Below are 923,633 nucleotides of genomic sequence, written 5' to 3'. Positions count from 1 at the left end.
TCTAGGGCGCGAAATAAAGCTGTAGGCCAAACCTCTCGACCAAAGCTTGGCGGAAGAAGCGTATGTAGCAATATCTTTCGTGGTCACCATTCTGTCGCAAGATAGTGGCGTACAAAGATCATTCTTACGAGCGACCGCACATAGTTATATAGGTAAGAAGTCTAGCGCGCGAAAGGACATAAAGATCTAGGGGTCGAAATAAAGCTGTAGGCCAAACCTGTCGACCAAAGCTTGGCGGAAGAAGCGTATGTAGCAATATCTTTTGTGGTCACCATTCTGTCGTAACATAGTAGCGTACAAAGATCATTCTTACGAGCGACCGCACATAGTTGTATAGGTAAGAAGTCCAGCACGCGAAAGGACATAAAGATACAGGGGTCGAAGGCTATACGCCAAAACTTTAGTAGCAAATTGATATACGCTTATATCTTTGGAGCGCGTCTAGATATCGCAAGATCGTAGCGTACAAAGATTATCCTTACGAGCGACCGCACATAGTTATATAAGTAGGAAGTCAGTCTTACAGTAGGACATAAAGATACAGGGGCCGAAAGCTATACGCCAAGAGCTTGGTAGCATTATTATGTACGCTCGTATCTTTGGAGCTCGTCAAGATATCGCAGGACCGTAGCGTACAAAGATCATTCTTACGAGCGACCGCACATAGTTATATAGGTAAGACGTCAGTCTTATAGTAGGACATAAAGATATAGGGGCCGAAAGCTATACGCCAATAGCTTGGTAGCATAATTGTGTACGCTAGTATCTTTAACGGTCGCCTAGATATCGTAAAATAATAGCGTAGGAAGATGCATATCTCGAGCTTTAGCATATAGTTAGCTATAGTGGATTAAAGTTGTACTAGGTAGAATAAAGATATAGACAGAAGAAAGGTAGTGGCTGTAGCTTGGTGGCGTAACCGTGTACGCTAGTATCTTTAACGATCGCCTAGATATCGCAAGATGGTAGCGTATAAAGATTGATATTTCGAGCGACAGCACATAGTTAGCGGTAGTGCACCAAAGTTGAGGCAGATGGAGGAAAGATATAGACAGAAGAAAGGTGGTGGGCTATGTGTAAGCCCGCACCTCGCTAACTTTTCCGCGTTACATCTTCATCGATATCTTTGGACCTCGTCTAGATATCGCAAGATTGTAGCGTATAGAGATCAGTATTACGAACGAAAGCACATAGTTAGCGGTAGTGCACCAATGTTGAGGTAGACAGAGGAAAGATACAGTGGACGGAAGAAAGGTGGTTTGCTATGTATAAGCTCGCACCTCCGCGTTGCATCTTTATCGACATCTTCGCTGCGGATGAGACATTTCTAAAGACTTCCGCATATCTATAGCGGCCGGACGTATGGTCGAAGGGTATCTTTGTATTCATGGCGCTTCACCATTGGCTTACCGTGCCTCAATGTGCCTCAAAAGACCTGTACCAAATCGTTCCATCTGCTCATACGCAATCTCGAACCCATCACGTCCACCATAATATGGGTCAATCACCTCCTCCTTCTGGCTTTTCCCACCAAACGCTCCATAAAGCTGCACCTTCTCAGCCTCATCCCCCTTCAACGAGCCCTTCTTCGCAGCTCTCTTGACCAAGTCTCGCAAGTCCACAAGGTTGTCATCATCCATGGCCAATACATAATCGAAGTCTTCGAAGTCTTCAACCTTCACTTTCCGCGCCTTGTGCCTGTAGTCTGTGATGCCATTGTCCTTAAGCACAGACATGGTCCGTGAGTCCGGCAAATCTCCTGCATGATACGCTCCAGTACCGCAGGAGTCAACGCTGGCTATGAGAGGATGTTGCTGAGGTGTGCCGTACTTTGTGAGATGTCGAAAGGCGCCCTCTGCCATTGGACTGCGGCAGATGTTCCCAAGACATACGAAGAGGACAGAGACTGGCTCTGCTGCAGCGTGTCTATCATTTGAGGCAGTCATTATTGCGGTTTTGGAGGCTGATGAGCATTCACTTCACAATCTGGATCCAGACTTTAGCTTCACGCTAGAGATAAGCTTTGACACTGTCCTCTCTCCAAAGCAAGAAATACCTCATGTTGCGCGTGCAAGCACATCAGACATCTCAAAGCATGAGAAGACTGCTGCACGTATCGGAAGCTCGGAATTAAAGCAGTTGTAGCCAGATCTCAGCCATACCGTCTACTCGTTCTTATGACCACTGCTTGGCAATCATCTGTGCCGCCCTCTCAGCAATACCATACACAGCCGTCTGAATATGACCAGAGATACATATGGGGATCACACCGGCGTCGACCACTCGCAAATTCCTGATACCATATACCTTTAGCTCTGGACTGACTACACCACCATCCTTCTGTGGCAACAGCGCAGTTGTGCCGATAGGATACCAAATACTAAGCACATTATTCCGTGCATACTGTACCCACTCAGCATCAGTGGTGACGTTCTGAAGACCAGGCTCGTACTCAGTATCCCAAGTATACGACATCGGAGCGGTCTGGGCGATGTGTCGCATGTAATTTGCAGCTTGTGCGATTGCTTGGAGATCATAGTCATTGCTCAGATAGTTTGGGTTGAAGACAGGATGACCAGATGGGTTTGTGCTGTTGATGTGTGTGCTGCCGCGTGAGAAAGGATGATTGATGCTGGCGATCAGCGTGAAGAACTGCTTGCCATACAGGGTTGAGTTGACAGCTGGGTATCCCTTGTTGCCGAGGTAGCCATCATTGAAGAGGACCTCGAGCTGCGGCACTCTGTCGCTCACGTCCAGCAGATTCTGTAGCTTCTTTCGATCAACAGCGTTGCTTGATACGGCCGCTGCTTTGCCCCAGGCTTCGAACGCAGATGCATTGATGCCTTGTGCTTGCTGCCACTGCATGTAGGCATATCCAGAGGAAGTCTCATCGTACCAGCTCGAAATATTGTCGTGGTAGTCATCGAGCTGCTGAGCGGCATAAGTAGCATTGATGCGTAGGATGTCCGGTGAAGTGTAGTTGCTCTTAAGCTGATAGGCCGACAGTGACACGAACATGATCCTGCAGGTTCTCGCCAACTCCTTGTAGATCTACGAGCTGCTTGATACCAGCTGCAGCGAGAACAGTTTTGTTTCCAATCCCTGACAGCTCGAGCAGTTGCGGGGATTGGAGAGAGCCAGCTGAGAGAATGACTTCCTTCTTGGCCGTGATGACTGTGCCATTCCGCAACGTAACACCAGTGGCTGATTGACAGGCACTGTCCAGATTCACTTTTGCGACTGTCGTGTTGACCATGTAGTGCAGGTTTGGTCCATCAATGGTCAGGAATGTAGGAGCGTAGGATCGAGTATAGTTGGTACCCAGGATATTGCTCGTATGCCGCATCCATCCAATCATATCACCATTGAGGAATTCATATGTCTGATTGAGGCCAAGATTCTGCATCGTAGGGAAGAACGCCTCCTGCTGAGGGGGCGAAAAGCGGTTCACCAAGAAATGAATAGAACCACTATCGCCCACACCCTGACTAACAAGCCCAGCAGAGCCTGCCACGGACGTTGCCTGGTAGGTCTCCTGCGCTTCCATCGCTGTGTGCATATTGGCCCAGTTCCAGCCTGGATTACCGAGCTCCTCCCAGGCATTATAATCAGCTTTGACACCACGATCCCAGGAAAGCAAGTTCAAAGCAGAGCTACCACCAAGGACATGGCCACGGTTCTGTGGGATTATGCGATTATTGGCATGAATTTGTGGCGTCGTGGTAAAGTTCCAGTCGTATATGGTGCCTAGCCCGCTCATGTGGCCTGGAGTCGAAAGGCTTGTTCAGCGTCAGTAAGATCTTATTCAGACCGGTGAGGATATATCACGACCTACCGACTGTCATTCCGCCCATCAGGACCAGCTTCGATGACCAGTATGGTGCTAGTGGGCAGATACTGACTGATCCGAGAAGACACCGCTAGACCAGCTGTACCTCCACCAACGATAATCTACTTAAGCTGTCAGAACGGTGAATTACCAGTTGACCGGATCATATCTACAAAGTCATATGACAATTGTGCTTGTGTCAAGGAGAGCGAAGTACTCAATGCAAACAATAGAGGCCACATAATACCGGCTCCTTCTGGAAAGTGCCTCGATTTTTGTGAGTATATCTCATATGCGCACAGCAATGCCTGTACTGCTGAGGTCGACTAGGTGGCGGGATGAAGCGTTGTTTGGCTGTGGGGCTTTCGACCGAGTATCGTGTCTGGCAAAGAGGGTATGTCCTGACTACCATCCGAGCTCTGGCAGAAGATTCGCTTCTCTCTCTTTTGAGGGGCTGAATACATCTGGCAGATTAGATGATAATGCAGATGCAAGGATCTAAGCCACGCTTCTGCACATGGCGTAGATCACCAGCAATTCGGTCAAGATCTCCCAGTCTCGATCCGATGCTTCCTCATTAATTCACACGCCAGCCGAAGGCAAATATGACTGCCCGAAGGTAGCCTCGTTGGCGACACAACTCTCCTCGAGATCTCCGGTGCGCCATCGCTCTCGAGATGGAGATGTGTAATTATAGAAGGAGGGGGTGCCATCGAGGCGGGATGATATTCTTGAAGACCAGTTCCAGATTCGGCCTAGCTTCATCTTCTGATATGAACAATCCCGTCTGATGAGCTGCCAGATGTCTTTCGTATAAATTGACACGACTCCACGGGCCGTCAGTTTCGTAGTCCGCTTTTCGAGTGAAGACTGGACGAATTGAGGAGGCAGGTTGCTTGTTCAGAAACTTCTCTGGCCAGAGCGGCACTACGTTTCTCGAGCTCCTTATCCAAAGCACAGGCAATTGGTAGCCACTGCAGCACCTTCAGGCGTTTAACATTTGCTTCGAGAAGCGACAGCCAATCCTGATGTTCCATTAAGCCTCGCATACCGAGATGCGTACCCTAAGGGTTTCGTTCCTTCCACTTATTTCAGCCCACTTAGCTCCACGATTCCCCCGCATGAGTCAGATGCTTGCCATTCATCTTCCTCTTCAAGAGTCGATCACCTTAATTCGGCCTAACGCAACTGTATTACGAAGCATCGCTGGAACCATAAAGAGTGTATATGTTTGGGAAGTGCGTCAGCACATCACGAAGGGACTCTTCTAAACGCTGGCACTACGAGGATTTAGTCGCACATCGACCAGGACGTATCTGGCCAAGATGGCGAATGAAATCGTGCTCTATGATCTACCATCACGCCCACCTAGTCATGCTTGGTCGCTAAATCCATGGAAAGGTATGGACTCGACCCGCTTATGCCCGACATTTGGCAGTCGATTGACCATCTGAGCAGCTCGCCTTGCACTCAACTACAAAGGTCTACCATACCGCACTGAGTGGGTCGAATATCCCGGTGAGGCCATCAATCCTATATGATGATCTATGTGTATATTAATTCTGCTACTGTAGACCTCAAGCCGAAATTCACCTCCCTCGGCATCCCGCCCAACGACAAGACGATCAACCCCCAGGCTACCTTCAGCAGTCCTGCTGTCAAACTACCAGATGATACCTATGTGATGGATTCGCACAAGATCGCTCAAGCCCTCGAGGAGCTTCAGCCAGAGCCGAGTCTGCACTTTGAAAATGGTTACACAGATCGTGTACAATCCACCGTCCTGGAGATCAACAAAGCTCTTGCACCCATCGCATTACCTAGGATCCCGGAGAATCTATTGAACGAACCCAGTGCAGCGTACTTCCGCGAGACAAGGGCGAAGCGCTTCGGCATGACACTCGAGGAGCTCGCGAAAAGTGACAAAGCAGGCGAGACTGCCTGGAAGAATGCCGCGCCGGGAATCGAGCAACTCCGAGCGATCTTGAGAGAGAATCCCGATGGCCCATATGTCATGGGCAAGATCGTGAGCTTCGCCGATTTTATCATAGCTGGTTTCTTCCGATTTGGCGAGATTCTTGATCGTGATGGAGACATCTTTGGCAGGTCTATGAAAATTGACGAAAACTTTGGCAAGCATTATGAGGCGTGTAAGAAGTGGCTTGAGAGGGACTATTAGTGAAGATATCATCGGTCACACAGCGCCGTCGTAAGTAGCTCAGCGGTAGTTATTAGTCACGCTCATTGCTCTTGTGCATTTGCTGCAGCCATGACCTCGTCGCTCCGCACTTGAGCAACCACCCGTGAGGGACTACGCTTAACATGAAATCTGCGATCTGTCGATGTTTTGGATCGAACACTTTGCTGCTGGGTGCATCTCTCAAAAGCAGCTTTGCAATCTCCCATGTGCCTCGTAAGTGACTCTCTCGATCCTGTTCGGTTGGGCAAGTGCAGGGATGTTGGGCTTTCCATTTGTTCCCGAAGATCTGCCAGGCACTCTCTTGTTTCGATAGCTCCAATCTGCCTGGCGGATCGTTAGGCTCGTGGAAGGAGAGCATCCAGTAATTAGACTCCAATAGGGATCTGATTAACATGATGTCGACTTGGCACAGGTCGAACTTATTCCTCCCATCTTCACCAAGTGCAGCAAGGAGTATGAGCCTCCTGTCGTCAAGTTCTAGGTCCATATAGCCTGAGTTGTCGAGCTCGACCACACCCAGAGCCCAATCTCGCTGTCGGAACGCTATGAGCCCACTGAGCACACTCGGGGGGGTCGACTCGAAAGCAAGCGCAGTTGCGAGTAGTGCTTTCTCGAATTCTGCAGCGTAAGACACGTTCAGCTCCGCATGGGCCGACGATAGCGACATGATTGACGTGTCACGCCAGATCCGGTGCAGTGGCAATGCGTCAAGGGTGGAAATGCTCCACTTCATGCGTGCCAAGTTGAGCAAGTAGAATATGCTTTCTGATTTGAAATGCGTGGGCACTTGTCGAGTCAAGCGAAGCTGCATCTCGTCGCTCGATAAAAAATCGAAGACGGTTCGATGAAGAAATTGTACTCTGTGGCAGGCCACGTCGGTGGTACTTTCAGGGCTATCGTCCTCAGGCAACATCAAGAGGTCCTTGCAAGCGGCTCGCAGCATGCTTCTTGTTTCCTTCTTCATCGTCGCGATCTGGTCAGGCGAAAGTCGTCTTACATAGGTCTTGTATGGGAACTGAGGATCCGAGAGCCCTTTAGGACTCTGGCGAATCAACCAGTAGTCGACAAAGTGGGAGACACTGTATGCCATTCCACCGTGATCGGCATCAACAGCGTACATATACGCAAGTTTCAGTGCTTGGCTTGTTTGAGCAGCATATATACTGTCCACTCGATCTATCACAATGTTAGTGAGCACATGTCGTAAAACACATGTTGCATGCTGTAGGTACCTAGAATATTACGGAAAAAATCTTCCAAGTCCGGAGGGAACTGCTCGACTCGATAGAGTAGCATGGAGAAGTTGTCTCCTTCTGCTAGACCACGAATAACAGACAGAACAACCAAGTACACCCACAAGAAGACGCCTTCCGCCTTCTCGACTATGATTTTGCAAGGAGCGTCGGAGTCCTGTGCTTCTTGTGTGGCCTCGCCAATAACGTGTCCGGTCATAGCAGTACGTACATGTCCTTCTACATATCGCAAAATGTCTGGTCGGGAGAGCGCCTCAAGTCGCAGGTTCGGACCAGTCTCGAAAGCAGTGCTAAAAGCATTCCAAGGACGGCTTGCTAAACACAGCTTGACACCATCGATTGCAGCAAGACCACGAAGGAGGCTGATCAGTTGCATCTGGTCTCCCTGAAACTCGTCCAGGCCATCAATAAAGAAGCAGAAGCGCTTCGCCTTGTCAATGCCATGGCTGCACTGTATGAGTTTGATCAGAGCATCCACCAGCTCTACATGCGACCATACGATGCGACTCGTGCGGTAGGATCGCGTTCCCTTGACCAGATCCTCGTCAACCTCCATGTCGAACGAGTCTGGGAAGACAAGCTGAGCAAGGTCCTTGTCGTTGCCGATGATTTGATACAGAATGCTCCGCAACAGACCCGTAATCGACTTTTGTAACGTTGTGCCAGCATACCAGAAGTAGAAGCTTGTAGTCACGAGCTCTGCCTGGCCACACCACTCCCTCAGCATAGCTTTCGTATGTAAGGATGTTGCGACGTGCTTCATCAATGTCGACTTTCCTGATCCTGCCTTGCCTTGTACCCAGAAGACGCCTTCTCCACTGCGCAACCATTTCTTCAGTGCCGACTTATCGTCAGTAATGGCCCATGTGTAAGTCCCATGGTAAGCTTGCTGCACAGATATCTCCCGTGACTGAATGGCATCAAAATGCAGGCTGTCTAGAATGCGATGAGTCTGGACTGCCAGCGTTTGGTGTTCTCGTCGAAGCGTGGCTATCTGATCCAGTGGATCCCGACTACTCTGATTTACGGCATGCAGCACACTAATCCCAGGGGCGGTAAGAAGTTCCTGCTTGGCATAAAGTGACTGCAAGATTGCTGTAGACAGCTGAGAGTTAAGCTCTTGTAGTCGCGTTCGACGTTGGAGTATCTCCTTCGCTTGTGAAAGTCCTTTGGCAGCCTTCTTAGTACCATCAACCAGACGCTTGAGACCAGTCGTCTTATCCTCTAGCTTCAGTGCATCAAGCTGCTGCCATAGCTCGGTGGATTCGAGAACGCAGTCCTCACCAAGTCTCAATATCAGCTGATCGACCTCAGTCTTGCCGGCAAGGTCGAGGGAGGCACTGTCTAGGCTCTTCGCAGCCTCGCCAAGGGATGTGTAGCGCAGTGCAAGGTCTTTCTGCTTATTGCGTTTCCTGGTCTCGTCACCGCTGGAGATGAGGCTATGGGTTTCGCGCACCAGTTTGGCGGAGAAGTCAATTACTTGTAAGCAGCTAGATAAGGCCCCTAGAATCGCGATCGCTTCGGCCATAGTTGTCGAATTTAGATGGGTAAAGAGCTATTCACTTGAGTTGTAGACCGTCGCATTCGATACACTGCCGTCGTTCTGTAGTCCGACGGAGTGGCTGAGCCATCAAGCCCAACAAGGCTACTCAGCCCATGCGGTATCAGTGATAATATGCATGTTCGCCACCAGGCAAGTCGTTTATACACGGTGAGTGTAGCGAGACACCTGGCCGAATGCCACGTTACTACTTGGGAGTCTTTTTGAAGTGTGTGAGTGCCGTAATATGTGTTCACCTTCGCCTCAAAGCCAAAGGCGTTGTTGATATTTGCGGGCTGGCTCTAAAACACCTAGAACGACCATATCTGGTTGTCGGGATGAAATACCGGAACACCGAGCACCTCGGCTCGATCTTGCCTCCAGATTAATGTCTTCAAGCCGCTCTCATATACAAGCAACAGGAGACACGTCTCAGCTTTGCCATTATCTGAAATATACTGGTCATCATGGCTGGCGGCAGTACCTTTACCTGGAAGCATGCACTGCAGCTGCATAGCACACTCTCGCCCTTCGCCTCTCCGTTGCCGCAGACCCACTCTGCGTTCGTTGGTATCAAGCCATTGTCATGGCGGCGATACAATATTGCTGGCCTGCTTGTGACGGTGTACGGCCTGGAGGAACTTTCGTCGAACGCTACCCAGGGAACATGTCTATGGCTGCTCCATGGGCGCGGCGACACCCAAGACAGCATGGCGTACACAGCTGCTGCTTTGCTTCATGCTTGGTATATCAAGCGAAAACCAGGCCAAAAGGACGTCATTGCCGTCTGCATCGACCAGCGCAATCATGGAAGCCGAATGATCGATGACAGAGCGAATGTCAGTTGGAAGCAAGGAAATCCGAGTCATGGTCCTGATATGTTCAATCTCTACTCTGGTACAGCATCTGACGTCTCACTATTGATCGACCAACTACCGCACTACCTCCCCATCAAGATCACAGAACACATATGTGGTGGTGTCAGTCTTGGTGGCCACGCCACATGGCAGCTGCTCCTAGGAGACCCTCGTATCACTGCTGGTCTGGTTGTGATAGGGTGTCCAGATTATGTCCGCCTCATGACCGATCGGGCTATCCGGAGCAAGTTGCCCTCCTGTGTGTCATCAGATCCGCCTGGGAAGGATTTCTTGGGTAGCTCGGACTTTCCGCCCTCTCTTCTCGCAGCAATTGATGAGCGAGATCCCGCTGGTATTCTCTTGGGCGAACTGGACACGGTGACGGCTGATGATCATCTGCATCCGCCGTCGAGAGCGGAGCAGGAGAGATTACGAGCAATTTTACTTCAGAGACTTGCTGGTAAGAAGATCCTTGCTCTTGGTGGCGGTCAAGATCGCTTGGTGCCACCTGCATGCGGCGAGCCTTTGTTGAATTGGTTGAGGCAAGCAATCTGTCCGCAAAATGGCTGGGCGGGAAATTTGGGTATTGAAGTCGACGTCATTATCGATCAGAAGGCGAGGCACGAATTCTCGAAGAAGATGAGGATCGAGGCTGAGAGGTGGTTTTGTGAGTTGCTTGCTGGCGAGAGTGCAATCGTCAAGCGGGACAGCAAGCTCTGAGAACGTGCATCAGATAGGGAGGCCGTCGACTTCCGTCCGTCTGCTTATGGCAACTCTGCAGTGTGGTCTGTCCATTCCGATATTCTCTTCAACTTCTGCGGCATGATCGGTCCTGGTTGCTCATCTAGCTGGACGTGGTTGCTTGTACCATTGACTGGGTCTTCGGCCCCCGTCCAAACCAGCATATTCTGCTCAACTGCACGAGCAGTGCCGTGCCAGAGACTAGAGCGAACAGCACAATAATGTGTATGACGACATCACGGCCGTGGTGTGGACTGTGACCATGAGTTGGTCTTGCTGGCGCCGCACCGATCTTGTCTGGCAGATCCGACATTGAAGATTCGAGATGGTGGTAGTCAAAGGGCATACATTGTTATATGCTAGCTACTCCGACGGGAGAGGAAAGCAGCTGAAGCAAGGCACGAACAAGCCATTTCCGGCTGCCAAGCTACACATCCATCGTCAACTTCAACAGACCCTTCTCGACGACCTCACTCTTCTTCCCGCTCAACTCCTCGACGTCCCAACCCGCACTCGCAAACCTCCCGGAAAGCCACTCCTGCTTCCGATCCTTCGTTCACCAAACAGAGAACCCACCCGCTAGATCCGTGCTGTCCTTCAGCAAGCCATTGAACTCCTTGGGGAAATTCGTACCCAATGCCAGATCCGTCGGCACGGCGCCTGGGTGCACGGAATAAGTGTTTAGGCCATCAGCATGATACTGCTCGTGCGCCAAATCCAGTAGTCGTAACTGTGCTGCTTTGCTCCCATTGTATGCCGGCATTAGGAATGGACCACGGACCATGAGCGCGGCATAGCTTTTGATCCCTACAATCGCCTTGACACCGTCCTTTGTTGCGAGGAGGAGAGGAATGAAGTACTTGACGCAGAGGAAAGAGCCAGTGTAGTTGACATTAGTCACATTGACGATCTCTTCGGCCGGTATATCAGCCAGCTTAACGCCGTAGTTGCATCCTGCAGCGCCGGAGTTGATGATGAGGGCATCAAGACGGCCGAAGGCGGCTTTAGTCTGGCTGGCCAGGTCCTCGACTGACAGCGGCGACGTGATGTCACACGAAATGATTTTGATTTCGGCTTTCGCATTGATCTTCTTGCACTCCTGAGCCGTATTCCCTAAGCCGGAGACGCGGCGCGATGCAAGCACTAGTCCTGAAGCTCCAGCTTGTGTGTAGGCTCGCGCAATGCTTATGAATATGGTTAGCTCGGGCGATGATGCCTCTTCAGGCGGACTATGACTTACCAGCTCCGATGCCACGAGAAGCACCCACGATGCAGGCAACGTATGGCTGTGGCAGCTTGACGTTGCGCGGGTCGGTGCCAGCATGAATATCGTGATGTGTCTTTTTGATCCAGCCGCCGACTTTCTCGATGCTGGAGCCGTTCAAAGCCTGGCCGACTTGACTTATCGTGGATTGTTGCGGTGCTCGACGCTGAGGAATACCACGACCGGATAATGCAAGGTTGGGCCACCAGGATCAATGGCGTACAAAAGCCAAGTTCGGTAGCAGCGAGGAGGCAGCAGGAGAGAAGGACGTAGAACTGGTAGCCTGCTAGTGTGGCAGCATGTTTCCCTTATATACTCCTAGTCCTGTTAGTACGAGGGCATAACATGATAGCGTCGTGTAGTATTGACTAATGCGAGCAGTCCTCATTCAATAGCGGCGATTGTATGATCCGAAAGCCGAAAGCTGCAGGTAGGTTCAATATGATCCACCAAGATTCTATATGTCAGCAGCATCGTTGGGCTCGCACAACGTCTGTCTTGGCATAACGATATATGCAAAGGCGGCGAGTCAAGAGCGGTGAGCCTCACAAATTGCTTAGGCATAGATGTAGCCCCGAATCGCCTCAATAAGTAGGCTGCGTGCCTGTAACAACGATTAGTATACATGGGTGGGTATCGGTGGGTATCGCACTACTCCATCTGCGCACAGTCTGGCAAGTGCCTTCAGACCCGCAGAGTGCTCAGCCCTACGAGTCGGCTGAATGCGAGCCCCAACAGGCTGCAACCCAGATCAAATCAATACCCACCTGGCAGACCATAGCCCATACCGGATGTGCTCATCCCCGGCATCTTCCAAACCGGCGCCCTAGCAGCCTGCAGCACAGCAGCCGCTTCAGACTCCCTCGCTGCATGCTCCTTCGCTTCCTTCTGCCGTTTGATCTGCACCAAGTGGCCCTTCAGTCCCTTCAGATACCGCTTAGCAGCCTCGACAAGATGCTGAGGCTCCTTGGAGTAGCGCAAGGTTTCTAGCATTGTTCTGACCTTGGAGGTCACAGACAGTCAGATACTAGGGGACGTTGCATTACGTGGAGTGGGTAGGAGGGGCTTCAGAACGTACCTGTGTCTCGCTCTGGATATGCGGACATATCCTTCCTTGGCCGTAGTGTGCCAGACCGCAGAGGTTGCAGAACTCGAGACCCGCGAGCTTGACGGGACATTGACCAGAAATGTGATAGGATCTGCATGCGATGCAGACTAAGCCATTGGGGAGGGAGCCTTGAATTGCTGGAGCAAATACAGCGCCATTCTGAGAAGTATTCGTGTTGTTCGTTCCTGGGCCGGTAGAGAATATGTTCGTGTCGCTTGTGGGGTCGCTGGGTGGTGTCGGGATATTTTGGGCGTTGGAAGCACGAGACGCGGGAACGTTGACGCGGCGGAAAGCGGGCGGATCTAGTAATGGCGAAGCGTAAGCAAAGCGTCGTAGAGAGATAATACTAGTGTTGTTGGAGTGTTTGTGCTGGTAGTGTCCTGCTCTAGCTCAATGAGCTGAAGCAGGTGCAGACGCCTCGGATGATGCAGACTTCAGTTCAGGCCTGGCAGAAGAAGCGACCTCAGACACAGAACGAGAGGCATCATCATCGCCATCGTCCTGCGTCAGGTCGACCACTTCAGCCTTCTTCGACACAACAGCAGCAGCAGGAGTGTTGGACCCCGCCGCAGTTGTCTTCGTCGCTTCGCCATTGGTATTGCCAGAAGCAGGGACAGAAGCAGAAGCAACCGGCCTCTCGCCGTTGGACTGATACTCCCGGACGATAGCCTTGACCTTCTGCTTCTCCTTCATCTTCTTCGGCTTTCCAACAGCACTCAAGGCCTTTCTAACGCCCTGAACGCCCTTGTAGGCCTCCTTCGGCGCCATAGGCTTGCGAGGCGAAGACTTTGTTGAAGTAGTCTTCGCCCGCTTGCCTTTGGGGCTGTCGGCTGGCGTGGGCAAATGGTCGCCCTTAAGTGGTTTATTGGGTAGTGACAACGGGGAAGAGGCAGACGTGGTGTTAGCGGATGTGGTGATCTTACCGTTCTTTTTCCGACCTGCGTCATGTTTAGCACCGGCGCTTATGGTCGCAGCGTCCTCGCCATCGAGCTCCATCTCGTCCTCACCTGCGGCTGGCTCATCGTCACCGCTCTCATCAGCTTGGAAATCGGTATCGCTCTCATTGCCGTTCTTGACTTTGCGTTTGATGGGTTGTGGGCCTTCGGGAATGTCGGTGGCATCGGCCTCGCCACCGTTCTTGTCAATGTAATCGACTGCGCCGCGGGCACGACGACCTAGAAGGTCATGTTAGCCCACCAACTCACGATATCACGCACAACAGTAGGCCTACCTCTCCCGAACGCCTCAGCCTTAGCAACAGCCTCCTCAGCAGCAACCCTCTCCCTCTCCTTCAGAATATTGGCCCAAACACCAGGATCCGGCGCAGTCTCCTCAGGCCCCCGCATATCCACCATCTCATCCTGCAGAGCCCCCGTATCATTCGCCCACACCCTCGCCACCGAAAACTGCGTCTCCGCACTTCGATCCTCGCCAGCGCCGGTATGCTCGATCTGACTACGGTCCAAAAGCCTGTCGACACTAACAGCATCATACGTGATATCCGTCTCCCCACTATCCTCAAATAATTCCGTAGCGCCATGCCGCAAAACAGAGACGAGGTCGTTCTCCTCGGCATCGTCCGCGTCCATGTTCTGAATTAACACATGGTCCAGCGCCAACTTCTTCCTCCCCATCTGCATGATCCGCTCCTCGGCCGAAGCCCTCGTAACCAATTGGAAACAAAGCACCTTCTTCGTCTGTCCAATCCTGTGCGCACGAGACAGAGCCTGAATATCCTGATGAGGGTTGAAATCCGGGTCCAGAATGATCACAGTATCAGCCGTAGCCAAATTGATCCCCACGCCACCAGCACGCGTACTCAACAAGAAAGCAAACAGCGCAGAGTCCGGAGCATTAAACTCATCGATCCTCTTCTGTTTCTGCAACGCCGAGATCGAACCGTCTAGACGCTGAAATGGCATGCCCAGCCCATCCATAAAGTCCTCAAGGATGTCCAGCTGATCCAGAAATTGACTAAAGATCAACACCCTGTGTCCGCGCTCCTGCAGCTTGGGAAGCAGGATCTCGAGCAATTTGAGCTTAGAACTAGCATCTACTAGATTCCGATGCGAAGCCGAAACTTCCACATTCCGCTCCTCAATCCCTTTACTATAGACGAAGGGATGACAAAGGCATTTCCTCAGTTGCATGAGGATGTTACTTAGACTTGCCCGCTCGCCCTTACCGAGCGCTCCATTGCCTCCCGAACTGAAGATGGCTTTCATAAGATCCGGATTCTTGGCTAAGATGGTACGGTAAACCTTCTTTTGCACCATCGACATGCTAATAGGCAGAATGATCTGTGCCATAGGCGGCAGAAAAGTCAAGACCTGAGCTTTCGTGCGGCGGAGAAAGAAGGGTCGAATCATATCGTGGAGTTCTTGGATCTTAGCTTGGGTCAGGCCATCAAGCATGAATTCTTGATCTAGCTTTTCGGCATCGTAGGATTCGTCGAGGAAGTGAAGGAGGTTGAAGAGTTCGCGTTGGTTGTTTTGTAGTGGCGTGCCGGTGAGGAGGATACGAAAGGGGACTTTCAACGCGCCGAGGGCAGTATACAGCAAATTCTTGTCGTTCTTAAGGCGCTGGCCTTCGTCCACGACGAGACCTTGCCATGGTACGGAGCGGAAGAATTTGCGACAGTTCTCGTCGGCTGCTGCATCGTAGCTTGTTACTACGATGTGGCAACGCAGATCCTTGCTGCCCTCGGGGAAGAGCTCATAGCGGAAGGCTTGGTCGCGACTCTCTTTGCTGCCGTAGTAGGCGACCACACGCAGCGAGGGGGCCCAACGCTTGATCTCCCGACGCCAGTTGGGACAAGTAGAGTTCGGCACCACGACCAAGAAAGGGAAGCAGTTGTGCTCCTGCACCAGCGTAGCCAAGAACCCGATGATCTGGATCGTCTTGCCGAGTCCCATCTCATCGGCGAGAATGGCGTTCTTCTGCGTGAACCACTTGTAGTACAGCCAATTGAGACCCTCAATCTGGTAGCGCATCAGCTCACCACCAACCAGATTATCAGGCTGCGTCTTCTTCTCCAATTTGCTGAAGTCTTGAGTTCGAATCTTTTCGAGCGTCTTCTTGAGCTTGCTAGCGGTCGATTGACGAACGTAACGACCAGCAACCCAATCTTTATACGCGGTAACGAAATCAGTCCAGCGATCGCCATCATCCGGCCCAGGCGGAGCCTCCCAAACCGCATCCTCATAACCAAGACCACGATATTTGATCAATGCCTTCTCGACTTCCCGAATCCGCGCCTTATCAACCTCCTCGGTGCGAATGTCGACGATACTCGTGAACTTGATGTCGAGCACAATATCCGTGCGCAGATAGTCCTCGGGAATGGCATCCTCGGTCCTCATCTTGGGATGCTGCGCCTCGTCTTTCTTCGCAAAGGCCTTGCGCATCATATGTGTCGTACTGCCCCATACCCACGCACCAGGCATCCACGACGCACGGAAATAGGACATACCCTCCCACTTGAGAAGATACACCTTCTCATCCTCCTCGATCTGGTCGAAGGCGAATTCTGGATCGTAGGTGTCCTCGTCGACGGGCTTCCATGCGATGATACCGGCGACCTTGGCGGGAGCGTCGATGCACTCCTTGCACTTCCAATCGCGACCGTACTCCCGGAAACGCTGCTCGACGTCCACCTCGGCCTCCATCTCCATCATATCTGACTTTGGAGGTAAGTGCTCGAAGTGAAACCCGCGCCAGCACGTCATGCAGCGGAAGAGGACGTTGTCTGGATTGTTGATGCGGCTCTCGTGGACTTGATAAGACGGGTCTTCGCCATGGTTATCCTCACGCTCCTTCTGCTCCTGTGCAGGCGACTTCCGACTGCGGAAGGGCCTGCAAGCATTACCGTGATTATGGCACTCTGAGCATCTGCCTTGATCCGGTGACATCGCATCCTTCTTCTTCGGAAAGGCCACACAACGACGACATTGCAGCACAAAGTCGCCGTCGCCGATCTTTGTCACGAGATGCTCGCGTCCGCTTCGATGGCCTAAGCAGGACTTGTGGTAGGACAGCGTGCAGCCTTGACAGTGAACAAGAGGCGCGAAGTTCGGGCCTTGGCCACAAGTCTCGCAGTATTGGGTATGGCGCATGCGGAACTCGTCGCCGCGAGGGAGCTGGATGAAAGCTTCGCGAGCACCAGAGACCTTCGGCTTGGCGACTGGCGCACGTGCAGCCTCCTGTTCAAAGTCGTCATTCTCGCCAACTTCCTGCATGCCGCCTTGATGTCTATTGGCGCGACCAGACTTGCGGTCACCCTCACGCTGACGCTTGTTTCTAGAGAAGCCAATTTCATCCTCATCAGAGTCTGCGCCTAGCTGATTAGCGTTCGATCGCCGCTTTCGTGGCTTGCGGCGTCTCGCGCCTAGTATGTCTGATTGCAGGAAAGCCTCATCGTCGCTGTCGTCTTCCTCGTCCTCATCATCGTCCGGAGAAGGCTTGTTAGCGCTGCGAAGAGAACGGCCAGCAGCAGAAGTCGTATTGCGCAGCCGTGAGCGTGGGCCACGACGAGAGTGCCTCATTTCGACTTCCGAATCATCCTCGTCGCCGAGCTCGTCTTCGTCATCTTGTGCTTCTTCCCCATCGTCCTCGTACTGCTCGTAGATGCGTCTACGCTTCGAGCTTCTAGTGCTGACAGTGATCTGCTCGTCATCAGAGGGCTCCTCGTCAGACATCGGCACAGCATCAACGGTACTGACGAAGCCTGCTTGGAGCAGAGAGTTGCGGCTGGGACGAGAAGACATGTTGCGCGGTCGTTTCCTCGAAACAGTTTCAGGCTCCGGTTCTGGTGTTGGCGGGTTGTCGTGGAATTCCTGCAACGCTTCTGATCCGTTCTCGTACTCGAGCAGCTCGTCGAACGACACCTGGTGTGGTCACTGTCAGGTTTGTGTTCGTAGCTTGCGCGTTTCTTGAGACCGGTTTTGTGGTTGATGTGTTTGCGTTAGGACGAGGGAGCGGAGAAGGAGGTTTATATACGATTGAGGCGGCCAGAACCGGCTAGCGCGACTCATGTGACAGACGTGAGTGAACGATGTGGGTGAATCAGCCGCCATCTCAACGCCATGGGATACTGAGCAAATTTCGATGCACCAGTAGTATGGAATCATGTAAATGCTGTGGCTCAGGAGCGCAAGACCAGAGAAGCAACGGAGTGTGAATGCAGACTGTCAGAACTCACCTCTTCAACAGACCAATCCTCAAACTCAACCTTATACGCCAGCCTGTCACGTGACATTTGCCTTTCGGCCAGAACACGCCGCACAACACCTTCACCGACAGTCATATCTACGACTTCGTCCTCCTGCTCCAGATCCATGCGAGGCAGCAGGGGCACGACTGCTTTCATCCTCGGCTCATCTAAGCTTGACATGTCCTGCTCTTCGTCTCCCTCGTCGCCACCCATGACATTTGCATCATACGCAGGCTCATCATCCATGTCCACGTCCACGTCCACGTTAGGTAGCACAGGTAGGCCAGGTTGGCTCGCGGTCTGGTTGATTGAGGTGAATGATGGTCGTGACAAGAGAGGTGGAGTGGCGCGTTTGCCGGACTGGAAGGCTGCGAGAGCGGATATCGCCAAGTCGTCTCCAGAGTCGTCCTCATCGTTCGTGGTCTGGGCCATCATGGCTGCTACATGTGCCGGAGCTTGCGATTTGTTCGTCGTCTGCCATTGCGACAGCTCCACAGGCGCATCGTCATCGTCCGAATCCAGATCGGCCGACGTCTGGAAGCTGAATGCCATGGCTACGGTAAAATCGCGACCATCCCGCCTTGCGACAGATGAGGTCAAGTTGCAGTGGTTGGCATTAATTCGAATATGGAACAAGTCGCGAGAGGTCGCGTCGCGGAGCCAATTCCGCGCCAAACCGATCTGCAGCTTCTTTCGGAATATTGAGCTGGACTTTTACGTGAACAAGAAGTCCTTCATCAGATGTTTCTTCCCAATGCCGGCAGAACGCTGTATCTCGATCTTTATCACATCGTACGAACACATACTATAGCCTCCCCGCAATGTCGTCGTTCCGTCTCGACCACATCGGCCATCAATCGAGGCATCAGGGCCTCACGCGACACAAGATCGAGGTCCAGGGATGGAGGCAGACTTGGAGGAAGAGATCGCACTCCCGTGGCAGCTGCTCCGACGACACGCGATAGAGCGAGTCGGTTACGTGGCGATGGGTTCCGCGGTACCGCCTTTGCACGTAACGATCGTGCTGCAGCTGCATCGAGAGATGGAGCAGGGCGTCGACCAGGTTCTTTAGAACAGCGGGATCCACCGCCACCTCCGAGGAGCGAAGTCAGACGATCTTCGTTCAGCAGAGATCGTGGACCAGAGACTCGAGAGCAGCGGCAGTGGTCAAGGGCAGAGACTGTTGAGCCTCCTTCATTCCAAGAAAGGAGGTCTCGGCCATCTGGTCGTACTGGAGATAGAACGCCTCCACGCATAAGCTCAGGTCGCAAGACGTACGAGGCGGATGATGACCCTCCTCCAAGGTATGGAGGGCGCGAGCGAGTGACTTCCAAATACACCTCGCACGGCCCACCTAAGCCACGGGAGGAAGCTGGAGCACGACGCCGGAGCTCTTTCGAAGAAGACGATCGCCCGGTGCAGAGGTACAACTCTAAGGAGCGGGATCCGCCCTCGTACGCTTCACGTGAATCACGAAAGGCACCCTACGAGGCTGAGAAATCACTTTCAAGGACATCTCGTGACAAGCTCGACCAGGACAGATCTTTCAATGACACCCGCCAGCCCAGAGAAATCCGTCCACCAAGGAATGTCCGAGACGAGGCACCTACTGGTGGAGCTGCCAACACTTACGACCGCTCAAGTAAACGGCGAGAAAGGGACGCAAATAAAGAAGCCTACGAATCTCCCATGCCAATCCCCTACACAACAGCCGCCAGCCAATTCCTCTACGGCACCAACGTCGTGCACGCCGCCCTACGCTCCCAGCGCCGTAAGCTCTATCGCCTACACCTCCAACAGCGCTCCACAGCCCCAAATTCCATCCTCCGAATGGCGGAGAAAGCCAAGATCCCCATCGACCGCAACGCCAGCGTTCGCTTCCTTGATACCGTGTCTGACAATCGTCCACATAATGGCGTCGTGCTAGATGCTTCTCGCTTACCTGCTCCGCCTGTCCTTGCGTTGGGGAAGCCTGATGTCAAGACTGGTGCCATAGGTCTGACGCTTGACCGACAATCGGCAGAGGATGTCCTCATCAACGGCTCATCAGCCTCGCTCGACCTCCCTGCTCCGTCTCAAGCCGGCCGCCACCCCTTCATCATCATGCTCGATGGTATCCTTGACGAAGGCAACCTGGGCTCTATCATGCGTACAGCGCACTTCTACGGTGCGGACGCCGTCGCCATTGCCACGGCAACATGTGCTTCCATCAACTCCCCCATCGTCGCGAAAGCCTCGAGTGGTGCCTGTGAAGCCGTGAAGCTCTTGGGGCTGCCGAAACCTAGCTCGTTTGTGCTGGACTCGGCGAAAGCGGGATGGAGAGTTTATGCTGCTGTTGCGCCGGGCGATGAGGGCAGTGGTGGGGCTCCTGGGGATAGGAAGCAGATGAGGGTGAGTACGAGGGAGGTTGCGAGAGAGAGTCCGCTAAGGGATAAGCCGGTTATACTTATGCTTGGTGCTGAAGGAGAGGGCTTGAGAGCCAATCTTGTCAATAAGGCGCATTGTCTTATTAGTATTGAGAGGGGTGCTGTGGGTGATGGGGTCGTGGATGTGGGTGTTGATAGCTTGAATGTGGGTGTGGCGGCTGGGGTGCTTATGGAGGCTTTCTTGAGGACTTCGAAGGAGCCTGGAGCTGTGAAGGAACAGAAGGAGGATGCCGCTGCATCTGTGCCCGTGGTTGGAGAGCTGGGCTTCTAAGGGATGTCTGACGCAAAGTGGTGCATAACAGTCAGCGTATCATTGTCCTTGGATGCCAGAGCTCGGACGGAATACTCTTCTCATGTCGATGCTCATTCAATCACACCTCCACGTCTTCGATTTCGCGTCAAAGGCCGGACATCGTGTTCCTGCGCAGGTTACAGAAGCGGCCTGGGCTTCGTGGTGGGTATGTGGAGAGGGCTGCTCACGATGAATACAGATCGGACCACGGACGCTCAAGTATTTAGAACATCCTGCTGATCTAGGCGTCGTCAGGAGCTCTAGCCGACGTGTGTTAGTGACTAGTCAGGCATATACATATTGCACAAACGATGGTACAGCCTTAGTGAAGGAAAGTCGACAAGTCTTCCACTACAAGAAGGATCTTGCTCCTTGAACGTTAATACCGTGTCGCACGAACGATTATTGCCGCGAACTAATCTACGTCCGGGACACAGGGAAAAATATAGCCAGAAACCACAGGAGATGGGACAGACATTCATGAAGGACTCAGTCGACGCACTGCTCGAATTAGGTTACTACTTAGCCCTATCCTACGTTGTCTATGCCGTGTCCCGCAGACTCCGAGTCTGTCTAGCACACCGACGGGCTCAATATCCACCCTATGCTCATTTGATAATCGATGCGAGCAATTCGACGCCATCCGAACGTCTGGACAGCATCTTGAGTTCGGTGCCTGAGGTTCCAGAAAGACACATCTGTGGCATATGCCGAGACGACCTCGTACGGCCAGAGATGACGCAGTGTCGGCACGTTTTCTGCTCCACTTGTATACGAGCGACTCTAGCACAGCAAGATCGATGTCCGGCTTGTGCGAGGTTGCTGTTTGGTGATGATGGGATAGAGGCTGTCGCACAACGGTTCTGGGATGTGCAAGATATGCATATCGAGTGGTCCGAGAGGACGTGCGTTTTACTCGCTGCTCTGCTGGCGATGGCGGTCGGAGGCTTGCTGCTTATCGAGGGGATCTATCAAGACGACATTGGCATGAGTGCGACGTGCCGAGTCATGGCAGGGGTGATGGTTCTGCTGGTATACGTTGCCTTGCAGAGCAGGATAATCCAAGGCCGGGCTATGGATGCCAGGCTGCATGCTATTACGCTGCTCGCAGGCGCTGGTACATTCGCCGCGATACTGGCGGCTTTTATGATGGGAACGGATCAGATGGCGTTGGCAGTCTTTCTTGGCATATCATTTGGTGGTCTTGCATGCTGTGTGGCTGAGCGCACTCGCTAGGTCGGCTCATGGAGTCACTTACATTATGAGACTGAGCCAGTAGCTGAGATCGTCTCGACCATTCCACCGCTCTCAAATGCATTGTACAGATAATGCTAAGAATACATCACAGCCGGAAAAACTATCCTAACAGCTCGGTCGTATTTCACAGCTGGTCATAAAAAGAATCCCTCAAGTCATATATTCGTGTTCAAAAGCTCCGCAGAAATGATGTCAAGAAGTTTCGTGGTTTCTCGGGCGCTGGAGGCCTTTGACTGTGCCGTTCACTATCGCGGCGACGGGTGCTGGGACGGTCTGTTTCCGAGACGTGTCGGCGACGCCGCGAGCTACTGCCGTTCGAGCTCGATGGTCCTGCTTGAGCTGGTTCTGGCTCAGGAGGATTGTCCACGACTGGCTCCTCTCGATGTCCTGCAGGAGAGGCCTCTCGTCTTGATGCTGGATGATCCTCTTTCCTCGAGCTTCGGGGGCGAGCTTCACTACGCCGGCTTTGTGAAGGCTGACTACTAGTGGTACGGAACAGTAGTGGTACACTGTTGACAGACTCTCGCCTCTCACGCTTAGACCTCGAAGTCTTCGCCTCTTGCTCCCGTGCCTCTCGCCTTCGTCGTCTAGCCTCTGCCTCTTCTCGTGCGATGTCTTCTGCCTCCTCTCGGATCAGCTTGGCTGTCTCTTCAGCCGCAGCTTTGCGAGCGGCACGACGAGCTTCATGCCGGATCAGTCGAAGCTCTTCCTCATACGCCTTCTGCCTTTCCACCTCCTGGATGCGGGCAGTCTCGCGAACCGCCTCTTCGGCTTTCCGAGCAGCTCTTCGCTTGCGGCGCTCCTCCTCTTCTTCTGCAGATATTGAATATCGCCGTGACGAACGGGATGACTTCTCACGATTCTTTCCCTGCGAAGCATCGCCACTGGACTTGCTACTACGCTTGCTAGATCCTGGTTTCTCTGACTTGCTTGCCTTCGAGTCGGCTGTGGAGGGTCTTTTAGCAGGTCTGCGGGCCCAGTAGTCGGCTCGTTGTTTATGGGAGCTACTCTTGCTCAAGCTAGGAGAAGGCGGCGCTGCAGGAGGCGCATCGACTTTTCCAGGCTTCTTGTCCTCGATAGCAGGCTCTGGTATTGCCTCAGCAGCAGCCGGAACCTCTTTCGCTGCTGCATCTGACCCTGCATCCAGGACTTCGGCAGGTGGAGGCTCGTTATCAGCCTCAGCGTCTTCTCTCTGTTCAATATCAAGTAGCTGTGTCATCTCATTTTCACCATCGGTGATAGCTTCGACCTGAGACTCTGCAGCTACAATTTGATCTGCAACGGGCTCATCAGCTTGAAATGAGTCTTCCTGCCCTGCCGACTCTTCGGTCACGCCTTGAACCTCCACTTTGGTATCTTGGCCTTCATTGAGCACAGGCAAACTGACTGGTGGTTCGGGATCTGTCTCATCAAGCACATCTCCAGCTCCGCCTTCGTCAATATGCTCGCAGGTGGTGTTAATCTCCGGCTGGTCAGGAGCATTGTCATCGTCTACTACAACCTCGACTTCAGAGAGTCCATCGCCTATACTTATGTCGTCTCCTGATGGATCATCCCACCCTGCTTCAGCCGGCGAACCGAGTCTGTCGGCTTCTAGCGCGGCAGGAGTATCTATTGCTGTGACTGCTGGCTGTGTATCGGCCGCGTTATCAGCAGTACCGATAGTGACATCAGGAAGCTGCTCGTCGTTGACTCCAATCTCCTCCACAATATCTGGACTGATGAGGGGTTCCTCGTTGTCACCCGTCTGTTCAACTACATCCGCAACTGCAGACTCAGGCGAGCGAGCCTGGAGGTCTTCAATATCCTCGATCTCTACCTCCGAGGCCGCGTCTTCCACCGAATCGACAGCTGGCTCATGCAAACCCTCAAGTTCATCAGTAGTAGCACCACTCGGACTGTCATCCTCGTCCGCGTGATCGTCCACCAACCCAGATTCAGCCAGATCTAGTTCGTCTTCAGCCTCCTCGCGGTCGTCCCATGCTGCCGCGATCTCGTCGTCGACTACCACAGGCACCCCTGCAACATCACCTATCTCCACTGTCGTACAGTCCACAGCTTCATGCAATTCCTCGCTGTGGCTTGAGTAGATCTCAGCGCTCATATCTGCCGGACCAACAGTCTGTCCCACGTCCTTCTCCGTTTCGCCAGGCGGCTGTACGTCCTCGACATCATGCTGCTCGCCGTCCTCTACCGAAGCTGCAGGGCCTACCTCTTGCTCCAGACCCACTATGTCGTCTGGCTCCGATGTTGGAGCCGGGGCGCAAATGTCGGGTTCTTGGCCGTTCAAGCTGGCTGCGTCTTCTTGTGAAGCTCCCAGAATGTCTGCATCATCCGCGGGTATGTGTTGTACAGGCATATCTTTATCCACAGCAGAGTCGGCATTTGGTATCTCATCAGCCGCAAAGGAAGCAGCAACATTAGTCTCTGCCTCACTGGGCACTTCAGCAAATTCTTCGACGGCAGGTCCTTCGACAGCAGCTTCCGCTCCAGGCGGCGGCGGCGGCGGCGGCGGTGGTAGATTATTGAGGATATCGTCTAGATCAAGGACAGCTGGTGGGTCAGATGGAAGAGCGAGTTCGATGCCTAACCCTGCTGCAGCCACAGGCACTCTGTCCTTCGCCGCCTTGGATTTTGAGTTCTTTTTCTTGGCCTTGTCCTTATTTCTAGACGAGCTCCTAGCGCTATCCTTCTTCTTCGAGGATGTCACTTCCTCGGTCTGGACGGCAGGCGGGTCTGCAGCTGGTGCCTCATCAACGACAGGTACCATAGCGGCAGACTCGGGCTCCTTCCCGGCATCTATGACCGGTGTGGCTTCGACCGCATCAATGTCAGTGAGAGCCTCTTCCACAGGATGTTCATCAGAATCGACTAGGGCTGGCACGATCATTGGCGTCTCAGGAACAGGAATTAAATTGTCTTGTATGTCCCCATCAACGATTGCAAGGATATCGTCTGGCAGACTTGCGATCTGTACCTCGACTCGCTTCTTCGATTTACTCTTGGTGCCTTTCGTAGACTTTTTCTTTCGCACAGTGGGCTTGGGATCGGGAGTGCCAGGAGCAAAGTGTACTGATTTGTCAGGACTTCCTGGTACAGGTCCGGTATCAAAAGTCGGTGCGTCGAAAGCTCCTGGCATTCCTTGAGCTGGGTCGATGATAACCAGATCGACCGGATGTAGAGCAGGTATCGGGTAGGGTTCAGCTAGGTCGAGGAAGTCGACGTGCTCCGAGATGTCAGGGTATGTGTCGATCGGTGGCGGTGATGGCGGCCATGGTGCTTCGATATGCTCTGATAGTTGTAGATCATCTTGAACATCGTCCACGGATAGTGTGTTCTCTGGGGTCGCACTCAGGGAGTTTTCGTCGATGTCTTCAAGGGGAGCAACATCAGGCAGAGCAGCCAAAGGGCCTTCAAGGGTGGCTAGCGGATCAGCGAGCAGCTCAGGGATGTGGATAGATTCTCCAGCAGGGTTAGCATCCTGTGTGTCCTCTCCGTCGTCAGCAGCAATTGGTGGCGCATCTTCTACTGTCCCTGGTGGATCGATTTCTGGAGGGGGTGGAGGAGCAGGATCCTCGACTACGTCTACCTGCGGCATAGGTGGCTCCAGAGGAGAGTCGACAGGCGCTGAGTGCGAAAGTCAGTAAAGGCTTCATTCTTCAAATTGTCCAGCCCCGAATCATACCATCTGCAGCAGGCTCTTCAATCTCTCCCTTTGGCGCTGGCGCTGCTTGCTCATCTTCGGATGCCTCATCATCTGTAGGTTCTGGTAGCTTATACTTGACTTTGTACGTGGGAATGTACGGCTTCGAAATGGCTTCCGCCGAGTACATGGGCGCCGATGGTCCACCTCTGGCAGGAATAGTGCTACTTCTTGGGTCCCGCCATGTTGCTACAGAGATTTGCTTGAAGTTGTATTTTCTTCTGATCTCTTCGAGGTTCACAGTGGCCATGTTGTCGTTCGTTAGCTCAGTAGTGTTCGTCCACCTGGCTCGACGTTTGCTTGATTAAGACGGAACAGGATAGTGCAGCGGCAAATGCCTGGCAACGCCGAGTGACGAAGTGGATATGCTCATGTTGTGTACTCCGTGGATCAGGACAGAGAGACAGCTTCTTTCAAGGCAGAGGTCATGATGCGAGGCAGATTATCTCCTCCGTCTCACAAGTGCTTTTCTCCGTGGCACACCATCATGCTGATGACACGTCGGGTAGCCATATACAAGATCACACTAACGACATGCCAACAGGAAGGACAGATGACGAGCATGAACCACTTAGCTTCCAGGAACCGGCCGACTGGCACCACGTCGTGAGGACCCGGGACCATTGAACTGGAGCTGAAGCTTTCAGGAGCTGGTAAGCAATCAGTACTGTAATCTTGCTCGACAAGCGTGTCGAACAAAGGGAGCGCGGGAGAGTGCAGCACTAGAAAGCATATATTGGGCCTCACTGCGTCTCTGACATTGATCCGATAGGGCTTCTAGTATGCCTTGCATCTTCCCGGCTGTCAGTTGGTCTACCATCGAGACCAATGGCATGTGTCACGCTTGTCGCGGCTTCATGTTAGCCTCGACTTTATGTATGGTGTCCAATGGTGAATTAAAGGAAGTATCGGTTGCGATCGTGGACGGAAGCTTATGCATATGTCGTCCTACGTGGCGAACTCCGGTTCATCGGTGCGCACTGCCCGATCCGCATCGGGCTGCACGACGGCAGGATGAGTGGGGTGGGAGCGGGGTGTACGATGGTGAGGTGATATTGATATCTTTGTGCTATCACGTCGTTGTCAGACTATCCTACATTGATCATACGCTTAGCACTCTCTTCGATTGCTCTCGATTGGAAGAGCCATGTCCGTAGCCTCGATCTTGCCGCCCAGAACCTGATCTCGGCTAGAATCAACATGGGTCTTCGACTCCTCCTCTTCTCCAATCATAGTGCACTCACTGTCGTGCTCATCCATATCCGCGTTCGTATGTCCCGTGCCCGCCTGCTGAGTGCTCGCCAAATAATGCTCAGGCTGCCCGGTCGACATCGTGGCACCCAATGAAGGCTGCCTAGTGTCATCTCCATCAGTCTTACGACCATTAGCCAGAACTCCGTGATCCTCGTCAGGTCGCTGCGGCTGGTGCATAGCAGATGCTCGTGGCTGCTCAGCTTCCTGCATTTCCTGTCTTCGCTTTGCCCATAGCTGATTGAGGTCTTGACCCTTCCGTCTTGCCTTGAGTGCACGACTTGCAGTATTAGCATTCTCGAGCGCTCCATTGACGTCCCAGTCTTTGTACTCTTTGCGAAATTCGTAGCGGCTTAGTGAATTGGCCTCGTTCCAGATCTCTTCATAAACGTTGTAGCCCTCCGATACTTGATCTCTGACCACGTACAAAGGACTTTTCTCACTCTCGTCGGTCTTGCTTTCCTCCGCTTGTAGCTCGTTAAGATCAAGTTGACCGCGCAAGATCTGTGCCCGACGAATGAAGACCTTACTACCCGGCCCTTCAGCCTTCTTTTCAACATACTTAATCACGCCTTTGCCGACATACGCAGGAGGCGCAACCACAGCATTGAGATTCTTGAGCACAAACCCGCCAATACCCTTTGCAAAGCCGAGACCCAGACCCATACACTTGCCAGGCATTGTAGCGCCATCCCTCCACTCTCCCATAGGCTGTGTCACAAGACCGCTCCAGCCATCGTAAACGCCGTACGTGAATTCCCTTCGAGCAGCTACGCAACCTGATCTGAAGCCTGTAATGCGTACGGGCTTGCGAACGGTAGCGTCGCCCCAGAGTCGTGGTGCGTTATGGAAGCCTTGAGCAATGGCGATGTGCAGGTCATTGGGCATAGTCAGTAAAGCTCCACCAGCTCTCTTCAAGCCAGAGCCGAAGTCAGCAGCTATCTCATGAGCCAAGGGTTCTACTGCGCTTGGTGTGGCCGCTAACGAGCCTTGCGTATCCTGTGTCTCGTTCCGGCCCAATTGTGGTCGGTCTGAACCATCAGTTGCTTGTTCATCAGCCCGTTCTGCTCTCTCCAGAGCCTTTTGCCGTTTGCGTTCCTCTCGCATCTTTCGTTTCCGTACAGCTTGCTCGTGCTTTTGAATGTGCTTGGCAATTCTGACTGGAACCATACCCACGCCAGCACCCATATCGTACAAGCTGTCTTTGACCGCAGCAACACTACCCGTGATGGGCTCGCCCGGACCATCGAAGTCGTTCCACTCGTAGTGACGCAGAAGTTTGAGGTCCGACCACTTGATCTTGCCTGTTTCGTGCAGGAGCTCAGCAGCGAGTGGTGAGAGTCGCAAAGCAGACTTTCGAAGTTGCCACACTGCCACCCTGTCTTCCAAAAGCGAACATCGCATGTTCTGTCGTCCAGCCAAACGTAGACTCCGATGAAAGCTCTTCACAGCATTCTCCGCACCGTCACCCTCGGCTGCAATACTATCTGCGATCTTCTGCACGTTGTCTTGCGCTTCCTGACTTTAAGCACTGCTTGATGCCTTCCGTAAACTTCTCGACAGTCAAGTTCTTATATGGCGTGCATTCGTGCGCTCCCGCTTTGGCGGACGACACCATCGCGCCCCAAAATTGTTGATCGCCGAAGAATGGCACGATCATAGTTGGCTTTGCACACTTGAGACCGATGGCAGTTGTGCCTGCGCCACCATGGTGTACGACAGCCTTCACTTTTGGAAAGAGCCAATCATGAGGTGTATTCTCAAGCATGAAGATATGGTCTGGCGTGTCCTCGTTCGATGTACCGAAGCCACCCCAGCCCTTATTCACCAGAGCACGTATGCCAGCCTGCTTAGTGGCTTTGAAGATCATCTCAGTGAGCGCGTTCGGATCGTCGACTACGATCGAACCAAAGCCTACGTAGATAGGCGGCTCGCCAGCATTAAGAAAGTCGTGCAAATCCTTTGGAGGCTTGAAGTTGCTAGCAAGGTCCAGAAACACGAAACCCGCAATATCGATCTCTGGACCCCAGTCCTTGGGTTTGGGTATCAACGATGGACTCCAAAGGTAAGTATATGGCACCTTCATCCTGTAAAGCGCGCCTGGCGCCCATAAAGAAGATACCGGTTCCAGTCCCAGCGTTCGTTCTCGAAAGCGGTTCACAATATCACCCAACCCTTGCCAAGTCATCATCTCGACCAAACCGAAGCTCATGAAATTGACATAACTTGCATCCACATTGCTCTTCTGGGGCCGTATGCTCGCCAAAGGGTGTGGAAACTGCTGGGTCGGGGTATAAGGAAAGGTGAACATCATATGCAAGGGTATGCCAAGTTTCTCTGCGATATGCACATGCGCCATTGAAGGTGGATTCGCAATAATGGCATCTGCCACGAATGGCGGCTTGTCACCCATCATCTTGAGGTTCTCCTGAGCTTGTTCATCATCCGTCGTGTTGATACAAGCACGCCAGAAGCCATCGAACATTACAGCCATAGACTTTCGTCTTCGCTGGATCTCGTTCTCACGGATAGTCTGCAAATTCGGCACCAGTCCAGGATTCTTCACCATAAACGCCATGAGCTCAGCTGGATCGCCACCCACGCTGAAGAAATCCAGACCATTCTCCTTCTGCACAAAATCGCGAAAGGTCGGGTGACTCGCCACACGTACGCGATGGCCGTACTGTTCTTTCAATATCTTGCCAAGTCGCAAGAAAGGCTGGATATCTCCTCGGCTCCCGATCACCATGATCACGATGTTGAGCTTTGGCCGGTCCGGTGTCGTTCGAAGCGACTCTGCGACAGATTGCGCTTCTACATCCACTCTGACGTCTCGCCGCTCCCGATTGCGATGCTCATTGCGCTTGTTACGCTTTGGCACATCGAGATGTTGTTTTAAGCTCTGTCCGAGGGCCTTTGCAATATAGCCACTACTCGAAGTCTCGTTGACCGAGATATTAAGCCTACCATCTCGCTTACTGATCCTGCCTTTGCTTCTAAAATGCTCGTTGCCAACCAAGAATCGAGAGTATGCATGACGCTTCCCGCTCTTCGCTTTCATCGTCGAGTCCTCCGTTGTCGCGCGCTTGGGCGGTTGAGCATCATGCCCTAAAGCTGTCTTGTTCTCCTCCTTGTGGTCTGCACCCTCTTCATCCGAGCTCGAATCAGTGTCAGACGGCTGCGGGTCGAAAGCATACGAGTATGAACTTCGACTGTCATATATCGGTCTTGCGCCTCCTGTTGCTCTCCCCCTTATACCTTCCAGAAGTGTGCTCCTCCGTGACAGTCCTTGTAGTCGTGGTACGTCTTCTACGGGTGCTGTGCGCGTCCGTTTCGCGGGCGGCATATGTGGCATCTCCGCGTCCATTGACTTGTCGGCCTGCCGTCCGAAGTATGAATCGTCATCCTCGCTCTGCTTCGTTGCCATGATGCTAGTCCTGGCATTAGCCGAACAGGGTAGTAGAAGACTGTGTGTACCGCTCTCCTAGATCAGAGCTCTCGACATCTCTCCCGCACCTTGAGCAGTCAGTCAGTCCAGAACGAACAATCCCAACAATGCAGAAGCGATAGAGCTACGCGCAGGAATACCGTTTCATCCTAGCAATCAAACCTGCTGTAGGTGAATTCTCACAGAGTAGTGCACACTCTTCGTAGCCTGAGTAAGGTACCTACCATCACTTTGGCACTTACCTCTGCAACCCGCCTTCCTCGGAGCATGATTTTATTATAGACCAGCTAGTCATGCCTTTCACGCGATTGCCCGGATCGAGAAATTAGCGCGTCGAGATGTAATGGCGATAGAGTTGACAATTTGGGCAGAGCTATGACGTCGGCTTGGCGCAAAAAGCTCCTGAAAATGCTGGTTCGGATATCGGCGGCTAGAGGATCGTGCGGCGGTATGGCGGCAAGGTCTAGGCGGTATGGAGACTATGTCGTCGCCTGAGCATCATTTGAGCTGCGTCGTCTAAAGAGTGGTGTTGGAATGGCGACTGCATGCGCGTCCAAAGAATTATGGGCGCCATCTTCACAATCTGGAGGAGCTTGAGATGAGGATGAGATGAAGTGATGATGTGTATTGATACGAGAGTAAACATTAGACTACTAGTCATGACAAGCCCCAATCCATATAACAACCTTCGCTGAATCGCAATCATAATGCATAACAATCCCGCTTTCGCACATCTCCAAGTATTCGTGAACATTGGTTATACACGCACTCATCGCCGACCATCAGACACGGCGCGGTGATGGTTTGATCTGGTGTTGCGGTGCAGCACACTCCAGCGTCAGACTTAAACCTGGCTCATAGCTGGGCCGCGTCGAATGCCTGGGCGAGTGTTGGCGGCGCCACGGCTGCCAAGACCAGAGAGGACGGTCGAGACGAGGAATGATGCGAAGCCGAAGAAGAGGAAGGTGGTAGATGCACCAGCCTCCTGGCAGCGCTTCTTCGAGCCGAGAGTGATGCGGTTGGAAACGAGGTAGTCCTGTGATTGAAGGTCAAAAAAAATACTCATTATCGCAAGAACCGTCGCGAAACACTTACGTGGTTGCTGCAGCTATGCGCGCCCAACTCCGCCGCTGTCGCAACAGCAGCGCAGAACCAGAAGATGACGTTCAAGATATCCAAGATCAATGGCAGAAGCGGGTGGACCTGGAACGACTCTTTCAAGGTGGCGGGGATGAGGTAGAGGAGCGTGAGCATGGCGAAGATGGAGACGAAGAGGTCGTAGTTGATGACGGGCGTGTTGCCGCTGTTCTCGTGGATCATGTTGCCGGTAAGCGCCATGATGAGGAGGGCCCAAAAGAACTGAAATCGCATCTGTTAGCAATGCTGTTGCGATAGGAGACGCGTTTGGGTAATACGTACGGCCAAGGCCCTCATGATGAGGTTGATCATGCCTCTGCTCTCCATTGCTATGATGTGTGTGTGGTGCTGAAGCTACTGGTGGAGTGATGGACGGCGAAAATATGAAAACTGCTGGAGTAGTGGCGTGGCGTGATTGTAAGTGAATCGGAGCGTTGTCGCAAAAGCGGTGCTGCTGGGAACTTAAGCAGATCACACCACAAACTTCAAGCCCTGATGTCATAAAACTCTGAATCGAAATGACGCTGCCTCGCCGTAACTTTTCGTCTTCTCCTTCCCCGCAAGGATGCACTTTTTCGCGTTTGGGAAAACGGCTCACAATTTCTTGGAACACGATGATAGAAGAGTGACTGATGATGCGTTCTTCTGCGGCTCTGCTCAGATATTGCAGATGTTTGCTCGACCACAGCTCCGCTCGTTGATTACTGCGTGCCTGCGCCACCGGGCCGGGCGATCGTTCGTTGTCGAGGCAATCACGTGGAACGACAGGTCCGAAGTCTCCGGGTCGCCCAACTGTGGCAACACCGAGACACGATCATATCGTTCTCACTACGTACATCTCCCATCACATGCCGATGATATTAGTATATGTCTGCCATACCAAAACGTGCGCCCAGATCCTCAGCCAAAATTTGGGCCATTCAAATCCACCTTCTCAACGGCCACGCTACGGTTCTTTCGGCCCCCGGCATTGACTGCAAGTGGCGCCATGCATGATCGACCATGCTGCCGTCTCGTCGTCTCGTCTTGTGTCCCGTGGTGATCTCATTTGGTTGGACTGTGCACTCTTTTCGCGCGATGACAGCGCGCATCGCACCACTTCAGCTCCAGCTTGACATGTGTTGGCCATGGCTGAGGCCTAGGCCTGGTTTCTGAGCTTTGAAGTCATGCTCCCTCGCGCAAGCCAGACGAGAAATGGTCGTGGTATGAATATGACGAGCAAGGAAGATGACTGTCATTCGTGAGCTGAAGCTACCACATATGAGGATAATGAGCTCGTTCGGGCAGTAGTGAGCCAATGGCAGAGGTTTGAAGATGTTCTTGTCACTATTCTACTTTTCTCGCCTGGTATCATCTATATGCGACACAACCGTTTCATCGATCAGCTTCGGTCGTTCACGTCCAGCGTCACGCCTGCACGACAGCTCCCCTCTCCATCCTTAACCCCCCCGGTAGACCTCATACCCATGTTCTCGCCCTTCGCCACCAACACGCCAACCCATCAATCATTAGCCTCAGCCAGCTGAATAATCAACCGACTCGCCACATCCAAGAACGGAAACGGACTCGAAATATCCTTCTCCTCCTGCGTCCTGCCTGCCCCAACCAACACCTCCCCATCCTCGTCCTCCGTCCCTACGTCCTCATCATAACTCCCCTCATCCGCCTTCACAATATCCGCATCTCCCTCCGACGACCCCCTAACCTCCCTAGCAAACCTCTGCACCAACCGCTCATACCCCGCACACTTGAAATCCACCAGAAAGAAATCCTTCTCGATACTGTAGAGTTGGATGGTAACATACACCCACACGCTCTCATCCGGAGCCGGCCAGCCATCGGGATTGAAGCCAAGACTATTCGTTGCACTGAGGGGTGCCGGGCCTGTGGCGGCGATGTTCTCGGAGCTACCCGCCAGACTGACATTGCCGGATGAACTCACCGTTGAGCTGCGTCTTCTCTTCTCGTCCTCTCCCCCTGTGAGGTTGACCCGCGAACTGTGCGTGGAAGAGGGATGCTGGACGCCGGGGGGAAACATGCCGTGCTTTTTGAACCTCGCGTGGATCACCCAGGGATCTTCAGGGAGGGAGTATCCGTAATCGTTCCAACGGCCGTATCGCTCTCGTCCGCGTTTACCCTCTCCACTACCAGTACCGCCTTCATCCCTCCTGCTCCTCCGTCTTTCTTGCTCCTCGTGATCGGCGTATTCTGGATCCGTACCCGCGTCAGGATCTGAGTCGCTGTACTCCGGGCTTTCCTGCCCGTCCGCTGGTCTTTCGGGAGAACCTTCGCCACTCCCTGCGGCTCCGCCCTCCTTCGGCCGCATAACTTCCCACACCGCGCCCATCTTTCGGAGCGCTTTGTAGATGGCGAGCATTGCTTCAGCAGGTGTGTTTCTACTTCTTATGCCGAATTGCCACTTGGTGGGTTTCTGCTTCTTGGCGTGTTTGTCTGGTAAACTCGTCATGGGCTCCGGTTTCTCAGGATGGTGGCCGCGGTGGAGGTTGGCAGAACTTCGACTGTGAGGTTTTAGTCTTCGTGCTGTGGCTTCTTGTTCTTCTTTTGTTCGTGGTCGGGATGGATCTGGGTTTGTGGTTGTTTCGTCGCCGGGTGGCGTACTCGTGAGGTCGTTACCGTGGCCCTTCATGTATGCGACATGAAAATCGGGGAGTGAAGTTGGCAACACCGCTATTGATGAAGCCGCCGTGCGGGAGTCTATGATCGAAGACGAGGCATTTGAGCCATGTCGAGGATGGTCATTGCTACCAAGCGGACTAGGCGGCGGTCGCATACCAGGTGAACGTGGCGAGGTGGGCATAATCGGGTGGAACGCAGGAGGACTTGCTGCGATGAACGCTGGTTGTTCTTGTGCAAGAGATGGATTCGTCTTCATGAGCGTGTTCTCGCGGACGATCAGGTATGCATCCTTGATGGCACTCGGCTCATCCCGTTTGAGTGCGTCCTGCACATCGTCTGGCGCATAGCCCATAGTCTTGCCGAGCTTGCCTACAACGGTAGAATGAAGCTTCTCCTGTACCGGCTTCGGTTTGCCCTTCGACAGTGAGTAAGGATCTATGGCCTTGGCAGGATCGACACCAGTATCCACAAAGTCCTCGACAGGTGGTTGCAAATATTCTGGCAAGTCCTTTGTAAACCACGGATCCTGTCTTATTTCTGGCACGGTGATCCGATTAACTGGATTGACCTGCAACATCCTCTTAATTAGTCGCACGGCTCCCGAAGAAAGGTAGTTCGGCGTGATGTAATTGCCTTGTGCAATCTTCTTGAAAAGTGCCGGGATATACTCGTCGTCGAACGGCAGCCTCCCAACCAGCAGAACGTAGAGGATAACACCACAACTCCAGACATCGACCTCCGGACCAGCATACAACTTTCCGCTAATGACTTCCGGCGCTGCATAGTTCGGACTGCCACAGCTGGTCTTCAAGAAATTGCCATCCGTCATGATATTGCTGAGACCGAAATCCGCAATTTTGACATTCAGATTCTCATCCAGCAGCAGATTCTCCGGCTTCAGATCCCGATGCACAATCTTATGCCTGTGACAATACTCGACCGCACATACGATCTGCTGGAAGAACTTCCTCGCTTTCTCCTCCGCCATCTTCCCATGCTGCACAATATAATCGAAAAGCTCGCCACCCGCATACTCCAGGACCATGATAATATCACCCGGCGTCGTTATCACCGTGAACAGCTTGATGATATGCGGATGCCTCAGCAACTGCAAATACTGAATCTCCCTCTCGATCCTTCCCGCCATGTCCCTCGTGACCAGTTTCCGCCGAGCAATGATCTTGAGAGCGACTTTCTGGTTGCTGACCTGGTGGATGGCGAGTTTGACTTTGCCGAAGGAGCCTTCGCCTAGGGTTTTCACAATGCTGTACTGTCCTAGTCTGGCTGCTTCCTTGCGCTGTGTCGCTGTTCTGCCCACATCTCTGAGTAATGACGCAGGTTGCTGTGTGCTGCCTCGTGGTGTTGCATTGGAGGAGCTGGAATCTTCGCGGGAGGTGCGGCGGGTCTGCGATATGGACAGGGACAAGTCCTCGTCGTCTAGTGCCGACGTCATGGTGGTGGTAGGTTGAGTGGGTGTGGGGATGAATAAGCCGGGCTGGCCGGCTCTCGAAAAACTTCAGCAGAGACGACCCGTAGCGCAAACCTCGCAATCGAGGGCAACGTTCGTAGGGGTGCTTGCTCGTGTCGGTCGTGCTTGCCTTGACAATCCTCGCGGGCTCGCGTGCAGCTTGGCTGAGGTGTCGTGTGTGGATCAGGCGAGCGCGTGTCGGTGAGGGACTCGGGACGTGGTGTGTGGTTGTGGTATGGTGTGGTGTTCGTGCGGTGTGCGACAAGCTGTTCACAATTCACGTCGTTTGGTGGATGGTGGTGGAGGGGTTCAGTCGGCGAATGGTGGAGTGGAGTGCTTTGGTCAGAAGTGAGGGCACGGGCTGCTTCCTGCACGACGCTCAAAAATCGCTGTTGCCAACTTCGGCCTAGGTTATGACATCCGCCAAGACAGTGAATGCATCCACTTTCACCCTCTGCCTCATTCGCCTTTCAAACTCATGCCTGCTTATGGCGATTCTTGTTCATGCTATTGTCCACGTGAATATGATTCAACCCACGGGGAAACGTGTGGGAAAAGGCGGAGGACGTCGTGCTAATCTATGCAGACTTCTGTCGCTTGCGAGGAGCTAATGCATGTCATGCTCGAAATGGCATGCCGCTTGAGATGATAGTTCTGCCGGCCTTACGAGTAATCGCAAGGAGCCCAAGCTCATATCAGCCCACAGTAATGTCGCAGGCAAATGGCACCTACCACGCCTACGCTGCCAGCATCCCATATCATACTCATAAAGATCAGACTAGCAATAATATCTGACACTGTCCAGGTCGGAGAACGTCCGCATTGTTGAAAATGAGAGCGAGCTCTGGCAGTGCTGAAGAGGGCATACAAGTGGAATAAGTACGATAACGGATACTCAATTGCAATAACTACACGAGCACAGAATGACTCCAAACGCCCAAGCTCAGCGTTAAACGTTTCTCGAAGCCCAAGAATCTCATGTTCCATCCTATCTCCCCCTAAAACTCCTCCACATGCCTGCACACCCCATAGACATCGCTCTACCATGCCTTAGCACCTATCAACTGATCCCTGTCACAGGATCAAAATCCTCAAACCCATCGTCCAAGCCACCAACATCATCCTCCTCCAACCTCCCCCTCAAATTAACATCCCCCTTCGCCCTTGCGGCCTTGAACTCCTCCACCGTCGCATCACAGATCCACGACGTCACCAGAAGGTGAGTTTGCCGGGACTTGAAGAGTTTGGTTGTGTTATCCGCCGAGGGTGGCGGCCAGCAAATGTTGGCTGGTTGGATGATGGGTTTGAAGGGGGTGCAGCCTTGATGGGCTAGGGCGACGGGGTCGTGAGCACATGCGCGGCGGCGAATTCTTCTTGTGTTGCGTCGTTGCTGTTTTTGGTGTAGACGGGGTTCCAGCAGCCGGAGCGGGGCGGGTGGTGCCAGTCCCAGAGTGGTGGGGGGATGGATGTTGGGGCCTGGGTGGAAGATGTGGAGGATTTGGAGGGAGGAGGTTGGAGGAGCGTACAGGCATCTTGGGAGTACGCGATTGGATCGTGTGCTGCTTGTGCGGCGGCGAACTCTTCTTGGGTGGCGTCGTCGTTGCCGGTGATGGCCAAGGGGACATTGCAGCCGGATTTGTATTGCGATGGAGGCGTCGATTGTGGTGTGACTATGGACATTGTTGTTTGTGTAGACGACGACGACGATCTGGTGGATCTCGAAGTCTGCACCAAGAGCGTTGTTGGGACGTGGGAGGCAGCTGGCGTAAATGGTGGTTGTTGTGGTGTTGGAGTAGCTTCTTGAGGCTGCGCCGAAGTAAATTTTTCAGGCGATGGGCCCTGATCGGGTGGCGCTTGTGGTCTAGGACTCAGTCCAGGTCTCGGTCGCCCACCAGCAGGCCCAGCGGGTGCAGGAGCTAGGGGCGGCGGCGCCCCAAGCGGCAAAAGCGGCACCGGCGGTCCACCCGGAACTGGACGCGGTTGACTTCCTCGTGGTGGTTGAGCTACTGGAGGCAAGGCGCCGTGCGGATCGAACCTCAGCTCCCCTCTGACGCGGCGGATCACACCGCGCATATCGAACATATCACGGTACTCAAGACCCAAGGTATCATCCGCCCAGGCCTCCAAGCTGGTCTGCATCAGCCTGTCCTGGAAAGCTCGTCTCCCGAGATCGGCCCATTCGGGAGGAAGCGTGCGTGGGATCAGTCGATCTGGGATCGTGACGTCGCCCTCGAGGTCCATGAATATCTCCTCGAAATCGGTCGTGGCCTCCGCCGTCCTCTGCGCCCGGGCCCACTTCCGCGCGTTCTCTATCCCTTTCTCCTCGTTCATCTCCTCGATCTCGTCCTCGGAGTCCAGGAGATGTGGATTATGCTTGAGGAGGTTGGACTTGGTTAGTTGGTCGTATCCCTTATGCGATGACAGGAACCGAAACAAGCGGGACCATCGCATCGAGTAGGCATTTTTGATCGCTTTGAGGAGTTCGCTGAAGGTGCCAGGTTCCCCATAGAGTCTATTGGTCGAACCTCCACGTTTCCACTTCGGGACGTCCGAGGGCTGGGATTCGTCGGTAGATACGTCCTGAGATTCGTTTTGAGATGTACCATCAGGATCTTGAAAAGGCAACATGATAGGAGCGATGGGAATAACCCACGGGCCAAGGGTACTCTGAGCTGGTGTCGACGATTCGCCCTCGCCGTTGACAGGATAGTCCTCCAAGTGCTCGCTGGTCTGGCTTTGCTGGCCCGCCAGAGCCACATCGAGCAGGACAGAGGACCAAGCTCCGTCCTGGCCCATGGCATCAAGGGTAGGCTGAATCACCTTCTTGGTCTGGACCATGGCAGCCATCTGTGTGGTGTCCATGGCGTTGAGGATGACATTTCTCATGCAGGTCTGATTGGTACAAGTGAGGGTGCGGTTGACGCCATATTCATAGCCAAATTTCTGGACCAGACCAACCACGTGACCGAGTTGTTCTTGGAGAGGAGACATTTCGTAGGCTCCCCCGTAAGCTCCAGTGACGATCAAGGTGTGATCGACTGCGGCAATAGCGACGGCTTGGACGGCTTCGCGGAGGAAGGCGGTGTACGGCATGGTCTCGTTAGTACCGTCTGTCGAGTTGGCTGGGAACTCGACGGTGACGATGTCCAAGTCGACTGCCGTAGCGCTCGAAGGGGTCGTTGAGACGTCCGTAGTAACGATCGGGAGCACGGTGGTGGGAGTCGGTAGTGAAGTTTCAACGACAACTACGACATCGCTTGATGTCGCTTCAGGATTCCCTTGCTCTCTGGCGACGAGAGGACCAGTCGCGAGTGTAGTCGGGACGTCGGATTTATGACCGGGTAGGTCACTTGGAGGGCAACCTGGACGTCTGCAAATCGGATGGATAGAGACCACGGTACTAGCCAGAAGGCCAACGGCGACCAATTTCTTGAGCAGAGAGAGCATTGTGAAGTATGTTGTTATGGTTTGACCAGTTGGACCGAGGAGTGGATGGTTAGATTGAATTGTTGGAGAATAGAGGATGGTATTATATATCAGACGGTGTGGTATTGTCCTCAAACCTTATTATGTTGTCTTCATCACTTACTGTCCTCACCACGTGCTGTTATCCTCAAGCTGTCAAGATGGCAGCCCGCATCTTCACCATGACGGTCAAATTACCTGCGCTACGGTATTGCAAGTTGTATTGGGCACATCCTGACAAGATGGAAGCATTCCGTGGCTTCATGCGTTAATGTCTTCAATGCTTACCACCATCTCGTCTGCTAATCCCATCCCCATCGCCATGGATGCATGACACAGCTATGGCAGCGGAGATGTCCCATGGTCACCCATACTTAACATTCGTCAGATGATAGAGCGGGGCGAGAGTGATTGTTCTCACAATTTGGTATCGTGATCGGAAATGCCTGACACTGTGATCAAAAGGCATATGTTTGAGCATTGGGCGCCAGTTGATCGTGCTTCTTCACGTCATACGGTGAAGCTCGAGCTTCGATCCGTAGCGCGATCACAATAATCTTCGTTTGCCTCCACTCATTATCTGTCTCGACTTTCTGCCAATCATTACATACAGCGGTCAAGACTCGCATCATGGCCGTTCTACTGCCTACATCGAAGCCATTGCTCTCATTCCAATGCGCTAGGCTCATTGCCCGAATCTCACCATGTACACTTCGACGAGCTCTATCGACACTGCCGAACAATGGTCACATCGTATGACCCACTGCCTTCCTGAATACTACTGTACAGACACTGATAGCATTAGTACGTCCACGAGCAACCATCAAAACCCTACATCCTCTCCCTTCTCTCAACCTCACCCCCGACGCCATCCCTCGCCGTCGGCACAACGACCAAGATCCCACCTACGCCAGAGTCATTGACGGAGAACCACGATTTCATGGAACTACTGCATCATGTGATCGCCGAACACGCCCACAACGACCCCGAAGTCCAAGGTCAAGCAGCAATGTACGCCTCCCAATCCGGCTCCGCCCTAGGCTCAGGCGGTGGCTTCTTCCCTCAGCAACGCCAGAAACTCAAAAAGCGCACGAGTAAAAGCACGGCCGGCAGCAAAGCATGGGGTGGCGGAGGTGGTACGGGAGGTGATGGAGCGGGTGGTGCTAGTGCGCAGGGTGGTATGGGTGGGGCAGGTAGGGGTGGATACATTCATGTTAGCGACCAAAGAAATCCGCCTGATTTCGGGAGAGTGGCGTGGCCGGAAGATATCTTTGGGAGTCTAGAGTTGACGGGGGATGGGAAGTTCGTTGATGGCAATGGGAGGTATCAGAAGGGTGGGACGTATCGCATCATTACGAATGAAGGTATATTGGGACTGAGCCCGTACCTCAGGCAGAAGGTCACTGAGAAGCTGAAGGAGCTGGACGAACAGATGCGGCAACATTCATGAGGCTCCCAGTGATCAGGACTGATGGCTACCGACTGAATGGTAAAGTTCATCTAGCCCAAGTTCACCTAGCTCAAGTTCACATGCGAAGCTTCAGATCGTCTGAAGTAAAGCAATGGTAAGCAGGAGAAAAGTTCGAAAAGCAACACCTTGCGTCTTCTGCATCGACAAGATGCTGCGAGAACATCGACGACACACCACATTACCAGAATGTGCCAACCCGACTTCCCTGAACCGGATGCCTACGACCACAACCCTCAAATTCCAGCGCATTTCACAGACACCCCAGAACTCACACCCTTAATCTCCGACCACAATTTCTATCAAGTCGACCTAGCCGTCCGGAACAAACTCGACCGTCTATACCAAAAACACAGAATAGCAAGATGCAGCCACATCGGCCTCTTCTATGCCGGCACCGAGATCTGGCTCGCTTACCCTGATCGCGACCGGACGCTTGTACTCGTGCTTGAGATGATGGGGATAGATATCCAGGAGGGAAAGTGGAGGTTGATTGATACTTCGGTTAGGGACATGATGAAGAGGTATGGATTGAGTGGGAGACATGGGGTCTGTGTTCGGTATTATAGTGCCTACACTCCGACCTCACCGCTGTTGCGGAATGCGACGCTAGGTCAGGATTTAGAGATGGATTTAGAGATGGATGTGTACGGTGGAATCAATTCCTGGCAGACTCGTAGTCAGGCTGCAAGTACAGCTGTTGGAGGTGAAATTAGTGTACCAGCTCGGTCCTCATGGACCGGTCGCTCTTTCCAGGATCTCTCGCCTGGCGAAGTGGTGCATACGTTGCAGCGATTCGGTATCCCAATTGAAGACCGTGAGAGGCAGGAGCTGGGTCGAGGATGGGCCGCCGCTGCCACTGCTCTCTCCGAGGAGGCTCGGGGTGAAAGCGAGGAGCAAGGCACAGCGCATCCGCCGCGCGCATCCTTTTGGCAGATAATGGAGGATGGAGCGAGAGCGCGCAGGCTTGAGAGGAACAGGCTTGCTGATCTACAGGATGTGAGAGGCGAAGGAAGAGGCGTGATGGTTGCGCACGAGGCTGATCGAGCGAGGTCTGCTGGACAGGGTTTGAGTCGGTTGGCCGGTACACAAGGAAGGCCTGGGAGTACTCGTGATGAACATAGGGCGAGGACGAGACTGGGCCGATTAAGGCTGGCATGACAATCCATTGAGCGACCGGTGGTTGACACGTTGTGCGTGGCACTGTTCGCCAGTATGATAATCTCAGTTTTTGTGGTGGTGTGGTTGTGGATCATGGGAATTTGGTGGCTGTCGTGTATGGTCGTTACAGTGGTGCGAGGGATGGTGAGGATGGTACGGTGGTAGGCAACGCGTGGCAAGCGAATCAAGAAGCACGGATTTGCGAGTCTTTCTGTATGGTCCGAGTGCTCTTGAAGCACCATCGATCGAATACGGAGCAAGACGATACTTCTAGGATGATGTAAAATGTAGCCAAGGACAAGACACGGAAGTGGCTTGGATATCTCACTCAGATAAATCATGTCCATTAGGGTTATGTGCGTGATTGGCAATCCGCTCTATTCCCTACTGGCCGTCTTCCGACACTGCCCGAGTTCCTTCCATAAGGTACTACACAACTTCTCAACCACCTTGGTACTCTGTCAGTACAAACGGTCTACTCCACAACCGCAACAATGAGCGTCCGCAATTGAGCGCAATGCCAGACTTATCTACAACTGGACTGCGCCGTATCGCCACTTATCTGTATGTGCTGGTCAAAGTGACGACCTCTTCAGTCTACTAATTTCTGCACAGCTCCGCAATCTTCATCTCTCTGCTTGCCATCTGGTATCTGCTTGGTGCTGTTAGACCTACAAGTGACACGATGGGAAGTACTGGAGATTTGTTGTATGACTATGCCACCGTCAAAGGCTTCTTCTTGCAGGATGATGCCGCCACTGATCCTGCCACATTTGACTACTCCAAGCACAACTTCGGCCTCATCGACCGGACATATCCATCTGATTCTGCCACTCCGGATGCTGAGAAGCGTACCCAATGGCAAAGATTCTCCGCTCGGTTGAAACACATGATCGAGACAGCACCTACAGGCACAACATACAAGCTCTTCTACCTTGGCCGTCATGGCGAAGGCGATCATAACGTCGCTGAAGCATTCTACGGAACGAAAGCATGGGACGAATACTGGAGCAAGCTCGACGGCAACGGCACTGTGACTTGGTCTGACGCTCATCTGACTGCCGTCGGGGAAGAGCAAGCACGCGAGGCTGGTGCTTTCCTCGGAGAACAATATGCTTTTGCCAAGATGCCGGAGCCAGAAGGATGGTATGTCAGTCCCTTGACGAGATGTCTGCAGACCTGCGACTTGACGTGGAGTGGTCTGAAGCTGCATGGCGAGCAGCCATTCAAACCTATCATCAAGGAGTTCGTGCGAGAAGTCATGGGCGAACATACCTGCGACCGCCGAAGCACGAGGACTGTCATACACGAAACCGCACCTAAATGGACCATCGAGGACGGCTTCGCGGAGAACGACGAGCTATGGCAGGCTAGTCATCGGGAGACTTGGGCTGAGCATGACATCCGCACCAGAGCGTTACTCGATGATCTGTTTGCGCACGACAGTAGCAGTGTACTGTCAGTGACTGCTCACTCCGGCACGATTGCCAGTCTACTGAGGGTCACGGGCCACAGGAAGTTTCCTTTACCTACTGGTGGCATGATACCATTGTTCGTAAAGGCTACAGAGGCGTCTTGAGCCGATGGTCGAGAGAGACAAAGGCGATAGACAAGACTTCCGCTTCCGGCTGTCATAGTGTGTCGCAGCCAGTAATCAAAGGCAGATGTATCTTATGGAGAAGGACAACAAGGGTCCGGTCAATCTGTGTGCTAAGCAGACAGACCGCTTCGAAATTCCAGCAAACGGTCGTCTCGGCGGTTCACCATCAAATATGGCTCCCAAGCGCGGAAATGACCACTACAGTCCCAAAGCACCACGACGGTCGGGAAGAGGCTCTACGCCACTACGAGTGTCGCAACCTGTAGCAAATAGTTCGACGGCTCGCGAAGTTCCGCAGCAGGGCAAGACGAGAACTAGCGCCAGTGCACGAGCACCGGCACCAAGATCTAGATCGGAGCCCGAGCCCGAGCCTGAGAAGCAGTTGACACAGACGGAGAAGCGCCGGGAGCAACGCCTGCTACGAGAACACAAGAATGCAGTGACGGCAGCTGCGGCGCGACATGAGGTTAAGCAAAGGAAGGCCGATGCAGCGGCTGTAAGAGCGCAAGCTCAAACTGGGATAGGTCGTGCTAGAGGAGCTGCTGGAACGAGAACACCCGCTAGAGGCCCGGCCGCGAAGGCTGCCGAAGAACGTCCCGAGGACAAAAAAGTTGCTGGCAAGACAGTGGCTGAGAAGACACCAGCCGCAAAAGTAACAAAAAGACGAAATGAAGCTACGGAAGACGTGGCCGAAATTGATAAACGGCGGAAGACGGGCACATCAGCTAAACCTACTGCCAATGCTCCAGCACCTGTCAAGTCAAAAGCAAATGAGCCGAAGCCAAAGGCGAAAGCTTCCACTCAGAGGGCAGGAAGCAAATCGAAGACAACGTCCAGCCCTCAAGAGGTGAAGCCCAAGGAAGACGCCCCGACTCTGCAGGCAGTGACCAAGCCTAAGACTGCTTTGAAGCGAACGGCTAAGGATAACATCGAAGCTGAGCTCGCCGCTGAGTTCGAGGATCGAGATGGTGCTTTCAAGTTCCGCACACATATCGACGACATAGCTGACGAGATGCTCAACGAGGCTTTCGGCACTGCTCGGAAGCATCTACAAGTCGCGTCCAAGGCTCTCAAGACGATCGAGGATGAAGCTCAGAAGAAGAACGAGGAGAAGGTCTGCGAGGAAGAAGTGCCGCCGAGGAGATCGAATCGCCGCAAGCGCGTAGTAGTGGACTCCGATGATGATGCTGAATCGTTGACTTCGCCAAAGAAGAAGGCTAGGACGCCGCCACGCACGATGAAGGCTTAAATATACGTATGTACCACTACAACGACTGCGCTTTGTTTACCGTGACTCTTCATATCATGGCAGCGCCATGTGGCACGATAAATCGCTCTGCGTCTTTTTCTCGCCGGTCTTGCACATGCACTGTGACCACTCCGATCGACCATTGTTCTTGCAGTCCTTTGTGCTCATGTGAGATAGCAGAGTGGCCGCTTTCGTCGATTGCCTGGTGCTTTCAGACAAAGAGCTACAGTGACTGCAGCAAGCATGCTTTGCGACGGTGGTCGGAAACACACCGTACTCTGGACCTGTATTCAGTAGAATCATCAGAAGTTCATTCACACACTAGCGCCACGCTTCCAGCCAATCATGTCTTCTAACAGGGGCTCAGCAAGCCCTCCTACCAAGAAAGGCGTCGCCAAGGTCATTAAGCCCAAGAAAGGCTACAACGCGAGAAATCGAAACACCTGGACTGTTCCACAACTTAAGGCGGAGTGCAAGGCTCACGGGTTGAAAGTCGGTGGCAGGAAAGACGAGCTTATCATTGGCCTGCAAGTCAACGACGACACCAAGAAGGAGGCAGCTGGAGACGAAGACATCGAGGACGAGCACGAGGACGAAGAAGCTGCCGGAGAAGACACTGTTGACGCCGAGAAAGAGGGCGAGAAGACGCCAGAGGTAGGAGACACGACCAGTGAACCTGATCCGACGGCTCCACCCAAAGCAGACAAAGAAATCAAGATTCCCGGCATAAAAAAGGCCACGATGTCTGAGCCTTACGTTGAGGAAAAGCCTGCGGATCGTTCACGTACCATCAGGAAGCCCGAACCTAAGAGAATCGGCGCTGATGGTCATCCACTCTTCAGAAAGCCGACAAGGAAGATTGCAGCTGGCGGTAAACCGGTGCCGAAGAACGGCTACAAGGCTATCTCTGAGTCGGCGTCGCCGGCGCCAGTGCCAGGTTTTAAGGCGAAGCGGGTTGAGATTGAGCGGGCGAAAGCTTATCGCAAGGCTAATATGAAGATCGTCGAGCAAGTTATGAGGGATAATGGAGATGACGATGAGGTGTTCTCTGATGCTGTTAATCAGTTGGGTAAGGCAAGAGATGAGCTGTCTAAGATTGCTAAGGCGGAGGCTGTTGATGATGAGGTGGAGGAAGCGGAGGTGGCTAAAGATGATGAGGAGTTGGTGGACGACGATGAGGAGGTGCATGAGCATGTGGCTGATCCGGAAGATGGCGACTTCAGTGATGGGTCGCGCAAGCGCAGTAGGGACGATGAGGATGTAGAAGATGTGTTTGGTGAGGATGCGGACTCGCCACCGAGCAAGCGTGGCAGAGGCTCATCTAGCAGCGAAGAGGAGTGAAGGTGCTGATAAGGTTATCTCGCCCGTAGTGTCTCTCAGTCGTAGCTTAACTGTATCGTCCACATCAGGCAGTGTTTCGTGTCGAGGCTGCTTCCGGTATATCGGCTTCGAACAAAGAACATCCTAATACAAGATCAGTCTAAAACCCTTTCACACGTCTCAAACCCACCTCTGCTCATCCAGGCTCAAGCAAATCCAAACACATCATAAGCATGGCGCCAACAACAAGATCAAAGACCACCAAGGTCTGCCCAAGTAAGACTACCAGCGCGAGACAAGCCGCTTCCACCCCAAGCCCCAAGATCACGAAGAGAGCGCCTCTCAAGACCAAGGGCACCAAAACCTCCCGCCTCAGCTCCTCCATCACAGGCTACAGTCCCGCCCTCCCAGGGAAGGACTGGGACATTCGGATGTACGACCTAGCCATCGAACGCAACCACGGCGGCAAGATGCTGCGCCCAACCGCCGTCCAAATCCACGAAGCCAGGCACGCCCGCAGAGTCCAGCAGGAATTGCGCAATCTGCTCCCCAAAGTCCACGGCGTGCCGGTGTCCGGACATCTGACCAAGACCTTGCAATCTTTGATTAGGATTTTGGAAGTATTTACGAAGGAGCCTACGCAGCGTGATCTGAAGAAGGTGAATTATGATGCGATTCCTGATCGCCCGATCTGGTAAGGAGTAGCGGCAAGGCTGGTGGCGGCCATGGTGTTGGGTGCCATATATGGGTGGGCTATCGTCTGCGACTGACCAAGCTGACGATGCGAGGGAAAGCAGGATCCTCGTGCTGTTGCGAAGCTTTCGAGATTTAGCCGTATCCACGACTCTACATTCCACCTCCACTTCCACTTCCACTTCCTGCTATCATCATTGTGCTCGTTGCTGTCACAGAGCGTCCGTCTATTTACCATGAAGCAGATATGATCAAGCATAACCATCTCCAGATAGTGGGTCCTTGCATTCTTCGTGGCCGAGGGGCTGAGAGGAGCAAATGATACAACCCCCCTTGCTCGCGCCGAAAGGCTCGAGGGGGGATCCATGATATATATGCACAATTGCCACAACAGAACGCCATGTATGAATACAACAGATCTGAACCCTTCCTCGCACACTTACACACACAAGTGCTTTCTCCCACCCTTCCCAGCAAGTGCGCAATCGGACCAACCAACACATCCTCCCCTATCTCATCCCACCCATACCCGCAGCCCCCATCCCCTGCAACCTAGCCGCAAGCTGGGGATACTTCTCCTGCACATCCAACTGCGTCCGTGTGGCTTCAGCATAAGACAGCGCATTCACCACCTCACCTTCCGTCCGGGACAGCTCAGCCGCACGCTGGAAGTACTCGAGAGCCTGGGTAACCTTGCCTTGTTGAAGTAGCAGCTGCGCCATGGTGGCGACTGCTATATCGCATTCTGGGTCGACTAAAGGAAGAAAAAGGGTGTGTTAGTTGATGGCCAAGAACATCAAAGAGGAAGACTTTGGCATAGGGTCGGGAGAAAACATACTTATCAGCGCTTTCTGGCACAATTCCTCCGCCGCACTGAAATCCTGCCTCCACTGGAAAAGCGCAAGGGCTTTGTTGATGAGGGGCAACACATTCATACCTCCTCTCTCCCCAACACTCTTCCTCTCCATCTCAACCGCCGTATCGAACTTCTCCACCGCTTCCGAATACTTCTGCTGATCAAGCAATAACTCTCCGTAATAATTATAGACATCACTCTTCTCGCCGAAATTCTTGATACAACGTCTGAAAGTCGCCATGGACGAGGCGATCGAACCCATCTTGTACTGTGTGACTCCGAGTTGGATGTGCGAGAATATAAAGGCCGGGTCGAGATCGATGGATTTCTGGTAGTCGGTCGCTGCCGCCGAGAATTCGGATAGGATAAAGTGGAGTTGGGCGCGGTGGTAGAAGATATCCGGGTCATTCGCATTATGTTCCATGGCTAGTTCAAAGTCCTTGGCGGCATCATCTCGCTTGTTCTGCTCGAGGTGCATGCTTGCGCGTTTGACGTAGGATTGTACCAATGCCGGGTCGAGGTCGAGGGATTTGTTGAGGTCGGTCAAGGCGCTGTCGTTGTCGCCTTTAAGGTAGCGGAAGGTGCCGCGCATATTGTACGCGAGACCTTCGTGGGATTCGAGGTTGCCGGATGAGAGGGCGGAGTCGAAGGCGGCGGAGGCTTCGTCGTAGCCTTCGCTTGTACGTTGTTGGATTGCTTGGAGACCTTTGCGCATGTACCACTTTCCAGTGTTCTCCTCCAAGTCGGCCGTCTCTTCTAGACCTGCTGGTAGAGGTTGAGCGCGGAAGGACTGGAGGTAGTTTGATACGAATGTCGGGCTGGGCAGCTTCTTCTCCTTGCCTTCCATAATCGCTTTAGCTTTGGTCTCGGCTACCTTCTTCAGTAGTCTCTCGACTGCCTGTGCGGAGGACTCGTTGCGGAATTGATCGATGATGCAGCTGGCGGTATAGTCGAGGAGGGCTTCACTGTACTGACCATCCTGCTCATAGGCATTGGCTCGTCGGTTCAGCGCCTTGACGTATTCCGGGTCGAGAGAGATGGCAGCGGTGGTGTCTTCGATCACTTTCTCCCAGTTGCTCATGGCGTTCCAGCAGGCGGCGCGGTTGGAGTAGAAGACGGGGTCGGGTTTGCAGAGGATGGCTTGACCGTAGAGGTCGATGGCTTTGTTGTAGTCTTTGCTGCCGTAGGCTTTGTTGCCGGCAGCCTTGAGCTTGGCGGCGTAGTTATTTCGATCTTGGTCTGATAAGCTGCCCACACTTTGCTCTGTCACTTGTGGCAGTTCTTCAGGCGCCTCTTCCGTCACACTCGCCGTCTGAGGCGCGCCAGCTTTAGTGTCCGCCCTGCTCTCCTCCGTCTCCACTGTCTTGGGCACATCCTTCTTGATCGCTTTCCGTCTCTCCCTCTTACTCTGCTTGTCCAGCTCTGATACTTTCGGTGGCCGCGGTGATGTGGAGAGATAGTAGACTGTGCCGCCGGCAACCACTACTGTCACACCCGCGATCGTCCATGCCGCGATCTTGTTGTCCCGATACCAGGCCGAGGCGCGGTCCAGGAAGGATGATGTGGCGATGGAGGTTGTATGTGCAGCGTCTTGGGCAGACTGGGAGACGGCTGCTGTCGTGGAACGCGCTGAAGCCATCGCTACTCAATGCGTTGTCGTGATGCAGCCAACCGGGGCGAGATGTCTCAATCACGACTGCGCGGAATGGTATGATATGGGACGGAAGGAAAGATTACTTGGTTCGATCCTTCATATGATTGTCTTCTTCCACATAGGGTCAACTTTGCTACTGACGCACGTCCACAAGCTCGAAGCTCCTCCGCGAAACTTGCGAAACATTCATCGCTTGCTGCCACTGGCTACGGACGAACCGCCCGCTAGCGGTTGTATCCGCCATGTTTGCTATATGTACGCCCTGCTCGCACCTTCGAACATCGTACTCCCCGCTCTTTTCATTAAGTCTCATGCACCAGCCAGATCACTCTATTCGATCACGGGCAGATACTGACTGACTGATGGCAAGACTGCATCATCCGATCATGCATGACCAGCGTGCTCGAGTGCTATGGAAGAGCTTCAGCGGATCTACGGCCGCTTGAGGCAAGTGGTACACTTCATATCATCTCAGCTGCACCCTATGTGATCGTGAACCCTCACATCAAGCACCTTCTTGAACAGCACATAAGTCAAGCACTTTTCCTAGTCCCACCAACTATCTCCTCACTCAATCCTATCTCACATTTCCTGCTCATCCACCATGCCATCGCAAGAACCTTTCGCAGTAGCCCTAGTAGGCGGCGGCCTCACCTCTCTCACCCTAGCCATTGCTCTCCGCAAGAAGAAAATCCCCTTCAAAATCTACGAAGCTCGCTCCTCTTTCACCGAACTCGGAGCAGGCATAAACGTCGGCCCCAATAGCTCCACTGCTTTACGACTAATCGATGAGGATCTCGCGGAAACTTTCTTCAAGATAGCAAGACAGAATCCTGCCGGCAAAGAACATGTGTACCTTGATATCCGGCTCGGCGCACCAAGTGGCGAGTTCAAAGACGGCGAGGTAGTAGAGACGTTATTTGCGCCTCCTACTGGTAATACGACTGTAGGACGGAATCTTCTGCTTCAAATGCTTGCAGAGCGGGCTGGACTGACCGAAGGGCCTGGGAAGGAAGATGCTGTCTTTAACAAAAAAGTCGCCACTTACTCCCAAGATTCTTCCGGAGTCATTTTGTCCTTCTCAGACGGCACGACAGCGGTGGCAAGTGCGATCATAGCCTGCGATGGCATCCACTCCACAATCCGACACATTCTTCTCGGCTCCGAGGACCGGGCTAGTCAACCTCATTTCTCACATACAGGCGCCTATCGGGCTCTCCTCCCTACAGCCCAACTGGAGAAGCTCCTCGGTAAGGAACGGGCATATAGCAGTCAAGCGGTTATCGGACCAGGCGGTTATGTAATTTATTACCCCACCACCGCCACGACTATGAACATCGGTTTCTGGACTCGGCGTAACGATCGCGAGTGGGATGAGGAAGCAAGTTGGCTCTTACCTGGCCAAGGAAAGCAGATGAGGGAGGATTTTACCTCGTGGGGCCCTGCAGCAAAGGGATTAATGGATCTAGTTCTCGAGAAGGAAGGCGAGGACCTACCCTTCTGGAGTGCATGGCATCATGCTGTTCAGCCAGACAGATTTTGGCAAGGGCGCGTGGCGTTGATAGGCGATGCGGCGCATGCTATGCCGCCGCATGCCGGGGCTGGAGCTGGGCAGGCGATGGAGGATGCGTTTGTTATGTCTGAGGTGCTTGGATGTATTTCTGCGTGCGAACATGCTGCGTCGATTGATACGGAGATGCAGAAGAGGATTGAGGTGGCGTTTGGGGTGTATGAGACTATCAGACGGCCACGGTCGCAGGCTGTGCTTGAGACTAGTGAGGCGAATTTCGAGTTGTGGTGAGTTTTAGTTGTCATCTTCTTACGTCGTCGAGTTGCATGGCCCTTGGCTTGGATCGGAGGCTCCAATGTTTGTGCCTGGTATGTTGTGCTGATTCGAATCCTGCAGGGCGGACCTATACGACGATGCACCGATCTCGCACGAACGACTCAACGTCTGGCGACAGAAAGTCAAGACGGCGTTTGAGGGAATCTGGAGACATGATCTCGAGGTCGATGCTGTCAAGGCGCGGGAGATGATCAAGACGGCATTGCAATTGCGATTATCAGTAGATTATCTCCATGTCATCAATACCCAAACTGTGTAGGCGACGTTGCTCTGGGTCGCAATGACCGCTAGAGTACAACTATAATATGCCAATTCATCTGTTGATTGAAATGAATTGTTCTTGCCTCAGGCAACTCAGCAAAAGATTAACCTTTGGCTCGGACATTTCTTCTCGCCCGATCTCCTTCTGGAAACCTCACCAGCGCGCCACTGCCGATGATCCTACAAATACGCTTCTGTAGCCGAACTCTCGTTCCGGAATATGCAGTCATCGGGCATTCGATAGCTGAAGTCGTAGGCGCAGCTCCACCAATTGCTGACTGCTGCGGTCTCAGCTTTTACATTCTTGGACAGGTGGTGGTGTGGTGAAATCTGGTCTACATGACTTATGACTTGCGTTTGGTTGCCTCTTCGTGATACCCGACAGCCGAAATAGGACGGGTACAGTAGCACGAGCGTGAGATCTTGGCTGGCCGTGGCGGGAATTTGTGTAGATCGAGCCGGTGCTTGCGTTTGCCATGCACAGAGGGGGCGTTTGTGAAACGGAAGCACTGTCGTCGTTCGCCCAGTGCACTCAAAAGTTACTGCATATCCTGCCTGCCTGCATATATCTGCGTGATTCATGCACCTCTAGCCTCAGTAGTCTCCCAAACTCGGGCTCTATCTCAAACCTATAATTAGGCTTAGCTCAAGCTGCGCTCTGTACATCATCAAGTCAGAACACCAAAGTTCACAGGGCCGAAGGCGGAAATGATAGTCAAACGGCGCAGAACCCAGCCATGATGTGTCAGTCGTCTCATAGAGTTTGCAATGGAAACAAACACAAACTCCTCCTCATGTATCATATCTTAGCAAAACCACCATCTGCCAATACCGCGCCATCGTCGTAATCATACTGGAGGACAAGGATCATAGGTGAGCTCAGCACCCTTGATTGGTCCACTCTTGCCTCCACAGATTGTGTCCACCTGCGGTACTGCGCTCAGGAACAACCCTGGTCGGCGGCCAATCTGGCGCGGCCCCATTCGCTACTGCGACGATGGCTCAGCAGCAGCATCAGCAAGACCCGCATCTTCACTCGCAGCCTCGAAGCAGGTATTCCTATCCAAGTCAGCAGCCTTACGACCACCACGCGACTTCGTCATCACTTCAGTATAATTATTCCAGGCGGAGCATCGGAGCTGCGCCTAGTCAGTTGTCGCTCCTGACTTCGTTCCGGCATGGAGAGAACGACCACGAAGTGATGGTGTCGCCTATCATGTCGAGAACGACTTCCGTCGCGGGCAGCGATCGATTCTCTGTTGTTTCCGGACTGACTGCCAACTACTTCTCCGCGAACCCGCAGAATGTCAACCCGGCGCCGGCATATGTTGCTCCGTTCGGTGCGAAGCAGGTGGTGATCGAGCATCGTGGTGCCACGCTGCCGCCTTCCAGCGACAATGAGGATGATACTGCGAACAAGGACGACCTGCAGTTCTCGGAGCCTGCTCTGGCTCTGATCAATACTTTCCTGGACCAGTTACTGTTCAGCTTCCTTTCTACTGCCCGATCGACCAGCTTACTCGCCCTGAAGCCTGCTGTGAACGATGTACTCAAGTCGAAACTGGCGCGCGATGCCATTCGGAGTGCCGATGAAGAGCTGCATGAGTTGCTCGCAGGAGGCGACGAGGATGAGGAGAACAATGGAAAGCAGAACACAGCAGAGCAGAGAAGAAAGTGGGATCTGGAGCTGGTATGGAAGCGGACAAGATTGAGGGTGATGGTGTACATGAGGCTAGGAGAGATGGAGGATGACGACGAGGAGAGATATGTGAAAGAAGAGGAACTATTCCATGGCAACGAGAAGCGCTTCTCGCAATCCACTGGGCTGGTGTCTTGGGCTGCGGCAATCTTCTTGACTGGCGTGCTGGAGTATATCGCCGAGCAGACCTTGCAGGCAGCAGGCAACGCGGCCTACACTCGTGTTCGACGTCAGACACTCAGCGGTCGGAGCATGTCGCCTGAAGAGAAGCAGGCCCCTGTTATCGTCGAGGAGCACGATGTTGACAAATGTGCGCTAAACCCAACACTGGGCAGGATCTGGCGAACTTGGCGAAAGCTCTTGAGAAGCAATTCCACCACTCTGGCTCATCAGCGTTCTGCGATGGGACGTTTAAGCTCTGAGAGTTTTGGAAGGACACCTAGTGTGGTAGAGGGTGTGGAGGAGTCTGTTGATGGCGAGCCCACAAGACCAATCATGTTGGAGGACGTACCGGAGATGGACTTCCCAGAGCACGTATTGGCATCCAACATCCCGCTACCAATGTCTGATCGTAGACGGGACGTGAACGAAATCGAGGTACCAGGCTTGGCTCATGATCCTGACACCGCGCATTCGAAGGACAGTCAAGCAAGCTCGGCGATACGCCGAAACAGCTTCACGCTGCCAAAGGCATATCGAATGGACGGTGGGCTGCCGACACCCAACGACTCGAGCCCAGAAGACGGCATCTCAAGCGACAAGCCAGTTCTGCTTCGACGACGATCAAACTCTGTGCCGACCCCGGTACGAACGCCCCTCTCCATGGATCTTCCTGGTGCATTTCCCATTGAGGAGGAGCCTGTTGCAGAGGCCAAAGCAGCCCATGAGGGGGATATCGCGAAGTCTACAAACGTCGAGGATGAGCGTGACCAGCAGAAAGCTGACGCAACCGCAATGACTCCGCTCAAGCGTTACTCTGTGGGCGCGAAAGAGCTTTTCGACAAGGTCATCGACGGTGCTCCACCAGAAGAGACTGATGCGCAGCACGAGAAGAGCGAGCATCATGGCTTGATTGGCGGTGCAGTCGCGGCTGCCTCTGCGGCTGCTGCTGGTGCGGCCGCATTGGTGTACAGCAGGAAGAGCGGTGACCAAGCATCTCCTGTAAACGAGAGTCGGCCACAGACAGCGACAAGTGAGCAACGTGCTAGAGACGCCGCGCCAAGCGCAGCTTCCAGTCGATCTACCCGCGATATGAGTTGTGCGGAGTTCGAGAACAACAAGAGCTTGATGGACATGAAATCGTTACTGGCCACCGGACAGGTCAGCGCTCGTCGTCGTGCGGAAACGCCACCACAACTAGGAAGGACCAGCTCAGACGAGTCCAGGACGTCCTACAACCTCAACAATGGCCAGAATCTACCCCAGCAATCCCCGGCGAAGCGTCAACATATCAATAACTCCATGCAGGAAGATTTCGTCTTGCCAGCTGGCGGACTCATGCAGCAGCAAGCAAGGGGTGACTGGGCGAACCCTCGACCCGAGCGTTTGGTTCTGCCTGGTACTCCACCAAAGCCGAGTGTGGATCGTGGCCTCGTAGAGAGTCCTTCAGTCAAGAGATATTCACCTAACTTCTCGCACAATGCGGTCACGGAGAGCGGCTTGTCAGGCCTACCTTCTCAGAGGTCGCAGGCTCGCAGAATCAGCCAGCCACCACTTATCGAACAGGATCGTGCTCCGAGGCAACCACATAAGCGTCGCAGCATACCGGGAATTGCATTGTCCAGCGCATCCGCAACTCCAATTAGTGAACGCAATCCTCATCGTCAGTCATGGAGTGCCGCAATACAGGCACAGCGCGACAGCCAGATGGGTGGACGACCACTTTCGGTGCCTGCCGTGCCCTCCATGCCATTCGTGCACAAAAGCGTGCCCATGGAGCCTCTGCAAGTCCAGGAGCATCCTGTGGTTCAGCGTATGGCCAGCTTAAAGCGCAATCAGCACAAGATCGAGTCGGCAGCCGAGCAGCCGGAAAGGTCGCTGACCAGCGCGTCCATTCGTGGACCCGAGGACTTTGACATGTTTGTGCAAGGTGTAGAGACTGTCAAATACACATTGACCCCTGAGACAGTGCGCGATCTACCTGTAAGTGACGCGGTATGTGGACTGCTAGCAAGAAAAGATGTTAACTTCATGCAGGTGCAAACTGCGCCAGTCGAGCTGTCAAGCGCTCCTTCTGTATCGAGACGAAGACCCACAAATCCCGATAACGAGGAAGGCGAGCGGGATGTTCGAACGGGCCGCAGCTCTACCGTCAAACAGGCGACTGCAGCCATACCAGCTGATCGATATACTGACGACGAACGTGCTGCCCGGGACCGAAAGCGTCGGTCGGTCAGCAAACCCCCGCCACGGAATATCAGTGCGCACCGCAGAAGTGGTCTCATGGCTCGCGAGCCACGAGTACAGACAGAGTCAACTCAGGACTTTGCAGATTTCATCCGGTCTACTGGCCCGTCTCGAGAACAAGATGTAAAGCCCATCCTCAACCCAGCGGCAATGTCGACGACCTCATTACATTCGCTTCGTTCAGCTCATATCAACGGTGCAGGCTCTCGGGCCTCTTCTGTGGCGAGCCAGGACCGCACTCGTAGCATGACCAAGGCGACGATGCAGTCCGAGAACGTGCCGCCGGTCCCAATCATGCCTGCGGTGTCGAGCAAGCCCAGCAAATCGACCCTGCAAGCTCGTGCAGCGACCAGCAATGGCGAACCCAATAGCGAGCTTATTGACTTCATCCGCACTGGCCCCAGCCAGGATGGGGAGCACCGCATATCACGATCTGTGGCGCCGTTCCGCAATACTATGGACTCGGATCAATTGCAGCCCATGGGAGAGCAGCTCAATGCTACCAGTAGCAGACCGCAGGGTCTGAAACTGGACACGAATGTCGGACCCAGCGGTCCAGCACCGAAGAGCGCTGGCGCGAAGAGTCATCGTTCAGGTAGACATCCGGGTGAGAGTAATGCAGCTCAAACCGTGCACCCGGCACACAGCGGTCAGCCACAGCACCTCTCGAGCGCTGCAACCACGCCCAAATCAGCTACTGCACCCGCTGTCGAAGCTTTACCAGGTTCACGAAAGCGCATGCGAAACAAGGACCCATACGCCATCGACATGGATGACGAAGACGATGATCTCCTGACCGCTCTTCCCAAGAACAAGCGCCAGGAGGAGAGTCTGATGGACTTCTTGAATAATAACGAGCCACCGACGGATAATGCACCTCGCCCAATAGTAACTGGCAACAACGCGCAAGCTCGCACCTTGCTTAACAAACCACGGACGGGCAGTATCAACAGTCTTCGTAACGCTGCGAATGGTGGTGACGGTCGCACCCGATCTGCGCAGAGCAACGGCGGGCCACGGCCAGGCTCCCAAAACGGTCGTCCCGGTTCCAGCGCAACCATGAGCAGTATCCCTCGCCCAAAAATGGAAGCCAAATCCCCTGGTGACGGTAGCAAGGACGCCACACGTTTCGGGGCCTTCTCCAAGGACTCGAATACTAAGGAGCTGGCCGACTTCTTCAAGAACAGCGCGCCAGATGGTAAACAAGGGCCCGGCGCGAATGCTGACGACGATGGCGCACCTGCGCCGAATATCAATAGGCAGAGTAAGCTGAACCCCAAAGATGCTGCGAAAGTGCAGAAGAAGGTTGAGCAGGATAGTTTGGCAGGTCAGGGGAGGAAGAAGGGATTCTTTAATAAGGCTAAGAAGAGCTGGCTGAATATGCCATGACTAGCCGGCCGACGTTGATGTTGGCTTCCGCATGTACAATGATCTTCTTGGTTATGTGTTGGATGTATAGCTCGGTTGGCGATTTGGTTGTCCATATGTAAAGATGAAGATTAGTGTATGTATAGAGTGAGGCCCAGAGCAGTTGCGGCAAATGAAGACGTGGCAGAATATTTTGATTGTGCTGTAGGTTGAGTTGCAGCAGGCATGTTCGACTTCATGTCTAGTGACAAACGTAATGTCTTTACTGCGGTACAGCAGCGCCATCAGCTCGAGGATCGCTGCCCGCGCTCCACACTCCCGTGCTTTCCACAGGATCAACATGCCATCTAATAATCTGGCCTCGTCCGAACAAACCCCTTGCCTCACCTTTGACAACCTCCACTTTGTGTCCCAGCTTGCGCATACCCTCCACCGCCTCATCACTAATGCCTTCCTCGAGATAGACAGTCTTGTCAAAGACGTCTCCAGCATCCGGCATGCCAGCTCCAATACAAACACGTGGCGCATCGAGCGCTGCTTGGGGGGTGAGACCGAACACGGCTTGGTTAAGTAGGACCTGTACATGTCCCTGTGGTTGCATGAATCCGCCCATGACTCCGTATACCGAGTGCAAACTCTGATCACTGACGTTCGTCACCAGAGCCGGGATAATCGTATGGTACGGTCTCTTCCCAGCAGCAAGGATGTTTGGATGATCTGGCGGCTGCAGCACGAAGTTTGCTCCGCGATTTTGGAGAGTGAATCCGCATCCTCTGGGAATGATGCAAGTTCCGAAACCGCCGTAATTGCTGTTGATGAAGGAGATGCCGTTGCCTGCACTGTCTGTCGCAGCGAAGTAGACGGTATCGCTGTGATTGTGGGCGGGACTGCCGTGCGAAGATGTCTCCGAGGCCTTCTTTGGGTCAAAGATTTTTGCTCGCTCAGCAAGGTATTCCGGGCTGATGAGGTCTTTTGTGGGAACGCTCGAGACGTTAGGATCTGCTACCCACCAATTCGCGTCTGCGAAGGAAATCCGGAGGGCTTCGACTATCACATGTAGGTAGGCGGCGCTATTGTGGTCTTTGCGAGTGAATTTGGGGATCTTGCCGTTCTGCTCCAGCTGTTCAATAATGCCTAGGGCCATCAATGCAACAATACCTTGACCGTTCGGGGGATGCTCCCAGACTTCCACCCCTTGTGAGCTGCTGTCGTGCATGTGCTCGCCGTGACGCTTGGCAAGATCTTGGCTTTTGAACTTCAGACTGATGGCTTCGGTCTCTTCTGTACCGATCTCTGCATGGTTTTTGAGATCTTCTAACGTGAGATGACCTCCCAGATCTTGTACGACCTTCACGAGCGCTTCCGCGACTTTGCCAGAGTAGAACCCTGCTTTTTTCTGTTTGCCAACCAGTCGAAAAGTGTTGGCTAGAGTTGGATTCTTCATGATCTCACCCACTTTTGGCGCACGACAGCCATCTTTGCCTTTCGGGTCCTTCTTTAGCATCTCAGCACCATTTGGAGACGCTCTTCGAATCAGAGCTTCTGACTTGCCCCACTACAGGATTATCAGCAAAGATATTCAACTCCATGACAGGTCTCTTCACTTACCCAAGTAGCCATGAGCTCACTGACAGGAAAACCCTCCTCACCCAGCCTCGCTGCGGGCTCCAGAATCTCCTCCATACTGACCTTACCACTTCCGAACTTCTCAACCGTATCTACCCAGCCTGCTGCGGCACCAGGCACGGTTACAGCATGTACACTATCCATAGGAATCTGCCCATACTCTCCATCTTTGAGTCCCAGATCCTTCCTAACACCCTCCAAAGTCCATTCCTTTCCTCCTCTGCCACTGCCGTTCAGACTATGCACTTTCTTTGTCTTAGCATCGTAGAACAAGCAGAACATGTCGCCGCCAATGCCTGTGGATCCGGGCTCAGTCATGTTGAGGCCTGCAGCCACGGCTACGGCAGCATCAGCACAATTGCCGCCTTTTCGTAGTATCTCGAGGCCGCATTGTGAGGCCAGTGGTTGGGTGCTGGCGACTATGCCCTTTGTGCTGTGGACGACCGAGCGACGGGATGGGAAGGTGAGGAACTCTGATTCGCCAGGCTGAATGGCGGAGGTATGGAGAGGCATGTTGGGGGTTTGCTCAAGCAGTAGTGGTGAGTACAGCGTGGTGAGCCGAACGAGGTGTAGTAGATGGAAAGGCTAGGAGCAAGGGAAGACTGAATAGCGTTTGCTGCGGAAGGAATTGATTATATGCCAAGTTGGTAATTGATGGCATTGGTACTCTTTCATCTCGTACCTACCGGCAGTCGTGATAATGTTCACTTACTCGCCAGCGATTACGTACCGGTGCACAGCAATGGGATAACACTGGTACACAGCTGTCTCAATGAAGAAGGTGGAAGCAGATATCTAACGCCGAGCTCGGCATAGAAGCTGTCCAGTGATCGGGCAGTTGACGAACGAGGACCGCAATAGCCGCTCTTGACCAGAGGAGACTGCCGAGCAGGAAACGACATCGCGGCGTGCTTTCTGTCACACGGAGTTATACCAAGCACACCGTGATTCGTGGTCCAAAAGATCATGTAGCAGAGGAAGGGGCTTATTACACAACGATGCGGCTCTCTCGGACCATGCACTTCCGAGGACGTGACCCCTGCTGACGATGACCTCACTACAGACTTCCTATTGCTTCGGACGTCGATGGAAGGCAAAGCGCATAGAGCAATGAGCATTGAGGCTGTGTAGCAGTGCTGGTATATACTCGCTTCTCATCCCTCTAGATATTTGGTAAGCGTATCATCTACACCACCAATTCCACATTACCACATAATGCCAAACGCCGCACCCACTCAGCACAATCACCTGCAGCGCCTGATTCGCGCCTCTGGTCAAGTTCCTAACAAGGATCTTTGGGGACCAGGAAAATGGGTGGTCCAGTTGGTTCAGTACATGATCGCGATCATCATCGTCACGATTGGAGAAGGCTTCAAGGCTATCGTCAGTGGAGAGAAGCCCAGGTCGAGACGACAGGGGGAAGGAGGGCATGAGATGTGAGGTGTATGTCGATTGCTACGACGAGTACGAAGGTCTATCTGTTGGTCCGCTGTTGCACCCATCAAGGCGGGGCGAATCTGATGGACGGTTGTCCAGTAATGTTTGATGATGGGAATTGCCACTCAGCACGACCCGCTCAGCGCATGGTATTAGTCTAGAACGTGGAGCCAAGTCGAAAAGGCTTAGTGGATCCACAGAAGTGTCGAGCGCGACGGAAACAATGTCGACAACAGCTCACCCGTTTCATGCCCTGGACGATATTCCTGCCCACCTCCAGCGGCATTGCAGTGACGACGGTGGTCAGGCATACAAGACAAGATCCACAGGCGCGAGGGGACGTCAGGCGAAAAAGCTTAGGCTGCAGGGCATTGTAGGACGAGTGGAGAGGCCAAGGCGCAAACCCATGACTTTGGTAGATTTGCGGACTCATTGGCGAAAACAAAGCACGGAAGGCTTCAGGTAGAGCGAATGTGGTCTCGTCGTTCTTTCCCACTCAGACGACATTGTTTCTTTTGGTGTCAACTTTTTCATGCCTTCGTTCTGTAATCACGACGGATACCTTGCAAATACTCATTCACAACCTGCTAGGTACCTCATTAGCCTTTGCTCTCTCCTTTGCTTTCTCTTCCAAATCTATGGCCCACAGCTTCGCCATTACAGCATGAGTGTCAAATTCAGGATCTTCCAGCAACTCCACTTTCCCACCATCCTGCAAATCTCGGCCCTCGTATTCCACTAGCTCCAAGAAATCCATATTGGCAATATCCAGATTGGCCCACATGCTTCGAAGAGCACCGGCCGGGACGCGTCCGTACGTCAACCCGCGCTTGCCGAGGATATCATCGACGAGGTCTTCCATATACCCTTCATACTGTCCCCCTTCCTGTTCAACTTGGTGTGAACTGTTCCCCGAAGGATCCACATGGTTTAGGTACGATGTCAGATTCTCGCGTGCCCAGTCGCTTGCTTCAGGGCTGAATAGCATGGTATATGCGCAAGGTTGGGCAGCTAGCATTGTGCTATTCGCCACGCCAGTCCGATCGATGAAGAGCGCGAAGTGACATGGGCTTTCTTCACCACCTGTCTCACGCCAAATGCGATACATGTCGTGGAGATTGCCCTTGTCGTCTCGAGTCCACAGCTTGAATTTCGGGAAGACCCTGTCGAAATCTCCACTTCTAGTAATGGCCGATCGATACGTTTCCTTCTCGGCTGTGGTGAGTTTTGTCAGACAGTATATCGGAACCTCCAGGGGAGTAATCCCGCTCGGTGGCTTCTCGTTCGCTCCTGATGGTATTAATGGTTCATCTGTATCTTCTGGCATGACGACGGCGCTTTCAACCTGCGTGACGGAGGCGACTGCTGCCCTGGAGAGCACTGTCAGCAGCAGCGAGAAGATTCTCAGTAGCAACATCTCTAGAGGAGGATTCTGGGGAGGAGAGGCTCGAATGTTATGTCTCTTCTGCTCAATTCTTGGAGGCTGTGGTGCCTTAAATCCTCCAGACGAAAACTACAACATCACAGGCAGCAAGCCTTAGAGTCTCAGGCATAGCCACTAAGCAGTAGAACTTGAGAAACTCAGACCAAGCAAGCTCAACACATGTCTCGACGATGGCAGACTGGTTATGGGATGTAGACAGCATGTATAACCTCTGGTCAGCGGAGTATAGGCTGCCAGCACTTATGTCATCAAGCTTTGGCCCATGATCGTCATCGACGAATCGTGCCCTCTCAAATGAGGTTGTTCCACGGAGACGTGTGGGGTAGACAGGCTGGGGCAGAAGGCCCGAAGACTGTAATATACTCTGTATCATCGTCATAATTGCCTCGCGGGATTAGCTGTATGCAGGTACAGCGTCGATTGCCCGCAAATATCAAAGCAAGTCGCTCCGAGATATGCTCCATGAGGTACTCCTGCTGTACCGCCCCCTCTTCTAAGCCGCCATCGACGTAAAGCTAATGGGCATTGGAGGCTCCCAGGAACCAGGCACACAATGTAAACAGAACGTATGTATATCATGAGACCGCGTGTTAACTACAGATACCCTTTCCATCCGAGGTTGATCGTTGGGCATCGGATTTTCCATCATGTATTCCACTTTAGCTCTGACGTTGCTGGCAATGCCACTGGCTTTTGGTAAGCCTTACATGGCTCTGTTCTCTGCAATAACATTGACCATGCCCAGCTCAAAGTAGCACGACGAATCCGCCCTTGTCCACACTGTTGCCTCAAATCGATGCGGCTCCTAGCTTGACACCGACAATCTACGACAACTCTGCTCCTGATCCACAGAGATGCCCGGGATATAAAGCTAGCGGCTTGACCAATACCTCATCTGGTTTCACAGCAGACCTTACGATTGCCGGAGCGGACTGTGCAGCTTTCGGCAATGACATTGCGGATCTTGTGCTCGAGGTTGTATACCAAACCAAGGAGCGCCTCAATCTGAAGGTCTATCCTAAATATCTGAGTGAATCGAACATCACGCGGTATACTCTTTCACCAGACCTGGTGCCGCAGCCACAATGGGACGGCAAGACCAGTGCCTCCAGCAGCGATCTCACCCTGAAGTGGAGCAACGACCCAAGCTTCCAATTCGAAGTCTCCCGTTCGTCTGATGGTGAGGTTTTGTTCTCGACGTACGGCAACGTTATGGTCTACGAGGATCAGTTCATCGAGATCAAGACCAGTATGGTCAAGGTATGCTTTCACCGAACGAAAGCACAGCTCCATAGCGTCAACTGACATCGTCTCAGAATTACACGATATATGGCCTAGCAGAGAACGCGCACGACTTCCTTCTCGGCGACAACTACACTCAGACGTTCTACGCTGTCGATGCCGGCAACTCCATTGACTACAACTCTTACGGAACTCATCCGTTTTATCAAGAGACACGCTACCACAACGGCGCTCCAACCACATCCCACGGTGTCTATGCACGCAACGCCCACGGACAGGAATGGCTCCTACGGGACGAGAGTGTTACCTACCGAACCCTCGGTGGCAGCTTCGACATGTACTTCTTATCTGGCCAAAAGTCTGACGGTAGCTCATCCGCACTCCAAACCATTACTCAATATCAGACCGGCTGCGTCGGAACACCAGCAATGCAACAATTCTGGACTTATGGATTCCATCAACTTCGCTGGGGCTATCAGAACATCTCCATCATGGAGGGCGTTGTTCAGGGCTACAAAGATGCCAATATCCCGCTCGAATGTCTGTGGAACGATCTCGATATCTACGATAACTACCAGGACTTCACAGACGCTTCACTCACATTTCCGGCAGGTCCGTTCAGGGCTTGGATTGAGTCTCTGCATGCCAATAACATGTACTATGTCCCTATCATTGACAGTAACATCTACGTACCCGACCCGAACAATGCTAGTGATGCATATCCGCCATACTCGCGAGGAGCTGCTCTGGGCACCTACATTCGCGACCCGTCCACTGGTCAGTTTTACATTGGAGGTAAGCAGAATGGAAACAGATCTACACTGAAAGGCGGGGAACTGTGCTAACAACGATCGATCCAGACGGGTGGCCCGGGTTCAGTGTCTGGGCCGACTGGCTTGTTCCCACCTCACAACAATGGTGGACAAACGAAACATCGTCGTATCACGAGATCATTCCCTTCGACGGTATCTGGATTGACCTTAGCGAAGCTTCATCTTTCTGTGTTGGGTCATGTGGCAACGGCCGCACAACCGAGAACCCCGTCCATCCGCCATTCACCTTGCCCGGAGATGTCTTGACCTTCGACTACAACTATCCCGAAGGGTTCAATGTGTCAAATGCTACCGAAGCATCCTTGGCTGCCTCAGCGGCCTCATCACAGGCGTCTGCGGTATCTGCGAATCCGCCGCTGCCTGCCGCTACGACAACAACACAAGGACGTACCACACCTACGCCTGGTGTTCGGAACCTCGATTTCCCGCCGTATGTCATAAACAATGTGTAAGTATCGTGAAGTGAGCTGCCAGGGGAGCAAGAACTATCGCACTAACACATTTCGCAGGCAAGCAGGACATGCCCTGGTCAAGGGCGCCATTGCGCCGACTGCGACCCACAACGATCCCTCAAACACGACCGAGTACGAAATGCATAACCTATTTGGCCTTCAGATTTCTAATGCAACCTACAACGCACTACTCGAAATCTTCCCTGGTCGCCGCCCTTTCACCGTCGGCCGCAGTACCTTCGCAAGTTCAGGTCGCACAACGTCTCACTGGGGTGGCGACAATACCAGCACATGGGGCTCGATGTTCCTGTCCATTTCCCAAGCTTTTACCATGATGATGGCCGGCATTCCAATGTTCGGTGCTGATACTTGCGGCTTTGCGCATAACACTGATTACGAGCTATGCTCCCGATGGATGGAGTTGAGCGCCTTCTTCCCCTTCTACCGTAATCATGTAAGTTGTGAAGGTTCTGCCATGGAAGACCGATTCATTCTAACCCATCCTTGCAGAACGTCAAGGCCGCCATCAGTCAAGAAGCCTACAGATGGTCGAGCGTGGCTGAAGCCTCGCGCCGTGCTATGAGTGTCCGTTATTCGCTGTTGAACTACATGTACACGCTCTTCTACCACGCCCACACCAGCGGCGACACCGTCATGAGGGCTCTAGCTTGGGAATTTCCTGAGGACCAGACGCTGGCCGGCACATATGCCCAATTCTTGCTCGGTCCATCACTCCTGGTCACTCCTGTTCTGGAGCCGAATGTTGACTACGTCAAGGGCGTCTTCCCGGGTATTGGCCAAGGCACGCGATGGTACGACTGGTATACTTTAGACGAGGTGACTGGGGTACAACCACAGGAGAACGTTACTATGAGCGCACCACTGGAACACATCAACGTCCATGTCCGAGGTGGAGCTATCTTGCCATTGCAAGAGCCGACGTTGACGACAACGGCGACCAGGAATTCTTCCTACAGTATCCTCGTGGCGCTCGATGGTCAAGGTGCAGCAAGTGGCGATCTCTACCTTGATGACGGATATAGCCTGGTTCCAAACGCTACCAAGATCGTGACAGTGAGTGTCATTCTATATCCTTCCACCCAGCTAAGCTAACAGCCGTGACAGTTTTCGTACAGTGACTCCTGTCTCAAGACGTCAATCAATGGCACGTACCATTCTACCCCACCATTGGCAAACATCACTATCGCTGGTGTGGGCAAGGCACCCTGCGGATTGTCCTTGACGATTGCGGGCCAGGAATGCGAAGTCGGAGCTGTGGTCCTCAGCCATCTCAACGAGACCGTCAGCATCACTGGATTGGAGGCCTTTACTGGAGAAGGTGCCTGGCAGGGCGAGATGGAACTCATTCTACAGTACTAGAAGTCGGACGGACCCCAGTGGCAGGTCATCAGATCAGTGAACGCCGTCACTTCCGTTTGGAATGCCAGTCATGTCTTGTGCCAAGACATCTGCTTTGAGCGCTGGTCGATCTGCCTTGCCAGCAGTGGTCTGATATAATAAGTCAGCCTGATCAAAGTTCGACTGTGGATGAAGACTTACGCCACCATCTACGGGCATGATCAGACCAGTTATCCATCGTGCTTCTTTCGTGCACAAGAACAGAATTGCTGAAGACGGATGTTAGCATACTGTTCACGCACAATAACTCGTTGCTGATCTCACCATGGCCGACATCCCAGCCAGTTCCCTCCTTCTTAAGTAGGTTTTGATTGATCCGAGCTTGTCGAAGCTTGTCGGTCATACCTCTGCCCATTACCATTGGGGTGAAGACCATTCCTGGAGCAACGCAATTGACAGTGATACCCTCTTTTCCATGTTGTGCAGCCATAGCACGAGTCATCTGAATGATGGCACCCTTGGTAGTTGGGTACAGCAAGCTGGGGTTTCCGCCCAGTACTGGCAACATCAGCATTGACAGCGATAAGCTCTTGACGGTGGGTACTTACAGCCACTGACCGAGGACAAGTTGACAATCGCTCCGCGACCAGTCTTGCGCATTTCTGGTATGGCATGGCGAGCCATCAGGACCATACTCGTCACATTTATGCGGAAGTCCCTTTCCCAGCTTGCCAGATCAAGAGTCGTTGCATCACCCATAGCACCACCAACGCCAACTGTCGTTGATCAGCGTGGAGTCCCTTTCATCGACGAACTCATCATGAGCACTTACCGATGTTCACCAGAATGTTCAACGTTCCGAAAAGTTCAACGGTCTTCGCTACAGCATTGCGGCAAGACTCCTCGTCAGTGACGTCCGCGTGGATGATTTCTGATACGCCACCCTCCTCGTCAATCATGCGCTTCGTCTCCTGGGCCCATTCGATATTGTAGTCTATTAGAGCCACCTTGGCACCTTGCCTTGCGAGCACGATAGCTGTAGCACGACCGTTGCCGATTTCACCTACAATAGAACCGCTTTAGCTTATTATGTCATATTAGAGTGTCGCGATACGCATACCTGGTAATCGAGACCCGGCGCCAGTGACCAACGCCACTTCGCCGTCCAGCTGGAAAGCTCTTTGTGAGTGCATAATGCTCGTCAATATCGTTACTTGGTATTTGATTCGATCGTCTGTTCTTATGTTACTTTGCTACACAGCTACTCGGATATCCGTTCGGCGCAATGCCCAAGCTGTTCGACGCCTTATGTGCATGTTGACCCATGCTCTGGACGGCTCTTGACCTCGGGGTTGTCCGGCGAAGGACACTTCCCATCAGGAAGCTTTTGGTGGCGGAAAGCACTAAGTGAATCCGGGGTCTCCGAAAGCCCGAAAGAGAATGAGAAACACCGAGAGCAAGATGTAGTACACTGCACTACGTATTGTTTATTGAGGGGGACCCGTCGGGGTCAGACGGACAGAGGAAGTATATGTAAGCCTACACGAGAGACTAACTGGCAGGCAAAAGTATGTTAAGCTTTGATCAAGATACTGTGATTAACAGATCTCTCACCAGACGGGCTCATGCAGGCTCATGTAGAAAGCCAGTAGTCGAACCACTGGACGATTCCTTGCAATGACTGCTCCTTAACATATCCTGCAAGCAACGAGCAACGATCAGTATACGACTTACAGCCAGGGGCTTTCGACCTACTTTGGTACGGGTCGTCCAGATCTCCTCTGAGGGCGAAACCATGCTCCACGCCGGAGAAGAGCTGTAGCTGATAGGTCTTCTTTGCTTCTTGCATGATATCGAGTGCTTTGCGCCGAGATGCGGTTTCAAAGGTATGATCGATTTCTGAGCATGACAGGAACAATGGCTCTAACTCGCCAGGTGCGGTCAGCTAGAACCTGGATCCTCCGTTCGGTTATCAACGTACTCTGTAGATTCGCGAAGTGGTCATCCTTCAAGAATGCGGGATGAGCGAACGCTCCAGCTACCACTGTGGTCTTCGCGAGTTCGTTGCACACATATGGTGCCCCGAAGCAATAGCTACAGAGGAATCAGCGATCGATCTGAGTGCTCTTCTTCCAACTGTCACTCACCCTACGCAAGCGAACTTGGTTTCTGGACAACCGTACTTCTCCTTGACTACACCAACCCATTTTGGGACATACTCGTCGGCATACGTCGTATGCTTCACCTTCCAGGCCTCATAGTCGAAGGTGGGGTCGGACCTGTCTTTGCGATTCTTCCGGTGCTTCCACACAGGATCGTCACGAAAGTAGTCGAGGGCAAGAGTTAAGTATCCAGCATCTGCAAAGCCATCGACGATCAGGAGACCGTTGGTGAAATGTCCCCACACATCTGGGAAGTAGAGCACAATGTTTCCATTGGCTTTGCTCGGATCCGGGCGGGCAACGTATGTGTTGACGCTTGCAATGCTCTCATAAGTCCCTCGAGGATGGCCTTCGTGGATTGTGCCTTTCATGCAACACTCGCCGGACGGCTTGGCCAAGAACTGTCCTTCATTGCTCATCGTCGTGATGATATTATGGAAATAGCAGACACGATTTCCTGTCGATCATTCTTCTTGGCTTCCTCTAACAGCAGTCTTTGGATGTATTTGGAAGAGCCTGAACTGCTCTTGTACCATGACTCGTATTGGATTCCAAGATATCGAAGCTCGGAGGTTCACAAACGTCGATGGATGGCGTCCGGCGTTTCGGTGATTGCAGGTAGCGTGGATCAAGTCTCCGCGGTCTCACCAGATCCCCATGGGGCACTCACCTAGACATGAGATAATCAGGATTGATAGAAGTAAGCCGCACCCTGCCCTCCAGTTTGACATAATGCTCGTTCTCTTACCAAGCTGAAAAATGAACCCAAGGATGGATCTTAGCCACGTCGAATCTCGTCGCACAGAGGATTCGAGTACCTATGAGAAGCCCGCTCACGAGCAAGATCTTGCAAAGCTCGATACCATACAAGAGGTACTCATATCAGACCTCGGTCTTGCGACGTACTTGCTGACAACATCTCAGGACCAAGCTGTTGGTTACAAGCAATATCGGGAAGCCCTTGACATCGAGGTCTCAAACCGTGAGGTACGCTTTACGTCGACGAAAGCTCCTCTGAGGCTTCAGCTGAGAACTCTTAGAATCGCAAATTGCGCTTGAAGATCGATCTCATCATACTGCCGATATTCTTTATCACCCAAGGTCTACAATTTCTCGACAAGACAGCGCTGAACTATGCAAACCTTTTCGGATACCAGAAGGCCTTGGGTCTCAAAGGACTGCAGTTCAATTATTTGTCCGCGATGGTGTATGTTGGCTATTTCCTCGGCCAGTATCCTTGCGGATGGTTGATCGGACGCTTCCCGGCCCAGCGAGTGCTCGCAGTCTCTTGTCTCCTCTGGGGTATCATGGTTCTCATCATGACACAGTGTCGAAGCTTCGGAAGTGCTCTGGCCGTAAGGTTTTTCATGGGCATCTTCGAGGCGGCCGTGACTCCCGGCCTCACGCTTATGACTGGCTTCTGGTACACGCGTAACGAGATTCCACTCCGCCAGTGCATTTGGTATTCCTCGCTAGGCGTGGCTGGCATTATTGGGTCCTACATTTCCATGGGCATCTCGAAGCTCAATCCCAACATGAAGCCTGAGTGGTGGGAGCTGATCTTCTTCATCCTTGGTGGTGCAACGTGCCTGTGGGCATTTTTCATCTACTTCGCCCTACCTGATGCTCCTTCAAACGCCGGCTTCCTCAACGACCGCGAAAAGCTAGTTGCCGTCAAGCGTGTATCCGCTAACGAGACTGGTATCAAAAATAAAGCTTTCAACAGAAGGCAAGCCATGCTGTCGCTGTACGACCTGAAGACAATATTGGTCTTCATTGCAGTCTTCGCAGCAGCTATCCCGAATGGTGTGGTCAACTCATTCTCAACCATCATCATAAAGGACATGGGCTTCTCGACCACAAGAACCACGGAGCTCAAGTCTGTTGGTGACGCGGTCCAAGTCATAGCGCTAATCATCGGCGGTGCCATCACGCTCAACGTACCAAACTCTCGTTTGTTGACCGCTACTACTGCCAATCTGCTTTGTACCATTGCTGCTGCATGTATGGCATATCTGCCACGCAGCAACACCTGGGGCAGGCTGGTAAGCTTTTGGCTTGTCAATGCCCAGAGTGTTGGCTTTACCATCTCTCTTGTCACCATCTCCTCGAATATGGGCGGCTATACACATCGTGCCATGGCTAGTGGCCTTGTCTTGTAAGTCTTCGCAGCGTCGCTGTGAAGCATTCCGGTGCTGACATTCGAAACAGTACTGCCTACTGCTGGGGCAATTTCGCTGGTCCTTTTGTGGTCAAGCCATCACAGGCTCCAAGATATGAAGGAGCAACCATCGGCTTATTGGTCGGTTACGCAATCAAGTTGGCTTGTCACTTCTTGTTGCTTGGTAAGTCTCGAGACAAGGAACGTAACATTGATCGGGACGAAGCTGACGGTATGCAGTCTATATGTACATGTCGAACCGCAGGCGTGACAAGACATACGGGCCTGCTGACAAGTCAGCGAGTAATGAGGCCGGTATGCAAGATCAGACGGAGTTCGAGAACAAGAACTTCCGTTACGTTTTGTAGGATCAATATTAGGAAGAGTACGATCTCTGCTTGTATGATGCAGCAGATGCAACCACGATGTCCATAGTGCACAGGCCATCTGCTCTAGTTACGCTATCACCAGTAATTCCCACATGGAGTAATAGGCGATGATATCGACAAGTTCGGCGAGCTGTGTCGTAGCCTAGGGGATATGTTTTCGAATGAGCAAGTCTGCTACATGTAGCAGGCTCGTAGCATCGTCGTGCCCACTCTTTATTGGAGCTCTCCTAACCTGATGTATTAAAGAGCCATGCGATAGTTCCTAATGCTTGCGCGTAGAGTGATGAGGTGCGAAGAACGCCTACCCGGCTTTGTATATTGAGTCAGGGCAATGGGAGTGTCATCCCCAGCCACCACGCCTGCAATCTCACCTCCTACCTGCCATCGTAACGGCTTCTGGAGTCTGCACTGGTTGTGTCTCGTGTGGGGACGTTCCGGTGGATAGACAGCTCATGGAATGCCGGGATCAACATCAATGCTTTCGGCGTAATCTGCAAAGCTTGGCGGTGGCGTATCCGACTCGGCGAAAGACTCACTAGACATCGGGCAGAGCTCTTTCCACTTCCTTTGCATCCCACCGACAATGCGTAGTGTTTCGCCGCCGGTGTAAGACACGCGGCGACCATGAGCACTACGGCGCAAGCGTGCGCCTCCTGCCACGCTAGAAAGGTCCGATGCGATACAGTCTATTCAGCTCTGTCTGTGCCACAGCCATGTACCGCTTGCCAGAAAGCGGGCACAGAATGCAAACCTCATCAGCGCAAGCGTCGTCGAGAGGCATCACCTGATTATGCCACTATCCAGAGCAAGAGACCACCACCGCTGAATGATGATGTGGTCAGCGTGCTGCCTGCACAACACACCATTCACAGTAGAGGCCCTGTCACAAAGGCATCACCACAGTCAAGCTATCTCGGTCGCTCGGAGTATGTTCCAGCACACGTACCAATCGACGAGGAAGATGCATCACGTTATGAGGGACATACCCATCTCACTAGCTCGACCGATTGCTCTACAGTCATCTCGACTATCCCCTCGTCCATGAGATCAAGCCTGGTCAAGAGTTTCAATGACTGCTGTCGTCCATGGATGCCATTGCTGAGCGAAGCTGAGGCCATGCGTCGAGCCGACGAGGAACCAAGCAGCCTGCTGACTACGGCGATCTTTGTTGCCGGAAGCAAGGTATCCACCTCCCCAAAAGCCGTGGAGGTAGGCACACAATGCTACGCTCGTGCGAGGATGATGTTCTTCGCGGAAGAGGAGCCAGATGTGCTTCAAGTGATCATGGCTTTAATATTTCTCCAATGGTGGAATCCGTCAGGCCCTGAACATGTGTCAATCCACAATAGCAGTTTCTGGCTTCGCACTGCGGTAGGACTGGCCCACCAGATTGGACTGCATCGAGAGCCAAGCCCGAAGGCCATAGATGGTCCTTTGCGTCGAGCTATCTGGTGGACTTTGGTTGTGGGTGGCTGGTGAGACTTTCTCTGTTTGATGTTTTAGCTGATGAGTCTACAGTCTCGAGACTGCCAAATAGCTACAAGCCATGGCCGGCCTCGTGCGATCAACATAATCGACTCGGACGTGAGACCTTTGGCACTCGCCAACATTAATGCCGTCGATGATGACGACAACAATCTCTTCATATCCTTTGTCAACATCACTCACATCCTCGGTGACCTTACTGAGCATTGTTTGAGGGGCACACTTGGTGCTCAGCAGCGGATGACGATCGAAGAGAGGCTCCTGCACTGGATTAAGTCCCTTCCAACTCCCCTCCGTCTACATGAGCGAGACACGAACCGCTTATGTGCATACAACTTCACATCCCGACATATTCACGTCCCTTATTTTGTTGCGATCACCATCCTGTTCCACCAGAAACGATCTAACGAGTGTCCACCTATGCCGAGTCTGCTTGCTGCTAGCTTCATCTCGGGTATCTTCGAGGAATACTTGGACTGGGGCGCCATGACCGCGGTCTCACCAGCATCGATTTTCTACATCTTCACCGCAGCTTTGACACAGATCTCCTCACATCGCTATGCAGGCGTAACTCCGCCAGATATAGCTGCAAGAGAGCTACAGATCGCGGAGATGTCCTTGAGCGAGCTGAAGAAGCGCTTCGCGACTGCGTACGGAGCGGAAAGAGTAGTGAGACAGACCGTACATGCGATGCGCAAAACGCCTACAGCGTCGTTGACACGCGCTCCAACGATCCTGACTGAACAGGAACTGGAATTTTTCAAGCCATTCGGGCCTGAACTCTGCCATCACTGGTATGTGATACAAGCAGCAAGATCTGGTCTTGCGACGGCTCTGCCGAGTTGTCAAGGGTCGCCACAACAAGAAACTTACATGACGAGACCCGAAGTGGTGCAGATGGATGGGAATCTCAACATTGACAGTATGCCGTTCTTCGGGACGGATGCTATGGCGACGGACCTTGACGCCTGGCTACCGGACGATGCATTCGAGCGACTGTGGTGGAGGGACTGGACCTCCCAACCAGGTTGAGCACTGCATCACGTTAAACACTCTACGAAGCTGGTCTCCAGGAATCGAGTGGTCTCGCAATCCCCCTCCATGCTTTAGTGGCCACCACTTCCTTGCCTCAAGAAGACCGGAGGAAGGCCTTCCGTGTTTGAAGTTGTGCCCCCGCAACTTTCATCCCCACTCAACACCGGCAACACTTGTCCTGTACCTGAAACAAATAGCTACGCTGCTATTAGCACCAAGTGCTATGGGAGATCGACCCATCAGACATTGATGCCGGAGCATCATGTTCCTGATTAGCCGCCAAGACAGATATATGTAAGTAGACTTTGTGCTCCTCCTCATGTGCACCCGTCACCACAATCTCGAGCCATCTCCATCATGTATCTCACTACAGCCATCAAAACGGGGCTGATCGCCAATGTCGCTCTTGCACTGGCGAACTGGGGCCCTAGCACTATCACCAAAACTCAGGAAGTCACCAAGTACCAGACACACACTTCAACAGTAACGAAGACTGTCACTGCATCATGCAGTTCGGCTCCCGCCACGTCATCGTCCCCAGCCCTGGCCACTAAATACTGGCCTGGCTGGGCCAAGATCTCGCACCTTATAGTCTTTGGTGACAGCTACACAACAACCGGCTTCAACACTTCTCTCGCCCAGCCCAACGCCGCCAATCCCCTAGGTAACCCAGCGTACCCCGGCTACACTGCAACCAATGGACCGAATTGGGTAGACTTTCTGACAACGACATACAACAAGACCTTTATCGAGACGATCAATTTGGCGTACGGGGGGGCGACGGTAGATAGTGCGCTCGTGAAGCCATATCTGCCGACTGTCTTGAGCTTGAAAGATCAGATCCAGACGGAGTATCTGCCACTGTATGCCAATCATCCGGCCAGCTTCAACTGGAAGGCTAACGATACACTTTTCGCGCTGTTCTTCGGTATCAATGATGTGGGTAATGCTTATGGTGAAGCCAATGGAACGCTGGTTCTGTCGCTGGACGTTCAGGAATATGCCAGTTTGGTCGACTCGTTATATAACACTGGAGCTCGCAACTTCTTGTTCTTGAACGTTCCACCAGTCGACCGCTCTCCTTTAACAGTCGGTCAAGGAGGTACAGCCTCGGCGACAGAAGCCAAGGTCATCGCTGCATATAACGCCAACATCACCGCTCTCGCCGCAAACTTGACGAAGACGTACTCGGACGCCTTCACCTACGTATTCGATACCAATACGGCATTCACGCAAGTCTTGGACGACCCCTGCAGCCATGTCGAGACGTGCCCATATAAGAATACCACGGACTACTGTGTGGCGTATGAGAATGGTACACCAGCCGTAAACACCTTCAATGCTACCTGCGGCATCCCAGTCGATGAGTACTTCTGGTTGAACAGCTTGCATCCTACTTACAGGATGATGAACGTCACGGCGCAGGAGATCGTTCAGGCACTGAGCTAGATCGTCGAAGTGGTGGAGCATATTATACCTATGTACTTGCTAGGTCTTTGACTGTACGCACAATGCGATACCGCCTAGCACGAAAGCCATGCCGATCCACGTATCTGTTCAACCTAGTCAGCTCAATGCGCTTTGTGATTGCTTGTGTGCCTGCCACTTGCCTCGTGAGATGACTTTGCCCTCCGCGTACCACTCGCCCAGTACTGTAAACAGAAAAGCCAACGAATTCGTAATTGGTACTGCCAGGCTCAACTCTGTATCGTGAATCAGCTCCAATGTTCGTATACGTCGACCGCATCTTTCATAATAAACTCACCAGCCTGGCCAATCAGTAGGAAGAACCAGATACTTCCCGTAACATTCAGGAGCAGAGGAACAGCATAAGCCGGATTTTTAAGCAGATCCAGTACAGCGTAGAAGATTCCGAGCACTTTTCGCTTGAGCCAAGAGACTTTCGGATCTGTCAACACTGGTCGAGGTGTTTGCGGCTTTTTGTCCTTGGATATGGCTGCTCGACGCATGAAAGGCGTTGTGAGACCCCAGCAGGCGCCTACGATCAGGAAGCCTAGGACCCATCGCCAGATCGATGGTGAGGGCTCTGGATTTGTCGGAGCATCAGGGTCCATTCTAGTGCTGTTGGGGTGAAGTCGATGTGAAATAGTATGTGGTCACTAGAGCCATTGAAACTGTTGTGCCTTCCTCGGAGCACAGTCCGAGTGGGGCCGCGATGGCTTCACTGCACGGCGATAAGGACGATAGGACGATATGACCTATTTGTGGTCTACGACAATCTCCTACTCAGAGCTCACCAAGCACACAGATATAATGTTACGATAACCGTACCCTCCAGGACCAAATCACATTGTGTTATACGGCAGGATGGCACCCTCAAGAACGAATCCCTACCCATCATATCTCACCTCAGAACAACTCGAAATATGGTACACAAATGGCTACCTCCTCCTACCAGATGCTCTATCGCCAGAGGAGGTTGAGTCTCTGCTCAGCGAATCCTACCGTCTGCTAAATGACTTCTCTTTGGACGACCACCCCATGACCCGCTTCTCGACTGGCGAAAACAGCTCACACGTAGGAGATGACTACTTCCTAACCTCGGGTGACAAAGTACGATTCTTTTTCGAAGAAGACGCCTTTGATAACGATGGAAAGCTCCTGAAGCCCAAGAATCTTGCCATCAACAAGATAGGCCACTACTTACACCACCTGAACCCACAATTCAGCCGCGCAAGCATAAACGAGAAGAATAAACGGATAGCGGGAGATCTTGGATTCAGGGATCCGAGGGTACTGCAGAGTATGGTCATCTGTAAACAGCCTGAGATCGGAGGCCGTGTGCCTCCACATCAGGATAGTGTGTTCTTGTATACCAACCCTCCTAGTGCAGTGGGTTTCTGGTATGCGCTAGAAGACTGCACAGTCTCCAACGGCTGCCTCTCCTTTGCCTCTGGCTCTCACAAACGCGCGCCAATACGCGATCGCTTCGTACGGAGTCCAGACGACACGGGGACGGTATTCAAGCATAATGAGGGAGCGCAATGGCCAGAGGGATTGGAGGAGGATACGGAGGTGAAGAAGGAGGTCTATGAGTTGGGGGAGGTGAAGGCGGGGACACTGGTGCTGATTCATGGGAATTTGTTGCATAAGAGTGAGAAAAATACGTCGAGCAAGGGGAGGATGATATACACTTTTCATATGATTGAGGGCGAGCATGAATTTCCCCAGGATAACTGGCTGAGGATGCCTGGTGGGCCGGAGGAGTTCACGAGGCTCAACGATGCTGTGTGAGTGACTCAGGTGTATATATGGAGTGAACGAAATCATGGCTCATGAACGTGTGACGGGAAGACGATGATGTAGTCAGGATCAACAGCATTGAAAGTGCTTCTTCGTGTGATTGACCTTGTGTTCTATACATATGCTGCTATGCCTGTCAAATCAGGCTGCGATGTCCCAACCAACGTCGGGACTCTCGATGCACCAGACATGCTTTCATCACAATCCTGTGTCGTCTTTAAGGACATCTCCTTAAAGTTGTACCTTCGTCGCCATATTCACATGATCTATCCACATCAGTTGTCGGACTACGGTCCATAATGCATGGCCGGCTCAATGCCTAGCAGGGATGCCATCGTACGCGCCGCCGTACACGTACACGAACTGCTACTAACCAAGCATCGAATCCAAGCCCTGGACATCAAATGTGTACTCTCGGAGATATCGCACTTTAGTCGTCGAACTGCGCAAGCTGATATGCGTTCGAATGCTGGTTGACAGAAATCCAAGCATCAGGTCGCCCATCTTGAAGGACCTCGTCTTGCAGAATATCTTTGATAAATCTGCTCGCATGCTCACCACTCCACAAACCACTCTTACCCAACGCACGCGCGAAGCTTGGTAGGGTTGGGCAATCGTCACCCCAATGTTGCGATGAAGCGCAGTTGTAGCATGCTTTCCGCATGTCAGCCTTGAAGATCTGCATCACGGGCTCCGGGTCATTGTCTGGGTGGTAGGTACGCCACAAAGTGGTGCATTCCTCCTCCACATGACCAGTCTCGCTGCAATAGTCGCACTTGTCAGCGGATCCGCCCCCGTACACAGGTCGATTTGAGCAGCTCTCCGAGCCATGGCCACGTTGTCGGCAGCGTCGGCATTTGCGATTGGTAGGACAGGTATGAGCGAAATGGTCGCCTACGCAGTGTTTGCAAGTATTGGCCGGGCAAGTCGCTTGCACATGCTTCTGGCCTCCGCAACCGAGACAGCGCACTGCCTCGTATGGATGTATGATGCCAAAATACCGCTTTTGCAGGTCTTGGTCGTTCGGACTGAGGTCTGATAGGTAGACGGCTCCTGGCATCTCGCGATCAGCGCGAGCATTCCCCGTTGCAGCTTGACGTGCAAGGGCGCCATAATCGCCACCATCGTCGTGAGCAGCGTGTCCACCTACCGAGACACCACCTTCGTCGTCCGAAATGTCGATAGCCTCATGCTGCTCTGCTACAGTCTTGTTTTGGGTTCCTTTGCTTCGCTTCGGCCCCAGGGACTCCTCGATATGCTCCCATTTGCGCGCTAAGACCCGTGCTTCCTTAGCGAAAGGCATAGCACTGTTCTTGACAGCAAAGCGCCGCACAGCTTCCAGTACAGATACGTCTTCACGCTCGATGTAATCCCTGATATGTGGTCGTAGTCGTTCACTATCAATGGTCTCGAGCGTGATCTCCGCAGAGGCTTCGCTCATACCCGAGTCCGACGTGGCGACCTCACCCGACTCGATGCTACCTCGTCGATGGTCTTCCTCATCATCGCTGATTGTGATAATGTCGTTCTCCAGTCTGGCTCGCTTGTCGCCACCTGCAAGATTGTCTTGAGGCGCGCCACGTTTGCGACCAACAATTGCTGCTCGTGATTCCTCAGGTGATCTGTCATTGCGGCGGCCGTTCATGATATCTTGGCGCGAAGAACCTGATGCGATGGTATCGCGACCTGCCATGGCTTCATGAGGACGTCAGTCACGTGGATATAATCTTATCATGATCGGGAAAGGCAGTCGCAATTTTGAGATGCCGAAGCTAGCGCACATGTGCCGACTCGGCCCGTGTCAGGAGCCGAGATTTATATCAACGGTATGAATTCTTCATAGCTCCTCCAAGAGCAGAATAGACGACGGCAGTCGTATTGACTGTTAGGCGTGTGCATTTTGGAAACTGCGCGGAACTTGCCAGCATTACTTCTAAGCTGTACGGTCGACCATCTGTGCCGAGATCATGCCTCTCCATATTGAGCCGGCAGGTTTTGAGCTGGGGTGCACGTCTGTACGACGTTCATGTATCAATGTGTCACCGGAGAAACACGAGGCTACCGGGTGTAAGTTCCACGTCGAATATGGCAAGACGCATTTATTATCCGTCAGGATGTGGCAGCAGAGGACTCCGCGAGGTAAGACTTTCGTTCGATTGTGATGCTTCGCTATGTAACAGTACAGCAATGGTATCTCGAAAGGAGTGCAAGTGTGGTCGCCTCAGCGCCTCCGCAATAATACAGCCATTTCCGTCTCTGCAGCTTGCTACCGCATGGTATACTAACAGCCGTTCCTTTTGGTATCCTTTTGATGCTTCAAGCCACCATCCCAAACGCCGAAAAGCCATACAAGATGATCATCGTCTGCTGTCGTCATGACCCTCTGGTTCCGGATTGAAGAAGGCGAAACGCATCCTGTGGAGCTGTAGAAGTGTAAGTCAAGTGATGGGAAAGGGGTGTCTGAGACGACTTACAGCAGGTAACTTGGGCACCACCACCGCCACCGTCGCCAGAAAATTGACCATGAAATATGCCAAGTCGTAATGTGTATAATGTGTACTGATCAGAAACAAGCATATAGGTACCGCTAACAAGAATTTCTTGGCGGGTGTGTATTGGTCGCCATTGTCTATTTGTTCCCACATGTTCAAATTGTCGTATGCGCCCGCGTTGAACTCAAAGGGCACGCCTCGCACATAGTGGAACATTAGGTAGGAGCCGGCCATGTAGGAGGTGTTTGTTAGTGTCCACGAGGTTTCTTGTGAGACTCCCGGGACGATGTCGAAGAGGATCTTAGCGAGGATTATGAGGACTGGGTGAATCATCCAAGCGCCTAGAGTACAATCAATCAGTATTCCGACCATGGTTCTCTGCCTGCATAGCTTCTCCTCACCTTTCGCATTCACCCACTGCGCATTCAAGTTCGGCATAGTCGCCTGATCACTTTGCTGCTCCAGACTTTCCGGTGGCTCCTGATACATCAAGCTACTACTCCGTCTCCTCCGCCGGTTGCGCTCTTTGTCCTCTATGATCTTCTTTTCGGCATTCTGCACCACCAACGGTGGCGGCGCGGCATTACTGACCATGGGCTCCGCGAAGGTGAGCCCTGGTCGGGGCTGAAGTAAAGCTGTGGAAGACAGCTTGGCGGTATTGCTGGCAGGTCGGGAGGTTGCTGGGGAGGTGGATGGGGTCGTGGTTGGGGATGTGCTTGGTGAGGTGGGTTTCGACGTGGATGGGTAGAAGTAGGCGGGTGTGAGGCGTCGCAGCACCTTGACCGGATTCGGTATTGTGAGCGCCAGATTGGGCAACGCCAGGTGTAGTAATGGTCTTGTTGTCGGTTGGGTGAAGGGCCAAGTGGTCTGTACAATGGTTGAAATGTGTCTCCGAGCAGGCAAGTTGTCTTCCGCGGCCACAAGTCTCAGGTCTCCTTCACTGCTGCCGGCTGCACAACTGTCCGGAATTGATATGTCCCGACGCGAAGATAAGGATCGTGGTCAATTTTATTGTCAATGTGTGAGCAAGCGCTAAGCAGTCCTTTACGAAGCAATCACATACAAGTCTTGGGTGTCTGCACAGAGGGCATCGTCTCATTCTGAAGCTCACGCGGTGCCCAATCAAGTTACTTCAAAGCAAACCAGGGTCCGAAGCTCCACCAATGCTCGGGCCTGGCTGACGTACCTACTGCATTTCTCCTTCTATTTCGAGCAGCAGACAGGGACCGACCACTCACTCAACCACATAAGCTTATAGACAGTACATCACCTACCATGATAGCAGATATGCCCACACGGCAGCACGCTCTTTCAAAGGCAAGAGGACAAATCTACCGTGACGCGAGGTTCTCGCCATCTCGGACTTCGCCACAGTGGATGGGTTCACACTGCGCTACCCACTACTTCCAGCTTAAATGACCATGGGCTCTCACTGCCATAGTCTGGCCTCTATCCGGGGGCGCCACCAACTCTATCTTCTTCCACTCGAGTGTGGGTAGCTCTCGTGATGATCATCTGCTCTGATGCATCCGATGCCAGTGAGGCCTCATCGCCTGCTCTTGTTCGTCCTTCGTGCCTGATGTCGACTCGATACTGCGGACGGTCTGGACGAAAGTTGCTGTTGGAAACCATGGATGCTGCGTCTTGCTTCCCATCACCATCAAACCCTCTTCTAAGAGTACTGAGCTGATATCCTTTGCCGCTCCTGCTTGTCTGGCCATATTGTTGTCCCGAGCCGCCGCCGCCGACAAGTGCTGGAGAATGGAAGGCTCCTAGGAAGGACCGCATACAAGGTATCGTGGCGGAGATGAACGAGTACATGAGCCATAACTCTTGCAGTACCAGTCTGTGGTAGTTGTCAGCACGACGCAGTCGATGTACACAATGATTCCTGCTTACGTTGGGACAAGGCTGATACTTCCTTGATCGTCGTGAGTCAGGAATTCTCTATAGGTGATCGCTTGAGCAATGCCAAAGATCGGGACACTACGCATCATTAGCTCTCTGTCGTGATTGGAATGGTATCCCGCCTGACCTACGCGATCCGCAAAGCGAAGACACTATAAACAGCTCTTTTCTTCGATTGCTGCATCTGCAGCTTCGACAAAAGTACCACAGGAATGAATATGATAAGCAGTTCGCTGAACACATCTAGGATGCACAAGACGATCGATCTCGCTGCCTGCGTCTGTGTCAGCCGTGGAAGATCGATTGGCAAGCTTTCGGCATACACTTTCTGGACAGCCGAATGAATGTTGCGTGCTCAGAAATCGTGACGGACGACAATCGATTGCGACGGCGAATACAGATGCAATCCCAAACATGGTGATCGCAGTATAAGCCCCTGCGAAGATGATGTTCTCGTGGTTCATGGTTCCAGAGAACACCTTGCGAATAAAAACCACGATGGACAGCTTTGACAGATACAGGCAGATCATCAGCAGCACCCTGGCAGCGAAAGCGAACTGGGAGTGAATCAGCGTCACACTGGCGCAAGACCTGTACTTTCATCCGAAAGAGCTTACTTTTGCCGTTCGCTGCACAAAAATGACAACCGCGAGCTCGGCACCGAGCCCGTCAGAAATGGCGTGCATTTGCACTCCCCATCTCACCGCTGCAATGCACTGTGCCAGGCCCACGTCAGTTTATGAGTTATTCAAAACTTCTCACAGCGATTGACTCACGTATGCCAGACCTAGAGTCGCATCGTCATACGAGAGCAGACCATACTTTCCAAACAGTCTGACGAGCAGGATGCTAACTGTGTATATGATGGAGAGGATGACTGTTACCCAAAGCCAGCCTCTATGGTCGGTCGAGGTGGCCTTCTTGAAACCATTATCCATGGCGAAGAGTACAGGAGGGCGTGCAGTCGTGAAGAATCCATATCGCCGTGCGGACGATTGAAGATGAAGATTGTTCTAGCAGTTATCACGCACAGGCCGCACACAGTCTAGGTGGAGCACGGAAGGCTCATAACGTGAATTGCACGCGAGACCGACATGACAATCAATCAATCCTCAACGCTCGGATCAGCACAGAGGCACAGAGGCACAGCAACTTCGCATGCTGGACGACTGTGAACGTCTGGGCTCCTCATCACACCTTGTCAACAAGATCGACCGATCAAACTAAGGTCCCTGTCTCTATACTGATGACACACTACCGCATTGTGAGCTTGAGGGTTGATCCCATACGGACAGCATGCAAATTCGCTCCTTTATCTTAGTTCAATAGCTCGTCGTCAAGAAAGCGTGGATTTCATGGCCAGACGAAAGTCGCTTGCGTCGTCGAAGCGTCGACTTGCTCCCACTGCGGCGCGATCGATCAAATTGGATGCGAGGATTGCTGAAGGTATGATCGACATATTTCCATGTTTTCCGTGATTTTTCGAGCCCGTTAACAGAGGCTCTGACCACTTACCACGACTTCTCCGTGGCTCGTATACCTAACTTGATATCCATGCAATCCATTCGAATGGTTCACTTCAGCCGGTATCGCGTGCGCCCTTCCGCGGGCCGAGCCAATCCTGGGAAAGACGCTACGGCAGTCCAACGGCGCCACCACACGCCGCAACTGCACATCCGTCCACTCAAACCAGACCTCTTGTCTCTATCTGCCGCTTGAGTCTTCTGTATCGCGCGCAAGCTCCCTGCTGCTGCAATGTACAGGCGGTACCGAGATCTCAACCTCCGACTTGGCTGCATACATCCCACCTTCTGGGATACCTTGATGCAGTCTGCAGATGATAGAGTGTTCATGGGTGAGTATTAGGAAGGTCGATAGCCAAAGGTCCAGAGCAGGGTATAGTCAACTCAAGCGATGCTGCGAGTATGAGCTCTACTGTACTGGGTCTGGCGTCAAATCCTCGAGTTGCTGGTAGACATTTGCTCGTGGCAGTCGTCTTCTGCTTCCTTGCCCACTCGTGGTCTTGCCATCTCTACTATTTGTTCGCCAGCTGCAGTGTCGGCGAGCTTGGGGCTCCAGCTTTCATACGACTTTCTCAACAACCATGGCGCACTACACAATGGACGGCAAGACTGACATGGCCCTCGACGAGGTAGATCTGAGCACCGCCCTCGCCGAGGTCAACAATGAGGGCAAACCATACAATCCAGCATACGACCGCCGCGACATGCATCGTCTGGGCCGGGTGCAGGAAGTCAAACGGCGCTTTCGATTCTTCTCGCTGGTGGGCTACATGGTCATCCTGGCGTCTACATGGGAGTTTGCACTGGTCACATCTGTGTTCGCGCTCAGCAATGGAGGGACTGCAGGCGCTATATGGCTCACGCTTATTGCTTGCTGCGGGATGTGTCTCTCCTGTCTTTCGATGGCTGAAATGGCCTCGATCTCGCCCACCGCTGGTGGAGTGAGTTGCACAACTTCCACCGTAAGCAAATCAAGTTGACGTTGAGACAGCAATATCACTGGGTCAGCGAGTTCGCACCTCCCGCCTACCAGAAGCCGTTGTCGTATGCAGTTGGCTGGCTTTGCGCACTTGGCTGGCAATCGGCTATGCCGCTGATATCGTACACTGCTGCACAGCAGGTCGTGGCCTTGATCGCCACTTGTGATCCAGAATATACATCACAGGGGTGGCAAGGCGCACTTCTTACTATCGCATTTGTGGTATTCGGTATGTCGGTAGAGATGGAGCGCACATCGAGTTTCGCAGGACTGATCGACAGGTAGCGATACTGTTCAACATGTTCGCTATCAACAAAATGCCACTGATCGAAGGCCTCGTGGTCGTTATCCACCTGTAGGACTGCACCGGACACAGACCTCTGATCGCTTTGCATCCTTACTAACCTCGACAGATTCGGCTTCTTCGCCTTCGTGGTGATATTCTGGGTACTGGGACCACGAGAACCAGCAAGCCGTGTTTTCACCGAGTTTCAAGACCAAAATGGCTGGGGCAGTTACGGACTTGCTGTTAGTTACACAAGGCGGAACTCGACAACAGTGCACTAATGCTTCTACAGACTCTGGTATCCGTGGTTGGACCATCGGCTGCGCTGATTGGCGCAGACGCCGGTGCGTGGATGCAAGGAATTACCGCATGATGTGGCAAGCATTGCTGACAGTATAACCATAGCTGTGCATTTAGCTGAAGAGCTAAAGGATGCGGCGTACATGCTGCCTCGTGCGATGATATCGTCGGCGTTGATCAACTATGCTACTGCGTTGACCATGATCATATCCTTGGTCTCCGCAATCGATCCCGATGTGCTCGACGATATCTTGGCCACGACGACAGGCCAGCCATGGGTCAGTCCACAATTCGTGTGAGCACTGTTGTTAGACAGAGTTCAAAGCTGATACTTCACTCCGTAGGTTGCTGTCGTGCGGAAAGTGAGTTTGAACTTGTAATGTTATCCAGAGACATCGCTCGGAACTGACAATTGCTCCTTTACAGGTCACTGGCTCGCAAGCGGCAACGATCGCTTTGACCGTACTTATGTGCTTCCAATTCACCTTTACATCAATCAACCAAGCGACGACTTCTTCACGGCAGTTGTGGGCGTTCGCGAGAGACAAGGGTGTTCCTTTCCATAAGTTTCTTTCGAAGGTATATCGAACTGTATCATTGGGTTCGACTGTACTCTACTGACATCAGGATTAGGTCAGTCCCAGAGACGGTGTACCACACAATGGTAAGTGCAGTTCTAGATTTCCCTAGTCCGGTTAAATGGTTGGATTTGTGCAGCGTCGAACAAAAGAACCGTGACCAGTCCTAGTCGGGCCAACTTGCGCACTACTAACATTTGCTTAGCTGTATTCGTGACACTCGGCTCAACGGTAGTCTTCAGCATGATCATCATCGGCAGCACAATCGCCTTCAACATCATCCTCTCCATCTGCAACGTCGCCCTGATCGTCACGTACATCATCGCCATCGCAACCCTGTTCGCTAAGCGCCTGCGAGGCGAGAAGCTGCCGGTCTCTCGATTCAATCTCGGCAGGGCTGGCATCTTCGTCAACGCTGGGGCGCTGTGCTGGCTTCTTGTACTTGCCACATTCGTGAGTCGTCGGATGCTTGTCTCCATATCTCTGACCAGGAAGGCTGACCGGATACATTCAGCTTTTCTTCCCATCTGTGCCAAATCCGACAGCTCAGTCGATGAACTGGTGAGTTGTTCAACAAGAATTACGATTTCGTGTCAGCAGCTGATTAGGATCCAGGGCATGTCTAATGTTTGGCGTAATGGTCATATTCGCATTCGTGTGGTACGTGATTCGCGGAAGACACGAGTACGACGGTCCAGTGGAGTATATTCGCAAAGACATAGAGTGATCTTCGGCCAATGTGGCGAGAGAATGGAAGTATTGAAACGAGAGCCATCTGGTAGATGTGACATCCGTCCCGTGGTTTTCGTTATCTACGAGGACTCCCTTGTGTAAAGGCTACCATGCGGATGTATCGTGAAGAAACGCTTCGAGGGCACAGCGCTTGCCGGACGAGGGAAGGTTTCACGGAACGCTACCCAACAGCCCAGCACTCGTCAAAGCATCCAAATCGCCGCCCGCGTCGACGACAGCTTTAACAGCAGCCTGGCTCAACTTTCGCCGCTTATCAGCCGCTTCCTTCTCCCGCCTCGCTTTCGTCTTCGAGCTCCCAGACGGCGCCACACCACTCAAGATCCTGTTACTATCATGTGGGGTGAAGTTGACAAAGCCATTCTTGTCGGAACTCTGTTGATGCCGTGGTGTACAATTCGTTGACTTCGTGCGGCGATGCCGTGATGCTCGCCGGCATTGAGATGCACTTCGTCTTGAGCGAGGTTCAGTGGGAGGTGGCGAGGGCGTTTGAGATCTCAGTCGCGGCTCGGAGCGGCGGTGGGGCGTGTTTGGTATTGTGGCGTAGCCTTGTGCTGGAGTATAGAAGGGAGTTGTGAATGGGAGACCATGCGGGTGTGTCCTTATGGGCAGCGTGGTTGCAGGCGCTATCATGGACATTGAGACCAGATGCGGGACGCAGCTGATGCCAAGACCTGTTGTGGCCAGCCCATGGCTCTCAATGGACGGTAATACAGAAGCATCGAAACCTCCGAACGGGTCATGTAATGGAAGGTGATCGGTATTGTAGGAAGGCTCGGCGAACGGCGCGGAGCTGAAAGGGTCTACGTCCGGACTTGAGAAGCCGAAGTCAAAGGCTTGTATGTCGTTCGTCACCAGCGGCGATGTGGTTTCTAGAAATAGTGGCGCCGTGTCGTTCAGCGGAATCGTCTGAGTAACATATGGGTTAGGTGGGACCGGCGGCAGTCCGCCGAGAAAGTACCCATTAGCGGCATGCGCACCAGCATTGATAGCCGACGGCGATGCCAAGGGCGTATGTATCGTCGCCTGCTGAAAGGTATTCGTCAATGGCGACAACTGATCATCGTACCCACTCAAAGGCGCATAGTCTGTCGGCGACCCGAAAGCAGCGAACTGATCCGCTTGCGTGGTGATTGTGGCCGAAGGCGGTAGCGATGCAGGCGGAGAAGGCACGCGCAACTCGTACTTCTTCGGGCTGCGTTCGATACGCTCCGTCCACACGTCTCGAAACCCTGCCCGGTAGCGGGACGGTGTCATCATCTTGTTTGGACTGGCGCTGGCTTTACGCACAGTCGCGTGTGGGTTTGTGATACCAGTCGCAGGTTTTGACACACCTGTAGGTCGCCCACGTGAGACTGATCTGGCCTGGGATGCTTTGCTTCCGCTTGCGGCATTTCGATCTCTGCGTCGCTGGACGGACAATGATTGGTCGGTAGGCGAGGAGGGTATAGCTGGTGGTGATGGACAGCCACCCAGACTCAAGAAGTCCGGATGTAATTTCGCCGTGCGTAGGGTTTGCACTTTCCTCTCTGACGCGGCTGCATTTTGCTCCAACGCCCTTAGTGTCTTCGTCCAGAAGTCTACCGGCTCTTTCGCACGCGGCTGAGCATCGACGTACTCTGCGCCAGACACAGCAATGGCTTCCCAGGAAGGAATAGGCGAGGTACCAGCACTCTGGTGGCTTTGTTCTGAGCCAGACCCTGTGGAGAAGTCGAACAGATTGGCCGAGTTATTGGAGCTGCTTCTTTCACGGCCATCGATGCCGAAGCCGAATAAGTCATCGGTGTCCAGGTATTGGTCAAAGACATTGTTGCAGATCCTTGACCATTCAGGCTCTTTGTTCGATGACCGGGTTGGGAACTTCATGTTGTGATCGAGCATTGCCATGTCGCTGACGGCAAACCAAGTCGGTCTCTCCCAGTCGATCGAATAGCGAATGGTGTGTGACAGCCGGTGGAAACCGTTCGACTCCAGGGTGAACGATTGCACAAGGCGTAGTGATTTCTCGGTGTATGCGCTATTGTAAACCATCTCCAGGACTACCATATCGCGACATTCCACATCTGTCAGCCAAGGAACAATCAGTCATGACGCTGAGGAAGTGCATGCAACATTCCTCGCCGCCACACCCCTGGTATGCACGTGGCTTCACTTGCAAATGTCAAATTTAATCCTCAAAGCCATCCAGCATCACCAGGAGCCATCTTCAAATCCCCCACAATCCCCATCTTCCAATACGACAGCTCCGTACTATCCAGCTCAGGCACCTTGATGGCATCCCAGTCCTCATCTCGCACACTCGTGGTCGTACTACCAGGTAGCTCGGCCTGCTCACCGAAGAGTTGAGGGGAGCGGTATGCGACGCTGGGATTGCTGCCGGGTGGGAGTTTCCAGACGATGCGGCCGTGGCTGTTGTCTTTGGCTTGTTGCACGATTGGCCGATTTGCTGTTGTAGCTTGTGGGAGTTGTGCGGTTCGTGATCTCGTGTAGTATTGGCAGGCGAAGGCATGATCGCCGTCGCGACAGTCGCAATCTGCTTCGGGGTGAACGCCAGCGGGCGAGTATGACCCATTAGTATCCTCAGGCGCGGCAGCTGCGCGTGGTGGCCATCGTGCATCGAGGGACGGTGGTGGCGCTGTTTGCGTGATTGGGACTACAGTTTGAGCCTGCTTCTTCGGCGCTGGAGCTCCGTATCGGTAGTTAGGACACATCACTTCGTGTCCGCCAGCGCCACAAGAACATGGCTCAGCATATGGAGACGGCAGGTGCGAGGGAGATGGTGCAGCGTAGGACGAGTTCCGTGATATGGATGCCGGTATATTGAGCGATGTGAGCGAAGGCGCTATAGGCGAGTCGTCTCGCAAGCTGATCGGGCGTATGGAGCGAGCAGATTCGGTAGGACTGCTCGCAAAGAATGGTGGTCGAGGTTGTGGCGGCTGAGATGCTGGCTCGCTGTACTTGCTGAGCAGCCGCTCGACCAGCACACCATGCGCCTTCTTGAGATTCCGCTTGACGAAGTTGCTCAGGAAGACATTACACCTCATCTCCACATCCTCTCGTAGATATAGTCCCTCTGAAGGCTTGGCGATGCCTAGCTCAGCGGGCTCCGGCTTCTCGCCTGGCATGTTCCCTCCAACCAGCCATATTGCCTTCAGGTCCACTCCACCAGGTGCGAAGCAATGCGTCTGTAGTCCATTCGGTAGGTCGTAGAAGCCTGCCTTGTAGCTGACTACGCTCTTCGCCGCTCCTCCAGGCAGATAATTGATCGTATCGGTGATCAGGTACCATATACAGTTCACCTGCTCTTCCAACGTCGCGTTCGACGGTGCCTTGGTCTTCTCATGCCCGATCACCAGAGGATTCAGCTCGATCATCTCATGGTGGTTATGCAGCAACGACACCGCTGTCTCTCGGTTGATGTGGGTTGGTAAAGGTGTGATATTGGTGATGAACGATCGTTTCGACATTGTCGGATCCGGAGCAGGAAGCAGATCGAGCCAGGACTTGTTGCTCATGGTCCGCCAGTCAGGCCGATTGTATTGAACAACTATTCACAATCAGTAGCGACATGGGTTGTAGTCAGCTCATTACGGCGGCTGAGAGGCTGTACCGCAGAGTAACGGATGCAAAGCTGACATGGACAAACAAGCATTTCGCGCATGCTGTCGTCAAGTGTCCGAGATGAGATCTGAGATCACCTACTGTTGGATACTAGGTCTCGTGAGCGTGACATAGCCCATAGGTGTACAGCCTCACTCTAAAACATATCGAACTAGTGCGAAACGCTTACGACAGCCAGCCACCCAAAAGAGCTTGTGCTGCAGCAACAAAGGCAATCTGGTGAAGCTAATGGTACTCAGATCTTTGACAGGCCAACAGCTTCCCTCGTAAGCGATCACTATGCATGTCAAGTTTCCTACATACACACTTTTGAGGAAAGCTACCCGGGGGTGGACGTAGACCTACACAAGGCCGAGACCCCTCGATTATACGTAGTAACTGGATCTCGCTTACCCACCCTAATCGACGTACTCGTTCCTCCCCGCCCCTAGCTCGAGATTGAACATGGCCTGGCCTGTGGACTAATGACGTACGAGAAGCACAACCCGCCAGAATTCGAGTAGAAATAACAAACAACCAAGACTGCTTCACTTCACCACCTCTGTCGAGGTATCGGGGACTCGCCATCGAGCCGGACACGCCAGTGTATATATCCCAAAGGACCTACGAAATTCGCCACCGACTGGACAGACAGGCACATACTCCACAGCACCTCCATCAACCGGAATGCTCTGAGATACACAAGGCTCACTGGACTTAATTCTGCCAGGATTGCCACTGCCCACAAGGGACCAGGACAGGAACCAGGACACCACACCACACCACACCGACCACACCTCACACCCTCCGTATCCAAAAAAAAAACAAAAACCAAAACCAAAATAAATGTGGGACCAGATCGAACCCACCCCCCCACACCTAACCTACCTCCTCCTCTCCCTCTTCCTAATAACCTACACCCTCCTGGCAAACTTCATCCGCAACCGCCTGCACCTCAGCGAACCGCCCCTCGCACTCCTCCTGGGAATCCTCCTCGGCCCCCGCTTCCTCGGCTGGCTCAGCCCCAACACCTGCGGCGTCATCGGCTGTTCGGGCGGCGAACAGGATGGTCTCGGCGGGTGGGGGTGGGGCGATAATGTCATGCAGGAGGCTACGAGGGTGATTGTCGGGATCCAGGTTTTCGCCGTCGGGGTGGAGTTGCCGAAGTTTTACGCGGGGAGGCATTGGAGGAGTGTGGGGATGATGCTTGGGCCGGTCATGGCGTTCGGGTGGATCGTGTGTGCAGGGTTCGTGGCGGTTTTATTCCAGACGGATGTCGCGACTGCGCTCACGGTGGCGGCTTGCTTGACGCCGACGGATCCGGTGTTGGCGGCGAGTATTTTGAGTAATAGTCAGTTTAGCGATCGGGTGCCGAAGCGGATCAAGGATCTATTGTCGGCGGAGAGCGGGTGCAATGATGGGATTAGTTTTCCTTTTCTTTACGTGGGGCTTTTTGCTCTCACGAGCGCGACGGCGGGGGCGGCGGCGAAGGAGTGGTTCCTGATTACTTTGCTTTGGCAATGCACTTTTGGCACTTTCATTGGAGTCCTCATCGGCAGCCTCGCTAATCGGATCCTGCGGTATAGCGACAAGAAGAAATTTATCGATGGAGCCGGGTATACCGTCTTCTACCTCCTCCTCGCCATCCTCTGTGTTGGGGTGGGAAGCACACTCGGCAGCGACGATTTCCTCGTGGCTTTCGGCGCGGGTTATGGTTTCGCTCGCGACGGCTGGTTCACGAAGAAGACGCATGAGGAAAAGTTGCCGCAGATTATCGATATGATGCTAAATAGTGCCATGTTCGTCTACCTGGGGACGATTATTCCATGGTACTCTTTCACACCGCAAGCTATTACGCCTTCGGTCACGCCGGGCAGGCTGGTCGCATTCTTACTCCTGGTCCTGCTATTCCGCCGGATCCCGGTTGTGCTGGCACTGTATAGATGGATTCCTGATATCCGCACATTCCGCGAAGCGCTGTTCTGCGGGCACTTCGGACCCATGGGACTCGGTGGACTCTTCCTAGCGATCGAGGCACGAGCAGTACTCGAGACAGGCACTTCGCTACCAAAACCCTACCCACCTCATGCCGGTCGACCGTATTCGCCACGGGAGAAGGCGATCGAGATTGTGTGGCCGATTGTGTGTTTTGTGGTGCTGGGGAGTACGTTGGTGCATGGGTTGAGCGTGTTGGTTATTAGTGTGGTGACGCATTTTACTAGGCCGAAGGATAAGCGGGCGGGGACGCTGGCGGCGGAGGATGATCCACTCGGGGGGATGGTGCATGAGGGGGGTGGAGGGGATAGTGAGCCGGAGAGTTTGGAGGAGGAGTAGTTGTAGTCTTTTGTACATACTCGCCGGGATTTTTTCTTGTATGTTTCCTAGCCACTCCAGCCCTGGTGTGATGAGTGCCGGAGGCGTGAATCGTCTGCAACAGTGTTTGACTGCTGCCTTGACTCGCCGGGCCTTGTCAGATGTAGAGGCAAAGTCGTGCGTGACGGTCTCCCCCGATACGACACATAGTCTCGAGAGTCACTTTGACGGAGCAACGAGATAAGCCGTTGCGCGCCAAGAGCAGGAATCGGCAGATGGTGAGCAAAATACATGGACAGCCACCACCAGTCTACTCAGACCTCGTCTGACCATATATCAACATCATTTCCCTTCACTCTAGTCAGGCCATCCAAGTGGTAGATGGTTTGGACCATAGGTCGGCTCTACAGCGCTTTTAATGCCACCTCGACGCCATGCAGCACCACTCACAAATAGGCATCATCCCTGACAAGCTGGAGACGCCGCTCGACAGCCCCCCTTAGCCTCCCCAAAGCACCACCTCTCCTTCACATACACATCCCCTCTCTAAATCAAATGCTTACTCCGAAAATACGCCCTCAAGTAAACAATCTGCCACACCCCAAGGGAAACCAACATCCCCATCGTCCCCACCGCAAACCACTTAACCCTCTCATTCGTACTCTCATTCGTATCCCGGAGTTTAATCTCCCGCGTCCGAAGATAATCCATCTCATCCGCCACCTCCTTCGCACTTTCACTCAACCGCCGCAACTCCGCCTCCACCGGTTTCAGCTTCTCCCCGGCCTGAATGGCACTCCAGTCTTTCGCGTCGGCGCCGATGTCGATGTCTAGTTCGATGTGCCGCGTGCTGGCCATTGCGGATGCGTGGGGGGTGTGGGAGAGGATGTTCTCGAAGCAGACGTCGAAGGCGGAGTCGGCGTGGGAGGTGAAGGCTAGGCGGTTTTCGCCCGCGACGTCGCGGGGGCGGGCGTAGTCGTTGCCAACTGCGTCTTTGATCTAGAATCATACAAGGGGACTTCGATCAGTTTCTTGTGTTCTACAGGCTGGTATTATGGGTGGTTGGTTGGTTGCATGTATATACTTACGTGCATGTTCAGGATCTGGCCATCGCCTCGACTCCCGCTGACTGTGGCGGTGACGACGACGAGTTGGTCTTTGGCGACGAAGTTGCGGATACAGCGTTCTTTGCTGGCGCTTTCGTGCCCTGTCTTTAGTCAGTGGGTTGAGCCTTAATCAAATGTCTTCTGCTTTGTGGGCATACCAGGATGGGCTTGAATGTCGAACTTCAGGGCTGAGATGAGTGGGATGGCAAAGGCTAGGAGGAGCTTGAGGGCGAGGGATAGCATTGTGGCGAGCAGTCCGATGGGAGGATGAATTGGGGATCGTGTGAGTGAATGGTCGAGTACTACATAAGGAAGGGTGGTATATGTTTTAGGAAAGTACTAGTGTCCTCCTGGGTCGCGTGTGGAGAGTGAATAATAATCACACACGAATGGCCAACGGGGAGGCTGGAGTCCTGGACCCTTTCCTCGGCTTTCCAGGTGACGATTATTGTTGTATGAGGCAGCCTCCTCCCTCACGTTCACTTCTTTGCCAAAGTGTGTTTCATTACAAGTACTCTACTTTGACTCTGCTTTGATAATAGGATTATTGGAGTGAGGAGTGAGATGCGATCATACCACCATCTCCGCGCGCGCTCGCCATCTGCTCAATAACTCGACTCCACCCTTTCCCGCCTGCCCGTACGTCAAGCACTCGACGACGAGGTCGCGCATCACATCTCGCATCGCCCATACACTGCCGAGCGAGTGATCGATATCATGGCAGCAGGACGCCCTCACAGATCGCTGGTGGGACGCAGGAGACGCGTGGATGAGGAAGGGGAGGAGGACGACGGCCCGATCATCGTCAACGACTCGCAGAGTGAAGGCTCCGTCCTCAGCGAAGTCGACGAGGATGATACGACGAGTCTTAGCGGGTCTCCGGTGCCTGCTGAGCCAACTGGGGCAGATGCGGGAGAAGACCGGGCCGAGTCAAGTATTACTAACGGCGCAAAGGCTGGGAAGAAGACGAAGCGGAAGAAGAAGGCGCGGAAGGAGAGGGAGAAGGAGCAGTCTGTCGAGGAGGAGACGGTCGAGCCTTCCACATCAGAGTTCAAGCCGATGGCGGACACGGAGGCCATGATGAATGGGTTGCGGATCGAGGAGGGCGCAAAGGATCAAGAGGTCGTGGACTTTGAGACGATGGAGCGACAAGAAACACCAAGCGCAGTGCCTACAAAACCACGAGGCCAAAACGGCAGTGCAGAGACAGCGGTTCAGCGACAGCGGAGAGAGCACGAAGAATACCGGAAGAAGCGGGATGCTGACCCGGCATTCGTGCCCAATCGCGGCAACTTCTTCATGCACGATACTCGGGGTCAACAGAACGGCCAGCCCCCGAATATGATGCGCGGAGGGTTTATGGGACGGGGACGCGGCCGGGGAGGTATGCCAATACCCACACCTACATCTGGACCCTTTTCGCCTGCGAACTCAGCGCCGCCAACGGAACGCCCTGCCGAACAAGCGTGGAAACATGATTTACACGAGACGATCAACGAGGAAGCTATCCCGACCGCTACGAACGGGAATGGAAACGATGCCAAGCTCCAGCAAGAACAATCCGAGTCCGCCCGCCTATTCCCCAAACCCACCGCGCCACCCCTCCAACAACAACACCAACAACCGCGAACCCTAAACTTCTCAACCACCACCCTCGTCGGCCGCGTCCAGATCCGCGTCCTCCTCCCCGGACCCCACCAGCACAAACCCATCACCTTCTCCGAAGTCCCCTGGAAACACTACCTCCGTCTCCCCAACCACCGGCCTCCCTTACGCAGAGACAAACCCGTGCGCGTCTCGCTTCCGGACAGACCACCGCATTATATCTTCCCTTCTTCCGATCGGAGTTTTATTTTTATTCCACGACAACAACGCCAGGGTCAGTTTGGGATTAGTCAAAATCCACATCATCAGCATCAGCATCATCGGGGTTCGTATCAGCGGGCCTCTGTTGCTGGAGGCGGAGGGCAGGGTTACTCGAGTCGGAGGACGAGTGTTTATGGAGGCAGCTTTTACGCTTCCAGTGTAGCGGCTAGTCGACGTTCGTCGATCGCGGGCATCAATCGCGGGGATGCTTTCTCCCCGACTTCTTTCGCTAGTGGGATGCCGTCGTCTAATAGGCCGATGGTTAGACTTCCGCACCCTGGGTACCAACAAGGGGGACATTATTCCGGCACTATCACCCCTTCTAACCAGATGGGTATGGGTATGGGCATGGGTATGGCAATGAGTCTATCAGGCCTCCACACCCCCACCAACGGCGGTGATGGTAGTGGATATCCCGCGCATATGCAAATGCACACTTATCCCCTCCCGCAACAACCGGCGTTTCAGGGTACGCCGACGAGTACCATGCACCAGCCGCGACCGCAGAAGGCGATTTCAGTCAGTGGGATCGAGAGCCCGGCGCTCCTTACGCAGGTGCCGAGTAATGAGGTTTTGGCTGTGCCGCAGCAGCAGCAGCCTTTTGAGGGACAGTTGCCTGTCGGATTTGGTCAGGGGCAGGGGCAGGGGCAGCAGACCCCGATGTGGCAGGGTCAGGGCCAGCTGCAGCAGCAGCCGTATTTCGAGCCAAGGGGACAATTTGGATATTCGGGTATGCAGCAGCAGCAACAAGCACCGTCGTATGGTCAGCAGCAGCAACAGCAGGCTGGAACGCCACTCTCCGGGATCCCGGAACAGGCTATTCATGCTCCTTCTTTCCTGCCTCCGCCTCCTCAGCAGCAGCAACAACAGATGGGTTATCATCAATCACAGGGGTTTTATCCGCAGTTCCCGCCTCAGCAGCAGCAATTTTTCTATCCGCCTCAGATGGGTGGAGAGGGGTATGGGAATATGGGGATGGGGATGGGGATGGGTGGTGGAATGGGATATGTGCCCCCGCATCAGGCAATGCAGATGCAGCAGGTAAATGGTATGTCCTCGAATGGAGAGCAAGGGGGTTATCAGCAGATGTCTGGACAGGGGTACGAGCAGCATGTCCCCCCTTCTGCGCCCACGGACGGGCAAACAGATCAGCAGCAGCAGTCTTCTGCGCCTGCTTCAGGCTCGAATATGCTGGCCCGTGAACAGAACGGCATGGTCTTCTATGTTCCCCGCTCCGACGTCCCGGACCAACAACAACAACAACAGACGCACCAACAACCGAATTCTCCCCAACCTCCTCAGCAGAATGGCAGCAGCAGCAATAGTGCGCACGTTACCCCTCTCGCGCCTTCCTCAGACCAGAGTGCTGGAGCGCAAAGGGACTACCAACCCGCCGAATCCTTCGTCCCGGCTTACGCACTTCCTGGGCTGGCCCCGATGTCGGACCCAGGAATGGATATGATGGCTGGAATGCAAGGGCAGGGTCAGAATTGGTATTATGGTCAGGCGCCGATGCAGATGCATGATCAAGGACAGCAGCAGGGGCAGCAACAGCAACGGGGGCAGGGGATGTATTACTAGGTCTACGCTGATCTCACGCCGTGAGGTTTTTGGGGGTTGAGAAGAGGGTTGAATGGTTGGAGTTCAAGGTGGCTTGGATGTGGATTTGGGCTTGGCCATGGGGTTTGTCTTTTGTCGTGTTTCGTAAAGTCGAGCGGAGTGGGGCGAGTCGGAGTGGAAAGTGATTGGAAAGGGTGATTGGGTTTGGGTTCAGCGAGCGAGCGAGCGGGCGAGCCATGTCGTTTGTTGATTTTCGTGTCTTTGGGTTTTCATTCCTGGTCTAGAGATGTCAGGAGAAAATGAGATCTTTGTCATTTTCTTGACTTGCTTGACTTTCTGTCGTTTGGGTAGCGATGGCGTTTTTTCTGGGAGGGGACGGCCTTTTGACATTTGAAGGTCGTGGCTTGGATTGTCAGCGTTTGGGCTTGTATAGGGAGGAGTCCGAGAGCATGTCATTGGCGTGATTGTAACAATGCATTATTTCTTGCCACATATCTTTCCATCTTTGACCTTAGCTGAGGTGAATATCCTTTCTTAGGATCAGGATCCGCTTCTCGCGCTTACACGAGTCCTCTGGAGCCAGCTCGTGGCATGGGCCAAGGTCATTAGGCCATCAGATCATCAGGGCGTAGGGGTCCTCGCCGGATCATCACTTCATCACAGCATCGATCTCCCCAGCCCAGCCCATCCATTACGCCGCAACCACTACAGTGTCCACACACACACACTAGCCTCAATCCCTCTCCCACGGCTCCAACCCCTCCTCAACACACTTCCTCGTCCTCTCATGCACATGCCACACACACCTCTCCCCCTCCCTCGGATCACCCACCGTTTGCCTCCCAAACTCAATCAACGCATGCATGAAATCTGCACTCATCGTCGCGTCTTTCGCTAGGACTTCCTTCATCGCGTTCGATAGACCAGGAGTGTCAGTATTGGTGGTCTCGTCGTTGTGTTCCGGTTTTGAGGTGTGATCGTATAAAGCGCGCCATGCGGCTGTGGAGAGGAGGAATTTGCGCATTAGATTTGGGCCAGGGGTGTAGGTGTAGATGTATTGGCAGCGGAAGGGGGAGGCGGTCATGGTGGAGGTGTGGTAGTAGGTTCGTGTGTGGTTCATTACTGGTAAGGTCGTTAGTAATAGTCTTCGAGTGCGCGGGTCTGGGTGGTGGGAGGGATGAGGTGACGTACCATCATTCTCTAGACCTTCACACCCGAATCTCTGGCCCAGGACGTAGAGGCCTAGGTAGTGGCCACAGGAGTGGAAGTCCGTCGGTCCGCCGAGTTTCTTGCCGGTGACGTAGTGGCCGAAGAGTGCCATGGAGGCTTCATCAGCTTCCTCGAAGGTCGTCTGTTCCGGTAGCGGCTCGGGGGTTTCCGAGAGCAGTTTCTGGAAGTAAGGTGATGCGGTCATCAAGGCATGAGTAGGAAGAACCGTGGCTTTGTGGGATTTGCCGGCGTAGAGGGTGGTCTGAGCGACTGCGTGGGCGATGGGTGGTTGGATGAGGGTCTGGCCTTGGAATCAGCATGAGCCTCCCGTAAAGATACCAGTCAAACTGGAGTCTGCGGGCTCACAAGTGGTGATGTTGCTGCTGAGGTATTGACGCTGCTGGTCGATCCTCTTCGTGAACCACGGATCACGGGTGTAAGATCGTTCTCGTGCTCGATCGGACCATTGCCCAGGCTGGATGCGGACCCGGAGCGCTTGATGGCCGAGGGCGTGCGATTGATGTGAGGGATTGGTAGGGACATGTTTGAGAGAGTCTGGCGGGTATATTTGTTTTGCTCCTTCTCTGGCTGCCGGCGTGCGGAATATGATGTCGAAAGAATGTGGTGAGTGATGATAGCCTGGCTATCCAACCGGATCTTGTGAGAGTAGAATAGAGTAATTCGAGTGAGGTATTCGAGAGTGGGGTGGAGATTGGATATGACAAGTGAGAAGGTGGCGAGGACTTTCTGTTCGCCATTGCTACTACCTGCTGCTCATGTGACAGCAGCCACGAACAGCAGAACGGGCAGTCGCTGTGCAACATGCCAGAATTCAGAGTTGTGTGGAAGGAAGCCCGGCGATCGAACCTCACCAGGCCGTATGTGCGAGGCCTGTCCATCTTGGCTGATCATGGCTCGTCCAGTCAATGAATGCTTAGCCAAAGCCGTGGAGACGCTGTCAGGCACTCGGTCTTGAGGACATGACCAGCTGCAAAAACGTAGTCACAATAGCACACACATAGCGAGTGTCACATGGCTTATCGAGCGTCTTCCGTCGTTACGATTCGCGGGTCCTATGTACTGATATCTCACAGTAAAAGCACGGCTATCTCTAGCAGATGTGCGTGGCAGGAGGGAGGGCGTTGATTGTCGTCGTTCACAATCAATACCAATTGGCCCTGGCTCCGACTGGGTCCCTCTATCGCGAATATCTACTGGATGACACGCGAGTCGATGCCATTGTAGGTGAATGGAAGTATGCGGAGTTGGAAGGTGGAGTCGTCTTGGGTGTGGCCCGAGCTTTGATCTCGCATGACGTCCATCAATGCTGCTTCGAGGACATTTATCACAATTGTACATACACCTTCCCATACCGGTATATTGCCATTGCCTTCCACCGTCCCGACAAGCAACAGCCCATAATACTGAACATGTCAACCACGCGCGCCCTCCATCGCCTGGCGCGCCTCACACCACGCACAACCACAACCACAACCACCCTCCGCACCTTCACCACCACCTCCACCCAACATGCCGACCTGTCCGCCCTTAACGCCCGCGGCAACGACACGGCACCCACCTACCGCAAATTCCAGATCGAGAAGCCCCTAAACCCACACATGACCAATACAAACTCGACCATCGCGAACGAAATGCCGAGTATAGGCAAAGACAACGCCCCGCCGGAACTCCTCACCAACGTCGACCCGAACTTCACCCCCAAGGACAGCAAACCCGAGAACACGGCGCGCATGACCGGCGGCACGCAGGAGGGCGAGCCGAAGGAAGGCACGAATGCGGAATTGAAGGTAGGTGAGATCGAGGGTGGATCCTTCCGCGTCGAGCCCCTACGTCGCACAGGCGAGGATGCGAATACCATGCGAGCCCGTCTCCTTTGTAAGCCGCATAACCATCTTCTAGGGCCCAGTGTGAACTAACGACTGATTCTTTCCTGCCTTTCCCAGACCAATCCCGCAAAAGAGGCACCCTAGAATCCGACCTCCTCCTCTCCACCTTCGCCGACCAGAACCTCGCCTCCATGTCGATGCCGCAGCTCCAACAATACGATCTCTTCCTCGACGAAAACGACTGGGATATCTACTACTGGGTCACGCAGGAACCGACGCCCACTTCCATGGCCTACGCCGAAGGAGCCGGTCCTGGTTTCGCCTCCCCTGAAGCTCAAGGTAAAGCTTCGGATTCGATGCCCGAGAAGCCGTCAGCGGACTCGGGACCTAGAGCGCCGGCGAAGGGGGAATGGGCGCAGACGGTGGGGACTTTTAAGCCGGCGTATCGGCCTGTTCCTGCACGGTGGAAGAGTAGTGAGGTTTTGTCGATGTTGAGGAAACATGTTATTGATCGGAGTGCGGGGGGTGTGCATGTTAGTGAGGATGGGGAGATGGCGGAGCCCAAGGGGAGTGGGAAGGGGATGCAATTTATGCCTCAGTTGAAGAACTTTGATGTGTGATGTTTGGGGGAAGGGTGGGGATGTGTTTGTATATATGTATCTTGTAAGCCCTGTCCTGCATATCATGCCATTTTTGTTTCGGATTGAGATAGCGCCCCCCTTTATCCTCCTCTCTCGGTCAGGATCAGGATCAATTCTTCACTGTACAGGTCTCAACCCAACCCTGCGCTGGTCTTGCCAGAGCGCTAACGATGGCCCCCTGCTTGTTACTCAGCCTCTCCTTTGTCAAAATGATTCTCGTTCGCCGGACCGCGCGGTGGTGGCAATAAGTGGCTCTCTAGCTGCTGCTGCCCCTGCTGTGGTGATGAGTGGACCTTGACCGGCCTTGAGCCAATGGTCGCCGATCCCGAATCCCAATAGATACAGATCTGGATCTTTCCACCGTGACCTTATCACACTTGCCTCCAGCTGTCTCCGTCACAACGCTCGGGGAGGGTATAACGTCTTTCTGCTGGCTCTTTGTTTGATCAAGTGAGGACTTCCGAGGGGTCAACGGGATCGATATTTGTACCTCCCTCACTGGTGGATCGGAGAAGCTTACACGACTCTGCTGATACCTTGGGATCTCGTCAAATGGAGGAGGGAGCGGAGGAGCATCGTATTGTGGTGGTGGCAGAGGCTTACGGAGGGCTGTTGGTGGCTTGATGGTAGATGTGCAGGATGGTTTGGATGGCTTGGATGGTGTTCCTATTGGCATGGCATGTTTCTGCGGGAGAGGTAGTAGCTTGGTGCTAGTTGTTGAGGATGGTTTGGCTGGTGTTCCAGTTGGTAGGGAGATTCTGGGCGGGCAAGGTGATGGTGTCGATGGAGGACACGCGGGAGGTGGTGAAGTCGATGGAGGAGGATTTGAGGGAGGGGGCGGCGCTGGTCGTGGTGGTACCTCGTACCTCTGAGCCGTGGGAGCCCTGTTCATCATGTCGGCGGACTGTGAAGCGGCCAGCTTAATCCGCGGTGAACTATCGTTCCCAGCTTTCGCAGCCGCTGAAGGCACATTCTGGGTCTCAAGCTCGTCAGACGAATTGTCTGACCCGGCACTAGCGCGTGCTGATACCATGTCGTCGTCGGAAAGCAAAGAATGCGGCTGTACATTCGTCAGATCATCCATTCTCTGCTCGCTCATACAATAAGCCCAGGAAGGCCTGATTCCTCTGACCTTCTTGCGCTTCGCCTCGTTTCCATCGATCAGTCCCACTGTATCAGCTTTGCGTTCCTCCGATGTCGACACCGTCAGACGTGCCTGCCTCGGATTCGGGATTTTGTTGCCTGATGATGCTTCCATCACCGCAGACTCCCTTCTCGAACACTGACCACTAACCAACTCCTCCAAAACACCAGCAAGCTTCTCCTTCTTCGGACCATCACGCACCATGAACAAGATTGCACGCTGCAGACGAACAATCTTGTCCCGGTCCTTCTCAGTCTCCTGCTTTTCCGTCTGGACTTCGTGCTCCAGCTTCTGCATCACCAACATTTGACTCTTTTTCTTCTGATCGCGGACAAGGCCATCCGCAAGCGACTTCCACATATCCTTCGTGGTAGTGGTATTTGCTCCACGATCTCGCCTACAAACTAGAGCGAGAATATGCGCCTGCACAGCCAGATCATCTTGGAGTCCCTCCACTGCTTCAGCCAGACTCATATCCATTGTCTTCGACCGCATAATCGTAGCTCTGTCAACGGCGTCAAGTTCCGCGAGTTGCAGACGTACAACGCGAAGCCTTTTCCCTCGTGCAGCACACCTTTTGCGCTCCGTGCCAAGCTGACGTTGCGTAATCTGTCTCTCCTGACTCTCGTGACTTTTACCAGATTCGAGCTGCTCCATCTCTTCGTCTAGATCATGTCGCATCGTAGCAAGCGCAGTCTTCTTCTCTTCATCAACTTTCAGTACAGCAGTCGCATAATCATTTCTCAAGGAGTCAGCCGCTCGAGTGGCCGTCTCCAGCTTCGCCTCGCACTCTTTTGCACTGGGATCTAGTCGCTGGACTTCCTTGCAAGCTTAGGCCTCAGCTGACTGTGATTTGTTGAGGTCGACGGTGAGGTCCTGAGCGAGGTCCTGAGCGTCCTGCTTTGTCTTTTCATGCCCAGCGAGTGCAGTTTTCAATACGTCCTTCGTCTCCTCCAGCTCATGATCAAGGTTTTTGGTAGACTGTCCAGAGGTTTTCTGATTCCGAAGTGCCGTTTCGAGATCGCTTTTTTTGGTCTTCAGCACATCGCGAAGGTCGTTTGCAGTCTGCTCCAAAGTCGTTTTGCTAGCCAGTGCTGCTTCCAAGTTACCTGCTATAAAGTCTCTCGCAGCTTGCTCACAAGTCTCATGAGCTTTGCGTGCTGCCTCTAATCCCTCATCTCTGGTCTTGAGCTGGTTACGAACTGCTCCCAGATCCTCCTTGAGCACCACAATCTCAGCACCAAGGACGACATTTTCCGCACCAAGTGTCTCCCTCTCAGTCTTCGACTCGGTCTCTAGACCCTCTTTCGCCTTCTCGAGGCGACTGTTCTCCTCCCTCAGTCCGTTGTTCTGAGTAATTAGTCCAGCCTCTGCAGCAGCAAAGCGCTGGTTCGCAATCAGGCCATTGTTCAAAGCAGTATAGACATCATGATAGTCCCTGTTGAGAGAGCTCAAAGCATTATGAAAAAAGCTCGGCGGCCTCACAGACAGGCCGGACGGTAGGCACACGATCGCATGATGGTTGTTGCGAGGAGGTGGTAGGCCGTTGATTGGTGCGTCTTCTTGTGATGTAGGCGGGCATTTCATCCGGGGCATCGTGCTTGTAATCACATCTCTGCCTAGCTTGGGCGAGAGATGTGGCATTCAATGCATGTGTGACATGGCAGTGGGCTCAACAGATGTCAGGGCATTGAGTCCTGCGTAGATAGGATACTTCTAGGCCACGTCGTAGAGATATTTTGCAATTATGTCTTTCGTCGCTGTTTGCAGGTTGCGAACAAGGACTTTGGTGGCCATGATCCTAAGATGCAGGTACCCGTCTGATGACCCAGATGCCTGGCACCCCTACAAGCGGAAGACGGCTAAGTCCACTGTAGCATCATGATGGGTTTCCGGAGAATAGCATGGGTTTGGTCGAGTGAATAGTCTTGCTTGTCTTGATATACAGCTCTGCGTACGTTAGCAAGGAAGCGAGATGTGGTGTATGTGCTGACCGCGTGAAAACTTTGAATTCGATATCTCTCCCAAAGTGGAACTTACAGCGGGCCCATGTCAGACCCGTCGGGTTGCTCCACGCAAACGCAACGTAGATACCACCTTTGAATCATTGCATGGTGGTCGAGGATAGTGTGGTGTCCTGGTCTGGCCGAGCAGCGTTCTGAACAAAAGAGTCAGTAGCTTGCAGCGGCGAAGGAATATCCCACCCTTGAATCATGACCGGCGTCCTGTGTTCGTGACGGAATGAATCTGTGCCTTGCGCTCTGCAATCAGCTTGTTCTGAGGTCGAGCATAAGCTTATTTGGTCCTCCCACTCGCTGACGGAAAGCAACACTCGTTGGTCAAGGCACAGTTCTTACCATTTGTCGTGCGTGGTCCAGGTATCGGCATTCTGGTCATAGGTGGCTCCGCGAAAGCTGTTCACCAAGCTCATGGTTAGGGAGCCTCGTTGCCTGGTACCCCAAATGGAGTTCGTCGTGCTGGTGAAGAGTGATTTTAGACATGGTCTAGAGCCAAATCTTCAGCTTCTGCAGCTCCACGTTTCACTCATAGCTCATGTCTGAGTCTGCGGCGAGTTCATAGCCGGACATACGATTTGCAACTGCATGGCCACCGAAATTGGCACCTTTTTCAGACCAAGCCAGTCGAATTCGACGGATTTTGCATATCAGTATGACTCTGTGCAGACACCGCCGAGATTTTGCCTCTAGCTAGCAATGAGCGAGCTTCGACTGGGATGAATAGTCGAGATAGCTCAAGTGTGTGGAACCTTGGTAGGCTGCTCAGTGACAGCTTCAGTTCTTGTTGTATGGTAGCAATCTCGGCGACCTCGAGAGCGGCACTTCGCAGCACTATTTTCTCCACATTACGACCGTGTTTCGTCATACCCGTGGCCAGGTCGAGACAGCGTGTCCGAGGTGAGTGCTCGGTCTCGATACATCGATCCCATACCAGTGTCAGGATTCGTACTGAAGGACACACCCGCCATATTGAGCCAGCGCTCTTACATGGTAACACTATGGTACCAAAGTCTAGCTCCAGTAGCTTGGTGTAATGCTGGGCGTATTTGTCGAAGTAAAAGTTAGAACGGTACAGATCTGCTTAACATATTGACCTAGTGCAGGTGTCCGAAGGATCGCGCTGATGACTTTCCGAGGCGCCACCGCGGCAGTACCTACGAGACCAACGGTATGATACAAAAGAGGCAAAGCGATACGTCGGAAGGCTTGACTTGCTTGTGCGATGCTTGCCAAGGTCGATGAGGTGAGGATGATCTCGTCCTCGGATTGTGCTCGTCCTCGCAAACAAGAGAAGATCTCGCACAGAATCTCTTCCGGGAGTGTTGGACGAGGAGCATCAGGTGTTGCGTGTTGAAAGTCGTTCATGTCTGCAAGGCTTACCGTATAACATCCACAGAATATCGGCTTCAACCCATGATGCATCTAAGTTGGCAGGACTGTCAGTGATTATGGAGGGAAAGCAACAAGTTGCGAGACCTTTTGCGGCTGCCTGCGCGGTGAGAGCATGTCTGCGGCACAGCAATGCGCGCGCTGGTGACCGTATTGTGTGATGCAGTCCTGCGTGTCCACGTCCTTTAGAGATACAACTACTCTGTGTCCAAAACCTCGTGCCACGACATATTTGTTTCTCTCTCTTGCCGATTGTTGAAGGGACGAGCATCTGCATTGAGCCGAAACATCCGACTTTTGATCCGCTTCCGTCTGCAAGTCGCCGTTCTCCACCTGCCGGTAATCACTTCCTCTCTCTCCACCACTACGCACGCGAGCGACGTCAATATCGACGAGTGGAGCTAGAGCTCTTACATGTACAGCTGAAAAGCGATCAACAGTCTGAAGGTTTGTAAACTTTTCACTTGTTCGATTTCACCATCTCGTTCAGCGTCGCGTAAGACTAATCAACCGCTCTAACAACACCGTTCTCGAGTACTGCCACGAACCTTCGTTGTCACACGGTGCCAACTTTCTAGTAACAGCCTGTACTCACTCAGCATGCCCCTCGAGAAAGACTCACAAGGCCGTGAGGTCGTACCAACATTCATCAACGGCAAATCGCTACCAATAGACGAATCCAACATCAAGCCGGTGGCATCGTCTGCGACCGACAAGACTGTGCACTACTATGCCTCCGCCGACCTGAAAGCCTGTGACGAAGCTTGCGAGACTGCTTGGAATGCCTTCAGTGGCAATGTGCTTGACACAGGCCGGAGTGGATGGAAGAGAGCTTCAGCCGACACGAGACGGAACCTTATCATTAAAGCAGCAGATCTCTTCGAGTCAAGAAAAGACGAATTAATCAAGGCACAAATGGACGAAACGAGTTGCCAACAGGGCTGGGCAATGAGCAATATCTCTATCACTGTAGGATATCTGAGAGAAATTGCGAGCTGTGTCAGTGGCATCAAGGGTGAAATACCTACCATCGACAAGCCGGACACTTTTGCATTTGTGTTCAAGGAGCCTGTGGGACCTGTACTGGTGATTCCCCCGTGGAATGCAGCACTGGTTCTGGCAACTAGAGCTGTTACTAGCGCGCTGGGAGCAGGGTGTTCTGTCGTGCTGAAAGCCAGCGAGCTCTCTCCTCTGACACATAGCCTGATAGTCGACATATACCACCAGGCCGGTCTTCCACCTGGCGTACTCAACTCATTGCAGACATCCCGGGAGAACGCTGCTGAATTGACAGAACACCTGATCGCGAACGAACGCATCCGAAAGATCGAGTTCATTGGCTCAGCAGCAGTCGGTCGCGTTATCGGCGCTACAGCTGCGAAGTATCTCAAGCCTGTTTTGATGGAGCTGGGAGGCAAAGGGCCCGCAATTATACTGGACGATGCCAATCTCCAGAAAGCAGCTGTGTTATGTGCGAAAGGTGCCACCTTGCACCATGGCCAGATCTGCTTCAGCACGGAACGAATCCTTGTCCACCAGAAAGTCGCCCAGGAATTTCAGAACATCCTAGTAAAGATCATGTCCAACGAGCAGGGTGGCCAAGCAGTGCACTCTGGCATAGCTAACAAAGCTCGAGAAATACTACAAGAAGCAAAAGATGCAGGCAATGAGTTCATTGTTGGCGGTCCCGAGATGGCGACCAAGAACGGCGTCAAGCCTTCAATTGTGGTGGTCGACCCGAAGACACCTAAGGATAAGCTGCGTATTGTTGATGAAGAGACGTTTGGTCCTTCGGCATCGCTTTACGTTGTTTCCTCGGACGAAGAAGCGATACGCGTTGCAAATAACAGTGCGTACGGCCTGAACGCCACGATACACTCCACGAACATGGAACGTGCAATCAAGATGGGTCGCGAGCTAGAGTATGGCCAGGTGCACGTCAACAGTATCAGTGTCTTCACAAGCTGGACTGGACCACAAGGTGGTGTGAAGGGAAGTGGCTGGGGGAGACAGAATGCAAGCTGGGGTCTGGAGGAGTTCTTGCAGGAGAAATTCATCACATATCATGGACGGGACGCCGATGGGCCGCCGTAGATGGCATCGAGATGAGCAAATATGACTTTCGAAACAACACCACCGTACGGCTACATAACGTCACAACTCTACGACCACTTTCGTAGCCCTGACATCTCCATTTCTCACCTCGAAAGCCTTTTGCAAACTCTCCAAGCCTTTCCCAACGATCGTCGGCTTTGGCAGACACTGCAGCTTTCCACTCTGCAGACCCTTGGTGACGAAGTCCTTCCAGACAGGGAATACGAACTCGTTCACGCCAAGCACGAACTTGACTGTCACACTCGCTGGGAGATCTTGAGGAGGCGGCTTAGTGTTGGCCACGAATCCTCCGCCTAGCTTCTCCACGATTGGCGTGACCACCTTGAAAGATTCTGGAATGCCGATGGCGTTGTACAGGCCTTTGAACTTGTCCGCCCCGACAGCCGCTGCAATGTCGTTTGCGATGGTTGGACTCTTGTAGTCGAAGATGTCGCTAGCGCCGCATTCCCGGCACAGGTCGAAGTTCTCCGGGCTACAGGTGACGATGGCTCTGTATCCCGCAGCTACTGCAAGCTGGATAGCGGCAGCACCGACAGAAGTTGAGCCACCGTAGACCACGACGACTTCGCCTTTGCTGTTGGGTTGCGTGTCGATGTTAGGGAAGTCCAGGCCCATGTATCCTGGCTGATATAGTCCTCCGGCCGCTGTATCGATGGCTAATGGCAAGACGACACCAACCGTGAATGCGATGTCGCTGGGCAAGATCGCAGCATTAGCAGCTGGAATGCGAGGATAGAGGCTGAACGCTCCGTCCTCCCACGCACCAGTGGTAAATTGCCACGCATGACCGATGACACGATCGCCTTTCTTGAATTTCGTGACGGACGAGCCGACTTCATGGACTTCGCCTGCTAGGTCCATGCCCAGGACTGTTGGGAATTTCTTGACGTTGAAGCCGGAGGCTTGAGCAGGATCGATGGTGTTGACGGCGACGGCATGATTCTTGACGATGATATCGTTGGGTCCAGGCTCCGGTATAGAGCTGGCAGCAATACGAAGCGGAAGGTCTTTGCCGTCTACGAAGGCGGATTGGTTTGACGACATAGTTGATGATGTGTTGGATGCTGTGATTATTACGCTGTATGACGTGCAATGATGTTGAGAGGATATGATGCTTGATATCCTTGTTCTGTAGCTCGCAGCAGCTACATATATACACCGTCTACATGTTCAGCATGTGTTGCCTACACTTGCGATGGCTTGGCAGATGTGGATGAATGATGTGTCGACCGGTCGGACATAGCACAGACCAGCCTAGTAAGTGTAGTCAGCCATACCAGCCTGCATACTTAGTATGCCTGGAACAAACTAGCCTGCAGATGCAGGGACACTTGTTAGCTCGTAGTAATTGCGAGCGCTCACGGACAGATTTGGCTGAATCAGCCGTATCTCCGGCAGAGCAGACTTGCTTGCACTATAGGACGTATGCTAGCGTGCCTTCGATCTGGACTGCAATGTGGTGCATGTCTCTTGTTGCTACGGTACTGCGCCTTGGAAGCGTACGCTTGGCAGAGTAAGTAGAAATCAGTGGCCCCATGCGAATCTCCGGATTACCCAAGTGGACATATGAACGAGCCTCCACCATGGCAGTCCGTATTCAGAAATCCTTACGAAGCAGACCATCTTCTACGCTCAAGCGAGAGCAAGTAGCACTGAGATAAAGAGCATGCTCCCTCTTTCTAGCAGCACTGTATTCCCATCTTCAACACATCATCCGACAATCAATTCATCGCGATAACACACACCCAGAACAAAGTCAATCCACGACCACCATATACACCATGTCTAAGATCCTCGTCATCTTCGGAGCCTCGGGCAACCAAGGTCGTTCTGTCATCGACACCGTGTTGGCTAACAAAGAGCTCTCGAAGAAATTCCAGATTCGTGCTGTCACCCGCGATGTAAACAAGGCCTCCGTGGTTGAGCTTGCTAAGAGTGGTGTCGAAGTCGTCTCTGTAAGGATACCCCCATACTAGTATATGCTTTGCAGTCACTCTACTAGTTGTCCCGCTCCAGGCCGATATGGACTCCACCTCATCCATGTCAAATGTCGTTGATGGAGCTCATACAGTATTCCTCATGACCAACTTTTGGGAATCAATGTCAGCCACCAAAGAGGTCGCACAAGGCAAAGCTGTCGCAGACGCTTGCAAGGCTGCTGGTGTCAAGCATCTTATCTTCTCCTCGCTCATCAATACCACGGAGGCGAGCCAAGGCCGTCTCTCTCACATATCTCACTTCGACGGCAAGGCGCAGATCGAAGCGTACATTCGCGATATCCAGGTACCTGCCACGTTCGTGCTGCCCGGCATGTTCATGTCGGGCTTCTTGACTATGCTTCGCAAGAACGAAGAGGGAGGCTACACTTTGGCGCTGCCAGTCTCTGAGGACAAAGCTCAGATCCCTCTTCTGGACGCTGCTAGTGACACAGGTAAGCATAACAACACGAGCTGATTGACCGCCTCGATCTGACAATATTTGATAGGCAAATTCGTGATTGCCGTACTCCAAGCCTACCCATCATGTCTCGGCAAGCATGTACACGCTGCCGTCGACTACTACACGCCCAAACGCATCCTAGCAGAGTTTGCAGAAGTGATGAAGAAGCCTGCAGCTTTTGCGCAGGTCCCGGGCGAAGTCTTCAAGACGTTCCTGCCACCGCCAGTGGCACAGGAGTTGCTCGAGAACATGCTACTTCTGGAAGACCCAGGCTACTATGCAGGCGCAGCACTGACTCAGGGACCATGGTCTTCTTGTGACAATTTGACGACCTGGAAAGACTTCGTGGTGGCGAATAGGGAGAAGTGGTTGTAATCATGGTGGAGCTGTAACCGGGATAGACCGTAGTTTGATGTGCTTTGTTCATATATCTCCTAGTCTTCGCGTGCGCTCCTGCATTGTGGTGATCCATATCTTTGGTTCAGAGCTTTGTCTGCCTCCGCACCTTCCCTGTCGTAGTCTTCGGAACAGTATATGCTGGTGATTGCCAAGTACGCGCCAACAGTGCTATTCTCATGACTGAGAGACCGAGCTTCGATCGGGGATTAGTCCATACGAGGCCCGTTGGTGCATCGGCGGCACGATGAGGATGCATAATATTATTGGCGAAAGTAGCAGGGCAGGTTGACCTACATGAACGCCAAGGAATCTACGCGAATGCGGGGTGATTAAGTCATTTTGATTGAGCGCTTGCCCTGATAGACTCTCAATGTGGCGTTGACAAGGCTGAAGATGACAGAAACCTTCGGCGTTAACAGAAGGATTGACTTTGCGTCTGCATTTTAGCGATCATGACTACACCTCGGCTCTATGGTTCATTTAGTGCTGTGCGATACGGCCTGCCTCCCTGGCACGGCCGGAGACGGTCAGCTGAATAGTATGATCCAGCTCTTGGGTCGGAGAGACCAACAGTCCCGGCTGGCGCATATGGAGAGGAGGTAGTATATAGGAGATATGGTTGACCTACTGCCAGCTTCTGTAGACGACCCTGTCTTGAGGAGTATACTTGAATATAGAACATGATGGCAGGACCTGACATGACGCCTAAACGACAGCAGGGAACACGAGTGAGACGGAAGCATAGCAAGACATTGAGTGGCTGTAAATTTACAATTCGAGATCTATCGGTTTCTCGAAGACCTGTGCTAATCATGTTGCTAGGCGTGAGCTGTAAACGACGACACATGAAATGTGACGAGACAAAGCCCTCCTGTCAACGATGCCGGAAGTCTGGATTGACCTGCGAAGGCTATCATTATCCCAAGCCCAAGATCTTCGAGCTCTCAAAGCCTCCTTCCACCACGGTTTCACCCTCGCCTGACCCAGAGCGACCGTCGTCTCTTGAAATCCCACAAACAGCACTGCATGATGACCTGCCGCCAATGACTCTCCGAGACGCTAATATTAGTTGGCGACGGGCATTACTGGAAGCTTTCTTCGCGGCATGTATTCCTGATATTCACGAATGGAACAGCGAATCAATTCCGGACCTGACCGGTCCTCTGCCCTATGCGCCATGGCCATCAGTGACATGGCAGCTCGCTAAGTCGGACGGCCAAGGTCTAGTAGCACAAGCGCTATCGTGCTTGACTTTAGTAGCTCTCGGCATGAAGACGAAGACCTGCAAAATGATCGGCAAAGCACGCTGCCAGTATGACAAGGTCTTGTGTGGACTCCAGGCTGAGATGATCAAACTCCACGCCATCCATGATCCAGAGGTCAGGGAGCAGCACATCAAATTAATAGCATCTGTAGGCTTCTGCTGCTCCCAATTCGAATATATACTCGGTTCCTGGGAGAACGGCGATCAACACATACAAGGCATGATTTCACTATGGCCGCCGAAACAGACTCATGCTATGAACGACGATAGCCAAAGGATGTTTGCCGATGCTTGGCTGCTATGCATTGCCTGTTGCGTGACAAAGCATCAGCCTCCGGCATACTCTCCAACGGAATGGACACGCGGGTGGACATCGAGTCAGGACACTGCCTGTGAGCCTTTGCGGACTCTCCTAGCCGTGGGCGAGCGTGTAGCTTGCATACTGCAGGATCATGACCAGCGAGTCATGTTTGGCAGACTGGAATCGATGCTAGATGTGCAGCAAGCACTAGGAAATGCTGTTGACGACATAGACGTCTTCGTGAAGTCGCAGGAGGTTCCTAGTATGGCCGAATGGCTTGATGCGAACTCGGGAACCCCTCACAACCCAATTCTTGTCAGCTTGAAGCCACTGCCGGCAGCAGTCATCAGTGGCTACGCCTCATCATTCGTCCTACAAAGCATTGGCACAGCCTGGGGGCTCGCAAGGACACAATCAAGGAATACCTTCCAAGCATCGCATGCCTCAGAGATGCGCCTCCAAATGATGTGCGAAGACCATCTCAGGAAACTTTGTCAGCTCGTGCAGGATCTCTATGATCAACGATATAAGATGGTTACGGTCAGCACATTACTTCACTTGATTGACTCGGCTCGGGTCGGATTCGCAACGCTTTGGGAGTTCTGCGGTGGTAGCACGAATGTGGCGGCACCATGGTACATCAGTATCGGGAACCATGTTGCAAGCACTGGATACCAGAATCTAAAAGAGCCATGGCAGGCGTCACAGTGCATCCCCGATGGCTGTATGGACATTCCCTTGCCGGCGGGAATCCTTTTGAGCACGGAAATATCAGTGTGACGGCATATCACGGCGAGCAGGATCTCGGTTTGTAGATACAAGAGCTATTGCTTTAATGGCAAGCCAATACCCAGCAATAGCGCGGGCTCATCGATATTGTGATGCTGATAGCTCAACACACCAACACCACCCGGCTCCATCATCAGGCTCAGTGGGAAGGACAGCTCATAGCCTAGCCAGCGCTTAGCGAAAGCTCTTGTGAGGTGGCCGTGAGCAACCAGAACGATATCTCTCGCTTCAGCAGTCTTCATTCTCGGTTCATGGAATTCCCGGATGGTGGCGATTAGGCTGTCGATGCGGGCTGTGACTTGTGCTGAGGATCTTCGAACTGCGTCAGCAATTGTCAGGAAGGCAGATGTGGAATGGGTGGATCATACTCGCCACCTTCACATCCGTCCGTCCAGATATCCCAAGGTCTCTCTTTGTCAAGACCGTGCGCCTTCCGTTTCTCTCTGATCTCGTCTGTCTTGATACCCTCATACTCGCTACTGCTGTCAGCACGCCCACAACCAATCTTCCTAACACGAACTACTACTCACCCATAGTCCCACTCCGCCAGGCTCTCCGTGATCTCGTACCCTTCCTGCTGCCCTGACAATAGCTGATAAGTCCTAATCGCACGTTTGCGAGGGCTGAGATACACTCTCGCGACATTGGCAGGATCAATGAGCTTGCCAGACCCGTACATCAGATCCGCAGAGGCTTTGACTTGTTTCTCGCCGTGCTCGGTCAGCGGTATGTCTGTTTTGCCCGTGTACTGGCCAGATTTTGACCAGTCTGTCTCGCCGTGACGGATGATGAAGATTCGAGGCGTGCCTGCGTCCTTGTCTGGCATGATGTTCAGTCTTGAATATGGCTACAAATGAAAGTCTATGCTGAACGTGAGGATCTCGAAATCATCGTCTCTACTTTCCGTTGAGTCGGTAAATTTTAGTAGCGTCACCGACAATACAAAATGCCTGATATGTATGGCGGCCTGCGGTCCTGCTCGATTATAGTAGGATAACAGACGATCGTACAGCCCTCACGAGTGCCCGGCCAAGAGACCAAACCTCGCTCTCTTGAGCATGTCCCGCTGGTCAGACTGCAAGGTGGAGTTCGAAGAAAGAGACCAGTTGTGGTCTGGGCATTTCCTGTTTGGGTCTAGCGTTGGCTCTAGCTGCCTTCTAATTTTGCCATTCATGTTTCCATTCGCTCGCCGCACCCCAGCTTCTCTGTTTCATCAACTTGGCTGCATAACTAACGACCACATCAGCTCGCTGCCTAGGTACCGTATTTGGGCAAACCGTTGTACAAGGCGTATCTGCTGTCAGTGGATTGATCCCGGAAACGACATAAAGCAAGCCGCGGCGTTGCCACAGCGTATTGGAGCCAGAACAACAGGACCCCTTGCTCGTGGACAAAAACATAAATCATCACGATGGGCTCTACTGGTCCAGCGCTCATGCGCGCTCTGAACGACGTGGCCGATGCAGCCGCTGGTCTCGTTACCGATGTCCGCCAACATGGTTTCGGCGTCATCATTGACAGAATCCGCAATTTCGACCCCAGCGAGATGGACATGCCGACCGTCAATCTCTCCCTTATACTGCTGCTGACCGTAATTTTGGGCTTCACAGTCATCATAGTCCTGGCTCAAGTGACTCCCGACCCTCCGACTCCAGGCATCCACAGGGAGAACCGCGCACTTGGCGAGAGCTCTGCCCCTCTGATCAAGGAGGGCGCGCCACCGATCCCACCGAAGACGGAAATCGTGAGCCTGCGCGTGTATCCCATAAAGTCCTGCCGTGGTTTCGAGGTAGAGCACACACGAATCCGGAAAGCTGGTCTCACGCTCGACAGGAACTGGATGTTCGTCAGCAAAAAGGACATGAATTTCATGACAATCCGCACAGACTCCAGCATGACACTCATTGACACGACCATTACCGAAGGCACGGAAAAGTACCAAGGCCAGCAAATGCTAAAGATTTCCATCCACGGCACGGAAAACAGCGTGGAGGTCCCCGCTTTCCCAAGTCCAGAATGGCTGAAGGAGAAAACGAAACTCGAAGAAGTCGAGATCTGGGAGGAGAAGACCGATGGCTACGTCTACGGCGAAGAAGTGAATAAGATCTTCACCGATTACTTCAAAAAGGACGTGGCACTCGTGTACAAAGGTCCACAAGCCAGGATGATCAACGTGAACGGCAAGAAGGATCTTTACGGCAAAGATGTCCCGCATCATTTCGCCGACGTCATGAGTCTGCAGATTGCAAGTGAAGCGAGTATCAAAGACCTGAACCGTCGGCTCAAGGAGAAAGATCCGAAGAGCGATGAACTCACCATCGAACGATTCCGCCCGAACATCATTGTGAAAGGTCGTGATGACCATCCTTGGGAGGAGGATACCTGGAAACGCGTCCGGATCCTCACCACCATTCCATCTGAGGAAGCTCTATACAAGATCGATCTGGATGTTGTGGCGAGGTGCGCGAGGTGCCAGGTTCCGAATGTCAATCCCAATACGGCCGAGAAGCATGTCAAGGAGCCTTGGGAGGAGCTTATGAAGTTCCGACGGGTGGATAAGGGGAGCGTGGCGAAGTATAAGCCTTGTTTTGGTATGCTTTGTGTCCCCAAGAATGATGGGAGGATTGTTGTGGGTGCGAGATTGGAGGTGCTGGAGACGACAGATAAGCATTTGTATAATACCGCTCGATTCGATGAGTTGTAATGGGTTTGGGTGAGGGGCCAAGGTCGGCATGGCTTTGGCATAGGACTTTGGTCAAATATACTTGAGATTGGCGGAAGAGCCTGCCTGAGTACTTCGTGTTAGGTTCTGTATGAACAGTGGCTTCGGCTTCTATTCTAGTTTAGCTGTGATTCCACTGTACAACGCCCTCGCCTCGCATATCTACAACATGCGCGCAGTATATCAAACAACCAAGACCTCAATACATCATGAACGCCATCCAACCAGAAGCAATGCATAAGCCATGGTATCATATCCCTCATCGCTATGCAAGTCGCAGCAAGCACGCCACTCACCCACTCTCCCATGTTTTGTTCGCTACCACCAGTCCAACAACGCTTCTGGCTGATTTTGGGCCATGTTGCTCTACTTCACAACCTTGTCAAAAGACTCGCCTTTCACACTCCCGCCCTGCATAGAACTCCTGACATTCCTCTTGAAACGATCGCGATCGCCTTGCAAATCCGCTGCCGCCTCCTTGTTCAATGGATCACTCGCATTCGGCTCCAGAAACAAGAACTGCAAGCCCACCACCACCGCGTTCAGATTCAACACTGGTTTCCAGTCCTCGCGTAGGATATTTAGGCAGATGTTCCCTTCGAGGTCGATGTTGGGGTGGTAGATCTTCTGCTGGCATTTCACTTTGGGTGGCTCGTGGGGGAAGTTTTGACTGATGGCGAAGGTGAAGCTGAAGGAGCCGGACTTGTAGAGGCCTTCGTCCGGAGTGAGGTGCAGGGTGAAGTTGAGGATGTCGTCGGGGTTGGGGAAGACGGTTTTCATGGTTTGCGGGAGTGCGAGTTCGCTGAGATCTAGTCCAAGCGTTAGTGGGTGTTGCTGCTATGGTGTGCGGTGGTATAGCATACCTTTCTGTACTCGCAGTTGTGCTGCCGTCACCTTCTTCTTCTTCGCTGCGGGACCGGCGGCAGCTTCGTTCTTTTGCTGTTGCTGCTTCATGCTCCATATCTTCAACATCTTTGCGGTGCTGTGTTGCGCTCGTAGCGCCGATCGGTAGAGAGGGGTAGATGAAAAGGTGAACGGATTATATGCGGTGGTGAGCTTGTTCAATAATGTGTCTCGAGGCTGGCACGCGAGTCGAGTCGAGGCAGATAGGCGATAACGATGCATGTGTGCCTGAGGCTGTCATTTCTCGGCTCCACTTCTACATCTGCCTTCCATTCACTTCTACGTCCACTTCATGACTCTGACCGTCGCACCAACACAAATCTCCTGATCAGGCTCGCGAGCTTGGCGCGATTACATACGGTCGCCAGGAAGCGATGTACGCCTTCCCCTATTCCCAAGCAACGGCCAGCCCGCTACAATCTGGACGTGTAGGGAGATTACTGTTATCCTCTCCTTTGTGAATAGTGCAGCTCCCTCTTGCGATGTTCGACCAGAAGATGGAGCAGCGCAGGCTGACGCGTGAAGGTGGGTCGAACATTGAAAACAAGGGAAGCACCATGCCACCGTCGTCTATACCGTCACAGGTTTCCCCAAGCAAAGGCACGATATTAGCCCGCGTTCAGCAACGTCTGGATCGCAGGATAGCTGAATATGACTCAGCTGGGCCCAGGTTCGCGTTCGAATACGATCCTATGGTGCTTGAGCTCCCTGCCTCTGCGCCTGCCAAAGCATTCCCCACGGCAACGATGAACACGCTCGGCGCCCAAGTCTCGCTTGGTCTACCAGCAGTCTTCGCCGACGGAGTTCGCCACCTGTTCGAGCCGAAGTCGCACGCATCAGCGGATCCTTTCACTGCTGAGATTAAGAACAAGGTGGGTTCCTGGAACATGCCTTTCGCCGGTACTGCCTCTGGTAGCACCGCGTCTGTCGTTCCCGTCTGTATGAAAACCCACGCTCGTCTGGCCATGGTCAATTGCATTCGTAATCGCCAGGCTGATCTCGTCATCCAAGGCCGCAACCACCCACAGCAGTGTCAGTGTGCGACCTGCAGTGAGATTCGTCTAGCGAATAGCCACCATGAGCTGAGGTAAGTCTTGCTTAGTCCGGAAGACGAGGGACTGGGCAATATTGGATGAGTAAACTACCTACGCTCGTTAGAAGATAAGTCTCCTTTATACATTTCCTTTGTCAAGCACACCACGCCACATAGCTACTCCAACACAAACATCTCCAAAACTCACATCTCAGATCCTTCCAGTACTAGAAGTAATCCCTCCATCAACCACAATCTCCTGACCTGTAATATATCCAGCCTCATCCGAACACAAGAACAATCCAGCATGCGCCACGTCCCACGCCGTCCCCATCCTCCCCATCGGCACTTGCTGCTCCCTCGTACGTCTATACCCTTCCTGGTCACCCTTGGCATACTTCTCCGCCAAGACAGACACAAGCGGCGTATGAATCAGTCCCGGCACAACAGTATTCAATCTCACCTTCCCTCCCGTCCGTTCAGCATAGATCACAGCCGTCGTCTTCGTGAACTGGATGATAGCTGCTTTGCAAGCTGCGTACGCGACTTGAGGCTTGGCTATGTAGCGGAGTCCAGCTATGGAACTTACATTTAGTACGCAGCCGCCACTCTCTTGGGCCTCGAGGATGGGAAGCACGAGATGGCACATCAGGTAGACGGATTTGAGGTTCACGTTTGTCTGGGCGTCCCAGATTTCTTCCGAGAGCTCTGCAGGGCCGCCGGGTTGGGAAAGGCCCACGTTGTTTACTAGGACGTCGATTCTGCTGTGTTTCTGTCTGCAGGCATCGACGAAGGCGCGGCAGTGGGTTGAATTTGTTACGTCCTAGTGGGTATCTGTGAGCGGGTGTCGTTCGGATGCGAGGGACGAGAACGAACGGTTGACTGTTGAAAGACTTCGACTCCTTCTCGCCCGTCCTTCCTCGAGACATGATTCTCTACCTCGTCGTCATCGTTGATTTCAGCTGCTGCTTTGTTGGCGGCTTCGAGGTTGATGTCGCAGCCGAAGACCGTGGCACCTTGTCGAGCGAAGAGAGCGGCGATAGTTGTGCCATTGCCCCAGCCTTCAGCTATTGCTCCGATGCCTACATATCGTCAACTCGACGATCAGATGGTTGGGCTGACAAGTCGGATGCGGAAACTTGCCTGTCAGGAGCACGACTTTGTTGGTGAGGTCGTGAATTGGCATGGTGAGCTATTATAAGTCTGTCGCAATTCCAGCTGGCGGTTATGCTCGAGACACATCACCAACTGTAGTGGTACTAAAATTTACCTACGATCACGTTGATGTGGTGGGCGTGGGGTTAATGGTCGATGTTTGTCTCGTGCCCGAGGTCGGCAAGCTCGTGGTCATCACGCTGATCATCACCTTTCCTCAAGAGTGATACTTTGACTGCTATATCGCCATGTCATTCCTCTCGCCCTCTGACATTCGAGGTTGGAATTGACTTGACCGATGAAAGCAGCATGTTGCGATCATGCGCTGTCCTCCAAACCATCAATCGGCATCGAAGGGTGGTGACGACATTTCCCTGAGTGGACCACTGCGCCACGAGCACAACGTCTACCTCGCAATGGCTTCCTCCTTGGTCATTACCATTGCGGATAACATATATTGTTGTTTCCTCAGCCTACGTATACTGTCGCATTTTACCAGAGCCACAACATAGACCATTGAGTGTAAGATCGACCGCTACGACAGGTCGACCTCAGTATGGCGGACAACAGCGCCCAACAAAGCAATCTCAAGAATTTTCTATCTGTAGGTGCTCCCTGGAAGCACGCGAGTAGCACCCATTCTAAGTGCAAGGTAGTCCATAGCAACGATGAAAGGCGACTTAAGCAACATTACTGCGCCGCCATTCGTCCTTGCCGACAAGAGTACGACTGAGTTCCCAAGATACTGGATCGAACATCCCGAATTGTTTTGTGCACCAGCACATGAGTCGACGCCAGAACGAAGGATACTTGCTGTCTTGAAATGGTTCCTATCGGCATTAAGAGGTCAGCAGTATGCTGGGCGTCAACCTAGTGAAGGTATGGGAAGACCTCACACTCCTCGGACTAGTCCTATTCAGACGAGATCAACGGAGCATATACTGATCATGCGCAGGAGTCAAGAAGCCTCTCAATGCTTTCCTCGGCGAATTATTCTTGGGTGACTGCGGAGAGCCTGGCGAAGAATGCCATCTCGTCAGTGAACAAGTTAGCCATCACCCCCCAGTGACAGCCTGCTATTTGTGGAACGAAAAGCATGGTGTACGGGCGGAAGGCTACACGAGGCAAGAAATCACATTCAGCGGCAGCGTCAACATTCAGCAAACCGGCCATGCTGTCATGCATCTGGACGAGTTCGACGAGGACTACCTAATACCATTACCGAATGTCAAGGTGAAAGGCATATTAACCGGTGGACCATATCCAGAACTGAACGGCACGTATGATATCGTCAGCTCAACAGGCTTGATCGCCGAAGTCGACTTCACTGGCAAAGGTTTCCTCGGCATGAGCGGCAGCAAAAATCATGTAGCTGCTGGAGTGTATCATGCCGACGACAAGAAGCGGAAGAGTCCAATGTTCACCGCTGAAGGTAGCTGGGCAGAGAGCTTCTCGCTCAAGGACGCCGAAGGCAAAGTAATCGATACCCATGATGTCAGCTCTGCCACAGCCACAGAGTTCAGGACAGCAGCGCTCGACAAGCAGGATCCGTGGGAGTCCCGGCATGCCTGGGCTGGTGTCATCGACAGCATACACAAAGGCAATATGCAGGGTGTGGCTGACAACAAGAGCAAACTTGAGAATGCGCAGCGAGAGTTGAGGAAGAATCCAAAGGCGAAGGAGGAATCATGGCAGGCTGTGTTCTTTCGAAAAGACAGCGACAATCCTGTTGCGGCGAGGCTGTTGTCCGTTATAGGGAGCAAGCTAGAACCTGAGAACACCTGTGGTGTGTGGCGTTTCGATGTCGAGAGAGCGGGACAGCTTCAAAAACCGTGGCGTGGTTCGGTGACACCATATGGTGAACAGTGAGAGCTGGATTGGACAGATTGGATCGCTACGACGATTAACATGCGAATGGGTGTACTCCTCTTCCAAGGGCTATCTTCTATGCGTCTCTTACGTTTTGATGGCCTCTACTTGACTTAAGATCGTTAGACTGCATCCATTGTCGGTGAAATAGCTTGCCAGGACTCCTGCGGCGAAGGAAGGCCTGTCATATGTATCCGTAGCGCGGACAATGATTCTGAGGCTCATCCTCGGTTGGCGGTCAGGTAATATGAAAGTGTGTAGTTCAAGAAGGTGCATTGAGGTACCTGTGGCTTGGAATTAGCAGAGTATTAAGTAGAAGATCACGCAGCAACTTACGTCAACAAAACCGGAGCTGATAGAAGGCCAGTCAAGAAGCTTGATGGGACCTTGTTTTCCCTGCACAGGTAGCCACGGACCACTAAGCTTACTGCCTTGAATCGTTATATCGTATCCTCTGGCTTGCAGATATGCCAGAGGAGCGTTAGGGTCACCAGTCTTCGCAAACCAGGCATAGTAGCTGGACTCGAGCTGTAGACTGTACAGATCATACAGATCCCGGAAGTAATACAGGTTGCCAAACGACCAGCCCTGGTCGGAGCCATGGACGCGGAAGTATGGTGCATAAGGATTCCCGAGAGGGTAGCCAGGCTCTACTGGGTCCGCACCGATCCCATTTGGATCGTAACCCATCTGCGCACGATTGCTCTGATAGTAATATGCTTTCGGGAAGGCTCCGGTGACGGCGCCGGCGTACACAGTGGCCTCGTCGACACAGCGAAATTGGTTATCTGTTGCGATACGCTGGCTGATATTGAAGGAGTCCAAGGTCTTGTTGCCAGTGTCGTAGTAAGGGAACAGACCAGAGTTAATGATGGACTGTGCATAGTATGCGCTAATTCCAAGCTCAGTTTGCAGACCCTCAAGCTCACTAGTCACATTGTTCGAATGCGGGTAGTTGTCGAAAGATGCTCCGTCGTTTTCTGCCGTCCCGAACATTACAGGAATATGCGCTGTGCTGCCATTCTTGACAGAAACGATCAATTGCTCGGTATTGACGTAGTGGCCATCTTGTACAACCTTGTTCGCCACTGTCATGAGCTCAGATAATACAACGGCGTCCACTTTGCTAAGACAAGCGATCTGATCGTCGAGATTCGACTGCGTGCAGTTCGCTTCTTGAAAGATTTGTTGGCCGGCAATGTCATAGTTTTGCTCAATGGTCAGATATGAGCTGTAAGATGTAGCATAGTTCCCAGTGAGTCCGAGGTCGACACCTCCACCGAGATTACTTTGAGCGATGGCGCCCTGGAACTTCCCAATGGCTGGAGGCGAGCCAAGGTGAACACGAACGCTTCCGGCACCTGCAGAGCCACCTATGATAGTGATCTGACTCGCATCGCCACCAAATGCTGCAATATTCTCGATTGTCCACTGGAGAGCTGTTTGTTGGTCGGCGATACCATAATTGCCCATGATATTAGTGCCAGGTACAGCAAAGAAACCAGCTGTGTTTAGACGGTAGTTTATGCTGACAACCACAATGTCTTCCCGGCTAGCAAGGTTGCCACCATCAGTACCGGCAGAACTACCCACGCCATTGTTGAAGCCACCACCTACAAGAGGTCAGCTCAGATATGGCCAATACTATCCATTGGACTGACCATGGATCCAGAAGTACACAGGTTTGAGATGCTGCTTCGAACCAGCTTTCGGAAGGTATGGTGTCTGGACGTTTACGAACAGACAATTCTCGCTTCCACCACCCACTTGAGCACATTGCGATCCAAACGTGGTAGCATCTAGAGCCTGCCCTTTGCCAGAATAAACTGTGCTATACTGCCATCGCTTTGGCGGGTCTGCATATGGCATGCCGCTGAACCGCCATGACTTCAGGTTGCGGTACCCACGGAAAGTGTTGCTGCCAGCAGGAATGGTGATCTCGTTCTGTGCAGTAGCATTCGCGCCAGTAGGTTGGCTTGCGTTGGCAGACTGGGTACACAATACAGGCAGGCAAGGGTTTCCGTAAGGCTTGGGCTTGAATTCTAAGCAGTGCTGGCGTTGGTTGAAGGCGACTATGCCGTTGTTGATTATATACTGTTGATTCTGCGACGCACGACCAGAGTAGGCGAGGTAGGAGAGCTGATTGTAGAAGTCATCGTAGTGTGCCTGGATGGCATTTCTAGACAGCAATTGCTCGTTGACAATGTTACACGCAGCTGCTGCATCGTCCAGGGAGAAATCGTCGAGCAGTATTGCTGAGATATGGTTGACGTCGTCGCTGCCGTTGAGATTGTTCTGGTATAGTAATGTCAATGATGTCTCCGTATTCGATAGACTCGATGCGCGAGCTGGCAAAGTAGGCAATGCGGCTGCATTCGCAACAAAAGCCAGGAGGGCGAAGCTACTAATGCCGGACTCTATGGCTTTCACCATTGTTATCGTACTGTAACTGATACTTGCCAGCAAGTGCTTGGTCTCTGAAGTGCAGGGAAAGCCTTTATATGGATCTCGTGAACGACATTTGTACTGCGCAAACCACGGACGAATGGCCCATAGCGAGCGATGTGGTCATCATGTCATCGATGGCATTATTATTGTGCAGGTCCATGTGGATGAGATGGTGCCTATAGGATGATCTGCGGGGTTGAGATTGCGAGGTTTTGGGGCAGGAAGTATTAGCCGCATTATTTAGCCAGGTGTGCCATAGTAGGCTATGTAGACCGCGTCCATAGACTGGCAAACGAGTGGCTTAGAGGGACTCTGCCAAAGAACGACTTGAGCAAAGGTTGCTCGAGATGTCATGCAAGGGGAAGGGATTTGAGAAGGAGGCGAAAAAGAAGTTTGAGCCGCATCACGTGACCACAGTAATGATGACTTCTGGATCGCAATATGTCCGCAGACCACATCCAAATTCGAGGGCAAGTTGATTAATCCCATGGTCTACAGACCTAGAGTCACAGAAAAGTGACTGAGCGTTGCCCTGAATGGTTGGCTAAATGTAAAGAGGATTAGCGTCGTTGTCTTTACAGCCAAGTCCTTCTATTACGGAAGTCAGGAAGAAGCTGCTCTCCGTCCATCGTCGAGATATCCGTAGCCACGCTACCAAGCCTCTTATTCACAAATACTGAGCATGCCATGTCCCACCTCCAGGCCATTCTGTTCGTCATGTTCGCCAGTTCCACACATCGGCTTTGACACTTGCCAATATACTAAGCCCATCCGTGATCCTCGTCTACGTTGGACCCCTTTCTGCCGTCCAAATTATGCGCCTCACTAGGCCCCTCTCGCCTCAATACATCTATGACAGCGCACATGTCGACAACGCCAGCATGTAGGAGGACTTCCAGTCCGGCTCGAATCGTTGATTGTGACTTGGACCTGACAATTGTGGCGGCAAAAATACCAGTAGCGACCCCTGCGATCTTTGTGATTGACCAGAAGGTAGGCATTGGTCTCGGGATTGTGGGATTGTATGACACACATTGTGATTGGTATCGTGAGGTGATTCGTAGGGAGATGTGTTGGTTGTCGAGCATGAGGCCAGGAAGTTCGATTGTTGGGTGCGGGCGTTTCGTCAGCTGGTTGTCTGGCTGTTGGGCCGCTGTAACCTGGTATGAATGGGGACTTGTTGATTGACTGGTCGAGAGATGTCCTTGGAAGGTCTCGACGTTCTTCTGTAGGAGAAGGTTGATTGTGATCGAAATATATGTGCATTTCTTCTTTGATGGCAGTACAGAGTGTCTTGCGTTGTTGACCGTCACTGGAGGTTTCTGACCTGTCCGTATTGACAAGACTCTGCTCGTTCGTGACTGTGGGCAGCGCAACAGGCCAGCGTATCTTCTCGCGAGACACTTGTAAGAGTGACGGGCCACAGCGATCGAGGATCTCATTGTCTGGCCTGTCTGCTAGAAATATCCAAAACCATGATGGCATGTGCGTTGCTCATTCGATCGTTGGTCTCCTGGAGCACCATTGACATGAGAATGCCATGACTTGTTGCAGGCGCAAAAGTCACTGCCAAATGCTAGCAGGCCAGCGTTGTCCTTCTCTACAGTATACATCGTCACCATCGAACGGACTTGGTGTACAGATCCAATGGAGTGGTCCTCATTAAGGCCAAAAGCGTGATGACATCGGCTGCCACGATGTAGTGAAGCAGCGTTGGTTTGGAATATGGATCGTGCGTAGCTCTTGATGGTAGTGCATGCGGATCATGTCACCTCGGCCATAGTGACCAAGCCTGGAGATATGCTTGCTCAGGCGTAGTCATGTTTGCGGGACCAATGCCATGGCAAGCATCCTCCCTGTCAAACGGCAGACCAAATGTCGAGCATAACGAGGTACGATGGTCTATCGGCTACTCTTGTCAGCTTCGATAGCAGTGGGCGCCGCTCCCGGTTCTGCTACACCAGAGCATGTCTTCGACGTGCCCAGGCTATCGATACAGACATCCATGGCGACCGTTGCAGCTAGTGCAAGCATTGGCGTTGAAGTAAATGTTTGCGAGCGAGATCGAGCATCCAGATGGAGCTGATTTGTGGCCGCAATGGTTTGAGTGAAGGCACCGGAGCCAGCGGTGCATCTGCTTCCAGAGGGAACACTTTCGTGAATATGGAAACAAGACTGCCGTGCCGACCCTGCATGGCGATGCAACGGAGTGGCTGTCCCAGAGATGGCGAGCTGGAGCGGTGAGCATTCCGTCGAATCCGCGAAGCACTTTTGGTGTCAAGGACGAAGGAGAGATCGGGGGAACCATGTTACTCTCATCTTGTCATCGCCTTCAATCGGCTCTCACTCATCTCGACCCCTTCGGCGAACCCGATCGCCTTTGCTATCCCTTTAGCCTCCGCATACAGTCTCCCTGCCTCATCGCGCTGCCCAAGCATTTCCGCGAACTCGGCAAGATTGTGCGTAGCGACTGCGCATCCGATATCGCACTCTTCATTCCTCACGGGAGGCTGGATTGAGGATGCCACGTCTAATGCTTTCTGTGCCCATAGTCGGGCATTTTGAACCATAGATTCACGAGTCGCTGGCGCTGTCGTACTCATAGCCGGAGGAGTCGTGGCGATGGTTGATGAGGATGCTTGAGCAGAGACTGCGCTCGCTGCGCGGGGCGATTGCTGGGCTAGTGAGGAGGCGAGATTGTTCATTAAGATGACCGTATGGCAGTCCTTGGTTGGGTAGAGGGATAGTGCTTGCAGGAAGAGCGGACTAGCCAGATAATGCAAATCTTTCTCCTCGTAACTCGCTGCCAACCGCTCCAGTGCTGCGCCTGTTTCCGAGTCCGTCATCCATACCCCTTCCCTCTCACACAAAGCTTCCTCGCTCAAACCATCCGCTCTTCTTATGCCGTCCCGTCGCACACGTTCCTTCAATACGGTCTCTACAGCCCAGACCAACCTCTCCTCCGCCAACTCTCTATCGTAGATCTCGGGACTGCCGTACAGTTCTCCCAACTTGACCGTAACAGCCACAACCTTGGCCAACACCCTCGTCCTTTTCACCCGATTCTTCTCCAGTCCACCTAGTTGCTTCATCCACTCTAGACAATCCCTCCGCAGAATCTCCAGTACCTGCACCGCTTTGGCCGGCTGTCGAACATCCTCCATCAGTTTCGCGACCTGCACCTTAACGCCAATAATCTCATCGCTGAACGGATCCATTCCCACCTCCTCCGCTATCTGCAATGCCTGCTTGTAGTACTTCAGCGCTTCCTGTGGTTGTAAGTCGGTATTGGTGAAGTACAGCGCGCGTCGTAGTTTCTTTGCGACATATTCGGGATAGTTGTGGAAGGCGCGGAGGATGTAGTATTGGTAGAGGTAATTTGTGTAGACCAGGGCTGCGATTCCGGAGGTCAGGGCAAGGAGAGCGAGGGAGACTGAGACGGGGTTCTGGCGGAAGAGGGCGCGAGCGTTCGAGGTGAAGGATGCATGGCGACGTTGCGGGCGCCGGAGGAGGAATTCACGTGGTCTGAGAGGGGTGCGGTGGTGGAAGGAGCGAGAAGGTATTGCTTGGCGGAGGATTTGTCGTAGGGGTAGGCTAATCGCCGACCGGAGGGACATGGTCGGTGTTGTCTGGTATTACAGGAGTTGATATGTACATAGCGATGCGATGAAATAAAGTCGTTCCTTCCTGATCGACATAGTCAAGCTTTCCCCAGATTCGCGCATTGACGCAGTGACGGCATAGATCGATCAAGTAATGCGTCTTCCTCCATGCAACTTCGATGCCAACTGCTCTACACAGACGACATTACTGCCATCATGTGCGGTAGGTATGCCCTCCATCTCCGGCCATCGGTGGTCCGCCAACGCCTCGCGGACCAAGACATGCCGGCCGACGATGCTCCCGACGACGAAGACGATCGCATCCGTCAGAGCTACAACTTCGCTCCAGGCTACCACGGTCTGATTTACCGCGCCGAGACCTCCGATCGAGGAGGCGGCCAGCACGACGACGAGAACGAGGCTAGCGAGCCTAGCCCTAAGAAAGCCAAGCACACCCACTCTACCATCCACGAAGTAGACGGCCTCGCGACGAACGAGACCAAATACAAACTCCAAGCGGCGAAATGGGGTCTAATACCTTTCTGGACTAAGAGAGCACCAGACTACAGCTCCCAGCTCCGCACGATCAATTGCCGCGACGACTCGCTAGCCCAAAGCGGCGGGATGTGGAATACCATGAAACAACGAAAACGCTGCATCGTTGTCGCCGAAGGCTTCTACGAATGGTTGAAGAAAGACGGCGGAAAGACAAAGATTCCGCATTTCACCAAGAGGAAGGATGGCGGACTAATGTGTTTTGCGGGATTGTGGGATTGTGTGCGGTATGAGGGTGCCGAGGACAAGATTTATTCGTATACCATCATTACTACGGACTCGAACCAACAATTGAATTTTCTCCATGATCGCATGCCGGTTATTGTTGAGCCGGGGAGTGAGCAGATGAAAGCTTGGCTTGATCCAAACCGAGTGGGGTGGGACAAGGAATTACAGTCTATGCTGAAGCCTTTCCTAGGTGAGCTGGAGTGCTATCCGGTGGATCAAGGAGTGGGAAAGGTGGGGAACAATAGTCCGCTGTTTGTTGTGCCGGTTGATAGTAAGGAGAATAAGAAGAATATTGCGAATTTCTTTGGGAAGCAGGAGGAGAAGGCGAAGGTGAAGGACGAGAAAGAGGATGAGGTGGTGGAGACAAAGCTCAAGAACGAGGATGATGCGTTGGAAACGAGTAAATTTGAGGAAAGTGAGGGCAATGCGCCCTTACCTAAGCCGGTGAACGAGTCGGAGGAGCAGTTCGAGCAAGGATTGAAGGTTGAGGATGACGGAGTCGGAGACGAGGAGATGGCCAAGGCAGCTGATGAGGTTGTGGAGAAGGATATCAAGCACGAGGTGGATCAGGTGGACGATAAAGCAATGCTGGAGGCGGTCGAGCAGGAGAAAAAACCCGCAGCTGCTGTCTCGCCCGCGAAGCGAAAAGCACCGAGCGCTTCTCCAATCAAAAATACACCTGCGAGTAAGAGAGTGCGGAGTGCTACGCAGAATACGCCAAGGACGAAGACGCCGGACGAGAAGGGAAATTCTAGGATTACAGCGTTCTTTGGGAAGTGAGAAGCGAACATATGCACGAGGCCAAGATAATATTCCACTCTGGACATGATTACACCATGCTGCGTCATTGCAGGCAATTGTGGTGGCTACCAACAGCGAAATCACACTGGCCGATTCGATAGCACGGGCTTACGTATCATGAAGTACTGGAACGCCCATTTGGCCACCGAGAAAGTCCTACGTCCACAAATCAACGCACCAAATCTTGACTACCATATTAAAATTTCACAGGCCGGCAATCATGTGTGAGGACTCGGGACCCTCTCAGTAGTGGATCTGCCACATCTGGTCCAAGGATCTAGAGCAGCGCCAAGCTTGTGTAATTAGATTACTTTATCACACAGCAGGACTGCCGATTCAGATTGCACAATCATATATGTCATGGCAAGCACATCTAAGCACATACGACCATAGGCCGCGGAGAACAGAGGATCCCGTCCGCTCTCCTGTACTTAAGCCGCGGACCGGTAGAGTAGTAGTCAGGTCGGTGACGACTGGCGAATGCCTGCTGTTGTATGTTTTGCCTTTTGGAGGGTGGGATGCGGAAGTAAGATGAAAGGGGGATTGAGTATAGAGATCGCGAGCCTTGGACCGTGAGCATGAAGTTTTGCTGATGAGAACCAACTATAACTTGGACCCTGAATTTGTCTACTAAGATCAGACTCGCAAGCTGCCGGCTAGACCGAGATCAGTGGACCAGGACAAGCCGCAGCAGCGTCATAGGACAATATCCTGGCTTCATCTATACCGTTTCCATGTCGCGCAAGCGGCCTACCCCTCCAGCAAATGTCATCCATAGACCGACAACTACCGCACAAGATCTCCCTACTTCTTCTCGACCTTCACCTCTTAGCAAGCCGTCATTTGCCGACCCCGATTCACTATGCAAGCCGTTGCGTAGTCATATTGACAGCCAGCTGACGTCTCGATCGACGAGAATGCCCTTCTTGCTTGGAGGCTTGTAGGAAAAGAAGCAGATCGAGAAGCTGTTCAACGGCGTGGTCTAGGTCTAGCCCACTTTTTGTTCGAAGCAGGATTTATCGACGGCCTGCTAGCTTGACTGAGCTGCTGGTAGAGCCCTCATAGGAAGCATGTTGATAATGGTCTGCGTCATGTCGTCTGACAAGGTATGGTGTACATCAATCATATGATCCTTCCCCTCTGCCTAGCAAAAGCATGTCCGCTACCCTCTCCAATTACTGCACACGCATAGTCTTCTCATCTCCCTCGACCCTGTTCTCGACATCGCCCAGCTTGTCGTCGTGATAAGCGAGGTGTTCCTGCATCTCGCCGTTCTTTGCGAACAGTCTGTCGACATCTTCGAGCGCAAGGCCCTTCGTCTCCGGGTAGTAGAAATACTGTTGGTGGTCAGTAAACTTCCCAGATAATTGGGGTGCTAGGTAGACTCACCATGATGGGCACCCATGTAGCATTAAGCACGGCGAAGATGATGTAGGTCTTATAGCCAATGTTCTGAATTGCTGGAGGTGTAATATAAACGATCTGGCAGAGCGTTAGCAGAGGATCGGGTGGAGATGACAATGATCGTACCATGAAGTTCATGATCCAGTTGCAAGCAGTGCTTATGGAGCTACCTCTCTGCCTCAGCTTCAGAGGCAGAATTTCAGATGGATACACCCAGACAGTGGCCTGGAAACCAACGGTGAAGGCACCCTGGAAGATGAAGAGCATAGCCGCGGCGGCGGCACCACAAGCATGCTGGTTGGGCAAATTGTTCTGGACGCTGTAGATCAAGCCAGTCTGAACAGCCATGACGCCAGCCATGAGGCTGACCATGCTCAGCAGGAGTGGTCGCCGGCCGATACGATCGATCAGGAACCAAGGGATGAAACTAGCGACGAAGAACCAGGTATTCAAGATGCCAGACATGAGTGCCGAGAATTGAGGGGTGAAGCCGACAGATTGCTGGAAAAGGGTGTTGGAGTAGTAGACAAGAGCGTTGATGCCTCCCAGTTGCTGGAAAGCTTGGATGGAGCAAGCAATCAGGAAGCGTTTCTGAGACTGGATGCTGTCATTGCGGAGAAGATCGCTCCATTTCCCACTGTCGATGGAGGCTTCGTACGCTGCCACATTACGAATGTCGTCGACAATCCGGATGATGGCTGCATCGCTCATCTTCTTCCTGTTGAGTCTCCGTAGGACCTCTAATGCCTCCTCTTCACGGCCATGAGATGTCAACCAACGCGGCGTCTCCGGGATGAGGGCGATGATGATCAGCATAGGTATCAGGAAAATGCATTGGAGGATAACTGGCACACGCCATGAGTAAGGTTGTCCGGCCCCTGTTCCTTGGCCGAATCCATAGTCGATCCAGTAGACCATCATGATGCCGAAGTTTAGTGTGGACAGCTGGGCGCAGACGTATATGCCGCGGGTTGCCTTTGGGGCGAATTCTGCCATCATGACTGGGACTGTAGAGTTGATGAAGCCCATCCCAATGCCGGCGACAATGCGTGCCACTATCATCTGTGCGACCGAGTAGGAGGTCGCTTGTAGTACGGCGCCGATAATCATGACTACCGTTCCAGCAAAGATGCTACGCCGTCTCCCAAGACGTTCTCCAACGAAAGCAGTAGTCACAGCACCAATGAAGCAGCCTATCTCGTACTGTATGTCATATCAGCTTGAGTCTTGGGTATCGCGGGCCATCCTTCGAACTCACGATTGACACAATCAAGCCAATGAGATTGGCTCCGCTCTTCGACTTTGGGTTGATGTGAAAGGTATTGTCGAATGCTTCGCCGTTAACCAGTCCGCCCATGAGTCCTGCAATTCTGTGTCAGCTCATCGAAGAGTGTAGGATGGAGCTAGCCCCATACCATTGTCGAATCCAATGAGCAAGAAGCCCAAGCACGCGAGCAAGGAGACGGAGTAGAGCAGTGCATTGCCTTCGAGCAGCGCCATCATGCAGACAAGGTAGAGTGGTGGATGTGTTTGAGTGCAGGTGTGCGGATGCTCAAGTCGCTCTCATATGCCAGCTATGCCTTGCTCATATATATGTTCTAGCAGTAAGAAACCGGCAAATGAAGAAGTCTAGATCAGTAGCAGCGATGCGTAGATGATATCTCGTACACGTCGACGGCATATGAGTAGAGTTTGACCTACCCCAGCTTCGTCAAATCAATCTCCCTAGAATGGAGGAGTACGGAGCCAAAAGCAGGAAAGTGCCGCAAGCCCGTTCACGTTTTGGTCTGGCCAGAGTTCTGGCATCTTGTCTCACCAAAGGTCATACGATCAGGTCGCCGTACATGTAGTCCATCTGCAACATTGCAAGGGGAGAGTTTTTTCAAGTCCCGATGGCAGACAACGCATGCCTGCACTGGCACGATCTGGGCTCCGACTTCTTTCCAGGTCTACTGTTCGATCGCGGGCGCCACGGGGTGCCAGGAGCATCGACAGCTGCCACGTGAGGTCTCAGATCTGTGGCCGGCGATTGACGGTTTGGCGGTTACTGACGGTGAAACTACTATAGGCATGTGTATATGGCTCTGCGCGGCCATGATCGATCGTGCACTCGTGTACGGCCTCCATGTCGAGGCTTACACCAGATGCCGAACCGCTTTCACCGGCGCCGGATCAAAAGAGATGATGCTGAAGTGCTGCAACACTCGAGGAGAAGTGGCGCGGATTTGGAAATGGAGTGGGCAAGCATGAGTGCCTGAGGCACAACGAGTTTCTTCTTACATCGAGCATAGTAACAACCAAGGCATATTGCTTTTAGCATCGATAACATCACCTGTCTTTATCCCGCATCTCATTCAGCAGCTACATGTGATATAGCCAGCAAATTAATATGATGCTCCGCCACCTGCGTAGTGTCGCGGCGTATAATGTTCGCACCCTTCGAACATCTCCTTTGGCTGAGTTGTCCGGATCCTTGGGTGACCTGGGCACATTACTCCCGCTCATGATGGCACTGGCTCTACAGGGCTCGATCGATTTACCTGCCACGCTCGTCTTCTCGGGCCTGACGAATATCTTGACTGGTGCATGGTATGGCTTACCACTTCCTGTCCAGCCAATGAAAGCTATCGCAGCAATTGCCATAAGTCAGAATTTCAGTCAGCAGGAGACTATGGCAGCTGGTCTGACGATGGGAGGTGTGGTGTTCATCTTGAGCGCAACAGGCATGCTCAGCTGGCTCAATAAGATTGTCCCTGTTCCTGTTGTCAAGGGTATACAGGTCGGCGCCGGCCTGGCTTTGGTAATAAGTGCAGGAGGTGGTATGATCAAGCCTTTGCATTGGATCAGTCCAGTGTGGGATAATCGCGTTACCGCTTTGGTAGCTTTCGCGTTCTTGATCACGGCAGCTACACTGCCGAAGGTACCTTATGCCTTGATCGTCTTCACAATCGGCACCGTGATCTCAGCCATCGTCTTGGCACACGCCACATACGAGAGGCGTCCTGCTGGCTTCTGGCACCCGTCTGTCTCAGCTCCCGATGGAGATGCTTGGAGGGCCGGGGCGATCGACGCAGCTATTCCACAGTTGCCGTTGACAACACTCAACAGCATACTCGCAGTCGTGTCTTTGGCCGGCTCACTATTTCCTACGTTTCCAGCGACGCCAAGCACTACTTCCGTCGGCTTCTCTGTGGCCATGGCGAACTTGATCGGCTGTTGGTTCGGTGCCATGCCAGTATGTCATGGTTCAGGTGGACTGGCAGGCCAGTATCGATTCGGTGCTCGCAGTGGAGCATCGATCATAATCTTGGGTACCGTCAAGATTTTACTGGGACTACTGGTAGGCGACGCCATCATTCCGCTATTACAGCGCTTCCCAAAGAGTCTGCTCGGAGTGATGGTGCTGGCAGCTGGAGTTGAGCTTGCAAAGGTTGGGCAGAGCGTGAGTGAGAGCACGGATCTCTGGGAGCGAGCAGAAGCAGATCACAACAATGGCCGCCCAGCTAGTGAGACCAAGAACCAAGCGGAGAAAGAAAGCCAGCAAAGATGGATGACCATGCTGATTACCGTGGCTGGTTGCCTGGCCTTCAAGAACGACTTTGTGGGCTTTGCTGCGGGTATGGTCTGGCATTGGAGGTTGAGGGTGCCTGAAGTTGTGGCGCGGGCAAGACTTGGCAGCGTTAGACTTGAGCAAGACCAGGAGAGCTCCAATCTGCTTGACAGAGGTTCTGAGTAATGCACGAATGGTTTTTGACCAAACGTTCTTCTGATAATCAAAGAGTTTGCTATGCTGTACAGACTAGAGGCCTCATTCAGTATTATACAATCTACCCTGAGGTCCTCCGGGTCGAACCCGACCAATCTACACACCATCACCACTTACAGCCTCTCTGTTTGCTGCTCGATCCTCTCTACCCTTCTCACTCCATGGGAAGTGAACAACTGGTATCACAATGAAGCTGTTACTTTTGTCGCAGAGACCAGCCAGCATATTGTACCAGGCAATGAAGGCTGCAATGATACCGGTCGCTCCACCAGCACGCACCCATCCCACAGTCGGCATACCTGTTCCGTTGGTCTGGGCACCAAGATAGGCGATGAACAGGAACAGGAAAGTAAGCCAGACGAAAAATAGCAATGAGCTGAATGCCACAGTTGACTTGAGTGTGCACAGCCAAAGCATGAAAGTGAATATGAACCACCCTAAGCAACGTGGTGTCAGCATCAATCAAACCCTAATCGCCATGAGTAACGTACCAATAAGGTAGAAAGCAAAGGCTGCATAGAAGTCGCCGGTGGTGGAGTATTGGCCGGCGATGTCGAAGCCACCTGGTGTCAGGAGAATAGCTGTCCCGATCCAAAAGCCACCGTAAGAACTCAAGGCCGTGCCGCCGAAAGCTGCAAATGGTTAGGCTTATGAGTTACGTGGAAGGCAATTTTCTTCGACTCACTGTTACCGAGCGCGATATCCCTGCCAAAAGTGTCAGTCTGAACCCATCCATGCGCAGACATAGGTTCACACTATCGCTACTTACCACATCCCGGCTAGGAGCTGGACCAAACCACCATACGCCAAGGCAGGCGCAATGACAAGATTTGGTTCTGTGATCCCACATGTTCCAAGATTGATAAGTGATAATAGGAAAGTGGTCAACGCAAAGCCGGCGAGACCCAATGGCACCGGATTGGCGAATTTGAAGGCTGGAGGCTTATATAGGCCTGGCTGGAAAGCACCACCGAAGGCAGGAAGACGTTGATCACCATAACCTGCGGTCAATATGTGCGCGAGAGGATTCCCGCCATAGTCTGGGTTTGTGCGTTGAGGTCTGGCTTGAGCTCCTGGATGTTGTGTGGCGTAGTCTTTATGCTCTGTTGTGTCTTGCTGTCGATGCTGGAAATCCGTCGAAGACGATGAGGCTGTAGAGGCCATGGCGATGTATCAATCTACTACGAAATCTGTCGTCCCGGTTGCTTACTGTAGCGAAGATTCGAGATCAAGGGAAGCACGATGAAATAAAAAACACGATTCCTACCTAGACCGTTGTCCTTTGCGCTCAAGTCAATGCATCTTTCAAACTCCGACCATCCCACGATGGCGTCGCAGGGCACTGCCGTGAGAACCGTAGCATGATTGCTGGTTGGGTTGGTTGATCCACGTTTCCACATTTGACTTGCTGGTGGAGCCAGCGTCATCGAAATCCATACGGGGCTCCACTGGAGACATCTAAGTCGGAAAGTGTGCCATCGAAATTCATCACCGAGGTCAGCACGGTTTGCGACGATTGAGAGAGGTTCCGTCTTTTGAGTTTGCATAAGAGCAGAGATCGACGATGAATTGTAAGTGTCGCAAATGTCATTTCCGGCCAATGCAGCAGAAAGCTGAGTCCGAGGATAATTGTTCGTCACCACACGATGGCCACACATATATCTCATCTACAACGCACGTGCAACAAAGACTATGTCGTGCTGTGAGCTGGAAGGCAGAATTGCGCGTGCTGCTTTGGACGCAACGATATCACGTGATAATCTCAGCGTAGGAACAACTCATTGTTGCGAAGCATGCAGACTGGTTGTACTTTAACATGCCATCACCTCATATGCAGTACGTCGCTGCCCCCACCATAGACAGCTTCCCAATCAATGCTGCTCGCCTGGTTCTCAGCACCGAACCTTCTGATAAGCCGTCCACTTTCCACAACATCCGCGTTGATCACAGCTCTCGCTTCCACCTCACGCTTCGCTGTTGCTCCTTGGCCCCAGATCTTCTTTTCGTCAGCAGACAAGAACGTAGCAATGTGTCGAAACGTCAAACTAATACGCTGGCCATCGTACGCTTTCTCTGCATCACACAGCTCGACGGACGGACGCTTATCGGCGTTGATACCGTGAAGATATTCCGCATTGGTTGCCAAAGACATGGTGATGCACGAGTTATGCGGCATGATTATGCGATGTGAAGTACGCTGCGCTGGCGCTGCATCTTTGCTGATAGTGTCCTGTACAGCTCGCTTGGTGCGCAATCGCATGGTTCGCTGGGCGCCAAAAGAAACATTGACAATGTAGCTGCCCTTGGCAATGTCAAGTGTCTTATCGCTATGTTCGGAGATGTAATCCGTGCCGCCACGGTATAGCTGTATCAGCGCATGGTTCAGGGGATGACCGACCAGCTTTTCGGCAGCATCCTGGACCATTTTCACTGTCACCGACCATGGCTGTAAGGGCATTGTCTCGTCCGAAGGATGGCGGTAGACTGGCCAGCTGCCATCCTCGGAACGAGAGCCTTGACAGCATACCAATCGTGGAACTTGGCCAGTCTGATGGTGCATAGTTTGCCAATCCACCTCTTTGTGCAAAATGTCAAAGATTGTTTCGGAAAGCTCTGGTGGGAGCAGTGCGAAGTAGATCCGCGAGCCGGCGCTTTCAACTTCTTTCTCGTCTCCTAACAATGGCCTGGATTCATGCTGGGTGGATATGACACCATCTCGTGCAACTCCCTCGAGTGCCGGAGTAGGGCATACAATTTCTGAAACTTCGCTCGTCTCGGTGTTCGATAGTCTTGCTCTTGGAAGGATGCTCTCTACGCTCTTGGTGGAAGCAAATGAGTCATGATTGGTGACTGCATTATGAATCTGAGCTACGTCGATGCGGCTAGGCATTGCCTTGGCCACTTGTTCACCGGACTGAGGCGTTGCATCTAGCTGATCGGCCCTGCTTTCTTGCAAGGGATCACGGGATCCGGTCAATCCTGGGCGGTCTTCCAAATTTTGTTGTGACTGGCCAAGTTCGACTGTATCGGTGTGTGACTCTATCCTGACCTCTTCACCTTCAGCAATTCTATTGGCAAGGGGAAGTTCGTCTGACGAGTCCGTATCCTGGTGATTCCTTCGGGGTTCAACTTCTTGTGACTCACAACCCGGGGCAGCGTCATAACCATCGTCAGCATTAGAAGCTTCTAGAGCGTTCGATTCACAGCTGTGTCCTGTTGGCAGACCTTCAGGCTGTTCCTCATCAGTCGGGCTACCCAAGGGCTCCTCCTTCACACAACGGTCGCTTGTGAGCTCGATCTTGGGCTCGAAATGGTCTGCGTAAATGACTGGCAAATCCTCCCGTGTGTAGTCGTCGGCATGTAGGCCGTCAACGACATCGGCAGCGAAAGTGTCGTGGGTCGCGCTAGCTGCTGCTCCAACGCTTGCAGGTTGCGGATGCTGAGAAGTGGGTTCAATAGTAGGAGCTGACCGACGTGAGCTATTGCGCGCGAGTAAAGAGCTGTAACGCAAAGGAAGCTCAATACGCGATCTTGGCAGACATACTTGTGGTAGCTCAATTTCTCCCTCGTCGTCTTCACTATCTGCCGCCAACGAGTCGTTTGCTTCGAACACGCTGGTGACTGAGGGTATCTTGTCGTGAGATACTCGAGACAATGCACCAGCCTGGGCAGCGTTTTCTTCGTCCTCACTGGGTCCATATTCTTCCTCCTCGGACGTGAACGCATTGCAGAGGCGATCTATGATCTTGTCCTTGGTCATGACGTCTGCACTCATGACATCCCTGAGTTGTCTTATCGCTTCATTATGCCTCACTCTGTCTCTAAATCCTAGAGCATCTTCGACCAGAGTGATTTGAATGCCATGAGTCGCGGCATCCATAGCAGTCGCGTACACGGATAAGTTGGTCATACAGCCGCAGATGTACAGTTCTGTGATCAGACGCATCCTCAATGTCGTGAGCAGAGACGTTGAAGCGAAAGCGGAGTAGGACTTCTTGACCACGTGAACGTCCTTCTTCTCCATGAGCAATTTGACATCGGCAGGATGATCAGCTCCCCAGGTGTCGCATATGCAACACGCCTCTCTAGTCGCAGTAGCAGATAGAAATATTTCTGGGTCGAGTTCATCTGGACCAGCTTTGATGCGTTTCACTACGCTCGTGTAGTCGTCGACAACACCACGCTTGGCCCCACTCTTGATAGTCCCGGTGCCATCATGGACGGTGGAGAAGCCCGTGATGACAGTATCGGAATTATCACCACGGTAACCATCTGCATCCTTGCCTGGTGAGGCTATCGAGCGCACCCAGAAAATGTCGCCGTATTCACGGAACGAAGGCACCAGCGACTTGATTCGCTCGAGAAACCCGGAGTCTAGATCGACTGGCAACTTGCCCTCTGGCGAGAGGAAGTCGTTTTGGAGTCCCAATACTATGAGAGCTTTTCGTGTTTGAAGATCCGGAGTGTGTTGTGTGAGGAGTGCAAGTAAAGACGACGCCATGTTGGGCAGAAGAGTGATCGAAATCAGATCAAGGCACAAGCGGCGAGCACTCCGGTGCAAATAAAGATACTAGTCCAGTCTTCAGAACGGAGGGAACATTGTTCGCAGCTAAATGTCGGATTGAGATTGTCCGTCACCTGGTGCTACTTCTCATGGGGAGTGAGGCCTGTTAGCCGCTACATCTCGCGTGCACCTCTCGGCTCCAGAGCGTTGGTACCGCACTTAACTTCTCGACTGAGCGCCAGGCTGTGAGTGGTTCATGTTGACCGCTTTGAGGCACAGGTTTGGCCAGCCGTTTGGTCGGGAACGTCGTCGACGATACGACGAGTAATGATGTAGACTGGGGAGGCGAAGGCTGATTTCTAACATGAGTGCGCATCAAGTCTAGGCAGTCCCGTCAGTCGGCAGAGGTCGTACGCACAAGCCAGTTGCAAAGCGTTCAGGAAACAACAAGGATATTACAAAAGGCCAGACTTCCGCCGATGATCCAATGACAAATTTGAACTAGCAGGCCAATAGCACTTCTACATGCATGTTGCATTGTCACCAACGGGAGAACATCTCCGCGAAGATTGCCGCGTGAGGCCGACGCTCATCTTCGCATGATCTGCGCTTACGTGCAGCCCTCGTGGGAAGCAAGGGTATCCATGAACGCCACAAACGGTCAAGATGCAGAAGTATAATGACCATTACAAGGCTAGCATGCTCTTCAACTCACTTTTGCTCGGTGAGTATGTCGGACGCACAAGGCGAGCAAAACTTGCTGGGTGCAAACAGGATGCAATACTCAAATGATCGGAACCCGAGATGACCAAGACCATCAGCTGGCCATAATTTCGGCCTCATTTGCCAGCCCTGGACACTTTGCCGCGACCACGCATCAGGAGGGTGCCTCCCGACCTCTTGTGTCACATCCTACCGCTTCGCAGTTGCCTGTTCGGCTTTTGGACAATATATACTGCGTGAACGAAGCATGGCTTTCTGCATGTGGGAAGATCGAGGGCGCTTCGTGGGCCATCTGTTGATTTGCGACATGGACACTGCGGCAATCTTGTGCTACAGTGCCTTTACGCTCGACAACATGCCAAGCGGACTCGGAAGGATACCTTGACCATTTCTGACGCCCATGATTACTACCGCCGGCTTGTCTCTCGATCAATGCCTGTGGGATGTGACTGCAACGTCAGCTTGCCATGATGTACGAGAATGATCGACGACCTGGAGCCTCACCTTTTAACGGCGGGCTGCGTACAAGTCACTTGCTACCTTGCAAAACCAGCAAAGAGATGAGAAACGAGGACGAAGAAGCATGCCATCTGAGGCCCATATTCTATCGGGCTCATGTATCTTAACGCAATCTGTGTCACATGTACGAAGCTCTCGAGGATGCTCTTAACGGAGCCCAGCTGGTTTATAACAAGCTATCGTAATATGTGCCTCTCTGTCCTCGCGTCCAAGGAGGTGACTAGGAGCTCACACCCGTCCCTGCATATGGGGCAGACAAGCCAAAGATCGTGTTCAAGATCATTCGCAGGCCTGGCCAGCATCTAGCTTTCGGCATGCCGGAGTTCGCAGCTCACACCCTGCCGCTCTCCCGGCCTGCATATGTGTATGTGTGACCACCTGGACCGAGCAACTCCGAGTTGCAAGATCCTGGAGTGATCAAGTAGCAGTACCCAGCAAATGGCTTATATTACAGACGTGTGCGTTTGTATTGGCAGCTTGAGGACAGGCTCTCTTAGCTATGAGAGAAGATCTTGACTTGCAAAGAGTGTCTTGACTATGTATCAACACAATTCAAAGCAGACGTACTCAAGACACCCAGACATGGCGACACCGTGCACCGCATTTCACTCAAACTTTCCTGTCAGCCCTTTACCGAGTGCACTACTAGTCCTCCTCATCTGCGCAATCCTCGCCGTATGCTCCTCCCTCCTCCTCGCACTCGCCTCCACAATCGCCCGGCGCTCCTCCGCACGTTCCTGGTATGCCAGAGAACTCTTCTTACTACCGCCCATCTTCACACCACTACCACTGTTCTCCCTGCTCAGGCTTGCGTGTCCTGTAGTGACACCACGGTCGTTGACTGTCGTGGAAGCTATATTGGTTGTGGCGCGGCGGAGCAATGACGGCACTTTCATGCTGCCGGTAGAGGCCGGTGCGGCCCAGGCTGAACGACCGAGGGCACCGTCGAATCCTGCGGAGGAGCCACGCTTCAGGCTGAGGCGATCGACCACAGCTGTCTTAGCTGGCGGAGCCTGCGTGCGCCGTTGGGGGGCTGGTAGGCGAGGAGGCGGCATAGCTATGGCATCGAAGTCTCTCTGGTTCGGCGCAAAGCCGCCGTCATTCTGCCTCGCGTGTTCTGCTTGCTCTGCATCCTCATCCATAGTTTCGATCTCTTCATCACTGAGGCCGTAGTCCGACTGGTGCTCGACGTCCGAGCCTGGATCTAGCTCGATGTTCGCGCCGACCAATCCAGTATCCGGCTCATCAAGCAGGAAGCTAAGTGATTCTCGGACCTCGAGCAGACTTGCTGGCTTCCGAAAGGCATTGGCTTCGACTCTTCGCTTGGCTAGCGGCCGATCTTGACTGTCATTTTGGCTATCGTCAGACCGACGCTTGTTACCACTGACTTCCTGTAATGGTCCCTCGACCGCTTGTTGGTGAGATTCGTCGAGCTGCGAGTCTGTAGCGGGCTGGCTATCGGCTTCGTCGTCAGACAAGCCCAGAAGCTCATCTCCCTCGTCGTCGTCAGCGATAGCTTTGAGGAAAGCATCCTTGCCCTTCGACTGCTTGCCCTGAGCAAGCCCGGCAATCTTGTCGTCCTGCAGCAGTAGTTTGCGCTTACGGGCTTCTTCACGCTGCTTGGTTTGTCGACGTCTCACGGCTGACTCGTCCTCATCTTCGTCAAGACCCCATGCACCTGCTTGTTTTCTTCTCAAAGCACCAGTGGTCAAATCCTTGTACAGCTTACTCGTTTCCTCTTCTTCACGCTGCCGTTGCTTCTCGGCGAACAGCTTAGCTATCTGTCGCTCATCCACGTCGACATGGCTCGAGTCGATCATCTCCCTGTCCGCTTCTGTCTCTGGCGCAACAAAGTCATCTCCTCCAAGACCAGCGTACTCGTCGTCAGACTCATCAGCCGCTTCCTCGAGCATCTCCTTCATTTCTTTGTCGACTTCTGTACGTTCTGCAGCGGTAAGAGCCTCACGACGACGGCGAGCCATTTCGCGGAAAGCGTTGCTCTGTGCAGTCTTCGCCCGGACGATCGGCTCGTTCTCGTTGTCAGAGCTGTGTGCCAGAATAGTAGCTTGTCGCCGCATCAGGCGGCCTCGGCGCAGTGTAGGAGTAGGCGCGACAGCTGGTGATTCGCTGATGCGGAGGAGCACAGTCTCTTGCGTTTCGTGGTCCTCGGAGACAGAGTCGAGAGTCTCTTCTCTCCGCAGCTTTGCATTCCAGGGCGACGGTAGACCAGCGTCTTGCGTCGGCTCCCAGCCTGGAGTCTCGCTCAATGCGGAACCACCGCGACCGATGCCAGGCACTGTTGGCGTCTTGGGCGCTTGGGTCTCCCAGCCCAAGTTGATTCTTTGACTTTCTGGCAGCTGGCTTTGGCTACCTGGCACGGTCTCGAGCTGGGTGTCTTCCTCTTGCGTATCGAAGTCTCCTCGAACAGTCGTCGACAGCGAAGTAGCCGATGGGGGGGCGATCATGCGGAGCATATCGAAGGAGTCCTCTTGCGTGGCTTGAGTTGGTGTCTGCATTGTAGCTTGGAATGCCTGGGTTGGACTCATTAGAGCATTGCCGATTCCACCCTTCGAGCCAAAGTTGAACGCAGCAAATGGATCGTCTGCTGCTGCTGCAATCTCCGCAGCAGCCTTGCCAGCGATACCATCGGCCTCGTCATCAGCATCACTATCATCTTCATCTTGGATGACGCGGGACTGTCGCAATCGTCGAGCTCCCGGCGCCGGTGTTGTGAACAGGCCCTCCTCCACCGCAGCGGTCTCGCCGTTAGCAGTCGCAATGACAGACTCTTCAGCACTTACATGCTGATCATCCCCAACTTCCACGCCACCATCAACGTCGCCTTCAGCGTCCTCGTTCTCGTCAGACTCCTCTGCCGCTTCATCGACCAAATCGTCCACATCCTGGGCCCCATCCGGCTCACCCGCCTCCTCTGATTCACTCCCAGACCCAGCATAGTCCTCGTCCTCGTTTTCGTCATCGCTCGTTTCATTAGTGTTCACTTCGACTCCGCCCCCCTTAGCTGCAGCCTTCTCTGCCTTCCTTAACTCGACTGCCTCCTGCCGAGCCTTGTCAAGCAAGTTTTCGAACACCTCCTGTTCTCGTTCCCGCTCTTCAGTCGTTTGTATGACCACACCCTTGGCTTGCAAATCGGCAATGCGCTCTTTTTGCAGAAGCCGAGCCTGCTCCTTGGCCTTGCGCATTAGCTGGGCTTGTAGTGTGTTCGCGCCAATAGATGGGCGAGACGACCCCTTCCCAGGCTTAGTCTTCACGGCTTCGTATGCTCCAGCGTGGGAGAGATGTCTGAGAGCGTGCAACGCTTTGCTGTCTGCGAGCGTGCTACTGTCCTTTGTCTTGATCTTGTCGAAAATTGATAGATGAGATGGAAGAGGAGCAACGATATCCAACTCGTCGTCCTCACTATCCGCGTGAGAAGTCTGCGCTGCTTTCTTGCCAAACCTGGCCAACTTCAATCCTCGCCGGCCGAGCTTCTCGGCGGCCACAGACTGCAATCTTTCCGTCAACGGAGATCTCTTTATCAGTGTCTGAGAAGATCGCAGCACATCCGCAATCTCAGGAAGATCCTCGTCCTCCTGCACCATTGACGCCAAGCTTGCAATACTATCCTCCCGGACTGGTACAAGCTTGCTCAGTGCACCTCGGTCGACCAGAGCCTTTTGTTTGTCCAGCGGGGTGGGTCGCGCGATTGGTGGACTCGAAGGTGGCGTGCTAGCCGGCTCCTTGGGCTCTGATCCATCGCTATTGAGTGCAGAGGATGCTGTTGAGTCACCTGCAGTAGCTTGCTCGGGTACAGTTTGGCCGGGTCCCATGTTAAACCGCGTAAGCAGGTCACTTGTGGTGAACTTTCGTTTCACCTTCATCTGATGCGCCAAAGCTTGTTGCCGTGCTAGACGCTGAGTCTCTCTTTCCATCTCCAAGAGAGCTCGTTTGCTAGCCTTTCGAGTGGGGCGTGCTGCATCAGACATGAGCTGTGCGATCTCTGGATTGCCTTCGTGTTGCGAGCTATCCAGCATTCCGTCTGGTAGATCTGATGAGACATGGTCAGATGGAGAAGAAGCTCGCTTGCGCTTTTGCGTAAGCCTTTGCCTGCTTCGTTCTTCTCCTTCGCGCTGGAGTCGTTCCTGCTTTTTCTGTGCGACGAGCTTCGCAAGCTTTTCCTTGCTACCGAACGGGTTAGACGGGAGCTCTTCACTGTCACTGCCGTCATTTGCAGCAGATCTGGTTGGGCTGACGAAAAGTCCGGCGCTCTTGGCACTTCCTACTGGTGACCCAGTAAGTGCTCGTGGAATGATCCGTTGCAGATGTGGCGTGACTGAATACAGATCTTCATCGTCTTCCATGGCTGGCTCTGGATGCGGTGGCAAAAAGCTCATGCGCCTATCTGCAGCTGGAGACTTGGTCTGTACGCCGAGCATGCGCCTCGCTGCCCGACCCTGTGGTCGCCGTTGCGGGACAAGGTCGTCATCTTCATCATCTGAGGCATCTCGGCTGCTGCTGTGCTGGGGCTTGGCTGACGAAAAGATGTCAAGGCCCTTGGCCTTCGACGTCGATTCGGCACCTGACATGGGAGCTGAAGCCTGGACATCCTTGCCGAGGAGTTGTGGTGGAGAAGGAGTTGTAGCATTATCGATGTCAGCCAACATTTTCGCCACCTTCGACCGAGGCGTAAGCTCCAGAGCCCTCGGAGATCCAGCCGCCGGCACGGGCGAAGAGTTGTCCATGGTGACAGCTTCCTAAGATGTGATCGGTCCAAATGGTCGTGCTGCTGTTAACGCATCGTAAACAAACTGCGTCGATGGACCGGCACGAAAAGCAAAGATGGTAAGACAATGTCCGTATGGCTTGATATTGTAAAGATACAGGCGAGTGAAGGGTACTGGTGGCGTAGTGCAGCGCAATGCAATGGCAGAAAATATAATAATGATTGTGATCACGCGTCGTATCCAAACGCGGTTCACGCGTTGCATTCGCGCCAAGAAGAAAGTGGAGCCAAGGATCGGCACGTGTTTTGCGGACATCGTCCCGTTTCACATCACTCCCGAGAAAATGTTAGAGCACCCTCTATCGTCATAGTTCTGTGAGATGCGTACGGGCAGTCCATGCACCGCCTCGGCGCCCTCAGCACGCCTGTCCGATCATTCATCAGAGAGTTCGGTGGTGCAAGAAGTGGACGATCAAGCCTGCCCTTCCGATCAAGATCTGAGCGATTGCTCATTGTCGGATGCGTCAGTTTCGCAGGAGTCGCTGGGTGGAACCAGCGAAGACTCAACCATAACACTGGACAGATCGAGTACCTGCCGCTCGGAGGGGACAATGAGTATCGAACAGGTCTTGGCGCAAAGGAGCTAACAGGTGGGCATGGGGCGGAGGCCTCGGGGACAACCCCTGAGCGAATCCAAGCAGTTTCTGAAATTCTTGAGAACGGCCGTGACAGCAATAGAGAGCTCGAAAGCAGCACTGATAAACACACCCATTGGCATTCTGCCAGACCCGATGCCAGGAATACTCCTGAACGGAGTGATATTGACGACCATCGCGGCGGTGCTCTACCTGGACATGATGGGGAGTGGAGAGGAGAGCGAGGAGATCGGACGGCGCGAGGAAGTAAGGCTCGAGCGGCAACGGGTAGATCGGAGGGAGAAGTGGCTGAGGATGAAGGCGCGTCAGCAGTTCCGGCTCCATCGCTTATCAGAAGAACGCATGTCAGCCAAGAGAAAAGCGAGCACCTCGCCAGAGATGAGCTCGGTCGTCTCAAATCCCGCCAAAAAGAGGACATGCAAAATAGCAGGCAGGCGAGCTCCATCGAGGAGGCTGTTGCCAGCGCTTCATGGCGGAAACTGGATAGAAGCCATCAGCCCAGGATGAGACAAGCGGTACATGATTATCCACGCAAGTATTTCACACAAGGCAAGGAACACGAGAAGAGCAAAGTCCTCAAGCAGGTTAGACGCGTTCAGATCCAGACAGAGAGACACAAGTACTTGGATGAACTTGACCATGCCCAGTGGTTTCGTGATATTATCGAGCAGCTTGGGAAGGCAACACCGACCGGGGCTCAGCATTATGCTCGCAAGAAGGAGATTGCGCGGCTTCCGCCAGGTGTCAAAGTCTGGTTCAACGGCAATTCAGGCGAAGCTGTACTGGAAATCATGCAACGCACGGGATGCCACATCCAGATCATACCCATGCGCACAGACAGCGGCATGGATCTTGCTGGCTTGGTGGCTAACGAAGGTGTTGCGATGTCAACGCACGGCGGATTTAGTGAGCTCTCCATGTTTGGCACTCCGGCGGAGAATGCCGCGGCACTCGCTCTGCTACCAGACCTCGTGAAGACAATTCGGAAAGACGAGGAGAATGCGAGCAAGAATATGCGAGAATACGACATCCGTACTGAAGGTGCTCATCGTGTTACCACTCTAGAAGATGATACGAAGGATGGTGAAGAACAGCCTGAGGGGATCAAAGATGACTCGAGCCAATCAGACGCACCACGTCTCAGAGGATACTGGCTCCGACAGAGCCCAGACATCAACAGAGTCATCCGGGCCCGAACAAGCAACCACGCTGATTCGAAGACGACATTCATACGACCCGAGAAATTGTCCTGCATTACCCTTACCTCTTACCTCACAGATCTAACAGCTGTACCCGCGCCCTTGATAGGCCGATCGAACGCCGGTCTTCACGAGCCTGGCGCGGTCCAGACTGACTCACTAAAACAGCAAACTATCAGTGAGATCCTTGCTATATTCAGCGAGCCGGCAACATCATACTCGATCAGCACCGAGGCGGTGGACATTGCCTTAGCCCTCTGCGTGCGTTACAGCGATTTCGCAGCGCTCCGAAGCCTGCTCAACATCCTGGAGAAGGTGCCTGAATATTCACTTACTGCTAAAAATTACGACATCGCTCTCGCTGCTGCAGCTTCGAATGACGATGTACACAACTTCCGACTCGTGTTGAGGACCATGCTGCAGCAGAAGATACAGCCATCTGGTCGGACGTGGCTCAGCCTATATCGCCTGGTGTGCCGCCGCTTTCCTAATACAAAATCACCAAAGCTAGTGCTTCGGTTCATGGGTGCCAAAGGCATCCTGAACAACGTCGAACATATGCAAGAAGCCGTCAAGACTACGCTCGGACGCTCTCTGACTTTCTTTCTAAACGGCGAGGGTGCGGATGCGACGATTGAGGAGTTTGTGGCTCGTCTGGACGGGAAGTATGCCGTGCTCCCGGACCCTGGGCCGCGATCGACCCAGCATATCACGGCGAAAGCTCCTCGGCCTTGGCTTAGCAAGACTGCTGCGAATATCATGGCGAAAAGCTTGCTCGATCGTGGTCGCACGGGAGACGCACTCCGGGTCATGCAACTGTTGGAAGGTGCTGGTCATCACGTTGGTATCGACACTATTAACATTTTCTTGGGTGCAGCCAAACGCTCACGCGACCCGAGTTTCGCTGTGGCGATCTTGCGAAATTTTGAGCATGCGCTCACACGCCAGGACAAGCTCAGGGTTAGATTGGACGAAATGAGCTATTCGATGCTCTTCTCTATTGCATGGCGCAAGAAATGCTTGAATATGCTCCGTGGTATCTGGCGCTATGCTTGCTGTACTGGGCAGGTCGATCATGCGATGGCTGCGAGGGTGCATGATTCTCTTCTCGCGTACCTGCCACCGAATAGGTCGAGGGAGACAAAAGTCTACAATGAGAAGAAGTTGCGGGAAGCGGTGAAGAATGTGCGGGGTGGCGATCAGAAGCGGCAAAGTGCACAAGAACAAATTGGTCGCCACCTAGAGCATCAAGGTTTACGCAGCGGCGAGATGTTCTTTGCGCTGGCTGGGAAGTTTGTCGTTGGCGTGTCCAATCATGCCTGGCAGGTCAAGGAGCCCTCGCTTGAGATTCATGATGATAACGTGGACGTCTTTGGTAGGGCCGTGGATCCTTCCGCCGAAAAGTCTGGTGCATTGCCGATGGGTGAAAGCGTGCCTGATGAGCACCACAATCACTCCTCTCCGCCCAGCTTACACGCAGCCACACAGGCCTGGAAGTCCGTCGACCCTGGTACGATCATTGACTGGATACTTCACCCACAAGAAGAAGAGATCCTGGCTCTCGCCTGCCAGCCTCGGACCATCGCTCTACCATCTATTGACTTAAGTGCGGAAGCTATTCCGGACCGTGAGCGGGAAGCTCACCGACGTCGTTATCGTGAGCTCTCTTCTTTCCGCAACGAGGATATGAGAGCACCGACTTCTTATCGTCCTTATGTCCCTTTCGCGACACTGCTGGATCAGGCGTGGCAGAAGGATATGAGGTGGCATGATCGTGGACTTGGGATGGGTGGAAGAGGAGAGGAGGGCAAAGCGGCAAGGAAGAGGTTACTCGGCAGTGATGTTAGTGAAGAGGAGAAAGCGGAGTCGTGGAAGGGGCTGCTGAGAGACGTCATGGAGCATGGTATCTTTGTGCCTGTTGTTGTCGGAGATGCTGTACGATAGAGGGTGTGAAACCCAGACATTGCATGGATCCTGTATCAATATTGCAAAGCTATTGCGAATGGTTCCGTGACTCGGGACTGTGGACCGTCCCGCTAGTCCTCATCGCGATTCTGGCCCCAGCCGTTCTGTCTGCGCGCTGCTGCAATCTTTCCCATCAGGTCAGAAGTATGAGACTCTCTCTTACATACAAGCGTACTCTGCGGCCGTGCGATCTGGGCATAGCCGCTCGTGGCGCTCAGTCGTGGGGCTGTGCACGGCGTCACGATACAAAGGCTGTGCAACCCATCTCTTGATGTCAAGGCAAACCAAAAAAGCCCGACATCTCCAGCATGTACAAAAGGGATCGAACTCCAAGCTCTACCGACACTGAAATCTTATGCTCCTTGTTCAGAACGGAATCTGCGTGGGCTATCAGCGGCTATGTTAGACCCACTAACATCGCTCGGGCTCGCGAGCAACATTGTGCAGCTGGTTGATTTTGGTATAAGAACATTCTGTCAAGCTCGTGAGCTGGCCGCAACCGGGACGACGCAAGACTATGAGCATATGGAAGCCTTGCTGCAAGACAGCAATTCGATTTTCTGGGATCTCGATGCCGCCACGGGTGAAAAGGTCGGCAACAATGACCCTGGCTGGGAAGACCGGCTGGCGCCACTGACGGAAGGCGACAAAGTGACGGCTCTAGCGAGAAGGTCTAAAGAAGTCGCGGAAGAGCTTAGTGTACTTCTACACAAGCTCAAATTCGAGGAACCCAATGAGGATGCCGGACGACCTATGAAGCGGAGGAGGACGGCGGTCAAGTGTGTGGTCAAGGGACTACTCAAGAAATCGGAGGTCACAGAGCTGAGATCGAAGTTGAACGATCTCCAGCAGCAGATGATCCTCCGTTTGTCAGCCATGCAGTGGTGAGTCCAGTGACTGAGGATCAGACCATGACCTCCTTGCTAATTGCCACCAAGGACATCATCATCTTCGCTCGTGAGAGACTTCGGTTTTGCGTCCAATGTCGAACACGACCGTGATACTGCACGTCTTGCACAGTTCGAGGAGGCTTTACCTTCCATGCTTGCTCATGTGCGTAGAGGGGCCAAAAACGAAAATATTGGCGAAGCAGTCGCCAGCAAGCTCCAGAGATTGATGCGTCAAGCTCACACACTAAAAGCTTGCCAGCGAGTCTTGGAGAGCCTCCAGTTCTCCGAGATCAATAATCGCCAGGAAGATATTGTAGAGGCCCACGCGAAGACCTTTCAATGGATATACGAGAAAGCAGGATTTGGGTACACGAAGTGGGCTACTGAAAAGGACGGTAAGTATATCGTCTACGCCGCTTCCAGGTTCATGCGAGTCACTTTCCGAAGCTAATTGGTCTTGCGTCATATCAGGCATATTCTGGATCACAGGCAAACCGGGCTCTGGGAAATCAACCCTGATAAAGTATCTTATGCAACAGCCTCGAACGACAGAATTGCTTCAGCGTTGGGCTGGCCGGGATGAGCTCATAGTGGCGTACCATTACTTCTGGAGCGCCGGAACAACACTGCAGAAATCGAGGCTTGGTCTTCTGCGCACACTCCTCGTACACATGCTACAGCAAGCACCCGAGATTGTGCTCCAACTCTTGCCTGAACGATTCCGAAAGGATAACCATTATCAAACGGTTCCACCCTGGACGCAGGCAGAGCTCACTGAGACCATCAAAGCAGTGGGCGTGCATAATTAGGAGGGTGCGCGATTATGCCTGTTTGTGGACGGGCTGGATGAGTACGAAGGGGAGCACGTGGACTTGATTGACCTTCTCTCGGATCTGGCCAAGAGCTCTCGAATCAAGCTCTGTCTTTCAAGTAGACCTTGGAACGTGTTCACTCGTGCCTACCGCAATCGAGTCGACGGCGAGTTGGCGGTCCAGGAGCTGACCGAGCAGGATATCCAGATCTATGTCAGGGACAAGATGTTGGCGAACCCTGTGTTCGCGGCCATGCGGCTGCGCGACCCGGTAGGCTGCGTCAAGCTTATGGATGAGATCAGAGCCAAAGCAGAAGGCGTCTTCCTCTGGGTTCATCTAGTCGTTCGCTCGCTGCTTCGAGGTCTAGGCAATGACGACGACTTGGAGACACTAGAGCGCAGACTGAACGCGTACCCGGACGATCTGGACGGTTATTTCCAGCGGATGTTTGACCGTGTCGAGAGTGTCTACTCGAAGCAATCAGCTCGTTTGATGCTTGCTGCACTTTCCGCTGGAAGAGGTCTGCCTCGCTGGGCACCGCGGTGCATTGAAGTAGAGACCAAGTCGCCAGATTACGCCCTTTCAATCGACTGTCATGGGAGTTCCTGCTATGGCTATCTCATCTTTGGTCCGGAGTGTCCGGCCATCGACAACGCGAACGCTGCGCACATGTGCTCTAAGCCATGGACTCATCAGACACCATTTCAGAACGAGTGCCTGACCAGATACATAGATGCACGGTGTGCTGACCTGCTGGAAGTGACCAGAGAAAGGATTTTCTTCATTCATCGTACCGCCCGGGACTTTCTGAAGCGTAGGGTCTTGCCAAGCACCCTACAGTCTCGAGCAGGTACTGCTTTCGACATTGGCATGTCCCTCGCAAGACTGTACCTGGCTGGAATCAAAAACTTGTCGTCCATCGACTCCAGTTTCTACATTCCTGAGCAGCTCCTCGACGAATTGAGGTCGGCAGAAGAGCTTGTCCAGCCGGCAAATTTGGGAACGTATGCAGCGCTTTTCGATAATCTTGAAGATAGCGCGGTATCAAAGGGCATGGTTCTATCGCTTCGGCGGCCGCCAGCTGTTCAGCATCTTAGACAAACTGCGGCCCCGGTCGCCCCCGAACGGTTAACTTTTGCGAAAACAATAGAAACTAATGATCTGGAGGTCCTGTTCGGCATGGTGCACGAGGTAGACTCGGCATTAGACGACTAGGTTCGAGCCTCGTCGCTTAAGAAAGTGCCATACATGGTCCGACATATGAGCTTTCGAGGCTGGAAGATGTACTCGCGCGCCTGCAAAGCGAAGGTGTCACAGGAGTGTCTGAGGCGTTGATGATGAAGGGATCGTTGCTGTGCCACAGGTGTGAGAGCATGATTCGTTGTCACCGCCAAGCATTTTAGCGGCTGCTCCCGAGAGCTAGTGGAACGTGAAAGCCAAAACCCAGCCACGTCACAAGCGCGTTGCACATGTACATCATCCCACAGCCACCGAGTCGAGGGAAGGCTGGCTATTTTGAAACCCAAAAGGCTGGAGATGACTCTCATTCGATGGGTACTACTATAGACACTCACAGGTAGGCGTGGCAGTGAACACTTCTCCTCGCGAGAGTTGCACCTTCTTAAGACACACTCTTTGAGCACATTCCATTGCTTCAACCTAAACGCGTTACGCGTCCACGCAACGGGTTTCTGACTACAACACACACTACTTGCGACCAACAGATCAGAGGCATACCACTGAAACATCCAACACGAAACAACATCATACACCCCAAATCTACCTACCTCCACAATGTTCCACCCACTCCTCCTCCCAGCAACCCTCACCCTCCTCACCCTCGTCCACGCCCAATTAACCTCGGACCCTCTGGCAGGCGTAACCATCACCGCCTCCCACGGCGGCGCCGGCTCCGGTCTCACAAATTCCACCATCTCCATCCCACTCAATCACACCTACACTAATGCCTTACTGGACGAAGTCTCCTACCTCTACCTCACCAGCGCCCAAGGCGTCGACTTGAACAGTATCACATGCCAACCTTACCGCGATGCCAATGGGACGATGGCGGCCGGGCCGAGTTTCAAGGCGGGACAGCCGGCGTTTTTGAGTACGAATACGGTGCAGGTGGGGAGTATTATCTGTGTTGGTGATGGTACGTCGAGCGGTTCTGGTGGTGGAGGGGTGTCGATCTCTAGTACCACTACAAGTACCGTCCTGAGTACCAGCACAAGCATATCCGAGACAAGCACTTCAAGTCCAAGCACAAGTGCATCAAGCACGATGACCGTTGTGGTACCGGTTAGGAATACAACTACAGGGACCACCACTTCCTCATCTACACCCACCAATACACCAAACACAAGCACATCATCCGGCGCCCCGGCAACAACACCAACCCTCTCCACCACCACCACCACTTCAATCCCCTCTTCAGCAAGTAACCCCCAATCCAATCCAGCGACCGGACCCGGCAACGCAGCAACCTCCACCTTCGTAACCACAACCATGCTTCCCAACGGCCACTCAGGAGGAAGCACAGCAGCGCTCAGCACAATAACCAGTATCGTAGGCGCACCCGCGATCTCAGGACCCAGCACCGCATCCGGCAGTGGCGGATCCGCAGGAACTTCTTCTCCTTCGAGCACCGCCCCTGCGTCGGCGGGTTTGCAGAGCGCAAGTGGTGCTTCCGAGGGCCTGGCAGCTTTGAGCGAGGAGGGGGCGTGGTTCGGGCTCGCGATCGCGGGGTTGGGGGTTGCTATGATGGTATGATGTGCGTCGTAGATATCTCATTGTGGAGTGGGCTCAATTTCTAGCTGCGAGGCGTTTTGGTCTGATGGAGGAATGGTCTCGATTATGTATCCCCCTCTCTACGGTGTATGCAAGGGAAACGGAACGGTCGGAAGGTTGACACAAAAGGGAAATGCATGGGTGCTCGGTGGGTGGAGGGTGGGTGGGCAGCCAGACCTCAATCGGGCACAGGCTATGAATTTTTTTTTCCTTTGCTCATTCACTCCACTCTTGTTTGCTTTACAAATGCTTTGATTATGACACGATGATATAGTACAGTACAGTACAGTACAAGTATACAGTTACACGTGCCATCACAAAAACTTCAAACCCCACTTCCTTCATCCATCACTCACCCAATCCACTCAACTCACTCAATCAAGAGCAACCCTCCTCCCCTTCCCCTCCACAATCGCCCCCGTAGCCCTCGGCGCATCCGCCAACGCCTTCCCCGGCGCCACAGTCCGCGCATCATGTCGTTTTCTCCTATCATCACGTCGTTGGTCTTTATCCGGTCTTTGCTGTCGTTGAGACGGGGCAGTAGCAGCACCATCTGCGCTGCGATAGGCCGGCCGATCGAACGAGCGAGCTGGACGCGCGCGATCGCTGCCGTTCTGCTCGGCGTTGGCAAGATCGTCTTTCTTGCCGAAACGCTTTTTATATCGGGTTTGGGAGTCCTCGGCGATTTCGCAGCGGAGGTCGCGACCGTGGAGGCGGTTGAGATGTTTTTTGTTGCGCCGGCTGCTGCTACTACCACTTTTCTTGCCATTCTTCTTCTTCTTCTTCTTCTTCCTGTCAACCGCATTACCCTCGCCATCATCCTGTCCTGCCTCCTCCTCAACCTCCTCCGCACCCCCATCCTCCTCCTCCTCCTCCTCCTCACTCTCATCCTCCTCGCTCTCCGCTTTAACGTACACAAACCCCCTCACCACCGCCCTCGCGCTCTTAGCCTCCACGAACCTCACCCAAGCAAACCCTTTACACTTGCCACTATCCTCAAAAGTCGCCATATGAATATCCTCGACCTCGCCCGCCAGACCGAAATGCTCTGCCAAATCCTCCTTCGTAACATCGAAACCTAGGTTCCCCACGAACACCCTCCGTGCCGGCTCCTTGGGCTTCGCTGCATCCTCGCCCTCCTGCGCACCAGCAACCCCGTTCCCAACATTACCATCCACCCCAGCCGCCACCTTAGCCGGCCGTCCTTCGAAGGACTTGGCATTCTTAATCAACACCCTCCTCCCCTGCAGCATGTACTCCGTCAACGCCATCGCCTTCTCCAACACCTCCTGTGAGGAGAAATCCACATAAGCGAAACCCTTATTTGTCGCCTTATCCCGCTTATCGCTTGGGACGGGCATGTGCAGGCGCACTACATCTTCGCCGGCGATCTTGCCCTCAGTCTTGAAGAAGTCGCGGAGGGAGTCTTTGGTGGTGGTGAAGGGGAGGTTGCCGATCCAGATGCCGAAGTCGCTTCTTCCTGTGGCATTGTTGGCGGGAGGTGGTGCTGGGGTTTCGTCCTCGAGGTCGGCGTTGTCGTTTGTGGAAGTGGCGACATGGTTGTTGTTGGTGGTAGTGGTGCTGGGTTTCGTAGTCTTGGTCTTGGATTTGTTACTTTTCCCTTTCTTCTTTTCTGCTCGCTTGGCTTTTTTGGACGGTGGTTCGGGGAGATTGACGTCAATTTCGAGTTCGTCTTCTGAGGCGGTTATGGTACGCTTGCGCTTCTTTTCTGCTTCGGGGGAGGAGGAAGACATTGTGATCTGTTGTTTGTTATATCGTGCTTTGGTGCTATGATTCGAAACTTGACATTTTCATGTGAAGAAGCTTGAGCAGGGGTGTATATCTGAGACTGGACGATAATTTGAGGCACGCGACGATCATCACCTCGCGCTGCATTGCCTATATGCGCATGCGACAACAACCACAACAAGCATATTTCATCAGTCCACCTTTACCCAATATAATGACACCAATAGCTTGATCTCTCTCTCTCCAACCATTGTCGCTGCTTCACTCGATCTGCGCACCATTAACAATTTACCCCAAGACTGACCATGGCCGAAACAGCCACCCCGCCCACCGGCCACCCTACCTTGGGCGGAAAGTCACTGGATAATCTGCCACCAAACCCATATGCCGCACCTGAAAGAGGTCAGTCGTACAGGTCATGGCGGAAGAAATATCGCAAGATGCGTGCCAAGTTCGACGGCGTGCTGGAGGAGAACCGGCGCATGTTTCGCGACGAGTGTAAGCTGGAGGGCTTAGCCAAGAGACTACGAGAGGAGCTTGAGTATGGCAGATATTTCCTGCATATTGAAGTGGTACTAATGAATTGGTACTAATGCGATGGCAGCGGCCTCCTGGACATCTGCCTCGACCTGAACGAGAATCCATCGCTACCACCCGAACTCCGCTTCAACATCCGTCCCCCACTCCGATTACCACCAGTCGTAGAAATCCCCGACAGCCTCACCCCCGAACACGCCGACCAAATGCTGCTCGACTACCAGCAAGCCGTCCGCCAAGGCACAATCCCGCATCTCGACCTCCACATCGTCCGCAGCGAAGTCGAATACAAGCTCGCAGCACAAGAATCACGCCCCCTCGACAACCTCCTCGCCAGCCTACCCTCCCGCCCCACCGCAGACAGCATATCAGAAGACCTCCTCCACCCCCGCGACGATCCACCACCACCCGGCTACCTCACCGCTGACCAAGAAACAGAATACCTAACCAAACTCGACACCAAACTCACCGACCCCCTGAGCGCCCACCGTCTAAGCGAGACAGCAATCCCAACCCACAGCAAGACTCCCTCCAAGTCAACAACGACAGAAGAAGACAAACACTTCGCCGAAATGACCCCGCGCGAACTAGAACGCCACGTCGAACTCCTCAACCCGCAAAGCCAACACAACTGGCTCAAATCCCACCACAAACTCGGCCTGCTCGAAGATGGTGCAAACGGCGAGACCGAAAGCCTAGCCGCGCATGATCAAGGTGGGAATATCTCATCGATCTCCAAACCCAGCCCCTCGAGCCTCACAACCGCCCCGCGGAAACGAGGCGGTGGCGGCACGGGGAAGAATCTGGCGAAGCAGGTGGGTGATCGGGCTTTGGAACGAGCGAGGGAGGAGGGGGGGAGTCCGGGGATTTCTGGGTATGATGGTGGTGGGTATGGGGATGAGGAGATGACGGTGATGGGTGGTGAGGTTCCCGGTAGTGGTAAGAAGAAAGGTAGTGGTAGTGGGGGGAGGGATGGGGATGGGGCATATAATCCTAAGCAAGGGGTTAAGGGAAGTGGGAATGGAGGTGGGAGTGGTGGTGGTGGTGGTGGAGGGAAGGCGAAGAGGAAACGGAGTGGAGGGGAGGAACTGGGTGGGGGTTCTTCTGCGTCGGCGGGGAAGAAGGCGAGGGTTGAGGGAGGAGGGGAGTAGGGTGGGCTGACTGAATTTGGTGTGGATGGACCAATTCTCAATTCGAGTTCATGACCATGATTTGGGGGGTTACGTGTGCCAGCTCGGGTATCAATTCGTTCTTGCAGTTCGTAGAACATGGAGGGGGGTTTCCAGGGACGATCAAGGCTCGAAATTGCTGATTCGTTGTACTTCAAGACTTTCCTCCGGGCTTTTGGTTGCACTCTATCTCCCGTGTTTCCACCTGCCGAGCTTATGGAACTGACTAGTGCTTTCTCCTGGCTAACCCCACGGGGAAGAGGGGCGGGAGCTCGCAATGAAGACCTGGGAAAACGAGCTGAGGAAGGAATTGAAGAAGGCTCGAGGACTCTTTGGATGACTTTGTTCGAGAATCTTTGCGGCCGCTAACAATGACTGGCGACCGATATTGCGGGAGATCGAAGCACAGCTGCCTCTCTATGTAACGTCACTCCGCCACTTGCTTACACCATGCGCGGCCCTACTCGTGAACCCCTGATGCGCCGATCGCTGTTCATGATCCGCCACTCTACCTTCTCACACGCAAAGCTCTCCGGCCGTAACGGATCGCCACCGATATATCTCTGCGTAGCGGGATAAGCACACAGCCTCCTCACAGCACCAGTCTCGGCATCCACCGCCGTCAGCGTCTGCGGCGCCTTCTCACGCTCCACCCAGTCCACAAGCGCAGCTAACGTATCGTTCGGATACGGTCCGCTTCCAGCCCGACAGTGGTCCGTCCCCGGCGCCTCGAAGAAGCGGTAGAAGTCTGCAGCATGGGGATCCAGGTCCAGAACGCGCTCGTAGTATTGCACTGTTCCATTGGGGAAGATGAGACGGTCGGCTAAGCCGTGCCAGGCGATTATTTTGCCTCCGTGGTGGCGGAAACGCGAGAGGTCTGGGTCCGCGGTGCCGATTTTGCTTTGGTATTCTTGGACGGACTGGTGGAAGATATCGGTGTAATCGTCGTAGGGAGGGCGGTGATGTCGAAATTCTCGTCTTTGGCGAGGAAGAGCTTGATCCATTGCGAGGCTATGGCGAACGGGTTGCCGATGCAGGATGCTGCATCGTTGTTGTTACTGCAGGTCGTGTTTGCGAGGCCGGTTGTGAGGGAGCTATCGCGGTTCAGACCGTACCATGCATACAGCGAGGAGTTGTGCGGGCCAGTCCATGCAGCGTTGGCGATTTGCGCGGCTTGAGGCGAGTGGAGCATCTCGGTGCCGTGGCAGTTGAAGGTTTGCCCGATCATCGCTACAGCATCGAAGTGGCATTCGCCTGGTAAGGAGATAACGCCGTCCTTGACCCCATCCAGCTCGTCGCACGCATCGATAGCCGGGGCGGTGATGGCATCGAGTTCGCACGACAACGGATAATAACCCAGCCGATTCATCACCTGCTGAGGCCAGTACTCGGCGACGATGAATTGTGCCCAGTTGATCGCGGGTGCGAGAGCCAAAATACCATCATAAGCATCAGGATAACGTTGCACAAGCATCAGACCCTACCTGCCACCCGTCGAGCAGCCGTTCCAGTACGAAAATGTTGGAGCACTGCCGTAGTAGCTCGTGGTGATGGCTTTGCCAATCACAGTCATATCGTTCAACGCCACCGAAGCGAAATCCTGCAGCAGGTTATGGTTTACATTTCCCGGACTCAACAGCGCCCAGGTTTCGGGCATGCCATCACCGGACTCGGTATGTCCGCCATCTGTCGAGGCTGCGGCATAGCCCTGTGCAATCGCAGGAGCAAGACTTTGATCCGTATGGCCAGTGATCCAGCCGCCCCCGCCAGTCCCCTGGAAGCGACCGTTCCATTCCGAGGGCAGCCAGACGTTGACGTGGATAATGTCGTTATAGCCTGGGTGGGTGTAAGTGACTTTTATATTGCAGAAATTGAGATTGGTATAGTTCGCGGCGGGCACTGCGCCGTTCTGTGTGCTGCTTGTCGAATAGGGATGGACGTGCGTAGCAGTGACGCTGGTTATCTGCGCTCCGAACACAACAGGGTGTTCTAATTGTGTGGCGGAGCATCTGGTGAGGCGCCGGTTAGCATAACACAGGGGCACCACAGCTAAGATCGATGTGAAGCTGGTGCAGAGTGAAGGCATCCTTGCTGTGTCGAGTCAATGTGCGTGCTGGAGATTGTACTGCAAAAGTGCACCTCGATCGTTATTAGTGGTAGCTATAAGCCCATGGCCTCATTCCTTCGGGGTGTCTTTTCCGATGTCGCTATCAGATGGTGGAGTAGTTGCGAAGCATCTTGCCTGCCCGCACGTACGATGCACGCTCAAAGCTTGTTTCTTGCTCTCTACAAACGGGGTGAATGGTCGGCATCTGTGCGTGTGGTACTGTACATCGTGAGCGCAAGTACTCAGTGCATCACGACGCTCCGAGTTGACGTGTAGTACGACGCTTACGGCGGATAACTGACATGAATCGTGGGAGTTCAAGTAGTGCCAGCTCTATGTGGCTCATTGAACCAAGTCTGGCTTGCCAGCTCTGGTGAAGTCATGTAGTCGTATCTTAATATGAGTAGATCTTGGTACAGAGCATGCTGGAGTTGCAGAGAGTTGCATTCTCGGTTCGAACAATCCTCCGTGTTCCGGACAACTTGCAGGGAACTTATTAACAAATATACTCCACTTATTCTTGTAGGATTATCTATCGATGGCTATAACATCTACTAGTACTAGGTCCAGCATCACAACTATAGCCTGGTCCTTGACAGCTGGTATACCTCCGTCTTATTGTTGGTCCCAACGCTATGCCGGATAGAACCCCAGAAGATCATCCTACATACGGTGTCAATTTGCCAGATTCGACTATTCGAGACATTGCCGCACTCGTGTCGCCCGACCGAACGCTAGAGCGTATCCAACAGCTTGGCCGGGGAGAGTCTTTCAATAACCGTATCTACTTTCTTACCTTTGAAAGAGCATGCGACGATACTGGCGTCGAATGCCTAGACGATCTATCGACTCTGGACCATGTGCTTAAGGTCTCTGGACGTTTTTGGGGGATCGAGAAGGTGCAGAACGAGGTCTCGTGCCTACTGCTGCTGGAAGAATACTGCCCCAATGTTCCAGCGCCTCGCGTGATCGCGTACTCCGAGCAGGGAGACACGATCCGCCTTCTTCCGCGTTCTTCGGGCAACGGGTACCCTGAATCAGTCCGGGACCTGGTTCACCCACCGCTGATGGAATCGAGTACGAAGCGGCCTTGGATCTTGATGAGTCGTTGTCATGGCACGACTCTTGACCTGAGCCAGATGCAAGGACATGAAAAGCATGACACGCTTCAGCAGCTGGCACGATACATGTCGCAGTGGCGCTCTTGCGTGCCCGATGTCCAGCATTATGGCAACCTCCTCTTACCCGATCGTCCAGATCTGGCATCCCGAGCAGCTCTCAAGACCTTTCCAGACCTGCCTAGTCCCACAGTCGCTGGGCTCCTAGACTGTACTTTGAACCCATCCGCAACGCCATCGACGCGGCTCGAGTATCAGATGCTCCGACTGGAGAACCAACTGGCACAGCTGGAAGCGACCGGAACACTTGCCCCTTCGCGAGCAGAACTGGTGCCTCTTGTCCGCCGTTTTATCCACGACATTGTTCCTCGATTACGTCTGTTCAAACTGCTACCTCAAACACCGTGCTTCACGCACAACGACTTCGCACCCCGGAACATCTTGATATCTCGCTGTGGTGCAGGAAACGCGCCTGTGGTGACGGGAATTGTCGACTTCGAATTCGCCGGCTTCTTTCCCGCGGAAGAGGAGTTCACGAATCTAGCACAGGTTGAAACCGACTGGCCGGTCGAGGCTGTCGAGATGCTTTTCAGGGAGCTGGAGGATCGAGGGGTGGCAACGCCTCTACATGGACTAGATGGGGATGCGTGGGAGGAGGTGCGGACTCTATATCTCGTAACATTGAACATTGCCCCCTGGTGGCTTGTACAAGGAGAGGTTGCCGGCGAAGGGCTGGTTCAGGAGTTACGAGCCGCCGCGGAGAAGGTACGTGAGGGTATTGGAAGGCTGACTTCAACAGTCGAGACACCTAGTATCATTTGAAAGCAACGTTACTGTAAGTAGTCGCACACTCTAACCTCATGCTCACATGCGTGGGATAAGAGCCAGATATTTACCTTGGCGTTTTGGGGAGCCGTGATGCGCTACTCAGAGCAGAGTTGCAGCGCAAAGCGTAAACCGCCATCCATGAGGCCGTTGGCGCCCACAGAGTACCCATGTGGTTCGATTACGACAAGATTCCTCGGATCCGATGTTTAGTCGAGGAGACTCGGCGCTGGCGTCACCCAGTCGGCCTCCGGCATCCGCAACTGACAACTTCGGAGATCGAATCTGGAAGCTGCCGACTGAATAACTAGTCTTGGTACCTTCTTTGGCAGGTTCGAAAGTAACCAAGTACATCGTCGCTAGCAAAGGCGACTATGGTCCTTTGACAGCGGCGTCCACCAGTGCCATTGTGATCCAGAGTTGTTTGTTGTCTGATTTGATCGATAAAGTCTTGGTACGCTACGTGATGGTCAATGCAGCGAGTACGCATGCGGCTCCTCCTGTGTCCATCGGAACGAGGTGGAATTAGTAGGCCTATTTTGTTCGGAACAGCGAAAGGTTGATCACACAGGGTTATTGGACGGATAGATATATTGCCAAATTAGCTTATACCACGCGGACGACTATCGGGTGTAAGCATATCAACAGCGCGAAAACAAATACTCACCACCAGTCGCGAGGCTGATCAGCATGAGGTGTACAATCGCCATCAGCACGTCGACTTTGTACTGACAGGTATCTGCAGAAGCATCCCGGTCGCGACCGACTACGGTGAGTCTGCACTGTAAGGCAATTCGATTGGGAAGCTCAAGTTGTCACGGTGCTCTCAAGATGAACGGGTGGGTCTACGCAGCTCGAATAGTACGGAAACAAGAAACGCGAATTCGATTCGAGCCACAAGAATCGTGAAGGAAAAGGCGCTCAATGGTTCACAATGCTATTTGAATTATGTTCTCACGATACATTATCACTAGAGATAGACTGTATTCAGGCCAGATTCGGCACCGTCCAGGGCGTCCACTTTGGATCGAATGTCCAATTGCCCACGGTACGGAACACATCAGTATCTACCGCCTCGTCGAGCAGAAACCTGTTGAAGAATGCGGCAACCTCTGCGTCCTGATCTGCAGGAAACGAGCAATGATCGTGCGGCCCATCTTGTGAGAAGCCTTGATGATCCTTGGCACCCAGAGCTTGGTATATCTTGTTCGCTGCAGACATGCATTCCAGGTTCGACCAGTCGCCGAGCCACAGGAAGCCCACATTCTCAGTACTGTAAAGACCACGAGGTGCTACCAGGCCAGCAAGCTCATGGTGGTCCACAGGGAGCAGTGCTACAGTATAATTGTCTTGGCCGAAGTAGTTGAAGGACTCACTGAACCACACGTTCTCGCCCACGATCTCATTCGCTGTCTGAGTCGCGAGATTGCGGTTGACAAGCATGTCTCGACTCGTACGCCAGCACGCATCGCCTCCAGAACCAGACTCTTGCGGGATGGTCAACGCAATGCGCTTGTCGAAAGCGCCAGCGACCATGGCACCTTTCCCATTCCTCGAACAGCCGGTCACAGCTAGCTTCGCAGGATTGATCCCTACCTCGGGATGAGCCTCGAGTGCGTCGACGATTCGAGATACAGCCCACGCCCAGGCCATCAAGGCACCGGCTGTGGTCGTGTCATTGCCGTAAAGGTCGTAGAAGAGTCCGATGCCACGACTGGCGACACTGTCCTGCTGTGCGATCTGGTCGACGTTGAGAGTGATTGTGGCGACCTGCGAAGGGATGGGAATGCTCGGAGCATCGTATACGATGATTGCAGGACTTAGTCCACTACCCGTGTGGACGGCTGGCGTGATCGGTACAGAGAAGTTTATGGTCTTGCTCTCCGACAATCCCGCAACAATGTTCAGCGTGTTGTTGGAGAAGGTTGAGGAGAAGACTAGAGGTTTGGCTGGCTTGTACCCGAGCTCATACTTCTGGAACAGCTCTCGAATCTCCGCCGAACGACAGGCCCAATCTTCTTGATTACGAACTGGTTGGCCACCAACAAAGTGGAAAGGGTCGGGCAGAGTATAGGTTTGATTGACGAGCTTGAGGTGTAAAGGAAGGCGTGAGCAACGGGTTGGTACACCGTCACCACACTCAGAGTTATGAGGTCCTGGCCAGTACCCAGCAACACCAGCTGCGAGAGCGACGAACGAGGCCGCAAGCTTGAATCCGAACATCATTTTATGTGCTGAGAGTGCACAATACGTCCTCTGTCGACTTGGTATTTGCGTGGAATATATGTTGTGTTCGCAGGAGCTTCATATTAGCCAGGACTTCGTGCCGCCACCGGTCAAAACAACTACCGATCCACAAAGAGTTTGTCGACATACCTATATGGAGCTCGATATCCTCTGAACCGGGCTCGATCGATCGCATTGCTATAGGCATGACTGTGATTGTCCTCGAAGGGATCTGTATAGGGATGAGCAGTGCCGGCTAAAATGGCGATCTTCAAATGCCGCGAGACGGCCGAGAGGAGGCTCACGGTGGTCGGAACCTTACTTCCATCAATCACAGAGGGCAAGAACTTTTGTCAGACGCCGTTGATCCATGATGCATGCAACGTCGTGATGACGGCGGGGGACTCGACATCGATCCGGCCATCTAGGATGGAGCGATGAATCAATCGGGCTGACAGGAAAAGTAAGTCGAATACTCAAAGCTTAGGGAAGGCACTCGTCTTCTAGGATACCAACGGCATTGCCATTGAGGGCAGTGTGGCATTGGCTAGAGACCGTTAGCTCAAATTCACCTCGCTCAGCATGTTACTGGACTGGAACTGAAGCGAGTATAGATTTGCCACAACGATTGCATCAGCTACGAAGTAATTATCAGCCGTTGGCGACTGGTCGAGGAAATCTCCTCCAACAACCATCGAATGTCCAAGCTAGCTCGATCTTCGACCTAGGCCTATAGAGTGCGCCTTTAGCATGTGTTGAACTAATTTGTCCTTTCTCGTGAAACCAGACGGTCCCATACGAGAGCAGTCAGGCACCGTACAACTGTGCAACCCGACATTCTGATCATGTACTGTCCTGGTATGTCTTTGCAGATCTGCTAGGCAGGCAAAATTGAGTTCCGCGGACGCGCAGTCGACGTATTGGCATGTGAAATGCTCTTCTCCCTGTGGCACCTGGATGAGGCGGAGGATACAGTCGTCAAGGTGGTCATAAAAGCTCTACGGTTCGCTGAAGTGTCTTTCACAGGCTGAGCATGTAGTGGATGAGCTGCTCCTAACGGAGTCCTTCAACCTTTGCACCTTCGAATTGTCGACGGAGGACGTTCGACGTGCATTCGGAGGTGTCTGCTCGACATTATGAACTGAGGTCAGATGGCGCTCGAATACATCGACACGATTGAACGAATTGTCGGTCGAAAAGAACGCGCAGGACAAGCTGCCTTGATAGTGGGTCAATGTATGTCGATTTTTGTCGTACCTACGCGCGAAGCCTTTCGTATGGTATTCGCAGGTCCGGACAGGGCACTTTTCTGGTCGTTCGTTTTGTCTGGTGCGAAAGCATGTGCGCCTCTAGGTCCTTCACATGACGGCCACAACTGGCTAGTGGACATAAACCTCTGTTTGCCTCGTCCAGATCTAGACTTCGATGACTGTCTGCATGGGACTGTGCTGGGTATGTTTTCCGGGTCATAGGCATTGGCGCCGATTGATTGCCATCACCGTGCCAATCTTCCGGCTTGAGGCCTCGCCATGTCTGCCCTGCTTGCAAAGCAGAAACATGTTCAACGTCCGTCAACTTCTGACGTTCGCGCACAGTCATCTTGGCGATCGGCTCAAGCTGCTGCTGGAGTGGCACAAACAGTTGCGAGCCGCCCATCGAGCTGTTTTGGCTGTCTGGAAGTATGGGAGTCGAAGGATCTATGGCAGCAACGCCGTCAATATCGGGTGCAGCACCTATGGTAGCAGCGGTTTCCATGACCTGATCGAACTTCAATGGTGAAGTGGGTTCTTTCGATGGCTCCTTGTAATCTGGGTCTGATTTCCAGTGTGTAGGTGCGACGGCGGTAGAAGCTGCTTTACGCATCTTTTTCCTTACAGGTGCGCTGTCTCGTTCGAGCAGCCGCTGATAACCACAAATCCAAAGTACTTCGCCTTCGATGTCCGAGAAGCGGACTAGAGCGAGTGGTCTACCGGCACGTGAGTGCTGGCGCTGGCTCACAGGCTCTGATATGAGCTCGTTTGAAGCAAAGAAGTCAAGTGTTAGCCGAGACTGATAAGGTTGCTGCAGCTCTTCGAAGATGGTCATTTCTAGTCGGAGCCGAGCTTTCTTTCCTTCGCCGTACAGCAGTGACATATGTACATTGAAGATGCCCAGCAGAGAATATGCCTGGTCTTTGGGTCTGGTCGTTCTCCGGCCTTGTTGCCATTGCATCTTGGCCTGGATGTCTAGAGTATGACTACGCTCGTAGTCCCGAAGCACGTCGTCAGGTATACCAGTAATTTCAGCGATAATATCATTCAGCAGCGGCCCGGCTCCTTCGCATCATTTTGCTGCTCCAGTGCAATAGGCACATTTATGCCCAATGACCTCCCAGGTCCTGGTGAAGAACACCACGCATTTAAGGGCCACCAACTCTTGTAATGTCCAACCTCTCCTGAACCACTCGCTCTTCCTGAAGTCATCCAAGACTTCGCTGACATCTCCACTCGCGGGAATCGATCGCACATCAGTCAAGTAAGCATAGCATTCCTGTGCATCAGCATACCACTGGAACATCGAGTTTATGGATTCGGACACTTCAGCACTACTCCTAGCATCGATGCAGCACGTGTCAACCCAGATCCAATCGCAGCAAGTAGCGTTGTCGAACGCTTTGAGGAGCCCATTGTCACTTTGCACTCGATCGCAGAAGCCCTCGATCTTGCCCCAGCCTTTGCTGGTAGTGTTCCTCTTCTTTAGGACATCCTTGTAGGTCGTTTCATCGTTCGACCATCGATGTGAGGTAATAACGTAAGGCGGTATATTCTCGCCATGATACTCACGAAAGGTGTGACTATAGATGTGCAACAGACGCATCTCGTGCGGTCATCGTTTATCGGTGCATTGGCAGCATAGTTCTAAGCACTCGCTAGACATACTGCGCTACGCCGCCATACACTTTGTCGTATCGTCGTGATATCGTAGCATTGTCGAGCAAACGCCATGATCTCGAGGTTCCAAAGAACTAGGAGTCTTGCAAGAAGCTCGTGGCAGTAGGATTTATTAGCTTCCCTATTGAGATTAGGCCGACTTTCGTCACATGATACACGCATTCACTGGTGTACTATAGGGAAGCCTACAATAGCACAAACATCTTATAACCCAACTCTGCCGTCTTGTAGCTATCTACAGCTTCTCCTTGCATGAATCCATCGACGTAACAGACCCCTACAAGCTCGTAACCATGTTTGAGAGGCCGTAGAAGAAGTGGGAAGTCACATCCATCGACGACCGCCACAACATCACCTGCCATAGTCTTGGAAGGCCCGAGACCACAGCGTCCGTTCTCAGTACGAAAGATAGCACGATGCTGACAAGCTCTCTTTAGTCCATACGAGTACCGCGCTGCAGCAGAGAGATTACTCTCAAGCATCGCCCTGTCCGGCACCACATTTTCATGAGTCTCTGGACTGCTTGAAATGACAGCAACGGCCATCTCGGTTTCAGCATCGGTGATCAGTCTAACATTAGTTAAGACCCGACCCTGCCACGTGACACCAGCTACAAGCGTTCGAGCGAGAGGCTGATAAGCTAATACCTCGATACTCAGGCTCGTGATAAGGCTGTCCATAAAAGCTCGTTGCCCAGCTGTAGTCGAAAGGGCCTCGGGCGAGACCGCTGTCACACAATCGGTCACTGTACCGATCTCGATGCCTCGAAGCCAGAGCTCCCGATCCGGCTCACGAAGATCTGCTTCGTATGGTCTCTTGCCACATGCGGAGTGACAAGTAGGGAGTAGACTAGGTGCATTCTGATGCCACACGCTCCACCTCTTGACCCATGAGGACCCTTGATCACTTGTAGGCCATACCTCAGCAGTCCTCGTATCCTGCAGCATATTCACACTCTTCTCAGACCTCATGATATACCTTTGTGCATCTGCAAACACACGACCTACAGGCTTACCATAATCAGGCTGCAACAGCGAAGGTAGCTCGTGAATACCCGATGACCTTTGCCAGAGGCCAAGTATTGAATAGACCAAGTCTCTAGGCTCACTACCTAGCGAGTCTTGGAGCTGCTCGAGATTAGCGCTCAGAAGAGCACCAGCAGACCTGGCTGAGGGCATACGGAGGACTTGCCACATCCTTGCAGCTTTGTACAGCTCATCGATACTCGCGCTGTGAGTTGATCCATAGCCAGATAAATTGTGGATGGTTCTCCACTGATCAATGCTCGGACTGCCCCGCGCCATTATGACAGCAGCCACGAGGGCACGCTCCAGTGACATAGTGATTCGCCCCCAATAGCATATTGTCTGCTGCGCCAGTGCAACTTCTTGTACCACCCAACGACGGCCAAACCAAAATTGATGGCACACAGCATAGACCTGAGCAACCTGGGCTAAGAGCTGATGCGGGAATCGTCTCATCAGCCCGTCGATGCTCTTGTAGGTAGCTAGCTGTGCGATGAGGGTTTCGTAAGTGCCTATATGCAGTTCGGACATGGCCCAGGCGATAATGGCGTCAACTGCTGTATCAATTGTCGAGATGGCTTGGTGGCCTTCGCGCTCACTGAAGCCAGGATTGCCTAGCCAGACTATGACTCTCCAGCTCGACTTGTAGATAGCTGCCATAAGTGCAACTTGAGAATTACGTTCCTCGATGTCCTGCTGATTGATACATACTGCGTCAATCCACAGAGTTCGCACTTTGTCGACATCGCGGACTCGAAGAAGCGCAGCCGCAGTATTTATTGGGACGTTGATGGGAATGCCGTTGACACGGATTTCTGCCTTAGCTTCGTTATCACCCCAAGCATATGAGATAGCCTCGTATCTCGGTGACAAGATGTCGACAAGTGAGACGATCCGCATGTCACATACCAGTCCGGCCAAATTTGCGTCTGGCGTACACGGCTCTAGATCCAGAAGTCGGATTTCCTGTTTCTTCGCATCAAGAGCCAAGTAGAGCAGCCCTTCGCATTCAATTGGATTTGGCTGTATGCCTGGAAGCTGCCCTGGTCCTGTTCCAGACATGTCGGCTATATGGTGAAGGACAAGAACAACTTACGCAAGAGTCTTACCGGCTCGAGTCGGGACCTCGCGGTGGTGCCTCGCATCACGACGCATACCGCTATGGGTGCTCTTGATTTTCTTCCTCCACCCACAGAGCTGGACCATGCACTGTGGCGTCTTGCACTAGGTGTATGTGAGAACACACAGCATTCTGACGCGTACAAGAGCGACAAAGTCACGAGTTTCTATGTGCCTTAGAATATCAGGCACCAACGTTTCTGGCAACCACCATTCTAAACTAGTGCATCCTGCTCAAAACGCCTCACTCCCTCCTCATTGCGTCCGACGCCCGGGGCAGAACACGGACACATATATATGTACGATGAGACGGTGAGATCACCTTGCGACTTCACAGTCCTCACAACAGACCAAGGACGCTTCACGTTGTTTCGCCACAAGCTCGGCGCGTATAATCACTCATTACGCAACTCCGTGTTCCAGCTGTACACACATGAGGGTCATGACTCGTACTTGATCGCAGTGGCCCCCAACTGGTCAGCCAACCAAGCAATGTCAAATAGCCGAAGCAAAGCACAAGTGCTCTCCGACTTCACAGATATTATTGCTACGAGATGTGAAGTCGTACAAATCACCGCCGGCCCGCAAAGCCTTCGCGCAATTTCGGCAAAGGTCAGGTGGCCAATATAAATCCCATACAGCCAATGCCGGCAGAATCGGACAAGATCAGACCGCGCTTCTACTCAACGCCTAGAGTATCAGGTGCAAGCCGGAACGGGAACCATATGGTCTGGAGTTTCAGACTTGCAGCAGATGATCAAGTCCTCCTGACAAACGCCCCCAAAGGCTTGAGATTTTATGGTCGACAACCTGTATACCTACTCTAAAGCTATAATATGGGCGCCGGCTAGGCAATATGATTGCAGGTAGGAAAGTTTGTGCGCCTGTCGCAGTAGCAGCTGCCACACAATCCAGGTAAGTACTAATATGAGCACGCTCGCCTCGACGAGATGCGGTTTTCAAGCGCCCTGCCAACCTCTCTTTCCGTAAGACTCTGTCGCTGCTGGCCAGCCTTTCAATCGCTCGTTATCTGCCATACCATTCGCCAAGATGCACTCCGTCGAAGTCCTTGGCCTCTTGGCCGCTACCGCTTTACCACTTGTCTCCGCCCACGGCTACCTCGAAAACGCCATCATCGGCGGTAAGACCGTCTTCGTTGGCAGTCCGAACTGGATGTACCCGGGTCAGAACCCAGCGCAGCAACCAGGCTGGTACGCGTACAACCAGGATGACGGCTTCGTCTCCCCATCCTCCTACCAGAACCCGGACATTGTCTGCCACAAGAATGCCACACCAGGCAACAGCTACCTCACCTTGACAGCCGGCACGACGATCGGTCTACAGTGGAACACCTGGCCCGATGGGCACCACGGTGATGTCCTCAACCAGATGGCTGCTGTGTCTGGCGATTTCTCCACCATTGACAAGACTGCTTTGAATTTCTTTGCCGTTGAGCTGGACGGATGGCACAGTGGTTCTAACCCTGGACTGTGGGCCACTGATACTCTTATCGCCAACAACTTCACTGGCATGCTCACCATTCCGGCCAGTATGTAGCAATCGCTAGGCCTTGAACCAGAGACGATCACACACTGAGACTCCATCGTGCAGACCTTGCCCCAGGCAACTACGTCCTCCGCCACGAGATCATATCTCTCCACGCCGCAAACAATGCCGGTGGAGCACAGAACTACCCAAGTATGATCCAGACCACCGCCTGCAGACCATCAATTTCGCGCTAACATAAATCTAGTGTGTGTCAACGTGAAGGTCGTCTCGTCCGGCACGGCCACACCCTGTGCCGGCGGGGCCGACTGCCGTGTGGGAGAGAAGCTTTACAACGCCGCTGACCCGGGTATCAACTTCAACCTCTACCAGTCTTTCAACTCCTACGTTACCCCCGGTCCAGCCGTCTGGAGTGAGTTGCCAAGCGCCACTCATCGTGCTTATAGAATCAATAGCTGACCACAATCACATAGCCGGCCTTGGCGGTTCCGGAGCCGCAGCACCAACTTCTGCCTCATCAACCCTCGCCACCTCGACTAAGGCCACCTCGGTCACACCGACGACAGCAGCACCCACCACTGCTGCTTCGACCACAGTCTCAACTGCACAGCAAGTTGCTTCCAGTTCCTGCACGATCACAATCACCAGGACTAAGAGTACCAGTACTACCTCTGCCGCACCATCATCAAGTACCGCTCAGGCTTCCTGCGCTGCTAAGTATGGTCAATGGTCAGTGTTCCAAAACAATCACGAATGAGGGTCGCTTTTAATGGATGCTGACAAAGTGCGTTCTGTAGTGGTGGACAAGGCTGGACAGGACCTACATGCTGTGCTTCGGGAAGCAAGTGCACGGCTTCGGGACAGTACTACTCGCAGTGCTTGTAGATGGATAATAGCCGGAATTTTGTCTTGCGTAGAGAGTCTTGTTCTTACGGTAGAGGTAGTCACCATCGCTTTTCACAGTCCACATAACCTTCACAGAGACGATCACACAGCCGAGCGAGCCAAATCCACGTCACAGCATTGAAATCATTATGGTTGCATGGCTGTTGATGCATATTGCGATAATTACGGGCTTTCGTATCATACTTGGCGAGGCCGCTGGGCCTATAGCTCGGCTGCTGACCTATAGTTCGGCTGCTAGGTCTGTCGACCTTGCTTTAGGCCCGCGAAGCTTGTGTGCACATAGTGAGCTATGTTCACATATGGTGGCTGCCCGTACGCCAAGCGGTTTTTGCTTATAGAGCCTATATCTTGACTTCAATATCGCTTGGCGGATAGCACAAGTTCGAGAAGCTGAAGAGAGCCGTTGAGACCTTGGAACAACCAACGCAAATCTAGATCGAGTAATGTGATATTGAGCCTGTTTTCAATGACCTGGAAAACACGCGAGTCACTGGCGTTGCATCGGATGCGCCTCGCCCTGATGAGCACGAGAGATACAAGATGTAGGGGAATGACTATCTCGGCGACTCTGGAAGGCGCCACCAGCCTAGCAAGTCTTGTATCTGAACCCTCAGCTGTATTCAATTGGCCAAAGACTTCTCCCAATCTCCAGTAGATATAATCTGATGAGCAAAAGATGGCCAACTGTGCTCCACAGCGGCCTTCATCGAGTCGACAGTCCAGCCTGCGGTAGCATCGTCGCTATCAGAAATGGTCAGTGATCATTCGTAGAACAAGATCTGGAACAAATCTGGGGGCTTACAGCATGATAACCTTGTAGCCGCTATCACGCTTCGGTCAGCAAGTCGCAGACGGAGGTGATGGGAAAGCGCAAATCAATGCGGACTACGTACTGTTCGTTCGCCATGCGAGCTGTAGTCTCGATACAAGTATTCGCCACTAAGCCCGCAAACACCAAATCCGTGATGTTACGCTGGCGCAGTAGCCAGTCGAGGTCAGTGTTATGGAATGAGCTGCTCAAAGTTAGCTTCAAAACAAGTTCTGACGCAAGCCTATCATGAGAAGGCACACCTCTGGTTCCAGTGCTTCGAGATGATCACATCACCATTGCTAGGATCTGGTTCCAGACCCTCGTGTATCTGTGCTCCAAAACTACCTTCCTCGAAGGACCGCGAAGTTTGCACGCTGCGGAGCATGTCGTTCCAATGTTCGAATCCAGTGTATTTGCCATCATGGTACTGCTGATGCAGACTATAGTATACTGGGATACCAGCTGAGCGAGCAACCCTCAAAGCAAGCTTGATGTGCTCGGTTGTATTCGAAGCCTCGAGAGATTCTCCGAGCGCAGCATTTGCCTTGCCACCCGGATGGAGGAAGTCGTTGTAGACATCGATCAGCACAAGCGCTGTCTTCTCGGGCATATTGGATGGCTTTTCTTGTGAGAGAAGTTGTCGAAGATCTACTCGAAACAAGATCAGGATGATGTTCATGGGACTCTTGCATAGATGATCAACTCTGGTAATGCTGGTCTTGCTATATTGACTCTATTGGTCAGACTACCGGATCGCTATCCACAGCTCAGCACAAGCTTCAGCTTCCGCATCGGGAAGTAAGAGCGCTTTTATGAAAAGATGCGCCTAGGCTTGACTCAACCCATTTGTTGCCTCTTCTCCACTGCGCTTCAATCAGTGCTTTGTCCAGTACAGCATGTGACTGGGTGGTTTGTCATGGTGACGTCCATCTCGATGATCGGTAATATGAGCATATCTCTATTGCCCAAATTGCGCGCACATACTGCCGTATCTAGCCATATGTCGGACCATCGGCAAACAGAACTAGTCTTCGACACAAGGGCCTGATCGACTGCTGTTCGCGCGCCATATTCCCTCATTTCTAAGTTGTCGCACATTGCTGGGAAGATATCAGCTGCCTTTGCCAGGCATTTTTGTCCTCCCGTGGGTGGTCACGCAGACCAGACGTCCACTAGCTGTAGCATCAGAGAATGTTGTCGCCTGTCTATGTGAGCACGACCCCTTTGCAGGCAGCTGTTGTTGTTGAGTAAGCTCCTGTCAGGAACCTGGCCAGCGTGTGACTATCCGCACGTTGCTAACTCATGGAGTGAAGTTCACCTAGCCTTCCGTGCTAAGTAGTGTCAAGGACTTGCAGGATTGGAGATTGTGCTTCGAGCCACCTTGAAAGCTCCCGGTATTCTGTTAGGATCTTTGCAAGTCCTGTACGTTTACTGCAGCCCTCGCTGATTTGCTCTAGCCAGGCCGCGGTCACCGAGCTGAAGAAGGCAAAAGATTCTGCTGGAGAAGGCAAAGGATTCTGTACAATCGAACGGGCCCGTCGTTCGACTGATCACACAATCTTCAAACGTAAACACTCGAAGAATGATCGACGCATAACTGTAATCCTGTCTTCTGCTGCCCGAAGTCGCGGATCACAGGCGCGGACACGATTACCTCAACCAGATTTGTCGTTCTGTCGATTCGTGGAGAAACCGGGCAAGCGGAACCCAGGGATGGTATGTGAAACGCGATGAGTCGAAAGACGTAAACGCTTGAGAAATTAGCTGCGGGAGGTGGCACTCCGGCGTGCTGTCAGCAGTAGGCAAACCAGATTATTAATCAATATTACATAAGTGAGGTTGATGCTAAGCGGTGAGGCTCTCCATTGGCTCATCGGTTCTGCATCAACTTGATCTGCTTGTACTGCACGCTCATAAGCTTAGAAACCCGGCTCCCTGGGTCCACGATGGCGGAGTATATATGGATGTACGGTCGCCTGCTGGGCTCTGACCTGGCCGTGGTTGATACGACGCATCCGACGCAAGATGGTTGGTGGGGCCATACCAGGATCGAGCACAAGATGCCGCGAGTGTGCACGACGACGCAAGAAGTGTGACTCCAGAGCACCGCAATGTGGGCCATGTCAACGGCGCGGTACGCAATGCAGTGGACAGGCAGACCCCACGACCTTTGTGCATCGGGTTAGGGATACGTTCACCTCACAAAATCAACGAGGCGCCCTGCGCAGTGCTTTTCGGGCGCGAAGAAAGATCAAGAACGCAGTACCGACCACTCCGGACGAATTATTTAGGTTGATGACGGCCAGCGTCTTTTGCCTAAAGGCTGTGATGGCGCAGCATGAGTGGAAAACGACGCTCGCCACCACGAGTTTCCACCTCGCGGGACAGCGAGCTTCAGCGCACACTACGTACATCGCCCTATTGGGCGACTTCGCAGCGAGCAGAGACGTGGGCATCTTTGGTTCCGACCGAGTGGATCAGGCCTGGGGAGACACTGCTGCGCAGCCATCTAATGTTGCCACTTGTATACGGGCATTGATGCTGTTCGCAACTACTTCACATACCATACTGGACCGCTCGATTTTCAGCTTACTAGCACTGTATTACGCTTTGCTTCATGGTGACGTTGGACTCGCGACGCTTGCGCGCTCGAGCTATACAGTGACGCTCAATCATTACTCACACCATCTCGCCACCACCACCACGCACAACCGACACTCAACCAGTCATACACTGATGTGCACTTCTGTGGCCCTTCAGATACTGGAGCTTCTCAATGACACAGATCTGGAAGGTGAAGGCCAACTCACGCACCTTGACGGCGTGATGTCCATGTTGAATATGGCAGGTCCCGAAGCACTGCGGAGCGATCCGAACGCCTGTGCAGTATTTGGCGGGTTCAGAGGCATGGCTACGTTCGTCGATATTGACCGAAGAGTGCCAAGCGTCCTTGCAAAAGCTGAGTGGCGGGACAAACCATATGCTACGACGAAGAAGACGACGAGAGATCGACTGGCTGATCTTGGCCTCCAGATACCAATACATATGCAATCCTCAGGTGACGTTTTGCGGAGTGCAGATTCAGACGAGCCAAGCCACAGATCCATAGTCGATCGCTGCTTGCTCCTTCTCAACGATATTTCTACTCTCCAGCGATCCCTTGAGCAATGGCACTGCGATCTCAAAACCTCCGTTCCGGTAGAACTATCTCACTCACGTAATTACCCACAGGCGAATTCGTTGGATATACAGGACCTCGAATGTCAACCTACATACTCAAGCAGCTCACAACGCATGGTCTTCCTCAGTGGGCCAGTAGCCGGTATGCTTAGCCATTACTGGGCTTTCCAATTGGAGCTACTTATAGTACGCCTTGATTTGCAGGAAGTCATGTTAGATCAGGGCACGGACGACCGCGACTCGGTGACTTTACGAGATACCATCGTACGATCCTGGAAAGACGATAAAGTCAAAGCAGCAGAGATGGCCGATATGATAGTACAAACCGGACCGCGTCTGAGCAGCTGTATAGAAGGTATCCTGGGTTTGCAAGGCCCGATGAAGACGCTCGGAAGATACTACAAGGGTTCGTTGAAGCAGTTGTGGAAGTTGAGGGGATATCGACGGCACCATAGCCTATTGCAGTCGCCGTCAATGCCTCCGCACCTTCCAACGCTTGAATCAAGCGACACTATGCTTTCGAGGGTGGAGATACCCATGTTCATTGGATGACAAGCATGAATTCCACCAGCCGAGCTCTACTGATGCACTGCATTGACGATCTGATTGAAGAGGCAATGAGTTGAGATGGTAGAGGCGGCGGAGATTGACTGTGGGAAGGAGGAAGGACATTGCAGTAGCATAGCGTGGCAGCCGATTCATGCACGTCTGCGCCGGCGAAATTGACTACTATGCTTCACCTTAGCCTCATAGCGAGGGAAGGCAAGTTGAACGATTGAGAAGGACAAATCCTGTGATGCGCGAACTGGCTAAACATGATCGAGAGCATGTCCGTGGAGGGCTATGATTCTGCCCACTTTGACACTCCAACACTCCAACAGCAACGCCAAGTATTGCGGCCGATGTTCCACTGACCCATAATGATTGATACAATACTGGCATGAGTCCAACGCAAAGGGAGGCATTGTCGTCCAAATACGTGAATGAGCTGAGTTACAACTTCTCGGCGACAGCCTCTATGACTGCGTTAGCCAGGGCCCTAGCACTTGCTGGGTTCTGTCCCGTTAGAAGGCGTCTCCTAGGCCCGCTGATCAAGACTTTCGGAGTCCATGCAGGAGCTGCTTCATAGGCACCACCTTCGCCCACGTTCTTCCGAAGCTCATCCTCCAGACGGATCGGTACCACATCCCACAGGCCGCTTTGATGCTCTTCTTCGTTGCTGAAGCCGGTGACCTTCTGCCCGGCAACCAAATACTCGCCCGTGCTAAGCCTAACTCTACTGATAGCAACCGACCCATGGCAGACAGTCGAGACAACTTTCCCAGCTTCGTAGAACTCTCTGATGATCTGTTGCGAGGTATCATCGCACGCTAGGTCGAACATTGCTGGTGCTTTGGATTAGACTCTGCATCAACAATAGACGACAATAGTACTTACGACCTCCGCCACCGACGTAGAAGATGGCGTCGAACTCTTGGGCTCGTCCTCCGAACGTGCTCAACACTTCGGTGTTGCTCCATACGTCTTGTTTCTCCCTGAGGAATTTCTGCGATTCCTCGTCGGGGCTCATCTCTATCGATTGTACGCTGAGTGGAGCTTCACCACCAAGCGGTGAGGCGACAACGACGTCGGCGACTTGGCCAAACACGTTGTAAGGGTGCGCGAGCTCGGGCAGGAACCAGCCCGTCTTGGGTCCATTTTTCACTTCAGCGTGCGATGTCAACACGATGAGAATTTTTGGGGCCATGAGAACTGGCAAAGGAATTCTCAGTGTAAAATTGGTTGCCTAAGACTCTAGTCGGCAAGCTGGAGTGCATATATAGGATTGATGCAACGTAAGGCTGTCCGCACGTTGAAGGGCTTCATACTTATCCGAAGATCATGCATGATCATTTCGTCCGAGCCTGATATATTTTGAATGCAAAGCTTGATTACAGAGACGAGCGATACGAGGATTGCTCGTGATAGGACATGGCCCATATATCTAGCCAAATCAGGAAGCATGAGCGCCGCAGACACATGTCCAAACTAGGAAGTAAGAGCGCAAGAGTGATTACCCACGGGTGAACGAGAGTAGAAGTATAAGTTCTGCAGATACAATGAGCATTCCTATCTACCCGCATATCGAGTATTCATGCTGATGCTGTCAGATTACATAAGTCGCCGACGTTTGTACGTCAGCTTTGCCACACGGCGAGGCTTGGTGGTGTTTGTGCTTTTGCAAATCTTCTCGCCTTTTGATCGCGATCACGCAGATGGAGATCAAGACAATGTCGAGCATCGTGGTTATTGTTGGGGCTACTGGGACACAGGCTCATTATCACTCACTTGGCAGGTCGAAGCAAGCTGATAGTGCATACGGGGGTCGTCGGTGGCAGCAACATTCCAGGAGCTGGGAGGGTATCGTGTCAGGGGAGTCACTCGCGACGTGAGCGGTATTAGGGCGCTAGCGCTTATCCGCAGAGGTGTGGAGCTCCTCAAGGCCGGCGCTCTCGACCACAAAGCATTATGTACAGCATGCCAGGGAGCTAGTATCCTCTTCGCCAACACAGCCTATCCTGCAGCCGAAGCTGTTAAGCCGGGCATGCAAGCACAAGCGTCCAAAGATCAGTCCATGCTTGGGAAGAGCATCGCAGACGCCGCAGCAACAATTCAAGGGTCGGAGCTATTCATCTGGTCCTCCCTTGCAGACGCTAGCAAATGGAGCCAGGGTCAATATCGCAAAGCGTGGCACTTCGAGTCGAAAGCACGTGTGGTCGACTACATTAAAGAAGCACATCCACATCTAGCAAAGCAAATGTCCATCTTACAGATGGGTCTCTTCGTTGAAAATTGGAAGTGGGGTCCAATCTCAGTGCCGTGGTTCAAGGTATTTGTCCGTGTTCCTCACCATATGAGCTACTAACAGCAGCACAGGAAGCAGATGTAACGAATATTCTCCGTATACCGGGCAATGGACACCAAGCTGTGTCCTTCGTCAATCCGAGTGACACTGGAAAGTTCATTGATGCCTTAGCGCAGCTACCTAAGGGTACGGTTCTACTCGCATATGGTGATAGACTTACCTGGGACCAGGATGTCAGCATGTGGACGGAATGTACAAACGTCAAAGCACGATTACAGAAGACAAGTATTCACCAGCACTTTACGCTCGACGGTGACGCTGGATACGCCGAGGAGATGGCTAAAACGTACGCTTATATGGTCGACTATGGGTATCACGGTCGTGATCCGGGCGTCTTGATGCCGGCTGATGTAAGAGTAAATCAGCAGCCCATGAGCTCGATATGTTTGCGCTGATGCCTCGTGATCAGGTTTAATTATCTTCACCTGCGATGACACGGAGAGAGTATATCAGCGGAGAAAATGGACTCCTTTAGTCGCCCGTTAGGCAATGCAACGCATGTCGGCGCAGTCTACCATACCCGCTGTCTCTCACGAGGCATCATACAGTCTCGTCATCTCTGCAGTCATTGTGGTTCAAGGTGCGGAAGCAAAGCATCTGCCCGATGTTAGGGCGATGTCGGCGTGCTGAATTCGACTAGTTGATATTCACGACGGTGGTGACGACGTTGTACATCTGCTGAGATGTCGATGTGTAGCTGTTAGCGTGACGGCTCCCTTCTGTCGCAGAAAACATCTTTGTACTTGTCACACACTTGCAAGTTGCAAGCCTGTCGAAATACCTATCGTATGAACAGTCTAAAAAGTAGCGGGATCGCAGATTTTAGCAAGACCTCGTACCGATGGCTCATCTGATCAAGTCCAAGGTGGCTACTGGTTGACTCTGACGGGGAAGATTGTAAGGTCAGCTTTGCGACGTGAACATCAATCTAGCTAGATTTGCCTCCCATTTTCTGGGCGGCTGCTGCATGTGTTCACTGCAGTAGGGTGGAATTTCGCATGGCTTTCCCATAGAAGTAGAGTAAGAATGGTACCGGAACGAATAAACCAGCTAAGCACCCAAGCAGTGTCATTGCCCATTCGATACCAAGTTCCCCAAACATGTCTGCCAGCCATCGTCAGTGCTAATAGAAGTCTTAGGCACAAAGTGAGCTCTTACATCGGGCAAATAATGGGAAATGAAGCTCCGAAAAGGCTTCGCATCATCGTATTTGCTGCTAAATCCTGTCAGCTGTCGGAAATGTGAGGTCGGAGCGAGTCGAGTAGACAGCCACTCACCCATTGCAGATGCTGCAAAGCTCACATAGCCGTCTAGGATATAATTCAAGCATTGCAGAAATACTGTGTAGATACCAAAGCCTAGTGGTTATCCAGCAACAGCGGGAACAATCCAGTGTATCGATGAGGAGAATCCTGTCCAGCCCAGCCAAAAGAGACCTGTTTCAAAGCGGTCTGTTTAGTTTGCAGCCCAGTAGATATCTGCACATAAGAAGACTTACCAGTGGCGAAGCAGACGCTCCCTAGCATCGCAAGTGGCATCCTCCATTCCGGAATGGGAACGTCATTGTTGGCCCGAAGCTGCCGAACGTAGTTGCGGTTGGTACAGATCACGGCGAAAAGTTCCAAGAAGACACCCACTATCATCCCGAGACATGGGAGTCCAGCAACTCCTCGACTGAAGTGATGGGTCTGTCCAAATATTGTTGCAAATGCCGACAAAGAAAGGTAGGTGATACCATAGATGAAACTTCTAGTAGCGATAAGTTAGTCGGACAGGGTGGAAGCAGTAGGATTGTGCTTACGTGCAGACCGTGATGACCAAAATCACTGGCTCTTCAAGGAGAAGCTGAAGTGGCCGAGACAGGTTCTTCGTCATGAGTTCCTTGACGCTCAGCTCCACTTCCTCTTGTTTTGCATGAATGCCCCAATTACGCGTCTGACGCCGAAGCTCGCTTCCTTTGTACATCGATATCCTGGGCGCATGAGACTCATCTTGGAAGATGATAGCAAGTACGCACGAAGTGAAAGCCATGAAAGCTGGTACATAGGCTGTCCAGCGCCAGCCAAGATATGATTTCGCAATAAATCCACCAATCTGGGAACCATCAGCTCACAACGAGCCCGATACTGTGGTGCTAGCGTGACCTACCATTGGGCCGACCAGAGGCCCGCACAGAATTGTCGCTGAAATTATCGCGACCGCTATGCCGCGGGACTGATTATTGAACATGTCCGCGAGCACAGCGGCAACCAAGGCCAGTGGACAAGATCCGAAGACTCCAGCGAAAAATCGACATATCACCAAGGTTTGATAATCTTTAGAGACGGCTACCGCGACATTGAAGATGCCAAAGCCACAGGATCCGACAAGAGTCGGTAGACGTCGCCCGAACAACTCAGATAGTGGACCAAAAGCCAGAGGTCCTACAGCAGCCCGAGTCAGTTTGATGAGGCGGATGTCTCATTGCCATACTTTCTTCTCACACCAAAAGCATAGCCTAAAATGAACACAGAGATAGCCAGAGTCGTGACCTCCGGTCCAACTTCGAAATACGTTTCAACATCGACACTGCCGGGCGAGAAAATCGACGAAGCGAGTGTGGCCGCCAAGGAGTCCAGCACAAGGATAGCTGTGATGCCGACTTTCTTTCCTCGGCTCCAATTTTGCGCATGTATTGGATCATGGTGTCCGTCGAATCCGACAACGTAGTCGTCCGCATTGAGCAGAGCTGGCGGGTAAGGCTTTCCTCCACCGAACGGAAGCATCTGGATATTGATCGTGGGAACTCCAGGCCTACCAACGGTCTGAGCATGCTGTAGCTGATGTTCTTGCAGCCGTCTGATCGCAGCTGGATGATCGTCCAGATATGCCATCATTGCTAATTCAATCTCGGGATTCGTCGTTGTAGGTGCTAGAGTCGGACCTGTGTCAGGTTGCTGTGTCCCAGAAGTCCCATCGACATTTTCCTTAGCTTGGGCTTCCATGATGGATTAGGCTTTCGCTGCGATATATCTGCTGATAGCCTCACTTCTCTAGTGGAAAGAAGGAGGAAATACTGACAAGCTGTTCCACTTCGAGGAGGCAAAAGCTGAGATAGGTATGCGCAGTTTCGTACAACAGACATATGCCCTTAGTGCATAGTGATCCCTTTGAACACTAGCGATATCGCGATGATATTATCTTGCTAAGCGAGTGTGTGCTGTTTATCAGCACGCGCTTGTGCGCTCGAGTCCACCTTGACCTGGCCTTCCGAGCCAACGTTCTAACGTCCCATTTTGACAGTAAGAGCGCCGGCTCTATGGCATCCGCATAAAACGCGGCTGCTCTCGTCCGACCTCTTGGTAAGAGGCGCCTTTGGAAGGGACGGCCGATGAAGTCTGACCACCTTCGACCAGAGTCGAGCGATTCGTCAGACTCGTGTGGGTCATCGGCGGCCGTCTTATTGATGCGATGTAGCATCATCCACCGGAGGCGCCAGCGATTAGTGAGCCCGTGAAACACCGCCATTGCCAGAGAAGTTCCTGAGATCATGCGTCTGAGTCAGTGATGTGTGCAAGCTCCTTCCCCTATGAAATGCGATACTCTCGCCTCGCTACTGGCTCACGACACCATCTATCGCTATCCATAGTCTGCAGCTGGCACATGCCTACGATCCTGTACTCGAGAGAATGATCCTCACCCTTCCGCAAGATAACCCAAAAGCCTGTCGGGTGTGCGTGCGAGCAAACAAGATCCCCCGACCGCAGGTCACTCTGATTCACGTCTGATTCACGCCAACTCCCAACAACCTTGACCTTGGTAGCTGGTGTGGAAGTCTCGTTAAGCTCGCGATAGCCCGTGCGCTGCGAGTGCTTCTTATTAGGACCCCATTCTCATTCGCCAACAACACCAAAGAGATGAAGTGTCAGTACGATAGTGCGAAGACCGCCGGTCCATGAGGGTTTCGTGTACGTCACTTCCGCCTTTCACATCGCTAAAAAGTGTTCGTTCTGATGGCGTAGCAGACGTTGCCATCGTTCTTGCGCTTTCTGCTGGTGGGTTCGATATATGTTGCTGTAGGGTTCTACGCCACCTGGAAGCACAAATTTCCCCCCTAGCTCAATGGCCCAAGTGCTTGAGGTCCCGGCGTCCAAAGATTCATGTCTGTCCGCGAACCGATCGGTGGCTCTCAAAGCACCTTTACAATTGCGGAGCAGGACTTCTGTGTCACCTTGGTAGTACATGTAGCGAGCCAGCCGACGGCCTACCTCCTCCATGGAAACGCTATAGTCAGCTTCCAAAGTACACTCAGAGTCCAAGCTTAGCAGACTGTACAGTCGGTCACGAGGATCACTGCATTCCATGTCTTCATAACTGGCCAAGCACACTGAGATATTGCGTAATGAATGCCGGTATGTCTCATCAAACAGCGACAAGATCTCAGGGGCGGCAGAACCATCTCTATCCTGATGGAATTGCAAAGCGATCCGGAAACTCTCAAGATCAGCTCGATACTCTCCCCAGCACATTACCACGTCAATTGCGTGCCTCAGCTCCTAGACGATCCATCGCCTTCGAAAGTACCGTTGCACCAGCAAGCTTTCGAAAGCATTGGTGAGATGCATGATTCCATCGCCAAGTTCTGCCGCTGCTTTTGGATTTTTGACTTCGCTGATCATCTCGGCCGCCAATGCTTCATCGCCGTCGAGATCATTGCCAATCCACACAATGACAAGGCTTGCTTTACTGTAGATCTGTGCCATAGACACCACCTGCTGTTGCCGCTCCATCGGGTCATTTTGATTGATACAGAGGGCATCGATCCACAAGGACAGGGGTTTCGTGGTCTTCGATCTAATCCTGATCAAACCTCGTACAGATTGCGCGTGATGCCGACCTCTTTATCGTGGATGGAGTCATCGTATGAACAGTTGCAATGTAGACGTATAATTCCAGACTTGCTATCGTCGCCATTCGCCAAAGCCCAAGAGTAAGACAAAGCAGCGTATTCTGGATTGTCTTCCAGTGACACTTCTTCTAGCTCACCTTCTAGATCGCCTTCTCCAGGCAATAGCATCAGCCGTCGAATGTGGTTTGGCGTCCCAAGCAGCTTGTATGGACACCCAACATCTCCCAGTGACTCCCCGTGTTGTACATCGTTTTCAACACGATACTTGCGCTCCACTAGTGTGTCATATAGTGTGTTCGAAGTCTTCACGGCTTTCGAAGTAGTACTACTCGCTGTTGTTGCTGAGCCTATGTCATCCAGCTGTGAGCGAAGGAAGTTCGATATTCGTGGTGAGCTCATCCTCGAGCGCAATATTGGCAGTCCGGACGCAACGTTGTGCTACACGGTCAAGATGCGAAACTCCGTCAAACAGTGTGTCGATGTCCAGAACAGTCTAGAACTCTCCATCGTATGCGCAACAGCACTACACCATAAGACTCCGCCTATAGCAAGACTACTATTCCCCACAGCCACTGATTAGGCACCGCCATTAAGCACTTCGACTTGCTACGATTGCTTTGTGCCAGGCGCAGTGGAGTAGTCCTGCTTCACCTGGTCTGGTGAGAGGACACCGGCAAAAAGTCCAAGCCAATCACAAAACTTGCTCATCCGGATGGACTTCACCTCCGCATAAGCCCAACACGTGACTTTTTGTTAGCTGCTGCTCATACTAATAAACATCAAAATTGCACTAGATTTGCATAGGCCAAAGCAGTATTTCGATGGAACAGGACGTAGTTGAGCCGTCGCCGATAGCGTGTAAAGGCGATTCGACTCTTTCCATTGCGTATAAAGATGAGTATCTCTCTACCTCACAATGCACTCCTCTATTCACTTTCCTTACTCATTTCCCTCCCTCGTTCAACATGGTCACAGTAGCTCTAGCAGGAGCAACAACAGGCTTCGGCCTGACTATGCTGCGAGTATTCCACCACCTCAACTCCGAAGGCATCAAGCCATACAAACTCGTCCTTCTTTCCCGCTCAGCCCAACCAGAATGGAGTGCCAAAGGCATCGATGTTCGTCCCATAGACTACGCCAACCACTCTCAGCTCACTACAGCCCTTGGAGACGTCCACACCGTACTTTCCGTCATCGGTGGTGATGCCGAAGCCATCCGCAACTCTCAACTTGCTCTCCTCGCGGCAGCCAAAGAAGCAGGCGTGAAACGCTTTGCTCCATCCGAGTACGCTGGGACCTCGAATGAGGGTATCGACCTATACGCAGGCAAAGCCGAAGTCTGGTCCGCCTGCCAAGCTGTCGCTAGCAAGACAGGAATGGAAGTAACATCTTTCCAGTGCGGGCTTTTCATGTCGATCTTCGCAACCGGCACGCCCAAACCACCCACGCCCATCGGCCTGCGCGAAGGCGCCAAAACAGGTGAAGAAGAAGCCCTAGCCGGCCTCCGGCCTTGGAGTTTTGTCCTAAACATGAAAGCCGGGACGGCAGATCTACCAGGTCACGGCACAGCTCCGATCGTATTGACGGATATGCGAGATATCGCCACATTCGTGTATCATGCGCTTTCGCTACCTATCTGGCCTGAAGTGCTGGGGATGCGAGGCGACGTCAAGTCGTTCCGGGAAATGATAGCCATAGCAGAGCGAGTCCAGAGCAGGAAGATTCTGGTGCAAGAGAACACAGTGGCGAAGATGCGTGCGCAGGCTGAAGAAGACCCGGGCAAGGTGTTTTACAACCAGGTCCGCATCGCGCTAACGGAGAAGTGGGCAATGGTGCCTGACACTCTCAACCAAGGGTTTCCGGAGCTAAAGCCGACCACTTGTGAAGAGTTTGTGGAGAAATGGTGGCGGGGCGTAGAAATAGGAGAGCCGTCGTGGGGCGAGGACAAGAGCTTCATGTAGGGAAGCAGAGCAAGTTCATGATGTAGTCCGACTTATAGCCATATGCTCAGCACAATGGTCGAACTTCCAGAGGGCGCGAGCCTTAAGTCTCAGTGTCTCTGTCCTCTCCCATCTCAGCCTTCACCATCTTGCCCAGCAACCGTAACAACAACAGGCTTCATCGCTTCAACCTTCTCACCCCACCCATCCACTACCCGTAAATTCTGTGCTCCGCGCAATCCTCTCACAATCTTCGATTCATGCTTCTCCGCCACCAACCTCCTAAGCGCATGCATAAGAAATCCCTCCACCATCTGAACCGACCAACCCTCCGGAATCCTCTCAAGCACATCCTCGACCTCAAACCACGCTCCGAACCTTTCCAGAAGCTCCGAAGTCCGCTCAAGCCGTTCGGATAAGTCTGGGATGCGGAAGAACTCATGTAGCAACGTCGAAAAGAGGCGGGCTTGGTGCTCGTGCGTGATGGTTATAGGAGAACTGCCAAGAGATGCGGTATGAAATAGCCCGTTGCCGCCTAAGAGACAATACCGAATAGCCGTGTCCCAATCGCCCAGGCCTTGTGCTAGCAGACGAAGGGCCTCTTCGTGATTACCACGACGACTGTTCAAGATTATCATCTCCGGGACCAGAACATCACTATAAGGTTCCAGCCTCTTGTCAAGAGCATCAACATCATACTCTGCAGCGCTTCCATGGCTACCACCAAGCAATTGCAGAAGCCTCAGACGGTTAGCCCACCATTCCGCCTCGACAGCATTATCCGTGATATAGTGCCTATACGTTGGCTTCGGTGCACGAAGGGCTCGATAGGTCTCATAGCTCTGCCTGAGCGTAGCCTTGGACTCTCCATCCTCGCGATCGAGTTCGGAGAGAACAGTATCCAGATAAAAAATCAAGAGATCGTTAACATACTGCCCCTGATTCTTGCCGAACACGAGGTGCTCAAGGTAGTCCTTCACAGCCCCAGGTGCGTTCTCCTTGAGTATAGCTACAGCCTCCTCGGGCCTAAACTTGACCTTTGCAGTCTCGTCAGCGAAGACCTGCACGCCGAGCTTCGGGTTTCTGTTAGCCAGCCACGATCCGTATTCTCGCACCAACGCCGCGTCCCGCAATTTTGTGAGGTATCGCCTGACATCGTGCTCGCCCTCGACCAATTCCCCTCCCAAATCCACCTCACCCTCCAAGACCCTCCGCCAGGTCGACAAAACCTGTGCCGTCATCTTCCTGCTCTGATAGAGTCTGGAGAGCAGATAGAGCCGGTGGAACTGCTCGAACAGTTCTTTTGCGCGATCGAAGCAATCAACGCCCTTATCCACCACTTCGTTCAGTTCGGCTCGAATAGTGCCAAGCGCTGCGATACCACGAGGCGAGTCCTGATCGAGTACCAAGAGAACATGCAGCAACGCAGCATCCACAGAACGGAACACATGTGCCTCGTCAGCTACACTAGCCATCCCCTTCTTCTTTCTCCAGATAGTCAAGTATCGCTTGAGAAGATGGAGCAGATTATCACCATATGCACCTTTGGCATCCTGCACCATGCTTTCAGTATCGCAATGCGATCGCAGGGAAGCGATAGTATCCCTCAGGCCCTGGCTGATCCAGATTCCTCTCTCACCCTCATCTACCTCATCCACAAATGGTGGCACAAGCAGTAGTAAAACTCTCGGGTCGATCTCGCCATCCATCAATGCCACTTCAGCCCGTCGCTTATCATGTTCGTACGCTATGGTGCCAGCGGCGGTCTGTAAGCCCAAGTTCCCGAAAAGCAGGAGTGAGGCTTTTTGTCGAATATAGGTGAGAGTCAGGAAGTCGAGTTCGGTGGTAGGATCTTGTCCGCGAATTGAGTTGATAACTCGTTGTACAGTATGCACGTCGATACTCAGCTCGCTAGAGCTCGTTTCCTGAACAGCAGATTGTAGTTGCCGCTCCAGCTGCGTGACTAATGCGCTGCGAAGCACCCAGGAGACTTGATCGCCGTGGAAGAGGAGGATATTAGCTTCCACGTTCGCCAGGCGCGAGGTGAAACCATCTTCTTCTGCATTGCGCTTGCTCTCTGCTTCGCTAGATCTCTCGGCGTCAGTGGTGGTGGTATTGAGAGGGAGTCGTCGAAGGCGAAGACATGACGTGATCTCTGGTACACTAAGTTGTATTGAGCTTGTTGCTCGTTGAAGACCAGTGCCCACGTTGATCTCATTCCCGACAGTCCCAACATCAGCCTGCGCAATTGAAGGCAGAGCAAGCCATTGCTTCCGACTGAGCGTCTCGCTCATGTCGATATCACATCTCTGGACTTCTACTGCCGGGCCACTCTCCCCATCAAGACTTCTCCTAACAAGAGCCATGACATACTTCTCACCTTGATCTTGATCAGGAAGATTGGAGTGGCGACCTGCGCCATCGATCACCAAAGACGTAGGATAAGTACTAAACTCGATAGTTCCTCTCGACGGATCCCCATCCCCATTGACAAACATGCCCACGCCTGGCTCCGCAAGACTCGTACCAGTCGTAAGCAAGAACTCATTGGCGCTCGGAGACACGATGTTGGGTGGCAGAGGTTTCCATGCTGGCACTGGTGGCGCAGGACTTGGATCGTGTGGGACCTCCAGACTCGTCCTCGCCGAAGCATTCCCGGATCCAGGTTTGACCGGTGATTCCTCTCGACTGGCAGGCTGCGCAGGAGACTCCGTAGGTTTCGATGACCGCCGCGCAGGCCATGGCGACCTGCTACCAGGTCTTAGCCTATCGCCACTCTTCGGCGGCGCGGCATCAAGACTGAAATTCCTCTCATGCCCCCGGCCCAACCTCACCGGACTCCGGGACGAAAAGCTACGAGAAGGCTCTCTCGTCCTCACAGTCTCCACCGGTGCAGACTCTGGGACACTCGAAGTAGAAATAGGGAACAGCTCAAAGTTCCGCTGATTAACCACGTCGAGCAGACTGTAAGCCTTCCCATTCGCCACACAAGCCAGATCCTCCCTCCTCGCAACAGCCGTGACACCACCAAGCTCAATGTCCCTGATCTTCCTCGCCTCGACCCCGATCCTGATCAACCTAAGTTTGGTCCTCAGACTAATGACAATGACAGTCCCATACGCCGCATTGCCTCCATAATTATGCTCCACCTCATCAATACCACCAATCCATAAACAATTCCCCTGCTTGATCCTACCACCAAAAGCCGGACTAAGTTCTGGTAGGGTGTAGAATGTCGAGGTGCCATTGCAGAGGATACAAGCCTTCTGCGCGTTAGGCAGCACCAGGATCTTCTTCACACCTCGATCTGCACCTTCCTGTTCCGTTTCGTATGCCGGTTCAAGTTTGGTGGCGAAGATGAAGCTGGGTTGGCCAGAAGTATCGCTTGGGTCGGGCGGGATCGAGACATAGTGCAGCACCTGGCCAGCAGAGGTGCCGATGTAGAGGTTTGAGCTCCAGGCGTCCACACAGGTTATGTAGGCGGGAGTGTCATCCTCATGGACACCCAACGGTACATCTCGGATCAGCTCGCGGAGCGTGTATGGGCCTGTGGTATTATCGTTGGCGGCAGTGGTGGTGGGAGCTGCCTCGGACGCTTCCATGGTGATGCATTATTGTATGTCATTCATAATCAGATTATACAGGCCGTGACGTCGTAGGGTCGTGGATCTCGTGTGGGAGCTATAGTATCTGGGCGTAGGACCGAGGGCATGAATGGATAATAATAGCTGCCTTGTGCATCCCAAAGCTCCACCTCCGCATTGCCCGCAACACGTATGCCCATGCACTCACCTTCCTGTTCACCACTGCTCCACTCTCTATAGCAATCGTTTCATAGGAAGGTACAGGCAGGCAGGCACGACACACCACCAAGTCATGCGCCGGTAGCACGACCCAAGAAGTATGGCCGAAATATCAGACGAAGCGACAACAGCGGGAGCGATTGAGTCCGACAACCACGATAAGACCTCAGACGACACACCGAACAAGTTCCAGCAAGCAATATCAGCATGGCGACACCTCTCCTTCTCCACCCTCATCACCACCCTCGACACCACCGCCTCGGACCTCGTAGCCGCACAACAAGCCTCGCTCACCCGACGCAAGGACCTGGCGCAGAAGACCAAGGACTTCCGCAAGCTCGACGATCCCTCGAAACTGGGAGAGATCAAGGATCTATTGAAAGCATATCAGGGCTATGTTGATCTCTTGACTAAGCAAAGCCAGAGTGTACAGGCGGCGTTCATGAAAGTGTATGATCCTCTAAGCGATGTACCCGATCCTTACCCTTTGCTTGAAGCGAGTGTCGAGGCGCTAGTGACAGCGGATGAAGTCGTGCCGAGATTGGAAGGAGAGAATGAGACACTCAAGAAGCAAGTCGTGACGCTGGAAGGAGTGCTGGAGGAGTCGGAAGGCGCGTTGGGGGTAGAGCGGGTGAAGAGGATGCAGCTAGAAAGTGAGAAGGATGAAGGTGTGCGGGAGGCACAGGGGAAGTGGGAGAGGATAGTGAAGGAGCAGGAGGAGAATTGGGCAGCCAAGGAGGCAGGTTTGGAGAGTAAGGTGGAGGGACTAGAAGGTCTGGTGAGAGAGTTGAAGGCTGGACATGAGGTTGAGATGAGGCTAGGAAGATCTGGAGCGGACGATGGAACTTCAGCTCAAGGTACTGCTACGCAAGCGGAATTGGATATAGCGAGCTCCGAGCTGGAACGGACGAATGTACGACTCGTAGATCTGGAAGCGCGGAATGAGACACTGAGAGCAGAGCTGGCGCAGTCGGTAGGTCAATCGCAAAGTTCTGGGAGAAGTGGTACTGTGGAAGATGAGCCGGCATTCTTGCGACTGAGGACGGAGAACCAGTCTCTACTACGGAAACTCGATTCTGCGCGGTCGGATAAGGAGAGTGAGAAGGGCGGTGTTGAAGCGAAACTTCGAAGTCTGGAAAGAGAGATCAATGGCCTCAAGATCGATCGCGATAGCTTAAAAGCCAAGGTGAAGAAGTGGAGTGACTATGAGGAGGTGAAGAGAGAATTAGAGATGCTTCGCGCCGTCGAATTCGCAGGCGCAGAAGACGATGAGGACGAGGGAGAATCAAACCACACGAACGGTAGCGCCAAGGAAGGTACCCTCGAGCACCTGCTCATCACGCGGAACAGGAAGCTTAGCAACGATCTGACCGAACTGCGCGTATCTCACAACGAGCTGTTGCAACGGCTGGAGATCTTACAGGAACAAACCTCAGAAGCGAACATGGAGCTCGAACGAACACGGAATCTCAACGCCACACTGGAGAACCACTTACTGAAAACCCAGCGAGAAGCGAGTAGTGCGTTTGAGACCATGTCAGTGGCCGGGACATACACCTCACGATATCCGAAATCTGCATACGGTAGCCGAAGAGGCGGTGGCGCATCACCTACGAGCTCCATTATCGGCGGGTTTGACCCGTCTGCCTCCATCTCAGGTGGCACAAACTCACCACGAGGTGGAGGTGGGCTAGAAGCTCTCCGCGCTGGCGAAGCCTCCGCAGCCGGCGGTAGCGGTATCCTACCCATGGTAACAGCGCAACGTGACCGCTTCAAGAAGAAGATAGGAGAAGTGGAGCAAGAACTACAGAAACAATACCAGACCGTCTCTGCACTCCGCTCCGAAGTGGCCAGTCTGCAGAAGGATAATTTAGACCTCTACGAGAAGACGCGATACGTCTCTAGCTACGCAGGCTCGCACCAAAGGACGGGCGTGGGTAGCGGGGTGGCTTATGGTGGGAATCCGAATCCTTCTACCATAGCAGTCGGAGAAGGCACTGGAACTAGTGAGAGATATAGGAGTGCTTATGAGCAGAATTTGAGCCCCTTTGCCGCGTTCAGGGGACGGGAGAGGTATGCCTAGTCTTTGTCGCGACCTAACCTTTGTATCTGCTGACTTGACTCTGCTAGCGCTCGAGCGATGAAGAGGATGTCCCTCCCTGAACGAGCCGTTTTTCAACTTTCGAGAATAGTCCTCGCCACGCGCACGAGTCGGAATCTGTTCGCGCTTTACTGTCTTGGTCTGCACTTGCTTGTCTTGATTATGTTGTTCTGGATGGGAACGGCTGATGCGGAGGTCCACGGGAGTCATCTTGGTGCGAGTGCAGCAGCAGGTGCGGCAGCGGCCGTGAAAGGAGCAGCTGATCATGGGGACTGGAAGGCTGAAGGATTTCAGGGTGGTACGTGAAGTGGTCATAAGGCTGAGATTGCGCTCCCGACTGGTGAAGCCTTGTAAAGTAATTGAAGACTATTTGAGACCGCTTCTCCGAGACCAGTACGCTACTCAGGGGGTTTGGGCTTCTCGAGACCCTCTCCTACGGCAATATTTCGCCCGCACTCCTGCGGGAGACTTTCAAGCAAGGCCGGAAATCAGCTCAGGCGGCATTCGTCGCTTCAAACGAGCGATCTCGCCAACGAAGTCTCATGCCGCCATGACGCGCGCCATACTTCGCTTGTGGACGCAACATCATCCAACTCTCCGGCCAAATGGTGAACGTACGTGCTTCACGCACAATGGATCCTTACACTCCTACGATGTCTGCGACTTTACGGCCTCTCAACGCAGGACGCCAGATTGGTCACGGTGTCGTTGTCCAAGGCTTCATAGTTTGACAGCTGAGGCAGAGAAGCTCAGAAGCTACACGTCTTCCATGCTCGCAACACATTGCCAGGGTCTTGAAGCCACCATATTCCATTTTCTGCCACCAGGGAGATCCAGAGCAGAAGACTGCCTTGAGCACAAGATCAGCTTCCCGATCGTCAAAGTGTGATGAAGAGCCTCCTTGTAGTCTTTTTCGGACGCCTCAATTGTGATTCAGGAAAGCCACGCTCAGAGACCACATGCTCCACGACCCCGCTATCTGTCGCTGGCGTTGACCCTGGAGTGCCAATGTAACCATCAAAGATTTCGTAAAGGTCGTTCTCGTCAATAGCGCATCTATGCGTGGCCATCAAAGCACCACTTGGCCCTTCGCGGTCCAGGCACCACAGCGCGATCGCGGAACGTAGTTGTCCATTCATGAAGTCAGGCGGCCTCACACCGCAATCGAGCTTGAGAGCATAAACGTAGCCTCTCGAGAAGCTTCCTGGAAGAACGTTGGGCACGAAACAATTCTCAATCAAGGTCAGTCTCCCCGTCAGCTCCAAGCGTCTGTTTGATACATTGCATTGCAAGCCAGTGCGCTGACTCTCGTGCAGCAGAGCAATATCAGCACAAGCTCCGAAATCTGCAGGGCTTCTTGCCAGCAATCCTGGAGTGAGGCGTTCGATCCTGACCCCTCCATCACCACCCTCCATTGGCGCCCTCAGACACTGGTCAGCGGTGGCCCGCCACGCAAAGATCGAGTCATCGTCCGAGCTCTCGAGGAGAGATTTCTGCATGCGCAAGAAGGCTTTGCGCCCTTCTCCGTAGAGCAGAGGCATGTTGAAGTCGAGGAGCCCGAGCAAACAGTACGCCTCATCTTCGACACGAGTCGTCGTCCGCCCGGAGGCCCAGCTAAGTTTCTCAGCTGTGGAAGCTTGCTCTATATAATCGATGCGATGGAAGCATTTGATTGCAATCCCCGTTATCTTGCACAAGCTTGACGGGAAGGCAGACGCATCTCCAGCAAAATTGACGGGTTTGTTGAGCACGTTGATCAGACTCCAGTCGGCAGCATAGAACACCAAGATTAGCGGCGCCAGCATCTCCTGAAGCGTCCATCCACGCCGGAACCGCTCGCTGCCTTGAAACCGTGTATGGTGCTCGCTATGCTTGACCGGAGGTACATCTGCCAGGTAGATTACACAATCTTTCGCATCGCGGTACCATGCCCACATTCAATTGATCGATTCCGTCAATTCGGCACTACTGCGTTTATCAATACAACAAGTATCGACCCAAGCCCAATCCAAACCTCTTAAGTTTGCCAGCCTGCAGAATTGGGCAATCTTCTGGTAACACGCCCGCTGCGTGACCGCAATAGAGCGTCGCATGTCTCTCGGCGTAGCATCTTCCGTTTTAGCCTCAAGAATTATGGAGTAGTCATCATATGAGACTTCGTCATCACACCAGCGGTGGGATAATATGGCATATGAAGGTGCTTGAAGAAACTCCTTTAGCTCCCCCGTGATAGTAGAGATTAGACGCATGCTGGTCCGCTAGTTCTATACATGCCAGCGATTGCAGCAGGTGATATAGTTGCACACAGCGTCTTCCAAGTAATGTCAGCTGCCTTGCAAAGACCGAGCAGTTGTGGCCACCTTGTCGAAATAGGAAGTTGTGTCGCCAAGCTTGATAGGCAATAACAAGGAAGTCCCATGCACTCTGCCGGACATCTCAGCAGACATGTCCTACAAAGCGCTTCTTGGTACACTTGAAACGATACACTCGTTGTCGCAGGAGCTTCCTGTGGCTGTTGTTCAACGCCCACGGCATCCGGGAGCACGGTCCGTATCTCTAAACGCGCCAATCAAAAATGATTATGACACTCCACTCCCTGGGGACGATCCACGATCTCTTGTTACATCCACTATCGTAGCGTTTTGTTTCATAGTGTTTTCAATCACAAGCACTCTCTACCTCCGACTCGCCTGATCTCCACAACAGCTTGGCCGTAGCACGAGCCTGCACGACCAACGGCTCGGATGCAGAATGCGAAGGATGAGAGAAGGCAAGATAGATGATGGTATAGCACGGGAAGTAGTTGTGCTGCAACCTCACTTCCACCCCATTAACCGCTTCCACTATTCATGCTTCCTTTCTATTGTCGTTCGCTGTCCGCTTAGTCGCGCAGAGCAAGATAGATGAGAGCTTCATGTTGAAGTGTCTGTCACGCCTTGACTATTGACCGCTTACATTCGCACAAGGAGCAGCAGCGCAGGCTCCGACCGTAATAACTCTTCACTGGGATTCCACCGCTTCCACCAGCGTAGCAACCACGATACAGCAGTATGAAGGACCACGTCATGATACGCACAATGGAACAATGACTGAAATTAGCTCTGGCCACTTTCGCTTTGTCCAGCAGATCATTCAGGCGACATAGCCATTGTTGCTCAAAGCGAGCCACTTAAGCAAAGCCGATCAGATCATCTTTCGCGCAGGAAAGACGTCGTGACTACCGAAGGTGCTGAATCGCAAAAGAAGAAGAGAAACCGCTCTGGAAGCGTAGTAAATTCTGTTCGCAAAGGCGACTTACATCATCGTCCTACGCAACCCGCATACCAGAAGCCCCGGCGGCTAGCAACGCACGCGACCATCGCTACTTGGCCCTCGATTGGGCCCTCCCATTCCATCATGCCCGGTCATGGCCTCATCAATTACTTCCTTACCAGCAGGACTGACGATACTCTTCAACAACATGACATAAGAACAACCATACCACGCATGGCACCACGATTCGCTCTTACGCTGCCCAGTGCGATACCACAACCCAGTCAAGGACCTGCGACAGACTTTGGCGATCTTATCAACACCACAAGCGCAGCATCACCATACTCACATGGCCTCGATGGCGTCAGTCAGACGGACAACTACCTCTTCATCAATATCCTCATCATAGCATTCTGCGTGCTATTAGTGGTGGCGCTGGGGTACCGATGGGTTCACATGGGCAATGCTCATCTACGGCATCTGCTTACGATGGGCTCGCGGCGAGAAGAGGATCAGAGATTCTGGATGTACAACCATTCTCAATACTGGCCTATGATTAAAAACAGGCTACTATACTCGCCACTGTGGAAGGTTAGGCATAACCGAGAAATCCAGCTGTCGAAAGCTGTGAGCATAGGGACTTTGCCTTCGAGGTTTCATACACTCTTACTGCTGCTGTACCTGGCGACGAATGTGGCATGGTGTCTAGCACTGGATTGGACGCGGGAAGACGAGTACTCAGTCATTGCACAGCTGCGAGGACGATCTGGATCCCTCGCCGCCTTCAACTTGATACCGACGGTGCTCTTCGCACTCCGCAACAATCCGCTTATACCTATCACGCGGGTCTCGTACGACACCTTCAACCTCATGCACAGATGGTGTGCGAGGGTTGCAATCTTCGAGTCAATCGTCCACACCGTCTGCTGGGCGGTGAACGCCATTGCGGCAGGTGGCATGCATCAAGTTCATGTCTCGCTTGCGACGAGCACGAGCTATGCTTGGGGAATGGTAGGAACGTGTGTCTTTGGTGTGATTTTGGTTCAGTCACTGAGCCCAGTCCGACACGCCTTTTACGAGACTTTCCTCTTCCTGCACCGTGGACTGATTGTTCTTGGTGTGAGCGCAGTCTTCGTACACATCTACAAGGCGAATTTGCCACAGCTGCCCTACATCCAGCTGATCATCGTCTTCTACGCCCTCGAACTAGCCTGGCGAGCTTGCCGGATCGTCTACCACAATGTCAGTCGGCAACACGGTATCACGAAAGTGACAGTTGAAGCATTACCCTCGGAAGCCTGCAGAGTGACATTCGACTTGTCAAGACCATGGCACTGGAAGCCCGGCTGCCACGTCCACGCATACCTCCCAACCTTTGCACTCTTGTCAAGCCACCCTTTCTCGATAGCCTGGGCGGAAAGCACACCTCGTGCTCAGCCACCCATGATCGAGATGGAGAAGATGGCTTCAACCGATATGAGCCTACAAGACAAGGTCATGACAGATCCCAGCCTCACACGCCGGTCAATGTACTCAAGCAAGAGCATGGCAGCACCGACAGTGAAAACGATAGCAGAAGCCACGCACGCACCCGAGAGCACTAACATCGCTCTCAAGCGCGACGCGGCCGTGACATCGGTCTCACTTGTGATGAGAGCACGAACAGGCATGACCCGCAAACTCTACGAAGCAGCCAACAAAGCCCCGACCAAGACTTTGACCACTTGGGGCGCGATCGAAGGCCCCTACGGCGGCCACGACCCCATGACCTCCTACGGCACCGTCGTCCTCTTCGCCGGCGGCGTCGGAATCACCCACTGCGTAGGCTACGTCCACCACCTGCTCCTCCAACACCAAGCCGGGACCTCTTCCACGCAAAAGATCCTTCTGGTCTGGTCCGTCCCGAACACCGAAGCCCTAGAATGGGTGCGAAAATGGATGGATCAGATCCTGCGGATGGAGAATCGACGGGATGTCTTGAGGATTCAGCTGTTTGTTACCAAACCCCGGCATCGGGCGGAGGTGATCAGTAATACGGGCTCCGTGCAGATGTTTCCCGGCAGGTGTAACCCGAGTACGATTGTGGAGAGGGAATTTGCGGAGAGGATTGGGGCGATGGGGGTGACAGTTTGTGGGCCTGGAGCTTTTGCTGATAGCGTAAGGCAGGCTGTGAGGACGGTGGTGGAGGAGGGGGCGGTGGATTTCGTGGAGGAGGCTTTTACTTATTAGATATTTGCGCCGAATGTGCGAGTTGAAAATCCGTTTGTTGCATAGCGGATCTGCTCTGGATGTGTGTGTGTACATAGAGCTCTGCCTGCCATGTTTGGGTGGCGAGCCGGAAGGATGAAATCACATCGTCGAAACTAAGGCGAATACCTATCACTTTACGACTTTTCCCATTCTCTTGCCTCAATTCATGCCATCTTTACCTCGTCTTCTGTGGAGATTCTGGGTGATCATGTAGAAAGTAATGTCATGGTCTTCGGTAGTTGTTCAGTAGAGTTTGATACCCCACGCGATTGGTCTCTCATGACGCCGATCTTTTGATGCGGCTTGCCGAGTGTACTTTGTTCCGTTTCGTGTTGTGTAGCTGTGTTTTCCCTCGTCAGGTACAGGGGCCCGGGATAATTGTGTTTACTGTGGTACGGGCTGCATGACTTGTTCGGATTGACTACTCTGGATTTGCCATTGGAGTCTCGAGGATGGTGCGATGCACATGAGTGCGATCATCAGTATCTGCCAAGCCCGGACATTGGACGCATGACCGGATAGCGAGTTCACCTTTGTATACACAGCTCATATTCGTCAAGCCCGTGATAGAGGCAAGTATAAAATACGATGGCAGAGTCTCAACAGCAGCCAGAGCTGCAAGCCAAACTCCAGCAGCTCGACCATGAGTTGGAGGAAGGCGACATCACGCGCAAAGGGTACGAGAAGAGACGGACGATGATCATGAGCCAATTCATGAGTCCGCAGCAAATCGGCCAACTGACCGAAGGGTTGAGAGTACACAACGCGGAGACCTCGTCGTACGGGCGCGGACGAGGTGGGAATAATGGTAGCGAGATGGAAGATGGAGGCTACGGCGATTTCACGGCTGGTCCGTACGCACAGCAGGGCTACGATCCAAGCATGAGTCCGGGAAGTGATGGTCAGCGGGATCCGTATACACTCGGTCATGGTGGAGGAGGGGCGCCAGCTTTTAGTCTGCAGCCTGCGACCCCTGGGTTTGGAGATATGGGACCGCCGAGTCAGGTGCAGCGGTTCCAGGAGCAGCAGTTGGGCATGCATAGGGAAAGGCAAACTTCGTATGGATCGTATGGTGGAGTAGCAGGAAGCGGAAGACCACAGAGCGCTGGAAGCCAGTATAGCTCGAACAATGGAACGATGGTGAACTCGGACTATGCTTTCAACCCGGACAACAAACCTCAAGATCAACAACAACATCAACAAGGTTGGACATCACCGGATGGCGGGGATAGTAGGAGGAGCACCATGCTAGGCGATTCCCAAGGCTACTTCAGTGACTTCACAGCCACGCAAATGATGGACGATCGAGCCCAGGACTCCTACGGTGGACCACAACGATATTCAGCAGGCGAGGCCTTTTCACCCACCGCTGCTATCCCGCCACCGCTTAGTCAACTACCTACGGCACCAATCCACCAGCTCCCGCTCGAGCCCCGAGATGTGCCGTTCGCTGTGTACGATCCGCATAACAACAACATCCCAATGTCACAATTCGACAACATAGGTGCGGTACTGCGGCATCGAGGCAAGATGCAGGCGCGGCAGCCAGCGTACTGGATAGTTGACTCAAAGGGAAAGGAGGTCAGCTCCATAACCTGGGAGAAGTTGACTTCGCGGGCGGAGAAAGTGGCGCAGTTGATACGGGATAAATCGAACTTGTATCGAGGAGATCGGGTGGCGCTGGTATATCGGGATATCGAGACGATTGATTTCGCGATTGCATTGTTAGGCTGCTTTATTGCTGGTGTGGTGGCGGTCCCGATCAATAATGTGGACGATTATCAGAAGTTATCCTTGCTACTTACGACGACGCAGGCGCATTTGGCGTTGACGACGGACAACAACCTCAAGATCTTCCAACGGGACATCTCGGCGCAGAAATTGAAGTGGCCGCCTGGCGTGGAATGGTGGAAGACGAATGAGTTTGGATCCTACCATCCGAAGAAGAAGGAGGAGAATCAGCCGCTGCAGGTTCCCGATCTGGCTTATATTGAGTTCTCCCGCGCCCCGACAGGAGACCTTCGGGGAGTAGTGCTATCGCATCGCACGATTATGCATCAAATGGCTTGTCTGAGCGCGATGGTCTCTACCATCCCCAAAGGCAATGAGGACAAAGATACCTTTTCGGCGAATTTGAGGACGGCGGAAGGGGCGTATATGGTACCCCGGTCCAGCAAGAGCGAGATCATCCTCTCGTACCTTGATCCCCGCGAAGGATGTGGGTTGATCTTGGGCGTGTTGTTGGGTGTGTATGGCGGGCACACGACGGTATGGCTCGAGAGCAAAACGGTGGACACGCCAGGCATGTACGCCAACTTGATCACGAAATATCGTGCGACGCTGCTGGTAGCGGATTATCCCGGCCTCAAGCGAGCGGCGTATAATTACCAGCAGGATCCCATGGCCACTCGGAATTTTACCAAGAAGATGGAACCGAATTTCTCTTGTTTGAAGTTGTGTTTGATCGATTCTTTGACCGTGGACACGGAGTTCCATGAAATTCTGGCGGATCGCTGGCTGAGGCCTATGAGGAATACGAGGGCGAGAGAGCTGGTGGCGCCTATGCTGTGTTTACCTGAGCATGGAGGGATGATCATCAGTGTGCGGGATTGGTTGGGTGGGGAGGAGAGAATGGGTTGTCCACTCAGTATCATGCAGGATGAGGAGAGTGAAGATGAGCCTGAGAGTCCGGCGACAGGGAATGGAGGGAACAATTACTCGAGTTTGCTGGGTGGTGGGGCGAATGAGAAGAAGAGGGGTCTGTTAGGAGGGAAGAGGAGGCGGACGGAGTTAAGTGAGGTTCTGCTGGATAAGGAGAGTCTGAAGACGAATGAGGTCGTTGTTCTGGCTATGGGCGAGGAGGCACGGAAACGAGCGAACGAGCCTGGTACTGTGAGGGCGGGGGCGTTCGGGTACCCGTTACCAGATGCCACCCTGGCGCTCGTCGATCCGGAGACGAATCTGCTGTGTCCGCCTTTTACGGTAGGTGAAATCTGGGTCGATTCGCCTTCTCTATCGGGAGGATTTTGGGCGCTCCCGAAACATACCGAGACGATCTTCCATGCCCGACCGTATCACTTTGTCGAGGGCAGTCCGACACCCGTGCTAGTCGAGCCCGAGTTTTTGCGCACGGGACTACTAGGGTGCGTGATTGAGGGAAAGGTGTTCGTGCTGGGACTCTATGAGGATAGGATACGCCAGCGGGTTGAGTGGGTCGAGCATGGTGCGCATGAGATCGAGCATCGGTATTTCTTCGTCCAGCATCTCGTGTTCACAGTCATGAAGACGGTGCCGAAGATCTACGATTGTTCGGCTTTCGACGCGCATGTGAACGGCGAGTACCTACCCATAATTTTGATTGAGACACAAGCCGCCAGTACCGCGCCCACCACTACAGGAGGACCGCCTAGGCAGCTGGATATTCCATTCTTGGACAGTCTGAGTGAGCGGGTCATGGAGGTCTTGTACCAGGAACATCACCTCCGGGTCTACTGCGTCATGATGACTGCACCCAGCACACTACCGCGTGTGGTGAAGAATGGGAGACGGGACATCGGGAACATGCTGTGTAGGAAGGAGTTCGACAACGGGAACCTCCCCTGCGTGCACGTCAAATTTGGCGTTGAGCGGGCGGTGCAGAATTTGCCTTTGGGTGATGATCCAGCGGGTGGGGTGTGGAGTCCGTTGTCCAGTCAGGTGCGGCAGGATATGTTGGCCTTGCATGCGGATAAGCAGTACTCAGGTGTTGATCATAGGGAGGTGGTGATCGATGATCGGACGAGCACGCCATTAAATCAATTCAGCAATATCCATGATCTTCTGCAGTGGCGGGTCTCGCGGCAAGCGGAGGAGTTGAGTTATTGTACTATTGATGGGCGAGGAAGAGAAGGCAAGGGGGTGAACTGGAAGAAGTTTGATTTGAAGGTTGCGGGCGTGGCGCAGTATCTCAAGAATAAGGTAAAGATTCAGGCCGGCGATCATTTGTTACTGATGTATACGCATAGCGAGGACTTCGTCTACGCGGTACATGCTTGTATCTGTCTGGGGGCGATCGCGGTGCCTATGGCGCCGATCGACAGTAATCGCCTGAGCGAAGATGCACCGGCACTGCTGCATATGATGGCCGACTTCCGGATCAAAGCCGTGCTCGTCAACGCGGATGTGGATGCCCTGCTGAAGCAGAAAGCGGTGAGTCAGCATTTGAAGCAGAGTGCCCTTATTTTGAAGGTGCATATTCCGCCTACTTATAATACGACCAAGCCGCCGAAACAGAGCCATGGCTGTCGAGAGCTTGGATTGACGATCCGGCCTGCGTGGATAGCGGCAGGGTATCCGGTCATCGTCTTCACGTACTGGACTCCTGATCAGCGACGGATAGCAGTGCAGCTGGGTCATAGCAATATCATGGCTCTTTGCAAAGTGCAAAAGGAGACGTGCCAGATGACTTCTACCCGGCCTGTGTTGGGATGTGTGCGCAGCACCATGGGCTTGGGCTTCCTACACACCTGCATCATGGGCATCTTCCTCGCTTCGCCGACATACCTGGTCTCGCCGGTAGATTTCGCCGGGAACCCGAATATTCTTTTCCAGACGATAAGTCGGTATAAGATCAAGGATACCTATGCCACCGCACAGATGCTCGATCATGCAATCGGACATAATGCGGGTAAGACAACGCCACTGCTTGAGTTGAAGAATTTGATGATTTCGACTGAGCAGAGGCCGAGGATGGATGTCTATAATCGCGTGCGCATGGCTTTCGCGCAGAGCGGATTGGACCGAACGGCGATCAATACAATCTACTCTCACGTCCTCAACCCCATGGTGGCGAGTAGGAGTTACATGTGTATTGAGCCTATCGAACTCTACCTGGACCCGCATTCGCTGCGGAGAGGCCTGGTTGTGCCGGTGGACCCAGACCAGGAGCCGTTCGCGCTCATGATGCAAGATTCTGGTATGGTGCCCGTGAGCACCCAAATCAGCATCGTGAACCCCGAGACCAACCACCTGTGTCTTGTGGGCGAGTACGGTGAGATCTGGGTGCAGTCCGAGGCAAACGCGCATTCTTTCTATGGTACAACAGATGCCTTCGACACGGAAAGATTCAATGGGAGGACTGTAGACGGTGACCCCTCGGCGCGGTATATGAGGACAGGGGATCTCGGATTTTTGCACAATGTTTCGCGGCCTATTGGGCCGGGAGGCAATATGGTGGATATGCAGGTCCTCTTCGTTCTGGGAAGCATCGGCGAAACGTTCGAGGTCTGTGGCTTGCAACACTTTCCCATGGACGTTGAGACTTCAGCCGAGCGCGCACATCGCGCGATAGCGAAGGGTGGGTGTGCAATCTTCCAGGCTGGGAGTCTGTTAGTATTGATTGCTGAGGTGCGGACGAGGGCGTTTCTGGCGAGCTTGGTACCGGTCATTGTCAATGCGGTATTGAATGAGCATCAGCTCGTGCTGGATATCGTCGCCTTTGTCGCTCTCGGCGACTTCCCGCGCTCGCGACTAGGTGAGAAGCAACGAGGCAAGATCCTTGCAAGCTGGGTCAGTCGCAAAATGCGCACGATCGCTCAATTCAGCATACGTGATCCCGATGCCGAAGGCAGCGTGGGCACCGTCGTGCCCGAAGACGGCTACGGCAGACGAGGTAGCACACATTCTGGTGCCGCAGGTGGGAGCCTCAGACGAGCGACGCTGACAGGTGGAAGCTCTCTTCGTAATGTGGAGAGTGTGACACACATGCCTCTGTCAGAAGAGCCGCCTATCATGGAGGGTGAGCCTCTCACACTACAGACTACCAATCACGGACATGCACGGCACGATTCCCAGACGACATATGGAGATGGGATGGATGATAGAGGGACCACACGCAGTGATGTTACGCCTACGAACGAGACGCATAGACCCACGCAGATGCAGCTGAACACGACGTTAGACTACTCACCTGTCGAACCCACGAGTTTCGATTCGCCGGACTCGTTACATCGACATCAGCAGGCGCCGACGAGCGGCAGTATGATGGGTGGGAGGGACGAGTATCAGATGCAAGCGACGTATGCCCCAGGCGACGACTTCGACTTTGGTACACATCATGAGCGGGAGCCGGAGCCAGCGCAGGGATCGACTCCGTCGACGTATCTTGATTATCGCCCTGTGTCACCGACTCTTGGACTACACGCTGTGGGTGATGGCGGCGCTGGCGGCCGTGGTGGTGGATTGAGAGTGGCGAATCATTCGAGGCAGGAGAGCGATGATTGGAAGAAGGATGCTCTGCGAAGTCTGAGTTTTCGGTGATGCATGAGAAGTTGGAAAGCATGAGTAACCGTGGTGTGAAAGGGTACATACGTACAGCCTACGACATGATCGGAATTGTACGAGAGGGTAGTATTACATGAAAATTACTGTGCGGCAAACTCGGCTACTGGCAGCCATGGCATGTAGCGAAATCATTTGAGCATAATGTGGTCGGTGTAGATACCCAGGGCGCTTACAGTAGAGATCGGCCGCCCCAGCAAGGCCCACTGGCGGAACGGAAAGCTTAGAGACAACCATGCTTTCTCCGTACCCAGACTCGAATGGATGTCAGGCGCCTGCTGCATCATAAACGAAACGATGGACAGCCATCATGAACTCGAATGTAGTCTTGTATTAATCTGTTTCGTGTCGCATACGAAGGAAGATCCACCCCAAAAGAAGTGCTGACCATGCAAGGCCGCAGGTATCTATGTAACCAAAAGCAGGTGACAAGGCACGCCATTCGCCAATCACGCCACCCAATGCCGCTGGAGTGCGTAGCAAGAAAGGCAAGAATAAGAACAACAAAGCAATACCCCATGATCATCATGCCGCCCACAGCCAGTACTCAGCCGCGTACTCTATTTCAAACGCCGCCGGCATACCGGCGCAAGTCTTTGGCGGGTTGCCACCAGCTGTGTTGAGACGATAGACTTCCTGGAAGATCTGGCCGGAGCTGGTCTTTGCGTCGAGCTTGAGCCAGGCGACGGCACCATTGCCTTGATTGTTCTGTCCGACCATCGCATCGCTCGGGGCGGCGGCAGAACCGGTCTTCTTGAAAGCACCGGTACCGTATTGGTGTAACGCCGTGTCCATGTTGAAGAAGGGAGTCGTGGCATCGAGGAAGTAGTGGTGACCTGACATGTCCGTGTAGGCTGGGTTGGTCTGGTCTGTTGACGATGGGATAGGAAGTTGGAGAGCGATGTCGGGTAGTTTGGCCAGGAGACTGGGGCTACTTGCGGCGATGCAGCTGACGTTGAAGAGGGTTGCTTTGGCACCGACCGCTACAGGTATGGCGGTCTGATTTGCGAGATCGCAGGTGTAGTTTTGTGTTCCGCGTCCGATGGCTACGTGGGACAGCGATAGGCCGGCTGCTGGTGCTGGGAGTGGCGATGCTGCTTGACCGTGGGTCAGCAAACGATAGTTTTGGATGAGGCTCAGGATTATGCTTACACGCTGGCATCACTGCTTGTGACATGTCACACGTTGGTGCGTTTGTATTGGCTCCAGGAAAACGTTTGCCAAATTCAAGATATGATGATGCTTGTGAGGGAGTCCACCATGGTCGTCCAGCACTGTTGCCCCAGCTTCCCCATCCGCCCCAAGGCGCTGCCGAGACTGTCGCCATCATTGCAAGCACAAAGCTTGCTTGTGAGAAGAGCATGTCGTATCACTATCGTTCGTCGTCAATCAATCGATCAATGGTCGTCGTCGACCTCGTTGTTCCAACACAAGTCCAGAGCCTCGAAGTCGAAGAGAAGAGGGAGATATTGACAGCTGCAAGGCAAGAGGACGGCGTAAGAAGGATGACAATGTCGTCTGCAGCCCTTTCGCGCCAGACGGAGCATTTCTATATACATGGCTGACATTGTCCTCCCTCAAGGTCTGCAGTCCGGGCGGCTAACATACATCTCCAAATTAAGAATTCAGTGGCGGTTGGCGCTAGACATGGGTCGACATGATCCTACCGTTCCAACTCCACACGCGACATCTTCCTCCAGACAACCTCACCTCGAATTTCGCCGTAATTCGTATCTGTATGGGCAATGCTACCTGGAGACTGGACTTTCCGATTGCGTGTTCAGACTGCGTCATCCCAACGATAGCAATCCTGAACTCCCACACCTCGCTTCCACATCTCAACGACACATGCGGCCTCATACAAGTCAGATCGGCCGGCCGCAGATCTCCAAACGCAAGTGTGGGCGGCTGCATATAGTCGCGATATCAATAGCTCAGTAATCTCTGCTTATGGGCATATAGTCCGCGTTATTCTGCCAAGCCATTGTGCCAACGAACCAATAGCGGGGCCATGGGCGCTTAGAACAGACGACATGGCTGGCCGTGAGCTCTCGTCCACTCATTCAAGCTGTCTTCCAACCTCAAACTGCACCACACCCGTCTTACCGCTGCAGATATTGCGTACGTCGACTGCCAGCCAATTGGGTTGCAAGGCAGTGGCCTGGCGTCGCGGCCATGATCCGGTCAGAGTAAGCGCTGGAGCTATATGAAGAGTGCATAGGCCCAGGCGTGGCCTGCTTAGGTTCATCTTGCCCTGCCAGGCTCTTCTTGCTGGAGCACGAGGACCAGACAATGCCATTGTGTCACCTATATGATCCTGGCGGTACAGTGCGGTGGCGATCCGTTCAACCACCAGCATTCGAGTTTGCTTGTTTGGAGATGGTCTCAAGAACGTGGCACGAGCACATGGCTGCGAACAGATGACCATAGCTTCCATGCTTAGGACTGTTTCGGACGGGTCAATGTCTTGAAGTGTATAAAGTGTATAATAATGGAGAGATCTGCAGTACGTACAACTCCAGAGTCACGAGACGAGTGGAGATGCTTCCGTGCTAACCGTTGTGTGCCATGAGGCAAAGTGCGTGGATTTGCAGGTCAGTCTCAGGCTGGATCAGGAATCAAGGCAATTATGACGCCAAGTCTTTGCAGATGCATACGACAAGTGAAAGCGATGTGCGTGCCGATGCTGTCTCGAGACCCGCTGCTGTGCTTCCCGAAGAGCGACGACAAATGTGTTCGCTAGCACAATGACTCCCATCGTCAGCAGACCACTGCATCTGCTTGAGGACAAGTTCGAGTCTTGAGGTACGATGTGCGCCATGTATACATCTGGCCAGAGTGCTATGACGAGGTGGTGCGTGTCTCGCTAATTCACAAGGACCCAAGTCCACCGAAGTATCACACTCGCTGAGGCTAGCATCCAATCTCTCGCCGACGAGCGTCCCAAGAAATACTTTCATCTGTTCCATGCCTGTACGTTACTGACCACTCCGACATGTTATCGCTCGTCCTCACCCAAATGGCTCACGTCCCCTGGTGCTTCATGACTGGCTTCATTGACCCAGGGCCCCATTTCGTACGATCGCGACGAAAGAATTGGCGCTCTCCGACCTCTCGTTGCGGCTCTTTGATAACACCTCCAGCTTCAAGAATCCTTTTGTTCTCCTCCTCTTGCCTCAAAGCCGCCCTAGCAATCGCCTTGCGGACAACTTTGCCGCCACGCTTGTTCCGGCGACACATACGCCCCGCTTCCTTCGAGTCGGACGCAACTTCTCCCGACTTCATACCGCCTTCTGTACTTGCGGTTTGGCGGCGATACGGAGGTGCTCAGACCTTGTGTATGTGGTGGTCACTGAAGATCTGCAAGTCATTGGGCATTTTCCCGTACTTCGGGAAGGACCGAGCTGTAGTCTGGGAAGGAGCGAGTCAGGGGTCGCTCGTCGGGTCGAATGAATACTCTGCTGACCGACTCTGGCCGAAGAAAGGAGTCTCGCCAAGCATCGAGCTCGCACGCGAGATCCGAATCAGCTCAATAGATCCTCGACTCGACTATCGGAGCTATGCGCGGCAACGCCTAGCGATCGACAACGAGACAGGATGTCAAATTCAGTAAGACCTTACCATCTAGAGCGGACCGTAACGGGTAGGGGTGAGACATGGCTCTGCACAAATCGCCCACGTCCAGCGACCGGTGGATCATACGCTGGCAGTATGGAGAGCACAACATTCTTCCGGGGCCTGCTATCATACATGTGGGAAGGCGACCGTAACGTGTCGAAGGAGAGCTTCCGCCTCTGGATCTGCGATGACGAGACTCGAATGACTCTGATGCAATTCAAGCGCGAGCACATCGACAAGCGTGAACACCACGATCAGCTTCACAACGTTTTGGACGACTTTAGCAAGCTCAAGAGCCTAAAGGGCAAGATCAAAGTCCCCGCTCAGCAGAACAGTACCCGACGCGTAGTACGACCAAGAGATACGCCTCAGGATAGGCTGCTCAGTCGATGGCTTGTGCACACGCACAGGGAATAGTCATGGCTTATTATCCCATACCAGCTGTGATCTCGACTGGCAAGTTCTACTCAGACGATGAGTGGAAATGGAAGGCAGCATGGTCTTTGTTCTTCACGGTGCTGAAGGACCTACAACATGACAAGGTCGGCTACTTTGTACAGCTTCTTGGTGGTCCTTCTTTGTTCGAGCATATGCTGGAAGTCAAGCCCGCGGCGCCTCGCAACACACTGTTCGGCAACCCTGTTCATTCCCCATCAAGCCAGCCATATTCAAGCAGTGCCGGATCGTACACTGTCACCGATCCTGCACCGAGCACGAAGAGAAATGTTTCGGTGGCGATGGTTCCGAACAGATTGCCTTATAGGGACACATATTGTCGGTCGAAGCGGGGCGGCAAAGCAATTCGCAAAGCGGAGGCGAAGCGGGCAGCGAAGGATGCAGAAGTGAGGAAGCGGAAACGAGATGCTGGTGAGGCGAGTGAGGATGAGGGGCCAGATGGTGGACCACAAGAGAAGTTCTTTCGGCGCGACCGTACGAGGCGTGGTGCCTACTTGTATGAGCCTGTCAAAAGGACTGCCAGCCAGCGACGTGTGGAATAAGGTCGAGTACGTCGGCATAGAGTAGGATATAGTGTCGGGTGAAAGATCTTCTTTTAACGTCTTCTTTTCATGCGAGATAAACCTAGTACACAGGTCATCGTATACTCAAATACCAGCCATGTAAAGAGGAGCACAGCACGAAGTCAGCCCTTCTTATATTGCGTACTATGACGAACAAACACAGCTATAATTCCACCAGCCACATCATTGCCTAACCACCAGAATTCTATGTATCTTAAGGAGCAAGTTCGAACATCAGCAGGCATAAAGGCCTAAAGGAAATGATGAGGGCTTGCAGTCGTCGAAAAGGCCTTGCGGAGGCAGTTGAAGTAACCATCGAAATGCCGTCGAATCGTACCACTTCCAACAGCTCAGCCAGAACATGCGCCAGCTTAATGGACGTTGAGCTTCCAGTGCCACCATAGATCAAGAGCAATCGTAACAAGAGACTGAGCGCCGTTCCGCCGATATCAACCTGACTTCAGACCGTTGCTGCTCTCAAACTGCATACGATGCAATGTGCCACTGTATCAGGGTTCAGCAGTACTTGAGGTGATAGTACTTCGAGAGAGTCTTCGAACGCTCGGCCCGGGCTGCGAGCAGGTCAGGTCTTGAGAAGGTTCAGACCTGTAGCAGGCAGGCTCTCGTTTCTATCCCAACCGCGACGTTCAACTAAGAGTACGATCCGCTCAGATCTTCGAGCCGCACTAAACAGGCACGACGACTTTCGTCCCACTCACACCTATCTTCGCCTCATCGAGGCCTGTCTGGATGCCATCAAGTCCTTTGCCTACAATCTTCGTTCTCAGCACTGGGCGAATCTGGCCAGAGCGCAGCGCTTGCGGCATGAAGTCTTCCCAGACTTCTTTGCCGATATGAGGACTGGATGTGAACCCGCTTTTCTCATCTCTACGTGCCCTACCCGGTAAGGGGGGATATACCTTGCTTGACATGAACGCTGCTTGGAAGCGGCCATGTATCCTTGACTGGCAAGGTTGTGACCAGCTTGCTACTGCCGATCCCGCTCAAGATTTTGGCCATCAGCACAATGGTGGCGTTGCTGCTTATAGCTGTAGAGCTGATCAGTCATGGGCGCCATCCTTGAGCTATCAGTGGAAACCATGTCGACGAGACTTACGATCAAAACCGCCAACCACATCACGGCCCCTGAGCGCAGCTGATACATCATCCACGACCTTGTTATCATGATGATCGAACACATGCTCCACTCCCATACTTCTGACCAAATCAGCGTTCTCCTTCGACGCAGTGGCACATACTTCTACCCCGGACGCGAGCGCCAACTGGATGACCGCAGATCCGACATTTGAGCTGCCGGCACATACCAGTAAGGTCTTACCGCTTGGCACAGGAGTCGCTTTCGGCAAAGGTAGGTTGAGATACTGCTCCTCGTATAGCCCAGCAGCAGCGGTAAACAGACCTAGTGGAAGCTTGACTGCGTCTTCGCAGGACATCTGTGGTGGGATCACAAGGGCACAGCAGGCTGGCACGATGGTGTATGTCTGAAAGGCTTGCTCGCGTGGATTCTGGGTGATGGCACCGAGTGGAACGGCGGCGATACGGTCGCCGACCTGTTGCAAAGCAAAGCATCAGTCGAGGATTCAACGTGGCCCCTCGGTGCTTAATAATTGACCTGGAATCTACTGATTCCACTTCCCGCCTTTACCACCTCACCAGCCATATCGCAGCCAAACACCGCTGAATATGAATGGACATACAGACCAAAGGCTTGTGCCTTCCAGTCCGCGGGGTTGAACGCCCAGGCGTGGTTCCTGACCAGCAGTTCGTCTGGACCGGGCGAAGCGTTTTCGGCAGGAGTGACAATAAGAGGTGCTCCTGGCGAAAGCATCAAAGCAGCTTAGTTGCTCTTGGAAGACATCTTAACAGAATTGAGACGTAGGATGATGAGGGACAAGTGGAAGTGTATATGGCACTTTAGCTGATGAGCCTCGAATTACAACGAAGGACTTGTTCTGCTATATATGTAGCAAGTACGAGCGGGTAGCTTCGTAGCTTCATGAGGGTATCTACCCCTGCCAGAAATGGGCTAACAGGTCATCGATGGTCCGGACCATGGTTTCCAAGCAAGACAATGGTGATAACATGGACTTAGCGAGTGTCTCAAGCATGTTGTGGCCGTATGGGCAGGGTAATGCGAAGAAGTCGTAGGGTATGGCTACGTTAGCGAGGACATAGGTCTTTAATGAAGTCAAGCCAAAACTAGACCCATACTCGTATTTCTTTGCTAGTCCGCTCGTTAGCTACATTGCTAACCAGCCCACTGATCAGTGCATCTTCTTGAGAACGCTGGAATTCCATGACGAATTGCTAAGGAGCACACCACTGGTTGCGAACCACCAGGCATAATAGGCGAAGACTAAGATACAATCAATGCCACAGCAGCATTCGCCAAGACGATGGCTTCGCATGACGCGCCACCAATAGCAGCGCTGTTCCGAGTCATCTTCGACCAAAAGGTAGGGTACGTAGGTCGCTCGTCTTTCATACAATCCTTCGCTCCCACTTACTGCTACCTTCAGCTACACCATCGCCTGGCAACGGACACTACCCGATCTTGATCTCTCCGGCGTGGAATTCAGATCACTGCCATCTGGACTACATGGAGTGAAGAAAGACATTGTATACTTCGTCCATGGCGATGGACAGTATGCCGGCATCAGTGCCTTTGCCCAGGACGTCGCAGACGAATCCCATCGGAACGCCTTCTTCTGTGCGGTCGGTGTGCTGGTTCCACTCAACGGGACCCAGCTGGGGAAGAGCTGGCTACACGCGTCTGGTCTACGGGAGCTGGCGCGGCAGCAACTTAAGCATGGTCAAGACAATCGAGTCATTGAGTTGTACTGGAAGAACCATAGGGCAGACAATGGCACCTCGGGACAATCTGCCTCGCCAGAGCAAAGTAGACGATCATCCGGTGCCGGGATGAAAAAGAAGAGAGCGGTGTCGAATGCCACGGAAGGCCTTCATATCGGCGATGGCAAGGCTACAGACCACCCTGCCCTGCACATGCACGATTTCCTGGAAACCTTTGGACCTTTGATCTTTCCAATCTATCGTGCAGCTCTGTCACGACAGCGCATCCTCCTGCTTGGCTCCCCTCCTGTTCAGCAAAGCTGCAGCACCGTCTACATTCTCTCCATCCTCTCCAGTATAACCCACGCTGCAGCAGATGCGCTACAGCCTGATGCCGTAGATGAGCTGGCCAGAACTGAGAGCCTGTTCAGCATTGGTATTGCGGACATGACCACACTCACAAGCAGATCCGGTGCCAATGGATATGTGGCTACGACTACAGATGACATTCTAGGAGAGAAGAAGACGCTGTATGATCTGCTAGTAGAGCTTCCGCCAGCGAGTCCGGGGTCGAAGCGGCGCTGGCCACGACTATCCACATCGGAAGGTAAGATCATCAGAGCTAGTCAGCGCGATCTGCGCAGGTATAGACTTCTGCGAGAAGAGCTGCGCCGCCTAGGCATTTTACAGAGCGACCACCATGATGGAGCCGAGGACGCATTGCTAGTGGAGACAAATTCTGCAACCAACGACGTTCAGCACGATGAGAGTGAGATTGTCGAGCCTGTCAGCTGGACTGCCGCAGCATACAACGCAGCAATCTGGTGGGCATCAGCCGGCGCCAATCATCTTGACAACGAAGCAGAAGAAGAGCTGCTCCTTGAGCAAGAACTTCTAGCAGAGCTTCCAGAGATCCATGATGCTCTTTCGACTGACAACAATACCACAACCCCGACCGCGGACAACAATCAAGAAGGTCTGAGCTCGAAAGCTGAAACCGCCACTCTACTGACATCCTACTTCCACCGCCTGACCACCCACATCATCACGAGCCTAGCTTCTCTCGTCGACGGCGCCGATGACGAGACCGAGGCCGGCGTCTCGGAGGATGCTGTGAGTGTTTCCGCTGAAGATGTCAGGAACTTGAGTCTGGATCCTTGGAGTGAGAGCGATAGGGTATTTGTTGCTGAGATGGTGAAGAAGTGGTTTGGGAGGGAGACGGAGGTAGGCAAGGCTGAGGGCTGGACTGTCTGTGGGGTTAGGGTGTGCTGAGACAGCTCAAGAGGCTGATGCGATCATACCAAGACTTGGTGGTCTCCCCAGGCTGTATACCGGCCACATGAGATGTGGAGGTAATTGCGAATGGACCGCATAACGCACGCCATCAGGATATTAAACGTATGCACGCAGAACGACAAGGCATTGCCACAGGGCGTATGGTACCCACGTGAACATGGCGATGTGGATGAAACAATGTTCCATGCGGCTGTCCAAATCATGAATCACACTTTGGAGGACAGTGGTTGGGATGCTGCGTATACTTGGGGCGAGGACGGTGCATATATGGTGGTCATATCTCTGGTAATAGACGCATTCAGAGATCCTTAGGAAGGTGGACCGGAGAGCTGTCTCTATCGCCTATCGAATGGCAGCAGTGGAGAGACGGATGGTGGTGCTAGAGCTGAAGCGATTCATGGTCAAATGGTGACGGACGATGAAATGAATAGCGATGAGTATAGCGTGGATACGCAGGAGGATCACCGCGGAAGCGATGCGAGTATGGCTGGATTCACGGGCGAGATTCACTCGATTGAGGCGAATGGACACCCACCAGCTCTTGCTATGCAACCGGCGAAGCGACCACGCGACAATGATATATACATCGATGAGCAGCGCCATGGTAAGGTGGCAGGACTCGACTGTTGAACGTATAGGAGGATGTGAAGATGTGCAGCCTAAAACGAAGGTATAGGAAGATGCCGAAGTACGAAACGGTACAGTACCAGTGTCGAGCTGAAATACAAAACTTCAACGAAGCTATTCCGATATCCTGCGACTCTCTGTCTCTTTCGACTCTGTTTCGCTGATGACGTCTATGTATGCCGCGCAGCTATCTTGGTGTGGGGCATTCGATAGCTTCGACCTCCACCTACTAGCGTATTCTATTCATTAGAACCCTAGGGGACAAGTTCTCGAGGATTTCTAAAAATCCTCCGTAATTAATCTACCTTCTTTCTCTATTTATTTAGTTCTCTATTACTATATTAAAAAGATAAAGCTAATATTATACTTATTAGATTCTAAGAGATAAAATACACTCTTTAGAATTTCTATTTAGTAAGTCGTTAGTCTTATTAATTTCGTTAGTCTCGTTAGTCTAATCGTTGCGACTTTCAAAATTCTACGACTTAAAACCTCGAATTTTTTTAGCCTTTACTATAAAAACTCCTAAAAGCACGTTATATTCTTTAGGAAGAGATAATTAAAACTCTATTCTTAGAATTTCTCTACTATATAAGATAAGCGAGAGAATCGAGAATAAATAAATAAAGGGGTTTAAGATCCTCGAGAATTTGTCCCTAGAGTTCTAACTTCTAGAACAAGCACAAGGATGTTTTAAATAATTTGGCCATTATATATTTGGTCCCCGAGTCGCCGTCTCACCTGTGGCATTGCGGATACGGGCCATAGTGTTCGGGTTTCTGTGACTGCTCTTTCCCTCCTTTGTCTTATGCGATCGAATGTGTCAAAATGTCCCTACCATCGTCAAGTCGACCATCACCACTAGCATGCGGTGAATGTAGGAAACGACATCTCAAGTGTGATGCAGTCTTGCCTATGCAGCCTATCTGCACAAGATGTGCTACTACAGGCCTGAAGTGCATATGGACACCTTCACGGCGTGGTGGCATATGTCGCGCAAAGCGACGAAGTACCGATGAACACACCACCGATCGTTCAGGGTTTTCGCCGGGAAGTATGTCACAAGAGGATGCCGTGCAGGATCAGGTTACGCTCTATGAGTCCAGCACTCAACTCGCTACCCTCACAACGCTCCCTCGGACTGACAGCAGAGGGGGTCAAGAGGTGACCTCTACGTACATCGACGAAATTGTGCCCATATTGAACCTATCGGACTGTGAAGAAGAACATCTCACAAACCTCTTCTACTCAAATTTCCATCCAGCACACCCGATCCTGGTGCCAAGAACCTTCTATCGCAAGGAAGCTGTTCCACGCTACCTGCGGCTGGTGATCTGCTTCGTTGGGAGTCATTATGCCACAGGTCGCCATAGTCGAGACAGCCTTGCACCGGTCGTAGCACAGGCGATGACGAGTACCATTGACTGCACCGCATCTCGTGTACAAGCATTAGTACTCTACACAATCGTCTTGCATGCCTCGCACCAAGCTAGAGAGGCATCGTCGTGTATTTCAGAAGCAGCGAAATTGGCCATTGACATTGGCCTCGACCGACCTAGCTTTGCAACGGATATGGCACCTCACGACCTTCGCCAGCAAGAGAGCTTGCGCCGGATTTGGTACGAGCTGTACATTGTCGATGGCTATATGGCTGCTCTCTCAAGACAGCCTAGTTTCCGCAGCAATAGTGTTGGTACGCATCCATACCTACCGTGCGAAGACTCGCTGTATGCTCGTGGAGTCTGCGACCTCCATCCTCGATCACTCGCTCAATTCGACGATAGAGTGTTTGCCACGGCACCGTGCACTTTCTCCTCATACTGCTACCGCATCGACGCCATCAGAATCATTGCTCGAGTGTTAGCTGTTGCGGGTGCAAACGACGCATGTCCGGACGAAGTACAAGCGGTGGACAATGCCATTGCGAGCTGGAAGTACCATCTTCCATCCAACAAAGCCGACGTGATCGATCAATATGGCAATGTGGACCACATGCTTTTCCAGGCCAACGTCTTTATACAATGGGCAACAATCCTTCTCCACTTTCCACGAAGTGACCTACCCATGACCGTACCAACAGACGAGAATCTGGCATGCGCAAAGGATCTTCCTCGTATTTCCGCAACGTCGGCTCAGCATACTGTGAAAGCTGTAGCGGCCTCAAAGGAGCTCTCGAATCTTGCAGCGCTACCGTGGTGCGTTACAGTACATTCTCCATTCTTCACCTGCGGCCTCATATTAGCCTGTATTGTGCAGCTCTCAGCATGCTCGAGCCACGCCCGAACGTGCCTTCAACAACATCGTGATCGTGTCACGCTTATGATAGGCGCTCTGAAGACGCTTGGCAAGACATGGGCGGTAGCGAGGAATGCCTTGCAGCATTTGATGAAAGTGGCACACAATATTTTCTGCACTCAGAGTGCTGGGAGTAGTCCGGTAGTGTGCAGTTCTGTCCATGACAGTGGGATTGGTCTGGACAGTATACCCGGTGACATGTCGTGGTTCGATTTGTTCTCACTGGATGAGCTGTCGGGTGGTGTGCCAATGGGATTTGGCTTGGGATCTGGTCCGCTCGAATCAGCGGCAGCATAATTGGCTAGATCTCCCGATATCTGCAGGAATGAGATGAATCAAATGTATCACATCCTTGTCGCTATCGTGATATCGTTGACATCACGATCATGACCTCGTGCCCTCGTAAGCGAGTTAGCTATGCCCTTCCGTGGACAGCTTAGAACGTAGCGAGATGATTTTGGACACACGCAAGTCACAGATATTACAGCTCGTCATGCCGCTTGATCTCCTCTGCCACGAATCGAATGAGAACAGAAGTTGGATCTTCCGTCCAGATAATGCCGCCATGCAGGTCCTTGACACTCGCCTCAAGCTTGACTAATCGAACTTCCCTCAGATTACGATTCTTACCCAAGAGTGCGCGAACCTTCGCCACATCATCCTCCGCTTGCTGAGCTGACTTGATATGGTGTGGTTTGTGTAGAGCACCATGTGCGACAAGGGCTACAAATGTGCTGCGCAGGGTGGATTCGTTGCTCAAGACGCCTTGACTTGCACTGTCGAGCTGTATCTTGCTGACTAGCCTGCGATGCTGATACCTTAGCCGCAACAGGCGGCGTTCAAGCATGTTGTATGAGCAAGTCTGGAAAGTCGCCGTATTGTAGAATATGTTGATAGCCTCACTGAAGATCTGCTTGCACGAGAACAGGATTCCAGGTGGCTTAAACCATTGGCCTGTCGTCCACTCGGCAGTGAAATCCTCGAATGCCTTCTCATAGAAGAGATCACGTAGTTCGGGCGGTAGTTGAAGTAAAGCGCAGCTCGGTTGGCTGACTGTACGTCCAAGTCTTCGCCTATCTTGAGGTAGTTGGAGGCGAAGATTTTTACTCGACGCTATGCCATAGAGCTGCTCCGCTGTGGCATGGTCTATATCGGAACCATAATCGCTCTCGCTATCGTCGTCGCTGATCGTGATCACCTCGTGCTCGGCAACGACTAGGCCATCGTCAGAGCCGTAGTCAGTCTCATCGTTACCGTCACTGATGTCTACGACCTCCGGATCCACGATTGCAGGGTCAACATCCGAGCCATAATTAGTGTCCTGGCTGCTGTGGTTGTGATGAAGGGTGACCGTCTGAGGTCTTGATCCGGCTGCTACTTGATCCAGCTCATTGGCTCGCTCGTCAATACTGACATCGACCGTAGTCTCCTCGAAGCTTGAGCCGTAATCGCTTTCGTCACCGAACATCGTCGTCTGCCACGGTCAATGTTGTGATGACTGTGGTATTGAGGCATCAAGGCATGACGGGAGTGCACGTGCCGCTTTCCCCCCGAACTTGAAATTCCGACTTTCTTCTGAAAATCTCGCTCGCTCCCTCACACCACCTTTATAAAAGTGTCGGTCACCCGCCAACCATCCATTGTCACGTGCGAGCGTATGCCAACGAGATGAGTTGTGGCTGCCATTGGTACGTACTAGAGACTCACCTATCCATCCTTCCTCTACATGATGAATATATGCATTCACAGACCTGTACCGTATGGCCGGCAAACAGCCTACCACATGTGGATAAACTGCTTGGAGACCTTCTGACTACCAACATCCCGTCGAAATACACATTCACGTGATCACAAGCACCGGACAGTATGCTGACGAGTATCCTAGATATCTGTCTGCCACGGCCACTCAAAGGCACATTTTCCTGCCACAGTGGCCACCCCGTAGCAACACAAGCCATGAATACTCCATCAATACCTTTCACAGTGCGAATCTCCTTTGTCGATGACGACAATGCAGTTCACAATGCTGTTGTCTTGTCTTTGTTTGACTGGGAAGATCGCAATGTCCCGTTCCTTGTTCAGCTCTATTATCATCTCAAGTACAATGCCTTGGCCACAAAGACTTCCTATAATCACCTTCATCACCCAAGATTGCATCGCGAAGAACACTTCGCTCCATCCCCCACGTCGTCCAACACTCGAGCATACTTACCCTCAGATTAGCAGCCTCTGGTAGGTCATCGCAACTTTACATTCACAACTGCGGCAAACTTTGTCCAGGTACAGAGACACTTACAATATGTCAGGATCCTCCTTCACCAACGGGGCTGGCCCCGATACTGGCTTCAACTTCGACCCGAATCTTGACCTCGACTTCAGCGGTTTCGATGACTTCATGGCCACAGGCGATGCCAGCGTCTTTCCAACAGACACGACCTCCACGCCTATGGACATTTCTCAAGACATGAGCACATTCTTCCCACCGCCAACATCAAGCCATGCACCGAGCATGTCAGGGTTTGCGCCTATGCCAACGGCGGCTCCTATGCCGTACTATTTGACATCAACCGCACCTCCTATGATGCCAGCCGCCGTTCCTCCACCAATTCCAGGCTTCGCTGGCCCATTCTGGGACCCACGCACTTCTGGCTGGACCTTTATGCCTTTGGCGCCTTCTGGTCCAGCGACATTCGCGCTTTCGCCACAAGTGGTAAGTCATTCTTTTCCTACTCGTCAGCATATGCCTGTGCATCGTGATTCGAGGTTGGCATTCGCCAGCTCTCGCCCACGGCAGGTAAGCACTGACACGCAACAGGCCGACAGGAGTACGCAGGCCAAGCACAAACGTAAGCTATCTCCTGACTTGTCGTCCTTATCATCTGAGAGTGATGAAGAGCCAAAACAACGAAGACGTAAGCTAAACAAGCGCCAGCGATCTCGTGCTGCGCGCACTGCCAAGTCTCCCAGTCCGATGGAGGTAGAGGAGATCTTTTCCAGCGAAGATGAACCAGCACAGACGAAGGGCAAAGACCGCAACGACTTGAAACGTAAACGCAACGCTTCTGCCGGCAAGAGACCCAGCATCGCGCAGACATGCGTCTGCGGGTCCGCTAAGGCGAAGATCCCACGACCTCGAAACATGTTCATCCTCTGGCGGACGCAGAACCTCAAGCGTATCCAGCGCGAGCTCGACTCAACATCGCAAATCACCGCCTCGAGACTTGCGGGAGAGCAGTGGAAGAAGCTGCCTCAGAGTGAGCGCGATCATTATAGGCGTCTTGCTGATGCCGAGGCGGCGAACCATGCCCGTATGTATCCGGGCTACAAGTTCATGCCAAAGAGCAAGATCGGTGGACTGGAGGACAATAAATTTGGCACTGCTTCATGCACGTGCGGAGCTTATGTTACCAACGTGCGCAAGTCTAGGGCTGCGGGTGTGGAGCTCGATGCTAATGTGCCGGATGCAGATGTGCTGCCGCAAACTCAGACTCAGGCGCCGCAAGCAAATATGATGCCTTACGCTGTCTACCAGCCACCGTCTACCATGGCTATGGCACCGACGAACGCTTTTGGCCTCGCGCTTCCCGGCCAACGACGCTCGCCTCGCAACCAGTCAACGACTATCCTGCCTACGAATGAGACGGGTGACATGGACATCGAAGCTCAAGGCAAACGCCGCCCAAGCGCCATCCTCACGCCCACCAACTCCCCACCAGCACTGAACACCCGTTCCCGCAGTATCTCGCAAGAGCCAGAGACGCAAGGCCTTCCCACCGTAGATTCAGAGGGTACGAATGGCTGGCCTGCGGACCTTGAAGAACCCGATTGGGACGAGATGTTCGGTGGAGATTTTGACTTCAACCAATTCAGTAGTGGTCAAGCTGGAAGTGGCAAGTCGTCACGAAAATCCAGCGGCCAAGTCCACAGGAGGAGTGCTAGAAATTCATCTAAAGGACGCGGGTCGTCTGATGGGAACACTTCGAGGAGTAGTAGTAGACGGTCTCCTAGGCACTCTAAGGAGATGTGAGGTAAGTATTTGCTAAGTTCTGGGAGGATGACTGAACATTGCAATGGTTTTGTACATTACGCATCGCAAGCGTTGTAACTTTATACTAAGAACTTCCACGCGTGTAGCCAGGAGTCCAGCCACAACTCTCCTCCATCGCTTCATTCTACCATGTCATATCAGGCATATCGAAAGTGTCCCAAGCCTTTGCTCTGATTCTGCCCGGATTTCCACTTGGTATGCCTTTGAAAACACTTGGGCAAATCAACCTGCTCATGATAAGCCTCATCTAGAACACTAGCGCGCAGTGGGGTGCAGTATCAATCCCATGTGGTCGCTGCCGAGACACGGGACGGAAAGGGCCTCGCCCTTGAGATTGACAACGATAGCGCTGCTGTCCAGTTATTTGCGAGTACATAGTAGTGCTAGTGAGACCATGAGACGGGTGGCAATGTAGAGCTTGTTATGTAATCGTGCTACCGGCCACTATACCGCCAGCTGCGAAGCACATGGCCGTACCGCTCACATGGCTAGGCCTGGAGCTTGGCGTGGTTGAGTTTGGCGGCGCGGGATCCAGGGTGGACGTCGTGATAGCAGGCGCATGATCCATTTGTATTTGATGAGTCCCCATTACCTTGACACACATTGTTCACATCGTTCACGTTGTCTATGAAGACCCGAGATCATCAACAACCCTACGTGATACCTGTGGAACCTCAGCTCGACTCACAGACGACCCCGCGCGGCTGATTGCAGCATTTCGCAAAGAAGCACGTGGTCGGTCGAGTCAAAGCAGCAAGCAACAAAGCAAGCGAGTCTACTGCCTCGAGTCCCTCTCGCCCTCCAGTACTCCCGCCACCCAGGCGGACCACGAGTAGACTGGAGAGGAAGGCCAGATAACTCACGACAACTGAGGACATAGCCAACAGCCGCATGACCGCGCAAAAGATCCGTGGCTGAAATAAGCCCAAGCGGACGGGAAGGGAGTGGCACGGCTACATGCTTCCCTTCAGATGAAAGACACGGACAATGACGAGACACCGGGTACGGGCATCGGCTTGCATGGTCAAAACGCAGCGCTACAAGTCATATGTCTCGGCCACTCCGGCGGGCCATGCGAAGAAAATGTCACTGGTTTCTTGGTGAGGTCGGTGGAGTGTGGATGGATGAGGGGTGCGACATTGGCTGTGGATGCTGGGAGTCACCTGGCCCCTATCGTGAGGATTCTGGAGAGGGACTTTCCTAGTGTTAGTAAGACTTTGCCTGCGAGGACAAGCAGCGATGGGAGTCTGGGGGCGGAGAATGGAAATGGCAATGGCAATGGGTCGCGGGCGCCGAACTGTGTGAGCAGGGGTTCTCTGTCGCCTTCACCGCTAAGTGAGGATCAGGATGTGCCACGGAGACCTGAGCCTACGATACTGAAAAGCGGTCCATTTGCTGGCCTCAAGCTACCGAACGCTTCGGCTCGTGCTAACGCGCTACACGTCCTGCGATCATACATCTCCGCGTACCTGATTACACACCCTCATCTCGATCATTTCTCCGGCTTCGCAGTCAATACAGCAGGCTTCCATGCTACCTCGAAACCGAAGACGCTGGCTGCGTTGCCAAGCACAGTAGATGCGATCAAGCACCACATCTTCAATGACATTATCTGGCCGAATCTCACGGACGAAGATGGCGGTGTTGGCTTTGTTACATTTCAACGGCTCAAAGAAGGTGGCGATGTCATGGTGGGCGAAGGCGAGGGTAGAGGCTACATCGACGTAGTGGAGGGTCTGGGCGTGAGAGCGCTGAAAGTATCCCATGGGACGTGCACGAAAGGACCACCTAGCCACCATCACAGAGGCAGTATACATGACCTGCACGAAGCGCACCCGTTTGCGAATAACGAAGCACCACCGCAAATGAGTCGGTCACATTCGGCATCACATCATGCGCAATTCTCTACTCCTGGCACGCCCGGTCCTACACCACGACAAAGCTTCTATGCCTCCAATCAGCCTTCTCCACGGTTGAGGCCAGCAGACACGTCTTGTGTCGTGGACAGTACAGCCTTCTTTATTCGCGAGAACGAACTATCCCGCGAAGTCCTCATCTTCGGCGACGTAGAACCAGACTCGATATCTTTGTCACCGCGCAATCATACAGTTTGGCAGGAAGCAGCGCGAAAGATAGTCCACGGAGTGCTAGGAGGAATCTTTATCGAATGCAGTTATGATGACAGTCAAGCCGATGCCGTACTCTTTGGCCATCTATGCCCTCGGCACCTGATTGCCGAGCTCCAGACCCTGGCAAACATGGTAAACGAAGCACGAACAACTCGAGCGCGGGAGAAGAATATTAGGAAACGCAAACGCTCGCAACAGAATGGCCTTGAGATATCGGCAAGACATGCTATAGCCGAAGCGGATAGCAAACGTAGTCGGAGTGCTGCCGGCGGTGGGCGGCCCCAACCAAGCGATCTAAGGAGAAGTAGTGTGCCCGATGCTGGACTCTGGAACGATGCCCATATGACCTCTCCAGCGACCGAACAAAGTAACCCAATGGAATCCTCGCAGCACCCGCAGCACTACGCCGTGGGCAGCGTAGCCACTTCGCCCCGATCGGGCTATGCGGAGCACGGCGCACCAAGGACTTCGCAGCTCGTTCGGGAATCGTCCCAAAGCGACCGAGCAGGCCAAGCCGCGCCTCTAGAGGGTATCAGAGTGGTGATCATCCATATCAAAGACACGATGAAAGATGGTCCGCATGTAAGTGAGGTCATTCTTGCCCAGTTGCAAGATCATGAGGAACGATTACGAAGTGAAGGGCAGGCGCTTGGGTGCGAGTTTGTGATCTCGGAAAGTGGGGAGAGCTATTGGTTTTGATTGTTGGGATTGCAGCAACGGAATCTTGGCATTGGGGGTGATGTTCTAGGTGCGATACGATTTGGATGGCTATTGGACACGACTCGTATGCGCCTTGGTCATTCACCTGTGCATTTTCTGGAACCTTTTGGCACAGTTTGGAGGACTTTGGGGTCTTTCTGGGATAGGTTGGTGCAAAACGTTCCTGCCTTAGTGATGATGGCGCATGAAAGAGCGGCGTTGTCTTGAGCGGCCTGGACACGGTATGTAGCAACATTGAATCCTACTTTAAGCTAATTGATGCAATGCTTTATCATCTGAGCCACTCGGAATAGCCAGCGTCCTCCGTGCTGGTGACTGTCCTCAAATTATCGTCATGCTCGAAGAGCGCTCCCTGTGTTGCAAGCGCCGTTCTGACACAACTATGCAGCTACCACTACCAGATAATTTGGACACCATTGACCTAAGTTATCGGCTGCATGGCTTGCTACCAAGCACCGAAGATGCCGCAGACGACCATCATCTTTTGTCCTCAGTCTCCTTAGATCTATGAAGGTTAGGCAGGAGGTAGCACGAGGAGGGTTTCGACGAGAAGTGACTCGAAGTGGTAGGATTCCTCAACAAGCCAGTTTCGAGGAAGGTGACTCGCAATCGCCAGAATTGTATCGTGGACACATGGCTTGATTCCACAGGCTGGCACGACACTGTTCACCTCGCCGGCACTAAGAATAAGTGACAGTGACAGAAAATCCGTGCGGACTTCACGACCGTGACTGCGTAGGATGCGTGGGTGAGCACAAGATGTCTCCGAACGAACACCTCAACTGCGAGCGTCTTTCACTTAATCTAAGAGGCACTGCCAATATTCAGAACGAGGGCATCACTCAGTCTCCCTTCATAGCAAGTCCCTATACCTCGTTCTCACAGTGACTCCTGAAACAAACCCACACCAGAGCTTGACACATCCAAGAGTGCGCGAACATCAGGCACAGCTCACCTCGCTGCTTCAGTGGCAAGGCCTATCTGCCCTCTCGGCAAAATCAATCCCAGTCTGACTTCGACTGACGTATCATAGCCTCTCCACCACCTGAGAAGAGAACATGGCCACTAAACGTGCATTATGCGAAATACCATCATCTATGGCGCAAGCGCAGAAGCGCCACCGCACCCCACCACCATCTCATGGCGAAGACAACGAGCATGTTTTTGAAACGGCCGATCCAATCCTGGAGAACATTAGCACAGAGCTGGCTCTGGTCCGAAACATCATAGCATCTCTCAACCTGCTGGTTGAAGCGGAGAAGACGAATTTGAGAGAAGTGGCAATGACCATTACCGACCTTCAAGTTCATGTCGCCAAGCATGAACGCATTGAACGGGACTATGGTGTCAGGTACTAGTGGGAGGAAAAGCTGAAAGCGCAAAAGGCTGAGTACGACTGTAAAGTGCAAGATCTTCGAGAGTCGCACTATTCGAAGCAGGACCTGAAAGATCAGCAATGTAAAGCCAAAATCGAACAACTGAAGAACAAGCACGAATATGCTCTCATCTCCAAAGAACAAAGCTGGACGGAGAAGAACGAAGCCGTCAAGAAGGCTACGACTGCCTCGCTCGCCGAGAAGGAGCAAATCTACAGGGACAAGCTGGAGAGCTTCAAAGACAAGACCAATCAATCCCAGGTGGCCAAAGGTGACAACTGGAGAAAGCAGTTGAATGAGCTACGGGCAAGTCACAAGGAGCAGCTGACCAAACTTCGTGCCAATCTGAGATGGTGGAGGCTGCTCAGAAGGTCGTCGAGTTGAACGCTGCCCAGAAGCGAGTGAGTGCTGGAGGTGATGCAGTCTTCAAGCGGGAGTAGTGCAGGCAATGTGGTGGCCACGACACAGACGGCACAATGAGAGCTGGTACAACTGCCAGTGTGACCTTGTAGCGAGGCCAGATACGACAGACCAAGATCAAGAGGTCTTGACGGGCGATTATCATGACAGTGGAACGGTCGTCGGCGGGAAAAGGCCTCACGGTGCTATGGTAGTGATCAAAGAACATCACGCAGGCCGCGTGTGCAGCATGCGCAGGTTACGATCTCTGGTGCAATGATCATGCGGTATTCCTTTGGTCCACGGAGGTTTGTTGCTGGATAAGGGATCCATGGTGTGTAGCTGCGAAGCTATCCCATAAATTGACAGTGCTTTCCCGTCAAGGTAGCTCTCGTCGTTCCATCCACGTGTTTTATCATCTCCATCTCCATCTCCATCTCCACGAGAGTTCGGAGGATGACCGAAGACTTCGATCGTAGCAAGAAACTATACCAGCACATGGTATCATGTCAAACTTACTAAAGCCCAATTCTGCCCGAGCACGCAAGCCACGCGGCGACAAGCCCTTCTTCGAACAGGACCGAATGTCTCCGTACTATGCTAAGGCATAGTCAAAGCTTGATAGGCTGACAGAATCTAGACCTTCGGCTACCAGTACCACTACGTATTAGCTCAGCAGACTTTTGGCGCAGGAGTAATTTGGTGTAGATTTGAGCTCAAACTTCTGATATCGGCAGGTGTGCCGCTGCTACGCCTTCCATGTTAAAAGTTTTATCATTCACCGGATTGGGTGCGTAGAACGTCCAGTCCTTGGGCAGTGCGAGCAAAAATTCTCATACCGACATGAGATGAACCTAGCCGCCGTCAGTGCGTGAAGCGTCGAGGATCTCCGCATATAGAGAGTCGTTTTCCAATGCAGTAGTGATCAGGTGGCAGTGCCGAGCAAGATAGTGTTTCGGCAAGCATTCCATTCGGCTCATTATCTTTGACTTTGGCTGGGTCGTGCTATTTGCCTTTCCTCTCCTGCGGCCCGCAAGACGGTTGAAAGTAGAGTTTGTCATCTTTACCAAACTTCCACACGATCGAACTCTGGATATGTGCATATCGGCCCTTCGGAGAGGGAGTTCGCTAACACAGTTCTGCGCAAACTTCCTGTATGCGTCGGTCGCGTAAGGTATGTCCCTGTAAACCGAGGACGTGTCGTGGTGGGCGGACTGCAGTTCGCGAGGAAGTGGAGTAAGTTGCTTAAACAGATGCTCTTGCACCCCATGACGGCAATTGATGGTCCAAAAGGTAGACAATGAACCCTGCCGTCGGCGTAGCTGACAGGTGCTGTATGTAAACGACAAATTGGGGTCCTGTAGAACAGGTTTCGTAACGGCGGTCCTTACTACCTCGTGCTTACGCTAGTCAGCAGGACTACTCATGGAGTTCTTGAAGTCGTCCACGGACCCCGTTGGCTACCATAGTGACAAGTCGTAGAGACGCTGCGCAGGTGTCTACACATGCGTGCTGTCACGTGGGCCTCATCTGTTCAATATTGCTGGCGGCTCGTAGCTTGTCCGTGGAGTATCAATGATACCGAAGCTGACGGCGTATGCATATGTTGGCTGCACTCCGCTTGTGGTAATCACTCTGCAAGTTGTAGGTGTGTTGCTTTGCTGTGGCCGCCGATGCCAGACAGCAGTTCATGCGGTGTCTCCGCGGCGAAGCGTCCGCCCTGCTCGGCTACAGTACTCACCCTCCATCCATTACCACGCACCGATGGGGCCCTGAGGTGACGAAGAAGGGTGGTAAGGTTGGACAACTGACAGCCCCAGTAGTGGCTCATCCTTACTCATCAATCTCAGCGCAGCTGATCTCGTCCGTAACTACCGCTTCGAGGTATGGACCACCCGAGGGCCAAGACAAGTAATCGTGCTTGCTTACCGTGACAGCGTCCCTTGCAGAGTGGTATGGATGTCAGTTTGTGCAGCGCATCGGGATGCAGGTCCGCGATAGTCATCCTACGGTATGGTGGACGTGCAGACGAAAGGCTCGCTAGTGTTCTATTTTGAGGCTATCAGATCGCCAGGAACGGCCCTATATTGTGGCTGTGTCGCCCATCAATTGACCCAGTGCAGTTGCAGCGACAACTATAACGTTTACCTACGAGCGGAATCGAGCGGGAGACTGGTGCAGACTATCAGAAGAGTATCTTAGCCAGGTGATCGATGATTAAGTTGCTTTGTGTTTCAAAAGGTGCACAAAAGTGTGTTACATCTGCCGTTCGTTGCCGGAGCCACCGCGGCCATCCCGTCAAACGGCATCCGACCTCAAAGTATGGTACGACGCTGTGACCGATGCAGCGATGCTGCTGCTATGCATGGCAGCGAGCAAAGACTTGGGACGGCGGTAATGTTGCTTCAGGTCAAAGCGGACTCACTTCTCCTCGTGGGAAGTCAATAGATTCTTGCAGGCAATAGTCCGCGGTTGCGGATTCTGATCACACGCACTGTGCCACGACCGGATGAATACCTTTCATTCATGCTTCCTCGAACGATGCATTCGTGCGGCCCAGACTGGTGCATTCGATATATGTCGATCCTCGCGTGTTCCTGCCACGCCAATCGCAATTCATGCATGGAGCATCCATCGTGTGGGTGAATGGAACAATTCTCTCCTAAAATAGCCGGAGATGCGTCATTCGCTTGGGCTGGTGGGCACCTCACGCTAGGCTTGTATGGCACTACCTTCGTGCTCGACATCGTTCACGCCGTCTCTTCGCAACCTGGTCAAAGCATGCTGACCGCCTGCTTGTCGCGTGCGTGGTACAGAAGGAGGCTGAGTCGTCTCCATCCATAGACGGACGGGCGAATGGATATGGACGGTTCCTGCAGATCTTGCTGGATGGCTCTTTTTTGTTTTTATTGGACTGTGCATCGTTCGCAGAGCTAGCCATCACCCGACCGTACTCCTGCTAAAGCTTAGCTATGACAGGATCGCCTCGGGGAGGCAGCAGCGTTATGCCCAATACGCATTACCGCGCCGAATCGGACGCTGCCTGTGCCGTTTGGTCATGATGGGTCTGTCAACTGCTTCGTGCACACCAAACACTCCAGCCATGCGAGCTGGCGCACGGCCAGCACTTGGCTATAGTCAAGCTCACGTTGCGCCGAAGTCATCCAGGTTGCGACGGCTCCGAGCGCTGCGTTTTGCCTCCAGTCAGCCACCCTGTCGATGCTAGTCCGCCGCCGATGGAACGTTCGGTGTCCTGTAGGTTCGCTACAACGGCTAGGCCCGGCATCGCGTGTCTGCTACTGGACCTGCATACCGATGTCATTACGAGTTCCTCCATCGGACCCGAGACCATAGCTGGGCATGCTCAAGGGACTACATGTTAATCACCACTTAAAGCTAGACCGTGCAGTCTATTTCAAGTACCTCACCTCTCCACCCTAGAAGTCGATACTACCTCCACAGTCGGGCTTAGTGGTATATGTCTATCAACGTCGCAACTCACAGTGAACATCGGCTTTCCACTAAGCAGACCGCAAGAAGAATATACCACACTCGCTTGGTGCTCTCAATTACGTTCGCTTTCCATACGATAACTAATCATCAACTTAACTCATCAAATCCAGACCCTGGTACAGAAGCTCTAGGTCAACTTCACTTACTCGACACGCATATCTATCTGGATCACGACTCGTGACTCTCTCCATCAAGTCTTGCTTCCCTTGAATCTGGTAATAGAGAGGCAGATCTGGGTACCATTGAAGATAGAGTCGTCCACGTCTGCATCCTCGAGCAGTCGCTATGGCAGGGACCGGCGCAGGACCTTCGAGGAGAAGCCATACCAAAAGTCGGAAAGGCTGCAAGACCTGCAAGCGAAGACACATTAGATGCGACGAGACATATCCACAATGGTGAGCTCACACAACCACGTTGACTATGGAATTGCGGACACTAACAAACAAAACCAGCCGCAACTGCACAAAGCACCAGGTCAGATGCGATTATATGGAAGGTGTTGGATCGGACACGGAGAGCCAGCAGAGCCCTGAGCAGTCCTCCCTGACTCTTACACCTGGAACCGAGTCGCGCGTCAATCTGTGGCAGCAGACTGGCAACTTTCCGTACCCGGAGCTCCAGGTCTTTCCAGCGCCTCTGGCACACGAACTCTCAAAGACAGAGCTCACACTGATACATCACTTGTCCACCATCTCTAACGACTTGCTCCTGAAAGGGACAACTCACCTGACAACCTGGACGCAAAAGATGCCAAAGTAATTCATTAGTCCACTTGCTTACACCGAGCTGAGTTTGGCTGACGTGATCATGAAGGTTCCTGAGCATAGCGTCATCATATCCATACGTGATGCACGCACTCCTCTCGTTCTCTGCAAACCATCTGGCATGGGTAAATTCGTCCACGGAAACACGAAACCTACATCTACATCACGGTAGCATCGCACTGCGAGGCTTACATGACGCGATCGGCAACTTTTCGCCGGCGAATGCCGATGCGATCCTGGCCGCGTCGCTGCTACTACTATGGCAGGCCACAGACTGGTTTGTTTGACCTGCAGAAGAGGTCTCAACGAGTCGCTGACAAAGGGCAGGCGTAGCTGGTCGTCCTTGCGTGCGGGAATACAGTCGGTTAGTTGCGTGCCAACGGAACCATGATCAGGGCATCTGGCTGACTTGATAGGTTCTTTCTGCAATGCAAACGTGGCAGCACGAATCCATCTTCACCGAGTTTGTTGCAAGCGAGGACGTCCTTGCAATCGCTTTCCGCGTCCACCAGAGGAGACCATCGGTCAACCCGAGCGATAGAGTAATCATTCTACAGAACACTGCATTCGCACTACAAAGACTGCAGGCAACCCTAGTTGGAAACGACATTGAACTTCACTACACGGGTCAGCTTCTCATCTACATCCAACAGTTGCAAAACACCGAACCTGCTCAATCACCCGACGACCAATTCAACTATCTCTATCAACTGAGGAAGTGGCTCTTCTGGATACCTGTGGCTTTACTGCAGCGCCAAAGTGGACAAGGCCCAGGACTCTTGACTCTGGCACACTTTTATGCGGCAGCGCTGTCTCTCGAGCCACTATTTCCAGATCTTGGCTCATCATTCTGCGCGGCCACAGCACTGCCACCTCTCGAAGCTATCATTAGTGTCACGAACGCCATGCAGTCCGAACACGGCGCGAGTACGTCAGCAAGAGAGATAGCGTCGTCAATGCAATATCCAACACAGACGGCAATGGAATACAGAGCGCGTGTGGTGCACTTACCAAGCACGCCAATACAGTCGGCACAAGCGGCCATGGGCTTGACTCCCGAAATGGTGAACTACAATAGCATGGGAAATCTGAGTCCAGCATTTGCGCCCATCGTACCGCATTTCCTGCCCAGTCAGCCGTCGTCAGCATCCGCGACACCTTTCCTGGAGGTCCCCACAGATCAGTCGTTCACATTCGGCACGCAGAATTGGGGCGCAGTGCCATCGCCTCGATTCCCACCTCAGTACGGCTATGGCAGTCCGGAAGAGCAGACATACGGGTTCACCGGGTTCGTACAGCCGACTGCGGTTTGGACATAAGTCGACAGGACGAAGACTAAGTAAGTGTCCAGGACGACTCCAACGAATAATCCGTCGCCCGGAACTCCACAGTTCCAGCACCAATACTTGCCTTAGAGGCTTGATACAGCCCAACATGATATAGACGAAAATGCCGACATTACAGGCTTGCATCCATTTGGACACAGCTTGCGAACGCCATTGGTCACGACGCCGCCGCAGACTTCGATGCCGCTATGATCGTAAGGTCAACGTAGCGATATGGAACAATAGTAGCAGGTGGCAGTCGATTTCTGGCGCAAGGTTCAGAAAGGCTGACCTGGATTATTGGATGGCACCATCCACAAGCCGTACGCGGTATAGAAGGTGAAATAGACTTGCGATGCAGTGCCGATCCGCAATATTTAATGGAATTTTACGACGTCAACGAGTTGAATGAAGTTCATGATGCATAGACATGTAGAGTAGATACAAAAGTTGAGCTTCACCCAGAACCCGGCCATGTACATGACCTGCTCAAGCTCTGTCACTCTTACTCGATATATGACCCTCCCTTCTACGTATCCTGTCACGCCAGAGCACAGGAGTAACAACGTAGTCGAACATACGTCATTAGTTGGCAGCATGATAACATGGTGCCCGACATAAAGATATCCGCTCTGCATGATTGGCCATCGACACTTCGGAAGATGTTCCGTAACTGCCGCTAAGAGCAGGCACAGAGAGGGTGCCGTCCTTGACCAAAATAGACGGCAACTATGCTGACATACCTCATCCATCCCGGCCTTGACCGCTTACGCATCATGTCTCGCCACCCATTCGTCCAGCACAGATTGCACTCTCTGCATTAGTTCCTTCTTCCTCGTCTCGTCACACCAACTACCTTTGATGCCCGCTCTACAGATGCCTGCCCATTCCCGTGGCGTCAGGCTAAAGGCATCTTGTACAGCACGATAATTGGCCAGGATGTAGTTGTCGCCGAAGTAGGCCGGGTCGTCGCTATTTATGCTGAATTGGACACCCGCGTCCAAGAAAGTCCTGATCGGAAGCTCCGCGACGGACGTCACGCATTTCAGGTATACATTGCTTATAGGGCAGATTGTCAGGAGAGTCTGGTCGTTGGCAATGCGCTGCATGAGCTTCGGATCTTCGGCAAGTCGGACGCCATGGTCGATGCGTTGAACCCTCAAATCATCTAATGCCGTGGCGATGTACTCTGCTGGTCCTTCTTCGCCAGCATGGGCAGTGCACCTCAAGCCCAAAGCACGAGCCTCGTCGTACACTTGTTGGAAAAGCTGGGGCGGAAAGTCCTTCTCGCTAGAGTCCAGACCTATGCCAATCACGTCTCCAGACTTCATACTGGTCTGCACAGGGGAGCTGCGCAGAGTCTCGAGTGCCTCTGGCGGCGGGAGATGGCGCAGGAAGCAGCAGATGAGTTCGCTCGATATCCCCAGCTCTGCTTGAGCACGTTTCTGTGCAGCTTTGAAGCCCGAGAGCACCACATCGTAACCTACACCTCTCGAGACGTGAGCCTGAGGATCGAAGAAGCACTCAGCATGCGCCACACCGTCCTGAGCAGCATGCTGGAAGTAGTCCCAAGCCAGAGCCTCGAAGTCAGCGACGTCAAGTAGCGAGTTCATGCCAATGTAGTAGTAGCCCAGGAAGTCATCGAGGCAGGAGAAGTCTCGGTATCTTGCTGTGAGACTCTCCGGACTCAGGAAAGCAGGATCATCCTCTGGCAAGTCTATGTGATTCTTCTGAGCCATGCTGAAGAGAAGTTCCGGAGTCAAGGCGCCCTCCAGGTGGATGTGGTGCTCACATTTGGGCAGCTTCTGGAGATATTCGTACATGGTGGTATTAGCCATGCTTTCTGTACAGGCCCGATAATGAATGTGATACAAGGTCGTACTGGCTAAGTGGAGCAGATACTGTAGAAGGTATGTGGATGCAAGTGTGTACTTTTCAATAAACCATTACTTGTTTGGTTCCTCACAACACAAACATTATTGCTGATATTCACTGACTTGCGCAAAGCACAGTCCATTTGCAGAGTTTGTCAAGTCATGGGTGCTTTTCGGGCCTCTCCGATGCTTCGTAGTACATGATAACGACCATGTTAACTACGTTGGGCCTGGCACCTTCATGCAAATACTTGGCGAACGCTTCGAAGGACTGCTTACATACGAAGATGCATCGCCGGGGCCAATCGTCGCTGTAGGCTGCGGGGGCAAAAGGTTGAACTGGGATGGCAAAGAGAAAGGCAAAGGCGGAGCTCAAGCTCAGGAATCGACGGTTCGGTTCATGGGTCCGAACCGATAAACAGAGGAACTGATCTTCTCGCCTCATACTTGTTGTTTGAACGGTAACGTTACACTCGGCGGATGGTAGTAGCAACACCAGAATACTGCTCCCGTCTAAACAGCCTTAAAGCTCAGGTCCAGAGCGTCGTCAAGGGTTGAGATAAGGCTTCGAGAGTCGTCGCTTGATTTGCCGATGGTCTTTTTTCCAGCTGCACAAACATCGGTCGGAAAGGTGGAGAGAAAAATGATCGATGGGAACAGTGTCGGAAAGCGACCCGAGCGACAATTTCATATGCTTGCAATGCTCGCGTGGAGATGTTCGAGATCTGCAGCTGATCGACTGCCCTGCACCTCAGTTTCGAACAGGCAACTGTAGTACACCAGTGTTTGTTCCGGCAGGGAAAAGGAAATGTACGGGATGCTTTTCCCTCGCGAACCCTTCGGAGAGCGGTCCATTCAGCCCAGCAGGAACGGCACAATGACGATGTGGCGGATCGGCTGCTCTGAGACACGATCTGCACAACCTGACGCCAAAACAGAGGGTTTGCGTGGCTGGCACGTGTATCTAGATATTTCCTGTAAGCCATTCGCTATGGTCTCCTGGACGTCCGCCGAACTCTCTATGTGCCTAAGAAGAAGCATATCCTGAGCACTTTCATTAAATTATGACCTCAGTGCTGCAGCCACAGTCAGTAGCCGATAGGCGGGGCGGCCAACCTCTACAGCGACGGAAGCAGAAGAACGCATCTTGGTAGCAGACCATCGCGTTCGAGACCGCCCTCTTCCATTACGCCTTACCTCATACCAATTACGATAGCCCAGTACAAATCAGAAGTGGTTGTGATCTGTTTGATCCTTCGTTCGGCCCACTCGGGCGGCAGCCGGGTGCTTCAGCTTGTATAAGCGAACCATATTCCCGACAATGTGCTGCCCGTGCAGGCAAAGAGGAGCGAATAAGGTCTTCCAGAAGATCGCGGGAAGGCTTCTGCCGCGCTCCCTCTGCAGCGTTGCGTAGACCACTAAACTCTATTGCTCGGCAAGTTCCAGAGCACTTCGGAACACTTGCACATGACGATCGCTCTCCTAGAACAGTCAACACCCTTAATGACAGCAGAGCTAACCAAGATCTTGTCTAATCTGCCAGGCTTTCGCCTCAAGAAGCTACTCAGTAGTGAAGTCAGACATGTGCACCCAAGGCTTTCGGCAGCTCTTCATGTTAGTGTGAGACATCTTTTCAGTCGAAAATGTCACTTGGCCGGAAGAGCCATCGTGGCATGATCGGCAGCTGAATTGCACAGGGGTACTGCATGCCGCACGCCGCTGCCGTAGGCCGGCAAATCGCAACGACCCCCAGAAAAGCCCAGCAGGTGAGATGCTTGGTGGTCTAGGTCTTGCGTTTCTGATATCCCTGAGCGGGTTCAGCTCCGCAAGATGTCACCAATTCGTAATGCATAGAATCAAGTCTTGGCGAGGCATGAATATGGATGCAGTGTTAGTGAGGCCTTACTTGCTCGGCGCACAGCACGTCGGTGTCGATCAGGTGTGGGAAACCTTCCCGTCGGTGTGGAAGTTTCTCTTTACATCCTCTTTGCAGGCAGTTCGCACCCTTGGCGTGTTCAGGATATGCGGCGTGCTAGTGAGACTGATCGACAGCCGGGACGTGCGCGACACATGGCATTGCACCGGCCACTCGAACCGTCTGCCGGGGTTCGTTGCGTATCTTGCCACAATACGGAAGGTGCTAATGGTCGGATCTGCAGCCGGCAACGTACCAACGCCTTTTCGTTGGCCCTCCTTCCACTACATTTCCGACATTGTTTCCAGTCGCTCATATTCATGCGTCTCTACTGGAGCATCACTCGCATTCAGTCACACACGGCGTACATTCGGATTCGATTTTCTGCTTCACCACAGGTCACTAATACCGATACAAGGCGAGCCAATGACTGTGGCTTGAATCTCGCCTTTGGCCATCGACCAACAGTCCATACATTGACCTGAAGAGTCTGCGACTTCGCTCCTCCCACACATTCGTTTTCCGGCATGTGAATGCCACGCACGTCAAAGTTCGACATCATCTCCGGGCTTCTCGAGCAACTCGCCACCTTCCTCCACCTGGGACCATCGATACTCCCGACAGAATGGACGGGTCACGAGGGCATTTTCAGCCTCCACCATTGATGCCACCAATGACTTCGGCGCCGTACGAGGTTCCGATGCTACCACATGCCGCTCCGTCAGCTTCAATGACATCAGCCTCAGGACCTTACGCCTCACACAATGGTCAACAAAGCACAGAGCCAATGCCTTCGCCAGCATTGACGAACATGTCCATGCCGCAGACTAACGGCATGCCGCCTCCTCAGTATCAGTGCGCTAACGGCCCGGTCGGAAGCGCTGATTCTTCGACCATGATGCAGGACCAATTCTTCGCCAACGATGCTTCCATGTCAACACCTGGCATATCGCCAACACATGCTTCCGCAGCCGCTCTTTCAGCACAAAAGCGCGCCTATCGGCAGCGAAGGAAGGATCCTAGCTGTGATGCGTGTCGGGAACGTAAAGTCAAGTGCGACGCGTCCGATGCCTCAAGCTGCTCAGAATGCTCCAGCCGAGGCGTGAAGTGTCAGTTCACCAAGGAGACGAACCGGCGCATGTCTTCGATCAAACAGGTCCAGGATCTGGAGAAACAGCTCGCGCAGGCCAAGCAGCACATTGCCCAGTTGCGGACTATCCTACAAGACGGCGGCGCTATGGATCTTGATGCCGCGTTGAACGTACCGACTCTCCAGCTTCCAGACTCGAGCTCGAAAGAGCGCCGACTTGGACCTGCTCCTATAGATGGCTTCGACGAGACTCGGCGTAACATCCGCAATTTCTCCAGGGGCATCTTCAAGCCTCCTGCACCATACAAGCAGTCTGGACCCCAGCCTCTCTTTCCGTATGCGAATCACCCCCTACCGCCGAAGCAGGTCGTGGACCGCCTTCTATCACATTATCATGGCTCGGTTCATGTGTATGCGCCGATGATTCACTGGCCAACGTTTATGCAGGAATATGACAGTGTCTACCGCGCGGGCACCTTTCAGCAGAGCACGCAACTTTGGGTCGCGCTGTTCCATGGCGTTCTAGCATGTGGCACTTTAATGGATCCGCAGCCGAACAGCTCAGCGCAGGAAGGAGAAGGTGCTGCATACGTTGATATGTGCATGCGATGTCTGAATACATGGACCGATGAGCCGGACATGGATTCTGCACGAGCGTCTCTATTGATCTCAATCTACTTCGTGGAGGTCAACTTACGAACGGGGGGATGGGTTTGGCTAGGCGCAGCTGTCAGGATCGCACAAGATATCGGGCTGCACACCGAACGCGGTCCGTATCCACCCGTAGAGACTGAGATGAGGCGTCGCGTGTGGTGGAGCATCTACAACTGGGATAGGTATGTGCGACTCATTGGGACACACGAGGCGGCGCTAACAGTTGCACAGATTATTGTCGCTGGAGATTGGTCGACCGTTACATATCGACGATGACGACTGCGATGCCAGTGAGCCAACACCGGTGAATGATGATGCAATCCGACCTACCGGCGTAATACTACCACCGCAAGGAAAGATGGGCCCAAATGGTCTGATGGCAGTCGTGCCAGTCGTGCGCATCACGGCCCAGCTCAAGAAGACTCTCAAGTCACGGACAATAGCGGCGGCGACGTTGGCAACCTACGACGACCACTTCAAGTCCGTGATGGCCTCATACCCGGATCCGTTTCCCATCAATTCTTCAGCTCATCTGGACCCGCGGCTACTCACTGCGGCATGCAGCTTGCAGACATCCCGCTTCTTTCTGTACAGGCACAACTTATCACCAAGCTGCAGGCCACAGGACAGAAGAGATGCCTTGGACCGCTGCGTGTCTGTTGCACGCGATACAGCTCGCTATGTCGAGCGCTCTATGCAGCAAGCACAAAGCCCGTCTGCATCTGGATACTTCAGTCCTACCCACATGGCGAACTGGGCTGCTCGTTTTCGGACAATGGCACCGGCCTTCTTCTGCAACCACCTTTGGCGCTGCACCCTTGTACTATGCATACGGCTTGACTTCGCTTCCGCGTTGACACTAGTCCAAGCCTCCGCTGCTGCTGGTGATATGCGGAAGAGCAACATTGCATGTGGTCGCTACCTCGCTTTCTTCCTGGACAAGCTCATTCAGCGACTACGAACCGGGTCTACGATGCAGCACTTGGAGATGGACGAGGAGATGCTAGCCTACACAAGCGGCGATATGCAAGGCTGCGCCGAGGAGGCTTGGGCTTGGGCAGGTAGCGAGACAGGTGCGAATCTGAATCAGACCAACGGATCCGTGGCACCCGATGGGATGACCCAGCCTCATGGACAAGTCGACATGGGACCTACACAGCCGCTGAGCGAGCGCGAGATGCAGGGATGGGGAGGCTGGGAGCACATTCAGCGGACGCTACAAGGACTTCTGCAAGAGCATCAGACACAACACGGGCCGCCTCAAGGACAACTGCCACAATCGGCGAACATGCAACAGCAGCCACAGCAGCAACAGCCGCCATCAATGCAGCAAGGCACATATACACAGGCGCCACCATACCCACAGTCCTCATTACAGTACACGAGCTCCTCATCAGGGGGCAGTGTAGGATTAACACCTGCACAGCTCAGTCACCAAACGAGCGTGAGTCCTGCACCGGGTAATGGTGGCAGCAGCAGGATCAGTATCAAAGATATCATGTAAGGGGAGGTGGCCGAATAGCAGATGACGCATGACGAAAAGCCGAGTAGATTGGCGAGACGAGACCATGAGGTTGCGAGAGAGCTTCCAGAGCTGCCTTCATACGCCGCGGAGCGCTGGAACACGGGCCTCCCTACGTGGGACACCAAAAGGTGACCACGGCCCGGGAGTGCCAACCGGCAATTGCACCAAAGGATTGCGTGAATACGCGCGTTGGAGATGATAGGCATTTGAGCAGATGCATGAGTGTTTTTCTTCTTTGCCTCGACAGCAATGGCTGGTTGGGCGGATTTGGGATGGATTTTGACACCGTCAGTAGATGCGACAGATATGGACGGATGCACAGGACAGCCACCACTGATCAATATGATCAACAACTATTCCTTCACGTGCGCTTCCTCCCAACATCACAATTCAATGTCCAGTCGATGATATCCAGACAAGCCGCCTGAGAAGCCCGCCAGATTACGTTCGATCTGGGTGCAGGTGATCACTCATCGTCCTCCTCGCCCCCAAGCAGACCCTTCAACCCAACGTAGAAAGCGAACGTCAGGCTGCGAAACGTGCCGCCCCTCCTCGCCCGCTTCTCGTACATCTCCTCAGCCGCATCCACAATCCCACCCAGCTTAATGCCTTCTTCGTCGAAAATGAGGTCGTCGGGAAGTTGTGTGAGTCGGAACCACTCGCTTGGCTTCCTCTTGGTCTGGCTGACGAAGGCATGTTTGACAGGTGGCTGCGTAGCCAAGATTCACCGCCAACCATGCTGCTTCTCCCTTGCCACGCCGAATCTTTGGCGAGCGGCGAAGAGGTTGGCGAGCTTGACGCGGACGAAGAGGAAGTCTGGTTCTTCCTTTTGTAGCTTGTCATTGTGCTTTGTGTTGATGCTGAGCTGAGTGATACATGTCGGAAGCACCGGGGAGCCGAAGATTTTGTCGGTGGTGGGAGTGTCGTTGATGCGGACGGTTCTTCGTAGTGCTTTGCGTAGACCGATGGAGGTCTCTACGACCTCTTTGAAGCTTTTGCAGACCATGGTGCAGACGAGAGCTTCTGTCAAACTAAGACGCAGGATGATGTTCTCTGCCGGCTCGTACGTGTTTGCCACCACTTCTCCACGGGAAGATTTCGATGTCTCGACTAGATGACCGGGTTCTTTGGTCGGCGCGGGCTCGGATACTGCTGCACTTGAGGTGTTGAGCTGGGTAGTGGACTCCTTCCGCCTCTTCGCCTCGAGTTGCTTCATCAGATGAGATGCGAGCTTCTTCGTTTGTTCCAAGAAGGGGAAATTCCCGCCATTGATTGTGGGCTGAGCAAAATCCGTTCTCGCTGCTTGTGTCTCAGCCTGCTCCAGCAGCTGAGGTCTCATGGCGTCCGTCTGTTCCGGAGTGGTCAGGACTTCGTTGCCGTCGCAGATCAGAGCAGCTGCCCCCTCTGCTTTCCTGGCTTTGGCCTTGGCCTGCGCCTGCAGATGAGGTGCGAGCGTGTGGATTCGATTTGGTTGGCAAGGACGATCGCTGCTCTTTGGCTCGTTGACGGATGGAGATGAGAGCTTGCTGCTCAAGTCACACCGAAGCATTTTCGCCGGACTGGCTTGGGACATGTTACTCATGCCATGCTAAGTATCGTCAGCTTTTACAATCAGTAGTCAAAGAATGACGGGGACACCTGCCTGACCTGCTTGAAAGCGGCTCATGATTTTCGACGGTAACTCTCCGTAGGCTAAAATGGAGGCGTTGGCCGAAATGCGATGCAGCAGAATACTGAGGCAGGATGATTTTGCGGAAGAGATTGGTGTTTCTTAGCGCAAACGGAAAGTTGAGGAAGGTACGAAGTCGAGATCACGTGGAGCCTTGCTCGTGCCTTTGTCATTTTCAAACATTTGCACTAAAGTTCATGCAGATAGTCCAAATCCGTACACTCCGCATCTACGCATTGGACAATTCGATGGTTGCTTCCTGCCGCCACAGCAACTGATGCCATCCACTCATAGACTTTTAACAGGCGACTGCATTACGAGACCGTCTCGCCAGGTCTCACCTTTTTACTCTGAAGCTGCAGGCCCGCCTGCATGAACCTGAGCTGTGAGCATGACGCTCGTTACGAGAACCGCTCCGAGTGTAAAATCTTCTTCTGGTACGTATGCGCCAGTCAGGAGAATCGAGACTCTCGATGGTCTTGCGCGGCCTAGCTGTCACGTGCAACTCAGTCTTGCAATTGAAAGCCACTCAACTGCTCCGTATCTTAGAGCCTCGCTCTCGCATTACCATGCTTATGCTTCAACGGCTCAAGTGCCTTCTCCAGAACGGCCATACCCTCAACTAACTTCCTCTCCATCAACCTCGGCGCCAGAACCTGCACACTCAACGCCCCACCGACGAAGTGTTTACGATCACCCTCCCATAACTCCCGATTGATCTTATCCCACCCATTGAGCGGCTTGCTAGCGGGCACGTCGCCTTCGGTGTCGGCCTCAGTGAATGTTCGCACGGGCAAGACCCCGGCCGCAACGTCCAGGAGGTTAAAGGCGGAAGTATAATTCGTTGTGTTCCATGTATCGATCAGAGGCACTGGATGAGGCGCCACAGGGCAGATGATAAGATCTAGTTCTCTGTTTCCCTTGCGGGCTTTACTGTCAGCAGTATCCCAGAACCCGCCCCTCTCCTTCCAGACTTCCAAGAAACCCGTCTGCAGTTGCAACTTCTGCTCCTGCAGCTTCCGCACCTCGTCTAGTGGTTTCGCTGACCGCCGACGTAGTCGAGTGGCGAGCCAGGGCGACAGTGGCTCGCCAGTAGCTTCAATATTGTCAAACCAGGCGTTCGCACCATCGATCGACATGACGCCGTTGAAGACTTTGAGGACTTGTGGCCCGAAGGATGAGATGTCGACGTTGAAGACCTCGATTGGACTCCAGGATGGCAGGGCAGGAGACTTCAGTGTCGATGTTACTTCGTCCAGGAGTCGTTGGATAGGAGGAAGCGGCGTAACATGCCCGTCTGTGCGAACGATACCAACCCGCAACGGCCTCTGTGCCCTCTCCGATACTCCTCTCAACTTCAACGACGTCTGCTGTTCCCAAGTCTGCGGTAAAACATCCGGATCTAGCAACTCCGCCTTGCCACTTCCTATAGCTCGAAGTAACATCTCACAATCCCTAACACTCCTGGCAATCGGTCCAGCCGTACTCTCGATCCCCAATTTACTGGCCCCAATCGGCGTCCCATTCTGCTGCCCCGCATAAGGAACCCTACCATGACTCGGCTTCACCCCAAAAAGTCCATTACACATCGCCGGAATCCTAATACTCCCCCCCACATCCGTCCCGATACCGAGCGGACTCCCTCGCATAGCCACGAGAGCACCTTCGCCACCCGAGCTACCGCCGGCGGTGAGACGAATATTAGCTGGGTTGAGGGTGCGGCCGAAGATGTTGTTGTGGGAGTCGAGGGCCATCATTGTGAGGGGGATGTTGGTTTTGCAGTATACTACCGCGCCTAGCTGGAGGAGGAGGTCGACGAGAGCAGAGTTTTCCGTGGCCGGTTGGAAGCAGAAGGTGCCGGTGCCAATGGAGGCGTCGTAGCCTTTGACTTTGAAAGTGTCTTTCAGCGAGATGGGTAGACCGTGCAAGGGACCGATTGGCTTGCCGGTCTTCTTTAGGTGTTCGTCGAGGACTTTCGCTCGTGCTAGAGCATTGTCGAAGAAGGTCTCTGTTAGGCAGTTGACGAGCTGTTGAGCAATAGCTGCTCTTTTGCTAAAAGCCGTAACAACATCTACGCTTGATAGACGACCTGTTGCAAGTTCTCCGACCAAGGCAGTGGCGTCGTAGTTCTCCGTAATGCGGACTTCGTCTTGCGTGAGTAGACCGCTCTTTCGTGGTAGGTCTCGTACATCAGTCTTGTTCTCTGCTTCCTCGAGTAGCGAGGATGATAGACGCCATTCTTTCGGTATACGATCGGCACGTTCTTTCTGCTTTCGGCCAGCGATATTCTGCCATGTTTCGCCCATTATTGATAGATGACAACGATCCGGATATTGCCCTGGGCACAGATGGTGATCTGACGGTCCCTATTCCTGATCCGAAATATCTCAGGCCACAATCACGAGGGACTGAATGTATAGAGAAGGATGTCTCCAATGCACGACGCCAAGTCCTCTACCGGGTCCGAGGTTAGTCACTCCAAAGCACGCTACTCCATCATGTGGCACGTGCAGCTCGAGGTGTGGGGAAGCTCCCTTCGCAGCCGGCCCAGCCTGGATCATGACCGAGGTAAACATCCACACTAGAGGCGTATGGTAAGCCCTTCCCGCGACGTGGTGAGCTGAGACAGCTCTACAGTATCAACACACCTGATCAAGCCCTCACTTCTTGGACTCTATCTCTACACCCTCTCTCTCTCCCTCGTCAACGCAACGACTGATATAACAGCCCGCACAAAGCAACCATGTCAGACCCCGTCGCCGAGCCCGGTATTCCGACAAGCAGCACCAATGTCCCAGCCGCCAACGAGAAGAGCGTCGCGGCGGAGGCGAAGAAGAGGGTGCCAAATCGCTTGCTAGCATTGGCCGCGACGCCGGACTCGATCTTGCTGCGCTTGAACAAGTGAGATCGCTTTCTACATGACAAGCTGTACAACAGTATACTAATATGCCCAACCAGAGTCCTCGCCGCCCCAGGCGGCCTCCCCGCCTTCCTCTCCACCTTCAACTACACTCTCTACCTCCTAGCCTACCTGGAAACCAAATCCGCCGGCCTACGCGCCCGCCTCTTTCAGCTGCTAAGCCAGGTCACATCAACCCCCGCCCTAGCCACAGCCACCACAGCAGCCGTCCAACCCTCCCCCATCATGAACCTCGCCCTCATGGTAGGCTCCGCCCGCACCACCCTCCGTCTCTTCGGCCTCATACCCATGTACGCCGGCCTGCGCCAACTCCTCAACGGGCCCAAACCCGGCCAAGACCAAGTCCTCTACGCGAACTCGGTGACGCAGATCCTGATGTACATGACGTTCCAGTTCCTGGAGAACGTGGCGTTGTTGACCGATAACAAGATTTTGCCGGCCAGGTATACGGCAAAGTATACGGCTGCTTCGGGGGGCAAGACGGCGAAGATTTATCTTTGGGCTTATCGGGCGTGGCTGGGAGGGATTCTGTGTGATTTTGTTAGGTTGGGGCGGGAGGCACAGCTTGAGAGGACTAGGAGGAGTCAGAAGGGTGCTTCGTCTTCTTCCACCGACGTCAGTGTCAAGTCCGACGAGCAGAAGGATCAGGAGTGGTGGGCGCAGGCTGTGGTGCCGCTGAGCTGGGTTCCTATGGCTACGCATGTTTCGCTTCAGAGCGGAATTCCAGGGTTCAATGTTGGGGTTATGGGGCTGTCGGGGCTCTCGGCTGGGTTGGGCAAGATTGCGGATTTGTGGGCGAAGACTGCTGAGTAGGGTTGTCTGTGATTGTAAGGAGAGATGGGAGGGTGGAGTTCTGACGATGATGTGAGTGGAGAAGCGAGACAAGTTATGGGAGAGGAAGCTTGCAAGCAGTTCCTGGGATGTTATGAAGTGGCAGAGGATGCGGAGGATCTATGAGTGCTGGGTATGGTGGCGTTGTGGGTGCGAGAGAGATTGCCATGGCGCTGGCACCCCTTTCACGACTTCTGATGTGCTGTTTGCTTGCTTTCATTTGATACCACGTAGTGTATATGATCTCTATCTCATAGTATATATCTAGTAAGAAAAAAAGATGATCGGAGTATCGTCACTTTCGTGTGAAAGCCTGAAGCCAGTCAGCCAGCCAGCCTGACAAGAGCCTCACATTTGCTTGGCTGGCGACGACCTCGGCGCATGCACTCACAAACACCCACCACTCTCTGGACCCGGGCACAGCACCCCCACTCCCTGCGCACACATGTCAAGCTCACAACTCTCCGCCGTCTCCATGGATCCCTACCAATGGCGCGAGTCCGTCCTCTCCACCCGCTCGCTCTCCTACCTCAGCACCGCCGATGCGCTCGCCCCACCAACCCACACTAGTCGCAACCCGAGCAACGCATATGGCCGCCGTAGCACAATGGATTCCGAATCAAACTACGGGGATGATCTCGAGATGGCGGATGCGGAAGGCGATACAAGCCTGCCGCGAAGAGATGAGACAGGTCTAAGCGACGTCCACGAGCTACCGGAGAGTGTAGCACAGTGTCCACTCTTCACCCTCCCACGAGAGATACGAGACAGAATCTACACCTTCTGTCTAACAGCAGCCGAGAACCTGCCAATAGAATGGCCACACCTCCCCCTCGCCAACCTCCGCTACGGCCTCCAACCCCAACTCCTCCGCACCTGCAAACCAATCTACACCGAAACCGGGCCCTTACTCTACACCCTCAACACCCTAACCTTCCACCACCCCAGCGACGCCAACATGCTAGTCCGCGCCCTCGCCAATCCCACTCTAAGTCGTCAACACATCACAAACCTCAGCCTGCACATAAAACACACTGACACCCGCCTCTGGATGCCCTACTTCACAACCACCGACCCCTACCGCAGCCTAAAAGCCGACTTCCCCTCCCTCCGCGACCTAGGCATCCGCTACCGAAGCAACAAATGGAACCACTCCCTCTCCCCCGACGCGAACCTCAAAAACTGCCTCGACGACACCCGGCTAGATGAAATCATCGACAGCCTCCGCGGCATCTACTTCTCTCCACCCCCACCTCAACCACCCTCCTCATCCACCCGCGGCGAACCGGAACACGAATGCGTCAAACCCCTCAACGAAATGAACGAGTGGGAATTCATGCGTTTCGTCGACGCCCGGAGACCGGGCGAGGATATGGCGTTTAAGCGACAGCTCCTGGAATTACACAAGGCGCATGCGCCGCAGGCATGTGCGCGGCCTGATCCGCCGAGGGTGAAGGTGATTTGTGCTTGTCGAGTGCATAGTGCGCATTTTAACCTGTTGACTTCGACTTCTGAGGGTAGTCTGCAACAGAGTGCGCAACAGCAACAGCATGGAGTACCGCCACCACCGCCACCGCCACCGCCGCCTCCACATCACGGTCATGGTCATGGGCATGGTCCCCTCGGTCCAATCGCCGCACTCCTACCCAACTTGACAGCAGGCGCAACAATATCAGCCCCCGAGTCCCCCGTGGCGGCCTCACCTACGGCAGTAAAGGAGGGAGAAGTGTTCAGGGGCTTCACAGCGGTAGACTTCCGCGCGGCGAATGTGAGGAAGTTGCATGATCCGGATTTGGGGAGTGCCAAGGTGGCGCGGACGGTGTTTGCGGAGAGGAAGCGGGTTTTGTTGGGCTTGGAGATTCATTGTTTGGATTCGGCTAGTAGGAGGGAGTGAGGGAGGAAGAAAGGGGATGAAATAATGGAGCTCGGGGATGAAATAATGGAGCTCTTGAAGGCGAGCCGACTGCTAAGCCGAACTGTCGTGTGATTTGCCAGGGAGGCGAGTTGGTTGTGTGGAGTATGATATGTTAGCCGGTACTACTGCATATGTTGCAGAATGCATGATGATTTACGCTGCAGTTTTCGCGGGTATCATGACATACTCTACACCATGTCTGAATCGCCACGATGATACTCGTGCCTGCCATATGGAGGATGATACATGCTTTGTCCGTAGGGCTTCAAGATTAGTGGCAAGGGATTTGATATTGTAGACCGTCACGGTCGCACGTCCCTATCGTGTTGATGATATATAGCCTCCCGGACGAAGCTAGCAGAAGGTCTTGGGTGTTAGGTTTTTGGAATTGATGAGCGAGTGAGGTGCCATGTACAACGATATGCCAGCGCCCGGAATCTACTGTTATCTCGGTGTACCGCTGGCAAGTGAATGGCAGAATGGCATGATGGTAAGACGCATCGTCGGATTGGTCGGGTGAAGACTAAAGAGTGAAGCTTGAGGTAATGATGGTTGATTGTTGCCCTGCCAGCGCTTTTGTTGACGCCTCGCTTCGAGATCCTCACCCGCCAACGTCAAATGTCGCAGCAATGGAGACACTTTTTTAATTAGAGCGTTGATGCGAAGGGACAACGTGCGAAGAGTAACACGATCAGTATGAGAGTCTGAATCAACGACGTTACGCCAACCACGTGCTGTCGCATATGGCGAGACTTAGCAAACATTCCTTCGCTATTTACGAGGACTCTGGCATTCCGACCCCGGACTCCACTTTGCCGGATCCATTTGACGATGTGCCTGAGGAGGACGAAGATGGAATAGCCGACGAGGACATAGGAGGAGCTACTGATCAGTATGCCGAAGATGCGGAGGACGAGGTACATGAGGATGGCACGAAGGCGGTGGGTGAGGACAGACGGGAGTCCGCAATCACCAGGACATCCATCTCCTCCTTGGGCAACACAACATGCGAGGAAGAGCCCACGTACGCTCCACCGATCATCCGACCGTCGTTCATGCGACCTGAAAGCGTCCGACGCATGCAGATGAGCTCGCCGCCCCCATATCGAAGTCCACGGCAATCAGTCCTCCGTCACAGTCGCCCATCACGGCATGGAACACCACATTCTGCCCGCTCAGCCCAGGCTCGAGGAAGTCCCATGTCACGAAAACGATATGGCAGCCACGCTACGGATTCAGGGGAGAACAAGGTAGAGTATCCTCTGGTTCTGCTGCACATCACCCTCCTACCAGTAATACTACCCTGGAGCGCGGAAGCAATTCAAGAGATTCTACCAGAGCGGACCATGCACGACCTCCAGCTCTTGCGGTCCAAAGTCAGCGAGACGATGGCCAGACGTGGCCTTCTGATCCCGCATCCACGGGAAGAGTACGAAATGCTGGAGGAGCGTCTCCTCGAAGGCCTAGAGCTGAAGGAAGAGCGGATCTCCAAATGTGGACACTTTCGCGGACGAGGTTCTGATACCTCAACTTTGTCCACCGGCAGCGACTCCGGGCTCGGCTCTAGCATTGAAGGTTCCGTGGACCTGGAATTGGATGTGTGCCAAACGTGTCGTAGTCCCGTCAAGGGGTCACGAGAATCTCGGCCTCTGCGATGGTCGATAAGGATATATGCTTCGAATGGCCTTATGCGAGCGTCTGCTTGGGCGGCAGCGTGGAGTGAAATGGAGGCTGTAGATGTAGAGATTTTGCCTTACATTGGTGATGCCACGCGGGCGCGACTGGATCAGAGCCGAGAGGTGGAAGTGGCCGAGGAGCTGGCGAGGGAGGCGGAGGAAGAGGTAAGAGTATGTGAGCAGGAAGATGAGAGGCTTCTAGCAGCTCCTACGGGGGCCGAACATGATGTGCTAGCGAGAGGGTACGGAGGTCGAGAGCAGGAGCTAAGCGTGCAATGTCCTGAGCCACTGGCCGCCTTGTCTGGAAGTCCAATTGCAAAATCTAACGAGCCACAGACCGAGCTCCCACAGGTCTATCGACGCTCCGAAGTGCCTTTGTCAGTGCTCCTCAGGAACTACCTAGTCCTACTGGCCAAAGATCGTCGCAACGTAGCGATCTTCTTCCTCAGCTTGGTGGCATTGTGGTTCGCACTACTAAGCAGATCCGCAGGGCATACCAATCTCGACATCTTGCCGGCTGGGAACGCAAGCTGGGTTGCAAACGAAAGCGTCGCGGGGATTATGATGGACCAAGGCACCGAGATGATTCAGAACGCCTACGAGAATATCACCGCTGGAATTGCGGCTGTGGATGATGCGGTGAGTGGAAAAGTGAGCCAGCACGAAAAGACTAGCATGGCTGGCGATGGTCTTGGAAAGAATTTCGTAGAACTGCTCGACGAGGAGACCACTGAGAAACCAGTGTGAGCAGCCATTAGTTTGGATGATAACGTTCTAAGCGAGGGAGTTGGGCACGTGAAGCGCGTCTTTGTAGTAATCCAGCGTTCTTAGCGTCCCGTAGCATACATATATCAAGATCGACAGCTCAAGGCTGTATCTGTCTACCTCTCTATACATAATTCCGTCTTACGAGCTCTCGAGGCTCCAACTTGAAGCCAGGGTTACTCAGACTGGTCGTCAGGTCGGTGGACCGATCGAGTCCTGACGTGACATAGTCGTGATACCTGACTAAAGCGTGCAGTTACCCATCCAAGTATTGGAAAGGCCAAGGGGACTCACAATGTACCTAATTACACCCACCCCTTCGCACCGTCTCTGCTGTTAACGACTCTTCTGCTCATAGCTACCTCTCTCCGAGGAATCCGTCGTATCCTGCGCGCACTCTACCAATGCATGCTTGTTCATCCTGTCGAGTGTCTTGATGGTGGAGGCGGTGTGCCCAGGTACCTCCCAATCGCACCCTATGCCCCATACGGAGTGGTCTATGGCTGTGGTGATGAGCCAGCTCGCTCGAATCCTTGGCATTACTGATTGGCAACGATTTGTGTGGCCTCATGGCGGGCTAGTGTATGGCTCGCGATGCCTATTCGCATACTCGAGGGGTTCGGCACCCAGTCCGAAAGTCCGAAGCGGAGAGCTCATCGTCCGGTGCACCAGCTCTTGATAATGATCCTGAACCACGGAATAGCTGTGCATACACTCCCACGGTGAAGCCAATCCGAGACCTGGACAACTTCCCTTCTTGATCCCGTACAACAGAAACAATGCCACGCTATCACATCAAAAGCAGGACGTTGTCAATCCACTTATCCATATATTTCTCCAACGCCGGTAGAGCATCGCCAAGAAGCCGTCGATCCCTCTCATGAGCCCCCAGCAGAAGCCGATCATCCGCATGCTGATCCCGTAACATCCCAATGATCTGCGAATCCTGGTCGCGATGCCGAGAAGCGCGGCGAATCTGCTGGTTCGCCGCCGCGATTTCCTCCTTACAGCCCGCCATCTCCTACTGCAGGCCTGAGATCCTCTCGCCGGCCTTTGACCGAGCCCGTTCGGTGGCGACGGCTATTCGCTTTCGACAGAGATCAAGATCTTGTTCTAGGGTGGCGACTTCCCGGTCTCGTTTCGTTCTTGCGGTGTCTGCGAGTTGGGCTTGCGTGGTGGCTGCGTCTCACTACGTCCTCAGCCGAGCTACCGTGTGCTCGAGTGCTTGAATCCTTTTCTCCACTTTCGGCTCAATCGGGAAAGTCCCGTTTCGTTTCTGGTACAAGCGACTGTCCGCCAGCCTTTGCTCGTAAGAATAGGCTTCTCCTGGGGTGTGGATTGGAGCTCTGGGTCCAGTAGCTTGTTGTTTCTGCGGCATCTTTCCAGTCCCGTTCTTCTTGAGCGGAGCTCGAGTCCACGCCCCAGGCCTCACCGGGATGGGTATAGCTGTATCCATTCGCTCATGCTCGTGCACGGGTCCGTGTAGATCGCTCGCGGAAGAGAGACCGTACACAAACCCAAGGGACGAGACGTCCTCCCTTGCTTGCTCTAAGAATTCTGAACATTCGCTGCCGGACAGCATGAGTGGGGCTCGTTCCGTGACGGGTCTGTCCTCAACATTAGCAGTCGTAGCAAGGCTTGTCGTGATGTCAGTACCGACAGGCAGAATGTCTGAACCATGAATGACATGGCTTGGATCTGACGCGAGAGGACAGCCTGGTCTTTCTTCAGGTCGTTCTCATACCACCAATGTCGTACTTTGCCACCAAAGCCCACACTCTCCGCGCCATTCCTGACATTGAGAATGTGCGCTTGGATGCGGGCGGTGCCCATGTCGTACGCTCGAAGGCTTTCAAGCAGACGAGCCGCTTCATCAGTGGAAATCGCTTGTGACGTTCCATGTCTGAGCCAATCGGCAAGCCGACTGGCGGTAAGGTCAAGTGTCTGTACCTGAGCATCAAGCTGGTCGATTTCCTGAGTCGTGTTAGATCCTTCTTTGAAAAGGTTCTTGACGGTCTTGATGTCGGTGCCGATGCTTGCCGCCCGCGCTGCAATCGTCCAACATACTCCTACCAGGCTCAGGATGCTCACTGGATCCATGATATTGACAGCCAAAGCAGAATGGAGGAGGATGGAGATCCTCGCAGTCTCATTTGAAGACGCTCAACTGGCCGAACAGCATGCATCACGGCGCAAGGCTGTATGATGCAAAGGTTCAGCCTGGCTTTGGGGTACGGTCACCCGGTTTTGCTTCTGCCGCGATAGTCTCCAAGAATCGAACGTGGCGTCAATTAAGGCAAGCAAGGCATACTTACACACACCAAAAAACACTCATTTGTTCTTACATTGGTCTTGAGAGGTGGTCGTCAAGCCATCGAAACCAGAACAAGGCACACCCCGTGGTCGATGTTCTCATTAGGGTCCTGGCGACCTTACTTCGCGCAGTAGAAGAGATGCGGAGACCATGGAGACGAGATCCAAGCATCCGAGACGTGTTTCCTTTCATCGTAGTGCAACATCATTATTGCCTTGTTCCATGTTGCGGGAGAAGAAGGCAATCAGACCTGAAAGTTAGGAATTTGGAGCTAAACCGCTTTCGTCGCAGAGCATCGTCAAGGCATCGAAGTTACGATTGCTTACCCAATACTATACCACCATAATTGCCTTCTTGTCACTCCTTACTGCAACCATTGGAAAGGTGTCACCGTCGACTCCGAATTGTGAACCACCATGCCACAACTCCTCCACACCCTCACCACCCTCCTCCTCCTCCCCGCCTCCATCAAAGCCGTAACCCTCGACTGCGACCACATCCGCGTGGACAAGAAGTCCTTCGACCTATCAGCACTAGCAGGCCCCAAGACTGTTCACTTCCAACAATACCTCCCTCCAACGATATCCAATACCACATATACAATCGACCTCTGCAAACCCCTCAAACGCAACACCTCCATCCCCAAAGCCGAACAATGCCCCTCCGGCACCCGCATCTGCGCCGTAGACGAGCACTTCAACACGATCGAACACACACGGCAGATCGACGAGGTGCGGACGATAGCGGGGGAGTTCTCGACGAGTCATGGGAAGGCGATGGATCCGAGGGTGACGCGGCTGAAGGAGAGTAGTAATAAGGATGAGGAAGGGTTGAGGATCGAGTTGAATGGGGGCCGGTATCCGGATGCGAGGGGTGGGCAGGAGCAGCGGGCGGTGTTGGAACTGATTTGCGATGTTGAGAGGACGGGGAATGAGGGGTTTGAGGAGGAAGGTGAAAGTAAAGCTATGGATGTTGCGGCGTATGGAGCTATGGCGCGAAGAGCAGACGACAACGACGATAAGGACGACGAAGACGATGGCGATGATGGAGCGCCCGAACTCCCCGACCTCGACAAAGACAAAAGCCTGCAATTCATCTCCTACAAAACCGAATCCGACGTGGGTGTGCTGCGCCTAACCTGGAAAACCAAATACGCGTGCGAAAACGCCAAAGACCTGCCCTCCACGCCGGACGAAGACAAGAAGAAGAAGGGGAAAAGCGGCAGCAGTAACAGCTGGGGCTTCTTCACCTGGTTCATCATCGTGCTGTTCCTGCTGATAGCGACGTATATCATTTTCGGCTCGTGGTTGAATTATAATCGGTATGGAGCGCGCGGGTGGGATTTGCTGCCGCATGGGGATGCGATTCGGGATTTGCCGTATCTTTTGAAGGAGTGGGTGGGAGGTTTGGTGGAGAGGGTTAAGGGGGGTGGTGTGGGTGGGGGTGGGAGTCGGGGGGGTTATAGTGCTGTGTAGGTGTCGGTTTTGTGGTACGAGGGGAAGGATTTGTAGGATGCGTGTATGCAGAGAAAGCTTGGGTATGAGGGGAAATTCGTTTGGCTTGATTTGTTAGACTGTAGCGTTGAGCGTGGGAAGCATTGTACAGCACAGGATATAGTGAAGCATCTTCTGGTGCTTGTCAGGGCCAGCTCCTACCCACCTTTACCAGTAGTATGACAGCAATAATCAAGATATGCAACACGGCCTTTTCCATTCGTCGCGTGCCATGTGGTTCGAGCCACAAGTGCCCAACCCAAACGATCGTCATCAAGCAATGTAATCCTACGGGCACGCTACAGAATGAACGACGGAACGAGCACGAGGCCTTACTCCATGCAGCATAGCCAAAGCGCACAGCTATGTCATGCGCACCATCACCGAGTCGTCTGACACAGTGACACTCTTCAGATAACTATTTGATCATGCTTCGGTCTCGTACACAAAACTAATAGCAACCGTCTCGTTGGCCCAAAAAACCTGCTGCTGTGTGCGGGTGGAGCCAATAAATCAGGCGCGGAGGAAGTTGGAGCGCAGATGACCCAATCGCGACGAGGAGCGCTGCGCCACATGGGAGGAAAAAGGTGCGAGCTAGTGGGGGCAGTCTAGCCACAATACCATCATGCTGCAGGAAAGAAAGCCATCGGCCCAGATTTCCACCTCGTGTGTGTGCCCGTTCAAAAAGTATACCACTTACTTACGTGGCCAGTTTGGTCCCTGCTGCTTGTCAGTCCTTCACCAAGACACTGCCACTTCAACCCTTCCTTCCTTCACTACATCCTCCAAGAACTGCCACCTCATCTCATCTCACCTCACCTCACCTCACCTCACCCAATAAACCCTACTTACCACATCATCCCACACCCCACACCCCACGAAACAAGCCAGCACCACCAACCAAAACCAAAACCAAAACCATGGCCGACACCCTCCTCTCCGCCGCGGCGAAAAATGCCTCGCACCTCCTCTCCGACCCGGCCAATATGCCCTGGAACCCCTACTACCCTCCCGGCAGCCAAATCCTCAACTACGCCGCCAACTCCTGGTCCGTTCCTGCCTTGCTCGGCATCTTCTTCACCACCTGCGCCATCCTCTTCACCTCCACCTACTTCGTCGCCAAACGCGTCGACAAAACCCTCACCTCGGCCGAACTGAGCCAGATCATGTGGTTCGTGCTTTCCGGCTGCATCCACGTCTTCTTCGAGGGCTACTACGCGGCGAATTTCATGAATCTCGGGGAGAAGCAGACGTTGATCGGGCAGATGTGGAAGGAGTATGCCTTTTCCGACTCGCGCTACCTCACCCAAAACGCCTTTGTCTTGTGCATGGAGACTGTCACCTCCGTCTTCTGGGGCCCCGGGTGCCTGATTATCGCGGCCATGATTATGCTCAGGCATCCGCTTAGACATCCCATCCAGATTATCGTCAGCATGGGCCAGTTTTACGGGGACGTGCTATACTACACCACGAGCGCCTTTGACCATTACGTCCTCGGGGTGACGTACTCGCGGCCCGAGACCTTTTACTTCTGGTTTTACTTCGTGCTGATGAATGCTTTCTGGATTGTTATTCCGGGGTGTGAGTATCCGATCCTCTTCCATTTACCCGTATACATGGGATGAGAGGACACTGCTAATTTGTGATACTCTACAGATCTGATCTACGACAGCACCATCCAATCCGCCAGAGCGATTAGCCGGCTGCAAAAGGTCGAGGGGACCAAGAAGGTGACATAAACACTCTCCTCCTGAAGAAGACAGGTAAGCCAGGAGTGAGGACCGACTTGTTGTTTCGGGCCAAGGTAGCATGAAGGAGGGCGTGGTGTGCAGGCAGAGCCAGTGCAGGCAGATCTATGTGGAGGAGTAAGTCAGGCAGGCGAACAAGCGGCGTATTCCAGAGCGAAGGCGAGCGAGACGGATGAGCACATGAGACGGACGAAGCACATACATCACGGCAAAAAGCAGAATGAAAAAAAAAGAAAGGGAACAGATATACAGCAATCTGTGATGTAGCGGCGGGAATGCGAAAGCGAAGGAGTTTTGCGACATTTGTACATATTTCTGTTCCTTCACAACTAATACTTTCGGTCCCATGACCCACCAAATCAATACTGAAACACAAATCTCACTCATCTCACACCCCTGCCCTCATTTCTCTACAACGAGATCACTGCAACATCCCCTCCAAACTCTCCCCCGTAACCCCCTCAACCTGCCTCACCCACCTCAACACCTCCCTCTCCACCTCTTCCGAATCATCCTCCTGCGCCTCCGAGATAAAAGGAAGCATCTCCGGCAACAGACTCAACCAATCCAGACCCAACCGCTCCGAAATAGCCCTCTCGCACTTCACGGCCGCCAATCTCACTTCTGGTGAGGCGTGGCGCATATATGCCATTATCGACGTATTCATATTCTTATGGTGGTCTGGCGACGAAGCGGCGGCGGCCAGGGCTGTGATGGCGGGGATGACGTGGGTTGTTATGGTGGGAGAAGGTAAGGTTTGTGCTTTCTCCAGTTGGATAAGGAGAGGGGAGGCGATGGTGGTGAAATGGGCGGGGGACTGCCAGAAATCGTCTTGGTCGTTGGTGAAGTTACTCGTGAGCGCTTGCAATAGAACATCGAGGAGGTTTCGCTCGGAGTCGGTTTGAGCGGGCAAGGTTGTGAGGAGCGAGGCGGCGTCTTCGAGGATGTAGCTTGCGTAGCTCGTTACTATCGATTGTAGCTGGTCGAAGAAGCGATGGGCGAAGCTGTAGAGACTTGTGGCTCGGAGGAGGCGGCCGGGGGGGTCTTTCTTTGGGAGGCCGGTGGAGGACCAGTCGACGAGGCGGATGAAGAAGGGTCGGAAGGTTTTGTCGTCGAGCTTGAGGACGGTTTCGAGGGCGATGGTGTCGATTTTGGTGAAGATGGTGGTGTAGTCTTGGTCGTCTGTAGTTGTCTTCGTGCGACGCAAGTCAAATGCTTTCAGTAGGATGCCGAATAGGGCTGCAGAGTTCTCGATCAGTGTCATCTTCTTGTGCTTTTTAATGGCCAGGCTCAAGGTGTCCAAGTACTGCTCGGCGGCAGCCTGATGGCCGTCATCCACGATCGTGGCAAAAGTGCGATCCAGTGATGTGAGCAAAGTGCTTGCACTGATGTTTGTGGCTGCAAGGGAACAGAATTGCTTAGCCGCATGGTTGTCACCCTGTTGCAGCTTGCCAGCCAGTTCGAGAGTAGAGTCCAGGTAGTCGTCCGAGTACATCCAAGGCAGATGATCCAGAACGGCTGACGTGAAGCCGAATGCCGCGTCCTGCAGCTTGTCCTTCGCCTTACCGGCTCCCACTTCTCCTTCGAGATACTCGAGGACTTTGCCGAGCACCTGCGGCAAGATAGGGATAAACATACCGCCCAGCACCTCGACCATCGAAGCCAAGCACAAGATCGAGATGACCCGTAGCCCACCGTCCTCACTACCCAATGCAGCATTTCCAGCTACAGCCTGCGCAGCTTGCAATACCGCATCCCTATCCCTCTTCCCATACTTCTCAACGATCTGATCCATACAAGTAATGGCCGCATGTCTGACGCCAACAGGCTGCTCAGCTTGCACGAACACCCCACAATTGGGCAACACTTCGAGGAACGTCTGCTGCAATTCTGCGTCGCCACGCTTAGCCTCCAGGACCCGAGCTTCGAGTGCGTGGAAGACTTGTTGACGTGTCTCGTCCGAGCCCGTCTGCATGAGTTGGGCTGAAGACTCGATGAAGTCTTTCGTCGGCGTGAGACGAAGCAGAGATGCGAGAAGCTCTGCCGCGGAGTCGCGAAGCTCGTCATTATTGACTAGGTCACGGTTGAGTCGCATGGCCTGTTCGAGAAGCTGGGCGTAGATGCCTTGTAGCATATCAATCGTCGCGCCTCCTTGCGCAAAGAACTTCGCGACCCTCTTTCGTAAAGCAGGCGCTTGCATAAGCGTGGCGAGGGCTTGTAGTAGATTATCGATCGACTCCTCGATCTGCTCCGAATCCTTCTCGCCAAAAGCCAGGATTGTGTCCGAGAGCGTACGCTTGGCCTTGAGGCCATCGAAGACTAGATCAAGATACTGCTTCAGAGCTCGCAGCTGTACTTCAACATTGAAGTGGCTCATCAGCTCGCTCACAAACGGTCTGACTCGATCGTCATCAGGATAACGTTCGACCAGCATAGCCATCACCGCAAACAGCGACTCCTCCGGTCCTAGAGTCTGCACTAGATGCCTGAACAGCCCGCTTCGCCTATGCAATGGAATGTGCTCGAAAGCGGCGGTGAAGCTCAATAGCAGTTCCGAAGCACCACTGACTAAGTCTTTGCCTCTTTTCTTCAGCGACGCTGCCAAAGGAGGTACTATCCTCGACACTGTCTGATCCGTGACGTGTGCCGAGAAGTCATCGCCCTGACGTAGAAGTGTGGTGCTCATGAACGTGAAAAGCGGCATAACACTATGCAAAACCAGATCTGGGGCCCATGATGCGAGGCTGGAGATGAGGAGGAGCGCTGTGTTGTGAACCTGTGTGCTGGACGTTGTGCGGACAGTCTCAACAATAAGATCGGCGCGAATGACAGAGCGGTCGATCTCGCTGCTCGCTGTGCCAGTCTTGAGGCCATTGACGACGGCTAGTAGACAGCTCATGAGTAGGCCTTGAAGATAGACAAGCTGCGAGTCGAGCATGGCCTTGTAAATATGAAGCTCGCCAAGCAAATGGAAAAGGCCTTCAAGGAGCTGTACATGCTTCTCTGGCTTTGAGCCTTCCACCAGCTCGAGGACTAGTGTTACTCTCTGCACAGCCGCATTGATAGCTGCAGAATCAGCTTTACGTGTTCCTGAAGTGCTATTAACGCTCATGCGCCTTTTCTTGGCTGACGAAGGCTGGTCCTGCAGACTCGAGGCCTCTGGTAAGTCATTGACCAGATGCACCAAGACTGGTGTGGTATATGGGAGGGTGCGAAGTGTCTCAAGTGCATCGCTTTGCGAGCTGCGCAGTGCCAGCTGGAGCATGAAGTCGGCAGTGGCAACCTGAGACGCTTCCGTCATCGCGCTGAACAGGCTGCGCAAGCGCTCTAGTGCTACGCTAGCAAGATGTGTATTGCTTTCCGCAACGGATCGAAGCACGTCCAGCTCCTCTCCAGTCCTGCTGGACATTGTACGAAGCACTGCTCTGTCCACATCTTGCCCACGAGAATCTTGCTTGCTATAGTCCCGGATGAAAGGAGTTAAGACCTTCTTCCTCGCATCTGCGCCCGCTTTGCCGACCTTGTTGACCATGGTCAGCAGACACAGCTGCATGGCCGTTGAAGATGTTGCAACAGCATGACTTGCAAGATAAGTCGCAATGTCAGCTCGTAGTGACTGTTTCATTGGCTTCGCGTCTTTGTTGGCTGAGCCTTCTGCACCTTTGATTGCTTCGGCTAAAGCCCGGCTAACGACTTCGCGGTCAAGGACACAGTCATCCAGGATGGGGAGAAGTGCTGAAGCAACGAAGCGGTTTGCGTCTTGTGATGACAAGTGGTGTATTGACGATGAGCGCTCGCCGTAGATAGACTTGGCGCACCATACTTGGGCGGCTTTACCATCGCCATACGACTGATGCATGAGCTTGCATAAGCTCGCAGCAGACCTTCGCACTTTCTGCGAGCTGTCTGATAGTGCGACAACAACAGCGGGTAGCAGAGTCTGGAGGTCCAAGGCTGGAGCGCGCTTGTGGTCGACAAGTGCGGAACACGCTGCGTCAAGAGCAGCAGTGCGTGCGGAAATCTGGTGGCTGCAAAGCCATACTCTCGCCATAAAAGTCAGGTAGACAGCGCTATGAGCGATCTCCTTCGGTCGTAGCGCTGGAAGATCCAAGACTCGATGAGCATTCTTTGCGCTACTACAGGCCATTTGCAACGCTGAGAGATATTGTTCGAACAGCTCGTCCTGGTCAGGTCCTAGGAAGGAGGTTTTACCGCTCACAGCGGGAAGTGCATCCAGAAGGGGGCCAAGCGTATCGACTTCATCCGCGGCTTGTTCGTCAATATCCATGCTTTCGGGCTCTTCTTCCTCCTGTGCGACTTCCATCTGGGCAGCCGGAAGTGCAAGCCGACCAGACAACCTGCTCAGGTCGAAGTTCTTGCGTTTCGCAGCATGCTGTATAAGGAGAAGCAGATCGGCTTGCTCTAGCAGTTCCGGCGCCGCCATTGCCAAACCAAGCACAAGGCCATCTGCCTGATGTCGTTGAATAAGACGCTGCAGCGAGCCATCGCTCGCCTGTATAGCTTTTGCCACCGCCTTCGGTACACCTAGCTGCTCCTTCTCCTCTGCCAGAACAGACAAGCATGTCAAACCATCATCGACAGTCTGTAACGTCCACGCGCCAGCTATAGCTTCCATCATAGCATCCAGGACCTTGTCATGAAGTGAGGCTTTTGTGGCCAAGATAGTCAAGATCATGCAAGCTCCAAGATACAGCTCGGGTACACCCTTGATGCTCAGAGCAGATTGCAAGATCGGTAGCACCCGCAAGAGCAAGTCCTCTTCTCTTTGCTTTCGGACAGTATCTCGACCAGATCGTGTCGTGTCGATCATACCGTTGACTGCCTGAGCCGTGATGCTCGCCCACAGTCCGAGAAGCATCGCAGAATGGAACTTTGCTCGCGCCACCCCCAGGACATATTGGCTGAAAGCAGAGAAGAATCCTTGGTTGGTGATGGCTGCAGTGAGGATGGCATGTCGTGGTGGGCTCTGCAACGCGGCTACATATGGATGGAGAAACCGGAAAGTGGCTGGGAGCTGTTCCGGCAATATCGATAGCAGTGTCGGGAAGATGTGCGATGTGTGGTATGGTAGGAATGTCAAGAGTATCGCCTCAGTGTTGTACTCCTGCACTCGGAATCGTCTCACCAGCCATTCCACCGCCTTCATAGCAGGCTTCAACAACAGTCTGCCGCTGATAAGACCAAGGAAGCTCTCCGCCGTCTTGTCCAGTTCTGCATTCTCGGCAGCGGTCATCTGTGTCCTATCCTCATTCTTGCTTTGCTCGCTGAAAAGGTTCCGTCCAAAGCCCGCAAATCGTATGTCGAGCATACACAGCTCTTCAAAACCTTCTATACATATCTGGTATATGGTGTCAAAACTCTGTGATGCTGCGTCTCGTGATTCGAAGAGCAGTGATTTGCTGTGCCGGGTCTTTTGCGCCTTCAAGTCGAGTTGATGTGTGCTGTTCGCTGCGATGGCAGCAAGTTGCTGCTGGAGTGCGGTCGCCATAATATCTCCTCCGCTGGACTTCTTCTACTGCGCCTTGTCTCTCACTATAGCACTCCTATACCGTACTTCAACGCAGACACTCTGCGCCGAATAGCTCTTCACGAAGGTCGACCTTAAAACTTTCGAGATTGTGAAGGCCATCAAATCAGATCAGATTAGATTGTAAATAAGGTCCGTGCGGCTGCGAGCCATCTGCTCACCTCGACTGCATAACGAGACACTCCTTTGCTCGGAACAGGTATGTTTGCAACAAGATCCTCAGGGTTGATTGGAGACCACTGCTGACACGCGAGAGCAGTATGTCTGACTCTGTGCCAAAGTTTGGCAGCTTTAGACCTAAAAGCAAAGCACCAGAACCCGGGTCTCTTAAAGCGAGTATAGTTGAGTTCGACTCGGACCCATATGACGCAGATGTACGACGGCGGCACACTGGACGTGTGCAACGAAAGCGCGCCGGTGACAATCGTGAAGACCTGACTTACCGAGACCCAGAATTTCGCGCTCTGGAAAGCTCCAAGACGAGTCGACGCCACCGCGATTACGAACGGCGGCATGGAGACGACGACAAAGATGCGCTCTCAAGTCGCGCCAGCCGCATCACAGCAGCTGATGAGCTCGCTGAATCCGATGACTACTTCGTGGACCGGCGCGGCGACACCAAGAATGTCGAGTATGGTACTCTGCATCGCTACAGTGTGCCACAGTACCACCGCGCAGGCTACGGAAGGCTTCTCGGGCTGTCAAGTGTGAAGATCGATAGAGACGAGAGCACTGACAAGCACATTGTTCTCTCACGTCCTGCCTCAAACCGCAACGAACAAAACCGCAGCCTCCTTAGCACACATCGTAGCACAACTCACAAGGAAAAGCACTACCGTGTTGTTCTGCCCGAAACCTCCACCAAGCCCTTAGACGCTAGCGCCGATTATATGCATCTCTGCGCTACCGCAAGCCGGAAGCGTAAGCGTGGCGACCATGATGGAGATGACAGATACTCCTCGCGCCTGGATGTCGATTACAGATCAATCGAGGGCAAGGCGAAGTCAGAACAGCAGCCTCAAGACGAGGATCTGCTGGAAGATACTGACTCGGATGATGTCGCTGAGGGGCATGTCGCGAGTGAGGCGCGTCGACGAAACGCCGTGCTAACGAAAGCAACAAAGGAGCGGCCGACGGACACGAAGGTCTGGCTTGCCCTCATCAATTACCAGGCCCAACTCATCAGATCCCACGTCCCGATTGACCGCTACACACATGCGGAGAAGCGTGCTCTGGCTGATATACGGCTGTCGATATATGACCAAGCATTGAAACAGGTACCAGCTGGTAGTGCAGAATCTGAAGATCTTGTCTTAGGCATGCTCGAACAAGGCACAATACTTTGGGAGGGTTCCAAACTCGCATCGAGGTGGGGTGAAGTCCTCGCGCAAAATGCCGGTAGCATGAGGCTTTGGACGAAATATCTGGATTTTGTGCAGACTGATCACAACTCTTTTCGCTTCGAGATATGCAAGGCGACGTACCTCAACTGCTTCACTGTGCTGGGCAAGGCTCGTAAGTCCACTGCAAACGCTGAGCTTGAGGCTGTAAGCGAGGTACAAGTGTATGTCCTGCTGCGCTATACCATCTTCCTGCGCGATGCAGGCTACGATGAGCTAGCTTATGCGATCTGGCAGATATTGCTTGAATACCATTCCTTCAAGCCTTCTGGAATGGACTGTGTTGAGCAGGCTTTGGAGCAGCTAGAGGAGTTCTGGGACAGTGATGCTCCCCGGATTGGCGAGACGGGAGCTCAGGGCTGGCAGTGCAGTTTTGGTAGCAACATTAAACGCGCGAAGGCAGTATCGCCGCGCAATGGGTCTCATGTGACGGCCACCAGTGTCTTATCCCGGCTGCTGGAGGGCGAGCAGGATACATTGGACGAGCTGCAGCTCCCAGCTACAAACGACGACGATGAAATTATTGACGACCCTTACTGCTACGTAATGTTTGCGGACATACGTGAGATCGTGGAGCAGTTAAATGGACCGTTGCCGACATATATGCTGATCCGCGCATTCTTTGCGTTTCTTCGGCTTCCAACCGTGGCGACAAGTGATGGCGACAGTAGCTGGCAAACAGATCAATTCATCTGTTCGCCTGGAGTGGACCATAGCCTAGCCGTCCAACGCCTCGAAATGACCACGACAGAGCTTTTCACGACCGCATTCGACGGTTGCGAGAAGCACAGCCCCAGCCAAGTATTGTTTGTCGACCGAGCCATAAGTCTACTCATCAGCGCCAAGCCTGACGACGAGTGCCTAGCAGAGTACTATCTGGCTTTCAAGCTAGCTCTCATGCCATACGAGGCAGTCAAAGCAGCAAAGAAGCTATTGAAAGCTCGTCCTTCAAGCTTGAGACTGTACAATGCATATGCACTTGTTGAAGCGAAGCGAGGACGGATAGAAAAGGCCGTGGAGGTATGGTCGACGGCTCTAAAGATGAGCGCTAGCTTCCAAGATAGCGAGCAGGACAACAGCGTCCTGTTGTGGCATAGCTGGCTACACACGCTCATTAACCGGGACAGCAAGGATGCCGCTGTGGTACAGGTGATATTAGCCATGTGCGACAACGACGCTGATCGTGCAAGGCGCATCTCGGATTCTAGTGCTGAAGTCTCCGCCTCCCAGCGAATCAAGGCCAAGCAGCTCCTCGAGGCTGCCTTCGAACGGATGGTGTACAAGTCTCAGCTGGATCTAGCAGCCATGTTTGCAGACTGCCATATGTGGTTCGAGTACTTCGCCGTCGACCACTCACTGGATCACGCACTTGAAATACGCAAGCAATACACGGTAAGGCTTAAAAGGCATGTCTCGTACGCGAGAGCCGCAGAGGAGGTACTGCTGCAGTCTCACGCACATCTCATACAATATCACCTGGACCATCATCGGCCTTACAAGCCAGCTGCATTGCGTGCCGAAGTAGCAGACGGACTCGCAGCTTTTCCTAACAACAGCTATCTTATCAAGCTCTACCAATGCTTGAGTGCAAGTACTCGCATTGACGACCATATCCGCGCCTCGCTGCACCACGATTTGGTGACTGGACCTGAAGCAACGATCGTAGGCTGGTCTCACGCTATTGACCAAGAGCTACGGCACTACCGAGATGGAGAAGCTACAGGGTCGACTCAGAACTCGGTGCGCAGTATCTTCTCTCGTGCTTTAGCTACGCCAGAAAGTAGAGTGAGGCATTCGGTGCTGTTATGGAAGTCGTGGCTTCAGTTCGAGATGTCTGTGGCAACGCCCTCCTCTGATTCGCAGCGGACGAAGGGGCTGGCGAGGGCTAAGCAGGTCTTCCTTGACGGGCTGAGAGCTTTGCCTTGGTCTAAAGCTTGGACTTTCGAAGGCTTGACTGTCTTTTTAAAGGAGGGTGGCATGACTGACAACGAAATGAGGATGGTGATCGAGGTCGTGCGCGAGAGGGAATTGAGAGTACGAATGTCCGTAGATGAGCTGGACGAGGAGGCTGTCGCTGCTTAGGTAGATCTACTGTCCTTACTTGTCGGCCATAGTCAAAGCAGAAGATGCTTATGCTGCACATAATGATTGCATCCTTGGTCGTCCTAGGCCTGCGCGTCGACGTCATCCTCTCGCATCACAAGATGCAAGTACTGAACATGCCCTGTGTCTCTTCTTGTCGCATTGTCGTAATAATGCTATAAACGCGATTCCGAGTCGCTTGAGATAATATTGGCCAAGATGCCTGGCTTGGTGAAGAAGATGCTAATGTGAGTGGCATTGCTTGGATATCATCAATCAATGGTAACTTACATAGTACAGTTGCGCCGCAGCAGACGGCCTCTTCCTACATCCTGTCGGCAGTCGAGAACATAGTGTTTGTATTAGCTACGGCAATCATGCAATTACATCTGCGACTCAGGACGATGGAAACAGTGCAGTCGAGAAGTCGGTCGAGGTGCATGGACTGATTGGTAGACATTGCTTGGCTGCGTGCCTGCCCGATGCGTTCTGATATCGTATAGGACTCTTGGACCTTGTTTCGAGTAGCTACCTGGTGGTCACAACTGGCAGAGAGCAAGTCGCTCAGGTACGAGGGAAGCCGATCTACACCATAAAGGACGTCGCACTCATCCCTCTCTCCTCGCAAATCAAGGCGGAAAAAGCAGTCACAGAAGCACAGAAGAGCCTGAAGCAAGGCCACTCTACCGGAGATCAGACGGAAGAAAGCGATGTTGAGGATGACGCTCAGGATGATCAATCAGTGGCAGACGATCAAGAGCCAGTACCAGAAGCTGCCGCACTCGAGCCGCCAAAACCAGGGCCACTAAAGAAGAGCACGACTTTTGTGAAGAATGTGGTGCAGGAGAAGGGTAACTATGGACACTTTGCAACGAAGTGGTTCAGTAAGAGTGGATGGAATGCTAGCGGGAGGAAGCAGCAGGGTATGGGCGAGGAGGATAACTTGACGGAGGAGCAAAAGGCGCAGGCAGCTGAAGTACTGCCAAAGGATGATAGCGCAGCAAACGTCGTTCCAGGACAGATTAGCACGCCTGTTGCTGAGGATGGCAGGGGCGACAAGAACGCAGACAAGAAGACAGAGACGAAAAAGCAAAGTGTACTGGAATCCTTGACTCCGCGAATACTGCGCAGCGTGAAGCTCTACTTCAGCGCGAGTGGCTTCTTCTTTTCCTACGAGCACGATCTATCCGGCACATTGATGCAACGAGAGAATAGCAGCTCTTCCCTACCACTTTGGAAACAGTATGACGAGCTGTATTTCTGGAACCGCCACCTTGCTGAGCCATTTATCAAAGCCGGCCAGGATGCACTCGTCTTGCCACTCATCCAGGGCTTCGTTGGGCAGCGAGCGTTCTCAATCGCACGCACAGAAAGCGGTGAGCAAGATGTCGTGGCAGAGGCAGTACAGAAACCTGAGGAGGTCGTTGCTGTACAGGGCTCGTCGAAGCCTGCCGAATCTGCTCAAGATCCAGCAAAGCCTTCTGGCACCAAGCAGGAAGACTTGATGCTGACGCTGATATCAAGGCGCTCTATCAAGCGTGCAGGACTGCGCTACCTCAGGCGTGGTATAGATAACGATGGCAACGTGGCCAACAGCGTCGAGACAGAACAGATGCTATCACCACAGGACTGGAACTCCTCCGCCAAGACTTTCTCTCTGCTACAATATCGTGGCTCTATACCACTCTTCTTCTCTCAGACGCCATACAGCTTCAAGCCACTGCCAGTTCTGTTCGGCTCCGAAAGCACTAATCAAGAAGCATTCCGCAAGCACTTCAGCAGCGTTCAGAAGCGCTATGGCGCTGTGCAGGCCGCCTCTTTGATCGACAAGCATGGCACAGAACAATCCGCTGGAGAGACCTACGAGAAACATGCAAAGCTGCTGAATGAGCATGGCGGTATTGATGGTAAGCAGCTGGCCTTCGAATGGTTCGACTTCCATAGCCAGTGTAAGGGTATGAAGTTCGAGAATGTTTCCATACTACTCGATACCTTACAGACCTCACTGAAGTCCTTTGGCTGGATCGTGAAGCAGAATGATCGCAACATCCAGCAGCAGACAGGTATCGTACGGACCAACTGCATGGACTGCCTCGACCGCACGAATGTGGTGCAAAGTGCTATCGGCGGCTGGGCACTAGAACAGCAATTGGCAGAGCTTGGACTGAACATTGACCTCAAGAAAGATCCCAAGACGCAATGGTTCAACACACTTTGGGCGGACAACGGAGACTCCATCTCGAAGCAGTATGCCGGCACGTCGGCGCTCAAAGGCGACTTCACGCGCACACGGAAGCGAAATTGGACGGGTGCACTTTCCGACTTCAGCTTGACTATTAACCGATACTACAACAACATCTTCGGGGATTACTTCTTGCAGCTGAACATCGACTATCTGCTCGGCAACGTCGGACCGACGGCTTTTGATGACTTTGAGGCAGATATGCTAAATCAAGACTACGCTCTGGATATGCGAAGAGTAAGGCAGAACGCGATCGATACATGTGCGAAGATCGTACTGGAGGATCCGAGAGAAAATCTGGTCGCTGGGTGGACGCTATCATGTCCGAAGGAAGCTAACACATTGCGTACTCTCCCCTTCGAGGAGTGCGTGCTTTTGCTCACAGATGCTGCTCTGTACTTCTGCCGCTTCGACTGGGACGCGGAGAAAGTTGGGTCGTTTGAGAGGGTCGATCTGGCCGATGTGAGTGAGATGTGGAGAGGAGCATATATCACCAGTACGCTTGGGCCTACGCATACGGACGTAGCTAGGAACGTTGGGTTCGCGTTGAGGTACAAAACTCATGGTCAGGCTATCGTGCGGACTAACACAAGATCTCTGAACAACGAAGAAGCAGCAGAGGATGAAAACAAAGGCAAAGACGAGCTGGAGAAGCAGAAGCAGCCCGAGAAGGATGAAAGTAGATTGCTAGCGTTCAAAGCTCTGCCACCGAAGGAGACGGCAGTGAAGCACGGCGGCGGCGATAGTGACGACCAGGCAATCAAATTAAGTGAAGTTGAAATGATTAAGCAGGTCTGTGATGAGGTGCACAAAATGATGGTTACCGTGACGAAGAAGAACACTGGTACGGATCATCTTGAGCTGGAGAAAGTGGCGGCAGTCGAGGAGAAGGACGTTGTGAGCTTGGTCGAGGCGAGGAAAAGTACGGGATATATGGAGAGCATTGGGTACTCGCTGAAGAAGCTTGTCTGGTCGTGAGTTGTGAGCCGTTGGTGCGCGGCCGCCTGCACTCTGAAGCTGTTCTATGAGAGGACTGCGGTTGAGGATGCCTACAAGCGCAGTACCACATGCGAATCAAAAATGGACTATGCCGCATCGGGGTAGCATTCACTTACGCTAGTGTGAGAGGCAAGCATTGTCGATGCAATACACGTTCAATGTAAGGCCCCCTCCCCTCACAGCACTCTCGATACGCAGCTCGGGCCTCTTCAGCATGACGATCAGTACGGTAAACGCCGATGTATCGGCAAGATACTGCGATAATGACACCTACGACCGCTCAGCTTGCCTAAAAATCTCCTACATCTTTGAGCACGCTTGGCGTCGCGCGAAGACTTTTGGGTCCGGCGTACGCCTGCGCCATCGGACTACTTGCTGCGAAGCAAAACCCCAGACACCTATCAATGTCACACAATTGCAGCCGCGCGGCCCCGAAAGACTTACCCTTGGTCTACTGCTGGCTCTCATCTATCGGCGTGAGCAGATCGAGCTGCAGCTAGCAGTGGAGGTCGCGGCAGCCCAGATTACTGAAATACTGCTGACTTCGGACACTGCCATCGTGGACGATCTGTGTCCCCGCCTAAGTTGTGTGCCCTTCAATCGCGACTTAGTGGCCTGGCACGAGCAGGAGATCATCAGGGGATTGCGAGACTTTGGAATCCGCATCTCTAGACGACTCTCTCGTCAAGTCAGGCCGTGGCCAGCAGGCCCTGCAAAAGCGCCGAGAATCAATCACACACCACCATCCTCGTCGAATTCGTCACCGCCAAATACCACAATTGTATCGAAACATATTTGCACAAGTATTCCGCGAGGATTGGGAAGCCTGATTCCCAAGTACAAAGCCGCAAACGAGACAACTGCCGAGCGATGTGCAACCGTCCTCGGGCAGCAGCCAAGAGGATGTCGAACGGCTGCCTCCTTCACGTCGACATTGAACATGAGGCACAATTACAACGAAGATCATTGGTACATCGTGAGTGGCAGACATAGCGATCTCGCCGAGGAGATTGTCAAACGAGCTCCCCGTAAGATACTCGATAAGCTTTTAGGCCCGTTGCAGCTGGAGATATGGCTTGGAGATAAGGTTGATGCTTGGTTTGCAGCTTTGCCAAACGGTCACTACAAAAGGGCGAGGCTGGAAGGTCACTTAAAATATCGTGACACATTGGCACTGATGCTTCACACTCTTGAGGAGGGTTGCAGATCGTACTGGTCGGATGATTGGTAGCACCCTTTCGGATCTTCACGGCTCTAGGCATCAGGATGAAGCTGGCTAAACATAAATCGGACTTACTTACATCACTTCCGGCACTCGTAAAAGACATGACTGAAAGAAGTATCGTGGATCCATGGTATCGTGAGCTCTCCCAGGGTAGTGCATGAAGGCAAGGTATCGCAGCGTACAAGAAGGCCACGCAGGCAATTGTGCAGATGGCTATTATTCTGGTGTACGACTTGTCGTTCTTGCGAAGACGGGAACTCTTCTTGGTAGTTGCTACGACAAGCGACTGAATCTCAGAGAAGAGCGTTGGGCGATCTCGACTGACACTAGTCACTAGATGCTGTCCTACAAGGATGAGGATGGTCGATGGAGACTGCGAGAACGAATTCTGGACGGACACGCCGCTAGTCTTTGAGAACAATAGGCCATCGTGGAATGCTCATTTACGTAGCCAATCATGCCGAGCTTGTGCAGCACCTAATTCATGCAGCCGTGAATCGTCTCGATCAATGTAGCACATACATGAGGCAGAGGAGCTGGACAGCTTTGATACATGAAGTGTGCGGCGCCATTCAAGTGCCCTAGTTTATTTCGCAAGTCCAGCAGTGTGGCGGAAACACCACTCTGATCGTTACACCTCTTTCATTGCTTCCGTGCCTCTCCACCAGGAACTGTCATACCATGACTACCCTTGTAAGCAGATACCCGTGGCTCCTTCCAGCCTGCCAGAACGCTCTCATCTTCCAGCCTGAACACTTCGACTTTCAGTGGCCGACAGCAATCGAGCATAGTCTTGGCCTCTCCATCCTCTCCACAACCTCCCTCGCCCCAGCCCCACGTGCTCAGGTCGCCACCCGGACATGTAGACAACGCCATAAGCATTGGTTGCTCCGTAAAGAACTCGATGTAGTCGCCTTTCTTTGCTGGTGAAGCCTCCATAAAGTATCTACCATCCTTGTCTAGACCAGTGACTTGAAAGACATTCAGCACGTCATGAACGTCGAATTCCGTCAGACCGTATGGTAAGACCGCTCGGGTAAGATTAGAGTGGCAATGGTAATCGTACGAGTCTCCCGTAAGCATAGTATTGACATAAGGATCACATCGTGTACCTAGTAAATCATGACATCGTCCACCAAACTCATCGACTCCATAATCAGCCAGCGAGTCCCGGATTATGGTTACCATGGGCCTCAGGAATGGCAGACAGGACCACAGCCTGTCATAAGTAGAAACATGACTAGCTTGTAGCTGCCTTGTCCTCGCAGCCCAGAATCGTTCGCGTGGGTTGTGCAGATTCCAGATATTGAGGTCGCCTACCTGTGGTCCCTCAGGTGTACTAAGACGTACGATATGGCCTGCTGGAATCTGCCAGGCTCGACCGGACCGTATTGGAAGGACGAAGGAGTCGATGCACGAACGCTTTGAATTGGTAATGGAGTCGTAGAAGCTGCGATCTGCATGAAGTATAGATCCCGGTGTCGCCTGGTATGCCGGCTGTGGTGGCGGACGTGTGGTCATCTTGATTCTTCCTATGGCAAGACTGCTTTTTGGGAAGACAATAGAAGACACTTGTGCAAAATCTGGTGATCGAGTCACTGCATGAACGATGATGCGATGGTGTACATGTGAACTGGGTCGAAGGTGCTCCTCTGCGCAGACCCTAACCTGCCAGCGGGCAACAATAAATCATTTCTAAATGAGAGATGACGATACGATCGCTCGAGGATCGTCGACAATGGCAGCGGATCGATCAATGTAAACATTCGCTTGAGCCTACAGCAACTGCCTTATCAAAATCGAGTGTAATTTCAGGACCATGGTGCAACATCGTATGTCAAAATTATATCTACGACCCAGGCTGCCCCAAATACCGCCACCCAAGCTCTTTCTCTCCCTTTCCTAACCCCCTCACCCTAATCACCTGCTCATCACCAGGCACAATATCAATGGCACTATCATCCACTAGCACACCTTCCCTCTCCTCAAATACCAAACCCTTTGTCGGCTTCTCCGCCTTGATATGTATTTTGTCGCCCTCATGTCGTACTGAAACTCCTCGGTCCTCGAAGTCCAGGTATTTAAGCGGCTGCGGCCAGTCAACATCCCTTGAAACCACGACGCCATCAATCCATATTCTCGCCGCTAGGACATGAGGTTCCGTAGTCGTATGATCAATGGTTCCTTTCAAAATACCCGTTGTCCCGTTCGAAATAAGCTCGACATCCTTCTTCACAACCTTCTCCTGGATATCTCTGCCCGTAGCAATGCTAACAAACCTCAATTCCACTGTCGCCTTCACTTCCTTCTCCACATGAGAACACACCACCCAGCACTCCCAACGGCTTTCTTTCGCCGGCCGCGCATGCACAACACTCCAATCATGATGATCTCTCTTGACCGCTACCGCAACCGGCGCCAGGACTCTTCGCATAGCATAATACGCCGGCTTCTTCCTCAGATAATAATCCACGATCGACCACGAAGTCACAGGCCAGCAATCATTGAGCTGCCAAACCAGCGCACCACCACAGAATCTCTGCTGGCCCCATTGTTTTCTCCAGCCACGATAGCCGAACATCAAGGCCTCTGCCTGGCTGAGCTGCGTGAGGTGGATGAAGCCTTCCAGATCTGTTCGCGTCCGGAAGTTCTCGACCAGGTAAGTTGCTATTCGTCGCTCGTGGCCATCCGCTTTATTATGGAAGTCGAGCATATGACTTTGCGGATATAATTCCTTCGGATCAGTAACATAAGCCTTGATGGTATCGATATGAGGAAACGCTTCCATGCCAAATTCGCTGTTAAAGCGGCCGCCAAGTGTGTCGAAGATCTGGTATTTCTCTTGCGTACCATGCCAGACGTTCCATTGGTGCATATCACCTACCGTGGTGTTCGAGGAGATCAAGCCGTCGCCCCAGGGTGAACCGGGATGGTAAGGTATGTGTGGCGAGTGGGCGGCAACGATATCTGGTAGAAGCTTGGGAATTGTTAGCTCGAGTCCGCAGTGAGGTGAGATGGAGATATACGACACACCTTCTCATAAATGTACCTCGCTGGGAAATCCGTCTTCAACCAATTGCCCGGCTCCTGATCCTCATAATCATACGTCAAATGATACTGCTCCTGAACTTGATAGTCCTCGTTATTCCCGGCAAAGATCACCAAACTCGGATGATGTCGAATCCGCTTCACCTGACATATACCCTCGATCTCAATACTCTTCCTAATCTCCTCGTACGCAGGGTAATTTCCGCACCCGAACATGAAATCCTGCCAAACCAGCACCCCCAACTCGTCGCAGAGGTCGTAGAAGATATCTTCCTCCCAGATTCCGCCACCCCAGATTCGGATCATGATTTGGTAGCCATCTACCATCATTTCTAGCCACTTTCTATACTTTGACTCTGTAATTCGGGGCGTGAAGCTGTCGGCGGGGATCCAATCGGAGCCGCCGCAGAAGACATCGATGCCGTTGATCCGGAAAAAGAATGTCTTTCCTACTTCGTCGGGTTCTTGTATGAGCTCGCCTTTGCGGAAGCCAGTCCTTCTTGATATGGTGTGCAGATCGTGTTCGCCAGATGAGACCGTCGCAGTGACCGTGTAGAGGGGTTGGTCGCCGTAGCCGTATGGGTACCAAAGCTTTGGCTCATTGACGTGGAATTCAACTTTTGCGGTGCCATCGCTTGCAACATCTGCTGTGCCTTTGAAGACTTCCGAGTCGGCTAAGCTTGCCGAGAAATGTACTTGCTTGGCCGAGCTTCCTTCCACAGTGGCCGTGATTGTGCCGCTAACCTTCTTGAAGCTGCTGTCCACCTCATAGTCCACTCTCAAATCCTCCACCCTCGCCTGATATGTCTCAAGCCGCACAGCGCGCCAAGGCCCACAAGTCATGAGCACAGGGCCCCAATCCCAGCCCCAATGGTATTGTGCTTTCCGCACAGCCAGCCTAGCCATATCACCGTTGAAGCCGACCCATCTATGCTCAGGATGTGCATCCTTGATCTTCCTCGCTTCGAACAAAGCTGGCTTGAAGTCAATCTCGAGGTAGTTCGCCTTGTTGTGCTGAAGCTTGTCTGTGATGTCAACGCGGTGGATGTGCCACATGTTGTCGCTTTCCAGAATGGTATGGCTGTTGAGCTTGACGTTGGCGAAAGTATCTAGGCCGTCGAACGCTAAGACATGCTTTGTACCTTCCTTCGATGCTGAGGTTGAGGGTAGTTCAACCTTGTATGTCCACGACTTCTCGCCCGCCCATTCGCACTTCAGTTCGTTGAAACCTAGGAACGGGTCTTCGATTCTGTGTTGTCTGTGTCAGTGAGTTGTCTGGGCCAGTTAGTGAGTCTACGTCATACTTCTTATTGTCCATCAGATCCAAATGCACATTCGTAGGCACTTTCGCAACAGGCAGCCATTCTTCTGTGTCAGTCTGCTTGAACTGCCAGCCATGGCTCAATTCCTGGACCGCCATTGCGCCTGCCATATTGGGCTGAACGATGGTGAAGTATATTGTCTTGGCAGACCACAGCGAAGAAGACGGTAGGAAAGGTGGCCTTGAAAAAGTACAAGACAATGAAGCAAAGACTCTAGACACCTATCTTGTCATGAATTGTGAGCAAGAATGAAAGCTCATATGCAAAGTCAACATTATCCGGTCAACGGGTGTAGGCCTCCCGTACCTGATCTTGCAGTAGCTGCCTTGTTAGTAAATCCTCAAAACTAGAAGGCCGAGGCGACGCCATGTCAAACCATTGCCATGAGACACGCCAGCCAGCCATCACCAGGTCCCCGACGGGTGAGATTTCGAAACGGAGCACACGGCGACCGCTTGACGTTTGTGGTAATGCGAGGAACCGAAGAGGAAGGCTCTCAAGAGCAGGTGACCTAATAGCGGCGTCTGAAGCTGGTGATCATACCGGTTGCAGCGAACAGGAAGGAAGTGGAGGGTTGTTTACTCCGGTCTTGAAGGAGAATGGTGCGGGGTCTTCTGGGTGAAGTTCGGATGGACATCGGAGCCGACCAATGTTAGGCTATCGAGGATGGTGTACACCATGACATGAAGGCACCCCGAGCTGTCTCTAACAGCGGCCTGGAGGGCGGCGCGGAATGCACTCAAGTATACAGAGGTCTATTGTACAACAAAGCAGCTCTGTGCCTCTATAAGATTAACCAACAAGCAAAACCACACTCCCCAATTGCCGTCTCAAATCCTCCCGCTCAACATCATGCGTATCCTCCACCTCTCCCCACATATCAGTCTGATGCATGACCTCCAACGTAGCCGCATGCGCCGCCTCTGCCACTCCAAAGCGTTCATGCTTTGAAGCATCTTTGCGTATATGCGCGAATTCAGGACTCCAGTCCACCAACAGCCTGACCGCCAGAAGTAAAGATTTGGTGGCAAGGACGCCCCGTTCCAGAGCCGCAAGCTCAAAAGCCGGCAGCCCACTGACCCACCCCTTAATGACTTCCCGAGTAACTTGCGGCTGAGGCGTAGGCATGATACTGTCCTCGCCCAGTATAGGCAAGATGTCCACACCAGGGAAGACGTGCGTCTTCAAGAACGCGATTATGGGTTCCGCTACAGTCCTCTGCTTCTGTCGCAATGGTGTCTTGCCTTCCTGTGCGCGATCGTAGTCATTGTTTTCTGGCGCCCAGCAGAGAAGGGTGTCAGTTCCTAAATACCTCATCACCATCGTTACGATTGCTTGGCGAATGGTCGTGTCGTCTTTCGCATCTGCCGCTTCTATATCGAGTACGCGGGAGATCATGGAGGTGAGTGGAATGTAATGATTCTTCAACGCCTGTTGAGCCGAAACCAGCTGATCCCATTCCACCGCTATCGCCGTCGCCAAAGCACGTTTACTATGCGGTAGCAGCAATGGCTGTTTCGACGCCGTTCGGACCGGTCTCGTATCGAGTAGGACATGGAGACCTTGTTCATCTTCCTTCACACTGACGTTCTTCCAGAATCTCTTTTGCAGTGCTGTCGTCGGCTTTGCTGGGTTGATCTTGGCTTGTTGGCCTTGTTGTAACCTTTCCGCTTGCTCTCGTTTGCGGGCTACGCGGTTTTGGGGAAAGGTGACGGAGGCTAAGGGTGCTGATGGAGGTGGCGCGACGACGGTGGGATGAGGAAGGGGCGTGGCTTCGCGGGTGGATGTCGTGTGGAGGCAGCGGGAGTAGGAAGTGGTGGCAGGGCGGCGCACGCTCAGCGAAGAGGTCGCCTTGATGGCTCGGGACAGTTGTCGTATTTCCATCTAGTTTGCTCAAGATCGCTTAATGTGATGGAGGATGTACAACGGTCAGATTTGTTGACGCTGTTCTGCTTTGATGGCGGCATCAATTCGGCTCTGGCTCCGATGTCTTGTGCCAAATCTGGAGAAGCTTCCACCTTCACCGTGGTTGCTGCACGATAGACTTTGGAAGGAATACTGGCGCAACGGTTGGGCCATTTTTGCTGTCGTCGGCGCTGGTGCCTTCCGAGGCATGTTGTTGCCAGCATATTTAGCTCTGTTAAAGGAGATGCAGGCCTTCTTAACGTGAGACGAGAGCAGCTTCGATACCATGTACAGGCACGACGCACCGAAGCGGGGAAACACATCTTATGCGAAGCTCATGGCGGACCGCGGGCTGGCCTTTGACCTTGAGAGGCAGCATTAGGACTCAGTGAAGAGGATGTCTACCGATGGGATGAGTGGCGGTGATGAGGTGCAGAAGAAGGAAGGGAAGGCGATTCGCTTCATCATGAACAATGGCGCACCCAACCCAAAGAGGTACATGATACTGGTGAGCGAGGACATGGTATAATTTGCGGCTGACACAGATCAGGCGACGAATAGGCGCAGCATGCTTGACGTGTAGGAAGCGAAAGACAGCATGTTCAGGTGAGCGACCCGAATGCGAGACGTGTGTTCAGAACAAGCAGGAGTGTGCTGGATACGCCGATCATGCTTCGCGGTCCAGGCGAGGCCACTGTGGTCCGAACGAAGATGTGCGAAGCATCAAGGCGAAGCAGAAGGTCGGGCTCGAGGACCAAGCCATCCCGGAGCTTCATCGTGCAGCAGTCTCGCAAGGCCAGATCAATGGCAAAGCGCCCGGTCGTGCTTTCGATGAATTGCTGCAACGTCAGGACGCTCGCACAGACTCACCGCCAGACCATAGCCAGCACACGCGTACCACAGCGTCTACGAGAACTCGTACGAAGCGAGACGCAGAGAGGTCTCTGTTCCCTGGACCACGAAATCGAATGCCGTACTTCCGCTGGCTAGGTCCAACAGCCATTATGCCTGGCTTCAAGCAGATGGTTGTCAAAGTCAAACGACAAGACACGTCGGAATTGGCACGGTCGTCAATAGATGGCGGGCAGTCGTCGCCTGCTGTGAACAATGGATCTGGCGATCATGGTATTCCTTCTTTCCTGACCAACACTCCTGCTGGTGCGGAGACAGAAGCGCGCACGCCACTCAACCTACCTTTCTACGATACAAGTCCTGCACCACCCAGCGAACTGATTACACATCTCGTGAACACGTTCTTCACCCATCTTGGCTGTAATTATCCCTTTTTACCCAGAGAACGTTTCTTACGAGATCTGGAGGAGAAGCAAGTAGACGCGATATTAGTCGACGCAGTATGTGCGCTCGCAGCGCGCTTCTCGACACATCCAGTTGTCAAGCAGCAGCCGCTCGACGAGGGCAAAGCCACGCCAGCGGAATATGGTCATGCGTTTGCACAGCGCGCAAAGAATGCTTTGGTGGATATGTTTCCATGTCCGACTGTCGCGGCTGTGCAAGCTGCGCTTTTGCTAGCCTATAACGAGTTTGGCGAAAGTCGTGACAGCGGTTTATGGATGTACCTGGGCATCTCGATACGCATGGCGCAAGACCTTGGCATGCACACCCTCGAAGGCATGAAGTATAAGGGCAGGAAGGGACCGACTCCGAAGCTCGTCAAGCGCGCATCACATGACGATGGTAACGATGATGATGCACTGACTCAGACGATATCGAATACCACTGAGGATGGAACAGTCAGGAGCGACCAACAAACTCTTAGAGAAATCGAGGAGCAGAAAGCAGTGGAGCAAGAACGAGTAGATACCTTCTGGGCTGTCTTTCTACTCGATCGGGTCGTGTCATCCGGTACTGGACGGAGGAGCACTCTTCGCGACAAGGAGATCGAGCTCTCGTTCCCAGATCTCGACCAGCGAGAACCTGCATCGGACTGGCCTGCACCGTTTCCAGCCTTGATCAGGATCGTGCATCTGTACGGTAGGGTTGCAGACTTGCTGAACAGCATCAAGGAGCCGTCAGACATCACATCAGACACGCCGAAAAAGCTTGCAACGATGGAGCGCCAAGCCACTCGATTATACCAAGGCCTTTCATCCAGGCTTCACTTCGATGCCGTTAACTTTCAGCACTACATGAAAGCTGGAGAAGGCACGAATTTTGTGCTCCTGCATTTCTGGTTTCATACCTTAATCGTTCTGCTGCATCAGCCGACTCTGATGAAGACCTTCGAGGGACGGATGCTGCAGCTATTCCCGAACAGTCAGCGGCTGTCTATGTCGTCTGCCAAGACAATCGCAGACATTCTTTCCTACTCTCAGCTTATGGATGCGAAAGCCAGTCTTGGCAACCCATTCACGACACAGCCAATTTATGTTGCAGCTTGTGCTTTCTTGAAGGAGACAGCGGAGCAGACTGCGAGCTCGAACGCACAGTCTAGGGCCGGCAGTCCGACCCGTGTGCTGCACATCGATCCGGCCTCTTACACAGTCAAGTCAGAAGGGTCTTCTGGAACACCAAATCGGCGGTCATCCGTCGCCACGGCAGAGCATAAAGCTTTCGCAAAGCATACTCTACTCGCCACTGCAGCCACGCAGCACTATCAGCTGTGCTATAAAGCTCTGCAGTCTCTCGAGACATACTGGGCAGGCGCCAAGTACATCTTGACCGTGCTTGATCAGAAATTCGAGGGTGTTGGCGACCCACTACTGTACACTGTCGAAGAGGGCGAGAGTGCGATGGAGCAGCCCAAACCAGAGCCAGCTTTCACATCTCCTGGCTGGCGTAGGAAACACTCGTGGGGCCAGCAAATAGCAGCAGGAAGCAATCCTTTCTTCAAAGCACAAGGAGCAACTCACGATTCCACTACACCTGGTGTTGATCCTACGCTGGCGTTTGGCTGGACACTGACCGGCACAATGAACTCACCTAGCACCAACGTCGCCGGACATTACGCATCCGGAATGGCAGCTAGCCAGCAGCTCACGCCTTCGCGGCCAGATCTGCCTACGACAGATACTACGAGCTGGCTATCAGCTGGCCTGAACGGCCAATATACCTTTCAACCACCCACGAACCCCGCGGCCTCTACCCTTCACAACGGCACAGGCAGTAGCATAAGCTCGTTACTCAACCCCGACCTGCGCCACGAACACCAGGCTTTCGTGAACGATATGCACTTCACCTCAGGTCAAACGCAGTCACACCACCACCAAGACCCCAACATGCCTCTGTATAACCCCTTCCACTTCACCAATGATAACGTAATGCAGGATTACGGCGACATGATGATCCAGACTCGAGATGTGGATATGAGTGCGTTGGATTTCGGGCTTGATATGCCGTGGTTTGATGCTTTCCCGCCACATGATAGGGCGGAGGGGTTCTAGTGTCTTTGTATTGTATGCGTGACAATCAAGTAGGCTTGTTAGATGTCTACAGTACAAGCGCTGTGCAGAAGAATTGCGCCTTGCCTTGACACGACGCACTTATGCACCCTATTCCATCCGATGGCGAAATGAATACTTTTCCAACCACGTCCGTCTCATCATGAACGCCTCAACTCCACCCTGAACACGACACGTGGATACCGGGTCAGTGCTTGCCCATGCAAGATTGGCGGAGATCCCTTCTGTGCGGATTTTGCGGGGAGAAGTCAGAGCCTCTAGATTAAAAACGTCCCTGCTCGGTTACAGGATGGAGAGCTGCCTGTGCCAAATCTCGTGATGTATTGAAGGTTGTGTCGATCTTGTTTGGTTGGCCTTGGTACTTGTACAAGGTTTGGTCAGGTGTATCATTTCGGTGTCTCTCGTTTCTCATTTCACTCTGGATGTTTGACAGACGTCGACGGATTTCTGTACCAGAGTGATGGAATGATATTGGTGGTGACCGTGGACGACAACAGCTTTGGTATGACAAAGTAGTCTTGTGTGGACTGGCGAGAAAAAGGAGGAAGCAAGATGTATCATACGTTTCAAGCTGCGACAAGCGTCGTAGGTGTAGATGAGAATGAAGAAAGAGGCGCAAGAATACCGGCATCGAGACGGATATCGACGAGCAATGCCTGTGTGGAATGTCGGAGACGAAAGATCAGATGTGACGGGACACAACCATGTGGACAATGTCAGTGGTATCAGCATCCGGACCTGTGCACTTATTCGAAGCCGGCGCAGAGAGTGATTCCGTCTAGGAAGTAAGCATGTCGAAGGTAGACGACCGTGTACGAAGTGCGCTGACAACGCGATCGTAGGCTCGTAGATCGACTTCAGTCCCAGGTCGACCAATACAGCTCCGTCTTCTTCCGCCTCTTCCCAGGCAGAGATATACAATCGATCATATCCTTGCCACGAGAAGAGCTAATCAACCTCGCTTTGACGCTCCCAGCAACAGTGACCTCACCATCGAGCATCATCGAACCAAACACCTCTATTCCCGACTTTCACAGGCAGACATCCGACGGTGCGCAAAGCTTGGAGGCTTTGGAGCAGGCTCCTGAGCAAGACCCAGTATCAGACGAAACAAAGCGACATCGGGATAATGTCCAAGGTATCAGCGACGACATCAACGGTCTGTCTTTGTCCGTGGACACGCAATCGTCTTATGTGGGTGTGTCCTCGATCACAGCAGCATTGAAGGTGATCTTCAAGACGGCGCCGGTCGCCCGTCCATTTATCGTGCAGAGCTATACAGACACTGCATTGCCCAGCAGAAGCAATTCACCGCCTCCACAAGCAAAGGACTATGATCCAGACTACCTCCCTCCCGCAGATGTGGGACACAAGCTCATCGAGTCTTATTTTGCCCGTGTGCATGTCATGATGCCCATGGTAGACGAGGACAACTTCTGGCACACATATCTGTACGGCGAGCGCAAGGACTCTCCATGGCTGGCTCTCCTCAACATCGTACTTGCGCTCGGCTCCTTGGCAGGCTCGACGTGCCAGGATGAAGATCACATTGCGTATTTTCAGCGAGCGCGAGTTCATCTTCATTTGGAGACGTTCGGTAGTGGCAATCTGCTTGTTCTGCAAGCTTTTGGTCTGCTTGGCGGCTACTACCTTCATTGGCTCAATCGACCAAACGAAGCTAATAGCTTGATGGGGGCTGCTTTGAGAATGGCCACGGCGCTTGGACTGCACCGGGAATACAGCGATGGCCCGCCTGCCTCGAACGGCGCGACTGCCGTGCGAAGTATACGCAGTGAAGTGCCAGTCGAGATTCGGCGGAGGACGTGGTGGAGTCTGTTCTGTCTGGATACCTGGGCTTTCATGACCACTGGGAGGCCTTCGCTTGGACGCATGAGTCCAGCAGTGACGGTGCAGAGTCCTAGGATACCTGAGCAGATGAATAATGCGCAGTATCTTGCTTCTCTACGGTTGCTGCCAATCATTCATAACATTACTTTCTGCAAACTGGCGACTCAGATCCAGGACAAGCTGGCTGTGCAGTCATTGCTAAAGCCTGATGAGCTGTTCGCCCTCGATGCAGAGCTCGTTCGCTGGCACGACGATCTGCCTCCAATCTTGCAAGCTGTCACCGAAAGATCCGCAAGAAAGCAGCGTTCCGGATCGAACATCAATGGTCAACCGAATCTACTGACACCATCGCCAGCAGCAGCTTCCATGCGCAACCCCTTCGACTTCTCCCAACCACCAGATCGGGATAACACAGCATGCCCGGAAGTGCTCAAGACACCTCGTGCCATCATGCACTGGTGGTATATGACCTTGCGTATGCTAATGCATAGACCATATCTGCTAGCAGTAGCTCTGCGCAGAACACCTTTCGCCAACATGACTGCTGAAGAGAAAGTCGCAGTCAGCAAATGTCGTGTGATTGCTAGCGATGCTATTCGAGACATTGAGGCGACATGCCGACAAGAACTCATCGCCGGCTGGAATGCCGTGTGGCTCATGTACCAAGCGACCATGGTACCATTAGTGTCACTATTCTCCTATCTATCCTCATCAGCCGCATATGTGAAACCAGACAGTCCCGGCAAAATCTCTACGGACGGAACAACAGGAAGTGATGAAGAGGCCGAGAAGTGGCGAGCACAAATCGAGCTCGCGATCAAATTCTTCGACAGCATGCAGCACTATTCCGTCGCGGCGAAGAAAAGCAAGGACGTCGTGCAAAGACTCTACGATGCGAGTAAGCATGTAAGGCAGTACCACGAGGCATTCTATCTTCAGCAGCAGTTACAGCACAGCCAACGCCAACAGCAGAGCGCCGCGCAGAATTACGGTGACGTAGCTGCCAGTATGGACGTCTTCAATATGCCTGGCGTAACCAACCACGTCCCTATGCCCAACACTGCCACCGCAGCCACAGATTTGAATGCTGGTGCTGGTGGCGCTGGGATGAGCACATGGGGTTTCAGTCCCTCTGGCGACGCAGCCATGAAATCCTTCTGGGACGATATGATGTGGGATACCTTTCCCGAAATTCCGGATGTCACGAACAATGCTGTGCCCGGTATTGACCAAATCGATTGGTTTTCTATGAATGGTGGTGTGCCCGGGCAGCAACAAGGCGGACAGCCTTTCGATGCGCCGGGGTGGGCAGATTGGAATTATCAGGATCCACAGCCGCCGCAAGGGTGAAATGATATGATGGAGAGGACTACGTGATGCGATTAGATATCTACTGATTTGACTATATGAACACCCTGCCTGCACAAGGTTATATCCAAAACCAGAGAGCTCCGGAGTCCATACTATCCGGACGAGTATACAGAGTTCTACCAGCCGTTATTCTGAGCATAGCCGCCGGGAGCGTTGGCACCAGGACGCAGAGTCGAGGTTTGAGCCCAGGTGGAGGTCGTCGTCTTGGTAAGATACACGGGCGGTGTGGAAGATGTCTTGACGCTTGTGTATGCGCTTGGTACGGAGGATGTCTTCACGCTAGAGTATGGAGGCATGCCGGAAGATGGCTTTACGCTGCTGTAAGCGGGAGGTGCGGAAGAGTTCTTGCTTGTGGGTGCGGGTGCTGAAGAAGTCGGCTTAGACGAAGTGTATCCTTGTGGAGCCGAGGAAGCCTTGACTGAGGAGACTGGTGCCGAAGACGAAGAGCTCTTTGTGCTAGAAGAGGATGGTCCGTAGCCATAAGCGTATACTGTTGGGCGCTCAGACGAGGAGCTGGGTGGGCTGCTCTTGCTCGTAACAGTCGTGCTAGAGACTTTGGTGCTTGAAGTCGTAGCCGAAGCTTTGCTGCTGCTGCTTGATGGTGATGGGGCATTGAAGTAGCCGCCGTATCCACCGATGGTCGATTTGGTAGAGCTTGAGGTCGGCGTGTACGAGCTAGGTTTGACTGAATTTGTTGTTGGGGCCGTGATACTCGATGATGGAGCGGAGCTCGAGGCCTTTGTGCTTGAAGAGTAGCTGCCATAGCCACCGATGGTGGTTGGCTTTGAGACCATGACAGGTGCGCTCGAGCTAGAAGTGGGCTTTGAGTAGACTGAGACGCTCTTCGACTGATACGTCGTGGGTATCGGTGCCGCGGTAGAGGAGTGGGAGTAAGTCGATGGCACTGTCACCGCCGAGGAAGAGGAGGGCTTGGATGTGTACACAGAAGGTGTAGCCGAAGAAGTTGATGTCTTGGAGCTATAGACAGCAGGCGTAGGGGCTGAAGAAGTAGATGACGGTTTGGAGTATGCAGGGATAGTCGCCGAGCTCGAAGAGGATTTGCTAGCATGACTGGTTGGTATAACGGGTGTGCCGGATGACGGCTTTGAGTATGCCGGGATGGTCGCTGAGCTCGAAGGGGATTTGCTAGTGGGTAAAATGGGTGAGCTGGAGGAAGTCGTGGTAACAGCCGGCTTGGAATATGCCGGGATCGTTGGGGAGGACGTGCTGCTGGATGTTTTTGTGGTCGGAACGGTCGTAGGGGAACTTGGTGAAGACGAAGAGGACGTGGTGGTAGATTGGGAGGTCGTAGAGCTTGTGACCGGCTTGCTCGAAGACGGTGTCGTCGTTGGGACCGTGGTAGGTGCGACAGGCGAAGATGATGTTTTCGGAGTGGTTGGCTGAGACGTAGGTGTAGTTTCTGGAGCCTTGCAGCTGGAGAAAGAGCTGAGAGAGCAGGACGAGGTTGTGGCAACCATCGTACTGTAGAGCATCTGCTCAGAAGTACTCGTAATCGTGGAGTAAATGGCGCTGGACGTTGTCAAGACAGTTGGGCCAGATGCAGTTTCGGTCAAAGTGCTAATGATCGACGTCGATTGTGGGTAAGTTGTATGGCATTCTGAAAGCGAAGTAGTGCTGGTAGTGATGGTAACAGGCTTCGTGGTACAAATGATCGTCGAAGTCGTAATCGTCGTCGGAACGGTCTTTGTCTCCCAACCGGTCTCGGTGGTCATAACGGTCGTCAGAACTGCGACTGGTCAGTCAAACACCCAAGAGCTGTACGAGAAAAGACTTACTGGTTGAGTACGAAACGTAGGTGCTAGTGACGGTCTTCGTGATCACACTGGCCTGCATGCTAGTGCTCACCTGGGTGGACACGACAGGGGTCGAGGAAGTCTTGATGCTGGTGGAATACACCGGACTGCAGACACTGGATGTCTGCGTGACGCATGATGGGCTCGTGGGTGACACTGGGGATACTGGCGAGACTGGCGAGACTGGCGAGACAGATGTCGGCTTCGTTGTTGACGGAGAGATCGGAGCGACAGGCGAGGATGAGCTAGACGAAGAGCCATAACCGTAAGCTGGTGCTCCACGCTTGACAGCTGCAGTCGCGAGGCCGGCCAAAGCCAGGAATGCTGCGGTGATCTGCATCTTGAATCAGCGTTGCTTTGCAATCTGATGTGTGTCGGTGGCAGGCTGTACATTCTCTGCATCGCGATAGTATATGTTTCAAACAATCGATGGGCATTAAGGCCGGATCCGGCGGCTTCCCAGAGATCAAACAAAGAACATTGCTGCGAGAACAACTGGGATACGAAATTGCCAAGACTACTGTGATCTTAGACATAGAGATGTGAACAAAGGAAGTGGTATTTGGGATGGCAAGCGAGATAGCTGCGAAGTGCCCTCGGCGCAAGGCTACTGAGGAATTGTCGCGTTTTGCTGCAGACCTGGACGCGATCAGGCAGTTGGATGTATGATCAGCGGCTGACGTCGAGCATGATAATGAATATGGGCGTACTTCGTTGGCTGTGGAAAGAATATTGATTGAGTTTATCACTAGGTATGTATTACCTTACGTGAAGCTGTGTGGTGGAAAGTGAAGCTTTGATGTATTCTCAACTCGTGATTCGTTATATGACTTACTATCTTACCTTGACTTATTCTTGCTGAGCTTTTATCCTCAGTGCACTACCGTCCTCCCCTGTATTCTACTCGATATCGACCTTCTTCACCTCCACGTATCCAGCGTCAAGCTTAGGCACGTCCACCCTCAAGACACCATCCTCAAGCTTCGCGCTGATGCCATCCATGTCAACCTGCGCGGGATTCGCCCTGCTGCCCAGGCGCACCTTCCTTTCAAATGCCCCGGCCTTACGCTCATCCAGTGCAAGCGTCTTCAACAGCTCCTCATCGCCCGGGCGGTAGACGACTCCAGCGATATTGAGCTCAGACTTCTCCGAGTCCCAGTTGACTCCCACGTCCTCCTTCTTTGCTCCTGGCAAGGAGACGTGTACGATGAACGCCTCAGCAGTATCGAAGACATCAACGTCGGGCTTGAAGTCTTCAGACTTGTCGGTCGCGCCACCCTTCTCGCCATCGCCGAAGATATGAGACTGAAACATCTCGGCTAATCCTCCAAAGCCTCCTGGACCGAAATGATGCTGGCCGTGACGACCCCATGGACCTCCGAAGCCGGCCCTGCCGCGGCGGCCGCCTCGGCCACGCCCACCAGGAGGGCTGTGATGGCGATGTGGTCCGGGTCCGTGATGTGGTGGTGGCCCGTCAAAGAAGGGTGGAGGAGGGCCGCGTGGCTCGGACGGACCTTCGTCGGGGTTGTCGTGTTCCGAGCCCTTCTCGTTGTCAGGAGGCGGGCCATGCGGTGGAGGTGGAGGTGGTCCACAATGACGGCCAGGCGATCCGTGTCTGCGACCGCGATGAGGGAAAGGTCCGAAAGGAAAGGCACCCCATCCTTCAGCCCATGGATTTGGGCGTTGTTGCCCGTTGTCGGATGTAGAATCCTCGCCTTGTTGGTTACGGCCGCCGAAGGAGGGGTGTTGAGCGCCTTGCTCTTCGAGCTGAGCTACCCAGTCCCAGAAAGGCGCTGTTTGGTTGTAGTATCGTACTGATGGCATGATTGATGTGTTCCTTTGTTGTGTTGATAGAGACAAAAGAAAGGCACATACAGGGAGACAGGGAAGCAGAAGCTATATACTTACGCAAACACACCTACCTCCAGGCAACGGCATATGGTAGCAACAGGCGATTAGAGGTGTCGTCAGCTAGTCCGAGACGGCTCGTACGAAGCTGTGAGTCAGTATAGACGTTGGTGGTCGTGGAAAGAGCAGCAGAGAAACCTTTGGAAGAGGGGTGGTGCTGCGGTGCCAGGCATGATAGGACAGGCATGATATCGGGGTTATTGTGATAGGTGACGAAGTGTACGTAGACCACAAACGCCACGCGGCCCAGAACGTGGTGGAGCTTTGGCGCTGTGGCAAAGTTGCTTGACGCTTGATGATCGACACTCGTCATGCGCCACACCAACCCATGAGTTGCCGTTTGTACTCCGGCATCATTATTGTAGTAGTACTCTCATGTATTGCGCGATCGTAACGTATCGTGAACTCGCTGGAACTTTCAAGCACGTACAACGAGCATGATTTAGACAGTCTACCTCATTGACCTAGCAACGCGGCGGTGGACTGGCCGACGATTGTGATTATTGAAACCCTCCCCGTGTGCGAGGCCGTCAAGCACACCTTGAGTGAGTGAAAGAGCATCCCAAGTGCGTGGTGACGGTTATATGGAGGCGGCAAGTGGTGGTAGAACCATTTCCTTAAGATACTATAGTACAACAGCAGCGCAGCAGCCATGAGCCACCGCCTGGTCAATGAAGACCTCTGCCGTCCATGTGCAAAGACCTCAGCGGTCTGAAAAAGCAATCACCACTGCCGCTGCAGTACCACGCAAGTCCATGAACTCCTCCCTTTCGTTGCAACAAGCAAGCAAAAAAGCCCCCAGTATTACCAGCGTTCAATCGCAGTTAACCAGCACCGTTTTGCGAGCCCCCGACCATCGTACACAACTCTCAGCCAGAAACCGAGATCCCACCATGCCATGCCACCATTCATCATCCCATCATCCCCCCACCATATCACCCCCTCCTTGCTGCTTAACGTCCGCTGTCAGCCAGCGGCGAGACGAGCCGGACGATCAAGCGAGATCTAGCGGAGAAGATCCTTGCGCATACCGAGCACGACCTCAGCCTTGTGCAAGTTTGTGCTCATGATTGTCTTGCCGTCGGAGAACTTCTCGTCGACGTTGGGTGCCATGGTGAAGAGCACGCAGTGAGCGGGCGGATCTTGAGTGAGATCCAGGCCAGAGAACTCGTCGTTACGCTGCACCATTCTGTTGTAGTCCCAACGATGACCCGAGCCGTACCAGTTGCAAATGAAGTTCTTGGGGTCCTGACGCATGCGAACGCCGATCTTTAGTGCCTCGAGGACAGGCTTGTGGAGAAGCTTGTAAGCCGACTCGTGCTGGAACTCACGAATGGCAGGCTGGAGAACGCTGACGAGATCGTTCGTGATAGCGACGGCGGTATCCTTGATCCACTGCTGAAATCCAGGTAGCTGGGCGATAGAGCGGGCAATGCGCGCGCGCTCATTCGCCAAACCGGCTCTAGCACCTGCATCATTGGCGAGCATCATGTCCACCATTGCTCGAGCTTCATTGTTGCAGGCTGTGAAGTACTCAGCCGTGAACGCAACGCTCGGGAAGCGGTTGAGGATCGTGCTGTCGATGGTCTCGACAACGAGGCACTTGCTGATATAACCAATGAGCATCTGGATGGTGTACTTCGGATCGCGAAGCACGACAGTCTTCGTGTTCTGGATGCTGTTGTTGAGCTCAGCCATATCCTTGATCAGCTTCTGGATGTCTCGATCGGAGGATCTAGGATCCAGGCGCTTGGTCTTCACACCGCGGACGGCAATCTCGACGCCCACAAAGACGGAGTGAAGAAGCTCGTGATACGGCTTTTGCTCGAACTCAGCAATCGGTGCAGGTCCTGGGCGGCGTTGCGGAAGGTTAAGAGCAGGACCGAAAACATCGTCGCGAGGGTTGGGCTGAGCGATGGTGGATCGTGGATCGCTTCTAGACTCGGTGGCTGCGGCATTGCTTGGGCCAGCTACGGGCGTAGTGATCGAATGCTGCGGAAAGCCTTGATACGGATAGCCTTGTGATGGCAGGTATTGGGAGGCGTGAACTTGGTGAGTGTACGCGCTGTTGGAGAAGTTCATGCCTGCCTGAGTCGGGGTGATAGGAATCGTGCTCAATCCCAGCCTGGCAAAGTTGTCGTTGACGTTCTGCATCATGACAGCCTGCAACCTCATTTGAGCTTGTGCCTGCTCGAGCTGCTGCACCATCGTAGCATGTTGCTGCTGCAATTGTTGTTGATTCGCAGCTTGCTGCGAGAAGGCAGCGTCGTACACTTGCGTGTTCTTGTGCAACTGCTGGTGAAAGAGCTGGGCGACCTTCGCAACGTGCTTGGAGTTGTGCAATGCGTATGTGTCGAGACGAGCCTGGAGGCGAGTGTCGCTGGCTTTGAGCTGAAGCTCGAAGGCGTCAAGGTCGCGGTCATTCGCCAAAAATTGGTCACGCACATCGTCAAATTGGAAATCAATAGACGCTTGACGATGGTCGGCATCCATGTTACGCTCTTCTTGGTCTTGGATGTGACTGTTGATGTTGTGGAGGTCTAGACTGGATGCCTGGTTTTGGGCGGTACCGCGAGCGAAGCGAGTGTTCACACCTTGGAAGCGGCCCATGTTGCGCTCCTCCGCATCGTCGATGCGGATCTCGGTCGCCTCAGTCTGGATCCACAATCTCTCGTTGGTACGACCTTGCTGCCTGTTGATGAGATTCTGCTGTGCTAGACGATCCTGATGTGCTAGACGATCCTGCTGTGCTAGACGATCCTGCTGCGCTAGACGATCCTGCTGTACTAGACGATCATGCTGCCCGTCAAGCGGCCGGGCGTGGATGCTGAGCATTCTCCCGTGGTTGTTGATCATCCCTCGGTGGTTGACGAGTGCGGCACCGTGCTGATAGTCGGGAATGATCTCGGCCTCATCCTCAACGATAGCGTGTTTGCCTAGATAAGAGACGTGCTTGATCTTGGTCTGGTCGACTGGATTGACGGAGGGGTGGCGCCCGATGGTGCTACCAGAGGATGGAGTACGAGCATGGTATCCCGTCTGCTGGTAGGAAGAGATGGCATCGCGAGGAGATGTGACCCGAGCCCATGGATAGAATTCACGGTGCTCGGGCTGCGACTCCACAGTCTCGACAGATGTGTTGCGATTGTGCTCGCCATGATGGAATGTCGGCGAAGTTGGCTGAATGGCAGGGCCGCCATCCCAACCGACGCCGCTGTCAGGAAGCTTCATGCTGACATTGCTGATTGTGCGCATCTTCATATCTGATGGGCGTGTTAGCTGAAGACCTGTGTAGTGACATTGAAGTGTACATACCGATCGTGCCCTTGGCAGGAGGGCTCTGGATGCCTTCTTCGGTCTTCTTCATGTTACCGGACATCGGGTCACTATACACGCGTCAGTGCAGGACAGAGCACGAAGCTCATGGAAGAGGAAAGCTCACCCGCTCATGGTCATGTCATTAAAATCGATGGAGGTCTTGCGGCTACCACGTCTATCGCCCATGACGCCGGTACTGCCGAAAGGTCCTCCACCAATACCGCCGCCGCGCGCTCGACCGAGATTTCCAGACATCTTCTTGCCGGAAGGTGTCCACTTGCCAAACCTTGCCGAAACTGACGCGCTGAACGAAAAAATAAAAGTCTTACCGGTGAAGATACAAAAGTAGCTCCACTGCAAAATCGTGTGTTGGATGTGCCGAGGAGCACCGTGAGTGCGTTTGTGTGAATGTGATCGCTGGAGCACAATGTCGGTCAACGTGTCGTGCGGGAAGTGGAGAAGTCATGACGATGACAGAGGAAGATGCTAACTTACCTGTACTGCTGAAAAGGATGGCGTCCGATGCTTGAGATGCACGACGTAGCTGTGCAAAGTGTTGTCGACCTTGTGGGGGTGGAAGAGTGAGAAGGTGAAAGGTGAAGAAGTTCGACGGAGGATGAAAAGGGGCGGCTTTATGTGCGAAACGCTTGGTGGGGGAGCTTGAGGTATTGGTTGTGGTTCAGGCTCTCCTTATTGTTCCGATAAGCTCGATCTATTGGTGCTTGTGACCTTGGTCCTGCAGAGACGGTGGCGCTAGGGATGTCGAAGCCTGTTTGTGGACTCATCAGCTTTCGTGAAGGGAAGGAGCGACTGCTTGGATCGGGCGTGGGGTTAGGTGAGGCGTGGTGTCAAGCTGTGGTGGAATCTACCTGCGCGAGGCTCTTGTGCACGGAGACCGACTGGATCTGTTGCCAGCTCACCGGGAGATGGCTATGGAACGCGAGATAGTGCGGACTTTGCTTACCTCGTCGTCGTCCGACCTTCGTGGAAGAAAATATGGCGTGGTCGACTCAGCTTCGCCCTCAGCTTCACCCAGTCGCCAGGGTCCAGATCAATCGCAATTGCCTCCGCCAGTGCATGCAATGATCGCACTAGCTCCTCAACAGTGCAGCTTCACCGGTCTTGCAAACGGCGCCGTATGACTCGAGCGAATAGAGTCGGAGCGAACATGTGCGACCTAGTGAATGATCGCTGGACGTCACTACACAGAGACGGATATTAGCAAACTCGACTGAAACATGATGATATAGCCTCATACATGGCTGGAGGGTAGATCTCGAGGGAAACCGAGATGTTGTGACAATTTGGAAGCGGTGTCAATGTGTTGTGAAGACGATTTTGTCGCCGGTAGGGGGATGGGGGTCGATATATGCTAGCTGAGGTCTGGCGCTAGCACGTGATCGTGCCTTAGGCTTCGTGCTGTTTTCCCTTCACTTCAGCTAAGTTAGAGCCACCGAGAACCAAAACTACTATTGCCAAGCTCCTCAATGATCGTCCGTCTCTTCATCAGATTGCGCTGCGACTTGTCATTAGGTCTGTAGCCGCGACAGAGTAGAACTGGGGCCGTCACCAGTATCGAGGAGAGGGTGGGAAAACGTCAGTACAGAAGGTTTGAAAACGATGTCGTCCAGGGTGTTGCAGAAGTGAAAGATGTTCTTCAGGGGCAACGTACATGTCGAAGGACATCAAAGGTAGCATATGATCGTGCCACAGGCCTGATAACCTTCCTATGCAGGTCGGACGCGGAACGGGACAGGCTTGTGTTAAGCTGTTCAACATAGTGATCGATAGGCAACCGCGGTAGCTCGTCCCTTCGCCGCTACAGAGTCTTCAGCTTGCTGTCGTATGCATGTGTAGTTCACCCGGTGAGGACCCTTTAAGTTGGAAGCGTCTGTAAGAGGATCAGCCGTAACTCATTAATCTCCCGCACGCAACCTTTCGAGCTCTCTTGAAGTCCATGTATCTGCGGCAACGAAGATGGGATATGAGTTACTGTATCTGGGTACATCTCTACCCAAGTAAGCTCGCCATCATGGAGTACGGGTGCAGCTCCGCAGCTCGTATGCTAATACCCGTATATCACGTCCGACTACTCGAAGCGCGGAAGTCATATTACTGTTCCTGACACTGCTTTCGGAGCACCATCCAGCCACCTTTGATCATTCAGGATGCGTTCCATACAGTACTGGCGATGCTATTTGCTCGGAGACCTCTGTTGTTGCGAGAGAAGGATGTCAGAAAAGCATGAGGATTCGAGCGGCGTCAGTCGAGTCGTATCGTAGCCACCCGTCTAGCGCTTTGGCGTATGTCTGAAGAGTCATGCTCAAGGAGACCATGGTGCATAGAACTCTTCTCTCAGGGAACCTGTTCCATTCACGGACACGTCAGCACCGCCATTTTTGGAAGCCTAATCATATCTTACCGTCCTTATTGCGCGGCTTGACCGCAGTACTTCCATTGAAGCGCTCTGTAGCCCAATCTCGAACTTGCCAGAAGTCACGGCAAGTATGCTCACGAGACGAGTTGATGTAGTTTTGCCCGAGACCAGGAAACCATTGTGTAGGTACAGGCGTGAGGCCAACATTGCACATGGCGAGCTGTCGAAGATGGTCCAAGCAGTGAGCTTTGTGCATGACACCATGTTCCGGGTCCTGAGGATAGATCTTCGGATACAGTGACATTCGGAGCTGATTCAGGCAGTGCAGAGTATGCAAGACGTCAAGCCCAGCGACGTATCCTCCATGGTGTACGTTCCAAGTAGTCTCGATGTCGTCCCCATAGGCTTTATGGGCCTCATCATTGGTCAACAGGAAGTACCGATCATCTACTAGCTCGGACCAGGCTGCGTCCACGTCTGCAGTGTTTCCAACATACTTCTGACTGGGCGAGTCGAGAGGGATAAAGCCATGTTTACCTTTGAAGTCCAGACTGCCTGTGAACTGCGTCACGACGACTTCGATAGCGGACTTGGCACTTTCTGCAAGGCTATCAGTATGATCGCATACCTAGCGGGATTTGATCATACCCAATTCCGTTGCATATCCCTTCGCCAAGGCGCCAAGCTCGCCGCTACTTGTCCTCGAGCTTATCAGGTATGTGATGAGTGCAGTCAAGACAAGCGAAGCTCCCCAGAGTATGGCCACAGGCCGGTCGGCAGGTAATCGTTTGGTAGGAACATGAATGGTCACATCGTCTTCGAGCAAAGGCTCCTCGGCGGCGATGTCCTTCTTCTCTGCCTCGTATGGGCCAATGGATGCTGTCGAGCGCTGCCGGACATGTCCCCTCGGTGTTTGAAGCATGATCTAGATTCGCTAGATTTGCTTCCTCTGCGTTTTGAAGTTGGGCGTCACAGCAGTGAGGTGAGGTTGATGGCACACGACTCTTTCGCTCAGCTTTTTGCGACAGCCTCATCATGACTACTGTGGGCTCCATCGCCACTAGCCTAGATGTTTGAGATTGCAGGTGTGTCTGAGACCGACATGCCTTGGCACTTGATTGGATGGGGAGGATCATGGGCGGCTCATGGCCCTGCAGCATACGTGTCGAGGATCTTGTTCACGATAGTCCATGGCTGACAGCGCGCCGAACATATCAGCAACGAACCCAAGGTATATCTTATGCAGATAACAGACATGTAGGCATGTGTTGACGTGTCAGGAGTTCAAGGCTGATCGGAGTTGTGGTCGCCGCAGCCATGAAAGAAGGGAGTTGATTGCGATCCGATCACCAGATCCTGGAAATCTCGGGATCGAGACAAGATGCCAAGCCGGTCGACCAGACGAATCCAAGTCTGAGTCTGAAAACAATCTCACCCTGCACCGCACCTGCGACGAACCTCCAGCGTGTCGACGATGATACAGTACACCTTTAATATAATTTCGTAAGTCCGAGCAGACCATGGACTTCCGGATCACGATCTTGCCGAAAAGGACGAGGCAGGTTCCAGCCGCAAACGCCATGATGTGCAGCCGCCCAAGTTGAGATATATGTCAGGAAGCGCTGGCATGGCATTGCAGGTCGGTACATAACACTCAGGCGCTACCCGCTCTCAATTCCCTCCCAGCATAATTTGCGACTCACCACATGTCAATGGTATCTGGCGCCCGAGACTTTCATCTCTTCTCTTGTCTCCCTCCAGAACTTCGGAAAGAGATATGGCGCTTCTGCCTCCCCATCCGCACTTGCGAAGTCGACTACCCGGTACCAGACGTCGTGTTTTACTATGAAGGTAGCGATGAGCACAGCCAATTTCCTTGCAAGCCGGGGAAAACGACTTATCTCAATAGTTGTCCACCAACCATCACGCAAGTCTGTAGTGAAGCCCGAGAGGTCGCCTGCGAAACTGGTGCTATAACAGGTCCCAGGCTCGTCCCTGAGGCTCCATCGCATTGCCAGTTGATCTCCGTACTGTATGTGGAGAGCATCTGGCTCGATACTGCACGAGATTCTTGGCACCTCAATTTTGATGCTACTCACACTGAGCAATACCACTCACATGGCAACCCTCTTGCTTATCTTATCTGGCATTCTATGCAAACCAGGTCTCGCCTCTGCTCGTTCACTCTGGATCTCTTGACTTACAGGCGTTGTGGATATGACAGAGGTTCGAAAGAAGATCGTCCGGTTCCGCTTGCCAAGGACGTGAAGGCGTTGAAGCGATTCCCGGTCTTGCGGGTAGTCATGAAGACCATCGTTGTGCATATGCCACTTGTGCAAGGTGCTCTGATGGGCATGTTTGGTCTATTCGTAAGTCCTTCTCTATCACAGAGCATCTGCTCTCTGCACGGTCTTCCAGTTTCAACACAGCTACGTGTACTGAAATGATTATCTAATCCGCTTTCAGGCCGAAGCACCTGTCCAGATCGTCGAGTTCACCGAGGATTTACGCATGGATGCCTACTTCAGTCTGGCACAAAGCAGCGAGAACGCTGCAGATTCTATGACCCTACCGCAGGATTTCGAACGAGAGTCTCTGGAAGCTGCTCAGGATCGACTTAACGCTGTAGCTATGGAAGCATACTAGGACGAAGAAGTAGCAAGCAGACTAAGGCCGGCATCTATGTTTCGATTGTGCGCTCAGATGTGTAATCACGAGTAGTGTATCTAAAGCTTTCGAAGGAAAGAACACTATATGTATCAAAGTTGACCCGCAACGTATTTCGGAGAGCGTGCAAAATTGCCAAGGTCTTGCGGCTCTCGTGTACATGATCGATCGATCATGGTCCCAAGTGATACCTCAAGCACTACCAAGGCGGCGGGGATCGCATGCCAAGCCGCCTTCTTTCCGTCATGCTAGGAAAGATTCAGCGATAGCAATATCACGTTTCCCAATGACCGAGAGACTCATCTAAATTTCGCGCATGCTGCGCCCTACCATCGGCACTATTGCATCCCAATAGATGACCATTGCGAGAGATTTCTGTGGAAGGACTTTCCTCTTCGGGCGGGGTCGCGCAAGGATGATGTGAAGTGTGAAGTCATTCGTGGCTTCGGCCCGTAAGGAAGGATCGCTGAGACGGATAGAAACTGCGCTCTCGTTTCGTCCATCCCGTGGGTCGCAACACATGCGGTGGAATTCGAAGGGGTAGTGAGAGGAGGTCAAGAGGAGAAGAGCCAAGAACATCACTCAGGATGCCTCGAAAGCAGTCAGAAGGGCGTCGAGCTTCTCTGCTCAAAGACGACGAGCATTTGGCTTCATTGGGCATCAAACAAGAATTACAGCGCAACTTCTCGCCATTGTCGATGCTGGGCTTGGCCTTCGCCATCCTCAACTCTTGGACTGCGCTGTCTGCCTCCCTCTCCCTCGCTTTACCCAGCGGTGGACCAACCTCTGTCATCTGGGGCCTGATCACAGCAGGCGTATGCAATCTCTGCCTGGCAGCCTCTCTGGCGGAATTTTTGTCTGCATATCCGACAGCAGGAGGTTAGTAATGTCCCGATGGAATGTCTAGCCGTTTGACCAAGCTGAAACTGCCTAGGACAGTATCACTGGGTCGCGACGATTTCATGGAGAAGATGGATGCCTATACTCTCTTGGATTTGTGGTTGGATTGCGTGCTTCGGATGGATCGCACTGACAGCAACCGCCGGCCTCCTAGGATCGCAGTTGATTCTGGGCATCATCTCGCTGTACAACCCCGATTTTGAGTCCAAACCATGGCAGCAATTCCTCATGTACATTGGGTACAATGTGGTGGCTGCCCTGGTCAATGCCTTTGGAAACCACATACTACCTCACGTCAACCAGATAGCAATCATATGGAGCATTGCAGGTTTCACCATCATCTCCATCACAATCCTGTCGACGGGTTCGCCCAACTTCAACTCAGGCGACTACGTATACAGGCAGTTCATCAACAATACGGGATGGCCTGACGGGATCTCGTGGTGATTATATCTCATCCTTTCACGCATATGCTTTGTTGCTGACAAATCTGAAGGATGTTGGGCTTACTCCAAGGCGGGTAAGTAGATGCTGCCACATACAACTCAATGACTTATAGCTTCGCTTCTGACATTGGATACTTGTAGCCTTGGTCTCATAGGCTATGATGCGACGTCCCACATGGTAAGCACGCCCCTTGCTGCCGTCAAGAGAGCTCCATTGTGCTAACTGTCTCTCCCCTCAGGTGGAAGAAATACCCAATGCTGCAATGGTGGCCCCGAAAATCATGATCTACGCAGTAGCCATTGGCATGTTCACTGGCTTCATCTTCTTATCCTGCCTGTTGTTTGTGGCTGGTCCGGTCGACGAGGTCATCGCATCGCCCCTCGGTCCACTCGGCTATATTCTATACTATTCCACGGGAAGCAAGGCAGGATCGGTCTGCCTGCTAATTTTCCCGCTGGTCTGCTTGCTGTTCGCCGGGATTTCCATCATGACGACTTCTTCGCGCATGACCTACGCCTTTGCGAGGGACGGAGGACTGCCGTTCAGCCGTTTCTTCGCCCGCGTACACCCGAAGCTGGATGTACCGCTGGAGGCTCTCGGCTTGACCAATGCCGTGGTGCTCATCTTCGGTCTTATCTTTCTCGGCTCTAGCTCAGCATTCAACGCAATAGTATCTGCCTCTGTGGTAGCGCTTGGGTTGTCGTACGCTATGCCGGTCGCGATCAATCTCTTACGGGGACGGAAGATGCTACCATCGACACGGTCATTCATATTGCCTGAATGGTTCGCCTGGTTCGCAAATATTCTGGGTGTCATCTACGTCATCGTCACCACGGTCCTTTTCGTTTTCCCGCCCGCACTTCCAGTAACTGGGAACAGCATGAACTATTGCATCGTCGCATTCGCCATTGTGCTCATAATCAGCATGATCCAATGGTTCGTCGATGGACGCAAGAACTACAAAGGCCCGAAAGTCGAGCTGGACGACCAAGTGCTCACAGCGGTCAATTCACCAGTGAACGTCAGGACTGCTTCTGTCGTCCAGCAGCAGTTCGACACCCAGAAGGCGCGCGAGGCAGCTGCGGGAAGCAATGGCCGGCAGCCTGTCGGCCACGAGATACCGGACAAAGAGGTCTGATCGTACATCAGTCGGGTCGAGGTCAGTCATCTTCTCTCAGCACTGCCATACTTCTGCACTGATGATTTTATTATTCACACTGTCCGATATATCGTGACGATTTCTATTAATTTATCCAATTGTTCCTTCTGATGCACACCTTGACGGATCTAACCATCCTCTTTGTTCCTTTTCTTGTCAAACGCTGACACGTGGCAAGCAGGTTTGGATCACATGTTTTACATTCCATATAGCAAACTTGTACAGAGCTTCGGCTTCAGTCGCCTCCCCGTGAATGACATCCCGTCTAGGCAAGCTTCAGCTTCTACACACATTCATCAACCGGGGGACAATGTGAACCCAGCAGCGCCACAACTCATGTCGTGGTCCAAGCTCGATCACGCGCGTGTTCTTGAGTATAATATATGAGCCTCCATCTTACTGACCTGTATCCCTTTTCTCTCAGCACATTCCAACCACTGCGTGTCCAGTGTGACTAGTCTTGGTCGACAAGCAACATCACACGGCTCGTATCCCACGACTGCTCCGCTCCGCGACGATGCCGCCCTTCAACTACGCAGGGGTCACTCGTGACGGCCCAACAGAATGCAATCAAATGCAGAAGTTCACGAAGGATGCTGCCAAGAGGCCGGAAATCGCGGATGAGGCGAAGAACAGCTTCCTGAGCTTACCCTCTGAAATCCTGACGGTAACCTTCGAGTCTCTGGCCAGTAAACGTGGCCTTCGCCAAATGTGTCACGCCAACCAATCTTAATCTGCCATGGCGACACCAATACTCTATCGCGAAATGGCTATCGACATCAAGGATACCCTAGACATCAGACTCTCACAGCTCTTCACTGGATCCAGCTTGGGCTTGCAACATGTCAAGCACCTACACATCAATCTCCAAAACAGTGATAATTCGCCACAAGCTGCGTCCCAGTGGCTTCACATCTTTGGAGGATGGACGAGGACTAGTGAGAGGCTAAGAATGAGATTGAAGGAAACAAGCTAACAGATATGGAGCGGCGTCCAGCAGGTGTGTTATACCGAGAAGATGAGCGGAGGCATGGGCATGAAATGGAACGCGCTGGCGGTAATGTCTCGGTATGACGGCCTTGCTCTATCCACTGCTCGATGAAAATGTTGAGGGACAAAAGCACTAGAGTATACATACCCTTCCAACATGAGTTACCTCGTTCGCACAGAACGCATCCTAGCCTACGTATTCGCCTTTTCCTTGACGCGTATGACATATTCGATGAGCGATACTCGAACTCACGACCTCAAATTCCGCCAAGGACATGAAAGTGGAGACTTCTTATGTTGTACCATCCGGTCATATCTGTGGGCGCTCGGACCATTCATGAAGCTGACCTGCTTGGAGATGTCATCAGGCGTACATGTATGCAGCTGACCTTGAAATTCATAGAGGTCTCCCAGGCCTCTTGTGTTGCTCCCTCTATCAAGTGCTTTCACTTGACTTGTCTTGGTTTCCACGCTTAAGCCACCATGAACATCTTCCACAGATCACTAGCTAGACTCCAGACATCGCGCGGGTCCTTTACAGGCAAGGCAAAGTCGCAACGCAGCGGCCACAACAAAAGCGTCGGCGTCACGTCCCGAGATGAGTCGTGCAGAGCCAACTTCTTCGGTCTACCTGCAGAGCTTCGTATCCAAATATACGAGCATGTCGCAGAGCAGACGAAAATAATACTACCTGCAGTCAGATCACGAGGGAAAGTGCCCAATGCTCCGGGCCTACTCATGGCGTGTAGAAGGACCAGGCAGGAGTACTACCCAATTCTTCTATGCACTGCTGCAATCACGGTAGAAGTCATCCGCTACGACTTCGACAATTTTATCAACGTCCTAGCCTCCATGTCAGAAGAGGATGAAGCCGCTCTTCGCTCAAACCAGCGTGTCACAGTCATTCTTTCCCTATTCTGCTCAACAACCCGAGAGGAGCGACCTGCGTTGTTGAGATGGCTACTTCATAGCTACCGCATCACGACCAAAGATGCAGGAGAGAGGATACCCGTAAGCTACGATATCAGCAGTGCAACTCGTGCCAGGCTTCCAGCAGGATCGCGAAAGACCGCTACAAACTTGTCCATGTGCCGAGACACGCTTAGACTCTGTAGGAACATTCTCACGCTTGCTGGTATCGTCAAGGAGCAATTGGAGCCGAGCTATGCGCTTCCTGAGCTGGAGAGGATTGTTGCGGATCTTCGAAAGTGTTTGCAGAAGATGGATGATGAGGCTAGAGCACTTCGAGATGCTGAACACGGTTGAGTGAAGGTTGTATGAACGGTTAAAGGCTGAGCAAGATGGTATCTCTTCGCCGTCCTGCTCGAGAACATGGTAATGTGAACCAAACAAATATCACCTCATGTCTTGTCTCGTATGATCATGGTGTTATCTGATTGAAGACCTCTCCTCCTTCAACTTGGCTGTAATGACCGCAGTGAACAGCAACAGTCGTGATCTGTGTCCGGATATCCTATTTGGCACGAATGATGAATGTAGGAAAGAGAGAGACTCGTCATCTTCGAGGCGACGACAACGGAAGTAGGTCGAGCACCCCAGACACTTTTCCAATCGTGCCAGCATTTCCGTCTGCAACGTCACGGTGAAACTGGCCGATAATCAAGCGTAGGTCACAAAGCTCGTATTTTATCGTGTAGGTGTTCTTCTCATTGCATTCTACAGATCTTTCATTCTCGTGGTCCTTACTAGTCGATTTCGTGGCTTCATACTTGCCCAAACGCTCGCTCGCCCATGATGGTCAGCTCTAACAATGCAGGACAACCGTCCAACAGCCACGATCGGGACGACAACGGTATCCTCTTCCAGACATTCGAATGGCATACACCCTCTGAGCCACCTCCACCACGGGAGACATACTCTACAAAATCTCACTACGGCCGTCTAAATCGTCTCTTGCCAGGTCTAGCTGCCGTAGGAGTGACCCGTGTCTGGCTGCCACCTGGCTGCAAGGCAAATAGTCCGGGAGGCAATGGCTACGACTGCTACGATCTATGGGATCTGGGTGAGTTTGATCAGAAATATGCCAGGAGTGTGAAATGGGGCAGTAGAGAAGAGTTGAGGAATTTGATGGACACCGCGAAGAGGGAAGGTATTGAATGTATCTGGGATGCTGTACTGAATCACAAGACTGCGGGAGATAGGACGGAGGATACTTGGGCTGTCGAGTCGGACAAGGAAGGTGTGCTACGTGAGAATACTGGAACATGTGGTAGGTGCTGACTGTGCAAACTTGTCAGACAGACGTGTAGAAATATGTCCACCAAGAAAGATTGAAGCATGGCTACGGTACGACTTTCCTGGACGAGAACGAGAAGGCATGAAATACAGTGGCATGAAATGGCGAGCAGAGCATTTCAACGGCACAGACTGGGACCAACGAGGGCAAAAGAACGCCATATACAAGCTCATCGACGACCCAGCCAAGTACCCGAAGCCATCACAGCAGCAGTCAGGCAACAAAACTGTTCAATTTGGCATGAATCGTCTCGCACGATTCGCTAACAAGTTCCGAGCTGAGGCTCCACCAAGACGGCCCGGCAAAGATTGGGCGCAGGATGTGGACGACGAGCATGGCAACTATGACTATCTCATGTTCTCCAATATTGACCACTCGCATCCTGAGGTCAAACAAGATCTCATGAACTGGGGTCGATGGATGCTGGAAAGCACTGGTATCAGCGGCTTCAGGCTAGATGCTGTGCAGCACTTCTCCTACAATTTCACCAAAGAATGGACAGCACGAGTACATGAAGTCAGTCAAGGAAAGAATGGCAAGGACGCTTTTGTTGTCGGCGAGATCTGGACTGGTGAAGTGCACAGAATCACGAAATGGCTCGATGTAGTTAGCCAAGGCGCTTGCGCATATGATTCGCCACTACTTTATAACTTCTCGCGCATATCGGAGGATGTACGAAAAGGCAGCAAGAACGCTGATCTGCGGACTATCATCCGCGACAGCCTGCTGGAGATTCGACCGGATGTCGCTGTCACTCTTGTCACGAATCATGACACTCAGCCCGGTCAGACGTCGTTCACATCGATGCTACCAGAGACGAAAGCGCTGTGGTATGCTTTCATCCTCCTACGACAAGAAGGCTACCCTTGTGTCTTCTGGGGCGATCTGTACGGCACTCGTGGACCGAAAGCTGAACCTCCAGCGTGTACAGTGCCAGATGGCAAGGGCGGCAGACGTAGCTTGTTGCCTAACCTGATGATGTGCAGGCGTTTGTTCGCGTACGGTGAGCAAATCGACTACTGGGACGCCATGTCTTGCATTGCTTGGACACGAGCTGGGTCACCAGACAAGCCTGGAAGTGGATGTGTCGCCCTACTGTCCATTGGCGATGCCAAGGAGAAAGTGGAAGCCGACAACTGGACTGGGAAGAGTATATCATTCGGCCAACCTGGCGATTTATATGTGGACGTGCTGAGGATAGCGGAGCAGCGAGCAGATGTCAAGATCGACGAGAAGGGTACTGGCTTCTTTCCATGCAGAGGCATGAGCGCTAGTGTGTATATCAGGAAGGATGCACAAGGGCTGGAACAACTTCCCATGCCCTTTAATCTGGATGCATATGCGCTGTGAGGGTAATGGAGTGTATAACGGCAACATACTTGCGATGCTGGGAGAAGCAGATATTCCCGACACTAAAAACTAGATCCTGGCATACTCCAAAAACTTCTTCGGCACATCAATTAGTTTCGACCTCAAATACTCGCAGCAATTCTTGCCAAGTGTGTCATATGTCGAGCAACTATCGTATCCTCGATCAAGGTGATCATGCAGCAAGAAGTGTACGGCACGAACATGAGGCATCTCGAATCTGTCGATGCGCATTACATCATGCGATGCACCGTTCGTCGCACCGCTTACTTTCGCCTTCTTCTTCGCTGGCTCAGTGGTGTGTCCGTTCGCAAGGTGGCCCGCTGAGAGTGATGTGATCTGCGAGGGTTGCTGAGCCCATTGGCCAAACTTGGCGCACTCTTCTGGTCCCAGGAGCTCGCGGATCTTGGTGACTGTGAGAGCACTTCGAAACCACTCCCAAATTTCATTGTTGGGTGACTCGCGGACGAAGAAGCCAACGTTGCAATCTGAGGCTTTGTCACCTGAGCGGCCGAGCACAATTGTGCCAAGCGGTACTCTCACAGTTTCACCGTAAGCAGCAAGGTCGACAGGGCTGTTCGTGTCATACGAAGGCTGCTGGCGAAGATGCTTGGCCGTATTCGTTGGTGGTGGAATGTCAATCACATTTTGGCCTCCACCACTTGGAGTGTAGAGCAGGTGTGCTCTGTGTGTGACGGCTGATTGTGGGAGCAGCGCTGGCCAGTACTCGTAGAAAGGCTTGCCTTCTGCTAGTCTCGTGTCGTTGCCGAGAGATGCGCCTGGGCAGCTCATCAGGAAGTTGACCATGCTGATGCGGAAGAAGCCTTCCGGATTGCGCATGTCTAATGACTTGTGTCAGCATGAACAAGCTTGCATGAAAGTGTTGTCGATGTCCGTACTCAACAGCTCTCGATCTCTGCTCTGTGCAAAAATACGCAAGTCGACAGTAGCGACATCTTGATTACGAGGATCGACAGGACAGTCTCCGTTACGTGTGAATTGCAGGCAGGTGAATTTCTTTAGCCGTTCCTCACCCAGCTCATATCGAATTTGCTCTTCAGCATACTGGCACTTCTCATCAAGATCCAGGCCGCAGAGGTAGATATGGTACTCAGCTTGGTAGCCGGCGAACCCTGAGATGCCGACCTTAGTAGTGTCTGGACCCGGCAGTCCTCGCACGCCAGATACTGTCACTTGGTCATCACCAATCTGCTCGATACGGATACCCTCCAGCTGAGCAACGACATCGCTGTTGTAGTACATCGGCCCTTGGATCTCGTACAGCAGCTGGCTGGTCACAGAGTCGACTGTCACGCAGCCGCCGGTGTTTTGCTCCTTGGTAATAACACATTGGCCAAGATGATCTATCGCTGCGATTGGGAAGCCGAGATTGACATGTTTTCGCTGTCTGAGCAAGTCCTTGAAAGAAGACATATAGCCACCTGTCACATAAGCTCCGCACTCGATCAAGTGTCCCGCCACAAGCGAACCGGCAAGTTCGTCCAGGTTCGATTGGTTCCAGCCATGCCACCAAGCAGCAGCACCTATCGCAGGCGCAGCATCTGCTACCCGGCCGGCGATCACAATGTCTGCACCTTGTCGAAATGCTTCTGCGATACCGAGGCCTCCAAGATAGCATTGAGCGCACACAATCTCGTTCGGCCAGTCCTGGATCTTGCGGCCGTGCATAAGACTTTCGAATGTCTCGCCGTGCTTGATAAGTCGACGAACATTATCGGTCTGCTCGTCACCCTCAATCCAGGCTACTTTAAGATCGTGGCCCTTGGCTTGGACTTTTTGGAGTACGAGCTTGGCCAGCACTTCGGTATCGCTAGCACCAGCATTGACCGCAAGTTTGATTCCTCGTCTAGCTAGGTCATCAATAGCGGGTTCGAAGCAATCCATGAAGTTCTCAGCGAACATGGCTGTCTGGAGCTGTTGTTCCAAGTTGAGTTGGCCAAACTGCTGGCTCTTTGCTGAGAGTTGCTTAAGGGTCCGTTGCTTGCCACTGCCGTGTATCGTCATGGTCATTTCTGATAGCCAGTCGCCAACAATGACATCGACATCTTCGTTCTTTGCCAGAGATGAGATTGCACGTACGCGGTCAGAGAAGCCACCGCTGGCGCCCCCTACTCGTACTGGTCTCTTGTGCGATGCCATGCTGGCTGTATTGAAATTGACCTGCGCTGTTATGCTAGAAGATTGTAGAGATAGGATAAGAATGACAGGAACGCGTTATAAGGATGCCCACCTCTCTGTTAATACTTAGCCACTGTCAATCTACACACTCGTATCGTGTGCTTCTGCATGACCTCGCTAGAATCGGCTTTCGCGAAAGCTCATCCGGGCTGTAGCTGTCGTGCCGAATGTGTGTACTGTACCTTTTCTCCACCACCGACCCCACATCTGCACCCCACATCACGTGTGACCCTTAAATTTTGTGTGGCTGATCTTCGTCCTGTGCCTGCCTTAGGAGTCCTTTCTTACCTATGCAACTACAGAAGAAGACCCATGTGCGAAGCTGAAGAGACAACATGGGTTCCAAAACACCCGACGAGCATCAGCGTGGCCCCAATGGTAAGTTTCAACAGCGTGACAATGACTCAGAATGCAGACCACTAATACTAAAAGCAGGATCGTCAGGCAATGCTGCAATTGCCAGCATCAATCCTCCCAGGCCTGCCGCAGCAAGCGGTCTGGTCCATGGCGCGCTTGAGGGGCAAGATGAGGACTCCGACGGAGATGGAGATGATGATGAGAAGCCGGGAGCCGAGCTAAAGACTAACGGCACCAGCGAGAAATGTTAGATCGCGTTTTTGACCTGCTCTTATCTGTTAAGCTGATATCATCGCAGCTAAAAAGAAGAGAAAGAAGTCTAACAAGAAGAGGGAGAAGAAGTCGCCCATCACGCAGACGACGCCTCCCAGGATCCATCTTGCTGAGATCTTTCCCAACGATAGCTACCCTGAAGGTCAGATCGTGGAGTACGCTGCCCGTAATGAGAACCTCACCCGTACCCCAGCCGAGGAACTCCGTCATGAAGCTGCGGTCAAGAACATGGACGCCGACTTCCTGAAGGACTACCGCAAAGCAGCTGAAACCCATCGTCAGGCTCGCCAGCACGCCCAGACTCTGATCAAACCTGGTATCGCGCTCTCCACCATCGCTCAAGACATCGAGGCAAGCGTGCGAGCTCTGGTTGGTCACCAGGGCATTGAGAATGGAGATGTTCTGAAAGCTGGTCTCGGCTTCCCAACAGGTCTAGCTCTGAACAACATAGCTGCCCACTGGACACCTAATCCAGGAGCCAAGGAGGTCGTCTTACAATACGACGACGTGCTCAAGGTGGACTTTGGTGTGCATGTTAGTGGTAGGATTGTGGATAGTGCTTTCACGGTGGCTTTTAATCCAGTCTATGACCCACTACTGGAGGCTGTGAAAGCAGCCACCAACACCGGACTGAAGGTTCATGAGTCTCTTGTTAGCGAATCATGGGAAGTCAAGCTGACAGGTTACTACAGGAAGCAGGTCCAGACGCCCGCATAAGCGCCCTCAGCGCCGCCATGCAAGAAGTAATGGAAAGCCACGAAGTCGTCCTCCCTACAGGCAAGGTCCTCCCCGTCAAAGCCGTCCCCTCGCTCACTGGCCACAACATCCTGCGCTACAAGATCCACGGCGACAAACAGGTCCCCTTCGTCGCCTCTCGCACGACCCAACGAATGGAAGAAGGCGACATCTTCGCCATTGAGACTTTCGGCACGACAGGCAGGGGGAATCTGAGAGAAGACGATACTCCCATCTACGGGTACGGTCGGGAGAAGGCGGTGAGCACGGCGGGCTTGGGGTTGTCAAAGGGCGCGAGGGACTTGTTGAAGACTATTGACGAGAACTTCGGCACAATCGTGTTCTCGCGTAGCTCGCTGGAGAGGCTGGGTGTCAAGCACTATCACCTGGGTATGAAGACGCTCGTGGATCATGGCATTGTCAATGCCTATGGTCCGCTGGTCGATACTCCCGGGAGCCACGTGGCGCAGTTCGAGCATGTGAGTTCCCTTCCTTCTACACTTCGTGCGTGATTCTGACGCAGAGGATGTTTGCTGACGCAACCGTGGTAATAGACTGTTCTACTGCGCCCGAACTGCAAGGAGATTATCTCACGTGGTGATGACTATTGATCGGCCTAAGGGAGAGTGGTGGTAGGAGAGATTAATGCTATGGAGGATGAGGAAGGAAGTCTGTTTTCGCATTGTCGTTTCACCTCAACAGTGAAATCATGACTAGCATAAGGCATCTCAACATGCCGCTCCCGAATTTTGCTGCTGTCGACCTCGCGTTCGCCACTTCACGGAGAGAGCGGATGTCCTCGATAACAATGCAATGAACCGCGCAATGAAATGATGTGCTGACATACTCGTCAACCCCTTTTCACTCGAGTCAAGACTGTTCATGGGGGCCGTCGTTGCGTTGGCACTGTTATACTGCTACAGCCTCATGACACCAGAGCACGCCAAACTACTTATCAAACAAGGTATCAGTCTCCCGCCCGGAGCATCTCATCGTCGTTCCTAGGTGGCTCCCCATAATCCTGCCCTCCGTCAATCACCATAGTGTACAAACGCTTCATCTGACTGACGATACTGGACCTGTAGAGAAGTGTGGTAGACTCTAGCAGTTTCTTGCATGGTGTTAGTGGCCATCGAACCTCGATCACTGCCACAGGTCTGAACTGTGACAATGACACGGTGAAAAGAAACCTATCGGTTGAAGTTTGTCTTTTCTTGCGTACTACAGATGTACATCAGGACCGCACACAAGTAGACCAGCGCCACTAGACTCCACGATAACGCCTCGCACTCCAGACTTCCCATTCGTAGCTATACAACCCATAGCATAACCATCAAAAGGCAACCTCACCCACGTAGTCTTCACTTCCCTCCATCGTTTAGGTACTCCTCTGGTAGATACCTGCAACAATAGCGTGATCCCTCTCAAAAGGCTCCAGCGTCAACTGTTCCTTCGGCTTGATCCTCTCCTCCCTCAACTTCGTCACCTCGCGCGCGAAGACAGCCTCAGGAGCAGCAGTCGAATCGATACAGTTTGCCTTGATAGAGACCACGACACCGCCGCCGACTTTCAAGAATTGATGTGCGTTCAGGCCAACGATACGCGCTTGATCGGGTTGAGCCACATCGGCGAAGATGCAGTCGACCATGGGGACTAGCATGCGGTATTTGAGCGGGTGTCGGGCGTCTTCGACGATGGGGATGACGTTTGTACGGTGGGTGGCCATATTGATCAGATCGCGGCCGGAACGGTGCGAGAACTCGACTGCGAAGACTGTGCCTGTTGGTCCTACAATATCGCTGACGTGTGATACCGAAGTTCCAGAAGCAGCACCCAGGTAGAGGACCTTGCTGCCGGGCTTCATATGGATCTCCTCCAGACCTCCTAGGATACCAGCTGCCAACTTGGAGCGGAAAGGGTTCCAGACGCGGTACTCGGTTTTGGTTGCGATGGGTGTGTCGCCGTTTGTGGCGTCGCCGGAGACGGCAGAGGGCGTGTCGATGCTGATGCGTTTCTCGCCGTAGACGGCTTCGCCGGGCGTCATGTTCTTGGTCACGAGGAGGTCTTCTTTGCCGCGGGCGACGAAGACGCCGGCGTGTCTGTGGGGTTCCTGTAGGATATGTATGTTAGTGCTGCTCAATATGCAAAGTCGTTTGTCAAGACTTGAGACGTACGATGATGACTCGCTGCCCGCCCTTGGCACCTGGGCCGCCTCGTCCACCTCGCGGCGCTCCTCTGCCTCGTGGTGCGCCACGGCCTCCGCCACGTCCGCCCCGGTCGCCAAAGCCGCCTACGAGCCATAGTCAGTACGCATATGTGGTCGCATGCTCTCGTGACCATGACATACCACGTCCACCTCCACGCCCGCCTCGATCTCCTCCACCACGTCCACCTCTGCTGAATCCACCTCGTCCACCTCGATCACCGCCACCTCTGCTGCCGAAACCACCTCGTCCACCGCGGTCGCCTCCTCTGCTGCCTCCTCTTGGTGTAAAAGCCATGCTGTGTTGTACTATGCTGGCTTTCTTCGGTACCGTGGAAAGATATGTATGCACACTGCTGAATCTCGAATTACCGCGAGAGAATTTTAGAGCTGCAGCTTCGGAAGCTTGCAGGGGTCTGGCGGAAGCATCCGTGAGCGCCCACTGCCAAGACCGAATTCGTGAACAGGAATTCAGAAGTTTGCGACTCCGCAAGCTGCACGACGACAAGCAATACTAACGAGACCCAACACCGTCAAAATGGTATGTATGAACGGACGAGATATCCTTACGCCATCCATACAGCAACACGCACCCATCAAGCTCGATCACACCACCAACAAACATTTACTGACCCTCTCTTCTTCCCCCAACAGGTCCGCTACGCCGCCGAACACATCGACAGCGGCAAGTCCGCGCGCGCACGAGGCTCCTACCTCCGCGTCTCCTTCAAGAACACACGCGAGACCGCCCAAGCCATCAACGGCTGGAAATTCACCCGCGCCGTCACGTACCTCGAGAATGTCAAGAACCACGCCGAGGCCATTCCCATGAGGAGATATGCCGGGAGCACTGGCCGCACTGCCCAAGGTACGTGAAAGGCTCATGTTGCGAGGATGCATACACACCACATACCCGCCTGCGAAAATGGCTGTGGTTGTGGTTGTGAAGAGAAAATACATACTGATTGGGGTTATTCGTAATGGTCAACAGGCAAACAATTTGGTGTCTCCAAAGCCCGCTGGCCCGTCAAGTCCGCCGAGTTCCTGCTCAGTCTGCTCAAGAATGCCGAGGCCAACGCCGATACCAAGGGGCTGGATACCAGCAACTTGATCGTCAAGCACATCCAGGTCAACCAGGCGCCCAAGCAGAGGAGACGCACATACCGTGCTCACGGTCGTATCAACCCTTATAGTATGTGTCCATCCATTTATCTTGTGGGGCAAGAATTGCAATGGAATGCTAATCCGTTATCTAGTGTCCAACCCCTGCCACATCGAGATGATCCTCACAGAGGGCGAGGAGGTCGTGCAGAAGGCTCCCGAGGTTGTGGCGCGCGAGAAGGCACATTTGTCCAGCCGCCAGCGTGGTCAGAGGCAGCGCCATGCTATCACTCAGGGTTAAGCTAGCATTATTTGTGGAAAGTGGGATGATGAGCATGCATGAATTTCGCGGCAGTACGTCAAACATCGACCGGCCTGGCGCAAAGTCGCAGGAAGATGGAGATGGAACGGCAGTACGGGTGCTGAAAGCATGGCTGCTATCTCGACTACGATATGCTGCTCGTGTAAGCATTTACGTCTAGATGTAGCTTTCTACCCAGAACCAATAAAGCGCTCATCAACAATTCTACCTTGCTTCTGGGCTCTCCTCATAACTTCCCATTCCCTCTCGCCGCCACCCCACACCCCGCTGCTGCATTGCTCACTGGTGCCGTATTCGTGACGATCGTGTTCTTCGCATCGTTGAAAGCGTTTGGATCGCGCAGAAACGACTCGTCGCCTGAGAAGTGCCTGTGGAAAGAAGAAGGTAGGTCAGTACGATGCTGATATGCTGTTGCGATATCGGGAAATGTGCAGTAAACGCAACAGGTATCCAAGTGGCATGGTCCGCCATAGTAGCTCAGGATAGGACGTTCATCCAGGAGAATTCCGTAGTACATGGCAAAAGCATTTTCATTTCTCGCTTCCAGGTAGGATAAGGTCCCAGTGTCCGCCAAGTGAGGGGAAGGAGGCTGCGAGTATCGTGAGATCGTCATGTGCTCGTATCGTCCGTCCCCGTTTCCACGATAGAGGAGTGTATCCTGCCGGCCTTTACGATAGGTCATAATCACGGCCCGCGACGGAGATCCTCTCGATTTCCAGACTACTTGACCCAAGCCCACAAGGCCGCTCACCAGATATACTCACCCTCCTTCAACTCCTCCGACTCCGCCTCCTCCTCCTCTGCCTCCAATTCCTCCTCGCCTCCAACCTCCTCGTCCTTACTACCAGGCGTAGAAACGCCCGCAGCCAATTCCAGCAAAACCCGTGCAGCCTCTTCCATAGCGGTCCGCTCCTCGATAGAGAAATCCCTGATAGGCAAAGTTATGCTCGTAAGTGGTCCGAAAAGTGTCCAATGGCCGATCGCTAGTACCGAGTCCTCCTGGTGGGATGGAAAGGAAAAAACAAAGGGGTGTTCATAGTGCAAGGGCTAGGAAGGTAGGGAGGAAAAGGGGGAAGTTTTTTGCTTACCAGCCTCGTTCTTCACCGTTTTCTAGGAAGGAGCAGTCGCCGTTCACTTCGATTTTCCAGCCGCCTTGGATGCCTTTGTTGCGCCAGCCGATATCTGGGACTTCGTCTGCGTTGTTGGGATCCCATTTCTCCACTGCCTCTGATACCGAGAGACTGTCGTCCGCCACTCCAGCCATCTTGCCACCTTCTTTCCTCGAGAATTGGCTGAACGAGCAGGTAAAACACTTGAAGTCCTCCTCGCACTCATCGTCCGGCATGCGGCCCGTCAAAGCTCGTCCGATGGCGATCATACTCGCCGCATGCGTGCAGATGAGCAGTGCTTTTGGGCCATCGGGCATGGCATCGATGGTGGCGATGAGGCTGTGCAGACAATACGCTATACGATCGTGGAGTTGTGGGATCGACTCGCCCTTCGTGCTGGGGACGATAATGGGGTTCTCTGTGGCCTGCAGGTTCGGGAAGTGCGTGTTGAGGACTTTGAGGGTGGCGGGTGATGGGTGGTCGAAGCGGGCGAGGCCGTAAAATTCGCCTAGACCTGGTTCGATGTTGACGCGGACTTTAGTCTCGCTGGTGTGGTTGCCTGCTTTGAGGGATTGGGCCTTGTCGCGGGCGGCTTCGGAAGTGGTGAAGGGAACGAGGGTCTGGATGCAGCGGTAGAAGGGCGAGGAGAAGATGATGTCGACGGGAGGCTGCAGATTGGAAAGATGTTCGCCTAGTTGTTCTGCTTGCTTGACGCCGTAGCTAGCTAATGCAGGGTCCGAAGGAATGCCGGTGGGTGACGTGATGTTGCTGCTGTATGTGCCTGTGTTTGGGTCGACGACCCAGTTCGAGCGGAACTGTGTATGAGTCAGTTGTGGTACAATGGATAGCGGTGTGGCGAGGAGTCTGGGTTAAGCCATAGCAAGTAAATATGACTTTGTTGGTGTTGGTCTGCGAATGTCGCGTCGTGTGGCGAGGATGATATAGACTTATGAGTGCCGCTGTGGTTCATTCTCGCAGGCTCGGTGCCTGCGAAACCTTTATCGCTCGATCATGGTTTGCATTTGTCGGTTTCGCTGATCTCGTTGTCGGATGTGAAGATTTGTGCGTGGTTCGATTCGACGTTCCAAGCCATAAGCTCCTGTGCCTTCCTTGTATGCCATCCATATCCCATACCGCCGCGACCTTTACCAACCAATCGCCGGACGCTCGAAGGACTGTACGCAATGAAAGCAAAGGGAAATACTTACGCCGTGGCGAACCACGTAGATCTTCTCGAGCACCATCTTGGTGTCTCGATTACGTGTTCTTCTTTCTTTCTCTTGAGCTGTGCGATGCGATGTGCTGTGTATGTTGTGATGTCGTGAAAGTGTCAAAGGTTACATGAGAAGCGTGGGGGCGACACTTTTGAACTTTCTTCGATGAAATGGCGCTAGTGATTTGTGAAGTGAGGTATTTGACCGTTCACATTCACTTTGCAGTGTCACTGGGGTGGGTGGAAGTACCGCTACCATGCGATTCACAGCACAGAGCGTACATTGAGGAGCAAGATACGACGACATGAGTGAGCTGACATGGAACTTGTTCTGGCAGGCTCACAAGAGCTTTGAACAGAACGAAGAAGGCAACTGCATCCAAGCAAGCAAGCAGGCTACTTTTAAGAGATCTACGGAGGTATCGTATCGCGTCAAGCTCGTGAAGGGTGACGGCTTCGGGTATAGCGCGAGTAGCCCATGTGCGCAATCTTCTGTGGTGGCAGTACAACCACTTACACCTTCTCCTCCTTAAGACCGTGCTTCCAGATCGTCACGTAAGGGGTGACACCGTCCTCGCGGTAGTTGAGCAGAATAACCCTGCGACATAGCATTAGCGAAACCAAAGACTTCATGGCTGCAGGGTACGAAGCACACTCACATCCCATCCGGGTCCATCGACTCGCCAATAAGAAACTCATAGTCCTTGAATTTACCCACAATCTCCTTCGCCTTGGCCCCTGCACCCTTCTCGAAAGCGGCCACATCCTCATCACTAGCACCATTCGTCTTCATCGCCTCCTTGACCTTCTTCATGTAGCCCTTCAAATGTCCGAGGTAGCTCTTCTTGTCGAAGCTGGTCTCGTTCATGCGGAAAGAGTAGACGATATCGATCACCTGCCGGGAGGCATCATCGGTGCCCTCATCGGCTTCTTCGGCGGAGGCATTGGCGCCGATGTCGATGGTGTCGCCGCCGATGGAGATCTTTTTGCAGTCGGCTTCGTAGACCACACCGTCGACGAGCTTGAGATCGTAGGAGTCGGAGATGATCTCGTCGCCGCTGATCAGATCCTGTGGAGAGCGGTGTTAGCTGGTTTATTGCGTTGAGCGAGTAGGGGTTCGGTTTCGTTCGCTTCGGTGTGTTGCAGTGGTTACATACCTTGAAGATAATCATATTGGCGGTGATTAGAAGGAGGAGAGTAGCGACGGTGGTATATGTGGTAGTGGGTGCAAGAAGCGAGCGCTGTGAAGTGTAGTATTTATTCTGCCCGCAGACCAAAATTTGGAGGGGCATCGATTGGTGTATCCACTTGTGCAAGAAGAGGTAATCTTGGCACTTGGCCCGAGCGCCCACGAATCTGCAAATTCGGCTCCTTGCGAGGTCATGAACGAGAACTTTACGATAGCACCAGTTACAATCTATCCACCACAGCTCGCCGCTCAAACATCGAGGTATGTCACGACTCAAGAACGAGCTGCCCTTCGGATAGCCATGGCCAGCCCTCATGCGTCCTCGCGACCATGATACTGCTGCGCCTACATCGACACAAGCTGAAGAACCCTATCAATGCACTCGTGGCACCGAAGGGCACTCTTTGCGCTCGAGATGGCTTTGCCGAAGGCTAACAAAAGGTTGATATTACAGATACCTGCAGCCGCCATCATCAGCGCCTCCAGAATCTCACATTCCATACCGCAAACATGGTCAAGACTTCCGTCCTCAATGATACGCTCAACGCCATCAACAACGCCGAGAAGCGCGGCAACCGCCAGGTCATGATCAGGCCCAGCTCCAAGGTTATCGTCAAATTCTTGCAGGTTATGCAGAAGCATGGTACGTGTCCAACCAATAATCTTCAGCCAAGCAACATCCAGAGATCGCAAGAGGTGGATGAGCTTGAGCATGGCCTGAAGTGATGGCACACACGTACCGGGTTGATAACTAGGCAATGGTCTCATTCCGTCTCCACGACCAACGCCCTTTAAGTACTCGGGAGATTGAGACATGATGGGAAGGATCTTACACGTCTTCGGATGAGCCTGGCTGAAGGATGCACGTTTATTCTTTCTCGACATAAACACTAACAATACTATTCTACAGGCTACATTGGCGAGTTCGAGGAGGTCGACGACCACCGCAACGGCAAGGTCGTAATTCAGCTCGACGGCCGCCTCAACAAGACTGGTGTCATCAGCCCTCGCTACAACGTCCAGCTTCGTGATATGGAGAAGTGGGTTGTGAAGCTCTTGCCTTCGCGTCAATTCGGCTACATCGTCCTCACCACCTCCGCCGGCATTATGGACCACGAGGAGGCGAGGAGGAAACACGTCGCCGGCAAGATCATTGGGTGAGTCTGCCCACTAAATCTTATGGCTGGCTCGCGAACCGGTGCTAACAACTATTGAACAGTTTCTTCTACTAGATTCGCTGTCGCTGCGCCAACTTTGACAGCACGTGCTAAACGTCGAATGTGCATGCTTAGCAAGGCGTCAGGTCGGGCTGGTTGATAGTAAACAGATACATGCCAATATCATTGCGCTACGACTCCAAACATTCGCTTATCGTTCTGACGTACTTCAATGGCCGCCCATATAAGTTCTCATGCTCAAGCTCTACACTACCTAGGATATGCCTTGGCATCACGCCGAAGTTACACTACCGACGCCACGAGCCGTCACGCGCGCGGCTAACGCGCCACCGTTGGCATTGGCAGGGGTCGAGGCACATGCTTGCACGCTCGCATAATCTGTTTATCGTAGTCCATTGCGCTTCAGCCTTTCGTTCTTCACAATGCAAAGACATTGTATAGACGTAAACCATAATCCCGAGCCCGCCATAGCAGCTCACGAGCTGTGCGCGGTGCTCAATGGCTGCAAGTACTACGACATCTGGCACGCTGGCCGGAAGCTTATCTGCGACGGCCACTGCCATGCGATCACCCGAAACTCCAAGCAAATCGGGAAGGAACGATGTTCGCGAATATTTGAACACTTTCTGCCGGCATTTCGACGTTACATTGCCTCTTGATGAGACAGCTTCACCTAGCACAAGAGCCAATACAGCCCGCCATGCCCTGCTTAATAAAGTCCGACCGCTGTACTGGCGACAGAAGGATGCTTTGGATTTGGCTGTTGCTGAGCTGCTTGCGAGACGGCCGCAAGTCAAGCACTTGCCAGATAGATTGGATATTCTCAATGCTCGACTTGCTGAACTCATGACTACATTCCCTGGTACTCCTCGAACTCGCAGGACGTCGCGGAGCAAGTTGAAGATTTATGCGAACGTGCCTGCCTTTGATGCTGGATCCGAAACTGACGAGCCAAAGTCACCGACACTCGCGGTGAAGCATGCCCCACCTACTTCTGCTGCAATCGACATTGATATTCCACCTCTTGGTGAAGCATTACCGCGCCCAATCCGATCGGCAGCAACTTCTTTCGACTCGGCTACGGCCATGACAAGATCTTTCATGACGTCCTCTACGGACCTATCCAGGACGTCAACCAACACAGCGGCCACATCGTTCTACGACGAGACTTCCGCTACACAACATACGGATTACATGCAATCCTCCTTGGGCATGCCGGATGAGCAAGCTCCTGTCACCCCAGAAACACAGAAGAAGAAGATTCAGCGTTACCAGCTTCGTGACATGCCAACCCACGGGTTAGGACAAATCGTGATGCCGGAAAAGCTGCTTCGTCTGCCGATGGATCTGCGCTGCGAAGCTTATCGCATCATGAGCCGATTCGATCATACAGGAGTAAGTTTGGAAACGAAGCTTCTACCGTACTTGAGCACCGACGTAAGGTTGAACCATCTACACGAAGTTGTTGACGACCTCGACACCAACGGGACGTTTGTTCGAGGCCGACGAACAGACTTCAGCAACGCCACCCTGTCCGCTTGCCTACACTTTAACAAAACCAAAGACATGAATCCCTTCTTTAGGTTTGAACTGAAAGTGCCGCAGATGGCAGGCACGACGAGCTATCAACGTGAGTATGGTGGCCATCGTATCTTGACGGTAGATCTAGCGGACTTCAAGAAACCACCGACGGGATATGACCGTGAAGCCGTCAAGGACCAGTTTCTTCAGCTCGTCTCCAAGCCGCAGGTCATCCTCGGCATCACGTGGGAGATTTTTCTCGTTCAAGACAAGAAGCGCAAACGTGGGAGTGCTACGAATGGCGACGATCTGGGAAACCTTCAAGCTCATTTCTTTGCGGTCAGTGGTCCCGGCATCTCCCACATCAGCATACAAGAGTTTTTGCAGTGGTTCTTGCCCTATCGTGAGAATGCTGAGCAATCAGTTTGCAAGGCATACTCAAGACTTGACTTGGGTGCTTCTAGGTCAACCCCTACCATCGGCTTTGAGCCAAAACAGATCGTGTACCTTGCTGCGGACAAGACCGCTACCAAAGACCTTGAGCCTAATACTTTCATGGACGGTTCCGACCCGCATGCAACGCGTTTCGAGGCGCATGTTGTCATGAGTGATGGCGCTTCTTCTATAGCAGAGGACCTGATGGAAAAGATCCGCAATCTACTTGGCCTCCGGGAAACACCTTCTGTCTTCCAGGCCAGATTCTGCGGCAGCAAAGGCCTTTGGATATGCGATTCTCGCCTTCCGAAGGGAACCATTCAAATCAACAAAAGTCAAAGCAAAGTTAAGCATACACTTGACACGACGACAAGCCGTGAGCACTTGACTTTCAATGTTATAAATTGGAGTCGACCTACTGGCTCGTCCTTCCTCTATCCGAGCTTTATCCCTATCCTCATGGATCGAGGTGTCCCGGCCGATGTTCTGCTGGCCTTTGCAAAGCGAGCTACAGAGACCGGCACCGCGAAGTTCTTAGATGCATTGCAGGATCCTATACAGCTACATCGATGGGTGCACGAGGAGAGGGGGCTAGCAGCGCAGCGTAGCGCTAGCAATAGAATCTGGGAGCTTGCCGACTTTCCAACGCAACCAGCCGAGAGGATATGCAGGATGCTCGAGTCAGGCTTTGACCCGCTACGATGTGATGTCCTCGCGATGCAAACGCACAAGCTGGGGCGGAACGTGTTTAGCGCCAAGGCGAAGCGCTTCACAATACATCTCAATGCTTCTACTCTCCTCATGGGTATTCCGGATCCGTACGGGGTGCTCGAGCCTGGACAGGTGCATATGAGCTTCTCGACGCCACTCAAGGATGATGTTTCTGGGAAAATCTGGTCTCGAGTCTTAGGGCAGCTACTGATTGCTCGACATCCAGGGATGGGACCTTGGGACGTACAGAAGCTAGAAGCAGTTGACCATCACGCTTTGTCACATCTGCACGATGTGATCGTCTTCTCGACGAAGGGTCCACGTCCAGCTGCTGGGAAGTTATCGGGTGGCGATTACGACGGTGATATGTTCTGGACGACGTGGGTATCTGAGCTTACCGAGCCGTTCTGGAATGCACCTGCACCTTGGGATCTGCCCGCGCCTTCGGACCTTGGCATCATACAAGACACAAGGACCATACATGACTTGGCTGGTATAGAAGCACATCGGAAAGGAGCGTGGACCGAACAAGCTGCGAGAGCCTTCATCCGAAACGGCATTGGCCACAGGATGAAATGGAGTGCGCTCGGCGAGATCACGAACAAGCATTCGGCCGTAACACACAAAGATGGTACCCTCTCGTCGCCGAAGGCACTTATACTTGTGGCCCTGCATGATGTGTATATTGATGCTGACAAACAAGGCTACGATTTCCCGAGAGAAGCCTGGCAGGAGTTCCAACGAAAGCATGGACTTCTCGACCGTGACTATCCCACACCTCCCTATCGTGAGTACATGAGCCAGGATACCAGCGAGGAAGCTATGTCAGAACTTGCGACCCGTTACACCAGTCCGAAGAATATTCTAGATCGCATATGCTTTACGGTTGCACAGCCGATTGTTGACGCTGCGCTGGCTCAGGCTAAGCACTTGACTCAGGCAGCAGTCTCACTGGACACTGACTTGGCCGCTCGGTTCAACATGATGTTGGGCGAGGGTGATGGGAGCTACATACGGCAAGCGGCTCAGGCTTTGCTCGAACAGCTCAAGGACGTGAACACGGCATGGAACGAAGGTATGGCAAGGTATCAACGAAAGGATACGAACCCGGGAGTTTGGCAAGACGCTGTCAGTACATGTCGTGATATCTTCACTGCTATCATGCCCGTTGATCCGCAGAATCCAACAGCGAACGAATGGCTGCGAGCGTACGGTCACACACCCTCGCCGTGGAATCTGCTAAAGGCTTCTGCTTTGGCAGGCACGTATGCCAAGAATCAAGGCAAGATGATGTTCACCGTGGCTGGTAGTGAACTGTGTCTCCTCAAAGTCGAGAGTATGGGTATTTATCGAGCGATGTCGCTGGCATTTTATATGCAGTCGAAGCCAGTTACACACCGCACTAGAGCCAATATGTTGCGAGCTGATCAGACTTACTCCGACGATGCTGACGATGAGATCGAGGAGGCCATGCTTGATGCACCAGGATCATCGGATGAGCCAGTTCACAAATCGGTACCCTCTCTACCTGGGGGGAAAAAGAGAGCCTCGAGTTCTGACCCAGCACACCGAGAGACTGTGCCAAAACGCCATCAGCCTGAGCTTCGTACGCCTATGTCTGCACCACAGAATCGCACGTACCAGATCAAAGTCGACCGTGGTCCTAGGAGAGCTACTACGACTGGAGATAGCTCGAACGGACAAGATCTTGAGGCGAAGATTACCAGCGATCGAGACAACTGCGGCTTCATCTTTAGCACACCTCTCGATGGCATCGAGCTACCCAAGGGCCAGCATCCACAAATGTATCGGTCAAATTTGTGACGGAATATTCTGCGGTGATTGCTACTAATCTATTTCCAAGTACATGATGATTCTGCATGGATAAAGCTCCGAGGAGTACACTTTCTTACTGACGTCCTGCACCGTATGAATAGATAGTGTAAAGATACAAGCTAATAAATACCAGCTTTGTTCGTACTTTGCGACAGCCCGTTCCCATTCGTCTAACGACTGATCCATTCATCTCATCTCAACATTGACTAGATCAGGAAGGCACTACATTCGAATGGTCCAGGCAGGTCGAAGCGCCGCCTGTGGTTTCCCTGCAACGTCGTCATTTCCGGCGCGCTCGGGGATGTGGGGAGAGCTGATCGCGTTCACCTTTGGAGCTTCCCCCTCTCACACCACACCAACCTACCACAAGTTACGATGCTCTGGACCACCACGCGCTCGTTGTTTCCGGGCACACAGAGCAGTATAAGCATGTCAAGAAGGTAGGTACTAGACGCTGGCCATTTCTCGTAGCTTCCTAGCACCATTCCAACCACTCCAGGCCACCAACATGTCTTATGATACCATTCCGTCGAACGCGTCCCTCAAGCCGAAACCGTTCAAGGCGCACGTTTCGGACGATGAGCTGAATGACTTCAAAAATTGCCTCAAGTACTCTCATATCGGACCAAAGACGTACGAAAACTTGACCGCAGATCCCAAGGAAATCCTAGGCTGGGGCATCAAGAGAGAATGGCTTGCGGATGCGAAAGACCACTGGCTCAACAAGTACGACTGGCGCAAGACGGAAGACAGGATTAACAAGCTGCCCAACTACACGGTCGGTATTGAGGATGTAGGGTTTGACTTCCAGGTCCACTTCATGGCACTTTTCTCGAAGAAAGCAGATGCTGTGCCCTTGACTCTGTTGCACGGTTGGCCTGGCTCGTTCTTGGAGTTCCTTTCCACGGTAGAGGTCTTGAAGGAGAAGTATACACCTGAGACCCTGCCTTTCCATGTCATTGTGCCTAGCTTGCCAGGATACGGTTACTCAAACGGCCCGCCACTTGACAAGGATTTCGATTGTGAGGGTATTGCCAGGGTTATGGACAAGCTAATGGTCGGTCTTGGCTTTGGGAAGGGCTATGTCACGCAGGGTGGCGATATTGGCAGTTTCGTGTCGAGAATTTTGGGTGTCAGTCATGAGGCTTGCAAAGCTGTGCATCGTGAGTGCAGCGATCTAACTGCCGACGGTAGATCATGGACAGCCTGCTAAGTAAGCTACAGTCAACTTAGCCATCGGTGTCGGCGAATCCAAGGACGCACCCTATGACAAGCTCACAGAAGCGGAGAAAAAAGGTGCAGACCGTGGGAAGCACTTCAGCTGGCTTGGAGACTCGTATGCCAACGAGCACGGCACTCGCCCAGCCACTGTCGGTCTGGTCTTGGCATCTAGCCCCGTTGCTACTCTAGCTTGGTAAGTTGCGTCTCAAATGCGGCCGGTATTTGAAGTAGATGTTGACAATGTGCTATAGGATCGGCGAGAAGTTCATCCAATGGTCAGACGTCGCCCCACCTCTCGATGAGATCTTGGACTCTGTGACACTCTACTGGTTCACGGACAGCTTCCCACGCGCCATCTACCCATACCGCCAATTCTTTGGTCCTAAGCCTTCGTTCTTTCATCCAGATCCGAACTGGTATATCAAGAAGCCAATGGGCTACTCGTGGAACCCACAGGAGCTGGCTGCCGTGCCAAAAGACTGGGTCAAGGAGACGGGCAATATGGTGTGGTACAGAGAACATACTGAGGGGGGGCACTTCATGGCTATGGAGACCCCTAAGGCGTTTGTCAAGGATATGGAGGACTTTATCGCGCAGGTCTGGCCGGATATTCAAAAGGGCAAATTGTAGTCTGCAGGATCAGTGAAAAGTTGTGCGCAAAGACTTGCTCCTCGTACATGCCTTACGATAGTCATGAGCTGTATCATTAATCTATTCTGCACGTGCTATACCGCAGTATGTCTTGATGATCAGCTTGACTGCAGTGGACCAATACACTCAAGGATGATGCAATGGACGAATATTCGTCTATGCTTTCTCACCTCGGTGTCGATGCTGCTCTAGTCAAGCATCGAAGCTGGACGCCGGCACAGCGTTTTGTGGTATCTGGCAATGCTATCACGAATGCTCTCAGCTTCATGGTAGGCAAATAGATTGACTGTTGTTCCCCAGCACCGAAACAAAGGAGGGAGAAGATATCACCACATGGTGCCAGAGGATGCACGCGACAAGCAGGGATGGGGGACCAGGAGCCACGGACGACGTACAGACGCATAGGGATTGATGGCATTAGAACCAGTCTACGCATCGATGCAGCAATTGTCCATGAAATGTCTGGTGGAAGCTAGCTGGTATTCGCACGATGCTGCTCCAGGCTCCTCAGATCACCTTGAATGGCCCTCCAACGTCTTTCACAGCAGAACGTCATCGTTTTCGTCGACCCCAGTAGCTCGTGGCCGGCCGTGGTGGTGATGAGACTGGCTTACTGGCCACATGCGTTCGGCGCGTTCTCCGGCACTTCAACTTGAGCATCGATACGACCGAGCTGGACCGCCTGCCCATTCGTAAGCTTGTTCATGGCGGTTTCGGACATGCCTAAAACATGATGTTAGTACTGGCAGGAATGAGTACGTAGTCGTTGTCATTGAGCTCAATTAGGCCATAGCCACCGGTGTCAATGCCCTGGGCAGAGTATCAGTGCGTGCTGTCATACAGTGAGTTCCATGAACACTTACGAGCATGTGGACTGTCACTCCATTGTAGGTTACGCGTAGCAGGCGCCACAAACAAGAGAGTTTCACCCACAATGGCAATGCTGCCGCCGATATACGGGACTGGTAAAGATTAGCTCAACAATGCCGTCCGGGTATGTCTCCGCCTGACTCACAGCTTGGAATTTGGCCTTCGGTCTCCCAGCCGTAGCCTGATACTGTGTCAGCTTCGTGTCGACGACTCGGAAGCCATAAGAGACTGTACTCACGAGTCTCAAGACCATTACCACCGTCGGAGCAAGCAATGAAGTTCATGGAGCGAGAGCCATCGTCGTAGCCGAGGTCGAAAGAGATGAACTCCGTCGCAGCCGTGGCAAGAATGGCAATGATTGTGGTGAGGAGTCTCATGTTGGCGATGTGATCGTTCACAGCTCTTGGGGATAGTGAAGTCGCGTCCACGATTTTGTCGTTTTGGGCTCCAATGATGGAAGCTTGAGAGGTCAGGATGGAAAGCTGAGGAAGAAGGATGGCTAAGGTGACCTTGATCGTTGAGCGCTAGTTGCTTGACCACTGTTTCAGGTCTGCTGGAGCATATATATAGGGAAGGAACGTTGAAAGAAGGAACGGCTGAGGGAGGCACGCTGCATGTCGGATATTCCCGTGAACGCCATGTGGTCGATGCTGTCAGGCTCGAGGTTCTTGGGGGCGAGCAACCTGGTCAGACTATTTACAGCGTTGTCGTTCGGCGAGATCATGATCAGAATACGAATGTCAATCGCGGTCGAGTATATGTGTGGAGTACAGCGGCAAGCGATCGGTGCGCCGAGTTGATCGTTGATGGGTAACGTGCAAGATACCATTGTCCCTGTCAGAAATAATTTTGAGTAGTTGACTTGTGCTCACAGGTTGACGCTCGCAGCAGCAAGCCTCACTCGAAGCTCCGCGTTCTCTTTAGACATGTTCGCTTTCTCGTCCTCGAGCTGCGCTATTCGTGTTCTGTATTGATCTAGGAGCTCATCTTTCGTCACATGCAGCCTTCGCATCTCGGTGGAGACCTCCTTCCGGCGTCGATTGAGATCCAAAGACGTGCGGGAGAGCGCATGAAGTAGTAGATCCTCGTGCTCCGTGTCTCTAGTAGACTGATCGTGCACCTCCCGCGCTACTGCGAGGTCATGCTGGATCTCGGCTAATTCGCTGTCATATCCGTTCTGCAAACGTGATAAGTCCTCAGCCATAACTTGACCAGCCTCGGTGTCCCGCAACAGCATCTGCTCGTCCACCAGCTCACGTTGCAATTTCAAGGTGGTCTTGGTTTGCGCCACTGTGGCAGCTAAGATACGAGAAGCCGATGCTCTCGTGTTATCGTGGCGAGCAATCCGGCTACCCTGCGCGAACATATCGCCCCAGAAGTATGGTTTGGTCACGAGCTCGTGCTCTCGCAACTCTCCTTGTTGATGGTCAACCAGATCCCACTTCGTAGTCACCAATGCAACATGACTTTCGGCTTCCAGGCCGCACAGTGCCCGGAAAAGTTTCATTTGTCGTAGCGAGGACCCTGTAAACCGAGGACTACTGATCGGGTGCAAGTAGAATATACCACTGAGCTTCATGTCTATTTGATAAGTAGATGCTAACCAAGCGGCCAACTCAAGAAGAACTCCTGTATCAGTCCTCGTAGTGTCATTGAAGCCTGGCGTATCGATCAGATAGACTTTAGGTCCATGATCATAAGCACAGAGGTGTACGCTAATACTGGCTGTTTGCGAGGTCAGGCTATGACCAATGGTAACCTCGTCATCATTAGTCAGTAACGAGATGAAACTGCTTTTGCCAACGCCGGTTTCGCCTATGACGGCAATGAAGATTTCGTCCGGGTCACACTCCGAGGAGGTAGGCGATTCCACTTCGTTCGCATCTTTGAGCTGCTTATCTGTGACTAACAATGCAACTTGTTCCAGGTGGACGCGAACGTGCCTACGATAACGGGCCAGTGGGACCAGTATTTCACCATCTCGTGGCGCGGAACGGTCGATATCCCGGATCTTCGCAGGCCAATTACAGAACTGACATGCTGAAGCAGCGATCGTATCGGAACAATACCGTCCAGCTTGGACTAGCTGCTCGATAGAGCTTAGATCAGCCGATGAACCATGAGCTTGTAGGACATGCGCTGACAAGTCTGTTTTCGAGTGGAAAGGCTCCTTGTTTGCACAATAGGGGCAAGCCCAAAAGGTATAATGCTCCGTAGTTTCATGCTGCATCCAGGTTTCAGAGTCACTAAAAATGCGCAGTCGACAATCTTTGAAAGTGCAGACATATGCTCGCAGATCCGAAAATACGTGGCGTCTCCAGCTGCGAGACGTCGCACAGTCGACATCAGATCTGCAAATCGGACATGTGAAGACCGGCTGCTCTCCCTTCACGTCATAAAAGCTTGGAACATCAAGATGGGAGCTTAGTGTTGTGCTTTCATTGGTGTAGGAGACGTACGAAACCTCTGATGCTCGGTCGTCGATGTCAGCATCAGTGGATGCAAGCCGCTGGAACAGAACGTCATTCGTAGTAGACGCTGATGTCTCAGCAAAGCCGGTGGATGCATCTTCCGAAGCGTCCAGTACCTCCATGGATATTGCTCCGACCAATGGCTGATAGCCGAATGGACTTGAGGGCAGGGCATTACCGCGCAGGTGAGCTTGATGTTGGGTGCAATAGCTCATGAAGCGTCTTCGTGAATTGTTTGCCAACGCAAGCCGCTGTCGAAGCCAAAGTAGTGCAGGTTGTTTGAGCCATGGCTGCTGCTCGACAATAGCATCCATCTCTGCGACCTCTTCCGCAGGCGAAGGAGGCTCAGTTCGAGCAAGCGCCATGGCGTATCTATCTCGCAAAGACGACTTCCTTGCCAGTACGGACAATCTGAATAAGGCTACGATATCCTCACTAATTGCCTGGAGTAGCTCTTGAACATCGTCCGAACCTAGCCTGTAGTCCTTGGCTAGGGTAGCGGCCAGTTGTTCGCTTGGCCTGGGCTTGCTACCACCATCGTTTTTCGTTGTGGCGGTCAGTATTATCAGGACTACTATTTGTGTCAGAGCCGATGGTGCTGATAACCAGCGAACCCAGCGTGGATAGAGAACGTACGGTCAGAGACATCCTCTTGCAAATCTCCCAGGTGCTCCAGGAATTTGGCATGTAACGCCGGCGCCTCTCTTAGACGATAAGACAGTGACGTACGAATGGTGTACGGTTGGAAGGCTCCGATGTTTCCACCCCAAGAGCGATAACGCGAAAGCAATTCTTGCAGAGCATATTGGGTCTGCTGGCCAGGACGTCTGGAGAAATCCTCACGCGTCGTCGCATCCAAGAGTTCTAGACATTCGACACCAACGACCGAGAGATCTTGGCTAGCTGGTGACATTGTGCTCTGATCCACCCGCAGGATGAGTTCGAGTTTTGAGCTTGGTATAACACGGCTCAGGATCCATTATCTCTTGTGTTAGAAGCAAGATAGCTGCAGGTCGTGTGGCTGCGGCACCCCTCCACCCCTCCACCCCTCCACAAGAATTTGGAGCTTACCTTAAGCTACTTTAACCGACCAAGCTGAAGCAACATCTTCGACCATTGCAGAAAGGCCAGGGAATTGGTGTCGTGTGCCCTTTGTATGGACTTGCGCGAATCTAGAATCCTGCTGAACTCGATTCGACATGCAACATGAGCGGGGCCGAGGCACTTGCTGGTCTCATCCTCGCCGGACCACCTCTACTGATCTCATGGCTAGAGCACCAACGTGAGTTCCAACGAATGACGGGAACCTTGAAAGGTTTCCGAGCAGTGTACCGGCGGTACAAGACACAAGCAAGTCTTCTAGAAATTGCATTCAGCCAGACAGTCGAAGTGTTGTTCCTGCCAGTGCTGGGAGACCTGGACCATCTAGAGCGGCTGAAGACACGGCCAGATGACCCCGAGTGGCGTCAATTGGAAATTAAGCTGAAGGCGAGGCTGGATGATAGAACTGCTCAAGCCTTCATAGAAGCGGTCACCGACCTGCGAGATGACATGGAGGAGCTGAGACGTAAGCTAGTCTCCACGAGTCCGCAGGATGTGCAAGATACCAAGAGCACGTTGTCCCGGCTTCACTCCAGCTTCCAGAATGAGCGCAATAGAGTCAAATTCGCCGCCACAGAGCCGACTCTGGAAGAGGCCTTCGCTGCAGTCCGGCAACAACTCGAGTTCCTGCAAGCACTTCTGACACGTAGCAACGCAAGCGTGCAAGTTCGACAGCAAGTCGCTCGGCGGACTACTTCCATGATTAGTAAAACACTGCTGCAGCTTCACAAGCACGCAAATGCAATATACAACATGCTTTCCGCAGCATGGGGCTGCAGTTGCATAGAGCATCATCGAGCAGATCTACTGCTCAGACATCCATCGTCTCCGACAGTACGCTTCGACGTCCTGTTGTTGTACCATAGCAGACATGAGGGTACACATATGCCTGTGCCACCTTGGACAGAACGACAGGCCTGCATATGCCACGTGTACGATTCAAGCGTCGGCCATTCGAATGGCAAAGTCATGTTTGCAGAGGATACCAAGCCAGGTGCTGATATGATGGCGGGCGAAGTAGAGCAAAGCACGCCGACTGTAGATCTGTGCGCCAAGCTAGGGGATGGGCAGCTAGTAACGAAGCACCTCGCTCTGCTCGCCAGTACCGACGACGTCAATACGTACACTCTGAATGCGAGTGATCAATTTGATCTCGCTCGCCGAAACCCAAGAGTGTTGACCTTAGGCAGTCTGCTGCGAGCGGACATTTTAAAAGGTACGCCACGGCCGTCCCGCAAAAACAGGTACGGCATTGCAGCAGCCGTAGCCTCAGCGCATGTTCAGCTCCATTCAAGCGGATGGCTGAGAACAGGATGGAACAAGAACGACATTGTTTTCCTCACAAAAGATGGTGGTGAGATCCAGTACGACAATCCGTTGTTGCGGCGTGGTTTCGGAAAAAGTGTTCCAGATATTGCAAAGGTGGGCTTCGATATCCCTATGTCTACTCTCGCCATTCTGTTGCTCGAGCTGTGTTTCGGTATGCCTCTCGAGGAGAAGCGAGGAAAGAGTGGTCAGGTGGGGATGCTAGTCGAGGATGCTGTCCACGATCGAGCTCTAGCCATCAGCTGGGCTGAAGAGGTGGCAGGGGAAGCAGGGCCAGAGCACTCGGCTGCTATCTGGTGGTGCCTGGAGAAGATGTTCGTACGGCCGAACGACACGGTCTGGCGTCGTGAGTTCACGAACATGGTCGTGGAGCCGCTACAAACCCAGTACCGAGAGCTGTGCGACCCAGAACTCTAGATGCAATTGTGCGGAAAGCCAAGCGGCCTGATCTCAATGTAGGTCATACACGCCCTAAAACATAAGATAGGTAAGACTTGTGTACAAGCGAAGGCCAAAGAGAATCAGAAGCTATCATAAACAACGGCATCTTGCAATACTCATGCCATTTGGAAATTATACATTACCGCCTTCCACCATCTACACTCAAGACCCCCGAACTCTTCCCATGCAAGCTCTCGCCAACTCTATCCGCGAAGCCCTTGAGGCCCGAGTTGGTCATGACTCTTTTCCGCGGACTCCTTCTCACTTCCCTTCTCGCCTTGACTTCCTCTGCCGCTTCCTCTACCAGAACGTTCCGCCCACCTGCTGCAGAGGTATCGGCGAGGACGCATTTCTGTGAGAAAGCTGCCTGTTGCGCTGCCTTTTGTGGTAATATCTCGGGCGCCGTCTCATGCTGTTGTGTCAAAGGCTTCTCCGCATCGGCCTTTTTCCGCGCAGCCAAGCGCGCACGCTCGTATCGTGCACTGACGTCTCCCCCAACCCATTTCGTGCCTAGTAGACCATCCCAGAATGTGAAAAATGGCTGGCTGAAATTCGTCTTGATGCCCCAGCTTTGGTGGTGCACGTCGTGGTATCCGGCGTTGTTGCTGGTGAGATGCTGGAGGGGGTCCCATGGAAATGCATACCCGCAGTGGTCGTCTACGGTCTTGATCGTGGACATTGTGAAGAACCAGATCGATTGGCGGACTGTCATGCCAGATATCAAGTATGCGAGTCCTGTGCCTAGAGTGTCCAGGGCGAAACCTTCGACTGGATGGTTGTAGAGTGCGCCGTATGCGTAGGGAACGTAGAGCCTGTGGTGTCGAGAGTGGAAGGTCGTGTACAGGTACTTGTTCATATGCATTGCGCGGTGGAGGAAATACTGCCATGTGTCGACAATGCAGATGGCCAGCAGGAATTGGCAGACCGGGATCAAAGCGTGATAGATCGTCTTCGCGGCTAGAAGCTCCCACTGCGCAGAGGCTGGAGCTGCGATTGCTTGCCCATTCGAGACGACCGTTTGCATCAGATCCGGATACTGTCCACCCAGCAGCACACTGCCCAGCATAGCATGTCCACTCCCGACGCTCTTCGCCAATCCCGCAGCATCCACTCCAACCATTCCCAGCACAGCCGGTACAGCCCTCTCTGCAAGCCTGATTCTCTGCGCCCAAAGAGCAACATCATAATCCTCCTTCCCAAAAGTCGAAGGCGGATCTACGAAAGCCAGTCCCAGTCCGAACACGGTCTGAATTATCTGCTGTATAACCACATCACGGAGGACGTGCCATCTGCTGACGTGGTTCCGCTTGAGCACTTCGGCTGGGGTATGTAGTCGGTACTGTGGAAAGAGGTCCCACTCGTCGATGAAGTGGAAGATCATTGATACGCCCCAGTAAGCTACTATGGGCAGTGCTAACGAGAGGTGCGCATCAGATATGTAGGGTAGGAGGGAGGGTAGAGGTTTGATCGTGTAAGTCGGAAGTGGCGGAAGGGTGGAGGTTGAGTTGTCCATGATTGTGTAGGTGGCCATGATGCGCCAGATGGCGCTGCTGGTGTGTTGCGAGCTCAGTAAAGTGTTTGTTCCTCCACGCGATCCGTAAGCTTAAATCCGTTAATGCAGGCGGATCAATCAAGATCTCGTCGTCTCAAAGTATTACAAGGTCGCGATTTCGGTGTTCACGTTATCTGGAAGGAGCGTATGGAGGTCAATTGTAAGTAGAGATAGCACAGAGGGAGAGAAGGAGGTGAACAACGACAACGACAAGAGTTATGCTTAGAAAGGGTCTCTTGGAAGCGTCACGATTGGCAAGTAAGATTGCCCAGCCCAGCCCTGCAAAGCGGGTGGCGAATCGTGCCTAATGCACCGCCATGCGAACCCGGCCGCTTCCTTCTCGCATCCGAAGCCGAAGCGCCAATAATCGATAGCGAGGTGTGTACGGCGTCATTATGCAGAGACGTGATACAGAGCATATCCTCTGAACAGTTCACTAGCATAGCACCATTAGGCGTTGTAGCACATATCTATTATCAACCATCATCATGGCCAACGCATGCGCAACTTGCGCCTCCATATACGATAGTCCCCTTGACCCCGCCTCCGAGAAACCACTCCTTCCAGGACGACATTTACCATGCTGTGATCGATCGATATGTTCGCGATGTCTGAACCAGAACAAGCGATACGAGACGTACTGTCCATACTGCCAAATCACAACCGAGCCGTCTCTGCTGCCACAAGGACTGAAAGATCCTCCCGCATATACGTCGTTGAACGAGCCAAGCGTGCCGCCACCTAGTGAAAAGCAAGTTGAGGAGGATGAGGAGCTGCCTGCATATTCGTCGCACGATTCGCGGCCACCACCATCAGAGAAAGAGAGGCAGGGTGAGCCCGCGCCGGATGTACTGCATTTCTTGACGCCGGAGGATAGTATAAGGTCGTTGGCGTTGGCATATGGGGTGCCGACCAATGCGTTACGGAAAGCCAATAATGTTTTCTCGGACCATCTCATACAAGGTCGGAGGACGGTGTTGATTCCGGGCGAGTACTACAAAGGTGGTGTATCACTTTCGCCACAGCCACCGGAGGGTGAAGAGGAGGAAGTAAAGAGAGGAAAGGTGAGGAGGTGGATGATGGCGTGTAAGGTTGCAGAGTGAGTAGCTCTATGCCATCTGTTGAAGTTAGTGGTACGAGGCTGATGTGCTGACCAGTGTTCCGCTCCGGCTTAGATACGATGTGGCGTTGCTATACCTGCAGCAAGCCGACTGGGATCTCGATACAGCTGTGAGGGCCTACCAAGATGACGAAAGATGGGAAAGGGAGCATCCGATGGAGGCCAAGCAGAAGATGAAGAAGGGAAAGTCGCCGATGAGTGTGGGTATGAGGAGATATGTTGGTGCGCAGACGTGAGAGAGGAGGATATGCCTAACAAATGGGTGGGCATGTGGTCAAAGGTCCGAAGCACCAGATTGTCAAGTCGTGCCAGAGACCCACGAAGATCTCGCCAAAAGCTCCAGTGGTCGCGATCCGGCCACTTCCCATAACGCAGATCGGCCAAAGAACGACGTTCGAACATGCGGTCAACGACTGAGGCTTGCTCCTGACGTGTCGTTCCGATGGCCCCTTAACAGCGAAAAGTCGTACCTGAGTGATTGGCCATAGGCTGGCTGTCAGGACGCGAAGCTGAATGAGATATGAGATATGTCGGGTTCAATGCGGACAAAATAAGGAGTTCATGCCTGGTGAGTAGAAGGCGAAGTTGTGTGGCAAACTTGGCCCGGAGCAAGCGAGAAAGACTACAGGCGTTCGGACTCGGCTTCCTCAACTTCACTCCATGCCATACGCGATATATAGAGCATCTAATGCAATACAATCGCCATCTCTCCAGCATCCCAATGAAGACCGATCACATCGTCAGTTGCCTTGGCAGCTTTGCCTAGCATGATGCATCGCACCATCAATCGTCTGGTCAAGATCCTAATTCCTATCCCTCGGATCAACCAGGTCTTATATCATGCTAACCTGGAGTTTCCGCACGCTACCAGTATGACTGGCTTTCGTCTCGCTCTTTCCTCGGATCTGAGTGAAGGGGTCTTAGTTGTAAAGCAATACCAGGACTTAATCATGTCACCTCATGAAAGTGTGCGAAACCTGGGACATTATATTCCTGTGGTGTGGGCGGTTGGCGCAATGGTGTAGGTACTCTCTACACACCACAGTCATCTAAACCATGCTAATTATGTAACCCTCAGAGCGCGTTGGTTTTCGGTTGAGAATCACCAAAGGCTGGTATGTCTTTGAGCTGTCTCAGACAGTTATCTCTCGCCCTCGAACAGGCACTAATTCTCACTTAGTGGGTTCGAGCCCCATGCTGTAAGTCATTTCCAACAACTTATGCTTAGAATTCGTCCTAACCTCATCCAAGGCTCGTAATCCGATTTGACCAGTTAAACACTGGTGTGAAACTTCTCATATTTTTACTTTTGTTTCCCTGGCCATCACGTCTTTGCTCTATCTCTTGCCCTTTCCTACGGGGCAAGTCCAGTAGGGCAAATGCATCCGGTACAGTCCGCTTTTGGAAGGTCTGATACGTGGTGAGAACAGACAACTGTCTTGGTTCTCAGGCGTGCTATCGCAAGCTTGCTAACTACACTTCTGCCCTCTTCTCACCAACATTCTGCTCCACACCTACCGGACTTGGCTTGACATGCTGCACCTCCAAGCCCTCAGACACAATCGCCCTCTCCTGGCTTTCACTTAGATCTGTAAGGTCGAGTGTGATCTTTGGCCCAGTGAACCTGTGGAGTGTCAGAGTTTGCACATTCGTGGGTTGGAGTCTCGATGCTTACCATTTGCGAGCGTCAATGAAGTAGTATGCCAAGGCACCGAGCCATACTGCCGAGTTGATGACGACCGTGTAGTTCATGCTTGATGGGGTTGGGTTCGGTCCTGTAAATGATCAGCTAGTTGTCTTATGGCAGACGACTAGACAGTACGTACCACCGACTGGGAACATGGCTAGAAGTGTGCCGAAGCATAAGAAGACGATTGCAGTCCAGCCAATTGCAATGCTGTACCTGCCTGTGTAAACAGGGCCTGCAAAGGTGTGTTAGACAAGATCTCCCTTGCATTATGAAATATTTTCATACCTGGCTTGAACTTATTCTGACCCCAAACAAGACGGCAAAGGATAGGTGTTCCCCACGCCACGTTGTTGCCGGCCACTGCCAACGAGAATAATGCTTGAGCGGCGGCCGGTGCGATCAACGAAAGGAGGCCAAGAATGGCACCAACACCGACACATCCCCAGACAGCCCGGAAAGGTATATAGCCAAGCTTGGCGCTGATCTTACGAAAGAAGCTGCTGAAAGGCAATGCACCATCTCTGCTGAAGGCCCAGCTTTGTCGTGAAGCCGCCACCAGGATGCTAAGACCCATCAGGAATTGTACGATGAAGAGTAGAGTCATCATGCCGATGGCGCCACGCTTTCCGAGGGCATCATAGTAGATTTGAGCCATTGGCTGGCCGAATGGACTGGTGAGTACTGCCTCAAGATCGGGATTCATGCATGCTGCGATGACGATGGTCAAGATCCAGCCGAAGAGCCAGCAGCTGCCGATGGACATGATGATGCCATAGGGTACTGCACGAGTAGCGTTTGAGGCTTCTTCTGACATGTGGACGCAGCTGTCGAAGCCGCCTGTAGACCGTGTCAGCTCATCATGCGCCCTTAATCTCATCGACTGCACATACCAATGGTCCAGATGGGAGACAGCCAAGCCAACATGAATGCCCACCCTGTCGGCCACGTGGTCAAGTTCTCGACCTCCGCGAAGACGAAGTGTGCACTGTTCCTTTGCGATGCCCGACCAACAGGCAGGGCGATGATGGTTGCAACGATCAGGACAAAATTCAGCGCGACAAAGACTGTCTGCAGCTTGCCCATAACTTTGCTCAGTGTGCTGGCAAGGACGCCATGGCACAAGATACAGCCCAAGAACACCGCGTATATCACACCGGATGATGGTGTGTAGTTGCCGTCGTTCGCGAGTACAACGACGCTCAACAGCATAAGCGAGAAGCCGTAGTCGATCGAGACAAGGCCGCCGACAAGGCCGAGAGTGTTACTATAACCGACCAAGAAAGACAACGCGTTGCGAGTCTTTGGGGAGGCGAAGTAGTGCGTCCACCAGTAAAGACTACAAACATCAGCATTGTATCGTTGCTACTGATTTCTCCTGGGATCGGCGACTCACCCTCCAGAAGTCGGCATAGCGGATCCCAAATCGGCCATAGCAAGGCCCACGACGAATATAAACATGCTAGCCAGGAACCAACTCCATACCATGCCTGCAGGCCCAGCTGGGATTGAGTATGCGAGAGTGCTTGCAATCGATGGAAGCAGACCCATGATCGAGAAAGCGATGCCAAAGACTTCTATCATGGTGAAATTGCGCCGCAGCTCTTGGGTATAGCCCAAGCCAGCTGCACTCTGTCAGTTCTATGCTTCATATCGATGTAGGTACAAAACGCACCCAGTACAGCGGCATCATCGTCACTAGCAAGGCCTTTGTCTATGGTAGTCTGCGAGACTCGTCTGACTTTCTCGGACTCCATCTTGCGTGCTGAGGTAGGAAAGCAAGTCTGGGACTGATGACTTTTATGTAGCGGCGAGCATGAAAAGTATACCCTGTCAGCTCCAGCGAGTGTACATGGCGTGTCAGTCGAGACCTCCGACATCTCGCAAGCACATACCCCTCACGTCAGGTTCTCGCCTGCGATAGCCGTTGCGATTGGTCGCGCATGCATGTACAGATAACGAGGGCAGCGCCACAGACAAGGACGATTGATAGGGCGGCATTCCTTCGGCTTTTTGATAGCATTTTGAAATGGCGTTGTGCATGATCATTTGGCATCTGCCGGCATACATACTGTCGGAGAGTTTCATCAGATTCTAGATACGATTCACGGTTCATACTCAATTCGTTGACAAGAAAGTGGTGATACTTTGACAAGGCGTCCTGTCGCAAATTTACGCTTGTCATGCACCCCACCAAAGTCAAAAGTATAATCGCTGGCCTGTGCTGATACCACAGAACACAAGTGCAAGGGCAACTTCTACATTCTGCTATTATCCCTCCGTCAAGATGTTGTCAAGACGCATGGTGCGTACCAATTGAAAGCTACAGTTGGGTTGCACTAATTTGCCGCAGCTATCACAAGAAGAAGAGGCACAGATTGGCGAAGAAAAAGAAGTGCGGCGTGAGGATCAAGAAAAGATCAATCGCTTCAGCAGGCTGCACTCGCGAGAGAAGGGTCTCGATGAGCAACTGAAAACCAAGGAGGTGCGTGAGGTGCATAGTTGAACCACAATCAGTACTAACACTCTCTCAGAAGGAAAAGGAAGACCTTGAAGAAATCTCCTCGGAATTGGAACTCGCTGACGAGGACGACAAGGTGCCGTACGTGACCTGAAAACTACAACAACGTGATCGGGATCTTGACTAATGGACCTACGCAGCTACAAAATCGGCGACTCATTCTTCTCACTGCCTATTGTGGAAGTACAAGACCTGCTATCTTCTTCGGTGGAAAAGATCAACGATGAAGTCGGCTCGCTCGAGGAGAAGTTGAGTGAGTTGCGGGAAGAGATGAACGACCTCAAGGCCGCCTTGTATGGACGATTTGGCCGTAGCATCAATCTCGAAGCTTGAGCACAATGATGCGAGAGCAACACAGAACGAATCATCGGAATATAATCGACACTCTTGAATGTCGCCTGCAAATTGTTGTCGAAAGCGATAAGACAACCAACAGCATACAGCAACATCAATTCGATATGTGCCTGCATGCACGAGGCTCTCGATATTGGACGCCAAGCTTGCTGATCGATATTAAGCTTGCCTTAAGCCGGACAAAAGTACATGATCATTGCCAAACTGCTTTTGCCGAGAGCCGGACGAACCAATCGCTATGTTTCAAGAGTATGATGGGTTCAACCACGATCTTCTTCACATTTCACAGTCTTAGCATTTGTCTCAGATGTCGAACATTCGTACCATTTCATCTTTATCTTGCTTATGATGAGCGTCAGAGACGGCGCGCAAGCCTCCCCGCAATCGCCACTGAATCAAATACCCGAGGTGCACGACAAAACGATTGACGACATAGACAAACTCGACGTAGAGAAGCAAGCCGAGATCGAAACAGCAGACAACTCGCGAGAAACGTCGTCGACACCATCCCCTGCCGCAAGTATACATCGGGAAGATGGCAAGACCATCGTCAGCTTCAGTGATGGCGATCCTCTCAATCCATATAATTGGAGCCAAACGAAGAAGATATACGTTGTCCTAGCTTCAATCTTTATGGTCTTCAACAGTACTATAGGCAGCTCGATAGCCTCCGGAGCGACTGAGGAGACTTCTCGATATTTTAATGTCACGAACCAAGCACAACTTGTCCTGCCCGTTTCAATCTACCTGATCGGCTACGTCCTTGGGCCATTAGTGTTCGCGGTAAGTCATGACCTTGAGAGGACGAAGAAATTTGTTCTTGCTTTGTCCGCCTCAACGATGCATGAACGAATCGATATACAAGCAGCGCTAATGCTAGGTAGCCCATGTCCGAGACCTATGGCCGCAAGATCGTTATGATAGGCACCTTCGTCGTCTTCACAGCCTTCACACTCGGTTGTGCTCTAGCACCTTCATTCGCTGGCCTGATCGTCTTCCGATTCCTGACCGGCGTCGGCTCTTCCACGCCAATATCTGTTGTGGGAGGTATCTATGCAGACATCTACAGCACTCCAAGAGCGAGAGGTCTCGTCATTACTCTGTTCATGGCAGCAACTACCTGGGGTCCATTGATCGGTCCGATAGCTTCGGGATTCGTGTCTGTAGTATCGTGGCGATGGTCGTACTGGGTTCTTTTGATCATCGCTGGAGCGACCTGGCCTTTCCTCTTGTTTATGCCGGAGACATATGGCCCGGTGATATTGGAGAGGAAAGCCAAGAAGCTGCGCAAGGAAACTGGCGATGAGAGTATAGTGGCGCCGAGTGAGTTGCAGACAAGAGACTTTCACGAACTGGTTGTAGTCGTGCTTATGCGACCTATCCGGATGTTCTGCACCGAGGCCATTGTCCTGACCACATGCCTCTATCTGTCAGTAATATATGGCATATTCTACAGTGAGTCGTCTGCAACAGTCTTGTCCATGCTGCAATGTTGACCAACAGATAGTATTCTTCCAAGCATACCCGGTTGTTTTTGGTGGCGTGTATGGCTTCAATGCAGGAGAAACGGGTCTCACCTTCCTGCCGATTGGCGTTGGCTCTGTTATAGCGACTGGCGTCTATCTGGCCTGGAACGATTACTACGAGAAAGCGCTGAGAAAATCTCCACCACCGCAATGGACGAAAGTTGAGGAATATGCTCGTCTACCACTGGCCTGTTTCGGTGGGCCACTGTTCGTAATCTCGCTGTTTTGGCTCGGCTGGACTGCTCGAGCAGATATCCACTGGATTGTGCCAACACTGTCTGCGCTACCATTCGGCATTGGCTTCCTGCTGATATTCATGGGGGAGCTGAACTACGTGGTGGACGCTTACGAAGTCTTCGCCGCCAGTGCCATGGGAGCAGCGTCGAGCTCGAGATCCATATTCGGTGTGGTTTTGCCTTTTGCTGCGAAGCCGATGTATGAGCGTCTGGGTATTGCGTGGGCTTGTACACTGCTTGCGTTCTTGAGCATGATCATGGCGGCCGTGCCATTTATTTTTATCAAGTACGGAGGTCAGATTCGTGCCAATAGTAAGTTCTGTCAGGAGCTTAAGCAGAAGAAGGAAGCGAAAGAACTCAAGGATAGAGAAGTAAGAGAGCGGAGAGTCAGCAGACAGCAACTAGAGGACGATATAGAGAAGCACGCATAGCAGCGAGTTTCGACATAGGTAGTGTCATTTTTATATCCAACTTCAATTCCGCTCTTGATGCTGCCAAGATTAAGCGATAGACATGAATTATTGCTGAGCTCTTGCAACGTACCAGGGTAACAAAGGTGAAGTCCTGTAAATGCGTCAGGCCAGAATGAGCTGGTACAAGGGTCTGGAACAGGGTGAGTGGTGGCTCAGAGCTACTACTTTTGCGAGTCAATCCGTCTGCTTGGGCTGCTCAGCTGCTGGGGCGGAGAGAAGAAGAGGGACGCAGCCTGGAAATGACGGCTACTCATACAATTGAGTTTCTGTCGGGTCTCGTTCCCAGACATGCAGGAATTACGAGCCGTATGCCTTATTATGTTGGTCCTCCTGGGACTTGCAGCGGGAAACATGACCTCCGTAGTCCATTATGTATGTACCAGGCCGCTAATCCATCTCACCGGTCCGACATTATTCTCATTCATCAGATTACCTGTCTGACCGAATTGCCGGAATCATCCCTGCGAAGCATCGTGAAGGCGGGGGTCATCGTCACGCCATCCTAGACAAGACCAAGGACAGATCAGAAAAGTATAACTCCTTCGGTACGTTCCTCCCAAGTCGAGTTGTTCCGAGGCCACTTTAGTAGGCTTTCCGTGTGGAGATGAAGTATCCGCGGGTGCGCTTATTTCATCAGCAGTGCTGCTGCGGGAAGCGAGGTGTGAGATGTCGCGGCAGAACGAATGGAATATAACCCGCTACGAGACTCCATTGGCCGGAGTGCCTCCTGGCGTTTGTTTTTGAGTCGACGTTGCGAACGGCATAATTGGCTGAGGAGCTTTGCAGCGGGGAGCTGCAGAAGCGAGATCTTTCTTGTCATAGTTGTAGTTCTACATGGCGGGCTGCAGTGCTTCCTTCAGCCAGCAGTGGTGAGCTGATATGATCTCGCTTCAGCAAACGGCACAACCCTCCACTTCTGCCTGTCGGATGACGGTGGCGACATCCTCCCTTTTATCTGCCGCATATCCATTTGTGGCACAAGCGGCTATTGGGCTGCGGCTGTTCTCTGACTTCCAAGGAGAAGAGCATTTGGTTCCCTCCCGCCCGATCCTTCAGCTATGACTATCGGTATCTCCAGGCCACCACCGAGGAATGCCATGCTTCCCGCCGCACCTGCAGGTCTTTGTGCCTTGCACGGCGCCGCCGTTGTGCGTCCTAGCTTTCTGAACCAATTATTGCGGAGTCTCTGACGAGCCATTCCTTGTCGGGTACTTGCATCTTTGTCACTGTCCTATGTTCATTATTGCCAGCAGGCATTCTTACTGTCTATCTATCTCCTCTTGACTGCACTGTTGCCTGTCTCTGTCTGGGTACTGCTGCTGTCCGTCGCTACTAGCAAGAATCCTACCTAATACCGTCCTACCGAGAGACACATACACTGATCCCGATCGGATCCCGTTAAGATTCTACGTTCCAGTCATTCATTTCGTCCTCCTCCGAACAACCCACTCCACCAGATCGAGCTCGATATGCATTGAGAAGAGACCATAAGCTGTGGGTGTCGGGGCAGTGAGCGTTACAAGAGTTCTTGAGTCACAATACAAATTTCTGCCATGGAGTTTGATCAACAATTTGCAGGGTATAATCTCCCCTGGTGAGCACATGACCTATCGCCAATGCTCACATACATTCTAGCAATGGAGATTGGAGCTTCCCAAGCCCAGGTGCAACACCTACAGCCGCTGCCTTCGGCAACCATGTCTTTCAGACACCCAAAAACGCTACCTTCCCTTCCCACTTTCAGGATGCTTTCAGCACACCGCAAATGCCAAGCTATGCTACACCTCAGCAACCACAGTATAGCAGGATGACACCAGTACAGAGAACGCAGTCATCGTCAGAGACTCTACGGTCCAACTTTTATGCTGGTATGCAAGCTGGTGTAATGCAGCCGGTACCAATGCCACAACAGATGAACTACGCTCCTCAAGTGATCAGTCCGGGACAAGGCATGGCATATCAGCCTTCACCTGCTCAGCCAATGATGCAGCATATCATTGCCTCACAGCAAATGCAGACTCCACCACCAACTCGTGGAACGCCGGGAAGAAAAGTCCAGCAGCCAACACAAGTAGCGTTCGGAACGCCTTCCACAATTGCCGCACGACGATTCACAACCCCTCAGCAGCAGCTGCAGCAAGCACAAGCCATACCACAAGGACCTTACACACCAGTGCAGTTCCCTCAAATACAGTTCTCGCCCGACATGTACCAGTTCAACAACTTTGGTCCAGCTTCTGCGCCAGTCATGCCTCAAACACAATTGTTGTGGGATCAGGTAAGGAGTCCGATGGCTGCAATACCTCAACAAGCTTCTCTGGACGACCCTTTCGCACCTTCCATACAGCAATCGGGGACTTGGTCTTCAGTATCACCAGCGATGAGCCAAGGTCCCATAATGAGCTTCGAAACTCCAGCCATGACCAGCTTTCCTGTGCAACCACCACATCCTCGACCAGCATCGGCAGCATCACTACCTGGTGGTTTTGTCAACAACGCGATGACGGTCGCGACTTCAGCGGCAAGTCTCGATCCATCTCTTATATACAGCTCGCCGGTCCGACCAATCAGTCGGTCTGCAAGCAGGACAAGCAAAGTCAGGCCAGACAAGCCTGTCAATAAGCGTAAGGACAGCGCACTCGAGAGCAAGGCACAGAAGGACAGTGTTTCGCCCGCGGATAGTGGCCCCTCCATATCTGGACCCGGCCTGCGTAGAAGCAACACCGTTGGCAACCCACGTTCGGGCACCGCACAGTCTGCTATAAGTATGGCAGAGTCACTAAGCCGAAGCGAGAGCATGCAACAGATTCCACGGACTGCTTCGCCGCTGAAGAGGATTGGAAGGACACCATTACGAGCTATTTCTGAGCACAAGCCCGTGCACCGGCCGTCTGTCATTCTTACAGTAGACGAGAACGGGATAGCACGTACCGAGACACGACGGCCCGAGCCCAGTCCGACGAAATCCATACGCGAACGCTATCCAGGACTTTTCGACTCTGATACGAGTGATGATGAGGACGAGGACGAGTCTGTCACGAGTGAGCAGCCTCCGAGCAGAAGTGCGTCGTTCAATTTCGCCAGGAGCGAAGAGCGTCGCGCTAAAGCTGCCAGACTGGATCCACCGGTGGAGAACTTGGAGGGCTTGAGCATACCGCGTACCAACTCGGCGTTGTCTGTAAAAGGCGTGACTCCTTCACGAGCTGCAGTGGCCGCTGCTGCACAGCTGAGACGCAAGGGCAGTCTTCGGCGTACCAGTCGTTCTACGGCTGGTAGAAGGAACATTTCTTCTTCTACGGGCTCCTTGATCGATTCATGTTCTATGGATATGTCTGTCGAATCGGGTCATGACAGTACAGCCGCCGGTGCTGAAGTCCACGCTGCGCAGAGTATCTGGTCACCTCCAGGATCTATGCTCAGGCCTCGAGAAGCCACGCTGGATGCGCACAACCGACGCTGGAGTATGATGTCGTTCGACCAGCAAGTACCGCAACAGCAGCCACTTCCTCGGACCCGTGCGGCGCCTCTGATACGCTGCCTTTGCGGCCGAACAGAGGATGATGGCTCGCCGCTTCTGCAGTGTTCCTCCTGCACGCAATGGTTACATCCGACTTGTACGGGTCTAGATCCATACCAGCCACCACGAAGATTTACTTGTTTTCTATGTACGAAGCCAGTAGCGGCTGGTTTCCGCTAGCTGAGCATTATTTGATGGCTGCGACTGTTATCAGTATGGTAATGTGTTCCGAGCAATATCGTGGGTTCTTAGCATTACCACAGCAGAATTGGCGAGCGCTGAATACAGACAAAGAAATCGTCCTCAAACACAAGTGACAGACAGTATCAATTCCTTTGTCTTAGCTACAATGTGATTGTAAGACATGGCATGTAGGTATATCAAGTCGATAGCGCAGACATGGCTGCGGAGAAAGGTTGTTTTCAGGAATAGCGAACCTAACAATCATAGACCAAGATGGCAGCTCAGACGCTCAACAGGTACGGCACGGCTCAGCAGATAGGCAGAAAAGCGAATCGGCTATCCTACGACTACAAGGATCTCACCAAGTCGGATCTGGACTGTGTGGCGGACATTCTCGTAGCCTCGCCAGCAGAAGCTACTGCGGCGACATTGTTTGAAGAAGCGACAAGTGCCATGATCGCACGCCTGCCCAAGAACCTTCGTTGTAAGCACTCCTGGCTATCGACCTTTTGCGCGAAACACAGGAAGCTGAATCCACTGCCTATCATCAGTCTATGGCGAATCGTCCGACACACTGTTGTGGATGAGCTGCGAAAGACGCTATCGCCTCTAACACAGACAGGCCAAGTACCACCTGAGAAAGCTTTGTTCGCCGATGCTCTGCGGTCGCATGACTGGCATAATACCGGCTGTGAAGCCTGCTCTATCGTGTCGATGGCTGAGAAGGTGGCTCTTGTCATAGCAGTCGCCGCAATACACCTTACCATCTTGTCACCTGCTAATTGGCGCAAAAGTAAGAGAGTCTACTTTCTCGAACGGCTGCTTCAGGGACGACACAGTTCTGGCAATGATGACCATTCAGTGGTGAAGATCTATACGGTAGGCTCCCATTTCCGGCAACTTCGGCGTGACTTGCATGCTAATAAACCGATCCAGGCAATACGCACCGCCGTCCAGAATCCGGCCAATCCTGGAAGCTTGTCTGCTCATTACAGTGACGCTCTACCGAGTGGGACCTCCTCTGGTGCACCGATCACATCGTCACGGCCTCTACATGATCCTCCTTGGGCCGCAACAGCCTTCTCCACGTACGAAAATGGTAATATGGCAAGCACTGTTCCTTTGGAGAGTGCGCCTGTCAACGACAACGAGGAGGAAGAGGGTGTTTGTATGACAGACAACACCGATGACCTTTTCGCCGACCCCATTCCGGGCACGGAAAGCCTCGAAACCGGCAGCATAATGATTGGTAACGAGGTGCAGGACTTGTTTGAAGACGAACCTGCATCAGCAGCAGTCGACTCGATTTGGAGATTCCGGCCTGTCTCGAGGGCTTCGCAAAGACTCGATAATATCTGGCTGCCTCAGTCAAAGTATGTGGGTGCTGCTCCAGCATTAAAGCGCGAAAGGTCTCTTTGTCCAGTGCTCCGCGTGGGCAAGAATGGTGAAGTAAAGGGACCTTTCGATCCGGCGAGCAAGTCCTACACTCGAAGGCATCTATGAAGAGTATGACTAGAGATTTTGCGTATAGCCGACGGGCTTGTTGTGGTGTTTATTTCGTACGATACAGTGATGGGGATGTACTGATGTATCCTAGACTGCTGACTTTCTCTACGAAACATTACTCACTTTCCGTCATGTTGAATCCAGCTCAGCGTTCAAGTTTCGATATCATGCCGGAGATCGAGCAGAAATATAAGTCGCTCCGCGCCCTCATAGCTCGTCACTTGTATCTTCTGCAAAACTGCCATAGATCTTCTGGAACGAAATGTAGATTGAATAGCGTCAAAAGGGTAAAGACTGGTGCCATCAAGCATGCGTAGAAGTATATTTTCCTGACCGTACAATCATTCAGTCCGCAATGGCGTATCCGAAGAATGGCGGGCGTATCGAAAGCGGACGCGGTCACCAGTCGTTCCTTCCTCAGCATGTGAGAACGCTAGTGCCGCGCTAGTGTTTGGTCACGCACCACAGACACAGACTTGTGGTACGTTCACTCACTTGCCCTTCTTGATACAAACACAAACCTTCTACCTTGACCTACTTACAATATTCTACCAGCGACCGGAACGTGCTGAACCCGATAAAAGACTGCAGCGCACTGGCTTGTAGAACATTGAGCCCGCTGTCAAGCACCCTCGCTCCGTGTCAAGCACATCAAGAAGAACCCTCGAAGCGAGGCCGAGTTGGGCATTTGCGACGTGGTCTTGGTGTCTTACACCACGATTGAGGCGGCATACTCAGAGATTCGTCAGACGGTAAGGGGGCTTGCCATCCGTGAAGAAGGATTCGAGGACGAGACTGAACGTCCAGGGGACGCTTCGGCCGCCATACATGATGAGACGCTGGCGCGAAGCAATCTCAATCGAGCCAACCCGCCTGTTGTTCGACCGCTATGCCAGAGTCGAGCCCAACTTCCTCTGCTTGCTCATTCTTTTGCTACGATCGTCCTGGACGAGGCCCACAAGATCAGGAACTCGAACACGCTGGTGACTTGTGGAGTCCGTCAAATGCATGCAGAGATTCGAGTGGCGGTGACTGGCACGCCGCTGCAGGACTCGCTAGAAGATCTCGGCTCACTCCTCATGTTCCTCAACATCTCACCATGGCAAGACCTCGTCTTGTTTAAGCGATGCTTCATGACCAAGCAATGGCAATCCGATCTTCCGGCTGATAGAAAGGCCCAGTATCACGATAATGACGCCATCCTCTTCGCGATACGTTCAGGCATCGGCATTCGTCGTGTCAGGAATCAGTTGTTCGACGACGAGCCGATCCTAGGTACGCCCAAATGGGACTCGTACTACTCCGGCTGCGGGCTCAGCAGCAAGCCGTAAGCATATCAGAAGGAGGCCCGCGATTTTGGGACCCGGAATACAAGCGCCGCATGAATAAGTCGCGCCGGGCAGGTGAAGCTCACGAGGACGTCAGACCCAAGGGAGAGACGTTTGCTACTTTACTCAAATGCCGACACGCATGTCATCCATCCCAAGATGCTCGATGCAAAGTACAGCGAGCTTGGCGTCGATGATCTCAAGAACATGACCATGGATACGATGGCAGACATGACCTTTGAGGCAGTTCAGGAGGGTGATGAGGGAATCAGGCGAGACGCTCGCGTCGGAGCAGAACGTGTACAAGCTCGCTGTGCTAAGCAGACGAGCAAAGAGAAGCGCGAGAAGGTGGCCGTCCGTCGCGCAGAGTTCCTCGACTTCTTCAAGCACAACACGGATGCAGGGCTGTCTGACAGACTCCTCGCCGTCGCCGAAGGAGTTGATCAAATGTTACGACAACATCGTCGCGAGGCCGAGCAGCTACCGACGGCTGCAGAGCGCAAGGAGTATATCGCCACCCACAAATGTCTCATCTTCCGTGAGTCTCTCGCGGCTCTCGACATCCTCGCGATTGGGCTGAAAGAGCACTCCAACATCGAGATCCTGCGACTCGACGGCACCCTCGACCAGCGGCAACGTGACCTGGCCCATCACGACTTCGAGGAGATTGAGGCGGGGGGACCGAAAAACTTCAGCTGGCCAGATGTCGAGCCCAGCCAATACCTCGCCATGGCGGGCACAGTCAAGGTATGTGCCAAGGGCCTGACGTTCATCCACGCCTTGGACGTCTTCATCCTCGCGCCGTCGTGCAACCCCTTCATCGAAGACGAAGTCATCGCTCGCGCCATCCGCAGAGGCCAGAAGAATGTCGTCGCTGTTCGTCGCTTCTACTCGAGCAGCTCGATCGAATCGCACATTTTGAGTCTCCAAGCGAGCAAGCGCAAGAAAATTTCCAAGGCCCTGGACGACGACATCGTCGCTACGCGTGGCCTACTTATCAAAGACGATGACGACCACGAGTTCCTTGAGGCAGTAAGTCAACGATACGAGGATGTCGTATGAGCCTAGCTGACACTTTTCATAGATTGGTATCCGTCACGTCATCTCAGGCTTGAAGCGTGGCGTACTTTGAGGACAAGGGAAATTTGGTACGCGAGAGGAGGATAGCCGATGGTGCGAGACCACGAGGTCGTCATGCCAGATAGAACGGCGGTCGAGTCGCTTTTACATCCACGTGACCAGGCGATATGGCGAGGCCGAGACGAGAATATGCATCAGGCGAGCAGACTAGGACCAGTGGGCAATGCCTCCTTTTCGTAAGTCACTCTTATCAATAACCACAGCACGCGTAAATTTCTATCCACCTCACTCCTCCTCAACAAACCCCAACTTCTGCCCAACCTGCACCTTCATCCCCTTCTCAATACACCACTTCCACCCACCCTTCCTCCCCCTCGCCTCCTCCCCATCCGGCCCTACCAATCTCCCCGTGCCCCATCCCTCATCGAAACTCGGTCTTCGTCCCTTCGGCGCCTCAAAAACCATCACGATCGTACTTCCCAACTGGAACCCACCCATCTCATCTCCCTTCTTCAGTGGATGACCTCCTAGGACAGCCGAGGCAGAATTGTATGTTGCTTCTGAGTATCCCGAGTACGGTTCTCCGCGTTCTTTGGCGAGTTCTGCTGCGTGGTCTGCGAGGGTATCGGTAAGGAGTGAGTTTGTTCGTAATTCGCGGTCGAAGTTCACGATGATAGAGCCGACGTTCGTAGCGCCTACGGGCGTGTAAGAGAAGAAGCCGTATTTCCACTTCCCTAGCAACACCACTCGCTCATTCAAGGTGAAGAGGCCGGGTAGTGTCCGCACGAGGTAAGGCGACACACTGTATAATTCTCCCGCAAAATGTCGTCTCGTCTGCACGACCCAGGAGACGGGACTGTGGAAACGATGGTAGTCGCCGGGTGCTAGGTAGACGACGCAGTAGTACAGCGTTGTTGGAGTCTCGGTAGAGTTAGAGGAGCGTTGGTAGTCAGGGGCTTGAGCTAAGTCTGCTCGTACGGCTGCCTCGGAGGTCGCGGTACTGCCTGTACTTTGATCTGAAGGCTTGGCACGCTGATACCATTTCCTCTTTTTGCCACCGCCGCCTTCGCGTGTCTCAGGAGGCTGAATCGAGGAGCCGGAGAAGAGGTTAGGGAGGGTGTAGGAGATGCCGTTGACTTGGGCGAACTGTTCGTCTGCTCGGATAGCTTCTTCGTCGCCGTGGCGTTCTCGACTCGCAGAGGGCTGAGGACTGGAAGGCGAGGAAGCTGCATTGGTCGTGACTTTACTATTCCTCCCTTTAGGCGTAGAACTCGACTGCTTTCCCAGCAAAGCATCTAGATGATACGTGACACCCTTCACCTGCTCCACCTCCCCATGCTCAATATACCCGAATTGCACCACCCTCCCATCTGCCGGCGACACAAGCGCAGTCGGATCAGGGTCTATCGGCCGCACCCCAGGTTTTATAGCTCTGTAAAAGAACTGCGCCAGGTTGCGATAGGTATGCAAATCCGGCTCCGCCACTTCCTCAAAGTTCACGCCGAACACCCATCCGTAGAGTTTGAAACCGGGGATGCGGATGTAGTAAGGAATATCCAGACTATTGAACCATCCCCAATACCTCGACACTGCCTTGAGTGGGATGGTAGACATGATCTGGACCGTCCATGGCCCACTCGGCACGATCCTCTCCCTCCTTTTCGGGCGCAAAGTACTCGTCTCATACTCCTCTGGGTGCTCGGAGCGATTCCGCCACTCTTCTTGTTGCTTTCGAGATTCCCGACTTTGGATGCGGTAGAATTGGAAGGCGCCGAGGAGGGCTATGCCTAAGGCAATGGGGATGGGTCGCCAGACGGTGTTGGTACTGCGCCAGGCTGTTGAGGCTCGAGAGGCGAAGGATTCTTTGCGGTGTCTCGAGGTTTGGTGGAAAGTGCGGGCGTGTGGTATTCGTCTGGTTGGAAGTGGGAGGGGATGGTGACGGATGGCGGAGCGGAGCAGGCGGTGGGGTGTTGATGGCGGCATCTTTCTCTTGCGTATATTACAGTCTATATGTACAACATGATGATGATGAATCGCTCTTTCTGCTTGTGATGAGGACAAGAGAGGCTCCTTCCCAAAAGAATAAATATGACGTACCAAGCTTCGCATGGCATGCACGCGAAGTGAATGTCCGAGCACAAGGACAGCTGGAGGCTGACAAACGACTCATACTCGACATCTCTTCAACATCTCATTCTCAATGCACACACGACCGTCATAGCCTCAGACATGGCGCCACCGGAACCACCAACCACGATCACACTCAAGGTCAAGGTCCCGCCAGGCTACAGCACGGATGGCAACGATGAATTCCCGCTTGGATCTCTCGCAGCCAACACCACGATCGGAGCAGTGAGGCAGCAGATTCAGACTACAATACCATCTCATCCGACACCGGAGCAGCAAAGGATCCTATATGGAGGTAGGGCGTTAGTGGATAACGAGCAAACCCTCGCAGATGCGCTGAACACAAAGCGCGATCCCACGCAGACAGAGTATGTGGTTCACTTGCTTGTCAGGAACGATGCGCAGAATGGAGATGGTCAGGGCCATAGAAGGGCCGTGAGCACACCTCCTGCCCCTGGTATGCAACAGCCACAGCAACCTGGTCAGCAGATGCCGATGCCTGGACAACACGTGCATCCAAACGTCCTCCACCAGCAAGCACTTGCTAGGCAAATGGCGATGCAGCAGCAGCAGATGTTACATCAGCATATGGCACATGGACAGGTAATGCAGCCAGGTATGCCACCGATGCAGTTTCCTGGTATGCAGGTGCCGATGCCGCCTGGATTCGGTCAAGCAGTGGCGCAAGGACAGCAGCAGAGAGCATCGATGGGTATGCAGGGAGTTGGTCCACAGCTGATGCCTACACAACAGCCACAGCAGGGTGGTGATGGTCAGCATGACCGCCCGTCTACAGACAACTTTGCTCAAGCTCAAGATCAGCAAGAACCGGCCGCAGGCTCTAGCCCCCAGCACAATCCTGCTATCCATGGGCAACCCCATCACCACCACCATCATCATCACGGACGGCCCGTGAGCGGACAGGGCTTCCACTTTCAGGGTGTCGGACCAAATGGTCAGCAGATCCAGATTCATCAGCAAACTCTGCAATTTCCTGGCCAACCATTTCCACCTGGCCAGCCGAATGGCATGCCCCTCTTTCCACATCTCTTTCCGCCTCAAGCGCAGCAGCAACAGGCAAATATGCCACCACCAGGACCATCTGCATTGGAGCGTGCTAGAAGCAACTTGACAGAGATGAGAACGATGCTAGAGCAAATCCGAGACACCATTAGAAATGGCGAGCATACTGAGGAGTCATTGCGAACGCAGACTGCACGGGTGGAGGAGTTGGAAGCGAGGGTGCGGGAGGTTAGAGAGTATGTTGATCCCTTTGGCGTTGCTGGAAACGCAAATATGAGAGCCGGGCTTTTCGCAAACGCTGGTGTCAACGCCTCAAGTTTGTTCGGTGACGCTGGTAGACGGTCTGCTCCACCTCAGCAGCAAGCGACAACGCCTGGAGGTGGCAGCTTATTCGATAGTGGGCAGGCTGCTTTTGCAAATGCCAATGGACAGCAAGGGGCAGGCGCTAGAAGTGCGCTACCTGCGCCAGGAAGCCTCTTCGGTAGCAATGCAAACGCTCAGACAAGTCTGTTCGGTGGTGTGCCAGGCGGTCCGCTCTTTGGCCGCCAGCCGATGAATGGCCAGCCACATAATCAACGCTCATTATATGAGGGCGCAGTCGGGCAGGCAGCCCCTTCTGGGCCGGACGACACAACATGCTACCTCCTTTCTGGCCCGCAGGGACCGCAGGCATTACTATTCACACCGCAGCATGGCACCTACACGGGCAGGATGCCAGCTGGATTGCGACCGACACCCACTGTCATGCCGTTGCAGCAACAACACTTGTTCCCTAATGCCACGACTCTTCAGCACGGACCAACTGGACAGCTGCAACAACCGGCTGCCAACAACGCTGTCCCAGCGCAGCCACCTGCCGCTCAGCCCAATGGTCAAGCCGTCGCAAACGCCGACCCAGCCGCAAATCCAGCACAAGCGCAAGCAGCAGCGCAACCAAATGCCCTCGGTCCGCTGGAACCACTTCTCAATCACATGTGGCTTCTCTTCCGCCTCTTGATCTTCGCATACTTCATCATGGGTTCTAATCTTGGGTGGCGACGTCCTCTGGCACTGGTCATGATTGGATTAGGCTTCTGGATGGTGAGGGCTGGGATGCTGGGTGATGGTGGTGTGGCGAGAAGATGGTGGGATGGGGTTGTGGGTGGGAATGCGGGCGCACCTGCTGCGCAAGCGCAAGGACGGGGTGGTGATCAGGCTGATGGGCAAGGAGCAGCAGCGCAGGGTCCAGCAGGAGCAATGCCAACACCGCAGCAAGTCGCCCAACGCCTGCTAGACGAACGCAATCAGGCTCAGAACGCTCGCGTCCACCGCTTGCGGGAGTACATCCGGCCGGTCGAACGGGCCGTAGCACTGTTCGTAGCAAGTCTTTGGCCTGGAGTCGGCGAAGCGCATGTTCGGGCTCGTGAGGAAGAGGAGCGGAGACGAAGGGATGAGGCAGAAGTGGCGGAGAGGAGGAGGCAGGAGGATGAGAAGAAGGCTGCTGAGGAGAGGGAGATGGAGAGTGAGGAGCAGAAGGGTAGGGAAAAGGAGAGGGAGATGGAGAGGAAGAAGGAGAGCGATCACGATGACCATGAGGAGAGGCAGGGGGAAGCGAAGGATGGTGGTGAGGGCCCGTCTACTGGAGCTTCCAACCCGCAACAGGTCAAGGAGCAGATCGTGGACTGGGAGTAGTCTTACAAGCGACTTCTATAAGGTAGCTGTACGCTTCTGTCCATGTGTAACGTTTCTACCTTACAAGCTCGGACAGTTGTTCCATCTCATCCGCATTAGGGATTTGAGCATTGCCAGGTCGGCCGCATAATCTGTCCGCCACTCGCCCGGTCCTTAATGCTAATGCTGGGGCCAAGCGAGGACCAGTGGCTGCTTGGTCGTATTGTGAAGCTTTCCACGCACTCATGTCTTGCATCGTTCCCCTTTTCTTTAGGTCAAGGGGCAGAGATTACAGGACGCAATCGGTGAGCCTCGTGCAAGATTTGCTCTTGTGGAAAATTTGATGGGATAAGGGGACAAGTCTGGCCTTCGACCTATTCTCTCTGTTCTGTCGTGTTCGAAGGTGCGGGCCGCACAAAGCTCACGCCTTAGCGGAGTGTAGTGAAGTTCGGCACTACTGCGGAACCTTTCGACAGACACAGGGTCACAGCAATTCTGTAGATCACACCGCATCATGGAAGTCCGTCTCCATAACACCAAGGGCATCCTCATCATCGTCGGCCAGCTCGTCGCCAAGCATGCTCACAAGCTGTAGCAGGCCTGTCTGCGTCCTATGTTCCGTATCATCTGCCATCGATACTTCCAGTACAGGAGACTGTACCTCGACATCGTTCGCGACTGGCGCGAGGCTGATGATTCGGATTGCTTTAGTGGGGAAAATTCGAGAAGGGCCACCATTGTGCTGCTGGGTTCCGTCTGAACCAGGAGGGTTCTGCCGCCAGCCCAGTGTCTGTCGGGATCCGTCAGTCCAAGGTCATAGATTGACACTCTAGTACGAACATACCGTATAGGTGGTCATGATGCAGTCATCAAACAATGCCATGAAGCTCACAGGAACCGCCAACTGCGGCGCCGAGCTCGAGAGCAGTGAGTATGAAGGTCGCTCAGGCTCGGCCAGTGTCGGTATCTTGTTCTCGTCGGTAAGCCCAACAACGTAAACACGATCTCGGATCTCAAACATGATCCGATGATCTGCTGCAGAAAGCCAGCCACCAAGATCAAAGCTCGCTCCATCACTTTCACATTCAATTACTGCGCTACGAGTATGCAGGGCAGCATGGTCCTTGAGAGCCTTACGCCAGTCGGAGCATATGAAGACTTGCCCCGTCCTTGAAAAGCCCACCATCATGTCTCCATACAATAGCCCAGCACCCCACTCGTCGTCGCCTTGCCAGTCTGTCTGTGGTTCTACGGTACGTGGTAGCGGACCATTCTCGATGCTGAGCGGTACAAGCCGATTCCTGCTCGGCTTCTCAGGAGGGAAGATTCGTGGTGTTGGACCGTGTCTGCTGACATCTGAGGCTCCCATCTGCCTAGCAGGGTGACGAATATGGTAACGCTTGGCTGCTGTAACATGGCGCGGCTCAAGTGTTCCAATAAGCTCTCCCGAGCCTTTGTCGTAGACATGGTAACCACGATCGCCCATAGAAACCACCATAATCTCTTCGTTCTGGTCGAGATGGCCAATGGCACCTTCATCCATCCGAATGTGCTTCTTCAAGACTGGTGGCGATGCTTGCATATCGTACACAAAAGCTTGGCCTTCAGTCGAGACGACACACAGTGTATCGTGCGATAGTTGGAAGCCTCTCGTCTGGCAGTCATGTGGCAGTATCGTGATCCGTTTGAATTCTCCACGTGACAGAACCTCAATGTCCGTCCGCCATACCTCTATCGCGTCGCCTTCACGGTCAAAGCACATCATACCGTCCTGGTACTCTAGATGGGCATATGGCCGAACAGAGTGCTCATCGCTGCTCGTTGTGTATGGTAGACGCCACAACATGTTACCAGAATCCATGTCCGTAACATTGAGCCCGCCCGATTGAGAAGTCGACACGAAGAATCGGCGCTTGAAGTCTGGTCTAAACCGCCATACTGGATCATTGCCCACTTGGAGGACGGATTCCGTGGTTAGAGGCTGTTGGTCATTCCAATTGCGAGCAAGTAGCGTCTGCTGTTTACATAGCTCCTTGGATGTATGTACACCTTCATATATCTTAGCGAAACTTGTCGCGGTTGCCAGAAATTCGAAATCCTTCGTGCCTGGCGGACGCCATACTTTGCCGCTGGACGAGTAAACGGCCTCCTGGTGAAGCTTGTCGATGAAGTCGTGCCAGGCGGACGATGTCCTGTTCAAATGAGCCACGCTAGGCACGGCAGTAAACTCAAGGATGCGTAGCACAATTTCCGGCGGTAGCACGACCAAAGGATCCATGGCTTTCTGACGTATTTTCGAGATGGTAAGAAGAGATGCGGAACGCCTCACAGCCAATAAAGAGAGATATCCAAGCAGCAAGTCTCATTGATGTCAGAAATGTGGAGATGATATCGATTTATTATTTATCAATATTTGGAAGCAGCTTAACAACATATCTATCAAATTTATACACATCAAGTAGGGCTAGCTCTGCTTCGTGTACTTCTCCTCGCTGTCCTCCATTTCAACTGGCACCGCTTCAATGTCATCCCTGCCGTCGATGATGCTGTTCGATTCTAGCGTCCATGGAGATATGAGGAACAATATGTAGTAGGACATGGCCGTTAGGACCAACCCATCCAGCCACGCCATTGTATAATACGCTTGAGCACCACGTGAAACAGCCAAATTGCTGTTGATCGAGTGGGCCAGCCCAGGAACCAGAGGCACAATGCCAACAAGCATAGCTGCAATCGCGCGCCAATTGAAGCCTGCCGTATACCAGTATAGACTGTTCCCAGGCTGGTAAAGTGCTCGGACGTTGTAGCCTTGACCCTTACGCACCAGCCAGTAATCGCTGACCAGCAGGCCGATAAGTGGTCCCAAAAAAACGGTATACCCATTAAGAAAGCCCAGAAAGCGCTGCGCTTTTGCTTGTATCAACCATGGGCAGATAGCGAAGCCCAAGATGGCACAGATGATCTGGCCCCGGCGAAGATTGATGTATCTGTAAAAGATGATCAGCATCAATCACGAGATCGTCTTCATCGTACTCACTTCGGCACCATGCCCATCAAGTCATTGGCAAAAGGTACAGAATTGCCGACCACATTCGTCATGATATTGGCGAAGCAGAAAAGTAGACCAGCAAAGAATTGTGCTGGCCGATTGGTCCATAGCAGCACGACAGATAGCGGATTCCATAAAATCTGGCCATACACCACTTGTGCTGACGCTGCCATGACAGTCCCGAGGAGCTCCGTCAGAGTCATAACAACTGGAAGCGCAAACTGCATCTGCCACGCATGGTGTCTATTGTGTGCGTATCGTGTCATATCGCCCATGTTGACGGCGAAAGTAGCATTGCTTGAAATGGCTGCGGTGATCGTCGAGCAGAATACGTAGCCGACCGTCCAGCCGTTCGACACTTTAGTTGGAATGCTGAAAAGTGGCCCCCATCCATTGGACGCTGTCAACGCCCATGTGAACAGACAGACTCCGAAGAATGGCATGACGGCGACCTTGATCATTAGCATCCAGCGCAGAGCGTTTACTGACAAGAACATGAAGGGTAGTTGCAGGATCCAGAACACGGCAAAGCTCAAAAGATCAGGTGCGGTGATGGCGGCGCTGGCTGGTAGAGCGTCCGCATGCCAATATTTGAAGCTCGGCCAGATAGCCTGTATCATGCATCGTACAGCATTGCCACCAACAGAGCTCTGAACGCCCATCCAGATGACGCAGACCACGCCACGAATGACCATAGCGATATATGCTCCGCGCATACCGAAAGATGCTCTCGAGATCACGGGAAAGTTGAGGCCAAACTTGCTGCCAACATAGGCGCTGCTGAAAGTTGGGATCATTACAAGCATATTGCCAACGAAGCAGGCCGTGATGGCCAGACCCGGGTTGAGTCCAAGAGCAATCGCACTGGACGGCGTTTCGAGTTGAGCGACGTTAAATCCTTCCGCGACCCAGAATGCACCCACGTGATACCATTCCCATTTCTTCTCCTCTGGTGGAACTGGATCCAGGTCTTTGTTGCTCCATCGGGCACTGTCACCTTCTGCTGTGAAGGATCCTGGCCGAGGATGGAGTATGAGCCTTTGTCGGATAGCATTGAAGCGGTCCATCCTCTGAGTTCGGTAAGTACCGGGCTCGTGTGGTCAAGGTTGCCTCAAGTAGAATACCAGCCCGATGTTGACGCTAATCCTGGATACAACGACAAACGCGTGAGTGATTCCGTGTGGTATCAAGCCAACTCCATTGTAGACATTCGGAGTAGTATAGACGACTAGAGGTGGACAGATGAGGATGTGAGGGGTGAGGGCACAGTTAGTATTGGTACATGCCAAGCCATGACTTACTCGCAGTCTAACATGCATGTTGCATGAAGCCGCATTTGCCTATCTGCAAGACCCACGTGAATCAGCAGCTCACGATTGCAGGTCGACCTCTGACTACACAAAGCATGTCAACTGAGTCCCAATGGGGAAGGTGAAGTAGCGAGACTGATACGAGGGCGCTGATCCTGATAGCGGTTGCAGAGGTGTGAATAATTGTCTCGTTTGGTAAATTACGAGACAGGCAATGGTTGCGTACACCGTCCCGTACTCAATGACCGTCGATGTCCTTCTTGTCTTGCACTCTCACCGAAGTGATTTGTGACCAGCTCAAAGATTCGTGATTGCGAGCGCAAACCGAGCGCAGTAAAAGACGTGTTGGCGCAGCAGAGAATGATGGGAAGTAACAATGCCCTTAGGTACTGCAACTGTATCTTCTGTTCAGCCGTATCTCGATTGTGAACATGCTGGCAACAAATTAGCTACGACAGATAAGATGAGATGTGTGCTGTTAATGAGTGTGAAGTTTTAAGGTAGTTCGGGCAAGCGGACAAGGATCCAACGGCACAAGCCGATTGATTGTCTCACCGTCGTGACTCCATGCTAGCGATTGCAGGTGTCTACGTACTACTCACCCTCGTTGTAGGTGAGCTACCGCCAGCTTGAAGTGCCTGAGTCCTATCGCAGTCATGTCTGCCTCCTTACCGGGTAGTCGAGATTTGCCAACATCCCGCTTCGACTTGAACACATACTGGGGGCGCGTCAAGCACTCTGCAGACATATCAGATCCGAGGTGAGACTGTACAGCACCTCCGCCGTGGAGTGGGCGCACATTGCGATCCGCAAGGGTCAGTATGCCTTCAATACAGCAGACCTACCAACCCGCCACCATTAATCCCCCTTTTACAATTACTGATCCGTCGAGTAGAACACTATTCACAAGCTCGAGCGGTCTGCAAAATGCCAAAGATCTCCTTGTACGATACAAGCAAGGGAAAATCCAGCAGATGACGCCAGAGCTATGGACGGCGAAGAAGATTGTTGACTCGACATTGCATCCAGGTAGGAAATCCACAGCGGATGAGTGATCTTCTTCTGACGAGACTACAGATACTGGCGAACCTGTCTTTCTGCCCTTTCGCATGTCTAGCTTTGTGCTGTCAAATCTGGTCGTCACAGCTGGCATGCTTACACCAAATCTAACTACTACTGGCACGGTTGCATGGCAATGGGCTAACCAAAGCTTGAACGTGGCCATCAACAGTGCGAACGCGAACAAGAGCACACCTATCACGACGGCTCAACTGGTACAATCTTACTTCTTGGCGGTGGGTGCGAGCTGTACGGTGGCTGTTGGCTTGAACTCCATCGTACCAAGACTGAGGCGTCTAAGCCCGGCAACAAGGACGACACTCGGCAGGTTGGTACCCTTTGCTGCTGTAGCAAGTGCCGGTGCACTCAATGTGTTCTTGATGCGTGGCGAAGAGATCAGAAGGGGTATCGACGTCTTTCCGAGCGAGTCTGAGAAGCAGCGAACGAAGCGCGAGAAAGACAACCAACCGCTGGAATCGCTCGGCAAATCGAAGAAGGCTGCTACCTTAGCAGTCGGTGAGACTGCGGTGTCTCGTGTACTCAACTCGACGCCCATTATGGTCCTACCACCATTAATTCTTGTGCGATTGCAGCGGGGAGAGTGGCTGAAACAGCGGCCGCGGATGGTGTTACCTGTCAATCTTGGTCTGATCTTTGCCACCAGTATCTTTGCTTTGCCACTTGCATTAGCCGCTTTCCCACAGCGTCAAGCAGTCAGCGCGAAGGGCCTTGAAGAGGAGTTCTGGGATAAGGCTGGGCACGGTGGCAACGTCGAGTTCAACAGAGGAATCTGAGTGAGACTCTGTGCAGTTATGGCGCCAGGCAACTGCGAACGCATCCAACTTGTATGCTGGCTTTCGAGTACCGAAAACAACAATGAAGCACTTAGTTCATCGCATTCTCCCAAAACTACGCTGCTCGATTCATAGCTTACCAGCATCACTCTGGTCGGGCCGAGATATACACCGTCTCGAGCTCACTTTATCACGTTCAAGAAATAGCAAGGACCTCTAGCTTTGCATCCTGCCAAAGCATAATATGCCGCTACAATGCCCCCTGAACTCTGCACAATTCGGGCGAAGCTGCCGAGTGATCAGCAAGGTTTGAAGAGCTTACGATGAATTACATTGTTGTTATTTCCGCTTGTGGTAGTTTCGGTTGTTCGGACATTCAGGGTGGGCTTTACAAGCGTTGACGAGATTTGTTGTACAACATCGCGGTAACAGACCAGAAGCTCTGCCGTCTCAATACTCATCAAGGCTGGAGGGCAATGAACGACCAGCAATGACTAGGATTTCATGCCGTTGAGAAGATGCCGGTTGTGAGATGTGCACAGACGACGTTCAGCTACTCCATGAAGATCATACAGGTACAGTCCGTTGTCCGAAACCTTATACCACGACAACAAACTGTATCTTGCATATAAGGCTGGACCAACAAAGTCTACTGTGTGATCTAGGCTTTTACTCTGCGTGATCATTACTGCATCGACTCTGCTTGGCACGCCCCGGGACCTGAAAGTGATTGAGTGGCAACAGTGCTATGTACAGACTGGTCGACGAAGGTCAATATGCTTTTCGAGTTCCCGCACGTGTTGAGCGTGTTGTCCATGCGAAGGACGGGTTGTCCGCTCCTATATAGACACTGCTTGCAGCCACAACCAGCTTGGTCTGTACCGTACCCTTTCCTCCAAAGTTGTCTTATCGATCAAATCTCTGATTACTTCGCCCCAACAGTCACTACCATCATGCAGACCATCACTCTCGCTCTCGCCGCCTTCTCGGCTATTGCTAATGCTGCTCTCACCTACAACATCACCCAAGCGACTCAGCCAGGAGAGTTCCAGAAGTATCATTGCTTGACAACAGATGAGTGGAACAAGCGCCTGCCTGCTTGCGTCGTGCCTTGCCAGATCAAGGCCAACCAGCAGGATGGCTGTGCTTACGACGACTTCGCGGTACGTGCTGTACTGGTGACTCTCTTCGTCCCGCATGTCTGACTGGTTCTTCTAGTGTCATAGCGTCAATTATTCTGTGTTCTCAGAGATAATCGAGCCTTGCGCCTTCCCACCTTCGCTTGGTGGCCACGGCACATGCAGCCTCGAGGACCTCGGTCGTGTGCGTCCTCTTGTGCAGGACATGGGCAACTGGTAGGACACTGGTCGATACCCGGGGGACTTCCGGATCGTACTGACCACTCCCAGGTTCAATGCCACCCTCTACACTGCCTACGCTGGCTGCCCACAAGAGCTTTCAATCCTCAAGACGCTTGGGATCGTTGCCAGGGAGAGGACCGTCATCACTCATTGATCGACTGGTGAAGATTTAATAACATGCTTTGTATCGAAATGTTAATATCAGAGTGACTTCAATGGATGTGCTTGCTGCTTCTCCAAAACTGATATAACTTCTTCTGCTCCTCTCTCGCCAGATCGTACTGCGCCTTCCATATACCCTTTCCATTCGTACGCTGTTTCTGTGCCAACGAAGTGAATTCGGTCAAATGGTGCTCGTAGCACGGCTTCATATTCAGTCATCATGCCTGAAGACATAACCGGGCAAGGACATCCTTGACTCCATTGCTCATTCTGCCATATCTGCTCGACAACCTCCAAGGGCTCCTCCACTTTCGCGAAAGGACCAAAGAGTCTCTCAATCTGGTCAAGTACCGCCTTCCGACGCTCGGCAGGCGACTTGAGCATCCAGTCTCGTGCTGGCTGTCCGACGACAAAGCATGTCAGGCTGAAGTGTCCATCAGCCTCGATACTCGTGTCTCGAGTCACTGCAAAAGGACCCTTTACTGATTGACTCATGCCGGTCAAGCCATGCGCCCGCCACCATGGACTGTCATATAAAGCGATGACTTTGCAATAATCGCCAAGTCTCGTCGATGTAGCAAGTGCTATCTTCTCTTGCGGCAGCGGTGGGTCGAATGTGATCTCGCCATACATAGGCGTCGGAATTGAGACAACGACCCGAGAAGCCTCGTAGCTACCCCTATTGGACACAACCCGAACGATATTATCTTCCTGTCGTATCACCCTTACTGGCGACTGAAGCACGATCGAGCCCGGCTCAAGCTCGTTTGCAAGGCCTGTGCTAAACGACTGCGTGCCTTGCCTGATGCGCAGATACTGCCCTCCATCTTTGCGATCCGACCGCATGGTAAGGTACCCGCCGCCCGACTTACAGTAGTCGAGGAAATACAAAGCGCTCATGTCAGCCGGCTCAACACCCAGCATCGCACGTGCGCCGACGGTGAGTGCATTGACAGCAGACTCGCGACAGTCCAGCGATTTGATCCATTCCTTGAATGTTATGCTGTCGAGGTCTTTCCGTACAGCCTGGCCTGAAGCAACTGGATTGCGGATATCGATCTGCTGTAGCGTCTCTTCGAAGATGCTGCGGACTCGTACAGCGTCCTCGATATCTTCCTTATCATCGTCATCAGCGATCAGTTCGCCATACGGATGCAACTTATGCTTTCCAATGCCTTCATCAACCACAATACTGCCTTCAGTGTTCTGCTCGATGAGGTCCAGCTTGTAGCGTTGTGCAAGAGCATACATCTTGGACTGATTCGTATCATTGATCCAAGCAGCTCCTACATCACAGATGCTTCCACGGACTGGTCGAGACCATGTCTTGCCGCCAACACGATCTCGTGCTTCGAGGACCTTGACTCGGAGACCCGCCTTCTGTAGCTTGACGGCAGTCTGCAGCCCGCTTAAGCCGGCACCCACCACCACGACATCTACTTTCTCTGTAGGAAATTGTGGCACTGCTGCCGTAATCTCGATCTCGTACACAAGTCCGGGTAACGCAAGCTTCGTAACTGGTATCAACGTGGAAGGAGGCCGATGCTCGCCCAGGAACTCCTGCAATGGCTTTCGGTGCACTGGATTGTTGTAGTCATAGTCAACAATGTATTGGGTATACCTGACGATATCTATCACGTCAGCTCCAGCTGCCTCGAGGCAGCGACTGAGATTGGTCAGGGCCACCCAAATCTGCTCCGAAGGGTCGCTAGGTATACTGCCATCTGGGTGAATGCCCACCTGGCCAGCAGGCGTTACTATACTACATGCACCTAGCGACTGTCCAATGTGGTTGTAGTGGGGTGATGCTCGATTGTTCCATGGATTATGTGTTGCTACATTGGGTGTCGGCTTAGTCAACGTATGAGACATTGCTGCCGTGTCTTCACTGTCGGCCAATGCGATCATCAGGTCTTCAAGAGTGGTATCGACAGCGACTTCGTAAAAGGCTATTCTCGATGGCGTGAGTCAAATGTGAGCGAAGGAAATAAGATATCGCTGCAATCCAGCGTTCAGCCATCCCCACCTTTGGGACGAGAAGTGGGGTTGCTTGGTAAAGCCGCAAACACGATAACCCAGGTCTTATCTTGAGAGACGAGGGTGATTCCAAGCAGTCGGCGATCATACTGAGCAAGTGGAATCATGTCGGCACAACATCAAACTTACTCTCTAGGTGACTTCAAGCTGAAGAGTGGCGGCAGTATTCCAGATGCCCATATAGCATATAAGACGTTCGGCGACCCAAAGAATTCTGCGATCATATACCCATCATGGTATTCCGGTGCAATCGAAGATAATGAATGGTTGATCGGCGAAGACAAATGTCTGTCTCCCAGCAAATACTTCATCATCATTACAGCGCTCTTCGGCAATGGTCAATCATCATCACCGAGCAACAAACCTGACCTCAAGCCTTTTCCTGATGTGCTGTTCTACGACAATGTCAAAGCACAGCATGAGCTCGTCACAAAGAAGCTTGGCATCAAGCATGCCCATGCTGTCCTAGGCTGGAGCATGGGTGCTGGCCAGACTTATCAGTGGGCTACGCAGTACCCGGACTTTATGGACTATGTCGTGCCATTCTGCGGATCTGCGAAGACCTCACTGCACAATCAAGTGTTCCTGGAAGGCGTGAAGGTGGCGGTCCTCGGCGGGAAGCGGGCTTCTTCTGCAGGCGTTTTCAAGGGCGAAGACTTCAGAGGAGAGTACCGCACTTGGACCGACGAAGAGCGTACTGTTGGCATGAAAGCACTTGGTCGCGTATATGCCGGATGGGGTTTCAGTCAGGCCTTCTATCGCGAGAAACTACACGAGTCAGCTTTAGGCTTCAAGGATCTGGAGGACTTTATGAAGAATTTCTGGGAGGCTTGGGCTTTGTCCAAAGGTTCGTGGATCTTTGACTTTGCGGCAGGTTCGCGCTGATGGTATAGATCCCGAGAACATGCTCGTGATGCTGCATACCTGGCAAGCGGGAGACTGTTCCGCGCAGGAACCGTACAACGGGGACTTTGATGCCGCCATGAAGGGCATCAAAGCGAAGGCATTGGTGCTTCCAGCTCAGACTGATCTGTACTTTCGTAAGTCAGAAACCGAAAGAGCGACGATTGTGCCAGAAAGCTCATGGACTGTCCAGCACCGGAAGATTCGGAAATTGAGGTTCAGCACATGAGACCCGGGGTGGGAGTCTGCATTGCATTCCCTTCCATATGGTGAGATTTCGCGACTTCGAGTGGCCGTAATGCTACATGCTGATTAAAGCGATAGGGGCCACTGGGCTGGCGGTCCCGGCGACTCAAAGGCAGATGTCGCCTGGCTGGACTCGAAGCTGCGATGGTTCATCGACCGTCCAGGCTGGAGTGGCGAGGTCAGATCGTGATAGACCTCCGTCACTCCAGATGCTTGTGTTGACGTGAGATAGCCGAATGGCAACGTGCTAGCTTGCGGTGCGATTGATGGGGTGGACGAATGATATTTGTGCACATTCAACAGCACCCACGCGTATGAGATTGAGTTTTGCCTGTCTTATACGCGTGTCCGAGAAAGGTATAGCGCCGCCAGTCGCAGCGCTCGTTCGGCTCGGCTTCACGTGCTTCAAGTGCTGCCTTTAACATTCCACCATTGATCTGTATTCTTTTGCTGCAGCAGAAATTGCGTATGCTACATTGTCGTGAGGATCACTCTGACCAGTATGGAGCACTAAGGCGTCCATAGCCTGACGTTGCGTCAAGCACGAACCTGCGATCACGCCTGCCGAACTGCTGCCTGCGACGTGAAGCTGGTCAGAGGACTTCACCTCGAACGACTACACCCGATCACATCATCATGGCAAGCGAACGGCAATGGGGCGTCACACAGCCTTTCAACAACGATCCGCCTACTCCGCGCGACCTTAAAATCAATGATGCGCTCGTTGCTGAATTGAAGGCTCAGAACAATTTCCCTCCGCAGAGCGACACCGACAACAGAGAGGCTGTCCTGGCAAGACTAAAGAAGCTGTTGCGACAGATGGTGCAAAGCGTCGGCAAAAAGAAAGGGCTTCCGCAGGGTATACTGGATGTTGCTGGAGGTGAGGTGTTCACCTATGGCAGCTATCGCCTGGGAGTGTACGGACCGAACTCAGATGTGGACACGCTGCTGGTTGCGCCGAAGCATGTGACACGAGATGACTTTTTCGACATCATGCCGGACCTTCTCCGCCAGTCTACCGGACCTGCAGAGATTACCGAGCTCGTGCCTGTACGGGACATCTCTGTGCCAATCATTAAGCTCTGCATTCAAGGTGTGGACATCGATCTCATCTTCGCAAGTCTGCAGCAGTCATCCATACCTGAGAAGATGGACCTCTCTGACGATAACCTCCTGCGAGGCCTGGACGAGACGGACCGGCGCTGCGTCAATGGGACACGTGTGACGAATCGTATCCTTGATTTGGTCCCTCAATCGAGAATCTTCCGCTACGCTCTCCGCGCGGTAAAGCTCTGGGCTCAGCGTCGTGCAATCTACGGCAATATTGTGGGCTTCCCGGGTGGTGTCGCGTATGCTATCCTGGTCGCCCGCGTCTGTCAACTATATCCCAAGGCTGCTGCGCCTCTTATAGTCCAGAAGTTCTTCTTCATTATGAAGCGCTGGAACTGGCCAAGACCTGTGTTCTTACAGCACAAAGAAGAGACATCACTCCAGCTACGTGAGTGGGACCCTGTCGCATACCGTGGTGACGCTGCTCACCTCATGCCGATCTTGACGCCAGCAATTCCGTCTACCAACACAGCACACACGATCTGTAAGTCGACCAAAATCGTCATGATGGCCGAGCTCCAGCGTGGCGAAGATCTTGCCACCGACATCTACATGAACAGCAAGCCCTGGAGCACACTTTTCACCAGACACCAGTTCTTTACCGAGGCTTACAAGCATTACATTTGTGTCAATACAGCGGCGAGAACGAAAGATGCACAAGACAAATGGTCTGGTCTAGTGCAGTCGAAGATCAAGTGGCTAGTCACAGGCATCGAGAACTCGGGCGCCAAGAGCGTTGAGCTAGTTCATCCGTACAACAAAGGATTCGATCGTGTACATGAGTGCAACAGCGAAGAGGAGATGACCAAGGCGAAGGATGGCAGCCTTGACTATCAAGCCAAGGACATCAAGACTCAGACTACAGACCAAGCTGCTGATGTGAAGATGCAACTTGCTGCTCAATCCGCCATGGATGGAGTCGAGATGACTGCGACAAATGGCGAGGATGCGCCAGCAGATCAACACGGTGCTGATGGTCAGTCTCAGTGGCCACAGAAGGTGTACACCACGACCTACTACCTCGGCATCGGTCTGGTCAAGGGCGCGAAAGACCTTGACATTTCACTTCCCGTCCGCAACTTCTCCGGCGACTGCACAGGATGGGCAGGCTATGACGCAGACCTGCATTCAATATGCATCAAGCACATCAGGAAGTGAGTAGACCATATCCCTCTTGTTGGAGAAATCATTACTGACTCATCGCAGCTTCGACCTTCCTGCGGACGTCTTCGTAGACGGCGAAATTCGCCCTACACGGCCTAAGAAGAAGGCTAAGGCGACCACGAACGGCGTAGACAATGCGAGTAACAAGCGCAGCTTTCAGGTTGCGGGGATCGACGTACGTGAAGATCGAGATAGCAAGCTGGCTGAGGCTGCGTGATTGGCCGTACGAGTACGACATTCGCTGACAGATGACTTTCATATCACAGGAGAATGCGGCTGCCACTAAGCGTCGGCAGTCTGGCACTGCATCGACTACAAATGGCACCGTGGGTTGAAAAGAACAACCGTCTTGAAGACGAACTTACTATTACTAATCTCTACTTTCCGAGCATTCGAGTGCTTGATCGAATGCTAGCCACAGCCACAAAGGATCTCGCGCGATCTGGGGGCAGCAGCCGGAATCAGCTTTGACACCCGAGATGCGTGCCGAAGACGAGCAGGCAGCGAGAAGAAAACAGAAAAAGACGAAGAAGAGGCAGAATCACTCAATCACTTCATGGTGGCCACAGATGAGGTACGTGCCACTGCCTTGAGAAAGATGGCTAACACTTACTAGCTCGAATCGAGCGGAAAAACAAGATAGTCTTCGTTGCTCGGAGGATGAGTGCCACTAGATGGAAGGGGAGAAGGTCATTTTGGGTCGTGCAAGAGAGAGAGGGAGATTGTGGAAGATAGTGTGGTGTAGTGTAGCAGATAGCAAATCAATACAAACTCTTTGACGAGGCTTAAGGGCCTTAGCCTTACATACTCTCCCACGTCGTGTATCATGGCGTCCTGGCTTTCCTTCTGTGGACAGTAGTAAATGGTCGATAGCGTAGACTAGGGCTTCTCGGTTCTCGGCAAGCTTCCTCCACAAACGGGCACGGTTCAAGAGTGCGCACGTGAAAGGATCGTCACAGCGCATGCGGAGTGCTTGAATCGCGACATCAGAATCGCGACATCAAATACACAAGGATGTCACCGTTGGACGCGACACACTCCTTCAGCACGAGGATTGCCAAAGTAGTGCTGTGTAATTTGCGATACGGCCGCAATATTGCTAGCTGATGCACTAAGGGGGAATCGGGTACTGGTACGACCAGCTACGTGGGAGCAGCAGAGGTCGCCTTTCGGTCAGCAAGAGCCCACCAGGAGAGGAGAGGACGAGTTTCGCGCGTCGCGCCTACTTCGCTCTTGGACACCCTGTCGCAGAGATGGCCACCGCTGCAGTTTCGCGACCAACACAGGCCTTGCGCCAACGCCGCAGCGAGGTCCCACGATTATCCTTAGGCAAACGGACGACCACTGGCATGGACGGCGAGGCTCAGCAGCCAGCTAAGAGGCGCAAGCTGGAGGAGCCGTACGTGCGTAATAATGACTTTATTCTTCGAAAGCACAGAGGCAAGCAGCCGAGTCTGGTGATACATTTACATGATGGATACTGGAAGTTCGGCGGGCAGGAAGGAAGTTATGGCTATGATGATCGCATGAAGTTCGTGCTACAGCACCTTCGACATCATACCGTGCCGCATGAGATGATGGAGGACATGCTGGCTATGGGAGTGAGTTGGTATGACGGGTGTCTGATCGTGGAGGTGCACAACCACAAGACGGCCGGAGGGAAGCAAAATAGTCGTGCGAAGGGACAGCAGGAGGGTGGTGAGAAGTTTAGTATGCACAGATACAACGAGCACATCACCCCGAGTGCTTTCGCGCCGTATCCGAAGAAGGCGAGGACGGACGAGGACGGAGATGAGAAGGATACGGAGGAACAGAAGGACAAGGATAAGGGCAAAGGCAAAGATGAGCCAAAGACCTTTACGACTGTGCTGCATCCGACCGAACTGTCGCGACATCATGAGATGTTATTACTTGCTGCTACGCCAGCATCTGACCTTCGCAGTAATAAGAAGAAGGGAAGCATAGATGGATCTTCAAGTGCTGTACCTGCTACGCCCATGCTATCCGTGCCACCAACGCCGATTAACACAACTCATGGTCCTCTGAGCGGCAATCAGAAGATGGCACTGGAAGAAGGTGATCTTTACTCCTTTCAAAGCGACCTCCTGGTAGCTACCGAGCCACCACTGTTTCTCGAACCCGTGAAGAATCCTCAAGATGCGCAACGAGTGCTTGACATGCTTTCGCATCCTCTACACCAAGAGAAGCCGCCTTCGCAGAAGACTCGTAAGAGAACTACAGCGCAGATGGCGGCAGATGATGCACAGGCAGCAGAGGCGGAGAGGCGGATGCTTATCATGGATGAACGTATCAAACCGTCTGCTCGCTCGGGAGCAGGTACGGCGGCTGAAAGTAATCAAAGCACAGCTGCATCGCTTGGCTTCTCCCGCTTCAAGACTTTGGAGATGGTGCGCCAGAAGCATGAGGAGAATGAGCGCATCAAGAAGGAAGAAGAGGCGAGGGCGGCACTCGAGAAGAAGCAGCTTGACGAGCAGAACCAGGCTCGTCAACAAGTCCAGCTAGCGCAGCAGGAACAGAGGAAACAGCAAGTGTTGCTGCAACAGCAGGCTATGGCTGTGCAGGGTAACAATACCATTCAGCAACGCCAGGCTCTACTTCGAGCACAGCAGATGGAACAACAACGCCAGGCGCAGGCCGCAGCCATGACTAATCAGCACACTAATCAGACCAATGCCCAAGCCGCTGCGATGTTGCAAGCTCAACAAGCCAACTTTCAACAGCAGCAACAGAATGCTGCTATGCAGGGCTCGCCAATACCGCGACAACAAACGCCTAGCGGTCTTATCAACTCGAGTCCGATGATGCCTCAAAATGGTTTTCCAATGGTACCTACATCTTCACAGGGCGCAGGCAGTCCACCGAGGCCTACAACGGGCTCACAGAATCGCGGGGCGCAGATGGCTAGGCAGGTTTCACAACAGCACGGCAGCCAGCACAACACTCCGCAATTACCTCAAGGTACGCCCAGTATGGGCCAGGCAATGCCCAGTAGACAGATGTCACAGACGCCACGCTTGCCACCAGGTTCTCCTGCGGTGAATATGCAGGGAACGCCAATTAGTGCTGGCGGACTTGGCATGAATATGCCTACGCCACAAATGACTCAGACTAATGCTCAATTCACCCCTGAGCAAATGATGATTCTTCAGCAGCAGCAACGCAACTTACAACAACAACAGCAGCAGCAAGCGAATCAAATGGCCGGGTCTCCAGGTATGGTCAATGGTGCAAACGGCATGACGCCTCATGATATGCAAGCCATCCAGCAGCGCCAGAACCAGCAACGCCAATTTGCCCTTCTCCACGCACAGCATCAGCAAGCACAAGCGCAAGGTGTGCCGATGAATCCGCAATTGCAGCAACAGTACTTGAAGTCGCGTGCGATGGCTCAACATCAACAGCAGCAAACCCAAATGCGTGCCGCACAACAGCAACAGCAACAGATGCAGCTCCAAATGCAAATGGCGAATCAGCAAGGCAACGCGAATAGTATGCACGGCACACCAACCCCACAGATGGGCCATCCTCAGACACCCCAACAACAACACGCAATGCAAAATGGTGGCGGCAGCAACGGCGTCAACAATGACCTCTCTGCCCTCCAGGCCCAGCAAAACATGCAAATAGCCCAACAACGTGCCAACGCAATCGCAACACAACGCCTCGCCTCCCAACAACAGCACCAAGCGGCACAAGCCAGCATGCACATCCGCAGCCTCGGCCAACAATACAACGGCCTCCACAACGTCCCCTCCCAAGTCGTCGAGAACCTACCCGGCCCAGTCCAACAATTACTGCGTCAGCAATTATCTCGCCAGCACCAAGTGCGACAGCATCAGCAGAATATGGCGGCGCAGCGCATGGGCAGTGTGGGGAATGAAAGCCATGTCCCCGCCGGCACGCCGAATCCGCAGTACATGCAGCAGTTGAGGGCGAACCAGGCCATGTTGCAGCATCAGATGAGTGTGCAGCAGCAACAGCAGCAGGGTGGTGGAGGGTTTCAGGGCCAGCAGCAGGGCGGTGGCAATCTGGATCAGCATTTTTCCGCTATGCAGAATGCGCTTGCTAGGGGGAATGGTGGGGGGCAGTAGAGATGCGCCTTTGCGAAGTTCAAAGTATGATTGTCGTCTGAGGCGTCTGAAGGCATCTTAGCGGTGTGTGTCGGGCCTAGAAACATCAACGTATCGTGACGCCTTCGGTCCTGCAATATCTCCTTTTGGGGCATAGGACTGGATGTTCAAGATGAAGGTATGGTCTTGAGGGGAAGGCCATCGAATGAGACATGACTAGGGATGGCGTAGCGCTGTGCTTCTTTGTTCATGTCTGCTGCCAGGAGGATCAGTGTGTATCGTAAGGTACAGCTACAGCTACTCCGACTAATGTATAAATGACTCTCTTCAAGACCTCCGCTCGACTCCGTCTAGTTCACGAAGCACTGCAACTTTCCAGCTCATGATCTGACCTGATAGGTCTCTCTCAAACTCGGAACTAGGAAAAGCGCAATTCTCGCTCGGAACCCGAGAGCTCTCCTCGCTGTGATGCGTGCATTTTGGCAAGACGCTAGTTCATGCTCAATCCTCGCTCGGAATCCGAGATCGTGTCGCTTCCGCGTCTCTGCCTGATATGGGTCGGGATACGTGAATTGCGACAGTCCACTAGATTGATCAATATTCAATCTGCGTTCGGAATCCGCCAGCACCTCGCTTCCAGGACCCCGGAATTGTGATAGGTCCGATGAATATGGACGCTAGCCCAAGACCAAAACCTCGGATTCCGAAATTTGTGCCTTCCGCTTTCGCGATCGCTGTTCTTCACTCTGTGGGCACTGATAGGTGTGCGTTTGCGAAAGCGCTAGATCATGTGCGGTTTTGGTCGGACTCCGAGCTGTACATCGTTCTCGCTTTCGCTTCTCGTGGATACTTTTGTCTGCTTACTCGGGTTCCGACGTGCGAGGCGGAATGGCATGCCAATAGACTCGGCACATCGTACTAGACTGCATATCTGGCCTCTGGCACATGGTGCACGAGACGAACATGCGATGTAACTGGATCCCGAGAGTTGACCTTTGGGACGCACTGTAATCAATCGGAATGACAGAACGTCTGAGTGCCTTGCGCTGGGAGAGTGGTAAGGAGGACGAGCGGTACGAGTATACTGCAGACTCAGTAGCTCAAAGAAGAACACAAACACCAGGTCCCTCACAACCGCAACGCCACGCTCAAGAACACAACCCGTCATGATACCAGTCTCAATCTTCTCGACCAACCTCGAGTTTGCATTGCCCTTCCATCATTTCCACAGTAGCCGGTCACAAAAGACCTCAAACCATCCCTCTCCTCCCAGCCGCCCTCCCAACACTCCCTGCACCTTTCCCAAAACTCGCACTCCCCATCCCAGTCGTCTTCGACCCAAAAGCCGGCGCACTAATATCCCTCCTCCCCACTCCACCAACGCCCCTTCCTTCCAACATCTGCTTCCTGGGCGTCACATGGCCCGCAGCGAAACTCTTCGCTCGACCGCGTCGGTATTCGATTGCTGCTAGTGCGGCTGCGCGGTCGAAAGTTGGAGTCGCGCTCTCGGTGTCGATGGCGGAGTCGTTGTCAATGTTGGAGCGCAATGGAGGTGGGATGTTCTCGCTGTCTTCATCGCTCGATGGGAAGACGAGCGGTTTACTGGTGACAGGGGTGAAGTGCATAGGTATTGTTGTCGTGGTTGTTACCGTGCGAAGGTGGCGGGAGGCGTTTGTTTGGTGGGAGGTTTCGTGAAGAAGTGTATGAGGTGAGGACTCCTCGACTGGTATCGTTCCCCGTTCGCTACCTGGTTCAGCTGGCGTGGGATGTGGTGCTACTGGTGCTTCTTCTTGCTCGTCGGAGAGCATGGTCCTGCTCGCGTCCAAGAGTTCCGACTCAACTTGGATGTGTTCGGAGGCGACCTCTTGGGTGGCGACGACGTCTTCCATTGCGGCACCTTCTACAGCCTCCCCTTCTGGCACCTCAATAACGATCTGCGCTTCTTCCCGGGCTTCCACGTCCATGTCGTCGGCATCTTCGGGTACTTCCGAAGCACCGAGGACTGCCTTCATCGACTCCATAACATCCAGCAAAGCTTTCGACAAATCTCCGGTCATGGGTAAATTTATGCCACCATGCACGTTGCGCGCCTGCGTTCTGCACCTACAACATCTGAACCTGCACTCCAGACCCAGAAATTCCACCATCTCCTCCGCATGCTCCCTCCTCATCTTCTCTCGTAGCAGATCCTCCTCCATCGATCTGCTCTCCCTTATCTTCCTCGGACTCGGCCCCAGATTCTCCTTGTTGTCCGAGAAAGGCGATCGTGCCTTGCGAGGCGAAGTGAACAGATCCTCATCCTCCTGCGAAGCCGGAAGAGCAATCATGCCCTCTGCCGCCACTCTCGCAACCTCTTCATCTTTCAGATTCGTCTTCAGTGCCTCCTTCTCCTCTTCCACGATTTTGAGCTGCGCCCTCAGCTTATCCAGCTCTTCTTGGACGGCAGCCAGCTGGTATTGCGCATTGAAAGTGTCCTGCTCGCGACGCTGCACTTTCTGCTTCTCGACATCAAACCCGGACTGTGTTATTCGCAGGCTGCTACGGGTAGATTTGAGTTCTTCCTGGAGTTTGATAACGAAAGAAGAAGACTTGTATGCTTCTTTCCGGGCTTTGCGAAGTTCCTTTTCGTAGACGGTGGACTGGGATGTGTACTGCTCCTTGGCCGAGGCATATTCTTCCTGTTATATCATTAGTACAGCCACACAGCGTGCCCAAAGCATGATCACCTACCATTACAACTTCCAGCCGCCTGCCTACTCTTCTCTCTCGCTCTCGCCCCTCCTCACTATCCCTCTTCACCCGTCTCAACTCCTCTCGCAGCCTCTTGACGTCGCTCTCCGCCTCCTCTCGTGCAATCTGGGCTCGCCGCAGCTCAGCCTCATGCTTGCGCCTCCGCTCACTACTCTCGACATCCTTGTCCCGCACATCAAGATGCTCAAACCGCTTCACGAGTCCTTGTACATCACTGTTAGTTCGGACATGGCCCCGCAGAGCATTTATATCCGGCAAGGAGGGTGATTGTGGGAGGCCTATCGCGATGTTGTTCTTGCTCGGCGAGATGGGATGATAGTCGGCAAAGAGGTTGGCCTTTCGTGTTGGTGATGTTTGGGCGGATCCAGGATTACTGGGTGCGAACACGTCGCTCTCGGTATCGTCATTCGTCGTCCGGGAATCCTTGCTTGCTGTCGTCGCTATCGAGATGTTTCGTGTGTTGACGCGCTCGGGCGATAGTTGATGTAACGCTTCTGACTTGTCTGACCGTAGCCGGATTGGCGGAAGTGCGCCTGATGCCATCCCAAATTGCTCGTCTCAAAGTCTCACACCATCCTCGCTCCGAAGCTGCTTGTCATCATGGCACTCTGGTATTGCGAGTATTTCACGCGATGTTTATCTGCACTAGAGCCGCATAGCAACAGCTAAAGCTAAAGCCAAAGCTACTAGCGCACATTGACCACGCGTTCGCGTCCCAGCTTCTTTCACGACGTCGATAATTCGCCAACATCACTTCCCCAACACACTCGCGTCAACATTACATATATCAAATTTCGACACAATGGGACGTGACACAATACACGGTTGCATGCCCATGACAGCGACCGTCGAGTATAGACAGGTACACGCCTCCCAGAAGCGAGGTCAAGTATCTTACCACCCCTTCCGCTCAAGCATATCCCCCACCCACATCTCCTTCGGCCATTGACTCCTCGCGTTACACAAAGGACGTCAAACCCCTCTATCTCACACTGTTGACTCTGCAGCCCACCACACCTCCGCTCGGATCTAGTCCGCCACCAAGGATAGGCCGGACAGCATGCCTCAAAGCCCTGCTATCTCGGCCACAGAGCACCATGGCTTCCAAGTCATGCCACCAAACAGGAACATAGATCGCATGCACCGTCATAGAGAGGGCAATGGTGAGCTCGGCATCGCATTACCGGAACTCTGGCTTGGTGTGGCGATCGAATCTGGAGATGGCTTTTTCAAGCTCGGGTTTGCGTGTCATGATGGCACCTATACCATTGACTTTGCCGTTCACCAACTCGATCTTCAGCATCAGATACCGAAACCGGGCCAGAGTGATAGACGAGTGGTGAAGGATCAAGATGGGTCAAACGAAGGGGCGAGCCACGCGATCTGTGACTATCTGATCAAGAGTGTTCACCAATATCAAGAAAAGAACCACTACAAGTTCTTAGCGGTTGGTATTGCTCAAGAACTGGTCGCTTTGAGTCCACAGGCGCCATCAAGAATCTGGGCAAAGCTCGATATCGTCCCGATCACTGTTCCTTGCCTCACCCGCAGGGCGACGCCTGATGCCAACAAAGGTGTCGACGAGCTCGCCGACTCTATGGTTCGGAAGGGTCTTGCGCAAGTCCTTCAACGTTTCATATACATAGACGCCTTTCACACTGACCAATACAAGGTTCTATGGTCCTGCGAAGCATCCACGAGTGCAGGTGGGCTTCAACAACAGAGTGTAAGTAGATCTGGACAATCAAATCCAACTCATCTCCTTGGCTCAACAACAAGCACTGGTCAGCGAGCAGACATGGCGCACGGCCCATTATTACCGCGAGTCGATCAAGCAACGAAACATCAAGTTCTCATTCTTCTCCGCCACACCCCAAGGTGGCGGCGTAGTCCTGATGAGGCATGCTCTGATCCGCTTCTACAAGCTTCTTGGAGTCGATACCACCTGGTGGGTACCGAGCCCTAAGCCAGAAATCTTCAGGATCACAAAGACGAACCACAATATTCTGCAAGGCGTCGCGAAACCCGAAGAACGTCTTCAATCGGAGCAGAAGCGGCTGATCGAGGACTGGGTCCAGACTAACGCCGGGCGCTTCTGGACTTCTGAAGGAGGACCCCTTGCTCCGCGCTCTGAGGGTGGGGTGGATGTGGTCATCGTTGACGATCCTCAGATGCCTACTCTTATCCCCATCGTCAAGAGACTTGACCCTGACCGTCCAGTCATCTTCCGTTCTCATATCCAAATCCGCTCCGATCTAGCCCAAGATTCTGCAGCGCCTACGGCAGAAGTCTGGAATTGGCTATGGCAGAGTCTCCAACAGGCAGATGTCTTTATTAGCCATCCGGTCAAAGCTTTCGTACCACATACTGTCAACCTGAACAAGCTTGCATATATGCCAGCGACCACAGACTGGCTCGATGGCCTAAACAAGCCTCTGAGCGAATTTGACACAGCCTACTATCTCCACGAGTTCAATGCCGAAGCCACGCGCTGGAGTATTGCCAAGATCGCTTACCCGAAGCGCAAGTACGTCGTCCAAATAGCACGCTTGGATCCCAGCAAAGGCATCCCGGATGTCCGGCGAGCTAGGCAGAGTTCAGACGTCACTCATCCTACTGCCAAGGTGTGCATTCGCAGGCGACGCCTCAGCTCGTTATTGCGGGACACTATAGTGTCGATGATCCGGATGGTGTCAAAGTCCTCGAGCAGACGCTTGACTTACTCGATACCAAGTACAGTGATATCAAAGACGATGTAATTGCCATGCGCCTCGGACCAACTGATCAGATATTGAATACACTCATGTCCTCCGCACATGTGGGACTTCAGCTCAGCACACGTGAGGGATTCGAGATCAAAGTCTCCGAAGGTTTACACAAAGGTGTCCCGATGATCGTCTCGAATGCAGGCGGGATCCCACTATAAGTCCAGCACTAGAAGTCTGGATTCGTCGTGGAGTTGGGAGGTTACAAGAAGGTGGCGGAGTATCTTGATCTGCTGTTCGGTGATCAGGAGGTCTATCAGAGGATGTCCGAGGCAGCGAAGACGAGGGTGAGTGATGAGGTTGGTACGGTGGGAAATGCGATTGGTTGGATGTATCTGGTCGACAGGCTGAGTAGAGGAGAGAAGATGGAGATGGATGGGAGGTGGGTTTGGGATCTGGCTAGGGAGGGTGCTGGAGAGCCGAAGCGGAAAGAAGAACATTGGCTGCCCAGGGATTTGACCACATGAACCATGACGAGGCTTTGCACATAATGTCTTCGGCAGTATACTTGGGAACTATGATACCGCAACGATCTGCTCTTAGCAGCCGAACGAGCTGCCAAGCTCGGCATTACCCACCTCTACTGTGGCGAATTCGTGACGTTCAGAAAAACGTCCCTGATAGTGCAGCCACTATGGCTGTACGTCCCTCCAAGCACTTCGTTCAACCAAGCAAAAGCAGAAGCATCGCCATTCGTCTCCTCGGCCAAATGTCCAGCATTAGTGTTTCTTTCGTACAATGTGTTGACTCCAACCTCGCAGTATCTCTTCACTAAATCATCCGTATCCGTGATCGGAGTGATCTCGTCCCGAACAGCTTTGTAGATGTACAATGGCATCTGCGGGATCCCATGGTATCCCATTTGCCCATTATTGTTTACCAAATCCGTGATCAAGGGATCGTCGAGACTAACGGAGCCATCGACAAAGTAGGAGAAGATTGGCTGATTGGCGAAGGTGACAAAGGCATCCTCTACCGTGCCGTTCATGACTGAGAGGAATTTAGTCGCGTTGTACTGTCCTGACTGCTTGAGCTGGGAGAGAAGGTAAGAACGTGCGGTGGGATACTCGGCCGTGAGACCTAGTAAGAAACCAGGGAGGAGCCCACTCCACCATTGTTCCGAGGCGTGCGCTAGGACGCTCGTACCGTTGCTTACGAGGCCTCCGAGTGCTGCTCCCGCGATGGTAAGGTCAGGAGCATAAGAGCGTTGGAGTTCAGCCGCCCATTCGCTTGCTAGACTCCCGCCGGAGTAGCCCCATAATGCAGTCCGAGTGGTACTAGAATCGAGACCGAAGCCAGGGTTTAGAACAGCACGGATGGAGTCTAAAACGGTGTTGCCTTCTGTCACGCCGTTCGAAAAGGAAGCGGTATGGGACTCGAAGTCGGGGATGTTGACGTACCAGCCTGCTCGGAGAGCGGACTGGATGTCGGTGTTCAAGGGTTCGGAGCCGCCCCAGTCCGGTGAGGAGAGGACGTAGCTTGGTGAGGCGTCGACATTTGGGCTGTTGTATGGGATCTGATAGGAGAGAAGGGCGCCCGCACTAGTGTTTGCGGCGGCGTTGACATGGCTGGGGATGAGGAGCGTGGTTACGGCCCAGGAGGGTTGGTAGAGGCTGTTTGTCGTCCGGAAGAGAATGTTGTAGGCCGCCGAGCTGGCATTGAAGACTGCGGTGAGGTTTCCAGGTGCTACGCGTAAACGGAGGATCGAGCCGGGTTGCGTTGATTCGTAGTCGCGCGGAGCAGTGTACCATGGATCCTGCGTTGGTGGTAGCGGGGCGAAGTCTGATTTAGCTGTGGCGCTTGCTACAAGTACAGCTATCGAAGCGAGGATCTTGACTTGTGACTTCATGGTTGAGGACTCTGGCGGTGGTTCGAGTAAAATTGAGCTGAGGCAGGTAGATGGACACCAGCTGCATACTTATATGTTGATATATTTGCGCATTCGCATCCGCGTACATCGCACATCGAATACGAGACTCGGCATGATCTGCGATCACTCACCCTCGGTCGGGGCCTCAATAGTGATGTTGCGTATCCGACGATGATGATGATCATAGTACGGTGTAGAGCTCATTGCCAAAGCGCATCGAAGACCCTAAGCACGGCTCATCGTAAAAGATGAGCTAACCCCAAGTCGTATTCGTCTGCATCCTTCAGCTTGAACAGGGGCGATGAGCGCGCTCGATACGAAGCAGAGAACATGCAGCAGCAGCATGTCAGCTCCACGTTATATTCGCCGTGATATCATACATGCGGTTGTTTATTGGCCCCAGTACAACTCCCCGAGCTGTTCATCGTAGGTGATGACTGGGTCTCCCTGCGTGCGGCAAGAGCATCGCATCGAGTCGGTGCTTCTCACTTCACGGCAGCACGAGAAACTGTCAGGGCAGCTGTTGTTCCCTTCTGATATATGGAGAAACGTGTGCTTCAGATTCAGCTTGTCCATAGGACCATAATTCAGCATCCACATAGTATATCGTTCGCCATCCATACGAACGATACTTTTCAGTACTAGAATCACAATGGCAGAGACCAGCATCGTTATTCAGAGGAAGACCCTCAACACATCGCCAGACGCGCGCCTAAACTCGTACGATCACCATTCTCGTGCACCATGGCTTGAAGGCACTGGCTACCTCACACCTCTTTACCTCTATCACCGCGAGCAAGCACTACTGCCATTTCATGTGGCACACTGGATGACCTCAGGAGTGGAGCCACGCATGCTGGCTCAGCCATCGTGGATCATCGACGTGAGTCGAGATCAGATCGAAGGCCTGCTCACCTTGGCCGCCAAGATCGATTACAATCGAGACAAACATGGCGAAATCTGGGCTGAGCTCAGCGATATTGTACAAAGCTTCCCATACCTACCGTGGAGCACGACCGGTCATTTCGTGCGGATGTCCTCTTGCAGTTTCAAGGACTTGGACCACAGATTTCTGAAAGCAACTTACGGCATAAGAGGCGCAATGCTCAAGCTAGTACACTCGAAGGCCACGGAACATTCTCTGCTGAACCTGCTCGATCGCGAGGACTTCGTATTGGACAATAAGCTCAATGTCTTCCCTTTCATTCCAAACTCGATCCGCTGAGTGAGTGGCCGCGCTTCATTCACGAAGGAGTCCTCGTTGCTGTGAGCCAGAGTCGATTTTACAAAGCGCAAGTTCAGGAGATGTCCGATGCCGCTCTCGTGGAGATGGTACACCAGATTCGTAAGCTTTGGGACGATGTCAAGTAGCAATTGGGAGTGAAATCTTGTGTTCTCGATGTCTACGCCGAAGCAAGCAAGCCTGGCTTTATGGTCAGAATCATTGCTATCAAACCCTATGATGCTCATTCTGGCTCCGGCAGTCTGCTCTTCCATTGGCTTGACGATCAGCACATTACGACTGCGCGCGATGATCCCAAGGCTACGATTGTCCGGTTACTGCGTATCTGGCCTAAGGGAGCTCATATGTTGAGCTCTAAGGACGCCTTGAATATTGGCCGAGCTTCCATTGCTGCTGACGAGCTTCGGACGCTGCGTCAACGTGGCCTCGAGTGGGTCATCGAGCCTGAAGCTCATGCGCGCTTCATAGAGATGCCTGTACCGTGGACCTACAAACGGGTCACGACTTCAAGAGCTGCATTTGATGTGTTCCCGAATCCGCCAAAAGACGCAAATGACATGGCTTGCGGTGTAGATTTGCAAGGTCATCCAATGCTGCAAAGGCTTCAGTCGATGCGCCAGTGTGTGCCACATGAGAAGAAGGCGACAACTGCTCCCGGTAAGTCACGTCTCATACTCAAGAAGAATCATGCTCGGTCTCCAGCGTTTCTCCTACAACCAGCATGGCGCAGATCGTGTTCCAGAGAGCAATTGAATACACGATATCACGAATGTTTGTGTACAACAGAACCATTCGCGAGAATTCGTTTCTCGTATCGAACGATGACGACAGTGAAACGTCGATATTGGAACGGACTCTATCTGCTAGCTGCCATTGGCGACACCAACCATATCTTTCGACTTCCTTGCGCACTTTTAATGCCAGTGATTCGCATTCGCTAATTCGAGAATTTTCGTAGCTTGTCGTAATACAGAGACAGTCAGAATGTCAGGCGAGCCAGAACAGAAAGCGCAGGATCCTACCGCCCATGAACAGATGATGGACAGCGAGTACGTTGAAAGTCTTACTGTACACAGGCAGGCCTGACCTATCACAGAAAGCACGTTAAGCGTAACCCGCATGGCAACTTCAAAGAAGTCGAAGGTGGCAGACCGGACTGGCGAGCCAACGAGAAATTCGCATTCACGAAAACGAAGAATCCATCTTGGAAAGTCGGACAGGGCGCCAACGATGGTGGCGAAAGTCTGAAGTATGATCATGTCGACATCGATCCATACGAAGACGGTAGGCCGGCCACCTTCAACTACAAGCTACTTATCTCGGCCATTATACCACGACCCATCGGCTTTGTAAGTACTCGATCTAAGGACGGCAGCAGCACGAATCTAGCACCTTTCTCGTATACGCAAATGGTCAATCACGATCCGCCTATCTTCATCGTCGGCTATGCTGGTGGTTTCGACAAGGCAAAAGACAGTCTGAAGAACCTCATGGAATCCAAGGAATGTACTATCAACATGATTTCAGAGCACTATATTGAAGCTGCAAACGCCACGTCAGTAAACGCCCCGTATGGCGTCTCAGAATGGGCTCTCACAGGTTTGACTCCGGCACCTTGCAAAGATGTCAAAGCGAGCAGAGTCAAGGAAGCTGTATTCAGTGTCGAAGGCAAGCTCGTGGACACGAAGGAGTTCGAGAGCCGGGCCACGCCTGGTAAGAAGACTGGTGTGATGGCTATTATTGAGGGTGTACGTTTCTGGGCACGCGAGGATGCCATCAATGAAGAGCGGAACATCATCGATCCTGCCGTAAGTCGAGTCAAGGCCGTGTAGAATGCGTTACTGACTGCCGTTAGATCTTACGACCAATGTCTCGTCTTGGCGGTATAACGTATGGCCGACTTACGGAAGGCGTAGAGATTCCGCGACCGGACTGGGATGATCTCAAGCAAGAAGCTGAGTCGGCTGGTCTGGTCAAGCCGAAGAGTGATGGGCAATGACCACACTCGGTGCTGTAATTAGTCGAGAGGGTACATACGGGAGGAAACAGGCTCGATGGAAGCAGAGATGTCCTAGACCGATGTTCAATAATAGAAGGTTCATTATGTCCATTCATGTATCATTCATATCAACAGGTATTGCCGAAATATGAGACGTCCGACGTCTGCCATGGAGCCTCACATCAGCTTGAACCAGCGGCAGGACCATGGACGATGGCCGAGTCCCGCCTTGACGGCTCTGCCTGCACACGCAAGAACTCCTGCAAGTATCCCACCTCTACAGCGTCATGCTCGGGGTCCACGACTCGATCGATCCTGCCGTCATCCCATGCGAAGCCATGCCAGAGCAAGATGCCAAGCTGAGCAGCGATTTCTATGGCGTGGCGGACAGTATCAGAATTGATCTCATGTACGTGGCGCTGCAGGCTTTCCCAGAACAATACCCGAAGCTCCTCGGCCTGTGCATAATATGTGAAGACTGGCTTCTTCGTCCCAGGATCGTTGTCGAGATATCCCAGGAGATGCTCGAGTCCGTATAAGCTGATCCCGAGCGGCAGCTGCTCTGCCTCTGCCCAGTCGACATAGCCTCTGATCTCGGAAGACGCCGCATCGACCATGATGTTGGAAGGCAATAGATCTCCGTGGGTCAGGACGACAGGGAGGCTGTCCAGCAGACCATTCTCGACTTCTTGTCGTATTACTCCTGCTCGCCGACGAAGCTTGGAATTGGGTAGCTGAAGCTCCAGCATTCGCAGACGATCGACCAGGCTGAAACCAACCTTTCCTGTACAGCCCGAGAGTGTTGGAGAGTGGCATCCTCCTCCAAACCATTGTCTGGCAAAGAATTTGCTGAAGGATCTGATGACTAGTTGCATGCGGACGAAGTCCTGGTGATTCAAAGTAGGCGTCCGCGGCTGAACGTCACTGAAGCGTATGCCTGGTATACAAGACATTCGCAGAACCTGAAGCGACGTTTCGTCATCGATGCTGATGTTTTCAAGTTCATGAGTCTCTGGCGCAAGTGTCGAATACAAATGATATGCTGTGACGGCCGTGTCTAGCGATAAAGCATATCGAGGTAGACGAAACTGGACAACGAATGACTGGCAGCTGTCGGACTTGGTCTTGGCCTTCAAGGTATATGAACAGCCACCTTGTGCCACAGGCTCTAGGACATGGCCTGGAAAGTGTTTGCTAGCATGGCGAGTACACGCCTCAATGTCATCCGTCGACAGCTTTGTTCGTCCTGTTGTCGAGCTGGATTCCAGTAGTAACGTGCTCATGAATAGATCTTGAGAGAGTGTCGAGCATAGGCAGGATAATACGTCGTGCCTCGACAGCAATTATCCTTGTTCAAAAGCAATATGCCATCCCACGCTTGAGGGGTAGCTCTAAGTGGTGATGGTCTTCAGTCAGCTGGTGTATCGCAACCGAGCGCGGGTAATCCACTTGGACTGTCTTGCGCATCTCAGCCGCTCCATATTCAATCAGCCAAAGTGTCTCCCAATTGCCAGATGGTATCACCGTACATTTCTTTACGGCCGCCGTATCGGTTCACTGTGTATCGGCAGCACTTCTAACATTCCTTACCACCTAGAACACGATCAGGATTGCATCGAGTTAAGCCCTTGTTCCACGCAAAGAATGCTTTCATGTCCCGTCTATGTGGCGTTACTATATGTACCGGCTCTCGGTCTTCCATATATCCATATCAACAATCCAGGGTATCTGCAAAATGTTCGGCTCATCATCCCACTCATGCCATGGCCATGCCTGAATACAAGAAAATGTGGTTGGGTCAAGAAGGTAAAGCTGCGCCCAATCGTGCCAGCATCGAGCTCCTCGAACGGCGTTCGCAAACCAAGCCGGGCAGCCTCGCGCTCGTCCATATTTTCGAAGAACATCGCAAGCTCATCATGTCGAGAAAACAGGCGCCTTGTTGAGCACCGACCGTCCACGAATCGCAACACCAATACCAGCCGCCATGCGCACCCTCGGTGGTAAATCCTCCTTTATACCCTGCGAACTCTCAGGTCGATTGAGACTGCTCGAGCTCCCACCAGCACCAGAGTGTTTACCCTGCGCGGCACTCTTGGTCTTGCCCGTTCCTGTCAAAGCACTCAGCATGCTCCTTTTGCGTGGTTGATCGCCGGGGTTATTACTGCTTTCTGTGATGTCCGTCACCTCGCTCGAGGCGCTACGGATCGATGCTCGCTCGGTATTCTCGTCGTACAATGACGTTGCTAGTGCGGGGATGCCGGTCTCGAGCTTCATTTGGTCTTGCAAGATGCTGTAACCCGGCTTGAAGTACTCGATCGCCACGTCTCTGCTTTCCACTGGTAAGTGGATGGCAATGCTGACGACCAACTCGATGATCATGTGCACTCCACCCTCCAGATCTGATGGTGGTGGGTCTTGCAAGTGTAGAGATATTGCACCAATCAGCTGGTCCTTGAGCATGTCTGTAAATTTTGCTCGGTTCGCTGCACATTGTTGTGATCGCAATGCATCTTGCAAGCCTTCCAGCGTTGCCAATCTCCAGTTTACGACTTTGGATGTCAGGAACTCATCCTCCTCAACCGTCTGTGCTGGTGGCGCGAACCGTCTGATGTTGAGCTGTACCGCCTTCAGCTGTGTAGAAAGTGCAATGTCAAGGTCAGGATGGAAGTATCGGTCGAAGCAGTCTTCAACCAGCCATCTCGAAATGACAGCACGCCCGGCTGCCGTCATCTCTTGCTTACCAGTAAGCACGGCATCTTTGTTCACCGACTTGTGTAGCCAATCTGGGAGCGACTTCCAGCTCTTCCTGATGCTGAACGCTAGCTGAGCAATCAGTCCATCGAGGCGGTTGAATCGCGTGGTGTACTCGCTGTCGTCTAGTGATGTTCGTGATTGGGATAGGCGCTGGTGTGCCAGGCTGTTCTGCAGTTGCTTGACCTGGTCTTCTTTCTCGAAGTAGTACTTCTTTACTTTCGTGTACTTCTCGCCTGTGATTGTGTCAGCCAGGCGCCATACAAGACCAACAACACAATATGGACATACGAAGCTCCTTGTGATCTTTAATAAGCTGTGCCACATCCTCTTCGGTCATATCCTCCCCTAGTTGTGCTGGCTGCGGTGTCACTCTTCCGATGTCTCCTTGTTGCTGAGCTTGATGATTACCTTTGAAAGCTTGTCCGCTCGTGGGCGGCGCGACATTGGTGTTGTACGCCGCTCCACCTTGCTGCTGCGTATCACGTGTATTCAACCCATTGTGTACACTCTGTCTGTTGTTGGCAGATTTTGCGGGCCTCGGCGTCGGCAAGCTGCCATTGTTGGACGACATGGACGGGTCGTCGCCTTGCTGATTGTAGCTTCTGCTCTGTGCTATCGAGGGTCGGGACGCGGCTATGGAGTCTGTCTGCGAGGTGACGTCGGGTGGGGAATGTTGCTGCTGCTGATAGCTCTGCTGCGAGAAGGTCAATAAGAATCGCGGATGCTGATACGACGGCGATGACAAGGTGCTGACATACTGGTTGTGTCTGTATAGCAAGACCTGCATTTGGGTGCTCTTGCTGGGCCGTGCGCGCGCTTTGATACGGCGCTTGTTGCGCAGGATGCGGCTGAGGTTGTTGGTGCAAGGGTGGCTGTGGCTGAGCTGGCGGATACGAAGCAGCGCCGCCAGAAGTATAGTTGGGCTGCTGATCACCGCCCAGCGGGGGGCTTAAGACCTGCACGCCGCCCTGTCGCTGTTCTCGAAAGCCCTGCTCGGTGTTCAGGCGCTGCAGCCGGCGCTGCGACCAGCGATCCAGCGCGGAGTTGCCTTGTCCTGAGTCGGACGACGTCTTGCCAGCGCTAGTGGGATGCTGCCCGTTGCTCATGGAGACCTCTCCAAGGTAGGCTTCGTGCTGCTCACTGGGTGTGGGCAGCTGGGAGAAGTCGGGCGACCAGACTGGCGAAGGCGAGCCGGAATCGTAGGAGGGGTCGATGTTTCTGGCCCCACGCACAACTTCTCTTCTCAGCACTGTCTGTGAGCGTGACAGTCCTCCCGACAGCAGCGGCGATGGTTGGTCGTAGTCCTCCGATTGCTCGTAGTTGACCCCGAGACCCTGCTCACCGCCCGGGATGCCTGCAATAGAGCGCCGATCTGTTATCTCTGATTCAGTACTTGGCGCGGTCGCATGATGCGGGCAGTAGACCTACCACCGCTGTAGCCCCAGCTGAATCGGTCGGTAGCAGTGGTGCTGCGGCTCGCGTTCTGTGGTCGAGGTTGCGCGGCCGGTGCAGCAGCGGGTTGAGGGGCTTGTGGGCGGAGCGGAAGATCAATGGGACGGTCAGCTCAATGGTCATAGGCTCACGTTGCGAAGTGGGTATTCGCTTAAAGCTTGTCGTGGGGAGACGACCTACCCGGGTGCTGCGACTCCGGAAACCAGTTGATGTTGTGCCTGGACTTGTTCTTGTCTCTGCTCAGCGAGAAACGGGGCATTTGGTATCTAGCCCTCCTCTGCCCCCTTCAACGTCGTGCGAACGAAAAGGTGTGGATGTAGTGCTGGTCTGAGCGCCCTGTGATGGGTGCTAAAGCATCTAGCCTTTGGATAGCAAAACCTTGCGGGACGGCGACTCGTTCGTCGGTGACTAGTACTATCCTTGCGGGCGCAGCAGCGCTGCTCCCGACCAGTATGCGCGCTTGTAAGGGAGCTGCGAGACAAGAGCAATAGTAATGATGGATTGCAGACCCCGTCCCGCCTAGCCTCCCACTCTAATCCCAAGGGCGCCACAATCCTCGTTCATTTGCTGGCTGATCGAGACACACTGCAGAGACGGAGCTTGGCTCTGCATGCGTGGCGGATACCCAAAGTCTATGCAATACAGACCTCCGCAGCGTAGGTGAGATCCCGCAGCCCTATGGCTTCCATGTCAAAGCAGCGGCGTTGCGCGCATGCTACTGCCATTCGTTTACTCGTGGCCGCAGACAGAGACATCTGCACGCCTTGACCATCATATCCCACTCTCGGCGCTCTCCACGTTGACTATATATAGACGTGCCCTGCATGTACAGTAATGAATTGTCCATAAAGGTCAGCAGGAGTAGGGGATTTAATTGCTGTCCCGCTGTTGTCGTCGTCTAACCTACATGCATTATTTGGGTGACAAGAAGATGCTCGACCCGGATGGCTTAAGATCGGGACTATGCTATGAGATCCTGGGCGCAAATGCTTCCGTCTGGAAAGGACCTAAGGGCTGTAACTACCTTTCCTCCACTCGGAAAGATATGTAGACCATCACAAAGCAACGGCTCCATCTGTCTCACGCTCGCACCCGAGGACAGACAGCGCTCTCACGCCGTCGACGTCAGAGAATTGGAAAGACATTGGTGATAATGATCTTCGTCTTGGGCCGTTTCAGATGAGCTGCTATCTTCCACGAACAAAGATCAACCAATCACAACCACATCGTCCACTACCGCAATACACCATTTCTCCTTCGGGTTACATCTATAGGGCATGCTTGTCTGCATCAATCCCGTCGATCTTGGATATCGTCCAGGCTAATACAAACTGCAATATGCCTGCGACAAGTTCTTAAGCAGAAGTTCAAGCAAATGGAGCAAGTAATAATACCTTACACTCATGATCGTGACTTCCTTCTCAGGTCGTCCCTTCTTCATCTGTCTGCACCTCTTACACTTCTAGACTTGGCACCCGTTCTTCGTGTTTCAAGCAGGAATTTTGCAGCATTTTGTTTCTCAAGCTTCTTTTCACATCGGTCCTCAGCGTCTCGCCGTGTTATGATAGAGCTATAGTGAGACGACGTTCGACACCATGGACGGCATACTGGTCACCTTCTTCGCGCTTCTTGCAGTCATCGCTAGCTCTCGCCCCCTTGCCACCAATCCAGGCTTTCAGATCTCAAGACTCTTCATGTGGGAGATACAAGGCCACAATACCACCATTATCTTCAACATCCTCGACCCCGATCCACTCACGAATGGCACCGGCGTTTGCAGTGGATCGTGGAAGACCGGCTCTGGTGGATACCCACAAGACTCATACGTGAGGTCGTCAGCAGGATTCTCAGTAGCCTCTTGCTGATAATGATATAGAAACAATGCGGCAACACCACATTCGCATGGAACATGGCAAGCTACGATAATACCGAGTCCTATACTCTTGGCCTTGAGCACGTCTTTGTCGACCCTTCGTAAGTCATGTAGCGGCTGCGACTGAGCATCTCGTTCTGACTCGCACACTCGCAACATGCAGCATCGGCCCATACCCATACGACCAGATGATATCTTTTGGAAGGGCTACGGTAAGTGAGCCAGCCATAGAGTGCCTTGCTCAGAAGCATGAAACCTTGTGCCAGCAAGTCGGCAACAGGTCTATTCGGGCTCCGATCTATGCCACGAGTGCAAAGCGCCGTTGAAGGGCGACAAATGCGACTTGGCTTGGCCAGCTCCACGAACGACCTAGCCAACGACGTCCTGGCAGAGAGAGCAGATGCAGCTGCCTATGCGTAAGAAGAACTGTACTGTATCGGAACATGTACGAGCACTATGACGAAGAAGGGAGTGTGGTTACCACTGTATGAAGTGTATGATACTATGGTGTGAAGTAATGATCGTCTTCCTGGAATGTACTGTGGCCAGACTCATCTGCTCTCCCAGTTGTGAAGATCAGGTCTTTGCACGTAAATCTGCTATCACGCTACGAGTCAGCCTCGATCTCATGAGGATTGGTGGCGTGATCGAAGTGGAAGAAAGACAATAGGCTCAGATGGGTTATTGTTTAGCATGAGTTATCAACACGGCGGTTCAGAACGGCGAGTGAAATGCGATATTTCGTCTTTGACGTGGCAGAGTATTGAGTCGTGAGTCACTTACTGATGTAGTCGTGCCTAATAGCGGAAGCTCAAGCAGAAGTAGAGGATAAGGTGATGTGAGGTAGAGAACGCGTAGGAGGGGGGCAACACCTTTTGACAGGAGGAAAGTGGTTAGCTGGCGACATGGGCGGTATTTATGTGAGTATGCAGTGGTCTGTGAGCATCGTTTGCGCCTTCGCGGAGCAAGCATACCATAACTAGCAATCAATTTCATCTTGGTGGTACAAGCTACAAGCGGTGACCAGAAATGGATACGGCATGAAGGCAAAACGGTGCCGCCACCAATTGAGCTCTGGATACACTGAAGCTTGACAAACCGACCTTCCCGAGATCCGATGTGAGAGCAATGTGGAAGACTTCCAGGAGAGCGTCACAGCATAGGCCATCATCGAGACGTGTCTACACAAGCATAGACATGAGCGTCGAGTATCCCGAGCGTAGAAGGTCTATGGCAGGCAGCGGAATCGGTTCAAACTCGTATTACAGATGCGTAGGCTCAAGTTGGTAGAACAGATAGTATAGTGGTAGAACAGATAGTATAGTGGTAGAACAGATAGTATAGTGGTAGAACAGATAGTATACTATGAGATCAGCAAGCCATGCTCTGTAGCAAATCTCCGAGTGTACATAGGTAAGTGAATGGACGAACCGTGAGCGAGCAACCTCAGGCATGATCAAATCTTGGCGGACGTCGGCTTGCTCCGCAGACACGCGCACTAGCGAATTCGCACTCCAATCTTCAACGCCAAGCGGCAACAACAACGAGCGTTTCCAACCACTTCTGCGACAGTGTCAGCAATACCGCCAACATGTCGCTCGTCTCTGGAGAGAAGTCGAGCTTCCAGTTCATCTTGCGTCTCCTCAACACCAACGTCGATGGCAAGCAGAAGGTCATGTACGCCTTGACCAAGATCAAGGGTGTGGGACGCCGCTACAGCAACTTGGTGTGCAAGAAGGCCGATGTCGACCTCAACAAGCGGTACATCTACCTTCGTGGTGAAGTTGGAAAAATGGAATGACTAACACGTTCTCTAGCGCTGGCGAACTCACCTCCGAAGAACTCGAGCGCATCGTCACCATCGTCCAAAACCCAACCCAGTACAAGATTCCGACCTGGTTCCTCAACAGACAGCGCGACATCGTGGACGGCAAGGACTACCAGATCTTGGCCAACGGCGTCGACAGCAAGCTCCGTGATGATTTGGAGAGACTGAAGAAGATCCGCGCGCATCGTGGTCTGAGGCACTACTGGGGTCTCCGAGTGAGGGGTCAGCACAGCAAGACCACCGGCAGAAGGGGTAGGACCGTTGGTGTCAGCAAGAAGAAGGGTTAGTGGTATGCTGGTGGATATGGCAGGCATGATGGTGATGGTAGTGGTGTGGCCGATGGAGCATTTGAAAGGGGCGCACGGGTTTGCGGATCACTTCTGATGGCAGGCGGATATGCACTGCTGCTGTTGTTGTGCCTATGTATGCTCACGGTATGCTAAGCTATTACGCAAATGCTCTGCCTTATTCACGTTCTTGCTCTTGTTTCAGCTGGCGGCAGCAGTGTTCGACTCTTCAGTACGTCACTTGACCACATTAACGTAGCAAGTACATCTGAGACTCATATATCTGCTCCTGCGTACATGTCCCCTCACCTCCATGAAACAGACACCCCTGATGATTTGTACAGATAATATAGCCGTGGCGACGAAGCACACTACCTTCGCAACACAACCCAGACAGGAGACGACAACAGAATCTCGGTCGCAACAGAACCTGTATCTACATATACTAGGACAGGTCGACGGTCTTGAGCGTCGCCTTACGACAGGCGCCAGAAGCTCCCTACGCTTAGTCGACTCGACTTTCCGCCAGAGCATAAAGGTGTTGCGGATGAGATGGAAATTGCCATCGATACTCTTGCGGCGTTGTGCACATCCGAAATTCCTCCCGAGAACACTTGCGATCCCATAAGGCAGCAGGCTCAGAGCAAGAGGCAGGCTGAAGATGCTTTGCTGACGCTGCACCACATGCGAAACCAGCTGCTGAGAGTACGGACTGGTCTGCAGTGCCTTCGGCTCGACATCACAGATCTGGGTGGCGACAAGCTCAAACAAATGGTCAAGGACGAGAATGAGAGATCCAATGCCGCAGAGCAGAAGACACGTAATTGTATCTTCGAAAGGTCTTCGGCGAGCTGCTTCGGTGCCTCTGATTAATCATGGAACTGTTTAATGATGTCGAGTTAATTTCGTCAGGTTCGATCAAGGAAGCTGCGTTGGGCCACAGCTCTCAACGTCACTCGCTCGCTGGCTGCTTCCATCTGACAGGCTATCAGCATCACAAGAATATCATTGTTGTTTTCTAAGAAAGGAGAATCCAGATCAGTTCAGTAATTCCTCATCCACGCTTCTGCTTGTCCCACTGAGCGATAGCATAGCACATGCGGAGAACGTCCACGGAAGATCCTACTCATGGAGAATGCTACTGAAGACCAGCAAGAATCGTAAGCTTGGTGCACAACCCTCATACGAAGAAGTATCAATGCTAAGAACGACAGTCGTGTACGCAATGCGAATGACTCGCCTTTGCTACGCTTGATACCAGAGCTGCGCAATCGAATCTGGAAGCTTGTATTAGGAGGACAGCTCTTCCACGTTGGCACGCTTAAGAATTGTCGTGGACGTATGATCCGCGCAGTCTGTGTGGCTCGCCATGATTTTGCGAGAGGGCCTGGGCGCCCGTGGCACGACGAGACGGTCTCGCACGGGGCAAATGAGCCATACGTCGAACATGAACGCTGCATGGAACAAAGCCGGCCAGGCTTTTACCCAACTCATCTCATCGCCAGACTCAACGTCCAGGTTCTGTTGGTATGCAGGCAGATTCATGAGGAAGCTGCCCTGCTCCCCTTTCAAGAGAACGTCTTCGATATAAAGATGGAGGCCTTGGATCGATTCGTCAGACAGCTGGCTCCTGCACAAGCACAAAGCATCAGGACTCTGCATATCAGCATCTTCTTACTCTTTCCACTGGGGTGGCCACAACCAACCCACAGTACGTGGTCAGTTCTCGTGCAGAGGTTGACGTCTATTCGGACACTGGCTATACGGGCTCGGCCCTCCCTCGAGCAAGCACTGACAGAGAAGGACGAAGACGCATTAGTTAGGTTTGCGAATGACCTTGGCAATTTCGGACGCTTGCCTTATAGCTCATGTGTCGTTGTTCCACCGCAGATGGAAGTCGATTACTCTCTGGGCCCCAGCCCAAGTGGCCCGAGAATGGCCCGACTATGGGCAGATGAGCTCAGGACGATTCTCGAGAAGCTACTCACCAGGCAGAAGACTCCTTCGGCACCACACATTTGGGAGGGGTAGCATAGTGGGTTTGCGAAGGGGTGGTAGTCTGGTCGATGAGCGGAGGGAAGCGTCGCTGGCTTGAGTAAAACTGTGGCTCGAGGCTTGTGGTTGCAATGCAGCAATAGCGGTTCTTGATGAAGTGCGGAGCTCAACCATGGAATGATATGCCATTGTACGATCCTGTCACTACCAAACGTAGGCTTCGGAGCTCCGGCAAAGGCAGCGTATGAGTAGCATCATCCACTCCCACCATGCAATTCCAGGGAGAAGTCTGAGGTCATCACCGTCCTCGTGCATTCAAGTTGTCGGTGAACAGTTCTCATGTGTAAGGGATGCCTCCTTCCGTTTGTCATATTATCGGGCAAGAAATTCTGACGTCTCTACATATAGTACGCCGTACGCAGACATTGTGATAATCTTCGTTTCCTAGCATCTACCCTCACTCACTCGTACACAGCGATTTGGGGCAAGAAGTGGATGTTGCTGTCTTCGCGCTCCGTCCTCGCACTGTGCAAAGGCTCTCGAGCAGGTCTCGAGCAGGGTAGCAAGTTAGGTCTACTCTCCTCTCACACCTACACCTACACCTTTCCGTCAGTTCGCAGTCGTACTCTAGCCACCATGGCATCCACTACCACTAAGCTTCATGGCCGCGCTTTCTACGAGAGTATCGGATGCCCCAAATATGTCGTCGCGCCCATGGTCGATCAGTCCGAGTTTGCATGGCGACTACTCACGCGATCTTTTCTGCCTCCGGATCTACGAAGGAGTATTCTCGCCTACTCACCCATGTTCCATGCAAAGCTCTTCGCTGAGTCGCCAAAGTACCGCAACTCCCACTTCGAGGCTCTGAAGGAGGATGGCGAGGCATACCTTGACGGTAATGAAGAGTTTGACCGACCACTCTTCGTACAATTCTGCGCCAACGACCCTGAACATTTGCTCGAAGGCGCGAAGCAAGTGCAGAAGTACTGCGATGCGGTGGACTTGAACCTAGGCTGTCCGCAGGGTATTGCGAAGAGAGGACATTATGGTGCCTTTCTGCAGGAGGATTGGACGACGATACATAAGCTTATACGAAAGTTGCACGATAACCTTGATATTCCTGTGACGGCGAAGATGCGCATACTAGAGACGAAGGAGAAGACGCTGGAGTACGCGAAGATGATTCTCGATGCAGGTGCGAGTATAATCACAGTCCATGGAAGGCAAAGAGAGCAGAAAGGCCATTACACTGGCCTTGCAGACTGGACTGTCCTGCGATATCTGAGGGAGCAGCTACCGTCGGACACTGTGATGTTCGCTAATGGGAACATTCTGCAGCACGAGGATATCAAAGAGTGTATGGAGGCTACGAAAGTGGATGGTGTAATGACTGCGGAAGGCAATCTATACGATCCCAGCATCTTCGCCACACCACCGCCTGCTGGCGAAGAGGGCAGAGAATATTGGCGTGGGAGGGATGGGAAGGGAGGGTACAGAGCTGATGCTGTGCTAAGGCGGTATCTGGATATTATCCACAAGCATACTATGCGAAGAGAACCACCACAACGAGCGCCACTATTCCTGCCTACGGATTCGCCGTTCACGCAAACAGCTGAGGCTGAAGCTCAGGATGATGAGCGGCCTGCAAAGAAGCAGAAGTTTGATCACTCCACCACAGCAGACTCGAATGATACACCCGATGACCACAAAAGGACGAATGGCATGGCCACCAATGCCACTGCTCCCGCCCCTGTGTCAAAGAAGCAGCAAAAGAAGCAGCAAGCCAAGGAGCAGCATAAGCAAAAGGAGAATCGCGAGAAAGTGACGAACGCCAACTTAGTGGCAATGCAAGCACATTGCTTTCACATCTTACGCTCCTTGGTCTCCAAGCATCACGCCGTCCGAGACGCTCTAGCACGCTGCAAAGCCGGCGACATTGACGCGTATGAGAACATGCTCACCTTGACAGAAGCTGCAGTCAAAGAGGGCCTGCTAGCATACCACGCCAACCCTGCCGACTTTGAGGAGAGTGAAGACGATCCACCTGCTACCGAGGCCCTGGACAATGACAATACGGAGTCCAGTACCGAAGCTGTGAGACGATGCAAGAAGCCGTACTGGGTCTGCCAGCCCTATGTCCGACCTCTGCCGAAGGAGGCGCTGGAAAAGGGTAGTGTGCAGCTTAGTAAGAAGCAGCTGCGGAAGATTGAGCAGGACAGACAGGAGGAACGTAACGCTGGTGTGGCGGCGGGTGGTAAAGTCGAGAATGTAGAGAAGGATGTGAGGAGAGAAGTGCTCAGTGATGGCGATAAGGGAGTGGCAGCAGGAGACTTGAGGGTGCCGAAGGAGGGCATGGTTTGTGGTTGATGTTGCGATAATTTCGATACCCGTATCTGGATATCTCTGCTTTGCCCAGTCAAACTTCCAGTGTGTATACTGTCAGGACTTGCAAATATTTGCTGAGCAATGGTGACGATTGCACTGCGTAGTACGACCAGAATCTTTTGGTCTAGGTGATTTCGTCTTTTATTCTGGCCAGTCAAGGACAAGATAAATCAGCGATTTACGGTACTTATGTTCCAGCTCCATAAAGTGTAACGCTTGAATTCCACACCTTAATAATAACCGCTCTTCCCATCACCACATCAGGGCTTTGCCGAAAATGTCTCAGACACATCGATCATTCATATAAGATACTGTATGAGACGGTACGAAAGTGCTCTGATATGAGGCTGTGCTTTGTACTTAGCCACCCCAACGCCACTATCATTGCACGTGGCATGACGAGAAGGGGAATGTGGTGCGCCGGGATGCTGTGGCTCTAGCGGGAAGAGCTCAAGAAGGGACTATTGGCTGAGAGGAGTTCCGGTCAAGGAAGGAGGCAATCTTTCAGCTGCGCCAATGCTGATTTCTTGCAGACGATGGCCTGTCCAGCCCTGCCGGTAGAGCGCTCGGTGCTGATGGACGAGCTGAGCTTGGCAGGGCAGGGCATTTGCTGTACGAGTAGAGATGTCGGGTCTAAGGACGATTTGTTCGAGCCACGGTTGCGCAGAGCTGTATGTGTTCCCATGCTATCGCTTAGGGTAGGTCTCAATGGCCGGGTGATGTACATAAGAATGTAGATGGCAAGCAGCCGAGATAGAGTGATATCAGGCCGAATAATGGCGTGGCGTGCATTGGAATATTGAAAAACGTTGGAAACAGTTGCCGCTTGCCCCCAAACTGAAGCGCCAAGCTCCAGCGTTATCCATTGTGAGGCTGATGGGCATTAGTGGCCGGCACCAACACTTTCGTTGCCCGCTCTGCCCACCTTACCGCCTTGTGCACTCGCCCGCTTGTGTGGAAGCGCGAGGACGACCTTGGACCGTGTGCTAGACCTGTCTGTCTGTCTGCTAGAGTGACATCCGTGCTACTGTGCTTGTAAGTGTCTCCCCACTAATCAGCCTGCTTGGGCTGTCCCTTCGACCTGCCAAGTCCCGGTACTCTCTCTTGTGCGCCTGCCAGAGACATCTTAGTCTGCCCGCAGCTGTGAAAAGCCTTTCGCCAGGTGCATCCGCGGTTCAGGGCTGACCAAGTCAGATAGGCTGCGCTGCGTGGATCCCGAACGCTGCACAGTTGTCTGTACAAGACTGGGGGCTATGTTTCCATGTCTTCGATGAACCAGCGTTTTAAAAGACTAGTTGGCTCGACACGACGATCGTCGAACCAGTCTGTCAATTCGCAAGCGACTGCCTCCAGCACCAACCTCTCCCCGCCTATCACTTCCTCCACCGCCGCTGCCACCACCAACGGCACGGCCACGCCGACCGCGGCCTCGAACGCCTCTGCCTCCTCCATCACCTCTTCTGCAGCTCCCGCACCGACACCGCAGGGCACAGCTGCCATCCCAAGCACGAACGCTTCGACAACGTCGCTTGCGATGAACCCACAGCAAGGCGGACAACAGCCGCTCGGACGGCCGCCGTCATATCAGTACGCGAATAACAACAATCTCGGTGCGCCTGCTTCTAACCAAGGCAGACCGAACTCTCCCATGCCTCCTCCTATCAACACCGGCGGCGGTGGTATGCAGTATGCGCCGCCTCACCAGCAGCAAATGTACGGTCAGACGCACTCGGCGCCGCCAGGATATATGAATGGCCAGCAACAACAGTACAATCCTGGCGGCTACGGTCAGCCTCAGCAGCAAGCGATGTACGGCCGACCAGCAGAAGTTGAAGGTAGCCAACGGAGCAAAGCTCAGCTTATTGTTGGCATTGATTTTGTGCGTGACAGAGCCATATAAACCACCGCAGCGTACAGCTAACATTCACGATACAGGGCACCACCTTTTCAGGTGTGGCATTCGCCTTCGCCACGAACACCGAAGCGAAAGAAGACATCATCGTCGAATGGCCTGGTGCTGGCACACAGACGAAACAGAAGGTGCGCATGTGCCATACGAGCTCGAGCTGGACGGCATACTAACATTGCCTTCTGTTCACAGATTCCCACCGTCCTCTACTACGACCAACACCAACAGGTAGTAGGATGGGGTCCCGATATTGCCGAAGCGCTTGCGCCCACCGGCTACCCAAAGCCAGGCGTGCAAAAAGTCGAATGGTTCAAGCTGCAGCTAATGATGAGCGGCAACACCTACATAGACCCTATCAACCTGCCACCACTTCCACCAGGAAAGTCGGAGATCGATGTCGCCGCCGATTACCTTTTCAAGCTTCGCCAAGCAATGCGCAACCAGCTACAGAAGACTTTGGGAGAGGTGTTCAACCGAGAAGAACGCAATATTCGGTACTTCTTGACTGTGCCAGCTATCTGGAACGATGCTGGTAAGGCTGCGACAAGAGCTGCTGCTATCCAGGCTGGCTTTCTGCGCGATGAGAATGATAACCGCTTGACTTTGATCACCGAGCCAGAAGCCGCTGCCATGTTCTGTTCGAAGACTGGACTGCTCAACTTGAAGGTACACGATGCCGTACTCATCGTTGATTGCGGTGGTGGTACAGTCGATTTGATCGCATACGAGGTCGAGGAAGAATCGCCGTTCACAGTCGCAGAATGTACAGCCGGTTCTGGTGACTCCTGCGGTTCCACTGCGCTGAACAGAAATTTCTCCAACATTCTTCGCGCGAAGATCAGGAAGATGAAGCTGCCTGATGGCTCGAAGACTGCTGGAAAGGTCTACGCCAAGTGTATCATGGACTTTGAGAACAGAATAAAAGCAGATTTCCGAAACAACGGACAAAAGTGGGCTGTGGATGTTGGTATTGAGGCTGAATTCCCAGAGGCTGGCATCGAGGAGGGTTACATGACGTTCACGAACGAGGAGATTCTGCAGTGCTTCGAGCCTGTGGTGAACAGGATTCTGGAGCTGGTTAGGAACCAGATCATTGCGATCCAGGCACAGAACAGGCTACTACAGGTGAGTGCATGAGTACATTCTAGCGCTTAATCTTCAAAGCTAATCAGTTGCAGAACGTGCTGGTTGTTGGTGGTTTCGGCGCATCAGAATATCTCTTCCAGCAAATTAAGCTGCACGTGCCGCCACAATTCCAAAACAAGGTCGTCCGACCTATGGACTCCGTGGCCGCTATCGTCAAGGGTGCCGTCACGGCCGGTATCACCGAACGTGTCATCACTTCTCGTGTTGCCCGAAGACATTACCTCATGGCTACCCTACAGCCATTCAAAGAGGGCCACCATCCTGAGCAGTACCGTGTTCCCTCCCTGGACGGCAAGGATCGTTGCAAGTACACTAGGCAGATCTTCGTGCAGAAGGGACAAAGAGTCAAGATTGGCGAGCCAGTCAAGGTCTCGTTCTTCAGGCAGGTGGCGCCTGGTGCTACGCTCATGTATGAGGATGTGCTTTATGCTTGCGACGAGGACGTCTGCCCTGAGTATACCAAGGATCCACGTGAGTTGCATTCGTACTCGAGTATTGCGGATCGAAGCTGACATGATCCCACAGGCATCAAGGAAGTCGTCACTCTCACCTCCGATCTCAGCCGAAAGAACCTCGAGAAGGACTTCGAGCGCATGGATACCCCACAAGGCACTTTCTACCGCGTCTATTTCGACATCTACCTCACCCTCGATGGTTCTGAGTTCAACGCCGAGCTCGTTTGCCAAGGCGAGGTCATGGGTCGTTGCTCTGCTCGCTTCAGGTAAAGGATCTGCGGCCGTGCAAGTCTTCTAGGACCCGTTGCATATCGAGCGTGAGGCAGAGTGGCAATGGTCGTGATGTAGCCAGCTAAGCACTGGCGGTAATGGGTGGGCGGACATCTTTGGATATTGTAGATGCGGTGATTTCTCCTACGAGTGATGGCTATGGGAGTAATCTCACCAGGGACAAACTCGTCGAGCAGGCGAGCGAGGACTGCAGCAAGGTGGCCAGTACACAGCTTGCGCCTTTGGACGACGGATTATTGGTATTCAAGTGGAGGAAAAAACCTCACGACTCAAGTGCACAGAAGCATTTTATCTATAACTACTTATCAGTGGTGCGAGGAGATGGAAAGGTAGGGACATTTAGTAGATAAGGTTTGCGATGATGATAGCATGTATCTACGGTCGTAATTGAGTCCGAAGATGATGTATGGGAGTAGAGGCGAGGTTGACTGTTTCATGAGGAAGATGTCCCACGCCAAGAACTTGCTTTCCTTCAACCTTCGACGATAGATCGCACACCACCTCCTGTGCACACCCCACGACTTCGTGTCAGCTTTGACTACCACCACCCCGTGGACCCGCGAACAACGTGGCACGCATATCTTGCAGAGAGACTGTTCGTTCGTGTAAAAGGTGACTGTGTGTGGTACACGATAACGTGGGACTGGACAAGTGCTTCCGGCCCTACGAACCCGCTGCATGCAAGTCCCGGATCTTCGACAGTACGGATAGGCAACCGCCACGCTGCGCCTGTCGCTTTGTTTTACTCTGCTCGCACTGCGATCGTGAGTCGTTGCGAGGACCTATCCGGACGGAAGACCTGATCTCTTGCCCGCGGATCGACGGCAGGAATAGCGGTGTGGTCGTCCCATCTCTTACCGCTGCAAGGTCCTACTGCAAGGCTCTTGGCCGTTGGGAGGGAAATCGTGGGTGTGGCGCGGGCGGCATGGGAGGCCCGGCGGATGATGTCGGTATGGAGGTGAGTGATTGATTGTTCTTTCTTCTTGGCCCTGGTCATGGGTTGGGCATTGGTTCTCTTATATGCCGCGAGGATGACGCTACACATTGCACTGGGCTCTATCCTTCGATTTTGCGCATCTTTTTACTGGGACCATGGGTGGTACTGTGCTTGAGTGGCGTCGCGGATGCTGGGTTCGTGGTATGTGATAGATCGTGGTGCTGTCTCGTGTAAGTCTCCCTACCAGTTTTCAAACGTCTCGTGCGACGATAGACGATGGCAAGAACAGGTCGACAGCGACATGCACTTATCATATCACCCTACATGCATCTCCCACCTACAGTGTCGAAGTCTGTTTCTGACTTCATCGATCTGAACAGCACTCATCATGCGGACGCTGTTCTCTGAGAACATTCTCAGCCCATCTCCTACACCTGTGCCTCAGCGCAATCCATTCGAGTTACACTTTGCCACTGCTTCAAGCCTTTCTCATACGAGCTCTAGTGCTTCTACGCAAAGCTCGCCTCGGCAGCACGACTTGTTGACACAGTATTTACAACAGCAACAACAACATGATGAATCGACCAGGACGAGCTATGAGTCGAGTAGCGATCGAGGACATCATGTCCGCAGGAAGGGAAACCCGAAGATTCTGTTCATGGGGCTGAAGAAGTGTGTGACTCCTTCCGACCTTCTATTCGCTACAAATACTGACCTATGATGTCTACAGAAGCGGCAAGTCATCGGTGCAGAAAGTGGTGTTCCAGAAACTGTCGCCTGCCGATACCTTGTTCTTAGAACCAACGACGAAAGTCGAGCAGACGAGCCTGCGGACTTTCACGACGATCGATACGGCTGAGATACCTTCTCATCTAACACTTGACTCGTCGGAACTGGATCATCAACCTCTCTTTTCAAACGCAGGAGCCGTGATCTGGGTCCTAGACGTCCAGGACGAATATCTCGCCAGCATAGCTGCGCTGATCGAGACGGCGGTGTTCTTGTCTGAGCACTACCCTCGCATCAACTTTGAGATCTTCATACACAAGATCGACGGCCTGAGCGAAGAGTATAAATATGATACATTCCGGGAAGTGCGACAACGGGTCCAGGACGAGCTCAGCGATCTTGGTCATGGCGATCGTAGTGTCAGCTACTACCAGACCAGCATCTTCGATCATAGTATTTTCGAGGCAATGAGCAAGGTTGTACAGAAGCTGCTGCCACAACTACCAGCTATGGAGACTTTGCTGAATAAGCTCTGCTCGACTTGCAGAATACAGAAGGCGTACTTGTTCGATGTCGGGAGCAAGATTTATGTGGCTACCGATGCTAGTCCAACGTTCTTGAGAGATTACGAGGTCTGTTCTGATTACATCGATGTAATTGTGGACATCAAGCAAATCTATGGGTGGCATAGCCGAGAAGACAATGAAGAAGGTGGCTCGGTGGCAAGTGGCGACAGTATCAACGAGAGCACGGTGACGCTGGATCCGAGTGGCGAGACTTATGTATACGCACGGGAGGTTGACGAGTGAGTACCATCGAGATGCTTCTGGACCTCAATACTAACTTGTGCTCAGGCATCTCACACTACTCTGCGTCATGGGCAAAGGTAGTACAATCCGCCGACGGGCTCTGATCGACTATAATGTCGGTATATTGCAGGATGCACTGCTACAGGTATTTAAAGTGTAGAATCGCTGGCACAATCCACCGGTAATATCCAATCATTATGTCGCAATACTACCAAAGCCACATGATCAACCTGCACAGCTGATGGTACGTCATACGAGGCCTCTTCAGTCTCACGGTATAGTGCTGTGTGTGACCCAAGCTCATTAGTGTGCTCGAGGCATCATTCCGTCAAAGATCGAGTAGAAGTCGAAAATTATCAGTCCCGCCGAGTCCATGCTTCCCCTGATCCGAATTGGTTACTCCTCATCGAGCTCCCAGGCATCAGAGATCGACTTTCGAATACTGCTCTCCCATTCTTGCAACTCACTCCTCGACACAATGGACCACTCGAGAACACGGTACGGCCCCATGATGGGTACGTGATACGCTGCGACCGTGACATCGCTTGTCCTCACCGTCTCCCGCGGCTTACCCAGGACCTTTTTGGGGGCCACCTTGAAAGGGGGGACATCACCACCGTGTCCCTCTGGCAACTGTGGAGATCTCCCAACAGTCTCCCGCATGACTGCAAGCTTCTTGACCCCTGACAGTCGACTGCCTCAGATCTTAAGGTGTGCTAGCCAAGCGACAGGTTGGCTGGGAAGCGTGTGATGAATTACTACTCTACGCATCGAACGGGCGTGGTCAGAAATGAGGCATGCAGCGAAGTCTGCGAGATCCATCACGGGTCCGGCTGTGAACGTATTTTCGCAGTAAGGAAGAAGCGCAGCCTCCTGATGAATTTGCCGTGCCACTTGCAGCAGCCTCAAAGGAATTGTTGGTGTACCCGTCGTCCGGTAGTGCTGATTCTTGCAAACAGCATGATGATCATTGTAAGAAGGCCGACGCTTCGGCTGTCCGTCGTTCACTGCCTTCAGGCTCTTGGCAAGCTCGAAATCGTCAACGTTGCTTTGGCATATTGTGTGCTTGCCTTTGGGCTGCAAGTGGATAACATGGCCGTCAAGCACCAGCTTCCAGATTTGTAGGCGTAGCTCTGGCGGTAAGCGGAGCAGAGGCGATGCAGTAGCGTTTGTGTTGTAGCTGCGCGGCGCAGTCAAGTCAGTATACGGACAAGAAGTCGGGTCTGTAGTTCACCCACATTGCTTGCAGCTCTTTGAAAGTGTCACGGCCGTCATCAGTGAGCACTTTGATCGGCATGCGTTGTTTCTCTGCTGCAGGTTGCTGCTCCATGTCCGTGGTTGAGTCGCAATGTGATGGCCGCTGAAGAAAAAGCGGCATGGACTGAAGCTGTTTGTGTCACTGTGAGGAGGTAAGAGCGAGCGGCAGGTGGGGTCGTAGGGTGCATATCTCACATGTATAGTTGGGCAAGCACGCTAGGAAGGAGACTTTGGATCTAGCGCGCTTTCGAGTGAATGTGGTATTGTCACATGCAGCCAAGTCTTCGAACTGACCTTTCCCATACATGCAGTTTTCATTGTACTACACGCCATGAATTACAGCCGTCTACTAGCGAATATCAACCAGGTGCAAGCTTCCTTCTGTATAGCCCAAACATTTAACCCAAAATCCCACGATCAACACATGGAGTCAGTCAGCTATTGTAGGAAAATTGCCAATCAAGCATCTTCACCCCAGTAGCACGCATCGTGAAACGCCTTCTCAACACCAGCTTCCCACTCGCGCAGCTCCAGCATGGACATGCCCCAATCACGGACCCCGCGTCGCCGATAATCGACATCGTAAGCTACGATCTTGACATCCGCGATTTGAATCTCCTTCAGACAGTTCGCTAGGTGCTGCCGCTCCATAACCATGTCGACGCCACTAAGGCTCGAGTACCTATATGCGTCTCTAGCAGGCTTGAAGATCGTCAGCTTCTCCACCCCTCGCAACCTGGTCACCAAGGTCTTCGCCATTGTCTTGGTGTTTGGGTCATATGTTTCGTGGGTGTAAATGACGATCTCAACGATAGCGCGAGCTTGTTCCATAAGCAGATGTTGGGCAAAAGAGGCCAGTGAGGTAAGACTAGCAGCAGCGAAGATGTTGCCATGGAAAGGCAGAAGCGCGGCTTCTTCATGGATCTGTCGGCAGACCTGCAGGATCGCTGTTGATAGTCTGCGGCCGCTATCGTAATGGGCGCCGCGGCCGGGAGTGCAGTCGGCATGGCATTTTGCGTAGAGATCCCTCTCCGGGTAAAGGTCCTTCACGTGAATTTGCGCACGCAGTCGTTCTAGAAGTTCGGAGTCTGGGGTGTCGCATTTGCAGATTTGGTGTCGAGGTCCGTTCTGGTATCCTGGCAAATGGATGGTGTGGCCGCAGAGGACGAAGCTCCAAACCCGAGTCCGAAGCTCGGGTGGTAGATCGAGTAGCCGGGACTTCTGTGCGTTCTTTGCATAGCTTCGCAATAGTACTGTTAGTGTGCAAGTCTGTAAGACTCGAGTATGTGCTTTGACTCACATTTTCTGTAGCCGCTTGGGAAGCCCATCGTGCCCAGCAGGCAATACCTTCGTGGGCTTAATAGCCTTTTTAGTTTGAACCATGTCCTCTGCCATCTTGCGTAGAGTTGAGCTCATTGTGCGTGGAGCCAGGAAGAGCCGAAGTGCGATAGAAAGAATTTGTAGGTGGAGGTGGACAGTCAAGAAGGATGTGTGTGTTTCCAAGAACGAGGCAGGGAATATATACATGACTCGGCAGCTAGTGCAACATTAGCGCAATTTCGTATGAATGCGTGCACTTGTGACAGCCATGGGGACCCAGCATTCACATCGTGAGTAGCTCCGTTCCAACAGCCACCCAGATCCAGCATTCACATGGCAGGAAGCTGTCCGACTGATATAGGATAATACAGTCTTTGGATACATGTTTGCTGCAACAGATCTACCGCCTTTGAGCAAGCAATCCAATATTCTCGGGAACGGATGATCTTTGAGCAAGCAATCCAATATTCTCGGGAACGGATGATCAAAGGAGTTCGCAGACTAGATCCTAGGCATGAGGGTCATGACTTTGGTGCTCGTAACAGTCGAGCATGGAAGTGACTGAGGAGTGCTTGGTTGCGTAGGAAGCTTATGGTCACTTGATGCTGTGCTTGGTTGAGGCAATCGTCGTCGTATGGTCAAGGCTTTGGTGCGTGGCTAGCGGATTTATTCGAATCCCTGCGAATGCTAAAATTTCGTGGTTGGGTAGGAGCTGACTACCATTCACCTTGACCACTTTGGTTCATTGATCAAAAGCAGAACATCTTCGTCATTGATCAATTGCACCATGGACCTCGTGGTCTATTAGTCAAGATGGCTTGATATACCACCCACCCACCCAACCTTCTTGACCAAGGTTGACTATCGTAGCCCCCACATATCTTAAGCACACATACCCTCCTTACAGACCAACCTACTTATTCCCCTTCCTCCCCCCCCTCTTCCCCCTTTCGACATGCGCCTTCAAAATCCCCCTTTGCTCCACCAAACTCCTCTTCCCCTTCCTCTTCGCTTTGCCCAACGTCATCATAAAATTCTTCTTCCGCGCCTTCTCCTTATTCGTCGTCGACTTGCCCTCACTCGCCTTCTTCTCCTTCCTCCTCGCAGTCGTACTCCTATGATCGTTCTTCTCCGCCTCCACTCCATCTCGGACTCCGCGGGCGAGTGCAACACGTTCTTCTTTTGTCGCTTTGCCCGCGCTGAGTTTGGCCAGGCCGGCGATGTCAGATGCGGTGACGGCGTCGTCGGCGTGGCGGGCAGCGTTGGCGGCGGCGGCTTGGACGGCGAGTTTGCGGCGTTTGGCCGAAGGAAGGTTGGCGGTTATGGCGGCGGATTGTTGGAGTTCTTTGAGTTTGGTTAGGTCGGCTGGGGTGAGGATGCGGGTGGTGGCAAGTTTGGAGATGCGCTGTTCTTCTCTTTTGACGGCGGCTTCGGGTTCGAGGGAGGCTGTAGCGCGGGAGGTCGTTTCTGCATCGTCGACGTTTTCTTTCTCATCGTCTTTGGCTTCAGGAAGCTTCTGTTTCTTTGCTTTCTCGACATCCTTCTTCCTCTCCTTCTCATCCTCGGAATCACTGACATCAATATCTTCACCCTCACTCTCAACATTGATCCACCCGCCACTACTCTCACTATCATCACTCTCCGCATCCCAATTCTCCCACCCCTTCGCCTCATCTTCATCCTCGTCCAAACCCTGCTCCTCCTTCCACTTCTCCAGTAGATCCAGACCCTCAATTCCTCCTTCATCAACCTGTCCGAACCTCCTCGCTGCCTCAATGCCGCCTTCTTGCGTGTTCTGTGCTCGCAGCTTAAGCGCTGCATCCCGACCGCGATCACGCTTCTTCAGCATCTCTGCGCCCACGTCGCGGTACAATGATAGCAAACCTCGCGCAGCCATCTGTACGCCCTTGTCTTTCGACTTCCGGTACTGCACCAGATCTTGTAGTAATGTCTCGTTCATAGCCAGAGGTTGCCGTACACAAACTTCCCGAATGCCGTTCAGACCCGCACTCGCCACCTCTGACGCCGCAGCCTCCGACACAAACTCATTCGCGATCTTTTGGACCAAGGGTTCCAGCGCATCTGGTGGAACCAGACTATGTGTCGCCTGCGCTAGACTAGCCAGGAAGGAAGTGACCGAAGGCTGTCGCGGTGACAAATACTTCAAGAAGTACGAGTAGAGCGAGATGAGCGTGAGCTTATGCAGACCCACTAGCCGACTGACAAGGTTAAGCACCAGCAGCTTCTGATCCAGATTCAACTTCACTTTCGGCTGAGCAGGCTGAAGATGCTGCTGGAATAACTTCTCTGCAAAGCCTTGAGGATCATGTAATAAATGCAGGGCGCTGAAGTTGAGAGGATGAGGTGCATTCTTCTTCTTCTCTTGCCTCTTGACTTTCTTCGTCGCATCACGGACTTCCTTGTTTCGCTTGGAGCTCTTTTTATTGATACCAGCTTGGTGCTTCAACTTCCTGACATCCACGGTGTCTTCAGCCTCGCTATCATCGTCTGCCGCTTCCTCGCGCTCTTGATCGCCTCCCAAGAAGAAGCGCACACCACCCGTGACTACCTTGGCGTCTTGACATAGCGCGGCAGCTTCCATGATACTGACTGCCTTTCCATCGGTCCAGACTTGACGTTTCCACAGTTCGCGCGTGAGTTTCACAGCCCAGAGACCTTTGGGCGAGGCAGGATTGGAGGCGATGAGGTTGTAGCATGTCGTCTGCACACTGCGGTTGAGTTTGTGATTTGTCGTCTTGTTGTTGCTTGTTCGTAGATCACTCAGGATCTTCTGGAAGAGCAGCGCTCGTAGGCTCTTGGAAGGGGTGGATATGAGCAGTGGCCATAGCACATTCAGCAGGATTTGGCTGTCTATCACCTCTTTCCGTCTCAGCAACACCAGACTGCCCACCAATTTGTCTCGGAGTTCTGCTTCAAGCGTTGCATGGTGCAGTTCTAGCAATCTAATCAATTGTCCCGGAAAGGCTTTGGTGAGTGTCGGGTAGCAGTCGGCGACATGGCTGACAAAGTCCACCAGATCACGTAGTCGCACAATGCCCGTGTCGTCTGTAGTGGTGGGTGAGGCCTCGAAGAGTTCGTACAGGGACTGGTATTGCGAGTACTGGTTCACAAAGTCGTCGCGGTAGGAGGGCGGATCGTTGCGGATTTTGTGCTGGAGCGCTGGTAAGTCAGCATCCAGCTTCTCCAGGGCGGCGAGTTTGCGTTTCATGGTGGCGACGATGAACGAACGTGTGATCGTCAATTATTCCTCGAGCACGCGAAAATGTGCCTGGAGATTTCTCTAATTATTCTAGCTTGTAGATTGAAGTTCGAGATCGGAGATAAGATAAGATCCTCTTTCCCGATGTCGTGCCTTCCAAGAACAATCACCAAAGCAACACAGACCCGCAACAGACCTCCATATCATGACACCTGCAAAAGTTCTCGGGCTTCATCCAGTGCTGTAGCCGAGTTCATCCGTTGAACTCCACGCGATCAAGCATGACTTGGTGAGAAGTTCGTCCAGACTTGTGGAGATTGTTGCAGTGGCCCACCAGCTCGTGAATCACAAGATGGCAGGAAAGCGTCACTGGACGTCCCACCCCAGGATACCATTTAAGACGCATGGTCGGGCTGCAACTACCTCCAGAGATCCGGAACCGAATCTGGAGGTTTGCGCTGGCTGGTAATCTCATCCATATCATGGGTATCTCTTCCAATGGGCTGCCTTTTGCTTCAAGAGTCCGCGACGCCATCTGCGAAATCGCCCATTCCGTGGAAGAAGCGTATCCAGACTCGGGGGACCAACGAATACCGCCAGCTTACAATAGTGAGCACGAACCTTGCCAAGCCTCCATGCTGGAGCAGAAGGTCACATGCGTCGACATACTCCGAAGCCAAAAGGGCAAAGAAAAGCTTGGCTCGACAGAACGACGACTTAACCTCAGCCTCCTACAGACATGCCGTCAAGTCCACATCGAGGCCTCCCTGATCCCATATAGCGATAATACTTTCGTCCTTGCCCACGGCAATCCGCTCATGGTGCTGAAGTGCTTCATACTAGGTCTTGCACTTGAGCAAGCGCGCCCGATCCGCTCATTAAGCTTCGTCTGCTCTGCATCTCACGGCAACAAGCTCACGAAGAGTACGCAGCGCTGTCTGGCCAACAATCTCAAGGGTCTCCAGCACTTGGACATCATGTTCGAGTTCTTGGTCGATAGATACCGTTCCTTGTCCCTTACTGAACCGTTGTGTTATGTTCCAGCGGCTGGGCTCGATAATCTGCGGGACACGATTGGAGGCGTGGTCACAGTCCGTGCTCGTAATGTTTGGGTCTCCAAAAATCAGACTGCTGAATGGGAAAGAATGGTCTCCGAGGATACGTTGAGGAAATGGGAGGGGTAGATGTTGCAGAGGCTTGGAGGTGTGGAGGAGAGTGCAAAGCTCGAGTTGTGACGGAGAGAAGATGACTTGATGACAAGGCAGGCTGGTAGCACGTTCAAATGAAGGCTCAAAGTCATGCGGTTGGGAGGGTGTAGCTTAGTCAGGTCGGCTGCATCACTTGTCTTATTTGAATGATGAGTGTCTACTGCAAAGCCGAGAATTTCGTCGGCGTCAGAAACGAGCTTGACACCTTAGCATTGATCGCACCATCCTTCTCACTGTCCGCTCGAGCCTGCACCCATTCAGGGTCGACGAAAAAGGCATTCCACTTCTTCTCGCGATCGGCTAGGGAGTCCCATTTGAGGATATAAGTCAGTTCGTTGGCGTCAGGGCCGACGAGGGTGTTCCTAACAACAAATCAGTGGACGGAGATGTGATAGGGTTTCGACAGAACGAACCAGAATCCGACTTGCTGGATGCCGTGTTTCTCCCAGATTTTGAGGGTGTGATCTTGAAAGCGGGCGAGGAGGTTGGGCATGCGGCCGGGGAGGGTTGTGTAGATCCGGAGCTCGTAGACGGTCATGTTGACTGTTGTTGAAACTGACTTCAGGGAATGGAGTACTGCTATTCTGTTCTGTTTGTTCTCTGGAATTATATCGAAAAGATGATGGCCACAATTGCGATGGTCGATGTTGTTATTGACAAGAGGGGTCGTCGAGCTTGAGGTGCCATATATCCGATAGCTTACAGGCGATATCGGGTCAGCAATTGATCAGCATGATTGCAGCCCTGGGGCAAGGAAACATATCTCACACCATGGCGATGAAGTGCCGCAGCTGTGAAGGACAATAGCCAGCATGTAAATGGTTCATGATGGACTAATCCGAACGTGCGCCCAGAGCTTCACCAGCGGAATTATGCGGGACTAGCAACCAACGAGCCCTCACACTGTACTTGTAGGTGACTTAGGTGTATCTACTACTGCTCCTTCGGCACCCCTTTACTCTTACTCAAAGCAATATGATTATTCCTCCAACCGAACACACTAGCAAACACCATCCTGAACGCTGCAACCGCCATCGACGTACCAAAGCCGCACCAGCAAGAACATCATACCAGTGATGTGACCCATCGATTATCATGCTCGATCCAATCATGACCGCTCCGAGTATTGGTAAACAGAAAAGTACTAATTTCCAATGGATCGCACGGCTGTCGGACCAGATCTTGAGTTTTGCGTTGAAGTACAGTGTTGTGTAGACCGCGACGGCGAAACTGGCTGCCGTGTGCCCGGATGGAAACGATTGCATGGCTTCTACGATAGCTCTCTTGTCCCGGTTCGTGCAAACGGAAACGTCGAACCACATCAATCGCTCGGCAGCTTGTGCTTCAAGTATCGCGCTGGCTCGCGGCTGGCAGACAGCGTAGAAGTGAGGTCGTAGACCACCTACGAACCATTTCAGGACCGAATAAATGACGGCCGTGGTTGCGAGAGCGAAGAAGAGGCCGAAGAGGGCATTGTTCAGGTCGTGGAAGGAGCGGACTTTGATTTGCATGAGGAGCATCATGGTCGTAGGTACTAGGATGGCTACTATTGCTGAAACCCAAGTCGGGATCTGTTGGGACCGGAGGGGATAGTCGTATTGTGGGTAGACCATCTCGCCGTGCTGGTTCCAGATTGGGAACGAGTGTGGGAAGAGAGGTTGGGAGAAGAAGGTCTGTGAGTTGAGTGGTTAGTCCGACGAAGACTGCTGTGTTTACTTCGCTGTGGTATACCTACGACTAGACCCAGTCCTCCGATTGCGAGAAGGGTGAGTATGTCAAGCCAGGCGTCTTTGAGCCAGGAACCGAATGTTGGGTAGTGAGTGCTGTGCTTCATAATGGATGAGTCGTATTGATGGTCAAAGGAGGGCCTTGATACATGCTATGAAGGCTGATGGTAGTGCATCTGTATGTCCGTGAGATGCTGGAAATAGTGTCCGTTGTTTGGACTGGCATGCACAAGCGCCGTGCAGTCCGGACCAAGGAAGTAGCAACACGGATCGCGTCGTCGCTGCTCATCTTGGTATTGTGCTCGCGGGAGTGGCAAGTGGCAAGCTCAGGAATCCGATACAGACTCGGCCGTATTCAATCATGGCCCAGATTTGTGTGCTCGGCTGAGTAGCATTGTTGACCATACTTCTACGATTCTTGCCACTTGGTCTTAACCCAACAGAAGTCGATGAGTAACAATCGGTGAATACGAAGACCATAATTCATTGTTGCATTATCCAAGTATTTACAGCTGAGAAGGGTCCAGTATGTCGATACCGTGCTCGATTGGTCTCCCTAAACCTCTTGTCATCCCGCAGTGGCATCGCCATGTCACAGCTTCCCACAGCATTCAAGGCGTTGTGATGCACGGGCCATAGCACGGCCACGAGGTATACTCCATGGCTCTGCGTGTCCTGCCATTCATGACTACAACACGACGTAAAATCTCAATCCTCCTTCTTCTTCTCAACCTCCACCCCCATCTCCTCCAACATCTCCCCCACGGTCTGCACAATAATCCCATGATCCTGCTCCTGCTTCAACCCACTCACAACTACCACCGCCACCAACCCGGCAACCCCCTGCACCCTAACCGGCCACCCACCACCATGCATAGCATAACTCCCAGCACTCGTCCCCAGCGAGAATTTCGCCGCAAAAGCCGCCTCGTCACCCTTGAACTTGTTATGCGCATACCACGTCGAATTACCCCATCGTAAGACCGTATTCCGTTTCCGTGAAACCCAACTATCGTTATCAGGGGTGGTGCCGGGATGTGTGACGGCGTGGAAGAGGCAATGGTTGCCGTGGGCTAGACTGATGTCGATCACACAAGGCTTCGCAAAGGCTAAGAGCTTCGTTCTTAATGCCACACCAAGGTTCCAGGCTGTTGCTGAGGTGAAAGATGGGAAGACGAGGCTGTTGTCGATGTGTTCGATGGCTTCCAGCTCGTGAGGAGGCATTGGGATGGTGGGTTCGGCGGCCATGATGCAGTCAAGTGGTGGGAGGGTGGTGCCGTTGACAGAGTGCGAGCTTGGTCTTGGCCTCAGACGACTATCATAAGAATACAGGATGAGCTGCGCTTGGTATCGATTTGTTGGCCAGTCTATAGCCTGGCGAGATTGTGTACATGTTGTATTCGAGGTGGGGACTTCACTTCAGATTGAGCTTGGACCAGAGCTTTTAGCCCAACGTGCATTTTGGAACTATCTATGCACCGCTTAAGGTCATACATCCTTGGGAGCCATATCTCTCGTATACACAGGCTAGGCCGTTCTACCACAGCATATCTACATAACCTAAGCGGGCCCTCCATCTCATCACTCGGCTTCAGATCATGCGGTCCTGCAGCCTGCGCTTCACAAGCATCGTCTCTCTATACGTGTACTGATGCATCGCCTTCCTGAGATTCCATCGCCTTCCAGAGATAGGACAGAAAACTGAGCCGACCTCCACCGCGATCCTCCTCGAGCGTCTCGGCGATCTCTACTCTTCGACGCCAACATCTCTTCCATAATTCCCTACGCTCCTCTCGCAAATGCCCTGAACAATATTACCACTCCCATCACCCAAACCCACGACCAATCAAGCATCAACAGCAACCGGCTGCACAGCCACCACAGGCGCGGCCTCCTGCCCCCCCTTCGGCGTCCCCACAGCATCCAACGGCGCCGCATGCAAAGCCGGCTTAGCATGCTGCCCCAACACCCCCCTTTTCTTCTTATCAATCGCCTGAATAACCCATTCCGAAACCTCCTTGTCGAAAATGCGATCCAGATTCCTTTCCGCCTCGTCGATCTTCACGGCCGTTAGTTCCTTCGGATCGATATTAGTAGCGGCCATTTTCTCCGCGATGGCCTCTTCGTCCTCGTCTTCTTCTGTGATGGTTTCCGGTTTTGCGAGAGGTGCTAACCAGGCGTGTTGAAGAAGATTTGGGTATGTGGGTCGTGCTTTAGGGATCTTGTTGAGGCAGCCGGCTGTGAAGTCTCGTGCTGCTTCGGAGTATTGGTCTGCTGGTAGATCTGGTGGCACGCCGTCCACGATGGCCTGTCGTATCACTTATTAGCACACGTCACGTTTCCAATCGAGCAAGCCTGACTTACCGATAATTGCGAGAAGATGTTGTCATAAGTCTCAGGCGGATACGGATACCGTCCCATTGCACACTCGATAATCGTAAGTCCCAACGACCAAATATCAGACTGCACACTGTACGTTCCTCCCGCCGCTCCAGCAGAAGCCATCCCACCTCCACTTATCCGTTCGGGAGCCATATACGACTGACATCCAATGTTCGTCTTCGCAATACTCGCCACCAAGTTCCCCGAAACGCCAAAATCGCATAATTTCACCTGACCTCGTGTATTGATCAAGATGTTTGTGGGTTTGACGTCGCGATGGATGATATTATGTTCTTCCTTCAGACTCTTCAGGCCCAGAACAGCGCCATATGTGACTTTTCGTAACACGCCTTCTGGCACGCCATCGCCGTACAGCTTGTCCATCGAGCCACCGTCCATGTTCTCCATGCAGATGTAGACGCAGCCTTCTTGGAAGAAGGCACCGTAGAAGTCCACAATGTAGGGTGATATACATCGATGTAAAATATCCAGCTCCATGACAATCGAGGCAAATTTCGCATCATCCAGTTCTAGTCGCATTTCCTTCATGGCCATCACCAGTCCTGTTCCACCGGCCTTTGCTGCAGTCGTCGGTGACGGTGGGACATCATCTTCGCTCGCACGATCAGAAGTCCGTATCGCTTTGTTTCCAGCAAGACCTAGCCCTGCTTTTCGAAATTTTGGTCGTGCGTGTCGTACCTTATATACCGTGCCGTAATTGCCTTTGCCGAGCTCGTCCATTGTCTCGATCTCGTCCAGACTTATGTGGAATGATTTGCCGTTCGTAAACTCAATTCCATCCGCGTTGATGGTAGCTTTGTTCTTGAAAGTCAAAGCACCATTCTTAGTATCGATGAACTCGGAATATTTTTCCATCATGTTCTCTGTCTTTGGCTTCTCTTGCTGTCCACGAATCTCACCATTCGCTCCCGCAGGTCCAGCGCCGCCATTCATGTCACCCAGCGTCATGCCAGGCCTCTTACGCCCAGGAGGTGCTCCAGGGGCTCCAGGCGCAGGTGATGCTGCGGCGCCCGGTAGGCCACCGGGCATTTTCATACCTCGCTTCTCCGCTAATGACATACCTCTGCCAGCAGGGTTGACACCAGGCACAGCTGGTGATGAGGCGGCGGGCTGAGCGCCAGGTCTTTGCATGGGTGGTAGTCGCAGGTTCGCAGCGAAGCCAGGGTTGGCAGCCACGCCGCCAGCGGGAGGTGCACCGGGCGTGTTTGGTTGCCGACCAGCGGCACCGGGTGTCGGCGTGTTCTGCCGTGATTGATGGAAGGCACGCATCCTGGCAGCAATGTCTGATCCTCCCGCCGCAGCTCCGCCTCGTCCGGCCATTGGCGGAGGTCTTCGTGCGGCATTGATGTTGCCAAGCGGTTGTGAGGAGGTGGACATGTTCGAGAAGGTGGCGGAAGGAGTCATGTCGGAGGCCATTCTAAGTGGGGGTGGTCGTTGTGAGGTTGGACTGCCGATGGGTGGTGAGACGATCTCTTCGGGGGCAGTGGGCGGAGAGGGAGCGTCGAGGGGATTCATGGACTCGTCCGGCGATGCCATGATTTATTTCTGCCCCACCCTCGTATGGGCTACGCAATAGGCGGACAGATACGGATTGGGTGATGAGGAGAACGTTTTCCGCAGAGATGGGAGTGTGAGATGTTTCGTCGCTATGGAGGAGGTCAGAATGTTGTTGTTAGTGCGCAGATCGTCGAACAGCAAATGTTACTACTTGATGTTGGAGTCTCCACCGGCACTCCCGTCTCTGCTAAGCAAGCATGCAATTCTTGGTCATCGGGATCGAGAAAGCACGAAGTGTGGCGGTGCACGTAGCCGATAGGTTGGGCTGCCGAGATCCGAAACCAAGGCGGAAGTCCGCGGGGGGGGCGCAAGAGTCTTACGATTGGTTGTTTCAAGTTGGATTGGTGTCGCAGGTTGGTCTGCGATAAGATGAGGTTGCCGCTCAATCCGTGGCGATGCGAGGGAGATGTGTCGATTGTGAGGATGAGAATGGTATCGGGGCAATCGCGGCAATGGCGGGGTGGACGCACAAGTGTCGATCGGCGTTGCTCTTTTTGACGTTGCGGAAAAAGATGTTTCTCTTGCGACAAAATTGCTGTCTGATGAGGGGTCGTGCAAAAGTACCTCATCTACATAATTCCATGTATATGCATCGAAGCAGTAAGATGGTAACGAATATGTCACGCTCTTGGCAAGCGACATTATACATATGGGAGTCTTCCCGGTTCACGCACGCGACGGTGATGACGTAGACGTGAATGGTATGTGAGCATCGAATAATAAGGCAGCATGCAAAATCAAGCCAAGGCCTTCGAAGCGCATACTGTAGGCCGGCTGGGATCCCGAGCAGTATCAATGTGTCCCTTGTGCATGTCGCAGTCTTGATGCAATTGTGAGAAGGGCGGGTGTGCTGGTTGGATTCCATATCCATATCTTCTTATGGATTGCTTGAGGGACATGTGATAGTTGATCGACTTGAAGTGAGGCCTCCTCGGAGCATCGGTTCACCCACCCCAAACCACGTGCCGCCAAGCGCCTTACCAAGACGGGCTGTGCAGGTTTCCGAGTTCTGGACTGAGCAAGATCAAGTAAATCTGCCAAACCCTCCTTTTCGTAGTGACGGTGTTGTGTTCTCGTTCTCGCTCATGTTCGACACGTGATCGGTACAAGTAGCAGGACGATGGTGTGCTGCTGAAGAATACAGGCATAGTTGCTGTGCATGCATCTCCACCACAGCCACAGCCACAGCCACAGCTTCCCCTTCCCATCCACTACGGAGTACTGGCATTGCGACTGTGTCTAGAAGCGCTAGCGTGGGCATCTGATAAGAGCAGCGTCGTGGACAAAGCAAGTTGAAGGCAGCAACATACGGTACTGCCCTATACACAGCACTCCTTCCACACGATCGTTCCTGCAGCGGTCAACTCTCAGGAGCACCTGCCTGGTCTCCGCCACCCCCATCACCGCCGACATGCCGTGGCTAGAGGCACCCACCGCGTTCCGCGTGCGCGAATTGGCGACCACGGCGGATCTCGCATTCAATATCAGACGACGAGCACTGGAGCAGATACCTACCATAATGGCTGTCGCAAACAACACCGTGTCTGCGCTCAAAGCCCAGCCATTACCACCTCACAGCAACCATCCGGACTTCCTACATCTTGCTGGTCTAGTCAGCGAAGCCGTGCTGGAAGTCGTCTTCGTCGCCCTCCCAGGTTTCATCGTAGCATACACCGGCATGTTCGACGCCAACAGTCAGAAGTTCGTCGCTGAGCTAAACACCATGGTCTTCACGCCGTGCCTGATCTTCACGAAGCTCGCGAGTCAATTGAACGCGGATAAGCTGTCGGATCTGGTGGTGATACCCTTCATCTTCGCTGCGCAGACCCTCGTGAGTTGGTGCGCGGCACAGCTCATGGCAAGATTCTGGGGGTTCGGTAAGAAGCAGAGGCAGAAGAACTTTATCCTGGCCATGGGTGTGTTTGGCAACAGCAATAGCTTGCCTATCTCACTTGTGTTGAGTCTGAGCAAGACGATCAGTGGGTTGCATTGGGACAAGGTGCCGGGTGACAACGACAACGAGGTGGCTGCAAGAGGTATCTTATATTTGCTCATCTTTCAGCAACTAGGACAATTATTGAGGTGGACATGGGGCTATAGTGTGCTACTTAAGCCTGCAGCAGCCTACGATGACGACGAGCGTGAGGAGGGTACAGAAGCGCATAGAATCAGGGAGGAAGGGCGGTATAGGGATGACCCGGACGAGGAACCTGACGACACCCTAATCGAAGTCGGCATAAATGGCAACCTACGCCAATCACCCGACTCTGGCTTCAATTCCGGCTCACCAAGTCAAGTCAGCTTCACATCGCGAGATAACGATGACATCCCTGAGATCATCGCTAGTACACCTGCCAACGGCAACAACATCGACAGCGAGCCACGCCACCAGATAGAGCAATCCTCGCCAACTCAAAAACGACCAGCGAACACAGTGCTGGGTGATCGCTCCCGCTCAACAGGCCACATCACGCAATTCCCATCCTACGCTAACGGCACCTCGACGAGCAAAAGCGTGAGCAAAAAAGACCATGGCTGGAAATCACCCTTCTACCAGGCCTACTACCAAACCATGCACTACCTCAGCCGCCTCCAGACCGTCATCCTATACCACTGGAACAAACTCTTCAACAAATTCCCCAAACCCATGCAAAAAGTCCTAAGCACACTCCACTACTACAACACGCACTTCTGGCGCGGCGTTTGGAGACAAATGAATCCTCCCTTATGGGCCATGCTAGCCGCTCTCATCGTCGCCTCGATCCCATCCTTACAGAGCTTATTCTTCGCGAAAGGAACCCTGGTCAATAACTCCGTCACGCGCGCCATCAGCCAGACGGGCGGTGTAGCCGTGCCTCTCATTCTAGTCGTGCTTGGAGCGAATCTCGCTCGATCCACCCTCCCGCAAGACCAACTCGCCTCCACCCCGGCCGAGAAAGCCGAAGAGCGCAAACTCCTCTACGCCTCCCTCCTATCCCGCATGGTGATCCCGACAATCGTCATGGCGCCCATCCTCGCCCTCGTAGCGAAATTCGTCCCGGTCTCGATCCTGGATGATCCGATTTTCGTCATCGTGTGTTTCTTGCTTACGGGTGCGCCGAGCGCGTTGCAGTTGGCGCAGATTTGTCAGATCAACGGCGTGTTCATGGGCGCGATGAGTAGTTTGCTCGTGGCGAGTTATGTGGGCGCGATCTTCCCGAGTACGCTTGTGCTTGTTATGTTGGCGCTTGAGGTTGTCGAGTGGGCGCAGGCGGGGTCGTGAGGGGATTGGGGAGGTTGGCACGAGGTATTGTGCGTGCATGGCAACGGCGCTGGGGGGGTGGAAAAGGTGCGAGAAGACTTATAATATAGTGCATCTGGGCGGAGAAAGTGTTTGGCCATTAGTTTCGGGGTAAACAGTTGCAGGCGTGTGTTGAAGGAGTCATTCTTGTCCATAGCTATGTCAAACCTTGCATTTGCCTTTCTAGATCGACCATCCAGCTGACGTCCTGTCTCCTCGAGAACGAACTTCCGCTGCTTTGACTCGATCTCACGGCCTGGCTGCTTCGACCATGTGGCTGGAGCTGAAACCCAAGCCAAGGCACCTCTTTCGTACCGAGCTCTCACAACTCCTAGTGCGGCCATATCAGGCGCGACTTCACTATACTCATCCCGTGAGGTCAGGTACGAATATTGATGACACTCCAAAGTCCCGAAAGCACACCACTACAACCTTGTAGCATTACGCTGTGCGTACTGCCATAATAGTGGCGCTGGGTACACCTGGACGTTTGGCAACGACACCTGTCCTGTTATAGACGTCTTACCCATCAACATGCAGGAATATGCATGAGGCCAGACGTCCCAACGAGTCTGCTCGTAGACCTGTTTAGGCTCCCATTCAGGATCGCGAGGCACGATAAAAGGACTCCCAACAGGAGGTCCTAAGGCGATGTTTCCGATTTCCGCCTCTATCTTCTGGCCTTGAGATGTCAACGTAGAGCCATGCTCTGACTTTGCAAAGGTGGTGGGAGATACGTACGTCTGCTTCACTGCAGCCCACTCGGATCAACGGTTCGCAAAGCTTTCTTCACCTGTAGCAAGTCCAATGGCAGGTTCGATGTCTGCCATCATGTCTCCGAAGTGGTCTGCTGACAATGAGATGTCTGAGAAAATGTTGACCAGTCAATGCAGTTGTTGAGCCTCTCGCTACGTTTACCAATCTACCAGCGCTTTGCGTTTCAGACCGGCTCCTGACTTTTGGAGGTGAATACTCGAGCTCTTCGGGTGACGCAACTCTTTGATACTACCAGCGAAAGTAAATGCGAGCGGCTCCATATCAAATTGTCACCTACCTTTGTCCCCTGCACACACACTGCTGGTCACGTAGGCTTCCCGCTTTAAACACAACTTTCTCCGTCGTTTGCAACCCTTGGACTTATATCAACGTCAACATCTCGAAACGCTGATATGACACTATCGACGCCAGGTACAAGTATAGACTGCAGCACAGCTGCCTCTTACTTCTCCTGGTACGACGCACCAAGCCGCCACACTAGCACGACCTGTCGAGAACCCGAAGCCAGGCACATTTTGCGCACCGACCACCGAGTCATCGATCATATCGCATGTGCGTTCGACGCAGGCGTGTCCATGCAGTTACCGCCAGTGAACCCACTTCATCACTCAGCAAATGTCTCGGCACCACCACATCGGCAGGAGGGATCGCAGGAAATTATCGCCGGGACAAGTGTGGCATCAGCTGTTCGTGACTGGCAGTTTGCAACTTGTACGCTGTCGCTGGTACCCCTTCGCTGGTCGCCTAGCTGGTGTGGTGGAGAGCGTAGGCGTGAGACTTGAAAGTGGGTTTTTGTGCCGGGTCTGAGCTGTCGGTCAGGACTCTCGATAGGTCGTTGCTGGTGCCCGTCACTGGTATGTTGCCCCTTCTCGAGCTCCTGACGTGAGACGTTTAGGCCATCAGATATTGGGCACATCGCCCAATACTGGAGGCTTTGTCAGTACTTGCGAGACTATAGACGCGCGATGAAGTGATGTTGACGCGGGAAACTGCACCCCAGTTTTCTTCTCAGCCTCGTGCTCATGTTAGAGGAAACCAGATCAGATATGATGAGTTGATCAAAGGGATCGGGCTCGTCTGAGCGAGCAGCTAATAATGGAGCTGAGGGCGAAGGTACCTTAGTAAGCTTTGGTAGCGTTGAGTACTCGCATAGACTTTATAGTAACCGTAGTTATTCTGCTCTGGCTACGAGTGCGGCATATGTGATATCGCATTGCGGGCACTAGCATCGCTATACTAAAGGCACAGTCTGTGAGCTTCATTGCCAAGTATACTCGTATTCAAGCAACATCTCCCATCTTGTGCTCATGCCGTTCATGAGCTGGAGTTGAACGTATCTGCAAGTGCTGTTCCCGGCCAATAGTGGCCTACGGTGAGGCCGGAGCTACAACCTGCATCGATGTGCGGCAGGGATTGCGCGATTGCGCATCGGATGGTGCTCCAGCTGCTCGCACTGGTGGTGGAGGTGCTAAGCTGTCGAGGTTGGTATGCAAGACATGGACAGCCTACATTGCGATGGCGAAGAAGCCTTAGAACATAGTGTATCAGAATAAAAGGATCGTGGTCGATAAAAGAGATGGTGTGAGGCGTTGAGAGTTTCGGCTGACGGAGACAAAATGCGCCACATCGACCTCGCTCGGACAGGGATTGGCTTTTGTTTACCAGACAACCAGCCGCCAATGCTCGAGCAAACCATCTAACGTGCCACTGATTCACACTCGAGGCGAGGAGCTGAAGCAACTGGAGGCTAACATAGTCCTTGACATATATTTGTGGTTTGTACAGAAGCAATATGACCACATCGCCGCCACGGAGCTTTGCGACATAGCAACCATACCTTTCGACGGTATCCCTGCACGAGCAAGCAAAAGCAGGGAAGCATTGCATCGCAGCCTACGACGATGAGTCTCAGCCCGACGGGAACACGACTGTACGATACACCCACCCCGCGACATACACACAGCGACATCAGCGGATGATATAATCGCCCGCGGACAGCAGCTAATCAGGTCAGTACATAAGCTTTCATACAGTGGAGCCAAGGATGGATACCATAGACAAGGTTGCGAAACCAAGATACTCAACCCGAAAACTGCGATTCCGTTGTTCGACTCCTACTATGAATGAAGCTATGCGATGTTCGACGTCACGTCGAACCACGCGCAACATGCCGTGTACTCAATGTCTAACTTGCTTGGTAGCTATTCCGACTTACACGGACCGATGCCGTCGCCGAATGGCGCCAACAAGTCCTCTGCGAAGAAGACCCCGGAGAAGAAGGGACAGGAACTCGGGCAGAGGCTAGCCAAGAGGAGGTCGCAAGACTTCACCTCCAAGGTTCAGGGCTGGAGTGCTGCGGTTGCGCAGCAGCATAATGAGGTCGTGGTGGTGCAAGACAGAAGTGAGGTGTCGTCCAAGAAGAAAGAGGTTGTTGAGGTTGTAGTGGAGTCGACTGTGCATATCGAAGATGACGCTGTTGCAGACGAGGTGGAGATTGAAGGTGAGGCGCCCACTACGCCGGCACACCTGGACGAAAACGGCAAGCCTTCACCAAAAGTGGTCGTGTCGGCGCATACTTCTCGAGAGGTAGATCTGGAGCGCAAGGCATGGATAAGACGGAAAAGTAAACCACAAGTCGAAGTGGCACTCGATTTGAAGCATGCCGGTCTCCCGAAGAAGCGTGTCGTTAGTGACGGCCACTGGCGTAAGGACCGGACAGCAAAGCAGGCGGCAGCTTCGACTCCAGAAAAGGAAACGACGCCGAAACCTACTGTGATCAGACGGAGCGTTGTGAATGTAGGTCTCAAGGTCCCACCGTATGTGCAAGCCTTTGTCGAGGAGGAGCGTGCACCAACTAAGGTCCGACCTCTGCGGGGGTCACACTCGCCATCACGAGAGCGCGAGCGGGAAGGCACGCCAGACTATGAAGACAGTGGTGTGAAGGTTTACATCAAGCGGAGGAAGCGATCTCAAACCACTTCTGATCCGAGTGCGTCACAAAGTAGTCTCACAGCTGGTTCGTCCGTGGAGAAAAGGACTGTCTCGACAGCAAATACGACTCCTCCGCACTCGCCTACAAAGAGGACACCGCCACGACCTTCGACTGCACCAAAGGAGCGACAGTCTCGAGTCAAGGATGTTGAGCCGGAGCAGCGCCGGCCCAGCAGATCCAAGTCGAAGCCAGATCTGAAGCCGAAAGCTGAGGTCAAGCCCACTGACAAGGTAGCGAATCGACTAGCAGCTCCGATTGCCCCCGGAGTGTACAACAAGCGTATCGATGGTTGGCTCGCGACGACATCAGATCCTTTCGTAGAGTCGCGCGACGCATCTCTGACACCCGAACCACTCGATGTGCAACGGAAGCAAACAAGAAGGTCAGGAGAGGCGCCACACGACAACTCGGATGATGAGCATCGCCGAAGCAGTGGTAGACGGCGCGCATCGCGGCAAGACCTCGGCTTTGCAACGGCTCGCCACCGCGACGATGATGAGGCGCCATCTCCTTCTGCGACGCCAACTTTACGGAGAGCGGGTGCGCGTCGTTCAACTCATTCGCCAGTTAAGGATCGGCCAGCACGAGAACGAAGTCCGCACGGTCGAGCACTCTCAACAATTGCTTCCGCTGAAACGCTGCGACCATTAGGCATCTTGGAAGGATCCGTCTTGTCACGGGCTAGTGACGGTGACGAGCCAGGCCTCCAACGTCGCTTGACGAAGCATTCAGACCTCATCTCTGTACTCTCTCGTGCGCGTGGTGAAGGCGGCCGTCGCAAGTCAACACGAAGTGTCCGACGACGACCATTGTCGAATGATGCGACCTTGCAAGACTTGATGAACGAGCTTACCACGGATGAGCTCAAATACCAGCGAGAGCTGCGCACGCTCGTAGACGGGGTGATCCCAGTACTTCTGACCTATGTTCTACAGAAGACTGACGCGACAGGAGCTAAGCGTTTGTTCTCTGGCTCTTCACCAGATGGGCAAGCGGTCACTCGTCCCATAGTAGAGATGGGTGTTGCGCTGGAGAAGCTGAAGCTCGCGCATAAACGCATACCCTTGCACGATCCTCACGAGCTTGTGAAGTGGGCCGAGAACGCATTCAACAAATATGCCGAATACCTGAAGGCGTGGAGACTTGGCTTCCAGGATGTTGTGGTCAACCTTGCGCCAGCTGACAAGGACGAGCCATCGCCGCGGAAACCCAAGGATGGCCTTGCGGCAAAGGACGGCGAAAAGGCGGATGTGCAATATCTGCTCAAACGCCCTCTGGTGCGTCTGAAGTATCTTACGAAGACCTTTAGGAGCATACAAAATCTCGAGCAATCGCCAGCTGCCGAGAGCATCGCTGAGAAGTATCACACATTGGTCGAAGAAGCTCGCCGAAGAGCAAGCGATGAGCGAGCACGACTTGAAGACGAGGCAGCCGCAAATATCGACCCTAGCAGAGCCCGAGATCCTCGCACATTAGCACCACTAGCAGAAGTCTTCATCGATCCTACCAGGACCGTCCGAGCACGAGACTACTTCGACCTGGAGGTATTCCACTCGACTGGACAGCAGCTGACATGCAAGATTGAGTTAGTCATGCGCGACGACCTACCACATCGTGGTTCCTTGAGCGATATGCTATTTTGCGATGTGTCCTTGGCTGGTCGATGGCTGCTGTACCCACCTATACCAGCTGCTTTCCTCTCCGCGCGTGCTGGCGATAAGGATGGTGAGATCATCGTGATGATCAGAGGAACTCTTTCTGGAGGCGGCGAATGGCGCGAGCTGTTGTCTCTGAGGTCACAAGATGACGGGGCCGTTGATGACTGGCTGGGCCTGCTTCGAAGTGATCCCGCGCCACCACGTTTGATGCGGCAATCGAGCTTCAATGCGCTACGGGCGTCGTATCATAAAGCAGCGGCTCGTGCGCCATCTCCTAGTGAAGTGGACGCTCCTATCGGTGAGCGTGTGTCCAAAGGCGCTCAGAAATGGGACGCCAGCGATGTCATGAGCGTAGTGGACGACCTCGCGCCGTCGGCTACCTTGCGCCGGACGAAAGCAACAAGACACCGAAGTGCAGCATCGCCCACCGAGACGGCGGACACATATGAGCAGGTACACACTAGGGCGAATCGGATTGCTGAGCAGCAACAATACGACGAAACCCCACGATCAAGGTACCACCAACGGTCTAAGTCAAGCTACTTCTCACAGAAGTCAGAGTGGTCGGCGCCATCGGAAGTATCTACTCCAAGCAAGGACTACAGCGTCTGGATGCCTTCCACAGATCGTGGGTCGAATTCTTCTGGATCCGATGATGAACGTGACGAGCCGATATCGTCCAAGCGGCCCAGCCTGCACAAGCGTACATCCTCCACGCCCTCGATGGACATGCCAACCATTCGCAAACTCCGCAAGGCTCCACCAAGCACACCGCAAAAGCCAACCGAGCATCATCGTTCACGGTCTGAGCACGAGACATATCACGAAGAACCACGGTCAGCACCCTCGAAATTGCAGAAGCGGCAGACAACACCGCCAGAAGAGACGTCAAAGCCGAAGGACAAGACTCCAGCCCAAAGGCCGACTTCCATTGGCCTGAGATCTGGTATTCTCCCGTCCTTCACGCCAAACTTCCTCAAGAAGCATCGTCGTGCCTCCTCGCCACTCAAGCATGAATACGCGCCGTCGACAGCCTCGGAGTCGCTAAGTGACAGCGACTTCTCCGACCACGACGATGTTGAGTCCATCACTTCTGAGTCATCTGCTGAGGAGCAAGCAGTCTCTACGATCGGCGAGCTCAGGGACTTCCGTAACATGCAATACGTGAAGCCTTCAAGACAACAAGCGCCAAAGCAGCCTACGCCACCCACATCAGAGTTCTCTGGCAGTGGTGGATCGCTACGACCATCGGAGTCAGCTTCGCAAGGCCCATATAGGACGATACCGCCAGCTATCTCACAGTCGCTGAAGACCGTAGCCAGTATCTTCGCCTGGTCCGAGAAAGGGACGTGGGATAGCCTGCACCCGCAAGAATGCTGCATAATCGTCACACCCGGTCTAATCGAAGCCTTTGACCTCGCACAGGCCGGCGCAGTGCTTTCCAGCCCGTCGTCTACCGACATCGTCAGCCCGTCTCAAAAGGGTGTGAAGCCACTCATCGCGCTCGAACTGACACCGCTTGTGCCACTCCGCCGCGGCACAGCCCTGGACATCTCCATCCGCTCTCCACCGACCCCAAATTCCGTCATGCGAGCTTCCAACAACTTGATGTTCCGGTCCCAGAGCAGCGAAGACTGCGAGAAACTCTACCACCTCATCAATCGCGCTCGGATAGACAATCCAACTTACATCGCCCTGCAGCAAGCACGGGGACCTGTTCCAACAAGTAATTGGGCAGAGGTCATGGACAGACGTAACGCCGCTCGCACCGCCAGCAGCTCCTGGTTACGTCTTGGAAGTAAGAAAAGCAGTACATACCGCTCTACCGCCGACGGCCGACCTCGTGCCGTCTCTACTGCAGCAACGGAATCAAGTCTCGGAACAGTGAACTCCGCCTTCTCCGCCCTCCGACGCTTCAGCGGCAGTAAGAGCGTCTTCAACATCGCCAAATCGACCTTGACATCCCGCGAGGGAACGAGGAGTACATACTCCGACTCCCTCGACTCCGGCGGCGCGCGAACACCCACGATGCACTTCGATCGAAGTATGGGCACACCTCTCGGCATCAACAACACGAAAATCCGTCTCTACGTCCGCGAATCAATGCAGAAATGGCGAGACATGGGCTCAGCGCGCTTATCCGTCCTCCTGCCTCCACGTCCACAAGGTTCACTAAACCCGGCAATTAGTGGGATGGAGAAACGGATCCTGATCTGCGGCAAGAGTAAAGGCGAGACATTGCTAGATGTCATCTTACCTGAAGGCGCCTTTGAACGGGTGGCGAGGACGGGGATTGCGGTTTCCGTGTGGGAGGAGAGTGTGGCGGCGGATGGGAGGGCGGTGGTGGCTGATACGGGGGGTGTGAGTAATGCGCGGACGAGGATTTATATGATGCAGATGAAATCGGTGAGTACCCCTATGCAACAGAAAAGCAAGGTCAATGGTGATGAGGAGATGTACTGACTTTTGTGGCTAGGAACGAGAAGCCGTATACACCTTCGGCCTGGTGGGCAAATTTAGATACTAATGCTGATTTTACTTTGTACAATGAAACGACCTGTAATGATCTGTGGAGCGGGAGTAGATTTATACACTTTGGGAGGATGATTTGAGCGAACCTTAGCGAGAGGCGTTTCTGGTCATGAGTTTGGGCTTGTCATAAAGTGGCTGAAAATATTGTAGAGGATGGCGCATGTAGATTGCTGCGATCAAGCTACTGTGCGATAATCTGATAGATGTCTCGTTCAAGATCCTTTCGGTTCCGACTTCACGACTTGTATTCATCCAGTTGGTCCCCTTTCCAAACACCGGTCCTCCAACTCTGCCGGATGCTCCGGTGGCTTGCCATTGCTACATTTATCCAACATCGAGACTCCGAGGCGCTACCCTTCGTAGCCTGGCATAGAGCTTGGCTCTGCCCGGGACCACTTCCTTCCGGATATCCTCTCTGATGACGTGTAGTTCGCTCGACTTCGTGACCCTCTCAGACTGTCTTGAGCTCGACCGACTAGATATAACAATTCAATCGGTACCATCTGCCAGCGTCCGCGATCGATGGCTGCAGAGTTCTATCCCTGATCTCTCTCCGAAACCATGTCCATATTGCTAAAGCAGTCCCCTATGTTGAGGCTCATTTCAGCCAGTAGGACGAGGCTTACTACTCAACGGCAAAGGTGGTGGCTCAGGCGCTCCGGCACTACTAGCAGGTCTACTACCTCCAGCCGCACTATGCAACGCACTCCTCTTTGGCGGTGGAGGCGGCGGCGGCTTCTTCGCTGCTGCCACTGCTGCTACAGGCGCAGATGGTGCCGTAGGAGCAGACGGCTGTGTGGGCGAAGATCCAGTGTTCATCCGTGAGAATCGCTGCTGCAGCTCACTAAGCTGTGGTCCTCTCGGTGCTGAAGGCGCTTGTGGCTGAGTCGAGGAAGTGGGAGATCCGATGCCGAAGCCTGGGACAGAGACTCCGGCTTGAGATAGCCGGGTCGCTGCTCCCTGGGCTATAGCGGCTGGATCATGGATAGGTGATTGTGTCGCCTCACCATAAGTGGGAGGAGGTGCAGGCGTCCACTCGCTCGGATTCTCCGTCATACGTGGAGGTAGTGAAGGTGGAGGCCTACTCGCTTGTCGCGTCGGTAGACCAGGAGTTTGTCGAGGTGGCAGGCTGGGCGAGGCTGTTCGGGCAGGACTACTACTACTTCCTGCTGCCGCATCTCCTCTTCGTATGGGAGGTTTCGGCAGGTTGTCTGTCCGTAATCCAGTCGTGTCTTTGCTATACGGTTTCGGCGGGCCTTTCACTTCTTCCTCCTCCACCACCTCCTGCTGCTGCCTCCGAGATGGCGTAGGGATAGGCGATCCGAGCCCACCAGATGGCTCTGAGTATGCGGATGACGAGGATGGAACATTCGCAGCATTGCCATAAACCCCCGTATGCTTCGGCGGAGCACCAAAAGAATCCGGATCTTTCAACGTCTTCAACGGCGCCGAAGTGTGGTTTCGCGTGGCCTCATGCGGATCGGATTTTTTCCCCGTTGCCATACCCTTGAGGTCTTCTTTCCAGGTGTCACGACTGATTTTTGGATCGCCGGCGGGCTTCCAGCCGCCTTTCGCTACGCTTTTCAATTTGTCCATTTTGTGCTCGGGAGCGTCTCCGCACTGTAGGATAAGAATAAGAATGCTGGACGACGTGAATATGGTTGGTGGTAGCTCAGGCAGTACCTAAAGCCTCGGGGTTAACTTGTGGTTAAGGCCGATGACGAGGGCTCGTTGGTCTGCCATGCCATGCCCATCAAAACCGTATATACCTGGCTTCCAGTCACTGTTGCAATGTATCCCGAGACTGTGCCCATTGTAGGCGAACATGACTTCGGAAAGGTCGCTTCGATCCCTGAACATCTGCCTCATTCCACCGCCTCTAACACCTCCCTACCTCTCCGACTCCACACCGAAGGACATGGCATCGACAAGTATCCAGCCAAAGTTCACGCCCGTCGCGTAGCAGAAGAGCTCGGAGACGTAAAAGGTCTCATCGTGCTTGCCGCTGCTCAGTCAATACTATGGCCCGACTCGGACATGCCACAGCCGTTCCGGCAGGACCGCTACTTCTACTACCTGAGCGGATGCAATGAGCCAGGCTGTTACGTGACTTACGATCTACAGAGGGACGTCTTGACGCTTTGGCTACCGACGATCAACAAGACGAGGGTGGTATGGCAGGGTAGGGGCAGTACGGTGGAAGAGGCACTGGAGAAGTACGACATCGACGAGGCTAAGTATCTCACGCACGAGACGATGGAGCCCAGGATCGTGCGTCGAGGTCATCAGCCCAGCCGACACAACCGTGACCTTCTCATCAACTACATATGTTCCATCACCGGCCACTCAGATGAAGTGGCAGCTTTAAGTTCAGAACACCTCTACTGCGATCGCCTCGTCTCCAAATTTTGCCCAAAGCACCAGCGAAAGAATCTCCGTTACGCGATAGACACATGTCGAGTAATCAAAGACGAGCACGAAATCAATCTCACTCGGAAGGCGAACAATACAACAGCCGCGGGCCACGAAGCAGTGCTCCAGCACCTCCACCAGTTGACCAACGAAGCAGAAGTGGAAGCGGAGTACATGCGCATCTGTATAGCTCACCATGCTAAAGAGCAGGCATATAGTCCCATAGCTGGCTCCGGTCCGAATGCGGGTGTGTTGCACTATGTAGCCAACAATGAGCGGTTTGGAGATAGGAAGATGATGGTGTTGGATGCCGGGTGTGAGGTTTCCTGCTACGCCTCGGACGTCACACGCACGCTTCCTTTGAATCGTAAGAAGCCTGGTCACTGGCCAAGTAAGGAGTGCGAGAATGTGTACAGAGTCGTGGAGGGAGTACAGGAAGCCTGTATCGCTCTGATGAAACCTGGCAATAGTTTCCGAGATATCGCGTGGCATGCTACGAACATGACTACGCGTGGACTGCTGGATCTCGGGGTTCTGAAAGGAGATTGCGAGGAGGTTCTGGCGCAGGGCACATGGCGGGCTTTCTTTCCGCATGGTTTGGGTCATCACATGGGGCTCGAGGTGCATGATGTTTCGCCTGGACCACGACCGAAGGAGGATTCTTCGAAGTCGATGAGCGTTGAGGATTCGCATATTGCTGTGCTGCCGCCTTCGTGGCAGCTGATGTCTTCCTGGCTCGCCACTGAAACCTTGCCTACATCTACCTCAGGTGCAAGGCCTGATTATGCGCTGCTCAAACCAGGGATGATTATCACAGTCGAACCGGGCATCTACTTCAACTCCTTCCTACTCGAGAATTTCTTCTTGAATGATCCGAAGCATGCCCAATTCATCGACAAGGAAGTTCTGGAACGTTATATGGACGTCGGTGGTGTCAGGATTGAAGATGACATTCTCGTTACGAAAGACGGGTATGAGAATTTGACAGTGGCGCCTAAGGGCGAGGCGATGCTTCAGTGTATTCGCAGGGGTGCTGAGGAGGCGGCGAGGAGGGAGAGGGGTGAGATGTATAGGGAGGCGATGCCATGAGTCTGGTCATCTGTTTGCCAGACGCGAGACTCAGGAGTCCCCCACAACAGCAGAAGCCTAGCGACCTCCATTCTGCCAAAGAAGAGGACAGGCGAAAGGCTCGAACTTAGTATTCCGCGAGATTTCACCAACCAGCGTCTTTTCGCTTGCGTAGCCCAATGGCCGACGATCCTCGTCGACACCACGAGCAGAGCCTGGCTGTGTGTTACACTACTTCACTAACGGACACGTCCGACGTAGCTCATCCACCCTCTGTCTCGGGAATACTTGGCACGATGGTGTGAGGTTGATGGCAATGGCCCATTGCAGAACGCGAAGTCGGAGCAGCAGGAATCTTGTACTATCTATACACACATGTGTATATACTCGCCCGTTTCATGTTGGCAATTCTAGCTCTCGTCTCGTCCGCTGTGCACGTTGGGTACAGCTCGGTAATACTACTTCCGCAAGCTTACTCGGCAGTTGAGCTCCAGGTCGTGCTGTCTCCACAATCCTGCTGAACTTCCACGAAGCAGTACCGTGCTATATGCATTCTACCCATAGGGTTGTGTACATGGAGATGCGCTTATAATGTGGGTCAACGAAACGACTATGTAGTATATGTTTGTCAAGCTACAAGAAATCGAAGTTCATCGACACGAGATGAGGCTTACATAGATGATAATTGATCTCGATCATAGTTGGTGTCCTTCATTAAAACGAACAATGGCTACAACTCATGCCAACGGTGCCACCGAGGATGTCAAAACAGTCGGCTACATTGGCCTAGGCAACGCCGGCTACCCCCTAGCATCAACACTGTCACGAGCAGGCTACAAGCTTATCGTGCGCGACGCCGACGACGCTCGAACCAAGAACTTCGCTACGGGACACAACAACGCAATCGTTGCATCAGCAGACGATGTTCAAGCTTTCAAGGATGTCGATGTCTTAGTCACCATGCTACCCAATGGCGAGATCGTTCGGGAAGTCCTACTGGATTCGAAGACGGGACTGGCGAAGCATCTCAAGGACCGGGCCATCATAGTCGATACTTCCTCCTCGTCACCTTTCCACACCAGGGAGACGGCGGAACTTCTATCGGGGGTCAATAGCACTTTAACAATAATCGATAGCCCCATTACCCAAGCCTACCAACATGCTCTAGCGAAAGGTGACGCAACACTCATGGTCGGATGTTCGAATCCTGTAGCGCTGGAGAAGGTAATGCCGATGCTCAAGACCATGGGCCGACACGTCCATGTCATGGGTGAGCTGGGAGCGGGCCATGCGATGAAGACGCTTAATAATTACACTTCGGCTGCTAGTATATTGGGTCTGTGCGATGCGTTGATCGCAGGACAGAAGTTTGGCCTGGAGCCGGAGAAGATGGTGGAGGTCATGAACGTTGGGACTGGTGTGAATTTCAGTACTAAAGAGAGTTTCCGGACTGATGTGAGTTGGCTTGTGGAGTTTCTTATCTTGGTTTGCAGGTCTGTATATGCTGATTTGACTCTGTAGGGCTTGACTCGCCGCTTCCAGTCGGGATACCAGCTTTCGTTGCTGCTCAAGGATATGAAGATTGCGAAATCTGTCATTGAGGCGATGGAAGTGCCTTCCTCTTTGGCGGGGCTGATAGTAGACGAACTATCGTCAGCGGATGCGATCGCCGGGCCTGGAGCTGACCACACGCAGGTGATACAAGGCTGGGAGAAGAAGACAGGCGTTCAGCTGAAGCGTAGTGAGCTACCTGCTGATGCATAGTCTGTAGTTCGGTCAATGCAAATGATACCCATAGGTGACATGAGCTCTTCTCGCTCAGCAAACGCCATTCGCCATGCTCCTCCCACCCGCATGCCCAATCGCAGGGACTCCGTCTAAAACTGATCCAACGTCATACTCATGGAAACATCAGTGTTCTCCACCATCTTCTGAAATTCCTCGAAACTAATCTTGCCATCATGATCCAGATCGGCCTCCATAATCGTCTTGTCCACAATCTGCTGCAACTGCTGGTCCTTCAGATTACTCCCCACCATCATCTTCAGCACAATGAATAGTTCGCCGTTGCTGATGTAGCCGTCGCGATCGATGTCGTAGACTTTGAAGGCGAAGCGCAGCTTTTCTTCCTTGTTGCCTTTGCTGCTGAAGGCGCTGAGGCCAGAGACGAATTCTTGGAAGTCGACGTCGCCGCCGCCGTCCTCGTCGAAGATAGCTATCATGCGGGTTGCAAGGGGGTTGCTGGAGACTTGTGGTAGGGAGAGGAATTCGTCGCGCTCGAGGGTACCGGAGTTGTCCTGGGGCGGTCAGCTCGTGGCATACTATTGTCCCGTAGCGATCATTAGTACCTTATCCAATTTCATGAACCGTTTCCGTAATCGATCAATCTCCTCTCTATCGACTATTGCGATCTCATCGTCAGTCCATGTTCAGCTGAAACCATTGATCGCATACTGGAACGTACAGTTCGTGCCCTGCACGATATTGTCGAGCATCTGGGAGTTGGCGTTACCCATGACGACGTCCTGGTCCTGCCTATGCTGTCGAGGAGTATGAGGATTGTATGTGGACATCGTCACTCCCACACCGACGTGAAGGCACCCTCGAATCGCTGGCGGGACCCTAGTTGTCTTAGCGGGGCGGTAGGACTGCGCGGAGAGCTTCCGTTACATAAGGGCCACGTGCACTATGGCTGGTTCGGGAGAGATGTTCCGGTTCGTGTGGCTCTCCCACGAAGAGTATACCACAACAGACCCGATAGCACGCATCGTCATTCGTGAGATAGGCACCATGGACCCTCTTCAAGACGCAGTGATACAAGCTGCCGAGACCATCCAGACTGCCCACATCAACAAGCATCCAAACATCAGACACGATGCAGCACCATCAACGGCAGCAGATCGGAAGCAAGTGGTGGAATTTGATGACAACGCCGACATGGACGATGATGTAGATGAAGACGAGATACCAGTCTCCATGTTACGGCCCACACCACGACGACCACAGATGCCTCCGTTACCCGATCTTCGCTTCGAGCAGAGCTATCTGGCTAGCATCAAAGACACGGCGGGCTGGCAAGGTGTCGCGTATATCACCATGCGAGATCAGGTATGTTTCACGAAACACTTGTGAAGATGTTGTGACTGACCCAATAACGCCAGGTTCTGATGCCACTGGTACAAGGACTAGCTTGGACACTCATCCTTTCTGGCTGGCGACACTGGAACGCCGGCGCACAGTACTCTGGTCAGACGATGGGTGCAAAGATCAGACGGTGGTGGTGGGGTGTAAACAACTGGAAGCTACCTGCTGGTACGAAGCACAATCTGCGAAGCGAGGAGAAAGCGCACGACGTCAAGGAGTTCTTCACGACCAAATTCGCTTCTGCTGGATCTGGCGATGCCTGAGCAGGACGTATCCGTGGTCAGAAATCCATCCCGTACCTGACCACTGGCTAGACGGACTAGACTTTGCAGATTATGGCGTGCTCTGGCCGTGTGTCTGTTCATCCCTCACGCTGGGTCAGCGACAATAAGTCAGGGACATAACTGGAGTCCATAGGTGTCGGGACCATACACAGCAGGACCAAAGCAGCTAGGCTCTTTCAGAGACGCTATGCTACCACTCGCTACGCAAGTGAGCACGACAGCGACAGATAAGAAGTGATAAAGAATCTGTGGGGTGGACGCTGATAAGGACCGCAGCGAACGCTCAGGTGGACTTTTCCTGACGGCGTCGGAGGCATATTTTCATGCAAGTCGTGCTAAGAAGTGCGTATGGCGCAAGCCTCAAGATCACGCGAGCACATCTCTGCTTTGGCATCAGCTATGCAGGTCTGCAGAACGAGAGACGCCTCTTACGGCTGCACACGGCTCATGCTACGGTTAAGCCATTCTTGAGCATATGTGCTGCTGCTTTTCATGGTGTGCTTGCTACCTGCCTTTGCACTGGCGAGCCAAGACCTTCGTGTGGTGGTGGTGGATTCGTGGCCGTAGACTTGAGTGCGACTGAAGGTCGGGTGCTGTCAACCTGTCGTGATCATGCGATCGTTTCTAGACATACCAGCCTTCATTCTCAAGAGCAGAGACGACATTATTTGGTAACGAAGACACATTATGCCGACAAGCATACCGGCCTAGCTCCGATCGCGGGGCCGAAGTGGAGCTCAAATTCACGAACAGGGTTGCTAAACAAGACGACATCCTTACGCAATTGGCTTCTTGTCACGGAAGCCACAATTTAGCTGCTTGAGCACCCACACGCGAGGCACGTTAGACCTTAAATTCACGTCACTGGCTGCTTCTCAACAAAGCAAAGCGTACTTCTGGGCCATGGCAGGCTTTGTCTCGGCGCGGAGCTGTCCGCTCTGTCCTCGTCAGGACCTGCAACCTCAAAAGCACCCACTCTTTGTGTCCAAACACCGCAGAACATTCTTCTCACATACTGTGAACATTGTTCGCGAACCTTTCTCGAAGGATTACCACTCTTCGCTGTGTTAGTACAGACTAAAAATAGAATATCAGAACTTTCTTCTGTCCTGCAAAGGACCAGCGTTGCATTTCACGATCTGCCGAGCAGACAGCGACAACGATGTCGAACAAGCCAGTTTTTGTGGCAACCCATCCCAGGGCATGCTCGACCGCCTTTGAGCGTGTGAGTCGTATACCATAGTTCCGGGCTGTCGAGAGGTGTCGAGGCAGACCAGCTAACATCTTCATCAGGTCTTCATGACCCGCCGTAAGAGTCTTCAGACCATCCATGAGCCGTTTGGAGACGCCTTCTACTATGGCCCTGAGCGCATGAGCTCGCGCTTCGAAGACGACGAAGAAGCCAGACTCAAGTCCGAGTTCGCCGACTCGACTTTCAAGACCATCCTCGACCGCATCGACAGAGAAGCTGCTGAGGTGTGACGTGCCCCCTCCCAGCACACGCAGGCCATGTTCTTTGTTTTTGCGTTCCATCTTGCACTATCTATATTTGCTGTCTTTCTGCGCGTTTTCTATTGGCAAGGATCCTTCGCACGAAGTCGTTACCTGCCACATGTTTGCCTGTTTCGGTGTAGCATCAAACTGGCTCGAGCATGTTCAACCTGCTCCGCGCCACACACGATCCCGACCATGCATTGCAAAAGAGTGCCCTGAGCAGTCATCGAGCTCGTCCCTTCGCAACGCTATGCGTGGATAGTCACTTACGCATCACCAGGGCAAGCGCGTCTTCATCAAGGATATCACCTATTACCTCGTCCCTCCCGGAAAGCAAGATGCCCGCCTCGCACCATCGCTTCACAAAGTCAAGCGCGGCGTCGGGACAGAAGAGGAGCTGAATGCGCAAGGTGGTCTCGGTCTTCAGCGAACCCTCACACCGCGCGATTCTGGAGTGGATGTCGGGAAGCCTGCCAGTAATGGTACGCCCGACAGCCTGTCGAAGGGTGCGCCGTTCCCCTTCGACACAGAGGCCGAGCCGAACAACCCAACCGTTGTGCCTCGGGAGATCTTGGAGCGCTTCCACTTCACATTCTTGATCCGTCACCCTAACCGTGCTATCCCAAGCTACTACCGCTGTTGCATCCCACCGCTTGTGGAGAGGACTGGTTTCAACCCTTACATGCCCAGCGAAGCCGGCTACGATGAGCTGCGCAGCCTCTTCGACTATTGCAAGGACACCGGCCTAGTCGGACCCAAGATCTGCGGACAAGGCGAGAACGCCGTCGATAAGAAGACCGCTTCCAACAAAGATAGCGGTGTCCAGATCTGCGTCATCGATGCCGATGACCTGCTAGATGACCCGGAAGGCATCCTAAGGAAGTATTGCGAGAGTATCGGGCTCGACTTCCGTCCGGAGATGTTGACGTGGGATAATGATGCCGATCATGAGTTTGCTAAGCAGGAGTTCGAGAAGTGGAATGGTTTCCACGACGATGCAATTCATTCGAAGGATCTGAAGCCTAGGGTTCATGTGAGTCAATATATATATCTGCACTGGTCGCGAGTCAGTATGCTAATGCTCTAGTCAGAAACACAAGCCCAAGTCTGATGAGGAGATGTATAACGAATGGGTTGAGAAATTCGGCAAAGAAGCTGCGGATATGATTCGGAAGTGTGTTGCTGATAATGTGGACACCTATGAGTATCTCAAGCAGTATGCCATCAAAGTCTGAGCCAGGACTTTTAAGGCTTTGTGGTGGAAGTGCAAGTACAAGGCCATTGGCAATGGGTGCATGAGTATGATTGCTTTTGCTTTTGCTTTTGCTTTTGCTCTGATTTTGAGAGCATAATGTAGCAATGCAGGTACACGACAGCGACATGGGCGTCAGCTTTACCTATACCAGTATCTCAACGTGACCGCCCGCAGCACGTCTTTGTGTTTCTCGAGCACGCAATACTTTTTGGCCTCAGGATTCCAGAAGCTGTTTCGGCAATATCGCAGTTTTTTCGGATGGCTTCGGATTGTGTCCGAGCTATCGACGTCAGGACCGCGGCGAAATCTTAGTAATGAGATGGTGTAGTAACGATGAATGGCCCTGCAACAGCCATGAAGACGTCAGATGCTGAATGAACTTCGTTTGTAACAGATGAAACCCCAAGCATATAAGTAGACCAGCTTCGCGGAAGGGAAGTAGGAGAGATACCAATATTCACAACATAAGTACAGGAAAATCAAGACGGCCATCATTTCCACAGATCATATCTAGAAGCTCAAAACAGGCATGACTTCCACCTTTCTCCTCTTCGGTGGCTCAGGCAAGGTAGCTCGCCACATCACCAAGATCCTAGCCTCAGAAGGCCACACAGTGCACAGCATCATTCGGAGCCCAGATCAGAAGCCCGAGATCGAAGCCCTTGGAGGCAAACCCATCGTTCAGTCGATCGAAGAATCTACAGTCCAGGACTTTACGAAAACGATCAAGGACACTAAAGCCTCCATAATCATCTGGTCCGCGGGAGCAGGTGGCAAAGGTGGACCCGCTCGCATTCAAGCCGTCGACTGCGACGGTGCGATCAAATCCATGGACGCGGCCACTCAAGCAGGCGTGAAGAGATATATCATGGTCTCCGCGTTCGATGTCCGAGATCGCGAAGGCAAGCCCGAGCCAGAATGGTACAACGACGCTGACCGTGCCCGCTCGGACAAATCGTGGGGAGCGATAGGAGCTTACTACAAAGCCAAGTTCGCCGCAGACCGCAACCTCGTGACTGAGAACGGGAAGCGAGGACTGCAATACACTATTGTGCGACCCGGCGGGCTGAGCGAAGAAGCGGCGACGGGGAAGATAAGTGCGGGTAAGATTCATATCTCGCCCACGATTCCGAGAGAGGATGTTGCGAGGGCTGTTGTCGAGGTCTGGAAGAATGATGCCACTATCGGCCTCGCTATCGATATGGTAGGCGGCGGGACACCGATCAAGGACGCTATCGCTGAGGTGGCGAAGGGAAAGGTCGACACGTTTGAGGGCAGATATTAGGGGCACAAAATACGTTGATTCATGTTGTGAAATCGAAGGTTCTCAGCCTATCCATGTACCTAGCATCGTAGTGCCTGAGTGCAGCCCTCGAATCATACACATCTTCACTTGCTGCCTTCGTCACTGGTAGATCGGCTCCAACCCCTGCTCCTCCCACTTCGTCTTCCCGTCCGCCACATCGTCCCTCACACGCCAATAATGATGATTGAAGTCCCAGTACTCCTCACCAGTGACCTCATGCCTCGCCTTCTTGAACCACTTCGGCACGAAATCCTCACCCCTCGTCTCTCGCGTCCTTCTCCTAGCACGCTGACCCTCCTCGACACGATTCTTCTCCACAGCAGCAAAATCGTACTCGCCCTCCTCCATAGCACGCTGATCCGGTCTCAAGCGCGTATCTGTGGGTGCGAGGAAAGGTCTCAGACGGTCGGGTATAGCATTAAGCGTGACAGCGAAAGGCGTAAGGTTGAATGGGATACCTGTCGGTCGTGCATGAGCTTCCCAAATCAAGAAAGCTTGATCTTTGCCTGGCTTCTCAGCCGAAGGCGCCTCGACAGCAGCCTCGTATCCAGGCGTGAACCGAGCATAGATCTTGTCATTCCATCGTCCACCAATACTCCATCTTGTCCTGCCTCCTTTGTCCACCACACGACCAGAGACCTGGAAAGCAGAGCTAGCTTTCCAGCCTTTGGGCTTGAAGTCAAGGTAACAGACTTCTCCCGTGGTCCAATTCTTGACTTCCATGGGCCCGTAATTGTCTACCACGGGATTACCGGTGATGATGCCGACTACGGAGGAGGTCACTTTCTTCCAGGTATACAGTTCCTCGCCTCCAGAAGCAGGTCGTAGATGTAAGAACCAGGTACCCAGAGGGTTGAATTCGAAAGACTTGCCATAGAACTTCGATTTGACGGCAGACTCGCCGTAGTAGTCCCACCTCTGACTCTCAGCATATGCTGCACCTACTGGAGGATGATGCGAGACTTGCTCGATGAAGAAGCGGTAGCCAAGATCCGGGCGGACATACTCATACGTCTCGCCGAGCAGCGGGTTGAAAGGCTTGGCGACACGTCCAATCGTACTAGCGTATTCAGACGCGGCGAAGCCGGCAACATAGACCAAACGCTCGGTGGAGTCCATGCGATCGGCTGCCACATTCAGCAGATCAGTGTACTCCATGTCCTCCACGACACGATACAGTAGCGACGTAGGCTCGTTGAAGGACACAGGCAGTGTCATCTTCGTCATATCCTTGCCAATCATGGACTTCAGGATACTCCAGAGCGAGACCTTGGGTCGATTGTCAGCATCAAGCTTCAGTCGCTTGCGTGTGCCGTCCTCATAGCCCTTGTAGGACTTGGCGATCTCAAGCTCCTTGCCTTGCTTCTCAGGATCGACCTTCTGATCCAGAACCTGGTCCAAGCTCAGCTCTTCAGTGAAAGCTGGTGGACTAGATGGCGGCATGGTATCTACGACCTCGACTTCTCCTGCATCCACAGCATCGAAGAACTCTTCCTCGTCGTCAGCCTCATCGTCCGACACCTCATTGTTCGTAAGTTGAGCAATAGTAGGCCGTCTAGATCGGGGTCTGAAATTATCTTCGGGCAGCTCCAACATTAGTTTGGTCGGGTCGACAGTGGTGTCCTCCTCTGGAGAGAGCGCCTTGCTTTCAGAGGCAGCCAAAGCATCTTTCAGGGCACGCTTCGTCCGCTTGCGTTTGTCCTCGGACTCTCCGATACGACTCTCCAGCACTTCCTGATCTGCTGCCACCTTTGCCATGCTGTCTTCCCATAATCGGCGAATGTTCAGCTCGCGATCCACCCGGTACTGCCAGTATGCCTCATGGTCACGTGAGATGCGCAGGAGATCCATGAGCAGACCCTTAAGGTTATCAACAGCTGTCTCGTACGACGCTGCAGCCTGTTTGATGGTGGGATCCGACACTGGGAGATCCGGGTTCTTCTCGGTCTCCTTCTTCACAGCCGCATTGACTTGATCTAACAAATCCAGCTGGAGCTTAGCAGACTGTGCAGTAATGCTGAAGGCGTCTTTGCTAGCTGGCTTCAGATCGTGACTGCTTGCGTCGTCGCCATACTCTTCGTCATCGTCCATGTCGCCAGCAATGGTTGTGCCAATGTTGCTTAGACCGTGAACAGACTCATTGTCTCGCACACTAGCTTCATCGCGGATTGAACTGCCAACTTGCGGAGTGGATGTTCCTGATGGCACGTCCAACACAGTCCCCGGGATAAGTTTACCAGGCTGTGCGACTTCTGCCTCTCTCGTCCTCTGCCGCTCGAGCTGCTCGTTGCGCGCCTCTCGGATGGCCAAAGTCTCCTGTTGCTGACGCTTCTGCTGCTCTTTGGCCTCGTCCTTGGTCCACTGGATCGCATTGTTGAGTGCCCAGTACCACCGCTTCGCCTCGATCTCATGATCTGCTTTCAGGCTGTATTTCACTGAAGATTTGCCGTGAATGTCAAACTGCAGCTTGTCCTTCGAATCCATGTGCAGCTTCGCAATACGCATGTTGATAGCGCCACGGCACGCAGAGCCGGCATCATCCTGATGCTTGTAGTAAGACAGCACGCCGTCCTCTAGGACGAACCATCGGAGCTTGTAGCCACTTGTGTAGTTGGTCCACTTTCGCAAGTAGCCCTTCATCTCACGAGCCTCCTTACCACCGACACCGGCATCGTTTGGAGATGCGATAGAGCCCACCGAGGCGCCTTCACCAAGGATAGTGCGCTCCTGGATATTTCGTTGCGCAGTCTGTGCCGCGGGCGAGCGTTTCAGTATTGATCGTGTTCGCTCGTCCTTGGTCACATCTTGCGGCAACTTGCCCTTCCTGTCACGCTTGAATGGATCCGCGCCGTTGAGCAGAAGAAGCTGAGCAAGCTTGATATCTTTGTTTCGTGCAGCTTCGTGCAATAGCGTCCCACCCTGCTCCATAGTAGCGGGATCTGTTGCAAGTTCCGGACCGTTGATGTCTAGAGTTGACCTAACACGGCTATCACCAAGCAGCTTTTCTAATCCGTCGTAGTCGCTTGACTTGACCAGCTGCTGAACCTTGCGGACATTGGTGTCGATGAGAATCGATCTATTCAGTTGCAATTGCTGGAAAATCTCGGGCGTCCGTGCCACGTCTAGTGCAGTCTTGCCCTGATAGTTCGCGATGGTATCGTTGACGCCCGAGTTGAGCAGCAACTTCACAATCGCAGCTCGGCCAAGCATAGATGCAACGTGCAAAGGGGTGTTGCCCTCACGGTCGCGACCATTGATGTCTTGTGACTGCTGCGACAGCACATACTCGATCACGGCCTGCTCAGCACATTGTATAGATAGGTGTAGCACAGTCGTGCCTTCCAATTTAGAATCACCATCCGGCTTGCAAGCTCTTGCTATAGCTGCCGTATCTCCATTCCGCAAGCTCTCGAAGACCTTGAATAGCCGCACGGACTGCTCAATCGACGTGCCCTGAGCAGCACTGGATGGTGTCAACTCTGCTGGCTCCCTCGGGCTGGTCAACTCAATGCTTTTACGGGGCGCTCCAGCATTGGACATAGTCGTCGACAGATGAGGGCGGTTGCTCTGCATCGAGGCTCGCGGTGCAGTTGGCGACAACAAATCGCCATTTGATGCCCGTCTTCCATCGTCTGTAGGGCTCGGGCCCACCATCTCGTTCTCGTTCTCGCGTTGTGTGCTTAGCGTTGGAACCTCTCCTCGGCTTGAGATGCGTTGAAGTGCGCGGGTAACAGCTGATCGCGTTCGCTTGTGCGACCTGGAGAAGGTGTGTCAGCAGGCTTGATTCTTTCCTTCTTTCCTTCCTTCCTTCCTGACAATGGTTGCACAGTAAAGCAGCCAAACACGTGGAATCTGGAATCTGTCCGTGCCGCAACGTGCATGAGGAAGTCGCTTACGATGGGTTGGCTTTTTCACTCATCTTGCAACATCGAGCGCTCCTGCGGCTTCTTGAGGCTCGTTACAATCCCTGCCTCTCAGACTTCACTTGTCACACTTCAATGGCCAAGAACAAAGTCTGGGTGAATAGAGAGAGAGCGACCCCCTCCCAAAGCAAGCAATGCGCCATGACGAACGCTAGCGCCATGTCATCTTAATTTCCCATTCTCCTCCACTCCACTCCACACGAGCTCTCTCTTCGACCACGAAGCCTAATGTCTTACATGTGAGTGCTCCGTCCGCATCTGCGAAAGTCTTCCTCAAACTACTAAGCAGACCATGATGAAACGATGTGCCGGACCGACCACGGCTCCAGCGATGAATCTGACGACAATGGTGACAAGAAGCATACAGCTTCAAAGAGGATCGCCTCCGGAAGTGCCCAAGCTGTCATAGCAGCCTATCATATACTCACCGGTCCTCCTCCAGCCTCTCGACAACCTCGAATGCTAGCGGCTCTACCACGCCTTGCTCCCTCCTCTCCCTCGCCTTCCTCAACTTCTCCTCCAACCTCTCAAGCTCCCTCCTAAACCACCAGATCTCCAACTGCGCCAGCTCAAGCTTCTCCTGCAAAGCCTCCCGACTCAAATCAGCAATTCTCTTCATGGTCACGGTCTCCCAGGCAAACGCCTCGCCTGTTTGAAAGCAATCCTCTCCGTCCTTGATCTTCATAAGTGGTCTCTCACCAGCTTCTGCTGCCCCGATGAGTATGTGGGCATGAACGTGTAAGTCCATGGAGATATGATCAACTGCTGCTTTGACCGCCATGACGAGATCCGTGTGCGTGATCTCAATCCTAAGGTTTGAACTGCGGGTAAGCCATCGCTTCAATTCATCGAGACGTTCTTCGCCTGCTGCACCTGATGGCGTTAGAAAATGTGGCTCTTCTATCGGCATGTATTTGGCTGTTGTCAGACTGATTGTGGCAAAGGCACATAGGGCTTCCCAGAGCCCTTGCCTATATGTCTTCGTCTCTTGTTTGCTAAAGTCCCAAGACATGTTCCAGGCAAGGATAGAAGCAAAGGACGCCCTTGTCATGAATCATTATCGATACATTAGCTACTATATCGTACACCTTCAAGACATCTCTTCAAAGCCAGTCATTGTCATTCTATGCCTACAGTCCGTGTCCGAATCAATACCACTTACGCACTTTAACCTGCCACGCAAACCATACGACAACCCATCAGAACTCACTAGATCTCCTACGACCCATCGTCGGCCGCCTAGACCTCTGCTCCTTAGGCGAAGCCTGCAGCTTCCCAATGAAAGCCGTCTGCAACTGCGAATGGCTCGCCTTCAAAAACCCTTTCACAATGCCAGCAAATGTTCGACTACATCTCGCATCGCTGATGATCTGCACATACCATCCTCCCATTCCTTTGTCTGCATGCATAAGATCTTTCGACTGCACCCGTTGTAATGTCATCTCGCCATCCTCGGGGATATTCTCTCGGAGTATTCGCCAGTGATTCGTGGAGGTGAAACCGCCTGGTGCGTGGACCGTGATATCGCAGCCATCTTCTGTGGGTAGGAAATCGGCAACGTACTTCACGCCGCCGCTCCAGAGCTTCTTGGGCATGAAGGGTAGGTCGTCTTCGACTTCGTAGTATTGCATTTCGCCTCGCGCATCGCCTGGAGTGCGGCCGCCTGGTGTCTTCCCGCTATTGATTTGCGGGTTCCTGTTCTTCGTGCCTTGGGGTGGTGGTATCTTTTTGCAGCCTTTGCAGTCTGGGTTGAGCTTGACTACTAATTCGAAATCGTGGAGCAGTTGGACGCCTACATCAGGCGATGCAGAGGGTGGTAGTGGAGAGGCCGAGGCGTGCGTGAAGTCGACGTCAAACATGATGCGCGGTTGTATGTGGTCGTGTTGTAGTCGTGTGATTTCGCAGTTGATGAGGGAAAGTAGACGCGGCAAGAGTTCTGTCTGCGTCGATCGTAATAGTATAAGTGATTAGGTATCAGTAGTCGCGACAATTGATAGGCATAAGAGCAGACGAGCTGGAGATAGGTAGGATAGCCTGAAGGAGAAAAGGATGCAGCTATGTCAGCGCGATATACAGCCTTGCACTTTCGCCTGACCGATACATGGTCGAGACGCTCGCGCTCTCTCTCAGACCAATCGTACCTGAGAGACGAAGGTTCTTGCCGGCGCATCCGCCTCTTTGCGGTGGTGATGACGCGGGACGACTGATGAGTAAAACATTATTCGAGACACTAGAACCAACCTCCGATGCGATCTTCCGAGCCGAGAACCCGAGAACGTTCGGGCATGGCCGGTTGGAGATCATGGTCGATGCACGAGGATTGACCATGAACACTGGCCATTCCACCCAATGTCTGGAGGTATAACTTCAAGCGATACAACGAGGACTATGTTACTAAATAATAGAGGCACGACTTCTTGTCCCAAAGTCTGCGATCTAAACAGTTGCAACAATCAAAGAGCTACATGTTATGTACAGCTCATGAATCTAATGTAAAGTAGGTCGTGATCATAGCTCCTTCTTCGTGAAGTGCTCCGGCGCATGACTTGTCTCATAATCGATGTGGACATAGGACCTCTCGACGTCCGGCAAGCTCTCGAGCTTCATCTGCAGTTCCTCGGCAACATCATGAGACTCCTTGACCGTCATATCCTGGCTAAGGACAATGTCAACCTCAACGATGAGGCGAGGACCGCTGTGCCACGCTCGAACAGTGTCAAGAGACATGATAAGGGGCGAGTGTGTCATGGCTGCAGTCATTATCAGCAGAAGTCCTGGTGATGACAAAAGAAGGACGTTGTATAAGTGACTTACAGATATAGGTTATGTGTTGCAAGAAACTGGTATCGGCGCTTACGCCGATCAGAAGCTGGAACTCAGAAATGGCCGTGCGTAACCACAAGAAGCTGATGAGGACGGAAAGGATAATGGCGCCCATAGGATCGATCCACCATCGGAGCTTGGAGCCACCGACGCTCGTAAGCAGACCAAAGCCATTGATGAATAGGTCGTTCCTGTGGTCCTCCCAGAGGATCCTGATCTGACTGTACTTGTTCCGTAGAGACCAGCAGTAGAGGAAGAGCGACAGCTTGGTTACGAACGCAATTGCCACGGCGATGACAGATGGGAGATGGAAGCTAGCCACACTGGAGGCGAACAATGTTAGCTGGTCGGGCCTGCATCTAGCCCACGGAACCACTTACTCCTCGGGCTTATGACCGGCAATCTGTTGTATGGACTCGACGATCAATATGAGAGATACAGCCGTCATGATGAAGCAGAAAGCGATATTGCCGGCCGTCTCGATTCGCGCTTTACCCGAAGGATACTTTCGTGGGTCGACTTTGTTGACGGCTCGATTCGCCAAGATGAGGGTGAGGTTGCTGTAACGTGGGTCAGGCTAGAACTCGAACACTTCGCAAAGTGGGTAGATGATGCATGACTGTGACGAATAAGCTGTTAGTAGCTTTTTAACATACCTACAGGGGTCGAAGATAGCATCTGCCATGGTGGTAAACAGCGAGAGCGATCTGGATGAGACGGCCGCGTAGACTTGTAGGACAGCGAGGGTGATGTTGGCGGCGAAGGAGCCAGTTATTGCGATCTTGAGCTGCAGACCATCGCTTTCTCGTTCCTCTTTTGCTTCGCGAACCTGTTGGGTCGTCAGTATCGACACAATCGACCATTGCCTGAGATGTGACGAAAGCTGGCTCACATGATCGTTCACAGGCTTCAGTAATCTCTCGATATTCTCATTCTGCGACTCGTAGAATCCTTGTAGCTTTCTAGCTGTTCGTGGTGCAGGCCCAACACCGCATAAAGCTACACTTCTCTTCTTCGCCGAGTTGGCTTTGATCGTCTCGATGTCTTCGTCCGTCTTGAGGCCGTACCGTAGACTATACGGGTCGTTGGCGTTGGTGTAGCTGGGAAGACTACTGCCCCTCTCTACATCGACGTCGCTGCCTCGAGCGGACTCTGCACTAGTTCGAGATTGATATACGGGCCGCTGCCTAGCCGGCTCGTCGGTCTTGCTCATGGCTTCACGCGCTGTGGAGTGACCTGGTTGCTTCGATACTGGCTGACCCTGCTCATTACTCTGTGCTGGGTCCAGGACTGGTAGGTACGTCGCTGCCGTCTGCTCTGTATTCGTGTTGGGATGTTGGTGAAAGGGATGCGGTCGCATGGTAATAGAGTAATGGAGGTCGGCATCCTGTGGGTTGGTCATGTTTGCTGCTCGACGGTATCATGAATGCAGATAACGAAGAATGAATATGTGACAAGAAAGGTGTCGTGTGAGGAATGCAGGAACAGAGGTGGCTCGCCGTCAGGAGCAGGCGCAGGTTGAATGCACCGCCACTGCCGAGCCGGAGGTCGTCTCATCCCATCCCAATAGAATCATTTGCCTTCGTCGAGGCAGCCAGCACCGTCACCATGATCGCTATCGTCTTGCTGCGTGAGCTGCCTGATAGTGACGGCGCGGCCTTCGCACAGTGCTTCCAATGAGTGTTCTATAATTGGTGGAGGAAAGAATAAAGTGAACAAGCGAGCCAGTATTCGAGATTCACGTAGCCAATCACCCCCCCGCCAGTGCTACAAACCTCACCTTCACAATGCACTATCGTTCTTTCCTTGTGGCGGTACTGCCATAGTCATATTCCTGCAGCATCAATAGCATGCGATTAAGCATCAGCTTCTGGGCTTGGAACGGAGACCGAGGAAGCTTTTGCGCAGCCTTGCCATGAAAGCCTCCTAGGAGCTAATTGGGGACCCTGGACACTGGACTGCCACATTACTGACTGGCCGTACGGAACTATCGCTGCCTCCACCGTCACTGCCATCGTCACCGCTGTCGCTTCTTGTCATGAACATCTCGCAAATAGATGCAACCGCCATGCCATCAATGGGGACCAAGGCGGTCATCGGAAATATGGCTAACCTCAAATTGAGAACAGAAGAAGACACGAAGATACTGCCTCCTATCCTTCGCCTACCAGTCGAGCTTCGAATCCAGATCTACGAATATTACATCTACGACAGCACCAGGAATCAAACGCCTCCAGGTAACGATACCACTGCCTGGCTGTCTCCTGACTGGGACAAGCAAAACAAGAACAAAGACCGAAGCTACTTTCGCCGCGTACTTACCGAAATGCGCGTCCTTCTTAACCTCTGCCGCCAGATTCGCGAAGACGTGGCACTCCTCAGCACGCCCATGACAGCTCTCGCGCTAGACGTGGGCAACAAGCAATGGAGGACTATCGACCCCAAGATCCTAGGCTCGGTCTGGGTTCGCGTTAAGACCTCCGACTCAATCACGGCCGCGAAGCTCCGAGTTGAGCAGCAAGTTGAAGGTCTGATCGGATGTGTGGTAGCGGGTGGCAAGGAGCACCATTTTGGGATTATGTATTTTACTGATAAGCTGGAAATGGGTATCAAGGTTTTTAAGAAGGATGTTCGTATTGGATTGGGGAGGAGGATTCTTCGGAATGACTTGGGCGTTATGAGAGATTGGCCCGCAGATGGCATTGGAAAGGGAACTCCTGTCGGTCTGCCTACGGGTGTGAAAGTAAAGCGTTTGATCGCGGTTGGAGACTACTGAGACTGGCGTATAGGGGCGAAGCGGCTGCCATGTGACATGAAAGCGCAAGAGATCCTAGAGAGACCTCAAGGACACTTCATGCAGATGACACGGTGCGCGGACGTTGGGGTTCTAGGTTGTCGCGAGGACGGCTGTTGTTTTCACGTTGCTTGCTGCTAGCACACCGCATTCTCCTGTGCTAAACGAGTTGAAGCTCGAGTGAACACATCTGTGAGTCGCATGTAGGCGCGGCGGAGCCCATAAACAAGCTATACGTCAAGTAGCATGAAGAGAATATGTCTATTTGCACTGGTCTGTGCTCAGCTTTCCTGTCCAAGTTTGACTCGAATATTGATTCGCACAAAGTCCACTATGTTTTCCCATCACGACTTTAGAGCACTACAAGCAGACAACATGGCCGGCATCAGTATCAAAATTAGCGACGGCCTCGATCTTTCATCACTAGGCCAGCTGAAGGAGACATTCAACGGCTGCAATCCAAGACAGCTCGCAGACCTCGGACTACACATCCGCACCATCCAGAAGCATCACTCCTTCCTGTTGCAGCTCCCGGCAGAGGTACGTGTTGCGATCTGCACTCTCTTTCTTCAGGATGCCCTCTTGTGCTGGACCGAGGACGCAACTCAACCATGGCGGATCAGAACTCTGGTGCACAAGCAAATGCCTGTACACCACGTACTTTCGCAGATCTGCCTGATGCGCTACAAGTGCGCGCCACTATATGCCAAGTGGACGAAGGTCGAAAAGTATAATGCTGTCAGGTAACGCTGGGCGCAAGTCCTTCTCAATGCATTCGAGGACGTCCGCGTGCAAGTTGTGTGGGAGCATTTTTCAAGTAACAAGGAGGCAAAAGATTGTGTAGGAAAGTGGGATGCGAAGAACTCGGATCCGCCGTTTGCAAGTTCTGTCCTTTCCTCGCCGCTCTGTCTAGGATTGCCAACCAGGCGCCTGTTATGCGGCGCATGCGAACAAACTTCAGGGTGGTTTGACGGAGGGATTGGCTACCTTGCTGTTCGCAATTTCAGGCCGAGGTCGTGGAAGTCTGAGCTGGGCGGTTTGGTGTGCAGCTATGCCGACAGCATGTACTGCTCATGCAGCTAAAGCTTTCTGGACCAGCGCTTTACACTCCTCTGTCATCGGGATCTGGAGAGCCAAATCTTGGCCTTGCTTCGACATCTTCACCCAGGTCTTCTTCAAAATATTCACGATCTTCTCCTCATCGTGCTTGTCCTTGAACTGCTCAAACTGGTCATCCAAAAACACCAAGCAGGCAACATCTTCCAGTATTTGTACCTCATCCTCTCCCTGCTTCAATCCCTCCTTCTCGATCAATGATATGCACCGGTTGATGTCCTTCATCTCGTACCTACACTCATCCAATATTTGGCTCACGAGCTGTGCCTGCCGCTTCTTCAGGTGCGTTCGCCAAGTGTGATAACCAATCCTTGTCATTGGATAGCTGTCACGAGGCACCTCCCAGCGACGGAAATGCTGACCGCAGACAGCTAATTTCAGAATTTCAGATGCGTCTGGAGCTCTTTTGTCCAGGTAGCCCTCCATCTGCTCTGCATAATGCGTCTCGTACGGCACTTCTTCTCCATCGTTAGTCTTGTGCTTGTTCGGGTCCTCGCTGTGAGCTTCATAGATCTTGGCTCTAGCCTTCTGGTATTGTTCTGCCATGGCGAAGTAGGTTACACAATAGCAGTATACCTACGCATCAAGTCTGACATATGATCGTCTGTGGTTTGCATCGCTTATCGCCTACTAGGCGATCGATTATGACTTGCATATGCACCTCCTCTAATTGGCCGCCCGGAACGCCACCGAACTGTCAGCCTTAGGCCGATCTTGCTCCGACTTCACGGCAGACAGTCGCTTGTCGCGCTTCTTGCAAAATTGTCCCTGTGGCAATAAAGTCCCGGGCGACTGCATTTCTCCTCACTCACGTGTGAATGTGACTCTGCTCGCACCTGTCACAACACCCAAAGGCCTTCCGACAACCCCAGCGGGTCTGCAGTGGACCAGACGGGCCGTCCGACTTGAGCGTGTGAGATCACGGAAACGTCTGCTTTTAGGTAATGAGAGTCGGAAAAGGTTTGGTTCGCCTGAACAGTGACATGGCGCTCTCGCCCTCGCTTTCAAGAGAAGTACACCGGACCTCTACTGTTTCCTTACCTCATCTGCATCTGTTTTACTTTTTCTCGTATGGCGCGGGTGGCTGTTCTGAATCTGTTTCGTTCGACACGATGACCACTCCTACGGCTGGATATACTGCGGAGAGGTTTGCTTCTCACTCTAGCGGCTCACGACGTCACGATACCATATTATATCCACTTGCTGCACCAGACAGTGAAAAGGCTTCGACACCTCAGGACAATGTGACCATACTGGACTGGGATGGACCGCATGATCCTGCGAATCCATACAATTGGCCAAAGCAACGAAAATGGCTGGTCACGACGACTGCACTTTTCTCGACTCTGATTGTGACCTTGAACGGCACAGGCATTTCCGTCGCTGCTTTGGAGATTAATCAGGACTTTGGGATTAGTGATGCCACGTTCCCGAACAGCTACTGGCCCATAACATCATGGACGCTCGGCGGTGCTGTCTTCGTGATATTCTTCCTTCCGGTCATGGAGGATGTGGGTGTGCGGATCGGGTTTCTAGTGACCTACATTTTCTTCTTTCTTATGGTAATACCGCAGGCGCTGGCTCAAAACTTTGCTACTTTGATTGTGACGCGATTCTTCTCTGGCGGATGCGTTTCCTTGCTGGCCAACACGATCTCTTCTGTCATACCTGATGTTTGGGCTACGGACGTGGCACGAAGTGTGCCTGTGGGACTCTACATCGTCCTCTACTTGGTTGGTAACACTCTTGGGCCACCGATGTTTGCGGGTGTGATGCAGCATATCGGCGACTGGAGATGGATCTTCTACATCCAGCTCATACTCTACGGAGCCATGGCTCCAGTCTTCTTTGTGCTGCTGAGGGAGACACGAGGGAATGTGATACTGCGTCGCCGTGCCAAGCAGCTGCGCAAGTCAACTGGAAAGCACATATATACTGCCGCGGAAATGGACCAGCCACCGCTGTACTACCGGCTGTTTAAATCGACCACCCGGCCAGCATATTTACTTTTCACCGAGCCAGTATTGATGGCAAGTACACTTTGGTCTGCCTTCAGCTTTGGCACGGTCTTTCTGTTTACTCAATCCACTGCACAAGTCTTCAGCACACTGTATGACTGGCCTGAGTACAGCATCGGCTATATCCAAGCCGCAGTGGTCATCGGCGAAGTCCTCGGCTGGTTTCCATCGTTTTACAGCACACGGCTTTACCTCAAATCAGCTGCACGCAATAAAGAGGCACCCGGGACGCCGATACCTGAAGCACGACTCTACGTCAGTGTCTTCGCTTCCTTCATCAGTATAGTTGGTGGAATGCTTGTTTATGCATGGACGTCGTATGCCTGGATCCATTGGATTGTACCTGCGATAGGACTGGCAATGGTTGGCTTCGGGATCCAAGTTGTTATCACAGCGGTCGCAGACTACATCACAGACATCTACGCCGCATCTGGTTACGCCGGCTCAGCTGTGAGTGCGGTTGCAGCAGGCGAGAACATTGTTGCAGGCTTTGTGCCGTTGGCTGCCCAGAGCATGTATGCCAATCTTGGCTTCCACTGGGCGAGTACTCTTTTGGCATTTCTTGCACTGATGCTTAGTTTTGCACCTGTGATCTTCATCTTGTTCGGACGGGAGTTGAGGTCAAGGAGTCCTTTCATGGTTGCTGGAAATCAATTGAAGCAGGCTGCGAGCGAAGAGCGAGAACCATAGGCTCGCGAAAGCAAAAGTTGTGCTTACCGGCAAAAAACAGTACGGGCAAAAGCATGCTTTTTATGAATGATGTACAGTATGTATACGACAGAAATATGTGTTTCAGCATAGTGGCTTTATGGCGTGTGCTCCCGCTCCAGCACTTCAGATGCCAATCCAATCGAGTGTAGTACATCATCTCAACATCGGACGATATGCATAGTGTGCACAGTCTACAGCTTCGAAGTAGCCACCACAGAACCACCATCCAGCACAATGTGTCCGCCGTTGACATGGCTGCCAGCTCTCGAGCACAAGTAGACTACGGTTCCCGCAATGTCTTCAGGCATACCCAATCTCTTGTTGGGAGTGGCATCTGCCAGTGCCTTGACTCCACCTGTCATCTCCATCAGCCCACTGGCCATCTTGGTGGGGAAGAATCCAGGTGCGATGGACGTGGTGAGGATGTTCTGAGGGCCCAGCTCAGCAGCCAGGTTGCGAGCCAGGTGGAGGACGGCCGCTTTCGAAGCGCTGTAGCCAAAGGTTGCGTTGGCTCCCAGAGTGCCGATGCCAATGCCAGCTATCGAGGCTGTGATCACGATTCGTGATGGATCTTCGACCGTGCCTGCTTTGCGGAGGAGAGGTGCGAATCTGTCCATACTGTCAGTGCGATACGTAAGACATACGACATAGGCACTCATACTTCTGCGAGCAGACAAAAACACTCTTCACGTTCAAGTCCATGACTTTCTGGAAGGCATTCTCTGGGTGCTCGTCGAACGGTGCACCCCAAGTAGCTCCTGCGTTCGCGAACAAGATGTCTACCTTGTCTGTATGCTTTTCGACCTCTTTCACTAGCCTCTCGACCTCACCAAGCTTCGCCAAGTCGGCAGGTATTGAAATGGCCTTTCCATTGCAGGGAAGGGCATTGAGGGCTTCGCAAGCCTCTTCGCACGCCTTGGCTTTTCGGGATGTGATGAAGACTTTGGAACAGCCGGCTTGGAGGAGACTAAGCAGTCGTCAATGGTTGTATCGATGAGACGTTTCCCAACGACCTCAACATACCCAGAGGCAGCGTGTAGCCCCAAGCCTCGTGATCCTCCTGTCACAACAGCTACCTTGCCATTGAGCGAGAAGAGGCTCTTGAAATCTCTGAGCTGAACATCTGCTTGAGCTGACATATTGAGATAATAAATATACCGAGAGAGTAACGTACCTACCTGAGCCTACAAGACCACGATCATTGGAGTCTTCGACGGCTATGTCGTCAAGAAGATACCTCGGCTGCGATGGAAATAATGTCACCAAAGCACGAGCCACGCTAGATGCAGGCAACATACATGTCGGGAGCACTCGTGAACATCCATTAATCATGGAGAGTCATGAGGCGACCTTACTGCTGACTGTGGTCGTAAATAATAGCACTTGGTGTGAGCTGTCAACAAAGCAAACCATGATTGTGACTTGGTCAAAACAACAACAAATATATCACAGCCATCAACAGTCTAACAACCCACAACGATGACCCATCGTCCTTGGCTACAACGCCACGACAACATGATAAATGTGGACTTTGGAAGGCAAAAACGATTAGAGTGTGCATACTACCGTTTTTCGGCTCCTCCGTGTGCTTGACCTCCAGTCCGCGGTGACTTCAGTCCTGGCGTGTAGTGTACCGGAGTTTGTGACGACCGCTCTTGCATCGTTGCGGTCTGCTGCCTTTGCTGATACTGATGGGAGCTCGAGCTACTGTGGGTCTCGAGGCTGAGTCCGCTCTCTGATGTCTGCGGACTCTTTGTGCCAGATGGATCAGAGCTCCCCAAACTGCTTGAGGAACCCACATCGATGCCACTATCAGAGATGGTGGCTTTCGACCTTCGTAGCTTAGGCGGTGTAGGCACAGCTAGTTGGCCGTCGAGGTCGTCGTGCATCTTCGTAAGCCGATTACGAATGCTGCCAAATATCACAGCGCCTCGACCATACTCGGTCCAGATCATGTCAGGATCGTCAGCCGATGTATGCTTCTTTGATCGCTGTGATCTATCGTTTAGCTTGGTGACATCGACTTCGCATATTCCATCGCATTTGCATCGGCAGGGGCGAAATGAAGACACCGGACGTCTCCAAACGCACGATTGGTCAAGCATGATGCTACCGTCTGTAGGCGAGCTTATCCTGTCATTCAGCGATCTCAGGATGGAGACGGGTGCGGCGAGGTAGTCAAGATTGGTTGGGCAGAGCGCGTACTTTCCGCACGACTGATTATGTGCTCCTGGAGGTGGATTTGTCGGTCGAACGAGCTCACCAAAGTCTGAACCCATCAGAGGTATGATTTGACCTTGACAGCACCATTTGAGCCAGTCATCCGCATTTGGGAGAAGAGAGACTTCGTGAGGTTGCAGAGTCGAGGTACCAGATACGACATCGTTGAACTCGTACCCTTCGAAAGTGCCACTGCGGAAAGGCATCTTCACATCTCTGGTTGTCTGAGACAATCGGCTTCTCACGATATGGTCAAAGACGATTTCAAGACTAGAGAACTTCTCTTCAACATTTGATTGCCAAGTGGTCCAAGTCGTCGTATCTTTCTGGGATGATTGACCATTGACCACCTCAATCTTACTCTCTACCGTCTTCGACAGCTTCAGATTGCGGTTCGTTCTATTGTATAATGCGGAGATAGCTGATGCCTTTCCCTCAAGGGTGAGAGGGTGCCGGAAGTGATCGATAGCGCCAATGACACCTTCTGCTTCTTTTGTGGATTCGTTTTCATCCTCCTGGTTTGCCATGACTTCTAGTTGCAGACGTTGCTTGTGTTTGTAAAGCCAGCTGCTGCAGATGTAGAGCAGGACTGAGGCACCATCAGACAGCTAGGCTCGCCTCGAGAGGACGTCGTAGAATACTACATTCCATTCGCCCGCACACTCAATCTTGGCCAGATAATCACCGCTATGTTTGAGGGGAGCAGGTATGTCTTTCTTTCCACGAACGAAGCTTATGCTTCCCCCAACAATCTTACTAACGGAGAGACATACACTGGACAAGCTCGCTAATGCTGGAGAGGCTAGTGGCGACCTGCTGTGGCGTACGGCATACCCTGCCTTAGAACTACCTGCTCAGGTGTTAGCCGACTTTGGCAAGGTTCACCTCGACGCCCCTACTTGTCCACGACAGACAGGAGTGTACTTGGGATGCGCCAGTGGTAAAGCAGAAGACAAAGCAGTATACCGAGATTCTGGATAACAGTGGCGCATGTCCCACGCACAGATGTTTGTGGGATGTTACTGCTCCGCCCTCAAGTTGCTGGTGGGAGGCAATTCGGACAGAAAGTACTAGCGACGGAGACACGAACCTGTAAGCTGATCTGCTGTTGCCGTCCATCCCACGAAGTGTCTTGCTGTTTGCAGTTGCTCCGGCTCCAAGTGCTTTGATATTCCAGTGGCGTCCGCCCCCGTATTATAGGAAACGCGACTACCATCTGGAGACAACATGAAATGCCACACAACTGATGTCGCCGTCGAAATTGTTGGTACGAATAGAGACGCGAACCCTTTGATGATGGTCGTATTTGAGAAGTTGACCACGTCCACGGCCTGTCCAAGCTCAGCCATCATGGCGAGAGGTACCTCAAGGCCAACTTCAACAGCGGATCGTCGCGGTATGGGATATCCCAATACCATAACAGGATTGCCAAACATTCTAAGCCAGCACAAGCCGATGGTCTCTGCAGGATCAAAGAGAGGTGACAGGGCGTAGGCAACATTACTGACGTTTCCACTCGCCTTCTGTATCGTTGGCATACAGGTGGATAACATCGTCTCGCTAGACGACGATTGACAGGCAGCAGCGAGCCACACGAGGACCTCCGAAGCTTCGAGGCGCAACACTGCTGGACCAGCAATATTGACGACAGTGCTTCCATGGCCGAAAGAGACGCTGAAAGCATGAGCACCGCCGATTGTGTCTGCGTGATTATATTAGCAAGTTGATCTACTTTAGCAAGAACCATTAGAGGAGAGTAGGAAGCCCCGGCGATCGAATTGCTAGAAGCATGGATATCAAGAAGTCCATTGGAGCCCAATGCTGGACACCGCACCCTGTTTAGTGCATTATCGACCACGTCAAGCTGCGCTGCTCGGTTAAGGGCCAACTATGGTAGACCCAAGTCCTCGCAAAGTTCTCTGGGGGTTCGAAGTCGATCATGATGTAAGAGAGAAATTCACAAGCCCAGGGAGAAGCCATGAAACAGGACACATACCACTGAAATCGTCTTGCCCGCCTGTGATGGCCGTAGCCATCAGGTCAAGTACATAAGGCCCGATTTGCGGCCACATTAGGTCTATGTAGCCACGGCACGTAGTTGCATATGCACTGCTCTCATCTCCGACCAAGCAGATAGTAGATCCTATTTCAGTGGATTCTCCAAATTGCTGATCAATGAACATCCTTGGTGACCAGTCCAATTGGAGTGTCGTGGTTGACGCATTGGCCTGTACATCAATCAGTCTCTCACGTACGAGTGTATATGTGGACTGGGTAGTTGACATCATGGTCTCCAGCTTCATCCGTTCCAGTAGCCATTGGTACTCTTCGCTTGCGAACAGGAACGTCAGCGCTTCTCGTACGTCTTGCTCACGAAGGAGCTCAGGCAAGATGTCGTCTAAGTCATCGTCTGCGGCAAGATATTCAAAATCATCTGGTCGATCTGGTCGATCTTTGGCCCATAGGAGGGCAAGCTTGTCCGCAAGGCTGAGGACGCCGTCTTGGCTTGGCAAGGTGGTGGCGATAGATTTGATGTTTGCAGCGATATCACTAGACAGCGTCAACTAGGCTCAGTCAAGATGGGTAGCGGAAGCACATACTGTCTCCTATATCGTACGACGCTAGCAGCAATTTCTTCAACTGATGTCGAGGCAGCCGTCGCTTTTAGTCGGGCATACTCGCGGATCAAGTTAGCAGCGTTGTGTGCCGACTCTGCAAGCTCTCGTATTAAGCCGGGTGTACTACGTAGGTTGGCTAGAAAATCGTCCACAAATAAGGACGTAAGCTTGGCACTCGTTTCGGCATCAAGACCAGGATCAGCAACACTAGCGGCAATGCGTATGCCTGTTCGCTGCTCATCAGGTCTACAGGGCTGGTTGATTAGATCAAGCGAAGTAGGCAAGGTCGAATTTTGACCGCTTACTGCGTATGACAAAGTGGCTGTGTGGCTATCGGTGAGACTGCTCACCGATTCGCATGCATCCCCTGTACGTTTATCGACTGCTGACATCGGATCGTCCTCTGTGATTTCCTGTGGTGCCTCGCTCAGTACATTGTTATCGGTGACTTGCTGGGTCTTGCTTGTGGCCACCGAGGCGCGGCCTGCGAGCGCACTCTCCCCGGTTGCATCGCCCATAGATGTATCTGTAAAGCCCAAAATCTTGGGCGTGGTTGACGATGACAATGAGTGTGGTATCTCTGATGCAAGCGGGTGGGGAGAACGAGGTAGGGACGCATCGGGCTGTACTGCTTGAGTTTGGACCTCGTCTTCCTGCGATGGCTCGCCAGAGTCACCTTCTGTGTGATCTACTCTGGCTAGGCTTGAAGCAGTAGCGGCGGTACTTCGCTCAGTTTTATTTTGCTGTAGATCTGGATGCTGCTCGCGATGGATCCTCTCACGTTGCCTTTGTTCACGCGCTCGCTTACGGCTTTCATGGTCAGGGTCGATCTCAGGACTACTTCGATCACTGATCGTAGATGCGTCCAGCTCACGCTGGATTTGGTCCCTCCGGTCCCTATACCCATCTTGCTCCTGACTGGAATCCCTAAGACCCGGCTCTGGAATAGTGGACAATGTCTGTCTCCTCTCTTTCCTGCCAATGAGATCGAACGCCAATTCGTGGACAGCATCATCCACCCGCCGTTTCTGTCTCTCAACTTGCTCCATGGTCTGATAACCAGAGTATGAATCAGTTGCGTAGTTCTGTACATGGCCGGTGGGTGAAGTATCTCTGAAACGACGTCGAGCTGTATTTGAACCTGGCCCAGTGCTCTTCACACCGCTATCGTAATCAGGGATTTCGCCATCACCCTTCTCAACTGGACGTTGAGCTTCCCAGCAGCGTGTTGCAAGTCACCGACTAAAACTTTCGCCTTGCTAGTCTCCAAGATCCTGTCCCACCCTCGAGTACTAGGAGGGGGACCACTGAGTTGACCTGCGGAAGCTCGAGGGGGACCTGCTCCGTCGACAGATCCCCAACCTCTGGCGTACGTCGAAGTACTGAGCTCGCGTGCGGACTGCCGAGCACGCTCGGTACTTTGACTTGGTTGTTCCCTTGACGGACTGACAGAGGTCAAAGAAGATCCACGAGCTGCTCTGTCGAATTTGTCTCTGGTTTCTGTCCTGCACCACTTCGGCTCCGTGTTGGCATACATGCTAGCAGGATCTGTATACACGTAGCTATTTTGGAGCTCGATGTTCGGGTGGTCGTCCGCTAAGAAGGTGGCGCGATGAGTCTGACCAGCTTCTGGCGATGTGTGACGTTCCACGATCCCGTCTAATGGAGTTGGACGGTACTGATCACTTGGCTTACTTTGGGCTGACGAAGCTTTCCCGAACACCTTCTGCTGTTCAGGCTCGCCATCGTCCGGCTTTGGGAGACTCTCATCATCTGCTGGTGCGGCATCTCGATCGTGTGTGGTGGATCGGCTGCCTCGAGGAGTCCCGCGAGAGGCGAGTTCGGCCTCATACCGCTCGTCTCGAAGCTCGAGTGTCCTGTCTGCCAGGTGCTGAATCTCTTCTTTTGTAAGCACACGAAGCACAATGACACAATCGAGGCGCTCCTCAAAGCGTTCCGAGGCCTCCTCGAGCGCTTCGGGGTCGACTAAACGTCGATCGATCTTGGTCCATCGAGCCCCGGGAGGAATGGATTTGGCATTGTTTTGCTGTCTGCAGTCAGCCTTGTGCACGTAAATAGGATTGTACTTCCACAGGTGCGACATACCTTTATGGATAACACTCCATCTTCTATAGGGTGCTCCGGAAATTTGCTGGTAGGCGCTTTCAGTATACCTTTTGGTCGTTGCATCTGCTCACCCGTCATCGCTTGCTCGACGGGGTGTACTCTGGTCCGTCCAGTGTTAGTGACGCTGTTCTCAGCATCTGCAGGCGCCGCACCCATCAAATCCTGATCCTCTCTATGGACGCTCATTGTGAGGTCAGGTTTGGAAGATATGCTTCGCTAAGTCTGGCCAGACGCACGTAGGCTACCACTGAAGCGTATAATGGTCGTATGGCACTTTAGCTGACACAGCGTTCCTACGAGGTCGCGGGTGTGAGGCTGAGACGGCCTTCACCAGGCGGCCCCAAGCTGCAGCATGCATCTCTGCTACTGGTACGCTTGAGCGGCCAATGGCGTAGCTGGATGTTTCGCCTGCATATCCACGACGGCCATCCGCCTTCCACTCTTGCTATCTAACAACAGAGTACAATTATTATTTCCAAACCCTACTGTCGTGTCTCCAATGGAGTCATTGGTCTCTAGAGGGAAAACCCCCACCCTTTGACCGGGTGAACGTCGACTGCCAAGAGTAGCGCCCAGGACCTAACTCATAATAAGACTCCACCACAGACAAAAATCTTTTAGAACAGGAAGGGGACTGTCCAACGACGATGGAATGGCGAAAAATTTGCCTGTCGATCTATTGTCGCATTCCGTGTCTTTGGGATGGCCGTCGTCTTGGACGCATACAGCCCCTGATAATACGGGAAGCATACGGCTTGGTGGCGAGAATGCCACCGCGCGATCATATATCTATCCATCTCGCTTGTAGCGACCGTAGGCCTAGCAATCACCATGCATACTTCTACATTAGCAGCTGTCGCTGCACTTTGCGCCTCAAGCCTCGTTGACGCTGCACCCCCTCTGCCACCACCGCCTCCAGCACGACCTGCGACTCCACCACCGCCCGCTCCATACCCGTCTGGCTCGACACTTCCGGTCTCAAGCCAATCGATATGCAGCGGGACCAATTACATTAAACGTGGCCTTGTAGCATTTGGCACGGTAGCATGGAATGCTCGTGGCAAGTTCGGCGATACGCTTGGTGGTTTTGGCTCGGCCATCAGCCCTGATCTGTCCAGATTCAGCAAGTCTAGCAATGGCTCTGTGTCTGGGACTCTGTACGCCAGCCCAGATCGTGGTTGGAACACACAAGGCTCCATCGACTATCAGGGCAGAGTCCATCAATTCCAGCTTACGTTCAGCCCAACTTTTGGTAGCGTCAACAATGGCAGCAAGAATCTTGCTTTGTCGTACCAAGACTCCACTCTGTTGTCCAAAGGCGGTGTGCCCACCACTGGCCTGGACGCCGACTATGTGATCGCATCTGCAGGTGGCTATCCAGATCTTCCAGCAGGCAAGCGTGCGAGTGGCCAGCTTGCCCCAGCCCTTGATATCGAGGGTCTTGTCAGGCTCCGTGATGGCTCATACTGGATGTCCGATGAGTGTGGCCCCTACATCTACCATTTTACAAAGGACGGCCAGATGACATCGGCCATTCGACCACCGATCTCCTTCATCCCATTCGTGGATGGCGTGGAGATCTTCACTTCTGGCAATCCTCCCGTCGGGTCAGGTCTTGACGAGGCGAACGATCCAGATGCTGGCAGAGTAAACAATCACGGTTTCGAGGGACTTGCCATATCTCCTGTAGGCGTCCGCTCCAACCACATAACGCGGGTAAAGTGTTACTAACGTGATGATAGGATGAGCGAATCCTCACAGCTCAAATCCAGGCTGCGTTAGTCCAAGATGGTGGCACACACAACACTCGTGCCAATATTACAAGGCAGGTGGTCTACGACGTCTCTGACCAGAGAAACCCGCGCCTAATTCACGAGTGGGTGGTCGAGCAGCCGGCCGTCAACGACCCTACTGAGACCAAGAACCCGCGCTCTCTCGATGTCAGCGACACACACTACCTATCCCAGAACCAGTACTTTGTGCTTGCGCGAGATGGCGGACACGGTCGTGGTAGCCGCTCAGACACCCCTTCCACATACCGCCACATCGATATTGTATCGACTCAAGGCGCCAGCGACATCGCCTCGGAGGAAGGCCTCGCTGCCATCGCCCTCGCGCCTAATGACTATTTACTCCCTCACGTCAAGACCACGCAATACTGCTCATTCCTTGATATCAACGACAATACTGATCTCGCTCGATTCGGTCTGCAGAATGGCCCTCCTTACGCCACCGAGCTGAACGAGAAGTGGGAGTCCATTGCGATTGTACCAGTGCCTGCGGGTGTCACCGGAGCTGGTGATCACGAGTTCTACATCATCAGCGTCAGCGATAATGATTTCATCACGCAAGACGGCTATTACAACTTCGGCCAGACAAAGTATAGCGATAAGAGCGGTCTGAATGTTGATACGCAGATCCTTGTGTGGCAGGCGCATCTGCCCAATTATGAGTCTGCTCACCCTGGACCAAAGTAGATTTAAGCGTCGTCATAGTACATAAAGTCGCAATATTGGACGCGGAACATGTGCTGTTTCTACACACTTTCGGCCTTTCAGACCCATATATGTTTGTACATCATGACCGCCTTCATGCGAACGCTCTGCATGGCCATGCTGACAAGCCTGCCGCACACGTATCAAGCACTCGTCTTCGTGAAGACGAAGCCGACGCGATGTCCATCTTCACGAATGACACTTCTTAAAGTATCGTCCTCAATAGCATTCTCAAGCAAATCGAGGTCAAACGTTTCCTCCATATCCTCTACACCATCGTTCCCAACAGCTGCTACTGTTTCGCCACCTGCAGCTTGCGGCGCAGCCCGGCTCGTGTCGAAGTGCGCATACTGCATTAAGCTAAGCATCTTGGTCTTACCAGCAGCATCAGTGTGCTTCTTTGCCATGCGCCGTTCATCAGTCTCATCGGCTTTCCAGTCGACTTGATTCCCAGTGCGCCACCTAGCTTTTCTTCGCGTGACGGGCTCGTCGTCCGAATCCTGGTCCATGCATATGACTTCCAGCTCAGGCTCCGCTACGTTTTGCGACGTATCGTTATTATGGTCAAGGACTGCAAGGTCGTTGCGCTCTAGAACGTTGTCTTCTGCGCGCGAGATTGAGCCGATGCCACCACAAGGACAGCCGAGTAGCTTGTGGGTCTGACATCCATCATAGTCTTCGTCCAACGTGAAGAGATCTTTCAGCTCTTCGCGTGTGAAGCCGTTCGTGTTAGCCTTGCCATCCACAATGCTGTCTGCGAGACCAGTCTTGCTGACTTGCCGCTGGAAGATCTTCTCGTCAAGTGCACCTTGCGTAAGCATACGGTAGATAAAGCAGGGACTTTTCTGGCCATCTCTGTGCACACGTGCCATGGCTTGAAGATCAGTCGCAGGGTTCCAGTCGATGTCGAAGAGCACTAGTCGTGACGCGCCGATGAGGTTCAAGCCGACACCTCCAGCTTTCGCAGACAGTAAGAACACGAAAGCATCGCTTGCAGACGATCTATTAAAGCGATCGACCAGAGCTTGGCGTTTGGCAGGCGGTGTAGAGCCATCTAGACGGAGGTAAGTGTAGGACAAGGAGCCCAACAGATTTGCTAAGATGTCCATGGTCGAAGTGTAGTTGCTGACAATCACAACTTTCTCCTCCGTGTCGGTACGGATACGATGTAGTAGCGAATCAAGCACCTGTAGCTTTCCGCTCGCGCCAGGGGTTTTGAGCAACTTTTGTGGTATGCACTCCAGCAATTCCGGCTTCGTAATATCTTCGCCTTTGCTATCCTTCTTCAACAGCAGGGTTGGACTATTACAGACCTTTTTAAGGACGTTGATGAGTTCCAGCGTGATGGAAGTGGACCCAAGGGCAGCGCTGAAAGTAGGCGACTCGATGATGGCTCGATACACTGATGTCTGAGCCTTTGTCGGCCGACATAGAACAACATACTCGGTCTTCGCTGGCAGATATTTGGCCAGTATCTCAGAAGTCCGCCTGAGGATGAACATGCCTGTGATGTTGGCAAGCTCCGCGCTCCGACCTTCGCCCTTCTCGAGCTCCTTTGCACTTGCACCAGGCTGGCGACTCTTCAGTATCGGCGTCTCGAACTCCTTCTTAAACACCGAATATTTGTTGAGCAGCCCAGGATTGACGAAGTCGACCATAGTGTAGAACTCAGCCAGATCGTTCTGGATCGGAGTACCACTAAGAATGACACGGCGCTCAGTGTTCAGAGCCCTTATCGCGGCAGCGGACTTATTCTGTGCTGTCTTCAGGCGATGACCTTCGTCGGCAATCACGATGTCGATCCCACCACCCTTCTTCAGATCCTCCTGTACCATTCGTAGCTTCTCGTACCCGATTATCATCACACTGTACGTCTTGCCCATCGTGAAGTGCGACAGCTTGAGCTTCTTGTCCGTGTCTGCAACAAAGATACCGAGGGTGTCCTTGCCGAGCCACTTGTGGAACTCGCGACGCCAGTTGTTGATCAGAGTGACAGGGCAGACGATCAAGGCCTTCTTGACGACTGGTGCATCTTTGTAGATCGGGTTTTGCTTCAGCAATGTCCACAGCAGAGCGATAGTCTGTAGTGTTTTGCCAAGTCCCATTTCATCCGCTAGCACGGCGCCCTCTCCATCATAATCTTTCATACCCATGACACACTCGTACAAGAACGCCACGCCTGCACGTTGGTGTGGCCGCAGCTTTGCGCTCAGTATGGGATCGACGACAACGTCCACGATTTGTCTTCCATTCGGCACTGACTTGGGTCGTTTCATGACGAGAGCATTCTCACTATTGGGGTCATGGCGTGGCACTGGAAGCGGAGCATCCTTCTGTTGCTTCTGCACGGTGTCGGCGAGTAGTGGTGCTTTGAAGCTAGACTTACTAGCCTGGGACGTAGGAAGGGCTGATCGCAATATGTCTTTCTGTGTCGAAGCCATCTTGTCGTGCTTAGTCTGCGCCTTGCGGCTCCCTTTGCTCACTTTGTCGATTGCTTTCAGTGGCTGGGCAGGCTCTGGCTTCTTGGTGCTACCTAGGAATGGTCGACCAGCAAGGAAATCTTCTTTCGTGATCATAGACTCGATCTCAACGTCTTTGCCTCCAACTTTCAGCTCAGATCCAACCATGAGTGGGCCTTTGCATGGAATACGGCCCATTTCTCTGCCCGAGATATTCTGCAAGTTGGCCATGCCGCCAACAACGGAGAGCACACCATCGCCATCCCAGGTCTTGTTCTTCTTGGTCGTAAACTTGCGCCTGTCTTGCGTTAGGTTGCAACTTCGTCCCTAAGCGATCCGACTTACCATAGCACGGTGAAGTATGCGTTATTGGTGCTGTTTGTGTTGCTGCTCTGAGAGGAGCTAGAAGGGTTTTTTACGACTTCTAACGGCTTCCTGACAGCGGGCGACTGGAATCTCTTGCTGATAGAATTTGGCTTCTTCAGGACGTCTGCTGCAGCTGCAAGCACTTCCATTTCGTCATCATCGCCACTGATGCGTCGTCTCTTCGCAGGTGGCTCGCTTCTGCCGTCCATGGGACCGATATCACCAACGCACATCTGTCTGCTCAAAAGCGAAGGAGGTCGAAATGGCTTCATCATCGAAAATGGCACTCATCTTACATCTTTGTGAGTGAAGGTCGAGAAGTTGAAGTTGGGAGACGCGACACGCGCCACTAGCGCGAATTTCGGGAGTCACGAGAAATCGTGACCGGCCTTCTGCCATTGAACAGTTTTGTATTCCGCATGCTGGCAGAAGTCGGGCCTCACCACGACATTCGATGTCTTACCCGTCCGCGCTCTTGATGGAGTAGACAAAGCATGCCGCCAGGCCCTCGGGATGGGCCAGCCCAACGCACCGAACTGCGCCCGCACCGAGCATATCTATCCTTAAAACCGACATCGTGCCGAATATGGTGGCTGGACGAAATGCGAGACAAGACTCCGGCAGGGGCAGTATTGGTCATTTTCGAGTTACAGTAGTATGTGAAGGCACCCATTGCAGCTCGTAACTCTTCTAGATGAAAAGCAAGTCCGAAATCGTCCCCACTCTCCGTCACCGTCTCATCTTCGAAAGTCCATCGGAGCTTGTTCTTGGAGCTACATCATAATTTCCTCCTCATTTCTTTGTGGTTACATAGTTCACCTAATAGCCTATCATGCCTAGTCTTCCCAATGGCATCCCAATTCCGGAGGTGCCATTGAGCTTTGTGCCTGCAAAGGCCGGCGAAGTCCTGCACCTAGGACCACTGACATGCCGGATCATGGAAGATGGGTCTAAGACCGGTACGTCAGATCACGAATCAGAGATGAATTACACTATTGATACGTTGCAGACAACCGCATCGGTGTAGCTGAGCTGATTATGCCACCCAAGACCCCCGGTCCACCACCACATTGGCACGAAATGCACGATGAGACCTTCTTCGTGACACAAGGCACTGTCCGCTTCCACAAGCCAGAGCCAGGCAACCCGGGAGTCGATAAGGAGATCATCGATGCCAAAGCTGGCGACTACATGGTTGTGCCCATTCGCTCGCCACACACCTTCAGCAATCCTTTCGACGAGGAGGCCAGGATTTTTTTCACAAGCACGCCGGCCTTTTACATCAACTACTTCAAGCTGCTTTCAACACTTGGTGAAGAAGGCAAGCCCATGCCGGCAGAGGTCAACATGACTGCTATGGCGCTGTATGCCACAACGCTGGTAGACAAGCAGCCGAGAAAGCCAGAGTAGTTGAACACGCCTCAAATACGTAGCTAAAGTTTCGAAATGAGAAGCCATGAAAAGAAGATCTGATAATCACTAAGCACTATCGAGATCTATACCAATACACCTCGCCAGTAGTGCTACAAACAGGGGTATCACATCACAACAAAATGCCGTCGTCTTCCATGCCAGCCCTTCGGCTACTTGTGACCGTTCATCAGAGTCCTCTGCAAGCTCTGCTTAGCAGCCGCCTTCTCCTCCACGCTCATCTCACCGTTCTCATGAGACTTCTGCTGCGGCTGCCCCATCAGCCATGAAGGCGCAGTCATACCTGTCTGCTCCTGTATAGTGCTGAGCATGGGTGGCAGAGTCTGAATGAGGTTGCGGATAGGTGCCATACTGTAGGCCGCTGCGTCTTGACTGCCAGTGTTCCAGACATTGATCTTGGGCTGTAGGCCATTGATCGCCTTCGCATTGGCATTTGCCAGTTCCGTGAAAGTGCCCTTCTGCAGCATGAGGTATTGAAGAAGACCTTGAGGACCCCCGAGAACCTTGGAGAGTTCGCCGTAGGCTTTGGCCATCTCGATCACACCGGCAGCCTCTTGCTGTTGTTGGACGAAGTGAGCTTCAGCTTGTTTCTTGACTGCAACGGCCTCCGCTTCGGCCTGGCGCTCACGAGTGATGTAGTTGGCCTTCGCCTGCTTCTCAGCGAAGAGGTAGAAAGCTTGCGCTTCCTTCTCCTTGGCAGCCAGATCGGCTTCAGCAGCTTTGGCGCGTTTGTAGTAAGCAGCATCAGCATCCTGTTGGGTACGGTATGAGATGGCCTGAGCCTCAGCTTGCTGATGGTACTTCTGCGCATCGGCCTTCTTGATCTGCGTAAAGGCATCTGCTTCAGCCTTCTGCTGAGCAGACTCACGAGCAATCTGAGCCTGAGTGACAGTAGTAGCCCTCTGGCGTTCCAGCTCCATCTCAGCCCTCTTCTGCTCGACACCCTTCTGGAGCGCAGCATCTTGTTGTTCTGCAGCACGCTGAGCAGCAATCTGCTTGAGATTGAGCTCCTGAGCAATTTCAAGCTCTCGACTTCGCAGGTTTTGGTCGGCATCAGCCTTTTCGATCTTGCGCTGAGTCTCGGCAACGGCAGTCTTGGCCTGAATAACGGCGATGCGTTGCTTAGACTCACCCTCCTTCTCAGCTTCGCCCACACGACCGATCATGCGAGCATGCGCCACATCGACCTGAGCCTGGCTCTGAGCGCCTTCATGAGCTTTGCGGGCCAGAGACTCGAAGTAGTGTGACTCTCCCATATCCTGAAGCTCCTTCACGTTGGCATTGTAGATGCGAAGGCCAAACTGGTCGAGTTCGGTCTGGACACCCTCCAGGACATCCCTCTTAAACTTGCGACGATTATTGAAGAGCTCCTCCATGGTCATATTCGAGACAATCGAACGTGTCTCGCCTTCGATGATGCCCTTGACAATGTCCTGGACATGATTGCGACCGGTTCCAACCGTGCGACCATTCTTGGCTGATTGTGGCTGGCCGTCAGAATCTCCTGTGAGCAGCTCGGCATACTTCTGCAATGAAGCCGAGTCGTCTGCTGGGCCAATGGTGAAGACTGCTGGAAGCTGAAACTGACTACGGGCATATCAGACCTGTACGGGGTTCAGAAGAAATGTATGTGCTTACAGCTTCTCGCTGGTCATAGCCTGCAACGACATACTGAAGTCGAAGGGAGTGATAGAGATCTTCGTGACCTTCTGGAAAGGCCATACCATACGCTTCTTGCAGATTATGAGCTTGTCGATACCAGCGCCAGTAATCTTGCGTCGAAGTTAGCATGGAACTACACGGTGTTGACGACTGCTTCTACTCACGGCGAGGTACGCATTAGGCTCAGCAACGTGATACGACATCTTGATGGTGTATGTCTTGGTCGGGCGGTGTGCTTGGGTCTTGGTATACTATAAGAGATCTGAAGCGACAGTGGATGTGTGGCCACTGATGGTATGATGAAAGATGGAAGGAGAACCCAAGGAGGTGAATCGCACATGACTGGCCTTATATGCGATGCGATGCAGCTGAATGACTCTGCATTCACGCGACAGTGCTTGCGAGGCTAAGCGATAAGTCAATGGAATGCATGGCATCTGTATGGAGTCCTGTCACACGATGAGGCCGAATCTCTTGGCAACCGGCATTTAGATGCACAGCATAGCGGCCTCATGATCCCATCTTTGCTATTGCAATGCGGGCAGTGGAGGATGGCTGCCTCGTATGGTGAATATACTTTGCACGTGCCCGACTTACCCCGGAGGTGAACGGGACGGCTGAGGGCTTGTCGTGGCGAAGTGTAAGTCTTGGCAAACCCAGGCACATATTGCCGGTGGTGGTCATCAACATCAATGCAACGCTGTGTATGGCCTAAAGAAAGGCGCAGATATCCTGTGCTAGTAAATGGCGCATCCGGCTGGTATAGTGAATCCTGCAGCGCACAGGGCGTAAACTCGGGCCGGTGAACGAGGATCCGCATGCTCAGCCTTATCACATGAATTGGGTGAGCCCTGAGGCATCTGCAATCATATGCTTCGCCTCCGCCCCATGAGTAGCTTTTTTGACAGTCAATGACAACTTGCTTACCTCTGCAATCACAAGGCGACGTGCCGAAATACTCGTGCGTGCTGGTGCCAAGAACTGCATAGCCCAGCTCTTACCATAGCCACGGCGCATCCTGTACACATCAGTACAGTCGACGCCCACGACATACTCCCAGTGTCTACCCACAATGGCCGTGATGGATGAGACAAGGCTTCCCACGTACGAGGAGAGCAACAGGCTAGACAACTCCTCACCATGTATCGCTTCTTCCGATGACTACGAGATCGATTGGAAGAAGCCCAAGCGCTTCAGGATCCGGATAGAACTCAACAATTCGCGACTCCAGCATGTTACCGCAGTTTGTTCGAAGCTCCTGCCACTGGTGAAGAGCCGCGTGAAGTCGGGCTTGGGCAAGACCACGATCGTGATGCTGCCATCAGATGACAGTACGTGCTACAATAACAGCTTCTCAGTACACAGGATTAATGTGTTGTCGCAGGTGCAAGGACCAGAGGCATCCTGACAGGTTACGAGCATGAAGATCTGCCGCTTGTCGTGCAGCTTGGAGGCCCGGCAGACACGGTCGAATTCTGGAGGCAGAACGAGGCTTTGAGTATGCTGCAAGGCCAGATTTTCGACGCTCTGTCCGACGACGAGGTCCAACTGCCAGCACCGACCGTGCCTGAGCCGGCGGCCGCCCCACCCATGCGCAGAGGGTCATCGTGGTTCGGACGGAGACGCAGCCAGCCAGCTCAGTCATCCTTGCCAAAATTGACGACTATCAGGTCGCCAGTCGAGGTCAAGGTCCTCCTCGATCATGTTTTCTTCCGCGCCGAAACAGAGTATGGTTTGCTTGAGACGACGGAGAGCCGGGCTGTAATCGTCAAGGTCAATGTGTCGGAGCAATGACGCAGGCAGAGTGCTGATGACGAGATTCCGAAGAGTGACAAGGGCATGAGCGATGCTCTGCCGAATGAGTAGTGGTAATGGCTTCCCTTCAAGATAGCGGTAAGAGGTCCACTTCATGTGGTATGACACTGGGCCCCAAGTGCTGCTTAGCGGCTATCGTTGCAGCGCCCATCTCAACATGTTCAGTGACTGCGGCGTCTTGTTTCACTGGCCCTCGTGTCCTTGACGATGGCGCGAGCACTGTCAAGGTTGTCCTGCCTTCGAAAAACTGCCATGTTCATGATCACGTTTCTCCTTCCCAAGCCTTGTCTCCTTCTATCCTTCCCAGTAATGATCCCAAGGCATCTCGCGCTCTTGCATATCGCATCACTGCCGTTTCGCAAAGTGTTTGCTCCTCTCGAGCGCCATGTTACAAGGTCGCGACAGTAAGAATGCTTGATTGATTGCTTGCATTTCAATTGCAAATCCGGCGCCACAAGCGAGATGTATCTCCACACCCCAACCCCAACCTCTTCTCACCCCAGAGCCAACCTGTGTCGTGCAATACTTCCTCCAGTGAACACAGACACGCAATATGATGGCGCTGTTCGTACGAGCTGGAAGACCTGTTTTTGTACAATTGGGAACAATCACGACACCATTCTATTTTGCTATCTAATCAGACGACTGCATATCTCCTTGCTTACCACACTCGCATGCGAATACCACGGCATAGAATGTGATACGTGTAATGCTGCGCATGGACAGAGGCGCTGTACTCATAATCCATATGCCACCGATCGGTGCCTCAAGGCTGGCTTGCCAACGTGCTAGGAGCAAAGGACGATCCTTTTTCATTCCTTCTTTGGGACTTAATCTGCGGATCGACTATACATCACCGCAGATATACTGACTTTGCAAGAGATGATTGGCAAGAAGCGTAGTACAAATGGATATCCTGATGAAAGCAACGACTACAGATTCAGAGGAGATTCGCTCAACCTCGTTTCACTTCTTCGCCTTCTTGCGCGCCTTCTTGCTTGGTCCTTCACCAGCGCTGCTCTCACCCTCGCTCTCCTCCTCACTTCGCTTACGCCTGAGGTTGTCACCTCTCCTCAAGCGATCAGGCTGGAGTCCGCCGTACTTATCCAGCTCACCTCGAATGCGGGTCATGAGTCCGTACAACCCAGTCACGGGTCGCTTCGAATCGAAGCGTTCGTCAAAGGCAGCAGCGAGCTCATGGAGAGCGATGGATGAAGAGGGGAGCTTTTTGCCCTTGACATACTCCAGCATCCACTCGCGCTGGTCGTCCGGGTAGGTTGGGCGGTCTCCGCGCTTCGAAGGCCAGCCATTGCGATTGAGAGCCTGCTCCTTCCACTTGTTCAGAGACTCGACTGACGTCTCTTTCGTCCAGTCAACCTTCTCGTAGCCGCTGTATTTCTGCCACACCCCTTTCTTGGTGAGAATCCAAGCAAGGCGTGGTGTAGGTGGCCCAGCGTGAGCTCGCATACGATCTAGCGTGAAGACCTTGCCAGCAATTTCGCGAGTGTGGTAGGTTGCCAGATCGTCGTCTGGCGCAGTCTGGTCATTTTCGCCACGGTTCAGGGGATCGTGCACAACCCCAGAAACGGGATCGATCTGGCCAGCAGTAACGCGGCCAACCTCGCCATCTTCTCCATCGCTCATCTGCTGCTCCGCCTCCTGCTCACCAACTTCTTGGTCATCAGTGCCTGGAACCCAGACAACGTTGACATCCCGGCTCTGGTGAAAATTCGGTGGCTCTCCAGCATCTACGCTTCGTCGACGAGCAGCCCAAACCTGAGCGGCAGTGGGATGTGGTACATTGGTAAAGTCGTACCTACCAGCATCATCCGCTTGCCCGCCCATGTTCAAGTCCGCCGTTTGTTGATCAGCCGGCGTGTGGTAAGCCCATCTCCCAGGGCCATCAGGCTGGTGACGGGGATTGAAGAGCTCCCTGCGCGGGTACCACAAAGTGATCGGGCCAGCGTCAAAACCCAGACCGTTTGCAAAGAGGCTTTGATTTCGGGCATGCTCGACCTGGGCAGGATGGTCGAACCCTAGTTCCGCTGCACGAATGCCGTCCACATCTGCCTGAAGCCAATGCCATAGACCTAGGCCGGCAGGAACAGCAGCAGCCTCACCAATGTTGACGAAGACCAATTCATCGGCGTCTTCGTCGTCGCCACCGCGGACATGTCCAACGGCGGCCCTCGTCTCGGATGACGTGCGCCGGGGCGCGGCAGCTTCCTCCTGCTCACCTCTGCTCTGCCTCTCTTGATACGCCCTGTAATCGTCTGTATCCAGGAGAGCCTCTGCAGGTGTGCGGAGATATTGTGGGAGACGAGGTGGTGCCGTCTCCTCTTCAACCAGGTACCTATCCCAGTCGAGAGACTCTGGCGCCGCTCTCGCCCTGCCCTTCCCCTTCTGCTGTTGTTTTGTTGGAGCCATTGTATGCTCCGATGATATGTAATGCTGGCGTGGCGCTGCTGAGATCGCTGTGCAATGGTGCGTGTAGAAGCTGGTAAGAGGCGCGTAGGAGCTGCAAGCAGTGTGCAAAGAGTGGCGGTGACTTGAAGCAAGAGTGCAAGTCTGGTGAGTAGAGTTGTACTTCTATACGTGATGTATCTTTGTATGCGCGTATATGCGGGTGGTGTGATTGCTGTGTCGATATAGCCTTTGTATGTGGACGTCGCAGCTTTAAAGGAAGTGTCCAAGAAGTCTGTGTGTCTTGAGTGCAATGCGTCGAGATCTCAAGAATTGCAAACCACGATAAATAAGATAAACGAGTGTGGCCCCACTTTTCCCAAGAAGGAAGCAGCAGCAGCACAACACAGCACAGACCAATCCCGTCACCCCTATAAAGCCGAGAAAGAATCGGTGCACGGACGGGAGAGGGTGAGTGAGTAGGCGCTGATGTGCTAGAGGAGAAGCAGAGTTGGTGGGCCAGAAGGGCTTACTTATCTGTTGCTGGAACGTCAAAGGCCTTTGTAGCTCCCATATCGTCGAGCAGTTATCTTTCATACCGCTTGCTAGCAGGGAGCTGAAGCCACGAAAGCACCATTTGTGCTTGTTGTTCTGATTTTGGCCGACGCCTAGAGTATGAACAACGGTCGATACTGGAGGACCACGGCTTCATTGTCTCATTTAGCAAGCACTCCTTCGTCCATCCAGTAGCTACTCACGATTCAGTAGGCTTCCATGCTGCAAGCTACCCATAGTCTCCCTCTGCTTCTTCTTGCCTAGGCTTCCTCGTCTTCTGCTTGACAGTAGCATATCGTTCCAGCTCGCCATCCCCACCGTCCTCAGCACCATCAAACGCTCCATTCTCATTGACAATCGTGGGCCAAGCCTTGCACAGATCAATGCCTTCTCTTGGGTACACAAGCTCGAGGAAGCAATAGATCAGATAGTCCACAATAACCACAATCACGAACAACTTCCCAGCCCAGATACCACAGCCGAAGTAACGCTTCAGCCTGTCAATCAGAGCCGATCTCTGTGTCTGATTTACTGGCTGCCCGTACGACTCCCACTCGTTGTTGTAGTATTCCTGATTGTCCGTCGCTGAAGGCGAGCCCGTGATCAGGTCGTACACTCTTTCTGTGCGCCGCGCGATGTCGGACCACGAGTACATATTCTTGACCAGGTCGTGAAATTTGTCCCTTCGAACAGCCTTGCTAGTGAGTAGACCTACTGCTTCGGTCACGCCACGCACGACATCGTCGACCTCTGGAAGTATGAAAACAGTCATGTTACCTGGCAGCACCTCTGGTACACCACCAACTCGCGTAGCCACCACCATCAGGCCGCACGAAGCTGCCTCGACCAGAACCGTGCCGAACGCTTCTGTCAATGAAGTCGAGAGGAGCATGTGACCACGCACCATAACATCACGGACTTCTTCGTGACGGATACTACCAAGCTGTACCACTCGACTCTGCCCCGAAGTTGTGTAGAGTAGTTGTTGTGGCAAGGAGTCGAGGGTCTGCTCTAGATCGATGGCCTGAGGTCCAGATCCGGCGATGATGAATCGTAGGTTCGAGTGTCGACGGAGCAGGAGTGGAAGGGCAGATATGAGGAGATCAGTTCCTTTGTTGTAGAATAGGCGGGATATGACCACGATAGTGATTATGTCGTTCGGCCCAACAGGCTGACTTGGGTCTGGAGGAGGTGGCAAAAGATTGATCTTCGGATCTGTCTGTGATTGCGGCGTACGTTGCAGGAGTTGGAGTTCATGTGGTTGGAGAGGTCGAAAGTTGCTTGCGACGACCGCGTTAGGTATCACCGAGACTGCTAATGGGTTCAACGAGGCGCGCAAAGTAGTGTTCTCCTTGCTATATGTCGTTAGTAGCTTTCGACCATGCTACACCATCGCGGTGGGACTACCACGTACCAAGTATGAGAGACACATATAACATGCCCAACATCACTCAAGCTGAATTTGAGCAGCTTATTAGCCATAATACTTGCAGCGTCCGAGAATCCAAACAGAGAGTGATCCGTGAACACTGTTCCCAAGCCCATCGTCCGCGCATGCAGTATGCCTTCATGGCACAGGTTCGACAATGAGGCATGCCCATGCACGATCTGAATCTGCTCGCGGATGAATATCTGTCGTAGCATCGGGAAAGAGCTGAAAACTGTCGGGAAGGTTGTACTTCGATAGACGACCCAATGAGGTAGATGGTAGACCTTGAGTCTATTCGTGAGATAGCGTATACCAGTCCGGCTTGGGTATGTATCGGAGGGCGGACCATAGGCATGGGTGATTATGATCACTTTGTGGCCGCGGTCGATAAGTTTCTGCTAGCTGGTCAGAACCAAGCTGGCATACTGTCTCCTGCGAACAAGAATAGGTGAGATTTCGGCTCAGGATATTGCACAGTCTGTTCCCATATATTTGGTAGGACAATTGTTAAAAGAATAATGGAAACATCATAGTCGAAGTGGTAAGAGAAAGATCAGGGAAGACCTACTGTGCCTAGCTGGTAAATGTGACTTTCAACGCCCCCTGGTTGCGGATAGAAGAAGTCGGAGATCATCCTGTCATTTTCAGCGAACAGCCGTAAAGACAAAATGCGACATTGTCCTACGCGATATTGTACGGCATGGTGATGGTCATGTGGCGCCTAGTCGGCGCGCATGAGTCGATATTACGGCATTGCTCTCGGTGCGTATTTCTCCAAGCCAGTGTGCGGCATGAGGTTGGGTCGTATTCGGTAGTCGATAGTACTTCATGGTCGATCGGCAAGGAGAAGTCGAGTACGGAAAGTGAAGTGGAGTGGAACATGGCTTAGTCAGCATGCATGATGGATGAGAGACTCCAGAAGTTCACATGTCAAAGTTCCTGCTGCTGCAATAAATTTACGGAAGATTTCAGGAAGGCAATGGCGGGCTTGTACAAGCGATATATACCGCCCAAGTCTACTGGGGGCGTAGAGACGTCAAATGTAGCTCACTCCGTGGCTGCTGCTGTTGTGCCCAAGCCGCCGCCAAAGCAGAAAGCTGCAGTCCCAGTGCCGGAAAAGAAACGGAAGCGAGAAAGATCAGAGGATGAAGTCGCGGAGCGCAAAGCGAAGAAGCTGAGGAACAAGGGTCTCGAGGCAACGAAAGAGAGTGTGCTCAAAGCTCAAGTTGAAGCTCGGAAAGAGGAAGAGGCTAAAGTCGAAGTTGTTGCCAATGCGTCTACGGATGCGCTGCCGGGTGCCGAGCATGGCGAAGAGGATGCTGCTATGGACGGCGACGATGTAGCGCCAGAGGCTGTGCCGACGGGTGATTTTGCACATATCAAAAACAAGAAGAAGCGACATAAGCTGGAGAAGGAAGCAAGAAGGGCTCGAAAAGAGGCCGATAAGGCTGGCAAGGACGATGACGAGGGTCTTGATGTTGGAGCATCTGATGCGCACTTGTCTTCAGAGCCTGCTCCAGATTCTGAGAGGATGGACGATGATGTGGAGGAGACTCAGGATGTCGCGACGACAGGGAAGAGCACCGAAGCCACTTCGGCCGAATCCCAACCTCAGACGAACGGTCTCGCAACGACGGAACCTCGCAAAAGACGACATAGGCTCGAAAGTGTGCTGAAGCAGACAGAGGACGGGCCTCTCGAGTCCAACGATGGGCAACAAGGTCAAGTTGGCAAGCACTCGAACGTCCTTGACAAGTTCCAGAAGAGCAAGTCTCGTGCACACGAAACACAGGCGCTACCTACGAAGGAAGAATCCGACTCTGCGGAGCCTGTAGTGCTGCGCGACCTCGTCCCATTACCACAGCCCGAAGAAGTCGTCACACCAGAGTTTATAGCCGACCAGTCTTCACTTCCCACATGGCTAGCCAAGCCAGACATCATCTCAGGCGACAGCAGAGCAGGCTTCAGTAGTCTCGATCTCGGGCAGGATTTGGTTAACAGACTATCAAGGCTCGGCTTCACAGATGCTACGCCGGTCCAGCAAGCTCTGATACCACTACTACTGCCTCCCGGAACAGCAGGTGCAAAGTGGTTTCCGGGCACGGAGTCAGTGCTGCCAGATCTAGCTGTCGGCGCTGCAACAGGTAGTGGCAAGACCATCGCATATCTTTTGCCCATGGTTGAATCATTGAAACGATCCGGCCAGATATCTGGGCAGCTGAAAGGACTTGTGGTTGTTCCGACGCGCGAGCTTGTTGAGCAGGTTTCGAAGGTCGCCAAGGCACTGGTGGAAGGCAGTGAGGTGTCTGTAGGAACGGCGACTGGTATTGGAAAGCTCAGAGATGAGCAAGATGCACTTATTAGACTATCGCAGAGACATGATGGTGCTGCGTACCAGGATCTCATGAAAACCGCGCACAGACGAGACTACCCACCCAACGAGGAGGACGACGGTTTCGAAGACTGCCTTGACGAGATCGAAAACGAAGATCCGCGAGAAGTCAAACGCCTTGAGGACGCCGTGACTGGCTCGCCTTATCACGTTCCGGTATATGAGACCACGGCTAATATCCTCATATGCACTCCGGGCCGCCTTCTCGAGCATATCTCAAGTACACTCGGCTTCACGTTAGCACATCTTGAGTGGCTGATTCTTGATGAAGCAGATAAGCTACTTGATCAGCAGTATGACGGGTTTTTGGAGACTGTCAATACGGAGCTTGAACGAGGGCGTACGTCGGAGGAGCAAGGTGCCCGCGAGCGGTTGCTGAGAAAGGAAGGATGGTGGCATGAGCACCTCGAAAGGAGAGTGAGGAAGGTGGTACTATCTGCCACGATGACCAGGGATGTGTCGAAGCTTACCGCATTGCGTCTAAGTCGACCAAGGCTGATCGTCGTACGTGGAACCCACGAGCAGGATGCCTCGGCCATCGAGGGCGTTGTGGACAAGAGCATCATCAGCAATGTTGAGCGAGTCAAGCAAGTCGGGGATCGCTTCGAGCTACCTGCTACGCTGCAGGAGTACTGTGTGCCTTTAGTCGAAGACGCCGATGGCGACAAGCCTCTGTACTTGGTCGAGCTGCTGGAGAAGAATATAATGATCGGCAACAGTGCACGTCCTGTAAAAGCAACTTCAAAAGCGACCAACGAAGCGAACAGCGGCGATTCCGACAGCTCCGACTCTGACCTCTTGGACTCGAGCTCAGACTTATCGGAGAACACAAAGAGTAGTCCTTCCGAAATCAGCGACTCGAACGAAGAAGTCGCAGATGCAGAGGCTGATGAGGATGCAGAGCCCGAATCAACCATCCACCCTGCCCGTGCCGCACTCTTTGCTCCCAAGATGCCTGCTTGGACACTTGACGGTGCTATGCAACCCACAATCTTGATATTTACCTCCAGCAATGAGTCGGCTACACGTCTCGCTCATCTACTCCGCAAGTTGAAACCAGAGTGGTCACCCTATATCACAACCCTTACCAAAGACAAACAAAGGAAGAAACGGCCCACGAGCGCCACCACCACGTCCAAACCAGTCCTAGCCATCTCCACCGATCGTGCCTCTCGCGGCTTGGACGATGTACAAGGCCGAAGCATAACGCATGTCATACAGTACGACGTCCCCCGGACCCTTGAGGGCTATGTTCATCGCGTTGGACGCACAGCGAGAGCTGGGAAACAAGGTGAGGCGTGGACGCTGTATGTCTACAAGGAAGCCAAGTGGTTTCTGGCCGAGTGCGTGTACTCGCCAAAGATAGGAAGACCGCGAGTTGTGGAGAAGAGGAAGATCGAGTTGAGAGAAGATGCGGATAGGAGAGGGAAGTACGTGCAGATTATGGACGGGATGAGGGAGGAGGTGCAGGGTGAGCGTCGTGGGTCGTGACGGAGCTTTCAAGCCTTATTGTGTACATCTCGATCGCGAGCTCAACAAGAACCCCAAGCATCGTCTCGCTGCTGTCGGCATCATCACCCATTGGGATGGAGTCGGCCGCTGACGCTGACTCGTGTATTATGAGGTACCGTACTGGCGGGTTGCTACGGGAGGCTAGCTTTGTGGCAAAGAAGACACGTTCTGCAGCAGGAGAAGTGCAACAAGATGACCTGGGTAGAACGATTATGTTCCAAATTGTATAGATTAGAAATGATGTCAGGTCTAAGACTCGGATCGATTCCATCAGCCAAGCACTGCTAAGATTTAGCTGAATAATCTGCATTCGTGCTTACTCAATCTCCTTGCACAGAGCTAAGCACCTCTTCATTTGTGACTCTCGCCAGGACACGCCGAATTGTGGCGTTCGTGCATCTGTCATCGGCCAGTCGCTGGCGCCCACGGTGGAACGACGGCGATGAGCTGCGGCTGAGTAAAGATGACACACTGTTGGGTTGATTCCCGAGCTTACCTGCCGCGGTCCCTCCTGAACCTCGCGACGATGACGAGATCTGTGTGTTCATGAGCTGGAGCCACTCAGTCGTCCTCCGTCGCCAATGCTCGCTATCCTAATACTCCGTTCTTCCCAAGCTCGACCCGGAACACCTGGAAAATTGGTGTCCGGACGGTACATCTCGGGATCGCTTTTCGTACTTTCGCATCAAGACGGACCCCGCGACAAAGCTGGACTCTGATAGGACGACACTACGGATAGCAGGCACGACTTGGACTCATTGGAACTTCAGCCACGACAGCATCACGATACCACTGTTGCATGCATAGTAGTTTGAGCACGCTCGCTCAAGTTCGAAGGCGGATTTAAGTGCTTTCGCTCCTGGTCTCCCCGGTCGCGTACAATTTAATTGCTCGCCGCCAGACTACCTGGACCAGGTATTGGACAGCGAGCTAGGCCGTTCTTGCGGCGTATGGCGGACTTACCTGCATGGCGATACAGCTTGCGCTAAAGCCCCTTATAGTAGCAAAGATCGACAATATCGCACGTTCAACTTCATGCCTAGCAAAGCCACTCAACAGAGTAAGCTCGCTGACATATCAGCAAGTCTGGAAGGCTCAGCTGCAGGCACGCGGAAGAATGCCATAGATGATTCCGAACATGGAAGCCCAATGTCTGCTAATACACAGCAGCCAACTGCTGCCAGCTCGTCGGCTTCCAGACCTGCGAATCAACGTTCGCCTTCTGCTACTTTCCGCAAGGCTGCGGCTTCCCATCTAGGCCAAATGGAAACATCTATATGGGACTGGGACACGCCACTCGAGTCTGTCGGAGAGTCTACCTCGTACTATTACGAGCCCCAAGGTGAACTACTTCAAGACCATACACCACGGGACAAAACCTCGGAATTCACCATACCTACGGTCGTTGGCCCTCAGGATAGCGACCCCGGCGAGGAGAAAGACGGGTTCCTTGTGCCTGGACGCCTTACAGGAAGGGTCGCCACCGTGGCTGGCTCGAAAAGGAAGTCTACAGGAGAGGACGACTCCATAGGATTGACACAGCACTCGGCGCAGAAGAGATTGTCAAGAAATATGACCGAAGACTCCGAGATCATCACTCCAGGATCTGTTAACCCAGGTCCGGCCCACACAGCAAGATCACACAGTGCAGCGGCATCACGCAGCATTCCAGGCAATGCAGAAGCGAGGCCGCGTCCCGTTCCTAGTCCTTCACAGTCTGGGAGAGGCGTCCCTCCGGCTCCGACGAGGGGCCAGTCGGAGGCTGCGACAGTGGTCGCCTTACCTGCACGGAAAGTCTTCCCGATCCAGATTGGTGATAAGCTGTTTCGTCTGTCAGGAGCCTCGATATCATCAGATGGTAAGTCCATGTATGGACTTCTTGTTGTTGAGTGTACCCACTAAATAATATCACCCAGCTCCCTCTTACTTCTCACAATTCTTCGAAGAACAACTACGGCAGAACGAAGGTGCAGAGACATTGCGAACCCTTTACATCGACCGCGACCCTGCGACCTTCGAGGATATATCGCTACATCTGCAGGGATATCACATCGAGCCCAAGGACGGCCCTCACTTTGTTAGACTGTTCGCAGATGCACAGTTCTTCAGCCTACCACGTTTGACAGCACAACTTTTCGCTTCCCCCATATACATTCGGATCGGCGATAGTGAATTCCAGATCCCTCGAGATCTGTTCAACAATCCAGGAGATTCACCAAACTACTTTTCGCTCGGCTTCTCAATCTTTTTCACCACCCCCACAGATGTCTTTCCCGGCTTGAATAAGAGAACATTGCTGCGACCGCCTTCTATCTTGCCACCAAGTGTACCCAACAAATGTGCTCAGACTTTCGCAGACATCTTACACATTCTTAAGGGCTATCCTGTGCACATCAGAAATGAAGAGCACCGTGCCGAGCTTCTTCGTGACGCACGGTATTACCATCTAAAAGGACTCGAGCAGCGCATCATTCCACACTCGATATCGTACAATCTTGGACGCGCCATATCTGAAATTGTAATCCCGTTGACACACATTCGAGCATCTGGGATATCATTCGTACCAGATAGTGCCGCTTCCACACCCTCTGCGAGTGGTGTATCGCCCACAGGCAGTGCCACTAGCGCACCTGGACTCGGACCGGGATGGGTGTACTATCAGCGGCCATACGTCGACTCCGAAGCATACTGTCTCATCCTTGAGATCGGTGGCGAGGAGTCGAGTATTCTCTCCATTGCACCGCCTTCGGTTTCCACATCGCCAAGACTGGCGAGAGTGACGTTTCACCGTGAGACGCTGGGTCAGATGACAAAGCTGTTGACACTGATAGCGAACAAGATGAATCTGCCTATCACGCAGCCGCTGGGCTTGATGATGATGGAGCGGGGAGCTGGTGTAGCTAGCTTGCCTGTTTCACCTGGTAATAGTGGGTTGAGCGAGGAGCGAGTTAAGGTGAAGATAGGCTCCGATGCGCATGTCGTGCTTGATGGTCAGCCATGGCACGGTGCGAACGAGGAGGATGACGACGATGAGAGTATGGATGTCGCTCCTGAGTCTCCTGCTTCGACTAGTAAGAGACGAAGGACTGTCGACGAGGAGGAAGATGGAGAGGAGTGGGTCGTGAGGAAGGCGCAGTATCGATTACGAGTGCAGCCAGAGTCGAGAGGACCGCAGATGGGAAGGAGTGGTATGGAAATTGTGCTTGGGGCTGTTAAAATCGAGGCTATCAGCAGCGAGAGGGGGAGGAACGAGGCCAGAGGGTTCGTGACCTAGATCTCGGTATTCCTCCGGACGTGATGTGATTATGAGACCCTTAAAGTTGTACCAGCACACTGACGGTGGCAATGTTAGCCATTGTGAGCACATATGTATGTACGACTACCGCAACCCCCAGGTAATAAGCCCTCTGAGCTGTGTCGAAATCTTTTGAGTCATCTCCACTTTGTCTATGATATGGCTCGCTTCCAAGGCTCGATACAGCGCTTTCCCTCGATGAACGGCGCACGTGGCCGCATTGAGGATGTCGTGCAGGCCCCCGAACGGCCTCAGCACCGTTCCCGATTTGACGGGTTCCTTGGCGGCTCAGTTCCCATGCATTGCCGAACTCTATTTCCGAGCCAGATTGGCAGGCCTTCCGGGACCAGTCGTTCAAGACATGTGATGGATGAGGCCTTGTTTGGACTTCTGCTTCCAACTTCCAAGTCGTTCTTATCTTGCTGCCGTGAGATGGAGGTGAGGCCGCAGGAGCTGTCACTTTGCGAAGCGTGGTATACCACACTGTAAGCGAAAAGACAGCAGATCAGGTTCCCCGTTTGTCGTTGCTCAACGGTGACCGCGTGGCGAGCCACTGCATACTCTTGTAGGCTACGCTGTGCAAGTGAGTACTTGGCTGAGAGCATGCTCGTCTGGCTTGGAAGCTACAGCATCATCATCACAATTTCGCCACTGGCCAAGCGAGACGCCATCGTTCGCCCTTCGCGCTGATAAGCTGTCGCGCGGGAAAGCCAAAGGGGACCCGGAAGGGACATGGCGTTCTGAAACATCACAACGGCGCTTGCCCATTCGCAAACTCTACGGTGGCTGTGCAAGACAACTACGAGACGCCAACGTGACAGCTCACAATCGACAGACGTTTTCGGCCAGTGGTGTCTCGTCAACGCACCTCGCCACTTCGAAGCAGGGCTGTAACTTGCATTATATAGTGCTGCCGCCATAATAAACAAGAATCCTACGCGCACCAGATCTACCAATCCCACTACCGGCAGGGCTAACAGGGTTCCTAGTCATGTTGTGCTCAGATTTATTTATCGCGATACTGTAATAATAAGTATGCTGCACGAGCACCACATACCAGGTACAGCGTCTCCTGAACTGCGCCGCCGTACAAGTCCGTCGCCTGCGATTATCTTCCTGCACCTCCACCCTGCTTCCGACTTATCTCATGATCCTGCCTTGACCTGACAACGTGAACCCGGTCGCGCTCCACATCCTACATGAACTCTATGCACACCCCAACCTCCGAGTCTCCACCTCACATAACAATACTGCGGACCTCTCAGCTGGTTTCTCACTGGACCTCATTTGCTCTTACTACAACTACTGGTTGACTGACTGGACGTACCATGTCACGATATCTGCTCTGCCAACGATCTGATCTACTTTGGAATCTGTGCTTACGAGCATCTGCCTACGACAGCACCTTCTTACTGCAGTAAACAGGACCTCGTGCCCATCATGGATCCAGAAACTCTCGTGACCTTTCTCTTCCGCGCTCCACCTCACATTCGTACAGTCGAACTTCTAGGATCCTGGGATAATTTCACTCACACTTACCGCATGCACCATGATCGTCGACGAGGGACGGGCTTCTGGAGCGGATGCTTCAAGTTTGAGAACATTGTCTTCGACGGCGACAGCCCGAAACCGAATTGGTCTCGGCCCCGATCTGGAGGATTAAAGCAAGGTGGTACTTACTGGTACTACTATCGCTTGGACTTCGACATCGAGGCGTACGACGACTCGAGACGATGTACAGCGGATTGCCCGTTGATGCCAGGCCAGATGATGAATATGATTGAGGTTCCCACTGAAATGTTGTCGCCGCCTAGTCGATGTCGCAGTGCTTGTGGCGAGGGCATTGCTGGGACTTTGGCTGCGATGACCAGTATGCGGCCTCGTCAGACGCTGGAGCCGGGTGATAAATTTGCGGCGTTAAGGCCACCACCCGTGAGCAAGGTGCATGGGAGATGTATCTCTGATATGGCTCTCAACGGGAGGCTAGAAAGACCGGCGGTGTCCAGGAGGAGTTCTATCATTTCGCCACCTGCTTCACGGGATCGAGAGGAAGCAACTGGCGAATCGCCGGACGATCGACCCTCGAAGCGAAGGCGATCCAGTGATCGTAAGGCGTCTCAATGCACCGTCAGCACGCATGCGGAACAGAGCTGTCGCTACGGGTCCATTGTGGACGGCTATGCCACCAAGTTACCTCTCGTCGAAGCCGTCCACCCGAACCCGTTGGCTTCCTCGCCCGTAAACCAGGATGTGCGCAACGAGCTGCAGAGAGGTTTGCACCAATTCAATTTTGGCTTTGGCGAGAAGGCGATTGCAAAGCAGGAAGCAAGAGACCAGAGCCCGAGTAGTCCCTGCGCTCGTCGTGATTCCGTCTCAAGCTACGATAGTCGCGGGTCGAGCTCTCCAAGCAGCACGAGATCCTGTCCTGCTCAGCAACAAACCTGGTGCTCTTCCCATAATGCAGTAGATACCCACGCTGCAGACGACGGCACGACCATGTCACCCGATCCTTCATTGCCACTGAGCCACGAAATCGAGCCATCATCTGACTCTGGAGAAGAGCTCTGGTCGCCCACCTTCAGTGCAGACACTGTGAGCTCCAATGGCGGCCTTGACACCCCCTTCCGTCTGAGTGGAGGCTACTCGCACGGCATGGAGGGATCTTCACCCGAAGACCTGGACCACAACACCCAGAACATGAACGACGTGACCGAGCGACTAAAGACCCTGGATACGAGTACCAAAGCCGAGAGTTTGGCCAACCTCGGATTGCTACCAGAGCAGCCAGCGCTCGAACTCGCAGGTTTGGACAGCTGCATCTTCCCACTCCCACCACCAGCAGCAGCAGCAGCAGCGCCCGGCCGTGCACAAACCGACACAAATCTCAGCCGTAAACTTTTCGATCCCCCTATTGCGCTCCACCACGCAGGCCTACCGAGTCTAGGTTTCGACTTCAGCCGCAAAGCCGCCACGGAAGCTGCGAGCAGTCTGACGCTCTCCGTGACGAATATGGAGGATTTGTTCAGTGAGCTGGGATACTTGGGTGGCTGCATCAACTAAAATGAGCAGCAGAGGAAAATGGTGGCTTTTCCTTCTTGTTCTTCTTTTCCAGCGTTCAAGCAAGGATACCCGATTTGTAGATAGCAGATGCACAGCATAGCCAACCAGCACTCAAGGTGGGAATCATCCTCAGCTGACTGCCGAATTCTCGAGGTCGCGTGTGGATTAGATTCGGTGCTTCGTCTACATATCCAACCATACATCGCCGGAATCATCGTACATTGCGCCAACGCAATCGCCTTCCTTCGTAGCAGGTCATCCTAAAGTCAGACCCGAGATCCCTCGCCCAATCACTCCTTTTAACGCCACCGCCGTGCACCTAAAGCTTGCACGTGCGTTCCCAAATGAAACGCTGGCGATGAATGCAACATGATACGCTTTTGCATTTGCTTGCCCTTGCCCTTTCAAAATCGCCCATACACCCTGTACATGAATCGCAATCCCAAACATATCCCTTCGCCCACTCAGATCCTGCCGAGTTCAGACGCAGCAGCCATGAAGATCTGTTCGCGTGACCCCGGACGAAGTGTCACCGTCTTTCCCGATCAAAGCTCTTGCCGCCCATACTCACCCTCTCGCTCCCACCCGTGCCTACCCTTCTCGGAGGCCCAAACGAACCATGTTCTACCTTCCTCTTCCCATTCGCATCCTCGAAACTCGTTCTCTTTCGTCCCGACGCACCACTATCCTCATCACTATCGTCTTCAGCCAGATCCGCCAGTCCATTGGCAGCTTCGACATCATAACTATGCATGAGATGTGTCTGGTCTCCTCTCTCGCTGCTAAATTGGCCGTGCAAGGGATCTCGTAAACTCCAGCTCCCGCTCCGTCGATGCTGTCTTCCCACTCCATCTCCATCTAGACCCTCCTGACTCCGTCTCGCCTGCATACTCAATCTCGTCCCGAAACCCGCCAGGCCATCTACCGGGATCCCATCGACTTCGTGATAGTTCCCTCTTTGGTCGTTCTTACTTCTTATACCCAGGTTCTCTCCGTTAGGATCTTCTCGCGACAGGTTGAGGAGGTAGACTCCTGTGAATATGGTAAGGAAGCCGCAGAGGAGGGAGATGGTGTTGACGGTGTCATTGGTGTTGAAGCCGCGGAAGAGGATGAAGGAGGCGAGGAGGGTGAAGGTGGTGAAGGTTACGTAGTAGAGAGGGTTGACACTAGCAAATAATCATGTTAGCAAGGCTGCTTAAAGTTGATGGACGCGTGGGTTTGTCGTACATGTTCGTGCTGAATGTCGCCAAAGCTTTGTTAAAGTAGTTCAATTGTGTTGCGATGCAAAGTGCTACCATGATAGCGAAGACGTATGTAGAGGCGTGAGAGAGTTGATTCTCGCCTCGGAAGGTCATTTTGAGGGCTACACCGAGACCCTTGATCGCCATGATAGAGACGGAGCCGACGGTGGAGCAGATGCTGATGTAGATCATGGGATTCTGCTTGCCGTATCGTGGAGCGACGTAATAGATCATGCCGACGGAAAAGGCAAGTACGATGGCGCCGTAGAAGAGAAAGCCTGCATTTGACATGTCAGCATAGCCACACCTCTCTCATCCTCCTCCATACAAAGCATGTCTTCAGAGATGTAGATATATGTCCACTCACCAGGCATAAGGGCATAACTCAACAACTCATTGACATCCTTAACCTCCTTATCCGGCGGCGCATGCAAAACAATCACCACACTCCCTATCAAACACGTCGCACACCCCACCCTACCCAACACCCCCAACTTCTCCTCCAAGAAATAACTCCCCAGCACCGCCCCAATCAACACACTCAGTGCCCCCAATGGGGTGACCAATATCGCAGGCGCGAAGGCGTAGGCGGAGAAATTACACAGCTCGCCGATGACCATGGTGATCATCCCGCCCCACCACGTTGGGTTGCGGAGGTAGACGAAGCCTTCACCTTCAAACCCGTGAGCGGCGGCGGCGGCATTGAGGCCCTTTTTGGTGATTACGAAGGAGGCGCCTATGCCGACGGAAGAGGTGACGGCCAGCGCCAGGCCGATGTATTTGTCTTCTATCATTTTTGCAGGGTGATGTGACGTGCGGTCGATATAAGCGAGGGTGTTGTTCTTGGTGCGTGGTCGAGGAAGGAGCGACGGGGTGCGCTATTGTTTGCGCATTATCGTTCGGTCGAGTCGTGTGGTGTGCTGTGATGTGTAATACGGTGATGGCTAAATGCAGTAAAGACCGGTGGGAGGGCGTCAATATCGTGTGCTCGTGTGGGCAAATACAACGGTCGTGAGGTGTATGACAGTATGATAGAAGACGACTGCGATAGCCAGGGATGCGGGCCAAACAACCGAAAGGCACAGCCCAGCTCTTCTAACTATGGATAAGCTTTGGACGAAAGGGATTCGTGGCTTTGTCTCGTTTCTAGTCAAGATATGGGTCCTATGCTTTCGTGCTTACGCTCAGCAACTGCTCTCCCAGATGTAATAACAGCAGTCGTAGTGTGACAGACATCTGGCTGGCTAGACAGACGTTATACGCCTCGTGGCCTCGGTCGTCAGCTATTGTGAGCTGAGATCACCTATTGGCTTCGCCTGCAGACGCCGCGAATAGCTTCGCTCGCGGCCAACGGCTTTCCTCAGAATGCGGCTCGGCGGGCGGTGGACCCTGATGGCTAAATGGGAAGGCAAGCGTGGCGCTTCCTCCTCTTCATCACATCTTACATGTATACGTGTTTCCAGCTATCTGCCACAGAGGCCACTGCCACCATAGTATCGACATCACGGGACTTATGGCTGTCAATGTGCTAGCTACTTACCATGGTGGTCGATGGGGAAGAGGCAACGCCTTGACATGCTCGCGGCCACAAGACAATGCATGGTAAGGTAGGATGTTTCAATGCTATTGACAATCGTGTACCAGTATCTCCGCAACAGGGAGAGCATTGTCATCGGCATCAATCGCACTTAGCAGAAAGCCAAGAACATTGGACCATTAAGGGAATGCTTTGAGATAACAACATCCATACAAGCAAGGCATCAACCACAATCTCGAAGCACAACCCCCTCCACTCATCCCTCACTTCTTTCCATCCCTCCTCCTCTTCTTCTTCTTTTTGTCTCCACCCTCCTTCCTATCACCATCACCGCCCTCACTCCCCTCCTCGTCACCGCTCTCCTTGCGCTTCTTGTTCTTCTTACCCGGCCCTGGCTGGAAGACACCATTGAAGTCCCGCCACATCTCCGCCATCCGCGCAAGCTGGGCGTCGACGCTGGTCTGGCTGCGCTGGGCATTCGGAAACTTGTCGTTGAAATCCTTCAACGCCTCAGCAGCACCGCCCAATAGACGACGACGACCATCGGCCTTCACCAGCATGTCGAAGAGGTACTTCTTCTGCGGGTTGGTGTAGTCGATGTATGCCTTCTTGCGCTTGTTGGGCCAGAAGTTACGCTCGGAAGTCATCTCGCGCCATTTGTTGAGCTTGTTTAAGTCCTCCTTGGACTCCCAGCTCATCTTGGCGTAGCCGAGCCATTGGGCGAATTTGCCGCGTTTGCTCACAATGAAACGCTTGTGCGCTTCTGGCTGACCAAGACGAGCGACGGAACGATCGACGGTAACTTGACGACCATCGAAGAGACGGCTCTGGTAATGAGCTGTTTCATCGCCAGTCTGGTCGTGCTCACCACCTGCCTCACCATTCGTAGGCTCGTGGGTGAGCTTGGTCTCCTTATCGACCTGGCCATTACCGATGCCGACAACGGGCTCACCATCGCTTCCCGCAGCAGCTGGCGGTGTGCCCTCAGGAACCCATACAAGATCGATACCATCCGTGGGGTCGAGCACGTCTTCATCAGCAGCCATGCGACCTTGCTGGCGCCGGCGAACAGCAAAGACCTCATCGGCAGTTGGGTCTGCTCGATCACCAAGACCGTATGCATCTTGCCCACCCAGGTTGATCCTTGCCAGAGCACGGTCACCATGGGCAACGAAGGCGTAGAAGCCGTGCCGAGTCGAAGGTCTACTTGGATTCCAAGCATCGCGGACAGGAACCCACACCGTGTTCGGGCCAACGTCTGCAGGTGTAGCACGATTGGTGTTGTTGGGCAGACGGCCGGCTTGCCGTGTCCGCTCGACTTGCTGATGGCTGCTGTAACCCATCTCAGCTGCCACCACGCCGTCGTGAGGTTCTAGCCACTCCCAGTGACCGGATCCCCATGGCACCTCACCAGGGTTCGGCATGTTGCCCGCAGCTTGGGCGTCGTTGTATAGGCGGGCCAGTTGGTTGCATGTGCGTATGGGATGTGGGTTGTTGGCGCGCCATTCACGGTACGCGGCCGTATTCACCAGGTCGGTGGCTCGGGTGTTGCTGAGTGCGTGATGTTGGAGGGCGTCGTTGTCGAGGGAAGGTGGAGAGGTAGGAGACGGCGAATGGTCAGAGGGACGCATGGTCTTCTTGCCTTCTCCTGGGTTCGACTTGGGCGCCATTGGTACAGTTGGAGATGTGCGTCGGTGGTGAATGGAGAGAGGACGAGGATGCTGGCTGGTGTATGATAGCCGGTAAGGTGGTGGAAGAGCTGCGAGACGCTGTTGATAAGGCGTCGGAGGTTGTGTGGACTTGTGGACGTTGAGAGGAAGAACCGAAAGAGTCTGTTGTGTATCAGAAATGCTTCGAACAGTTCGTGCTAAGCTGGCGAGCAGAAATAGGAGAATTTCGACGTGCGTGCGGGTGACGAAGGCGGAAGGTAGGTGGGTCTCTGGTCACCACTAGCGCCAACAGCGCGGGTGGTCCGTGGCATTCACTTTGTGGTGAGGAGAGGTGAGCTTGGGGAGGAGTGCGGAGAGAAGAGGGGTGGGGACGTACCATCAAAGTCTTCGTAGTCGACAACGGGCGGTGGAGACATGGTTGAGATAGGGGGGTTAGAGAGTATATATCAGATTGTAAGTGCGGGTGTAGGTGGATGGAGGACACGATGTGGGAATGAATCTGGAGGTGGGTGTGGATTTGAGGGAGGCATATATGGACTACAGACGGCTTTGGACTGCGCAGTCGTTTGGTGATGTCTAAAGAAAGCATTGTTGGCAGCAAACGATAATGTAGCAGCAAACGATAATGTACATTGACGTTGAAAGATGAGCAGAAGCTGTAGCGAGTCCCGCGAGATGTTATAGCAAATGATGTGCTCTCATTGATTGCGGTATGCGGTGGCTATGTTATCGCACGGCAGCTAGATCTACTATGCATGTATCTCTGAGATAGTGGTCAACACAGGAGAACGCAGCAAGTACTCTGTTCTCTGGAACGCTTCACGGAGGACGGCTGACAGGCCTTCGAAGACTAGCAAGGCAGTGTACGTGGTAGACATCCACCGTGTCGTCTCTCTATTGTCGTTGAGAGCAAAGGCCATGGTATGACACGGTGGTAGGATGTGCCAACGTCGCTGCCACGAGGTAGCTGTCCGAGACGATATAGTAAGACTTATCGTTGTCTGACGCTCGAGTGGACAGCTTTTAGTGTGGCACGAGAGCAAGACCAGCAAACTTATATAGTGATAATAGAATGTCATTGGTCATTATGTGCCATCCCAACTGAAATTCATAGGAGCAGAGATCATGGAATAAATCCCGAGAGTAGAAGAGCACAGGTGCCATCGACACACCTCTTCTCAGACAAGCCCCTTACAGAATCTTGTAAGGTTCGCCAGAAACTTCCTCGGTCCTCTTGACAGACGCCCTGTAGCTCTCTTGAGACTCCAAAAGATCACAATATGCCACCAACTTAGGATAGTCGACTTTGGTGATCTTCTTCGACACTCGGACGGCGGCCAGTAGCGGGAAGGACATTGTGATATCCGCTGCCGTGAGCTCGGAGCCACAGAGGAACCTGCCGTTGTTTGGCGAAGTGGCGAGTTGCGATTCCAGGAAGGTGAAGTGCGTCTTGAGGCTCTGAGTTAAGAAAGCGGAATACACCCTTGAGGCAATGGCTCGGGTGATGGGTTTGATGAAGAAGGGGGTCTGCGGATTGTCGCCGATTTCTGTCATGGTGTCAATCAATACTCTTTCGCTGTTGTGGGAAGCATGAGTGGAAAGAGGCTTACGATCAATGATCAGGCAAATCAACAGCAGTCCCATCAAGGAGCCTTCGGCATAATGCATGAAGAATCTATATCTGATCCATTCCTCCGTCTCGCCACCGATTTGTCCCTCCTTGCCTTCTTGGTATCGTTTCGGCACGAGGTGGGGGGCGAAGTAGTCGCAGATGTACTCTGTGATCAGACCCGTCTCGGCCAGAACAATAGGCTGAGGAGTCTTGGAGGTTTCGACAGTGATTACGGGTGATTTGCCCAGAGGATGGATCTTTTTCAGTTCGGCAGGGGCGAGTTGGTCGGATCCACGGTTGTAGGTTTTGATGTCCCAATCCAGACCTTTGGATTCCTGGAGGAGCCAGACGATGCGTTGGGCGCGGGACTTGTTGAGCCTGCAATCGCGTCAGCACAAGATCTTATCATTCTGCAAACAAATTCTCGATTCGCCCAGGGAGTCCAGATCGTACAGAAGGTCAATGGGGAGATGCAGACACTCGGAACGTACCAGTGAAGCACAACTTTGGGTTGCTCATGAGCTTCTGCCATCATATTCTTCGAGACGCTGGCGACGTGAGTTACTTGAAAATGATGCAGCTCTACAAACCTGGGAAGCCTGCCACTATATATGGTTTCCCATCATGTGCATTAAACGTGCCTCGGATACACGTATCTCGGAACCGACACATCCGAACAGCGGCACAGCCCGATATCTAACCATATCGGGAGCGGTATGCGACTGTCTGCGAAAGCGAGCATGAGCTCACTACTAGGTACTGGCCATTGACACCTGACAATTGGCATACGCATCTCCAACCATGAGGCCAACAATCGTGAGGATGGCGGGTCACACTGATAGTAGGTATTGGTGGAGGCTGGAGGAGGAGCAGAAATGCTGACGTGTGCTTGATAGGCGTCCATATGGACCCAGCGTTGGTCAAATATGCCAGTACGTACCCACCCATTGCTTCAGCACGAGCGTGAAGATATGCGCAGGGGGGGACAACCGGGTACAGATAGAGGAGTCGGGGAAGAGCTCGGCGAGAGCAGGAAGGAAGAAGAGGGAGTTGCATGGACTGACAGCTCTTAGATATGTATGTGAAGCGACACGAGTACTTCAAATGGACACCGCGAACAGCCTGGCTATCCGTCGTATACATCCTGGCAGTACCAGCAGGCTTCCTCTACATGGGCTGGAAGACAGATGTAAGAGATGAGGTGAACTTCAGAGGCGAAGGATGGAATACTGACTATTCTAGGGCAAATACTCGCTACGCGGCAAGCTACGAGGGGACACGATTGCAGAATTCTGAGCTACTCTGGGCTGATGGCGAGGGAATATGGCGTTATGGATTTGGCATACAAGAACGCGCGGGACGAAGAGAAAGCTTTGCGAAGTGTATTGTACATACTGACCAAACACTTCAATGCCTAGCATGTCTCTGTTTCTATCATGACCATGTGTATCAAAGGGCCAAGCAGGGTATCATAACGCCAGGCAACGCCAATTCCGAGACACCGTCGCATCTATGATGCGGTATACACCCTCCAACTGGCCCACTCCCAGTACGCTGTGTCAAACGCAGTAGCATTCGTCGCCACGAAATTCGAACAAGTCCCGGGGCAGCCACTCTGAGTGCTGTACACACTTGTCGACCCGGCCCAGTCACCGCAGAGATCGATGTTGGCAATGATGCTCTGGTTCTTGAAGTGGCTGCTGATATCACAGTGCGTGCTTGGGAAGTCGGCCAGAGGTTCAGGCCAAACACTTGGATCTGGCGCGGTAGTGTTTGTGACATCAGTCGGGATATTGGATGGTATGCTGTTTCGCGCGAAGAACCACACACGGATGCCGGCGTCGCGAAGTTCCATGGCGTAGATACCGCCGCGATTTGCATTAAAGCCGGCGCCGTAGCTGTCTACCGGTCCTTGTACACCACAGCCGGCATTCGAATCTGTCTCGTTACAGCAATTCGTGGTGAGGGCTTTGCCCGTCTCCTTTCGCTTGACGTTCATCTTGCAATTGTTGCTGGTATGGAGGGTCGTTTGGACGCCCGTGTTGGCTTTGTTGACAGCCTCCATGACATCAATCTCACCTAGATCGTGGGTCAGTGGTGTAATGACAGATCACTGATGCAATACTTACCCTTCAGAGGCCAGTCCGTCTCATCCGCTAGCCACAGTGCGTTCCACGTACTGCATCCGTACGGCGAGTTGAGTACGTCGAAGATAAAAAGACCTTGATCATACTGCTTTTTGGAGGATATGCGCACGCTATAGCGACCTGTACTCGCATTCTCATCCGTGGTATCCACTCGTAGTATTGCAGAGCTCTGGGAAGCATATGTGAGGTTGTACTGCGCACTCATGGCGGTGGCTGCCGGCACATAGTGCACAAAGCCATGAGTCGGATCATAGCCCGTAAAGTAGTCGAAATTGTCGAAGAAGGATGATCCGTGGTATGTGTCTTGCAATGTGTATGACAGTGGCGAATAGTCCGGGTAGGCGCTCTTCTGGGTGCCAACGACAGCGCCGATGATGATCACTGCAACGATCATTGCTGCTACGACTCCAACGATGATCCAGATCTTCTTGCTCCAATTGCGTGGCGACCACTTCGATCCATTTGAGGGTGCTGGTTTCTCGAAAGACTGTGACCCGTAGCCATGGCCCTCCAGTGCGAAGCTCGACTTGTTGGAGTAATTAGACATCGCAGCGGTATCTTTGATGTAAGAAGACAGAGATGGTGGCGATATGATAGAAACGTGTATCCGCAGAACAAGAAGTATAATCCTATGCACTGAGTAAGGTACTTACACTCCAAGATCTATTACGGTACCAAATGCGTGCGCGTCTGTCGCGGTTGAGAGTTCGCCATGGCAATGACGATCTCGGTAGTGCGGCGAAGTGTCGTTGCCTATAGTAATGATCTTGTCGATGAGTGCTTGCCCTGACGCGTCACATCTCCACTAATGGAGCTTTTTCGGATGGTGCGCATTCCGAGTTGTTTTACGACTACATGTAGGTATACTAGGTCTGCTGGATCTTGCAAGTAGTAGTGGCCAATACCAACGCCAACGCTGTTGAGAGGCCATGTCCAAATTCATCAGCAGGGAGCGATAGTTGTCATCGATGGCATCCTGACTGAGTAGCTTGTTGCAGTAGTACTCGCCACATAAGCAGCACGACGTTCCGATGGCACAGTACGCAGGGCATGTGAATGTAGGGACTTGGCTGTAACACTTCTCGGTGATAATACAGCATCGCTGCTGGTGTGCTGATGGAGGCATTGTCGAACTCGTACGAAGGTGCAGTGTAGTTGCTTCGAATGGTCAGCAAGAGTCGTGGGTGGTGATTTCCTGATCTGCCCCATGCGCGAACCCCGCTACGCTGAACTGAACTGAGGTCGTTTCACATGCCTCCAACAACATCACTCCTCGAAAAGCTAGCACTGAATTCCATCTCGCTGCCATTCACTGCCCATTAAGAAGGCGTCATAAGAATGCGATGTCTAGCTCCAGAAGTCGCTCCAATAGCGAAACACAAACAAGACCAGAAACTTCAAACAGATCCCCAGCCTCATCAGCGCCCTTTGGCATGCAATTCGGCTTAGCAAGACACAGGAGAACACTCGAACGCCAGCGAGTGCGCAGTCCGCCGTTGAGCTCCGAGGATCTAGATTTCATGCCTATGATCTCGAAAGCCACGTCTTCTAAGAGAAAGGCGTCCACCCCCGTGGTTACACCCCCTGACATAACCGATCAGGGACCAGTAATTCGTGCCTACGACCTGTTCCAAGGCGACCTTCCTACCAGCACGACGCTGCCGCGCTCGTTACCAGCTCTGGATGCCATAGATAGTGGCGGAGAAGATGATGCTGGCCACATGTTTGCTTTGACCAACGAATTCCGAACGTGGACGCGGCGGCAACAGCAACAACAACTTAACACACCAACACAGACATGCCCACCAAGCTCTGTTGCTCTCATCTACCAAGCTTACAAAGATGACTGTCTGCACTACCTACCTCTACGTACAATCCGATCCTCGAATCGCTCCAGCGACTATATTATACCGCTGGCGTGTCGTCAGCGCTTCGAGCCGCAGCTCGGAGGCGAAGAATCTTCGAGAGTCATCTGGCCATCGGACGAGCTACCAGTAGAGCTGTTCGACAATATCACCGGCTTCTTGACTCGTGACGACATGCAGTCAATGCGCTTGGTCAACCGCGAGTTTGAGAGGAAAGTGTCGATGTCGTTCTTCACTACCTCTGTTGTCCCTTTCAACACGGAGCTATACGACATGATAGAGGATGACACGAAAATTACCGAGCTGCCACTACCCCAGGTTTGTACTAAACCCAGCAAGGGTAAAGGTAGAGCAATGTCGAGCAGCCTCAATTGGAAGAATGCGAGCGAAGACCCGGATGGTAAAGTCTACAAGGGTCATGGACTCAAAGTCTTCCAAGGCTTTGGTCCTCACATCCGAAGATTCGGCATGAGCTTCGAGGTCTCTGAGCAGCACCTCTCCAATCCACCGGTGAAGAAGGAGCTCGATGACATTACATCTTATCATGGGTACTACAACTGGCCGCACCCGTATTATCGGCGCTTTGATGCCTTGACAGGTCTCGAGACTGCAGCGGATGAGACATCCAGGATGAAAGAAGCCTTCGAGAAGCTTGAGGTCGTGAAAGAGCTCGGTCTTTCGATTGATAGCGGCCTGGGCTGGCTCACTGGCCCAGACCAATCTGCGCATGCCAAGGTGTTCGGACGACCGTCTCCCGTGTTTGGTAAGGGAGTAGATGCATCGAAGCATACCCTCAAAGCCACCTCGGATTTCTGGTCAGCTCTGCAAGGAGATGTTGCTGAAGCTCCACAGATGCAGCATGAGTCTACCTTGACGTATCGGTCGTTAGACATGTCACCTAATAGCCTCGCTGGTCTCGAGGACACCATCTACGCCAACACCTCACTCTGGCTAAAGGCTCCCATATCACAGGTGATACCCGATCTCCACCGCCAATCAGGATGCTTCGGCGTTGTGTACTGCTACACAGCCCAGCTAGATTCGCTTCTGCAGGCGGGCAACATGAGCGCTGTCAAGCCGGCGGAACTTTGTAAGGGCCAGAAAGAATGGTTGTTGGAGACCGAGTGGGCACAACGAGCTTTCCTCGAATGTTATATGTTGGCCATGACTGGCACACCATTAAACTTCTCACGCATCACGACTCTCAATATCGCCAAACTGTCTTCCGGCTTCATACAGACGATTGCTGCAGAGCACTTCTGGCAGGCGCTACCAGCACTTAAGGACTTGACTCTTTTGATCACTCCAGAATGGCGCTCGGCGAACAAGGATGCTGCCGGCTTTGCCGAATTGACTCTTAAGAACCCGAGCGATGCCGTGTCAAGCTTCTATGGTTTGTTACATGACCGCATCTGGGGTATCGCTACCATCAAGAAGTTGAGGATTGGGTACACGTCCGAATGTGGTGAGCATGCACCCGGAATGTTTGCTCGCAACACCAATATTCTTCCTGCTCCGGTTGTTCGACTAGAATTTGCCACAGCTGCCAATCCACCAGTGGATGCCATACTCACTTTTCCGTACGTGGAAGAGCTTGTGCTCGAGAACTGCTGGCTGACGCCGGTCGTGCTGGAAGGCCTGGTTACGGAGCACGCGCAGCAAGAGCTTAAGCAATTATCCCTGATCTCGGTGTCTTTGACAGCGCACCCTCACTTCCCAGCAGCAGCGAACGTTCAGCAAGGGCAGGCTATGGCGATGGTGCAGCAGAACCAACAAAACGCACAAGCTCAGCAGATGTTCGCAATGGGCCTTGGACCTGTCCAGCCACCCCCAATGCCACAAGCTGTGGTGCATATCCTGAATCATGGCAATCCTACCCCCCAACAAGTGGCGTACGTACAGCAGTGGCAAAACAACATGCAGCAATTGCAACAACAGCAAATTCAGGCTGCACAGCTCCATCAGATGGGACAACAGTGGAATTTGCATGGCGGTATCCTCGGCGCGATCAACCATCATCAGGCACAGCCGACTCGTCACTGGAGCGAACCACATCGTGATGGCTCATGGGCTCATCTCCTGGACCTGGTCGGGCCAGGAGCCAAACTGGCGTCCTTCAGCCCAGACCCTCACCGCCGGGGTGTCCTTGGGTCTGCATTAATCGGCGAAGAGGAGGCAGTACCCATCACTACCAACGTTCGCAAGATCCTCCTACAGTCCTGCGGCTACGTTCGCCTCCCTTCACCGTCCTTCGACCAGAGCACAATCGAACACGGCACCCATATGCTCTCGCCTTGGTTCCGAACCAGACAAGCGGTACTCAAGTCTCTCATGCTCGAGGCTCGTGATCGGAACTTGGGTACCATTGCCCAATTCATGCCTGCGCGTGAGCTGGAGGCTTTGAGATTCGCTTGGGGCGTCACGGAAGGCTGGAGAGGGGTTGAGGGGTTAGAAGGAAGAGAGGTCGAAAGTGAGTATGACGGCTTGGCCACTGGCGGCACGGGTAGAGTGTCGGGGATCGTGCAGGCATTGGATTGAGCCCAAGACCCCGACTCTGTAGCTAGGGTCCAGTCTTGCGCCGTGTCCTAGCCTTTGAATATTCGGCGAAGAGACGCCAGGCATGCGGCAATCAGAGCCCAAGAGCATCCACACTTCATGGTTGGGCGGGTATTGGGGAGCGGCGATATGCGGTCATGTGCGACGAATCTCGTTGTGCGAAGTGCTTGACGAACAAACGGCACTGACGGCGTGGCAGAGCACGAGATGCATGCAATCTGGCCGCGAGGTTATCAGATATCTTATTGGCGGCGTGCGAGAACTTTTGGAGGAAATCCCATCAATGTAATCAGATCACGATGTAGTGATGCGTCTGCTGGCCTTCTACCTCTGTCTTCCTCACTCCCGTCTTATACAACGCACATGGTGCAACACTAGCAATCTCCTCTAGATGAATGCCGAGTATATGAGGAATACTGGTTCGGCTACCCTAGGGTCTGTAATCTGTACTTGTGCTATGTGGAGTTAAATAGAGTAGACTACACCGCGCATATTCGCTCAGCTGCTCTAATCGTCAAAGCCATAGCCATCGAAACCGATGAGTTGCAGAACGCCAGGAACTTTGCACCAATTGGGGTGTCTTCCATCACTCCCTCAAACATCAAAAAGCAAGAAAGCACGCGCGGAAGAGCTAACACCACTTTGCACCACGACCACCTGGAAGCACGCACGCACGCAGCGTTTCGTCGAGCCATCTGCTCGAGCCAAACGTCGTCCGTGGTTTCTCTTCCATAGAACATACATGTAGGAAGATCGTTGGAAGGTGCCGAAAGAGAAGGCAATTAGTTGGAGTCGTGGAGGAATTGTTCGCTATGTGTTAGTTGTTAGTAATTCACACTGACCTACCTCCTGTCGGCTGCTCTCCAGAGCTCGTGTTCTGCATCTGCATATGCGAAGCAACTGTCGACTGTGCCAGGGATCTATGTTAGCCAGTGCCCCAGCTCCAGATCCAGCTCAGTCGAGTACTTTCGGTTCCTCGCCGCCGAATCCAGTGCTGCCAGCCCATGACAGCGTCATGAATAATTTCTCGTGTTTGTTGTAATGCGGTCTCTCACCCGGCACGAACTTTCTTCATCTCCGGTTCATCGTCGTCGCTGAATTCCAGATCGTCTTCAGCATTATGCTCGTCGAAAGAGCGCTTGCCAAGTGGCGAGTTCGCGTCGTTTGCGGGTGCTGAGATGTCGGGGTTGGAGGCCGTTCTCGCTGCATATTCTGCCGAAGTATCGTCATCAAAATCGATAGTGTCTTCCAGTTCCAGCGTGTCCAGGTTGTCCGTCTTGGTGGGCTCGTCGATCGTATTTGGTATATTGTCGGCTGCTAGATGTGTCTCGCCATTCACTTGTAGTTCGTCGCCGGACTCGTACGCCTCTTCGTTGGCAAAATCATCAGTAATCTGGGATTGCTCTGCCTCTTCACCAGCCCCATCGTGCTGGTCTGTTTGCTGTTCGTCATATGTGTCAGCCTGATCTTGGTAAATTTCTTGCTGGCCCTCGTGCTGCGCTTCCTCTGCTTCGTCCAGCGGTTCGATTTCTTCATTGGCTTCTTGGTCGAGCTCCTCTTCGCCAAGAAGGTCCTCAGAGCCTAGATTCAGGGGCTGATCGTGGTTGGCATTAGAATCTTGCTCATGTGGGTGGTCCGCAACATCATCGGACGCAGGATGCGGTGTTTTCTGCGCAGGAAGTGGCTGTCCTGCCTCATGACCCCGATCAGCCTCTAGGTCCGCAACAAGGGTGGAGAAGTCGTCGACATGGTCCGCTGGCAGTTCTGAGGCATTGCCCGTTAGATCGCTATCATCATCCCAATCGATCTCAGCTTCATCCTTGTACTCACCAGTCCCGCTCGCTTGATCGCCTTGCAAGGTCACTGAGCTGTCTAGCGACGCGTCATGCTCGACAGCGTCTTCCGCTTCGGATACACCCTCGGCTGGCTGAGAATTGGCGGCTGATGGATGCTGCATAACGCCACGATCCTGCACAATTTGGGTCGCTTCCGCAAAACTTTGTGCAGATGTATCACCCTCAGGGAAGACTGCCTCATGATCTTGCGGGGCAGACAGGGTCGCTTCTGCGTCATGCTCATTAATCTCTTCGTAGGGCTCACCAGCTTCTTCTGCCACGTACTCTGCATACTCTTGTTCCTGGTACTCTTCTTGTGCATCTTGCGCATCTTGCGCATCAAACCCCTGCGCCATGTAGGCCTCACCTCCTTCTTGATATACCTCTTGATCATGCTCACCGTATTGCTGTGTTTGCTGCTCTGCTCCATCCACTTCTTGCTCAGCTTGAGCCTCTCCATTTTGTGCATCCTCCTCATTCTCTTCATAGTATTGCTCGGCGTCTTGGCTGGTTGGTACGAAGTGCGACATGCCGCTACCTGCTTGTGCTGCCTGCTTAAGAAGTGCCAGCTGGCCACTGAATTGCTGATGGGACAAGGTAAGGGAAAGTGGTGGGCAATCAGTCACACCGTCGTTACTGTGCAGTCGAAGGTATATCTCGAGGACATCGTTAAGGGAATGCTCGAAGGCCGCTCGCGAGTTCTGCAAGATGATTAGCACATGTGCTTTCGTAGCTGCGTAGGTGGTACTTACGTCAACAAGCACAAGGCCCAAGTGGTCGAAGGCAAGAGTAAACTCTTGCTCTTCTGGAATGTTACCTATCTTCATTACGAGTCGCTCTCTACATTTGGTCAAAAGCTCATGCAAGCTCAGACTCGCGAGGTTGTCGTCCTTGAGCAGTCCTTCTTGCTGTCGCTTCGACTTGAACAGCGGCATAGCATGGTCGCCATAGTATACAGTCATGGGATGCAAGCCAGTGTCTGTAGGCGTGGCTGGTTGCTCATAGTCTGGGTATGTCGTGGTATCTAGTGTCAACGCTGGCTGCGCGACAGAGTGGCCAGCCTCTACTACTGCCAGTTGGTCTTCGTGGTAGACATTGGCAGTATTGGCCACTCCTGCTTCTTCGTCTTCGAGTGCGGTGTGATTATCGTCCGTGAAAAGTTCTGCCTGTGGCTGCTGCACTACAGAGTCATTTTCTTGGAATGCGGCAGAATAGTCATCATTTGGCACGTTCACGATATCATCAACTTTGTGCGTTGCGAGATCCGTAGATGCTAGACTCGTATCGAGGGCAGGGAAGAATTCCTCAGGCTGCCGCACAATGTCCTCGTCGGCCTGCTCGGTATGCTCCTGGAAGGTGTTGAACCCGTCATCGGCGTTAACGAGTGTGGCGTCTTCAACGTAGTCCTGTGCGGCCTCCTCATCTCCGTAGTCGATCAGCTCCTCATCAGCCGGCTCATACAGTACTTGCTGATCTACCTCAGGCGTATCTTGCATGTCAGCCTCGTGCGTTTCTACAAGTTGCAGGTCGTCGTCCATCATATCATCAGTGGCGGTAGCCGGGCGGTTTTGTTCGCCATCTGTGAGCATGTGCTCGTCTTCTAGTATCTGCACGCCACCATTGTAATCATCGTCACCAAAGTCAAGGTCGATATCGCCATCGTAGTTCTGGGCAGGCGAAGCTATTTCCATGCTGTCCTCTGGTGCGGGTACAGAAAGGGAGGGAAAGGTGGTAGTGGCAGCCATGACATGCGCTGTCAAGAGCTGCCGACTGGAGAGGGGATTATTCACGCGTTCTCGGAGTTACTGGTGATATCTGAGAGGGTGTAGAGGTTGTCGTGGGTGGTTGAAGTCTCATGCGCGTCGTTGCAAGCGCGATTGCTGTCTTTGTCGCGAAGGCGAGTCCGGAAATGGAAGGTGTGGTATGTTCGCTCTTGGCGTGAGAATTATTGGTGAGAGGCGGTGGCAATGAAGTGCGCATGCGTCGTCGTTCTGGAAATGAGCGTATGTGCGTTGTCTTCACGTGATGGTCGGCGGTAGCTTGATGGTGGAGGCGACGCTGATGAGCAAGAGCATCTATACGCCGGAAAGTGTGAGGCGTGAGTGGAGACGCTTGGACCGAAGCATGACTCAGCGGCTGCAACATTTCCCCAGGGTCCTGTTTGGTGGGTGAGGCATGCGAATGGTGGACGAGACAGTTGGCAGTGAGGACAACAATAGGCGACAGCAACTTCTTGTCAGCAACGTAATACTCAAACACATCTGTCTATACACTGAAAATAGCTTGGGCAGTCGATACGGGCCACAACAACGTTAAGACCGCCCAACATGGTGTGTATATGTCTGCCACAGTTACACAAATATTTATGCTTATGCCATGTGTGAATAGGTGATCCTCTCAGCAGCCATCACAACCCGCTCGGGCAAGCCAATCCTCGCCAGGCAGTTCCGGCAGATGCAAAGATCGCGAGTCGAAGCACTTCTAGCCTCCTTCCCGAAGCTCGCGGACACAGCCAGCCAGCATACCACAGTCGAGCAGGACAATGTTCGATTTGTGTACCAGCCTCTGGACGAGCTATACATGGTCCTGATCACGAACCGACAAAGCAACATCTTGCAGGATATATCTACACTGCATCTATTCGCACAGGTCGTGGGCTCAATATGCAAAAGCCTGGACGAGCGAGAGATTGCACGATGCGCTTTCGAGCTCCTGTCTGCCTTTGATGAGGTGGTCACCCAAGGCTACCGGGAGAACCTGACGCTGTCCCAGATCAAGACATTCTTGGACATGGAGTCGCACGAGGAGCGTATCCAGGAAATCATTGCTCGGAACAAGGAGCTCGAGGCTTCTGAGGAGCGGAAACGAAAGGCCAAGCAGCTGGAGATGCAACGCAAGGAGATGTCGAGAGCTTCACGAGCAGGGAGTGGTGGTGGCATACCCAGAGCGCCCAATTATCCGACATACACCCCACCACCGGCAACACCATCCATGCCAGATACCTACGACAGCTACACCGCCGCCAAGAACCAAAGCTTCAACAAGCCTCTGGCGTCTCGTGGCAAGGGCATGCAGCTTGGCAAAAAGAAGCCAGGCAACACCATGTTCGAAGCTGTACGCGGCGATCTCGGACCCGAAGCAGAAGCCAACACACCTCTGGCTGGCGTCTCCACACCAGCTGCACCTTCCATACAGCCAAACCTTCCAGCTCACTCAGCCTCTGCATCGTCCGGCTCTGACGCCATCCACATCACAGTCGCCGAAGCCATCTCTGCCCGTCTCAGCCGCGAAGGCAGCCTCGAGACTTTCGAAGTGAAAGGTGACCTCCAACTCCGCATCACAGACCCAACACTTACCCAAGTGAAACTCGAACTTGCACTCGGCGACACCCGCGGTGCTCAACTTAACGCCCATCCCAAAGTCGACAGGAACGAGTTTCGTAACAACAATATCGTGCAACTTACAGATACCACTAAGGGCTTCCCAGCCAACAACAGTATCCAGATCGTACGATGGAGGTTGACAGCCAAACCCGACGAGATTCAAGACCCACCTATTAAGTTCACGGTCTGGACTTCCGAACTGTCTCCGGGAACATGGAACATCACCCTCGAGTACGAACTAACCGGTTCCGATAATCTCAAAGACGTCGTTGTCACGATACCGTACGCCACGTCCGAGCCCGCTGTATCGTCCTTCGACGCAGTCTACGAAGTCAGCGGTGACAGTATCGACTGGACGATCGGAGACGTGGACGAGGGGAACGCGACAGGCTCGTTTGAGTTCGAGGCACAGGCTGGTGATGAGGCGGAGTTCTTTCCTATGGGTGTCAAGTTCAGGAAGTCGAGACCTTGGGTGGATGTAGATGTGCGTGGGGTGCAGTTACTGAATGAGGGTGTGGATGTGCCGTTTGTTAAGGAAGTCAGGAGTGTGGGAGATGGGTATATGGTGGTTTAGGCTTGCGGCAATAGAGTGCTTGTTGAGGTCCAGGGCGGGAGGCGCAAAGGAAGACAAAGTGGTTGATGACTTGTGTCAGCAGCCGATAGATCTAGCTCGTAGCGTGAGCATTATGGTACTCATGACAGTATTTTGGATCTCCTCTTGTTTTGCATCTAAAGCGAGTGCTGTTGAGTATGTGAGTGCACGTGATACCGTGTGCCTAGCGTGCGTCAGCGCTGGATCCGGACTTCGTTCCTTCTTCATGGCAAACTTGCGCTTCCTACGATATCTTTCGCATGTATTCGGACTATCAGTACGGTCTGGGGTGCCAATGATCATTGATCTGCTGGGTACACGCATGACAGACCTCACTGATCCGGATCTCCAACATGTCTCTTCCGACTCTGTCATCAAAACGTCTTTTTGATGGCGTGGCCACCAGCCATCAACCCGGAGATGGCGACTTAGTGGCCTACTGTGATCCTCACGACCTGATAGCCATCGCCACTGAGGCCCACGATATCATTGTCTACCGCATCACGGGCCAGATCGCGTTTACGATCAAGCGCAAGGACGACGACCTCGTGGTCACTGCTCTCAGCTGGAAGGAAGACGGTAGTGTACTTGCTGTAGCGTGGAGCGATGGAAGTTGGGGCTTGCATTCGGGCGAGAATGGGAAGTCCTTGCATCGCAGCAGTGTGCGGTCAGAGGATCACGGTAGTGAGAGGGAATGGAGGCTGGACCTAGTGCCTGACTTTGGTGGCGGAGACGACGATGAGCAGGAAAGTAGAACGAACGTCGTACATTTTGAGTGGCGCAAGCACGTTGGTGATGAAGGTAGCGCTGTAGGGGATCTGAGTGCTGAACTGAGTACAGAGGACTGGGAGGATATGTTTGATTCTGCGCTTGAATTCGATGGCCTCCACCAAGTGCAGAAGAGAACCAACAGCAAAAGCTCTGTCAAGCGGCTAGCTCGTGCTATTGCTACGATGGATGCTACGACTGTGTTACCGAAGCTGAGTGCTATTCCCTCCCACGGTTTGCGAGCTGGACCGGATGGGAGCAAGTTCAGCACGCAGGCTTTGGTCGACACGATCTTTGGGGTAGCAAAGACTGAAGATACAGGCTTTGTTGACACGCTTGTGATCACTTGCAGCGATGGCATTGTCCGAGTCATGATTGACGACACAGTCGAGATTGGCAGCTGCACTGTTCCTGGCATGCTAGTGCTGTCAGCTTCGCATACTCAAAGTCCTACACATACCCTCATATCACGTTCTGGGAAAGGCGAAACTGTGGTAAGCTTGCTCGACATTGCCCTCCATGCACTAAGCAGCACGCTCCTTCACGAAGTTTCCACGAACACAAAACGCATACAACATCTCCTCGAATACATCGCTCAGACTATCCGTTGTATTGAGCACGATTACACGACCGGCCTGCAATTTCCCTCTCGCTTAAGGAAAAACATTATCATGGAACTTGAGGAAAAGCAAGAGGGAGACCTGGTCTCGAACATGTACCACCTCGCCATGACCGGACAATACTCACCCACTATGCTGGAGTGGCTGTCCGATATCGTGAAGGAGACGAATCACAAGCGCTGGGATGTGGCTATCACGACCATGTATACCAATATCCTCAACCATGTCTTCTTCAACCTTCTGCCAGCACTCACCCGCCTTGAGATAGCCATAACGACTTTGCGCGGGCATGCTATTCACCACGCGGGGAGCAATAACAGTCACTTTGCTGTTGAGCCCAAGCTATTCACTAACCTCCTCGAGGGAGCTGATAGCTTGCGTTTGGTAGCGCAAAAGCTTCAACTTGTGGTCGCGGCGGAGCTAAAGCAGTTCAAGGCATTCAGCAAGTGGCTCAAAGTATACATCGACGTGGCTATTGCCGAGCCCGGTACAGCAGCTGCTATCGAGATCGAGGAAAGAGAGCAGCCAAATTTAGAGATGGGATTCGTGCTTGGGTATGTTGAAGACATCCTAATGACTGGGTCGAAGATCGAAGGATTTGTGCTGCCTCTAGCTGAATGGAGAGGTGGTTACGCTAGGGAGGAGTGGGTGAAGAGGACGGAAGTGATGAGCTACGAGCGTGTCATGCATTTTCTGCAGGTAATGGGATCCGGAAAGGAGGTAGCGCCGGTTGCGCAGATAAGCTTGCCAGCATTGGCCGCTTGGACACATGGAAGTGCGAGGATGGTGCTTCAGAGGATTACGGCATGGCAAAGTAAGCTATTGAAGGCACCTATGTCACAGAGCATTGCTGCCCGGGATAATGATCGGATGCTGGATCTACGCATGCTTTCTGTGGGTGGAAACTCTGGCGCGAGTACCACCACCCAGCTGCTACTGCTCCCAGAGGCAGATAGTAGAGCTCTGCTTATTCAGAACCTCTCGAATCCCTCCAGTAAAGCCCAGGCGTTCGACTCAGAAGTGTGTGCTATGGACGGCCGGATTTCGGATGCCAAAGCCACACCAGATGGTACCGTGCTTGTGCTAATACGGCGAGATGACGACTCGATCGCGATTGTGACAAAGGAGAATGAAGTTGTGCATGCTTTTGACCCAGACTTTGAAGCCCAGCGCATCCTACTTGGCGGCCGGCAAGGGAAGAGTGTATGTTTTGTGCTTGGGGAACGGCAAGGAGGGAGGGAGTGGAGGCTACTTGATCTTGAAGCTGCGAAGTTGGGCATGCCATAGTGCAGGAGAGAACCACAAAGATGTGGGATGGCCTTTCCACTTCATCGCACTTCGACAATGCAGGTGTGATCCAGGCCTTCGATGCAAATTTATTGCGAGGACGTAGCTGCCGCCGGTGCCAATGCGAAACACGTGGCAAAGTCAACAGACATCAACCACTACAATTACAAACGCGGATCGTTGCGGTATCTGTGTCAATATGGACTCAACCACATGTATCTTTCAGCCTCCATCATTAGCTACCACACCAGAGCTCGCCTCAAGCAAAGGTTTTGCGATTTATGAGCTTCTCGAAAAGATCCTCTTGAAGCTTAGCTTCAAGCAGCTCCTAGCGCTTCAGCAAGTCAGCAAACACGTACTGCATATGCTCGAGACCTCTAGGCCGCTTCGGCAGAAGCTAAATCTCGAGCCAGCATCCGGGGCACCGTATCGCGTCGACGACGATCGGGTCAGCCATGGTGTCATACAAGCAACGCCACCATTCTGCACACTCGTGGTGTCTTACTCGGCGGATTCAGCGCCCCCGGGGTTGGTAATCGACTTCGTCATTCGACTCATGGATGCAGATATCGACAAGTATGGTCTGCCAGCCAGGGTTGCGGGCAAGACACCAATGGGCGCACATTGGTGGGACATGTACCTGATCCAGCCACCACCGAGGGTCATGGAGGTGGAGGTGAGTCAGAATTTTACCAGACGGCAAGTATCGAGATACAGTATGGACCACGAGGTGGGCTTCACGCTCGGTGCGATGTTTGCGGCTGCGATGAGAGAGCGGGCCCGCGGAAATACTGTTCGCTTCAGGATGAGCATTTGAGCTCGGAAGGGTAGCTAGCCGCATATTCGTCAAGAGGTGCCCATGGCACTCTGCACATACAGGGCCACAGCATATACCCATGGCGTCCGATTTTCAACAGCATGGGCTGCCTGATGCTTCATAGCCTCCAGAGAACGAAATACTGCGCCGTTCCGGCACACCTCTTTGCGCCGTGTATGACCGGATAGCCTCACAGATTTGTAGTAGTAAGCATGATAACTCATTAGAAGAAGATACTATAGAGCATATCTCGACATTCATGCCTTCCTTCCTCATCCATTGTTTGGTAATCCTGCTTATCTGGTTGCACCTAGGTTGCAAGATCTTTATTAAGCTTGCTCCTGAACTCCCACATCGATGTCATTCTCTACATCGCGGCGATGAAGTCGGAATGGGCATATTTCAAAGCACAGCCATGGTCTGACAAGAGATCACCCCCCGTACATTGCCATATTGCTCGGGTCGAAAGTGAAAGCCAGCACTATGCAGGTGCTAGGTGGATCCTCAGCCACAATAATCTGCTTTGAACATCTCAGCAACTCATCATCTCGCGTTCCAGACCAGTCATCACTCGCACATCTGTTAACGACCAAATGCTGGTGGCCACTAGCCTTTTGATCATCGTGCCTTCCTCATTCATTCAAGAATTGACGGCTCGACCCGCTAACCGCCAATGGGTCTTTTTTGGAAGCACCCTGGCAACACAAAGACTTTTAAGACTTTGCATATTTGTCGCGTTTCAACTGCTAATCTCCGACCACACGAGCTACAATCATGTCTCTCGCCACAGCCACGGACGTGGACGGCGACGCCACGAAGACGGACCTGAACGATCATCACGCCAGCCCCTCCAACATAGGTTCCGCGTCTGCAAGCGCCACGTCCGATCCTGCAAGCGCCGTCACGCGTGTGCTCGGGACAACAGAGCTTCTAGAGCGGATTCTGCTGGCCCTAACCTTCCGCCGCCTCCTTCGCGCGCAGCGCATCAACAAGACTTTCCTCGCCACTATCCTTCAGTCGGTGCAGCTACGCAGAGTACTGTATCTCGAACCCGTGCCAGTAAAAGCATCGTCCAAATTCGCACCCTGGTACGACAATAAGTCAACCAAGCACCTCGCCACCAACGCCCATGTACGCGTCGTTCCCATCGTCCCCTTTGGCAGCAGCTACTACGACCCTAGCAAAAGGACCGCCATCATTCGCTTTGGTCGCAACGGCTTGCGGTCGCATTAAAAAGCGCACGATCCCATCTGCGCAGGGTGGCGCGACCTCCTGCCAACTCAGCCGCCGATTGATGATTGGAAGGTCGTCGTTACGTACACCACGGGCCGAACATGGGAGGAGCAGCTACCCGACGTCTTAACGGAGGAGAAGAATGTTGTCACTCTAGGTTTCATGTTTGACACCATGAGAGCGCTTCAAGCTCAGGGGTTGGAAGGTTGTACTCACATGCATTGTGCTGGGCGGGCTTAAAGCTTGATGAAAATTTGCACAAGTTGGACTGATTGTAGGAGAAGACTGATTCGCATGGATCGGAACGGTGTATGGTATCTTTTGCGCTAGAACGCAGCAGCTTGGCCAAATTAAAGTATCCATCCAAACATTCAGTCACCCTCATGCCTGACGGCCATATCCAGCACTTCCGCCCTCGCTCTGCCCTTCGTTTGTGCGCTGATAAACTCGCCTAGGATCTTAAAGGTGCCGGGCTCCACAAATCCTACCACTTCCCACTCCTCTCCTAACACATCTTGACTCTCGACTTGCTCCACGAAGCTGAGTATCTTGTCCTTCACCGTCATCTTTGCTGCTTCCGTGCCCTCACCATCCTCTTCAGCGGGCTTCGGCACTTTCACATTCTGCTTCAGTATGCTAGTTGGACACGTGATCCGTAACCTCATCCTCGCCCTCGCAACAGGAATAGGCTGATGTGCAATAAGTGCCTTCATCGCTTCCAGGGCCTGCGACTTCGCACTTTTGTTCGTCGTCACACCCGTCCACTTCGGTTTCGCCTTCTCCGCGTCTGCGTCCGCACCCCCATCGTCCTTCCTCGGCGTGCTTGAGCCAGACTCAGCACCAACACCACTCTGCTCTCGGCTCTTACTCCTATCCTGACCAGCACCAGCACTCGAACTCTCCGGCCCGTGTGACTTTCCAGCAGCCCTTCCAGCATGCCCACCTTGACTCGTCAATTGGTCCAGCGCCTTCTCAATCATGCCCGTCGTATAAACCCTCTTACTCTTCGGATCGACCAGTCGTCCAGCCACAATCTCCACGACCTCCCTCTGTAACCTTTCCAACTCGACCCCTCTCTCCTTCTCGCCCACCTGAATCTCGCCTTTATTCAATATCTCGAGCACGATCTCGTCGCGTGACATGCCCGGGAAGGATTTCTTAAGGTCTTCATTCGGAGCGACTTGGCCTTTGGAGACGTTGACGAAGACGTTGGGGATCTGGAGGACATTGTCGAGGTCCTTTTCGTGGCCGGAGCGGTAGGACGTTACGGTATTCTTGTAGCAGGCTACCTCAAAGCGCTTCTTGCCTTTCTTCAGACGAACGAGGGAGACGTTCGTGAGGCGAATTTGATTCGAGGGCTGGTTGATCTGAGCGGAAGGCATCTCGAGGTCTTGCGTAGTTGATCGTATGGTTGGGTGGGTATGTAGCGGTTCAAGAATGATATCAAGTACTGGAGAAGGCACATGAATGTGACGCACAGCCAAAATTAAAGTGGGCCAATATAAACTTTAGACTTCACTCCTCCACCAACATGAGGATATATAGCTGGAGACCACGCGACAACATGTGACCACGAGTGTATCCCACGGATCGCATACGACTTTTGAGCTACTACGATGGCCTTTGATATCTTGAAACCGCGGACTGATCATGGGGACATGTCCGCCGGCCACGGAAGTCTGAGATCTTTCATGTTCGTCTGATGCTCCTACTCGAGGACACTATTGTTGTCGTCCGACCCCCTGAAGTAGGCATAAAGACAAAGCTAATGTTCACCAGTCCATGAAGCTCCGCAGATTTGACCCATGCCACCTGGTGTGCCTGAACCATACTACAAATCATCTGATCCTTACTGGCCAAACTCGCCAGATCTTCCCGTTAAGCTCCTGTGCTCGACTCGTGGGGCTATGTTCGTCCTATCGGGATGACCCATTGCTTCTGCGCACTGCTCAATCTGTCGTCTGGACCGTGCGCTGCTTATACCACTGCTTTCTAGCTGGCAGGTGAACTTGTCCTGGACACACTGTCTGCCACAGTCCATCCCTCACTGCTGCTCTTGGGATCCCGTCTGCGCTTGGAGCTGCTGACATTGCTATCCTCTAGCTGGCTCGTCGTCTTGTCCTCATAACTGCCACAGCGGCAGAAATTTCATAGCTATACCGTTGTCCTCTGCTTACCAGCTTCGTGGCAACTCGATTCCCCTCACTGAGAAAAGTCAACTACTCCCACAACCCAGAAATTATCGTCTTTGCTTTCTCCTTCTTCCCATACTCATTCCACTACTGTGAAGTCCACTGTAACAGTCTAGAACACTTGCTTTTCAATTGAGATACACACTTTTCTTGTCTTCACTGCTGTAGCCATATCCAGCTGGTTCCTGTGAAGCTGTCTTCTTCCACTTCCTCTCCTACCATCTGGGCGGAGGCAAATGCAATCGTCCAGCAGCTCAAGACGACCGTTGCACGTCGTGAGGTCAGGATTGCAGGGCAGAGGAATGATTTGCTTCTCAAACGGGAGCAGTCTCTGTTGAAGGCGGAGATGACGCAACTGCAGCGTGCAGAAGACGTCAGAGATCGCTTCACCAAGGATGACAGTGATGAGAGCGACGATGATAGCGGCGACGAAAGTGATGAGGAGACTGAGCCCGAAGAGCCAGTCGTCCCGTCTGCTCTGGAGGTCGAGCCGGAAGCTTCGTTGGCGTCGCCACCTCAGTCAAATCCAGATGAGGTACCTACTGTTGCTGCCGCCGAGTTCACTAGCGACCTTGATGATGACAGCGACACGAACTCGCTATTCGATGGTGAAGTCGATGAGAGCAGTTTCGACATATTGACGACTGCTCCCACCCAGCTTGATGGCGGTGAGGCTACTGAGGCCGCTTGTGAAAGCACGGCGTTGGTGCCCACTACTGGGATCCCACGGGATACCCAGGCCTCGGTTGTGGTGAGAGTAGATGGTGCCAAAGCCAAGCTCACCCTACATAATGGTGAGGATGATGCTGCCAAACCACGTGATAGTCTGTCGCCGATCAAGAAAGCTCTTGCTCCACTTGCTCTGCCTGGTAGAGCTGATCTCATCCATCTTGGAGGCGGTGAGGTGACTGGTGCCGCTCGTAGTAGCGTGCCATCGGTGCCCACTGCTGTGATCTCAGGATCGCAAGCCTCAGCTGTCGTGCAGACGGCTCTCCCGACCATGAAGCCTCTTGCTTTGCCCACTGGCGGCCCCGCTACGTGGTGCCAACCTGCCAAGTTTGGTCGCCCGAGTCGGACGACCGAAGCCCCTAATCCTGACTATACAGGCGACCGGACGGCTTCGCCACCGCTGCCATCAAAGTCATCGGTCGTTGACCTCACCGCCAACGACAAGACGGCGGCGCAGGGTCAGAAGGTAGCTGTCACCGAACAGACGATGTCAGCAAAGAAGGCTGGTAAGCGGCCACGTGCTGCTGAGCTAGACGACGACGAGCGGGCTTATGCAATCCAGTCAAAGATCAGACTGCAGCAGCATCGGGAGCAGCAAGACTTTCTCCGCGCGCAGCAGCTCTCCCTAGCTCAGCATGTCGGCTGCCAGGACAGTCAACCAGGACCCTCCACGTGGGAACAGCAGCAGCAACAGTATCTCGCGCCACCGCAGAGGACGCAAAACATGATGGCAGGCTCCTCGGCATATCAGCACGCGCTGCAGCAGCCCGTGTTACCATCACCACAGCCTGACTACATTGCAATGCTTCAGCAGCGGCAGCAGCAACAGTACCACGCTGCCATGCGAAGGGTAGCTTCTCAATACTGTGCAGCCCCGCCGGTAGCACCGGCGACCTACATGGCCTACCAGCAGCCACAACAGCAAGTGGGAAACTACCAGCATCAGTCACAAGCGTTACAATATCCTGCTGCCATGCCTCAGCCCGTCTACCAGCAGGCGCAGGCTTCGCCACCTGGCTTCCTGCCACAGCAATACCAGCAGTGGCCGTATCAACAGTAAGCAATGCTTACGGGTTGACTGCATTGCGCTGAGCACTTTTGGAGCATGAAGGATAGATTGATCTCGCATACGGTCGGAGGATCAGGGACAGATTGATTTCGCATACAATAGGTTCTTGGAGGATGGTTTTGGGTGGAGGATTGTGGGATTCGGTATTGGACTGGGTTTTGGCGTTTGGCTTTTGATTTTTCATTCTCGCATCACTTCGGCATAGCCATTCATGTGACTTCGACATCATAGCTGCACAATGGCGTCTTCGTCAAACCATGTCATGCTCCTCTCATTCCTCTCTCGTAATCGTGACGACATGTAATCTGGGTATCATCGCCAGCACCACTGCAACCTGGTTGTAACGTCTGGATGCCCGCCATGACGCTCAAAAGATCTCGCTATCATCTAAGGGATCCACCTCGACAGCGTTCTCCAAAGGTCGCCGCTTCGCTCTGAATGTGTCGTCCAAGCCCATCGTGGCGTCCTCGCCATCTGCCTCCATGTCTATGCGCTCGGTGTACGACTGTTCGCTTGCCCGAGTATGAGGTTTGCGACCGGACAAGACGTCCATGATCGAGTCCTCGCTCGTGCCTTCTTCGTAGATGTCTGCACCAGGAACTGATGGCCGTCCGTCGGTCGTGGGACGTGCTTGAGCTGGTCGTCCTTCTGGGAATATTACACGAAAGCTTGACTTTGTGAGTGCTAAGATGGCTGGCGGAGCATCTACGGCCGTCTCCAGCCATGCCAAGATGGGTGTACCAGGCAGTGGCACAGTTACTGGCATCGGTGGGCTAGAAGCACCGACTTCGAGCAGATAGGCAACACTTTCACCACAATCCAGCATTAGGAGATCCGGGCGAGAGGGATGCCACAGCATCTTGCGCACATTGGCATGCTGCATGATTACAGCATGAGCTGAAAGTGTTTGCTTACTCCAGACCCAGACAGTGCTTAGCATTCGTTCATCTCGAGTAGCCAAGTACTCGCCATTCGAGCTGAAACATAGCTCTGCCACGCCTAGCTCATTTGGCTCTGTACTTGGCTTGCTATGTGACAGTGGTGGCGATACTGGTTGTGTGGCCAAACTGTATGTTCGCTCGCTCGTAGCTGAGACATGTTCCTGCCAGATCGGGGCTTGTTTCGTTGGGGGGAGACCAGTTTGGTCAATAGTCGTGCTGTGCTCTACAGAAGCAAAGGGTGTGAACGAACGTGTGTTAAGTAGTACAACGCCACCTTCGTAATGGGCCAAAGCTACGGTTCTGCTGTCGCCCGCCCACTTCAAGAACTTGACGCCGAGTCCGTCGGGGTCAGAAGGCGACTTTGATGGATACGAGCGATACAGATGGCCGTCCGGTGTACAGAAGTGGATGGTCGAGGCTGCCGTTGGGGTGTCCATGACTGCCAGCCACCTGCCATCTGGAGACCAACACAGACTTTGTGCATCAATCGTTGGTAGGCTGACCCTCGAGGTCGACTTGCCGTCTTCGACGAAGTGTATGGTAAGCACATCTTCGGCTGATACTCTCGAAAGAATTGCAAGCATGTCTGGAGCTGCTGAAGACGATCTTGGCCGCTGGCTCCAGGCTTGACCAGAAGAGGTGGTCTTCAGGTCTCCGATCTCTGTACTTCTGCCGCTCGATAAGTGCCAGATCCTGCCTCTACCAAATTCCCAGGTCGTAAGTAGATGCTCATTGTCAAGGAATGCTGCAGAGGCAAAACGTCCGAGTCCGCCGCCGCCATTGTCCAGCCGTACGTGATGGCTTGATTCGTCGACGTGTGCTATGCCGATCTGCTTGTAAGAAGAAACTGCGATACGAGTACCATCGTCCGACCATGTAATGTTGATGATCTCTTTCGATGGTATTTTGATGTTGTATTCGTTCAAGCATCGCTCTGTGCTAGCGACATGATTGACACGCAGCTTCCCGTCTTGTAGAAACGCCAGGAGGTTCCCACATCTCGATGGTGTCGTGTGCTGAGCATCAACACGATCTGATATCTCCATCTTGTTCTTCACAATGCGTCTCAAACAAGACGCGTCTCGAGTTGGAACGCAACTTTCGTGCGAGTACTTCTGATCACCGAGACTGCATTGACACAAGTCGTCGTATCCAGTCTCGCTCGAGTCCTCCTTCATTATCGCATCGACGCGGACATTTCCTTCTGACAAAAGCGACTTGGGTGTGATCGTCACGGAGCTCGAGTCAGAAATTGTTCCTGGCACTCGTGAGGTAGCAAAGACAGCCTTGACAGAAGATTGCCGTTCACGCACAAACCAGGACGCCACCACGCACTGGTATTCAAAAATTGGGAAACCAGCACTATGACTAGAAGCTTATAGTCAGGATTATGGCGAATTTAAGCTAGTTTTCGGAAAGTGTTGTCTACCCAAAGAGTCTTGCAAGTTCATCATAATGCACGAAGTCATCACATTACAATTTGGCCAACAGGCGAACTATCTTGGCACTCACTACTGGAACATCCAGGAATCCTACTTCACATATGCTGGCCAAGAAGAGTCTCCTGTCGACCACGATATTTCGTTCCGGCCAGGCATTGGTGCCAACGGCGAAGAGACATATTCGCCTCGGACTCTCCTCTATGATCTGAAAGGGGCATTCGGCACACTCAGACGAGAAAATGCTTTATATCAGCTACAGGAACAAACAAACCCAGCACAACAGAATGGGTGGAGTGGCGCGACTATTCCACTGCAACTACCAGCTATTCAACCAAGCTCATACCAGCAAGCTCTGGATCAAGGCCTCCAACCTCCCCAGCTTAGGACAGACACTGTTCGATTCTGGTCAGACTACAACCACGTCTACTATCATCCGCGAAGTATTTTACAGCTTAACGAATACGAGCTCAATAGTGCCCTAATGCCGTTCGAAAGGTGGGATACAGGTGAAGAACTTTTCGCCAGCCTTGATCGGGAGCACGATTTGCTAGATCGTGATCTACGACCCTTCCTCGAGGAGTGCGATCAACTTCAGGGTCTGCAGATATTCACTGGGATCGATGATGCTTGGGGTGGGTTCGCTGCAAAGTATCTGGAGAGAATTGCAGATGATATGGGGAAAGGCTGCAGGTGGGTTGTAGGACTGCAGGATGGCACATCGGCGCCGAGGTCAAGACAGATAACAAAGATTGGCAATGCTGCTCAGTCCATACTAGCCCTGAACACTTCGGCGAGCATGGATCTGCCCCTATCATCAGCGCCCAGCAAGCTGCCGGCTTACCTTAATCTAGATGCCAACAGCAGATGGCACACTGCTGCTCTGCAAGCTGCGAGTGTAGAGTCATTGACCTTACCAACACGTTTGCGGATGACAGCCGAGAGCGGTCGAGCGACCTTCGATGAAATGGAGACAACGCTGAGCAAAGAAGGCAATCGCCGGATAGGCGCCACAGCGCTCTCGCTTGGTCAGCCTGAAGTGCAGGATGGCATATCAATGACCAACGGCCATCACGACAGTCGCATGAGCAACGGGGTAGTACACGAAGACGACGACGATGCCGGAGAGCAACAGGAGAAGCTTGACATGGACCTATTCCCTTCCTTCGACATTGCAGGCATGAGTGCTGGACAATCAAACACCCGGCCCTATGTATTTGGCAAGACAAGGCTGCTTCGTGGACACCTACCAACAGAGGAAGATCAGGAAGCTGAGCTTCGCGGCCGCATTGGAGAAGGACCAAGAGTAGTAACATATCACACGAACCTGCTCTTCCCGTCGCTGTCGTCCTTTCCGCCCATCGTGCGATCACGCAGGGCAGAGACCTACACCGTGAAAGTATTAGTCGCCACAGATACGACAGTGGCATCACGTATCCGGTCTTTAGAAAATCATGCACGACGCATAGTAGGGGTAGACGAGCGAGAAGCACTTTGCGACGGTCTTGCTAGTATGGCAGAGGAGTATGAGGCAGGGTGGAGTGATGATGAGGATTATGGTGAGGATTGATAATGGTGCAAAGGCTCTCGCAGCAGCCCATGCTGTGGTCGAGAAAGAGGCGATCATGCAACGAGTTCGGGCATGTCTGGGCGAATACGCTCGACCGAACTTCCATTCTGGGTTCCGTCTAGTCCAGCTGGCAAGTCGCTGACTTGCTCGGACTCGTCAACAGAGCGAGAGGATCCTCTTGGCAGTGTCTGACAGTGCATGGAGCGAAAGTAATCAAGATTTTAGTTCTGTTGTCTTGTTTGTGGACGAGACTCGAAGTGAGTCTGTATCATTTCCGAAAGACCTCATATTATTACATGTTCGACATGTGTCTTCGACCGCAAAGACAAAATCGGCGATCACAACAATCGTGACACCTCCTCGATTCAGCAAGAGCGTTCAGAGCCCGAAGCAATAATAATAGCGTGTGGTAGTGAAAGCATGTCCGCACAAGGCGCAGTCGATGATGTGTATAGTAATACTTTGCATAAACCTTTAGTCAATACGAGCTCTACAGACTTCCCACACGGGCACCCGACCCGCTGCAGGAACGCGCAGACCTACTAGGATTTCGTCTTGTGCAGCCCAGCAGGGTATGATGGCTGCATAAGACATTACCAGCCTTGTTGTTTGCATGTCCCGCTGGAGTCCGGTCCGCTCGACGTGGCTTGCGACAGCATACTCGTCTTTGGAGGCACCGAGTCTACCGAGGTCATGACGGACGTGGCTATTGCCCTCTCCATCGGTTCCCACCAAAGCACCGCAAACTTTGTGGTATACTTAGGCGGAGCAAGCAGGAGATGGAGCCGAAGGTGCCCGAGAAATAGGGCAGTGCTCCATCTCCCTGCGTTTGGTCGACCCGTAGAAACAATCATAATAACTCAGAGTTCTAATGGCAGCACCGCTAGCAGGAATAGTGGTGAGGAGGTTGTGCGGGTGAGTGAGAAAGAGTCGTCAGAGTTTTCACTTCGGAGCAGCAAGCGGCCGCCTCCACCTTTGGTTTCGCGGAGTCGCAAGGGTGATGCCTGGCTTTGTCAACAGCATCTCTTGGTCTTCGTGCCTATGTTATTGACTATCCAGCCATCATGTATGAGAAACGTGCCGCAGGTTGCTGATTCTGCGAGACATCTGCCAGCCTCGCGTGCTCACTGCATCGCGGACAGCGGAGAGCAGCGGGACCATCACAATCCTTCGAAGGATTCTCGGCGAACCAAGCAATCGTCACGAGGTGTGGATTGTTCCTATTCCGACGACCAATCATGACTTTGACACGATGCAGGTACCGTACCTTATGCCCGACCTCCAAACGTCTTCCGTCCGATCGCAACGTCTTTGTCTTGTCGGGACACGCCATGACGACGTTGATTCGACCACCAGATCCGCGCATTGGAAGGGCCACCTTGAACAGCATGTGCGCATTCTTTCAGACTTCACAAAAGCGCACGGCGCAAAGAAGTCGTAGAGGCACTAAAGCTGTCGCACGCGAGCTCAGGAACACACTTCCCAGTACCTGCATAAGCGTACCCTCCATCATGCAGACCTCTGCCCTCTTGGCTACTCGTTGACAACCTTCCCATCGCACCGCGATGTCCGGCGCTCTCTAGAACCAATCGTATCCGAGTTCTTTTCATGGCAAACCCGCTCGAAGCAGTAATCCCTCGATCCACTATTGCCTTGTGGGTCGTTCATGCTGATCTGAATAAGACGCTCCGACCATTCATAGTGCATCGCACAAGACTTCCTCCATTTGTCGTTGCGACGGTACGCGGCTCGCATACTTTCGAAGTGTGTCTTGCACTGCCGGGCGAAGTCGTTGACACGATGGGTGGTACGTCACTGAAGTGTGTTGACGGACCATCCCAAGAGGAAGCCAAGATCAACACCAGAAGTATTCATATGCTGTTTGGCGTCTGCTCTCTTGCTCATTCTGCAATCACTTCCACCTCGTTCTCTCGCAACAACTGTTAGTCAGTACTTTCGCTCGCTGTCTACAGTCACTCGCTTCCGTTCCACAAGAACGAACTATCCAAATACCATATAACATAATACAGGTCGGCACGATGATCAACGCATTCAGCATCTTGGCCCTCGTAGGCGCTGTGTCTGCTGGCAGTAGCTGGGGTCACCCAGGCGGGACCTGGGGTGGCGAAGGATGGGGCAACAACTCGACCTTGTCCAGTAGCTCAGCATCTACTACTTCTGCTTCCAGCAGCTCTTCCAGCTCAATCTCCACAAGCTCACAGAGCACTACCAGCCCGGTTTCTCCGGTCACATTGAGCACTTCCAGCTCATCTCTTTCAACCCACAACACCACCTCTTCGGTGCCAATGACCACCAGCTCTACACAATACACCACATCTACTGTCTACAGCACAACCGAGATCACGATCACTTCCTGCGCCCCGACGGTTACCAACTGCCCAGCTCACTCCACGATCGTTACCACCAGTACTATTGCCATTTCGACGACCGTCTGCCCGGTGACCGAGACCGCATCGAAGTCTAGCTCTTCGCCCATTAGTCCAGTCACGCCGACCGCGACTCCATGGACGAGTTCCAAGGGGTGGTCGGGCTCCCCGTCCTGGTCTTCCTCGGTCAACAGCACGACCACCGTCCCAGTCCACCCAACGACTGTCACTGACACAACAAGTATCTACACTACCGTTTGCCCCGTCACATCGACCTGGACTTCTGGCAGCAGCACGCTGACCAGCACCTACACAACTGTGTCGACTGCTACATCCACCTACCAGACGACATTGACGCTCAGCAAGACCAGCGCGATCTCCAGTCCTGTGACTTCCTCGCCAGTATCCACGAGCTCAGCCACCCAGTACACAACTTCGACTGTCTACCGCACTACCGAGATCACCTTCACTAGCTGCGCGCCAACCGTCACGAACTGCCCTGCCCATTCGACTACTGTGGTTACCTCGACCATCCCTGTGTCGACTACGATCTGCCCAGTGACCGAGTCCTATGGCTGGAGCTCTACGCCATCATCTGCTGTCGGCACTAGCACTCAGACTACTATTGGCGCGACAACGACCCGCACGTCCAGCGTCCTTACGACCGTGACAAGCTACAACACTGGTCTCACCACCGAAATTCAGACTTACTACACTACTACCTGCCCAGTAAGCACCTCGATCTGGACCAGCGCCTCTTCCACCTATTCTTCGCCAGTCACACTGTCGACTTTGACAAACACATGGTATAGCACTACGGTTCACACGACCACTACCCCTGTGGTCGTTGTCAGCAGCTCTGCTACTTCATCGTCTTACCTCCCGGCTTCGCCAGCCATTGCTTCGAGCCAATCGAGCCTCTCGGTCCCGGTTGTCAAGACCACGGTGCCTGTCGTGCCTCTGCCTGTACAGAGCACTTCGGTCTGGACTGCGCCTGGTCCTTCGGCGCCAGCTCGATCTATGCCTTCTGGCCCTGCTCCTTCGGCACCCGCCCAGAGCAAGCCGCCCGGCCCAGCTCCCTCCGCTCCAGCTCAAAGCATGCCATCTGGTCCAGCACCCTCTGTCCCAGCTCAGAGCATGCCCTCCGCTCCAGCTCCTTCCGGCCCAGTTCAATCCAGCCCAGTGGCTCCCGTGCCAGTCTCGCCATCAACTCCTCAAGGCACAACTCCAGTAGCGCCAGCAGGCACCACGCCCGTCGCACCCGCCGGCAACACCTCGCCAGCTCCTTCGCCAGTGGCACCCGTCAACACGGCCCCAGCTGTTTGCCCTAGCCAGGCAACTGCCACTGTCTACGTCACTCTTGGCTGTGACCAGTGCTCGTACTCCTCCATGGGTCTGCCGACCGGCAGCAAGCCTGCTGTTCCTTACCCAACTGGTGCCTCCAACGGCACCATACCCGTCGGCGGAGCTAGTGCGACAGGTGCCCAGGGCTCTGCCACCACCTCGCCTGTGGCGGTCCAGACCACGAACGCTGGTTCCATCGCTAAGCCAGTGACTATGGCCATCGCTGCTGTCATGGCTCTCGCTCTCTTCCTGTAGAGGGGGCTTTGAAACAGGCTAATCACTTCGGTTCCTGTAAAATCAATGCATGAATTTTATGCTTGTTTAATGGCCGTTCCGAACACCGACAAGAAGTGTTCGTCGGATCTCTCCTTAGTCTGGCCGGTCTGTCCGATGTTTTCCTTTTACATGTATCTACCATATCATAGAAATATACAGAGCTCGAACAAGAGAATGAATGAACAATATACATATGTTCTCCAAGCCCTGAGTCGTCAGTTTTCGGAATTTGTTTGTCGTGATAGACCCGCTCCCTCCCATGATTCAGCTAGTGTCTGTATGTTATGCAAGCACCTTCATCCAGCTTGCAAGTACACGAGTTGCGTGCTGGTCGTTCAGCCCTATCGTCACAAACGAAGTCCATCGTTGTTTAACCCATCATCAAGGCGCTTTAGCGTCGATCGTCGACGCCCGCTCAAAGTTGGCCCCGCCTGACAACTGTACACAATATCATCGCACCATCTGACCTCAAACATGATGACAGAAGCTCGATCTCAGTCTCACAAAGGCGCTGTGCTTGGCGACCTTCTGTTGGACGTTGCCAGTATACCCGCGGCACGATACTTAAATGGCTGATCAAGCAGCTCGACGACGAACGACAAGCAATAATGCCACGGATGTTAAGACGAATGAGACAAGCAAGACTGCTAGTGGTAGCACCCGAAAGACCAAAGATGGACTCAGTGTCGTAGATGTGTTACGGATCTTGGGTGGTGTCTTCCTACTCAACTGCCTGTTGAGCTACTTTATTACGAATGACAGCGTCCTCTGGGGTTGGCGACCATGGTTCGTCCGACCTAGTGTTGTGATGCGATATATTGTGAGCTGCCGCCAGTCTGGGCATTACTGTAAGTAGAGTACTGATATAGTTACCAACAGCAAGGCCCCGTCTCCCTAACCGACACTCAACTTCTCTCTTACGACGGCTCCGATGCCAACAAGCCCATCTACCTAGCCCTCAACGGTACCATCTACGATGTCTCTGCCGGTCGCCGCATCTATGGTCCCGGAGGCAGCTACCACGTCTTCGCAGGAAAAGACGCCGCTCGAGGATTCGTCACAGGCTGTTTTGCCGAAGATGCCACGCCTGATCTTCGAGGCGTAGAATGGACATACATACCTCTGGACGTCGCGGCCCTAGGCACGGTAGGGGTCACACGAGAGCAGAAGACGTATCGCGAGCAAGAGGTCCGGAAGGCGAAGAAGAAGGTTAGGGACACGCTCGACGGATGGGCGACTATGTTTAGTGGGGCTGGCAAGAAAGATTATTTTGAGGTTGGAAAGGTGAGGAGGGGAAGGGACTGGTTGGAGAAGACGCCGAAGAGGGGTTTATGTGCACAGGCGGAGAAGCAGAGGCCGAAGGGGAAGGGAGCGGAGGGGACAGATGCCGGGGCTGCTTACAGGGGTGGTGGGCGGTGAGCGTCGAGAAGAATGTGGTGCACAGGATACGTAGAGGTCGAGATGTCTACGGGTCGAACAAAATCATGCTACAATGCATGTCCGGATGGCAAATGCGCATGTCTCACCCCCTTCCTGCGAGCGTTCATATATTAGCCCTGGCTGGCTCTTGAAACAAGAGGTCATGGAACACTCCTAGCAGATCAGACAGCAGATCAGACAGCAGAGACTGCCCGTGCCAGTCTCGCTGAGCCACAGCGCAAGTGACAGATGTGTATTCTGGTCTCAGTAGCTGCTGTTTGAGCATGGTTCACGGCATGTCTCGTTTCAAACTCGGCTTCGAACGACAGATCTCAACATGTCTTCATCCATTATGTCCTGACAAGCATACTTCAGCAGCCCCGAATCCTGATCTTTACTCTACTGACACTCCAGATAGATTCAACAGCTCGATACCAAGGCCCCATCTTGCCTCTAGACAACAGCTACTACGAACTGACCCCATGTGATCCGGAGAAACTAGACACAAGCACCACGAAGCTCTGGACAAGGCACGCAACATGATCGAACCCTGTCCGCAGAACTCAGCAGCGCGCACAGGAGCTCAAACGAACCCTAGCCTAGGGCTCGTCATCCATGCTATCTTTCCCCATACCACGCGAAGGAACTTCATCCACCTCAGAAACAAAATGATGAACCAGATCACCGGTATCCTCTACGCCGCCGAAGCTATGCACGAGAGAATGTCTCTTCTGGGTAGCCAGACATGCACTGATCTCGTTATCTGGGAAGCCATCGGCAAAAATATACCCTTATCTGAAGAAGCTATACAGCAATATTCTCCTGTTCTTTGCCAGAATCGACATACCACTGCATCGTCACGTTAGCGCAGAGTTTGATTACGGTACACTATCTGATAGATTACATCGTGCATCCAGTCTCGTACAGTACTTGGGCTACGAGGAGGCTGAGGCAAATGGGCTTATGATGGTGCGAGGGATGTTGAACGACGATCAGACCAGAGCGGGATTTGTCAGGAGTCTTCGCGAGCTCCAGGCTGTCGTCCAGCTTGTTACGCAGGTGGTGCAGATGACGCCTGAGCTCCGCCGCTCATGAGTATCTGGGCCCTGCGGAGCAAATGTCGATGATATGCAGACCTTTGTAGGATCGGGCATGGCTCGTTCCTATCCTCGCAATACTAGCTAGGACCTTGCACAGTGCTTGGAGCTGGCTCCTTGGGAAGGCGGACGTGTAGTATGATCATGTCAGACAACATAATGGCGATGTGCTCCTGATTCGGCATACAAAGACATGCATCACACGTGTCTGGTCGATGGTATTACTTAACCTGTGCCTGGCCTGGGCATCAAAGTCGAAGTCGTCGTCCTTAGCCCGTTTTCGAGCATAGCGAAGAGAGTGCCCTTCGCAGCCACAACAGCCCTCTGCCTCCTTTGCTTTCTGGCCAACACCTTTCCCGTAGTGATTTTTGCTAACAGCAGCCAGGACGTTCGCGAAGTTGCAGGCTGCTGTATTTCAACTCGTATTTACAGAGGCTATGCCCCCCTAATTTTCGCATACCGCTCTCTTTCACATTAGCAGGAAACCTGATACTGGCAACCGCCCGACCTAACTTCAACAAATCCCTCCCGTATCGAACTTCATCAGTCAAGAGTGCTACAGCCGCGCGCCTTCGGTGAGACTACGCACGTATGGTGTGCTGTTACTTATACGGATATGAAGTTACAACATTTCTTCGACATCGAGGAGCACATGTCCGTTCTCGATTTTCGTGACTGACTTGTGTTTTCGCCAACAATTTCTCCTTCGACAATGGCCAATACCGAGCAAGTCTTCCATTGTTTTCCACGACTACCCGCAGACTTGCGCAAAGAAATATGGCGCTTTTGCTTGCCCAACCGCATATGCGAACTGGATTTCCTGGTAGACGACATTGTCTTCAACGTGGACGAGGGAGCCCCAGTGCCATGCACATTGGAGCGTACAACGAGTTTGAACAGCCGACCGCCACTGATCACGCGGGTGTGTCGTGAGGCTCGTGAAGTAGCGCTCGAGACAGGCTACGTTCACATCCGATCCGAAGACGACCGCCCTGAAACCGCCCGTTGGGTCTCGATGCTCAGTGTGGAAGATGGATGGCAAGATCGGACGAGGGATTCCTGGCATCTGAATTACAACCTGGCCTACGAAGGAGGATACGAGTCTTCGGGTCACCCAGTCGCATATTTGGCCTGGCATGTCTTGCACTCAGCTTCTGGCGTTGGGTCCTTCGACTTCGGCCTACTTTCACACGTCGGCATCTGGAGCCGAGCATCGGACCCGTTTGGAGTCAGGCACAAGGACGAATGTCATAGCCTCAAGCAGCTTCAGAAGTGGCTCGTGGTTATGCGGATCATTGTCGTGCATGCTGACCTAAGGACCGCTGCTGCGACAGGAATGTTTGGCTTGCTTGTAGGTGATCCGCGACTGAATGGAACGCTCGCGAGACTTGGATGCTTACATGTGATTTTTTTGCAATAGGGTGATGCGACTTTGCAAGTAGTAGACGTGGCTGACCAGGGCCGCTTGGAGAAGTTCGTTGACTTGGCCGAAGAATATGAGAAGACGATGAGTGCAGTGGTTACTCCGCAAGATCTCACCAGGGAATCGAAAGATTCGATGGAGCTCAGGCTACAAGAAGTAGAGATGGATGGTTACGGAAATGAGACCATGGCGAACACTTTGCGGCCAGCTGTAATGTTTCGACTATGTACCAAAAAGTGTGGCCTAAGCTATGACCATACAGGTCACACCGTTCAACACTACTCGCGGACGACACCTCGAGGTACATCCTGTGTAGAAAGATTCTGCCATCGAAAATCAGCGTCTGTTTCGCTGGTGGCGAGCCACTTTAATGGGCGCCATCCTGGGAACCCGTAATACCGCGTCCGTATTGCATGCTGCGCAGGCTCATAGTAGCCCGGTCTATCTGCTGATGCCAGTCGCCGATATTGCGGCACAGGTAGAAGCTCCCGCCGTCCAAGAACTGAAGACGAGAAGCAGTAAGGGGCCGGAGTGAAGAACTTCATGCTTCTGATCGCTAGTGTGGTGGTCAGCCATGGTAAGCCGGACCTCGGGCTCAGCCTTTCGCACAGGTGCTCCGATCACTAATGACTGAGTAGTCTATCCTCGTGGTCGGAGAGCAGATTGACGCAGCTGCGGGCTTTGCCTCGCCAGCCGGTGCAATCGCAATCGTCAGGAATGTAGCCCTAGGAATCTACGACTCAGTCCAGGACCCCAAGTATACTATAGTCGACATGCTTGGGATGCTAGTCGGCGTTGGCTTGATTGCCAAAGTCTCACGAGATAAACCCGGTATTGCTGCCATTGCAAATATCCGTAGGAGTATGAGTGCAGATGACATGTCCGGGCTTGGGAACATCTTGAAAGCCAACCACGATAAGCTGCAGGGCATCCTCAAATTGTGCAGGATATGAGATAATGCTTCTAGTACTGTGCGATTGCTCTAGGAGGCCGTACTCAAGTACATGCCTGAAACACTCAGCATATCTAAGTCCGGACGTTTCACACTGATCCACCCTCAGACTGCACCGAGTCCACCGTCAAGTTCCAGCACACTGCCCACCAACCAATTATTGTCGATCACATACGCCACCGCCTTCGCTATATCGTCCACCGTCCCGAACCTGCCCACCGGATACGCAGCTATCAAGTCGAGATTGGCCAGGTAAGGATCGGCCTCCGGCCTAGTCAGTTGCGACTGAACACCCGCAATCATCGCCGTCGGGATGACACCTGGGGCAATAGCATTGATGAAAATACCCTCCTTGGCATACTCAGCTGCAGCTGACTTCGTCATTCCAACAACAGCATGTTTGGAAGTGGAGTATGGGGATCCGTAGGCAATTCCGCGTAACCCATAGATGGAGGTGAAGTTGATAACATGACCAGATGGTCCGCCGGGATTCTTGAGCATGATTCTGATCTGTTCCTGCATGCTCATATAGAAGGCGACGATGTTGATGCTGAACATCTGGTCCATGTCTGCTTCAGCAACGTCTGCGGTCTTGGCGAGTTCGCCGAGGATACCCGCTGAGTTGATAGCTACGTCCAGACGACCATGCTTAGAGGCAATTTTAGCGTGCAGAGCCCGGATATCGTCTCGTTTTGTCACGTCGCACGTGATGAACTCGGCTTCGCCGCCTTTCGCCGCGATTGCTTGCACACACTCGTTGCCTCGAGCCTCGCTACGGCCGGCGACGACGACATGATAATCTTTAGCTGCGAGCATGTGCGCACAGGCCTGGCCAAACCCGCCTGTACCGCCAATGATGAGAGCGATGCTTTTCATGTTGAAGATATATGGAAGTAGAGCGTCTCAAGGAAGGTAAGTGAAGTAAGTGAGCAGCGCAGACCATTCTGCAGCACCGAATACCTCAATATATATGTCCTGCCACTGCCACTGCCGCTTTCCAACATTATCGACTCATGCGAGCTGAAAGTCATGTCAGTAGCAAGGGCGCCCGGGCGCCTAACGCGAAAGCGTCAACCCTACGAGATCGTAAACCATACGCACCGTCAGCTCAGAAATAGTGGAGTACACGGCTGTCAAGACTAGGCTTAGCGATCAGAAATGGCGAGGGAGTCTGGAAGCCCTATAGTATCGCTGTTGCTCAACCATATCAGGTCCTTGGTACAGGCCGGCTGATCAGACGTGCCTAAGGCGAGCTCTGTTCTGATTCAGAAAGTCCCCGAAGCTAGCGAGGTCGGTTTTTAACCGCTGAGGATGCAGGGGGATATGTGGTATGTGGTCTAGGGTTTAGCAATCATATCATTAATCACACCGTGCGTACAAGACATACCTATGTCCCAATGCGGATGGCAAGGAGGAAGTGGCTCGTAGGATAGGTACAAGACACACACCTAGTAGATATAAACAAATTCATCATTCCTCCCATCCGTCAAATCCAAGAACGCCTGATCTCCAATCCTCTCTCTTCTCACCCCGACACCGACCTCACCTTCCGCCACCCCAGCGCTCTCATCAATCTGCTCATCGACATCATGATATTTCTCCTCCATACTATGATCTACCAACTTCGCACTCTTCCCATTCTTCACCCTTTTCCTCTCCTGCAACTTATTCAAGAACACAAGATTGATCAACTGCAGAATCGAGCAAGCGGCTAGTGCCACGAATATCCCCAGCACGGCTCGCAGACCCGGATGGTATGTAGGCGCATCAGCTGAGTTGAATAGCAGAGGTCCGACGATATTTCCCGCACTGCTTGCGGCGTTGTAAGCGGACATCATGGCGGACTTCTTCGTCGTGCCGGCTGTATTGCCTACGATCCAGGCGACGATCAACGGGTTCCCGCCGAAGAGGAAGGCGAGGAGATAGTAGCCCGCTAGTAATGCTCCCTCGTGTTTCTTGGTATGCGTAATTATGTAGAGCATGGCCAGTCCAGCTATGACAGGTAAAGTGATGAAGAAAAGCACAGCTGACTTGAGACGGAAACGTTGAGCCATCCAAGATGCCCAGATGATAATCAGAAATTGGACGAAGCCGAAGGGGATGTTGAGAAGGGAAGTGGTGTATTTGTCGAAGCCCAAACCTCCAATAATTAACGGACCGAATGTGTTCGTGACCGATGCTCCGACATTGAGGAGCATGCTGAGTGCTAGCCAGAGATATGTCTTCGGTTCGAGGAGGAGTTCGAGAAGGTGTGGGCTTTTGAACTCCCGGCTTCCAGTTCCTGTTTGATTGGCGCGAAGGCGTTCGAGGGCTTGTGGCTTCTCCTCTGATGTCAAAAACCGAGCAGACGGAATATCATTGTCGAGTTTCCAGTAGATGAAGGGTGCGGAGGCGATTGTGACGAGGCCGACGAACAGGAATATACTAACATTTCGTTAGCTTGTGAGACTCTGGCGTTCAACATAAGCGCTCTTACATCTGCCACGACTCAAGCACAGCCGAAGGAATATGACCCAACCCATACGACAGCGCCGAAGCAACCATAGTAGCAATACCATTAGTCCCATACCACGCTGCGACCCTCAAAGGCTGCTCAGATCGTCTATACCATTGCGACGTGATGATGCTAAACAGCGGCAGACACCCTCCCTCAAACAGTCTGAGAAAGAATCTAGCAGCCATAAGCCCGCCGAAACTATGGCACGCGGCCATCGAAGCCTGCGCTACGCCCCATCCTAGGCAAAGACAAGGCATCAGGATCCTGTGCGGGACCTTGACGATCAGGAAGGAGGAGACAGGCTGCCATGCTAGTTGTGCTATCGGTGCAATTGAACCGACTTGCGAGTACTGGTTTCCAGTCAAATGGTTGGCCTTCTGCAAGCCGAAAGTCGCGCCGTAGCCGAGGACAGTCTTGTCGAGGATCTGACAGTTTTCGATGAAATCAACATCCAAGCTAAGTCCAAAGGATTGTAAAGCCATACCTGTAGAAAGTACACCCAAACCAAGATGGCGAGGATGACTTTATCAGTCTTCCGACGAATGCGCTTGTTCTTCTACTCGTCAGCGAAGCATCATTCAACAAATCAGAAATGAAAGCGAAATCCGTACATCTTCCTCCGTCAACCGCACCCTCTCATCCCCAAGCAAAGCCAAAGCTCGATCACCATGTTGCGCAGCAAGAGCACTCAGCCTGCGATCGTGGCCCTGATGTACGTTCTTCTCGACATGCTCCAGCGACATCTTTTCAACCGCCATATTGATGTAAAAATCCAAGTCTCTGCGTGACAGAATTGGGAAACATGTCGTGCTGATAATAATACTAACGAGATGATCGGATGTCATGCACACCTCCAGCATCCTTCAAACGCCGCAACTGCGGGGACGCTTCATGCAGAACGACGTCGCGTCTTGGCTAATAGGGAACTGCAGTAGGTATGTAGCATTGTACCCAGGTACCTGCTGACAAGACATTGAATCTGTTGAAACGAGCAGCCCTGGATGTATAAAATGTGCATTGCCCTACCATCCCCTACATACAAGTGTAGCGTCGTGTACCAAACGCGAAAATGGCGTTGCAAAACATCGAACGCCTCTTCGCCCGCGCCAGCTTCATTGCCTCGATTGTATTGAATCGCATTGCATGCGGAACTCAATCGTACAGGAGCTGTACGCCCTGTAATTCGGATCGCCCACTCTACTACCATACACCACACGCGCCACTCCACCTCGCCCAGATCCATGCCCATCATCACCAACTCTGCCGCTCATTCGCCATGTGAAAAAGTGCACAACGCAAACAAAATTACCTCTCATTTAGACCTTCGCAGCGCCCGGAAACATCATGTGATAGACCGGCGGCACCACATACTGCGCGGTAATCATCCTGCCACCAAACCAGCGACCGTTCAAGCCACGGTAGGCATTGATACCACCCTGGTCCCTGTCGAATTTGAGGTAGATCTCGCCATCATTATTGTCGAGCGCGAGGGCGATGTGGACAACCTGGCCGTACTTGTCGTTACATTCTTCCTTGATGTCCTCGGTGAGTTCTGTTTTCCAGTTCGGTTCGGATTCCCTGGAGATCACAATGTCAGTATTCGTGATGTATCTAAAACGGGTGAGGGAGGACGTACTCAGCCTGATTATAGACATTCTTCAACAACACACACCTTGATGGCGTAGCTTCCTCAACAGGAGCAGCCTTCCTCACCTTCTCCGCCTGCTTCTGCGGCTTCTTTTCCGCCGCATCAGCCGGATCCTCGATCCTAGCCAACTTCCGCATCAGTGAGTCACGCGAATAATTGCTGAAGTTCACGCCAGCAACATCGGTATCATCAAGCGCGCTTGCACCGCCAGTCTTCTCCGCATCCTTACCACTCGCGCGATCGAAGTTTCCGGTGCCGCCGGCGTGTGCGCCACGACCGCCCATGCCACTGAAAGAGGAACCTTGGCCTCCGTGTTGGTGTGAGGCTTGGTGGGCCTGCGAGCCGAAACGCTGAAGGAGTGATTGCGTGGATTCCGGCGTGAACTTGTCGTTGCCGAGGCCGACGCGGATGGGGCGGCCAGCAAGCTCGAAGCCGTTCATCTTCTCGAGGGCTTCTTTTGCCTGTGTTGGGTCAATGAACCTAGTAAATCATGGGTTAGTGTGGTCACGTGGGGTACAGGGTGGATGATAGGACTTACTGAACAAAACCATACCCCTTGCTGCGACCTTGCTCTTCCTTCTGCAACTGCACAAATTCAAGCTCACCGAAAGGCTCAAACACATTCTTCAAATCCTCCTCGGTGATAGAGAAGTGGATGTTGCCGACGTAGAGGCGGTGGAACGGAATGCCATTAGTCTGAGTCGGCTGACCCTCGGTAGTGCGCTGTTGGCGGTTCTTCTCTGCTTCAGTAAGCTGCGCAATGATAGGGATGCCGAGTAATTTCTGCCCTGTAAGCTGGATAGCCTTCTCGACAGACTCTTCTTCCTTGAACTCAACATAGCCTACACCCTTTGACCGTCCACTGACACGATCCTTCACGATCTGAGCCTCGACCACTGGACCGACCTGCTCGAAGAATTTCTGCAAGTCGCGGGTGCGCAGACGGGCTGCGAGTTGTTGGACGAAAACGGTGCGCCTATCACGCTCATCATCAGTGGGCTCTGGTGTGCGCTTCCGTGGTGGGGGTGGAGGTGGCGATCTGCGACGTGGTGGAGAGCGGCGACGCCCACCACCGTACGCACGATCAATCTCGCGGTCACGTGGAGATCTGGCGCGAGGTCTGCCCCCGTATCGATCATCTCGATTTCTATCACGCTCCGCCATTTGGTCGGGATCACGCCTGTCGGGACCGAGGCGAGAGCGAGGGTCGGCATTTTCGGTGCTGGAGCGTCGAGCATCTGGATCGCGTCTATCACGATAGCGGTCAACGCCTCGATCACGCGAGTTGCGACGGCGACGGTCGTGGTCCGGAGAGCGCGATCGGCGTCTGGACCTCACACTCCCATTAGCGCTTCCCCTGTCACTAGCAGAGTCTTCGTGGTCGTGCTCGCGCAATTTCCGCGCCCTACGTTCGTCATTCTGCTCACGCTCAGTTGCGTACTTGTCCTCGCGACCGGCACGACGCGGGTCGCGACTGCCTGCATTGCCGTTACCATTTGCGTTCTCATTCGGGTCGATCTCGCTACTGCTGTTGCGCTTTCTAGTGGCGGTGGTGGGCTTGGCCTTCACGGGGGCTTGCAAAGACTTGGCTTTCTCCTGCGCCTTCTTCTCCTCCTGCTCGAGGAGCTCGTCCACAGCCTGATCGAGATTCATTGGTGGATGCCCTTCGGCGTAATGTGTTATATGTATGCTCACAGCTGAGTGATTTTCTTGTAGTATGCTGGTTGGTCGCTCAACTACTGCAGGCAAGTGGTGACTCCTCGCTGACAGGTGGAAAATGCAGTGTCTGTGGTGGTGATGGTGGTCTGATCTGTGGGGTGAGTCGTGTCGGGATCGCGGTGGCCTAAATGTTAGTCTGTCGTCGACGGCAGTGAGGATGCCGGCGGTAAGATGGATGTAATGTGGTGATGGAAGGTGGATCTGGATAGGATCAAGGTAGCAAATGGTCAGCCTCTGCAGACGATCACAGGACAGGCGGAACGTTTCCGCTGAGCCGAAGCCACGAGATGTGCATATGGAGCATGCATGTTTCCCTCGATATTGAGGCTTTGTGAACGACATAATGCTCGGAAACGGAAATGAGAAGGATGAGTAAGAGCTGTGATGATACAGCAGCTTCTTGGTACCATACCTATCGTCGTGTTCGGGGAACAGTGTTGGCATTGCGGCAGAACAGGCAGAACAGGCAGAACAGGGTGGAACGCTTTCCAATGTTCGAAGCATAAAAATTGTATTACTCGTATACTATCAACCATCAACTTTCTCCACTACCCACGTTTATACTGTAAAGGCACGCATTTGCTGGCGTTGGTGTAGACGGTTAGGAAGAGATAGAGGCAACCATCACAATCACCACCAGTCGTTCACGTTGGCTTCGGCGTGGCTTCCCTGCAAACGCATAACGATATACACGACCTCACGACCAGTCCTAACGCTCGTTGATCGAGCATTCCGATCCCGTTGCCGAATACAGATCTCTCAACTCTCTTCCATCAAGAAGCCTTCGAAACTAACGACGTCTTCGACAGCGGCAGTCGCCTCAGCAATCCAAGATCTCCTTTCCGGCATCGCACCAAAAGTACCGTCCGAAACACCCACAAATGAGGCCATCGCAGCAAAGTGGGAACCCCGACTTTTAAGCTACGACTATAAAGAACAACCTTCGGAGCGCTGGCGCAGAAGGAATATTCTTGGTACGAGATCGGAAGGAGGCGATGTCGAAGCCAGCACAAAATCAACCACCAGCAGAACCCGAAGTCGTACGAGTGAGATCAACTTCCACCCTCACCACCGAAAGTTCCTCCTCCCACCGGATCAGGACTACAACACCAAATACCGCTCCCACGAGCACGTGGCACACACGACCATGAAGTCACATATCCAGGTCCTCACGACGCCTACGGCTGACACACCTGGGACGACTTTATTGCTGCATTTCGATAATAAGAGATATCTGATAGGTAGCTTAGCGGAAGGAACACAACGAGCATGTATCCAGATGGGCGCTCGTCTGCTGAAAGTCAGCGAGTGCTTCATCACCGGCCGCACAGAATGGAGCAACACGGGAGGTCTGATCGGGATGATCTTGACTCTTGCAGACGCAGCCGCGTCGAGTGCGGCTGCTAGTCAGGATGAGGCGAAGAGGCGCGTAGTAGCCAAGGCTAGACGGATGGGAGTCCTGGAGGATGTTGAGAGGATGAAGGAATTGGAAGAGGAGGCTAGGAGGGAGGGACAGGCTAAGTTGGGTTTCTTTGCTCCGCCGGGCGTGAATCATGTGCTCGCTACTGCGCGGAGATTCGTATTCAGGAAGGGTATGCCGATTGATGTTAATGAGATTGTCGAGGCGAGGGGAAATGTGGAAGGAGACGATGCGGAGGGGCCGTACTGGGCGGATGGGAATGTCAAGGTTTGGGCTTTTGCTACTTTGCCGGAGAGTCATGGGAGCGTTCAGCAGACCAACGGCAGTGCTCCAGCGAGCGGTATCGAGAATGAAGTCAAGATGGCGGGCACAGTCTCGCCCCGGAAGCGAAGTTTCGAAGAAGTCGACGACACAGAGACCAATGGCAAAATTGCAACATCCCCCTCCTCTCTATCGCAAGCCGAACGAGACGAATTGACCGTTAAAGCCGTAGTGGGCGAAATGTTCAACTCCTCCTGGCGCCTCGACACTCTCCACGAAACTCCGCTGGGCAAAGTCAAGATGCCGGCCTCAGTCTTCGTGCGTAGAGATGGTAAAACGGTACCATACAACGGCTCTGTGCCCGGCCAAGCTCCAAAACCAGGATATCCTGAAGCAGATCCTGATATGATCGTGTTAGTCCGTAAACCATGGCCAGGTGCCTTGGTGGAGAGCTTGCCACCCACGGCACCGAGAAAAGAAGCAGTAAGTTACATCTTCAAAAATCATACTCAACGCGGTAAATTCCACCCGGAACGAGCAAAGGCGTTGAATGTGGCGAAGGGACAGAAATGGTCTAGACTCTCTTCTGGCGAGAGTGTAGAGAGTGAGGATGGCGAGATTGTTACGCCTGAGCAAGTGCTTGATGAGAGTAAAGAGGGTGGCGGGATTGCTGTGATCGATATTCATGGGCCCGAGTACTTGGAGCCTGTGTTGAGGAGGAAGGAGTGGAGGAGTGAGGGTGTAATGAGGGGTGTGTGCGCTATTGTCTGGATTCTAGGACCTGGTGTCGCTGGGGACGAGAGGCTCATGGGTTTCATGGAAGGCATGAAAGAGGTAGAGCATGTTGTTAGCTCTCCGGAGTTGTGTCCGAATCATATCGCCCTCGATTCGGCGGCGGCTGCTACCGTCCGGCTTAGGCAGGTGGATGGGAAGAGGTACGCAATATCTGCGCACATCAATGAGCCAAGTATGTCGGCTTCTAGTCTACCAGCAAATGCAAGGGCGGCGGCAAGGGGTCAGATTATTCAGCTGGAGCCGAAGATGGAGGTTCACGAGAGAGTTGCAGTGCCCTACCTCAACGTCCCCGATATACAAATCTCCGCAGATGTTCGAGCGGAGGCTGAAAGGTGCCGGGAGGTTGCCAAATCAGCTGCAACAAGCCCGCAGAACCAGAAATGGCTCTCTACACTCCCTGCAGGCGCCAGCGATGCCGAGATAGTGACGCTCGGCACTGGTTCAGCTCTCCCGAGTAAATACCGCAACGTCTCCTCCACTCTACTACGGGTTCCGGGTTGGGGTAGCATGCTCTTCGATGCCGGGGAGAACACTCTAGGACAACTGAAACGGGTCTTTGAGCCGGAGGAGCTGAAGAGTGTGTTGCAGGAGTTAAGAATGATCTTCATCAGTCATATGCATGCGGATCACCACCTTGGAACGGTCAGTGTAATCAAAGCTTGGTATGAGGAAATCCATGCCTCTCGACCTCTCGTCCTATCGGAAGGGCACCAGGCGAGGGAGAGCTGGAATACGAAGACTGGGCTGGCTGTTGTGTCTGAACCGGCTATGTTGAGCTGGTTGACGGAGTACGCGCAGATTGAAGACTTTGGCTTCTCGCGGCTTGCTCCTTTACAGATCTCCGCTGCTTTAATCCAGGGTCGCGAGGTTGTCAAGCCCGCACGCTTAGGATGGTTCATCCCGCCTTCCGTCCTGAGAACGGCAGTCGGACAAGAAGCCACGAACGCTCTCCGCTCCTCCCACGCCGTCCCGGCCTCTCGCCTAAATCTGTCCGATATCCAAGCCGTCTCCGTCTCCCACTGCGCCGGCGCACGGGCGGTCAGCATAACCTTCCCTTCCGGGTTCAAGGCGAGTTATAGCGGGGACTGCAGGCCGAGTAAAGCTTTCGAGGTCATTGGGAAGGGCAGCACGGTGTGTATTCACGAGGCGACGTTCGATGATGAGTTAATTGGGGACGCGGTGGCGAAGAGACATAGTACTACTTCTGAGGCTTTAGGAGTAGCGGAGGCGATGCGGAGTCGGAGTGCGGTTTTGACGCATTTTAGTCAGAGGTATCAGAAGGTTCCGGTGCTTGAGAGAGGGGTGGAGGACGAAGCGCGTGCTGCGGAGAAGGATGGGGAGGTGACTGCTGCGATGGAGGTGGAAGATAGTGCAAATCCGGACGACGATATGGATGCCCCTCTCGAGGACGTCATGAACTCGTTACCGCCTGAGACGCAGGACGTGATCAACAACGAGAAGAAGCATTTCAAGCCAGAAACCACCGGGTCTTTTGCGAATGTTTCCGGAGCCGGGGAGGCTGTTCGCTTCAAGTTGAAATCCGATATGAAGGTCGCTGTGGCATTTGATTACATGCGGGTCAAGGTTGGCGAGATCCCGGAGCTGGAGCACTTCACCCCTGCGCTGTTGAAGTTGTTTGAGGAGGGTGATGGGGGAGAGGAAGAGGGTGCTGGTGGTGGTTCTGATGGCGAGGCGGAGGGTGGGAGTGCGAAGAAGAAGGGCAAGAAAGAGAAGTTTGGAAGAGGTGGTGCTGGTGGTGGCAAGGGGAGGAGGAATAACTGATTGAGATTAGACAACGGAGGAGAGACAACTGGTCAATATCACGGCCAGGTGTTACACACCCAGGGCTTTTGCAGGACTGCACACCACGAAGAAGGAGTCCCCAAGGACGTGGACGTTACAGCCGTATGTACCAGAGGATACCGCAATGAACATGTAACAACCAAAATAGCAGACAGATGCACACTTCTCTCAGCGGAGACATGAACCGTGTTCACATCATGCAGGTCGACTCGTGAGGTGTTTGGCATTGTCTCGGGAAGAAGTTCCTGGCGAGGCTTCAGCACGTTGCACGTACCACAGGTCCGCCAACTTGCACCACTTGATTTTGCATCGATAAATATCTAACGCATGATCTGACTGCGGCGGCCTCACACGACTTCATGCATTTCTATTACGTGGGGGCTCGCCAAGCAGCTTCCATGGGTTGTGCTGCTGCCATGCGGCACAGGTTTTGAGGCGGCGCTTAGCGAGACTTTGGCTGCTATTCTCGAGCACCTTGCGTTCTACAGACCTCTGAGAGCGAGACTTTCTTTGAGGATAGCACAATCGTCCTCGTCAGTGCAAGGATACTTTTGTGACGAATGCGTGGTGCATGTCTCTTGCAGGTAGTTCACGGTCAAAAGAGTCGTCCTCAAAGTGGAGCTTCGTGTCTTGGGTGCCTGTGAGGCAGTGCTTTGCGGCACGGTAGGTGAATGCAAGCTCAGCCTCGCCCAAGCTCTATGTGACAGAAATCTCTCATGTATAAGACTTTGGTTGTACAGCTCCATGACGGATCACCAAGGACTCATACCTTTCAGATCAATCTTCCTACTGCATCAATAGCTCACACAATGGCCACGATTTTTGACGGAGTGGCAGCCTTCGGACTCATGAACCCGGACAAGCATGCCATCACTTGCGTTGGCAACACACAACAAAGACGAAGATGTCGCAACCTGATAGCGTACCGCGATGTGAACGCTGCGAAACAGATCCTCACCACGATTACAGCTTACGCTGATGATCCTGCTCGTCTTCAACGACGACTACGTAGTCTGGCCACACTGTGCATCTGCAAGAACGCACGTAACGGCCATCTTTCGCAGCGGGACGACATCGTGAGCGAATGGATGGCCATCATGCGTACGGTAGGGCATGGCGGACATCAACAACATCTTTCTACGCAACTACGCCCTGTCGACCCGTACTTTACTGGCGGCCTGCAGAGTAGGCAGGGAATTCCTCCAGCTATTGCAACGATCTCTCGCCGGACGGAGTCAACACTTCAATCTACTCAATCAAGGGAGCCGTCACCAGTATTAGCGAGAGCCACCACGCCACTCGTACCGCAGCTCACAACCACGATTCGACCAGCAGCTCCAACACAGCAAACCAGCACGGCACGGCCATCTTCACCAGCTACTACAGGCACAATTGTCACCGCCTTTGCTTCGGAACATCAAGCAGCTAGAAGCGCTCGGGTTTTGAGCCCTCAGCCTTCGCTTCCTCGTCATGCACCGGATATGATCGTTAGCACAGGCGAGATCGTCATTGAGCATAGGGCCAGGTCGTCGATGGCGGTCCATCGCATAACTACTGCTGGATCTTCACGATCTGCACGGACTGTGGACAGCGAGTCGATAACCATCGTTGAGACTGACAACATCGTCGTCCAGACCACAGAAAGGCGATCAGCAAGGCTTGCTGCTCTGCGCATTGCCGCTGTGTCTGCCAGTGAACGGGACAATGCGGCGCCTGAAGACGATCAGAGAGTTTCGGCGAGCACAGCAGGCGCTACTGCGATACCACAAGCCAGCAACCGCACTCCTGCAGATCAGCACAGCCATACAAATACGAGCTCAACTGCGAGTTCGAGCCCAGCTGGCATCGAAATCTGCAGCATTTGCCTCGACCCCGTAACAGAGGCTCGCGAGACGCCCTGTGGCCACGTCTATTGCGGTGCCTGCATAGCCACATGGCTCGACCACAGCTCGTCTTGTCCACTGGATCGCAGACATCTTACAGCAGCAGGGCTTCGTCGTCCAACCAGAGTTCTTCGCAAGGCCGTCGAAGGCGAGTGTCCGATGTGTTACGAGGATATCGGTTTGCCGAGCGACGAAAACACTGTGTGGTGCCGGAGGCAATGTGGCACCAATTTCCATCGACGATGTATGGATGACTGGCATGAGAGTGAGGAGGATGGAAGTACTTGTCCTTACTGCCGTGCCGAGTGGCAGGAATAAGTCTGCGCGTGCAGCTGTACATTCGACGGTATACTTGGTGGAAGCACCATTGTAGTCACTCTTAGCGCTTGGCGTTGGTAACGGATTGCTGGGTTGATAAATATGTACAAGAAGCTACTGCACCGACGATAAATTTTTACACCTCTGGCTCACACAAGTCTATCTGTTCATCCCCGTCTCATTCTACTTCTGCGCCTTGAACTTGCCCGCAATGCACTGCTTGACAAGCGGCTGATCGGTGTATGTCGAACCACTGAGCGTGGGAGTCTCGGTAAGCACGTAGCTGGTATCGAACATACCCGCCGACCATCCAGTCCAGCCCAAAAAGACATCAGAGTAGGTGTTCAAAGTATCCAGCTCCTGGCAGACCATAGTCAAGCAAGAGCTATCGCTGGCTCCGCCACCAGTCTCAGTGAGCATAGCTTGCCTCTTGTTGGTGCGGAGGTAGTTGCCGAGGGTCGTGAAAGTGGCGACGTTATTTGTGGTGCACTGGGCGTGGGTGCCGGAATTATCGGAGTCGAGGTAGCGGTGGACGTCAAAGATGAGGTTGGTAGTGCTTCCATCGATGTTGGTTACCTTCATGAGGGCTGCAGCGGAACCGTTGTCGATGAAGTTGGCGGCGGAGGTGTAGTCGGTTCCTGGAAGGAGGATCTTCTGGGATGTGGCACCGGCTTGGCGGATAGCGGTGACGGCGGCCTGGACTGTGGTGGCCCATGTGCCGATGGTGAGATCATGCTGGGCTTTATTAGCTTTACATCTCGACCGACTGATACGTTCGATACTTACAGGCTCGTTCATGACGCCGAAAGCGACCTTGGAGTTGCTCTTGTACTTGGTAGCCAATTGAGACCACAAGCTGGCGAATTGAGCATTGGTAGGTCCACCTTGTCCAATAACCTGGCCGTTCCAGCGGGCATAGTTGTGGACATCTAGGATACACATAGCAGCGCCGCTGTTCAAGCAACCCTGCATGAGGCTGTCGTAGTTGGCCAAGTTGGCGGAATTGAGGGTGCCACCGAGCTGGTTGTTGACCAGGTATTGCCATCCGACTGGCAGACGGAAGGCGTTCAAGCCATCATCAGTGACGAAGTGCTTGATCTGGTTGATACCGGCGGTACCTGGTGGGTCGACGCTGGAGGTAGTGCAAGTGCCGTCAGTGCCGCAGCCAAAATCGAAACCGGCGATATTGACTCCGGCATAGGCGACCTTACCAGTGGCCGCCGCAGCAGCGGCAGAGCTGGTTGCAGCACTAGCTACTGTGGTCGGCTTGCTCGCACTGGTCGTGGTCTTTACTGCTGCCACAGTTGTTGGCTGAGATGCAGCAGCTGTAGACGCAGAACCAGGGACGCACTGAGAGTAGTACTGGTTGCTCGACTGGCAGAAATAGCCAGACACACAATCCGTAGCACCGGTGTAGCCTTGACCACCACATTGGCCATAGGCACTCTGCGTAGCGGCGTTGGCTGCAGTTGCGGCCGCAGCGACGGTGAAAAGTGTAGTCTTCATCTTGAAGTATGAAAGTAATGAATGAATGAGAGTGTTCAAAAGAATGTATGGATGATCTGAGGACTTCGAACCAAGAGAGTGGCAGTACGTACCTGATACTTATATTTGTTCTCCTTGCTTTCGGTAGAAATGCTTGTTTGAGATCTGTACAAGCATCGATATTGTGGCTAATGTCAACCGAACGGGTGGAGTTTGGTGAAGCAGGCAACGTCGCGGTTCCGTGCACGATTTGTCCCAGATAAAGACGATATCGACGCTAAGATCTTGCCAGCCGTGGCAGACGGGACGAAAGTCCTATTGCATATTGCATACCAGGGAAGAGGCGGCTGTGGAACCTGTATAGACGCACGGAGGTGGATGCTGGTCTCGCCGCATCGAGAAGAGCGCGGCATCTACAGACTGTATGGCGGTCTCACACTCTTACAAACGGTATTGGCGAAGAAATTGTTCAACCAGAGAAGCTTCACGTTCGATTGGCGGAAGGAGAGGTCGTCTGCGTTTCATCTTGAAAGTGATGATGAAACAGCGCCGTTCTGGAAGCGAGATGTGCCGGCCCACATCGACTGTGATCGAATTCCGTACAGGACCGGATTTTCGATGGGCTGCTCGATTCTATCAACGACGGCATAGAGACAACGCAATTAGTACAAGAAGAGACGGTCTTTCGCATCCTTGACGACCCATTCTAGGCCTTGCTGTAGATTCTCGCCTGTAATAGCAGAGCACGGTATAACATGCCATTTATGAGTCTGGATCGTGTCGAGTTGCAGGCCCTACAAATTCAGCTTAGTCAAGACGGCGCCGCCAGCCACGTGTGGGGCAAGGAACAGGATGACTTCGTACCTCGCATATTTCGTCTTCAGTCAGGCACCCCGGCACGTCGCTCTTGTTCTTGAAGACGAGGAGAGAGGCGCCCATCAAGCGCTACAAAGGTGTCAGCAAGCGTGCCAGGAAGATACAATGCAAGAGCTTGGGATCATACCTCCTGCACAAGCAGTCCTTTCAGTTCATGTCGACAGTCGTCCAGTCGCTCGCGATCAGTCGCGTCAACAACCCAGATGAGCGTGTCTGTCTTCTCGAAGTAGTTCTTCCAATACGTTCGGAGTGTCTTCTGCCCTCCAACGTCCCCTACACGTACTATCAGCCGGCGACACGATCACGCGTAAGAGGATAGCACACAAATATTCAGCTTGTAGCTTCACCATGGTCAGCATCATTGGCTCGTCTGAACTGCATTCGTGGCTCACTCACCCGTCGTAGTCGATCGTCTTGATGATGAAGCCTAGCGTTGGACTGACACTGTTCACATCCTCTTGCATTATTCTTTTTACGATTGTTGTCTTCCCAGCATTATCAAGCCCTCTGCGGTTGATTAGTGGCATAGTACCTGACTCCTATATCCAGAGCATACTCACAACATCAATATCCTCATCTCCTTGTCTTTCAATCGCGCTTTGCGCAAGATCGACAACATTTTCACTTCACCTCTCGTTACGATCAAGAAGCAAGTCACCTACGAAGAGAAAGCTTCACTTCAGAAAATTGTGGATCACGTGCATATCACTATTGTGCCACCAGCTAAATCAGTATCGAGAATACAGGCGAGGATCAACAACACCATGGCAGCAAAATTCCTCTCGCCACAACTAGGAGATGGAGCATCGCTTGAAGCAGGCACGAAACGGACGATATGGGCGACCAAGCTTCCTCCAGCCCACTCCCGGACCCGCTTCCGAGCGCAATAAGTTGTTCTACGGAGGCAGGAGCGATAACCTACCCACCTTCCTGCGCGATCACGCGGACTCGTACATTACGTCAACGGCCCTATTGTCAATCTCAACAATACCAAGCGAGGATCTTGGCGGGCTGACAACCCAGTTGCAATCATTTCTTCTTCCAACTACAATTGCTCGCTCAGTGGACGTTCAAGGCGACGACATGGCAGCCACAGTCAACGGCAAGGCTTTGCCACCACATCTCCGTCCAAGGGTAGCATCGAAACGTACCCCGAATCCTGAATCCCCTGTTACTATCCCCTGCACTTCTTCACGCGAGGATTCCGGAATATCAGTAAATGACAAGCCCTTATCGCCAACTACCGAGGACGTCCGCGACAAGCTCTCACAGCTTGGTGTGACTGTAACCAGCCCCAAGAAGGCTACCAAAAACCAATCAGGCCATGACCCGACCGAGATAGAGCTGGAGCCTGAATTTCGTGGCAGGCCGAATCAACGTGGGAGAGGTGATCGCCGTGAACGTGGAGCTCACGGAATCGGTGCTAACCCCTCTTACATGAGCGTGGCAGAAGCTCAGTCCACGACCGTACCTCATCAGCCCCCTCCTACTCGTGGTAGAGGTCAACGCGGCAACATTCGCGGTGGTCGCTGGCCGGGCAAGAACGAGATTCCGAAGCCTGACCAGAAACGCTGGGATGCAACCTGGCGGTCAAGCGACGGACGTAGCTTTTCTTCCTCAGGAGCTAATAGTGGCTGGGGCGATGATGCGAAGCCTGCCGAGGCCGGTTTCAAGCTGACGGATTTCAATGGTGGTTGGGCGCCTGCACCAATCGACTGGGATGCCCGACCCGGGTTTCGTGATGCGAAGAAGCTCTCTACAGTCGATCTTTGGTTAGATGATGTTGATAACAATGGCGCATTCGTTACTCATGATGTGCTGATAGGAGCTGGCGATGAGGTTGTTCCTCGCACCTGGGTGCCATCAGCAGTCGGCAAGCAATCACTGCGAGCCTTCTTCTCGGAAATGGTTGCGTCTCTCAGTCCAGCACCACTTGATGAGTCTGATCTTCAGGACGTTAAGCCATGGTGGACGCTATACAAAGACGACACATCTCTGTTGCTCCCTTATACCCATCCTGCAATCACAGGTATCGACCCTGATGAGAACAAGGAAGAACGACTGGCTCGGGAAGCCGATCATGGCGCCAATCACCATGCCGAAAATAAGAAGCGTTTCGAAGCTTCCAAACGCGCAGCGCAGACCGAGAAACGCCAGCGAGCCAAAGTCCGCGCAGACGAGCGCAATAAACTGGTTTCAAACAATGCATACACGATTGAGAAGATCAAGCCTGGCCTGAGCATCTACGTCCGTTCCGCTAAGGTCTCGGACATGCAGCAAGTGCGTGAAGTCTACAACTACTATGTGTCCAGCTCCTGCCAAGTACCAGAGACCGAGAAGCGTACTACACTTGACATGGAGCAGCGTTACCATGCTGTCGTTGCAAACAAGCTGCCCTTCCTGGTGGCTTGCGTGCGAGGTCGACAGCTACAAGGCCGCAAAGGCAAGAAGAAGTACCAGTACGGCGACGGAGAAGGTATCTGGCTGCCCGAGACGATCGTGGGATTCGCAACCGCAGACGATTTTCAGGATATGAAAGGCATGTATGGCTTCACGTGCGAAGTCGAAGTGTTCACTCATCAGGATTATTATATGAAGGGCATCGCTTCCTGTCTGCTGGACAAGTTGCTCAATCTGCTGGATCCTCAGTATGTCGAGCGTGGGGGGTATGAGGTCGAAGGGGATGAGCTAGATGGGACTGGTGCAGCGCGGACGATGGAGAACATTATCGCCCATGTGCCGTATGAGAAGCCTGAGCGTCTGGAGTGGATGAGTCGGTGGCTGAAGGTTATGGAGTTCAAGCAAGTTGCTGCTCTTGATGGCATTGGCAAGAAAGCTGGTCAGAGGTGTGCTTTACTTATCAAATTGCTACGAACTGAAGAGAAGACTGACATTTCTCTAGTGTGGACCTTGCTCTATTTATGCGCAAGACGAGCACCATCATTGATCCGAAGAACCCTCCAATCCCAATGCAATACCCATCTTAATATATGGTGAACAGAGGGACGGGAAGGTTTTCAAGGCTTGATGACGGACTCGTGGCGAGCTCTCGGTGTGCGTTCGCTCTCATGGTTGAGATTTCCAGTTAAATGAGTAATGATGCTCTAGCGGAAGGCGAGTCGAAGTAACGAATTCTTTTAGGGCGTTGAGAGTTCTGGGTAACAAGCTGGACGTAGATGGCGCTCAGGCTTCTGTCCGACGGTACGGTATTATATCTCTACGACAATGTACTTGAATTGAAAAGCTCTTTCACTGCACTCAATGTAGAGTCTGGTCTTTCAAACCTTGCCAGCAAATCACTGGATTACAACCATGCAGCTAAAAGTAAAGCCCTCGTTCCCATCAGTCTCAGCATTCTTCACAGTGGCAGAGGCGTCATGCAAATATAGCTTTGACTGTGCCCGATCCAGGTATATTCCGTCAAATCAGCAGCTTCGGGGCTGTTGTTGTAAAGATCTGCGTAGAGCTCTTCGGCATTGCAGCGGTCTCTGCAATACAATCAGTCACTCTGCCCCAGGCTGAGACTATGGATCGCACTTACTGCATCAGATAGCATTCGTTCCCCTCGTCGGGGAGGAAGGAGAGGGTGTGGCCCGCACTGTGTATCTCCGTCAACAATCTCTCTCATTAAGCACTCTCGCCCACTCTCCACCTGCTTCACGTAGGTAGCGGGGGCGAGGGAAAGCAACGTACTAGTCGTTCAGATTCACGCATATGTCCAACGGCCAGACCACGTAGTCGCAGCTCCCGGTGTAGTGCGTGCCGGTGCAGAGCTTGACGCCGCCTATGGCTCGCTTTGTCAAGTGTTGGAAGAGTGAGGCTGTGTTTGCGGCGATGGGGTTGTGGGGTGTTGGGGCGAGGAGGGGGCGTGGAATTGCCAGGATTGTGGTTGCTGAGAACAGGAAGCTTAGGAGTGTAGTGATGAGAAGGTTGATGGTCGCCATGTTCGAGGCTGTATTGTGTTGGTTGGATCTTGTGTGGTATGTCGTTCTGGCCTGATGGTTATTGAGACGACCCTGGAGTCAGTCAACAGTTTGGATATGAGAATGAGACAAGAGATTATGTGTATGAGGTCAGTAGGTCAGGCTACGCATGCACGTGTGAATCGTGCACGGAATGCGGAAAGAGCCTTCGGTCATCTTACAAATCGCTAACTGCAGCAAGGCACACAATACTCACGTGCGACCGATATGTCCTTGTACCCTTGTGCGTAGCGTAGTACAAACACTCACAAACGCCTTGCGAAACCCATATAGCAAACAATGCCAATTTCCCTGGGGCCGTCCACAAAACTACCCTCTCCCTCCACATGAACATCCACGTTTCCCTTCCAGGCCGTCTCTCCTGCATCCCCTGCATCCCCTCCCCACCATCTCCCACCATCTCTCCTTACCATCCCCCATGACCTCCCCCACCCCATCCTACCCCCATCCCACCTACCGCCACAAAGGCGCCACAGTCCCCACCCCCCTCTCCACCACCGCCCTCACCCGATCCCCAAGGGTCTTATTCCCACACTCGACCTCCAACCCCTCCAGCCAAACCCTCGCCACACTCCTATCGACCTGAATCTCAATCCCCGGGACCGGAATTCCCATATCATGAAGCCGTTTAAGTTCTGCCGCTTCGGATTTTTGGAGAGAGATCTCGTCTGGGGCTTCGCCATCCGTCCCATTCTGTGACGTAGTAGGGCGCGGGCGAGCGATGGGAGTTATTGCGTCCTCGCCGAATTGGGCCTCGAGGAACATGAAGACCCGGCTTAATTTCTCCTCCGCCGAGACATCAGCGAGAGGATGTCGCTTCCCCTTCAGCCGTGCCTCTAGCCCGTCCTCCACAGCCCCATCGCCGTTCGTATCGCCATTGCTCTTCTCCCCCTCCACCATCTCCTCGTCGCCAAAAGGATCATACACACCTTCCTCCACGCTCTCGCGCCTCAACCCACTTTTGTGTCCGTGCGAGTGTGAGTGAGAGTGCGAATGCGACCCCATCTTCGAGCTCTGCCGCACAGCCGCCGGCGAACTCTCGACACTAAGCAGCACAGCCATGACCGCATCGGCGATACTATCATTCGTCACATTGCCCTCCCACTCCATCTCCACTTCCCCCGTGGTCGAATGGTGCGTAAGCCGAACAGCACCACCCATAACGTCCATAACGACTCTACTGCCCTTCCCCTCCTCCCTCACCATCGAATCCCCACCATTCTGCCCCTCCTCCTTCATCTCTATCTCGTCAGCCTCAGGCACAACCCCCACCCCCCCAAACGTCCCCTCCAGCGCCCACCGTATAAGCTCCACCCCCGCCGCCGCCAGCGTAATCCTCTGCCGGCACAAAATCGTCGTCGTAGTCAAGCCCGCAAACTCCTTCAGATCCTCCGGCGCCATGAGCGAGAGCTTGAAATCGTTCTGCACGAGCACACCGCTGATGAGCTGTCCCTCAGCCGTGCGCAGCTTCTTCGCCTCCCCTGCACCATCATCTCCTCTACCCCTCATCCCATCCCCATCTCCATCCCCATCCTCCTCCTCCTCCTCCTCCTCCTCCTCCTCCACAGAAGCAGCGGGACTCGGCAACACCAACCCCGCCAAATCCACCTCCTTCGCCAACCTCCCAACTACGCGAGCAATCTTGTCTTGACGATAGGGTATACGAAGGACTTCGCAATTCGCCGGGGAGAAAACCTTCATCTTCTGCAGACTCAACAATCTCGATTTCAACCGGCCCATATTATGTTTCTCCCCATGCACCAAAACCACCACGGGAGCGGCGACTTCCTCGATGAATTCCCTATTCTCGCTCCCATCTACATGGGCGGCGAAAGAAAATTCCTGTACCGTACAACGGCGGGGTATCATGACCTTCTCCCCGTCCGCACCAGCCGCGCCGGGTTTCTTGCCAGTCAGCATACCGCCTTGTTGCCCTCCTCCTCCTCCACCCCCACGATTAGCAGTCATAACAGCAGGAATCACATCCGGCTCCAACATAATCGTCTTCGCCATCGTGCCCTCAACCGAGTATCCCGTGATAACGACCCCGTTCCTCGGGTCCGGAGCCCAGCGCTCGAGTAAGGACCGCGAAACCCCATTCTGCAGCATCCCAGGCGAAGCGAGCATCACGCACCCGCCTACATCGTCGAAGCGATCTAGAGATTTGAGGGAGCGGATATATGTGAAATCCCAGGGTCCACTAGCCCCCGTGCTCGTCGCTCCGTCGGCGGAGGTGGTGGTCGATGTAGCCCCCGATTGGAATTTCGCCCGGATGGAGGAATTCATGCTGTCGATGTAGGTTTGGTAGACTACCATACACTTCCGCGCCAAGGAGGAAGCGTAGTAAATGGGGAATTTCCGGAACTCTTCGTGTCGCGTCCAGTAATCTTCCAAGATGAGCAGAAGTTCCTGCGCGCGACCTATGGCGAAGACGGGGAGGAGAGCGCGGCCGCCGCGGAGGAGGATGGAGGTGATGCTTTTCATGAGGGCGGTTTCGCGCTCGAGACGCGGGACGTGGGTGCTGATGCCGAAGGTGGATTCGGTGATGAGACAGTCGATTTTGACTCCCCTGGGTACAGAGGCGGGGATGAGGTGCCGGTCGTTTTCCCGGCTGTAGTCGCCTGTGAAGAGGATGTTTAGACCGGCGATGGAGACGACGTACATGCAGGCTCCGAGGACGTGGCCGGCGGGGTAGGGGGTGAAGCGGATGCCATTGTGGACGTGGGTGGTGTTGAAACTTATGGTTTGGATTAGGGGGAGGGTGGTGAGGATGTCGGTTTCGTTGAAGAGTTGGTTTACGTAGCCGTCTGTGCCTGAGGTCGTGGAGGTCGAGGCCGAGGTGGAGACGTGGGTGTTTTGGACGCGGACGGAGTCTTGCATGAGGTGTTTGTAGATGGCTTTGGTTGGGTGGGTCATGTAGACTCGGCCGGCGAAGTTTGTTTTGGCCAGGACGTAGGGGAGGGAGGCGGCGTGGTCCATGTGGAAGCTGGGGAATGGTGTTAGCTGTGGTTGGGAGGGAGTGGTTGCTGTATTTATGTGCTGATATGAGGTTCACCACAGCAGAGGCGAACAGGGAAGATATGGCTCGAAAGCAGAAGAAATGGCATACAGTGGCTATGTAGACTACGATAGATGGCTGTGAAGGTGAGCAAGAAGAGGAGGAGGAGGAGGAGAAGAAGAGCAGGACACGCTGTTCGGCCATATACTGCATGCCATCCGCCGTGGCCATCCTATCCTCCGCATGCCATAATAACCGCTTGAAGAAAGTGCCACTTACTGAGTAATCAACAAAACATCAACGGTACTCAGGTCGAACTCATCGTAGAAGGGTAATGCTGCCAGTCCATCATACGCGGGATGTATGCCAGCGTCGAGCATGACCGTTTTGCCCTTGTATTGCAGTATATGACATGACCGCCCCACCTCGTTTCCGCCGCCCAGCGCGATGAAGATGAGCTCATCGGACGGGTCGATCGGGTCGTCGTCATCTGGGGCGGGTGTGTTAAGAGCGGCGTGGGAGCGCTTGTTGGCCATGATTGAGGTTGCGGAGAGGTGAGGTCAAGGTCAAGGTGCGCTGACCGCGCCGAGGTCGCGTCTATGTGCCAGGCAACAGTCGGCAATCTTGCGAGATAGCAGAATCAGAATGGGGTGTTGCGTGACGTCTCCGACAGGCGGAGTAGTAGTAGTGATGCGGTAGAGGTGAAGATGAGTGGGTTGTATGATGACTGCTCCTGCCTTCAATAATGATAATAATAATGAAGCCGGGAAAGTGAATCGAGGAGGCACGCTAGCGAGGCAGAGCGGTTTCTTGGCGCGCCGGCCGATCCCGCTCGTCGCAGTGTTGGTCACTTTCGAGACTCCTCACCTACAAGCACAAGTCAAAGGCCGCGATCCGAGGCCGGAACGTCACCAACAGCCATCACATCAACCTTGAACAAGTCCTGAAGGCATCACACTGGAACACACAACATCATAACGACCCAACTGGATGAGCAGAGGATAGGTGGGCAAGGCAGAAGCGGAGGAGGAGGAGGAGCTCCTCGCGTGCTGTGGGACTAGGCAGGCGTGGTCCTGCCAATACATATATCCACACAGTCGCCACCGAGACCATTTTCGCCATGTCAAACTACGCCATCTCGCCGCCACCGCAGAAGCCTGCGCCGAGACCATTTTCCCCTTCGGCATATCCAACACCCACCACCGCTGGCTCGCCCAACATGGCCTCGCCATATGGTCAACCACCACCTGCGAAGCGACAGCGACTATCGCCTGATGCGCGGTCGCCTGTCGGTGGAGGACTGCCATACATGGCGAACCCATACAACACCTACGGGAACCCTTATGCCCAACAGGCGCCCGTCCACTCACCATACGGTAGCCCAGCATCATACGCCTCTCCGCAAGCATCTTTCAACACCCCTCAATATCATCCACAATGGCAGCATTCCCAGCCTGTGACTCCGGCAGCAACAGCAGCAGCAGCAGCAGCACCCACACCTTCGCGACAGATGAGTCCGCCGCAAACGCAGAGCTCGCAGTCGCAGATGATGCCTCCGCCTCCACGACCAAACAAGGACGAGAAGGAAGAGCGTATGAATGTGGATGACATCGGTGACTCGTTGTTCGGGACTGGTGTCAACGTCAAGGACGAGGAGAACAATCTGCATTCGACCTATGGAAGTTTTGTCTCCGGGCAAGGCTCGTTCACTGGCTCGAGCACATTATCACCCAACAACAGTTTCAACCTCCTCACGCAATCCACCTCCTTCGGGTCGCAGAACGGGCCAAATGGTGCTTTTGCTGGGACGATCGGACGTCCGCAATCCCAAGAGGAGATCGAGGCAGAGGTCAAGCGGAAGAAGGCAGAGGCGACGAGAGCGAGGAATGAGAGGTTGCAGCATCACATGGAAAACCAGTTCCTGCAGACAAATTGTATCAGAAAGCGGATGATGGAGAGGGCACACGAGCACGGCGTGACGGTCAATACGCAGGGCTTATGGCAGAAACAGCCCGAACCTCGCACAGTCAGTATGATGAACGGCGCAGGGACTGAAGGTTTGGCTGCGATCGATACGCGGCCTGAGTTTACGGCGACCAAAGGCGATATGTTTGAACAGTTGATGAGTCTGGTGTCGCTAGCTGCAGGTGAGAGGCTGAGAGGTTTGGTGGATGATGCGTATGCTTTGAGTCGAGCGAGACGGTATGGTGACCACGGCCGCGTCCCACCGGATTTCGCCGACATTGCAGTAGGTGAGGGGGAGAAGAAAGAGGACGAGGTGGTGCAGGAGAGTATTACTGGTACGCAGTGGGACAAGGTCCCTGAGACGGATCTCCTACCCAACGGCACTACCAAATCCGCTACCCCACCACCCTCCTCAAGAAAAACCCTCACCTTCCAGTCCGCCACCGCCGCCCACCTCCGCCAACTCTCAGCAGCAGACAAACGCGCCGAAGAATCCCGCATCGCGCGCCGCTCCGCCCGCCGTAAAGCCGCCTCCGACGCCGCCGCTCTCACAAACGGCTCAGCAGACGACGCAGCAGCAGCCGGCGAGGGCTCAGCAGCCGAAGACATAGCGGCGCCGAAAATGAGCAAGAAGGAAATCGCGCGGAAGGAGAAGGAGGAGAAGAAGCAGACCGAGAAGATGAGCGCGACGACGACGAATCAGACGGCCGCTATGATGGCTTTGGGGAAGAATGCGAAGAGGTTTTCTTGGATGTCTGGGGGTGCGGCGGCGGGGTTGCAGAATCGGTATAAGGTTTCTCCTGGTGCTGCTGCTGCGGCGGGGGGGGCAGGTGGGAGTGGGACGGTCACGCCTGGTGGTGGTGGTGGTGCTGGGGCGGTATTGGGAGGCGGTGCGGTGGTTAAGGCGGAGGGGCCTGGGTCGCCTGCTGCTGGGACTTCTGCTGGTGGTGGTGGTGGGGGCGGTGCGGCAACGGCGGCGAATTTTTCCGCTGGATCCCCGCAGGTTGCCTCAGGAGCCGACCAGACAGCACAAGAGGTACCCGACTGGGGCTACTGGTCCGAACTCCTGCCCCAGAACCAGGGGATTCAGAGTCGAGACTGGATGTTCGTGCTCGAGCGGGATGGGAAGGCGCGGTTGGCTTTGCAGCGTCTGAGTACCAAACTCGCTTAGGAGGCTCTTGGGTATGATCGGGCGGTGTGGGCGTTTGCGACGGATAAGGCTGGGATCGGCATTGCCGTGATTCAGAGGATGCGGGAGGAAGGTTGGAGGTATCGGGAGGTGGGGCTTGGGGAGGGGGTGAGGGTCAGGTGGTCGAGGGATTTGGGGTTGGGGGGCCGGCCGGGGATTCATGCGTTGGGGTGGGTGAAGAGATGAGGTGGGGAATCGGGGATTTCTGCGAGTGGGAGGGGTTTTGAGAATTTTGGGGGGGTTTCCGTGGGGCGGGGGTGGGGGTGAGGGGGCAATACGTTTTTGTCATGGCTGTGGTCTATGGCTTGTGGTGGTGGCGAGATTCCCAGAGAAAGTCACGTCGTGCGTGCGGTTTATTGCTTTTTTTTTAGCGTTGGCGCCTGGGTTTTGTGGTTTTGGTGGCGACGCGGAAAGTTCAGCGGTTTTGTTTTCTGCTTTCTTGCTTGCATTACGAGATTGGGAACGAGGCAGCGAAAGGGAGGATTGTGGCAATGTACGAGTTGCGCCTTTACTAGCAAGCTCTAGTGTGGAAAGCAGAGTAGATACGAAAGGGAGATTTACCATCAGGCCTGGCTGTCTGAAATCCCGTCCTGTCGTTCCGTGGCGCGGCGAACGCACTTCGGTCATTGAATGGATCGTACGTTGTTCAGATCTGAGCCACGCATATCGCTTGGGGGAGGGGAAGAGCCTGGCTTCAGTCGATGCTGGAGACGGTAAGTATCATACTCAATCCAGCTCATCCTCGCCATTGAATGACATGGTCCCGGACCGCAAGACTTTTTCGAACCTTCGCTGTGCATACCGGCTGAGGGGAAAGAGCCTGGCTCACTCGATGCTGGAGGGTAGTGAGTGTCTCCCTCACTTTGGTTGAAGCTCGCTATTGATTCAAGGGTATGTGCTGACATGTGATGGCTCCCGGAGTGTTCATGGTAGGTATAAAGTCCAGCTCAAACCCTTTCTAATTGATGGTCCTTTCCTAAGTTCTACACTAGCTCAACACATTCACGCATCAGCAACGGCCATGGCCTCTGCAACCCCCCTCGACTATCTCTGTACGCGGTCTGAAACGTCGTGCGGACAATGACCTCTTCGTGTCGGAGCAGGATGAATGGCAATGTTTGCACGACTCATCGGTACTCGATGCGGATGAAGACGACGAGACTCTGCGTTCCATCTCCGAGGAAGCAATCGACAGAGGCGTGCGACTTCCTCGGTCAGTGCCTGGAAGAATGTGAGTCACTGTTGGATTCCGGTATAAGGTGTGAAGGCACTAGAAATGATCCACTGAACACTGGTATCTGTATTTCCAGCGGCGGACTCCGAGCAGAGTACTCAGGAGATGATGATGTGGCCGGCTGGATACGACGAGCCTCAGCCATCTCCCCGGTCCGAGACGACCGACGCAGATTTCGAGCAGGCTCTCGCCTCCCTCAACTCTATGCGTGAGAAGATCAAGCAGCAAGCGGAAGAGTACCGGGAGCTGGAGTCCGGGCTTCGCGCGTCTACGGCCATGGCAGCATTGTGGGAGCGGAGATTCTCACGTAAGGAGGCAAGAGCCGCGAACGTGGTGGCAGCGGCTGAAGAAGTCCTGGCAGCTTTTGGGGATGTGCTCGGGATTGGGCCTACCTTGGTGAAGCTGCAGGAGGCGCTCGAGGGCGAGGAGTGATTACCAATGCTTGGACATGACGGTCCCAGGATTGGGGTCACGGTGGGTAGAGGGCATCAAGACGTAGCTAGCTCAGGGCTTCCGATGGTCACGAACATAAGGGGTGACTCTGCACCTTGCCATCGCCTTGCGACCTTGCCCCCTGTATAGCCTGGCTTTTCCTCCTGTGGTTCAAAGGATCGCCCCAGATTGTATATCATCCAGTATGCTGATTTCCATCGCTGGCGGCACTCACTTGCGGGCTCAGGACAGCTCAGTCATGCTTCATTAGAGCTGCCGTGCCTCAGAACACCTGTCACATGCTTCTCGCGAGATTCACCCTTCCAACCTCAAGAACATCTCAGGCCTTCTGCTCCCTTTGCCTCTTGAAAGTCGTCCAATACACTTCCCAAGACATCAAGCATGACTACCAACGCCAACATGCGAGCATTGTCATATGGCTCGGAACAGAACGGCAAGAGAGTCAGGGTCTCGACCTCGGAGACCGAGCTCACTAGAAACATTGGCTTACCTGCGTTGCTCTCTTCAGCAAGAGATCGCGAAGAGCCGAGAGTAGACAAGCCAAATCGAGCAACAGAGGAAGGCAATCGAGGACCAGGCCAAGAAGATAGAGAACCAGGCCGGATCGATCAAGACCCGGGCGCACGAAATCGACCGGCAAGCAGAAAAAGACATGTTCGCTCGACGACCGAGTGTACTCTGCCGCCGACGAGTACAAAGATATTGTTGAGGACATAATCGACGAGCCAAGGGAGAAGGTTGACGGTCTGGAAGACGACTTGAAATGCGAGCAAAAGACTGTTGGGAGGCACAGAGTAGAGGTTGAAGCGCTGACGGCCGAGCTCGAGCAGCAGAAGTTTAGGCTGGACGCTGTTGTGGATGCTGAGAAGGAGGTGGTGAGGGTAGCGGATCGCTCGAGTATTCTCCAGCTCGGACATGCCATGTTCAAGTTGGAGGAGGCGCTTAAGAAAGGGTCGTGAGACGGTGGGCTGTAGATGTGATGCAGCATGTTTGCCCGCAATTGGGGGCGAGGGAAGTCCGGCAGGTACTCAGACCCCTGCTAGATATTCAGGGCCTGACCATAGATCTTCCTGCGTATTCATTAGATCTGTAAGGCCTCGACCCTCTACGATGTCTCCTCTCCTCGATCAGGGCGTCAACCCGCTGAGGCGTAATCCAGTCGCCTGATTTCCTCACCGTGTGACTTCACTCAAATGCATGAAGCCGTCCATTTCTCTGTGACACTCATGTCACATGCACCATGGTTCCCGTCACCTGCTACTCGTTGCATCGCAGCAGGACATATCAATGCCACTCCTGGCCCCGGCCACTCATGTCCAAACCACCATCCTCCCTCCAGCACTAACCATGCCTTCGCCTCTTCTTCCAAACACAAAGGAAGCGCGCCTTGACAGCAACCACAACAGCCAGTAGCAAGAAGGCATTTCAATCGATGCCCCCTCAAGCCGTCCCGGCAGCAGGTAAGACAAACAATTTCCTCACACCAGCACTGTACCTCCCAGTAACGGAACACTCGCCTCGTTTCCCAGCATCCACAATCTCGTCATCCTCCTTCAGGATGGACAAAGTCCTCACAGACCTCGAAAGCCTACGCAACACAATCCGAGAGCAAGAAGATAAGATCGAGTTCCAAGCTAAGAAGATCACGGACCTGGAAACAGAGAGGAACAGGATACAACGTCTCTTCCACACAGAGCAAGACGCGAACGATCTTTTGGGAGACGAGGAACTTGCGCAACTTGACGTCGCGGAAAGGAAGGCAAAGGTCTTGGCGGAAATAAAGGCCGCTGCGAAGGGAGTCGTGGTGGCGTCGGGCATTGGCGATTTGATTGGGCTGGGCCAGGCCCTTGGCTGGGCTGAAGAAGGTGCTCGAGGAGTAGATCCCGTCAGCGTAGGCATGCACCACTAAGCCTTTGGTTGCATGAGTCGGGAAAAGGGAGGAAGATTCGGTGATGGTCAGGTAGATCCCGACCATTCGTACTTGACTGAGATCCACAGGTTGCGGTCATTCAGCAGGATATTCAACAACAGAAACATCTCATATACACCTCACCCTCTACTTACATACTTACACAACCCACCCACTCCCGCTCACTGCCTTCCCCGCCTCGGATCACTAGCCTCCTCCCGCCTAAACCCCCTCATCTCCTTCGTGCCCAGGCTCCCCCCACCCCCCTCACCCCTCCTCTCCCACCCCCCTAACCTAACAACAAGACAAGTAGCATTATCTGCCTCGCCACTCTCCGCCGTCTCCGTAGCAAAACTCACAACATCCCGTCCCCCTTGCTCCGGCGTCCGGGCCTCCTTGACCACATCCACGATCTCCTGATCGCTTAGATGACCCGATACGCCGTCCGACATGAGGACGAGAAAGGAGTGTTCGGCGGGTGAGATGTTGAGGCGGGTGATTTGCGGTTCCGCGCTGACGCCGAGGCGTTTACTGCCGATGTCGCCAAAGGCTCGCGTGTTGGCTAGGCCGCCCATGCGTTCTTCGCCGAAGGAGTCGGTGACGAAGGTGGCGGCGTAGCGGCGGAGTCTGGTGGCTTCGACGGGGGTGTCGGGGTGGTGGTTTGTGGTTAGCGGGACCGCTTTGCCGTCGCTGGTGCGGCAGAGGAGGATACGGGTATCGCCTGCGTGGGCGGCGATTAAGGTTGATGGGGATGCGGGATGCCAGAAGGGGGTTGGGGTGGGTGTGGAGATGAGGGCGATGGAGGCTGTGGAGCCGCCTTTGAAGCGTTCGATGCCGCCTATGGGTGCGCTGAGGTCGGGTGAGGAGCCCTTTTGTGAGCGGGTGCGGAGATTTTGGGAGGCGGGGCGGTCGGGATGGAAGAGGACGTCGTTGTCGTTTAGCGGTCTGTCTGCGAGGACGGGGTCGTCGAGGGAGGCTTGCTTGTTCTTGGCGTTGGTGTGTTTGCTTGCTTGGGCGGCGGTGAAGTCGAGGTCAGCTTTGAGGAAGGCATAGGTGAGGACGGTTTCGATGGAACTGTTGTTCTGCGTGGACGCGGTCTCGTCAGAGGCGCGGTTGGAGACGGCGGGGAAGTATTCGGGTTTGAAGCGCTTGAAGTAGCCGCCTACTGTCTCCTTCCAGTCTGAGACCAGCCCTCGTTGCAGGTCTTCTGCATCCTGCTCGCCCATGATGCCACCTTCCGAGTCTAGACTGTCGGCATCGTTCGTGCTTTCCTTTTTGAGACTACTCTCCATACCAAATAACAATGCTGCCTCCTCCACATAACCATGTAATCTGTCCCGCAAAAACTCTGAGCACTCACTCCCGCCATGACCATCAAATACACCAAAGTAAAAGACTTGTGGGTCGCCACTCTCGCTCTTCGCTGCCTGACCTCCATCATTCATACCGCCACCTGCACCAGGCAGCTTCCGGCTCAAGCTGACGGGCTGTCGCTGCGCAAAAGCCGGGATCTCGATCGTGCCTGCCTGATATGTATCCTCATTATACGGTCTACTTCCTCGACTCACGCCAGCGCCGAAATGATGCTTGGCGCTCTTGATGGGGATCCTGACGATCGTCGTATCTCTGCTGGAAGCTGACTGCGCGACCTTTGCCGCTCGCTTGCTCGGTCCGGCATGTGGTGAGGATTCATCTCGTGGCAGACGATGGTGATTCGGGCTTTGCTTGTCTGGTGCTAGAGATGAAGAGGGAAGGTGCGTTACGAAGTACTTGTGGAAGGCGCGACGTTGGTGAATGCTCCGCCGGATGGGTGGTTGACTTTCCGCGAAGACGGTTCGGAGGGCATTGCGGATGTTGTAGGGGACGCCATAGTGGCTCATGTTGGGTGTTTGTATCCAATGGAAGTCTCAGAAGGGTCTCATTGAACCGCTCCAGGCGCGACTCAAATCTGCCACCAAACCATGGTCGATAGTCAAGGTGGTCGTTGCAGAAGCGCCACGAGGGGTCGTCGGCCTGCACTTTCTCGTTTGCGGGAAGTGGAGGATTCGCCTTTACTCCGAAACGAAACGTCTCTACAATGTCTTCACTCTTTACCACCATATCTCATTCATCCCATTTCATTATGATGAGCTACTATTCACGTGCTGCAAGAATGCAACCTCGAGGTGACTTACACTCCCGAAGACTTTCATACCAACATCCGCCAAACCACGATTTGATACACATCCCGCTCGTCCTATAATCCTCCCTCCCTCACGACAAGGTCTCGTGTAGCGAAATGTACAAGCGTTCGCAATCCTCCCTTCACCCTCTTCCGACATAGACGCTGCAGTCCAACCAGTCACGCCCGCAAATCCCTGTGTAACGACCAACCGCCTGAAACAGCTTCACTGCGTCCTTTCTCGCATCATGACACCCGTCAGGCATCCTTCGTGAATCCTAACGCCCGCTAGTGGATGACCTTTGCAGTACAAGACACAGAAGGTGACAATGAACGCGTGATCATACTCTATAGTATTGTGGTTTTTGCCCTCTCGCATCTTTTCCTTCTGTTGCCACCAAGTGCCTGTCATCCCCCCAAGACTGATATCCACACTCGTTCACGCACCCACATAACCCCGACTTCTCTGGTAGAAGGTCGACAGTCGAAGCTACACACGCCAACTTCAACAAGCACCGACTGCCTCCATCCGCAAGACAAACCAGACCACGAGACAAGCCACCATGCCTTTCCACACCATCCTCTCCGCTCTCATGGCAACTACAGTATGGGCACACATGGAACTCCACTCCCCTGCCTCCTTCAACAGCACCCACAACCCGCACCGCACCACCCCCTCCGACCCGTACCTCCAATACCCCTACGACTGCTGCGGCCCCAACGACCGCTGGACCTATCCCTGCCGCGGCTACCTCTCCCTCCTCGGCACGCCTCAAGGCTTACCCACCGCCACCTGGGAAGCTGGAAGCATGCAGACGTGGAATTTGACGGGGATTGGGAATCATTATGGGGGGAGTTGTCAGGTGGGTTTTAGTGTGGATGGAGGTATGTAGTGCTTTGCTTTCTGCGACTGATTTGCTTCTTTGCCTTTTCTTGGCTTGGCTTGCTGACGTGTGAATTTGTTTATGTAGGCAACACTTTCCGCGTCGCGACGAGCTATGAGGGAAATTGTCCGTATCGCAAGAATGGCGTGGGACCCGGTGGGCAGGATTTCGCGATGCGAGTCCCTGCTGATTTGGCAACGGGGGTGCAGGTCTTTGCCTGGATCTGGTATAACCGGGAGCAGGAATTCAACATGAACTGTAAGTCCCACCACTACTCAACCTCCCCACTCCCCTGACCGAAACGCTCAGACTAACAAAGACTCTTCACTAGGCGCCGCAGTAAACATCACCGCCCCAACCTCAACACCAGGGCCCTACGCCTTACTCTCAACTCAGTCAACCCTATCTACAATCCCCTTCTCCTCCCGCCCAGAAATGTTCATAGCAGACGACGGCAACGGCTGCTCAACCCCTCACACGACTGCGGAGCTCAAGTATCCTCTTCCCGGGCCAGATGTAGTGATGGGGGATGGAGAGTACCCTCTTGCCTTACCGAGTGGGAATTGCAGTGCTGGTAATGAGGTTGGGATGCAGGGTTACGGAGGGGAGATGGGGGAGGATGGGCATGCGACGCCATCGCAGGTCTAGACGAACGACTAGGTTTAGATCTAGGTCTGGGGTCCGGGGCCTGATGAGGACTCGCTCAGAAATAAGGCGAGAGCTGGACTCCGTTTGCTTACCGCTACCATTTTCGCCCGGAAAGAAATCTTATCGATGATGATTGACACTGCTGCACTCACTTGCAGGTCTGAGTATATAGGCAAATGCAGCCCGTTTGCTCTAGATCAGTATATAAAAAAGATATCCGCAAGTCAGACAAAGGCAGCTGGGCGAGGACTTTCGTACAACGTGGGTCTGAAATGTCCGGTCGTGAGGTTGTACATGACGTGATCGGTTGCCCACACGAACTTTCCCATCTAATGCTTTGGCTTTCTCGCCGTGTGGCATACACCACACACAGATATCAGACATATCGTTGGCAACAAAAAAGTTGCGACCTGCCTTATCATCCGCCCTCATCATCATCTCTGAACGCGATGCAAACCCCTTTAGACCCTCCGAGCACGAAAAACCTTCCCAGATCGCCCCTCATCCTGCTCATCCCGCCTCTCCTGAACGTTTGCCACAGAACACCTTCACCATCACCACCTTACCATCCACTCAACTCTGCCTCCTCACTCCCTCAAACCCCCAAGCACAACACTCAATTCCTTCCCTCTACACCCCCCACCCTCCTTCCATCCCCTCACACCCTCCTTCTCCCTCCCATCCAGACTCTCGCCCGCCCGCACATACCCCGCCAGAAACTGGAACCTTGTCCGCTCCCGCACGACAGGGGAGTAAGGACCCCCCGGCGTCTCTGGCGATTGTGGCAAAACCGTGCCGCCGTTCTCAACTTGAGCCTCAGGTGTCTGGGGGCGTGTCTCATCATCACCTGATGTAGCTTTAGGCGCCCAGCGAGATTCGAGGAGGGATGATGGGATGGTGGTGTTGTCGTCGTCAGGAGCGGGAAGGATAGATGTGGAACCCGGTACTTCTTCCGGCGGAAATTTATTCAAGAGAGAGGAACGGCAGGCCTTGCAGTCGCCGCTCAGGTAGCGCTGCAGTGCTTTATGCTCCTCCTCCTCCACCGTACCGTCTAGGGCAAGACCATCTAGATCGGATTGTAAAGCCACGGTCGTTGTGCTCTGGGCTTCAGTAAAGTCGTCCCAAATGGAGGGGTGAGGTAGCGGACCGACCATACCTTTACCGTCCCACATCTCCTCTAGGCAGAAGAGGCAGTAGTGTTGCGCGTCTTGAAGTTGGCGGGGCTGGCCAAGGATGAAGTAGTATGCCCCTGCCGCGATCTTGTGCTCAGGGCCTGGACAGAAGGGGTCGGCGCAGGTGATGGTGATACTACTGTCGCCGGCCAAGCGCTCGAGAGTGAGGCTAGCGCCTGCTTTCAGTCGGTTGCTGATATCTCGAACGAGGTCGCGGAGGATGCGATCGCTGTCGTGTTTCTTTGCGTCGAGCTCTGCTAGTCTTTGTGCTTGTTTGAGACGCAGGAGGGCGATTTCCACTTGTGGTGGTAGAGTAGCTTGGACGATGGGATCGTTCTCGCTGGCTAATGTGCCCGAGCTGTTTGGAAATCAGCTTCAAGCAGTTGGGATAGGAATAGGGGCAATTACAAGGTGTGCTCGCCGGTATTGGTCAACCAGACCCCATCGTTGTCAGTATCGACCTCGTATTCGTATTGAGAGGCATTAGATCTGGCTTCGCTACTGCTACTGCTACTGCTGCTGTCATCATCTATGGTGATGGGTGAGATGGCTCTGATAGCTTCCTCGCGCGTCTGGAACGAATTGCGGCGTTTGGCAGGCAGGGCGTAGGGAGATTGGGTGTAGCGCAAGGCGGACACTGGATAGTCGGTCATGTCAGTCCAAGTGGGAGTCGCCACACCCAGGTCGATAGAGTCACTGTATGGCGATGCTTTGCGCTTGGTGCCGTCCATTATTGCGAGGCGATGCGAAAGGAGTGCAATCGATCTATTGACAATTATGTATTATGAATGGATATGAGTCGTGCGAGCTGCGATAAGAATCTACCTAGTCACTTTTACAAGCTTGTGGGGTTTCTGGAGCAGTAGGCAGCAGGCAGAAGGAGAGAAATAAAGTCTACCTTACGTATGAATACATCGATCTCCACTGTTCATCTGCCAAGCATACCATACTTCTCACGATAAGCCCACAAGTGGTTGAGCGAGCTGAACATCACTATGAAATCATCACCAACTGACTCGCATCTGCTCCACGGCGTAGGCAGCCATACACTGTTGCTTTTGCGCTCACCACCGTGACAGGAAGATGATTGCCTCCACGCATGGCGCAATGATATGCCGCCAAGTGGGCTCTGACAATATTCGTGGGTCATCGCGTGCCCTATACCATCTATGTCTCCCAGGTTGTCTTGTAGATGCAGCATTGTGTGTCGTAAAATTTCCATCTGACGGAAAGAACGAAGGAGAGTGGAAGTGAAGTCGAGGAAGGAGCGATCGGCACAGATCTTGAAACTCGGATGCGGAAGCGCGGACGGAAATCGGCCGCGTCGGCGTCGGATTCGGATGCGAGAGGTTGCCACTGTGATGAAGTAATCATAAATTACAGTTGCAAGTACGGTGCGGTGAGGTTAGGAGCCTTTCTCCATCATCCGTTTGCTGTTACTCACCTCTCTATGCTTTTGCTGCAACACACTCCTTTGACATTACCAGCGCAACATAGAGTATACTGTACGACAACACAACCCGAGCGCATCCGACGCCAAGCCCCACACTAATCGCCAACGAGAATCTCCTCAGCATGCCATCTCGCACGTTGCCTACCTTCCCGCAGGCAGACGTCGCATCACATAATACCGACAAGTCCTGCTATGTCACCATCGGCACCAAAGTCTACGATGTCACAGACTTCTTGGACAGCCATCCGGGCGGATCCGACTTGATTCTGCAGTATGGCGGAATGGACGTCAAGGAAGCGATGGAGGACCCAATCAGCCACACGCACAGTGAAGCAGCATGGGACATACTGGACGACAGCTTAGTGGGTTTCATGGCGACGAACAAAGTCATCGATGCAGCTATGCGGAGTGAGGATCCCTTCACCGTCCTCCCAATGGAGCCAACGGGGAAAGGAATGACGGAACTTCAGAAGACGAACCCAGGCGCATACTCCGATGTCAACGCGCGAGCTGCCGCCACAACAGCAGGTCCCGAGGCCGAAAACCCCAACAAAGCCGTCTACGAAAGCACCGGCATGTCCTCGGCCGAAGACCTGAGCAGAGAAACCGACGCACGCGCCGACTACACCCGCCACAAATTCCTCGACCTCGACCGTCCGCTCCTAATGCAAGTCTGGAACGGCGGCTTCAGCAAACAATTCTACCTCGAACAAGTCCACCGCCCACGCCACTACAAAGGCGGCGCCTCCGCGCCCCTCTTCGGCAACTTTCTTGAACCCTTATCCAAAACCCCCTGGTGGGTTGTCCCCACCATCTGGCTCCCAGCCATAACCTACGGCACCCTCCTCGCATCGCAACACCTCAGCCTCGCCTCCACAACAGGCTACTGGATCTTCGGCCTCTGCTTCTGGACTTTAATCGAATACGTCCTACACCGCTTCCTCTTCCACCTCGACGCCTGGCTCCCCGATAACAGAGCAGCGCTAACCGCCCACTTCCTCCTTCACGGCATCCACCACTACCTCCCCATGGACCGCCTCCGGCTCGTCATGCCCCCGACCTTATTCCTCGCCCTCGCCACCCCCTTCTGGTCCTTCGCCCACGCCGTCATCTTCTACAATTGGCACGCGGCTGTGGCCGCCTACTGCGGTGGCGTGTTCGGGTATGTGTGCTATGACCTCACGCATTATTTCCTACATCATCGCAGTTTGCCCCTGTGGTATCGCGAGTTGAAGAAGTATCATATGCAGCATCATTTCATGGATTATGAGAATGGGTTTGGGGTGACGTCGAGGTTTTGGGATCGCGTGTTTGGCACCGAGTTGCCGCCGCCGCCCATGCCGAAGGTGTTGAAGACGACGTGACGTAGAGGTCTGAGGAGGATTAGAGGATCGCATCGATTGGTGGTGTTTGGCTAAGGAATGCGGGACGGGGAAATCGCCACGCTGGCGCTGGTTTTAGATTTGGCATAGAGATAGTATGAGAACTTAAATAATGTAATACCCCTATCACGGCTACCCTGGAACATCCTTTCATCGGCCCGTTCAATGTGTCCTCAACAACCCGGACCACATGTGACGCCAGACTCCACGCTCCCAAAGCAAGCAAACAAACCCAATCTGATTGATAAACATGGGACAATCCTGTCCCACACCTCCTCTCTCCCCTCCTCCTCGCCCCCAACATCGCTCAACATCACACCGGCATCGTCCTTCCATGCCTACTCGGATTCACAAACCTCTCAGCCCACCTCCATCCATTATTCGAAAACTCCATCCCCCTGGCAATCTGCTCATCATGCCTCAACAACCTCACCTCAAACCGCCCCAACCTCGCCTCTGGCAAGACCTTCCGCGCCACTTTCTCCTTCCCCATATACTCCCATTGGACATGCTCGAGCCCACCAGAGTCCATCGAGATCTTGTTGTTAGGTCCGTGAACCTCGTCGTGGTAGGCGTGGTTATCGTGTAAGACCCATTCCTCCAGCGGACCGTGGCGTTTCTGGGGGAGGTAAAGCGGTTCTTTCCCCCCACGGAGGAGACGCCAGAAGTGGGACAGGAGAGGAGTGAGGTTCAGACCGTGCGGGAAGACGGAAGACCAATCCGGTTCTGGCGCCAAGCCGCCGAGATCCAGGCGCGCGCGTACGCAGGAGTGGATGTGTTCTTGTGTGTCGGCTAGGACATGCTGGAAGTCGGTGTTCCCGGTTTCGTAGAAGGTGCCGTGGTATTTACCCGGGGAGCGGGTGCGGGCGCCCGCCAGGGATTGCGGAAAGGTGTTGCTGTCGTAGAGGGTGCCGCGGGCCCAGCCTTGATGCGCTAGAGCTTCGTCCGGGTGGTCGGTGAGCCAGGAGTGGAGACAGCCGTACCAGTGGTCGAGATAGTTGTCGTCGAATTGGATCCAATCGTGAAACTCGAATTTCGAGCGATCCTCGAGCATGTTTCCTGACAGCCGGTCCATCATCCAGGCTAGGGTGATGTCGGCTATGCCTGGATCGGCGTAGGAGCCCCCGATGTTGCTGTGGGCGCCGGGGAACCAGACTTGTTCGAGATTGGTGGTGCATTCGGGTTGGCGTTCCCAGATTGCTGGGGAGTAGGGGAAGCGGCGTTCGTCGAGAGCGAGGGCGTGGTAGGCGTTGTTGATCGAGTTGTGGAGTTTGGTGTCGAAGAAGCGGTAGGTGCGGAAGAAGGAGGGGAGGACGGGGAGGATGCGATGGAGGAGGGGGTTGACGGGGATGCCGAGTGCGCCAACCGTGTCCCAGACTCCGATGGCTTTGATGGTGACTTTTTGGGAGAGGCCGAGGGCTAGCAGGGCGCGGAAGTAGTCGTCTATGTACTTGTCGCGGATGGTGTGATCCTTGCTTCGAGACATCTTGGGGTCCGGCTTCACTTTGTCGACCGCAGTCTGCCTGTCTTTATGGTGGCGAATGTAGTTGTCAAAAAACAGTGGCTTGTAATGTGGATCACCGGCATGCTCCCAATCCTCGAAGCATTCGTAGAAATGTGACATGGCTTCCTTTTTCAGCACACCCATGGCACAAATGAACCCACCGAGTGTTCGTGCGGTGTATGCTCCTCGTGAGAAGCCGGCCAAGAAGATGCTGTCGTTCGGAACGAGGCCGTCGTGCTCAGAATAGTTGTTAGCTAGAAAGGCATAGGCTTCCCGAACGTTCTCAGCCAGACCAAGACCCGTCCCGCCACCGACGATATGGTTGTAGAGACCGAGACCAGTTCCGATCCCGGCTTGATAGTAGACAATTTGCGGATGGTGATGGTCGTCCTCTGATTTAATGGCACGGGCTAGTCTAGTCACATTGGTTGGGTTCTGGAGATGACCTGGTTGACCCCATTTGCCTGGCACCCAGCCATTATCGCTGTCCATCCATGTTCCTGGAATACTGTCAGTCTACCAGGAGAACTGAGACGGAGGGCAGGCGCACTTACCATCGCAGCATATGATCAATTTCTTCGGGAGCTTCACACGCATGCGCTCCTCTTCTTCCGCTGCTACCGAGCCGTGGCGTCCTTCAGACATGATGGTCGAGACCCACTCGTCGTCGGTATCACGATTCGTGAGTCTACGGATGTATTCGGAGTAAGCAAGCGAGAATGTTACTTTGGTAGACTTGAAGAAGGAAGAAATGCCCAGATAAGAAAAGCTCTACTCCAGCTGGAGGCCTCAAGAGACTATACTTATGTTTCACAGCGGATGTATTGGAGGCCGCCCGATCTTACAAAGGCTGACTCTCAGCCCACAACTCCATCGTCGCCTGATCGCCCTCCACACGTCTATTCGCTAGAGTAGCTCCTAAATCGAGGTGAGGCTGAGGTCTAACAAGCGGCGCAGCCCGATACCGAGAACGCCACGGTACGCGAACGGCTTGGTAGGAGGGGCCGAAAGTCATCTCATTCGCCCGTGCTGGATGCTCACTTGATATCTTGGCGAGTTCAGGTCGAAGATATGCGATGAGTCTCCAATGTGAGTACCGCAACATACTTGAACAATGAGGGTTGTTGGGGAATTGTGTAGGCGCGATGGTGAACTTTCGGAGTCGAACCGACGCGGCACGAGCCCATTCGAGCTCCACACTCAGCCGTTGCTGGTGAACGAGGAGGACGCCATGGCGTGAGCTTGGTCGTGCTCGTGCCTCATACTCGCAGGAGCCGAGTTCCGTATATGCCGCTTGAGTAAATAGACGAGTAGTGTTTCAACGACTCACAGAAACATCGACCGAGCTTGTGGGTTCATGATTGAGTATTATCACGGCATTTAAGCTAGCTCTAGGGAGGTGCTTATCACACTCACCTAGCCGTTGTAAGGGTGCTCTCCAAACTGACTTCTCTGCCCCAACATCACCCCATGCTTCTGTACTCTCGTCGCAAACTCCATAATCTTCTCACCGTATTGCTTCTCACTAATCTCACCTTTCATCCACTGCCCAAGCACAAGCGCATCATGAGCTGCCTGTCCGGTCGAAGCAGCAGTATGAGGTCTGAAACCGGCCAACGCATCGCCCACAAGCAGCACCTTGCCATCCATGAAGCTATTCTGGTGACTTATGACATCCGTGATAGCTTGCACGAAAGGCTGTTTGGTCTTCCGTACCGCTTCTGCATACTGGGGCGGAAGGACCTCAGCAGCATATGCTTTGTGCTTCTCCCATACACTGTCTTTCATCGTTCCCACGGGAAGTGTGATGGCGTGCCGCTTGCCATCTGTGCCCGTCATGAGGTCTTCGAGCTCGGAGCTGCCTTCAGGATAATTGACATACCATACCCAATTGAAGAGCCGCCGGCCTGGCTCAAGCGTTCCATCACGACCTGGGATCACGTAGCCAAGGATTTGAATGCCGGTTGTGTGGTAGAAGGTGAAGCGTTCGATGAAGACTTTGCGAGCTTCCTCTGATAGTTCGGTTTCTGGGACAGTCCCTCGCCATGCGACATAGCCGACATACATTCGCTTCACATCTGGTTCTAGGAGGCTCCTTATGGTTGAACTTCCACCATCGGCAGCAATCAAGAGATCGGCCGTTGCGGACTGCTCGCCCTGGTCCTTCTGGTCCCAAGTCACCTTCACACCATTGGAAGTGCTTTGAACGGATTTGACGTTACAGCCATTGTCGTACTGTGCCTTTGCCCGGTCGTCGGGCTGCAGACCTTTGACGTACTCGCTTTCCAGTCCCTCGACTCGCCACCTCAAAAGGTGGTAGAGTAGATCCCAGGAGGTCATACGCTGTGCTCGATGCTCTACAGTCTCGGGCATTATCTCGCCTTTCTTGTTGAGGTAATGTCGTGCTGGGCTGGTCACAGCGATATCCCTCCCAGCGCGAACGTACTCCGAGAAGAATTCCTGCGGCTCATTGCCAGCTACGATGCCAGCTCCTTGGTCATGGAGAAGTGCCGTTGGGGAGCGTTCTAGAATGCGGACATTGGGTGGCGATGGCAGCGATAGGAAAGTCAGAGCATGCATGAGGCCAGCAAGGGAGCCACCTGCAATGATCACAGACTTTGGTACTGCTGTTGCGGAAGCCATGGCCATGGTGATGCTGTAGTCAGATAGGATTGTGGTCGTGCTGAACTCCCGTCGAATGATATCAGTCTGTCAATCACTGTACAGGTCCTTCGAGCCGCTGAGATACGTTAAGCACGAAGGGAATGCACGCACAAACGCTTACCACCAGCCTACAGGGATTTACAGAATCAAAGCATAGCTGCCCGATGTACGTGAATGTTACAAGGATTCAGTAGATTGATGACGTCTGGCTCTCTAAGAGCGCTAAGGCGTCGCGCGTTGTTCGTGTTTGTTGTACGCGCCAGCCATCTTTCGTCCAGACCCGTGCAACGACCATCCACAAAGTTCATGTACGAAAGACCCTCAAAGTGCTCGCATAGGCGACGGTGACAATATCGGAACAGCCTTGGACACACGATCGCCATGGCCGCCGTCGCATCTGCAACCTCTGGTCACATCCGAAAACGGCAATATCAGCCTTCGATAACTTCTTTCTTCAACCATGGCGACCGCACATCTTCGCGTCCTTCGAGATCGCCCATGTCACCTCCACTGCCACCCGAAACCCAGGCGTCGCTCATAAGCGTGGGGATGCGAGTACGGAAGTCGGTACCGGAAGGATACAAGACGCATAAGCCAATAGGCACGGACGGCTTTCCCTTTCCTAGCACGGCTCCTGCGGCACCAGTTCAAAATACACGACCAGGCTACAACCAGGAGCCTAGTAGGGAGCTCATGCCATTCTGTGGACTTCACAGGGTGGGAGGGATGGCGATGCAACCACAGTCTTACGCTCCTCCTTCATCTGCTCCACCAGCAACGAGAAGAGGGTACAATCAGGATGAGGACAGCATACCCGGTCTCTCCATGTCACAGCAGACTCTACCGTCTACCCAAGGCAGCTATATGTCTGCCGTGGCTGCTACGGTCCTCGTCCCGAGCAAGAAACGGACATTCGACGAAGAAATGGAGGAGGATATGGATGCCTTGTTCGACGATATGGAGGCCGCGGATTCCTCAACTACGATCCGACTTATCGCGAAGTCGAAGTCTAGTCTACGACGAGCGGCGACCAACAGCATGCTGGGGAGTGAGCACGGTAACGATTTCGAGGAAGCTGGTTTCTTGGCACCGATGGATGTCGACAATTGATAATATGGTTCCGAGAGATGTACGGGGCCTGATCAAAAGCCCATGAACTCCCTGTCACGATACAATTTTCTATGGGATTCGGTCGGATTGTTTTACGAGCGTAGGTGTTGGGGGCGAAACGCTGGCTTTTTTGTTTTGAGAGAGATCCCACAATACCTTACTGGTCAGGAAGTGTATATGATACTGTTGATATAGCTATAATACAGACGCACCTACAAGATCCTTCTGATCTCCCTCGTGTGTTTTGTACATGAATGCAGTGCTGCCGCCTCACACCTGACCTCTGACCATTTCCGAGCGCGGACCCCACCAAACAGATCCACTCATCATGAAGCAAATACACAATTGTTCTTGCCGACCAAATCTACGGTCTGAAACACTTCCTCGAAAACTCAAGGGCCTTCACGTGTAGACTCCAAACACATCGCCCTCGTCGATCGCATTACCGCATAGAATATTAGCCTTACTTCCCTTACGTCGTCCATGCGTTAAGGACCCTGCAGAGCCTCCAGAGTGGGCTTTTATTTACAGTAGATCCGTGCGCAACACGACTAAAGAACAAGGCGGAGGAACGCACGACTTCTCGACACTCACTTACTTGCACACACATCTACCCGCCTACGCCTTGACTTCGGAAGCGGATTGATTGCTAAGGCGTATGCCACTTCACATCTCCCCCAAGATCTTTTCGCCCTTCGACGACTCGGATTGACTAGCCTGGCCCAGGATGGATGTCAATCAGGTCCTCACGGGGACGCTTTCGCCAGGTAGGATTCCGCTCCTCGAACGGGCTATATGTGGAACAGTATGCTAAAGAACTCGCAGACGCCTCCATACGCACACAAGCAGAGACACAACTCAGTCAAGCCGCTGATGCCGATTTCGTAGGTCCCTTCCTTGTGCTACATACATTCTAGATCAGCTGACCAAAAACTCTCTACTTTAGCAAGGCTACCTTACCACACTCTCCCGCGAACTCGCAAATGAGCAGGCTCAACCACAAGTGCGCATGGCCGCCGGCCTCGCACTCAAAAACTCCTTCACCGCTCGGGACTATGCTCGCCTAAAAGAGGTGCAAAACCGGTGGCTTACTCAGATCGACCCGACTGTCAAGGCACAGGTGAAGGACTTTGCACTGCAGACCCTGTCGTCCAGCGATACAAGAGCTGGACTATCTGCCGCACAATTTATTGCTTCCATCGCTGCGATTGAGCTGCCGCGAGAGCAATGGCCGGAGCTTATGCGAACACTGGTGGACAATGTGGGCCAAGGCACGGATCAGAAGAAGCAGTCTTCACTTACTACAATCGGCTTCATCTGCGAATCTGAGGATCAAGACCTGCGTGACAGCCTTGCCCAGCACAGCAACGCTATCCTGACCGCAGTGGTTCAGGGGGCACGCAAAGAGGAGGCGAACGCTGACATCCGCAACGCTGCCATCACCGCACTGGGTGACTCGCTTGAGTTTGTTCGGACCAACTTTGAGAATGAAGGTGAGCGCAACTACATCATGCAGGTTGTCTGCGAGGCAACACAGGCAGACGACAACCGGATACAACAAGGCGCGTACGGTTGCTTGAATCGCATCATGGGTCTTTACTATGAGAAGATGCGCTTCTACATGGAGAAGGCACTCTTTGGTCTTACGATCCAAGGCATGAAGAATGATGAGGAAGATGTTGCGAAGCTTGCAGTGGAGTTTTGGTGCACCGTATGCGAAGAGGAGATCAGCATCGAGGACGACAACTCACAGGCTGAGGGTGCCGAGGCGCTCCGACCATACTTCAATTTCACTCGTGTCGCCACACAAGAAGTCGTGCCAGTATTATTGGAACTTCTCGCCAAGCAGGACGAGGATGCGGCAGAAGACGAGTACAATGTGTCCCGTGCTGCATACCAAGCCGTCCAATTGTGGGCACAAGCTGTTGGTAGCCAGATTGTTGCGCCTGTCTTGACATTCGTGGAGGCAAATCTACGCAGTGAAGACTGGCACTACCGGGATGCTGCTGTCTCCGCGTTCGGTGCGATCATGGAAGGTCCAGAAGAAAAAGTCTTGGAGCCACTGGTCAAGCAGGCCCTGCCCGTTCTGATTAGCATGATGAACGACAGCTCTGTACAAGTCAAGGACTCCGCCGCATATGCTCTTGGTCGCATTTGCGAGGCCGTGCCGGATTCGATCGACCCGAACGAGCATCTGCAAACACTGATAGGAGCACTGTTTGGCGGACTCTCCTCGCACCCGAAGATGGCCGCATCCTGCTGTTGGGCACTCATGAATCTCGCGGACAGGTTCGCAGGCGAGCCAGGATGTGCAACCAACAATCTCAGCCCGCACTTCCAGGCAAGTGTGCAACACCTTCTGCAGGTCACGGAGAGCACTCAAGACAATCAGTTTCGAACTGCAGCATATGAGGTGCTCAATGCTTTCGTCACAAACGCAGCCAACGACTCGGTGCACATCGTCGCCTCCATGTCTGATGTGATCATTGAGCGTCTAGCCAAGACTATCCCGATGCAACAACAAGTGGTGAGCGTCGAAGACAGGCTCATGCTCGAGGAGATGCAAACAAGCTTGACGTCCGTTATCATTGCCGTTATTCAGCGTGTGGAGAAGGAGATCGCACCACAGGCGGACCGCTTCATGGAGCTCTTGCTTGAGCTTCTCAAGAGTCTCGGACAGAAGAGCTCAGTTCCCGATACAGTCTTCGCTGCCATCGGTGCGCTCGCCAATGCTCTGGAGGGCGACTTCGAGAAGTACATGCAGCCTTTTTCACCCTTCCTGCTCAATGCGCTTAACAACCAGGAGGAGCCACAGTTGTGCGCCATGGCTATCGGCCTTGTCTCGGACATTACGCGTGCTTTAGAGAGCAAGGTACAGCCGTTCTGTGACCAATTCATGAACAGTCTGCTCAACAACTTGAGGTCCACAACACTCGGCAATCAGTTCAAGCCTGCTATCTTGCAGTCCTTCGGTGACATTGCTCAGGCGATTGGTGGCCAATTCGAGACGTATCTATCAGTAGTCGGTCAAGTCTTGCAGCAGGCGGCTGGCATCTCTACTGCTGGCGAAAATGTTAGTAGCTTTGAGATGCTGGACTACATCGTCTCTCTGCGTGAGGGAATCGTTGATGCCTGGAGCGGTATCATCAATGCTCTTAGAGCAGGCGGCAACAGTGAGCTCCTCGATACACTGCATGTGAAAACTGCTAACAACATCACAGCCAATCTGCTACAACCTTACGTCGAGTCGATATTCCAGCTCCTGCAAACAGTCTATCAAGACCCAAACCGCACGGAGGCTCTTCTCAGGTCGTCGATGGGTGTAATTGGGTGAGCTATATTGATCATCTTCTGTGCTGCTAGCGTGCTGACATTTGTGCAGTGACATTTCCGAAGCCTTCCCCAACGGCGAATGCAGCCAATTCTACCGGGCAGAATGGCTTACAAACATGGCACGCGACACTCGTGCGAACAAGGAGTTCTCGTCTCGTACACAAGACACTGCTAGATGGGCACGAGAACAAATCAAGCGTCAAGTTGGTAAGTCAGGAAAACGAGCGGCTGCACGTCCAGCACCATGGTTGGATGACCTATCGGAATGGCTTTAATTTTGAGGTCAACCATGGTTGCTTGGTGGTGGATTGAGGTCCCTTCAGCGGACACAAATATCACTATCCGAATATCTACTAACTTCTGGCGAAGCTGCTGCAGGCAACGTCCAGATGTCATGAGCAAGCACTTTTAGGGACGCACTGACTTCGGAAGACTCACGACATGCATATGGACTACAGAGCTTGGCAACACACAGTGCGCTGACCGCGTAATTGTAGCCTTCGGTGATCTACGAACGGATGTCAGAAGCTTGCTTAGAGACTTTTGTATGGCCCCATCACGACCTAGCTCGGCCAAACTGCCGTCTTCACCGCCTTCGAGTCCAATCAGCGATGTGGGCGACATATCGATGGCATCGCGAATGCACGAGTCGAGTTGAGCAAACTTGTCAGAACATCGCCAGGCTCCTCCAAACCACCACGGAAGCAATTCGATTTGAGTCCGACCTTCGCCATGCTGCGCCACGCCGCACTCGACCACATCCCAACCCCAACACCGACCAATGCACCGCCAGCACCAATGACTTGCACGCACCGCATGTATCATAACCCACCCATATTACATTTATCAGCATGACACGAAACACTACCTTGGACGCCCGAATCACGCACGCCGGAATACCATACACCAGATACCCAACGTTTGTCTGTCGTCGTCGAACACAGCATGAGCCCAGACCCCGGCATTGAGATTTCTGAGCATGCATAGCGACGAGTAGGAAGGAGGCGATTTGACATGTCGGCGAATCTCGATCTCGAGGGACGAGGTCGACTACCATGTCCTTGACAGCATTTTCGATCACGTCCATAGCACAACCCAATCGAAGACACATCATGCACAATTCCATTCTGCGTTCCGATTTCATGGACTGCACCGACCAGTCCCATACGAAATCTTCGATCGTAACTTTCTTGAGCTGTAAGAGCCGCGTTCGTGTTATTGTGAGGGCCATCACTGCTATACTAGCTCAATAACGCTGCCTGTTCGGGTTATACTTTTTACCCAAAGAGGCAAAAGCGAGTAAGCGACAGCCGTTGCCTTTCGGCACCTTTGTGGAGTATGCATGCGGTGCACCAGAATGACGCATGGCCGAAGGATATTTGTAAACGTTGGATAACAAAGCAGGACTTCATGTAGTAATAATGATAGAGCTATAAGAACTAGTGAAGGTCTCTTCCTAAGCAAAGCCAGTCGACATAGCACCGACATCGACATGTACTCCCTTCTTTTACTCGGTTCTGCCGCCATTGCGGTCGCACAACGAGGATACAGTCCACCGACCGTCGAAAAGTGTCCAGGCTATGAGAATGCATCTAAGATAGCTTGCGTCCAGAACTATGCAGCCGTGCTACCATATCCTTTCGAACGAGCAAAGACTGTCAACGGCATACCACCTGATAACGACACCTTCGTCGACACTGCTGTGCCGTCAGATCCTTCGTTTAGCCAGCTACAAAATGCTTCTTTCGTGGTTTTCAATCAGGCGCGAGGACTCGACATCCTGGGCATCAATCCGAAGGTCGAGAAGGTGTTTGATGCACCACCGGCAGACAGCATCCACGAAGCACCGGTCTATGTGCCCGAGTTGAATGCGGTTATCTACTCGCTGCCACATCAGGGCATTTATCAGCAACAGATCGTCAACTTGAATAGCACGCCACCAACTTTGAGCAATTTCACTACAAGTCCGCCGGTCTACGCTGTCAATGGCGGCAAGTACTACAAAGGCAAAATCTACTGGGCGGTCGAAGCCTCCTTTCCCTTTCCAAATCCGAGCAACGCAAGTCAGATTGTGCATCAAGCACCAGGAATCTATATGCTGGACCCGATCACTCGCGAAGTCACGACACTGCTGAACAACTATTACGGCCAACTCCTCAACAGTCCCAACGACCTCTTCATCGACAGCGTAGGCGATATCTGGTTCACTGACTCCTGGTACGGCTATGCTATTAACGTGACGGACTACCCGGTCCTGGCACCCAATACTTATCGCTTTCGCCCATCGACTGGCGCAGTCAGTATAGTAGAGAATACACTGCAGCAGCCCAACGGCATTGGCATTAGTCCCAATGGCAGGACAATGTATATTACCGACACCGGCTTCACGAACTTCGATAATGCGCCTGTGGATGTCCTGCCGAGATATACCGTTAACCCTCTTGGTGGTCGAACGGTAAATGCGTACGACATCAACTTCTCACCTGCTGGAAATTACTTGACGGCCAAGAGGCCGATATGGTACGCGGAGACTTTTGGCGATGATGGCTTTCATGTTTCCAAAGAGGGATACTTGCTTGGAGCCGCAGGGGCTGGTGTTGATGTGCTGTCCGAATTTGGGGAGTTGATCATGAGGATCGAGGTTGAAGGGACGGTGAATAATTTGCAGTTTGCTGGGAGCAAGAGGGATGAGGTATGGTTGTTTGGTTTTGGTGGGATATACAAGGTTAGTGGGCTGGGACAGATTCATGGTATGGCTGATGAGTGAGCTCCGCATATGATCGAATGGTGTCCATACCTACGAACCGCTCTCTTGGGCGCTGGTATCGTGTCGTGCCTGTAGAGTTGTCTTGGGTGTTTGTCGGACGTATCATCACACTGCCCATTTCCAAGTGCGAGAAAGGGGGATGTCGCCTGGCGTTCTCAAGGGGGATTATTGCCAAGCTCAATGCAGGCTCATATTAATTGCGTCTGTAGCGGGAGAGAGTGGAGGAGGCAATGCATCCTCTTTTCCATGCTCGTCAGGTGTGACAAATTTGTAGACATATGGAGTCCATCCTGCGCTCAACGCGAGCTGTCTCACAGTACTACAGGGTGTACTGCATTTCGTCTTCCTTGGGCAGAAACTTATTATACTCCTGTCAACGCTCATATCGGTTAGTGAAGCGAGCCGCCACTCGCGTCAGATCAGCGAAGTCGCGTGGAACCCCTCGCGCTTGCTCATGATTGTCTCGAAACCTTGTTTTCGAGCACTGGCTGTCATGTTCACTGTCCTAGCCGCCTGGTCCTGAGCACAACACTTCCCCTTCTTGACATTGATATTGCGTTGCGTTGCGTTGCGTTGCATAGCGGCCTGGTGTTCTGATTTTCCATACATGCCATCACGATCATAGACTGCTTGCGGGCAGCAATCGACTGAGACAGTATGTCTTCACCAAATCAACCGACATGCACACCGGGCACCCACTGGTGGGACACCATTAATTGTGGTTCTGGGTCTGCGTTGAACAACACTGGCACTTCCATCAATGCGCTGCTGGCAGCCATTGCTACTGGTGCTATTGCGTTTGCCGTACAAGTGCTCATTTTCCTGCTCCTGAGGCTCCGACTATCACGAATCTACCGACCACGATCGTACCTGGTTCCCGAGCGCGAACGAGTGCCTCCTCCACCACCTGGCATCGTGCGATGGCTTTACCCGCTGTTCACCACGCCGAATTTGGCGTTCATACAGAAGTGCGGTCTGGACGCATACTTCTTCTTAAGATACCTACGCATGCTGCTCAAGTTCTTCTTGCCAGTGGCCGTCATTGTCTTACCCATCATGCTACCCTTAAATCGATATTCCGGCCCTACTAATAACGTTCATGGCCTGGATCTCTTGTCGATCTCGAATATCAACCCGGAGCATATGGGCCATAGGCTCTGGGCTCAGCTAGTCATGGCCATTACCGTCACCGTCTGGTTCGGCTACATCGTGTACAAGGAGCTGCGAGGCTATATCAGAGTCCGGCAAGCCTACCTGACGTCACCTCAACATCGCATCCGAGCGTCAGCCACGACCGTGCTTGTTACTGGCATACCACGCAAATGGCTAACGCTGGAGGCCCTGGATGGTCTGTACGATGTATTCCCTGGCGGCATAAAAAACATCTGGATCAATCGCAACTTCGACGAGTTGTCGAACAAAGTACAGCTGCGCGATAATTACGCGAGAAATTTGGAGGGTGCGGAGACCGATCTGATCAAGAAGTGTCGCAAGGCATATGAGAAGAAGGCAGAAGAGAAGCGGAAGAAGGAGGGTGCGAAGAAGCAGAGCAAGCAAGAATTGAAGGAGAAGCGGGCCGAGGGTGACGCTGTGGCAGAGCAGCTGGCTCATGGCGAGGGTGTGAGCGCAGGCGATCAGCATGCCACGCATCATGGGCTGCAGGATATCCTATACGAAGAAGCAGAGCGTGAGGATCAAGAACAAGAGAAGGAGAGGGAGAAGCAGAAGAAGCGTGGTCATGGTCTAGGCTTCGTAGGCGATGGCCTGGACAAAGTAGGCCTAGGCGCTGTCAACCAGGGGCTGGGTGCGGTTGGTCATGGCATCGGTGCTTTTGGTAAGAATGTGGGCATGTTTGGACAACGTGTGGCTGGTGATGTTGACACCGGTATCCGCAATGTTGGTCGAGATTTCGACACCGCCACGGCTGCCGCCAATGATGGCCAAGGTTTTGTGACGAACGATGAACTGTATCGCCAATCCATTCTTAGCATGAGTGATGTGGCTCCCACCCCACCTCCAAAGACACCAGCAGAGGAGCGCCAAGCGAGGTTGCAGAATGACACAGATATCGGGCGGGGCATGCGACCTGTGACACGAGAAGGCCGGACAGATGACAGGAGCACCAGAGATAATCAAGCTCCACTTGTCTCAGCTTTGCATTTTCAAGGAGATGCTGCTAGAGACACGCTCCAACAGAAGCAACATCCTTTTGCCGCGCCCCCAGCTATTCCCGGCGAACTGTCTCAGGGCTCGCCTGATAGTGAGAGAACCTTAGGCCGACCCGACATTCAGACGACAAGGCCGTCGGTGGAGTCAAAGCCTCGCTCCCAGATGGAAATTGACGATAGTGCACTACGGCCAAAGCAGCTCACCTGGAAGCTGTGGAAGAATAAGGACATGTCCCTTGGCATGCCATCCCCTCAGCCACACACAGCTGATGAGGACGAATTCCCACTGAACGCGAGTGTCGTGCACAGTGACATGGACAAGCCCAAGCTGAAGGAGAACAACGAGTTGTCTGCCAGTAAATTTGTCGAACAATTCTCATTCTGGAAGAAGAACAAACACGAAGTGAAAGAAGTGTACCCGCGAGCATTCGACGATAAGTGGGACGAAGATAAAGACGAAGAACCACGCTGGCGTCACTTCATCGAGTCTAAGGATCGCGACACTCTTCGCATGCCACTCGTAGATCAAGCTTGGTTTCCCTCCCTCCCTTTCCTCGGCAAGAAGATCGACAAGGTATATTTCCTGCGAAGAGAGCTGGCCCGCCTGAACCTGGAGATCGAGGCCGACCAAAACGACGTCGAGAAGTTTCCCTTCATGAACAGCGCTTTCATACAGTTCAACCATCAAGTCGCGGCCCACATGGCATGTCAGTCTCTCTCGCACCACGTACCCCAACAAATGGCGCCTCGACTTCTGGAAATCAGTCCTGATGATGTGTTGTGGGACAACATGTCAATCAAGTGGTGGGAGCGCTATATCCGGACCGGTTTCGTGCTGGTAGTTTGTGCTGCCTTGATCATCCTCTATGCCATTCCGGTCACCTTCACCTCCCTCTTAGCCCATCTGGATACGCTGGCTAAATCGTATTCATGGATGGCTTGGGCCGGAACACTGCCTACTGTAGCGAAATCTATCATCCAGGGTGCGTTGCCGCCACTGTTGCTTAACTTGATCTTGCTATTGGTGCCGATCATTTTCAGAGCTCTGGTTAAGCAGCAGGGTGTGGCTACTGGAAACCAGAAAGAGCTGGGTGTCCAGACCTGGTACTTTGCTTTCTTATTCATCCAGGTCTTCTTCGTCGTTACCCTCTCGTCTGGTCTCACCCAATTCTTCCAGCAGCTTGGTACACAGCCAGGTCAGGTGGTCAAGTCGCTATCACAGAGTCTGCCGAAGGCTGCTGACTACTTCTTCCAATATCTCCTCATTCAAGGCCTTGGAAATTCTGCTTCTGCACTGCTGCAAGCTGGCACGCTCTTCTCTTGGTTCATCCTCGCCTTCTTCCTAGACAACACGCCGCGACAGAAATGGGCTCGGCAGACGACTCTCAATAACATCCAGTGGGGCTCTTTCTTTCCGGCATTCACAAATTTCGCTGTCATTGGCATTATCTACTCTGTCATCGCGCCTTTCATTCTGGTCTTCATGATCATCATCTTCGGACTGTTCTGGGTCGTTTACAGATACAACGTCCTATATGTATATCAGTTTCGTAACGACACTGGAGGTCTTCTATTCCCGACTGCCGTCAATCAGCTGTTCGTCGGAATCTACTTCATGGAAGTTGCACTTGCCGGCTATTTCTTCATCGCTCAAGGACCGGCCGGAAACGCAGCCGCCATCCCGCAAGGTGCCATCATGATTGTGGCTGTGATCTTCACCATACTGTATCAGTGGCAGCTCAACCAGACTTTTGCTCCGCTGTTCCAATTTCTGCCGATCACGCTTGAAGACGAAGCTGTTATCCGTGATGAGCAGTTCGCGAAAACGCAAGCGAGCAGGTTCGCTCCTTTGAACGGACGAGAGGTCCAGCCTGAAGACGAGCGAGACATACAGGATGTGCTCGAAGACCAAGAGCAAGCTGAGGAGAATGCAGACGAAGCTATGGAGCGACGAGACACGGACCAAGCTGCTCGGCATCGACACTCCTCGCACATGGACAATCAAGAAGGTCAAGCTACAGCTCCTGCCACACCCCGAACGCATAAGAGCGATTGGGCGCACAAGCAGTCTCCGCGACAACCGAACAGTCCTAGCTGGAAGACGGATCGCTGGCGCAATGCTGCTCCTCAAGCAGTGGATCATATGCGCTATTTGGCTGAAGGCAAACGTGCCGAACAATCAGCCACCGTCGAGGTGTCACCAAATACAGAGTCCAAGAAACAGATTGGCGATGTCGAAGCACAGCATACAGTAGGCGACGTCCTCTTCTCTGGCTTCGCGGATGAACTAGAAGACCTGACGTCAGAAGAACGTGACCTTCTCGTCCGCTACGCTTTCCAGCACTCTGCGCTGCGAGCCAAACGTCCTGTCGTCTGGATTCCACGTGATAATCTTGGCGTGAGCGACGATGAGATCAAGCGTGCGCAGAAGATGAGCACGGTCAGTGTTCCTGCGTCGTTGAATGAGAAGGACCGTGACAGCGGTAGCATGGTGGAGAAGACGAATATTTGGATGTCGAATGAGGGTACTGCGTTGGACGGTAAAGGTAAGGTGGTGTTCAGACGCAGCCCACCAGACTTCAGTAATGTTGATCTTATTGCTTTGTGATTGCTTGCATTGCGAGGTGTCTTGGATTTCATGGAGCGTATCGAGCGAGGCATTGTGTGAGGATGGCATTTTCCCTGGCGTTTCATACCCTAGGACTACCTATACCATATGAGAATAATCATGGACCAGACGATGCTCTCCTTCACTCTCGCATTATATGATGAAGTCGGCACATGAACAACACTTACTCCCGATGAGATCACATTGGACCCCGCGATATCGGTGATTTCGATGCCCCTCCAACATTTTTCCTAATGGCACATGCTCTCAATGTTTCTACCAAAACAACAACTTTACAAAAATCGAATAATATGTCTTCCTCTGGCACATACGAACTTCTCTGCTTGGAGAATCCCTTGTTGGACATCCAGGCAAGCTGGTAAGTCAATCTTATCGAGCATCAGTGCCCACTTCACTGACATCAACAACCAGCGACGATGCCTTCTTGGAGAAATATGGCTTGAAGGCCAACGATGCTATCCTGGCCGAGGAGAAGCACATGGGCATCTACGAAGAGCTACTAAAGAGAGATGCTAAGCTCATCGCTGGCGGTGCTGCACAGAACACGGCAAGGGGAGCACAATACATGCTCCCACCGAACTCCGTCATCTACATCGGCTGCGTAGGCAAGGACAAATATGCCGATATCCTGCTCGAGGCGAACAAGAAGGCTGGTCTGGCTGTCAAGTACCGATATGACGAGAAAGTTGGGACGGGCAGATGTGGTGTGGTCATCACGGGACATAACCGCAGCATGTGTACCGATCTTGCGGCAGCCAACTGCTACAAGATTGAGCACTTGAAGGAGAATTGGGATGTAGTGGAGAAGAGCAAGGCGTATTATGTTGGTGGATACCACTTGACCGTGTGCGTGGAAGCTGTCATGGCCTTGGCTGAGGAGGCAAATAAGGAGAACAAGGTATGTCCACAGATTGCGAAAGGGGTCGTTGGTCCTGGTTGAGTTTTGGTACTGATTCTGCTAGCCCTTTTTCCTTTCGCTTTCGGCGCCATTCATCCCGCAGTTTTTTAAGGATCCTCTCGACCAGACAGCACCATACTGGGATTACGTGGTCGGTAATGAGACCGAAGCGACGACCTATGCTGACTCGCACGACCTGAACACACACGACATCGCGAGCATCGCGAAGCACATGGCCAACTTGCCCAAGAAAAATAACAAACGCAAGCGAGTTGCCATCGTCACCCAAGGCACAGACCCTACCATCATTGCAATCCAAGGCGAGGACGAGGTCAAGACTTTCCCAGTGCACAAGATTGATGGCAAGGAGATTGTCGACACGACTGGTGCAGGTGACGCTTTTGCCGGAGGCTTCTTCGCGGGTGTCGCCAAGGGCGAGAAGCTTGAGACTTGCGTGGACATGGGACAGTGGCTCGCTGCCCAAAGTCTGCGTGAACTCGGTCCTTCGTACGTATCAGACTTGAAGTCAAATTATATGATCGCTGATATGATTCCAGATATCCATTTCCAGCCAAGACCTACTCGGCGTCCTCGTAAAGGTATACGGCGAAGCCATGAGCGCATAGGCGTTCTGCATTTTCCGGTGTTTCAACAACCGTAAGCACGAGCATAGAGATTGATACCCAAGGCGTCCTCCACGACGCAATGTAGAAGATGCTCTCATATAGAACAAGGTGCATGCAGCTTAGCAAAGCATACTGTTTCGCGACACCCAGGCTTCCATCTTCTTGGGCCTTGTATTCTGATTGTTGGGCGACGATGTGCCATGTCCTAAATGGTCAAACAACATCTTGAGCGCGTTCTTGCGCCTGTGCCAGCGAGGCGCTCATGCGACAAGGCCGAGGTGCCGATTCGTGTAATAGCCTTCGAACCAACGACATTGTGATACTGTACGTAGCATGACTCGACATCTTCCATCTGACCTTCGAGAAGGACCGTTATTGTTTTCGGCCAGGATCGCTTGCCCGGGAGTTGGTCGATGGTGAGCCCGCCAGTCCGCCTTGATGTTTGGGTTGTCTTACGCCGCAACGCACGCATCACGGTCTACTGGCATACTCCTGGTTTTACGGAGAATGTCAGACGAGTATTCGGAACTTTAGCGGCAACGGCCACTGGTGTGTTATTGCTTGGACGTGTACACTGTACAGAAAAGCTGTTTTGCATTGCGTCGAACGTGTTCGAGATTCCTCGCTATCATTGGGCTGAAGCAAAAGCATTGGAGTCTGCGCCTCAGACGATGCGGAAGACGGTACGAAGTACCCATCTCGGTAGTAACTTTGGTGGACTTGCTCGGCCATACTACTCAGTATACTCTAGTGTAGACCCGATTAGTCGTGAAACATGCTTTGGCTGATCCTGGTTCTTACGGAATTGCCCAACGGTTGAAACGGCGCTGTGCTGAAGATCTGATCGCTGCTTGAAGACGTCAGTCGCGTTCTATGCGTAACAAGGTCATCTTGCAATGCTCAGGCGTGGTTGCACCTCTGTATTAGATTTCGTCGCGATTGCTTGTGTAAGTTGTGCAGACTTGGACGTTAAATGGAGACTTTTGGGCTTCCAGGCCGCGTTCGGCGATATGTCCGAGAACCGCTGGAGGTGCCGTGTGTTGGTCCTCGTAGAATAATTCTGGGCATCGATGGGCGCGATGCTTCACGCCTTGGACTCGTGCCGTGCGAGCTGACGAGCTCGGCCCCCATGCAATTCAGGCGTGTTCTGCGACCTTACAGAACGCATATTGTCACTTTTGAAGATGTCGAAATTCTATTACTCCCGCGTATGCCGCATAAGTCAGGGGTGGTGATGGCTTGCAGACGCGTTAATGCAGGTACCAATCTACAGCCACGGGGTGCCTTAGTCCAGATGCACGCGTGAACTGTTGCGAACCATGTTGACAAAGATGTCAGCTTGATTGTCGACCTCGTTATCCCCGACACCGATCCCTTCGAGTACATGACTCTGTCGAGTGTCTCAGACGCGACATCACCGCCACCACTAGAACAGCCACAACGGCGCGACGGCCGACTGGGCATGATTCTCACCCGTTGAGCTGAAGCTGAAGCTGAAAGTTCACATGTAGGCTCTGCTTCAGGTTCAGATGGAATGGCACGCTAGCGAACTCTCGCAACTGTTTGGTCACAGCGATTCCTTCCTGGTCAGTCCCGAGGAGGCAGGTTGACCTCCTGCTTATGCGACACCGCAGCCCTGTCCCCGTCCAGAATGCGATGACATCTCCATCGACATCTAAATTTTGCTTCAGACGAAGCGACGGATGCCTCGCAGCCCGTTTTCATGCAGCACCAGAAGTTTGGCAACCAATCATGTGCCGTAGAGCGCTTACGCCTCGCCGACCCTCTTCGCGGTCAGACCCATTGGGCTCTCGCAACTTGGCCGATCCTGCGGTCCTTCCTACAGTAGCTGGAGATGTTCGCCTCCGGTCTAATTATTCTTGTCGCGTGTCAACCTGTCTCGTGGCTCAGATGGCGTCTTCAATCCACCAGCGTTGGAGCCTCACTTCTTCCTTTCCTGCCCGACCAGCCTTACTCTACCCTCGAATTACAGCATGTCCCCTTCATGTAACACCACCTGCCCCGTCGTCATCCTTACCAATTCTTACTTTCACGCCTTGCGTTTCTGATCCCGCGCAAGGTCTCTCATCTCGGCATCATTAGGAGGCCCATGCGGTCTCCCGTCGCCGGCACGCATCAAGTCGGAGAAGGTTTGAACCTCGACCCCACCTTGATCCTGCCTCACGACTTGCCATCCCACTTTGCATGTCGACTCCGAGCACAGTCTGTTCAGTGCCTCGACGTCTGATTCTTCATTTCGGCCGCAAGTGCACATACATTCGTTTCGACATTCACTCGGCACAGGCCTAGAGACTTTCATTCGACTTTGCGAGCGACCTTTCGGCTATACATTGGGCGGCATCTTGCGTTACTGGACTCGAGCATTACTGGATCTCACTGTCATCTCTAGGGCTCTACGAGCATTTGTTATCTACGCGTGCACGCATATACACATCCCTTCACCACACAGCCAGAAGCTATCATCAGCGCATCAATCGACTCGATTGTGACATCGCATGCTTCGCGCTCCGCAAGACTTCCCATCGCTCTGACCTGCTTAATCGAAAGGGTCCTCTCATTCTAAGCCACCGACCGAGAAGCTGGCGACAATATATGCAACTCCGCCTATCTCGCCATTGGCGCAGGACACGGGTAGCGACCCACTCGGCATCGCGCTCTGGAAACATTTCCCTGTGATGGATCAGCATGATCCGTCACAACGACAGTATGCGACCAATCCCTATGCATTGCAGCAGCAACAACAACAGCAGCAGCAGCAGCAGCACGCGAGCGGGCAGCTTCAGACCCAGTACGGCACACCGACAGCCAACGAACGCTTTCGGCAGCAATCCTTCATGCAGCAGTCACCTACTGCGTCAACGACATCGGCGAGGCTCAGCAGTGATGGCCAGCAGATGTATGGCTTCCAGCAGGGCGCACCGTATGGCGCATCCCCTTCTGTCCAGACCTATGCGCAAAGTCCTCAGACACAGGTTTCACAGCGGCAAGCACAAACACCACAATACCAGTCCTATGGCCCTAATCTTATGTATGGCATGGCGGCGCCGCAAAACCAGCAGCAGCCAGCAGGATCTGTGTATGAACAGGTCCCGCAATTCAGACAAAGACCGGCTGCGCCATCCGAGACACTTGGCTCCCAATTTGGCGTTCCACAAAGTAATCAGTATTACCTTGCAGCACCTGCAGGATCGACTAGCGCACCTGCGCCCGACCTTGCGGCTCAACAGATGGCCTCGCAGTATCAAACAGCAGCATACCCGCAGCCTGTATCTTCGTTACCCACGGCATATCCAGGGAGCATGATGGACCCAGCCCAATCCGCTGCATACGCTTCCTATCAGCAGCAACAACAGCAGCAGCAGCAGCATCAGCAACAAGCTCAACAATATGCACAGCCACAAAGGCAGGAAGCTCAAGCTGTCGACCAAGGTTTCAATGATTATCAGTCGCGTGTCCGAACTGTTTTCACTCTGGCACAGGAAGGTAGCTTGGGCGATATTGGGCAGCACTTACTGCACATATCGCAATATCTTCTCGGCAACTGCGAAGCCTTGGGTAAGTGCGACTATCGTGTAGTGCTTGGCAGCTCTGACAAGTGTATCACAGGTCTAACTCGAGACGACGAGGCATTGCATGACGAACGCATACGGCTATGGGACGAGTTTAATCGAGCCTGGCTGGTGACTCTGCAGAGACAACTGGATATGACGGAAGAGATCGCATGTACACAACAAGCCTACCGGAATCCACAGTCAATAATGAGTCATCAGTCTCTCGATCATTTATCGCGGGAGCTTATAAGACTTTGCGACAGTGTTGAGAGGCACGGTCTAGTGGACTACCAAATGGGCGTAGCAGAGGAGGAGATAGTCAATCTAATACTGCGGTGTCTTGCGCTCCTGGAGACGATCGAAGGGCCAGGCGAAGCACGGCAGGCAGAATCGTCCGCGGCAGGGGCGTCGAGAGCGAGATAAGGTTCTGCAGGAGCAAAGACAGACGACCAACGCTTACCAGAAAAGGGACTTGGCCTGCAACGAAAAGAACCACCACTCTAGCAACCTCCGATTGCACGAAAGGTTTCAAGTCTAGATGAAATATACCGTCCGATCAACGGGCAATAATACATGGCGCATGAGGCGCTACTATTCTACGGCAAGCAATGACACTAATGGTTGATGTGGCTTCTGATGGCTTGCATGACCTGCACGACTAGCCCGGCGTTTCAGGGATTGGGTGGCTGATATGCACAAAAGCATTTGCAATATATCTGTACAACAAGGGAGCATGTCCGCTGGCGAACATGCTATAGCTAATGCGGAATTGTGATTTAGTAATGGCGCTCATGAAAAGTAGAATTTTGTACGAATACAGGGGTCGCGATGCACATGCATGCCGGACGCCAGCATGTACGCTTCAAATCCGCAGCAATCGAACTCCTCTTACTCTGCTCGCTGTGCTCTCACGTATCGCATCTGGACGACGTCCTTACAACGAAGGGATACACCCTAACAAGCCGACACCATCTGCGCCGGTGTCGCTCGTGGCCCCTCGACGCCGGTTTGAACTCCTTGCAATGTCGTGCCTTCCTAACGTCGCTCTCATGTCTCCTGGACCGCGCCCGCGCCGTTGTACCCATGCACGTCTGTGCGAACGACTCCTATGCCTATAGTCTGTACCATCATCTCAGACCTGTGATGCACCTCATTCACACCCATTTGGCCTTGTCACCGCCTTCCAGTAGCTTGTTCATACGATGGTGGCGATAAAACCTCAGTCTTTCTGTCTCGCCGAATGCGACGTGCACCTTCGTCTTCCGAGTCCGACTCCGAGTCTCTGCGCTGCATCTCGCCCCCTTTACTTCGAGCCATAGTCTCATGCTGCAACTCCTTGTATCTCAACTCATCTTGCAGTTTCTTATCCTTGCGTGCCTGCCGTTTCTGGTCGACCTTCTCCACGAGCGCAATCCCTGCTGCGATGAGTAAAGCTGCCATGCTTTGGAAATTCTATCTTGCCTCAAATAGTTGGTTTACAATAATACAGGTTTCTCTGACACTAAAAGTATGTGGTGGAAGATTTGCGGCTCGTGACCAACCTCTCAGTCTTGACGTCGCTCAAGCCGTCGAATCGAGCTAGACTGCTCTCAAGCCGCGGTCCTCCCGATTACACTTTTGCCACCCCAGACTAAATATGCGTCAAACCAGACCTGAACTCCACAAATCGCGCCAGTCTTTATGAGCTGAGCTATTATATGCTGTCGTGAAACAAAGGCAGGCGCCGTTGACTGCAGAGCACGGCATGAACCACTGAATGCAGTCAATGCATACCAGCAAGTCTAATGCCGTGCATTGTTACGCAAACCATCCGGCAATCTGCCGTCATCGACACAAGAACCATCAAGCACTCTGTGAAGCCAACAATATGCCATGAGGTAGTACAGACATGGAAGGAGATCTCGAATTATTCACACAAGCTGCCTCCCTACAGAAAACCATGCCGCGCCAGCCTCTCCATCCAGCAAGGCGCCTGACACAGCACTGCAAGCACGCTGAAATGGTACTTCCTCGATAGCCAATACTCAAGCAATCAAGGCAGCCACTCAATCTTCCTCTCAAAGTGAAGAAAAAAGCAGAGACCTCAGCCAGTCGAACCGCAGACTACGCCTATGCCAATGCCCACTCTCTCTTGCATCTCAATAGTAGTCTCCAGCAGCAATATGCAAACGCTAATCCAGTTCCCGACGATTAAGAAAAGCAGTTCCCTCCCAATGTGGACTTTCGAGAACGCCTTATGAACGCCTTCTCAGGCCAGGAAGACCCGCCCAGAAAGGTATGACGACCCCGCTTGCCAAATATAATGCTGAATCTCGCAGTTCGATTCCTGCAGATGGTCGTACTCGTAGTCGCTCTCCCCTCGAGATAGTAGTAGTGGTGTAATATGTCATTAGAAAAAGTGCGTGTGCGGTTTGCTTTGCTCGTGGACTTCCATTTCCTGTGGATGTGTTAGTAGATGCAATGCAGTGAACAGTTTTAAGGATGATATACCATCTTGAACGTATTCAACTCCTCTTTGATCTGCTGAGCAAGCATGGGCGTCAAGCGGTTGCAAGTGGCAATCTCGCCACGACGGTCGTACTCGGTGCTAGACCAGACATCGTGAAACTGAATCCGTGGGCTGAAGGAGATGTTACGTGAGGTGCCGTTGGGTGTAGCTGGCATGCTCTTCGTCATAGCCAGCCGTGGGCTGAAGTAGTCGCCATTGAGGGAAGAGCTTCGACCTTGAGGTCCATCTCGGGGTGTGCCGGGCAGGCTGTTCGACGGACTCTCAACGATCTGAGGTATCACAGCGGGTGAGCCGTTAGGTGAGCCTGTGCCGGAACGCTTCAAGATACTCTTCTTGATGGCCGTCAGGGCCTCAGTGCGATCTTTGTCGCTACCAACAATGCTTCGTCGCGAGTCCGAGCCATCAGCAGATCCTCGCTCAGGTACCAGCGTCACACTGCCAGTATCAATCGAGTTGCGTTCCAGCTTAGGGTATCCTGTGCCACCGCCAGCCTTCTCCGACGCTTCGGCATTGACGTTGACCTTGTGCCGTTCGGCCTCCACTGTGACCATGGATACCTGTGCCACGCTTGGTTGTGTGATCGACCCGGCACCCATGTTGACCGGACCATCAGCGGCTGGTACACCGACCACGGACTTGGGTCTAAACAAGCCCTTGATGCTTCTAGCACTCTTCTTGGCACCACGACCCATCTTCCTCAACATCATGGAGGCAGAGGATGCTGTAGACGAGATGGACAAGTTGTCCGTAGAGCCTGAGAAGCCACCTTGTCCAGAATAGATGCCAGCACCAATCCCAGCAGCCTCCTGCCGTCTCGCGATCTCCTGTTGCTCCGCATCCAGTTCCAGCTCTGTCTCGACTTTTTGTTGGTGCTGTGCTCTGACCTGCTGAGCAGTTGAAGCAGCTTGGCTGTTCTCGCCAGCTGCTCGTCGAAGCTCCTGCGCACTGCCGAACGATAGCGCACGTCGTAACCGTGACTTCATGCCTTTGTTGAGATCCTTGTCTGACACAGCAGCCAGTTGAGCGGCCGCAGCACTAGGTGCCGGCGAAGCAACGGCGGATTGAGCTACAGAAGCATACGATCTAGGCATGACGGGTGCTTGCTGCCGCTCTTGCTCCGGAGCTTGCTTGGACAGCGGTGACGGTGCACCTAGCCGCTTGCTAGCGTCTGACGAACCTCGTGGCGGTACTGCGAGATTCTTGTGAGGTGCTGCGGATTTATTGACATCCTTGAAGCCATCCTTTACCGGCTCGACCTTGCTCAATGAGGTTTGTGAAGCGTTAGTGGATTTGGTGAGGCCATCATCACTGGATATCTGACTCTGGAACGACACGGGTCGGATAGTGGTTGGCGTAGATGTCGCGCTTGTGCTGTGGCCCGACATTGGCCTTTGAGCGCCAGCACCAGCCTGTGGTGGGTTGAGTGCCTGGGTGTCCAGTGTGTTCAAACTTCGTCTCCTATACCGCTTGGCAAGCTCTGACTCTTTCTTCGACACAGCGGTGTCGTCCACACTCTCTTGCCTCTGTACTGGAGGAGCAGGTTGATAAAGGTGATTGACAGCACCCATGCCTGAGCCTGATGGAGCAGCCGAGCCTTGCTGCGTTGTCTTGATGGAGGCGCTGCTCGAGTCCATTCGTTTCTGAGCTGGACGTCGGTATCGGTCTGGCGAAGACTTCACTGTTTGGTCAAAGGGTGTGAATGACAGATCCGGTAGTTGTGGAGAAAGGTTGATAACTGATCCCGGCCGCGAGCCCATCACTGAATCGTCCTTCCCCGACGGCACGGAGGAAGCATCCGAGGACGATGTAGATGGTGACGGAGCATGCGTCGCTTGCCGAAGACCGTTATGTAGCCCGGCTGGTGTAGAAGTCGTCCGGCTGTTCTCTCGTAAATGTGGTGTATTCTGGAAAGCATACGGCTGGACTGGAGCAGCCGATGCTCCCCTATAGCTGCCATTCTGTCCGCCATATACGCTCCGAGGTTGCTGTGCGGGCCGTGACGGTTGCGGGTATTGCTGTGGCTGTGCTTGAAAGGCATCGGAGGAGGAAGGGCGAGAGTGGAGCATGGTGATGGAGTTGGAGTTCTGCATGAGCGGTGGCAACACCTCCGCCATCGGGTCCGCCGTCGTGGCTGATGGAGATTGGGTGGTGGTCGAATATCAATGGACACAGGAACGTTGGACAAGTCGTGAGGTGGCGTGGGAGATAAGTATGTCTGTGACCGGCCGGTAGTCAGTACAGTGAAATCGTGATGGCGGCGTGAGGCGGACACGCTGCTGGGAAGGGACACGAAAGGAGTGTGTGGGTTCGAGACGATTGTTGCGGTGGTGCTGCAGTGCTAGATGTGAAGTTGAGGGCCCCTGATGCTGATGGAGCCGAAAGTGGTAGTTCGAGACATGTTTGCCCATCAATGCGTGGAGACGGTAGTGAATGTGTGTGCAAGATAGACCACTTGATGCCTCCTTCTCAATGCGTGTAGGATCTCGAGCGTGCAGTGCAGTGCAGTGCAATGCCAAACGTACCTGATCAGGCGTACCTCAGCCTGGTGCTGGTGATGGAAAGTGCGTCCTGCCGAAGCGGACTGAGCAGGTCTCACGCAGTCATGGAGACGATAATATTATGTGTGTAGCACTGCTCTTGCTATGCCAAGCGTGTATCGTGAGTCGTGGCAGGTCGTCAATGGATGAGATTGGTGAATGCTGGGTGAAGGGAGGAGGAGTGGTGAATGTTGGCGTCGAGGTTGCTGATCCGCTAGGGGGCTTCGAAGCGAAGAATGCTCTCGGCAGCACGCGTCAGAAAACACTGTCTGTCTCGCCCGCAACACGAACGCCGGTGCTAGAATATCCGAATTGTCTGGGTGGACAAAAGCAAACGAAGATGGAGTCACTGTATTCAAGAAGGCAAAGAAAGGCTCGATGGACAGACAGCAGCGGTGTTGGATGCTCTCCTCACGCACACATCTGCACGCCGAAGATGGATGCTGGTCTCTGCCACAAAAGATGGCGCCTTCGAGGGGACGGGCGAGCCAGTTGTTGTCCGCTAACGCTCTTAGTGCTGTGGATCACTCCCGCATCGAGCACCATCTGCCCTGCACTGACCAGTCCACGCCTCCAAATCAATTGCGGCTACAGGCCTACAGTATCTACATATTGCTCTCGCCGTCGCTACCGTCCGCGTAACAGCCACTCCCCTGCCTGTCTTGCCTCTGTACGATGCTGCGATTTCGAAAGACACGAGCAGCTGCTCCGGGACCACGCAATGGCAGTCACGAAGCACCCACGGAAAAAATAAGCTGTTCTGTCTCATATGCACACTCGGGCTTCGACCTTCCCACCCCGATGCCAGCTCATTCGTTCGGCATGATGCCTCAGTACCTCCAATTCTCCATCATTACGAAGGGCCGCGTTGCTTGGTATTGTTTCAGCTTGTCAGCACTTGTCAATCTTCTGCCTACAGCGTCCTGCACGCCGAAAGCTTCCGCTTCCTTATACAATGGTTGACCTTCGCGCGTACGGCGGCGAAGAGGCCTGGAAATGATAACTGCTGAACGGGTCCCGCTCACACCTTTTTCCCGATGGTGAAGCTTTCCCAATGCAATGCAGCTCTCCCGCGTCGTGAAACACCGAAATAGCCTTGCCTTGTCTTGCATCTCCCTCATCATCAGCTCGAGCATTTCCATCTTTCCTATGCAATCATACATTTCAATCAAGCTGTTGCAGTACCGTCCCCCTTGGTAATCCATCTGAACGTTGCAACAAACCTTGATCGGAATTAACATAATCTCTCAACGTCCTCCGCAAACTGGTGGAGTCGTCCAAAGCGCTCGATCAATGCACAATACTGGCTCAAGCCCTCAGACCATGCACATCGTAACCACGGGATTCTCAATTATGTCTTGAGTCCTTAACACGCGCCTGCCTAATGGCTTTCGAGTGCAGCGAATGGAACGCGCCTAGAGCCGGCACGTCTGTCATCATCAGCAGTGGGAAAAAGCCGCTGCAGGGATCAATCGCCACGCTTTCTCTCTAGTTCTCCCCACGCAATTGCGCGTTCATCCAAAGGGCTAGCACTAATCGAGAAGTTCACTATACGCTGTCCGATCTCCCGCTCACGATCTGGATGTCTCCAGCAACGGACGGAAAGTATATCATCATACTGACCTCGCCGCCGCTCCACTCACCTGCGACGCCCGAGCGAAGCAAGGTACAGTGCGCATCGAAGACGATGTGATCTCAGCCGGCTCAACAATTTTTTCCAAGTGCTCACAGCTACCGTATCTGACCCAAGATCTCCACCCCTCTGCCTTGGTAGATCTGCAGGTGCATCGCATGCACCACCAATCAGACGACCCACTCTGGCGCAGGACCCCTCCATGGCTCACGAGCTTGCAGAATCTCGACTCGACTTCATCCTTCGGATCTTGCCTCTCTGTCCGCCAAGACGGTACGCCGTGCATAATCGCTCGCAGCGCTCGATGAGATGCGGCCACCGTATCGCAGCTTGTATGATGAGCCGGTGGATTGGCTCGATGCTTGTGTGGACTTCGTGATTAGTTGTGGGTCTTCAGTGCAGCATCAAGCAAGCAAGCAGTGAACTACTGTCGTGGCTAATGTTCTGCATGCTCAGTTCCTGTACTCGACACCGTTTTGAGGCAACTGCTTCATACCGTCCGCACGGCGCTAATGCAAAACCCAGCAGACCGCTTCGACCCTCCATTCCTCTGTTATCGGGATAAGTTCGAGCACGAGATTCTGTAGATTGTTTCTCCGCAGGTTGGCGCTGCTCGCTAGAGTGCAGGAATATTGCTGATCATCCGCCATCGTCTACGTGACGAATCGGATGAACTGGTCGTGCACTACAGGTCTGCAGAAGTCTGAGCAGTCAAGGTTCAGGGCTGTTGATATAGCGGACTTCACTCTATCTTTTACGCAGGGAAACGCTTTTGCCTTATCGAGGGGTGCCTGCGCTGACCACATGCTCACGGGACGGTATTTCTTCCGCGTCCCATTGTGTCTTATCAAGCATGGGGTCTCGACATTGATCTTATGCAGAATGGGATGTATGGAGCACGGACGTCCTCAAGGGTTAGGGTTTGGGTAGGATAGAGGTGAATGCTTCCTCTTTGCTGCATGCACCTTTAAGCTCTACTATGCCTATGAATTTAGTCCGGTTGCTAGACGTACACTCTACGCTACTCAGTACTTACTGCCGCCATGCCATTAGGAGGTCATTGATTGATCAAATGTGCCGGTTCATATGACAAGAAGAAGACCTCTGCCATGTTTTCCTGCCACGATGCCAATCTGCAGGCTGTGAGACTGTGGACGCTGAAACACGATCACGCTTCTACGACACGATCACTGTCTGTTGAGCTCTAGGAACAAATCCTGGAGAATGTAAGGACATCGTACAACAGCATTGCCTTTCAATCAAGTAGTACAGCTGCGAACTTTTGAATATCTCGAATCTCCGACATAGCCGCTTCCGCGGCCAGCATAGCATAGCAGAGTATTTTTACTGGAAACAGAAGAAGCGATCGCATACGAACCAGCGCAGTAAGTACAAACACAATATCACAATTTGAAGCCTCCACCACCATATCCTTCATCATATCCTTCGCCGTCCATCCAATAGTCTCCCCTTCCGCTCTGCCACACTGTCTTGCTACCTCGTCCACGCCACGTGAGCTTCAACTCTGAGTCCGAACTTGGCTCATCATCCACAAAACATTTCGAATGTCTTAGTCGAGCGAAAGCAAGTCTTGTCGACCTTACCGATCACGCTCCAGTTGGAGCTCATATGTGTGCCTCTCCATGACCTGGCAGGGAAAACCGTCTCGTCTGTATGTCCATAACCCCGGCATCCTTCAGCCACCATGCCCACTATTCGGACTCGTATTCCTAGGCCCATTGCCGCCCTGGCCGGTACTCCAGATCCCACCTCCAGCACCAAACAACAAGGGGCTCGTAACACCCGAAGCGCTGAAATTCGTATATCCATTAACAGGCTGCACGGCACCTTCGCCGTTACTCGTCTGCCCGTACTCGAGGGTCGACCACGGATCAGCCATCCCCTGCGAAGTACGACTGCGAACACTATTCACAGAGTTAACACGAGAGTGGCCGCGTGGTGGATATCGTGGGTGAATATCTGCAGGAGAGGCGAGGGTACCGGTAGGTAGTCCAGATGGGAAGGTCGAGGTGGGTGATGCCATGGAGTCGTTCCAGAGTCGAGAGATGGACTGCATGCGTTCCGTGGAATTTGCTGTGAGCGACGCTTTCGGCGTGCGTGGTTGTGGCGGAGTCGGGACGAGATTCGGCTGTGGTGGCAGCATGATCGATGGGCTTCTCGCCTTAGGCTGGTAGCTCGTCACGTTCGCGAAGTCGGCGTGAGCTGCATATGGTCCAACGCTGTAGGGTACTTCGCCATTAGTGATAACAGCCGGGTGCGCAATATGTTGCTGAGGCGGCGTTACTGGGTTGTTGTCTTCGTCCTCATCGACAAGATTGTCTACCATGCGCGTCACTTGTGCCTGACGAGCGCGGTTATTGGCGTTTGACACACCATTGGCGGTCGGTTTCGTAACACTACGACCACTCTTCGCAGCGGCGGCATAGCTTAGTGGCTTCTGCACTGGCTTCGGTCGTGGTGGCTCTGGCGGTCGGTTTTTGGCTTCCTCCGCAGCGGCGATGGCAGTCGTGAGAGCTTGGCCATAATAGATGCGATCGCCTACGATTCCGATGGGCGCCTCCTCGGCCTCATGCGCCAGCTTCGATCCATCCTCGAGCAGACCTTTCACACGTGCCAGCATCTCCTCGTCTTGTGGCATGCGCTCAACGCCAGCATCTGAGAATTTTGGTTTCAGCGCACCAGAGCCGGCCTTCCAGTTCCTCCAGACAGTCTGTTGACTATTCTGAAGAGGACTAAACGCAATCGTATCAACATCCTCCTCAAACATATAAGCTGTCCCGTACTCGTCCAGAGCCCAGATACCGAAGATGTCCTCGTTGGCTAAGACATCAACCGCGCGAGCATATGTCGTCCACAGATTGTCGATAGAATCGCCCAGGAAAGCATCAGCACCGAGGCCAGCCACAAGGTGCAGATTGCAGCTAAGCCAAGAGCTGTACAGACGCAAGACTGGTAGCAGGCGACGGGTACATGGCGTCAATTTTAAAGATAATTCATCGTCCTCCGCAACGCCTTTCGGAAGCGCTTGCACGTTGTCGTGAAATGCTTGAAGTAAAATCGTATAAGTCTTGATATTGAGGCGAAAGAAGTAGAAGAATGCTTGTTGCTCTTTCTCAGAGCTGTTGCCTTGCTTCTCTATTGCCCGTGTCAGCCTTAATTCGCTCGAGAATCTTGTTAAGTCCGACTTGCCTTGAAAGAGTAGGCCTGCGTGATACTGCGCGGCAAGGTTGATCATGACCATGCGCATGACAGTACTTTCAAATATGTTGCTGTCCTTCCTGATGATGGCAGAGAATTGGCTCAACACCTCCCGCTCGAGCTCAGCATGGGAGCTAAAGACCTCGCCTTTGGCACACACGCTGTGCATACGCACGAACCAACCAGTGAGGTTATGCTTGGGTGCCTCGGGATCATTTGGTGCGAGCTTTGGGATCAATTCCTGCTTGTCCCAGGCAGCGTTGACTTTACCGAATTCAAGCTTGAGATTGTTGACTGCGGCTGGATGAGGATCATCAGCAAGCACTGAGCGATACAGATGGTACAGCGCAGCCAAGTGAGCGCGACGTTCAAGCGCCACAACAGCTTGCTGGTGCTGACCATGACCAGAGGTCGGCAGTAAAATGTGCGCGAGGTCGTAGAATCCAATAGCTGGACCCCATTCTTGCTTGCTGTCGAGCTGATCCGTAGCACGATACCGAGCAAGATCACCGAGGTAGATCAAGACCTGGTGGCAAGCGGTAAGGACGAGTTTGTGCTCCTCAGGCGAGAGGTGAACACGCGAGCTTTCGCCCGCGTGGTCAGACTTCACCTTGTGCGCCACAGCCTCAAGCTCCGGAATTCCACCAAAAGTGGTGCTGAGCTGGAGGACATATTCGCGGTAGAAGTGTGTGCTAGCCTTGATCCACTCCTTGTACAGCTTTGCGAGCTGTCTGGCCTCAACTGCACGACCCGCGCCTTGCTTCCTCAGCTCACTCAACGGCTTTCTGAAGTAGCGGCGCCCGTCGGTGTGAGCTTGCCACAGCCGGACTTGATGCTCCTCAGCATGAGCAAAGTCGGCGAAGGTAGCAGCTAGGGCACACTGGCGGTACTCGTTGAAAGCGCTCAGGGTGTCCGCGATCGGCTGGTCCTTGTTCTTCACAAGGGTGAGAGCATGTTGTTCGGCTGCTCGCTCATTGGCGAGAACCTCTTCCATGCTTCTGCTTCCACGGTCGTGTTCAGGCGGCGCATAAGGAGGCGCCGCACTTGTGGGTATCGATATCGTTGTCGGTGTGGTAATTGTGGTGTGCTCCCGCGCAAGTGACCGCTCGGTCGTCTTGGCGGTTAAGTGAAGGATGTCTGTCTTGCGCGGGCACAGTTGCCGATGCGATCCATTTGGCTCGTCAGCGGCGGAGGGAAGATATATAGTCGGCAACAGAGTCGTTTGTCGCTAGCAGTAATCGTGAATCAGGAGGTACAGACTATTTTTGGTGAGCGTAAGCGTGCGAGTGAAGACACTTCTCGGAGAAGAGTAGTGGCCAGGTGAGTGTTGCTGCTACTAATACACGATGCTTGTGGGGAGGAGGTGGGAGGTTCGAGTTCGTGGCTTGTGGCTGATGGCTTGAGGCGTTCGGCTCGGATGTGAATCGAGCTGCCGTCCGAGAACGCACGATTGACTCTGTTCGAGCAAGGCGATGCGGCTATCATGCATCATGCTTTTTGCAAGTGTGATCAGAGTGTCGGCGTACCTCGTGAAGGGCACGTTTTGCTCAACGTGGTAACGGGAGAGGTAATCCGTTAGTAAACACAGCATCCGCCAAGGTGAGCTTAACAACATTCTCCACGCTTCCCTCTAGCTGCAGGACAACACGCGCCATTACGAGGAGCAGTAGTGCTGCAGGTACAGCTCATCGCACACCGACATGGCGAAACGTGAACGGCACGAGGCCGTCTCCTCACCAGACAGCTCTGCTTCTCCAGCAGGAGGTATCGAGCTTCCGTCTCATGCACTCAAGTACGCATCCCTCGAGCCCCAAGAAGGACAACCAGCCGCTATGCGTTGCCTCCTACCACCACACAAACCTTTGAGCTTCGGGACATATGAGGAGTATGAGTCGCATTACAATCAAGCTCATACACATCGCTGCCGCGATTGTCACAAGAACTTCCCAACAGAGCATTTCCTCGACTTGCACATAGCAGAAAACCACGACCCGATCACAGCCACCAAAAGGGACGCCGGAGAAAAGACGTATACCTGCTTCGTCGAGGACTGTGAGAAGATCTGTATGGATTGGAGGAAGCGAAGAAGTCATTTAGTGGATAAACACAATTATCCTCGGAACTACGACTTCTTCATCGTTAATAGTGGGGTGGATGGGAAGAGGAGTATGCTCAGGCCTGGCATTGATGCACAGGGTCATAGAAAGAGTAGTAGGGAAAGGAGTGGATCGTCTGTTACAGAGAAGAGCACTAGCACGGAGGCTACTTCCACAGGTGAAGTGATGCCAGATGTGTCAGCGATGAAGGTGCAGGCAACGGTGAAGAAAGAGAAATCAAATGATAGTACTACTGCGACACAGACGAGCAATGTGGACGATCTTGTGGATTCCATGTCTTCACTGAAGATGGTGCCAAGGAGCATCACCTTTGGCAAGCAGAGAGGGCGATCTGGATTCGCCAAAAGCTGAGGAAGACGTGCTTGAGGTCTTGAAGTGAATGGCACGTGTCTTGAAAGTTGCGTGATCCAACCGCATCTTGTCGACTTCGGCTGCATATTTCGCATAGCCCATGAAGTCCGAAAGCTTCCAAGCGATCTGCGTCTCGAGACCTCTGAGATGATCTTAGCCATTGCAGACAAGCGAGCCGTTACAACACGGGTGTCGGTAGGAGTGCACTCTGCGATGCAAGTACTGTGAAGATCTGCTCTTGTCGGTCGTAATAACATGTAGCTAATCATGATACAGATACGCAAGAAGAACGGGGTTAACTCACCTCTCCTACCTTCGCCTGTGGAGCTACGTATTCGGATCCGAAAGTACCTCCTCACTGGGAACACAATACAGACGGATTCCGATACTGCATACCAAGACAGTACCATACAATGCTTCGTATGTGACGAGCGTGCCGGCTCTCTGAAGACGCAGATGAGCAGCAACCAATCATTTGCGGTTCAGCAGGATGTATGCTTTCCGTGAGTCCTCCCAGGTCGGGCCATCAAGCTGCACTGAGTCGCTGTACCGCGAGCTTATTGCCAGACGTATAGCGACGCTGCTCTTCGGCCCTTCCGTGCCAACAAGTTCACCTCTCATCCATAGTATAGCACCACGATCAACATCGCCAGCATAGACATGGACGTGACATATCGCGATGGGATATGGGAGAGACTCAACCAAAGTGTGCGGACAGGCGGTCCTCATTGCGACCGCTCTCGCTAGATGCACTACGGTGGACAGACTAGATGATATGAGTGAAGGATATCAGTATGTTATTATACTGTACCCTGATTTATCCTCTGTGCGCAAGCTTCGCGAACCAAATTTGGCTTCATCGCCAAGGCGGTGAAGAAGCTCTCGGCCAGCCGCCTGCAACCGCCCGTCATGACGTCCGAGCTACCCCGCTATTGGATCGTAAATACTAGGATGGAGGAGCTTGAAACGTGCGATGTCCTTTGCTCCTGCTTTGTCCAAGAGCTTGATCGTGGCAGCGCCTCGTGGCGCGAAGCTTGCTATTGGATGTGCCTGGCTAGACCAATGTAAGGAAAGTATGGGACGGGCGACGGTGGCAGTTTGGTGCATGGAGCTTGCTTGAAAGACGGCAGGGTGCCTTGCTTTTATTTACAAGCGGGGAATTGAGATATTCCATCTTACCCTTCAGTCTCTCGCACTACCTTTCACTCTCTCACACCCACCTCAAGTTCTTCAGCCTTGAGTCTGAGTACTCATACAACCTCAACCTCTAATCAATCTGCCCTCAAACAGCTGCATCCATTGAGAGCAGCTTCACCGTCTACCAAACATCCATCTTCCCCCAATCTACTAGCACAAACACCGCAAAGATGGTGCATCTCGGCAAGGTCGCCACGACCAAAGAAATTGAAGAGAAGAACAAGACGCTGCCTGACATTGACGGTCTTGATCTTGGTGCTCCTGGCCAGGATGAGGTCACAGCTAGTGTCTATGGCTCACGCTACGCCGCAATGGATTTGCCCAAGCATGAGATGCCTGAGGATGAGATGCCGAGGGAGGTTGCTTACCGCATGATCAAGTATGTAGAAATCAAACGGACTGTTTTGGAAAGCAGCTGACAATGTAAACAGGGACGACCTGACTCTCGATGGCACTCCTACGCTCAAGTAAGCCGTGCCTTATGAAGAGAATATCGATTGGACTGACATTCCGCAGCTTGGCGTCCTTCGTCACCACCTACATGGAAGACGAGGCCGAAAAGCTCATGGTCGAAGCATTTTCCAAGAACTTCATCGACTACGAGGAGTACCCAGTCAGCGCTGACATCCAGAACCGCTGTGTCTCCATGATCGCCCGCCTCTTCAACGCCCCGGTCCATGACGAGAATGCCCAGATCATGGGTACCAGCACCATCGGCTCCTCCGAGGCCATCATGTTGGGCACTCTGGCCATGAAGAAGCGCTGGCAAAACAAGCGTCGTGCCGAGGGCAAGGACGCCAGCAAGCCCAACATAATCATGAACTCGGCTGTGCAGGTGTGCTGGGAGAAGGCTGCTCGTTACTTCGACGTCGAGGAGAAGTACGTCTTCTGTGAGGAAGGCCGCTATGTGATAGACCCGCAGCAGGCGGTTGACTTGGTCGATGAGAACACGATTGGTATCTGTTCAATCCTTGGTACAACCTACACCGGCGAGTATGAGGACACCAAGAAGATCAACGACTTGCTCGTCGAGCGCAACATCGACTGCCCAATCCATGTCGACGCTGCTTCCGGTGGCTTCGTTGCTCCGTTCGTCAACCCTGGTCTTGAGTGGGACTTCAGGCTCGAGAAGGTCGTCTCCATCAATGTCTCTGGCCACAAGTACGGTCTCGTCTACCCTGGTGTCGGTTGGGTCGTGTGGCGTGACCCTGAATTCCTGCCAAAGGGTGAGCACTTCTGCATTCACCATCAGAGTCCACTGCTGACACATCTTCCCTAGAACTCATCTTCAACATCAACTACCTCGGCGCCGACCAAGCCTCTTTCACCCTCAACTTCTCCCGCGGCGCCTCCCAAGTCATTGGCCAATACTACCAGCTCATCCGCCTCGGCAAAAAGGGCTACCGCAGCATCATGTTCAACCTCACCCGCACTTCAGACTACCTCGCCCACAGCGTCGAGCAGATGGGCTTCGAACTCATGTCCCAAACCCGCGGCCGTGGTCTCCCTCTCGTAGCCTTCCGCCTCAACCCCAAGCACAACCACAAATTCGACGAATTCGCCATTGCTCATCAGCTTCGCGAGCGCGGATGGGTTGTTCCGGCTTATACCATGGCTCCTCACGCTGGCAAGCTGAAGATGATGCGTGTGGTCGTCCGCGAAGACTTCAGTCGCTCACGTTGCGACGCTTTGATCACGGATATCGGGCTGGCATACAAGGAGCTTTGCAAGTTGGACGAGCACAACCTTATTGAGCCGTATCAGGAGCATATGAAGAACCATCATTCCAAGAATGCGAAGAACAAGAATACGAATGACCATTTCTCGGATGAGAAGCATTCGCTTCAGGGCAAGCATGGGAAGACGCATGCTGTGTGCTAGAGTGGGGAATCCGAAACGACAGAGGGAGGTAGAACGAAAGGCCTGGAAGCAAATACCTGGAGCAGGCTATGAGTGCGATAAGTGCCATGGTGGCTGAAGCGTGTGTGAGACTAAGACCTCCTTATCATCATAGCGTAGCATGATACCAATGACCTAAGTAGACGCCACAAGGGGTATGACATGAACACTTTCCATGCTCTGAATCGTGGCAATCAGTTCCAGTCTGTCAATTGACTCATCATCATCGTAGCGAGAAATCCCAACAGTCCGGCTAGTATAATTTTAAACGTTGCCGTTGCCACGACGTGAAGCTAAGGAGCGAACGGAACCATGACGAGAAGGAGGAAGCAGGAGCTCAAGACACGGCGTATACTTGAGGTGACGAATGCTGCACTGGATGCAATTATGCCGGCTGGAGACGTACTCTCGCTGTTGCTGGCACAGAACCCCTGATCTGGACTGAGAGGCCGAAGTGGTGGTTGTACTCGCCGGTGATACTAGAGTGCCACTGGAAATGCTGGAAGCCCCGATATTGCTCCAGACGTACACTCCCGTGCCGGTCGTAGTCAGAACTTCAGTGCTTGAGCCTACGAGGAGCTCACCGCCATCGGTGGCTAGAGTGTATTCCGTACCGGAGACCGTGATCGCTGGGCCACCGGGACTTAGTATTTGCGATCCGAGGGTGTAGACGGAGTCGCTGTCAGGGGTGAGGACGGTTGAGCCTAGGGTAATATCTGGTATTGTCGTTCTCTCGGGTCTTGGGAAAAGCGGTATAGTCGATGAGCCCACCACGAGCTTTGTGGTAGATGTGGCGAGACCGATGAGCGTGTCTGATAGAGTGATCGCCGGGCCGCCTGGCTGTAGAGTTTGATCCGCGATTATGGAATCGCACTGGCTGTCAGCGGAGATCGTCAATGAGCCTACTTTCAGCGTTAGGAGAAGATCAGCTGAAGGACTCGTCTGGAGTGGCAGAATGGTCGACGAGCCGATGATAAGTTCCGTGGCAGATGATGCGTCGCTGACGACCGTCCCAAAAACAGTAAATTCTTGAGCGCCGGCAGTCACGGTATGGGTGCCTACGATAAAATGTGATTGAGTCTTAGCTGTAGCCGTAGCCGGAGTCTCGGCAGAGAGTAATATCGAAAGCGCGGGCGCTGCAAGACCATCATCCGTTGTTCTCGTCGTTGTGATGGTTGAAGCCGCCGCAGGAGATGCCAATCCTAGAGAAGATGGTAACAATGTAGACGTTACTAGTGGTAGTGCAATTATCGATGAGAGTTCTTGCTTGCCACTCGACTTTTGCTGTATTTGTGACGTGGTAGGACTTATGGTCGTGGTCGTGGGACGTATTGTGCTCGTGGCGCTGGAGAGACCTCCTACAGCACTTGAGACGCATGATGTGGAGGCCACTGACACCACTGGAGGAACTGGCGAATTTGAGTCAATGATCCGAGATGTGCTCGACGAGGTGATCATGGTGACCGACATGGCAGGGCGGGCGGGGGCGAAGCTTGTCCAGTAAAGGCGGGTGCCGTCGTGCTACTCCCCATGCCTGCGCTTAAGATCGTGGTGATTGAGGGCGCAAGGATGTTCGGGACAGAAGTCACAAAGCCAATTCGACTGCCCTCATCTGCTGCATAGCCTTCGCCACGCCAGGTATACAGACGCGCTACATACGGTATTCTGAGGTTACCGCCTTCCCAGAGACTCGTGAGGTCCTGAGGTCCGAGTAGATCTGCGGAGCTCAGCAATTTGTAGCCCGTGAGAGAGTAGAGCCACCCTCTGGGATCCCTCGAAACTGTGGTAAGTGTTGGTCGGAAAGTGGCGTGTGGAGGTGTGATCGAGTGGGTTGTGGTGTTCATGCAGCAAGTTCCCATGTGCCGGTTTGTGCTTGTACTGCATGCCAGGTGAAGTCTGTGGCTATGTCGAAGACTGGCGTTGGATAACTACTGCAGCATATGTATTAGCGTGGGCACGGATGATTGGCTCCCAGACATGTGAGCATACACAGTATAGTTCCCACCACTCCGGTCACTGTGCTTGCGTCGTTGACGTCGGTACGAGTCAGGACTGTCAGATTGCCATTTTCCCGGAAGTTGGTGTGAAACACTGTGGAAGATATGGTCTCGTTCTTGGCAATGTTGACCGTGATCAACAGGGTGCCAATGGTGGAGGGAGTGATATATTTCCAGGTATAGCTGTAGGCGGGCGCATAAGGACCACGGGTATGTGAAAATGATGAGGATGACTGCGGCTGCGACGGCGTCGTGTATACCCAGCCGAAGGTGACGACATTGTCTTGAGCCCCTGGTGTATTGGGTATTGCGAATGAGGTAAAGTGTGTAGCATTGATTAGCTCAAGGTGTGGTTAGGATGGTCCATGGCTTTTCTAACATTGAGCAGCACAGGACTGGAGAAAGACGAAAGCGAGGCCGAGATTCCTACTGGAAGTGCGGGTGGACTGCAGTAGCAGGGAGCACGCCTTGATTCCAAAATGAGCGACAAGCGGATTGAGATGAAAATGGGGAAATGCTGCCCACTGACTGGAACCATGCAGAGGACATTTGTCTTCGACGACAACAGCGTCACTGTCAAACCACTCCACCTTACGACCATTGACTGTTCTGGATTATTATCGGTGTAACCACATTGACGCGGAGCCACTCATTTTCGGTATTGTTTCTTGTACCGGTGTGAACAGGTGTGGCACTTCCGATAACACAGCTCTGAGGTGGTTCATGCGAGGAGCCGCGTCACGATATCGGTAGGTTTCATACACAGGAGGGCGCTGCGTGTACGAACGGCGCAGCTTCTGTTCAACGTGGTGTCAAGCCTGGTGTTGTCACACGGGCACAGTTCTTTGCACTCCAATTATCAACGAAGACGATTCAATCTACATCTTTCGACGCCCACGCAAGTTGCCTGCGACGCATAATGCTGACATTTGTGTGGTCCAGCAATCTGGTCGTCCTTTCCCAGATCCGTGCTGTTCAGGCCGTCGTGAAGCCTCTGAGTATTGCACCGAGCCAGCTTGGTGACTTACGATCTAAGACACTTCCACAAACGACCAAAGACTTATCACACGTTGGTAATAGGGATGGGAATGATGGCCGCTGGTCGACTTTCCAGATCCAAGTTGGGATTCCAGGACAACCTATTCGTCTTCTGCCTGGCACGTCCGCATCGGCTTGCAGCACAACCTGGTGAGTCATTTGGGGCGTGACCATGATACAGTAGCGTTTCGAACCTGATGGGGTCCAGGGTTGTGATCCTGCAGGGATATACTCAGGCGAATGCAACCCTTATGGACTGCGATGACGACCGAGGCTATAGCTTCGCCAGCAACACTTCCTCTACTTGGTCAACGCAGCGACTGGCAAATGGTAGCCTCTTTCAGCTCAGCACCTACGAGGAAAGTGTGCTTGGTCTCGGTGGTATTGCCTACTACGGCTTCGACGACCTGGGTCTTGGACCCCTCGGCTCAGGCCTGCCTTCGGTATCTTCGACGATGATTGCAGGTCTTGCCACGAACGACTTCTGGTAGGTGGTTTCTGCCGATGTCAATATTGGTGTTGATGTATCCCGTAGGCTGGGCAGTCTTGGGCTCAGCCCTTTGCCGTTCAACTTCACAGACCTGGATGATCCGATACCAAGTATGCTGAGTACACTCCGCAACCAGTCGCTGATCCCATCCTGCTCAAGGGCTTATACAGCCGGTGCAAGCTATAAACAGCCACCAGTGTTCGGTAGCGTGACGCTTGGCGGGTTCGACACGACGAGATTCGTGCCAAACCATGACGACTCAATGTTCTCGTTCGAAAGTGATATTTCCCGAGATCTTCTCGTGAGTCTGACTGCAATCACCTACGATACTACTGGAAGCTCGCCGCTGCTTGCCCAGAGGATTGATATTTTCATCGACTCCATGGTCTCCGAGCTATGGTTGCCGATCAGTGCATGTGAAGCCTTCGAGTCGGCTTTCAAGCTCATTTGGAATGACACTATTCAGTATTATCTCATCAATGAAAGCGTCCATGACGCTCTACTGGCGCAGGATCCAGTGTTCACATTCAGCCTTGCACAACCGGGAGCAGAGGAGGGTGCTTACAGCTCGATCAGTGTAAATCTGCCATACTCAGCTTTCGATCTCAACCTCACTCAGCCAATATTCGACACGCCCACTCGTTATTTCCCGCTGAAGCGTGCGCAGAATGCCACGCAATACACGCTTGGCAGAACTTTTCTGCAGGAAGCATATGTGATTGTGGATTACGAACGAGGCACATTCACCATACGACAAGCTATCCCGGGGTGCACAGGATCTCGTTGCTATTCTGCTACCCATCGAAACGAGCACGAAGCTGGATAAGAAGAACCCGCATTTAGCGTCTGGTGTCCTGGCTGGGATCGTGGTGGTGGCCATCTTTGTCGTCTACTTTGCAATAATGGTGACGCTATGTTTGGCGAAGCAGCGAAGTAATCTGAGTGGTCAGACCCAGGTGCGTGGTGAAGAGTCCGGCGACAAGGATCCGGTAGAGATGCCAAAAGATCATGCCGTCGTAGGCGCCGCAGAAGCAGATGGCGACGCTGCTGTACATGAAATGGATCGAGATCAAGCAATCAAAGCAGAGCTGCAGACTGGTGCAGGACATGCTGGACGACATGAACTTGAGCAGCAGCTCCACTTCCATAAGTCAGTGGTGCGGAAGGTCTGGCGGTAGAATTAGAAGCATCATAAGAACGCAGATGTACGTGTATTTGTTTGTCGTCCTTTTCGCACTCGCATGGAACCATTCAAAAGCATCGACCCTTGGTGACACATGGTGTACACGAAGGAAGGACGTGTGGTCATGGGCCAGCTGATGCTGAACAGCACATGGTCCTGCCTGCCGCCCGCAGCGAAGGATGTAGCCCAGAATGGTATTCACAGTCCGTAGGCGTGTGCTCGCAGTAAGCTGACAACAATGAGGTGTATGCTGATCAAGATTCTGGTCCCTGCTTGCACTTGCACGATCCGGAGGTGAACGAGTTTGCCCGCGTCTCCGCCTTTCCGGTCTCACCTAGGTAATCTTTCTCCTCTTGACACGCCTTCGCGGTCCGCTTCACGAGGCTGGTGGGGACATTGAGATGTAGACTCTTTCAAGATGAATGTTGTTCCTGGCCGCATCGACTGGAGCAATATTGCCATTGAACAGTCGGAGCCAAACTGGCGTTGAGTTGATTGTGAGCATGGCAAACTAAGCTGCGTTTTCGTAATCTTCATTTTCATGCTACACACATCTAACCAGTTCCCATGCATGCACACTCCTCATCAGCATCTTTCCGATTGTCCTGACCGTTCTCTCGAGGCAATATCTACAAGCACTGGGAGTAGTACTGGCCAGATGACTTGCAAGTGGAGCCAGATGCGCAGCATGTAGGGCCGTTCCAGCCTTGTCCACCACTGTAACACGTGTCAGTAAGGAACGTCTCATATGTGCATTTTGAATATCTGCACTTACCATTGACCGTACTTGGTCGCACAAGCTGAGGAGGCAGAGGAGGTAGAGGAAACAGGAGCCTTGGTGGAGGTGGTGGACGAGACAGGGGCCTTGGTGGATGTGCTTGACGAGACAGGGGCCTTGGAGGATGTGCTTGACGAGACAGGGGCCTTGGAGGAGGTGCTGGACTGAACCGGAGCCTTGGAGGACGAGGACGAAGGTGGTGGGCCAGTGCCGCCGGAGAGGGTGCCGCTGTAGGTAGAGCCGATCGGGCCGGTCTTGATGTTAGAGAAGACGACAGTGGAGCCGGGTGATTGGCTCTCAACATCCTTGGGGTTACCGGAGGTGGTAGAGCAAGTGCCACGTGCGACACCTGGGTTGGTGACTGGAGCAGTAGTGGGATAGTCGGAGTCGAGCCAGAGCATGTTGACGGCGTAGTCGTCCCAGATGGACATGACGAGGACCATGCCGGTCTTGAAAGCCTCACCCATGGCCTTGAGGCCACCCTTGGTGTCAAAGTAGTCAGTATCACCGAACACGCTCTTCTGGGCCTTGCAGAAGTCGGCGGTGATGCTGTTGCCGGAGATGCCGGAAACATCGGATGCGGAGTTGGCGTAGACGACACCGTTCTGGACGTACAAGCGGCGGATCTCAGTGAGGTCACCGCTAGCAGTGCCGTCGCTAGTGATGAATTGGGTCACAACAGTGATCTTCTTGGTGGTGTCGACGGTCTTGCCTGGCCCAAGGAAGGTCTGGTTGCCCATGCGGACTACGAATTTATCAGCTGACACGATCACGAATCGGTATGTCGATGGTAAACATACAGGAGTTGAAATCACAGCCATCTTTGTCGCAGAAGCCGCTGTAGCGGTTGCCATCACCTGATCCGCAGTCGGTGGGGCTGTTGCATGGCGCGTAGCCCTCTGGCTGGCAAGGGTGAGGAGTGTAGGCAGCAGAGATGGAGTTTGCCTCCCAGATGTCCTACAAATTGTCAGCTTGGTCACGAATGTACTTCGATATTCTGGACTTACCATCTCACTGCAGCAAGCACCAGTGGCACCAGCACCTGTGTTAGCGCTGTTCGCAGATGGGGTCCAGTTGCCGTTGTTGGCCTTGCCAGCAATGAACTTGATGTCCTGAGGGCACTGCGAGTCACAGTAGCCAGTTCCGTACTTGGTACCAGCCTTGTTGGTTGGGTACTTGGATACACCGCCATCGGCGTCCATGCTGACGAAGTACAAAGCACCGTTCAAGCCACATGGCAACTTGGAGACATCAACGTCGAAGGTGAACTCCTGGTTGAGCAAGTTGAACTCTTGGTACTTGGAGTCGCTGGCGTCCATCAAGTAGACACGGGAACCACTGTTCGAGCCAGTAACGAGCTGGAGCGAGAGCGAGTTGCCCGAGGTGGTGATGCCATAGACACCGGCATAGTCAGCACCGTCAAGGGCGCAGTTGGCAGCGCAGGTGGTGGCATCGGGGCAGAGGGTCTTGTCCCAGGTGTTACCGTTGTAGCAGTTAGTCGCCCCGGAGGTCGAGTGGAGCCAGCGCCAGTTGGCGTCAAGAACGATTGTGTGTTGCACAGTGGTGCAGGTCCCGCCTGTCGCGCACGTTGATACAGTGAGCTTTGGGTGAGTCTCAGCGGTGAGAGTGCCAGCCTGCTGGGCGTAGACACCGGCGCTGAGCGAGAGCGCGGCAATAGCAATGGACTGCATCTTGTGGGAAAGTGCTGCTTGATGGGCAGGCAGTGAAGAAGTGAATGTGATTGTGCGTGGCAAGGGAAAGAGTCTGTTGAGAACAGGAGACGCCCTGTATACTTATACCGTGAAGTCGCTCGTTGCTCGCTTGGGACCAATACCTCGTTGCTGCAGGGTATATGAGCCCCCATCAGGCGGTTTCCCATGGGCATAGAACCTTGGGCACAACAGCGAAGATCTTGCCAGTGCACAGCCAGTCTAGAAGTGTGGCCGGCTCGACGGGAGACATGTCCTATTAACCTGGACATCATGTGCCAGGTAAATGGGCTGGCCGTGACAGTGTAACATAGTGGCGAAGCGTAGCCGCCGCCATAGTCGACAGTAGTTCGTCTGGTGACCGTGGAAAGCAAAGTACTTCATTAAATTGACCTTTGGCCTGATGACTTGCAAAGCTGGTCGAGAGCGAGGTGGCAGATTAATCCTGCATTGTGGCTAAACCCGTAGCGCGCATTGGCAATCAATTTAAGACGTCCTCAAGGACGGCCCTGCATAGACTGCCGTGGTACTGTACTACAGTCCATGGAATTGCGCAGAATAATGACTACTAGCCACATACTTCGAAGATCTCCTGGGCCACGCCTTCAGCGTGTCAAGATATGCACATACGGCTCGCTGTCATCTGCGTTGCAATATTTGATTTGCTATGTACATGCTTCCTGAAACGGAATCTTCTCCGCCTCCACAAGTCCACAAGCCCCTGATCTGCTGTGCCTGCCTCACATGCACTCCGACATCTGATATGTCCTGCATTATGCTTGCTAGGGCGGCTACACAACGCAGCTATACCAGACCTGACGATTTCCGCGAGGATTCTTCTGTTCCGGGCGGTAATCTCCTTGACATACCCATCACGGAAGGGACAAAAGACATCTTGCGAGCACGCTCCATCCGACAGGAACGCGCCCAAAGTTTGGTAGAATGGCTCTTGAAATTCGCTACCTAGCGGCCATGCTTGCTCCGTTTCCGCGTGGCTCCAGGTACGACCTTGCAGGTATCATCGTACAACATAGATTAACGATCCGCTCAAGGTCCATGAGTCTGAATTCTTCAACATACCAAGCAAAAACTTTCGTAGATCTCCTTCGTGACAACCTTGAAAAGCGCCTGATCAACTCTTGCTACCCAGAGACTGCATTTACGCCTATCTAGACAAACCGCAAATGGTCAGTATACACCACTTCAATTGATGCCCACGCACTTGACACAGTCTGCCAAATTGCCTTTTCAGATTGCCTTACCAGATTGCCTTATCATATTGCCATGGCTTTGGATTTGCGTCCTGGACAAAACTCCTTGGCATCGTCGTCCTGCATAGAAGCGAGATCGGCTATATACTCCCTTGCCTACCATGTCAGTAGCTTTTAGGCCTCATCTGCGAACGCATCTGAGCCACCTTGCAAGTTCCTTGGCATTCTGGCTGTACGGACCGTTGTGACCAGATGTGATGGTCCAGGTCTTGGGCGTCTAGGCGAGAGCAGCCGGTATATGTGCCGAGGTCTCGACGGCGGAGGCGGCCAGAAAAGAAGTTCAGAATGAAGCCGTCTACATTGATTAGAGTTAGGATAGCAAGAGTATTCTTCCATGTCGCAAGCTAACGCAAACAACCTCCAGTTCCATGAAAACGAGGAAGTGAGAGCCTTTCGAAGGATTAACACGACCTGGCCTGACGGCAAAAAGCTGGCATGGAGAGCTGATGAACGCTTGGGCTAGACAGATGGGCTGGACTCTGTGGTTTCCACGCAGTGGATCGGTCTGCGTCACGTTAACATATTGAACTCCTTCCGGGTACACAACTGCATCCCGTGGAGGCCGGGCCGATGTGCACAGCAAATTGCGGCGCTTCAGTGGACTAGTAACATTTCATCGGACAATGGCGTCGTCATGTCGAGTCGAAAGTCGAGGCTCTATGCAGCTCGAAAACGGAACCTTCTGCGGCGTCATAGACTCTGTATAGGTTGAGGCGGGTTAAGACTGCTTCAAGAAGTGAGCCGTCTCAGAGTGTGAAAGGTTGGAGCAAGACGGATCGGATCGGAAGTGTTCATGTTGTTGTATACTACACTATCGCTCATGCATGCTAATCGTATGTTGTCGAGCTCAGAAGCTCGGGGAACTTGCAAGTCGTAGTGTCTGCGGCGACACGTGGATGTCTACGACTCGATCCACTCACCGCCCAACCACCTGTTGACCATGTCCAAACTAGCGACGGGCTGATCGTATGGGATCTGAAGATTGCATTAGCCATGGGCACGAAAGAAGATGATGAAACGAGTAACATACCATGTGGCCACCAGCGTGCAATCTGATGAAGGTGAGATTGGCACCAGACTTGACAGCACCAATCTTGGTACCATCGTCCATGAGCTTCAAATCCTCCATGGGTGCCTTAGCATATTTCTTCTGACCAGGCCACTCGAGAGCCTGTGTCCATGCCAAGTTACCAAGCCAGTTGCATATAAAATCGGCATCACCAGCGTAGACCAAGATTGGGATCTCTTTCAAGATGCCTGGCACCAAGCGATGGAATGGCTGCATCCAATCACCCTGGAACAAGAAGTTGCGGTTGATATCGAAGTTGCAAGAATCGTACTTGTCGACCTCGGCACCAAGAGCTTCCATCACCTCCTTGCGGTTGAGATACTCCTGTATCCAGTCCAGCTCATCGTAGCACAAGCTGTTGCCACCGCATTTCTTGCGGACGTCATAGACGTTCTGGCCAGTGCGCTGATAGGGACCGATCATGGCATTGTTGCAGTAGATACTGGCGGGAACACATGACCAGACGGACTCGCTGTTGTAGCAATTTTGAATGAGAGACTGGCAGCGTGGAAGAGCATTGTCCATGCTTGTGCACTCTTGTGGGGATAAGACTGCCGGCCAGCCGCCGTCACCACACGCCATTGGGCGGTAGTATTCGTACTGAGTCAACCCATCGGTCAGACCGTTACCAATCAGGACCGACTGGAGGTTGATGTTGCGCTTCTTGTGAGACAGGATCTCGGAAGCGAATACAGGGATGTAGTGGCCGGCATACGACTCTCCAGAGATGTGGAAATCTTGGTGGGCGTACTCTGGAAATTGCTTGAAGAAGAGTGTTAAGAGAGCGTAGACGTCCTTGCCAGCAGCAACTGTGTTGGAGACGGTGCCGCTGCTGTAAGAATAGCCAACGTTGACTGGCTGGTCAAGGAAGATGACCGAGGCATTGGCATTCCAGCTGCTTGGGTTAAAAACTAGCTCGCCCTTCTTGTTCACGGAGCTAGGTCCGAGTTCCATGAAGAGACCAGTCAGAGAAGAGCACCCAGGTCCACCGTTAAGCCAAAGCAGGACAGGATCGTTCTTGGGATCGTTGCGAGACTCGAAGAACCAGTAGAAGAGATGCTTATCATCTTCCTCATTGTCCAAGTATCCAGAATATTGCTTGACCTTGTCGACGCCGAGCTTGCTCGGGTCTACCTTCTTGGTGCGGAGGCTGAAAGCTTCAAGGTCGCCGTCGAGCTCGCGCTCCTTCTCGCCGTTGCTATTTGTGACCCAGATGTCTTGTACCGCCTTGCCTGACGTTGTGTAGTCCCACTTGGATCGCTTCGTGTGTGGCTTGGGCAGGCTGAAGAAAGAAGCTTGATTCATCGCTTCGGGGAACATGAGCGCCACCTCATCCCACACCTGGCGGGCTTCGCCAGTTAAGTGCTTGAGCTCATGCTGAAGATTCTGAAGTGGCTTCGTCCACGATGAGGCCTTGTCGCTAGCTGTTAAGCCCATCATTAGCCACTACAATACTGATAAGTCGATGGATGATCAGCACTCACCAGCCTTCAGCGCACCATTGTCACTGGCAGGCGCCTGGAGCGGCGTTTGCTGCTGCGGAAGACCAGCTGCCGCCGCAGCGCCGATGAGGAGTGTTGATGCCGCGAACTTCATAACGAACCTGTGATGGTCCAACAATGAAGCGAGGTGATGATGAGGAGAGGAGAGTAGATGGCAGAAGAGGCAGCAGGATAGATGGCGTGGAACGATTTGCCTAGCAACCCGCCCTACCCAATGACGACAAGGGTGCCCGTGCTATCTCGAACCTTATCGTAGCTCGTGTGACAGCTCCAAAGTTTCACCGACTGCCGACATATCTTGGCATGAATATCATCCTCATACGGAAGTTTTAGCAAATAATTGTTCGGTATACAATCACAACCAACATGGCCACCAAACGACCTGCGGACGATGACGAGCCACCTAATAAGAAACTTCGAGTCGAAAATGCTCAAGTTTCAAGTCAAAATGACCAGGAGCGCGCTGTAGGCATCACTGTCTTCGTCTCGCCCAACTTACCTGGATTTCAATGCACAGTGAAGACACGATATACAGATTTTCTGGTCAACGAGATACTTCCAAATGGCGACGTCTTACATCTTACCGACGTCGCTACCAAGAACTTCAAGCAAGCAAATGGACAGGCTGCAGAAGCCGATGGCGATGCTGCTCCTACTGAGTCCAAAGAAATGGAGCTGAAGGAGACTGCTGCTACTGCTGGTGCTCATGGTCCGAGTGACGCAGTCGCTGACCTGCCAACTGATCGGGATGTGCCAGAAGCCGAGAATGCGAAGGATGACAACGACGCTGATGTAACCTTATCAACCGAAGACAAGCAGTCTGTGGTGGCCATCTTTGGCGAGGATGTTTCGAACAAAATCATCAGGCTCTACTCAACTGTTCTGAGGAATCCAAAGCGGAAATCCAGAGATCTTCCAACCATCAAATCACATCTTATACCCGACAAGAGTGATCGCACAGAAGCGCACAAAGTCATCCGGATTGTCTTTCAATTGAAGCTGCAGACGGAGACACTTCAGGAAGAACCAGGCGTGATCGCGATCAAAGTCGCACCCACGAAAGGTGCTGCAGGAGCCCGCGGTGAGCACAATCAGAACGGCAATCATGCTAAGGGCAAAGTCGGCTGGAACGAGCTCGGTGGCGAGTATCTGCACTTCACCTTGCATAAGGAGAACAAAGACACGATGGAGGCCCTGGGCTTCATCGGATCGCAGCTGAAAATTCCAGCCAAGAATTTCGAGTTCGCCGGGACAAAAGATAGGCGCGGTGTGACTGTGCAGAAGGTGGCGGTCTTTCGTGTTCGGGCCGAGCGAATCGCTAGTCTCAATCATCTGGCTAGAGGCTGGAGGATCGGGGGCTTCGAGTATAAGAAGCACGGTCTAGGCTTGGGTGATCTGACCGGCAACGAGTTCGGACTTACTTTGCGGGATCTACGTGTACCGGGCGATGAGGGACTGGACGTGGCAGCAAGGCTGGAGCTCGCGAAGACCTTGGTAGGTGAGGCAGCTGAGTCTTTCAAGTCAAAGGGCTTTCTCAACTACTATGGTCTGCAGCGCTTTGGCTCCTTGAGCACCGGCACTCACATTACTGGCCTCAAGATCTTGCAAGGAGACCTTGGAGGTGCGATTGACAGCATTCTCACATATCAGCCGGAGCTACTGCCCGAGAACGTGGAGAAATCAGCAGACAAGAACAGGACTCCTATCGATGACATCACGCGTTCAGACGGCATTCGACGCTGGCGGGAGAAAAACATAACGCCGTCTGAGCTTCGCGATTTGATCCCAAGGAGATTCTCGGCTGAGTCGTCGATCATGCAATACCTGATGAAGAGAGATCGAAAGTCAGGCAAGATGATACAGGAGCAGGATTGGCAGGGTGCACTGATGACCATCCAGAGAGGTCTGCGATTGATGTATGTGCACGCCTATCAGTCGCTTGTTTGGAACATGGCGGCTGGTAAGCGCTGGGAGCTTTATGGTGGCAAAGTTGTGGAAGGTGATCTCGTGATCGTGGGTGAGAAGGGTGAGGAAGAGAAGCAGGTCGGCAAGGATGAGGTGGACGAGTCTGGCGAGCCGATCGTTAGACCTCATGGCGATGATGCTGGACCTGCGGAAGACACCTATACACGAGGGAGATCGCTGAGCAAGGAGGAGGCCGAGAGTGGGAAGTTCGATATCTTCGATGTTGTTCTACCACAGCCTGGGTTTGATGTACTGTACCCGCGCAATGAGGTGGGCGAGTACTACAAGGAGTTCATGGGCTCGGAAGCTGGTGGAGGGTTGGATCCGCATAGTATGCGCAGGTCCTGGAAGGATGCTAGTCTGAGTGGTGGGTATAGGAAAGTCATGGCTAGGCCGTTGAAGGGCGTCACGTGGGACATTGTGCAGTACGCCAGTATCGAGGAGCAATTGCTGGAGACTGACCTCGATAAGCTACGGAAAGCTGAAGACGCAACTGGAAATTCGCAGGCCGGTGACAGTGCGGATATGGAGGGTGTGGTCGTGGGCAATGGACATGGTGGCGATGAGAAAGACAAGCTTGCACTGATCATGAGGTTCCAGCTGGGTAGTAGCCAGTACGCTACCATGGCACTGCGGGAGCTCACGAAGGGTGGTGCGCAGGCTTATAAGCCTGAGTTTAACACCTCGAGATGATTGGGCGATTACTTCAAGTACTGGTGCAGAGGTGATGGCTCCAAGTAACGCCCGACAATGGAATGATCGTGCCTTCATCCCGGTCATCTTTGCCTGCCGACTCGAGCACTCGATACGCTCCGTTCCTTCCTGATCAGCTTTCGGGAGCACGGCCGCGCCGCTAGAATCTTGAGTGCCTGCATCCTCGCTGTCTGAGCGTGGAATGAAATCGTCTACAGCAATGCGATATGTTTCGCAACTGGCACAAATCTGCAGCTGTTCAGATAGATATATGACGAGACTGTACTATTATTGCAACTACTATAATAGCACCCTCTGCGGCCAACCCGGTCTTCACGATTTCAGAGCTCGCCGATATGATCCTGCTCGAACTGGACCCTGAACAGCTTCTCGTAGCACAGTACATCAGCAAGACAACAGTACGCATGATGAGGTCTACTCAGAGGCGACGAATCTGTCACACCTTGATGCAGCAGCAGCTTCTACAGATAGTATAATCGTAACCGCACAGCAGGACCGCACGGAATGATTGTTCAATATGCAGCCCAACAGAATCAGAATGCTGCCAGTAAAGCCTGTGGCGTGGACGTCAGAATTTTGGGACTGGTTGAGCCTCGACACAACGTCTTCGAGCACACTAACTGTGGGATACGATCTTCGTCGCCTTCGCCGCCAATCTAGTAAATTCCGAGGTGCTGGAAAGACGCAACAAAGGACGGTATCTCGGTATCGACTGGCGATGCATGCATCCCACGCAGCCACCAGCGACTCACATGCAGGTCGAATTGTGGAACGAAGGGGACGAAACTTGGGCTACGATTTAGGGGATGGAGTGCGAGTATGGCATCACGCTTGGTAGAATGTTCGACGTTGCAGTTGACTTTATTGGGGACGCTCACACTGTGTATTTCACTATGGCTGTTTAGATCGTCTGACTGCACGAGCTTGTTTGATCGCACTACAGATAGACGTGGGAATGGCAAGGATTCGAACGGCTTATCTGCATTCTATATGATCTGTCGTAATCGATGGTAGCGTCGATGTAGACAGATGGAGCGCCTCGCGCATAAGAGATCTGCTAACTTCTGTCACACAACTCATTTTCGTTCCTTCCGCGTTCGATGTCCCACTTCTATGTCCACCCGATTGCGGCATGACACACGCTACCAGCTGAGCATATTAACGTTCACACCTGATGTCAAGCCTACTCCCCACAATCAGTGTCTCTGGTTATGGAGACGTACTCGAGGACGACGAAGCCGGTAGTTCCGTAAGACTCAATCGCTGAAGTCCATCGTAGCGCGCCGTGTCTCCTACATAGCCACGAGTCAGATGGATGAGTGTCGAAGGACAAATGCGCGTCCAAGGTGGTCCAGAGTACGGCTGGGTGGAAGGCTGCACTGTAGAGAGCTTCATCGTTGAGGAACAAGGTGGGGTTACGTCGGGTCAAATATGTGACATCGTGCTGAAGAAGGACCATCATGGTGATTTGTGGGTGCTCAGCGTGGAGGATTTGACGTGCTCTTGCCCTCAAAGTGTGCTTGAGTGTACAGCAGGAGATAGCAGGACATGCTAGGAGGTCACACCTCTCGTGCAAGTATCGCCGTTTCTACGTAAACAGGTTATCAGCGGCACATATAGCGTCGGAGCTTCGAAAGCTCGCAAAAATGCGTTACAATGATCCTCAAGATACATGCATCGTCTCTGTCCCAGCAATTGACTTTTACAAATCCCGTCTACAGCTGTGTAGCTGCTCTTGCGGCTCGCAGATCCGAAGCTCTAATACAAACTCGAGTCGTATACAGGCCTAAGAGACAGCTGAGCAAAAAATAGCCAGTGTAGGTCAGAGTCTGTTTTTGATTTTGTTCTTTTCGCGATCTTCTTTGCGGATTCTTTGTTTCTGTGCCTTCTTCTTGGCTTTTTTTCTTCTTTGACATGCCCTCATTCACTACACCTGTCGGCATGGGTATCTCTAGGGATGGATATCTCCAACCCGTTCGATTCGGTCAGAAGCCTCGCGAGCACTCTGAATGTTTGTCGTCCGTGTGCAGATATCCGCCGAACCTAAACAGCGTCCTGTAGGACTTTTCCAGCAAAGAAAGTAGAGCTGCGGTACATTCGATGGGCAGACGCATACGCAGCGCGGTCTGCCAGCGCGCAACAAGCTCGCCGTGAATCGAACACGGGTATCTGTGTATGCAGCCATTGAGGTGTGCGAGTGTGCCCAGACACCGACGAGCAAGACAGCGGTTTGACCACTAGCCTACGAGCCTTGTATTGTGTGATGTTGGAACAATAGTGCAGATCATTCATATAGCTTTCAGAAGTGCCGAGGTAGGTCCGTTGTAAGTGTGAAGCTGGCGGACGTCCATGCGGTGGGCTGCTGGTACGCGAGAGAGTATGTCGAATCCTGGGATCGTCGCCACACGCCAAGTTGTCCCACCCAGTTGCAAAGTGTAGTCTGCTACATCATATTCCGGTTATGAGTAATCAAGGATCACAGACTGGGACTGCGTAGAAGTTGTTGCCTAGGTGGTCGTGCGTTTTCCCGAGTGAAGCATTGGGTATGCAGAAGCGATAGGCTCTCGGATGTATCTTGGTGACGCTCCTAGACCGTATCACATATGATAGGGCAACGGCACAAGAGTGAAGGCGGATATAGCATACCAGTGAGCGTGCATGAACAAACCATAGCAGATGAGTATTTCGTGTCGTCTGGAAAGTAGAGCATGAAGTGAAGTGAAGTTTAAAGTGGAGCCACGGCCATTCCCGCGGACAACTGCACGCAACATTCATCTCGCATATGTGCATCGCCCATTCCATCATCACCGTTGTATGTTATGGTGCAGTCATTTAATCCAGGAAGCTAGATCGAAGCCTATGCGACCGCGTGGTAGTCTTGACGTTCTTTACTCTGAGGTCGATCTCGCCACGAGCAGCAAACCACGAGATATTCTGTGAATCTCCTCGCAGACACCTATAAAAGCAAGAAACAGACGTTCGCAACGGACTACAGGACAGGGAAGTCTCACCTAGTCGTTTCGTGGAAAGCGTACGTTACAACATGAGACGAGGATGTATCGGAGCATTGCGTGGCGAGTTTCTCATTATGAATTGGGAGGAAGCCATTGGTCAAACAACAGATTCAAGCTGAGTTCGGCGACTAGCCTCACCAACCTGTTCATGAAATAGCTACCACCAGTGCGCAACTTCCACTCACGCACCGTACATCAACCCATCAACTGCCCTAAATCCTCCGGCGGCCACCTCACCTGCGCAAAACTCAAACACCGCTTGATTCCTTGCAGCATCTTCCTCGTACTCTCATCCGTAAGAATATGCGCCTTGTCGCCATCCTTCTCACTCTCATGCAACCTCTCTCGTGCACTTCTCTCGTGGATGCCAACCATCGTCACTCCAATAGGCCATGCCGCTTTCCCGATACTTAGTCGTAGGTAGGCATCGTTGGCATGGACGTAGCGTTTGAACTGCATTAGATTGACGATTTCGAGGACGGCGGCGAGGATTACTGGGGCGATTGTGCCGGACTCCAATTTGCGAAATAACGGTGTTAGGTTATCTCGAGCTTGGAGGAAGGAGTTGTGGGCTTGCTTGCCTGTGAAGGATTCTTTGACGGCTTGGTCTCGACGGGCGAGAGCGATTTGCCATTCGGAGAGTACCATGTCGAAGTAGCTTGCTATTTGGCGGTGGAGAAGCAGCCTGGCTTCTGTATCTGAAGGCACGGTCTCCGGTACTTTCATGTCCTTTTCTTCGACTAGTTGGAGTGTAGTCGGTATGGGTCCTTTACTCATAGTAGGGGCCAGAGCCTTCGCAATAAGCTTCCGGTAGCGTCGTAGCCGCTGGACATGCATCTCGCCGAAGACGACTCTCGGCTCCTCCAGTTTTCGCAGCTTAAGTCGAAGCTCATCGTCTGTTATATCTTCTTCGCCCTCCTTCAGCGGCGTACCTTCGCGATCATCCGGCTTCAGCTCGAGCTCCGGCAGACCAATACGCTTGCGTCGAACATTTTCTTCCGCATGAGCTTCCTCCTCAGCTCGCTTCCTGCTCTCCTCTGCTAGACGCTTCTTTTTGGCCTCCCGAGCAGCATTTCGCTCTGCTTCGTCTTCATCCCTTTTCCGCTTCTTCCCGAGCCTCTCAATTCGTGCTCGTTCCAGTTCTTCCTGCTCCCGCACATAATCTGCCTGCCGTTGTGCTTCCACTTCTGAGCGTTTGAGATACTTCTTACCAATGTCACGAGGGGGTGCGGCGGACATCTGCGACTTCATAAGACTTGCGAAGTCCATGGTAATGATCTAGCTCCTCAAGGCTCCAAACTTCAATGCAGGATCGAGTGAGTATCCTCGAATAAATGGTGGAGGGCGTATGTTTGCGCCGGAACAATTCCGCCACCGAGGCATCGAATCGAAGCTTCACTCTTGACTCGCGTGAGCATTGCATTGCATCAACTCGTGATTGCCCTACACATGCACGCAATCATATCACCATCTCAACGTAAGACGGGGTTGCTATTTGCCAAACTTATCACCCATGCGATAGTCACAGCTTAGGACCACTCAACCACCCGACATGTCCCTTCAACCTACCAATCGCCCAATCGACCGTGAAAACACAGCACCTTTCCTCCTCCGAGTCTTCTGGAAGCAGAATCGGGAGCACATAGCGTCCGACTTCTCTGTAGCACCACCAGCAGATACCTCGGGCATCAGCGACTATTCATCACTCTTACCTTCACAAATACGGCAACAAAGTGTGCAGATATACACATGGCCTAACTGTACATTGGCGGAGCTCACGGGACTTCTGACTAGCGTACTGCCGTCTGGGTTACTGCCTAGTCCGGCAGTGGGGACAAGACTGGTGTATAAGCTTGTGTTCCCAGACACGCGGGCCGAAGTCCGGGAAGGTGGAAGAGGGAAATGGATTGATAAACCTCTCGGCAACGTCGTTATCGGTGGCAACGAGGCGCAGATGAACGGGGACGACGAGGATGCAGACGCGAACACACATAACCTCGAAGGTGACTCGACCAAATCTTTGGGCGACGCAAGATTCGTGATTGGAGACTACGTGGTTTGCAGTATCTACACACCGGGGCAGGATGGCCGGGTAGCACCTTTGCCACCTCCTTCGAGGGGCGGAGCACCTTTCGGTGGGCGAGGGCCACCGCCGCCGAGAGAGAATGGATTTAGCGGTGGGTATGGAGGTGGAAGAGGTGGTGGAGGGTTTCGTGGAGGATATGCTGGTGGGAGAGGCGGTGCGTTTGGCGCGGCACCACCAATGGGCGATTGGAGGAGAGGAGAGAGACCGCCTCCGCCTTCGTCGGGTTATGGTGGTGGGTATGGTCGTGGGAGGGGTGGGGATAGGCAGTTTTAGGTCATGGTGAAACCCGGCCGACCTTATTGTTGCAATCGTGCATGGGAGAGCATCGTAGGGCTAGAGGAGCCATTGTGCTTGCTGTCAATTTAGCATGGTGTTATGGTGTAGCATAGAGGAGGAGTCTGATTGTTCGACTGCACGACTCCAGTTTTCACACTTCATCGGAAAGCGCGCTTGCAATCAGGCCTATGCCGCCGACCCAAGCACGTCGCGCTCTACACAGTCAGACCAACATAGCCAGATCAACACAGCCAGTGGAACACAGCCCGAGCAACACAGCCAGACGAAGTTCGGGAAAGAACGTCCGCAAGTCGAGTCTCCAGGATCTTCAAACCCGTTCATGTGACGGACCGCCACCCTGGAAGAATAAGAATTCGGCCCTATCTGCGTCACAAGTGGCGCGATGAATTTGTAGCTGTTACAGGATCGCGCGACTATCAAACCTCCCACAATCTCTTCGCTATACGATGGCTGCTGTCAAAACTTGTCTCATGTGTATCCGACCAGGAGCGCCAGAATCGCGCTATTCGGTCCTCTAAACCTAGCATAAAGGCCAGCGGCCACTTCTCAATTTATGCGCGGACCCGGCGAAACGATTGTTGCTACGGAATCACAAGAGGGAGGGCAAGCGTTCACGACCAGATGCTGGAGTCGAGCCTGGCAAGACCCCCAACAATTGGAAAAGGGCGCCGATAGAGCAGAGACTCCTAGTGTGTTTAAACATCTTCGTCGTTCCTGTTACAGCGCGGTTGTGTTCTGCTCTCGCCAATATGCTAGCGCGAACGGAGTGCTGTAGTGGAAGTCACTGCTTAATCATGGACATCTCCGTTCGATGACCTGTAGGTATAGCATGGGCTTGTTCTTGATTCTCACTGCCTTTGATTTTGCCATGATTTCTGAAAGGCAACTGTGAGGACGGGCCATGCCATAAATCTAAAAAGCAGGGCGGAAGAAGCACCGAGTCTTCTTGAATAAAGTGCTCCCTGGCTTGCTTCACTCGCAGCATTGTTGCCGCCGAAGCACTGGGCACTAACAGCAAACACTGCAATCGCTGCTGCTAAGATCTCGACTGCCAGATGTGGTACGGTACAAAGCCTTTGGGCCGTGATCAGGCCAGTTTCAGATCCTACGTTCTTGATAGTCCGGATAGTCCGGTCAATGCTTGGCACACTTATTCTGGCAAATCACTGAGTTGCGTAGCGAGGTTTTCGAAGTCTGCATGGAGCATCGATCGATGATAGGTGATCGCCTCAATATCAACATCCACAAAGCGAAATGTCAAGGTGAAGTTGGATGTCCCGGGAAATCATTTCTCCGTTAGAACTAATTTATTTAGCCGCGGAGGATAAAATAAAGTTGTTGTCCGTCACAATGAGCGTGGCAGGTATCAAGTCTGTCGCAGACATCTATCATGATGCGACGCCGCGATCTGGACGAAAAGCGCAGTCCCCGGCTCGAGCTCTGTTGCCTGTATCGGGCACACTGCGAGCTGTGCGAACCGTAAAGCATCCTCAATGGTGACACAGATCTAGGCACTAGAATAGTGCTCTTCTCTAGCTACCGCAAGCATGGTGCGGCTCGAGGCCCAATGTACAAAATTAGGAGCAGCCGGCCTACTTTTGAATTCTTGACGCAAGTCCTGCACCGCGAATGCAGCTGTCTGCATGCATTGGACGGCAGAAACTGGGGAGCGGGCGGATAGTGCAGCATGGCCAGTATCGGACACTTCCAGGCAGGGTATATGAGCTTTTAGGTAGGCTGTCAGCAAAGCTCTGTCCACCGAATTGATTTCCTGTAGAATATTCATTTCTACGAAACTCCGGAAGAAGCGAACTGGCTGGCGAGGGGCAACAACAAGCAGCCTTTACTTTTGCCTGCACGATCCCGTTCCAATACAACATGCTTGTGCAATACGTCAAGCCCGACAGCAGCAAAGAACGTGCAGCCGTCTATTACGCTGTGTTACCATCTGGCAGATCGGCGCCAAGATATCATTCTCGTGGCGACCCGCAAGTCGACCTCACTCGTTGAGATGAGCCATATGCCAATGGACTGTGGAGTCGAGGACGAATACCTGGCATCTCCGAGAACTAACACATCCTGTTTTGCTGCAACTCATATAAACACGCGGCGGGACAATTGATCCCCCTCCAATCGAACAGATCTTCCGGCGTGCATGCAGAGGATCAGGCCTGCTCTGGGTCATCTATCCAGCATCTCGTGAACCGACTCGGCCACGAGCAACCCGACGCTTGGCCTTTGCATCATCAGGTACTAAGTAGTCGCTATTGCGGCGACTGCGGTAGATGATCCCGTCCCTCCTCGGGTGGCCTTGAATATCGCTGCGTCATCGCTGATCCTACGTCCGGATCAACCTAAATGCCACGTGGGGATGGCTTCGGGAGTTGTGCCCCTATGGTAACTCAACAGACTTGCCGCTGTGTGTGGATGGCCGGGCTCTCTGCATGCAGGTTCGTTATTACAGGCAGTGGACATGTCTCGCGTTGACACTGAATGACAGCGCCCGTTACACCACGCCACTATGACCACGCTGAAGTAGCCACTTCACGAGCTTGTTTTACCCGGCTCCTGCTCAAGTCTACAGTGCGGGGACCCCATATTTATGGCTATATGCCAGCACTATATGCCGCGGCCAAGCTGTCGAGCAGGGCCACGAGGCTGAGTGAGCGACCATGCAACGAACAATATCGAAGGTGTAATGTACCACTCGGCTTGCTCGATCACAACATGTACTCAATCCTAGCGATGCTCCATTCATTAATGGCAAGCGGGTGGACGAAACGCTGCGCGGTATGTCGCCATCAGCCAGCCGTGAGCCGCCTTACCTCGCCCAACCCGTAGCGTACCACTGTTGCGAGTGTAGATCCGCCAAGATGAGACTCCGGGTTGGGTCCCTATGATCTGGTGCCTTCAACGTGGTCGGTCCCGCGGCAGCTTTGCAGCAGAGATCGCCACCCGACAAGACCCAGTGCTCCTGGAAGTCTCTAGCATATTCAGTGCATGCTTGCAGCGGTGATATGGCGCCGACATATCGCTTGACGAAAACAGGCCAAAGCGAGCAATCAAGATTGCTATTGGACAACAGAACTTCCCAAAGTAGTATCCATGTCCTGCATATGCTCCTCGTCGCTGACACGGGAGCTAGGCCTTCACCGCAGACCCGGAGAGGACAGTCAACGCTGATACTCTACTCGCAGCCGCCAAAGACAAGCAGTAATGATGGGCTGCAGCTCATCGCGATAATTTGTGTTCCGTGGCTAGATACCACCGTAGTTATATACACAGCCCAGGTAGGCAGACTGCCATCAGGTTTGATCCTTCAACTCCAAAGGCGGTGCGCAGCAGGCTCTCGTTGTCTGTCCCGTCCTTCATTCGTTCAGTCATTCTGTAGTTGATCTACCACAATCGCTTCTGCGTCCGCTCGCTATCAAGATGCAGTTCTTCGTCAAGCTATTGGCGGTTCACCTCGCGGTAGGCAAGAGCTCATTCGGAGCCGCCCTGCCCCTCGACGAGAGATCTCGTGGGTTATGGAACGCCTATCAGTCATGATCAACGCTGACGACTAATTATCAGCATGTGAGCTTACCGATATCATTCGGTTATCCCTTCGTGACGCTGCCTTCGCTACCGAATGGACGAAGCGATGTGCCTCCCCTGAAATCATCGATCAAGCACTCGAAAAGCGTGGTAGCTCGCCGCCTGGATATGGAGGTGATACAACCACTTCCACGCCATCTAGCACGAAAGATACTACCGCAACCTCTTCGTCGACTACCCCGGACTCGCCAGGTGGCTATGGCGGATCCTCGTCAACTTCGACCACGACCAAGGTCTCCACTACGTGCGTCAACCACTCCTTGTATATTGTCTCGCGTACTGACAATTCCGCAGCTCGAGCAAATCTACGCCGGTATCCACCAGCACTGTATCTTCGACGACTGCAAAGACGAGGTATGGTTCTAGGCCAATAACAACGAACCAGATGTTGGCTGATGTATTGCCAGCTCCTCCACTTCTAGCACTACCGAGTCGAAGACATCCAGCGCCGTTTCTACCAAGCCAGAAAGCAAGACGTCTTCTACTAGTACCACCAGCAAAGTGGAAAGCAAGAGGTAATGGCATCCCTCGCCACGACGCTTGGTCCATACCGCGCTGACAATTTGAAAGCTCCAGTACCAGCTCAACGTCTACTTCGTAAGTAACGCCTTATTATACGGTGCATTCTGCTGATTCATTCAGATCGTCGGCCTCGAGCACACCTGTCGCAACGTCCAAGTCAAGGTTTGGAATTGCCAGAGTATGCGTCTTGATGCTAGTTGTACTGACTTTGACCTTAGTTCGACCTCGACGAAGCCCGGGTCTACCAGGTCAGTAATCTTGGATCTCTCTATCTTAAGGATATATTATGACTGACGCTACACAGCTCTTCAGTGACATCCTCGCAGAAGTATAACGTCCCAGGTGCGATGCATTCGTGTGCGCAGCACTGACCAGGGCCCAGGACTACGGAGAAATCTTCATCTTCCCTGTCAAGCTCAACCCCAGTCACGACCAAACCCTCTACTACTAGTACAAGTAGCACCGAAGTGAAGACGACAAGCTCGAGCACTAAGTAAGTGTCACTGTCCTGCATCAAAGTCCTGTCCGCTTACCGTTCCATAGAGCATCGTCTTCCACCCAAAAGCATTTCACACCACCCGAAGCGTTTTGCCTCGCGACTGACCACCGTCCAGGACTTCGTCCACTACTGCTTTCTCCACGAAAGTGACGTCGAAAGCATCGTGAGTGCCACGCCAGGTTCCATGTACCATTCATCAGGCTGACCTTGATGAGTTCCTCCACTACTCCCTCCTCGGTGACAGAAACATCCAAGTCGTCGTAAGTGAGCTGTGCATAGTTTCGGGGACAAAGTACTGATTCGTTACAGAAGCTACACCACCTCCACGAGACCTGCAAAGTATGTCCGCAGGTTGCTCGACAGCACGCCAGTATCTTGCTGATGTCTGCGAAAGGTCATCCTTATCCAGTAGTAGCTCCGGCAAGACCACACCAGTATCTTCATCGTCAAGCTCCAAGGTCACTACGAGTGTCGCTGTCAAGACATCATCTACAAGCTCGGCCAAACCTACAACACCTCTTTCATCGTCTAGCACAACGGAATCGGCCACAAGCAGTGCTTCTACGACGGCTTCTACATCTACCAAGATTGAGAGTAGCTCTAGGTATAATTCCTTTCATGCGACCTCGGGCTTACGCTGAAGATGGTATAGCTCCTCCACCTTTACCAAGCCGACCACAACATCCAAGTATAGCAGACTCGTCTTGCCATCATCGTCATGAGTTGACACACCCCCAGATCGTCCTTCCCAACGACAGAGACAACTAAAGCAAGCTCTACAAGTAGCGTCAAGTCGTGAGTGACTTGCACTGCTCTTGTGGTGTTCCTACTGACATCCCGTAGATCCAGTACCAGTGTCTCTGTGAAGACAAGGTAGGTCACATTCTTAGGCATCTATGGCTCGTCAGTAAGGCCGTAAGATATGGTCCGCGCTCTTAATGCTCGACCATGAGACTTCTACGTTCTCTGATCTCGTCGAGCGAGATGGAGTTTACGACCATCACAGTGTGTGCGGACTACACATGAGTATGATCACTGATTCGAGGCAGCTCTTCCACCGCATCGAAGTCCGAGACCACCAAAAGCTCAAGCAGGTAAGCTAGCGATCATTACCGAACCAAGTCTGCTTTATACAACCTAGCTAACATGGCACCCAGCTCCACATCCTCAAAGCCGAGTACTACCCAGATTAGCAGGTGGGTGCCACTACCTGACTCCTGAAGACTCTCCACTGACTACTCGATCAGCTCTACCAGCTCCATACCTTCAAAATCGACTACAACCAAGACCAGCAGGCAAGTCTGACCCAGAGACCGAACAAAGTCGATGTAACTGATAGCTTTCGCCAGTACTGCTACGTCACTGACGAGAGAGACATCGTTCGTTCCTGCTTACAGAACCTCATTGCGCCACTGCTGACCATGCTCAGATCGACTGCTTCGGCCAGCAAGAGTGAAACATCGAAGATCTCTACGTATGATCACGACCATAGCTAGCATAGTACATTTGGCTGACAGCATTACCACAGTACATCAGTGTCGAGCACGACCTCGCCTTCAAAATCGTAAGTACCGACAATCGTGGAAATTTGTGACCATTGATGTTCATCACGATAGATCCACCAAATCGAGCACAAGCCAAGGTAGTAAAAGGTAGAAATACACTCACTCTACCTATTAGTTATTGCATACTGATGGAATGACAGTACTTCCGTCTCATCCACCAGCTCGCCGGTAGAATCGTGCGTCCTTCTAGCTTGAGGCCACTGGCTGCCGCTAAATGCCGTCACAACAGATCCACAGCTTCGAGCACAAGTAAGGAGAGCAAGAGGTACGCATAGTCGTCGCCGTCTTATCTCGAATCATGTATTGACTGTGCTACAGCACCTCATCCACATCTACTGCATCGGTGAAGACAACGGAGACGAAGAGGTGTGTAGCTCAATATCGTCGCATGCGGATTGTACGCTGACTCCTTGGAAGCAGCTCATCGTCCTCGGCTCCAGTTGTATCAGCTACCACACCGTATGTTCCTACGTGTGGTCGTATATGTAGACGGTCCATACTAACAGCGCTTCAGCACGACGACGCAGAAGAGTTCAACTTCGTAGGGATCTTTTCGTATGCCGGCCCGCCATGTCAACCTAACAGAGTTCCAGAAGCGTTCCCGCCTCCAGCTCGACGAGCAAATCCTCATCGTACGTGCTCCTTGCATGAAAAATGGCAAGGTCATACTGACAATACCTCAGAACCACTCCAGTCTCGAGCTCCAAGAGTAAATCATCATCGTACGTATCTACCAGTGGTAAGATGTAAGGACATACGCTGATACGAATCAGTACAAGCTCCAGCATCGTCACGAAATCTCCGAGTAGCTCCAAAGTCTCTTCATCCACAAGCACGATTCCAGGGACGACCTCTTCGAGCACCAAGAGCGCGAGTAGCAGCAGCACGAAGTCCATTACCCCCTATACTTCATCGCCCTCGACGACCTCAAGCGCGTCTAAGTCCGAGAAGAGCAGCAGTACGAAACCAGTATCCTCATCTACAGCCTCAAGCACTACGAAGTCCGAGAAGAGCAGTAGTACACAGCCCATATCCTCCGCGACTTCCCTCTCTACATCTTCAAGCGCTACGGCGTCCGAGAAGAGCAGCAGCACCACATCCAAGCAGAGTTCTTCGGCCACCACATCGCCCATCACCACGTCAACCAAGAGTGAGTCCAAGAGCAGCTCCAAGGCATCGACCTCAAGCACGAAGTCCGTCGAATCTTCGTCAACCAAGCGTTCTACATCATCCGAGTCGACCACCACAAGCAGTAGCAAGGTCTACAGCACCCCGGCTACCACCTCCAAATCGTCCAAGACAACCTCCTCGACTTCTAGCCACACCAGCCCTATCTCGGCCACCACCCCATCCACCACCTCAACATCGCATTCGACTTCCATCTCTAAAAGCCACTCCACTTCTACCAGTCACTCTACATCGACGTCGGCCAGCCACTCCACTACCCACACAGACACTACGACCAAAGGCACCACATCTAAATCTTCAACCCTCTCTTTAACTTCTACAGTTCCTACGAGCTCGACGAAACTTACTTCCTCCTCCGCTACATCTACTCCCAAATCCAGTACCGTCTCCAGCACAACTTCGTCCAAGCAATCGAGCACACCTTCGTCTACCAAGTAAGCAGCTCATTATCTTGCCATCTGCTATGATGGTAGCTAACCACCCGTGTAAAGGTCTTCAACCACCTCGACCAAGGTCACTAGCACACCTACGACCTTGAAGACATCGAAGACCACATCCAAAGCTAGCACTTGTGGTTGCACGGACACCGTCACAGTGACTGTCACAGCACCGGGTGGTTATGCTGCCATGTAAAGCCTCCTCACATGTTCACGGCGCATTCTGTGTCCGTCACAGCAAAGTTGGAGGCGAGGAAGAGCGAGTCTCGTATGTATCGGCGTTCGAGATGGAGGGTATGGCAGAAGACTGCAGAGGGGGAAGGGATTGTGGACACATGTAAATCGGACTCGGCAGCGACTGACTGCGCCCACACTCCTTTGGCTTGGCATCCATGACGATTATGACATTTCGCTTTCAATTCTCGGTCAGCATTGTAGCAAAAGGGCACAAGAGTAGATATGATCAATCATCCCTTTCGTATCGACTCATACTCTCTCCTACCTTTATTCCGATCGACAGGTATACCCATCGACAAAATTGCTCTCATGAATCCACCCTCGACACAGTCCCCAGCCTCACCAAGCCCTTTTGCCAGACCGCTGGCCTCCGTTCCAAATCCTGGAAGAAAACACAAACGCCCACCCCCTCCATCTGCGGGAAAGACACTACACCCACTCGTCTTCTACCTCCTATCCGGGGCAATGTCGTGATACGGTACTTCTCTCCTTGCGGCGTAGCATCCAGATATCGATAGAAGTATAGCCGTGGTAGATTGGAGACTTGGAGTCCCGATAACAGCGTCCAGGTTTCGCCATCGTCCTCAGTCGTCTCGATGTGCACTAAGCTGGAATAAACACCGTGGGTCAGGCAGTCCTGCCGGATCTGATGGGATGTGGCGAGGAGAGCGCCGTGGTGGGTGCCATGCGGTACGAGGCGGAGATGAGACTGGCTTGCCTTCAGCTGAGATGCTGTCGTCTCAATAGTAGGCCGGATGACGAGATTGTAGATCTCCAGCCGAAGCTCGATGGGTAAGGAGAAGAGACCGGTTGTCATTCCGTACATATGAGCCTTCTGGTCTTGCGTCGTGCTGTCCATTGAACGCCCTTTGTATTGACCAATGGTTTCGCCTTCGCTTGTCCTTGATTGGTGCTTGATATTTGGTGTACCTCCAGAAGCCCAGTAGGTAGTCTCTCGCAAGGCACTTTCTTGTGATCACCATCGGACTGATTCTCCTACAGGCCGTAGATGTGATCGTTGCTGCATCTCGATCATGCCGCATATTACACTTTCCTCATTGATCTGAAGCTACTAAACTCTATGTACCAAGAGCTCTATCATCCTAGGCCTGAAAAGGATCGGGGTGTACTCGCCTACAGTTGGAGGCCCGCCAAGCTTCCCACGTGCCCACCTTGCAGCTCCAGACTCAGATCTCAAAGCTTGACCCTCCTCTCCATTCATCCCACGCTTCTCCAACGTCACCTCCCATTGGTAATTGCCTGCAGAAAAGCATGGCGTATCTAGCTGGCGCGACGAGATGCTGCAGGAACGCTGTCATTGGTGTCGACGTGCTGCCCGGATCTTGATGGAAAGCCAAGGTAAGGTACATATTCTCATCTGCCCTCAACAGCTGCGCTTGGCATTCTCTCTTTCGTCTCCAGAAACAGCAAGTCCTCTCTCCTGAAGCATAATGTTCTTTCAAGCTATCACCGTAGCACTTCTGAGTGCGAGAGCGTTGGCCGAGGACACGACCAGCCCCCTCACCTTCTCATACAACACCTTCTTGAATGGCACTGTCAAGACCACATCCACAACCTACGCGAGCAATGTGACTGCTTCAGCCAGGATCACCGCTTCTGCTACCACCACCTCTGCCGCTGCAAGTTCCAGTTATTCACAGGGCCATGGATGGGAGAGCTGGCCCCGTCAGTGGCAAGGATGGCAAGGATGGCCTACGTGGTGGAATCGCCCGTCCCAGACGTCAGCAACGCCGACTTCCTCTTCCATAGCCACGAGCAGCGTGGTAACATCTTACGTGCCGAACCCGGCAGACCTTGCGTATCCTGTCTTCCCTACCTACCCAGCTTCCCTGGCTAACGGCCCAGTCGCATCTGGCTTGCCGAATACAACGCAATTCGCAAAAGAGGCAATCGCTCTCATCTTGGATGCGAAAAATGCCTCTGGCGCAAACTGCCAGCAGTGTAAAACGATCATGGTCGGTTTGCAGCAGGCCATGCGTGTGCAGCAAGAGTTGCTTGCAGAGATCTCCTACCCAATCTGCAATGGCCTATCTGCGGTCTTACCAGTACCAATTTGCATTGGCCTGTTCCAGATAGCGTCTACAGACGTTGGTGCGACGATACCGGCCATGAATGTCACGGGAGACGATGGTTCTCTGCTTTGCGCATACATGTTCGGCGTCTGCCCACTGCCATCTCCTCCACCTGTCAACGCTACTGCGCTCTTCAAAGGCAAGCCGAACAAGCCAGCTGCGGCCCCATTGAAATCCAGCACCAAGCAGCCTCTCAAGGTCATTCACTTCTCCGATTACCATCTTGACCCACGGTACGTGGTAGGGTCTGAAGCAGCTTGTAATGGCCCACTCTGTTGCCGAGTTTTCCCGTACACGAATACCTCTGCCAACGTGGCTCTTCCCGCCAGCCTGTTCGGCAACTACCTCTGCGACACTCCGGAAGCCCTTGCAACGTCGCTCTTCCGAGCCATTCCCAAAGTCACTGGTTTTGCCGTGGACGACTTTGCCTTTAGCATCTACACTGGAGATCTCGTCAGCCATGACATCTGGGAATTGACGAAGCCATACGTCGCGCTGAACGAGCTGGAGGCCTATCAACAGTTCTATAATGGCTTCGGACCAAACGTACCAGTCTATCCTACACTCGGTAACCACGACACCTACCCTCACGCCTTCACCGCATTCCCGGTGGACACGGGCCTGCCAGCGAACGCGTCGTACCCGCTTCAGCAGCTCTGGAACTACCAGAACGTCTCGGCAGCTTGGACAAACTATGGATGGCTGTCCGCTGCTGACGCCCAGTCTGTCGTCAACAGTGGCCTCGGGATATACCGTACGATGACCAAGGAGGGTCTCATCATCATCTCGTTAAACAGCGACGTGTGGTACTACTTCAACATCTACAACTACATCAATGGCAACGTCGCGGATTCCACGGGCATGTTCTCCATCCTGGTCGACTATTTGCTTGATGCGGAGGCCAAGAGCCAGCCTGTTTGGCTTATCCAGCACGTAAACACTGGTGGTAGCACAAGCTTCGAGGGCCATCCAGCACAGACTGATCTATGGTACCAAATCGTAGATCGCTTCAACAATACAATCAGGGGAACTTTCTTCGGTGAGCAGAGTATCACAGGCACGGCGCAATCCATGCTGACTTCTAACCCCAGGCCACACACATGCGGATGAATTCGGCGTTGTCTACTCCAATAATGCCACCGTCAAGAGCGCCCAGACGGCGGCTGCAGTCGGCTGGATCGCTCAGTCCGTCACACCATACACGAACCTCAACGCAGGCTTCAGGTATTACATGGTAGACGCCGACACCTTCGAAGTCCTCGACAGCATGAACTACTACGCCAACATCTCCAACGCCCACGCCTGGGTCGCCGCGGGCGACGTGGAATGGCAGTTCGAGTACTCCGCCCGTCAAACGTACGACTACAACAAGACGTTGGCGCCTAACGAGCCGCTGTCACCAGCGTTTTGGCACAATGTGGCGATGGATATCGCTAGCAATGCGACGACTTTTCATACGTACACGGATCTCCGCACGAAGCTGTTCAGACCTTATGCGAATGGGACGGCGTCGGCGAAGGCGATCACGATTTGTGGGTTGACGAGTATGAGTGTGCCGATCTTTGAGGCGTGTCTGGGCGTGCACGCATCGATTACTAGTTTTCTGTAGGAGGCGCGTGACTCTTGAATAGGTAGTCGACGAGGATTGGGGAGCAGGCTTGTAGACATGCAGTTTGAATGGATCTTACGAGATTGAGCAAGCCGCGGATTCGGTAGGTAATCGTGCCTCCCATGCCTATCCTTCGCCCCACCTCCGTTGTTGGGGACAGGACTTCCTATATTATTACAACGAATAGGAGCGCATTGACAGGCGCCTTAAGACGGTAGCAACCTTGTCGTGGTCGAGACATGCTGTTTCCATGAAGTAAGTTGTTCATTAGGAATTGATGGCGTGGGAAGCGAGGGGTATATCTACATTCTTGCGCCCTTCGATGGTGCATCGCTATAGATAGGTGCTTCAGCAGTCGCTGTATTATTATTAGAACTGAATTCCCGAAGTTCTACGTACTCGTGATCAAGTTCTTCTCCTAAATGCAAAACTATACACCAGCGACCATGACATCAGTGGCGTCTCCGATCGACTCGCGTTTCAAGGATCGCGTTCAGGCCCTCGACCATTGGCCCTTGCAACATCATCAACAATCGGGCTGCGGCTGCCCCTGCGCATGAGGCAATGCAGCACGGAAGCGACATCAAGTACAGCTCGCGTACAGTAGTCATGAGTCAAGATAGGATAGGATATCTCTTGTTCACTATCTCTTATCTCATGCCTCCTCACACCTCGCCCACGAAACCTCCCATAGCAGCTGGACTGTTGACATAGAAGTGCTGGATGTCAGCTCTCACCTTGAAAGCCTATACCTTACGAACATAGCCACGCCTTACGAGACAACACCGCGCCGCATACGCCCATCATGTCTACCTTCGCATCAATCCTCTTGTACGCCCTCACAGCATCAGCCGAACACCACTTGCGCACGAACAACATCGCCATCCGACAAAACGGCAACACGAACACATCCATCCTCGTAACAAACCTCTGCTCCGAAACAATCTACCCAGCAATCCTGACCCAGGGCGGCACCGGACCCCAAAACACCGGCTGGGTAGCAGCCCCAAACACAAACGTCACAGTCCAAGTGAGCGAAGACTGGCAAGGTCGAGTCTGGGCCCGCTCAAACTGCACCTTCAACAGCAATGGACAAGGGAATGCGAATGGAGGCGGCTCGCAATGCACGACGGGGGACTGTGGGGGTCTGCTGGCTTGTAAAGGTCCTGGGGCGGCACCGGCGACGTTGGCCGAGTTCACGTTGACGGGGAGCGATCAGCAGACTTTTTACGATATCAGTCTTGTGGATGGATATAATTATCCTTTGGCCATTGTTATGCAGCCAAATGGGAATCAGGCGCTGTAAGTCATACAAAACACATGCAGAAGTCTGATATGCTAACGCGAATTATGACAGCCAAAACATCGACCCCTCAACCACAAACCCCTCCTGCGTAGCCTCAATAGGCAACTTCTTCACCGGCTCAAACTACAACCCCTACACCAACAACCAGCAATTCCTCGGCACCTCCAGCTCCCAACCCCTCCCCTTCGACACCAAAAACACCGCCTCCTCCATCTCCTCCTGGTGCCCCTGGGACCTCCAAGTTAACCCCCCCACCGCCCCCGGCAATGGAGTCTACCCCTACCCAGACGACAACATCCAACGCCCCGTCTACAACCCCTGCACATCAGCCTGCGTGAAATACGGCCAAGCCAATTACTGCTGCACGGGCTCCTACAATAATCCGAATAAATGCTCGCCGAGCTATTATTCGAAGGCGGCGAAGAGCGCGTGTCCGGACGCGTATAGTTATGCTTATGATGATCAGACCAGTACGTTTGTTATTCCCAGTGGGGCGGGGTTTCAGGTCGTGTTTTGTCCCGGGGGAAAGAGCACGAATATTATTGGGAGTAAGGGGGCGGGGAGTATTAAGCACCAGCGGCGATGAGTGACGGTGATGTAGATATTGCTTGTATAGGAACCTGACGGGATAGATCCTGATGTCGAGCAGCGAGGTTTGTTGATAGAGTGCCCTTCGGATTTCGGCTTGCACGACTCGCGCTGTGTCACGTCCCAGGGAGAAAGACTTCCCAAGACCCCACCAGGCCTCTCTATTCGGGGTCACGTAGCCTGATCATCCTCGAAGCCTAGGCAGTATCTGATTCGGACGCAGGGCCTTGGAGGTCTCCAGCACTGTATCAGGCCTGGGACTTCTCCACCGGGCTAGTTGTTGCTGTTGATCTTCCAGGTTCTGGGGATCGAAATCTGCATCGTGGCCGCTGGTCGATGCCAAGGACTGGTATTGGACGACCCCCCTGTGCCATTACTCGGGCACGGTGGGAATAAGATCGGGGACTTCTTGAGGCCACGAGGCTCGTGGGTCAAAGGGCCGGAAGCTTATGGTCCAGTCAGAACGTGGCATGGTCATTGGCGTCATGTACAAGGCGGCGATGCATGCGGCATCTTTATGGCTATCAAGATCTGCGGTTCGTCCGTTTGGCTCTTCTTCAGTCATCGTCTTCTGCGGACACGTGAGTGCCGCCTGCATCGTCCTGTCGTCCTCTTACGTCGTGCCTCATGGCTAAAATAAGCCTTGACATCTGGGGTGTATGGTCGGTGCCGCGGAGGGACGGCGCGGCCAATGAAGCTTAAGATACTCATCTGTTAGCCTAACGGTTATGCTACTTTTGCAGGACTACTCTTCACGGCCACCTTCCAACCCGTAGCTGAACCGAAGCCGCCAACGTGTCACATTCAGGAGTTCAGCCCGCGATCAGCTGGAGCAGCATGGTGCCGTTCCGTGCTTGGCAAGGCCACTCCATCCCGCCACGAATGAAGCTTCTTGATCTTCTAAGTGAGCTGGGATACAGTGGCTTGAGAGCATGAATACATGTGTGGAGTACGGCCGATGCTATGCGCTGGAATGTGTATGGACTGGCCAGTGAGATGGTTGCCGGTGCTGCACAGAAGACCTCGACCCCATGTGGGCCCTTGAACATTACCGTCTCAATGTGTGCTCATGCCAGGGAGACTTTAAGTATGACTTGAATGAGTATCGAGAGCAGACCGCTCCTCGCTGTGCTAGGTGCGAACCCTTGCCTACGCCATGGCCCGGACATCTGGACACGGCTGAATGGCGTGCCCTCAGTATGTGTTGATCTGCATATGGTGGTAGCATCCAGCTGAGCTGCTTCCGTCCGATTCCTGACTCGATACAGAGATTGGCTCTTGCCCTCTCGTATTCTTGAACGTTGTTCATGGAACCCGGCATCTACAAATCGACATTGGTGGTCTAAGCACAAGACAAACACAGACGAATCGCCCCTACGGCACATAATGGCAATCGACACTTCGAGGCGACCACTGTTATAAAGACAAGTTGCGGACCACTCACTCATATCTAAGACTTTCCTCCTCTACTGAATCTCCACCGTCGTTACCATTCCTTCATCTTCACCACAACCACACTCGCTCAGACTCTCCTTACTCGACCGACAAGATGAGAGCCACTATCGCTGCCGCTCTTGCTTTCGGCCTCTGTGCCGTCGCAGCCCCGACTGCCGTCGATCGACGCGACTCCAGCTGGCCGTCCAACGACGGATGGCCTGTGTCATCATCGACCTCGAGCTCGATGTCTGTCCCAACGCCGACAGCTTCTAAGGTCCCGGTAAGAGTCCTCACTTCCACTGCGGCTCTCGTCATGCAAAATTTCTAACCTTCAGTAAGCCACCACCTCCAGCTTTGGCTCTTCCAGCTCCGCCTCCACCACCTCCTGCTCCAGCCCCGCCTGCTCCGCCTGCTGGCGGTGCGAACCCTCCTCCTAAAGACGGTGCGGCTCCTCCCCCTGCTGGTGGTGCGAAACCTCCCCCTGCTGGCGGCGCGGCTCCTCCCCCGGCTGGCGGCGCGAACCCTCCTCCTCCTGGCGGCGCGAACCCTCCTCCTGCTGGTGGTGCTAAATCTCCCCCTGCTGGTGGCGCGGCTCCTCCCCCTTCCGGTGGTAAAGCTGCTCCCCCCGCTGGTGGAAACGGCGGAGGTGAAGCTGCAGGTAACGGAGGAGGCTGGGGTGGATCCTCAGGATTCTCAGGATGGTAATTTGTCTCCTCTTCCCGAAGTCCTGATCACCGAGGATATTTCAGGAGGGAACGGGATTCTTGCGAGACGCACAGTGCAATGCGTGAGGTGCGCAACCATGTCGTCGAAGGATGGGGACTTGTCTCGAAGCGGGAGACACTGTACTTCACCACTTTGAGGCTTTTGATTTGGGAGTTTTCTTCTCTCGATTACACAATAGCTACTTAGCTATCCAAGTTTGCTTCAGTTGAACCAACGCTTGTCATCCGTTCGAACCATCGTCGCTGCTTATGATGCCCATCTGACCAAGCTCAAGTATGGCTGGCGCTTTCAGAGATCCTGCTAGCCATTGCTATGACCGTAATACGCACGGTGGGAGGCTGTGCTCGTGAACTCGACTCGATAATTCGTCGGCTTGGCCATAACTCGACCCCTAGAAGTACTTTCGATCATCTGCTGGTGACGCTGGTAGACCTCAATCGACCCCTTCTTCATCTCGGTGTCTTTAGCCCTGATTTCGAGCTGCAAGCTGCGCAAATTGAGACATCCAGGATAACACGAGGATTCTTTAGTAGGTACTCTCCCCTGGTACTTCTGTCCTTGTTTCGACGTAGTTGTTCATTATGTACTGAAGGCGCTACATGAATCCGTTGTCCGCACACCGTTGACTCCACTTTCACACCACAAAAACGATGTCGAACCTAGATCGTCGAAATGGCAAAAAGACGTGACAGCATGATGCTGCCGAAGATCGTAGAGACTGCCTCAACCTGGAATTGAACCAGGGATCTTCGCATGGTGGATTGATCCAGTGGACAGCAATACAAGTGCGACGCGTTACCACTGCGCTTCTCGGAGTTAGCTTCGTAGCACGACGATATTTGCCAACGATTCAAACTTACCCATTGAGGCTAATCATGGAAGTCGAAACTCAACATCTGATTTGACGAATCAATGCCACAATCTGTATCAATTTTTACTTATAATGCCTCAGGGTAGACGACCGAGGATAGCCCGACTGACCATGCCGGACCTCGAAGATGACATTCTCCTGGCTCTGCTGTTGGCATGTTCTTACATATCTACAGAACCGTCCCTCCTTACAAACTTGGATAAACGCCCAGACGGGACAGATAACACGACAGGTCGGAAAACGAATAATTGACCAGACGCATGATCGACGACCCAAGCCACACTCGGAACCGGCTGACAGTTGAACAGAAAGCTTGATCCAGCCAGAGCCGATGCTCCATCGTCATTGCATCAACAATCGCGAATGCGGATCCCTCCGGTCGTATCCTGTACGGTCACAACCCTGCTGACACGTCCGACTTCTACCTTCTCAAATGCCAATATGAGTAGCCATCACAACTTTCTCCTATGTCTTCCTTCCACTGAGCAGCGGATGCGCTGGGCGTTCCTGGATATCCGGCACGTTGTCTAGCCGATGAGCTCCGTTGTTTCCGTTTTATGCCATGGGATGTCTTTCCTGTGTTCATGAGCGTCGTGTATCGTGTTCACTAAGCTACAGTCCACGCCAACCATGTCTGATGATCCACAAGCAACAAGCAAACCACGAGCCCTGGCCGACCTGCACCTGAATGACCTACTTACTCAAGACCTGGCTACATCTTCTGAGGATGAGGGGACCGGTGCGCCGGGAGGACCAGAAGACGATGCTACAACAGCGATAGGTGTCAGTATTGGTCATGAGCAGACTCGCCTCAATTCTCCACGTACTCCAGCAGTCGAGAAAGCCCAGGCAATTGAGGAAGCAGGTGGATTCTTCGGCAGCAGCTTGGATGGCATAGCGGAAGCGGAGACGCCCGGAATCGAGCCACGAGGAGATGTGGGCGTCCTAGACGATGAGGAAAAGGATCGTGTGGATGCCACAGCGACAGTAAAGGGAGAAGAGGACAATGCAGCAGCACGGGGCAGGGAGGCGGTACATGAGCTGTCACGACGCGGGACACAGATCAGACTGCCTTCACCGTGGCGAGCACCAGAGAAGAAAAAGTCACTGCTACGCGACGGTCTATCTTCTTTCCATCGAAGAGGAGCGTCTGCCACAACAGAATCCACCCTCGATAGTTGGCAGCGATCTTTCATGTCAAGTCTCCCGTCCATGCCTCGACACTTTTCATTAAGCTCCCCATTCTCTACAAGCACCGATGCGAGCACCAATGACTCTACTGCGGTAAGAAGCGCAACTTCCGGCCCGCCATCATCTCTGCGTAACAGTGAACCTAGAAGGCTTGTACGCCAACGATCCGAAAGCGAGTCAATGGTAACGAACTTGGTCCGCGTGGAGTCGCCACGTGAAGAGGAAGAGGCCGAAGCCACGATCGGAGAACTGCCTACCAGGCCTCAACTCCGGCGTGTACGATCTCGACAATCTCAGCTCAGACGCTCAGCATCCGACACATCACTTATTACACATCGTACACTATCACGAGTATCATCCTTGGGCGACGACACGCGCTTCGAACATGTCTCAGAACAAGTCAACAGTCGGTTGAAAGCCATCAAAGACAGCTGGCAAGACTCAAATATCAAACTACCCAGCCTCGCGAGCTTCAAGCCAGACTTTTTGCGAGAACGTTCTGCTTCTTTCGGCAAGAAGGACGGCAACGACAGCAGTAGCATCATAACAGATGACGCCAAACCAGTTGATCCCATGACTCGCCAGCCCTGGCACTCCACCAAGAATGCCGTGGCCGACAGTACTAAACCCTCTACACATCCGCACTTCAGCCGCGCTCTCGCACAGCTTGAGGGTGATGTGGTGGTGCTGGGAGGCTACCGCGGCAGCATCCTTCGCTCCGCCGAGCCACCACATCGTCAACTCTGGGTGCCGGTGAAAGTAGGCCTGAACCTGCGAAAAGCTGACCTCGAACTCGGCATAAAAGAAGAAGACGATTACCGACCAAGTGATAAAGTGATAGCAGGAGGGATGCTAACACATATCGGGCCCGTGGACATCTCACGACGGCTCTTCAAACGATTACGAGGATGTCAGAATGCACATGAGAGGAGGCTGCGGGTGCATGATTATGGATATGATTGGCGCCTACATCCTCTATATCTGAGTCAAAAGCTGATCGAGTTCCTGGAAGGACTCCAGTGTAATCGTCCTGGTACGCCTAAAAGCAAACGCGGCGCGACTGTGATTGCTCACTCTCTTGGTGGCCTTGTCACCCGACATGCGGTCAATCAACGACCTGAGCTGTTCCGCGGTGTAGTGTACGCTGGCGTACCACATACATGCGTGAACATCCTCGGACCAATGCGGAATGGCGATGAAGTCTTGCTGAGTTCTCGGGTCCTGACGGCTCAAGTCAACTTCACGATCCGCACAAGCTTCGCGCTTCTGCCACTGGATGGAAGATGCTTTTTCGACAAGAATACCAAGGAGGAGTACCCAGTGGATTTCTTCGATCCGAATTATTGGATTGAGAACCGCTGGTCCCCGTGTGTGGGTCGACCACTACCACCTCTTACGGCGCCAGAAAAGCCCACAGGTCTCGCAGGCTACGTGAGCTCCATGACGAACGCATTGCCTAGTCTTCCGATTCCAGGCCGCAAGAACAGTCTCAACCAGTCCAAGGCGCCTTCAATAGCAACCGAGGCCGCATCTCAAGTCACTGAGCCCTCTAGTATGTCCAACGGACAATCCGCAGAAACGATGATGAACGGCAATATCGACCGCACCGGCCTCAATCGATCTCCAGATGCCGACACTTCCACTTCCGTCCGCACAGCCGTCACCATACCACGAGAAGAAGCAGTTGCATACCTCACACGCACCCTAGCCACAATCAAGAAGTTCAAGCAAGAACTCGCTTTTCAGCCCGCCCATGCGGCGAAGAACGCATACCCACCCATAGCCGTCATATACGGCAAGTCGACTCCCACGGTCTATGGTGCGAAAGTGAAGGGACGGGATGGCATCAAGCGTGCGGATGCATATGACGAGCTGGCTTTTGCATCTGGAGATGGTGTGGTCCTTGCGAAAGCGGCCATGGTTCCCGAGGGCTATACCACTGTGAGGAATGGCGTGGTGAGTAGTGAACGTGGTCATGTCACACTGTTGGGTGATCTCGAAGCGGTTGGGAAGTGTCTGAATGCCATCATCGGTGCGAGGAAACGTGGTTGGTAGTGGAAGTCCGTAGCTGTGTCGAACCAACCCGAAACTAGTCGTCTCGTTAGTGATCATAATCACTGAAATTGAAGTCAATGTTCGCGTACCTAATTCTCACCCACGCCATTTCAGACTGAAGTTCGTCATGTCAAAACAAGCACGAACTGTTTAGCCCATGAACGCCCGCCTGAGCACACTCTGCTTCCTCTTCATCTGCTTCAACTCCTGGCACGCAACATCCATGCTCGGCTTGCCTGCCGCTGAAGCAGTCTGAGGTCTCCGGTCAACATTCCGGTCCAGCTTCTCAGGATCCTGCTGGAAAGACTGCTGTCGATTGTGCTGAGGCCGAGTCTGAGGCTGATGCTGATACCGGTGCTCCTGAACAGCGGGCGCCGCGGCTGGCTGCTCAAAGGGTACATCGTCCACGTACGCCGCGTCCAGGAAACGATGATGCAGGAGCTTCGAAGCTGTAGCACGCTCTTCTGGCAGCCATTTGAAGATGCATCGGAGGAACTCGATGAGGTAGCCATGGGCGGCAGAGTCAGCCGTCTCGAGCGCGGTGTCGAGCTCGTTGTCGAAGTCTGATGGTCCTCGGCGATTGCTGTGTTTCCAGCTCCCATCGTCATTCCAGTAGTTTAGAGCGTACCTGCTCTGCACCAGTATCACTCTTGGAGGTGGGCCCATTAGTGCCTGCATTTGCGCGAGTTGCATAGTCGGTGACCAATCTCCATCGCTATCATAGACTGTCAAGAGCAAGCGATGAGACATCATCGAGAAAGCCATTTGGCTGAAAGCCCAGAGGTCCAGACCAGTATTCAGTGGCATGCCTACGATCGATTCTGGAGATCGGAAAGGCTCAGGTCCCACAAGTCGTGGTGGAAGTCCGTATCGACCGTCTTTGATGATTTGTGCTTCGCTGAAGTCGCCCAATACTGGTCGTCCGAGAGACATCTCCTGACTCGAGAGCAGATCCGTAAACTTGACCGACTTGTAGACGATGTTATTGCTCTGCCCATCGTGCTTACCAGCCGGTTTCTGTCTTGCCAATCGTTCAGCGAACAGAGCACAGCATCGTTGGCTCGCTGGGAAGAAGATGTTGTCCTTCTTGATATCAGTGTGTACGATTCCAGCCTCAGTGTGTAAGAAGTCCATGGCTTTGAGAATGTTCTTAAGAACATCTTTGGTCAGGTTGATCGGCAGTCGACTACCTGGGTAGATTCTTTCCAGATCTTGCAGATGCAAACCAGCAACATCGAAAACAAAGCATGGGTGTTCTGCTCCTGAAGGTCCCATCAAGTCGAATCGTTCCAGAATTTCACGGATGAACCGCACGCCTTCGTGAGTGGTTTCCATGCCGGAGAGCCGGCTGTAGGCCTTCCATTCCAATCGTTGCTGAACGTGTCGACTTCCATCGGCAGCAAGTTGGACTGTGCATACCTTCACTGCTACGTAGCGTTTTGTTCTGAAGTGCAGTGTTAGTGGTGATCACCATTGTTGCAGATTAATGCTCGGACACGCACAATTGATCTTTGCAGAACCAGACTGTCGAGCCACTTCCCCAGCCAAGTTTTGCGAGCACTTCATATCGGCTTTGCAAGGTCATGCCAATCAGAACAGGGTAGAACTCTCGTCGTTGGTAGTCCCCTGCTGTTTCCTCCTCCAGATTCTTCATCGATTCCACAGGTTGAAGTTGCCTTAAGGCTTTGCGAACTCCACCATCGCCGTTCTGCTTTCGCAGCCGCGAGGTCATCGATCGCATGATAGACATGGCTGGTGTCGTCGTACCCGGTCGTCAAAGTAGATGATGTCCGTGTCTCTCTGCGGGCAGCAGAGGATGACACTATAAATGTCCGCAGGAGTCCGACACTCAGGAGTTCGCAATCCCCGGTCCAGACGGAGCAATCTGATAGTGCAAAGTCTCTCCTGCGTGGCAGATGTGCTTGGTACCCGCCAAGTATTTCAAACGAATTACAGCTGTGCAAGACTAGACGAAAGGGAGGAACTCTGTCAATTGAGTGTGGTTGTCGATCACAAAACCGTCAGGAACACCACGCGACAGCACACCACGTTCCTGGCCAAAGTACTTAACGTGTGATCGGCACTCGCTTCATGATTGCATGCGGGATCGTGCATATCCTGTAACAAGCACTATACAGATTAAGGCCACGGCGCGATGGCGATTCGAGGCGTTTGAGGCGTTCCAGGCGTTGGTGGCGGGCGGCTTACGTTGGGTCCCTCGGTCCCTTCGGCGAGCCCCTGTCACTTCGCCCTCTCACTGCGCTAGAAATAGGCACGTTTGATGTGTCTATAGTAATAATAGCAAGCTGTATTATTCATGCTTTCTTTTCTTCGGCGTCGACGAGAGAGGCTGTTTCGAGAGAGGTCCGAATGTATCCTGCGGCCGCTTATTAGGAGTTATGCTGCACACCGAGACGTCCGCGTGGCATCGCACAACCCCTTGTGTTTTGATGCAAGATCTGGGTCGCGGTCAACCGACTATCTCCCCGCGGCTGGATGAAACGTTTTCAAGGCTGCAATCGTGTCAGATCAGGATAACGCAGAGCTCAGGAGAAAAAGACTGGAGAACGCCGAGACCAACTCCACGCGGCAGTCTTACATTAAGATTCTGTGATCTGCAGGTGCGAGCCGCATCGAGAACCTCGGTCTGTGCTATCGTGCATATTGTTGCGATTGGGGAGCGACACTCCAAAAGCAGTCCTTCATGGTGAGATTGCCGAGCAATGATCTGTACTGTATGATCTAGCCAAGACGTCTTGTCTGGCTCATTGTGGTACAGTAAGAGAGATTAACGCGATCTTCAGCTGTGGTTGTTCGAAGCCACGACACGAGGGATAGCGCATAACCTTTCATTTATGGTTGACCGCTCAGCTTCTAGTTGGAAGCTGTCAATGGTGATGGGAGTAAGGGAGAGGCATCTCGGGAACAATCTGGATACGAAGCATACACTCATATCAGAAACGGACCGTACCACGACTGACACCTGTGGATACCCAACCAAATCATCATCCCTCTCGCTTTCGACAAATCTATCAAGATAGTGCAGCAGGCAGACTGGCTATCCCGGAATCAGTAAGCGTATCGCAAGATCGTCTCGTCTTCAGTCTGCCTCAGCCTGTTGTTCAGCTTCTTCAACCACACCTTCATGACCCAAGCAGCGCCAGCGGCAGCGATCGAAAAACCGGCACTCGACGCCATCGCGATAGCATACCGTGGCGCGTCCGACTTTGGCCAGAGGTACTGTAGGGTGAGGTGTCATTTTATGATGCCACACGACTGCAGGATGTACGTACGGGAGTCCAAATGAAGCTTGCATTGGCAATAGTGTTGACGATCGCCAGAGCACTGGCTTTCTTCTCCTTCGTCTGCCCGCATGTGCTGCTGACCCAGCCTAAGATGATACTATTGACAGCATATGTACCGATGGCGAAGACACACATCGAGAAGTACCTGGCTCCAGTGTTGAGCGTTGCACAGCCAAGGACGAATCCAAAGACGGCTACGGCTTTAGCCGCGGTAATATGCCATGTACGCTCGTTGAAGCGTCCACTAGACCATGACCAGGCAATGCTGATGAAACCAGCAATGAGATATGGTGGGCAAGTAAGCACAAGGGTGATGGTGTCCGTGAAGCCCAGAGTCTCAACGGCGGTCGGGAAGAAGTTCTTGAAGCCGTTCGCCGCCAGGTGCATATGCTGCATGAAGGCGAACAACCAGACCTTGGGATCGGAGGCGGCTTCTTTTAGGCCAGCGACTGTGCTGGTCTTCGACTTCCCACCAACCGTGTCGGACACTATACGGCCATTGGCAAGCTCGCGCTCTTCTATTGTAAGCCACCAGGTCTGTGTAGGGTCGTTGGGTAGTACGAAAGCTGATGCCACGGCGATCACGAAAGTGATGATGCCGAGCAGGATGAACAGCCTTTGATCGATCAGAAGTCGCATCTTTGCATATCATGGATGTCAAACATACCATCTCCAACCCTCCACCCCGGCAAGTCCGTCCATGCCACTGAAGATGCCAGCAGCGATGAGACCGGCAAAGGCTGTTGCAAGGATGTTGCCAGTATACAAGATCGAAATGCGAGTAGCGATCTCCTTACGGGTATAGAAGATGCTAAGAATGTACTAATCATGACTCCAGTCAGCTCAACCGAATACAGATGAATGCCACGAGAACATACCAAAGCACCAGGATAGTACGGAGCCTCAGTAACTCCCAAGAAGAATCTCGTCAACAATAGCCCAGTGAAGTTCTGGCTCAGCGCCGTCATCGATGACACGATGGCCCACAGCGCCATGAAGCCTGCCATGTACCAGCTAGGTCGCACGCGAGTCAGAAGCATGTTGGATGGCACTTGGCCCAGGATGTAGCCGACGAAGAGGGTCGAGATGCAAGTATTGTACTGTGAGCCTTCAAGTCCTAGGTCGTCTTCCATGCCGTTCAAGCGGGCGAGTGCGATTGCGTTGCGATCGAGATAGTTCAGCCAGTACATGATCCATAGCCTGAGGGTCAGTCAGTTTGATCGAGGACTCGGGATATGTCTAGAGCGAAGCTCAACTTACATCGGCATGATCCACCGATCCAGCTTCTTCACTAGAGCTATTTCCCTTGGATCGGTCTTCTCATGGGCACCTGAATAATCAAAGCCAGCGACCTGTTTCTTTTCAAGATCATCGCCATCGATGGTAGATGCATTAGTGACTGTCTGATGCAACTTATCGTCGGGCGCGTATGTGGTCGGCTGTTCAACATGAACTGCATGCTCCTGCTTGAGGTCCGTCATGGTTGGCTTGGAACTGCGTCGACTCTTGGACACTAGCCTTGAATGAAGGCAACAAGACGATCTGAATGTCTAAGACAAAGCGGCCTGCAGGATAGGAATCTTTCGGGCGGCGTTTTGTGATCTTATGTGCCACCTGAACTGGATCAGAATGCACAGCTTCAGTAACACGAGAAGTCGCGCACTATCAATGCCTTGAAGCTGAGTTTCACAGTCCCGACTCCAGGAACTCTGACAAGCCCTGGCATTGTTCCTACCGAAGCTATGCCGTAGCGATATGGTAGGGTCTCCAACATCCAAGATCGTGACAAGGGGAAATCAAGCACAGGCGCCCCAAAGACGTGCTGTGTCGTGTCCATGCCAATGCAGCTACGGGTAATCCAGGCCTAGCTGCGCCCTCTTCTCGTTGGGGTGATCATCGGTGGATACCGGATGCCACGCGATGCCCAAGAACTTCTCCGCATTTGGCAGGCACGCCAAGCAACTTTGTGCGCGATACTGTATTGTGGAATCGAAGACGTACAATGTGCTCAACATCGATAGTCCCTTGTGGATCTATCTTGTAAGCACAAGATTCGAAGCGGATCTCTCCGTATCCAAAGATGGTGACAGTTTCTGGTTCGCCGCCGACGGTATCGACTTCGAAGCTCGCGCCAGCCAGCTGACACTAATTGTGAATGAGTGAGCCACCGAGAATGCTTCGAATCGGTCAAGAGCGCAGCTTTTGCTACCGTTTACACACACACACACACACACACACACACAGGCGGTGCTTTGCTATCTGATGCCGCGATTATAAAGTAATGAGTCTGGCGACGGCATGCGAACTTCCTCATCCAGATGCTCCCGAGCGTTGTGTGAGTTTCAGATCAATTTGGAAGTGCTATTACGAAAGCACGCTCGTCCTGGTTTAGGCATGTCAGAGCCTGTGAGCTTACCCACTCGCTCGAATGTGGAAATGTCTGCTCTGATCGTTCGGAGGATTAGGCCGTAGTATAGATGGTAGTTCTTACCCGAAATCTGTTCTACGTCTTCGTAGAACAATGCAAGTGAACATTTCGAGTGGTAAATGATCGTCCAGGTGAGATGTTACCATGATTTCGTCGAACGGGAACATGTCCGATCGGAAATAATCCGCGTATATCCCCTCTCGTCTATGTGGCCTGGAGGAGATCGTGCCCGTGGCGAGTGGGGCTGAGATTTCTAGAAATGTGGTCAATGGAGTTGCGTCTTCATTGTGTCTGGCCTGGCCGTCATGGTACCGCAGAAGCGTAGCCAAAGGCTCGCAGTGATCGTAATTGTAAGATGCCACATTGCGAGCCATTGATGCCCACGACCAAGATGGTGCCAGATGAAGCTTGTTGCGTCCCTTGTGCGCGGACCTCCAGAGTAAGGAGCTCACCATGTCCTCTACCCAGTGCCCTGCTATGTACACCATGTCTGGGGACAGCGATTGCAATGCAGCGACATAGCTGCCGATGGCAGGCAAACGGTCTTGAGGCCGGCTCAGATTACAGTTTGTGTAATCCATGACAGTGTCGTAGAAAGCTTCTCTCAAAGCAGCCTGGTCCTCTGGCGATGGTCGGTGCTGCAACGCTGATAGTAGACCCCGCTGGGGGCCTGTAGACACTCCGCTCTCTACTTCAGTGACATGACCGCACTGCCAAATCATTGCTTCCTGGGTGAATTAGAGCACACGCTTCGAGAGGAGCCTTTCCTATACAGCCCATGCACGCGAGGTCAATGGGTCGTAACGCAAGGCGCCGCATTCTGAGTGATGGAGGCTCCGAGCGGCGCCTCCCCGGTCTGAGGTCAGGTAGATGGGGTAAAAGACGTCTGCATGGGACAAGGCGCCAACATGGACGTGCGTAAAACCGTCAAGACCTCGCTCGTGAAGGAAGCCATCGAAGGGACTCGAAGCACTTGAAGCGCATATAGTCAGGTAAGCGTTTCCGTAGATATGATGCATTTGGTCGCTTTGCGCTTTCCAGTCCATGGCATCGTTTTGAACTATGCAAAACGCATCTATCCAGAGGTACCGCACCCTCAATTGACGGGCCATCCAGACAACATCTCGATAGGTCTGCGGTAATTTGTGTTCATCGATAGATTTCTGAAAGTCTTCTAGGTTACCAGCTAGCAGTTTCACATCATCATATCCGCCCCAGCAATAACTAAGCGTAAGGTAATACGCTCTTTCCTCCGTGCGCGATCTGTGGAGACGCAAAGCAGGAGATTTAGGCGTGCCGACATCGATAACTCTGGCTGGAAGACTTAGCAGCCCATGTCTTGTGCATGACTCATGCTGCTCGCAAGCTTTCAGCCAGTCGCGCAACCTCTGCTGCGCCGATGAATCCTTCGCATGCTCGGAGGAGAATCGTAGCAAGTGAGGATATGAGGCAGATCGAGATTCTCTGTGATCTGATGGAGCTGTTAGCGTATCCTTGTCAACAGGTCTACGAGCCCCTATACCTAGCATTGGAGCTAGCGAGAAGCTTGCCACATATTCGAGAGCAGAAGATGTCCCCACTGGGCTAACGAAAAGATTTAAAGTGTGCTCGCGATACTCGTGCATGCCAGGATCGCTGTCATTGTGGGAATAGAATAATAGCTTAGGCGTTTTCTCAAGGTTATTCTTCACTTCGTCGACTTTGACCGCCCTTTTGAGCCGCGTGCGAATGAAATCACAGAAACGGCATGAAGTTTCGCCCGGTCCCAGATCTTCTGCCAGATGATTGTACTTCAGGAATAATGTCTCTACGTATGTCGGGTCTGCCTTGTCGGTCTTAGCACGCTGCCGCATGCGTGAGGCGGCTTCTACTACTTCTCCAATGAAGCCAGATCGCAGACACCCTACACATGGATGTTCAGCTTGGTCCGCGGTCCCGAATGCATATGTTAAGGTCTTCATTGGTGGCACAATCTGATCTGGTCCACAGCCGAAGACTAGTTCGAAGTCTGATGGCATTGTGAGTTGTGTTGAAGTTGATCGTAGGACGCTACCTCGAGTTTTCGATGGAAACGAGAAATCAACTGTTGAGCTGACTGACGAGGCTGTGGTCGCTCACCAGTCGAGCCTTCCAGCGCATCATGTGCATCTTTGCCTCTGTCTTCCAGCCCGGCCTCATATTCTCCGCCCCGTCAACCAGGGCACTCGTACCGCTAGTGTCGTTATCATGCTACTACCGGCATTCGGCTTTGCCGTTGCAAGAGCCGCGGACATCGTCAGGAATGTCATGTAGATCGTGTAGTTGAAAATGCCGCAGCGCAGCTTTGATGCATCTTATTACTTCTTTGCGGAGCGGACCAGTTCCGCAGTGGCGCCCTCCTCCACAGATGTGTAGGTGGCATTTGCATGTGCGTGGAATTATCATAGACCTAGTTCATGATCTCGAAATAATCACAGCTTTCCATTCACGCACCACTAGAGGCGAGCGTTGATCGTTCGCCACAACACTCCCTCGACCACACACTTGACACTGAGCTAGGACAGCCTCTCTGACTCTCCGGCCCTGGCCCAAACAACTGCACAATGTCCTCCGAGTACAACTACGATGCGGATGCGCAGTTCTTCCCTTTCTTCGTCTTGACCATAACGTCTCTCACAACGATCCCCTTGACATACACCCTACTCCGCGCCCCTTCAGACGGTGCCACCACCTCGAAGAGAGCTGCACATATCAATTCCGAATACCAACCAGACAACTCGGACATAATCGACACCCAACGCGCCAAGCAAAAACGCAAAGAACTCCGCCTCAAACGCATCCTCTTCGCCGTCTCAGGATGGCTAACTATAGCCTGGATGGTCTACCTCATGGCCGTGACTGCACGTGCCCAACCCAAGATTTGGAATCCCTACGATATCCTCGATGTCGGCCTCAGTGCGAGCGAGAAGCAGATCAATAGCCGATATCGCAGATTGTCGGTAACGATGCATCCTGATAAGCGGCAGCCAAACCCTGCGCTCAATGAGACGAGCGAGAGTGTGAATGATCAGTGGGTCGAGATTGTGAAGGCGTACAAGGCTTTGACGGACGAGGAGGTGAGAAATAATTATGTGCAGTATGGCAATCCGGATGGGAAGCAGTCGACTAGTTTCGGCATTGCGCTGCCGCAGTTTTTGGTTGCCGAGGGAAGTGGAAAGTATGTGCTGGTTCTCTATGGTTTGCTGCTGGGTATTGGTCTGCCGTGGCTGGTTGGGAAGTGGTGGTATGGTATGCAGAAGCTTACTAAGGAGAAGGTGCTGATCACAACGGCTGGGAACATGTTCAGGGAGTTCAAGGAGCGCATGGATGAGGGTGATGTTGTGGCTGCGGTCAGCAGTGCTATGGAGTACAAGGAGATTCTGAGTGGTGCGAATGCAGATGCTGGACTGGGGAAGCTGGAGAAGAAGCTGCAGGCTGCGGACAGCTCGGAGACGGGTATGCTGGCCAAGGACAAGAGGAAGCTGGAGGAGTCTGAGGAGGCAGCTAGACGCAAGACATTGGCTCTTATCTGGGCATATCTCTCAAGACTGGAGCTGGATGACAAGAGCCTTGAGGCTGAGAAGTACGAGCTGGCTCCTACGACTCTACAGATGAATGAGGCTTTCGTTTCAATCTCTTTAGCATATGGCTTCACATCGCCAGTCTTGGCCTCGTACCATCTAAGCCAAAGTTTAGTGCAAGCAGTAGCGCCAGGCACAGATCGCCTGCCGCTCATGCAGCTGCCACACTTCACGCCCAGTACCGTGCAAACCATCGAGCAAAAGACGGTCGCGGGTGCCAAGAAAGAACACCTGACCATCCAAAACTTTATGGCACTACCAGCCGAACAACGACAAGCGCTGGCCACAGCAGCCGGTCTCTCGAAGAACCACCTGAGCGCGGCAGAAAGTGTGGCAAAACAACTTCCTCTCCTCAAAATCGAGAAGGCATTCTTCAAGGTTCAGGGTGAAAAGCACCTACTACCATCTTCACTGGTACAGTTCGTGGTCAAGGCACGCTTCATTCCACCCGGCACACCCGCCTCTGCGATCCCACCTCTCAAGGACTCTGATCTCCAGGACATCGACCCAGCCGAAGGCGACATTGAAGCGCAAAAGAAAGAAATCGAGCAACATCCTATACCCTTCGCGCACGCCCCTTACCTGGCCAAAGACCGGAGTCCACGCTGGCATATCTTCTTGGCCGATAACAGACAAGGCAAGATTGCCGTACCGCCTTTCACCTTCAGCACATTTGATAAGATGGCTTTCGAGGACGATGGGAAGGGGAGTCTGAAACCCACTTTCGAGGTCGTGACCTTGAAGATGCAATTCCAGGCTCCGCCGCAAGCGGGAGAGTATAGATTTCAAATGAATGTCATTTGCGACAGCTATATTGGTTTCGATCACAAGCAGGATGCTATAATGGATATCGCCGACCCGGCCTCGATCCCTGCGGACGTGGAGGAAGTCGCGGAAGACGACATCTCTGAGCCCGAGGAGGATAGTATTGCGGGACAGATGGCTAGTTTGCGAGGACAGCCGACGAGTGATCCGGCGGAAAGGGAGGCGAAGGAGGCTGCGAGGGCGGAGAGGCAGAGGAGGAGGGATGAGCAGAGGAAGGCTATACAGGCTAAGGGTGGGAAGGAGGGTGAGGGTGAGGAGAGCGATTATGAGAGTGGGACTGATGAGGATGAGGAGAGTGTGTCTGAGACGGACACGGAGACGGATTCGGATGAGGAAGCTGCTAAGAAGAAGGGTGCTTGGTGGTGAAACAAATTAGTGACAGCTATATGGGTCAACAGTGGGTCGGTAGACTTTTGGTCGCTGCGGTGGCTGGTGTACATGCGTTCTAGCCGTCCATCATATTTCTATCCAAGTTGTTGTTCAAGGGTGTGTCGCCACAAGTCCTTCTATCCAGGTCTGGTCTCCCGAATCACCCAAGCGCCTTCGCTAAGCAAGCACAGAAGCAGCTACATCATCCCATCCTCGTCGAAATCGACGCCATTGAACAATCCGAGTACCACGTCGAGCATTGCGCCCTTCAACTTCGCAGCCTCCGTCGTCCTGTCGTCCTCGCCTTCCACTCCCCCAAATATCCTCCGCTCGCGATCTGCAGCCGTCTCGAATCTATGGCGTGGACTTGTACATGATGTTGCGTAAGACCAATTTACCGATCGTGTTGCTGGTATAGCGGAGCTACCATGTGATAGAAGTGGTGCAGGTTGAATAGGTGATGGCTCCAGCTCTAACGTTCTTCGTCCTGAACGCATGGAGTGGTGGCGTGTACGCTTGCGATTGTGCTTTTGTCCCATGTCGTCTATATTGGTATTGTGAAATTTTTTAGTGGAAATGTGCTTGAGAGGGATGCGGGTGCAAGTACTTATCCTTTGGCTATATATGGATTTTCACTGGTAGATAGTCGTGTCATCCCGACTCATATCTTAGTCTTCCGACTTCGCTGGTCAGGTCACAAGACTCATGATGAGATCTTTCGCTGGGCGTGGTTGTCGTACGGGTCTTGAAGCCTGATATGTGAGTCATTCGGGGTGGAGCATGAGCCAAAGCGGTGGCGAAAGCGATGCACGGGCCATGCTGCTGTGAGAGCTCATTCTCGACCGTCTGAACAATTACTACATTCTTCACCTCATCGAGTCATCACCCACCTTGACAAGCCATGTCGCATCGTGATGAATCTAGCACGCAGTCTATCTGAGTACGATACCTATGGACAGTAAAGAGACCTGTCATCCCGCAAGCGCCCAGCCCCAAACCGTGGACCAATAACTCGGCTTCGCTATCCAAAACCTCAACACCCGCAAGCGCTGTACAACCCCTCGAACATACGTCTCTCGTTTCAAGGACATCATGGCCACCAACCACGATGCTCATGAAGACGCTTTTTACACATCACTCTAGCCGGATACTTACTGGCCGAATCGTTGGCAATGACCTCTGGCCTCCAGATAGGTTGGATGACACTTCAGGCTTACGGTCTCGCTGTGCTATGCACTAGTGACCTCTCGGAAGACCGCCTGCTGTATGCGGGGTCAGGTGCAGTATCACGCTTGTGAGATATATCGTGGGCGTCTAGATATAGTGTGGGATGAAGTGCTTAGCGATGGTAGGTGGGATTTCCTCTTACAATTGTCCAGGTAGGTGAAGGGTCAAGTATACAAGGCTCGCACCCGACCAAGACACCAGAGGGCCTCTCACCTGCGTCTGTCCGTCGGTCGTGGTCACCTCACAGACTACCCAGTACCCTCCTTTTTTCGAGCAACAGTCCTACCCACGTTCCTTACCTCCACCTTCGATCAAGATGGCCACCAAACTACGCATGCCCACACTCGCCTTCGCGGCGTTATCCATCTGCCTCAATCTCGCCATCATCGGCTGTGCAGGCCAGACGATAAACTTCTTCGTTACCGAGCAGAAGATTAATGTCTGGTTATTACCCATCTGGCCTAATCACTTCGATACACGCGAGCTACAGGCCTTGATCGGGACATCGGCGGCCATTCTGGTGCTTAATGTTGTGCTTGCTATATCATTGTTCGTGAAGAAGGTCAGTTGGTATTGCATCTTGTGGAGCTCTGGCCATGGCTGACCGATGAAGCAGCTCCCAGCAAATGTCATCGTTCTCGCCACCTCGATCCTAAGCGTTGTTTGCTCACTTATCGCTATCATTTTCCCGACTATCGTGAACGGTCAAGCACCTGGGAGAGATACTCTTCAAACCTGGACCTGTCGATGGAGCAGCACTTCTATCAACCGTGGCCAAGGTCCACCATCAGGCTTCGATACTATCTGCCATGAAACAGTACGTCCTCGCACCGCCTCCCAAGATCCACAACACTAACTAGTCGTGCAGCGCTTCGCCTTCTACACAACAATCCCCGTCTTCATCCTGCAGCTCCTGCTCCTCTTCCTCGCACTCTACACCCTCGCCACAGCTCGTTCGAGCACTAGAGAAAGGGGAGTCGTGTCGGATGTGGAGAAGAGTCAAAGTCAGCATGAATTGGGTGAGGTGAGGAATCATAGCTTCGATACGAAGAACAGTGGAAGTCCGCAGAGTAGGCAGGAGGGGGTTATGGGAGCTAAGGGTGTTTCTTTCGCTTAGGGCAGGCGAGATCTCTTAGGAGCATATAAAGTTGAGACGGGAAGGTACTAGGGCTTTGATACTGCCAGACATTTGGTTCGTGATACTGTATACTACGCGATGAGCGTACTGCGTAGTGTGTATTCACGATCATATTTTAGTCCATTACATTTGCCTAATCATGATCAGACGGTTGCATGTGGATGGACCCTGAAAGGGAAGTGGCATTGGCGGCAACTTTTTTGGGAACAGCTGGCACATGCTAAAATCATCACTTTATCAGATGGAAACATTAATGCTAGCGTATGGACTGTAAGGACACATTGCCACGCTCGTGATTACCACGTTTCACCGTTTGATCTATAGACACTTGTTCAAGACTCGACGACTTGTTCACTCAATGTCGTCCTAATCCTAATCTCCTCACCACCCTATCACCTCAAGCTTCGGTGAAGCACACGACAACCCACCCACCCACACGGACAGACATACACACAATGCTACCTCCCGGCCGCCGGCGAGCCAACGCCATATTCTCCCTCCCTCCCCTCCTCCTCCTCACCCTCCTCGCCCTCCTCATCCCAACCACCCACGCCGCCGGCTCAGTCCTCGGCGTCGACTTCGGCACCGCCTTCCTCAAAGCCGCCCTGGTCAAACCCGGCATCCCCCTCGAAATCGTCTTAACAAAAGACTCCAAGCGCAAAGAAGCTGCCTCCATAGCCTTCAAACCCACCCGAGGTGCCAAGAACGAGATCCTCGCCGAAGCAGGAGTCTACCCGGAACGAGCATATGGCGGTGATTCATTAGCGATACAGGGGAGGTTTCCGGGTGAAGTCTTCCCGAATTTGAAGAGTCTGCTTGGTCTGGAGTGGACGGAGACGAGGGGGTGGGATTATGCGGTCGATGTGTATACTTCTCGATATCCCGCTGTGCAGGCACGGCAGGATCAGGAGGCTGGAACGGTCCTAGTGACCAGTTCTTCTTTCATCCCGTCAGAGGCGCAATGGAGTGTGGAGGAGCTGTTGGCGATGGAGTTGGCGAGCATCAAACGGAATGCCGAGAGCATGGCTGGCAAAGGTTCGTCTGTGGAGGATGCTGTGATCACGATTCCGGGCTTCTATACGGCAGAGGAACGACGAGCTGTTCAACGAGCTGCGGAATTAGCGGGCCTGAATGTGAATGCTTTGATCACGGACGGTTTGGCGGTGGGCTTGGACTATGCGAAAAGCAGGACTTTTCCTGAGGTCAGTAAGGGTGAGAAGCCGGAATATCACGTAGTGTACGACATGGGTGCGGGATCTACCACCGCGACGCTGCTGAGAATGCAGAGTCGGAGTGTCAAGGATGTAGGGAGGTTCAACAAGACAGTACAAGAAGTCGCAGTCGTGGCTACAGGCTGGGACAAGACACTAGGAGGTGATGCGCTAAATCAGGTCGTTCTCGACGACTTCGTGCACAAACTGCTCACCAAGCCTGTGCTGAAGAGCCGGGGCACGAAGGCAGAGGAGATCACATCCAACGGCCGCGCCATGTCGAGGCTGTGGAAGGATGCGGAGAAAGCCCGGCAAGTCCTCTCAGCTAATGCGGAGACCAGCAGTTCGTTCGAGGAGATCTTACCAGAAATCGACTTCCGTGTCAAGCTCACCCGCACCGAATTCGAGACGTTGACTGAGTCCTTCCTCCCTCGCGTCACAGAACCGATCGAGAACGCTCTCTTTGCGGCGAAGCTGGAGATAAGCGACCTCACTTCCATCATCCTCCATGGTGGCGCGGTGAGGACGCCTTTCGTCCAGCGCAAGTTGGAAGAACTAGTTGGACCCGCGAACAAGAACCTCCTCCGCTCCAATGTCAACGCAGATGAGTCTTCGGTCTTCGGGGCTGCATTCAAAGGAGCTGGTCTCAGCCCTAGTTTCAAGGTCAAGGAGATCAGGGATTCGGACGTGGCTGGGTACGCAGCCGGGATGAAATTCCGCGAAGGTGGCGAAAGTGGGAAGGAGCGACGGCAGCAGATCTTTTCCGCGCAGAGTCCCGTCGGTAGCGGAGCGGCGGTAAAGCAGGTTACGTTCAAGGATAAGGAGGATTTCGAATTCTCCTTGTGGCAGAATGTTGAGGGTGGTGATAGGGCCGTGGTCGGTGTTGTGAGTTCGAACCTGACGGCTGGGGTGAAGAAGTTGCATAGTGATTTTGGTTGTGAGAAGGAAGATGTACAGACGAAGTTCTCCCTGAGGTTGAGTCCTGTTGATGGACTCCCGGAGGTCGTGGGCGGCAGTGTGAGCTGTGAAGTCGAGGGTGCAGTCAAGAAAGAAGGCGGCTCTGTCATCGACTCGGCGAAAGACTGGCTGGGTTTCGGAGGTAAGAAGGACCAGGAGCCGTTGAAAGATGGCGAGGAGGAAATTCCGGTTGAGGAGGTCGAGGCTGAGACTTCCACGTCTACGAAGAGCAGTAAGAGCAAATCTTCGAAGTCCACATCCTCTACTTCTGGCACCGCATCAGCTTCCAAGATCCTGGAAAAGCCGAAGAAGAGGACCGAGTCTATCCCTGTCGCTTTCACTACTTCCCCTCTCGGCCTCCCACAGCCCAAGCCCTCAGACCTCAAGCGCATGCGCGACCGACTAGCTGCCTTCGACCGCTCGGACAAAGCTCGTGTTTCGCGAGAGGAGGCCTTGAATGTGCTGGAGAGCTACACTTATTATGTCCGAGACTTCTTGGGCAACGATGACTACGTCGACGTTTCGACCGACACCATGCGCGAGGAGATCGGCAAGCTTCTGGGTACCACGAGATCGTTCATGGAGAACCCTGGTGATGTGACCAAGGCGACGGAAGCCGTGCTGAGGGAGAAGCTGGCCGGGTTGAAGGGGCTGGTGGAACCTATTAAGTCGCGACGAACGGAGAGTCTTGCGAGGCCGGAGAAGGTGGAGACGTTAAGGAAGAGTCTGGAGCAGACGAACTCGTTCATTGAGACGGTGAAGGGGAGCGTGGAACAAGCTGCCTTGGCATCTGCATCAGCGGCGTCTGCGAGTGAAGCTTCTGCGGCTGAGGCGAGCAGTAGTAGCTCTACTGAGACACCAGCTCCCTCATCAGCTTCAGGCGATGGCTTCGACGACCTAGAGGAACCCGAGACCTCCTCTTCCTCCTCGAGCGCAGCAGCAAAGGAGACGGAGATCCCAGCCTTCTCCCCATACACTTCGGAGGATGTCGAAGGCCTAGAATCCGCCTACACCTCAGCGAAGAAATGGCTCGAGGAGAAAGAAGCCGAGCAAGGTAAACTCAAATTACACGAGGAGCCTGTGCTGCTAGTCAAAGACATCGAGCGCGAAGCCCAGAAATTGAGCTCAGTGATGACGGATCTGGTATACAAGAAGATGCGATCGCAGCCTCCGCCTAAGAAATCTAGCTCCTCCAAGTCCAAGTCGGCGAAGCCTTCGAAGTCTAAGGCGGCGAAGAAGGGGAAGGGGAAGAGCTCGACGGCTGATGCCGGGCAGGAAGAGGCGACGGCGAGTTCGAGTGGGAAGGCGGCGAGGATTACGGTTGGGGCGGATGATGAGATGCCTACTGAGGAGGAGATTTTGAGGATGGTGAAGGAGGCGAGGGAGGAGGGGGCTGGGGGCCATGAGGAGTTGTAGATAATGTTATTTATTTTAGCGATATGGTAATTGGATATGCATAGATAGATCTGGTAGAAGCTTTACCAACCATTGCTTTGGATCGTGGATACTGGGGTCTGATGAGAAGAGAAGTGAACTGAAGTGTGAACGTCTATCGCCATGGTCGTAGCTTCCTCGATAGCCATCAATGTTGTTGCTGGCTGTATAATCGGAGGGCATGTACAGAATTAGCGACGACTTCCCTGTCGTCACGGATATCGAGGAAGTTTTGTTGGTCTGCCGCCATATAGAGGACTATGGTGGCGTCGCGGTCGACCCCGGCTTTCTAATTCTGCTCGCAGACACGTCAACGTCTAGAAGGAATGTAACCATTCGCCTCGTCCAGTACAGTGAAATGTAGCCATCAATCAATCCATCGTCATTTCTTTGTCCCCGATAGAGCAGTTTTCGACCTCACCCTACTCATATCCATGGCCATAAAGAAGAGGGCGCCCAAGATATGCTCTACTGATATCAAAAATGATCGTCTTGATCTCAAATTGACGGACGTAATAGAGCCGATCTCGCGCAATCGTCCTATCCGCTTAAAACTCGCAAAACGTGATTCTGACGTCGTCCTGAAGCCCAAAGTCGCACTAACTCATGGAAACTTCAAAAAGACGCCAGCGACTTGATAAACAAGCTCCTGCTTTACTGCCTGGACTGAGAATCGAACTCAGATTTCCGGATTTCATTCCCCGATCTTAGATCGAGTCATCTTATGAGACCAATGTACTAAACCGTTATACGATCCGGGCGACGATAACTGATTCATGATTCCCTATGAAGTCAAAATCAGTTATTATCCTCCAAAATTAACCCGAGGAGCTGCCGCTACTCCGGGCTACGTCGTCTGAAAAGATGAAGTGGATGCGTTAGGTATTACACGCACGAAGAGGATTAATGTTTTCTGTTGGTAACCAAGGATCGCGGCTCAGACATTGCGTCAAAATACTGGCCCATTCATCCGAGGAAACGATAGGAAAGGGTGCCAGCGAGGAAGGGCATAGCAACACCAACCTCCATCACTTGGCTCCACTACAGGACGGCTGCGCTCACGGCACGAGCTGTACCACAAGTTCAAGAAAGCAATATTTTCAGGCACCCTTGTTTGACTGGTCTGGCTGTAATGATAGGATGGTGCTCTATGACGACGGCGATTCATGCGAGATCACCTGAACGATGTCGTCGCCCCATATTACCATCTGTAGCCTGGTTCAAAAGCGCTACCTGGTGGCAAGACTCAAGGTAAGAACAGTATACTAAACCACCCCTCCTGCTACAAAATCAAATCAATCGCCACTCCCATATCATCCCGTCAGCACTCGCCACTCCAATCCACAACCACGAAGTACAGAACTAGTCGTCTAATTCGTGCACTTCCCATTGCCACACCCACAATCCTTCTTAAACAACGTCCACTTGTAAGTCCCAGCACCTGTCTCCTGGCATTGCAACTACACAGAATTCATATCAGCATGATAAGATGAATGGTCGGCCATTGACCACTCTCTAACTTCGGAGGGGGGAAGGGAGATCTACCAAGTTGCCCGGAGCATAGCACCCGCATACTTTGGCTCCGACTTCGTTGATGCCACACACGTCGTTTTGATTGGCACCTGCCATGGCATGACCGGCTAGGAGGGCGGCGAGGAGGGTGGTGAGGGTGGTGGAGGTCTTCATATTGGGGTTCTTTCTGGACGACGGGGGCCTTTCGGAATAATTGAAGTATCGAGGAGATTCGGTTTTGAGGTGTGTTTGCTGACTGCGTTTGGAGTGGCAGACGATGTCTCCCTTACTTATGTGCTCTCTTCCCGACACTCTTGGGTTCTCGGATGAGCGGCATGCACCAGCTGAAGTTGATGTCGCACATGGGACGAGTGTGACCGGTGAGGTTCTTGTAACTCCAACATTCCGATGGTACGGTATCCTTCCATGATCTCATCGCTGCAAAGTAGAGCACGCATTACCACTCTTCTTTGGCCATGGGACTCATTCTCTGAAAATCGTCGGGCTTGAGCCGAGAGAAGCTTCGTTGGCCACGCCGATATCGTTATGTACGTGGGCCTCCTCAGGAGCTACAAGGTCTTGTTCGAGCAATGTCATGGCGGGATCAATCGGGTTTACGTTTACGCATGGAGCCAGACGGGACGGTCGATGGAGCAAAAGCTCGAGATTGCACCAAGTAACTAGATGAATACTCGAGTGCATGAGCGAAAGCTTGAAATCCTAAGAGACTGATTAAGTACCTCTATCCTCTACCCACACCAACATTACCACCCCTCAAACCAATCCACCTAACATTCACCCCCCATCCACCCCTCTACAACAACCCCACAGCCACCCCCCCAGCCGCAGCGACAACACCAACAGCAACCTGCCACACCGCCGCCGGCTTACCCACACCCGCACCAGTAAAAGTCGCCGGTGTCGCACTACCGCTCACCGTCCCATTTCCAGACGTCGTGCCATTGGCCGGTGCGGTGGGTGAGGAGGTGGGATATTTGGAGACTGATGCGGAGGTAGTGCTGGAAGTTGCGGTCATGGAGGCAGGGGTAGAGGATGTAGATGCAGATGTAAATGTAGATAGTGGGGCGGTAGTGCTAGGAGCCGCAGCTGGGGGCACGACAAGGGAGACACCTGCTTGTTGACAGAGGCCTTGGGCTGCGGTTAGGGCTTCTGTTTAATTATCATTGTCAGCAACCCTTCTTGTCTATCGCCCGATGTCATGTGGTCGTTCTGGGGTTCAATGTTACGCACTCGCTTGATCATCTGGACTACAGGCAGCCACGATCGCCGGCTCGAGGGCGGCGATGAAGGCTTGGTTGCTACAGATGCATTTGATATCTGTGGTTTGGCAGCCGGAGGTGCCGATTGCTGAGATGGCGGGTGAGAGCTGGGAGGAGCATTAGTCTTCACATTTTGTTCTCCGTGTTGCCATGGGGTCGAATGCTTACAGCGCAAGATGGCAAATTGGCAAGCTGCGCAACAGTCGTAGAAGCAATGGCCGCAAGGGCGACGGCGGTGCTAATGTACTTCATGATGGCGACGTACTGTGACCGACTTCTGTAGCGGTAGAGATACTAAATGCCTGTCTGAAGAGAGCAAGTGGCGTGAGCAAGACGAACGTGAGAGAGAAGTCTTGCAAGCGATTGACGTAGACGGTTGTGTTGCCGGAAACAACGTGAGGAATGCACCAAGCAAATACCAAGAGATAAAATAGTCGCCCAGAACAGCCATTGTACTTATACCTCTCTCCTACCCAGTTCCTCGGTAGCCGCTATCTATGAGGGAAAGAGACTCGTATGACTTCCAGTACGAGACTCGGCTGAAGTGTGGCCATGGCTTGCGTATAGCTGTGTAAAGCTTCCCGATGCGGTAGGAGGGCGTGGCATACTTTTTGCTTGCGAGCCAATGATTTTGGTGGGACGAAGCCGCGGTTTCGTCGCTTTGAGATGCGTGTGGTTACTTCTGGTGTGTGTACCTGCAGAGTACATGTGGTCGAGATGTCTCTGCTTGGGCCGATGGTACTGCGGTCTTGATGCATTATTAGTGGAGGTTTTGGTTCCACAGGTGTAGCTTCGGCGCTGCGGTCGCGTGCTGCGAGGGCTTGCGTGAAGATAGTCGGGTGTGTTATTGTCGTGTATTCTGAGATCGATGGAGGTTGTAGTCGTGGTTATGGTCGTGCAGTCTCGTGCGATCCTTTGCCCCGCTTGGGTGGTCGAGCACTGTGTACGCTCCACCTCAGGAATTATAGAGTGTAATATGCAGTCTAGTCAATGGAGGCTACAGCGTTGGACGACTCTCACAGCACGGGAATCAATATCTCGTCCTCCTACCTGGCGTCTTTGTCGTCTGAAGCAACACTTTCTGCCAGCAGGACTCGAGCCTGCGTCGACATCGGGCTTCGCATGCTTGCTTGCTGTGGCTCGAGCGCGGCGAGGACATGCGACCTCACTGATCACGATTGACAAGAGGACATGATGTTCACATCTCCATGTGGACAACACGCGGAGTCACGAGGTTGTATGATTTGTATGATATTGGTAATGGAGACAATTCTTTCCTCTTCTTACATGGGGCCAAGCATAGCGCGTTCACGCTAGCGACCGTTGGCGCAATAGCAAGGGGTCAGAAGTCAAGACGACGACGACGACGACGACGAACAGGACATCTAGCAGCATTATTGATACATGGCATCTCGACGGTCGGAATGCCAACTTGGACTTTGCAAGTGGTTCGAATTGCCGACAGAAGACGATGTGAGGTGGGTGCAATATAAAGGATTATCGAGTGGGATCTGCTACAAGCATTCCAGAGGTAATCGGGGTGTGGGCGATCGAGATAGCATTTCGCAATCCCTGGGCGCCGGTACAGAGTCTCTTCTGACTATGGCAACTCCATAGCAAAGTCTACCCTGTATACCATCATTCTTACTTCCACACTCCCTTCTGCAGTAAAAGCCTGATCGCGTCGCGACGCGCATTGTGGTGCACGTCGCAGCAGCGATAATCCCTGGTCGATATAGTTCTTATGGAGCCAAGCTTGGATGGAGCTGCAGCAGCAGCAGGGCCGGCCTCCGCATTGGCCGCGCAACAACAACACACACAGCTTGATCAAAACAATAAAGAGAACGATGTCGATACGGCTGAATTTCTGAAGAGTATCCGTGAATTGAGTGACAAGCGCGATCGAGAGGATTTGGAACGGTATCAGAAATTGGAGGAGGAAGTCGCAAGGAGTCGGGCGGAGCGGGCACAGAAGAAGTTGGGTGAGTTTGTTGCATGTGATAGATTTCGCTGTTTGTTGTTGAAGATTTTATGCATGAGGCTGATGGTTGGGTTCGATGGGCAGAACGTACACGATCGATATCGCCTAAAAAGCCATATTCGAGCAACGATCTACCTTCGTTGAAAGCAAGTAAAGCGGCCAATGTTGCCGATACGCCGCCACCATTGAGCTCCTCGATCGCACCACCCACTTCCACTTCCACTTCCACTTCCACTGCCACAATGGAGGGCATGCAGGCAGGACCACCCTCGCCGACCAAGGATACACCAGAGTTCAAGGGTTTCGGGTCGATCAAGAGGGCGAGCGCATCGTCCACAACCAGCGCATCAGGGGAAGCAGGAAAGCCGGCGCAAAGTGCTAGCAGTCTAGCACGATCAGGGACATTATCATGGCAGCGAAGGCCTCAGTCGAGAGGAGGAAGCAGACCTGCGTCTGTGATAGGTGGCCAGGAAAATGGGCACGTGAGGGATACATCAACAGAACAGGCTGAACCAAGCAGAGATCAGATCGCAGCATCGCTAGGGTCACGGGATCCTTCATTCTTTCGGCAGACTGCTGATAGAGGTGTTGGCTCTGCTGCGTACAGACGGAGTAAAGACGAAGCTCCCATATCAGACTTGGGCAGTGGAAGAAGAGGATTGCCGGGGCTGTCGCAGGAAAAGTTTGGAGATTATGCTAAGCCTGCCAGTCCAGCGCGACCGGAGAGCGTCGTATCTGAGGCATTCTCCACACCATCAGCTCGCGACAGTGGCTCTAGTAGTGCACGCTTTTCGGGCACTTCGGGCTCGAGAAGTAGCAAGCCAGATTTAAAGTCTTTACTCGCAGAAGACCAGGCACAGCAAGAAGCCTCGCCCTCATCAGACCCACACTCGTCAGCAGGTGGCGACTCTGGCAACCTTGGCCGAACACCAACAATGTCTTCCTCCCAATCACGCTTGGCCAACGCCACAGAACGACCAAGCTCGCCAACGAAAGGCATGGGCGGCTTCGTCCAAAGCGCGATGATGAAACGCAGCGACAGCGTCAACAAGCGCTGGAGTGCCCAGCCCAACGCAGCACCGAGTCTGAGCCGTCAAAACAGTATCGCCAGTGCTCGAAGCGGTTATGGTGGGCTCCAGGGCTCGTATAGCATGCCGAAACTCGACCCCACCATCAACAGTCGCGAGAGCAGCCACGAATCTACATCACGACCGACCTCCAGCAGCAGCAATGATTTATCTGCTCTTGCTCAGCTAGAGGGCAAAGATAGCGAGGGGTTTGTGAAGCCCGCTTTGCCACGACACCATAGTAGGAGTAAATCTGTGGTTTCGAACTACGCCGTCAATACGAGTGAGGATAGTACCACGTCACCGCCTAGCAGCCCCTCGAAGCGCTTTAGTCCTACCAAATCGAGTTGGATTGAGAGTGCACTTACGAAACCCGACTCACCGAACCCTTCTACCGCAGCACCAGCGCGGAACTCGCAGCCGAGCTGGATGGCTAATATCGCGAAGCAGAAAGCTGAGCGGGCGAGTGGCGATCTCACGCCTCGGACAGGCACGCCAAAGCCTGCGGAAGAGAGCTCACGACCTTCCTCGCCGACTAAGCTTTCTGGGGGAGCGCCGTTTGGTCAAGGGCTGCTGAAGCGGAGTGAGTCGAGAGACCTGCAGTTACCGTCACGGTCGGGGACGCCTGTGTCGAGTATGGCTAGGCAGGGTGCCTTGACGCCCAAGCCTGATTCGAAAGAAGAGGCCGTGTCGTCTTCAAAGGCCCACGCCACCACGAGTATACCGGCCAGGGATGCCGCTGCAGGAGCTTCATCTCCCTCGCCACAACTTCAGTCCAGTAGAGAGCCTTTGCAACCCTTACCAGTGATGTCGACCGCTCCAGAACCTGCCGAGTCGACCATGCCTGAGCCTGCCACAACATCAAATGAGACAGTAGAGTCCATCGGCACAACTCCTGCGCCAAAGCCAAAGCCAACGATCACTGCAAGCAAACCCGACATAGCCACAAAACCGCAAACCGACTTCCGCGGCACCCTCCGCTCACGCCCAGCACCCGAAACGAAATCGGGTGAGACACCAGAATTCCTCGCCAAGTTCGGTCATTTGCGGAAAGCGGCGACAGAAAAGTACGTCGCCCCTGACACTTTCGGCAACAATATCAAGCGTGGCAAAGCGGAGCTCGCGAAAACGGACGGACCGGTCAAGACTCTTCGGCGAGATGAGCTTAAGGAGTCTCTGCTCGCTAAGAAGGAGGACTGGAAGAAGGCTAAGAATGAAGGGAGGGAGTTGCCTGGAGCGGTGCATGAAAGGAAGGTGAGCGGGACGTCGGTCACACCTAGTAAGCCCGAGGCTCTTGCTCGAAGAGACTTGTTGGGCCGCTCTGAAAGCGGGAGGTTGGCTGCGAGCCCGGAGAAGCCGAAGGAGGCCACTCCTGAGGCATTGTCGAGACAGAAGAGTCTGCGCGAGAAGTCGAAAGTTGAGCCGCCGAGGTTGGTTAAGGAAGCGAGCGAGCCGGTCGGCAGGCCAGCTACGACGCAGCCTGAGCCGCTAGCTTTGAAAGGTAAATCGACGACGCTTCCGGCACCTGCTGATCCACCACTTGAGAGCTTGTCGAAGCAGACTTCTGCGCCTGCTGCAGTGCCTAGCGAGACTAGTAGACTGGCAGCTCGCTTCAACCCCGGTCTGGCGAATATACTCGCTAGAGGACCGCCTAGTGGTTCCAATAAGCCTTCGCGATCGGAGAGTCCGGCTAATGCTGATCGCACGCCTGCCGCGTCGGGTGTAGCTGGTGAGTCGGGGAAGGATGGACCATTGCAGGATATGCGGAAGGGTAGGGCTAAGGGCCCGAAGAAGAGGAAGGGTGGTGCTGGTGAGGAGACCAAGGAGGAGAAGGTCGAAGAGCCTGTCACCATGTCTTCTGCTACATCTGAAGTATCACCTACGATGTCTGAAGAGAAGGAAGAAGAAGTGCCTGCTGTGCCTTCGGCGAGTAAGCCGCGCGCTCCGCCAGGGTCCGCTGCTAGCCTTATGATGGCTTCGTTGCGTGGACGCACAGAAGCACAAGAGCCAGCTTCTAAGTCTGACGCACCGCCAACGCCCAAACAGCCCACCATAAGCTCTACGAAGCAGGAGCAGCAGAACCCAGTCAGCAAACCAGCCGCACTGTCCACCCCAGCAAAATCTCCGGCACTACCTGCGAAACCCACCCAGACTCCTCAGACAGCGAAGAAAGCCAACGTACCAGAATTCAGTGGTTTCGGCAGCATGAAGAAGTCACAACCAGCAGCACAACCAGACGACAACAAAGAGAATACCAACTCCCCTCTTCCATCCGTACGAAACGTAGCATCGTTCTGGACGCGCCAAACCTCGCCAGCCAAGAAAGCCGAAGCTCCACCCCAGATCCAACTTCTGAGTCGTAGGGATGAAGAGGCTGCTCTGCGATCTGCGAATCTACTTAGTACTTCGCCTTCACGACCGGGATCTTCTAAGGGTGGTCTTGGTATCTCTGTTGAGAAGACTGCTGTTGGGGATGGTGGGAGTGGGGTAGCTACGCCGCCGTCGTCGGCGGGGTTGCCTCCTAAGCCTGGGAAACCTTCGAGGGTTGTTAGTGGGCAGTTGAGGGAGGCGAGTCCGAATAAAGGTGAGCATCGTCTCGTTTCCTCTTAAGCCAGCCAATGCAAGCACGACTTCCGATCTTCTTAAATGCTTGAGAAGATCCTTTGGTCCTTCGTTCTGACGTATCGTTGCAGTGACTGCTTTTGGTGGTAGTGGAGCGCTCGATGGCTAACTGCTGGTAAGGTGCTCATGCTTCAACAGCTGCAGCTTCAGCAACCACGCCGACACCACGGGAGCCGCGCACGCACGCAGAGCGGCTACTTGCCGAGTACTTCGGCTCAGTGCCCGTCTGCGACACCATCTCCTCAATTGACGTGAACGGCGTCATTGCCTCTGCGAAGATCTCAGCGGGAGAGGATCTCAAGACTCTTCGGCGAAGTACTCAGATCGTTCTTCCGGACGGCACGCTCAAGCCCTTGCCGCAACAGGAAGAGTATACTCTCTTCTCGCACGAAGTCTACATCCTCAGCCAGACTTGCGTTGGACCCACGGGATTGAAGAAGACACAAGTCTACATCTGGTCCGGCATCTCAGCTCCCCAAGCCACAACATCACAAGCACAGAACCTCGCTCGTCGTCTGTCACGTGGAGGCGGCAGTCTACCTGTTCGAACATTTGCGCAAGGGAAGGAGGACACGGCGTTCTTGTCGGCTATCGGCGGGATCCTGATTACTCGTCACGGCGCTCGAGAGGGGGCGAAGAAGCAGTTCGCACTCTGTGGCCGTGCGCATATGGGGCAGGTCGTTTTCGACGAGGTTGACTTTGGTATCGAGAGTCTATGCTCCGGCTTCGTGTACCTCATCTCTTATCCCGTTACCCTGCAGCAGACGAAAATGTACTTGTGGAAAGGCTCGGCGGCTTCAACAGAGGAGATTGGGGCTGCGAGATTGGTGGCTATGGATCTGAGTTCGACGGGTGAGATTATTGAAGTCGATGATGGGGCTGAATTCGCTAGTTTCTTGAAGATCTTTGGGGCTGAGACGAAGAAGGGGGATGTGCCTAAGTCTTCTCCTTCGATCTGGGGACGGAAGGCGGATCATCCTGGTAGCGCGGATGTAAGGCTCTGGAGGATACAGGAGGAAGAGCAGAAGACCGGGTTGTTTGTTGGAATGTTCAAGCGACGACCGAGCTGGCATTCTTCTGGCACTTCTTCACGATCGCCTTCTGCTGATGGGCGGGATAATGGAGTGGCTGGGGCTAAGATCGAGGCGAAGGCGATCTTGCCATTCACGCAAGCTGATCTGGAGGTTGAGGGATTATACGTCCTCGATGCTTATGGGAGTGTGTATGTGCTTGTGGGCCCGCTGTTCGCTTCCGCGGTGAGGGAGAAGAGGAATAGAATGTTTGGGCAGGGAGTGGCGTTCGCGCGGGAATATCTGCGCACGGCACACCGTCAGGGGGCAGAGGGTGGCGGAAGGCCAGGGGTAGTTCTGCATGGTACACCAGATACTTTGAAGCATGTCTTCAGGCATTGGGATGAAGGACGAGGTTTGTGGGGCACGGCTGGACTTATGGCTGGGTCACGAAGTGGAAGTCATGAGGACGATAAGCCGGTCGTTCTCTCGCTGGACGAGATTGTGGAGGCTTTGACTGCTTCGTCATGATTTGAAATGGATTTTGTGGCATCTGTGGTGCACAGCTTGGGCGTTATTGCATCTGATGGGAGGGCGAACGGTGGGCTTTTTCGTGTATTTTTGATTGGCATAGCTGGCAGACCTGCCGCTCCTGGTTTCGTAGCCTTACCGAATTGATCATGCTGTACAGTACAATTCTGAAGCGCTTCCCGCACTTCTGTTTGGAACATAGCTGCTGCCTCCCTGCGCACCACCGTTGCAGCTCTATATATCCGTAAGGCTGTCTCTATGTATATCCTGCATTCCATCTACCGTGGTACGGCATTGGGTGCGCTGCAGCCATTTGCTCCAGCTTGTGATGAGTTCGGGAAAGCATAGCCGAGAACGCCAAGCCAGATGGTGTATGCAAATGAGGAGACAGCATGCAAATATATCAGTACTATAACGACAGAAGCTACACGGGAGTGCATATTATCGTCTCCTCTACAATATTAGATTAAGTGCTGTAGCGGTGTTGTGGCAGATCTAGCTTTCGACCATACTCGCGGAACGTACTCTCAATATGGGCTCCGCCGTAGAACAGAAAGTTGCTATAGTGACGGGGGCGTCGGTACGCAAGCATACGCAGCAAGACCGTGCTATTTTCATGGCTGATATGGTATAGTCGGGCATGGGCGAAGCCATCACCCGTGAACTCGTTGCCCGCGGCTGGTACGTCGCCATGGCCGACATCCGACCCCACGATGCCTTATCTAAGGAATTCGGTTCCAATGCCACGTTCCACGAGACGAACGTAGCAAGCTACGACTCGCAGGCTTCACTTTTCTCGTCCGTCTTCAAGGTCAAAGGTCGGCTCGACGCCTTGTGCGCCAATGCTGGAATAGGCGACCGAAGCTCCCTGTACATCCTCAACCATCGCGGCAAGACCGAGATCCCTCCAGCACCAGATATGACCTGCACGGAAGTGAATTGGAAGGGTTTTGTGTATGGAGTGCAGCTTGCGATCCACTTTATGCGGCAGAACCCTGTTCCTGGGGGCGTGATCGTGGCAACTGCTAGTATTGCTGCAGTCCATCCTCATCCTAGTTATGCGGAGTACAACGGCACGAAAGCTGCTGTACTAAATTTTGTGAGAGGGTCTGCGGGAGTACTGAAGGTGAAGGAGAATGTGAGATTGAATTGCGTTTTACCTGGGATCGTGCCTACGAATATCATACCACCACAGTTTCTTGCTGTGGTCGCTAAAGCGGAGTAAGGCACTCGACACTTCAGGTGCTTCTGATTTTGGCTGACGATACTTTAGCCTCACACCAGTGTCCACGATCGTGGAGGCGTATCTGCGGCTCATTGAGGGAGATGAGACGGGTCAGGGTATTGAGGCGTCGGTGGATAGGCTGTTGGTATTTCAAGAGCCACCGCTGCTGAATGGTAGCCACACCAAGCGTGCGGTCACAGTCTGGGATCCTTTGTTCAGGTTTATGCATAACGGCGAAAATTCAGGGCTGCCTGACGCGATACCAGGGGAGGATATCCAGCTGAAATAGTATGCGTAGAGGAGACTCTAACAATTTGTTACCATGTAGAAGTGTTGGAGATGGGAAAGCAAATGTCAATTCGAGATCGGCGCGGAACAATCCGCCTTCCGAGCGAGACCACCGCACGCCAAGGCTCAAGAATTCGATCTCCATTAGTGGATAGGCCGAAAGCGCACCACGACCACCTTGAATTCTGCCACTGACCACCACCACTACTACCATACTCGATATTCCGTCCGGCCAGTCCTACATTCGACCAGACAGACAGACAAACCCGCCCACCGCGAACATGTCTGACGGCGAAGTCGAAGTCGAGGCGCCACAGGGCTACCCAGTCCTGCCCAAGGACGTGACGGCGGAGATTGGCAGCACGAAGCTCTTCAACAAATGGAGCTACGAGGATGTCGAGATCCGGGACATCTCCCTCACCGACTACATCCAGATCCGCCAGCCCGTCTACATGCCTCACTCCGCCGGCCGATACGCCGTCAAGCGCTTCCGCAAGGCCCAGTGTCCCATCATTGAGCGTCTCACCAACTCGCTCATGATGAACGGGCGCAACAACGGCAAGAAGCTGATGGCTGTGCGCATTGTTGCCCACTCTTTCGAAATTGTATGTACCACCTCTATGCACAATCTTGGCATATATGACAGCTTCTAACACACATGATTCAGATCCACATCATGACCGACCAGAACCCCATCCAAATCGCTGTAGACGCCATCGTCAATTGCGGCCCCCGCGAAGACTCCACCCGTATCGGCAGCGCAGGCACCGTCCGTCGCCAAGCCGTCGATGTCTCTCCCCTCCGCCGCGTCAACCAGGCCATCGCCCTCCTCACTATCGGCGCCCGAGAAGCGGCCTTCCGAAACATCAAGAGTGTTGCCGAGTGCTTGGCCGAAGAGCTGATCAACGCTGCCAAGGGTAGCAGCAACAGCTATGCCATCAAGAAGAAGGACGAGCTGGAGCGTGTGGCCAAGTCCAACAGATAGACGTGGGGTGGGGTTGGGCTGGTGTTTGGCTGCTGCTGCGGCTGCATATGGTGTTCAACGTTTGGCATGAGGGCCATTGCCAAGGTGTGCCTGTGCATGATCGGGGTATTTGTGGCAAGGTTAGGGATTACAACGCAACCTGCCCTCTGCCTCTACCCTTTGCGCGTACCTGCGTGCTTGAGCCTGTAATTATGGCTTCATGATACTGTTCAATCAAGACACTCAAAACCGCAATGTCGATGTGCTTTCTCACTGTGTTGGAGTCATGGGCGTGATACTCACTTTGCAGAATACTTACTTCGCAGAACACTTACTTCACGGCGGGACTTACGTCTCAGCTGGACTCAGCTCACGGCGGAAGTACTTCACAGCAGGCGCAGAGCATCAGAGCGTTATGCCGTCTCATCGTAAGAGGTATAAGCAGCAGCACACGGTCTGTCCACGTAGCAAGAAGCATTCGGACGCTTCCACCGACGGCGATCATATTACCCATCACTCTGCGAAGCGCAGGCCGACCTCAGCACTCCAGCATCTCCCATCATCACACGTCCTACTGCCTGAACAAGCCCTTTTGGTTACTTTAGCTGAGCGGCATTTGCCCATGCATTGCGAGATATGTACAAACGCTCTGCAACGGCACGTCACAGGCTAGGCTAAGAATCATGTCGCTGACTCCACGCGCGACTCTAATGCCCACTTGAATGAACAGGAACACTTTGTCTCGCAGTGAAGCTGCAGTGGTTGATGTGTGGCGGGAAGGGGAGGTGGGTACTGTGGTACCATACATCCGGACCGCCTTGATTCGTCCTTCTATGCTGCCGTGACGACTATTCCTCCCCATTGTATCGATTCGATAGTATATCTAAGAAGTCCTGGTCATGTTGTAGGTGAGGGCAGTATGAATCAGCACAGCGTAAGTGCGTATCTCGCCCACTCCTTCTGAATGGGGAAGTCGCCGAGCGCCGGAGGTGAAGTTAACTCGGCTTTCGGCAGCGATGTAATATTCATGCATGACTGTACATACATGTTTGTGGTAGGCAATCTGTATTCTTGATCGTCGCTTGTGGAGGTCCTTGCCATGTTGTATTTCGATTCTTACAAATGACGAACATAGCCAGCTATGGCGACTCCTCAGATATGCCGCAGCGTCCCACGGGCGATAAGACGGACGAGATGGGACGGCACTCTAACGAAGAGCACCATGACGAGTCGAAGTATAGCGACTGCTGCAGTGGAACATAATGAGCCAGAGCCACATCTGCCTGCAGTACCGACTCCACCGCCTTCAAACAGACCTGCCAGACGGGAAGCAATACAAGAAGCAAAACCCTTCAGTGAATTCCTTACAGACACTTTCGCCCGCCAACACGACTACCTCCGCATATCCCTCACCGAACGCTGCAATCTGCGCTGTCTCTACTGCATGCCCGAAGAAGGCATCCAGCTGCAACCACCCAACACTCAGCTCACAACAGCCGAAGTTTTCTATTTGAGTCAGCTCTTCGTCAACCAAGGCGTCAACAAGATCCGGTTGACCGGAGGTGAGCCGACGGTCAGGAATGATATCGTGCCGCTTATGCAGCGATTGGGGAGCTTGAGAAGTGCAGGTTTGAAAGAACTGGCATTGACGACGAATGGGATTAGTTTGTGGAGGAAACTTGACGCTATGGCCGAGGCTGGGCTGACGGGTGTCAATATCTCGCTGGATACGCTGGATCCGTTCCAATTCCAGCTTTTGACACGACGGCAGGGTTTCGATGCGGTAATGAAGAGTATCAACCGCGTACAGGAGATGAATAAGCTCGGTGCTGGGATCAGATTGAAGATCAACTGTGTGGTCATGCGTGGTCTAAACGATCATCAGATCTTGCCCTTCGTCGAGATGACGCGAGAGCAGGATGTCGAGGTCAGGTTCATCGAGTACATGCCCTTTGGCGGTAATAAATGGAGCGAAAACAAAATGCTGCCTTATCAGGAGATGCTGGATATCATTCGCACGAAATATCCGGATGTCGGGAGGTTGCAGGATAAGAAGAACGATACCAGTAAGACGTGGCAGGTTCCTGGTTTTACTGGGCGAGTAGGTTTTATTACAAGCATGACGCATAATTTCTGCAGCTCTTGCAATCGCCTGCGCATAACATCAGACGGCAACCTGAAAGTCTGTCTTCACGGCGAGACGGAAGTCTCCCTCCGCGACCTGTTGCGCAGCGATCACAACGGTATACCGATGAACGATGATGCTTTCGACGCTATACGGCAACTGGAGCTGGATCGACGAAAAAGCTCAGGCCCATCAGGTCTACGATTTGACGGTGAGGAGGGCTGGATCAGCAAGGAGAGCCAATTGCTAGAGGTGATTGGACAGGCGGTGAAGAGGAAGAAGGCGAAGCATGCCGGGATTGGGCAGTTGGAGAATATGAGGAATCGGCCTATGATTTTGATTGGTGGGTAGGTTTCCTGTTCTTTTGGTCTGTACTGGTGGTTCTGGAGCGAAGGGGTATGCATGACTTGGCTTCTACGAGGACACGCGCGATGATGTTATGGTGGTCTGGCCGGTTGATATGTACGGAGGCCACATATACGACTCTCAAATGTTGTATGGAAACCACGGAATCCTTCTTTCCTTCTTTCACTTGCTTTCTATGAAGTGCCTGTCACTTGTGCTAATACTGAGGTAGGTGATCCACCCCTCTCCTCTTTCGTATCGCCACGGCCGTGGTCCAGGATCCCAACACATCTCCTGCATGGCTCACGTTCGCCGTATTCACATGCGCGCACCTTCTCTACTTCAATGCGAAGCAGAGCAGACAATGACAATAGCACTCCTCGGGACGGCGAGGAGAAGGCGAGTCTTGAGTCCGCTCTCGGATTTCAGAGTCTTAGCGGGCTGTTCCAAGAGGCTCCAAAACCACGGTATAGCCGGCCAAAGATGCGAGAAAAGGGAAAGGTTGACTTCGTGGAAGTGGGAAGAAGCGCGCAAGCGGAGGAAAGAGCAAACACTGCGCCATCTTCGTCCTTCGCCCAGAGGAAGATGGACGATGATTACTTCCAAGCTGCAGAAGTACCGTCCACACGTGCGGTTTCCAGCAAGGACGAGAAGCAACAAGGCTACCGCCTGAAATTCAAACAGATCCGTGAGCCGCACACCCCGGGTTTCCCTGGAAGTAGAACCGAGAGAGAGTCTTCTGAGGGGCGTCCGAATCTACCTCATAAGCGCATCGATTTGCGGCACCCTAACCCATTTGCCATTGGGAAGAGGGATGTAAGATCTTTTGATGCTAAGGATCGTGATGATGAGGAGGCGGCATGGGGCCTGAGGGAGTCGAACAGTGATGGGATGACGGATGTTGACCAGACACATGGTCTTGCGCGAAAGGTTGCTGATGCGCATGAAGGGTCTTCGGGTAGTGATTCGCGCACGCTACTTGCACAGGACGCCATGATAAGGACGCAAACGATTGGTTCCTCGTCCCAGCCATCGAGGAGTCCAAAGAAGACAAAGGTTGTCAAGGAGTCTCGGGCTGGCGCGACACCACGGCAGATGGAGGGAGTGGACAGCGCTTCGCCACCGACAGAGTCGAGACTGACACACCTGACTGCATCCGGAGAAGCGCACATGGTCGACGTTGGAGCAAAGCAAGCGACTAGGCGTGTCGCAGTGGCTATCTCCCATGTCGCGTTCAGCAGGCCCGCGCCCTTCCAGCTGATCTTCGAGAACAGCAACAAGAAAGGTGATGTCCTCGGCGTGGCGCGAATAGCAGGCATCATGGCAGCGAAACGCACCGCCGACCTCATCCCGCTATGCCATCCGGTGCCAATCACCAAAGTCGAAGTCAACGTGCAGCTAGTGCCCTCCAGTCAGCTTCCAAAGACGCTTGGACATCGAGGGCATAACCATCACGGGTTAGTCACCATCGAGACGGTCGTCGAGACTTCTGGTCCGACGGGCGTGGAAATGGAGGCTTTGACTGCTGCCTCCGGGGCGGCGCTTACGGTGTACGATATGTGTAAAGCCGTGGATCGGTCGGCGAGCGTGCAGGATGTGAGGGTGATGTACAAAAGTGGTGGGAGGAGTGGGGTTCATGTTGACGCTGCGTGGGCGAATGTGAAAGGAAAGGAGTGGTTCGCTACCCGGAGTCTGGAACTGCCGCAGAAGGTCCAGGAGGGCTTGGGACCTGGTTGAGCCGTTCGCCCGGAGCAGCTTTGACACCATCCAGGTAATTTGGTAGAGTATGGTCGGTCTGTAAGGATAAGAGCCACCAAGGACTCTACAATGCATTTCTGCGGCGTGGCACACAGAGCTCCTGTACCAGCCAGTGTAAATATGGGCTTGGGAAGCTGAAGGTGGTTGATTTGTGCCGATGTCATGTGCAAGAATACTCAAGCATCCTTTTCAGAACGAGGACCAGCGCGGAGACTCGATGCAGACGGCTTTGCGAGGGCACGAAGATACTATGCGCGAAGATTGGGAAAGTGCTTTCATGATGGAATTGATCTCGCCGACGTCGAAGCAGCGTGTGCGATACATGCGAGCGCAGTCTGAAGCGCCGACCTAGCTTTGTCTCCTCTGCCGATGCAAGAAGCACGGCAACACTCTTTTTTTCCGCCATACCACCGTGACCTTCACAAACACCTTAGAGACGAACGGCTCCTGACGACCCCGTATTCATTCGATCGCCGCTCAAAATCCTCCTCAAGATCCTCAACATCGTCGTGAACTCCCTATGCCTCTTTGTCTGCTCGGCCACCGGCCCATCCTCAGCGAGACCCTCCATCACGCGCATGGGAGTGTACCAGTCCGAAACGAAAGTACGAAGCTCGATGTTCCTGGTCACCCCCCGGATCACTGCTTCCGTGATAGTGACCTTCTTGACAGCGAACTTGGCGAGATCTGGGAAGTTCACTGTCACGGGCGGCATGACGATGGGATGAGCTGAGGCGGAAGCTTGGTAGACGCAGCGGTGGAAATTGGGGTAGTCGTGTTTCCTCGCGATGTCGATGAGTTTTCCCTCGAGAGTCATAGTCAAGGCGTCGTATTCGACATTGCGGTCGTATATGCGCTTCGGAATGAATTGGTCGCGGAGCTGCTGGCGTTTGTGCTGATCTCTGCTTCATGATTAGCTTGTGGAAGACCGATGCTTGAGTGGTGTGACTTACTCTCTGGTACACTTGCTCTCGGAAGCTACAATCTGCGGCCAAGTGTCTGCCGTGCTTCTAGGTTGCACAGATGCAGCGGCGGCGGCGGCTGGGCCTAAGCGTGCCGGAGCAAATGTGGCGGTAGTTGTGGGCTGTGTCGTGAGGGCTGTTCTTATTGCGGACGAGAGATGTCTCACAGCTGCGGAGCCGCTTGAGGGCACATATGTCGATCTGATGGGAGGCGGGACCGGTGTGCTCAAAGTCGACCCGAAGGTCATGGACCTCACCCGATCGAAGCCATCATCCGTGTCACTGTCTTCTCCCCAGTCAGTGTCGTTGCTGCCACCGCGCGAGACAGACGCTGCGCGCTGGCTGTGATTGCTCGAACTTGATCGATCGGAAGGCGATAAGGTTGGAGAAGTGGGCTGCGATCTTGCAGCATGTCCCACCACGATTGCCCTGGCGGCCTGAAGGATGTGGCTCGCTCGATCTGTTACCTGTAGGCCAGCATCATGACCTAGTGTAAGCTTACATACGTCGTCAGTCGTAGCCGCTGGAGTAGGCGATGGCTGTGCTGCATGGTAGAGATCAGCAATGTCGACCAGTCTGACCAGGTATTGCCTATTAATGGATCAGTGGTTGCGATGCCATGCTTGCTGGGAGTCGAAGTCACATGTTGCGGAACCTTTTTCCGATTTCTTGCTCAAGCACCACAAGGTTCTCCTCCTCAGCGATGAGGAGCACCTTCCCAGAGCATGCCTTTGCAGGCTCGTTACCTAAGTCGGCCCACTCTCTGATGGCCTTGATGTCGACGACTTCGCTGTCGTTGACTGCGCAGCCCTCGCTAAAACTGCGGGAGACTTCGCCAAGCTGTCGGGCGAACGGGACTTGTTCATCTTCGACCTGATAGCAGAAGCGTTCTATCATTTCGACCCAATGATGGCCCAGCCGACCCGGCGCGACGGCTACGAGGTCAGCTGTATCTAGCTTCGCTCGTCCAACAGCAACAGTCAGGAGCTTGGAGAGCCCACATTCATTCGTGTCGTCTTGCTGGAGGGCAACTCGTACGGAGCTGGCTTGCCGACATCGATAGGAGCTAGCGATACTGCGGAAGCTGTGTAGAACGTCAGCATGGATCGCTGTTTGATCGTAAACTGTTTGCTTGACAGTGCTACCTTGGTTGTTGACGCTCGGACAAAGGCCCAAGGCTCGCAGCAGCAACGTCAAGTCATCAGGACGCTGCGAGCTATGGGCCGCACGTTGATCTGCCATGCTCAGCTCAAGCCTGAGGCCCCTACAGTGTGCGCAACTGACGGTGTGGTTGTTATGGCGATGTTGCAAGGAGGACAGGAATGCCCACTGCCAGCTGCAAACTATATGTATTTGTGTGCAATCTCAAACAGGCACTAAACGCTTTCGAGACCCAAGTAAGCTGGCACTAGACCTTCAGGGTTTGAAAATTGTGCCAAGCATCGAAAGTGGAAGGCACCGTTGCTGGTCACGTGTTTGTACTACACTAGTTGTCCCTCTGGACCCATGGCTTCATAGCTTCGTGCAGCTTCCTGAAGCTCTGATCGTAGTCGATGAAAGTCTGATAATGCTCAGGATCCATTCTTTTTAGTCCTTCGAACAGCCCTCCCACCACGAAATCACCATAGCTGACAGCGCTACCTAGGATAAATGGACCTTCGTCCGTTTTGTGCTTCGAGAGGAGGTCCCTGAGTTCTGCGCTGACTTCTTCGATCTTGGGTCGTGCAACTTCACCACCAGCTTTTTGACGGCATTCTTGGACTGTCATGCCAAGACGGCGTATCCGATCTTTGGCGAACCATGACTTTGACGGCTCCTGCAGCCAGTTGTCTACCACCAGTACCATGAAGTCCGGCGCGGCATTGGCCATGATGCGATCGCAGATGTCTTCGGCCAGTTTGTGGACGTTCGAGTTAAGGTGCATAGATGGCTCTGGGTATGTCTGCTCGAGTCTGTCCACAAGGACTTCTGAGCCCATCACATAGCTGCTATCGCTGAAGCGCAAAGTCGGACAAGAGTAATTGGCGAAAGAACCTGGCTTGTTCGGTTTGATGCCGCTGCATTGCCACCTCAGCATGTGCATGGTCTTCGACAGGATTGGGATACTTACAGTGCCTTGAATTTTGGCTCGATGTCTGGATACTCAAGCCATTCGGTCTTATACGGGACTTGTTTGTAATTCAACGCAAGCCGTGCTTTCTGCTGTCAGCTGCAGTATGTACAGTCGGCCTCTTGTCCTGACCTGCCCTTAAACACATTCGGACTCCACGAAATACCGTTTCGATTGGCCAGATCATACAAGATCACTTGTTCGCTCATGTTTGATTCTGTCTGCAAGCTCTTGAGGAGAAGGCCATGTCGAAGGAATCCATTCGATCCAAACCATAGGTTGGTGGCTTGCATTTGTCAGACATCCATGGCTCCACTGCTAGATGTGTCGCCAAGGCCGAGGTGGACCAGAAAACAACGGCATCTCGTAGCATCGCGCCTGTAGGACCCCCATCATCGTCTAGCTGTCGGAGCTGGGGCGGGCGGTGATGGTGATGGCTCCGTCAACAGCTCCCAAAGCCTAACGTGGATGCTGCTTGATGGAAGGTCATCATGTGATGTCCAGTAATTGGTCGCCTGATGCTGCCCTTGTGGCGCAGCCGTTCACTCACGACAAGTGATACCCCGACGTTAATAAGTCTTGAAGCATTGATATAATTTGCGAATCACTATTGGATAGTGTGGACATAAAATACGGGAGCGATGATGGATGAGAACGAAGGACTGCTCGTCCAATTCGCCGCCACCAAGCTTTCAATAGCTTCAGCCGTGGACGCAGCCTTGCCATCCTTCTTAGGACTTCCACCAGAGGTACGCAACAAGATATACGAATTGATCTTGATGGCCGAAGAGCCCATACCATTACGCATCCAACGAGCGTGGTACGTCAGACAGCGCTACCGTTCTCTGGTCCATGTCTGCCGGCAGACACTCCGCGAGAGCCAGAAACTATACTACTCTCGCAATACTTTCGTCCTTCCCAAAACCGTCAACATTGGCGACTGGCTCGACGACCTTAGCGGTATGGCCTTGTGCGTGCAGCGAGTAGAGGTGCCTCATCGAGTACTGGAATGCCATCTCAATCCGCCTACAGCATCGCTACCCAAAGGCGCGACTACGCATCCCAGGGTACAAGCTTTCACGCAGCGACCAGATGCGCAGCCGATCAAGCTGGACTTTGTACTCGCTGATGGAGATGTAGAGATTGGTGCCGTTAGCGACGAGATAGATGAGGTGATCGTTGAGACCGCGCGACAGTCTTTGCGACCTGTGGCACGATTTCTGGGTAAGCTGGATGCAGAGCACCGAACGACTATTACTGGTACTGTTGCGCATTGTCAGCTGTGCGCTAGTGGTAAAAGGTGTCCTTGGTAGATGATGACAGCTTTGCTGCTCCTATTCTGAATCACCTGCCGCTATCTCATGTGAGGGTATGGAGATCCACATTCTCTGAATCAAGAGTCCTTGCGCACGGGACAATGTGCACTCGGAAGGCCTGAATACACCACATTATCCAAATTACCGACTCATCTACGGCTCGTCCGCCATTATCCGAACGTCCCCCTCCTTCCGCATCTGCTCGCTCTCAAACTCCTGCATATCCAGATCTCCCTCCTGGCCAAACTGTGTAACCCTGCTCCTTGGCGAAGCATAATGTCGACGTCCATACGCAAAGTAATAGATAAGCGCAAAAATCGACACACCACCCCAAATCACCACCGTCCAATTGAAGCTCGTTGGGTTGGGGTTTGGCGCCGATGGGAAGCAAATCATGATTATGCCGAGGGTCAAGAACAGCAAAGCGAAGATGTTGACCGCAATCCCGGCTACTCCTAGATTCCAGCGTGGTTCGGCAATGCGGTTTACTGAGAAGCGATTTGAGAGGCGGCAGGCGATGGAGATCCAGTATGATGAGAAGATGGCGATCGAGGAGAGGGAGGTGATGATGTTGAAGGCGATGACTGAGCCGAGTGGGATGAGTGATAGGAGCGATACGATGATGAAGGTGACGAAGACTGAGTTTCGTGGGATGTGAGTCGTGGTTGTGACCTGTCTTGCATTAGTCGAACACTCCATTCGTGGTCAGAAAGATTCATACCTTGGACAAGAAGCTGTGGAGGGGCAGACCACCATCACGAGCAAAGGTAAACATCTGCCTGGATGAAGCCGTAGTGGTCGTGACCTGGCTGAAGAAGATCAGGAGCAACATAAATGTGACCATGATGACCGTCATATCCTCTCGCTTGGTCGCGTTGTACAGCACTTGCTGGTATGGTTGTCCGGACGGGGAAGACAAGATGGCGCTGATATCAGGACCCAGGCTGTATATTATCAGGATGGTCGTCAGGATTGTCATAGTGTAGCCGATGGCCGCTGATCGGTAGATGGCTCTTGGAACAGATACTGAAGCGTCTTTTGTCTCCTCCGACATGTGGCAGGAAACATCACCACCCACGAATGTCGAGATCGGGCCCAGGATACCAACAAGGACTGCGAAATTCGATCCCCAGCCGCTTGGGTCTTGGAAGTCGAGTGCTATGCTGGATGTGAGCGCGCGAGTGTTTGGGTGCGGTGCCATGACAGCCAAGGTGATGCAGATGTACAGCCAAAGTGCAATGAAGAGTACACCCATCAGCCAGGATGCGTGTCGAAGGATGCGCGTCGATCGGTAGTTGACAATGATGGTGACCAGTGCTGATGCAATCATAAGCAGGGTGATATGCCAGCTGTGAGGCACATAGCTTGGTCGGAAGAGAAACAGCAGTCCTTGGATGTTGGACGCGATCAGGAAAGCCGAAAAAGCAAGAGCTGCTTGCCAGCCAAGGACATCGTAGTAGCCTGTCATGGTATTGTCAGTCAAAAATGCGGTACATCTACACGCAGCACGACCTTACCGACTACGAAGCTCAGCACTTTCTGCATGGACAATGGTGCTAGCTCAGCGGTCCATTGATATGGTCCGGCGGAGCTGGGCGACATGGAGGCCATTTCCGCAAGCGACAGATCACACATGAAGATACCAATGGCAGCCAAAATTGTCATCCAGAGCTTTACATGGTCAGTGTCAGGCTGTGATCGTGGTCGATGGATGATCGCAACATACCATGCCAGCTGGTCCGCCGTTGTTCAGAGGTAGACCCATGTTGCTGCGCAATTGTTGTTAGTCCTGACATGACCTGACACGAATCTGTTTTGCTTACAAGAATGCATATGGCCATGATGAGTTGGTAATGAGACCGAAGCAAAGCAATGCAGTTGTTCCGAATTCACGCTGCTGCCGTGTCAGCTAGAGTTTTTCGACTCGCACAGTCGGCATGCATACACTGAACACTTGCAGCTTGTTCATCAATGACATTTCCCTCTTGTCATACGCAGTGCCCTTGTTAACGCCATGGTCGCTGGTGTTTCGTCGCTCGCGACCCGTCCAAGATGATAGCCCAGGCATGATCTCTATGATGAATAAGAATGCACCAAACGAGTGAGGATGTCAACAGGACGCAGGACATGTGCTAGAAATGATCCATGGTTCAAGAGCCAGAGAGCTGCGGGCGGGTGCAGTTGCAAAGGTGCCGATCAGCCGTCCCTCAACGTGGTGACCAGGTGGTAGTGCATCGTGTTGTCGATCTGCAGGGTGATCTTGGCTGCGTTGATAGAAAGTAGCTAGAACGGAGCGCAGCGCCACGGGAAGTCACGACAAGCATGAAGCGGCCAGGCTAGCTTCGAGAGTTCATAATCATCTTATCGTTGGTCCACATCCCCAGTCGACACTCTATTGAAGTTTGGTAGTCTGCTTGGTGGCTTGACGCTACCAAGGCGATATTACAATTCAGCAATGATCGTGCAGCTGTTCGTGTTGCCGACATGTACATCTCGCTCGTGCATGCTCAAGCGGCCCGGCAAGTGTCGCACAGTACCGATGAGTTGGCAACAAAGGCTGTCATTGCAGCAGATATCCCAGCGCGGTGGAACGTGGCGCCTCGCTTCTACAGCCAGAGCTTGTTCCTATCTCCACCTCCTTGGCGTCCACAACTAGCTTGTCACTGGTTCGCACGGCTCGCCGCACCGCATGGCGGACCACGAGATGGCCTGCGCTATCCTAGCTTACTCAGGAACTCTAATAGAGCTTGCCTTCTACTTCGGGGCAAAGCCTCCGTGAGACTCCGCTTACCCTGGGCCGCACCACCTTATCGCAATCTAGCACCATGCCGAACACGACCCTGAGCAGATTTCACTGCCAGGATTCCAAACTCCCTGCAAGTACACGAATTGCCTGGGTGGAAGGAAAAGCTGGCGTTCCGGTAAATCAGCCAAGCACGAACAGAGTTCCTTTGGCAGCGTACCAGATCCTCCTTCGAGGGGCTTACGCTGCCATCAGGGTCCCAGTAGAGTGATTCGCATCTCAACAGTATTATGGCAGTGGCATAACCGCACTCCAATGCTCCCGGCTGGCACCGACGTCCTCCTGGCAACTCCATACCACTAACCTACGAACAACATGTCTACGCCATTGAATGTGACGGGCTCACCGGACGACTACGTCAGACTACTGGAGGGCGACGAAGGCCTGGTTGTTGCGCTCGCTGTGACTGTCATATCGATACTGTTGATCACCCTGAGTCTGAAGCTATGGCTCACCTACAAGAGAGTCGCTCGAGAAGGAATGCCTAGTAGCGCTATCCTCACCTCAGATGCTTTCTGGCTTGCAGCACACGTACGTGGGATCTGGCTCGCGATTAAGCGCGACGTCTGACTCGTGGTCCAATAGGTGTTCGGCTTCATATACATAGGCACTCGATTATCGACGGTCAGCGAACTCACCGATGGCCACCAGAACGACCTTACAGAAGGCCAGAGGCGCTCAGTTGCAAGCGTACGCTACCAAGTGTCATACTGGTCATCCACTTGGACGCTGATACTTGAACTCTGTAGCTGAACGAGGGATGCCAGGTCATCTTCATACTTACGCTCTACCTCAGCTATGCGTCTGTACTCTGCACAGTCTTACTCGTCAGACGCCTTCCGAAACAGCTTCTCATCTACATTGCTCCTGTCGCAGTCAGCATTATTGGCCTTCTCCTGGCTACGCTACCGTTAATCGGCTGCAGACCTCTGAGCATACATCTGCAACTACGAAGCTATTGCGCATCCTCGGTATGTGTTCTGCGACTGCGCGATGAGGATAGACTGACAAGCAGACAGCCCAAACGCCTACTGGCTCCCATAATTGTCCTCATGGTATTGGAAGTCATAACCTCGGTCTACTGGCCCATTTTCGTCTATCGTCAGCAGCTCTGGCGAGCTAAGGCGGGCGGAATGACGAACAGTCGACCGTGGCCAGTCGTGCCGTTCTTTTTGCGCTTCTTGTCAGTGTTATATTTGCCAATCACTTGGTTCGACACTACTAACACGTCGACAGAATCGTCGGCGCACTCATCGCATACCTCGACATCCACTTCATGATTCATACCGAAGCATGGCCCTACTCCTCAACCTTCTATTGCGAGCTCGTCGCCATCCTCTTCAGCCTAACAGCCACAACCTCCATCTCCATGAGCAAAGCCCTCGGCAAATTCAGCTTTGGCGGCATGGCCTATACAGAAGACCCACGGTCCAGAACCTACGGTTTCTCAGGCGGTGGAGGCTCAAACTCCGGGAACAGAGGAGCACTGAGTAACAATCAGGGCAGCCAAGTAGGACAGACGGGCCAAAGCTCCAGCGGCGGGAAGAAATCAGTTCATCCGCGTGATTGGGCAGGTTGGGGCAACCAGTCGAACACGGTTAAGAACTATGTCGGCAGTAACCTCAACACGAGGGGCAGTGGCGAGAGCGAGCGCGAGATCTTGGGCAATACCATTAGTAGAAGGGTGGAAATTGACATACAAGAGGAGACTACGAGCGCAAAGTCGCATATGAGCAGTTTGTAGAGTGCGAGCACTGTAGTATTGCGCAATCCTACGATTCTATCACGAACACCAGTCTACAACATTGTTGTATGATACCTTGGAAACCGCCGAGTCGTGCTGAACGTGCAAAGGATAAGTCTAACGTTGCCTGAATGCGTCAAAAGCGATACTGCGCAAACGTCCTGGGTCGTGTGAGGCCGCCACCACGATTACGGAACGAATTGTTGTGAATTAGAGATAGGGTATACAGCAATTCAAGATATCTATCGTCCGTCTATTCAAATAAATTCCTCACCCGAGTGTGTTGCTGGCCACGAGGCAGAGCGGTTGCCATACGCTCACCTCTACCCCTTTACCCAATGAGCAGCACTACCTATGACATCCTACAGCTTGGCCTGATCCTGCTTCAGCCTCACCACACCCTCCTGCACACAGGTAGCAATCAGTTTCCCCTCCCCCGTATACATCCTCTGGTGCACCAGACCCCTCCCATCTCCACTCCAAGGCGAATCGCACTCCGTGAACATCCACTCATCCGCCCTAAAACCCTTTGGATCATGAAAGTAGATCGTATGGTCCAGACTTACCATCATGCCGATCTCAGGCCGCTGCTCGTTCTTGACTTTCCATATCACCTTTCCGTCAATGATTTTGGCGTTCCGAAGTTCTTCGATAATATCCTCGTCCATACCCTCTATCCGTCGGAGAGCGTTGTTGTCGAGTTTCTGTAGTCTCTCAACCATGTCCGGAGCCATGCCGCTCTGTCCGCTTTCGCCTTCCCTCTTCGAGGCACTGGCTGACTTAGTGCTGTACCGGAATAGTTTGTGGACGCGCGAGACGGTGCCGATGAAGTACGAGTCGCTCATGTATGCCAGCGCCGAAAGATGAGCTTGATGACCGCCATCGTCGCTGATTCGTCCTCGCGCTTTGATCCATTGTCTTGTTCTCTTCTCATGTGGGCGCGGTGAGTCGTTGTTCAAGGTCTCTATCCGTTGACTTAGAAAGGGACTGCTGGGTCCCCTAAGCATATCGAGACCTGGACCCTCTTCTGCTGGCGGCGATATACCGGCTGGCATATGAGCCGCATGCTGTACCTGCTTCTTCCCTCCGCTGCCTTCTCTAGTAAAGCTCAGCGTCGTCGTGAAGATCGGCTGACCACGTTGTCGAGCTTGTACTGTTCGAGTCGCGAAACTTCTGCCTTCCCGTACATGCTCGACGTGATATATGATTGGTATTTCTGCATTGCCGTTAAGTACGAAGTAGCAGTGCATACTATGTGCGCTGAAGTTCTCAGGTACAGTTCTTTGCGCCGCGGCTAGACATTGTGCAATCACCGCACCTCCGTATATGCCTCGAGCGCCTGGAGGGTGCCATAACGGTCGGGTGTTGGTAAATAGATTCGGATCTATGTCTTCCAGATGTGTGAGCTCCAGGACATCCTCGATTGGACTCTTGTCATCGTTAGGGGGAGGAGGCTTGATGAGGGTTGGATGGTTTGGCATGATGCCGGTCGGAGAGGAGAAAGCAGGGCTGTGGAAGAAGACGAATAACTCGAGGGTGGATCAAGAACAGCACAATTTCCTATCGCGTGGTGTTCACCTGTCTGTCGCCTGGTCTTACGTCCGGCGGCTCACGCACCAGAACGTGCACCGGAAGTTCACAACCTCGGCATCACTTTCAAGGCCGATGACACGCCGACGGCATTTGTCGTCGACCACTTCGTGCTTATCACACTTTGATATCAATGGGCATCGAGGTGGTCAACCAGGTGAGGCAGAGCCGACAGCTTGAATGTGTCCAGATCCTATGCTGTAATATCCACTGGGTGGAGCAGTTCATATAGTCCTATAGTCATCTACAACCGGACTTGTGCCCTGTCACATGCAACGATCTTCGTCTTGCATGATGACGGGAGCAGACTCCGTACTAGTCGTGGCAATGCAAAGGATCATGATTTGGACACCAACATTGCTGCTCTCTCATTTCTTTACACTGGATTACTAGCACCTGTCGTTCGAATAAGAAGGGTATCATGGCACAAGATTACGGCCTCCCAGCCCTCGATCAGCCTCCATAACAAATTGGCTCACGTAGCTCCTGACCATTTCCAACAGATTCCCCCATCTGGTTGGGAGATGTCGTCCTTGGTCACCAGTGCCCGCATTGAAATGCGAGCATAACAACATCCACATTAAAAAGTCAAGGCTACTCTTTAGCTCCGCCTGAATGCCGATAAGAAGCTCTTCCTCTTCCCAACCTTCGGGTCAAGTCTCCTCTTGTCTTCCGGAATAGGCGGCGGCGCAGGCATTTTCGGCGTAGCAGTCACGACACTCCTTCGCTTGGCGGTATTCGCGGCCGTATCTTTCGTATCAACGTCCCTATTCTTCTCAGCTGCCCGTGCGTCGATCTTGGGATCGATCTTGTTCGGTGCTGATGCGGTCGATTTGCCGAGTGTAGACACGCCGTCAAGGTAAGTGTCGTTGGGTTTTGCAGAGGTGATGGGGGTGGGCCGCGAGATGTCTGTTTTCAAGATCGGGCCCGTGGATGGTCTGTGCTCGGATTTAGGGCGAGGAGAAATAGGTACGTTGGTTTTCTTCGGCTCCTCTGGGATCATGGAGTTGCGCTTTGATTGTGTCTGGTATGACGATTGTCGCTTGGAGTTTGGCATGGGTTCGGTCCTGCTGAGATCGCGAGATGAGCCGTGCGGACTTTGTCCTGCGATTGTTCTTGGACGTTCACCGAAGGGTTTGGAAGCTGAAAGGTCTTCTGTTGAGATGCCATTCATGCGCAGACCGTTCGCTGCAGTAAAAGACTCGCCGTGCGACGTAGATGGTCGTTCTGTATCGGTGCCGGAGAGCTCGAAAACCATTGGTGTCGACGTTCCTGTTGGTGGTGTGGCAGAATTGCTCCGCCGCTTTTTCTCGATGGGTGTGCTGCCGTTAGGAGTACCATTGAGCGCGGAGAGCGTTTTGGCGTCGTTGTCAGCCTTGGCACTGTGAACTCTTGTGTATGGGGAAGTTATGCTCTTGCGACTTGAGCGTCGCGCCGCACCAGGCTCTGCTTCTTCCTGCTTTCGTTCTAGCTTCTCCAGCTGTCCTAGCATTGTCGTTCCGTTCATGGCGTAGTTGGCCTCCTCTATTGGCTGAAATTTCACAATGCCACGATCTGGAGACACGCTCAAAATATCTGCCATGAATGCTTGTATGAGCGATGCATTGCGCTTGTTGAGCGTCGGGCCCATTTCTGAAGGTAGGGTCGTGATGGTGAGGATGTAGCAAGGGTCGAAAGTGCCTCCCAATGCTAAGCATGCACTATGATCGACTTTGATCATGATGCTGCTGTCGGGTTTCAGATATCGTTGGGCCAAGTGGTAGCTAAGATCTGTAACGAGTGTGAATTCGTCTTTGATCTGTCGGGAGATTAGCCTGCCTGACACCGAGACAGTCACAGTGTATGCTGTAGCACTTACAATCACATTTGTCCTGAGCTCCGCTATCACTGGGCTCTCTTTCTGCATCCGCTCTCTGTTGTTACCAGCCTCAGCACCTTCCTTGTACCTGAACTGGCCATCCTGATGAATAGATTTGTGCTTGCTAGCTTCGTACTGCCCCATTGACGTCCTGTCACGCGACGGTCGAGCTGCCACCGCCATGATCTCGCTGATGGCGCCTTTCGAGAAGAGGTCTGTATATGGTTCGTTCGTTGTTATAGATGCCCTCTTCCAAGCATTCGCAGATGGAAGGTCGGCTCTGCTATCCCTCTTCTCGCGTGTGACAACCGTGGTCGTCATGGGTCGTTGGCAACAGTATGGTGGGCGGCAACCTCTAGAGAAAGGTTCAACGGTGAGTCTCACACGTGCATACTCCTTATGATAGCTTGAACTTGTACAGTTCCTCGATGTCCTTCAGCCGATAGGTTCAATGGTTTGGCTTTCGGCAATGTACGAGAGGTGTCGTGGGACAGACTATTGGTAATCTGGAACAATTGTTGGCCGGAGGAAACGGGACGCAGGGCTAGTCGAAGAGGTCTTGCAGGCCCAGGAAAAGAAATGGGTGGAGGAGGATCATGTACTCCGTACGTTGCGTTGTAGCGGATACGGTAACTTGCGCCTGGGACCAACGACGGATGAACGATACGCTAACGAGAAGACGAAAGTCAAACTATTAGGTGTACTTCAGAGTTCAGTACAGACGCGGCTAACGGATGAGTGGGCGATAGGGTCGCAAGATGCGAACAAGACACCAGTGCTCTCCGGTATGGAAATGTCAGGAATCGGGTGCGAACGATTCTGGCGAGGGGTCCACGTACTGTACAGCAGAATGGTGACCTGCAGATGCAGCTAGGGGCAGTCGCACAAGCGCAGGTCGTCGGCGAGATCGAGCCGGATAGGGAGCTAGCCTGGGACGACCAGCATTCTTTGAGACATGACCGTTGGCTCAATAATTTCGCGACAAAGTCTCGCTGTGTCAGATGAGCGTAATCGTTTGCTGGTGCCGAGGTGATCAGAATCTCATCAAGATGTTCTCTAGTCCTTTCCACGCATCGAGAGTTGCGCACGACATGGAGTGCGTGTATCGCGATCAAGTACGGTGGGGCCGTGTGCCGAAGAACTGGGAGACTCCTCCGAAGGATCAAGTACAGATCTCACGCGGCAAACCTTGCGAAGGGGTCGAGTCGAGTCTCGGGCATATAGCGGTCCACCCACGAGATCTTGTTAGAGCTAGTGCCCGCCTCATGCCGCCAAAGACAAATCTCCCGACAACGCACAATGTGGAGGTTATTCTATTTGAGGTGACTAGGGTGCATCGTGTAGTGCTGTGGGCGAGCCACGCCACGAGCATGACCGTACCGTCCAAGCCAAGTTGTCCAGCGAGGAGTCCTACAAGATGACGATATTTTCTGCGGTCCTCGAACGTCAATGGGGACGAGGTCGACTGCTGTATAGTGCGACGTACAATAATGCCATCCAGTTTCCAAATCATGCACTACCCCGGCATGATGATACTGTAACACTTCCTCACCCGCATGCCCTTCGCTGATCACCGCGATACCGAGCAACCAAGCAGAAGCCGCAGAAGCAGTCTGTACCGAAGTACTTGAGCAATTGCCGTGGAGGCCGAGAAAGCTTCGGCGCCCGAGTGTCGATCAATCAAGATCCTTAGCGAGACTACTGCAAGGTCTGCACTCTAATCTTCTCGTTGGTGTATTTCTCTCGAAATCCGCATGTACCAAGCAAATGGCATCGCCGTGCGATTTCCAGATGGAGAGAACGCAGCTTCATTCGTTGCATGTGCACTCCTTTCTTGGCTTTCGAAATAACGCTTCGTTGGATAGTCTTTGGTACATCAACGTATGCTTTGCTGCTCTCACGGCATCTATGGTTGGCTACAGACGACTCTAGCACCTACAGGATGAATAATATCATACCACGCATGAATCAGTGGTATGGATCGTGTTCGGAGTACCCGAGTGGGCATGAAGCACTCGATATCGCGAGCACGAAGATCCGTATGCACCCAGCTAGCGCAATCCTAGCATGACACAACCCGGGTCAATTGCATGATCATCTCCAAGAGAACATCGAATTATATCTAATCTACTAATCCTTCGCCTGGTCATGATGTCTTTGGGCCCTACATGAGCGCTGCGCGCCCCATGTTCGCCCTAGATGTTTTAACCAAATGTCATCTTTGCTTGATGACGTCGATCGCAGCGAAAGTAATATGAACGCACTGGCGAAGGGCTCGATTGTAAGCTCTTCTCGAGAGCGAGGTCCTCTACCCCTCTCATCGGCCTATGTCTGCAAGCTGAGCTGGCCTGTTTCGTCCTTGAAACATCCGTTGATAAGTGGCTGGGCTTCTTGAAACAAAAGGGTCCTGATCTGGAAGACGGTCTTCTGTCTGACAAGACTCAAACACTGTGTAGTGTCATGAGGTCAATATAACGGGCATTCGCAGTCAGAGTTCGTGACTATGTCGGAGATATACAGTATGTACACACGTAAAGATATAGTTCAAGGGCTGAGTGGTGCCACCTGGTTCATCACTCAAAAGTTTGGCAACGGTGCGCGTAGAGCCGCGTTGCTCTGATGTCCTGATCCCGATCTGGTAGTGACACCGTTGCTAAGGAATACTATCGTGGTCGAGTGACCGACGCTTGTGTTGGCTGACCACTGAGGCTTCCATTGAAGTGTCCAGTCGTTTCGCGGTGTATTCCTCATGGTTTACACTCGAAGGTAGACCATATTTCCCAGGACTATCATCCTTTTCTGCGCATACAGACATGCTTGCCGCCCGCCTTAGGCATTCCGTTGCCGTCCACTCATGTTTCTTCAGGCCGTGATATAGCGTTTGGGATTCGACTTTGATCTCTGCAGGCTCAATTTCCTAATCGTTTCTTCAGAAACGCCCATTTTCTCCATGGCTCGAGCGTTGCTCATGACAGTGTCGATGGTGTGGTCGTCGGCGTCCTCAATGTCGAAGCTCTTTGTCACAGTAATGCTATTTGGACTCTCTATGTCAGAGAGTGGAAGGAATGAACCACTGCGTTCGCCTCCCGACATTCCTGCCGAGCTTTTGCCACGCTGTCGACGAGATGGTGTACATGTACGAGCGTTCTCGATGCAGCACCTGAACATTGGTCGTAGGGTGGCCAACGACGCTGCGCTAATGCATAGCCCACATTCGAGGATGGACCAGATGGAAAGTGTGACTGATGTCCAGAAGAAGTGCGGTCCGGGCATAAAACCAGATATGAACACCAGCCTGACCACGGAGCAGATGCTTCCGAGCGCTCCAAGGGAGATCAGGCAGCCAGCACTGATCTTGGCTGGCAATACCATCTTACTCTTGGCTAGGACAAGGATGGGTAGTACAGCAAGCGTCCAATCGCTGATTGCATTGATCAGGCTTGCCGTGAAGAGTACGGGCCACAAGACAGCCTTCGAAACACACTGTCCCTCAAGCTCTTTTAGCAGGAAATCCGTAGGAAGTCCGCATTGGAAGATTGTGAAGAAGAAGAAGAAGAACCCGTAAATGACAGCGAATGCAACGGTGGCGTAAATCGTGTTACGTTGCCACCGCTTTGGCATTATTCGAAGATAGAAGAGGCCGAGTGCGACTTTCAGTACCACGGTGGTTGCAACATATAGGGACATAGCGGCCATAACATACTAGTTCAACGTCAGTAATTGAAAGCATCAACAAGTGAGGTACGACGGACCTTGAATGCCTCGTTCGACTTCTTTAATGATAGAAGGCCAAGCATCAGATCAGGATTGTAGGTGGTGACGAAGAACATGGAGATACAGTATCCGGTGAACACGATTGTAGCTGCAAGCATAGCCCAGTCGTCCGCGCCAACGGCTCGAACCATTGTTCGCCGAACCCAGAATCGCAGCATGACTGTTATCCACGAGATTCCCAGGAACGCCGCGCTCACTCCTATCAGAGAGTTACTTCGACTGTTCGCAAGCTGTATAAGCCTTGCTGCGGCCATAGACGACTCCATGTTCGGCAAGGGGTGCCCTATTCGTTGTGCGTATGCTGTTATTTGGCTATCATAGTCAGCCCCTAGCTAGTGAGGCTTGCTGAGGATATCGGAACAAGAGGGCTGATGAGATTGAGTCCAGAGTCGGTAATTCCTTTGAATCTTGTGTTCCTATAGCGCTATGGTCCAGTCGGTAGATGGTCGGTCTATGTTGGCTTGTGGGAGACGACGTAGAGTCTAGATAAACACGCAGCGAATGTCTAGAGATGTCGCAAGAGACGTGATAAATAGCAAAGATCAAGATCGCCCCGAGTTGCTGATTGTCGATCTGATGCAAAGAAAGTTGATGGACAGAAGCGATGGAGTCAATGGCTGCAGGTTTTGAGACGACCTACCTGTCGTACTTCCCCCTCTCGTCAATCTAATTGCACGGATGATGTCCTCGCATGCAAAGTGTCTATGTTGAACTTTGCTCGGCTGTCAGCAAGAAGATCGGGCCGCAGCAGGGCTACCCATTCGATCACCATCTTACCGCGTTCAACCTAGATCAGCCTCGTTTGACAGGCCTGCCATGGCAGTAGATTGCAACCGAGACTTCTCTACGGAAGATGGTGCAGGTGCTAGGCTATGGACCATGGCATCGGAACCACTGGCACTGATACCCATTGCAGTAGCGTGGTTGTCTGCCACGCTTCAGTTGCATTTTTGACAGGTCGCCGAGGAGTTCATTGTCGATATGGCGGCTGTTTCAAGAATCTTGCTGCACTGGAACATGCCAAGCCTGGGCGATGTCTGATACGCACGTAGTCGGAAGAAATACGATGAGCAAGGTGAATGCTGGTGACAAATGCCGCCCAATACCCAGGTGTGCTTGAGCTTGCCACGATCATCGAAACTTGGTTGCTCTCACCAGTAGTGAGTCAGTGACCTGCATGGGTACATTCTCAGCCACGCCAGACGCAGCAGCCCTACGCTCGCGGAGAACAGCCAGGTTCTTTGAGACCCTGGCGCAAGGTGAAGAAGCCCTGACGATCATGTGCGAAGATTAGGCTCTTCGGTTGGGTATCTGAGACCAGGATCACTACAGAAGCGATCATGGGCATTTGGTCGCCAGCAGCTCGCGATGCGATGTATGTCGCTTTTCTGCGGATGCATAGATGGGCTGGCGTGGGATCCCTCGTAAAGTTTGTGTGCACGTCTGGGCACTGCCGGAAGAATGCCTTTCAGAGTGCTTTTGTTTCAGCCAAGCTGAAGCTGACGTGCCCTGACTCGATGGCCTGTAAAATTGTGGGGGGTCCTGGCTATGCTCGCGTGGTTGGAATTTGCTGACGAGATTCGTCATATCGGCAACAACAATCGATCTCCATGTCCAATATTCGAGTCTGATGCTTGGGCTTAACTGAGCTTGGATCGTAAGATAGTGGGGTTATCTCGCCATGATCTGCACGCGAGGGTAGTTGGAACGTGTTTGTAGGGCAATAATGCCAACCTCAATGCGTACGCGAAGGCGATCGGCCATGAGCGATGCATCGAGCGAGAATCACAGCGATGTCGCGCACCCGGTACAGCGTCCGTTAATGGAACTTGATCCTGCTCAAGACAGTCTGCATGAGGCCGGAGAGATCGATGATGAGGTGGAGGAGGGTGTGCCGGGTAACCACATATCTACCGGAGCAAAGAAGACATACTGATTACGTATGCTATAGATGATGAAGGACCAGAAGTGTTTCCACCGCCAGGATTGAAAGAGATTTCTTCGCTAGCTTCCTGGACTGTTAGCACGGCGAAACCTGGTAATGGGGTTGCTGCACTGAGATCGCCCGACCCTGCTCATTTCTGGCAATCTGATGGACCACAACCACATCTCCTGAGCATACACTTCTTTAAACTCGTCTCAGTGGTTTCAATACAGGTCCTACTTGACTTCGACAACGACGAGTCTTACACACCTACTAAAATTCAATTTCTTGCAGGAATGGGTGTGCACGACATTCAGGAATTTGCCGAGATGACCTTTGAGCAACCAAATGGCTGGCATGATGTTGACTTTGGCAACGTTGGTCCAATTGAGCAGGACGATGATGATGAGGATGATGAAGAAGCCCGATCTAGCATTGATTGGAGCAAGCGGCCGGTCCTACGTGCTTTTCTCGTTCAAGTCCGCATATTGGAGAACCATCAGAACGGCAAGGACACCCATCTACGTGGCGTTCGGATATTTGCGAGGGACGAAATGCACCAGGCAGACTTGAGCGGTGGCAAGAGACGACCCTCAAATCTACCAGTGAGGCCTCATAGCCACCTGCAGAAACAAGCAGAACCGAACAATCTCAAGTTGGCCAGCTGGATGCGGGAGCCAGACCTGAGGTGAGACATTTGAACTCTCACCTGTGATCCGACCAGACCGCACAGCGCATGCAGCCGGAATGCGGACCAACAACATCCCGCAAATTGCAAAGTATCCTGCGTGCTCGCCCTGATAGTGCACGATCGGTAAAGATGTATTCATTCGGGGCAAGACACGGCGTTGTACGACAAAAGGTGAGCGCTGGACATATAATACTAGTGCAACGCACATCTGACCAATGGCAGAGTACGGCCGCAAAGAGAGACTATCACTTGAGGATCGAAGTAGCACGGCGACATAAATGCCTCCAGTCGCAGCTACTCAGACAACCGAGCAGTACTGTAGGCATTCATGGTTGCAACTGTCTCCGCAGATAGTGACCGCAAGCCTTGCAACTCCACGCTTGGCACGGACGTCACCTTCCTAATATGGCATTAATCTTCCTCCGAGAGCCGCACTCTTGCGTTAGTCGAACACCTCACTCAAGGCATCTCGAAATCTGCTTGCTATCGTTGCATAGCAGATGCCTCTCATGGCAAGGCTGCCAAGGAATGTGATAAGCATCCCTCGCTTTGCGTAAAATGATGCGATGTGACGATCCACGGGCATTAGGTTGATACGTGCTTCAGAACTACATGTATCTCCTCCTTCATTGATGTACGTTAGTGTCGTTTTCCACAACTTCCTTTGGTGCCGGTAACTACTCGCTACACACCATGCGATTCTTCGACCAAATCATCGCTTTCGCGGTGTTGCAGCTGGCAATTGCATACCCTGAGAAGAGACAAGTCCCTGCAGAGCCTAATGGAGTGATAACCATATCGTCACCAGATGGTGCTACCATTCGATATAAGCAGCCTGGCAAAGATGGCGTGTGTGAAACAACGCCTGGCGTATGACGATCACTCGTATAACAGCAACAAACACAAGTTGAATATTGTCTAGGTTAATTCGTACTCCGGCTACATCTCTCTGAACGAGACAACGAATAGTAAGTTGCAAGAAACTATGCACCAGCAATCTTTAAACCTTAGCACTGTTGCTGACTATGTCGTCCAGTGTTCTTCTGGTTCTTCGAAGCTCGGGAGAATGCTGCCACTGCACCACTCGTAGGTTCCTTGCGACACCGAATCTTGAGCATCTCAGGGCCCTAACCAAAGATGGCAGACACTCTGGCTCAATGGTGGCCCGGGGTCAGACTCTCTCATCGGTCTCTTCCAGGAGCTAGGGCCTTGCAACGTAACTGCAAATTTAACCTCAGAGCTAAACCCGTTCTCGTGGTCAAATGTCTCGAATATGCTCTTTTTGAGTCAGCCTATCGGGGTCGGCTTTTCATACGCTACAGAGGAACTGGTTGATTTCAACTCAACTACGGGCAGATACACCAATGCGACCGACGATCCAGCCGATGCAAATGGCAGGATCAGCTCTACGGATCCTTACAGATATGACACGACCTATCTGTCAGCTATTGGGACTTGGGGTATTCTCCAGGGCTTCTTGGCCAACCTTGATACCCTCGACAATACCGTACAGAACAAAACGTTCAACCTATGGTAAGTCTACTCAAATCTGTCAGATCTGAGTGCATATTTGCCATCCTGACAAGCAGCGATCAGGACTGAGTCTTATGGTGGCCACTACGGACCTGCATTCTACGAGTACTTCTCCGAGCAGAACAACATGATCGAGAATGGTACGGCCAACGGCACATGTCTCTACATGGATACCCTTGGTATTGGCAACGGCATCATCGATGAGCTGATCCAAGCACCATACTATCCCGAGTTCACCCAATACAACACCTATGGCATCCAGCTCGTCAACGAGTCCATATACAACTTCATGAAAGTCGCCTACTACATCGAAGGTGGCTGCCGAGACCAGGTCCTGGAGTGCGCAGCAGTCGATCTATCCACTGCTGCTGGTAAGGCTGTCTGTGCTGCGGCGACGAATTTTTGTCGTGGATTCGTGGAGGAGCCTTACTACGAATATGGTAGCCGTGGTGTCTATGATATCCGCCATCCATACGACGATCCTACACCACCCACATACTTCATCGACTACCTCAACACTGCAGCTGTCCAAAACGCCCTCGGTGTCAACCTAAACTACACTGCCGACTCCTCTAGCCAGGTCGGAAGAGGTTTCAGCTCGACAGGTGACTTCGTCTATCGTAGTCTGATCCAGGACCTCGAGAACCTCCTCAACGCCGGCGTTCGTGTTGCACTTTATTACGGCGATGCAGATTATATATGTAATTGGCTTGGAGGCGAAGCTCTCTCGCTTCAGATCAACTACACCCATGCTACGGAGTTCCGCGCTGCCGACTATGCTCCATACATCGTAGACGGGCAAGAATATGGCGAAGTCAGGCAGTACGGCAACTTCTCCTTCCTACGCATGTACGAGAGCGGGCACGAGGTGCCCTTCTATCAACCCGCGGCCAGCCTGGAGTTCTTCCGCAGAGTCCTTGGCAACTTGGTGGTGGCTGATGGGAGTGAGGCACTCACGGCGAACTATAGCAGTCCAGGCATCGCGTCTGCGACTCATACTGAGCCTTTCGTACCGCTACCTTCGAGCACGAGTGGAGGCAGCAGCACAGCCACTGCTGCTGGACGATAGAGGGACCGCAGAGAAAGAAGACTCAATCACGACGTTCTTTGGGCATGTAATGAGCACGGTGAGGGTGTGATAGCTCACGCCAAATTGGATTGACCGTAGGATACGTATTTGCGTAGCCTAGATTGACGAAAATGTCATACCACACTTCTACTTGAAGAGCACACCCAGCCTCCCGGTAGCCTTCCCGCTCTCCATCATCTCCACCATCTTCGAGAAGTCGTCCAGCTCGAACTGCGTGACATGCGGCTTAATCCCATGCTTGTGACTGAATTCAATGCACTTCTCCAACCGTGGCGTAGTCCCGTTATTCGATCCTCGGACTCTGATCCTCGTCATCGACAGATCCATAGCCTGGAATTGTAAAGGCTTCTGCGGTATGCCGGTCACCATGAGGACACCGTTCATGCGTAGCAAGTCTGGTGAAGAAGTGTAGGCTTGCACAGAGTTGGTATAGTTAATTGCGGCATGGCAGCCTTTGCCTGTGATCTTGCGGACTTGCTGGACGTAATCGCTATCGGTTTTCGGGCTGAAAACGTGGTCCGCTCCTAGGGATTTGGCCTCTTCGAGCGCTGCTGGCGAGAGGTCAATACCGATGACCTTGTATCCAGATGCTTTGAGGTACTGTATGCCAAGATGACCTGAACATATTGATGAGCAATCATAGCAATTGCGCTCGAGGGTCTGCATACCTAGGCCGCCACAACCGACAACCGCAATCCATGTTGATCCAGGCTCGCCTTTGAGCTCTGCTATCGTGTCCGTGACAGCATTGAACGCAGTACAGCCGGCACAAAATCTCAAACAGAGCGTCAGTCTTTGACCATCAAATAGAAAATTGTAGTCTTACAGGGGAGCACAAGAGTCCAGATCCATATCCTCCGGAATATGTACGGCATTCCGCCAGGCAATTGCGCAATATTGCTGGAAGTAGCCTACAGAACCTATCAGCACAAGAACCTACAAGGTGGGTCAAGTCGACGATAAACGCACCATCAACAGTCATACCCTGCACTTTAGAAGTCCCACGTTCACAATACAAATTGTGAATCTGACACTCCTCGCAGTCGAAGCAGCAGTCAACGATAGGTAGCCAGCCGACTTTCTGACCAGCTTTGAAACCCTTGACTTCGCTGCCGGTTTCTATAACGGTTCCGCAGGCTTCGTGACCCTGGGCATTAGTCAGAATGGCAATCCGTATCGTGAGACGGTACTCTCACCATTGTAAACGGCCCAGCTTCGCCTAGTACCAGCCCCTGATCGTTCGGCTCGAACAGCATCAGATCGCTGTGGCATAACGAGGCGGCATGGACCTTGACTAGGATTTCGTCTGACTTGATGGTTGGGATCTCAACCAGTGCTAACGTCAGCATTCTCTCCTCGGTCGAGCCGCCACGGGACACGTCGCCGTGAGCGAACGTGCTTTGCTTCTTGAAGCGTTTCGTTGCTTTGCTTTTCGGTGACTTACGGGCACGTCATTGATCTGAACCGACTTGGTCTTCGGGTCGAACTGCGCCGCTTTCTGCTTCGAGGGCAGATGTGCGGCGCCGTTGCCGTTGGTAGCGCCGTTCATGGTGTTGATAGGAGGGTCCAACAGAGATCTCGTGTGAGGTCTGAGGGCTATGGTCTTCAAGTTCTTCGTTCGTGGGAGAACCTAAGTCTCTGAGGTTGTATCAACCAGCCTTTACAGTACCAATTCCTGGAAGGTATGAACGTGAAGAAGAACGGCAGTCAGTAGTAAGGACCGCAAGCCTCAGTATGTGGTGAATGAACTATGGCTGGATAAGATTGCAGTGATGGAGGTGATGTCGTGGAGTCTGATAGAACAAACCATATACCCTCACGGCACGACTGCGGTCAGCATGACCGTACACGAACACTAGCAACACACGTTACCCGAAGCCGACATAATCAAGTATGCAGGATACATGTTGTCGTGTACCCCAAGTCCAGCTTGGTAGTGTGGCTGTTCGACGGACCCCGCATCACGCCGCGAAAGTGTAGGAAGAATGTACGGAAAAGGTTTCGCGGAGCAGACGAAGTCGAAGAGAGAAAGCAAGGACGTCGGCCAACACTGTACTAGCTACCCAGTGCTTTATCTACCTAACCACGTCAAATATCAGTCGCACAATGGGTATCGAAGGCCCAAATTAGGAAAATCAAAAACCAATCTGTAAAATCTCCCGAAAAAGAGACTGCTCTCCATCCACATATCCAGCTCAGTCTATTTCTTCGCAATAAAACTATTCCTAAACCCACCCGTCCCCGCAACATCGACTCTCCGCTCCGTAAGGGGCGTATTGCCATCCACAGGCGACGAGACCTGAAACGAGTTCCCGCCGGCACTACGATTCGCGCTCGTTGGCGACGTGGGTTCTCTTTCCCTTCTCCCGACTTGAGAGTGATGATCAAGTTCCGCCACGTTGTCATCGCTCTGTGCTCCATGCATGGTCAATCCATCCGCGGCGCTTGTTTGTCTGCCGAGGAATGAGGGGGTGATGGTGCTGTTGTGCCAGGCGCCTGGTCCTGGACGTTGGGTGGGTGATGTATTGCCTGCTCCTACTGTAGGTGAGAGGGCGGAGACGGTGCTGGGGATGGAGGAGTTGCGTTCGGAGGGGTTGGGACTGTATGCGTTCTCAAGGTCCAGAGTTCCACGTCTGCCAAGGCCGTTGGCCTCGTGCGGGCGAGGTTGTGTATGCTGGGGCACGTTGCTGTAACGTTGACTGCCATAATTTGTAGGCTCGAATGCTAACGGAGCAGGGTTGTTCTCGTGCTCAAAAGGATCCGCGAAAGGATCGGAGAACGGTACTGTCCTTGGACCTTGCCTCGCAGGCTGAGCAGGCTGCGAGTATTGCATTGGTGGCGAGACATTCGGCGAAGGTTGCTGCGAAGCTCGTTGCTGCGCTTGAAGTTGGCCCGGGGGCGGACCAGGTGGCGACGAGTAGCCATTCGTCTGCGACACGTTTTGATAGTGCGACTGACCGAACAAGGAGCCAGCAACCGGATACGCATGGTCTTGCGACTGCGTAGGTGCGGACTGGAACAAGCTCTGCGGCTGCGACTCTGGAGCAGAAGCACCCATATATCCACCGTTTCCACCCGGCGCACTCTCTGCACCAGGACTAGGTCCCGTCCCCACTGCCCTGCGTGCAGCCAATACCGCCCTTTGATATCGACTACTGGCCAGACTCAACTGCTCATTAGTCTCAATAAGCGTCTGCAACGTATTATCGTCCGGTGGCGGATTATCAGCACTGATATAGTTCTGCATGCTCTTCGAAGCACTCTGACACCTCTCATTGAACTCCTTGATCAATTCGTTGGCAGGGATCTCGGAATGGGGGGTAGATTGGATGAGCTGCAAGAGGATATTCGCGGTGTTCCTAGCTTCCTCGACTCGACTTGCTAGCTCGAAGGGTGGTGGGAGTTGGCGGCGGCTGGTAGATTGCTGTGGGTTGCCGTATTGTTGGCTGCCGTTTGTGTAGGCTGGTTGACCGTAATGCTGCTGTTGTTGCTGGTATGCGCCTCCCGCTTGGTCATAGGGCTGCTGATATTGTGCTTGCGGTGCTCTCATCCCTCTCTGGTGGTTCAAGCTCGCTGTGCCGCCTTTCTCTTTCCTCCACATCTGTATGAGTGGCTGTAATCCCTCATCGTGCGCTTTGTTGACTTCGAGACTGTCCAACGTCTCGCGCAGTATCTGCTGCGTACTCTGATCCCGACAATTGCGCAACAGCTCCTTGACCGCACTGACGAACGACTTGTCAAAGTGTTTGGTGAAGCTCGGGCCTGGGTGGTCGCTGAGGATGCGCAGGACCATGATCGCATTGAACTGGACATGGGGCTTGGTACTCCATTGCTTGCCGAGCAATTCCTGGATCGTTCTTGCCGACGCAGCCGACGCAGCAGGCGAGGACTCTGCTGCCTCGACTATCACCGGCAGGTGCAGCACTTCCTCCCCGCCATTGCTGTTGGCCCCAGACTCGCAGAACGATCGGATCGCACGCGGTGCGTTTGCTTCGGGCGAATCTGCTGGTACGTTGGCTAGTTCGCGAGTCGTTGTGGTCTTGTCGTGGCCTGTGCAAGGCTGGAGTTAGCTATATGAGCTCATAAACGATGCTGCCTAGCGTAGCTCGTAATGTACATACTCCTCGATCGACTAATGAGACTTGTGAAGCGCTTCATGATGCTTACAGCGTGACCGGTGTGTGCCTGGGTATACAACAAGAACAATGTTCTATGAAACTTATGTCTTCCGTCATGAACAGCATGTAGATCTGGAGCTAGTAATCAAATAGGCTTTGGAGGCATCTTGAACCCTGCATGAAGTCGACGCGTTATCCTTGGCGCTAGCTTGATGGCGTATTGACGATTCATCATATGATCACGTTCCGCCATCACCTCTGTTACGTTGCCATCGTGGCTTATTCTCTGCCAAGAGGGTACGACGCAGGCTATGCGAATGGAGTACGTTGACATCACCACATAGATTCATCACTACCTCCCTATCTAAAGTAGAAGCATCTACATCTTATCAAATGGTCTCGTCCCATCTAAACCACTTGTCGGACGCCCGTGATACCTCTTCTCATCCCTATCTGTCTCATCTCCGTCATCGTCTTCCTCGTCACCGTTATACAAGATACTCTTTTCCGCCTCAGAACCATGCATCATATCGAAGCTCTCGCCACTGCTCGAAGCACTAGGACTATCGGGCGCAGCCCGCATCTGAGTAGGACCAGGTTCCTTCTCATTCACGATTGATGATGTTGCGGGAGCCGAAGAGAGTGAGCCAGACCAGAGAATGCAGCTACCAGGTTTAAACGGCTTCCTATCATTCTCTTGCTCGCTAAGGGCAAAAGCCTTCTCCTCTCCCAGACCAAGCGTTTGACGATGCCACTCGCCCAAGAACATACCCTCGGGATCAGCTTCGTTTCTGACCTGTGTCCACTTTTGCAGATTCTCTCCAAAAGCCTTCGTCATATACTCGCTGCCTGTAAATTGGAAGTTTTTAGCATAATGCGGTTTAGCATCTAGCTCTCGCATCAGCCATTCGAAAGCTTCATAGTACCTGTAATGGCATGGAGGGTCCTTGAGATAAGGACGGTACAGCGTGGCGTTCAGGTATAATGTCGGCCCGTGAGCATAAGTATTGTCAAGAAATGGTCGTGGCTCGTGTCTCGAGGTATCCGAAACGCGGACCTCGATCGGGCAATGGACGTACAGACCTCCGTTGTCGAACGGTATTCGCCCGTTGTCGCCTTCACGATTGATCCAAGCGGAGAGACGATTGATAGCTTCCGGACCTTTGGCCAAGTCCAGAGCCCATTCGTTCACAAACTGTGAGTAAAGACAGTTCATCAGCAGTCCAGACCGAAGTGGCTCGACCGCAGAAGTCGTAACGCCGGTCTGCCATCCATACTGCATCCCAAAAACGAACCACTCCACCCACGGCAGGATCGACGGGATATAGTTCGACAACCACAGCAAGTTGTGATACGTATGAAACCCAAGAGCGCCACCGTAGAAATTACTCTCTGGTGCACGCTCAGGCTTTTCCGTCTCCTCGGCCGACCAAACAATCGCACGCTTCATGTACGGCATCCACCACACCCTCGTGAACTCCTTCTGTGTCCAGAGCGTCGTCTCCCATGTATTCAAGATCTTGCTCAACGGCTCCAACGTCTGCGTCCACTCGATATTGCACGCATCCGTCATCTCGAACTCCACTTCCACAATAATCCCCAATGCGCCCAACGAGACCAGCGCTGCTCTGAACAGCTCCTGGTTCTGCTCCGCCGAACATCGTACAGCCTGCCCGTTCGCTAGCACGATCCTCAGACTCTTCACCGACTCGGACATCAGACCATGCTTGAGCGTGCTCCCATGCGTCGCCGTCGAGATGGCTCCCACGATACTCTGCTCGTCAATACTGCCCAGATTCGGCATAGTCATACCATGTCTGTTCGCCTCTTCGTTCAACTTCCTTAACCTAATACCTCCCTCCACAAGCAAGGTCTTCTTCGCCTTATCCACTTTCAGCACCTTACTATAGTCGTCCAGGTTGACCATCCAGGACGATGTGCAGGTGAGGATGCTGGGGCTGTGTCCACAGCCTACGACTACTATGCGCCTTCGGCATTTTCGCGCAAGGTTGATAACCTTTTGGACTTCCTGGAGGGTTTGGGGTTTGATATAGAGTTCTGGACGGCTGGAGAAGGTCTTGGCCCAGGTGTAGTGGATGTGGGTTGTCAAGGCGCGGAAGGGGACGTCGGGGTCTGTCTTCGCTATCTCATGCTGGATGCGCTCCATGGTGGCGGTCATGGTAGCGTCGTTAATGATGTGTACTGAAGGGAAAGTCGGTCCAAGAGTCGACGATGTGTTCAGCCACAACTCATATCAGATGGATGAATTACCATCGTGAATGGTCTCGAATGTCTTGAGTAAGACGGTGTGGTTACTAGATGAAGGACATCACCACTACCTCTAGCCAAGCAGGCAAAGTAGCTTTGTGCACCGCTGGACCGAACTGATCTTCACGACGAATGAGGTCTAGAGCCCGAGAGCGGCAAAAGCACGACTTCACGCTATGCGTTGCTATAAGACGACTACCACCGATGATGATAGTATCCAAAACAACCCCTTCCGTCTCTTGAGTAGAAGAATCTACCTGCGCAAGTAGCTGTACGGATTATTCGAGAGGGTGCTGTCGTGTAGTAGCAAGCTCTCCGATCGCGATACACGATGCCTTTGGCCTTACGAGCCATTGCATCCGCACACCTGCAGTATGCTGATTAATCCTCATACATCGCGAAAGAGAGCATCAAAGCTCCTCGCGTTGCGCTCGACAGGAAGTGGCAACGCTCTCGCACAGCATCCCCTACGTAAAACTGTCCAGTCAGCTGTGATCGACGCGTACCATTGTGCATGTCTCACAAATATAGTCCACCCGGCCACTACAAGCTCAGGTAGTTATCTCTCATACTGCTGCCATTTCCTACAACCTCGATCCGCGATTACGGAGAGTGATAACAACCATGCCACCGACAACAATCTTTGGCGACATAGGCAAACTGCACGCCAACGACCTACGCACCACTCTACAGAGTCTAGACATTCACCGGATCGACACAGCAGCCCGCTACCAAGATGGCGAGTCGGAGAAAATAATTGGAGCCGCCAGCTTTCCCAAGGACTTCACAATCGACACCAAAATCAAGTTCTGGTTCCCAGGCGATGGCACACTTACATCTTCCGCTATTGAGACCAGTCTGACCAACAGTCTCAAAGTCCTGGGGTTAGAGAAGGTGAATGTACTATACTGCCATAGACCAGACTACGCCACGCCCCTCTCCGAAACAGCCGAAGCCTTCGATGACCAGTACCGTCGAGGCCGTTTCACGCACTTGGGAGTCTCGAATTTCATGCCTGAGATGCTGCAGGAGTACATCGATATCTGCGACAAGGAAGGGTATGTCAAGCCTACGGTGTACGAGGGCCACTACAATCTCCTCTGCCGCTCCTACGAGGAGACTCTCTTCCCGCTACTGAGGGAGTACGGTATAGCCTTCAATGCGTATTCGCCTTTGGGTGGAGGCTTCCTCCTGGGCAATTTCACGACGGAGGGTCATCAATCTGGTTCTCGCTTCGCGACACAAGGAGGAATGTACAATAACTTCTACGACCGTCCAGCTTTACACGAGGCCGTTGCTAAACTTCGGGCTATCTCTGAGAAGTCGGGCCTGGGGATGGACGAGCTCAATTTGAGGTGGTTGAAGTTTCATTCGATCCTAGGTGATGAGGATGGGATGATTCTGGGCGCGAGTAAGTTGCCCTATATTGAGAAGAACCATGCGCAATTGAGTAAGGGGCCGTTGCAGGAGAGCGTGGCGAAGCAGCTGGATGCACTGTTCACTGATGATGTTAAACGTGCTGCCACAGAGATTGTGGATTTCAAGAAAATGGTTGGGAGATGATGAGGGTTAGTATGTAGGCATGCCATGAATTGTTCCATCTCGTGGTGCCATTACGAATTTGTGGGTTCCGACCGAACCCTTTGAAATGTCGTGTTGACGATTTGATGTATTTGCTGGCAGCTACAGCCTACTGCAGAACATGGCGAGGCCGTCCGTCAGAGACCATCATCGTGCAGTCCTTTCCACCGATATGCGCCATGTACGTAGAGGTAGCACCGTCAAGCAATGCATCGCACCATCCCCACCATCATGCCAGGCCAGGTATCTAGTCTCCACCGCCAACAGCGCGTGCTACATCACCTCGTCAGTATGCCTGTGTGTCACGCACGCCTCAAATCTCCCGTATCAAGGCCAACTCACTGTAGATGTTGCCAGCACTATGCGCAACGACCTTCTTGATCACACCCCTCTCCTCCAAATCATTCAGCGCTCTTCGTGCAAGCGAGCCATTGATCTTCAGTCTGTCGACCAGCACGGCGACGGTGATCAGGCGGTAGGATTGGACGTCTTTGTTCAGTTTCTCCGAGGTGTTCTTATCGAGGATGACGGCGTGGACAGCCTTGTCCTTCACTGCGTTTCACGAAGATCATTAGTATGCTATTCCCTCAGCTGGCAGGTCTCGTGCGATGGGTAGGTGGGTGTAGGTGGAGGTGTGCGAGATAGAGGTGTTCTGGGTTGGTGTTTTCGAGGTGGATATCGTACCCTTTCCCTTGGACCACTTCTTCTTCTGCTTCTTGCCTCCTGTTGCTGCGGGTGCCATCTTGATTGTGTGTGTGGATGATACAATCGCAGCGGTATGGTCCAAAGTGCAAACGCACGAAATTGGTCGGGCGGGTCTTGGCAGCGGGGACTTGTGCCTTAACTTTCAGGCTCACATAATTTGTTCAGCTTCAAACGCGACGCGAAAGCTGTGAATCTACCTCTAACCATGATACAGTGCTAAACCACTTCCAATCGCTCTCACGAGCTGCAAGGAGGATGTATCACCTCTTCAAGTCCATCTACTTGCATGCAACGAGCAAAGAAGAATACTCCATCCTGCTGCTCGGCCTGGACAACGCGGGTAAGACAACACTGCTAGAACAGATCAAGGCCATATACAGCCCAGACCACCACCCCAAGCTCAACACCGTGCCCACCGTCGGGCAGAATGTCAGCTTGATCGATTTGCCGGACTGCTATCTACGGATCTGGGATGTAGGCGGTCAACATAGCCTGCGAGGGCTCTGGCAGAGCTATTATAGCAGTGCTCATGCTATCGTCTTCGTGATAGACAGTACGGACGTCGGAGACGCTGACCTCGAGAGTCTGGCCTCATCAGATAAGAAAGATGCAGAGGACGAAGGCCGACTCGGCGAATGCAAGCTCGTTATCGAAGACGTTCTACAGCACGAAGCTACGGAAGGTGTACCTATACTCGTGCTAGCGAACAAGCAGGATCGCGAGGACTGCGTCGAAGTGGTCCGGATCAAGGAAGGACTGGTCAGGAAGGTGTTTGAGGGCGAGAAGGGAGCTAGTGTGAGGGATAGTCGCGTATTGCCTTTGAGTGCTCTTACTGGTACTGGAGTCAAGGAGGCCGTGGAATGGATTTGTAGTCGAGTGAAGTGGAATAAGGAGGGGAGGCCACCGGTCATGCGATGAGGCTGCAGGACCTTTCGGTGCTCCATGACTGCGATTGTAAAAATCTGGCCTGCTGGCATGCATGACCGCTTCACTCCTGTCAAAATACGGGAACCGGTCAACGTCGGAGGCTTGGGCAACCTGTCGACATGTGTGATCAGTCACAGTGAGCGAACTTCACCCACTGTCACGTGAGAGGTCTCGCTCATGTGCTCACTCAACACTCAAAAGCTTGACCTGCCAGCATCACAAGTTCATCAACACGGTTCTCCACATCTTTTGGTGATCAGAAGTACGCCACATTCAACCATGGCAAGAAGTAAGCAGACCGAGCGTCCCACAACCAACGCTGCACACGACCTGCTTGCTTCCAAGATCGTGCCCGAAGAAGTGAGCCGACAGTAAGTTATTCTGAGTGTCATGCCTCGAGCTCGAGCCCAAGTCTAACGCACAAGCACAGATTTATCCATAACGCAACAAATTCTCCACTTTTCACATTGCCACCCGAGCTGCGCAATCGAATATGGCAGCCACTCTTCGGACGGTATACCATTCACATCTGGAACCGCAACGCAGACTACAGACGTTACGAATGTATACACGATGAGGACGATGTCCAGGCTGCGACGGCGATCAAGAACTTAGACCCGCCGGTCTCGACACTCGTCTACAGTAACCGCCACAACGACTGCTACAATCACCACGGCAAACGCTTCAGCTACGAACTCGAGATGCTTACCGTCTGCCGTCAGATCCACCAAGAGACCGCTCTGATGCCATTCACCAACAGTGTGTTCTCATTCGAGTCAGATCCATTCGAATTCATCGACCGCTTGATTCTAGCACAGGCTTGCGCCATCAAGTCTGCCGTGTTTGGAGAGGAGATCCAACACCACGAGTTCGCGAGATGGCTACTGCTTCTGTTGCCAAGCGTAGCTGGGTGGAAAGCAAGTTCAAAGGTTTGCGTGACGTAGTGATGTTCAAGCAAGTCCGCAAGGATCTTGTCGAAGGTCCACTTCGGTTGGATACCACCGACGACGGCTTGCCTGGAGCGTCAGAAACCTTCTTGATGCTCGACCATTTACCCTTGCGCAAGGCTACAGTGGCGGGCTGTACGATCAGCGATTCAGGTGACTTCAGTCACGAAGACTTGCAAAAGGCGGACTGGAAGAAGTGGACTTAGAGGTTGAGAAAAGATTGCTTGCGCCCAGCGATGGCTTCACGTTTGCTTAGCGCAGGCGTCGGGTGGTGCGACTGAGACATAATGGTGATGGGACTGCACCAGTATGGAGCAGAGAACAGGGCAGGCTCCGATCTATCAAGCGGTAAAGCGAGATCTCTACCTCGCTCGGACACAGGCGATGCAGCACATGCTGCTCTCAAGGACTAGCTTGTTGTGGCGGTATAACTTCCGTATACTCCACACAACCACGCGTTATGCTTTCCATGTCTGCTTCGTACCACATCCAGCCTCCGGTCTCTTTGGGGCCGTGAAGGAAAATCTGTCACTATCTCACAAAAACAATTTGCCATAATGCGGAGCGACAACTTCCGCGACTTCGCCGCTGTTTCATACAGACAAGCTTTCTCGCTTGTGCTACAAGCCTGGCACTAGAAAGCCCGATTTCATCTATCTGCCTACACGTGAGACGTGAACCCAGGATTGATCGACCTGGGACCTCTAGAAAGGACTCCGGCTGGTGGAAAAGTCGATGGCACGGTGCTGGATCTTGGGACGATGATCACTGGTGTACAAACGCACTTAGTACAAGTATTGTCATTGTGTCTACCTCTTCTATTGCCTCTGGCATCAAGTCTGGCACTTACACTCCTTCGTATACATTTGCTTCTTCCAAGACTCACTATCAACAGATTTCGACCATCACAATGCTTTCCCACTCCCTCCTCGCAGCATGCATTGCAGGCATTGCCCTTGCTGCTCCTACTGTCACTGTCGAGAAGAGAGCCGATAAATGCGGCCAATATGACTCCATTTCGACAGGCACATACACCGTCTACAACGACCTATGGGGTGAATCCGGTGCGACGTCTGGATCAGGATGCTTCGGTGTCGATAGCCTGAGCGGTAGCACCGTCAAGTGGCACTCTACGTAAGCATTACACAATCTGGTATGCATCAAATGGATTGCTGATAGAGGTGAACAGATGGACCTGGGTTGGCGGCAGCGGCGTCAAGTCTTACCCGAATGTCGTGGTGAAGGAGTCTACAGTGAAGCAGCTTAGCGCCATCAAGACCATCCCTTCGACCTGGAGCTGGAGCTACACAGGCACTAACATTGTAGCGGATGTGGCTTACGATATGTTCACCTCGTCCACCGCCACTGGCTCGAACCAGTACGAGATCATGGTCTGGCTCGCAGCTATTGGTGGCACTGGACCGATCTCGAGCGGCTATGGTTAGTATCAGCCTTTCACACCTCGAGACCAATCACTTACAGGCCATAGGGTCCGATGGCAAACCCACCATCATCGCTACCACGACCATCGGCGGCCACAGCTTCAACCTCTACAAGGGTCCCAACGGCAGCACGACCGTGTACTCTTTCGTCCCAGCCAGTGGACAGATCGCCAGCTTCAGTGGCGACATCAAGCTCTTCCTTGCCTACCTTGTCCAGCATGAGGGTCTGCCGAACACTCAGTACTTGACAAGTCTTGGTGCGGGTACTGAGCCGACGAGTGGCAGCAATGCCAAGTTCACTGTCTCGGGGTACAGTGTAGTGATCAATTAGATTAGGTGATAAAACACTGTATGCGTATGTCTGTCGTTTGGCAGCAATCGTGTCCAGGGACATTTCACCCGCTTTACAACACTCTACCCTCTTCCATCTGTGTCCGGCTTATGATGGTGATAAATGTTGTGGTGGACAGAAGAACGGTCAGTCAGCCAGATAGAGTGGACATTGAAGGTTTGTAAACAAGCCAGCCAGCATCATAGTCTCGATGCCTTGACTCCAGAATATCTTCCTGTCGTATCATTGACAAAAGGTCAGATGTGATGCTTGACCTTGTGGGTTGCCTTCATCTATTGCTGTACTCTGCCAGTTCTCTATTTGAAGCGCAGGAGGTTTCTTGGTGAGCAGCGGCCTTACAGCCCAACCGATTGCCAAGACTGCAGCTTGCATCTTTACAACTCGTCATGGTTGCATAATTCCTCTGCTCATGTTGCTGCTCGACCAACCACGTCTGTTGATCATCTGTAGACGATCTGCTTACCTCCGCCTAAAAGATCGCGAGTACTTCACTATGCAGAGTCGTGGACGTCACTCGCTCATTTAAGCTGCTGTATGTACTTGTTAGATCGGTCTTGTAGTCTTCGATACTAACACAACCATTTCGCTCGCCGTGACAATAATCTTTATCCATCAGACGCCCACAAGAGAACACCACAAGTGACACAGTCAAAATTGCCAAGATGTCCGCACCAGGAGAACAATTCGAGCCACGCCAAACCGCAACCTCAGAGGACTACACCCCAGACCCAAGTAAATCAATTAAACTCCCACCCAACAGACAAGCTCTCGTCGACGACATCATAGCTCTCTACTCCTGCGAGCCAACCATCAAACGCGTCGAACGCTACACACCCGACTGCGTCTACGATGACCAATTTGTCTACGCCAACGACCGCTACAAGATGGCAGGCCAATGGTTCGCCCTGCCCAAACTCTTCAAAGCGAGCAAGAACGAACGCTACGAAATCATCAAGAACGACTCCGAATTGATTCAGTTCAAGAACGAGCAGAGCTGGACCTTCAAGATCATCCCCAAGACGGCGACGATCAACGCCTTGGTTTCTTTGGCGTTGGAGCCGGAGACGAAGGATAGTGACTTCATTCGCGTCAAATATCATAAGGATCAGGCGAACGATAAGGATTATTCGCATGAGGGGGTTGGGTTCTCGTTCAAGAAGTGGCAGGCGGATCAGGTGGCGAAGAATATGAGTTCGAAGGAGGTGGAGTATTTTGAGAAGGATAAGAATGCAGCGAAGGAGCCGGTGAGGAAGTATGGGACTGGTGATGAGAAGGGGGATGCGCCGAAGAAGGATTTCTCGACGTGATGGCATGAGCTGTAGCCATGTAATATGTTACTAACATGTCACGGCGCGTTGGGGTCGCCATGAGTGCCCTGACGAGAGTGTAGCCGTCTCTAGTATCGCATCACATGTAACGATGCAGATAGTATCAATGTATTATGTCGTTGCTTGCGGCTATTCGACAGCATATCGACTATGAGATACTAGGTTGCATCTTACTCTATCGTGATCGGCGAATGGTGACCTATCGTTCTATGTTGTTGGTGAAGCTGTTCGACGGGTACGGGCGTTATGCTTTCTGGAATTGGTGATAAAACTTGGAAACATGTGACGTGATGTCATTTCGCGAGCGCCACACGTCACCAGCAACCAGCCACACGACAACATGCGCTCCTCGCGCCCACCTCCATCATACTAATACTACTGCAACAATTCAACTTCATATCTCGTCTCTCACGGATTGTACAGCGTCGGAGCGACGAAGGTGCGGATCCATAACACCGCGTCGACGCGTCCTTTTTGTTCACAGCGGCGCAAAATTCGCGTGGCAGCCACAGCTGTTTTACCTTGCTTCAATCGCGTCAAACGCAATTATGTCCGGTCCCCAAGTCTACCTCACCTGGCCAAACGCCTTCACACCCTTCCCCAAGGCTCTACCACCGACGCTCCCACCACCGGTCAAGGAACGCACCTTCCGCTCACCGTTCGGCATCGAGAAGAACCTGTTCAACGCCGTGCTCGAGCCATGGATTCCTTTCACCTTCGCGGCCGTCTACATTGTCACCATCTTCTCCCTGAACGCGTACAACAGGAGCCGGGATAACAAGCCATGGTGGATCGCCAAGCAGAAGCCCTTCCAATGGTTCGTGGTCGTTCACAATATCCTGCTGGCTTTCTACTCCTTCGCGACCTTCGCTGCCATGTTCAGAGCCATTGTGCATACCTGGCCCGGCATCAGAGACAACCCGAATGGTCTGGCTGGCGTGGCGGACGCTCTCTGCAAGGTACATGGCCCGAGGGGGCTCGGCGACGCTACGACATTCAACACGACCATCAACATCTGGGAGACGAAGAACAGCTTAATCAAGATGGGATATGATGGCAACCCCGATCCTACCGACGTTGGTCGCCTGTGGAACGAGGGTCTGGCATTCTGGGGCTGGATGTTCTATATCAGCAAGTTCTACGAGGTCCTCGACACTCTGATTATCCTCGCGAAGGGCAAGCGCAGTGCAACTTTGCAGACGTACCATCATGCAGGCGCCATGCTGTGTATGTGGGCTGGCATCAGATATATGAGCCCACCGATCTGGATGTTCGTCTTCATCAACAGCGCAATTCATGGCATGATGGTAAGCATATCTAGCTTGTCAGGACGATCAGATTCACAAGCTGACTTGTCATAAACAGTACACTTACTTCGCGCTCTCGGCGCTGGGCTACCGTGTACCAAAGGGACTCAAGCGTACCTTGACCTCGATGCAAATTGCTCAATTCGTCTTCGGCGCGAGCTACGCCGCGGCTCACCTCTTCGTTGCATACGATATCCCGGTCTCGACTCCTTACCAGGTCGCTTCCGTGATTGAACGCGCCGCTTCCAGCATCAGCTCTGCGGCTGCTGAAGCCAGCACGACTATCTCCAGTGTGGTGGCTACACCAACTGCTAGAGCATTGGCACCACTAATCAAGAAGTTCTTGCTTCGTGCTGCTGGCGAAGAGGGTATGGCCGAGCGCGTTCGCGACGAGCGTCATCAGTATATCACACCTCATATAGAAGAGAAGATCGAACACTTCAATGAGCAGACATACGAGACCCGCTGGCGCACAGAGTATACCAAGGTCAACTGCATCGACACTTCTGGCGAAGCATTCGCCATCTACCTCAATCTACTTTACCTGGCACCATTGACGTTCCTTTTCGGTCGCTTTTTCGTCAAAGCATATACTCAGCGTGGTAAGCCCAGGACTGCATCTCAGGCCGGCAAGCAGACGATCGACTCCTCCAAGCAAGCCGAAGAGGAGACCGAGCGCTACATCGAGAAGAGCGGCAAAGAAATCGAAGACGAGATTGCCAAGCGTGGCCCAGATGCTGCCGAGCAGATTCGCCAGAAGACTGCCGACGTTCATGATCAATTGAGGCGCGATGTTGAAGAGATGAAGCAGGGCAAGTTCAAGGGTTCGAGGCGTGTGTCTGATCGCGTAGCCAGCTTCGAGAAGCAGACCAAGAGTGCGGTCAATAAGGCCAAAGAGCAGATCAACGATGCGATGAGCAGCACACGATCGAAAACCAATGGTAGCGGTAGTGGCACACCTAAGCAGGACGATGCCATCGAGGAAGACGAGGCTGAAGAGCAGCAGGATGATCAGGCTGGTGAGGGCGCAGAAGAGGAACAGGAGCAGGCGAAGGATAATGTGTCTGGTCAGTCTGCAGGACAGAGCGAGGGTGCGGGTGAGAAAGACATGGAGGAGAAGGACGACAATAAGGAGAACCAGCCTCCAACTTCTGCTTCACGTGAAGAACCGAAGCAGGACGACGACAAGAAGGATCAAACTTCAGCCTCTGGTTCGTCCGAGAAATCGAAGCAGGACGACGATAAGAAGAGCCAGCCGTCAGCCTCTACTCCATCCGCGAAACCAGAACAGGATGATAGCAAGACCAACGACAACAAGGATCAATCCTCATCCACTGCGCCCAAGTCTGAAAGCCAGCGGAAGCAGGGTAGCTCACCTAGAAAGCTGGCAAGAAACGACAAGTCGCAGAACGACAAGGCCAGCCAAGATCAAAAACAAAGTGGGATTCCTCGGGCTGCGTCTCCAAGCAAATCTGACAGGAAGGCGTCGCCGAGCAAGTCCGATATAAAACCCACCGATCCAAAGTCGAACGCCAAGCAGGAACAGCCATCGAGCCAGGAGTCCAAGAACGGCAAGGACAGCCAGGCCGGTAAGCAAAGTGGCAGGCCGCAGAGCTCTCAGTCCGGCAAGCCCGATAGCAAATCTTCCGACCAGAAGTCCAATGACAAGCCGGCGCAAGGTGCTGGCAACAAGGACAAGCAAAGCAAGCCAGACCAGAAGCAGGGCAATTCGAAGCCTGCAAAGGCAGGTGCTGAGGGCGACAAGTCAGGTAAGGCCGAAAGCCAGAATGAGTCCGAGGAGCAGCAAGATGCCAACATGGCAGATTCTCAGGCTGTTCGACCAGGCGACACTGTGGAAAAGTCCGAGCAGCCCAAGGGCAAGGATGACTCCAAGGCTCAGTCTGGCGACCAGTCAGGTGATAAAAAAGACGAAGGTAACGACAAGAAGGAAGATGACGATGACAACGACACCGATGCCATGGGCAAGAGTGGCTCTATCATCGATATCGCACAGGAGAAGGCTAAGGAGGCCCAGACGGAGGCGAAGGAGGCCAGGCATGAGGAAGAGGAGGACCCGGCCAAAGGTGCCGAGCCCTCTGGTGAGCAATGGAAGTCTCCGAACGACGGCGACAAGGACTCGTGACGGTCCGCCCGTCCGCAAAGCCTAAGCAGCCTATCGCAACAGAATGAAAACGAGGCAGAAGACAGAGAAAGCAGAAGCAGAAGCAGACCTACCTTGCACATGCGACGCACAGATTCCCGCGAAATCCTCTCGCTCCGTCTGTCTCCTTCTTTGGCTTACAGAGAAGCTTTCATAGATCCCTTTGACGGCGGTCCTGGCTCCGCAAGCTCCTCGAGGACATCTTCGCCTATGAGGAGTTTAAGACCTGGTTCATCGGCTGGTGATCAGAGTCCGGTACGTGCTTTGCAAGAATTGCGGAGGGCGGGTAGTTCGACTAGTGTGCTTGGATTGCGATGATACCAATTTATATGCGTGTTTTCAGCTAGCTGGGATACGGGACGTGGCTATACATAAGTGGAAGATGTTTAATGTGTACTTCATGCAAGAGCGGGAAATGAAGCAAAGATCGTGTCATTATTTGTTTCTACTAGACAGCTATGTTACATGATTTCTTACTCGAAAGTGTTCTGTACTTCACATAATCAGAGCATAGCCTCCATGCGATGGAGCTCCGAATTCTTCGTCCACCTCCTCAGACTCTTGCCCCAGAAGTACAAGGGTATCGTCAAGACGACCGGGAACATCGACACTGCGAACTGGGTCATATACACAGCGATCCATCCTTTCTCCGCCAGCACCTGAAAGACCCAATAGCTCAAGCAGAACCCCAACACATTCTTCAAAACCGTCGCGACGATCATGATCTCGCCGGAAATGGGCTTGTAGCAGTCAACGGCGTACGCGATTGCGATCGTAGGGATGGAAGTGACAGCAAGACCGGAGAACCCGAAACCACAGACGACGATAGCCGACCAGCGCCAGAGTTGAGTGTAGCCTACTGCTCCCACGACATGGCTTATGATGAAGAAGATCACGTATGGAATCATGGACGGAAGACGGAACTCCGCTTCACGGATCCCTCCGTTCCTTTTCGTGAGTAGTCGAGCGGTCCAGTCGGAGAGCGGTCCAGCAGTGGCGAGACCAATGAGACCGCCTACGAAGAAGGCGAAGTTAGTGTAGCCTACTTGGCCTGGAGAGAAATTGTAGGCTGGGGAGCCGAAGAGGCCGGACTCGGTGAGGTTGAAGAGGAGGAGTAGATCGGCTGGTCCGGCGAGCATGAGGGCTGCCCAGAAGATGATTGGGTTAAAGAAGACGAGGAAGGGGGTTGTCAGGTCGCGGACGATGAATTGCAGCCATTTGCCGTCTGGTCTCTGGATGGGCGACCATTGGGCTTTGCTGGGTTGGCCTTTGCCGACTAGTTGGCCGTCGTGGTGTTCGCTGTTAGCTTCGGAGTCGATGGGTGCGTCTTGGATGTGGGGGTTGTCCTTCATATCCTTGGTGACTTTTGAGGAGCTGGGATGGTTGCCGTTGCTTCGTCGCCAACGGGTCTCGGGAAAGGCGAAGATCAGGAGAATGGTCACGAAGGCTGCCAGGGCGACGGAAAGCCAGAAGAAGCTGCGCCAGCCGTGTCGGGCGGCGATGTTGCCAGACATGATGGGGCCGAGGAAGGCACCGCTGAAGTAGAAGGTGAAGTACAAGCCCATCCAGGCACCACGCTCATGAAGGTAGAACATGTCAGCAATGACCTGCACCATGATCGTCTCACTGGTCGCGGCGACGATACCATTGCAAGCACGAGCCGCTAGAAAGCTCTTGTGGGTCGTAGCAAGAGCTTGCCAGATATTAGTGAGAATGACCAAAAAGCCAAAGAAAATACTGATTGGTCGGCGGCCGAAGATGTTAGACAATGGGACAATGAAGATGTTGGCAAACCCCAGGGTGATCACGTTCAACCCAGTAAGTAGTGAGAGCTGCTGTTGGCCTAGATGAAACTCCATGCCCAGGAATGGAAACATCGGAGCCAATGACAAGGCGGAGCAGACCAGGACCCAGACGTAGAGTAATTGCGAGAGAGCAGTGGTGAGCTTCCAGGTCAGACTCCAGTTGAGAGGGTCAGAGGGATTATTGCTTGGTTGAGGGATTAGGACCGAGCCACTTTGCGAACCTCCAGCATGAGCATAGTGGACGCCGCCAACATCGGCCATGATCTCTGTTCCAGGTATGATCTCGACATCGTGCGCAACCGCAGAATGCTTCTCTGTAGGTTTGGTGGCCATATCGATGGTGTCTGTTCGATATCTTGCCCTTGTAGTGAGTCGATGAAAATGCAGATATGAACAGACGGCCGCGGTGAGATGCAACAGGCTCAAGCAATATATACAGGAGAGATGCCGAACGGAGCCCCGAATCTGCAGCTAGGAGGCTTGACTCTGGCAATAATAGCAGCAAGGCGCCGTGTAACGATGTAGAGTTCGGGGGATACTGCTGACAGGTACCGAAGTCGACATGCAGTAAACAATGGTATGGTCGCCTTGCAGTCATCTTCTCCACATGGCGCCTGTCGTCCTTAACGCGTTGAACTGCGTTGTCAACACTCCGGTAATCTACACATTACTGTCAATGCTTCACGCAAGCCCATCATAGTCACTGGTACTTGAGCCGTTTTGATCGTCTCAAGGTGGCACACCAGATAAGATTATTGGTCCCCTGAAAGTGATGGGCGCACGTCGTCCAATCTGCAAGCTGAGGTGGCCTGACTCCTGATCTTGATCCGGGTCCCTCATCGCTACATATGAACTTAATATATCTCCTGCGCCATGTTTTCGGTACGGTACAGAGGTGTTTTGAGAGTGTAGGTGGCAGGCCTTGCAGGTGAGAGGTCCGAAATTAGCTGGGGCTGAAACCGAGATGCCAAGTCCGGCATCCTGCATGCATGAATTCACGAGTGACAAGGCCGGTTCCCGCGACTGTCATGAACTCTCCGGCCTTGACACCGAGTAAGCTTACTGTTTGGTGCTGTTACTGCTGTAAGTATCTTCTCGCACGTCCCTTTGGCGAGGGTCTCGAAAGATCGGCTGGTCAAAGCGAAGAAAGAAGCTTGTTCTTAGACCATCCCTTAGTGTTGATCCCTGATGTGAGGCTTGATATATGATGACTACACTCGTTGGAAGGATGCAATAATACTTACCAGGCCAAGTACCGACGTCGACAATGCCTTCTTGGGACATTGCTCGTATCTCGAGCTGCGCAAGGAATACCGAGCATCAGCAAAGAGCGAGTCGCACATGGTGAGTTAGTTAACAGCGCCGCAGAACGTGATCGTGCTTCTACGGGAGCAAAAAGCTTTCCGCCCTCGATCTGAAACCTAGGGAAAGCAAGATGAAGGATCGACCAGGAATATTCGCGTAGCCGATAGGAGTATAAGCCCTGTTGGTAGCTGGATTGGGTTTGCCACATAACAGAGCCGAATCGACGAGTGATACTCTGATATCTTACATATGTAGCTCACCTGCAATAGACCTCTGTTCACTTATTTGGTGGACTAGAGTGCAAACGAAAATCTGACCAGAGGACATGAAAGCGATTGAACCTCTACCATTCTTGTATCACTCTCATCAGTTATACTGGAAACTAGTATCCAAAGGTCTTTCCCGTCTGCCTCCCTCGGACTGATCTTCCTTTCTACCCTCTTTCGAATAGTCTTCCGCCTGGTCGCCACATCGGTAACGTAAGCTTCTCTATCGCCTTCCACCACCTCCTCCACCAGCCGCAGCACCACGACTGATCTCTGCCCACGCCGCTTCGAAGCCTCGCTTGACTTCTCGGAAGCTAACGATAAAGATATTCTGCTCGTCACGACTAATAAGCTGTATCATCTCATCCACGCCCGCATCCAATTTGTTCAGGCAAGTGACGATATGTCCTAGATTAAGAACCGGTCGGCCTTCGTGATCGCACTGGTGGAAGACGTAATCACGGAAGAGCTTGAGGTAGTACCGCTCACCTGTCTCCGACCATGCGGAAGAGGGCTGGTTGAGGTTTGTTGTCGTTGTGGTTGAGGTGGAGGTCGTGCTTGGGTCTGGGCGCTCGAGGATGACGTTCAGTTTTGCGAGCAGCCGGACGAGGCGACCATTCTCGAGCTCACGCATAAGATTGTTCGTGGTTTCGTCTTCGTATTGGAGTGTGCTGTCGAGCACTAACACCACTTTGTCCGCAATGTTGGTGAGGAGGTTGCTGATGTTGTATTCGCTTAGCGTGCGCGCGACACCGTCGTCGGATGATGGAGAGGCTGGACCTAGCAGACCGTCGGCACTTGAAGTCGAAAAGGGTGGCGCAAGAAGCCATGCGAGGCATGAGCGGAAGCGCTCGCTATATGCTCGACTAATGAAGTCGAGCGATTTGTGCACATTCTGATGTGCTGTGGGATTTCGTGATGCGATGCCGAGAATGAGACGGCCGAGATCTTGCAAATCCTGGCGCTGTAGTTCTGTGGTTGGTAGGCGCTGTTCGTACTGCGTAATGTCCAACACACCGCAACCACTGAGCCGTAGTCTGTTCTTCGATGTGATGAGCACTTTCGAAGCAGTCACTGTCTGCGCCGCGAGACCAGCTTCATGTACAGCCTTTAGGGCGCTAGCCAATTGCACAATGTAGCCCCAGAGGTCATTCTCGGGCACAAATTGGGTGCCAGTCTTGCCTGGCCGCGCCTGGTTGAAGTGCTTATCACCTACTGTCTGTGACAGAGGATGATAGTCCGTCACGATCACCAGTGAGCTGTCGCCGAACCAGCGCCCAGTAAATGCATCGTGGACTCGCACTACGCCTGCACTGCTTAACCGCTTCCAAGCTTGGAAGTTGCGAATGGCTTGCTCGTTCGTCAGGCGAAAGCCTTCTATTCTTCGCAGAGCATACGTATGGCCATCTTTGCTCGATGTAGCTTTGTAGATCCAGCTCGCATAGCCGAAGGTGGTTGTACTTCTTTGACTGTTCGTGTCCAGCGCCACTAGCGAGTGGAAGTGTTCGAGGCTCTGAGGGAGAGTGCTGTTGGCGAACACCTGCAGCGCTGCTTCAGATCTCTTATGAAGATCTTCACGAAGGTTATCGGGTATGAAGAAGTCGGCGGATGCTCGTTGATAGGGTTGCATGTTTTCTCGCCGTGGTCCTACGGAAGCGTACAGATGGTAGTTGAGCGGGTGCTTATAGCTGCTGCTGTCCTGGTAGTACGGCTGTGTGGAGACAGCAGGTGCAGCTTGACTATATGGGTTGATCTGTGCTTGCGTACCATCCAGGCTGGGCAAGGTTTGCTGTAATGTTTGCGCAGACATGAAAGGGTCGCCATAGGGATTCACCTGCTGGTGTATTTGCGGTGGCGACTCCAACTTTATGCCATCAGACAACTACACCCACCGAGCGCATCAAAATGAAAGACTTACCTGTGGTTGCGGTACAAAGTTCTGACCCGGCACGAACTCATTGAAGTGCTGCTGTGGTTGGAAGGCGTTTTGTGGTATGAACTCATCGGAGGTATGTTTCGAATGTGATATTGTGGCTGGTGTCACAGAGCCTGCGATCAATCAGCTCTGCCATTGGGGTTCGCTTGTTGTTTACGCACCGGATCCTCTAGGCGTGAACGTGGCTGCTGCAGCTACCTTGGGCGAAAGGCCCAGACTTTTAGCCGGCAGCGCTTTAGCATTCTGAGGCGTCAGATTCGGCGTGAACGCAGGCGACTCGACATTGAGGCTCTTCTTCTGGCTAAATTTTCTCAGCTCGTCTCCGGAAAATAGGACGGGGTGGGGACAAACGTATTGCTAAGGCCATTGGCTTGCATAGAGCCAAAGTCATGATTGAAGTTACACGTTCCTGCACTGCGTAAGCACAATGAGCTGCCAGAGTGAGATATCAATTCATGCTGACCCTCCTGAAACTTCCGACACTGTGGCCCATTACGACACAGCTGCGGGCTCATCGGGCGGGAATTTTCTGAGAAGCGGGGGTTGCGGTGGCTGGAGGAGAGATGTCGTCGAGCATCTCCAGACTGGCCAGCGAATCCTGCGGCCATATCATTACTGCCAAAGGTCGCCGACTCTACTTCCGAGAGCTTTCAGCCTTGTGATCGTATGATGTGACCAGAAAAGCAATTAATCGAGCTGCGATGTTAATGGTCGCAAATCGAGATAACCAAGCCTCCTAGCTCCACTTCTTGGTCTGTAGCACCGCTAAAGTGTTGTACTGCTGCCTGTGATGCAGCCACTTAGGAATTCAAGCTGGTGGTAATCTTACGGCTGGAGGATATTCTCCTAGCAAGCAATCCTGACTCGGCTCCTTCGTCTGGCTGAAGTGCTACGTCGTCCAGAAAGGCGGAGGAAGATGGTCCAAGTTCCTTTGGCGGTAGGCTTCGAGCCGTGCTTCCAACGGCGCTCGCGCTCGGTCGGATCGTGCCACGTACCTCCGAAAGTTGTGGTAAGATGCTCTGGCGTCGCGAAGAATCTTACGCCTCTCCAGTATAATGGTTGGCAACTCAAGTGGCGTGTCTGAGCGCGACGTATTGCCTGGCTTCACGTTACGTGGGAGCTTGACTGTTCAGAACCAAGGATTAGGCTTTTCCACAAATGGTCCCCGTGGTGGTTCGCTCAGTATCGATGGTCGGTGTCTGTTCGTCTCAGGTGAGGCCTCGTATGATATGTCAGCAAGGCCAGCTTGTCGTAGAAGGTCGCGATTGGGATCTGTTCTGTCTGCTGGGCTTCCGATCGGCTCGAGTGGCGTGCTGGGTCTTGTTAGTGGCTCGGTGGTGAGAAGCAGATTGTGAAGACTATGAGAGCCGATGTTCCACTCTGATGATGACGCCGCCTCCTCTCCCGCCATAAGCCCAAGCACCACGTCTTACAAAGCCAATATGCCAGAAGGACTGTTTGAGATGTGCCAAGTAAGGAGCTTGCGGTCGAGACTTACAATGTTGTTCCTGTTTCCAATTGGCAAGCACTATGCTCGTGCTATTGACCAGGAAGGCGAAGATGAAGGCTCCTACAATGGCTGAGTCGTGTTGCAAAATTGCTGCTGCTCCATAGCCACCCTTTACGCTCCCATCACGATCGATATGGAGACGCCTTCCTCGACCCGAACGAGTGACGAGACTAAGGAGAGAGGTGAGTAGAGGATGAGATGAGATGAGGTGAGGCTCCACACCCAGACAGTCGTCGAACGCCAGGCACGTGAATGCGGCGACGATTGCGGCTCCCGCTGCCGAGCCGAGATGCGGGAACAGCTGCAGGGCTGAAACTGGGGCTTGGATGATGCATGTGCCTGGAGATCTTGTGGACGATATTCTTGAATACTGTACACGTATATCGAAGACATCTGGACATATCGGACGCTCTTCTACGACACTGGCTGTCTAAAAATCGTTGTTATTGGACCTTGATATCGTATCTACGCCAGCATGGCGTCCTCAGGCTTCGATATCACAAGCCTGACAGAAGACCAGCAACTCGCACTCCAACAATACACATCTGTCACCGACCAGGAGCTCGGCGACGCGGTACCCATATTACAGAAATGCCAGTGGAACGCTCAAATAGCCATAACCCGCTTCTTCGACGGCGATGCCGAGACCATCGACCCAGCTGCAGAAGCAGCACGTGCTGCACCACCTTCTCCACCAACTCAAGCTGTCCGACGGACAGAAACTCTCATGGACAGCATAAATCCTCGCTCGCCCGGATCACGATCAAGACGACAAGGAGGGCTAGAAGAGGCACCACGAGTAGTACCCACACCGGAGAGCCAGCTCAGTCAACCACTACCCTTTCCCTTCTCACTGCTCCTCCTTCCTTTCAACCTCACCTACGTCATCTTCCAGCGTCTCTTTGGCACAATAGGCTTCCTCTTCCCTTTCCTTCCACGCCTACTCTCCCGCTTCTGGTCCGGAAGCGGTTCCCGGCCCAGTAGGGACACGGGACGAAGACCTCTAAGCCCAAGTGACACAGCCGCACGCTTCATGCGTGAGTTCGAAGAAGAGTACGGCGTCACGCACGGCACAGTACCTTTCCACGAAGCAGGTTACGCCCAGGCCTTCGACATCGCTAAGCGCGATCTGAAGTACCTGCTCGTGATTCTGCTCTCGCCCGAACACGACGACAATGCTTCATTTGTGCGTGACACCTTACTCGCACCCGAGCTCTTGACATTCTTGAAGGAGCCGAAGAACAACATCGTATTGTGGGCCGGCACAGTCCAAGACGCCGAAGCATACCAAGTCAGCACCGCTCTAAACGTCACCAAATTCCCGTACGCATGTCTTATAGCACATACGCCTTCCGTATCGAGCACGGCAATGAGTAAGATCGCTACCTCTGCCGGATCATCCACGGTGCAGGAGTTGATTCAGAAATTGCAAGCTGGGATCCAGACACAGAGTGCAGAGCTGGATAGGATAAGGAGACAACGGCAGGAACAGCAGGCGAGCAGGAGTCTGAGGCAGGAACAGGAGAGCGCTTACGAGCGGAGTCTGGCTGCGGATAGGGAGAAAGCACGCAAGCGGAAGGAGGAGGAGGCGGCCAAGGAGAAGGCGGATCGAGAGGAGCGGGAACGAGAAGAGCGAGAGACAAACGCTGCGGAGCTGTTGGCACGATGGAAGAGTTGGAGACGGCAGAACATCGCTCCTGAGCCTGGCAACGAAGTCAAGGAGGCTGTGCGGATAAGTCTACGATTACAGAATGGCGAACGCGTGGTAAGGAAATTCCGACCCGACGCTGACGTGGAGGAATTATATGCTTTCGTCGAGTGCCGCGAGGACGAAGCTGAAGATGAAGAGACATCTGTATCCTCCGAGAAGGAAGCACAAAAGCCTGAGGGCTACGAGCACGAATACGGCTTTCGACTTGTATCGCCCATGCCACGAGAAGTGTACGATGTTAGTAAAGGCGGCACGATACGGGAACGGATTGGACGATCAGGGAACTTGATTGTGGAGAAGATTGTTGATGAGGATGAGGATGAGGATGATGGGGATGAGGAGGAATAGACGTAGATGATATATACTATATAGAGGAAATGATATGATTGGATGAAGTGATGATATCACATCTAGGTGGACGGTATCGCAGTTTATGTTTCCCATGCGATAGATGCACCTACAGAAGCAGCAGAGTTGTGGGGAGTTATTGTATGCCACACGAGGTGACAATTATCCTCTACTCGAAGTGTATAGTGTCTCAGATTGACCTATATACCATCTGGACCATCAGTCCAAGCATAAGGCGATTGACCCTATGCATAAATCCATGGACTCCTCTACCATCGCTAAGAACGCTCAACAATGCATTTCATCCCATCTCATCTAATCATGAATTCTTTTCCTATCGTCCTTGGTACAACCGTCTAATCATCATAAAGATCCATCTCCTCCCGGTTCTCGAGCAACTCCTCCCGCGCATCCTCATCATCATCCCACATATCCGAATCCCCATCCTCCAAATCACTATCGCCATGATTGGGCAAGACCTGGATATGTCCGCCCTCGATCACCACACGCGCGGCCTCGCCATCCCTGATCGACCCGCGGAGAATGAGCACAGCAAGACGATTGAGGACTTCCTTCTCGATTAATCTGGCGAGCGGACGAGCGCCGTACGCTGGGCTGTAGCCAGCGGAGCCTAGATAGTCTTTCACGGCATCCGAGAGCTGAATCTGGACATTTCGGCCATTGCCGGTAAGTCGTTGTTGGATCTCCACTAATCGCACATCGACGATCTTCCGGATCTCGCGTTTGGAAAGCCGATTGAATATGACAATACTGCTGATCCTGTTCAAGAATTCTGGTAGGAACCAGTTCCGGAGCGCCGTCATGACGAGTTCGCGAGTCGTGGGATCAATCTTGCCGTCTGGAGCATTGTTGCGTGCCAAGTGTTCTGCTCCCAAGTTCGAGGTCATGACGACGATACAGTTGCGAGCATCGATCACTCTCCCTTGGCCGTCGGTGATACGGCCGTCGTCCATGAGTTGGAGAAGTACGGTAAGGACCTCTTTGGCTGCTTTCTCAACTTCGTCGAAGAGGAGGATACTGAATGGTCGGCGGCGCAGAGCTTCTGTCAGCTGGCCCCCAGCGTCGTGGCCGACGTAGCCGGGTGGTGCGCCGATCATGCGGGATAGGGAATGGCGTTCTTGATACTCGGACATATCCAGACGAATCATTGCTTTTGGATCATCGAACAAGAACTCCGCTAGAGCTTTGGTAAGCAGAGTCTTACCAGTACCTGATGGACCGCAGAAGAGGAAGGATGGCGGCTGTCCGGGATTGCTGAGGCCGGAACGTTGTAGTCGGATGGCGTTGGCGACAGACGTGACGGCCTCTTTCTGACCGACGACCTGTGCGCCGAGTACTTTCTCCATCTGCAAAAGCTTCTCCTTCTCGGTAGTCTTTAATCTGGTAACAGGGATGCCGGTCCAGCGGCCGACAATCTCATTGATCTGATCAGGTCCGACAGCGTCGGTGATTAGCTTGTCTTCCATACTCCCACGTCGACCAGCATCCTGCATCTCAGCCGTCTTCTTCTGATGCTCAAGCTGGTCAATGCGTGCCTCAACGTCAGGAATGGCGTAATACTTCAGATCAGATGCGGTCTGCAAATCTCGCGTACGTTCTGCCTCCTGCTGCTTGACCTTGAGCTGATCGAGTTTGATCTTCTGTTCTTGGATGTCCTTCGATCGTGCCTTCTCACTTTCGTACTTCTCGCGCAATGGCTTCAGCTCTTCTTCCACGTTCGCTTTTTCCGCACGAGCTTCGCCGAGTCGAGCTGCGGATGCTTCATCCTTCTCGCGAGCTAGGGCATGGATCTCAATTTCGAGCTGTCGTAGTCTGCGTTCCATGTTGTCAAGCACTTCCGGTTGAGATTCGCGAGCTACTCGCACAGCTGCTGCAGCCTCGTCAATCAAGTCCACAGCGGAGTCCGGAAGTCTTCGAGAAGTCAAATATCGTGACGCGAGTGTGGCTGCGGAGACGATGGCACCATCGAGGATGGTAACACCGTGGTGTACCTCATACTTTTCCTTCAGGCCACGCAAGATGGAGATGGTCTCTGGTACCGAAGGCTCCTTGACCAAGACTTGCTGGAAACGTCGCTCGAACGCGGCGTCCTTCTCGATATACTTCCTATACTCTGCAAGCGTGGTAGCGCCTATGCAATGCAATTGTCCACGAGCAAGCATGGGCTTGAGTAAATTGGCAGCGTCCATACCACCCTCGCCAGAGCTACCCGCACCCATGAGAAGATGTATCTCATCCACGAACAGCACAATCATCTCCTTGCTGTCCTCGATCTCTTTGAGCACACCCTTCATGCGCTCTTCAAACTCTCCTCTGTACTTCGATCCGGCAACGAGAGACCCGACGTCCAAAGACAGGAGCTTGCAAGCGGCCAATCCAGCAGGCACATCGGCGTTGACGATCCGCTGTGCCAAACCTTCGACCACAGTCGTCTTTCCCACACCAGGTTCACCGATCAAGACCGGATTGTTCTTCGTCCGTCTTGATAAGATCCTGATGACTCGCCTGATCTCCTCTTCACGACCGATAACAGGATCCATCTTACCTTCCCTCGCCATGGCCGTCATATCGATAGTGAACTTCTTAAGGTTCTCATTCTCCTGCTCGGCGTCTGCAGTCTTGCTGTCCACTCTTTTCGTACCACGGATCTGTTGTATGGCTGTGTCGATGAGTTTCGTGTTTGGAACATTGGCTTCGGCCAAAGCTTTCTGAATGTTGGTATCCTGGACAAGGCATTGGATCAGGTGATCGACCGCGATAAAGCTGTCTTTCTGCGTCTTCTGCAATTCGTTCGCAGATCGTAGAATCTTGCTGAAGCTTGGCGAAACGCTGACGTTCTCTGGCGGTGGATCCTGGCTAGGTAATCGTACCAATGCCTTTTTCAGGGCTCGATCGAGTAGTTGTGGATCGCCATGTGCTCGCTCAATCACCTGCTTGAACAGCGGAGCAGACGAGCCTGAATGTGAGTCGTGTGCATGGTTCGTCTGCTGATCCTTCGACTGATCTGGTGGAGGGTCGAGAAGCGCTACTGCCAAGTGAAGAGGCAGCATCTGCGAATGTGCATATTGCTGTGTAAGGTCCTGGGCATCACTCAAGGCTTGTGTCGCGCGATCCGTAAATTGCATGCCTGATGTCATGATGGCGGTTTGATATCTGTCAGTGTGATGGGGAAGAACAGAAAGGAAGATGTCTTCTTATCCTTCTGCTAGTCCGGATGTTGGAAGTGTCGCGCTGACTCTGGATTAATCGAGTGCCTTCTACGTCACGCGGGAGCAGCCGCCACCATTCTCCTGGTCCCCAGATCTCTCGCTCGGACAGTATTCCTTTCACTTCTTCTGTCCTGACCAGTCTCTGTCTTGGGAGGCATAGCTAAGGACGCGGTCGTGCTGAAGCTACTTTCACGATGGTGTTGCCTCTCCTGCTGCTGTGCTGATACTGCCGCCTTCATGTGTTAATTCGAGGGGACCTGATTAGAATGTCAGCGGCTGTCTTTGCCGGAGGAAGGCCACTTTTTTTCACCTCGCCCCTGGTGGAAGCATCAGGCTCATCTGCAACAATGCTCAGACCGATTGGGATGGCGGGCTTCTCCACCTCGAGGCCATCCAGACCGTTTGGAGCAGCAGGCTCATCCCTGACCTCGTTGAGCTTGGTAGGCGGTGGCGGGAGAGAAGCTGCGCTTTTGCATTCTGCATATTGTGAGTCCTGAGTCATGCTTAGAGGTAGACACAACGACTGACCATTGATACCCTTGGCGATATCCGAACTCAGACTTTCGATGCGTACTCTCCGGTCCTCGACCTCCTCTCGCACATCGTCCGTCACCCTGTCCGCCACCCCGTTCGCCACCCCATCCGCCGCAGCCTTGATCGCATTCGTTGCTTCAACGATATACTCCTGTGCTTGCGCATAACGTCCAGCGCTCAGATGACCTTTGTAGCTTGCAAGATAGATTTTGCAGTCGCTAAGGTAGGCGTTGAACTTCGCCTCGTAGAGAGGTGGCAGCTCGTACTGCAGCATAAAGCGGCACAGCGGAGAGACACTGGCGAGGTCATCGTTGTAGACGGCTTCCTGGATCCTCTCTGCGATATCGTCGAGATCATCAGGGTCTCCAATCTCTTCGGATGCCCAGCTTCTGCATAGCGCCATGGTCTCCTGGTAAGTCAGCTTCAGTGGATCTTCTTCCGGGTCCATATTGCCGAGAAGTTCGTGGAGGAGGAGAGTGACGGTGAGCCGTGAAAGGAGACGTCTATATCATGTGTGAAGATGAGTTGGCAAAGGCAGCTATCCTCGCACCGACTAGTGATGATGGTAAAAGTGTCCAGGTTGACGCAGCTTTGATGATGTTAATTTAGACGCTTAGCAGCTTGTGAAGAAAACCGCGTCTGTCGAGACACGCGTGCCTTCCGCATTTGTGCAGCTCGAGTGAGCGCAGACCGCAATTTCAGCGAAGATAGTTGGAGCCTACCTTGTACGAATACATACGCTCCAGTTTTGCTCACGAACGTGGTCATCGCAGTATTTAGATAGTGTCGTTGAGGCCGTGTATCAGCCGCCAGCATATTATCAACGCAGAACAATCTCGTGGCATTGAATCAAGGCGCTGACCTCGGCGACAGAGTTGTCAGCTCCAGGCGGGCGAGAAAGGACATTAGTGTGGAAGAAATGCTCGCAACTATGATCGCAGATGCTTCGAGACAGATTAAGTTCATATAATCACTACATACGGGTATCACACCATACTCAATCATAATACAAAATGGCACACGCAAAACGGCCGTCAAGTACCCATTCCAATCCACCATTCTCACCCCCCCTCAATCTCCCTCCGTCTCGCCTCCCTCCTCTCCCGACTAGCAGCCCGTTCCCACGCCTGAATCGAACTTGATGCCCGACCTCTAGGCTGCGGTGGACCACCCCTCCACACCCCATCCCAAGGCCTCAACTCACCAGTCCATTGCCTATTCAGTCCTGGGGAAGGATATGCAGTATCTGGTGGCAACGTGGACTGCGGCGGGTACGCTGTCTGTGGTTGCGGAGCATAATACCCATTTACCGGCGTCCCGTTACCCTCTTCTTCCTCCCGACCCTGTTGCCAGTCGATGCGGAAGGTACTTTGCGACGGGTCTGGGGTAGGAGGCTGTTCGCGATGCAGGAGGAGCATGAGCATTTGTTGGCGTTGCATTTCTTCTTCTGTAATTTCGTTGGGGTTGTATCCCTGTGGTGCTCCTTGCGGTTGTGTAGGCTGCGTCTCGCGGATGGAAGACGGGAACATGTTCCTGTTGTAGTTCTCGTAGAAAGTTGGTTCTTGCCAGGTACTCATTGAGCTACCACCGAAGGACGCAGGGCGGAGGTGCATAGTCGCCGAGCCTCGTACATCCCCATAAGCTCCCGAGGATTTGAGCAGGTTGATGCGGCGGTAGGTGTAGATCAAGAGTCCGGCGTAGACAATCGTGCTTACTGCTGAAGCTACGACGGTGAGAAGGGCCGGAACATTCCAGGTGAATTTCGAGCTTATCAGGAAATCGTAAAACACGGTCAGAAGTCCCAGCGCACATGCTAGGAGCGAAGGCAAGAAGACCGCATCAGCCTGAAACTGCGGAGTTCGCACCAGAAAGCTCAGGAGCGCTGTGAAACTGAAGCCAGCCGTAAGCAGTGCTATAGCAAATATTCCTAGCGCAGACTTCGCTATGCGCAAACCAGGATCGTCGTCGAATGTCACAGGTAGTATTAGAAAGCCACCTAGTATGATCACTGCTGACCCAAGAGCAAGTATGCGCCAGTACCAGGGCACTTTGCCATCGCGTTGTCGCATTCCGCCGTCTAGTGTTCTGTAAGGTCGCGCTCGCCGCCGCGCCATGGGCGCTGTCTTTCTCTGTAGCGCATCCAGGATCGCCAGGCTATCGTCCGAAGTACTGCTATGCAATCTGATGTCCGCGACTCTACAGCGCTGGGTGCGCAGCTTGCGGCTGTGTCTTGTGTAACGTCTCGAGAGATGTCTGCTCTGGCGTTGAAGTCCCGGCTCAGTTACTGCGATTTCACCAAGGTGGAGAGGCGAGGAGGTCGTTACGATTGGAAGAGGTGTTAGCAGGATAATACAGACGAGCCAGGTACAAGATATCTCTAGTAGTTGTCCCCAAAACACTGTTTCTCGTGATCGTCAGCACCGCCCACAACCATACGAGAAGATCTACGAGCTACATGTACGGTAGCCTTGCAGATTTCGGCTTAGCGGTGCAACCTCAAATGCATGGATAGCAAGAATGGAATATGCTTTGCAGCGCTCGCGTGACAACAGCTCAGGCATTATTGGTGCCATCTTTTCCTACGTCCTCGTTGACGTGCATACGCCCTTTTGACAGCCTGCTATGCAGATTTGTGCGTTCAAAGACGCAATCTTGTGGTGGCCTTGAAACTCGCGATGATGGCATAGAACCACGTTTCCAACGGCCCGAGAAGCTTATTCTGCTATTTTGGGTGCTTCGCCATTGCCAAAGAACGTTGTTGCCAATGACATAATTCTACGTGGTGATTACCTGTACTGCTGTGCTAGGATACAGAAGCCAAGATATCAGGACTACAGGGGAACGAGAGAAGCACATGTGAACTGCGAGGCAGCGAAGTAACAAACTCGACGCAGTTTGATTTGTGTTCAAGAAGCCAGGATGCACAAATATATGTACATCACAACGACATAGGCAGTCAAAGTCTTGACGAAAGCGGATCCATCGAATACGGCTGGATACCAGACCATGAACAACAAGATGGGTTCTGCACTTTCATATCTGAACCGGCTACTTCCATTTGCCACACCCGGGACGCCTCTCCTGCAGGATATTCTGCATCTTGCTGCAATATGTGGTGCTCTGTACTTCGCGCCACAGCTTCAGGAATGGTATCGTGGTCGAGCAAAAACACCACAGCCAGAAGATATCCGAGAGGTACCGGATGCCAATAGTGATGTCGGCCAGGACGTGAACGATGCTGTTGAAGCAGAACAAATGGACAATCCTGATGAAGCACGTCAACCCGAATCAGACAACGGATCTGACGACGAAGAAGAGACCGATGTGGACGGCCAAGACCGAGACCAGGAGAACATCCAACCCCCAGCCCAACCAGGCCCCGCGCGCGACAACGACCTCCCAAATCAAAGAAACGTTGGGGCAAAAAAGGCAAAAGCTCTCGCGCGTCGGGACCAAAGAAGAGCTTACCATGAATTCCAGCGAGCTCAAGGAGATGCTCAGCGCGCAGCCGATGCCGAAGGTGCTGCGGAACGGGAGGCTGGTCTCGCGAAAGAACGCGAGCGGAGACAAGCTGCAGAGGCCGCCGTGGAGGCGAAGAAAGCCAAGGAGCGTGAGACCAAGAAAGCCGCGGAGCAGAGAGAGTGGGAGGAGGAACTTCAGCGGCGGGAAAGCGCTGTTAGGATCGTGAGGGAGGAGTTGGAGGGAATGAGGATGAGTGATTTGGATCGGGTGGCTAGGCGCGTAGGTACTGATGTGGATGCTGAGTGGGTTGAGCGGATCGCTACGGCTGCTGGTTTGCTTGGAAGGAGGCAAGATGTAACGACTATGGTGACTAGTACTGGTTGGGCTGTGCGGGTTTCTGCGGATGACATGCAGAGTGTCTACCAGCAGGCACTCAATATCACAGGTGGCGGAGTGGATGGCAAGATTGATTTTGAGGAGTTGGGCAGCATGCTCGAGGCACGATTGAGACAGAGCGTGGCAACGTGAGCTGCTGGAGCAATTCAATCGTTAGCATCACGGTCGGGCTTGGAGGCGGGAATTTGCCTGTATTAACTGACATTGACGACGAATAGTGTTGCTGAGAGCTGCGGACTACCCAGCGAGCATTCTCTTCAAGATTGTCGGCGAGCACATCTCACTCAGTCTCTGGATAGTGAGACGAATGGAACACATACATAGTTATAGCCGGCACTACCCAGCAGACTCGAGGCTTGAAGGTAGTTACAGCAGTCCCAAATGATGTGCGACACAACTAGACGAGAGAAAAAGGGAGCTGGAGGCGTAGAAGATATGTAGCATAGTTTGAACCATATGCATAGATATCTATGTGAAAACACAAGACCCTCGCTCATCACACGACGAACACGATCTCACGATCTCACGAGCATCAACCCCTCATCCCCAGATCACTGCCCTCCTCAAGTCCTCCTAGCAGCATCATCAAGCCTAGCCAACAGATCAGAAGCAGATGGTGTATTGAAATCGTAGCCATTCGTAAAGTCATAAGTAGCAGCAGAGAGAAGTTGTCGTGGGTCGGGTCCGGGTGGTAAGTCAGTGACGGCGTAGGCATTGACACCGAAGTGATTACCGCCATTGAGATTCATGGAGTTGCGGAGACCGTTGTTGAGGTTCAGCTTGGAAAAGTTCTCTTCCGGGATCATGGCGAGGTTGATCTGCTGTTGTTGCTGTTGCGGCTGCTGGTGCTGCTGAGATGGAATCTCGAGCTGGCCGGCATCGAAGTTCATGAATTCGGGCTTGACGTCTTGTTGTGGCTGATTCTGGTTCTGCTGCTGCTGCTGCTGTTGTTGAGGCTGCTGCTGAGCAGCCGGTGTCTGAGCAGGTGCCTGAAGATGTTGAGTCTGTTGCTGCGGCATGCCCAAGACGGTAGGGTCCTTGGAGATGTCGTTGATGAAGGGTGTGAATGCTGGGTGGCGGAGCAGTGTCTCGATCAGACCACGGTAGCGTTGATTTTCTTGCATGAGAGCAGAGTTGTCTTGGCGGAGTGAGTTGCTTTCTTGGGCCTTGAGTGCCAATTCGCCTTCGAGTTGGGAGATGTATTCTGTGATACGTCAGTATAGGTCATGTACATGCGAGGGAGTGTGATCAGAGCTTACCCTTCCTCCTTGAACGGAATGCACGAGCAGATACTTTGTTGCGAAGTTGGCGACGCTCCTTGCTGGACAATTTCTTGCCTTCATCCGAGTTGAGCAAACGCTCATCCTCATCCATGTCGTCTTCATCTTTCTTCATGCGAGCGATGTGTGGTAGGTTGTCATCCTGGGAGCCGTCCTCGTCAGAGATAGCGCTTTGGTGGCGCATCTGGTTGAGAAGACGAGAGATACTCTCCTCGACGTGTGGCTCGGTAATAGGAGCAGGACGCTTGCTGTTATTTTGAGCAACGACAGGTGCCGGGGCTGCTGCCACTGGTACCTGAGTCTGCGAGGCATTGCTGGCTTGACGGTAGTGGGCATGCTGAGCCTGCAACTTCATCTGGCGCTGCTGCATCGCGTGCGTCTGTTGTTGCTTCTGCATAGCAGCAGTACGAGCCTGCTGCGAATGCATACCTGGCCACAGACGCCCGACACTGCCGGCAGACTCCTCTTGGATGGCATTGGGGTTGACGAAGTTGTCGGATGGTCCATTCGTGGTAGAGTCCGGGAAGAACATGGCTGGCATGGAAGACTGCGGGTTATTGAAGTCCATGCTCAGGTCGGCATCAAGGTCAATACCCGAGTAGAAGCCATCCATGCTAGTGTCGATGCCTGAGTTGAAGCTGTCGAACATCTGTGGCTGACTCATTGGCATATTGACCACGCTTCCTACAGGCAGGCCAACCTGCTGCTTGTACTGATTGTAGTCATGACTCGGGCCGCCATACTGATGCCTCTCCTCCATATCGTCGTATGGCGAGAGCAAGTCATGTTGGTGCGATGCGGAAGCGGTCACTGGAGACTGCTGCGTAGTGCTCTGGTTGAAGTCGAAGAGTGAGTCCATGTCGAAGTTCTCCGTCTTCATCCCTGTTGTTGGTCGGCTACTCATTTCCGGTGCACTGTGCGTTGGTGACAGTGGCAAAGAAGTGGTTACGACTTCGTCGATGCCTTACGACGGCTTAAGGTGATGTTTACGTCGCGGTTGATGGTCCTTGGCCTTGGTGCGCCTTCACTCTAGGCGTCCGTGTTGATGACGCGGCTACTTTCTTCGCTTTTGAAGCCCGCGTTGCTGCCCTTTCCTCCCTCCTAATCTGGTCGAAGGTCGATAACGAGTGTCGAAGATGGTCAACGTGAATGTTGTGATGGTGTTGATGGCGTTGTGAGTGTGAAATGGAGAATGAGGGTGTCAAGGAAGTGCCAGGTTGCACGCTGGTGAACGGCTTGGCTAGCGAGGCAGTGCAGAGTTGACAACCAATCAGAGCAGAACGGCCGCGGATATCCCGGAACGCCGATGTGGTTCGTACGAGGCTACAACTCGACCACGGAAACAGCACTTCCGTCCATTGCCGGAACTCGACGGCATTGGTGACCTCACCCCGGCACATACGGTACTTTGACCTTTGACCTTCGCACCTGGCGATTCACAAGATATCCTACCGGCAGATTAAGCAGAGTTCAATGCCACATGTTCCCTCAAGATTCAAGAACCCTTCTATCGTCGATCAGCACGGGGCAGGAATACCGAACACGCGTCGATGACAAACTTAGCTGTCCAGGCAGAAAGATAAAGATTCCCAATGGGTAGTATTTCGCGAACATAAGCCCAACATGCGACGCCTCGCTGCGGTCGTATTTCTGGTGCTTTCCAGGTTGGCTCGCATCTCTGGCCGACGAGATGCCGATGGTGTTTCACTATGGAATTATCTCCACCATTTCGCTCCCAAATCCGCACCTGGAAAGCGAAAAGGTAACTCAACACGCTCCGGCGTGAGCAGAAGTACGAGAGCACAGTCCAGTATCACGCACGCTGAGGAGTTTGACTCGTTCATCGCAAGTCTCATTGCACCGTCTAGTTACGCGTCCTTCGTGGCCCTATCAGGTCCGATCAATGTATGCTATCACTTTTATCAAGCCACACTCAACAATGAGACCTGTCTGATGCCAACCTACCCGACAACTCTCCGCTGTCAATTACCTCGTCTGCGCAGCACCAAAGACTCCGGCACTTGCCAGGCCAAGTCCACCAAGCACAAAAAGTGTAAAAGTCAATCCCGTCGCTTCCGCGTCTTCCGGATCAATCTCATTAATGCCCAGGTCATGTGACCACGGTAGGTTGTCTCTTAATCCACGAACAAGCTCATCGGCGCTGTGAGACATTGCAGACGACACACGTGACCCTACGAATCCTCTCGATGCTTCCTGCTTCTTGGACTTCAGAAGCTCGTTGTCCAATGCCCTTCGTGACCGCGAACTCCTGCGTGTAGCTCCTGAGCCGTCTTGTTCACTCTCTCGAGCACGGGATTGGCTCCTTCCAGAAAGCTTTCTGGTCGAGATTTCGAATTGACTGCTGCGGCTCTTACTGTTTCCTCGAAGACGTCCCCTCTTCGCAGGCGACTGCGAGCTCCTTCGCCGAAGCCGAGGGCCGTCCTCCTTCCCCTGGTCGTCACCACGTACGCTATCGCTACGACGGCCTCTTCTACTCGTCAATTGTGGTAGGGCGTCGAAATCTTCTTCACCGGCCCAATCTTGATTGTCGGAATTCTCAGATGCTCTTCCGAGAGTTCTGCTGCTGGCCCTACTGAGAGCGCTATAGCCTGAAGAGAGGCTTTGTTTGGCTTGGTCGGCGAAGCGGTCTGCGGTAAACCCGTTACGCTCCATGGATGATCCTAGGTTGGCGCCCGCATCCTCGAGCCACTCCTTTGACTGATCCAGATACGGCTCTGCGGCGTCACGCAGGTCGAAAAAGAAATCGCCGGTTGTATTGGCATACGGCTCCATTCGCTTACGCATGTCACTGTATGCTTCCGAGGCTATCTCTAGCGAAGGCTCTGCCAGATCTCTAGCCTTGTCGCTCGCTGTTGTGGCCAATTTGAGCACATCGAATGGAACTAGCGAACACTTGATGATGCCGCCAATATCTGCGGCGCTGACCCACGCCCACCCACAGAGTGATGCAGCAGAGAAGATGACGTCCCATCCTATCGCATTGAGCCATGCATGCTCGCCGAGTGACCCGAGGACGGTACCCAGGGAATGGAGGAAGTGGGTCTTGGGCTTCGCGAACCAAGAAGATCGACTGAGCAATATGTTCCACCAGCGATGGCCTCCTGTCGGATTCGTCTCGCGATACGCCCAGTAAGTAGTGTTGAGGTGAAGGACGAGAGAAAGCATGCCAGCAAACCACCACACTAGCGTCAAAGCGTGGCGGAGCTCAGAGGCGTTCAAGTAAGGCTCGTGTCTCAAAAGGGCGCGGCGTGGTGTCCATACCTGGAATCTGTGTCAGTGAAGAGTGTTTCCACCTCGTTTCTACCTATCGAGAACGGAGGACACATACGTGTAGTATCTCAGCGCTTATAGCAGGAATGACTGCAACCAGGAACTGGATGACATCTTTGATGAACATCCGTCCCGACTTGGTCTGGTCGACTGCTAGCCCTGGTATGCGTGCCAGTATTACCATTTCGAACACTACCGGGACTGCGATGGCCCAGATATGCGCGAGTCGTCTCGCTCGTCCTTTTCGATTTGCACCAACAGGTGTCACCAGCAGCAAGGCGAAGAACAGCGATTGCGCTGTGGCGAGACTTATGGTATATCCGATGACGACGAGCGAAAGTGCTAGATGTGATTGAAAGCCACGATGTTGGCCTGTAGTGGTCAGCACATCGCTACGTTTCTCACATCCTTGAATGAACTGAGGAAGTACTCACACTCAAGCCCAACGAACAGCGCCCAGGTCAGGTAGCCAGCAAACCACTGCTGTGTCCACCATAGATGTCTATGGCATCCAATGACCGTCTTGAAAGAGTCCCACAAACTCATATTCGGGTACAGAAGCTCGTCGAGGAACGGGAATTTCTGCTTCAAGGCCAGTCGACCTTCCTCGTCATCTTCAGCTAATTTCGACAAGGCGGACATCCCGTCATCGAACCATTGTCGTACTCCTTGGGTCTGGTGCTCTGCTCGATCGGCGGCTTCTTGGGCGGCCTTTTTGGTCTTATAGTACAGATGCTCCGTTGCGCGATGCCATTGCCGCTTCATTGCTTCGGTGGCGTCGTCGAAACTAGTCTTTCGCAGACGCTCGCCAGTAGTATGGATAGCGGAGGCGGCGTGCGAGGCAGCAGTAGCGCCGCTATCGAATGCTTCCTTTACGCCTTCCGTCACTCGCTCTAATGGTCGGATCTGTTCTGTAGCTGAGGCGACACCATCCTTGATGCTACGACGTAGGTATCAGCCCTGTAGCCTTGACACATGACTAACGAACTCTTGGAAGACTACTCACTTGCTTATAGCTGCCCCACCCAGCCCCTGACGCTCCTTACCCAATATCGGAACAATCGACCATTCCTCCCGCAGTCTCTCAATATCCTGCAAATTCCCAATCCGCGTGTCATGATGCTCGAAGCGCAGATAAGCTACGATCACGAACGACGACAGCGCCAGGCCGAGGAAACCAATCGCCTGTCCTGTTCTCTTCTGTCCATGCTTGCAACGTGCAGCGAACACGGCTTTCAGATGGCCGGCGACGTTTGCGAGGGACAGTAGGATGGCTAGTATGGTGGCGCCTGCTAGGATCCGGTCGAGTGGCTTGTCTCCTGTGGAGAAGATAGGGGTGTCGTGGAAGAACACCATGGTTGACCACTATCTGTACGCTGATTCGTGAGTCCTGGACGAGGAAACATAACAGTGCGGTCTAGTTCAGAACTTTGTGTTTTGGAAATGATAGAGGGGGAGGAATGCTATGACAATAAGATGCATTCCTGAACATCACCTCCACAAATGCTTTCTGATCTGAACGTCAGGTCTTGAGACGACAATGCTGCGATGCCAATATGTGCTCTCGTATCTCGACCTTTGTCACCAGCCAAGGTGCAGAAAGTCGCACGCCGGACCACTTTCAAGGTCGAATTGATCTATCATGATCTCCCGCTGCGATGTCACCATGCGATCCCATCGCCAGACGTGGAAGGAGCCGATCAATCATTTCGCTGGACGAGCCATGTATGATCCGGCTCTACCTGATCTAGATTGGCCACCAGCTGACGAGCTGCCCTCAATTCTGTGCTGAGACTCGGCTTGTTCAACAGGGCTGGCGCAGGATTTGGTAAATCGAGATGGCTAGCATAAGGTCGTGGGTGTGTCGACACCGGGACGTCGCTATCAGGTTCGTGCTTCATGCACATTACCAGCTCTGTCGCCTATCACGCAGGCAATTGAGCTTGTATTGTGGCCTCCTACCATAGCCCATATTTATATCTCCATTCCAGCGTGTTCCGCTGCTCATTGAATGCCATACAAGCTGGACAAAAATCTCACTAACTGGACAGGGTTAACAAGGTATCGACTGTCGATGATTGAAGCTTTGGAGTGCAAAAGCTTGCTGCGATTGTATCAAGCTGACCATAGCGATGCGACTATGAGCGACAGCAGACTGCCAACCGATCATTGAAGTGAACCTTGGATGTCGTCTTTGATCGTAGAAGAGTATTTGATAGTGCTGTAGCCGAGTGAATCCGCCTGCGCGGCATGACTGCTACTTGATTGGCTGAAGGTGGACAGCCACGGCTCGGTCAGCTCCGAGCCTGAAGGTCCGTTGTCATTATCAGGTTTCTTGCTCGTGTCCACGTGCAACATTTCCTAGGTTGATACGTCCTCGGGGAAACAGCTTAAGTCGAAAATCAATTTTGTCGAATTGTGCGTCACTTCTGGCACTATGATATATGCTTATTGTCAAGACCTCGCGTCGTAAGAACAATCCTGGAAACCAGTCATCCAGGTTGGACGCCCAAGTGACAGTCATCAATTCACTGTCACCCTCTACTTCGCAGCTTATCCAAGAGTATATGGCACTACACCATGCCCAACAATCAACATCCCGCCTCACCGCGGCCGATTCTCAAACAGACTGAGTTGGACGAAACATGTGCGTCGCCATCGTCGTTGCTTGGACTGAGCTACACACTCTCGCCGCGATCGACGCCAAAATGTGAGTACATAATCTTAGATACAGCGGATGTACCGAGCGCCTATACACTACAAAAGTGGCATCCCTCTCGACACTTGATCCAGACCATAAGCTTATACCCTCCCTCACAGCCGTCTCTATCTCAACACAGAGAGAGCTAGTTTCGCCACTGATACTTGGCAAACAGAAGAGTGTTGAAGACCTCGACTTTGCACACGACAAGCCACTGAAGAAACCTTCTGTCAAGAGTCTCAACTCGTTCAAGCTATCTGGCAGGCTCGCAAGCGGGCAAAGCCCAGGATTGAAGCCACTCACATCAATTGTGGACACAACGACCATTCCCGAGCATCGTGAGGAGCCGACCACGGATTACTCTACGAACCAGGTGGATCGCCTCGTCACACAGGTCTCAAATTGGATTCGAGATGAACGAGCCAAACGCTCGGTGCAGGGCCATCGCACCAATGTCAATGACGAAAATCAAGCTCCAGGACAATCAGTCTCAGCAGACGCAACAGATCTTGATCGTCTCGAAGACATCTTGAAACAGACACTACACCTCGATCGCCTTCCAAGGCGAAAGAGCACCACAAGTCTACGAAAACGCCCATCCATCAAGAAGCTACATCAACGGAAGGCGTCTACCGTCTCATCTGACACGGACTATTTCGATAACGAGTTCTTCGTGCCTTCATGCGATGCTGTACTCGACAATTCGCAGACTTTGGCCTACACTGGCGGTGCCTCGGACGAATCTGATGTCTCTAGTGGAGACGAACTGACACGTGTGGCGTCTTTCAAAGACCAAGACGCATGGTCACGATTCAAGTTCGAAATCGTCAGGCTCACTCACACTCTGCGTCTCAAAGGATGGCGGAAGGTGTCGATGGACATGTGTGGCGACATCACCGTCCAGCGTCTCAGTGGAGCTCTCACGAATGCAGTCTACGTGGTCTCGCCACCTCACGACCTCCCACCAAAAGAGCAACGAGCTGCAGACGGCAATGTTACAACGAGATCAAGCAACCCGCCTCCGAAACTCTTGCTCAGAATCTATGGGCCACAAGTTGAGCATCTGATTGATCGCGAAGTCGAGCTTGCGATACTGCGGCGACTCGCGCGTAAGCGTATCGGTCCACGACTGCTAGGCTGCTTCGGCAATGGACGCTTCGAGGAGTACTATCATGCCCAGCCACTCACACCGGAGGATTTTCGCAATCCCGACACCAGCCGTCAGATCGCCAAGCGTATGCGGGAACTGCACGAAGGTATCGATTTGCTCGAACAAGAGCGCGACGATGGCGCATTCGTGTGGCGGAATTGGGACAAGTGGCTGTTTAGGGTCGAGCAGATTGTCTTATGGATGGACGAGCAGATCGCTGCGTGCCCTCCTGACTACAAACCCACTGGTACAGATATATGGAAGCGTCGAGGGTATATCCTTGGTGTGCCCTGGAAGCAATTTCGGAGCGCCATCGAGAAGTACAGGGCTTGGCTGTACAGGGAGTATGGTGGGTCGAAGAATATCAAGGACAAACTCGTCTTCGCACACAACGACACTCAATATGGCAACATACTTCGATTCGTCCCGACTGGAGAGTCGCCACTGTTACTACCGGCAAACTCGCACAAGCAACTCGTGGTCATCGATTTCGAATATGCTAACGCTAACTTGGTCGGCCTCGAATTCGCCAATCACTTCACGGAATGGTGTTATAATTACCACGATGCTCGCAAGCCTTACGCATGCAGCACGAACAAGTATCCGACACCCGAAGAACAAGATCGCTTCCTCCGTGCTTACGTCCGCCACCGACCACAATTCAATGTCTCCACACCAAAGCTCCAGGCTGAAACACCGCCAACGGCGGGCTCCACTACACCTGGCGATGCTTTCAGAGCTAGGTCAACGACCAGCATCTCCGACTTCTTCCTGGATGCTCGAACGCCAGGCACGGGTCCAACATCTCAGCCCGCACACGACGATGCGGCCGAGCAAGCCAACGAGGATGTCGAGGTGTCTCGTCTCCGCCACGAGACACGTCTGTGGCGGTTGGCCAATACCGCACAATGGGTCGCTTGGGGGATCGTCCAAGCCAAAGTCCCAGGAATGCCGGATTTCAGCCAGGGTCCTGCAGACGAGAAGACGGCGATCGAGGACCAGGTCAAAGAGGATTTGCATGAGAGGGCAGAAGAGTACCGTGATCTAGCTCGGCAAGAGAGCTCAGGCAAGGAGGAAGTGGAAGAAGCGGAAGAGGAGTTCGATTACTTGGGTTATGCTCAGCACCGAGCCATGTTCTTCTGGGGCGACGCGATACAACTTGGTATTGTCAAGCTGGAGGATCTACCGGAGGAGATGAGGGAGAAGATTAAGACGGTGTCGTATTGAGCCCTGGGGATAGCTGCGTGGGCATGTTACTGTAAAGGTGCTGGCAACCCCCACACAGGACGCATAGCCAATTCCAGGTAGAGCTCTTCACGTCACCTTCTCACCACAACTATGCCTCCCATCCTGAGCTCCAAATCCTCCATGAATATCCTCCACCCCAACAGCCCACACAATCTGCACTCCGCCCCTCCACACGCTGGATGTCTCGCATGCGTCCCCCCCGCACGCTTGAAGACGATGATGTTGCGAGGCTTCCTCTTGACCCTAATCCGGCAACCCGTTCTCCGACACTTCTTCACAATGGTGCTGGTGACTGTGCGTCGGAAGGCGCGGAGACGACAGGGTCCCTCCGGTTGAGTGGAGGACAAGTGGGAGGGGTAGGCGATATGAGATTTCCAGCCTTGGCTGTGGCGATGGCAGGGGGAGGCGAGGTAGCCTAGTGACTGGAGGAGTGTACGCGACATTTCTGGTTGATGTGACAAATGTGTAGTGTCGGTTCGGGTATCTTGGTGAGTTGCGGTATGGACGTGGCGGGTGAAAATCGAGTGAGAGACGATACCACGGGCTGGAAGAACGATGAAATGCTGGAAGTAGGACACGCAGAGAGAAAGAATGGGTGGGGATAGATGTGTTTTGCTGCGAGAAGTCTTTGTTGTGTATGTATCTACAATGCAATCTCATCCGTGTTCCAGATATCTAAGATGGTGGATCTGCCGTGCTATCGTTCTTTGTATGGCTAGCCGTGACTAGCGCCGATGCGTACGATTGCGTGCATTTGTAGGCGATGAGGGGGAGTTGCAGCTCAAACGGAAAACATTACTTGCCGCGACCTCTTCCACCTCCTCTACCGCCTCGTGAGCCACCCCTCGAACCTCCCCTAGACCCACCAGCATCTCTAGCACCACCTCTCGAGCTGCCACGCGATGCACTAGAAGCACCTCTCTCCCCACCTCTCCCCCCTCTCCCCCTACCCCTTGCCCCCCTCTCACCACCTACCTCACTCCCCTTCCTCTTCTTCCACTCCAACCCCGCCTTCCTATCATCCGTATCCTGCAACCGCTTCTTCTGCTTATTACTCAACTTCCCCCCACCACCCCTCTTCTTCCTCCCTGCACCATTACCCTTCCCCCCATCCACGGGTCCATTAAGCCGTTCCGCCCCCTTAGTCTTCGCACTCTCCTTCTCCGTTTCAGACTGAAACCACGTCTTCTTCGGCCGACTCTTGATCTCGTCCGCGAAGTCAACCAGATTATCCGCTTTCTTCAAATCCCGCTCAGTCTGCGACATCACGCGATCTTCCTTCTCCTCGCGGAGGACGTCTTCAATCTCCTCCTCCATGCCGTCGATCTTGGTCTGCCAAAGATCGGAATCTTTCGGATCAACCGTCCTCTGTTTCACCACTACACCCTGGACCTTCGCCGCCTTCACAGCAGCCTTCACAACCCTCCTATCCGGCTCCGCAGCCAGCGTGCAAGAGATCCCCTTCCTCCCCGCTCTCGCCGTACGTCCTACACGATGAAGATAGATCTCATGGCTCTGCGGAGCCTCGTAATTGATCACCGTCTCAATCCCCTTGATATCCAACCCTCTACTCGCCAAATCAGTCGCAAGGAGAAAGTTCACCCAGCCAGAGCGGAAAGCCTCCATGCTGCTGATCCGCTGTTCCTGAGACATAGACCCATGGAGCTCAGCAGCCTGCAGACCACACAGGGCGAAGACGACACGGACATGATGCGCGGTTTTCTTCTGCCGGAAGAAGATGACGGTCCGGTCCCGGTATAGCTCTGTGCAAAGGTGGAGAAGATAGCCCAAACGCTTCTCCTCCCTCCCAGGGCGGAGACGCACGAATTCTTGTGTCAAGCCCGCTGCGGAAGTCTTCTGCGCATCGACTAGCAGACGCACGGGCCGATGCATACCCACGCGGATCAGATCGTCGACTTTACTCGTCATGGTGGCGGAGAAGAGCATGGTCTGTCGGCTCTTAGGGATCGTCCCCAGAATCTCATTCAGCTCGTCGCTGAAGCCCTCCTCTAGCATGCGATCGGCTTCATCTAGAACTAGAATCTCAAGTTTGTCGACTTGTAAAGCGGGAGAATTGCGCATGAAGTCTATAAAACGTCCGGGGGTTGCGATGACGATGTCTGGGCGGAGCTTCAGTTCTTTTTCTTGTTCGCGGGAGTTGAGACCGCCGATGGCGCGGCCAAAGGTTATCCCTGTGCCTACGGCTAGTTTCTGCGCCACGGACAGACATTGGAGGGCAAGTTCGCGGGTGGGCATGAGGATTGCGACACGAGTGACGGCACCCTTGGGTCGATGGAGTAGACGTTCCATGATTGGGATGAGGAAGGCGGCGGTTTTACCCGAACCTGTCACGGCGCCTCCGACTACGTCTTTGCCTTCCATTGCCACGGGGATGGTCTTGCGCTGGATGGGTGTCGGGGCGTAGAATTTCTGCTCGGTGAGGTTCTTGAGGATGCGGCGGTTGAGGGACATGGAGGTGAAGGAGTTCTCGCCTGTCTGAGGTCGTGCGCTTGCTTCTTCAGGTGCGAAGAATTCGTCTTGTCGTCTTTGCTCTTCGGCGTCTGCTTCGTCTTCTGCTTCTGAGCCGGCTTCGGAGACCAGATCGTCTGGATGTGTCTCAGCAGCAGCGAAGTCGTTGAGAACAGTCTTGTCGTCTTCCTCGGCATTCTCATCATCTTCCGCCTCATCGTCCTCTGCATCCTCGTCCACGCTGTCAGCTTCCTCGTCTTCATCCATTGAGATCTCCAGCTCCTCGGCATCTATCGACCCCTCCTCACCCTCCTCACTACCCTCCTCCTCCTCCTCCTCCTCCTCCTCCTCACTCCCATCTTCCGCCACCTCCACCTCAGCCACCCCTTCCTTCCCACGCTTCCGCCGCACGATCTCCGCAATTCGGTCCTCCCCATCCCCATTCATGACCCACCCATCGAAATCGCCCAAATCGGCCGCGACCTCCGTCTCGAACTCGAATTCCGAGTCGACATCGCTGTCCTTGTCCGTACGTGCTACACTGCCACCATTGCCATTGCCATTGCCATTGCTATTCACTGCGTCATCGTCCTGCTTCAGTTTTTTCACTGCACTTGGCTCATTACCATCTGCCCGCTTCCGTTTGGTAGATTTCGCTGTGGCCACGTGAGAAATGGAGTCTTCCTCAGCTTCTTCGTCCGGGACATCATCATCATCTGACAGCGTCGGCACGAAATCGTCTTCTATCAGAAACGGCATCTCTGCTAATTTGTCCTGCTTGTAACAGATAGAAGCCTCGGTCGACCAATAAAATTTGGGCTCAGTCGAAGTACATCGCGGATCATTTCCGCGCAGCTTCTCGTCTACAAATCGAGATATATCGATATCTTCTGCAAACGTCTTCCAACATGACCGCCTAAGGCATGAGAGGATGGTCGGTCAATCTATCCGTATCAGTTACAGTATAGTGTAAGATTGTGTCGGCCTCTGTAATTACGACCCTCGCCTCCCTGTGCCCAAAGTCCAAAGCAACGCCACCACAGTCTTGCACCTGCATGCTGGGGCACTAACTAGAACAAGCCACATAACGTGGATGAGGCCGCCATTGCCAAGCCATGTCACGCAGAGGTGATAATTGACTGTAGACGCAAGGGAGCCGTAGAAGAAGAAGAAAAAGAAGAAGAAGCTCATATCATACTCGTGCGTATCCGTCCGGATCACGCAGGACTACATCACCTCTCTCTCCGAATCCAACGCACCGCCACCCACCCACCCACCCGTCCATTAACTCCCCCCCACTCATACCACCCCACCCCCCTTCAACCTAGCCTCCCGTCCCCTCTCCTCCCTAACCAAATCCGCCCTCCCCAAAAACTCCTCTCTCGCCAAAAACCCCTGTTTACTCCGCCCATAAACTCTCAACTCCTCCGCAATCCCCTCCTTCTGCACGAAACCCTTCCAATCCAACGCCGATTTCTGCACCGTCGTCATCCGTTCCGCCTTCTTCTTTGCTTCGTCCTCTAGTCGAGTCTGTAGTAGGAGCGCGTCTTGTCGGCTTGGGGTGCGAGGACGGAGGAGTGGGTGGGTAGGGGCGACGCCTTTGATGGTTGCGGAAGGGTTGGGTTCGAAGAGGGAGGGGCGTTTGAGGGGGCGGCGGAGGAGGGGTTTTGCTGAGTCGCTGTCTCTTTCGGTGGGGGGAGGGTTGGCTTTGAGGTAGGCTTGGGCTTCTTTTGATGCGCGTGGGACGCGTTCGGTGACTTCTGTTACTTCACCGGCGTATCGTATTCGTCTCGTGATGGTGATGAAGTCCTCGTCTGGCATATCGGTAGTGTTCTCCTTGTTCTGATCCGTAGTATCCTCCTCGCTACCTTCCACTTCCATCGGCACCTTCTGCACTTCTATTGACCGTCCAACGGGTATGTTGTTCAACTCCTCCCAAATCGCATTAACATCAATCGTCACGTCTCCCACTCTCGCCCTCTTCCTGTCCTTCCGCTCCTGCTTCTCAACTACTCTCTGTGCTCGCGTGCGTATGAAGCCTCCTTCACCACCACTGTCATCGTCTTGCGCCTGCTCTTGAGGCGCATCTTTCTTCCTCTTCTTCCCTCGTTTCCGCTCTGCTATCGTCGCTTCATCGCCTGAGTCGAGACCATCATCGACGTCGTCCACTTTCCGCTTCTTCGCGCGCTTCGCTGTGTGTTCCACGACAGTAGCAGCAGCCTTCTCGTCGTCGTCTGAAGATGATGAGCCCTCTTTCGCTTCGGCAGCAGCCTTCTCGGGGTTGAAGTCTTCGTCGGCGTTCTCGTCATACTCTTCGCTATCGGAAGCTTCATCTAGCTCCTTTGCGACTGGCTTCGGCACCATCTGGACTGTTCTTTTATAGTTTATATAATGTCAAGGAAATGGAAAGCTGACATGCAATACGAATGGAGGTAGGCACACATGCATCCACTAACAATGCGGGGAGTCCGTGCGTGCATACCGGTCGGCATGTGAAACGTCTGGTAGGTAAAGGCAGGATAGGTTCTTCACAGCTAAGCGTACATATATATGTTCCATATACACAAGCCTAATCTTCACAGTCATCTAGCCTAGAACATTCCTTTCATCCTACTTCTTCCCCTGAAAAGTATTCTTCTCGCTCTCCCCAAGCATACTCTGCACAGCGCCTCCCACCGACCCCCCAGTCGTGAACTGCTTGCCAATCGAGCCCTGCGCATCTAAAGGCCCTCCAATGCTCTGGGCTGTTCCACCTATCGCGCCACCAGCTAAATCATATATATTAGCCGGATTGCCAGCCCAGGTCGGGGTGTGCTGTAGATGTGGTACATACTGGTGAACTGCTTCCCAATGGCACCGTCTTTATCGAATATCGAGCCGGCGACACCTGTTGTCTTCTCGCCCGCTGGGGGCTATAAGCCATCATATCAGAGTCAATTCCAGTCTGGTTCGATCGTGGGGAGAGGGTTTGTCATACCCCTTCCATGCTCTTTGCGTCTTCGTGGATGCCATCGGTCATGTCCTGGTGCTTGAGTGCTCTGATGATTACTTTAGTCAGCATATCGACCGTTCTTTCGATAAAGTTCAACGAACGATGAAGCGCCAGCGTCTGCTGTCCGTCGGGTTGCGTCGCCGTCCATGTTGATGCTTTGGTAAGGTGTGAGCTGGGTGGCTGCTGGAACGGTACGTTCTGTCGGGTGGAAAATAGTAAGGTAGTGTGGAAAGTGATAATGAAGTACTTGAGGTTCCCACATCTATCTATTCATACTCACTTACTTCCATAGCTCATCAATGATCATCGAAGCCCGAGGAAATCATCGGCGTCATTATACGTCACCATGGCATACAATGCGATCATGCAGGTACCATCAAACTGGCGATCTATGTTCGCTCGACCTGACGTATTCTGTACCATCGATGGAGTATTTGCTTGTGATGAGCCTGCGTGTTTGCCGTCGAGCACGTTGTCCACTGAAGATATGGGCTGTGGCGACTATCAGCTCTGCTGTGCTTGGGTGACATTAGACATTTATACGTCTAGTCCAACGGCATTCAATCAAATAGGTCTTCAGGGCATGTGAAGAGTACGTAGATGAAGCTACGCATCGAGGTGTCCGGGCGATTCTCTTGAACATACGGTCGTTGCCTTACATTAGCTCTCATCGTTATCGCGTTGTTCGTTTGCTTACGTACGCTCGGATACGGCCGGCCCACGCGACGCTCCGAAGATCCGGTCGAAGCGTTGGATAGGGCTGCTTAACAAACGAACGTGCGCTGCAGGATGAGATGGAAGATTGTCAATCGATTTCACTCTCTTGCTCACCTCGCACCCCGTTCTGATAAAAGAGTCAGCATACCATCTCCTACAGCCTCTTGCCGACCATACTCGTAACACCGTGAGGTGAGCTGTTGGGTTAGATCATTGCGGGTTGTAAACATACCCCTCTTGCGTCATTGAAGGTTTCTGGTGGAGGAACTGCAAGACAATATCGATCGAACATATCTGGCTGGGACCGAGCGCAAACATTTGCGACGATAAGCTGGTTGTCAAGCTGGTTGTCAAGCTTAGCTGCTAATACAAGTGCCGAGCACAAAATCTCAGCAAAACACTCTCCAGGCACCCAGATTAGCTACCAAGCCGTGCCTTCCCAAACATGAACGCACAACCAGTCGCTCGAGCAGCGGCCAACAAGCCATCGGAGATGAATGGAAGAACGACACAGAATGGTACACCGCGAGGGCCACAAGCAGTGTTGCAAGAGCAGGACGATGAGACAGATGAGAACATATTCCTTTTCGTGCCCAATCTGATCGGTAGGCATCTACATCCTGTACACTCTCTGTTCCCTCATAGCTGACACCTTGACGTCAGGCTACTTCCGCATCGTCCTTTGCATAGCCTCGCTCTATTTCATGCCCCTCCACCCACGACGCTGCAGCTTCCTGTACAGCATCTCCTGCCTCCTCGACGCCCTTGACGGCATCGCAGCCCGGAAGTTCCAGCAGTCCACCAAGTTCGGAGCTGTGTTGGACATGGTCACAGATCGGTGTACCACGACCTGCCTCCTCGTCTTCCTCTCGACAGCAAAACCGGCATACAGCATGATCTTCCAGGGCTTGATCTCGCTGGACTTGGCGAGCCATTACATGCACATGTACGCTACCCTGAGCATGGGAGGATCGACCGAGAGCCATAAGAATGTCAGCAAGGAGCGGAGCTGGATCATGAACATGTACTACACGAACAAGGTATGTTTGTCGTACGACTCCTTTGCATGTTATCTGCTAACGAAGGCCCAGTCCGTCCTCTTCACCTGCTGCGCCCTCAACGAACTCTTCTTCATCGCCCTCTACCTCCTCTGCTTCAGCAGCCCGCTCATCACACCCGCCCTCTTGCCCTCTGCAGGGCTGGCTGCACAAAACGGCACTACACCAGTGACACCACATGCCCCCGCGCCGTCATTGCTCTTCCCCAGCCCGTTCTCAGCAGGAGCTATGGAAATGGCACGAGCGAACAAGATGGACTCTATGGTTCCGTGGATTCTGACAGTTGGGTCTTCCCCGGTCATGGCGGTAAAGCAGTACATCAATGTGGTGCAGCTTGTTGCTGCCAGTAGATGGCTCGCGGAGGGTGACAGGAGGGATCGGATGAAGGAACTAAGGAAGAAGAAGGCTACGTGATGTGGCAATGCTTTGACATTGGCCTATGTATTTGATGCGGCGGAATCGTGCTGCGATGTTAGCGAGGCGTTGTGGCGAATATGTGATGGTTGTTGGATTATGTATAGCACGGCGAGCCGGAGATACAGCCAGGCCATAATGCCCAATACTCCTGAAGGTGCCGCAAATTGTTATGCATTCAACCACTGAACCAGAGTGCATGGGAAGGCGTGCGAATGTGTGAGAATGTGTGAATTGCGCCTAAATCGCTGGCCTCACGCTTACTACCATTCACTTCGATGACATCTCTCAAATGCTCGGGAGGATGCCTAAGATGCGTGAATAGCGACTTGGATTATCACGCCCACGGCCATGTACGTGCACCACCGTGGACAAGTGTAAAATGGCATGGAGTCCGAAAGCGAGACAGTCGCTAGCGTGGACCGGCTTAAAGCTAGATCGATTTCTCCTCTACAACCACAACCACACCTCCTTCTGAAGCTACATCTCTCGATGTCGCTCTACCACGAAGCAGCCAAGATCCTCATTGAATCCCGTACCAAAAAGACCTCTGTCAAATCTCTCGTCTACACTAATAAATCCTGGAAAAGTGACCAGAAAACTCTATTCGCGCTCAGTACCGAGGCGGCGAAATGGAGCGCAGTATTATCAGAAGTCGTGGAGCGCAGTGGGATTTTGAAGGTCGAAAGGGCATTGACGCCGGTTTTGGCGCTGGTGTTGGTGCATGATTTGTTTCTTGCTAAGAGGGGCGTGGCGCTGCCTGCTAGTCATGGGTTGTGTGTAGCTGTAACGAAACATAAGGCGAGGTTGTCGGCTGAATTGACTAAGGCGAGGTTGAGAAGGGGTTGTGCGAGTCTTGAGGTGTTGACGGCGAGGGTTGATGGGGTAAGGGATGGGGGGGTGGAGATGGTGGGTGATGGTAATGGTAATGGGGAGGGAGGAGGTCTGAGTGGCTCGTGGCATCCTCGCTGGGTCCGGGTTAACACGTTGAGGACGACAGTCGACGAGCAGATGGTTTCGACATTTGCTGCTTACATCCGAACTTCTACTTTACTGGAACTCAGAGGCTCAAGTAAGAAGCTGTTACATCTCGACGAGCATGTCCCGAATCTCATAGCAATCCCATCAGGTATCGATATCACGACCACTCAAGCTTACCGTAATGGTCAACTCATACTTCAAGACAAAGCTTCGTGCTTTCCAGCTTATCTTCTGGACCCTGCAGCAACATCTGGAGATGTGGTGGATGCTTGTGCTGCACCCGGAAACAAGACCACCCATCTGGCAGCTATCTTGCACGAGTCACAGCCTGATCGAAAGGAGGGAAGCCGAGTGATAGCTTGTGAAAAGAACGATGTTCGATCGCTGACACTCGAAAAGATGGTCAAGCTTGCTGGAGGGAACGACGTTATCAAAGTAATGGCAAAGCAGGACTTTACAAAGCTCAATCCAGACAACAAGAAGTACGCAAACGTAACTTCCTTGTTGCTCGATCCGAGCTGCTCAGGCAGCGGAATCGTAGGTCGGGACGAAGGAGCAATCACGGTGCATTTGCCGAGCATTACAGCATCGGAGCCAGAGCCTAGAGGCAAAAAGCGAAAGCGTAGTGCAAAGCCGCAGCCAGCGGCGATAGACATCACTGCTGTCGAAGAAGAGCTGCCGCAGGAAGCTGAGGAGTCATCTGACAAGCTAAAAGCGCGTCTGGACAACTTATCTGCTTTCCAGCTTCGTCTGTTATTACATGCTATGCGCTTCCCGGCCGCCACTCGGATTAGCTACTCAACCTGTTCGATTCATCCGGAGGAAAACGAGAATGTGGCTATAGAAGCTTTACTATCGGATGAAGCTCGTCAGGGTGGATGGCGAGTGTTGAGGAGGAGTGAGCAGGTGGATGGCATGCAGAAGTGGAAGAAGAGGGGTTGGAAAGCTGCGTGTTCGGCTAAGCTGGAGGTATTCAGAGAAGCAGCGTGTGGGATCGATGCCGAAGAAGTGGCGGAGGCGTGTATACGGTGCGAGAAGGGGAGTGAGGAGGGCACGATGGGGTTCTTTGTTGTCGGGTTTGCACGAGATGTCGAGATCGGTCGGGAAGGAAATGCCCATGGCGATCATGAAACACGCGATAGGGAGGCAGAAGACGACGAGTGGAGCGGGTTTGGGGACGAGACATGATATTCGTGCCACTCTCAGCTTATTGCTGATTCATATATTTACAACCCCTATCCACGACATTAAATTTAGTTCCTCGACTTGGACGCCTCAGCAGCCACGCCGCTAGCAGTCTCGGGCTCTCTATCCTGCGCCGCAGCACCGCCGATGTTACCACGGCCAGTCTGCGCCACATCACTGTCCAACGCCCGCTGGTTGGCATTCTCCGGCAGATGCGGGTCAACAGTTTTGCCTTGAGCACCAGACTTGATCCCATCCAACCCAGTTCCACTACTCTTATCATGACGAAGTTCGCTACTCGACTGGCCTTGCACTGGCTTGCCTAGACCTGTGTTCACGGAGCCTGAGGTCGCACCACCTGGGAAGTCGAGTGCGGATGCTTGCTCGGCATCGCCTTCGATCGAGCTATTGTCTCGCGATTGCTGGGTTGGTGGGACGGTGTCAACGGGGTTGGGCTGAAAGGTGGAGTCCTTTGGTGCTGTGCCGGCTGGGAGGGTCTGGGCGCTGAACTCGGGTACGGTGTCGTTGCCTACGTTGACACCGGGCTTGTGCTGTCGATTGTGTTAGTCTATGCACTCGACAAAACAACTTCACTACAATGGACATACGCCAGACGTCTGCATTGGCTCATCACGGCCGACTTTACTGTGGAACTCGCCGCTGGCACCGCTCTGCTGCTGGCCTTGGAGAGCATCGACGTTGGCGTTGGCCGAGCCTGTCTTATCGTTGCTTGCCATTGTGGTTGTGTTTTGATCGATGTATGTGGCGAAAATGTGGTATTCGCAATAGTCGAACTAATGTCTAGAGAGATAAGATACACAGAAATGATCGTGTGCCCGCGACGATTTCCTAATGCCAATGTCTCTGGAAAATATGTTGTCGTCACATATCGTCAGCGGGGCAAAACCTGAGTGGCGCAGATCTATCGTGCTCAGCCTTGTCAGGCACCATCTCTGATGAGAACTCTACCTCGATCATGGTCACTGTGATAATGTGTTATCGTGAATCTATGATTTTATGTTTCGTGTGATGGAATAAGCTCAACAGTGTGCAAGTCGACGCCAAATGCTGATCATCGTGCTGACGACTTTCTTAGAACGACTTCACCTGTTGCGCCACCATGAACATGAACACCAGATTGTCCTGCCTCGAAAGATCTCCGCATACGCTGTCGCCATCCCCTTTGCTTCTCCGTCATGCCCGAGACATCGGCCTGCGACAGTCTGTACTCCCATTCAGCAGCGGTTGGCGAAACATCCCATCCGCCTTCTCGCAAGATCCGTTGAAGCAGAATCGGTCTGAGAAGCAGAGTACCTAGCTTCCATCTCTTGCCAGACTTCCCTCGACCTTCACTCCTGGCAGTCACACGATGCTGAGTCCTCTTACGCTCCTGAATTTCTTCATCAGGCAGCTTGGAGTTTCTGCGTGGTCGTCTCGTACCTAATCTGCAGCTTGAACATGCCAAGGACTCGTCTCTGGCTCGCGGATTCGCCATCGTCGAGTCGTTGTGAACACAATTATTCGCACACATTCGAGGCTCTCTAGTCATGATTCGATGGCCGCAAGTGAGGTCATGAGTAAGGGCTTTCTCAGTGCATGGCTCACATAGCTGTGCTCCTTTATACTCCACAACATGACTTGCTGCTCTCCTTCGGCGCTCTGCCATCTCGCCTGCTGAAAGATCTCGCAACTCAGTTGCTCTCTTCGCACTCGAAGATGTCTGGTCATCCTTACTGGACTCTCGTCTGGGTTCCTGGGAGCTGCCGGTAGCGCTCGGTCCGTAGCAACGCTCATCGGAGCAGACTGAGCTCGCACTACTTAGGGTTATCGGAGTGTATCTTCGTGGAGATGACCACGGACTTGAGTTTGCTGGCGACGGTATCCTGCAAATTGGACTAAGGTTGATTCCGCCCGACTTGGATCGCTCTGAAGACGTGAGCATTGCCGCTGACGGTGACAAGCGAGCGGATCCGGCACTTGAGCTGGTGGTCAAATCCACGGCAGAATCATGAGCACCGGCGCTGGCGAAATGAATCCTCTCTTTGGCTTTTCTTTGAAGGACAACATGTTGCCGCTTCCCGCTGTGAGTGAGGTCCGTTCTCGGGCGAGGTATCTGTGGTACTCTGGAGGATCTCCTCGACATCTTGCGGCCGCCATCCGTTGTCCGGGTCCGATCTTTCATGTTGTTGCTGAGCGCCATGATGAGGTAGGTGTGACGGGAATACCTATGAGTGTATTGATGCGACAGTTCTGAATCGACAACACTCTTACAGCTCTGACTGTCCTTCGCAAATGAGGACTCATGAGCTTAGCATACTGTATGCAGCGAGGTATACCTCCAGGGTGAGACATGCTGGCTGAGTCCGAACCCACCAAGACAAGCCCTCGTACACTTACTGGTGACACAGACAAAGAAGTAAGACCTCCAGACAAAGATATCGTTCGAGTCTGATTCAAAACGCGGCGATTGTGTAGTTTGAGGCAGCACTACGCCAGATGCTGTTGCGAGTCCACCAGGCGAGGCCGTTCAGGCGATCGTCATCGAACACATAAAGGGATCCAAGTCCTCAGAAGTTCCGGACTCTGCTGCGTCCAGTGGCCGACCACATCTGTACAACAGCTCTCAACGATGCCCTCTCTCTCATCTGTTCGAATGTCTTCTTCCAAGCAAAACCAATGTGTATATCCTCCCACTTCTCAGCCGCAAGCCAGAAGCTGACCAACGCTACCATTCCAACGATCTCACCATGGGTGCTAGTCGACCCCTACTCTACGGCTTGACTGCAAAGCTTGAGCCACCATCATTCCGCGCAGGGCGAGTCGAAGACCAACGATCGCAACAGGTCAGGTGAATATGCCGTTCCTTCCCAATTCGGTGAAGCTAGCGTCTCCACAAAAACATGACGTAGATTTTTGTTTATCAACACCTTCGTGTCACATGCACACCATTCACAAGTTCCGCATCACGTGTTTGCAAAATCACCTTTACATCTAGGAATTCGAGAAACATCGCTGCCTTGGACTCCCACGTCGGATACTCGACTACGAAAGCTGGACCCGCCGCTGCCACTGCCACTAACTTGCTTTGCCATCGCATACACAAAACGTCGTCTTGCACAAGATCATTGTTGACTGATCACATCGCGAACAGATATTCCCCCTATCACGAACCCATCCAGATTCGATTGGCTTCTAGAGTGTAGCAAGCAAGAAGATACGGCGCAGTTCTTGCGAGAAGTCCTCGACTCCTACGCGCCATGGATAGCAACAGGGTTGACGATACAGCTACTTCACGACTGCGCACACCGCCGGGACTTCTCTTGGCACTGACTAACTCACAGCCGAAGCAAGAGCCGACCACGCTCCTGTCTACGCCTGGTCTGGTCCCCGACGATGGCGAGGATGATTGGCAGGGCGTGTATCTGACCAACCCGGCTTCACCAGCAGCTGCGTCTCTCCCGCAAAACGAGGACGACTATATCTACATCGACAGTGACGACGATCTCGCCCAGGCGGGCCATGTATATCCAGAGGATGACGGCGTGGAGGTGAAGAAAGAGGTGGATATGGATGAGTATGTCCGGCAGTTCGAGCTGCCTGAGCTCGGTACCGGAGACACGACGACCTTGGCAATGCACCCTGCAGCAGAGCTGAAGCCAGCTAATGCCGCATCCTATCAGCCAGTGAAGGAGATATTCTCAAGGTCACCCAGCCCAGCTACGCTGCAGTCGAGGAAGTCGGCTGGATCGGAACATGCGCTTGCTACATCGGCAGTCAGCATAGCGTCGGCTCGTCTTGTTCGAGGGAAGCGAGCCAATAAGTCAACACAGCAAGAAGAAGAGCCGTTGTTTGTGAAAGCTGAGCCTGGACTTGGTGACATGCCCGACAATGTATTCAGAAGAGGACCGCAATATGATCATCGCAAGCTCGACCCCAACGACGAGCAGCCGCCAACAGCGTGCTTCGAAGACCACGCCCATAACGCTCTAGTCCACATTTTGACGTGCGGCCATCGACACGTCACCGCTACGCCACGGGCATGTAATCGCAGCTGTCGCTTGAGCGACAATGCTGAGTCCAAAACTAAAAGCCACGGCAGCTTCGCGTGTGAGCATCGACAGTGCGTCCAGAAGGAGAAGAAGCTGGGCGCGGTGTTCAACAAGAGCTACAAGGGTGGCGATATCAAGGTCCGTAAGCCAGTAAAGGCGCGGGCGAACACCACCTACTACGTCGACCGCCTCTCGCGCGCGCTCAAGATCGATGGCAGCGACAAGCTCTTCGCGATGCCAGAAGAAGAGAGGCGCAAGAGGCAGTTTGCCCATGCTGAGCTGGCTGATTCGAGGCCGAGGAAAGAGCCACCGCACTCGTACGGTGGTAAGATCCGTGAGCAGCATCTCTTCGAATACACCATACCTGACAGTATGCAAGCTGAGATGAAGGACGAGGAGAACAACGTCACCTCGGAGAATGCTGCTGATGGAAGAGCTCGCCTGAACAGCAACAGGAATGGCTTCTATGCAGCAGAAGACCGTGACGAGCAGGATGTAGGTGATGACCAGGCGGAGCAGGATGATGATGAAGTGATCGAGCTTCATTGCACATGCGGCTCGCCGGCCGACAGCCACATGGTCCAGTGCACCGACTGTGCTAACTACTTTCACCCGAAATGTGTTGGCAAAGGCGAGTTCAGCCCAGAGGAGTACGAGGGTGAACGCGGCCACCATGCTCTGCAAGCGGACTTCGATCGCTACCAGGATGGCGACGAAGAATTCTTGTGCGTTTCTTGCGACAACGTCTTCAAATCTGTACTGGCCGAAAGCATCCTACATACCAAGACCATGCGCAATATCAAGGACGAGGGCAAGACAGCAGCTCATCAGAGGGCTGCTGATCAGCTTCAGTACCACACAGGTCCGGCAATGAAGCGTCGAATTGCGCTGCAGAAAGCGAACGGTGATCCGATCACGGTCAAAGCTGCGAATGACGCGTACGCTGCAGCGGTCGAGGCGGCGACGAAGCTCGATCAAGAGCTGTTCGGTGGAAGCGATGACGATGCAACGAAAGACAGCAAGACTCTTCGCTTTACTACTCGACAGCAGGAGAAGAATAAAGGCGTCGTGCTTGAAAAGATCGTCGGCCAGAAGACTCGGATCGGCAAGCCCAGTAAGACCAAGACCAAGCACGGTTTCAATACCGCCATCATGGATACTGTCCTCGCCAACAACACGACCCCGTCGGCAGCTGTGAAGGCGCCTCCGTACCAAGGCGAATTGGGACGAGAGCATCGTCGAGTGTGACTTCTGCAATGCCAAGATCGTCGGCCTTCACTACGCATGCAAGGACTGCCCCGACTTCGACTGCTGCGAGAACTGTGCAGATAAGGGCAAGTCTCATGTCCACCAAGGTCATACCTTCGAGGCGAAGCATGCGAGGCAAATGCTTGAGCAGAAGCCGAAGGCAAGTGGAGGGCAAGCGAGTGGGCCAGTAGGTGGTTTCAAGCGCCCAAAGACGAAAGCGGTGCCTGTTGCTGGCGCTCGGAAGCAGCCGACGAGGAGCGTGACGAAGGCGGCTGGGAGCAGGAAAGGCAGTGATGTTGAGATGACTGACGCCTGAGGTCGTGAGACAGAATGGAAGAGGGAGAGTGTGGGGGGCGATATGGTACAGGATGGTTCGCAAGATGGAGGTCCATTGCACTTCTCGGCAGTTGCACAGATGATTGGACATGACATGGCGGACTTGGTTGTGTGAAGTGCTAGATTGAAAGCGAGAGTTGACTATGTGACCGCTGGCGATGACTTTGGCTCTAAGCGCAGGGCAGGATAAGCTGTCAACATGGGACTTGGCGCGGTGGCACATATGTAGTTGTACATGTCGAAATCCAGAGTGAGCGATTGAACAACTTCCCTCATGTGGTTGTAAACTGAAATTTGATATGCCAATTCTGTCGTCCCAGCTGCGCCCGAAAGTCACCGTGGTTGATCTCGAAGGTCCAGGAAACAGCCTTTCCTTCGCGCTACTCCAAGAGTGCCTTGTGAGTGAAGGATAGTCGAATGAGTGTACCGAGGGCTTGGAAGCCTAGTCCGCTTCAGCTTCGCGTGATTGTTTCATGGCCGTTCAATCGGGAAGCTGCAAAAGTGGGTCCGAGCAGTAATCTTCAAATCGAGGATACACAGTCTTTGACCAATGCAAGAAGCAACGGCCGCAGCATTGCCACATTCTCAGAGAACAACATCCGCCAAAATGGTCTTCTGCCTCCCATCGCTGCGTAGCCGACCCCACCTCTTCGAAAAGCAGCAATCAAAGCATTCCGGGCATACACGCCATTACACCATCAGTCGTGATCCATCTCTTGATCTTCGCGAAGCCAGCCAAGCAATCTCCATCGCGAACTCCGAGGCCAAGGAAGAGGAGAAGCGTCCAATCCCGTCCAAACAAACCATCCGCGCAGTCAGCAATTCCGACGTCACTGAAGCCGGCACCCAACACCATATCCGCGAGGGCAAGAAGCGCGAGTTCAGCGTCCTCAGCATCGAGAGCTTGATGAAGAAAGCGCACGCCATGCTTTTGAGGCGCAACAGTGTGGCATCGTTCGCTAGTGTGTTCGCAGAGGCAAATGCTGCTTCTGATGCACTAGAGGCCGAACATGCCGGCAAGGACTCCAGTGACGTTGGGGGTTTCGACAGTCCCAATCTCGGCACCACCAAGAGCAATCAAAGCAGTCTTCGCCACAAGCGCCATGTCTCGGATCTGCGGTCGCGCTACAATCTGTCAATCGGCGCAGGCCGTCGCACACCGAAGCGTGCATCGCAAGTCATGAGTGAAGGCGGCGAGAGTGCTTGGGTGACGGATGACGAAGGGGAATGAAGCGAGCTATGGTGCTATTCGAGTGTTGGTGCACACTTGGCGGAAATTGGTGAGGCGTAGGCTGGGGCGGCCATTTATTGATAGAGGGATCGCTTGCAATGACTTGTGCTTACTGCCTGACCTTCACGGTGGAGGGTTGATATCGAGGCCTGCCACAGTGAGCTTGAAAGCATCATTCCTTGAATAGCTTCCAGCAACATCAAGATCCAGTCTTCCACGTTCACAGTCTTCGAAATCAGCCTCGCATACCAACAGCTCACCATCCTCCACTTCCCACATCGGCTCCTTGACAATGTTCCCAAACGGACCTACGATGCATGAACCACCACGACACACGAAGTCTTCGTTACCTTGATCTTGTGAACTGTCAGCACTTTCTTCGGCGATAGCAGAGCTCGAGTCAGCAGCCGACTCATCTGCGGCGGGTAGCACAAGTGAGTGTGTGTCCGCTTGAACAGTGAGGGTGGATCGCCTTCGACCGGCTTTTGGTGGTGATTTACCTGAACTTGATGCTGGACCATTGGCCATGGCGGGCTGTTCTTTGACGGAGCCTGCGGGTTGCGAACCAGTGATCCAACCTGGCAGATTCTTCCTCTTGACGCATGAAATTGCGCTAAGGACGAAACATCGTCCCTCGTTACCAACAGTGCGCATGAGCGGTAACCAGGTATCTCTTGCGTCGGCTGTCGGTGCTAACCATAGATTGACGTTCTGACTGTAGAGGCTGTATCGTAGCAGAGGCATCATATTCTCCCAGCAAATGGCCGCAGCCATAGTGATCTTGACGCCTTTGACCTTCGTCGTTATAGCCTTGAGCGTGCTCGGCGATCCTTGAGCCCACACTAATCGTTCAGAACCAGTGGGCATGACCTTGCGTCTCTTGCCAAGCACACCCAACCTTGGGCAGACGTATACAACAGCACAGTAGAGGCTTCCACCAGCTTTCTCCACCATGCCTGTCACAACGAAAACACCAGTCTCCCTCGCTACTCTTTCCAAGAACTCCCTTGTGCCATCGCCTCTGTACTCGTCACCTTTGGCAACTGGAAGCTTTCGATCCAGCCATTCGTCGCCAGCGCCTGGCGGTGTGTCACCAAGGTCTACACATGCCTTGAAGTAGTTCAAAAACTGCTCCCTCCCAGCATCCTTCCTTGAGCCAACAGTAGCTCCAAAGTCACAAGTACGAGGATAGCCGCCGAGATATGCTTCTGGGAATAGGATGAGATCGACACCTTGTGAAGCTGCAGATTTGGTGACGGAGGCTAGATGATCAAGTGTTTCGCGTAGAGTAGGGAGGGTGTAAGATTGAGAGACAGCGAGTTTGATCTTTTGCGGCATTTTGGGTGTGTTTGCAAGAATGTAGAAGTGGAAGTAAGCTCACAACATGGTGAAGCTGATGATTAGATGAGCTTTCCCCGCTACAGAAACGCCCGCTGAGTTTTGCCTCGTCGGAATGGGCAAAACCAGTTCCTGACACACTAATCACGACATTATTATTATTGATGTCGAAGATTGCGCCACGGTGTGCCTGTGACCAAGCATATCATTACGCTCAATAGACTGGCGTGTCTTTAAAGTTGCACCTGTTGACACCAGCCGTCGATCGCATGTCGCGCTCAGTCTACCCCAATGTATTGCAGGGTGCATCATCGCAATTGACGGCAGTACGTCCATAACGTGCAGGTGGTCATCAATACGTAGAGGCTCGCTGGTAGGGTGCAAGCGTCGAAGTCTTAGCAACAATGATCCTACATGTACCCGGAATCCAACGGCATCGATCGCCAGCGTCAAGAATTGGTACGGATTAGCGGCACGGTCCATGTCCACGTTTTGATTGATGTGCACGCGATGCATTTGCCGTGGCTTAAATGAGATAGTGTTGTATCGACGATATCAAAGCGATCCGCCTGGACGGGGATCTCTCCGACGTGGCCCTAGTCCATCAACCAGGTTGTGGAGATTTCTCCTTGCCCAATCCGCTACTGCAGCACGGCACACCAGCGATGCCACATTCGGATCCTCTGCACTTAAAGCTCCTGCGAGAATGACTCTGTGCCTAGCGTACGAGATACACAATAATTGACTAGGAGCTATGCTAACAGAAACCCCGCATGTACTACCTACAACGCGAGCGCTATCTCATATGCCGTTCATGTAGTGTAGCCGTTATCGATCCGTTGGCTGCTGCACGATGGCCCCACATCCCTGCTCGATATGCATACTCTAGCCATGTCCTCTGCCCGCACGGCACTATGCCTGTTCCTGCGTCTTGAGAGACCTACCGTATGGTCACTTCGATCTGATGAACGCCCGCTTCTAAGGGTCGCCGGCCAACTCCTTCCACCGTCTTGGTGGCGTTCGTTCGTCGTACCAGAGTCTCATCCCAGGAAACCAGCATTCCGCAGTATTCCAAGCTTTGCAGCATAGCTGGAAGGTCATCGAAGGATCAGTAGCGCTTTCCTTCGGTCCTCATACTGGACTGGGCCAACCGAGATACGCCTTCCTCATGGGCTCGCTTCGGACATCCCGAGACTATGGTACCGCCAGAGATGTCCCAAACTTCTCTGTGCGACGCGCCTCCATGATTCGATCACCCACTTCATCATCAGGAAACAATTCTACTTCAACCTTGGTAAACCCACATTCGCCCATTGACGCTTCCGATATACAGCCAATCAGCGAGGAGAGTGGCGAGATGCCTATAACGATAGACTTGGCAAGCCACCGGCAACCGACTTTTATTCGCGACGAAATCTCTCGTTCGCCAGGCGTCTCTGAGCTCCCTGGAGACGATGTACGCACGAGGTCCTCAAGCCACATCATTGGGTTTGCAGCGACGACAGAAGACGACAATGCTACGATTACGAGTACGGAAGGAACGTCTGAGCCCACACTGAACATCGCACAAATGGACCTTGAAACACCAGAGCGTGAGAGGCCTTCAGTACTCTATCCTGGGTCGGATCTGAAGCGCGGTCTCGCACCGTCTATGACCTCTATGTCAGAGGCTACTTCTCTCTCTACCCCTCCACATCAACAGGTGTCGACTGGCTCGCGCATGCCTGAGTTCTTCGGCCAGACCGTGTTCCAGACAGTCCTCCACAACCCAACCATTGCTCACCAACTTCTCCGATTTGCCCAGTCACGACTCTGTGGCGAGAACCTGGAGTTTTTGGACAGAGTCACCAAGTACCAGTCCCTCTTGGCAGATGTCTCGAAAGCAGTGTATGAGATCCACAAAGATTTCATTGCCAGCAGTGCGCCAACGCAGATTAATGTGGCTGAGAGTGTCCTCCTGCAGGTGAACAAAGAAATGAAGTCTGCCCTCACCAGCACCATCCCGGCTATGGAGGCAATCTTCAGCACAGCTCAGACCGACATTGAGAGACTAGTCTATACTGACATCTATCCCAACTTTGTACGGTACCAGATGAGTGTTAGTGCTGCCAAAGCGCTCGGAGGTGATCGCGGCAAATATGCTGGACTGGGTGATTGTTTTGTGCTAACTGATCCTTCGCGCGCGGACAATCCAATCATGTTCGCATCGGACGGCTTCGTGAAAGTCACTGGCTACCAACGTAACGAGATCATACCTCGCAATTGCCGCTTTCTACAAGGCCGACACACTGAACGAGCTGCTGTGAAACGTTTGAAAGACTCTATTGACAAGCGGCATGAATCAGTGGAGCTTCTGCTCAATCACAAGAAGAATGGCGAGCCCTTCTAGAACCTGCTATATACTACGCCACTATACGACGGTCAGGGGAAGGTAGCGTTTTTCCTTGGGGGCCAGGTCAACTGCTCGACCGCGATCCACAGCACATCCGATGTTCTGCGAATATTGGGAGAACCGACGGAGCTGAAGAGAGGGTGGGTAGTGGAGAAAGACATGGGAAGACCCGTTACTGCCAAGCCCTCCCGAAGTCGTACTGTGCTCAACGCTCTCCTTAGTAGCAAGCTGACCGTGCAGGCCGCGACTCCTGGGATGGAAGGTTGCTTGTTGCATAAGCTGTCAGAAATGCCGCTTGCGAACCAGCTCGATGCGTTCTATACAGCCTACTCGAATGTGAGTTTATGCTCGCAATATGTGAAATTTCAAGCGCTGATTACAAGTAGTACATCATCATCAACTACAGCAGCTTCCTAATCAGCTTCGTGTCAGGCGGCGTGATCGATATGCTCTTTCCCGTCAAATCACGGACTCCCTACGTACCCCAGGCCATCGGCACCGATGCCTTCAAATATCTTGGGCTTCATTGTGCATCAGGGTCACTCAGCTGGGACTTTAAGTCAGCGGTGAAGGCAGCGCTTAAGACTGGTCAGCCTGTCAGTGTTGAGTTGAAGCTGTGCGCCAAGCCGTACATGGGTTTCGAAAGGTTCTCGTTGCATTGGACGCCTTTGAAGGATGAGGTTGGGGCGGTGGCGTGGGTTGTGCTGACTCTTGGCAACGACCAGAGGCTTTGAAAGCACTGATAGGGATCTCACGAATTGTGTCGTGATGTTGATCAGACCAAGAAGGTGTTGGTGATTTGCACAGTCATGGAGCGTTTATACCCAGAGGCATTTTGATAGTATTGTACCACCTGCGTCGTCTGTGACCTTCAAATACGAGACCGAAATAGTCGAAGTCGAGTGGTTGCTTGAAGTCGAGGCGCTACAATTGATCGAGAGCGATTGCTGAAACATCTTTATTCATGATCTGGCCGTTGCGCAAGGTGGCAGACTCTGCAGCGATCAATGGTATGGTAAGCAAACCAGAGGAATCCCTGCCCAAGATGGGTGCGTAGCACAACGCCAATATGCAAAGAGATGGTCGCAAGCAATTTGTACGAAGAACTGACTATACACGGACTATTTGCTGTGCATGTCTACAAATTTCGTGCTCGCCTACCACCAGCCATAGCTAGATGACCACGGATTGTAGCCCGGTGGTCCATATGGGCGGCTGGAGCTGGTGCTCGCGCTAGCAGTGATACTTGCCGAGGTTGATGCGCTCGAACTCTTGCTGGAGCTGGTAGAAAAGCTGCTGCTGGAGCTGCCGCTCGCACCTCCCGTGGCGGTAGCAGTGGCGGTCGCGCTCGCAAGTACAGTGGGCGTGTTCAGGTCGGTGGCCTGGAAACCCGCTCCAGATGGGTAGTCGCTGGAAATATTGTAGATGGGTGTCGTGATGCCACCAACGGCTGTCCCGCTACAAACACAGCCTTGAGCCAAGCTGGCGATGCTAGTCACTGGTGGGTTTGCGCAGTGAGTGCTGACAGTGTATGCAGGGCTGCTTGGTGCTGGGCCGGAAGGCAGGAATTGTGCCTTGACCAGAACGGGGATTACGGCGCCAGTGTTAAGGGAGAACGAGCGGTGACCAACGACACGAAGGATGCTGCCGATTTCACCAGAGTGGGATGTGATGGAGAGCCAGGTGTGGTCATCAGTGCCGAAGATCGAATCAAGAACCTTCTTGCTACGAGCATCTTGGGCATCATTGGTCTCGGCAGAGACACCGTTCCAAATGGTGTCGTACTCGCCAAGGTCGCTGACATCCCAGGTTGAGAAGAGGTTGTGGATGTAAGTGCGATTGCGGCGGTGGTCGCAGGTATGGATGGAGATGCCCTCACGCAAGAGTTCCTTGACGGTAGGGACGAATGGGTAGTACTCCGGCGTTGGGATGCCGTTGAAGGTGAGATTGGTGGTCTTCAGGCAGCGAGTAAGAGGCGAAGAGTAATAAGACTGCGGCTGTGGGATCTTCTGAACGGCAATCTCGTGCTGCCAGAAGTTGTGCGCGATGATAGCCTGGTTGATGCCGTTTGGGGTCAAGTCGGCATCGTACCAAGTGGCCGTAGCATTGCCATTTAGCTCAGCCCAATAGCAGTTCCATGCCGGGGTACCCTATAGATATCTGATTAACTCGTTTCTTGGCAGACGGGGAGCTTCCGTTGCGACTGGAGCAAGCATTGCTGGCAGATCCTCCGGCGTAAGGACCCTCTCAGTGGCGTCTCGGACTGCCTGGACTAGCTCTTGTCCTTGGCAATGCTTGTATCCAACCACAACGTCGCCCTAGTGGTGTCTTACGTAGAATGTCTCAGCAGCATTGTGGTATCCTTCGCCGTGTCTCCCCATGAACAGCACCTTGTAGACAGTATTGAGAGGCGCGGCAGCGTTCAACGCCGCGACCTGAGCCTGGAATTGCTGCCATTGCGTGAGGTTGGCAGTCGAGCTCGTGGTGCCGGAGTAGGTCTGGTTGATAAGGCCGAAGTTGGTCGCAGTCTTGCCGATGACTTGTTAGCCGAAGAAGTTGTCTTACTTCAGTATCATGCGACTTACATAGTCAAATGTTGAGGCGTTAGTACTGGCAACATCCTGTAAGAAGTACCCAGCAACAGTCGTATAGTTGATGTACCCAGATGTGATGTTGATCGCCTGGGCTCCAGAAGCGAGGAGCATCGCACCTGCGGCGAGGGTAGTAGAGCCGTACATATTGACAACAACGCTGCGCAATAGTGATACAGTAGGAAGGCCGAGGGCGAGACAGAAGAGATATCATCAAGTACTCACTCACCAAGCTTTCTATCAAAACTCACCTTCCCAGATCGTACAGCCTGATGGCCCATCTTGGCCAAGCGAGGCATTAGTGGTGCAACTCTGCAGTGTTTCCACGAATCTGCTGCGATGCTGATTCCACGCGAACGGCTGGTACCTGCAGAAGGAATATTCGACAAAGTTATACGAAAGGTACCTCTACGCCAATGGCCGAACAGAGCTGAGCGCACGTGGCAGCTTGATCGCCGACGTCATGCGCGATGGTGAGAACAATAATAATAATAATGTCACGGGCACCAAGTCCAACACCATTCTGTTCAGCAGATCTGCGAAAGCGAACGGGAAACCCTAAAGGATCGAGAAGTGAGAAACGAAAGAAAATTTGAGTATAACGACTCACTTGGAGCAGACCATCTGGGTCTACTCATCAAGCTATTTGCTGCGCACTATGCGTTCCCAAAAGCTGCCAAAAGGCAACCACAAAATCCCTCCCAACGCCATGCCAATTTATCATGCGCCTTACAGAGCCAGCTCGAAAGAGCAGTGCCCGAGGTATTGCATTGTGGCCCTCCATCAATGCTTGGGGTATCCCTAATGCCATGTTCCCTAACGTGAATCTTGCGAAGCTGCAAAAACGCCTTCGATGTCTTTCATCATGTATCGCACAAAGCTTGAGATCGAGAAAGGACGTGAATAGGAGCCGCTTCACGTATCGGCATAGTACACCGCGAAAGTATCGCCGTAGACGTCCGCGTTTTCAGCGGCATTGATCGTGACGCCGTTGTCGTCGACGAGCATTTTGACCGTGCCGATGGTAGTGACGGCATACATTGCCACCTGACTGTTGGTGATATGAATCATGTCAAGCTGGCAGTTCCCACTTAGGAGACAGTCTTGCTCGTAGCCGTTGAAGAAGCTGTAGAAACCGAGCGAGTAGATGAGGATTCCTTGGCTGTTGAGCACACGCAAACCCCAAGCGTCTTTGCAAGGAGAGTCAAGGCTGTTGGCGTTCGCGCCATTGCAGACAGTGAAGGTTGGGTCGTCATAGTTGCCATTGGGCGTGAATGGTGCCGGTGCAAGCGGGTACGGCTGCATGTAGGGGGTCTCAGACTGCATGAAGCCGCCGAAGACAGCAGAAGCGCCATCGATCTGGTAGTTGTAGAAGATGCTGTGCTCGGAGGAAGTACCCCAGAGCCAGACCGGACCAGAAGAGCGGATGAGCGTGCCGCGAGCACTGTAGACGGAGATTTGCTGGTTCAGGGGATCTTCCATATCATGATCTGCCACCCAGTGCCAGGTGTTCTCAAGGTAGACACCACCGGACTGAGGAGCGGCGTAGAACATCAAGAAAACACCAAGGCATTTGTTGTTGACGCTTGGGTTCTGGACTTGCTTGGCGCAATCGGCCAGGAGTAGATTCGAGCCGTACGAGCCACCTATGCGGACGTGAGTGTCCCACATGCCAGACTTGCCGGCCGGCGAGTTCAGTTCCCATTGGATTATGATAGCGCCAGGATTCGGACCTCTAATCTCGAATAGCAGGTCGCTAATCTCCACAGCACCGGTTGAGCCGTTACCAGAGCCAACTTGCCAGACAGGCTTGGGGCTGTTGACATCGGTGAAACCAGATGCCAAGATAGTCGACCAAATCTCACCGACGATGCGGATGTTGTTCGGGACAGTGATGGTGCTGGTGACGAGATAGACGGCGTGATCGAAGTAGGCGATCAGGTTCTTGCTGGAGGCGTCATTCAGGAACTTCTGAATGCACTGGGTGTCGTCGGTAGTAGCATCACCCTTGCAGCCGTAGGTAAGCGCGCTGGAGAAGGCGCTTGCAGGCTGAGTCTCATACTGGGGCTTGGAGCGGGCGAAGATCTTGCCGTTGCTTAGAAGAGCCTGGTTCTTGACGGGAGACTTGATCGGGCCCTGCGTGATAGCCGCGGTGCCGGAGTGATCATAGACATTGCCAGAAGCCCATGCCGAGCCTGATGCGATCGACTGTGCGATGACGGCGTTTGTGGGGCCAACAACAGCTGTTGCGCTGCCGAAGTCAACGTTATCGATGATGAGAGTACCACCAGACTTGGGGACGTCGCTGGATTTGGAGTACGCAGATCGCACACCATACTGAGTACCGCTGAAAGTGCTGTCGCTGAGGACGACGGAGCCAACGGTCTGGTTGGTCGGTGTGTTAGACATGTCGATACCGGTGCCGCAGTTAGTGAAGGTCATATCGGATAGAGTCCAGCCCCAGTTCCAGTTCATGTAGATACCGGTCTGGCAACCAATGAAGGTCAGGTTGCGAGAGGTGAATTGCTGGTTGCCGAAGAAAGCACCGTACTTGCCACCTTTGAAGACGAGGTCACTCATGAAGCCACCGCTACCATTGTCCATGAAGATACCCTGCTGCTGTGTGCTGGCAGAGGTACTCATCTCGAAAACAATGTTCTGGAGGGAGGTAGCCTGAGCAACCTGCCAGTGAATACCAGCACCAGTAGCACCGCCGTTCCATTGGGTGATGTCAATGACGAAGTTGCGGACTTGTCGGAAGAAGTTGTTTTGGTTGATGAACCAGTTGTTGCCGTAAGCACCATAGGGGTCAGCGTCGAGGACGGCCATGCCTTGGAAGCCAGAGCTGGCGATGATTTGTGGCAAATTGGTCGCATCGCCGATAAGCTGCGTGTAGTAGTCCATGAGGAGAGGGCTACTAACGAGATACTTGCCAGGAGGAAAGTATACAATGGCGGGCGAGATGGTGGATGAGTTGCAGCCAACGCCACATCTCTGGTTGCTGCCGAGAGTGGCGTTGATGGCGAAGTTAATGGCCGCAGTGTCATCAGTGACACCGTCACCCCTGGCCCCTCCGCCGAATCGACTGTCGGTCACATCACGGAAGATGGGGTAGTTCGTGTTGCTGTTGCCCCATACAGGAGCGTTCTTGTGGAAAGAAGACTGGCCAAGCCAGTAGCCGCTAGAGCTGGATTGCCTTGTTGACAAGGCCGCAGTGGAATCCGCGGTAGGACGTGCTGTTGTTGTTGTTGCTGTCAAAGCAAGAAGGGCGCTCAGCGCCCTGGTGAAAGAATGCATGTTGTTGTTGTGTTGTCGTGACCTTGAAACTGGAAGGATCGAAATGTCAGTGGCCGGCACTGGCGTTGGTTGCAAGTCTCGCAGAGATCAAGTGCAGAAAGATTGTTTGCTGTCGGGGAATGAGAACGAGGTGTTGAAGGAGTGTCGTTTGGTGGTGGTGGTTGTGTGGAAGTTGGGGATGCGTGGGATCTTCTTAAAGAATGGCTTGCGCGAGGTGCACGCGGACAATGCAATTGTGAACAATGAATAAAGGGAAGCCCCGCCGACAATGCAACTTCAGTCAATAGCAACAGAACGCGATGAATGCAGAAGTGAATGTGAGGTTGGGGCGACCTTCAATCCTTTTGAGGCTCTCTTCGAGGAGAGGGAGATACTCACAACGCTATTCGACGCTAAGGTTTCGTTGTCGTCCAATCCTCTTGTCCTGCTTCGTGAACCTGCGCCGTTTCAGATATCTCGGGTTCCAGCTTGCATGCACCACTGCGATGTGGTCTGTATCCCCAGGCCAGGCCAGTGCACCCTGGCTTCTTTATACAGTAACATGTTCGGCCGTTTGACCTGCGCACACCATACTACAACACTAAGAAGTGGCATGATCCTGAAAACATCTCGTCAGTCAGTCTTGCCACCACCATCCTCTTTGTCTCAACGGTCAGCGTTGCCAACCTCGTGAGCCACTCCACTCTGCCCAGGTGTGGCATGCGCTCTCCGGGCGCTGTGGCAAAAGACCTACAACCGGACGACTGCCATCTCGAGCCAACGCACCAACTTTCGTTGAAGGAGCGTGTGACCGTGGCCATTCGCCCAGGACCAAATTGCGGACGGAGATGGCGCCAGCATGGACAAGAAACCAAGCCGCGGCATCTTCAACGCTGCACCACAAACAACGTTGCCGACCTCTCACGAATGCCAAGAAGTTGATTGTGCGACAAGAACTGCGTGAGGTTCGTTCCTGATCGGCACGGTGGCAGGGTTCGTTAGCCTTGCCGGAAGGTGGACCCCAGCGAAGGAAGCGGCGCGAAGCCACTCCGTCAAAACGAATCCTTTGGCTGTCATTCGTTCGAGCCAAGATGTGAAACGTTTTGATGCCGCAACCTCACGTCGCAACCTCTGGGATTCACACAGCTACTGGCCGCAGTTTAGATGGCCGCTCCACTTCCAAACGTGCTGGTCTTGCATATTTCTTGTTACCAAGGCAGGTGCGTAGGTGATCAGATGGAAGGCGCACGCGCCCTGAGTTCAGGCTAAGTGAGCTAAGCTTCAGATCGGCAGAGAAGCGGGCAGGGATTGTCGCGCGCAGTCGATACTGTAGCCGAGTCTTTCCCTTCCAGCAACGCCCAAATGCCAACCACAACGGCAGACCTCCACTATTATCAAGGCTCGACACTTTGCTGGAGATACGGTGGCTCGCATGCATCCAAGACAGAGATAACGTCCATCCTTCAGCGCTGCTGGTGGTTGGCCAAGACACTCAGGGAGGATTCAAGCAGCCACGCGCAAGAATTGTGACAAAGGGACAAAGACTCTACCTCAAGCTCATCTCGGACATGTGCCATCATGTGGCAACGCTTTGACCGAATTTGTATAGAACGTTCTCTGGAAGAAGTCTTCTGGTAGGCTGGTGGTAGTGACCACTACACTTCATGATGCGCTGCTCGTCCACACACATTGATTCGTGGGAGGTGGCTGATTTGGCTTCGGTGTAGTCATGTCTATCAATTGGGATCGTCACTCCAGCGATGAACACCAGATACTAGCTTTGGATGCTGTGTGTACGGCTTCTCCGTGATTGACTGTAGTTCGGTCACGCGCACACCTTTCGTGCACAAGGTGACATTGCTAGGAGTCGTAGGTGTTGAAGGCTTGTAAGCTGTGATTGTACTCTCATGGCCACAGCCGACGTACTCCACAGGAAGCACGCAATAATTGACGGATCGTGTGCCTCAACCATGACTGTCTCGTGCTAGGGATGCTACTTATCCACAACCTGGCCGAACGATGGGGAGTGCAGAGTTGCGTCGGTGAGCCTCCTTTCCACGAGCTGCATAGAAGTTTTCTATGTGACGCTCAAGCTGGTGCGAGATTCGACAGATAGGTCCACTATGCCTGACATGAGTGGAAGGGGAAGCGGTGTGAAGCATGACAGTGATGTGAAATTATGATACGAGAGCCCAGCCCTGCTATACGGAAGATCTAGTGCTATCGCCCCTAGATACGAAAACTATGCAATGCCGTGCCACCAACATTCATCTATCGCCGTCATACCAGAAATCTACTGGTTCGCGAAACCCAAGCGTGGCGAGCTCTGAGTCTGGTCAAAGACGGCAAAGACAGCCTTGAGGAAAACATCACCGAAGATGGTGAAACCGATACCAGTGTTCGCCTGGATGCCACCGAAGCAGGTGCCGTCACCGTTGGGTGCGTAGTTGATGTAGCTGCCCGGGACTGTGTAGGTGGCGCCGCCGATGGTGACTTTGAAGTTCGGCAGGGTGGAGCTGCAGGGGAAGATGTAGCCACCGGCGTTCTGGCTGTTCTGGGCGCCGGAGACTTGTTTGTAGTAGGCGGTGACGGCAGCGGTGGGGATGTACATGAGTGAAGTACCAGTGTCAGCGATGGCGTCGCCGATGCTGCCACTGGAGCTGCCAGAGCCGACGGCGTAGGCGCCTGCAGTGAACTCCCAGAAGCCGTTCGCAGTGGATACTGGCACGTAGGTGATGCTTCCGACGTACTTCGAGCTGTCGATGTAGCCGAAGCCGTACGAGCCAGCGGCAGCATGCTTTAGGTCGGCAGTGAACAGAGGGGAGGCAAGAGAGCTCTTCACGGTGTCGAAGAAGGTAGTCTGCTGCTGAGGCTGAACGGTGTTGATGCTGCTGAAAGCCAGCCCGAGAAGACCGTCGTTGTCGGTGTCCTGGGTGAACTGAGCAGAGACCGAGGTGGCGGCCTCAACGGCCTGGGAAGTGGCAGTCACTGGACCGACGACGACCTTGTCAGAGTAGACGGTGCCGCCGGCACCAGAGCCATCGCCGTAGCTGATCTTCCAGGTGTAGCCGCTCTTCTTGGTGCCAGAAGTGCTTGGGTTGTACTTGGCGTGTCCGCTAGACTGGCTGGATGGGGTCAAAGTAGAGAAGACCCAGCTAGTCAAGGTTAGCGTGAATCCATATTTTGTGCAACCTGTCGATGGCTTACAGATCAGCACTGCCAGTATCGAAATCCAAGTTGAGCGTCTGTCCACCAACAGATACAGGGCAGAGGTAGCTCTGGTCGTACTGCTCTGGGTTGGCAGAGACGCTGCCGCTCTGCTTCGCGGCAGCAGCGGCATCGACTACAGCTGAAGGTGCAACGGCACCAACTTTGGCGTACTTATTGTAGGTTTGCATCATCTGAATCGGGCCGCTCTTGAGTACCTGGCCAGCAGCGACTTGGTCGACGACGAAGCTCGAGCGCTTGCTGATATCAGCTGGGGCCGCAAGGCAGAGAGTGGCGGACGCCACAAGGGCGGCTGCTGTGAGGGAGTATTGCATGTTGAAGGAGATGGAGAACGAAAGTAGATCTGATATGGCAAAGGCAAGCCTTCACTGTTGTCCTGGAGAATGAGAGATGGATGAGAATAAAGGCAATTGTGGAGCGGCGATGTGAGGATACTTATGTGTCGGCTTGATGTCCTTGAGACGATCAGTCTCGCTACTGCCGCAAGATCAGCGAGGTAGCAATCAAAGAGCGATTGCCAGTCACAAGGACACAATGGCGTGCGAGACCATACACGTGCTGATCCATTCTCCGTACGCTGGTCTTAGGTGACCACAGCCATGGTAGTGGCGATAGCTCGTTGTCCATAGCCTGACGGACGATGATTACCCAACATGGCAGCTGGCGAGCGGTGCATATGAGATCGACACAGGCCCTCGAGACGTAGTTCCAGGCTAGAGTCGACGGCTCCATGCAGCAGGCAGGTAGAGTATGGTCCGGCGGTCGAAGTGTTTGAGGATGCGGTGGTGGCATTGGTTGACCCACGCCATTTGCGAATGTCCTCTGCATGGCGCGCCATCAAGGGGGCGCCTTCGCTGTATTAGTCTTGGACCAATCGTAGAGATGAGACGGTGACCGAGGCGGGACTGGCCGAGCCTCATGCGTTGGTGACGACAGTGTAGGTATGGTGGCCGTGTAGAGCAGGGAGTGGGTGCGCCCGCCAAGGGAGATCGACGTTGCTCAGGGTGTCGAGCCGTAGCGAAGAAGGGAAGCTTGTACACTTCGTGGAGCTTATTCGCTCCTTCTAAGATCAGACTAGTGGGTACAATGTACGCTGTAGACTATGCTTTATCTCAGACCATTGACATACCTCGTAGGTTTCGACTGCATGGCAGATGTCCTTTAGCCGTACCAGAAGACTTCACAGCCCACAAATGCCATCTTCGGGAGGTACTGTTCGACAAGGTTGGCGTGCCGGACAGGTGAGGCCAAAGTGTGTCAGATACTGAGTGCATGTCAGGATCCTGGATTTCACTACAAAGCCATGCATGGGCGGCGCAAAGGCAAAGATAAGGCGTGTATCTCTTGACAGGCCTTCGGCAGTCTCAGATGCGCACGAGATAAGCAATATCTAGGCCTTGGCGCACTGCTGCCGAAGCATTCGTTTCCAGGTACAGATAAATCTCCGCCTTCACACGGGTCTGATCGTGCGGAGGGGTCTGTGTTACGAGATCTCTTAGTGCCGGCTACGTTTCATCCCGTATCGCTCTCGTCAAAGCGCAATTCTCGAGGACCGTAGATGTTGCACCAGTCATGTCTGCAGCAGATGCCAATGTCGACAATGACTGTACCCCTGCTGAGATAGCTTGAGGAGAATGGCTGTGGCGTGCAAGAACGGCATTACCGAGGCCTGGAGTTGAAGTCAGTGGATGAGTTGATGCAGCTTTCTGATTGGCAGCGGGCTGAAGTTGCAGGTAGGTCGAACATGCCGGCAAGGAGGACGGAAGTGGTTAGAGGCAAAGCAAGACCACAGCCGCAACCACATCTCTGCATCCGTGGCAAACTAAACGCATCATCAAGACACACACCAAGACGCCAGCAAGCCTGCCGAAGAGACCGCGACACACATGAGCAGGCAGACAATACATGGCGCGATCTACACACCCCCCTCATCTTTGCGCAAAATGCACTACCAGGAAGCTTCGAGCGCTGAGATCTGCATGCTGCACCAACTACTGTACCTCGGCCGCAATAAACAAATGCAGAGAAGCAATGTAGAAGCCATGCACGACATCCGCTACGGGTAGATGCTCCGGTATCTCATGCAACCCCGACGACACCTTCCTTTCCCAGTGAACGCCATTCTACAGCTGACTATCGAATGGTATGCATGCACAGCCTTGCTAGGCAGAGACACAGTTGCACGTCTGCTGCTGTAGGCGAACTCCTGCTGTCACGAGGTCTGGATATGGTTCAGCCATTGTTGTCAAGCCTGTTCTGCTTGATGGATGCGATTATCGTATACCATACATGGACTATTGCCGACCATTTCTCAAGCCACGGCGGTCTGCAGCAACGGTGCGGTGGACCTGCAGCCGACGATAACCGCGACCTGGTGAGCTGCAAGCATGATAACGTAGATTGCAGCATTGACTGTGGGTATGGCGTAAGTTCACCTACGACGCAAACCAGCAACGCAGTCTGAGCCACCGCGCATGATACTGTATATGGCAGCTTTGGCCACAACTATAGCGTCAGCGTTCGAAAGGACGATATCGTAAACGCAAGCGAGGAAATGCAAGCATTATACAACGCAGCATTGACGTCGCGCATGAGCGTAAATGCCCAACGCGAGATAGCAGGACTGTATGCCAAGAAAGTATGATATAGCACACTGCAGTTTCACGGGCAGCCACAGCGTGGGTACTCAAAAGTACCATATGTGCTCAACGAGTGTTAGCACAGCTTCGAACCAGGCAGCGATCGAGACCCATTGACAATGTGCCGCAGCGAGGACTCCCCAACCAAAAGCATCGTACCCCATGTTGCGGCATTTGACCACAGCTCTCGTGTAGGCATTCAACGACAGGAGATACCGCAATATCGAACCATGCAGCAATGCATTGATCTTCGCCACTATCATGCGATCTGATGCCATCATTCACCAACACCATGGACGGAGTGGGTTCAAATATCGAGCAAGCGCGCCGACCGCTCGAGCACACCTATGGCTTTGACAGGAGCGTGCACCACGCAAGACGTCTTTCAGCTCAGCGCAGTAAGAGGCAGCAGAAGCCTGGGACCACTGCCAATTGCACGTGCCTGCATCGTCACTGCTGCGCATTCGACAAAGCCACCACGATATCGCCTCTCGCCATAGCATCTCTCCCAGAGGATCCTTCACGGCGTCGCACACGGAACAAATCTTACTTGAATTCGTTCATTACCATCTCACGCCCATCACCGAATCCAGGTGCACTGCCTCCTCCCCTACTCAGTTCCTCCAACATAGCCCCAGCCACCCTCGCCATCCCTCGCACACCCCGCGCCAAATTTATTTCCTCCTCCCAAGCAAAACATAATCTCACATGCCCATCGAATCCTAACCTCCCCTCACGATCACCAGGAACTTCGAAAATCGTGCCTGGTGCCACTATCACGTTCTCCTCCTCCCTACACCTCTGCGTGAGCTCTGCTGCACTCATTTTAGGAGGCAGGGACAGCCAGACGAAGTATCCTCCTACCACTTTGCGATTGGGTTGCGGGAGGCTGAAGCCTAGGGGCACGAGGTGTGTGGTTATGGCTTCTAGTAAAATCCGGTATCGTAGGGCGTAGGCTGGACGGAGGATGAATTGGATATGATTCGTCAATGCGCCTGAGGTTAAGAGAAGAGTGATGTAGGTGGATGTTAGTTGCGAAGGTGCGCCGCCTGAGGCCGTCGTACCGCTAATGAGTCTTTTGCGTCAGTACTGCATTGTGGGTAGGTAGGGTCGCACAGGAGACGAGGGTTGTGGGTGTGACTTACCACTGACTAACGCCATAAGCGAACTTCTCCGTTCCCTCCACCCATCCTACGCGAACGCCAGGCCCTACGATCTTGCTGAAGCTGCCATTGCTGCAGGTATTACCGAAGCCGTCTCCTGCGTTGCCGTCTAGCTCGCGGTCGATGTCGACTAATCTTGGGAGATGTGCGGTTTTCATCGTTTTGAGGGATTGGCCTTCTTGAAGATCTGCTGGCCATTGGAGGAAGTCGTAGACGTCGTCTGAGATTATGAGGGCGTCGTGTGCTCGTGCCATCTTGACTAGTTCGGTTCTGTGGGCTAGGCTCATGGTTCGCGAGCTGGGGTTTGCAAAGGTGGGGACGCAGTAGATGATGTGTTTGTATATTTTGGCCCAGGGTCTGTTGAGCTTGTATCGTGGTACCTCCTGCCCATTCTCCTTGTCCATATCTTTGCTCTTCTTGAGCTCTTCATGTAGGTACGATAGATCTATCCCTTCTTCATCTTCGGGCACAGCTCTCATTTTGCCCGCGAATCCAGCATCCTCGAATACGCGAAAGGCGAGCATATACGCCGGCGCAACGATCCAGATATTGCGAGTGTAGCTCGGGTCGGTGTAGACACTGAGTAGGGAGCCTAGGTTTTGGCTGGCGCCGCCTGTAATGCATATTCGTTCGCTGGAGATAGGGTTCTTGGGGAGGTAGAAGGAGGTGAGCCAGGCTGCGATGGCTGAGCGGCAGGGTTGGTAGCCTGGGTCGGGGCCGTAGAGGAGGCCGGTTGCTGCTGTGGTTGGGTCTGCGAGGGCTTGATTTGCGGCGTTGCAGATGAGGTTTGCTGGGAGGAGGGATTTGGAGGGCCAGCCGCGCATTAGGTTGATGGGGTCGGCATTGAGGAGGGGTTCGTCTGGGGGTGGTGCGTTGCCCATGATGGATTGTGTGTGATGGCAGAAGTGAAGCAAGGAGAGGATTTGGACAAGAAGATACCTCTACCGTAGCTGCATGTCATCTATAAGGTGTCTTTCCAAGCTCCGTGATGTTGCTTTGGCTTGGAATTCCGCCTCTCAAGTGTCTGCCTACCTAGACGGTACTCGACATCGACCAGCAGGAAGACAAGAGCTGTGTATTGCTACATGTAATCGGATGGAGGAGATATCTGGGAATATGGATATTGGACGTACATTATTGCAATGCCTTCCTCATCTCGCAACTTTCTTGGCCGACGTCATGAGCGCGTGTCGCGGGGACATGTGGGGGCCAAGGGCGGCAAACATGGCGCTTGAAGAAACATGAAACACTTCCACCAAGAATGCATGTAACAATGCGATTGCCAAACTGATTAGACGATGGTGAAGGCACAGCAGATCAACCACTCGAAGGAAGGCATTGGCGAGTACCTGCTTGTTGACCACTACGTCGTCTTGCACTCCTTACCCGGTACCTGACCAGGCTTGAAACACGTCGAAACCCTGCCACGAGTCCTTGAGTCCTTGTCCTCGTCCTCGTCCTCGTGGCATAGCCCCACTCCCACATCTCTTTACTGTCCACGCGAGTACTCTTTCTTCTATCCTTCCCTCCTTGTACAGTATAGGGCCTTATTGTAGCGATTGTTCAGCTTGCACCTGACGCCAACTTCGAAAGAACTCTTTGTCCACGAACTCGCACCGCTGGTCGGTACGAGCACATGATACAGCATGGCGAAACGACTCTCAAACCTGTTCACTTCCACCGACAAGCCTCTCCCCGGCATGCCCGTCTCAGGCTCGAACAGTCCGTCCTCTCCCCGTCGACACTCACCACCAAGTGCGGGAGCAGACTCTCGATCCTCCAGCAGGCTACGCAAACCAGCTCCCGTAGCTGGCCCAGGTCATGCACGTGGTGTATCAGGTGAATACCTGCGAGGCGGGCCACCTGCGCCGAGTCACGCAAGAGCCAGCAGTCACTCACGAGCAGGTTCTGGCCAATACCTCGCAGATGCCGAACCCTCACTGCCTTCATTACACGACCTTCAATATGGATCACCCAGCCCACTTCTCCCACCCCCACCAATCGCAGCAGCTGGAGCACACCCGCGCTCTTCTTCTACCGACCGATCACGACCTGGTACCCCGAGCTTTAGCAATAATTATAGTAGACCTACAACTCCGAACCCTCAGCATATGCAAGGTCAGGCACCGATGACGCCGCCTTCTGCACAGTCTGAGAAGAAGAAAGACAAGAAAGGGTTGTTTGGAAGAAGTAAGAAAGATGGGCATGCGGAGCGTGGGCCTGTGGCTTGGATTGGAGGACATCCTGAACGGCCACCATATGAGATCAATGGCTTGCTCAACGGCTTGCCTCTCCCGGAGATGTGGGACGAGAGTGAGAATGGGAATTGCTTCGTCTACCTTTTCCCACAAGGGTCGCCAGGCAAGGGCGCGAGCTTCAGGATCGACAGCGCAGTATTCGCGGCGAGTCCGGTGCTCACTCGACTTGCCTTTGGCGATAGACATGGTCTGAATGCGAGGACGCAGCATTTGAGTCTGAACGATCGAGCCGAGACGATGAGTTCGAACTCGTCACGCGACTCGAGAGGTCGGTCGTCGATGATGTCGGATGGTAGTGCGCAGGATGTGCATCTTTTCCTGCCGATCAGACTTCACTCGACGGACCCAGCACCGACTGTACAGACTACACCTGGCAAGAAGGGCCGAGAAGCTCCCGTGCTGGATACTGCAGCGGAGGATCTACAGACTCTAGTCGATATACGCAACTTCTTCGCTTTTCTGATCGGAGGACCTCTGGTCGCGACAGAGCGGAGGGCAAGCTGGTTCGCGATCTTCATGTCTATCTCTGGTATCCTCAAGACATACGAGTTCAGTAATGTAGATGGAAGTACATATGGTGAGGTGGCGAGCGGCAGCTTCGATGCATACGTCGAAGAGCTTGGTCTAGGCGATGTGCGCACGAGCCGAGAAACGACGATCGACGGGATCGTGCTCGGCGAGCGCATGAAGAGCGTGTACTTGTACAACGAAGCTTTCACACATGCGGTGGGCAAGCACGAGGAAATACTTACACTGAAGAGTCCGAAATGGGACTTGATCAGTTCACTTACACAAAATCGCCTCACGAGGGCGGCTATGGATCTCGAGAAGCGGGTGGCGTCTATTCAGTTGGTCCTGAAGGATTTCGAGTTTCCATTCCTTTTCACCGGCATCATGAGCAGCAAGACGAGCGATGAACGCAAAGAGGGTGTGCGGTTCGCTGAATGGAAGGATGCTTTCCTCGGCATGCGCAAATGGACGATCGCGATACTACAGCAGCGCTACGGCCACTGGCCACCGAAAGCCAGTTCCAAGAAGAACAATCTCGAGACGAGCGGGTTGAGCAGGAAAGTGTTGAAGGATCTGTACAGCGATATGAGTGCGATTTACGACCTGATGGTTGACAGGAGCAACCTCACGACACGAACAGTAGACGGCGTAGACCGCAGTCGTCGTGATCAGGAGGATGCGACAATACGCGGCGTGAGAGCTGTCCTGAGCGAATACGATCGCTCGAGTCCACCAGTCAAACCTCCTGTTCCTTTCGATCTTCCCATATTACCAAATCTAAAAGCAACGAGATCGGATTTCGGCACGGGCGACAAGAAAAAGGATCTCAAGTCCATCCAAAAACGCCTCAAAGACGACGAAATCGAACTCCTGCTCCGCGCGAGCTGGAATCGCGATGTGGTAGCCAGCACCAATAATCCCAACTCGGCTTTCGTGGAGGCTTTCCGCGACCTAGAGAGGAAGGCGGCGCATCATTGCACCATTAGTGAGATGGTGGATCTGAGAGTCGGGCAGTGGATTTTCATGTATGTCGTCCTACAAGCTCTACCCATGCTTGCTTGTGATGCTCCTGGGCTGCGGCATATGAAGGGCGTGGAGTACTTCTTGTGCGAACCGCCGCGGTCGGGGGTTCCGTGGGCTTCGAATCCCAATTCCAACTCCCATACGGCTGCGCAGCATCATGCTTCCGGTATGGGCGGTGTAGCGGGGAGGAATACCTGGTTCTCTGTCGGCGACGGCGGTGGGGTTGTGAGTTTACCGAGTGATCTGGTGGAACATGGAGTCGAGGGGATTTATCGCAGGAGTCATTGTTGGGTTTTGGCTGAGAGGTGGTCGGCGGGGAATCCGATTTTGAATTCCGCGTTGCATGAGCAGGAGGCTATCAACGCGCGGCAGAGTGAGGCGTTGGGGGATTCTGTGCCCGTGGGGCCACTGCCGGGTGTGTCTGTTTTACAGCCGCCGCCATCGGGTGGTCTTGGGCCGGGCTATGCTGGTGGTCCGGTCAGGAGTCAGTCTCCGTACTCCTCTCGTCCCGGCTCCTCCTCCGCCCTCTCACCCATGCCCACGAATACGAACATGGGCACAGGAATTCCCATGCGTGACCCAAAGCGTTTGAGCAGTATCGGCATGGGTCTCGAAGCCCTCCCACTCCCGGCCGGCGTCTCGCCCGACGGCCGAGGGGCAGCGAATGGTGGGAGTCCGGGTCCGGATGGGAGACCGAGGAGCTCGCAGGGGTTTCATAAGGTCGATGCTAATAAGACTTTTGATGCGATTTTGGGCGAGGTGGCGGGGCAGGGGGGTGGGAAGAAGGGAAGGAAGAAGTAGGTTGGACTGGGAGTTACTGTGTATGTGTATATGATGATATGTAGCGATGTATCTGGCTGCGAGAAAACTTGCGATTTTCGATGCTTGCTGTCACTGCCCTATTCGGCTTCGTGTCAGTCTGTCTGCAGTTTTGCCTGGGAGCATTGCATGATATCACGTGCTGCATGCCAAGACTTACGATTGGCTAACAATTTGCTGGCGACGCGTGACTTCACTCATGCGTCTCTTATACATCAAGAACCTCCCTCTCGCCATTTTGTGGTCGAAGCATGAGCAGTGACATGCAGAGACCAAAGTCATTGATAAAGGTTCCATAGAACTGGTTGGACCTTTTGGATTGGAAAAAGCATTACTTACGTTAAGTAGCAATATTTCAAACTTAGATACAGGAGTTGTTCCTTCTTACATATGCATATAATCCTTATCGCACGACGCGTGTCTGCGAACAGCTCGAGTGCTGACTTCTTGATGACATAACCGCCTTACAATACTTGACCGAACACACCCTGAGCACTCGGATTATGCGTATCCTCTGGACGCTGCCTTCTGGCGTCTCAGTCCACAGCTATGGACGATGCGAGCTTCAATAATAGCCTGTCCGTATCTAAGAAGCTGCGATTTATCCTCGTCTGGTCATGACCTGTGCTGACATCACTGTAGTAAGCGCTCATGCCAATACATTATGCATTCGTGATGGCATGGAGATGGAGATACCGCAATTCCGTGTGCTCGCCTGAGCTTCAAGAACATGTATAGGCTTAGGGATGTTGCTTCGTTGTCACATGTCGCTGAAGCTGGCCACGCTTGACGCGAGAGGAGAATGCTACGCTCTGGCTCTGTGGACCCGCCGTACTGTTTGCCTTCTCGCGCTTGATCTGGTCGCCGGTAATCAATTTGTGGATAGTCCCAGTGCTCCTTGCGATGTCCATTCGTTGGTACATTTCAATGCAGCTTCCCAGGTTGAGACACGACTAGCGGCTTCTTGCAGCACGTGAAGCGTGCTGTGCAAACGGGACTATAAAAGCGCTGACTGAAGGTCACAAGTGAAGCTGTGATGGGGACCAGGATGGAGGGCGATGCAGCATGTTGGTAGGACGCAAGATGCAGTTCTGTCGGTGGTGGCACATACTGGCATCTCAGTAAGAGCTTCACTGCGCCGCCTTCAACTTCACTTCACGAATTTAAGCTCGGAGCTTTGACCTTATTCTGGGTACTCGTGCATTAGCTTCTCATACAGATCCACATTTCTTCTGTTTGCACACAACGCGGTATACCCAACACAACACATCATACCTTGGTACCTCGCTTGGTGCATAGACATATCTTGGCTTCGACGAACTGCAGACATCCATCCCTCGATAGACAACACCAACTCAACGACCTCGAGAGCAGCCGCTCCATCGCTTTACACGATGGCGGCGGCAGTGAACCTGGACAAGATGCAGAAGATCGTGAATCACGTCTTCTTGCCACCCAAGCTACCTCACTCAGCAGACAAGGATAGTGAAGTCGCCTTGATCAACACTACACTAGAGGCGCTCAAGTCACTTCATGCCCTCCTGCCTCAAGAGTCATCCCCACAGGCTCTCGATAACGCCATCTCACTTCTCGAGAACACGAGTGCCACCAACAGCTTGCCCGGCGGTGAGGTAAATGAGGTCGCGCTGAAGAAGAGATTAAAGTCACTTGCGGTCGGGCGCACGATAGCTGTCAATGTCAGCGCCCAGAATGCAGCAATCCTAATCACTCGGCTGCAAGACGAGCTTGTGTTTGAAGAGTTTGAGCTTTCGCCAAACGATGAGGCCGTCCTTGGTACAAAGGGCAGGCTTGTTCGCTCTTTCCCAGCTCTAGCGGTGACAATTAAAGCAAGCCTCCTCGATGAAGCAGACTTCCGAAAAATGGTCGCATGTACCCTCTCGACCATGTCTCAGCAGGAGGTGACCGAGATGATTCCCACTTCGACGAAGTCTGGTACTTCGCATGCAGAGATTCGAGACACTGTCCATCCAGCAATGGTGTCTGAACTGTTCTTCGGTGTTCTGAGAGGCATTGGCAACCCTGCTGATGTCACCGCGATCTCCAAGAATACTCGCGATGAAGTGCTCTGGAACGACGCCCTACTGCCATGGCGCCGATCGCGAATGTGGCTATTGCTTCGGGTAGCTTTGCAGCTGGTCATTGTACGTTCTGCTGACGGCTCGTACACGCTCTACAAGGAAGTCATGGTTTTTATCATGAGTCGGATCCTTCGGACAGCGAACGGTCTGCCTTCCGACATGATCTTCTCCATGAAAGCCAAGCTTCATAAGCGCATGCAGAAACTTGCACGAGGTCCATCACTCACCCTTCCCACTCTGGTCATCGCGGATATCAACCACACTTTGCAACAAGCGTCAGATTCTCTTTCCCAAGAGTGGGCTTCACATCAGCGACGCGATGCACGAGATCTGCATTTAGACCGACTGGCGGCGTTGGACTTCGATCGAGATACGCACGTGGACCTTCCCACACTCGACAAGTACATCGAAGCCATTGCCTCTCGCACCTCAACTCCAAGCACTTCCTCTTTCGTGCCGACTTCTCAGCTCAAGAAGTACAAGCCAAGCGAGCTCCCGATACTGCCTAGCAGGAACGCCGATGATTCGTACTATGCGGCAGCCAATATATCGGCATTCGAGTTGTGGGTCGCTAATCATCTTGATCGTTGGTTCATCGTGGCTCAAAGCGATGCATGCAGCAAGCTTCATCAGCTCATGGTTCAATATCACTCAATGGTAGAAGTCCACTCAAGTGGCAATCCCGAGGCTACGTCCATCATGCTGTTGACCATCTTCGAGCTCTGGGTCGCTTGCGACGAGCTCGCAACGAGAGAGTGCTCCTTACTCAGCGAGTACGATCCTGGCATTCCCAGCAGCCAGCTTCAAAATCTACTTCTGCCATCACTCGACCAGATGAAGAGACTTGCGAAGGTCGAAGAGTATTTGGAGAAGCGACGCATTCAGGCCACGAAGACGCAAGACCGTCTGTTCGCCACGAAGGGTAATGATGGCTTTGCTTGCAGATACTCCAGTGATTCTCCCGAGCACAAAACCTTGCTTCTCCAGATAGAGCAAGACGCGACCACGGCTCGCCAGAAGAAAAAGCTCGAGCTTGAGCAGCTGCAAGCTGAATATCGTCGTCTCGACCAGCTGTATGACCAAACAGACCACCAGTACAAGGACGAGGTTACTCGAGACGCCAGTGGTGTATCCAGGACAGTTCGAGCTCATCTGGGGTGCTGTGCGAAGGAAGCACTAGCGCTGAAGCGTGATGCACTGTCGATCAAGGTACACGAATGGCCTATACCGAAAGATCCTCATGAAGCCAAGGCTGTGGTGTTCGAGCTACGGGTGCCCGAATGGTTTGGACACTGGCGAGAGGCTCAAATGTACCTCCTCAGCGATGTTCTTCTCGGCGAGCGTTCCAAGACTGCTACTCCAGTCACTTATCTGCTGTCGTCTAACGACCCGCATCTTACGTCCAAGTACTTCGAGAGATCGGCTGGTGGCCGAGTCAATCTATTGTCAGTGGTCAAGCCTGTGCTCAATACGCATTACAGCAACAAGGCTGTCTTGGCATTGAGCGATTCAGATGTTTGTGTTGCCAATGGACTAAAATATCGGCTGTACGATACTAAGACCGCATCTTATCTTGGCTTGACAACATTCAACGATCAAGTCCCAAGGACTTGCACTTACACGCTGCCGTGTCAAGCCTTGCAGCGTTTCATCTTTCGACCAGCATCCGCGCCAGATGGTCCAGCGCCGAACTGTGTGATAGCTGCGCAGGACAGCTGTCCAGAGTCCATGACACTCGAAGAGTATCGGGAGCTAGCTACACTGCCACTTGGACGCCACATTCAATGGGCCAACATTCGTCTTCAACTTGCTATGCCGGGCGTGGATTTTAAGAAGCTTGAGAGCACCCTGGTGATTCTTCAATGCATCTACCAGGCAGGCCCTTCGAACTCGAAGGTCTTCCGCGAGAGTCACGACATGTTCAACGATCACGAGAAAGCATCTTGCCTCATCAAAGATCTGTCAACAGCCCTGCAGCGGGTGAAGGGCAACTGGGAATCAGCCCAGGCTCTTTACGCCTTCATCGCCATCGGAGCCCGTGCACTGTTCCTCAGCGCATCGATCGCGGTGAAGGCATCCTGCCTTGCATTCTTGGCCAGTGCCAGAACCGTGGCGATGAGCTGGGTACATCAGTTGAGGGAGAAGGCATTCGCAGCGGCAGAGATCGCGGACAAAACCGCATTCGTGGCCAAGAGCGTTGAGTTGGCGCTGATTTGCTCTTCCACGTTCAACGTCGATGGTGATCATGCTGCTCAGATCCTGGCGCAAACGCAAAATGTATCGGCGCTCGTACAAATGTCTATCGTGATCCAGGAAGGCGAGTACAGCATGCCTGCGGACCAGAAACAACAGATCGCTCCACTTGCACTGCGGCACAAGAAGCTTCTTCATCGCTTGTATCCTTTACTCGCTGAGCAAATCGAAGGCTTGGATGATGCTGTACATCAAGCTTGGTCGGCATATACAGCAGGTACTACTGGCTGGGCTCCTGTCTCTGAATCCGCAGATCATTGGCTCAGTACATCTTCTGCTTCTACGAATGGTTTTAGTACGAGCGTACACTTGAACCTGCTCAGTGGCGAGCTCCTTGTCAACGGCTTACCCTTGGATCAGCCTCCGAAAGACTACCGTGCTCATCCCATGTATCACACGCTTTTTGGTCAGGCTGCAGTAGAAGTGATGCCCTCCACAGTTCCTGGGTTCACATTCAGCACCAAGCGGAGCTTTGGAGGATGCGCAATTCATCTAGGGATGAACTCGTCATGCACACCCGCAGACCTCATCGTCAGGGCCACAAAGGATGGCCGCACGTACGAGACAATTCCACCTCGCTTCTTCGAGTCAAGCTATCCCAGTCACTTCGCAGATGATTACGTCCATTGGTATGATCTATCATCAAAAGCTGTGGACTTTCGGCCAGTACACACTCTATGGGATGCGTCTTCATCAGAGCTGTACACGCTCTCAAAGCGTCCCCGTGAGGCCTCGTGGCGTCTAAGCAGAGCTGGGTGTACCGTCATGAGTCGCAAGAACCACACTTCCACCAGTGTGTATCATGTGCTCAATCCGTTTGCTAAGGACAGCCGCATTCACAATATTCTACAGCCATGTCGCAAAGAACTTCACGTCAATATTCCGACACTTCGACTTGGCTTCACTTTGTGCGAAGGGGCCGAGAGCATTGAATCCAAGGAGTATCGTTCCATGATCGTTGACAGCGATCAGACCGCCAAGACCTTAATCGGTCTGCACAGCAAGCTTGTTCTCAAGTCGTTGAAGCGTGCCGATCGCTTGATACTCATTCCAGAGTCAAGCACTGTTGATCACGAGTATGTCGATGGTCACACGGTCCTCAAGGTTCCACGATACTCGATCACAAGAGTCCATGCCGTACACGTCGACTCACTGCTCGGCCGCATAGCAGACAACGGCGATCTCGGTGCCAAGCTATACCTTGCTTATCTGCATGCCTTGACTTCCTTCTGTCTCGTCGATCCTTTGACGCACAAGACTGGGACTGAGCAAGCCCTGACGATTCTTGCTTCTGCCGCTGTTCGGTCATTTGCCCAGCTCTCCCAGCAGCACGTGGACCGACTCGAACAGCTAGCCAACCTGACTCCTGGCCGCCGCTTTTATCCACCATACAAGCGAGTCATGCAGACTGTAGACTGGAATCGGCGACTCAGCTTTCTGTGTCAGCATGGACACTTCGTCGATGCGGTGAAAGCACTACTACAACAATCAGAGCAAGCTGCAATCTTCTATCCAGACACGAAGCTACTGCTGCCTTGTCTTGAGAAGACAGATGGGTACTTGTTGCAACGAGACAATGTTTCATCTGCTACGGTGAGAATCTCTGGTTATGGCGCTGAAGACTTCACGAACCAGCATGATCATGTTTATAATGGTCGAGATCGGGATGTCCACGGCTATCGGGCGATGCGTGCATCCAGTATGTCTCGTCTCTTCTCGATCGAAGATGCTGGGGTCCCTACGCCAATCTTGAATGCCAGGCGGCTATGGCAGGAGCTCTGCAACGTCGACCAAGTCTATGGGCCCAGTGTGCTGGACGATGTACGCAAGGTCAAGTATGACGCTCTCCTGCTCAAAGACGGATTCGCTACTGTCATGCAGCACCTTCTAGGCTGGCATAAATGGCTATCGAAGCCGACCGAGTCTTCGAAACAAAAGTTCGCTATCACCATGTGGCTCTCGACGATAGCCTCGACGTTGAATGCAGACGAAGGCATACTGCAGGCAGTTGCCATGCTCTTGAAGTCGAATGCTCTGGCCCTCATCGAGATTCCAGACTCATCCGCCTTCCATCCGAAGCGTGGACTCGCCTTCGACCGTTCTGCGCTACGTGGTGCTCTTTCGCTTTCTCGACGCAGTCTAAAGCAGTGTCCAGAGAGTACCATGGCTCAGCAGCAACATGAGAAGAACAAGCATTTCAACAGCCGGCGCCTTAACGCATGGCGGAGCGCAAGCGATCCTGCAGTTGAGACCTTTATGTCCCACATCGGTTCTCAGTGGCCATCCAATGACCCAATTGCTCCGACTGACCAGCGTCTGTCGACATACATTGATATCCCGGCTGCCATGGGAGCAGTCAAGAAGCAATTCAAGATTTGGCAAGACAACGGCCGCCTCGATAGCTATGTAACGGTCCTCGAGCAGACTATATCGAGCCTCCCGAATGTGGACGTCGTGGTCGAGACTGCGACGGTAAAAGTCCTTCCAGCAGCACTCAGTCGTTCTGGTCATGTCGCCAATCATGAGCTGTTTAGATTGCCAGTACCTTCGCTGCCTGTGAACTGCCACAGTCTTGAGCTCCGCACTCAGCGTAGGGGCTCTCGCCGTGGCACTCCGCCACTGATGGGCTCACTGATCACTACCTTCGCAGCTGCATCTGGACAATCGTAATATGAGCAGAGATACTTGACAGAGCTGACTGGAAGCTTGGACGCCCTCACGTTGCGCGACATTGATCGATCGCCTGTTATCGACATTCCTCTCGACGCTTTTTCCGTACATCTTGATAGATGTGGCGAGCATGTGCGGACAATATATCATCTCTTGACCGCGGCCACGAGCCCAGTCCCGGGTTCGATCACTGCACAAGCCATGCATCTGTGGCCGAGACTTTCGCCTGAGATGTTCCTTCAACAGCTTGGGCGCCATGGTGACCTTCCCGAAGCATGGAAATCCTGCATAGTCCACTATGGATTAGCTCTCACTGCACTACAGAGGGCTAGACGATTGATCGCGCTCGCCGAGGCCTCAAGTCAGGAGGATCTTGCGAACGAGTTGCGCAACACTGGCCATCAGAATTGGGATCCCATGGACTCCCCAGAATCCCTGCTGATGGAAGTCGAAAGCGGTGTTATGATTCGCGAGGTCCAGGAGCAGATTGCTGCGCAAATGCGCCGTCCACAGAACGGCGACAATGCTGTCATGCAGCTCAACATGGGTGAAGGCAAGTCAAGCGTCATTGTGCCAATTGTCGCAGCCGCTCTCGCCAATGGGAAGCAATTGGTCAAGGTGTTCGTGGCAAAACCACAATCTAAGCAAATGGCGCAAATGCTGGTGTCGAAGCTGGGCGGCCTGCCGAATCGACGAGTCTGCTACATGCCGGTCTCCAGATCATTGAGACTAGATCAGACAGCTGCCACGGCGCTTTCCACCATGCTCCGCACATGCATGTCGGAAGGAGGGATTCTCCTGGTGCAACCGGAGCATGTTCTCTCTCTTCAGCTGATGGCTCCCGAGTGCTATATTTCTGGCAAAGACGATATTGGAAGGGAGATTATGTCAATGCTGGACTTCCTGAACTCCAGCTCTCGTGACATCATCGACGAAAGCGACGAGAACTTCTCAGTCCGATTTGAGTTGATCTATACGATGGGTATGCAACGCCCCATCGAGTTGAGCCCGGATAGATGGTTATTATCTCAACAGATCTTCCAGCTGATCAGACTTCTGATATCGGAGGTGGCGACCGCGCTGCCCCTATCCGTGGAGTATCGTCCTGGCATCACTGGAGGCTTTCCTCGGGTGAGACTACTTCGATCGAATGCTGCAGTTCATCTTCTGCATCTACTTGCTAATTCCATCTGCGACAACGGCTTGGAAGGCTTCCCGGTCTCGCGGCAGTCCGGGACCACTCGCAAAGCTGTCCATGCTTACATCACAAAGGCGGAGCTCACCATGGGCGAGATCAATGCGGTAGAGGACTCTCTTTTCTGGACGAAGACTACGTCTCCGCTCTTACTGCTTCTCCGCGGCCTCATCGCGGGCGGTGTGCTAGAGTTTGTCTTGGGTCAAAAGCGGTGGCGTGTCAACTACGGCCTGACTACGCGCACCCGAGTTGCAGTACCATACCGCGCCAAGGATAGCCCATCGCCAAGTTCCGAGTTCAGCCACCCAGATGTTGTGATTATGTTGACGTCGCTCTCGTACTACTATGGTGGGCTCTCGGACGAGCCCATGTTCATCACATTGGGACACCTTCTGATGTCCGACCTACGTGACATCGAGTACCAAGCCTGGGTGCGTGACTCTCATAGCTTACCTGATGCATTTCTGCAGCTTCAGGGTATCAACATCAAGGATCGTCAACAATGTACCGCGGAGATCTTCCCAGCCCTTCGCTACGCCAAAAGTGTTGTGGACTACTATCTATCGCACCTCGTCTTCCCGAAAGAGATGAAGGAGTTCCCGGACAAGCTTTCGGCCTCTGGTTGGGACCTAGGCAAACGCAAAGGGTTGCCTGTGACGGGCTTTTCTGGCACGAATGATTCGAAATGCCTCTTACCAGTCACAGTCGACCATCTCGACCTGCCAGATCAGAAACACACCAATGCGCTTGTTATGGAACACATCCTTCAACCGGAGAACGAACTCGTGCTTATGGATACTAGTACCCAAGCTACTTCCGATGCGGAGCACTTGTTGGCCACTGTCACTCGCCAGGACCGTCCAATACAAGTCATCCTCGATGTTGGGGCTCAGATCTTGGAGCTTGACAACCTCCAAGTCGCAAAAGCATGGTTGCGCATGCATGACCCAACGAAGCAGGCTGCAGTCTTTGTTGATGATAATGATGATGTATGTGTCGTCGATCGTCATGGCCGAGTTGATCTGTTGCGTACGTCTTCGTTCTCTGCTCGGCTCGAGTCGTGCCTTATCTTTCTCGACGAGGCGCACACTCGTGGTATCGATCTCAAGCTACCAGTACATTACAGAGCAGCTGTCACTCTGGGGGCCAATCTCACGAAAGATCGACTGGTACAGGCGTGTATGCGAATGCGCAAGCTTGGAAAGGGTCAAAGTGTGGTCTTTTGTCTTTCGCAAGAGATGCAAGTCAAGATCGCTGAGCAGACTTCGAAGTCGGCGTCAGAGCTAGCGGTCAGTGACATTCTGCTGTTTTCGATGTTCGAGACACATACCGATGCACGCCGCAGCATTCCACTGTGGGCTGTACAGGGCGAGCGATTCATACGTCAAGACAAGCTTTGGAGAGATGCATGCGTTGATAAAAAGACATCCTTGACGAAGAGCCACGCAGAGAAGTTCCTTGAGCAAGAGGCTCAAACCATCAATGACCGCTACCGCCCGCATTTGACTCCCAGTCAGCCTGCTTATTCGACAAATGCTTCGGACTCTAGCCTCCAGCACATTGCAGAGCGATGGCAGCTATTAGCGATCTTCACTTCACCTCTAGCACCCTCCAAGAGGAGCAAGAGCGCGAGCTCTCGCCAGAGATCGAACAAGAGCGGCAGGTCCAGAAGGCGTCAGCAGCCGACCCTGCCGAACACAAGCTTCACAAAGATGTTCAGGCGTTTGCCACTAGGGGCTCATTTTCTGAGAACTCAGAGGCTTACATGCCTGCTTTCAATGCTCTACAAGGCTCGACTGCGGCTAAAGACTTTTCGACAGTCCAATTGAGCACCAAGCAGAATCTGTATGTTACAGCCGATTTCGCCAAGACCACTCAGACACCTGGCGGCTCCTCATATGCTTCGGACGCCTTCCAACGCCCTGTGCAATGGCTTCTCACTACACGCAAGAAGTCTTCAGATGTTGTTGAGCGGGTGCTCATCATCAGCCCCTTCGAAGCCAATCAGCTCAACAAGACCATGACAAGCTCGACCGCGGCGACCATGCATGTGTACAAGGCTCGTACTCACTCTGGTTTCTCATCTCTGAGTCAGCTGGATTTCCACACCATATCCGCACAAAGCATGCCATTCAGGGTTCCTCGCGCTATTGCAATCCAGCTTGATTTGTTCGCAGGCCAGCTCTACATCACTTCGTATGACGACTATCGCGAGATTTGTCATTTCCTTGGCCTTTCAGCCGATACCGTGACAGAAGCAATGGGCCGATGTGGGTGGAAGGTCACTGCTGATGGATTCATTCTCAGCGATGATCAGGGCCGTGTGGGTGGTTCATCTGGCATCAAGAAGAGTCCGGTCAACTTCTTCAAGGTCCTTATGTCGAAGATCAGACGGAATGGCAAGGGCATAGGCAAGACGCACATGGGTAATCTGTTGGAGGGCAAGCTATTCCAGGCCTCGGATTTCGAGAGTGAGTAGGAAAGAAGGCATGTGCTGGAGAGCGGGTGAGTAGGTGGACTGATGAGTGCTACGGATGTCTTGGTCTTGGCGACTGAAACGCAAGTCTTTGGTACGAGGCTGGTGACTTACTGGGTGCTGGAAAGTGTCTTCGAGCTCAGATGACTCCGTTTGAGTCGAACAAGTAGGTTAAAAATTGCGCGTCATATCATAATCATCTCCTTGTCTTGCGCGAACTTGTCTCGGTCCATCACTGAAAAGTGCTGCGATAGAGTCTGTTGCATCTTACAGCTAATGATATGGGTCTGTATATCTGGACGCAATCGTGGGTAGAGTTTCTTGGGAGCTGTGCCACCATACCGTTGTGAGAAGTCATTGACTTGTTCGTTGGCATCGCATGTCTACATATCACACGAACATACTGCCACAATACAACGCAGCACAATCATTGACTATGCCGCCTGATGCAGGGTATACCGCCTCTAGTTGAACGCCGTCCTCTCATACTCCAGGGTCGTAGCCGCCACGTAACGACCATGCCACTTATCAATCATGCATTCTACCTCACGGGCTAGCCAGTGGACTGCCGATGTGAAAAGCCTTGCTCTTCCTGCGCCCAATGTCCATCCTGCGCCACATCCCAACATGCATGATACCCTCCTCATCCCACTCGCCCATAGTGGTATCAGTCTCAAAGCCATATTTACGCCAAATCTTCTGCACGCCAGTCTGAGCATGTACAAGCACAAGACCCTTCCAGTCAAGCGTGACGCCGCGATCCGAAAGTTGCTTGGACGCCTCGAACTTGGCCGGGTCGTGGTTCGGTGAGAAGACGTAGTGGTGCTCTCGTGCGAAGCTCAGGGCCGTCTCGATCAGGAGCTTGGAAATGCCTGCTTTACGGAACTCCTTGATGACAGCTAGGCGGCCAAGCTTGATGTATGATTCTTTTGGATCATGCGCAACAGAGCTGTCCTTGCGGTCTTCGTTTTGGGACTCAGTGGTGTCGTTGATGCTGTCTCCAGAAGCGTCCGAATGGGGAGCATGTGGTGGAGGTACCAAACGAATTGTGCCGATGGGAATCTTAGTACTGTTGCTGATGCGCCTAGCAGCATTATTCTTCCCATTGGCACCCTGGGCAGCTATCTCGGGCGAGGTATGCTTGGCCGGAAGAGAGGCGTATGCGACCCAATGAAAGCTTCGTTGATCGTCCTCGTCGAGTTCATTCTCGAGCGCGATGTTCTGTTCACGCACGAAGACCTCTTCACGAACAATCATGGCATCGATGAAGCCTTGTGGCAGAGCCTTGACTCCATCAGCGGCATCGTTCTTGGGCTGGTCGGTGGGCACGCTTTTGGCGTCGTAAAGCTCGATTCTCTCATACACGGGATGGACACAGTCCACAAACTCGGATCGCGACATGATGCCAGGAAAGAGGGCTGGTGGGCAGCTTCTCACTAGCAGAGTGTTAGTCCTGCTGCTGTTGTAGCGTATCTGAAGGTCAAGCCGGTCTATTGCTGTATGCGGCACAATGTGTCTGCATCACGGCTAACGGAAGGTCGCGGCTGTGGGTAGAAAAGTGGGCATATACTAAGGAGAGGATGCCAACGTACCTGTAGATCGATGCAGGCCAAGATGTCGCTGTACTCGTGACGTGCGCGAGCAGTGGGTCCTTCAAATTGCTAGTGATAAGGGACAGCTCGGCAAGTTCGGCAAGGCCTGAAATATGCTTGAACAAATGCTAGCGACCTTAATGAGTTTTCAGAAGAGAGACGGGCATGCTGAGCAGTTGGTCGAAAATTTTGTCGTCGTGGGAGAACAGTAGCGATTGCTCATCAAGGTAGGGTTCATCGCAGCCGTGTTCGTCGGATGTGTGAGTCGCGAATCGAAATTTTGGAACAGAAGCACGTAATATATGCGACGCCACGCGCTAGTGTGTGGGGGAGGGTCCGCGGCACGGCTGTAACGGGGCGGGATCGGCTGATTCGACCGAAACCTTGGTAGTTTGGTACAAAATGGTCGGCTTGGCGTGGGAGCCGGGATAGAGGTCCGAATTCGTGGTCGCCCTCAAAGTCTCACTGGTCGGCCTTTTCATGCGACCAGGAAGATGAGGTCGCCCGGTGTCTGTAACAGAGCAGGAGGCACTTGGTGCACTCAGTCTGGTACTCTGTCGCCCTAGAAATTGTGATGACACCGGTCGAGTGATCTTTTTAGGCAGGTATTTGCACGCGGCAGGGCGCTGTCCAGATCCCGGCGGAATTGTATGTGTTGCTTTGATACTGCTATTGCTCGTGGCACTCGATGGAAGGCCAGACTGGCGAGCAGTATTTCGAATGGAGCAGACTGCGCATTGGAGCCCGAGAGGTATGGCTGCAGGGGACGGCATCTACCAGATATGTGGAAGGAAGTGATAGTGGAGAAGTAGATGCCAAATTTTGTTTTGTCCGAGAGAATTTTCATGCATCTCCGTTGCATCTTAATGAAAAGTGTTCGCCGGTCGATTCTGGATGCGCGTTTGTCGTCTGTGTGGTAGCCGGGTGACCACGCTCGTTCGGCATCAACCAGACTTGAGCGCCCCACCCAAAAGCGACTGCCAGTGGATCACAATCAGATTCAAGCAGACATCGCCTTGGCCTTTCCGACTTCTGCATTGACAACTTCCACAATAGACCGGAATGCTTGCATCTCCTCGTCCACGGTACCTCCAGCTGCCGCATTGGACATATTGAGAGCTCCACCAACGTAGCAGAGCTTGCCAGTCCGCTTGGCGAGAAGTTTCGCCATACGCGTTACGAAGTCTTGGGATGACGGTACTGTGTATATCGCTGTGCTCATTGGCTGAGAAGGATTGTATCTCTGGGTTTCATCAGCATTTATCAGGATTGAATGATATCAATGCTTACATCAGGCATTGCGTACACAAAGCTACCCATGGCTGCGCCGCCACTTGCGGCATCCAGGGCAGCTGTGGACACGAAGAGCATGATGCTGGTGGCGAGGATGGTGAGATGAAGGTGGATTTTTGTTTCTTGGTGGAATGGGAGTCGAATGACGAGCTCTATGGGCTTGTTCACGTCGTGTGTACCATTCATGATTGGTCTTCTTTGTAAATCACTGGCCATGTTGTCGATACCACAGTGTTTTGATGTAAGTGATGTCGTCTTGCAGAAATTCGCGGGTCGAGACTGTTGATGGACTTGAAGTCTGTGCTGGATCCCCAAAACACATCATCTCGGCAGTGTTTCGAAACATCGTCCTCTTACGACCACACAATATACGATACAGCACCAATGCACTTTCGTGAAGCAATTTCCTGGTGGGCATAGTCTATGCTTGGCCTACATCACGGAGCATACAAGTCACGAGCGGTACTTATGGTTCGTGATGGCTGCCAGACGTGAGGAAGATATTTATCATGACAATGCGGTTCAACCTATTCCAGCCGATCCCAACGAGCGTCGTGTGTTATTCGCCGCCTTAGACAGCTTCCGGTATGTGATGCCGCCACCTATGCGCTCCTGGACATTCTTCACCTTCGCAATCTCACCCGTCTTACAATTTTGACTCCGGCAGGCAGTATCGGCGAGCAGCACATTACAATATCACTCATCTGAGACGTCAAGCATTCTACTCTCTTTCGGCCGATCACATAGATCTACTTTGCGAGCCACCGTTCTCCATACCGAAGACCTTCGATGCTGTAGATGAAGCTATTGACAGCAATGCTGAAATTGCAGAAGCGATCTTGGCTTCTGGCCTGACTGCATATGGCCTAAGTCCCGACGATGAATCGTGGAAAGGCGCAGCGACGCCGAACGACATGGACAAAGCACGATCGACTATTCGCCAGCTTTATCGCGACTGGTCTGATGAAGGATCTGCAGAGAGATATGCATCACATAGTCCGTTCATGGCTGCATTAGAGAAATACCTATCTCTCAGCGAGCTTTCAAGCGGAGAGCAACATCGTATACTCGTGCCTGGTGCGGGACTGGGCAGACTCGTGTTCGAAATTTCCTTGGCTGGCTACGTGGTCGAAGGCAACGAGATTTCACACCATCAGCTGCTCACAGCACACTTCATGCTCAACTGTACTCATAACACCGACCAGCATCGACTGTTCCCGTGGGCACTGAATTTCAACAACCATCTCACGAGGGCCAGACAGTTGCAGAGCGTAGCCGTTCCGGACATCCATCCAGCCGAAATGGCAACCCAGACCAACGAATTCACAAGTGCCTCTCACGGCGAACGTATGAGCATGACAGCTGGTAACTTCTGTGCCCTGTACAAACAACCAAGATATGCGGCAAGCTTTAATGCTGTATTGACCTGCTTTTTCATCGATACGGCTCCAAACGTCCTCAACTATTTTGAAACCATCAGACACTGCCTAGTGCCAGGCGGTATCTGGATCAACCTTGGTCCATTGCTGTGGCATTTCGAAGCAGCACAAACGCCTGCAGAAAGGGCACTTCAGGCTGACAACGATAGTGGTGCTTGTATGACTGGTTTCAGTCGCAGAGTAGGCATTGCGGAGCCGGGCTCCATTGAGCTGACGAATGAAGAAGTCCTGGCGTTGGTGTCTCGTATCGGTTTCGACATCTTGGAGAGCGACCAAATGCCGGCGGGTGCTACAGGCTATATCCAGGATCCGTCCAGCATGCTCCAGAACGTTTACAGGCCAGTATCCTGGACAGCCAGAAAGCGGTGACAGTGTGAAGACGACTGCTTAAAGCAGTGTGCACCTCGCCTTCCATGGAACATTTCCTTTCGATGACTACTAGCGGGTCTTCCCTTCATATGCCTCAGAACAGCACCACTGCGATCGATGATTAGTGATGTGATGTAATTATGCACTCATGGGCTGCCGATCCTGCTCAACTTCATGTTGTGTAACCACGCGTCTTCAACGTGGGGAAAGAAGAACAATGCATTGAGTAGCAGTAGTAATCACTCGTTGTTTGCGGACGTCGCAAACTGCCAGAATCATCTCATACGTTTCACGCTTCCCTGAATTCGAGTTCTACATAGAGGGGAACATGGTCGCTTGGGCCACGCTCTGCAGCTGTCTCGAGCATCCCTGCTGCTCTCAGACAATCTTTTAGTGAGCGTGACACTACAATCATGTCTACCCTATCAGCACTTGCACCAAATACCTTCGTTCTTGGGTAGTACGTGTAGCCTCGCTTGTCCGGATGTAAGTGGCGGAAGGAGTCAATCATGCCTAGTCCTGGAGTTGGAGGCTCGCCCTTTTGATCAGCCGTGGAGTCCTCGTCGCCTAGTGAGAGATTCTCCGTCGAAGCAAAGAATTTCTTCTCGAAATCAACTCGGTTGATAGAGTGCTGCTCGGGACTCGTCCGCAACCTGGGAAAGCCATCAAAGGCAGACCGTGCTATATTGATGTCACCCGCTATGACTATGCTGAAGCCACCGTGCTCAAGCGCCCGACACTCGGCCGCAAGCAGCTCATGCACGATCAGTTTGCGGTCATGCCTAGTTCCGGTCACCCTTCCTGTCGAGTCTTTGTAAGGAAAGTCTGTCCCATTCACGGCGTATACACAGAATATTGCGAGCCGCGGCACCGGCCCGAGAGCTTTCGTTTCCACCACCAAGAAACGACCCTCTTGATCCCAATCGACCAGCCTCAATTTCTCTACGTGAGACTCAAAGAAGTCTCGGCGGATGATACAAGCGACACCATATATCTTTCGACCGAAACCTCGAGCATTGTGCGCGTCCGACGGCAAACAGACATGACTCACGTAGTCTGGCTCGACACTGTCGCTGGGCGCGGAGACTGCTTTCTCGACAGCTCTGATTGTCGCTCTGTCCTCAGGATGGATCTTGACCTCCTGTAGACACAGCACAGTTGGCCAGTCCTGCCGACGAAGAAAGTCTCGCAGGGAGGCTTTGGGGACCTCATTATTGCCATTCGGCTTGAAGAAGCTCGCGATCGATGGCTGCAGATATGGAGAGATGCCATTGACATTGTGGCTGAAGATCCTCAAGCGATATGTCGACAAATCCGCAACTGACTCTCCAGATGTCTGAACCAGCTTGCGCCGCTTCGATGGCGGCGGCGATATACTCGCGGTCATGGTCGATGCAGTGGACTTTGGCCGTCTGCAGTGCTGGAAGAATTTCTCGAAGCTTCGCTCTGAGGACCCATTCCTGCACGACGGTTCTCCTACTTGTTTCACACTTCATGCTACGATAGCCCAGTCATATGCGGCTCCATTCGAGACGACAGCACATAGTGCCAAGCGATTCAACCGACAAAGATGTGAGATGTGAAGATGGATGGCAGTGATTGACAGTACTTGTTGCCCCACACGAAAATGACGCGAAGCGACGCGTCGCTCTTTCCCGACTTACGCACCGGCCGTGAACACTGCTCTGACTGACACACATTTATTGATCGGTATGATAACACGCGTCCAACATTTACGACGGATTGATCTAGCGGAGATCGTTCCTTAACACACCGGGCATGTAGCGACTTCTCTCAGGATTCTGGACTTGGCACGGTAACACTGCTCCGAGCTCTCAGCGTATGAAAGGATGCAGCGATGACTTGCGCCAAGGTCATAGAGCGAGTATGGAGCAAGCATGTGTAGTATGAACTGCACTGTACGGCTAAGTTCTCCAATTACTGCCAGTGCTGTCGAGCTTAGAAGAGATCGACTGCTGTTGATCTTGGTCGATGCTAGCCCGCCTCTCAGTAGTTCTAGTGGGCACCATGCAGCCACGCTCTACGATGTCTACCCATCTACCGCCGAAGCCACCAACGGCAAACTCCGCATGCCATAGAGCAAATCCGTACCCAATGGACGTCGTGGAACAGTGCGCGCGAGCACTCCCGAGAGATTGACATCGCAGTCATGTACTTTGAATGAGACTCATCGGCACGATTCGATTCCATCTTGGCCAATGAAATATCGCTTGCAGGGAGCATAGCGTGCAAAGCAACGTTGGCGAGCCGCTTTGCTGGCTTGGACGGCAGGGTTGCAGATTGTCCACAAGCCGGTTGCAATCGTCACATATCCCAAGCGCAGCGTTCGTGGAGAGAGTCACTCACTAGGATTCAGCGATCCGGGAGGTTGCAAGCTGCAACAGACTTGCATGGATGTCTAAGGAGCAAGCTCCGCGGCAGAGGTAAGATACAGCTTCTCCCTGAGCAGAACGAATAGCGCAGGAGATCGGCTATGCAGATGCTTCCATTTGATGGTCCCCCTCGCTGCGGTAAAGCAGGCGCACAACATGTAAGTACAGGGCGAGGTCGTCGGCTAATATTGTTCGCCCGTTCTCGGAGAGCAGTCTCGCGTGGACATCAAGGATGGAACGCGATCGTGGTAGCACGATTGCCGCGCGCCATCCGTTTACCCGACGTTGCCACGAAGATCTCTTGGTATTGTCCTACAGTCGCGGATGTGGTCAGTTCACAATCCTACAAACAGCTACATCAAGGACAGAATCGGCACGAACGTTGACATCCTAAACCATGCTCGCGGATTGAGTGACACAACTACACAACTGGTATCATCAGCCTGCGAATGTTGTCAAATACGTTTACAAGAGTACATGCAACGAGCAATTCGTCCTTATCACCCCATCTTGCACGTCTACTCCGGACCAGCCAGAAGATAGCTTGTTCCGTTCCTGCACAAACAACGTGCTCCCTGACACCACCCATTCTAATGCTGCAGTGGCTGGATTCGATGCCACCAAGCACGGTGGATGGCAGCACTTCAGCCACAGGGATGCGAGATCATGTTCACAAGCTGGCCGGAGAACAGACCAAGCTGGCTTAGTTGGCTGCAAAGGCACTTGTCGATCTTCTGTGGTCACGGCGGATGCTGCGCTCTTTACGCTCACCTGCGGCGTCTACAAAGACATCGCATGGATCGCGACGAACACGTCCTATTAGGTTTGGGCAGCGCTTCAAGAGAGTGCTTATGATGTGGAGCTCCTGATTCACTGTAGCGGCTTTTTACCTACGCTAGCTGCAAAGGTATGTTGCGAGAGATAGCTTGGAGTCGTGGTACCACAGCGGCTAGAGGAGGCTCCGCAGACCGCGATCTAGATTCAATGTTGCCGGCGGATGCGGCAGATCGTTACCAGAAACTCTGTTGACAGATCCGCAATCCCGGGAACTTGGTCAAGCTCAAACGTCGGTTCTGCATGCCTGGAACCGCAGATCTCACGCTCCAATATGGATGCATGAGCTTCACGTGTATCCGCCGCTACACCGCGCAACGTACTCACCTTACGATCAGCATGACCAGCCGGAGAACACTACTTCCCGGGTCCTGGTACGGTATTTGCCGTGTGGACAAATCACAGAGCTACGATTTCTTTCGATGCCTAGTCATGTATGCATCGTGGCTGCGAACTTGTATAATGAGAAATTGGAATTTTATTGCAGCTTCCGATGTCGACACTGGGCAAGAAGCCACAGCGTCATCATCGGATTAAGGGCACGTAGCCGTCGATGGTGGTACAAGATTGTCACATACAACTCAACCCATGGCTAGGATAGCATACCACCACTCGGACCGATGAACTCAATATCTCAAGTCTCCACATGCCGTCGGTATGCCGATCGTATGAAAGCTGACGGCCCGAACACAAGATCCTGCGCACTAGTCGGTGGGATAACCTTGTTCTTAGCTGAGCTTCGAAGCCAAACTCGAGCCGACAAACTGTTCAATGACTCGTCGAGTGGATTTGGTGGAACACACAACCCTAGCCAGCATGTGCATCAACATGGCCAGCGATCAGTACAGCAAGCAGATCATTGGTATTTGTCATTCATGATTATCACCTCATTCTTATCAAGGCATCACGATATTATCTTCCAGTCACCTTCAACTGTGTTCATGTACCCCAGCAATTTATCTCGACTCCAAGATGCACCTTACAAGCCCTATCGACGACGTCCGCGACGGTCAAGACGATATGGTCGTCCCGACCGCAGGTATGGTACCTTTGGAACACAACCCCAAGGAACCGCACAAGACCAGAGCGACCATCATGAACGATGGAAATGCTGTGGTCGAGCCTGCAGCGACCAGTAATGGTGCTACGCAACAAACAGCTATCTCCTCGGTCCTGCATCGATCTCTACACCACGACCCATTGCGAGTCGTCTCTGCCGAAGGCAGTCATCTTCACCTCAGCAACGGACAGACAATCTTCGATGCCACAGGTGGAGCTGCCGTCTCTTGCCTAGGCCACGGCAATGAACGGTGAGTGTGTTGCGCAGGCTGCATATACATGGATGCTGCTTACACCCTTACAGAGTCCGAAAGGCCATCAACCATCAGATGAATGAGGTCTCTTACTGCCATTCTCTCTTCTATGGAACCTCAGCCGCCGAAGACCTTGCGACTCTGCTCATCGAAAGCACGAACGGCAAGATGGCCAAAGCCTTCTTCATTAGTAGTGGAAGTGAAGCCATCGAGGCCGCTATGAAGATGGCCCGCCAATACCATCTGGAGAAGCAACCTGCAGAGCCAAGTCGAACACATTTCATTGCTCGGCAACAAAGTTACCATGGTACAACACTCGGCTCCTTGGGTCTCGGTGGCCACGTAGCCAGACGTGCTCTCTTCGAACCCTTGCTCAGTACCAACACAAGCCACGTCAGCCCTTGCTACGCATACCGGGGCTTCGCATTCCTCGACCATGAGAAATCGTACATTCGTCGGCTCGAAGCCGAGCTGGAAGCCGAATTCCGGCGCATTGGCCCTCAGAACGTCGCCGCCTTTGTCGCCGAGCCTGTGGTTGGAGCTGCGCTAGGATGTGTGCCGTCTGTTCCTGGATACTTTGAAGCTATCAGGCGTGTCTGTGATCGTCATGGTGCACTCCTCATCATGGATGAGATCATGTCTGGTATTGGGCGTGTGGGTCCGAGGCCTTCAGAACATTATCCAAAGCCGCTTCATGCATGGCAGGACCCTTCTGTTGGTGTAGCTCCGGACATCATGACCATGGGCAAGGGTTTGGGAGGGGGTTATATGCCCATCGCAGCCATGTTGGCCAACCACAAAGTCATTGATGCTTTGCGGAAGGGCGCTGGAGCTTTCAGTCACGGTCAAACCTACCAAGGACATCCTCTTGCTTGTCGTGCAGCTTTGGAGGTGCAGCGGATTATTCGGGATGACAATCTTGTGGCTAATGTACGGAAGCAAGGAGCGCTACTGGAGAAATTGCTGAAGGAGAAGTTGAGCTTACATCCTGCTGTCGGCGATATCAGAGGTCAAGGTTTGTTCTGGGGTATCGAGTTTGTAACGGATAAGACTACTAAGGCACCATTTGACCCACACGAGGCTGTGGCCATGGGAATGCATGAGTTGGGTAAGCATATTCCAACCACAATATTTCATACATGGGGACCGCAATACTGACCATGATACAGGTATGCAAGAGCCTTACAATATCTCCCTCTACCCAGGCAGCGGTACCGTGGACGGTAAATCTGGCGACCACATCTTACTCGCTCCTGCTTACACAGCCAGCGAGGATGATATCAGACATATCGTAGACACGACGGCCCACGTCGTTTCACAGTACTTTGAGCAGAAATACGGCGCCAAGTTCCGGATGCACAAGGGTGGCAGCGCACCGTTGGAAGCCGGCCTTTGGAGTTATGGGCAAACGCGTGGGTAAAGCGGCATCCACTGGGTCGGAGTTCGTTGGCATCAATAGGTTTGAGTAATGAAGCACATCAGAGGTCTGGTACAATGGTTCAGGGTAACGAGCAAAGCATGAGTTCTGGACGAGATATGTCAGAGCTGGAATTAATATACACTTCGCACGGTGCTGCATTGCCCACTGCATAGCCGATGCTCGTTGTACTTTAGATGAATCGAAGGTAAGCGACTCGGCGATATGCGTCCAGTCCCCGAAGTCATGGTGCTGCTGCACCACAGTCACCATATGACGCTCTGCGTCTGGACTCGATGATATTGCAATGTCGATGTGCATGTCAGGAGGCAAAGGAAGAGGAAGATGTTTCGCCGCAGTCTTGGCGCTCTTGAGCCCCACGATCGCCCCCACCCTTCGACCTCAAACATGGCCAGCGGCTTTTATGATTGCATGTGATCAGCGAACATCAACGACAGAAGCGCTTAATATCATTCTTCTAGGAAGAGGAATACCGCTCGCACAAACACCTCCCAACCGACATCATGGCCAATCCACGCATAGAAGAAGTAGAGGACGACGACGACTTCGCCGACGACCCGGAAGAAATGGACGTCGGAGACCTCGATGCCTTTGACTTCGCCCGACCCAAAGGAAACCTCGAACCTGCTATGGACCCTTCAGCCTCGCAGATCAATCCCGCAGACATCCAAGCGATGCTCCAACAACAATCACAATCCCAACCCCAAGGACGAAACCAATGGTCTCCCGAACAAGCAGCAAACATGCAAACCAACCCGACAGCAGACCAACAACGCCAAGCCCAAGAACAAAGCAAGACCTACCAATGCATCTACCCCCTCTATTTCGACTCGACACGGTCAAAAGCAGGGGGCAGAAGGGTGAAGAAAGAAGATGCGGTGGCCAACCCCTTGGCGAGGGAGATAGTGGATGCGCTGAGCACGATTGCGCAGCAAAAGGGTGTACCCCTAAAGATAGTCTTCGAGCCGCACAAGACGCATCCGAAGGACTGGGCGAATCCGGGGCGGGTGAGGGTGTTGGTGAAGGAAGAGGGAAAGGCGATCAGTAGTAAGATTGCGAGTAGTGAGTTGTACCCTCGATGCGATTGGAATATGCTTCTATGCGAGGACTATGCTAATAATGCTGTGCTTTACTCTGCCAGAACACTACCTCTACACCCTAATATCAACCTACCTCCGTGCCCACCCCACCACGGCTCAAACTCCAAACAAGTACCGTATGCAGGGTATGCCTCCTTCGAAAGACGGTGCACCGCCTCCTGCTCCCGCGGTACCAAGAGGATTTAAGATCGGAAAGATATTACCCTTGCACTCTCCTGCGCTGAGTGGGGGTGGTGTGAGCGATAACTTCTTGAAGGATATGATGGGTGAGATGGGCGGACAGTTGCCGCCGGGTATGGAGGGTATGGCTGGTATGTTGGGTGGTATGGGAGGAGGATTTGATGGTGCGGGAGGGCCGAGTGGCGGTGGTGGACAGCAGAAGAAAGTCAAGGATAAGAAGAAGAAATAAAGCACGACAAATGATGAATGAAAAGAGCCGAAAGTCACAGCATGCACTTGTCACCCAAGTTCAGTCCTCAGTCAGTCAGAGCGATCGATATGCTGAACACGTCTCTGGCAGCCTCGATGGACGATCCAAGAAGGCTGCCTCAGTCAGTCGTCTGCGAAGCCACCCCAGTTGAGCGTCAATTCCACCTCCGAGCCAATCCGTGGAAGCCGATCAGGGCAAAAGGAGGAAACAAAATGGCAAAACATACAGCAGCAGGCATTCGCCAGTCGTCACCGACCTGACTACTACTCTACCGGTTCGCAGCTTAAGTACAGGAGAGCGGACGGGATCCTCTGTTCTCTGCGACCTATGGCCGTATGTGAAGGTTCCAGGTTCGGCAATGGACTATGTGTGTCAATCCGGTGGATGTACGATTCTGACCGCAAGCTAGGTCTGCTGGCAACATGTGGTAAAACTAGATCGCGTGATATCAAAAGGTTGACAATGTGTACAGCAGACTTTAACTATCCGCCACATGTCTTGACATGCACATGATGTCTAGTAGTGTATCTCTGTCAACACGAGCTCCGTAGGCATCAAGCACGGATGAGTTCTTTAATGACTGTCGCCACCATTCAGCAAGTTCGAGACCCGTATCTCGACCTCGACCTCTGTTGTGCATGACAGTAGAAGCAGAACTCACAAATAGGTGAGCTGCCATTCACGACATGGTCTTTAGGTCGCTGCAGGCTGAATTATACATAAGCCGCACCAGTGCTTATCACAGCGGGACCCGGGGTTATTAGATGATGATAACATCAGCAGCCTCGTTGTTCGCTCGTTCGAGGTGGGCGAAAGTGCAACCAATCCTCTCGAAACAAGGGCAATCAGATATGTAATGTTTCATCCGGAGCACAAGCCAGACTGTATCATATTTGCTACTGTCGTGTCCCGGCACGTTGGACTCCAATGGTTCTCTATTGGCGATCGCAAGTAGGTGTACATTTCCTCTCGTGCCTCCAATCGACTGCGTACTCTCAGAGCACCCGTCTTCTCCGCAATCTGGAAAGCACGGAACGTCCTCTCCGTGATCGAACAGAATCTTGGAAGCCTCAGCATCGTACATGCCAGTCCGGACATAGCCACGTAGACGGACGTAGCCAGACTCGATCGTTCCCGCCACATTATTGTTCTGGTAGGCAACCTCCACACTCATAAGCTGGCAGATCACCTCAGCAATCGCCCGCATGTGGTATATTGGATCGAGAATACTAAGCCACGACCAGGAAGGCGCGATATAATCCTTCGGTCTCGGAAGCGGACTAGCATACCGTTGGCCTCTGGAGTTGCGGACCAAAGGTGGGTCTACTTGCCACAAAAGGTCGTGCATGAAGGTGGACTCCCAGAGACCTGCTAGATATCTTCCAGGTGGGATGCCACTGGCTTGACGTCGGACTCGCGTAGCGGCGGCGATACCAGCAATGGCGGGCAGGCGATCCTTAGGGTAGGTTATGCTCAGGGCGCTGTATGTCTCGATCAGATCGGTCCAGTCCCAAGCCAGTCGAACCTCAAGATCTTCGGCACTAGCATGCTGGGGGACAAAGCTGTTAGTCCACCTGGCTTCACTGTCTTGCTCAACAATGGCACCGGTGTCATGGGATGCCACGGCCTGACGAAGGAGTTCGAAGTCAGGATCCCATGGCACTTGACCACATTCACAGACGGTTGACTCGTTGCACTCCAGGCTAAGTTCAGACGGTCCAAAGTGTAGAACACGTGGTGAAAGCAATCGCTCTTGGTATACCCACGCTCTTGTGAGCAGAGGAAATGTATCCTGTAACTTGCCCTCGAAATCGTCGTATAAGTGAGAGATTGGAGGGCGAGCGTGGACCATATATGGTTGTCCATCAGGTCCTGTGCCTTCGAAACTCATTGTTCCATTCTGCCGGACATTACACCCAGCGTCCCCAGATACAGCGCTCGTGGCCGCAATGCACACTCGGCAGCCTCCATAATACTCCCCCATCTTTGTCGCCTCACGAGCCCAATCTTCGGCATCATCTTGCACGATGCAGAGTGAGTCGATCCAAAGATAACGCACGCCTATCTTGCGGCAGAACTTGATGGCATCTTTGTAAGTCTGATTCATAAGTCCCCAAGGGATTTCGTCCTGCAGTTCAACCATGTTCGCTTTGGTTAGTACAAAGTGGCGAGTAGTGCCCCGACAATGGCTCAGACAGGCATATACTTGCTGTTCACCATCAGTAGTGAGCAACTTCAGCATTGGCAAGTCTGCTGTTCCAACAGCAATGATTCTGCACGGGAGTGGCCCAGGTTTCGCCACTCGACAAGTTCGGTGACTCTCTAGGCAGTGCATGATAGTGTCATGAACCCATGTCACACTGACATCTTCGAAAGCATCGCCCAGGAGTTTATGTCCTGTAGGCATCCCTTCGAAGAGTGTTGACCTGTTGACGGCATCTGATGTCGGTCAGTTCGGTAGGCTCGCAAGTCCTGAGAAGCGACATACCCTGAGCCGCGAAGAGAATACACTCTCGCGGCATATGGCGGGCAAATATGGACATTTTCAGATGTTCTTTTCGAATCTGCAACTTAATGCTTGCAGGCCCGTCACTGTAGAAGGCCTCACCCACGTAAGCCATTATCACGGTATGTAGGTACGCACATCTCAAGCAGGTCTCGGCGCTGCGCGTGGCCAGCAGATCGCGCTGTTCGATCACAGCCGTCGGTGCTACAAGGAAGTCGCGGCAGACGACACAGGCGGATGTACCAGACGAAGAGCAACTGCAAGTAATCAGATGGTTCCTATAGTCTCCGCCAACCCGGCTGGGATATCGTGCGCAGTTGTCACATAGAGTGAACAGACACCTATTGACTTACAGGCGCAGCATACCTCCACAATTCTCGAAGACATCATCCAACTCCATTAGGGGGTCAGAGTCACCCTCGTGGGCATCCCACAGACTTGCCCGGAGTCGATTGCCCTCGAGCCATAGATCTTCTACGTCGTTCTGGAGGCCCCTGCCGCTAATCGTGAGCATGCCATCGTTGATGCCAAGAATCTCCTCCAGGTTCAACGCAACGTGCTCATAATCTTCACTGCTTTTACTGACTTGTACATCTGCTTCTAACCAGCGCTCGTCCAAGGTCACGTTGCGAGTGGAAGTGCTGAAGCGCATCTTGAACGAGTGCTCCGATTGGACGATATCAGTGCATTCACTTGTGCTCCCGGTCTTCTGTCAAGCAAAGAGATCTCTCAGGGTACCGCTGCCAGGTAATGGGGTGCCCCAGTGTGGCGGTATGCTGCTTCGCAGTAACGCCTTTGCCGGCAGTACACTGGATGCAACCGAACTGGCTACAACCGAACTGGCTACCAATCTTTCCTCATTTCGTCCGCGTTTTCCCCTCCTTGAGGGATTGCAAATCTCGGGATTTAGTGTAGATGTAGATATCTTGTAACGCAGTTCAGGCTTGGCAGTACGGGCTTCCATGGAACCCCGAGCATTTGTGCTTGACCCACCTCCAGGCAGCATCGTAGCTAACGCTGTAGTGGAATTGCACGAGATGCTTCAACAGCTTTGGACTGCGCTGCTGATGACACCATTGAGATGCTGCGACCCCTCCACTTCCTAATTGAAGATGGCTGCCTGTGCTCGATTCTTTGCACTCGACGAGTTGATCTTACACTTGCTATCACAGGCTGCTACTGCTACGCTAGTTACATGCTATGGCTTATGCCAGAAGATGCACCACGTAATTGAACAGTCCGAGGAGCTGCAAAGAAGAATGTTCCTCTTGCCCTCACACGATATTTCAACTAGCGACATCTTCGAAGTCTCGCTGAATCCTATCCGCTTCAGCCATTTCGGGTTCACTGCATCTACGCCTGATAGGACGCCTGGACCAGACCATGACACTATGCGCGGGGTTGAGATTACCGCTCCCAGCTACCACACACTGTTTAATCTTCCTTGGGCACGCCACGGTCTTGATAAAGCAGCAACGGCTCGGCAAGCGTTCACACGCCCAGAGGCATCATGGCGACGCATGTGCGTTTCACAACTTCCGATGATGCAGATGGACTGGACACACAGTTGGCATAGTACGAATAACCGTGTTGCCCGATCAGGCGCCGAAGTGTCTTCGAACAAAGGTAGTGGGCGGCGCCGAAGCGACAAGTCATTGGTCACCATGGGTATGGTTTGGGACCTCGTAGAAGCCGCACTCGTGAGGGAATGCAGTGTCGAGCTCTCATTCGTGATAGGCGATGCATCGCCTCATGCATTAGTATCCAGGTCTGATCCAAATGGCTGGCGCAACCCGCACGTCCGCGCCATACCTACAGAGCACCGACGACCGTTAATCAATTCCGAGCAAACATGGCTTGGCGGCGGACCTTCAGTCTGGCAGCGATTCGCCGTTCCGACTATGACCTGGCAGATCAGACACGAACCTCCGGCTTCGGCAGAGACCGAGGAAGCTAGATGGAGATATTTCGCGCAGAGTGATGATGGAGCAATGTGGCTATATCGAGACATGAAGCTGGATGCCAATACTTCCAATTGGCGATGGTCACTTAGTGATGGGTGGCAGAGTAGCGAGACGTATCTACGGCATACCTCGAGCGGCGGGTCATTCCGAAGAGGATACGTCAATTCGCCCATTTCGAGACGACCAAGGGGTTGAGCTTGTCCTTCGAGAAGTGTATAGTTGCGTGAACAGCTGCGCCGAGCAGGGCACATCATGATTTTACCGCGGGTGATATCCAGACACACCCTCGAAGTCCATCAGGAGCCTTTGGCAGCCCAAGGAGGCCATCCACTTGATCCGTCATGGCACCAAAACTTTCTGTATCAACTTGGCATCGCAGTACAGACTCGCTTCGAGCCGCCTCCTACGAGACCCTATCCCTCCAGATCGGAAGTCCGCGAAGCCGGCGTTGAGAGACCCCAAGCCCTCCGTTCTACCGACTGTTCTAAAGAGAAATTTACTTCGCAAACATCTCCCGACTAGTAAGCCACACATGACCAGACACCTCGTAGTTGGGATCCCAATAATGGAAGACCTTTAAAGTCTTCAGCTCGATACTCTGAACAAGAAGACACATTGGAAGGAGACTTTCCTCATCTGCTGCTAATGCCAGGTTCTACCTCCTCCACTCCGCCTACCATCTCGCCTTTTTCCATCGTTATTCCAGCAGATCTACCGAAATCGCAAAGGCTAAACATAGTTTCTCTAAATGCACGTGCGAAGCCATGCAGCGATGGTATGGGCGGACGGAGGCGAGAAGTGGAAGCTACGGCAAAAAGCGACCTGCCAGGTAGCGGTCCAAAAGCGGAGGTTTGTAGATGCCGATAAGTTTTAGATGGAGCAGGATCTTGGATAGCAGGATGCTGTGCTTAGTCGATTGAATGGGAAGGGACTGGTCTGAAACTTGACGGTGAAGGACTCATCAGGCGACCGGTGCGAGTATGATCTCATACTTTGCGTCGGAGCAAGCGTAATGTGACTTGCGAGGAAAATCAGACCTTTTCGGGCTTACAAGCCATTTCCCCATTTTCAATGCTCGTCTCCGCAACAGCAGCAGTAGGAGCACGACCCCACCACAGGATCCAGCCCCAACTCGTAATGCCGGCTGCGATCGTCATGACCAGGGGTCCTACGAGCATCTCAAGTACTGATAGCACGGCCGCCACGCCACCATTAGTGCCAGCCATGGCCCGTCTCGAACTAGCATTGTAGAGGTCCCAGAGCATAACAAAGTCCCTCAGCAAGCCGGTCCAAGCGATCATCATCATACTGGCGGAAGAGGTGGAAATCAGGCGTGGGCTGAGGAAGAAAGCGGTCAGCCAGATTGTGGTCCAGGCGTTATATTTGCATTGCAAGGCTGTAATCTTGAAGGTAAAAGGGTATCGCGCTCAGTAGGCCGACGAAGCAGCCGATGGGAAGGCTTTCGTGCCAGACGATGTGTCGGAGGGAGGGCTTGGTATCGCGTGGCGAGGACATGTCTTCAGTCTGGAGATCATGTTTCTGAAGATCCTGTTTGTGGCTCATGATGAGTCTCCGCCCGTGGTGAGCTGTAGTAAGTTTTGCCTGCCCGTCTGGTTGCTTGCCTGTCTGGTTGCCTGCCTGTCTGATTGCCTCATTGTCTGCTTGCCTGTTCAAACGTGATGGGTTAAAGTATGTGTGATGTATACTTGAACATCTGGGTGCGCCGCGAGCGGGTACTGCCCGCCTGGCCCACTTTCATTACGTGCACAAAGTCCGAACTCTGTCTGCCGGCTTATTCGGTTCGTGTTGAAAGATAATCAGTACGCTCGTGTGACGCCTGTATGCGTGCCAAGTAGCGAGTCAGGTGCTATCTCTCAACAAATTGCTCGCAGCGCGGGTCCGGCTTTGGGCGCGCAAGGCGATCTGTAATAGAACTTACGTCATTAGTGTACAATTCAGTCCCTGTTGCTGTGTTAGGCAGCTGTGGTCAAGTAGCTGTTGAGCACACTACTGTAACGGATGTCCACCCAAGGAACACGCAGCGCTGCCAGCAGACATTGTCTGATTTCTTCGGGAGGAGCTCAATACTGGTCGAGGCCAAGTCCACACCCAAAGCTCATAACATACTACTCGACGGTCTGGCGCGTGCTCCCAAAGCGCGTACTTGCCTTCGGATTTCCAGTTATTACTTGAGCAAAACTGCACTGCTCGGTGGAAAGTCACAATTGATGAGCTGGTGGGAAGGCAATGACGTCGAGCTGCTGCATGAAATTCCCCAGGAGGTCTTGAAGTTGTCCGTTTCCGAAGGGCTGGCTTGAGCTCCATGAGTACCTTATGTAAGCGCCACTGGTAGCTGGACGCAGTTCCGTAGAGTCAGAACCAGAACATCCGTCAGATAATCATTCGTGAACTCAAGACCGATCCCACCTGACTTCCTTGCCACAATCTCAGCTTCGCTGGCCCACACAAAATGCTGATGCTCCGCCGGATCAAGTCTCACCACCGGCAACGCTCCACTATCGACCCTGATTCTGATAGCGAAATGAAACCGCGCCACTCTCCGACCACTTCTCACCTCAAAGTGATAAGGTTCACCAACCACAGCATCAAAGCGAGAAACCTTCAACCCAGTCTCCTCCCGCAGCTCTCGAGCAGCACCATGGAGAATGCTGGGATCTTCGTCATCGCAGGCTCCTCCTGGAGGCTCCCACTTGTTCGGATGCGAGTCGCTGGTCGCACGCTGAAGGAGCAGAATTCGTGGTTCGCCTCCAAAACTTTGGCTCACGACAAGCACGCTTGTGGCAATATGGCGGAAACTCATATCTGGACGCAGCTTCAGGTATTCCTGCTTGGAGACGGCGAAGTCCTGGACAGAGTTATCGTGGTCAAATGCCATGGTTTCAGACTCAGACTCAGCCATGAATACACTTGGGCCGGTGTTGAACGCATTAGAAGCTGTGCTTGATGCGTCGTAGGGCGCGTTGCAGAAAGAGAAGCAATGCGGTTTTGCCAAGGCGGTGAGTAATCATCCTACACAACCTCGCTCGCTCATTGGTCTGTTCCTGTCTCATTAGCCGGAAACAAGACAGAGTGACTGACGGTCAGTACCGTCCGATACAGCGACACAGATACCGCACCAGACCCCCTTGCTTTGCCAGGTCAAAATCACCCCAAGCCCGTTGGCGTCGTCAATTCCATTCACCGTCGACGGGCAGCACAATGTGTATCAGACGCCGAGCTCCATAGTCGGAGGCAGAGAAAGGGCCCTCGTGAGCATTGCATTGCATGCACATACGTTCTTTATGGAGTATTCGAACGCCATCCCGTATGCCATCGTATATCTCATGACAACCATGACGAGCACAGAGCAAACCAAGCATCAGAAGTCCGACCCTCGTCGCCATCTCCTCTGACTCTTGCCATCCACAGCCACAGAAAGTCCACGCAAAGGGCCAAATCCAGCCCAACACCCTCACTACCGCCTACCCCCCGCATACCCCCCCTGCGCCGCCGTCGCACCCGCCCTAGCCTGCTGTCCCTGCCCGCTCTCCCGTTCCCTTTCAATCCTCTCCCTCTCCACCCTAATCCTCCCGGCCTCAGTCCCATCATCCTCCACCAACTCCTCAAACCAAGGATGCTTCAGCGCCTCGCGCGCCGTAATCCTCTTCTTGGGATCATACACGAAAATCTTCCTCAACAGATCCAAAAACAACTGGTTAAAGCGCGCCTGGCTCCCACTAGCGGCCGGTGCGCCAGAAGAAGAATGCGGGACGGGGATGATATCCTCTAACCTCTTCATGCCTCGCACGAAACGTTTACTTTGGCGCGGTGTATCCGGTAAAGGGTAGGCGAGGTGCAAGTTCTTGAAGAAGCGGGCGGGAGAATTGCGGTCACCGCGTTTGCTCGTGCGGTTCACTTCTTTGATCAGGGATTTGTCTATGGGTGAGCCGATGACGGCTTCCATCATGGCGAGGTGCTCGCAGCAGTCGTGGGTTTGAAAGAGGGCGTCGCCGGTCCAGCATTCGACTAGGATGCAGCCGAGGGACCAGAGGTCGATGGGGTGCGACCAGCCTGGTGGGGAGCTGATGTTAGCAGTGGATTTAGTTTTAAGGCTCTGGTGGGGTTTTGGGACTTACCGATTCCGAGGATGATTTCCGGCGCCCGATAATGCCTCGTACTCACAACGGAGCTATGATACTCATCATCGAACGTCGCACTCCCAAAATCTATCAGGTTGATCTGCGGCGTAAGCAACACCTTCCTGAACTTTGCACTCCTGGCATTCAATGTCGAAGATGCTGGAATATTCCTGTTATATGTGAAAGTCTGGTAGGCATGGCTGATCAGAAGGATGTTCTCCGGCTTCAAGTCCGTATGGATGAGATTCAAGTCGTGTAGGAATGCAATGGAGCCTAGTAATTGTCGTGCGAAAGCTTGGATGTGCGAGCCTGGGAAGGGTACGAAGCCGCCTTGTTTTAAAAAGTCGAAGACTGAGAGGCCGAGGAGGGGTGTGACGATGCAGATGTGACCTCGCCAGTCGAAGCAGTCGCGGAGTTGGATACAGCGATTTCGGTTGTGTTCGTCTGCTGAGCGAAGGGTCTGTAACACACGAAGTTCGATCCGGCTGGCGTCTCGGTACTGTGATCAACACGGTCAGCAGATGTACACCTGGTTGTAACAATGCATGCGTACCTTCGGCACAGCCCTAATAACTTTCACAGCCACCTCCTTCCTCGACCTCAAATCCATAGCTCTGACTACTTTGCCAAAGGTGCCTTGGCCAAGCAGATCGAGCAGAGTATACTTCTCACCCAATCGACTATTCTCGTGAACAAGATAATGACCATCCTCATCATCGATCTTCTCATTCGTCTTATGTCGATCATGCAGGACAGGCACCTGGACCTCCTTCTGCTTCTTATACTGCTTCGGTGGCGGCACATACTCTCCATACTCTGCCAGATAGCCTCTCGGGCCCGATCGCTCAGTCTCCTGCTTCTTGCGCTCGGTTTCGGATGTCCTCGTTGTTCGTTTCCGCTTCTGGCCAGTTTGCGTGCTGTCTAGTCTGCTGCTGGTGCTACCATTCGAGCCGAGTGACGTTGGTGCGGTCGTGTTGACGAGACTGTCTGTGGATTTGCCATTGGAGTAGGGCGTGTTGGTGGCGCTGTAGTTTGGAATGTCAGCGCCAACAGCATTCACCCGCCGTCTCTTGTCGACGTGATGTGGTGCCGAAGTGCCGTTCGTCTGCGGCAGTGGTCGTGCTTGTGGTACCTGCTGCTGTGCTCCAGCCTGTGTGTCCTCTGGCACCGGACTATCATCGTCGTGGATGACAATGATCTCTTTTGGTGCCAAGCCGCCATAGTAGCTCTCCCAATCCACGTCTTTGTCTCTTCTTCGTTTTCTCTCCATACTAGATTGTTGCGCCTCAGCACGTGCTGCTGCTGTGGCAGTGTAAGATGTTTGAGCTGCAGACGTCACTGGTTGCTGCTGCACACGTGCTTCGTGACGTGGATCCGGCTGAGGTAATGTTCTCGAGTACCGACTTGCCGCACTATTCGTCCTTGCGATCTCGTCTCTTCCACTTGCGTGCTGCTGCTGCTGCTGCTGCAGTGACGATAGGTCACTGTTGTGATATGAGCCGTACTCAGCACCTCCTCTTGCTTGGCCGTGGCTGCTAGTATAGCCGTTGCTCATGCCGCTTTGTGAGCGTGGTGGGGGCGGCAAAGGATGAAGCTGTACGTTGCTGGTCGGCCTGGTCGGTATTGAATTGTGGTGAAAATTGATGTTGCTGCTTGGCCTCGGCGGCGGCAGATACCGTTCTTGGGGTGAGGGGAGGTATGTCTGGCGGTGGTGGTCGAAATGCTGGTGTGGTGGCAGCGCTTGTGTGAGCGTCTGCGGAGTGGACATTGCGGCTCTTCACCGCATGGGTGTATGTGAGGTGGTGTCGACTGTGGAAGCCAATGTGAGGTAGATGGGCGGGTTAGTCGCTATTGATGCCTATCCGGCCTTTTCTGGCGTGGATGAAGACGTCGTAGGCTTGATTCGCTGGTGTACGCTGGCAAAGAAGCGCCGCCCTGCTTCACGCCGCCACAAGTACCGTGTGCACTCTCTCCTGCCAAGTTAGGCGTGTGAATGCGTGGTAGATGCTTCGTACTGCCTGCTGGGTGAATGCTCAACACGTCTGATCCTAAATCTGCAGTCAAATGGAGCCGATTCCGACCAGCAACAATGCAGTTGCTAAGCACGAGCTCGCGAATAATGACTCGGCGAAAACAAGGCGGGCCTGAGGTCACGACATGGGATTGTGTCAAGTAATTCGTGTTCGTCGTTATCGGGGGAGGTCATCCAAACATAATTGAGGGCACTGAGAGGACATTACAGGGCAGTAGAAGAACCCACGATTTCGACACCATCATCGCTTCAGACGTGCGCCAGTTCGCTTTCGTGCACGGTTCAGCAGACGTGCTCCGCAACGAGAAACATCAGTGATCGAGCACACCTTTCCCAAACTTTCCTCTCCCACCTCTGCCTTGTTCTTCCTTCTCACCGCCTACTAGCATCAGAATCTACCACTCTACTGCTTCAAAGCCACGATCTCATGTCCTCGGCATTCTTTGCTGCTGTTCAGTACTGCTACATCTGTGTGAGACAGCCATTGCCTGATGAAGCCGGCGAAAAACCCGGGGTTAAGGCACACTTATCCTTCTCTTGGACCCTAGGTACTCCACTCCACTTTGGCGGCGTCAGCAGGAAGAACATGCTACGTCAACCTGCACCTGCACCACGATAGCTTTGACAGCTAATACTTCACGTTCGTGGTCATGTGAGCCTCATGAATAACAAATGCTAAGCACTGAAGCTTTTGTATGGTTGTATCGACATGGACCATGGCGTTCTATGTCTGACGAGTTGGCACTCAACGTCTTAGGCGACGGCTGATGGGATTCCGAGACTTCACGAACCTACACCATTCCCACACCAGCCCACTTCCTAACAGATACACACGGGATAGTCCCTCGAGGATTTATTCAACATTCATCCGCACCTAAGTCAAAAGCCTTGGTGGCGCCACTTCAAACCAGTTGCAAGGCACTCAGCCAAGATATATTAGTTTGTCCTCACACTGACCTGCTAGCCATGCCGCTTTCGACACCCATCCCAAGCCCTTACGGTTGGATACTCCAGTCCGGGCGTCAGTCTCGACCAACATGACAGTATAAGCAGGAAAAGCATCGTCTGAGCTACCAGGAGCCAAGGAGGAAGAGTGTGCTTCGTTCACCACGAAGACCTGGATCTTATTCATGCCGATTGAAATACTCCTGTCTTCGTGGCTGTCAAGTGCTGCGACACCCACGACATGCTGCTCGGCGTCAAGGATATTCAGCTCCTCGCCTACCGCGGATAAGTGATACCGATCTGACCAGCTCGCCCAGAAGATGAGATGGCGATTGCTGACGTGCTGTAACAGCAAAGTTGAGAGGTCAGAAAGCATTGGATCCTGTCTGTTCCTCCCACGAGCTTCCCATTCCAGCGGCATGTCTTCACCACCTAGACCTGGTATTCCTCGACTGGTCCCATTCAATGGCTGAAGCCTAGCACTCACCGCATCAAACACGAAGTAGCGCAGCAGAGGTCGAACGCCTTCGATCGAGATGAACTGACCGGCCTCATCCCGTCGGATCGATATCAGATCAGCGTACTTCACCCTCCCTCTCCATCCAGCCCAGGACCAGGAAGGAAAACCAAGCTGTGCATCACGTCTCGTTACTGACTCCACGGGCCGCCACATAAGAGCGACATCGAGCAAGACCGTTGGAAGACCATATAAGCAAGGCGACTCGAACGCTTTTGAGAAGATGCGTAGTAACCCAGCAAGCGCATTCACTGCATCACTTTCGTAGGACATACTTCGCTGAGTATACTGCGCCACTACACGTGCATATTCGCTAAAGGTGGCCGAACGCACGAGGTGTGTACGACCATGACGAGTGATCTCGAAACTGCCGTCTTTCCAGTGTGTGTCCACGCCGACACCGAGATGCTGAGGTTTCAAGGCCAGCCAGTCGAGCTCCGGAGTTTCGTAGCCGCAGTCCTGAGCGAGCATGTCTTCTTTCGCGATCATGCCGCGGCAGTGCCATGTCATCTCGTTGTCGGAGAAGAAAAGTAGCCGACGAGAGAGCAGTTTCTCCTGAAAGGTCCAGGCTCGAGCCTGCCATGTTGAAGTCCCTGGCGGAAGTGGTTGTGTAGTCTCGGGCTGGGATGGCGCGATGATAGTGATGTTGTTTTTGGCGGGAGCTGTCAGCTGTACCACTTGTCTGGACGAATTAGATCTGCTGTCGACACCACTCCCACTGACCTCTATCCTCACGCCCGCAAATCCAGCATCGGCGTGCGTGCCGGCAGCCGCAGTAATGGTGCACAATGCAGACCCATACACCGAGTCCATCTGATCAATCTGTGCCTGAGACTCCGTGCATGGCTCCTGTAGTATGCATAAAGCATCCACCCATAAGTACCGCTCACCCATGGCTTTGACAACTTGCATTGCGCTCAATATAGTCCGCGGTAAGCTGTCGAGGTATCCCCTTAGCCCAAATGGTCTTGAAAGCTCCTCGAGATTCGTGTACCGCAGCTTCAGCATCCCCGCACCGCCCCATACATAGCTGAGCGCGACGAACCGACATTCCCGCGGATCTGGGACTCGGAGAACTTGTAGGCGTTCCACATCGATAACTCGAAGGAATCTGGGCTTGTCCAGTGCCAGCGCCCAGCCGTGCTCACTGCAGTGAGGACTATGATGCATCTCGCACGTTTTCAACCACAGCTTCGCCATCTCCACATCGATCCAGTGCTTGTCCAGCACATGGCCGTAGGACAATCCTACCTCGGGATTGTTATGGACTGAGATGCCGTTCTTCACTGCGCGAAGCATGAAGTGGCTCACTACCTCCTGCTCCGCTCCTAGTTTATTGCTCGAAGCGAAAAGATCTACCCACATGAGACCTGGCTTCTCGGCGCCAGATTTCGAGACAGTGATTATGATCGTGGCACTGGCGGGGAATTGTCGGGATTTCTCTCTACCTCGCTCGACACCGGCTCTGTATCTTTGCGCACCAGTCTGCCTCAAGTCTTTTCGCTGTAGTACTATAGGTCTCCCCGCGGCGGATCGGATCAGGACTTTATAGCCTACATGCCGAGTTCGCTTCGCTACACCGAGGAGGTATTCGGATGCCGGTCCGACAACTTGGGTGGCGCCTTCGTGCCTGTCTTCGCTTTTGCCAAAGGGCCAGCTTGCGTCTTGGTGGATGTGGCCTTGTGAGATCCAGTCGCGGAAGGGGAGGTTCCTGAGGTGTTCTTGCTCGATGTGCTGTCGTATGTTGCCTGCTGATAGTGGATCGTTCTCGGTTCGTGAGAGCATGGAGACGAGGAGTCGGCAGATTACGCACCATGGATAGTGGAGTGCTACTCGGGAGAGGGGGGATGTCCAGCAGACGTATGGGTCTTTGGTGTTGTCGGCGTTACTGGTGAAGCAGCTAGTGAGGTCGAGCATGGCGCATCGGCTACATAGACCGGGTTTCCCGAGCTGGAGTCTCGATAAGTCGGAAAGATCTTCTGCGGTCTGGGTGAAGGCTTTTGGTACGGGGATGTCGTTGACGACTTTCGTGATGCCTGAGTGGACTTCTTCGAAAGCTTTTGATATGTTCTGCCCAGCTTGCTGGAATACTCCGGGCGTTTGCCGTTGAATCTGGTCGAGGGTGTTCTGTGCACCATTCGTGGCGCTCCGAGCAGCTTTGGGCACTTCTCGTTGGACAAAGGAGGCAGCTTGTTGTAAGCCACCAGTCAATGTCCTGAATACCAGAGGTGGTCTGCTGCCCGCGCCATCGATGGATGCGTCCTCCGTGAGTAGACGGCTCGTGCTCTTGCGAGCCGGTAAGGATGGCCGGCATTCATGCTCGTTGCCGTCATTGGTGTTATCCGAGAGTGTGATCAATGGCTCATTCGCATCTCTATCAAGCTCGTGCCTTCCCAATGCATTCGATCTTGGCAGCGTGACTAGCTTGCCGCTCAGCGACTTGGCTTTGGGTGGAATGATAGGTCGTTGCTTGTCTTGTATTGCGAAAGATATGGAATCTTTCTTGGCTGCATCTGGGCGCGCTGAGGGGCGTTGGGGAAGCGCGGGTCGTTCTTCCCGTTCTTCGTTACGACCAAATTTCCTCGATGTGTTCTCGTATGCACGCATGCGCTCTCGAACACTCATCATTGCTGCAGACGACGCTGCCACACATACACGGCACCTCCGACACGTCGATGAGGCATTATCGGGGGCGACACTCGGCATTTGAACAATGGAGTTGACCTAGTTCAATGAGATTGGTGGCGCAGCAGTAGGATTGGGGGCCGAAAGACTGGCATCGTTGTAGCACTATGGCTCTCTTCTTCAAGCGGCAAACAACGACATGTCGCCATTGCGATCAACTGGCTGGTCTTGTGACCGCAGAATACGTCCGGCGTAGAAATACGTACAGCACATATCGCGCCGCTCGATTAGTGGGACGCTGAGGTTGATACGTAAGTAATCACTTCTGGGCCAGAGGGTGCCGACACAACGTATCAAGCCGCTAGCATTTCGAAAGCTGTGACGGCCGTCGTCGCGAGCGGACTGATCGATTATGGAACTCTGGCTCCAAATACGCAAGTCGTCAATCAAGGTTCTTGTACAGAAAACTATTCCCGCGCTGTAGTGTATAGTTCTACGCCAAGCAGCGTTGGAGAAGCTGTCACGCCGAGACCGTGATTCAAAACTTGGGGACTGAAATCATTTCTGAAAGAGATCTGTTCTGCTTTGCAACACATTAGCAGGTGAGGCATGTGTACATATCGGCCGTAAGCTGGTATCTCTCGGATGTCGAGCTTCCGTCGTTCTCGTTCCTACGCATGACCTTTGCGACTGCGCCACCACGTCAACTCAAGATGGCTGTGTCTGCGAGCGTTGCGAGGTGCGATTGCGAGAATCGCGAACACACCCATCCAGTGTCCGGAATAATATATAGACTGCGAGGGCAGTCCCCAAATGAATCACGACAGATATATTTGCAATACTCAAGAATCTACTACGCTTCAGACTGAATACCCCTACGGATTCGCGAAACACAACAACACTATTTCATCTGCACAGTCAGCATCGCCACCCCCTTCAGCCGTCACTCTTCCGTCGCTTTTGAACAGCATAACTCAGGCTCACCAATACCCGGCCTCTCGATACTACGATGGTCTTCTTCATCCCGGTCCTCCTGGTCATCGCCGGCGTTGCCCTCGTCAAACAAGCCAAGGAGCACAAAAAGGAGAAGCGCAGCTTGAAGATTAAGAATGCCACGAAAGGCCACGGGACTGTCTACTACAACGCTGCCGCTCAAGACACGAAGCTTCAGGACGGCATGGAGCAATCGGAGGTGTTGCCAGTATATCGCCACGTCGATAATGAGGATGTGACGTTACCGGTTTACAGCATGAAGGTCGCCTCATGAGAGAGAGGGTTCTGATAGCTGCGAGCTGCGAAGATTGTTTAGCAAGGAGTTTGGGCCAGAGAATAGTATAAGCACTCGTTCGCTGCCAGGTCTGCTGTTCAGATTTTAAACAACGACTTTTATTGTCATGTTTTCGAGCATTGTCTCATGGCTACGGTCCCAGTCATGCTAGACTCATGCCACATTCATGCGACATCACATCCTCACTCAAGCCAGACTAGCCTGCACAAGGAAAGTGACATCGTTGTTGAAGCTAGTCGTGGAATCAAAAGCCTCTGGCCCACCCTCACTAGCCACATACCCGACATTGTAGTAGTGCCTGAAGAACCTGGTCGGGTAGCCCCATGCTCTGATTGTGTTTCCCGTTCCACTCAAACCTGCTTGAGGACAGAATGTTGCATCCTCGGCAAAGCTTTGGCTGCCATCGTTGGCGTTGAGCTCGAGCACGAAGTCGTAGTGGCGGATGAAGGAGCCGGGAGTGTCGACGCTCTCGAAGGACACGCAGCCACTGTAGCCAAGGCCGGTCCGGACGGTGAAGCTAGCGGAGCCGCGAGCAGAGGATGGGGATGAGGACGAGACGATCGAGGTTATGACTGATGAGCCGTTGTGCGCGAGGTAGCGATCCGTGTAACCGGGCGTGGTAAGGTGGAATGAGACCTTCGAGCCTACGTTGACGGCTGGGCCGCTGGTAAGAGAGGTTACGGCGTATTTCGCTGCTACCACGTTGGCCTGTACGGAGTTCTCGATAGCATCGGTGGGGTAGCCGGAGGTCATGACGCCCTCGTAGAATGTTCCTTGGCCGGAGATACTGTTGTCCCCACCAATGCCGAGAATGATCGCGCCTTCCTTGTGCATTGGATTGTACCCGGCGGCGTTTGGCCGTGTCCCGCTGTAGTATGTCGACAGACCCCCGGAGGCCGAGTTGCCTCCACGAATGGCCCATTGATTGGGCTCGCCTTTCACCGCGGCTGTCACGAAACGAGACGATTGTGTAGGATCGGCTGTATTCTGCTTGAGATTGTAGCCGGAGAAGAGGCCATTCTCCAAGTCGGCCATGACCCAGGGACCTAGGGATTGTCAGTCTTCGACAAAGGGATGTTACCTATCTTGTCACTAACCATTGCCGCTACCAGTGCCCCAGATTGTGCAGGTACCGTAGTAGATGGCTTCCATGTGTCCGGAGCCTGTGTCTGTGTTGCTCGTCTCCGCGTTCCCGTAGTCGAAGCAACCTAAAAGCGATGGTCAGATTCCATCAAAGCCTTCTTAGGTCTATACGATCCTCCGACTCACAGCCACCGTTGTAGTGAGTGCCGTCCAGGACAGCGTACATCCCTTCTGCTGCATCCCCTGTAGCGATACCAGAGGTGGCGTCATTGCGGTACCCTGTCCCAGGAGAGATGAAGACGCCATATGCTTTCTGCCCATTGAGTGTGACCGGTGCACCAATAGCCGAAGCTGGATTGTCGTAGCCTCCACTTTGTGGGCCCTTGGCTGCTCCACCTGGCGGTGCAGGAGTGAGATGGTTGTTACGGCCAGACTGATCATAGATGGTCGTGATCACACATGTTGTTCCAGAGCAGAAGCTGTCTTGGGCTGCTGCGTTCGCCACGCCTCCGGCCGAGAGAGCACTGATGTCCTGCTTGGCATTATCGGATCCACGCTGGACCTGGTAGAGGCGACCAGAGTAGGAGTTGTAAAGGGCGCGGGTGGTGCCGTGAGCGGCTACGCAAGGAGTGTTGCCAGAGGCATAGATGTCACAAGGGCCTGCGGCAACGAGGGAGGCCGTGGCCAGGAGGCCGGTAGCTCGGTAAAGCTTGGTCCGGGTAGGCATGGTCGTGCCAGCATAAGAATAGCAGAGTAATTGAGGTTTTGGTTTGATTACGATGGTGGCTCGCTTGCATTCTTATATCATTCCCAGCCGCTGCATGTCGTCGTGCATCTGACGATCGAAGTAAAGCATGCCACGGAAGAATCTTGGTACTTGCCTCCATACCAAACCTCCTACAGTATAAGCATCTCGAACACAAGTTAGGCACGAACAAGAAGCTTTGGGGTAATTGACGCGCCTAGATTAGCTAGGTACATCGGGCTGCTTGATGGACATATCATGTGTCTGTAGTCGTCGGGGGTCACGAGGTGAAGCGGCGGAAGAATTCGGATCCCGCCAATACGTTGCAGTGTGTGTACCAGTGACTTTTTGTTAGAGTAAAAACTCTGGCGGTGTAATGGACTTCGCTTCGCTGGAGACCCGATTGCTGTACTTGCAGATCCCTCGGTCTCCACGCTCGGACATGTCTTGATCAGCGTGGATATATGACGAGATCGTTACAGTCCTTGCCGGGCCATGCCCAAGACTGCTGTCCAGGAGTTGTCCAATGGAGGGAGGACAATCTCGCCCGTACTTCCGCTTTGCCTCGCTCGCCGGTAGGTAGTCATGCAGCTTATGCGGGAAAATTGGCGGCTCAGTCTGCACTTCGGAGGGTGCGCAGGTCAATAGCTGCCAGGTGATGCGCAAACATATGCAGGAAGCTGGAGAATATGTGGTGAGAGTTCTGGCCTGTGTGGAGCCGAGATGCCCCGGTGGAGGAAACTTCAGGCCGGAGACACTCTTTGTGCTGCTGCATTGCTTGCTATTATGCAGTAGTGCTTCGCCAAAGTCCATACTATGTCTCCCGCGACTAGTATCGATGTGGTGAAATGGACTGCTGTGAGAGTGCTCAGTATGCTACAGAAGTTTTGCCTTGACTGTCAGAAAGTCTCGCTCATGATGCCAGCACGTTAGTCGCGCGATGTAGGCGTAAGCTAAGTGGTGGGATATCTCCTTTGAGTGGTCTTATTAGTCCTGATCGGTGGTGGGCAGGTAATGGGGCGGCTGAGGCTGCATGATGTTGGTCGTAAGGGTGATAGATTCGTTGCTTGTCTGCCGCTTCTCGCAGGATAACGCTACATACTGTCGAGGGCATGTCCATGCCGAATGAATGATTCTCCCTTGAAATTTAAGCCTGACAGACGTCTACGATGTAGTCATTGTCATTGGTGGCGACTTTATGGGTTTCTATCAACTATGTGGTTCAACACAGAAAGGACTTGGATTGCCTGGTCGTTGATGAAGCTGGCGATGTGGAAAGAAAAGGGCCATATACATCTTCCGTGTTGACCACTATGACATGAGCAGATATTCCGCAACAATAATCGATACAGAACAGAGTCGTGTTGTATCATCTCGTCGGCCGTATGGCTACGGCACGTTGGTGTTCACAACTTTTAAGTGTTCTTGGTGGTGGAGGTGGGAGTACACCGTAGTTGGTCCTGTATCAGAGTAGCCGGTTGGCTACTGTAGCGCGAGAGCGGAACGGCTGCCGGCCCTGCGTCACTGGATTGCGGGGTCGGAAGGGCGTAGGTGAAACATTTTTGTGGGAGAAGAGGGAGAAGAGTCACATTGAAGAAGGGTAATTTTGACATGTTGCCAGCCATTGAATACCATATTCTATATTCCGAGGCGTACAAGTTTCTTACTATCATCTCTGCCCTCACTTAAACACCGTCCCTTCCAGACCCGGCGTAAGTGAGTGCGCGTCCATAGCGATCATGGTAATGTCCGTCTTACCCCACCATGGCCAAGATGAGGTACAAGTAATGCAACATCTACTGAACAAAACACACACAGGCTCAAGGATCCGTCAAAGAAGTACCGCCGCTTCAAACCTCTCGATATCCCCAACCGCCAATGGCCGAGCAAAACCCTCGACAAAGTACCCCGGTGGCTAGCGACCGACCTCCGCGATGGCAACCAATCCCTCGTCGACCCCATGGACGGCGAGCAGAAATTCCGCTACTTCCAGATGTTAGTGAAACTGGGGTATAAAGAGATCGAAATCTCCTATCCTTCGTCAGGAGCGACCGACTTTGACTTCACCCGACGTCTCGTGACCACCCCCGGAGTCGTGCCGAATGATGTCTGGCTCCAAGTCCTGTCGCCGTGTCGGAAAGAGTTGATCAAGCGGACGGTGGAGAGTCTCAAGGGGGCGAAGAAGGCGATCCTCCATCTCTATCTCGCCACTTCGCCGTGTTTTCAGCAGATTGTCTTTGGCATGGATAATGAGCAGAGTATGGCTTTGGCTGTGGAGTGCACGAAATATGCGAGGAGTATCACGAAAGATGACCCCAACTCGGGGGTGGAGGAGTGGGCGTATGAGTTCTCGCCGGAAACTTTCTCCGATTCCGACCCGGAGTTTGTGTTGAAGGTGTGTGAGGGGGTGAAAGCGGCGTGGGAGCCTTCGGTCGAGAATCCCATCATTTTCAACCTCCCCGCGACGGTGGAGATGAGCACACCGAACGTCTATGCCGATCAGATCGAGTTCTTCTGCACAAAGATCTCCGAACGAGAGAAGATTAGTGTGTCTCTTCACCCACACAACGACCGAGGATGTGCAGTTGCGGCGGCAGAGTTGGCACAGATGGCTGGTGCGGATCGAGTAGAAGGTACACTCTTCGGCAACGGCGAGCGAACAGGAAACGTGGATCTCGTAACTCTCGCTCTCAACTTGTATACCCAAGGCATCCACCCCGGCATCGACTTCAGCGACCTGAACAGCGTAATAGATGTAGTGGAAACCTCGAACAAAATCCCCGTCCATCCCCGCCAACCCTACGGCGGCCAACTCGTCGTCTGCGCCTTCTCCGGCTCCCACCAAGACGCCATCAAAAAGGGTTTCCAAGCACGGGAAACAGCTGGCGCGACCTCGACAGATCCGTGGGTTATGCCTTATCTCCCCCTCGACCCGGAAGATATTGGAAGGACGTACGAGGCTATTATTCGCGTGAATAGCCAGAGTGGGAAGGGTGGGGTGGCGTGGATTATCAAACGGACTTTGCAGCTCGATTTACCGAGAGGTTTGCAAGTAGCGTTTAGCAAGATCGTGCAGCGGGAGACGGATATGCTGGGACGAGAAATGCTGCCGAATGAGATCAAGGATCTCTTCACCGAAGCGTACCATCTCAATCGAAATCCGAGGTTCAGTCTGATCGATTACAACATCACCACCGACCGCAGCTCCACCACCACCGCCGCCGCACCACCCACAACAGTAACAACCGACGCATCGAAACCAGCACAGACGACATCAGGCAAAACCGCCCCGTCCCGCAACCTCCTCCGCAAATTCGACGGCGTCATCGAAATCGACGGCACCGAACACCACCTCACCGGTTCAGGAAACGGCGCCCTCTCCGCCCTGGCCCACGCACTCAATAATTTGGGCATCGACATCGATATTGCGGATTATAAGGAACATAGTATTGAAAAGCGGGGTGCGGGGGTGGGAGGAGAGGGGGAGGGAGGCAAGGAGAGGAAGGGCAGGGATACGCAGGCTGCGACTTTTATTGAGTGTACGGCTATGGGGCAGGCGCAGAAGGTGTGGGGGGTGGGGATTCATGAGGATGTGGTGCAGAGTTCGCTGTTTGCGCTGTTGGGGGCTGCTTCTTCCGTGAGTTTTTTCTTTTCTTTTTCCCCTTCCCCCCCTCTTCTCCCTACATGATCTCGCCCCCTCCCGATCGATCGACTCGTAAGCTGATGGGTTGTAGTTCTTGTCCTCACGCCCTTCGACTCCTGTGCCGTTCAGGCCTAAGAGGTCCAATACGCTTGATATGGAGCCTTCGTCTCCATTGTCTGGGGTTCAGGTTGAGTGTGAGGGGAACGGGGCGCCGAAGGGTTCGGCCGATGCGGTGGGGAAGTTGGAGAAGGCTGCTGAGGGGACGGAGAAGGTGAATGATGGGGCCGTGGCGGTAAATGGGGATGGGGAGGCGCATTAGAAGGGCTGTGGTATATATGAGTCAAAAGCATTCCGTGGTTTGGATGTTCGCTCTTGATTATCCCCACTCCCCCCTCCCTTTCCCGTCGATGAGGCTGTCAGAATCGATTGGCTTCCGCACTATGGAGCATTAAAAAAGTTCGCGCTCTTATGCGGCCCCGCCTTCCAGACAAGTGTCTCGTTCGACCGAGTGAGCCATGATGGCATCTAGTTTCCTTCTTTTCGACTTCGTTCATTCCCCAAACGCGGGAAAGCGTCCCAACCACTCCTCAGCCAACCCCTGCTCCCTCTCCAAAACCTCCCGATGCCGCTGACTCCTCACTCGTACGATACAGTCGAATTTCCGCGGCCGGACATTGAATCCGTCCGTGTAAGCGAAGATGTCATATTTCTCCCCATCGATGGATAGGATGTCATAGGCCCAGATCAGCTTGGCTAGAGCAATAAAGAGCGAATTCACCGCTAAATCGGCACCGGGACAGATCCGCCGACCCCAGCCGAAGGAACTATGGCCTGCTCCTTTCGCTGGGTGCGTTTTGGTGCCGGCGTGGGGCTGTTTCTCGATTCCCATCGCGCCTAGTTCGGGGGTGGAGAGGAAGCGGATCGGGTTGAAGAGGTGTGGGTTGGGGTAGTAGGCTGGGTTGAGGTTTATCGCCCAGGTATTTCCTAGGATTGTGGTTCCGGTGGGGATGCGGAAGGTGTTGTATACATCTGGTTCAGTGCTGGCGTGCGGGGTGCCGCCTAGCACGGCTACAGGACGCCAGCGCAGGGTTTCCTTTACAAGGGCGCGAAGGTAGGGGAGGGAGGGTTCGTCGGCGAAGGTTGGGGTTCTGGTGCTGCCGATCATGGAGTCGAGTTCTGCCTGGGCTGTGCGGAGGACGCTTGGGTGGGTTATCAGAGCTAGGAAGGCGGTGCAGAGAGTGGAGGCTGTTGTGTCGCTGCCGGCGCCGAAGAGGGATGCAGGGACGTAGGAAAAGTGGGTCTCGCTTAGGGGGACTGGTTCTTTTTCTCGTAGCTCGAGGAGGAGCTTGCAGAGGCTGTCTGGGACGGTTTCGGGGTTGCCGGTGGCTTTGGCTTGGGCCATGTCTTGCTTCACCATTTCTAGGAGCTGAAGGTTTGCTTTGCCCTCTTCGGCTCCCATGGCTTGGACTTCTCGTTTCCAGGGTGCGAGAAAGGTTGGGAGGAGTGAGAGGAATGGGAAGGTCTCGGCTAGGTACTTTCCGGGTATGTTCAAGCTGGCTTGGAAGTGCATGAAGCGGAACCGGTCGGCAATGACTTGTGCTTTTAGGGAGTCGATGCGGTGGCCGTACGCCACGCAGAAGACGACGCTGCTCGTGAAGCGCTCGAGCTCTTTTTCCCATCCTGATGGATTGTGAAGGAGCGCATTGCATAATCTCGTTGCTTCAGCTTCCTGGGTAGGCTTGTATAATCTCAGCGCCTTTGGGTTGAGAGCCTGATGAAGTAGTTTCCTTCTGATTGACCAAGCCTTTCCGTATGGCTGAGTCAGAATGGAGGAATTGCCATTGTACACTTCGCCCATTACGACCATTCGTGGACGAGAAGAGTACTTTTGTGATTTCTTCTCCATAAGATCTACGGCTATCTGTGGATCGGAAATTATGAGAGTCGGTTTACGGCCGATCCATAGAGTATAGATGCCGCCGTATTGGCGGGACCATTCTTCGAATTGGAGCCAGGGTTGTGATTTGGGTATCAAGTGGTTTGAGCCTAGGAAAGGAAGCGGTATTGGGCCTGGAGGGAGGTGATACCAGGCGTAGACGTCGTAGGCTAGTATTACGCTTGGGATCAGTAGTATCGTTGACAGAATCACCACGAAAGGGTGAGCCAGCAGGATATCGATCATGGTGGTTGGAGACGCCATGTTTGGTAGTGATCGTGGCGTTGCGCGAAAGTATAGAAAGAGTGTATGAACAGAGTGTCTACAAACAAGTGACGGTCTTCACGATTCACATATGTGCTCGGCATGTTGAGAGCGAGCTACTGCCGTGCGTGGAAGTCGGCAGAGCTATGCCATGAGGTTAGAAGCCCCAGAGATGACCGATGCAGTGATGGAGTCTCCGCCAAACGCTCCACTTTTCGGGCTTGGCCGGCTAATGACTGCCATGTGTTCCACAACTGCCCAATGGGGCGAAAAGGCCATGCATACATACAATTTGGAACGTGATGATACAGATCTCCTGTGGGAGGAGAGTTTGATTCTCGGGCTTGACTTTGTAGAGACTGTCCTGAGTGCAAATGAAGGATATCATTCAACTTCTTGCTTTTCGAATGCTATTTGGGATAGGATACAGAGATCAAGGTATATATGCAGCAAAAAGCTATGTACCAAGGAGCCTAATAGACCAAGATTTGAGCGTAATGACCAACTCGAGAAGGGAAGGACAAAGCTCGCAGCCATCGTATACGTCCCACTCTCCTAGTGGCTCGTGGAAAACGGAGGAAGAAAGGGACGCTTAGCACTCGCTCGTAAAACATCGTAGACCTCTTTCGGCATCAAACTCAACGCCCAGCCATATTCAGCCTGGCGTAGCGCAGAAGATATGAATCCTTCTCCCAACTTTCGGAGACTCGACTCATTCTTCTCTTCCTTCAACGTATCCATCATCCACCACCTCCGTACCTTCAACTCCAACCTCAATACTCTGCATCACATCCTTTTGCTCGACTCCGGGCTCACTTCGGGCCCTATGCGAGCCTAGCCTCTCTTCGGGAGCGATACTCATCCTTGTCGCCAACCTCATGGCATCAGCATCACTTACGCCTTCACCATTGATCGCGGCGAATAGCTCCTGGTTGCTCGGGAATGTCCCGTTACCAGCGAGTGTAATGTTTTCGTCTCGCTCCTCGACAACGGCATCTGCGTCCGCCCCATTATCGGGCTCTTGACTCGTGAACAAGCTTGAGCCGAAAATCGTATTGTTGGCACGATTGTCAGGCGCCCATTGATGAAAGGGTTTCAGCTCACCGCTGGGATCTTCGGATTCTCTATGGACGCTTGCGTGGCGGGAAGAGATTCGGCGTTGTGTTGGAGACTTTGTTGTTCTGCGTGAGGTAGTCCGCTGATTATATGCCGATGTCGATGGTGGTGTCAGAGGCAAGTCTGCGGCTGCTCCGCCTTCACCACTTGATATGCGAGGTCCTGATCGCGGTGCTGCGGTGGTGTCGGCAAGGTCATCGCCTTCGTTGTCATCGTTATCAGCGCTGTTGGCACGGCCTGGACTGTGAATGACCCTAGATGAGTGTCTCGAAGAACGTGATAGTGGTCGTGTGCCGTCACGAAGCGGCAGTGATGGGTGCTGGTCTTCCCAAACATTGCTCATCACACTCGGTGCATCGTCCTCGTTATCGCTGTCAATTATGCGGCTCTTGGGGAGTCGTCTAAGCACGCTTTTAGATCCGTCCGAGAACGTTGAGCCTGCCCGACTATTACGTGCCCGCCTACCAGCGCCGGTCATCATGGGATTAGCTCGTAAATATTTGGTCGCTGGACCCTCTCTACTAGATGCCGCCGTCGAGCCCTTCCGCTTCGACCCAGCACCATCTCGAGATGGTCGTGGTGGCGGACCCATAGGACCAGCAAATGCCCCAGGCATGTCGTCATCGTCCTCGAAACCAGAGTCATCGGAGTCATCGGAGTTGATGTCAACGTCCTTCGGGTCGATATCACTCTGCCTGACAATGTCCATCTTTTTCTTCCTGTTCGCGGCCCGCCGCTTACTATCAGTCTTCTTCCACTTCTCCGCCATGTCGAACCAGCTTTGCCAATGCCGAGAAAGTGGCCGGTGGAACGTGATCTCCATCTCCTCAATCCTTGCCAGGTCGGTCTCGGCACAGTACCGCCAAGCGTCATACAGGAACCGCTTCTGCAGCACTCCTTTATGCTTCTTGGCCTTGCTAGGCTGGTTTGCAAGATCGAAGTGCGCGTGCCAGAAGATTTCGCTGTCAAGAGGTTCACGTTTCTGTGGACAGCCGCTTCCGTGGCAGTACAGACCCATCTCTGGCTCTTCGTCATCGTTGGGATCGATCGCGTCGCCTTCGTTGTCTTTAATGATGGGCTCGTAGTATATCTTGGTCCAATCGGCAATCCTCCATCCTACGCAAAGGCGGCCCGGGGACGAGTTGCTTGCATCGCGTGTGCTGCGTCCCTTTCTACGGCTGAAGTCGATAGACATGGTTATGGAGACTGCTTCCAGCTACGTGGAGCTCTGCAACAAGTTCGAGGGTCGAAGATGCTAAGGAAAAAGAGCCAGAAAGCAAGTGGTGCCGTGTAGGCAGCAGGATGACAAGTTGTGCAAAGTCTTGATACAGTTGGCGTTATGATCAGTGCTGAGTGATGGTAGTAGCCGGGTGAAGTAGACTCCGTGACGCTGAGCCAAAGCACGAGTTCGTGACCTCGTTGTGATGTTTCCGGCTGAAGATAACAAGGAAGTGTACAATTTCCACTGAGTTGACTTTTGACTGGGAGTGGATAGCCGTGAAAGCTTGAAGCGTTCGACGTTTTCGAACGTCAAGCGCGGGCCAGATAAGTGGAGTGAGCTTGAGTAGTAGGCTACGACCTATCGCCTCGATTGGAGGTGCCGAAGTGAGGATCTGGTGTGTATCAGTGTCGGAAGATGAGTGGTTGTAGCATATGGATGTTGGGATGCAGAAGTTGGAAGGTGTGAGAAGAGGAAGGTCAAACTCATATACCTGCAAGGCGGCGATCTCGTTATCTACCACGTGATCAGCTATACGAGATGAGGTCGAAGTGAGCGCTCAACGACATTGAAGTGAGGCCTGGCCGTCACTCTGTAAGCAACAAACCATGCTTTGCGGAACCTATACCATCGAAGCATCACCAGGCTCTGCTGTCTTCGCCAATGTCACCTTGATAGGCAGCCTTTCTGTACTCTTCACTGCCTCATCGTAGACATTATAGGCGTGCGTTTCGGCGTCGTGGTTCAGTACCCATTCTTCCCGCTTCAGCTTGATGGCCTCTGGGTTCTCTTTGAGCTTGCTGAAATCGGCTTTGTGCCATGCGTCGCGTGCTAGTGAAGCACTTAGAGGAAAGCTGGGTGATATATGGAGAATTGTAGACTTACTTGTCTCGCCAGTCTTCTGCACCGCTTTGACACGTTCGTATCGTATTTTTTCGTACGTTGGCAACGCATCTTCAATATGCTCCTTCCCGGCCCTCTCCAAGCATACAGCGACAGTCGCACCGTCTTCCATGGCCTGACTTGCTCCCTGTATGGACGTGGGCAAAAAAGGATGAGCAGCATCGCCAATCAAAGCTATCCGTCCTTTGGGTGAGACCCAGGTAGGCAGCGGGTCTCTGTATACCAGCTTCCAGTCTACAAGCTTGTCAGGCGGCGTCATGCGCACGATGGTGTGGACTTCTGGCGCCCAGCCTTCGAGGATCTTGCAAGCGTCTTCATGGTTGCCGGGCTCAGACCAGCCTTCTTGAACATCGCGCTCGTCCTTGTGGGTGAAGACCCAGCTGAATTCCTTGCCTCCCTTGATTGAGGCAGCGAGAAAGTGGATATCAGGACCTAGCCAGCCAGTATGAGTATCACCATTGACAAGGTCTTTGGTGAGGTCATTCTTAGCTAACTCGGAACTGTCCATCCATGCTCTATAGATGGCATAGCCAGAGGCTTTTGGCTTGTCGTCGTACCCTAATACCAACTGGCGTGCTTTACTGCGTACACCATCGGCGCCAAGTACGACATCAGCAACAATGCGCTCGCCATTCGAAATCACCCCAGCTTCGGTATCGGTCTCGAAGAACTCCGTAACTTGCTGACCAAGCTTGATGTCGACTCCTTGCTCGACGGCATGGTCGAAGATGATCTTGTGAATCTCCCCTCTATGACCGTTGTACCGTTCGCCGAAGTTCTGCTGCTCTGAGCCCCAGTACTGAGTGTAGATGTGCTCGCCGTTCCAGTATCGGTACTCCAGCTTGTCACTCTTGTGGCAAATCGGGTCAAGCTTCTTAGGGACACCGGGCCACCTCCCAAAGATACGGCTGGAATTCGACCCGAACGAAATGATGTCGCCTAGCTGTACATTCGTGTTCTTGTACGATTCCAGGATCTGAGCGGTGTGACCATGGCGTACACACTCGATGGCAGCAGTGATACCTGCGAAGCCTGCACCTACTATCACGACATGAATACCCGTTCGCTTAGGCTTTTCACTGGCAGGTACGCCGTCGCCGTCCATGAAGGGAGCCATCTAGTATCGAGTCTCTTTCTGTGGGCTTGAGATGGCTCAAAACCATCAGTCGGCTCGCCATCATGGGCCTGGCATTCATTGCTTCTGTCCTGGGTGCTGTCGGCTGCGTATGCATACTGACTGCCGGCATAGCCATCTTGCCCTAGTTCGTCTCCTCGAGACTTCCAATGGATGTGGATACCAGACCCACTTCTGCCAGGACCCACATGCGCCACAGATCCACTCCAACTTTCCCCGCCTGGAGAAGCTCAAACGGGGGTGGGTCCACGTCCACGTTGACTGAATCATGTTCAGCCGCTGCACCTTTTCAACCTTGGAGCGGATAGCTGCATCTCATATCAACGCGAAATCGTGGGCTATGGCGCTCGTACTCGTGTTGGGTCGTCAAGCTTGAGGTGCCGAGGAGAAAGCCCCAGCGTTCTGGACTCGGGAACGGTCCCAGACGCATTCTCCAACGTGCTCCATTGTCATCTGCCATGCCATCTGCAAGACGCCTTGCGGCCCGTGGTGCTACCTGCACGCGTGGGTCCTGTTCTTGTCAAGCCACTGAAGGTGGTGTACTAAGCGGCATGTATGCTGCAGACCATTGCCGGGTTAGCTTGGTCCATGCAATATGGACATATGTAGATCCCTCAAGATCCACAGTATCATGTTGTAGTTTTCATGCTATTCTACGGATCACGATCTCTGTCGACCGTCCTCCGTCCATTAGCTCCCTACATTTCAGCTCATCAAGATGCCTTGGGGCATATTAGAATGCGAAAAGCTGGAGATAGTGCCGGGAACGGTATGCTATCATACGTCGAGCATGAAGTAAGACAGCACTGACATCCTGCCAGGCACTCCTCCGTGATCAAAGTGATCTACCAGATGACCTTCGAGCTGTCGATGCAAGCAGACTCAAGCATGGCAGCGGCAAGTTCAGCCACATTGTCCTTGTACCACAACCATCAGACTCGCCCAACGATCCTCTCAACTGGTTGGTGACCCTTCGTCGTAGCCTCGTACGGGTCAGTCTAACGGTCGTACCCGCAGGTCAACGTGGAAGAAAGACTTCATCCTCTTCTTGGTCGGCATGTCAGCTGCAGTAGTCGGAGCCTATGGACCTATGCTTGGCCCTGGTTTCGTGCCCATCGCCAAACAGCTCGGGATCACCGTTGTCATCCTCTCGCAATCCACTGCCTGGCTCATCCTGACACTCGGCTTGTGCGTGTTCTTCTTCAACCCGGCTGCAAAGATCTGGGGCAAGCGACCTGTCTATGTCCTCTGTTCGATCATATTGCTTATCGTCAGCATTTGGGGAGCGGTCGCGGACAACTATGGCTCCTTCCTAGGCTCTCGCGTCTTAGGAGCACTGGGTATGGCGCCATATGAGGTCTTGGTACAAGCGACTATCTCCGACCTGTATTTCGTAAGATGTCCTCTCCCCAGGGTACAGTGATCACTACACATGACTGATCGCACCATAGGTTCATGAACGTGCCACACGTCTTGCTGTATGGAACCTGTTCTTACTCTGCGGTATTTGCGGTGAGTCCATCTTGAATGTAGATGTCTACAGATATGGTGATGGACTCTGACGACGTCCCATAGGCGCTGGTCTCGTATCCGGCTACATCATTGAAGATCTTGGCTACAAGTGGACTTTTGGGCTGTGTGCCATCCTATTCGGTATATTCGGCATTGGCATCATCTTCTTCGTGCCGGAGACCACTTTCATCCGCCAGCAGGTCACCTCTCCGATTCTGGCGAAGACTGGTATCCAAGATCAAGAGCGAGGAGCACAGAATGAGAAGTTTGACGAAACTGGAATGCATGTCGAGTACCATGCACTACCCAGGAAGATTACTGGCAACGGGTCCAATCCTGACGCAAGCACAGAAGCCCGGCACAGCTTCATTCGCTCAATGGCATTGTATACTGGACGCTACTCTGATGCTAAAATCTGGAAGATCTTTTGCCGACCGTTCGTTATGTTCTTCTACCCTTGCGTGTTCTGGGCCTTCCTCATCTACGGGACGACCTTGACCTGGATAGTGGTATTTAGTGTCGTAAACGGTGTCATCTTTACAGCTCCACCATACAACTTCAGTGTCGGAGAGACTGGCCTGATATCGCTCAGTCCCTTTGTACGTCATACTGTTCGGCAGACTGCAGCGACCTTTACTGACCCTGTACAGATCCTATGCATCGTCGGCGAGTGTATCTCTGGTCCACTCAATGACTGGCTTTGTATCAAGATGGCACAGCGTAACCATGGGATCTACGAGCCTGAGTTCCGACTGGTACTCATGAGCGTCGTGCTCGTCCTTGGCACGGTTGGCTTTTACGGATTTGGCGCATCGATCCACGCCCAGACCCACTGGTCAGGTCCAGTACTGACGTACGGTCTTGCAAACATGGCACTGGCTTTTGCTAGTACTTGCGTCTTCGGCTACGTTTTGGTAGGATCCGACACTTGAGGACTTCACTTCATCTGCTAACCTTACTCTAGGACTGCTACCCACGTCTTGCAGAGGAGGCTTTCGTCGCTATTAACACCCGCAACCTCCTTACATTTGGATTAATATACTTCGTGAACTCTTGGCTGGAGAAGAGTGGTGTTCTGGCAGTCTTCAATGTCCTTGGTTCCTGCTTCGTTGCGGTTTGCCTGCTCACGATTCCGCTGTGGATCTATGGCAAGAGGATCAGGAGCTGGACTGCCCGACAACAGTGGCTCAGCGACTTCATGTCAGATATCTGAAGAAGAATGATGGAGCATGAGTATCGACGGTCGTTGATAGTGGGACTGAAAGCTAGCTGACGACTTGTAGTACCTCATCTTCATTGTCAACTGTCGTTGTCTGTGAACTTGTAATGTTTGAGAGTACCTCGGACCACTATATCATCATCCTCGTATGGGATTCAGTTGTGGTGTCGAGTCGGAGTCATGTATGTGTAGTCTCTCACGTGACAGCAAAGTGAGACAAACACGGTTGGTAACGAAGATTCAATGATACAAGCTTCGGCAAATAAACACAAAAGTACTGTCATACATAGTCTTGCGACCGAAGTGTAGAGCTCAGAGATTCCTTAGCCGCGTGGACAGTACCTTGTAGCTTGCAGGCTATATGATGTGGAGCTCACGGCTCGAAGAGCTACACTACTTGCCGAATCAGCTTTGGAGCCTGCTGCATTGTCTCCACAATGCAAGGTAACATATGTAGGTCACGTATATGCTCGCAGAGCGGCAGTCTGGCGTTGGAGCTGCCTGCCTGACTCCATCACATCAGAGTGACTTCACCCGCGCGAGATGGGTTCTGCGAAGCTATCAGAGTTTAGTGTGAGAACTATAACCATACTATAAATGATATCACCACTGATAAATACGGCAGGTCATGGTCGTCGGCGCAGGGCCATCTGGAATCTTACTAGCACTACTACTAGCCAGACAAGGCATAACAGTCACAGTCGTCGAGAAAAGCACAGAATACGACAAGCAGCCTCGAGCAAGTTTCTACAGCTACCCAGCCACCTTCGAGTTCAAGCGAGCTGGAATATACGACGAGGTTGCTGCTTGTGCTTTTCATGGCAGAGGCGTATCTTGGAGATATCTGGATGGCACGAAGATAGCGAGTCTGCCAACAGGTATCAAGCGAAAGGAGGCAGAGATCATCTCACTGCCTCTGGACGAACTGATTCCATTAATTGCATCGCATCTCGAAAGGGAGCCGTCAGCAAAGATCTTGCTGGGTCATGAGGTGCTTGCTAGTGGTCAAGACGAGGATCATGCCTGGATCGACGTTCGATCGTCTGCTGGTGAACAGCGTCTGAAAGCCTCGTATCTGGTTGGTGCCGATGGAGGATCCAGCAAGATACGCCATGACCTGTTTGGCAAGAACTTCCCAGGGCGAACATGGGACAAACAGATCGTGGCGACCAACGTGCGCTATCCTGGGCTCGAGAAGGCCGGCTGGGAGACAAGTTCGAACTTCATGGTCCATCCTGAACACTTCCATATGGTTGCACGTATGACGAATGATAATCTGTTACGAGTCACGTATGCTGAACAGGTGAATCTGACTCGAGACGAAATGCTTGCACGTCAGCCAGGACAGTTCAAAGCTATCCTGCCTGGCAGTCCCGGTCCAAACGAATACGAGCTTATAAACTTTTCACCATATAAGATCCATCAGAGGCTGGCCGAGCAGATGAGGGTTGGAAGAATCCTGCTCGTGGCCGATGCTGCACACTTGTGTAATCCTTTGTAAGCGAGAATCTTATGTCATTTTACGACCCCTTTGCTGACTAGTGACAGTGGCGGCATGGGTCTCACAGGTGGCTTTGCAGATGTTGGTGGTGCATACGATTGCTTATATGGCATCTATGCTGGTCGAGCTGATGACAGCATCCTTGACAAGTACAATGACGTCCGCCGTGAGAAGTACACTACCATCATCGATCCGATCTCAAGCAGTAATATCAGGCGATTATGGGATCCCGAAGCCATTGAGAAGGACGAGTTCATTCAAATGCTCCACCGTGCAGAGACGGACAAGGACGTCGCCTACGAGATGGCTGGCGGCGCAACGGCTGTTATGCATGACTTTACGCAGTACTATGATAAAGTCGTGCCAGTTAGTAGCTGAGAAATTGACAAGCTTTGCTTTGGAGACATCCGTGATCTCGTGCGTTCTGCATTCGTCATACAGTTCGCTGTTCTGGAACGACTTCCTTGTTGCAGACTGCTAAGCGGACACCTTCAGGGTCCCGCACAAGACCCTCACCGACTTCCATCGTGGCAGACATTGCCTTCCCGGCCTTCCCGTACTGTCCAACTTGACCTCTTTGTCGGCGTGCGATATGTGATCCATCCACTACCACGTGTCAGCCTTGTACGACACCGCATCTGATAGCTGAGTGTGCACACTTGTCACAACCAAATAACACAAGCTGCACGGTCGCCCACTCGACATCGAGAGGTAGGTCAAGGCGCTTAGCGTGCTTGGTCATGTCGTGTGCAGACGACATTGGTATGTCCTCAGTCGGAGGAGTCATCTTGACATCCTCATCACTACTAGTTTCATGGTGAAGGTCTTCTGTTTGCGCGAGCCATGTTAATATATACACCAGTCGGAGGAGTACAGGCATGATGGCCGCTGGGGTAGGCGGAGGTGCGTTGTTGAAGTGGTGTGGTGAGCGCCTCTCGCGAGGGTTTGCAGGCCGGGTGATGTATCTGTCGAGGAGCCGCAGAAGGAGAAAAGGACCCCAGTGAGCGTCATTGGCTGCGTTGTGGGCGAGTTTGACCTTACCTCAGCGGTAGGTTTTGACTGGAACATATATGAAGTACGCACAGTCGTGTGAGTTACCGGCTCTAGAGCAGCAGCTCTATTAGCAGTGGTGAGTGGTTGCTCGGTCTCGGTCACTGGAGCATCGAACATCTCGGTATCGTCGTCGGCTCCTAGAGCCTCGGTGGTTGCAGGCAAGGTGCCTTTTGCTGGACGTTTCTTGGGTCGTTGTGGACTGCCACTCGCCTGGGACAAGGGTGGTCGCCCGTGTTGGCGGGCTGCGCCTAGCTTGTCTATCTCTTGCCGTCCGCTGACTTTACGCTTGCTACCGGAAGATAGCGTATCGGGATGCTGTTGTGCTGCAGACGCCTTGGGGATAGACTCTGAACCTGGCGAAGTTGACTGTTGATCGACAGCTTGTTCTCGCTCACGCACTAAGTTTTCTCCCCCTCGACGTTCACGCTCCTTCTCCTCGGCCTCCAATCTCATTAGATTCGCATTATATACGTCAGCATTATTCTTCCCTTCTGCTACTCGCTCCCTCTCGGCAGCTAACTTCTCGGCAGCCAGTGTCTCGTTTGCCGCTGTCCTCGCCTCCGCCGCCTTCATTCTCCCATCTATTGCCTTCCGCCTCTTGGCAACCTCAAGCCTCTCCTTCTGCTTTTCGCCCTTTCCGCTGCGGCAGCCATGAGCTTGTCCTGCTTAGCTTCTTCAGGCTGCTTTTGTTTCTGCTGTTGCTTGAATCCTCACATCGCGACACCTTATACCCTCACTCAATTCGTCATTGCATCCTCGTCCCTATAACCAACAGACATTCTGAAAGCAGAGCGAGAACACCATGGCGACGACGACTGGTGGCGGAGGCCACGAACAGCAGACGGAGGCTGCACGTCGCCTACCCGCGGAGATACTCCATGCCTTCATTCCGCACCTGGTGGATCAGCCTCGTGGCAGCGACGGCACGACAGAGATCATATTCCGCCCAACCGACAACATCATCGACAACCGCCACCTTCATCACGAAGTCCACTGTACCATGAAGCATCTTTGCACCACATGCGGATTGCTTGCCTAATCTGGTATCGAAATGCAACATTCCATCTCCATCGACCTCGCCCAGTTCGTCGAGCAAAGCATCCAAGAGCACAGAAACATCATCACCACCAGCATCGACACCTCTGTCGTTTCACCACGACCTTGGCGTCTACAGACTCCTTGTCCGCCAGATCCGCATCGAGATCTCCATTTGGCGGATCGAAGTGGACCCGAATCTGGAAAGAATGGCCAAGTGGTGCTCAAGGTCCTTAGCACCTTGACCGGGCTACGACACAGAGGTCGGTTTTCTGGAGCTGATGGGCCTGAGGTCAGACACTCCGGCAGATGAGACCAGACGTGGGTCTGCTGTACAACGCACAGGCTTTTCCTGCTTTTCGTCTGCTGCGTCGCCTTCTGGGTATGGGTGGACGGGTAGTGGAACGATCAAATCCGAATCCAAGCTCGAGGGCTTCAAGGTTCATTGGCTGATGCGCGAGAACCGTCTCTCTCTCGTACCAGCTTCATGAGCTAGTGAAGCGGTCGGCAGCTGTACAACATGATCACGTTTTGCAGGAGAAAGGAGCGCGGGCACCTTAGTCAGTCTCGCCTCAAGTCGATATGTACAGACAAGATCATGTATACCGCGCGTTACAGCTTGTATAGCTTGCCAGTATCATCATCCCACTCGGCTGAAATGAGTTTGTTCTTGTCTGGTGGAATACAGTACTTTATACCAGTACTGCTGGAATGAGAGCGAGCATCGCTATTTGCTTCGGGCCAGTCGTCGTGCTATCGTAGACTTTGAAGGTATAGGGCTCCGAAATCATTTTGAAGCTTTCAACATTTGCTTCACGTGTCCGAATAGCGCTCTTTATGGCGTAGTCGTGCCTTCTGCTTTCGTCATGCGCACTCGTCCCACCGATGTAGCAACGATTGATGACTGGAGCAGGTGATTGTTCATCACAGCTCCACGCTCCACGGCTAGTGATGCTTGTGGCATCGCTATGGCTGTTCGGACTAGTCGTATCATTCTCCGTAAGGATCGTTGAAGTTGAAGGTGAAATGCCGCCAGGATTATTCAGCCGAAGGATCAGGGACCGTGCGCTGATCAGACTTACCATCAACAAATATACGAATCTATACGACCCCTCGAATGAAGAACGCGAATCCGATGTAGTATTTTGGGGGCCTGAATGAGCAATGCCAATATCCTCTCACCCCGACATCACCACCTCTACTGGTCGATATTGATCTCTGACAGACAAGAACAGCGACGGCATCATGAACACAATACTGGACAAGTTCCCAAGGCCGCTGGTGTACAGCCTGGCACCCTTTGCAATCTCAGCCCTCGTGCTTTTTCTTGTCCGAGCATACACCACTCTGAGCTATTACCAAAGCCTGAAGCAATTCGGCGATTCGCCAAAAGCTGGCAAGCACAATGTCACGCCGCCACAGATTCCGTATGCCATACCATGGCTGGGAAACACCACTTCCTTCTTGACCTCGAAGCCGGGCCACTTCTGGCAGCAGCTCTTTTCCTGGTATCCTCGGAGCACCGGTGTCTGTACCCTCCTGATCGGCGGACGGAAAACGCACATCTTGTTCTCTCCCACCGCCGTCCAGGCCATGTTCAAGGCTCGCTCGCCTTCACGGGATGTCTTCGAGCAGGAGCTGTTGTCAAGTGTCTTCCAGCTGCCAGATGACCAGATCAAGAATGCTTGGGCTGGCAAAAGTCATGAGAATGAGATGAACAGCCAGTACCTGACCAAACACGAGCGAGTAAATGAGCTCACCACACATTTCACCAGAGTTTTGGACGATGTGCTGAGTAAAGACGCTGATGATGTTATCAATCTGGGCGAGATTGGTCTATATAATTGGATTCGGGATCGGATGTTCACGGCCTCGACAACAGCTCTGATGGGCGAGAAGCTTTTACAGATGTATCCTGAGTTCTGTCAGGACTTCTTCGCCTTTGACAACGAGTTTCTCATGTTCTTCTTCGCTCTCCCGGAGTTCGCGATGCGGGAAGCTGTGGGACGGAGGACACGAATTCTGGATCGTCTACAGGCCTGGAGTAAAGACATGCATGATTTAAGCGGTATGTCGAGCACCAATTCAGAGTAGCAGTATATCGCTGACCTTGTCGAAGGTGGCCAGCCTGTAGATCCAGAAGGAGTCGCATGGGAGCCTCTATTCGGGGCAAGGCTAAATCGAGCACGACAACTAGACTACAAGGTTCGGAACTTGAACACTAGATCAGCAGCTGCAATGGATCTGGGTATAGTCTTTGGACTTTCTAGCAATGCCATCCCAGCCACAGGATGGATGCTGATGGAGCTACTGAAGCCAGATGCAGAGCCAACTGTCCTCCCGCGGTTAATGGACGAATTGCGTGAGGCTGAAAGACCAGATGGCTCTATCGATGTTCCTACACTGATGTCCCAACCATTGCTACAAAGCGTATGGGTGGAGACGTTGCGTCTGTACACTGACATCCTAGTAACTCGTAATCTACCAGAGGACATCACTCTACCCCTGGAAGAGGATGGCAAACACTTTGTACTGTTCAAGAAAGGCGATAATCTATTTGCACCTTCTTGGCTAGGCCAACGCGATGCCTCTCTCTGGTCAGACAAGGCACCATACAACGAGTTCTATGCGGAGCGCTTCTACACCAAGGCATCCGGCAACGGCAAAGGGACTTTCAGCATGGCCACAGCCTCGTCTGGAAAGTTCTTCCCGTTTGGTGGTGGGAAAACGATATGTCCCGGCCGAGTCTTTGCAAAGCAAGAGGCGCTTGGTGCACTTGCTATGATCTTGCTTCGATTTGAGTTCGAGGTGAAGGGTTTCAAGGACATGGATGGCAAGACGACTGCGCACTTTCCTGGCTTTGCGAAGGCCTTTCCGGGTAGTGGCGCCTTGGTACCAGGAGGCGACATGATGGTCAAGATCAGGCGCAGGATAAAGTCATGAGCATCTCATATTCCCGTCCATATAGCACTGTTGCTGCTATGCAGATCACCAGCGGAGTATCAAAGGCACCTGCAATGGGCGTGGGAACCACAAGACGCTGCAGACACTACGGTATGTATTTAAAGCTACTTGCCACCTATGCTAGTACTTTCACATATGCCGAGCGTATGTTCATGGAGCCGAGCAGGATCAGCCACCGAAAAGATCTCAACAGTAACGTACACACCAGTAAAGCAAAGGTACCATAATCAAACAGCCTACTAGCTTTGTTGTATCCCGGCACAACGACCAACAGCACCATGCGTAAATGAAGAGCCCACCTAGGTATATCCGAAATGTCGTAAATGCCGTCGTGATCATCAAAAAGTCAAGTACCGCGACCGAAGAGCTCATGCTTCATTCATCTAGCAGATAATGTCGTTGGCAGCTGCCCTCCTTTCGCGTTCGAATCCATTTCGTCAAATTGGTAATTAGTCTTTTCGCTTCCTTCTCATCGTACTTACTCTCGATATATCGTCGAACCTCGGGCCATTCGAACTTCTTATTGCGGCGACCTTTCTCAGTGTCCTTAAGGTGCGTGCGGAAATGGTCTCCAGCGTTGTCGCCTCGACTGATGCCCTTCCGGTGCTTGCATTCTGGTAGACCGCACTCATACTTGCGGTCTGTACTATGGCTAGCCATGTGGCGTTTAAGATGTTCTCCCCGCTCAAAGGCTCGCAGGCATGGCTCGCCATAATCATCAACGTGATTGCATCTGTGCATTTTCCTGCTCTGCTTGGCAATGGATGTTGGAAAGGATAACCCACCGACGTCGTAAGTGACATCGTTGGCATCACCGACTATCTCACATCGTATGCCAGTTGCAGCACCACCAACCCAGTGGCTATGATAGCGTTGGCCGTGGGAAATCCTGGGAGCTCTCGCTGTACTCCTCCTTCGCCGAGCCGCTCGGCTATCGTTCGTTGGTGTCCTTGACATGCCTGGTGTCGGGCTTAGGTATTCGCCCTTGACAAGCACACATTCTTCGTCAGAGTACGGATATGTGTCTACGGAGGTCGTGGGTACATCGTACTCCGAGAAAGAGAAGCTTCCGTAACTGGTGGTAAAGCTGCTCGCGAGGCTTTGACGAGCTCCGTTGGGGCTGCTGTATTCTTGGTAAGGCTGCATAACATATCCGTCGTTTGGTGTGAGCATGGACGGAGCAACAGTGATTTGTTGAGGATGTACGACTTGCGCAGACGAAGTCCCGAAGATATCTGAGTGAGCAGCATGAGCAGTGTGCAGGTCCAGGGTCTCGTGAGGGTACGTGCCATCTGCATAGCTGGAGTTACTATGATTAGGAGCAGTAGACAAGCCTGTCTGGCTTTGTAGGAGAGACGAGCTGAGGCTTACGCCCGAGTAGTCCGGTATGTGGTTGTAGTCATGATGTGACGTCCATTCCATTCGCTGTGGTGCTGGCCAGGCCGTGTCCAGAAGCATTTGATCTGACAAGCCATATTCTGTGGCGCTACTGCACGCAGCCTGTTGTAAACAGGTGGCGAACGATGCTGTAGTCACATGCTGTACAGGATATGCGGCCGCGTGCTGTACAGCTTGATGGGCCTGAGGTGACGTACGCGGATGCCACTGCGGCGTGAAATCATGAGCACAAGGCGATACAGCTTGTATCGGAGTGACAGGTTGAGAAACACATGGCAATGGGACACCATGGTTGTACGAGGCGTCAGGAAAGGCGCCATAGGCAAGCGAGCCACAGCGGCTTTCGTGTGCTGATTGAGGTGGTGTCAAACAGCCCGCATACGATAAAGCTGTAGAGTGTTTCTCGGGGTCGAAATGGGTGTCAATGCCAGGCACATCGGCACCACGTCTTGATGGTGAAGATGTCGTCGACATGTCGTATACTATTCATGCTGTCAGCACATCCGATCCTAGCTCCCTTCATCCTGTCACCAACCACCACGTGACATACAAGCACGCTGCTCTTACTGCACAGTAATCAGAAAAAACAGCTCAACAAAGGAGAAGGCGTCGTGGTTGAGTTTGATCGAATTCAAAACCTTTCTTGCGGAGGCATGTGGCTTTTCAACGTCTGGCATGAATGCATGGCCGTTGGTGACGGCGGGGAGGCTAGGGACACTTACAAGTGTGCAACACTCGCAGGCTCGACTGGTCGACTCCTCGCAACATGACGGCCAAGCTTCAAGTCAGGGCTATAGGGAGGGTGTCGGGCCTCGTCTACCGACTGGGCTTGTCAGCAAAGTTCAGACGTTCGACAAATGCCAGGTACAATCGTACCCGAGTCTGACAGTGACGAATGCGCGAGCTTCGGCAACCGCAGGCGATTAATCTCCAGAAAGGTGCTCTGGATTGCTGTAGGAAGAGCAAGGGATGGCGTGAGCTCTCCAAATCAGGTATGGACTCAGGAACGACACTTCAAGGGCATCGAGCACCAGAACAGAGGGTGAAGAGCGACCTTGCGGACGATGCGGACGATGCGGACGATAAGTAAGTGTGCAGGCTCGAGGGACTTTACAGGCGGTCTTTAGTACACAGTGAGTGTGGTACCGCTGCAGCGGTTCTGTCGAGGAGGGTGGTCCAATCCATTGTAACGTCAGCCTCTGGAACGCCTCGATGCAGGAATGCAACTCACCAACTTCCACCTAGCCAACCCACGACCATTTGCTGCCTGCAAGAGCACAACGAACAACAATTCTCAAAGTCATGACTTCTATTAAATCGATCGAGGCGGTCAACCATCCCCCTTGAATATTCATCTTCTCGCTGTCGGTACACGCACAGACGTTTCCAAGCGATTGAGCGGCAACTGGGTTGCCATCGGACTGTCCAGTGCTCGCATAGTCATGCCGCTGGAGAGGATCGAACATTGACTGGATAGTGGGATGCGGAACATCGCGGAACGACCGCCCAAGCGTCAACATCCGCTCTAGGCTATGATGCAGGTTTTCTGATGCTAGACTTAGGCTGCACTATGGGCACACCTATCTGGTCCCATTCGGTCTGTAGTGGCGCATATGCTGGTTGCTGTGCCTGGTCATGTCGTGCAGCTTCCTGTCAGAATATGCATCTCTGCGTCGGGTAGTAGCAGGTGACCGCTGTGGTACTATGGCACTGGTATGGTTAATCTAGACGTCAGATCTATCTCGACAGCCTAAGCATTATTGTCGACTGATGAGTAGAACGAAGATCGCCAGACCGTCTTCGCCACATATGTCTCTGGTGATGGAGTTGTGGGGTGACACAGAGTCATAAGGATACACAGCATATTGGCTTCTTACCAGGATCAACGCTGCTTTTGCGATTTTCTTCTTGCGCTTTGATCTCTTCAGCTCCACCCAAACATGCGACCGTTAGTGGTTCTCGTGCTCTGCCTCAGCAGATAGACTGACTATCATGTTGTTTCAGAACTGCACCTCATGTATCAAATACAATCGACACACACAAATGCACACCTGGTAGCTTGTAGCCGCAACAGCATACAGTAGCATGCTCGGCAATGTGCTTAGAACCGTTGAAGCAATCTGGTTGCTACTCCTGCTGCACATTCCTGGTCTTCATACCATCCCGCCCCGTTTCTCGCGCCATACGTGCTTGCCACTACGTTTCAACAAGCGCACATCCCTGCTGAACATACCGGCCAGCGCATGCTCCCTTCTAGCGGATCTTCACGACCGCGAGTCTCCACCATAGCAATAAGGGCCTGCAGCAGATCTGTGAGCCTTTTGCACCAGGGGTCGCACAAGCCTGGAGAAAAATGGTCCGTACAGGAGAAGCATCCAGTTGTTCTTGTGCCCGCTATGTCAACAGAGGAGGATGGCAATGCATTTGATCGCAGGCCTGTTTGTGGAACGCATTTGCTGTTGTAGCAGCGTAGGCTCGTAACAGGTAGAAGATTGTGCATTGCAGGTGCAGTATGTTTGATGCTGCTAAGTACCGCCAGTGCCTGCATTTGCTCAATCGAGAGGGCGATGGTATCGCTTACTTCACATACCTGATTGTTGATACGCAAGTAGCGATTTGTTGCGTGCTGTATCTTCTCGAAGGCACTTTTGAAGGAGGTTGCTTGAAAACTGTCGGCAGTAGCAAATCTGTCCTCAAGATAGACTTCGCTACAAATCTGTCCCAAAGTTGGTGGAGCTGCTCCATTCGGTATCAAGGTCGATTTTGCATAGATCAACTAGCTTTCGTATCTACGTATTGCAGCTAGAAAGGCTGCATTGTTACGCAGCAGCAGATCACCTCATTGCCCGGGCAGTAGACGAGTAGGCGACCTCGTCGGGTCATTCCAACAGGGGCCATGTCAAAGAGGTGATGTTGTGCTCAGCACCAGTACCAGTATCAGGCAGACGACAATGATTACACCTTCCGACGTCTCTCCTCACGGATGTCCTCCGCGGTCTATTTACTTCACACTGATGAATGCGGTCATGTAATCATCTAACCCATCGCATGCGAGTCGATCCTGATGAATCTCGCAACCGTGCCATCATTCCACGCACATTTGTTGACACCCAAGACTCTCCCATGGCACGATCATCAAATCGTACTGATTCAGGCGGTCCTCCAAGAAGCATCTGCAGTAGTACCGTTCACGGCATGAAAGCCACCATAGGAAGGCATGGTAGGCTGCTCAGGTAGCGGCATAAAGGAGCTGACGGGAAGACTTGCATTGATAGCATCAGGGCCTGATCGAGCCTCGGGACGTTCGGCAGCTGGAGGTTCTACTTCAACGGAAATCTGACTAGCTTGAGCTGCGGTGGCAGCCGGGTTGCTCGCATCTGTCGCAGCCAGGACATTCATTTCGCTCATCGGTTGCTTGTCGACTTGCGGCGCTTTCTCTTCGAGTGTGATCTCCTTCGTTGGATGCGCCCACGACGTACCAGCCTCCAGCGTAGTGTGCTGACCAGAAAGGGCAGTAGACCTGATACCATCTTCCCTGCCCTGACGTGACAACTCCCGAGCATTGCGTAAACCCTCCTCGTCATCCTTCTCCTGCTGATCCTCCTTCTCGCCAAGTGCCTCAAGATCCTCCAGCGGATTACTGTCGTCGTCATCGCTGTCCTCCGAGCCAGAGTAGACACCATGATCGCCATTCGCATAGCTGGGAGCCACACCATGTGCACCAAGATCGGGTTCAGCCGAGTCAATCAAGTGATCCAGATCCCCAAGCTCCTCGCGAGTGACATCCCGCCAGTGGCAACGGGCGTGCTTCTTCGTGCAGCCAGCGCAGGAAGTGAGGTTCTTGACACAGTCCATACGAAGACGTCTGCAACGGTCACAAGGAGGGATGACTCGGTGTCCTCGTGGCAAGCTGTCCATATGAGCTTGACATAATGGCCGGAAAGGCTGCGAGCTTTCCAAAGCTGGTGGCAAAGGACGGCTGAAGTTGTGCTTTGATGGGTTGCTGTAGCCGTGGCCACTGATACTAGGTCTGCTTCCGGTGTGAACCGTGGCTTGAGTGCCGTGCGCCGGAGTGCTCTCGGATATGTAGTAGCTCAATGGATCGTTCGCAAGAGTCGCAGGCACGGGAGAGAGTGACGATGTTCTAGATGCTCTGTCTGGCAAATTGTCGTTTGTTTCGGTATGTCGATGATTCTCAGGTGGATCGGGGTGCATGGCAATGGAGTGATGACGCGAATGAGGCCTTGGTGGAACATTTTGGTTCTGCGGTAGTCCTTCGAAGTGTCTAAGCAACTCCGTCCTGACGCCAGCAAATGATGCCACACTCATGTCGACGTCGCCACTGGGCTTGTCGGCTGCCGTATGCACCGCCACGAAACTACTGCCCGGAGCTGTAGTCGTCTGCTGCACACCGACTTTGGCTGGTGTACCGCTGCCTCCTTCTGCTCGGCGTTCCAGGATCGCAGCCCTTCGTCCCTTCAGCCTGTGGCTAAGCTGCCTTGTCCGTGCGGCGACCATGTCCGCGATGTTCGTGAGCTCCTTGAGCTTGACCTCGAGAACATCGCATGTCCCAACTTCCTTCTCTTCGTCCTCCCATATTGGAAGTGGAGGTATGAGCTCCTGACATCTTCCACTGTTGATGAACAGGAAATCTTCCTCGCTGATTTGGACTCGAAGTTGCTTCTGAGGATAGTAGAATTGACAGACTTTCTTGCCCTCCGAGTATGTGCTGAGCGTGAACTGGCCAGGATGGGCGCGAGCGAACTCGATGACCTCGAGCCAAGTAATTTGATGTCCTCCTTCAAGTGGTGCACTCGCCGCGCCTTTGTGATGGGATGCGACCACTTTCGGCGGGGCATCGAAGCATCGCTCGAAGCGCTTGATCAATATCGGACCAAGTGGGCGTGCGCCAAGATTCGAGGCGAGAGATTCATGTCGGTCAAGGACGTTGCTGTAGGCACTTAAAAGCTGGAGCAAGTTCGGCAGCGGATCGTCCTTGTTGAGTAGTGGGAGATCTTCCTGAGAATGACGAGCCAGATAGTTGATGCTCAACGACGTGTTGTTGCCAGTCTTGGTGACCTTCGCTGCTGGTGCCGATTGTGGGAGCGGAGTTTCCGAGTCGGTGCGCTTTCGCTTGCCAGCGGTGTCTGGCGGTGTCGCCGTCTCCATAGCGGTGTTGGTGCGACAGATGAAAACAAAGTGGGTGAACGGGGAAGGAAGGCTGAAAAGGAGTACGGGAACGCCAGCTCAGCTTGCCGCTCGGTGCTCCGCCGCTGGGGCGCCCCCGCCCTGCTCGCAGTAGTGACTCCGGCAGGTCCGAGCACACCCACTTACCGTGGCGATGTACTCACTGCCGCCATTGCGTCGTACATGAATACCAACGCGTCGTGGCGGCGTCATTGCGAAGCCCACTCAGCGAACAGGCTTGTAAAAGCATCGCGTAGCGGTCGTGGTGCAGCAAACGCCTCCGTCCAAACCAGAATTGCAGGGTGGAGGGGACCGATTCGACCGAGTAACGCGTGTTGGCGCTAAGCCACTTCGGTCACGGCCAGAAGTCGTGTTATGCTGGATGATTTGAATTTCATGAAAGATGTTGGCGCCCATCTTCGACAACACCATTGCCAACATGTCTGAAAGGGGACAATTTCGAGGTGGTCGTGGGCGAGGCGATCGTGGTGGTCGAGGAGATCATCGTGGCGGACGTGGCGGCAACCAAGGTGGCGCTCAAGCCGATCGGAAGAAGGAAAACATCCTTGACTTGACCAAATATACGGACAAGGAGATTGTTGTCAAGTTCAACGGGGGACGGGAAGGTGAGCCGGTCCAGTGTTGTCAGCCATACCGATCGTGGTCATACTGACTTGACCAAAAGTGACTGGTCTGCTTAAAGGCTATGATCAACTGATGAACCTGGTTCTCGACAACGTGAAGGAAGTACTGAGAGGTATGTGTAGTGTGTCTTTGGTGTGCAGAAACAGTGCTAATCTCTTGTCAGACGACGAAGGCAACACAAGTACCAGGGATCTCGGACTGCTAGTGGCGCGAGGCACGCTTCTTGTGCTCATATCCCCAGTGGATGGCAGCGAGGAGATCGCGAATCCGTTCAATCAACCTGAGGATGATGAGTGAACGAGCAACTACCAGATCTACCGCAAAGTGATGTCCATCCACCTGCCGAACGTGGAACTGTTTGACATCACACGAGGTCCTGGCTGCAACTTCGTCGCGAAAACGGAAGGCACGCGAGATCGACCGCTTGGCAGCCCTTCACGACTTCAGCTTAACATCATCGTGCACTACTGCGGCGACGAAGGATAATCAGTCATCATGACTAGAATCATGAATACCTCATTAAAAACGTAGCCACAATGGACAGCGGTGAGATGATCTCGAATCATGAAAGTCCTGTTCTACAATTTTGGTGTACATAAAGCAGATCATATGCACAAGCACAACACTATACACAAATTTCGTTTGCATATGTATCCAAGCAGCTGCGCATTTGACGCACTGCCATGAGTTCCCTTTGCGCCTCGCCACCTTCATAAACGCCTGGTTAGATCCCACCCACATGCACATTCGCTTGGTCGTCATGTATCTTCCGTCTATACCATACGCCAGAATGTAACAACCGACGACATCAATTCGCCGGCACAGCCAGATGTGACCTCTGGAGTGCCAAAGCGAGCTCGTTTTCTGAAAAGGGTAAATGGTCGTGAGCCGTAACAGCTGGGAAATAACCAACATTTGTCCGCGTGTTTTCCGCTGTCAGTGGTCGAGACATGACAGGTTTTTGATCATAAGATTGTACACGCGAAAGGCCAACTGCATCGTGTTAGTAAAGTGCTGAAGAAGCGATATCGAGTGGTGAAAGTAACCATTATGCACATCATCGTCCCCATCTGCCTCCTCTTCAGTGCTGAGACTCGTAGGCACAGCAGCCGCAAACCGCTCTCGTTCCCGATGTTGGCCTTTAGGACCACCCTTCTCCGGCTCTCCAGCACTACTCACACTACCCGCCCTACTGGCGGTCTTCGTATAACTCTTCCTCGAGCACAGACTGCCTCTCCTACTCGGCCCTCTCGAACTATTCTTCCTGCTAGGCGCCCTCGTACCCATAGGCGAATGAACACTCTGGAAGCTTCGCCTCCTCCACGCATCCGCGAAGCTGAAACTCTCCAAATGCTCCTTATGCTCTTTCGTCGGCGGTTTGCGATATTTGGGCCTCGGCATTACTTCGCCTGGTTTGTAGACATTGCTGGGCCATTGCTCGCGGGAGGAGTTGTTGGAGCTGGCTTTGGAGAGCGAGTCGGAGGTCTTCCGTTTGAAGATCGCTTTGGCTTTCTCGCGGAAGGGCATGGCCGCTGTGTGACCTACACCTGCTGACACGAGGCCAGCTGACTATTCCCGACAAGGTTGTCTGTGGACCCGAGCAGCAGGGTGGTAGGTGTCGTTTAGGTTTCTCTCGGATAGTGATTGTGATGACTTGTATGAGTCCTGGCAGCACACAGAGGATGCGATCTTCTTTGGGAGACAATGTCTGTATTGCCTATCGACAGTGGAGATATGACGGCGTTAGGCTGAAGACAGTCTTACAGGCAGTTTTGATTGAAGCGCAATGGTAGAATAATGGGCTAAAGAGTGTGAACGATAGTACGCATAATAGTCAAGACATGGGCAGATTTGTGAATGATATGTACAGCCACGGAGGATAGACGAAAGGTCAACAATCCAAGTGGAGGAGAAGAGCCATGTGCTTGTGAGGTAAGTGACGGGTGGGGTTCATGGAAGAGGCGGAAGCAAGACGTAATGCCGCTGGCGTCGGGACGCGGAGAAAGCAGGGCGCCTAGCTTATTGGCATTGATCAATTCATGTTAGCTGCCTTTCTTTGTCCCGAAGCCTGTTGGTGTCGGTGCTGTTTTACATAAACCAGACGAGCTGCTCGGTAGTTGTAACTTGTGTAGGAAGAGTGGCACGATGCTGGGGTACGAATACCACCGAAAGCTAGCCCGAGCGGACGTCTGACCAGGTGTATCGTTGGCGAACCTGCATATTCGCGCTTACTGGCGTTATCAACGCCGAGTCTGACTGCTGCAGGTACTGGCCCAGCAGGGAGAAGTCACTTGCATGGCGTGCCGGGGGCTCCGCCGAGAATAAATTGATGGTGTCGTGCTTGTGCAAGAGTATTTGTGCTACCATGTACTTTATGCAAGCAATCTCTTTGACTCAAGTCTAAGGCTTGAGTTGCTGAACCTGAGTCTACTCAGGCAACCATTGCTTCTGAGAAGCCCTTCTCGTGCGGCTGAGCAACGCCGTCTTTCAAAAACAGTCTGGACCTGTCTGTGCTCTTCACCATGCCTGGTATGTTGGACCTGGGGCCAACAAGAGCAGGCTGGTTTGGACGGTGACTAGGCGTAGACCAGATGCGATTCTATCACCTGATACCATGCTCGAGGAGATACACAGGTGAAGCTACGGGATACAGACAAAGGCAGCTGCAATCATAAGATAGTCAGATCGACGTGCCAAGGATCGCCTACAAGGTGCGTCATGTGGGGGGAGATCTAGCGATTCTGGCCCGTCTTTTGCTTTTCACAATCCACCTTCACCACGCATTGGCGCATGAGCGAGCCACTGGACCACTGGTGTCCTCTCCAAGCTGCATCTATGCGGTCTGGTAGCCCTGCAAAAGCCTGCTTAAGGTGTCCGAAGCCGCCTGTAGCGTCGCACGCACCGCCACGCGCATACAGATGTGGCAAAGCTTCCTGCACCTGACACCACGCGGTCTCCAGGCTGGCCACTCGCACGCGTTATATCGATGCACCATCCCGCAATGGCGTTCTGAAAGGTAGGTGTAGAAGGTGAGCTTGTAGAAGCGATGACGTCTGGACTGTCACGCCCCGCTCCAGATCAACATGTTGGAGCTGCAGCTATAAATTGTTTCAGTCTTTACTGTCTACTCTGGTGTCTTTGCTGTTCTGTATAGCTAAAACATTGCCAAGATGGAGAAAATCATGAGCATACTGAAGCCGGGTGGATCTCACCACGACGAAGCAAAGTACGCCAAGCCAGAAGGCTCAAGTGGTGCCGGTGCGACTGGTACTGGATCGTCTGGTGTTGGGTCCAGTGGTTTGGGATCGGACGCTGCTGCACAGAATCCTGGCCATGTTAACCTTCCGGATCAAGTCAGGACAGATCCTGGCGAGGAGAAGAAGGAATCTGGCATTCTGAGGCAGATACTGTAAGTTCGATGCTGGACATAGGCAGAGTCTGGACCACGTCTGATGAGTCAATAGCAATCCGGGTGGTGAGAAGTACGATGAGCAGGCTTATGGTACGACTGCACATGCGGTCAATGACCCCAATGCGCCCAAGCTTGGATCTGGAAGTGCTCTGCAGACTCATCCTGCCCACGAGACGGATAGCAAGGATGTCTCCAGGCAGATCTTGTGGGTGGTTACTCGAGAGTGGAGGCTAGACAAAGCTGACGCGTGATAGAAACCCTGACGGCGAGAAGTACGACCCCGTCCGCTATGGCTCGACAGCTCAAGCGGATAGGCCCTTCGGGGTCCCATCAGCAACCACTGTCAGCCCATCGTCTGCACCACAAATCGAGCCACTCCCAGCCGCGGAGGACAAGCAGTCAATACTAAGGCAGGTACTGTAAGTACGATCTAAGCATCGATGCGTCAGTAATACCTGCTGAGAACTCCTACAGCAACCCAGGTGGAGACAAATACGACGAGCAGCGCTATGGCGTAACAGGCAAGACCATTCCGGGTACGGAAACCTCCTCCCTTCGTCCTGGTGCAGACCAAGGAGTGCCGTTGAGGACTGTGAGCTCGGAAACAGTTGCATCAGGCATGCCGGGTCCGTACGCCTCGAACAAGGCTGACAAGATGCTTCCAGGCACGGAGCCGACTTCCTCTACCACAGGTACATCTACCTTGCCAGACCGAAGTCGGGACATCCCTGCCGCGGCTGGCTTGGCTGGTGTTGGCGCTGCTGCTACGCACCCGACCTCTTCGACCACGACTGGTGAGCACGGACGTTCCTTCCCGTTGAGTGGCGGAGCTACGTCCTCGTCTACTAGACCTACTGAGAGGCACGGTATTGAGGAGACGATGCGTGGACAGCCCGGCAACACCGACCAGTCACATCTCGGCCGTGATGCTGGCATCGTCGGAGCTGGTGCACTTGGTGCTGGCGCCCTTGCCCATCATGAGACAGATCGACCTACTCATGGGACGTCTTCGGCAACAGACCCAACGTCTCGACACGGCGCCCTTGACACATTGTCAGGAAATCATGGCACGTCAGATCAGTCTCACCTCGGGCGCGATGCTGGCATTGTAGGCGCGGGAGCTCTGGGCGCGGGAGCTCTTGGCCACCACGAGGGTGACAGGCTTGGTCATGACGACAGAAGCACAGCAGGAGGACTCAATTCAGCTGGTCCTGGTATCACATCAGGTCTGGGCAGCAGTACAGGGGCTCCTCTATCTTCCTCTCGTTCTGCCGACATTGCTGGCGACACCTTCGGCTATCATCACTCAGACGAGAGACCTCACGAAGGCTACGTCCATCATGCACACGGTCCTCATGCGACGGACACAGCTAACAGGCTTGACCCGCATGTGCCTGGCGAGTTTCCGGATGACTCTGGTCTAGATAGGCACAGTAACGTCGGCCGTGATGCTGCTCTCGGCGGTGTGGCGACTGGACATAGTGGTCCCATCTCGGCTACTACCAACACTGTCCCACACAGTACGTCTGGTACTCAAGGTGGTGTGCTGGGCGGCCAGCGCGAACCAGAGCATCACTACGGCCGAGATGCAGCTCTTGGAGCAGGAGCGGGAACAGCAGGTCTTGCTGGGTACGAAGCTCTCGGAGACCACGATCGTCATGCTCCTGTGTCTCAGCAGCGGGCTGTGGATCCAGCATCTTCCTTGTCTACGTCTCAGCCGCATCACCATCACGATCATCAACCCCACAACAGGAACGTGCCTATCGCCGGCGGCGTTACGGGTGAGCCGAAGTTGACCGCCTACGAAGCTCAGCGCGCTCAGGCACCGTCGGCGTCCTCGCAGTCGCAACCGCATCACCTAGGAAGAGACGCTGGTATTGCGGCAGGCACTGGTGCTGGTGGTTTAGCTGGCTATGAAGCAATCAAGGATCACGATCGACAGGGTGGCAGGGTACAGGAGCAGCATACTGGCTTGCTCATGGACATGAGTAAGGGCACTATAGAAGGTGGAACGGATGCGAACCCAGCTATACACGGCCCAGGAGGTCTCTCAAGCAGTCAGCCTATTGCAGATTCGACTCGTCCTGGTGCATCTCACCCAATCCGCGACGCAGCTGTGGGTGGTGGCGCTGGCGCAGCTGGTCCTGGCGGCGCAAGCGCTCTTCACAACCGTGAGCACGAGTCAGCTCCTGTTGGTCATACATCTGGCCTGTCCTCTCAGCAGCCGCGCGAGAGCCATCTCGGCCGCGATACAGCACTTGGCGCTGGTGCAGGAGCCGCGGGTGTAGGCGGTTATGAAGCCCTCAAACACCATGACAACCAGACTGGTACTGGCTCCCAGACTGTGAAGCACGATGAACCACACCACACAGGTAGAGACGCCGCTCTTGCAGGCGGCGCAGGTGCAGCTGGTGTCGGTGCATACGAAGCTTCGCATGATTCTCACCACGGCAAGCTAGAAAAGACACCTCATCAAGTTGAGAAACACGAGAAGGACTTGGAGAAGGCTAGGGAGAAGGAGGCTAAGCATGGAGGCGATCATGGGAGTGGTGAAAAGAAGGAGAGTTTCTTGCATAAGCTCTTACACCCTGGTGGCTCGAAGAGTCACGAGGAGCCCGAGAGAGGAAGGGAGCATGCTCCTGTTGCTGGCACGACCGCTGCTGGTGCTACAGCTGGCGCGCAATCGTCTTGGGAGAAACAGCATGGTACTGGTGAGCATGGTACCGGGCAAAGCAACGTGGCGCATGAGAAGTACACTGGACTGCCTATGGATATGAGCAAGGGCACTGGTGAGGGTGGTACCGATGGAGCATCACAGATTCACGGTCCTGGCTCTACTGGATCTGCTCTTGGTGCTGGTACTGGTGCAGGTCTTGCCTCTGGAACCGGTGCGATGGGTCAGCATGATACTCCTGGCCACAGCCACGGCTCGAATACAGCAGGCACTGGCCAGACGGTCAACGAGCCAAACACAGGCTTGCCCATGGACATGAGCAAAGGCACCGGTGTAGGTGGCACAGATGGGGCGTCGCAGATCCATCCTCATGGTCATGCAGCTGGTACGAGCGCTAGTCTTGAAGGTGGTCGTGGTACGACAGGCACAGGCGTCGGTGTCGGGGATGGTTCTGGTGTGGAGCCTGCTCATGGAGGTCTGACGAAGCATGATTGGTATGGGCCGAAGTGATACCCGCATGGTAGAATGTGCAGTATGTAAACGTTTATGCCATGCATGCCCTGATGTTTGGATTCTACCTCCAACTCATCATCTCTTGCGGCTTCTAGGTCAAAGAGTACACTCAGATCACACGATGCAGAATGTCTTGCAAATACATAGCTGATTTCAACCGAGGATATGTACCTCACCATCGACACCCATAAGCAATCGACCAGATGCCTATCAAAGCTGTATCAACATGTATAGCAACCAACATTGATCCGCGGCTCTCACACTATGTACCGTCGTACCTAACAATCTAGCACTGTCGAAATGTTGTACATGCGCAGACAACGATCGCTCGCGGAGGATACCCTTCTTTCGGGGTTTAGCCTGCTCCATATTCTTGATTCCGAGACTCCATAACATCTCGTTTATTGCTTGTTGCAGTACATGTGGAGAAGCAGCTGCCACCACCAGCATCCGCTCCGCTCCACCAATTGATCGAGGACCCGCAGAAGCCAGTTCAATCATAGCGCAGAGAGGAGAGCACCAGGCGACGGTAGCGCACCACATCCCGGAAGTGTAGCAGTGTACAGAGAGCAGTCAGTAACCTAATATGAACAGCAAGAGGAACCGCCCAGCCAGAAAAGCGATCCTCCCGAGCCCAATCATGTGAAGCGCCCAAGAGTTGATGCTGGAGGTCAGATGCCGTTATGTCCAGCCCATCAAAATAAGTCGCCGTCACGTTCAGGAACGATTCAGGCCGATGTGGAGACGAATAGGAAACAGTCGTCCATAGGTCTTGAGTGGCACATTCGCAAGCTGCGCCATCTTTGCACTTTCGCGAATTGTCTGCTCCTCGCCGCTTCTGGGAGCGTCGACAGATGTTTCATCCTGTGGGGCAGACGGTCCTGATGGGCTGAGTGGTATTCTAGTCGTTCGGGGCATAGCATCCGCTTGGCACATCCTCAAGTAGTCGATTTGCAACTTCTCCTTCGCCTGCGATTCGTGACATCAGTATGGTGGAGTTTGAGCTCGGAATGACAACGGGAAGACTGGCAAGCAAACTAAGAAGGAGTCTTGATTGTGTCATGTGGCCGATGCTCGCACGAACGACGTATGCCTTACCTCTTTCTCCTGTTGTAGATTGTACTGGAGCTCAACGATCTGCATCCTGAGCTCATCGACTTCGATCTCAAAATCTCTGGAAGCATCTTGCAGTTCTGTGCTCAACCTTACGATCTGGTCTTCTTGGCCTGCCTGCTCCAAGCCTAACGTCACGCACTTTTCAGCGAGCAATTCGAAATGGGTCTGGTCAAGCACTCTGCTGCTCTCTAGGTCTAGGACTTTTGTGGACAATTCCTCATTCGCAGACTCGATGATTGTGATGTTCGCGTGCAGCAGCTTGTTCTCGAGCGCAAGTGCCTCGCATCGATGAAGATTCGCTTCTGCGTCTGCACAACAGGCAGACCATTGTGAGCTCGTGGAGCTGAGATCTGCAAGCGATTCGAGATCCTTATCGTCTTCGTGCAGAAGTATCATTGAAGTCCGCGAAGTGCTCTCAGCTAGACTCGAGGTCTCAGAACTCCTCAGAGGGTCCATTTCTGATAGACTGCCAAAGGATAAGTTGTACAATGGCAGCTTCGTGTAATATCGCGACTCTGTCCTTTTAGCTATCAACCGCTGAAGGTATCGGTAATAGTTCATCGCAGATTGCGGACTGGTGGAAGACAATGATGACGAACAGCTCATCATAACAGCTCATCCATATCAGCATTCCAGCACTTGCTCTGCACAAGGTATATGCTGCCCTGACGTGGCAGCGCCTGCACTGCAAGCAGCACAAGCGGACAGGCCATGTTCTTAACCTCACGAGATTCTGCATAGTATGTTGTGTATAGATCGGCTCGCCGCGAAGCGTCAAGGATGACAATGCTCGTGTTGTCCTACCACTTCACAACTCGAACTCTATGATCTTACGCGGATGGCACAAATCAACCTTCGTTCATATATTGCATGCCCTGGAGCGTTTGGTGTGATGAGATTTGGCAGACGGCCATAATCGTCCTCATGTGTTAATATCATTTGCAAGTCTTCTGCCAGCTGCTGCATGTCATAGGCCATCGTCGCTAACGGCAATATATGCACTTCCAGATGGCTCCGAATCTTGCTAGGAGCACAAAGTGTACACGATGTACGTGCCTATTGGAGAGCCTTGAGAGCCTGATAGGCCACAGTAGAAGGGTAAACTAGTTCACGTACAGGTTTTCGGATGGTCGGTGTATCTGTCGTTGGGGTATATGCGAACTTCCGTGATGGCCCGAATCCCTGCTCAGTATCCGAGCCATGCACAGTCTGGCTCTATGCATCAGGTCGCGACTTCTGCGATTGACCATGAAGCGGAATAGTCTAGGTGCACGGTTTCGGGCCATTGTCGTGGACTGCTGATTGTCAGGACACATACGATTTTATATAATGCCCCGAGTTCGGGCTGCAATGCGAGCTGCAGATGATCTCGGGCCAGTGTAGTAAAGTCGCGGAAGTGTAACAGACTAAGGCCTATGAGCAAACTAGTCGCCGTACAGCCTGCCGGGACATTGTACGCTGTCGAAACATCCTATCCCACGGCCGGGCCCATCGCTATGTCGGAGTGTCTATAGCTCGGGGCCATGAGCATAGTGGCGGATACATGATAGGCCAGAGGAGCAGAGCAGACTAGTGAACTTCCAATGCTTTGGGTCTTGACATGTGTATGTTCGGTGTTCCAGAAGTATTTTCTGAGCGTACCCCTGAGGCTCGAAACGACCCGAGCCTCGGTTCTTGCATAAGTGCAGGATCGATAGATGTGATTCGTTGGTCCGCGGCTGCAGACTAGGCAATGTCAAATTTCTCGGATTCCGACATATGAATCCTCGGTGTCCAGAAACACATTCGGGGCATTTCAAAAGCATAACCCAAACCATGAGTTGCACTCCAGGCCGAACGCCACATTCCAGGTCGGATCAACTGCAGAGTGAAAGGCACAAAATATGCCCATCACGTGTTCGTTCTGATACTATGGTTGGTCCGAATATTGATCCGTCTGCAGAATCAGACCATTGTCAGTTCGGAACGTAGAGGGAATGTCGCGTGGTGACCGAAGAACAGAGGCCAACATTGTTCCCAGTGCCCCGACTGCTGATGCTCATAGGTCAGTCGACTTCGTCAAGCTAATGGACGTGCGATTTCTGCTCGGAAGTCCGATGTCGTTGTCCCTCAGAAATGCAGACGGACATCCGACACACGGAGTGTAGAAGGTCGCCGACCGAACGGACTTCCGAGCTCAGTCTGTTCCTACACCCTGGAGCCTGTACCAGGAGCGACTGACAGAATTGCCGTATGAGTGACGGGCGATATGGTTAGGACGTCTTCGGAACATATTGGTGATGGTGATGCATCTGATCAGAAATGTGCTCAGAGAAGGACCCGAAAGCTGTCTTTGAGAGGTTCGGCTCAGTGGCAGGCTAGAACTAGTGAATGTCAAGATTTCCTCCGGAAGCCGAAATTCGACAACACACTCTTCTATCTATACACTTCCTATCTCGACAGTGTCTCTCACGAATAGCTACTCGTTCATCTGTGTGACGGTCACCCTGTACCTCTCTCCTATCTCATCACAACGTCCGGTCTCATAGATTATAGCAGCCAACACACCTGAATATGGACTAGACATACCTTCCTCTTCGACAACACCTGCCTGACTCGAGGATCGCGCCTACGTTTCGATACAAAAGGCATACATTATTCGTGGCGCTGGGCAATGTCAAGTTTCCAGACGATGACCATAGGTTATGGCCCCGCGGGTCAAGGCCTGGCTCAGCGTTGTGCCTCTAGCTGACGTTGGCTTTCTGACATCGGCCTACGCATCATCCGAGGCGCTTCGTGCCAATACCCACAAGACCACGCAATCGCTCAATGGCAGTCACACTCTGCCACGGATTACGAAACAATGATCGCGGCCTATCCGGAGTCGCAGGCTCTTCCTCGATGGGTACTTTGAGGGCGGCGATATCAACGCTGCAAGCCGATACCGTGAAGGAGCTGATCGAAGGTGCAGTCTCCGATATTACTATCGCAGTACCCCGCATTGGCCTCGCCGATGTGTCAGCTATCGAATTAACATCTGCCACATCTTGCTTTGGCGGCTTCGCATTGGCGCAACCGAGCTGTCTTGATCCAGTGTTCAACCCGTCGAGCTGATCATCATCGTAGCCAATGGGTATACGAAACCTCATCCTTCGTTCGATCGAGTCTGTAATTTCTTCTTGGCGCCCACCCAAGTCGATCTTCTCAAAGGCGGAGGTGCAGCAAGACAGCCTGCCTGCCATGTAGGTCTCGGTCTCTGAACCATTTGACGAATCTCTCCAGAGGATGATTCTACAAGGAGCACGAGTCCGCGAGGTAGCAGTATCATCCATGTAATAGCCCAGCTCAAGCACATACCATGGGATGCGATCCGAAATTCCACGAACTCTATCCATGGATTGAACAATCCTTCGCACGGGAGCTTCAACATCCACGTATACTGCACTGTTTGTAGTGTGAATACGGAAAGCTGACCGTGAGTCCTTGTTGATCATACCAGCATCCTGGAAGAGAAGTGGGCTACTTGCCAGCAGACTCGTTGACTCGCACAGATAGTGAGGGCAAGCTGTCCGTACAAGAGTAGGCTCATCATCAGTGAGTTGCCAGGCAAATATCGAGCTATCGTCGATGTACCTCAGAATTTCTTGTTGCAAGCGCAGAAAAGCTCTGCTACCTTCACCATACAGGAGCGGCATATTGATACCCAACAGGCTAAGGAGACTGTAGGCCACGTCTTCGTCTCTGGTAGCACGTCGATGGGCAGCCCAGCTCATCTTCTGAGCCACACAGGCGTCGGAAACATCTATCCGACCGCGTGCCAGCATACTTTCAGGGATACGTGCGGCTGTTGCCAATGTCTTCGCCGCAGAATATCCATCTTTCGACCACCAGCACCAATGCGTCCCTTCTTCGTGATGTGCAGCTTTGTAGACCGATAAGAGAGCAACCCATTCTTTATCAAAGAAGCTCAATTTCTGAGGTGCTAGCAGCTCCTGTAAAGTCCAGCCACGGCCGAACCAGCTACAGTCCTTGAGGTATTCGCCACTCTGTAACATAACTTGCGAAGAAGAGACATCCTCGAGGTACACTACGCAGAACCCACAGTTATTGTACCACTTCCACATAGAGTTAATGTCTTCAGACAGCTCGGAGCTACTTCGCTTGTCAATACAGCAAGTATCTAGCCAGCACCATTCAAACGGTGTTCCTGTCCCCCAGTGCAGATGTTCTTTCGCTTTGGCCGCGAAGTCGATGATTTTGCGGTAGCCTCTACGCTCCCTGATCTCGGCCGCTTCTTCGACGAGGTACGATGGTAATTGGTCGAGATCCCTCCTGGCCAGAATGAAGTCCTCGTAGCTGCGTCTTCGTCGCTCCATCGATGTGTCAGTATCACATACGGAGGCGGCTGGAAGGACTCCTGCAGCTTCAAGGTCGTGGTATTGAGCAGCCGCATGTCGCTTCGGTGATGTCGTAATGAATCGACCTCTTCTTTTGACCTGCTGCACGGCGCTATAGTAGGCTACACTTCGAAGCCATCTTACATCGTCGCGCCGAAAGGCTGAATTATCTATGCTGCGCCACCATGCAAGTCGTGTGCTTCCTCAAGTGCATAGTGGGACTTCTGAGCAGCTCTCGCCCCATCGCTGTAGCAAAATGTAAGCATCTGACACGTACGTTTGCAGCATCAGACGCATACCCAAAACCAAGATATGCTCAAAAGATTATGTTGGAGAATAGCTCAAATAAAGCGGCTCCTAAGCATCGTTTATCGTTCCGCTACGGTTGGCTACAAAGTGCAAGGAACGTGTGCTACTCCATACAGCTCAGCATCAGAGATGCGACCGCTGTCAGTGCTCCATTCATAGTCTGGACAGCCCCACAGTCTTGCTCGCATACCCAGCATCTTCTGCTATACCTCGCGCAATGCCCCGACTGATGCCCATAGTAGTAATCATGGGATTGACACCACTAGCCGAGGGTAGCACACTAGCATCGCAGACGTACAAACCTTTCGTTCCCCAGACTCTGCCCTTCGGATCAACAACACTGTTGCTCGGCAAAGTGCCCATACGACAACTACCCATCTGATGTGCAGAAGCGAATGGTGTATCGGGACTCGTCAGCCCGATTTTGCGAAGCTTGGTGAGCCATGCTTGGAATTCGGAGTCGTTCAGTGATGGTGAATTTATGCCTGCCACGTTGACCTTCGCAACGGGGTCGGACGTCGGCCGCACGAAGTACTCGAGCTGTGGATTGCAGGTGAAGATCTCGCGAGCACCCTCGACGTACAGTAGCTCAGCCAAATGGATCACGCCTTCGAGGATATGTGCCTGGTCGTATTTGCTTGGGTGATACTGGATCCTGGTTCGTTGAGGCTCCTTCGGGTCAGGATATACTCGGCCTCCATATCTATCACGAGCCAAGCTGATGTAGCCAGTCATGCGTTTCATGTTGGCTGCAAGCTCCTTATACTGAAGACCTCCTCGTCATGGCAGGAAAGGCAGCCAGAAGCTGGGGAGCATGGTCTCCGCCTCAAGTTTGACGCCGTAGCCTTCGCCGTCGAGGTTCTCAAATTCATTGACCACACTCGTCAAGATCGGTCCTTCCCATGGCCGCACATCTTCGTCCCAGACAGCTCCGACGAAAGTGACAGGGTGAAGATGTAAGTGTCGACCTATGTGAGGATTCGAGAGGCCAGAGTTGCGCAGGAGAATTGGTGTAGCTATCGAGCCACCAGAACATATCACTCGTGGTGCTTTAATGATCACGGGCCGTGCAACTCGCCCCTTCGCAGCGACACCTCCGTTGCCATCTCGCGCCATCCAGACGCCTTTGACTCCAGCCACGACTCTGTCGCTCGTTGAAGTGCCTTCGAACAAAAGTTCATGCACCTCGAACCCTTCCATGAACGTGGCACCAGCTTTGGCAGCATCGGGCAGGAACGTCTCGCTAGGACCTTGCTTGCCGCAGCTCCCACAGCCCAGAGTACAGTATCCACAATTGTGAGCCTTACCACGGGTGTTTTGTGGCACGACCTTTGCACTCCAGCCGAGCTTACGAGAACCGTCGAGCAGTGTTTGGTTGGTCTTGTTGTGCTCGATCGCTGCGGTACCTACACCCATTCGCTCGCATACCATATCCATGTCAGCTTGATAGGCTGAGCTCGTGAAGTGAGAGAGCCCAAACTTCTGTGACCACTCTCTGCGCACATAGCCCTGCGTCTGCAAGGAGGCACTCCAGTTCACAGTTCCACCGCCACCCCAGACACTTCCTGCCACAACCGCTATGCTCGAGTCATCACTTTGGAGCGCACCGCCGTTAGCGAAGAGGTGCCCAGGACCCTCATACTCAGACATGGGCAAGTGCTGCGGTGGCCAGTAGTAGCCCTTATCAATTACCATGACCTTGAGTCCGGCCTCCGCAAGGGTCTTGGCAGCGACAGCACCTCCACATCCACTTCCCACAATAACGACATCCGCCTCGACTACCTCGGGCTCATCACTGCTCGATGGAATCTGCAAGAATCCAAATGCGAATGGTGACTCTGGTAGAACATCGTGCACAGGCGTGCGTGGAAAGCTGAGCACACGGGCCAATGTTGGTGATGTGCGCACCCACAAAAGCTTCACCAGCGATGTCAAAGACGAGTGTAGTTGTCGGAAAAGCGGCAAGCGTGCATTCGCCCATGCCAGCAGTATCTGCTCCCGTGTCTGTACTGGCAGGCAGTCGATCGGAGACGTATAGCCAGTGAGTAGTAGTGCGCCCGCTCGAGAACTATGGGACAGTCAGCTGCCAGGATCGTAAAGGATGTCTTTGACGATCAGCGCGGTCATCAGCGCGGTCTGCTCTGGATCATGTGCGCTCTTTTACACAGCTACGGCGTGTAGACTGTGATAAATGAGGCTGGTACGCCTATGCGAAGTTCATAGGGCTAGAATACAATGTATGGATGCTGCACCAAGCCGAGAACACGAAAACATGCATGACTTGCCGCATGCTAGAGTACCACAAGTGACCTGACTATAACGTACCTCAGCGTGGTCAGTATAAATAAAAGCTGTTTCCGAGCATCCTCCGGCAGGTGAATATTGATGAGCCTGCGGATGCCATCTCTGAACTCCGATTGTGTAGTAGCCAGCTCCTGGAGATAGCCGGCAGCTAGATTGTGGTGGCTTGATGAGATGCACTGCTGCTCCAGACGTCTGCAGCTAGCTTCGTAGATTTCCTTCCGTAAAGGGTGCTTCAACAACCTGTTTCCCTCTAGCGGCGTCAAGGAGGGTATCACGGTATCCGCAATGGCGGTCAGGACGCCCCATTGGGTGGCCGTGAGGACATCGTGTTCCGGCGGAGCTGGCAGCGGACTTGGTATCTGTCGTACATGCTCTGCCATAGCAGCCATTGCACGAACAGTCTCTCCTGTGACGACGGCTGAATCACACCGAACGGACATCCATGGTTCACCTGAAAATGCGAGCAAGTGATAGCTTAGCTATTATGCAGGTCGCTTGATGATGTTGCAGCGGCAAAACTGGGAAAGGTGAAGTTGCTCCAAAGCTATCTCACTCGGGGATGTAGATCCTTGCTCTCCGCAAAAGCATGATCGACTTCACACGCTCCGCAATTGCTGTCGCGGCGATTCTGCCTACAAACTCTCTGATGAGCGCATCAGAGATAGGGTCTACGAGAATTAGATGGTCGTCTTGTTACAGCATCCCCGATGGCATGAAAACAATGCGAGACGACTTCATACACCATCGACCCCCAATCTACCGACACCAGCCTTGCCGGGCCAAGTCACGCAAAGCCCTTGATCCGAACAATTTATCCCCAGCTCGCGTGCGAAATCTGCCCTTCACATGGCACACTGCATACCTGCATTTCCAAATTACTGTCGACGGGATCATATGAGGTGCATCACCTTCGCGTCTCGATCACATTCGCAAGGCACGATCCGTGTACACGTCTTGGCCGGTAAGGTAGAGCCTCGGACACAGCTCGGTAGTGTCAATGGTAGTGTACGAAGTGGGCTGAGTGATGGGTGACCCTGATCGTGTTGAGAGGTCGGTGGATTCGCTGCTTTGGCGATCTTCGCGACGCCGCAATACATCCATCTGTCTGCAAGAAGTGTCGCAAAGCACTCTCATACAGCGAAGCACACGACCACATGTTCCAGTGTCGTGTGTCGGTTCATTTCGACCTACACGCCGGGAATGCATCGTCTTGATCTCTGGAGTTACGCCATATTAAGCCGTGGCCATCCGCGCTAGACATGCAAGAAATGAATCTACCGCTGACAGTCCGCGCTAGCATATTACTACAGGCGCTTTGACTGAGCGGTGATTGGTCAGAGATAAGACTGCTTGTCTTTTGGGTCGATCCTCTTTCGTGAAGTAACAGAAGGCGAGCAGACGATTTTGAAATCTTGTAGTGAGATTTGCTGAGGCGCACAACAGGATGCGTACCGCGAAAGATGTATTGCAGATGACAGCGCAATCTACCTCGCACGGATATGCCGTCGTAACAACGCAGACCTGACAAGATGGTGGCGCGCTTCTTGCAGACGCATGCGACGAATTGCCATGACGGTCCTAGTCCCTGACGAAAAGCACGTTCCAGGCGGTCAACTCTAACGGCTCTCGTGAATGTGGGCCGGCTCAACCCCAAAGTTCACTGTTCTTCGTGCCCGCCGCTACATGGTGTGCAGGGGCGCCGCTATGCGACAGCGTTTATGTATACCGGCGCCCACCTGCACACCCATCTTCCCACCCTGACCGTACATAGTTGAAAGCAACCCTTCTGCACGTCCATTCCTTCACAATCACACTGCCGGGTGCCACGGACGTTCTAACTGGACTACCGGCATCTGTTATCAGTTATCAATATCTTTGCGCGTCTCATTGCAGGAGGAGCCAATTGGGTCGTTCCCACATCCTACAGTACCGTTCTTCGGAAGATCTCCTTGTTACCAACGGCCAGGATCACTCAGACCGCCTCGATAAGTCTGAAACATCGCAAGAGTAAAAGTCGCGCAGACTGCTTACCATCTGAGCCGGTGCTGGTCGACTTGACAAGCAGTCTGACTTCTCATTCGACAACCTCTTCAATATCACTAAAACATCCGATGCTATCTCTTACGCCTTAGACGTTGCGCGCACGATCGGAGAGGATGGCAACCATGACATACCAACCACCTGTGAACAGCACATATTATATCAATAACAAAACCGAGCCTTCACCACCAGAGGCCTACCTCTATGGGAAGAGCAACTATGCGAGTCCAGACTCGTCCACACCTCCTTCGGCAGGCATCTCGCCCACCAATCTGCACTCGTCGCACCTGAATGTTCGACAACTGCGCCAGCCACGCATGCCGATGTATATTCCCGCTGCTCTTCGACCAACTGATCACTTGACACGGCCGACCGACATTCCAGTCCGGGTACGAGCACCCGATACACCACCACCAAGTAAAGAGAACAGCTTCGACAGCGCCAAGTTCGGAGCATTGTCTCCAGCGGTAGACAGCGTAGCATCACCCATGACAGGGTCCTTCACAAGCGACGTCGATGCTTTGCGACGTGGTCTGAGCAGAGCTGCAAGCGACTTGATTGATGAAGAGTTGGGTGATGTGACAGGGCCACCCACAACCGCACACTGGAAGCCAGATGTTTCGGCACTGGACTGTGTGATCTGTCACGAGACCTTCACATGGTTTTTCCGACGACATCATTGTCGGCGATGCGGGGACGTTGTTTGCGACAACCATATTTCCAAGAAGGTACCACTAGACCAGAATGCTCGACTTCATCCTGATGGTGTCTCGAGCAAGGCCTGCGACGTCTGCTGGCAGGAATGGGCTACTGTCAAGAGGCTTCGGCACTCCCGCACAGGTAGCATCGCCGAGTCTCAGACCAGCTCACAGGGCACTGCTGTTCCGGCACTGGCAATTCCACAATCTGGTCGATTTGCAGATGATATGCGGGTTGGCAGTATGGCAAGGTCGGAGGGTGGCATGGTGTGGAGTACCTTCTAGACTCCACATCAACCAACCACAATACGCGGCGGCGATCCGCTTGATGGGTACGACGTCGTCGCCGATACCCTTTGACGTTTTCACGAACCTGGCGTTATGATTATGGTCTTTTGGTTTTGGGGCGGGATGGTTTATTTTGATTGCTTGTTGCCGCGTATTAGCGCTTCGATTCCTTCTTTGGCTTGAGCCTGTTTCTGCACATTAGCGTTGGAGCGATCTTGCTGATACCCACTACAGTACGCACATAGATCGCATGAGTTTTAAGGCCTGTTTGGTCTTTGGGTGTACGAGGTGCCATGGATGGAAATGGTGTAGAGGGAGAGGTAGAGCGATAGATATTATGATGTATCGAGGTATGTCCAGGGATACTTTACTTATATTCTTATGTGTCAAATGTCGCGCATTCTGGTACATTGATGGCGTGCGTGAATGCACGGTCATTGCATCACGAGACCACTTCGAAATATCCCGAAGAAGAGGCACGGACGCGTGTCTGCCTGAGAACGCCTCCGACCGCAAGGCAACTGCAACCTCCAATCCAACCATTCACTTCATCTGCCTGGCGATTATGGTAGCTACACCCAAGCTGGGCATTGGTACAAGTACACCTTTCTCTTATGTTCAAGATCTTCACCACTACAAGGACCTATTTAAGGTGTAATCACTGCAGCTTGATTCCATCGAAAGCAAACCCACCTTTTCTCAACATTCACCTGAAGCAGTTCAATCCCTCATGCCGCCGATCTGGTTTCTCCACCATGTCTGACAATAAGGACGCATCCGATACCCAGATGACCGACGATGTCGTGCCCGTGGAAGTCAGAAGAATTGAGCCATTTCCCACAGCGATCCAAGACTGGCAAGGGGTGCCGCTCACAGTGGCAGAACGCCAAATGGTCGCCTTCATGGGTTCGATCACCGACAAAGCCGACTGGCAGCGGAAGATTCAGGATTCGACCATTCGTGAGAAATGGCGAAAGGAGCTTGACGGCATGCCGCATGTGAGTGGCTAGATCCGCACAAGACACTGTCCCAGTGCATATTAACACATTCGCTAGACATCCCATGACGGAGCTGATACTTTCATATTTCCACCGGAAGCCTTCGATCATGTGTGTTCTGGCGTTCTCTCTAGCTCTACTTTGATATTTCCAGAGCTGATTATTAGCAGTGCATGGCCGAACTCGCAGATTATGCGAAACACTCGGCGGAGCATGAATTCCTTCCGGGACTTGATGCAACCGCGACCATCTACAAGTCGGACACCCTTGTGTCTAATGAGCTTCGTCAAGCATTACTTGGAGCTGGTGCAAAATTGGAAGATTCTCAGGCATCAAACCCAGACTGGCATCCAGGCTCGGATAACACAGTGCTTGACCTTGTGCATCCCTCGCTGTTTCCTTTGGTATACGGCCGAACACCGGTCATGAAAGAGCCGATCACATCTCTGCAAGACATTGTATATTACACAGGACTTGGCTCGCCTATTGCGGGACCTGATGATGTAGAGAAGGGTCGAGATCTTGGCTCGTTCTACTACCCCTACGAGTCAGGATATTTCTCGGATAGGTTTCAATGGCTGCCTTGCGAAGTAGCCGTGGGAGAGGAGGGACATGCGAAAATAACGAGCTATATCAACAACTTGCTCCCCGAACCGCATACCGATCTTTACGAAGCCATAGAGCAAGTCATGACAAGATGTCTACCGATGCTGAGCGCGACTCTTGTGAGCACTCGGGAGACTGATAGATCGCCCAGGATAAGCGTGGGCAGTGGCGAAGATATCGAGTGGACTCCAGCTAAGCCCAAACTGGAGGACTTTGAGGCAGACGAAAACGACGACGAGGGAGACGACGCCTACGAAAGATTTGATGCAGAAATGGACAACTGGCGTGACGCTTCTAGTGCTCCATCGTGCCCTTCTCCCGCTACATATTCAGGGCGGGCTCGCAACCCTGCGGATGTCTTCAAGAAGCTTGACCTGCAACGAGATTCCGCCTCCCAAGGACTGCAATTCATTGTCAAGCTTGCCAACATAGTCTTGACGCCAGAGAAACCAAAGTATGCCGGTGGCTCATGGCACGTGGAAGGACAGATGAACGAGCATATCTGCGCCACAGCACTCTACTACTACGATTGTGATAATATCACGGACAGCCACCTGGCGTTCCGAGAAAGCTTGAGCACTGATTTCGATGTCTGGAGCTACGAACAGAGCGAATTTCAACATCACGAGATTCTGTACGATATCGAGAATGAAGGTCCGCCGGAGCAACGGCTTGGCAGTGTATTGACTCAGCAAGGACGACTGCTCACCTTCCCGAACGTGATGCAGCATCGTGTAGAGCCCTTTGAGCTGGACGACAAGACTAGACCTGGCCACCGAAAGATCCTGGCCTTATTTCTGGTTGACCCATATCTGCGCGTCCCCTCTACTGCCACCGTACCACCACAACAGAAGCACTGGTGGACTGAGATGGTGCAGAGTCTCGACAAGATGGCTGAGCTTCCGCCGGAAATGGTGGAGCATGTTCTCGAGAGTTCGGGAGACTTTCCCATTGATATGGAGGAAGCCAAGACGTTGAGGGCGGAACTGATGGAGGAGCGGTCAGCCTGGCAATCGGAGGTGGATGATAAACTCTATGAGGATCGGTTCTGCTTCTGTGAGCATTAAATAGGTTGACTGGTACGAGAGCAATATCTCCCAACACTCCAGTACGCGGTGTATAGCTCGCGGACGACGGCTTGGACATTCTCCTCGCTGGACACCATGCTCATCGTTCCGTTCCAAGCTTGACAATCCGAGGGCCAACACATCAGCTGATTGCAATCAAGACTAATGACAAAATCGAAGACGAGGTGTGAGCAGATGTTTGCTCACTTGCATGTTCATGTTCATCTTGTCTCTCACTTTCACCGCCTTCGCCCCGCATGACGTGAGAGTGGCATAATTTTGCCAGAAACTCACCAGCCAAACGGAAGCTGTACCATGACATTGATGTAAACATCCATACCATCGGAGTAGCACAGAACTTAACTCACACAACAAGGTATCACACACCAAAGGCACATCATGTCGTCCGCCATTCCAACCTCGACCTCTGTAGTAGAGTCTGCCGTCATCCGCGCTCCTCTGTCCAAGGTCTGGCACTTCATCAAACTCCAGGTACGCTCGAACGGTTACTCCCATCTTCCCATGAGCCTGCCCTAACTTCTTGCCGCAGGACTTTAGCAAATTCTGGACCGCAGTCAAGACCTCTGAATACGTCAAGGGTGCGAGCGAGGAGACGGACATCGTCAAGTGGAGCTTCAGCGACGGCACAGTCTTGGAGGTCAAGCAGGAGGAGCACAGCACCATCAACCACTACATCACCTACAGCGTCATTACCGCGCAGCCTGAGCTTCCCTATTCGAGTGTGCTGAGCACGATTCGCTGCTATAGTGTCACGAGTGGTGAGGCGGAGGGCTCGACTTATGTGGAGTGGACGGGTAACTTTAGTAGTGATGCTAACGCTGGTATGTCCTGCTGCATTATGAGAGGTACGTGGGCTGGATTGTCGGATGCTGACTTGATGTATAGGTGTGATTCAGGATGCCAAGTACAAACGTCGCGAGGCGTTGGCTGACCTCGCCAAGGCTGCCTCCAAGGCTTGAAAGGTCCGGCTGGGGGTGCAAGCGTCTGCGGTGCAATGATTCCGCCATGGGCAACATGAGATTATGAAAACAAAGGTGAACAAGAATTGGCAGACGGGATGATGATGCTAGAGTCTTTGGTCCGCGCAATACCAAGCCAATTATGAAACTCAACTCACAGGCAGCGACCTCACTCAGAACATTGTCAACCCTTGTTCCACCCTTTTAATACGACAAGCCTTCAGGTGAACCATTGAGCATATTTCGGTCACAGTAGGGGCTTGCATTTGTCTCTGGCGCAAGTTATGGTGAAGCTATCTTCTCCAAAAATAAGTTGAACATCTGTAAGATATGATTAAGGCGTCTCTTAGGAGAGTCATCTGGTGGCATTCGCTAAGCGTCTCACAGAGGCAGACCAAGCAACTGTTCCGCCGCCAGCAGGTTGAAATCCGTAACGTTAAGCGCCCAGACAGCCCACTGCCAAGAAGCGCCTAGGTCAACAAGCGTCTGCGTAAGACCTGGGTTAGGAGCAGGCGCATTCGGCACAGGCGAACTCGTCAGATTCTGCACCGGTAGCTCGCTGTTCTGCCCAAAGACACTCGTCGCCACTTCTTTCACCCATTGCCACGGATAAGTATACCCATCGTTCACACCAGCATCCCAGTACTCCCACCCCACCGCACACCCAAACATGGGATAATTCGACCTCAATTGCATAATAGTAGACATCAGCGTCTTGATCGGCACGAAACCCGAACCACCATCATTCTTGTCGTCGAGGACACCCATCACTATCCGTTCTGGCGACCAGCCGCCTGTGGAGATGATGGCGTCGTAGTTGACTTGGGTGCTTGCATCGCCCCAGCCATTGTAGAACTGGGCGTTGTACCAGTCTACTAATTTGCCGTTCGGACGGGTTGGTGAGGTGGCCATGGCGTCTAGTTTGGTGTAGTCGAAGCCGCTCAGACCAGGGCCACCAGGCATGAGGGCTGAAGCTACTGGGGCCATCGTGAGGATGACTGAGAAGGGGGGTTAGTTATGTCTGCTGGTACTATCATTCATGGCATTCCGATGATACGCACAGTCGCTACCAAAGTCTGCATCGAGCCGTTGCAATAATGCGAGGGCGCATGTTATGTCAACACTCTCTTCGATGTCAAGATCCATGCCGTCGAGCTTGTGGAACTTGATGGTGTCTCGAAGCGGGCCATAGTACTTCTCGTTCTACACGCAACAGTGAGCAAGACTTATAGCAGTACTGGAGGGATAGGCGCTCACGATTATTGCTGGGACAGCGGTACCGCACAACCTTGGATAGCTGCCGGCGGCCGCACCGCCCATCATCATGAGGACTTTGATCCCACCTGCCTGAAGCGTCGTGACATTCGACCATACAGGATCCCAGTATGTCGAGTTTGGGTTGACATCGTTGAGAGTCATGCCATTGGGATCGTCGTTGATATGTAGTGCTGCCATATTGACGTGTGTGATCTGAGTGTTCTCGTCGAGCAGAGGCATCAAGGAAAGTGGGTTGCCGGCGACATCATGGAAGGTCTGTACGTAGTTGACGAGACGAGGCGCCGTGTATACATCTCGAGAAGACAGTATTGACCTGGTAGGAAGTGAGAAGGTCGGGTGTAGTAGAGCAGCAGTGCTCAGCAAGAGCGTGGTAAACTGCAACATCGTGAGGCTGATACGTCGAGTCTATGTGTCTGGCACGAGGTCGTCCTTGGCCCATATATATAGCTGTCTGCTGGTGACATGGTGAGTTAGTGCGACTAGCCAAAGCATCCTCGTGACGATCATTTGTTGTTCTGGCCGGCAATACAGCATCTGGCCTAAAGTGGTCGTGTTGAAGACCTGCATTGCTGATCAGTGCAGTTAATGGAGAGGTCACGCCGCAGAATACAGAAGCCAGAGAGCCTGCACGTCACCAAGGCACCTCATTGGAATTTGTGGCAGCTCTGCTATTGCCCGATGTGGTCCAGTGGAGCGGTCTGTGGCGACGGTCGGTGCGACATTGGAGTCTAATTGCTGGAGCTGTTCGGTACGGCTGCTGCGTCGTTGTGACAAATGTCTTACACTGTTCCAGGTCTACCGCGCCGTCCCAACGGCATTGTGAACTTTCTTAAGGGTGCTTTGAGTGAAGCGGACAGAGAGAGGGAGCATTGGCAAGATTGGGAAGCAGGAAAGTGAGAGAGGTCGCCGATGCCAAGCTATTTGTGGTCTTGCCAAAACAAGCCGCTAATCACTCTTCGGAGATGACTGGCATTGCTCCTTCGTTATGAGCTACAGCGCACGACACATACATCGTTAATGCTAATTACGAGAGGCACTGCTTCTGCTGACAGCCGCAGTGATAAATTCCGATCACGAGGAGCTTTATCGTTATGATGAGTGACTCAAGCTAGGCGAGTAATGTGATGTCGACCTTATAGCGTTCTTCCTCTCTCCGATACAGCGGCGCTACTTGCTCCTGGCGTACCCTGCCCTCAACGTACGGGTTACTACTCGGATCAGCTCATGTAGCCATGTCAGCTTCAGGCCAGTAGCGTAACCTCTCCATCAGTCGAACATCGAGTCAGACCTTACGCAGTCGTCGTCGGAATTCTTACGCCTGGTGTCGAAGCTCGACACCCGTCGTGGCCGGCGATCTCTGGCTCGTGTCACTTCAAAAGCGGCCAGGCTATCTCCGGTCAGATCGCCCGAACTCGACGCTTCAGTGTGTACGTCGTCCACGTCGCATGCACCATCTGCTGATCCAGCCAGCGTCGACAGAGCACCAGCAACTGATCTTACTGCCTCGGCTTTCTTGTCCCTCACGAGGAATCGCAGACGCTTGTATTCCTTGTAGTCCTCGATCTCTTCGGTCCACGGTCGACATAATACTTCCTCCATTGGCTGCTGGTCTGGCAAGCGCACGAAGTGGATGTCGTAAACCATTGCTTTGGTCTTTGCATCACGTTTGATGGACCAGCCCGAGACTTTGTGCCTGCGCAACATTGAGCGAGCAAGATCCTGGCTAAAAATCAGAAACCTTACTATATACTTACAGTCCATCATATCTCAATCCAGCTTTGGGTGCTAGAAAGCTCTGCAGGTTGTGGCTGCGAAGTATTCTCACTGGTTGGCGTGATTCAGGGGCACCCGAGGCCAGTCTATATCGTCCTTTGTCATTGTTGCTCGGCCGGTAGACGAATGAGTTTGCGTTGGAGCACGACTTTTCTTGACTGCCAGCCAAAACGACGGCGTAAGCGCCAATCGAGTCTGAAATGGTTCCGCCCTTCGCTTCACTATGATTTATGATGCCTTCGCGGAATGCAAACAGAGGGTTAATCCACCAGCTGCAATGCGGTCAGCTGCCTAGTACTGCGAAAGGTGACTGTGATACATACTCGCCAGGCTTGAAGCCAAGATCACCGTGTCGTAATGACCGTACAGGACTGAGCTTGGTGCCTTCAGGCGTCTTCAGCCATTTGGCCACAAGTATTTCTTTGCTCGCATCCTCAGGTGTGCAGATGTCGTATAGGCGGCCACCTTGCTCATATAGTAGAATGCCCAATTTCTTTAGAGGCCCATACTTGACCTCCCATACAGCTCTCAGCTCATCACATCTGTCGATCAGCCGGATGGGCCATCTTGTGCCATGGCCAGCAATACTGAGTATTGCAAGGTGGATACGGCTCACTCGGATGTCGTCGATGCTGTTGTTTGAGTTGCGAAGACGGCGGAGGAACTCGTCTAACTTGAGTATCTCGTCGGCATGGAGAGCGTCACCACCTTCGCGAGCGACCCGCGGATCCAGGTCATCGCGGATCCAGCGTGCTCGGTGGCGAAGGAAGTCAATATTGTAGACAGATATTCGACCGTCCATAGGTGTACCTGGCTCCTGTGTCCTCACGCCACGAATGGCCGGTGTCTGTAGAGTCTGCATGGTATATCGACCTCATGCGAGTGTCGGTGGTCTTAGCACTTACCGGCACGTCATCAATGGTGAAGAGAATGAGTAGGTGTACAACGCCGCAAATCCGCAGCTATGATGAGACGCAGGGAAGTCGGTGCAGGATGTAGTTGCCGATGGTCGTATCCATTTGGCGTGGTGGCCGATAGCCTTCCAGAGCAACCATGACATGTTCGGGTCCAACGAAGGAGCATCGTGAGTCGACACAGGGAGGAACCATGGGTCTGTCAGTGGCAGGAGAAGTCACAATGTGTGATCCGGTTCATTACCACACGATTTCTGGTACAGAGCAAAGATTGATGATACTATCACCTGACTGGGTGAGCGTCAATGCCAGCGAAGACTTGCTTCCACACGGGCGAAGCATGCTGTCTCATGGTGCTGTTAGTAGCGATATTATGACACCCACCTCTATGTCCTTCATCGCTCTAGATGAACAAGATAATGATAGTCATGAAATGAGAGTCGGATGTTCAGTGAAGTGATGTTGGTACGAGACGTGCATCCTTTCACCTCCAACATCCGGCCCCACAACAACCTCACTTTGCGACATCGGCCGAATTTCAATGAAAACAGCGCGATGCAATAAACAATAATCGAACTACCACATCGACATGCCTTCTTACAACATCGTCGTCTTCGGAGGTGACCATTGTGGTCCAGAAGTCATTGCAGAAGCACTCAAGGCTCTCCGTACCATCGAAAAGCACAGCGACATCAAGTTCAACTTTCAGGAACATCTCCTCGGTGGCGCCTCGATCGATGCAACTGGCTCGCCCTTGACTGACGAAGCTCTCTCGGCAGCCAAAGCAGCAGATGCAGTCCTACTGGGTGCTATCGGCGGACCAAAATGGGGTACTGGTACAGTGAGACCCGAGCAAGGTCTGCTCAAGCTACGCAAAGAAATGGGGACGTTTGGCAATCTACGACCATGCTTCTTTGCTTCCGATAGCCTTGTGGATATCAGCCCTCTCAAGGCCGAGGTGTGCAGAGGGGTCAATTTCAACATCGTTCGCGAGCTCACTGGCGGCATTTACTTTGGCGAGAGAAAGGAGGATGACGGTTCTGGCTTTGCAATGGACACCGAGCCATACTCACGAATGGAGATTGAACGGGTGACAAGACTAGCCGCTCACCTGGCACTTGCTGAAGACCCGCCGCTGCCTGTATGGTCTCTTGACAAGGCGAACGTGATGGCCACCAGCCGTCTATGGAGGAAGACCGTCACCGAGATCATGGAGAAGGAATTTCCGCAGCTAAAGATTGGCCACCACCTCATCGACTCAGCAGCCATGCTTATGGTCAAGAACCCACGAGCACTCAACGGCGTCATCGTCACCAGCAACCTCTTCGGCGACATCATCTCTGACGAGGCGTCTGTAATCCCTGGATCTCTCGGCTTACTCCCAAGTGCTAGCTTGACATCAAGTCCTGACGGTAAAGGCAAATGCAATGGCATCTACGAGCCAATCCATGGCTCTGCGCCGGATATAAGCGGCAAAGGTCTCGTCAACCCAGTCGCTATGCTTCTGTCCCTAGGTATGATGCTCAAGTACTCGCTGCAGCAGCCAGACTTGGCGTCTAAGATCGATCTCGCTGTCAAGAAGGTTATTGACAACGGCGTGCGCACGAAAGACATTGGAGGCTCAGCAAGCACGAGCGAGGTTGGCGATGCTGTGGCAAAAGAGCTCGAGGCGATTTTGAAGGCTTGATTGCTGGCGTACCAAGGTTCAATTTCGGGCGGTAACTGTGTAAGCCGAGTTCACTCTGACACAAACCGTACAAATCAGATCTGGGCGAAGTATGTCTGCTAGATCGGTGTCAGACAATGTTACGAGTCTGCTGGTCTGGTCGCAATGTCCTATGCGCGTCACTCACCGCGAGCTTCAAGAAAGCCTTTAGCATGTAGCGACGGATCTACTTGGATTAGCTCCTGCACAATAGGCAAGATGTAATACGATATTTGAAGCATCACTTCCTCAAGCTCGCTACCATGCTCCTGCTTAGTGTTACATCTATGACAGAAAATGGGACATGCCGTCCAGTGTTTCGCAAAGTCGCTTGCGCATAATGTCATTGAGTGCGTCAAACCGCACTTTCATATCGTGGCTTCGTAACTATTATGCAGTTGTAGTCCCTCTAATGAGGACGTATCGCATCAACATGCTGTAGCAGCGGCAGCCTCATCGAGTGCAGAGTACTTCCACCCGCTTCTGAGAATCCCAATTAGTCTACCTTTTTGCGCCTTGGCTCGAATTCGCCGCCTCCTCCAGTCCCATGACCCATTGTAACCGCTCGTCGAAGGCACTGTTATATAGATAAAGGCGCATAAGATCTCGCAGCTGGAGCCAGGACTGGGTTTTGACTGGGATGCCGAACTTATGCAGCAGGTCTCGGAATGCAAGTAGTTGTCGTACAGGCAGCCGTCCAGCTGCCAAGTAGAAGACGCATAGACTCCATAGAAGTACGTCGTCGTAGATGGTACCCGTAAGCGTGTCCGAGGGCAGGTGGACAGTATCAGCAAGAGCCGGCTCGAATCCCTCCATCAATGGTTGATGGAACCTCTCTTGTCGCCCGGAGATTAAGAGAAATGTCATGCACATCAGCGAGGCCAGTCTGACGTGCTTCGCAATCTGCGCAGTGATATGGCCGCCGTCAAATGCTTCAGCGGCGGCGTCGCTGCTCGGGCCCAAGCCCGTGGTTATCAAGGATGTTCTCCACAGCTTGTCATACATATCAGCGTCACCCACCCGGGCTGAGGCTACGGCAGCACATCTTGATATGAGCTCGGCAGGCAGTAAGCGTTGAGTATAAAGCATAGCAAACCCCGCCGGCAGATGACTTGCGTCCAAAGCGGGTGGCATGACGGCCACCTTCTTCGGTACCTGGACGTCGTACAATGGCCTGTCTGACTGCTTTACAATTCTGCGCAGCGCTTGTAAGTGCATGCTAAATGCACCAGCCTCGCCGTAAGCCTACGCGGAATTAGCAAACGTCCGCAAGCTCTACTACATCAATCATGACTGCATACCCTTTCCCAGCCTGTGAGCAATGCGACAACACCAATCAACGATTCTGTAGAACGCTCGTTTTTTGCTAGCTCGGCTTTCAGTGCTCCCGGCACGTTGTAACGTAACCATGTCAGCACAGGTCGAGTCGCAATATGAAATCCGTAGTCGCCAGCAGATCTTGAAGCCAGTAAAGCAGCCAGCTGGAATAGTAGATCATCGTGCATAGTTTGTGCTTCTAGCAGTTGGGCGGATGGTCTTCGGTTTATCGTCTCCTCAGGAGTAAGGTCCAGAGCTGAGAAGGCTTGATCGAGGCAGAAGTCACAGTCCATGATTTAACTATAACTCCATTGGCCTGCTGCATCGTTTGCATTGAATGGACATAGCCGGCCCTCGCTCGGCTGTCGTGATAATGTTATGGACATTGGAGAGACTGCGTTCCGCTGTAGATCGGTATGACCTGCCGTACGAGGTTCGCCGTGCACACGAAGCAGGCGAGAGCTGCCACGAGTACCCGAGCTATCAGTGCCAGGAGATTGACTTGGCTTGCGATGATGTGGCGGGTTTATAGTCTTCCGGTACAAGGCTGACAGTCGAGCAGCCTCGTGAGGTTCCAACCATCGTGATGGCTTTCGAGGAAGCAAGTCGTTCGGGAAGTGGCCGACCGTGTCGTGCTTCTCGATGAAGCCGGAAATGATGGTTGATTCTGTAGTGGCAGCTGTATTCACTACAGTGTCGGATGTCTTCGGCGGAGCTGACTCTAGCAACAGCTTCAGCACTGCCATCCCACGCCAATTGTGCGCAATCGACACGGCCAAATCAGTGGTGCAGCCCGTCCAGAGGATTGTATCGACTCTGACGCATTAGCTCAGCATCAAAATACTTGTTAGTATAGCTTTGTACTCCTGGAACGATGTATCACATTGATGTCACATCGGAGCGAACCTCCGGTGTCAAGCTATCATCTTCACAACGTGAGACCAGATCGTCGATGAAACAAGTTTGACCACGCTGGAACCGTAAACAACCTAGGCTTGAACCGCAGGTAGTGCAGCTTTCACCAAGCCTGGTGACATTACTGTAGTCGTGTTGTGTTGAATATGCATGATGCAAGGGCAGGACAAGGTTGTTGACTTCATGCATTACATCCCCGCGCCACATGAAAGTGTAGATGAGGGCGTTCTGGCCCCTACGAAACTCCCTCCACGTACGTGATCCATCAGACATATGATCAAGACACTTCGAACGAAGCTGGTTACGGACATGGTGTTTGTGGCGGTGGTGTGTATTAAGCGAGAACTCGTACTGGTAAGACTTCAGGAGCGAAGAAGTTGCATGCGGTCTTGGAATTCGTGTGTTATTAGAGGGCCAGAGGCCATGATTACCGGACTCTTACACCGAGCCAAACAGCATCTAAGTCGACCCTTCGACCCTCACAGATTGAAGGCTTCGCCACGTGAGGTGGCCCTTCGGACCCAAACCCACTACACGTAGTCTGCCCACGATTGACTCCCTGAGCCTCGCTTTGGTAACCATCAAGTACCATGGTGCATGCGATACCGCAGTCACACACGTGCCTACTCGTACCGTCGTCGCTACAGCTTTGCTGCATTCCTACTCATATCTGCGCCATGGACCCGGTCTGGGCATATCTCGTCGACAGGGCAGGAAGGCGCACAAATGCCCTTCGGCACGCAGCACCGACATGCGAGCGGGTGGCAGCTCACCAGCCCGACCAGGGAAGGTCCTTATGCTCATCTGAGCTTTGTCTCAATGGTCCTGGATTCAGCATGACGATGTGCGGGGTTTGGACTCGCAGGCCAGGTTTCGGCAGCATAGGCCATCCACCAGCCAGTCTGCCAGAAGTATCCGCGACCCGCTGGCTAGAAGTTCATGGCTGAGAGTTGTGCCGATGGAGAAGCTATCAACAGTGGACTCCAACCAGTGAGCCATCGCGTTTTTGATGTATTGTCATATCCTCCTCAACCATGTGTTCACCACAGCTTCTGATACTTTGTGCGGTCGATAGTATTCTGCGCCATCTGTCTCCAATCCACAATCTTCCAGCTTCTCTTTCGATAATGCCAGAGTGCAGCGATCGTGACTACACAGACAATAGCAGATATACCGGCTACCACGTAGCTGATAATGCTGTGCGGTGGCTTACTGATGATATTCGAGTATCGTATGAGGTTGCGCTCGGCGTCCAGAGCTGCCACGCGGAAATATGTGTATGGCCTGGCGCCCTCCTCTTCACCAGAGACTGTCTGCAGGCTGAAGCTCGTCTCGAAGCCATCTTTCTCCGCTACATCTACATCTTGCCATTGTCCTTGCTCTTGCTCCGGAACTATCACTGTGCCATGGAGCTCCCAGTACGCGACCTCTGTTGCGCCGTTCCAGCTCACATATAGCTTCCCATCACTGATTGCGGCGCTGGGGTCCCAGAGGGCCGGTGTTCCAGACCAGTACAGCATCTTGAAAGCGCGGTAGGACTTCACTCTTTCCCACCAAAATGAGCTCGATGCCGCGAAGTGTGTCTCACACAACAGCTCTCCTTCCATAGTGAACTCGCCGAAAGCTGCGCTTGATCCCCAGCCGATGAACACGTGTTCTTCGCCTTCTTCTGTCAACACAGGTTGAACAGATCCCTGGGAGGAGGAAAGCGCGTGTCCAGAAGAGACGAAGGATTGCGTAAGCTCGGCAGTCTGCGCCTCGAAGTCGATCTTGATGAAAAGGCCTTGGCTGTAAGGAGCATTGTAGTGGGGCCAGGCATAGCCGTTGTCGAAAAGTGACAATATACCTTCCTCCTCGTCAAGCCAGCGCGCATCATGCTGCCAGCTGAAGTCGCTCGCTTTCCCGTCCGACAGATCCTCAAATTCGTCAGACCTCCCGCCGAGCTGCCAAAGTACCTCACCAGTCTGCCCGTCGATAGTCATGACACTGTGAAAATGCCGCGAGGAAATCAAGTAGTTGCCGTTCCTATCCTTCTCGATGCTGTTTATGTGGAAGAAATCAAAGGGTATGCCTTCAGTGTAACCGCCGAAAGGGTTGGTCATGTAGCTGTCGGCGGCACTGAAATGGTCGCTGGCTTTCCATTGGAACAGTAAAGCTCCAGTAGCAATGTCTACCTCCTGAAAGACAGAGTCGACAATCCAGCCATGATCAGATCGGAACCAGCCCATACCAGTCAGGTCAGCTTGGGTTTTATTATAGACGGTCAATAATGCGGTACCCTCCGACGTAATCTTGAACTCATGAAGATCGCCATGGGCACCGTCACCTACTGCATCAACCTTATGAACCACGCGATAAGTATCGTCCATCATGTAGTATGATCCAGTACCCATCGTCTTGGCCTTTTGGCCAGACCAGAACGTCATAAACTCCTTGCCACGGTAGGTCTGTACCTTGAGGTTCGTCGTAGTCTGGAACTGGTCGCTTGTCCATATCAGACCACCTTGCGCATCCACGATCAGTGGGCCACGATGGCCGACTGCAGGACCAGAGGGATCGAGAAAGATATAGCCTTGGTCGCAAGAATCGTCCCATCGAACCGTGCTGGTCTGAGGGCTGGTGAGGTTGAATGATACATAGTCTTGAGTTCGGTAAGCGCCGAAAAGGGCTAGGTCGTAGAAGGGTGCCTCCAGGCCGGGGAATATGTACACCAATACAGGAACGAGTAGTAGTTGAAGTATGAACAGCAACAGTATAAAACCAGCGATCGCAATGCCGGAGATGATCGTAATCCAGAAGATTCGTCTCCGGTCCAGAAGAAGCATATTCGTCATGATAATTAATGTACAGATGTCGGCCAAAGAGGCCGTGTCGTCCGCTAGGATCTGGTATTATTTGCCATTGCGTGTCAGCGAGTCGCGTAAACAATAGCAGTGAAGTCGAAGTATAACGCGTGCAGGACGATGACCATGACCAGAAGCAGAAGATACACAGTCAAGACGCAAGAACTAGTCCTCCCGTGGACGTACAGGGACTTTGAACAGATACCGTGGAGAGCCAAGACGCCATCATGGCGTAGCGCACATGGCAAACGTCTTTGCAGATACTCCAACGAGTCGCGTGGCGGCGTGGATGATGAGTGTGGAGCAGACTCGAAACTGTTGGACCAGGATTAGGCTTGGCAGGCTAGAGATATGATGGTCGTTATTATGATAAGAGTGGTTAAGCTTGCGACGGCCTGAGTTTGGGATGGCTGGAGTCCTTTCCGACTAGCTTTCAGTGCATGACCGCCGCGGGCACAACTGCCCCGGACGCCCAAGAAATCCTGGAAGCAACCACCAGAGAAGGTTACGAAGCGCTGCAGGCGAGGACGTCAGTTGCGACGAATAATCTTCAACCAAGATGTAAAATTGCCCTGAGATTCCCGTGCCGCCAAGATAATGGATGCCATGAACCGTCTTGGCGTTGAGGATAAAGGGTGAATGAACGACTTACGAGGTTAAACCACGACTCACGAGGCCGTCAAATGAGATTGAAACGATTATGCGCTGCTTGGGATTTTTTCAAGGCTGTCCTTCAGTTGCTCGAAGAAGTTTGCGTAGCCTGTAACTCCATATAGAAAGATAGAACGAAAGTTGTCTCGTTGAGTCCAGACGGGCGGAGAAGCCTCATCGTCATAGCCCAAAGTTAGCCCCAGCCAATGCTCTAATTGGTTGTTCCCATTTGTCTCAGCCATAGAGGACTGCTCCGACAAAGTGTCTCGACAACTACAGCCATCTCCCAGAAAGCAAGATGGAAGTTCGCTATTGCGAAGAGCCTTGTGACCCTATAAACAGGTGTGGCGCGACGAGATACGAGTCTCCGTTCTGGCTTCCGCATCTCGTGCAACGTCAACAGCATCGATTGAGAAAGCCCGATTCAATACAGGGCAAGGACGGCTTGATCAAAACCACATATCACTTATGACGAAAGGCTGTGAGAGCTTGAACACCAAAGAGCTCGCCATCGCCACCCAATTGAGAGCGGCAGGTGGTCATTGACGAACAGAGTGATTATGGAAGCGAGACAAAGCATGTGTCATACATCACTATTCAGACTTCTTCCCCTTCATCTGCACAACCTCGTCCTCGATCTGCTGCTCCATAGCCGCAATATCCAACTTCTCCTGTCCCGTACGCACGAGCTCTACGTCCGGCACATTCGAGTGCTTGTGCCCTTCGAAGATAGCATCTATTTCTTCTAGCGTCTTGCCTTTCGTCTCGACCCAGAAGAAGGCCTGTTGAGAATGTTAGTAGGCTGCTAAGGGTAGTGGGATTTGGTGGTGATGTGAAGGAGCACTTACTATAAGAAAGACAATCACAATATCCCAGCTTGCATTGACCATGTACATTTTCCAGCCAATGTTTGCCAGGCCGATTGGCATGATGAAGACGAAGACGATGCTGTTCACTTATCAGCTCAGGTTCACTCTGCACAGCACAGAGCACTCACGCAAAAGCATTCAGCATGAACTGACTCAACGCCACCCCATTGGCACGAATCGAGTAGTTCAAGATCTCCGGTGGGTAAAGGAACAGTAACGGTGTCCAAGCGATACTGTAGAACCCCTGGAACAAGAACATCACGGCCACATCGCCATAGACCACGCTCCCACTCGTAGCAGACCCATGATCGGCGTAGATCTTCGATAGGCCGCCTATTATGAACAGGCACACGACGAGCAAGACCTCCGTCATGATAGCCGTGGGTTTGCGACCCCAGAGTGCGCAGAGCTGTGTACCGATGAGACAGCAGAAAAGGCACCAGACGTTCAGCACGACGTTCGCTTCTAACTGTGCCGTAGTGTCCGTGATACCAGCCGTCGTAAGCTCAGCACCGAGGTAGTAAGAAGCGATGATATTCCCGGCAATACAGCTGAAAGGTCCCGGCGACATGCCGATGAGTAGGCGTCTTCTTGCAGTAGGATTCTTGATGATCTGCGTGAAAGTCATGGTTTCGCCTTCTTCTTTCTCCCACTTCAATGTATCTACTATCTCCTTGTAGACAGCCAACACGACCGGCGCATCCAGGTTCCCGTTCGCGTTGGCCTGAGCGACGGATACGCGTGCTTCTTCCATGAGTCCTTGTCGGACTAGCCAACGAGGCGACTCGGGGACGAAGGGGAGGACGGCTATACAGAGGATACTGAAGATGCCTTGGAAAATTGAGGGTGCTCGCCACGCCCATGTACTTTGCCAGTAGCCCGTTCCGAGAGTGATCCCAGCCGCGAGTAAAGCGCCAACGTAGTAGAAGTCGTTAAGCAACCCTACACCCCAGGCTCGATACTTATTATTGAACGTCTCGCTCAAGTAAACCCCAGCAGCGATTCCCGAGACTGCTATCCCAAATCCAAGAATGATCCGCGCCACGACGAACATCGCCACGTCTTGGGCTGCTGCTTGTAAGATGACGCCTATGAGGCAGACGACACTGCCCCAGAAGATGGTCGGGCGTCTTCCGAGGCGATCACACATTATTCCAGAGACTGGAGGACCGAGAATCCCGCCTATGAAGACCGAGGCGGTGTTGAGGCCTGTCCCGGCAGCGTCGAGGTTGAAGTAGTCTGCGTAGGAGGGGAGAATGTTTAGGCCGTTGAGCATGGAGCCGTCGTAGCCGTTCGTCTGTCACTTATGAGTACCTCTTGTGGGTGTTTGCCGGGTTGTATGGATTGTCTGGCACGACTTACCGCCGACTGCACCATCGAGCATAGTATTAATAGCACTGATAATGTGGCAGAGGAGTCCGGGACCCACGCCGGCAGCCAGGTGCCTGTGGCGGACTTGCGCAACATCGTGTGCTACCCTTGTGCTGAACCGCAGGCCTTTATTCAGGTCAACTCCCTCGCGTCTTACGGAATACCGTAGGCTCGCATGAGCAAGAAACACAGCAATCATGAAGCTGAAGTCAAAGTGTTGACGGTTATCGCAGCATCCGACGCCAGTTATCACACTGTCGATCACCTGCCCAAAGCGACTGGACTGTGCCACCCCTAGGTCGTCTGCAACCGCCCATACCGCCTATGGCACAGTAGCTAATGACATCCCCGCTCCGACACGTCCGCAGATCTTATCGCATACAGTTTACAGAGCGCTCGGCTAGCGGAGGACGAGACGGACTCGTGGCTAGCTTTGGCATGGGGTGCCAGATAAAGGAAGGATTCGAGCTGTTTTCTGATTGGCTGTCCACAGAGGTCTAATATGGAAGGTACAGACACCGGGTGGGAGAGTCGGGGGTCCTCCACTTCTTATGTGCTAGGTGCCATACGGCTGGGTTTGGAGACTATGACAAGTGCCGTATACCTACTTTATGGAAGGACTGTACGAAGATACTACATCACAGTATCACACCGACTTCCTCACGCGAAAGCTCATAGCTGCATCTAACCTGTGCATTTCATCCATCTATGGTACGTGTATACTCACTCTAGCTATCTATCATACCACCTTCACCTCCTCGTCCACCCAACCCGGAGGTCTAGAGATATTCGTCCCCATAGCAGGCGCACCAAGATTCATCCTACACTGCCCCTTCCAATCCTTGGGGGTGAAAGAATCAGCCGCTTGCTTGAACGCGGTCAGTGTACAAAAGCTCTCGTCGCCTTCGAGATGTCTGTCTTTCTGGGCAGCGCAGAAGGGGATTGTGATGGGTTGGTCGTTGTAGCGGAGTCGGACGTAGTGCTCTTCTAGCTTTTGTCGTTCTGTTGGTGGGAGGTCTGTGAGTGGTGTGCGGGCCAACGTCGCGGTTGAGGATGTTGTTGCGGTGGTGGAAGAGAAGAGGGTAGACCACCAGGACGGTCGTTGGGTTTGTTTCGGAGGTGCCGCTGCTGTGTCCCGGACCACGAGCGCGTCTTTACGCCGGAAGAGCTCGAAAGCGATGTTACTTGTGAAGTTCGGCCAGTGGTCGCGACTTACGTCAAAGGCTCCCAGTGCTGTGAGTGCGGATGCGATGGTAGTGTCATGGCATCCACTCATCGAAAGCTTGAAATCGCCCTCGCCCGCCACAATCGCACCTACAGCAGGAGTGGCTACATCATTCGCCCTCACTTTCTCCACCATCCTCTGCGACAAGTCCCCAATCAGAGCCCCGATCCCAAGAGTCCTGTACTCGTTGCTCTCCTGATACCCGACGAACCACTCCTCCGTACAAATCCTATCCACATATCCAGTCACCTTCTGCTCATAAAACTCCTTCGGTAGCTTCGTAGCGGACCCATGCGCGCGCGTAGCATTTATCGTATCCATCAACCCGCTCAGCCGGGGATGTCCATCGACGGCCACCTTGGGCGTAGCCTCTGGCATCCACTTCCCGAGTTTGCTGTTCAGATATCGAATCTCCGGCCCATCGTTCCAGACTTTCGCCGTCCGATCGGCGAAGGCTTTGGCGAGTTCGCGGAAGCGCGGGCAGGCGGATTCGTTGGGGAAGAGGGTTTCGTCTTGGATTGAGCGGCGGACGATTGTTTTGGGTGGGAGGGCAGTGGCGCGGTGGGTGGGTGGGTAGAGGCCTGTGTACGCTTGTTGGACGCTTTCGAGGGCTCGTTGGATTGGGGTGGCGCGGAGGGAGACGTTGTTGTCAGTGTCGACGGTTGCTGTGGTTGGGAGGAAGGAGAGTTGGTTGACGTAGAGGTTCCTTATTCGCTCGCCCAACGCCAGTGTTGTCTGTCGTCCGAGATCGGTGAGTTCGCCTGGTTCGCAGACGCCATCTATCTCTCCTCGCGAACCTGCTGATGTTATCGGCGCATCGTTCGGACCTAGTCTTTCTAATCGTCGTCGCCAGCTTAGATAATCCCATGTGCCATCGCTATTGAGCACGACATCTTTCAGCTGCCGGGCAGCGGTGCAGTATGGCCAGTATGGTGCTAAGCCGGCGTTCTGGAAGCGTGTCCCGACCGGTGTACGCTCGCCGTGTCGAAGTAGAATCTGAACTTGCTGGAGCTCGAGATTGGATGGATATAGCTTCTCGAGCTCGGCCGGGGAGTATGCTGGTCGTGGGGTAAGAGTCGTCATTGTGACCGATATGGCCTGGTGTACTATAAATTTATCTATAAATTTATCATGGTGACAGTGTACGAATCTAAAGCAGTTGACGATGGGCTACTGCTCAACAAAACCACTTGTTCTACCGCGGTGAGGGTCATCGATCTACGCGACTCGCGAATGCCGCATCCGAGGCTGACTCCACCAAATAAAGTTGTCCTGCAGCAAAACGTGGGAGGCGGGGCATCTTCCCCTTTAAGACTGACATGACATTATACCATTGAAGAGCTCGTAGCAGCACGCAGGTGTCGAGAATAGTATTACAAGCAGTGGTGGGGCAATGAACGTGTGCCGATATGTCTGCTCGACGTGTCATCTGCGACAACGGTTCCAGGCGCATATCCTGTCGCTACAGCAGGCAAGACGAGGCTTCTCTGTAAGCCGGACAGTCCAAGACCAGCAGCAGCATAGTCATGGCAATGGGCAACGACGACAGTTTCAGTATGGACAGCCGGAGGCTGCAAATGGACAGCCCATTCGAGGCCGCTACTCTCGACAACCACTACAGCCAGACCAGCTCCTTCAACAGCTGTCCACTCCACAATCCAAGGATAAATATCAAATACAGTCACTGCCAGGCCCAGCGCTCCCTCCAGAGCTACATGATCTCCTCCGACGATTCCTCGATGTCCGCAAATCGGATCGAAGTCCTCTGGACGCCTCATGGCCACTTCTTCAGCAACTCGCAGCCTCACCAGACGCAAGACTTCTTTCCAAGCGTCGAGACTTCGTCCCACCTTACAAACACCTAATCATCCACATGAGCAGGAAGACGATCACGGGGCCAACTGCTCAAGAGAACGTAGTGAATGGGGAAGGGCGCGGGTTCCTTAGACCGAGTGATATCATTGCGTTGCACGATCGCTTCGGGATTGATCTCGGCGAAACATGGGCGAAAGTACTGTGGCGAATCTCAAAGAATCTGCTAGGTATGCGAGCACGTGGGTTGCCGGAGAAGTCACAGCGACTGAACCTGGATGAACTGGTCACCATCTGGAACTTGGCCCTGCGTGCTCGCCTGCAAAGACATCGAGGTGAGACGACAAGCTCGGGATCGAATGGAAAGCTCGATTGGACTTTTCTGCCCCCTATTCACATCTTCACTGAGATGTTGCATCGCTCCCGTCGGGGGAGTGCCAAGCTCTTCCTCGAGGACGGTCTGCAGATGCTGTTGCCGGAGGTCAAAGATCAACGTACATTCGAGCTGGCCGCGAAGAGCGAGCCGGATGAGGTTTACGACTATACGTCAGCCGCAATCATCACACTGGATGCTTTGCGCATGGCTTCGGCGCAGCTGCGTGACTCAAGCGAGGCAGATACCGTGAGCGAGATGTATGGACAGTTCATTGAGGTTCTCGAGACTGTCTTCAGAGTCCTCCCGTCTGCGATGCCACCCGCAGTAGCGCACTTCTTAGACGCCGGTGCGGACGGAGCCAAGAAGAATGATATGAGGCGGGTTCTGAGAGGGGTTGGGGTCGACACGGGCGAGGTAGACTTGCTGAAGGCTGAAGAGCAGCTGGCATCGACACCAGCTGCGTCTTCTGCGAACACATCGGATAGTGTAAGAGTGGCAGGTCGTGAGAAAGTCGTCGATGATATCAAATCCGAGCCGATCGTAGCGCAGGAGAAGGCAGAGGAAGCACATATGACGCCTATGTTGGAAGGACAGCGGGCTGTGGTACTCTATGCTCACGAAGCAGGTGATGCGGGCGAAATCAGCGTCCAAGGAGGTCAACATGTTGTCCTGATCGAAGATGACGATGGGAGTGGATGGATCAATGTGCGCATCGAGGTGTCTGGAGATGACCTCGCAATTCAAGGATTCATACCGGCCAATTATATTCAGACCGATGATCCGCGTGCTTATGATGCTCTCTCGGCAGAGCTTGACTCGACTTCTCTAGATGGCGAGACGTCATCTGAGCCAAGCAGACCCTCAGCTGAAGAAGCCTCGACGATTGCTCAAAGTGCCCCTCAGACAGCACAGACACAACCACAAGACGTCGCCAGCAGAAGATCGGTCTCGCCAGTAGACGCTGATGAGATCGCCGACCGTTTTGTGAATCTCCGCATCAATCGACTCGGACAAGCGATGCAGAAACACTCCCTCACACTAGCCGACAGCATCAAGCGCGAGGTCCTCGACTTCGACTCGAGAGCTAGCAGTCCGGCTCTACGCGATCAGATCTACGAGCACCTTCTACGTGCTCTCCTGGCCCTGCACAACCCAACCGCAGCCCTGGAAGTCTGGAAACATTTCACGCAGACGTTGGGTCGTTCGCCGACCGTCAAGACGTACACGGTTATGATGCAAGGGGCGCAGCATGTGAGGGATGTGCAGGGTGTGGAGAGGTTTTGGAGCGAGATGGGGAAGGCGGAGGTGCGGCCTGATGTTAATGCTTGGACTACCAGGATCTTTGGGTTGATTCGTGGTGGGTGGGTGGCGGAGGGAATGGGGGCGGTGGAGGAGATGGGGAGGAGATGGCTGATTGCTGCGGCAGAGGAGAAGCAGAGGATGGACGGTAGGTCAGTTGGTGGTCAGGGAGGACGGCGAGGACGACACCAGGCTCAACAACCTGCGGCGCTGTCGTTAGCAGAAGCCACGATGCTCTTCCCTAGCGACATCAATGGCGTCCCTCGTCCTTCGCAAATCGCTATGAACGCTGCTATCTCTGCTCTCGCCACACGGGACGATAAACAGATCCCAAGCGTCCTAGCTTGGGGTCGTTCCTTCGGCATCAAACCGGACCAAACGACCTACAACGCCCTCCTCAACATCTGCATGCGCCACGGCCGGTTCGAAGAAGCCGAAGGTATCCTGACGCGTATGCGGGAAGAAGGTATTGAGACGAGTGGCGATACGTGGACCGTCCTGCTCACCCTCGTCTTCGAGCGCGGCCAGCTGGAGGATCTGAGTAAAGAAGAGGTTCGAGAGAAGGTCATGACCCTCATCACTTCCCTTGAAGAAGGCAGTGGCCAACCTCTGGATTCGAAAAGCTACGCCCTCGTCATCGACCGCCTACTCAAACGCCACGACAACACCGAGGCTGCGAATACCGTCCTCGCGCATATGCTCAGCATGAACCTGACGCCGAGTCCGCATATCTACACCATCCTCATGACTTCTTACCTCTCTCCTACGCAGTTCTCCACCTCCGCCGACTTCAACGACGAGGCGCAATTCCAACGCCCACCGGACTTCGAGGCCGCGAGCGCATTGTGGCAGCATATCCAATCTGCGAATGGTGGCCGCGGCGCCCCTGTCGATGCGATCTTCTATGATCGCGTTATAGAGGCGTACGCCACGTACTCCCGCTCTCCGGGTTCGACAAAAGAACTCACATATTTCCTCAACCATATGCGCAGTCGGGGTTTGCGACCCGGTTGGCGGGCGTTGGAACTCGCGTCCAGGGCTCTGGCGGAATCTGGGGAGTGGGGGCGCGTGATGGACTTGGTGGATTTGGCGAGGAGGGGTGCTGGAAGTGGTGGGGAGGGCGGGTTCTTGGTTGGGCAGAGGAATTTTGGGGCGAGAGGGTTTTGGGAGTTTGTGGTTGGGACGGGGTTGTTGAGGGAGGAGGGGGTGAGTAGTGTTGAGCAGGTGATGATGGGGAAGAGTGGGATGGGTGGGCCACTGGGTAGGGAGAGGGAGAGGAGGCGTAGGGTGGGGAGGTAGATGGTGCTCGGATATGGGTGCTGATGCTCGTGAGGGAGGCAATACCACTGCAGGGCTTATGCGAAGTGTGGAGGTAGCCCGTGGAGCAGCATCATTATCACGTGCAGTTCCCATGGCAGGTGAATCGACTTCTGTTTCAGGAGTTAGCACCGCGCTAGTTGGTCGCAACCTCACTTCACGCCCAGCTACGATCATTTTCTGCAGGCAACCACTACTGGTCATCCGTGACCACGCACCTCTCAACACCCTTGCTATTCCACAACGCACAACATCTCAGACTTCTCGAACGCAGGCGACCATGGCACATCTCCAGAGATCAGCTAGCAATGGGGCGCCAGAACACAGACGACGAAGAGGCACTGACCAGACAACTCGCACATCTATCCCGAGCTCGCCGTCGACTCAGATCAGTACTGCCACTACCGATGCCTCGTCCACGACCTTGAGTGGCTGTCGAGCCTTTGGCCAGCAAAATGCTGACTCTACAACTGCACCGTCGTCCACTTCTGGTCGCTCGCCGACGTCGTCATCGAATACATCTCTGCAAGCGCTTTACACGAGTATTCGAGCCCTGCGTCCTCCACAAGCGATCCTTGACGCTCTCCTCGCGGCTTCGGACGCCCGTGATCGCTTGACTATCCAGGTCTACCACGGCATACCGCCCTACTTCGACCTGGACCATTCGGGCGACCAGGAGTTCGCACGTCGAATTCGTGTTCTGGAGAGTGTTCGGCTGCCGGGAGCTATGGGTCTGCTGGCAGCGACTCAGGCGTACGCCACTATGAGGGCGGTGCGGGTTCTGGTCAATGATGAGCAGTCCGCGATGGGGATTGTTGGATCTTGGCTGGGCTCTCTATGTGCGGGTGCGGGTGGAAACCTTGAGCTCCGTGGCTTCATGATGGAGGTACAGGCTACCTTGCGGCTGCTTGAGGAGGCTCATGCGATTCTGTACGAGGCTAGGGAGGATACTACGGCTCCGCATTAAAGGACCATGAGTTCACTGTTGTCGTGTCCATCAAGACGTGTACCGAAACGATTCGACAGATCTGGAGTCTCACGGTAAGCTCATCGTTTAGGACTGACGCTCTGGACGAGGTCCTTCATGGAAAGCATCATGGGAATGGTCGGTCTTGTAATGATCGTCTGATGGTGCTCAATCACTCAGACGAGGGACTGCTCGCACATGGACGGCATTGTATTTAGATATATCTGGCTGTGCTGTTCCCGAAGATGTCAGCGAGGACTGATAAGCTGCTATGTACTTCAGCTTCATCTGCATACTTCGCTCCCTTAACTCATCATCTCTTTTCTTTGCAAAAAGCTTGTAGGGGCCAATCTACCGCAATCTCACTATCCCGAGATCCGTCCACATCCGAGAGGAGATAAGAATGATGCTGCTGAACCAGAGAGGTTCCCTCAGATCCAAGTTAGAAGAGCCTTTCAACATGAACATATTTAGTTGTCTCTGAGGGCGAAGCGTACAGGTCATCCTCATCTGTACTCTCACATGTGCGGTCAGTCCGCACTGGAGGCATGATAGAGGGAGATCGTAACCAGGATGTCAATTTAAATGCCCTTGGACTGCAAGAATGGTGGTCTTGCCGCAGGTATTAGGCTTGGAATGTCGATCTTGGAGGACGGGTGCACCTCGTCCATCAAAATTGACACCATATATATTACTATTCCAGCAAATGCTTCCATCCAAGCACAAGTCCGTACTTCGGATCTGCGTTGGTGGTTTAGTGGTAAAATTGGCCGTTGCCAGATGATCCAACCCATTATCTCAATATCGGCCAGCCCCGGGTTCGATTCCCGGCCGACGCACTTTCCTTTTGCTCGCTACGCTCGCAATATCAAACCCATGTTGTCGGTGGTACTGCTTTGTACTGGTTGCTAGCTGTTCTGGTTGTTGGATTCAATTCTTGCTCCAAACGGAAGGTGCCAAGACTTTTGGGGGCGAAGTGAACTTGAGAATTCGGCAGGGTGGGACACTTTTTGCGGCATCGCCATATTGCATTTCTTGACTTATTTTATTGCACTAGTACGTACCTACTCTTCTGACGACCACTATGTCCATTTTCACGTTATGGCAATTCATACTACGACACATCGTCATAAAACCAAGCACCTCCCCGGTAGTGGCGGGTGAATGCCGATCACTCCATCCACGACTCCGCGAAATTCCAAACCTTGTGAGCTCTCTGCATCGTATCCAGTCTGCTCCTGTAACGTCGGGAGGTGGGTGACATGATCCACCGGGGAGCAGCGTACCTTGACGTTGTCCTGGCAGTACGACATAAGGATATGATGGCAAACTCGGTAAGTGGACAAGCAGTAACAAGACGACCGGATGAAACACTGTATGAAACTCTCGCCTACAGTTGGTCGTACATATAACCTACATCCCATCGACCCTCCCATACCACAAACACCCAGACCATCTCATAGCCTTACCAAATCGACCACCCACCCATCATGTTCCCCACTGCCCCCCTCCTCGCCGCTCTAGCAGCAGCAGCAGCCACCCCCCTCGCCCACGCAGCAAACGCAACATTCTTCCCCACCCTCAACATGACCGATACCTCAGGCAATCTAATCCAAGCCCACGGCGGCGACATTATCCGCTCCTCCGCCTCCGGCTCCAACGACACAGCCTGGTACTGGTTCGGCGAAGACAAGACCAACGAGACGACCTCAGGCCACTTCCAAGCAGTGAACTGCTACAAATCGCCCGATTTCAGCTCGTGGGAATTCGTAGGCCCGGTGCTAAGTCCTGTATCCGGAACCAACATCTCCTCCGACTCCGTGGTGGAGCGGCCAAAGGTCCTGTATAACGACCTGAACGACGAGTACGTCATGTGGTTCCACAGCGACAGCGCCAACTACGGCGCCGCACGAGTCGGGGTCGCGACGAGCAAGACCATCGACGGGACGTACTCGTACCGTGGCTCCTTCAAGCCCTTTGGGAATGATAGTCGCGATATGACGATCTACAAGGATCCGGATACGCAGACTGCGTACCTCATCTATGCCACGACGAACAATGCTGATTTCGCTATTGCCTCGCTGGATAGCGATTACTATAACGTTAACGAGTCCCTGTATACCTTTAGTAGTGTCTACTACGAAGCCCCCGGGGTCTTCAAAATTAACGGGTTATTCTACCTCCTCTACTCGCCTCAAGACGGCTGGACGCCCACCGAAGACGGATATTTCACTTCCTCCTCCATGGCAGGACCTTGGTCTGCCTCGACCTTGTTGGCGGAGAAGGGCAGTTATGCATACCTTACGCAGAATGCGTACGATATCACTATCAATGGAACAGAGGAGACGCTGTATCTCTACTACGGCGACCACTGGTCTGGCAACGAACTGGGTTCGAGCACTTATTCTTTCTACCCCGTTGTTTATGATTCTCAGGATAAGAGTATTAGTCTTCATCAAACGGGCGGCTGGACCCTAGACGCTGAGACGGGGATCTGGTCCGACTTACCTTTCACCACTATCACGGCCGCGGACTCCACGACGCCAAATACCACCCTGATATCCTGCGCTGATGGCTGCGTCGGCGTGGAAGCAGCTAATATGACTTCGAGCCAGACTTTCTCATTTACATATTCCGGCTCCGCGGGGACGAAGGTATTGGGATTACTGTATACATATAACGGACCCAAAAACAGTTTCCTCCACGTCAGGGTGACAGTCGACGGCGTTGTGGCGAGTGGAGAAGCCTTGGTGGAGACGAGTCGGGGCACGACGGTGCAGCAGGAGACTGGTACTATTGCGACTTTGAAAGATGGGAGCGAGGTGGTGTTGACACTGCTCGACTCCAACGGGGATGAATTCCTGATCGACGGCGTGAAGATTTACGAGGATCCCTCTTGCGGGTGAATAGTCGACTATGTATGCAGAGGGTATGTAGTAAAAGTATTCAATACGGGAGAAATAGTCCCTCTAGCATTTACTACACCATGTCCGTTTCTACTCTATCTCATTTCCAAACTAGATGATATTCTTCCATCTCCTGTACGGTACCCCCGTGGGTAGACGGTAGTAAGATTGAGGTGGAGTAGGGAAAGGGTAAAATCCCTTCGATTCCTGCACGATATCCACTTCTACAGGACCTCATCCCCGATCAGATCATGTTCCTTTCATGCTGCTATGCAGTACCCTGTAGGTAGACCAGCAAAATTAGAGACCCGGGAAGTTGGGTCTTCCAGCAGATCCTGCGCTACGCACTTATACCTATATACGGCGTCTCATTCCAACCAGATCGTGGTCTTCTATCTTTCTATGCCGTGCCTCATAGGTAAGCTAGCAAAATTAGAAACCGGGAGATTTGGTACTTCCAGCAGCCCCCTGCGTTATATATCCATTCATACTATATCCCATCCCAACCAGGCCATCATCGGTGCCTTTCACGCTCCCATATAGTTAACCCCGTAGGTGTCTAGACTGGAGTAGTTATTGAGAGTCGGGAAATAATACTCCAAGCAAGCAGTTCCCTCCACTATATCTCCCTTCACACTGCAATTCGTTCCCAACCAGATCATGTTCCTTCCACACTGCTATGTAGTAACCCCCTAGGTTGACTATCGTAGTCGTTCAGTCGGGAGCACGGTACTTCTAGCAAGCAGTCCCTGCACTACATTTCCGTTCACACTGTAATTCACTCCCAACCAGGATCATGTCCCTTCTGTGCTCCTATACAGTGACCCCGTGGGTAGACTGGAGTACTCGTTGAGAGTCGGGAAATGGTACTTCTAGCAAGCAGTTCCCTCCACTATATAAATCCGTTCCTACCATATCTCACCCCCCAACCAGGATCATGTCTCTTTCATACCCCTGTACGGAACCCCGTTGGTACCTAGATTGCAGTAAGTGTTGGAGACGGGAAAACGGTACTTTCTAGCAGGTCCCGCGCTACACACCCCTACATACTGTATTCTATCCCATCTACATCTTATCGTTTCATTTCCCCATGAAGTAAGACGTGGAGAGGACTGTAGTACCGAGGACATTCATCCCATGGGGAGAATATACGAGGGGTGGGAGGAGGGGAATGAGACGTGGAAGTCATTATCAAGATGGAGAAAAGTATCTTCTACTTCCGCCATCGAGTCTAGATGACCTTTGAATTATCTGTACGAGCTACCGTGACCATGCGACATGCCAAGCAAGAGGACACACACATCATTCAGATAGATGCAACATGCCTCGCTACGGCACATCCACAGCCACGCACAAACGCCCTCATGCGAGCTTTTTCCCCATTTGAACAAATGTCATGCCATCGTGCCACATTTCCTCCACCCCTCCACATCATGACAACACTCCACCACATCCCCATGACACTTCTAACAAGCCACACGATCGCAGCCTCTCCACCACCACATCATCAATTCCCCACAGCCAGCAAGCCCGAATATCAGCAGACCTACTTAAACACCTTCCCATCCGCCCACTCATACTTCTTCCCGCCAACCTCAACCGGCTTATCCCAACTCCACATATCATCCACAAACGCCCTGTCCTCCTTACTCGTGGGATCCAACTTCCTGAAATCATACGAATCGACATCAGGCGCCACATCGAACGCAGGCTGGGCCTCCTGACCCCGGACCACGAAAGCACCTTTGACGATACTGTCGTTGGTGACGCCGTAGACGGAGGTGGCGCCGAAGAGGTACTTGCGGGAGCCCTCGAGGCGGGCGAAGAAGCCGCCGATGAGGTTGGAGGTCATGAAGGTCATGGTTAGTTCGTCGTTGTACTTGTAGTCGACGGCGTAGATGCTGTATTCGTCGAACTTGCAGTTTTCCCAGAACCAGGGGAGGGCGACTTCGCGCGTTTCCTCGTTGGAGTATTTGCGCTTCCTATAAAACAGTGTTAGTATCTTTCATGACCTTTACGTATTATTATAGCGTACCAATCATCGAGCACAAAGGTAGCGCGGGGGAGGGCCTCGAGCGGGTGCTTGGGCTTGGGCGCCGGCTTGTCCTCCTCCTCCTCATCATCATCCTCGACATCCTTCTTCTTCTCCTGCTTCTTCGGCTGCTCCTTCTTGGCCTGCTCAGCCTTGGGCTTCTCCTCCTTCTTGGGAGGCGTGTTGGGGATGGCCTTCTCGATGAAATCGAGCTTACTGGCAACGGCACTGTAGATCTCCTGGTTGCGGACGGTGTCAAACCATCTCGTCAAGCTGGGGTGAGCATTCCTCCACTCCTTGTCGAAGAAGAATTGGAAGCCGCGGCTGATGATGCTGGCGGTGAAGAGGTCGGCGAGGGTGAAGCGCTCGGAGACGAGGTAGGTGTTGACGAGGAGGTGGTCCTCGAGGACCTTGACGTTGAGCTCGGTGGCTTTTTGGCCCTCCTCGACGTTCTTCTTGTTGTAGGGGTCACGGCCGATCAAAGGGCGGAACCATTTGCCGAGCTGGGGGAGGAGTTCGGTGTTGGCAAAGGACATCCAGCGGAGGATGGAGGCGTAGTCTTGCTTGGTCTTGCCGAGGAGGGTTGTCTTCTCGTTTTGCGAGGTGACTGGGAGTATGAGTCAGTGGTGGCTCAAGGAGTGTGTATGTCGTAAAGTTGCTTGAGTGTGTCTTGTTGCAATCAGAGTGTGAATACGTTATCAACAGGTGTATTTCAGACAGGGATAACTGAAAATGTATGTAATTGTTCATCATTGCAGTAAGAGTGAATGAGGTGTGTGGGGTGGTTTGTGATTGTGTGTGGAACGTACTGTAGATGGCAATGGCCATGCACTCATTGAGCACATAGCCGTCAGCGCCCTGGAAGGTGGGGACCTTGCCGAGCTTGTTGAGGAGGCGGTAGTCGTCGCTCACCCCCTTGGCGGGCTCGGTGTGGACCTGCTCGAGCTCGAGCTTGTTGGCCTTGGCGACGGCGAGGATGGCGGTCGTGCGCGGGTTGTCCTGGGGAAGTGAGAGTGGTTAGCATGTCTCTTTCAAGCAGTACGTATGCCTTGGTGTGCTTGTTGGGGGTGGTGGTGGTGGAGGCGGTGGGGTAACGGCGTGGACGAGGACGTACTGGGTACGAGTAGATCTTGCCAAAGGGAGCCATGGCTGCGATATTGTCTGTGTGCTTGTGTGTGTATAAACTGCGCCTTCGTTGGCTTTGTTCAGGTCGAATGTGTGGTGATGGAGAGGTAATTATTGTTGGATGTGTGAGTCGCCAATCGCTCAAGCTGTCCAAAATTTGTTCGAACCACCAGCACGAAACGAAAAAGTGGGCTGCGGCGGGAGGAGCCGTCCACCTCCGAAGCGGCAGACATCTCTACCTGACGATATACAGCATTCAGTCTAATCAATTCGGATAATTAGCATCAGCCATGGAGTCACCACTACTCACCCGCTGCCTACGAAGGCTGGCCCAATGTCCCAACCGATTACAGAGACAGAGGCAACAACGAGGCTACGCCACCCCAGCAGAGCCCACAGGAGACATCCAAGCCGCATCCCCCATCCGCTTCACCAACGACGCCGAACAATTCTCCCGCCCACGAGCCCGCTTCATCGACGACAACAACGACAGCACGACCACCTCCCTCCGCCGTCAAAATGGACATGGCACCCCCAGACGAGAGAACAACGACGACCCCACCACCCTCCTCCGCCAAGTCCGCATCGTCCCGGCCTCCCCTTCCTACTTCACCGCAACCCCTCAATACACCGACGACCTGCTCAAGCTCAGCCACCTACTACGTAAACACCAACTCCTCCCCGTCCTTTCCCCCGGCTCCGCTCCCCGCGTAGCCTGGAAAACCATCGACCAGTACAAGACCGAGCTCGCGGAACCGATCAGGAGTAAAGGGTATAACACCCTTCTCCAACTCCTCAAGCGACTAAATTATATCCACCCTTCCCTCATGCCTACGGAGGTTGCTGAGGCCCTAGAGGGGTTCAAACGGGACATCCAACCCTACCTCAACACCCCCAAACCCATCCAAATCTCCCCCTACGGCATCTCCCGCGCCGTCGGCCGCCGCAAATCCTCCTCCGCCGTCGTCCAACTCGTCGAGGGAACGGGGGAAGTCCTCATCAACTCCCTCCCCCTCCCCTCCTACTTCCCCCGTCTCCACGACCGCGAATCCGCCATCTGGGCCTTGAAATCCACGCAAAGATTGGATAAATATAATGTTTTCGCCCTGGCATCGGGGGGTGGGACGACGGGGCAGGCGGAGGCGATCACGTTGGCTTGTGCCAAGGCACTGTTGGCGCACGAGCCGGATCTGAAGCCCGCGTTGAGGAGGGCCGGGTGTGTGACGCGGGATCCGAGGAGGGTGGAGAGGAAGAAGCCCGGGAAGTTGAAGGCGAGGAAGATGCCGGCTTGGGTTAAGCGATAGAGTCTTGTATACTTTGGAGTTTATGCATAGCGTTGTGTACATCATCCCTATTCCTTTTTCCAGTCGACCCCACGATCTCGGGACCATGGAAGTCATATCCTCTTTACGCCTATGGACGACGATGACGCCTTCGAGCCAGCGTTCCCTTCAGTCTCGTGACCTCGATACTTTGTACCCCGCCGACGACTTCACGCTGCGCCCTTATGGTCCTGGACCCCTGCCGATCCTCCTCTCGTGCTAACACTTCGACCTCTCGTATCGGCCGCCCATCCATCACCACAGGAGGCATCCAAATCGGGAGCTGCTGCAACACTCCCTCCACAACAGCGGCTTCCTCGACCTCACTTCGGATCAAAAACTTCGTCTCCCATTTCTCCCGGACACCCGTCTTGAGCATCCCCACTAAGGGACTCTGGAGTAAGACACCGAAGAAACCGCACTCCCCGTGCCGTAGGATGTCGGCGTAGGCTGTGAAAAGTACTAATGTGGCGAGGAGATGGCGGTCTAGAGCATCCGTCGTGCTAGTAATCGGGGTTGGTGGCGCGAAGGTGGTCCAGAGAGCTGTATTGCCGTGGGCTACTCGGGCGGCGTATTTGGCGGTGATTGTTAGGGAGGAGTGGGATTGTGGTGGCTCTACTTGGATCTGCGTCGTCCTGGTACCGTTGCTGTTGCGGTTGTTGTTTCGGCCGACCAGGGCGAGAGTCGCTACTCGCACCGCCTCCTCGTCCCAGGGCTTTTCGGAGCTGGATAGTGTGCGCTGGAGATCTCGGAAGATGGCTGGGTCGTCTAGGCATTCGGTTTTCCATCTTTTGATCAGTGGCAGGACATCGACGGATCGCAACCATGAGCAGAGTTTCTGATCTGTCAGGGGCCGATCTGGTGATTTGGCGCTCAGACGTAGGATTTCTAGGGCTGGTCGACGGAGGAGCGTGGTTGGGATTGTGCTCCATACTGGTGTTTTGTTCCAGGCTTTGGCTGTTGCTGGATTCAGCGCACTTAAGCGGTCGATCTCCTGATGGATAGGCGGGACGTCTCGTTTCCACTTACGCTGCAGGTACGCTTCAGTGAAGATGTCGCGTACGCTGAGAACACTCTCTGTCTGGTCATCTCCGCCGTGCTCGGGGATAAAATACGACATCTTGAACCTCACGATTTCAGTCGCGGTGCCCTTTTTACCGAGCCTCGACTTCTACGAGGGGACTCCGTCGACCAATCGACCACGACAGCTTGGCCTAGTCCGCCGTGCCGCCGACTCTGAGCTTGCTGCACCGATTTCTCCATCGTCTGGATCTTGAACCTCCCGTCCCATTTATGGGCGTAGTAATACCAAATACAATCCTCCCTCGTCCGGCCTGGGAGGACCGCAGCGATTTGATCGAAGGTCTTGGGCGTGGAGGCGAAGGCGAGGGTGAAGATCAGTTTTTCTTCGGGCGTGAAGGGGCCATTATTCGTTGTCGGGGAAGTGTAGTTGAACTTGTGGATCACGTTGTCTGGTTCAAGAAGACAGTTGCGATTGATGTAAGGGAATAGGCGGGCCGGATGATATGCTGGTAGCTGGTCTGGGATCGTGGCTTCGACGGAGCTGCCTTGATTCAGGCCTTGCTGGTGGGCTAGCGTCATGTTGATTCGGCTGCGCTTCCGTAGTCGAGGACGATGTGCGCGATTTCGCTTAAGCCTGGAGCATGGGATGTGTTGTTCTGTTGATCTGGAGGACTGCATTGGAGAGAAGTAAGAGTAGAGATGCTGATGGTGTCTGGCGCGCGAGAACGTGTCACCAGTACATCTGCTGTGGTGAACGTACCAGCATTCACGGTTGCATCGGGATGTCTAGACGCAGTAGTGACGGGACTGGATTTCGGATATCCCAGGATAGTCGGACGAATGATGCTTATTCGTACAACTAGGCAAGCATTACGGACCAGATGGCAACTACTAGCGACTCTCTCATCGCGGATGGAAGCAGCAGTGATGACTTGGCCTTGAGCGTTCCTACCGCTGCCTTTGTCTTGACACATCTTTACTACTCGAGTGCTGGACATCAGTCTCCAGTACACAGCATGTGAAGCGCCATGCATCCGATTGCCTGGAGAAGATGTTAGAAAAGGGAGTGGTGGGCGTCGAGCCAGACCACCACTTCACACCCCTTCTACTTTGCCAGCTACCGCCGTGGTTCGTGCATGGACAGTAGGTGAATGCTCGACGCCTCCCGCCTCACAAAACACGTCACTCTGGATTCTGACTTTCCGCGTGTCACCTAACCCCCTGGTAAAACGCACAGGCTTGTTATAGAAAGACAACACAGTATCCCACAGGCTGATAAGATGAATGCCGTTCAGAAGGCGACGATGTGGCCAACAGCGGTCGACGCAATGGGAAAACCCCACGGTCGCAAGAAGATACGCCGCAAGCCCTACAACAAAGAAGGACGACGTTGCAATCTCCAGCCGAAGACTACTGCCCAACTGCCACGTGAGCGGCCTATGGGGTTCTAGGGCTGACCATGGCGGTGGGGATGAGCCATCATTACTTTGACACACGCACGTGTTGCGCGCCAACAGATCACGACGACTCATCTTCCGGATATCGAGCTTTCGACTGCCGCAACCCTCGATGCTATAACCACTACTGCTCCAGACATCAAGGCCTTTCTGTAACGCGCAGAGGTCGCCTTAAGTGATCAAGACACGTCGATGAGTGCGGGACTGAGTACGAAGAAGTCCTACCGAGACTGGATGGCCGGGAGCCTAGTCGGTTTGAAGGCTTATCAGGCGAAAGTAGCTTCAGCTCGGCAAGACGACGGTGAGACGATTGAGTGGCAGAGCGGTGAGTTGCAGGAGATCGAGAGGCTTTGGGGACTGCTCGGTTGGGTGGACTGAGGGCAAGGCCGCACCTTTGTGTGGATTGATATACTTCCTGGTAGAGGTCCAGAGGGAGACATACCACCATATCTGTGGACGATGAGGCTGGGATATGGCTTCGCAGTTTGACTCCTACGCTCGATGGTTGTTGGATGACGAGAGAGCGGCTGTTCCGAGCTATCTTTAATAGACGCCGAACTACTGATATCGATCTGGAGGATGGAGATCCCTATGTCGCTGTATTCCTCACTAGCTTGTGGTTCTCATTCAAGTGGTCTCATTACGCACCAGATACGTTCAATCATAGTTAGCATTCTCATATTGCTTGTCGCTCCAAACGAACGTGTTTGTGACGATTGTCTACCATACCACGATTTGACAACGTTCTAACCAGTAGCACGCTCAAGCCGGAAAACGTTCCAACACCGTCCACCAAGCCGGCAACAACTCCGCACTAACAATTGCTTTTGCTCAGCCCGTTTCGCTTCCTCTTCCCTACCCAGGTCGATGGAGTCGTGCTCGCGCGGAGTTCTTGGCATAGCCCCGCATACCCAGTCCAGCTTCCCAGACTACGAAATCTTCGGGATTAGCAACTCCGACCACAGAAGCTTTGCAGCTCGCCCACGTGCTTATGCGCTTTTCTCTCTAGTCTGCTTCCTTCTCGCATCCCGCCGCTTCGATCCATCGTACATCAGCCCGGCATTGCCAAGTCGCTAGGTGATGGCTAAGGCTGCTAAGCAACGGACGACGTGAGAAATGCGCGCCTCTTCATTCGCTGCAGGCTGGGCCAGAGCAGGAACGGACCCACGCCATTGACGACACTGTCGAGATCCTAGTAATGCATGGCCAGGCACGGATGGTAAGCTTTGCAGCGGTCGTACAGATGCTTCAAAAGCTTCCCTCGCCCACCGTCAGACTCGGAGTGCTGTTGTAGCTGTTTTGCCAGTCAGTCGTTGTAGTGGTATACCGCCAAGATGAAGTTCTCTGTGGTGTCTGCGCTCTCGCTTTCAGCGCTTGCTTCGGCGAGCTGGTATGTGATGATGCGGATGAAGAGAAGGGTGAAAGTAGACTGACAGCTTCTGTAGGGTGAAGAACCTCAACTACCGTTCCGTATGCTGGTCGGAAGCAATAATCCTTCCACCCCAACCAGCTGACAAGCTTGTAGCCATCCGAGAACCACCCTGGAATGGGCATATCTCTCCGCAAGGTCAACAAGAGTATGCGTGGCAAGAGCAGATCTATACATTCGGCAGCAGTTTAACCAGGCGCAGGAAACACCCCAGACAAGGCTTTCACGCCCTCCCAGCTCAACTTCACCCATGGCGTGGCTTCTGGTGACCCATACTCTGACTCCGTCATCCTGTGGACTCGTGCCGCTCCCATGCAGGCGAACGTCAACAGCAACTCGACTGTCAGCGGCTACGTCCCTCTCTACTGGCACGGACCCAACGTCAGTGTTTCCACTGCACCAGTCTGTGTGCAGTTCAAGGTCGCCAGGACTGCCGACTTCAAGCACGTCGAGAGCAGCGGAACCGTCTACACGTCCAGCGATATCGATTATACCGTCAAAGTTGAGGCTGCCAACTTGACCGCCTTCACTCGCTACTACTACCAGTTCAACATTTGCAACTCGAACGTCACCAGCCCGCTCGGCAGGACCAAGACGGTGCCAGATGCCAATGACTACACGTCGAAGGTTGGCCTTGCTATCTACTCATGCAGCAACTTCCCCTTCGGTTTCTTCAATGCCTTCGGGAACCCCGCTCGCAAGGATAGCGTTGACTATGTCATCCATCTCGGCGATTACATTTACGAATATGCTGGTGATGGTGATTACGGCTACGGTTATGCTATCGACCGTGTCAACAGCCCAAACAGCGTCATCTACACCCTCAACGACTACCGTCAGCGTCTGGCTTCCTACCGTACTGATCTGGATCTTCTCCTGTCTCACCAGCAGTTCCCGTGGATTCCAGTCTGGGACGACCATGAGGTTGCTGATAACACCTACCGTGATGGCGAGGCTGATGTGAACAACACCGAGGCTTCATTCATCATGGACGGTGGTGTGGCGGTTGACCAGCGCAAGATGAATGCTGTTCGTGCTTACTTCGAGTGGATGCCTATCCGTCAAGTCGAGATGGACGACAATCTTCGCATTTGGCGTTCCTTCCAGATCGGCTCCCTGTTCGACCTTATTATGCTTGACACTCGCCAATATGACCGCTCCATTACTGACTTGTACTGGAACACCGACTACATTCATGAGATCTCCAACGACGCTGGTCGCTCGATGATGGGTAGCCGCCAAGAGAATTGGTAGGTCATCTTTCACGTCGCTTTACTTATCTCTCATGCTTACATCTCACATCAGGTTCTACAATCAACTTGCCGAGTCCGCCGATCGTGGCGCCCGCTGGCGCGTCATCGGCTCGCAGACCGTCTTCTCGAAGATCAACGAGTCTGTAGCTTATGGCAACGTCGACCCCCTCGACTACGACGCATGGGATGGCTACCAAGCCAACCGCAACCGCACCCTGAACTACCTAACGGAGAACAACATCGGCAACAACATCGTCATCTCCGGCGACTCCCACGCGAGCTGGGTCTCGGACCTCGTCTGGCTCGATCACTCCAACTACTCCTCCTCAACCGGCGCCGGCGGCCTCGGAGTCGAATTCGCCGGCTCGGCCGTCAGCTCGCCTTGCCCTTACGGCCAGAACATCACCCTCAAGTCGGCGAACAACTACAGCGATTGGCTCGAGGGTGCTAACCCGGAACTCCACTGGAACGACCTCTATTACCGCGGCTACTTCGAGCTGCAGATCGGGTACGACGAAGTCAATGCATCCTTCTTCGGTATGCCGACTATCATCAACCGGAATCCGTATGAGATTAGTCTGGCCAACTTCACGGTCAAGAGTGGGGAGAATCGGCTTCAGAGGCCTATTGCTGGGGGTGTGGCGGAGAGTGGGAGTTTGAAGGGCGGGGTGATTCAGCAGACGAACATTACGAATAATACTATGAATGGTCAGTATTTGATTACGATGGATAACCAGGAGGATGATTAGATGGGTGTGTGATATGACATTATAGGAGGTGGTGGGAAAGATGGATGGGATGGATTAGTTCGTTGGAGATGGACGTGGATGATGAGGCTGATGTGTGTCATTGTAATGAGATGTAAATATAAGACGGAACGATAATGTCTCTGTAAAGTCTTTGATCACGACACTCAGCTTCCCGGTAGCCATCGCACATGCCCATCACGAGCGAGCATGCAGTCATCGCCACATCACAGGTTGTCAAGCCACAGTAGAAGAGACAAGAGCAGGGGTTGGAGCTGGAGTCGTGTATCACGTGCGCCGCGTGCATCTCGCGTAGAGGGGTTTCGCGGTTTTTCGCGATCAAACGAAACGAAAGAAAGTTACATTTTTTCATACACGAGGGCAGGAACTAAAGATGCCGGCCAGAATGCCAGCACGAAAGGAGACAAAGGAGGCAGTGGTGTATCCTGCTTCGAAACGCAAAGCTCCGCCTTTTAAGCCGCTGAGTCGGCCGGCGAAGGTACCGCGTTTACCTACTACGGAGGAGTCGGAGGGCTCGACTAAAGCCATTGCGCAAGCGGGCAGGAGATTAGGCGATAATAAGAACGATGGCGATGACGATGACGATGACGATGGAAGGGAGGGAGATGATGCGGTAGTAGGAGCTGGAGGGTCGGGAGCACGAGCTAGCAAGACTGTAGTTGATTCAGACGAAGAGCTAGAGGATGATCCTTTGACAGCGCGACCTTTTCCACAAGAAGAGAAGAAGAGACCACTATCGACGAAAGCGAAGCCCAGCTTAGCTAACAGACCGCCGGCTAGACGACCCGACCGTCCCGCTGTATCTATCCTCTCGCAATCCGAGCCGGCATCCACACCACCACCACCACCATCTACAAAACTAACAGCAGGTCTAAACAATACAGTCTCACCACCACCGCCACCAACCCCCCTCCCCGACGACCCAACACAACTCCCCCAACCCCTCCTCACCCGCCTCTTACATGAATCCTTCGTCTCCTCGACGACAAAACTAGATAAACATGCTCTTCAGATCCTGCAGAAGTACATGGAGATTTTCGTGCGAGAGGGGATTGCGAGGACGGCGTTGGCGAAGAGGGAGAAGGGTGAGAGCGGGGAGGTTGAGGGAGACGAGGTGCGGTGGTTGGAGGTGGGGGATTTGGAGGAGGTTGCTGCGGGGATGATGATGGATTTTTGAGGAGGGGGGGGGGGGGGGGCGGTCGTGGAACTATGTTGCCGTTCCGGTCTTTTTTGTCGAGACTTCTGGGTGTCCGGGATCAGATGTCGTGGTGGCGAGTGTACTGTTTGGTGGTGTGGATCCATTGGTGTAGTTCAGAAGACACGATCAATCCTTCACCCTTTGCCGCCAGTCTTCGTCTTAGCTTTCCTCACCCCTCTAACCTCCCGCTGCCTCGCCTCTAGTATCTGCTGTCGACCCGAAGCCTGTGGCTTAACCACCCTCCCCTTCGCACCGACCCTCTTCGTCTTCTCCTTCACATCCGGGAACTTCGTCACGACCCCTCGCTTGACCTGTGCAGCCCTACCAGCCTCCACCACCCCACTTCCTTCGACTCTGGTCTGGAGTTTGTCATACTGTCGTTTCTTACGTTGCCGGCTCGAGCGCCGCGAACCTGCTTTTTGTTTGGGCGTTTTGTGCTCCCAGGGGATTTCTAGGGCTGGGTCGTCCGCTTCGATGGATTTGATTTCGGCGGGCCTGAGCAGATGCGCGGGCAGGTAAGGAAGTGATTCGTCCTCTTGGTCGAGTGGGACACCGCCGTCGACATCATCTTCATCTGCTGAGTCGTCTGTGTGGTACTCTGGTTCGTCTTCGTCCATTTTCCCGTTGACCATTTCGCTGTCCGCAGGATCAGCTGCTGCGTCCCGGCGTTTGCCTATGTTCGCCGCAGTTTCATTCCCATTCACTGCTGGGGGATTTCGCCAGCCTAGCGGTTTTCGTGGTGCCATTGTGTGGTGGTGTTTCGTACAGGGAAAGGAATGCTTCATGAAGCACGTGAAAGCAAATTCATGTCCATCGTCATGGTGGACCGTGCACGGCTTTGTTTTGGCTCGCGTGCCCGCGTCGACACCCAATGCTATACTCTATGCGCCGGCTGAGGTACTGCAACCCATCACTGCGGTAAGAGTTTACAACATGGCGACAGCTCATCAGATACAAAATGCGCTGCTGACTGAACACTTCCGATACACACCTTTGGTAAACACCACTCCCCCCCCCCCACACCACCGCGTCCTGGACTGACCATCTCATCAAGACATTACTAGACGACATAATCAACAACGTCAACGAACTCGTCTTTCGCGCCGTCAACGCCATCGAGGAAGGTCTGAACGCCATATCGCCACAATCCCTGGGTTTCAAGCTCGATCCCAACCATGCCGAGGCCCTGACGAGTCAAGAAAGCAAGCAGGATGCCCTCGACGAACTCAAGCAGACCGAGCTAGGAAACGGATGTGTACAGCTTGAAAGCCTCCTCAACTCGACCGTAGATCGGGACTTTGACAAGTTCGAGATCTACACCTTGCGCAATATTCTCGCTCTGGGGCACGAGGACGAGGCGAAGGATTTGGCCGGTTGGGTGCAGTTGGAGCATTATCGGCATTTGGAGGTGGCGAGTCCGGACAGTACACCTACGCCCGAAGCCGTACAGTTACAACGACGGAAGCTGCAGGAGACACAGAAGTTAAATGCCATGCTTAAGGCCGAGGAGGCGAAAAATGCTGCGATACTGGAGCAACTGCACGCCCTCCTCGGGACAAACGCCCAACAACAACAACCACCAGGTGACGGGTCGGCATCACCCTTCGCCTTCCTTACAGGTTCGAAAACTTCCCAAAACGTAGCCTACACCATGACCCACCTCCCCGCCCTCCGCGAAATCCTGCTCCAGCTCAAGGACTCCCTTCACACTTTACCGAACGCGCGCCACACGGCACAAAACGACGACTCGCGCGATGCGAAACGGAGGACTTATCTAGACGCACAGTCCAAGCGAGCGGTGCAGAGACGAGGTGTCGAGGCTGATAGTGCTGGGGCTCAAGCTGGGGGCACGGGCGCAGGAGGACGCCGTGTCGCGAGGGATGAAGTAGAGGGGATGGAAGCTGTGGTGCAGGCACTTGTTGGTGGTGCGGCGCCAGCGAGACGGGATGGGGAGCAGGGGAGGGACGAGGAGATGGAGCAATGAACGATCTTTGCAGCCGAGCAGCCAGTAACGAAAGTACATGATTCGTCTATGGAAAATGAATTTTGCGGGAATTCCTTCTTACTCCCCCAGTGAGGAGGATGATACTCCACCTTGCATGCAATATAACGTGCCGCCCACTCGCCTTGGCGTGGTTGATCGATTCCTGGCGCCGTTCCGCATAGCTCTAGGTGGCATGCTGCCATGTCGTCAATGCGGATAGAGTGTTATTATGCAGCAGCGAGGCACGGGAAATGACGGAAACGGCACAAGCATCTTCGTGCAAAATGACGTGCCAAAGCCATGAAAGCATATTTCCGCCACCCAGCTAGCTAGCACGATTGCAGGACCGCACGCTCTGGCTCCGCAGACCTGTTCAGGCCCTTTCATACGCGAGAGTTTCGCGCTGAGGAGGGAGGGAAAGGATTACGGCACAATGTGGAGGACTGGGAAGAGTGGCAATGCAATCGCCAGACGCGGACAACTTCGGCGGGTGCAGCCCTTTTTCCTTGTCCTTGCCTGTGTAATAAACGCTATCAAATTAGAAATCGTGGAAAATTGGGCATTCGCCGGCGAGCAGCTTCCGTGCGCTCAAGCCTGTAATACGGTAAATCTCGAATCATGCCCAGGAAATGATCCCTCCTGAGACTTGCCCACACTCCCTCCCTCCCTATCATCGTCCTCCCTGTCGTCCACTCCTCAACCGCTGCAAATAAGCCTCCCACCCCTGCCGCCGATACAACGCCGCCGCCTTCCGCCTATCCTCCGCCTTCAACACCCCTCGCCCCACAATAATCACATCCGCCCCATTCTCCCCGACAACTTTCGCAGGAGTGTTGTACTGCTGGCCCAACCCATCACCATCACCAGCTGCTAATTGCACCCCGGGCGTCATCGTGATGAAATTGTCTCCGACTTGTTGATTCAGACTCTGCTGCGCGATGAAACCCATCACGAAATCCTTGTTTTGTCGCGCGTGGTGGACGCAGGCGGCGGTGTATTCGGGACCCATTAGGTTGCCTACCGAGGACATTTGGGCCAGCAGGAGGAGGGAGCGGAAGTAAGGGGGTGGGCCTAGTTCCGCTAGTTGGGCTGCTAGGTCGTCTTCGTCTTCTTCTTCGGAGCTTTCTTCTGTGGCTTCGCGGGAGAGGGAGGGGCGGAGGGCGTGGGGTTGGGGGGAGATGGCTTCGGTTTTGGTGCTGATGGTTGTGCTGACGGAGACGACGGATTGTTTGCGGCCTTTGCGGTCTTCGTGCGTCATTCTTCCTGGCCCTTCTTCCTCCTTCTCGTTGTTGTCGTCTTCATCGTCATTATCATCGTCGTCATCGTCGTCGTCGTCGTCGTCGTCTTGGGATTCCTCTTCGACTGATTCGTCGTCCCGTCCGCTGTCTACCAGAGATGCTACGGGGGAAGCCGATATATCTGTTGAGACGGAAGTGTTGTGCGCGGAGATTGCTCTTTGTGCTGCTTCAGCTAAGGCGGTGATGATGGCCGGGCCGGGAAAGAGTGCCGCGTTGACTATGGGTGCCCATTTCACTATCGCCAGAGGTCCACGGGTGTATTGTTGTTGGAGGGTACCTGCACGTGAGGTACGTGGTTAGCATCTACAACTTCTCTCCTGTGGTGTGTCTCACGTACTTCCAATATCCCCAAACTTCCTATCCTCAAAGATCAAGAACTTTTTCCTTCTCGCGACCTCGTTCAGTCCTCTTATCGTCTTATCTCCGAAATCATCGATTATGTCCGCATGAGTTTTCAGCACGCAGATATGCTCGCCCACTTCCTCCGCGAGTCGTAATAGATCGGTCGTAGTATTGACATCGGCAGAAACGCACAAGTTCGTCCTTTTCAGGTGTATCAATCGCAGTAGATAAGTCGCCAGAGGTGGAAGATTCGGTTGTTCCGATCGCTCGCCATAAGTCTGTGTGAGGCCGGGATGTCGCGGAGCAGCAGCAGGCATGATGGCGGGCAGATTTGTACAGTAAATCCGCAAGTGATCGGCAAAACAGTGACAAGCGCACAAACAGGATGATGTGCTAGCGATGTAGTAATCTGCTCATCTCATAGGGTGCGGCGAGGCCCCAGTCTGTACTTTAAGAAAGCTCCCTCTCGCGCTATCCTTTACTCATTGCCCTCTGACGAAATTCACTGTCGGGCTCTTGGCTTGGGACCAGGGCAGCACAGGATTGACAGGGTGCTTTGCTGCAGTAGCACGAGGGAGGCGTTTGCGGGTCGTTACAAGCGGCGGTCGTCGGTAGACGGTTCGAGTGCCTAGCATCAAATTGTCTTGCAGCTGTCACATCCACTTCCCGGAGTCTGTTTGGAGATTCTGCATGTGATTCTATGTGGCCGGATTGGCAGGGTTGAGCTGTCGCAGTAGTTGTCTGTAGGAGTCCGCCACATGTATCTACCCGATCTCATCTCTATCCTCAACTATCAATCGCAATCGCCAACCCACGCAAAAACATTTCCCGCCCCACTAATCCACTATCCTCTCCCTGCACAGGTCGTTCAAACCGATAAACTTCTACCGAACCCAACGACTCCTGCATGACGCGCCCTCCCCACCACGCTAACACTACCAGCTCCACGGCTCAGGGCTGCCGTCTCCGCTAGAACCTGTCGGATCAGTACGGCGGTAAAGCCAAACGGCGCTTCCGATGTACGATTGACAACGAACTCCCGGTGGTGTTTATGATAGCCTGAGTTTGCATGCATGGAGGTGGAAAGGTAGATCTGCTGCTTCGTGGACGTCGGCAGTCCTCGTCCTTGTGCCTTGACTTGATGGAGCATGGTACGGTGCATACCATTGCATATGGGAGGGACAGAGCGACTCTCCAAAGTAGACCCAGTTGCATGCAGTGACGCACGTACACCCAATATGGTTGACTGCAGCCTCTTATGCAGCGTACCCGGTTCCTCTTGCACTTTCACCCCCACCGGTCTAGATCATCGCACTCGCGACCTGACGCAAGCACGACGCCACAACCGGACGGCGAACAAGGGACGGTTCTCTGCCACAGCATGTGGGCGTATGCTCCATGCGACGCCGTCGACAATGTGGCTTGAGAGGCCGGCGAGAAAGCCGGTTGAGCTTTTCGACTTACAATCTGAAGGAGTTGGAGGATGCTAATCGTGCTGATCGCTTACCCGGTAGAGTCTGCTGTTGCGAGACGTACGGGGTGTCACGATTGAAGTCTACCAAGATGATGAGGTAGCACAATCACAAACAAACCTGGATTTGTGAGAGACTGGAGGCGAGGCGGTGCTACATGCGTGGCAATGCAAGCTCTTGGTCTCATGACCGGAGGTGTACGCGGGTTTGCATTCGGCGGCTGCAGTGCGGGTTATTAACTTCTCTGGATAGGTGGTCACTGGTGGCGTGCTGCAGGCTTCCGCATAGTCGCAAGGAGTCGAGCATTGCGAGTGGTGAGATGCATTCGACCTCAGCAAAGTATCTTTGAGGTGACGGCAAGCGTGCATGCGTAGGGCTGATCACATTGGGTACATTTGTCATGTTGGAACGCGAAGTCAAGCTCGCGGAGATTGGGGTCCCACGTCATTAGTGTTGTTGCAGCTAGAGCCGACAGCACAATAGGCCTACGTCTCCCCCCTTCTATTGTTATGGAGGACTAGCTGAGCATCTAGCTATGCGGCCTAAAGCAGAGAATATCGTCGTGGCTAAGAGGAGCTGCATGCTTTGGTTCTTCCTTGGAATCCTTGTGATCGCTAACGTCATCACGCCCTGACGTCTAACGAAGTACAAGGATCTTTGGTAGTGGCTAGAACAGCTTACATGGAGTGTCACACCTTCATTCGACTGTACCACCATGCTTGGCCACGAAACGCTTCGCGGACGCAAGCTCTGCAGAGCTCAGGGGCATGGCGCCGTACCTATTGGCAAGCATCATCAGTATAGACCCAGGAAGACGAAATATGGGTAGTAGCCAAGAAGACATACCAAGCAATGACAGCCATGCCCAAGAAGGCACTCATGCAGCTGAACACAAGCGCTACGATGCCTCTTGCTGTGAAGCCAGTGGGTAGAGGCTTGACCGATTCGTTCTGGCCTTTGAGATCGAGGACGTCGACTGTGTTGCCTGCAGCATTGCCCGCAATCGGTACACCACCTGCTTTGCACACATCTAGATGGTCTTGCGGGATAGTCAAGGTCTTTTGCATGTCGAGAGGTGCCTCGATTAGCGTGGCTGCGAGACCGGTGGCGAGATGCCAGTCGATGTGGCAGTGGAAGAACCATACGCCTGATCTCTGTTAGCGCTGGTGTTGGGAGACAGTGAGCAATCTTTCTTACCAGGGTTATCTGCCACGAATCTGATAACAAAGTTACTGTTCGGTTTGGCCATTAGTGTATCGCGACGCATCGGCATGGCTGGGAAGTCCGTCATATTGGCCGGGTTGTAGTGGCCATCATCATCTGGTCCTCGGTACACAGCTTGGAAGTTGTGTCCGTGCAGATGGAAAGGATGCTTGCCGGCATCATCATTATTCAGTATTATCTCCACCACGTCGCCCTTCTCAAGGACATAGGAGTTGGTGTAGTCACCATAGACTGCCACATCTGAGGCATTAGCACCAGTCGTTAGGGCACTGTATAGGGTTGGGACGACTGGCGTCGTATATGTGATATCATTGAAGAAGGCGCTGTTGTAGTCAGTATGCTGTCTCATATATGGACTGGGTGAAGCGGCAGCACTCACTAATTGGCGCCATCTCCAAGGTTGTTCATGGCAAGGTCGAGGTTGAAGGAGTAGTCGACGTGGTCGTAGAGTTTCAGGCCGTCCTGCGGCACAAGCGTAAAGTCGTCAAAGGGTTCGAACTCGTCAAGTAAAAGTGCCGCTGGCTTCGGTGCAGCATCATTGTACACTAGCCAGCTCGTCGAATTGCAATTGAGAGTATCGGGTACGACATCGAACAGATCCTGCATGCTGAGGTCAGTAGGGTCCCGGTTGGGCTGAAATATGTCCAAGCTTACTGTGTCCATGCTACCCATCATCGCAAAGTTGGCAGAATCATCAGTTTTCATCGTGACCAGGAAGCCATAGCGCTGCGCTGCTGTCAAGTAGATCATGCTTGCCTCCGCCGGCTCGGTGTAGACGCCGTCTACCTCGATGATTTGCATAGTGTGTCCTTCGATCCAGAAGTATTGCCCAGCAAATGCACCGATGTTCGTGAGACGGAAGAAGTACGTCTTGCCAGGCTCGACAGGTATGGTCAGATTTTGTGTATCATTCATGAGTGCCGACTTAGGTACTGGCTCCGCTCCTGTAGGATTCTTGTAGCTGACAAAGGAAGCCAACAGGCCCGGCATTTCGGCGTGGTACCAGTCTGATACCGTGAGTGGGATTTCTGCGTCGAATTGGCCTCTGTATGGGTTCTCAGGATCATGCACAACAAGCTGTCCACGGAGGCCGTCCGGGTACTGCCCACGTGTGTGAGAGTGGTACCAGTATGTGCCAGGCTGGTCAATCTGCTGGTTGTCAGCACAGTCGTAGTGTTTGCTGGAGGATTATGACATTTACCGTGAAGTTGAGCTTGAAAGATGATCCAGGCGGCACATCGCACTGGGTCACGCCAACTGGCCCATCCATTTCGTTCGTGCCGTTCTGATACATGCCATGGAAGTGCATGCTTGTGCTTTGGTTGCCGAGCTGGACGTGGTCAGATCCAACTACTATCTCGCACGTAACAAGGTCATGGCACACACCTGATTGTGGAGGTTCACGACTATGTTATCACCCTTCGTAATGTTCAGAAGCGGTAGCGGCCATTGACCATTGATTCCCATAACCGGCCGCTCTGCTAGGCCATCAGGATTGGCTCTCACCCAGCCAATGCTCCAGTCGAAGGTCACTGTGTCTGCCAAAACCGCTGGAGCGATGCATATTGCAAAGAGAAAGCTCGAAAGTGAAAGAGCCATTGCTATCGGTAAGACGTGGTGAATGTATGGCTGTCCACAGCAGACAGCGCTCTGAGGGTTGAAGAGTCGATCGTCAGAAAGACCTCGTCGTCGACAAAGATTGATAAGATCGATCCGATAAGATCAAAATATGGGGGGATCACTCCTTCACTCCGCCGCTGCACACCCTCAGCACTGTTGATCGCCGACTTCGGTAGGAAAAGGATGGATCTGAGAAGTCCACGTTGCGAGATGACACTGCCAAGTGGAGGAAAGCGCTTAGGCCTGGTGATCGCAGGCGAGGCTCGGAGTGTTGAGCGGATCTGGGCAGCAAGCACTTCGAGCAGGGATGTTGCAGGAAGTTCGGCTTGTGGCTCGATTGTGACTGCACTGCTCTGCTTGACCAGATGGCCAGAGTCGAGTAAATCAGAGATGGTGTTGAGACGACACCGGTATCGTTGCCGGGTTCTGCTTAATCGGAGAAGGTGCTGTGCGTTACGACCGCACTGTGTCGACCTCGGCTGGTCAAACAAACTTCGTCCGCAATGCACTCGAATTCGCCAAGGCAATGATGGTGGGTGTAATAACTCTGACTATGCTCGGGATACCTGTCGATCTGATAAGCTGAACCATGATCTGATAAAAACTTTTTCTCAAACATTGACATTTCGAAAAGCAGCTCTGTAATCCGATTGGCAATCGCTTCTCGCGTGATTAGCGCTAGCGCAATCTGATAAAACGCTAATTTGGCGTCCCCTCACCTGCAGCTCAGGAGTCGGAAATTTCGGAGCTGCAATCCCAATGGTAGAGTCGATATTGGGCGTTGTTCCTCGGCAGATGTGCGACTGAGTTCTGGTCCTGTCATTGCGGCGGAGACGTTGTTAGCCATTGTACTTTGAAAGACAGATTGTGCCTTCTCCGGCTTTATGTGGCAAGTCTGACCCAAGCATCCTTGCCTGACGCTTTTCTTCTTGCAGACTTGCTTGTCAGCCCACATCAGCTTCAGCATTGACTCGCACTGCATTAGACCTCGCCGGCTTCTGAGCTTGTTTTCGCAAGTTGACGATCTCAGCGAGCTCGCCCACTTTTGCGAGCAAGCAAGTGAAGTCCGACTCATCTTATCAGATCGATCTTCTTGATACTCACATTCACTCACACTCCTCAACATCAGTGGTGGCTGACTGCGAGTCACTTCAAACATTGTCACAATGACTGTCAATGTTTTCGCTGTTCCAGGTACGCCCACGAAGTCCTCTCAAGCTTGCAAAGCCTGCTGACAACGCATCCCAGTCTTCTTCATCTGCTTTCGAGAGTGCTTGGAGACAGTCATCATCGTCTCGGTACTTCTGGCGTGGCTGAAGCAGACAATTGGTCCCGAACGCGACCCTCATGTCTACAAGAAGCTCGTCAGGCAAGTCTGGTGGGGCGTCGGACTAGGTCTTGCGATATGCATCATCGTCGGTGGTGGCATGATCGGTGCGTTTTACGGCTTTGGCAAAAACCACTTCGCTGCTACGGAAGACATCTGGGAAGGCTCTTTCGGACTGCTAGCCACCATCATCATCACCGTTGTTGGAGCTGCCCTTCTGCGAGTCTCCAAGCTGCAGGATAAATGGCGCGTCAAGCTCGCTCGGGCACTGGAGAAGAACGATCAGACTGCCAAGGGCAGCACAGCCAGCCGTTTCAAGCTATGGTGTCAGAAGTACGCCATGTTCCTGCTACCGTTCATCACGGTCCTACGAGAAGGCCTTGAGGCTGTGGTGTTCATCGGTGGTGTTGGCCTGAGTCTGCCTGCTACTGCATTCCCTCTTGCCGTCGTTTGCGGTATACTTGCGGGAGTCCTGGTCGGTTACCTCATCTATCGGTATGTGAAAGCGGTCTGATGTCGCTCGCCAGCTCATGATATACTGACGGCTTCTAAGTGGTGGCAATTCCACGAAGCTTCAGATCTTCTTGATCATCTCCACCTGCTTCTTGTATTTGGTCGCAGCTGGTAAGCACTTTGCCGTCATTTTGCTGCCTCTGCAATACTGACACAACCGTAGGCTTGTTTTCCAAATCAGTCTGGTTTTTCGAGAATCACGCCTGGAATAAGCTCGTCGGTGGCGATGCCAGTGAAACTGGTTCTGGCCCTGGCTCGTACAACATCCACAACAGTGTGTGGCATGTCAACTGCTGCAACCCCCAGATCAATGGCGGTGGCGGATGGGGCATCTTCAACGCCATCTTTGGCTGGACCAATTCTGCTACCTATGGCTCGGTCATCGCATACAACCTGTACTGGGTATTGATCATGGCCGGCTTCTTGGCCATGCGCTACTTCGAGCAAACCGGACATTGGCCACTCATGAAGGCGAAGGCGGAAGCCGATGATGAGCTTACCGACAGCGATAATAGTCGCAGTGGAAGTGGTGTTGCCGACCCCACGTTTGAGAAGAAGGATGCGCCCGAGTCTACTGCTGCTTTCACAAAAGTTCGTGAGGTTGGGGTATAGATTTTGATCGTATTAGCAGCGTATAGATAACGACCAATGCATAATCAGAGCACATAAACATCAATAACGTCTGCAGCTTGAGAATTACCCTTTCATCGCAAGCTCCCTACAAGCATCCTCCAAAATGGCATGTTAGGCAAGGCACCATGGAGGCTCGTAGCAACGTGACTACTGATGAAGGTCTGATAATGGTGCAGGAAATGACGCTGCCTGCCGGCGGCTATACCCGTTGGAAGTCAAATGCACTGCTCAAACACTCTTCTTGATCTTCACATCCCACACCATTCACCACCTCCCACGAGTCTTCCAATATGTTCTGGCCATACCCTTGAGAAGAGTTCGGACGCCTCGCGCAGGCAGAGACACAAACACATACCCGAATCCACCTGCCATAGCATATCAGACCGCCAACATGGTGTTATCACCTAGCGGTGGTAGCAACGCGGCTAGACCGATATCAGGATCCTCGTCTGGTGTAGACAGTGCTATCGAGACGCTTGAAGTGAACGGTGAGACAGTCACCGAACTTGCTGCTGATGGCGACATCGTGCTTCGAATCGAGCACGAATTCCCCTCCACTGGAAAGCATAGCGCAAGTTTTCGAGTCAGTACTTCAATCAGTGATCACTCGAAATACTTCGAGCTCTTGCTTCAGCCTGGACGCTTTGGCGAAGGAGAGAGTATAAGTGCACGACACAGCAAGCTGCGGGAGCACTACAAGTCTATGGTGGAAGTTCCTACGAACGAGCTACCTGCGGTTCGTGTTCGGGACGTAGGCCGTATCTCTTCTGTCAAGTCACTGGCACCTCTCTGTGCCGATTTCTTATCGATTCTGCACGGCAAGGAACTACAGACCATTCCTCCAGTTGCCAATCTCGCCAATCTCGCCATCGTAGCTGATAGGTTCGATGCACTTGGGGCTGTTCGCGAATACATGCGGAGAAAGAAGATCTTCAGGGCAATAGACGGCAAGACTACAGTAAAGACGGATGCAGGACTTTCAGAAGAGAGAGTGCGACAGCGGCTCCTCATAGCAATGATGCTGGACTGCCCACAATGGCTTGAGAAGTACTCTGCGAGGATCGTCGCAAAAGGCTGGGTTGGGAGCGAAGTCGATTTGACCGAACCTCTCTGGTGGGATTTGCCATCTCGGCTTGAGGAAGAGCTCGCTTATCGTCGGGATAGTGTTTTGGAGACCATTCAATCACTTCAGGCCTTCTTCCTGGGCCAGTATACATCGCGAGAGCGGCAGTGCAAACTTGGCTACGACTCGTCGCCACAGTGCGATTCATTCCAGCTGGGCGAAATGGTACGATTCTTCACGAAAGTGGGTATGCTGAAGTTGCAGGGTGGTGTCTTCGGTGGTAGCGATGAGCCGTCTGAGCCATATATCGGCGATGTCGTCTCACTGCTGGACACTCTACGGCAGACTCCCGAGTATCAGATCGATCGCTTTCACAATCACTGTGGCATTCGAACTAAGATCCTGCCTTTGCTGGACCTGCTTTCGGAGGCAATCTTGCACATTGGTATCTGCTCCGAGTGCTGGGCAAACGACAGACAGCAATATGCTTGGATGAATGCGAAGAGGCCGCTTCTATGGAAACGTGGAACGTTCAGTCTCCGTGCGCAGAGTCATCGGAGCAAGCATATCGTGGTACGAGAGATGTTCACTGCGACGGAGCGTGAATGGAGCTGAGTTGCGTGGCCAATTCTTGTAGTGTACAGAAGTGAATGGAACATGCTCATGGTGTCAATCGGGGTGCGCGATGTTTTCTGTGTGCGCGTGGTCTAGTTGACTGACCTGTGTGTAATTGCCAGGCGACGTCGTGGTAGAGCGCGGAACACCGAGCCTGTACGATAACCGGTTCACAGTACCTGCTCATCCCACACATGATGTTCGGCGTGCACGGTCCCCAAGGCTGAGTATGAAAAGCGGCCTCAACTTGCAGCCTCAAGTCACGATCACAGTCGCTGCGCCCTTTTGTCTCGTGTGGAGTGGGGCCGCAATTTGTTTCCACTTCATGTCTAACCTCGACTTCATCCCCACTCTATGTACCGCATGAGAAGCGCCATCAATATCACTGCCACAAGAATCATGCCATTCTAGAGTAATGTCAGTGGACACCTCGATACAGCACCGCCTCATGTGGGCCACCGTGAACCACATGGCGAAGTTCGCCCTTGAGACTGTAGCAGTGCATTATCCATACAGTATAAACATATATAGCATTATACACATCGCCATAGGTTTGCTGCTCATCCCCATCACAAGCATTTCCTTCCTCGTGACTGTCTTTACCGAACCTTGCCTCTTACATATCGGCTGCACCTGCAACCTAGCAAACATCATGGCGACCGTCCTTGCGCATAACTCTGGGTTCCGTGACATTGGCACCCTACAAACACGTCGAACGGATTCATCGAACATACAAAATAGGAACAACATGCTCGGCCGACTAAAGACTCAGTTCTCCAAAAAGGAGAAGAGCATGCCATTCAAGCTAGACAGCACTCCTCATCCTCAGCGAAGCAGTGTGCCAGCAATGAGAAGACCTGGTATGTATCCTTCCATCGGCAACGTGAGCCAAGACTTACTCTCTACAGCATCGAATGCGACACGAAACACTCCAGGCGACGCGCCACCAGCATACTCACCGGCACCAAATGCCGCCCCTATCACTCCCGCTGTCACAGTCATATCACCCGCAGCCCAAGGAGCAGATGACCCCTACGCCTTCCTCTGCAGCTTCGACACCGCCTTCCTGATCGACGACTCCGGCTCCATGGCCGGCGGCCGCTGGCGCGAAACAGCCGATGCGCTCGAAACCATCACCCCGATCTGCACAGCCCACGACGCAGACGGCATTGACATCTTCTTCCTGAATCACCCAGACAACTCCTTCCACCGTAACATCACCAGCTCAGCTACCGTCCGTGAAGTCTTCTCGACTGTCAAGCCAGGCGGCGGTACACCTACTGGACAGCGCCTGAACCAGATCCTGAAGCCGTATGTCAGGAAGTACGAGGCCAACCCCGAGACGACGAAACCGCTCAACATCATCTGCATCACCGACGGCGAACCTAGCGATGATGTGGAGAGTCCGCTCATTGCAGCAGCGAAGAAGCTTGATAAGCTCGATGCGCCTGCGTGGCAAGTGGGCGTGCAATTCTTCCAGGTCGGCCGTGATGAGGAGGCGAAAGCACACCTCAAGCAGCTGGATGATGAGCTGGCGGAGATCGCCGGCGATGATGATTTGCGTGATATTGTGGATACCGTGCCGTTCACGGGCGCGGAGGGTACACATCTTAGTGGTGATGGCATCTTGAAAGTGGTGTTGGGTAAGTGGAGCAACAGATTTATAGCAACTTGTTATGGCTACTGACTCTACATCGCAGGTGCTGTCAACAGACGATTAGACAGGAAGAAGAGCAAGGATTTGCACAGGTAGTAAAGTGGCAGTGGGAGGGGTATTCGATCTTGTTCTCTTCGCCTTTCGGTCTGATCACAAGCATTGAAGTGGCGTTTGTCGATACGTTCAGCGTCTCGCGCTTGTGGATCTCCGATTAATACATTCTTGTATACAATTATTTCAAACAGTCACGACATCATGTTATTCCTCCATCAACCCACTCGTGGGGTCGGTAGCTTGATTCTGACAGTGGCCTCGAGCTGCCAGCGTCAATGCGAGATCGCGCACCACGTACAAGTTTTCTTGCGGCGCGTTTGCATCAGAAACGCCTGCTAACACTAAATCATGGTCGAGTAGTTCATGGCCTACGATATGTCGCCTGAGCGGTCGTTCACACTTGATTGTTCGAGACGCTACAGAGGCGGTGGACAAGCGTTGTTCTTGCGCGGGTCAGAGATGCATGCGCCATCGGCAAGTCTATTGTTACAGCCCGAACCTTCTGGCGGAGGTGAAGGCCATTGTGCTCTTGATGTTATGCAGCAGGTGTGAGGACGTGCGAGACTGAAGTTCACCAACCACAATGTAGCTTTCGGAACGGGGGCTCCCGCGGCACGTTGCGGACATGATTGGCTCGGGGCTAACAATCGTCCCAACGAAGACGTTCCGGCCAGTTCTCGTTGTGAGGCTCCGGCAACTGACTTTTTGATTATCCGGGCGAGCAGCACAACTTTTGGAGCTCCTGACAACCATTCCATCATCACCCACACCAACCAACCACCCACTCTCCATCTCCACTCACTACTTCGCCAGTCAGGCACCCTTCGGGCTAGCAAGAGCAAGAGGTATCACACAATGTCTGGCACCGCGACACAACCGCCGGTGTCCACCGGCAGCGCCAAGCTCGACGCGCTCAAGCAGAACGCAGAGGCGATGGTGCAGCCCAAGAAGCTCTCCGGCATTGATCTCTACTCCCGCTTCGCCCTCGCCGGCGCCGTCTGCTGTTCCGTTACCCACGGCGGCATGACCCCGGTTGATGTGTAAGCAGCAGATCCCACCCCAATGGCCGTGGAGTGCAGAGCAGACAACTAACGTGGGACTTCGATCAACAGCGTTAAGACCCGCATCCAACTCGATCCCGTCACCTACAACCGCGGCCTCATCGGCGGTATCCGCCAGGTCATCGCCAAGGAAGGCGCCGGTGCCCTCCTCACCGGTGTTGGCCCGACCTTCGCTGGCTACTTCCTCCAGGGTGCCTTCAAGTTCGGTGGTTACGAGTTCTTCAAGCAGCAAGCCATCGGCATTATTGGCCTCGAGAACGCCTCGCAATACCGGACACCCGTCTACCTCGCCTCCTCTGCCCTTGCCGAGTTCTTCGCCGATATTGCCCTGTGCCCGCTCGAGGCGACCCGTATCCGTATGGTCTCTGAACCCGGCTTCGCGAAAGGCTTGGTCGGTGGCTTCGGCAAGATCTACAAGAATGAGGGTATCGGTGGATTCTACTCTGGCTTCGGTCCTATCCTGTTCAAGCAGTAAGTATACGACGCAGTGATTCCTGGTTCGTCGTGATACTAACGCACAACAGGGTGCCATACACCATGGCCAAATTCGTCGTCTACGAGAAAGTCGCCGAGTACGCCTACGCCAACTACTTCGACAAGTCCAAGACCTCCCCCGGCATGAACACCGCCATCAACCTCGGCTCCGGTCTCATCGCCGGTTTCGCCGCCGCCATCATCTCCCAGCCCGCCGACACCATGCTCTCGAAGATCAACAAGACCAAGGGTCTGCCTGGAGAGAGCACCACCAGCCGTTTGATCAAGATCGGTAGTGAGCTTGGTCTGAGGGGCTCGTTCAGCGGTATCGGTGCTCGTCTTTTCATGGTTGGTACCCTGACTGCTGGTCAATTCGCCATCTATGGTGATATCAAGAGGGCGCTCGGCGCTGTTGGTGGTATGTTCTCACTTCACTTGCTCCGGAACGTGTCATGACTTTGTGCTAATCCGGATTCCAGGTGTCGAGATTGCGAAATAGAGGAGTGTGCAAAAGCGAGAAGAGAAGAATAAGAATTTTTGACAGAGAGCCAGCGGAGAGGGCCATGAGATGCGGAGCGAGGCACACGGATCGATTTCACCTAGCATCAATGGCATTGGCATGGCGCGGATATCCAAATGAGCGAGGCGTGTGGTTCTCGGGAGGAGTGAAGTCCTTGCCTCGTGATACGTACACTTTCTCCGAGCTGCGGATGCACATGTATATTAAGTGGTTTAGACGGCGCTGTATCAGGCATTGGGAGACCAGCGGATTATCCTCCTCTTAATTAAGAGATTCCAACTCTTGCTGGCTGGCATGCTTTCAGTACATGAGAGGGTGATTTCTGGAGGGAGCGAGTATCTCTGCATGCTCGACAGGATGATCGCCGTGCCGCGAACGATCGAAAGTGTACTTTGCGCACTGGACTGTGAATTACGGGCGAGAAGTGTCTTTTTCGAGCCGTCATATTTGTGATCCCATGATACATGATCAGGATGTGGAGTATTAGCGTTAACAATGCATTATCGATTTTTATGTACGCATCACTGCATTGCCATGCAAGCAAGCCCAACCAAGGCCGCAGGAAGGACCTGCGCAGCTGTCCTTCCTGCTGATCCTGTATATGCCGCTGGCGCAACGCCTGCGCCACTGGCTGTACCTCCACTCCCAATTCCACTCATGATCGCCCCTCCCAGCCCTTCCGTCACCATCTGCGTTCCGGAAACGACTATGAGTGCTGTGCCGGCTAGACTCACCGTCTCCCCATCTATCACCTTCGCCGTCCCCGCCACGACCGTCTGGCCTTCGATCACGATCGCGGAGATGCCGGCTGCGTAGGCGGTCGCGATGTGTGTGCCTAGTGTTACTGATTGTGTTGGCACTGGAGCTAATTGAGCGGGTGTGAGGGTTTTGGTCGTGGTTGAGGAGCCGGATGCTATGATTAGGTTCGTGCCGCTTAGACTGAGGGTTTGCCCGGCTATGATCGTTGCGCTGCCGGGGAGGATCGTTTGGCCTGCTATTACTGCTGCGCCGGAGGCTGAGGGGGCGGCGTAGGCTGTGTAGATTGTTGAGCCCAGGGTTACGAGTTGAGCTGGTGAGGCCTTTTGGGGAGCGGTCGCTACGGCGGGGGGGAGGAGGGTGGCTGTTTGGCCGTTTACTATCATTGCTTGGCCGCTTGGTCCAGGAGCTAAGGAGATCGTTTGGCCGTTTTGCGTGGCTGCACCTCCACCGACGGAAAGTGTGGTTGAGCCTCCGATGATAACGCTGCCGGTGCCGACGGCTTGGAAGCTGACGGTGTTGCCGCTGACTGTTACTGCTGCGCTGGAGCCCACTGCGGCGGAGATGAGTGTCAGGACTGCACCTCCCGAAACAGAGATCGGTGAGCCTGAGGCTGCAGGTGCTACTGTTGTCGTGTGTCCGTTGGCTACGACTTGGATACCTGAGCCGGAGGGCAAGGCCGAGTACGTCGTGCCTTGTGATGTTACTGCTGGGCCTCCTGGTACTGCCGTTTGCGAGCCGATGCCTACACCTACTTGTACGCTTGAAGCTGGCGTTGCGGCCGCCGGAGTGTTGCCTCCGCTCGTTCCTTGATTGCTGGCTTGGGTGAGCACGCCAATGATATTCGACGCTGCTGCTGCTGATGCCGGAGCGGCTTCGCCAGTGCTTTGTTGTACTGATCCTGTGTTACCGCCTCCTGTATTGCCACCTCCCGCACTGCCGCCTCCTGAAGCCTGTCCTGCTCCGTTCGTAGATTCTTGGCCTCCTGCCGGCACAACGACAGCTGCAGTTGGGCTGCCGCCGGAGGAAACCTGTCCTCCTGAGCTAGCCTGTCCTCCCGCACTAGCTTGTCCTTCTAAGCTAGCTTGCCCACCTGAGCTAGCTTGCCCAGCAGACTGTGTTGCACCACCGTTACCATTCACCGTGGTTGAAGTGGGCGCTTGCTGACTCTTGGTCGGAGATGTTGTTGCACCATTGCCAGAGCTAGCAGTACTCGTGCTCGGGCCTTGGTCTGCAACCGGCGTTGTGGACGATGGGGTTGGATTACCACCACTCGAAGTAATTGGTGTAGACGAAGGCGGTGTAGTGGTAGGAGTGGACGTCGATAGTGCACCGCCCATCGTGATGATGTGGGACGATGTACTGGTCACCTGCGCTACAGGTACATGAACTGTTGGCTCGCCCTCACCACCTATAGTCCAACAGTCCGTAATTCACGGCGTCTCTTTCAAGATCTGCGAAGCATTACTGCCAAGCAGCCACGGTGATTGTTGCATTTCGACAAAGATATGTTGATTTGGGAGGGCAGTGGCTAGAGGGACAGCAATATCTGGCAGGCGAGTATACGCGAATTGGATGCCGAGGGTCGAAATAATATAGTCGCTGTCCAAGGGCCCACCAATTTCACCAGTATATGGTAGGAGCTGTGAGGACGATACGTAGATCCATGTCCCCGATACATACGCGTCATATCCGCCATCCTGCCAGACGCCACATTGACTGGCAGCCCACTTCGTTGGAAGAGGTGAAGGAGCATTAGTGTAGAATTTGGGAGTCAGAGTCGTGAAACCTATGTCTTGCCAGATGGCATAGGGCGTGGGTGAGGCACTGTTACAATACAGATTAGCATATGCAGCAGAGGCTCTTCAGGGCTAAGTAACATACAAGGCTTGCCCCAATGAAGTGATCACATTCGTAGCGTTGGCTAGGTAGACTGAGGTCGCTCCATATTCACCATCGCCCAGGACAGCGCCCGGTAGAAGAGTAGTTGGTATGCCGGGGATTGATAGATCTGATGCAACATATGCCGCAGCGGGCCCGTATTGGCCAAACATGCTGAATGTTGCGTTGGCACGCCGCGTCGTCGAATTGGCTGTAACCAGAGTACCGTTGTAGTCGAGGAGGGTTGTAATCTCTGTAGCCACGACATCTGTGTAGGTCGTGTCGTACCATGTGTTGACCAGCACCGCTTCAACGCCTCCCTTTGCTCAGACGTCAGCTTTGTGCAATTGGCGACAAACAAATACACTTACGAATACCCAGCAGCATGGCGGTGGCGTAACCGCCGTGCCGGTGGCGCTGCTTGTTGTCTTGCTTCCTGAGAGGGTAGACTGAGATCGGGTGGTCGAGCTATTCGTAAACGAAGCTGTCTGCCGCGGCCAGACTTGTCCGTATGCAAGAGTTGGGAACACACATGCGATTGCGCCGACGTACGAACGCATACTGCTCTGATACCGCACTGTCAGGTCTAAAACGAGTGTGTTCGAAGACGATACTGTAGCTGACGCTATACACCTTCGTTGGGAGCAGAAAGTAGTCGCACAAGAAAATGAGCGTCTTCGCGCATCGAGGTCAGCTCTGCTTTCCACATTATACCGCTTACTGAACCAGAGAGATGAGGGTAGATGAGCCTATACAGGGCTGCGTATCAAGCGCCTCGTGGTGGCCCTGGTCTTGCCACTTGTAGCCATCTGCGCGCCTTAAATTCCTCATTTGGTGCGGCTGAGGGCCAGAGAGGGCTTATCAATCCGTCTGGAGTCGTAATGCTTATATCGTTGTGATCTACAGTCGCATTCGGGTGTGAATGAGTAACACGCATGATTTGTTGTAAGTGCTCCGAGAGGTTGATGTGTTCGTTGGAATGTCCAGGAGATTTTGGTCATGATATGTGCCTGGACGTCTGAGAAGTGAATTCCAGCGTAGCGCACGAGCCTGACGATCAGTATGATCACTCCTTCATCTGCAGTGTCTCTTTTGACACATCGAAGTAAGCATCTACAAGGATGCGGGCTGGTTAGCAAAAGAGAGCAGGTGGCTATCACACCAAAGACGAGACGATCGGCGAAAGCGTCGGCCCGGGTCCTGGTGTTCTTGGTGGCGAAGGCTGATGTTTGCTGAAGAGTCTCCTGTCTTCATCCTGACACAACAGTCTCATCTTGACAGTGCTCGTCGTATGTCATCATCTGCTACGGCGAGACGCGATGAGATGCCGGCCGCTTTGATGGTTTCGCAATGTCGTCTATCTCGGCGCTTCGGGAGTTGCCCAGCTCTGCCTCGACAACGGCCACTGCGCGAATTGATGCCTATCATAGACGATGCCCGACATCTGGCCATCGAAATATATCTGCGCACAAAGCAGTGGGACTGGATGAAACCCAACACATGCTGTCCGATCCGAGCCCAGCTATAACAAGAGGCGACGCCGGTGTAAAGCCTTCCCGAAAATGGTCAGAGACGTAGTGAAGGCTGACCTATCTCCCTCCTAAGGGCTTGTTGACATTATGCAGATTACCAGGTCGGTTCGCTAATGGGTACTTGCCTCTGGAAGCTATGGATACGACAACCATTGGGCAACAGAAAACGAGACGGGTGAGCTGACACAGCTCCGGAACTGTGCCTGACTTCGCATCTGATGATTGCATGTGAATTGATCTCAAAGAAACGCGAGTCTGCAGCCTCATAGCAGCTGCAATGCTTGAATCCGGCGGCTTTGTCCTCAACCATCTCATATGTCGAATGAACAGCTGTAGCAGAAATCCTGACAAAGCACTAAGCACTCCCGAACTCAAATTCAATTAATCTCATACCAACGACCCAGGGTTGAGTGACTCGTCTGCGACAATTCGCTACTGCTGCCTCTCAGGGTTCTACGGCTGCTACGCTTCCTTCGCTTTGAAGATGACCGAATCCAAGCCCATACCAAGACATTCCCCGCATCATGCTGTGAGGGTCACATAGCCGTGGTGAGGTACATCGAGGCGCCATCCTCGGTAAGGCACTGCATCTCGTGGCATCTCAAAGCAGTTGCCTATATCAATGGTGTTTGCTGAAGATCTTTCGTAAATTTCCTACAAGCGTGAGCGGTCGGTAGAGTTTACGTCCTTTCACATTTCTCAGCATACAGTATGGCGACAGTAGACGAGAAGTTCGATACGGTGTCCCCGACTTATGGCATGGGAGCCGACCAAGTTGAGGACTTGAAGCAGTCGATCACAGTCGATACTCTGCATAACGATGAAGCCGTCCGAGTTCTGGCCAATTACCAAGGAGCACCCGAATGGGACGAAAAGGAAGAGAAGAGACTCGTCCGGAAGATCGACCGTCGTCTCCTTTCCATCCTATGTGTCACCTACGGATTACAGTACTATGACAAAGCTATGTTGTCTCAGGCAGCAATTTTTGGGCTCCGGACCGATCTCAAACTCACGGTCGGTATACGCTACTCGCTGGCTGCTGCTATCTTCTATCCTGGATTCATCGTTGGTGCCTATCCAGCCATCGTCCTGGCCCAGCGATATCCGATTGAGCGAGTGATATTTGGGATCGTGTTGCTATGGGGTATCTGTTTGATGTGCACAGCTGCCGTGCAGGATCATCGGGGACTGTATGCTCAGCGCTTCTTCCTGGGGGCGCTAGAGAGTGGTGTGAGTCCAGCTTGGATGCTTGTGGTTGGCGGGTGAGTCGCAATGTCACCATATATACTAGATTTGAGTTGCGTGACAGACTGTACTAATCTAAATATCCAGATGGTACAAGAAGCAAGAACAAGCCCTCCGCATGGGCGCCTGGTACTGCATGACCGGCTATGTCTCCATCATTTCTCCACTCATCAACTACGGCCTTGGCCATATCACGGGATCTCTGAGCCCATGGAGGTATATGTACATTGTCGCTGGAGCTGTCACGATCATATGGGCTTTCGTGATCCTGTTCCTCATGCCACCGGATCCCATCAGGGCGAAGAGATTCACAGAAAGGGAGAAGTATATCGCTGTCGCCCGGATGCGGGTCAACAACTCTGGCGTCAGGAATACGCACTTCAAATTCGAGCAACTACGGGAACTGCTTACAGACCTGAGATTCTGGTTGTGTTTCTTCATTGCTCTCACCATGCTTGTGGCAAACGGACCAGGTAAATCTCAGCCCTTACCTATCCTTGCGCACAATACTGCATGCTAACATCCTTCCCCAGTGTCCTCCTTCCAACCAATCATAATCAACGACCTGGGTTTCTCCGGCCTCAACTCCCTCCTCCTCGTCATGCCCGCCGGTTTCGTCATCGGCACCATCGAGCTCTCCGTCCCGTATCTTTGCTACCGGGTCAAGGGTCTCCGCGCTTATATGGTCGCTGCGACCGTCTGCCTCACTCTCCTCGCATCTCTCCTGCTCTGGCAGCTTCCTCAAAGTGCTACGGGAGCGAAACTCTTTGCACTTTATATCCTTGCTGGATATGGGGGCGGATATGCAGTACTTATGAGTTTGCAAATCGCTAACACGGCCGGGTATACCAAGAGAAGTGTTGGTAGTAGTGGCATGTTCGTTGGCTACTGTTTAGGCAACTTCATGGGTCCACTTGTGTTTATTGAGAAGGAGAAGCCGTATTATACTACTGGCTGGATCGTTACGGTAAGAAGACTCTGATCGTCGATGTCCGAGACTCTTGTTGAAGTACGACTGACTCGATTATTCTCTGCAGGTTGCCACGTCTGCAATGTGTATTGTCCTAGCCATTGCCTATCGCCTCGCCTGCGTGAGGGAGAACAAGAAGAGGGATCGAGACGGGGCTGAGGCGTTTGAACACGCATACGAGGATGATTTGACGGATGTGCTGAACAAGCAATTTCGGTATACACTGTGAGAAGTTCATGTAACTTGTTGACAACGGAAGACTTGCGTAGCTGCAAGCAGTACTCGCTACAGGAGCCTGCGCCGGAACGCCTCGCTTGGCTTATACAACCTCAGGCCGACTTCTATCTATGATACACCACGCGTCAGATTTACTGCACCACAGATCGCTCGGCAGACAGCATCAACACAGCCTAAAAAGCAACCCTCGTCCTCATCTCCAGCACCTTCCTCTCCACCTCCTTTACCTCTCGATCCACCTCCTGCGCAATCCTAACCCGCGCATCATACCCCAACTTCAAATACCTCTCGCACAAATCCCCATCCACCACCCCCTTGACAGGGACATAATACCCCCTAAACATCAAATGATCCCGTCCTGCGAGCGGCGGTTCCGCCTCTCGAATCTGTTTCTCCAGTTGCGTGAAGAATTCTACGTCTTCTCGCGCTACGAAGGGGACGAGGATACCTAGTGTACCTTCTAGGCCAGACCAGAATACTACTTCTTGGCCGCCGGTTACGAGGGCGGTACGTTGTAGACTCATGGGGATGTCGTTGGCGAAGAAATGGCTGCGGAGTTCGAGTCGGTAGGGGGTTCCGCCTAGATAACTCCGCTCGTCTGCGAGATACCCTCCTACGCCTGTATCGTCGGATTCTTTGGATGCTTGGTCCGGGACGCGCAGGACGAAGAGGTTGCCGAATTTGTCTCCGCCGGCTACGGTTTCGTAGTCGAGGAGGGTGGTGCTGGTCGTCCAACGGGAGATCGTATCGTCGGCGAAGGGAATGAGGCGGTTGTGCGGGGAGGGTTTGAAGACGACAAAGGTTACGCTTTCACTTACGTCGGCCACGGCAATTCGGAAGCCTTTGCTTTGTATGCTTACGATCTGGTTCGGGACGACTAGGCCTCGGGATTTGCGCAGCAGGGCTTTGAGTCCGATGTCGTAGATGAAGAGTTCTCTGCCTACGCCCACTGCCAGACGGCCCTGGAAAGGATGGACGGCATAGATTGGAACTGCGAACTCGGTTTTGTGCACGAACACCATCTTCTTGCCGTCGTCCGGCAGGTGATAGAGATGTACGTAGCCCTTTGGCGTCTGTGCGCCAGGTACCTTTGCGCCAGGTGACATATGCTGACCAGTTCCAACGGCAAGGTAGAGATCGGCGTTCTTCGTCTCGAAGTTGACGACGGTACAGCACAGTGCTGCTTCGTTCTCTTCTAATTCGATCGTCGAGATCACCGACTTCGAGGTGATTGGATCAATGGCTTGAATACAGCTCGCCCAATGGCCCTTCCCGCGCGAGAGGCCAAGATGCTTCTCCATCGCCATCGACTCCTCTCCATTCTCCTGCCCGTTCATCCCCTCATCTCCCTCTCCATCCTTCGCCGCGTCAGTAGCAGCCGTGAGAAGTCTTTTCTTCGTCCCCGCACTCAGCGTATTGCCATCCGCTTGCACGACATACCAAACAGGAAACCATAGATTCCTGCTCATACCCCTGGGCGTATACCTCAAACCGACTTCCTGACTCGCCAACCTACCCTCGACATTCGGGACGACGAAGATAAGTAGACTATCGCCCTGCACCGCACACAGACCGCGTATAGCTTCCGTCACGAAACCCGTGGCTGCTGTGAAGGGTGCGCCGTCGGTCACTAGTGGGGTGAGAGTGTATAGGCCGGAGTTGGGGTGGTTGTAGCCTAGCCAGGGCCGAGACGAGCAGGCGAGAACAGATTGTTGGTCTTCAAGTTCGACTGGGAAGAGGCGAGTCGGGCGTGCGCCGAGGAATTTTGTCCGCACTTCTCCCAATTCTCCCGTGATTTCGTCGATGACGGCTCGCAGGTAGAGACCAGAAGCCAGTCCGATATGGACATAATTCACATTCGTCCCACTGCTTGGATCGATTTGAGATATGACTTGGATACTTGTCGGCGCCGCCGAAAGCGCCTGCACGCTCCTCGCCTCAAGCGGACTATCCAGCTCAATAGACAGCACGCGGATGGTATCATCATCGCACCCCACCACCGCAAACTTTGCCTGCTGTTGTCCCTCCGGCGTCTGTCCAACACCCAGCGCAGTAATCTTTCCGCTCATCTCAGGCATGTCTTCTAACTGATTGAGCACGCCATCGTCGCCCATGAAGAAGAAGGCTAGTTCGCTTGAGCTGAGGCCGAGGAGTAACTGTCGCTCGTTCGCGGACGCGGCGGTAATGGTACGATGTTCTGGTGCCGGCCAATCGTTCACGGCGCCCGATTCGAGGATGGAGTGGACACCACGGGCGTGGACTTGGACGAGGGTATCGGCGCCCATGAGCCGGGCTTCTACTGTGGCGCGGGTGATGAGGAAGGGACTGTCTTCCATCGTCTCCACCTCATCGCCGATACTCAGGACTGTCGTGCGGTCGGAGTATTGTGTGCTGAGGAGAAGGTACGAGTGGTAGGGATCGCTACTCCGGTGCTTGAGGGAGAAGACATTGTCATACGGCATTTCGCCTAGTGGACTTGACACCACTTCCTGGATCTCCAGACCATGCCGGATCGTTTTGAAGACACTGGAGCTGCCTGTTCCTTGTAGGGCGTAAATCTGTGGCGCATCTTCATTTGTGAGATTGTCGACTTTGGTGCGCATGAGCGGATGAAGACCAGGGACGTCGAAGGCGAGTGACGTGAATTCCAGACCTCGTGGTTTGAAGTATGTGGGCGTGTAGTCCTCCGCGGGATCGGAAGAGACATCGTCAGAGGAGAAGTTGTTGTGTGCTTCGAACTCCAGGTTCTCTGCTAGGTCGTTTACGTGGTATAGTTTGCTGTTGCCATTTTCTGCTGCAATGTAGATGTAGCCTTTTCGGATGAGCAGCATCGTCTTTGCTATGGGGAAAGTATCGTAGTACTTCATGACCATCCGTACAGGTGTGGTCTTTCGTCCTTGTGCGTCCTCGCCCAGCTCCATGGTCAGCTTGAAGAGGTCGCCGTCTTCAGTCTGCAGCAGGAAGAAGAACTCGTGGCGAGCTCGGGATAAGTGCAGACAGCCAGAGACAATAATACGTTTCCGATTGGGATCCTCCGTTGGTCCTGATCTTCGGGGGATGGGTATGCAGAGGGACGAGGCCTTGTCGTGGCGGTAGTATATCCTCCCCTCACAGCAAATCAACACCCCGCTCGGTCCATCCTGCCCGCCAGGTACCCCGAATAGCATGTTCGCGGTGTAGTCGACTGCATCACTCCAGCTCTTGACCACATGATTCAGGCCGAGGTCGACAGTGTAGTACACCAACTGCTTCTCCCTGGCTGCAAACATCGCTCCACTCGAATCACTCTCCGACTCATTGTAGTCGACCTCCAGTGCGGCAAACACTGGATGCTCCCACCCGGTGTCCAGTGCACAGATGGCAAAACATAGATTCGCCCACGAATTCGCCTCATGCGGACTCGAAATGACAATCTCGTTCTGTGGGTTGCGGTTGACGATATACACCACCTTGTTTTTCTCCGCACTCGCCAACATGCAACACCGTCCGCGTGGGTCTGCTGCTAAGTATTGACCCGGAACCGTTCTTCTTATCCCACTCTTCCCGAACGTCTCCAGATGCACCCTCTGGAACGCGTTCTTCGCCTGATCATAATTCACCAGCGCGATCCTCCCCGAGTCACTGGAGATAACCAACTGATCCGTACTCGTGCCTGGAATCCGGAAGCTGGTGACCCCGCGGATGATACCGAAACAATCTTGATCGACGACTGTCTCGAGCTTGACTTCGGATTTGTCGCCGTTCTCGCGGATATAGTAGAGGTAGATGCGTGACCCGCGCGCTTCGAAGATCTGCTGGTCTTGGTTCTTGAGGCCCGGAATGGAGTTGCACGTGATGGCGCAGGTCGGGGCGGAGGACGGGGAGAGGGTGAGGGAGTAGAAGGCTTGGGTTTGTTGCACGTTGGCCATGGCTGTGGTGGAGAGTGGGAGGAGAGAGTGGTAGTTGCGCACAAGGCGCGCGGTGAGAAGGTGGGGTAGTGGGAGATACTTTCGCAACGCAACGATCTAGAGATTCAAGATTGGGCACGAGTCAGGTACACACGCTTCATGCAGGTACTCGGTCGTGCAGGACATCGGTGTTTCGTTCCCCATGCGGCATAGATGTCAAGCTACTGTGCTGGTTGGCGTCTTGACATGTGGGACGGAAGACATGGAGTAGATATCAGGAATGAACAATGGCGTCCAACAGTATATGTAGCCGCTGTCTGTGGCAGGCATTGCGATCAGCTCGTCAGCCATCACATACGTCCAATACATCCTTCCGGGCCTTGACCACTACCACGAATACCAACACCACACCCCCCAAAGCGTCATCGCAGCGACGTCTCCATCAAGCAAGTCCTCGACATTCTGCAGCTACTGAGACTCAACGACCGAATGACTCTCTTCCGCCATATACCGAGGTCAGGGGACGACAGACAGATGCGGATAGTGCCAAGGAAAGACAACAACACCGAGTCCTCCTCCAACCAAACAACCTCTTCCACTCCTACACCCGCTCTCCAGCCCCCGAAATAAGAAGACGATCATCTTTCATGCGCCAGAATGCATATTGCCCACACCCGGACCACCAACCAACACGTGCACCCATAAATCCGGACGACCTAGAAGCGCAAAAGACTGGAGCCGTACCACCAAGACATGTCAGCCACGAATGTCCCGACTGCGGCATCCCAGTTGCCTGTTCCGAAGATCATTTCGTGGACACCTACGAGTCCCACCTCGAGATCTGCGATGTACTACGCCAGATCAACGAGGATGATCATGATCTTTTGAGTGGGAGGTTCTTTCCCGAGTTTGAGTATCCGGGCCCGCAGATTGATGAGGCGCAGGTGAATTTGATTAATTGGGATACTTTGCTTTATAGCAGAGAGTTCAATGCCGTCAATGAGGCGAGGCCGATGAGGCAGGTCACGAGGTTACTCACCTACCCTATCACGGTGGGGAGTGTGTTGCATGAATTAAGTCCTTATAACTTGAAAGACCGTCTTACGCCTGAAGGATTGAGATCACTAAGCGGTATGTTTGCCACCGCACTACTCACTCCACGAATCTAATCTTCTCACAGCTCTACGCTACACCCTCCACCCACCCCGCACAGGCGGAGGCATCGACATCAAAGGTCTCCGGCCCAACCCCCCGCCCATCCGCCTCTTCATCCTCGGCGCTCGAGCCGAATCCTCTCTCCCGCGCGAAGTCTGGCTGCAACTCGTCCACCTCTTCCCTCGCTCCACTTTCCACCTCATCTTCATCGGACCCGAGAGCATGAGTAATCGCGAACATGAATTCCCGCTCCCCAAGCGCGAGGGTTCGAACCCATGGGGTGCGATTGTGGAGGATCGATTGGGTGGGCAGATGAAGATTTCGACTTATGTGGAGTACTTTCACACTTTACATGAGGCACAGGCTTTTGCGCCGTATGACCCGTATTTCGACGCTTTCGTACTGTTTCATCCGGGTTTGGGGCATCCGGCTAGTAGTCATGAGTGGGCGTCTACGTTGCCGCAGCTATTGCAGACCAAGGTTCCGGTCATCTGTACGGGGTATACCGATTTCGATATGCAGCGCGATATTGCTTGGGTCAAGGAGCAGGCAAGGGGGGAAGCGGACTTGTTGCTCGAGCCGGGCGAGAATCGATTTAGGAGTTTGAGGTGGGATTTGAATGATTTGGATCCCGGGGATGTTAGTTGTGGGAATTGGGGAGTGTGGGCTTTTAGGGGGAAGAGGTATGAGGCTGATGAGTATCGAGGGAAGGCTGAAGGGGAGCAGAAGGGTGGTGCGGGTTGGGATCGGTGAGGTCTCTTGGTCTTTGAGTCCTGGATTGTAGATGTGTTCCATGTGTATAGACGCATGTATAGCGGAACCGGGAGTGTGGTCTCCCCAATCTGTCTTATTACATGCTCGACGAATCTGCTGACTTGGCCACTTCTTTGCCCTACCTCGTATATCGTGGAGATGCGGCTGATGATATGTCAGCGTCGATCCTCTGACTCGAGTGGTTGTCTGCCTCTGTCGAGCTGACTTGGGTCACGGCAGCTCCGGTTTTCTTTCCTCGGCCGACCACGCTGATTTTGGGTGAAAATCGTCGTGGTTGTTGCAATTCCAACCACGCACACGATTTTCTTCAATTTGGAATGCTCTCCTGGAAGCGGCTCTGTGCCAGCTACACGGTTTAGTGGAAACTGGAATACGATGTGGCGCAATAACACCGGCCTACTCCGCGACCCCGGCAGAATTCGTTGGGCGGGCTGAGGGTTTCATCCATGCTCGGCTTTCAGCTCTGAGTCGACTCGCAAGAGAGCGAGTATTGATGCTATGCCGCAAGAGGAGTTACACTCTTCTGGATTGTTTATAGAAGGCTTGATGTGCCGAGCCACTGTCTAAGGAATGATGCCACGATAGATTACAGCAATGGTCGGCGTAGCAGGACGAAGCAGAGGTTGTAGTACGTGTCGGCAGCGAAGAGTGAAGTGCGGTAAGTATCAAAAGTGAGGGTTACGATGGGATTGGAGTACGGCCTTGCTGACGAGAGATCAGACGAACGAAAACCGACCTGTGCGAGATGCCACAAGGCTAGCTTCACGTGTGGCGGGTATGGGCGTCCACTGCAGATTGTCATGTCTGAGATGATGACGCCTTGTTGTTCGTCTTCTCGCTCCAAGTACTCCTGTCCTCGAGAAGTAGATCATAGGGCTAGACAAGACGTCATCCCACCTTATATGAGCATCGTTGCTTTCAAGGACAGCATACACTTTACGTTCCTGTTTGAGGATCTGCTATGGCGCTCATACGGTAGTCCATGGCTACAGCACTCGGCGGAAGGGAAGCTCGGCAGTCTCTCGTACGACGCATGCGCTGCATTATCACAACACCTATTCGGACACCGTTTCGCACAATCGGACGTGGAACAGACTTCTGCACTGGCATACGATCGAGTCGTCACTTCCCTCCGCATCAGCCTGCTGTCAACTGATAGACCTGATCCTACGGTTTTAACACCAATGCTCATCCTCGTGGCCCGCTCGTGCGCCACATCCTCCCTGTTCGAGGCATCAAGCCATATCAATGGACTTCAGGCGTTGTTGCAAGCATGCGGTCCTCGTACTTTTGCCAGGGACAGTGTCCACGACACCTTCCGGTCCTGTCGGGCCATGGTCGTCTCCAACAGCCTGATACTACACAAGAGGACTTTCCTTGCAGACATCTCTTGGCGGTCGGATCCATGGAGTGAAAGAGGCAAAACCGATGAAGACCAGCTCGTGGACATTCTTGCCACTGTGCCTGGAATATATGAGGATCTGGTAACGGCGGATAGCAGTCTGCCATACGCAGCTTCAGTGCTTTACGATCACGCAGCATTGAATATCGAGGCTAGCTTGACTCGACTCTTTTACTGGCGACGTAATTGGGATGCGAAGTATCCTCGAGTCGCTTGTGCGACTGTACGCGCACCAACAAGCCCCAATGCGAAGAAGCTACCAGTCTATCCTCAAGGTGCAGAGCTTATGCTGCGCTACAACAACTTTGCACGCTCGATCGAAGACTCGTTGTTCAATGCTGTGGCTATCTCGTTGATGGACACACTGAGCTCGGGAAACATGCCTGAGCCACTAGCTACGAATATCACAGACAATTTGAGGCGGATGTTTGACGATCATCAACAGAGCAATACAACTTGGGATGCTAGCCCAGCATTACTGCCGCTGTCGGGTGTGTGGAGCATACACGATCTCGCGAGGCAGATCATCCGCGGCTTTGAGTTTCAGCTCGAGCATGTGCGGACGTGTCATGAGAGCACACTGTTTTGGCTCTTCCCCGTCGGCCTAGCAAGCAAAATTTTGGAGGACGATCATGGATGGAGCGAATGGGTACAGGTGATGCTGGAGAAGTCCAGGAGCACGCATGGCGAGCCGCAGTCGTTGCTGGAGCGGTTCGTGTCTGGAGATTATCGTCTTGGTGTACATAAATAGGAATGTCGTTGGCTCTCGAGATATCGAAGCGAGGTGTCAATGCAATGTACGGCGGCAGGGTCAGTATTCGCTCCGGCATTGGGATCCTTGTAGCTTTTCATGCCATAATCAACACCACACGACTGAACACAAACCGGAGGTCGCTTGGTCAAGGACGGATGGAAGCATCTCCAGCTTCAGCTCCTCGCGCGATGCTGCTCAACCCGGCCTAGCGCGACATTGCGTGCCTTCCAGCCCAGGCCGGACGAGGCCCAGTATAGACAGCAGCCTCGCATGTCCTCCTTGTTAGCTTGGCAATGTGCTGCGGACGAATACGGCAGCAGATATGCATCGGGTTGGATTTCCTTCCGGCTAGATCTTACGAGATTACTGCTTGTTATACGGCTGAGCCGCCAATGCCCAGCGACAGGACATTGCACGCCATAGCCTCAGCTCGCGAACATGCTCGTTGCGACATCAGATCTGCGAGATGAAAAGTGTGGAGGTACTCATCGATGGAGGTTATAAAGGCAGGTAGTACCACGTCTTCTCCCAACCCATCACCATCATCCAGCGATTTGGTCATACTCTATTCCTCCCAATCTCACACCCCTCGTGTTTGGACTGCGAAGATTAGCTACAGTCGCTCCCCGTTTCCACTTCACACCACCCACGAACCAGCGTTCAGGATGTGGACTCCATACACGAGCGCCGCGCTCTTCTGCGCCTTCAGCTCGCACGCTGCCGGTTGCCCTCCAGATCCATACAACGGTACCGCTGCCGATGGAACTGTTGCTCTCACCCAGCCTTACTACCCCACCACCGCTGACTGCGTGGAATACAACATTCTCGTCTCCGTCTCCTACGAGCGGGCCATTTTCAACTTCACCCACTGGGAGGACAACTACGCATTGGAGCAGTTTTTTGCAGATGTAGGCTCCGCAATTCTGCTATGAGAGCGTAACGCATCGTAGAACAGTGCTGACATTTGGTAGGTGACTACACGACCCAGTGCCGGCTTCCCCGGGATCGTCAGTGGTACGGAGCTGACCCAGGCGAATTACACGATCGCTGCGTCTTTCTGCACACCCAAGAAGCCGAATGGCAAGGAGAAGAATGTCATTCTTGCTACCCATGGGATCGGCCCGGCGAGGGAGCATTGGAATTCGTCTTACCAGCCGAAAGAGTACAGCTTTGTGCAGTATGCCGTTGAGAAAGGGTTCTCGGTATTCTTCTATGATCGTGTGGGGTGTGGTGACTCTTCGGTGTAAGTCGTTGTCTCTGGTTCTTGCGGGATAGATTGCTGACGCTATCTGTAGTGAGTCTGGGTATGTGACGCAGCTCAACACGCACATTGCTGTTTTGCAAGAGCTCTCCAAGGTGGTTCGCTCAGGTCAATACACTGGAGCCGTTGGCCAGCCGTCTAAGGTCATATTACAAGGATTCAGCTTTGGCTCGTACATCGTTCACAACGCCATCGCAGCTACACCGGAAATTGCAGATGCCGTTGTCTTGACTGCCATCGGGCTCAATCTCACCCTCGGTATCAACGCCAATGGCTTGGTCCGCTCCTTCGTCAACCGCATCGCTTCGCTACAGAACCCTCAGCGCTTTGGAGAGCTTGATACTGGTTACTGGTCTTGGGTTGATAAGTATGCTCTGGCTGAGAAGTGAGTACACTATCATGCTTGTTGCCGGGGGTGTCGACTGACACAGCACCAGCTACTTCCGCTATCCCTACTACGATCCCGGCGCCGTCGACTTCGTGGAATCGACCAAAGCACCGTATTCGGTGGCTGAATTTCTGACCTTTCCCACCGTCGCCGATGCCTCGAACTTCACCGGTGCTGCCCTGGCCATCACGGCGGAGACTGACTATATCGTCTGTGATGGCTACTGCCCGGGTGTCTTCGACGAGCCGGGAAGAACATACTACAAGAACGCCAAGCCGTTCGTGCCGTACTTGCACCCTGATTGCTCACACCACCTGAACTTCCACCACAGTAAGTTGATGCCCTACATTGCCAATCGGCTCTGTTCTTGCGGTTTGTCGAGCAGCGCCATAACTGCTTTCTTTGTTTACATACACACCTACATGTCCAAAGTCGTCCTTACATATAGAGACCAAGCTGACGTGAGTCCCTTTCCTCTAGACGCAACCGGAGCGTTCGGGGTCATCACGGACTTCCTAGCCGAGAACGTGTTCTAGATGGATGTCTTTGAGGCCAGGGGGAAAACAGTTTATGGAGGGATTCATCAGCTATGATTGGGGAGTGATGGTTTTGTTCTGATTTCTTGATTCATGATGATGATGGACGCTCGTTTTGCTCACTTGGTTTGGCCTCAGATGCCATAGGTTTCTAGTCATTCGATAGATTGGTTAATTATTCACCTCGAGTTTCAGTCACTCGATAGATCAATTACTCGTTCGTTTCGTCCCGATATCGCTATGTAAGACGATGTTACATCGACAGATTCTGTTGGCTGTTGCATTGCACGATCACATGCCATCGAGAAAAGAAGGCACAAGTCGCCACCTTGACCAACGTCATCGTGCATAATGTGGCGTGATGAGGGGCAGGGGCGTTTGCATAGTAGTGTCCATCTCTATCTTTCTCTCCAGCCTTGCAACCACAATCGTACGTTTCCTTTTCCACACACGTCTACGAGGCATATCATACCACTCTCTCACAGAAATTCACACAGCACCGCCACGATGAATTCCAACAAGTCCCTTGTCGATCAGGCCAAGGAGTCCGTCGACCAGACCTCCAAGACAGCAGGCTCCTACGCCGACTCGGCCCAGAAGAATCTGCAGCAGACTGCGGACCAGACTTCCAAGACGGCCAGCTCTTACACCGACTCCGCTCAGAAGAACCTGCAGCAGACTGCGGACCAGACATCCAACACTGCCAGCTCTTACACCGATTCGGCCCAGAAGAATCTCCAGCAGACGGCCGACCAGACTTCCAAGACAGCCAGCTCTTATGCCGATTCGGCCCAGAAGAATATGCAGCAGACAGCCGAGCAGGCTTCCAAGAGTGCTCAGGAGACCGCAAACCAGACTCAGGCGGCGGGTGCAAGTTACCTCGCTACAGCGGGACAATACGTGAGTTATTGTCTCATCATCATTGGTTGTACATACGCTGACTCTGATTTACAGGTGGCCGCTGGTCTCGAGCAAGCCGGCCAGGTTATCGGCAATGCCGGCGACAGCATGGGAGGGCAGGGCTCGGCGATTGCAGGTTACGCACACGCAGCTGAGAAAACTGCAAAAGATGCCGCCGAACAAGTACAGCATGCCACCACTAAGAAGTGACGAAGAGGTGACACCAGCAGGAGGGGCGGGCAAGAGCCCACCAGAGATGGCTTAGAATGGTCAGAATGATGGCATGTCATGGAATGACACCACCAAGACAATGATGATATAATACCCAAGCATGAGTGATAGAATCAGCGTTGGACGAGATGAGTGGCCTGACATAATCCCATGTTATCAGCAGCCCTTTTATAGCACTATTCTTGCCAGTGAAGACGACGTTGATACACCTCAAGCAAGTTCCCAAGGCGACGTGGCTTGTGTGCATCTCCCAGCACTCAGTATGGCTGGACGATCTTGAGTGCTATGGTCACCTGATCTAACCTAAACTAGACCGCCAGGCATAAGGTTGGAATCAAGTCAGAGCGACACCAACGCGCGCGTAATAATCTTTCATGGAACGCTTTTGATGACATCCTTTGTAGGGCAGCAAGAACGCCGTACCAGGCCTCCGGTGACCAGACCCTTCCCGAGGCGAGCGGGAGTCGTTATGTTGGATTCGCTGCTGGGGGCCTACATGGTAGAGGCTGGCGACAGTCTGAGCGGCCCAGACGGCGTCCGGTCTCAACCATTAGAGAAGATGACTCGCAAATCGCCAGCAGCCCACCACTGTATCAGCACAGTGACATGAAATTCTTCTTCACTCGTGCTGCTTTCCTGGGGCATGATGGCCACGAAGCTGTGGAAGATGTCGATGTGTGGCGTATCGGCCGTAAGAGCTTGCTTTCCATTTACAACTACAGCGGGCACACTGACATTAACTTCAGCACAAAATAGACCTGTCCAACGCAGACAATGCGACTTTTTGTTGTGTCGAGGACGATGCGCCTCTGCTGCCTATTTGGACTGCTCGAGATTTGCCGCAACACGACGCATAGGTCGCTCAAACCGAGACTCCATGGACCGTTCTCACAGCTCCCGCTATGAGTGAGCTCGATGACATTGAGCCTACCGGGGCATTTGTAACACTTATCCAGGACCACTTCCTTGTTTGACAAGCTACTCGGAGCTGGAAGATTGCTCGGCGGGGCCAGGTGGTGCCCATAGAAACATTCCGGTACAGGTCATTGAGAGCGACCCGCCAAGAGCGCTAAGCTGCCTGGGGACGGATGGAAAGCTTCTGGAGTCGTGGTCAATGGAGGCTCAAACCTATGGCGATCCTGTCATCGCTCTACTCGGAAGTAGTTTCCGCAACTGGCCATTCGAGTCAATACCATTCGAACAAGCACAGTCCTGGGCGAGGAGGAAACTGACGTTTCTCAGAATCAAAATGGATGATTGCTGCAAGCTCGCACGAAGCTGAGCGGAGAGTAGAGTATTTACAAAACTACGAAGAAGAGCAGAGGAGTGGTGGTGTAGAGTTCGGCGATATTCCGAAGACCACATCATCCGACAGCCCGGGGAGCAGTATGAAGTAATGCAGCTCAAAGGCGTGTGGTGCAGGCGAAAACGAGGTGGTGGGTAGTGGGAAAGCGCCTGGAAGAAAGCACCACAAAGTCAATCTACAGGAACGTTGCCGTATCATAAACGCTCCCCACCAAGAGAGACTTCCCGCAAGGCCGAGCGCATCGAACGCTCCTCATAGAAACCCTCCCGGACCCCAGCAACAGGGCATTAGGCTCGGTGAGTCGACTCGCAAGTCCAGTGTGACAACACGTGTACGCTTCAACTTGCCGGATGGCCATCAGCATCGAATTGAGGGATCACAGTCTGTAGAGGCTTACCGCAAGCATTGGAGATTGACGAAGTCGCTGCAGCAGAAGTATGACAAAGCTCGTGACTTCTGGTCGGTTTGCAGAAAGGTATCATCACTGATCGAGAGGCTAAGCGAAAGCTCTGGGCCGAGCAGAAGGGGAGGAAACAGCGAATTGTGTAAGGCAAACTACATTCGAATTAGGCCTGTGACGTACGCTTTGCTGAGAAGACCGCCATCTGGGCGCAGCTGATGTTAGCTACTCAGCTAGTATCGATAAAATTGGCCAGGCTAGGCGAAAGAGCGACGGAAGTGCTTAGCAACTCGATATCACGTTACGGTGGTAGCAGTCCCTTCATCTTCATCGTACCATGCTCCTCCGCACGTATTATCAGGTTCTGTACGTTCAGCTTTGACCCATATTGCCCTGCTTCGGCCAGCCCTGGTATCACCTGCGCGATCTTGCACAGACTAGGCGCACCTGTCTTCCGCAGACGAGCCACTCGAAGATCGTTTGCGATGAGGCAGGCATCACACCAACCCATTTCGGGATATGCTTGCTGTTGTTCGAAAACATTGCGTGCAAGTTGTAGACAAAGACCAAGTGTGAATGGCTGCACTATACGGTCTCCTTGTGTGAACGAGAGCGAGGCCATGCAGAGTTGTCGTGCCAAGTCCCGCGCTCTTTGCTCAGTCGCGTATCGAGCCCCGGCTACCATACTGTGAGTCGTGACGGGATGGAAGTGCCAGATTCGCAAAACAGTGCATTCGGCTATTAGGCACAGGAGGGTACGCATCAGTAGCTTCTGGACCTCAATCTCTTTCTCGCCAACGAAAGGGAGGTACAGCCGGGGGAAGACCCGAGACTCTTGCAGTGCGCAATGCTCTTCTGCTGGTCCTTGTAGCCAGGGTGTCAATGCATCAAGGCTGGCGCTCTTGAACCGCACATCCCGGAAGAGATCTTTGCCTTGTTGTATGGTAAGCTGTAACGACCTCACAATTTTCATGAGTTCGTCGGTCTGGTCGGCGAGCAGGGCTTTGTCCGTTCGTCCTAGCAAAGCAGGAAGCTCGTAAAAGACACTGACTACACGGGTCCATCCTAGCGACCCCGTCTCGAGCCAAGCAGGATCAATATTCCACGCCCGCCGTTTGACGATCCCTACCCAGAGTCCATTGAGCATCGTATGCCGCGCAAGACCTTGGTGCACAGCGCCTGGTGCGGAAAGGGATGTGAGGTTTCCACCGTACGTGGCAAAGATCTGGTGAATGCCAAGGATATGACCCACCCAACTGTCGTCCGATGTGGGCGAATCGGAGACGAGTGGATCGTGAAGATGTGTCAGCAAGGCTATGGTAGCCATAAGCTCGTGCATATCCTGCGGCTTTACTCCCGGCGACTGCGGCTGGAAGTGAAGCGAGAACTGCAGTAGACCTAGTAGTCGTGTGTATGAGACCTGGGATTCGTGGAGTATGCTTTGGTTGTGCGTGGCGAAGGCTAGATGTGCAAGGCCGACTGTACGCTTGGCCCTCTTCAGTAAGGCAGTGGAAGGTGACGTCCCCGCTAGAGTATGTAGGTAGGAGACCTTTCGCCAAACAGGGATCGTTGCCGGCACAAAAAAATCGAAGAAAAAGGAAAACATTTGCGCGTCTAACATGTCTGCGTCTGGGATCGCAGAATACAGCAGCGGTCGGTTGCGGGTAGTGGACGCCATCTTGGCTCTTGCGAGCTGTAGATGCGTCTCGTCATGTTCCCCATTGGTCTTGCTGGAAGATGTTCTGCCATGCTGCTGATTATAAGCTCTAAAAGCTTTCAAGAAGATCAAGGGTACTTACTGCAGATTTGGTCTTCGGCCCCCTACGTCGCCCTTTATGGCTGGTGGCGACGTTGTTACTGTGGTCCTCGGTCATCATGGTCAGCGGATCTGCAGTCGAATGCCTTGCAGTACGGGTCAGCAGTGGTTCTGTAAAGCATCTTTTGTCCGCACTGCTATGCTGATTAAGGCATCTCGCTTAAGTGTCCTAGCTGCTGAATAAGCGCCAAGGCTCCAAGCGCAGAGAGGTCCTGCGCAGAACTCTCAGCAACCTCTCCTCTTGCAGAGAGAAGCTGGAGACTTGGGCGAAGCTGTGGGGTATCGATGAGGCCCGATTTGAGGTTATCAAGACGTTGCTTCGAGTATCTCTGCATCAGTGATGCTGTGTAAAGTCAGCCGTTATCAAGACCACTCACGACCAGTGTTCTCATGTGATTGTTTGAGGGGGTCTTGATGTTTTGGCCCCGACTACTATCGGTGTGTGTGGGATTTCGGATGTCCAAGTAGCGCTAGTGTACGAGATGCATGGAGAGCTCTAACAGGAAGGAAGATTGCAAGACCTTCTGCACTCGAGACTCTCATGCGGCGACGAAGGTACGTCATAAGCTGAAGACTCTGCTTCTGATCACCACTAAATAGTGTCTTGTCCGTTACTGAAGTCGTCGAACGTACGCCACCGGCCCAACATAGTGCTTTCTGCCAACTGCCATAAAGTAGCAGATGCTGAACAAAACCACGATACCAAAGATTAGGATCGACCAGTTCATACTGACCACATTCAAACCCGCACTAGCCGGGAAAGGTGGAAAAAATGAAATCGCGAATATCAAAGACAGAAAACCCAATGCCACCAGGTTGATCATCAGGCCGAATGTCTTGCCCAGGTCGAAGCGAGACGGCAAGATCTCTTTCCCGCCGAGGCGTCGCCAGACCATACAAGCTATGCAAATGATGTAGGAGATAGTCAGGGTTCCGGTGCCGAGACTAGTGACTGAGTTGAATGCCACGGTGCTTCCGATATTGATGAGGGCAATTATTGCGGCGAAGAAGAAGCTGACGATTAGAGAATTTACGGGTACGTCGAGGCCGGGACGAACCTGGAGACGTCAATCCATGCGCGAGGTGATATCTGTCTTGAGAAGCAGCTCACTTTCGCCACCCAAGCACCAAATGGTACGCCATGGTCTCTTGCAAATGCGTATAGCTGCCGGGATGAGCCCGCCATGACTGTAATGCAGCTACAAGCTGACAAGATGATTATCAAAGCTGTCATCGTATTTGCAGCAGCAAGGGAGCCGGTTGTGTTGTAGGACATTTGGATGAATGCGTAGCCGGTAGGTGTGGTAAGAACTGTCTGTCAGCAGCTGATGGTGAGGGTGTGTTACTTTGCTTTGACCTACCAGATTCCGCGTCACCAATGCAGTAACAGATCGTGATGAGCATGATCCACATGAGAGCTCCGTTGAGCACTGTGGCCACTGTCATCACTCGAGGCAATGTCCATGCAGCATCTGTCAGCTCTTCCGCCATATGCGCTTCAACAAATTAGCTGCCATTCTCGTCCCATTTTCCTGTTCGACGCCAAAACTTGCCAGCGGCATCAGCACCAAGGAGAGGTGCAACACTAGCCACGATGCCCACCAGACACGATAGTCCTTGACTCGACCAGCCCGAATTGACAAATGTGGTCCATACTTGAGCAGATGGTGTCTTTGGCGCCAACACCCAGAGTGGGATGAGGATACACAGGAAGCCTAGAAGGTGTATGACGAGTACGATGTATTCGAGCAGAGGTAGACTGTGGGCCAGGAATGTGTTGAATAGGACTGCCAAGGCCAACATTCCGAGAATGAGAAGCGTGCCGTGCCATCGCTGTGCAACGTACCCACAGTCGTTGTTAGCTGACTCCATACATTCGCATGTACTGTGAGCTCACCACTCGTAGTTGAGCACCAGGAGGCCTTGGATCTGCGTGCCTACCAGGAAGCCGGAGAAAGCTACACCTGTCTGCCAGCCGAGTACGCCGAGCCAGCCTAGTCTGGTGGTCAGATCTGGAGCGAGTAGAGATCCAATGCACCTACCAACGATGTAGCTCAAAAACTTCTGGTGCTTCCTGGGCGCAAACTCGCTGACCCAGTCTGGTCCATCAGCAGATATCCTCAGGTGGTACAGGCTATTTGCAACATACGATACTGTCCACCACTAGTGGGTGCCATACTGCCCATCTCACCCAATGAAGCATAGACGGCGATGAACCCGACCCACGTAGCCAAGTTCGTATAGAGAACGCCAGCGGATCCACCGTTTCCCTGATCAACGTGTCGGTATCAATGCGCCTGACCAACATGCGCAGCCTAACGCACTTAGCAGGCCTAGTGACGCCGTGCTCAATATGCCCTCCCAAGAACACATCAGGATGAGCGAGAAGCCGAACATCGAGACGGTACGGAAGTCTCGCTACAGATTTGTTAGTTTATGGCTGAGAAGTCCAAGTGCCTGGGAAACATACGCGAACCTCCTGGACTTTACCCATTTTTCTCATATCAAGCTGGTCTGCGCTTGCGCCCTTCTTGACAATGTGGCTGTCATCTTCGAAGCTATCTCCTGCTCGGGGTGCGGCATCGCTGGTAGTCGCTGATTTCTCAGTGCTTGCCATGGTAGTTGTGGTTGCCTTTGGGCTGCAATAGAATGTCAACCTTCAGCCTTGTGGATTGTGATGGCGAAGGTCTTTAACAACGTCGTGTGCTTCCATGCTATATGCAGTACCTTGCAGCTTGCTCCTCAATCTGCCGCCAAACTTCATGGCTGGCAGATAGCAAAGGTTTACATTGACCGACCCTGGAGATACGGATCTTTGCAAGGCGATTACCCTGCATGTTCTCCGCATCTGGCTTAGATGCAACATGAGTGTATCACAGTAGATGTCTTGGCCTGCAGGTTATCCCTGATAGGCACAAGCTCAGGAGGATGTATCCGTCTGATATTGATTACCGTGCGGGATATCTTCATCATGTAGCGGTGTCTGCTGATGCCCACGACAGGTAAAATGGAGCCAAGGAAGCGATCGCGAGTGGGTGGAGTCACGATTTTGGTCTACACATTCATATCTCATCAACTCTGGGCTCTGACGAGATCTTGCCTCCACTCCATAATCTATTCCAGTGGTCTTACTGGCTATGTTCCACTCTCGGCGCGCGTCCCGCTCTTGGCTAGCGGCCCGACGATCTCCCGCATCGTCTCTGTTGTCACTTGGCACAGCGTTTCCTCTCCAATTACCAAGCCCACGAGCATATAAACCACCACTACCGATTGCCACAAAGCGATGACCACCGGTATATTGCCTCGGGGGTGCAGTGACACCATCAAACCATACAACTAAGCAAGTAGAACATCACTTCCACTCACCTCCCACTTTCCAGCCCCGCAAGCACTCAGCCCGTTGTACAATCATGTCCACTCTCTGTTTGATATCTATCTTCGTGACGACTACTCTGGCCGTCAACTACCCGCCAATTCCCAGCGTTGGAATTTCGCCAGTCCAGCAACGCATTGCGATCAATGGACCCAGCTCCATGACGGTCGGATGGAACACCTACCAAAAGTTGGCGCAACCATGCGTCCAATATGGTACATCGAGTACCAATCTCAGCCTACAGAGTTGTAGTAGTACTTCCATTACATTCGTATCCTCACGAATATTCTCGAACGCAGTTACTCTCACAGGTCGAATGCCGGCTACGACTTACTACTACAAGATCGTGCCAGGAAACTCGACTGTGGACCACTTCCTGAGCCCTCGCGCTGCCGGTGACACGACTCCATTCAACATGGCGGTAGTCGTCGATCTCGGGGAAGCGGCGCTGACGGATTCACTACGAACGAGCGGGACACTATCCCGCAAGTGCAGCCTGCGCTGCAGCATACTACTATCGGCAGCCTCGCTCAGAATGCCGATTCGTACGAAGTCGTAGTGCATCCTGGCGACTTCGCCTATGCTGATGACTGGTATCTTCGCCTCGGCAAACTTCTTGATGGGAAATTGCTTATGAAGTAAGCAGAGCAATAATGTGACCATTGATGAGAGGCGTTGGACTCTGAGTTATGCATAGGCTATACTCGAGACCTTCTATGAACAGCTTGCCCCTGTAAGCAACATATGGCTACGGGCTCTGTGGTCTCTCCTGAGACATATGCTAAATTCACACATCCCGATTTAGGTGGCTGGACGCGAGCCGTACATGGCTAGCCCTGGCAATCACGAGGCAGATTGCACGGAATTTGACCACACGAGGTACGCAGATGACGAGGTCTGTTCAGTGACTGATCAATACTGAATCGACGACTCCCAGCGGACTTTGTCCCGAAGGTACATGATTTTGAGGGAAACACGCCTTGGTGGAGAGTCTCGCTAATCGAAGCCGCTACAGGACAGAGCAACTTCACCGACTTTATGAACCGCCTCGGACACACCATGCCGACTGCATTCCCATCCAGCTCGAAGAACAGCACCGCCCGAAGCAATGCTGCCAAGGCCCAGTCGTTGGCTAATCCACCATTTTGGTACTCGTTCGAGTATGGCATGGCGCACGTCACCATGTTCGACACCGAAACCGACTTTCCGAATGCACCTGACGGGCAGGGTGGCTCGGCGGGAATCAATGGTGGAGCTTTTGGCTTCAGTGGCCAGCAGTAAGCATTATCTAATGATGCATCTGAGTCATTGGCTATGGTGCTTACACTTACACTCAGGTTACAATTCTTGGCAGGAGACCTTGCAAGTGTCGATCGCACTGTGACACCCTAGCTCATCGTTGCCGGCCACAGACCATGGTAGAGCACTAGCGGATCTAAGAACATCTGCTCTCCCTGCAAAGCAGCGTTCGAATCCCTCTTCTATACTCACGCCGTCGATGTCGCTGTTTTCGGGCATGTCCATAATTCCCAGAGATTCAGTGCGATGCATAATAACATCGTCGATCCAGCGGGCTATAGCAATCCCAGGGCTCCAGTTTACATCGTCTCGGGTGGAGCTGGCAAGGTTGAGGGGTTGTCGAGCATCGGCGCTAACATGACGGGGAATCTCTGGGCTTATGCACATGATCTGAGCTACGCACAGCTAAAGATTATCGATTCTCAGCACCTTGGCATTGATTTCATCAGGAGCTCGACGAACGAGGTGCTTGATAGTAGTGTATTGATCAAGAGCCATAGTCAGGCATTTGTGGTGCAGGCTTAGCAATATTGGAAGTAGCAGGAGAATAATGAAAGTGGGAAGTCTACTTTTGCTATGTCCCTGGCATTCGGTTCCTCGTGCATTCACTGTAGATCTAATAGATTCACCTAAGCTGTTCTGCTCCTCGTGTGGCACGCCAAGTCATGAGCCCTGGTCTCTGACGCTGTAAGCATTTAGCCGCATGTATCATCAGAGGCGGGGTTATACAACAATGGACAATCTCCACGAGGGATCGACAGATGCTTCGGCACATGGCACCGCGTCAGCAGCCGTGCAATACGATGGAAGAACCGATCTCTACCTGACCACGACTTGTGATTGACAATCCGCACATGATCTTGGCTCAAGTATTCATACATCACAAAGCGCACTAAGACCATGGAGAAGTCTACGCCGTTGGCAGTGGAAGATTTTCAGCAAGCAGAGAAGAGTGACGGGCCATTACGACTTGACAAGTATGGCATGCCACTCTCACCACAGCCGTCAAAGTACAGTGATGACCCATTGGTGTGTCAATCTTCCTTCAGTCAAGATTCCGCTGACCATAGTTTCCAGAATTGGTCGCCGGCAGTCAAGCTTGCGGTCACGCTACAAGTCAGCTGGCTCGCCTTCCTGGGGCCGATGAGTGCTGCTGTCGCCAATCCAGCTTTTGTGCCTATTGGGAAGCACTTCAAGATAGGCACTGTACAGGCTTCGTACTCGCTCATGATGTACATTCTGTGGGCGGCATTTGGACCCCTGCTCAGCGTACCGCTAGCGAATAAATATGGGCGACGACCAGTGTATCTCGTCAGCAATCTTGTTGCTGGAGCCTGTAATGTTGCGGTGAGTACGAATTTTCTGCTTCAAAGATATTGGTAGGAGCGTATGCTGACTAGACCCTGCAAAGAGTGGCTACAGCACCAGCTGGGGCGGCGTCATGGCTACCAGAGCCATTGTTGGCATCTTCGCTGGTAGCCCCCCTGCTATAGGCGCAGCGACAATATGCGATCTGTACTTCCTCCATGAACGAGGCTTTTACATCGGCATCTTTACCTTCTTCCTCACCAACGGACCGCATACAGCATCGCTCATCGGCGGCTTCGTGGCCCAATACCTTGGTTGGAGCTACTGCTATACAATTCCAGGCTACATTCAGATCGGTACTTTCGTGATCACACTGTTCGCTTTGCCGGAGACGTTGTACTCCCGTCGCACCACCGATCACACGCTACGCACTTTCAAAGACTTGCTGCTGTTCCGAGCAGCACTTCCACCTCGAAAGCTGAGTTTGATCGACTTTGCAAGACCACTTTATATGGCGAGATACTTGACGGTGTTGCTCCCAGTATTGTATTACATGACAACCTTCGGCTATGGGTCGGTTCTTTTTGCTTCAACAGGCTCGCAGCTGTTCGCTCGGTATTATCACTTCGACACGGCACAGACCGGACTGATCCTCAGCATACCACTGCTCATAGGTAGCTTCGTTGGCGAGGCAAGCACAGGATGGTTCACTGATTGGCTGGTACGACGAGACGCTCGCAAGAGAGATGGCGTCAGACGTGCTGAAGCTCGGCTTGACGGGTTCTGGCTATCTCTGCTTGTGCCTGTTGGAGTGGTGATCGTAGGTGTTTGCATGTACCATCACAATACTGTGCCATGGATTGGCCCCGCTATGGGTATGGGGATCGCCAACCTTGGACTGCAGGCGGCGACTACAGTGACATATGCTTACACTACTGATGTATGTTGTCTTTGGATCGTGAAGCTTTCACGGGCTGACACTTCTCCAGCACTTCAAGCCGCAGAGCGCGGAGATCTCTTGTGTCATCAATTTTGCGCGGAGTATCTTCTCGGCTGTCATATCATTCTATGCGTAAGCACGATTTTGCAGGAGGACAGCACGCGGCTGGCTGACACTGTTCAGTATACCACTTGCAGACAAGGTCGATATTGCTAATGGTTGGGTGATCTTCGCATGCATCAATCTTGCCTTCTTCATTCCAGCGGTTTCGCTTCGATGGCTGGGAGGTAGCATATCACAGAAGACATGGCAAGCACCGCCCACTTTCCACGATGATATCTAGGTTGATGAGCTGGGATATTAAGACCTCAGTCATCACTAGCGGTCTGGTCTCTTACGACAGCTGGGGCATCGTCATCGATAGCGCCGTCCTTGAGGTCGAACAGATTGCTGAGTATGTGTTACATCAAATGAGACGGAAGGCTGCATTTGCATGGCCTGGCTTAACGCAATTTGCATAACCAAGCGGACATTGACGATTGCAGTAACACGAGAAGCGATGATTGACAAGATCTACGCCTGTGGCCGCCGAACTTTGGTAACCAAGCGAGTTTGATTGAATTACTCTACCCACCAATAAGTCGGCCATGTAGCTGGTTGACTGTATTGTTAGTGTGTCTAGGTAATTATAGTAACCTCGTCGCCTCGTTTTGAGAGCCGCAGAGATAGCTAGGTCGCTAGTCCCGTCGATTCGACTCCTTAGGAAGAGTAGTTTATCGTTATAGGTAAGCAAGTAGGTAAATATAGAGGAGGTTAAGGCACTAGCTAACAACAGACCTCTTTATAAGCAAGCTAAGCAAGTTGTTACTATTTACTTAAGTTAATTAGCTTATAAGCAAGTATAAGGCTATAGCTTAGCTTACTTAGCTTACTTGTTATTATCGCTATAGAGCTAGAACTACCGCTACTAAGGTATTATTATAGGGTATTTACTTTATTCTTAGTCTATTAGCTAATTAACTATTATAGCGCCTAAAGAGCTTAATATAGTTATTATATTATAGATACTATTATAATAATTAGTAGGATAAGCGAGTAGATAGGGAGATAGTAGCGGAGGCTTCCGCTCCTATAACTAATATAACTAATACTCCTTCGATTAGTTAGATTAGACGCTTCTAACTAAACTAACTACGCTACGATTAGTTAGATTAGTTAAGATATAAATACGATAGCTCTATCGTCTTCTCTAGGCTACCTTAGGGTAGCTAAACGCTAGTCTAGTATACTTAGCGGAACCTTTCTAACCCTACTAGTATAAAGCTATCGTCCTAGCTAGATCGCCTAAGTAATATAAGGCCTACGAGGCAACTAAATATTAGTAGGATCCTCCCTAAATCTAGTAAGGCGCGAAGCTATATAGTCTAGATTTTTAGTAGGATCCTATTTAGTAGGATCCGTACTTCTAGAATTACCTATAGGCGTCGTTCTATACGCTAAAATAGGATATATCTTACTCGTAGTACTCGATTATCTATCTAGTATTATTTCTAGTACGTCTAGATAGTATTTTATAGTACTAGAGTTAGAGTATAGGTATACGCTAGTAGTCGTCGGACGCGCGAGGGCGTATAGATATACGCCCGTACGTATAGGAGCGTAGAGTAAAGTATAGCCGCCCCCGCAAAGTTTAGCTACTCCTAAAGACTACTATAGTAGTAGTCTTTAACTTTACTTACCTTAACTCTTTAACTCTACTTACCTTAGCCCTCCCTACCCTCTATAAGCTATATATAGTATATATAACGTTAGAGTATATACGCTATAACTCCCTCTAACGTATTTATACCTAATACTTTAGCTTTAGCCTCTATATTATATAACTTTAGCGTACCCTTAAAGCTACGATATACTATCTACTTTCTATATTCTATAATATAGGTAGTAATAATAGAGTCTAGTAATACTTATACTACTCGATAACCTTCTCTACTCTCTTCTCTTTTCTTTCTACCCTCTACGCTATTTACTATCGTATTATTAGCTTCTTTATAGTAGGATTAGATTACGATATTAACCTATAATATTAACTATAGAGTAGGCTCTCTACCGCTAGACCTCGTACGACGTCTATTTACTTAGCGCTATACCTATTTACTTAGCGCGATACCTATTTACTTAGCGCGATACCTATTTACTTAGCGCTACGTCTATTTACTTAGCGCT

The 923,633-nt window shown here is 53.1% G+C and overlaps 386 protein-coding genes and 3 non-coding genes across 389 annotated transcripts; 204 read left to right on the top strand and 185 right to left on the bottom strand.

Moving 5' to 3' along the window:
• Positions 1 to 1,106: 1,106 nt before the first annotated feature.
• Positions 1,107 to 1,862, bottom strand: stp1 (Low molecular weight phosphotyrosine protein phosphatase; the record flags this gene model as incomplete). Its single annotated transcript, XM_064833821.1, has 2 exons — positions 1,107 to 1,137; positions 1,411 to 1,862. The coding sequence occupies 2 exons, from the start codon at positions 1,860 to 1,862 to the stop codon at positions 1,107 to 1,109; spliced, it is 483 nt and encodes a 160-aa protein (XP_064698782.1).
• A 313-nt stretch (positions 1,863 to 2,175) lies between these two features.
• On the bottom strand, positions 2,176 to 3,760 carry LTS14_001111 (uncharacterized protein; the record flags this gene model as incomplete). Its single annotated transcript, XM_064833820.1, has 2 exons — positions 2,176 to 2,991; positions 3,017 to 3,760. The coding sequence occupies 2 exons, from the start codon at positions 3,758 to 3,760 to the stop codon at positions 2,176 to 2,178; spliced, it is 1,560 nt and encodes a 519-aa protein (XP_064698781.1).
• A 1,394-nt stretch (positions 3,761 to 5,154) lies between these two features.
• Positions 5,155 to 6,008, top strand: LTS14_001110 (uncharacterized protein; the record flags this gene model as incomplete). The annotated part of the gene is made up of 3 exons (XM_064833819.1): positions 5,155 to 5,230; positions 5,288 to 5,347; positions 5,404 to 6,008. The coding sequence occupies 3 exons, from the start codon at positions 5,155 to 5,157 to the stop codon at positions 6,006 to 6,008; spliced, it is 741 nt and encodes a 246-aa protein (XP_064698780.1).
• A 52-nt stretch (positions 6,009 to 6,060) lies between these two features.
• On the bottom strand, positions 6,061 to 8,810 carry LTS14_001109 (uncharacterized protein; the record flags this gene model as incomplete). Its single annotated transcript, XM_064833818.1, has 2 exons — positions 6,061 to 7,205; positions 7,262 to 8,810. 2 exons carry the CDS (start codon positions 8,808 to 8,810, stop codon positions 6,061 to 6,063), a joined length of 2,694 nt encoding a protein of 897 aa, XP_064698779.1.
• A 479-nt stretch (positions 8,811 to 9,289) lies between these two features.
• On the top strand, positions 9,290 to 10,399 carry LTS14_001108 (uncharacterized protein; the record flags this gene model as incomplete). Its single annotated transcript, XM_064833817.1, has 1 exon — positions 9,290 to 10,399. One exon carries the CDS (start codon positions 9,290 to 9,292, stop codon positions 10,397 to 10,399), a length of 1,110 nt encoding a protein of 369 aa, XP_064698778.1.
• A 577-nt stretch (positions 10,400 to 10,976) lies between these two features.
• Positions 10,977 to 18,556, bottom strand: LTS14_001107 (uncharacterized protein; the record flags this gene model as incomplete). Its single annotated transcript, XM_064833816.1, has 7 exons — positions 10,977 to 11,581; positions 11,661 to 11,816; positions 12,452 to 12,686; positions 12,763 to 13,177; positions 13,226 to 13,967; positions 14,024 to 17,678; positions 17,993 to 18,556. The coding sequence occupies 7 exons, from the start codon at positions 18,554 to 18,556 to the stop codon at positions 10,977 to 10,979; spliced, it is 6,372 nt and encodes a 2,123-aa protein (XP_064698777.1).
• A 189-nt stretch (positions 18,557 to 18,745) lies between these two features.
• On the top strand, positions 18,746 to 20,701 carry LTS14_001106 (uncharacterized protein; the record flags this gene model as incomplete). Its single annotated transcript, XM_064833815.1, has 1 exon — positions 18,746 to 20,701. The coding sequence occupies one exon, from the start codon at positions 18,746 to 18,748 to the stop codon at positions 20,699 to 20,701; it is 1,956 nt and encodes a 651-aa protein (XP_064698776.1).
• A 1,470-nt stretch (positions 20,702 to 22,171) lies between these two features.
• On the bottom strand, positions 22,172 to 25,932 carry LTS14_001105 (uncharacterized protein; the record flags this gene model as incomplete). The annotated part of the gene is made up of 3 exons (XM_064833814.1): positions 22,172 to 22,461; positions 22,514 to 25,606; positions 25,665 to 25,932. The coding sequence occupies 3 exons, from the start codon at positions 25,930 to 25,932 to the stop codon at positions 22,172 to 22,174; spliced, it is 3,651 nt and encodes a 1,216-aa protein (XP_064698775.1).
• Positions 25,933 to 26,792: 860 nt separating this feature from the next.
• LTS14_001104 (uncharacterized protein) lies at positions 26,793 to 30,360 on the bottom strand (the record flags this gene model as incomplete). Its single annotated transcript, XM_064833813.1, has 2 exons — positions 26,793 to 28,416; positions 28,466 to 30,360. 2 exons carry the CDS (start codon positions 30,358 to 30,360, stop codon positions 26,793 to 26,795), a joined length of 3,519 nt encoding a protein of 1,172 aa, XP_064698774.1.
• Positions 30,361 to 31,225: 865 nt separating this feature from the next.
• LTS14_001103 (uncharacterized protein) lies at positions 31,226 to 31,845 on the bottom strand (the record flags this gene model as incomplete). The annotated part of the gene is made up of 3 exons (XM_064833812.1): positions 31,226 to 31,417; positions 31,477 to 31,740; positions 31,801 to 31,845. The coding sequence occupies 3 exons, from the start codon at positions 31,843 to 31,845 to the stop codon at positions 31,226 to 31,228; spliced, it is 501 nt and encodes a 166-aa protein (XP_064698773.1).
• A 1,174-nt stretch (positions 31,846 to 33,019) lies between these two features.
• On the bottom strand, positions 33,020 to 35,608 carry SNF1 (Protein kinase; the record flags this gene model as incomplete). Its single annotated transcript, XM_064833811.1, has 1 exon — positions 33,020 to 35,608. The coding sequence occupies one exon, from the start codon at positions 35,606 to 35,608 to the stop codon at positions 33,020 to 33,022; it is 2,589 nt and encodes an 862-aa protein (XP_064698772.1).
• Positions 35,609 to 36,683: 1,075 nt separating this feature from the next.
• LTS14_001101 (uncharacterized protein) lies at positions 36,684 to 39,070 on the bottom strand (the record flags this gene model as incomplete). The annotated part of the gene is made up of 2 exons (XM_064833810.1): positions 36,684 to 37,099; positions 37,150 to 39,070. 2 exons carry the CDS (start codon positions 39,068 to 39,070, stop codon positions 36,684 to 36,686), a joined length of 2,337 nt encoding a protein of 778 aa, XP_064698771.1.
• Positions 39,071 to 39,718: 648 nt separating this feature from the next.
• Positions 39,719 to 40,538, top strand: LTS14_001100 (uncharacterized protein; the record flags this gene model as incomplete). The annotated part of the gene is made up of 2 exons (XM_064833809.1): positions 39,719 to 39,841; positions 39,894 to 40,538. The coding sequence occupies 2 exons, from the start codon at positions 39,719 to 39,721 to the stop codon at positions 40,536 to 40,538; spliced, it is 768 nt and encodes a 255-aa protein (XP_064698770.1).
• A 207-nt stretch (positions 40,539 to 40,745) lies between these two features.
• Positions 40,746 to 41,717, top strand: LTS14_001099 (uncharacterized protein; the record flags this gene model as incomplete). Its single annotated transcript, XM_064833808.1, has 2 exons — positions 40,746 to 41,080; positions 41,126 to 41,717. The coding sequence occupies 2 exons, from the start codon at positions 40,746 to 40,748 to the stop codon at positions 41,715 to 41,717; spliced, it is 927 nt and encodes a 308-aa protein (XP_064698769.1).
• A 685-nt stretch (positions 41,718 to 42,402) lies between these two features.
• On the top strand, positions 42,403 to 44,566 carry PMU1_2 (putative phosphoglycerate mutase pmu1; the record flags this gene model as incomplete). The annotated part of the gene is made up of 2 exons (XM_064833807.1): positions 42,403 to 43,268; positions 43,369 to 44,566. 2 exons carry the CDS (start codon positions 42,403 to 42,405, stop codon positions 44,564 to 44,566), a joined length of 2,064 nt encoding a protein of 687 aa, XP_064698768.1.
• Positions 44,567 to 44,911: 345 nt separating this feature from the next.
• On the top strand, positions 44,912 to 46,584 carry LTS14_001097 (uncharacterized protein; the record flags this gene model as incomplete). The annotated part of the gene is made up of 2 exons (XM_064833806.1): positions 44,912 to 45,842; positions 46,091 to 46,584. 2 exons carry the CDS (start codon positions 44,912 to 44,914, stop codon positions 46,582 to 46,584), a joined length of 1,425 nt encoding a protein of 474 aa, XP_064698767.1.
• A 504-nt stretch (positions 46,585 to 47,088) lies between these two features.
• TOM70 (TOM (translocase of outer membrane) complex component) lies at positions 47,089 to 49,074 on the bottom strand (the record flags this gene model as incomplete). Its single annotated transcript, XM_064833805.1, has 2 exons — positions 47,089 to 47,333; positions 47,418 to 49,074. The coding sequence occupies 2 exons, from the start codon at positions 49,072 to 49,074 to the stop codon at positions 47,089 to 47,091; spliced, it is 1,902 nt and encodes a 633-aa protein (XP_064698766.1).
• A 619-nt stretch (positions 49,075 to 49,693) lies between these two features.
• LTS14_001095 (uncharacterized protein) lies at positions 49,694 to 51,194 on the top strand (the record flags this gene model as incomplete). The annotated part of the gene is made up of 2 exons (XM_064833804.1): positions 49,694 to 50,886; positions 50,996 to 51,194. 2 exons carry the CDS (start codon positions 49,694 to 49,696, stop codon positions 51,192 to 51,194), a joined length of 1,392 nt encoding a protein of 463 aa, XP_064698765.1.
• A 999-nt stretch (positions 51,195 to 52,193) lies between these two features.
• Positions 52,194 to 56,690, top strand: LTS14_001094 (uncharacterized protein; the record flags this gene model as incomplete). Its single annotated transcript, XM_064833803.1, has 2 exons — positions 52,194 to 55,037; positions 55,092 to 56,690. The coding sequence occupies 2 exons, from the start codon at positions 52,194 to 52,196 to the stop codon at positions 56,688 to 56,690; spliced, it is 4,443 nt and encodes a 1,480-aa protein (XP_064698764.1).
• Positions 56,691 to 56,931: 241 nt separating this feature from the next.
• LTS14_001093 (uncharacterized protein) lies at positions 56,932 to 58,808 on the bottom strand (the record flags this gene model as incomplete). Its single annotated transcript, XM_064833802.1, has 2 exons — positions 56,932 to 58,224; positions 58,278 to 58,808. 2 exons carry the CDS (start codon positions 58,806 to 58,808, stop codon positions 56,932 to 56,934), a joined length of 1,824 nt encoding a protein of 607 aa, XP_064698763.1.
• Positions 58,809 to 60,309: 1,501 nt separating this feature from the next.
• Positions 60,310 to 61,059, bottom strand: LTS14_001092 (uncharacterized protein; the record flags this gene model as incomplete). Its single annotated transcript, XM_064833801.1, has 1 exon — positions 60,310 to 61,059. One exon carries the CDS (start codon positions 61,057 to 61,059, stop codon positions 60,310 to 60,312), a length of 750 nt encoding a protein of 249 aa, XP_064698762.1.
• Positions 61,060 to 61,823: 764 nt separating this feature from the next.
• On the top strand, positions 61,824 to 65,083 carry LTS14_001091 (uncharacterized protein; the record flags this gene model as incomplete). The annotated part of the gene is made up of 7 exons (XM_064833800.1): positions 61,824 to 61,872; positions 61,922 to 62,436; positions 62,493 to 63,213; positions 63,279 to 63,699; positions 63,761 to 64,157; positions 64,214 to 64,777; positions 64,829 to 65,083. 7 exons carry the CDS (start codon positions 61,824 to 61,826, stop codon positions 65,081 to 65,083), a joined length of 2,922 nt encoding a protein of 973 aa, XP_064698761.1.
• Positions 65,084 to 65,116: 33 nt separating this feature from the next.
• On the bottom strand, positions 65,117 to 66,255 carry LTS14_001090 (uncharacterized protein; the record flags this gene model as incomplete). Its single annotated transcript, XM_064833799.1, has 6 exons — positions 65,117 to 65,212; positions 65,264 to 65,331; positions 65,387 to 65,620; positions 65,671 to 65,838; positions 65,895 to 66,125; positions 66,183 to 66,255. The coding sequence occupies 6 exons, from the start codon at positions 66,253 to 66,255 to the stop codon at positions 65,117 to 65,119; spliced, it is 870 nt and encodes a 289-aa protein (XP_064698760.1).
• A 440-nt stretch (positions 66,256 to 66,695) lies between these two features.
• Positions 66,696 to 67,643, bottom strand: LTS14_001089 (uncharacterized protein; the record flags this gene model as incomplete). The annotated part of the gene is made up of 4 exons (XM_064833798.1): positions 66,696 to 66,760; positions 66,818 to 66,961; positions 67,044 to 67,156; positions 67,210 to 67,643. 4 exons carry the CDS (start codon positions 67,641 to 67,643, stop codon positions 66,696 to 66,698), a joined length of 756 nt encoding a protein of 251 aa, XP_064698759.1.
• Positions 67,644 to 67,983: 340 nt separating this feature from the next.
• On the top strand, positions 67,984 to 69,753 carry LTS14_001088 (uncharacterized protein; the record flags this gene model as incomplete). The annotated part of the gene is made up of 4 exons (XM_064833797.1): positions 67,984 to 68,211; positions 68,265 to 69,382; positions 69,436 to 69,569; positions 69,626 to 69,753. 4 exons carry the CDS (start codon positions 67,984 to 67,986, stop codon positions 69,751 to 69,753), a joined length of 1,608 nt encoding a protein of 535 aa, XP_064698758.1.
• Positions 69,754 to 70,398: 645 nt separating this feature from the next.
• Positions 70,399 to 72,291, top strand: LTS14_001087 (uncharacterized protein; the record flags this gene model as incomplete). The annotated part of the gene is made up of 2 exons (XM_064833796.1): positions 70,399 to 71,238; positions 71,293 to 72,291. 2 exons carry the CDS (start codon positions 70,399 to 70,401, stop codon positions 72,289 to 72,291), a joined length of 1,839 nt encoding a protein of 612 aa, XP_064698757.1.
• A 360-nt stretch (positions 72,292 to 72,651) lies between these two features.
• Positions 72,652 to 73,743, top strand: LTS14_001086 (uncharacterized protein; the record flags this gene model as incomplete). Its single annotated transcript, XM_064833795.1, has 1 exon — positions 72,652 to 73,743. The coding sequence occupies one exon, from the start codon at positions 72,652 to 72,654 to the stop codon at positions 73,741 to 73,743; it is 1,092 nt and encodes a 363-aa protein (XP_064698756.1).
• A 117-nt stretch (positions 73,744 to 73,860) lies between these two features.
• LTS14_001085 (uncharacterized protein) lies at positions 73,861 to 74,369 on the bottom strand (the record flags this gene model as incomplete). Its single annotated transcript, XM_064833794.1, has 2 exons — positions 73,861 to 73,946; positions 74,060 to 74,369. 2 exons carry the CDS (start codon positions 74,367 to 74,369, stop codon positions 73,861 to 73,863), a joined length of 396 nt encoding a protein of 131 aa, XP_064698755.1.
• A 253-nt stretch (positions 74,370 to 74,622) lies between these two features.
• Positions 74,623 to 75,549, top strand: LTS14_001084 (uncharacterized protein; the record flags this gene model as incomplete). The annotated part of the gene is made up of 1 exon (XM_064833793.1): positions 74,623 to 75,549. One exon carries the CDS (start codon positions 74,623 to 74,625, stop codon positions 75,547 to 75,549), a length of 927 nt encoding a protein of 308 aa, XP_064698754.1.
• A 439-nt stretch (positions 75,550 to 75,988) lies between these two features.
• LTS14_001083 (uncharacterized protein) lies at positions 75,989 to 77,251 on the bottom strand (the record flags this gene model as incomplete). The annotated part of the gene is made up of 1 exon (XM_064833792.1): positions 75,989 to 77,251. One exon carries the CDS (start codon positions 77,249 to 77,251, stop codon positions 75,989 to 75,991), a length of 1,263 nt encoding a protein of 420 aa, XP_064698753.1.
• A 664-nt stretch (positions 77,252 to 77,915) lies between these two features.
• On the bottom strand, positions 77,916 to 78,644 carry ORM1 (sphingolipid homeostasis protein orm1; the record flags this gene model as incomplete). Its single annotated transcript, XM_064833791.1, has 3 exons — positions 77,916 to 77,981; positions 78,033 to 78,391; positions 78,452 to 78,644. The coding sequence occupies 3 exons, from the start codon at positions 78,642 to 78,644 to the stop codon at positions 77,916 to 77,918; spliced, it is 618 nt and encodes a 205-aa protein (XP_064698752.1).
• A 1,441-nt stretch (positions 78,645 to 80,085) lies between these two features.
• Positions 80,086 to 80,896, bottom strand: LTS14_001081 (uncharacterized protein; the record flags this gene model as incomplete). Its single annotated transcript, XM_064833790.1, has 4 exons — positions 80,086 to 80,232; positions 80,282 to 80,515; positions 80,576 to 80,674; positions 80,735 to 80,896. The coding sequence occupies 4 exons, from the start codon at positions 80,894 to 80,896 to the stop codon at positions 80,086 to 80,088; spliced, it is 642 nt and encodes a 213-aa protein (XP_064698751.1).
• Positions 80,897 to 82,062: 1,166 nt separating this feature from the next.
• Positions 82,063 to 84,351, top strand: LTS14_001080 (uncharacterized protein; the record flags this gene model as incomplete). Its single annotated transcript, XM_064833789.1, has 12 exons — positions 82,063 to 82,422; positions 82,473 to 82,689; positions 82,746 to 82,815; positions 82,874 to 82,988; positions 83,039 to 83,090; positions 83,152 to 83,324; positions 83,391 to 83,408; positions 83,473 to 83,625; positions 83,680 to 83,710; positions 83,830 to 84,077; positions 84,139 to 84,185; positions 84,240 to 84,351. The coding sequence occupies 12 exons, from the start codon at positions 82,063 to 82,065 to the stop codon at positions 84,349 to 84,351; spliced, it is 1,596 nt and encodes a 531-aa protein (XP_064698750.1).
• A 176-nt stretch (positions 84,352 to 84,527) lies between these two features.
• On the bottom strand, positions 84,528 to 87,889 carry LTS14_001079 (uncharacterized protein; the record flags this gene model as incomplete). Its single annotated transcript, XM_064833788.1, has 2 exons — positions 84,528 to 86,437; positions 86,569 to 87,889. 2 exons carry the CDS (start codon positions 87,887 to 87,889, stop codon positions 84,528 to 84,530), a joined length of 3,231 nt encoding a protein of 1,076 aa, XP_064698749.1.
• Positions 87,890 to 88,820: 931 nt separating this feature from the next.
• Positions 88,821 to 90,308, top strand: LTS14_001078 (uncharacterized protein; the record flags this gene model as incomplete). Its single annotated transcript, XM_064833787.1, has 1 exon — positions 88,821 to 90,308. One exon carries the CDS (start codon positions 88,821 to 88,823, stop codon positions 90,306 to 90,308), a length of 1,488 nt encoding a protein of 495 aa, XP_064698748.1.
• A 525-nt stretch (positions 90,309 to 90,833) lies between these two features.
• ERV25 (vesicle coat component) lies at positions 90,834 to 91,636 on the bottom strand (the record flags this gene model as incomplete). Its single annotated transcript, XM_064833786.1, has 3 exons — positions 90,834 to 91,286; positions 91,376 to 91,494; positions 91,552 to 91,636. The coding sequence occupies 3 exons, from the start codon at positions 91,634 to 91,636 to the stop codon at positions 90,834 to 90,836; spliced, it is 657 nt and encodes a 218-aa protein (XP_064698747.1).
• A 474-nt stretch (positions 91,637 to 92,110) lies between these two features.
• On the top strand, positions 92,111 to 94,840 carry LTS14_001076 (uncharacterized protein; the record flags this gene model as incomplete). The annotated part of the gene is made up of 1 exon (XM_064833785.1): positions 92,111 to 94,840. One exon carries the CDS (start codon positions 92,111 to 92,113, stop codon positions 94,838 to 94,840), a length of 2,730 nt encoding a protein of 909 aa, XP_064698746.1.
• Positions 94,841 to 95,552: 712 nt separating this feature from the next.
• On the bottom strand, positions 95,553 to 96,571 carry LTS14_001075 (uncharacterized protein; the record flags this gene model as incomplete). The annotated part of the gene is made up of 3 exons (XM_064833784.1): positions 95,553 to 95,941; positions 96,011 to 96,329; positions 96,395 to 96,571. 3 exons carry the CDS (start codon positions 96,569 to 96,571, stop codon positions 95,553 to 95,555), a joined length of 885 nt encoding a protein of 294 aa, XP_064698745.1.
• A 575-nt stretch (positions 96,572 to 97,146) lies between these two features.
• Positions 97,147 to 98,495, top strand: emi5 (Succinate dehydrogenase assembly factor 2 mitochondrial; the record flags this gene model as incomplete). Its single annotated transcript, XM_064833783.1, has 2 exons — positions 97,147 to 97,924; positions 97,993 to 98,495. The coding sequence occupies 2 exons, from the start codon at positions 97,147 to 97,149 to the stop codon at positions 98,493 to 98,495; spliced, it is 1,281 nt and encodes a 426-aa protein (XP_064698744.1).
• Positions 98,496 to 99,226: 731 nt separating this feature from the next.
• On the bottom strand, positions 99,227 to 100,341 carry LTS14_001073 (uncharacterized protein; the record flags this gene model as incomplete). The annotated part of the gene is made up of 2 exons (XM_064833782.1): positions 99,227 to 99,359; positions 99,383 to 100,341. 2 exons carry the CDS (start codon positions 100,339 to 100,341, stop codon positions 99,227 to 99,229), a joined length of 1,092 nt encoding a protein of 363 aa, XP_064698743.1.
• Positions 100,342 to 100,491: 150 nt separating this feature from the next.
• LTS14_001072 (uncharacterized protein) lies at positions 100,492 to 101,256 on the bottom strand (the record flags this gene model as incomplete). Its single annotated transcript, XM_064833781.1, has 1 exon — positions 100,492 to 101,256. One exon carries the CDS (start codon positions 101,254 to 101,256, stop codon positions 100,492 to 100,494), a length of 765 nt encoding a protein of 254 aa, XP_064698742.1.
• Positions 101,257 to 103,667: 2,411 nt separating this feature from the next.
• LTS14_001071 (uncharacterized protein) lies at positions 103,668 to 105,161 on the top strand (the record flags this gene model as incomplete). Its single annotated transcript, XM_064833780.1, has 1 exon — positions 103,668 to 105,161. The coding sequence occupies one exon, from the start codon at positions 103,668 to 103,670 to the stop codon at positions 105,159 to 105,161; it is 1,494 nt and encodes a 497-aa protein (XP_064698741.1).
• A 60-nt stretch (positions 105,162 to 105,221) lies between these two features.
• LTS14_001070 (uncharacterized protein) lies at positions 105,222 to 106,226 on the bottom strand (the record flags this gene model as incomplete). Its single annotated transcript, XM_064833779.1, has 1 exon — positions 105,222 to 106,226. The coding sequence occupies one exon, from the start codon at positions 106,224 to 106,226 to the stop codon at positions 105,222 to 105,224; it is 1,005 nt and encodes a 334-aa protein (XP_064698740.1).
• A 737-nt stretch (positions 106,227 to 106,963) lies between these two features.
• LTS14_001069 (uncharacterized protein) lies at positions 106,964 to 107,996 on the top strand (the record flags this gene model as incomplete). Its single annotated transcript, XM_064833778.1, has 3 exons — positions 106,964 to 107,137; positions 107,199 to 107,613; positions 107,668 to 107,996. 3 exons carry the CDS (start codon positions 106,964 to 106,966, stop codon positions 107,994 to 107,996), a joined length of 918 nt encoding a protein of 305 aa, XP_064698739.1.
• Positions 107,997 to 109,063: 1,067 nt separating this feature from the next.
• LTS14_001068 (uncharacterized protein) lies at positions 109,064 to 110,365 on the top strand (the record flags this gene model as incomplete). Its single annotated transcript, XM_064833777.1, has 1 exon — positions 109,064 to 110,365. One exon carries the CDS (start codon positions 109,064 to 109,066, stop codon positions 110,363 to 110,365), a length of 1,302 nt encoding a protein of 433 aa, XP_064698738.1.
• Positions 110,366 to 110,409: 44 nt separating this feature from the next.
• On the bottom strand, positions 110,410 to 111,200 carry LTS14_001067 (uncharacterized protein; the record flags this gene model as incomplete). Its single annotated transcript, XM_064833776.1, has 3 exons — positions 110,410 to 110,686; positions 110,743 to 110,850; positions 110,905 to 111,200. 3 exons carry the CDS (start codon positions 111,198 to 111,200, stop codon positions 110,410 to 110,412), a joined length of 681 nt encoding a protein of 226 aa, XP_064698737.1.
• Positions 111,201 to 111,785: 585 nt separating this feature from the next.
• LTS14_001066 (uncharacterized protein) lies at positions 111,786 to 113,078 on the top strand (the record flags this gene model as incomplete). The annotated part of the gene is made up of 1 exon (XM_064833775.1): positions 111,786 to 113,078. One exon carries the CDS (start codon positions 111,786 to 111,788, stop codon positions 113,076 to 113,078), a length of 1,293 nt encoding a protein of 430 aa, XP_064698736.1.
• Positions 113,079 to 113,462: 384 nt separating this feature from the next.
• On the bottom strand, positions 113,463 to 114,068 carry UBC12 (NEDD8-conjugating protein ubc12; the record flags this gene model as incomplete). The annotated part of the gene is made up of 2 exons (XM_064833774.1): positions 113,463 to 113,905; positions 113,960 to 114,068. 2 exons carry the CDS (start codon positions 114,066 to 114,068, stop codon positions 113,463 to 113,465), a joined length of 552 nt encoding a protein of 183 aa, XP_064698735.1.
• Positions 114,069 to 114,556: 488 nt separating this feature from the next.
• On the top strand, positions 114,557 to 115,135 carry LTS14_001064 (uncharacterized protein; the record flags this gene model as incomplete). The annotated part of the gene is given in 2 exon segments (XM_064833773.1): positions 114,557 to 115,086; positions 115,102 to 115,135. 2 exon segments carry the CDS (start codon positions 114,557 to 114,559, stop codon positions 115,133 to 115,135), a joined length of 564 nt encoding a protein of 187 aa, XP_064698734.1.
• A 108-nt stretch (positions 115,136 to 115,243) lies between these two features.
• LTS14_001063 (uncharacterized protein) lies at positions 115,244 to 116,218 on the bottom strand (the record flags this gene model as incomplete). The annotated part of the gene is made up of 3 exons (XM_064833772.1): positions 115,244 to 115,855; positions 115,909 to 116,114; positions 116,155 to 116,218. 3 exons carry the CDS (start codon positions 116,216 to 116,218, stop codon positions 115,244 to 115,246), a joined length of 882 nt encoding a protein of 293 aa, XP_064698733.1.
• Positions 116,219 to 116,855: 637 nt separating this feature from the next.
• On the top strand, positions 116,856 to 118,056 carry LTS14_001062 (uncharacterized protein; the record flags this gene model as incomplete). Its single annotated transcript, XM_064833771.1, has 2 exons — positions 116,856 to 117,066; positions 117,143 to 118,056. 2 exons carry the CDS (start codon positions 116,856 to 116,858, stop codon positions 118,054 to 118,056), a joined length of 1,125 nt encoding a protein of 374 aa, XP_064698732.1.
• Positions 118,057 to 118,277: 221 nt separating this feature from the next.
• Positions 118,278 to 120,489, bottom strand: LTS14_001061 (uncharacterized protein; the record flags this gene model as incomplete). Its single annotated transcript, XM_064833770.1, has 3 exons — positions 118,278 to 118,340; positions 118,393 to 119,669; positions 119,718 to 120,489. 3 exons carry the CDS (start codon positions 120,487 to 120,489, stop codon positions 118,278 to 118,280), a joined length of 2,112 nt encoding a protein of 703 aa, XP_064698731.1.
• A 2,330-nt stretch (positions 120,490 to 122,819) lies between these two features.
• On the bottom strand, positions 122,820 to 124,121 carry LTS14_001060 (uncharacterized protein; the record flags this gene model as incomplete). Its single annotated transcript, XM_064833769.1, has 1 exon — positions 122,820 to 124,121. The coding sequence occupies one exon, from the start codon at positions 124,119 to 124,121 to the stop codon at positions 122,820 to 122,822; it is 1,302 nt and encodes a 433-aa protein (XP_064698730.1).
• Positions 124,122 to 124,388: 267 nt separating this feature from the next.
• On the top strand, positions 124,389 to 125,669 carry LTS14_001059 (uncharacterized protein; the record flags this gene model as incomplete). Its single annotated transcript, XM_064833768.1, has 1 exon — positions 124,389 to 125,669. One exon carries the CDS (start codon positions 124,389 to 124,391, stop codon positions 125,667 to 125,669), a length of 1,281 nt encoding a protein of 426 aa, XP_064698729.1.
• Positions 125,670 to 126,865: 1,196 nt separating this feature from the next.
• Positions 126,866 to 128,594, bottom strand: LTS14_001058 (uncharacterized protein; the record flags this gene model as incomplete). The annotated part of the gene is made up of 5 exons (XM_064833767.1): positions 126,866 to 127,027; positions 127,080 to 127,172; positions 127,221 to 128,297; positions 128,353 to 128,456; positions 128,510 to 128,594. 5 exons carry the CDS (start codon positions 128,592 to 128,594, stop codon positions 126,866 to 126,868), a joined length of 1,521 nt encoding a protein of 506 aa, XP_064698728.1.
• Positions 128,595 to 129,600: 1,006 nt separating this feature from the next.
• LTS14_001057 (uncharacterized protein) lies at positions 129,601 to 130,830 on the top strand (the record flags this gene model as incomplete). Its single annotated transcript, XM_064833766.1, has 1 exon — positions 129,601 to 130,830. One exon carries the CDS (start codon positions 129,601 to 129,603, stop codon positions 130,828 to 130,830), a length of 1,230 nt encoding a protein of 409 aa, XP_064698727.1.
• A 126-nt stretch (positions 130,831 to 130,956) lies between these two features.
• Positions 130,957 to 132,024, bottom strand: ADY2_1 (Accumulation of DYads; the record flags this gene model as incomplete). Its single annotated transcript, XM_064833765.1, has 4 exons — positions 130,957 to 131,297; positions 131,352 to 131,492; positions 131,546 to 131,565; positions 131,630 to 132,024. 4 exons carry the CDS (start codon positions 132,022 to 132,024, stop codon positions 130,957 to 130,959), a joined length of 897 nt encoding a protein of 298 aa, XP_064698726.1.
• Positions 132,025 to 132,682: 658 nt separating this feature from the next.
• Positions 132,683 to 135,361, bottom strand: LTS14_001055 (uncharacterized protein; the record flags this gene model as incomplete). The annotated part of the gene is made up of 2 exons (XM_064833764.1): positions 132,683 to 134,299; positions 134,405 to 135,361. The coding sequence occupies 2 exons, from the start codon at positions 135,359 to 135,361 to the stop codon at positions 132,683 to 132,685; spliced, it is 2,574 nt and encodes an 857-aa protein (XP_064698725.1).
• Positions 135,362 to 137,211: 1,850 nt separating this feature from the next.
• LTS14_001054 (uncharacterized protein) lies at positions 137,212 to 141,348 on the bottom strand (the record flags this gene model as incomplete). Its single annotated transcript, XM_064833763.1, has 1 exon — positions 137,212 to 141,348. The coding sequence occupies one exon, from the start codon at positions 141,346 to 141,348 to the stop codon at positions 137,212 to 137,214; it is 4,137 nt and encodes a 1,378-aa protein (XP_064698724.1).
• A 378-nt stretch (positions 141,349 to 141,726) lies between these two features.
• On the top strand, positions 141,727 to 145,128 carry LTS14_001053 (uncharacterized protein; the record flags this gene model as incomplete). The annotated part of the gene is made up of 1 exon (XM_064833762.1): positions 141,727 to 145,128. One exon carries the CDS (start codon positions 141,727 to 141,729, stop codon positions 145,126 to 145,128), a length of 3,402 nt encoding a protein of 1,133 aa, XP_064698723.1.
• A 420-nt stretch (positions 145,129 to 145,548) lies between these two features.
• Positions 145,549 to 148,066, top strand: LTS14_001052 (uncharacterized protein; the record flags this gene model as incomplete). The annotated part of the gene is made up of 4 exons (XM_064833761.1): positions 145,549 to 146,033; positions 146,088 to 146,434; positions 146,511 to 146,785; positions 146,849 to 148,066. 4 exons carry the CDS (start codon positions 145,549 to 145,551, stop codon positions 148,064 to 148,066), a joined length of 2,325 nt encoding a protein of 774 aa, XP_064698722.1.
• Positions 148,067 to 148,645: 579 nt separating this feature from the next.
• On the top strand, positions 148,646 to 149,623 carry LTS14_001051 (uncharacterized protein; the record flags this gene model as incomplete). Its single annotated transcript, XM_064833760.1, has 2 exons — positions 148,646 to 149,006; positions 149,172 to 149,623. 2 exons carry the CDS (start codon positions 148,646 to 148,648, stop codon positions 149,621 to 149,623), a joined length of 813 nt encoding a protein of 270 aa, XP_064698721.1.
• A 392-nt stretch (positions 149,624 to 150,015) lies between these two features.
• NOP13 (Nucleolar protein 13) lies at positions 150,016 to 151,395 on the bottom strand (the record flags this gene model as incomplete). The annotated part of the gene is made up of 1 exon (XM_064833759.1): positions 150,016 to 151,395. One exon carries the CDS (start codon positions 151,393 to 151,395, stop codon positions 150,016 to 150,018), a length of 1,380 nt encoding a protein of 459 aa, XP_064698720.1.
• A 300-nt stretch (positions 151,396 to 151,695) lies between these two features.
• LTS14_001049 (uncharacterized protein) lies at positions 151,696 to 153,078 on the top strand (the record flags this gene model as incomplete). Its single annotated transcript, XM_064833758.1, has 2 exons — positions 151,696 to 151,931; positions 151,995 to 153,078. The coding sequence occupies 2 exons, from the start codon at positions 151,696 to 151,698 to the stop codon at positions 153,076 to 153,078; spliced, it is 1,320 nt and encodes a 439-aa protein (XP_064698719.1).
• Positions 153,079 to 153,539: 461 nt separating this feature from the next.
• LTS14_001048 (uncharacterized protein) lies at positions 153,540 to 154,570 on the bottom strand (the record flags this gene model as incomplete). The annotated part of the gene is given in 2 exon segments (XM_064833757.1): positions 153,540 to 154,006; positions 154,018 to 154,570. The coding sequence occupies 2 exon segments, from the start codon at positions 154,568 to 154,570 to the stop codon at positions 153,540 to 153,542; spliced, it is 1,020 nt and encodes a 339-aa protein (XP_064698718.1).
• A 6-nt stretch (positions 154,571 to 154,576) lies between these two features.
• On the bottom strand, positions 154,577 to 155,182 carry LTS14_001047 (uncharacterized protein; the record flags this gene model as incomplete). Its single annotated transcript, XM_064833756.1, has 1 exon — positions 154,577 to 155,182. One exon carries the CDS (start codon positions 155,180 to 155,182, stop codon positions 154,577 to 154,579), a length of 606 nt encoding a protein of 201 aa, XP_064698717.1.
• Positions 155,183 to 155,838: 656 nt separating this feature from the next.
• LTS14_001046 (uncharacterized protein) lies at positions 155,839 to 157,143 on the top strand (the record flags this gene model as incomplete). The annotated part of the gene is made up of 1 exon (XM_064833755.1): positions 155,839 to 157,143. One exon carries the CDS (start codon positions 155,839 to 155,841, stop codon positions 157,141 to 157,143), a length of 1,305 nt encoding a protein of 434 aa, XP_064698716.1.
• Positions 157,144 to 158,133: 990 nt separating this feature from the next.
• Positions 158,134 to 159,580, bottom strand: cip2 (carbohydrate-binding module 1; the record flags this gene model as incomplete). Its single annotated transcript, XM_064833754.1, has 2 exons — positions 158,134 to 159,380; positions 159,523 to 159,580. 2 exons carry the CDS (start codon positions 159,578 to 159,580, stop codon positions 158,134 to 158,136), a joined length of 1,305 nt encoding a protein of 434 aa, XP_064698715.1.
• Positions 159,581 to 160,629: 1,049 nt separating this feature from the next.
• LTS14_001044 (uncharacterized protein) lies at positions 160,630 to 161,583 on the bottom strand (the record flags this gene model as incomplete). Its single annotated transcript, XM_064833753.1, has 1 exon — positions 160,630 to 161,583. The coding sequence occupies one exon, from the start codon at positions 161,581 to 161,583 to the stop codon at positions 160,630 to 160,632; it is 954 nt and encodes a 317-aa protein (XP_064698714.1).
• Positions 161,584 to 161,694: 111 nt separating this feature from the next.
• On the bottom strand, positions 161,695 to 162,241 carry LTS14_001043 (uncharacterized protein; the record flags this gene model as incomplete). The annotated part of the gene is given in 2 exon segments (XM_064833752.1): positions 161,695 to 162,205; positions 162,225 to 162,241. 2 exon segments carry the CDS (start codon positions 162,239 to 162,241, stop codon positions 161,695 to 161,697), a joined length of 528 nt encoding a protein of 175 aa, XP_064698713.1.
• Positions 162,242 to 162,487: 246 nt separating this feature from the next.
• On the bottom strand, positions 162,488 to 164,389 carry LTS14_001042 (uncharacterized protein; the record flags this gene model as incomplete). Its single annotated transcript, XM_064833751.1, has 1 exon — positions 162,488 to 164,389. The coding sequence occupies one exon, from the start codon at positions 164,387 to 164,389 to the stop codon at positions 162,488 to 162,490; it is 1,902 nt and encodes a 633-aa protein (XP_064698712.1).
• A 1,107-nt stretch (positions 164,390 to 165,496) lies between these two features.
• On the top strand, positions 165,497 to 166,411 carry LTS14_001041 (uncharacterized protein; the record flags this gene model as incomplete). The annotated part of the gene is made up of 3 exons (XM_064833750.1): positions 165,497 to 165,995; positions 166,058 to 166,144; positions 166,200 to 166,411. The coding sequence occupies 3 exons, from the start codon at positions 165,497 to 165,499 to the stop codon at positions 166,409 to 166,411; spliced, it is 798 nt and encodes a 265-aa protein (XP_064698711.1).
• A 1,273-nt stretch (positions 166,412 to 167,684) lies between these two features.
• LTS14_001040 (uncharacterized protein) lies at positions 167,685 to 168,279 on the bottom strand (the record flags this gene model as incomplete). The annotated part of the gene is made up of 2 exons (XM_064833749.1): positions 167,685 to 167,871; positions 167,930 to 168,279. 2 exons carry the CDS (start codon positions 168,277 to 168,279, stop codon positions 167,685 to 167,687), a joined length of 537 nt encoding a protein of 178 aa, XP_064698710.1.
• Positions 168,280 to 169,997: 1,718 nt separating this feature from the next.
• On the top strand, positions 169,998 to 171,401 carry LTS14_001039 (uncharacterized protein; the record flags this gene model as incomplete). The annotated part of the gene is made up of 1 exon (XM_064833748.1): positions 169,998 to 171,401. The coding sequence occupies one exon, from the start codon at positions 169,998 to 170,000 to the stop codon at positions 171,399 to 171,401; it is 1,404 nt and encodes a 467-aa protein (XP_064698709.1).
• A 441-nt stretch (positions 171,402 to 171,842) lies between these two features.
• LTS14_001038 (uncharacterized protein) lies at positions 171,843 to 172,596 on the bottom strand (the record flags this gene model as incomplete). The annotated part of the gene is made up of 2 exons (XM_064833747.1): positions 171,843 to 172,234; positions 172,287 to 172,596. 2 exons carry the CDS (start codon positions 172,594 to 172,596, stop codon positions 171,843 to 171,845), a joined length of 702 nt encoding a protein of 233 aa, XP_064698708.1.
• Positions 172,597 to 173,433: 837 nt separating this feature from the next.
• On the top strand, positions 173,434 to 174,149 carry LTS14_001037 (uncharacterized protein; the record flags this gene model as incomplete). The annotated part of the gene is made up of 2 exons (XM_064833746.1): positions 173,434 to 173,718; positions 173,766 to 174,149. The coding sequence occupies 2 exons, from the start codon at positions 173,434 to 173,436 to the stop codon at positions 174,147 to 174,149; spliced, it is 669 nt and encodes a 222-aa protein (XP_064698707.1).
• A 1,060-nt stretch (positions 174,150 to 175,209) lies between these two features.
• On the bottom strand, positions 175,210 to 176,738 carry LTS14_001036 (uncharacterized protein; the record flags this gene model as incomplete). Its single annotated transcript, XM_064833745.1, has 5 exons — positions 175,210 to 175,232; positions 175,253 to 175,503; positions 175,556 to 175,848; positions 175,903 to 176,177; positions 176,240 to 176,738. The coding sequence occupies 5 exons, from the start codon at positions 176,736 to 176,738 to the stop codon at positions 175,210 to 175,212; spliced, it is 1,341 nt and encodes a 446-aa protein (XP_064698706.1).
• A 1,551-nt stretch (positions 176,739 to 178,289) lies between these two features.
• LTS14_001035 (uncharacterized protein) lies at positions 178,290 to 178,810 on the bottom strand (the record flags this gene model as incomplete). Its single annotated transcript, XM_064833744.1, has 2 exons — positions 178,290 to 178,587; positions 178,611 to 178,810. 2 exons carry the CDS (start codon positions 178,808 to 178,810, stop codon positions 178,290 to 178,292), a joined length of 498 nt encoding a protein of 165 aa, XP_064698705.1.
• A 797-nt stretch (positions 178,811 to 179,607) lies between these two features.
• LTS14_001034 (uncharacterized protein) lies at positions 179,608 to 180,603 on the top strand (the record flags this gene model as incomplete). Its single annotated transcript, XM_064833743.1, has 1 exon — positions 179,608 to 180,603. The coding sequence occupies one exon, from the start codon at positions 179,608 to 179,610 to the stop codon at positions 180,601 to 180,603; it is 996 nt and encodes a 331-aa protein (XP_064698704.1).
• A 113-nt stretch (positions 180,604 to 180,716) lies between these two features.
• Positions 180,717 to 184,184, bottom strand: LTS14_001033 (uncharacterized protein; the record flags this gene model as incomplete). The annotated part of the gene is made up of 1 exon (XM_064833742.1): positions 180,717 to 184,184. One exon carries the CDS (start codon positions 184,182 to 184,184, stop codon positions 180,717 to 180,719), a length of 3,468 nt encoding a protein of 1,155 aa, XP_064698703.1.
• Positions 184,185 to 184,485: 301 nt separating this feature from the next.
• LTS14_001032 (uncharacterized protein) lies at positions 184,486 to 186,792 on the top strand (the record flags this gene model as incomplete). Its single annotated transcript, XM_064833741.1, has 2 exons — positions 184,486 to 186,458; positions 186,516 to 186,792. The coding sequence occupies 2 exons, from the start codon at positions 184,486 to 184,488 to the stop codon at positions 186,790 to 186,792; spliced, it is 2,250 nt and encodes a 749-aa protein (XP_064698702.1).
• Positions 186,793 to 187,364: 572 nt separating this feature from the next.
• gse1 (maturation of 5S rRNA) lies at positions 187,365 to 188,291 on the bottom strand (the record flags this gene model as incomplete). The annotated part of the gene is made up of 2 exons (XM_064833740.1): positions 187,365 to 187,690; positions 187,793 to 188,291. The coding sequence occupies 2 exons, from the start codon at positions 188,289 to 188,291 to the stop codon at positions 187,365 to 187,367; spliced, it is 825 nt and encodes a 274-aa protein (XP_064698701.1).
• Positions 188,292 to 189,882: 1,591 nt separating this feature from the next.
• LTS14_001030 (uncharacterized protein) lies at positions 189,883 to 191,967 on the top strand (the record flags this gene model as incomplete). The annotated part of the gene is made up of 1 exon (XM_064833739.1): positions 189,883 to 191,967. One exon carries the CDS (start codon positions 189,883 to 189,885, stop codon positions 191,965 to 191,967), a length of 2,085 nt encoding a protein of 694 aa, XP_064698700.1.
• A 609-nt stretch (positions 191,968 to 192,576) lies between these two features.
• Positions 192,577 to 198,285, top strand: LTS14_001029 (uncharacterized protein; the record flags this gene model as incomplete). Its single annotated transcript, XM_064833738.1, has 1 exon — positions 192,577 to 198,285. One exon carries the CDS (start codon positions 192,577 to 192,579, stop codon positions 198,283 to 198,285), a length of 5,709 nt encoding a protein of 1,902 aa, XP_064698699.1.
• Positions 198,286 to 198,831: 546 nt separating this feature from the next.
• LTS14_001028 (uncharacterized protein) lies at positions 198,832 to 199,633 on the bottom strand (the record flags this gene model as incomplete). The annotated part of the gene is made up of 2 exons (XM_064833737.1): positions 198,832 to 199,400; positions 199,459 to 199,633. 2 exons carry the CDS (start codon positions 199,631 to 199,633, stop codon positions 198,832 to 198,834), a joined length of 744 nt encoding a protein of 247 aa, XP_064698698.1.
• A 2,384-nt stretch (positions 199,634 to 202,017) lies between these two features.
• LTS14_001027 (uncharacterized protein) lies at positions 202,018 to 202,922 on the top strand (the record flags this gene model as incomplete). Its single annotated transcript, XM_064833736.1, has 2 exons — positions 202,018 to 202,272; positions 202,335 to 202,922. 2 exons carry the CDS (start codon positions 202,018 to 202,020, stop codon positions 202,920 to 202,922), a joined length of 843 nt encoding a protein of 280 aa, XP_064698697.1.
• Positions 202,923 to 203,840: 918 nt separating this feature from the next.
• LTS14_001026 (uncharacterized protein) lies at positions 203,841 to 204,792 on the bottom strand (the record flags this gene model as incomplete). Its single annotated transcript, XM_064833735.1, has 3 exons — positions 203,841 to 203,992; positions 204,061 to 204,514; positions 204,577 to 204,792. The coding sequence occupies 3 exons, from the start codon at positions 204,790 to 204,792 to the stop codon at positions 203,841 to 203,843; spliced, it is 822 nt and encodes a 273-aa protein (XP_064698696.1).
• A 568-nt stretch (positions 204,793 to 205,360) lies between these two features.
• On the top strand, positions 205,361 to 207,029 carry LTS14_001025 (uncharacterized protein; the record flags this gene model as incomplete). Its single annotated transcript, XM_064833734.1, has 2 exons — positions 205,361 to 205,425; positions 205,484 to 207,029. 2 exons carry the CDS (start codon positions 205,361 to 205,363, stop codon positions 207,027 to 207,029), a joined length of 1,611 nt encoding a protein of 536 aa, XP_064698695.1.
• A 1,707-nt stretch (positions 207,030 to 208,736) lies between these two features.
• On the top strand, positions 208,737 to 210,272 carry LTS14_001024 (uncharacterized protein; the record flags this gene model as incomplete). The annotated part of the gene is made up of 2 exons (XM_064833733.1): positions 208,737 to 209,885; positions 209,937 to 210,272. The coding sequence occupies 2 exons, from the start codon at positions 208,737 to 208,739 to the stop codon at positions 210,270 to 210,272; spliced, it is 1,485 nt and encodes a 494-aa protein (XP_064698694.1).
• Positions 210,273 to 210,456: 184 nt separating this feature from the next.
• On the bottom strand, positions 210,457 to 211,443 carry LTS14_001023 (uncharacterized protein; the record flags this gene model as incomplete). Its single annotated transcript, XM_064833732.1, has 2 exons — positions 210,457 to 211,028; positions 211,083 to 211,443. The coding sequence occupies 2 exons, from the start codon at positions 211,441 to 211,443 to the stop codon at positions 210,457 to 210,459; spliced, it is 933 nt and encodes a 310-aa protein (XP_064698693.1).
• Positions 211,444 to 212,274: 831 nt separating this feature from the next.
• LTS14_001022 (uncharacterized protein) lies at positions 212,275 to 214,002 on the top strand (the record flags this gene model as incomplete). Its single annotated transcript, XM_064833731.1, has 2 exons — positions 212,275 to 212,685; positions 212,791 to 214,002. 2 exons carry the CDS (start codon positions 212,275 to 212,277, stop codon positions 214,000 to 214,002), a joined length of 1,623 nt encoding a protein of 540 aa, XP_064698692.1.
• A 992-nt stretch (positions 214,003 to 214,994) lies between these two features.
• PDE1 (3',5'-cyclic-nucleotide phosphodiesterase pde1) lies at positions 214,995 to 216,851 on the top strand (the record flags this gene model as incomplete). Its single annotated transcript, XM_064833730.1, has 1 exon — positions 214,995 to 216,851. One exon carries the CDS (start codon positions 214,995 to 214,997, stop codon positions 216,849 to 216,851), a length of 1,857 nt encoding a protein of 618 aa, XP_064698691.1.
• Positions 216,852 to 217,930: 1,079 nt separating this feature from the next.
• On the top strand, positions 217,931 to 218,632 carry LTS14_001020 (uncharacterized protein; the record flags this gene model as incomplete). The annotated part of the gene is given in 2 exon segments (XM_064833729.1): positions 217,931 to 218,218; positions 218,231 to 218,632. The coding sequence occupies 2 exon segments, from the start codon at positions 217,931 to 217,933 to the stop codon at positions 218,630 to 218,632; spliced, it is 690 nt and encodes a 229-aa protein (XP_064698690.1).
• Positions 218,633 to 222,445: 3,813 nt separating this feature from the next.
• LTS14_001019 (uncharacterized protein) lies at positions 222,446 to 224,243 on the top strand (the record flags this gene model as incomplete). The annotated part of the gene is made up of 5 exons (XM_064833728.1): positions 222,446 to 222,555; positions 222,613 to 222,915; positions 222,974 to 223,201; positions 223,252 to 223,288; positions 223,341 to 224,243. The coding sequence occupies 5 exons, from the start codon at positions 222,446 to 222,448 to the stop codon at positions 224,241 to 224,243; spliced, it is 1,581 nt and encodes a 526-aa protein (XP_064698689.1).
• A 773-nt stretch (positions 224,244 to 225,016) lies between these two features.
• AAH1 (adenine deaminase) lies at positions 225,017 to 226,072 on the bottom strand (the record flags this gene model as incomplete). Its single annotated transcript, XM_064833727.1, has 1 exon — positions 225,017 to 226,072. The coding sequence occupies one exon, from the start codon at positions 226,070 to 226,072 to the stop codon at positions 225,017 to 225,019; it is 1,056 nt and encodes a 351-aa protein (XP_064698688.1).
• A 2,591-nt stretch (positions 226,073 to 228,663) lies between these two features.
• LTS14_001017 (uncharacterized protein) lies at positions 228,664 to 231,286 on the top strand (the record flags this gene model as incomplete). The annotated part of the gene is made up of 2 exons (XM_064833726.1): positions 228,664 to 229,964; positions 230,014 to 231,286. The coding sequence occupies 2 exons, from the start codon at positions 228,664 to 228,666 to the stop codon at positions 231,284 to 231,286; spliced, it is 2,574 nt and encodes an 857-aa protein (XP_064698687.1).
• A 487-nt stretch (positions 231,287 to 231,773) lies between these two features.
• On the bottom strand, positions 231,774 to 232,880 carry LTS14_001016 (uncharacterized protein; the record flags this gene model as incomplete). Its single annotated transcript, XM_064833725.1, has 2 exons — positions 231,774 to 231,990; positions 232,036 to 232,880. 2 exons carry the CDS (start codon positions 232,878 to 232,880, stop codon positions 231,774 to 231,776), a joined length of 1,062 nt encoding a protein of 353 aa, XP_064698686.1.
• A 641-nt stretch (positions 232,881 to 233,521) lies between these two features.
• LTS14_001015 (uncharacterized protein) lies at positions 233,522 to 235,282 on the bottom strand (the record flags this gene model as incomplete). The annotated part of the gene is made up of 2 exons (XM_064833724.1): positions 233,522 to 234,402; positions 234,463 to 235,282. 2 exons carry the CDS (start codon positions 235,280 to 235,282, stop codon positions 233,522 to 233,524), a joined length of 1,701 nt encoding a protein of 566 aa, XP_064698685.1.
• Positions 235,283 to 235,719: 437 nt separating this feature from the next.
• Positions 235,720 to 236,709, top strand: LTS14_001014 (uncharacterized protein; the record flags this gene model as incomplete). The annotated part of the gene is made up of 2 exons (XM_064833723.1): positions 235,720 to 235,877; positions 235,935 to 236,709. The coding sequence occupies 2 exons, from the start codon at positions 235,720 to 235,722 to the stop codon at positions 236,707 to 236,709; spliced, it is 933 nt and encodes a 310-aa protein (XP_064698684.1).
• A 463-nt stretch (positions 236,710 to 237,172) lies between these two features.
• Positions 237,173 to 238,621, top strand: LTS14_001013 (uncharacterized protein; the record flags this gene model as incomplete). Its single annotated transcript, XM_064833722.1, has 1 exon — positions 237,173 to 238,621. One exon carries the CDS (start codon positions 237,173 to 237,175, stop codon positions 238,619 to 238,621), a length of 1,449 nt encoding a protein of 482 aa, XP_064698683.1.
• Positions 238,622 to 239,385: 764 nt separating this feature from the next.
• Positions 239,386 to 241,065, top strand: LTS14_001012 (uncharacterized protein; the record flags this gene model as incomplete). The annotated part of the gene is made up of 1 exon (XM_064833721.1): positions 239,386 to 241,065. One exon carries the CDS (start codon positions 239,386 to 239,388, stop codon positions 241,063 to 241,065), a length of 1,680 nt encoding a protein of 559 aa, XP_064698682.1.
• A 1,207-nt stretch (positions 241,066 to 242,272) lies between these two features.
• LTS14_001011 (uncharacterized protein) lies at positions 242,273 to 243,183 on the bottom strand (the record flags this gene model as incomplete). The annotated part of the gene is made up of 2 exons (XM_064833720.1): positions 242,273 to 242,690; positions 242,744 to 243,183. 2 exons carry the CDS (start codon positions 243,181 to 243,183, stop codon positions 242,273 to 242,275), a joined length of 858 nt encoding a protein of 285 aa, XP_064698681.1.
• A 630-nt stretch (positions 243,184 to 243,813) lies between these two features.
• Positions 243,814 to 244,872, top strand: ATG27 (type II membrane protein; the record flags this gene model as incomplete). Its single annotated transcript, XM_064833719.1, has 1 exon — positions 243,814 to 244,872. The coding sequence occupies one exon, from the start codon at positions 243,814 to 243,816 to the stop codon at positions 244,870 to 244,872; it is 1,059 nt and encodes a 352-aa protein (XP_064698680.1).
• A 938-nt stretch (positions 244,873 to 245,810) lies between these two features.
• On the top strand, positions 245,811 to 246,629 carry LTS14_001009 (uncharacterized protein; the record flags this gene model as incomplete). The annotated part of the gene is made up of 2 exons (XM_064833718.1): positions 245,811 to 246,471; positions 246,547 to 246,629. 2 exons carry the CDS (start codon positions 245,811 to 245,813, stop codon positions 246,627 to 246,629), a joined length of 744 nt encoding a protein of 247 aa, XP_064698679.1.
• A 430-nt stretch (positions 246,630 to 247,059) lies between these two features.
• UTP10 (snoRNA-binding rRNA-processing protein utp10) lies at positions 247,060 to 252,147 on the bottom strand (the record flags this gene model as incomplete). The annotated part of the gene is made up of 1 exon (XM_064833717.1): positions 247,060 to 252,147. The coding sequence occupies one exon, from the start codon at positions 252,145 to 252,147 to the stop codon at positions 247,060 to 247,062; it is 5,088 nt and encodes a 1,695-aa protein (XP_064698678.1).
• A 299-nt stretch (positions 252,148 to 252,446) lies between these two features.
• LTS14_001007 (uncharacterized protein) lies at positions 252,447 to 255,668 on the top strand (the record flags this gene model as incomplete). Its single annotated transcript, XM_064833716.1, has 1 exon — positions 252,447 to 255,668. One exon carries the CDS (start codon positions 252,447 to 252,449, stop codon positions 255,666 to 255,668), a length of 3,222 nt encoding a protein of 1,073 aa, XP_064698677.1.
• A 219-nt stretch (positions 255,669 to 255,887) lies between these two features.
• On the top strand, positions 255,888 to 258,888 carry LTS14_001006 (uncharacterized protein; the record flags this gene model as incomplete). The annotated part of the gene is made up of 3 exons (XM_064833715.1): positions 255,888 to 255,916; positions 255,969 to 256,120; positions 256,172 to 258,888. 3 exons carry the CDS (start codon positions 255,888 to 255,890, stop codon positions 258,886 to 258,888), a joined length of 2,898 nt encoding a protein of 965 aa, XP_064698676.1.
• Positions 258,889 to 260,776: 1,888 nt separating this feature from the next.
• Positions 260,777 to 261,597, bottom strand: LTS14_001005 (uncharacterized protein; the record flags this gene model as incomplete). The annotated part of the gene is given in 2 exon segments (XM_064833714.1): positions 260,777 to 261,473; positions 261,485 to 261,597. The coding sequence occupies 2 exon segments, from the start codon at positions 261,595 to 261,597 to the stop codon at positions 260,777 to 260,779; spliced, it is 810 nt and encodes a 269-aa protein (XP_064698675.1).
• Positions 261,598 to 261,983: 386 nt separating this feature from the next.
• LTS14_001004 (uncharacterized protein) lies at positions 261,984 to 264,614 on the bottom strand (the record flags this gene model as incomplete). The annotated part of the gene is made up of 3 exons (XM_064833713.1): positions 261,984 to 263,111; positions 263,168 to 264,431; positions 264,487 to 264,614. 3 exons carry the CDS (start codon positions 264,612 to 264,614, stop codon positions 261,984 to 261,986), a joined length of 2,520 nt encoding a protein of 839 aa, XP_064698674.1.
• A 468-nt stretch (positions 264,615 to 265,082) lies between these two features.
• On the bottom strand, positions 265,083 to 266,388 carry atp12 (ATP synthase mitochondrial F1 complex assembly factor 2; the record flags this gene model as incomplete). Its single annotated transcript, XM_064833712.1, has 2 exons — positions 265,083 to 265,259; positions 265,306 to 266,388. 2 exons carry the CDS (start codon positions 266,386 to 266,388, stop codon positions 265,083 to 265,085), a joined length of 1,260 nt encoding a protein of 419 aa, XP_064698673.1.
• A 418-nt stretch (positions 266,389 to 266,806) lies between these two features.
• On the top strand, positions 266,807 to 269,810 carry LTS14_001002 (uncharacterized protein; the record flags this gene model as incomplete). Its single annotated transcript, XM_064833711.1, has 2 exons — positions 266,807 to 266,904; positions 266,960 to 269,810. 2 exons carry the CDS (start codon positions 266,807 to 266,809, stop codon positions 269,808 to 269,810), a joined length of 2,949 nt encoding a protein of 982 aa, XP_064698672.1.
• A 570-nt stretch (positions 269,811 to 270,380) lies between these two features.
• On the top strand, positions 270,381 to 273,026 carry LTS14_001001 (uncharacterized protein; the record flags this gene model as incomplete). Its single annotated transcript, XM_064833710.1, has 2 exons — positions 270,381 to 270,613; positions 270,671 to 273,026. 2 exons carry the CDS (start codon positions 270,381 to 270,383, stop codon positions 273,024 to 273,026), a joined length of 2,589 nt encoding a protein of 862 aa, XP_064698671.1.
• A 137-nt stretch (positions 273,027 to 273,163) lies between these two features.
• On the bottom strand, positions 273,164 to 275,201 carry LTS14_001000 (uncharacterized protein; the record flags this gene model as incomplete). The annotated part of the gene is made up of 2 exons (XM_064833709.1): positions 273,164 to 274,794; positions 274,844 to 275,201. The coding sequence occupies 2 exons, from the start codon at positions 275,199 to 275,201 to the stop codon at positions 273,164 to 273,166; spliced, it is 1,989 nt and encodes a 662-aa protein (XP_064698670.1).
• A 560-nt stretch (positions 275,202 to 275,761) lies between these two features.
• On the bottom strand, positions 275,762 to 276,799 carry LTS14_000999 (uncharacterized protein; the record flags this gene model as incomplete). The annotated part of the gene is made up of 2 exons (XM_064833708.1): positions 275,762 to 276,675; positions 276,784 to 276,799. The coding sequence occupies 2 exons, from the start codon at positions 276,797 to 276,799 to the stop codon at positions 275,762 to 275,764; spliced, it is 930 nt and encodes a 309-aa protein (XP_064698669.1).
• A 975-nt stretch (positions 276,800 to 277,774) lies between these two features.
• LTS14_000998 (uncharacterized protein) lies at positions 277,775 to 280,342 on the bottom strand (the record flags this gene model as incomplete). The annotated part of the gene is made up of 3 exons (XM_064833707.1): positions 277,775 to 280,032; positions 280,085 to 280,155; positions 280,212 to 280,342. The coding sequence occupies 3 exons, from the start codon at positions 280,340 to 280,342 to the stop codon at positions 277,775 to 277,777; spliced, it is 2,460 nt and encodes an 819-aa protein (XP_064698668.1).
• A 2,068-nt stretch (positions 280,343 to 282,410) lies between these two features.
• LTS14_000997 (uncharacterized protein) lies at positions 282,411 to 283,386 on the bottom strand (the record flags this gene model as incomplete). The annotated part of the gene is made up of 3 exons (XM_064833706.1): positions 282,411 to 282,451; positions 282,510 to 283,064; positions 283,113 to 283,386. The coding sequence occupies 3 exons, from the start codon at positions 283,384 to 283,386 to the stop codon at positions 282,411 to 282,413; spliced, it is 870 nt and encodes a 289-aa protein (XP_064698667.1).
• A 1,381-nt stretch (positions 283,387 to 284,767) lies between these two features.
• LTS14_000996 (uncharacterized protein) lies at positions 284,768 to 285,110 on the top strand (the record flags this gene model as incomplete). Its single annotated transcript, XM_064833705.1, has 2 exons — positions 284,768 to 284,833; positions 284,931 to 285,110. 2 exons carry the CDS (start codon positions 284,768 to 284,770, stop codon positions 285,108 to 285,110), a joined length of 246 nt encoding a protein of 81 aa, XP_064698666.1.
• A 608-nt stretch (positions 285,111 to 285,718) lies between these two features.
• Positions 285,719 to 287,616, top strand: LTS14_000995 (uncharacterized protein; the record flags this gene model as incomplete). The annotated part of the gene is made up of 5 exons (XM_064833704.1): positions 285,719 to 286,010; positions 286,066 to 286,474; positions 286,528 to 286,551; positions 286,619 to 286,655; positions 286,717 to 287,616. The coding sequence occupies 5 exons, from the start codon at positions 285,719 to 285,721 to the stop codon at positions 287,614 to 287,616; spliced, it is 1,662 nt and encodes a 553-aa protein (XP_064698665.1).
• Positions 287,617 to 288,784: 1,168 nt separating this feature from the next.
• HEM15_1 (ferrochelatase hem15) lies at positions 288,785 to 289,893 on the top strand (the record flags this gene model as incomplete). Its single annotated transcript, XM_064833703.1, has 2 exons — positions 288,785 to 289,003; positions 289,147 to 289,893. The coding sequence occupies 2 exons, from the start codon at positions 288,785 to 288,787 to the stop codon at positions 289,891 to 289,893; spliced, it is 966 nt and encodes a 321-aa protein (XP_064698664.1).
• Positions 289,894 to 290,382: 489 nt separating this feature from the next.
• LTS14_000993 (uncharacterized protein) lies at positions 290,383 to 292,234 on the top strand (the record flags this gene model as incomplete). The annotated part of the gene is made up of 2 exons (XM_064833702.1): positions 290,383 to 290,857; positions 290,898 to 292,234. The coding sequence occupies 2 exons, from the start codon at positions 290,383 to 290,385 to the stop codon at positions 292,232 to 292,234; spliced, it is 1,812 nt and encodes a 603-aa protein (XP_064698663.1).
• A 69-nt stretch (positions 292,235 to 292,303) lies between these two features.
• On the bottom strand, positions 292,304 to 294,412 carry LTS14_000992 (uncharacterized protein; the record flags this gene model as incomplete). Its single annotated transcript, XM_064833701.1, has 2 exons — positions 292,304 to 293,094; positions 293,152 to 294,412. The coding sequence occupies 2 exons, from the start codon at positions 294,410 to 294,412 to the stop codon at positions 292,304 to 292,306; spliced, it is 2,052 nt and encodes a 683-aa protein (XP_064698662.1).
• A 374-nt stretch (positions 294,413 to 294,786) lies between these two features.
• On the top strand, positions 294,787 to 296,427 carry LTS14_000991 (uncharacterized protein; the record flags this gene model as incomplete). The annotated part of the gene is made up of 5 exons (XM_064833700.1): positions 294,787 to 294,829; positions 294,887 to 295,054; positions 295,107 to 295,717; positions 295,774 to 296,295; positions 296,371 to 296,427. The coding sequence occupies 5 exons, from the start codon at positions 294,787 to 294,789 to the stop codon at positions 296,425 to 296,427; spliced, it is 1,401 nt and encodes a 466-aa protein (XP_064698661.1).
• A 767-nt stretch (positions 296,428 to 297,194) lies between these two features.
• On the bottom strand, positions 297,195 to 298,317 carry NOP1 (Small subunit processome complex component; the record flags this gene model as incomplete). Its single annotated transcript, XM_064833699.1, has 3 exons — positions 297,195 to 297,926; positions 297,991 to 298,106; positions 298,164 to 298,317. 3 exons carry the CDS (start codon positions 298,315 to 298,317, stop codon positions 297,195 to 297,197), a joined length of 1,002 nt encoding a protein of 333 aa, XP_064698660.1.
• Positions 298,318 to 298,557: 240 nt separating this feature from the next.
• RPL17B (60S ribosomal protein L17B) lies at positions 298,558 to 299,421 on the top strand (the record flags this gene model as incomplete). Its single annotated transcript, XM_064833698.1, has 4 exons — positions 298,558 to 298,560; positions 298,674 to 298,887; positions 299,011 to 299,211; positions 299,276 to 299,421. 4 exons carry the CDS (start codon positions 298,558 to 298,560, stop codon positions 299,419 to 299,421), a joined length of 564 nt encoding a protein of 187 aa, XP_064698659.1.
• Positions 299,422 to 300,189: 768 nt separating this feature from the next.
• TFC7 (C6 zinc cluster transcription factor-like protein) lies at positions 300,190 to 301,795 on the bottom strand (the record flags this gene model as incomplete). The annotated part of the gene is made up of 3 exons (XM_064833697.1): positions 300,190 to 300,370; positions 300,531 to 301,366; positions 301,760 to 301,795. 3 exons carry the CDS (start codon positions 301,793 to 301,795, stop codon positions 300,190 to 300,192), a joined length of 1,053 nt encoding a protein of 350 aa, XP_064698658.1.
• Positions 301,796 to 302,277: 482 nt separating this feature from the next.
• LTS14_000987 (uncharacterized protein) lies at positions 302,278 to 302,936 on the bottom strand (the record flags this gene model as incomplete). Its single annotated transcript, XM_064833696.1, has 3 exons — positions 302,278 to 302,362; positions 302,424 to 302,833; positions 302,922 to 302,936. The coding sequence occupies 3 exons, from the start codon at positions 302,934 to 302,936 to the stop codon at positions 302,278 to 302,280; spliced, it is 510 nt and encodes a 169-aa protein (XP_064698657.1).
• Positions 302,937 to 303,463: 527 nt separating this feature from the next.
• On the top strand, positions 303,464 to 304,185 carry RPS22 (40S ribosomal protein S22; the record flags this gene model as incomplete). Its single annotated transcript, XM_064833695.1, has 3 exons — positions 303,464 to 303,596; positions 303,864 to 304,110; positions 304,173 to 304,185. The coding sequence occupies 3 exons, from the start codon at positions 303,464 to 303,466 to the stop codon at positions 304,183 to 304,185; spliced, it is 393 nt and encodes a 130-aa protein (XP_064698656.1).
• Positions 304,186 to 304,629: 444 nt separating this feature from the next.
• Positions 304,630 to 308,622, top strand: LTS14_000985 (uncharacterized protein; the record flags this gene model as incomplete). The annotated part of the gene is made up of 1 exon (XM_064833694.1): positions 304,630 to 308,622. One exon carries the CDS (start codon positions 304,630 to 304,632, stop codon positions 308,620 to 308,622), a length of 3,993 nt encoding a protein of 1,330 aa, XP_064698655.1.
• Positions 308,623 to 309,142: 520 nt separating this feature from the next.
• Positions 309,143 to 310,485, top strand: LTS14_000984 (uncharacterized protein; the record flags this gene model as incomplete). Its single annotated transcript, XM_064833693.1, has 3 exons — positions 309,143 to 309,797; positions 309,859 to 310,048; positions 310,107 to 310,485. The coding sequence occupies 3 exons, from the start codon at positions 309,143 to 309,145 to the stop codon at positions 310,483 to 310,485; spliced, it is 1,224 nt and encodes a 407-aa protein (XP_064698654.1).
• A 631-nt stretch (positions 310,486 to 311,116) lies between these two features.
• On the bottom strand, positions 311,117 to 311,753 carry LTS14_000983 (uncharacterized protein; the record flags this gene model as incomplete). The annotated part of the gene is made up of 4 exons (XM_064833692.1): positions 311,117 to 311,229; positions 311,370 to 311,468; positions 311,522 to 311,557; positions 311,615 to 311,753. 4 exons carry the CDS (start codon positions 311,751 to 311,753, stop codon positions 311,117 to 311,119), a joined length of 387 nt encoding a protein of 128 aa, XP_064698653.1.
• A 491-nt stretch (positions 311,754 to 312,244) lies between these two features.
• Positions 312,245 to 314,760, bottom strand: LTS14_000982 (uncharacterized protein; the record flags this gene model as incomplete). Its single annotated transcript, XM_064833691.1, has 2 exons — positions 312,245 to 314,418; positions 314,484 to 314,760. The coding sequence occupies 2 exons, from the start codon at positions 314,758 to 314,760 to the stop codon at positions 312,245 to 312,247; spliced, it is 2,451 nt and encodes an 816-aa protein (XP_064698652.1).
• Positions 314,761 to 315,053: 293 nt separating this feature from the next.
• On the top strand, positions 315,054 to 316,691 carry LTS14_000981 (uncharacterized protein; the record flags this gene model as incomplete). Its single annotated transcript, XM_064833690.1, has 2 exons — positions 315,054 to 316,164; positions 316,261 to 316,691. 2 exons carry the CDS (start codon positions 315,054 to 315,056, stop codon positions 316,689 to 316,691), a joined length of 1,542 nt encoding a protein of 513 aa, XP_064698651.1.
• A 163-nt stretch (positions 316,692 to 316,854) lies between these two features.
• Positions 316,855 to 318,246, bottom strand: SUR2 (Sphingolipid C4-hydroxylase sur2; the record flags this gene model as incomplete). Its single annotated transcript, XM_064833689.1, has 1 exon — positions 316,855 to 318,246. One exon carries the CDS (start codon positions 318,244 to 318,246, stop codon positions 316,855 to 316,857), a length of 1,392 nt encoding a protein of 463 aa, XP_064698650.1.
• A 509-nt stretch (positions 318,247 to 318,755) lies between these two features.
• On the top strand, positions 318,756 to 319,623 carry LTS14_000979 (uncharacterized protein; the record flags this gene model as incomplete). Its single annotated transcript, XM_064833688.1, has 2 exons — positions 318,756 to 319,366; positions 319,425 to 319,623. 2 exons carry the CDS (start codon positions 318,756 to 318,758, stop codon positions 319,621 to 319,623), a joined length of 810 nt encoding a protein of 269 aa, XP_064698649.1.
• A 1,237-nt stretch (positions 319,624 to 320,860) lies between these two features.
• Positions 320,861 to 322,658, bottom strand: UGA4 (GABA-specific high-affinity permease; the record flags this gene model as incomplete). The annotated part of the gene is made up of 6 exons (XM_064833687.1): positions 320,861 to 321,011; positions 321,063 to 321,162; positions 321,214 to 321,309; positions 321,363 to 321,914; positions 321,968 to 322,413; positions 322,471 to 322,658. 6 exons carry the CDS (start codon positions 322,656 to 322,658, stop codon positions 320,861 to 320,863), a joined length of 1,533 nt encoding a protein of 510 aa, XP_064698648.1.
• Positions 322,659 to 323,361: 703 nt separating this feature from the next.
• LTS14_000977 (uncharacterized protein) lies at positions 323,362 to 323,928 on the top strand (the record flags this gene model as incomplete). Its single annotated transcript, XM_064833686.1, has 4 exons — positions 323,362 to 323,379; positions 323,428 to 323,559; positions 323,609 to 323,676; positions 323,736 to 323,928. 4 exons carry the CDS (start codon positions 323,362 to 323,364, stop codon positions 323,926 to 323,928), a joined length of 411 nt encoding a protein of 136 aa, XP_064698647.1.
• A 369-nt stretch (positions 323,929 to 324,297) lies between these two features.
• LTS14_000976 (uncharacterized protein) lies at positions 324,298 to 326,142 on the top strand (the record flags this gene model as incomplete). Its single annotated transcript, XM_064833685.1, has 3 exons — positions 324,298 to 324,732; positions 324,834 to 325,404; positions 325,457 to 326,142. 3 exons carry the CDS (start codon positions 324,298 to 324,300, stop codon positions 326,140 to 326,142), a joined length of 1,692 nt encoding a protein of 563 aa, XP_064698646.1.
• Positions 326,143 to 327,819: 1,677 nt separating this feature from the next.
• On the top strand, positions 327,820 to 329,881 carry LTS14_000975 (uncharacterized protein; the record flags this gene model as incomplete). Its single annotated transcript, XM_064833684.1, has 1 exon — positions 327,820 to 329,881. A coding segment is annotated over one exon (2,062 nt), but the record flags the coding sequence as incomplete, so codon positions are not given.
• A 276-nt stretch (positions 329,882 to 330,157) lies between these two features.
• Positions 330,158 to 331,387, top strand: LTS14_000974 (uncharacterized protein; the record flags this gene model as incomplete). The annotated part of the gene is made up of 2 exons (XM_064833683.1): positions 330,158 to 330,763; positions 330,821 to 331,387. The coding sequence occupies 2 exons, from the start codon at positions 330,158 to 330,160 to the stop codon at positions 331,385 to 331,387; spliced, it is 1,173 nt and encodes a 390-aa protein (XP_064698644.1).
• Positions 331,388 to 331,745: 358 nt separating this feature from the next.
• On the top strand, positions 331,746 to 332,721 carry LTS14_000973 (uncharacterized protein; the record flags this gene model as incomplete). The annotated part of the gene is made up of 2 exons (XM_064833682.1): positions 331,746 to 331,814; positions 332,038 to 332,721. 2 exons carry the CDS (start codon positions 331,746 to 331,748, stop codon positions 332,719 to 332,721), a joined length of 753 nt encoding a protein of 250 aa, XP_064698643.1.
• A 156-nt stretch (positions 332,722 to 332,877) lies between these two features.
• Positions 332,878 to 333,850, top strand: LTS14_000972 (uncharacterized protein; the record flags this gene model as incomplete). Its single annotated transcript, XM_064833681.1, has 2 exons — positions 332,878 to 333,750; positions 333,803 to 333,850. The coding sequence occupies 2 exons, from the start codon at positions 332,878 to 332,880 to the stop codon at positions 333,848 to 333,850; spliced, it is 921 nt and encodes a 306-aa protein (XP_064698642.1).
• A 233-nt stretch (positions 333,851 to 334,083) lies between these two features.
• PSD1 (phosphatidylserine decarboxylase 1) lies at positions 334,084 to 335,781 on the bottom strand (the record flags this gene model as incomplete). The annotated part of the gene is made up of 1 exon (XM_064833680.1): positions 334,084 to 335,781. The coding sequence occupies one exon, from the start codon at positions 335,779 to 335,781 to the stop codon at positions 334,084 to 334,086; it is 1,698 nt and encodes a 565-aa protein (XP_064698641.1).
• Positions 335,782 to 336,027: 246 nt separating this feature from the next.
• Positions 336,028 to 338,619, top strand: LTS14_000970 (uncharacterized protein; the record flags this gene model as incomplete). Its single annotated transcript, XM_064833679.1, has 1 exon — positions 336,028 to 338,619. The coding sequence occupies one exon, from the start codon at positions 336,028 to 336,030 to the stop codon at positions 338,617 to 338,619; it is 2,592 nt and encodes an 863-aa protein (XP_064698640.1).
• A 481-nt stretch (positions 338,620 to 339,100) lies between these two features.
• PUS1_1 (tRNA pseudouridine synthase 1) lies at positions 339,101 to 340,876 on the bottom strand (the record flags this gene model as incomplete). Its single annotated transcript, XM_064833678.1, has 2 exons — positions 339,101 to 339,388; positions 339,443 to 340,876. 2 exons carry the CDS (start codon positions 340,874 to 340,876, stop codon positions 339,101 to 339,103), a joined length of 1,722 nt encoding a protein of 573 aa, XP_064698639.1.
• A 186-nt stretch (positions 340,877 to 341,062) lies between these two features.
• On the bottom strand, positions 341,063 to 342,714 carry LTS14_000968 (uncharacterized protein; the record flags this gene model as incomplete). The annotated part of the gene is made up of 2 exons (XM_064833677.1): positions 341,063 to 341,585; positions 341,636 to 342,714. The coding sequence occupies 2 exons, from the start codon at positions 342,712 to 342,714 to the stop codon at positions 341,063 to 341,065; spliced, it is 1,602 nt and encodes a 533-aa protein (XP_064698638.1).
• Positions 342,715 to 343,778: 1,064 nt separating this feature from the next.
• On the top strand, positions 343,779 to 344,810 carry fsf1 (Sideroflexin FSF1; the record flags this gene model as incomplete). Its single annotated transcript, XM_064833676.1, has 2 exons — positions 343,779 to 343,986; positions 344,035 to 344,810. The coding sequence occupies 2 exons, from the start codon at positions 343,779 to 343,781 to the stop codon at positions 344,808 to 344,810; spliced, it is 984 nt and encodes a 327-aa protein (XP_064698637.1).
• Positions 344,811 to 345,763: 953 nt separating this feature from the next.
• LTS14_000966 (uncharacterized protein) lies at positions 345,764 to 346,325 on the top strand (the record flags this gene model as incomplete). Its single annotated transcript, XM_064833675.1, has 3 exons — positions 345,764 to 345,973; positions 346,029 to 346,165; positions 346,220 to 346,325. 3 exons carry the CDS (start codon positions 345,764 to 345,766, stop codon positions 346,323 to 346,325), a joined length of 453 nt encoding a protein of 150 aa, XP_064698636.1.
• A 47-nt stretch (positions 346,326 to 346,372) lies between these two features.
• LTS14_000965 (uncharacterized protein) lies at positions 346,373 to 348,205 on the bottom strand (the record flags this gene model as incomplete). Its single annotated transcript, XM_064833674.1, has 1 exon — positions 346,373 to 348,205. One exon carries the CDS (start codon positions 348,203 to 348,205, stop codon positions 346,373 to 346,375), a length of 1,833 nt encoding a protein of 610 aa, XP_064698635.1.
• A 270-nt stretch (positions 348,206 to 348,475) lies between these two features.
• Positions 348,476 to 349,802, top strand: LTS14_000964 (uncharacterized protein; the record flags this gene model as incomplete). The annotated part of the gene is made up of 5 exons (XM_064833673.1): positions 348,476 to 349,217; positions 349,264 to 349,410; positions 349,467 to 349,542; positions 349,598 to 349,697; positions 349,752 to 349,802. The coding sequence occupies 5 exons, from the start codon at positions 348,476 to 348,478 to the stop codon at positions 349,800 to 349,802; spliced, it is 1,116 nt and encodes a 371-aa protein (XP_064698634.1).
• A 353-nt stretch (positions 349,803 to 350,155) lies between these two features.
• On the top strand, positions 350,156 to 352,010 carry PAP1 (polynucleotide adenylyltransferase; the record flags this gene model as incomplete). Its single annotated transcript, XM_064833672.1, has 2 exons — positions 350,156 to 351,783; positions 351,836 to 352,010. 2 exons carry the CDS (start codon positions 350,156 to 350,158, stop codon positions 352,008 to 352,010), a joined length of 1,803 nt encoding a protein of 600 aa, XP_064698633.1.
• A 31-nt stretch (positions 352,011 to 352,041) lies between these two features.
• SPT20 (Transcription factor spt20) lies at positions 352,042 to 355,905 on the top strand (the record flags this gene model as incomplete). The annotated part of the gene is made up of 3 exons (XM_064833671.1): positions 352,042 to 352,119; positions 352,209 to 352,367; positions 352,936 to 355,905. The coding sequence occupies 3 exons, from the start codon at positions 352,042 to 352,044 to the stop codon at positions 355,903 to 355,905; spliced, it is 3,207 nt and encodes a 1,068-aa protein (XP_064698632.1).
• Positions 355,906 to 357,134: 1,229 nt separating this feature from the next.
• On the bottom strand, positions 357,135 to 359,178 carry LTS14_000961 (uncharacterized protein; the record flags this gene model as incomplete). Its single annotated transcript, XM_064833670.1, has 2 exons — positions 357,135 to 358,562; positions 358,615 to 359,178. The coding sequence occupies 2 exons, from the start codon at positions 359,176 to 359,178 to the stop codon at positions 357,135 to 357,137; spliced, it is 1,992 nt and encodes a 663-aa protein (XP_064698631.1).
• Positions 359,179 to 359,695: 517 nt separating this feature from the next.
• Positions 359,696 to 361,561, top strand: LTS14_000960 (uncharacterized protein; the record flags this gene model as incomplete). The annotated part of the gene is given in 3 exon segments (XM_064833669.1): positions 359,696 to 360,341; positions 360,370 to 361,259; positions 361,274 to 361,561. 3 exon segments carry the CDS (start codon positions 359,696 to 359,698, stop codon positions 361,559 to 361,561), a joined length of 1,824 nt encoding a protein of 607 aa, XP_064698630.1.
• A 419-nt stretch (positions 361,562 to 361,980) lies between these two features.
• On the bottom strand, positions 361,981 to 363,249 carry LTS14_000959 (uncharacterized protein; the record flags this gene model as incomplete). Its single annotated transcript, XM_064833668.1, has 1 exon — positions 361,981 to 363,249. One exon carries the CDS (start codon positions 363,247 to 363,249, stop codon positions 361,981 to 361,983), a length of 1,269 nt encoding a protein of 422 aa, XP_064698629.1.
• Positions 363,250 to 363,922: 673 nt separating this feature from the next.
• Positions 363,923 to 364,495, top strand: LTS14_000958 (uncharacterized protein; the record flags this gene model as incomplete). Its single annotated transcript, XM_064833667.1, has 1 exon — positions 363,923 to 364,495. One exon carries the CDS (start codon positions 363,923 to 363,925, stop codon positions 364,493 to 364,495), a length of 573 nt encoding a protein of 190 aa, XP_064698628.1.
• Positions 364,496 to 364,701: 206 nt separating this feature from the next.
• On the top strand, positions 364,702 to 365,266 carry LTS14_000957 (uncharacterized protein; the record flags this gene model as incomplete). Its single annotated transcript, XM_064833666.1, has 2 exons — positions 364,702 to 365,170; positions 365,244 to 365,266. The coding sequence occupies 2 exons, from the start codon at positions 364,702 to 364,704 to the stop codon at positions 365,264 to 365,266; spliced, it is 492 nt and encodes a 163-aa protein (XP_064698627.1).
• A 231-nt stretch (positions 365,267 to 365,497) lies between these two features.
• On the top strand, positions 365,498 to 366,512 carry LTS14_000956 (uncharacterized protein; the record flags this gene model as incomplete). The annotated part of the gene is made up of 3 exons (XM_064833665.1): positions 365,498 to 365,562; positions 365,610 to 366,321; positions 366,369 to 366,512. The coding sequence occupies 3 exons, from the start codon at positions 365,498 to 365,500 to the stop codon at positions 366,510 to 366,512; spliced, it is 921 nt and encodes a 306-aa protein (XP_064698626.1).
• Positions 366,513 to 366,694: 182 nt separating this feature from the next.
• LTS14_000955 (uncharacterized protein) lies at positions 366,695 to 367,129 on the bottom strand (the record flags this gene model as incomplete). The annotated part of the gene is made up of 1 exon (XM_064833664.1): positions 366,695 to 367,129. The coding sequence occupies one exon, from the start codon at positions 367,127 to 367,129 to the stop codon at positions 366,695 to 366,697; it is 435 nt and encodes a 144-aa protein (XP_064698625.1).
• A 1,297-nt stretch (positions 367,130 to 368,426) lies between these two features.
• On the bottom strand, positions 368,427 to 370,977 carry LTS14_000954 (uncharacterized protein; the record flags this gene model as incomplete). Its single annotated transcript, XM_064833663.1, has 5 exons — positions 368,427 to 369,499; positions 369,555 to 369,960; positions 370,025 to 370,638; positions 370,695 to 370,793; positions 370,899 to 370,977. 5 exons carry the CDS (start codon positions 370,975 to 370,977, stop codon positions 368,427 to 368,429), a joined length of 2,271 nt encoding a protein of 756 aa, XP_064698624.1.
• Positions 370,978 to 372,313: 1,336 nt separating this feature from the next.
• On the top strand, positions 372,314 to 373,011 carry LTS14_000953 (uncharacterized protein; the record flags this gene model as incomplete). The annotated part of the gene is given in 4 exon segments (XM_064833662.1): positions 372,314 to 372,544; positions 372,595 to 372,692; positions 372,755 to 372,803; positions 372,823 to 373,011. The coding sequence occupies 4 exon segments, from the start codon at positions 372,314 to 372,316 to the stop codon at positions 373,009 to 373,011; spliced, it is 567 nt and encodes a 188-aa protein (XP_064698623.1).
• A 1,171-nt stretch (positions 373,012 to 374,182) lies between these two features.
• On the top strand, positions 374,183 to 374,706 carry RPS18 (ribosomal 40S subunit protein S18B; the record flags this gene model as incomplete). Its single annotated transcript, XM_064833661.1, has 2 exons — positions 374,183 to 374,352; positions 374,409 to 374,706. The coding sequence occupies 2 exons, from the start codon at positions 374,183 to 374,185 to the stop codon at positions 374,704 to 374,706; spliced, it is 468 nt and encodes a 155-aa protein (XP_064698622.1).
• Positions 374,707 to 377,337: 2,631 nt separating this feature from the next.
• On the top strand, positions 377,338 to 379,068 carry DUS1 (tRNA dihydrouridine synthase; the record flags this gene model as incomplete). The annotated part of the gene is made up of 1 exon (XM_064833660.1): positions 377,338 to 379,068. One exon carries the CDS (start codon positions 377,338 to 377,340, stop codon positions 379,066 to 379,068), a length of 1,731 nt encoding a protein of 576 aa, XP_064698621.1.
• A 1,279-nt stretch (positions 379,069 to 380,347) lies between these two features.
• Positions 380,348 to 382,866, top strand: LTS14_000950 (uncharacterized protein; the record flags this gene model as incomplete). The annotated part of the gene is made up of 5 exons (XM_064833659.1): positions 380,348 to 380,965; positions 381,022 to 381,126; positions 381,188 to 382,120; positions 382,174 to 382,612; positions 382,667 to 382,866. 5 exons carry the CDS (start codon positions 380,348 to 380,350, stop codon positions 382,864 to 382,866), a joined length of 2,295 nt encoding a protein of 764 aa, XP_064698620.1.
• Positions 382,867 to 384,212: 1,346 nt separating this feature from the next.
• Positions 384,213 to 385,362, top strand: GTR2 (GTP-binding protein gtr2; the record flags this gene model as incomplete). The annotated part of the gene is made up of 2 exons (XM_064833658.1): positions 384,213 to 384,496; positions 384,555 to 385,362. 2 exons carry the CDS (start codon positions 384,213 to 384,215, stop codon positions 385,360 to 385,362), a joined length of 1,092 nt encoding a protein of 363 aa, XP_064698619.1.
• Positions 385,363 to 385,758: 396 nt separating this feature from the next.
• LTS14_000948 (uncharacterized protein) lies at positions 385,759 to 386,025 on the bottom strand (the record flags this gene model as incomplete). The annotated part of the gene is made up of 2 exons (XM_064833657.1): positions 385,759 to 385,889; positions 385,935 to 386,025. 2 exons carry the CDS (start codon positions 386,023 to 386,025, stop codon positions 385,759 to 385,761), a joined length of 222 nt encoding a protein of 73 aa, XP_064698618.1.
• Positions 386,026 to 387,078: 1,053 nt separating this feature from the next.
• Positions 387,079 to 388,014, bottom strand: LTS14_000947 (uncharacterized protein; the record flags this gene model as incomplete). The annotated part of the gene is made up of 2 exons (XM_064833656.1): positions 387,079 to 387,859; positions 387,920 to 388,014. 2 exons carry the CDS (start codon positions 388,012 to 388,014, stop codon positions 387,079 to 387,081), a joined length of 876 nt encoding a protein of 291 aa, XP_064698617.1.
• A 733-nt stretch (positions 388,015 to 388,747) lies between these two features.
• SDA1 (Severe Depolymerization of Actin) lies at positions 388,748 to 391,168 on the bottom strand (the record flags this gene model as incomplete). The annotated part of the gene is made up of 2 exons (XM_064833655.1): positions 388,748 to 388,820; positions 388,857 to 391,168. The coding sequence occupies 2 exons, from the start codon at positions 391,166 to 391,168 to the stop codon at positions 388,748 to 388,750; spliced, it is 2,385 nt and encodes a 794-aa protein (XP_064698616.1).
• Positions 391,169 to 391,563: 395 nt separating this feature from the next.
• On the top strand, positions 391,564 to 392,343 carry LTS14_000945 (uncharacterized protein; the record flags this gene model as incomplete). The annotated part of the gene is made up of 1 exon (XM_064833654.1): positions 391,564 to 392,343. One exon carries the CDS (start codon positions 391,564 to 391,566, stop codon positions 392,341 to 392,343), a length of 780 nt encoding a protein of 259 aa, XP_064698615.1.
• Positions 392,344 to 392,524: 181 nt separating this feature from the next.
• Positions 392,525 to 393,890, bottom strand: LTS14_000944 (uncharacterized protein; the record flags this gene model as incomplete). The annotated part of the gene is made up of 3 exons (XM_064833653.1): positions 392,525 to 392,729; positions 392,781 to 392,926; positions 393,411 to 393,890. 3 exons carry the CDS (start codon positions 393,888 to 393,890, stop codon positions 392,525 to 392,527), a joined length of 831 nt encoding a protein of 276 aa, XP_064698614.1.
• A 912-nt stretch (positions 393,891 to 394,802) lies between these two features.
• LTS14_000943 (uncharacterized protein) lies at positions 394,803 to 395,342 on the bottom strand (the record flags this gene model as incomplete). Its single annotated transcript, XM_064833652.1, has 1 exon — positions 394,803 to 395,342. The coding sequence occupies one exon, from the start codon at positions 395,340 to 395,342 to the stop codon at positions 394,803 to 394,805; it is 540 nt and encodes a 179-aa protein (XP_064698613.1).
• Positions 395,343 to 395,940: 598 nt separating this feature from the next.
• wis1 (MAP kinase kinase Wis1) lies at positions 395,941 to 398,033 on the bottom strand (the record flags this gene model as incomplete). The annotated part of the gene is made up of 2 exons (XM_064833651.1): positions 395,941 to 396,402; positions 396,459 to 398,033. The coding sequence occupies 2 exons, from the start codon at positions 398,031 to 398,033 to the stop codon at positions 395,941 to 395,943; spliced, it is 2,037 nt and encodes a 678-aa protein (XP_064698612.1).
• Positions 398,034 to 399,465: 1,432 nt separating this feature from the next.
• LTS14_000941 (uncharacterized protein) lies at positions 399,466 to 401,316 on the top strand (the record flags this gene model as incomplete). The annotated part of the gene is made up of 1 exon (XM_064833650.1): positions 399,466 to 401,316. One exon carries the CDS (start codon positions 399,466 to 399,468, stop codon positions 401,314 to 401,316), a length of 1,851 nt encoding a protein of 616 aa, XP_064698611.1.
• Positions 401,317 to 404,292: 2,976 nt separating this feature from the next.
• LTS14_000940 (uncharacterized protein) lies at positions 404,293 to 409,288 on the top strand (the record flags this gene model as incomplete). Its single annotated transcript, XM_064833649.1, has 2 exons — positions 404,293 to 409,167; positions 409,238 to 409,288. The coding sequence occupies 2 exons, from the start codon at positions 404,293 to 404,295 to the stop codon at positions 409,286 to 409,288; spliced, it is 4,926 nt and encodes a 1,641-aa protein (XP_064698610.1).
• A 699-nt stretch (positions 409,289 to 409,987) lies between these two features.
• On the bottom strand, positions 409,988 to 410,889 carry LTS14_000939 (uncharacterized protein; the record flags this gene model as incomplete). The annotated part of the gene is given in 2 exon segments (XM_064833648.1): positions 409,988 to 410,124; positions 410,139 to 410,889. 2 exon segments carry the CDS (start codon positions 410,887 to 410,889, stop codon positions 409,988 to 409,990), a joined length of 888 nt encoding a protein of 295 aa, XP_064698609.1.
• A 150-nt stretch (positions 410,890 to 411,039) lies between these two features.
• Positions 411,040 to 412,794, top strand: LTS14_000938 (uncharacterized protein; the record flags this gene model as incomplete). The annotated part of the gene is made up of 1 exon (XM_064833647.1): positions 411,040 to 412,794. The coding sequence occupies one exon, from the start codon at positions 411,040 to 411,042 to the stop codon at positions 412,792 to 412,794; it is 1,755 nt and encodes a 584-aa protein (XP_064698608.1).
• Positions 412,795 to 413,499: 705 nt separating this feature from the next.
• On the top strand, positions 413,500 to 414,537 carry LTS14_000937 (uncharacterized protein; the record flags this gene model as incomplete). Its single annotated transcript, XM_064833646.1, has 2 exons — positions 413,500 to 414,228; positions 414,295 to 414,537. 2 exons carry the CDS (start codon positions 413,500 to 413,502, stop codon positions 414,535 to 414,537), a joined length of 972 nt encoding a protein of 323 aa, XP_064698607.1.
• A 113-nt stretch (positions 414,538 to 414,650) lies between these two features.
• CNB1 (Calcineurin subunit B) lies at positions 414,651 to 415,346 on the bottom strand (the record flags this gene model as incomplete). Its single annotated transcript, XM_064833645.1, has 3 exons — positions 414,651 to 415,070; positions 415,122 to 415,174; positions 415,238 to 415,346. The coding sequence occupies 3 exons, from the start codon at positions 415,344 to 415,346 to the stop codon at positions 414,651 to 414,653; spliced, it is 582 nt and encodes a 193-aa protein (XP_064698606.1).
• Positions 415,347 to 415,461: 115 nt separating this feature from the next.
• On the top strand, positions 415,462 to 416,180 carry LTS14_000935 (uncharacterized protein; the record flags this gene model as incomplete). The annotated part of the gene is made up of 2 exons (XM_064833644.1): positions 415,462 to 415,881; positions 415,935 to 416,180. The coding sequence occupies 2 exons, from the start codon at positions 415,462 to 415,464 to the stop codon at positions 416,178 to 416,180; spliced, it is 666 nt and encodes a 221-aa protein (XP_064698605.1).
• A 1,183-nt stretch (positions 416,181 to 417,363) lies between these two features.
• On the top strand, positions 417,364 to 418,930 carry LTS14_000934 (uncharacterized protein; the record flags this gene model as incomplete). Its single annotated transcript, XM_064833643.1, has 4 exons — positions 417,364 to 417,426; positions 417,495 to 417,677; positions 417,976 to 418,728; positions 418,787 to 418,930. The coding sequence occupies 4 exons, from the start codon at positions 417,364 to 417,366 to the stop codon at positions 418,928 to 418,930; spliced, it is 1,143 nt and encodes a 380-aa protein (XP_064698604.1).
• Positions 418,931 to 419,479: 549 nt separating this feature from the next.
• On the top strand, positions 419,480 to 420,235 carry LTS14_000933 (uncharacterized protein; the record flags this gene model as incomplete). The annotated part of the gene is made up of 1 exon (XM_064833642.1): positions 419,480 to 420,235. The coding sequence occupies one exon, from the start codon at positions 419,480 to 419,482 to the stop codon at positions 420,233 to 420,235; it is 756 nt and encodes a 251-aa protein (XP_064698603.1).
• A 120-nt stretch (positions 420,236 to 420,355) lies between these two features.
• LTS14_000932 (uncharacterized protein) lies at positions 420,356 to 426,038 on the bottom strand (the record flags this gene model as incomplete). Its single annotated transcript, XM_064833641.1, has 3 exons — positions 420,356 to 424,013; positions 424,608 to 425,052; positions 425,390 to 426,038. The coding sequence occupies 3 exons, from the start codon at positions 426,036 to 426,038 to the stop codon at positions 420,356 to 420,358; spliced, it is 4,752 nt and encodes a 1,583-aa protein (XP_064698602.1).
• Positions 426,039 to 426,687: 649 nt separating this feature from the next.
• LTS14_000931 (uncharacterized protein) lies at positions 426,688 to 428,404 on the bottom strand (the record flags this gene model as incomplete). The annotated part of the gene is made up of 5 exons (XM_064833640.1): positions 426,688 to 426,929; positions 426,994 to 427,325; positions 427,383 to 427,562; positions 427,659 to 427,831; positions 427,895 to 428,404. 5 exons carry the CDS (start codon positions 428,402 to 428,404, stop codon positions 426,688 to 426,690), a joined length of 1,437 nt encoding a protein of 478 aa, XP_064698601.1.
• Positions 428,405 to 429,070: 666 nt separating this feature from the next.
• LTS14_000930 (uncharacterized protein) lies at positions 429,071 to 429,778 on the top strand (the record flags this gene model as incomplete). Its single annotated transcript, XM_064833639.1, has 1 exon — positions 429,071 to 429,778. One exon carries the CDS (start codon positions 429,071 to 429,073, stop codon positions 429,776 to 429,778), a length of 708 nt encoding a protein of 235 aa, XP_064698600.1.
• Positions 429,779 to 430,171: 393 nt separating this feature from the next.
• Positions 430,172 to 430,543, top strand: LTS14_000929 (uncharacterized protein; the record flags this gene model as incomplete). Its single annotated transcript, XM_064833638.1, has 1 exon — positions 430,172 to 430,543. One exon carries the CDS (start codon positions 430,172 to 430,174, stop codon positions 430,541 to 430,543), a length of 372 nt encoding a protein of 123 aa, XP_064698599.1.
• Positions 430,544 to 430,867: 324 nt separating this feature from the next.
• On the bottom strand, positions 430,868 to 431,458 carry LTS14_000928 (uncharacterized protein; the record flags this gene model as incomplete). The annotated part of the gene is made up of 1 exon (XM_064833637.1): positions 430,868 to 431,458. The coding sequence occupies one exon, from the start codon at positions 431,456 to 431,458 to the stop codon at positions 430,868 to 430,870; it is 591 nt and encodes a 196-aa protein (XP_064698598.1).
• Positions 431,459 to 432,024: 566 nt separating this feature from the next.
• LTS14_000927 (uncharacterized protein) lies at positions 432,025 to 433,620 on the top strand (the record flags this gene model as incomplete). Its single annotated transcript, XM_064833636.1, has 1 exon — positions 432,025 to 433,620. One exon carries the CDS (start codon positions 432,025 to 432,027, stop codon positions 433,618 to 433,620), a length of 1,596 nt encoding a protein of 531 aa, XP_064698597.1.
• Positions 433,621 to 433,832: 212 nt separating this feature from the next.
• On the bottom strand, positions 433,833 to 434,780 carry LTS14_000926 (uncharacterized protein; the record flags this gene model as incomplete). Its single annotated transcript, XM_064833635.1, has 3 exons — positions 433,833 to 434,250; positions 434,303 to 434,608; positions 434,665 to 434,780. The coding sequence occupies 3 exons, from the start codon at positions 434,778 to 434,780 to the stop codon at positions 433,833 to 433,835; spliced, it is 840 nt and encodes a 279-aa protein (XP_064698596.1).
• A 423-nt stretch (positions 434,781 to 435,203) lies between these two features.
• Positions 435,204 to 439,528, bottom strand: LTS14_000925 (uncharacterized protein; the record flags this gene model as incomplete). Its single annotated transcript, XM_064833634.1, has 4 exons — positions 435,204 to 436,450; positions 436,952 to 437,563; positions 437,858 to 438,411; positions 438,462 to 439,528. The coding sequence occupies 4 exons, from the start codon at positions 439,526 to 439,528 to the stop codon at positions 435,204 to 435,206; spliced, it is 3,480 nt and encodes a 1,159-aa protein (XP_064698595.1).
• A 107-nt stretch (positions 439,529 to 439,635) lies between these two features.
• Positions 439,636 to 440,792, bottom strand: LTS14_000924 (uncharacterized protein; the record flags this gene model as incomplete). Its single annotated transcript, XM_064833633.1, has 2 exons — positions 439,636 to 440,526; positions 440,586 to 440,792. The coding sequence occupies 2 exons, from the start codon at positions 440,790 to 440,792 to the stop codon at positions 439,636 to 439,638; spliced, it is 1,098 nt and encodes a 365-aa protein (XP_064698594.1).
• Positions 440,793 to 441,437: 645 nt separating this feature from the next.
• On the top strand, positions 441,438 to 443,083 carry LTS14_000923 (uncharacterized protein; the record flags this gene model as incomplete). Its single annotated transcript, XM_064833632.1, has 2 exons — positions 441,438 to 442,292; positions 442,349 to 443,083. The coding sequence occupies 2 exons, from the start codon at positions 441,438 to 441,440 to the stop codon at positions 443,081 to 443,083; spliced, it is 1,590 nt and encodes a 529-aa protein (XP_064698593.1).
• A 161-nt stretch (positions 443,084 to 443,244) lies between these two features.
• Positions 443,245 to 446,135, bottom strand: RDH54 (helicase; the record flags this gene model as incomplete). The annotated part of the gene is made up of 2 exons (XM_064833631.1): positions 443,245 to 445,858; positions 445,906 to 446,135. The coding sequence occupies 2 exons, from the start codon at positions 446,133 to 446,135 to the stop codon at positions 443,245 to 443,247; spliced, it is 2,844 nt and encodes a 947-aa protein (XP_064698592.1).
• A 623-nt stretch (positions 446,136 to 446,758) lies between these two features.
• LTS14_000921 (uncharacterized protein) lies at positions 446,759 to 447,336 on the top strand (the record flags this gene model as incomplete). The annotated part of the gene is made up of 2 exons (XM_064833630.1): positions 446,759 to 446,885; positions 446,936 to 447,336. The coding sequence occupies 2 exons, from the start codon at positions 446,759 to 446,761 to the stop codon at positions 447,334 to 447,336; spliced, it is 528 nt and encodes a 175-aa protein (XP_064698591.1).
• Positions 447,337 to 447,509: 173 nt separating this feature from the next.
• Positions 447,510 to 449,222, bottom strand: LTS14_000920 (uncharacterized protein; the record flags this gene model as incomplete). Its single annotated transcript, XM_064833629.1, has 3 exons — positions 447,510 to 448,944; positions 448,996 to 449,129; positions 449,184 to 449,222. 3 exons carry the CDS (start codon positions 449,220 to 449,222, stop codon positions 447,510 to 447,512), a joined length of 1,608 nt encoding a protein of 535 aa, XP_064698590.1.
• An 869-nt stretch (positions 449,223 to 450,091) lies between these two features.
• On the top strand, positions 450,092 to 450,813 carry LTS14_000919 (uncharacterized protein; the record flags this gene model as incomplete). Its single annotated transcript, XM_064833628.1, has 2 exons — positions 450,092 to 450,350; positions 450,404 to 450,813. 2 exons carry the CDS (start codon positions 450,092 to 450,094, stop codon positions 450,811 to 450,813), a joined length of 669 nt encoding a protein of 222 aa, XP_064698589.1.
• A 987-nt stretch (positions 450,814 to 451,800) lies between these two features.
• Positions 451,801 to 453,261, bottom strand: LTS14_000918 (uncharacterized protein; the record flags this gene model as incomplete). Its single annotated transcript, XM_064833627.1, has 1 exon — positions 451,801 to 453,261. One exon carries the CDS (start codon positions 453,259 to 453,261, stop codon positions 451,801 to 451,803), a length of 1,461 nt encoding a protein of 486 aa, XP_064698588.1.
• Positions 453,262 to 454,021: 760 nt separating this feature from the next.
• Positions 454,022 to 455,436, bottom strand: SPT14 (Phosphatidylinositol N-acetylglucosaminyltransferase GPI3 subunit; the record flags this gene model as incomplete). The annotated part of the gene is made up of 2 exons (XM_064833626.1): positions 454,022 to 455,147; positions 455,207 to 455,436. The coding sequence occupies 2 exons, from the start codon at positions 455,434 to 455,436 to the stop codon at positions 454,022 to 454,024; spliced, it is 1,356 nt and encodes a 451-aa protein (XP_064698587.1).
• A 764-nt stretch (positions 455,437 to 456,200) lies between these two features.
• On the top strand, positions 456,201 to 459,104 carry DBP6 (ATP-dependent RNA helicase dbp6; the record flags this gene model as incomplete). The annotated part of the gene is made up of 1 exon (XM_064833625.1): positions 456,201 to 459,104. The coding sequence occupies one exon, from the start codon at positions 456,201 to 456,203 to the stop codon at positions 459,102 to 459,104; it is 2,904 nt and encodes a 967-aa protein (XP_064698586.1).
• Positions 459,105 to 460,160: 1,056 nt separating this feature from the next.
• LTS14_000915 (uncharacterized protein) lies at positions 460,161 to 462,399 on the top strand (the record flags this gene model as incomplete). Its single annotated transcript, XM_064833624.1, has 2 exons — positions 460,161 to 460,983; positions 461,042 to 462,399. The coding sequence occupies 2 exons, from the start codon at positions 460,161 to 460,163 to the stop codon at positions 462,397 to 462,399; spliced, it is 2,181 nt and encodes a 726-aa protein (XP_064698585.1).
• Positions 462,400 to 463,860: 1,461 nt separating this feature from the next.
• On the top strand, positions 463,861 to 465,480 carry LTS14_000914 (uncharacterized protein; the record flags this gene model as incomplete). Its single annotated transcript, XM_064833623.1, has 1 exon — positions 463,861 to 465,480. The coding sequence occupies one exon, from the start codon at positions 463,861 to 463,863 to the stop codon at positions 465,478 to 465,480; it is 1,620 nt and encodes a 539-aa protein (XP_064698584.1).
• Positions 465,481 to 466,009: 529 nt separating this feature from the next.
• Positions 466,010 to 467,515, bottom strand: LTS14_000913 (uncharacterized protein; the record flags this gene model as incomplete). Its single annotated transcript, XM_064833622.1, has 3 exons — positions 466,010 to 466,646; positions 466,708 to 466,999; positions 467,089 to 467,515. 3 exons carry the CDS (start codon positions 467,513 to 467,515, stop codon positions 466,010 to 466,012), a joined length of 1,356 nt encoding a protein of 451 aa, XP_064698583.1.
• Positions 467,516 to 468,521: 1,006 nt separating this feature from the next.
• Positions 468,522 to 470,344, bottom strand: LTS14_000912 (uncharacterized protein; the record flags this gene model as incomplete). The annotated part of the gene is made up of 2 exons (XM_064833621.1): positions 468,522 to 470,197; positions 470,305 to 470,344. The coding sequence occupies 2 exons, from the start codon at positions 470,342 to 470,344 to the stop codon at positions 468,522 to 468,524; spliced, it is 1,716 nt and encodes a 571-aa protein (XP_064698582.1).
• A 775-nt stretch (positions 470,345 to 471,119) lies between these two features.
• On the bottom strand, positions 471,120 to 472,072 carry GTT1 (bifunctional glutathione transferase/peroxidase; the record flags this gene model as incomplete). Its single annotated transcript, XM_064833620.1, has 2 exons — positions 471,120 to 471,918; positions 472,032 to 472,072. The coding sequence occupies 2 exons, from the start codon at positions 472,070 to 472,072 to the stop codon at positions 471,120 to 471,122; spliced, it is 840 nt and encodes a 279-aa protein (XP_064698581.1).
• Positions 472,073 to 473,050: 978 nt separating this feature from the next.
• On the bottom strand, positions 473,051 to 474,234 carry LTS14_000910 (uncharacterized protein; the record flags this gene model as incomplete). Its single annotated transcript, XM_064833619.1, has 2 exons — positions 473,051 to 473,619; positions 473,670 to 474,234. 2 exons carry the CDS (start codon positions 474,232 to 474,234, stop codon positions 473,051 to 473,053), a joined length of 1,134 nt encoding a protein of 377 aa, XP_064698580.1.
• An 886-nt stretch (positions 474,235 to 475,120) lies between these two features.
• On the top strand, positions 475,121 to 478,090 carry LTS14_000909 (uncharacterized protein; the record flags this gene model as incomplete). Its single annotated transcript, XM_064833618.1, has 2 exons — positions 475,121 to 476,315; positions 476,373 to 478,090. The coding sequence occupies 2 exons, from the start codon at positions 475,121 to 475,123 to the stop codon at positions 478,088 to 478,090; spliced, it is 2,913 nt and encodes a 970-aa protein (XP_064698579.1).
• A 1,069-nt stretch (positions 478,091 to 479,159) lies between these two features.
• On the bottom strand, positions 479,160 to 481,634 carry LTS14_000908 (uncharacterized protein; the record flags this gene model as incomplete). The annotated part of the gene is made up of 2 exons (XM_064833617.1): positions 479,160 to 480,644; positions 480,696 to 481,634. The coding sequence occupies 2 exons, from the start codon at positions 481,632 to 481,634 to the stop codon at positions 479,160 to 479,162; spliced, it is 2,424 nt and encodes an 807-aa protein (XP_064698578.1).
• Positions 481,635 to 482,270: 636 nt separating this feature from the next.
• RET2 (coatomer subunit delta) lies at positions 482,271 to 483,900 on the top strand (the record flags this gene model as incomplete). The annotated part of the gene is made up of 2 exons (XM_064833616.1): positions 482,271 to 482,273; positions 482,332 to 483,900. 2 exons carry the CDS (start codon positions 482,271 to 482,273, stop codon positions 483,898 to 483,900), a joined length of 1,572 nt encoding a protein of 523 aa, XP_064698577.1.
• Positions 483,901 to 484,271: 371 nt separating this feature from the next.
• Positions 484,272 to 486,593, top strand: LTS14_000906 (uncharacterized protein; the record flags this gene model as incomplete). Its single annotated transcript, XM_064833615.1, has 1 exon — positions 484,272 to 486,593. The coding sequence occupies one exon, from the start codon at positions 484,272 to 484,274 to the stop codon at positions 486,591 to 486,593; it is 2,322 nt and encodes a 773-aa protein (XP_064698576.1).
• Positions 486,594 to 486,792: 199 nt separating this feature from the next.
• Positions 486,793 to 487,410, top strand: LTS14_000905 (uncharacterized protein; the record flags this gene model as incomplete). Its single annotated transcript, XM_064833614.1, has 1 exon — positions 486,793 to 487,410. The coding sequence occupies one exon, from the start codon at positions 486,793 to 486,795 to the stop codon at positions 487,408 to 487,410; it is 618 nt and encodes a 205-aa protein (XP_064698575.1).
• A 774-nt stretch (positions 487,411 to 488,184) lies between these two features.
• On the top strand, positions 488,185 to 488,643 carry LTS14_000904 (uncharacterized protein; the record flags this gene model as incomplete). Its single annotated transcript, XM_064833613.1, has 1 exon — positions 488,185 to 488,643. The coding sequence occupies one exon, from the start codon at positions 488,185 to 488,187 to the stop codon at positions 488,641 to 488,643; it is 459 nt and encodes a 152-aa protein (XP_064698574.1).
• Positions 488,644 to 489,014: 371 nt separating this feature from the next.
• On the bottom strand, positions 489,015 to 490,025 carry LTS14_000903 (uncharacterized protein; the record flags this gene model as incomplete). The annotated part of the gene is made up of 1 exon (XM_064833612.1): positions 489,015 to 490,025. One exon carries the CDS (start codon positions 490,023 to 490,025, stop codon positions 489,015 to 489,017), a length of 1,011 nt encoding a protein of 336 aa, XP_064698573.1.
• A 423-nt stretch (positions 490,026 to 490,448) lies between these two features.
• On the top strand, positions 490,449 to 492,624 carry LTS14_000902 (uncharacterized protein; the record flags this gene model as incomplete). The annotated part of the gene is made up of 2 exons (XM_064833611.1): positions 490,449 to 490,552; positions 491,004 to 492,624. 2 exons carry the CDS (start codon positions 490,449 to 490,451, stop codon positions 492,622 to 492,624), a joined length of 1,725 nt encoding a protein of 574 aa, XP_064698572.1.
• A 376-nt stretch (positions 492,625 to 493,000) lies between these two features.
• LTS14_000901 (uncharacterized protein) lies at positions 493,001 to 494,620 on the bottom strand (the record flags this gene model as incomplete). The annotated part of the gene is made up of 1 exon (XM_064833610.1): positions 493,001 to 494,620. The coding sequence occupies one exon, from the start codon at positions 494,618 to 494,620 to the stop codon at positions 493,001 to 493,003; it is 1,620 nt and encodes a 539-aa protein (XP_064698571.1).
• Positions 494,621 to 495,029: 409 nt separating this feature from the next.
• DML1 (mtDNA inheritance, partitioning of the mitochondrial organelle) lies at positions 495,030 to 496,583 on the top strand (the record flags this gene model as incomplete). Its single annotated transcript, XM_064833609.1, has 1 exon — positions 495,030 to 496,583. The coding sequence occupies one exon, from the start codon at positions 495,030 to 495,032 to the stop codon at positions 496,581 to 496,583; it is 1,554 nt and encodes a 517-aa protein (XP_064698570.1).
• Positions 496,584 to 498,613: 2,030 nt separating this feature from the next.
• LTS14_000899 (uncharacterized protein) lies at positions 498,614 to 500,569 on the top strand (the record flags this gene model as incomplete). The annotated part of the gene is made up of 1 exon (XM_064833608.1): positions 498,614 to 500,569. A coding segment is annotated over one exon (1,956 nt), but the record flags the coding sequence as incomplete, so codon positions are not given.
• A 589-nt stretch (positions 500,570 to 501,158) lies between these two features.
• Positions 501,159 to 502,009, top strand: LTS14_000898 (uncharacterized protein; the record flags this gene model as incomplete). The annotated part of the gene is made up of 2 exons (XM_064833607.1): positions 501,159 to 501,410; positions 501,470 to 502,009. The coding sequence occupies 2 exons, from the start codon at positions 501,159 to 501,161 to the stop codon at positions 502,007 to 502,009; spliced, it is 792 nt and encodes a 263-aa protein (XP_064698568.1).
• Positions 502,010 to 503,818: 1,809 nt separating this feature from the next.
• LTS14_000897 (uncharacterized protein) lies at positions 503,819 to 504,845 on the top strand (the record flags this gene model as incomplete). The annotated part of the gene is made up of 3 exons (XM_064833606.1): positions 503,819 to 504,457; positions 504,527 to 504,739; positions 504,792 to 504,845. The coding sequence occupies 3 exons, from the start codon at positions 503,819 to 503,821 to the stop codon at positions 504,843 to 504,845; spliced, it is 906 nt and encodes a 301-aa protein (XP_064698567.1).
• A 258-nt stretch (positions 504,846 to 505,103) lies between these two features.
• On the top strand, positions 505,104 to 505,482 carry agn1 (Glucan endo-1,3-alpha-glucosidase agn1; the record flags this gene model as incomplete). Its single annotated transcript, XM_064833605.1, has 2 exons — positions 505,104 to 505,106; positions 505,168 to 505,482. 2 exons carry the CDS (start codon positions 505,104 to 505,106, stop codon positions 505,480 to 505,482), a joined length of 318 nt encoding a protein of 105 aa, XP_064698566.1.
• A 104-nt stretch (positions 505,483 to 505,586) lies between these two features.
• On the bottom strand, positions 505,587 to 506,357 carry LTS14_000895 (uncharacterized protein; the record flags this gene model as incomplete). The annotated part of the gene is made up of 1 exon (XM_064833604.1): positions 505,587 to 506,357. The coding sequence occupies one exon, from the start codon at positions 506,355 to 506,357 to the stop codon at positions 505,587 to 505,589; it is 771 nt and encodes a 256-aa protein (XP_064698565.1).
• Positions 506,358 to 506,929: 572 nt separating this feature from the next.
• Positions 506,930 to 508,460, bottom strand: LTS14_000894 (uncharacterized protein; the record flags this gene model as incomplete). The annotated part of the gene is made up of 2 exons (XM_064833603.1): positions 506,930 to 507,905; positions 507,958 to 508,460. 2 exons carry the CDS (start codon positions 508,458 to 508,460, stop codon positions 506,930 to 506,932), a joined length of 1,479 nt encoding a protein of 492 aa, XP_064698564.1.
• An 834-nt stretch (positions 508,461 to 509,294) lies between these two features.
• Positions 509,295 to 511,279, bottom strand: rsd1 (Phosphatidylinositol-3-phosphatase SAC1; the record flags this gene model as incomplete). Its single annotated transcript, XM_064833602.1, has 3 exons — positions 509,295 to 509,556; positions 509,651 to 510,106; positions 510,180 to 511,279. The coding sequence occupies 3 exons, from the start codon at positions 511,277 to 511,279 to the stop codon at positions 509,295 to 509,297; spliced, it is 1,818 nt and encodes a 605-aa protein (XP_064698563.1).
• A 1,213-nt stretch (positions 511,280 to 512,492) lies between these two features.
• On the top strand, positions 512,493 to 515,603 carry LTS14_000892 (uncharacterized protein; the record flags this gene model as incomplete). Its single annotated transcript, XM_064833601.1, has 1 exon — positions 512,493 to 515,603. One exon carries the CDS (start codon positions 512,493 to 512,495, stop codon positions 515,601 to 515,603), a length of 3,111 nt encoding a protein of 1,036 aa, XP_064698562.1.
• Positions 515,604 to 516,433: 830 nt separating this feature from the next.
• LTS14_000891 (uncharacterized protein) lies at positions 516,434 to 517,825 on the top strand (the record flags this gene model as incomplete). The annotated part of the gene is made up of 1 exon (XM_064833600.1): positions 516,434 to 517,825. The coding sequence occupies one exon, from the start codon at positions 516,434 to 516,436 to the stop codon at positions 517,823 to 517,825; it is 1,392 nt and encodes a 463-aa protein (XP_064698561.1).
• Positions 517,826 to 518,008: 183 nt separating this feature from the next.
• EGL2_1 (Endoglucanase EG-II) lies at positions 518,009 to 519,331 on the bottom strand (the record flags this gene model as incomplete). The annotated part of the gene is made up of 2 exons (XM_064833599.1): positions 518,009 to 518,560; positions 518,612 to 519,331. The coding sequence occupies 2 exons, from the start codon at positions 519,329 to 519,331 to the stop codon at positions 518,009 to 518,011; spliced, it is 1,272 nt and encodes a 423-aa protein (XP_064698560.1).
• Positions 519,332 to 519,972: 641 nt separating this feature from the next.
• Positions 519,973 to 520,650, bottom strand: LTS14_000889 (uncharacterized protein; the record flags this gene model as incomplete). Its single annotated transcript, XM_064833598.1, has 5 exons — positions 519,973 to 520,104; positions 520,175 to 520,255; positions 520,314 to 520,459; positions 520,511 to 520,527; positions 520,583 to 520,650. The coding sequence occupies 5 exons, from the start codon at positions 520,648 to 520,650 to the stop codon at positions 519,973 to 519,975; spliced, it is 444 nt and encodes a 147-aa protein (XP_064698559.1).
• Positions 520,651 to 521,269: 619 nt separating this feature from the next.
• LTS14_000888 (uncharacterized protein) lies at positions 521,270 to 523,173 on the top strand (the record flags this gene model as incomplete). The annotated part of the gene is made up of 2 exons (XM_064833597.1): positions 521,270 to 523,032; positions 523,089 to 523,173. The coding sequence occupies 2 exons, from the start codon at positions 521,270 to 521,272 to the stop codon at positions 523,171 to 523,173; spliced, it is 1,848 nt and encodes a 615-aa protein (XP_064698558.1).
• Positions 523,174 to 524,622: 1,449 nt separating this feature from the next.
• YSH1 (endoribonuclease ysh1) lies at positions 524,623 to 527,703 on the bottom strand (the record flags this gene model as incomplete). Its single annotated transcript, XM_064833596.1, has 2 exons — positions 524,623 to 527,155; positions 527,447 to 527,703. 2 exons carry the CDS (start codon positions 527,701 to 527,703, stop codon positions 524,623 to 524,625), a joined length of 2,790 nt encoding a protein of 929 aa, XP_064698557.1.
• Positions 527,704 to 528,287: 584 nt separating this feature from the next.
• Positions 528,288 to 530,303, top strand: LTS14_000886 (uncharacterized protein; the record flags this gene model as incomplete). The annotated part of the gene is made up of 1 exon (XM_064833595.1): positions 528,288 to 530,303. One exon carries the CDS (start codon positions 528,288 to 528,290, stop codon positions 530,301 to 530,303), a length of 2,016 nt encoding a protein of 671 aa, XP_064698556.1.
• A 1,039-nt stretch (positions 530,304 to 531,342) lies between these two features.
• On the top strand, positions 531,343 to 531,987 carry LTS14_000885 (uncharacterized protein; the record flags this gene model as incomplete). Its single annotated transcript, XM_064833594.1, has 2 exons — positions 531,343 to 531,373; positions 531,632 to 531,987. The coding sequence occupies 2 exons, from the start codon at positions 531,343 to 531,345 to the stop codon at positions 531,985 to 531,987; spliced, it is 387 nt and encodes a 128-aa protein (XP_064698555.1).
• Positions 531,988 to 532,389: 402 nt separating this feature from the next.
• Positions 532,390 to 532,967, top strand: LTS14_000884 (uncharacterized protein; the record flags this gene model as incomplete). The annotated part of the gene is made up of 2 exons (XM_064833593.1): positions 532,390 to 532,539; positions 532,599 to 532,967. 2 exons carry the CDS (start codon positions 532,390 to 532,392, stop codon positions 532,965 to 532,967), a joined length of 519 nt encoding a protein of 172 aa, XP_064698554.1.
• A 473-nt stretch (positions 532,968 to 533,440) lies between these two features.
• LTS14_000883 (uncharacterized protein) lies at positions 533,441 to 533,917 on the top strand (the record flags this gene model as incomplete). The annotated part of the gene is made up of 2 exons (XM_064833592.1): positions 533,441 to 533,468; positions 533,538 to 533,917. The coding sequence occupies 2 exons, from the start codon at positions 533,441 to 533,443 to the stop codon at positions 533,915 to 533,917; spliced, it is 408 nt and encodes a 135-aa protein (XP_064698553.1).
• A 182-nt stretch (positions 533,918 to 534,099) lies between these two features.
• On the bottom strand, positions 534,100 to 535,797 carry PTC6 (Protein phosphatase 2C 6; the record flags this gene model as incomplete). Its single annotated transcript, XM_064833591.1, has 1 exon — positions 534,100 to 535,797. The coding sequence occupies one exon, from the start codon at positions 535,795 to 535,797 to the stop codon at positions 534,100 to 534,102; it is 1,698 nt and encodes a 565-aa protein (XP_064698552.1).
• An 844-nt stretch (positions 535,798 to 536,641) lies between these two features.
• LTS14_000881 (uncharacterized protein) lies at positions 536,642 to 537,610 on the top strand (the record flags this gene model as incomplete). Its single annotated transcript, XM_064833590.1, has 3 exons — positions 536,642 to 536,963; positions 537,050 to 537,220; positions 537,294 to 537,610. The coding sequence occupies 3 exons, from the start codon at positions 536,642 to 536,644 to the stop codon at positions 537,608 to 537,610; spliced, it is 810 nt and encodes a 269-aa protein (XP_064698551.1).
• A 587-nt stretch (positions 537,611 to 538,197) lies between these two features.
• Positions 538,198 to 539,513, bottom strand: LTS14_000880 (uncharacterized protein; the record flags this gene model as incomplete). Its single annotated transcript, XM_064833589.1, has 2 exons — positions 538,198 to 539,140; positions 539,191 to 539,513. 2 exons carry the CDS (start codon positions 539,511 to 539,513, stop codon positions 538,198 to 538,200), a joined length of 1,266 nt encoding a protein of 421 aa, XP_064698550.1.
• Positions 539,514 to 540,357: 844 nt separating this feature from the next.
• Positions 540,358 to 541,599, top strand: SCS7 (fatty acid alpha-hydroxylase; the record flags this gene model as incomplete). The annotated part of the gene is made up of 2 exons (XM_064833588.1): positions 540,358 to 541,397; positions 541,443 to 541,599. The coding sequence occupies 2 exons, from the start codon at positions 540,358 to 540,360 to the stop codon at positions 541,597 to 541,599; spliced, it is 1,197 nt and encodes a 398-aa protein (XP_064698549.1).
• Positions 541,600 to 541,930: 331 nt separating this feature from the next.
• Positions 541,931 to 543,766, bottom strand: LTS14_000878 (uncharacterized protein; the record flags this gene model as incomplete). The annotated part of the gene is made up of 2 exons (XM_064833587.1): positions 541,931 to 543,621; positions 543,676 to 543,766. The coding sequence occupies 2 exons, from the start codon at positions 543,764 to 543,766 to the stop codon at positions 541,931 to 541,933; spliced, it is 1,782 nt and encodes a 593-aa protein (XP_064698548.1).
• A 771-nt stretch (positions 543,767 to 544,537) lies between these two features.
• On the bottom strand, positions 544,538 to 545,770 carry LTS14_000877 (uncharacterized protein; the record flags this gene model as incomplete). The annotated part of the gene is made up of 1 exon (XM_064833586.1): positions 544,538 to 545,770. One exon carries the CDS (start codon positions 545,768 to 545,770, stop codon positions 544,538 to 544,540), a length of 1,233 nt encoding a protein of 410 aa, XP_064698547.1.
• A 396-nt stretch (positions 545,771 to 546,166) lies between these two features.
• LTS14_000876 (uncharacterized protein) lies at positions 546,167 to 546,895 on the top strand (the record flags this gene model as incomplete). Its single annotated transcript, XM_064833585.1, has 1 exon — positions 546,167 to 546,895. The coding sequence occupies one exon, from the start codon at positions 546,167 to 546,169 to the stop codon at positions 546,893 to 546,895; it is 729 nt and encodes a 242-aa protein (XP_064698546.1).
• A 727-nt stretch (positions 546,896 to 547,622) lies between these two features.
• kap95 (karyopherin Kap95) lies at positions 547,623 to 550,503 on the top strand (the record flags this gene model as incomplete). The annotated part of the gene is made up of 4 exons (XM_064833584.1): positions 547,623 to 547,662; positions 547,721 to 547,779; positions 547,842 to 550,225; positions 550,278 to 550,503. The coding sequence occupies 4 exons, from the start codon at positions 547,623 to 547,625 to the stop codon at positions 550,501 to 550,503; spliced, it is 2,709 nt and encodes a 902-aa protein (XP_064698545.1).
• A 1,217-nt stretch (positions 550,504 to 551,720) lies between these two features.
• On the top strand, positions 551,721 to 552,995 carry LTS14_000874 (uncharacterized protein; the record flags this gene model as incomplete). The annotated part of the gene is made up of 1 exon (XM_064833583.1): positions 551,721 to 552,995. The coding sequence occupies one exon, from the start codon at positions 551,721 to 551,723 to the stop codon at positions 552,993 to 552,995; it is 1,275 nt and encodes a 424-aa protein (XP_064698544.1).
• Positions 552,996 to 553,652: 657 nt separating this feature from the next.
• Positions 553,653 to 557,771, top strand: LTS14_000873 (uncharacterized protein; the record flags this gene model as incomplete). Its single annotated transcript, XM_064833582.1, has 2 exons — positions 553,653 to 557,709; positions 557,740 to 557,771. The coding sequence occupies 2 exons, from the start codon at positions 553,653 to 553,655 to the stop codon at positions 557,769 to 557,771; spliced, it is 4,089 nt and encodes a 1,362-aa protein (XP_064698543.1).
• Positions 557,772 to 558,082: 311 nt separating this feature from the next.
• Positions 558,083 to 559,287, top strand: ADO1 (adenosine kinase; the record flags this gene model as incomplete). The annotated part of the gene is made up of 4 exons (XM_064833581.1): positions 558,083 to 558,150; positions 558,204 to 558,690; positions 558,755 to 559,197; positions 559,248 to 559,287. The coding sequence occupies 4 exons, from the start codon at positions 558,083 to 558,085 to the stop codon at positions 559,285 to 559,287; spliced, it is 1,038 nt and encodes a 345-aa protein (XP_064698542.1).
• A 2,725-nt stretch (positions 559,288 to 562,012) lies between these two features.
• LTS14_000871 (uncharacterized protein) lies at positions 562,013 to 563,311 on the top strand (the record flags this gene model as incomplete). The annotated part of the gene is made up of 2 exons (XM_064833580.1): positions 562,013 to 562,892; positions 562,944 to 563,311. 2 exons carry the CDS (start codon positions 562,013 to 562,015, stop codon positions 563,309 to 563,311), a joined length of 1,248 nt encoding a protein of 415 aa, XP_064698541.1.
• Positions 563,312 to 563,935: 624 nt separating this feature from the next.
• LTS14_000870 (uncharacterized protein) lies at positions 563,936 to 564,328 on the bottom strand (the record flags this gene model as incomplete). Its single annotated transcript, XM_064833579.1, has 2 exons — positions 563,936 to 564,026; positions 564,090 to 564,328. 2 exons carry the CDS (start codon positions 564,326 to 564,328, stop codon positions 563,936 to 563,938), a joined length of 330 nt encoding a protein of 109 aa, XP_064698540.1.
• A 949-nt stretch (positions 564,329 to 565,277) lies between these two features.
• BNI4 (bud neck involved protein) lies at positions 565,278 to 567,463 on the bottom strand (the record flags this gene model as incomplete). The annotated part of the gene is made up of 2 exons (XM_064833578.1): positions 565,278 to 565,325; positions 565,379 to 567,463. 2 exons carry the CDS (start codon positions 567,461 to 567,463, stop codon positions 565,278 to 565,280), a joined length of 2,133 nt encoding a protein of 710 aa, XP_064698539.1.
• A 3,800-nt stretch (positions 567,464 to 571,263) lies between these two features.
• Positions 571,264 to 573,780, bottom strand: LTS14_000868 (uncharacterized protein; the record flags this gene model as incomplete). The annotated part of the gene is made up of 1 exon (XM_064833577.1): positions 571,264 to 573,780. The coding sequence occupies one exon, from the start codon at positions 573,778 to 573,780 to the stop codon at positions 571,264 to 571,266; it is 2,517 nt and encodes an 838-aa protein (XP_064698538.1).
• Positions 573,781 to 576,621: 2,841 nt separating this feature from the next.
• LTS14_000867 (uncharacterized protein) lies at positions 576,622 to 578,332 on the top strand (the record flags this gene model as incomplete). Its single annotated transcript, XM_064833576.1, has 4 exons — positions 576,622 to 576,830; positions 576,883 to 576,918; positions 576,968 to 577,677; positions 577,731 to 578,332. The coding sequence occupies 4 exons, from the start codon at positions 576,622 to 576,624 to the stop codon at positions 578,330 to 578,332; spliced, it is 1,557 nt and encodes a 518-aa protein (XP_064698537.1).
• A 282-nt stretch (positions 578,333 to 578,614) lies between these two features.
• LTS14_000866 (uncharacterized protein) lies at positions 578,615 to 579,820 on the bottom strand (the record flags this gene model as incomplete). The annotated part of the gene is made up of 2 exons (XM_064833575.1): positions 578,615 to 579,190; positions 579,257 to 579,820. The coding sequence occupies 2 exons, from the start codon at positions 579,818 to 579,820 to the stop codon at positions 578,615 to 578,617; spliced, it is 1,140 nt and encodes a 379-aa protein (XP_064698536.1).
• Positions 579,821 to 581,266: 1,446 nt separating this feature from the next.
• Positions 581,267 to 583,053, top strand: LTS14_000865 (uncharacterized protein; the record flags this gene model as incomplete). Its single annotated transcript, XM_064833574.1, has 4 exons — positions 581,267 to 581,535; positions 581,594 to 581,872; positions 581,921 to 582,590; positions 582,652 to 583,053. The coding sequence occupies 4 exons, from the start codon at positions 581,267 to 581,269 to the stop codon at positions 583,051 to 583,053; spliced, it is 1,620 nt and encodes a 539-aa protein (XP_064698535.1).
• A 634-nt stretch (positions 583,054 to 583,687) lies between these two features.
• Positions 583,688 to 585,527, bottom strand: LTS14_000864 (uncharacterized protein; the record flags this gene model as incomplete). The annotated part of the gene is made up of 4 exons (XM_064833573.1): positions 583,688 to 583,775; positions 583,834 to 584,581; positions 584,637 to 584,793; positions 584,844 to 585,527. The coding sequence occupies 4 exons, from the start codon at positions 585,525 to 585,527 to the stop codon at positions 583,688 to 583,690; spliced, it is 1,677 nt and encodes a 558-aa protein (XP_064698534.1).
• Positions 585,528 to 587,716: 2,189 nt separating this feature from the next.
• On the bottom strand, positions 587,717 to 589,481 carry LTS14_000863 (uncharacterized protein; the record flags this gene model as incomplete). The annotated part of the gene is made up of 3 exons (XM_064833572.1): positions 587,717 to 587,791; positions 587,847 to 589,309; positions 589,370 to 589,481. The coding sequence occupies 3 exons, from the start codon at positions 589,479 to 589,481 to the stop codon at positions 587,717 to 587,719; spliced, it is 1,650 nt and encodes a 549-aa protein (XP_064698533.1).
• Positions 589,482 to 589,753: 272 nt separating this feature from the next.
• PUS7 (multisubstrate pseudouridine synthase 7) lies at positions 589,754 to 592,045 on the top strand (the record flags this gene model as incomplete). Its single annotated transcript, XM_064833571.1, has 2 exons — positions 589,754 to 590,881; positions 590,942 to 592,045. The coding sequence occupies 2 exons, from the start codon at positions 589,754 to 589,756 to the stop codon at positions 592,043 to 592,045; spliced, it is 2,232 nt and encodes a 743-aa protein (XP_064698532.1).
• Positions 592,046 to 595,275: 3,230 nt separating this feature from the next.
• On the bottom strand, positions 595,276 to 596,349 carry LTS14_000861 (uncharacterized protein; the record flags this gene model as incomplete). The annotated part of the gene is made up of 1 exon (XM_064833570.1): positions 595,276 to 596,349. The coding sequence occupies one exon, from the start codon at positions 596,347 to 596,349 to the stop codon at positions 595,276 to 595,278; it is 1,074 nt and encodes a 357-aa protein (XP_064698531.1).
• Positions 596,350 to 596,632: 283 nt separating this feature from the next.
• Positions 596,633 to 597,439, top strand: LTS14_000860 (uncharacterized protein; the record flags this gene model as incomplete). The annotated part of the gene is made up of 2 exons (XM_064833569.1): positions 596,633 to 596,813; positions 596,946 to 597,439. The coding sequence occupies 2 exons, from the start codon at positions 596,633 to 596,635 to the stop codon at positions 597,437 to 597,439; spliced, it is 675 nt and encodes a 224-aa protein (XP_064698530.1).
• Positions 597,440 to 600,895: 3,456 nt separating this feature from the next.
• Positions 600,896 to 601,953, top strand: LTS14_000859 (uncharacterized protein; the record flags this gene model as incomplete). The annotated part of the gene is made up of 8 exons (XM_064833568.1): positions 600,896 to 600,983; positions 601,037 to 601,304; positions 601,355 to 601,414; positions 601,468 to 601,575; positions 601,637 to 601,657; positions 601,703 to 601,744; positions 601,801 to 601,830; positions 601,887 to 601,953. The coding sequence occupies 8 exons, from the start codon at positions 600,896 to 600,898 to the stop codon at positions 601,951 to 601,953; spliced, it is 684 nt and encodes a 227-aa protein (XP_064698529.1).
• A 2,250-nt stretch (positions 601,954 to 604,203) lies between these two features.
• Positions 604,204 to 605,467, top strand: LTS14_000858 (uncharacterized protein; the record flags this gene model as incomplete). The annotated part of the gene is made up of 3 exons (XM_064833567.1): positions 604,204 to 604,355; positions 604,420 to 605,268; positions 605,326 to 605,467. 3 exons carry the CDS (start codon positions 604,204 to 604,206, stop codon positions 605,465 to 605,467), a joined length of 1,143 nt encoding a protein of 380 aa, XP_064698528.1.
• Positions 605,468 to 606,959: 1,492 nt separating this feature from the next.
• LTS14_000857 (uncharacterized protein) lies at positions 606,960 to 609,210 on the top strand (the record flags this gene model as incomplete). Its single annotated transcript, XM_064833566.1, has 2 exons — positions 606,960 to 608,640; positions 608,693 to 609,210. The coding sequence occupies 2 exons, from the start codon at positions 606,960 to 606,962 to the stop codon at positions 609,208 to 609,210; spliced, it is 2,199 nt and encodes a 732-aa protein (XP_064698527.1).
• Positions 609,211 to 610,015: 805 nt separating this feature from the next.
• LTS14_000856 (uncharacterized protein) lies at positions 610,016 to 611,102 on the top strand (the record flags this gene model as incomplete). Its single annotated transcript, XM_064833565.1, has 2 exons — positions 610,016 to 610,512; positions 610,568 to 611,102. 2 exons carry the CDS (start codon positions 610,016 to 610,018, stop codon positions 611,100 to 611,102), a joined length of 1,032 nt encoding a protein of 343 aa, XP_064698526.1.
• Positions 611,103 to 612,653: 1,551 nt separating this feature from the next.
• LTS14_000855 (uncharacterized protein) lies at positions 612,654 to 613,246 on the top strand (the record flags this gene model as incomplete). Its single annotated transcript, XM_064833564.1, has 2 exons — positions 612,654 to 612,821; positions 612,881 to 613,246. The coding sequence occupies 2 exons, from the start codon at positions 612,654 to 612,656 to the stop codon at positions 613,244 to 613,246; spliced, it is 534 nt and encodes a 177-aa protein (XP_064698525.1).
• Positions 613,247 to 613,986: 740 nt separating this feature from the next.
• LTS14_000854 lies at positions 613,987 to 614,084 on the bottom strand. Its single transcript has one exon. It is a non-coding gene; the product is annotated as a tRNA-Thr (tRNA).
• A 684-nt stretch (positions 614,085 to 614,768) lies between these two features.
• Positions 614,769 to 617,384, top strand: LTS14_000853 (uncharacterized protein; the record flags this gene model as incomplete). The annotated part of the gene is made up of 1 exon (XM_064833563.1): positions 614,769 to 617,384. The coding sequence occupies one exon, from the start codon at positions 614,769 to 614,771 to the stop codon at positions 617,382 to 617,384; it is 2,616 nt and encodes an 871-aa protein (XP_064698524.1).
• Positions 617,385 to 617,534: 150 nt separating this feature from the next.
• Positions 617,535 to 619,134, bottom strand: LTS14_000852 (uncharacterized protein; the record flags this gene model as incomplete). Its single annotated transcript, XM_064833562.1, has 2 exons — positions 617,535 to 618,828; positions 618,887 to 619,134. 2 exons carry the CDS (start codon positions 619,132 to 619,134, stop codon positions 617,535 to 617,537), a joined length of 1,542 nt encoding a protein of 513 aa, XP_064698523.1.
• Positions 619,135 to 620,453: 1,319 nt separating this feature from the next.
• On the bottom strand, positions 620,454 to 622,170 carry LTS14_000851 (uncharacterized protein; the record flags this gene model as incomplete). The annotated part of the gene is made up of 5 exons (XM_064833561.1): positions 620,454 to 620,624; positions 620,678 to 621,305; positions 621,357 to 621,511; positions 621,568 to 621,889; positions 621,950 to 622,170. 5 exons carry the CDS (start codon positions 622,168 to 622,170, stop codon positions 620,454 to 620,456), a joined length of 1,497 nt encoding a protein of 498 aa, XP_064698522.1.
• A 1,714-nt stretch (positions 622,171 to 623,884) lies between these two features.
• Positions 623,885 to 625,135, bottom strand: LTS14_000850 (uncharacterized protein; the record flags this gene model as incomplete). Its single annotated transcript, XM_064833560.1, has 2 exons — positions 623,885 to 624,588; positions 624,640 to 625,135. 2 exons carry the CDS (start codon positions 625,133 to 625,135, stop codon positions 623,885 to 623,887), a joined length of 1,200 nt encoding a protein of 399 aa, XP_064698521.1.
• Positions 625,136 to 625,699: 564 nt separating this feature from the next.
• Positions 625,700 to 627,907, top strand: SEC63 (secretory subunit; the record flags this gene model as incomplete). The annotated part of the gene is made up of 1 exon (XM_064833559.1): positions 625,700 to 627,907. One exon carries the CDS (start codon positions 625,700 to 625,702, stop codon positions 627,905 to 627,907), a length of 2,208 nt encoding a protein of 735 aa, XP_064698520.1.
• Positions 627,908 to 629,453: 1,546 nt separating this feature from the next.
• LTS14_000848 (uncharacterized protein) lies at positions 629,454 to 630,254 on the top strand (the record flags this gene model as incomplete). Its single annotated transcript, XM_064833558.1, has 3 exons — positions 629,454 to 629,699; positions 629,754 to 629,954; positions 630,006 to 630,254. The coding sequence occupies 3 exons, from the start codon at positions 629,454 to 629,456 to the stop codon at positions 630,252 to 630,254; spliced, it is 696 nt and encodes a 231-aa protein (XP_064698519.1).
• Positions 630,255 to 630,730: 476 nt separating this feature from the next.
• LHS1 (lumenal Hsp70 protein) lies at positions 630,731 to 633,859 on the top strand (the record flags this gene model as incomplete). Its single annotated transcript, XM_064833557.1, has 1 exon — positions 630,731 to 633,859. The coding sequence occupies one exon, from the start codon at positions 630,731 to 630,733 to the stop codon at positions 633,857 to 633,859; it is 3,129 nt and encodes a 1,042-aa protein (XP_064698518.1).
• A 676-nt stretch (positions 633,860 to 634,535) lies between these two features.
• Positions 634,536 to 634,638, bottom strand: LTS14_000846. Its single transcript has one exon. It is a non-coding gene; the product is annotated as a tRNA-Met (tRNA).
• A 3,775-nt stretch (positions 634,639 to 638,413) lies between these two features.
• On the top strand, positions 638,414 to 643,880 carry LTS14_000845 (uncharacterized protein; the record flags this gene model as incomplete). The annotated part of the gene is made up of 3 exons (XM_064833556.1): positions 638,414 to 638,651; positions 638,696 to 642,301; positions 642,484 to 643,880. The coding sequence occupies 3 exons, from the start codon at positions 638,414 to 638,416 to the stop codon at positions 643,878 to 643,880; spliced, it is 5,241 nt and encodes a 1,746-aa protein (XP_064698517.1).
• Positions 643,881 to 644,412: 532 nt separating this feature from the next.
• LTS14_000844 (uncharacterized protein) lies at positions 644,413 to 645,394 on the top strand (the record flags this gene model as incomplete). Its single annotated transcript, XM_064833555.1, has 3 exons — positions 644,413 to 644,460; positions 644,515 to 645,101; positions 645,154 to 645,394. The coding sequence occupies 3 exons, from the start codon at positions 644,413 to 644,415 to the stop codon at positions 645,392 to 645,394; spliced, it is 876 nt and encodes a 291-aa protein (XP_064698516.1).
• Positions 645,395 to 645,674: 280 nt separating this feature from the next.
• Positions 645,675 to 646,378, top strand: RPS5 (ribosomal protein S5; the record flags this gene model as incomplete). The annotated part of the gene is made up of 2 exons (XM_064833554.1): positions 645,675 to 645,998; positions 646,061 to 646,378. 2 exons carry the CDS (start codon positions 645,675 to 645,677, stop codon positions 646,376 to 646,378), a joined length of 642 nt encoding a protein of 213 aa, XP_064698515.1.
• A 1,201-nt stretch (positions 646,379 to 647,579) lies between these two features.
• Positions 647,580 to 648,833, top strand: LTS14_000842 (uncharacterized protein; the record flags this gene model as incomplete). The annotated part of the gene is made up of 1 exon (XM_064833553.1): positions 647,580 to 648,833. One exon carries the CDS (start codon positions 647,580 to 647,582, stop codon positions 648,831 to 648,833), a length of 1,254 nt encoding a protein of 417 aa, XP_064698514.1.
• Positions 648,834 to 649,172: 339 nt separating this feature from the next.
• LTS14_000841 (uncharacterized protein) lies at positions 649,173 to 650,564 on the top strand (the record flags this gene model as incomplete). Its single annotated transcript, XM_064833552.1, has 1 exon — positions 649,173 to 650,564. The coding sequence occupies one exon, from the start codon at positions 649,173 to 649,175 to the stop codon at positions 650,562 to 650,564; it is 1,392 nt and encodes a 463-aa protein (XP_064698513.1).
• A 451-nt stretch (positions 650,565 to 651,015) lies between these two features.
• LTS14_000840 (uncharacterized protein) lies at positions 651,016 to 652,444 on the bottom strand (the record flags this gene model as incomplete). The annotated part of the gene is made up of 3 exons (XM_064833551.1): positions 651,016 to 651,487; positions 651,539 to 652,138; positions 652,191 to 652,444. 3 exons carry the CDS (start codon positions 652,442 to 652,444, stop codon positions 651,016 to 651,018), a joined length of 1,326 nt encoding a protein of 441 aa, XP_064698512.1.
• Positions 652,445 to 653,033: 589 nt separating this feature from the next.
• LTS14_000839 (uncharacterized protein) lies at positions 653,034 to 653,866 on the bottom strand (the record flags this gene model as incomplete). The annotated part of the gene is made up of 2 exons (XM_064833550.1): positions 653,034 to 653,682; positions 653,790 to 653,866. The coding sequence occupies 2 exons, from the start codon at positions 653,864 to 653,866 to the stop codon at positions 653,034 to 653,036; spliced, it is 726 nt and encodes a 241-aa protein (XP_064698511.1).
• Positions 653,867 to 654,301: 435 nt separating this feature from the next.
• LTS14_000838 (uncharacterized protein) lies at positions 654,302 to 654,948 on the top strand (the record flags this gene model as incomplete). The annotated part of the gene is made up of 2 exons (XM_064833549.1): positions 654,302 to 654,881; positions 654,938 to 654,948. The coding sequence occupies 2 exons, from the start codon at positions 654,302 to 654,304 to the stop codon at positions 654,946 to 654,948; spliced, it is 591 nt and encodes a 196-aa protein (XP_064698510.1).
• Positions 654,949 to 655,126: 178 nt separating this feature from the next.
• On the bottom strand, positions 655,127 to 656,738 carry LTS14_000837 (uncharacterized protein; the record flags this gene model as incomplete). The annotated part of the gene is made up of 4 exons (XM_064833548.1): positions 655,127 to 655,645; positions 655,695 to 656,434; positions 656,491 to 656,644; positions 656,700 to 656,738. 4 exons carry the CDS (start codon positions 656,736 to 656,738, stop codon positions 655,127 to 655,129), a joined length of 1,452 nt encoding a protein of 483 aa, XP_064698509.1.
• A 1,353-nt stretch (positions 656,739 to 658,091) lies between these two features.
• On the top strand, positions 658,092 to 659,520 carry LTS14_000836 (uncharacterized protein; the record flags this gene model as incomplete). Its single annotated transcript, XM_064833547.1, has 4 exons — positions 658,092 to 658,307; positions 658,362 to 658,466; positions 658,526 to 658,959; positions 659,013 to 659,520. The coding sequence occupies 4 exons, from the start codon at positions 658,092 to 658,094 to the stop codon at positions 659,518 to 659,520; spliced, it is 1,263 nt and encodes a 420-aa protein (XP_064698508.1).
• Positions 659,521 to 659,882: 362 nt separating this feature from the next.
• On the bottom strand, positions 659,883 to 661,001 carry TES1 (acyl-CoA thioesterase; the record flags this gene model as incomplete). Its single annotated transcript, XM_064833546.1, has 1 exon — positions 659,883 to 661,001. The coding sequence occupies one exon, from the start codon at positions 660,999 to 661,001 to the stop codon at positions 659,883 to 659,885; it is 1,119 nt and encodes a 372-aa protein (XP_064698507.1).
• A 710-nt stretch (positions 661,002 to 661,711) lies between these two features.
• Positions 661,712 to 663,289, bottom strand: LTS14_000834 (uncharacterized protein; the record flags this gene model as incomplete). The annotated part of the gene is made up of 2 exons (XM_064833545.1): positions 661,712 to 662,908; positions 662,969 to 663,289. 2 exons carry the CDS (start codon positions 663,287 to 663,289, stop codon positions 661,712 to 661,714), a joined length of 1,518 nt encoding a protein of 505 aa, XP_064698506.1.
• A 2,541-nt stretch (positions 663,290 to 665,830) lies between these two features.
• Positions 665,831 to 666,873, bottom strand: LTS14_000833 (uncharacterized protein; the record flags this gene model as incomplete). Its single annotated transcript, XM_064833544.1, has 2 exons — positions 665,831 to 666,670; positions 666,721 to 666,873. The coding sequence occupies 2 exons, from the start codon at positions 666,871 to 666,873 to the stop codon at positions 665,831 to 665,833; spliced, it is 993 nt and encodes a 330-aa protein (XP_064698505.1).
• Positions 666,874 to 668,504: 1,631 nt separating this feature from the next.
• On the top strand, positions 668,505 to 669,358 carry LTS14_000832 (uncharacterized protein; the record flags this gene model as incomplete). Its single annotated transcript, XM_064833543.1, has 2 exons — positions 668,505 to 668,640; positions 668,694 to 669,358. 2 exons carry the CDS (start codon positions 668,505 to 668,507, stop codon positions 669,356 to 669,358), a joined length of 801 nt encoding a protein of 266 aa, XP_064698504.1.
• Positions 669,359 to 670,050: 692 nt separating this feature from the next.
• LTS14_000831 (uncharacterized protein) lies at positions 670,051 to 671,959 on the top strand (the record flags this gene model as incomplete). The annotated part of the gene is made up of 5 exons (XM_064833542.1): positions 670,051 to 670,227; positions 670,280 to 670,325; positions 670,394 to 670,443; positions 670,502 to 670,890; positions 670,954 to 671,959. The coding sequence occupies 5 exons, from the start codon at positions 670,051 to 670,053 to the stop codon at positions 671,957 to 671,959; spliced, it is 1,668 nt and encodes a 555-aa protein (XP_064698503.1).
• A 147-nt stretch (positions 671,960 to 672,106) lies between these two features.
• LTS14_000830 (uncharacterized protein) lies at positions 672,107 to 673,529 on the bottom strand (the record flags this gene model as incomplete). Its single annotated transcript, XM_064833541.1, has 6 exons — positions 672,107 to 672,597; positions 672,649 to 672,755; positions 672,807 to 672,891; positions 672,950 to 673,127; positions 673,177 to 673,378; positions 673,450 to 673,529. 6 exons carry the CDS (start codon positions 673,527 to 673,529, stop codon positions 672,107 to 672,109), a joined length of 1,143 nt encoding a protein of 380 aa, XP_064698502.1.
• A 651-nt stretch (positions 673,530 to 674,180) lies between these two features.
• LTS14_000829 (uncharacterized protein) lies at positions 674,181 to 676,138 on the bottom strand (the record flags this gene model as incomplete). The annotated part of the gene is made up of 2 exons (XM_064833540.1): positions 674,181 to 676,030; positions 676,102 to 676,138. The coding sequence occupies 2 exons, from the start codon at positions 676,136 to 676,138 to the stop codon at positions 674,181 to 674,183; spliced, it is 1,887 nt and encodes a 628-aa protein (XP_064698501.1).
• A 339-nt stretch (positions 676,139 to 676,477) lies between these two features.
• ALO1 (D-arabinono-1,4-lactone oxidase) lies at positions 676,478 to 678,265 on the bottom strand (the record flags this gene model as incomplete). The annotated part of the gene is made up of 1 exon (XM_064833539.1): positions 676,478 to 678,265. The coding sequence occupies one exon, from the start codon at positions 678,263 to 678,265 to the stop codon at positions 676,478 to 676,480; it is 1,788 nt and encodes a 595-aa protein (XP_064698500.1).
• Positions 678,266 to 678,990: 725 nt separating this feature from the next.
• Positions 678,991 to 679,929, top strand: LTS14_000827 (uncharacterized protein; the record flags this gene model as incomplete). The annotated part of the gene is made up of 2 exons (XM_064833538.1): positions 678,991 to 679,250; positions 679,284 to 679,929. The coding sequence occupies 2 exons, from the start codon at positions 678,991 to 678,993 to the stop codon at positions 679,927 to 679,929; spliced, it is 906 nt and encodes a 301-aa protein (XP_064698499.1).
• Positions 679,930 to 680,194: 265 nt separating this feature from the next.
• On the bottom strand, positions 680,195 to 680,689 carry RPS25 (40S ribosomal protein S25; the record flags this gene model as incomplete). The annotated part of the gene is made up of 3 exons (XM_064833537.1): positions 680,195 to 680,220; positions 680,290 to 680,499; positions 680,632 to 680,689. The coding sequence occupies 3 exons, from the start codon at positions 680,687 to 680,689 to the stop codon at positions 680,195 to 680,197; spliced, it is 294 nt and encodes a 97-aa protein (XP_064698498.1).
• Positions 680,690 to 680,907: 218 nt separating this feature from the next.
• Positions 680,908 to 681,570, top strand: ARL3 (ADP-ribosylation factor protein 3; the record flags this gene model as incomplete). The annotated part of the gene is given in 2 exon segments (XM_064833536.1): positions 680,908 to 680,992; positions 681,011 to 681,570. 2 exon segments carry the CDS (start codon positions 680,908 to 680,910, stop codon positions 681,568 to 681,570), a joined length of 645 nt encoding a protein of 214 aa, XP_064698497.1.
• Positions 681,571 to 681,858: 288 nt separating this feature from the next.
• Positions 681,859 to 682,523, top strand: LTS14_000824 (uncharacterized protein; the record flags this gene model as incomplete). Its single annotated transcript, XM_064833535.1, has 2 exons — positions 681,859 to 681,950; positions 682,010 to 682,523. The coding sequence occupies 2 exons, from the start codon at positions 681,859 to 681,861 to the stop codon at positions 682,521 to 682,523; spliced, it is 606 nt and encodes a 201-aa protein (XP_064698496.1).
• Positions 682,524 to 683,436: 913 nt separating this feature from the next.
• LTS14_000823 (uncharacterized protein) lies at positions 683,437 to 684,299 on the top strand (the record flags this gene model as incomplete). The annotated part of the gene is made up of 3 exons (XM_064833534.1): positions 683,437 to 683,660; positions 683,716 to 683,966; positions 684,016 to 684,299. The coding sequence occupies 3 exons, from the start codon at positions 683,437 to 683,439 to the stop codon at positions 684,297 to 684,299; spliced, it is 759 nt and encodes a 252-aa protein (XP_064698495.1).
• Positions 684,300 to 684,982: 683 nt separating this feature from the next.
• On the top strand, positions 684,983 to 685,627 carry LTS14_000822 (uncharacterized protein; the record flags this gene model as incomplete). Its single annotated transcript, XM_064833533.1, has 1 exon — positions 684,983 to 685,627. One exon carries the CDS (start codon positions 684,983 to 684,985, stop codon positions 685,625 to 685,627), a length of 645 nt encoding a protein of 214 aa, XP_064698494.1.
• Positions 685,628 to 686,196: 569 nt separating this feature from the next.
• LTS14_000821 (uncharacterized protein) lies at positions 686,197 to 689,098 on the top strand (the record flags this gene model as incomplete). Its single annotated transcript, XM_064833532.1, has 2 exons — positions 686,197 to 686,955; positions 687,014 to 689,098. 2 exons carry the CDS (start codon positions 686,197 to 686,199, stop codon positions 689,096 to 689,098), a joined length of 2,844 nt encoding a protein of 947 aa, XP_064698493.1.
• Positions 689,099 to 689,611: 513 nt separating this feature from the next.
• LTS14_000820 (uncharacterized protein) lies at positions 689,612 to 691,254 on the bottom strand (the record flags this gene model as incomplete). The annotated part of the gene is made up of 2 exons (XM_064833531.1): positions 689,612 to 689,726; positions 689,747 to 691,254. The coding sequence occupies 2 exons, from the start codon at positions 691,252 to 691,254 to the stop codon at positions 689,612 to 689,614; spliced, it is 1,623 nt and encodes a 540-aa protein (XP_064698492.1).
• Positions 691,255 to 692,715: 1,461 nt separating this feature from the next.
• On the bottom strand, positions 692,716 to 694,805 carry PAN3 (PAB-dependent poly(A)-specific ribonuclease subunit 3; the record flags this gene model as incomplete). The annotated part of the gene is made up of 4 exons (XM_064833530.1): positions 692,716 to 694,356; positions 694,411 to 694,541; positions 694,590 to 694,729; positions 694,780 to 694,805. The coding sequence occupies 4 exons, from the start codon at positions 694,803 to 694,805 to the stop codon at positions 692,716 to 692,718; spliced, it is 1,938 nt and encodes a 645-aa protein (XP_064698491.1).
• Positions 694,806 to 696,413: 1,608 nt separating this feature from the next.
• On the top strand, positions 696,414 to 697,997 carry ucp10 (UBX domain-containing protein 10; the record flags this gene model as incomplete). Its single annotated transcript, XM_064833529.1, has 1 exon — positions 696,414 to 697,997. The coding sequence occupies one exon, from the start codon at positions 696,414 to 696,416 to the stop codon at positions 697,995 to 697,997; it is 1,584 nt and encodes a 527-aa protein (XP_064698490.1).
• A 356-nt stretch (positions 697,998 to 698,353) lies between these two features.
• HSP98 (Heat shock protein hsp98) lies at positions 698,354 to 701,155 on the bottom strand (the record flags this gene model as incomplete). Its single annotated transcript, XM_064833528.1, has 1 exon — positions 698,354 to 701,155. The coding sequence occupies one exon, from the start codon at positions 701,153 to 701,155 to the stop codon at positions 698,354 to 698,356; it is 2,802 nt and encodes a 933-aa protein (XP_064698489.1).
• Positions 701,156 to 701,469: 314 nt separating this feature from the next.
• Positions 701,470 to 702,209, bottom strand: LTS14_000816 (uncharacterized protein; the record flags this gene model as incomplete). The annotated part of the gene is made up of 3 exons (XM_064833527.1): positions 701,470 to 701,484; positions 701,538 to 701,704; positions 701,756 to 702,209. 3 exons carry the CDS (start codon positions 702,207 to 702,209, stop codon positions 701,470 to 701,472), a joined length of 636 nt encoding a protein of 211 aa, XP_064698488.1.
• A 613-nt stretch (positions 702,210 to 702,822) lies between these two features.
• LTS14_000815 (uncharacterized protein) lies at positions 702,823 to 703,875 on the bottom strand (the record flags this gene model as incomplete). The annotated part of the gene is made up of 1 exon (XM_064833526.1): positions 702,823 to 703,875. The coding sequence occupies one exon, from the start codon at positions 703,873 to 703,875 to the stop codon at positions 702,823 to 702,825; it is 1,053 nt and encodes a 350-aa protein (XP_064698487.1).
• An 892-nt stretch (positions 703,876 to 704,767) lies between these two features.
• Positions 704,768 to 705,751, top strand: LTS14_000814 (uncharacterized protein; the record flags this gene model as incomplete). The annotated part of the gene is made up of 1 exon (XM_064833525.1): positions 704,768 to 705,751. One exon carries the CDS (start codon positions 704,768 to 704,770, stop codon positions 705,749 to 705,751), a length of 984 nt encoding a protein of 327 aa, XP_064698486.1.
• Positions 705,752 to 706,182: 431 nt separating this feature from the next.
• LTS14_000813 (uncharacterized protein) lies at positions 706,183 to 707,758 on the bottom strand (the record flags this gene model as incomplete). The annotated part of the gene is made up of 2 exons (XM_064833524.1): positions 706,183 to 706,823; positions 706,879 to 707,758. The coding sequence occupies 2 exons, from the start codon at positions 707,756 to 707,758 to the stop codon at positions 706,183 to 706,185; spliced, it is 1,521 nt and encodes a 506-aa protein (XP_064698485.1).
• A 1,127-nt stretch (positions 707,759 to 708,885) lies between these two features.
• Positions 708,886 to 711,546, bottom strand: LTS14_000812 (uncharacterized protein; the record flags this gene model as incomplete). Its single annotated transcript, XM_064833523.1, has 4 exons — positions 708,886 to 710,181; positions 710,249 to 710,562; positions 710,625 to 711,130; positions 711,197 to 711,546. 4 exons carry the CDS (start codon positions 711,544 to 711,546, stop codon positions 708,886 to 708,888), a joined length of 2,466 nt encoding a protein of 821 aa, XP_064698484.1.
• A 1,224-nt stretch (positions 711,547 to 712,770) lies between these two features.
• Positions 712,771 to 715,268, top strand: LTS14_000811 (uncharacterized protein; the record flags this gene model as incomplete). The annotated part of the gene is made up of 2 exons (XM_064833522.1): positions 712,771 to 712,900; positions 713,011 to 715,268. 2 exons carry the CDS (start codon positions 712,771 to 712,773, stop codon positions 715,266 to 715,268), a joined length of 2,388 nt encoding a protein of 795 aa, XP_064698483.1.
• An 816-nt stretch (positions 715,269 to 716,084) lies between these two features.
• On the bottom strand, positions 716,085 to 718,517 carry DRS1 (nucleolar DEAD-box protein required for synthesis of 60S ribosomal subunit; the record flags this gene model as incomplete). The annotated part of the gene is made up of 1 exon (XM_064833521.1): positions 716,085 to 718,517. The coding sequence occupies one exon, from the start codon at positions 718,515 to 718,517 to the stop codon at positions 716,085 to 716,087; it is 2,433 nt and encodes an 810-aa protein (XP_064698482.1).
• Positions 718,518 to 719,057: 540 nt separating this feature from the next.
• On the bottom strand, positions 719,058 to 720,122 carry SWC5 (swr complex subunit; the record flags this gene model as incomplete). Its single annotated transcript, XM_064833520.1, has 1 exon — positions 719,058 to 720,122. The coding sequence occupies one exon, from the start codon at positions 720,120 to 720,122 to the stop codon at positions 719,058 to 719,060; it is 1,065 nt and encodes a 354-aa protein (XP_064698481.1).
• Positions 720,123 to 720,368: 246 nt separating this feature from the next.
• LTS14_000808 (uncharacterized protein) lies at positions 720,369 to 720,898 on the bottom strand (the record flags this gene model as incomplete). Its single annotated transcript, XM_064833519.1, has 4 exons — positions 720,369 to 720,526; positions 720,592 to 720,670; positions 720,736 to 720,796; positions 720,852 to 720,898. The coding sequence occupies 4 exons, from the start codon at positions 720,896 to 720,898 to the stop codon at positions 720,369 to 720,371; spliced, it is 345 nt and encodes a 114-aa protein (XP_064698480.1).
• Positions 720,899 to 721,912: 1,014 nt separating this feature from the next.
• Positions 721,913 to 722,939, top strand: pis1 (phosphatidylinositol synthase 1 (CDP-alcohol phosphatidyltransferase1); the record flags this gene model as incomplete). The annotated part of the gene is made up of 3 exons (XM_064833518.1): positions 721,913 to 722,072; positions 722,131 to 722,507; positions 722,559 to 722,939. The coding sequence occupies 3 exons, from the start codon at positions 721,913 to 721,915 to the stop codon at positions 722,937 to 722,939; spliced, it is 918 nt and encodes a 305-aa protein (XP_064698479.1).
• A 492-nt stretch (positions 722,940 to 723,431) lies between these two features.
• Positions 723,432 to 725,108, top strand: LTS14_000806 (uncharacterized protein; the record flags this gene model as incomplete). The annotated part of the gene is made up of 1 exon (XM_064833517.1): positions 723,432 to 725,108. One exon carries the CDS (start codon positions 723,432 to 723,434, stop codon positions 725,106 to 725,108), a length of 1,677 nt encoding a protein of 558 aa, XP_064698478.1.
• Positions 725,109 to 725,173: 65 nt separating this feature from the next.
• Positions 725,174 to 725,842, bottom strand: LTS14_000805 (uncharacterized protein; the record flags this gene model as incomplete). The annotated part of the gene is made up of 2 exons (XM_064833516.1): positions 725,174 to 725,656; positions 725,714 to 725,842. 2 exons carry the CDS (start codon positions 725,840 to 725,842, stop codon positions 725,174 to 725,176), a joined length of 612 nt encoding a protein of 203 aa, XP_064698477.1.
• A 2,010-nt stretch (positions 725,843 to 727,852) lies between these two features.
• LTS14_000804 (uncharacterized protein) lies at positions 727,853 to 730,402 on the top strand (the record flags this gene model as incomplete). Its single annotated transcript, XM_064833515.1, has 2 exons — positions 727,853 to 727,948; positions 728,447 to 730,402. The coding sequence occupies 2 exons, from the start codon at positions 727,853 to 727,855 to the stop codon at positions 730,400 to 730,402; spliced, it is 2,052 nt and encodes a 683-aa protein (XP_064698476.1).
• Positions 730,403 to 731,345: 943 nt separating this feature from the next.
• LTS14_000803 (uncharacterized protein) lies at positions 731,346 to 731,969 on the top strand (the record flags this gene model as incomplete). Its single annotated transcript, XM_064833514.1, has 1 exon — positions 731,346 to 731,969. The coding sequence occupies one exon, from the start codon at positions 731,346 to 731,348 to the stop codon at positions 731,967 to 731,969; it is 624 nt and encodes a 207-aa protein (XP_064698475.1).
• A 123-nt stretch (positions 731,970 to 732,092) lies between these two features.
• LTS14_000802 (uncharacterized protein) lies at positions 732,093 to 733,307 on the bottom strand (the record flags this gene model as incomplete). The annotated part of the gene is made up of 2 exons (XM_064833513.1): positions 732,093 to 732,385; positions 732,470 to 733,307. 2 exons carry the CDS (start codon positions 733,305 to 733,307, stop codon positions 732,093 to 732,095), a joined length of 1,131 nt encoding a protein of 376 aa, XP_064698474.1.
• A 1,168-nt stretch (positions 733,308 to 734,475) lies between these two features.
• On the top strand, positions 734,476 to 735,696 carry LTS14_000801 (uncharacterized protein; the record flags this gene model as incomplete). The annotated part of the gene is made up of 1 exon (XM_064833512.1): positions 734,476 to 735,696. The coding sequence occupies one exon, from the start codon at positions 734,476 to 734,478 to the stop codon at positions 735,694 to 735,696; it is 1,221 nt and encodes a 406-aa protein (XP_064698473.1).
• Positions 735,697 to 735,987: 291 nt separating this feature from the next.
• On the top strand, positions 735,988 to 736,433 carry LTS14_000800 (uncharacterized protein; the record flags this gene model as incomplete). Its single annotated transcript, XM_064833511.1, has 2 exons — positions 735,988 to 736,035; positions 736,086 to 736,433. 2 exons carry the CDS (start codon positions 735,988 to 735,990, stop codon positions 736,431 to 736,433), a joined length of 396 nt encoding a protein of 131 aa, XP_064698472.1.
• Positions 736,434 to 736,856: 423 nt separating this feature from the next.
• PMU1_1 (putative phosphoglycerate mutase pmu1) lies at positions 736,857 to 738,437 on the bottom strand (the record flags this gene model as incomplete). Its single annotated transcript, XM_064833510.1, has 3 exons — positions 736,857 to 737,849; positions 738,033 to 738,227; positions 738,285 to 738,437. The coding sequence occupies 3 exons, from the start codon at positions 738,435 to 738,437 to the stop codon at positions 736,857 to 736,859; spliced, it is 1,341 nt and encodes a 446-aa protein (XP_064698471.1).
• A 768-nt stretch (positions 738,438 to 739,205) lies between these two features.
• LTS14_000798 (uncharacterized protein) lies at positions 739,206 to 741,587 on the bottom strand (the record flags this gene model as incomplete). The annotated part of the gene is made up of 2 exons (XM_064833509.1): positions 739,206 to 741,176; positions 741,213 to 741,587. The coding sequence occupies 2 exons, from the start codon at positions 741,585 to 741,587 to the stop codon at positions 739,206 to 739,208; spliced, it is 2,346 nt and encodes a 781-aa protein (XP_064698470.1).
• Positions 741,588 to 743,859: 2,272 nt separating this feature from the next.
• On the bottom strand, positions 743,860 to 745,108 carry LTS14_000797 (uncharacterized protein; the record flags this gene model as incomplete). Its single annotated transcript, XM_064833508.1, has 2 exons — positions 743,860 to 744,691; positions 744,774 to 745,108. 2 exons carry the CDS (start codon positions 745,106 to 745,108, stop codon positions 743,860 to 743,862), a joined length of 1,167 nt encoding a protein of 388 aa, XP_064698469.1.
• Positions 745,109 to 747,979: 2,871 nt separating this feature from the next.
• YEY2 (Valine--pyruvate aminotransferase) lies at positions 747,980 to 749,477 on the bottom strand (the record flags this gene model as incomplete). The annotated part of the gene is made up of 2 exons (XM_064833507.1): positions 747,980 to 748,499; positions 748,579 to 749,477. The coding sequence occupies 2 exons, from the start codon at positions 749,475 to 749,477 to the stop codon at positions 747,980 to 747,982; spliced, it is 1,419 nt and encodes a 472-aa protein (XP_064698468.1).
• Positions 749,478 to 750,242: 765 nt separating this feature from the next.
• On the top strand, positions 750,243 to 753,188 carry LTS14_000795 (uncharacterized protein; the record flags this gene model as incomplete). The annotated part of the gene is made up of 1 exon (XM_064833506.1): positions 750,243 to 753,188. One exon carries the CDS (start codon positions 750,243 to 750,245, stop codon positions 753,186 to 753,188), a length of 2,946 nt encoding a protein of 981 aa, XP_064698467.1.
• A 1,412-nt stretch (positions 753,189 to 754,600) lies between these two features.
• On the top strand, positions 754,601 to 760,228 carry LTS14_000794 (uncharacterized protein; the record flags this gene model as incomplete). The annotated part of the gene is made up of 1 exon (XM_064833505.1): positions 754,601 to 760,228. The coding sequence occupies one exon, from the start codon at positions 754,601 to 754,603 to the stop codon at positions 760,226 to 760,228; it is 5,628 nt and encodes a 1,875-aa protein (XP_064698466.1).
• A 201-nt stretch (positions 760,229 to 760,429) lies between these two features.
• Positions 760,430 to 763,902, top strand: LTS14_000793 (uncharacterized protein; the record flags this gene model as incomplete). The annotated part of the gene is made up of 2 exons (XM_064833504.1): positions 760,430 to 762,935; positions 763,001 to 763,902. 2 exons carry the CDS (start codon positions 760,430 to 760,432, stop codon positions 763,900 to 763,902), a joined length of 3,408 nt encoding a protein of 1,135 aa, XP_064698465.1.
• A 543-nt stretch (positions 763,903 to 764,445) lies between these two features.
• Positions 764,446 to 765,300, bottom strand: LTS14_000792 (uncharacterized protein; the record flags this gene model as incomplete). Its single annotated transcript, XM_064833503.1, has 1 exon — positions 764,446 to 765,300. The coding sequence occupies one exon, from the start codon at positions 765,298 to 765,300 to the stop codon at positions 764,446 to 764,448; it is 855 nt and encodes a 284-aa protein (XP_064698464.1).
• A 1,191-nt stretch (positions 765,301 to 766,491) lies between these two features.
• Positions 766,492 to 767,000, bottom strand: LTS14_000791 (uncharacterized protein; the record flags this gene model as incomplete). The annotated part of the gene is made up of 2 exons (XM_064833502.1): positions 766,492 to 766,734; positions 766,782 to 767,000. The coding sequence occupies 2 exons, from the start codon at positions 766,998 to 767,000 to the stop codon at positions 766,492 to 766,494; spliced, it is 462 nt and encodes a 153-aa protein (XP_064698463.1).
• A 262-nt stretch (positions 767,001 to 767,262) lies between these two features.
• On the top strand, positions 767,263 to 768,592 carry LTS14_000790 (uncharacterized protein; the record flags this gene model as incomplete). The annotated part of the gene is made up of 2 exons (XM_064833501.1): positions 767,263 to 767,369; positions 767,452 to 768,592. The coding sequence occupies 2 exons, from the start codon at positions 767,263 to 767,265 to the stop codon at positions 768,590 to 768,592; spliced, it is 1,248 nt and encodes a 415-aa protein (XP_064698462.1).
• Positions 768,593 to 768,881: 289 nt separating this feature from the next.
• Positions 768,882 to 769,979, bottom strand: LTS14_000789 (uncharacterized protein; the record flags this gene model as incomplete). The annotated part of the gene is made up of 1 exon (XM_064833500.1): positions 768,882 to 769,979. The coding sequence occupies one exon, from the start codon at positions 769,977 to 769,979 to the stop codon at positions 768,882 to 768,884; it is 1,098 nt and encodes a 365-aa protein (XP_064698461.1).
• Positions 769,980 to 772,791: 2,812 nt separating this feature from the next.
• LTS14_000788 (uncharacterized protein) lies at positions 772,792 to 774,552 on the top strand (the record flags this gene model as incomplete). The annotated part of the gene is made up of 3 exons (XM_064833499.1): positions 772,792 to 773,129; positions 773,183 to 774,240; positions 774,302 to 774,552. 3 exons carry the CDS (start codon positions 772,792 to 772,794, stop codon positions 774,550 to 774,552), a joined length of 1,647 nt encoding a protein of 548 aa, XP_064698460.1.
• Positions 774,553 to 775,073: 521 nt separating this feature from the next.
• SEC65 (signal recognition particle subunit) lies at positions 775,074 to 776,079 on the top strand (the record flags this gene model as incomplete). The annotated part of the gene is made up of 2 exons (XM_064833498.1): positions 775,074 to 775,632; positions 775,712 to 776,079. The coding sequence occupies 2 exons, from the start codon at positions 775,074 to 775,076 to the stop codon at positions 776,077 to 776,079; spliced, it is 927 nt and encodes a 308-aa protein (XP_064698459.1).
• Positions 776,080 to 776,860: 781 nt separating this feature from the next.
• Positions 776,861 to 779,258, bottom strand: LTS14_000786 (uncharacterized protein; the record flags this gene model as incomplete). The annotated part of the gene is made up of 4 exons (XM_064833497.1): positions 776,861 to 778,228; positions 778,466 to 778,539; positions 778,589 to 778,863; positions 778,960 to 779,258. 4 exons carry the CDS (start codon positions 779,256 to 779,258, stop codon positions 776,861 to 776,863), a joined length of 2,016 nt encoding a protein of 671 aa, XP_064698458.1.
• A 3,644-nt stretch (positions 779,259 to 782,902) lies between these two features.
• On the bottom strand, positions 782,903 to 783,466 carry LTS14_000785 (uncharacterized protein; the record flags this gene model as incomplete). The annotated part of the gene is made up of 1 exon (XM_064833496.1): positions 782,903 to 783,466. One exon carries the CDS (start codon positions 783,464 to 783,466, stop codon positions 782,903 to 782,905), a length of 564 nt encoding a protein of 187 aa, XP_064698457.1.
• A 579-nt stretch (positions 783,467 to 784,045) lies between these two features.
• Positions 784,046 to 786,477, bottom strand: LKH1 (serine threonine protein kinase CMGC group; the record flags this gene model as incomplete). The annotated part of the gene is made up of 3 exons (XM_064833495.1): positions 784,046 to 784,641; positions 784,707 to 785,208; positions 785,263 to 786,477. The coding sequence occupies 3 exons, from the start codon at positions 786,475 to 786,477 to the stop codon at positions 784,046 to 784,048; spliced, it is 2,313 nt and encodes a 770-aa protein (XP_064698456.1).
• A 1,186-nt stretch (positions 786,478 to 787,663) lies between these two features.
• LTS14_000783 (uncharacterized protein) lies at positions 787,664 to 790,828 on the bottom strand (the record flags this gene model as incomplete). The annotated part of the gene is made up of 2 exons (XM_064833494.1): positions 787,664 to 788,029; positions 788,174 to 790,828. The coding sequence occupies 2 exons, from the start codon at positions 790,826 to 790,828 to the stop codon at positions 787,664 to 787,666; spliced, it is 3,021 nt and encodes a 1,006-aa protein (XP_064698455.1).
• A 713-nt stretch (positions 790,829 to 791,541) lies between these two features.
• LTS14_000782 (uncharacterized protein) lies at positions 791,542 to 792,095 on the top strand (the record flags this gene model as incomplete). Its single annotated transcript, XM_064833493.1, has 2 exons — positions 791,542 to 791,567; positions 791,807 to 792,095. 2 exons carry the CDS (start codon positions 791,542 to 791,544, stop codon positions 792,093 to 792,095), a joined length of 315 nt encoding a protein of 104 aa, XP_064698454.1.
• A 207-nt stretch (positions 792,096 to 792,302) lies between these two features.
• LTS14_000781 (uncharacterized protein) lies at positions 792,303 to 793,926 on the bottom strand (the record flags this gene model as incomplete). Its single annotated transcript, XM_064833492.1, has 3 exons — positions 792,303 to 793,162; positions 793,214 to 793,324; positions 793,386 to 793,926. 3 exons carry the CDS (start codon positions 793,924 to 793,926, stop codon positions 792,303 to 792,305), a joined length of 1,512 nt encoding a protein of 503 aa, XP_064698453.1.
• A 1,782-nt stretch (positions 793,927 to 795,708) lies between these two features.
• Positions 795,709 to 797,906, top strand: LEU4 (2-isopropylmalate synthase (Alpha-isopropylmalate synthase) (Alpha-IPM synthetase); the record flags this gene model as incomplete). The annotated part of the gene is made up of 3 exons (XM_064833491.1): positions 795,709 to 795,722; positions 795,763 to 797,581; positions 797,679 to 797,906. The coding sequence occupies 3 exons, from the start codon at positions 795,709 to 795,711 to the stop codon at positions 797,904 to 797,906; spliced, it is 2,061 nt and encodes a 686-aa protein (XP_064698452.1).
• Positions 797,907 to 798,137: 231 nt separating this feature from the next.
• Positions 798,138 to 799,787, bottom strand: LTS14_000779 (uncharacterized protein; the record flags this gene model as incomplete). The annotated part of the gene is made up of 1 exon (XM_064833490.1): positions 798,138 to 799,787. The coding sequence occupies one exon, from the start codon at positions 799,785 to 799,787 to the stop codon at positions 798,138 to 798,140; it is 1,650 nt and encodes a 549-aa protein (XP_064698451.1).
• Positions 799,788 to 800,499: 712 nt separating this feature from the next.
• On the bottom strand, positions 800,500 to 802,098 carry LTS14_000778 (uncharacterized protein; the record flags this gene model as incomplete). Its single annotated transcript, XM_064833489.1, has 1 exon — positions 800,500 to 802,098. The coding sequence occupies one exon, from the start codon at positions 802,096 to 802,098 to the stop codon at positions 800,500 to 800,502; it is 1,599 nt and encodes a 532-aa protein (XP_064698450.1).
• A 646-nt stretch (positions 802,099 to 802,744) lies between these two features.
• On the bottom strand, positions 802,745 to 804,142 carry LTS14_000777 (uncharacterized protein; the record flags this gene model as incomplete). Its single annotated transcript, XM_064833488.1, has 2 exons — positions 802,745 to 802,953; positions 803,008 to 804,142. 2 exons carry the CDS (start codon positions 804,140 to 804,142, stop codon positions 802,745 to 802,747), a joined length of 1,344 nt encoding a protein of 447 aa, XP_064698449.1.
• Positions 804,143 to 804,878: 736 nt separating this feature from the next.
• On the top strand, positions 804,879 to 806,885 carry LTS14_000776 (uncharacterized protein; the record flags this gene model as incomplete). Its single annotated transcript, XM_064833487.1, has 7 exons — positions 804,879 to 804,929; positions 804,982 to 805,121; positions 805,178 to 805,553; positions 805,612 to 805,672; positions 805,736 to 806,271; positions 806,323 to 806,586; positions 806,637 to 806,885. The coding sequence occupies 7 exons, from the start codon at positions 804,879 to 804,881 to the stop codon at positions 806,883 to 806,885; spliced, it is 1,677 nt and encodes a 558-aa protein (XP_064698448.1).
• Positions 806,886 to 807,434: 549 nt separating this feature from the next.
• On the top strand, positions 807,435 to 808,770 carry LTS14_000775 (uncharacterized protein; the record flags this gene model as incomplete). The annotated part of the gene is made up of 3 exons (XM_064833486.1): positions 807,435 to 807,464; positions 807,517 to 808,388; positions 808,440 to 808,770. 3 exons carry the CDS (start codon positions 807,435 to 807,437, stop codon positions 808,768 to 808,770), a joined length of 1,233 nt encoding a protein of 410 aa, XP_064698447.1.
• Positions 808,771 to 809,008: 238 nt separating this feature from the next.
• LTS14_000774 (uncharacterized protein) lies at positions 809,009 to 810,018 on the bottom strand (the record flags this gene model as incomplete). Its single annotated transcript, XM_064833485.1, has 2 exons — positions 809,009 to 809,428; positions 809,476 to 810,018. 2 exons carry the CDS (start codon positions 810,016 to 810,018, stop codon positions 809,009 to 809,011), a joined length of 963 nt encoding a protein of 320 aa, XP_064698446.1.
• A 1,707-nt stretch (positions 810,019 to 811,725) lies between these two features.
• Positions 811,726 to 813,423, top strand: LTS14_000773 (uncharacterized protein; the record flags this gene model as incomplete). Its single annotated transcript, XM_064833484.1, has 2 exons — positions 811,726 to 812,548; positions 812,600 to 813,423. 2 exons carry the CDS (start codon positions 811,726 to 811,728, stop codon positions 813,421 to 813,423), a joined length of 1,647 nt encoding a protein of 548 aa, XP_064698445.1.
• Positions 813,424 to 813,823: 400 nt separating this feature from the next.
• On the bottom strand, positions 813,824 to 815,316 carry LTS14_000772 (uncharacterized protein; the record flags this gene model as incomplete). The annotated part of the gene is given in 2 exon segments (XM_064833483.1): positions 813,824 to 813,909; positions 813,927 to 815,316. 2 exon segments carry the CDS (start codon positions 815,314 to 815,316, stop codon positions 813,824 to 813,826), a joined length of 1,476 nt encoding a protein of 491 aa, XP_064698444.1.
• A 2,676-nt stretch (positions 815,317 to 817,992) lies between these two features.
• Positions 817,993 to 820,202, bottom strand: LTS14_000771 (uncharacterized protein; the record flags this gene model as incomplete). Its single annotated transcript, XM_064833482.1, has 2 exons — positions 817,993 to 820,063; positions 820,177 to 820,202. The coding sequence occupies 2 exons, from the start codon at positions 820,200 to 820,202 to the stop codon at positions 817,993 to 817,995; spliced, it is 2,097 nt and encodes a 698-aa protein (XP_064698443.1).
• Positions 820,203 to 820,432: 230 nt separating this feature from the next.
• Positions 820,433 to 820,971, top strand: lsm7 (U6 snRNP-associated protein Lsm7; the record flags this gene model as incomplete). Its single annotated transcript, XM_064833481.1, has 3 exons — positions 820,433 to 820,655; positions 820,715 to 820,786; positions 820,838 to 820,971. 3 exons carry the CDS (start codon positions 820,433 to 820,435, stop codon positions 820,969 to 820,971), a joined length of 429 nt encoding a protein of 142 aa, XP_064698442.1.
• Positions 820,972 to 821,482: 511 nt separating this feature from the next.
• LTS14_000769 (uncharacterized protein) lies at positions 821,483 to 822,201 on the bottom strand (the record flags this gene model as incomplete). Its single annotated transcript, XM_064833480.1, has 2 exons — positions 821,483 to 821,538; positions 821,721 to 822,201. 2 exons carry the CDS (start codon positions 822,199 to 822,201, stop codon positions 821,483 to 821,485), a joined length of 537 nt encoding a protein of 178 aa, XP_064698441.1.
• A 1,643-nt stretch (positions 822,202 to 823,844) lies between these two features.
• On the top strand, positions 823,845 to 827,270 carry LTS14_000768 (uncharacterized protein; the record flags this gene model as incomplete). The annotated part of the gene is made up of 4 exons (XM_064833479.1): positions 823,845 to 824,083; positions 824,139 to 824,291; positions 824,341 to 824,505; positions 824,561 to 827,270. The coding sequence occupies 4 exons, from the start codon at positions 823,845 to 823,847 to the stop codon at positions 827,268 to 827,270; spliced, it is 3,267 nt and encodes a 1,088-aa protein (XP_064698440.1).
• A 720-nt stretch (positions 827,271 to 827,990) lies between these two features.
• On the bottom strand, positions 827,991 to 828,845 carry LTS14_000767 (uncharacterized protein; the record flags this gene model as incomplete). Its single annotated transcript, XM_064833478.1, has 2 exons — positions 827,991 to 828,242; positions 828,372 to 828,845. The coding sequence occupies 2 exons, from the start codon at positions 828,843 to 828,845 to the stop codon at positions 827,991 to 827,993; spliced, it is 726 nt and encodes a 241-aa protein (XP_064698439.1).
• Positions 828,846 to 831,148: 2,303 nt separating this feature from the next.
• LTS14_000766 (uncharacterized protein) lies at positions 831,149 to 833,818 on the bottom strand (the record flags this gene model as incomplete). Its single annotated transcript, XM_064833477.1, has 2 exons — positions 831,149 to 832,877; positions 833,265 to 833,818. 2 exons carry the CDS (start codon positions 833,816 to 833,818, stop codon positions 831,149 to 831,151), a joined length of 2,283 nt encoding a protein of 760 aa, XP_064698438.1.
• A 36-nt stretch (positions 833,819 to 833,854) lies between these two features.
• Positions 833,855 to 835,767, bottom strand: LTS14_000765 (uncharacterized protein; the record flags this gene model as incomplete). Its single annotated transcript, XM_064833476.1, has 2 exons — positions 833,855 to 835,142; positions 835,400 to 835,767. The coding sequence occupies 2 exons, from the start codon at positions 835,765 to 835,767 to the stop codon at positions 833,855 to 833,857; spliced, it is 1,656 nt and encodes a 551-aa protein (XP_064698437.1).
• Positions 835,768 to 837,543: 1,776 nt separating this feature from the next.
• PIB2 (Zn finger protein) lies at positions 837,544 to 838,401 on the top strand (the record flags this gene model as incomplete). Its single annotated transcript, XM_064833475.1, has 1 exon — positions 837,544 to 838,401. The coding sequence occupies one exon, from the start codon at positions 837,544 to 837,546 to the stop codon at positions 838,399 to 838,401; it is 858 nt and encodes a 285-aa protein (XP_064698436.1).
• Positions 838,402 to 839,159: 758 nt separating this feature from the next.
• LTS14_000763 (uncharacterized protein) lies at positions 839,160 to 841,075 on the top strand (the record flags this gene model as incomplete). Its single annotated transcript, XM_064833474.1, has 3 exons — positions 839,160 to 839,402; positions 839,460 to 839,513; positions 839,573 to 841,075. 3 exons carry the CDS (start codon positions 839,160 to 839,162, stop codon positions 841,073 to 841,075), a joined length of 1,800 nt encoding a protein of 599 aa, XP_064698435.1.
• Positions 841,076 to 841,474: 399 nt separating this feature from the next.
• Positions 841,475 to 842,055, top strand: LTS14_000762 (uncharacterized protein; the record flags this gene model as incomplete). Its single annotated transcript, XM_064833473.1, has 3 exons — positions 841,475 to 841,567; positions 841,626 to 841,917; positions 841,982 to 842,055. 3 exons carry the CDS (start codon positions 841,475 to 841,477, stop codon positions 842,053 to 842,055), a joined length of 459 nt encoding a protein of 152 aa, XP_064698434.1.
• Positions 842,056 to 842,436: 381 nt separating this feature from the next.
• On the bottom strand, positions 842,437 to 843,510 carry LTS14_000761 (uncharacterized protein; the record flags this gene model as incomplete). The annotated part of the gene is made up of 3 exons (XM_064833472.1): positions 842,437 to 843,053; positions 843,117 to 843,258; positions 843,313 to 843,510. 3 exons carry the CDS (start codon positions 843,508 to 843,510, stop codon positions 842,437 to 842,439), a joined length of 957 nt encoding a protein of 318 aa, XP_064698433.1.
• A 1,089-nt stretch (positions 843,511 to 844,599) lies between these two features.
• Positions 844,600 to 845,968, bottom strand: LTS14_000760 (uncharacterized protein; the record flags this gene model as incomplete). The annotated part of the gene is made up of 3 exons (XM_064833471.1): positions 844,600 to 845,026; positions 845,088 to 845,378; positions 845,430 to 845,968. The coding sequence occupies 3 exons, from the start codon at positions 845,966 to 845,968 to the stop codon at positions 844,600 to 844,602; spliced, it is 1,257 nt and encodes a 418-aa protein (XP_064698432.1).
• A 641-nt stretch (positions 845,969 to 846,609) lies between these two features.
• LEU2 (3-isopropylmalate dehydrogenase) lies at positions 846,610 to 847,707 on the top strand (the record flags this gene model as incomplete). Its single annotated transcript, XM_064833470.1, has 1 exon — positions 846,610 to 847,707. The coding sequence occupies one exon, from the start codon at positions 846,610 to 846,612 to the stop codon at positions 847,705 to 847,707; it is 1,098 nt and encodes a 365-aa protein (XP_064698431.1).
• Positions 847,708 to 848,226: 519 nt separating this feature from the next.
• On the bottom strand, positions 848,227 to 849,230 carry LTS14_000758 (uncharacterized protein; the record flags this gene model as incomplete). Its single annotated transcript, XM_064833469.1, has 2 exons — positions 848,227 to 848,970; positions 849,027 to 849,230. The coding sequence occupies 2 exons, from the start codon at positions 849,228 to 849,230 to the stop codon at positions 848,227 to 848,229; spliced, it is 948 nt and encodes a 315-aa protein (XP_064698430.1).
• A 1,767-nt stretch (positions 849,231 to 850,997) lies between these two features.
• LTS14_000757 (uncharacterized protein) lies at positions 850,998 to 852,791 on the bottom strand (the record flags this gene model as incomplete). The annotated part of the gene is made up of 2 exons (XM_064833468.1): positions 850,998 to 851,107; positions 851,171 to 852,791. 2 exons carry the CDS (start codon positions 852,789 to 852,791, stop codon positions 850,998 to 851,000), a joined length of 1,731 nt encoding a protein of 576 aa, XP_064698429.1.
• Positions 852,792 to 854,044: 1,253 nt separating this feature from the next.
• On the bottom strand, positions 854,045 to 854,380 carry LTS14_000756 (uncharacterized protein; the record flags this gene model as incomplete). Its single annotated transcript, XM_064833467.1, has 2 exons — positions 854,045 to 854,233; positions 854,300 to 854,380. The coding sequence occupies 2 exons, from the start codon at positions 854,378 to 854,380 to the stop codon at positions 854,045 to 854,047; spliced, it is 270 nt and encodes an 89-aa protein (XP_064698428.1).
• Positions 854,381 to 854,444: 64 nt separating this feature from the next.
• On the bottom strand, positions 854,445 to 855,697 carry LTS14_000755 (uncharacterized protein; the record flags this gene model as incomplete). The annotated part of the gene is made up of 2 exons (XM_064833466.1): positions 854,445 to 855,617; positions 855,683 to 855,697. The coding sequence occupies 2 exons, from the start codon at positions 855,695 to 855,697 to the stop codon at positions 854,445 to 854,447; spliced, it is 1,188 nt and encodes a 395-aa protein (XP_064698427.1).
• Positions 855,698 to 856,430: 733 nt separating this feature from the next.
• Positions 856,431 to 857,999, bottom strand: LTS14_000754 (uncharacterized protein; the record flags this gene model as incomplete). Its single annotated transcript, XM_064833465.1, has 1 exon — positions 856,431 to 857,999. One exon carries the CDS (start codon positions 857,997 to 857,999, stop codon positions 856,431 to 856,433), a length of 1,569 nt encoding a protein of 522 aa, XP_064698426.1.
• A 310-nt stretch (positions 858,000 to 858,309) lies between these two features.
• On the top strand, positions 858,310 to 861,702 carry LTS14_000753 (uncharacterized protein; the record flags this gene model as incomplete). The annotated part of the gene is made up of 1 exon (XM_064833464.1): positions 858,310 to 861,702. The coding sequence occupies one exon, from the start codon at positions 858,310 to 858,312 to the stop codon at positions 861,700 to 861,702; it is 3,393 nt and encodes a 1,130-aa protein (XP_064698425.1).
• A 112-nt stretch (positions 861,703 to 861,814) lies between these two features.
• LTS14_000752 (uncharacterized protein) lies at positions 861,815 to 862,687 on the top strand (the record flags this gene model as incomplete). Its single annotated transcript, XM_064833463.1, has 2 exons — positions 861,815 to 861,821; positions 861,843 to 862,687. The coding sequence occupies 2 exons, from the start codon at positions 861,815 to 861,817 to the stop codon at positions 862,685 to 862,687; spliced, it is 852 nt and encodes a 283-aa protein (XP_064698424.1).
• Positions 862,688 to 863,430: 743 nt separating this feature from the next.
• On the top strand, positions 863,431 to 863,526 carry LTS14_000751. Its single transcript has one exon. It is a non-coding gene; the product is annotated as a tRNA-Gly (tRNA).
• A 423-nt stretch (positions 863,527 to 863,949) lies between these two features.
• On the top strand, positions 863,950 to 865,593 carry LTS14_000750 (uncharacterized protein; the record flags this gene model as incomplete). Its single annotated transcript, XM_064833462.1, has 2 exons — positions 863,950 to 864,021; positions 864,151 to 865,593. 2 exons carry the CDS (start codon positions 863,950 to 863,952, stop codon positions 865,591 to 865,593), a joined length of 1,515 nt encoding a protein of 504 aa, XP_064698423.1.
• Positions 865,594 to 867,139: 1,546 nt separating this feature from the next.
• Positions 867,140 to 868,772, bottom strand: TEF4 (elongation factor EF-1 gamma subunit; the record flags this gene model as incomplete). The annotated part of the gene is made up of 4 exons (XM_064833461.1): positions 867,140 to 867,575; positions 867,629 to 868,232; positions 868,435 to 868,624; positions 868,740 to 868,772. The coding sequence occupies 4 exons, from the start codon at positions 868,770 to 868,772 to the stop codon at positions 867,140 to 867,142; spliced, it is 1,263 nt and encodes a 420-aa protein (XP_064698422.1).
• Positions 868,773 to 868,839: 67 nt separating this feature from the next.
• MRPS9 (37S ribosomal protein S9, mitochondrial) lies at positions 868,840 to 870,054 on the top strand (the record flags this gene model as incomplete). The annotated part of the gene is made up of 2 exons (XM_064833460.1): positions 868,840 to 868,857; positions 869,104 to 870,054. 2 exons carry the CDS (start codon positions 868,840 to 868,842, stop codon positions 870,052 to 870,054), a joined length of 969 nt encoding a protein of 322 aa, XP_064698421.1.
• Positions 870,055 to 870,163: 109 nt separating this feature from the next.
• On the bottom strand, positions 870,164 to 871,674 carry LTS14_000747 (uncharacterized protein; the record flags this gene model as incomplete). Its single annotated transcript, XM_064833459.1, has 2 exons — positions 870,164 to 871,222; positions 871,273 to 871,674. 2 exons carry the CDS (start codon positions 871,672 to 871,674, stop codon positions 870,164 to 870,166), a joined length of 1,461 nt encoding a protein of 486 aa, XP_064698420.1.
• A 2,212-nt stretch (positions 871,675 to 873,886) lies between these two features.
• On the top strand, positions 873,887 to 875,983 carry LTS14_000746 (uncharacterized protein; the record flags this gene model as incomplete). The annotated part of the gene is made up of 5 exons (XM_064833458.1): positions 873,887 to 873,942; positions 873,998 to 874,022; positions 874,078 to 874,129; positions 874,184 to 875,231; positions 875,287 to 875,983. 5 exons carry the CDS (start codon positions 873,887 to 873,889, stop codon positions 875,981 to 875,983), a joined length of 1,878 nt encoding a protein of 625 aa, XP_064698419.1.
• Positions 875,984 to 876,386: 403 nt separating this feature from the next.
• LTS14_000745 (uncharacterized protein) lies at positions 876,387 to 877,178 on the top strand (the record flags this gene model as incomplete). The annotated part of the gene is made up of 1 exon (XM_064833457.1): positions 876,387 to 877,178. One exon carries the CDS (start codon positions 876,387 to 876,389, stop codon positions 877,176 to 877,178), a length of 792 nt encoding a protein of 263 aa, XP_064698418.1.
• Positions 877,179 to 877,333: 155 nt separating this feature from the next.
• Positions 877,334 to 877,945, bottom strand: LTS14_000744 (uncharacterized protein; the record flags this gene model as incomplete). Its single annotated transcript, XM_064833456.1, has 2 exons — positions 877,334 to 877,553; positions 877,575 to 877,945. The coding sequence occupies 2 exons, from the start codon at positions 877,943 to 877,945 to the stop codon at positions 877,334 to 877,336; spliced, it is 591 nt and encodes a 196-aa protein (XP_064698417.1).
• A 187-nt stretch (positions 877,946 to 878,132) lies between these two features.
• Positions 878,133 to 879,183, top strand: LTS14_000743 (uncharacterized protein; the record flags this gene model as incomplete). The annotated part of the gene is made up of 2 exons (XM_064833455.1): positions 878,133 to 878,195; positions 878,254 to 879,183. 2 exons carry the CDS (start codon positions 878,133 to 878,135, stop codon positions 879,181 to 879,183), a joined length of 993 nt encoding a protein of 330 aa, XP_064698416.1.
• A 670-nt stretch (positions 879,184 to 879,853) lies between these two features.
• URA3_1 (orotidine 5'-phosphate decarboxylase) lies at positions 879,854 to 881,140 on the bottom strand (the record flags this gene model as incomplete). The annotated part of the gene is made up of 2 exons (XM_064833454.1): positions 879,854 to 880,758; positions 880,819 to 881,140. The coding sequence occupies 2 exons, from the start codon at positions 881,138 to 881,140 to the stop codon at positions 879,854 to 879,856; spliced, it is 1,227 nt and encodes a 408-aa protein (XP_064698415.1).
• Positions 881,141 to 882,992: 1,852 nt separating this feature from the next.
• On the bottom strand, positions 882,993 to 885,118 carry LTS14_000741 (uncharacterized protein; the record flags this gene model as incomplete). The annotated part of the gene is made up of 7 exons (XM_064833453.1): positions 882,993 to 883,074; positions 883,142 to 883,442; positions 883,493 to 883,842; positions 883,899 to 884,119; positions 884,174 to 884,668; positions 884,721 to 884,849; positions 884,906 to 885,118. 7 exons carry the CDS (start codon positions 885,116 to 885,118, stop codon positions 882,993 to 882,995), a joined length of 1,791 nt encoding a protein of 596 aa, XP_064698414.1.
• A 1,187-nt stretch (positions 885,119 to 886,305) lies between these two features.
• FTR1 (high-affinity iron permease) lies at positions 886,306 to 887,591 on the top strand (the record flags this gene model as incomplete). Its single annotated transcript, XM_064833452.1, has 4 exons — positions 886,306 to 886,333; positions 886,388 to 886,961; positions 887,020 to 887,090; positions 887,143 to 887,591. 4 exons carry the CDS (start codon positions 886,306 to 886,308, stop codon positions 887,589 to 887,591), a joined length of 1,122 nt encoding a protein of 373 aa, XP_064698413.1.
• A 412-nt stretch (positions 887,592 to 888,003) lies between these two features.
• LTS14_000739 (uncharacterized protein) lies at positions 888,004 to 889,290 on the top strand (the record flags this gene model as incomplete). The annotated part of the gene is made up of 1 exon (XM_064833451.1): positions 888,004 to 889,290. The coding sequence occupies one exon, from the start codon at positions 888,004 to 888,006 to the stop codon at positions 889,288 to 889,290; it is 1,287 nt and encodes a 428-aa protein (XP_064698412.1).
• Positions 889,291 to 889,942: 652 nt separating this feature from the next.
• Positions 889,943 to 891,043, top strand: LTS14_000738 (uncharacterized protein; the record flags this gene model as incomplete). Its single annotated transcript, XM_064833450.1, has 3 exons — positions 889,943 to 890,150; positions 890,199 to 890,933; positions 890,991 to 891,043. 3 exons carry the CDS (start codon positions 889,943 to 889,945, stop codon positions 891,041 to 891,043), a joined length of 996 nt encoding a protein of 331 aa, XP_064698411.1.
• An 813-nt stretch (positions 891,044 to 891,856) lies between these two features.
• MIR1 (mitochondrial phosphate carrier protein) lies at positions 891,857 to 893,035 on the top strand (the record flags this gene model as incomplete). The annotated part of the gene is made up of 4 exons (XM_064833449.1): positions 891,857 to 892,041; positions 892,114 to 892,533; positions 892,587 to 892,954; positions 893,016 to 893,035. The coding sequence occupies 4 exons, from the start codon at positions 891,857 to 891,859 to the stop codon at positions 893,033 to 893,035; spliced, it is 993 nt and encodes a 330-aa protein (XP_064698410.1).
• Positions 893,036 to 893,577: 542 nt separating this feature from the next.
• Positions 893,578 to 895,152, bottom strand: LTS14_000736 (uncharacterized protein; the record flags this gene model as incomplete). Its single annotated transcript, XM_064833448.1, has 1 exon — positions 893,578 to 895,152. The coding sequence occupies one exon, from the start codon at positions 895,150 to 895,152 to the stop codon at positions 893,578 to 893,580; it is 1,575 nt and encodes a 524-aa protein (XP_064698409.1).
• A 93-nt stretch (positions 895,153 to 895,245) lies between these two features.
• LTS14_000735 (uncharacterized protein) lies at positions 895,246 to 895,866 on the bottom strand (the record flags this gene model as incomplete). The annotated part of the gene is made up of 2 exons (XM_064833447.1): positions 895,246 to 895,639; positions 895,697 to 895,866. The coding sequence occupies 2 exons, from the start codon at positions 895,864 to 895,866 to the stop codon at positions 895,246 to 895,248; spliced, it is 564 nt and encodes a 187-aa protein (XP_064698408.1).
• Positions 895,867 to 897,936: 2,070 nt separating this feature from the next.
• On the top strand, positions 897,937 to 899,669 carry LTS14_000734 (uncharacterized protein; the record flags this gene model as incomplete). The annotated part of the gene is made up of 4 exons (XM_064833446.1): positions 897,937 to 898,487; positions 898,558 to 898,943; positions 899,004 to 899,437; positions 899,508 to 899,669. 4 exons carry the CDS (start codon positions 897,937 to 897,939, stop codon positions 899,667 to 899,669), a joined length of 1,533 nt encoding a protein of 510 aa, XP_064698407.1.
• Positions 899,670 to 899,850: 181 nt separating this feature from the next.
• RSE1 (pre-mRNA-splicing factor rse1) lies at positions 899,851 to 903,585 on the bottom strand (the record flags this gene model as incomplete). The annotated part of the gene is made up of 1 exon (XM_064833445.1): positions 899,851 to 903,585. One exon carries the CDS (start codon positions 903,583 to 903,585, stop codon positions 899,851 to 899,853), a length of 3,735 nt encoding a protein of 1,244 aa, XP_064698406.1.
• A 266-nt stretch (positions 903,586 to 903,851) lies between these two features.
• On the top strand, positions 903,852 to 905,472 carry MSS51 (translational activator for mitochondrial COX1; the record flags this gene model as incomplete). Its single annotated transcript, XM_064833444.1, has 2 exons — positions 903,852 to 904,695; positions 904,745 to 905,472. 2 exons carry the CDS (start codon positions 903,852 to 903,854, stop codon positions 905,470 to 905,472), a joined length of 1,572 nt encoding a protein of 523 aa, XP_064698405.1.
• A 704-nt stretch (positions 905,473 to 906,176) lies between these two features.
• On the top strand, positions 906,177 to 907,646 carry LTS14_000731 (uncharacterized protein; the record flags this gene model as incomplete). The annotated part of the gene is made up of 2 exons (XM_064833443.1): positions 906,177 to 906,268; positions 906,368 to 907,646. 2 exons carry the CDS (start codon positions 906,177 to 906,179, stop codon positions 907,644 to 907,646), a joined length of 1,371 nt encoding a protein of 456 aa, XP_064698404.1.
• A 668-nt stretch (positions 907,647 to 908,314) lies between these two features.
• Positions 908,315 to 909,834, top strand: LTS14_000730 (uncharacterized protein; the record flags this gene model as incomplete). The annotated part of the gene is made up of 5 exons (XM_064833442.1): positions 908,315 to 908,557; positions 908,621 to 908,892; positions 908,945 to 909,295; positions 909,348 to 909,628; positions 909,779 to 909,834. 5 exons carry the CDS (start codon positions 908,315 to 908,317, stop codon positions 909,832 to 909,834), a joined length of 1,203 nt encoding a protein of 400 aa, XP_064698403.1.
• A 507-nt stretch (positions 909,835 to 910,341) lies between these two features.
• On the top strand, positions 910,342 to 910,944 carry LTS14_000729 (uncharacterized protein; the record flags this gene model as incomplete). Its single annotated transcript, XM_064833441.1, has 2 exons — positions 910,342 to 910,734; positions 910,789 to 910,944. The coding sequence occupies 2 exons, from the start codon at positions 910,342 to 910,344 to the stop codon at positions 910,942 to 910,944; spliced, it is 549 nt and encodes a 182-aa protein (XP_064698402.1).
• A 2,028-nt stretch (positions 910,945 to 912,972) lies between these two features.
• LTS14_000728 (uncharacterized protein) lies at positions 912,973 to 914,545 on the bottom strand (the record flags this gene model as incomplete). The annotated part of the gene is made up of 2 exons (XM_064833440.1): positions 912,973 to 914,421; positions 914,471 to 914,545. The coding sequence occupies 2 exons, from the start codon at positions 914,543 to 914,545 to the stop codon at positions 912,973 to 912,975; spliced, it is 1,524 nt and encodes a 507-aa protein (XP_064698401.1).
• Positions 914,546 to 915,993: 1,448 nt separating this feature from the next.
• LTS14_000727 (uncharacterized protein) lies at positions 915,994 to 917,104 on the bottom strand (the record flags this gene model as incomplete). Its single annotated transcript, XM_064833439.1, has 6 exons — positions 915,994 to 916,320; positions 916,402 to 916,481; positions 916,530 to 916,586; positions 916,637 to 916,757; positions 916,798 to 916,905; positions 916,958 to 917,104. 6 exons carry the CDS (start codon positions 917,102 to 917,104, stop codon positions 915,994 to 915,996), a joined length of 840 nt encoding a protein of 279 aa, XP_064698400.1.
• A 793-nt stretch (positions 917,105 to 917,897) lies between these two features.
• Positions 917,898 to 918,502, top strand: LTS14_000726 (uncharacterized protein; the record flags this gene model as incomplete). The annotated part of the gene is made up of 2 exons (XM_064833438.1): positions 917,898 to 918,349; positions 918,385 to 918,502. The coding sequence occupies 2 exons, from the start codon at positions 917,898 to 917,900 to the stop codon at positions 918,500 to 918,502; spliced, it is 570 nt and encodes a 189-aa protein (XP_064698399.1).
• A 417-nt stretch (positions 918,503 to 918,919) lies between these two features.
• Positions 918,920 to 919,684, top strand: LTS14_000725 (uncharacterized protein; the record flags this gene model as incomplete). The annotated part of the gene is made up of 2 exons (XM_064833437.1): positions 918,920 to 919,137; positions 919,291 to 919,684. The coding sequence occupies 2 exons, from the start codon at positions 918,920 to 918,922 to the stop codon at positions 919,682 to 919,684; spliced, it is 612 nt and encodes a 203-aa protein (XP_064698398.1).
• A 375-nt stretch (positions 919,685 to 920,059) lies between these two features.
• Positions 920,060 to 921,750, top strand: LTS14_000724 (uncharacterized protein; the record flags this gene model as incomplete). The annotated part of the gene is made up of 5 exons (XM_064833436.1): positions 920,060 to 920,188; positions 920,237 to 920,506; positions 920,571 to 921,407; positions 921,457 to 921,539; positions 921,591 to 921,750. The coding sequence occupies 5 exons, from the start codon at positions 920,060 to 920,062 to the stop codon at positions 921,748 to 921,750; spliced, it is 1,479 nt and encodes a 492-aa protein (XP_064698397.1).
• Positions 921,751 to 923,633: the final 1,883 nt, after the last annotated feature.

Source organism: Recurvomyces mirabilis (genome assembly GCF_035927965.1).
Source record: "Recurvomyces mirabilis strain CCFEE 5264 chromosome Unknown scaffold_2, whole genome shotgun sequence".
Lineage (NCBI taxonomy): Eukaryota > Fungi > Ascomycota > Dothideomycetes > Mycosphaerellales > Teratosphaeriaceae > Recurvomyces > Recurvomyces mirabilis.
The sequence above is the reverse complement of the archived record's forward strand: the minus strand, read 5'-3'. Positions and strand labels throughout refer to the sequence as shown.